This window comes from Lepisma saccharinum, chromosome 1 (assembly GCF_977018435.1).
Source record: "Lepisma saccharinum chromosome 1, izLepSacc3.1, whole genome shotgun sequence".
Lineage (NCBI taxonomy): Eukaryota > Metazoa > Arthropoda > Insecta > Zygentoma > Lepismatidae > Lepisma > Lepisma saccharinum.
In genome coordinates this window covers 58,631,407-59,784,839 of record NC_139229.1, presented here as the reverse complement: position 1 = coordinate 59,784,839, position 1,153,433 = coordinate 58,631,407, and the positions used below count along the sequence as shown (strand labels likewise).

At 38.7% G+C, this 1,153,433-nt stretch overlaps 2 protein-coding genes across 6 annotated transcripts; one reads left to right on the top strand and one right to left on the bottom strand.

The window, feature by feature from the left end:
• Window positions 1-491,541: 491,541 nt before the first annotated feature.
• Window positions 491,542-676,566, bottom strand: LOC145996579 (uncharacterized). 4 transcript variants are annotated; one of them, XM_083133236.1, is made up of 8 exons: window positions 676,483-676,566; window positions 669,901-669,963; window positions 509,994-510,106; window positions 502,261-502,847; window positions 495,116-495,229; window positions 494,251-494,346; window positions 493,267-493,334; window positions 491,542-491,666 (listed from the first exon to the last, which is right to left on the bottom strand). In XM_083133236.1, the coding sequence occupies exons 3-8, from the start codon at window positions 510,067-510,069 to the stop codon at window positions 491,621-491,623; spliced, it is 987 nt and encodes a 328-aa protein (XP_082989362.1). In that variant the 5' UTR covers window positions 510,070-510,106; window positions 669,901-669,963; window positions 676,483-676,566; the 3' UTR covers window positions 491,542-491,620. The 4 variants fall into 4 exon arrangements, with proteins under 4 accessions (XP_082989362.1, XP_082989272.1, XP_082989396.1 ...); XM_083133146.1 differs by lacking the exons at window positions 669,901-669,963; window positions 676,483-676,566 and adding an exon at window positions 542,583-542,714; XM_083133270.1 differs by lacking the exons at window positions 669,901-669,963; window positions 676,483-676,566 and adding an exon at window positions 542,463-542,570.
• A 9,152-nt stretch (window positions 676,567-685,718) lies between these two features.
• On the top strand, window positions 685,719-1,100,039 carry LOC145996322 (lachesin-like). Of its 2 annotated transcripts, none has more exons than XM_083132778.1 (9): window positions 685,719-685,821; window positions 940,390-940,476; window positions 952,065-952,184; window positions 970,758-970,945; window positions 975,312-975,473; window positions 1,025,588-1,025,722; window positions 1,044,495-1,044,708; window positions 1,046,876-1,046,995; window positions 1,099,777-1,100,039. In XM_083132778.1, exons 1-8 carry the CDS (start codon window positions 685,743-685,745, stop codon window positions 1,046,986-1,046,988), a joined length of 1,098 nt encoding a protein of 365 aa, XP_082988904.1. In that variant the 5' UTR covers window positions 685,719-685,742; the 3' UTR covers window positions 1,046,989-1,046,995; window positions 1,099,777-1,100,039. The 2 variants fall into 2 exon arrangements, with proteins under 2 accessions (XP_082988904.1, XP_082988953.1); XM_083132827.1 differs by lacking the exon at window positions 685,719-685,821 and adding an exon at window positions 758,869-759,465.
• Window positions 1,100,040-1,153,433: the final 53,394 nt, after the last annotated feature.

Sequence of the window (1,153,433 nt, the reverse complement as noted above, 5' to 3'; positions counted from 1 at the left end):
ATACTGTTTGCCAGCTTTCCCTAGAACAGTGTTGAATCCAGTCATTTTCCTCCGGAGCGGCATGAAACTTTACTGGGGGATGACATAAGAAGTAGCAAGAAGCTAAAATTCGTTACAACAATAGACGTTTACATTACACCAGCCATTCACGTGTCCATTGTTGAGTTTCAATGAAATGGGATTTTATTATAGTAATATATATAGCACGAATTAGCAATTATCGAAACGTACCATAACTTAAATTCGTTCCCTCTCATGGACGTCCCAGGATTTTTTTCCATGTAGGGGCAAGCAAGGTTTTTTTTCCCAGGGGGACATAGGAGGCATATTTTTGCCTATAATAATGATGTCTCCTCAAAAAACACCGTTTCAGTCTGAAATTATCAAGTTCCTTTAACGCACTTATACTAATAATTAATATAAATTTCTGTGACTGAAATGCAATTATGTGTGAAATATATCATTTTTAGGTGAACATTCATTTTCAAGAAGGGAACGTGGCCCCAACTTCCGGACGTCCATGTTCATTGATAATAAAACTTTTGACAATAAAGAAGACTGAATCAGTGCTTATTACGAAAAAGCCAGAAGAGTGCATGTTGAAAATTCGCCTATTTCCAACAACTTTCTCATCTTTTCATTTTTCGCAGTGTGTACCAATAACTGAGTTACCTATGAGGCCGGACGTTTGATTCTCCACGTATTTCTATGAACTGGAAATGCAAATATCAGCTTCATGTACGTTGATTCAAACATTATTGTGTTTCATATCTGGTATACTTTTAACTTTGCATTGTAGTAATTCGTCTATCAAAATACGTTATCATGCATTACCTAACCTAACTCTAACATAACTACAGATCCCATAGGCATCACATTTAAAATTGTGTACAGTTGCTGAGTAATAGTGTATGACAACTTTTTTAAAGAAAGTTAAACCGTCATTTTTGAGAAAATGACTACCAAAATTTTCTTTATACGACCTTCATTTGTTTCAAGACTTGTCCAACACCATTCGAGTCACTTCTATAGGTGCCCTGGTTGCCGAAATTTTGCAATTTAAAGTTAACAAGATGTTGAAGAAAATCGCACATTTAATAACACCCCTGTATTTTCGGATATGCAAAGACATGGATTTGCAATTTTGAATATTTTCCTGTCTCGGGTGGCCCTTTCAGTATGCCAAATTTGAAATGAATCAAAAATGTAATGTTGAGTATATCTTGTTGATTTAATATGGAATGGGCCTTTTACTTTGAAGCAGAGTACGTTTCAATGCCAATAGATAGCAAACCAACAAAGTTTCTGAGAAAACAAACGTTTTGAGATAAATATTTTTAACAATCTTTCTACTTAATAAAGCAAATTCAGCATGTATATGCATTCGTTATTGTGCTTGTTCTACAACTAAAAGTAAAGTTTATATTTCTTGTAATGGTATATTTGATATTCTCGAAAGCATTATATTTGCATTAAATAAATTCAGGAAAGCCGGAAAGGTGATTCGTTAACAAACTCTATTAATTCTACCTACAAGAACCCTCAGAAAACCTTATACATTTGCTCCTCATTAACTTATTTCGAAAATGAATCTTATAGAAAAATTTAATGCTGCAACATTTTAACAGCATGCATTCAATTACGTCCTCCAGAAAATGCGGAAAATGACATAATGCATGCGCATGATGGCTGTTAGGTATATATAAAAACTGATATATTCCCCAATTTCAAAACTCAGCGCCATCTTGAATTCAACTGTTCCCTTAGATATGACATATCTTTGTAGATAACTGACACATTTTAGATGCTGTGTTGCATTTTGCTTACCTTTTCTACATTTAAGGGTAAATCTAGACAATGTATGAACATGACAATCAATGTTCATGTTCTGTAGTGAACGAGGCACCTCGGACTTTACAGCATGTTTATGTCAATCACAACATTACTTGTGAAAGGAGAGGCGTATTTATCGTTGAGTAGCTTCGTACTCGAATATTTATTGCAAGTTTCAAATGTTATGGGGAGCACTCATGGTCCCGGAATATGTTGTAGTACATATAATAGAAATCCTATATTCCTATCAATAGATAATCCTTACGCTGTTATCACATAATATTTCCCATGTGGCTTTCTCTTCAGTTATGATTATCATATTTTCCTATGCATGGAATGGCATTCTCAGTATACTGTAGAACGTAATTTCGTGTGTGTTTTGTGAGAGTACCACCCAGGGTTGCTAGGTTTTAAAGAAGAAAATTCGGGACGAAAAAACGCAATCACAAGTTGAAAATAAGGGACAAAAATCGCAACCTCAAATTGAAAATAAGGGGCAAATATATTTTCATTTTGTAGAAAAAACTACAAATATATGCTGTAGATAAAGAAGATATTTTGTTATTATTGTGCTCTACTTCTCCAGCATGCTGATATAACTGCGACCGCCATTTTCTATTGAAAATGCTTTCTTTGCAGTGTATGCAACCTGTTATCCTTCAAGCATAGGTGTAACTGTATCTCTAATCATGATTTTTGAAACATACAAACTCGTTTCGTCTTGAAGCAGGGCTCGAGACGGACATTTTCACGAAACTGAACGCATTACTTTATTTAACAGGGTGGTATCTTTATTTTTTCTATTGTCTCTGGCTACTACAGGGACGAGATTAATGACTAGCTAAATTACGCGCAATATTACAATAAATAACAGTTAATGTTACAAATTGTACATAAACATGAAAAAATAAATAAATAATAAAATATAATAAGATATAATTTTCTTGCCTTCTAAAACTATAACGTTAAGATGGACCTAAAGGAAATCGATGGAAAAGATTGAGTTGATCTTGCTAAGTATAGGGACAGATGCTGCAGTCGCTAACCTTCGTGTTTAAGAACGCTAGAGAGTTAGTTAGTTACGTTATGTTCCTTCTCTGTTCGTTCTTATTACACTTCTGAGTTAAAGAGCACAATCAGTGATACCGCCATACTTGGAACAAAAATGTCTGAAGCAACAAAGTTGGCGTTAACAGGCAAAGGATTATATCCCATTGTCCCCCAAGGACCATTAAGTGCGCGAAGCTTTTTTTCCAACGAAGCTCAATTCTATTACAGAATCTTCCTCTCTCCAGTGTTGGTTTTCCTAATCCCCTTGTCGATAACTTTCCAGGGGTTTACGGGTTTGCACTTTTTTCTCCATCCTCGCTAAAGAGAAAACATTTTGGAACAGAACCAGCCAAGAGGCTTGCAATATTGGATAACCGCACACACTGCATCAGACAAAGAGCGAGAGAGTGTGTATGCATACCAGCCGGAAGAAGTATGAAGATTTGGTTAACTGCAAATACACCCCCAAGAGCGGCTAATGGTGGAGTAGAGAGAAACAGAGGTGAAGGACAGAATGCAGAGAGAGAGAGAGAGAGAGAGAGAGAGAGAGAGAGAGAGAGAGAGAGAGAGAGAGAGAGAGAGAGAGAGAGAGAGAGAGGACGTTCCTAATTCGACCATTATCAGTTTTTACGCGGTCTGGCTGGTCTCGTAGATAAGCTAGGAGCTACCAAGAACCAAAACATCCACGAGGAGAAGGCTAGAGATTTCCCTAATAATTTCCTAACTTTGTTTGGCCAGCTCGTGGAAACCACGTACACTGAAATTCATTAATGATGTGAAAACGTTTTGGGAGTCGATGCGCGCTTCTGTTCGTTCCTCTGGTTCATTTAAATAACAATGGGTGAGGAGAGGGTTGGGAAGGAATTCTACGTGCCGCACGCTCTGTGTTTGAGCTCTGAAGAGGCCTCAACCCCTTTTGGTGGGGATTGATTCTGGGTTTGTGCGCCGGTTTTTCCTTGCTCTAACTACAGAGTCAAGTACTTTCGTTAACGTTTTCACAAAACAAATAAGCAGTTCTCATGTAACGGGACATTATCACAAAGCCAATTATTATGCCACAGAAACGCTTTCGCATATCGAACCAAAAAATTACGCTCTTCTATCGTGCAAGGAAACGCGTTCACAAAACAGATGAACTGTTCCAATACACACAAATACCTTCACCGGAGTGGTTAGCACGGGTTCGAATCCCAGGTTGTGCATGGGTGTTCTTTGTGAGTGTTTCTTTATCAATTCCATCATATCAACACTCATCCTAATCTTTGCGATTAGCTAAAAGTGGCAGAAAAGCGAAGTGAAATAAACCTTATCAATCAATCAAACAAATACTTTCACAAAATAAAATATGCCTTTCTCATTCAACATAGCACTCTCACAAAATAAAGTATGTCTTTCTCATTCAACATAGAACTCTCACAAAATAAAATATGCCTTTCTTATTCAACATAGCACTCTCACAAAATAAAATATGCCTTTCTCATTCAACATAGCACTCTCACAAAATAAAATATGCTTTTCTCATTCAACATAGCACTCTGCCTTTCTCATTAAACATAGCACTCTCACACAATAAAATATGCCTTTCTCATTCAAAATAGTACTCTCACAAAATAAAATATGCCTTTCTTATTCAACATAGCACTCTCACAAAATAAAATATGCCTTTCTCATTCAACATAGCACTCTCACAAAACAATGCTTTTATGTACGATCACACGCAATAAAATGCATTCTTCTTCTGTGTAAATTGACACATTTTCCGTTCTGTGGGTATGTATTCTTATCGGCCATGGATGGATAGAAATTGGTTTCTTACCAGTACTTGGTTCAGCTAAAAAGCCTTTCCACGCTGGAAGATATCCTTAATGCATCTCAAAAACTTGAAAAATCCGTTGAAATATTTTTAACTGCACTTGAAACGAACAACGTCCAGACAAAAGCTAGACCCTTCTTTCTAGCACAAAAGAAGGGGGAGTGGGGGTTGAACGCTTTCACTGAAAGACTTGGATAACCCCTTCCCCAGATCAGAGTTTTGTAGTAAAACAAAACACTGCAGAGCTTATTGTTATCGAGTGTAGCACTAAAGGACTAAAGCAAAGGACAGAATATTGTTGTCAAGACTAGAAAAGACTTTTGTGAATTCTAAAATAAATCCATATTAAAGTTAAAGCGAATATTTCTCATGTTGTTGTTAAAACCGACTGTTTTCTTTGAAATCTTGGATTTTTTGTGCCTTGTTGATGTGTTCAATTGTTTTATCGAGCTACTTTGTTGGATATGACCTCTACGTCACCTGGGAATAATTCTTTGATCCTCATTCAGAAACTATTCGCATAAGCAAACCCTGAGCTTTCTTGAATCATAGTAAATACTAAACCTGTTGATATATTGGAAGCTAGAAAGATCGAAACTTTTCCTGAAATGAAGTCATACTAACTGATAATTTAATGCGACAGAGAACCGCCCGTCTGTCTGTTTGGGATCAAACGATTGAAAGACATCAATGATCACATTCCTATGATGAGATATATATTCCCAATGCTATAAATACCAAAGAAAGTCCCCCACAAAGGCTTAGTGTAAAGGCAATCTCCTTGTAATCAATGGGTTCCGGGTTCGATACTTGGTGCGGTTCGGATCCCGCTTTAAACTGTATGCCCAGTCCCGATTAGCCTTCCTGTGAACATAACAACAAACTCAAACTCAATAAATGATAAAAAGATAATATTTGTTATAATAAATGCCAAATAGGAGAGAAAATATCCTCATCAGCAATTCGTTAAAAATCTACAACTAATTAATCGCGGGATGTGACAATTTACAGATTAGTTTCTATGGATTTTTCGCGGTTAGGTAGTGAAAACTCCAGCATGTTTATCTTTGAGTCTCAAGTCCACTTCATTCACAGATAGGCTAATCGGGACTAGATCCACAGCGAGATCCGAACCATTAGTGTCTCCAATGAGTATCGAACTTTGGACCCCTTTATCACAAGGTAATGACGTTACCGTTATGCCATCTGGAAGGCCGTCCACTGTACATAAACACAGTGTACCTTTGCATCGTTTCAGCTAAATATATAATCCACAATAAGCCACCTAATAGCTGCTGGTATATTTCCCACAACACACCTCATCAATATCGATGTCGGCATTACGGACACCATTACACTCCACATAAAAATCCCAGGAACCAATAATTTTCTCCGTTCACAGGCTCCAAAGCGCGTTTCTTGGCCTTGAAGAAGAACATCGTGTTCCTCCGAAAAAAGCATCAAACGATGGGAAAGCAAGTTCTTTATTGGTGCATTTTGCCTACAACTACCTATTCAGAGGATCAATTTATGGCCAATCCGAATGCCGGAGCTTCCTCTTTGTGGTTGGAAATTGAAGAGATCTTTAAGCTGATGCATGGGCCACATCCAGGGCTGGCGTAAGGAATATGGCGTTTGCGGAAGGTTGTAAGGGGGTATATGAGCTGAAAGATGCCTCGGTCCCATTACAACAACGACCGTTACTTGATTCGATTTTATATCCTCGTGTGGTGGAAGACAATGTACTATATTGGACGTACGATAGGGATATCGAAAAGACGTTCGCTGTCTGTTGAACCGTTGCTTTTTTTAACTTCGACGCGCTGTAACGGAACTTGTTCAAGGTTCCTTTTTTTGTTCATTTTCTTCGATTTTTATTTGATTTTTGTTACTTAGCGTCGCTTTACATCCAATTTTGGTTAATCGCGACTATGAGGATGAGTAATGAATGATGATGATGAAGGGACACTAACAAAGAACACCCATGCCTAAGTCGGGATTCGAATCCGGGATATCTGGCGTCGTAGCGTGCTGTGCTGACCACCATGGAGGTAGGCTTTTGTTATTAGAGTGGGTACTTTATTGTTTATCGCATTCTATACTTCTGAAACGATACCGATAATCTGTTACTTCATGTACAGTCACGGGCATTTCTGTATTTTAACGATATCATGGAACTTCAATGGGATTTCTTATAACCTAGAAGTGTCAGTAAATTGTCATTGTACAATCACGAAGTTCAAAGACTGGAGTAGACGATGCCGAATCAATATGAATTTATCACCCCTGAAAACAGTAATAATTAGAGCCCGGAAGTTCAGGCATTTATTTTCGTTAAAATAGGCAGGCAAAAAGGCATTTATAATGTGGAAAATAGGCACTAAAAATGGGAAAAAAGGCAAAATAAACTGAAAAAGGCACATTTGAAAGTCACTTACTTTTATCTATAATTTCTGGCAAAATGTTAACGAAGCATACATAAAACAAGCAAATGTAGCTGGACGCATTTCGATAACAGCATTTTCACCTTTTAGAATATCACAAATTGTTTTCAATTGTTTCAAGTCATCATTTGCACTCACTACCCATTTGCACTTTTCCACAACAGCTGACCCCTTTTCTCCTGACACTTCCATCATCTGCTGCATAGATTCCTTGAAGATTTTCATGGATGCTACAAGAGTCTCACCTCTTTTTTCTAGCTTTGTAATTGTCTCTGGCAATTCACCATAATGTGCAAACATAAACGACAATTCATTCTTCAGTTCTGAATAGCACAGGAGTTTTTTTCACTTCACGAATTGAAGCCGCTTCATTTTCTGGAAGAGCATCGATCACCTCACTGATTTTTTCAAGGTGGTTAGCATAATATATAGCTGCTGATATCCAGGTTCCCCATCTCGTCAAGACTGGTTGCGGAGGTAAACTAAGCTCAGGTGCAACTTCCTGAAATGTTCGGGTTCGAGAGGGAGATTTCAGAAATATCTTCTTTGTGTTCGAAATCAACCTGTCCACTTCTGGATGCAACACTCTAACTTTTTCGGCGATTCTGTGCATTGCGTGGGCTACACATGTGATGTGAAGCATGTTCGGGAAGAGAATTTTCAATGCTATGGCAGCCTTCTTTATATAGGGAGCTGCATCACTGATAAAAAGTAACATGTCATCATGATGTACACCATCTGGCCAGAGCAGAAGTAGGGAATTTGAGAATAACTGAGCTATTGACGAACCATTGGCTCTCTCTAGTTGTTCTGACGTGAGAAGAAATGACGACGCATGTTGGTTCCATAGTTCATATGATGACGTTGGCTATTCAGCGTCCCATAGCGTCAATACTTTCATCTGTTTAAATCCAAACCTTCTTTCCACCAACTTCAGCACCAATTCTTTCAAGAGCTTCTTCGTAGCAGATGCTTAAATATGTTTTCCGTAGCGTAGATTCCGACGGCACCGTTTCTTTAGTGTATTTCTCCAGGAATTTCCTCAGTGACTTGTTTTCCACTTTCCAGAAAGGTATTCCTGCTTCCATGAAAGCTTTGCACAGTTCAAGAGAAAACTGAGATTGCCTGTTGGGTGAAGTGCCCACTGTTGAAATTAGGGATATCTTCTTCTGTCCAACCTTTTTGGCAACTGCAGATTTATGTTTTGCTGTTGACACATGCTGAGATTTAAAGTATTTTTTTCTCTTGGTTGAATGTTTTTCACATATCTTGCAGAGAAGAATAGTAACATCTGTCAAAAATGTGCTTTCACCAAATTCATGCACGTAACCATGTAACTTACCACTTAATAGCACATTAAATTTCGGCATGATGACAACTACATGATCCTTTCCTTCCAAAGTGCAGAACTAAACTAAAGATAGAGAACTTGATTTTGGAATCCATGCAAAGGCCCTTGGGCATTAGTGATGTTTCTTGTCAATAACCTCCCGACACGCACGCTGGACGTGATGACGTAATTGTGCAGGTGTTCTGCAACAGGTTTTTAGCAATCAATCATTCACAAGGACATGTTAACGGAAAGGCAATATCTTAACTAGTAGTACAGTGTCCCGGTTCACAATCCTCTTTTGGGGCTCGAATCATCATTTGGGGCTCGTCCGCCTTAATGGATTTCTCTCGTAAGGCGCAGTGTTGCCAACTCTTACCCGAAAAAATCACCAAAGTTTTTGGTCTAACCTAACCTAAAGCAAGGAGCTGGCAACCTTTTTCTCGCAGTGTTGCCAACACTACACCCGAAAGTAAAGCTCGGTGGGGCTCGCCTTGATGGTTTGCTTTTGTAAGGCATAAGCCCTATTTTCTCGTAGTGTTACCAACATCTTACTCGAAAAAATCACCAAGGTTTTTGGTCTAACCTAGCCTAAAGCAAGGAGCTGGCAATCTTGCTTGAGGCTTGTTTTACAGTGCATAAAACAAGGTTGCCAACCTACTGGTATTTTTGCCATAGCCTTTTACAAAAAAAAAGAGAGAGGGGAGAGAGAGAGGGAAGAGTTAAACAACCGACAGCCTACCTACAGCTTTTTTTGTCTAACCTAACCTAAAGCAAGGAGCTGGCAACTTTGCTTGAGGTTTGTTTTACAGTGCATAAAGCAATTTTTGCCAACCTACATATACTGGGCAAGGAGAGCCGGCACTGCCGTAAAAGAGAGAGAGATGGATGGGTGGTAACACTGCACGGGTTCAACGTCATCAAATAAAAATCGCCTTAATGTTTTTTTTTGTAAGGCATGAGCTCTATTTTCTCGCAGTGTTGCCAACATTTTACTCGAAAAAAATCACCAAGGTTTTTTCTTGGTCTAACCTAGCCTAAAGCAAGGAGCTGGCAATCTTGCTTGAGGCTTGCCTTACAGTGCATAAAACAAGGTTGCCAACCTACTGGTATTTTTGCCATAGCCTTTTACAAAAAAAAAGAGAGGAGAGAGAGGGAAGAGTTAAACAACCAACAGCTGCCAACACCCACCCTAACCTAACCTAACGTAACCTAACCTAACCTACTCTAACCTAACCTAACCTAACCTAACCTAACCTACTCTAACCTAACCTAACCTAACCTACTCTAACCTAACCTAACCTAACCTAACCTACTCTAACCTAACCTAACCTAACCTAACCTACTCAAACCTAACCTAACCTAACCTAACCTAACCTAACCTAAAGCAAGGAGCTGGCAATTTTACTTAAGACTTGCCTTACAGTGCATAAAGCAAGGTTGCCAACCTACTGGTACTTTTGCCATAGCCTTTTACAAAAAAGAGAGAGAAGAGAGAGAGGGAAGAGTTAAACAACCGACAGCCTACCTACAGCTTTTTTGGTCTAACCTAGCCTAAAGCAAGGAGCTGGCAACCTTACTTAAGGCATGCCTTACAGTGCATAAAGCAATTTTTGCCAACCTACATATACTAAACAAAGAGAGCCGGCAACAAATATGTACTGCCGTAAAAGAGAGAGAGAGATATGGGTGGATGGTAATATAGTATGTGCGTGCGTGTGTGCGTATAATATGTAGCATTATTAACTAGAGTGTGTTGGCAATTTACTTACAACTAAAAAAATAGAGATGCCAACGTTGCTGTAAGATGAAAAGAGAAAGAGATTTATGGCTGGCAACAGTATTGAGCGAATGCGCCATATCGTAATTTTCCAACTCCCGGGGGCCAATGTTTGTATATCGTAACCTTTGTAAACCTCTCTCGGGGGAACGATGTGCCACACACACACACACACACGCGTGCGCGTGTATTGTGACGCAAGCAAACAGACAAAATAATAATAATTGTTGTTTTTTAGGATTCCTGGCCCCCCTGGCGTGGTGCCCAACCAAAAACGTAAAGGTTTTCCCGTACGGCCTTCGAACGTAGAATTGATTGACGTGCGGGCGAATCTCTTCCGGAATGTTTTTCAATTCGTACATCTGACCATACATGCTATTCATCATCAATTTAGCCGTGTTCTGTTTGGCGTCCATTTCGAGCAGTTTGCCCGGCGGTAAAGTCTTATTGTTTTTTTTTAATTTTTTGATTTTTTACGCAAGGCCATGATCTTGCGTATGCACGTGGCGTTTAGCGTGTCTCGTGAAAAATACACGTGAAGATCAGCTTCCGTACAACCGGCTGGATTTGTAACGCCGCGATAAACATCAACTTCCGTGCCGGGCAGAACGCCTGTTCCGGCGTGGAATTTGCGCCACTCCCAAGTTCACGTTGAAAAGAGAGAGGCCAGCTGCTATTTTGGCCATGCACATGCCCTCTTAACTTGCCTTGTAGGACACGTTCTGTTCTCTTACGAGAATTAATATAGGTTGTTATAGAACCCTCCAATTCATGACTTAGCAAAAACAATCTGTTTGGGGATTCATCACGTACGCCTATACGTGAGTAAAAGTATGAATAGAACCTATGTTCGGAAATCCAAAATGGCGACCGGAAGTGGGGTTATCTTGGAAACAGTAAAACTTAGGAGAAATCTGTTTGCGGATTCATCACGTACACCTATACGTGAGTAAAAGTATGAATAGAACCTATGTTCGGAAATCCAAAATGGCGACCGGAAGTGGGGTTATCTTGGAAACGGTAAGACTTAGAAAAAATATGTTTGCTGATTCATCACGTACACCTATACGTAAGAAAAAGTATGAATAGAACCTATGTTCGGAAATCGAAAATGGCGACCGGAAGTGGGGTTATCTTGGAAACGGTAAGACTTAGGAAAAATCTGTTTGCGGATTCATCACGTACACCTATACGTGAGAAAAAGTATAAATAGAACCTATGTTCGGAAATCGAAAATAGCGACCGGAAGTGGGGTTATCTTGGAAACGGTAAGACTTAGGAGAAATCTGTTTTCGGATTCATCACGTACGTCTATACGTGAGTAAAATATGAATAGAACCTATGCTCGGAAATCGAAAATGGTGAGTGGAAATAAGGTTATTTTGGAAACGGCAAGACTTAGAAAAAATATGTTTGCTGATTCATCATGTATGTCTATACATGAGTAAAAATATGAATAGAACCTATGTTTGGAAATTTGAACGAAGCGAACAGAGAGATCGAATATGATGTGGACGTAGGCGACGGGTTTGTTCATCCTCACAGAGCGGACCTCTACCTTCAATTCGATGTGGTGAAGAAAGAAAGTGGAGACGCGTTTCCCGCAGCAGCAAACTTGATACTTGTGGACAACTTTGTGCCTCACCTGTTCTCGCAGGTGGAGGTGAGGAAACACAACACCGTCATCGACAGAATAGATTATCCAGGCATCACGTCGACGGCAGTGGGAACTTTGAAATTATCCAAAACGGACGCAGCGTACTACCAGGCCGGGGGATTCGAAGCGGGAACCAAAATATCGACGAGAAGTCACACGGTGCTCTTTCCCATGCGTTTGCTTCCGGGATTTTTCTCGGACTACAAGGAGATTATGTGGAAGAGAGGACTGAGAATCACGTTTCGAAGAGCTGCCAACAACAACGATGCACTGATGCACTGATGCGACGCAGTTCAACAACATACAGTTCGACATGCCAGATTTCATCGTAGTGCTTTTTCAGACTGGGAGGGACAAAAATCAGGAAAAAGATTCCAGCAAGTTCGACGACTGCAAGATCAAGAACGTTTATCCGAAGAACAGTAGAAACGAAGTGTTCCCGCACGAGAATTACAACCTCGACGTGACCAAAAACGATTACCTCAAACTTTACGAAGCGTTCTCGGCTTACAAACGCGTGACCGAGGGAAGCGTGGACATGTACTACACGCCCAGCGAATTCAAAGCATGGAGACCCATGACCGTCATCAACACATCTAAGAGAAAGAAGGTTGTGGTCAACGATCGAACCAACATCAAGATCGTCTGCGAGTTTCACGATGCCTTGCCCGAGGATATCCTATGTAGTGGAACGTGGAGAGAAACCTTGGTGATTTTTTCGAGTAAGATGTTGGCAACACTGCGAGAAAATAAGGCAGTAGTGGTATTGGTGGTGGGGACAGCGCGAGAAAGGAAGAGCATCCCCTCAAGCAGATTTGCTACACTTAAAACTTGCTCAACATGCCCATATGAGTTTTTTGAGCAAGTGTGGAATCTTGTCTAATTCAAGATTTTTGTAAAAATGCCCTCGGGAATTTTTCAGAAAAGAAGAGCTTCCTCAGATTGATTTGCACATACTTACAAAAGTTGCATCAGCCAGATTTTTGTTCATAAATTTGTCAATTTTTGGCCATACCAGAAATTAAGCTTATAGTATGTTTTTCTGTCAAAATCCCAGGAATTTTGAATTGATATCTATTGGGTTCTGAGACCGAGTGGAGTGTGGTGCATGGTTTTTATTGCCTTGTAATCAAAAGGTTCGGGTTTGAGTCCTCATAAAATCTGATGGCAAAATGTTAATATTGTAGTTTTGTAAACAAGGGGCTCTGGGTTCGAGTCCTGATAGATGTGGCATTCTATATGTGAGATTTTGAGAATAAATACTGCTAGTTGATAGCTCCCGGATCTTAAATTTGGTAAAAAATGTTGTACAACAGAGCAAAATTATTCTCTATTAAGAATCACCAGAGTTTTGTTATCTGGGTAAAATATTAGCTCAACAATACGGGCAAAACTGCCTGATCAATACAATAGAATGGAGGTCAAGTAAACATTCCATGTTCTTTCCAATCTTTTGATCAGTCCCATGTTTCTGCCAACAATTAATCATGCTAGCCTGGGAGTTGTATGCCAACAGATAAAATCTTTATTGTGTTCTTTCAGAGAGTTATTCATCATCAAAGAGACATTAGTAAATGCCTGAGTGATTATATCTGTTGATATTACCTACACTGTGCCTTTTCCGAGGGAAATTACATGTCATTTGTCATGGAACTCAAAGAGAAATTCTTATCTACACTATGCACCCTTTCAGGGACCATTCATCATATTGAGGAAATTTCTTCATGGATATTGTCATGCAAAGGTTTCGTCTTGTTGCAAGTTTTTAACTTACAGAATAATCATTGTAATATTTCTGTATTTCAACTTTTGGCAAATGTATTGTATTTTGGGTAGGTATCTGCTACGAGCAGAGGTGGTATAAAATGGGTAGGTAACTGACGGTAAAGTATTGTTTTATATCCAAAGGGCTTCTGTGTTTGAATTGTGCTTCTAGAACTGCTCTGTGACCCGCTCATTTCTTACATCATAAACATATGATTTTTCTCCTATGAGAATAACGCTACAAATGGTGTCATCTGGTAATGCCTCGTGGAATTCACAGATAATTTTAATGTTTGTCCTGTCATTAACCACAACCTGTTTCCTTTTTGAAGTGTTGATTACAAACATGGGTCTCTGTGTTTTGAATTCATCTGGTGTGTAATACATATCAGTATTGCCAGTAGTGACTCTTTTGAAAGCCGAAAAAGCCTCATATAATTTAAGAAAATCATCCTTGGAAATGTCTAAATTATAATTTTCTCTAGGAAATACCTCATTTCTGCCATTTTTAAGATATATATTTTTGATGTTGCAGCTATCAAATTTACTTGAATTTTTTTCCTGATTATTGTGTCTCCCAGTCTGAAACAATACCACCACAAAATCGGGCATGTCAAATTGAATGCTGGAGAATGAGTTTGTGGCATCAAATTCATAATATGTGCCAGATGCGGGCTTCTGTACGCATTGATATGTGTAAAATTGCAGAGGAATCTGTGGATTTTTTATTATATCTGCTTTGTATTTAAGAGCATAACTGGCTTCATATTCAACAACTGGGATTCTTAACTCCATAGTCTGAATAATGCATTTGCCTGCATCTGGTAAGGTATTAGGCAGAGCTTCTCCTGTAGGGTTTAATGTGCTGTACCTCATCAAAGCATTGTTATCATTGGCAGCTCTTCTAAATGTAATTCTTAACCCGCCTTTCCACATAATTTCTTTGTAATCCGAGAAGAATCCTGGCAATAGGCGCATGGGGAACAGCACAGTGTGGCTCTTGGTTAATATTTTATCACCAGCCTCAAATCCACCTATTTTGTAGTACGAAGCCTCTGTTTTGGATAATTTTAATGTAGCCAAAGCTGTGGAGGTAATGCCAGGATAATCCACTCTGTTTATAACAACGCCATGTTTTCTGATCTCAATTTCAGAGAATAGATGCGGCACAAAATTGTCTACCAATCTTATATTAGAATTTGCCGGGTAATCTGTACCATCGAGCTTTACAACATCAAATTTGATGTATAGATCTGCTCTGTGGGGGTGTATAAATCCATCCCCTACATCAAGATCAACCTCAATCTCTGTGTTGGGTTGATTTAAATTTGCAAATGTCCTCCTGTTTGGGGGGAATGATTGTAGCTCATAACTCTCAATATTTTCCATTGTATGTATTTTTATTTAAATGTTAATCTCTATGATAGCAGTTGTTGTGGCTCCAGCAAAATCAACTAATTCTTCTTTTTCATTAGTGACCATCAATTCAATGTAATCTATTCTGTTATGACACACAGGAAAATATAATGTTGGGGATGGATTGTAGATGATTGGCTCCATAAATTCGGAATTAGGTTTGAATGTTGCAATGATGCCGGTTTGTTTGTGAGTGCCTATGCCATTTGATTTGGTGATCATACCCTCGGCCACATTACAGTGAATATTCAGAGTCTCTATGGCTAAGAATTTAGGTATATTCATAGCAGTGTGTTTGATGGCCGGTTCAAGTTTCGTGTTGTTCTCAAAGCCTAACAGCTCTCCTATAGTACCCAGATCCACTGTTTCTGTAGCAGACACAATCTCTACTCTGTGAGTGACAGAATTTTGACTTAACACTATACCTCTGGGTAATTGAGCATTTAGAGTGGACAGATTATATTGCCCTGGAGTGATGACAATTTTTTGATCCCCTACTGCAATTGTGTTGTTGTGGTGTGTAATATTAGGGATCAAGTACATGCCGTAAAATGCTCTGAGAGCTATTGTTTTGGGATACACTATGTCATCATGCAATTTGAGTTTCAATATTGAATTTTGGCTGGTGAGATGGAATACCCCCATGATGTTTCAGATACCACAAGGCTTTTTGAAAATTTTCAATTGATGGTTTATTTATTTGAGACATATATCTGAGAACAGATAAACACAGATGTCCGCAATTAACATCTTTAAAGTTTTGAACACGGGCATTATTGTAATAAAGATTAGCTGATTTTAGATATTTTACTAAAGTTTCAGGTGGATCACCTCCAAATGAATCAAACACAAATGCCTCATTGTTTAAATATTTAAGATAGCAGATCCAGTGAGTGCCCTGATTTTTGTACTCATCCAAATTAACAATGCCACACTCTTTGTTGAGTGGTTGCTCTGGCAAAGAATCAGACATGTACACACCTCTAAAATTTTTGATGCCCAGTGGCTTGATTAAAGCTTCAATGTCTTGGTTTGTAAGCGGCTCTTGTTTTTTTTAAACTTATTCATGGCTCTCTTAACACCTTTGCCTTTTTTCTCCATTGCCAGGTTATGGCGCCTCTGCTCATCTAATTCTGCCCTATTTTTCTTGGCATCTATTACTGTTTTTGCTATGGCAGCTGATCCCCCAGCCAAGCTCCCAACAGCCCCGAGAGCAGCTAAGATGGCCGGGATAGTAAATATGAAACCCCCCACATGTGATTTTTTTCTTGATTGCTGTAATTTTTTTAATTGGGGGGTACTAAGCAACAATTTCATACCATGGCCCTTTGCAAGACAAGAGCTTTTTTTCTTGCGCTGCTTTTTGGTCAAAAGACTATCAATAGTTTTAAGAGATTTGAGACCTGCATAAGGTATTTGATACATAACACCCTTGGCCTTCATTGTAGGTTTATTATATATATATTCACAGCCCCCACCCCAGTTTTTGTTTGGTGCTCATAGCTATGGTGGTCCCCAATGCTGATATTCTCTCACTTAAAGAAGCATCTTTGCTTACAAATCTACCAAATGCAGCCTCTTCCAATTTCTTGTCTGCAACATGTCTCTTGTCAAGATCAGTATGTGTGTTGTATGCTATGTCATGGTCTCTACAAGCAGCATCTAAAGGATTTACACCAGGATCCCCTCTGTTTAATCTATTCTCCAATTTTGTGCCTGGACCACAATACTGATAGCCTGGAATGTGTAGTTCAAATGGCAACTTGTTTATAATGTCATTAACTAGGCCCCGACCCTCAGAAATATTCCAAAATTTAGGGGGTAGAGTATTAATAATTTTTATGAGATATCCAATCCCCTTAGGGTCATTCACTATAAAATTAGACAATTTTGTGCTTATCATGTCCATAATTCCAACTTTTTCATTGTAAAAATTGTGGTTCCCAGCATTTTCCTCCCCAGCTATCACCAGCAACCTATCTACAAGTTTCCTGACATCATCAACCCACACAAATTCTTTAGGCAGGGTGTTGTATTGTTTGATTCCACTGCCAGTCTTGATCTGTGACCATATGGGCTTGATTAAATTATTGTATTTTGCCCCACTGCTAGACTTGACCCTTTTTTGTGTAGGATCATTGTTCTGGTATAGAGCATCTGATTTTATTAATATTTCTTTGTAATGTTCATAATCTTGATCTGTATAGCTGCCAGGCCTTTTCCTAGTCATCAGTTCCCACAATCCAGGTGTGCCGGGATATTTAACAAAACCACCTTTTTCTCCGAGACGAGATTCTGAATATACAATTATATCATCTCCCATAAATGTTACTCTGAAATTGCCAATTCTATGAATGATGCTGCCGTCAAGCTCTGTATCGGCATATAAGCCAAAAACCTCATCTTTGTTGTCTTTAGGTGTGGTTAAATATTTTTGAGCAAGAAGACCCAATTCAATAGGATCCTGAGTAGCTTCAATTCTTCTAGGAGCAACAGGACTAGGTGTATGAATACTGGAAAGTGGGGTGAATGGATAATCTAATATGTTCCTTGCAGCTACAGGTACAAGCTCTGTGATCAAATCTTGATTTTGCTCTGTAACAGTTTTGATATTCTTACCTAAATTATTAATAGCATCAATTACAGGCTGTTCTGTTTGTTTGTGTTTTTCATAGATACCTCGGTTCTGTGATTTCCATCCCTTGAATCTTTTTACAAGATAATCTCTTAACTTAAGATCATCAATGATTGGCCTTTTAATGGTTATTTATATACGTCTCAACGTCTAGAAAATCGTTGATTTTATTTCTGTATTTGCCGCTACTGGGTGTTCTTGTCATATCAATTGTGACAAACCCATAACTGTCCTGGTTCCAGCACCTACTGCAAAACTTGGAAAAATCATTGTAACTCAAGTCCCCACCTACATATTCATCATGTACGTGTTTGAGGTTGGTATGATCTTGATGAAACACACATATAAAATTGCTGTTGTCTCGGATCAGCTGCTTCGGTATTTTAGAAAAAGTCTGTGCCAGGTAGAAGCAATCAATGTTTTTGTGCCGCCCCTGTGTGAAGAAATTTCTAACCTTGTTTTGATTATCCAGTATAACGTCATCAAACACAACAACAGAATTATCGAGACAGTCATCAAGTGGCTTAACATCTGATTCAAAAGTAGCAATATCCAATCCATCATATAGCTTCATCAGCTGCTGATATTTTAATTGTTCCAAGCTCTTAGAGAAGACATACAAGTGCCTGTTTTTCCAGTCTAACCAGTTGGGTGCCAATAAAAAATTATCAACCATTAGTGTAGTTTTACCACAAGCAGATGGCCCAACAATAAGACACCTAATATTATCAGGCAGCAAGTTGCCATTTCTCTTATTCTGCTGTTCAGGTTCTGGCAGCCTTTTTATAACATCCCAGGTGCTCATATTATCACTTTGTCTGCATCGATCCAGCTGTTTTCCGGATGACCCAGCCATTTGACAAATAACTTGTTGCCTTTTCTGCGGATGATTTTTTCTATGAGATATGTGTCAGGCTGTTTAGTTTTGCTGAGTTCTTGTTCATAGAATCTGCCTTTGAGAATTTCTCCTCCATGATCTTTTATTATATATGTGTTAAGGGTCCCGGGTTTAACTTGAACCACTGTAAATAATTCAGTACTCCAGTTTCTTGTAAAGCCTCTTTTGAATAAGTGCTTATATTTGCTGATTCTTACTTGATCACCCACCCTGTATTTGGCCCTTCTTGTTGTTGGCTGGTATCTAGGATAATAAACAGTCCTGATCAATTTTTGCTCATCAGATGAAGTTACTTCAGAGGGTTTCATGTTGATTGTGGAATGGACCGAGTTGTTATATTTATGTAGAAGTTCTGGAAGAATATTAATCCATTTATAATTACCTTGGAGTGTAAATTGTTTATACATAAGATTTTTTAAGGTTCTGTTGAATCTCTCTACAATTGAGGCCTTGAGGTCACTGTAACTCGAGTAATGTTTTATTGACTGGCTTTTAATAAATTGTTGAAACACTGAATTATAAAATTCTTTGCCATTATCTGTTTGCAAATAGCGCGGTGATCTTCCTGAATGATTGATGATTGTCCTGATGGCTTCTGTAACACATGTTCCAGTCTTGGATTTGAGTGGCAGAGCCCAGGCAAATTTTGAAAATGTGTCTATTACAGTAAGTAGATACTTGTAGCCCTTGTTGATTTTGTCTAAGTTTTTCAACTGTCCACTTGACAACTCAATCAAGTCGCTCTGCCATAAATCATCTATGCCCTTTGTAACTACTGGGAGTCTCTTAAAATTATGTCTGGCCTGTCTGTGTAATTCATCAACAACTAGACATAATATGTAAACAAGAATATTGCAACTATGGGGTGTTCAGCAGCTGATACTGCAGGATTTTCTAAATATAATTTGTCCCCTATTTGTATTTTAAATTCCAGAGAGCCATCATCTTCAGCATAAGCTGTTTCTAATGTATTGGGGTCTGTAAAATCCTCTAACTCTACACTGGTGATTTTCACTTTGTTATCAGCATTTGTTATTGATAAGGTAGGGTAGTGGTGTGCCTGTGGCTGATGCCAATATTTGATCTTGATTGGTCTCAATGTGCCCCCAACAAAAAACTGGTAATAAAATTGTGCAGGGGACAGCATATATATTTTGCCACCTGGTGTAAATGGTGAATCATATTCTTTGTTGGGGATGCTGTACAATTCAAGAATTACTGTATGTTTTGGATTCTCGATTATGCCTGTTATTTCTTTTTCTGCTGTGAGCAATCTGCTTGTTACAGATTCAAGGTGCTCATTGATGGTCCTAACAACATCATCGTGGCCTGGCTTGATTTTTATGTCTACAACAAGTTTCTTGTATTGTTGCACAATCTCTTGAAGCTGGGTGGCAAAAACAGACAGAGAATTTGCTTGATTGGATTCCATGGTTCCTAGCTGCTGCTTGATATTAGCTACAATTTGTTGCAAATTTTCAACAACTGCCAATTTTGAATTTTGAGCAGTAAGATCATGGACCTGTCTTCTGATATCCTCAAACAGGGCATGCAGTTCATTAATATGTTGATTGGTTGGTAGAGTGGCCACTGTCTGAGTGAGATGTTTGATCTCTGCTTGGATATTCTTGATATCTTCTGATTTCAATATGCGATTCACTGCCCTCTTAATATTTTTAAGTTCCTGTGATGTGGGAAGATTTGATACTGTATTTTGCAAAAATTCAAGTGCCAATTTTACATTGTTTAATTCAGAAGCATCAGCCACATTTTGCATAGCATTTTGGAGCAGGGCTATATCTGCCTGAGTGGGTGTGGATTGTTGTAAAATTTCAAGTTTTGTTTGGATATCATCTATCAAGTGATGAAAATGAGATAGTTCAGATTCAGTGTTGAGGTTTTCAAGCTTTGTGATTTGTTGCTGGACACTGACAAGAGTATCTACAATCCCAGGCAGGCGGGATTCTTGTACATTTGCCAAATCACTTTGCACTGCTGCTATTGTACCTTCAAGATGGGTTATGGTACTTTGAATTTTTCCAAAATCCTCATATGTTTCAAGTTGCAGCTTAATATTGGCAACACTCCGAGTTATTGCACTCAAAGCATCAGAAGATGGCAAGTTGTTCATAAAATTTTCAAGTGTCTCAATTTTTTCTTTAACCTCGGCTATGGCATTGTGCAGAGGATCCAGATTAGGTATCTGGAGTGACTGAATCTGTTCTTTTAGAGTGGAAATGACTAGATCAAAATCTTCTTGTGATTTTATGCTTTTGACAATTGTTTGGAGCTGTGTCTGGACATTATTTATCTGCTCTTCCAATTGTTGTTTCAATTGCTCGGAGTTGGTGGTATGGGTCTTAATTTTGGCTTGAAGAGCTGCTACAGCTTCTTCTAAACTTTGAAAATTATCTAATGTTGCCAGATCAGTATATTTCTGAAGCAACAATTTGAGTTCAGAATCAATTTTAAGAAGAGGGTCCATGCATTGTGATTGTAAATTTGTAATTTCTAATTGAAGACTGGCATTGAGTGTGGTTTGTAAAGCTTGTAAATCACTTCTTAATTTCTTGACTCTGACATCAAGCATAAGAATCTCATCACTGTGATCTTCATGTCTTGTGTGGCCAAAAATATCATTAGGCATTTTTGTTTTAATGGTTATTTATTATAGAGTATCTGATTCTTAATTCTATAAAAAAGGGTATAAGCTTGTCATATGGTTATACGTCAAAACATCGACGCAAAAACATCGACAACAAAAACATCGCCTACATTTCATCGACAGTACAAAACATCGACAGCACAAAACATCGACAGTGCAAAACATCGACAGTGCAAAACATCGACAGTACAAAACATCGACAGTGCAAAACATCGACGACAAAATCATCGACACCAAAAACATCGACGACAAAAACATCGACGGTAAAAACATCGACGGTAAAAACATCGACGGCAAAAACATCGACGGCAAAAACATCGACGGCAACAACATCGACACCAAAAACATCGACGGCAAAAACATCGACGGCAAAAACATCGACACCAAAAACATCGACACCAAAAATATCGACGGCAAAAACATCGACGGCAAAAACATCGACGCCAAAAACATCGACGGCAAAAACATCGACGGCAAAAACATCGACGCCAAAAACATCGACGCCAAAAACATCGACGGCAAAAACATCGACGGCAAAAACATCGACGCCAAAAACATCGACAGCAAAAACATCGACGACAAAAACATCGACACCAAAAACATCGCTATTTTTTTGTCATTAAAACCGTTAATTTATAATGCAGTCATGTTTTATTATTATTGAAGGATGGCGGAAAGTAGGAGGAGCAGGGTAGAAAGACTGGGGTGAGTAACAGAGTGGAAAGTAGAGGGGCGCTAGAACTCCAACTCGCCCAGATGAAATTTATATCGATTCATTCCATGAATTGAATTTAGTGTTGTGATAATAGCATCATGAAGCTACAGCTCTTCTTTCTTTCGACCAAACTTCCCTACATTGGTCGATTTGTTTTTAGATTTCTTATCAGCCACGGTTGTTGCGCAAGAGCGGTATTTTAATTGATTCGATAATTTCGCGCTGCACGCGCACTTTCTGACATCAAAACAATATTATTATTAGCACCTGATTCTTGCCCCAAAGCTCAAACAATGGAATCGTAAACAATGCGAAGTGTCATGTTTCCTTCTGCTTTCTAGCAAGCTGCTTTTAACTTCATAGACGGGATCGTTGTATGCTCGTTATATTGTGGATGTGGAAGAAATGTTCCTTTATGACTATGGTACGAACCGACTGAGGGCCCCTTTGCTTTACCTCCCCCGCCCACCTTCACGCAGCAGACACCTTGTGACAGCCACTGGACAGAAGCCTTCAAAACATCGTCTCTCACAAACATCAGGGTTTGTTAATCTGCAACTGATATCAATTCTGCCAGTCACACCAGAAGGGTTGCTAGAATTTTTTGTCCCAAATGTAGATTGTGCATGAAGTTAACAAACTATGAATTAGAAATATTAAAATTGAGTTCCAGACCCAGGTAGTCTGGCAATAAGACTGCTGCCTTGTAACCAAGTGATCCCGAGTTCGATCCCTGGTGGGGGTACATTTCATTAAGTGACTCGAATTCCACTATAAAATACTGCAATTTGTGCAAAAGTCAGCACACTTGGGCAAGTTAATGCTCTTCGGAGTCTTAGTATGCCTACATTCCCCAAGCGTGCTGATTTTTGCACCGTATTGCAGTATTTAGTTGGTTGGATGTATATTAACCTTATTTCTGAGGTTAGAAAATAATTTGTGCACTGTCATGGTAGCCCATTTCGATTCCAGCATGTGAAAGCAGAAGAGCTACATGTGAAGAGAATATTAAAATTATGATTTATTAATTTCTAAATTAAAGGAAAGCTTTACTAAGGACAGTAAGTGATGTGTTAATTGGATTTGGCCGTTTCAATTCAGAAAGTTCCGAATTTATGAACTATGGAAAGCTACAATCTTCCGCCGCTCACTACTGTTGTGATATGGAAGGGAATTAGAAATAAGAACCCTTCAGCAACTGCCTGCAATGGTTGAAACGTTCGAAATTGCCTTTAACGAACTTTATAAGCTTTGTGTTATTCATCAACAGTTAAATGCAGTGGAGGCGATTGGGTTCCAAAACTTGGGGGGGGGGGGGGGCAAGAACAATTTACTTTCTACTCGTACATACGGTTTAGCATAATGCGGGGGCAAAAGCGGCAAAAAGTGTGGGGGGCATCTGCACTCCATGCCAACATAATCGCCGCCACTGCACTAATCGATAATCAAAAAGTTTTTCCATCCCATAAAAATAATATCCAGGACTATTTTGTTAAATAACTGTTACATTTGAGTGGATAAATACAGCACTCCACCTCCAGTTATCAATCCCATTACGAAGGTAACCCATGATTTGCTGCAAAGTAGAAAAATGTTCTTTCACATTTAACTAGTGGCGGAGATTATGGGGGCGTGGGGGGGCAGTTCCACCCCCACACATTTTGCCACATTATCTTTCGCACTATGCTAAACCTTATGTACCAAGGGAAAGTAAACTGTCCTTGTCCCCCCCCCCCCACAGTTTTGGAAACCAATCGCCTCCACTTTTAGACATCATTTTGCCACGTATTATCTTTTTTTTTTGTTTCACGAGGAATTTCTCTATCCAAGTTCATGGGCGTAACTTGCAATCTAACTGCAGGGGGTCACAATCGAACTTGCCGCTTAACTTTTTTGGGGAGGATTAAAAAGTTTTCTAGGCCATAAAAATAGCGTCCAAGATTTTTTTTTTTTTTGTGAAACAACTGTCACATTTGTGAAATCATAAAAATTGCTCCTCTGGTCCGAAGAGGTCAATAAAAGTACCATTGACTTGTAAATTTTAATAAACCGGAAACTTTTAGACGGTCAATGCTACCCTTGCTTCCGCCATTCTCATTTGCGAAAGCAGTCCTCTTCTATTGCCTTCACTTCAGTTACTTTTGTATTTGAGACTATTTCCTATGTCAAATATTTACGGAAAGAATTTATGACTGTCATAGCATTCGCACAGCAAGCCCATCTTGTTACAGATAGGATCTTTAAAGGAATTAGTTTCTATCCTGCATCTCTTAAGATGCTTTCGAAGATAATATGTCTTGTTGGACTACTTGGAATTAAGCTATATATGTATTGCATTATTAAAAAGAAGATCACACTGTTTAAATTATATGTGACTTTAAATTAATCTCTCAGGTTCAGATTCAAAACAACTACACATAATTTATTAATTTCCAAGTATGAGCCATTTATTCGCCAGCCACATTAAGCAACACAGATCACAACTCACAGCTAACGAATAAAGTATGAGTGAGTGTTAATAACAAGAAATTTCCTACAAAAAGGAGTGGAATAGTTCAATTATATACAAAGTAATACAAGCAACTCCCTCTCCCGTAGTTGCTTGGACATGTATCGGCTTAAAAATAGGTAACATTCTTTTAGAGTATAATATTATAACTGCAATAAGATTATATTGCATTTCTAAGTAAAGGATTAGTGTGGGACAGTCGGCCACCCTTGCCTCCCTGTGCGCACGTCTATGAAAATGAAGCTTAAAGGTTCGTTAGGTGTTGAACGTCCTCCTACTTATAAAAAAAATATTTTCACACCTTATAGACCTATTCCTAAAAATAGTGATTCAATTTTTGTAGCAAGTTTGGTGAATTATGATTGGCCAAATGGAAGATTTTTAATGGAAAATATTGAGTGAGAAATTTTCTAGTTTTTCCAATTTTTGGTCGAAATGCGTCTAACCTACTATAATAATAGGGTGACCAGACATACTCTTTTTAAGAGTATTATACTCTTTTAGAGGTTCATATACTCTATACTCTTTTCAATTTGCAAAAATCCCCAAATGTACTCTTTTCCATAAAAACAAAGGTAAATATGATATTGAACAACATATAAAATCGAAGTCACACACAGAATGTTCATCGGTTTCTGAGACACGTAAGTTGGATAGTTTCTTCAAGTGTATTGATGGATACAGTAAGTCAATATGGTTTGGAAACTAAGGTTGTTGGATTTGTAGCACATAATGCACAATTAAATTTTGGTAGTATAAACAAGACAACATCAGGAAATAAAAATGTGCACAGTTAGAGTGCAGATTAGAAAAAAAATATTTTGCCTATTGGTTGTGGAGCTCATATTCTACATAATGCAATTTCTGTACCATGTGCGAAAATAATACCCATAGATGTTGAGAACTTAGTTTTCAAAATATACAATCATTTTAGTATTTTTACTGTGAGAACAGAAAATTTGAAAAGATTCTGTGAATTTATTGGGTGCCATTATGAGGGTCTTTTATACCACTCAAAGATAAGATTCCTCAATTTACTTTAATTATACGTCAGTATGAAGCGATAAAGGCCTATTTTTTGAGTGAGGAAAATACCCCAATTGCTATAGTCATTTTTTTTTTCAAGATGATACAAATGAACTATGGCTATATTTTCTGCATGCACAGCTACTCCTGTTTAATGATACTATTTTAAAATTTGAAAGGTGTGATATAACAGTAATTAAAGTTTCTGTTCAATATTTCAACTCCTACAGAATAGAACAGAACTTTTCCCCATTCTCAGCAAAAAATTTACTAATGAAACTTGTAAAAGAAGGGAGTATGAAGGAGGAATATGCATACTCTGTTTCAAATAGGTTTTACCGTATCGTATTGTGAAGTGGTAAAATACTTAGAAACATGGTCACTTCGTTTTTTTTCAAAATGTCAAGAAACTGAGGTATTTACTCCTTGACTCAAGAATTTCCTATGAACAATTTCAAGAGTAATTTTCATATATCCATCAACAAGCAAAACATATTTCAAATTCATTGGAATTTAATGAGAATAATATTTTTGACACTTACTGTGCAGTTTCAAAAGCCGTTGAAAAACATCTTGAAGATTGGGGGGGAGAAAAGAAGCAATGATGGGTAAGTGGAGGTCACGGTACAAAGATTTAGTACAGGCTGGGTCAAATTTAAAAGTGATTGTGCCTCATAAAATTCTTGTTTACTCTACTCTGCCTGGTACGAATGTTGATTGTGAAAACTCTTCAGTGTTATTAAAACTTATTGGCGAGAGGAAAAACGTACACTCCTGGTGTCAACACTCAAACAAGTAATGAAACTGAAATTTAATGTGGACATGACCACAATTGAGGACGATTTATACATACTCAAGAAAGCAAAATCATCCCAGAAGTATGAATGACGGTGCCCATTGGTGAGAAAGTATTTGTAAGTAGCTAATTACATTACACCAATAAGTAATTTGAATCTGTAGAGTGTAGGCCTATTTTATAGGGGCTATAATAGAAGCAATAACAAATAGCCACCCTTATTTTCGTTTTCTTTTTATGTTTTGTGCATGCGCACCTACAAGCTATAGACTATACTCTTTTTGGTCAACAAATATCTGGTCACCCTAATAATAATCTTGGGGAGAAGGGAGCCAGAGATGTTTTGTGGGGCTTCAGTCCCGTAGCCCGCCTGGAACGCCGTTCCTGATAAGGTGGACATAAGGGAATAAGAGCAAATATTCTGAGGGAAAGTGACTCAGTAGATGGACAGTTTGATTCAGATGGTCATTGATACCCATCACTGTAACATTTGTAAGAGTGCAGTGAAAAATTTAAAAATACTTTCAATCACCAGTTACTTTATTTGCAAAAGCAACTAATTTTTCCAATTGTCTCTGCAATAAACACAGTGTTACCTTGTAATCAATGGGTCCCGGGTTCGATACACAGTGAAAGCACATGGTGGTTCAGATCCTATTTTAAACTGTGGGTCCAGTCCCGATTAACTTCTCTGTGCATAAAGAGAACTTAAACGATTATTATTATTATTATTTTATGGGTGCACATGTAACATTGAAATTTTCGGTATTTGGAATAGCCTATTATTTATTTTGTGCTGTATATTTATTTTTTAAAACTGAAACATGCAATTTGTAGTTTTATACAATCTCAATTGTTTGCAAATATATTTATAACAAAAAAACAAATTATATTTAATCGTATTAATTGAGGATTTGGCGTTTTAGACCTTTAATTTAACATATATTAAGAGCCCGGTCTCTGGCACCATGAGCGATCAACAAGGTAATTTTTTCTCGTGTGACCCACGAAGGGTTAATCGGAACTGAACCTATAGTTTAAAGAATCCATACCACTGTGCAACTATCCTCAACCGGGGAACGAACTTCGGACCCCTTGATTCAAATACAACAGCGGTACCGATACACAGTGACGGCGTTTCGTGGTGCGGCACCCAGGGAAAATGTCTGGAGGGGAAGGGGGCAAGACAATATTGCAAGGGGGCAGTTATATTACTTGCACACGTTGTATACCAGTGCATGAACCGAAAGAAAGTCACTACGGAAAAGTCAAGTTGTATTTGGTCCTTTCGGTCTCCTGCGTCTAATAAACAAGAAATAACAATAGTCGGTGGTCTTTTCATCTTTCACACGGAGGAGCCTTCCTTCCCCTTTCGCCCGACCACAAACGCTGCCGGCGAGAAGTGATAAATGGTTACCAGAAACTAAACAATCACGTTCACTGCGCAATCTCATTGTTTGTAATTTTATCAATAATAATAATAATAATAATAACTAGAGCCCGGAAGTTTGGCAAAATGCCTCTTTTTATTTACTGCATATATTGATAAAAAATTTCCGGATATACGTTTTTTATGTTGTTTCGAATGTTTTAGAAGCCTTTTCATTTTGCCTATTTTGCCTATTTGGGACCCCACTGCTTATTTTTAATTATAATGCCTTTTTCTGCCTTTTTCAATGAAATTTGACCATTTTTTTTTAAAAAAATGTTGGCATTTATTTTTCTTCCGTTTATTACGTGAATAATTTTCGCCTTATTTAAGTAATATTGAACTCACGCATGTTTCAACATTGCTGAAGGAGAAAAGTGTGAGAAAAAAGTATTTCATGCTGAGTCAGGATATTGCCTTTCGGTTAACATTTCTTGTGCATGATTGACTGCTGAAGTGGACAGGTTGATTTCGAACACAAAAAAGATATTTCTGAAATCTCCCTCTCGAACCCGAAAATTTCAGGAAGTTACGCCTGAGCTTAGTTTTCCTCCGCAACCAGTCTTGACAAGATGGGGAACCTGGATATCAGCAGCTATATATTATGCTAACAAACTTGAAAAAATCAGTGAGGTGATCGATGCTCATCCAGAAAATGAAGCGGCTTCAATTCGTGAAGTGAAAAACTCCTGTGCTATTCAGAACTGAAGAATGAACTGTCGTTTATTTTTGCACATTATGGTGCATTGCCAGAGACAATTACAAAGCTAGAAAAAAGAGGTAAGACTCTTGTAGCATCCATGAAAATCTTCGAGGAATCTATGCAGCAGATGATGGAAGTGCCAGGAGAAAAGGGGTCAGCTGTTGCGGAAAAGTGCAAACGGGTAGTGAGTGCAAATAAGGACTTGAAACAATTGAAAACAATTTGTGATATTCTAAAAGATGAAAATGCTGTTACCAAAATGAGTCCAGCTACATTAGCTTGTTCTATGTATGCTCCAATAACTTCTGTCGAAGTAGAAAGTTCATTTTCTATTATGAAAAACATTCTCTCTGACAGACGACTATCAATGAATGTTGAGAACTTAAAAAAACACCTTGTAGTTTTGTGCAATCAAGACGGAGAAAATTGAAATGCTCTTCCCAATGTAGATTTTAACATGTTGCCAGAAATTATATATAAAAGTAAGCGACTTCCAAATGTGCCATTTTTTCGGTTTATTTTGCCTTTTTTTCATTTTTAGTGCCTATTTTCCACATTATAAATGCCTTTTTGCCTGCCTATTTTAACGAAAATAAATGCTTGAACTTCCGGGCTCTAATAATAACGTCTTTATTGAGAGGGCGTGTTTCGACCTCGCGGGCCGTTCTTACAACAATGACCATTGTACATTGGTAGCACTGTAAGTTGGCAACTTGAGTTTGCTCATTACGCATTGTTCGTTTCACTTTATAATTTAGGGCAGCCATCTCAAAATATTCGGGATTAGATTTGAATTCCTTAGTGTGGAAAACTTTGTCAAAAAATGATTTTCCCGTCGATGTTTTTGCCGTCGATGTTTTTGGTGTCGATGTTTTTGGCATCGATGTTTTTGCCGTCGATGATTTTGCCGTCGATGTTTTCGGTGTCGATGTTTTTGATGTCCATGTTTTTGCCGTCGATGTTTTTGCCGTCGATGTTTTTACCGTCGATGTTTTTGCCGTCGATGTTTTTGCCGTCGATGTTTTTGGTGTCGATGTTTTTGGTGTCGATGTTTTTGCCGTCGATGTTTTTGGTGTCGATGTTTTTGGTGTTGATGTTTTTGCCGTCGATGTTTTTGCCGTCGATGTTTTTGGTGTCGATGTTTTTGCCGTCGATGTTTTTGCCGTCGATGATTTTGCCGTCGATGTTTTTACCGTCGATGTTTTTGATGTCGATGTTTTTGCCGTCGATGTTTTTGGTGTCGATGTTTTTGCCGTCGATGTTTTTGCCGTCGATGTTTTTGGTGTCGATGTTTTTGGCGTCGATGTTTTTGCCGTCGATGTTTTTGCCGTCGATGTTTTTGGTGTCGATGTTTTTGGTGTCGATGTTTTTGGTGTCGATGTTTTTGGTGTCGATGTTTTTGCCGTCGATGTTTTTGGTGTCGATGTTTTTGCCGTCGATGTTTTTTGCCGTCGATGTTTTTGCCGTCGATGATTTTGCCGTCGATGTTTTCGGTGTCGATGTTTTTACCGTCGATGTTTTTGATGTCGATGTTTTTGATGTCGATGTTTTTGCCGTCGATGTTTTTGGTGTCGATGTTTTTGCCGTCGATGTTTTTGCCGTCGATGTTTTTGGTGTCGATGTTTTTGGCGTCGATGTTTTTGCCGTCGATGTTTTTGCCGTCGATGTTTTTGGTGTCGATGTTTTTGGTGTCGATGTTTTTGCCGTCGATGTTTTTGGTGTCGATGTTTTTGGTGTCGATGTTTTTGCCGTCGATGTTTTTGCCGTCGATGTTTTTGGTGTCGATGTTTTTGCCGTCGATGTTTTTGCCGTCGATGATTTGGCCGTCGATGTTTTTGCCGTCGATGTTTTGTACTGTCGATGTTTTGTACTGTCGATGTTTTGTGCTGTCGATGTTTTGTGCTGTCGATGTTTTGTACCGTCGATGTTTTGTACAGTCGATGTTTTGTTGGCGATGTTTTGTCGGCGATGATTTGACGCTACACCTTGTCATATGACCCAGGGACCTCAATATATAAGCAGTCACCAGCAGAAACAGTATATACAGTGCCAGAAATCATGTTTGAGTGCTTAATTCTATAAATATTTCTCCCTACTGAAATCTTGACATCACCCTCAGGGGTTGTAATAAATTGCAATTGCCCACCTACAGGTAATTGGTAATGATTTAAATTATTGTTAAATATGTACAATGTTTTACCTGTTTCATCATCAACATCTGTAAGTATGCTGTTCAGATGAATAATTAACAAGCCACTCAGTTTAGACAGCATATCAGGAGAGGGTTGTGGTGTCGGCAGCTCCATAATTTTGAACCCAAATAAGTTCATAGGCATGTTTATTTATTTCAAATCATGCTCTGTAATTGGGCATTGTTTCCCATTTTTCAAATCACAATGCCCCCATGGCAAAGTATGTATGCCACATGATAAAATGCATCTCTTATCATCATGTGGGTCCAGGGCCACTTTTCTTACAATATTGCTAGTCAGCAAGTGATCCACACTCTGGATTCTGGATTCTGATGTTTTGATTGAATTCTGGGATTTGAGGCAATTTTCATAATCTTCAAATTGAAGATCTTTTTCAACAGTTACTTTGCCAATACCCTTGGCCTTTTTGGCAACAGTGCCACTACATGTCTCAAAAGTGTACATCTTGGCACTTAACCCAGCAAATTTCACAATAACATCACCACATGTCTTATCTTTTAACTTGCCAGGCACCTTTTTGTTGTGGGGTTGAATCTTTGTATGTTCACTGGTATCAAAGTATTGAAACAATTCAGACTGTGCAATATCTTGATAAACATCTTCTGTTTGAATATCAAGAATAAAACTATCCGTGTCCATGTACATCAGTTTTACACGATCACCATAAAAAGGTTTCAACACATCATAATACAATGTTAACATATGTAATTTGGACAATTCCAATATCGCAGCCCCTACATAAATAGGTTTATCAAACTTGATCTTTGTTTTCTTCATGTTGAAAAGTGCCATGTGCTCATCATAAATTTTTCTGTAATTGAAATTAGGCTTTGCAACCAATTTTTTGCTCCGGCTGGGGTCAGTAATTATTTTAACATCGGTATGTTTTCTGACATTTTCTATAGTTTTGCCATACACTGAATTCACCATCAATTTAAACAAGGCCTTATCAAATTGGCTCTTTGCAGATGTTCGAAGCTCCGTGTTTGTATCAATATATGGCTTCAACCATCTTGAGTGCCTGAACCTTAAGACTTTGCCAACTTTGGTCACTTGAACACCATGATTCATCAGGAACTGGAGGTTTTTGTAATATATGACATAATCCTGTTTTGGCTCCAGGGTCATCATGAGCTTCTTCTGTTTAGAGCCAGGTGAGCACTGAACCTCGGGAATTGGGGGCAGATCAGAAAATATGTTGTGCAAATCATCAGGAATTTTCAGATCAACCTCTAAGAACAGGCCGTAGTTACTGTCATCAAAGTCCTGAAGATCTTCAATATTAAAATCTTCAACCCATTCAAGCCCTGCATATGGTAGTTTTTGCATCATGGCATGACCATAGAGGCTGTTTGCATCTACATACAGTATATAATTTGATGGCCGTGCTGGATCATAATCAGGCATATGCTTGTTATTTGCTCTGGCATATCTCTGGGAACATTGCACCATCCCTCCTCTTATACATTTCTCCATAAACAGATACATATCTTGATCGTGGATCAGATCCAATTGCATTTTGGTATTCAAAAACGTTGCGGCCCATGCTAGGCCCGGGGCACTGAAAAAATACACTGGGTCCAGTCCATAATTTTGCATGGAAGATTTTCTGAATGCTTGCAATATATCAGCTAAGAGAGTGACATCAAGTTTTAAATATGCCATGTGATAATCACCAAATGTCTTGCATTTTAAATTGTTCCACATCAACTGAGCATGGTGATAATCTTCATCAGTGATTCCAGATCCTCTGATTTTGCTGTAAAACTCTTCTTGTGGTGGCAGGGAACACTCATCAAATTTAGAAAAATCTGTAACATAGTCATATGGATATACACCCTTCCGCCTAATTAATTTCAGGTCCTGATTTGGAAACGAAGCACGTGTGATTTTGAATTGATCATCAGATAATTGACTGGCCAATGTAACCAGGCTAGCAGATAAAAATCTGTAAGAATCAAGAAATCTTATGTGAATAGGAACACCATCAACTTTAATTATCTTGCTAATAGATATATATTTCTCATCATTTTCAGCTAAAATATTTAAATTCTGCTTGTCAAACCCCTCGTACCTGATCAGATGATGGAAATCATAATTGGATGCTCCATGGCAAAATATGGGGACAAATCTTGGTCTCTTGATCTTAATATTACAGCTATTACACAGGGCCATTAAGAATTTACCATCTGTATGAGAATGGTGATGTACCTTGATATTTGCATCTGAAAATTCAGAATCACATACCGGGCATTTTTCTGTATTGTTGAAATCCTCAATCTGTTTCTCTGTTAAAGGCAACATAGGCTTTGATTTTAATAAGATGTTAGATGCTATGTCACGGCACACATTTTCTATTCTATGTGCAAATATTTTGATGGCATCTGGTCCCATGTATGAATATTCTTTAATAACAACACCATCCCGTATAACCATAAAACAAAAGCTGGAAGGTTCATGTTGCTGGTATGGTGTAATTGAAGATTCTTCGGGATCTGGATTGCAGAATGCAAGAGATTTGAGGTTTGATTCAGAATCCCAGACAATATATACTGGGTGTTCCAACGAGGCTTCATACTTTTTGAATTTGCAATTTTCACTTGGCATTGGCATCACCATATGAACAGGTTTATGGTTCCCACAGTATTTCAGATGCTCAATTAACTTGTTTTTTGCAATTTCTGCACTCTCTTCCCGAACCCCCTTAACCATTTTCCTGCCATCAAATTCAGTTAAGCATCTTCTGCACAACTTAAATATTTTTTTATATTTGTCTAGTTGTGTTCTCACTAAAGCTTCAAGATTATGTATCAGAGTGTAATGGTATGTATCATCCCCTTCAATTAAGAGCAGATCAATCGGAATTGCAGATTCATCATCAATTGTACTGATTCTGAGAGGTGCTATCGGACAATTGCCAGTGGAACAAATAAATACATTAATAGATAATTGTTTGCCATTGATGTGCCTGGCCCTTTTTTCAAATTTATCAATATTCTGAACTGACATTGGATATTCTAAACCCTCCATTACATCATCAAAATCATGTTCATGCTGTTTGTAATAAGTTATTCTCTGAGGATCCCTTGAAACTGGATACAAAGCAGCTAATATACACCACAAAAAGCATTTCTGGTCATTATTTTTTATATTGACCACGGCTCTTTTGTTTTTGATATTGGCAGGTAATGGCACATATGTAGATCCTTGTAATGGGTTGAATTCAGAAATATTAACATATAACTTGTGTGATGAACCGCATAGGCTCCATCCGGACTCTTTTGCCGCAAATTCAGAGTGTCTCATATTCAATTGATCTATCAACCTGCTTATTATTTTGTCTGAATTTGCATTTGAATATACAGGTACAGTTTCTGTTATGTGGGGCTGTGTAAATTTTGTGCCATTTGGTTTCTTATATTGAGTATACAATTTGAGGGAGAGCTTATAAGAGCCATTTTGTGCATTTAGAATTGCCTGCAGATCAGAATTTACACTGTTCAAGAAATTCTCAATGCCACATCTTGGCTCTGATACAAACTTGTGATCCCTTAATTGGCCGTTAAAACTGCTACGGATGGGTTCATAGCGTGGCTGCTTTGCTGCTCTGGCATTAAGAGGTGCTTCGTGCCTTCTTTTCAGACCAGATGTGGATGGTTGTACAGAGCAAGTATCTTTATGTGTATATGTGAAATATTCCATGTTATATTTTCTATTGCATTTGGGGCAAATTTTTGTGGGAGTTCTGTATTTGTCTGGATTACAAATCTTTTGGTGTCTGGCCCAATTAGAGCTAAATATATTTTTATTGCATTGGTCGCAATATTTTTGATTCGGCATTTTTACTGTTGTTTATTATATACAATTTCCTGGGTTTCAATTCAAAACTTTATACTGAATAAAAAATATCAGTTGGGTTCAGCACTGTGCTTTGTATGTGTGTATGTATATATGTGTGTATACACTTAATATTTTTGGCTTTGGTATTTATATAAAATTTCCTGGGTTTTAAATCAATCTCTATGCTTATTATGACAGGTTGTAAAGCCAATAGCTTACAAATGGAATATTCATTCACACTGCCATTCCGCAAATGCCTGCACGGACATGCATGTATAGAATGGCAATGACCTTGTTATGTATTAATTTTTGTATAACAGGCTGGGACAAATATAAGCTTGACTCTAAATATGAGTGGATTACAACAAATATCAGATTTTATAATGTTCAATTAAACCAAACAGGCCTGTAAGTATGAGAAGCACTGTATCAACACATCTGTTCCCCTCAGTCACTCTCACATAACTGGCTGATGCAATAATCGGGAATTTCTGTAAATACTGGCGCTGAGGAAAAAAATCAATACTACCGTCTCGGGAATTCCACACACTGACACAGAGGGGAAACATGCAAACACGGAGCAATTCTAGAAGAGGGCTCTACATATTACATTGTTTTAATATTAGATAAGCAAATTGAATGGTATCCAATTAAACTTAAACCAGAAGTAAATATATATGTGTATAAGCTTAATTTCTGGTGTGGTCAAAAATTGACAAGTTTATGAACAAAAATCTGGCTGATGCAACTTTTGTAAGTATGTGCAAATCAATCTGAGGAAGCTCTTCTTTTCTGAAAAATTCCCGAGGGCATTTTTACAAAAATCTTGAATTAGACAAGATTCCACACTTGCTCAAAAAACTCATATGGGCATGTTGAGCAAGTTTTAAGTGTAGCAAATCTGCTTGAGGGGATGCTCTTCCTTTCTCGCGCTGTCCCCACCACCAATACCACTACTTAAGGCTTATGCCTTACAAGAGCAAACTATTAAGGCGAGCCTCACCGAGCCTCATTTTCGGTCGCAGAATTCTCCATTTGGGTCTACTAATGTTGCCAACTCACTAGGCCGTATCAATATTGCGCGCTCAAGCATGATTTAATTTTATTATATTTTCAGATTCACCACAAAACAAGGTGTTGACAGGCAGTGTGTATATATATTGTAAGAAGATGTTTTATTATCAACCTCTACTTCTTGCAGTACATCCTGGACACAGCGTTGCAGGTTAACAAAGGATTTTTGGTTAGTATATATTTTTTTTCTTAAAACTGTTCGGTTACTCGCTCGTTCCTGGCATCATACACAAAAGTTTTCTCCGCGATGAGGATGACGCTACACAGAGTGTCGGCAGGCAAGGCATCGTGGAACTCGCACACAATCTTGATGTTGGTGCGATCGTTAACAACCACCTGCTTTCTTTTAGATGTGTTGATGAGGAACATGGGTCTGCGAGCTATGAACTCGTTTGGATTGTAGTACACGTCCACGTTACCGGAAGTCACTCGTTTGTAAGCTGTGTACGCCTCGTACAGTTTCAGGTAGTCCTCTTCTGCGATGTTTAGGTTGTAGTTCTCACGTGGGAAAACTTCGTTCCTGCCATTTTTGAGGTAAATGTTCTTAATCTTGCAGTTGTCGAACTGGCTTGAATTTTTCTCCTGATTGTTACCCCTTCCTGTCTGGAAGAGTACGGCTGCAAACTCGGGCATGTCGTACCGAATGTTGTTGAATTGCGTGGTTACGTCAAATTCGAAATGATTGCCGGAAGCAGGTTTTTGCACACACTGGTAGCCATAAAACTGAATGGACACTTGAGGATTCTTCAGGATGTCGGCTTTGTACTTGAGAGCATAGTTTGATTCGTATTCTACCACTGGCACGCGCAGCTCCATGGACCTTACAATACACTTGGCAGCGTCGGGTAGTGTGTTGGGAAGCAAGGTAGTCCCGTCCGGGCCCAAAGTGCTGTATCGCATCAGTGCGTCGTTGTCGTTGGCAGCTCTGCGAAAAGTAACACGCAAACCACCCTTCCACATGATCTCCTTGTAGTCCGAGAAGAAACCGGGCAGCAGACGCATGGGAAACAGTACTGTGTGACTTTGAGTTTTGATTTTTGTACCTGCTTCGAATCCCCCTGCCTGGTAGTATGCTGCATCGGTCTTGGAGAGTTTCAGTGTTCCCACGGCAGTCGAGGTAATCCCGGGGTAGTCAACCCTATCGATGACGGTGCCATGCTTTCTAACTTCCACCTGCGAGAATAGGTACGGCACAAAATTATCTACGAGTCTTAGGTTTGCGTTGGCAAGAAATGCTTCGCCGTTGTCTCTCTTCACTACATCAAACTTGACGTACAAATCAGCTCTGTGAGGGTGAATGAATCCATCCCCGACGTCCACATCGTATTCTATCTCTCGATTCGCTTCGTTAAGGTTGGCAAACGTGCGACGGTTGGGAGGGAAGGAATGCAACTCGTAACTTTCGATTTGTTCCATGATGGCTATTTATTATATGTTAATCTCCACGACGGCAGTGGTCGCGGCTCCTGCAAAATCAACCACCTCCCTCTTCTTGTTTGTTACTGCTAATTCTATGTTGTCTATGCGATTACGAGATATAGGAAAGTATATCGGTGGGGAGGGTGTGTAGATAATTGGCTCCATGAACTCAGAGTTTGGTTTGAACGTAACGATAATACCTGTCTGCTTGTGACTCCCTGGGATGCCGTCAGAGGATTTGGTGATCATACCTCGATCATTTTTTTTTACAGAGCAGTTCGGGTAGGTTGTTATTTATAGACCCCACCCCAATTTTTTTGTTTTGTGTTCATGGCGATGGTCGTACCTAATGCGGCGACCCGTTCGCCCAGCGAGACGTCTCTGCTGACGAGTCTCCCGAAAGCTGCGTGCTCTAACTTTCTGTCAGCATCATGACGTACATCAAAATCGGTATTGGTATTGTAGGCAATATCGTGATCCTTGCATGCAGCATCCAGGAGATTTACACTCTTGTCGCCTCTTTTTAGTCGCTGTTCGAGTTTAATACCGGGACCGCGGTACTGGTAACCTGGCAAGTGCATCTTGAAGGCTAGCTTGTTGATGATGTCGTTCACGAGACCTCGACCTTCGGCCGCGTTCCAAAATTTCGGAGGTAGGGTGTTGATGATTTTGATGAGGTACCCTATGCCTTTGTCGTCATTCACAATGAAGTTGGCAAGCTTGGAGCTAACCATGTCCACAATTCCTATCTTCTTGTTGCGAAAGTTGCTGTTGCCTGCATTCTCCTCTCCTGCAATAACCAACAACCTGTCTATGAGCTTGCGCACGTCGTCAACCTACACAAACTCTTTGGGCAGGTTGTTGTAGAGTTTGACGCCGCTGCCTGTTTTGACCTGGTTCCATATCGGCTTGATGAGGTTCTTGTATTTTTCGCCGCTGCTAGATTTGACGCGATTCTGCGTAGCGTCGTTGTTTTGGTACAAGGCATCCGTCATGATCAAAATTTCCTTGTAACTTTGGTAATCTTCGTCTGTGTAATCTCTTGGCTGCTTTTGTGGTGATGAGTTCCCACAGTCCAACCGTGCCGGGATACCTGTTCCAGCTGTTTTTCTCACCCAAATTGACTTTCACGTTGTTACCCTCGAACGTAACTTTCGATTTTCCGATTTTCCAAACCACGCCCTCGTTGAGTTCCATGGTTGGGTACAATCCGAAAACCTCGTTTTTTTTTCTCGAACTAAACTCAACGGCCTGTTGATCAATCAATTTTCGGAACGCTGCTCTTCTTGCTGGAACAGTGACGATTTCAAATTCGCGACGATCGACATGACGAGGAAACCCAACGACGGAAAATACAAAAACAAAATTAACGAAACGTTTCTCATAACGTTGCAACGTTTAGAAAGTCGTTAATTTTGTTTTTGTATTTTCCGTCGTTGGGTTTCCTCGTCATGTCGATCGTCGCGAATTTGAAATCGTCACTGTTCCAGCAAGAAGAGCAGCGTTCCGAAAATTGATTGATCAACAGGCCGTTGAGTTTAGTTCGAGAAAAAAAAAACGAGGTTTTCGGATTGTACCCAACCATGGAACTCAACGAGGGCGTGGTTTGGAAAATCGGAAAATCGAAAGTTACGTTCGAGGGTAACAACGTGAAAGTCAATTTGGGTGAGAAAAACAGCTGGAACAGGTATCCCGGCACGGTTGGACTGTGGGAACTCATCACCAAAAAAGCAGCCAAGAGATTACACAGACGAAGATTACCAAAGTTACAAGGAAATTTTGATCATGACGGATGCCTTGTACCAAAACAACGACGCTACGCAGAATCGCGTCAAATCTAGCAGCGGCGAAAAATACAAGAACCTCATCAAGCCGATATGGAACCAGGTCAAAACAGGCAGCGGCGTCAAACTCTACAACAACCTGCCCAAAGAGTTTGTGTAGGTTGACGACGTGCGCAAGCTCATAGACAGGTTGTTGGTTATTGCAGGAGAGGAGAATGCAGGCAACAGCAACTTTCGCAACAAGAAGATAGGAATTGTGGACATGGTTAGCTCCAAGCTTGCCAACTTCATTGTGAATGACGACAAAGGCATAGGGTACCTCATCAAAATCATCAACACCCTACCTCCGAAATTTTGGAACGCGGCCGAAGGTCGAGGTCTCGTGAACGACATCATCAACAAGCTAGCCTTCAAGATGCACTTGCCAGGTTACCAGTACCGCGGTCCCGGTATTAAACTCGAACAGCGACTAAAAAGAGGCGACAAGAGTGTAAATCTCCTGGATGCTGCATGCAAGGATCACGATATTGCCTACAATACCAATACCGATTTTGATGTACGTCATGATGCTGACAGAAAGTTAGAGCACGCAGCTTTCGGGAGACTCGTCAGCAGAGACGTCTCGCTGGGCGAACGGGTCGCCGCATTAGGTACGACCATCGCCATGAACACAAAACAAAAAAATTGGGGTGGGGTCTATAAATAACAACCTACCCGAACTGCTCTGTAAAAAAAATGATCGAGGTATGATCACCAAATCCTCTGACGGCATCCCAGGGAGTCACAAGCAGACAGGTATTATCGTTACGTTCAAACCAAACTCTGAGTTCATGGAGCCAATTATCTACACACCCTCCCCACCGATATACTTTCCTATATCTCGTAATCGCATAGACAACATAGAATTAGCAGTAACAAACAAGAAGAGGGAGGTGGTTGATTTTGCAGGAGCCGCGACCACTGTCGTCGTGGAGATTAACATATAATAAATAGCCATCATGGAACAAATCGAAAGTTACGAGTTGCATTCCTTCCCTCCCAACCGTCGCACGTTTGCCAACCTTAACGAAGCGAATCGAGAGATAGAATACGATGTGGACGTCGGGGATGGATTCATTCACCCTCACAGAGCTGATTTGTACGTCAAGTTTGATGTAGTGAAGAGAGACAACGGCGAAGCATTTCTTGCCAACGCAAACCTAAGACTCGTAGATAATTTTGTGCCGTACCTATTCTCGCAGGTGGAAGTTAGAAAGCATGGCACCGTCATCGATAGGGTTGACTACCCCGGGATTACCTCGACTGCCGTGGGAACACTGAAACTCTCCAAGACCGATGCAGCATACTACCAGGCAGGGGGATTCGAAGCAGGTACAAAAATCAAAACTCAAAGTCACACAGTACTGTTTCCCATGCGTCTGCTGCCCGGTTTCTTCTCGGACTACAAGGAGATCATGTGGAAGGGTGGTTTGCGTGTTACTTTTCGCAGAGCTGCCAACGACAACGACGCACTGATGCGATACAGCACTTTGGGCCCTGACGGGACTACCTTGCTTCCCAACACACTACCCGACGCTGCCAAGTGTATTGTAAGGTCCATGGAGCTGCGCGTGCCAGTGGTAGAATACGAATCAAACTATGCTCTCAAGTACAAAGCCGACATCCTGAAGAATCCTCAAGTGTCCATTCAGTTTTATGGCTACCAGTGTGTGCAAAAACCTGCTTCCGGCAATCATTTCGAATTTGACGTAACCACGCAATTCAACAACATTCGGTACGACATGCCCGAGTTTGCAGCCGTACTCTTCCAGACAGGAAGGGGTAACAATCAGGAGAAAAATTCAAGCCAGTTCGACAACTGCAAGATTAAGAACATTTACCTCAAAAATGGCAGGAACGAAGTTTTCCCACGTGAGAACTACAACCTAAACATCGCAGAAGAGGACTACCTGAAACTGTACGAGGCGTACACAGCTTACAAACGAGTGACTTCCGGTAACGTGGACGTGTACTACAATCCAAACGAGTTCATAGCTCGCAGACCCATGTTCCTCATCAACACATCTAAAAGAAAGCAGGTGGTTGTTAACGATCGCACCAACATCAAGATTGTGTGCGAGTTCCACGATGCCTTGCCTGCCGACACTCTGTGTAGCGTCATCCTCATCGCGGAGAAAACTTTTGTGTATGATGCCAGGAACGAGCGAGTAACCGAACAGTTTTAAGAAAAAAAATATATACTAACCAAAAATCCTTTGTTAACCTGCAACGCTGTGTCCAGGATGTACTGCAAGAAGTAGAGGTTGATAATAAAACATCTTCTTACAATATATATACACACTGCCTGTCAACACCTTGTTTTGTGGTGAATCTGAAAATATAATAAAATTAAATCATGCTTGAGCGCGCAATATTGATACGGCCTAGTGAGTTGGCAACATTAGTAGACCCAAATGGAGAATTCTGCGACCGAAAATGAGGCTCGGTGAGGCTCGCCTTAATAGTTTGCTCTTGTAAGGCATAAGCCTTATTTTCTCGCAGTGTTGCCAACATCTTACTCGAAAAAATCACCAAGGTTTCTCTCCACGTTCCACTACATAGGATATCCTCGGGCAAGGCATCGTGAAACTCGCAGACGATCTTGATGTTGGTTCGATCGTTGACCACAACCTTCTTTCTCTTAGATGTGTTGATGACGGTCATGGGTCTCCATGCTTTGAATTCGCTGGGCGTGTAGTACATGTCCACGCTTCCCTCGGTCACGCGTTTGTAAGCCGAGAACGCTTCGTAAAGTTTGAGGTAATCGTTTTTGGTCACGTCGAGGTTGTAATTCTCGTGCGGGAACACTTCGTTTCTACTGTTCTTCGGATAAACGTTCTTGATCTTGCAGTCGTCGAACTTGCTGGAATCTTTTTCCTGATTTTTGTCCCTCCCAGTCTGAAAAAGCACTACGATGAAATCTGGCATGTCGAACTGTATGTTGTTGAACTGCGTCGCATCAGTGCATCAGTGCATCGTTGTTGTTGGCAGCTCTTCGAAACGTGATTCTCAGTCCTCTCTTCCACATAATCTCCTTGTAGTCCGAGAAAAATCCCGGAAGCAAACGCATGGGAAAGAGCACCGTGTGACTTCTCGTCGATATTTTGGTTCCCGCTTCGAATCCCCCGGCCTGGTAGTACGCTGCGTCCGTTTTGGATAATTTCAAAGTTCCCACTGCCGTCGACGTGATGCCTGGATAATCTATTCTGTCGATGACGGTGTTGTGTTTCCTCACCTCCACCTGCGAGAACAGGTGAGGCACAAAGTTGTCCACAAGTATCAAGTTTGCTGCTGCGGGAAACGCGTCTCCACTTTCTTTCTTCACCACATCGAATTGAAGGTAGAGGTCCGCTCTGTGAGGATGAACAAACCCGTCGCCTACGTCCACATCATATTCGATCTCTCTGTTCGCTTCGTTCAAATTTCCAAACATAGGTTCTATTCATATTTTTACTCATGTATAGACATACATGATGAATCAGCAAACATATTTTTTCTAAGTCTTGCCGTTTCCAAAATAACCTTATTTCCACTCACCATTTTCGATTTCCGAGCATAGGTTCTATTCATATTTTACTCACGTATAGACGTACGTGATGAATCCGAAAACAGATTTCTCCTAAGTCTTACCGTTTCCAAGATAACCCCACTTCCGGTCGCTATTTTCGATTTCCGAACATAGGTTCTATTTATACTTTTTCTCACGTATAGGTGTACGTGATGAATCCGCAAACAGATTTTTCCTAAGTCTTACCGTTTCCAAGATAACCCCACTTCCGGTCGCCATTTTCGATTTCCGAACATAGGTTCTATTCATACTTTTTCTTACGTATAGGTGTACGTGATGAATCAGCAAACATATTTTTTCTAAGTCTTACCGTTTCCAAGATAACCCCACTTCCGGTCGCCATTTTGGATTTCCGAACATAGGTTCTATTCATACTTTTACTCACGTATAGGTGTACGTGATGAATCCGCAAACAGATTTCTCCTAAGTTTTACTGTTTCCAAGATAACCCCACTTCCGGTCGCCATTTTGGATTTCCGAACAAAGGTTCTATTCATACTTTTACTCACGTATAGGCGTACGTGATGAATCCCCAAACAGATTGTTTTTTGCTAAGTCATGAATTGGAGGGTTCTATAACAACCTATATTAATTCTCGTAAGAGAACAGAACGTGTCCTACAAGGCAAGTTAAGAGGGCATGTGCATGGCCAAAATAGCAGCTGGCCTCTCTCTTTTCAACGTGAACTTGGGAGTGGCGCAAATTCCACGCCGGAACAGGCATTCTGCCCGGTACGGAAGTTGATGTTTATCGCGGCGTTACAAATCCAGCCGGTTGTACGGAAGCTGATCTTCACGTGTATTTTTCACGAGACACGCTAAACGCCACGTGCATACGCAAGATCATGGCCTTGCGTAAAAAATCAAAAAATTAAAAAAAAACAATAAGACTTTACCGCCGGGCAAACTGCTCGAAATGGACGCCAAACAGAACACGGCTAAATTGATGATGAATAGCATGTATGGTCAGATGTACGAATTGAAAAACATTCCGGAAGAGATTCGCCCGCACGTCAATCAATTCTACGTTCGAAGGCCGTACGGGAAAACCTTTACGTTTTTGGTTGGGCACCACGCCAGGGGGGCCAGGAATCCTAAAAAACAACAATTATTATTATTTTGTCTGTTTGCTTGCGTCACAATACACGCGCACGCGTGTGTGTGTGTGTGTGTGGCACATCGTTCCCCCGAGAGAGGTTTACAAAGGTTACGATATACAAACATTGGCCCCCGGGAGTTGGAAAATTACGATATGGCGCATTCGCTCATTACTGTTGCCAGCCATAAATCTCTTTCTCTTTTCATCTTACAGCAACGTTGGCATCTCTATTTTTTTAGTTGTAAGTAAATTGCCAACACACTCTAGTTAATAATGCTACATATTATACGCACACACGCACGCACATACTATATTACCATCCACCCATATCTCTCTCTCTCTTTTACGGCAGTACATATTTGTTGCCGGCTCTCTTTGTTTAGTATATGTAGGTTGGCAAAAATTGCTTTATGCACTGTAAGGCATGCCTTAAGTAAGGTTGCCAGCTCCTTGCTTTAGGCTAGGTTAGACCAAAAAGCTGTAGGTAGGCTGTCGGTTGTTTAACTCTTCCCTCTCTCTCTTCTCTCTCTTTTTTGTAAAAGGCTATGGCAAAAGTACCAGTAGGTTGGCAACCTTGCTTTATGCACTGTAAGGCAAGTCTTAAGTAAAATTGCCAGCTCCTTGCTTTAGGTTAGGTTAGGTTAGGTTAGGTTAGGTTAGGTTAGGTTTGAGTAGGTTAGGTTAGGTTAGGTTAGGTTAGAGTAGGTTAGGTTAGGTTAGGTTAGGTTAGGTTAGGTTAGGTTAGAGTAGGTTAGGTTAGGTTAGGTTAGGTTAGGTTAGGTTAGAGTAGGTTAGGTTAGGTTAGGTTAGGTTAGGTTAGGGTGGGTGTTGGCAGCTGTTGGTTGTTTAACTTTTCCCTCTCTCTCCTCTCTTTTTTTTTGTAAAAGGCTATGGCAAAAATACCAGTAGGTTGGCAACCTTGTTTTATGCACTGTAAGGCAAGCCTCAAGCAAGATTGCCAGCTCCTTGCTTTAGGCTAGGTTAGACCAAGAAAAAACCTTGGTGATTTTTTCGAGTAAAATGTTGGCAACACTGCGAGAAAATAGAGCTCATGCCTTACAAAAAAAAAACATTAAGGCGATTTTTATTTGATGACGTTGAACCCGTGCAGTGTTACCACCCATCCATCTCTCTCTCTTTTACGGCAGTGCCGGCTCTCCTTGCCCAGTATATGTAGGTTGGCAAAAATTGCTTTATGCACTGTAAAACAAACCTCAAGCAAAGTTGCCAGCTCCTTGCTTTAGGTTAGGTTAGACAAAAAAAGCTGTAGGTAGGCTGTCGGTTGTTTAACTCTTCCCTCTCTCTCTCCCCTCTCTCTTTTTTTTTGTAAAAGGCTATGGCAAAAATACCAGTAGGTTGGCAACCTTGTTTTATGCACTGTAAAACAAGCCTCAAGCAAGATTGCCAGCTCCTTGCTTTAGGCTAGATTAGACCAAAAACCTTGGTGATTTTTTCGAGTAAGATGTTGGTAACACTACGAGAAAATAGGGCTTATGCCTTACAAAAGCAAACCATCAAGGCGAGCCCCACCGAGCTTTACTTTCGGGTGTAGTGTTGGCAACACTGCGAGAAAAAGGTTGCCAGCTCCTTGCTTTAGGTTAGGTTAGACCAAAAACTTTGGTGATTTTTTCGGGTAAGAGTTGGCAACACTGCGCCTTACGAGAGAAATCCATTAAGGCGGACGAGCCCCAAATGATGATTCGAGCCCCAAAAGAGGATTGTGAACCGGGACACTGTACTACTTTAACTCAGCATGAAATACTATTTTTTTTTAAACACACTTTTCTCCTTCAGCAATGTTGAAACATACGTGCTTAAATAAGGCGAAAATTATTCACATCATAAACGTAAGAAAAATAAATGCCAACAACGTTTTTTGGGAGAAAAATAACTTATTTACACATTTTTTTAAAAAAATGTTCAAATTTCATTGAAAAAGGCAAAAAAGGCATTATAATTAAAAATAGGCAGTGGGGTCCAAAATAGGCAAAATGAAAAGGCTTCTAAAACATTCGAAACAACATAAAAAACGTATATCCGGAAGAAAATTATCAATATATGCAGTAGATAAAAAGAGGCATTTTGCCAAACTTTCGGGCTCTAGTAATAATAATAATAACGTGTGATGTAACAGCCCGCAAGGGCCAGTGTCAACCTACCGCCTGCCGGCCATCCAACCAGTTACGGGATGACGTGTGGTGAGCAAGTCGTTGTTCTAGGTATTCTATGACCTGTTTACGCTATTCATTCCTAGCTCCCCCATTTCCTCACAATGATAGGTGGCCACCGGTCCCATACACAGCCCGAAATCTTGGGAGAAACGTTTTTACGCTTCCCCAGGAGACTCGAACCTGCACACGTCCCGTAGAAAACCCAGAGCTTGCACCTTAGACTGTACGGCCAATGTTCCTTGCAAATACACGCACTTTAAGTATATTGTTGAATCTAACAATGATGAAACAAAATTTAATTCGAAAACTGTAATAATAGCAATTCGAATAAAAATAGAATAAAGCATTTGCATTCGTAGACAGGGCAAAACTAACATTTGTGTTTACTCTGAAAATAGTCCAAAGTGAACATTTGGAAACTTTATTCACCAGTTCTGGTAAACACGACAGTTATACTAAATATTAGTTTTCACCTGGTGTCCTTTTCAGCCTGCTCTACATCTGAAATGACAAAGTGACCCATGTGTAGGCGTTTGACAACATTTAAGCCACGATTGCCAACTTTTGCTGCAGCGGGCATCAATGTAGATACTGCAGAGTGACAAGTAAGTCCTTCATGACTTGTACCTACACATATCGCAGAAACAAAGAGTGCGTAAACAAACGCAGCTCAACGGAGTTGAGGGAACTGCAACAACTGTTTGCAGCTTCAGTGCCGTAGCTTATGCGGGGGCTATTATCTACGCAACGCAACGCACTACATTCGTGAGTGATGGACAACGTTCTAGAAAAAACAACATTCTAACAAAAAATATCCTAGCTACGATAATAACTCAGTGCAAATTAAACATTTCACTTCACGCAGTGCACACGGAAAAGGTGCTAATGAGTTAAGAGACTGGTGCTTGACAAATGTAGAGAGGAAAACATACGTGCTGCCATCTGTTGTGTAATTTTCAACCTGGTGTGTTGGAGTTGGACAGGACAATTGGGAATTTCCAAGTGGGCTCAAAACAAATATTTTCCCATGCATGTACTGTAATGGAGGGCACTATGAGGTGGTTTATATTTACTGCATGTCCAGTTTGTCTCTAGTAGACGGAAAATAGCCAGGATGACAGTCTAGTGATCTCGCTCCCGGTGTTCCGAACAGTGTTCGGAAAGTTACTTTCTACAGTTACAGTTACTCGGTTCAAAATGTAAGCAAGTTACAGTTACTCTTAAAATGTAACTCAATTGCAGCTACTGGTGCTCAAAATGTAACTGCAACTTACTTTTATAGTTACTTTCGCCTGGAATTCTCTTTGCACAAAAAAAGAATAATTAAGGATCAACGCATCAGAGCACTTGGAACTGGGGCCAGATCCTTGAGAAAATAATAAGTTTGTACTTACATGTTTCTGCTTACAGTAGAGGGGAGTCACCAAAACTGACATAGGGCAGGGAAAGAATCTTGTTTTTCAGTGATGTCAAAACTTTTTGTGTATGTGAACAGTATTATATTATTCATACTGGAAGGGTGAATAACGTTTTACAGTTTTATAATGTCTAGCAGATATAATAACGATGAACCTTCGACTAAGCCTTAGAGAAATTTCGGTGATGAAGATGGCCCAACTGCGGAATTTTATTTTTTTGAAGGACTTTATTCTGAAGATACCAGTGGTGAACATGTGTATCATCTGCAAATTTGGGTTCTAAAATTAGTTTTTAAAAAAACAGGATTTTACTGTACAAAAAAGTGTCTACCACAATATCACAACGAATATTAAAATAGTGAAAAAAATCCAAATCAAACAATCGAACAAACAGTTTCCATATGATTGGAAAAGGTCTATTTTCACTGTTAAGCAAATACACGTAATTTTTGGTGCAAAGTTCGCTCGCTGACCACGATGCTAAACATCAACGTGTAAATTATTCTGCAAATCCCTTTAATGCAACTCGCTTCTTTGTCTTCCGCTGGCTGGTCCCATTAATAAGCAATCACTGTTATCAAGATTAATGGCGTGTTGCTGCGTATTAATTTATCCTGGCCGACTGCAACGAACGACCTGTCTTACTGACTGACATAATGAACATGGACGAATGATGATATTCTAGGAAACGAAATTATTGCATCAATATATTCCTCCTCCCCCTCCTACCCAAAGGCTGAGGGGTGATGATTAGGGAAATATTTAACATGGAGAGCAGAGCAGCTTACCTTTTTATTCTAACGCACGTAGCAAGATACACAAACTACACTTTGTGTTCATACGTCAGTATAGTACCCATTCATACGTTGTTCTAGTAAATCAGTCACTGATTAGTCGCCTCGTTGACCGAGGGTGTTGAGTGGTCGACTCTCGAGCCCGCCACCGAAGCTTTGGCCTAGACATCGATTTACCTTGGGCGATTTTATCTAAAGGTGCCGGACCCTGTGGCCGAGTTGTTTGCACATCGCGCTGCGACGCCAAGGGTCCCGGATTCGAATCCCGCTCGGGCTTGGTTGTTTGTGAATGTTCATACATCAATTTCATCATTTCATCCCCATCTTCGCAAATTAGCCAAGAGGCACAAAACGAGAAGTAAAATAAACTAAATCAATCAATCAATCAATTCATCTAAAGGTTTTTTCTACTCTTACGGCGGCCGATCCTGATGCTGGCAAGGGAAGTGGGGATCGGGGAAGCGACCAATCCAGCACGATTAAAAAAAAAGCAGCCAGTAGAACGAGGTTTACGTAGTACGTCTTCCTGCCGCGTCGTAACTCTCGGCATCGCCGTTGTTGTCTGGCTGGTCTGCGGCGTAATCCCCGCTCCCCACTTCCCTTCCCACAACTAGGACTGGCCGCCGTAAGAGTAGAAAGGACCTATAGTCATCATTGTATCCGCGATTTAAAAAGTGAAGTGCTCCCCTGTGTTTTGCACCACACCATGAATGCGTATAGGGAGTGTGGAGTTAGAGCCCCAGACTTTCTTGATCACGGCCGAAGGTGGGGCTGATGTGATCAGCACCACGCCCCTGGTCGACTTTACCCCTCAGAGTTTCCTCTAGGTACGCACTTTATACGACACTGGGTGGGCGCCGGAGCCGATTGAACAGGTAAAAAATCCCGGTTTTCCCCTGCCCGAGGATCGAACTCTGGTCTCTCTCGCATGATATTCAGACGCCCTAGCCAGAGAAATTGCAAAAGTGACAGTAGTATTAATAAACCATAAAAGCCCTTATTACGCGATAACAGAAGTTTCATATTTGAAATTTGAAAACATATTTGTTGTTCCTTGCTGTAACGGTGACCATGTATTGTAAAAGAAACACACATATGTAAAATATTATGTATTTTTGTTGCTTTGTCTGATTGGAAACTTTTCTTTTTTTTAATAAGACGGAAATGCTGGTAATAGAATGTTTTGATGTTGAATAATTCTTACTTCCTGAATGATTTCACTACATATATATAATATACAGGGTTAGCCTAAAAGAAATAGACAGCTTAAACGCTTTATAAATTGAAATCTGTTTGTTACATCAGAAAGCATTTAGTACTGTTGTATAGAGAAATTCTTCATGTTTACGACCTCCGCTTTTCGTTTGTCTTCATGACGTCAGCATCACGTGAGCACCCTTGACGTAAGTCGAGCAGTATGGCCGCTAGCCAGGTGGAGAAGGATTTCTGCGTGCTTGAATTTGCAAAAACAAATTCTGTTACTATCGTGTAGCGTCGTTTTAGCACACGGTACTGTAAACACCCACCCACAAGGCAGTCAATCTACGGTTGGAGCAAGAATTTTAAGGAAACTGGTTGTCTGTGCAATGGGAAAAGTCGTGTTTGAGGAGAACAGGACTATCGCATTGATATTTGTCGTGTTACAAAACTGTCACAGATAGAACACTTGTAACTTACCAATGTAAACTTCAGGACGTACTCTTCAAATCATGTAAGTATTTCAGCCCTATTATTAAAACTCTTCTTTCTGTAAGACTTTCAAAGTGTCTATTTATTTTAGGCTAACCCTGTATGTATGTATGTATGTGTGTGTGTGTGTGTGTGTGTGTATGATTTAATGTTTTTAAAATACATAATTGTCCGTGCCCTCACGTGGAAGTGTTATTCTTGTTTGTCGGTTCCTGTTTGTAGAATTTATGGCAAGTTCACGTTCAGAAGCGTGCGAAATAATACTGAATGTATACAAATATTGAAGTTAACATAATGAAAACATCCTGGCGTCAGGTACTTTGAATTTTCCTTCTACCGACGCTGCGAGTGCATAGATTAACAGCGTCCAATTGACGACGCCACGCTCAGTGCGGAAAAGCATAGAATTAGAGTAAACGCTTTGGACTGGGGGAAAATCAAAGAAATATAACTTTTAGTCCAGGGGCAATGTCAATATTTCTATAGTCTGTGGGTTTTTGAATGAGGGGAATATATGACTACCGGTAATATGTTGCTAGGGTGGTACACAATAACGTACTACCAGGTGGTTTTGCCTGCAATTGTGGCAGAAGGCCTGTGTGACGTCATAAATCCAAGATAGCTACCGCTTCATGCACTAACTAAGAAAATGCATCATAACTCAGTAGGGGTGGTGCACGGGTTCTGCGCCCGAAAATGAGGCTCGCCTTAATGGATTTCTCTCGTAAGGCATGAGCCTCATTTTCTGGCAGTGTTGCCAGCTCCTTACTCGAAAAAATCACCAAGGTTTTTTTTGGGGTTTAACCTAGCCTAAAGCAAGGAGCTGGCAATCTTGCTTGAGGCTCGTCTTAATGGATTGCTCTCGTAAGGCACGAGTCCTATTTTCTGGCAGTGTTGCCAATATTTTACTCGAAAAAATCACCAAGGTTGTTTTTGGGGTTTAACCTAGCCTAAAGCAAGGAGCTGGCAACGTTGCTTGAGACTTGCGTTACAGCGCATAAAGCAAGGTTGCCAACCCACTGGTACTTTTGCCATAGCCTTTTACAAAAAAAAAAAAGAGAAAGGGAAGAGTTAAACAACCGACAGCTTACCCACAGCCTTTTTTGGTCTAACCTAACCTAAAGCAAGGAGCTGGCAACTTTGCTTGTGCAATCAACCCGGTTGACCGCCCTCAAGTAAAAATCAGCGTTGCCAACTCCTCACTCGAAAAAAAATCACCAAGATTTTTTTTGGTCTATCCTAACCTAAAGCAAGGAGCTGGCAATTTTGCTTGTGCAATCAACCCGATTGACCCCCCTCAGGTAAAAATCAGCGTTGCCAACCCCTCACTCGAAAAAAAATCACCAAGATTTTTTTTGGTCTAACCTAACCTAAAGCAAGGAGCTGGCAATCTTGCTTGAGACTTGCCTTACAGTGCATAAAGCAAGAAGCTGGCAACCTTGCTTGAAGCTTGCCTTACAGTGCATAAAGCAAGGTTGCCAACTTACTGGTATTTTTGCCACAACCTTTTACAAAAAAGAGAGAGGAGAGAGAGAAAGAGAGGAGAGAGAGAGAGGGAAGAGTTAAACAACCGACAGCTGCCAACACCCACCCTACCCTAACCTAACCTAACCCACCCTAACCTAACCTAACCTAACCTAACCAGGTCTAACGTAACCTAAGGCAAGAAGCTGGCAACCTTGCTTGAGGTTTGCCTTACAGTGCATAAAGCAAGGTTGCCAACCTACTGGTACTTTTGCCATAGCCTTTTACAAAAAAGAGAGAGAGAGGGAAGAGTTAAACAGCCGACAGCCTACCTACAGCTTTTTTTTGTCTAACCTAACCTAAAGAAAGGGGCTGGCAACCTTACTTAAGGCATGCCTTACAGTGCATAAAGCAATTTTTGCCAACCTGCATATACTAAACAAAGAGAGCCGGCACTGCCGTAAAAGAGGGAGATGGATGGATGGGAACACTGCACGGGTTCAACGTCATCAAATAAAAATCGTCTTAATGGTTTCTTTCTTGTAAGGCATGATCTCTATTTTCTCGCAGTGTTACCAACTCCTACCTACATTTTTTTTTAGTTGGCAAGGGCTAGAGAGAGAGAAAAACTTATAGCTGGGAACGGTAATGAGCGAATGTGCCATATCGTAATTTTCCAACTCCGTATATCGCGATTTTTGTAAACCTCTCTCTCTCGGGGGAACGATGTGCCACACACACACACACACACACACACACACACACACGCACGCGCGCGTGTATTGTGACGCAAGCAAACAGACAAAATAATAATAATTGTTGTTTTTTAGGATTCCTGGCTCTCTGGCGTGGTGCCCAACCAAAAAAGTAAAGGTTTTCTCGTATGGCCTTCGAACGTAGAATTGATTGACGTGCGGGCGAATCTCTTCTGGAATGTTTTTCAATTCGTACATCTGACCATACATGCTATTTATTATTAATTTGGCCGTGTTCTGTTTGGCGTCTATTTCGAGCAGTTTGCCCGGCGGTAAAGTCTTATTGTTTTTTAATTTTTTGATTTTTTACGCAAGGCCATGATCTTGCGTATGCACGTGGCGTTTAGCGTGTCTCGTGAAAAATACACGTGAAGATCAGCTTCCGTACAACCGGCTGGATTTGTAACGCCGCGATAAACATCAACTTTCGTACCGGGCAGAACGCCTGTTCCGGCGGCGTGGAATTCGCGCCACTCCCAAGTTTATGTTGAAAGGGGAGAGGCCAGCTGCTACTTTGGCCATGCACATGCCCCCTTAACTTGCCCTGTAGGACACGTTCTGTTCTCTTACGAGAATTAATATAGGTTGTTATAGAACCCTCCAATTCATGACTTAGCAAAAAATCTGTTTGGTGATTCATCACGTACACCTATATGTGAGAAAAAGTATGAATAGAACCTATGTTCGGAAATTCAAAATGGCGACCAGAAGTGGGGTTATCTTGGAAACAGTAAGACTTAGCAAGAATCTGTTTGCGGATTCGTCATGTACACCTATATGTGAGAAAAAATATAAATAGAACCTATGCTCGAAAATTCAAAATAGCGACCGGAAGTGGGGTTATCTTGGAAACGGTAAGACTTAGGAAAAATCTGTTTGGAGATTCATCATGTACACCTATATGTGAGAAAAAGTATGAATAGAACCTATGTTCGGAAATCCAAAATGGCGACCGGAAGTGGCGTTATCTTGGAAACGGTAAGACTTAGGAGAAATCTGTTTGCGGATTCATCACGTACGCCTATATGTGAGAAAAAGTATGAATAGAACCTATGCTCGGAAATCGAAAATGGCGACCGGAAGTGGCGTTAACTTGGAAACGGCGAGACTTAGGAGAAATCTGTTTGCGGATTCATCACGTACGCCTATATGTGAGAAAAAGTATGAATAGAACCTATGTTCGGAAATTCAAAATGGCGACCGGAAGTGGGGTTATCTTGGAAACGGTAAGACTTAGAAGAAATCTGTTTGCGGATTCATCACGTACACCTATACGTGAGAAAAAGTATGAATAGAACCTATGCTCGGAAATCGAAAATGGCGACCGGAAGTGGGGTTATCTTGGAAACGGTAAGACTTAGAAGAAATCTGTTTGCGGATTCATCACGTACACCTATATGTGAGAAAAAGTATGAATAGAACCTATGCTCGGAAATCGAAAATGGCGACCGAAAATAGGGTTATCTTGGAAACGGTAAGACTTAGGAGAAATCTGTTTGCAGATTCGTCACGTACGCCTATATGTGAGTAAAATATGAATAGAACCTATGTTCGGAAATCGAAAATAGCGACCGGAAGTGGCGTTATCTTGGAAACGGTAAGACTTAGGAGAAATCTGTTTGCGGATTCATCACGTACGCCTATATGTGAGAAAAAGTATGAATAGAACCTATGTTCGGAAATCGAAAATAGCGACCGGAAGTGGCGTTATCTTGGAAACGGTAAGACTTAGGAGAAATCTGTTTGCGGATTCATCACGTACACCTATACGTGAGTAAAATATGAATAGAACCTATGCTCAGAAATCCAAAATGGCGATCGGAAATAGGGTTATCTTGGAAACGGCAAGACTTAGAAAAAATATGTTTGCTGATTCATCATGTACGTCTATACGTGAGTAAAAATATGAATAGAACCTATGTTCGGAAATTTGAACGAAGCGAACAGAGAGATCGAATACGACGTGGACGTAGGGGACGGGTTTGTTCATCCTCACAGAGCAGACCTCTACCTTCAATTCGACGTGGTGAAGAAGAAAAGCGGATACGCGTTTCCCGCAGCAGCAAATTTGATACTCGTGGACAACTTCGTGCCTCACCTGTTCTCGCAGGTGGAGGTGAGGAAACACAACACCGTCATCGACAGAATAGATTATCCAGGCATCACGTCGACGGCGGTGGGAACGTTGAAATTATCCAAAACGGACGCAGCGTACTACCAGGCCGGGGGATTCGAAGCGGGAACCAAAATATCGACGAGAAGTCACACGGTGCTTTTTCCCATGCGTTTGCTTCCGGGATTCTTCTCGGACTACAAGGAGATTATGTAGAAGGGAGGACTGCGCGTTACGTTTCGAAGAGCTGCCAACAACAACGACGCACTGATGCACTGATGCGACGCAGTTCAACAACATACAGTTCGACATGCCAGATTTCATCGTAGTGCTTTTTCAGACCGGGAGGGACAAAAATCAGGAAAAAGATTCCAGCAAGTTTGACGACTGCAAGATCAAGAATGTTTATCTGAAGAACAGTAGAAACGAAGTGTTCCCGCACGAGAATTACAACCTCGACGTGACCAAAAACGATTACCTCAAACTTTACGAAGCGTTCTCGGCTTACAAACGCGTGACCGAGGGAAGCGTGGACATGTACTACACGCCCAGCGAATTCAAAGCACGGAGACCCATGACCGTCATCAACACATCTAAGAGAAAGAAGGTTGTGGTCAACGATCGAACCAACATCAAGATCGTCTGCGAGTTTCACGATGCCTTGCCCGAGGATATCCTATGTAGTGGAACGTGGAGAGAAATCTTGGTGATTTTTTCGAGTAAGATGTTGGCAACACTGCGAGAAAATAAGGCTTATGCCTTACAAGAGCAAACTATTAAGGCGAGCCTCACCGAGCCTCATTTTTGGTCGCAGAATTCTCTATTTGGGTCTACTAATGTTGCCAACTCACTAGGCCGTATCAATATTGCGCGCTCAAGCATGATTTAATTTTATTATATTTTCAGATTCACCACAAAACAAGGTGTTGACAGGCAGTGCGTATATATATTGTAAGAAGATGTTTTATTATCAACCTCTACTTCTTGCAGTACATCCTGGACACAGCGTTGCAGGTTAACAAAGGATTTTTGGTTAGTATATATTTTTTTTCTTAAAACTGTTCGGTTACTCGCTCGTTCCTGGCATCATACACAAAAGTTTTCTCCGCGATGAGGATGACGCTACACAGAGTGTCGGCAGGCAAGGCATCGTGGAACTCGCACACAATCTTGATGTTGGTGCGATCGTTAACAACCACCTGCTTTCTTTTAGATGTGTTGATGAGGAACATGGGTCTGCGAGCTATGAACTCGTTTGGATTGTAGTACACGTCCACGTTACCGGAAGTCACTCGTTTGTAAGCTGTGTACGCCTCGTACAGTTTCAGGTAGTCCTCTTCTGCGATGTTTAGGTTGTAGTTCTCACGTGGGAAAACTTCGTTCCTGCCATTTTTGAGGTAAATGTTCTTAATCTTGCAGTTGTCGAACTGGCTTGAATTTTTCTCCTGATTGTTACCTCTTCCTGTCTGGAAGAGTACGACTGCAAACTCGGGCATGTCGTACCGAATGTTGTTGAATTGCGTGGTTACGTCAAATTCGAAATGATTGCCGGAAGCAGGTTTTTGCACACACTGGTAGCCATAAAACTGAATGGACACTTGAGGATTCTTCAGGATGTCGGCTTTGAACTTGAGAGCATAGTTTGATTCGTATTCTACCACTGGCACGCGCAGCTCCATGGATCTTACAATACACTTGGCAGCGTCGGGTAGTGTGTTGGGAAGCAAGGTAGTCCCGTCCGGGCCCAAAGTGCTGTATCGCATCAGTGCGTCGTTGTCGTTGGCAGCTCTGCGAAAAGTAACACGCAAACCACCCTTCCACATGATCTCCTTGTAGTCCGAGAAGAAACCGGGCAGCAGACGCATGGGAAACAGTACTGTGTGACTTTGAGTTTTGATTTTTGTACCTGCTTCGAATCCCCCTGCCTGGTAGTATGCTGCATCGGTCTTGGAGAGTTTCAGTGTTCCCACGGCAGTCGAGGTAATCCCGGGGTAGTCAACCCTATCGATGACGGTGCCGTGCTTTCTAACTTCCACCTGCGAGAATAGGTATGGCTCAAAATTATCTATGAGTCTTAGGTTTGCGTTGGCAAGAAATGCTTCGCTGTTGTCTCTCTTCACTACATCAAACTTGACGTACAAATCAGCTCTGTGAGGGTGAATGAATCCATCCCCGACGTCCACATCGTATTCTATCTCTCGATTCGCTTCGTTAAGGTTGGCAAACGTGCGACGGTTGGGAGGGAAGGACTGCAACTCGTAACTTTCGATTTGTTCCATGATGGCTATTTATTATATGTTAATCTCCACGACGGTAGTGGCCGCGGCTCCTGCAAAATCAACCACCTCCCTCTTCTTGTCTGTCACTGCTAATTTTATGTTGTCTATGCGATTACGAGATACAGGAAAGTATATCGGTGGGGAGGGTGTGTAGATAATTGGCTCAATGAATTTAGAGTTTGGTTTGAACGTAGCGATAATACCTGTCTGCTTGTGACTCCCTGGGATGCCGTCAGAGGATTTGGTGATCATATCTTGATTATTTTTTACAGAGCAGTTCGGGTAGGTTGTTATTTATAGACCCCACCCCCAATTTTTTTTTGTTTTGTGTTCATGGCGATGGTCGTACCTAATGCGGCGACCCATTCGCCCAGCGAGACGTCTCTGCTGACGAGTCTCCCGAAAGCTGCGTGCTCTAACTTTCTGTCAGCATCATGACGTACATCGAGATCGGTATTGGTATTGTAGGCAATATCGTGATTCTTGCATGCAGCATCCAGGGGATTCACACCCTTGTCGCCTCTTTTTAGTCGCTGTTCGAGTTTGGTACCGGGACTGCGGTACTGGTAACCTGGCAAGTGCATCTTGAAGGGTAGCTTGTTGATGATGTCGTTCACGAGACCTCGACCTTCGGCCACGTTCCAAAATTTCGGAGGTAGGGTGTTGATGATTTTGATGAGGTACCCTATGCCTTTGTCGTCATTCACAATGAAGTTGGCAAGCTTGGAGCTAACCATGTCCACAATTCCTACCTTCTCGTTGCGAAAGTTGCTGTTGCCTGCATTCTCCTCTCCTGCAATAACCAACAACCTGTCTATGAGCTTGCGCACGTCGTTAACCCACACAAACTCTTTGGGCAGGTTGTTGTAGAGTTTGACGCCGCTGCCTGTTTTGACCTGGTTCCATATCGGCTTGATGAGGTTCTTGTATTTTTTCGCCGCTGCTAGATTTGACGCGATTCTGCGTAGCGTTGTTGTTTTGGTACAAGGCATCCGTCATGATCAAAATTTCCTTGTAACTTTGGTAATCTTCGTCTGTGTAATCTCTTGGCTGCTTTTTTGGTGATGAGTTCCCACAGTCCAACCGTACCGGGATACCTGTTCCAGCTGTTTTTCTCACCCAAATTGACTTTCACGTTGTCACCCTCGAACGTGACTTTCGATTTTCCGATTTTCCAAACCACGCCCTCGTTGAGTTCCATGGTTGGGTACAATCCGAAAACCTCGTCTTTCTCGAACTAAACTCAACGACTTGTTGATTAATCAATTTTCGGAACGTTGCTCTTCTTGCTGGAACAGTGACGATTTCGGATTCGCGACGATCGACATGACGAGGATACCCAACGACGGAAAATACAAAAACAAAATTAACGACTTTCTAAACGTTGCAACGTTGTGAGAAACGACAAAGGCATAGGGTACCTCATCAAAATCATCAAGACCCTACCTCCGAAATTTTGGAACGTTGCCGAAGGTCGAGGTCTCGTGAACGACATCATCAACAAGCTACCCTTCAAGATGCACTTGCCAGGTTACCAGTACCGCGGTCCCGGTACCAAACTCGAACAGCGACTAAAAAGAGGCGACAAGAGTGTAAATCTCCTGGATGCTGCATGCAAGGATCACGATATTGCCTACAATACCAATACCGATCTCGATGTACGTCATGATGCTGACAGAAAGTTAGAGCACGCAGCTTTCGGGAGACTCGTCAGCAGAGACATCTCGTTGGGCAAACAAGTCGCCGCATTAGGTACGACCATCGCCATGAACACAAAACAAAAAAAAATAGGGTGGGGTCTATAAATAACAACCTACCCGAACTGCTCTGTAAAAAAATAATCAAGATATGATCACCAAATCCTCTGACGGCATCCCAGGGAGTCACAAGCAGACAGGTATTATCGTTACGTTCAAACCAAACTCTGAGTTCATGGAGCCAATTATCTACACATCCTCCCCACCGATATACTTTCCTGTATATCGTAATTGCATAGACAACATAGAATTAGCAGTGACAAACAAGAAGAGGGGGTGGTTGATTTTGCAGGAGCCGCAACCACTGTCGTCGTGGAGATTAACATATAATAAATAGCCATCATGGAACAAATCGAAAGTTACGAGTTGCAGTCCTTCCCTCCCAACCGTCGCACGTTTGCCAACCTTAACGAAGCGAATCGAGAGATAGAATACGATGTGGACGTCGGGGATGGATTCATTCACCCTCACAGAGCTGATTTGTACGTCAAGTTTGATGTAGTGAAGAGAGACAACGGCGAAGCATTTCTTGCCAACGCAAACCTAAGACTCGTAGATAATTTTGTGCCGTACCTATTCTCGCAGGTGGAAGTTAGAAAACACGGCACCGTCATCGATAGGGTTGACTACCCCGGGATTACCTCGACTGCCGTGGGAACACTGAAACTCTCCAAGACCGATGCAGCATACTACCAGGCAGGGGGATTCGAAGCAGGCACAAAAATCAAAACTCAAAGTCACACAGTACTGTTTCCCATGCGTCTGCTGCCCGGTTTCTTCTCGGACTACAAGGAGATCATGTGGAAGGGTGGTTTGCGTGTTACTTTTCGCAGAGCTGCCAACGACAACGACGCACTGATGCGATACAGCACTTTGGGCCCGGACGGGACTACCTTGCTTCCCAACACACTACCCGACGCTGCCAAGTGTATTGTAAGATCCATGGAGCTGCGCGTGCCAGTGGTAGAATACGAATCAAACTATGCTCTCAAGTACAAAGCCGACATCCTGAAGAATCCTCAAGTGTCCATTCAGTTTTATGGCTACCAGTGTGTGCAAAAACCTGCTTCTGGCAATCATTTCGAATTTGACGTAACCACGCAATTCAACAACATTCGGTACGACATGCCCGAGTTTTCAGTCGTACTCTTCCAGACAGGAAGAGGTAACAATCAGGAGAAAAATTCAAGCCAGTTCGACAACTGCAAGATTAAGAACATTTACCTCAAAAATGGCAGGAACGAAGTTTTCCCACGTGAGAACTACAACCTAAACATCGCAGAAGAGGACTACCTGAAACTGTACGAGGCGTACACAGCTTACAAACGAGTGACTTCCGGTAACGTGGACGTGTACTACAATCCAAACGAGTTCATAGCTCGCAGACCCATGTTCCTCATCAACACATCTAAAAGAAAGCAGGTGGTTGTTAACGATCGCACCAACATCAAGATTGTGTGCGAGTTCCACGATGCCTTGCCTGCCGACACTCTGTGTAGCGTCATCCTCATCGCGGAGAAAACTTTTGTGTATGATGCCAGGAACGAGCGAGTAACCGAACAGTTTTAAGAAAAAAAATATATACTAACCAAAAATCCTTTGTTAACCTGCAACGCTGTGTCCAGGATGTACTGCAAGAAGTAGAGGTTGATAATAAAACATCTTCTTACAATATATATACGCACTGCCTGTCAACACCTTGTTTTGTGGTGAATCTGAAAATATAATAAAATTAAATCATGCTTGAGCGCGCAATATTGATACGGCCTAGTGAGTTGGCAACATTAGTAGACCCAAATAGAGAATTCTGCGACCGAAAATGAGGCTCGGTGAGGCTCGCCTTAATAGTTTGCTCTTGTAAGGCATAAGCCTTATTTTCTCGCAGTGTTGCCAACATCTTACTCGAAAAAATCACCAAGATTTCTCTCCACGTTCCACTACATAGGATATCCTCGGGCAAGGCATCGTGAAACTCGCAGACGATCTTGATGTTGGTTCGATCGTTGACCACAACCTTCTTTCTCTTAGATGTGTTGATGACGGTCATGGGTCTCTGTGCTTTGAACTCGCTGGGCGTGTAGTACATGTCCATGCTCCCCCTCGGTCATGCGTTTGTAAGCCGAGAACGCTTCGTAAAATTTGAGGTAATTGTTTTTGGTCACGTCGAGGTTGTAATTCTCGCGCGGGGAACATTTTCTTCCTACTGTTCTTCAGATAAATATTCTTGATCTTGCAGTCGTCAAACTTGCTGGAATTTTTTTTTCTGATTCTTGTGCCCCCCCCCCCCCCCGGTCTGAAAAAGCACTACGACAAAATCTGGCATGTCAAACTGTATGTTGTTGAACTGCGTCGCATCAGTGCATCAGTGCGTTGTTGTTGTTGGCAGCTCTTCGAAACATAACGCGCAGTCCTCTCTTCCACATGATCTTCTTGTAGTCCGAGAAGAATCCCGGAAGCAAACGCATGGGAAAAAGCACCGTGTGACTTCTCGTCGATATTTTGGTTTCTGCTTCAAATCCTCCTACCTGATAGTATGCTGCGTCTGTTTTGGATAATTTCAAAATTCCTACTGCCGTCGACGTGATGCCTGGATAATCTATTCTGTCGATGACGATGTTGTGTTTTCTTACCCCCACCTGCGAGAACAGGTGAGGCACAAAGTTGTCCACGAGTATTAAGTTTGCTGCTGCAGGAAACGCGTCTCCGCTTTCTTTCTTCACCACGTCGAATTGAAGGTAGAGGTCCGCTCTGTGAGGATGAACAAACCCGTCCCCCTACGTCCACGTCGTATTCGATCTTTCTGTTCGCTTCGTTCAAATTTCCGAACATAGGTTCTATTCATATTTTTACTCACGTATAGGCGTACATGATGAATCAGCAAACATATTTTTTCTAAGTCTTGCCGTTTCCAAGATAACCTTATTTCCGCTCGCCATTTTCGATTTCCGAACATAGGTTCTATTTATATTTTACTCACGTATAGGCGTACGTGACGAATCCGCAAACATATTTTTTCTAAGTCTTGCCGTTTCCAAGATAACGCCACTTCCGGTCGCTATTTTCGATTTCCGAACATAGATTCTATTCATATTTTACTCACGTATAGGTCTACGTGATGAATCAGCAAACATATTTTTTCTAAGTCTTACCGTTTCCAAGATAACCCTATTTTCGGTCGCCATTTTCGATTTCCGAGCATAGGTTCTATTCATACTTTTTCTCACGTATAGGTGTACGTGATGAATCCGCAAACAGATTTCTCCTAAGTCTTACCGTTTCCAAGATAACCCTATTTTCGGTCGCCATTTTCGATTTCCGAGCATAGGTTCTATTCATACTTTTTCTCACATATAGGTGTACGTGATGAATCCGCAAACAGATTTCTTCTAAGTCTTACCGTTTCCAAGATAACCCCACTTCCGGTCGCCATTTTCGATTTCCGAGCATAGGTTCTATTCATACTTTTTCTCACGTATAGGTGTACGTGATGAATCCGCAAACAGATTTCTTCTAAGTCTTACCGTTTCCAAGATAACCCCACTTCCGGTCGCCATTTTGAATTTCCGAACATAGGTTCTATTCATATTTTTTCTCACATATAGGCGTACGTGATGAATCCGCAAACAGATTTCTCCTAAGTCTTACCGTTTCTAAGATAACCCCACTTCCGGTCGCCATTTTGGATTTTTGAACATAGGTTCTATCATATTTTTACTCACATATAGGTCTACGTGATGAATCCGCAAACAAATTTTTCCTAAGTCTTACCGTTTCCAAGATAACCCCACTTCCGGTCGCCATTTTGGATTTCCGAACATAGGTTCTATTCATACTTTTACTCACGTATAGGTGTACGTGATGAATCCGCAAACAAATTTCTCCTAAGTTTTACTGTTTCCAAGATAACCCCACTTCCGGTCGCCATTTTGGATTTCCGAACATAGGTTCTATTCATACTTTTTCTCACGTATAGGTGTACGTGATGAATCCCCAAACAAATTGTTTTTGCTAAGTCATAAATTGGAGGGTTCTATGACAACCTATATTAATTCTCGTAAAAAAAACAGAACGTATCCTACGGGGCAAGTTAAGGGGGCATGTGCATGGCCAAAGTAGCAGCTGGCCTCTCTCTTTTCAACGTGAACTTGGGAGTGGCGCGAATTCCACGCCGCCGGAACGGACGTTCCGCCCGGTACGGAAGTTAATGTTTATCGCAGCGTCACAAATCCCACACCGGCTGTACGGAAGCTGATCTTCACGTGTATTTTTCACGAGACACGCTAAACGCCACGTGCATACGCAAGATCATGGCCTTGCGTAAAAAATCAAAAAATTTAAAAAACAATAAGACTTTACCGCCGGGCAAACTGCTCGAAATAGGCGCCAAACAGAACACGGCTAAATTGATGATGAATAGCATGTATGGTCAGATGTACGAATTGAAAAACATTCCGGAAGAGATTCGCCCGCACGTCAATCAATTCTACGTTCGAAGGCCGTACGGGAAAACCTTTACGTTTTTGGTTGGGCACCACGCCAGGGGCCAGGAATCCTAAAAAAACAACAATTATTATTATTTTGTCTGTTTGCTTGCGTCACAATACTCGCGCGCGCGTGTGTGTGTGCGTGTGTGTCTGTGTGTGTGCGCGGCACGTCGTTCCCCCGAGAGAGAGAGAGGTTTACAAAGGTCGCGATATACAAACGTTGGCCCCCGGGAGTTGGAAAATTACGATGTGGCGCATTCGCTCATTACCGTTCCCAGCTATAAGTTTTTCTCTCTCTCTAGCCCTTGCCAACTAAAAAAAAGTGTAGGTAGGAGTTGGCAGCACTGCGAGAAAATAGAGATCATGCCTTACAAGAAAAAACCATTAAGACGATTTTTATTTGATGACGTTGAACCCGTGTAGTGTTCCCATCCATCCATCTCTCTCTTTTACGACAGTGCCCGCTTTCCTTGTTTCGTATATGCAGGTTGGCAAAAATTGCTTTATGCACTGTAAAGCAAACCTCAAGCCAAGTTGCCAGCCCCTTGCTTTAGGCTAGGTTAGACAAAAAAAAAGCTGTAGGTGGGCTGTCGGTTGTTTAACTCTTCCCTCTCTCTTCTCTCTCTTTTTTTTTTGTAAAAGGCTATGGAAAAATACCAGTAGGTTGGCAACCTTGCTTTATGCACTAAGGCAAGTCTTAAGTAAACTTGCCAGCTCCTTGCTTTAGGCTAGGTTAGACCTGGTTAGGTTAGGTTGGGTTAGGTTAGGTTAGGTTAGGTTAGGTTAGGTTAGGTTAGGTTAGGTTAGAGTGGGTGTTGGCAGCTGTCGGTTGTTTAACTCTTCCCTCTCTCTCTCCTCTCTCTCTCTCTCCTCTCTCTCTCCTCTCTCTTTTTTTTTGTAAAAGGCTATGGCAAAAGTACCAGTAGGTTGGCAACCTTGCTTTATGCGCTGTAACGCAAGCCTCAAGCAAGGTTGCCAGCTCCTTGCTTTATGCACTGTAACGCAAGTCTCAAGCAACGTTGCCAGCTCCTTGCTTTAGGCTAGGTTAGACCCGAAAACAACCTTGGTGATTTTTTCGAGTAAAATATTGGCAACACTGCCAGAAAATAAGGCTCGTGCCTTACGAGAGCAATCCATTAAGGCGAGCCTCAAGCAAGATTGCCAGCTCCTTGCTTTAGGCTAGGTTAAACCCCAAAAAAAACCTTGGTGATTTTTTCGAGTAAGGAGCTGGCAACACTGCCAGAAAATGAGACTCATTGCCTTACGAGACAAATCCATTAAGGCGAGCCTCATTTTCGGGCGCAGAACCCGTGCACCTACCCTACTTAACTCCTTTAATAGTGGTTTTGGAAAAACTATTATACATACATGTTTTGTTCAGAATTGAAAAAGAAAAAAGTGATTCTTACAGTTTTTTTCATATCTCGCACTGTTATGGAGATATATATAGTTAAACTATTTCGTGCACTTTTCTGCAAGGATTCTATGCATGTTTTACAATTTACTTGACATTCTGGCATATAAAGGGGGGAAATTACTGCATGTGATATTTTGTTGATGCCTACTATTATGGCGCATTGCCTGTGTGACATCATACATCCAAGATGGCTCGCTCTGCAGACATTAGCAGACAAAAACAACCCTATCTCCTAAACTCCTTTAGGAGTAATTTTGAGTATGTGTAAGTTCGTTGAGCTATTACATGAAGGGACGACATGTCTATGGAGGATGCTTTCATTTGAAGGCATGCAATCATGCATTACAATATGTCAGAAACCATACATGACGTCCAAATTCCAAGATGGCCGCCTTGGAGATTCTGCACATGATATACTGTCCATATCCTGATATAGAGTTCGAATTTTTCCACAGGCATTTTCTGTTAATAATTAAAAAGTGAAAAATATTATTATAATTTTTATAACTACAGTAGTGTCCAAAAGTTAAGCATAACTAAGATATGAGAAAATGTTTTATTAATAAAGTGACAGAACTGCATAAAACATAGTGAAAATTAATCAAAACGTTATATGGTATACAATACAGTAAAGAACATGAAATTAACAATTGTTTTTTAGTGCAAGACATACATGCAAAATATATGAAATTAGAAGATACTCCCTTGACAAAAAAAGAGGCTTGTATGGGGTGAAGTTACCCCCAACATCTACACAACCTTGCAACGACGTAGCACGCTATTTACAAGGCAGTTCAAGAGTTCTACAAGCAGCTGGTTCCATTTCCTATGAAGAGGAGTGCGGAGCTCTGGAAATGTCTTTGGTGGAGGATCGCGAGCTAACTCGTCTCCTTAAGACACTACAGAATTTATGTCTGGGGACCTTGGTGGCCAATCCGTGCAGTGGATTTATTCACCTTCGAGAAAGTCATCCACCAATTTAGTTTGATGAGCACATGTATTATCATCTTTTCATCCTTGAAATTGAAGTCTGAGCCGACTGCGCCTCTGAAAAGTCGCACATGTTGTTGGTGTACCTCGTTTCTGTACGTCTGGGCAGTAAGAGTACCTCCAGCAGAGACTTGCAGCTCTATACGCCCATTGAGAATGATGTCTTCCCATACCAGTATTCCATCTCGACCAAAGTGATTCCTTTCCACGATATTCCTTGGATTAAGTCGTGATCGAGGTTCTCTCCAGATGAATGTGCGACGGGACTCATTTTGCAAACTGAATCTGAACTCATCTGTGAAAGAGCATATTCCTCCGTTCGTTCAGTGTTCAATTTCGATGATTCTGACTCCACTATAAGCGGGCCCTTCTGTGCACTGGATCAAGCGGAACACATATAGAGACCAGCTGTCCTGAGTCTCCCGTACACAGTTTGGCGAGAGAAACTCTAACCCCTGAGGTGGCTGCAAGATTTGAGAACAGTTGTCTTGCAGGCATCGTCTGGTTTCGTCGTGCAGTTAAAGCCATATATCGGCCCTGTTTTGGCGTTGCTACTTGTTGACAGCCTTATTCTAGCCTACCATGAACATCTACTGTGTCTTGGAACCGTCGCCAAAGCCTGGAAATGACTGTGGCACAGTCAACGCTGCCGTGACTTCAGTCCATGTTTGACCTGCTTCCAGACGTCCGATGATTCTTCGCTGACGTCTTTGTGCCATGTTCTTACTGTACATTGAACACTTTACCAAGAGATTGTCCTCCGATCACAATGAGCGTTCGATACAGAATGAGGCACTCGTTCTTCTGATATGTTGTGTTTTGTTTACCTTTCAATCACGGGCCTATTTGACACCAGTAGTACTGTTGCCTATGCGCGTAAGGTGAGTTACACTTCTTGATGATTAATTATGGTGATCGTGTAGGTCTCCCCATTCCATTTTTCTACTTTTTGGACATTTGATGGTAACGTCGCCTGTTACTTCCTCATTCAACATTCTCTGGAGCTCTATGCAGTGTCAATATGACAGGGATGATCTTCTTGTCATCCTCATTTTCTCTTTTCCCATCAACAGCCTATGGAGATGGGTAGATTTGGATGACCCTTTTCTGCTTTTATTTGACTCCAATACTTGGAAATAACGCCTTCTGATAAAAAGTGTGAGGGGAACTATGTGTGGAGCCTTGAACATTCCTTTTCGCGAACAGATACCATGGTAATGTGCCAAAATATTTGATTTAGTTGTCCTGCAAAAATACTGCCATCTTAAAAATCCTGTCATCATATTCGGGGTGTAAGAGACACCCAAATATCAACCTCACTTCCACGAAGTACACCCTGGACTGCATTTTGCAGACTAACATTGCTCTGACGACTAGGGCCTTCCAGATGGCACAGTGGTATCGTCGTCGTCTTGTAATCAAGGGGTCCTGAGTTCGTTACCCGGTGGAGGCACATATAACGGTTCAGATCCCACTTTAAACTGTAGGTCCAGTCCCAATTAGCCTTACGGTGCATCAAGTGGACTTAAATTAAACACCAACTCATTCAACCAATCAATGCTCTGGCGTCTGGACCCATGGGACTTGAGTTGTGTGCTGCCCAAATGTGTTTCTGATTGTCCTATCATCTATTTCATGTTATCACAATCATTCTCATCTTTGAAATAAGCCAAAAGCAGCATAAACGAGAAGTAAAATAAATCAATTCAATCATTCATTCTGCCATCTTGTTCATCGAATCCAGGGGAACCAAGATTTGCACGAGATTCAAGCACATCATCTTCTGCGCCACCAAATGCGTTCAACAATTACTTTTTTGCCTTCTTTGCAAGTACAAACACAAACTGGGATACCATTAATAGATAGTGTGAACGCTACCGCCAAAGTGACCCTCACACCTTTCACCATGAGGAGTTACTTCGAAGTATTGCTGTGTGTGAAATAAAAGCAGAAAAGAAACATCTAAATCTACCCAGCCCAATAGGCTGTTGAATGGAGAAAGAAGAAAATGAGGATGACAAAAAGATCATTCCTGTCATATTCACACTAGCTATAACTTCAGAGAAGATTACAGTTGACACATGGTTGCGGAAAGAGGAAATGTTCATGCATATGCCGGGATCAGTCCCAGCGAATTACGGAACTGTGCCTTTGTGGTGCAGATGAAGAAAAGTGTGAAAACAATGACTTACAGGATAGAGCGCCTCAGATAAGAGTGACGAGGAATTTGAATAATGTTACTATATTGATAACATGATATTTCCCAAATGATTACAACCACTCTCAATCTTGATGACATGTAAGCTGCTTAAATTTCAAAAGACAACGCGGAATTCACAGGCGACTCCTTTACTGTAATATTTATAATAATAGTAATGATAACAATAATAATAATAACAATTAATATTTTTCACTTAATTATTAACAGAAAAACTGATAAGTGAACTCTAAATCAGGTCATGGACAGTATTTCATGTGCAGAACCTCCAAGGCGGCCATCTTGGATTTGTGAAGGCATGTATGGTCTCTGACACATTATCCAGCAAAATACCTGTAGTAACATGATTACATGCCTCCAAATAAAAGCATCCTCCATACACATGTCTTCCCTTCGTGTAAAAACCCAACGAACTTACAAATGGTCAAAATAACTCCCAAAGGAGTTTAGGATATAGGGTTGTTTTGTGTGTTGATGTCACGCATGCAATGGGCCACAATAGTAGGCATCACCCTTTATATGCCAGAATGTCAAGTAAAGTGTAAAATATGCATAGTATCCTTGCAGAAAAGGGCACGAAATAGTTTCACTAGATATATTTCCATAACAGTGCGAGATATGAAAAAAACCCTGTAAGAATCAATTTCGTTCCATTTTCAATACTAAACAAAACATGTATCTATAATATTTTTTCAAAAACCACTATTAAAGGAGTTATGATGGATTTTCTAAGTTAGTGCATGAAGCGGTAGCCATCTTGGATATATGACGTCACACAAGCCTTCTGCCACAATTGCGAGTGAAACACCTGGTAGTACGTTATTGTGTACCACACTAGCAACATATTACCGGTTGTCATATATTCCCTTCATTCAAAAACCCACGCGATTACAAATGCCTCTGGACTATTTAGGTAAATGAGATAATTTTTCTGGATTATACATCAGTTCCATTTGTTTGTTTGGTTGATTTCCGCGCAACGACTCATCGTCTTAGATAGAATAAAACCTTTAATGCAATAAATATAACTAGCAACTTTTCTATGAGACAGTAGTTGTGGAACATTTGGTTCATATTCTTCCACAATATAGTCTTTTATACATATAGATCGCATCAATTAGTGTACACCAATCATAAAACAGCGCGGGAACGTTCAATCTTTTCTGATTGCCTACTGCAGGCGTTTGCTGTGGTGGGTACGATGCACTCGCCCATAGCCACCAATCATAACACTTCTTCCTGCAATTTGCCGGGAAACAGTTAAGAGACGAGTGACAGACAAAGACTAACTCGTCTGTGATTAGCGGTTGAGAAAGGGACCAAATAATAAGATAATAATTTTAGTCGCTAAACGAGGGACAGAGAAAGCTGGCAAAGTTAGAAACACAAGGCATGCTGCCATATTGCACAAACGCTAATATAAAGAAGTAAGACTTGAACAAAAACACAAGCGAGATTCTAGCTACGAATTTGCGCATATATATTCTATATGCATGCAACAACTAACTGTTGCATATTTCAGTAAAATTAGTTCATTTTTGGGCCAAGTTTGAAAAAAAAATCCAAAAGAAATTAAGTTCGGTGTAAATGCCAAGAAATGTATGAGGAATAAAGTATCAAATGTTCCCGAAAAATCCTCATGAACCTTATACCTCTGAAAAAAATTGCAAAATAAATTACATTTGTTACAAATGTAAAATTAAATGAGGAATTACATTATAACTCACCGAAATCTCATTGAAAACTGTAAAATGATCACCACATGGACGCAGGATCAGAAAATAACTCCAACAGATGGCGCAGAAGGAATACGATATGATTTTCTCTCTAATTATAATGGTATATAAAATAATACTGCAAAAGTTTTTTATCGTAATGTAGTTAATAAATCACGTTTAATACTTCTTTACAAATGTTTACTTACGTTTCTCGACTAAGAATGTTATATTAATTCTCAATGTTCAATTTAATTAAAGAAGTAATAAAATTAAAAACTATGAGCCCCGCTGAAAACGTTTGAGTTACATCCCACAAAGGACACAAGAGTGTCCGCGATTAGTTTAATACGCAGCTAACGATAAATCCCAAACCGGTTGAGATTATTGGGTAATCGAGAATTGTAATCAGTATTAATTAATAATTCATTGCCATTAAATTAATGGACTGACAAATATAGATACGCCTGTGGCAATCTGAATATGTATTAGCTACATAGATAGGTAAAATGCATTTAACAGTCCAAGAACCAGGAATATATTTATATACAGTAAAACCTCGTTAATCCGGACTTTGCTTAATCCGGACAGGCAAAAGGCAACAAAAGAACCAGAATGTAAGGTTTTAAATGTGGCTAGAAGTCAACAAGAGAACTTCCCAAAGAAAAGGCAGTCAACTACTGATGACATTCTGTTTCCCGCAGACTTTGTACTGTGCTGTGTAGTGTATTTTGACCTATGCCCTTTAAATGCACCATAATAAACGTGTTTTGTTGCTATAAACGGAGTTTTAATGCACTTTCTACTGTTCTTTTAGGTTATTTCAGTTAATCCGGAATTTCGTTAAACCGGTCAACTTATCCCCGCCATTAGTCCGGATTAACGAGGTTTTATTGTAGTTCAATTTATATCTGGTCATCGTTAATACTGTTATATATTTCGAGGAAAATATTCATTGAAATGGAGGTAAAATAAAGTTTGTGCCGCATGTAATAACTGAACTGAAATTCAAAGATTTGACCAGTGAATTTACACGATCTTCACTCGGTGTAGCAAGATGACTCGACACCATATTGAAAAATTACATGTTGATGTTTTGCCTCTAGCACTACAAATGTACATTTCTTGACTATCAGTGTGTCGATTTTAACGGATTTTAATTTTAACCGAAGCTTGAAGAGCAAAACTTTCTATGGATTATGTAAAGAAAATTATATATTTAAATGGTGATATCCTCGTACTTCCTTCACACTTCAAATTAAAGTTCATTCAAAACTTCTAGGGCCCCACGTTGGCACATGGTTAGACCTCTTGCTATCGGTGCGAGTGGTCCCGGGTTCGGTTCACGGTGATGCTGACCCAGGATAAATGGGGGAGTGAACAGGGAACTGGCTCCGGCCTTGAAAGCGAAAATATCGGGCGATGGGGCAATGAAAAGCTTAGAGCTGTTTGCACACGCACCGAAAAAATCGGTGTCGTCTACGAAACCGATATCGTCAGCCCCAGAAACCAACGAAGGTTAATGGAACAGCTGCACCCGTGGTCCGGCACGATATATTTTCCTTAACGACCACCGACAGGTCGGTATGCAACCGACAAATTGTCAGTCGGACTGGACTAACGACCGCGAGCTACGAAAAAGACAGATCTCAGTTATAAATTCAGCTGTGTCAAGGAATAAGCTGTATTGTCCCTCTCACTTTGGGACAATGGCAGCGATTGTTTCGAAGGTTACAAGGAAAACAAAAAGGGCAGGAATTGAAATTTTGTTTTCTTGGAACCATTCTTTCACAAAACTGAGAGAAAAGAACAAGTTGGATGGATATGAGAACTGCCGATTATTTCAATGATTTCACATTCTGGGATGCACCCAGTCAGGCCTTTAATTTCTATCGTGGTTGTATTTACGTCGAAGATGCAACCAATACAAAAGATAAAGGCAGGCAGCAGCCATCTCAGCTCTCAGACTTTGTCCACAACTTCTTGCGCCCCCAACGAGCTATCGGCAAGAAGTCCGATTTTATCTGTGCGCGTGAAAAATTCGTGCGTGTGTCGGTGTCGTCGCCGATAACGACTTCGTCAAAATATCGGTACGTGTGCAAGTACTCTTAAGGTCTTTCTCGAAAAATCGGCTCCATTGAAAGTACGTTTCAGTGTTACTAGTGTTCCATTATTGTCTGCAATCTCTCTGTAGCATATGCACACGGTTTTCCTGTTTCAATTTCCCCCGGCAGTGGATTTGAAATGTCATCTTTAATCATGTCCAGATATTATAAGAATAATTCAATCAAGAGGATTTAGATGGGCAGGCCACGTGGCACGAATGGAAGAGGAAATAAAGAGTTTACAGGATTCTTGTTGGGAAACCTGATGGTAAGAGACCTGTAGGAAGGCCAAGACGAAGATCGAGGCGTTGAGATGGACCTAAAGGAAATCGGTAAGGATGGAAAAGATTGGATTGATCTTGCTCAGGATAGGGACACATGGAAGGCTTGTGTTGCTGCAGCCATAAACCTTCGGGCTTAAGAAGGCTAGAGAGTTATTCGATCATAACTGCCTCCCCGATATTGAAAATGCAGAGGGTTGAGTGAGGGTGAGTCAACATTTGTAACACAAAGCTGATCTCTACAGGAAACAGGTGTCTACCACGAGGAATCAATTTACACCCTATTAGTAACAGCAGACACGGTAGCTTCTAAAGCATATATCAATCAATCTTCCAGTTTAACCAATGAACCAGAATCTATTAATCATGAGGCATCTTAGTCACCGGTCTTAACACATGCAATATCTCACTGCATTTAATTATCAAAACACGTGAAGATATCTGCTTGTATTTAGTGATATGTAAACTTCTCCGTGCAACTACGATGTGGCTTCAAGATCAAGAGTGGTATTAGCCACCAGCATTTTTGGTGTTTATAATTCGCGTTGGTTATAAGTTTCTAACTGAGCATGAAGAGGTTGAGGTATATAACACTGATATCCGATATCGTTATACTCTGTCCCAGCTAACTGTGGAGCAAGGCCGCGCATGGCGTCAGAGAAGCGAGGGAAACCAGAGCGAAGCAGTGCACTCTGATGGGAAGGCAGTCGCTTCCCCCCCACTCTACGCAATTCCGTTCCTCTTACGTGTTCATTGCTGGAACCGTCTCGCGTCACTACTTGCGCAGAGACTTGATTTCGTTTGCCCGCTCTACAGTCAGCTGGGACAGGGTATAGAAATGCTACTGTCACCAGATCAAACAAGTGTTACACAACTCTTGAATATTCTGCATTAATGTTGTAACAAATAACAGTAACAATATTGCCTCAGAAAGATCTTAAAGTACAGCTAATATATTTTCGTGTTTTGAAAGTATTTTAGGCAGACAAAATATAAAATCTAACTGGTCAAACGTTTAACACAATATTTTCGCATCTTTCTTTTTTATTTTTTTACATGTCTCATCATTTAATTTTCTTTCACTTTTTCATTCTCTCGTTATGTACCTTTCCTCCACTTCATTCTCTGTAACTTACTTTTTCTGCGTGTCTAGTTCATTTAATTCCTCACTCAATCTACATTTACGTCTCCCCAATCCTTTTTTCTTTTGTTTCTTTATCTCTCTTTCGCACACACACAAATACACCTTTTCCTTCGTTTAGGTTGTTTCTTGTTGTGTTTTCTCTCTTTTGTCTCATATATCTCTCATTCACTTTGTCTTTCTGCATTCACTACCCTCTATCAGTTCAACACCACTTTTGTCTCTCTATTTCTATATCTACATCCCTCTTTTCATCCCATTTTCCTTTCTCTCTCTCATAATTTCTATCTTTTTCTCGCTATTTATTCCACCATTTCTCTCTCACTTTGTCCTTCTTTCTGTTTATATACCCACATCTCTCTCTTTATCCTCTTTCCCATTTCCTCTACATTTCTCCTCCCCTCTGTCTCTCATATTTTCTCTCGCCACATATTCCCTCTCTCTCTCTTCTCTTCTCCTCCTCTCTCTTTCAATGTAGTCTCTCTTTTTATTCTCCTTCACATTTTCTCTATTGCTTTCACTACTTCCTCTCTTTCTCCCATAGCGTCCTCCCTCGTCTCTCTCCACATTTCCTCCTTATCTTTATATGTCCACACCTCTCTAGCTCTCTAGTTATCCCCTTTCTAACTTTCTCTATTTCTTTCCTACTCTTTCATTATCTTCCGTCTTTCTCTCTCTCCCCCCTCTTCTTTTCTCCCTTTCTATATTCTCATATTTTTCCCTATCCTATTTTCTCTATTTTTCTCTCTCTGTCTCTAATTATTGTATATTTTTCTGTCGCTACGTTTCCTTCCTCTCTCTTTATCTCCTTATCTTCTATGTCCACATCTCTCATATCCATTTCTCATTTCTCTATTTCTTTCCCCTCTTTTTTATTTATTATTTTCTCTGTCTTTTCCCCTCCCTTCTTTCGCTTTCTGTATCCACATCGTTCTTTTTATCCCTTTCCAATTATATCTATTTCTCTCCTCTCACTGCCTCTAATTATTTCTTCTCTTTTTTCGTTGTCTTCCACACTCTCTCTATCCTTTTTTCCTCCTCTTACTCTCTCTCCGCTTGCTTTCCAGTCCCAAGAAACACAAAGCACCGGCTTTTCCAAATCTGGCCGAACCACCGAACCTTCATTTGCCTTCAAGGGAGGGAAACCGAAGCGTCCAGCGAAAATACACAGACAACTGATGGTCAAAATCCTTTGAATCAACATCAGAGGAAATGAAACAACAACATAACTCCCTCGGCTAACACGGACTCAAATTATGATTGAAATCCTCGGCGAGTTTCTCTTTGCTCTATGCGAGAATGTGATTTTGCTTGTTACTCACATCTCGAAGTGTTTCGGTATAGTATTGCGATTAGAGTTTGAAGATTTCCAATAATTACTAAACCTTTTTTCAATGTAAGAAGAGCATTGTTGACTTCACCTTAGCATTTAGTCTATATCAGCGCAAGAAAACTGTCATTGTCTTGTATCTCCGCAAGATACTCAATTTTTTGTTTATTGCTTTATTGTCGTTGACTTGAATCATATTTTAAATTATACGTCCCTTTTCTGCATCTTTGAGAGCCCAGGTTGTGCAGTCGTTAGAGCGTCTGGCTGCAACGCGGGAGACGCGGGTTCGATCCCTGGGTGGGTAATCCAGGTGGGAATCTCTCCAGCTATGACTCTACATTGTAGCGGCTCTGGGGTTTATCCACACACAGAAAGTTACGTGCATGAAATATGGCAGTATCCGAAAGGTGGCAAGACAGTAGGGGTGAGTTGAGCATGTTTTTATGTTTAAATTTCTGCAGCTCTTAAAAATTACTATCTACTATTGATGAAATGCTACGAGCAATACCTGTAGTTTCCTTGACCACTGTGAATTTTTATTACACCATGATGCTAAAACTTGTAAAGTTATTGCTTCTTTTTTCGAAGCGTGCCAGTATTGTCAATTTACCCCGTATATGGGGCGAGTTGATTATATGTGCGGGGTGAGTTTACAATATGTGTAATTCTACCCCATACATGCTTTGGAATATTTCATTTAAAAAATATACTGCCTTAGAAATTACGGATTACAAAAATGTTTTCAAATGAACAGTGTAACATGAGACATAAATGTTCCAAACTTTAAAGAAAAGTTTACAAAAGTGTTTACTGAATGTTTTTACCCAGCGATTATTTTTATTGTTATATCACAAATACAAATGCAATATACTGTCCTATAATCCTAATCTAATATATATTATTACAAACAATGTGTCTATATGCTAAGATGTTTCTGATGAAACAATTAATTGAAGAAGAATTTCCTCAATAGGCCTACAATATTGTCAACTATCCCCTTCCTTCCTATTGTCAACTCACCCCGATCGCCATATTGGACTTCCTGGTCATGCCGCTGCTAAACATTGCAGTTTAACAAACTATCCGAATGCAGAATCGGTACAATTTACCATAGTCTTCTGGATAGCCTTAGCATAAACTATGTGCTTACTTACTTTGAAAACGTATAAGAAAGAATATAGAGTTGAGAAAATTTACTTCGCAAGTAAGAATTGATGTTATTTATCATGCACTAGAAACTTTGTGAACAAGACACTTAACTTTTTAGTTGTGAGTTGGTTCTAGAGATGGCACATATTCAAAGAAACCTCCAATTTTTACCAACGCTTGACTGGATAAAATAAATGGACTTTGTCAACTGGCCCCTATGGGCAAATCCCCCCGGTCTCCCCTACTTGAAGCGAACATCCTCCGAGACTGGCCTCGCAGTTCCGTCTCGGACTGGAAGCGGAAATCTTTCGAATTGCACTTCGACTGCAGCGCCAAATACGATCGGTTGATAAAACTAAGAACACATTGTTCTTCCCGTATTTTCAACATATGTTTTTCACCATAGAAGTCACATAGCATTTTCAAAAATTATTATACTTACATTACAACCAACATCTGGCTGACTTTCCACTTCCATGATTCCTTTACTAGACTGCAATCTCGCGTGCTGCAAGCTACGCTACGAGCTCGATTGCTTGTTTAAATAGAGCTTTTGAACTCCACTAGGTGACGTCACTTACGACAAAACTGTACTACAAGCCTGTATTTTGACTGAACCTCATTTGATGCGCCAGAAAAGCATCAAATGATGTACTAAAGTGCATTTTTTCCCTTTGCCAAAAATCAGGTTTACGGTTAGATGAATTTTTGCATATCGTTCGTTAAAGCAACGCCAAGGAACATCATATGATGCAAGTGAATACTTCGAATAGTATTTCAGTGCATTAATTGATGATATTTTTATGTACCTTCCTCCATCTTTCGTGATTGTGCACTTAAATAATTACATTGTAGTATTTGATCTGAGTTAGAGATTTTATGCATTTTTCAACTAATGCATTAGTTTTCCGTGTGCATCCTTAAATGGATATCCGGCGCCAACCTTTGGGGGTATAGGCGGCTGGAGGGTTGTGCTGATCACATCACCTCACCCTATTTCTTCTGCCTCTTTCGTATAATCGCGACGGTGAGGTTGAGTGATGATGATGATTTGCTGATACTATAGCTCTTTTCAGTTTTTACGGCTGGCGCTTTAGAAGCTGTCAAGGGAAGTGGGGAGCGGGGAAGCGCGATAAGAGCCTCGGCAGTCTGTAGAACGAGGTTCACGTAGTACTTATTTCCGCCACGTCGTATATCCGGCGCCACTGTTGTTGTCTGGTTGGTCTGCGGCGGATTCTCCGCTCCCCACTTCCCTTGCCAGCTCCTAGAGCGCCCGCCGTAAGAACTGAAAAGAGCTATAAGGAACGGTCATTCATAAAGATGAGTAGACGAACGAGGATGGAGATAAGTGTCCATACATTTAACTGATGAATTGATTATATCTGGGCCTCACCGGTGGCGTAGCGATAACGTCGCCGCCTTGGTTCCGGGTTCGATCCCCAGTGAAGGCACAGTGGTTCGGATCTCACTTTAAATTGTAGATCGAGTCCCGATTAGCATGTAGGTGCATAAAGTGGACTTAAAATAACAAAAACTGATGATGCTCTATCCAGGCATTCACTTGAGATAACTGAAAAACACACAGAAAACCTAGAGCAGAGACTAACATGCGACCTAGGAACAAGGGAAAGTTCCACTTAAATATATCCACCCATCCCAGACTTCATCCTGCATCCAAGCCATCAAGCTCCCAAACGAGAATGAATTATCGACCGATAGAAAAAACTGGACCAAATAATTTATAAGCTCATTGTAAAAGTAGTTATGCACCCGCGTAGAGTCCGATAAATCAATTGATTGGAAAAGATCGATCAAAGATCAATTGATGACCAAGCAGTGTGGGCAAGCAAGGGTGGGTGTTTTGAGCGATGACGTCATAAATGGGTGGGTTTTATTTTGTTAGGAAGGATTTGATTGGTGTGACATCATTGAATGGGTTGTGATTAATTTGTGAGGAGTGTTTTGATTGGGGGGAGGAGGAAAAGTCGGTTGGGGAATTTGATAAGACTGTTTCCTGTTGTTAATGATGAGGTGACGGTTTTCTGGGAATGTTGATATGGGTTGGGGTTTCCTGTTGTTAATCAGGAGGTGACTACGGTTAGTTTTCTGGGAATGGTGATATGGGTTTCCGGTTGGGGGGCGTAAATGACTGTTGAAGTTGATAAGAGTGGACGGTTGAGAAGATAAAGGAGTTGGAAAGGAAATGTGTTGGGATGTTGAAGTGATATGGAGAGATTGTGGAACACGTGTTGGGACATGTCGGATGTTTCTTGGAATGGGCGTGTAGAAGTTCGTGGGAACGTTGATAAGGTATGACTGTGTGCAGGATACGTTAGTAGGCGGCGGAATGGAGAGCGTGCAAAAGGGACAAGACCGGATTGCGGTTGGGACTGTAAATGCAAAGATAGAGAAAATGTGATACTGTTTTGTTTGCTGGATGGAGAACGGAAGAAAAGAAAAGAAAAAAGTACGTTTCTCCGAAGAGGTGGATGTGTATGCGATACCGGGGGAGGAGGATCGACGAGGTACGTGGGCACTCGACGCTCTGCGCGAGAGGATGCGCAAGGAACTTCAGGGAGAAGTTATCAGCGAGGAAGAGGAGGGGTAGGTAGGTATATAAAAAGTTCCGTTGTGTTTGAATTTCACTATTCACCAGACATCTTCAGCTGTGTACATGATTGGAGATAGTTGTTACCGGAGGAAGCGATAGAACCGCTATTCGAAGGTAAGTATGATGGGTTTGGTGTCCTGGGTGTTGACGTTTTTCGGTGGGGTGATTGGAAAATTATCCCCAGCTGAACCAGTTTCGGATTGTAATAGCGACGTACCTGCTCCTGAAAGTTTACCGGAATCATCGATACGTCTAGGTGGGAGTACGGAAGAGAAATGGTATGAGGGTAGTTGTATTAGCGAAGCAGAATTTCGACGTAGTTGGGAGGAAAAAAATGCCGCCCATCATGTATACGAGAAACTAAAACGCTGCAGAGGAAAACGTATCGATGATGACGGTAAACGTTCAAGGAGGAGGAAACAGAATATTCTGAAGAATGTTGTGTCTAACCCCTTATATGGCTATACGGAGTACTCTCCATGTAAAACAACGTGTCTGGCATACCCTGCTACGATTTCTGGTCTAGGGAAAGTGAAGTCGTCGGTCAAACCAAAATTGTCTGGTGGGAAGAATTGTGAGTTGCTGATTATAGATGCACCTGTAAGATTCCGAGAATCTCTTCTGGTCACATATTACAGCAGCAATGTATCGCGTGAAAGATCTTTGGAATTGGACAATGACGGATTTGCGATCAGTATGTTCTATTCCCGACATCGTACGCACGGATTATGCGAGACACATTTTGTTACAGAAAGAGCTCCCGTGTACAGCCACTTACCGTACTGTGTGTGGTCGGAGAAAGTAGCAGATGATATAGCTGCACACGGGTACCAGGCAGGGCCGTTCATTGTAGTTACGGGGGTTACCTCAACTAACTGTATATGCCAGGAAACAGAGACGGAGTTAAATTCCGAGCATATAAATGTAGATTATCTGCATGTTCCTCCTCAATGTGTTGCCACAAAATATCTGATGCGAGCCGGCGAGAACTTGAGACATTCTGTTTCAAGCATCGAGATGGTTCGCTATGAGAATTTGGAGGAGCTAGTTAGTGAGGAAATCCCACGTGTCTACCGAGTAGGGTGCCACAAGTCCTACATGATAGTTGATTACTGTGACGTTTCAACGTTAATGCAGATGTTTCGAAAAAGTTACCGAGACTCTGTATTAACGTTGAACGAGATTTTCAAATGGTTCCACACCGGTATAATGTTAAACAACTCGATAGGCACGGTAATGGGTGTGAACGGCCATGTTTTGGATCCTGCGGAATTACTGGAGTACGGTAACGATCCGACAATAAGTGGACTAAAAAGAATATTCATTTTTCTTTCCAGCATATACAAAGTGGAGGAACAGTTTTCCGGAAGTAGAACCCCACCGACACGGCGGTACCCAGATATCATAGAAGAGACGGACACCTCAGAAATTGACGAAGAGTGAACGGTGAGAAAGCATATTGTTTTTGTTCTGTATTCCGGAGTAGGGTATAATTTCCGAAACTGAGGGTAAAATAAAAAAAGATCGATATTTAAAAATAGTAATGAACGTGTACATATATATTTAAAATGAGCTATGAATACAAAGTTAGAAGCGATAGAATATAAAAACAGAAAACTCACCGGAGATTCGGTACTTATACCTGTTGAGCTTCTTCTTCTTCTCCGGAAAGTATCTCCACTATCTCCGGTTGGGGGTTATTTCCACCCGAAGATAGTGAAGTAGTAGAGTTACCAGCATTCGGTATCAGGGGGGAGGACAGGCGTGCGAACAATAGAGCAGAACTCGGAGGGGGAATTTGTGGAAGAGCTGCAGGTTCGTGAGGCACGGGTTCTGTAGCAAGAGTGTGAGTAGTAGAGGTAGAAGGTTTGGAACGATCGAAAGGTGACGGAGACGTAGGTATTCGGGACAGAGGGGGTGGGGGGTTTACTGTTGTTGAAGATGAAGAAGTTTGTTTTCGTCTTAAGCTCTTCCCTGATTCTAGATGCTGGTAACGTCTTACATGTCTTTTTCGGAGAGTATCGAACCTGTAAATAGATAGAAATATTTTGTGAGAAAATGCATATAAATATATAGAACAAATTAGTATTGATTAAAATGTTTAAATTTAGAAGAACGTTTGTAAGTATAGGAAAGTATGTTTCTATGTGTGAATCGGGAATTATCAGATACTTTAATCGAAAAATTGTAAATATGCGTGTATAAGAAATTATAATTTGAGAATTCCAGAAAAAATGTATTCCAATATAATAGACGTGTCAAAAATATTGTATTATAAAATATGGTATTTACCCTTTTTGGTGGGTACGGCACTCGTCCAGAATCTCGTTCTGCATATCATGAGTACCGAATCTCCGGTCCAGCTCCTCTTCCATCTGGTCCAACTGTCCCCTCATGACGTCTATTTGTTGCTTGAAGAAATTTCTGTTTTGCTGATTTATCCTGTGATATTTCGCCAATATATTCCTTATTTTTCTGAGAAACGTCTCTTCCGTACCCGTCATCACACCGAATATCTGCATTAATATGAACTGTGTTTGCATCATGTTGCCTATGGTGAAAAACTTTTGCTGAAAACAAAAAAACAGATGTCTTACTTTTTGTTTTTATTTCCAGATGGCATCCCTACCGTTCGAATTTGACCTCCTACACGCGAATGTTAAAAATGAAGCTGAAAGTGGAGGTGAGAGAAGGAATCTATGGAGCAAGACCAATGCGAAGCAGGCTGAGAAGCAGATTGCGTGCTTTGTAGATTTTTGCGAGGAGAATGGTTTAGCTGGAGAGTTGTTGGAAAATCTGGAAGAGGTGTGCAAGGATATGGAGGTTAGGCTCGACAACCTCGTCAAGCTGTTCACGTACATATTCGAGAAGAAACAAACAAGTCCGGTGTTCGAGGGGTTTATTGAAAATATAAAAAAAGCTGCCTATGTACCATCCCACTTCAGCATGAAAGTGTGTTTTGAACTGATGGAAGTTTTCAAAGGTGTGCGGAAGCAGAGAGGTATAGATAAAATGGGGGGTACAGAAGGTGAAATGGAGAAGAGGATGCTAGAGATTTTGAAAAAACGAAAATTGGATAACTAGAAACTAACAATGCTAACACACTAATCATCTTATTCAATTTTCGTTATTTCCATATATGTAATGTACATAACTTGACATGTGTGCAGAGTAACACTGTTTTTCTGATCCATATATGTATTTTGAATAAATGGAAATAATAAACATGTATTGAATATATATACAAAAAATGATTATGTTAATTATTTACTTGGAATACTTACAAAGTTCTCTCTCTCCATATTCTTGATGGCTTCTATAAGATGTCAGAACAAACACTGTCAGTGTATTCGACAAGTTTCATTTTCCATTCGCAATATCAAAAGGAAATGGGTGGATGTTGATATCTCTGTAAGGAAATGGGTGGATGTTGATATCTCTGTACGGAAGTGGGTGGATAGCGATATCATATTCTGCTAACGAGAATGACAAACCATTCGCAGTATGTCACAGAACCAGCTAACACACATAACTCATGGTTAAAGTGTAAAACCGTATACCTTTGTAACCGTAAGTTAATGACCGCTAATAACAGTATATATATATATGTATATATATATCACACACACACATATGTCAGAGTATATATATATATATATTACATATACATATACACCTTGACCTTGACCTTGAGATGACCTTGACCTTGACCTTGACCTTGAGATGACCTTGACCTTGACCTTGACCTTGAGATGACCTTGACCTTGACCTTGAGATGACCTTGACCTTGACCTTGAGATGACCTTGACCTTGACCTTGAGATGACCTTGACCTTGACCTTGACCTTGACCTTGAGATGACCTTGACCTTGACCTTGACCTTGAGATGACCTTGACCTTGACCTTGACCTTGACCTTGAGATGACCTTGACCTTGACCTTGACCTTGACCTTGAGATGACCTTGACCTTGACCTTGACCTTGAGATGACCTTGACCTTGACCTTGACCTTGAGATGACCTTGACCTTGACCTTGACCTTGACCTTGAGATGACCTTGACCTTGACCTTGACCTTGACCTTGAGATGACCTTGACCTTGACCTTGAGATGACCTTGACCTTGACCTTGACCTTGAGATGACCTTGACCTTGACCTTGAGATGACATTGACCTTGACCTTGAGATGACCTTGACCTTGACCTTGACCTTGACCTTGAGATGACCTTGACCTTGACCTTGACCTTGACCTTTGTGCGAAAACTTAAAATCGCTATATCTCGACTCCTAATTGAGCTAGGAGGATGATTGATAGCTTGTTGGACTCGGAGTGAAGTCCTCTTTCCGGTGAACCAGGTTTCATTGTTCTAGGACCGGCCGTTTCCTACTTTGTTTATTTTCAATCGTAGACCCCCTTCCGACCACTCTACTGAAAGGTCTCGACGTGCAGATTACAAATTTGTCATCACTTCCGGTCTAGCTCAATTAGGAGCCGAGCTATTTCCTTATCTACGTCCTTCTTCCTTTGTTGGTAGATAAACATTTCAGACGTTCCTTCGTTAAGCATTTATCTACATCCTGTATCCCGCGTTTTCAGATAAACATGAAAACCGTTACATAGTGATATCAAAGAGGAAAACATGTGGTGAAGCCTGTTAATCATTTCCGGGATAATCACATAGGGTCAGTAGAACCGTTAGGATCGGAGATAACTGTTGCGTCATGCTTGCATATATAAAGAACGGCGTTCTCTCCACAAGACAGTCTTCGTGAAATAATCATTGTACAATCATGGACGTACAGTTATCCGCTGACGATCTGTTAGTGCTATATCGTGACGGATATTACACAACATCTGCACAATTACGGGAAGTATTGGCGATCATTGCGCAGAAAATCATCGCGGGAGAAAGTATCTCTTTGGTCGAGGAGTATGACCACTTACTACGGACAGTGACAACATCCGCACCCGATCTTTCAGGAGGAGGATGGACAGGTATTCCCGAACAGTCCCCAGGCCCCCCGTCGACACCTGATCCTGTATCCCGAGTCACCAATGAGACGCAGGCATCCGACACAGGAACAAACGCTGCATCCAGATCACACCCGGAGCCTTTGCCAGGACCGTCATGGAGACCGGACCCACCAGCAGGAGGAGGATGGACAGGTATTCCCGAAGAGTCCCCAGGCCCCCCATCGACACCTGATCCTGTATCCCGAGTAACCAAGGAGACGCAGGCATTCGACACAGGAGCTAACGCTGCATCCAGATCACACCCGGAGCCTTTGCCAGGACCGTCATGGAGACCGGACCCACCAGCAGAACAGCCATCAAATGGGAAAGGTAAGAAAAGGAAACGTGCTTCAGTGTCTCGTGAACAGATAGGGAATATAACATTACATAACATTCAAGAACGTGAATATCCTAAATTCCGTTCCAAGGGACGACGTGTTGAATTCAGTTTCTCACAGCCACCAGAAAATGTCGATCCTCACACTTGGATTCGCGAAGGTGTTGAAAATCTTCTCATCTACGTTAAAAAAGACACCAAGGATGAAGACAAAATAGGTTTAACTTTGTCTAACATATCTGACCCAACTGTGAAAAATATTTACATCGGGTGGCATAGATGTGATCAGTTGCATAGTGATATGGTGTGGAACATTATGTACAAAATACTACAAAGTGCGAAAACCTTCACTGCTACAGATCGCTTAATTTTACGAGCAGACCATGTCAATATACCCGTTGGAGGTGGTGGGGGTAATCGAACATATTGTTTACCTAATTATATGTTAAGTACACAGAAAAGAAGTATCGTCGGTGTGCCAAATAGAAAAAAACCACTCTGTTTAGCTGAAGCGCTGGTCATAGGGAAAGCCTATGCTGATAACGATCCTTCCTATACTCAATACAGAAAAAACAGAAATCTTCTCAAACCTGTTTTCGAAATTATGCGAAAAGCAGATGTAGATCTGACAGACAATACGTGTGCCGGAAGTGGAATTCCTGAACTGAGAAAATTTCAGCAAGTTCTCCCAGAATATAAGATTATTGTATACAACAATCTTCGTGACGTTAAAGATGTTTTGTTTGAAGGACTGGTTGAAAACGCTTCCAAATTTATATACCTTCTCTACGATAACCTCAGACAGCATTATGATGTGATAGTGAACCGTGTTGGAGCATTTGCGGCAAAACAAGAATGTCGCGGGTGTAACGAACTCATATTTCAGAAAGCTCATAACCATCTGTGTAAACAGTTGTGTTCTATGTGCCGTTCAACTCCACCGTGTGTGCCTGAACAGGGTGTTCGTAGAATATGTCAAACATGTAACAGAATTTTCAAAAATGAGAACTGCTTCACAAATCATGTTTCTACACCGTTCCGAAAAGGTACTGTCTGCAGCGAAATCCAACAGTGTCCCCGATGTTTCAGAATTATTCTCACGAACAATAGATATGAGAAAGTACATAGATGCAACATGAAATATTGTACGGTATGTAATTGTGTGAAACCTGTAAATCATTTCTGTTACATGTCTATACCGAAACCTAAACAGAACTCAAAATTTCTATTTGTGTTTTACGACTTTGAATGCTACACTGACATTCCTTATTTTGAGAAAGAAAAAACTTTTCTTCACGTTCCGAATCTTATTGTGGTGCAGACGGCCTGTCACGCATGTTACAAAAAAGAGGATTTAACAGTTCCGTGTTCTGTTTGTGGAACAAGAGAGTTTATATTCTGGGATGACCCTGTAGACACATTTCTGTCCTATTTGGAATTGCAGCATAAGTTTTCCGACATAATTATCTGTGCACATAATGCACGAGGTTACGATTGTACATTTTTATTACGGAGAATGTTGGAGAGAGAAATGAAACCTCGTGTCATCTTAGATGGTACCAAAATCATCAGCATGACATACCAAAATCTTCATTTTGTGGACAGTCTCAACTACGTTCAGACAAATCTTGCAGGCTTTTCGAAACTTTTCGGTTTGCCTGTTCAGAAAGGATATTATCCGCATTTGTGGAACACCTACAAGAACAGAAATTACATTGGACCGATGCCTCCTCCTTCTGCATACGGTTATGAATACATGAAAACAGTTGAAGATCAACACCGTTTCATGTCTTGGTATGACGTCGAATGCATGCGAAACGTACCTTTCAACAACAGAAACCAACTTCTCCAATACTGCATCAAGGATGTTACCCTGTTGAGACAAGGATGTCTGAAGCTGAGACAGAATTTCCTAGACATATGCAAAATAGACATTTTCAAGGATTGCCTCACAATAGCATCTGCCTGTTCACTAATTTACAGACAGAAATTTATGCCTGCTAACACTATAGGAATAATTCCTAAAGGAGGTTACCATCATGCAGATCAGATGTCGAAGTTTGCATTGAAATGGCTAACCTACGTTGAAGAAAAGAATGATGTAATACTTCTTCACGGCGGACGTACTCGTGAAAAATATGTCATAGGAGGACGTTACAGAGTGGACGGTTATCACGAGGAGACGAAAACAGTGTATGAGGCCCTGGGCTGTTACTGGCATGGTTGTCAACGTTGCATATCCGTTAACAGGGATATGTATCCGAAAGATGACGATGAAACCGATCAGGATAGTAACAGTCAAAAACACAGTGACATGTTGAACACTGCAGCCTTCAGATACGAGACAACATGTCGTAAACTTGCGGCTTTACGTTCTGAAGGATACCATGTCGTCACTATGTGGGAATGCGATTTCAACAAAATATTGAAAGCAGATCCTGAACTGAATAGCTATCTATCGACACATCCTATTGTTTGCTGCATTCCTTTGAATCCACGAGACGCCTTATATGGAGGAAGAGTTGAAACAGTCAGGACTTATTACAAGATCAAGGAAAACGAGAAATTGCAGTACAACGATTTTACAAGTTTGTACCCTTATGTGAACAAATACTGTGCCTATCCCGTCGGACATCCTACAATATTTCTAGGAAATTCCATTCCTCCGGTAAATGAGGTTTTGAACATGGAGGGACTCATCAAATGTACTATTCTGCCACCGAAAACCCTTTTACATCCTGTTTTACCTACAAAAATGCACGGAAAACTGATGTTTGTATTGTGCAAGGAATGTGCTTTTAGATTAAAATGTGAAGGTACATGCAGCCATTCCGATGATCAGCGTATACTTTCAGGAACTTGGGTCATAGCCGAGGTGCGTAAAGCTTGCAGTTTAGGCTACAAAGTGCTGTCAGTGTCGGAAGTGTGGAAGTATGAAACATCGATGTACGACCCTGTCACAAAGACTGGAGGACTTTTTTCTGGTTATGTCAACACCTTCTTGAAAATAAAACAGGAAGCGAGCGGGTGGCCTTCATGGTGTCAGAACGACGAGGATAAGCAGAAATACATACAGGAATATTTCGATAAGGAGGGTATTCTGTTGGAAGAAAACAGTATCGAAGTCAATCCCGGGAAACGTACTCTGGCTAAACTCTGCCTTAATTCTTTATGGGGCAAGTTCTGCCAACGGGACAATCTTTCCCAGACAACCATCATCAAGGAATCGAAGGATTTCCTCGATAAAATGACTGACCCAAATATCATAATCGGAGGAGTCGTATTCATCAATCAGGACACCGTTTTAGTGAACTGGAAATATGTTGAAGAGGCAGTCAGTCAGAACAGGAAAGTAAACGTTCCTATCGCTGCCTTCACAACATGTCATGCTCGTCTGAAACTTTATGAACTTCTAGAAAAATTGGGTGACAGGGTATGTTATTGTGATACAGATTCAGTAATTTACATAGATAGTCCTGAAATGGAATACCATCCCCAGACAGGTGACGCACTAGGAGAACTCACCGATGAATTGGCAGATTTCGGCACCGATGCGGTTTGTGAACAGTTTGTTTCAACGGGACCGAAAAGTTACAGCATGAAAATAACAAAACCGTTCTCCGAAGCACAGTATATCTGTAAAGTGAAAGGGATTACATTGAATACCTCCACATCAGAATTGATTAATTTCGATACCATGTGCGACATGATAAACAATGAGAAACCTGAAGTTATGGTCGAAAATATTTTCCGAATCAGAAGAACAAAACAGTTCCAAGTCATCAGTACAAATGAAAAAAAGCTGTTTCAGCCAGTATTGTTGAAACGACAATTCGACCATGAACATTTATCGTTTCCTTTCGGATACTGTGCAGACTAAAATATGTCTGTAACGGTCCAGAGTTCGTACCCTTCGGGGCTGATATAAAACGTGTTCGCAGACTGACAGACCTTCATTTTTCTTCAGAATCTGTAAGACGTTTCTTCAGCATGATTCCTAAACTTTCTCATCCTTTCACCATGATGGTTTGTGGAGCATCAGGAAGCGGAAAAACTACTTTTGTGACAAACATGGTCGATTCCATCGTTCATCTTGTAGAAGGATCCGTCAAGAAAATCATATGGTGTTACGATCAGGAGAACAGTATTCCACAAAGTCTTCGAGATGTGCAATATCATAAAGGTATCGTCGATTGGCAGTCGTGGAACGGAAAAACTCCTACACTCATAATCCTGGATGATCTTATGATGGTTGCACAAGGGGAAAAAGTCGCCGACCTTTTCACAAAAGGCAGCCATCACAAAAACATTTCGGTGGTGTTCATAACACAGAATCTTTTCCACCAAGGAAAAAATTGCAGGGACATTTCGTTGAACGTGAAGCACTTTGTTATTTTTAAAAATCCTCGAGATATGAACCAATTCACTGTTTTTGCAAGACAACTTCATCCTCACCGCATGAAGGAACTCGAAAAAGTATATATAGATGCTACCACGCAACCTTACAGTTATTTGTATATTGATCTCTCACAGTCAACACCGGATCCTTTACGTTATCAAACAGACGTTTTCAACCAGAATTACTCAACTGTATATCTTCCTCAGGATTGTTTAAAACATCGAGATGAGGAAAACGAGGAAGACACGTACCAACTCACGTTCTAACAGGAATAGACATTCCACTTCTTTCAAGAAACATTCACCTTTCTTGCACGTGTTGAAAAATTCGCCGCCCAAAATCCGTAAATCATTATTGAAAAGTGCTCCGAAAAAAACGATACGTTTCATCAGCGAATGCTGCCTGAACGTTTTAAAAGGAAACGTGAAAATTAAACCGTCCGCAAAACGTCGTCTGACACCTTACAAGTCGGTCATACGCAATCTAGTGAAACCGAAAGTGAACATCGAGAAACGCAGAAAGCTTCTTGTTCAGAAAGGAGGATTTCTACCTTTACTTCTAGGCTCCTTGTTATCGGGTCTTCTCGGTACTCTCATTCCTCATTGAGAAATGACATCTTCTTACAAAAAAATGATCGTCCTTTCACCGGAACAGTTAGCACGTATTCGTGGTTCCGAATTGTCTGTGACTCAAAAATTATCCGTTCTAGATAAGAAGATGAATGATATTCTAAAAATGAAAAATATATCAGACGATCAAAAATGGCGTCTTTACAGAAAGGAACTGGACGAGTATTTATGGTTGAGTCGAAAATCCAAAGAACCATTACAGATTCCTATTGTGCAAGATAACGACGGTTCTTCTACTATTTCACCAGAATCGACGTATTTTCCTCAGAATCTGGCAGAGACATTACCCCGTAATACACGTCATCAGTTACAGAATATCATCGATGAGTACCAATCCACGGCACAACATTTGATAGACGAACGTCAGGAAAAAACACTTCCGGATCCGAAAACATTGAACTTCTCATCGTCGCCAACGGAAAGCCCTGGACCGTCTCATCGACAGAAGAAGAAGAAGAAGAAAGTGACCGTCCGTGTTTCCAGGAAAACTACACCTTTTCTGAGAACACCTGACGCTTACAAACTGGTTCCTCTGAGAAAAAGCCGTAGACAGAGAGATCGGTCATGGGAGTCTCTAAGTTGAAACACGATAAAATTCTCACCAAAATATATTACGATCCCCGACACCATGCTTCATTCTCATCTGTAGATCGTCTGTGGAAAGCGGTACGGGATAAAAATATATCCCGCGATACGGTGAAAAAATGGTTGATGCATCAGGAAACCTACACTCTCCACAAACCTGCGAGAAAAAGGTTTCCTCGAAATCATTACAATGTATGGAACATAGACATGCTTTGGGAAGCCGATCTCAACGACATGACATCGATACAAAAACATAACGACGGATACAAATATCTTCTGACAGTGATCGACGTATTTTCAAAATATGCCTTTGCATTACCGCTAAAAAATAAAACAAGCAATTCGGTAACCGAAGCTTTCAAAACTATTTTCGAAGAAAACAGACGGAAACCTGTTACACTACAGACCGACCAAGGAACGGAATTTACAAATTCTACATTCCAGAAATTTTTAAAAAATGAACATGTACAGTTCTCGACAGCAACAAATTATCCTGTGAAAGCGAGTGTAGTGGAACGTTTCAACAGAACATTAAAAGAACGGATGTGGAAATATTTCACCTCAAAACAGACAAGACGTTATGTAGATATTTTACCGCAACTTCTCGAAGGTTACAATACAGCAATCCACAGTTCCATAGGAATGGCCCCTCGAGATGTCAACGAAACAAACGTTTACATTGTGTGGAAACGTCTTAACAAACCTGACAAACATGTTTCACAACCTTGTTCAGATCTTAATGTAGGTGATATTGTACGAATTTCTGTCGTCAAAGGACACTTTGAGAAAGGATACGAACAAACGTGGTCACGAGAACTTTTCAAAATCCATTCCCTTGTTCAGCGAACACCTGTACCTGTATACATATTAGACGACTTAAATGAAGAACCAGTAAAAGGCACATTTTACAAACATGAACTGCAGAAAGTTTATTCGGATCCTGACGAAGAGTATAAAATTGATAAAATTTTGAACACCCGGGGAAAAGGAAAAAAATTGGAATACCTGGTTCGTTGGCTCGGATATCCGCCTAGTTTCGATTCATGGATCAAGGCATCTTCCGTAAAACAGTTATCGGGAAAATAATTTCCAAAACATATTTATATCAAAATATAAAGGTACTGCGATCCAGTGAGTCCTCTGTGTTCGGCGAGAATGGATGATAATTTCTACGTTTACCTCCTATCATCTGCATCGGAGGAATATTTTCCAGACAACACACTCACCCATTTCACCGTAAAACTTGCTAAACGGATCGATCTGTCTCCAGAATTGTGGGAAGTCGGATTGGCAGAACTACATTATTCAACTCTATACGACAATATTTTGGAAACTGATTCTGGAATGTTAACTCTTCCTGTTCGGACATATGCAAGTGCTGAGGACCTAGTCTCTACCATCATCGAATCTCTCCCCGACGACCTGGAAATAAGGAGATCCGTTCTCGAGAAATTCTGGCATTTTTTGACGGAACCGCAATGGGGAACATTTGGATCTACTACCTGTACGGATAACACACTCTATATTAACGAACAACCATTTTATTTTCCTGCAACAACATATACGATAGAGGATCTGATTTATTTCCTGAAAACAGACCCTGCTAATGTAGCTGTTCCTACTCATCTCAGGTTTTTCTTCAAGCAGGCCGTGTACAAACATCTATCCGTGATAGGGGTTCCGAAGCCTGAACCTGACGATGCTCCAACAAATACCGTTACACCCATAGACGAAACTGATGATTATGCTAAATTTCGATATGACATATTGAAATCTATTTATTCTACGCACGCAATGTCCAATAGTGTTGTGGATAAAAACCCATACATATTTATTTACTCTGATCTGGTGAAACAACAATTGGTCGGGGGAGAAATGGTACGTCTCTTGCGTCTTACCCGAAAACAGTGTTCGGACACAAATACGTCTTGCACAGTACCCGTAGCCCATCAAACATTCGACCCGATTCATTACGTTCCTCTGGATAAAGCCTCTTTCGAAACAATAGAAATTGCGTTGTACGATAGAAAAGGAAATTTCTTACCTTTGAGAACTGGGTCCGTACCCACAATCGCTGTTTTACATTTTCGTAGAAAAGCAAAGTCCTTTTAAAAAACAGTAGACAGCTATTTCTCTCAGTCTTTGTCGAAAAGCGAATCAATCACCATGAATTCGCAGACCGAATATTATAGTAACCAAATCCGTGGAGGAATTGGGCCCATCTACCGTTCAACTAGAAATCAAAAAGGGAGAGGATTGGGGTCACTTTTCGCAGGACTGTTTAGAATGGTGAAACCTCTACTCTGGAGCGGTGCAAAGACGATCGGAAGAGAAGCTTTAAAAACAGGAGCTAACATTATCACCGACATTGCAACAACCCAACAAACTCCGAAAACTATTGTTCGTCAACGGGTACGTGAAGCAGGTCAAAATCTTCAAAGTAAAGCACAACGGAAAATCGACTCTCTGGTAGGTTCTGGTATAAGAACCAAACCTGCAACAAGAATTGCTCAGTTGATGTTAAAACGTTCAGCCACCCGTATTAGAACATCTACGATCCGTAAAAAACGAGCATCCAAAAAACGAAGGAAAACATCCGCAAAATCTAGGAGAACACGTAAAAGAAAAATCAAACAGAAGGTCTCAGGGAAAGATATTTTTGGATAATGATGGAAGATAACATGTGCATGATCTCGCAGTTCGACCTCTTCCGGAAAAAACCTATTCAGCAAAATGTGGAAAAAACGTACACAGCCACCTACAAACCTATCGCTTCCATCGATAATCAGAATATAATTCAGTTTGTCATACCGGCGGCAGGAACTGATTTTCTCGATCTTTCATCTGCCTATCTTCGTCTGCAAACGCAAATGGTTAAACAGGATGGAAGTCCCATGAGTGCTTCCGAAACAGAAAATGCCCTCACAAAAAACTGCGGGGTCGTGAATTATCTTCTCCATTCACTCTTTTCCCAATGTACAGTGACTCTCAACGGCATTGCTGTAACAACCGCCGATAACAATTACGCATATAAAGCAATCTTCGAAGCAGCTATCAATTACGGAAGCGATGCCGCAAACACGCATCTCACGAATGCCCTGTGGTATTTGGACACACCTGAACATCAAGATCAAATCACTGCCGACAACACAGGTTTCACCACAAGAAAAAAATTTTTCCAGTATGTTCCGACGATCGGTAATCCTACGGAAGTGACAGCCGTGGTCGACCTTATGGGAAAACTTCACATAGATTTCTTCCACCAGTCTAAATACCTGATCAACGGTGTTGAAGTACGCATCGATCTAGCTAGATCACGTGACGCTTTTTACATCTGGGGAGACCAGACATCACCTACAGTAAGAATAAAAATTTTAAAGGCTGTTCTCGAAATAAATCACATCATTCCTACTCCTACCACCAGTTTGGCCATAGACAGAGCACTCACTTACGCTCCTGCCCATTATCCGTTTACCAGAAGCGTCATCAAAGCTTATTCTTACGTCGCCGGAACGCAGCAGATTTCGATCGATAATGCTTTTCAAGGTCCTTTTCCGAATGTTGTTCTTTTTGCTATGGTATCCACCGCCAGCTTTCTCGGAGACAGTAAGAAAAATCCGTTCGACTTTAGAAGTTTTAACCTATCTTCTTTCCATCTTGTGAAAAATGGAGAACTCGTACCTTCCGAACCTTTACAAATCACCACAGGAGGAAACAGCGGATTGATAACACGTGCCTATCAAACTCTATTTTCCGGTACAGGCATTCACCACGCCAATTACGGACACCAGATCACACGGAAAATGTTCGAGAACGGATTCTTTTTCCTGATTTACGACATAACACCAGACTCTTCAGGAAACGACACGCACACCAGTCTCCAGGAACAAGGCATCATCGGAGCCGAGATGCAGTTTTCTCCTCAGCTGTCGGAAAATATAACATGCCTTTTGTATGCTGAATTTGAATCTGCAGTAGATATACCTAAAGATAGAAGTGTCATCGTCCATCAGTGAGACCGAATTTTCCATAAATATGTGTGCCTGTGTTTCTGACTCCCAGTGTTACCGAAATAGCTCTTATGTAAACATTATACTGCTTGTGATGGAAAAACCCACCAAAGTGATAACCCGTACTATTAAGCATAGTAGTGTTTCTTCGAAAGTGACAACTTCAAAACCTGTGAACATACAATTGTTTCCCGAACTATTTGACAACAGCCCAGGAAGCATAGAAATGACCAAAGACAGACACATTATTATACATTATTGAAAACATAAGCAGCATGAACACGTCGCAGATCAGACAGATTCTATCTCGAAACTGTTCCACCAGAAACATTTTTTACGGTGTTTACCCGAGAGATCTTTTACCTCGGACGTTTCCTAAGCCGGCCTTGGTCATTGCAAACACTGACAAGTCCGACTCCCGGGGTACACACTGGGTGGCCTTCTATTTCGACAAAAACAATGTGGCCGAGTATTTCGATTCATACGGATTTCATCCTTTCTATCAAGAATTCGTAACTTTCCTGAACAGTCATTCCTCGGTCTGGACTTACAACAGCATTCCCTTACAGGGGATATTGGCCACAACATGCGGTCATTACTGTTGCGTGTATGCTTATTACAAAGCACGTCACGTTACAACCAAGGATTTCATCCACACATTTCCACCAGGTATCAGTAAAGATGGATATATCCTGCACCGTTTTCGTCAGATCTTCAAATGTTTACTACATTCCAAGTGTCCCAGAGGGGAACAGACGTGTTGTTCTATCCACACGATCCAGGCTCGTGTCATGAAGAAATCTATTTAAAATGTGTGCTGCGTATCTTTCTCTCAGTGCCATCGAGACAGTTCTAGTGAACACACCATGGAACCTACTGCGGCTTCTATAATGGAGAAACACGACAAACTTGTGACACGCATGACCCATAAGGATGATGTTTCCAAACGTAAACCTCGAAAACGTGTGCAACCCATTAAATTAGAAACCATTACTATCAAGAACGAGGCGGCTGACGAAGGAATGGATGTGACTACGGACTGTGATTTCATAAAGAGACGTAGGGAAATTGGTTTTTCCACAGACAAAATCGAGTGTCCTAAACTACATGACGTAGATGCATGTTTAGATCTCTATCTTGCAAACACATATTTTCTGAACAAGGAAAAAAACAAGTACGTAGCCATAGGATTCGAAAAGGAATCCCCTTTCAATTTGGTGTGGGAGTTTTCGCAACAGGGGAGATCACCCGTACGCATCCATTCTAAACAGATTAGAGAACTGTGTGCTTCAAAATCTGACTTACTGAATTACGTCGACACTGGTCGACGATTCAATTATTTGGTTACTGGAAATATCACCGTTAGTGGTGTAAATTTTTTCGGGAAACGTTGCATCTCGATGTATCAACATCATTCACCGGATGCTTTCATTTTCACAGCCTCTGAACTACATTTATTTATGTGTAATCTTTTCAGACCTCTGCAAAAATTAATGAACGAACGTTATCATAAATTACAACCCGAAATGGAGGCTTTTGTATATTGTATAAAAAAGAATATGGTTTCAGAAAAAAAAGAAGTACCCGATGTATTGAACTATTTTTATGTACTTTGGTACAACGAACTGATGATTGAAATATATCTTCAGAACAATCTTGGACACACATTGATATTGTAAATAACTTACGTTATGTATCTGATGCTGTAAAGTATCCATTGTAAATCTATTCCATATTGTAAATGAACCATTGTTATTTTTATGTATTGTAATTCAGTCTTTGTTATTTTATGTATTGTAATATAACCCTTCAGGTATTGTAAACCTTCTATATCATCAATTGTAAATAAAACATTTGTGTTATTCTATATCCATACTATCAATTATAAATAAAACATTTGTATATTTTGAACATTTCTTTTATTTATTACAATAAAAAGTGTACATTTTCCAGACATTTTCAACTGCACAGGTTTTTTCACCTTTACCATGTTCTTTACATTTTAAACTTTCTGAACTGTTTTTGACACTGCTTAACTTTGGACATTCAAGTTCTTCGATATTGCATACAGTCATCTTACCCTCACCTTTTTTCCCCACTAATGTTTTCACCCATTCCATTTTCTCCGTACCTTTAACATAAACTTGCTGATTCATAAGCACTAAATACAGAAGATCTTCTAATTTCTCGTACGGTAGCCATCCATCATTCCAATCGAGACCATGTTTGTTGGTACGGAGCCAGTAATTCACTCGGCGATACTTTTCACTCAACAAGTGTAAACCATATGGAGGTTTCACTAAACAGTCAAATGCACTGTCGAAAGGAAATTTTAAAATTCCTACTTCTTTACACACAAATTCTCCTTCGACTCCTCGAAAACCTTGAATGTCCAAAAAACAGGCATCCATTTTGTTCAACAGGTGAACACTGTCAATGTATCATCAATACTGCCCCGACATATCGCACACTTGTCCAATTGAGAGGCACAGAGACCACAGGCTACAAAATGTCGACACGGAAGAATTACCACACTGCAAGAGTTTTCAAAACATATTTTACAGAGGAGCACAGAATCCACACTCTGATTATCGGATGTTTTTTCAGTAGTTTCCACACTGTCGCAATATTTGCAACTTTTCGAATCACTGTGTAACGCTGCAACACTCTGTATGTAACTACAGGCTGGTATTGCCCGGTAATGTTCTAGAATCGGGCAATCTTCGGATGTCCAATCACACACTCCGTACCCACAATGGAAACATATTACCCTATCACTGAATCCTGAATAATAAAAACCTGCAGTGACTAATTCTTCAGCAGTCTGACGTAATCCTATTGGCCACTTTCTGTAAGTCTTGTATCTCGCATTCACCGACATATAATCGGTGGTAAAAGGACCGCCTGCTATCAGACGAGTATGGTAAGTATACACTCTCATATGTCGAACAAAGAAAACTCGTATGATACTGTAGGTATCGGGTATGAAGGTTCAGCCAGAATATTCTCAAAATCACATACTGTAGGTGACGGGGTCCTTGGTATCGGCGATAAAGGTTCAGCCAGATTATCCTCAGGATCGTCGGGGAACAGCCGTCTGCGAAAATCGAAACCTTCGGGAGGAACCACAGGGAAACAAGGATGACCTTCTAAGTTAAGTAACAATGGACGATCACAGCCAGAACACCACACGGAATTTCTGTCTGCCAACAAAGAAAGCCACTCTTTCACTCTCTTCTTCAAAGCTTCGCCCAACTCTTCCTTCCTGCGACGTAGTTCGCAGATACACCCGTGACTCGGAAATCCTGTTCTCTCGTCACCTCTTCTTTTCCTCTCTTCTATCTCCTTCAAAGTCTCGCAGCGACGGTGAATTCTTTTTCCTGATCCGTTGACCACGTGACATCCACACCAGGGGGATTCAGGTATCGCTACATACATAAACGGGAAATAACTCAGCAACCGATCCAGGGCCGTTCGATCGCTGTCCAGATCGCCGCAAGACCGAACAAGTTCCCAGAACTCTTCGTAGCTGATCTCGTAGAAATTCACACCATTATCAGACAAACGTGTACCGCTTACATCCATCCTCACATGATACTAAGATCCTCTTTCCTTTCTATTTATACCTTTTTCCCTCCTACGTCACCATTTCCGTTAAACAGACTTCAAACTACAAGGCTACGCCCAAAACATGTTCGGGCATGTTCACACAGAAAACCGTTACACCACCCAGAAATTGCAAATTCATCCAAACCTACGCCCAAAACATGTTCGGACATGTTCTATTCAGACAGAAAACCGTTACACCCGTTTCCAGGAATCTCAGACTCATCAACGGTCTCAAAACGGGAAACGCCCCCAAAAAAATAGCCACAAAAACCCCGAATACTTTCCCTCCTCCCCCCTAAGAGGAAGAAAATGGCGTTACAGAAATTAAAACAATTCATAATAATAATAATAATAATAATAATAATAATAATAATAATAATAATCCGAGAATTTCAGACTCATCAACGCCATCTGTTTTCAAACACCGGAAACACGTACTCCAATTTATATATGACGTCACACGCCAAAATAGCGTAACAAGAAACAAAATGGCGTCACAGAAATTAAAACAATTCATAATAATATAATAATAATATTTAATAATATAATCTGGTCACGTGACTTCCATTTTGTGACGTCACAGTCACGTGACTCTCAGAAATTGCAAATTCATCCAAACCTACGCCCAAAACATGTTCGGACATGTTCTATTCAGACAGAAAACCGTTACACACATTTCCAGGAATCTCAGACTCATCAACGGTCTCAAACGGGAAACGCCCCCCAAAAATAGACATATATCTCATCAACACCAGAAACCCTTATCAAGTCATCAATAACAACAGGAAACCCGCAATCTTATCAAAGTCCCGAAAACGCCCCCCGGAAACACTTATCACTCTCCTCATTAACAACAGGAAGTCCATATCATTAAGCCCCGCCCACTTTTTCCCAACAACCAATCAAAACGCTCAAAACACCCACCCTTGCTTGCCCACACTGCTTGGTCATCAATTGATCTTTGATCGATCTTTTCCAATCAATTGATTTATCGGACTCTACGCGGGTGCATAACTACTGTAAAGCTTCTGCAGACCCGGATAGCAAGCGATGATTACGCATAAATGACGTATTGATGGCCATAGATGACGTAGTTGCAACATCTGAGGAGATGAATCACCCTGGCAGTATGATTGATGATGATAAAATAGAATGGAAGGATTACGCTATTTTCCCTTATCTGTCCTTTTTTGTCATCAAATCGAGGCGCCAACTTCCGTGACTGAGTTGTTATTCTCTTGGTTTAAGAGGGCATCACCTATTTCTCAGTCATCTGATGATTCTTGTATAATTTTTATTAATCAGTTAATAAAGAATTTTATGGAGGATAAACCGTTCTCCCTGTTCCTGCACCACTTTCAACAACTCTTCCTGGATCCCAGGTTCGATTGAATCCCGGTTGGTGTTCTTTGTGGGTGTCTCTTCATAAATTTAATCACATCATCACTCATCCTCATCGTCGCGATTAACCAAACATGTGAGAAAAGCGACGTAAAATAAGGTAATGAATCAATCGAGACACTTCAGCATTTTCCTGGCGTTTCTTCATTACAATTTGTTAATGTTAATCATTTTAAAAAATTGATGAAAGAAGAAACGAAAGGTATCAACTCTTTGCTGCCAGAGTTAACAACACTGTCATCTTCAATCAATGAATTCGTGAATTTTATCCGCTATTTTCAGGTTCTGTGTTATGCAAGAAAGTCCACATTGGTGTGCAACATTCGTTCCAATGTTTTGTCATATAACGTTGCAAATGTTATGGGCCTAATTTGTAAATGATTAGGCTACATTAATGATGAATTAATTTGCCAAGGTAATTTAAAGCAGAGAAGAACATTGTAACCCGTACGACAATTCAAACTTTATCGTGGACATAGAATCAAAGTTTGTACTCTATTATTCGCAAACAAATGTCTTGTGAAAGGCACTGTAGAATAATAGATTCTGTGCTAAAAGATACATCGTGCGATGATAGTAATCTTTATTAAACAACATTATTGCCCTCTATGGTCCACAATTTAAAACTAAGGATGCAGAAATGACAAAATTTCTTCAATGAAATTATTTTCCTCCTACGAAGCTAGTTCACTGTAGCAAAAATAACACATATGGTGGATCCAAAGTAATATCAGCAGAAGATATGAGACTTTGAAAATGAAAACTCAAAAGCATATTGCATCATACGCAAGTTGCAAGATATTGCCGTTCATTTTTTTTTTCGAATATTTTCACAGCTTGGTACGATTTTTTCTTTACATACAGAACAAACTTTAATATTGTGTAGCGAACGAAGAAGCGAAAGAGATTTCTTCTTTAGCTTTATATTAGTTCAATAAAAAAGTGGACGTTCTATATTAAATTTACATAAATAAACAGTTCCCTTTATGTGTCCTGAAGGAGGCAGTGCTGTAGTTTCTCTGTAGTTCACAAAAATGTAAAAGTGTTTTTTTTGCAGAAATATGAATAAAATGTTTTGCCTCTAAGCAGAGATGATGGTATTCGGGTTGCGAGTTCAAATGTCTCTGCAAACCTCTCTCGCTCACATGTAACTCCCACGGCTTGTAACTAGTTAATTATTTTATCCTGAAGTAAATCATCCAGTGATACGTGATTTGAAACTTTCCAGAATTCGTTTTCTATTATTTTATGCGGAATAAATAATATACTTCTACACTTTTTGAAAAACAATGTTTTTAGTCGACGGGAGTTCAACGAAACGTTTTAAAACTAACATTATCGTATACAGAGAAAAAAAATTGTTTGAAACAACCGAAATAGCTTCCGGTAACCATAGATTTGTTTGGGTGCTCACCAGAGGCAAACCTTTTTTATTAATTTTTTTTTTTTTTGTCTCCAAATAATTTCGATAAAATTCCCTAAATTAGTAAGGGCTACAAATTTTCTGTTTATGCACCCAAAAGGCTAACGAAAATCTCTGGTGAAGTTTGTCAAAGATTTGACTAAATTTCGACATCACAGAAGCAACTGCAAAAATGTAATTTGGCTGAATGTTGTTCGACAAAATGGTAATGAAATGTCTATGAAATGCTAATTTGTTATGACAAATTTTCATGATTCATTGGTTAAACACACAACCAATGAACTGTGGATAATTTGTGTTCTTATTAGTAACCGCAGAGCACATCATTCTACGTAGCTTTCCTACTTCTTGGTTTAATCGCGGTGATGGGGATGATGAATCCATGTTTTTAACGAGGCTTCGTTATGTGGGACCTTCGGCTCTGGGACGCGAAGGTTGAACAATCAGCTACGAAACACATAGTGGTTACAGAGCAAGAGCTCATCTACAACTGGTCCGTTACTAAACCAATGCACATTGTTAAAACTGTTGAGCCAGACAAGGAGCGATCAATTGTTACATGAAATGTGACGTCATAATAGCAAATAAAACTTTCCACAAAGAAAAGCATCCGTGACTTTCTGCAGAGCGAACTCCACCATGTAGGATTTGAACATCGATTGACGTCAACGGTCAAAACGGATGACGTCATTCCCATGTATTTTTCAATAGTTATCCAATGAGAATGATAAAGGCATGGACCAGACAATTTCCGGCTTGTAATGCACCATTGATAATCCGTGGAGTTTATGTGGGCGAGCCCCCCCTCCCCCTCCATTTCTCCCTTCACAGTATCTGCTGCAGGGGAGTAGCCGACAGCGCTGCCCTCTGGAGAGCAAAACCGTTAATTGTCCGTGTTGAGGTCTGAAAATGATTTCACATCTGCGGTTTATTCTCTTTCTCTATTCTGTTTTGTGATATTGGATCGAGGATCGTCATTTTGTCATGTATGCAGGTAAAATTGTGTACGTGGTTAAGACTAGGGGAAGGACACAAATGAACTATGGTCGAGGATGGTTGTCATGTATAAAGGTTAAATTGTGTGTCTGGTTAATCCTAGCGGAAGGACACAAATAAGCTAAGGTCGAGAATGGTCCTTTTGTCAATTAGGTAAAATTGTGTGTGTGTGGTTAAGACTAGGGAAAGGAAGTTAAATGAACTAAGAAGTGATATTTGAGATCTTCAAACATCAGTTTTCTTAAATGTAGCCATATATAAGTAAGATTTCTCAAGAATATCCCTCGAATAAGATTCACCTTTGTAGCATCGAAATGTCTAGAAATTACAGAGGTAGGAACATATTTATGTATCAAATCCCGGTATAAATAGGCGAAAACTAATTTCTGAACATAACCACCACCTTTAAAATACTCTACAGATATAATTGAGTTACAAAACTACTCACATTTCTTGCTGGATATTTAGATGTTGCTCTACTATCCAAGAAACAGTAATCGTTTTCCCAAAAAGCACCAAAGCAAAGATTTGAATTGGTATTCTAGAAAATAGAGATAAAAAGAAAAACATAAAATGTATTCTGTTTGGTTTGGTTTGATTTGGTGTTTTAAGTCCACTTTATGCGCAGTAAGGCTAATCGGGACTGGACCTACAGTTTAAAGTGGGATCCGAACCACTTGTGCCTCCACCGGGTATCGAACCCGGGACCCCTTGATTACAAGGCAATGACGCTACCACTGCGCCATGGGGAGGCCCATAAAATGTATTCATAAAATTTACTGTAAAAAATGTATTTACCTTGATCTCATATTTTGGCCATCGACATCCGCAGGATATTTTCCATGGAGGGGCAAGCAAGGTAATTTATTCCAGGGGGGCCAAAGGAGACATATTTCGTCATAAGAATGATTCTCGCTCAAAAACACTGCTTCAGTCTGAAATTATAACGTTCTCTCAACGTCCTTATAATAATTACCTTAAATTACGGTGACTGAAATTAGTTACTTTTAGGTGGACATTCATTTTTCAGGAGGGGGTGGACCGTGGAACCCCTGCCCCCCTATCCGGACGTCCATGGTCCCACGATATTCTTTCTTTCACAAATTTCATCAATTTTTTTTTCTCGCTATTACCATAAAATTGAAGAAAAACATGGAAATTAATTTAAAAAAATCTATAACGTGTATGTTTCTTACGCAGAATGAATTCAATGTCTGTCCTGATACGTCATTCAATTCATTGATTCCAAGTGAGTATATCGATATAAAATATATAAAATACATAATAACATAATGGATGTCGCTCACGAATCCACTTGACTGGATTCAAATTCCCATTTTATTACTAAATTCTAAATTAGCACAATATCACATCGTTTCCCCATTCGTAATGTGCTTATAGTGGGAGCACTCGCAAAAGAACATCGCAGAACCACGTGTCTTGTGCATCGTACTCGCGCATGGAGGAAAGGGGCAGGCTGGAGCATGCCTCACGATGGGTCGGGTTGAAGGGATGGAGGGGAAGATGCGCGAAGGCTTCTGGCCTACTAAAACTGGATAGTGGTATTGTCGTCACCATAATTCCAAACTAAGATATGGAAGTTTACTTGTGTACGTTTTCTCATTTACGTCATCGGTGTATCATGTAATTCCATTGATTCGCTGTCGACGCTTCAACAAGGTGCGTGAGCGATTAACGAACTTGACTCTGAAGGTTGTCTATGAAAACCCCGTTCGGTGCACGGGAATTTAAGCGCGTATGTGCTCTTTCACGCATCTCATCTAATGGTCAGTCGGTAACTCTGCGTTGTTTCCTTCCTCTATTGGGTCATCGTCGCTTTTCTTCCACGTTTGGCTAATGGCGACGATTTTGTTGTTGATTTCGTTTATGTCGCTTTTCTGCCATATTTAACTAATTGTGACGATCCGAATGAATATTAATAAGATGAAATAAATAAAAGGACAACCATAAATACGTATGGACGACACAATACAACCTTCGTAGAGGATTACACTTGCAGCGAGTCCAGGCGGCAGAGCCTCGATAGCCTTCAACCCAGGATACACTATGTAGATGATGGGTTGACATTCGTGTGCTTTCAGCGAAGGTCATCCCTTACACCTCGCTAATCCCGACAACAAGGTTGAATAATAATCAGTTATCTATTTTGAATTGGAAAAAGACAATAATGTAACAGCAGGTCACCTAAAAGGAACAAAAAAACAATAACAAATGCAAGATGACAAAAATTTCCAAATTATTGATACTTTAATTATGTACAATTATCTGCAAGTTCGCAGCAAAGTAAAGTAGGAACAAAAAATCTCTAACTGGCTGGAAGTATTATTAAACTGATGCGGTAATCTACTGAACATTGAGGCAAAGTCATGATGTTGTTGACTACGTAGAATCTTTCCCTGTTGCGGGCTTTCCGTCCACATACTCTAAGTGAAGTCCAGGAACAAACTTCCCACACAGGACACAAATGTAGAAGAGGCATCTACTGAATGGCATTTTTTGATATTCGTGCCGAAGTGATAGATATCCAGAAGATATCCAAGAATATCAAGTAGACGTCTATTGGTCTCGCAAAGATTGTGAGGAAAATAAGGCCCTGTTTCCTCTACGTTTCTCCGAAGCTGCAGTACCCGTACCTGTGTACCTTAATGAATGGACACTCACAATGAACACCCACGCCTAGGACGGGACTCAAACCCAGAAATTGCATGGCGAGATCGTGGTGGCGACATTAAAAAGAAAACACACACGCCCATAATTCCTTACACTGAAAGTAAGAGCAGCACATGTCTCCGTTATCTCATCCAAGTACCAGAAACATCCCCTAGCTACCCTTGCGTTCCTAACGACATCCCATCAAACACCACACATGACATTTACCACGCAGTACGCCAGTAAATGATTTAAACATTGATAGCAACCAATGTAATCACCGAAAACATAATTATTTAACCTAACAGCCATGTATGTGTCAGGGTGGGTAATATACGCACCAACCTCGCACATTCACAACCTCCTCCACACACCTCTACATCGTACACAAAAGAGATCAGCAGTAAAATTCATTGCTAATAATTCATTTTTTTTACTCGCCCCCCTCTTCCCCCCTTCCGGTACGCCAGTTCCCGCACCATGGTTTATCTATGGCATTAAACCAAACATACGAAACCCTTAGCACGAAATAAACTCGGGTCTGTGAATCATCCCGCTTATGCTTACATACACAGCCACTGCATTTTTTAAAAATTGTTTCGACGTGTGGTATACTGCAGGTGGATATGCATAGTGTGTAAACATGTAAAAAAAAATCCCGAAAAAAAAAAACGACGCAGCATTGTCCTGCATAGATAAGGCAGAAAAATACCACCCGATTTTACTTTTTGAGGGAAGAACAATAAACAAAAAAAGGTCTAAAAGAATAACGAATTGCAGCCTGTTGGTTATCTCCCAGTTTTCGTGCATGAGCCGTTTTGCAATTAACCCTCAGCCATATATCATAGACCGGACCGACCGAAAGATTTGCGTCGTTTTTGCACAGATACACTCTTATCACATTAACCCATTTGCGCACGTCCCTTCCAAGATTTTTCCAGTTTCAATGCTAAGGGAAGGATATTTCCTACTCGGACCATATTAATCTTTTCCTCCCTTGACTTACCCTAAGTGTTTTCTGCACACGCCGCCCCCTCGCCGTGATACGAATAATAACACCACCCTGACCAAACCGTTCTTCCATTTCTCCCTGCTGCACGACCCTTAGAAACTCGTCTAAAGACCACTGGGAAGGTGCATCTTAGTTTTAACATTTAAGTTATATAATTTTCCATTCACTTTTTTGGTATGGTGTTCTCAATAACGTACTCGTACATCCATGTAGAAAATTTCACCCCAAATGATTTTTCTCTACGTTGCCATCACAATTGATGGCAATGTAATGCATACTACAATTAGTGTAACTCAATTTCTAAGTTGAGTTTAACAGGTCTGTAAAAGTTGGTGTCGCTTGAAAGCCCACCGTGTAACAAGCCATCAATGATTTAATACACCACTCATTCCGTTATACCTGTGTATATATAGGATACGGAAAAAATTCCATTGCATCTGTGTATACACAGGACTGGGGAAAAACCATTCATTCCGTTACAGCCGTGTACACACAAGGCTCAAATCTTGCCATTTATTCCGTTACAGCTGTGTACACACAGGGCTCAAAGCTTGTCATTTATTCCGTTACAGCTGTGTACACACAGGACTCAAAGCTTGTCATTCATTCCGTTACAGCTGTGTACACACAGGGCTGGGGACAAACCATTCATTCCGTTACAGCTGTGTACACACAGGGCTGGGGACAAACCATTCATTCCGTTACAGCTGTGTACACACAGGACTAGGGACAAACCAACAAACCATCCATTCCGTTACAGCTATGCACACAAATGATTAGGGACAAACCATTCATTCCGTTACAGCTGTGTACACACAGGGCTGGGGACAAACCATTCATTCCGTTACAGCTGTGTACACACATGACTGGGGACAAACCAACAAACCATCCATTCCGTTAAAGCTATGCACACAAAGGATTGGAGACAAACCATTCATTCCGTTACAGCTGTGTAGACACATGACTGGGGACAAACCATTCATTCCGTTACAGCTGTGTACACACAGGGCTGGGGACAAACCAACAAACCATCCATTCCGTTACAGCTATGCACACAAAGAATTGGGGACAAACAATTCAATCCGTTACAGCTGTGTACACACAGGGCTTAAAGCTTGCCATTTATTCCATTACAGCTGTGTACACACAGGGCTCAAAGCTTGTCATTTATTCCGTTACAGCTGTGTAGACACATGGCTGGGGACAAACCATTCATTCCGTTACAGCTGTGTACACACATGACTGGGGACAAACCATTCATTCCGTTACAGCTGTGTACACACAGGGCTGGGGACAAACCATTCATTCCGTTACAGCTGTGTACACACAGGACTAGGGACAAACCAACAAACCATCCATTCCATTACAGCTATGCACACAAAGGATTGGGGACAAACCATTCATACCGTTACAGCTGTGTACACACAGGACTGGGGACAAACCATTCATTCCGTTACAGCTGGGCTCACACAGGACTAGAAACAAAACTCTAATCCGGTTACATCTGTGTACGGAAACACGTCATGCCATTCATTACGTTACAAATACACACAGGACTCCATACGTTACATCTGTGTACACAGATGACTGAAAACACACCATTCATTTCATTTCAACTGTGTACACACTTGCTGGAAACACACAATTCATTCAGTTACATCTCTGTACACACAGGACTGGAATAACGTCATTCATCCAGTGTCCACTGTGTATACACAGAACTTGAAACAAAACATTTTTTCCGTTACAAATGTGCACACACAGAACTGGAAACACTCCATTTATTCCGTTACAGGTATGTACACACTGGTCTGAAACAACAAAATTTATTTCATCCCAGCTATGGACACAAAAGGATAAAACACACCTTTTATTCCATTACAGGTGGGCCCACAGGACTTGCAAGCATGATCTAATAGATACCCATAATCATGCAGTGAGAATTTACAGAACACAGGAGTAGAAAAGTGCAGTCAAAGACGATGCAGGTGTCCGTAACGATGTGACCAGCAAAATAAAAATAAAGATGTTAAATCACAAACCCACTTACTGCTCTTGCCTCACATTAACCATTACGTTTTCATCAACTGCTTCTTTGTCTGCGATGTTCTTTGCATGTAATAGTAGTATTCTCTTGACTTGTGCCTGAAATGAGGTGCTGAAGTGTGCATACTGACCGCAAAAATGCCAAGGAAATGAGTCGATGACAAGATAGAAGCTAGCCAATCTTTTTTCTTTTGAAATGTTCTGAACATGCCGTACATCATTCTCATTCATATAGGGACAACCTGATTTCTTTTCTTGTTCCCGAGCGAGAGATTCACGTCAGATAGGTAGGAATATCCATATGTTTGCCTGAGGATGATAGAGGTTATCTTTGTCGTGGTTTGGGTGTGAAGCTAATGGGAGAGATTCTATGAAGGTTGATACCAAGAGGATTAGATGTGTTCTGCGAAACGCTCAAGATTTGTTAGAGAACGAAGGAGATTTATTTCCAAGCAAACTGGAGTCTGAATTTGCAACAGCAGTGTTGTCATCTACAGAATATGAAGAGTGATATTTGAAAGGATGGTAAGGGTTGTACAATGCTGCTGATGCTGAGTTGACTTTGGTAGGGTCTTCCTTGGTCCTAGCGCAAATCTCTTCTGAGTTGCTCTTCTCCTCACTCTACAAAAACAAGTGCCCCAGTATGGTAGGTGAGCATTAAACTTCTTAGTTTCACTGGACAGTAAACGAAACCCCTCGATGAAAATAGGAAAAGTGGTATACCCAGTAACCGAAAGAATGGTGCCATACCTTGCCTTTTTAGTATCACGTATTTTCCTTTTTTTAAGTTGGGAGGGTTGCCATAACGCCTACTAACCTTACACCGGCAATCCCACTGCAGTCGGCGAAAACATCGGTGTGGATATTTGCACACGAACCTACTAATTTCTAAAATGAATGTTGAAATAACATGAAAAGAAATGAGTACGAAAATTGAGCAAATTAATTACGTTGCAAAATTTTCTTAAGGGGGCCACAACCCTACCTTCGATGTCCACCACCACGTAAGTAATGCTTTAATTACCTATGAAACACGGATGACGGAAAAGTACACTATAAAAACATTTAAAAATAGTACATATGTCATGCTTTAAAGCACCACAATATGTTCCTGTTAATTTCTGAAAATAGTCATCATCTCGGGATATTCGTATATGAACTTCAATGAAGATTTGAATAGTTACAAATTCTTTCACATATTGTAGCTCAGCATGGAATATATTCAACTAATAAAACCACGACGTTGAGTTTACCTTCAATCACCTTTCTCTCACATACTGAATCAACACGCACACATATGTACATATACATACGAAATGAAATCAATGCCAAAAAAATTAGTTCAGTTCGTTTGAGTATCAGTAACTGATTCTAATTGTTAATATTTATTTAAACGCGAGAATATTCAGAGGCACACTGAAGGGGGAGGGGTATGGGAGTCAAAATCTTTCTCTAGGACTTCATTTTCCTCACGAAATGAGGGCAATATAATTATGATTCACTCCAATTATCTATTATCATTAATTTAAATGACGCCATAATCTACTAGACGCCAATGCGGCGAATACAGTATTACTAAAACAACTTGCTGATAAAAATGTCATGTTCGATCAGCAGATTTATTTTCTTGTTGACAGACTTGTAAATTAATAGCCAATAAAATTTCGAAAAATAATTTTGAACATCACTGAACACGAATTGCCCGGGGTTCTTGATAAGAAATCTAGCTCAACCTCCCTTAACAACTTCGTTCACGTCCAATTTAAAATTGCCATTTCATCTACGTCTTCGCCTTCCTACAGGTCTCTCACCAGCAGGTTACCCAACTAGGATCCTGAAAGCTTCTCTTTCCTTTCCCATGATTCCCACATAGCCTGCCTGTTGCTCAAGTCTTCTTGATTTAATTTATCTTATGGAATCAGTGTTATGTAACCTTTTTCACTCAACTGCTGATTTATCTCGTCTACATCCTATTATCTTTAAGACTTTATTCTCAAAAATATATAATTTATGTTCTTCTACTACATAAGAGACCAGGTTTCACATCCATAAAAACTACAGGCAAAATTACTGTTTTGTACATTTTAATAATTCGATTCTTTGATATTAGACGAAAGGATAAAAAATTGATGAAGACAGGAGGTTAAGTCTGCTATTAATTACCTGTTTATTATAATTTTCATTTAATGTAGTTTTAAATGGAGTATAATTCATCTATAATTAGGTTTTGATTATTAGTATCAATTCAGCTTTCTCCCCTCCCCTTTTCTGCCGATCTCCGTGGTGGAGTGGTTATCACAGCTCGCTACCACGCCAGGGGTCCCGACTTCGAATCCCTGCATGAGCATGATTGTTCTTTGTGAGTGTCTTTTCAACAATTTCATTATATCATCATTCCTCTTCATCGTCGCGATCAGCGAAAAGTGGCAGAAAAGTGGTGCAAAATGCTTAACAAAAGCAACAAATATCTCTTTATCTAATACTCATAGTAAAAGTATTTTAGTATTAGTATTGGTGTTCCTAATTACACTTACATCTTTCCCTAGTGTGGCATCATTTGTCTATGACAACTGAGTTACATCATTCAATTAAATCCTTCTTAAGATTTTTCTACCCGATGTTAATAAACATAAAAGTTATTTTTAGTTTTAGAAGCCTCCTGATTCAAAATGGAGAATATGTTGATGTGCAGGTTGTAAGTCAATAACATCAATTAAAAAACAAACAAGATGCAGAATAATTACTTTATGGTTGGCAACCCTGATATCCACCTCCATGCGGGGAAACCCCTACCAACCTATCTGATTCCAGCATTTAACCTTCACAAAGATACGGCAGGTTTTGTTGCTCGGAGGCAAAGCACCCTTTTTTCCTCCCCAGTGGTAGCCTGCAACTGGGATCGGATTTCATTGGCGTAGGAGTAAGTGAGAACAGTGTCTCCTACATCAAAGCCATTGGGAGCAGCCTTCCACAGACACTGGCTCCCCACATGAAAGGTAACCGCGCTCCTATGTAATTGCCCAACACGAGAGAAGAGCCATGCTCGATATTGTAACGACATCTCCCTATTATTGGACCTCCATCTACAAACATGATTTCATATTAGCTGTTCAGTGGAGCAAATTTACAAACACATACTTGGAACTTGTGTGTAAACAGGTCATCAAGGGCCCCTCCGATACATTTGTGATTAAATCATGAAGTGTTGGGTTCCACTGGCTGTGGTTCATATCCATTACTACTCAATATAAGTACATGGTTTCAAATTACATTTTCTTAAATATGATTTTGTTCGTGTCTATATTCTAATAGGTTCGAAATAGCCCCCTTATTCTCTTATTCAGGCTAGAACTATAAATAAATAAATATGCTCCGGAGTACATGTTAATTTTGAAGGTGTAGCTGAATTAATATTTTCACACACACACACACAAATAAAACGATGTGAGAAGAAAGGTTACATGGAAATACAGCTGCATCATAGTAGCACTGGACATATAAGATTGAAAAATAATCTTACTCTTGTCACAGTTGTCTACACATAAGACTCTAATTTAATCTTTAGTCTGTCACAGTTGTCGACACATAAGACTCTAAATTAATCTTTACTCTGTCACAGTTGTCGACACATAAGACTCTAAATTAATCTTTAATCTGACACAGTTGGCGACACATAAGACTCTAATTTAATCTTTACTCTGTCACAGTTGTCGACACATAAGACTCCCAATTAATCTTTACTTTGTTAAAGTTGTCGACACATAAGATTCTAATTTAATCTTTACTCTGTCACAGTTGTCGACACATAAGATTCTAATTTAATCTTTACTCTGTCACAGTTGTCGACACATAAGACTCTAAATTAATCTTTACTCTGTTAGCAGTGGATTGCTGTGCTTTAGGGAGCTTTCAGACCGAAGTGATAGGCGACAAATGACAAGCTACATGGTGACCAACAGAGCAAAGCGATGTAAGATGGAGGCAAGTTATAGTAGTGGTGCTGATCGTCGTCCTGTGTTTCGAGAGTTTTCAGTGGTTTTTCTCGGCCTGTGTTTAATCATAGTGTACTCGTGGCTTCAGTGTAGCATTTCTTCCGCTGTGTCAAAGGATTCTGATGAACTATTGCGGTGGAGATGTGCTCAGAGGAGATTTTCTTTTCCGGCACTCGCGGCGACACGTGTGCGTGTCTCCGCCATGGCTTCGCCCAGCAGCAGGGAACAACGCTCGGCAGGTAAGGGGACCCCGGTCCGGTACTTTCACCTCCTGTGCATGGCCTTGATCTGCGGGGACATACATGTGAATCCGGGGCCTGTGAAAACGGTGGCAAAATACACAGAGCATTAAGAATAAGCTTGGCGAGTGTGCAATTTTTGCGTATGAAACTCATGGCATATGACTGCCTAATTTTTACTGAAACGTGGTTGACAAAAAACGTTTGTGACAGTGAGCTGCCATTCGCAAGCAATTTCACCATATATCGGAACGATCGTGCGACTCCTGGTGGTGGCGTTATGATCTGCGTTAACTCAAAATGACCAAGCAAAGTACGCCACGACTTAAAACTAAAACGGAACTGTGAAATACTGTGGGTGGAAGTTTCAGTGACCGGTGCCAAGAAGCTTCTCCTTGGCTCTTACTATAGGCCACATAAAAACAGTCCTTTGTTCCTCCTCGAAGAATGTCGAGATTCTATACTTGCGGCAGTTGCCCTGGGAGACGTTGCGCTTTTCGGCGACTTCAACCTCTCGATTGACTGGCAAGACCCTGTGAATGGAACAGCGAAATGTACGAACGACGCATGGTTTATTGAAACTTTCATCTGTGGTTTAAACCTGAAACAACATAATTTGTTCAACACCAGGAAGGACGGCAACCTGGATTATGTTCTGTTCACCCTAAACGATATTGGTATCACGCCACGTAAGAACCTCCTGACCTCCGACCACGACAGTTTGGATGTTTCTATTCTCATCCCCCCACCCCCTAGAAGAGGTCATCGCCCCTCCATCCAGAACAAACGCTACCTGTGGAACCGAGCGCCGTGGGAGGAGATAAGACTTTCCCTCGACTCCTTCCCCTGGGGCATCTTGGAAGACGGGACCGTCGACGAGGCAGCTGACCTATTTACAGGTGTCATTCAAGCAGCAGTGACGGACCACGTGCCTACAGGGAAAATATCTTCTCGTAGATTTCCGTGTTGGTTCGACTCCGAAGTGCGGGATGTACTGGCCAACAAGACACGAGCATGGCAACTTTGGAAGGGCTAAGGGCTTCCCGAGTGAACACACGCACAATACCTTTGCTGCTCTGCGACGACACTCAAAGTATCTGCTTCGAAAAAAATATAAGGAACATATAAACAATATCACTGCAACAATCCCGGAAACCCCAAAAAACTTTTTTAATCTAATAAACTGAAGGAAAAATAACAGTAGGATTCCAGCTGAAATTACGCATGATAGTGAAAGTGCGATAGGGGACCGAAGGGCAGAACTCTTCAACGCTTATTTTCATGGTAACTTCTGGCCCCCGTCTTCCCTTGCAGCGTTGCTAAACGTAAGACCAGTCTGTTCCTCCTCTCTAACAACGCTTGTCACTACACCCGATGAGGTGAAGAATCTATTTCAGTTCACCGTGCCCTAGGACCGGACGATATCAACACCATGTTCCTCAGGAAAACTGTGCAATCCCTGTGCTATCCCCTCTCCATTCTCTTGAACAGATGTTTTTCGGAAGGCATCTTTCCTCACGCTTGGAAACAAGCTAACATCACACCGATTCACAAAAGTGGTAACAAAAATTTTGTTTCATCTTACAGACCAATCTCCTTACTCTCTCCTCTGTCCATCATCTGTGAAAAAGTAATCAAAGACAGACTACAAATTTGTTTCTCCGTAATTAAGCTCTAAGCAACATGGTTTTCTTCCTGGTAACTCCTGTCTTACAAACCTGTCTGTTTTACTCTCACATGCTATGAAATGCATTTCAAATAATTCACAATTAGATGTAATATACTTTGATCTGGCCAAAGCCTTTGATACTGTTAGTCATCGTCTTCTGATTCACAAATTATGCAATAGATTCAACATTCATGGCAAATTTCTCACCCTTCTCACAGATTACCTTAGCGATCGCCAACAACGTGTCGATCTTCCAGGAACTGTTTCTAACCTTCTTCCTGTCCTCTCTGGAGTTCCACAGGGTAGTGTTCTAGGACCTCTCTTGTTCATATTATTCGTCGATGACCTTGCCGACCATCTCACAGCTCCCTCTAGCAATTACCTTCTTTTCACAGATGACTGTAAAATTTTCAGGGAAATCTCCACTTCCGACGTGTCACCACCCTAGTATTTTCGCATATAATTTAGATTTGGGATTATGTCATTAGTCATCTACAATTATATATACTAATGGCTGACAATTTGACTACCTTGATTATTGAACTATTCGCCCAATTCAGAGGCCTTTGTGGGAAGTACAAAAATTAAAAGGTAAATTTAACAATTTATTGATGAAATAACTACTAGAAATTGGTCATATGTAACAGCAGTAACGTCAACAATAGCAATCTTCCAATAACAAATTTAGTATAATATTTACATGTCCGATTTACATTAATTCAAATTACAAATACAACCAACCACATTTCATACAAGGCCAAATAGATGTACCGGAATTAGATTGTGTTCAATATTCGATATTATTGTTCCGTATATAATATATTAGTCAGCAATTTTTGATGGGGAAATTGTCAATCTAATTGGATACAAAATAAAGAAGACTAGTAAGTATCGGCCAAATCTGAAATGACCATCTGCGTAATGGTAGCATTAAACATCGAATAACTAAATAGTGCACAAATGAAACTTATTAACTAAATGAAGTAATATAATTCTTAAATTAAACTTAAATATATTATAATTATACTACCAGTACACAGATGATAACTTCAGCTAACCGATTCAACCAGTCCAAGGTAGAGCTACGACAGGTAACCCCAACCGCTGCCAGAGTAAGAGAGAGAGAGAGAGAGAGAGAGAGCGCTCCGCAAGCCACGCGAGAGCCCTCCCTTTCCATAGTCACATGATTGGTGACGTATTACTTCTTCAAACAAGGGAAACAAATGAATATCGAACCGCACACAATCTGACTTATGTTCCTTTGCGAGCGAGGAATAGCGTTAGACGATACTCATCTTCTTCAGAATGACATAGCAACATTTACTTCCTGTTGCCTGACATGGGACCTTACATTACATCCTGACAAGTGTACTACTCTCACTATCTCTCTTAAGAAGAATCTGTTAAAGTCATCTTACTCCATCTCTGGCAATAACATCAAAGCAGTATCCTCTCACAAAGACCTAGGCATTGTTTTCAACCAAAAGCTCACATTTGAGGAACATATTTTATGCACCACAGAAAAGGCCATGCGTCTCTTAGGTTTACTCTACCGTTTCACTGAAATTAGTGACATCTCAGCCCTCACTTTGTACTTCAAATCATTTATTTATTTATTTATTTATTAAACACTACAGGCAAATGCCCAGTTACAGTGCTTTGAGGTTAACTGAGTTCGGTTTACATACATATTGACAAAACAAGTAATTAAAAATTGGTAAGAGAAAACGACAAAGACAAGTAGAAAATAACTACGTATAAGACGGAACAGAATAATCATTACATAACAACAATATATAATACAAGGGTGGTATGTCATAAAGTATACAACATAATTGGTTACAATGCCATTATATACAGGGTTCACATAATAAGTTTGCTTTTAGGTCTAAATAGATCAATGTCAGGGATATTATTGGAGACTATATTGTACAACGCGCACATCCTCCTCATGGGATCCATTTCAGCCATCCTGGTTCTACCGCGTGAAATTTTAAAGAGGTCATTTCTGGGTCTTAATTTTGAGCATGGAACGTAAAAGTTTATTTTTGCGAGAAGTGCGGAGGAGTCTGTTTTTCCATTGACAAGTTTCGAAAGGAATGTTAACTGGTGCATCTGTCTTCTTTTTTCAAGGGACGGGACACTCAGCATGTTGCGTAAGATGTCACCCGAAGTGAATTTGGGATAAATGCCATCTAATTTATATACTAAATACCTTAAGAATTTATTTTGGAGTTTTTCTATTTTTTCGATTTCCTTTATAAATAACGGGTCCCAAACGACTGAGGCATATTCAAGTTTTGATCTGACAAATGTATAGTAAAGTAGTAAAAAGGTTTCTTTTTTCTTAAACTGGCTACACATTCTCATCACAAATCCTAGGTTCCTGTGCGCTTCACTGAGGATGCGCGCAGTGTGTGTCTGGAAATTTAAAACTTTGTCAAATGTGACTCCAAGATCAGTTACAGTATTCTCTCTTAGGATTTCTACGTCGGAAATGTTATATGAATATTGGATGGGATGTTTGTTACGTGTGAATGACACTACTTTGCATTTCTTGAGATTGAGATTAACCTTGTTGTTCTTGCACCAATCAAGTACTTCGTTAAGTTCGTCTTGTAATTTCGTACAGCCGTGATCACTTTTAATTTGTTTGAAAATTTTGACATCGTCAGCAAAGATTAATTTTTCGGAGTTTTTTAGTGCATCTGGTAAATCGTTAATGAAAATCAAGTACAGCAGGGGGCCTAGGTTCGAACCTTGGGGGACACCGGAGCTGGCTACGTAATAGGAGGACCTTAGTCCTTGGTGCATGACATATTGTCGTCTATTCTGTAAATATGAAGCAAGTAGTTTTATAAGTTGCGGGGAGAGGCAGATGTAAGCTAGTTTCTGAATTAAAGTATCGTGGTGTACAGTGTCGAAGGCCTTTGAAAAGTCCGTGTATATTACATCGACCTGTCCTTTATCGTCAATAGTTGACGCAACGTAATTTGTTAATTCGACGAGATTAGTCACAGTTGAACGGTTTTGTACAAATCCATGCTGGTGTGGAGAAAGGATAGGTTTGACATGAGAGTAAATATGATTATAAATTATTTGCTCAAAGAGTTTAGCTGGAGCTGACAGTTTCGCGATTGGTCTGTAGTTACTTACGTCTGTCTTATCTGCTGCTTTGGGGATTGGACAAATCTCCGTCGTTTTCCAACTTCCGGGGAATTTTTCTGTTTTCAAGATTAAATTAAAGAGGGTGTGGAGAGGGAACTTGAGCGCCTCTGAGCAACCTTTAATAACGTAGGGGGGGATTAGGTCCGGTCCAGCTGCTCTTTTTGGTTTGAGTTTCTTGATGGCTTTTTCGATTTCTTTTAGGGAGATTTCTGTAATGCTTAAGAGACTAAGTTGGGATTTCGGGAGCGCGTTCGTACGTGTGGTTTCGTAAGAGGACGGTTCAGCGGAAAAGACAGATTCGAAATATGTAGCATAAACATTCTGGATGTTATTGTTATCGATAGGTTCACCATTGAGTTTGGTTGGTTGGGCTGGTGGATTCTTCCTTTGATTCTTAACTAAAGACCAAAAGAGATTTGGGTCGCGAGTCAGATTAGCTTCGCAGCTGTTAAGGTAGTTTTGGTAAGCTTTGTTTATTTCCGCTTTTAATTTCGTTCTTAGGGCTTTAAAGTTAGCTTCATGATACCCTACATTCCCTTGTTTTTGTTTCCATTTTTTATGATGGTGCGACTTGATCTTTATACCTTTTATAATATCTAGCGTGAACCAACATGGGTACTGATTAGAATAAGTTGAGCGGGAGAATGGGACGCATTCATCAAATATACACTTAATTATTTCATAAAATTTGTCCACTGCAAGACCGATATCTTTGTATTTATGTAATTGTTCCCAGTTAGCCGATTTAAATTTGTGAAACATACTGACGAAATCAGCTTTCTTAAAATTGTATCGCTTAATCTCCCCAATAATAGAATACTGCTCTCCCGTCTGGTCCATGGCATGTCCCACTCACCTCTCTAGAATCGATTCAGTCTTTCACTTCTTCCTAGCTATAGTCCGTCACAGGGTTCCCTCATTACGCAATTTTTCATCTCTCGCATCTCTTCTCTTTTCTAAACTTACAAACTGCTTATCAGCGACGTTTGCAGAATGATTTCAGTTACTTATACAAAATTGTGAATGGCAAAATCCGCTGCAACACACTCCTTGAGGAATTCCACTTTAGAGTACCTATGCGCACAACTCGCAATACAAGGTTATTTTATACTAAAAAACCTAGACTAGAAATTCAAAAAAGATCTCTCTTTTATAGACTTGCAGCACAATACAATGATCTCCCCTCAAGTATTGATATATTTTCCTCCGAGTTTGCCTTTCGGTCTTCTATCAGAAGAAATACTTGTAATTAATATCACATAGTGCCATCTCTTACTTATTTTTTTGTTCATTTGCTATTCACTTTTATGTTGTTTTATTACTCTTAATTATTTCTTATTTATTTTTTATTTATTAATTTAATTTAATTTAATTTTTTTATTTTTATGCTTATTATAATTATTGCTTTCTCATTGTTGACAATTTCAGTGTAAAATGGCCACCTGTGCTGTATCTGAAATTTTCTCAAATAAATAAATAAATAAATAAATAAAAGGGGCTAGTCCGAGCAACACAAGAATCTTGGCGTGTCATTTTGGTACGAAACGTTGCATTTATTTTTGAAGGTTGGTTTCCAAGCGAAGCGTGTCGCTACTGTCTGTCTTAGAGATTGACAAGCTCTTCCAATGTACTCTTACCTCATTATAACAGTGAACCAAAAACTAGAAATGCACCCTCACTCCATCATAGCAGTTCAACAAAGTGTAACTGTTACAGGAGTGGACCAAGTGACCACTCAAACACATCCTTGATCTGTTGATGTACCTGACCCAAAAGTATAAAATTGTCTCTTACTTCGCTATAGCGTTCAACCAGCTTATTATTTGAATTTGAATTTTTGAATTTGATTTTAAAATTGTGGGAGCGTCAGCACTTAGGCTATTTTGCTCCCGTCACATTATACGGGGACCAGCCCCTTATCATTACAAAGAACAACTCTAACGTTGCATAATTAAAAATCTTAAAATGTTCTGACTTTCGTTAAAAGCTGAGGCTGTAAAGGGGCACTCAGCACACACAAAGACAAAAGAACAAAACAATACAAACAAAATTATACTGGCCATGGGGCCAGTCGCCAGAGCCTCGTTAGTCTTCAGTCCAGGGTGTACTAACGTGGAAGTGAGGTTGACATTTGGGTGTACTACGTGGAAGGTCACCCCTTACACCCCCCAGCTTATTATAATATGACCTTTAGTGTCATTTAATTTTAGAAATATTCCTCTTCAAAGGAAGACACAAGGATTACAATTAATGTCTGTCCAATAACTAACATTTACTCCAAGAAGTAAAAGTCACGTGCTCACGTCATTGCTGAAGTGAACAAGCAAAACTTCGAAGTCATCCTTTCTCCTCTACAGACATAGACATAGTTCAATTGTATCCTTTATAAATTAAAACACTGAAACAAAAAAAAACAAGCTCTGTTAAGTCGTGATCAAATAAGTCTTCGAATGTATTCTTGCTTCGTTAGAACAGTGATCAAATAAGGCTTCAAATGTATTCTTGTTTCGTTAGAATAGTGATCAAATAAGGCTGCGAATGTGTTCTTGCTTCGTTAGAACAGTGATGAAATAAGGCTTCAAAATGATCATTGTTTCGTTAGAACAGTGATCAAATAAGGCTTCGAATGTGTTCTTGCTTCGTTAGAACAGTGATAAAATAAGGCTTCAAAATGATCATTGTTTCGTTAGAACAGTGGTCAAATAAGGCTTCGAATGTGTTCTTGCTTCGTTAGAACAGTGATAAAATAAGGCTTCAAAATGATCATTGTTTCGTTAGAACAGTGATCAAATAAGGCTTCGAATGTGTTCTTGCTTCGTTAGAACAGTGACCAAATAAGGCTTCAAAATGATCATTGCTTCGTTAGAACAGTGATCAAATAAGGCTTCGAATGTATTCTTGCTTCGTTAGAACAGTGATAAAATAAGGCTTCAAAATGATCATTGTTTCGTTAGAACAGTGATCAAATAAGGCTTCGAATGTGTTCTTGCTTCGTTAGAACAGTGATGAAATAAGGCTTTAAAATTATCATTGTTTCGTTAGAACAGTGATCAAATAAGGCTTCAAATGTATGTTTGCTGTGATAAAACTGTGATGAATTGTTGCTCCTTTATAGAAGTGTACTACAGAAAACGTCCACGAACCGTTACAGCAATAGACACGTAAGAATTAAAATGCATCTTTGTTCTGTTTTAGGAAGGAATCTATAGATACAAGTCCTTACGCTGTTACATAAGTGGATACGTAAGTGTAGATTATGTCTTTATTTCATTATAGAAGTGGCCAAAAATGGTTGGAAATTCATTGCTACAATAAGGATGTGCTTTTATGAGAGATGAAAGAAGTAACCAAATCTTGGACAACAACAACAACAAATAGTTCTATAAGCAGAAACCGGCAAGCAGAAAAATCTTAGAAAATTATTTTCAGCGTTCTTGGAATTAAAGGTGGGGGTTATATGCCTTCGTAAAAGAATAGACGTGAGATGGAACAAATAGGTTATAAATGGCGAAGTGCACAAATATCTAGAATACCTTGTACTCAGAACAATTGGCTATTGTTCTCCCCTTTCACGAAACAAAGAAAGGAGCTGCTCTCTCGTTGTCAACACGACTTCTCCCCCCAAGCTGACGAATTCAATTTTATCGCTCGGACTGTCGGACTCAGCCAATTCATCACTTTGTCATTAGGGTCCCGACATCATGGGGACAGAGAAAAACGAGCCTTTTTCTTCCTCTTTTCTGGAGAGAATGTGGGGTTGGGGAGGGGGGATTCTGCGCGGCTTACCACAGGGGGAGAAATGGAGTGACGTGACCGAGGGAGACTTCACTACTTGAGGGAGATTACAATTAATCCCCCCGAAATGCCACAGTTTCCTTAACCTGTGGCTTCTTCCCTTTCTTTTCTTGTCATTTGTTCATCTGCAGACAAAAGTTTTGTAGACATTTGCGAGCATATTAATTTATTTGCTGTCATACCCTGCCTTTGTAAAAGTGAATTCGCAAATGTTACTACAAAAGCTCCTTGTATAATTCTCAAACTGGAATTATTTCGTCATTGGAAAGACAGTCTGGTCCCTTCTAACGCACTATTTGTTAGTATTATTAATTATGTTATTGCGTTGTACTGTGAGGGGGTGTATAGATATTGTTTTGTAATTGAACCAATATTATCACAATGCGAATATAAAACTATAGGCAGACTTATCGTAAGAAAGCAGTGGCGGCGATTTGGTTCCAAAACTGGGAGGAGGGCAAAACAGTTTATTTCCCTATGTAGATATATTTAGCATAGTACGGGGGCAAAAGTGACGAAAAGTGTGGGGGAGAACTGTCCCCCTCTCCCCCTCATCGCCGCCAATGTAAGAAAGGTAAAGGTATCCCCTGAATATTACTACTACATACCATGGAAGTACACGATAGTATGGAAGTAAGGCCTTACACATTCACGACCTCAGCCATTGTGGAGACGATACGATCAGCACGACGCTTTGGCCACCTTTACCCAAGGGTTTCCTCCGCGTATCCGTTAATTAGAGGTTGAATGAATCCCAAAACCGATACATGCAGGCCTTTGGTTGAAAAATTCCCTATCCGGAAATCGAACCCGGGCTGGAATATGCGGTTCCTACAACACACACACACACACACACACACAAGTTACCAGGAATTACCTTATCGATAAACAGCATCTTATTCTAAATAGCATTTCATACATGGTATTTAGGAATACAGTAATCCCCTGACTTAAGTAATACGCGACTTACGTAAATTCGCAGTTACGTAATAACTGTACGTAGCTGTCACAAAACATTTTTTTAAAAGTGTGATTTCAGTTTGTTTTTATATTCTTTTATATATTTATCATACAGGGTGCCGCACGAATAGTTGACACATTTGAAATTTAGATTGCAAATTTATTTTTAAATATTACATGTGCCTATTATGACATATAGAATAGTCTGTCCGTCGAAAGTTTTCTCACTGTATCACATGTTCAGTATAGCAACCGTTTGGCCGAATAACCTCTTCAAGGCGGGTGCGCATATTTCTTACCACTCTACGGCACATGTCTTCGTGAATATCACCATACAACTGAACTATCCGAACTTGCATTTTCATAATGTTTGCTGGCTTCAACGGGAAGAGTTTTTCCTTTTAAACCCCCACAGAAAAGTCACAGGGATTTAAATCTGGGCTTGAATGCGGCCAGAAAACATCTCCATTGTGTCGATCAGCATATCGATTGGATATCACTCTATCACCAAAAAATGTGTTCAAAAGTCCAATACAACATTAGCGGTGTGATGGGTAGGTGGGGTGAGGTGAGGTGTGAGGACTGCGTGTCATGGCAACTTGAACAGCCTCAATGTTTTCAGTGGTCCGAACTGGAGCAACGCGAGGTGATCTTTCTACTTTCACGGTGGCTTCTTCCTCGAGCGTACGGTACAAACGATGAATAGTTTTTCTTGCTGGAGCCCATCGTGTTTTGAAATGAGCTCGAAATTTCCGTTGCGTACTTGTAACGCTCCTCGTTTCTGCATACAACAGGACTGTTTGGGCGCGCTGCACTGACTGGCGGGAAAAGGATGTGTTTACTAGACTATGCCCAGCGCACCCAGCGATAGGCCGCCTACCGGTATTTCCAAGGACTACTGAATGCGCTTGTGTATTGTTCAGCTCCCACCACAGTTTATTTTTTTTAAAAAAAATAGATTTCAAATGTTCGTGCGCTACCCTGTACTTCTATAGTTTATGTCCGAGTAAATAATATATATATCTATATACTTATATATATACACATATAATAATAATAAATATTTCAGTTTCTTACGAAGTTACACTTAAGCAATTTACAAATTCAACTTACGTAACTCGGGTGTTACTGTAGATATAGAATCAATATGTCTGCCCCACCCACACAAGCTATAACTAAGCATAAGCTTCTACTGCATATCTCCACCACTTTTCTGAAGGCGCTACTAATTAACTAACTAACTCTCTAGCCTTCTTAAACCCGAAGGTTCATGGCTGCAGCAACACAGGCCTTCCATCTGTCCCTATCTTGAGCAAGATCTATATACTCTTTTCCATCCCTACCGATTTCCTTTAGGTCCATCTCAACGTTGTCCCTCCATCTTCGTCTTGGCCTTCCTACAGGTCTCTTACCATCTGGTTTTCCAACAAGAATCCTGTAAACTCCCCTTTCCTCTCCCATTCGAGCCACATGGCCTGCCCACCTAAGTCTTCTTGATTTAATTATTCTAATAATATCTGGACATGAGTACAAATTATGTAGTTCTAGATTATGTAACCTTCTCCACTCACCTGTCTCCTCATCCCTTTTAGGTCCAAATATTTTCCTAAGGATCTTATTTTCAAATACTCTCAATTTATGTTCCTCTTTCAATGTAAGGGACCAAGTTTCACATCCATATAATACTACAGGCAAAATTACTGTTTTGTATATTTTAACTTTTAGTTTCTTAGATATTAAACGAGAAGACAAAAGTTTATGAAGAGAGAAGTAACATGCATTTCCTGAATTAAGCCTACTTTTTATTTCCTCTTTAATATAATTTTCATTTGTTAATATTACTCCTAAGTATTTGAATTTGGAAACTGGTTCAAAGGAGTCGTTATCAATAATTAGATTTTGATTATTACCTAACCCTTGGTTTCGGCCTGTAAGCATATATTTAGTTTTCTCTTTGTTAACTTCCAAACCTATCTCTTTAGCAGTTTTGAAAAATATTTTAGCATTATTCTTAATTGTATTCACATCATCCCCCAGTAAGTCTACATCATCTGCATATGCTAACAACTGAGTCACACCATTTAATTTTAGTCCTTCTTTAGTTTCTTTAACCTTCCTAACAGCATATTCTAAGGCAAAATTAAAGACCAATGGAGATAATGCATCTCCTTGTTTTAACCCATCATGAATTGTAAATTTGTCAGACATATTAATACCCACACGAATTTTACTTTCTGTTTCACTGGTGCATATTTTTATCATACTAACAAGCTTCTTAGGTATTCCAAACTCTACTAATATATTATATAATTTATCTCTTTTGACAGAATCATATGCTTTTTTGAAATCAATGAATAGCTGATGGACATTTTGATTATATTCCCACTTTTTTTCAAGTGTCTGTCTGATGTGAAAAATTTGATCTGTAGTTGATCTGTTACGTTTAAATCCACATTGATAATCATCTATAATTTCATTAGCATATAGGGTTAGTCTTGTTAAAAGAATGTTAGACAATATTTTGTATGTTGTTGAGAATAGAGGAATTCCACGGTAATTACTGCAGTTCATTTTATCACCTTTTTTAAACAAAATGTATTATTACCTAATTCCCCCCGAGTTTCGAATGTTTATAGTATAAGAACTATAACACATACAGCAAAAAGTACAAAATCAGTACATAAAGAATCTCCCCAAATTTGCACTCGTAATAGGCCTCATCACGTAATATAATTAAGCCTTGTTTCCATATTAAAAACAATAAGTTGCTGACCAAGGCAGTTTATTAAGATAAAAACACTTAACACGTAACGTTTCAACCCTGTATCAGGGTCTTCCTCAGACGAAGAACTGAGGAAGACCCTGATACAGGGTTGAAACGTTACGTGTTAAGTGTTTTTTTCTTAATAAACTGCCTTGGTCAGCAACTTATTGTTTTTCATCACGTAATTGTAAATATAGCCGCTAGGTGGCAGTATAACGCAGTTAACGTAAATATGGCGTGCACTGGTGTAAACAAAGTGTCCCGCGTTTTAGAATTCGCTAAGTAAAAGTCGGTTGAACGGTACAATGGAGATTTCGTACGAAGCATCGAACAGAAGACCTACAGGCAAGACAATTCGTGCGTGGTACAAGTTCAAGCAGATGTGCGATGAAAATTCTGATATGTTGAACGTGTGTGGCAGGTACTTGATTTCAGGACAAATATTTTCGCGTTACCAGAGGTACAGTGGTGGAAAAAAGTTCTTCCCCATAAGACTTTAATGGCAGTAAATAATGCCGGAAGGGTAGGCAACACACATTGCACCATTAGGTGATCGGGTGATTATGTCTGTCTCAAGAGCAACTCGTCTTTCATGCAAAAGCCAACAGGCACAGGAAATGTAGGAAAGTCACGTGACTTGTCAGGTGGAATGTTGTTCGTCAGAAAATCGTCTTTTCTCAAGCCAGGTCGCAGAACCGACAAGAGCTACACGTTATATCTCCGAAAATGATTCCCCTAAAAACGTTGAACGAAACGCTAAAACAATTCTTGCCTTAATTACTGTATGTGCCGCAGTAGCACAGTCATTAGGGCGTTTTATTACCATGCGAGATATCTGGGTTCGATCCCCGACGGGGGATAATCGGGATTTTGTCCACCTGTTCAAGCTGCTTCGGTGGCAACCCAGCGTCGTATAAAGTGGGTGCCTGGAGGAAACTCTGAGGAAAGGGGAGGGGTAAGGCGGCCAGGGGCGTGGTGTTGATCACATCATTCCCACCTTCGGCCTGATGAAGAAAGCGTGGGGCCCCAACTCCACTAACTCCACACCCCCTATACGCCTTCATGGCTTGGTGCAAAGCACAAGGTAGCACTTTGCTTTTTAATTTACTATACATCCCGTTTTTGTCGGAACAGAACTTCCCAATCCCTACGTGGGCTTTCTTCCAAGTTCCGTAGGGATGTGAATAGGCTCCAATATTTCTTGACACAATTCATACATGTTATATTTCCTTATAAGAACAACAGCCGATATATCTTGTGTGCGTGTGTGTAAGGGGGGGGGGGTATAATCCCAACATGTGACGTGATCCTTTTCCCACTACTCACTCCATTCTCAGAAATAAATCTCAATTCCACACACTGAAATTGAAGCACTTTCTACATCTTAGCATGCAAATATCTACATAGTAGCAAAGTAATGTGTGGAAAGAGAAAAATTAACGATTTGTAACGGCACTCTGGAAATTTTTTACTTTATTTTTTTTCAATTTGAACTGACATTCATAACATTCATTAACAATCCCAATATTGACAAAAGAATAGCTTAGTCGTTCTACTACTTTCAATTCTTCATTATCGTAGTCACCGTAACTCTCTCTCTCTCTCTCTCATCCTTCCCGATGGCGCTGTAGTAGAGGAGTCACCTTGTAATCAAGGAGTCCCCGGTTCGATACCCGGTGGAGACACAGTGGTTAGGATCCCACTTTAAACTGTAGATGCAGTGTTGATTAGCCTTTGTGTTCATAAAGTGGACTTAAAATACCAAATGTAAATAAAAATCAAAATCACCGTAACTCTCTACAAAGCCAGAGGATCCATTTTTGAAACCTGTTGAGGCATAGATGTAGCATTGCATTCGTATCATTACCCATAATTTTCATCGTCGCGATTATCGCAAGAGGTAAAAATGCGACACAAAATAACCAAACAGAAGCTTGGAATCAATCTGAATATTGGTTACGTTGGATACGTGGTAGAATTGTTTTAAATATCACTTCCTGTGATGTAATAGGGTTTTTGATTAGAGACCATTTGTATAATACATATCGTTGTTGCGAACAATAAGTAGTTTCACGTTCACCACACTCTTCGGTTGTTTAGAAATCGTAAGGAAGAAGGATCTCTAAATTTCCGCTTTCACATATCAATGAAACTTTAAAATACGTTCAATGTAGGTCACAAAAGAGATTTACATATTGTTATGATATCTTTTAAACACCACAAAATCTAATTCCAATAGAATACGATACTACTCTTTACGTTCCTGTAAATGTTCACCATTAGTCTGGCGAAAAAAAGTAACGAAGATTTCCGTGTTTCCTTGAGGAAAGATAAGGCGTCTGCTTGTAGGAAGCAAGCTCTAACAGCTTCGATCATTGACCTTCACTGCCAGAGTGACTCACAGCTGGCCTGCGCTCGTTCCAGTGTGCGTATAAAACAGGTATTTTATTTCGTTCGTTCTAATCCACAGTTATATCAAGCTAACATTCTAATATTTTCGTAAAATATGTAGTAAACAAGTTGTATACATTATGGTCTTCCAGAGTGTTGTTGCCTGCTATTTACAAGCGGGAGATGGGGGTGTTGTAAATATTTCTGAACCCAAAGGTCGAGCACGAAGGACAAGTTGTGTAATCATTGGAGGTAATAACAAGGTAATAGAAGTTAAAGGACATGCTGGAATAAATTATATCAGAAATTGAGCAAAAACAATTCTCATCACACATAGGGCTATCAGATCACTCTTCAGCGGAAAGTAGGACAAAATGTCTCAAAATGTTGAACACGATCTTATTTGCAGTAAATATAATAGGTTACTAGGACATCTTAGCATATAACGAGAATATGACACATCTTCATTTGAAAAATTAATGTTGAAGTGAACGGTTGAGTTCAAAATTCCTCAACTGCTAATTAATAGCACGGCTGTATGTGATTTCAACTTGTGTATGTAAGACAGAACGTTTTTCGTCGATGTGGACCAGAAAGAGAAAACAATCCATGAATTCGGGAAGGAAAAAATTCACAATGTCGTAAACAAAGTCTGGAAGTTCTTGTTTATTAATATGTAAAAAACTACTATACACTGGGAAAAAACAGAATTGTGTGCCTTATTTCTCCAATAAGTAGAATAATTACTTGTTACTTCGAACAAATTACCGACACTTAGGCTATATCGATAGAACTTCACAAAGTAAGCATTTTTTATACATATATCCGGACTTTCCGGATCTAGAAAATCGTGAAGTAATTTCTGAGCTTTTCCGAACATCCAGTAGCAACCATGCACACTCTTTGATTTAAGCATACTTCTCCAAGGAATCACGTTATCTTAGACTCCCCTCAGTTTTTCTGTTTCTCCATCTAATTTGAAGTTACGTGATGCCCAAAATACGTATAAGACATTTGAGATTTCTTTAAAATTCCTTCCGGAGGCCAGACACAACTATAAAATGTAAGACACGTCCGGAAATAAGAATGATTCTTATAAGTCTTTTTATTTTCTTATTTAGCGTCGTTTTTCTTTCACCTCTTGCTAATCGCGACGGCGAGGATGAGTGATATGATGAAATTGATGAAGGGGCACTCACAAAGAACACCCATACGCACGACGGGATTCGAATCCAGGGCATCAGACATCGTAGCGCACTGTGCTAACCACTCTGTCACGGACGGAATTCTTATAGCCCTAATCGTTCCTCAAGCATTTTCCTATCTTTAACTACACACGAAACATAATGAACAATCTAAATAAACAGGTGCCAGTTCACACTCTAACCGTAAAAAAACATATGCATGTAAAAATGCAAAATAATATTTATTTTTAGGTAGTTGTGATTTATTATTGTATATTAAAGAAATATATTAGTGATAAAATGACGGAAGTAGAGGAACATCTCCAATGAAACACTCATGCCTTATGGATATTTGTATTTCTTGCCGAACAAGGTTCCGAGTTCGAGTTCCGACCAAAATGGGTTCATTGTGTATGTTCATTCTTGTCTTTAATGTAATCATAAATCGTCGTCATGAATAATTTAACTTCAGAGGAAGAAAACTGAGGTAATTACTAATAAAAATAATAACAAAACAAATTTGATCTTAAAGCCCTGGCTTTGCGCTACATCTTCCATCACGGGGATCATAGGCGTGCGCCCAGGGGGCCAGGGGGAGGGCAAATGCCCCCCTAATCATGGACGTCTGCAGATTTTTTCCACGAAGAGACAAGCAAGGTATTTTTCCATGTGGCATATTACCCCGATAATAGTGTTGCATTATCGCATTCCTGCATCCTCATTATAATAATTAATGTAAATTATTATGACTGAAATCAAATTATACATGTGAAAACGTACTTTTTGGTTGACATTCGTTTTCTAAGGGAAAGATGTGGCAATACTTGCTCCCCTTCCAGACATCTATGCCCCTATATTATTATATTTTCACCTAGAAATTTAGGATAGATGAATCCTATTGCCGTTATTAAACTATATTATACTCTTAAAGAAAATTAGGTATTTTCAAGCCGATGAAAGTTCAAAGCAACTACGGGGGAAGGGGGTTCAGTGGCGAATCCACAGCCCCCCCACAACCTTGAACGGGAATCAATTTTAGGGGGCAAACATGGAAGTAAAGGAAAGCAAGAGTAGCAGAATCTAAGAGTAGCAGGACAAAAGGATACGCAAGATGGATTTTGTTTTCACGTCTTTCTTGCATTATTTCTTCCAGACTGCCAAGAGCACCTGCGGGGGGGGGGGGACAGAGCTGCAATTGCCCCCTTGATTTCAAATTTTATACAAATATAAATACCTTTTGTAAAATGTTCTTGCTCGCTTCGCTCGCAATGTCTGCTTTTCTTGAAGTCTAGTCAAGTTCAGAGGGGTCGACGGGAGTTAACCCTGGACGCCAAACGATCTAAATGAAAAAAATTGTATAAGAGAATAATATGGCGCTCCATGAATTTTTTTCCCCATATTAAATCGACATTGTTTTCATTTTGCAAAAATTTGGATCTGAAAATTTATTGGTCGCTTCGCTCGCAATTTGTTTTCTGTAATGCATTTTATATTACCGAGGAGAGAAGTACTGCTGCTAAAAGGTTTTCTCTTAAGTGCATGAACAATTGTTTGGAGGAAAAGGAACGCGCAGATTTGAGAGACAATTTATATGATTTTTACTGTTGGTATATAAGTATATGTTGTGTGTGTGTGTGTTGTGTATATATATATATATATATATGTATGTATTTATATGTGTGTGGGGGACGGGGGAGGGGTGTATATATAAACACACCCATCAATGCAATAAAATTTAAACAAGTGAGATGAAATTACGTTATTCTTTTCCGGCCTGAACTATCATTAAGGCTATCCCCCCCTAATCAGAGGGTCTGAGCACGCCTATGACGGGGACTGACACTTTACGTAGGTGTAGACACGCTTCGTACAATTTGATGATATCGCGATTACGTAATGGATGTGCGGCCACTTAACTGAAGCCCCCAAAATTCACATTTTATTACTAAATTCTAAATTAGCATAATATCACATAGTTTACCTATTCATAATATGCGCCGCTTTGGTGCACTTTGTGGATTGTGCATTAATCAACATCAGGTTAATCGCGGCAGACAAAGTGGAGGGAAAATGACAATGAAACACAACGAGGGGGCCCTTGGTTCCCAATTAATGAAACTTTGTCTACATGCAACTGAGTCGCTCCGTGAAATCGCTGAAAATGTAATTTATTAATTTCTTAATTTTGCTTATTTTATATTGCTTTTCTGCCACTTGCGACAACAAAGACGATGAGCATGATTAATGAAGTTATGAAATGGATGATAGGACATGATGATCCATGTCTTACACAAAATTCTAAGTTGGGACTAATGATGGATTGATTGATTGATTGATTTAGTTTATTTTACTTCGCGTTTTGTGTCTCTTGGCTAATTTGCGAAGATGGGGATGAGTGATGAAATGATGGAATTGATGAATGGACATTGACAAACAACCAAGCCCGACCGGGATTCGAACCCGGGACCCTTGTTGGGACTAATGAATATCGATTTCTCTTATCATTTGTCAAGTAGTTACTTTTAACTCCAATCTTTTTCAAGGACTTCTGGGTTGACAGCATGTGTGTTGCGCGAGGATGATTCGACGACAACCACCATTTCAGTGAACTTTCTTGACAATGACTCTAATATCAGTAAAGAGAACATTTTCTTACGAATAGCTGTTGTTAAGAAACCAATTCCTGAAACTTTTTCTGGTGGTCTCACGGCAGCCAGCTGTCCTTTGTTATGGCTGGGCCTGGGAGTATGACTCACGCTGCTGTCAATACTCAATCATTCCCGAGAATCCAGGTCCGCCAGGCAAACCCAAGCGACAATTTTGTTATTTGGGTTGCATAGACAACAGGCTTTAAGATGTTACGATATCGTAGGTCTCGTGACCCAAGAACTACTTTCCATGACTGTACACATAATAAGCACTTGTAAGTACGTACGAAACTTGGAGAGCCTTCCCGATTGTGCAGTGGTCGCGTCGTCGCCTTGTAATCAAGGAGTCCCTGGTTCGATACCCGTGGAGGCATAAGTGTTTCGGATCCCACTTTAAACTGTAGGTCCAGTCCCGATTAGCTTTCTGTTGACTTAACAGCTTAACATAGGAATGTTAAACCTAAATTACGAGTATCATAAAGATACCTTTTAATTCCACAAATATACCCACTGAACTGAATTATAGGCTTTACAACTTTTATAATAGCCTACTTATTATCTATAACTATTAATTACTATATATAAACAATAAATCATTAAATGTTTACACCACAATTAAACCTAATATTACAAAGACCAAAGACTGAAAATGATAACAAACCTATATTAATAATTCGACCCAACATCATCAATTATAAATTTATCACTACATTGTATAAGAACATTTTAGGGATATTAATAAACAAATCAAATCAAACTCGGAGAGATTATTTATGCACTAATATGCATCTTTTACCTGTATGTATTATAGTTCTTGTACTTTAAACTACAAACCCCGGGGGGAATTATGAATCACCCTGTATATAAGACTACATTTGAAGTGTTGATTATTATTATTATTATTATTATTATTTATATCGTCCACCGCCAAAAAATGTTTAATGGACAGACACCAATGCCCTTGGAGATGTTCTGTGTATGTGCAAGTACTATTATATTGTACAGTGCCCCTCGTATAATGCTAGCATAGCTCCATAGAATTCCCCACCAATAACAACACAGCATTTGTGTACAGACATTGCAAAAGCGTTGTTCTCTGCGTCTGTATCCCTCGGAGTTAGAGCACGATGGTCGAACACGTGCGGAGGTGGTGGAAGGGTGTTGCTGGAAGCTATCACAACCGATAAACAGGGATCTATTCATGAATATGAATGCCCAGCGTTGATTCGGTACCTAAACATGTACAGGATCGCTAGTCATAATCATTCTGGGAACTCCAATCCTATCAATATTTCTCCAATCGTCACGACTCATCTTCCCTCACCCTTCCTTTCCTTTTGGCGAGGCTGGTTGATTGATTGATTCCATTCGGATTGATGACAACACCAATCTGGTTGATTGAGTGTGGAAGAGCTTCGGAATCTGATTATCTGTTTGGTAAATCTCTGATATGAACAGACCTCGTTGGGGATGAGAAGGCAGGACTGTGAACCAAACAGAAACTCTGATATAGTGCAATGGAGAAGTTCATGATGAGAGAAGTTATGAGAGCACTCACTCTCGATCCATGTCTATATCTGCTTTTCATTTGTACAGTCGGGTCTGGAGAAAAAGTGGGTTTTATGTAAGGGGTTACCGAAACATCACTTCTCAGTTTCCAGGTGCGTCTGTTACTTCTAACTAGTCTAATCGCGACTGGGCCTACAGTTTAAAATGCAATCCGAACCACTGTGTTCTCTAGCGTGGATCGAATCCGGGTCCCCTTAATTACAAGTCGACGACGTTACCAGTATGTCATCGGGGAGGTCCTAATACTTCTGATTCAAACTTGGATAAGTTTAATCATTTTAACGTATTATAATATTTTAAATTCTGGTTAACTAGAATGGTCAGTGCAACGCGCTATCAACTCAAGGGGTCCGAAGTTCTAAACCTGGAAAAGACACGAGCGGATTCGTTGTGTTTTTCTTGTAGGCATCCTCAACACTGTAAGTAATCGAAAAGGTATCAAGAATACGGGAGATCTGCGTTCGATTCCTTCAATGTCGCTTCAGTACATGTTTTCAAGACGCAAGTGAACCACTTCTTACTAGAATTGAATCTGCTAAGTGCTGAAACCCATAACTTAACAAACCATATTATTGTCAGGAATGGGTGTGTGTGTGTGGGTTTCCTTTGTTGTTGTGTGCCCGTGTCTATATACACTGTCTCGGTTATCTCTGGAGCAAGGTCGCGCATAGCGGCCGAGAAGGGGGGCGAATCAAGTGGACGTAGCGTACACTCTGCTGTGAATGATGGTAACTGCAGTTGCATTCACTCCGTTCATGCATTCCCATTGCCTCTCACTTGTTCATTGGCGAAGCCGTCTGTCGTCACTACTTACGCAGAGACTTGTTTTCGTTGTTGTGCCCGACCCTGTGGCCGAGTGGTTAGCACATCGCGCTGCGACGCCAAGGGTCCCGGGTTCGAATCCCGGTCGGGCTTGGTTGTTTGTGAATGTCCATTCATCAATTTCATCATTTCATCACTCATTCCCATCTTCGCAAATTAGCCAAGAGGCACAAAACGCGAAGTAAAATAAACTAAATCAAATAAAAAAAAATAAATAAAAAATTGTTTTCGTTGCTTGCTCCAGAGATACCCGAAACATGGTATAGATTAAACTTCTATTCTTACATGTAATTTTTTCTATGTACAGTAAAACCTCGTTAATCCGGACTAATGGGGGGATAAGTTGACCGGTTTAACGACATTCCGGATTAACTGAAATAACCTAAATGAACAGTAGAAAGTGCATTAAAACTCCGTTTATAGCAACAAAACACGTTTATTATGGTCTATTTAAAGGGCATAGGCCTGAATACATTACACAGTACAGTATAAAGTCTGCGGGAAACGTAATTTCATCAGTGGTTGACTGCTTTTTCTTTGGGAAGTTCTCTTGTTGACTTCTAGCCACATTTAAAACCTTACATTCTGCTTTTGTAAAAATTTTGCCTATCCGGATTAAGCGAAGTCCGGCTTATCGGGGTCCGGATTAACGAAGTTTTACTGTATTTATTCATTCCTATGTAATTTTTATATATTTTTTTAATATTTCAATATAGTCTACTAAATTCCATATGAAAAAATTGTTAAACATGGTCAAGTGAAAGAAAAAACTGCACATCATAAACATCGCCACGTAAAACAAGACGAAATTAAATAAATAAATAAATAAGCGGTTCTGTGGCCCAGCCAGCCTCTCATCAGTGGCTACCTGAGAGGCAGAGAACAACACTACACCGCGCAACGCACAGGCTACAACCACAGATAAAGAAATCTATCTTTCAAGCAAAAATGGAAAGATCTTGCTGGAAGCAAAGGAAAACCTATAGCACATTACGTCCCTCTGCTAGATGTAAATGAACACTGTGCACCAGTATGGACAGCGTGCATCCTATGAAGGGAGAAATAAACCATTACACAACACGTTTCTTCTAGTACATGAATCACACAATAGAAAATTATGTAAATCTCCCAAGAGCGAATTTCAACTATGCAAATTTGGCTTTTAAAACGCATGCTTGTAAATGGCCCTTCTTCCATATGACCTCCTTGCTCGAAACGCTGCAATAGTGTACAGAGAATAATGTACTCCCTCTTCATATCTTACAGACGCAATGTTAATTGAACTGAAGAGGACGAACCGTACTTAATTCATACTGTACATAGCACAGAGTCGGTAAACACATCAGAAATGCTCGTCTGCAAAACCAAAAGTCATCTTGCTCGAGAATCAGAATGCTTTATTCCTGCCCCCTCCCCCCGACACTGAAAAATGACACGGTCCTGTAAGTGCGAAAGTTCTACCCTTGCTAGATTTTTCAAGAGGAAGCGACGGGTACTTGCCACATGTGCAAACGTCTGCTCGCAAGCCTCCTTCAATAATTATGAAGACAAACTTATTAGCAATGTAAATGGACGTATCATTAGTACAATTGGGCAAAACGCCCCCTTCGTCTCGCCCCCAATCCGCAGCTTCCTCTTTGATATGCAAAGTATCCGGACTATATCTCCAGCAATTCTCGGCGACTGGAACTGGAAGATATTGCCTCTCCAGCTGGGCGATTCTGTTTTGCTTGCTCGCCGGCTGAGTAAACCGAGATCCTGCCTCGGTGTCAAGTTGCAGTTTGCTTTCTAGTCGGCAGAGGTCAACCGAACTTCCACCGTGTGCTAATTGAATTCGACAAACAAGTTGCTTCTTAGCTTGGAAGTGTTACAGGAGAGGTTTTCCCCTTAAGCGCAGTTGTACCAGTACATTTATTTCGATATCGTCAGAATGAGCACCGCTACTTTAAAAAAAACTCCGACTATATAAGAGAGTATGAATTTCTGCCCATGTTGCAAGCGAAAGCGATTTTTTCAGTTCATTATTAAGCGAGATACGAACGGTGTCGGGAAAAATGCGCCCGGGAAAATTGCGCTCTCGCAATGAAAGTGGGAAAAATGCGCCCTCCCAAGAGTAACCACAATGAAAAGTTGGAAATATGCGCCCAGCACACACGACCTTCACCAATATGATAATATGTTGATTATAACAACCTTTACCCAGCTTCCCCTCACACTTAACACAGGCTTGGGACTGTTAGGAAAGAGAAAAGAGCTACAAAAAACGAGGATTCTCTGCTCGCCTCCTTCATCTACCTATGCCAGAGATGGGTTGGTAGTGACTACTGATTCATTGGAAAGCTTACCAGGTGTGCGATTGAAGCAAACAAATGAACAGAGTTAGATTGGATTGGATTGATGTTTTAAGTCCACTTTATGCACAGTAAGGCTAATTGGGACTGGACCTACAGTTTAAAATGGGATCCGAACCACTTGTGCCTCCACCGGGTATCGAACCCGGGACCCCTTGATTACAAGGCGACGACGCTACTACTGCGCCATCGGGGAGGCTAAACAGAGTTAGATAACCGGGAATTCCAACCCTTCAATGTGCAACGTGCCACCACTCGTAACTCCAGGGTATGGAGATCCGAATTGGCAACACACCGCTCCTTGCTCCGGCTGGTCATTTGGGAGCACCAGTTCTCACCCAGGGATCGGGATTAAGACGATCCACCCTTCCTCCAGGAAGGAAACCACCGAATTGAGACACGTGATAGTAAATACAATTCAAAATACTTTATAATTAAAATGTCCAAAATCTTTAATCACAAATCGCGCCCGTACATACTGATTCGCACAAGTTAAAAGTTATAATTTGTTGGATCATGCACGCTCGCAGGCAATGATAAGCAATTTATTTAACACGGGAGTCCACGCACCGCCTTCACAGTTAATAGCAAGACCTCAACTGCTACCTCAAGCGCGAGGAGCAGCATAACAGATTGTTCTAACTTACAATACAAACTCATAACATAAAATAACACAAGAAAAACTGATAATTTATATAACACATCAATGTTAATTAGCGATAGTAAGCTAAAGTTCAGGTTGGCAACAATTAAAAATACCAACGTGGAAGTTTTTACATCGCCAAGAACCCGAAGCGTGGTTCCCCCACTCCTAACATAAACAGCCAATAGGAAAACGATATTTTATTGAAAACGAGGGAGAAATATTTTGCTATAGTTAATATTACAATGTTAAACTATATAGAATTAACTAAACTGATTGTATCAAATAAATCATATTTGCCCTTGCACATAAAAAAGTGATTAAATAGAGATTTAGTTTATAACAAAGACAAATTACTTAAATCTTGTACAATCTTGAACAAAAATCGATATTAAGAAGAAATGTATTTAACTTGTGTTTAAATAACAAAATTTGCGTGAAAGATAGAAATAATCCTAGCCATTTTGGATTTGGAAAACAATAAAAACGTTGCATATATTATTTGGGATAATTATTAGTCTATAAATTCTGAATAAATATTGCAAAAATACGCGAATAATATAAGATAAAACGTAAATATATACATGAATTATGAAAACAATTAAGTATAAATAATTTAATCGAAGTTCTTAACTTGAAAGTATACGAATAAGGTAAATGCCAATATACAACTGAAATCTGCCTAACATGGCGGTCGTTAGAAATGGATTAGTTGGTGAAGGTCATGTGTGCTGGGCGCATTTTTCCCACTTTCTAATGTAGTTACTCTTGGCAGGGCGCATTTTTCCCACTTTTATTGCGAGAGCGCATTTTTCCCGGGCGCATTTTTCCCTGATTCATACGAACTGTAAAAAATATGATGAATAAGTGTTTACAGAATCTCATGTATTCCTTATGGAGAATCAACTTCAACTTCAATTTACGACTAAGCAAATACGAGTTTCGACTTTTCCAACTACAAAAACCTTTTTCAACGCGTCCTTTTTCCATTCGTGTACTTTTCTACGCCACTGGATGTTTGATATTCCCGAGAAAACAAATAAACATAATGCTCCCATAAGCGCAATATATTTCTCCGGCGCACAACTCCTCTCAGCAGCAGTGTTGCCAAACCTGATGCGCATAAAAGAGCTAATGTTAACATTAAATGGAGTTAAAAACTTACTTTCAACCATCTAGATTTTATAAGGTTCGATAAAGTGCCTCCTAGGGTAACGTTAGGTGTCAAAGGGGGCAGGTGGCGCTGCTGATACCGTTAACTTTGAAGTATGACAGTTTGTTTTTAGTTTTTACCGTCTAGAACTGTCGGCATCGCCCATTTCATATTCCACCGATGGTCGTTTGAAATCGTAAAATAAAGAATTCACGGATAACAATATTATGTTATCTTCACGTCAGCCACGGCGCTATAAAAAATAGCTGGGGAGGTAAGAGTGGGTGTGGTGACGCAGCCAATATAACAATATCACGTGCGAAATGTGTATTTGTGGCAAAAGTTGGTCTATGGTCAGTGATGACACCATAGTGGGACAGGGGAGCGAGCGTTCCAGTTCACAGCTATACGAGTGCATGAAAGAGCCAGACCTGGCTCCAAAAGAACTAAGTTCGCAACAGTGCTCCCAGCGGCCGCAGAGAAGAGGGCCTAGCGGAAACCCTTCCCTCGTGCCCTTAAGCAGCCTTCACTCCAGAGGTGACACGCTGCATGTGGCGTGTCGGGTGGCATGCCACTCGAGAATGAACATTATTAATGAAATGCCATATTTCGCACCGGAGAGACGCAACGCAAAAATATTGCTGCATTTGTCTCTTACGCCGTGTTCACACGGTGAGAGTTTTACGAACTACACTTTGGCTTGGGCGCAGCGGAAAAATCTTGAAACACTAAAGCTTGACGCCCACTGAGACGCGGCGAAACTTGGAAATATCCGGCAACAGAACTGTTGCCTGCTTTTATTGAAATCAACTAGCGTAACGCCCACTACAGGGAAAAGCGCGGAACGGATGCAGGAATTTCCTTGCCAGAAGTCTGCAGGTTATCTTAAGGGTTATTGCACACTGAAACTGTTCTGTTGCATTCTGTTGCCGCGTTTGCCATGACTCCCAGTCAAGCTTAAGGGCGACGTGAAAGGAAAAAGATTGGGAAGCCGTGCCCTAAGGTAACTTAACATTGTTCGACTGCTTTTAAGTGGGATGTTCTATTACTATCGTGTAATTAGTCTTTACTTCTTGCCGGCCCCCGTGGCGGAGTGGTTAGCACATCGCGCTGCGACACCAGGTGTCCCGGGTTCGAATCACGGTCTGTGAGTGTCCATTCATTAATTTCATCATATCATCACTCACCCCCATCTTCCGAAATTAGCCAAAAGTGGCACAAAAGGCGAAGTAAAATAATTTCGAACGTGTGGTTACAAGCCGCCATTGACTTCATTGTTTGTAAACGTTGTCCTATTGGACATCTCATTGCTTTTATTGAACATTCTACTTACTTTAACAAACGTTAGTATGTTACAATTACTATACACTCGTACCTGTTAAAGGTGGTGTTCAAAGTGTTGTCCTTGCATCTGGATGCAATACTGTACGGTATTCCGCATTGAGTTTCGAATTCTTTCGAACACCACCGGTTCATTTCGGAATTGGTCACAAGCATGTACAATTCTCTGTACTGATTGTATCCATTCTGTTTGATTACAACGCCACCTCTCGGAAATGTTATCTTTTGTAAGCAAAGAGGAAACCTTGGAACGCGCAAGGAGTAAAACACTCGGTGTTTACAAAATACAATCAGTGACGGCTTCTAACCACACATTCGCACAAATTATTATAATATTACCAAACTAGGACGACGTTTACAAACAATGAAGTCAGTGGCGGCTTGCAACAACACATTCGCGATTATCTCGAAAACGGCTCGTTTGCAGACCCATGTTTACTGAGACTTTTTTGTTTCTATTATCGTATACTTTCAACTAAGTCAGTTTGCGCTATTACTTATGAGACACCTATATAGCAAATCAATAACAATAACAATCTTTACTTCTTCTTAATGAAAGTGTCAACTTTTGTAATTAATTTTGCAAAAACGTTAAAATGAGTTTATCAAAATTACTATCATATACTACACGGTATTACTAAATTGGTTGGCTTTACGATTATACCCCTCCAAATAAGTCAAAAGTAATGACGCGCAAGGATCCATGAGACAATATGCTGTGCGGATTTCCACGTCCTTACCTGCTCATTCATCGTATTCTCCAAAGGATATTTTCAAGGCAGGGAGAGCATATATCACTCTCTCAGCATTATTTATTTAAACTACTTCACTTCTTGCGTCCTCGGCAACGGGAAACTCTCCACCCCAAAAGACGTGCTTAGAAACCAGAGAAGTGAGAAAACGAAGAATCATCGGCGGATACCTACTCCATTTCCAGTTCTTGAAAAGCAGAATTTATTTTCGAATCAAAGACTTTAATTTAAGAAAGTGAAAACTTGAATATGGTTATATCTTACTTATGAGACATTTCACGTTCGTATATTTTTATAATTATAAATATTTGTATGTTATTATTGCTGTTTTTCACTTTGTTTACTCTTTAAATTATGTTTATATTAAATTTGTATATTTGTTGGTCTTGTAGTTTTATGTCTCCATTGTTTTTTGTACTATATTACTTTACTTTACTTTACTCCTCCATGACGGAGTGGTTATCAGTGCGCGCTACGACGTCAGGGATCCCAGGTTCAAATCCCGGCATAGCTTTCTTTGTGAGTGTCCTTTCATGAACGTTATTATACCATCACTCATCCACATCGCCGCAATAGCCAAAAGGTAACAGAAAAGCGACTTAAAATAACCTAATTCAAAAACTCATATAGAGCCATCATACAGTAGGGGGCTGTGCACCCTTCTTCCCCTCTCCAACAATTAACAGGGGTGAAGAAGTGACAACTGATCTCAACAACTATTCGTTGGATTTTCGCGCGATTAGCTCTGCTAACTTCTTTCTTAGGTCTTCTCTGTAATATCCCCTGTTCACATTTCGAATTAGAACATTCAAAATACACCCCAGACACAATAAGAGACATAACGCTCCGTTAAATAAACAAATCACAGTCTTTGTAACGAGATGCAACAAACAACAGGTTCAGGACTTTGAAGAATGTTTTCCGAAAGAAATAGTGCAGAAACGTTGACACGTTGGGGTAAATTTTCGCCCTGGACGAAACATCTGGGCCAGTTACGCTGGATGAAGCTCTGAACGCTTAGTTTGTCAAAAGAAATGAAAACAGTTTTTACCTTTTTAGAATCTCTGCTTTAGTTTTCGGAGGCCTGTGAAGTTAACGCCGAATTAAAGACGCGAAGGAACATATACATATGCGCCTTCGGTATGAAAGCCACAGGTTTGTGTTTACAGATTTTACGCTAGAATAAATACACAAATTAGCTTTTTTCGGAACACCAAGGCCTTTTGAGGACAGTTTCAACTTATATGACTGTACCTATCTATATGTCTTCTGCAAAGAGCAATGTTGGGATTTCCAGCACCACATCTCTTTCTTTCTTGACAGAATGAATTAGTAATTCACAGTTGCAATAACCAGATATCGTGTAAATGTGCTAGCTAATTTCATTCAAGCACTTTACTAACACTTAACTAAAGTTTCTGAATGAACAACTCTCGTACTCCCTGGCTCATTGTTTCTTCAACATTAATTTGGTTAGAAAAATGATTATTCATAAGTTGTAAGGTACATTACTACAAAAATGAGAATATAATTCCTATTCTATTTTAGATTTACTGCAACAAACATAATAAGTTCACAAGTATCAAAGTATAAATATCTAGGTGACATCTATTGTCAATTAATGCTACTGTTAGCGCCAAAAATCTACAGTGACATTTTTGTTTCAGTGAATTAATGAACAGAATAACTAAAATTCTCCGTAAGTCGAAAGATGATTTCATTTACAGAATAAAATTTTCATACGTGCAAAAAATATCAGTTTTATGTCTCCAAAAAATAAATAAATTAGTAGAAACTATACGGAAAAAGTGTTAGAATACTATATACTTCTTTCGTACTTGCCCTACGTAATAATTATTAAAATATTAAACAATTTCCTATTATTGTAGAAAATATTATTTAAAATCAATCGAGGATTATAAAAGAAGGGAGATCTAATAAGCAATTGCGTAGAATTGACAAGGTAGGTCCAAATATATACTTTCCTAGTTTTGGGAAGGGTTAAAATCCCCAACAATCCTCCTCATTTCGAGTACTGCACGAAGACCTATCTACAGATTTTCTTTGTTACGATATTTTGAGACACTCATAATCCCTGAGACTGATATTAACACGCAACAACGCTCCTATTGTTTAATCAAATTGTCCACCTTCTATTGGTCGTGGACAGAAAGATAGATCCGGCTTGGGACAAATTCCATATTCTTGGTAGAGGGTGGAAAGCGAGAATAAATTAAGTATCGTCGCCTGTATGGGGCGTCAGCTTGGAAAATTTATGCGCCATAAATCGGTTAATTCTGCCGCTCCACATTTTAATGACTTTCCCGCGAATAGCGGCATCTTTTTTTTCTTTTTTCATCTCATTTAAGTAACGGGTTTTGAAAACAGCGCGAAATGCCACGTTATTTTTAATACTCTCTGGGAAAATCCAATCTGAAGATAAAAGTGAAAACTTATTTTTAGCAGACGAGCTCTCTCCCTTGAGGTCTAGGCAAACGAAAGTGCGAGTGAACGAGATATCCTTGCGCAAAAAATAAAAAGTGGGAAAATGAAGACCGAAGCTGAGAGAATTTAAGGGGAGGATTTAACGATTCCACCACCCTTACAAACAATTCAAATGGTTTTTGTTAAAAATGAAACAAGTCTACATAACACAGAACTTTAGGAAAGTCAAGATTTCGTCTCGAAATGCTACGTACAAAACAAAAATTATTTATTATAATAAATTGAATGCAAACATTTTTAGGATGTTAGACAACAGAAAAAATATTATAATAGTTGTAATCAGACAGCACATTACAGTCAATACTTTACGGAGGAGTTTGACGATACCGAGAGTTTCCCCGAGGACGGGAGGTTTTTGTTGTTTCTAAAAAAATCATTGAAGTTGCTATGTTGTTAGTTAATATTTTTTCTGTAATCTACAACACGTCCTCTTTTACGTAATATTATACATTTTATACAAATAAAAGTTACTGAAATCATATTTTAAATACCTAATACAGAATAATATTAATTAATAAAAGATACCCATAATACATCTTCTTGATAGTCACAAATGTCAAATACGAAGAGTAATGCTCTCAAAAAATTTACACAATATAAATTAATGCTAATTTCAAGAGTATAAACAAAAGAGTCACCTAATTCAACAGTTTTTTTAGTTAATTCAAATGAGTCGTTTCTTTCTGTACACAATGCTATATCGAAACTTTACATAAGTATCGAACTGCTTCATGCAGCGTTATACTACTCACTCCGCAACTGGCGAAACTGTGGGAAACGAAGAAATATATTCGTGATCTTTCTCTCTGGGTTGTTTTACAAATCGTTTTCTACCTCGCTGCTTAATCACAACGACGAACATGAATGATGTTCGTGAAAATGATAATTAGACACACACAACATGCTCCCATCCTTACCCAAAGTTCGAACCTGGGATCTCTGCTTGCGAAGCGTGTTTGTCTACAGTATTGGTCAGTACAGTTAAATAAAGACCAATGATGTTTGTTGATAAAACTGATTCCAATTGGTACACATCAAGCATTCGCCAATAAGCAGTAAAGCAGCTTGTATTTTATTTTACAAGGCGTTTGACGTCACGACATACTATTGGATGGGAAATTAGCATATTACATAAAACTTTTAGCACCGCAAGCTCCAATTTCCGTGCAGTACCACAGCGGAAATATATATCTGGAGATCTGGAAATTTCCATCCTAGAAATCACACCGCGAAATTTCCTGCCTGGTCAATCAGGAACGGAATATAACCACAGAAAAAAAACTTGTTTCTCTAACATTCCCACTCGGGGCCGCCATCTTCATGTATCCGAGTCGAAAACGACCACAGGCGCTGGCCGTAATCTTGGATATGAATCTCGTCTTCTCACACGCCAGACTTAACTACACACTTCCACATTCGGTCGAGGGAGATATGACCGCTTGACAGCGCGTAAAACAGCTCGAAGTCGAAATGTTCGACTTTCTTCGTTGGCTCAGACGCCCTCAGAAGCATTCCTGGGAGAGAAGAAAAAAAAAGAAGACTCGAAATGACGTCATAAAGAGTTTATAAACCCTTCGCTTGCGGTTGTGAGGATCGCCACTCGAGGAAAAATCTCGGTCCCTTTCCTTGCATTTTTGGAGAACCGTAAAGATGAGACTGGTGAAGGAATGGATGTTCTGTAGCTTATTTCGTAATTTCCGGTCCGTTCCTTGTCCACATTAGGAACGAGAAAGCTTCTCCTGATGGAAATATGGAGAGTTATGGTTTGTTACGGGTGCTAACGTGAATTTCAAGAATCATATAATTCTGTCAACAACAAGCTCACTTCCTATTCACAAATATACATTTCTGGTCGATTTCTTGGACTGAGTGTGCATTAACAAGTTAAAGAAAAGTTAGTGTACCGGGTGGCCAGAATTAAAGTTACCCAACTCAGAGCCCTCTGTAGCCTGTTTGAGGCATCGTAGAACTCTGAAATTTGGTGAATCTACTATGCAGACCATGGCGATAAAAAAAAGTTAAATTTTCTGACACCAGGTTGAAATGTGGCGCTGTGATAATGTGCAAATCTCTTCATCATCTTTCTTTACCCATGCGTCGTCATGGGCCCCTTTCGAAGTCCTTTCTCATCACGATAACATCGCAGTGCAGCTGCACTATTACTACCGTCCTGATAAAACAACTTCACCAGCAATGCACGTTCTTTCTTATTTAATGACATGGTGATCACTTTTGAACTTTTGTTCAGCACTCACGTTAAGTGATTTAGCTGAATTATTAATTAGATAGACATTTGTTAGTGGCTGGAAGTTGCGAGAAAATAATCTCTCGTTTATTGCAAGATTGCAAGGTAAAGGCAAATCCATAACCAATTGGAGCAGTTTACGTCATTATTACAACCCATCGTAAAAGTACAGCGCCACATTTCAACCTGGTGGTGGAAAATTTAACTATTTTTTATCGCCATCCTCTTCCCCATTGTCTGCATAGTGGATTCACTAAATTTCAGAGTTCTACGATGCCTCAAACAGGCTACAGAGGGCTATGGGTTAGGTAACTTTAATTCTGGCCACCCGGTATGTACTGTTGAACTCTTGCAAACTATAATTGCTAAATCTATTCTATATTATTTGACAGAAAGTAATATATCTAACTCAAATATAGTGGCTAATAAATAAGACGGGACTGCCACTAACACCGGTAGGAAAATGGAAATCATTTCCATAATTAATAATTCACTTAATAGATCACTCTAGCGAGTATTTATCTCTCATTAACTTATACGGTTAATAAGCTTTCATTACGTACTTTCATTTGTGTAATTTTGCATTGTTTCTAGGCTTGTGCGGATATCACGTTAAGTGCTCGGATCGCAATAATTTTCCATGATCTTGACAATACCTCCTTTTTACCAATTTAAATCTCTGACAATTACCTTTCATAAAAAAGGTAAAGTGCTCCCCTGCGCTTAGCACCACGCCATGAAGGCGTATAGGTGGTGTTGGGGTAACGCCCCACACTTTCTTGATCCGGTCGTGAGTGGGGGTGATGTGATCAGCATCACGCCCCTGACCGCCTTTACCCCCCAGGGTTTCCCTCAGGTACCCATGTCATTCGAAGCATACCTTTCATTAACTACTTAATTGAATTTCCGGTAACTTTAGCCGCTTTAATTTCTAATTTCTTTGAAAAGAAATCCTTCCTTTATATCTCATATTTCAGTTCATACAATTGTGTTAGTACAGTTTCTAAAGCATATTTCACTCTCGCGGTTTGAATAACGCTTTGTGAACAATGTACAGGGTGGCTCAATAAGTCACTTAACACCCCCAGTACAAGGCCACTGCAGCACGCAACATGGAAATGGTGATGACCAATCGTTATCAGGCCAAGGGGGAACCACATTGACGCCAACCACACGGTCGGCGGCCATCTTGATGTCATCCATCTTAAATTCAACTTCAGAATTTTAAATGGGAAGGGGGTCGTGCGACATATCAAAATGGGCTAGAATGTCACGAGAAATGCAATGGTGAAGGTTTTTTCGACGTATCTTTAACCAGTAAAAAGTTATGACTGAATTCTTGTACCAATTTGCTCCTTTTCGAGGTGTTAGAAAAATGCCTTAAAATTTGTTAAGCGCTTTGGTAATGCATCGAGATCAAAGTGACGTCTATGGAGAGACGTTCGCATGCCATTGCACATTATTTTAATCGGATACATCCATGAAGAGCTGTGCATTATGAATGGTTGTCGCGAACAACTTACAGTTCGACGCTTCCATTGAATTAAAAGTCCTTCACAGTGACAAGGCTAATGTTTATGTTCATAAGGAAGTTCATAAACAGAATATTCGATGATTTTTATCTGATAACCCATTTTCGACAGATCAAAGCTGAATGGTTAGTGTTGGTAAGTTAATGGTGTGGCGTGCTGTGTGGAACACGATTGGTTAGTCAATTTTCCATCAACGGAACCTTAAATGCTTAGGGCTACTTGGATTTGTTAAATAAACAGTTTTTTTCATCCTTGCTTATGGAAGAAGGTACTTTTTACAGAGTTTTTTCAATAGGGAAGAACACCTGAACACTTATGGGAACGTTATGAACCCGTTTTTGTCCAAAGTTAGTTATCAGATGGCAAGGGTCACATATTCTGTTTATGAACTTCCTTATGAACATAAACATTAGCCTTGTCACTGTGAAGGACTTTTAATTCAATGGAAGCGTCACACTGTAAATTGTTCGCGACAACCATTCATAATGCACAGCTCTTCATGGATGTATCCGATTAAAATAATGTGCAATGGCATGCGAACGTCTCTCCATAGACGTCACTTTGATCTCGATGCATTACCGAAGCGCTAAACAAATTTTAAGGCATTTTTCTAACACCTCGAAAAGGAGCAAATTGGTACAAGAATTCAGTCATAACTTTTTACTGGTTAAAGATACGTCGAAAAACCCTTCATCATTGCATTTCTCGTGACATTCTAGCCCATTTTGATATGTCGCACGACCCCCTTCCCATTTAAAATTCTGAAGTTGAATTCAAGATGGCGGACATCAATATGGCCGCCGACCGTGTGGTTGGCGACAATGTGGTTCCCCCTTGGCCAGATAACGATTGGTCATCGCCAATTTCAAATTCCATGCCGCAGTGGCCTTGTACTGAGGGTGTTAAGTGACTTATTGAGCCACCCTGTATAACAAGCTCGGTTCCAATTGTCCTAATGGTTTATTCAAAACTGGATATTCCCACTGAACGACTATTGTTAATTTGTAACTTTAGTAATAAAGCACATGATTGTTATTTGTTTGTAAGCTTTGGCCTACTTGTGATGGCGTCACAGAATTTTGAGATACCTAAATCTGTATATCTTGTTGTTCTTAGAATAATTACGATTTTTTTTTGTTATGGTTTGAAGAATAAAGTAAGGAATATACATTAATACTGTGAAAACGTGGTAAGTTGTGTTTCTGAAATGTTACGTTTAGCACAACAAATACTATTTTGTACAATATTACATGAAGAGCTGAATAACATGCTTCAGTGGTGTGAAATTAATAAAGTCAGCCTAAACCTAAAGAAATGTAAACTTGTATCATTCACCTACAACAGACACCCTATTCAACATTCATACACTATTTCTAATGTGTTAGTACAAAGTGAGAATATCGTTACCGACCTAGGGGTTACTTTTGACCAAAAGTTAACATTCCAATCACATATTGCCCGCATTTTCAGCGAAGCTCACAGAAATTTGGCATTTGTAATGAGAATGGGTAATCAATTTAGAAAAAAAGGAAACATTTCTCTTGCTGTATTATACGCTCGTTAGATCTAAACTCGAATATGCTTCTCTTGTTTGGAACCCGCAACTCAAGAAAGATATCGAAAAATTTGAAAAGCTTCAAAATAAATTTCTCACATATCTACTATTTAAACTTGATGGTACATATCCAAAACTCACTCCTAGCAACATATTACGCGAAATCTTTAATATTCCGTCACTCGATGAAAGGAGGCAAACAAGTCAAATAACGTTTCTCTCCAAGCTTATCAATGGTAAAATTGATTCTTTTAATCTGTTGTTAAATTTTTATGTGCCAAACTGTATGTTAAGGCCCAGAATTGATCTCTTTCAAATCCCCCTTGGAAGAACCAAAATGACCGAAGCTGAACCCATGAGGAGAATGTGCAAGTTATTTATTAGTTATTATTAACATTAGATCTATTCGCTGAATTTCTGTATGTTTTGTTCATTGAATTTTGGTTTTCATTCAGCTTGTAAGGTTATATCCAACAGTTTAGCGTCATTTATTATTGTTTTGTCTCTGTGTTCCCTTTGCTTCTATAATCTAATAGTTAATTTCTCACAATTGTTACTAAAAGTAAAATGTATATTGCGTCATTCATATTTCTTGTTAATTTTCTTAGTTATGTTCTTGTTTAGGTAACGGTGTCATCTCATATTGAACAATGTAATTGGGCATGCGCCTCTTGTGTATCAATTAAAATAAATAAAATAAAATAAATAAAATTACAAAGGATCTTTAAAAGAGAAATACATAAATCGAAATTTCTTAAAAGTCGAATAGGTCTTAGTTAGTAATAGCCAAATAAGTGTTTCATACCCTGTGCGCTATCTTGTGATGTTATGGAGTCTCACGTTCATGATGGCATATATAGTTACCGACAACCTTAAAGACTCGAACCTCATTTTCCCCACAATCTTGACTAGGCGTGAAGAATGTGAGGTTCGACTCTCTCTCTCTCTCTCTCTTTTCAAATTTGTCAGAAAGTATTCGAGTAAGTAACTACTTTAATAAGAACTGGGCGTAACAAATCATTGTGTAGAAGAGTGGTCGGTGATATGAGAATTTGTTACAGGTGTTCTTCATTAACCTATTAACTGCAGCGGAGCTATAAACTGACTTTCTAAAATTGGCCCTTTTTGCGAAGCATCTATATACAGACGGTATTTTAAAATTAACGGTTCTTGTATTATGGCAAGTCATTTTTACAGACACCACGTTTTCGTGCCATGTGGGCTATTGGTAATCAAACAATCCATTTTTGATGCTCTCAGTTCCTGAAAAATATTTTCTTACAATATGGGATTAGAGCCGCGGTGATATATTTTGTGTCTGACTGCCATGCGGGAGGCCCGGATTCGATTCCTGGGGTGGGTGTCCTGAGGTCGGAATTCTACCGGCCTACGCCCTGCATAAAGCGGCTCTGAGGCTCACACAGCCTCAAATCAATGTGTACCTGGGGACAACCCTAGAGGGTAAAAGTGGCTAGAGCGTGGTGCTGATCGCATCACCTCCAAAATGGCCGAGATCGAGAATATGTACCCTAAATGTTCCTTCAAGGCATGATGCTGTACGCAGGGGGAACCTTACCTTTGACCTTACCTAATATGGAATGTTTATTTGCGGCAGAGTCTAGCTTCATTTTGCGGGAAGTATTTTCATTTTTTATTTTTGCATTATTTACATTATTTATTATGAACGAATTTACGGTTGCATCTGTATATAGATGATTTCTTATTAATCGCACATCCCTTCAACGTCGCCGCAGGAAACTGTAAATCTTCCAAAAGAACAATTGTATTTTACAGGAAAAGGACATACAGAAGAGGAAATAGGGAACGAGACAATTTGAGAGAAATACAGAAAAAGGGAAGAGAGGGAACAAAGAGGACACAGGGAAGGGGAGATAGAGCAAAAACGAAGACTGACAGAAAGAATGGAGAAAAGAAACAAATGCAGACACATAGGGAGATAAGGAAAGAGGAGCAACAGAGAGAGCAAGAAGAAGAGAAAAGCGAGTGAAAGAAAGAGTTAGAGAGAGAAAAGAAGAAAGGAATGTAGACAGGAAAATGAAGAGAAGTAGAGAGAGGGAGATAGAAATATAGAAACAGAAAGGAAAAGGGAGAGACATATACAGAAGCAGAAAGGGGAAAGGAGAGAGAAATACAGAAGCAGAAAGGGGAAAGGAGAGGCAAATACAGGCGCAGAAAGGGGAAAGGAGAGACAAATATAGAAACAGAAGGGGGAAAGGAGAGAAATGCAGAAGCAGAAAGGAGAAAGGAGAGAGAAATACAGAAGGAGAAAGGGGAAAGGAGTGACAAATATAGAACCAGAAATGGGAAAGGAGAGACAAATATAGAAGCAGAAAGGGGAGAGGAGAGAGATATATAGAAGCAGAAAGGGGAAAGGAGAGACATGGAAAGAAAAATAGAAAGGCAGACAGACACAAAGAGAAACAACGAAATACAGATAAAAGTCTAGAACTGCAAAGGTCTCAATACTAATGATAACAATGGTTTGATACATACGTAGAAAGGAAATATGACAAGCAGTTTAGTATCACTAAAACTAAATATGAAGCCCTTGGAAACGAAACTACAATAGCTGTGTATTACAAGAAAGAACTTTCCGAAAAGTGCGCAGGAATTTAGCTCTGATTCTGCTATTCACTCCCATTTAAATTCAGAGTTAAACAAGCATACAGATTTATCCATGACAATAGAGGGAGGTAGACCATATCGTGGTATAATAGAATATGTGTAAATCTATGTGAAGTCCATATAATGCAAAGGAAAATTAAAAATAGAAGCCTCACTCTGCGAGATAAATAGCTATGGTCTCTGTAGCAGACACCATGAATGCATCACGAATAGTGCTGAAACCATTCATACGACCCTTTCGACAACAAGCGTATTAATTACATATTTGGCTCCAATCCTTTATACAAAGAAGATTTGCCGATGAAATATTTCTACATGGCTGGTTCTAAAGTTATGTTATTAATAATTATAATAACCCGTCGCGCAACAGCTCTTGAGAGCCAGAGGCTACCTACCGACAGTCGTCCTCGCTCCCATATGCCTCAGCAGAGATGAGCGATCAACAAACCAGTTACGGTGACGTGTGGTCAGCAAGACGAACCCGTAGTCGTCGTTGTAGGTTTTCAGGAGCGGGTTACCTACGTAACTCCCCAATTTTCTCACAATGGTGGGTGGCCATCGGTCCCATACACGGGCCGAAATCTCAGGAGAAAAATTGTTACGCTTCACCCAAGGGACTCGAACCCGCGTGTGTTCCGTAGCCGCAGCCCAAAGTGTCCGCCTTAGGCACAGTACGGAACTATCCTAAGTAAAGGAAGTAAAAACTAACTTTTGAACTCGACCTGAAAGAATGAGAACTTCATATCTCGGATGTATAATAGAGAGTGACATGACACACATGAGCCTCAGTCGGCACTGAAAGCGAGGATAATAATGACGAAGGGAGTTTGTGATAGCTCCAAGATATCGTGAGGACAATAGGGAAGCTACTTCAAAGCAACAGTAGCGGACTCTGGTGTGGAAAATAAAAAAAAACAGCGATGATGGGACTGTGCGCTGACAACCCGTCATTCAATGAAAAAGCAGCTTGACAGACAGCCATTAACAGGCCGTTGCACTAAGAAATTTTAGTAAAATAACAAGCATTTGTAAATAAATTAATTTGGGGTACAATGTTAGTGTACCTTTTGTACAATAGATGGCTCTCTATGTGTACATGTCTAGATTAGCCAATGTGTGGAATGAATATATCCTGCACCAAATTGTATCCTACTTCGTTTAACGTCTTTTATTCACTTTTTTACAACTATATCTGTGCTGAAGAAATTAATTTAGAAACAAAGCATGTTAAGTTCATTTTAGCAACGGTAACTCTGATGGATATGTGATTTTAAGAAAATAAAAAGCAAACGGACCAATATTAAAGTAGCTTTCACAGTATACGTAAAGCGTAATACAAAAGCTAACCACAGTCTACTCGCCAGCAATTACAGTTACGTCCAGATTCACTCCCATTTGATGTAAACTTTGTGTACACACTAGTACGAAGCATTTCACCTCGAAACACACGCCATTAACTGACTTTTTGAGCTGTCTGTTGACTGGGCGGCATCTGTCAAAGTCATAGGCCTGACTTAATGAAATTAACTTCCTCCTACTCATTATCAATTAATATAATGCAGAACCATCGGCTCGCAGTGTTTCGCAAGAATTCCAAAGTTAAAAAAAGGTTAATTCCTGGCCGTTAATTCATCAACGAATCAGACATGTTAAGATATCTTTATAACACCCCGGATAGGGTGGCCTGCCCAGGGTAAGTGGTGGGATTTTATCCCTCCATTACGTGTCCAGGAATCACCCCAAAAGAACATACAATGTGTGAGAAAGATGACAAACAAAAGTTAATATACACATTTTATGCTTACGCTAATTGAGACTGGACCTACAGTATAAATAGGGCTCTAAACCCCCGTGCAGTGTGCATCCATGGGATTCGAACCAAGAACCTCCCTTGATTAGTGTTGCCACGATGCCACCACGAAGATACAGGGAGAATATAGTAAAATATAGTACAGTTCGGCTAGACCTTAGGACCTTATCCCCGCGACAATACTCCTATGAAAATGCTGGGTATGCCACTGACCTTATATTAAGTGTAAGACAGATATACTTCCCAGACTTACAAGGATAGTACCAAAATTAGTAAATTTCAATTGAAATGTTTACAATATACTTAAGTTGCATAGACACATTCTCTGTTCCTGAGCGCAACGACCAAAAAAAGAAACGCTAAATGCATAAAATGGTCTGACAGAGAGGCCATAAAATATTTAATGATTTCATGCCATGAATTTAATGACTATGAACGGAATATACACATACAGGCTATGTCGAAATTAACGAAAATATTTTTGGGACGCCCTGTATGTTTTCGTAATTGGAATGTGATTATTCGCTATATATATCGGTACCTAAAGGGAGCTGTACAAAAATCTAGACAGTCAGCTTGGCAAGATGTAGGTCCACTCTATGTAGACAGCTATTAACACCTAAAGATAACGATATAATAAAAACGTGCGCATTGGAGAATTATAGCCTACGTCATTACAGCACATGTATTCGAAAGTAGAAGTAGATAAATATTGCTCTTCTATGTTTATTAGTATCATTAAGACCTTTATGTTTCGGCAATTGTAGATCGTTGCGTAATTTTACGGAATTACACGCAATTATTAACCTTCACACATCACGATACGTACGCATAACAGAGTGCAAACTTCTACTCATGCGCATTCCAGACTTACTCTGCGCATGCGCGATGGAAGTAATCTCTACGAGGTCCGCGCTCTAGTTTATGCCCGGAAACAAAAATTTCCAAGAATTTAATCTAGTGCTTCAGGTCGAAGACGGTGTAGAAAAACTCTTTACAGAAATTTCTTCCTTAGGAGAAAGATAAAGAACGTTGCACTTTTGGAAGTGTGAATGATGGCTAACGCTAGAAGGCAGCAGACTTTTACGATTCGTAGAAAGAACCATTCGGCCACAACGTTGTCAGCTGAGCATGGATGTTTTCTTCATTTACTGATAACATTTATCGCTCTTTTCTCCCCCCACCTAATAGCACGTCTAGGAGAAAAGAAGCCAGGCGGAAAAAAGAGACGATGTGACATGCTACAGGTACAAGAGTCACGAAAACTGACTAATGACCATGTGCTGCGTAGCAAGAGATCAGCGATTGGACTTACCCAGTTCAGTCAGAGGAGTGTTGACCTTGCCTTGAATAACGTGCGTGACGAAACAATGTTAGGGGCATGGCGTTAATTATTGCCTGGCTTCCATGTAATGATCTTACGAGACGCGGTTCCCGTAATCGCAACGCAAACAAATGCGTGTTTGTTGCGGGGGCAAGTGTAATCAAATTTCCCGTAACAACGGGCTATTCGGCTATTGAAAGGACAATAAACGCCGACTTGTAGTTCGTGTAGCCTGCGTCTCTTGCTCGTTCAGATTTGCGGATTTTATCAACCTCGAGATCTATGTCTCGTGGTTTGCACAGCCACGACATGCATCCTTTTCCACAGAATTTATTGTGAAAAGAACAATGAACCTTCGGAAGAGTAATTGCATGTCAAAGGCTTTTCTATTAAACTTCAAATATTCATTTATTTTCTTTACCGTGCCGGGCCTTCTCGATGGCGCAATGGTAATGTCGTCTCCTTGTGATCGAGGGGTCCCGGGTTCGATACACGGTGGAGGCACATTATGGTTCGGATTCAATTTCAAACTGTAGGCCCTGGCCAAATTAGACTCTCTGTGCATAAAGTTGACTTAAAAACAAACATAATAACTAACTCTCTAGCCTTCTTAAACCCGAAGGTTTATGACTGCAGCAACAAAAGCCCTCCATGTGCCCCTATTCTGGGCAAGATCAATCCAATTTTTTCCATCCTTACCAATTTTCTTTAGGACTATCTCAACGTTATACCTCAGTTTTTCGTCTTGGCCTTCCTACAGGTCTCTTACCATCAGGTTTTCCAACAAGAATCTTGTAAACTCTTCTTCTTCTTTCGTGCCGCATGGCCTTTATCCTTCTTGATTTAATTATTCAAATAATATCTGGACATGAATACAAATTATGCAGTTCTAAATTATGTAACCTTCTCCACTCATGTCTCCTCATCCCTTTTAAGCCCAAATATTTATCTAAGGATTTTATTTTCAAATACTCTTAGTTTATATTCCTCTTTTAATGTAAGGAACCAAGTTTCATATCCATATAATACTACAAGCAAATTTACTGTTGTCTTATATTTTAACTTTTAGTTTCTTAGATATTATTCGAGAGGATAAATGTTTATGAAGGAGAAAGTAAAACGCATTTCCTGAATTGCCTGCTTTTCATTTCTTCTTTAATATCACAACTTAAAACAAACTAGAACTCTTTCTTGTTATACAGAAAACTGAGTGACGGGTAAAGGTGAGAATATGTTTAAGCGGATCCCCCAAAATATCATAAATAATATAATTTTGTGATTCAAGATCGTGAAGTTACCAATTTAACGTAGAGAGAAGGGGGAGGTACTGAAATGATTCGGAACCCCTGCTCCCTCTGGATGTTGTCACATTAGTTAAAATTTGTTTTAGTACGTTTCTTTCAGATTGAAAATCCAGCTTGAGCAGAAGTTTTCCTTTTCTAGTGTCCCTTCATCAATTCCATGTAAGCATCGTCGCCTAGTAATTAAGGGGCCCTGAGTTCGATACCCGAAACACATTGTCGTTCGGATCTCACATATCAGGTTATGTAAGCTATTTTTACTTGTTTTGATGTATAATATATTACATATTTTCCGTTTACGTTTTTACATAAATTGCTATATTTGTGACATTTCTGTAGTTTTTCGTACATAATATAGATACCCTTTGGGGGCAAATATTCAAAATATGATTTATCGCAAAAGGTGGTAATTTGTATCTGATTGTGACTTAATCTTGATTGAAGCCACAAAATCAAATTACTGCATTTATATTTATTTTTCTTCATTACTGTCACATTTCGCAAGTAATGACTTCAGCTCAACAGAACAGGGCGTGACCGTGACGAAACTTCCAAGAAATCTACCCAAACCTAATAAATAATAACACTGGAATTAAAAAATTGTCGATCATAGAACAAAAATATTAAAACATGCTTATCGGTTTTTTTTTCATATACTTATCACACATTTTATTTTCCGATCATCAATTTATTGTCCTCAATGTAAAGTTTTTATTTTGTTAAATATATCGGAAGCTAAACTAAGCTATTGCCTTCAATTGTTCTACACTTGACGAGGCTGCTGGGAGAAAGGCATACCCCATTCCATAGCACAAGTGAGGTAATGGTGATATTTGATAGGCAGCGCCATCTCTGATTGTGGGAAATAACTAACGCTGAGTGGTGTATTTCCAGCCGTAAATTAGTGTACAAAATATAGGTAGTAAACGATTCATCATTTTAAGCATGGACGACAAACATGCTCTGTCCCCAACTGAAGTCTTACGCGTTTTGTAATATATGCTTGTTTCGCGTCTCCGCCAGTAGAACTAGTGTAGTGAAACTGAATGAAATAAATAAAAAGAAATGGGCCAAGAAACATGATCAGAAACAGAAAAGAAGGACGACAAACGAAAAGAGGGAAAGAGAAACAGAGAAAGAGACATATGACGTAAAAACGGTAGAAAAAAGAGACAGAGAAAGATGAAATATAGAAAGTAGGAAAGAGAGAAAAGGAAAGAAAAAAGAGAGAGAGGTATAGGAAAAGATAAGACCGCGAGAAGTAAAACAGAGAGAGAGAGAGAGAGAGGGAGAGGGAGAGGATGGTGGAGAGAAAAAGAGAAAAGGATAAAATATGGAGAGGAACAGAGAGAAGGACAGAAAGGAAACAGAAAAGGAAGAGAGAAGGAACAAAAGAAGGCACAAACGCGCAAAAAAGAAAATGTGGAAAGAAGTTGGAAACAATGAGAAAGATAGAGAAGAAGGTGGAAAAGATATAAAAATATCATCTTAGTAGCCATGCTCATGAAAGCAGGGTCCACCTGGAAGTAATTAGTTCCCCCTTACACCAAACAAATTCTCTTGTGACGTCACCACCTGTGGATACAGCGCCATGCTGTAAACCTTCAGCTTTAGAGAGAAGTTTAAATCTACATCAAATGTTGAAAACTCATAAACAAGTATTTCTGTTAAGAAGAACTCTATTTACGTGCAAAATTTAAAAGCAAAATGGGCGACGAGATATTACCCTAGTAATCCATGTATAATTTTTTCTACAGGGACCGTACGATATCTGGACGCTGTCCCTTAGCTAATATGTTTATATGCGAATTTAGCTTTGCTTATTCGCTTCACCGTTGCACGCATCACCCCTTTCCACTCACGATGATTAATGCGGGGGCTTTAACCCCCTTTCTACCCCACAACGCACCAACACGAAAGGACGTTGCTCTCCGCGAACATTCCACACCGAATAGATGACCTGGCCACACTGATCAACACGGACTATAAGAATGAATAATTGTCCTGCCCTCTGGCGGAATCTGGTGTAAACGAACACCTGCACTTTAAAATCCTCTTCTCAGCCGCGTGTCACGTGGTTCTGCTCATCTTTAATGTACACTCCCTTCATCTATTCGTCGTCGGGATTGTTCTGACAAGGTCCCGAATTTCATCGCCTAGTCGGTAGAATAGGTGGCAGCACCGTTGCTTGGACAGAAATAAAACTGGATATCTGGTAATGTGGGAGGATATTTGAAGATGGCGAATGGAAATTCCTTCCATTTCATGAGTAGCGATATAGCTACATTTATTTCAATTCTACAGTAGAAACGGTTATTAGATTTAGGGGAGCATTCTCAAGAGAGAATTTAGTTCATTCAGCTTTGAGCCTGAAGTTCAGTGGCAATGAATACTAGTAAGGTTATTTTTCTCTACTCACTTTCCTTCTCCATCTGTCTTTCTTCTATTCTATATTCTTCCTTCTCCGTCATTCTTTCTATTTTTCTTCCTCCATCATTCTCTCTACTTTTCCTCCTCCATCGTTCACTCTATCTTTCCTTCTCCATCTCTTTTGCTTTTTTTTCTTCGGCATAATTTCTATTTTCTATGATTTCTTCTCCGTCTTTCCTTGTATTTCTATTTTTAGTTTCTGAGTCTTTCTTTCTTTCTTTCTATTTTTACTTCCCCGTATTTCTTTCTATTTCTATTTTTCCTTCTCCGTATTTCTTTCTTTCTACTTTTCCTTCTTCGTACTCGTATTTCATTCTTTCTATTTTTCCTTCTCCGTCTCTCTTTCTTTCTATTTATCCTTTGCCGTCTTTCTTTTGTATGTTTCCTTCTCCGTCTTTTTTCTATTTTTCCTTCTCCGTTTTTCTTTCTTTCGTTCTGTTTTTCCATCTCCATTTTTCTTTCGAATTTTCCATTTTCCTCTCTTTCTGGCTATCTGCTTCTCTCTCTTTTGCCTCCGTTTTTTAAACTCATTCTTCAATTAATATCTTTATTTCTCTGTTTCCCTATTTCTTTCCGAGTTCGAAGTTTTGCATTTTGTTCACTTTATGCACACATAGGTGAATCAGGATTGGAGCAACAGTTTAAAGTTCCTCTTCCGAATAACCCCATTGACTATAAGGCGATGACCGTACCACTATGCCATCGTGGACAACTCATGTTCCTCTACTCCCCTACTCATCTCTCTATGCCTCTTTTTCTTTATCATAGTCTCTCCTCTTTGTTTCTCTCTCTCTCTTTCTGGCACTGTTTCATTTATTTTCTCTATTTCCTTCTGTTTATCATTCTCTCGGTCAAGGCCTTCCCGATACCGGAATGGTAAAGCTGTCGACTTGTAATCAATGAGTCCCGGGTTCAGTCCCCGGTGGAGGCACATTCCGAAATGACTCAGAGCTCAGATTAAACTGTTTGCCCAGTCCCGATTAGCCTATCTGGGCAATATCCGTATCCCCCCTCTCTCTCTGAGTGAGTGTCATTCCTATTCTATTTCGGTTATTCTACGTCGCTGTTCTAGCTCTTCGGATAAGCACAACGATGACGACGCAAGATAAAGGGGTTAAGTGATTCTGTGCTAGAATTTAAAATGAAGATTTCTCACTGTGATAGAACCCTACCAATGAACCCGTGAGATTACCAGTCGTTTGCAGCAGCGTGCACCCACACGCTTTCTTTTCTTCTATGGTGTTATGCGCGGCGTTACTTCACAAACTCCTACGAGAGAGTATAGGTTTTTTAAGTGGATAGGGGCGTGGCTTACGCCCTTCCCCCGATGGGTTCTTGATATAACATTGTTATATTGCTCAATTATATCCAATGGCATTCATTCCATGTCACTAACGCTGAACCAATTATGTGCTAATACTGTGCAATACACTAAACCTAATATTAATTGTCGCTACAGTGAAATAATGTAAACGCATATAAATTCCATGAAACCATTACAAATGCGTTTTCATTGCGGAGTCTGCCACACACAAGTCCTATATTGGCTGAATACCCATCGTTAGAAAAAGCGCGCGGGGGTGGACCGTGTTGGAGCATGGCAGGAGGGGGGAGAGGTTTAAAATGCTGTGTCGGAATCATGCCCGCCACGGAGAACAAACTAAGCCAATTTAAAGCAATTTTCGCCCGGCGAAATGCAAGACTGCATCGTGCGACCGCGCATGTCTGGCTACACAAATTAGCCCCCTCCCCCTTCCACCCTCCGTCAACCCCAGCGTTATTCACACGATCGCTAACCCCCGTCACCTCTCTGATGGATGGTATGTGATGAACTTTCCTTGCCATGAATAGTCGTTACGTACAATCGCAGTGCAAACTGGGAAACAGTTCATGCTGTAATGTACAACGCGATGACATGTTTGCGAAAGGATTAAGAGTGTGATGGAGTGAAAAAAAGTGGAATGTTTGTGGAAGAGTTGGCGCTGAATTGCAAGAGGATATTCATTTGAATCTGCAAGGTGATGTGCAGAATTTATTGCACACGTTTGGGTGTGCAGCGTCGATACCATCGGCTATTTCTCTTCGGTGTACTCTTGAACCATATAAAGGAATTGAAAATACAGTGCCCATGAAATTGCTTTGTAAGTGTTAAGCTCAGGTGCACCGTTACGGATCGGGTGAGAGTGTATCGCTACGAAATAGTCTTAACACATCCTTTTCCTCCATCCAATAGCGCACGTCAAAAATTATTTATACTATAGTGGGACAGCAGACAAAAGAACCTGCGCAGAACCGCGTGCCCTGTGCGTCGTACTCACGCTTCCTAATGACCCGAGTTGAACGGATGTAGGCGAGGATACACGAAGCCTTTTGGCCTAAGGTTCTTTTGTTTGTGTTTGCTCGAAGTTAAAGAGAAAGTATCTCACACACAAACGGAGAAAAACAGAAAGAAAGAAATTATGACGAAGAAGAAAAATAGAAAAAGAGAGGTGGAGAAGGAAAAAAAAGGAATGCTGAGGAGGAAAAATAGAAAGAATGCTGAGGAGGAAAAATAGAAAGAACGATGGAGGAGGAAAATAGATGGAACGATGGAGCAGGAGAAATAGAAAGAATGATGGAGTAGGAAGAATAGAAAGAATAACGGAAAAGGAAAAATAGAAAGAATAATGGAGGAGAAAAAATAGAAAGAATAATGGAGGAGGAAAAATAGAAAGAATAATGGAGGAGGAAAAATAGAAAAAATAATGGAGGAGGAAAAATAGAAAGAATAATGGAAGAGGAAAAATATAAATAAAAATGGAGGAGGAGAAATAGAAAGAATAATTGAGGAGGAAAAATAGAAAGAATAATGGAGGAAGAAAAATAGAAAGAATGATGGAAGAGGAAAAATAGAGAGATGGATGGAGGAAGAAAATAGAGAAAATGATGGAGGAGGGTAAATAGAAAGAAAGCAAGAAAGAGAATAGAAAGAAAGAGGTAAGCAGATGAAGAAAGAAAAAGAAAGAATTATACAAATAGATAAAGGTGGGTGGAAAGAGAGTAAGTTGATAGTGGAAAATAGAAAGAATGAGGGGAAGAAAGAGAAAGGGAGAAAGGAAGATAAAAAGAGAAAGAAACATGGAAAGCTAGAGATAAAAATGAAAGATAAACAACAAAATAGTCTGCCTTTGAGCCTACCCGAAAGAAGTAGAAGAGATAAACAGATGAAAGAAGAGAAAAAGGAAGAACAAAGCTGATGTAGGAATAGAACTAAAGAATTAGACCAATACTTGAAAAGAATCCATCAAAAATAAATTCAACATTTCGCACCTAGGTGACACTTAGTGTGTTTAGGGTGTTGACTGGGCTGGGCAGTTTTCTCAGTGGCGTGCATCGTGTCGCCTCGGTCTGTTTGTCGTACACGGACTGCAAGAAAAAGTGCTTATTTCGATATATGCACAATTTGTGGACGTGTCTTCATTCCTCTTTCTGTTTACTTATTCTCGTTCTTCTTTCTCTCTCTCTTCGATCTTCATTCCTCTTTGTTTACCTCTTCTCGTTCTTCTTTCTTTTTTTCTTCTATCTTAATTTCCCTTTCTCTTTACCTCACCTCGTTCATCCATCGTCTTTCTTTCTCGCTCCTTCATTCTTCATTCCTCTTTCTGTTTATCTTTTCTCGTTCATCTATCTTCGTGCTATCTCTTTTCATTCCTCTTTCTATTTACATCTACAAGTTGTTCCATCTTCTTCCTTTCTATCTCTCACTTCATTCTCCATTACTCTTTCTGTTTTCCTGTTCTCGTTCTTCTATCTTCCCCCTCTCTCCCAATTCCTCTTTCTATTTACCTCTACTCGTTCTTCATCTTAGTCCTTTCTCTCTCCCTTCATTCTTCAATCCTCTTTCTGATTTCCCCTTTCTCGTTCTTTTATCATATATATATCTTCGTTCTTCATTCATCTTTATGCTTCTCTGTTCTCGTTCTTAAATCTTCTCTTTCTTAGTTCTTGTATTTTCTTTTATCTTTTCTTTCTTCGTTTTCTCTTTCTTGTAGTCCACATTTCTTTCTAGCTTTATGCGTGCTTTTATTTCTCTTTTCATCCACATGTTCTCCTTTTTTATTTGTTTTCTTTTCTCCCTCTCTCTCTTTACTAACACTATATCTTTCTTTCCCTCCTCCATTCATCTTTCTCCTTCTCGCCTTTCTCTCCGTCTCGCTTTCTTTCTCTCTTCCCTACCGCGTTCACACCCATCCGCATCTCCTCCCCACACACTAGCTTGAGTAAAGATAGTGAAAGCCTCTTCCCATGTCGCGAACCAGGTCAGAATAAGGGTTAGTAGGGTGAAAGGGATTCCGCAGGCGACAAATTGGATAAGTCCCCCTCCGGAAGCTGAGTATGAATCAAAGACTTAGCGTCGCGGAAGAGGATTTGGAGAGACATTTAGGATTTTTCACGCTCACCTTCCAACTTTCTGCTTGCCCTCTCCAACCCTTGCAAATGCGAAGATAGGCACTTCTTGCATTAAACACTGTTTAAGTCCATGGCTTGGTTGACGTCATCCTGTTTATCATGAGCGACTGAAAATGATGTGTACAGATATTTGGACGTTACAGAAAAAAACGCTTTTATTATGAAAACTAATGGAAACCCTACGTCCTGTCTGTAAAATCCTTCTCCTTTATAGAATATACGAGGTGTTGCTATTAAATAACGGAACTAGTGTGAAGTCTTAAATATGTATCTGCATATTCTTCATCGAACTCTATCACTTTCTCTATGCACTCCCGATGGCATAGTGGTAAAGTCTTCGCCTTGTAATCAATGGGTTCTCGGTTCGCACTTTAAACTTTAGACCCAATCCAGATTATCCTTACTTTACATAAAGTGGACTTAAACTCACCAACATCAACTCTATTTATACATTGTTGCAGACGAATTTTATGTTGCTCAAAACAGTGCTGCACGACATCTGCTGGCATGCTCTTCAATGTGATCATCATTTTTTTTTCATTTTCTTTCATGAAGGGACTGGATAGGAATTCCTTTTAACACAATTTCCAATTTAGGGAGCAGATAAAAGTCACAGGTGACCAAATCCGGTGAATAGGGATGCACTTATTAGCTAAAAATGCTTTACAGCGCAAGCGATGCGAGTTGGTGTATTATCTTGATGCAGAATCCATGATTACTTCCACTTGTCTCTGCCTTTTGTTCCTCACACGTTTTTGGAGATTGATTCGAATATCAAGTAGTACTTTCAGTGTTTGACCCTCAGGTACAAATTTCATCGTCATTATACCTCTGATGTCCAAGAAAACAATCATCATTGCCTTCATTTTAGATTTGTTCATTCGTTGACTTTCACTTTCTTCCAGATTCTTTCAAATGGACAAGAAATCGTAGGCAGGAATCACTAGAATACGAACACACTCATATAATACTCAAACAAAGGCAAACTAAATGATACAGAGACGCTAACCCAATCTCATTTGATTCGAGCAGATAAAATGTCGATTGTCTATCATTCACTCCTCACAGCTCCACGTTTTCCCAATAGATGGCGCGCAATCTCCTTATTTAATAACCATATCTCGTATCTTCTATGTAAGGTATAAACATAACACAAAATGCAAATGAAAGCAATATATGCGAGATATAGTATCAGAAGCTGCTACAAGGGTTGATCGGAAAAAAAATACCCGAAATGACATTTAGAGTGTATTGTTCACAGTCTGAATATGATAATGTGGAACCAAGGAAAAGGTCCATTCTAATTACATGGGAGATTCAAGTACTTATATCATGCAATGGGTGCTAGAAGCAGCAATCGCCACTTCTTCGTGGCTCTCAAATTAGTGTTCGGACATGATTAAATGGATCATAATACTTTTCTTCTGTCTTTCAGAATGTACTCGTCCATTCTCCGAAGTTGAATGATCACTTCTCCCAGGATTTTGGTTTTCCACATTATCTTACGTGCACTGCTACACGCTACCTTGACATCACTCAATCAAACTATGAATTACCGTGGACTTGTGTTTGGACTACAAAATGTTCTACCGACCTCACTTTCATACTTCTCAATCTTTCCAAAAGAGCTACTATTTTGAACATGTACCGTGCAACAATTTGATTTGCGGCCCGGTACTGTAGATAGGGTGTCTTGAGTGGCACGTGGGAGACCCAGGTTCGATTCCCGGAATGGATGATCTCAGATGATAATTTTCAGACAATATGGCTACATAAGGTATCTCTGGGGTTCCCTCAGCCTCCATAAAAATGGGGGCAATAATGGGAAGTAAAGACGGCCGTAGCATGTTGCTGATCACATCACTTTCAACCCCTACTTCCACTCTGAATGAGCATCCATGTCAATGTGCTTTTACTATCCAATAATTACCGCTCAGAGAAAGATAAGCTTATACCTTCGAAGAGAGAGGCAGTGTTACACCCCAAACTTTATCACTAGAAGAAAAGTTGGTACATTTAAACTTTCTGATCAACCCTCGTACAACAATTTCGGCAGAAAGGCTCCACCCCCATCGACTTTACTAAACTTCACAGTGTATTGAAACGTTCTGTAAGCAAATTACTATGCAAGTTATGCTCTGACACTCCTATGAGGTTCGTTTCCAACGGTCCAAAAACAGATCCTCATCGTCACTGAGGTCATATTGAAGAGCATGTACAACACTTACAGATCGATGCTTAAAACTTGGTCAAGTACCATCACAAGGGATTTCTGCAATAGTGTGTTTTCCTAGAAATAAGCATCGGAAGTTCGATACTCTTTCAATTATTCATTAGCGAAATTTCTGATTATGTTGCTGGTCACATGTTATTATTCACAATTAACTGATGGATGAATCGCCGACGGTAATGAAATGGTTTACAGCGTAGTGAAGGACGAAATTTGTGCGTTCGTGGTATAATCCGTATTTTAAATAACGGAGCTCAGTTTACGGCGCAACTGTAGCATGCTAATGAGCACTAATCAAAAATTGACACATCCCTAATTTATTGGTTATAGACTTTCTAACGAACTGATTAATATGGATATACTATATCCTGGAGTAATGGCTTCCTAGTATACTTTCAGAAACATGGTTTCCTTAAATTATAACGCTAAATATTCCAGGAACTAATTTTACTCTTTCCACACTGAATATATCTTGTTCGTCTACTCCGAGGATATACTTCTGTGAAATTCTATCTGCATCTTGATGTCTATGGATCTTTAGAAAAAAGGATAGATAAAGCTTTAAATTATAATATAGCCTATTTTCATTTGTAATTTTCTGCATGAACGTTAAATTAATCTAAAGGAAAAGTTTAACAACTTCGTGGGTTTTTAAATATTCTGAGATGTCCGCTACTAGCGATACCTAATTCGCAACCCTATTTGATACACATCAGAGTTGTGTATCCCAATGAGCCACCTCAATCAGGTTCTTGATATACCTTTATTTTAACAACTTGTAAATTCAATTCCTTCCTCAGATATTTAACAACATTTATAATGAACGAGTGAATGTAGTTATGTAAGAACAAGTTATTTAAGAATATATGTGAACTTAATATGTACGAATGTATGTAAAAAATGCTTATTTGTGTATTTACAATGCATTCTTGGCGTAAACAGCCAAATGTAAAGCTGTATTATGTCCATAAATATTTATTGATGATGATGATATTTAACAACTTAAATAATTCCGCTGTAATCGTAAAATAATGTTCTACATTCCGCAGAATTCAATAAGGGAGCAAACAAAAAAGCTGTCTTCCTTAGCAGAAAGGCAGATTCAGTCCTTATTAGCCCATATGCACATAAAATGAACTTAATAAAAACAAATTTTACAAATAGTGGTTAAGAATCCAATTTAAACTGCAGGTCCAGTTCCGATTAACTTGTATGTGCATAAAGTAGACTTGCAAGCTTTGACAAACTTTTGGCAGCAGTGTTGCCACATCATCATCGGAAAAGGCGCCAAAAGAACGGCAGCAAAGTAGTTGCTGTCAAAAGAATATAAATCTTTCGTCATTTGAAGTTCGTGTTGCGGTTTTTCATGGGACGCAACGGGCTGGCTAAATATGTATATGTTGATTGTATTAAAATTAAAGGCAACATCCGGAGCAAGCTGTCCAATTTCTGTATTGTTTTTTTTTTCTTGCTATCTTTCTCTGTTCCATGTATACGAGGCCTCTCGACCGGTTATGAAAGCAACACTCTCTTTTCCTGTGGTGCCAAAAATAGCAAAATCGCAACTGTTTATTCGCAACTGAAAAAAACAGGCACGTTTGTAATAATGAGGAAAAAAAACGGGCGAGGACAAAAGTTCTGCTGGGTAATTGGGTGCTAGAAACACCCTGATTGTATTTCCTTTGATGCCCTTTGTTATTTCCATTTATCGCGCCCTTTCCAACCTGATTAAAGTGATATATTATCACATACGGGGCGGCGAGTGAAAGCCAGGGAAAGCATTTCCATGAATTGCAATGGAAACGAAAATTAGTTCCAGAACACAATGAGACTCCTCCTGGAAGCCAATGACCCGGAAAATTAAAACCGGGAATTCGATTCTTAAAAAGGCCCCTTAAAGGGTAGAGAAGGTAGGGACTCCCTGAGCAGATGAAGGTTGGCATTGGCAATTTATACGGAGGTAGTTTCAGAGAAAATGTTGTCCAACTATCCGAAAGTGCTATCTTGTGTGCAGAAAATAGACCTTTTTATTGAATCACCTTGGTCGTTGTTGTATTAATGGGATTGTTCCTAAGCAAACACGCTGCCCTAATACATTGGACTTACACTGATGCACATGTGTAAGTTGTTTAGGATTTAGATCGCAATGATGAGCTGTTTATTCGTCGAGCCCTGTTGAGTCACTACTTGGCAGAGACTTGTTTTCTTTCGCTTGCTCCAGAGATTCCCGGAACAGAATGTAGATGGGTATTTTTTTTTTGTAGTGAATGCATCAATAAACATTCGAACTTTATTGTTCTAAAAAATAAGGATTGTGGAATGATAATAATTATTAGAGAACCAAATTGGTGTAGTCAGTGCCGGATCTACAAGCCGCAAAACCCCGCAGTGCGGAGGTGGGGGGGGGGGGGCGGAGACAAGTAAGCCTTTAGGGGCCCTCAGACACTGACATATTAGAGGGTACGAATGTAAAAAAAATAAGCGTATAAAATATTATAACGGTCAAATATTGAATAACAGGTAATTGATCTAATTGCCCGTTATTAAGAATTAATTACAATTGGTCATATTACAATCCGTAGCGAATAAAGGTGTCTAGCGACTGCCTTAGCCAACGCTAGCTTGCTCAACCACCGTTTTTCGCTGGATTTACATGCATTCATATGGAGAATAGCAGGAGAAGAGCAACTTCTAAACCAATGAACCGAATTGGATGAGATTTTAACCAGCGGAAGACCACATCATGAAAGTACAGAACCCAGAATTTCAGCCTAATCAGAACAGAACTACGGGAGTTATAAATTATTAAAGATCCATCGCTGGATACAATGGAAGACGATACCCCGTTGAGATAGCCCTAGCTCAACGTGCCCACCACAATACCAGACGACTTGGACTAATCTCTGCATGAGGGGCTGCTAGCAGAGGTTAAGGACCGGCCAGAGCTTCGACCAAGATAGGAGGACAACGGTCAAAGCACCGAAAACAATAAATAGGCACATAAACACAGAGGCTAGGGCGTCCCACGTTCAAATCTTGCAAAAAAGGGATTTTTGAGGATAGCGAGAACACAGTTTGCCTAGAATCGACACCGGAGTGTGAGCTACACGCGACCTAGCTCGGAGTCGCGATCAGACCCGTGGTCGGGATTTGTCTTTTACTCGAGTTAGTGTTTAGAGCCATGGAGTAGAGCAGAGTTTCCCCCTCGCCGTCAACGCATCCGTGCACATACGTGTGGTTATGTGAGAATAACGCAAGACACGTCCACCTGGGTCAATCGTCCGAAACAACGTCCTAAGTTAAGAGAAGTTAATAACAATTGATAGCAAAGTTAATACCGAAGTGCATAACAGCCAATACTAAAGTTAATAACATTTAATATCCATGTGTGTCCATGTGAAACCGCGAATGGCTCATTGCGTATGTTCGTCACATCGCCTAAGTCACGTATCTACGTACAAGTGACAGCGAAGGACTGACCTATTACTGCGCTAGTTGTCGTATGGAGTCGACAGTGTACGTGTACCGTCATGGACGTGCCAGCGAAGTGAACGAGGGAAGCCAGGATCCGATGATGTCATATGGAACTGCCGAGTGATCCTCTTTCGCCAACCAGGATAACCGCGAAGTACAACACCGGAGTGTGGACGCGTTCCTAAACTGTAGGACCACTTTCACCCGACCCAGGTCAGAAGGATTGCAGCGAAGGTAAGATCCAACTATGTGCGTGTGTGAGAGAGGGGACACCAATCTACCGCGAATCTGCGTAAATCAAATCATTGCATAACTTAAATCAGTGCTATGGCATAACTAGACATCCTTATTCCGGCGGACAAATCAACGTTATAGATCAAAGTATATGTTAACAGCCAAACCATAGTTCATTGAAACATATTTGTACCTCCCGAAAAGTTAAAAGGGTTCACACAAAGAAGGCAATGTAGCCAAGAAATCGCATGAGTATAGTAAAAGTATAAAAGACGAAGATGGAGGGACAACGTTGAGATGGACCTAAAGGAAATCGGTAGGGATGGAAAAGAGTATATAGATCTTGCTCAAGATAGGGAAAGATGGAAGGCCTGTGTTGCTGCAGCCATGAACCTTCGGGTTTAAGAAGGCTAGAGAGTTAGTTAGTTAGTTATAGTAAAAGTATTAATTAATCTAACCTTTGTAATTGTCATATTGTCACAATATGCCATGGAATGTGTGTATGAATGAGAGATCGAGTGAAAGAGGGGAAGATGTACTGTTTATTTATCTGTGTTCTAATATATGTGTATATTCTGAATCACCGTAGTACTATGTAACGTCATTTCAGGTGCTTGAAAACAAATCCTCCTAGGTTTATTCTCGGTAACTCCGACTGTAGGCACTTATCCTGACCGTCTTATAATTCATGTGATATGATCAGCACCACCCTCCGCCAGCCTTTACCTCGACTTGGTATCATTTGATTTGAGGCTGGCCCCAGGAACCGCTTTATGAGGGGATAAAGCCGGAAAAATTCGAACCTTAAATCAAATCAAGCACGAGGAATGCAGAGGTGAAGGTTTCTTCAACCTATCTTTAATCAGGTAAAAGGTATGACTGCATGATTGTAACAAATGTATCATTTTCCAGGTGTGACGAAAACCACGGCCCCTCCAGTTCTCGTTTGTCCTACCCCCCTCCCGTTTATAGGGGGCCCAACATATTACATAACCTTTGCACACAGAAACTTCGCACACAACAGGTGGGAAATTACGCAGGATTCTGCTCTGAAATGGGCAGAATCAATAATGTGCGACCATTACTCAGTTTGAATGTCTTTTCTGTGCTTGTGCGTTTACTATTTCAGTATTTCCTTTTCTAAAACGACAATTAATTAAGGAAAACGCATGGAATATTATGAATGAATATGTGCGAGCATAGAGGAAGAAGCATGACAATACTGTAATCTTCATGCTCTTGAATGAGCCAGGTTCATTTCCCTTCGTAAAAGTCAAGCAGAAGTTGAAAATATTCTGTTTTTTTCTGTTTTTTTTTAATATTCCACTGTTTTATATAATCAGGGTTTATATAAACAACAACAACCCTGATTATATAAAACAATCGAATATTGAAAAACAGAATATTTTCAGGTTAGTAAGTTGTTTATTACATGTACATGTAAACATATGTGTGCTACTTCAGACTGCATTGATGTGGCTGAAAGTTGCAGTGTTACATATGTATTTATACCAATGCTTAATCAACGATCAAAACGCTCGAAGGCGCCAGACCGCGGTGTCCCGATTTAATAGAGTCAAATCCTTATTTCTGATTACATAAATGTAGATATTTGTTTTATAAAGAGTTGCATTTGTGTAGAGAAAAATTAATTGAAGTTACCTCTCAATGACATATACGTATATATATTGCAAAATCATGTAGCAATTTAAACTAAGGGACTACTGTTATTTTGATATCAACCTACAATATACGCGTTCTTGTTCTGAAAAAACAAGGCTCTGTATTTATCGTCGTTAAAACCGTAAATATACAACATGGTCATGTTTTTAAATTGGCCGAAGGTAGAAAGTAGTGGGATGAGGGTAGAAAGTTGAGGCCGGGGAGGGGGGGGGGTGATAGAGTAAACAGTTGGGGTGCCAAAAATCGACCTCGCCTGGATGAAAATTTTATCTTAGGCCTTCCTTTTTTATGTAAATATCACAGTAGAACGGTGACTTTCTTGTCCAGCTAATAAAGTTACCCTGACATATAGTATATGTTTTGTTGTCAAAGATAGTTATTGCAATTTTTCAAAGTAACTCAAGTGTATTAGGTCCCAACTTAAACCCCCCTCTCGCAAACAAAGAATCATTTTTTTATGCTTTACTTGGCTTTGACCCCTCCCCCATCTCTGAAGAAATCGGCGCCTGTGCACATCAGCCCCTTACCATTTAAAAATTTTGAGTTGAACTCAAGAAAAGGGCCACCAATGTAGCGGACGTCCTCTTGGAACACACCAATGTGGTTCCCCTAAGCCTAACCTGTTTCTATCATTACCAATTGTACCCAGCCTAACTCTTTTACTTTTTGTAGGATGTTCGGGGTCTCTTGAATCACCCTCTAGAAGGCCCGTCACTTTGTCAACATGAGATCAAGAATTACACACACACACACACACACACAAACATACGATATATATGTGTAATATATATATATATATAAGGTAGGTAGGTAGGCAGAGGGGGGCCTTTGGTAATATTTTGCGTGGTCCCAAGATTTGTAGATCCGGCACTGAGTGTAGTGTTTACTAAGTATGAAATTAGAACCCCTAGATGGCAGTTCTGATATATTAGGTTAGATTTCTTATATATGGTCATTTGTAAATATAGTCTTTAGAAAAGGTTTAGTGTATTCGCAATTAAAGAAGCAACAAATATTACCCCATTAACTATGCTAGTATATATCCTTCCACAGGAAACTAACTTCATGTACAACTCACAATAACCATTGGAATAACATTAATATTTTTTTGTTTATTACGATGAAGATCAGGAGACCCAGATACACACAAAACTTGAAATACATTCATACCAGGGTGCATCAAGAATGAATCACAAACTTTCAAATTTGTCTTCTTCTGAAATTATAAACTGATACCAAAGTTCAATCCAATATTCAAAGCATTCATTGAATCCTTTCTTTGTTGGTATGTTTAGCACGTCCGAAACAACATTGTTCAAACTGTCTGGTTGAAAAATACTTCCGCGAACCTCTTTCTTCATACGCGGAATCAGGAGGAAGTTGCACGGTGCAAGATTAGGCGAAGGGGGTGGGTGGGTTGTCACTGTGATGTCCAACTCGTTGCTCACTGAGCAGGAGCGTTGTCCTGGTGGAGCATATATCCGTTCTGAGGAAGGTGGCCTCAGCTTGTCTGTAGTAGAAAGGAGTGTGGATCATGTTTGGAGCCGTTTAATATTATTAAAGATTCCAGACACAATGCACATTTCGTATTTTCCATACCTGAGCGGCATGGATGCTATGGAGTCTCCTGTTCGTGGTTTCTTGTGTTTGTAACAATAGTGGTTTTTTTCCTAAAAGAAAAATAACGTCAAATTCAGATTTAATCGATTTTTAAGGATGAAGAAATACAGTATAACATTTTATCCTCTCGAAATTAGTAGTTTCGCTCAATTTCCAAAGTAAAGTAGTGGTGTTGGCATATATTTGACTTGGTGCTGATCTTCATTATAAAGAAATATTTTCACGAAGGTAATGACGTCATTTGTCACGTTTAATGTCTTCGACGTGGTTTCCACCTAACGGGAATCTACGAAGGTGGTAGCATTTGCAACTTCTACAAACTTGATACATTTGTGGCTAGTGAAACTCGGTGGAATTCGTGGAAAACGTGTTTAGTTTGACTAAAAACAAGCCCAAGTATTCTGATTCTAATTGCGATATGCTGGAAATATCAGGAGAAGAATAAGAAACCCAAAAATAGCAATATTTTGAGCACCTCGGCAAGTGCTTACCTGGAATTTAAACCAAAGATTACAAAACAAAAACCGTAGCTGTGAAACTTGTAGAAGGAGAAGAAAGATTGATAACACTGCCCAGGAATTTTCATTAAAGGTCTTCTGTGCAGATGTAATTTGAAATTAGGGTAATGTTGGGAGAAAAATCCCTGTAAGTAATTAAGAGGAGCTCTTTCTAGAGAAATAACTTGTAGTTAATCTTAGTGCTACTAGATGGCAGGAGTTAAGGACACGAGGTGCTGGAGGAAAAGAAGACTGCAAGAAGCTAAAACTTGAAGTTTGGAGGTAGATGTTAAGGTTGGAAAATACGAGCAGGTTCGCGTAATTTTATGAATTGCAATTTGTCTTCTCTGTTGATAATAGAGCGCTATGTTAGGGAGTGTCTCATGTTAACGATTAAACGAAACAGCAAAATAAGTGTTCAAGTTCCTTCACTGTTAACAGTTACATACACGTTCCTTTTTTATATGTACTAATGATTTAAGTTCGAGTTTTTAACACATGGGTTAATCGGTACTGGATACAGTTTAAAGGATCGGAACCATTACGTGCCTCTATCGGGTATCGAGTCTGGGACCCCCTGACTACGAGGCATTGACGTTACTACTACGCCTGATGAAAACTCGAACACAGAAGTCGGTTTGATACAGTCTATATTCTTTAGTACTTAGTTACAACGAAGAAACTAGAGCACGAAGTATGAGGAAATCAAATTTCTCGCCATATTTGAGCCCCTTAAGACGTTTCGTATCCTTATGGTTCGTCACGAGATGGCACTACCTTTCAAAGCAATAATTATAACCCGTGGTGAAAATAACGACTTGAGGGCCAATGCCTATTTACCGACTGCCGGCCTTACTCTCGCCAGAGGTGGGCCATTATCTATCCCGTTACGGGGTGACGTGTGGTAAGCACGACGAACCCCCAGTCGTGAGGGTCCCATACGTGATCGATATTCCACGTTTTATTTGGCCTGCTATTGTAAATTGTTAAGTTTGTATCGGGCCGAAATCAGGAGAAAAGTTGTTACGCTGTCTCCTAGGAGACTGGAACAAGCGCGCATTCCCTAGCCCGAGTCTCAAGCCTGACTCCTCAGACGGCACGGCCACCTTTTCAAAGCAATACATTTCAAATATTCCAATATAGAACAGATAAACATGACAAATTAATATTAATTAACAAATTTCTGTAGCCTACAAAGCAAAAAAATATTAAAATACTTACATTAAAATACAGGTGAATACATTAGGATTCTTCAACTGTTATTATAACGTCAACTTACTTTAAAATTACTGAATATGGACATTCCCAAATAATGTTTTAGCATTATGCATGTATTTGAATGTAACAAGGGAGTAGCATAAGTCTACAACCATCAGATTTCTGCACATCGGAATGACAGTGCTTTCATCTACTCACAATCATCAATCCACTCCCCCTCCCCCTACAACTACCGCAGAAAGAAACCATCAGATATAGCTGAAAGTAGAACATCCATCAGCTTATGGAAGAAGAACCACACTGAACGTCGGATCGACACATACAAATCGGAAAATTTATCGGTTCGCGTCATTCGAGCCGAAAGGGTGGAATGCCTACCCGAGAATTAAAACCGGTCAAAGCGTTCGTCTCGAGCGGCCAGTACCACCTAGACCAGTCTGGTGGGAATGGTTTGTTTTCTGCACATCATCATGAAATTTTGTTTATAGAATCTACGCCGCCGTGGTTGGCCGTGCACGAAAGGGATGGGGTATGGTGGTCAAACTCTGTCGCGGATACTACTATGTTATGTTGCATGGGTACTGTGGCCGAAAATAGACAAAGCAAGTCAAGATGCAGGCGGTGAGTTGTGTACAGCATTGACCAAGCAGTATGCCGGGCCCCGTGGCGGAGTGGTTAGCACATCGCGCTACGACGCTAGGGGTCCCGGGTTCGAATGCCGGACTGGCAGTGGATGTTTGTGAGCGTCCATTCATCAATTTCATCATCTCATCACTATCTTTACAAATTAGCCTAAAGTGACACAAAAAGCGAAGTAATATGAAGCAAATAAAAATCAAAATAAGCAGTATGATTGATTGATTGAATTAGGTTCTTTTATGTCGTTTTTCTGCCACTTTTGGCGAATGCCGGAGATGAGGAGGAATGATGATATTGGACACAGGTAACACCCAGACCGAGATTCGAACCAACAAGTAGTGTGAAGACAATAGGTTAGGTTATAATGCACACGACACGAAAGTCGCAACACGAACGAAGTATGATCGCAGCATAAGCCAGAGTTGGAAAATGTCCAGGGACCCATAAATTCTAATGGATTCTATTGGGTACCGTAACAGGACCGGAATCATTTTTCTCGCACAATTTAAATTCGGTCCAAGTAGGGTATTGTTTCATTTTTTTAAAAAAAAACGTTGCTGGACTTTATTTAAATTGATCCGACGGAAAAAAAGGTTCCTTAACCGAATTGGAACACGTTAACGATAAAAAAGGCTCTTTACTGTCTAGATCCAATTTGCGCTTGCTGATTTTCTCTCCTGCACCGGAATTGAATTTATTTAACCTTGACATAATAGTAACGAAATGTCTTGTATAGAAATAGGCCTTTATTGTACAGTAGCGAACCATACTAAGGAAAGTATATTAGGAACAATTCATCTTACGATTTCCTTTACCAAGTCCATTTAACTGTTTTTTGAAGGTCAAAATCTGAACTTGTTACGGTTTGATTTTATAAATTAACTTAGAACGATATTATGTTCCATTTGATATAAAAATTAGATTTTAATAAGCATTTATGGTCCAATTATAAGCATGCATAAATTAGAGACCAACGCAAGGTTTGCATTAATGGAAACCAACTACAGAATGTTTCAAATGTCGCGAAACCCATATTTTGAAAATTGATATCATGAAAATCGTGATGGATATTTACACCGAGTTGTCTGTATTATAAAGCCTCGTAAATTCAGATATTTTTCAATGCTTAACATTATCAGATTACTTCATACCAAAAATTATATATACATTAATAACTGGCGGAAGGCACCGTTAAAAGTTTTCCAGAATGCTACTTTTCGGTGAGAAAAATACATAAGAAATCATCGAAGGCTCATATTTAGACGTCTGATGACTGATGGTATGCCAATCTGTCATTTGCGACCAATACTGGTCATGCGCAGTATTTGATCGATTTCTGACTGTTTACCTTAGGTGGCAACACTAGCTGGTCAAATTTTTGTCAGCAGACACAAGCAACATGTGCCTAACTACTGGCCATTTTTATACATTTTTCTGAGGAGCTGTTCGCAAACACCTATAAGATTATGAATATACTTAATCAACTAGTACTATCCCCCTGATAAAACCAAATCGCACGCTGCATTAAATATTGGAGCGTCAACGATGACGTAATGTAGCCATAGACTAAGAGAAATATCTCGATGACAGATAAGTCTGCAATGATAGCGCAGTTAGGGATAACTCCCTGCAGGGAATACAGCAGAGAACAAGATAAACGGTGACCACTGGAAGAGATTATAGATAATCATGAAGAGAGAAGAAAAATTATGATTAATGACTTGAGCTAGAAAGTCACAAGACAATTTATTGAACAGGAAGGAACGGAACTTTGGTAGGGTAATGTATAAATTGCGTGACGGATGTTGAGAGTCGTTTAAGAGACAGTTAAATTCAAGACATGCTTATCTGAACCATACGGATTTTTTTTGCAATGTCAACAAATTAAGGAAATCAAATTCTACTTTACTTCAGAATGATGTCAATTCTCTTGAATAATACATAGATTACCCTTCAGCAAATGGGTTTGTATTAATAACGCTGCTATATCACGTACGAAACGAAATATAAATTTGAAAATTTTCCAGCAGGCTGGCGAGATTTCATTAACCTATTTCGAATAATCTTGGGATTATGTACGAGGGCTATAGTTGAAGCTGAGCGTAGGTGCGCGTAGAGATGTTGTCCGCTACAATAGACTCTCCCGCCAAAGTGCGAGGTGCGTAGTGTGATACGATTTCTATAGGCAGAGAGTCGAATGAGCTGTGTGCCGAAGAGCTGCATCAACCAAGATCTAATCCAACGAATCCACTGGGAAGTGTTTGATCAACCTCCCTAGATCGCAGACCTTGCGCCGTGACTTCCCGCCTTTTCCGGGCGATGAAAAAGTGATTGGAAGGACGGTGCTTCTACACCAATGCGGAGCTTCGGCAGACCTGACTCAACAGACAGGCGGCACTTTTCTTTGCAGAGGGTATTGGAAAGCTGGTGAATAGGTACAATATATGTCTGAATCTTCTTGGTGTTTACGTTGAAAAGTAGATTATACGTGTACGTAAATTTTGTCAATAAACACATTTCGCTATTCACTGTGGTTTTGATTTCATGCCCTATCGGAGGTTGAAAAAAATAGCCCTCGTATAAAAACATCCCCTCCATCCAAAAGGATACAATAACCAGGGGAGAATTCCTCCGCACCCCCTCTACAAATACTACCCTCCCTGAGTTTCAGAAAGTAGGCGCGCTGATCTCTGTGTGGGATTGGTTAGCACAGAGCGCTACAACGCTAGGCATCCCGGGTTCGAATTCCGGCCAAGGCACGAGTCTCCTTTGTGAGTATTCCTTCAAAAGTTACATCATATCAACACTCACCTTCGCTATTAGCCAAACGTGGCATAAAAGCGACATAAATCAACCCAATTCAATCAATTAATCAACAAAATACACGCATAAATATAACGCAAAAAGGAAGTTGGGAGTTATAGATTAGTGTTTAGGAGTGAATCTCAAATTTTACATTCTCTTTTACGAAATGGAAACCAAAATGGAGTTATGGATCCTCACAAACACTCGCTCGCTGTGGGCCATCCCCCCTCTCTTTTACTTTCTGTGTGTGTCTTACACACAAACGCACACGTGTGCATTGTCACACAATACTTAAAAAGTAGACGTTTTAAAGAGGCATGATTCAGTGAGGTGTTTACAATTATACTGCGGGATGGTGTAATTTGTTTCATTCAGTTTCTTTTCTAATTCGCGGAATCCATTACTGCAACAGTCTTAACTTAAGAATTCTCATTCAGAAAATTTGGTTTCATGAATGACTGATAGTAAACAAATGGTAATATCATATTCTGTGAATCATAGACATATCCATTTAAGCACAAGCCATTGTCCCACTTAAAATATGCCACTGGCCCGACTGCTTATTGTTTTAAATATGCTGAACATATTTAATACAGAAACGTTCAAGATAATAAATTGCAAATTTGCAGTTCCTATATATTAGGCGAGAGACTGCACATAATTCATTTGGCAACCCTAAACGTGTATCAATTCTTTCCACATCTCAAGAAAAATTTGGTACCAGATGCAATCCAACCATAAACAGGATTTTTCGTGACTGGAAAACAGACTTATTAAAGACCACGTAAGATTGATTGATTTGCTTTATTTTACTTCGCTTTTTGTGCCACTTTTGGCTAATTTTCGAAGATAGGGATGAGTGATGATGTGATGAAATTGATGAAAGGACACTCACAAACAGCCATGCCAAGGCCAGGATTCGAATCCGGGACCCCTGGCGTCGTAGTGTGATGTGCTAACCACTCCGCCACGAGGGCCGGCAGACCACGTAAGAAGATGGCACAATCCGTCGCTTTGTAATCAAAAGGTTCCAGTTCGATTACTGGCGAAGAGTCATGGCACAGTGGTTCGAATCCTACTGTAAACTGTAGGTCTACTACGAATAAAGTGGACTTAAACAACAACGATTTAACACTTATCCTTCTTCATCGTTGCGATTAACCGTAAGTGGCATAAAATCGGCGGTAAATACAAAATCAACTGTGCATACACACAACATTCCAGCGAGAAACAAATGAACACTAGATTGTATGTTATCTAAAATTGTTAACAACAATGGTCGACATTTTTTAAAAATAAATCTGTTGATTCGAAACCAATGGGTGATTCTGGAAGTCTTTTTTAATTCCATGGAAATGGCATTCATTTTTCCTCGTCAGGATTTTCCAAGGTCAATGAAGCCGCTACATGATAACATTGACTTTTTTTAAAAAAAAAAATGTAAATAAACTTATTAACGAAAGTGCACACACTTTTTGTGCCTTCACGTGGAAGGATAATTAAATGTTTACAATTCCATATCCATTTATAATTCAAATTTGGAGAATTTGTAATGTAGAAAATCAATATATTTACCACTATCTAAACAGAGCCATCTATTGTGAAAATATTGAAACTCTACATTTTATTGTGAAATTAAGGCAAGCAATATGTTGCCGTTTTCTGAAAAACCTAGAAGTCACGTATAAAAATTTATTTTATTTTTGGAACCGGCATGTATAAATTATTTAGAGACAACAGTCATCTACGAAAGAATTTTATACTTTACCAGTCTAGTAATCTTTAGTTACTCTCTTCAAATAAGTAACTTGTAAAAGGGTCGCTATAGTATATGCTAAGTCTTATTTCTTACGTTTTTCGATTTCCTTCAGCTGCCCCTTTTTTCGTCTTCGGCTCTTTGAAACTCGTCGGACAACTTTTCCCCTAAGAATCCAACGCATGGGAAGTTCCGTACAAGAAGTCCGAGGGAAAAAGGGCTTTAATCCCGTTCTTCCGAACTACACGCTGGAAGAAGCATCGAACATCCCGCCATGAAAGTTTTATAACCCGAACCACTCACAGGACCTTTCCGTCCTGATTTGCTTATACCGGGGTTCTCCCTCTCACACAAAAAAGAAGAAAAACTACCCCCGACCGTGAATTTCCTCCTTCATTGCGTTCTCCCCTTTATGATCATGCATCTTCCTTACTCCGTAAAGCTTTTTCGCCTTCTTGTACTTTTCCTTTTGGCATATATGGTTATCGTTCGCTTCAGTTCAAACTCTATTCGCGCTGCTGCACTACCCCGAGCCCCCCCCCCCCCCCCGCAAACAAAATCCACCGTGAGACCTGTATTAATCTTCATACAATATTCACTTAAAACATTTTTCAACTATATTTCCGTTTACAATGTAAATCCAGTTATACCTGCAACCAGTAAAATACCTTCTAGTGTTCCTACAGCTCAGAACAATTCCGTACAAGAAGGAATCCAACCAAGTGCAGGGTAGCCAGGATTCGTTGTAAATTTATTTGTACGTTGGAGTACGTGAGAAACGAGGAGTATTTAGAAGAAACTAAGAATCTTCTGAATTAACTAACGATCGGTGCTGACTCAAACGAAACACACGGACGGACAGACGGACCAGTCGTGTAAATTTATCTTGCATAAAGTTGTTCATTTATTAGTCTTTGAGTAGGTTTTAGTTTCAAGACTTTCTGTGATGATACCTCACTCCAACATCAATAGATATCTCAAATAGACCAAATTCATATGACACTGAGATAGTTTGCTTCTAGCTTTCAACTCGAAATGCCATTTCCTCATTGTAATAGTTGTTAAGGTATGAACATTCACACCATATTGGATTTTGCTTCTCACAGACGAACTGACGGATTGTAATTATATTACATCAATTAAATATTTCAAAGGTCCTTGTCTCCGCCGAACTTCGTATTTTAGCTGTTGTAAGCACATTGCACAAGGACTCATTGGTGACGTCATATAGACGAAATATACATGTGACGAAGGTAAGGTCTGCCACTGGCTAGGCTTCTGTGCTGGGTGAGCGAGGAGTTTGGCGTGGCAGAATCTTGCCGACTGGAAGAGACAAAGGACATTCTGGACTCAGGCTGAGTAGAATATATCTCCGTATATTACCCTTTTGGGCCCTGCAAGGCTGGGTGCAATTTGCCTAAAATATATATTTATTTAGACCCTTTAGAAATTCTAAATGAGAAATTCTGAGTTTTAAGGGAAGATTGCTCCGGGTCATGTTGGCTTTGCGGGTTTTGGGTGGTTATGCAGTGGACTCAATATAGCCTTCACGTACTGACTTGTGGACGTGTTGTGAATTGAATTCAACTGACGGTCATAATTGAATGGGGAGAATATATATAGCTATTATTGTTGTGTTTACAAAAAATAGGTTCTTAGGTATTTAAATTGGTTCTTGGTTAACCATGTGTGATATATATACATAAGATGAAAGGAAGGAGGGCCACAAGGGCCAAATAAAAAGTGAAAGAGGAGAGAGGAAACGCTCACCGAACGCAGAAAAACTTCAAATTTTCGTGACGGTATGTCTGCTGTGTTAATTGATTTATTGATTTGGTTTATTTTACTTCGCATTTCTGCCACGTTTGGCTAATCTTGAAGGTACGGATGAGTGAAGATATGTTAAAAACTGACGAAGGGACACTCACAAAGAACACCTATGCCTAAGCTGGTATTCGAACCCGGAGCCCTGGCGTCATAGCAGAATGTGATAACCATTCCGCCACAGAGGCCGGCATTTAGCTGGGATAAGATAAAGGTACACTAACCTCAATTAGTACTCCGGCAGTTCGTTTCTACAGGGTGGTGCAAAATTCCGTTTACAACGCTTGGGAGGTGAATCGCCAAGTAAAAACAAGGAAAAAATGCCATGTGAAAAAATGTCGAAATCGGCACCGTATGTGAGTGACAGGCGTGCGAAAATCGCCTCACACCATGTATAAAGCACAATAATTCAAGAAGGAAGAAAGATAGCAATGTCGGATTAAAAGAATAGAAAGAAAGTCGTGCCTGACGAATACAATGGTGCAGCAATTGAGGCACAGCGTAAATTGCGCAAGGGGACTCTCAAAGAAAGTGGGGAATCCCCTGATGGAAAATATAGGAAATTTACTACTATTTTCTACATAATGTTGAGATCGGAATGTAGGCAGTAAAAAATGACGACGTATGTCCACATCTCCCACTACTGCTGGGACACCGGCCCACACCCGAGAAATAGGAAAATAACTGCAAATCTCCTGTTGTACACGGTTCACATTGCGGTAGGAAGAAGAAAAGAAACCAAGTTGTCGCATGTCCCACTACTGCTGGGACATCATCCCAAATGGAAAAAAACCCGGAAAATCATAAAAAAACGATTGCAATCCCTTAATGTTGACACACTACTTTGCAGTACGAAAAACAAAAGTTAAACAATGGCCACATGACGTCAGGCTGTACATACTACAAGAGAGCTCCCCAAAGAAAGTGGGTAATCCTCGAAGGAATGAAGACGGAGAATGGCGAGAAAACGCACACAATGGCATGTAACATTTCCAGGCACAGCACATCTTGAAGGAATTCCACTGAGAAGCGCACAACCTCCGCAAATGCAGATCGATGGTATGAAGTACAGCGATCTCCAGCTTCTTCACTCGCACCTTTCACTAAAGGACACTATGGGGTGCTGATAGGGGCTCACAAACACCGCTATACTCAGAGACGTTGTTGAAAATGTCCGCCATTGACTTCAAGACAAAGATGGCATTGGCGAAGCACTGATTGTCTAGTACGCGCAAATACCTCTGGCATGTCACCAATTGTCCCAGCAGCGACACTAACACGAGCAACGAGGTCCTGAACACTTTCCACAGGGGTTTCATACACGAGCCTTTTCATTTCTCCCCATACAAAGAAATCCAGTGGTGTGAGGTCGGGGGAACGAGGTGGCCACGGCAAAGGCCCACCCCTGCCAATCCAACGATCGCCGAAAATATCGTTGAGTAAGGGCCTGGTTCCCCGGTCGAAATGTGCGGGGGCGCCGTCGTGTTGAAACCAGATATGTTGTCTACTTGCCAGTTGCACGTTTTCCAAAAGTTCAGGTAATACGTCATGTAGAAACACCCGATAATTCCCACCACACAAAGTAGAGGGCAAAATATACGGGCCTATCAAGTGGTCACCTACTACGCACACCACACATTCACTGCGAACCTATGTTGATGATGGCGCACAATGATTGCATGCGGATTGTCCATATCCCAGACGTGGCTGTTGTGGCTATTGAACATGCCGTCCCTGTTGAACATTGCCTCATCGGTCCACAAAACTATTGTTGTGAAATCTGGAATGGCAAGAGTTTCTTGCACGTACCATTGGCAGAAATCCATGCGTAGGGGAAAGTCCGTGGGCAGTATGTAGTGCACCTTATGCAATTTGTATGGGTGCAATCCCTCCTCCTGAAGAACGCGGAACACATTGCTATGGTGGGTTTGTCGCGTACGAGCAATGACAGGTGTGCTGGTGCCAGGACGGTCTCGTATCGCGCCCAACACGTCCTCTTCAAACTGCACAGTGCGCACAGTGCGGGGTCTTCCACAATCCCACCTACGGGGTAGTAGAGATCCAGTTTCACGCAGTCGAGCATCAAGTCTTTGAAAGAGTGCATGTGCTGGTAACCGCCTTTTGGGAAAACGTTCGTGATACGAACGCCTTGCTTCACGGCTGTTTCGGTTTGCCTCTCCATAAACGAGATGCATATCAGCAAGCTCGTGGCTAGAGTACTCCACCATTGTCCTCTTCGAGAACTGCCCACCAACAGGGGCACTTTCCCTCCGAGTGACAGATCACAACTACCGTGATTAGCACCCACGTAATGTCACACAGGTGTCCACGCAGTTGTTGCAAACCGAGAAAGAACACGGGAATACGTACTCTACGTACAATATTCCTTGGCGCAATTCAACCACACACAAACGCCAGACTAAACTCCACGCTGCGAGACGCAGAACAGACAGGAAGAACAACGGTCGACTACACTCTCTACGTAGTATCCACCAACGCTAATACGTAACAGGTGACCTACACTCCCAGCGCCTCTAGTGTAGCTTTCTGTATAAATTAGCTGAAATCAATCTCAGCGTAATCTGACGGCATAGAGTCATTTTCGGGTGAATTTCTTATTTCGCGAGTGTGGGACGGTGTCCCAGCAGTAGTGGGACATGTGGACATACGTCGTCATTTTTTACTGCCTACATTCCGATCTCAACATTATGTAGAAAATAGTAGTAAATTTCCTATATTTTCCATCAGGCGATTCCCCACTTTCTTTGAGAGTCTCCTTGCGCAATTTACGCTGGGCCTCAATTGCTGCACCATTGTATTCGTCAGGCACGACTTTCTTTCTATTCTTTTAATCCGACATTGATATATTTCTTCCTTCTTGAGTTATTGTGCTTTACACATGGTGTGAGGCGATTTTCGCACGCCTGTCACTCGTAAACGGTGCCGATTTCGACATTTTTTCACATGACATTTTTTCCTTGTTTTTACTTGGCGATTCACCTCCCAAGCGTTGTAAACGGAATTTTGCACCACCCTGTATATACAGTATATATGCAGAAGATACAATTCACTCTACAGGTGTATCAATATACGCTGTATGAAACACAACTTATTACTACGTTGGCCCTATACAGCTATCCACTGCACATTGCAAAATACCGTGAAGTCTTATGTGAGTGTGTTGAAATAGAACGTCATACATTCACTATTGTAGAGGTGACAGGTGACGTAATCAGCACCACATTCCGGCCGCCTCTACCCTCAGGGTTTGCTCCCAGTTACCTATTTATTACATATTGGGTGAACCCCAGAGTCCACATTGCTGAAATCACCCACCCCGGTAGTCGGAAGCTGGTTCTCAAGGGTGACAGGCAGGTTTTAGCTGAAGTAGTTTCAGACAATGATATCTCCTGAAGTAAGTCTTGAAGCTTTCCTGGAGATGAATGACAATCACTTCTACCCTGAAAATCAGAATGACGTTAGCTCTCGAGCGGCAATAGTTCGCACGGGCAACGCAAGATGACATACAGAATTGATAGTTCTTCCGCTCGAGCGAAAAACGACCGAACTCTCGAATCCTATTAGTACACGTAATTCGTCTATGGCAGTGGGCCCTCAAATATGGATCGTGAAGTAAAGGGCGAAGTGAAATTGAAAAGTAAGTGAACATAATCATCATCTCCATGTTATAATGCAGTTTTGTGTATCTTACCGAGATATGTGAAATTGAAATAGATGATTATGGGCTGAAACTACCTAGACTGACATTTTATGTTTCTACAATTATTTTCACATTGAAATCATGTTCGATTGAATGTTATACCTGCATTTTCTTATTTCGCAGAATATGATTATCCATTTCGGTAAGTGAACAATGATGTACACGTAGAAAATACTTGTTGCACTGTGATACGATACTTGTAATTTCTTAGGCAGGTCTGTCAGCATGTGTATCCATTTTACGTTTCGGTCTGTAGATATTGCATAGTTATATTGTATTTGAGCCTAATATAATAATATACGGAATTATTATTGTAATTGCATAGAGTGGATTCCTTCCATGTATAGGTTTTAGATTGGCAATGCTGCTTATTAGGCTATGAAATACTGGACATTTTTGATCATTCCACTACGAGTGCGGCACTTTCTATCTTGCTGTGCAAAGGCGAGAAACAAACACTGTCTCCTGAATTCGTTTCGCCGCAAAAGTTTCCGAACTTCCGCTTCTACAATGCCTATTTAGGGCCCTTATTATTGCCGCTTGTTCCCTCCTCGATGTCCATAGTTTCCCTGTATAGGCTGTTTAGCAGCCGAAAGTTGGAGGTGAGGGAATGTTCAAAATTCTGTGCGGATTTCGTCCTAAGTTCGTAAAAAGGAGCACGAAACGTTAATTGGACCTCTCTCATTACCCGTATTTATCTTCTTCCTTCTCCCTTTCGTACTTTATGCACTTTCAGTTTTGTAGCTGAATAAAGAACAAATGTAGAGGAATACTCAAACCCAGGTTTCAGTTCCTTTCTTCCAACAGCTAAGAGAAAACATGCTCATATTTTACAACTTGAGAGGTTAAATTAACAAAACGTACATGATAAATCAGTTTTGCACATACAACACTGCACAGTAGGGTAGATCGGGGGAATTCGGATCACGGGGGAATTCGAATTTGTGCGCTTGTTACTGGCAGACCAAACGGAGAGAATTCATTCCAGTTACTACCTTATGCGGCTACCCTCGAAGTGGAATGATGACTTCATGCTAAGAGGCCAGGAAGATCGCAAGTTGAGGTTGGCCCACTTTCTTTGTTGGTGCCATTTTCCAACAATTTGTGAAAAACCAGTCAATTTAAGTTTTAAGCGATCGAACGTAACCTTTGTAATATACTTGTTATAGAAATATTTAAAAGTTCAACGAATTTTTATCTTTATATACACATAAGTAAATGGGATTAATGTACATACCCATCTCTCTTGAACGGTATTAGTATGTATTGACTGCAATTGTTGCACAATGTAATTTTGGGTAATTCGGATCTCTCTTAGCGGGATAAATTGGGTCATTCATTTTTTTCCATCAAAATTAATTTCTTCATATCTTTTCGTCTTACATGTATAATATTACTGCATATATCACTTGTTCATGAGAACTGTGGAGTATCCTAGAACTTTTGCAACAAGTTCAACCCCTTGTCGTTGAGGTTATGTATGTATCTTGCCCTACCTGCAATGATGCCAACATGAGAAAATCGTTATGTTGAAAAGTGTGAAATAAATTACTTGTGAATTGCAAAATGTTTAAAAATGTATTTTTCTCAGTAATTTTATTCTACGTTAAAGAATGGAGGAAACAGAACTAGATCGAAGAGCAGAGGGAAGGAGAATAATAATTTTGTAACTTCTGCAAAATATTATACAGTGATAAAGAGAGTTACAATGCAGGTGACTGGATTCCATCTCAGGAACGTAGAATGTAGTATCATTATCGTTGCGTTAATGCCTTTGGATGCAAACAGTTTATGTGTGAAATATGTATGTGCAAACAATAAGCTGTGCGACTCGATTTATCCCAGCACTGATCCGATATACTCCTAAAAGCCATTCCATGTGAAAGTGGACCAAAAGGTTAATTTATTCTTATTGAAAATATCACTTATTATATATGAAATTAAAGGGAAAACTATGTATAATTTGGAATTATTAATACAAACTTTAGTTCCATGGCTTTTAAATAACATTGTTTCAAACCTATTACTTTTTACAGTAGAAATAGGATTTTAAGTGTGATGTTTACACTTAATTTACTTTCATTATGATACTGTATTATACTATAATAAAACTAAATTAATACAAATTTAACTCAAATTGTTTCTATATCTTAAGCTCTGAACAGTGGCGGCGATTGGGTTCCAAAACCGGGGGACAAAGACAGTATATTTACCTTTATAGATAAGGTTTAACATATTGCGGGGGCAAAAGTGGTGAAATGTGGGGGCAACTGACCCTCGCCCCCCTAATCACCGCCTGTGGCTCTGAAGTTTCCTGCATCATTTCTGATACAACTCTTAGTTTGAAGAATCTATTTATGATAATTTTCATAGCCATTACATTTTTCCATAATGTTACATGTGTATGATGTCACAATTACAAAAGGGTATTTTTTGTTTCTGAAAATTGAGATTGGAGTCAATCCATATCAAGTGGTACAACACTGGTTGCTTGACCATTTTTTTAAAAAGTATATATTTTGTGTGTGAGGGTCGTATGTTGACAGTTCACAACCACTGTTATTTTATTTTTAATGTCACTGATTTCAAGATGGCGGACATTTTATTTATCATGGCGCACGTCATTTTCTCCATTCGTAAGCATCAGCGATAACTTTTATTTTATCTCAGCTCTGGTAAGTCCTAGAAAAATGAGACAAAATCTGTTATGTTAAGCACATTATAGGCTACAACTATATGTGTGTATAATATTCTAAATGTTATTCTTTCATAGTAAATTTTAAGGTAAAAATTGTGTATCCTAATCGCTCAAAATGTCATTTTCGGATATTTTTTTCGAGGTAAGGCAGTTTGCTTAACACTTCAATTTTTTTTTCAATTACCTGATATCCAATAGTGTATGTCGAAGTTATATGATTTTCTTTTTTTTCTTTTTTTTTTTTATAAGCTTGAGACTTTAATAATGTTTTTCCTACTGGGTCAAAAACATGTACTTTTATATAAAAAATTCCAAATTCAGGATTAATATCTCTGGTGGGTTGTTTTTTAAAAATCTGAAATTTGTACACAGTGCAGCACTCTATGATAAGTAACTTCAGTAAACATTTTGAGTTTGAAATTCAATTGGTTTAAGAGATACGGTCATGCAAAACTCATGAAAAATTCAATAATTCGCATTAAATAAGGTATGCCTAATTTCATTTCTTATTAACATATTTTGTGTTAAAAGTTTGCAAACTGCAATTTAGAATGTAAATGAACAACATTACAATCTTGAAATGTATCGGCAATAAAGTATATACACAAGGGCATGTTGAAAAGTAACGTTTCCTATTTTTTTGTTACTGTGCAAACGCATTTTGGATTTTGAGCAATCATGCATTGTACTTATCACTTTCCCGCTTCTCCATTGAAGGTTTCAAACTTCTATCGCCAGGGGGTGCTGAACTATAGCGAGGAAAATGTCGGTGGACCGGCTGAAGCACAGTGTGGTGATTGAGTTTCTAACTGCAGAAAATGTGCTCCCAATTTACAATCATCTCATAATAAAGGCGTTTTATGAGAATGAATGTGCAGACATCAGTACTGTGCGATATTGGGCTGTTCATGCTCGTACTTAAAAACCAGCTGGAGGAATATTCTGTAATTAAATATCTTTCATCTAGGAAAATGAAATTACATGAATTGATAGAGTTACATATTTGAAGGTGCTAAGAAAATAATTTAAAGATGTATGTTAATTTGTCTGAATGTCACACCCGCCACAATGTAATTGCCCCAACACAATAAGAATAATTCGACAAAGGAAATTTAGAATGTAGTGGTAAGGTACACAAAACTGCTCCTCTACTTCCGTTCTGCTGCTATCTGGCCTTGAGGTGCAGTGTGCACCTCACGGAGCGCTCGCTAGTACCCACAAGTGCAAACGAGTTGCCCAAGTCCGATCATTTACAAGATCCTTGGTTGGTTCACACCGTGCAGCTCGAACGCTGCGTGCCTTCTCGATGGAAACCAAACCTAAGATGCGCTAATTATAGACGGATTGCCAGAAGCCATACAGCTTCGAGCGGATAGAAAACTCTCTTTTGCAAAATTCTTCTCGCATCACTTCCGTACATTATTGTCGAGAGCGGAATAACACGCCCCGTAGGCGGCTAAGCTGATTTGAAACAAGCAAGTTGTAATCACTAAAGAAGGCCAGAGGTTACCGCCCAATCAACGTAATTTGCTTAGAGAACTCTCCGGGAACAGACCCCTTTTCCCTCTGTCCCCCTATCCCCCCCTTTGGTAGTCTACGTGATCGAGTTTCACACAAAGTTTACCGTTTTCTCGCGCCGAATAGGAACACAACGGAAAGAGATCGATTGGAATCACAACACCAAGTCATTCGGGTTGGTTTGGGTGGGGGGGGGGGGGAGAGAAAGGCAAGGAAAGAATTCGATTCTAGAAGAAGCGGTGGAAGAGCTAATTTCGCGAGGGGGGAGGGCAACGGTTCCATTTAAGACAGGAAGTGGCGAGTTTCGGCTCCTCTTCTCGATCATGCCATGCACGTCCTTATTTCTCTCCTTGAGAGACATCTTGTTCTCTCTCTCTCTTCTCTCACTCTCTCCATCCTTCTTCGACACCTTTTCCCCCCTCTTTTTTTCGTGTTCCGCACACGGCCAATATGGAATGAGGTGAGTGGAAAGTGCTAATAAACTTTCCTCCAGTTCCTTTTCGCAAACTTTCGACCCGAGACGACCCGGAAAGAAGGTACAGGGTGCTCCAAAGCAACCCTTTACCTTTCATTGGTTACTACCGGAAAAATTGCACAACAGAGCGTCAAAATGATGTTCCATTTATCCCCAATACTACTATTTTTGCATTTTGCTAATTGTCTAACACTTTATATATACGTGCTGAGTTCCTCAGTGTAGGTTATACTTAATTTAATGTAAATTAGATAACATGGATTTATATCTGAATAGGCTATGCCCGGTAAAAGTCAGTTAGCTATTGCGCATAGACGATGGTATAGGTTGGAAGTGCTTACAATTTTGTAATTGTACAGGGTGGTGGTCACAAGTGGGTGTACACCCATTTTTTCGATACTACAGTTGTTGTTATAGCGATGTGATCACGTACCTGATAGTTCACTTGTCCAGGACATCGGTATGGAGACCATCATCATCATCGCACAGATGAATTCTGCGCCATGCCCTGGCAGATGTTTTGCGGAGATATTCCGGCTCCACGTCCTATCAGCATGAAGAGTTCATTAATATTACAAGGACGGTGAGGCTTGCACTTTAAAAGCAAGTTGCATGTGTTTCATCATGGTCCAACAATTAAACATACTTTCCGACGAAAAACCAGGGGTACGCCAACTTTGTGGCCACCCTGTAGTATGGTTTAATTACCGTTGTTTATTTATTTATTAAAAGGGTGAAATCCTTAATTGTATTATGTTCTTTTATATTTATTAACTCTACGAGGACGTCGATTCTAACTGGTATTGTATATTGGACTTCAATAGTAATAACTGATGATCTTGAAACGAAGAATTTGCGGGCGATGAATTCCACCCAGGGAAGCCTGCCACATAATCCATGTTCCATTTGATAAGGTTTTGTAAAGTAAGTTAGGACAATTTAAAACTATTAGTATTATTTTATTAGTCCTGTAATTTAATGTCAATAACATTCCCCCAGTGAAGTTTGACGTCTCCCTCGAAAGAAAGTGGCTAAATTCAACACTTATCGCAACGATGAAAATGAATTCTCAGAACATGAATTTTGTAAAGGGACACTCGGTGGCGAGGTCGTGAGTTGACCATTCAACGCGACTAGCTACTGACGTGGTTCCCATTTTGTACTGAATATACTGGTCTGAGTTGTAGTGTCAACGGTAATTCAACATACACCGCCAAACAGTTGTGATGTTTTTCACAATAACTCTTTCGCAGTCAACTTTTCAATATGAGTCACTGTAGCTGAGTTACCTTTTTGGACAAACTGTAAAGCGCTCACTTGTAAAATAAAGTATGCGTCGATTCAAATCAGAGAACCGAAGTAGTATTACAGGAAGGAAGACTCGAACGAGATTCGCAAAACCGAACAGAGCTGTTTTGCTGCTAGACACAAAGGAATTGAATCGTTTGATTGAGGTGGTCAGGAAATGTTCAATACATTCCGAAGGCCAGCTAAGAACTTTGCTACCACTTCGTCTTTCTTCTCTCTATGCTGCCCTATAAGGGGAAGCTGGCCGCATAGACAAAGGACATCGCATTCTTAGGATATTTGGGCCGTGTATCTCTTCCCAACGAGAAGCAAGACAAGAGGGAATGACGAAAGGAACAGACGATGACGTCACAGCAAACAAAAGACAGCGAATTCTATCTTCTGAATATCGACTATGAGTTTAGTTGTGTTGTTATACCCAAGTGGGAATCATGGGATTGTAATCTCTTCGTGTTTTCTACCAAATAACGGGAGAAACTCGAAAAATTGATAATGTTAGCTGAAATCCAATTGCAGATTTCAAATTATCATGTTACTTTAGCTATGATATCCGCAATATGTCTTATAGTTTTGGAGTAGCAAGCGCGTAAAGTTATGCTTGTATAACAAGTGTCAATCCGTGTATGTTTTGTTACACTTGTAACAACATATAAAACATACAATGTGCAATAAAAGTATATATATAGGGGCAAAGCGTGGAATTTTTACGTAGTCATCGCAATGCTTGCCAAAAATCGGGGTCAATCTTTCAACCGTGGAGGAGGAGTGAGCAATATTTCTCCACGGTAAACTACAAGGTCATGTGTTATGTTACGCGATTCATATTTCTAGCATTTGAATAATAATATTTCACGGTGCTGTAAGCGCGTGTCCACATTATCACAAGAAAATTCTGAGTTTGTTTATCATACATTTTCATCCGATGAGAAGTTATAAAAGATTGGAAGGGCAAATCCTATCGAAAATACAAAATTTCAGGTTACTAACATTTTTTTACTATAATATTACGAAGGTAATTTAAAACCCGAATTACTAGGAATTACAGCAAAGAAGATACTGAAGAAAGGCGCCTTTCCTACATTGATAATGATGATAACCATGTTCGTGCATGATGTGTGAAATAGGGATGGCCAAATCCGGATTTTTAATTATTATTTTTTTCGGAGTATATGATCGTAATATGAGGAAGACCAAACTTTGTTAATAAATTCTACCTGAAAAATAGAAAAAAATGTTAAACGTCCCTATCCAAAATTCGGATTGCCTCCGAAATCCGGGCAGTAAAATTTCCGAATCGAGATTTTAAATTTTCCGGAATTCTGATAGTTTTGGCCATCCCTAGTGTGAAGGTAAGATGTGCTAGGAAAAACGTTATGTCTGATTTGAACCGCAAGACCCAAAATATTAAAAGGACAAATACTATGAAGGAAATACAATTGATCAAGAGTTGCTCTTTTTCCAGTTTTTTTCAGCACTAACCGTGGGTAACTTTATGCTTTTGCCTACTTATGATTTTTTCCATGCACCATTACATTTATGCATTCTATCTAAGTTGTCTTTAAAACAAGAGCGCCGAATGCTTTACAGTTCTGTAAATAGCAGACACACTGATAACTCTCATCTTGATGACGCTACAGAAACCCTGCCGGGGTTGTATGCATGGTGGCTGAAAAAAAAGGTCTCCTTCAAGAGCGGGGAAAACTTTCGGTCGACTGACCATGGATTCCCAATATTCTGCGATGAGCTAAGCCGCCTGACACCATTGCACTCAACAGGAAACGTAGCGGGGCGGTTGGGCACGGGAGGTAGGATTGAGCTTTCCTTTGGATGCGCTAAAATTTAGCGAATCTCTTGCGTATTTCTAGCTGTTTAATGATGTCGCTTCACTAATTTCGCTGAAATATTATAATATTCTGACTCATTTTTTACGTCTTCTCTAAAATACTTAAAATGCAATATTTTTATTACTTGTATTTTGCTTTGTCATCGCCGCGTCTCCCCATGGCCTCTGGTGACAGCACTTAAATTGCTGCTCTATTTACATATGGGTGCCTATAACGTACAACTTGCAATTCCGGACTTATTTGAAAATATTAGTGAGTTTGTTTTTGTAACATCTTTGGCTGTTCTGCATTTGCAGCTAGCGAGCTTCATAACTCCCCAAGAATCCAATCAACAAGCGAGCCGCTGACGTCATCTCAACCCAGCACCAATCGCTAACCCTCTTGCTCAAGCTATACACTGTTTCAAGGCTCGCTAACTAGACCCGCGCGGTCCAGCCATCTGGGGCTCATATTTCTTTATGTTTTTCCACATAACAAGGTAATTTATCTATACATTATTTAACGTATGTGAATATGTACTTACATTTTGGAATGGAAGCTCTCAGAAGTTCTTTTCAATGTCTGTATCTGGAATGAATGAGAGATTTGTATGAGGCTGTGCATCGCCATGATGGGCACTTGCTTACTATATCACAAATTATTATATAATTGTAACAGAAAAACGTTTAAGCAAAGTACTTCTTTAGGAACCTAATCCAAAGTTTCATTAGGGTTTACAGTCCACCATACTGAAATGCATTGACCGATTTCTCTCAAATACATCAGAAAAGTTCACTGATATATTTAGGTACTATGAAACTTCCAACAAGAAAAAACCTCTAATCTTAAAGAGGTTAGCGTCAGGGGCGTGGCTTGACAAAGGGAACAAAATTAGTGCCCGTTTTGCATAAAAATAACAGTTCTTACTTAATTCCTATTTATTACGGATGGCTACTTTAGTTTGGAAATTGATCCTGGTTTCGCGTTATCACCGATAGTTTAGGAACTACCGTTCCCTAAAAACAACCATTCAAAATAGCGACCTCTTCTCAGGAACATCGCTACCGGGAGCGAGTGGGGGGGGGGGGGGTTGAAATAGTCGTAGACAGCATCCTCTCCATTCAAATAATCTATACGAGAAAACACAGACAGAGAAAAAGAGAAAGAGATAGAAAGAAGCAGAAAGCCAGAGGACAGAAGAAGGCAGAAAGAAATACAGAAATATAAGAAAAGACAATGGAAAACAGAGGAAGAAATAGAGGAAGATAGGGACAGAGAAATAACGAAAACAAAATAGAAACCGAGGAAGGAAGGAAGAATGAGAGAGGGAGATACGAGATAGAGAGGAAGAATGAGATATAAAGAGAAAATCAGAGAGGAGAGAAAAATTGAGAGAAAGAGAGAAAGCGATAGAAACAGAGGAAAGAAATAATAGTGGTAAAGAGATAGAAAGCAGGAGGAAGAGCAGAAGGAAGGAAGAAATAATGAGACACAGAGGAAGAGAAATAGAAAGCAAGATAAACGGAAGAAGCAAAATAGAAAGATAGATATAGAGGGGACAAGTAGAAAGAAGGAGAAACAGAGGAAGGAAGGCAGAAAGAAAGAAAGAATGAGGAACAGAGGAGCGAGACAAGTATAAAGAAGGAGACCTAGAGGAAGAAACATAGAAGGAGACACAGGCGAAGGAAGAAAGAATGGCGAACAGAGGATAGAGAGAGAGGGAAGACAAGTAGAAAGAAGAAGAAACATGAATGAGAAACAGAGGAGAGTGAGAAAGATAGAGAAAAGTAGGAAGGAAGAAAAGGCACACACATACACAAAGATAAGAGAGAAAGATATAATTTTGTACCTATAACCACCAAACCAGTGCCTAGCTGAAACTAATTCGTCCGCCCTTAAGGCTATCTCAACAACATTCTCTAGCGACTCCTGTGCCAACATGAGAATTCTAGGCTTTAAATAGGAGATGAGAAAATTAAAAAAACGTACATACTTGTACTCTATACTGCACAAAATGTTGGATTAACGCCATATTAATTATTAACCGTTTCCTTCAATGGAGATAACAAATCGGTACAGACCTCGCTGTGTCAGGACCAACGTAGCAGCCTGAAGCGTGCTTTCGCTAACCTCGGATATAAATGTTACAGCTAATTAAGAACGACAAGAACAGGCTTCAATTACAGGTGCTCAGGATCAAACGAAACCTACGTAATTTGCAATTCATCCATCAAATCTGCACGGGATAATACGCAGGCTCCGAAATCACATCAGAGCCAATTCCACGAGTCACGCATTCGTACCGTGAAAATTACGCATCTGCCTTCTCGCAACAATTGGGACACCACAGAGGAACATTGTTGCCACTTCCCTGAAACGGTTTGGTAATATCCCCAGCTTCTGGCGTACTACTTGTAAGCCTGCAATTTGGCAAATTATTATTAGCAGGATAAGAGAAATTAACAAGCATGAATGAAACCAAAGGAATGAATGAACGAGATATGGAACAAGTCAGACATGCGCGCATACGCACAAACAAACGCACAAACACACACAAAGAGAGAGTGAAAAAGAGAGAGAGCAAGAAATAGATATGCAAGAAAAAGGAAATTAAAAGTGAGAGACAGGGAAAGAAAAATAAAGAAACGAGAAAGAGAGATAGCCATCCAAATAACAAGGAAAAAAGACAAGAATATACAGGGTTAGCCTAAATGATTCATCGAGTCGCAAAAGCACTGTGGATTTACAAGTATAATACGTACAAAGACGGGTGATACATGAAAAGGTAGATACACTCACCAAGTTGAAGAGGCCCGCTTCGTGGTTCGCGTGCACGGTAGATGGCAGGCCTGTGACGGCACTCTACAAGATGGCGGCAATGCAGGAGAAGAGTTTTTGTGTGTTAGAATATGCGAAGTGTTCGTCGGTTACGAGCGTTCAGCGTGCATTCGTACGCAAATACGGAAAAGCTGCACCTGGTCACCAGAGAATTTTGCGTTGGTTTCGCCAGGTTCGTGATACTGGTTTGTCTGTGTAAAGGGAAAAGCACGGGGCGACCGCGTGTCTCTGAGAAAATCGTGGAGCGCGTGAGACAGAGCTTTGTGCGCAGACCACAAAAATCAACCGTTCGTGCAAGCCGTGAACTGGGCATTCCGCAGAAAAGAGTGTGGAATGCTTTGCTGCGGCGTTTGCATTTCAAACCCTACCGTGTGCAACTGTTACAACGCCTGACTCCAGATGATTATGGCCGCCAATTGGAGTTTTGTACCCGAATGCAGCAAGCTATGGAAGATGATGATGACTTTGCGGGAACATTGATATTCAGCGACGAGGCGAGGCGACTTTTCCATCTGTCGGGACAAGTGAATCGTCACAATTGGAGAGTGTGGGGTACTGAATTGCCGCATGTCTCTGTGGAGTTGGAAAGGAATTCGCCAAAAGTGAATGTCTTCTGTGCCATATCCACGACAAAGGTATATGGACCTTGTTTCTTCAAGCACACGCTGACAGGTTCCGTGTACCTGGATATTTTGCAGTTGTGGTTGTTGCCACAACTGACTGCTGACTCCTCGACTTTCATCTTTCAACAGCACGGGGCTCCCCCTAACTGGAGCACAATTGTCCGCGCCTTTCTCAACAGAGAACTGCCACATCGCTGGATAGGGCGCGCTGGTTTGGGTGATGTTCCGTTGTCATGGCCCTCCAGGTCGCCAGATCTCACGCCATGTGATTTCTTCCTGTGGGGTTATGTTAAGGACAAAGTTTATGTACCCCCAATGCCAACAACGCTGCAAGAACTGCAGGAACGCATCACTGCTGCTGTGACGGACATTGACGGAAACATTCTAGTGAACGTATGGAGGGAACTGGATTACCGTTTGGATGTGTGCCGGGTGACCCAGGGCGCACACATTGAACATTTGTAGAATATACCAGAAACTTGGTGAGTGTATCTATCTTTTCATGTATCACCCGTCTTTGTACGTCGTATACTTGTAAATACACAGTGCTTTTGCGACCCGATGAATCATTTAGGCTAAACCTTATATTAGGTTAGTCAAAAAGTAAATGCAATGTTTTTCTTTTCTTCCGTAGGTTGGCTGTACAGCTTTCTGCGCTCGTAAACCGATAGATAGTATCGTTGTCTTCGCCTGTGGCAGGGTACAGCGTCATCACTTCAGTTCGCTCTGCAGTGTTGCCAAGCAAACATGGCTGCGCCACTCTTCGTGTGAACCACAGAAGAACAGCGTTCTGTAATCCGTTTTTTGTGGTCTGTAGGTGTACCAGGAGCTGAAATCCATAGAAGACTTTCAGCACAATACGGTGACAATGTTTTACCGCTGCGAAGTGTTTACCAGTGGATTGAAATGTTCAAAAGCGGTCGAACAAGTTCGGAAAAAAAAGTCAAGCATCAACATTCTGCAGGAAAGGTAATGCTCACACTTTTTTGGGACTCAGAAGGGGTAATTATGGAACATTTTGTGAAAAGGGAGACAGCAATAAACAGTGAACGATACAGTGATATGCTTTCGAAGAAGTTGAAGCTTGCAATCCGAAGCAAACGACGAGGTCGATTGTCGGAAGGCATTCTTTTGTTGCATGACAACGCGCGTCCCCATACCGCCGCCAACACCGCTCAAACTCTGCAGAATCTGCGCTTCGAGGTGTTAGAGCATCCTGCATACAGTCCCGATCTCGCCCCGTCGGATTACCATCTGTTCGGTCCACTTAAAGATGCTTTAAGAGGCCGTCGATTCGACACAGATCAACAGGTGAAGGACGCGGTGCATACGTGGCTTGCTGCTCAACCGAAAACCTTCTTTTCTCAGGATATTGGAAAGCTTGTGGAACGTTGGACCAAGTGTATTGAAGTGCAGGGGGACTATGTTGGAAAATGATATCATTGTAAGTTTTCTATTGTTGCTGTGAAAAAAAAATGATTGCATTTACTTTTTGACTGACCTATTAGAAGCTAGACAGAGAAAGATAAAGAAGGTATAAGGAAGAGAAACAGTGAAGCGAGACACATGGAAAGAAAAATAATATGGAAGTGAATTAATTAATTAAAAGTTGTGTGTGCCATCTCTAATATTCTGACTGAAAAAATTGAAATAAGGGGTGTAAAATCCTCTTAGGAAAAATTAAAAGTACAACGTTGTAAAAAGACCTGCACAAAACAAGTACAGAATTTATAAAAAACTTCCTCACAGACGGTGGAAGAGACCGGCTCTTCCAAAACATATAAAAACGTTGGATAAAACACTGTTGTCATCACACAACAGGGACGACAAACAGTTGGGAAGATTAAAAGTCTGTCTGAGGATAGCAAAGTCGGCACATTCAATACAATAAGAATGTGCCGAACACTTAAAACAACGTTACAAGCACGACACATCGGAGGGTCCAGCCCTTGCAGCAAGTGACCATGAATTAGACTACTGACTGTGTCCAATACGTAGTCTCGTAAGAATAACTTCTTCTCGACGACAGAGACGGGACGAGGAACGCCATGCACCTGTGGTGGGCTTAATAGCGTGAAGCTTGTTCTCAGTTTCCGAATCCCACTCGGCCTGCCAAGTGTCAAGAGGGCAACAACGAAACACATTCTGTAGGTTGCTAGCTGGCAGTAGGTGGACGAGAACATCGTCGTCTGCATCAGCAGACTTGGCGGCAGCATCGGCTGCCTCGTTCCCCTTGATGCCCACGTGACTAGGAACCCAGCAGAAGCGGACATAAGGAAGTGAGGCAGAGAAAAAGAAAGGAGAAAAGAAATAACAGTAAAAACGCGAGAGAGAAAAAGAGAATGGAAGCAGGAGAAATTTGCAGTGAGAGACAGGGATATATAATATAATAAAATGGAGAAATTGCTTTCCTTTTTGAAAATTGAAGCTATTAATAATATTGCAAGAAACGAACCAACCACTATCCTAAACACAAGTATTCCAAAGTGTTCCACACTCATAGGCGCGATTAGCCAGATAATAGCAGAGAAGCTACCTAAATCAACAAAATTACAAATACAGAGAAGATAACTGTGAGGGCACATTAAACTAAAAGAGCTAAGAATTAACTTTATTAGAAGCCATTTCTCGCCGACGAAAAGTTGTCTGCAACTGACTGTTTGCTTAATTTCCGTCAACTTCACCTGCAATAGGGAGATGGGGGGAGGGTAGCGAGATGGAAGAGACGAAGAGAAGAGGAGAGAAGAGAGAGAGAGACAAAAGAAAACGTTACAATAGAGAAAGGACAGACGAAGACAAATATGAAAAGACAGAAGGTATGGGAAGGGAGAGATGAAGAGAAAAATATGAAAAGAGAGAGAGAAAGATTAGAAGAGATAGAGATGAAGATAGAGAGATAGAAGAAAAATGAAAAGAGAGAAAGCAGATAGAGGTAAATAGAGAGAGGTGGAGAGAGATTGGGAAAGAGATGGGAGACAGATGGAAAAGGAGAGGACCATGATGAAATGGAAAGAGACAGAAAACAAAATAAAGAGATATGGAATGAAAGAAATAGATATACTGAAAGTGTGTGAAAGAAAAAGAGAGAGAGGAAGAGAGAGAGAGAAAGAGATGGGGAACAGATAGAAAAGAGAGAACCATATCGAAATAAAAGAGAGAGAGAGAAGGAAAATGGAGAAATACTTAATGAAGGAAATGGGGAGAACTTGAAAGTGTGTGTGTGTGTGAGGGAGAGAGAGAGAGAGGAAGGGGCAGACGAGACGAAAGAAAAAAGGGAAAGCGTTAGATGTCCACACGAGCAATAACTTCTCGACCAACGCAGCTGGCCTATTAATTAGCTGAATCAACCTCATTAAACTCCAATTCTTAGACGAAGATTAATGGGAGGAAAGGGCGGGAGGGGGCGGGGAGATTGGGCGGGAGAGGGGGGAGGCCTGAAGAATGAAGAAATGCGCAAGTCCTTAATTACTCGAGCCGCTTTTTTTATGACCTTCATTCGCGCACCCCTCCTTTATTTTCTTCAACCCTCTATTTTCCAAATTTACCCTCCCCTCCTCAAGCCAGAATTAGCTTGGTTTCTCATTTTCTCTCAATCTTTCCGCTCCTCTGAGGACGGTGCGTTTGAAAATACTCCTTTAAGCTTAATTTCATGAAAAAAAGGGCGGGTTTGTAATCACAAAGTCCATGAATAGCTACGGGCTCTATTCTTTAAATGAGCAAGGGCTAGCCGCATCTTATTGGATAAACCAAACCTAACAATATTACGTTGGTACGCCTGATTCAACGCATGACGAGATATTGTAGGCTAAGTCAACTTTGAGGTAACTCAGGATGAATACGCCCCGTTTCACCTAATGGCTTATCAGCACACCTTTTGATACCCGTCCGCCATTTTAGGCGAATCAGAATTTCTATTTCGCTTAAAGTTGAAAGGCATTTGTTTTTAAAAAAATATGGAAAATGAATCATGCAGTCAGTACTGAATGTTTTCTAGGTGTACGGTTTGGGATCATAGGTCTAACTCGTTAAGAACGAAACTTTCAGATGTTTTTGTTTTAATAAATAGGTCCAATAGGTGTTTTTGGGAGTTCTGTGGTCATGGATATATTTATAGATTTAGTTTATTTTACTTCCCTTTTCTGACAGTTTTGGCTAATCGGGAAGATGAAGATGAAGAATGGTGAAAAGACGATATAACGGATTACAACACGAGCCCCACGGAGGATTATACAGGCTAGACGAGCCGAGACGCCAGAGCCTTGCTAGTCTGCAAATGCAGTACAGGGTGTACTATATTCTGTCCCAGCTAACTCTGGAGCAAGGCGTCAGAGAAAGGAGAATCTAGTGGCCAGAGGGAAGCAATACTGATAAACTGCAGTTGCTTTCGCCCTGTCCACGCAAAACCGTTCTATCTCGCGTGTTCATTGGTGGAGCTGTCTAGCGTCACTACTTGCGCAGATACTTGTTTTCGTTCGCCTTCTCCAGAGATAGATGGGACAGAGTATATGTGATAGAGAGATTGACATTTGGGCGTCTTCAGAAAGAGTTACCACTTGCTTACGCCCCTGTTCATGGTTATAATTATCCAATAAAGTGAAAGCGGAAGTTAGTGTGTTTATGTATACAACACACACATACATTTATTGATTTATATGTGCATGTGTGTGTGACTAAATCTATTAACTATAGTACTGGCTAATATGACTAGACCTAACCTATGATAAGACTATTGGCTATTATGTTATGTATCATTTTGTAAATAGATCTTGATCTGTCATTTTATGTCTATATTTGTGTTCCGGATTTATTGTGTTTAAGTTGATCCCCATGTCTAACAGATAACGTCTGATTCGATTTTAGAGTTTTAAGTCCAGTTTATGGATAGAAGGCTAATCGGGACTGGACCTACAGTCCGAACCACGACCAGACAAGATCTGATACAGGTTTCCACAAATTACTCTCGTTTGAAATATTTCTTTCTCGGCTTAAATTAGGTGAACTGAAACTGAGTTGCTTTACTTACTTTTACAGTAAATGCAACTGAGTTACTTTACTTACTTTTACAGTAAATGCAACTGAGTTACTTTCCTAACATTTGAAGTAACTGCAACTAGGTTACTAAGTTTGGAAGTAACTGCAAGTTACTTGACTTGCTTTTAAAGTAACTGTAACTTAATTACTTTTAAAGAAATTGTAACTGAGTTACTCTTAAAGTTAGTTACTTTCTTATTAAATGTAATTGAATTTGTTTTTAAATTTACCAGCCAAATAATAATTTACCCGAAAACTATACGATATTGTTATACCAGTAGAGTCCCACAATAAAATATATACTAGTAAACTCAAAAAATACATATTTAATATTTCTAAAATTAAATCCTTAGAATAAAATTCAGCTAAAAATAGTATTCTATATAGAGCAAGACTGGAAATAGCTTACATATACAATAAATAGCAATTTTATGAATCAGCCCACCTATACAACGAATATCTTGAATATCCCCTACAAAATGAATTACTGCTCCTGCACATAAAACTAATAAAGATTTATATATAGCACTTGTTAGTAAATGAAAAAATGATAAGTAAATATTATTAGTCCAAGCTATCTTAATGTAAAAAGTAAATTTCGAAAGACTGTGTAAAATGTGAAACTAAAAGAAAATACAAAATTGGTTGAAGATAAAGAATTAAGATTATAAACCAATTAGTATTTTACCTCAGATATTCCATTTCGTTTTAATACACCTTTTCCCTTTCGAAATGAAGGATGCGACTCCATATGCTCCTTTACATCATCTGCTGCAGATTTATTGCCTCAATTTGCGGCGGTAATGCAGATGGATTGAGCAGTTTGCGAAGGTGGGGTAAATTATCGTTGCAACTTATCCCACCCCGAGGCTCGCTCGTTGGAGCTGAGCGTCAAAGTGCACTGTCTTGAGCGACGTTAGACAAAAGCCGTAAACTTTACAGCTTCCGTTAACGACTCCATTGGAAGAGTTTAACTGTCGTGTTAGCCGCAGTCAAACAATGAACGGGGACCTTAACCCCTGTCAACCCCTCCAATCACGGCGAACTCGTCTTTTCTGCTCCTGTGCGTTTTATCTCCTTTGGAGGATCTTATAGAACTGTCATCCCCTGTCCGAAATTTACAAGGCGAGGCATCTCTTTTGAGCTCCTCTTTGCAATGGAGCTGGTTCGAACAAATTTATCATCTCTCTTCTGTCCAATTTATGCAGTGGAGCTGGTTAGAAAACTATCAATTCTCTTCTGTCCATATTATGCAATGGAACTGGTTAGAACCCATCTTATCAATTTTTTTTCTATATTTGTTATGCAAAGGAACTGGTTAGAAGAAATCTATCATCTGTCTTCTGTTCCTGTTATGCAAAGAAACGGGTTAGAAGAAATCTATCATCTGTCTTCTGTTCCTCTTACGTAAAGAAACTGGTTAGAAGAAATCTATCATCTGTCTTCTGTTCCTGTTACGCAAAGAAACTGGTTAGAAGAAATCTATCATCTGTTTTCTGTTCCTGTTATGCAAAGGAACTGGTTAGAAGAAATCTATCATCTGTTTTCTGTTCCTGTTATGCAAAGGAACTGGTTAGAAGAAATCTATCATCTGTCTTCTGTTCCTGTTACGCAAAGGAACTGGTTAGAAGAAATCTATCATCTGTCTTCTGTTCCTGTTACGCAAAGGAACTGGTTAGAAGAAATCTATCATCTGTCTTCTGTTCCTGTTACGCAAAGGAACTGGTTAGAAGAAATCTATCATCTGTCTTCTGTTCCTGTTATGAAAAGGAACTGGTTAGAAGAAATCTATCATCTGTCTTCTGTTCCTGTTATGCAAAGGAACTGGTTAGAAGAAATCTATCATCTGTCTTCTGTTCCTGTTATGCAAAGGAACTGGTTAGAAGAAATCTATCATCTGTCTTCTGTTCCTGTTACGCAAAGGAACTGGTTAGAAGAAATCTATCATCTGTCTTCTGTTCCTGTTACGCAAAGGAACTGGTTAGAAGAAATCTATCATCTGTCTTCTGTTCCTGTTACGCAAAGGAACTGGTTAGAAGAAATCTATCATCTGTCTTCTGTTCCTGTTACGCAAAGGAACTGGTTAGAAGAAATCTATCATCTGTCTTCTGTTCCTGTTACGCAAAGGAACTGGTTAGAAGAAATCTATCATCTGTCTTCTGTTCCTGTTACGCAAAGGAACTGGTTAGAAGAAATCTATCATCTGTCTTCTGTTCCTGTTATGCAAAGGAACTGGTTAGAAGAAATCTATCATCTGTCTTCTGTTCCTGTTATGCAAAGGAACTGGTTAGAAGAAATCTATCATCTGTCTTCTGTTCCTGTTATGAAAAGGAACTGGTTAGAAGAAATCTACCATCTGTCTTCTGTTCCTGTTACGCAAAAGAACTGGTTAGAAGAAATCTATCATCTGTCTTCTGTCCCTGTTATACAAAGGAACTGGTTAAAGTTATCTATCATCTGTCTTCTGTTCCTGTTTTGCAAAGGAACTGGTTAGAAGAAATCTATCATCTGTCTTCTGTTCCTGTTATGCAAAGGAACTGGTTAGATGAAATCTATCATCTGTCTTCTGTTCCTGTTACGCAAAGGAACTGGTTAGAAGAAATCTATCATCTGTCTTCTGTTCCTGTTATGCAAAGGAACGGGTTAGAAGAAATCTACCATCTGTCTTCTGTTCCTGTTATGGAAAGGAACTGGTTAGAAGAAATCTATCATCTGTCTTCTGTTCCTGTTATGCAAAGGAACTGGTTAAAGTTATCTATCATCTGTCTTCTGTTTCTGTTTTGCAAAGGAACTGGTTAGAAGAAATCTATCATCTGTCTTCTGTTCCTGTTATGCAAAGGAACTGGTTAGATGAAATCTATCATCTGTTTTCTGTTTATTTATTGTGAATCTTTGCCTGAAGACCCTGTTAGACTGTGGAAACGTTACATTCATTATGTATTTTTCATGCAATAAATTTTGCATTGGTTATCGTTTTAGTGTGTTTATTAAACATGGAAACAAGGCTTAAGAGTGTTACTAACGAAAACACTAAAACACTAAATCACTCATTTTTTCACTATAATACATCTCCGCACGAGAGCAACAAGGGAAATGTAAAACCCAATTTCTAAACCATACAAGATTTTCCACTTTCTTCTCAGATTACAAAGTCACCAGCATCCGAAATTCCAATCAAGCAATTAATTTCGTGGAAGGCATTATTTTAACCTACATATATGTGGCCACAAAACAAATATTTCCACATATGCACATCGTAATTACAATGTATTCTCTTGAACAAAATCTTGGTAAATTATGCCATTGACTGCTAAAATGAAGACACTGTACAGAAACATTATGTAGATAAGATTTATTTTACACTAATGCTCGTGCATGGTGGTTTATCGCATCCACAACTACATGAGTAACAAAAAGTCAAGGCTTAAAAACAACTTGCAGAGAACAATTTTGTACCCCCACATAATCGATTCGTGTAAAGGAATGTGATAAACTAAGACAATACCACCTAGCCAACTGCCTGAAGCAGATTCCATTCTCAGTTTGACGAACGCTGAAATCGGTAAATCTTTGTCAAGACAAAATACTTGACCCTGAGAAGGATTAAATGCGCTCCATTTCCTCATGTCCTTTTCACAAGGAAACAAGCAGATAAGTTGGCGTCTATGCTTTCACTCAGCATTGAAATTTTACCTTAGGTCAGCGGTTCTGAACTTTCCTAAGCCTGCAGCCAGAAAAATTAGTTTCTTGTTTTCTTAGTCGATTTGATTTCACTCTGATTTTAAATCGTTGTAAATACAACCTCAACCCTCCAGACATCCTGGCCAGCGCAATGTCCCTCCACACCCCGACCAGCAGCCAGCACCGTCGCTCTAAACCCACACACAATACCCTACCCTGCATGCCCACGGTGACCAGTCCACACCCGCCCTACCGTCATCGTCCTTAGCATGCTTAGGTCCCCTAACCATCACCCTCCCGCAACGGGTAACTGAGCTCAAACCCCACCACTCCATCCATGCTGGCCAGAGTGAATAATTAATTTGGGGGAAAATTTACGTGAGACAGTTTCTAATTATAATCTAATTTAATATAATGCATTATATGTAATAATAAGATACTCTCTTTATAATTTAAATTCCCACCAGACCCACCCAAAAGACAAACTCGTTAGTGACAACACCTACCCTTATTCCTAGTTTAAGGGTAAGGTTAAATATAAAGACCCACGTGCAGTTTGTACCATGCCATGTATAGGGGACTCCACACATACTTCAAATCTAGGCTGCCTTTATTCTCCCAGGTAGCCATTTATTTGAGGCTTGGTGAGCCCCACCTTAGATCAAACAACCAGAGAATCGAATCCAGGTTCCCCCGGTTCTGAATTTAAGCGTAAGTGTTAGCAATGCTGTTAACTGCATGGCGGTGTTTGCTAACACAATTTTAGTGCTGGTGGTGCAGCAAACACCACCTTACTGTTAATCAATTAGGTTAAGTCTTGGTACGGAGGGTCAGATTATTTGTATATTGCACAAATGAAAATATAGTGGGCCTATAGTATCAATAGCGGAGAGTCCTCCAAACTAGGGACACTAACATATTAGGGCCTAACAATAGCAAATTTATAAAAGGGAAAAAGTTTCAAATATTTTATTTTCTCATTAGGTTCTAATCAGGAAAGAACGTTATTTGTGTAAAAATATAAAATAAAATAAAATTATCATTAAGGGTGGGATTTTTTGTAGAAAATATGCAATGTCCCCATTTTGGCCAACCAGTTCGGTAAAATGGAAATATGGAAAAATGTAAATTCGAGATCTAATGCAAAATTTTGTTACAAAATCTCTTTAGACAGTAAATTACTAGATTTATTATTGTTGCTGGAATAACAAGGAGTGCACAAACTTAACCATGGAAAATACAATAAACTTATAAGATAGGGAGTATTTTTGTCATTTCTGTTTCTTTAAACATCTACACCAACAAATCATCTCGTATACAATTTAAACACTAATAAACAACATAATATCACAGATTTGTCGGAGATACAAAGCATATGCCTAGTAGATAAAACATACTTCAGTAGCGTTGAAAACAGGGTTGACCCAGTTTTAGACCACCTTCAACGTTCCCGTTTTAGCACACAGTGACGTACGCTAGATAACATGGCGTCTCTACACACATATTAAGATTATTTATTCAAATCTAACTTAAAACTGGAAGAATCAATCCTGTACTTACCAAAATTGAATTGCAATATAGCACAGAGGCAAAATGGAATTCACGAAAACTTTAAAACTTCATAGAAAGAAGATGGTCGGGCTGCCGCGACAACTGGCATACAGCCAACCAGGAATGGTAGTACCATGTCGGTACCCAGATTGCAGTGGTGAGAAACAGAAATTCAACATTTGACCCGTTTTGAACGACTTTCCCCTACTAACAAGTAAGTACTACTTTCTGTTCAAAAGTAATGCCTGCGCCATTGATTGATTTTCTTCCAATAAAAATTGAAAGTACGTAAACTCTTTTGGAAATCCCTAATCCAAAAACCGAGTTTGCACAATATGGGAGCAGTATTTCAGTAGACCTCTGAATCCTAGTGTTTCAGTGTCAATGACTGACCGAAGGTGATACAATAGCAAAAAAAATACTTATTCCGGTTGAATTCAACAATATAATAGTAAAAACAACAATATTTTCTGCACTATTTTGTTCCAGTGTTGATTGTTTTGACTTTTTCTTTCGTAACTGTAGGTACAATGTTTGTTTTTACTTCCCAACAATACCTATACTCACGTGACAATTCAATTATTATGACAGTACACTTTTGTTATAGAGCTGGTGTTACCTGTTATGGCTCTAAAGGCGTCGAAATTTTGGCAACTTTACTTCCTAACAATACGATTACCCGACAATTAAATTATTATTAAATATATAACTGTAGATACAATGTTTGATTTTACTTCCTAACAATATACTTAAGTGACAATTCAATTATAATTAAATGTATACATAATTAGATATTTTTCTATTTCTTCTGTGACGCTGCCACCCATTACCGAGCTCTCGCCTACAGGTGATTTTTAAAATTTCGGCCCCTAGGCTAGCCTTTGTTTTGGGCCCTGACGACATTATTATTATCATTACTATTAACTTTTGTTATCATAGTACTTCACTTCCACTAATTGTATGATTAATTGATTGCTTTGCTTTGTTTTACTTCGCTTTTTGTGCCACTTTTGGCTAATTTGCGAAGAGGAGATGAGTGATGACATGATGAAATTGATGAATGGACACTCACAAACATCCATGCCAGGCCGGGATTCGAACCCGGGACCCCTGGCGTCATAGCGCGATATGCTAACCACTCCGACAAGGAGGCCGTCCACTAATTGTATGTTCTGTATTAGTAACACTTCGAAACTTTAAAACATGAGACACATCTGATTAATAATTATTCATTAAACTTCGATAAAACAATACACTTTAGCAACAACACTCACTTAAAACTGTTTCCTTCTGGTTTTCATGTTAGCAAACGGATGAATGACACAGACAAAGTAAGTTTCTTATAGGACATCATAAATGGCTCTGAAGAATGCCAAACTATGTAGAAAGTGTGCTATCCGACGCTGAATTTCTGAGAGCATTTTTAATTATTTTAGAAACTGGACGACCGCTCTCCACTGGCATTTGATGGTAAAATACTCACAAAAATTCTCAGAGGAATGTCAAGGTTTGGGAAAAGCACTGCTAAATGTTTTACACCAAAAAGTTTCAAATACTCACCAGCATAATTCACTTCACACTTGCTCCAGTCAAGTGTAAATCCTTTAAAAATTCTTGAAAAATGCACACATTCTTCAATTAGCTCATCGTATGTACCCAATATGGTCTAAACGTAACTTTTTAATAGAATCTTCCCTGCACCCATGTTATTATTTGGAATTATCTCCAATTTTCAGTAAACATCCAGAAATGTTCCCTCCTTTGAACCTTCCGATTAGTTTTACCTGTCTGACTTTGTACACCATTAGAAACAATCGTAAAGCTTAGGTAGGTCATATTGGGTTCAGCTACCTTATCTATCGTAAAAAGCAAGTAATTATTTATGCCAGATGTGATTCATTAAGTGAAAGGTGCCGTTAAGTGGGGGGTAGTATTGTAACATTTATTTCTTGGGTCTTGACTCTCTTTCATGTCAACTCTCCATACTGCATTTTCTCACTTTCGGACCCTAAATTCGACCGACCAGCTGAAATATCAACACAAAATCCCAAACCATCAAGGAAAAGGCAGCTGAATTGCACACAGTAGAGCCGAGGGAAAACAAAATGGCTACGTAATGCCGGACGCCATTATGTATTAGATAAAACAAAGAAGATAGTGAAGGCTGCCACCTTACGACCTTCCTGAGCTTGTTGAGGGGAAAGGTTACGACAAATTGCTCGGAAAGGAAGAAAATGTCTTTCATTCAGTATTTGAGATCTGGGAGATTTTAATGCCCAGAATCACGGCCATCTTTATTCCGAGGGAAGCCGCAGACTTCAATTTAGAAACCATATAAGCCGTGACATCAGCCAGCACAAGTAAAGCAGTATGTTATAAAGTTCTTAAAAATATACATTGGATTTTCTGAGTCGCACATCAGCATTTCACGGAGCTTTCCGTACTTTTCACATGTGTTGAATCATGAAATTTAATAAACATCTAATATTGATATCATTAAATTTTTTTGATTATAATGTGCAAAATAAATCGGCGTCGTCGAAGAGGCAGACTAATTTAAAACATTTTTACGCAAAAAGCAAATTCCACGTTGACAAAAGTTGTGTGCATGAGGCACCATACGCTAAGCTTTAAAGTTACTCGTATTAAGTACAAGGGCGAAACTACAACACAAACAAAAATTCGCGAAATAATACAAACTCAAACAAAACATAAAACTTAACAGACCTAACTTAACGAAAACAATGGATCCAATGGAACTGATTATAAGAAATCTATGCACCGTCTTCTGTCCATATTATGCAATGGAACTGGTTAGAACAAATCTAAAAAAATCTTCTATCCATGTTATGCAATGGAACTGGTTAGAAGAAATCTATCATCCGTCTTCTGTCCATATTATGTAATGGAAATTGTTAGAAGAAATCTAGAACCTATCTTCAGTAAATGTTTTGAAATCGTTAGAAGAAATCTAGAATTTGCCTTCTGTCCATGTTACGCAATGAAATTGGTTAGTAGAAATCTATCGATTATACTCATCTGCCTATGTAATGTGATGGAAGTAACCAGAAAAATCTATAAATTATCATCTTTCTATGTTATGTAATGGAACTATTTGGAAGAAATCTACCTAGATATTAACAGTCTTCTGTCCATGTTATGCAGTGGAACTAGTTAGAAGAAACCAATCTATTGTCTTCTGTCCATTATATGCAGTGGTAGTTCTAGTTAGAATAAATCTATCTATTGACGTCTGTCCATGTTATTCAAATTAACTGGTTAGACGAAATCTATCTATTGTCTTTTATTAATGTTATTCAATGGAGCTATTTACAACAAATCTATCAATTTTCTTCTTTCCATGTTATGTAATGGAACTGGTTAGAAGAAAACTATCAACTGTGTTCTGTACGCATTATGTAATGGAAATTGTTAGAAGTAATCTAGCATATGTCTTCATGTTATGCAATGGAACTTATTAGAAGAAATCTATCATATGCCTTCCGTATATGGTAAGCAATGGAACTTATTGGAATAAATCTATCTATTGTCTTCTGTTCATGTTATACATTGGAGCTAAGTAGAACAAATCTATCAATTATCTTCTTTCCATGTTATGTAATGGAACTTGTTAGAACAAATATATCAATTGACTTCTGTCAATATCATACAATTGAACTGGTTAGGAGAAATTTATCATCTGTCTTTTGTTCAAGTTATACAGTGGAACTAGTTAGAAGAAATCTATCTATTTTCTTCTGTCCATGTTATGCAGAGCAACTAGTTACAAGAAAGCTATCTATTGTCTTCTGTTCATGTTATACAACGGAACTGGTTAGAAAAAACTATCAACTGCCTTCTATACATATTATGGAATGGAATTTGTTAAAATAAATCTATCATCTGTCTTGTGTTCATGTTATGTAATAAACTTATTAGAAAAATCTATCAATTGTCCTCTCATGGTATGCGATGGAGCTGGTTAAAACAAATCACGTATTAATTATCTTCTTTCCATGTTATGTAATGGACCTAATTAGAAGAAAACTATCACCTGTCTTCTGTCCATGTTATACAGAAGAACTAGTTAGAAGAAATATATCTATTGTCTCCTGTTTATGTTATGCAATGGAGCTAGTTATAACAAATCTATCAACTGACTTCTGTCAATATCATGCAATGGAACTGGTTGGGAGAAATCTATGTTATGGAAAAATAAAGTCGAACACTTCTCTTCTAAACAAATTTTGAAGAAACTTTACAAAATTACAAGCCTAAGAAATGTTGAATGTAATCCTCGCGCAACGCAATACAATTAAGTATCCTGCCAAACCCAATTAACCCAATCTTTGAAAGTAAGAGTTACTTATTCAAGTAATGGTAACTGCAAGTCAACTTCCTTTTCTTTTAAACCCACTTCTGCTAAGATGGTTTAGTGAGGACTGCATCTACATCGTAAGGTAGAATCCCAACCACTGTGTAATGTGCCTCCACGGTGACAGAGCCACGGACATCTTGATTACAAGGCAACGACGTTACCACACCAGGGAGACGTAATGAGCAACTGAACGCACCACGAGGGTGGTTATTCCTTACGACATGTGTGACTGCCTATAATGCACGTTACCCCTATTCAATATTTACTCACACAATGAAACAGAACGAACGTATCCCCTTCCCTCAGCACCTAAAAGGCATTCGTCACCAGTTACATAAATGAAGGGTCATTTCTGCACGTTCTAATGACGCCAACGAACAGGGTAGAGGGAGGAGGACATTGTTCCTGGTAACCGTACGAAGTCGAAGAAGATATAACAGATTGTTCTGCGCCTTCCAGCCCCTGGTGTGTCGTTACCAGATACAATTGCGGCTTAATCAATATGGCGGGTGATGGGGAAGAAAGCGTCACCCCCCTCCTCTCTTCTCCGAAGGTGACTTATGGTCGTGGTGATGTGGTTATTAGACGGCAGGGGTCATTAGCTTGGTGCCCCTGTGACGTCGTAATGGATTAGTCAACATGCAAGTTGCTTCTTGTGCGCATGCTTGCTCGAATGGACACCGGTTCGTTGCTTCCATAGTGTCAACAGGGAATGCCTGGTTTAGTATCCACCGACGTTCGTTTTCACACGTTATGGACGCGTTACAAAAGTCTCACTAGCTGCAGCGTTAAACGAACTGTGGTCTCTGGTCGTTCCTTAAGTCCTCTCGTGAAGATCGTGAAGTTTGTTATAGCGTTCCCTAAGTCGCTTTTCGATCGATGTGCGAAGGAGGCTGGTTTGTTCCTTGAAAACAGTCTCCTACATCCTGACAACTGAGCCGCGGTTGTAGACAAACATATGTAAAATTTTCGCCATGGTAGTTTCAGCCCACAATCATCTATATCATTTTCACATAGCACTGTGAATTGGAAAACAAATGAACTACATGTTAACATGGTGATGATGACAATGTTTACTTAAGTTTCAGTTTCATTGCATCTTTCAAGTCATGATCTATAATTGAGGATCCACTATCACAGACAAATTATGATTATACGTGAACACTTAGTATTCCGGCAGTTTGTTTCCTTATACAGCATATTTGCAGAATATACAATTCAACATAGCTACAAGTGTATCAATATACGTTGTATAAAACACAACTTATTACTAACTTCGTTGACCGTACTACTGGGCTTCGAGTGTATATAGCTCATTTTGCCTGTTTGAGCGTTATTTGCTCGAGAGAAGCAGCTCTCATTCCGTACGCTATCTAGCGTCATCCGTGTGAACTATTTGGTGCTCGAGCGAAATCCTCTCGGCACTCTAAAAGTGACAATACCTGGATATTTATAATCTCCCATCATGTTTTTGGAGCGAAGACTAGAGAAGAACTAAATGGTGAAATGGTTACTATAAACGTACGTAATTCTATGACACCGCTTTCTAGTTCTTTCCAACAACTTTACGTACAGAAATGTACCGTATTATTAGAAGGAATAAACAGAACAATCTAAGAGTGAAATCTTCAATTACCACATACAGTCAGTGCAAGAATTAGACATTCTCCTCTTGGTGAAAAATCATATTTCGTATTTTAGGTGTAAAAGTTCATGGCATTAATACTTTCCATTATATGCTGAGAGCTAAATTATATTGTTTTTTAAAACTGTAAGTACCACAGGGGAGAGGAAAATTTCAGGAGGGAAGCTCTTCTGACTCCACCTTAGTGAGACACTACTGCCTCTAAAGTGGCATTGATATCATAATTAAAGCAAACCACAATTTTGATATTTGTATACTTTAAAGTGTCTGATGGATATTCGTACAGTACAGTAGCCAACCTAACTAGTCTATTTGACTCTCGAGAATGTTTAAAAATAACGATATTTGACTCATTGGTATCTAACACTTACACATGCCTCTAGATAATTTCAAAACAAAGCTTTGCTTGATAAATTGTACTCTTGTTATTCAGAGCCGGTTTTCTGATACTTTTGGCTAATCACGAAAATAAAGATGAGTGATGATTGGATAAAAGTGATGAAGGAACACTCACAAAGAACACTCAGGCCTAGGCCGGGATTCGAACCCGGAAAATTTGATGCCGATAAGCCATGCTCGATTCTGGCACTCTCAAAATGTGATCCCCATTCATCTCCACATCTTCTTTTTATTCCACCTTGATAGAAAACTTTGGGATACTAACGCTAGAACTTCCTGACAATTCCTGCTTCTTTCGTGAAGAGAAGTGAGTGTCTGACACACTCCACAGTCGATATTCCATTTGATGCAGTAAAAGTGCATCAAACCCGGAGACAATTTCCAATAATCCAAGATTACACGTTTAGATGTGTCATTTGATGCACTAAAAATGCATCAAATTCGCTTTGATGCACTTCGAGTTCTCTGTGTATGTAGATCATCTTTGTACCTCATCTTTGCATCGCTCATCTGCCTCTGTTGGTTAATGGCAATGAAGAAGATGAATGATGATTAATTTATACTAACTGATGCCGAGGAAGAGACACTTACACATAAACATCCTTATCCAGATCGTGATTCGAACGTGGAACCTTCAGTTGCGAGTTTGCGAGTCGATTGATCAAAATCCACGGCCAACGAGGCATCGAATCTACAGTTTAAAATAAAATCCTAACAACTGAATGGTTCTTGCACTGGGAATCGAATCCGGGATCTTTTGTTTACAAGACAATTGATTTGGCTATTTAATACATAGCGGTTAAAGATCCCATAGAGATAATATTTGTTAAATAGCTTCCCGGAAGTAGGCAATGAATGAAACATACTAAGAGTACTCACGAATCTGGATTGTGTTACAAACGCCATATTGGAAAATGGCAGCCAAAAATTAGAAAAACGTTCATAAATATATACAATTTGACAGATACTATCCTATAAACCCACGCAACACATTAACATTTCTGTAAATCCTTCTCGAGTTAAGGTGGATAATGTGAAGGTTCGCGTTCACAGAAGAGATTCTAGATTTATAACTGCAGATTAGCGTGAGAGTAAAACATTTGACCCGAAGGATTGCATCAAGTTAAGAAACCACGTCACCCTCAATTTTTGAATACCCCTCGCATAATAAATCATTCGAAGCGGAGATTCCCCTACTTTTTTCTGCACGCTTTTGTGAAAAGGAGTAATCCATATTTTCTCCTCCACCATATTTTTCAACCGGGAACACGTATTTTCCAGTGTTTACTTTGTCGTCATGAAGAAAATGAATGTCCTATGTAGATCAGTCGAAATCCCCCGGATCTTTCCGGTAGAATTTAAAGTACGCCGGAGGGAGACGGCGGGCCACCGGACGAAACAGGCAGAGCCCTGGGGGTTGGATTACAGGAGGTTTAGAGGCCTCCGTGGGGGATACCGCACGCACCACGCTCCGACAGCCGTTAACTACTGCAGAAGCATCGCAGAAGGAGATTGGAGAGAAAATAAGGATGAGACGTGGATGAAATCGATGAACACCGCCAAGGAAAATGAACACAGCTGCTTGAGTGACGCTTTGAATACAAAAAGAGGTGAGGTCTCTCCCTTGTAGAAGGAGACGTTAGGTTTTCCGGGCGCTTCTTCCTTTGTGGATCTTCGTGTGGGGTATCAACATGTCCCTGGGATTCGCCTTCTCGAAAGTTATACACAATATGGGTTCAAGACGATACTATACGCAGATGACATTGCGCTCGTAATCCTTGAATGATATGTAATCCGGAACAAGAACGCGTTGTGCTGCAACAAAGCTAAGTAACGTAGTTATTAGTGCAAAGTGCTGTGAAACCAAGGGACCTAGGTTCACATTCTGGGAATCCAAGCTTAAACTAAAGCAGCCTTGCGTATCCAGCTTTTACTTGTGGACATCAGTGAGATCTCCGTACGGTGTGAGCTTCTCACCTGCACGTCACATATCAAGGCAATGAGAGCAGAATTGAGATACCTTTCTCTTCCCGGAACTACCACCTATTTCGTCTGCTATAAATACAATACAACCCTTCCATTTTACTCATGGATCATATGACGAGACGTTTCTCACTGCACAAACGCAACAGACGAAGCATCCTGCCTCGCTCACTCCCTCCTTTCCGCCATTGTTATCACGCTACAGTACCGCGAGCAGGAGTCCACACGTTCATACGAGAGCTCCATTCCACAACTACGGCAAGACCAGGTCTTAACTAAAGGTAATTTTGATTAGCCTACTTGTATGCAGATGCACAAATATGATTTGGTGTCAGGAACTTTGTAAGTCGAACACAGGCTATTACCTTCTGATTTCGTAAATTTTGTTTACTGAATTTCATTTCAGTTAGATTTTAGAAGTGATTTAGCAATTTTCTACCAACTCGATTTCACATCACTAAACAAAACCGCTGGAATAGACATGTAATTTCAAATTAATGCTCGAAACATGGAGCAATTAAGTTGATTTGTTTGTTACACGTTAACAGTTAAAATAAACTTCATTATACATTATATCTTGCTACAGAATTGTGAATGTCAAAGTACAGATACGGTGACACCATGAGTTGTTCGAGTTTATTGTATTTTTTTTATTATTATAATTATTACTTCTATTAATATTAACATATTAAGTTTTCTTAAGTTGCTTTGAATATAATAGATAGTAGTGAGTGTCCTAGTTTGTACTGACACCTATGGGTGGCACATATCTACCAATGTCAGTGTATAACCTTGCACGGATGAACGCCTCCATTGCTGCGACTGAGTCGTGTCATGGGAACCTACGATCCTTGGAGCTCCATTAGGAAGAGAGGTTCCTGCGCATGCGCAACTAAGTTCGGACAGGGTTACAAAGTTTTGAGTTGTTTTTTTTAAGTCCACTTTCTGCTAATCGGGAGCCACAGATAAAAGTTGGATCCGAACCAGTGTACAGTGTCTCTCAAAAGTTTTAGGACAACGACATTTTAAACTAGGCAACCCAATTTACACAAGGCGTTGGTGGGTTGCGTGTAGAGTTAGGCTCAATTTCAGGGTTGCCACAGGCACAATAGATATTTATAAAATACGCGAAAGGAATAAAAACAAGTAATATTGTATACAATTATTAAAAATATCACTATTATATCGCAAGTGACAAAATTCTTTATGAAAGGAAAAAAAATAGGTTTTCTAGTATTTCATCGCTGATGAGTCTACAGAAAGGAAAAGAGGTAATAGAAAGCAAAAGAGGAGAAAGGAGAGGAGAAAGAGAAAGCGAAAGGAGAGGAGGAAAAGTAGAAGAGAGAAGAAAGATAGGATAGACGACGAGAGGAGATGTAGTGAAGAGAATGGAAAAAGATTCTAGGAGAGATGAGGAAAATGGAGCAAAGAAGAGAGAAGAGGGGAGTGGAGAGTAAAGTAAAGAAGAGAAAAAGAGAAGAACGAAAAGAAGAGGAAAAGAGTGCAGGGGAGTCGGAAATCTAAGACAGGAGAGGAGATACGAGGAGTGGAGATGAGTGGAATGGAGATAAGATGCGAGGAAAGTAGGGAAGGCGATATGAGATAAAAGCAGAGCGAGCAGAAGGAGGGGAGAGGAGAAGGGGGAGAGGAGAAGGAGAAGAGAAGAACAGAAGGGACTGAAGAGAAGAGGTAATTGCAGAAAATATCCTCTCAGCGTCAAGAATTGATGCATTGGTCAAATTATCGACATGAAACATTCAATAACATTTTGAAATGTATTGGAGAATGTATTAGATCGGTTCGAAATGCCTTTTGGCTTAACTCAGAGCAAGGTAAAATCTTATACCACTAAAAACATGAATGTAATTAGAATATTTATAAGAATTATCAATTTTTTGTCCACTTCTCGGTTCGTTGAAATGGAGATTTTGTAATTTAATATTTCCCCTCCCCCCTTCGTTAATTCCAAACTGAATCATTCCGCTTCATACGACGTGGACAATGAACACAATGGGATAGGTCTAAAATTACGAAATTTTTTTGCCACCGGAAGGGTTTGAACCTACGACCATCAGATTGACAGTCCTCAACGGTAAACACTACCCTACAAGCTTTCGCTCCTGAAAGTAAGTAGAAGGAGCTGACCAATGTGAAATGTAGATGCAACTCTCCTCCTACGTATAATGTGCAAAGAATACTGGTTTGTAACAAAGAAAACGAAGGTAGTACGACTCGGTGAAAACATTTAATGGAGAATTGCACATGATGAAAACTTTTCATTCGATATTTGCGGAGGTATCCTTGCATTGAACTTGAGTGGGAAAAGGGGTAAAATTAGTATGTCCTGAATTGCCACAAATATCAATAGTTATTTCATTAATATTTGTTAATGTCTTTGAAGCAGTACACAATTATCGTTAGAGTATCATAATTCACGATCTTATACATTAAAATATCCCTTTGAATGTGTGTCAACTCATTTATTTGTTTATTTTTTTATAAATTCCATATGCAGAAGAATGTAGCCAATATACACTGCTATTACAATAATGTTACCATGCTCTTGTTTATAATAAAAGGAGAATTAAAAAGAGAACACCTTGTATGGAGGATTGAACCTGGGACCGTAATCATTGCTTTCAAGAACTCTAACCAATACACTACGCCCTTTGTTTCCCTTGGAGCAACAGTTCTTAATTATTCTGTCGCGTGAATATTTTAAATGTTATTCTGCAAAAAGAAGTTCAATACTCTGATATACCTCTGTACTTCTAGAATTACTCTATACACATGCATTTGAAATTTAACTCTGAATTTATTTCTTCGTTGTTAGTATATCTAAGCTTGTGAATGTATTTTATTTGTAATTTTAGAACGGTTACATGAACATCTACGAAATAGTTCCTTATAATAACCTCCGGTTGACCAAGTTGCCAATAAACAAATTGAATACAGATTGTCTTCGAGCTTACATTGTTAAAAAGGAGCTTATACACGTATTACTATCCCAATACTTATTCAATAAGATTTCTTGTTTGTCAGAAATTATGACTTAAACTATTGCATGTTGAGCTAGTGCCCACCTAGCCGCCTCTGATGAAATCTATCATTCTTCAAATTCTCTTTTAAATTCGACTCTGGTCACTTGTAACTTGCTGGATGCAGACACTGTGCATCGACGCACAGTGTTTTGCGATAAGAATCGGCCTTGAATAGCGTGAGTGAGTCACTTTGAACGCGAGCAAGCTACGCTACCAAGCTTGTCTGCCTTTGAAAACCAAGTGATTTTTCCCCACCGTTTCCGAACGCGATTGCTATTGTAAAAGTATATATTCTCTCAAAAGAGCACGAAAGGAAATTTGACCAATATTCTCCCGTCGTTTAAAACCAAATATTATCTATTAAACGAAAAGTTCACGATTGTCAATAAACCTGTCTGAGCATAAGGTGGATGTAAATAATAAATTTAATAGAAAAATTCTCGCAAATTTCTCTCCCACTGTCTACGTCAGGCCAGTACCCGGGGGGGCGGGCATGGGCACCATGCCCCCTCGAACCCTGAAAAAATATTTAAATGTGAACCTATCAATAACTACCAAAATAACATCGTCGATTTTAGAAATGTGTAAAAAATTCAATTTTGTTCTTACATAAATGAATCTGTTTCTTGCGCAAAGTCTTCAGGCTGCAATATTGGGTAGTTTTAATTTTATAATCATTGATGCAAGGCTACCAGACGTCTGGTTCAGCGATTTAGTCAGGACAGTGCGATACTTTCAATCCCTGTCCTGACTTTTTCGAACTGCAATCGTGTTGCGAGAATGTCTCTTTATTATTGCCTTTTCTTAATTCACAATTAGACATGTTCTTTATTGTAATAATGATTCCTAGTACGCGACATTTAATTTATAAATATATTATTTTCTAAACATAGAATTATCATGACTTTTCAATGGCGCTCGCACTATTTGAACTATTTTGTAATATCTGCCTCTCTCTCTCTCTCTCCCTCTCTTATATATAATAATAATATCCTTTGCGCAACAGTCCCTCTCTTTTATATTTATATATATATATTTGGGTCTGGGCCCTCTCTCAAAGAAATCCTACGTATGGGCTTGGTCTGCGTCAATGACAGAAATGCAAGCAATATTATTATTTATTTTTAACCCAATTAAAGGAATGTGGAAGAATTTAAAAGAAATAAGAAAGAGCAGAACGACTTTTACTCAACTTTAAAAATTGTTGTTCTTCGAGGAAGAAAAATAAGAAGTATTTACTCCAGCACGTTAACACAGTGTCACGAGTCTCTTTTGACTAATACTGTCAAATGTGGTGATTTTATGAATTAAATTTTCCGCCTGTTTACGTCTAACGTTGCGCAGATTTGGTAGTTTGCAAACGGTGTAATTATTTGTAATAGCAGTGTATAGTGGCTACATAGTTCTGCATATGGAATTTATAAAAAAAATAAACAAATAAATGAATTGACACACATTCAAAGGGATATTTTCATGTATAAGATCGTGAATTATGATACTCTAACGATAATTGTGTACCTAATGCTCAGACAGGTTTATTGACAATCGTGAACTTTTCGTTTAATAGATAATATTTGGTTTTAAACGACGGGAGAATATTGGTCAAATTTCCTTTCGTGCTCTTTTGAGAGAATATATACTTTTACAATAGCAATCGCGTTCGGAAACGGTGGGGAAAAATCACTTGGTTTTCAAAGGCAGACAAGCTTGGTAGCGTAGCTTGCTCGCGTTCAAAGTGACTCACTCACGCTATTCAAGGCCGATTCTTATCGCAAAACACTGTGCGTCGATGCACAGTGTCTGCATCCAGCAAGTTACAAGTGACCAGAGTCGAATTTAAAAGAGAATTTGAAGAATGATAGATTTCATCAGAGGCGGCTAGGTGGGCACTAGCTCAACATGCAATAGTTTAAGTCATAATTTCTGACAAACAAGAAATCTTATTGAATAAGTATTGGGATAGTAATACGTGTATAAGCTCCTTTTTAACAATGTAAGCTCGAAGACAATCTGTATTCAATTTGTTTATTGGCAACTTGGTCAACCGGAGGTTATTATAAGGAACTATTTCGTAGATGTTCATGTAACCGTTCTAAAATTACAAATAAAATACATTCACAAGCTTAGATATACTAACAACGAAGAAATAAATTCAGAGTTAAATTTCAAATGCATGTGTATAGAGTAATTCTAGAAGTACAGAGGTATATCAGAGTATTGAACTTCTTTTTGCAGAATAACATTTAAAATATTCACGCGACAGAATAATTAAGAACTGTTGCTCCAAGGGAAACAAAGGGCGTAGTGTATTGGTTAGAGTTCTTGAAAGCAATGATTACGGTCCCAGGTTCAATCCTCCATACAAGGTGTTCTCTTTTTAATTCTCCTTTTATTATAAACAAGAGCATGGTAACATTATTGTAATAGCAGTGTATATTGGCTACATTCTTCTGCATATGGAATTTATAAAAAAATAAACAAATAAATGAGTTGACACACATTCAAAGGGATATTTTAATGTTTAAGATCGTGAATTATGATACTCTAACGATAATTGTGTACTGCTTCAAAGACATTAACAAATATTAATGAAATAACTATTGATATTTGTGGCAATTCAGGACATACTAATTTTACCCCTTTTCCCACTCAAGTTCAATGCAAGGATACCTCCGCAAATATCGAATGAAAAGTTTTCATCATGTGCAATTCTCCATTAAATGTTTTCACCGAGTCGTACTACCTTCGTTTTCTTTGTTACAAACCAGTATTCTTTGCACATTATACGTAGGAGGAGAGTTGCATCTACATTTCACATTGGTCAGCTCCTTCTACTTACTTTCAGGAGCGAAAGCTTGTAGGGTAGTGTTTACCGTTGAGGACTGTCAATCTGATGGTCGTAGGTTCAAACCCTTCCGGTGGCAAAAAAAATTTCGTAATTTTAGACCTATCCCATTGTGTTCATTGTCCACGTCGTATGAAGCGGAATGATTCAGTTTGGAATTAACGAAGGGGGGAGGGGAAATATTAAATTACAAAATCTCCATTTCAACGAACCGAGAAGTGGACAAAAAATTGATAATTCTTATAAATATTCTAATTATATTCATGTTTTTAGTGGTATAATCGCAGGTAAAATCAAAGGTCTTACATGGAAGATTTTACCTTGCTCTGAGTTAAGCCAAAAGGCATTTCGAACCGATCTAATACATTCTCCAATACATTTCAAAATGTTATTGAATGTTTCATGTCGATAATTTGACCAATACATCAATTCTTGACGCCGAGAGGATATTTTCTGCAACTACCTCTTCTCTTCAGTCCCTTCTGTTCTTCTCTTCTCCTTCTCCTCTCCCTTTCTTCTGCTCGCTCTGCTTTTATCTCATATCGCCTTCCCTACTTTCCTCGCATCTTATCTCCATTCCACTCACCTCCACTCCTCGTATCTCCTCTCCTGTCTTAGATTTCCGACTCCCCTTGCACTCTTCTCTTCTTCTTTTCGTTCTTCTCTTTTATCTTCTTTACTTTACTCTCCACTCCCCTCTTCTCGTCTCCTCTTCTCTCTTCTTTGCTTCATTTTCCTCATCTCTCCTAGAATCTTTTTCCATTCTCCTCACTACATCTCCTCTCGTCGTCTATCCTATCTTTCTTCTCTCATCTACTTTTCCTCTTCTCCTTTCGCTTTCTCTTTCTCCTCTCCTTTCTCCTCTTTTGCTTTCTATCACCTCTTTTCCTTTCTGTAGACTCATCAGCGATGAAATACTAGAAAACCTATTTTTTTCCTTTCATAAAGAATTTTGTCACTTGCGATATAATAGTGATATTTTTAATAATTGTATACAATATTACTTGTTTTTATTCCTTTCGCGTATTTTATAAATATCTATTGTGCATGTGGCAACCCTGAAATTGAGCCTAACTCTACACGCAACCCACCAACGCCTTGTGTAAATTGGGTTGCCTAGTTTAAAATGTCGTTGTCCTAAAACTTTTGAGAGACACTGTACAATGTGACTCCACGGGGTATCGAACCCGAAGCTACCATGCTACCGTGACGCCATCGGAGGGGCTTTAGGGTGATAAAATGACACCGATAGATATAATATACAACAAGTAGCGTCTAATTTAAAGTTATGAAACTGCAGAAAATATATTGATCCCTTAAATTCGGCGTGTATTTCTCTAATTGGAAATGTTAAGTTAATATACATCACCTATTGAATGGGGATGTTAATATTGTATACTTACCGCTTAACAAATGCTGGCGGGGGGTACATGACTGTGATACAGCATACACACACACCCTAAAGAACGTATTTACATTTTAATATATAGATAATTGCAAATGTTCACTGTAACCTTGGTAAAGCGTAGTTCGATTGTTTTGCCCTGCCTTGATTGACAGATTTCTAGTACATCTAATTCAACAATAATACATGTAATGTGTAATTATATACCTAGGTACATAAGCAGCGTGTTACGTTGCCGGGTTGTATCACTGCAAATATCTACCTTCATTCCTTTCGCAGCGACAACACGTTAAAGACCCACTCTAAACCACCTGAAACGTGGGATAATACTAAAGATATTGGATGAAATATCGTAAGCATTCGTGCTACCTGTCAGTCAACACTAAATACAGCTTCCACTGACGTTAGTTTCACATAATTTATGCTAAAATGGAAAATACTCACTCTGGAAATAATATCAATCCCCAAAGGTTTTCTTCAATTACACTATAACTCACATTTGAATCAATTTATGTCCTCGTCTTGATAAACAACATAATCGCCTTTATTGAGCGAGTGCGTTTCGGCCTCACGAGCCGCTCTTACAACAAACCCTTGTCAAATACATATTGCAATTGATATTTTACGTAACACTTTCTGAAAAGAAGTTTTACAGTAGAAAAGTTAAAATATAGAAAAATAATAGATATATACTTAGAAATATGAATTGTTAATGTTCTGATTACACAGCGTAAATTCTAAAACCACAATTAGTATTATATTATTACAGAGTTAAAATTAAAATTAAAGCTAATACCTCATTCCTGTACCTTACAGGAAAGACAAAGCCAGGCACTATTGCTTGGACAGTAGATGTTTCTTTAAGTTTAATTTGTATGTTGCAGGGTTGAGCTCCCTTGAGGTCAGTAATGGGAAGAGATCATTCCATTCATTCATCGAAAGAATGAATTACTATGAAAGAGTTTCCGTAAAGTGCTGTTTTGTGTATGGAATCGTGAATTTAGTTAGATAGAACACGAAGGAAAAATACAGGTTAGTCAATAACCATTAGATAGGATTGAAGAATTGCGTTATAACAGAATTGATGTCATAATATGAGAAAAGTATTGTTTTTAAATTTAACATTTGAAGCGTCATATTATTGAATTAGATTGGGGGCGTTGTTTTTTGGCCTTTCTGTAGGATTTGCATAGCACTAGCTATAAAATAAACTGCTACTCAAAACCATGAACTGGCAACAGCATAGAAGACCAGAAGGTTCTGCCTCCTATGCACGTTTGCTTTTGTGTGTTCTGAAAGTTTAACAGAAAAGACAAAGAAACCACTTATAGAAAGGATTTGTGTGAAAAGTAGCAATGGGAATAAAACAGCGAATGTGAGTTAGTAATCGTTAAAGGAAAAGAATAGAACACACTTTAACTCAAAGATAAAAAACTTTATTTTTCGGAAGAAATAGAATGAATTTTGCAGAAGTAAGAATCATCTCCTTTCCAGTAATCCAAGATACCGTTGTCTTTCCTGAAGCATCCGACTCGACCATATTTTCCGTTCCGCCCAGGAGGTCAAGGAACGGGAAATTCTCCATGATATACGTAGCGTGGTGGCCGGTCATTGTGGAACGGCTCTGATATACATACGAAATGCCTGCATTTTTAACCATTTAGATCAAGGAGAAAAGCCGGGAAGGTTCGACAAGAAAGATAGCACTGAACTCCAAGATGAAAAAGAAAATGTGAAATGCTGTTTGAGCCGACAGCAAATAACCATGCCGCTCAACCGTACGCTTAAGTGTGGAGGAGAACTTTTAGCCATGCATCCACGGACTTTGCGATAAGAAGTTAGATGAGGCAGCTAGGGTGCAAGAGAGAGAAAGTTGGATAGTTTTTTTTGCTTCTCCATGCCTGCAATAAGGAGCCACAATCTTCGTTCCACCCTTGTGCATCTTCAGTGAGATCAGCGTAATAAAACAGTTTGTCAGTTCGAATGCATTTTATAGCTGTCATATTAAATACATTTATTTACTTGTTGCAGAAGTTTATAACCTGCCAACATGATCTGATGCCTTATTTGAGGAGATGTACAGTGGGATCCGTGAGTATTACCGTGCAAATTGTCCATGACTATTTTCATTAACTTTTCTCTTACATCCTATATGTTTTTAAGCGATAGATTTTTATGTCTGCTGGTGCAGAATTTGTCAACAGCTTGTTTTGAGTTTTCTTTTAATTCTTGAAGCTCTTATTGGGTCAACTAAAGTGCACGAACATGGTGATGGACAATTTGCACGGTAATACTCATGAATCCTGCTGTACATATCATACAAGTTTACAGGGAATACAAAAAAAGATAAAACCTTCAATTACAAATAATTAAAAACATAGAAAACGTATCCTAAACTAACAAAAATAATAAAATACTAAGAAGATAAACAATGAATCCTAATATACAACCAATATATTTACTTATAATAATTATTCATTTGAAGAATAATAATTTAAAAGGTCACATTTGCTGAATACAGCGTGTAACAAAAGTCCGGGAACACTTTTAAAAAAATGTAGCCAAACGAGTAGCATTGCAAAGTGACAAAGTACATCATTTCAAAGAATAAAGTTGTAAGTTTTTTCCTCATTCCAGGTGTTACGTGTAGTTCCAGATATCGTCGCTAGGTGGTGTCATAATCAAGATGGCGCTTTCTGGAGCTGAGAAGGCTTTCTGCGTGCTAGAATTTGACAAAACAAAGAGTGCAACGGACGATTTTTTTATGAGGTTATGTAAATGACCATGTATATGTCCTTCCTCTTCCACGTGATGTTGTGGAACTGAAAAGGAGAACTGAACAAGTAACAGCTACAGTCTCGGAAGACATTTTGGGCCGTGTGTGGGAAGAGTTTGATTATCGCATTGACATTTGTCGGGTCACACATGGTTCCCACATAGAGTGTTTGTAAAGTGAGTGTTGTTGAAAAAAACTTACAACTTTACTCTTTGAAATGATGTACTTTGTTACTTCGTAATGCTACTCGTTTGGCTACAATAATTTATTTAAAATGTTCCCGGACTTTTGTTACACGCTGTATTTAGCCTTGTTAGATAAGAATTGTAAATCTTAAGAAATAGTGAAAACATATTGTTTTTTGCTTATTATCCTGTAACAAAAATACACTGTTTTCTCTAAGATTGTGTTGATTCCCTTTCAAACATATTGAGGTTAGTAGGTTAGGTACTTGAAGTCTTTCTTCGAAAATGTTAAATGTTAATAAGATAAATGCTTTAACTCTTCATGAAGTTAAATTTATACGATCTGAGGTGCCGTGCTGTTAGCGAACGTGCTCGTATCGAACATGTGCTCTTAGCGAACACAGTTACGGAAGGATTTGCAGGTGCGTGCTGTTAGCGAACACGCGAACTTGTCCTGTCTTATTTGTCCTTAAATCTGGTCAGCATGTAAGTTTTACCCGTGATAAGCCAACCTCAGTGGCTGGTGCCTCTTGACCTGACCTGACTCACCCCTGATCATTCTTCAATCGGGTCATCCTTGTCGCACAACAGTTTTGCTACCTTGTGTTCTGACATCAGACGAGGAATGCCTACAAGGTCAGGTTAGGTTCCATTAGCATAAATACAATGAAAAATTATTATTTAGTCTAAGATAACTAAACATAGCTAGCCTAACCTATCAACATAGGCATTCGACCATGTTCCAAATGAGGCAGGGAGAACTTTGAGTCTTTAGCGGTAAAAGGAAGAAGATTTACATGAACATCGACACCCGGATGAAAACAGCTTTGGAACAACTGGAAATTTATAATAACATTTTCAAATGTCTTAGAAAGTTGTCCTCTATATAAAAAGTAACCTAGGTTGATAACATTTACATTTCCTATGTAAAATTTGATTTTAAGGAAGATGAAATATCAATATTTTAACAAAAACTTTCATGTAGTTAACCTAAATTGTTGACGATCCTTCATTTAGCTAATTTCTAACACAAAATTATTATAAGATATCACTGGCAACACTTGCATATTGACCACTTTCAAGGACAACTATGACAGGGCAAGTTTGTGTGTTCGCTAACAGCACGCACCTGCAAATCCTTTCCTTCCGCTGTTCGCTACGAGCACGGAATCCGATCCGAGATATTCTCTTAAAAAATACTAAAGTGAAAGTTGTTGAAAACTTCTCTTTGGTTATCATATCAAGAATAATATAGATTATTCTAATAACTTTAAATTGTATCATCTTTTGTAGATTTATTTCGGACTTGGGATTTTACAGTTGGCAATTCTTCCCCAGCGTACATTTTGAAAATAAAGTTCGTAATTTTTAATACCAAGGTTTATAAACTTGGGTTAGGGAACAACCAGAAGCAAATTCGCTAATTGGATTTTTCCTTCCAAGGATAAAGAAAAGCATCGATCTTTCTCTGAATATATTTATAAAATTGGAAACTGGGTTAAAATGACAAACAAATTGAAGCTTCAGGAGCCCGAGAGTTAAGCATACGGAAGCAGCCGTAATACACAAATACCGGACGAAGAATTAGAAGACTGGCCATACAGAACTATCCTTATAGGTAATTAGCTGCTTTACCTATTGTTGAACCAGCAAGGTTTCTTATCTCGTTGCTACACATTGGGTTCCCAGGTAGAGCAGAGTTACTTTTGGAATAACTTGCTCACATCTTATGCGCATGATCGAAGAGAGTCTAATATAATGACGTAGCAAAGGAAGCTTCGTCCTCTCAACGCTTATTGGTTGTTCAGGCGCATGAGCGGAAAGCACACCCATCTTTACTTCCGTAGGCACTACACGATATCAGTGCAGGCTCTCTAAAAATCCAATGAGATACTTTGGACTTGAGTGAACTCTACCGGTTTGGCGTTAACTGCTAACGTAACACGTTACCTTTTTTGTGAAGTAATGGTAACGAATTTACCAAACTCTGGTCAAGTTTAACAGTGCTGCCATATTAGTTGTGTCTGAACGAAACTACAGAACCTTCAAGAATAAACCAAAGAGCGAGCGCCCTGTAGCCTGGTCACGCAACAAATGTGCTTTATAGAGTTTCATTACGATAACTTTGAAAGTGCACCATCTTGAAAAGATTTGACCGATTTCTTTCAAATGCAATAACAGACTAGCTTACGAGATGTCTAGATGCTACGAAGATTTTTTCTCCATTTTGACCACCTTGTCTATCGTAAACCACCAAATTTTAATGTAAATGATGTCCCAAAAGTGCTATAAATTTTGCCACACAAACTTCAGAAATGTTCGAAACTTCTAAACTATGTCCAGGGAATCTCATGAGCAAGTCCTCTGCGCAAGTAGTGTCTCGAGAGGGCTCGACCAATGAACGCGTGGGAGGGAAAATGGGGGAAGCGTGGCTGTAGCTGCCATCCATTTGCAGCAGCGAGCACGGCTTTGCTCCGCCCATTCGCTTACTCCCCTTCACTACCGTTATCCGCGGCCTTGCTCCACAGATTCCCGAGAGACAAATTCAAAATTTAAGAAAAGGGCCCATCCCAGTAAAACAAGAAACAACGAAGGTCATGAACCAAAGTTGGCTGTTGATTTTTCTGCTTGTAAGAGGAAAATGCAACTCGGGCAAAGTGTTACGCTTTCCTCCGTCGATGGTGTGGAGGAGTCTGGCTGGAGAAGAAGAAATTAGGTCAATGGGGGAAAAAGCCCTTTTCGTGAAGGGTGTCCCGACATCTAATGATTGATCCTGGCTGCTCTGTAGTGGCCAAACCTTCAGGGGAAATTCTAAAGTTGAAGAACCGCTACGCATTCTGATGCATTGCAAGTCCATATCCACTGAAGAGTCTCCTAGATGGTATAGTGGTTGATGACGTTAAGGGCACTAGGGTACCTTGAGGCAGCAAATTCCAAGGGCTACAAGAGACTTCATTGACACCTATGATATTGGAAATACAAGTACAAATCTCTGTCAATATCTTTCCAAATTTCTGAATATATAGAGAGTTTGGAAGTAACTAGTAACAAGTAACTAACTCAGTTACAAGTAACAATTAATTTCTTTGAAGAAATGTAACTAACTAGTTACTTTTAAAATCAAGTAACTGTAATATAGTTACTTTTTAATGAAAGTAACGTTTTCAACAGTTACTTTACGACATTTATATTGTTATTGTGTCGTAAATTATTGGCGATTTTGTTACTTTTTTGTCTTTGCCGTTCATTTGCCACACTTTTAGTTGGAAGCTGTATTGGCGAAGACAGTAGTAGAAACAGCTATGTTAAGTGATGTAAAATTACAACCTCGTACTGTTTTCATACAGTTAATAGAATTCCTCTACCCCAAATGGAAATTTCTTAAATACAATACTGATAATATAAATATATGAATACTTATAACAGAAACATAAATAAAACAAATGTGAGTCTTCACATATTATTTTATTGCAATTATTGAATATATGCAATATTGCAATTGATCGATTATTTCAATTGATTGTGTGTAATTTAAATCACTTACAAATATGAGAAAATAAATTAATAAAAAATATAAAATTTCTATATTTCAGTGGTTACAAATGATCCCTCTTGACGCTCCTGAAAGTACTCCTTATACGTATTGCTGACGTGGCTTAAAAAGAGTCAGATAATTGAAGATACATAAACTGCTCCTTACTGCCAAGGATTAGAAGACTCGAAATAGAGTTTATTTAAACAGAACTGAAAACAGCACTTTTGAAGAAACGTTCTCATACGATGCATATGCCTTTTGGGGATCATAAAGAATTTTTTTTCTTCGGTTTCTTCATGAGTTTATAACCTATTTCGTTGACTAAAGAGAATTTATAAATTAGTTTGAAATTTCATCGGCGTACGTGATGCACCGTATTAAATTGTATTCACATGAAATTGACGAAGGGACAATCACAAAGAACATCCATCCCCAGGTCGAGACTCGAGTCTGGGAACGTCAATGCTCTCTGCAACGGAGTAGACAAATTTGTAATTCGTGTTTTTATAATATCTTGTATCTGAATTCTTCTAACGAACTATGCCAGACTATACATTTTCTCAACAATATAATTTAAGTTCAAAATGTTCAGTTATTCATAAGTTATTCAGAGCATGTCGCTCTTTGCGTTTTTGTCCGTTCTCATTTGCTTTAGGGATACTGTTATGCCACGAATGAAAAATGTTTCCTGATATGTAGCACCCGGACAGTTATAATACCTAAAATATGCAATAAAAAAATGCAAAATATGCAAGTAAATATGCACTTTAGAAGAACGAGTTACCTTTTAGAATGTTTTCTTTCAGTTCAAAAAACCCCTACATGTAAACAAATATCTCTACTATTTTCAGCTCATACGATTTATCATATAATTAATGTAAACGTTGCAGTTCTGAATTCTTCCACACACTCGTTTACTTCACACTGATGTTCATAAGCGAAAGAAACATTCCTTTCCTTACCGATCATAAATGCAATTTATTACAACATGATATCTCAAATATTTCAACCTTGAAACTACTCCTGCTTTCAGCAAGAATATTTTAATACTCAGACAAAAACACACTGTACTACGCAAGATAAAACTGGACAATATTTTAAGGCAACAGGATCTGACATGTCATTGTTGTCGTTAAAAAGAAAGGTAGCCGAAGAAAAGAGGAAGCTCTTTTATTAAGAATACAATACGCCCAACACACAAACGTAAAATACAATTTTAGTAGAAGTTTGCAACGTCCGCGCGCCGGAGCACCGCACACTACACCACGGAGCGGTGCAAAAGTGTACACATTACACATTACACATGGTTAATGTGTAATTTGTCTTTGATGATTCCAAGTTTATCCATCTTGGTCTTCGCACAGGTCAGGCAATCTCTAACATGTCTGGCTACGTCTTGTTTTAATTTAGGCCAAAAATATCTGTTCTTCACTCTTTTCAAAGTCTTAGCCATGCCAAAATGTCCTAACTCATCATGGTTCTGAATTCTTCCACACACTCGTTTACTTCACACTGATGTTCATAAGCGAAAGAAACATTCCTTTCCTTACCGATCATAAATGCAATTTATTACAACATGATATCTCAAATATTTCAACCTTGAAACTACTCCTGCTTTCAGCAAGAATATTTTAATACTCAGACAAAAACACACTGTACTACGCAAGATAAAACTGGACAATATTTTAAGGCAACAGGATCTGACATGTCATTGTTGTCGTTAAAAAGAAAGGTAGCCGAAGAAAAGAGGAAGCTCTTTTATTAAGAATACAATACGCCCAACACACAAACGTAAAATACAATTTTAGTAGAAGTTTGCAACGTCCGCGCGCCGGAGCACCGCACACTACACCACGGAGCGGTGCAAAAGTGTACACATTACACATTACACATGGTTAATGTGTAATTTGTCTTTGATGATTCCAAGTTTATCCATCTTGGTCTTCGCACAGGTCAGGCAATCTCTAACATGTCTGGCTACGTCTTGTTTTAATTTAGGCCAAAAATATCTGTTCTTCACTCTTTTCAAAGTCTTAGCCATGCCAAAATGTCCTAACTCATCATGGTTCTGAATTCTTCCACACACTCGTTTACTTCACACTGATGTTCATAAGCGAAAGAAACATTCCTTTCCTTACCGATCATAAATGCAATTTATTACAACATGATATCTCAAATATTTCAACCTTGAAACTACTCCTGCTTTCAGCAAGAATATTTTAATACTCAGACAAAAACACACTGTACTACGCAAGATAAAACTGGACAATATTTTAAGGCAACAGGATCTGACATGTCATTGTTGTCGTTAAAAAGAAAGGTAGCCGAAGAAAAGAGGAAGCTCTTTTATTAAGAATACAATACGCCCAACACACAAACGTAAAATACAATTTTAGTAGAAGTTTGCAACGTCCGCGCGCCGGAGCACCGCACACTACACCACGGAGCGGTGCAAAAGTGTACACATTACACATTACACATGGTTAATGTGTAATTTGTCTTTGATGATTCCAAGTTTATCCATCTTGGTCTTCGCACAGGTCAGGCAATCTCTAACATGTCTGGCTACGTCTTGTTTTAATTTAGGCCAAAAATATCTGTTCTTCACTCTTTTCAAAGTCTTAGCCATGCCAAAATGTCCTAACTCATCATGGTTCTCTCGTAAAACCTTATCTTTTAATTTCTCAGGAACACACAATTTCCAGGAGACTTCGTCGCCAGTAGTTTTTCTAAACAGGAGATTTCCGTACAACTGATACAACCTTCTCACCTTGGACTCAGCAGGGGAGTCTTCATCTTCCTTCTGTCTCAGTACTTCCAAGATGGAAAGGCAGAAAGAATCGCGCTCTTGAGCTTGCATCCAATTCTCGACATTGTCTACTTCTCCTCTTTCCTGCCAAATGTAATTAACATGGAAAAATTTTGGTTCTTCATCTTCATCACTGACTTCTGCAGGATAACGACTGAGTACATCTGGCACTACGTTTTCCTTTCCCTGTATATAGATAATTTCGAATGAGTAGGATTGTAATTTGAGAGACCATCTAGTGAGGCGACAGTTCCAATTTCTAGAATTTTGGAGCCAGACTAATCCCCGGTGATCTGTATATATCTTGAAATGTCTTCCTCGGAGATAAATTTCGAATTTACTTACACCAAAAAGTATGGCTAGGCATTCCAGCTCATGGATGGAGTAATGCACTTCATTATTCTTCAGTTTCCTGCTCGCATACTGGATTACAACCTTTTCTCCATCTAGTTCCTGAAACAGGACACATCCTAATCCTTTGGTAGAAGCATCGCACTGTATGCAAAACTCTTGATTTAAATCTGGCTGAGCTAGAGCAGGAGCGGTTACTAATTCTTGCTTGAGCAGGTCGAAAGCTGATTGTTGAAAAGTACTCCAAGTCCACTTAGCACTTTTGGAAAGCAATTTCAGCAAAGGTTCTGTTTTAGCCGAAAAATCCTTTATAAATTTTCGCCTCCAATTGGCTAGTCCTAAAAACTTCCGAATATCCTTCTTGTTCTTTGGCAAGGGAAAATTCAAGATGGCTTCATTCTTTTTCGGGTCTATTTTTATCTGGTCACCCGAGATCACATGTCCTAAATACACTAGTTCACTCTTTACAAAATTGCACTTTCGAAGTTTTACTTTTAGTCCTACTTCTTCTAGTCTGAGTAATACTGCTTTTATGTGTTGAAGGTGGTTGCTGAAATCCGCATCAAAAATTAGAAGATCATCTATGTAAACTGTCAAATAATTTTCTGTTTCAGGGCCAAAAACTTGATGCATGACAGATACGAAAGTAGATACAGCGTTAGATAAACCATACGGCATCTTCAAGAATTCGTATTGGCGACCTTTGTATGAAAACGCAGTATACCTTCGGCATTCTGGCTTCAAAGGAATTTGCAAATAGCCTGAGGCCAGGTCCAAACTCGTGAAATACCGTGCTTGTTTAAACTTCTGTAAGGATTCATCAATGGGTGGAACCGAACTTTTGGGAACTATCATCAATGCATTCAATTGTCTAAAATCCAGGCATGGTCTCACACTTCCATCAGGTTTGTACACGACTAGCAATGGATTCAGGTAGGGTGATACAGATGGTTGAATAATGTTCCAGGTCTTCCATAAGCTGAGCTCTTCCTCTAGAGCTGCCCTCTTTGAAAGCGGTACTGGATAGGGCGCACGATGAACTGGCTCATTACTCTTCAGAAGGATTTCATACTCTGCACTTTCCATTGTTCCGGGCTTCTCTGAGAATACTTCTAAAAATTGAATCAGCACGTTTAACAACTCCTGCTTCTGGGAATCTTTTAGAATATCTACCGTGTCGACCTTCTCCCTGAGGTCCGCGGGTTTATACATCCATTTCTTGTCTTTCTCTTGGACATTTTGGATATACCTCACAAGTTCAATATCCAGTGGATTCCCTTCCTCATGTTCAAGAGTTTTCCCGAAATTCAGCTTCACAGAGTTTTTCCTGAAATTTATCTCTGCCTCGTGCTGCCTCAAAAATGGCATGCCTAAAAGAAGATCCGTACTAAATCCCTTCAATATAAATACTTCAGTACTGAAAGTCATTCCACCTATTTGTAGCTCTACTCGCCTACTTCCAAAAACTCGCTTTCTGTGGGTACCAGAGAAATCAACTAATCTTATTTCTGGAACCTTTTGTACCTGAATGCCTGGTATTTGATCCTTTAGTTTAGTCCAGACCTTATGACTTAGAATTGAACATTCGCTTCCGGTATCAATTATACAGTTTATCGGTATTTCCATTAATTTGGCAGACACTGCTGGTGATTTGTAACTGGTCTTAGTTGCTCGTGCAGATTTCAGATCACTTTGCAAATTTATTTCCTCTGTTTCGGACAATTGAAAATTTACTTTTAGTTCCTGGATAGATCTTAGTGGTCGCTCCTCCGAGGCCCCTTGCCTAAATGGGAACGAAGCACCTAGACAAGGCTCTAGTTTGTTTGACTAGACTGTGACCTTTGGTTATGCAGGAAGTCCCGGGTTGTCTCTAGGGCTTCCTCCTGCTCAGAGGTCAAGTCTTCTCTGGTTGGTGACTGCCTTCTAGTCTGTTCTGCATCCCGAGGTGAGTATCGTCTAGGGGAACTCCCTTCCTGATAATTCCTCATATCAGGGAAGCTTCGACCTCTTTCTGGATAAGGTCGATTAAAGTTCCTCTGACCATCCTGTTGGCTGCGGTCCGCTCCTCTCCAGTTTTGTCTTCTATAAAACTTTGGATTCCTCGCAGCATTCCTTTCTCTACCGCTGGTTCTGGTCTCGATGTTGCGGACTTTGAAGCTCTTATTATTGATTCCAGGCTCTTTACTCTTGGGGTCTTCCTTATTTCTCCAGGCATCGGGATCGTCATAGATGTCGAAGTCCTTGAGAAAACTGGTCAATTCATCAACTGATCTCGGAGCATGCGCAAGGCAGAGGTTCCGGATACGATACGGCAACTGTCCTATTATTAGATTCAGCACTTCACTTTCGCTGAAATTGTCACTCAAGTTTCGATAGGCAGCGTAGATGCTCCAAGCGAAGCTCTCCATATTCTCGTGGACTGGGCGAAAATATCGTCGATTTCTCACAGCAGTTAACTGTCTCTGTTTGGCTTTCTCAGAGGCAAACTCCTCCTTAAATCTTTGGCAAAAGTCGGCATAGTTGACAAAACTATCTATGTTTCCCGCCAGCCAATGTTCAGCCTTGCCTGCAAATACTCTAGGAAGTAACTCAAGTCTATAGTGCTCAGGTATCTGCATAAGCTCGAAACTGACATTGAGATCTCTAAGGTACTTCTCTGCCGATTGGGCCTCGATATCGCCTTTGAATTTTGGTATGTGGGCGATATCAGCCATCCTAGGCATCTTGAAATCGGCTCTACGTCGAGGAGGAGATCCATCAGAACTGTCTCCCTCTCTAGGTCGCTTACCTCTATCTGTTCGAACTGTTCTTTCGACGCAGTAGGGACTTTGCACTACTCTAGGAGGTTCAAAGGTGACCGCTTCCGGGTTTAAGCTTCCACCCCGTTCAATAGAATCCGGGAGTACATCTGAAGTGGCTTCGGTTTGCAACTGCAGTCTTTGAAACTTATCCTGCAGCTCACCTACTCTTCTAATTATAGTTCCAGTTTGTTCCTGGATCTCTCTTCGAAGGGACACTTCCAGTCTCTTGGTCTCTTCACGGAGAGAGTTCACTTTTTCTCCAGCAGTTGTTACAACTTCTTCCCGGAGATTCCGCGTCAATGCATCGGCAGCCTCCTTCTGCTCTCGTACAGTTTTTTCCATCTGCTCGGTCCTTTCCCCAAGGGTTTTTACCACTGAACTCATTGCTTCGACAGAGGCCTCTATATGTTTAACCCTCTCGGGATCTTCATTAGTAGCTTCCCCTCTAGACTGGACCAGCTCTAAGCAGGTATCTAGATTGCTCTTCATTTGCTCATGCTCTCTTTCTATCTCTCCACGCCACTCAGCTAAGGGCTCTAGTTGTTCTTCTACTACCCTTACTACCTCCTGTTGGCAAGAGATCCGGATTTTCTCCAACTCTTCTCTAACACTTTCTCGTTGGTCAACCTTAAGCTGAGAGATAAGCGTTCGCAACTCCTCTCTACCTTTCTCGGCTTCTAGCTGCCTTCTTTCTTCCTCTTCTTCCTTATCTTTCTTTCTCTTTTCTTCTTGACTTTCCACCAGGACACGGAGAACTTCTAACTCCCTTTCTCTTTTCTCTTCAGCTTCTCTCTTCTCCACCTCTCTTTTCTCTTCAAGAGACTTTATCAGAGTCCTAAACTCTTGTACCTCTTCTTTTCTTTTAGCTTCTTCTTCTGCTTTCTCTCTGGCCCTTTTAGCTTCTTCTTCTGCTTTCTCTCTGGCCCTTTTTGCTTCTTCTACTGCTTTCTCTCTGGCCCTTTTAGCTTCTTCTTTTGCTTTCTCTCTGGCCCTTTTAGCTTCTTCTTCTGCTTTCTCTTCTTTAATACGGGCTATCTCCTCTTCCTTCTCAAGGAGTCTCCTCTCCTCCATGGATTCGACCACCTGTCTCAGCTCTAACAACTCTTTCTTTCGAGTTTTCTCTAATTGAGCAGTTTCCCTTTTTCTTTGTTTTTCATCAGCTTGTCTACGCTCTTCTTCCTCTTTCTTTTCTTTACGTCTCAGTTCTTCCTCATCTTTCTTACGCTCCTCTTTATCTTTCCTTAACCACTCCAGCAGCCAATGGTCTGATTGGGTCTTACTTGGAAGACTTGGTTCAAGCAGGGACGCTACCAAGGGTGCTGCTAAGCATGTTTTACACCTAGCCTCTGCATCAGTCTCTGAGGTCTCTTCTTGCCCCTCACATCTCAAATGGAAATTCTTGAGACACTGGAAACACTGGAAGGACTCCGTCTCGGCTCCAGAATCATCACAGCATGCGAACCCAGTCTCACCTTCCATGGTTTTTCTCCCTCTGCTCCGTAGACTCATTCCGGACGTTTCTTTTTCCATTTTGTCACAATCGTATATGTCACAACACTTTACCTTCGTGAATTCTGTATGGTTTCTCCGAAAACACTTCACTACCTTCGTGAATTCAATGGACGAACACTGTCACTAGCTCTTGCACTACAACCAGTGAGCCACTTCTAGTCCATATACGGCTTCACCACGTAACTAATCTGACCCCACGTTTTACAAGTCGAGCCCTGTGCTTTTGCAAATCGGGCCCCACGTTGGGCGCCAAAATCTTTTGCAACGTCCGCGCGCCGGAGCACCGCACACTACACCACGGAGCGGTGCAAAAGTGTACCCATATATGCTAGCTTGTAGCCAGCCGAAGACATGGACTCAAAGTATCTCAGGGCTTACGGGGTTTAGTATGGAAAGGTCAAAGGTCAACTTGTAAAAGTTTATTTATATTTATACACGCATGTAAATAACAGTTTAGCACATACGCTCTTAAATCCTCCTCAGTGAGGTACCGGGGCAGTATTAGTATTCTTATCTAATTTAGGGGGGAACCCACTAATACAGGTAACCAATAGGAACCTGGGTAGCCGTCACGTGCCACGCCGTCTGGGGACAACATGCGAAAGCGTCAATAGCGAGGAACGGGCCAAGGGGGCCCGCGGTTTCACAAAGGTGTTGGTGTGAAAGGACGCCGCAAAGTCAATCCAGCTACGACAAGGGAACGGTTCGGTCCCTTGGCATGTCCAGTCAGTAGCAAAAGACGGCAAGGTACAAAGGGTAGGTCTGGAAGCACCCAGGAGACTTGGGCTTGGGCCGCCACGACCCAAGGGTAGCACATCAAGCTCTTATGGGGCAGACCAGGTAGGTAGGAAAACTGCTTTTCTTTTCTCCTCCTTCCTTCTCAAGGAAGCTATTGGATCCTGGTAGGGGAAACTTCCAGACTAGATCTGGGAACCAGGTCTTTCGCAGTCGGCATCTGGCAGTCGACTGAGCTCCGGGCCTCGCTGCTTTGTTTATATACTGTTTGGTGGCAGCACTGAGGCGGGTGGAGAAGATCGGAACTAAGCCGGCTGCAGCGTTGCAAACTCCCTTCAATTCACGAGATGCAACTCGTGCGTTATAAAATATCAAGTTTAGCATTGTAAAAACCACTAGCATGTGGCGATATAAACTTAACACTTGTGTGCTAAACTGAACACGTTACATTAAAGAAATTACAAGATAAAGAGATTCAACAATGCAAGTTACAAATTAAACAACAATTACTGCACAAAAGATAACTGAATGCGTAAACCACGCAGGGTATTTAGCATGCTTGCTTTAACCAAAACGTGCGTGTTACAACAATATATGTTTCATGCCTAACAACAATGCACTCAAAATTAGATAAAAGATAAATCAAACGCATAAGCCTCGCAGGGCATTTCTCAAGTTAATAATTATATATTAAAGAATATGGCTATCACGCAGGATAGCTACATGTGATGACCACGCAGGGTCGTTACAAGTTGTTGTTTCCATATGCAATATGCATTTATTAAAAAAATGTTTAAAATATGCATTTCCATACGCAATATGTAAAATCCATAACTGTCCGGGCCATAGTGATACAATTCATTGTAACTGAACAAACGGTTCGAAGCTGAACCGGTTAGTTGTGACATGTGGAAGCTCCCGTTTGGAGCAACAACCTGGATATCGGCCGCTTGAATAGCAAATGGAACTAAAAATGAATGTAAAATATGTCGGTCAGTGAGAATACTGATCCCACTTCTCCAAATTCAGTCAGAAAGTAAATGACTTGACCTTGAGCCCGCCAATATCAAGGAAGCAGACTTTAGTCAAAGTCCTCTAACATACGTCAAGTTGTGAGTCGAATAACCAGACGTGCCTATTCCAGCCGAGGAATCTAAGCGGCAAGATCGTTACGGTACTGTCCCTCCAGAAGAAACAAAAAGAAAATCAATGCCACGTAACGACATCTATCGACACTTATGGCTCCTTGGGTCTCTCTTTTACGTCTTCCGATCAGAAGTCGAACGGTGCGGGCGAATTATTACAATGGAACGAAACCCCCTGCACAGACGGGAAAACGATCTGAAATTAATGGCAGTTTACAGCTCAAGCACCAGGTGGCTCTGACGTTTATTGGTCCTTGTTTAACGACAGTTACGTATAATGCTCTTTTACAGCGAAAGTATTGGAAATATATTTCGTACTATTTTTTGCCTGTCTTTTCCTCACACTGGATGTTTACTTTCCTTTGTGTGTTTGAAACAGGAACTATTTTTAAAATGTTTCTCATGGGTGCATTTGTGTTTTCTTCACAAATAGGAAAGGCTCAAGAATCGTGTAAGTCTCATTTGGTACCTAAAGTCAATGTTCGGTTTCTGACACAAGTCTCAGTAATTCAATGACTGATTTCTGACACAGGTCTCAGTCAATCAATGATCAATATCTGACATAAGATTCAATCAATCAAAGTTCGATTTCTGTCACAAGCTTCACAACAAAATATTTGATTTCTGATATCCGATTCAAGAAGATTGGTGACAATCGATGTTCGATTTCGAACGTAAGTCTCAGTCAGGTGATATTCGATTACTAACACAGGACTCAATTGGTCAATGATCAATTTCTGACTCAAAACTCAGTACATCAGTGATTGACAGGGGAGTCAGTCAATCAATAGTCGACATCTGAAAAGAAAAAAAAACTTTATCAATGAATGTTCGATTGCTGTAATAAGTGCCATTTAGTGAATATTTGATTTCCGACACAAGATTCAGGCAGGGTTCGATTTCTAGCGTAAGACTCAGTTACAGAGCAAGTGGATGTTAGATTTCCAACAAAATCCTCAGTTACAATATCCGATTTCCAACAAAAGATTAATTTGGTCAATATTCAATTTCTGACACAATACCCAATACATCCGTGATTTGGCGTAGGACTCGGTGAATCAATAGCGATATGAGACAAGACTCAATCAATCAATGTTCTATCTCCGACACAAGTCTCACCCAGTGAATATTTTATTTCTGACACAAGATTCAGGCAGTGTTCGATTTCTGATGTAAGACTCAGAGCAAGTGGATGTTCGATTTCCAACATAAGTCTCAGTCAGAAAATATCCGATTTCTAAGAATAGACTCATTTGGTCAAGTTTCAATTCCTGGCACAAGACTCAGTACATCAGTGATTTTACGCGGGACTCAATGAATCAATATCGATATGAGACACAAAACTCAATCAATGAATGTTCTATCGCCGACACAAGTCTCACCCAGTAAAAATTTGATTTCTGACACAAGACCCAGGCAGTGTTCGATTCCTGGCATAAGAGTCAGTGACAAGACAAGTTGATGTTCGATTTCAAACGTAAGTCGCGGTCAGACGATATTCGATTTGACTCATTTAGTCAATGTTCAATTTCTGACATAAGGCTCAGCTAGTCACTGTTCGATTTCTGACACAAGATTCAGTTCTTCAGTGATTGATTTCACACAACACTCGGTTAGTGTTCGATTCATTGATTGATTTGGTTCATCTTATTTCGATTCTCTGCAACTTTTGGCTAATTGCGAAGATGAAGATGAGTGATGAAATTATGAAATTGATGGAGGAACACTCGCAAACAACATCCATGCTCAGGCCGGTAGTCGAACCCAAGTCAGTGTTCTATTTCTGATATGTGGCAAACAACTCAGTGACAGAGTAAGTAGATATTCGATATCCAACGTAAATCTGTCAGGCAATAATCGATTTCTACCACAATACTAATTTGGTTAATGTTCAGCTTCAGACAAGACTCAGTACGTCAGTAATTGCTTTCACACTGAACGTTAGATTTCTGGTACAAAATTAAGTAAATGAAGCGAATGGTTCATTTCTGACACAAGACTAAGTCAATCATTATTCGATATCTGACACAAGACTCAGTCAATGATTGATTTTGACACAAAAGTCAGTAATTCAAGAACGGATTTCTGACACAAAACTCAACAAGTCAAGAATGGATTTCTGACACAAACCTCGGTAAGTCAATAACTGATTTCTGACACAAAACTCAGTATGTCAAGATCTGATTTCCGACACAAAACTCAGTAGCTAAAGAACTGGTTTCCGACTCAAAACTCAGTAACTCTAGAACTGATTTCTGACACAAAACTCAGTAACTCTAGAACTGATTTCTGACACAAAACTCAGTAACTCAAGAACTGATTTCTGACACAAAACTCACTCTGGAATAGTTCCATTTTGGAGACAAGTTAGTTTGTCCACTGTTCGCTTGTGAGAACATCGTCTGGAATGAATTCGACAAAAGGACAGAATCATAAAAAAAGTGGTAAAATTGTCCTAACGTTCGAGTTATCAGGGGAAAAGCGCCTCGGATTTGAAAACGAGAAACGAATATTCAAATAGATTATTCTTTCATAATGCATATTTCCGCTTCCGGGGCAAAATTGGCGGGAAGAAGGAAGTCATTGTAAGGAACAGAGAGAAGTAAACGTTATCAATGAGAAATGAAGTGAAGAAAGCAATGGGAATGAAATGCCAAATAAGCCGGAAGGGGAAAAGGGAGAGAAAAATCAGAATGAGAAGGAGAAAAAAAGAAGAGAGATCGATACCATAAGGGAAGCAGTTGTAGAAATGGCACGCCTGGGGAAGTCCCAGTGGAGAAGAGCTTCTTTCGAATTGGTCTTGAATAATATATCGCGAAGTCGGATTCCTGTCAATAAATATTAATGAGGTAGAACCTTCAAATGTTCTGGGATCAATGTTTTGCCATGTTTTTTCTAAGTTTGAGGTAGATTTCATCTCTGTACTATTATGGTATAGTTGGAAAGGATTGGGGGGGGGGTAAGCCATGGAATGTGTGATGATTAATCTATAGGAGATACGAATATAGAATTGTACCGGGAGAGGAAATATAAATGCTCTTAGGTGTCCCTATTGTGAAAAATTGTAACCTTCTACATTAAATTACATAATACACTCAAAAAGTACTTGTAGTTGTATTTCGCTTCTATACTCTGTCCCGGGAATCTGTGGAGCAAGGTCGTACATAACGGCAGAGAAGGAAACAAAGCGAGTCGGCGGAGCGAAGCAGTACGCGCTGCTGCTAACGTCTGTATCTACAGCCGCTACTGAACTCACTTCCCCTTCTCACGCGTACCATTTTAATGTAAGAACTGTTTCGTCGTTAATACAAAACCGTGTAAATAGCTTGCATAGTATGGTAATATGCACTGCACTCCAACTAAGGAGTCGTTTAGAATTAGTATTTCAATGATATTTTGCACATGAATGGATCTTTTTCAGTGCATGCTTCTTCTCAAATAACATTTTGTTAAAGCTAACTCACGTTTGCCTTCTTAATCAACATAGCTTTAATAGTTTATACTGAAAGAGCGTTCCTGTCACGTGTTTACAAACAATTTATGAACGAAAATACTCGTTGAGTGGGAGCATTAGTTCTAGGTAAACAGAGAAGGAATATTTAAGAAAATCGGAATATGGCACACTTTACGTCTTCCGATCAGAAGTCGAACGGTGCTGGCGAATTATTACAATGGAACGAAACCCCCTGCGCAGACGGGAAAACGATCTGAAATTAATGGCAGTTTACAGCTCTGTTGACATTGAAATGTGAAATAAGTTTTACCCAGCAATGCCATAGCTCATAATAAAAGTATAGCAGGTGTATTGTTGCAGTAATACCATGCCGATAAGTCATTTGCACAAAAAAGGAATATTTTGGTGTCCAGTTTCACGTTCAATAAAATCTGGATAGAGACTCAAGGAAATGGACTATCTCGGGTAATGTGTGACATCTGGTAACCTTGTTGTAGTCACATGACTAAAGTACACACCAAACATACTGATTTCGACTCTATGACAAATAAATCTCCTTAATTTTTGATGATGCTGTACGATCACTCTTAATAATCACTGTACAGTCAACGGTACGGGTAGTAATAGGAAAATTGTACATCACTAAGTCCATTCATTTAGTTTTCCTTAATGACGGGGGATATGAATCTAAATGAAAAGCCAATATACAGGATCGATAAAATCCAATCCCTTAAAACCAGAGGATCCAATTTTTTTTCGTTTCACGGCGCCCTTAGTGTTTCAAGATTTTCCCGTGGCGCCCAAGTCAGGATTATGTTAGCTGCAATTGTACACTCTTCTCAGCAGTGCCGCAACTCGTGTTTCTATACAGCACAATTGTTCCAGATGCAGTTCGACAGCCATTTTCCGGTTGGTTTAAGTAGATTTTCTACTACTTCGTATCATTACTATATAATTATTCTTAGCGTAAGTCAAAACATTTCTTATTAATTTGTCAAAACAGTATAGTGAGTACATCGACACTACTAAATGTGTCTACTTACAGCTTATTGGCATTAACATTGCGTATAATTATTTGAAATTTTCGCACCAAAAGCTATATCGCTAACAGCTCGTAAACATCCACGTATATACTTCATATTTTACAACTGTCAAACACCAAAACCTCCTGAAGAAATTCATTTTTCCATGTTGTCACCACCCTAGTATTTTCACATATAATTTAGATTTGGGATTATGTCATTAGTCCTCTACAATTATATATACTAATGGCTGACAATTTGACTACCTTGCTTATTGAACTATTCACCCGATTCAGAGGCCTTTGTGGGAAGTACAGAAATTAAAAGGTAAATTTAACAATTTATTGATGAAATAACTACTAGAAATTGGTCATATGTAACAGCAGCAACGTCAACAATAGCAATCTTCCAATAACAAATTTAGTATAATGTACACATGTCCGATTTACATTAAATCAAATTACAAATACAACCAACCACATTTCATACAAGGCCAAAAAGATGTACCGGAATTAGATTGTGTTCAATATTCGATATTATTGTTCCGTATATAATATATTAGTCAGCAATTTTGGATGGGGAAATTGTCAATCTAATTGGATACAAAATAAAGAAGACTAGTAAGTATCGGCCAAATCTGAAGTGACCATCTGTAATGGTAGCATTAAACATCGAATAACTAAATAGTGCACAAATGAAACTTATTAACTAAATGAAGTAATATAATTCTTAAATTAAACTTGAATATATTATAATTATACTACCAGTACACAGATGATAACTTCAGCTAACCGATTCTACCAGTCCAAGGTAGAGCTACGACAGGTAACCCCAACCGCTGCCAGAGTAAGAGAGAGAGAGAGAGAGAGAGAGAGAGAGAGAGAGAGAGAGAGAGAGAGAGAGAGAGAGAGAGAGAGAGAGAGAGAGAGAGAGCTCCGCAAGCCATGCGAGAGCCCTCCCTTTCCATAGTCACATGATTGGTGACGTATTACTTCTTCGAACAAGGGAAACAAATGAATATCGAATTGCACACAATCTGACTTATGTTTCTTTTGCGAGCGAGGAATAGCGTTACAATGTTTTCATTTATTATTTCAGTCAGAAAGCAAATACGAGAACAAACTCGTTGTTCGACCGTATAAAATGTTTCAGTCTCGAATAGACAAATCCAAACTCAAAAGTACGTTGTGGAAATTTAGATCAGTATTTCGCTTGTATGAGTTCGTTTATTCAACCGCGGTAGCTCAGTCGTTAGGGCATCTGACTACAATGCGAGAGATCCGGATTCGATCATCGTTGGGGAGAGCCGGGATATTTTCCACCTGTTCAAGCGGCTCCGGCGCCCACCCAGCGTCGTATAAAGTAGGTGGGTACCTGGAGGAAACTCTGGGGGGTAAAGCGGACAGGGGCGTGGTGCTGATCACATCCCCCGATCGAGAAAGTTTGGGTCCCTAACTCCACACCACCTATACGCCTTTGTGGCGTGGTGCAAAGCACAGGGGAGCACTTTACCTTTACCTGACTTGGTTTATTCATGATCGCTGACCTTTCTGTGAAATATCTGGCAAAGTTGTAACAACTCTTACGAAGTGGAAAAAAATACGTTTTTCATGGATTCTGCTTCTCTGTCGGCGTTCGACTTCAGCCATCACCCCTCTTCACACTCGTGCAGTTAGCGCATGCGCACAAGCGTCTGTGGCCGCGACTAACGCATAAACTAATTCACCGTCTGCGTTCCACTTAAAGCCGTCACTCCTATTTTGCCAGTAGACTCGTCCACTTAGCGCATGCGCACTAGCGTCTATGGTCTGGACTAACGGAGTAACGGCTTTCCCGTCTGCGTTCCACTTGCAGCCGTCACCCCTATTTTGCCAGTGGACTCGTCCAGTTAACGCATGCGCACTAGCGTCTATGGCCGCGTCTCACGCACAAATTGCTTCCCCGTCTGCGTTCCACTTCAGCCATCACACCTTTTTTGCCAGTGAACTCGTCCAGTTAGCGCATGCGCACTACCGTCGATGTCGCGCCTGACGCAGACCGACAGTATTGAGCTTAACGGTAAGAAGAAAAAGTTAGGCCTTTATCACATGAACTGTACTGAGTAACAGGAAATTCAGATACGTGCACAACGTCTAAATTCACTAAATAAGTTTAAGCATATCATTGTGGCCATCTGAGCCACATTAAATCCACTTTTTGCCCATAATACGGGCTCAAAACAAGTTATATGGCTACCGTCGTACCTTATTATGGAATAAAGGACACAGCGAATAGCCACAGAAACAGTCGTGAAAGATGGAAATGCAGCACGTTACGACATATACGAATGCGGAGCGGTTAGCATAAACATGCATCATACTTCGACTGCAACTTGGTTTTATGGAAGCCTCATATTTCCGTTGTAAGAGTACTTAAAGAATATCCTGGTCGTGTCCGCTAGAAAGACATCCAATGGTCGCTTTTCATTGTCGGAGAATAAAAGAAAAAAACTCGATTTACCATTCAGGAATTTTACTATTGTTTGTTCTTTGGGGAGACGCAGCCATAACCGAAGTGTAACGGAAACCCCCCTTCCGCGGGCCCCATCCCTTTCGTCCCCTGGAGGTCGGGAGGTTCCAGAAACTTCGAGAACTTCTGCAACAAAGTTCTCCATCGACGCAGTGTGGAAATTTTTTTCTGCTCCGTTGATTTGCCGCCAGTAGGAAAAGTTACATAATGCCCCCCTTTCTGCTGAAGACGAAATGCATAAAGCACTCTTCCCTTATGAATTTCCATTTGGGCAAATTTCAGGGCCTGCAGAAATTTTGTTCTTTTTGGTAATATCCGATGCGATTCTCTTCCCAGAGTCAGACCCCAAGACAGAAAATGTCTATCTCCGAGAAGGTCTGTTGCGAACTGCAATAGGTTATTAACTTCAACTCGTTTTAACTTAAAACGAAATCTTCTTCCACCTTTCTTCCCTTGGTGGAATATTATTCTGACAACCACGGTGCCCTAGAGGTTTAAGTAACAAAGGAATCTAGGTTAAATTCTACGTAGAAACACATTTCTCATTGAAAATGTTCGTTGAACCGTAGAACGCTGGTTCTCAAACTGTGGTACCCCCAAGGGTACATGAACGACTTGAAGAGGGTACCCGATCAACCCGAAAGAGAAATTTCCAGAATACCCACACGACAACATCTCTTGCTACAGGTGTGTGGAGCCAACTTCATAGCTTTAACACTCAACACGAAAATAAGGCTGATTTTGTCACCGAGACTCTTATCTTTGTTTCGTGTGTTTTGAAATAAAGACTCGTTCCAAATCTATAATAGACTAAATTTGGAGCCGATTCTCTGCTTGAAACTTTCATGTGCACAACCAGACATCAAGAAACGGGTCAGGCTATGCAGGCACATCCTTCTCACTAGAAACTCAGATGATTTACAATAAAACTCCAAAATCTAGCTGGACAGTTTGTTTACAAACTTATTTTTGTTCTTTGCTTTTTTTTCCCAACTCCGGAAAAAAAATGATTTATTTTTCTTTTTACTTCTTAGCCTACATGTGTTTCACATTGTTATTCTTTTAGCTAAGCATAACGATTGTAAACGTAGGATCACAAAATAAAATAATAAACGTAGGATTATAATGTTTATATGTTTACCATATTTCCACATACAAAGCGAAAGCGAATGCGATTTTGATATATTGCAGATAGACGCCTCCAACATATCAAAAAACCGCTTCACTTTTCGGAGACATTAGGAGGTACATTAGACGTTTAGTTACGACTAAAGGGTACAGTGAGAAAAAAAGTTTGAGAAGCACTGCCGTAGAACATTATCCACAAGCTGCAGAGGTTCAGCTGGTAACATTGCTTTCATCGGTCTTTGCATTGTTCTAGCATCCACCACGAAGACTGGTTGTAGATAATACAGCTAATGTGCGTTTTTCAAATATATTCTGGCAACTCTGCTACTTTTCATTTATTGGATCGAGTCAGAAGCACCGAACTACATGAATAAATTAAACACATTATAAAACATCAATAACATTAAACAAAACATTGTATGTTACCAAAAGATCTAACAGAAGTTGTCAAATTAATTTAGGCCCAAAACGGGCAACATCATATTGCACAATTGTTCATATCCCCCTATAAATTGTGTATGGAGCCAAAATTAACTTCGAGTTTGTCAATAGCATTTGGGTCTGACCCTTTCCGATGACAATGCCAAACTTCCACGTAGTACACCATGGACTGAATTTTGCAGACTAGCGAGGCTCTGGCGTCTGGACTCATCCTGTGTGAGGGTCGTGTTGTGTTCCGTCTGTGTGTGTTTGTGATTGTGCCTTCATCCATCTCAACTCATCACCATTCATCCTCATCTTCGCGTTTAGCCAAGTAGCAGAAAAGTCAAAGCAAAACAAACGATCAAGTAAGTAAATAATATGTGATGCTACATGAAGATGTAACTTTATCAATATTATGATTTCTAAGACTTCAAAGATCAGAAATATAAAAACTCACCAATAAATAGAATGTGTCAGAGTTACAACAGCTTTGCCACTAACCACCAATCTTTAAATTTTTCACTTCCACTTGATAGATATCGTAACGAACTCTGCAGTTCGTGGGATCGAGCCAAGAACCTTTAACCATTCAGGTGGGTGATGTAACTCGCTAATCATTCATCCTCTTCATTTGAGCACTCGCTCTTCATGGTAAGCCTCATGGTAATGAGCAAAAGGTACAAATATCTACACACTTAAATGGCAAACATAACACTTGAGTATAAACCCCTACAGACTGGATCAGCACGGCTAAGAATAGTTGTATACCTGTCTCTACACTGCAGTCGAAGTTCTGTGAAGTTTGATTCTGATGGCCACTGACTTGCGACTCGCTACTTACTGCGTTCATTCTTGAACCGTGTTTCTCCCCTGCTCCATTACTCACTGCCTGACGCTCCGTACTCAAATCGACTCCTCGACTGCCTGACCGTTTAGAATTGCTCGTTTGGAACTGACCACTGACCTCTCTCCTCCCAGACATTTATTCCAACTCCATTTACTCAATATCGCCGACTCAGTTATCTGACGACTCTTCCTTGATCGCGGTTGTTTGCATCTCTTTGCAACAATCTCGATCCAGGAAGCTCAAGGAAGCTCGGCAATGTCTGACAAGACATTCCTTAAATGTTTCGAGCTACGTATTTCCTGACTGGAAAGGCGACGGCTAAATGTCTGGGGTTTCGAGGTCTTTGTGATTTACATGTCAACAATTCTACAGATTGTTACGATATAAAAGAATAATAGACCAATATTCTGGAGAATACGAAATACTGATAGAATATGGACTCTTAAATATCAATGTTAGTACGTGTATTTCTTGTTAAACGCGTATTTCCAGTGTGCAATAGATATAAAATACTCAATACTTACAAACATCTTGCCTACATGCATGTACTTAATTACATATAATGTGTTTCTTATTTAGTGTCGTCTTTCTGCCCCTTTTGGATAATCGCGTCGATGGGCATGAGTGATGATGTCATGAAGTTGATGAAGGGGCTCTCACCAACACCCGTACCCAGGCCAGGGTTTGAACCCGGGATCCTCGTGATAACCACTCCGCCAAGAAGATCTACTCATGTGTTACACGAGTGATGTATGTATGTACATGGGTTTGTATGTTCGCATATAAGTCGTACTGTGTCAACAAAGATTAGCATCCGCCTTTCTAATTGATGGTTTTAATCATCCTTAGAATTGGAAAATATAATAAATAAATAAGCATCATTCTTACATGTAATGTATGAACAATATGCTTTCTTCGGCATTGCACCCACCCATTCATCATTGACAGATTTGATCCAAATTATGAATTCTGTCTGTTTTTCCTAATTTTCACCAATTTTTTGTCGTGTTCATAGGTGGAATGTAATCTTCATACGTGTCTTCAATTTAGCAGTGCATTAGTTGTATCTCATTTTGATCATTTCACCGTACGTTGGTCATGTCCCTTCCAGTTCACACCTTCTGTGCACAATTTCGTTGCTTCAGAAAGCAGGTGCGTAGCGAGGCGTAGGCTAAGGGGGTAGAAGCCACGGGCGCCATGCATACAGGGTATCAATTAACTAACTAACTAACTAACTCTCTAGCCTTCTTAAACCCGAAGGTTCATGGCTGCAGCAACACAGGCCTTCCATCTGTCCCTATCTTGAGCAAGATCTATATACTCTTTTCCGTCCCTACCGATTTCCCTTAGGTCCATCTCGACGTTGTCCCTCCATCTTCGTCTTGGCCTTCCTACTGGTCTCTTACCATCAGGTTTCCCAACAAGAATCCTGTAAACTCCTCTTTCCTCTCCCATTCGTGCCACATGGCCTGCCCACCTAAGTCTTCTTGATTTAAATATTCTAATAATATCTGGACATGAATACAAATTATGTAGTTCTAAATTATGTAACCTTCTCCACTCACCTGTCTCCTCATCCCTTTTAGGTCCAAAGATTTTCCTAAGGATCCTATTTTCAAATACTCTCAATTTATGTTCCTCTTTCAATGTAAGGGACCAAGTTTCACACCCATATAATACTACAGGCAAAATTACAGTTTTGTATATTTTAACTTTTAGTTTCTTAGATATTAAACGAGAAGACACAAGTTTATGAAGAGAGAAGTAACATGCATTTCCTGAATTAAGCCTACTTTTTATTTCCTCTTTAATATAATTTTCATTTGTTAATATTACTCCTAAGTATTTGAATTTGGAAACTGTTTCAAACGAGTTGTTATCAATAATTAGATTTTGATTATTACCACCTAACACTTGGTTTCGGCCTGTAAGCATATATTTAGTTTTCACTTTGTTAACTTCCAAACCTATCTCTTTAGCAGTTTTGAAAAATATTTTAGCATTATTCTTAATTGTATTCACATCATCCCCTAGTAAGTCTAAATCATCTGCATATGCTAACAACTGAGTCACACCATTTAATTTTAGTCCTTCTTTAGTTTCGTTTACCTTCCTAACAGCATATTCTAAGGCAAAATTAAAGAGCAATGGAGATAATGCATTTCCTTGTTTTAACCCATCATGAATTGTAAATTTGTCAGACATATTAATACCCACACGAATTTTACTTTCTGTTTCACTGGTGCATATTTTTATCATACTAACAAGCTTCTTAGGTATTCCAAACTCTACTAATATATTATATAATTTATCTCTTTTGACCGAATCATATGCTTTTTTTAAATCAATGAATAGCTGATGGACATTTTGATTATATTCCCACTTTATTTCAAGTGTCTGTCTGATGTGAAAAAATTGATCTGTAGTTGATCTATTGCGTTTAAATCCACATTGATAATCACCTATAACTTCATTAGCATTTGGGGTTAGTCTTGTTAAAATAATGTTAGATAATATTTTATATGTTGTTGAGAGTAGAGAAATTCCACGGTAATTATTGCAGTTCATTTTATCACCTTTTTTAAACACAGGAACAATTATGGATTCTTTCCACTGTTGAGGGATTTCTTCTTTATTCCATATTAAACAAATTAATTTATGAATTTGACATATTAATGAATTTCCACCATATTTAATTAACTCAGCTGGTATTAAATCAATGCCAGGTGCTTTGTTATTCTTTAGCCTTTTAATAGCATCTTTAACTTCAGTCAAGTTAGGTGCTGGAACTAAAGGTTCTGCTGTGTGTACTTCATTCACTTCTGATTTATCTCCTACATGGACATTTAAAAGGTCATTAAAGTAGTTCTTCCATCTATTTAGAATATCGCTTGGGTCAGCAAGAAAATCACCGTCTTTATCTTTTATCAAGTTTACTTTAGGTTGCCACCCCTTTCTAAACTCATTTACACCTTTATATAAATCTCTGATATTTTTATTTTTGCTGTTTGTTTCAATTTCGTTAATTTTGCTTTTCAAGTAATCTCTTTTTTTTACTTCTAAACGTGCGGTTAACTTCTCGCTTTATTCTATTATAATTGTTTAGATTTGTATCATCAGAGTTATTTAACCACCTAAGTCTAGCCTGATTTCTTATTTCTATTAGATTATGACATTCATTATCAAACCATGGCTAACTTTTTCTCGATTTATGGTATCCTATACTTTCTTTAGCTGCTGATTCTATTGCATTACGTATGTGCTCCCAATTCTTATTTACGTCTGTTTCATTTATATTTTCATCATTTAAATCCTGCAAAACATCAAATCTATTTGACAGTTTAATTTGGTAATCTTTCTTAATTCTTTCATCAGTAAACTTTCCTGTATCAAATTTTAGAACTTTTAGATTTTGTTGCTTATGATTTATCACTGAGAATATTTCTCTTAATTTAGCAATTACTAAATAATGAATGGTCACTGGCACAGTCAGCACCTCTATGTGTACGAACATCAATTATACTAGTATGCCTTCTCTTATCAATGAGAATATGATCTATCTGATTATGAGTTTTACCATCTGGAGAAGACCAGGTATATTTATGGATATCTTTATGTTTAAAAGTGGTACTTTTCACAATTAAATTCTTTGAGGTTGCAAAAGTAATCAATCTTATACCATTATCATTACTTAATTCATGAAGACTTTCTTTACCAATCGTGGGTTTAAATGTCTCTTCTTTGCCAATCTGTGCATTACAGTCACCTAACAGAATTTTCATATCATACTGAGAAAATTTACCAAAGACCTGTTCTAACTCTGTATAAAAATCATCTTTAGTATTATCATCTTTATCTTCCGTTGGTGCATGTATGTTTATTAAAATAATTTTACACCACCTACCCTGTAAAACTGCATATGATATCCTATCATTAATAAATTCTACTGTTTTAAGAGCCGAGATAATTCTATTATTTATGAAAAAGCCTGTTCCAAAATTATGATTTTCAGTACCACCATAGAAAAAAGTATAATTTTTATTTTTACAATTCCCTTCTCCTGGCCACCTAACTTCCTGGACAGCTACTACATCTAATTTATACTTAACTATCTCATTAACTGTACACTGAAATGCCCCAGGCCGGTAAAGGCTCAGAACATTCCAGGTGCCTAATTTAATATCCTTATTTCTAACGTAGATCTTATCCTTAGTCCAGGGACCTCCCAAAGTAGTCCCCACCCGGAGATCCGAACGGGGTACTATTTTACCTCCGGAATATTTTACCTTGGGAACATCCATGGCCTTATATTGCTGATTCTTGACATGGCTTTTTTACAGTGCAGAGTTGTCAGCTCTACGCCTAACCCCCAATATGAATGGAGGAACTACTACAGAAGACAAGTACAAACACATTAGACAGCACAACTACTACACAAGACACACACAAACACATCACAACTATAACACAATATAAACACATCACAACTACTACACAACACAAGACAAACACAAACAAATTAGACAGCACAACTACTACGCAAGACAAAACAAACAAAGAGCTCTTACATATTTATATATTATACAATAATTTGCAATGTCAAAAGTAATTAATAGTTGACAAAATTAGTTTCTTAAATATATACAGTTGCTGTGCTTTTTTGAGTTTATAAATTTGATAAAAATTTGAGGATTTAAAAAGGGCATAAAGGAGACAGGAAGACTGCCCAGTTTGAAAGGCTTTCCCAAGATACACAAAGAGGAGATAAAATTGAGACCAGTAAAGGATTGCAGGAACAATGTTTTGGAACCCTTAGAGAAAAAGTTAAAGAACATAATTAAAGTGTTAGTGAAAGAACAAGAAAGCAGAGCAGTGAGGAACAGTGAGCAGGTGGTGGAACTTATAAAAGGTCTGAAGGTGAGTGGTGACAAACAACTATGTTTAGCTTGGACGTGAAAAGCATGTTCCCGAGCATCAAGAGCAGACATATAGTGGAAATTGTTACGAAGAAGATGGGACAAGAAATAATACTAGGGACGTTCAATATATAAGTTTCCCTGTGCTATAAAATATTGTATAAAGCAATGCCATTAAAAAGAAGCACATGGTTGACAAGCGCCATCCTTCGTCTACAAGGAACAACAATCGATTTGTTATCAGACGTGAAGGTGCATGCGCTCAGGGGCGAAAAGTAAATGCTTGTTCGGAAAACACGGGCTCGCGTCATAAGGAGTTTAGAAGCATGAATGCTAAGGGTGTTCTGCTGATGTACTTTTCGGAGCGAGGAAGAACAATTAATGCTGACCGTTATTATCAAACATTGGATAAACTGAAAAACGCAATTCGACATAAGCGACCAGGTCTCCTGTCAGCTGGTGTCATTCTTCTTGACGATAACGCTTGCCCCCACTCAGCAGTGCAAACACAACACAAAATTGAAGAATTGGAGTGGGAACGGCTGCCCCACCCTCCATACAGCCCCGATTTAGCGCAGAGTGATTTCCATCTTTTTCCGGTGTTAAAGTCTGAATTGCAAGGTTACCGTTTCGAAACAGATGAAGAAGTGAAGCGTGATGTGACAATAGTGCTCAATAGCCAGAGCCCTGATTTTCTTGGAAAGGGTAAGGACAAATTGGTGCAACGGTGGGACAAATGCCTGAATCTCTATGGGGATTATGTGGAGAAGTGAGGAAGGATCCTCCTACACATGTATGTATAGTTTTCTAATGTATCTTGAAAATAAAAATTTTTACAGCATACAGAAACTTATATATTGAACGAGCCACGTAGGAGAATGGGACGGTTTGGGATAATGGTTACTGCAAAGTGGGAGGATAAAAATAATGAAAATGGGTGAAGGCCTAAATATAGGCTTTAGGTTAAGCCCAGTGTTAGAAGAATTGGTGATGACCGAATGGGAAAAGAAAGTGATCAAAAATGGAGGGGACAAGATAATCCTCATCTGCAGATAAGTGGATGATTGTTTCGGCATATGGAGGGGAACAAGGAGGCAGCTGGACATATTTGTCAAAGAAATAGAAGATGAAGCACAAGGGATATTGCTGAAGCTTGAAATAGAAAAGGAAGACAAGATAAGTTTCCTATATGTATAAAATAATGAAAAGGGAGAGAGTAAAGAAGATTGAGACCACTCGGCATCAGAAAAAGTGTGCAGCAGGGGTCTTCTGTCACAAAAGAAGTTATGTGAGTGAGGGGACAAAAATAAATTTTATAAAGAATATGGAAGACAGAATCAAGAAAATATGCACAAAAGAAGAAAAAGAGAGCAAAATTGAGAGCCTATGGGAGCAGCTAGAAAAGAATGAATACGAAAAGTAAGACAGACTTGACATAAACAGAAGAAGGAAGAAAAAAGAAACAGGAGGGGGGAAGAGAAAGAAAAAGAGAGGTGGTTTAGTATAAGGAGTATGGGGAAAGCCACAGAGATAAGCAAAGTACTTAGAAAAGCGGGCATAAAAATGTACAGAAAGGGAGGCCGCAGAACAAGAAAGAAAACAGAGAGGAGGAAGAGGAAGGGATTATCTATGAGGTTCAGTGTACGGAATATGATAGTGTGTACATAGGGGAAACAAAAAAAAAAAGAGACTGAAAGACAGGTTTAAGCAACATAAAGATGACGTAAGAATAGAGAGCAAGAAAAATGCTATATTCAAGCACACAAAAGAAACGGGACACGACATAGAATGGGAGAAGGCTAGGAGGATAGGGAGGGAGAAGAGAGGAATAGTGAGGAAGTGGAAAGAGGTCAAGTAAATTGAGAAAAAAAGGAGATGAAGAAATAATGAACTGGAATGGGGGGCTGAAAGTTAACAAGGAATGAAAAGGAGTGTTAGAAAGAGTGGAAAGGATGAGAGAAAAGGAGGAAGAAAGAAGAAGGAAGAATAATGAAGAAAGAAGAGAGGAGGGAAAGAGTCCAGGAGACAAGGAATCTGTCTAGGTACATTAGTTAAGGAATTGATAAGGCACAGACTCTCATCAGGTACCTGCCAATCAACTGTCAGGTAGTGTCAATTACCTGTCAGAAGGTTCGGCACTCAGGAATTCCTGACAGGACATATTCTATGATAAGGACTGTCACCTTCTTGTTGTTTCGTGTATGGACCCTGTACTGTGAGTGTATATATAAAATGATGGTAGGATCTTTCATCAATTTTTTTGTGAATCTTCGTCTGAAGAAGACCCTATTAGAGGGTGGAAACACTACGTTTATAGTGTATATTTTTATACAATAAATTTTACCTTGGTCAGCATTTTAATGTTTTATTGATACAAATTTAAATTTGAACAATTTATGTTTTTAAAATAAGGTTGAATATGTTCAAATAAAATAAACATCTAGAAGAATTCTTGAAATTGCTTAGATGTTCGATTACTATTAATATTTCATATTATTTGATACTACATATTTAGGTACATTGTTACATATTTATGTACTTTGATATTGCATAAAAATCCGGGGTATAGTCATGATTGACGAAATTTACAGAAAAGCGTAGTAAAAGTAGAAAAAAAGAGCCAATTAGGGCTCTTTTTTAAGAAAGCGAAGGCAGAATATACGTAGGACGAAGAAATTTACACTTGAAATTTTATGTTGCCCAAAGTCGTAGTAATGGTATGTTTTCAAAGATGTTCTTCAGGCACTGAGACATAACTGAAATACTCATTAATATGCAAAGCTTTTTTTAAAAAATCACAAATATAAAACACATATCTTTAAATAACCTATACTATTTTCAAAGAACTTTTCATTGTTTCCTCACTTCAAAATTTATAGGACAAAAATATCACACACACCAGGAATGAAAAGAAAATATCGAAGGATGCACATAAAACGTTGGTGCTGGGTAGTTTGGGTGCGGGAGGACAATAATCTTGCCTAGCATGTCAAAATATCTAGCTACTGGGCTGTCCAAAAATTTGATTTCTGTAAGGATTGATGCGAGTATCTCACCTATACTCTGTACCGGATATCTGTGGAGCAAAGTCGCAGTGAAGGCTGCTGTGAAGGCTGGTAACTGTAGTCGCTTCTGCCTTCCACGCAATCCCGTTTTCTCTCACGTGTTAATTGGTGGAGCCGTCTCGCGCCAATACTTGCGCAGAGATTTGCTTTCGTTCGATTGCTCCAGAGGTATAGAGAATAGTTAGTTTTCTGAATGGGTTTTAGCTACGGGAAAGTTCTTGTTGTTAATTTTTTTCTAACCTTAAAGAATATGGCAGTCCAGTATAAACGTCTACTTCTTTCCGGAACTAAAACAAAGGACTCACTGTTCCGCATTAAGTTATGTTACCACAGAGCAGCTTATGGCCTACGCATGTTATCACCTTGAAGATCAAACATCCAGTAAGCATGACGCGTCCCAGCTTAAACCAAGATCCGGCTCCGTCCTTAGAGCATGTATAGGCCGGGGGTCGTGCGTGATACGCCGAACAGTCCCTGCATTTAGAGTGTCTCAAGACCCATACATCTTAAACGTCCTGAAAATAAAAGCTGCTTCAACCCAAAACAACTGACGCATGCGCCGTGGCATGTTTTTCCGTTCCTTGAGGATTAAAATAACCTTTCGCCAAGTTTCCTGTAAACAACCTGCCAAAAAGACGCGATTGGCGGGAGAGTGTCATCGTGACGAAAAGTCGAGCAACCGAAAGGGAAGTAATTATAAACGAAAGTAGAGGATGCTCCTTACCCAAGACCCCGTTTAATCAATGTCACGCCTACCTCCTTTCGAGGTGCCCCTCCTCTCCCCCCCTCCTCGTCTCCACCTTTCTTCAAACTCGACCCATAGTTTCGCCTCATCTTCTCGTTCTATTACTGATTTTAATTAAATTTCCTTATCTCGAACAGGGCAAAGCCTGAAGGCAAACACGGGACTTCTACATTGTAATAGACGCTTCGTCACCTGGAGAGAAAGCTGGAGAAAGGGGCGGAGAAAGTCAGGAGAAATTGCGGAAAAAATAAGTTCTGTTTCAAAGAAGATATCTTCGAAAAGCAGATCAACATGGACCTGAATGAAGTATGATTTTATCACAGATTTATAAATAGTGACTTCAGTTATACGAATCCCTATTCCGCGCTTAACCGCGGCAAGTGTATTATTTAATAAGCGTTTGAAGACTTTCGTTTTGAAGCACCTTGATCGACTTCGCATAAATGCAATACTAGAAAAGGAACCAGGAGTATGTATCACTGCCACGGTAATTTCAGCTCAAACTGGTCACAAATTTCTGACTATTTCCTACTTCACCTATCTATAACCATGATCTATATTACGAAGATTTATTACTATTTTGTAGCCTACGCGGTTGTTAGAATTGCTTCGATTTCGTCCCTTATTCCGAGAACATATCTAGCACTTAGTAACACACTGTGATTTTCTGTTGCTTCATTTGTCACATAATATTATATTGAACATGATGTTCCAACATGTTGTTACGTTCCCCGGATTATTCTCAATGGATCTACTTACTTTTATTCCTCAACGGCGAGCTTGAGACTTTTCAGCCTACCATGAAGCCCTCAGGTAGTGGGAAATCAGATAAGGATATGTTAACGTAAACCTTGCTAACTATCGCACACCATAAATATATTTAGATGTCAGTTAATGTTAATATATTACACTTGCACTAGCAATTAAATTCCTTATTACAAACAAAATTGTATTAAGATCATAATAGTTCTTGGCTACACAAATTAACGCATTCACATTTCCAAAATCCTCATTGTACCTGATGGTGTGACGCCGTTTCTACTTACGTTGACATTTGCAGCAATTCGATCTGATGATAGTCTTTCAGAGTGTGTTCGCTGAAGCGGGTGGCAATATCAGTTGTAAAGAAGGCGTTCTAGGAAGAAGATTGGCTACCCTTTAGACAACCCTGGGAATAATCGGGATATACAAAGCACCCAATATATCCTACACAAAATTATCACGTTTAGAAACCGCAATCTCTGAAGTTTTCCCGCGTGTTGACAAATTGATTATTTTAGGAGATACAAACGTAGACTTTCTTTCGCCACACAAACCAGAGACAAAATACTTTCGATCAATTCTTAATTCTGTCGGCCTTACGCAAATTATCAATAAACCAACTAGAATAACAGAAAATAGCGAATCACTCCTGGATGTCGTAATAACAGATGACCCTGCCATTGTACGTTCATCAAATGTAACCGTACCTATCGGAAACTCAGATCACTGCATGGTAAGTGTCACCCTTGCCATTGAAAAACCGAAAAGAGAAAAACATTATGTCACATACCGTAATTTCTCAAATTTCAATAAGGAGAAATTTGATGATGATGCTGCAAAAATTGATTGGGCACAAATTAACAGCTACGACAACATCGAAGATAAGGTACAGTATACATCTACCAATATTATCCACCTTTTTGACAAACATGCACCTCTCCACACTAAACCGGTTAAGCATAAAAGTGTTCCGTGGATATCCGAAAACACGAAATTACTCATGAAACTCCGCGACAGAGCTTTATTAAAATATAAACGCGAAAAGACAAACAACAACTGGGAACATTACAAGGAACTAAGAAACTTTACAACTACGGTGCAACGACAAGAGAAAAAAGCATTCTTTAACTATCACCTACGATCTAATGAAAACAACAAAGACCTGTGGAGCAAACTCAAGGCGTGGGGAGTGTATAGTAAAACTACTAATAATGAAATACCCTCTGATATACGAGACGTAGATAAAATAAACGAACATTTTTCAAACATTTGTCGTGAGGCCGACTGCTCGAAATCAGCCTTAAATAAAACCAGTAATTTTTTTAACTCCAAAATATTTAATGAAAGTGCACAACAATTTCATCTTAAAGAAATCAGTGAATATGACACAATTAAAGCAGTAAATAATATACGATCCAATGCCTCTGGCAATGATGGAATAACAATAAAAATGCTCAGACTATCACTTCCGTTTATCTTAAGTCACCTGACACATATAATAAATTTCTCCTTTCGGACTGGACAATATCCAATCAGCTGGAAAACAGCGCGCGTGATCCCTCTACCTAAGAAAAAAGTAACATCGTCCTTAAACGATCTTCGTCCTATAAGTCTACTACCCACCCTTTCCAAGATCACCGAAAAAATTGTTTACAATCAAGTCAGAAATCATGTGAACAGCCTCAATCTCCTTCCGAAATGCCAATCGGGCTTCCGCCCTGCTCACAGCACGGCGACGGCGTTGCTAAAAGTCACGGATGATATATTTCGCTCAATGGACAAGGGTATGACAGTTGCTCTGGTTTCACTGGATCTGACAAAGGCTTTTGACAAGGTTCATCACGACCTACTCTTAACCAAGTTGAAATATTATAATTTTTCACACCCCGCACTCAAATGGTTCAGATCGTACTTGACAAACAGGCAACAGAACGTGTTCCTAAAAACTGCCACGCCCTCTCTCTCGAACACGCTTCCGCTAGAAACTGGCGTTCCGCAAGGATCAATTCTAGCTCCTCTCCTATATACAATCTTCACAGCAGATTTAGAAACCAAAATAGAGCATAGTACCGTACACTTTTATGCAGATGACACCCAAATTCAAATCCCATTTCCACCAAAATCACCAGATTATGCAATAGCATTACTTAACAAAGATTTGGCAGCCATCAATACCTGGTGTAATGCAAATGGTCTGAAAATAAATCCTCAAAAGTCTGTTTTCACCGTCATGGGTTCCAAGAATAGCCTCGCAATGATAAACCCGAATAATCCACGCGTCAAAATAGAGACATCCGAAATTCCACATTCAAAAAGTATAAAGAATTTAGGAGTTATGTTAGACGAACACTTGAACTGGGATCTTCATGTTCAAGAGCAAACTAAGAAAGCCTACGCAGCACTAAGATCCCTCTATAAATTTAATGAATACTTAAATACAAATATTAAAATGAAACTTGTGCAAACACTGATTTTCCCTCTTCTAGACTACTGTGATATAGTATACGGTGCAAACTTGTCTGTTCGAAATAAAGTCAAAATTCAAAAAGTTCAAAATTCGTGTTTACGCTTCGTATATAACATTAAAAAATTCGATCATATTCTTCCAATCCTGAACGAGAACAAAATGCTAAACATGAACAGACGTCGCAGACTTCATTTCTGTTGCTTTATACAGAATCTTTTGCATAAAAAAATTCCCGAAAATTTATTCGAGAAACTAAAACCCAGAAGGGAAATACACAACTACAAAACAAGAGGAATAGCGAAACTTGAACTCTTCAAACACTCACTGGAAATTTTCAAATCGTCTTTTACACTTTCAGCGGCAAAAACATGGAATGAACTTCCGCCCTCCATTACCTCCCTCCCTAGTCCTAACAAATTTAAGAATAACCTAAAGAATTTTCTGTTAGATGAACAATATCTCTGTTCAAGCTCCCACGAGTAACACTACACAATACAGTTTAGATTACATACGAGCCTCGCCAATCCAATCCAATCCTTGATAAATCTACAACTATATTGTAATATTTAGGTATGCGTTGTTCTATCGTATCTCACAAAACTACCATAATCATGTACATCAATCTCAACATCCGTGCGTGAATGTCCTGCTCACAAATGTTTAGTATGTGTGTTTTAATGTGTGTGTGTGTGCGTGAATGTGTTTTTTTTTTTTCTCTCTCTTTTTTTTACGTGTTGTCTTGATTTTTTTTTTTTTTTAAATCTCATCTTTGCTCTTTCCTTGTAACCATTTTTTATTGTATTTTCTTCTCTTTTTTATGATTTTGTTTATGTACACTAGGTAAATGTCAAACGGGGTTAGGTGGGAGAACAGCCACAGGCTGAACCTCGCCCTTTAATAAAGAAAATTTGAATTGAATTGAATTGAATTCCCAAGCGTAATCCTGTGTTTCGTCTTGCTGTATACAAAAGCCAAGCTCCTTCGACGCGCTCATGAGTGTCCCCTCGTAACATGTCTCTTGAGCAACCCTCGCGTTTGCACCTGCGTGCGGGAATAGGTCTGACAACGTCGGATGCCTTTGATTGCTCGTGTGCTTCCGCGAGCAGCGTTCGACACCTTGAGACACGAAAATAAACGATATCAGCCGATCACAAATGAACAGATCGCTGAGTTGATACTTTGCATCCGCGGGTTCAAACGACCTCCAGTTTAATAGTGTCTGTCAGACCAATTATTATTAAGAGAGAACGGAAACAAGTCTCTGCGCAAGTAGTGACTTGAGAAGGCTCGATTAATTAACGCCTGAGAGGTGAAGTGAGTGCTTGAAGATGAAAATACCAGCTGTTTATCAGCAGCGCCTACTTCTTCATTCCGCCCACTCACTTTCTCCCCTTCTCTACCGTTATGTGCGACCTTGCTCCACAGATTCCCGAGACGGAGTATAGAATGGGCAAGTGTATAGGTACGAAGTAAGCTTCATCCCAAATTCGACATGTAAGGAACAGATAATAAAGTTGTCACACCAAATCCATTTTGAATAATTAAAAACTCAATATGCTGACCAAGGCAGAATTTACTATATTTTAAAACATAAACTAAACGTTACGTTTCAACCTTCTAGCAAGGTCTTCTTCAGACTCTGTAGCAATACAAAACGTTTATGTTTTAAAATAAAACAAATTCTGCTTTGGTCAGCATATTCAGTTTTTGGTAACATGGAACCACGTTTAGTTTAAGATTTAAAATAAAATATATTCTGCCTTGGTCACGATATTGAGTTTTTGGTAACATGGAAACAAGCCTTAATGGTGTTATCTTTGAATAATTTAATTTTATAACGGAGAGGAAAATATATCAAAAACATTAATAAGCTTTCTCTCTCTAAAGCACGTTTTCGTTTAGCATTTTATCTCAGTAACTTTGCACTTCCAGACTTAAAAAGAGGTTGGCTTGGCTAATATGAAATACTGCAAGAGGCAGAGGAATTCATCTTAAGAAATTAGTAAAAAAAGGGACATTATTTCAGATAACTTACCTTTAATGCACGTGTTTTCATGTGACTATCCATCATAATTTCTTTAATTCTACGCTAATATAGAATTTCCAGAGGCGAAGGCTAATTACGTTAACCGAATTATGCTTGGAAATACCTAATTGGCCAAAAGGCATTCCAGGCTGGGTATTTTAAGGTAATATGTGAGTCCTTCCCACATGTGTTTAACGAAAATCTCGAATCTACAAGGGTGATGGAGTTGAATTGACTAACCTGTACAAATTCATCTTGAAGTTGAATATAGCTCCGAAACGTATTACGATATGATTCCATATGTACAGTAATGAACATACAGAAGGATTGTAGACGTATCGTTAAGAATTCAGCAGCGAATAACATAACAGATGACTAAGCATAGGGTTCATTCTCATATTCCCCATTGTCTAGTTACCTCAGGAAACGGGGAAACCAAAATTTACAACAAACCGCAGTATTTGATCATCCCCAAGCCGTACTACCCAAGCAACAAGAAGTGACAGAGAGGGGAACTCACCCCTTACGAATTAAGTTAGATACCGCAAGCAAGGAAATATTGCAGGAGGCGAAATATACATTTTCGAGAGGACGAAACACAGCGTGAATGTTTTAAATTTTCAAAGAGATATCCGGGTAAAGAGACTGTTAATATTCCATATGCGTTTTCTCCGTTCCCCCTTTTTCTGAGCGTCAGTTTCCCGGCATTCATTTTGGTGGCGTACGGTGGCAGAACCCCCTCTTTCCGGGAGAAACCTTAAAGCCAGAAATCCCCACCCCCTCCCTCGCGTATGCGTTCTACTAACGACTTTTATTATCGACCTTTCCACCCTATATCCCTTCCATACAATCCCGCATGATACGGGAACACCGTAAGCATCTGGGAAGAGAACGAATCCCCTAGGGTGGCCCGGGATACGTAGAAATTGAGAAGGGAGGGCGGATCAAGCCGAATAAACCTCCCCTTGAAACCAGAGAAAAAAGGGGGGTTGAAAAAGCCCAAGCGTCTTCTGATTTGTGAGTTGATAGCTTCCCCTCGAAATATAATTTCACTCTTTTTTTAAAAAAAAATAGCGGGTGAAAAATTCAAGTTTCATGTATAGAAAACTCAATCAGCATAAAATTGTTCTGTGTCAGTCTATTTTTATTTTTTTTAAGTGTGCTTTTCGTTTCCTGTACAGTGTGGGCACGCCAGGGGGCCGTGGGGGATGAAGCCCTTCTTCGAGAAACAAAAATAAGGGGGTTTACAACGCTTTAAAATTACTGAATAGTATATTTGTATGTATGTATGTATAAGGGTTGCCCAAATGAAACTAAAACTTCTGTCGTAGCGTCGTAGATTAACTACGCAGAGCTTTGTGTTTGCTCTGGTAGGTGGCGTTTTATGCAAGAAGAAGGCACGTGGTGTTACTGGAGCCTAAATTTATCGTCGTATGAAGAATGTGTATGGGAATGCGAGTCTGTTAGGCAGCACAGTGTTCAGATGGTGTGGTGAATTTCGTGACGGACGTGTGCGCACTGAGGACATGCCTAGATCTGGTGAAGCACACCTAGCCATTACCGAGGAATCAATTGCAGCCGTAGACAAATTTGTAAGGGGAAATTGCCAAATTACCACCTGAGAGATTGCAGACACATTGTCGGTTGGGACACCACAGGTGTGCCGTGATCTGCTGCGGCCTTTCCGCTGGGAAGCCCTCGACCATCCTCCCCACAGCCCCAATCTCTCGCCCGGCGACTACCACATCTTCGGGCCACTAAAAAAAAACATCTGAAGGGCTGCCGGTTCGCCAACGATGCTGAGGTCCGTGACGCCGTTGAATATTGGTTCCGCAATCAACCACGGACGTTCTTCGCTGAGGGTATCCATATACTTCTGACGCGCTGGGACACTTGCTTGAACAGACAAGGTGACTATGTGTGGAGCATATGTCACCCATGGATCATTCTTACTTCCTGTATGTTCATATATTCCAACCAATAAATCATTACAGAAAAAACAAAGAGTCTCACTTTCATTTGGGCAACCCTTATATGTATAACCTAATTGTGCAAAACCAAATACTGTAGATTGTAACATAAGTATACGATATTTACCACAGTTTCAAAAGAGAACTATAAAATAATTGATATCATGTTGAAAAAGAGAAGAAAAATTAGCTTTAAGCTTTTGAGTTGGAAAGACAACAAAAACAGAGTACACTCTCATAATGTTAATAATATTAATCTCACAGATTGATCATTACAAAGAGATGCGATAATTTTTAAGTGAATTCATAATTCATATGAGACTTCAAATCATTAAAACATGAGAATAACAACATAATTGTACGTTCTTCTGAACTCTTATGTGCAGTCACCGGCAATAAGATTGGCACACTTAGATCCTGAAATACTCGCTTCCCTGCAAGGCGTTGTGTGTTGCCTACTCTCTGGCGGTGGTAGAAGTTGCCATTGGAAATTTGCTATTAAAATTCGCTTATCGCGAATTAGGCAACATATTTGGAAGGTCAATAAATAACCGGATTAATGCCGTGAAAAAGCGAAATAAAGTGGCAGAGCGATGAAACTTACGGGATGTGTAGGCCAGGCTGGGGTACGCCACATGTCTGCGAGACGAGTTCCAGACCGCGTCGCTAGGTGACAACCATGGCAGGGAATGGAGGTTGCGTAGGTGCAATTTGCGCCAGTCAATGAGATAATTTGAGCCAGTCAGTGAATGCCATGACTCACCTCACTAAATGACTGACTGGTGCCTTGGAGAAAATTGCACATACATAACCTCCCTTCCCTGGCGAGTATTTCAGGATCTAGGTGTCTCATTTATATTTCCGATGACTGAAAACACTTTTTTTCGAAATTGGCTTACGGCTAGTGCTAATTTTTGGCCAAATTGGGCCAATAATTGGTGTGCAAAATTTCAGCTCGATCGGTGTATGTCTTCAGGTGCCGAAGCGTACCTAAAGTTTGAAAAAAAATGAAAAAAGTATGTTTTGGTGAAAAATTTTAAAAATATTTGTTTTCCCCTAGTGATGGTATTTTGCATGTAGATCAACTCTAAATGATGTAAACAACACCAGAACTAATAATAATGATCATTTCCGGATTTTTTTAGGCGTACTTAAGGCCTAAACTTAAACCAAAATTTGCGAAAAATAGGCTTAATGGACATTTATTTTACGTGATTTGAATTGGATACAAGAGCTTTTTTGTACGGATATATTAGGTTTGTATCATTTTCTATTTGTCAAATAATTTTTCAAGTATATATTTTGTGTTCGAAGTGTGCGAAGCAATATTTTTTTACATTGATCACGCCCGAATTTGAAAATCATGGAGGTGCCTCAAGTTTTACCGCTGCAGTGTTTACAAATGAAACTGAGACGGAGGGAGCTGTGGATTCAGATGAGGAATTCAACCCTTCTAAGTGACAAAAAACTTCAACAGAACCTTTCCAGCAATTGAGACTGAAACTTCCTAACTTCGCCAGTGCGGTTTACAGGACCCAAATTTCTAAAAGGATAGCCACTCTTCTAGCTTCATCTCTTTTGGAAGGCGTAGGCCTTGTTACTGCTGATCATAAGGAGAAAGTGATTGACTCAAATAAGGTTCTTAGAGAGAAAAATAAATCAGGTGAAACCATTGTAGAGGAGGCGGAGTCAAGCGGAGTGAAAGGACTTTATTTTGACAGGATGAAACAATGATGATTCGGAAAAAAATACGATAAAGCTTATCGGACTGTAGAGAGGGAGGAACACGTTGTTCTTATAAAGGAGACAGGATCCAAGTACAACGGTCATCTAACACCAACAACCGAAAGAGGAAACAGCGTTGCCGAAGCCATCAGAATTTTTCTTTGTGAAGAGGACATCGATACTTCGGAACTCGTCGTAATAGGCTGCGATGGAACGCCCATTAATACAGGACGGAAGAACGGGGCAATGGCCCAACTGGAATACTATCTCAAGAAGCCACTTCAAAGGTTTGTTTGTCTTCTGCACACAAATGAACTTCCCTTGCGGCACTTCATTGAAGAAATTGACGGAAACAGTAATGGACCTACTACGTTCGCAGGACCAATAGGAATGGCCATTTGCGTGGTATGACTTTTTCAAAAGTGTTACCGATATTTCTTCATTTCGTTCTTGTTTTGCAATCAGCACAGTGATTTAGCCACAAATACTCCTAGAAAGAACTACCACTCGTGAGGCAGTTACCACGAAAATCCAATGAATAGTGGTAGACCCTTGTCAATTCTTCATCTGTCTCTGTTTCTTTGCAATGAGGTGCGAAGGGGGAGAAAAGATCCACACTTTTCTCGGGTCAGTTTGACGTTTGTGTGGTGAGCACTGAGCAGACGACAGAACTCCGTTCCTTTGTCGAAGGGAAGCGGCCAGCTGTACATACTACTGTTGCCAACTTAGTATTTTGGAGCAAGGTTTGTCCAAATCACGAATCACACCAAGGAACTATATTTTCGTCTATTACCTAACTGGTCTCAGATGTAGTTCAATCCAGCCTTGGCTCTGCAGTCTACCTCTAGTTGCTTCACAGAAATTGTATTCCTATTTTTATGCGGGATTTAGTTCTTTTCTGCCAATCCGATGTGACAAAACTGGCTGATCCGGTAGGTCTGAATAACAACAGGGTCCCTTAACAGGCATATGGATAACCCCATAGCACACTATGCCCCCAAGTCCTTCCCCGCTCTTTCCTTTCATTGGCGCCCTCTTCTCCCTTGTTGCCTCTTCAGGGAAGCGGAACGGCCTCCCTGTTCGCTTCTGTCGGTTGCAGAAAAAATGTCCTATGCATATGAAAAACTAAATATGCTGACCAAGGCAGTAAACTAAACGTAACCTTTCAACCTTCTAGCAAGGTCTTCTTCAGACTCTGCACCAAGTACAAATGTAACAAGGTACAAAAAGAGGACGATATATATATACAAACATTACTCCCCTCCAGACTATTAGAAAGTTGTTCTGGAACATTCTCGCAGGTGGCTTTAACTTGTCAACAGTACTTTCACCTAAAAGGATAAACATATTTACTTCCATCTAGAATGTGGTTGGACTCCTTATCTCACGCTCTTTTTCCTTCATTCTTCTTCCTTCTTCTCTCCTCTTTCTCTCTTGTCCTTTCCACTCTTTCTAACACCTTCTTCCATTCTTTGTTTAAAACTTCAGTCCCCCATTCCAGTTCATTGTGTCGTCTTCACCTTTCTTCAATATTTCCTTGGCATCCTTCCATTTTCTCACTAGTATTCTCTTCTCCCTTCCTATCTGCTTAGCCTCATCCCACTCACTCTATGTCATGTCCTGTTTCTCACGTGTGTTTAAATATCGCATGTCTCTCTCTCTTAAGTCTTACATCATCCCTATGTTGTTTCAACATGTCTTTCAGCCTCTTTTTCGTTTCTCCTCTGTACAGTGTCTCTCAAAAGTTTTAGGACAACGACATTTTGAACTAGGCAACCCAATTTACACAAGGTGTTGGTGGGTTGCGTGTAGAGTTAGGCTCAATTTCAGGGTTGCCACATGCACAATAGATATTTATAAAATACGCGAAAGGAATAAAAACAAGTAATATTGTATAAAATTATTAAAAATATCACTATTATATCGCAAGTGACAAAATTCTTTCTGAAAGAAAAAAAAATAGGTTTTCTAGTATTTCATCGCTGATGAGTCTACAGAAAGGAAAAGAGATGAGAGAAAACGAAAGGTGACAAAGGAGAGGAGAAAGAGAAAGCGAAAGGAGAAGAGGAAAAGTAGAGGACAGAAGAAAGGGAGGATAGACGAGGAGAGGAGATGTAGTGAGGAGAATGGAAAAAGATTCTAGGAGAGATGAGGAAAATGGAGCAAAGAAGAGAGAAGAGGAGACGAGAAGAGGGGAGTGAAGAGCAAAGTAAAGGAGAGAGAAAGAGAAGAACGAAAAGAAGAGGAGAAGAGTGCAGTGGAGTCGGAAATCTAAGACAGGAGAGGAGATACGAGGAGTGGAGATGAGTGGGATGGAGATAAGATGCGAGAAAAGTAGGGAAGGCGATATGAGATAAAAGCAGAGCGAGCAGAAGGAGGGGAGAGGAGAAGGAGAAGAGAAGAACAGAAGGGACTGAAGAGAAGAGGTAGTTGCAGAAAAAATCGTCTCAGCGTCAAGAATTGATGCATTGGTCAAATTATCGACATGAAACATTCCATTACATTTTGAAATGTATTGGAGAATGTATTAGATCGGTTCGAAATGCCTTTTGGCTTAGTTCAGAGCAAGGTAAAATCTTCCATGTAAGATCTTTGATTTTACCTGTGATTATACCACTAAAAACATGAATGTACTTTGAATATTTATAAGATTTATACAATTTTTGTCCACTTCTCGGTTCGTTGAAATGGAGATTTTGTAATTTAATATTTCCTCTCCCCCCATCGTTAATTCCAAACTGAATCATTCCGTTTCACACGGCGTGGACAATGAACACAATGAGATATGTCTAAAACTTATGAAAATTTTCTGCCACCGGAAGGGTTTGAACCTACGACCATCAGATTTACAGTCCCGAACGGTAAACACTACCCTACAAGCTTTCGCTCCTGAAAGTAAGTAGAAGGAGCTGACCAATGTGAAATGTTGATGTAACTCTCCTCCTACATGTAATGTGCAAAGAATACTTGTTTGTAACAAAGAAAACGAAGGTAGTACGACTCGGCGAAAACATTTAATGGGGAATTGCACATGATGAAAACTTTTCATTCGATATTTGCGGAGGTATCCTTGCATTGAACTCGAGTGGGAAAAGGGGTAAAATTAGTATATCCTGAATTGCCACAAATATAAATAGTTATTTCATTAATGTTTGTCAATGTCTTTGAAGCAGTACACAATTATCGGTACAGTATCATAATTCACGATCTTATACATGAAAATATCCCTTTGAATGTGTGTCAATTCATTTTTTTTTTTTTTATAAATTCAATATGCAGAACAATGTAGCTACTATACACTGCTATTACAAATAATGTTACCATGTTCTCCACACCTAGTATGGAGGATCGAACCTGGGACCGCTAGCAGCCCAATCGAGAACTCTAACCACTACACCACGCCCTTACCTTCGATTGAAACAACAATTTTTAAGTATTCTGTCCCTCCAATATTGTAAATGTCGTTGGGTACAAATTGAACTTTTACTTTAATTTTGAATTGCTTTCTTGTAGTATAGCAGATATCTTCGAGAAATAATTTTCGAAGTGGTGAAGAAAAACGAGAATATTGGTAGTTGCAAAAATGCGAGTTATTTCTTCTAACTTATTATGGTGATTAGACATTATTAATGGAAAATATCTAGATTCTTGAACATTGCAGGACGATATTCTTTTCCTGTGATACTGCAACAGACGAAATGCTGACGCAAGTGTCGTGTTCAGAACAGTCTTATGAAATGTATTTGCTGTTGCGTAAGATAAGACGAAATAATTACACCGTTTGCGAACTACCAAATCTGCGCAACGTTAGACGTAAACAGGTGGAAATTTTTTTTCATAAAATCACTTCATATTCGACAGTATTAGTGAAGAGAGACTCGTGGGACACTGTGTTAAGGTGCTGGAGTAAATACTTCTTATTTTTCTTCCTCGAAGAACAACAATTTTTAAAGTAGAGTACCAGTCGTTCTGCTCTTTCTTATTTTTTTTAAATTCTTCTACATTCCTTTAATTGGGTTAAAAATAAATAATAATATTGCTTGTATTTCTGTCATTGACGTAGAACAGGCCCATACGCAGGATTTCTTTGAGGGAGGGGCCAGACCCAAATATATATATATATATATATAAAAGAGAGAGGGGCTGTTGCGCAAAAAAAATTATTATTATATAAGATAGAGAGACACAGAGAGAGAGAGAGAGAGAGAGAGAGGGAGACAGATATTACAAAATAGTTCAAATAGTTGAGCGCCATTGAAAAGTCATGATAATTCTATGTTTAGAAAATAATATATTTATAAATTAAATGTTGCGTACTAGGAATTATTATTACAATAAAGAACATGTCTAATTGTTAGTTATGAAAAAGCAATAATAAAGAGACATTCTCGCATCACGATTGCAGTTCGAAAAAGTCAGGACGGGGATTGAAAGTAACGCACTGTCCTGACTAAATCGCTGAATCAGACGTCTGGTAGCCTTGCATCAATGATTATAAAACTATAACTACCCAATATTGCAGCCTGAAGACTTTTGCGCAAGAAACAGATTCATTTATGTAAGAACAAAATTGAAATTTTTACACAATTCTAAAATCGACGATGTTATTTTCGTAGTTATTGATAGGTTCACATTTAAATATTTTTTCAGGGTTCGAGGGGGGTATGGCCCCACGCCCCTCCTGGGTACTGGCCTGACGTAGACAGTGGGTGAGAAATTTTGGAGAATCTTTCTATGAAATTTATTATTTACATCCACCTTATGCTCAGATAGGTTTATTGACAATCGTGAACTTTTCGTTTAATAGATAATATTTGGTTTTAAACGACGGCAGAATATTGGTCAAATTTCCTTTCGTGCTCTTTAGAGAGAATATATACTTCTACAATAGCAATCGCGTTCGGAAACGGTGAAAAAAATGACTTGGTTTTCAAAGGCAGACAAGCTTGGTAGCGTTGCTTGCTCGCGTTCAAAGTGACTCACCCACGCTATTCAAGGCCGCTTCTTATCGCAAAACACTGTGCGTCGATGCACAGTGTATGCACCCAGCAAGTTACAAGTTACCAGAGTCGAATTTGAAAGAGAATCTGAAGAATGATAGATTTCATCAGAGGCGGCTAGGTGGGCACTAGCTCAACATGCAATATTTTAAGTTATAATTTCTGACAAACAAGAAATCTTATTGAATAAGTATTGGGATAGTAATAAGTGTATCCGCTCCTTTTTAACAATGTAAGCTCGAAGACAATCTGTATTCCAATTGTTTATATTGGCAAATTGGTCAACCGGAGGTTATTATATGGAACTATTTCGTTGTTCATGTAACCGTTATAACATTACAAATAAAGTATATTCACAAGCTTAGATATACTAACAACGAAGAAATAAATTCAGAGTTAAATTTCAAATGCATGTGTATAGAGTAATTCTAGAAGTACAGAGCCATATCAGAATATTGAACTTCTTTTTGCAGGATAACGTTTACAATATTCACGCGACAGAATTATTAAGGACTGTTACTCCAAGGGAAACAAACCATGTGTTTTGGTTAGAGTTCTTGAAAGCATTGATTACGGTCCCAGGTTCGATACTCCATAATAGGTGTTCTTTCTTTAATTCTCCTTTTATTACAAACAAGAGCATTGTAACATTATTTGTAATAGCAGTGTATAGTAGCTACATTGTTCTGTAAATGGAATTTATAAAAAAGTAAACAAATAAATGAATTGACACACATTCAAAGGGATATTTTCATGTATAAGATCGTGAATTATGATACTCTAACGATAATTGTGTACTGCTTCAAAGACATTGACAAACATTAATGAAATAACTATTTATATTTGTGGCAATTCAGGACATACTAATTTTACCCCTTTTCCCACTCGAGTTCAATGCAAGGATACCTCCGCAAATATCGAATGAAAAGTTTTCATCATGTGCAATTCCCCATTAAATGTTTTCGCCGAGTCGTACTACCTTCGTTTTCTTTGTTACAAACAAGTATTCTTTGCACATTACATGTAGGAGGAGAGTTACATCAACATTTCACATTGGTCAGCTCCTTCTACTTACTTTCAGGAGCGAAAGCTTGTAGGGTAGTGTTTACCGTTCGGGACTGTAAATCTGATGGTCGTAGGTTCAAACCCTTCCGGTGGCAGAAAATTTTCATAAGTTTTAGACATATCTCATTGTGTTCATTGTCCACGCCGTGTGAAACGGAATGATTCAGTTTGGAATTAACGATGGGGGGAGAGGAAATATTAAATTACAAAATCTCCATTTCAACGAACCGAGAAGTGGACAAAAATTGTATAAATCTTATAAATATTCAAAGTACATTCATGTTTTTAGTGGTATAATCACAGGTAAAATCAAAGATCTTACATGGAAGATTTTACCTTGCTCTGAACTAAGCCAAAAGGCATTTCGAACCGATCTAATACATTCTCCAATACATTTCAAAATGTAATGGAATGTTTCATGTCGATAATTTGACCAATGCATCAATTCTTGACGCTGAGACGATTTTTTCTGCAACTACCTCTTCTCTTCAGTCCCTTCTGTTCTTCTCTTCTCCTTCTCCTCTCCCCTCCTTCTGCTCGCTCTGCTTTTATCTCATATCGCCTTCCCTACTTTTCTCGCATCTTATCTCCATCCCACTCATCTCCACTCCTCGTATCTCCTCTCCTGTCTTAGATTTCCGACTCCACTGCACTCTTCTCCTCTTCTTTTCGTTCTTCTCTTTCTCTCTCCTTTACTTTGCTCTTCACTCTCCTCTTCTCGTCTCCTCTTCTCTCTTCTTTGCTCCATTTTCCTCATCTCTCCTAGAATCTTTTTCCATTCTCCTCACTACATCTCCTCTCCTCGTCTATCCTCCCTTTCTTCTGTCCTCTACTTTTCCTCTTCTCCTATCGCTTTCTCTTTCTCCTCTCCTTTGTCACCTTTCGTTTTCTCTCATCTCTTTTCCTTTCTGTAGACTCATCAGCGATGAAATACTAGAAAACCTATTTTTTTTCTTTCAGAAAGAATTTTGTCACTTGCGATATAATAGTGATATTTTTAATAATTTTATACAATATTACTTGTTTTTATTCCTTTCGCGTATTTTATAAATATCTATTGTGCATGTGGCAACCCTGAAATTGAGCCTAACTCTACACGCAACCCACCAACACCTTGTGTAAATTGGGTTGCCTAGTTCAAAATGTCGTTGTCCTAAAACTTTTGAGAGACATTGTACACACTCTGACATTCTTTACATTTCACTTCGTAGATAATCCCTTCCTCTCCCTCTTCTCTGTTTTCCTTTTTCTTGTTTGCATTCTTCGCTATTCTTAAGATGCTTCTCCCTCCCTTCCGGTAAGTTTCAATGACCGGTTTCCTAAGCACTTTGCATATCTTTTCTGTGGTCTTCCCCATACTCTTTATTCCAAACTTCCTCTCTTTTTCTTTTTCTTCCTCTTCCAATTCTCCCCTGCCACTTTTCTTCCTTCTTCTGTTTATGTCCAGTATATCCTCCTTCTCATAGCCTTTCTTTTCCAGCTGTTTCCATAGGCTATTAATTTTGCCTTCTTTTTCACATTTTTTCGTGCATATATAAAATTTATTTTTGTCACATCAATTACATCACTTCTTTTGTGGCAGAATACCCCTACTACACACTTCTTCTGATGCCAAGCGGTTTCAATTTCTTGTCCTCTTCCTTTTCATCATTATATCTAGGTAGCTTAACTTGTCTTCTTCTTCTATTTCGAGTTCCAATAATATCCTCTTTCTTTATCTTGTATTTCTTTGGCAAAAATGTCGAGCTGACTCTTCGTTCCCTTCCATATCCCAAAACAATCGTAAACATATCTGCAAAACAGAATTACTTTGTCACCTCCTTTTTCTATCACTTTCTTTTCCCATTCATTCAAAACCAATTCAGCCAATGCTGGGCTTAGGCTAGAACCTATATTCAGTCCTTCACTCATTAACATTATTTTATCCCCCATTATACTGTAACCGTTATTCCAAATGTTTTCCAGCGCCTTCACTAAACTTTCACTCTCCCATTCTCCTATAATTTCTTGTCCCATTCTCTTTTTAACAATGTCCAAAACGTGTCCCCCTCTTGATGCTCGGGAACATACTTTTCACGTCTAAGCTAAACATTGTCGTCTTCATCTCATTTAACTTAAGTCCTTTTATGAGGTCCACTACTTGTTCACTGAAAACAGAGAAGAGGAAGAGGAAGGGATTATCTACGAAGTGAAATGTAAAGAATGTCAAGTGAAATGTAAAGAATGTCAGAGTGTGTACATAGGAGAAACGAAAAAGAAGCTGAAAGACAGGTTGAAACAACATATGGACCATGTACGACTTAAGAGAGAGAGAGAAATGCGATATTTAAACACACGAGAGAAACAGGACATGACATAGAGTGAGTGGGATGAGGCTAAGCAGATAGGAAGGGGGAAGAGAATACTAGTGAGAAAATGAAAGGAGGCCAAGGAAATAGAGAAGAAAGGTGAAGAAGACACAATGAACTGGAATGGGGGACTGAAGTTAAACAAAGAATGGAAGAAGGTGTTAGAAAGTGTGGGAAGGACAAAAGAGAAAGAGAAGAACGAAGAAGAATGAAGGAAAAATTGCGTGCAATAAAGAGTCCAACCACATTCTAGATGGAAGTAAATATGTTTATCCTTTTAGGTGAAACTACTATTGACAAGTTAAAGCCACCTGCTAGAATGTTCCAGAACAACATTCTAATAGTCTGGAGGGGAGTTATGTTTGTATATATATATATCGTCCTGTTTTTGTACCTTGTTACATTCGTACTTGGTGCAGAGTCTGAAGAAGACCTTGCTAGAAGGTTGAAACGTTACGTTTAGTTTATGTTTTAAAATATAATAAAATAAATTATTGCCTTGGTCAGCATATTTAGTTTTTCATATCATGGAAACAAGGCTTAATGGTGTTATAATTGTCCTATGCAATATCTACTCGACGGCAACGGTGTTCATTAAAGTATTTAACAATGTTGTCATTTTATTGAAACAATTTTTTAATTCTTTACATTTTGCTGTTACCTGAAGTAACACCGGCTACATGCACGCCACTCCTCTCGGAATGACACTACAAGACTGCGAGAATATGCCGGTGCAACGCTTTCAGCTTGTACCAGTGCCTTGGACTGACTTAACAGAAGAGAACCTAACCTCCGAGCAAAGATCTCTCCTGTGCATTGTAAAGCGGTTTCGACCGGCGATTGTGACGCTGGATTGGCTGATAACAGTGTTGCCATAATATGAGGGCACATTTTCCCTTTTCAAGGGGCAAACTTCCCCTTTTTGGACCAATTTTTCCCTTCACCTAAGCAAATTATATAATAATAATAATAATAATAATAATAATTAGTAGTAGTAGTACTAGCAGCATTATTAGTGGTGGCTGTTCGAAGCAGTAGTAGTACGTAGTTAAGAATTCCGTTGAATTCGTTATTCGTTTGAATAAATATTTTAAAAAAATTGAAATGTCAGTTTCATCATTTCCAGACCAGATGTCCCAGGCTTGAATCATTGTTAGGAATCCATTTAGTCGTAAAGCTAAATCCTCATCGTTACTATGTATTCAAAGATGCATAAAGCAACGTACAATAAACTTAAAGGAGCAGAAACAAGTAGGAATAGCAAAATAAATAAATAACATAAAAATGTGGATATGAAATTAACATAAACTGTATTAATTTAGTCAGATGACCTTAAAATTTCCCTGCAATTGTGGTATTTTTCATCGAAATTCCCTTTTCCCTTTTGGCTAAAATTTCGGTCCGAATTTCCCTTGATGTGCCAACATCGTGAGAGGCATCCTGGGAAGTTGCATCATGCCAGGTGGCTGACAGCTGCCAATAGAATATTACGTCTCTACATTGCAACGAAGAATCCGTCGGAAACGCTGCAGACATTCGTCCAGTACATTATGAACGTGTATGCCCCTATTTAGTTTTCCATCAAGAAAAAGCCATCCTGCGTTGAAGTAGGCCGACACCTGTGGAGACTTTTATCCGCTTCCCGCTGCATGGACGTCAAGTACAGGAAAATAACTATCCTGTTCTACAGTGAAACGCCTGGTTTGCCCACCCGGAAAACCTTCTGAAAATGATTTCCGACGACAACCCAGACATAAGGGTACTTGGTTGGAGAAGAATGCTAAAAGTGAGAACATCTTCATCTCCGAAAGCCACCCGAGAATTCAAAGTGCCGGAGATTAAGGTCGACGAAGAAACCTACGTCGACATGGCCGTAGGCAGGAAAAAATTTCGGGGGGGGGGGTTCATTTATAATTGTTCCCATGGGCGTCGCCAGAAATTTGAATAATAGAAATAATAACAATAATTGTACAATAATAATTAAAATTTCATAATAAAACAATTTTATTCCATAATAATAATACTAATAATAATTATATTATTGTTATATCCTTGAGGGGGCTTACTCAATCCAGCAGATGAGTGAATATCCAGCACAAGTTTCTTTTTGTTTTTTTTAACGTTTCATACAGTGTGTACTGAAATGCACAATTATTATACTTTGTCATTAAACTTTAGATACCTTCAAGAGAAAAGGTTTAAAAGTTAGATGGAAAGTTTAGTCATAAAGCTTTCGTTGTTTGACTTTAAAATTAAATTTTTGGAATTTTGAAAAGAGTGGAACCAGTTATTCTTTTTAAAAACTTAGCCTGGTGCATGGATTGTAACCTCAATCGCGAACGTAATGCGCTACAAAACTGGAGATCCTAGGTTTGAACTCCTATCAAGGGGGATTTGCGACTTTATCGGACAGGGAATTTAAAAGCTGGAAAGGGAATTTTGGGACAATCATAAGGGAATCTTCAGTCTACATTCCTTGTGACGCAGGAGCAACACTGGAAAGATGACAACAGAAGTGATAATGGTGGGGTCACGGGTGGGCTACGATTCTGAGAATAAATCCTGTTTCAAGTTTCACAATTCCAAATGTATGAAAATTCTAGCTCGATCCTTTCAACATTGTCTCCATGTATTTTTGTGATGCTTTGAAAAAAAATAATTGAAAATTTGTTACAGATTTTGGTTTCTGAACTTCCATTAATTCAACATGTCAGAAGTTTCGGGGGGGGGGTTGAACCCTAGAAACCCCCCCTCTAAATACGGCCATGTACGTCGACATGATTGATTGGTTTAAGTGCATATTGACTGAACCGTTGACACGGCACTTAAGCTTGGAACAACTTCAGGACAACATAACATCAGCTTCTTATCCGGGAGAAGATATCACGTGTTTTCCAGCTCATACTCAAGCAGTCAAAAGACATGTGAAGCTTGTGACGGAGGCGGCAGCGTCAGTGTGTGGCAAAGAAGAGCGCCATAAGTTCATTTTGGCAACGTTGAAGTCTCTGGACCATATTCCGAAGTTTTCCACTAAGGCAGAGTACAGCAACCGCCTGAACTTTGTATAGCGTACTAAACCAATATATGCATGGGTAGGAGAGTGGGCGTAACTAGAACAACAGCCACTTCCTCGTGTTGAGTTCGGTGCTATAATCGAAAAAAGAAAAACTTTTTTTGTTGGAAATAGGCGGAGAGCTGCAGACAACACATTTTAAAACATGTAAGTTGTTGTCAAAAATAAATGCGCCTGGATTTCTTCACAACTAACACAAACGCCGTAAACATACACACACAAACACATTTTGCCTATTTTTCGCAAATTTTGTATTACGTTTAGGCCTTAAGTACGCCTACAGAGATCCGGCAATGCCCATTATTATTATTTGTAGCGTTGTTTACATCATTTAGAGTTGATCTACATGCAAAATACCATCGCTAGGGAAAAAAAATATTTTTAAAATTTTTCAACAAAACTTCCTTTTTTCAATTTCTTTCAAACTTTAGGTACGCTTCGGCACCTGAAGACATGCACCGATCGGAATGAAATTTTGCACACGTATTATTGAGCCAATTTGGCCAAAAAGTAGCACTAGCCGTAAGCCAATTTCGAAAAAAATGTGTTTTCGAAACACCCTACGGACACTTCCGGAGTGTAACAAACCCAATGACTTTCAATGAGACTGCTACAATCCATAAGTGTCCGTGACTGTACATGTCAAAAGTAGCTTGAGTTCACGACAAAATTAGATGTAGATTATATGTTGGATTACAAAGCAAAAGAAGAAAAACAAAATGGTGCTCCCTTCAGAGGAAGAATGCTTACTGTCCTAATCCTGTGCAATCCAGAACATTAGTGAAGTTAACTTATAAAAGGAAAATGGTCACCCGAATTGCAGATATAAGAGATAACAAACCACATAAAGATATAGTAAATAAATACTACTAGCTACTACAGAACTACAACTTTTTTGCAATTGCACGTAATGTAAAGGTTGGTTTGTTAATACGTGGTTCGAGCCTTTTCGAGTGGATTCAAAGCAACGGTAATCATCGTTCTTTCACACCTTCAATTTGGTTCTAAAATATATTAGGTTCCAAAGTACCCACCAATATGACAGATACTGTGGTCCGCACGGAACAGAACACAATGTTGAGTATTGTTGTCCCAGCATCTCGAGATATACCCAAGAACGAAATTATTGTCATCTTCCTGGACCAACGCCCAGAGATCTCCAACAAGGCTAATCTCCCTCCCCTCGCATCCCTTGGGAACACGGAGGATAAAGGGAACTGTCTCCCCCTCTGATGATCCTTGTGTGACATCCCGAAATCACCTTCATCCACCCTTACCCTCATCCCAAAGGGACAACAAAAGACCGAAGTATTTCCCCGCGGAGGACGAACCCTCAAAAACCACCCCCCTATCGTGCGTCCACAATGATTAGGGATGGACTTCGAGGGTCATTTATTCTTCAATTATTCTTCTGGTGTGTTCACCCCCCACCCTCCCCATTGAGCTCGCCGTGCCTTATTTCCTTCAATGTCCCTTAATATCACCTGTAAAAGCACTATTTTACAGTGCAGATATGCGGTGCACGTTTTCCTTTGATGTTGTCTCATCTACTGACTCTGTGATGGGATGGCTAGTAAAGTGCTATGAAGTCACGAATCCTAGATATAATTCTAGGTAAGATAGGAATGTATTAACCTTAAAATGTTCTTCTTCGCAGTACACACAACTTACATATTTCATACTGTCATTTATTGATACCCATTTGTGCCCATACATTTTCTCATTTTCAGTGAGTATATAAATTTTGTGTCACATACATATAGCTCCATGACTCTTTTTGTCATATTTCAAAATAAGATTAAAATACGCGTATCCCAATTGAACAGCTGGATTTCACCTAAATCTTTTGCATTTAACGGAAATTGTACCTTTAATTTACATAGAGCTTTGGATAAAATATACCAGTCCCTTTTACACTTTTGAAATTCCAATATCATTGAACTTTCCTAGCCACTTTAACATCTCTTGATCGTATTCCAATTTTCCATAATGATGTTTAGTTGAAGGGTCTCGTTCATCGCACCCATATTGTAAACACTTCGTGTTCTAACGTCATTGCGGTATGTTAGCATAAGTACAATGTAATATTCGTGGTATTTACCAAATAGTTATTATTTTTGCTAAGAGAACTAAACTAAACCTAACAAGCCTAATATAACCATGAAGTCATCCGCAATGACGTCAGAACACGAAGTGTCTACAATATGGGTTGAGACTCTCTAGTACAGTGGGATGCATAAGTCTTACTAAGCAAATTGTCCATAAAAAGGTAAAAAGGTAAAGTGTTCCCCTGTGCTTAGCACCACGCCATGAAGGCGTATAGGGGGTGTGGGGGTAACGCCTCACACTTTCTTGATCCGGTCGTGAGTGGGGGTGATGTGATCAGCATCACGCCCCTGACCGCCTTTACCCCCCAGGGTTTCCCCCAGGTACCCATGTTATTCGACGCTGGGTGGGCGCCGGGGCCGCTTCCACCGTTAGAAAAGTTTCCGGATTTGAACCGGCCGGGGATCGAACCCGGGACCTTTAGCATGGTAGTCAGACGCGTTACCGACTGAGCCACCGCAGCAAATTGTCCATCATAATGTTTATTTTCTTTGTTTTACGCAATGCGAGATTCACGAATTGAAACAAATTACCAAACAAGGTGTTTGACACACACTGCACCTGCATACGTAATGGGTGCAAGAAAATGAAAATAGTCAATTTACAGAGCAATTCTTGTGCATCATCCTACGCTGCTTTAAGTAATTAAATTCTGCTGATGCGAAGAATATGTTATCCTCTGCTTATTGACGTTCTTATTGCGATACACGATCATCAGATTGTGGAAATTAGACTAAATAAAAATGGTTGTGGACAATACGCCTATTATTCCTTTTGTCGTTGTGTGTACGTAATTCTACTAATACAGGGTGGTCCATAAGTACCCAAACACGGACTGTGAAACAGGAGTAAAACATACCCAAACATGACACAGGGAAGAGGGACACCGGATAAGGTATATGGCCAAAATGGCGGCCCTCTTGATATCCGCCATCTTGGATTCAACTTCAGTATTTTAAATTTGACGATGGGCATGGTATATACGAAAATGTTTGACCATCCTTTATAAATACTTAAATAACATGAACATGAGATCCCTAGCATACACAAGATGTCACTCACGGTAGGTAAAAGTTGCATTACTTATTAAATATAAATCCAGGTTTAGAAGAAACTCATATCATTCCATTGCTTTTTTATCCACGCACTATATTGTTCATTACAATACTCAATTTTTGCGCTAAATATCACCTTTCACAACACTACGTAACATGTTTTCAAAGTTAATAAATAGTATCCCAATTTGTTTCCCTTACATACCAAAAGTTTAGTAATTCCCATGGCAACTGAGAAGTGAGTAAAATTAAATTTAAGAAATAAAGGTAGGTTCGATGTAGCTTGACGTCATCCCAAATAGGCAAAAGTTGAAAAATAAGAATAAGACTAATATTAACGTTTTCCTAATGGGAAAGTGCGTGTCAACATGGAGAGATAGAACAGCGACGTAAAAGTACGTGTGGATAGAAAATATACAAATAGATGTTGCTTCATCGCAGAGGGGGCTGAAGGGGCTACAACCCTGTTTGAGATATGTTATTCATAACCAGAAATTCAGAGATGCTTCAAAACAAGCGGGATACGTCCTATTCCCTGTTCAAATCACACGCTGCATTAAAATGAATAGATACATGTTTGTTCGCTATTTTCAAATGACAAGCTTCGGATTTTCCGTTCCATCATATTCGAAATGAGTCCAAAACGAGGCGTAGAACTTTATAAGTTTCGGAATTTTCATTTTTCAAAATAACCATAAATTCTTAAAAAAAATAATGAAATACAAAGTATTTTTTCAAATGTTTCCTTTAATGGAAAATTCCATTTTGGAAGAGCGCACACGTTTTGCCTGTTTTTAGTTGAAAGTTTACATAAAATACATTTCATTTATTTATTTATTTTAGAATTTATGGTTATAAATTATAAAATGAATATTAACTAAAAACATGTCCTGTACCCCTAGATGCAAAATGTTCAAATTCAGAAGTTCAGACCCCCCTCCGAAAAAAATTCTGCGTGCGCCAGTGATCACATCAAAAGTATTCATATAAAAGGAATTTATATGGAATAGGAAGAATGTTCTTTATGTAATGACCACTTATACCTTCCATTTGAAATCTGACATTATACAGATAATACGTGCATACCTATGTATATATAAAATATATTATGACTCAATGCCCGAGTTCGGTGAGTTATCGACTTGTGGTTTCGCTTAGGAAACGAAGTCCACTAACTTCGGAAACTTTCCAGCACATCTAGGAAGTGGTTCAAATTTATGGATACTCTTCTAAGAAGAAAGAACGAACATGCTTCTAATCAACGAGCTTTTAACGAACATCATTGCTGAAAAATTGTAACTGATATTCTCCCAGAGAAAATTATTTTTCTAGTCACGGAAGTTTCTTGGATACCATCAGCTACTGGAACAGTGCTGGTTATACTCTCAACATTTCTCAGCCGATAATACTAGTATTTGTGCTGTCATGCATTATATACTTTTTTTTTAATTTGATTCATGTTACTTTGCTTCTCTGCAACTTTTGGTTAATCGCGAAGATGAAGGTGAGTTGTGATATGATGAAATTGACATTCACAAAGGCTGGGTTTCGAACCCGGGACCCCTGGCGTCGTAGCGCGCTTTGCTAACCACTCACCCACGAAGGTCGACTCGTTAGATATGACAATTAGGTGCAATCAAGAAAGCAATTAAAACTTAATCCTTCACTTACCGGTTATTCCATCCAAGGACGACTGCTTTCTCAGCAAACTGTACTAGTCATTATGCTACGAAACCACGAGGAGGAACTGCAGCCAGTGATATATCTGGATATTCTCTATAGACAATTGTCACCTAAAATAAAGAAAAAGAGGTGTTAGGGTTCGTGTAGCCTACTTCTAAAATTCGAATCATGAAAACAATTTAAGAGATTTTACACGTGCACCAATGCGACACCTCTATCCTGAAATACTTGCTTCCCTGCATGCCTTTATGTGAGTTGCCTAACTGTACGGCGTTGAGGAAACTTCAATATTTCAATCGCAAGTTCTTCTACCGCTGTGAAGTTAGGCAATACATAACGCCAAGCAGAGAAGAGAGTGTTTCAGGATACAGGCGTCCCATTTTTATTGCAGGTGACTGTACATTGCAGGGTGTTCATATGACGGCAGATCCAGATTCAATTCAAAGTGTATTTCAATTTACAGTTAACACTTAATTCAAAAATTAATATGAATATTACAATAAGGAAAAAATGTGTGAAACGGTTGAAACAGTAAATAGTTCCTCTGACACAATTTACATTAGTAATCAGATTCGCTTATCGTTATTCTAAAAGTAATCGCCGGTGACGTTTCTGATGAACTGTGCTGTAGCCCTGTAAGAAAACTTTCTGGATTTCGATCCCCTATGGAGCCAATCCGTGCATAAGTTACAATTAAATTAAATGAACTATATAGTAAAATAATTATTCGTTCGTTAAATTATAATAATAACTACCAAAAAATAAGACAATACCATTGGAGGATTTTTTTAAAAAATAATCACGTGTTGCAGAATATGGCTATTACGTCTGAAAATAAATTAAAGCATTATAGGAATTTAATATTTGAAAATGAATGGAAAATTCAAATTGCCGTCAAAGTCCAACGATAAACAAGTTGCAGGATTAGAATTTTGTTCGCCTCTTGTATTGTTGTTTGAACTGGGAATTAGCGCAAGTTAGCAGTTCAAAAAATAACAGTAGGACCAGAAACAATTGCGACATTTTCATCCTTTCAAAGAGAGAGGGAGAGATAGAGAGAGGCTTTAGAATAAACAATGCCCTGCGTGGTATTGTTACAACTAAACGATTGTTTCAGCGATTATGCTTCCATTGTTTATACAGCTGTTATAATTTCATAAAATGTTTCCAAGCGTATGAAATGTAGTTATGTGTTAAAACAGTTGTATAATGTCGTGTTCTGTAAATCGATCACATGAAACACGTTCCTTGCGAATGCCTACAATAATGTGTTTACAGGGCAATTCTGTATGATGTATATTTGTACGCCAGTGGCGTATTTAGGGGGTTTATCGAGCTAGAGTCCCCCCTCAAATTTGAAATGTGACTATTAAAGGTGCATTTTAGCGTAACGGATGCAACATCCAAAAAGCACTCATACGCTTTCGTTAGTGGTCAGTAGTAATGACAACAGATAATTACGTGTGATCCCAACTGTTCAAGTGTGTGACAGGTGCTTTGAGCAGGTGTGTGCATGCTGAACATAAGTATATTCCATGTTATTTTGTTGCAAACAATATGAACGAAGAAGGAAAGTAATGAAATAATAATATTGTTTAGTTTTGAGGGTATTTTTTGTTTTAAGTGCACTTAATGCACATGTAGCCTAATCGGGACTGGACCTAAAGTGGAATCGGAACTACTATGTGCTTCCAACGGGTATCGAAATTAGGATGACTTGCTTACAAGGCAACGGCGTTATCACTCCACCATCACGGAGGCACAATATTATTGTGTGTGTATACAACACGGAAGAGGATTTATATTACACACATATATGGTAATGTCAAAGGTGAATGATGTGAATGATGTGAATGGTTCTCAACTATTTGTACGACAATAGAAAATAGTTTTCGCTGCATTTATTTTATAGCGGAAGATAAAGAGATTGAAATAATTTGTTGTATTTGTACATGCACACACACATCAAAAAGTTATTTTTTCATTTCTTTTCTTCTTTGTTTTTATAAATTACAACAAAAGAACATGGCATATTTCTCCGTCGTTCTTCGTTTCAGCATACGAACACATGTTTACATTTTAAAACACTTGTCACTTCCCAACACCTGGGAACACTCAGGGAGAAAAACTGGAACAACCTGTGCCACTTCTACTGTGACCTCCCCTGGCGGAGTGGTTTGCACATCGCGCTACGACGCCAGGTGTCCCGGGATCGAATCCCGGCCTGGCCATGGATGTCTGTGAGTGTCCAATCATCAATATCATCACTCAACCCCATCTTCGCAAATTAGCCAAAAGTGGCACAAAAAGCGAAGTAAAATAAAGCAAATCCATCAATCAATCACTGTGGCCTCCACAGAGTAAATGCAAGATTCAAAACCCAAAATTGACTCAAGTGTAGACCATGACAGGGTGTTCATTTTCCGAAAGATTTGTGGTTAAAACACGAATAGTGCACTACGAACCCAATGTAAAATTTGTTGTAACGGACGTAACTAGAATGGATTAACATGTTTAGTGTATAGGAGAAATTAAATTTTCTATTTAATGTAAGTATTACAGTTTTATGCCCTCAACTTCATATCGTAAAAGTCCATCATTTAAACTTCATTAGACGTCCATGGCAAGGCAAGAAGAATACAGAAACTTTACTTTTCCCAAAAAATATCTGTTTTTCTGAAGCAAATGCCTTGTTCCTTAAGAAAAATGCTACGAACTGTGGAAAAAGTAGGAGATAATGAAACAGTTGGAAACTATGTAAGGAAAAAATCCAAAATCGGTGAGCCTGCTTTCACATTGTAGGATTTGTTGAATATTGTTACTAGTGGAGAAGGAAAGGACGGGGCCAAGGGGGGGGGGTCCCACAGAGGTTGAGGATTTGGAAGTAAATGGAACATCATGAATAATGGAGGGAAATGGGATGAAACATGATACGTGATTTTTCAGCTTATTCATGCAGATGGGATTCGAGGACCTTACGAATGTAATGAGGATATACTGGTATCCCAGGGAAGCAAAGGTATCAAAGTGTATTTTCTCTGTCCCCCATCCCCGTCCTCTTTCTCACTCTTCTCAAACTTCGTTTTCTTATTTCGGGGATGGTGCAGAAGTGGTTGTGCATTTCAGGGGTGGGTGGAACGTTTCGATAGCATTAAGACCAATATTTCCCCGCCCCCATTTGAAATATAAAACAGGGATAGAAGTTCAAAGAACCACCCGGAGTTCAATTCTTCCTAGTCTTCTCTACTTATTTTATATTTGCAGTTTTGCAAAGTTTTGTTCATTCTATTTTCTCTGTCTGACTAATTATTTGGTGGCTGTCGTGAAATTTCGTCTCCTTGACTTCAATTCTTCGCCATCTGAAGAGGCAGTTTTAGGGTTCTTTGATATAGGAACGAGATCCTCAGACCTCATATCATGTCGTATGCAGGTGAAATCGGTGATGGGTTCGTGCACGATAATGCCCGTGCTCACAGAGCTCTGTGTGGCCAGCGTGCTCACCGGACTTAAATCCCATTGAGCACTTACTTTATGCGCTTGGTTGACGCATTGCAGCTACTCCGCCATACCCCGCAACGCTTTCAGATCTGGAGATTGCCCTAAGTGATCTCCAAAGCTCTAAACGATCACATAATGAATCCTATGGCACACACCCTGTCGCAACTAACTCTGGAGCAAAATCGTGCATAGCGTCAGAGAGGTGGGTGAAATCGAGTGAGCAGAGCGAAGCAGTACCCGCTGCTGCAAAGGCTGGTAACTGTAGTCGCTTTCCCCCGCTCCATGCAATCCCGATCCTCTCACGTGTTCATTGGTGGAGCCTTCTCGCGTCACTACTTGCGCAGTCTTGTTTTCGTTCGCCTGCTCCAGAGATAGTTGGGACAGAGTGTAGGGGTCAGTTACTGATGTGACTGTCAGTTTCTGAGCGGTTCTATTGGTAAACACATTGCTCTACAGTGGGTTATATCTTGTGAACATTGAATCAATTGACTCTACGGTCTTTCTCGTACCTGCACTAATGCATACTCTACGAATGTTCTTTCACTTGTAGAAACATAGGCCACATTGTTTCAATTTCTCTCTTGATAACATAATTGTACTGTATTCGTTTACACGGATATAAGTCCACTTTTATGCAGAGATAGGCTAATCGGGACTGGAGCTGGAGTGGAATCCTAACCACTGTGCAATGTGTCTCGACCGGGTATCGAACCCAGCACGCCTTTTCTACCAAAATAACAAATACGAAATTCTCGACTTTTTCATGACTTTTTCTTGACCTTTATTTTACCTTTTTATTAACACTTATTTAATCACCTCCTACTAAGGTAGAGTTGGAAATTAAGAAAATATATATTTTTGTTAAATTTAAAATCTCCACCACAAAGCCGGTTAAGATGAAAACTGAAGGTGTACTTTAAAAATTAATGCTTCCAACGTCATCCTGAATGGTAAATGAGTTTGGTTAATATTTTTACAAAACTTCACGCATGCAAGAATGTAATTCTTAAGAAACAATGTGAACACACCACAACTCAATACAATTTTAGATTTCCAAATATTCAATTTTACCAAATCCCAGTACAGGTATATAACAATGTAAATTCACTATACTTTAAGAAATATCAAAAGTTCTTGAGCACAAACATAATTTCTTGACTTTTTCTTGACTGGTAGACATCCTGCTTTATTACAAGGCGGCGATATTTTTACGCAACTTTGTTAACCGTTTGACTGCAAGCGAAGTACCATGGTTTGATTCTCGTGGAGTTTATATCACGTGGAAACTTTTCCGATAGAACTCTGGGGCTCATCTAGCCACTAATGAATGGGAACTTAAGAGAGAATGGTAGCCGAAGTGCGATCACGGATAAGATGAACAGACCCCGGAACAGTCCCCTTTATGGCTCTCTGTCCCGATTTGTTTAAAGATATAACGGGACGCTAAATGTGCAATATTCCAATTTTCTTAAAATATTTTAGTTTCCTCTATGTTTACCTGCCACTAATGAACTAACGTTTTCGTACATGAATGATTTGTGGACAAGTGTAGGCGTAACTTGGCGGGAGCACGGGGAGCCACTTGATCCCCTACTCCAAATTCAGATTTATGAAAATTTACAAGTTAATAGTAGTTTTGTTACCCTCGTGCAGTAGCGGCTTCTGCCTATTCGCACATTCGCATTTGCACACCCAAATAAATCTGTAGTGGAAATCATTATTATTATACTTATTTATTGAACTCTATCTCCTTCGAAACATCAAGGGATCCCAGGTCGCTCCACCAAGAGAGATGGTCGAGAAGCCTGCGATCAGTGATATCAACCCGCGTAGACCGAGCCGCGCTAAGGGCTTCAACACAATGTTAGTTTCGCTCCCTATGACGCTGTTGCAGCAGTCGCGTAGAAGACGCTGATTGGTGGTTTTGGCTTGAGGGCCGTGTGAGTGGAGGTTGCATCATTTAGGAAAGCCGTGAACGCAGCGATCTGTGCGCTAGCAAATGAAGTGTTGCAGACCCATTTTATTAGAGATCGTGTGACAGAGTCGAGGCAACCCATACATCATTGCAAATTGAGGATTTTGTTTTTTTAGAAAAGGGAAATTTCGATGGTATATTGTCCGTCAGGGGAAATGACAGGGGGAAAACAGGGAAAAGGTGAGGTGGACAATTGAAAGCGAGACGGTGTTTTAAACATGACTGATATTGCCTTTGCTTAGTGCATCTTGGCCAAAATAAACGGTCTCTGTGGCGCAGTAGCCGAATTATCAACGCCGAGGGAGCGTACATCAATCAGCCAGCTCTTTTGTATTGTGTGTGGCTGTTACTGAGTTGCAAAATTGTTTAACGCTGTCAAGACCTCGTACCTTTCGTCAGTGCAAACGGTTTGATTTCATGATGAATAGGGAAACTGTATATAGCGAAAGCAGAGACTTAATATTTAACGTTGTTGAATTTTTGGAGGGAAGTTAGCTACAATGCCTGTAGCAACTGCAGCAATATATAGATACCGCGGAAAGGGAAGGAAAAATTTTGAAGTACGGAGCAGGCTAGTGTGAACTGAGTGAGCACTGTAATTTTCTTTAAGATTTGTTATTCTCTTGATTTCGTTTGATTTGCTTGGTTCGATCAGTTTGTCATTAGAAATAAACAACTGATAGATAGATTACAATTGATTTCCTCCATGTGGTAGTTGGGTCGGCTTCTTTGTTGTACGCCAATGTCATTATTCTCCTTGTTCATTAATATCAGCGGAGCGGAGGAGGAAGTTTTTATGAAATATTTTGCAAATAGACAATAGCATTGGTATTGTAGATCGGTATTTCTATGTTTTGAGTGATTTTGTCAGATTATCGATGCTGAATTACATATTGCACAATAACATCGCTCTTCACGTGAGTGGCTGGATAATTTCCGAAAAAAATGAAATTTGTAAAAAATCTGTGTTAAAAAATCATGAAATATAACTCTGTCATAGCCTCATTTTCAGTGAAAGGTAATCAAAACTTGGATTGCCAATATATTAAGCAACATTATGTACGCAAAAAAAGGGTGCGAGTATTTTATAGGGGTGGTATAACACTTCTGGACGCGAGACTAAAGTGCACACCCATAGAGACAGATCACGAGCCGCCCCTGCCCTCCTAGAACTTGAGAAGCAAGTAACGAGTATTTTTGCAAATGTAATAATTATTTATCAAAATAGTCCTGAATTATATTTCTGTGTGCTTGAAAACCTTTTTGATTCTACCCCCTCCCCCCACAAAGTTTAGCTCCAAGTTCGATCCTGCCCCCCCCCCCCTTCAACGTTAAGTACCAAGTTACAAGTGGACAAGTGTCAAGAATGCTCTTTGAGTACAAGTATTGAAAGCTAATGATTAATATGGTGAACTTTAATCACACGTATGCAAACTTTTATTTAAAAGAAAGATGCACTGAAACAAAATTGGCAAAATATCAATGCATGGCTTCTAATTCTAAAAGACTGCTTGGCTTGAGTGCAGTGCATATCACCATATTATGTACCTTATTTACAGTGTTTATTTATTTCGTTTTCAAACATAAGCATTTATGACGAAACAGTTTCTAAATTAAAATGTCTACATTTTGCAGTCTCGGTTTGCCTTCCTGGAAATATGAAAAATGTCCAGTTTTGTTGTTTTAAAAATCTTGTCACCTTTGTTACGAATCAAAACATTTGGGCCCTGTGTCCGCATCCTTTCCCCGCTCCTAGCTACAATTATGGCAGGGATAGCATTTCTAAATATTTTATCCTTTTGTTTATTTAGAAGGGGCTTCAGCCACATTATCCCCTCCCTTCTGTACGCCGTTGCACAGAGCTATCTAAGTGTGTGAGAAATCGGACAGAGTAGGCAATGTTTTATCAGCGAGCAGAAGTAGTGTTAAGATAAGCTTATTGGACACGCGTAGTAATCTACCACAGTTCCTCTCGATCCTCCCTCCCCTTCACCTTTTCCGTCTCCCCTATCCGCCATTTCTTCTCTTTTTAATATGCCTTTTATTACACCCCCAGAAATAACGCGCAAGAGATGGCAGAACCGCTCCCACAGGTAGTCCGAGTCTGGATCCTGAATAACGACCGCGGGTTGGAGGCTAAATCGGCCGTTATAACGGACCTAACGTCTCATGAAAACGATCTGGTCCGGACTGAAAAATGTCCCCTCAGGGTGATTTTCGGACGCACTCCATTTGCGAAGGTTATGTTCCTGGTCTAATGCAGCTCGTCCCACATTTAAAATGCGCCCCGTCCTGCCATCTAGCGTTGAAATATGTATATTCATCTGGAAATCAACCCCCATCCAATACATTTATCAGAAGTCTCTCGTCTCTGGCGATGATGATGACGCCGTGGATAATATCTATTGGAGTTTCTTGAATCGCGCGTTCATTTTACACGCTACTGCTCATATGAGATAAAAATATACTTACAACAAGTACTGAATTCCGTGCGAACTCGTGTGCAGCATTATCCCTCCGTTGGTATATGTATTTGAGAGTAACGCGGTTGATATACGGGTATGTATGAATCTCATGCTTTTGGCATTATTACGAATATCGTTTTACATTTATCACATTAAAAATAGTATATACATATATATTGCCTAACATATATCACTTACATGTTAAAATTTATCCTATTTATTTCATAATAACAAAATGATATTCTTTTATTGCAGTATTACTGATTACCTAATGTGAGAGACAATTTATCACGGAAAACAACAATTTTTATAATTTTATTTGGAATTTACTTTTGATGTTAACTAATTTGCACAACATTAGTAATACATTCAATACAATAATTTATTGCTTGTTGAGATATGTACAGTCTTGGACACAGCTGGCTTGTAACGACCCTATTGAAGAAGCACTGAAGCAAGCCTTCCATGTCTGACCACCAAGCGCCTTGTGACTAGACAACCCAAACAGCATTGCAATTCTGCGGCTTGTATACCAGTCACGGGTATACATCTCTGTAAATTGAGTAGTGATGCCAAAGAGAAATACGAGATGAAGATTGTCGATCGTAATGTCTCGTGTTCTCGACATGGAATAATACTCGGTCCACGTTACGTTCCATTATTTAATGTTGTTTGGGAATAAACCTGACGGACTAGGTTTATAATTTCAATCCTTGCATTACAGTAAATTCCATATTTTACAATTATATTAATGCTTTGAACGAAAATAATGCCCAGAAAAACATCGAACACACGTTCACACCATTCTTCTCACACACATGCACGTCAAAACAAACACACAAAGCTAAGTTTTAACTTCCAAGTGAATGTCCAAATAACAGTAAATGGAGAAGCACGATGTGCGAAACATGGGATTTTTCACAGAAAGAATGCGTCTATTTGTGACATACGTGGTTTCTATTAATAGACAATGAAACAATTATGAGAGAAATTAACATGCATTTTCGTCTTCAGGTGCTGAGGAAGGAAACAGACTGACTGGAAAAAAGAAAGCATGGTGCTATTGATAGGCTGTTGGTTAGCGTACAGAGCTTTCATCAGTGAGGTCCAGGTTCGATCCCCACCAAGGACATTTTTTTTTATTCTTTTCTATTAGTGAAGAAGTATGTAATATTGTTTTCTAGGCATTTTGACGAAAGGATACGCATCAAATTTGTTCGTTTAATCTGTATTTTCATTCTTCTAATAAGTTCTCTATCGCAATGGGATATAGAGATTCTCTATCTAGGCGATGGATATCTTCTCAATGGTTACGTAGCTGCGATTCTCCAGTCCCTTACACCCACTTGTCTTATTTATTTACTTCATTTCATATCTAACGAAAACACACAGATATAGTTAGAACAAGAAACACACCTCGTGTCGAAGGTTCCAGACTCGAGTTCTGGCTTTGTTTTTGCGAGGGTGATTATTCTTGTGTGTCTATTTATCATCTTTGTCAAAAAAAATATTCCTCATTATTGCCGTGATTAACCTAGGGAGAGACCAAAGCGAGTGAAATAACAAAAGTACAGAAAATGCAAGACATATCTGCCTAGGCATCTTATACCTTGGGAATTAGCAATCTGAAAATTAACTTGCGTTTCAGTCGACTACTTGCGAAATAATTTCGTATTGTCTCGTTTGGAGTGTTGGTTATCGTGTCGGACTAGCATGCGGGCAACCCGAGTTCGAGCCCAGCGGAAGGCAAGGTTTTTTTTTGTTTTTTTTTTGTCTAATTTCATCCAACCTTGGTTATAAAACTGAAGTTTCTGCAAAACCTTTTGAATTGCATGCCACTTCGTATGTTGGTAATCTGAAAGCATGAAAGATGAAGATTTGATGTTTCGAAGCGACGATGTATTTGTGTATGTGTTGAAAGAACGCAGTTATTTATTAGCGAAAAACATGCAGCCACGTGATCATTGAGAACGCTTCCTAGTTGTCAATGCTAATATGGCAGTAACTACAGTCTGTCAACACACACCAAATTTCACGTTTCCCGTAAAATGATTACCTTTCCACGTTTCAAAATCATGAGTGCTGTCTAAAGCAATACTTTGATACTTGCGTTTGCATGTTCGAATCTAAAGTAATACGAAACTTTTTTCCCAACAAATGACATTCAAACCATTAATAACTGTTTGAAATGTGATACTGATATCATATATGGAAAGAATAAAAATGGAGAATTTCGCTTAATACAACTTATAAATAGGGAGCTGAAGTTGATGAAATGTCATCTTTTTTCTGACATCTCGGACACGATGCCCATTAAATATACACAATATTACACTTCATCTAGAACCCAAAAAAGGTAATTTTAAAGTGCATTATTTTGCATTTGTTGCCATTTGTCAAGTTTTAGGTCATTTTCCCGGATTTTCGGCATTTACCCGTCATTTTTTGCAATATTCGGTATATTGTTTCATTATATTTTGTCACTTCTTTAATTTTGGTAATATTCTTGAATCTTTTCACCAAGGTATATATATATATATCTCGTAGGATTGCAATTTACGAGCAAAAGAAATGCTGAACTGGTGACAGTCTTTGTTGTGTCGGGGGAAACCACCAGGTGCCCGTCTGGGGCAAACTCAGATTTAAGATCAGATAAGGCAGGGACGTAGCTAGGTTGATCAGTTTGTGGGGGCCCAAACTATTTATACACCATATAGGCCTATACTGTATACATACATTATATATGTATGTGTGTGTGTGTGTGTGTGTGTGTGTATATATATAGTCTTGGAAAGAAAAGGAGCAAGGGCCTCCTCGGTGTCGCATGGTAGCATCATCGCCTTGTAATCAAGGGGTTCCGGGTTCGATACCCGGTGGATGCTCATAGTGGTTCGGATCCCACTTTACACTGTAGAACCAGTCCCGATTATTAACCTTACAGTGTATAAAGTGGACTTAAAACACCAACTCAATCGATCAATAAATTGATAAGGAACATCAATTTCTTCTGTAGGCCCCAACAGTCTACGGATATACTCTCGCGAAATCCACAGCCATTATTCGGGAAACTAAATGCAGAATGAACTCATTAGCTTAATGGCTGATACACAAAGAACAACGTTATTAGTCTTTACATTTGTAAATTTGCTGGAAGAAAATTGAGAAGCAGATAAAACCCTTTTCCGTGGTTTTAGATATAAAGTCCTGGAACCAGGTTTACAAGTATTGGCAACAGTGCAAATATGAAATGTGTGCGTAATGAGTTCAAGCTAGGCATCTCATGTATACAGTTCATACCGGAATCGAATCCCGTATCTCTTAGTTCAAGGGTGGGCCCGAGTCTTGTATGGCATCTGATTGCATATGGCATCTGGGAAATGATGACGATAAGAAATTATATGCACACGTCTAATTTCTTAAAACTAATCTTATTTGTGTGTGGAAAACTGAATATATGATGGCACTGGATAAAACAAAGTTCCCACATGCTCAAATGATTACGCTCTCGTCTTTGGTTTGGGAGGTTCAAGAAGGGGTCCCGGGTTCGATTCCCGATGGAGGCACATAGTGGTTCGGATCTCACTTTAAACTGTAGGTCCAGTCCCGATTAACCTTACTGTGCATAAAATGGACTTAAAACACCAGTTTAATTAATCAATCAATCTAAAGGTTCAAGGTTCGATCCCTGGTGGTCAGGCCGGTAGCCAGAATTTGATTTCGGAAGGGGCTTATCCCTTATCGGCAGCCGCCATTTAAAGACGAAAAGGTTGGGGGGAGGAGTAAATGCGCTGAAGATGAATTTCTTTGTATATTGCAACTTACCATATACAAGATGTTTAATCCTGTTAATGAAGTAAATTTAATTACTACTACACATTATTAAAATCAGATATTTGTAGGATTTCGGGAAAGGACTGCAGCCCCCGAGCCCCTTCTCTGGGTATGTGCCTACTTGTATTAGTTTCAAAATTTCTGTGCTGTTCCAACATCATGAGTACAATTTGGGAAGTACTTGAAAGCGATATGGAAGCAAATTATGCTCTCGAAACTATATGGGACTAGATGTGATGACCACGCACAACTGAATGAAAGAACTCTTCGCAGGCCTTGTCCCTCAATATTAATTTTACTTACTAATTGTAAGTTTTTCTGGGCCTTTTCGATGACGCAGTGGTAGCGTCACCGCCTTGTAATCAAGGAGTCCTGGGTTCGATACCCGGTGAAGGCACATAGTGGTTCGGATCCCCGATTAGCCTTGCTGTGCATACAGTGGACTTAAAACACAAACTCGATAATTGGAAGTTTTTAGAAGAACTAAACTTGACTTTTTATGCATCGTACAACTTTGCTTCTTTTCACCCTACTTTTACAGTTTTTCTTCCTAAGAATTCCACTGAGTATAACACGCTACAAAACCAGAGGTCCAAGGTTCAGACATTGGACAGGTATGGTTGTATCATGTCTGTCCAATCGCCCTTCCTTCCGCTCATCATTCATCTTCATCGTCTCATTTAACCTAAGAGGTAGAAAAGCGGCGTAATGTAGAAATATATAAATGATTGATTTGGTTTATTTTACTTCGTTTTTCTGACACTTTTTGGCTAATCGTGAAGATGAAGATGACAATGAGTGATGTGAAATTGATGAGAGGACCATCATAAAGAACACACACGCTCATACCTGGATTCGAACCCAGGACCCCTGGCATCGTAATGCACCTTGTTAACCACTGCACAACAAATAGAAACAGAAAATGCTTGATAACCTATTTGCATCTCCATAACTCATGATTATATTATAAGTATTATTCGCTGCATGACTAGGGATTATTTATATTTGTATGTCTAGCCAACCTAGCCACCTAAGCAGCAGCAGCTTCCGCATTTGCAGGTGGAGGCTAAATGAAGAAAAATCACAGAAAGTCAGAAATATATACAAATTTTGTAACATAATACTTATAGAGCATGCAGGCGGCTGTAAAAACAATTGCTACATACCTAGTTTCCTTCCTTAATTGAAACGTGATTTATTCTTCATTATACATGAGATCAACCACCCTGGGAGTCGAACCCAAGATCTTGTGTGGTAGTCAGACTCTATATTAGAATGCCAATATGTTGGATATTTGGTCGATCAGTCGATCCTGATCCATTGTTTCCAGAGAAGACAATCTGGCAGCTTTTCATTCGACATTTTACTCGCGATGTAGGAAAACGAGATCACAAACACTTCGTGATGCTATCTTCTCGCGTTTACAGAAGTTTACACAGCTCGGCGGACCACAAATCCTACTTCAAACTATCTGACAGATATCAACTGTCCACCATATCGACAGATGAACCGACCGCTTCGATGTTTCTCCGAATTTTCAGAAAGTGGCGATTCTCCTCCTTTGCAGGGCAGGTCATTAGCAGGAGGGTTAAGTGCATTGTATACTTTTTGGTGAGAAGAACCGCTATGTCATTCATTCCAGCGCCGAAAAAGGGACAAGCAATAGAATTCTGTTCTTGGAATTTGAAACGCATGGGGATATATTTTCTAAACCATAAAATAATTAACGCAGAAAGTTCTAGCCACCCGCAGCTAAATCTTCCTGTTTGTGTCGTCCTTTCGGCGCCCACGGTGCCAGTGCAGGGCCAGATGAAGAGAAAGTGCGGGTTTTGGGGGGGGGGGATCCTGGATCTGGTGTGCAGCAGGGAGGAAAAGTGCATTTTCAATAGGTTACAGACTTCCCTGACCGGGGCGGACCACAAAACCATTAACTGCATCCCCTCCCAATACATCTGTTTGTGTTCAACAAGCAAGAAACAGGGAAATAGGAAAGAAATACCTTGCTTGGGTTCGTGCTACTGAAAACTGAAGAAGTGTTAGAAACTGCAAGCAAAATTTACTGAAGAATTATTTTGCAATATTTGTCATCCAAATCAAAGTAAAATTTCCAGCAAATACAGAACAGTTTCCCGGGGCCACGTGGACGTTCGCCGGGGCCAGTGCCCCCGCGTGCCCCCCCCCCCTAACGACGTCCCTGAGATAAGGAGAGGCTTGAAATACCATAGCTAGACCCCGTTTGCACTGAAAATCCTCGTTTCATATTTTAATTGAATGTGCATCATTTGGTGCCCTTTTTTTTAAAGCAAGATTGCATTTTGTTTAATTTCATTTTCATTTCAATTTTTAAACTGAAACTAACAATTTTGATGGTCATTTCTTGCATTTTACGTTATTTTTTCCCCATTTTTTAGGATATTCTATAGGTCATATACCTATATTTTTTAGGTCATCAACTTCCGCTCCCTACTTATAAATATATTAAATTATGTGGATACCTGATGTGAAACGTACGATGCACGATCAGAGAGCCTGAATGTTGCATTGAAAACTGCAGAGAACAATGACTGACTTATGAACAGTGAAAGGTTTTTCCATGCTCCAATGGGATTTTATTTTCTAACTATAAATAAACAAGGGAGAAGGTCACAGGTTGGTATGATGAACTAAATTGTAATCTAAAAGTTTTAATTGAAGAAACAAAACACGTTCGCGGTTAAAAATAGGGCATTCAATTTCAGACACATTACACTAACTGAAAGAGTATTTTCAAAATTAATAGTATCCTCGTTCTTCACCTTTTTCTCAGTTATGACACATGTCAATTTCCTCTCTATTATCTGTATTCTCATTGGGACAAACACCCACATCCATGCCCGAACCGAGTATTGGTAATATCGCACGCTAGCCAACAATTTGCAGAGGAAAAGTTTGATACGCGGTTTAGTGGTTCCAAGTGGTTAAAATCCCACTTTAAACTATAGATCCAGTTTTCTTACTGTGCATAAAGTGGACTTAAAAAGAAGGAAAAAATCGAGGAAAAGCGCTTGAAGGTTTCGATGAGTTCCAAGTGCCTTGATGAGGCGAAGCTATTACATGATTTTCAAGTGGTCAAGTGGCCCCGTGCTAGCGGATAAGTTTCGTGTACAGAAGGCTTTGAGTTCGATTCCCGTTCTATTGCCCTATGTTTTTTTTATATAACTCGAGCAACTAATTATTGCATTTTATTTAATAATTTATTTGAGTAAAAGTTAAATACATTTTTACTTTATTTTTGGGTGGAAATCTTTACCTTACCGTTTTAAATTTTATTTGTGAAAATTATTTTTTTCCACATATCTCATCATTTTACAAACATTATGCCTGGCGAAAAGTATACATTTATTTCGAGAAAATGATCCAGAAATACATATAATGCTATTCACAAGAAATTATCGTAATCGTTTGGAAAACAAAATTCAACAATTCGCACAGCAAATAAAATAAGAATGTTCGCAATAAATACATTCAAATATATAGTCGCTCGAGTTAAGAAAAAAAATTGGAGGAATCAAAGGGGAATCGAACCCTATATCTTCTGTGTGTCAAACTTACACGCTACCAACCCACCACCTGGTCTTCTGTCAGTCGGACAATCTAATCGTCTGATGAGTAACACTTTCTAAGTTTCTAATATTTGAAGCGCTTGTAATTGTTGTTGTGTGTCACGGAGTTATGTTTACTGCAACATTTGAGCACACAATCCAAACATACGTAAATTTTATACACAGAAAACATGGGTTTTCTGCACATAATTACGGAGCATGCGCTCTGTCAAGGACTAGAAGGAACCTCGCAAAAGTTACTGAAGCTTGTCTTCGGTGCTGACAGTTGGCCCCGGAGTCACGTGGTCTATCTCGTTATCAGTCGACATGACCTTGAGCCTGCAGAACCAGCACACTGAAGTGAACGAAGGTATTTTACGTGATTTGTAAACTGGAAGAAAACATGCCACGCGTTACAACAGACAGAGGTTTGTCTTCAGCTTTCGGACAGACAAACCACACTAGGCATACAGACAGAGTATAATGTAAGATAAAAGGAAATTATTTCTCCGTCTCCTCACACTGACAATTTTATTGCCTTTTTTTGGAGGTATTTGGCCACAGAAACGGGATTATATTATTGAAGTCGTATCTCGTGTGATGGCTTGGTTCAGTATGCTGATCAGGTTTTCTGACAAAAGCAGGACGAGCTACCCAAGAACAGTAATTGTCTATCTTTTATATCTGCTTCCTTCATCATCCGGTATAAGGCAGACAAGCACATACCACAAATATGTAAGAGAACTATTGCTAATTTGGTAACTTGTCTTGCAATTGAATTTCTGTCATGAACAGCTTCAAAGAAACAAAGGCTTTCCTTTTAAAGGATTACACTGAATAATTGTTATTTGATTAGGATACTAAAATGACTTCAGTATTTACATGCAGTACACAAGAGATTCTAAACACACTCTAAAACATACTACTGTTCGTTTCAACGTATTATTTCAACAATCAAGACACAAAAATAAAGGGCATGCTTAAGAAAAATTATGTTTCTTTGATTATCAAGTGCATTACGTGGTTAACATCAAGTTTGGATTTGCCGGTTATCCAAATATTATTAATTTTGAAAATTGTCTTTCAGTTAGTGTAATGTGCCTGAAATTGAATGCCCTATTTTTAACCGCGAACGTGTTTTGTTTCTTCAATTAAAACTTTTAGATTACAATTTAGTTCATCATACCAACCTGTGACCTTCTCCCTTGTTTATTTATAGTTAGAAAATAAAATCCCATTGGAGCATGGATAAACCTTTCACTGTTCATAAGTCAGTCATTGTTCTCTGCAGTTTTCAATGCAACATTCAGGCTCTCTGATCGTGCATCGTACGTTTCACATCAGGTATCCACATAATTTAATATATTTATAAGTAGGGAGCGGAAGTTGATGACCTAAAAAATATAGGTATATGACCTATAGAATATCCTAAAAAATGGGGAACAAAATGATGTAAAATGCAAGAAATGACCATCAAATTTGTTAGTTTCATTTTAAAAATTGAAATGAAAATGAAATTAAACAAAATGCAATCTTTCTTTTAAAAAAAAGGGCACCAACTGATAGCACATGCACATTCAATTAAAATATGCAACGAGGATTTTCAGTGCAAACGGGGTCTAGCCAGTGGCGTACGCAAGTGGGGGGTTACTGGGTTTAAACCCCCCCCTTTGAGCTTTTGAAATATTATGGAAAATGCTGTAGAAAAAATTAAAAATGGCTAATTTATCACAGTCAAAGGTCTGCGACAGTAATAATAATAATAATAATTTGAATTATTATTCCCATGCAGCATGAAGAAAAACACAACATTCCAAACTCAATCTAAGCGGCCACAAAGTTCAATTTTGCATTTTTTTATTTTTTTTTTATTTTTTTTTGCAAAAAATCGCGCAGTGACTTTCGCGAGAATTGTGAAAATTCCTTGCTTCGTCGCTGTGTGCCGACCATATTGCAACGTTCTTCCCGGTACTTCCCCTCGTGAACTCTCAAGTGATGCTGAGTCTACATCCACATCATTAAATAATGTTGAAGTGCTTTGTGAATCACCTAGAAGTGATAAATGTGTTGGAATGTCTATAAACGTACTTTTCAACGAAAACATAGACTCAGTGGAATTTAGCAACATTTATTCTCGCGCCTCATCATCATCCTGGGTGAGTTCCATAAATGTAAATTCCCCCGTGCATATAGCACCGTGCCATGAAGGCACATGTTGTGGTGAGGTGGGCCCCAAAGATTCTCGATCTCGAACTATTTTGCAGGTGATGTGATCAGCACCATGCTCCGGCAGCCTTCATCTCCCAGGGTTGTTCTCAGGTACCCACTGCTATGAGGCTGGGTGCGGAGACAAGGCTGGATAAATTCCAACCAATTCCAAAAATCGAACCCGGATATCCCACGAAGTTGTCAGACTAGACTAGCGCGGCTCCTTGAATGAGTTTCATATTTCGATTATTTCAAAAAATTTAATATATTTGCTTGTTTTTATGGATTTTCTTCACTCTTAAAATGTCTCATTTATCATATACAAAAAACCGTTGACTAGACAATTATTTTGTAACCAAGAAACAAAAGAAATGTAATTTTGTTCTATTTCTTTCATAAATAGCAGCTGCATTAGTAGTAATTATTAATAGTAATTAAACTAATTAATTATAAGAATTATTAATTAATTATTATTATTAATTAATTAAAGTATAATAAAACAATGGTAATGCGAATTTGTAGTAAGTTTTCGAAATAACACCCCCCTTGATGAAATCCTGTGTAGGCTACTGGGTCTAGCTATGATATTTCAAGCCTCTCCTTATCTGATCTTAAATCTGAGTTTGCCCCAGACGGGCACCTGGTGGTTTCCCCCGACACAACAAAGACTGTCACCAGTTCAGCATTTCTTTTGCTCGTAAATTGCAATCCTACGAGATATATATATATATATATACCTTGGTGAAAAGATTCAAGAATATTACCAAAATTAAAGAAGTGACAAAATATAATGAAACAATATACCGAATATTGCAAAAAATGACGGGTAAATGCCGAAAATCCGGGAAAATGACCTAAAACTTGACAAATGGCAACAAATGCAAAATAATGCACTTTAAAATTACCTTTTTTGGGTTCTAGATGAAGTGTAATATTGTGTATATTTAATGGGCATCGTGTCCGAGATGTCAGAAAAAAGATGACATTTCATCAACTTCAGCTCCCTATTTATAAGTTGTATTAAGCGAAATTCTCCATTTTTATTCTTTCCATATATGATATCAGTATCACATTTCAAACAGTTATTAATGGTTTGAATGTCATTTGTTGGGAAAAAAGTTTCGTATTACTTTAGATTCGAACATGCAAACGCAAGTATCAAAGTATTGCTTTAGACAGCACTCATGATTTTGAAACGTGGAAAGGTAATCATTTTACGGGAAACGTGAAATTTGGTGTGTGTTGACAGACTGTAGTTACTGCCATATTAGCATTGACAACTAGGAAGCGTTCTCAATGATCACGTGGCTGCATGTTTTTCGCTAATAAATAACTGCGTTCTTTCAACACATACACAAATACATCGTCGCTTCGAAACATCAAATCTTCATCTTTCATGCTTTCAGATTACCAACATACGAAGTGGCATGTAATTCAAAAGGTTTTGCAGAAACTTCAGTTTTATAACTAAGGTTGGATGAAATTAGACAAAAAAAAAAAACAAAAAAAAACCTTGCCTTCCGCTGGGCTCGAACTCGGGTTGCCCGCATGCTAGTCCGACACGATAACCAACACTCCAAACGAGACAATACGAAATTATTTCGCAAGTAGTCGACTGAAACGCAAGTTAATTTTCAGATTGCTAATTCCCAAGGTATAAGATGCCTAGGCAGATATGTCTTGCATTTTCTGTACTTTTGTTATTTCACTCGCTTTGGTCTCTCCCTAGGTTAATCACGGCAATAATGAGGAATATTTTTTTTGACAAAGATGATAAATAGACACACAAGAATAATCACCCTCGCAAAAACAAAGCCAGAACTCGAGTCTGGAACCTTCGACACGAGGTGTGTTTCTTGTTCTAACTATATCTGTGTGTTTTCGTTAGATATGAAATGAAGTAAATAAATAAGACAAGTGGGTGTAAGGGACTGGAGAATCGCAACTACGTAACCATTGAGAAGATATCCATCGCCTAGATAGAGAATCTCTATATCCCATTGCGATAGAGAACTTATTAGAAGAATGAAAATACAGATTAAACGAACAAATTTGATGCGTATCCTTTCGTCAAAATGCCTAGAAAACAATATTACATACTTCTTCACTAATAGAAAAGAATAAAAAAAAATGTCCTTGGTGGGGATCGAACCTGGACCTCACTGATGAAAGCTCTGTACGCTAACCAACAGCCTATCAATAGCACCATGCTTTCTTTTTTCCAGTCAGTCTGTTTCCTTCCTCAGCACCTGAAGACGAAAATACATGTTAATTTCTCTCATAATTGTTTCATTGTCTATTAATAGAAACCACGTATGTCACAAATAGACGCATTCTTTCTGTGAAAAATCCCATGTTTCGCACATCGTGCTTCTCCATTTACTGTTATTTGGACATTCACTTGGAAGTTAAAACTTAGCTTTGTGTGTTTGTTTTGACGTGCATGTGTGTGAGAAGAATGGTGTGAACGTGTGTTCGATGTTTTTCTGGGCATTATTTTCGTTCAAAGCATTAATATAATTGTAAAATATGGAATTTACTGTAATGCAAGGATTGAAATTATAAACCTAGTCCGTCAGGTTTATTCCCAAACAACATTAAATAATGGAACGTAACGTGGACCGAGTATTATTCCATGTCGAGAACACGAGACATTACGATCGACAATCTTCATCTCGTATTTCTCTTTGGCATCACTACTCAATTTACAGAGATGTATACCCGTGACTGGTATACAAGCCGCAGAATTGCAATGCTGTTTGGGTTGTCTAGTCACAAGGCGCTTGGTGGTCAGACATGGAAGGCTTGCTTCAGTGCTTCTTCAATAGGGTCGTTACAAGCCAGCTGTGTCCAAGACTGTACATTCCACTTCGTCATCTCATCCAATATATTGAGGGAAAAGAACAAGGAAAAACAGGTTCATCTTCTCAAAGAGTATGATCCGTGTCGATATCATTTTCGCTTTTCAATAACTCCTCAACAACATTATCATCTGTGCCCTGAGAATCAAACACCCTGTCCAGGTGTTCTCTTTTTGTAATCACTTGGTTCCGCAAGCAATGCTCGGAACTGCCGTTGCTCATTCGTAACGAAAATCAGGTTTCAAAGTTAATTTAGCCAGAAATAATGACAGTAATAAGTGAATTAAGTCAAATTAAATAGTTTCCGAAGAATCAAAAGAGAGAACAGTGATACAACACGAATTCAGTGCACGCAGAAATAAAATATGCGTTAAAAAAGGTTACGCGCTTGGTATACATGTGAGCGTAGGGCTCACAAAACACGGACTGCCATGAAAACGACATGTCTGCACAGACAGAGAACAATGTCACAACCTATAACTGGCGTCATCTGGTCATACACATTCCAAATAAACAGCTACACAAGACCAGAAAAGCGATATCATTATCTGGGCCTGAAAAACTTACAATTATATCGCAGGATGAGTGCAGCGCTCACACGTATACCAATGCAGGGTGAAGCTGTTTGCTTGGGGGAGGGGGGGACTCACTGGCGTATTTCCTTCATTTCAGGAGGTACGCTTTTGGGGGTATGCAAATTTATATATGTTACCAGTTAGTAAATTAAGCTATTGCCTTGAAGTTCTAAGTTCCTTAAAACAGTGATACTAACCCAGGACATTACATCTTATGATAAAATTTTGCACGTAATTTAGAAACACTTATAGTTACATTCTAAGAAAACCCTAACTCCTAAACAGAAATAGCTATGGAACTATACCTCTTGTCCAGTCTTACGGCGGGCGGCCTACATGCTGGCAAAGGAAGTAGGGAGCGGGGAAGCGACCAATCCAGCGAGATAAGAAAGGCAACAGCATGTAGAACGAGGTGTGCGTAGTACTTCCTCCCGCCACGTCATAACTCTTGGCGCCAGCGCTGTTGTCAGGTTGGTCTGTGCGTATTCCCCGCCCCCCATTTCCCTTGCCAGCATGTAGGCCGATCGCCGTAAGAGTAGACAAGAGCTATGGTAACACAGAAAACGTGACCAACTTTCCATTGCCCGTTCAACTCGATGACGGCGTGCGGCGAGAAATATGATCTACCTCCATTAAACAAAACTGGCTACATCAACTCTTACTTGCCATGGCGGTAGGTTTTCGTACTTTATTTAACAATGGACAGATCAACGCGCTAGTATGCGAGCTTTCTTGTAAACCCTCTGACGCGAAGTAGAATGCAATTGTTTAAACATTAGCTTTCCCGAATGATTTGTCATGGGTGTTTGTTTCAATTCTGTTTTCTTTTGGGGAATGGATATAAATATCCCTGGCATGGATTATTTTTTTTTCTCTTCTGCCGGGTTAATAGTTTTTGTGGGGGGAATTCCCCGACATCCCCCCGTTAATTCGCACACCGTGCGTTTGCACTTACAAACATATATTTGATGAGCTTTAGTCACACTAAATTTTATCTATGTAGTTCTCGCAGTTTCCTAAATAGCTACAACTACTTGGTTTTCAGTCCACAGAAAAACTATTTTCAATTTAAGAGTTCATTTCCATTCCAGGTTGAATATGATAAATAATAGGTCGAATTTGCTTTAAAGCGCAAGCATGCAACACACATGAGTAATTACTTTTAAAATTTGTACATGATGTACAAACAGAAAACATGTTTGTAAACACAGAAGGACTAATTCTAATTGATTTTTAAAATAAACTGACAATGAGGCGATTAAAGTCATGTACAGTCACAGACAATAAAAATGGGACACTTAGATCCTCAAATACTCGCTTCTCTACTAGGAACTAATCCTTCACAACTAATGCTGTGAGCAAAATACTATGATAACATAAAGTAGTGGTAAACGAAACTCTCGATTTTACCTTAATAGAAGGTTTCTTCCCTGTACAATCACTCACAATGTTTTTAAAAGCTTAAGAGGCCATGATTAAAAGTGCGCGTCGGTATTTTTCTCATTCTCTTAATGAATATTGCAAGACTGTTGATAAGCTGATTATTTTTTAATCTCGTTGACACCTACAGGTTAGTCTATCAGTTTGTCCTTCTGATACTGGTTGTCTGTGACACACTAAACATTTGACAATATAAAAAATGAACAAACTGAAAATTCTGAAGATACCTAACATACAAGTGTATTGTAATGTTCAGGGCATTAAAATATATCAAATGTTCCATTACACTACGATCTGGTACTTGTCACATATCATAACATGACATTTCAAATATAATTGTATTATTATGCATGGTGAACTGGCAGCTATGACCAAGTTTAATAGTCTGTGCATAGAAACTATATGAGCTTTGTTTATGTGTCTTTGTATGTTAGACTGTAAATCCAATTTGATTTTAAGTTGAAATATATATGTTTATGAAGTTCCACTCTTGACATGTATATTTCTGTTTCTGGCATGAAAATTAAGACAACAAAATGGCAACGAAAGATTGTTGCATTATGGGAGTAATTAGAAACTAACGAATGATTCGGTCGTTGACGGACTGGAGAATACTTTGCGGAATGTGTTTTGTGTTAATTTTTTCATGTGTCTATCCGTCTAGCCAAAACTTTTTCAGTTTTGATGATTAGTATCCTAAACATACTAAGCTCAGCTTACAGAAGCAATATCAAAGAAATGCCCCTCTACCCTGTTAATCATATATCCGCATTGCATGTTTAGGTATGGCATTATCACATCATGCAAGTTCTCGGGATTACAGAAACCATATGCTAGTCGTGCACTATCTAATGCACAATACAATGTAATGTATGCACGCTTCAATCACATAGCTTGAATCCCATGGTAATTTGATTTACCAACGCAGTCAGAACACCAGCGCTGGGCAATTGAGCGACAATGCTCGCAGATAGTTCCGTTTTCTGGCAATTTACACATATTTTCTTTAAACAATCAAAATTCATAATAATTTGATTGGTTGCTCCGGATTGTTGACAGACTGGAGAATACTTTGCGGAACGTGTTATTATTTTATGTGTCTATCCGCCTAGCCATGATGGATGAACGCACTGGAGCATAAGGGTACTTTCTTTCAGTCTTGATGCTTAGTACCCTAAACATATTAAGATCAGCTTACAGGATTTTCCGGCCGACAGAGATAGATGTAAGTACTCTGCAGAGTGTTCCAGAATATATTGGTAAGTTATTTGTTTTTCTTCCGTTCTTCATTTTTCTCTGTCTCTACCTATTTTATCTGTTTTTCATCCTCGTGGTTTTATTATCAATCCTTATGCAACGAAGAGGATGACGGAAAGAAGGTCCGATCAAGTTTTTTTTACCGATAACATAATTTTACTAAACTAGAAAAATCACACTTTCTTATACAATTTTACAGTGTCTCGTAATGATTTCAGTTGCCTTTCGGGTGGGCCGCCTTGTATACTGTAGTAAACTGTGAGTGATGTCTGGACGAAAGAACATTCAAAAAGTGCCTGACTCGATGGTCGAATTCACGGTCGATGCTTCACAAACCGTTCTGCTAGTCTGTTCATAATTGGCACGTGGGTGCTATTAGCATGCATTAATTTTCTATTAGTATGGACATTAATCCGAGTATGTTTCATATTATAAAATATGCATGTATCGTTTCTGTGGCCGAGCAACTTTCGATCTTGTTGCCGAAATTCCCACATTCCCTTCATGCATTTCGTCTCATCATCACTGATCCACGTCATCACGATTAGCCAAGATCTGGAGAAAGGCGACAGCAAATAACAAAAATATAAAATACAATAAAATATGCATGTGCGCTTTTCAGGTTATCGTGGCTGTGTATTTTCTATTAAATGCTAAGTTTGTGAACATTTTCTATAGCTGTAACGAGTAACAGATGGAATTTTCAGCCATTCATTGAGAGATAAATAAAACTGAATCGCACGCCCATGCAAATAGGCGGCTGGGGCAGAATTGCGCTGGTGCCACATATAGGAAAAGCAAAGCGAGAGCGGGACAAAAGTCGCTGGTTCCCGCGCACCTTGTGGCAACGTCAACCGGGCTGCGTTGCCTAGTTCGAGCGCTACACCGACCTCTCTCCGGGGCACTTTTGTGTCATCCCTGACCTTTCGAGCAAATACTGCCAGTTTGTCACATGGATTACTAAGACCAACTCTACAACGAGATCTTTCATTCTCTTAAACCTCCGAACACATGGGGTTGTGCTCCGATGTGGCAACAGCGCGAACTTCAGCCACCCGCCTATTTTCATGGGCGTGCGTTTAGATTTAGATAGTTATTATTTAAACATCTGTAGAATTACGTGATTACTCTACATCATCTATTCACATGCCAACCTACACATTTGTCACCCATGATCACTTATTATTGTAAAGTGACATGGTGGTAACGCTGGCGCGTTGTAATCAAGGGGTTCTAGGTTTGTCACACGTTGGAGGTCAGTATTCCAATTCAAACTGTAGGCCCTGTCTCGACTATCCAATCTGTGCGAACTAAAAATCATATTTTCGAGAGAACAACTTTTGAAGTCCGAAACTTGAGCGACATGCTTTGTACAGTGGGATCCCTGAGTATTACCGTGCAAATTGTCCATGACTATTTTCAGTAATTTCTCTCTTGCATTCTATGTGTTTTTAAGCATGGATTTTTAGGTATGCTGGTGCAGAATTTGTCAACAGCTTGTTTTGAGTTTTCTTTTAATTTCTCGAAGCTCTCATTGGAACGAACATGGTGATGGACAAGTTGCACGGTAATACTCAAGCATCCCACTGAAATAGTCAAACGAATAATCTCACCAATATACTCGTATACTGGTTTTAGGCATAATAACGTTTGATCCAGGGGTTTTGTGGTTATATTTAATTGTCCCATTTCCCATGAAGGTTAATGTAAAAAAAATAACTGAAAACAAAGCAAGATTTTATGTAGCACTAGTGCGAAATTTCTTCACACTAATTACAGTTTTAGTGCGTTCGTAGTCAGTACTGCGGTTCTAAATTGCCCAAGGCACTTCTTGATTCGAAGCGGCAAGATTGACGTATCCAGGTCGTCTTTACGTAGCAAGTACAATGCAGGTTACGGAACGATATCAGCTTTGCAACTTCAGTTGTAAAAGTTCTACGTCATTCTTTTACAAGATGGAGAAAGATTACTGAGAACACAACCACCTCATCAGCAGGCTAACTCGTAAACTAACCATGTGATTTAGAACGCCTTCCAGGCACTATATTCTGTTCGAATAGCTCAATTAGACCCCCCCAGGAGGGAGGAGGGGGTGGAAGTTAACAGACATGGCTGACTTTAGAGACGGTGCTAAAACAGAAAACAATACTCGTTACTTGACCAAGTAGCCTTTCAAAGCACCTGTCTGCAGTGCACAACAAAAGAGACACGCCGACGTTTCATTGGCGCGATTAAGATTCGAGAGCTCCCGATTGGCCAATCAGCTGTTTCGGTTTATCTTCCCGCTCTACCTTTGGCAGCCATCAGCATTTTTCCCGCGTTTCTGGCAGACCGTCTGGGAAGAAATGTACGCGCGTTAGTTTGGACTAAAGGGACATAGGTTCTTTTCTTTTTTCCAGCAAAAGCCTTTCTCTTTACTTCTTGAGGAGATGTGAGGGGGTGGCACTGCCAAGACACTTTGGAGGAAGATATAAAAAGCTCGTAAAATGCAGCTCATTCTGGTCGTGATCTGATGCACGAATATCCTGTTATAAACCCAGAAGCGAGAAGCCGCTCTGCAGAAATCTCAGGGAAGTAACGGTCCTCTCATTTGAATAGGAAATGCCCCATGGCCGTGATTTGAAACTGCATCTCTTCGTTAAATACATCCGCAGATGGAGCACGCTCCAAATCGTTGTTATGCATTTTGAGTGTGAAAGTACATCTGTTTGTTAGATTCATACGGAGACAGGTTAGACTCGATACGTTGCTGCAATGGTGTCGTTCTAATTGCTAGAAGTCGTAATTGCGAACACTTGAACAGGAATAACACTATATTACCTCGAAAGTTTTGTCCTACTTGCGAGAACTTGCTGCCTGAACAGGAAGAACACTATATTACTTCGAAGGGTGTTGTTCTAATTGCGAGCACTTGCTACCTGAACAGGAATAACCATATATTACATTGAAGGGATTTGCCCTTATTGCGAGCACTTGCTGCCTGAACAGGAATAACCCTATATTACCTCGAAGGGTTTTACCCTAATTGCCCACACAGCACACAAATGTCCAAAAGATATCCATTGGATTTCTTTTGGATATTTGTGTCCGAAGTTTTGGATATCCAATAGATATCCAGGAATATCCAAAAGACATTCATTTGTCCGATATCGTGATATCCAGAATATAGTACTGGGTGATTTTTTTAACCTGAATCATTTGAATATCTTGAAAAAAAATCATCCTACAAAAAAATGTTCCAAATAAAAAGTTGATAGTTTGGAGGGGGAAGTTTAGTGGTGCAACAAAAGAACACCCTCTCCCCCTCTTGTAGGTGGGGCGGGGGTCAACTTTGAAATTTCAAATAGAAACCCCTATTTTTTATTACAGATTCGGATTTTACGGAAAAAAATACATAAGTTTTGTCTGAAACATTTTTTTCGATTCGTGATAGATTGGCGCTATAATCGACAAATTTTCATTTCTTGAATGTTTACACTTTAAAACCAATGTATTTCATTTCGCAATACATTTAAAGTCAAAAAATAAAATATTCTCGTGCATGAACTTTGTACTAATTCTTAACAAATCTTTTGAGATTTCATTAAGCTGGTAATTCGCCTATTTACAACATTTAAAAGTTAGATTCGATATTTGTTTAATTTTTTTTATTGTTGTGTCAAAGATGCTTAACAAAGCTACAACAGAAAAAAAAATAAAACAATATCAAGAAACAGTTCCTTTTTAGACTTTTCCTGTTAAATCATTATTTGTTTTTCATTGCTTTTTAGATCACAAGAATGGTCCGAGCGATTAATTTGACTAAGCTGTTGATACTTTTTAATATCAATGGATGTATTAACTGTAGAAGAGAAAATTAAAATGGTTCTCGTGTATGGAGAATCTGGCAGGAATCTCTGTCAAACTGTCGTTGTTTATGCTCAGCGTGTTTCAGACAGGGTGCGTTCTTTCGCTTCGTTTCAACTTACAGTCAATCAATTTACTACTGAAGAAAGTGTTAAACCTAAACAAAGGACCCGTGGAAGAACAGTTACTGGAGAAGAAAACGAAATTAATGTGTTAGCTGCTGTGGCCCATGATCCTCATGTCAGCTCATGAGAATTTGTCGATTAGAGCGCCATCTATCACGAATCGAAAAAAATGTTTCAGACAAAACTTATGTATTTTTTTCCATAAAATCCGAATCTGTAATAAAAAATAGGGGTTTCTATTTGAAATTTCAAAGTTGCCCCCCGCCCCACCTACAAGAGGGGGAGGGGGTGTTCTTTTGTTGCACCACTAAACTTCCCCCTCCAAACTATCAAATGTTTATTTGAAACATTTTTTTGTAGGATGATTTTTTTTCAAGATATTCAAATGATTCAGGTTAAAAAAATCACCCAGTATATGTTTTGGACATTTTCTAATCACTTTGGGACATGTTTTGGATATCAAGTGGGACGTAATCTGAAAATTATGCTTTGATTTAGACATTTTTTGTACATACTTTGGATATTGTATGGACACGTTTTGAACTACATTTGGATCTTATCTGGACATTATTTAGATGGGAGAAGAACATGTTTTGGATCAGTTTTAAAAGTTTTTCGGATGTAATTGGGATGTTTTTTGTACATACTCGTACTTTGGATATTGTATGGACATATTTTAGACTACATTTGGATCTTATATGGATGTAACAGGGAAGTTTATTATTATGATTTTATAACTTTATTAGGGCACCATTTAGACATCAAATAGATGTCTCCTGGACTGAATTATCTATAAATCCTTAAGAAGTCGCATGTATACGAGAAAATACTCAGCGTTATTTAAAACACTTTTCTGAAACTAAGGGGATTTCATAGATTTGTACACATATATTTGTATCATGGACTCCCCCCCCCCCTCTCTCTCTCTCTCTCTCTCTCCCTTTCTCTCCCTCTCTCTCTCTCTCTCTCTCAAACACACACACACACACATACACACAAACTGACACACAACACTCACGGACGGAAACAAACTCACACACACACTTAAAAAAAAACACACTCGCACGTCTACACATCCGAAAAATATCTTATATTCACACGCATTTCCATGATAAGCAGAGTATAGAGAGTGCTTGTTCTTCACTGCTACGTATCGCAACTTCTTGAATTCAAACTGGCGTCAACCAGCGAGAGACAATGCACTTGAGCGCCGATCGCTCTGACACAGACAATGGCCAAACGAGTTTTCCTCTGAATATCCACGCGGAAGCTAATAATAGTAGTAAATTACAAGACTGTCACCAACAAGGAAAACCGTCATAAGCTTCTGATTCACTCAGGCCTCAGGAGTAAAATACGCGAACTGAAAATGATGTGCGTAGCTGCTGTCTACGCTAAATATAAGGAACAGGTTTTCCTGCTTAACACTAGCAGAATTGACTCAATTTGAGTCTCGATTGTGTTGTAAAGCTAAATCGAAATTTTCCGATTCTAAGAAAAAAATAATAAATCACTAAATAACAGTTAAATAAGTTTATAAACGCTAATGTTTCACAGGGGCGCCCACAGGGGTGATTCATGACGTGAGTGCGTCATGGAATTTTTTTGTGGGGGAAATTTTTATAGTTTAGCTACCAATTCCATATATCTCCACACAAAAATGGGGGGGGGGGGGTGTTATTGATTTTTAGTTATGGTATTATATGCAGTTGTTCTACCAGCCTCTGGTGATCGCGAGATGGGATTGAAACGAAATACCACCTCTTTATGCCTTTAGAATCTGTTTGGAAAGGGGGGGGGGAGACGTGCTGTTCGCATTAATACAAGGTTAATGAAGCAGACAAACCTTTAAGAGTAAGGTTCAGCAGACTAACAATTTTGAAAGTGGAACAAAATTAGGAAATTATCAATAAATTTGCTGCAACAACTTTGCAACGTCAGACGTTATTATCATTTATGTAAAATGTTACTTCAATCAATGCCAAAACTCAAAATAATATACAATATACATTGCTTAAATATATCTGTATTAAATTGTTCCGCAAATTTTGTCTCACCATAAAATATTTGAGTAAATAATTCGGCAAAAGAGGGGGAGGAATCTTCTGCCTTTAGGGGAGGAGTGGATCATAGGCCTTGTGGGGGATGGGCACCCCTGATGCTTCAATAAAATTATTGTTTCAATTCCACGATAAAGTATGAAAAAGTATACATAACGGAAATATTTTGATCATTTTCTAATATCCAAGACACATCCTATTTACGTCCATTGTTGGGTTCTAGCTATGTTTTGGATATCCAGAATTGGATGTGTATTGGATATCCCATTTTGGACAAGATGTAGATATATTTTGGATATCCAGAATTGGACGTTTTTTGGATACACCGTTTTGGACAAGATATATATATATATATATATATATATACGTTTTGGACATCCAGAATTGGACTTGTTATGGCCGTTTTTGACAAGAGATAGATATGTTTTGGATATCCAAAATTGGACGTGTTTTGGTTATCTAGTTCTGGATATCCAATAGACGTCCAATATATATCCAGAATTGGATATCCAATTGATATCCATAATATCCTTGGATCGGATTTGGACATTGTGGATATCCAATGGATATATTTTTCAGATTTGTTCTGTATGGGTGCGAGCACTTGCTTCCTGAACAGGAATAACCCTATATTACGAGGAATGGTTTTGCCCTAATTGCGGGCACTTGCTGCCTGAATAGGGATGACACTATATTACCTCGAAGGGTTGAAGGGTTTTGTCCTCAGTGCGAACATTTGCTGCCTGAACAGGAACAACTATATTATCTCGAAGGGTCTTGTCCTAATTGCGAAAACATTTCTCTGCTTTGGGACCTCCTTTTCAAGCAGTTCTACATCTCTTTTATCAATATGAGTTTTTCGAGACATTAACACACGAATGAGAGTCTGATGCCAACGACAGATTGATGGGGTGATATGACCTTGGAGTGATTTTACAAGGCAGAAGACCATGATAAGTCAATCAGATTTGCTACTGTTGCTAGTGAAACTAGTTGTTTCTCTGGATCACTGGATTTGTTTTTGAAAAGAGATTTTTCAGTTCTATGTGTTTAAAATTAAAAAATGGATTTATTTCTAACTTTTTTGTTCGCGATTCTCCGTTTCATGTTTGGAACCTACTGATTTCGGATCCTTATGGTTAGAGTAAGTATTTATATTTAATTCTTTGCCGTTGTGAAATACATTCTTTGATTTAATGTACAGTATATTCCAAACACACTACTTCTACTTTACTTTTAAATACGAGCATTCATCTCCCAATATATATATACATATAGGCTAACTATTTGTCAAGAAAGTTAGAACTGGTTGTCTGTATCAAGTTGTCCTTTTTGGTGAATGATTGATTTGTTTTATTTTACTTCGTCTTTCTGCCACTTTGATTAATCGCAAAGATGAGGATGAAAGGTGATAAGATGAACTGGTAAAACGACAAACACAGATGGACAGGACAACAGAAAACCTACAAAGAATTACACTGACTGATTCTAGACACCAGAGCCGCGATAGTCTGCAACAGGGTGTACTACACAGAAGAGGTTGATATTTGAGAGTCTTCATACACCCCTAGCTGCATTTAGGGAATGTGAAAATAATTTATATAGTTCCCGATAGAGTAGTGTGATACGCATTGTTTATTTTGGCCATATGTAATATTTTATTTGTTTTCTGTTAATTTCACAGAAATCTGTTTGATTGTTTTATTTTCTGTAATATTGTGGTTTGTGTTATCAAATTTATAGTTTCTAGACTTATGTGTAATTAAAAGTGGCATCGGAAGCGGAAGTCGTTTCCGGTTTATAAACATTTGTAGAACTGTTCAATCTTTTATTGATTCCGTTGCTAGGACAACAGTGCTAAAAAAGGCGAAAAGTAAGTTGAGTTGCGTGAGATGTTAATTTTGTGAAAACACGGTTATAAAGAAAATTCCGCAGCTTAATTGAAATGTGTTTCTATTTGTGAATATCGTTGTGTTATTATGCAGTGATTGTTTAAAGGTAAATTGTGTTATTAAACTTGTAAAATGGCAAGAAGCTATTTCTTTTCCTAATCGTACGTCCTGAGAATTCTCAGTGTAGCAGAACATAAAAAAGAGTCCCATAACTCCGCCGTACAAGGAGATTGGGTATCTACCGTGACGTAATAATCTAGTGGTAAACAGCCGAAAGGAACGTCACAAGTAGCTAACGCTTACGTCTTGTAATGCACAAGTTCTTCGTTCAATTCTCGATGCGGGTTAGCCAACCTGAGCAGAAAATGAACTTAAACGTGACATGACAAGAAACAATCGTAAGCAATATCGAGGTAATAGTAAATATGTATAGAAGAGACGGGTCAAATTTCAACGTATTGCCGAGTGTATTTCCGTTCCTAGTCCTACCCGAAAACAAAATTTCCTGCGTCCAAACGGGGCGAAAGTCAAATTACCATTCCGGACCACGAGATGCGGAATAAACATTCCTTTTTGGATTGCTGTTGTGGTACCTCGGTCATTGTTGGAAAACAGAATACGTTTCCCTTGTTTGTTTGCCGAGGTTCGCTGAAGTGTAAAAATTAACTAAGAGTATTCAGTCGCCGTAAAATGCAGTTAATGTAGTATGCCTGCAAACAGGAAATTGGCATCAGTATTGAATCTAATATAAAACATTTGATACCCCAATGTGGATTGATATGATGAAAATTACGATCAACTTTGTTAATGTATTGAATGATTAATGTTTGCTAACGTTAAGTGTCTTTTGTTTGATTTCATAACAATCATGGCGCCAGAGAGGGGCAAGTGGGGTAAACGTCCCATGTCAACGAGTCCACCTCCCTAAGCAAACAAGAACATACATATTTATATATGTGTGCGTTTGTGTGTGCATATTCAGCTGGAGCGCTGTTCATATCGCTTCCAGAATGTGAATATGTGGGACTGTACTTTCACATCTACCCATATGGTTTCAAGGCATGCTACAATGTGCAGACAGTCGCTTTACCCTTTTTATGATGATAATCAGTTGTTATTTTACGCGGTTTCTTTGTTACCTCTGGCTAATTTTTACGATACGTTCAATTTATTACTTAGAAATGTGTGAAGACACGTTTGCAAATATCAGCCTGTCATCTTATTTCCATGTTTCGGATAACGACTGAGATAGACGAGGATCAACAACTTTGTAATTAATTAATAAAGAAAAATATCCAAAAGAGAGAGAGATGCTGCTAAAGAGAGACGAAACGACAGAGGGAATACGAGAAGATAAAAGAAAAAAGAGCTAGAGTGAGAGGGAACGAGAACGAGAGGAAGAGCTAGATAGAAAGAGAGAACGAAATAAAGAAAGAAAGAGCAAGATAGATAGAGAGAACGAAATAGAGAAAGAAAGAAAGAGCTAGATGGAAAGAGAGAACAATAGAGAATGAAAGGAACAGCCAGATAGAAAGAGGGAACGAAATAGAGATAGAAAGAAAGAGCTAGATAGAAAGATAGAACAATAGAGAATGAAAGAAATAGCCAGATAGAAGGATAGACCAAAATAGAGAAAGGAAGAAAAATAAAGAGGTAGATAGAATAAGAAAACCTAATAGAGAAAGAGAGAACGAAATAAAGGAAGAGCCAGATAGAAAGAGAAAACAATAGAGAATTAAAGAAAGAGCCAGATAGAAAGAGAGAACGAAATATAGAAAGAAACAAAGAAAGAGGTAGATAGAAAGAGAGAAGAATAGAGAATGAAAGAAAGAGCCAGATAGAAAGAGAGAACGAAATATAGAAAGAAACAAAGAAAGAGCTAGATAGAAAGAGAGAAGAATAGAGAATGAAAGAAATAGCCAGATAGAAAGAGAGAACGAAATAGAGAAAGAAAGAAAGAGCCAGATAGAAAGAGAACAATAGGAAATGAAAGAATAATAAGGGGGGAACCCCCGAATTAAGACCACCTTCTCCCCCATACATTCGAGGGTATGCGCTTATTGTCCTGGTTCCTAAATATATACCAGGACGTCAGTTGCTCCGAATTTGACGGTTCCCCCGATTTTATTTTCTCTATTTATTACAATTTGTATTATTATAATAGGTATAATAATAAATTGCAATGCTATACAAAGGAATATATTCATGACATAATTGGTGTATACAATACTTTATGTGATAACATTTCTGTTCTGGGATCCAGAACTGCATAAACCTTGCGAGTGCCATTACATTACGTGTACACATTTTTTTAAAAGCAATTGTGAATCGTGTGAATATAACATTTTCCATTATTGCACGGTTTCTGATTTCGACTCTTATGTTTACATGGTAGGACAGTATTTTAAATATAACATTTTTAATAACATTCTCAATAACGTTTCCCGGACAGTGAGATGGGCATGCATAATCTCGGAGTCGCAGTGGATTCCGTTCCGGCATTCCAGAGCGGTTTTGATATACAAAATTATTTTCATCATCAAACTCACAGAACCCAACTCACAAGTCCAGAACCCCATTCTGGCATACCAGAGTAGGGAGCCCCAAAGAAGGCCGCATCCTACGCCCACACTGATTGCCATTCATTCAGTAAGTAAGGAGACATAAAATAAAATTTGGAGTGTGATATTTGTATTTGAATATTGGTTTCCTAGAGAATGAAAGAGAGCAAGATAAAAAGAGAGAACGAATTAAAGAAAGAAGGAAAGAGATAGATCGAAAGAGAGAATGAAATAGAGATAGAAAGAAAGAACCAGATAGAAAGAGATAACGAAATAGACAAAGAAAGAGCCAGATAGAAAGAGAGAAAGAAAGAAAGAGTCAGATAGAGAGAACGAAATAGAGAAAAATAAAAATGGAGAAAGAAAGAAAAAGAAAGAGGTAGATAGAAAGAGATAACGAAATAGAGAAAGAAAGAGCCAGATAGAAAGAGCGAACAATAGAGCATGAAAGAAAGAGCCAGATAGAGAGAACGAAATAGAAAAAGAAAGAAAGAGCCAGATAGAGAGAGAGAGAAAGAAGTAGAGAAAAATAAAAATGGAGAAAGAAAGAAAGAGATAGATAGAAGGAGAGAACGAAATAGAGAAAGAAAGAGCTAGATATAAAGAGAGAATAATAGAGAAAGATAGAAAGAGCCAGATAGAAAGAGAGAACGAAATAGAGAAATAAATAAAGGAAGTGCCAGATAAAAAGAGAGAACGAAATAGAGAAAGAAAAAGATGGAAGAAGGGAGACAGAAAAAGCTAGTGAAGAAAAGAGAATGTGCGACCAAGAATAAATGTATGCTAAGACCTAAATAAGAAGACAAGAATCTAGAAAGACAGTCGAACAGAAAGAGAAGAAGGTATATATTTGAAAAGTCCATGGGAAAACACCATAAGTCACATTTCCCTGTTTTTACAAGAGAACAAATTCAAACATTCAAGCCTCCCTACTTTTCCTTTGTATACCATTTCTAAACTTTCACATTTATCAGGACTTACCGAATTGTTCATTTGTACAGTTACAACATACAAAAATACACTGACGGAGTTATTTAATGCCATCGACAAATCGAAACAATTGGACTTATTTTCAGGGTTGTTCAAGGTTCAGGAATTTTAAATAAATTCAATTCCGGTCCAGAAGCGTAAATGGGTTCTGAACCGTAGATAACCGTTTTATATTTAAAGTATTTCATTTTGGTTCAGGAACCTTTTTTAGGATCAATTTTAAAAGGGTCCAGAAACATTTTTACCAGATCAAATTAAATGCGGTCCAAGTTCAGCATTGAAATAAAACAATACTCAACTTGGACCGAATTTACATTGTGCGATAAAAAAGGTTACGGTCCTGTAGCGTAACTCAATAGAACTCATAAAAACGTATGGCTACCTGGACCTTTTTCAACCCTGCTTATCCCCCCCCCCCAAATACTCTTAATTTGTAAGCAATTTTTCTATGTAGTAAGTAGATCCAGCGACTACATTGACCCTTCCTGTGACCACCCATGACTATTATGTAAGTGTAGATACTCATGCGATATAATTTATTGAAACAGAACTTCTTACCGACGATCCACTACAATATTATCAGTTTCCATGTGTAAGGAAACACCCCAAAAGCCGACACAACCCCTAGGACGTTAAGGAAACAAGGGGGAGAAATATTTGACACCCTCTAGCACAAACGAGCAACCCTTATTGCTCATCTTACACAAAGTAGCACACTGTCAACAGTTTTAGCCGAACACACAAGTGTGAACTGCAGCCCTTATCTCATATTACATCCCCTTACTTTGTATACATTCAGGAAGGAAACAGAGATTTTAATAATAAATCTCTTTTACATTCCCCGGTTTTTCTCCCCCTATTTTATTCTCCTGTCGCTTCAGGCTCTTTCTTCTTGGCGTCTTCTTTCATCCCTTCATTTCAAGTGGATTAAGGAAAAGTCAAAATAGCGAGGGGGAGGGGGAGCTGTCGTAATAGAATCTAAGATGCCCCCCTTCCGTTCTTTCTTTCCCTTCGGCAATTTGCAATTCCACGCCCCTCTCTGATCCGGTAGATGTCGCCCCACCAGCCAGTTGTGCACTTTGCCCTCTTGACATGCAACCCCCTGCTGGGTTCTTCAAGGTTTCCAACTTGTGAATAACTTTTTTATTTCGCATCATTAACTTTCACACTGGTTTCTGCTGTTTTTCGTGCGAAGATTTAGAATCGCTTACCGCAGACACAAATCGCACGGTGATTCCATTACACCAGTAAGATAAGAAATGTTTACTGGGCTGAATCTGCGCAGTGAGATCTGCTTCTCTGTCGTGCTAAGCAACCCGGTAAGTGGGGAATGTATGATTTATTTTATTTGGCAGTGTGTTTGTGTGACTCGGCTAAAGCAGGGGGGTTATGACACACAACAGTTCTTTGGTTATGTCTCTCCAAATCACTTACAAGAAATCTCTAAGGGCAATTTCACACCGAAGCAACACGTCACTTGGGTATAAGATCAATTAAGAGAAACCTTTCGCACCGTAGCGGCATGACAGGTCACATAAGTCTGCATTCGATTTACAAAACCCTCAAGTAACACGCGAGAAGTGTCTCTTCGGTGCAAAATCTATCATTACGGGAAGTAATAAGCGACATGCATCACCATGTTAAGGGGCCTTCAAAAATAAATGCATCCATTCGTACCGAAGTGACAGACTTTCCGCTTTCCTGTCACTCAGATCGAGCCCTTTTCGCAACAGTGTCACCTCGGCCTGTTGCGCACGCCTTCATTACTTTGTTTATAGACTGGAGGTGGTCGTGTAGCTTGTCACTTTATACTTTGGTGTAAACACCCCGTGTTGCTTGTCGCTGGTCACTTTAGTATGAAACGAGGGGTTCAGAGCATAAGTGGAGTAACTCCACTTCTCGTGAAAATGGAGCAACATGTATAACTTAGAACTGTAAAGTATCAACATTAAGTATCTCCTAAGTTTCACATTCTTGCTCAAAGAGGTTGTGATCCAACAGTTAAACGTAGTAATACGTTAGTTAAATTTGCATTTTCTCAAAACTGTCTTGAATGGAGTATCACCATTTGTGATCTACACCCCTCAAATATTATCAGTCAGTATATTGTATATTTTTAAGGAGATATGCTTAAATGCATCTAACATGGAAATATGCTAATACTGGCAAATCCCAGCCGCTTAGCAATAAGTTAGAATCAGAAGTGGGATGTGCTGCCCTTCTTATCCTACACCCGTCGGAATACTATTTATGTTCGGAAATTTTTGGATATTTCCTGTATAAATTTACAGAAAACACATTACGGCGTGTGTTTTCTACAAATGTAAATGATTCACTTAAGTTGGTGGATACGTTAGAAATTATAAGGGTTTTCCAATAAGAATTATATGATTTTGAAATGAACTGGCAACTATGCTTCAAATGTTATAACTGTCACTAGTTGTCACTTGTGTTTTGTATACTGTGACGACAATTCATCATGGCTAAATACACGCTTCAAAAACGTTTGGTTATTATCCAAAAAAAAAAAAAAATGAAAATAGACGTTCCATTGAACTTGAAACGGATCATAATTTTGGGCAAAAAATTATCTTCTCAGATGAAGCTCATTTCTGGTTAAGTGGATATGTTAACAAACAAAATTGTCATTTTGGTGTGAAAACAATCGACAAGAGATTCACGAGAAGCCCTTGAATCCGCAAAAGGTCACTGTATGGTGTGGTTTATGGCATGGTGGCATCATCGGACCATTTATGTTCCAAAACGAGGTAGGAGTTGCAGTTACAGTGACTGGTGAGCGGTACCGATTGATGTTAACAGATTTTTGTGGCCAAATTTAGATGAAATGATTTGGAGGACATGTGGTTTCAACAAGACTGTGCCACATGTCACACTGCTAATGCCACTATCGACGTATTGCAAGAACAGTTTGGTGAAAGGATAATTTCAAGAAATGCAACTGTTAGTTGGCGTCCAAGAAGTTGTGATGTAACGCCTTTAGATTGCTTTTTGTGAGGTTATTTGAAATCTATAGTCAGTCTATGCAAACAGATCACGAACCCTTGATACATTAAGATTGACCATCGAACGCTGCATTCGTGACACCGAGTTATTGCACAAAGTCATCGAAAATTGGGTTCATCAAATTCACTCGTGTGCACGACGTCGAGGTGGACACTTCAATGATGTGCTATTAAAACATATTGTAATAAAACTATGCTTCAAAATAGTATAAAAATTTGGTTGTAGTATCTGAAATAGTTTTAATTTTATTTCAGTGTAAAATCATATCGTTCTTATTGGAAAACCCTATATAATACTTCAACACTTTGGAAACGGAGGACTTTTACCTAGAATTTCCGCACTAACAAGAAAATCCATCCACTTGACAGTTTGGCAAGATCTGTATGAAAACGTGATCTTATACCTTTTCCGGGGCTACAGAAGATGAGAACTTCAAACCCGCACTAATATGCACCACGTGACACAAACAGGCTTCTAAGAACACCAAGCCTGAACTGCCTGGCTAACCTAATCACGTGAACATATAATAGCGAGAAAGATTCTTTCATCCAGAAAATAATAATACGAGTAGGTTAGATAGGAATAAGGCCTCTCAAAAGGCACAAAATCACGTTTTTTAGGACATGACCTGCAAAACAATGAGGTCGATAGCCACAACCAGCATAAATGTACAATAAAGATATTTTCAACATTTTTTTATCGATGACACAGTCATCTGAAAGTGCATTAAATGTAAGGGTCAGAACAATTAGTGCTGATCCAGGATAACATGACAGGCTTTTGATTTCAGGATTTTTGCGTCCCTTTTTAGCAAACGTTACAACAAAAACATGCATGCTCTTTGTGGCGTCCAACACACAGTCAGCGGAATTTTGTGTGCGGCCACTCCCCGTTTGCAGTGCGTACCAGTTACCGCAGCCAATCCATCTGGCCTAACTTGGCCCACATAACAGCTCGTCATATGCGGTTACGATCGCCGAATTTTATTGACGCGGTCTCATGGTTTTCCAGAACATGGTTTCCGTTCAGATTTTCACCTCGTTTTGGTGTTTAGGGACTATTGCATTACGAGGTCCACCGATGCAAAGCGGAATGCACGATGGGTTATCCATTTTTGGTTGGTGCAGCAACAAGGGAAAAGCTCCATTAGTAAGGATGTACTGAGGGAATGCAGCCCACTAAAATATATTTCATATAATATTACTAATAACATGGCATTACAAAATAACGCTCTTTCGATATTTCTTATATATATATCACAATTTATAATAAATTAATCGCTTAGCTCTCAATTTCTTGCTCACAGACGTAGAAGAAGTGTTATGTAAACAGCTTACTGTGTTGTAATGAAAACGTTCAAAAATCTTTACAATTTGTACGAGGGTGAGTCAATAATTATCCGTTATGCAGTTATTTTTGTGTTTACACTGGCAGCACTGTCGTCTTTTCGTGTGTGGCTCGGTCTGATGCATTATTGCTGCTCTGATATTGAAAATAAGAGTTTGATTTTTGAATTGTTGTTTTAAGTCCACAGAAAAGCTAATCGGGACTGGACCTACAGTTTAAAGTGGGATTCGAACCACTGTGCAATGTGCCTCAACCGGGTATAGAACCAGGGACCCCTTGATTACAAGGCGATCTCCACGCCATCGGGGATGCGAGGGATTTGTTAACTAAGCACAGATAAGCTAATCGGAACTGGACCTACAGTTCTGGGATCCGGAACAGTATGTACTTCCACCGGGTATCAAGCGCATGACCCACTGATTACGAAGATACGACTTCACCACTGCGCCACCACGACGAATTTCCATTTGCACCAAAGAGTAGCGTTCCGTTATCCATTTTCTGTGGTTCGAAGGTGCATTAGGGACCGAAATCCAGGGTGTCGGACTGCCGCATGGGAGACTCGGGTTCCATTCCCGGGCTGGGTGGTTTCAGGTGAAACTTCTCCAGCAATGTCCTTGCATAGAACAGCTCTGGAGTTCACATAGCCTACAGCAAATAGGTACCTGGGAGGAACCCTTAGGGTCAAGGCGTTCAGAGGTTGGTGCTGACAGTGATGAATTCAGGGAGTGTCCTGGTAGGGGGTGGGAATCCCCCCGGAAATTAAAAAGTCTCCCCTCCCATGAAAATTTCAATAACCTTGCAGAGCATTCGGACAAAATCTAAGAAGTTTTGCAATCATGTTCACTTTGGCTTCCTTTCTTTCACAATAACATAGAACGTACTTGTTTCTGGCTTTTTCATCACAATAAACACTTATTCGGTCCCCTTTACAATGAAAAGTTAAAATAATGAACTAAGTTACATTATCGTCCGTTTTGATGACTGACAGCAGTCGAAGAAGGGCCATTCAGCACCACGAATGAAAATTAAGAAATACTGAAGAATGGGCCAGGATACTCTTCAAGCTTCAATGAATGTGTTATTTTGTCTTTTTTTTTTTAAAAAAAAAAGCTTCAACTGAGAGAGACGAGGAACCCAGAGATAGTTTAATTCATGATATTATCCACAGAGAAGCGAATGTTCGCAGTAAATCTAAGTTATTGCAGGCTATAATATGTACTAATGTTATCGACTCTCAAAATATCGATCTTAAAGTGATAAATTAAATACAATGATTTATAATTAACTAATTTAATTACATTTAAGAGGTAACGGTAATTGAAAGATATTAATATTATAATTTGATGCCTATGACATCCCACCCCGTGAAGTTTGATGTGACCCCCGGAGGAAAGTGGTTATATTCAACACTCGTGCTGAACGCATAACCCCACAAATGCCTGACATTGTGAATGTGTGGGACCTACCTCCACCAACCACCATAAACCTTCCCAGCAAGTTGAAACATGCAAGGGGTAGCTTATGTGTGTGTGTGTTTACTTTTTCTTTCACAGAATTTGTAAAAATTGTGCACGAGAAAGTAATACATACACTATGTATGGATTTCAACCAGTCACACTAGTGCTCACTTTTATCCACATGTAAATTCTGCTTTGTTGTTTTCCTTTTACAGAATTTGTAAAAATTGTGCAAGAGAAAGTAATACATTTACTATGTATGGATTTCAACCAGTAACGCTAGTGCTCACTTTTACCCATTCTGCTTTGTTGATAATATTAAGTTACTGAACTAATCGTGTCCAATCTAGGGATTTTAATCCATGAACTTTCTTCGCCTAATGAAATGGCAACACTGAATATGGAAAACATCTGGAAGGGTGCAAATCTCTTTGAAAGGGGAAAAGGGGGAAACCGATTTGCACTTATTGGAAAGAGGGTGAGAGAGAAGAACGTAGTGCAGAAGGAAATTGCTTAGAAACGGTCTTTACTTATATTTTACTTCCTTGGATTCAGAATTCACCAGTGTTAACTTGCGTGTTCTTCGTTGCAAATATCAAAAATGCTGTAACCTAATTCGGATATACTGTATAACCAGTGTGCGACGAATACATTTTCCTTCTGGGGTGGGGGTGAAAGGAAATTTGATCTAATATTGAAGCAGATAATTGGTTATTATTTATATTACTGTCCGACAGCAAAATACGTGCCTAGCATGACTGGACGAGTTCAAACTCAAGAGGGATGATAGGTTGAAAACATCTGCACAAAAATGTCGTATTTTCCACATGAGTACTTCGTTTGTTGGCGTAGATTTAGGCAACACACATACTGAACTGCAGAGAAGCGATTTCAAGAGCTAGATGCCCAATTTTTATTGCGAGTGACCAAACAAATGTTTTCCGAAACCAGAAATCATTCATTAAATTCATATTTTGTGTTGTTTTTTTTACCAAATAACAACAAATGCATAACATATTCTTAAATATTGATTTACAATAAGTTGGGTACAGTGCACACTATTCGTTTAAAAATAGTTCGAGGTTATGTCAGTCATTGTACATACTTATGAGATGTTTGAAACCACAAAAAGTTGTACATAATTCTTGAAGAAGATTATATTTGTCAGCTATTAATGTTTCAAACGAGACCATCATACCTTGTGTGTGTGTGGGGGGGGGGGGGTAGAATAATATTTTACAGGAATAAAACAATTACCATTTTTGTCAGGGATAAGAAGGCCTAGTGGGAGGGGAAAATTTTCTGGATTAGCGGAAACGTTCCCACTAACTTGCATATTGTCCACTTTATGCACAAGTAGCCTAATCTCGACTTGACTTACTTTTTAAAGATCCAAACTTCTACATGACTCCACCGGGTATCGAACTCGGGACCTCTTCATTACGAGGACACAAAGTCACAACTACGTCACAGAGAAGGCTGCTTCGTAAGCTGTTGCATATCTGTTCAGCAAAAACTACATAATCCCGAAGGTGAGTATGCTTCACATAACGAGTATTGATTACCGTCCGTCATTGATTTGGTTTGATTTGTAACTTTAAGTCAACGTTATGAACAGAAAGGCTAATCGCGACTGGACTTACAGTTTAAAGTGGGATCCGAAACACTATATGCCTCTACGGATTATCGAACGCGTGGCCCCTTGATTACAAGGCGACGACGTAACCAGAACTACATCGGGAGGTCAAGCCGTAATTCACTATGACATAACGCATACAGAAATGAAAACCAACTTAATTGCACAAAGTTCTTTATATAGAGACCTCAAACCCTCCCATTAAATAATTTGTTCCCACGGTATAAGTGTTACATTCAGGGATAAAATTCGAGTAGGTTTACGCTCGGAAGATTTGTAGCAGCTATTTTTTTTAAAGAGAAAAATACTTAATGGACAACTACCAATGGCATGTGTTGAAATCCTCTTTTTGATTCCCGAGGGGCAATATTTCAAATAGGCTTGAATTTGAGCCAATTTGGCTCGAGTTCCTACACAGAGAAAGTAACGCTTTTTAGACCACTTTCAATCCATTCGAGATTAATCGCAAAATTCCACATTATCTTGTTAGTCAATCAGCGTCATATTGGAGGTAATTGATTGCAATGTTTTCGCTCCTAGTTTTACCTAGGAGTGATTGAATCATCGTTAATCTTATTGAGTTGTTCCTGGATTTCAGAAACTAAAAGAAACATTTTAGTTCAGTCCATGGAACTGTGTATATGACGAGATTTAAAATCAGGGCGTCCAAAATATCTTCACACTTCTTATTACTATACCCTAATAAGTTATCTGCGTTAAGTATTCTCAAAATACAGGGTGGCGGATATTGTATTACCAACATCAGTTGGCAACCCTGTTGGAATGTAGGTGCGCATGCGCAGAAGTTTCCCATGCTCAGGCATCAGCGTCTCGCAGTGAGTCTTGCATGCTCAGGCAACTGCGAGTTTTCGCAGTCAGCCTTGCATGCTCAAGCAACTGCAAGTCTCGCAGTCAGTCTTGCTCGCCTGTTTGCTCTGTAGTTCACCCGTGCATATAAACCGCTCTTCCACAATACGATGGGTTGACCAGACTTGATTTTAGTCAAAGTTCTGCGAGGGAGAGCTGAATGAAAACCTTTTTTTTGTTTCTTATTCATCAGATTTCTATACTTTAGGTTTGCTTGTTTTGTTTTGAGTTTATTTTCAAGTACAATTCATGCACAGAAAGGCTAATCGGTACTGGACCTAAGTTCAAAGTGGGATCCGAACCACTGTGAAATTGGCCTCCATCGGGTATCGAAGCCAAGGCGGCTTGATTACTTCACCACTATGCAATCGGGGAGAACGGGATTAGGTTTGCATAAGTTCACTGGACGTTAGCAGAGATCCATTTCCGATCTACATATATCTTCTAGTACTATTTAGTTCCTGTATACCTCGACAAGTAGAATCTTTGGGATGTATGTGCAGTCACTTGTGTGTAGAGATGGACAATATTAGAAATTTGATATCGCGATATATCGTCAAGAAAATTCGTCACAGACCTCGTACCATTGCCAACATCTGCACAAGTCTCGTCGAAACACGAAGCTGGGCTCCCAGAAAGCGTCAACGTACAAACACAGCAACTAACAACGGAAACGAAATCTGTTCTGGCTGCTGTAGCTCACAATCCGCAGGTGAGAGTACGACAGATTGAACGCGGTTAGGGAATAAGCCGCAGTAGTGTGTGGAGAATTTTGCAAAGGCATAAGTTTCATCCGTGTAATATGTCACTGCAACATGAACTGTACAGGAGTGACTTTCAAACCCGCATTGCATTCTGTCGTGTTGCACTTCAGCAGTTGCAAGATAATAATAATCCCTAAGTAATATTTTATTTACGGATGAATCTTCGTGTACAAATCACGTAATGTGAATTTGAGGAACATACACTACTGGTAGGTGCAAAATCCCTACTGGCTTCGTGAGGTTGCTCATCAACGACAGTTGAGTGTCAATATTTGGTGCGGTATCATTGGCAACCGCATTCTAGGTCCCTATTTTTATCAGGGAACATTAAACGGACAGTGATACGCATTATTTCTTCAAGACATTCTACCCCTTCTCATGGAGGACGTGGCATTGGAAACCCAACTATCAATGTGATTGATTGATTTGGTGTTTTATAACCCATAGCTCTACAGCCCGTGAGGGCCTTGGCTTACCTACCGACTGCTGGTCTCCCTCCCACACTGTTCCTCCGTCACCTGTTGTAGCGTGGAGATCTTAGACCAGTATTGGAGTGTCGGGGGATCAGCCCGACGAACCCCCAGCCGTTGCAGGTCTTCTCGATCGGGTTACGCTCACTCACTCGGAGCTCCCCAATTTCCTCACGATGGTGGGTTGCCACCGGCCCTATACGTAGGCCGAATAAATTCCGACCAGAGCCGGATTCGAACCTACGCCGTCCCGCAGCGAACGATCTCAAGACGAGTGAACGCCTTAACCCGCTCGACTACGGAGGAGGACGATTTGGTGTTTTAAGTCCACTTTATGCACAGTAAGGCTAATCGGGACTGGACCTACAGTTTAAAGTGGGATCCGAACCACTAAGTGTCTCCATCGGATATGTGGTTCCATTATGATGGGTGCCCCGCACACTTCGCAGGTATTTACAGAGAAATTGTGGATGCAAAGTTTCCAAATCGGTGGATAGGACGGGGTGGTCCTGTGGGATGGCCAGCTCGGCCCCCCGACTTGTGGCCATTAGACATCTTTCTCTGGGACGCAGTGAATTTATTGAGTCTATCAGGAAGTCCCAACGACACTAGATAATATGAAACAGCGTATTACTGCGGCGTGTGTGGCAATATCTGGAGAAACACTACAATCTGTGCAACGCTGGCTTGCTCACCGTCTCCACAAGTGTATTGATTCAACCGGTGGTCACTTTAAACATCTCCTGAAGTGACACAGTTTCATCAGATAAGACGTTACTGATGATTTGTGAGTGCATTTTCTGTGCTGGATGTACGTTACAAACATGACATTTATTTTAGATATAGGCCACTCGTAATTTTCTTTCGGAAAGTGAAACCAATTCTGTTCTCACAAATTGTACCTCTAGTATTCAGTTCGCTAGAAACACATACCAGCTCAATTAAAAAAATGTAACTTTGAGTTGAAAGTTATATTTTTGTTCGTTTTTTGTATTGTGCATACCCTCCCAATATGTGAGCCCCTGACATGGGTACATTCCTGCGCAACTCGATTTTTCACATTTTGTTTCATTTCGAAAATATTTGAGGTCGCATAGTTATGTGAGACACCCTGTATATCGCCAAATATCGTGATGATGTATCGCTGACACGATATACCTATATATTGCCAAATGTGACGATGTATCGTCGACACGAGACATATCGCCAAATATCGTAGCGATGTATCGCCTACACGATATATATCGCCAAATATCGTGACGATATATCGTCTAGTTGATATCGCCTGGACGATATTTTTTCAACATCGCGATATATCCACTGGCCCAACACTAATTATGAGCCACTGCGAATGCCTTTCCATCCATCTGCCTGCAAGCTGAGGCCATTGTCGAACTTCTTCCATTCGTATATTTGATAGTGTGGTAAGCATGCACAGAGATAATTTCCATTTTTCAGAGAAGGGCTGTAAAGGCTGATCTTGTGCCAAGACACCCAAAGATCAACCTCACTTCCACGTAGTACACCCCGGAAACTGCTTCCTGCAGGTAAACGATGCTCTGGCGCCTGGATGCACGGCCAGGATAATCCTCTGTGAAGTCCTGTGTTTGTGCTTGTGTGTGCTGAGTGCCCCTTTACAGCTTCAGCTTTTAATAGGCAAAGCGATTTTTACCTTGGAAATAGTATAGTTTAGTTCTTGTCAAGTAATGAATGAATGAATTAGTTTTTAAAAATTGAGTGAGGAAAATTTAATGGACATCTTTTATTTTCATGCTCGGGGCCTGTCCTCAATTTTGCTTTAGTATTATGACGGGTAAAAATAGCCTATGTGCTGATGTGTCCAGAATAAAAAGGTCATAAATCAATCATTGGAAACGTTGCGTAAGTTGTAGGCTTCCAGAGGGCACGAAACCATTGCTCTTCGCTGGTTCAAGTGTGTGACGAAGGCGTCATCTTTTATATATCAAAAATGATGTTGTAAAACTCACTTGATCAGCATCGCAGCCTTGAGGTCATTTTGCAAATATCAGCTGTACCTCACGAAAATTTGAACTGTATACAGTCTGTCCTATATTTTTTCTGGGACTTTTTTTCACTTGACTCTCTCTATCTCGTAATTTATGTAGCCGACCCCCGTGGCGAAGTGGTTAGCACATTGCGCTACGACGCCAGGAGCCCCAGGTTCGAATCCCGGTCTTGGCATGGATGTTTGTTAGTGTCCGTTCATCAATTTCAGCCATCCCCAAATTGGTAAATAAGCCAAGAGTGGCACAAAAAGCGAAGAAAAATAAAGTGAATCAATCAATAAATCGTAATTTATGTGAATGTGTTGATAGAAATGTTGAAGCAATAAGACGCATCTTACACGACGGCACTTTAAATTAAGGACAAAGATTGGGAAGATGTTCCCTACAACAATTACAACGGAAAAATTCAGTGACCAAGATCTTTAATCCAGCGACCAAGTAACAAAATGCCGCTACAAACCATTTGTTCTCTTATCGCAAGCCACCTTTTTCCCCATCTCGGCATTTAGCAGCTTTCCCAATTTTCCTTTTCCATACACACACAAGAACAAGCCGAAAAGGGAAGAAGGAGCAAGAGAATTTAAGCATGATATGAATAGCCCTTTGTACGTATCAGATTGTTACCCGTGTTATCCCGGTCTCGTTCCGTTCTCCTTTTTTTGTATATGGAAGTTCAGGGGGATGCCAAGAATTCTATTTCTCTTAGCAGCACTGAACGTCAGATGGCACTGTTAGCGCTTGACTTATGGAGGATCTTTCCAGGGGGTTGTTGCAGATTCCCTCCACACTAATTTTCTCTTCTTCTTTCTTTCCTTGTTTCTTACTTTATCTCGGAGCTCTTTCCTTACAAAGGGAACTGGGAGAAGAGGTGGGAAAATACAACTTGAAAACGGATTTGTGGAATGGGGCGAAAGGGCACAAAAGGTTACAAAAATGTAAGAAAAAAAATATTTCCTCATTTTAGACTTTTCGCACGTTCTGCCAACACTACGCCGTATCTCTTCCAGTTTTCTTTTGCGGGTAGCTCCCTCTAGCGCATTTTCTTATCCTTCATTCCAATCTTTATCACCTATTTTTCCTTCCTCGTTTCGGTTCGGAAAGAGCATTGCGATTCATGAGCTTAAGAAAAGCTGGTTTGGCAGTCACAATAGCCATGCATGATTTTGTTTTTCTTTGTGTGAAAAAAAAATATCTTTGTTTCGCTTTGCTACAACGTTTTTAATTCGAAATTCGCCGTAGGGTGTAAGGAGTGACTTTTTAGAAGGATCTGAAGGATAACGTAATGCCCCAGCAAGTGCAGTCGTGCAGGCCAACGAGATTCTATCGCCGGACCCACAGAAAGTCTAATCCTTTTCTAGACTTGGTTTGCGTGCTGTCCATATGTGCTTGTGATTGCCCTTTCATCATGTTACTATTTATCGTCATCTTCGCTGTTAGCCAAAAGTGGTAGAAAATTAAAGTAAAAGAAAGCAAATGAATGAATCAATCAAAAATCAAGGCTAAAAACTTAACTTTAAGACTCTTCTAGGCCCAAAGCATGTCAACAATTCCCGCCGCATTCTGAAAACAAGCAGATTTACCACATTCTGAAACTACTTATACTACCAGAACAGCCAATAGAAATTTATCATGAATTGCATGCACACCTCACGTCTACACCTTTTTAATAGGAAATATGTCACGAAAGTAAAAACATTCGCACATTCACAGTCGAACAATGAAGTAATGAGACAGTCGTTATTAAGTGAAAAGAAAACAGAACATTTCCTGTTTATTACTCTAAGTGTATTCCCCCCGCCTCAATACAGCAATTAACACGGTTGGCCAACAATCTAAATGACATTTGCAAGTATTTATGTGGTGTGACTTGAAGATTGGACGTCGCAACCTGTTGGATGTTCCTGTGTTCATCAAACTATACGTTCAGCAGTAGCTTCACTTTCGGAACAGGAAATAATCACAGGGGAATAAATCTGGAGAGTAAAGACGATGTTTCAACACACTCCTTTGTTTTTGGACTAGCAATACCTTGACAGCCACTACTCGCTGGCACCCTAAATTATGATGGAGCAGAAACCAACTACCCGGTTCAGGACACTTACCTCGGACACGGTCAGTTCTCTTTCGTAATCATTCAGAGCCCAACGATAGTAACAGCCAATTACAGTTTCACCCTCTGGAAGAAACACATGATGAAGAATACATTTGCTGTCGTAAAGAAACACAACACTGTCTTCACCTTTGATTTTTGCAGCTGCATTTTCTTCTCAATTGGTAAATTTAGAGACTTCCATTCTATGGATTTGTCGTTTCGTATCAGGGCCGTAGCGGAAATGCTGTTTCGTCAGTTCAACAATAATGAAATTCAAGAAATGATTATTCCTGCCAGCAGTTTTCAGAATGTATTCATGAAAGTTGATGTTCACTCGCTGCTGCATGGCGATTACGTGACGACACCCTTACACCATCCTCACGACATGGCGATATAATTCCCAGCATGTCCACACAAGTTCATGAGGTGTTGAGGAGAGGATGTAGCTTATAAACCAGACTATGCCATAAGCACGTTACTTCACGTTGTCACACGTGGAACAACTTAAAATTAGTCTCATTACTTAATTGTCAGACTGTGTATATTTTGTAGTGGTCTTCTATGAAACTTCTTGCATAAATTTATTAGACAATGTTATGGAGCCGGGTGATAATATCCTTTTAAGGGATGAAAATTACCTTTCTAGCAGGAATTCTTGAATCTTTTCTGAATTAAATATCTAGTACCGTCCGCCAATTGGCACCATACCCTTGAACGGAATATTTGACGTAAATCAGCTCTTACATATAAAAGATAGTTTGGCGAAGAGCTGCTAATTGGAGCTTCACTTGGATTTGAGTGACGTATTCCAGGACCACCGTAGATAAGACAGGGAGATTCAGCTGTGATATATCTACCCGCATTGCTCGAGAAAAAGAAGACACCTTGAAACCACTTTGTAATATTCGTACCCTTCATGCTTGTAAACTCTACTTGGCTGTAATACCCTCCGAAGCGCATTACGTTGCAGGCAATGAAATTACTCCAAGCACACGAAAAAAGATAGAGGATGACTGGCTCGTTAATTTTAATAGGACTTTAAAAGCAAGTTTTGATACTAAACGGATCCCGGATAATATTCTGCGGCCATTTATTGTTCAATTTTTATGAGCTATACTTAATATATGGGGCACCGTGCAATTTATTCGCCATTATTTCAGTTTTTGTTTTCGTCCTCCGGTTCTGTTGTCGATAAGCGGTTTTGGAGAACTGTTAATAACTTCTTACACGTAAGAAATGATCGATAACGGGTTTCAGTGACGTAATGGTAGAAGAATGCATGTTGTAAGTTACAGAGTAGAGGCTTGTAAAGCACATCTTCCGCAAGAAATAAATTGAGAGCTATAAAAGGTCATTGTCATATATTTTAATGGCGCTTTAAGCTCTCCGCGCAGAAGAAACGCTTAAAATGCTAAAATTTGCTTATTTTAGTGGCCCCTGGAAGGATTGATAAACAGCATACCCCAGGATCCACAGGGTTGGAAAAGCTGCAAAATTTTAAACCCGTAATTAAGCGTATGCGGAGACGGTAATCAAGGAAATCTATCTGCTGGTCCCTTAAGGAGGAAGGCCGCGATAAAAAGACGAGCTTCGCTAATTAGAAAGAGTGCTTATCTGCACGAGCGGCCGTCCCATAAATCACTTGTCTTTACGGTCGCTTTGAGGGCATTTATTAGTTTCTATCAATATTAGAAGGGGGTGAAAGGAACCGTTGGCTGGTTCTAACGATTATTTTTTATCAGTGAGCTTTTCTCCAGTTCATCTTCATGATCCTTTTTTAATGTTTCTGCGGTTTACGTTTAATGGTCGGAGGTCGACGAATGTGCGATGTGGTTTCGAGAGGTTACTCCAGATAGACCGTGATTCTTTTATTTGTAAGAAATGGTACGTCTAATCTTAGCTCTGCCAGTTTTTTATTTGGAAGGTGTAAATAATGTAGCTCATGTTAAACACATGAGCGACCATTTGGCATCGTACAGATAATATTTCGTAGCAATGTTAACCAGAAGCCTGGATAGATATTTCGTCTATATTATCTTATCTAGAATTTCCGATATATACCACACCTATATTACTTAGGCAAATACTTCACAAATCCTCAATATTTCGATTTTTCTAAAGTCTACTTTTATGCACAGATAGGCTAATCGGAACTGGACCTACAAGTAGGGTCCTAACCACTCTGTGCATATACAGGGCGAATGTTACATTGCCATCGAGGAGGCGCTTTACAAATTCTCTTAGCATTAGTATTATTGTTATTGTAATCCTTGCTTCTCGCGCATGATATAACAACACATTAAATTTCTTACTAATTTCATCTTTTCATGCCAAATAAATAATTTTGACATGATGTAAACTCTCAAAAAAAATATTTTCTGTGTTTTTTCTTTTCTTCACGGCACTCGATCAAAGATCACTTTATAACGTTTATCATTGTTCTAGTGGAACATTCTGTGCTAAAGATAATAATAGATTACTTGGCTATCACTTAGATTATTGCGAGTGAAAAACTGGTTCGTTTCAACGGTAGAATTTTATGTACTTCTAGGTGTTTCTGGAGTAGGGTAGGATGCATAAGTATTACCAATCAAATTGTCCCTCATCATGTTTAATCTCTTTGCTTTACGCCAGTGGTTCCCAAAGTGTGCGCCGCGGCGCCCCGTTCCAATAATTTCATTGAAATGTCAATTATTCCAAATATTTGCTTATTTACTACTTCGTACACATAAAATGTTTCTGAATTTGAAATATGTGTTTATTTTTAACTTAAGGCAAGCAACCTAACCACACTAACTGAGCCTATATTCTGACTTGGTCGCCGCGGAAAAATCTTGAAACACTAAGGGCGCTGTGAAACGAAAAAGTTTTAGAACCCCTACTTTACTAAATCAGAGCTTCAAGAGGGGTTGACCACCCAGTAGATCGCAACTGGCAAGTGTAGACACATTCATGCATGCATACACACAGGCGCGCGCATATACATGGATGTATATGCGCGGAGTACTTAAGGTCACAGTAGACAATATTTAATATTTTAGCGTAGCGAAAAAACTGTCCAATTCCAATGGTTGTGCCCATTGGGACTTTTGATGACAATCACATAGGCAACAGCATTTCAAACTTCTAGCCAGTTACTAGGAGATCACTGGCCCTTTATGTAGTTGCTTTAACGGTAAGTATGACGGTAATTACGCTCCCTGCAGGTCCCTTAACTTAACCGACTTTGCAGTACCACTAGGAACAAAACTATTAGAAGTAAATGCTTGATTGGAGCTTCGGAATACGCCGGACTAGCTGGTTTATAATTTTCCACTCCTTTCGAAAAACTACTATGATAATCCAAAATCTGAAAAATTATATCTGTTTAGAATTCCATCTAGAGTATTGACGTGAAACTTCATGTGATTTGATTTAACTGTTGTTTGTAGATTCTCAATAATTTCGTGGCAACGTAAGTCTATTAAACTATCGATAGTATCTAGACAACACGAGAGCAAACCACACGAAGAGTCACGTGAATGCTCCAGATTGAACTCCAAGCATATGTATTTTTTTCAGATTTTGGAATATCATAGCAGTTTTCCATAAAGAGTGGAAATTTCGAAAACTGTTGCCCTGACGTTGAGCAAAGCGTTAATGCGCCATCATGGCCATCAAAGTTTCAAAAAAAGAAGCATTTGTAGGCAACCTTCATACGCAGCACTCACTCTGAAGGCAACTTCGTAACGGAAATAATCATCCGCCTATTATCACGCTTAGATGGTCGTTATCGTGCGACGATGAAGATAGCCCTTCACGGTACAATAGGTCGAAAATCGTCCGCTATTTACACGGTATTAAATGTGCGTAACTGGCCGTGATGTTTACCGTAACTCAGGAAATAATGATTGGGGTTGCATAATGTATGTTTGTTGGCATTGGCACGTCAAATGATGGAGATTTCTCTCATAATATTCATGTTTGGTTTTCCCTGTCAGAGTATCCTACTTAAAAACCTGTTAAAGGTTGATTGTTTATTCGAAACTCTGTTGATTCTCATGTGAAAAGGTGTTTACTTGTCTCCGCACTAATTTTCATAATTTAGGTGCGGCGAACGAGAAATTCTAAGAAGATTTCTCTTCCAATAACGTACAGCAGTAAAGTTTAATCATTGGAATGTTCTCAGGATAAATTAAGCTGGTAATAACGAATAACAAGACTATATCAAATAATAACGAAAACGTATTGCTAATTCCCTGTCTTTGCCAGTAACTACTTGAGCAATTAGTCACGAACCTTATTGTGTTAAATTTACACCAAAATGATTGAATGATTTGCTTTATTTTACTTCGATTTTTGTGTCACTTTTGGCTAATTTGAGTGATGACATGATGAAATTTATGAATGGACACTCACAAATATCCATGCCCAGGCGAGATTTCGAATCCGGGACTCCTGGCGTAGTAGAGCGATGTGCTAACCACTCCGAAACGGGAGCCGGCTACACTAAAATGTCTGAAAATGAAGTTGTGGTTTTCATAAGTACTAACGCGTACCGCGTACAAAGCCCTGTCGTGCTCTAGTTTAGACAGCTCGGATTAAACAACATGCAAATAAGAAGGAAATCTTATTTTGTACTAAATCTTGATCGCGTGGTTTAAATGTTACAGGCTACTCACATAAGATTAATTGCTAAGGGAGATTTCACACCAAAGCGACAAAGACAACGACACAACCGCAACCTGCGCGGATTGGAAGAAGCGCCTTCCACTCCAACCAGCAAAGATGCATTCACAGCGCGACACTATGTACTCCTTTGAGAAGAAAGGCTCAGTCCAAACGATACGCAAGCGACAGTTTGATACGAAAGGTTCCATTTATCCATTTATTTCTGAAAGTTCGTTTTCAAGCGATTCGTGTAGCTTGTCCGTAGTTGTATGTTTATTATTTAGTATTGCTTTCCTGTCACTTTTGGATAATCGCAACGATATGATACGATGAAATTAATAAAGCAACACTTACAATAAAGTCGACCGCTTAACTCTCTCGGCCACGGACTACATGTCACTTCGGTTTGAAAGAACTTGCATTGGTTTAGTCCGTACGTTTTCATATTGCTGCTTCATTACAGTTTCATCACGTACTCTTGCGCATGGTTTGTACAGTCACGGACACTTCTGGGTGGTAACAATCCCATTTAAAAGCAACAGGGTCGTTACAAACTAGGGGTATTCGTCACTGTACCAATATTCCAACTCAAGAAATATATAGAAACTGAAGAGGGTGAGTTATCGTCATTACTAAATTTTATTTATATAACTTGTAATAACTATGATTATTCTGAGTTGGAGTCCTGGCCTCGGCAAGTTTGTATATTATTTGAGTCTCCATTCCCCACTATTATCTAATAATTATTCATCCTAATCATCACGATTAACCTAAGGAAATGAAGCTGGCGCAAAAGAGTAAAAGTACACAAATCGTATGTATACACACACTCGAATCTCGCCAAATGTCTAAACTTTTCGGCATATTTTACAAACATATATAGTTTCAGATTTTTCAGCAATTTTGGGATACCCGTTGTATAACCATTGATTTTCCTACTAAAATTAAACACGTGTACTAAGACTGAAAAAAAGCATGTCATTAATAATAAAATTAGCGAATATATGTCAGGTAGTAGGTAACAGTTATACATGGAGAATGTATCTATGAATAAAGTAATACAATTATGTTTACAAAGTGTCTATGAATACTCATAATTAATCAAACTAAAGATTTCAAGGAAATCTGTCTCGAATTAGAATGAGTTTGAAAGTTGACATGAAGTACCTGCAGTTTATGCAACCCACATTACTGAACACAAAGGTGGGTTGCGTAGCTCGCAGGAGTAACTAGCAGCAAATAATATTGAAAATCTAATGTTTTTTTTTCCCAAGTTGATATAAACCAGTTATACATTCGCTACTAATCAATTTCGTACTTCGTGGAGAAGTTTCTTATTGCCTTTACTTCAAATAAACAGCTGGCCTCCGTGGCTATCACAGTGCACTACGACGCCAGGGGTCCCGGATTCGAATACCGGTCTGGACATGGATGTTCTATGTGATTAACGCTTCATCAGCTTCGGGATTAGGCAAAAGTGACAGAAATGCGAAGTAAAATAAACCAAATCAATCACTTAATCATTCAATCAAATAAAGAGACTTAATGCAAATACGGATGGCTATATCCAATGTATCATGAAGTTTCATTCATTAATGAATCATTTGCATTTGAAACTTTCATAAACCTTGAATACTATCTCGAAAATTCTTATTTTTTTTAAATTTCATCATTTGACTAAGAGCTAGACTTGGCTACTTAATTCTTCAGAGCTATATTTTCGTGAAATCAATCAATAAGAATGGAACGTTTGTAGTTGGGTATATAACATCTAAGTTTACAAATATTAAGCACATCAATTTGCCTGGAAATAACCAAGCGGTCGAAATATGTCCACCAATAATTCAAAACATTTGATGAAATAGTTTCAAAAGAACAGAAATAATTTTAAAAATATGTTATGTACTATGTATATACGTGTGCGTTTGTGTTTGTGAAATGCAACATTTGTGTAAATATGTTTATTCCATTAGGCAGACGGCATTAAGTGAAAGTAACACACACATGTGTACTGGACCCTGAAGCTTGACCTCTTTAGTTCTTGCCTGATGTTACAAATGTCTCCCTCCTCAGATGTCCAATTAGATAAAGTATTAAATGCTACTCAAGTTACAGAGTGCGATCTCCGGAGAAGGTTCGCAGACCGTCGTAGAAACCGAAGATGCTTCTTTGGCCACTACGTCTCCGGTCACAAAGCTCACGTTTAGCGTCTGTGCTTCAGACGTTATTGCTTACGACGGTTCATGTCTCATCAATTCCCATTAATACACAAATATTAAGTATGCAATATATAAACGACATGAGATCAAGATATAATTTTGTTTTGAGTTAACAATTTTCAAAGAATTCTCATGTGCCTTATGGTATCTTTACATATAAGTTAAGTTGGGAATATGAAAATAATAAATGGATCATACTTCATTTTGTACTGTTCCTATTTGTGTTTTTGTTAATCAGAGTCGCTTTTCTGCCACTTACGGTTAATCGAAACGTTGGAAGCCAACTCCAATTTAACCTGGCTGGAAACCCGAGAACACTTGTTCGTATCACGTCGCCAGGAAAGCTACAATTCGTAATCACATTCAATTTTTGTAAAGAGAAAAGAAATAGAAGAAAGGTGCGTAATATGGGATAGTTTCCTAATAGGACACACCTTATTCTAGTCAAGGTAAGGGTTGTACTCTGTCTGCGACTATGTGAACCACGTCCTTGGTCGTTGTGAAGGCTACAGTGAAAACAGTTCGCAGTTGTCCACCGTGGTAGAGAGTGGTTTTAAAATACGATTTCAAGTTCTATTTGTAACGTTTGAGCTGCGTGGACTCACTGGGCACATGAAGACTGTGGTGTGGAAGAAGATAATTTTGTGGCGCGAGTACTGCAAAGTGAAGCGTAAAAAGTTCAAAAAGACTTTTAAATTTTAAAAAAAATCATTCAGCTATCATACAGTATTAGCCATTATTAGACACGTTTCGGACTGTCTTTTAGGACATCGTTTTCTACTTTCTTAAAAATGATATTTCTTTTCTTCAAAATTACGTCGTAGCGCTTTAGGTTGATCTGAAAATAATTAATCCATTGTAAAGTGCCAACACTGAACAAATACATTTGGTTCCTATTTTATCACCTATTTAACCATTTAAAAAATATATCTCATATTAGGCACCTTTTCTCTACCAATTCATAATCTTGGAATTGTAGTCCGCGACAATAACTTGAATTTTTAAGTGGTCAAAAAGTTATGTCAAGGGTAAATATTCACTGAAAATTCTTCCTTTCTCTATTTTTCGCTGTCTCTTATGCCTTTGGTGGAGAAAAAATTTCCTGACTGGAAGCGATCGATACCTTAGCTATCTTAAACATTTTGGGACCTTTCCAAATCGGTATTATATGATCTGTCTCAAACATGACTTTGCACACTCGGTCATAGCTCGCCGGGAGTTCGTCCCTAAATTCTCTCAAGTGTCCGATGCTTCTCCTGTCCCCTTCCTAGATTTTGCGGAGGTTTCGCGAAGAAAAGGGGGTCCCGAAGGAAAAAAAGAAACTCCTCCTCGACAATGGAGAGGAAAATTGCATTTTGTACAGAAGACAGGTTCTCCGAAACGGTTTTTGTTCGTCTCCTGTGATCATCATGTAAAGGAAACGTTTCATTTTGGCTCCGTAATTGTTCTGCGGAGACTTACGGCCCTTCTTTAGTTCTGAAAAGAGATGGCGGGGGAGCAATCTCATGTGAAGACTTGCAAAGGTTATTCAGATCATCCCAAACAATTGGCCTTTCTATTGTTACCGTCATCTGGTTACATGCACAGAAATCATTTAGAAATGTTAGCGAAAAATACAGACTCGACAGGGACTCGAACCCCGGTCACTGCCATACCATGCCATTCTTCTACAAACTCAATGCGGTGTGGAAAAGATTATTCCACTAATAACAGTCGAAAGGTTTGGAATTGATTCTTTGACTAAAATCGGTCGAAAAATGTAAATTTGTACTTCGACACATACCAGTCGAAAAATATAAATTGATTCTTCGAAAAATACCGGTCGAAAAATATAAATTGATTCTTCTAAAATTACCGGTCGAAAAATATAAATTGATTCTTCGACAAATACCAGTCGAAAATATAAATTGATTCTTCCACAAATACCAGTCGAAAAATATAAATTGATTCTTCGACAAATACCAGTCGAATAATATAAATTGATTGTTCGAAAAATGCCGGTCAAAAAATATAAATTGATTCTTCGACAAATACCAGTCGAAAAATGTAAATTGATTCTTCGACAAATACCAGTCGAACAATATAAATTGATTCTTCGACAAATACCAGTCGAATAATATAAATTGATTCTTTGACAAATACCAGTCGAACAATATAAATTGATTCTTCGACTAATACCAGTCGAATAATATAAGTTTACTCTACGACTAATACGTGTCGAAGGAAATGAAATTCTGTTTTCGACGAATAGAGTCTAAGGAAATGGAATCTATTTCTTGACTAATTCCAGTGTAAATAAATTATTCGACTGAAACTAATTCATAGAAATAAAAGTGATCCTTTTACTAAAACTAGTAGAAAAGTATGAAAAAGTATTTGACTAACATCAGTTGAAACAAATGGAACTGACTCTTCGACTAATATCTATCGAAAAGTATTAAAACTAATCCTTCGATTAATTTGAAATTAGAATACATACCTGGATTGAATTTTTTTTTTTTTTAGTTTACACGAAATTAGGTAAAGGCTTAGATCCTCATTAAACTAGAAGTATATTAATTACCAAGAAAAAGTCTTTTCGCTTACAAGACAAAAAAAACTACGAAAAAATGCACTATACCTATACAAGACGACAAATAATGCTAACGTAACAAAAGCTAACCGACCATTATGTCCCATGCTTCCAGAAAATCTGGGCGCTCTCTTAACATTGAGCAAATATCTCAAGCTTCCCGCCTTAGAAGCGCATCCGCCTTGGTAATACCTTTCCGAGCTGCGTGATAAGTCACACAAATTCTCATTGCACTTCTAAGTACAGTAACCGCGGTCCGGGCATAAATTTCCCGCCACGTCATCAACCCTCCCCCAATTTCAAGGTCATCCGTTATAACCAATCCCGCTTCCCACCTCCCAGAGTCCGAAATCCAGTGCACCTGGATAATGGGCCTTCTTTTCTTCTTCCCGTTCAAGTTCCCTTATTCCAGCAAGTCCAGGAGCTCATAACCATAACTTCCAGTCTTCCTTCCAGCTAGGCTCAAAATCCTATACCGCAGTGCATTCTGGGAAGAAGGAAAAGGAACGAAAGCGCGCGAAAGGAAGGGGAGGAACGGTAAAAGGGAAAGCATATTAGTCTCATACACAGTATGGATCGCCATGGTATAGCTGCGAAGGAAAGATCTTAAGGAAGCATTCGAGATCGTAATGTATCTTTAAGGTCCGTTTCAGCCCATGCGAGATTTTTAGGAAACATTGGCCCCACAGCACTATATTTGCTGTTTATGTTTCATTGGTGAAGTGTTAAGGTGATCTTGCCGTCTGGTTTATGCTTCATTTATGCTCGTTTTGTACTGAGTGCCTGGTGTATTTTATGCTTAATTGAGTATTAAGGGTTTACCTAGAAGGGCCCTGGAGTATATTGGTACATTTGCTGTTTATAACAACGCCAAGAAGGAAGAAATAGTTTAAGCGTGAAAGTACACACTACACTGAGATATCATTAGGTCCAGCTGTCCACACAATAGTGAGAGAGTCCATTCATTGGTCGCTAATTGGCAAAAACATTGAAACATCTAGGTAACCATAAGCCACAGCATGATGGATGAAACGTTTTTCTCGGTTCCATACTTTTGTAGCTTTCTACTCCTGGACCGTCCAGTTTCTGTGTGTAGAGTCATTCGTAAGTTTCAGTTTCTTCAATTGTACTCTCAGTAAATACATTCAATAAGTTTCAAGACGCGCTTTTGTTCTCTTTTGGCGATTAGATGAAAAAGCAGGATTGGAAATATCCAACTCCAATAGTGATACTTCCAAACATAAGTTGTCCAGATTGAAGATGGCTAAATGTTACAAGAAGCGAGGCCTGATTTAAATAAATAGATTTATATTTTGTGACTTCGTTGATATGAAATGTGGTATTATTGTAACAAAAGCCTATTTGGAAGAAAGAAGCTTCAAACGCATCACATATGTATGATCTCTTGAAGTTGTATCATTATTTCAAAATTTTAAATTTTACATTAATATATTGTTTCTAGTCTCACGTTCAGTGTGGTATTTAAGAAATTTCCAGTGAGGGGGAAATTCTAATGACTGTCTAGGAACAGCATGAGATAATGATTTTACGCCATATAACATTTCCCTTCCCCCCATGGATAAAATTTATCAAGCAGAGGGGGACACAAGTACCCAGAGGGAGGGAAATTCCTCCATCTCCCCTACAAATACCACCCTGCTCACGTTAGAGGAGATAAGCTAATCGGGATCGTCCTAAGTTTAAAGTGAGACCCGAATCACCTCGACTGAACTGAACCCGGTACCTTCAATTACAATGTGACAGCGATACCACTATATGCAATCGGCGAGGCCCGATATGTGATGGAGAATGAGACAGAGAGAGAAATAAAGATATCAGAAGGAAAAAGAAACATGGAAGAAAGAAGAAGATATATACAGAGCATCATTCCCTGCCATTCCTTACGAGACTCGACGGCAAGCGGCCCGGCGTCAGCGCTTGTCTTTCCCGGCGAACGGTGTCGCGACAGTAGGTAGAGTCAGCTATTAAAATTACAGTTTTCATATTGTGTACTAACCTTGACTATAGAAGGTGTTGAAAATGATGTCCCTCTGCTGCAACACATTCCTGGCATCTCCGAAGAAAATTGGCATTTACACGTGCAAGTTGGCCTACTGTAATTCTCCCGATTTCTCATACAATACTCTCTTTTAACTCACGGATGGTGTGCGGATTGTCTTTGTAGTCTTTACTTTATTTTTTAGGTTTCCCCATAAATAAAAATCGCAGGCTGACAAATCGGGGGACCTAGATGGTTTTTGAAACACCCGTTTCTTGTGAGAGGCGGCGGATAGATTTCCGAGGAGACTGTTCTAACCTTTGTCCTATCTCGTCGAGTTTTTCCTCAGTAAGTACAAGTGCTTTTTTTCCCACTTTTATTCAATACTTACCCCTGTTACTCTAAACTTTTTTACGAGGTTTAATATAGTGCTCCTATGTGGAACTGGAACACCAGGAAATTTTGTTGCAAAACGTCGTCGCACTTCTCCACAATTCCCCTTTCCGAAGTAACACTCGATAAGATAAATCCCTTGTTGTAATGTAAACTTTTGTGGTGCCATATTAAGCCACAATCTTCAACACACGGACACGACACAACAAAACTTCCGAGGGAGGATTATACTGGCGTCAGTATGCAACGTCAACAGAAAGGGAAAGATAGCGATGACAGGGAGAGCGAAAAAAAACAGACTTTAGCGTGCGACTGTCGCGGACCCCGTTCACCAGGAAAGACAAGCAATGACGCCGGGCCGCTTGCCGCCGAGTCTCGTAGCGAATGTCAGGGAATATTCTGTATATATATATGTGTGTGTGTGTGTGTGTGTGTGTGTGTATGTATGTATATATATATATATATATATATATATATATATATATATATATATATATATATATATATATATAGAGAGAGAGAGAGAGAGAGAAAGTGATAAAACTAATCATTGATTGATTTGCTTAATTTCACTTCGCCTTTTGTGCCACTTTTGGCTAATTTGCGAAGATGAGGATGACATGATGAAATAGATGAATGGACACTCACAAACATCCATGCTCAGCCCGGGATTCGAACCCGGGACCCGTGGCGTCGAGAAAAATAATCATAGAAGCAGAGCCCACCTGAATACATTTCGTCCGCCCCTGAAGCAACCTAAATGAAATTCTGTGGCTAAGTCACTCCGCAACTACGGAATTCTTGGTTACAAGCTGATAATCGCCATAAAACCTTTTTCGTGGTCTTGACGTCAGTTCGACGCACTTCTACAACACGAGGTGTTCACGAGATGTTTAGGGTGATTTTTAATATTGTGGCTCCTTAAATTGCTTCACATATTGCCTAAATTATTTTGGATCTGGTGCCAATGCACATTGGTACTGGCGTCGAAATGATTGCTGACTTGGACTCAATAACCCAGGTGATGACATTCTTTATCTGTTGAACAGACAGTTGCCTTTTCCTGGTGGTGTCCCATCAAACTTGTAACAAAAAAAAAGATAATGCTAAAAGAAAATTAACCATGCTCTTTCGACAGCTGTTTTGCCTGTGGTATGACAATAACATTAATTATGATTAATTGAAAAACCCAGCACATGGAGCCCCCTTCCCTTAACAAAGGATTGAACTCACAGAAGATGTATTTTCGGCTCTGAAAAGCCACTCAAACCATCAATCACCGACAGGCATTTCCCCAAACAATATGAGGAACTTCCAGAAACGGGAACAGAGTTGGGAAAAAGAAGATTCGGGTTACATCCCGAGAGAAAAGGCAATCAATGCCCGGCAAGTGCAATTTGTAAGCTGCCTTCCATGCGTAGTCTCCTACACCACCGAAAAGACCCTTTCGTCCTTTTACTACGCCGGGCAATAATGAAACCTGACGGAAGAACGTCCCAGTAAAAATTTCTCGGTACTTTTTTCCTTATGGCTACATTATCATTCCTCCGTCGCCCATCCTTTCATTCCGACTTCAGAATGGAAGAGATATGTTCATGTTCGAGATACCTAAGATACCTCGGAATGTCACGTGGGTGCTGAGAAATCTCCATACCCCGCCCCCTTCCCCACACGTAGCTTCTACAGGTTTCTCATATCTTTTGCCTCCCAAGATTTTATGCAGGGAAGACTCTCTGAATTTCAAATAAGGACGCGATATTGCCATCTCTTCCGTTTTGGTGTCCGAGTTTCGTCGTTCTACGATGTAGCATAGTTAAAGAGTTAGGTGCAATCAATGTGGTATTTCAAAAATTTACAGATTCTTCCCGATGGCGTAGCAGTAACGTCGTCGCCTTGTAGTCAAGGAGTCCTAGGTTCGGTACCCGATGGAGGCACATAGTGGTTCGCATTGCACTTTAAACCATAGGTCCAGGCCCGTATTTATTTACCTCTTATTTTGTATGACAGAGTTAAGGGCTCATGCCTTGTCTTACACCCACATATTATAAAAAAAGTTCTGGTTTACATATAAACATAGAAAAATGATGAACATGCATGAACAAGAATCGTTTACTTTCCCTTGACACACAAGTTATAGCATAGTGCGGGGGCAAAAGTGGCAAAAAGTGGTGGGGGGCAACTGCTCCCCCCTAATCACCGCCACTGCACGCACCTTTCACATCATACAAACCACATTAAAAATTAGAAGTCCCAATTTACTTTTCTGTGCATAAAGTGGACTTAAAACAATCAAAACTCAAATTCGAAAATTCCCATTGATTACATCCCATATTACAGAAATTATACATAGTCCCCCCCTCCCAAGAGTAAAAAATAGCAACCAGATGGGACCTCACACACTTTAAAATGCAACTTAAAATATCTGGGTGAAAAAAGAGGAACAACTGTTAAGCACCATTCTTAGTCTGCTGTCAGCACTGATGTACGGAGGATTTTCTATCGAAGGGAGCTGTGTGATACTGATTCCACCACTGTATATGCAGTATCCATAATATACCGTGTCTCAAAATGATTATCAAGGTTTCATAGTCATTTAACTTCCCGTATATGTGGGGTACAAGGACAAAGCTTATATGGAAGAAAACAACAACTCAACATGTTTACATAGTGTGCCTTATACGTAAATGTTCAATATGAGCACCTTTCGTGACACGGCACACATCCATTCGGTAGTCCAATCCTTCCCAAACACGGGTCAGCATGTCTACAGTGATAGATTGAGCAGCTGCAACAATCCTGCTTCTCATGTCTGGCAGGTAGCGGTGGTACATACACTTTACTTCCAAATCGCCGTACAAAAGCCCGCTGAACTGAAACCGCAGAACCACACCTTGCAAGCTCAATGACACCAAAGGACTTCCTCACGGGAGTCGCCATCTAGTAATACACCTACGCCGCTGTGACTGATGGGAAACAAATGATAAGCGCTCAGGTTATCAAACTTCCACAGCTGTTCTTATAATACATTACGATTTAAAGATTCACCTTCTTCTGTTACAATGTACCAACTACTTGAAACCCCGATAATCATTTTGGGACACGGTACATACAACAGATTTCGGATACAAAATTGTCAATAGTCCGCCATTGTTTTATTCCATTCCTTGTCTTGGAAACTCTCCGCATCCTCCTCACATTACACTTTTTGTTCCATTTCCGGGGCTCGGGAGACAAGAGAAAGCAGAAAATGGCGAATAATTAGCCTGAACACATGCAAGAAATAACTTTCGAGTTCCAGGCCTCCTGCTCCACTTTAATTACAATTGTTTAAGGCTAAAGCTCTCCTCCCCCCTTTCTCCCTTACGGGGTGAGCTTTAAGCATTAGGTCTATCGCAACAGCGTAGTTCGGTTGCAATCCGTCTGGGGACCACGTACTTTGGTGTGCGAGTTTGCATTCGTTGCGTCGAGATTTATGAGGTACACCTTCCCGCTAGATGTCAGCAGCGTCAAAGAGGAGCTCTGGCTTCCTTTGTTCAACTGAAGTCAATCTATCTAATAAATACTGGGAGATATATTCGCTGTTTCCTTAGCTTTTGCAAGTTTCCTTGAGATTTTGGCCTGTTTGCGTGAATGTAGGAACATTGTTTGCTCGCAAAAGCAGCCCTTGCTTTAGTTTGATATTACTATGAGTGTTATTACAGACAAGGATAGACAACAGATTCATTAAGAATATATGAGCCTTGTGCATGAACCAATTTCTACGAAATATGTGGTTCGTTTTACAAATGCAATACATTATATGTCGGTAACGGTTCTGAATATTTAACGATTTTCGCAAGTTTTATACGAGCATTTGGAAGTGCCTTGGAATACTGGACATGATTGTGGAAGTAAATTCGAAGCTTCAAGAAATCATTAACTACAGTTAAAAGTTCCATTAAGTATTATTTACCGGAGAAATTGTAATTTTAAAAGGGGGCTTCATGCTTGAGAGCAACTATTACATGATCAGATGCTTCAAACATTTAGGAACGTTGTTGTCACGTTATTATTGTAACCTTACCCGATACACCTCAAGTAGTGTAATTTTGCCGATTCAAGCCAATACTTGGTATGAGGCTTATTGTTTTATTAATTTAACCACAATGGTAAACCTAATGTTGATGATGTTTCTGTATACTATTGCAAATCTGTGTTTTTTCACCTCATACTTGGTACGAGGCCTATTGTTTTTATTAATTTAACCACAATGGTAAACCTATTTTGACGATGTTTTTGTTGATTTTATAGTATTGCAAATCTGTGATTTTTCATCTCGTACTTGGTACGAGTGTCATAATTTCTTACGAGTTAAAGTACGTAACATTACATAATATTGTGATGCCCCATATTAAGCTCCCTTTATTGTATTTTTATAAGGGTAAACTATTGCATCATGCTTATGCAACAGGTTATTACATAACATTACGCAACATTACAATGGCACAGAAGGTAACTTGTTGCATCATGTTTATGCAACAGGTTATTACGCAATATTATGATGACTTGTATCTGACGTGGTGTCTTCTGTTTTTCAACATTGTTTTGCGCTTAGGCTAGTTAAGGAGTTTTTGCATTACAGATTAGTCAGTATCGTGAGAGTAGTTGAAGAGTACGGAGGTGTTGTTGCAGTTCTCCTCATTTTTTGATAAAAGCTGTTTTTTAACTTATTTTAAAGCTACATACTATTTATTATTGTCTCCGGAAAAATTCTATATAAATAACATAGCTAAAAAAATTATCGTAATTATTAATTATTTTTTATACTTAGTACAAATATTTATTTTATTTTGAAGGTGATTTAAGTGGTTTTTTCACATTGATTGAATTTTGACTTAATTGTGCGTTTTTTCTATTTTCCCGAGTAAATTTATATATAAATACCTGAGCTGAAAAATTCTGTTATAAATATAACTATTGTTTTTTTAAAGTTACATTCTATCAATTATTGTAATGATCTCATTGAATTTTGAGTCGATTGTGCGTCTTATTGTTATTTACTTAATTTTTTCGATTTGTGTTTTCTCTAGAAAAGTATATTTAAAAAAATGCTATCTACCAAGTTCATCAAATGTGCTATTTGTGCGAAATTAATCTCCAAAACTAATATTAGCAAACATAGGGCAAGATGTAGCGAAACAGGTTCAACAATAAATCGTTCGTTACCTACTAAGCCTTGTCCTCAATGCGTAAAAATAATTAGCATTGCTAATTTAAGCAAACACCTGAAAATTTGCAAGTCATCAACTGGACATGGAACATTGTAAAGAAAAATTGATTATCCTGAAGCTGAAGCTTCTACTTCCAAACAAATTAAGTTGCCTAATCAAAAGCCAATTAGATCTGCTTTCAATGACCAACTCCAGGATTTCTGTTTTACTTCGAACCCACGCTGTGATATTTCTAGTTTCTTGAGTGAAATGAAAAAATCTATCATAAATATTCTGAAAAATAAACTGGAAAACAACTCTATAAAGTATAAGTTGTTCTATTTTCTGAATATGAGAAAGCCAATAGAACAACAATTAATTTTTATCACAGAACGAAAAACCAAGTTTTTTTATTTGGCAGACATTGAGAATTTGAACGACTTTTATTCTAAAATTTCCAAAGAACTGGTTAAGAAACACGACGAGTTCGAGGGTGAGGGTTCGGGATGGTTTTTATGCGGAAGTCATCACATGTTAATTATTCACGTAAGCAAATTCATGCCTTTTTCTGCTTCCAGCTACGTTCCACTTCCAGTAAAAAATCAGCATAAAAGAGCTGTGCTGAATATTCACAACACTGACACTAAGTGTTTTATGTGGTGTGTTTTGGGCAGCGCTTCACCCGATTCAATGTTCAAATCATCCGGAACAAGTTAGTCATTATAAAAAAAAATATGTAGACGAGATTGAATATACTATGTTAGGTATCCAGTATCCTGTTGCTATATCCGACATACCAACATTTGAAAGACAAGCGAATGAATCCTTGGCAATTAATGTGTATGCCTATACAGCAAATAATTTGGTATATCCTCTTAGAATAAGTACTGTTGATAATGATAATACTACCGTCATCAATTTGTTACTTATTAAGGATAATAAAAACTTTCACTATTGCCTCATTCATAAACTTTCTCGTTTCGTAAGCAGTCAAACAACAAAGCATGAACACCAGATCGAAGTCTGTCGAAGATGCTTAACCATATTTGATGCTGCTCAAAAACTTGAAGAACATAAAAAATATTGCGGTGACAACAAGCCTGTACGCATGATTATGCCCAAACTGAATGAAGTAGAACAATTTAAGTCATTCAAAGGATTATTAGAACATCCGGTATGCATATTTGCAGATTTCGAGTTATTTCTGAAACCGATTGCCTATTGTGATCCGAAACCAGATGCATCTTCAACTACACCATACAAACTTCATGAGGCATCAAGTTTCGGAAACATAGTGGTGTGGAAAGACAACGAAAATAGCAAACCGTATGTATACAGGGGACCTAACGTAGTTAAACATTTTCTTGAAAAAATGGTGGAAGAAACTAAGAAAATTGGTCCTGTGTTACAAAAAACTAAACCGATGTTTTTGCCATCTATTGAAGAAATTCGAGAATTTGATAATGCCGTCACTTGTCCAATTTGCAATTTGCAATATACAGAGAGTAATAAAAAAGTTTTCCATCACTGCCACTTCTCGGGGAAAATCATCTCGATAATATGTCAATCGTGCAACCTCCAGATTCAGAAACCTAACTATGTTCCTATTTTCTTTCATTATGGTTCGAATTATGAATTTCATCATCTGATTAGATGTTTGGGTTACGATAAGAGAACGAGGAGAAATATATTTCTATTAGTAAGTACGTAACTATTCCCGAAACAGGTAAACAAATTTGAGATGCGATTTTTAGATTCGTATAAATTTCTCTCAGCTAGCTTAGACAATCTAGCTAGCAAACTATCAGATGAAGAGTTTAGGTTCACTCGTAACATGTTTCCGAATATAGATATAAAATTAATTAGACGGAAAGGAGTGTATCCATATGACTATGTTACGGACTCTTCCAAATTTTCGGATAGAAGCCATCCTCCTAAAGAGATGCTTTACAGTCAACTTATAGAAGAGCATATTACAGATAAAGAATACGAATATGCTAAATTAATGTGGGATAAGCTAGAGTGTAAAACATTTGGTGACTATCACGATTATTATTTAAGACTGGACGTAACTATTCTTGCGGATGTGTTTCAATTTTTTAGAAAAACATCTATGTCTATTTATCGTCTCGATCCAGTTCAATTCTACGGTCTGCCTGGTTTAGCCTGGGCAGCTATGCTGTTGAAAACAAATGAAAAATTAGAACTTATTTCAGATGTAGATAATTACTGTTTATCGACAGGAGTATACGAGGAGGGATGGTTTAGTGTACACAAAGGCATGCTAAAGCAAATTATATTTACACGACTGATGGTTCTAATTCAAATTATATTTTCTATGCTGACGTTAATAATATGTACGGTTATTCCATAATGGGAAAATTACCCTATGGTGGATTTGAGTGGGTTGATCCTACCAAAATAGACATAGTTAATTTTGATGATGAAGAATATGGATTTTTTTGCAGAAGTAGACTTAGAATTCCCGAATAGTTTACATAATTATTTTTCAGATTTGCCACCTGCGCCCGAATTTCAGCGTGCACCTGGTAAACTTATGTTGACTTTAGAGCCCAAAAATAGATACGAACTTTATTATAAAAATTTAAGATTCCTAATAGGCAAGATGGTTTGTGTAAAACATGTTTACAAAATTCTCAAATTCAAACATTCAGAGTGGTTAATATTATATATTGACACCAATACTCAGCATAGAACTAATGCTACTTGCGATTTTGATAAGGACTTTTTTAAATTAATGAATAACTCTGTATACGGGAAAACAATGGAAAATGTAAGAAAACAGATAGACGTACAATTAGTGTCAGATAGTAATAAGTGTCGGAAACTAGTGGCTAAACCCGTATTTAAGTCTAGAAAAATTTACGATGAAAACTTATCATTTTTTATTATGGAAAAGAAAATAATTAAACTTAATAAACCTATTTATGTTGGTGCAGCAATCCTAGATTTATCTAAACTACATATGTTTGAATTACACGATAATGTAATGAAACCATTCTAAAAGAATTGTATTTCTCTTCTCTATATAGATACGGATAGTTTTTTTATAATATTCAGACATCTAATTTTTACAAAGATTTGAAAAATCCGAAACTGTCCAAATATTTAGATACTTCTAACTATCCTCAGCCAAACAAATTTGAAATTCCATCTTACAATAAAAAAGTTCCAGGCATGTTAAAAGATGAAAAAAATGTTACTAAAAAAGCTAAGGGAACAAGTAAAGATACAGTAAAAAAAACTTATTTTTGAAAACTATGTTCAATGTCTGGAATCGCATAAATCAATATCAAAAATTGAAAAAAAAGATTTCAAAGTAAGGACCATGTATTAAATACTAATAAAATTCAAAAAGTAGCCCAATATCCTTGTGATGAAAAAAGGTGTATTTTGTCTTGTGGCGTTCACACACTACCTTGGGGACACTATTGTTTACAAATTAGTAAGATATGCCCACAATGCACTTAGGAAAAAAAATCTCACACCATTGTTTAGAAATTAATGAACATTGTAGGCAAATCACTTAAAAAATTAAAAATTAAATAACTATAACAACATATTCGGATACACCAAGCATGTAGACCACTTGTAGACTATTTATCGAAACATTTAAATATTTACTGGAACATTGTAACATGTAACGTCGAGCTCAATGCCATAAATGTAAAAGTAAGAATTGATACAAATATTATATTTTTTGATTGTATTTTTATTTAATTTATTTATGTGATAATTAATTGTTTATACATTTTATTGAATCTCTTAAAAAAAGGCCTGAAGTAAATAATAAAATAATAAAATTTTATTAAAATTGTTCTATTACTCTCTCATTCTTTACATCATAAACATAAGACTTTTCTACTATTAACATAGCACTGCATATTGTATTTTCTGGTAGAGGCTCATGAAATTCACAGATTAACTTAATAATAGTTCGATAATTTATAACTACCAATTTTGTTTTTGATGCATTGATTAAAAACATTGGTCTGTGAACTATGAACTCATCTGGATTATAATACATATCTATGTTACCTTCAGTTACTCATATTACTTTAAATAATCTTGTTCTGCAATGTTTAAATTGTAATTTTCACGAGGTAATACTTCATTTCTGCCATTCTTCAGATACACATTTTTAACTTTACAATTATCAAACTGGCTGCTATCTTTTTCCTGATTGTCATCTCTCTCTGTCTGAAACAGCACAGCTACAAACTCTGACATATCGTATTGTAGAGATTGGAACTGATTAGAAAGGTCAAATTCAAACAATTTACCCTCCACAGGCTTCTGAATGCATTGATAAGTACCGTGCGTCCATTTCGATCTGCAGCCGAGAGATCGGAAGAACCGTGGCGGGCGGCACTGACGGAGATGCCGACATTTGCGGCCTGAAATGCCCGCTTATTTTTATGGACATATGCAGACATTTATATAAATATTGCAAAACGAGCACTAACCTGTGTTATAAGAGTATGGTTTTAATTTTAGTAGCTTAGTGACTGTATGTGCCGATGATTTTGACACGCCCACCTCTTGTGAAACACGGCGTAGAGGTTTGTTTGGAGAACGTTCTAACGCTGCACCAATATCATCGAGTTTTGCTTCGGTTAGAATCCGTCGTTTTTGCTTAGGTGTTTTAAAATTTAACGATACAGTTTCTCGTAATTTAAGGACAAGATGTCTAACCGTATCTCTGTGTGGAGTTGAAACGCATGGGAATTTCTGTACAAATTACCTACACACGTCTCGACACGAGTTTGTTTTCACGTAGGTACGTGTCATACATAAAAAAAATCTTTGTTCTAACGTGAATCTTGCGGCTGGCATTCCAATCGTCTCACTGACACGTCACACATACACACTACAATAACACAAACAAGTAACTGCAAGTAACCAAGAATAACACTCTTGCGCACAGTACGAAATTAACACGCTCTTGGTTTACATTGCTCGCCACTATATTTACAACTCTGTCTTCATCTAGTCGCGAAGGAACAAAAAACTCGAGCTCGGAGATTTCGGATTGCAAGGAAGGTCACGAACACTATTGACTTTTAACGGTGTCTTCTACAGCGTAATCTTGATACAGTGTTGCACATTCAAAACCTCCAAACGATCCCCATCGGCACAAAACTCTTCCAAGGATATAAACTTAAGCAGGACGTTACTGGTCAAAACTATGATTAAAATGTTTTATAATCTGTGGCTCTTAACATCGTTTCTAAAGCGTATTTATTTGTGCATATAAGAGCAGAACTTGGATGAATTACAGAAGAACTTTTGCGTGTTATAACACAGGTTAGTGATCGTTTTGCAATATTTATATAAATGTCTGCATATGTCTATAAAAATAAGCGGGCATTACAGGCCGCAAATGTCGGCATCTCCGTCCGCGCCGCCCGCCACGCTTCTCCCGATCTCTCGGCAGCAGATCGAAATGAACGCACTGTATAAAATTGTATCGGAATTTGGGGATTTTTCACAATGTTGGCTTTGTATTTGAGAGCATAATTCGATTCATATTCAACTATAGACATTCGCAACTCAATAGATTGGATCACACAATTCGCAGCTTCTGGTAAACTAGCCTCATTAGCTGTTCCATCAGCATTCAAAGTTTTGTATCTCATGATAGCATTATGATCATTGGGTGCTCTGCGAAATATGACACTCAAGCCTCCTTTCCACATAATTTCTTTATAATCAGAGAAAAATCGAAATAGCAATCTCATGGGGAACAGTACTGTGTGACTTTTTGCTTGAATTATTGTTCCAGCTTCGAACACGCCAATTTTACAATATGCACTCTCTGATTTGGACAGTTTCAATGTCCCCACCGTAGTGGATGTAATTCCAGGATTATCAATTCTGTCAATCACTGTACCATGCTTCCTGACTTCAATTTGAGAAAATAAGAATGTAACAAAATTATCTACAATTTTTACATTAGCCCCGGGGAGGGGATATTCATCACCATTGCTTTCTTTTACAATATCAAATTTTATATACAGCTCGGATCTATGTGGATGAATGAATCCGTCCCCCGCCGTGATGTAATACTGGATTTCTTTATTGGGCTGATAAAAATTTGCAAATGTCCTCCTGTTTGGAGGAAAGGACTGTAATTCATAACTCTCAATATTTTCCATTTGGTATTTATTAATATTTTTTAAATATTAATTTCTATTATCGCAGTGCTATTAGCACCGGCAAAATCGATGATTTCATTTTTCTCATTCGTAATTGTTATTTCTATGTAATTAACTTTATCAATAGAAACAGGGAAATAGACTGGTGGGATTGGGGAATAGAAGAAAGATTCCATAAATTTGGGATTCGGTTTAAATGTAGCAATAATACCTGTCTCCTTGTGACTGCCAATCGAATTTTCTTCTGCTTTGATAATCATACCTTTGGCAATGTTACAATGAAAATTCAATGTCTCAATAGCTAAGAATTTTGGTATAAATTTACCTATGTGCCTAATACCTGGTTCTAATTTGCTATTGTTCTCAAATCCTAAAAGTTCTCCCATGGTAGAAAAGTCCACTGTTTCATTGGTAGTTACAATCTCTACTCTGTGTGTTACTGAATTTTGAGAAAGCAAGACAGTGGTTGTAAGTTCAAATTGTAAAGTAGATAAGTTATACTGTTCAGGACGAATAATTATTTTTTTATTACCTACTAATATAGTATTGTTGTAGGTAGTTACATTCGAAATCAGATACATACTGTAGAATGCTCTTAGAGCTATGGATTTTGGATAGATAATATCATTGTGAAGATGTAGTTTCAAAACCGAAGTCTCGCTGGAGAAATGAAAAATTCCCATATTTAATATATAATACAGCTTTTTGAAAATCTTTTAATTTTATGTTTGGTATTTTATTTAAAATTCTGAGCATCGTAATGCAAACATGGCCACATATAATTTGATCGAAATCTTGAATACGATCGTCGTTGTAATAAATTTTAACATGTTTCAAGTAACGAATTAATTCTGTAGGGGGCACCCCTCCGAAAGTATCGAAAATAAAAGCATTGTTATTTTGTTTATAATAGCATATCCAGTGGGTACCAACGTTTTCGGACTTGTCCAAATTCACCACGCCACATTCTCGAGAGTGAGAATTACCTTTAGGGAGAGAATCAGACATGAAAACCCACCTGAAGTGTTTATTTTTAAATATTTTAATTAAAGATTTAATGCCTTGGTTGGTAAGAGCTTCTTTTTTTTTAATTTTCTGAGTGCTCTAGACTTCATACCTTTGCCTATATTTTTCACCATGGCAAGATTATGACGCTTTTGCTCTTCTAGTTCTGCCTTATTTTTTTTCGAATCAATTACAGTTTTGGCAGTAGCAGCACTACCCCCCGCTAAGCTCCCAACTGCCCCCAATGCAGCCAGGATAGCTGGAATGCTGAATATAAATCCTCCACTGTGTGTTTTCTTTCTTGTATTTGCAATCGTTTTAATTGTGGCGTATGAAGTAATAATTTCATTCCATTTCCTTTAGCTATACATTTCCTTTTTTTTCTTGTTGTTTTTTAGTTAAAATCGAATTAAGTTTTAAATTTTTAAGATCATGATATGGTATTTGGTATACAACTCCTTTTGGTTTCATGTTTTATTATTATTATTATTTTCAGGGTATTTATATTACAACCCCACCCTAATTTTTGTTTTCTATTCATAGCAATGGTTGCACCCAATGCTGTTATTTTTTCACCCAATGATGCATCTCTGCTAGTTAATCTCCCAAATGCAGCCTCTTCTAGTTTTTGATCAGCCACATGACGATCTTTCAGATCTTTTTGTGTGTGTTGTAAGCAATATCATGTTCTTTACAAGCTGCATCCAGAGGATTAATACCCTTGTCCCCTCTTTCTATTCGTTTCTCAAGTTTTGTACCAGGACCACAATATTGGTAACCAGGTACGTGTAACTCGAACGGAAGTTTATTAATAATATCATTCACTAAACCTCGACCCTATGATATATTAAAGAATTTAGGAGGTAAAGTATTGATAATTTTAATTAAGTATCCTATACCTTTACGATCGTTTACCAAAAAATTAACTAATTTGTCTCTAATCATGTTTACAATACCCATTTTCTCATTATGGAAATTATTGTTCCCAGCATTTTCCTCCCCTGCTATAACCAGCAACTTATCTATAAGTTTTCTCACATCGTTAACCCATACAAATTCCTTAGGTAAAGTATTGTATTGTTTTATACCACTACCGGTTTTTAGTTGATTCCAGGTAGGTTTAATCAGATTTTCGTATTTATCCTCGCTGCTCGATTTCACACGCTTTTGACTGGCATCGTTATTTTGGTACAGAGCATCAGAGAGTGTCAAAATTACAGAGTAACTTTGATAATCATCTTCTGTAAAATTTTTTGGTTGTTTTTTGGTAATAAGCTCCCATAGCCCTACGGTACCAGGATATCTGCAGCAGCTGTTTCTCGCACCCAAATTAATTTTTATGTTGTCCCCTTCGAATGTAACTTTAGATTTGCCAATTTTCCATACTACACCTTCATTAGCCTCTATAGTTGAATACAAACCAAATACCTCATCTTTTTCGAATTTTCCAGTACTCAAATAATCCCTTGCCAGGAGACCCAACTCGATTTTCTCTGATTCTTCTATAGCTGCTTTAGCAGGTGGTTCCTTAAGTACCAGAGGAGTGTGGATACTGGATAATAGCGTAGGAAGAAAATCTGAATAATTTTAGCAGTAAGAGGAACCAATTCATTGATGAGGTTTTTATTTTGTTCTGTAACACCCTTAATCTCTTTACCAAGACTACTGATTGCATCGATAATAGTTTGGTCTTGACGCTTGTGTTGTTCGTTAAAACCTCGATTCTCTGATTTCCAACCTTTGAAACGTTTGGACAAGTACTCTCGTAATTTCGAATTATCTTGAATTTTGTATTTCGTCATATTTATTCTTTGATTAATGGTTATTTTGAACGTTTAAAAAGTCGATGATTTTATTTCTGAATTTACCATTGTTAGGTTTCCGAGTCATGTCGATGGTGACAAATCCAAAATCGTCGCTGTTCCAACAAGAAGAACAGAATTTTGAAAATTGGTTGTAATTCAAGTCTCCTCCCACATAATCATCCTATACATGTTTCAAATTAGTATGATCTTGACGAAACAAACAGATTAAGTTTGTATTATCTCGTAATAACTGTTTGGGAATTTTGGAATAAGTTTGAGCTAAATAAACGCAGTCTATTTCTTTGTGACGACCCTGTGTAAAAAAATTCTAATTTCATTCTGATTTTCCAGAATAACATCATCAAACACCATAACAGAATTTTTCAAACATTGGTCGAGGGGTTTTATTGTTGATGCAAATGTAGCTATGCCCAGTCCCTCGTACAGCTTCATGAGATGTTGGTATTTGGGTTGTTCTAAACTTTTTGAGAATACATACAAGTGTCTATTTTTCCAATCTAGCCAATTGGGGGCAAGCAAGAAATTATCAACCAGCAAAGTGGTTTTTCCACAACCTGATGGGCTTGCAATGAGGCATCTTATGTTATCAGGTAATAACTCTCAATTTTTTTTATTAGTTTCCACTACATCTGGTAAACGCTGTACCACATTCCATGTTGGTGTCAAAGAATCACCTGATTTGCTTCTATCCAACTTTTGTCTGGCAGACCTAGCCATTTCACATACAATTTACTATTTTTCTTCTTAAATATTTTCTCGATTAGATACGTATCTCGATATTTTGTTTTACTAAGTTCCTCTTCACAGAATCTCCCTTTCAATATTTTGTTATGATTATCTTTTATGATATATGTATTTCTATTCCCTGGTAAAACTTGAACCACTGAGAATAACTCCGTACTCCAATTTTTGGTGAATCACTTCTCGAATAAGTGTTTATATTTAGTAACCCTTACCTGTTCCCCTATTTTAAACTTTGGCTTTTTGGTAGTAAATTTATACTTTTTACAATAAATACTAGAAATCAATCGTTGCTCATCAGATTTGGTTACCTCAACAGGTTTCATGTGAATAGTACTGTATACTGTATTGTTGTAATTATGAACTAGCTCGGGTAAAATTTGCACCCACTTATAATTGCTTTGTAGAGTAAATTGTCTCCACATGTGATTTTTTAATGTTCTGTTGAATTCTTCTACTATACTAGCTTTAAGATCACTGTATGTAGAATAATGTTTGATATTATGTTGTTGCATTAACTTAGCAAATGTAGAATTGTAAAATTCTTTCCCTCTATCTGTCTGTAAATATTTTGGTAACCTTCCCTCACTAAATATCGACTTAAAAGCCTCGGTAACACAAGTACCAGTCTTGGATTTTAGGGAAACAGCCCATGCATATTTGTTAAAGATATCAATAACTGTAAGCATATATTTGTAACCATGATTTATCTTATCCACATTTTTTAAAGTGCCTGTAGCCATCTCAATCAGATCAGCCTGGAAGAATTCATTTATACCTTTTGTTACAACACTTAATCGCTTGTAATTGCGACGGGCTGGTTTGTGTAATTCATGAACTATATCTTATTTTGACATCGAGTTCGAAGTGAGAATATCGCATAAAATGGATTGTCCTCAGGGTATAACCGCCTTATGTCAAATACTAGCTTGTCACCAATTTCAATATCAAAAACTGATAATTGTTCGTCGTTATGCACTTTATATTTATTGGCAGACTCATCCCAGTATGCAATAGGTATTTGCCTTGTGTATACCATCTTTTCGCACTATAGTAAACTGAGGAACTTCAATATGTTTTCCATGTTTTAGAAAACTAAACTTCAGAAATCGTAAACTACCATCAACAAAAAATTCATGTACCTAAGTGTACGGATATAATTTGTAAACATTGCCAGCATTGACCTACGTCCAGTGCCCTCTAGCATTTGGAACACTTTGTAACCTAACAATTTCCATAGAATAAAATTGACGAGTATCTACGTCATCTAGTCTGCTTAATACCGGTTCCAAGTGTTCGTTGATAGTACGAACCAACTCATCGTAGCTAGGTTTGATTTTTACATCAACATACAGTTGTTTATATTCCTCTTTGAGATCGTGAAGTTGAGTAGCAAAACCCGATAAAGCAGATTCTTGACTTGCTTCAAGAGTAGTAATTTGTAACGTAATATTAGAAATAATCTCCTGTAAATTTTCTACAAGTTTCAATTTAGAACCCTGGGTATCAAGATCGTGTACTTGACTTCTGAATTCTGTAAATAATGCATGTAGTTCATTAATTATTTGATGGATGGGGAGACTAGCAACAGTTTCTCTGATTTGAGCAATTTCTGATTGAATGTTTTTGATATCCTCAGATTGTAAAATTCGATGTACTGCTCTCTTCATAGCTCAGATTTCCTGAGAAGTAGGCAAAGCAGCTACAGTATTCTGAAGTGTGGTAAGAGTTAATTTTATAGCATCGAGTTCTGTTGCATCAGCTGCATTTTTCAAAATTTCTTGCAGTTGCGTTATGTCATCCTGCGTAGGTGTAAACTGTTGCAGTGTATCTAATTTACTCTGAATGCCGTCAATAAGATGATGGAAATGCGATAATTCTGATTCAGTATTCAAGCTTTCAAGCTTATTAACTTGCTGTTGAATTATAGCTAGAATATCATTAATGCCAGGCAGTTTCGATTCCAGAGTTTCCTGTACACTAGTTAGCTCATTTCTCATAGTTGCCATAGTATCTTCTATGTGAGCTATGGTACCTTGTATCTTCCCAAAATCTTCATAAGTCTCCAACTGTAATTTGATGCCGGCAACGCTCCGAGCAATAGCATTTAATTCAGAAGATGAAGGTAAATTATTGATAAAATCTTCCAATGTCTGTAGTTTCGATTGAACTTCTGTTATAGCTGTATGCAGTTCATCTGTCTGTAATTCAGATTTGATACTTCGCAATGTAGGAACTTCGAAAGATTGAAACTGTTCTTGCAATTTAGCAATATTTACCTGCTCATATTCTTCTTGAGTTTTGATATTCTGGATTATGGTTTGCAGTTCGGAACGAATACTATTTGCCTGGTCATTTAATTTCTGTTTCAGCTGTTCGGTATTCGTTCTTTGGATTTGTCTAAATTTATCAAGTTCTTTTTTCAAGTTGGCAATATTCTCTTCTAAGTTCTGAAGATTATCTATTGAAGCTAAATTAGTATATTTCTCAAGCAAAGATTTGAGTTCTCCATGAATTTTTACTACAAGATCAATCAGTTGAGTTTGAAGATTTGTAATCTCTGCTTGAATAATTAGATTTAGCGAATTCTGTAATATGAGTAAATCTGATTTAAGTTTCTTTAGACGTGCATCTAAACTAGCAATCTCGCTGGAATTATCTGGAATCTCCTGTCGCCTTCTATTACCAAATATATCCATGACTTTTTAGTTTTTTTTTAGGTATTTTATATATTAATAAGAGGATAGATTATTCTTATTTCGATAAACAGAGGAATCAATTTATCATACTCTCCAATTATCTCAGCATACAAAAATTCACCAGCTTCCACATCATAAGACGTATCAGGAAGTAATGTACTATGTTTAATTCTATACAAATTTCGACCTATGTGCAAAACTGCCGCATTGGGTGGTGAAATGTTTATTTGAATTTTCCCACTAACAGGTAACTTATATGATGATAAGTTATTATTAAATACAAATAAGTGCTTTCCAGTATCCTCGTCAACATGAGACCAAATACTATTCAAGTAAGGGCCTCCCCGATGGCGCAGTGGTAACGTCGCAGCCTTGTAATCAAGGGGTCCCGGGTTCAATACCCGGTGGAGGCACAAGTGGTTCGGATCCCACTTTAAACTGTAGGTCCAGTCCCGATAAGCCTTACTGTGCATAAAGTGGACTTAATATACCAACTCAAACAAACTATTCAAGTAAAAAAAAATATCCCCTGTGCTTAGCACATGAAAAAATGTATAGAGGAGCAATGCAACAACACGTCCGTACTCTTCAACTAATCTTGCAAAACTGACTAATCTGTTACATCACATCTTATCATGACAGGTTAGTATTTTATTGAGTTTCAGTTTTTGTAAGACTATGCCTCAGTATGTTTGATCTTTAGTGTTATTCTTCATGTTGGTATATATTGTAAAATGTCAAGAAAATGTCAGACTCTGCAACTGTCGCAGAGTATTTTGGTGTGGTATTTAGATAGGTTGCATAAATTCAAATAATGTAATGCAAAAAAACTCTTTAAGTAGCCTAAAACATCTGAGACAAAAAGCTAATCAAAAGACACCACGTCAGATACAAGTCATCATAATATTGCGTAATAATCTGTTGCATAAACATGATGCAACAAGTTACCTTCTGTGCCATTGTAATGTTGCGTAATGTTATGTAATAACCTGTTGCATAAGCATGATACAATAGTTTACCCTTATACAAATACAATAAAGGGAGCTTAATATGGGGCATCACAATATTATGTAATGTCACGTAATTTAACTCGAAAGAAATTATGACACTCGTACCAAGTACGAGATGAAAAAAACACAGATTTGTAATAGTATAAAATCGACAAAAACATCACCAAAAATAGGTTTACCATTGTGGTTAAATTAATAAAAAAATAGGCCTCGTACCAAGTATTGGTTTGAATCGGCAAAATTACACTACTACCTAACCTAACAACAAAAGCATTTCAAGATGTTTTATTAGTGCTAAGATCCCTGAACCGATCCCACCTAAGCTAACAACGGAAGCATTTCGGGATACCTTTGCACATGACCACGTGACGTGGATGGCAGCAGGAATCTGTATCTAAGAAGACCGTAAACGAATAGCTGTTGGCAAACAAATTCATACATGTACGGAAGGAAAAATCGTTCTCCAGAAAACACACAGTAAGTAATCACTAAGACTTAAGTACGTGTTAACAGACATAAATAGAAACTGAGCTATCTAAAAATGAGTGTTCGGCCAATATCTCTCGCACGCATCCACCGTCACAAGTGAATTTTCAAAAAGTGTTTATCAAATCAAGAATCTTTGTGGAAATCGAGCACGACCCTCTCTACAAGAACCCTGTACCTAATCATCGGATTACCTGGTTTCAGTTCAAGCGAGGTTTGAATTTTTTATTTCTGAGTCCGCTTTTAACAGATAGGCTACCCTGTACTGAGTTTGATGTTTAAAGTTGGATCTCATCCACTATACTCTGTCCCGGGTATGTTTGGAGGAAGCGAACGAAAACAAGTCTCTGCGCAAGTAGTGACGCGAGACGGCTCTACCAATGAACACGTGACAGGGAACGGGATTGCGTGGAGTGGGAGAAAGCTACGAATTTACCACCCTTCTCAGCAACATGTACTGCCTTGCTATGCCCATTCGATTTTCCCTCCTCCTCTGCAGCTATGCGCGGCCTTGGTCCACAGATTCCGGGGATAGGGTATACAGGGTAATTCAAAATGAATGATGAAAGTTTACAGAGTTAATATGACGTTACTCTTTATGATAGAAATTCAGACAAGGCATTAATGTAAAGGAAAACCTGGAACTTTTACTCACATCACTCACATTATAAAGATTCGACATGGGAATGACGTGTAATGCAGAAAAGGTCCAAACGATAATCAAGTACTTGCTATGCACGAGACAGCAAGTTGTTGCCAATGGTTTCGAAGGGCGAACAACTCGCAGTTGTAACTTTGACAAATCTTTCGGATTACTACCGAAAGCATGCGGAATATGCACCATTGTAATTGAATCAGTTCTCGATAGCTCCAACACACAATACGCCTTCCACTGATCATTAGCCATTTTGCGACACTGGCGATCCTGGTGGAACATCGGCTAAGCAAAATAAGCCCGCTAAGTAGGAATAAAACTTCCAGAGTTTTTCTTTATATTGATGCCTTGTCTGATTTTCTATCATAAATAGTGACGTCATAATAACTGTGTAAAATTGCACCATTAATTTTGAATTACTCTGTGCTTCCATCGGGTATCAATCCCAGATCCCTTGATGACAAGGCAAAGGAGAGGCCCATGTTGAGGTATAAAGAGACCAAGTGTATTGCTATGATGTTATTTAGAGACATGTTGACAGGTATTTGCCTGCAGTTTCTTAATTTACCATTACCGCTAGCGGATATAAGAACAGGCGGTAATTCCACGCAACAAATACATCGTTCACGTAACATGATTGGTGTGGGTGATGGTAGTCAGACTGGCAGTTAGAAAAGCGATATCGTTCATTCATTCCTAGCTCTTCTGATGTCGAAAACAATACCAAACAACCAAGCGGTGAACATTGGATTTTGTCGTTGTTTAATGGGATGCTAAAAAGGAGGTTATATGCAATTCCACGTGGTAAACTTCGCAGTAATCGGTGAGTAAGAGGTGGAGGGATCGGTTACCAATGTGTACCTTTGCTAGCCATTTCCGTGGCTCTTAATTTACAATGTGAGTGACGAGGCAAACCTTTGGATCAATCTGTTTGATATTTTGAAAGAGAAGAGTAAAAAAACATGAGCCTGTGAGCATTTAATTTCACGTGTGATTGTGGAGCGAAAGCGATTGAAGGATAGAGAGGTGAGAACAGGAAGAAAGATAAGCAATAATGCAAATAGACAAAGAAGAACAGTAGCTACCAATGGCTTACATGTGTACTACCAGTGGCGGAAATTAGTAGGCAGTTGATTCCCCCCCCCCTTTTTGGTACCTTGACCCCTCGGTTTTGGAACCCAATCGCCACCACTGTGTACTACATATAACCGGCCTTCCTTAAGGTGTAGGCCTGTTGAAGACTACCCTTGCAGACTACATATATCACGTATTGGAAAACATTTATCTTCGCCAATATAAAAGGTTAAGGTAAGAGAAAATGTAAAGTTCCTCGTGCATGTAGCACTGTGCCATGAAGGTATATTTAGGAGATATTGGGGGTATGGCCCAAACACATTCCCGATTTCGGCCGGCAGCCTTTACGCCCAGTGTTTATCCCAGCTACTCATTGATTTGAGGCTGCGTGTGCCCCAGAGCCGCTTTATGCGGGGATAAGGCCGGAAAAATTTTGATCTTAGATCACCCAGCCCGCGAATCGAACACGGGTCTCCCGCGTGGCAGTCAGACGCCTTACAGACTTTCCTTTTTTTAAAAAAAAGAAAAAAAGGACTGAATAACCCTAAGCGGTAGTATTCCCCGCTATTCGTTTTTTACTCAGTTTTTCACATTTGTCAATTTTTACTAAATTCTTTGTTTGCTCATTTCGGGCAAACACAAGCATCCATGTCTTAACCGGGATTCAAACTAGGGATAGCCAAACGGATCTGGATCCAAAAGTTACGGATCTCAATCCCATTACAATATTACCACACCTTAAAAGGTATTATGATCTTCGATTACAAAGAAATTTTTCATTAGTTAGTCCTACAAGATTTTTTTTGAAGTGTTGTTCCTAAAATACTTTGCTAAGCATCGGCTAACACACTTCTGCACAAAAATTATCTTACTTGTTTAACATAAAATGTCAGAAGTGATATTGTAAATGCCATTGAAACGAATATGTATTCATTCGAATGTATTGGAAATGGAAACACACATAAATATGAGACATTCCATTCCAGGATGAAACCTTTAACACATATAACAAGATAGAAATTTTATACAAAAATTATGCAATTTTTCTACAGTTACAGTTTTACAAATTAAAGTAAAACATTATAATATATGCAGTGTTATATAATTGCAAAGTGTAAGACTAACAAGGGAGGTTATCTAAGTGTCCCCCTCCGATTTCCATGAAATTTGGCAGGTGTTAGAGAGGCCCTATGCAACCTGTTTCTTCCTATGGCATATTTACGTGGTTTCGGGGTCAGATCCCCACTTCAATTTCTCCTCATCTTGACATTTGAGGGGGGGGGGGGTTGCCCCCTTAACCGTTTTTTAGCTGAAACACCAAAAACACGTACTTCTTCCTTTGGGCCCCTCCATACACCTGCCAAATTTCATGGAAATCGGAGTGGCACACAGGGGTCAGATCCCCGCGTCAATTGTCTTCATCTTGACCTTTGAGGGGGGTTTTGCCCCCTAAAACAGTTTTTTTTTTTTTAGCTGAAACACAAAACCACGTATTTCTTCCTTTGGGCGCCTCTATACACCTGCCAAGTTTCATGGAATTCGGAGGGGGAGACTTAGACCTCCCTTGTAAGTGTATTAATTAATTACAAATCGCGCACGCGCGCACACACACTATATATATATATGTATATTAGCATGTAACAATATGTTACAAACACATTCCTACTTTCCAAAGAAGCGCATGTGGGATGGCAAAACGGATCCGGATCCGAAAGTTTTGGATCCGGATTCGAAAGTACTGGATGCGGATCTGAAAATTCCGGATCCGAAAGTTCTGGATCCGGATCCGGATCTGAAAATTCCGGATCCGAATAATTTTAGGATCCGGAGCCAACGGGATCCGGATTTCGGATCAGCTAGGATCCGGATCTGGCCATCCCTAATTCAAACCCGGGACCCCTGGCGACTGTTGGTCCATTCCCGATTAGCCTATTAATGCATAAAGATGACTTAAAACAACAACTCAACCGTAGTTGCCATCTACTCGCCGTCTTGGTGGTCGGTAGCAAGGACAGAACGCCAAAAGATGGCGAGCACTGGCTAAGCCAGCCTGTAGCTATTTCCCTTGCTTCTGCGCTACCGGAATCGGTCGGGTTCATCTGCAAAGTTACAACTCCTCAATTCTAATGAATTTCGTAGATAATTACGAAACCAAGAAGTCGAGTAGATAAATCACAGACAATAAACCTAGATAATTGGCTTACAAACATATGAAGCTGATGTTTATGTAGAACATGAACATTAACTATTAATACTTACTTTATTTAGAATACAAACATAACTGTTTCGAATGAAAGCTTGATAGTTGAGGGCATGAGCAAAGTATACGTACGTGTCCACCAGCCGTTAAATTACCCTGAATGAGTGACCCGTCAAAAGGAGAAAGGGTCGTTGCTACAAATTAGGTGCGACGGAATGTTAACGGTGTCGGTTGTCAAGGAAACGTGGGGTCAGCGGAGGAGAATCTATTGTTGCGAAATGATATTTCATGTCTTCCATCTTCCACCACTTCCAGTCATAAACGTCCCACTAGCTGTTAGAAAGCTGGGATGATCTGAATAACGCCAGACGAAAGAGAGGAAGGAGAACGGCGAGAGAAAAAGTTTTGGATGAAAGAGAGGAAAATGTGACAAGAGAGTTCACACTCTGCCCGTACAGTCAGTGTTGCAATAATATGAGGGCAAAATTTCCCACTGCAAGAGGCATACTTTCCCTTTTTCGCCCATTTTTCCCCTCTTATGAAGAAATCATATGTTAATAGCAATAATAATAATATTTTTTAAGTTGTGGTAGTACTAGCAGTAGTGTATTCGTAGCCAACGTTCGTGCATATGAAAAATATTAAAGAAATTCACTAGGTAGATAGCAACTGGCTAAAATTTCCCATATTCGAACCTTGGTGAGGCATGAATGCTTTTTCATTCATCCTCATCGTCGCTATTAACCGACGTAGAAAAGCGACATAAAATAATATAAATAGAAATATAAACAGACATATAGGTTCATATCAGTCGCGGCGTTTAGGATGGGGCATGTGGAGGCAGTTGCCCTTCACTTGTTCCCACTTCTTGCCCCCGCACTATGGACTTTTAATGTTAAGCATTGTCTACCAAGAGAAAGTAAGTTGACCTTGCCTCCCAGCTTTGGTACCCAAACGCCGCTACTGATTCATATTCAAAGAAGTGGAAATTGGAAATAACAGCAAAATAATTATGGACATGAAAGTGAAACCGAATTTCATCTGTACTATAATTGAACTCCTTCAAATTTCCATGAATGTGACATTTCCCGTCCAATTTCCTCTTTTGTTTAAATTAGGATCGAATTTCCCTACGAAAGCCTAATCTCCTTACAGACTGGAAATTTCGATGCAAAAATGAACATTTTACTGAAAAATGGAAATTTCCCTTCAAGTGGCAACACTGCATACAGTAGAACCATCCACCGCGGCAGCTAAACCAGCGGAGAGACAGTGAATAACATTCGGTTGAGCGAACCTGAAGGATGTGGTATGCGCGTGGCATGCAGTCAGCCATTGCTCACGGCTGAGATAATCGGGATTTGTAATAAACGTTCCAGTAACGGTCGTGTCGGTATGCGGAGATTGTCGCTCGCGTGTGGCGAAGTCAGCGTCACGTATTTTGATACGACGATCCATAAAGAGCGCCACCTATGAAGAGTTTTGCGCTGACGGGAAGTTCAAAACAGGGAAAGGGGGGGAGGGAGGGGTAGGTGGCAAACAGCGTAGCAAAAGTTGGATAATTAATTCCATTGAGATTCTCCTGCGAGGTTTTTCACTGTGGGGAGTAGATGGAGGAATAAATACTTTTGAAATGTTTTTTAGCACTTCCTTTAGCCTCGCAAGTCGAGTACGCTTGGCTTCCAAGAACAATTAAGCAAGAAATATGAAGCCATTTTCTATCTGGCGTATTTAATTAGGAAGTACAAGGTTATATCCCACTTATAATATCATTGATCCAAATTATATACAGGGTAATTCACAAAGAATATCTGGTTTTCATTTAGGAGACAGTGCATTAAACAGGACCTCCTATAGAGCCGAATGATTAGTACAAGATGTAACGCCGATAAAAAGTGACAATTTATGCCGTGCTTATGGAGATTATGTTGCTTCTGTACGTTTTCTGTTGCTTTTAACTCGGAAGATGCGGAGAAAGTTAAGGTAAAGTACCTTAGTTTCCTTAGCCTGAAGCAGAATAGCCCGAAGACTTCGCGCAAGTTAATATAGCACCCAACACGAGAATCCAAAGCAACCGCTTCATAAACACAAAACATCAATGGCAAAGTCAATAGATTTACAATTAATTCCATTGGAACGACTTGTAAATGAAAGTAAATTAAACACGAAAGACCGACAACTTACGAAGGTAAAGTGTAAGAGAAACTATACCATTATGAGTGTTCGATTTATTGATGTGTATAATTTTATGTTGTTGTGTTTGACACTGATAGGTTAAGAATGCTAAGTTTAGTATCATGACTCGACAGACAATATATAAGAACGAGCTCGATCGCGAAAGATGGGTGCGAAGAAAATGGCAGAGGACACGAAACCCTAGATACCGTCTGATATGGAAAGAACTCACCACAAGAATCTGAAACCATCTCCCGAGATCGAGAACACAACACTGGGAGCAGACCGTCAAGAGAAATACCACCTAAGCATCGACACTTCTGGAAGGTTGTGAAAGAATGTGCCAAAAGTGCCAAAACATCAACCACACCAGGAAAAACTGTACTACAAGACGGCAACAACCTAGTCTTTGACCCTCAAGAACAAGCCACCCTCGTGGCAGCACATTAGGAATAACATTTTACGCCCCATCCAAACCCGCTAAAACAGCAATTCACCAGAACCATAGAAGAAGATGCTGAAATACTACTGCACAGTCCACCGGCAACAAAAACCCAAACTCACTCAAGAGAAGTCCATGCAAGCCGAACTAATCCCTTTAATTCAATTTGGGTTCAGGAGAGCCCACAGTAGGACACGCCAACTGGCCAGAGTGGTAGTGCACCTGACCACGAAATTCAACCGCAAGAACTATACACTGGGTGTATTTTTAGATGTCGAAAGAAATCAAAGCCGAAGTGACCAAGGCTCCACGCTCGCCCCGATACTGCATGCGCTATATGTATACAGCAGACTTGCCAAGAACCACGACGTGCTTCCCGGCACCGTTTGCAGACGATGCTTCGCATCAAGACGACAACTGGATGCATCCTACAGAATACTGAATAAACTACAGGAATTCCAAACATGAACAAGAAGATAGCGCATCGAAACCAATGTCAACAAGAGCATATCAATGATATTCGCAAGACGCAGAAGACAAGTACAACAACGCTTGCAGCTATTTGGACACAGCGAAATACCTGGGACTTACCTTAGACACACGACTAACATTCAGCAGCCTCGTTGAAGAACTACAACACAAGGGGAACCCAAGACTGGGGGATGTTTACGCCATTTTCCGAAACCTCCAACTGTCACTAGACACGAGAATCGGGGTCTACAAGACGATGATTCGACCAGCACTGCTATAAGCCATCCCAGCGTGGCATCACGCCGCCAAAGACAAAACTGCAAAAACTCCAGGTAATGCAGAACAAAGTGGCAAGGATAATCAGAGGAAACGGCCGATACACAACCAACACTCAGATTCTGGAGCTCGACACAATTGAAGAAGTCATTCGCAGAGAGAGAGAGCCAAATGCCGGGCCAGTCTCAGACAGCACACCAACGTCGCAGTCAACACCAAAGGTACATCGGCCATACAAAGGCTCTCACACCTAACGCCCTGACCGCAGTGAGCACAGCTGGAAACTTACACTAGACAAAAGAAGATTACCTCCTCGAACGACAGGAGCAAAGGTTGAAGAAAGACAGCACATACATCAACACCAAGGGAAAGGGGTAAATCAAATAGGAGCCAAGAAAACGATACTCCACAACACAGAAAGACAAGATAATCCAGTCAGTCAGACCGGTAGTCGTCGACTCGTAATCATTTTTAAGGGCGACAATCATACCTTAGGAAGCGACTGAACAACTTTCCCCTGTATATCGGATTTTTGCTAACATGATATCACTGTCCCTGCTTTGTCCACTGTCTTTGAGCCGTGCAAAGATCCACATCTATATTTCTTAGCAGTCTGACAGAAGAGGAGATGCTCCTATATTAAATAAGGACCATATTTCATTTTAATGTCACCTCTTACAAGAAGCCGGATACAACATGTCCTCAGTTATTTATTAATTTCAGGAAGAGTGACATCAGCATCCAAATGTGTGCGAGCACTCATCCTAAAGCTAATGTAATCATTGTTAAGGTGTCAGATGTGCTATTCCATTAGCACATTAAAACGTAATTTTGACTATATAAAAGCGTGGGTATTTGTTTCAAAACAATTCTTACAAGTCTGATATTTATTTCATGCTGGAAACAATAACGAGTTGGAAAGAGAGAAGTTTCATAAAATAAAGCTAGATGGCAGCCAAAGAAAAATAATATAAATAAATTGTTCGAGAATAAATATCAATTTATTGAAATTCAAAATACGACAGATAAGCGTAGAAAAATACAAAGCGGTGTACAAAAAGTAGAAAATAAATAGAAAGGAAAAAATTAGTGATTTTCATCATTCAACAAGTTCAAGCTTACAGTCAATTTTTAAGCACGCATAAAGAAGTACTCAACAAAGTTAAAGTTTATGGACATCATAAGCATGACGGATTGTGTACCATATTATAATCATGCAGGGGATCCGACTTGTCAAAATTATTGGGGGGGGGGGGGGCTCTCATCACTGAAATAAATGAATGAATGACTCACTCACTCCCTTTTTTAAAAATAAAAATTACGTCTTCGTATAGCAGTTTTTAAGCAGCTATTATATTCCTCATGCAAATGAAATGTAATGAAAAACGTGTGTCTGCTTATTTGTTTCTTAGATAACAATTAACATTTTTATTGAAAAGTAGGCTATGTATTTACATTAAGAACCCAACATAACAGTTTCATGCCGGCCTCGGTAGTCGAGCGTGTTGGGTGGTCGACTCCACTCGCTTTGATTCGGAAGTCTCGGTTTCGAGTCCCGGCGAGGGCATGGGTGGGTTTTAATATCCGCAATAGACTTTTAAAGAAAGGACATTTGACGGGTGCAAAGAACCTTTGTGTTGACGTACCCATAAAAATAGCGAATATTTACAATATTTAACAGTTTTATTTAATTATTTACATAAATGCTATCACACATCGCAGGCAAGTAATTTTACTTTTTTGTTCTTGCTACAATATTTTACTTTTTAAATTTAATTTCGCAATAATAAATAAATACATAGCACGCCGTGCTTTAGCAATAATGCCTTTGATCATAGCCGTTCCCGCTTTCGCAATACAGACTTTTCATAAGCTTTCCTTGCTTTCCTTTACTTTACTGCAAGCCAGTGTTAAATAAACTAAAATACTTTAGAATTATTTTCCCCTTATTCTTTGGACTAGAGGAAGAGATTTCGAGGATAACTAATAACTATTTTGAAACTCTTTTTAGTAAAAATGTTAAAAATACTCATAATTATACAGGGTGTTTCGTAAGTTCGTTTACCACGCTTGGCATGCGATTGTACGAGTGAAAATAAGGTGGAAAGTTCGTGTAACAAAATTCCGGAAACGGCTTTGTTGCCTAGTTATTGACGTTTGAAAACGTGGGAAAATGATTTTCCGAAGTGAATAATGGCAAAACGGGTGAAGAGAAGTCGTCGGTGTTGGGCGGTCCACTAAGAAATTGGGTACGCTCTTATCAAAAAATCACGCGGCAATGTTGTGCAATGTCGGCGCAAGGGATTCCCCAAAGGACGGGGACGAAGATGTTGACGGGAGTGGAGTGGGTTTGCGTTCTTCGTGAGCTGGTATCGACGAAAATTGGCATGTGTTGAATGGCACCAAAAAAAGAAAATTTCCTGAGCGAAGGGCACCATGACGTAAAAACGAAAAAAATGAACTGTCATAGGTTGCATACCCTGAAGGGCACACAGTATGCTTAATGGAGATATGAAGGGAACATCATCACAGACAGTTTTCAAAGTGTCCACCATGTACTTCCAAGCAGAGGCGACAACGGCGAATCAAGGATTGTCTAGTGCGACCCAACAACCCCGGCGTTTCTGCTATCGATGCTGCAGCTACATTGATACGGGCAACGAGGTCCTCGGCTGGCACGACAGGTGTTTTGTAAACGAGGCGTTTCATCTCTCCCTAGAGGAAGAAATCCAGGGCGTAATATCAGGCGATCGAGGTGGCCATGGCACAGGCCCTCCCCTGCCAATGCACTGGTTGTGGAATACGGTATTGAGGAAATGGCGCACATTCTGATCGAAATGTGGGGGTGCACCGTCATGTTGAAACCACAGTCTTTGTCTCAGTGCCAAGGGCACGTCCTCTAGTAGTTCAGGCAAAACCTCACTGAGAAATGCTTGATAAGTGGTCCAGATAGGCGAACAGGGAGAATGTACGGTCCAATCAAATGGTCATGCAGTATCCCGCACCACACATTCACTGCAAATCTGTGCTGATGATGCGCCACTAGCAGTGCATGTGGATTTTCATGTTCCCACACATGACTGTTTTTACTATTGAACACACCAGTTTTCGTGAAGATAGCCTCATCAGTCCATAGTACCGTATTCTGAAAATTGGGGATAGTTTCAATTTGATGAACAAACCATTGGCAAAAGTCCTCACGTGGGCCAAAGTCCCGAGGTAAAAGATCTTGCACTTTCTTCAATTTGTACGGGTGCATCCCCTCTTCTGCCAGGACTCGCCACACATTCACATGGGAGGTGTTTCGTTCGTGGGCTAGCGCGCGCGTACTGGTGCCTGGATGATCCATCACTGCAGTTAGCACATCTTCCACAAACCGTCGTGTTCGCACACTTCGCGATCGTCCAACTCCTCGACGAGGTGGCAACACTGATCCTGTTTCCCGAAGTCGAGTGTCTACAGTTCGAAATAAGGTGTGCGATGGTAACACCCCATTTGGAAAACGTGCCCCATACAGACGCCTTGCAGCACGGCTATTACCTCCAGCCTCCACATAAATCAGATGCATGTTCGCCAGCTCTTGAGACGTGTATGCAGCCATTCCTTACACCGGGCTACAAGTGTTTATGGCCGTTAACACTATTATTACACTTCACAGAACACGATGGGCTGTGGCTAAGAATTAACACGTAACACTGCTAGGTCAAATGTTTGCCAAACAACACTGTCCAAGAACCTCACGTCTTTCCATTCAACCGTGAATGTTTAACAGCCTGCTGCTGGCACAGCACCTGAAGCACGAATGGCACATACACGTGCGCTCCTTCATGAGGAAACCTACATTGTTGGCGCCCCTAGCGGGAAATGTGGTACTTAACGTCAGATCACACGGATACCCATCTGCCCTTCAGGGTATGCAACCTATGACAGTTCATTTTTTTCGTTTTTACGTCATGGTGCCCTTCGCTCAGGAAATTGTCTTTGTTTTTTGGTGCCATTCAACACATGCCAATTTTCGTCATTACCAGCTCACGCAGAACGCATACCCACTCCACTCCCGTCAACATCTTCGTTCGCGTCCTGTGGGGAATCCCTTGCGCCGACATTGCACAACATTGCCGCGTGATTTTTTGATAAGAGCGTACCAAATTTCTTAGTGGACCGCCCAACACCGACGACTTCTCTCCACCCGTTTTGCCATTATTCACTTCGGAAAATCATTTTCCCACGTTTTCAAACGTCAATAACTAGGCAACAAAGCCGTTTCCGGAATTTTGTTACACGAACTTTCCATCTTATTTTCACTCGTACAATCACCTCCCAAGAGTTGTAAACGAACGTACGAAACACCCTGTATACTTAGTATATAGTAATAAGTAGGGCTCGGATTTTTAGGTAAATAAATATTTTTTCTGCGAGTAGATATGACCTCGTAAGTGAGTTACAAATTCCGATCATAGTAACTGGAGCCTATACGAGGGTGGTTCAGCATGCTCCGCCCCTGACCCATTTCCAGTGATAGTAGAGACCTGTAATTTTATATGTAACATTGTTCATTCTTTAGACTAATATCCAGAATGTTTCAAGAATTTACAACAATTTATCTTTTTGATACAGGTTGATGATCAGTAAGAAGTGTAGTCACATGTGAAGAAATGGAAAAATCTGAGGTCCGATCAGTGATAAAATATTTACTCAAGAAAAATCTAACACCGAAAGACATCCATGCAGATATGGTGGGAACTCTTGGAGACTCTAGCCCCTCATATGACCTAGCGAAGATATGGTGCAGTGAATTTAAATGTGGTCGGCAGACCTTTGAAGATGAGCATGGTGTTGGCATCTGCAACGGTAACCACACCAAAAATGATTACAAAAGTGCATGACATGATTTTGGCAGACCGGCGAGTGACTGTCCGCCATATAGCAGACACATGTGGTATCAACTGGCAGTGTGCATTCAATTATTCATAATAATTTGTTAATGAAAAAGATCTCTGCACGTTGGTTCCCGAGAATGCTGACGGTCGATCAAAAGAGGACACGTTGTGTGACAAGTGAGAACCTGTTACGGACAATAAAGGCTGACAAGCCAAAGTTTCTGAAGCGATTTGTTACAATGGATGAAACGTGGGTTCACCACTTTGATCCCGAAAGTAAACGCCAAAGTATGCAATGGAAACACCCCCATTCTCCACCCCCAAAGAAATTCAAGGTTCAACCATCAAAGGGCAAAATGATAGCATCTGTGTTCTGGGATGCAGAAGGAATTATTCTGATAGATTATCTCCAACAGGGAAAGACAATCACAGGTGTTTTATTTTGCAACCCCAATTGAAGAATAACGTACTGCCATCAAGGTGAAACACCGTAGAATGTTGGCCCGTGGTGTGTTGTTCCATTGTGACAATGCTCCCGCCCACACATCCCAAGTTGCGGTGGCTGCAATTCATGCAGCAGGGTTCGAAATTGTCCCTCATGCCCCTTATTCTCCAGATCTGGCCCCCAGTGACTTCCGCCTGTCCCCGAACATGAAGAAACACCTTCGTGGAAAACATTTTGCCAGTGAGTCCGAGGTTATGGATGTTGTGAATGCTTGGTTGCAGGACCAACCAAAATATTATTTTTCTGTTAGGATTGAAGCACTGGAAGGCCGATTGGAAAAGTGTGTTAATGTTCCAGGGGACTATGTTGAAAAGTGAGAGTGATTTGGTTTTCCTACGAGGGTTCCTTCTATATCAGGGGCGGAGCATGCTGAACCACCCTCGTATATCAAATTTTATTTCACATAAAAAAACATATTTTCCAATTTTTTTTATGTAAATACATATTTCTTAATATTCGGTCATAAATGCATAAAATGAATATTTTGTCCCAAAAATTTCACATAAAATTTCGTATCTACTTAAATTTTCTTATCTTTTTAACATTTCCTAGAAAAAAATCAAAAGGTTTTTTTATATAGTCGCTGTATTTATTTTCTCATCTTAGAGAGGGAAAAATTTCTGCAAGACCTGTCAACAGTATCCAGTCTGGATGTAACGAATTGTCCATACTGAGAGGTAAAACGTAAGCTCAACGTTCAGTAGTGGACAGATTGTTCCACAGTATTTGCTTGGCGTGGTATTGCGTGGGAGAAGCACTAGTGTGTTTCGTTCGAAAGGTGCGAGTTTTCTGTAAGTGTGTGCGTGTTTGAAAATGCCGAAAGTGAAATCTGCACCAAGCTATCGTTTTCAGCAATATGTTGCAGAATTCAAGAACACATTTACCACTGATGGAAAGCTACTCTTTTGTCAGCCCTGTGGAAAAGCCATAACATCAGAACAGCGATCTCAGGTAACCCAACATGTGAATGGCAGTAAACATATTGCTGCAGCTGTGCGTGTGAAAAGCAAACAATCCCTTATTGGTGACCACATCCCAAGTTCGTCCCAAGAACCATCCAAGTTTTCTCGTTATTGTGAGGATTTGTGTATGGCTTTTGTTTCTGCTGACATACCGCTTTATAAGGTGAATGATCCTCAGCTGCGAATTTTTTTAGGCAAATACACAAACATCGACACCCCAGATGAGTCTACTTTAAGGAAATGTTACCTCCCAAAGTGTTACGAAGAAACGATGCAGAAAATTCGTGATATCTCTGAGAATGAAAAAATCTGGGTCAGCATAGATGAAAGTACGGACTCAAGTGCTAGGAAAGTGGGAAATGTAGTTGTTGGGTTATTGAAAAATGATGAAACAATTTCAAGTAAATCTTTTCTTTCAACGTGCCAAGAACTGTGTGCCACAAATTATGTTACAATTGCTAAATTGTTCAATGAAGCCATGCAGATATTGTGGCCAAGTGGGGTGAAGTTCGTCAATGTTTTACTTTTGCTCACAGATGCTGCAGCATATATGAAGAAAGCAGCAGAAGGTCTTGCAGTCAGTTATCCTAAAATGACTCATGTTACGTGCATTGTTCATGGATTGCATAGGGTATGTGAAGAAATCAGAAATGTATATCCTAATGTAGATAAATTGGTTTCGAATGGAAAAAAGGTGTTTGTGAAATCGCCAACAAGAATTGAAATCTTCAAAAAGGAAAATCCCCAACCACCGTTGCCACCCACACCTGTAGTTACGCGGTGGGGAACATGGCTTAATGCTGTTTCATACTATGCAGAAAATTTTGAAGAATTTTCATCTGTTATTAATGGACTGAATAAAGATGATGCTTCTTCAATTGAAATTCTTCAAGGTATGTTGAGTGACTCTACATTAAGAAATGACCTGGCTTATATTTCTGCAAATTTGAGTTTCCTATGTAATACGATCAAGAAGCAACGGACATTCCTTTGTCAGAAGCAGTTAAAGATGTTCGTGAAGTGGAGAGCAAGCTCAACAAACTTAATGGACCAAAGGCACAATTGCTTCGCAGAAAACTCCAAGATGTCATGGCAAAAAATTCCGGCTTTAAAATGATGTGTAACATTTCGAATGTATTGGACGGTGAACAGTAAGACAATATTGGATATTTAAGTGTGAGTGAAATATCATGCCTTAAGTATGCGAGGTTGACTTCATGTGATGTAGAACGAACATTTTCGCAGTATAAGGCACTGTTTCGAGACAATCGTCAGTCCTTTGTAATGGACAATTTGAAGATGACAGTTGTGGTGTATTGTAACTCACCATTTTTCAGCAAAACATGCTAATTTCATCTGGTGAGTAGAGCTGTTTTAAGCAGAAATTTTCAACATTTTTAGCACATAAAAATGCATATTTTCCATGTTTAAGTACATAAAGTGTAAATATTTTCCATATTTTGAGCACATAAAAAATAAATATTTTTCTGATTTTTAGCACCTAAAAATCGTATTTAAAAGCTTCTCCGCTCGAGCGAATAACGCTCGAACAGGTAAAACAACCAACACACTCGAAGCCCAGTTCTACACGTATAACCGTAATTTGTCTGTGGTAGTGGTGGCCCTTCAAATATGGATAGTGAAGTGCAAGACGCAGTGAAATTGAAACTTAAGTAAACATAGTGATCATCTCCTTGTTAAAATGTAGTTTAACCTAAAGAACCAATGCAGTGATATGCGAAAATGAAATAGACGATTGTGGGCTGAAACTACCAGGACGGATAATTTCCATATTTGTGTCTACCATTAATGTCGCATTAAAAATTTATATTCCATTGTACATACGCTCGAACATACCACGCTCGAGGATGGGAGACTCGAACGAGTACTATCGAGCGAAAGTGGTCCCATGCAGTACTCCAGTAGTTATTAAATACCAGAAAATGGGCCCATGATTATTCGGAAACCAGAATAATAATGTACGTATGTTTAAAATGTTATTGTATTAGATATACAATTATTGATTAGGGGATCATGGAGAAAAGTTGGTATGGTAGGGTGAAAAGTAAGGGGGGGAGGGAAACCCACCTCACTCAGGTGAACATTTTATCTTGAGACCCCCCCGAATAAAATTTTACTTAAGTTGAAAAGAGAAGGCCTGAAGTACATATGAAGTGTCGTTCTCCTGAGAAGCTGAGTTGGGGGCAACTTGGTGACGTCATGACCCACATGACACGTTATGGAAGACACTGAAAATGAATCTATAGCTATTAGTCCCACAGGACACATCATCCGGAACACACTGCCACAAATATACCCTCCCCACCTAACCTTAGTAACAAATAATCTCCAATTAGGCCCCACCAATTAACATCCGGCGGTAAGTAAGACAAAACGAAATGGGATAAGAAAGAGATGTTTGCCAGCATCCGTCCTCATGACACCTTGTCTTGTCATCCCATCCCTTCGCATCGAACCGCACCAACACCCCCCCCCCCCAGCACCTTTACGTCACTCTGCAAGGAAACCTCTCTCACAAGTACACCAGCAGGGGACGTGACGTCTGGCCCTTTCCCTTTCCAGGGCACGTTCCACGTCGAGGAAAAGGGCTACACCGACGGGCTGAGTTGGAGAAACCCACGTCGCATTTCATGTCAGTAATTGCATTTTAGTTAGCTGGAGAGGGGCAATATGGATGAAGAAAATGGCGACGAGGAATCTATCCCCCCCCCCAGAAACATACCCTTTACTCCATTGCTCATTCCACTAGGTTTAATTCCCAGACGCACACGAGTGGAGTGACGGACGTAGAAGCTCACGAGAGAGCGAGGATGGATATATATATATATATATATATATATATATATATATATATAAACACAACAATGTTGCGATCTCACATACTTTTACACTAGTATCTCCAATGTGCGAACTAATCTTTGGGGGGAAGATACCATCCCATGCTTGATTCCGATGTAAGCATAAAATGTATAAGGGTGTCTGTAATTGTAGTTCAGAATTTAATAACGTGACGCAATTAAAACATTTTTGACAGGTACTTAATCACCTGTCTTGTCTATTCCAGGTTACAGGAGTTGGGCAATTTGAAAATGAAGAGAACTTTTCCAACAAATTTCATTGCTACAGACGGACCAAATGCACAGCCTCCTAGGTCCCCTGATGTCACTCCCGTGGGCTTTTTTTTTTTGACGTTATGTCAGAGAGCAAGATCGACAAATGCTCTTGCTAATGTTGACGAGGACATGACGCGCGAGATTGCACAAAATTGGAAACCGAAGAGATGTTATGCACGCCACCAAGGAAGCACAAGCCGAAGTGGACAGATCCTAGCAAACATGTACCACAGAATGTGTTTGCATGTTAATTATTTAAAGTCGTCTTCTTGTTCCTCTTTCAGGTCTGGGTAACCAAAGCCCGTTCTGCGACTACAAATATTGATCACGACATGATCTTCCTAAATTCTTTTTCCTTTTGACTTGTAATTTAATAATTTTCGAAGCAACCGGCTCATCCTCAGAACATGGTGATTTCACATTAACTGTTACTTTTGATTTTCTTTCCACGTTTCTTCTATCTGCCATTTATTTCGGGTTTCATTACTTCTAATTTTGTTACTGAATGGTGAATCTTGAAAAAACTTTCATCGCCCCACCCCCTCTTACCTCCCCAGCTACTTTTCTATAGCGCCGTGGCTGAGGTGAAGATGACAATATTTGTATCCGGGAATCCTTTATTTTCGATTTCATATGAGCATCACTCCATTATTGAGATGGGTGATGCCGTCAAATCTAGGCGGTGAAAATTAAGAATAAATTGCCATCACTTTAAAGCTAACGGTAAAAGCAGCGCCCCCAATTCTGTGACACCTAAAATTACCTAGGAGACATTTTATGCAGCTTTCGTTAATCTAGCTCCTTGAAAGTCATATTTAGCTCTATTAATGGTGAAATTTAGCTCTTGTATGTACACCAGGTTTGGCAACACTGCCAGGATGGCCGTAGGAGAAAGGAAAATGCATTATGCTTATGGAACCATTATTTTTTATTCGTTTCCTCGAGAATACCAAACATGCAATGACGTAGAAATGTACATGGACGGAAAGAGGACACGTTGAACTATGTCTTAGTCGTAGGAAAAGTCAGAACTCCCATTTCTGAGCCATTACTGGAAGTTGAAGTAGATTTACCATAAGGAATATATGGGACTTTGTAAATACTTATTAATCATATTATTCAAACATCGTGTCTAGCTTACTAACGAACTTGAAAAACAGTTTCCACTTGCAACATGGAGAGAAATTCATAGTCTCTTGCATACTAAACCCTTTTTAAAATAGCAGTGCCCAATCCGACGATATCGAAATAAATGCACAACTGTTGCGTAATTGTCCCTCTTCGCCCTATTAATAATATTACTAGGATAAAACATTACAATAATATCAAAACAATATAACGAATCATTCGTTCCCTTACTTATAGAAGTGCACTTTCCGAGTATTAACTGTTTTAACATTTTCTCTATTAATTTTGATTTTGAACGTATATTTCAGTGTCATCTAAATAATAATTTTCAATAATTTCTAAACAAAATCAATTAAGTATGAGTAGGAAAATAAATCAAACAATAAATCTTCAATAAAAAACAAATAAATTCTGTACACTAATTGTTTGCAGAATTAATATTAAATATTTCTCGCGTGCCTGAATGCAACATGCATTTTCGAAAGTTTTATTGCGATAGATTAATAAATCTGCCATATTTTTAAGCGTATTAGATTCCCAGAGTAGTAGTTCAGAGTATTTGGCTGCTATGAAAACAGTGAACGACATTAACTATAGTCAAAACAAGTGATGTGGGAACATATGTACAAAAGGTTTGTTTCTAAAAAAAGGGGTAATTTTAAATGGGTGTTTTAATCGGATGTGGAAAGAATCATACAACTTTTTTTTTCACAGTTGTATTCTCTCTTGTAATCGGAAATTCTATATGTGTGTTTGTTATGACCATGCCAGTAGCTACTAGAGTTTCAACTGTATGACGCAATTATAAGAGCGCGTGGTAACCTTTATGTTGAACTCTTAAAAAAATAGACTAAAATCTGGAATGTTCGTTGTTCTAGATATGCATATAAAAGATAAAAAAAAAGGGAAAGTGCTCCCCTGTGCTTAGCACCACGCCATGAAGGCGTATAGGGTGTGTGGGGGTAACGCCCCACACTTTCTTGATCCGGTCATGAGTGGGGGAGATGTGATCAGCATTACGCCCCTGACTGCCTTTATCCCCAGGGTTCCCCCAGGTACCCATATTATTCGACGCTGGGTGGGCGCCGGGGCCGCTTCCAACGTTAGAAAAGTTCCCGGATTTGAGCCGGCCGGGGATCGAACCCGGGACCTTTAGCATGGTAGTCAGACGCGTTACCGACTTTTTTTAATTTTTTTATTTGAAACTATTACATATTATTGTGCATGTTATACATTTGAAGTCATTACAAAGTTAACATTACATTTAGGAAATTTGCATATAACATATCTCTTTTACATCGAGGGATCATTTGGTATTCCTGGTGCAGGTGATTGATAAATTGGGTGTGAAAATCTTGTTGCCTATATATGGATACAAAAAGGGCATATTGGCCTAAGAGCCATTGTACACTGTGGCGTTTTGTTCTTGGATAATATGCAAAGGAAGGATACAAAAGAATATCTACTGAAATGTTACGTTCTGATGTACGACAAATTGTACTCACAAGTTTTTTGATATATAACCATGATTTTTGGATTATTTGACATTCACTAAGCTTATGCACTAAATTATCTTGTACATTACATGTAGCACATATTGGAGTATTTACTAATTTTATATCATAAAGTTTAACTCCAGTAATGAATATTTGGTGTACAATTATATACCACGCTGATCTGACTCTTAACGTAAGGTGGCGGGCCTGTATATTATTCCATACTTCCCGCCAATTGACTCTTGGATTCCGATCTACAATTTTACACTGGTTTTGTGATAGTGAACACAGTCTTCTATATATTTTTGACGTCTCTTGCGTTGGAAGGATAGGAGATTGTATTAAAGCGTAACTGATATCCACTATTGTATTCTTAAAATACCATAATCTGTCTGGAAGTCTTGTAACATCAATGGGGGCCTCCAATTTAATGTTGTCCAAAGCGTGTCTCAGAACTTTACTAGTGAGGCTGTTTGGGTGTTGAATCAGTGTCGTTACATCAGCTTGAATACGTAGAGCCTGACTTTTATATTCCACGTTTACAAGGTTCATTCCCCCTTCTGCATAGGGTAAACAAAGCGTTGCGTGATTTACACGCAAGATTTGACCGTTCCAGACAAACCAGTTTACAGCACTCTTGAGCTTAAAAATATCCAGTTGCCGCAACGGGAGGATTTTTGCTACATACCATACCTTGGAGAGAGCGTACACCTGTACAAACGTCACTCTTGACTGTATACTAAGTATTCGAAATTTATTCATTTGTAGAACTGCTTTAACACCATTTATCACTCTGTCATAGTTTAACTGGATCATTCGTTGAAGGGAGCGCGCGAAAATTATTCCAAGAATGTTTATCGATGGAACAATATGAAATTCTCCGCTCTGAGGGTAAGTTATATCCGGGTTTAAATGCATAAGAGTTTATTTTTTCTGATTTACTGTGAGCCCTGAAAGGGGACCAAATTCCTGTAATACTTTAGACGTTGCAGCAATATCAGACTGCGTATTTATTAATATATTGACATCATCAGCATAGGCCAACACCTTTGTGTTTATAGATTGTATGGTGATGCCTTGTACTTGCTTTTCTAATGCAGAAAGGAGGGGTCTCAATGAGATACAGAAAGCTATCATCGATAATGGGTCACCTTGTCTTACTCCCTTGTGAATAGGAAGTTCTCTTGTCATAAATCCATTTATTTGTATTTTGGATGTTGCGTTACTATAAAGGCTTTTAAATGCTGACAAAAAATGTCCACGTATACCGTACTTTTGAAGCACATTAAATATGTAATCATGGTGTACCGAGTCAAATGCTCGTTCAAAATCTATTGCTAATATAGCATTATCATTGTTATTGCTATTGACTCTATAACAGGTAAGCACTTCACGAAGCGTTTGTAAGACATTTGTAATTTTCTTGTTCATACCAAAAACATATTGTGTATCTCCAACTAGTTTTTCTACATATGGCATAAATCTGCCTAGCACACAGCGAGAGAATATTTTATAATCAGTACATAAAAGGGTAATGGGTCTATAATGACCAACTTCAGTGGGTTTCACACATTTTGGTATTAAAACTATAATCCCAGTATTTGAGGATTTTCCCATTTTATACCTTCGGAACACTGCATTTATCCATTCAGTTAGTGTTTTTCCCATCAACGTCCAAAATGTTTGGTAGAGTTTGTTTGGTATCCCATCCATACCAGGTGCAGAAAACGGCTGCCCTGACTTAACCGCACGAAATACTTCTTCGCTTGTGTAGTCGTTATTTAATTGCTCACGTTCCTCATCGTCAAGGACCTCGGACAAGGATTCCAAGTTATACGTCAAATCTACATAATGTGCTTTTGGTTGGGAAAATTGATTCTCAAAATACTTGTAAAATCTGTTACGTATTTCCGGGGCTGTTTTTATTTTAATTTCAGAATTATCGTTTATTTCGCTAATAAATTGTCTTTTCGCATTGTGTCTTTCTTGCAGCACATGGCTTATAGATGCAACCTCTTCTTTATCAAAGTGGGGGAGTCTGCTGCGAGTTTTTACACCTTGTCTTCTTTCAGCTGTCATCCTCAGCAGTACAGCTTGTACACGTTTTACCTCTGTTTGCACTTGTTTCCCTTCAGTGGCTTCATGAATAAGTTCACGCAGCACACGGTAATAAAAATTATATTTATTATTCCAGTCACTAGAACGTTCCTTACAATAACTAAGACAAAACCGTTTTATGCCCGGTTTAAGAATTTCATCCCACCAGCGAATTATATCACTTTGTCTGGTACGGTGTGCTTCCCATACATTCCATTGGTCCTGAAAGGCTTGTTGGAAATTTGCATCTGTAAGGATAGAAGCATTTAATTTCCAGTAGCCATACCCTCTCGGTACTATTGGTATATCCACATTTATCGCCATGATTACGGCACTATGGTCTGAAAAACAGGTGGGTGTTATACTAAGTGACTTGATTTGTTGGCGTAAATGTGGTGTTACATAAAATCGATCTAAACGGGAAGCACAGTTATTACGAATGTACGTGTACCCTTTCTGTCCAAAATATTTGTCATTCCATACATCTGTAAAATTAAACCCATTTACTAATTTTTGCAAAGAATTGGAGGTATTAAAGCCAGGTCTTTGGTCCTGTGGATGCAGGACACAATTGAAATCGCCCGCGCAAATTATATGTTCTCTTGTACCCTGCATTTCAGTAGCGACGTCCGTCGCAAAAAACGCATCCCTCTGTTTCCTAAATTGTGTCCCTGAAGGTGCATATAAATTATATACCCAAACATTAGCTATTTTTGCTGAGATAATTCTACCATTGGGATGGCACATCACATTTGTAATCGGTACGGTGTTACGTACTAACAGGGCTGTTCCCGTCGCTTGAAAGGTCGCATTATTATAGACTAATATGTTTGGGGGGAGGTTAAATGCCGTTATTCCACATTCTTGAAGAAGTGCTATATCTAAAGATGATTGTAGGAAAAAATCTCCTAGCGCCTCCTGTTTAGTAAAAGATCGCATTTTGTTAATATTGATCGTAGCTAAACGGAGAGTAGTCATCATATATACAATTAACAGAAATTTAAGAACTAGGGTTACCCAACACTGTGAATTATACATTTTGTCCAGAGGACACTAATATTCGTACACTGTTTTTCCACTCACTTCCATGCACACGAAACGTAAACCTTGCATAGGGTAGACCGGGGTTATATCGATCATTTCACATTGAACAGTACATAAAAAATTGAAAAAAACTTTTCCTCCCAAAACTGTTAATTTATTCTCAAACACCATTCTTTTGGCTACAAAAGTGCACAATTTAAAATTATATGTTTATATTTCTGATAGTTGTAAAAATGGAAAAACTGAAACACTACACTTTGCAAGATTTTCCTAAACTACGGGGTAATTCTGATCATTGACGGGGCTATTCTGATCACTTGCAAAATCACATGTCTAGATACATTTTCCACAAATGAATTGTATCTTACCAAAGCCCCGTCACATGTGTATTACATGAAACTAAATGTTCCATCGTTGACCTCGTATTCAGTCATCTTTAACAGCACTTTCCTTGGAGTAGTACAACTGACCGCAAAAATTCAAGGGATATTGTCTTCATCGTTACCGATATTCTTAATTTGCTGTCCTTTTTTCATTTTCTTCTCTACAGGCGTATGCTCGTCAGATAGCATGCTCCCACTTTTCTTCTACATCGTTTTGTCTTTTCTGACTGTTTGGTGAGAGATGGGATTAATTCAGAGAATGGTGAAGTGGTAGAGGATCGTAATGATCGTAAAAGCCCCAAAAGCCGATATTTCTGTCATTGGTTGGCTACATTGTGCTATACAACTTTGGCGCCACGAACGTGTATGACTAACAACTAATATACCTGCCCCATTGTTACATATATAGTTACCCACTTACTAATAAAAATGTGGCTGGTACAGCTTACGTTCTGAAGCTTAATTGTTTAACTATGCGAGAATGCACATTCAGAGTACATACCTTGTTTCCAAAACCAATTTTCTACAGGCACATTAATTTACAAACAACAGCAATGTCGTGCGCATCTCAACCGTGTAGGTTCTCCTTCTCCACTGATGCCATGCAGTTTGCCAACCCGAGCATTAACAATGCGCTAGGATCGAATATTCTTTCGTCGATCGGAATAGCCCCTTGGTCGAAATAGCCCCGGGCTACCCTATGTGCACGGTACCTCGTGCAAACACGTGACCAACCATCATATACCGTTACTCATTTTACACATGCTATTTCTGACTTTCATTTTTACTTGCACCCACACATTCACTACACACACTAGGGGAAACACTGAATTTGGATCCGATCACAGGTTGTAAATCAACACTCGGGGCCAAATTTGTCACACTTTGGGATCTGGTTATACGCACTGGGGAGGGGGCTATTGCCTGCTGCTTCACGTTCTTCTTGTGGTGGGGGTTAGGTGCCACATTTTGTTGTACTTTTTTCTTCTTCAACTGCTTCTGTTCCTGGAGTCTCTTCACATTTGATTTTCTTTTGGCATTGTCCTTAGTTCCTGTTGTGGTTTCACCAAGCTGAACCTTGTTTTGTGATCTTCCAGTGTATGGGATCCTCCTGCTTCGTACATGTCAGTCTCCATTTGAAGATTACTCGTAGTGTCAGACTCGATCATTGCTTGATCAGTTGTTTCCAGATTGTCAGACACCAACATGTTATCCCGTACGTCACTGTGGAGGTTGTCTAAAGATGCCACCTCTTCCGCCCACGATGTGCTGTGGATAGACGCAGGTAGAGGTGTTTCCTTCGTAGGGTCCATTTTGTGTTCTAAAACATCAGCTTTTTTCGGCTCTATTTGCAGATTTTTATCGCGTTCATTGTTCACATTTTTTTCTTGCAACTGCATTGGAATTGGCAACACTGTAAATTGTGTGTCAGCCTTTATCTCCGTCTCGTGCGCTGAACGTTGGATAGGTGGTCCATGTACCCTTGCTGCATATGACTGCTTAGGCTGGATTTCTACAGGAGTAGCACATGCTCCAGTATTATCTTGCATCACTCGCTCACCCACAGCACCACGTCGTTGTGGACAAAACCGTGCTGTGTGTTGAGTGTCTTCACATATTTTACAGGTAGGTTTCTGTCCATAATATGTTACCCAATATTGCATGCCCTGTATTGATACATAGGACGGGATTGGCTTATTCAGAACCATTCTCACCAACTTAATGCCTGTACGAGTTTTATAAATATGCTCATCCGAATATCGCTCGTCCACCGGAGGGGTCTTAATTTCACCATATTGCGCAAGCACTGTACGGATATGGCTATCGGTTATTTCCATTGGTATAACATGTAGTCTCACTAGTGTAGTTGTCCTATCAGCCCAGTCTAATCTAATTTCATGTTCATCATCCTCATCACAATACACTAACTTCCCTTCAAATTTATTCATTAACTGTTCGCCTAATAGACGCGTGACTAGCTTAATATATACGCACTTACGGTATTGGTCCAGTTCAATACTTAATACCTGGTCTTCAGTCAAGGCAAGAGTATCCCGTATCCAACGATGAAGCATCAGCGATGATGGGTACTTCTTCACACTTGAAAACCATAACTTTAGCGTATTTACGCGACGAATTTCCATTTTTCCTTCAATTCAACAACTTTACGTAACTTGAAAATTTACGCGTTTCGCGTCGTCTAGCACGCCAGAGTCCCGATGACTCACCGGTTCACGAGCAGAGGCACGGCGATGTTGCTCGCACGGGCACTTCCGCGGAACATCTGAGCCACCGCGGCCACCTATATGGCATATGGATGAAACAAATTGTGAATTTAATGTTAATCTATTTTGCTGTTTTGAGTGTTATTAACGTTGATTATAAGGTACCTGAACCCAATATGGCCTAGTACCCAATATGGCCTATTTGCTATTTCCAAGTAGTTACGTGGTTCATTCAACAGATGACATTAGTATGTCATTTAGACTGTCCGAATGACGTGATTGAACCTGTTGGCTGCACCTATATTGCAGCGTGGCACGTAGGTCCCTCTCCATTCATATATCTTATGTGTCTAGTGCATGGAGTTTTCTGTGTGCTGTTGCGCATAATATTATGCGATGCCATGTTCATGGGTCAGTAAACCATATCTCAATATTTTACAACAATGGTTTATATCGAAACTCGATGAACTTGGATTCAGAGATGAAGTTTGGTTTCAACAAGATGGGGCTCCGGCTCATTAAGCCTTCTGTGTGTGCGTGAATATCTCAATGACACTTTTCCTAACAAATGGATAGGTCGTGGTTCTGAAATATCCCCGGCGCCTATGAAATGGCTCCCTTTGGGGATGCATAAAGAACATAGTGTCGAAACAACGTTATAATTCCAATGATGAGTTGAGGGCAGCTGTTACAGCGGCAAGTTCTAACCGTAGCTAGGGACGGTGGGAGTTGTTCCTGGACGCCAAACAATCTGAATGAGAAAAATTGTAAAAGAGAATGCCATGGCGTTCCATGAAACTTTTTGCGTCGTCATATTAAATCAATACTGTTTTCAATTTGCAAAAATTTGGATCGAAAAAGTTTCTTGATCGCTTCGCTCGCAATTTGTTTTCTGTAATCGATTGTAAATTACCAGATAGAAGTAAGAACAATTAAGTACTTCAGACAGTTGCTAATATACCAGATTCGTTTGGAGGAAAAGGAGCGCGCACATTTCAGAGACAATTTATATAATTTTTCCTGTTGGTATATATATATGCATACACCCACCAATGCAATAAAACTAAAACAGTGAGATGAAATGAGGTTTTTCTTTCCCAACTGAACTTTCAAGGCTTTGCCCCCCCCCCCCCCCTAATCAGAGGGTCTCGGTCTGCGCACGCCTATGTTGCTGTTATGCATTTTTTGTGAACAAAATGACTTCCTGCAAAGGATATTCACAAGGAAAAGTTTCCTTGGTCTGGAATATGAATGTTGCATCATACTGTCAAGTTTTGTTGAAGCTTGAAGCATCATTTCGTCGTAAACCTTGGCGGAAAACGTTTCGAGAAAAATGAAGATGTTGAACTCTGGCTGGGACAGCAGCAGGGCAGCAACGAGTTTCAACCCACCCAAATATGATGAATATATGATATACATTATTTAGATAACGCAAACTAACGAGGTAGTAAATAATTATAATATAAAGCACACAAAGCGTCCTTAACAATTGACTAACATAACTCAGTTTCACTTCAAAAGTGAAGAACGTTTCTAGATTCTCCATTAGGTTGGTTTCCTTTCATTAACGTGCGAAAAATGATTACGTGCGCCAAAATGACCGAATTGAACTTTTAACACATGTAAAAACAATGAGAAAACCTACAAAAACAGGAAAAAATTATTGAATAAATTTGTTCAAAATGGTTATTCCAGAATTCTTTTTAGTATTCCTGTAACTGTGACTAAATTAATTATTTTTTTATGTTATCAGTTGAATAAATTTTTTACATTATTACGTTTACAAGTTTCGTTGGTCTTGTAACAGCATAGAGAAGATTTTTCTTGAACCAATAAAATATTATTTCGCTTTATTTTTATAATATTAATTTTATTGCAAAATACAGGAAATTTATATCCCGAACTTTTAACACTAATAAAAATTGCATACAAAATATTTGTAAATATTGCATTATAACTATGAATTTGAGCCATGAACAAGAATGCTGCAGTACACTTCAACGTCGCTCCACCTTGAAAAATTCCTAGTACCCACCTTCAGTCAATCCTGAGAAAAATTTCTGGCGACGCCACTGGAGCAGTCCAAAGACTTTTATGCAGCACGTTTTGGGGCACTGATACAGCAATGGAATAAGTGTATCGATTTTGATGGAGATTATAAAAACGGCTTGCAAGTCAGTATCTCACTTAGTACTTTTTTTAATAAACGTTTGTGTCCTACTTACTGACTTACCCTCGTATGAACGAAGGAAGACCAGGCATATGAAAACGCGAAAAATGGCACAATTGACCGCTTCAGACTTTCACGCTCTCCTAGATATAAATCCATCCGCTACCGACAAAGCTCCAGCCCTCCTGCTGGATGCATTGGATCGCATTACACGAACTGCCGTGCGAGGAACATACAGGGACCAGGAGCAATCAATTTGGGAGTGTGTAATGAAGAACCCTTTTGGGGATTGTAGTTCATGCGGCGGCAGTAGATGCAGGGGGAGCTCAATTGGTGATTTCTCCCAATCTCCCTCTTACCCTTCGCCCCCCTCATAGCCCCCACGGCCTCCCCTTTCAGCCCCTCCAATGTCTCCCTCAATGGAGAAAAGGCTTTCGAAGCTCGTTGCTCCACGTGACGTCTGGGTGATGCTCTTTTCGTTTTGCAAGTAACCAGGTCGATTCGGTTTCTGTGTATTAGTGGCGTCTATCATCTAGAAATAGTACTAGAGGAAAGTTTAAAGATCTGTTAAGGCTGACTCACACGAGGCTAGATTTCCAGCTTATATTTAGATTAGTGGTGCACTTTCTCATCTGCTCGTTTTCGCCTCACACGTTACTCGTTACCGTACTTTTTGGTATACCCTGTCCCAGCTAACTGTGCAGCAAGGCCACGCATAGCGTCAGAGAAGCGAAGGAAATCTGGGAAGGCTGGTAACTGCAGTCCTTTCCCCCACTCCACGCAATTCCCTTCCTCTCAAGTGTTCATTGGTGGAGCCGTCTCGTGTCACTACTTGCGCAGAGACTTTTTTTCGTTTGCTGCTCCACAGTTAGCTGGGACGGAGTTTATACTTTATTGTTCCCTCAAGCTATACTCTATTCCGGGAATCTCTGGAGCAAGAAACTAGAACAAGTGTCTGCGCCAGTAGGGACTCGAACCTGGGACCCATGGCTTCGTACTGAGTTACGCTGGAAAACTCTCACCACAGAGTTTCGGCAAAAGGTTCTTCAAATTTTCAGTTCAGTTTCAGCCGAACCTTCAACATAACAGCATCCGAAATGTGCCCCGTACTGGCAATAAAACCCGCGACCACTTGATTACATGGCAATAAACTTAGCCATTAGTGATTCGAACAGCACTTTAATATCACAGATGGTATACGCATGCTTCCACGGACAATTGCGATTACATTGGGCAAGGTGCCATAACAACTGAACTGGAGAATGCAGAGTTAATCACAAACCCCCAGAGCTGAATGTATCCAACAGGAGCGTATATTCGAGGCAAGCTAGGCTATCTGCGAAGCCTGAAGTGTAGAGAATAAAATACAGGAGGAAAATCGATCAGAAAGTGTTAATGAAATTATTCATATCACTGAAATCATGATGGTGATTCTGGAGTTGGCAACCTGATTTCTTGAGAGTTGGTAACCTAATTTCCTATGAGTTGGCAACCTGATTTCCTATGAGTTGGCAACCTGATTTCTTGTGAGTTGGCAACCTGATTTCTTATGAGTTGGCAACCTGATTTCCTATGAGTTGGCAACCTGATTTCCTATGAGTTGGCAACCTGATTTCCTATGAGTTGGCAACCTGATTTCCTATGAGTTGGCAATCTGATTTCTTAGGAGTTGGTAAACTTATTTCTATTCATAGCCTAGTACCACGTGACATAGTGAGATAGCCCACATCTTGGACAGTATACGCCACTGGTATCCAAGTATTAAAGTAATAAGAGGTGAGCTTTGCAAATCATTTTCCTTATTTTGAACTATTGTACAGGCTCTCCTGGTGTAATATGAACCGTGTACAAAAGCAAATATGTACAAAATAAGAAAGATAATCCTGCCTGAAAGATTATTAAAGAATCTATCTTTTGCCAGTGTGATGTCATATTGACGCAAACCTGACATCTATAGTGTCAAGCGAAAACTACAATTGCTTGATTTAATTTATGTTATATAGCGAAGCTATTCTGCCACTTTTGATAATGGTGATGATGAGGATGATCAAGGAACACACATGCCCAGGTCGAACCCGGGACCCCTGGCGTTGTACCAAGATGTGATAACCACTCCGCCACGGAGATCGGCAATGCTACTGTTGTTATGGAATCATTACAATACATTGCGTTTATCTTTGAGCACAGAAGCCCGGTAATGGTATAAAAATGCAATGCGTGTCGCTCTTCAGAACTGCATGTTTCACACTAATAATTGGTGAAAAATGTTAACGTTGGCAACACTGCCAGCAGTACCATTGGAAGTGATATTACGCGATGGGGAGGAAAGGAAAGACTAAAGAGAAATTGACAGAATCTGCGCACCAAATCAGTTTTGCTACCCTTCAGGGGTTGATACGACCCTCGAGCTTCCCCTGAGGGTCAATATACGAGGAAACCAGGCTGGGGGAGGATCGAAAAGGCGTCAAAGCTTTCTCGCTGCAATAAGCTAGTTTCCCCGAACCTGGCACTACTGAAAACCCGAGGGACGCAAGATTGGGTCCATTGGAGAGGGGTGGATTACATGCATTCAACGTTAAAGAATCATTAGAAACATGAACTAACGCACAGGGGTGGGAACAGAACGAACAAAAGAAGGGTGTAGGTTGAACAACAAATACAATTACCTGAGTCTGCGGGTTTCAAATAATCCCGCATTGTTGGTGGATTCCTGGTAAGGAACGTTTCGGCTTTACAACCCTCCCCTGTTTTTTGGTAATTGCGCCAATATCCACCCTTCTCCCTCCGGTTTTCACCCTTGCAAGAAACAATAGTCACTAATGTTAATTTTGATGCGTTATCTTCCCTAATGCGATCTCATTAATGGGGATGCTGTTACCCAAATTGGTTTATTCCTCGACCCCCTCCAGTCGCTATTAGTCACACACAACCTTGATTATTTACATTGTCGGAACCGCAAAAGGATTAGTGGGAAGTATAGTTCTGCCAGTAGTTAATCTTTCGATTCTCATTGCGGGTGAAAGTCGAACCAAATGCTTTCATTTCAACCACTATTTAGTTTTAGGGTAGGGGATCAGTATTAGTCGGAACAGTCCCTTTCTGAGTTTCAGTCCGTTGTTTAACGAAAAAACTAAAACAGGACATCAAAATGTCCCTTTATTGTGACAATGACTTACCGGCTTCCGCAATAATACACACCTTCTCTACTATTACTATGAACTGTGGCATTGTTGGGTAGAAATTATTTCTCATTTCAATCTCAACAATCTAAAAGTAACTCTATAACGCTACAACCCTATAGCGCGGGCCACCAGGAGGTTTGGAGATAAGCAGGCAGACTAGGGGGACGGGTGATCGGGCCGACCAACCACCACCCGTTGTAGGACTTCGCGACCGGATTACGCTTACTCACTCGGAGCTCCCAAATTTCCTCACGATGGTGGGTTGCCACCGGCCCTATACACAGTCCGAAAATTCCTGGAGACTGAACCCAGGATCGAACCCATGCCGTCCCAAGCAAGGTACCTTAGACCGCTCGGCCACGGAGGAGGACAATGTCAACAATCTGCCATATTACAATTTGCTTAAGATATTGTCTCTCCGTTTACCTGGAACTAATAACTACAATATCCCCTCCTCCCCGAGAACATGCCTATATGATACACGCAAGAAAACTGCTGGCTCAATATAATGGGAGTGTGCAACGGGTTGAAACCCCTTCCATTGGTTTAATAAACATTATGCATCAATTGAATAATATTTTAAATCATTTTGAAATTATAACTTATGGTTTAGAGGTTGTCCACAAACATAATGGTCTTCCATTCGTCAGGGACATTAATTTTAATTTAGTCATATGTCGAAAATAACTTTATCTGAACTCAATATGTTAAAAATGAAGTACAAATGGGAACTCGTATATTTTCAAAAAATAATAAAAGCGCACATATACGCATATTTGGATGTAAACTTTGCAAAATTTGAAAACATATATCAAAAGGTGTGAAAAATAATATTGTACACAGCGATATGTGCAGTGAGATATTTAGGAAATAACATTTTGTTAATTCAAAAATGTTTAAGGACGATATTGTAATTATTAATCAGTTTACCATTATCGAATAACCCCCACAATGAGTGGCGGCGAATAGGGGGCCGTGGGGGGCAGTTGCCCCTCACGTTTTGCCACTTTTGCCCTAGCACCAGCTTCATAATGCTTAGCCTTGTCTATCAAGAGACAAGTAAACTCTCCTTCGCCCCCTCCTAAGTTTCCGCACCCAATCACCCCTACTGCCCATAATCAATAGTTATTATTAATATTACAGGTATTTACATTTTACAGTCCTCTGTTTACCATCTTGTTATTTCCCAGTAAATTTGGCGGTGCTGTTCGAGATATAAAGATGTAATGTAGTGTGCTTACCTACTGCAACATGAATAACCTCGATCAGCTGAAGCCGTAGTTTAGGAGTCGAATCCAAACCCAACGTTGGGAAAGCCTAGCTCACAAGAACAGAGGGCGGAACCTGTAAAAGAAGATCATTAGAGGTCAATCAGCCAATCAAAACAGCTCTCTATTTTCCTCTTTAAAGTTTAAATACTGAGCTACTAAATACCGCTCTGATTTAGAAAGTAAATGAATTTATTTCGAAATTTGTGAAAAAGCGAAAACATGCGACGAATTCAAAAGGTGCGAAGAAGCAGTTTGTACAGAGGCGAGAGTTTTTAATTGCAAACTCTCTTCACAAAGAACATGTCGGAAGAAAGATTCACACAAACACACATACTACAAAAGAAGAGAGTGAAAAAAAAATTGCGAACATACAAACACGGGCAATCACGCACCGAAACACACGTCCCGGTGAAATTACGTAGTGTTGCAAATGTAAATGCGCCACATCAAAGTAAAAGCGCAGGCACCGCCTGTTGCGTCACAATGGGACGACGCTAACAATGAACTAACGTGGAAAGGATTGTTTCGGATGGACATGGAATCGGTGCGTCCCTTCCCCATCCTCTCCCACCTTCCAACCACCCATCTTTTTTTTCTACGTTGTTGAAATTCGATGTGAACAAGAGGCATCTGGCGTGCAAAATCAGTACCCGGAAATCAACGATGCCAGGGGCAGTTTTAATTTCAAACATTCTATATTTTCCTCTCTGTCTCTCTCTCCTTTAAAAAAAACCCCTTCGGATCCGTGTAAAGTAAAAATATACAAATTCCCAATCGCTAACATGCCAAAGGATTCAGGAACGATCGAAATCCAAGTTAGTACTGGGCAGTGAAAACTTTGCTGAAGAAATTATGGTCTAAAACCGTCAATTTCTGCTTCCATCCGACAACCGCAAATATAACGGTTTGTGAAGTACTAACGGCCATTACAGAGGTCCTATAAATAATGAAAATGTAATGGATTTGTGTCTTGCAAATGTGGTGTAAGGGGTGATCGTTCCTAAAGACTTAAATGTAAACTTTACTTCCATGTAATACACCCTGGACTGCATTTTGCAGACTAACGAGGCTCTGGCGCCTGAACGCAAAGCCGGTAGAATCCCCTGTGAGGTTTCTGCTGTGAACTGAATGTTGGTCTTGTTTGTTTGATTTTGTGTTTTAAGTTCACTTATAGTGTTGCCCACGAAACGAGACTTTGGCCTGTCTCGTCTCGTGGAGTCTCGTGGAAATGCTGTCTCGTCTCGAAAATATTCATTTGTCTTATGACACATGGTCAATCTCGTCTCGTCTCGAATTTTTAAAAGCCTGTCCCGTCTCGTCCCGTGGGCAACACTATTCACTTTATTCACAGCAAGGCTAATCGGGACTGGACCTACAGTTTAAAGTGGGGTCCGAACCACTTGTGCAATGGTATCGAGTATCGAACCCGGGAAACCTTGATAAGGCGACGACGTTACCAATACCACATCGAGGAGGCCCTTTATTAGTGTTCATTCATCAATGCCATCATATCATCACTCATCCTCAACTTCGCGATTAGCCAAAACGGCAGAAAAGCGAAGTAAAATAAACCAAATCAATCCTTGCACCAATTTCATCTTACCACCGTTCATCCTCATCGTTCCAATTAGCCAAAAGTGGCAGAAACGCGAACTGAAATAGAACTGAGAAAAAAGAGGGGGCACTTTCTGCTGAATCCTCCCATCATTTTGAAGGACAATACTCTGGCGCATGTAGCGCATCCTGTGGGTCATTTCTGAGCTCGACGGGGCTGGCAGATACTCTAGCAGCCCCTGTGACTTTGGTTTGATCCCTAAGATGAAGCTTCCGAACTGTTTCAGAGATTCTTCAGCCAAGAGACCGCTCCATTCAAACCATCAACCGCTGGCAACGGCTGTACACAATGCTGGTGCCTACATGGAAGGGCTGTAAAAGTTTCACAGAGGTATCTCTTTTGTATCATTTGAAAATAAATAGTTGCCACTATTGAATTTCCAACCCACGTATATGTCTACGATTGGCGGAAGGCTATACGGAGGCGACATCCACGGTCGCCCGGTGTGAGCTAGTGTGCATGAGCGTTTGTGTCGGTTGCATCGTGGTAGTGGTTGTCCTTGTGCTTGGCAGAATTCTGTATTTTCCAGTTCTTCTTCACTGCCACAGAAACACGCACACTATGTAGAAAAATAGCTCAAAGTACGTATGTACTTTCAGAGTGAAAAAGTTTTGTTGAACTGACTCCGTTCTTTCTTTTCACGTTACAAACGGGTCCTACTCTCTCAACGTGTCTCGCATTTTAAATAACTCACTGGCACTATTAAGGATTGAAACGTCGGAGGGAGATATCACTACTCACTACTCTTCACGAATCGACATCTGCTTTTCACATTCGAATTTACAGCCGTGTAATGTTTCCTGCATTTGTCTCATATTTCATTAAATACAGTAATCCATAAATAAAGGGTCCAAGTATAAGAATACACATAATAGTTGCTAAAATTTCACACGAAAGAGCTTCTGATTCGCAGATTCCAAATTTCAACTTATTAACAGTTGAACACCCTGTATATATATTTTTTGTTACAAGAGAGGCATGCATATATCTAGAAAGCAGGGAATTAATGAGCCGAAGAACTCGCTAAACTGGGTTTGCAACAATACAAATTTCGGAAAGGAATTGGTCGGTCTTTCGGCTACCAATTGTTAAAGTTCACTGAAGAGTAGGAGAAGAATTCCCTTTCGAGAATTTTACGTCCTTCTGCCGACTTGCTAAGAGACGTTTACGGCCATTCCCCGACCTGATACGAGCAGAGAAGACTGCGAAGGAAGTTTATGGATTTCTTTTAGATTCAGACAAGAGTACAATGAATTATCTCCCTCCAGCTGAGGGGGATAACTGAATAGAATTCAGCCTCCTCCCCTGAAATAAAAAAGAGAGATACATAGAAACGACTCTAAATCTTGTAAAAGTCTTTAAAAGTCTTTTCTTTAATTACGTTTTGGGACAAGTTACGATTAGCGGTCAGGCGGTCGTCTTTAGGAAAGCTCCTGGGAAATCCAATGGTGATCCTGGGAACTTGAGAACGGATTCAGGGTTACCGGTGGTTGAATAGATCCTTGAAGACACCTGATTCACACCAAGGCATTTTCAGATATACACGAAGGTTATTATCAATGTGTAACATAAAGTTTTTATTTAGGGAGCACCCGTAGCTCTATAACCCATGTTTTATTTTAGAACGACATCCTCTCTCTTTGCGGAGAATTTAGATGGCCTTTATTATTATTATTATTATTATTATTATTATTATTATTATTAACTAGCAAAATAAAATAGTAATAAATTGAATAATGAATTGTACATTTCAAACCATTATTATTTAATTTTGTCACGTTTATATAACAATTTGTGCTGTTTTTACAGCACTAACATCCGAGTTCATTGAACATTTGCTCCACCTTTAGACCTAGGGTAGATTGGGGCAAATAGGGCCAATTTCAAGGAAATCACCTAGAATTACTGTACTGAATATTTTAATGTAGGATTTTTTATAGAAATATAATGAACCATATGTCTACTACAGAGTCCACATCAAATTTTGCATTTCAAAAATTGTATAATGTTATATAACATAAAAGAGAAATACATGCATTGGCCCTATTCACCCTAACATGTTCGTCTGAATAGGGCCACTTGTAAGATGAATAGGGCCGCATATATTTTATGCATATAAATTGCACCAACCATACGAAATCATACATAATTTGGAAAATCACACAAAAGAATAATATTTCAGAAAATAAAATTATAAAAATGGCAAGATTTGCATGCTTATAAGTGATAATTTTTGGAGCATTCCTTTTCTTATGTTCCTGGATTATTGACACTACGTCAGCAAATAAACATATCTCTTCTTTCTGCTTTCCTTACGTCATCTTCACTCCATTTCTGCTGTGTTTTACGATTATATTTCCCCATCTGAAATAAAAAAGAACGAGAAAAAAGAACATTACTTTTATTTATCAACGTCAGGCCAATTACATACATTTCACATTTTAATCAGTTAAGTGATTAAGTATTCACCCTGATTGGTAACATATAGAAAAATGAGTTGGCAACCCTGCTTTGGTTCATTTTCGATAAAGAAGGAGTTCATGACAAGTTGTCTCAGTCTTTGTTGAAGCTAAGAAAATTAAAGTTCTAAACTTTCAACAAAACAACAACGCCTAACAAGAATGAATACATGACAGAAATATTAACAATACTCGTAGGCCATATTTAATAACACTTGCCTTCGATTGTTGATGAAAACTGCTGCCCACCACAATCAGCATCCAACGTTTGCAGAATCCAACTGACTATAGAGAGAAAATAAACTGTCGTTGTCCACCGAGTTTTGGCAAACGATCCCCGCTACTGTATGAAGCTGCTACAATTCCTTGCTGTCGGAACTACCTAGGTACAGCATTGGCTTAAACTATTACTCTCTCCACGAAAATAGACCAGTCAATGTCGAAGCTTCCCCTTGCCTCATCCACACCCCTGGCCCTCCATGGTCATTTCTAAATTGCTCAATCGACACTTTGCGCGTTGTACGTATGGGGCTGATTTCGTCGGTTGAAATGGTTACTTATTGGCAATATTCACTATTGACTATTATCATAGCTTTAACTTTAATAGAACAAACGAAAGTATCCCAACGAAGAAGAATGTGGGAAAATACAGTGAAATTCTAAAAAACAGCTTCATCGACGATAATGAAGTGTAATGTTTTTGAGCGATTCCAGCGGTGGCAACGCAGTAACTGAGCGCTCACAACACTTCATCAAACTTGAAACAGCGCTCGAACCCTTGACTGCGCTTAAACCGAACGCGACTCTGTCGCACCGGCATTAACATTAGGTTTGAGTCTTCTCTCTCAGTTACCGTCAAAGCGCGGCACAATTGCAGCCTGCATACGCGTGTATCAACCCGTTGATTGCCGGGTGTATAATGCATCATGATTTCTCTGCTTTAGGTCGCCAGGAGCCATCATCACCCCAGGCCTCTGCATGCTATATGTGGAAACTCGCTCTGCTCTTGGTTGAATATACGTATAAGCTGGGGGGAATAATGGAGCGAAATGTGTCACACTAATAGAAAAATAATATTGCCTGTGAATTATTAGTTGTAGTCACGGTGCTTATGGAATTATTGAAACAAATGCTCGAATTTCTGCAATTTGTGTCTATTTACTAAAACAGAACCACTCGATTTAAACAGTTATGCGGGTTGTTTGCCGATAAAGAGTGTAAAAAGTGGATTTTAACAAGGTACTTTAATGTTTCACCGCCTAGATTTGGCGGCATCACCTATCTCAATAATGCAGTCAGCTTCAAATGATCCATTTTATTTGAAGTCTTACTTTCACCATGTTTTCTGATTAATTCACAGATTAGCTTCGGGTTTTTTCTTAGTTAGGGCCCGAAGCTGATAGTTACTTGTCCGGGGCACATGCAGCTCCTAGCAGTGACTAAAACTAATTGCTAAGAGCTCTAATCCTGACCCTCCTAATCTAACCATATCTGCATTATAAGAACTAAGCGGAATTAGTTTAGGATAAAGCCCGCTTTACACGAAAGCATTTTCCTTATAATTTTTCTTAACATTTATGTCATGACCAAAATGCTACCGTGTAACGTGAGAAGTTTTATGGCATTTCAGATTACCATGGCATGTTTCATGGCATTTCTCAAGGATAGGATCGGTCCTATTTCAACCAATCAGAAGCGATCTCTAGATCACGAGTGCAGTTGTAATGGCGGCCAGGTGACGTATAAACAATGTATCACTTCACATTTTTAAAAGCCGATAACTATTCAACCGAGAGGAATTACGCTTCGTATTAAATGGTCTTAGGTAGAGAAACATGGCGCTGATTAAATATATACATTACGACGTTTCACCATAGATGGTGTCACTCGATGTGTCTTTCGTGCTCTATGTATTATACGAGGGGTGTCCCATAAGTAGCGAGCCCAACCTAGAAGGAAACAGGAGGGGACCACAATAGCAACCTATTTTTCTACGTAGTCTTCCTGCAGGTCCACAAACTTTTGCCAACGCGTCTGCAGTGCTTTTATCGCGGTCTCATAAAAGCTTTCCTCAAGGCTTGGAAAATAGTCATCCACAGCACCGATGACGTCATCATCACACCGATAATGCACACCGACCAAAGCTTTTTTCAGGTTAGGGAAGAGATGAAAGTCTGATGGAGCAAGATCGGGTGAATAAGGGGACGTTCCAATAATTCGAACCCACAATCACGTTGGTTGCCATCGCAACAAGTGATGTGTGAACACGTGAATTATCATGATGCAGAATTACCCTTTTAGAGAGCTTAATCCGTCGCTTAGTCTTCAAAACACCCCGTAATTGCCTCACCAGGGAAGCATAATCTTCTCATGTCATGGTGTTACCCATTCTTGATCGATAAACAAAACACCCTTAGAGTCCCAGAAGACTGTCGTCATCACTTTCCCAGCAGAGAGACCGGACTTTGCGTTCTTTGGGGTGGGGGAGCCGGGGTGTTTCCACTGTTTTGACGCATGTTTTGGCTCCGGTACATAGTGATGAGCCCAGGTTTCGTCAACAGTCACAAGTCGTTCAACAAATCCGTCTGGATCGGCGTCGAACTGCTCAAGATTTCGTTCTGAGATCATGCGTACTGTCAAATTTTGTTCACTTGTCAGAAGTTTTGGATCCCAACGCGAAGAAACCTTTTTCATCCCCAACTGGTCATCCACAATGCGGTCCACTATTGGTTTGGACATCTTCAGTTCCTCTGCAATCTATCGTATAGTCACACGTGTGTCTACAAGAATAATCTTGTGCACTTTCTCTACATTTTTTTGTGTCACCATCTCCACTGGCCTGCCTGGGCAAGGGCCATCTTCCACACTCACTCTCCCCAGCTTAATCGGCTACCAATCTCTTCTCCTAATGTTGTCACCATATCATCATGGATGATTTCCTTGGGACTCAACCTCACTGCTCATATCTCTTCTCTCTTAATTTTTCTAACGTTACGCTCTTAGCACACTTCTAGCTCCTGCAAAGACGAATAGGATGGTTCGAACTTGACACCGCTTTGCATATACACTTACAAAGAATTGCTATTTCAAATCACCAAATTATTTTCAGATTGAACTATGGAAACCCTATCAGGCTCACTACTTATGGAACACCCCTCGTACATTGTAATCGCAAAAGCTAACTGAAATGTTCCACGAAATGCTATCGTGTAAAGTACTATCTGTTATAAGATCTTTGGAAGCATTTATGCTAGAAAACGTGTTAAAGGAAATGCTTTCGTCGAAAGCGGGACTAAGGTGACCAAACGTCCCGTGTTAGCCGGGATAGTACCTTTTTCTGAACTTTTTCGAATGTAAAACGGGACGCCAAAATGTTCCTTTTTTGACAATTACTGCACAAATACACCTTTTACATTATTAGGGGAAGTCGGGGGAATATGAGCAGTTGGGGAATATGAGCAGGTTGAAACATTATCGCGCACACCGCCAAGAGGAGAATCGCGTTTCCGAGACTGACAGTTGGCAGCACTTCATTGAAGCCTCTACTAGTACCCTACTAAATGTCTTGAGCTTAGCGACAGTCTTTGACGTGTCAGCGTCATTTTAATGTACAAGTCTGTGAAAAGTTTTTGTCAAAATGTAGTCTCATAGTTATTTAGGAATATTTGTATAGGCTAAAATAACATGTAAGTTGTTAGTCTGACAAAATGCCATAATAGCGTGTCATTCTAAAGAATGAGGGGATCTGAACCAGTTGTTTATGCAATTAATTGCTGGGGTGATGTAAATAACTCATCATTCATCCTCTTGATGAGACCACTCATGACGAGTTAACGCTTGGCAATGCGAAAGGTACAAAATCACACTAAGGAACTAAACTACAGAAAAGACAATGGTCACTCGTTGGGTTTTGTGAACCGTTGAACCTGAATCATGGCTGGGTGTTAGGATAATTACCTGTCTATCTGAAGTCTTTAGCTGAATCAAATAAGCGAAGTCCTCTGTAAGCTTCTCCAATTCGTCGACCAGAGCGTCGTTCCACTTCTGACCTCCTGCCTAGTCTCAGCACCTCTCCTCTCTCCACTCAATCCCAAAAGTCAGTCCCCTCTCAGCTTGTCGCACCTCTATATTCCTAGGCCATCGAGCTCTTCCTCTATGCCGAATCGTGTTATTTAATTGCTACCATGCAAACCGCTGACTCTATAACCAGAAGTATTACCTGTTTCCTGAATGCTCAGGAGGTTTGCATGGCTCAACACAATGCATTGTAAACATGCCTCAGAGGTTGAGACAACTGAGAAAAACAAGTGAATGCCCTGGTCAACGTGAAGCGTTCAGAGAGACTTTAATAAAAATAAACATACAATCTTAGGGATTGATACGTTCTGCCGCCGCGGAGAAAATTTTCTATGTTGAAAATTTAAAAGTCAAATCGCAAAGCTTGACATGACCCAGGTTCGCCAATTCCATGTATTTTCTTAGAAAAACAAACAAACAAAATATAAAACCAACAAAACATAACTTTCTCTTGTTGTCCTAATCCCTAAAAAAATTTCCATTCCCTAAAACCTTATAATGAATAATAACAAGTTCGTATGTTTATACGATGTAAAAACAATATTACATACCATTATATGACTAGTAATTATAAGAGTTTATGTCATTAAAATGATATAACTCGCAATGTACCACACTTGTGCGTACGTAAAATTTTGTTATGTAGAATTGCTCATCCGCGAGCGCTTGGTCAATAGTCTGTGATGCCTCGCCAGGCAAATGGCTGTAGTGTTATCGTACAAAAAACATAGCTTCCACTGTTTCTAAAAATTGGAGCCCAAAATGGACCCTTCAAATAAGCTACAAAACCTTAAAAGGTTCACAAGTAAGTACAGACGTAAGTTCAATCGTAAATAAGCATGTAGAACACAGGTGTTCACAATATACACATCGCACTGTTTTGCCTGTAGAAAAGCCTGGATACACCAACATGTACTATGTTTTGCTAAATGTGTAGCCACTTCACTCATGACTACTTCAAATATATGAACTTTCACTGGCTATCTTGCGTATTCCGATGTTTGATTAAAAATACTTGATGCACACAATTAATTACACAAAAAACTGTTTGTATTTTATATAGCCTTGTACATACTCGTGTGTAACTGCACACAAAATCTTGCACGTGTCCACCAACTGTCTACTCTGATGATAAATATCCGAAAATGTTCTGCGAACAAATGTGTCGCTTTCGATGTTCCATGTAGGTGAACAAAAAATTACTGCTTGGGATAAACATATGCATAAAACATTGGCACTAAAACATGCTTCCTGAAATGTTCGAAAGTGCTGTAGTTATGCTTGTCTATTTCTTGCATGTTCGTTTGGTTATCCATAATGAAAATTTTCTTCTTAAAAAAAATTAACACACTAATTGCTATCGTTGGATAATTTGACACAACTGGCGCTTGTCGTCTCCTTGTAATGTAATGTAAACTATAATGCATGTAAAAACTGGCAAGCATGCATGGTACGAAACTGAAAATTTGTAGAAGGGCTATGGAAAAGTATTGTTTTCCATAATGCACGGTAAATATTCACATGAATACACATGATATAAGCTTGCATGTGTATGTGTGGGACACTGTAGCACAATTTGAACAATAATTCTGAACTTATTGTTGTGACCGAAACTGCTGCTTGTAGAATATATGTTCTCTCTACTTCTCTTCTTCATATTGCTTTTCGTCTTAACTTAATTTGGGTAATGTAAAAGGTGTGGTAATTTACCCGTAAAACTTGGGAGATGGGAAAATTTTGTCCCAACTGGAAACAGTGTGGAGGGAAACTTTATCTGGTTCCTTCACTAGGTGTCGTTAATAGTCTGTGACACTAAACTGGAAAGTTCCTGGTTGAATATAGGCTTTCCGGGAAAAATGTAGTCGTCTTGTAGAAAAAAATGTCTGCATGCTTCCTTGTAATATGGTGATGAATATTTCTGCATGGTAGCTTCTGTGGAAATCCTTCATACAAAAATGCCCAAGATTGATGTAGGCATTGTTTGTCCACGTTGTTCCGTATAGACAGGTTCAGAATGAAACTGTCTCGTTGCATGTAAGCATTGTGGCACAGGAGATGGTAATTCAAATCATTGCGTCTTGGGAAATATGAGCAGAGGTATTCGGGGTAATATGAGCAGAAATGGGGAAATATGAGGAACTATTTTCGACTGTACAATATTCCAAAATTAGATTAATAGATGAATTATTCTGGTCTTTAGAACATTTAAATTAAAGAAATTAATAATTTAACAATATTATAAACAAATAAGTAAATAAACAAACAACAATGAAATACATTAATGAATGATTTATTCATTCTTTAACTGATGACGATTGTATGTGTCCTGTTTGCGGAGGAAACAATAACTTCAATGGAGAAAAATGGTTAAGCTGTGAGAATCGCAGCGAGTGGTTACATGAGGACGGTGTAAACATTGAGGAAGATGGAGTCAGCCTTTGTATGTGAAAACTGCAATGATTTTTTTGGTGGTGATGATGGAGACATTCCTCTTATGGTGGATTGTGCTTGTGTAGAGTATAAATGGTAATAACTACCAGGTGCAATAAGAAAAAAAATGTAAAAATTTTGATATATCCAGCTTTATTTGCAGTTGCCCATATTACCCCTGGTGTATGCTCATATTATCCCGTCTCTGGGGTAATATGGGCAACTTGACATTATTTTGTATGTAAAATATTGTTTTTACAAGAAACGATCTGTTTCTTCTTTTATCTGTTTTGGGTTAAAGTAGAAAACAAGCTGAGGAATCAAACGGAGAAGCGTTTAAAACTGTAACAAATACGGATTTTTAGTTTTTTAATGAAAAACCCTAACTATGCTCATATTCCCCCGACTTCCCCTACTAGGAACTATTGTAGTGCATATCACCATATTATGAAAGTTATTTACATAGTTTTCAAATATAAGTGTTTACGAAAGTTTTATATTAAAATGTGTCATTTTGCCGTCCCTTCAGAACAGTATGAAAAATGTCCCTTTTTTTGTTTTAAAAATCTGGTTACCTTAGATTAGGAGCGACAGGCTTAGAGCTCTTGGTACTTTGTTTTAGTGACTGTCGGCAGCTGGATGTGCCCCGCACCAGGCTTTTAGTTTATTATATGAACCCCTACGAGTATGACCGTTGCAAATTGGGCCTTAACTATATATGCATCTACATATATCAATATGCTTTACAAATTTACAAGACGTAAAGAAATCATGCTGCTCGTACTACCAAGACGTACATTACTCAAAGAGGGCTCCGTTTTTGTCCATTTACAATGAGGAATCGCCACTCTAAAGTGCTACAAATGCATTTACACTATGATTTGTCTTCCGCTCACGACGCCAGCGCCATCCATCGGCCGCCAGAGAAAGCAAAATAAGCACAGCCACAAAGTGAAACAAGCAGGAAACGATCCACCATTTTGAAATATTACTTCAGCCCAGCGTCACAGCGTTTCGTGCTCCCCCGTTTATTCCCATTCCCAATGCACTCCTTGCGCGACAGCTGCGTTGAGAAGAGAAATTCCATATTTCGTATCTTCGTGAAGAATTAGGCTCGTACCCTCGGGAGTCCTCCATCTTGCCTCCAAGACAATGCGCTATTCCCCGAAATTAAACTGCCGTGCTTGTTAATATAGTAGGTGCCACAACGCGGCCGCTATATCCATTTATGCTTTCCGAGTCCATGCAGAGGGAATAGAAAATGCAGACGTTCGTATTTATATTTCAGCGTTTTTAATTCTCTCTGTTGCTTCCACATCTCTCACTCTCTCTACTGTCTTGTTCTTTCCTGCAGACTTTTTTTTGTCTCGCTTTGTCTGTCCTACGTAAGTAATGATCACGGTACTGGTGTCAGAATAGGGGGCACAAAGAGATGTTCAAGAGGAACTACTTTTTTTTGTCTTCTTTATTATTTTAGGTATTGTAAGACTCTCTTTGGGCTAAGTATGACGATAAGGATGAATAGTAATTAGATTGAACTAATGAAGGTATTCGGGGCTCCCCGGTGGCGCAGTTAGAGCGCCGTCGCCTTGTAATCAAGGGGTCCCGTGTTCGATACCCGGTGGTGTGAATTCCACTTTAAACTGTAGGTTTAGTCCCGATTAGTCTTACTGTGCATAAAGAGCACTTGAAACACCAACTCAATCAATCAATCAATTTTGTATTCACCTAAGGGGTGACCCTCCACGTAGTACACCCAATTGTCAACCTTACATCCACGTTGTACACTCTGGACTGCATTTTACACACTAACGGGGATCTGGGATAAAGCGGACATAAAACGCAAACTCACTCACTCACGACGACATGTAATTTTAGTTTGTTTTATTGTTGGTACATTCCAATTTAAAATAGTTAGGCCTAATGCTAAATTTTGAATCCTCTGTTAAATAAATAACATTTGGCAATGACAATTATGCGCAATCGCTTAGGTAAATTTCTATTTATGTTCTGCTATCTGATCTTCCTTGCATAAACTCACGGTTTGAAGATGAGGACCAAACCTATTCTTCTCTCTCTCTCTCTCTCTCTCTCTCTCTCTCTCTCTCTCTCTCTCTCTCTCTCTCTCTCTTCTCTGCTCCTTTATCAACTAAGACCCAAACAGACTGTCTCACTACAAAGCAGTTCCTCCCAAAATTCAAAGACGCTTATCTCTTCCCGTCTTAACACAAGATCAGAGACCGGTGAACTAGGATAATTAACCGCATAGATCAGAATAGGAGGTTGTCGGAACCTGCAAAATCCCTACAAAGTTCCTCAGAGGAGGATCAAGTTCTAAGCGAATGAGGCAAAAAGTAAATAATGAATGGTGACCTCCATCTTGAGCTGGTTTCTTGTCATATCCGAAGCTGAAAAACATCCTAGCAAATCTCTCCTATTACTTCCAATTTACGTCTCTCCCTTCCCCCCTTTCTTGGCGTTTTGCTTGCTCTCGACTCCCCCCTACGGTACATTTATTCACCCCCTTCCACAATTTCTGTTCATTCATTGTCTGCGTGACCCAATTTCGGAGAACAATAGCTTCCAGCTGGAAGGTCCAGGCCCTGGAATGACTGGATCGTTGCCGTTTCCTTGAATTGCGTCTTATATCTTTCATCGCCCCAAGGTAAACAGGCAAATGGGTTGTGTGTCTCTAGTCAATGTGATCATCAAAAAAGGCAACGAAAAGGGAAGAAAACACAAATGCAGCAGCAAGTTTATTATTCTCTATTTCTCTTCGTCTATTTCGCATCATATCCTCAAAGTTGTGACTGTCATATTTTTATAACATTCACAATTTAGTTATATTAATGATATAAAATCTTTGATAAGAAGGAAGACATTTCATTATCAGTGTTACTGTTCTAATTATGTATTATGGGATATAGTGTAATACACGAACTCGTAAGTTAGTTTATGTATTTCATTTCTTAAAACAAATAATATATTGTGCGCGTGTTGCTAATTTAAAATCTAACAGCAACAATTATGGCGACCTTTAGCCAGGATTCGTGAATATATAGTGTGGAGTTATCTTCTGAATACTTTAAATAAGACATGGATCGGAAGCAACATTCTTACAATGTAAGAACTGGTCGTTGATAGTTTCAGGGAAAATGACACTAATGAAGAAAATGCTGACCCAATGAAGAATATTTGTTGCAGTAATATTGAAGCAGATTCTCGTCTTTTGAAGTCCAATGGCTGCAATAAATGGGAACATTTGGAGTGTAGAGGTTTGACTGTAATGCACTGGGTAATATTTAGTTCTTCTAATGAAAGCTATTTCTGTAAATCTTGTAAACCAGACTTTGATTCATTTTTGTTAAAATCTTATACAAGTACAGTGAATCCCAACTTGGACAAGATTATTGCTGCATTCCAAGTTACCGTCACCCAAGGTTTGCAGAAAAATAATGGGTAAAAATGTCAAAGCCGGGAAACGGATTTCTTCAAATTTACAGGAGAACGTACTTACTGAATTGAGTTTCTGTGGAATTTCGGAAGATCGTAGAAGGGTTTTATCGAATTTTTTAATGGTTTTTGGGGCTATTCGTGGATGGTCATACGATCCCGAATTGTTTTTGGGGCTATGCGTGAATGGTTTTTGGGGCTATGCGGGAATTGTTTTCGGGGCTATGCGGAAAATTTCGGTTAAGAAGGTTGACACACTGCTTTGCCGTTTGAAACACAGCATATCGACAACGCTAGTCAAGATTTGCCCACAATTTTGTGTATTCAGGAAGCGAAAAAAGAACGAACAATAATTACGTCGAGAATATATACTAATTTCGTTAAAAAAAGCGAAATCCCTTGTTAAACAATCTTTCGCAATGCAGAATAGGTAAGTAGATACTAATGTCAACAATTACAGAATAAACGAGTTACAGACGTTTCCCGGCTTTGATAGTTTTACCAATAATGAAAATATTCAAGAAAAGTTACAACGGAACATTCGCTGTGAATTGCAACGAAACAATGACATGTTGCAAAAGGATTTGCAAAAGGAAATGCAAGAAAATAATGAAATGTTGCAAAGGGAGTTGCAAAAGGAGTTGCAAAATCATATGCAACAAAATAATGAAATGTTGCAAAAGGATTTGCAATGTTGCAAAAGGAATTGCAAAGAAATTTGCAACAAAATAAGGAAAATCTGGAAGAGATGTTTGAAGTTATTCGAAACGAATTACAGTAGCATAATGTTAGGTTTAACGGCCGGTTTGATCATATTGAACATTCGTTGCAAGGTGTTGCCCAAACTTGTCAAAATGTTAGCTGTGAGTTGAAATGTAAATTGGATTAAGGTATTAGTACAATGCACGTCGAAGTTTCAGATATTCAAGAAAAAATGAAGAGTCATGACGGAAAGTTGGCAATGTTGGAAGTCTGCAATGAGGAAATTATGGAGAAATTTACTCAACATGAGGTTAGATTTGAAACATTAAATGCGGAATTGGATAGAATTAAGGTAGTTCAGACTAGGGATGGCCAGATCCGGATCCTGAAATTTTTCGGATCCGTTTGGCGATCCCACACGAGCGCTTCTTTGGAAAGTAAGAATGTGTTTATAGCATATTGTTATATATATATATATATATATATATATATATATATATATATATATAATATGCATACATATATAGACACACATATATATATATACACACACACATATATATATATATAATATATATATATATATATATATATATATATATATATATACACACACACACACACAGGGTGACTGGTTATTAAATGTATTCCCTGAAAGGGGTTAAAGTAGAGACAATTTGCAATAAATTTGACCATATGATACGCCGTCCGAAAATTAGTAGTTTTCGAGATAATCGAATTTCTATTGTTTTTTTAAAAAATGACAATTTTCCACATAAAAAGATGAATTGAGAAAAAACTGCTCATTGTATTGAACTTATTTCAGCGTTTTCTGAACACAGGAAGGTGGGAGTCTTCATAAACGTCATCATGTTTTTAAGAGTATTACGTCATGAAGTTAACGTAGAGCAGTTGCTTACACCCTGCTTTCCTTATTTTTCGTCAAGCGTGAAAGGTCGCGGGTTCAAATCCCACCCTCTCCTCATATTTTTTTTTGCTGAACAGAGATCATTGATATTATAATATTTAAAAAATGAATCCGATGCACACTTGAGGGACGTCCCTTCTGCACATATTTCCCCTTAGAAGTTGCAGAATTTCCAGTTATTAAAGTTAAAACTTTTTTTTAGTTCTTGTTCATATGTTGTGTTAACACACACATCATGATTAATTCACAAATCACATATTCATGATGCAAAATGTAATGTTATTTAAGTTATGTATTGTTTGTTCTTTACTGACACCTAAAATATTGATTATTTGATTTCGATATACTAAAACGAACATATACAGTTATGTTAAGTAGTGATGTAGTGGATTACTGTAACGAAGGAGAGCGTTGAATGAGTTAAAATTGCTGAGATTGGTAATTTTATGTGCGTTCCTTCGTAATGACTGTTGTCAATCCCCTCACCACCATCTTACCATGCGTCTGAAAATAATAGTAAATCGCCAATTAACATAAGTAAATGGTTATTGCGTCGGAGGCCGATTCGATAAGAAACTACTAATAAGTATTTATATAGTGAGTGACAAACAACTCCGGGAACTTTTCTAACGATGGAAGCGGCCCCGGCGCCTACCCAGCGTCGAATAACATGGGTACCTGGGGGAAACCCTGGGGGGTAAAGGCGGTCAGGGGCGTGATGCTGATCACACCACTCCCACTCACGACCGGATCAAGAAAGTGTGGGGCGTTACCCCCACACCCCCTATACGCCTTCATGGCGTGGTGCTATACACAGGGGAGCACTTTACCTTTATAGTGAGTGACAAACAAAAAATTGAAAACTTCATAATGATCGTTAATTCGTCACTGCCTTTGTATCTAAAATGTTGGTCTTCTTTGAACAGAAAGTACGAGTATCAGATATAACAAACTTTGCCCACTAACTTTGCAATATTCGGTACCAATATTGCAGACTTAACTCTTAACTTGATTCTGCGCATTCCACGTGGCATGTGACTTCCTCCTATCATCGGAACAACTTTCTCTTACTATTTCCTTTCACCTCGTGAAATACAGAGAGCAATGTTAACTTCTTAGCATGGTGGATAAACTTTACATCCAACGATAAACTCCTGATAAAAATCCTGCCTAGGTGGAGAATCGAACCTACGACCTCCCTCGTGAGAATCAAGCACGCTACCATTCCTCCAGGTAGGTCATGTTACGATTAGCTACCAGTTTGAAGAAGCCAATTCACAATTCATGGCAATTTTCATGAGGAAAGGAATTCAGAAAAAATGGAGAAACTATGAAATGGAAAGATGATGAATATGTATATTGGTGTTTTGTCATATTTTGTAAATTGTGTAAAAATTCAGTGTTTTGAACAAGCAATTGTTTAGTTACGAAGTCTTTTGTTATTTGTTTAAGGTAGGAACAGAGAGCGAGAAGGAGTAATTTGAACCAGAACCCGGTTGCCAAGAAACTTCAGCTTTTTTCCAAAGACTGTATGAAAAGAGAGAGGAAAGGGATATTCAACGTATGAAATATAAAATATGTGTGAAAATAAAACAATCGAAACCATGCAAGATAATACTAACGAACTTCAAACTATGAAAACATATTTTCGCGGTGAAAAACTGCAAGTCATTTTCAAAATATGAACTTGATTTTTTTCTGTATTAGAAAGTGGAGATATGGAACGATACGATCCCTCAGCAAGAAAACTTTAAGTAAACCGATTCCTTCCATCCAGCTTTTTCAATGGTCATAATTAGTAATTAGGGTCCGGAAGTTGAGGAAACATCAACTTTTTCTCTGGCCGTTTAAAACAATGCCAAACCTGATATCATGTCAGTTTCCCTTCAGTTAGAACCTGAAAACACTTTCTGTTTTACATTTCTTTTCCATTTTTCAGCCCTTTTTGGCTTTTAGTTTATTTGTCAGTATTCTTAACAGTTTTTGTTGCATTTTTACTTATTTTAAAGGTTTATTTTTCTCCTCCCCTGTTGTTTCGTGCATTTTAAATGCATTTACTAGTAAAATGACATGGTCCTTTTAGCAAATTCACTATGAATCGAAAATACGGTCAATGGAAAAGCATAATATCATTCTTAACTGAAATGTTTGGCAATGGATTAAAATACTTTGTGTGAAGACTACTTTGAGATTCTTTTTCTGGACACTATTATCGCTTTAATCTGTGGTTTTAAAGTAAAATTTATCTTTTGCGCAACAGACCTTTAAAGTAAGATTAGTCACAATATTAAATGAAATTTTACTGTGGTGTACGCGAAGCAGAACTGTATTTTCGGATCCTGGCCGACTACAGTATCGTAGAAGGCCCACTCTGAAAGGAGATGTATTGGTTGATTTGGTGTTTTAAGTCAACTTTATGCACATTAAAGCTAATCGCGACTGGACCTACAGTTTAAAGTGGTATCCGAACCACTGTGCAATGAGCCTCCACCTGATATTAAAACGAGGACACCTTGATTACAACATGCTGTTTAAGAACATGTATTTGTGATATATTAATTTTTAACGTGTGTTAGCATAGCTTTTGACAGCTAAATGAAAAGAAAGGTCTTGCCAAAAATTCTGCCAATCACTGAAAAATCAAGAAGATGAGTAGAATCATTTCCGAGGTATGCATTGCATAAATATGTCTTATATTACATTATTACAACACTTCGTACTACGTAAATAACAATAAAAAAAATAATCAGGAATGGGTGAGATTTGAACCTACGATGTTTCGTTCTTGACGAAAAAGCAAAACCAGACGACCTCTTAACCAACTGCTCCACGGGATTGCTAACGTAAAAGCCTCTAAAACCAGTTGATTAAGTTGAAATAACATTTTGTTGGAGCTCCGAACCATGTTTCGCCACAGATCAGGGAAAGACGCACTTTGCAGAATCGTCCGGTATTGTGCAATTTATCTTTACTGTAATTTTGCCTAAAATCGAGAGAAATTTGCTTCATTGCATTGTTATGTAATTTCAATTCTCTCCAGGTGGTGGAGAACGAGTTCAGTGTTTCCAACTGCACATAAATTCCCCTATTTTCTATTTCAGAACGAATAGTCTTAGAAAAAAATCAACATTTTATTTCCAATTTACTATTTTTGTTTAATTGCATATTATATTACTGGTTTAGGGTTTCTAACTTCATGGAATGTGAAAGAATTAAAGAAATTCACAAGAGTGTTTTCGTTTAGAAAGAAAAACTGTTGCTAAGTTGGATACTATTTGTGGACTCGGAAGCGCTATGTTGCCAAATTTACGAATTCAGGACTTTGATTTTTTTTTCAGGGCGGTCAATTAAGGTGTTGCGAAGATTACCTACAATTACTAAACGTAATTCAGGTCAGAACAGTACTCGTTTAGGAACTGATTTCACCTAGAGGCTCTCCAATACATCTTATTTGTGGGATCCTCCATCACGTGACGAATCAGCTGCTCATTTCACCACACATCCGTTGACCAATAGGGACTTCACATTTTCGGAGAATACAGGTAGAGTGCATTACAATGAACACTGTTCTACTAACGATTATGGTTATGGAAGTCCTCTGAATGCCGGTTTTCATAATGAAGCTCAATGTTGTACAACAAAAGATTATTCAAATAATCCAATTTCACAAATGTATCTTCAGCATACACCTTCATGTGAGAAACCAATAAATACGAATGCCACAACTTCAATGAGTCCGATGTTTTGTAACCAAAATTACATTCCCAGAAATGACATTTTGAATGATCCAATTAACATTGCTTCTAGGAATTCTGAATCTCCAAATTTTGGATCAAACAAGTTTTGTAAACCTGCGTGTGCAGAATTTAATACAAATATTTCTGCAGGGAAAACCCATTTGCAAAATGCACGTGTAAAGTTATTCCTGTAAATGAGCTAAACCAGTTACCACGTTTTGGAGGTGACGTCTCGAAACAATCAGCTAGGGAGTTTCAGCTGTCAACAATGTTCAATTTGATTGGTGTATCTCCTCAATATCGCCTGCAAGTTATTCACAAATGTTTCTACAATACTGCAGCGTATTGGTTCAATAGTGAAAGGCGGAATTTCTCATCATATGATCATTTTGTATGCAAGTTTCTCGAGCAATTTGCTTCGAATGATTTGTTAGAGAGCCAACTGGCAGTTTGCGTTCTCGTAAATACAATACATCTTCTGTTTTATCATTAGAAGCGTATCCATTGAAAGTATATTCATCTTATTGCAACCTTGCAGTATAGCCTAACCAAGCTGAAATAATAATAGTAATTCTGAAGCAATTGCCAGAAACAGTTTGTATGAATGTGAATTGTCACGAAATTTCCATCCTTAAACTATTAACACCAAAACTCAGGACAATAGAGTTATATTCCAGTGATAAAACCAAATCTTTGCCACTATCTGGTGATTATATAAGCGAGGAATACAACTCGAATAAATTCGGAAAATCTAGTCATTTTGTGAGGCAAGTGTCTGTGGAAAATAAGTCATGCAGTGATTCATCTACCCAAACTATACCTTCAGGCAGATTTATGGGCCAACCAGCTGCAAGGAATTCCAGAAACAACTATAGGCAATCTGGAGCTAACCAAGGCGACATGGTAACGATCGAAATTTGTACTTTCATAAAACCATTAAAGAAGAACCACTCAACGGAACGCTTATAATGGCAATAATACAGATACACCTAGATACAACAGATATATAAGATTTTCAAATCCAACCAATACAGAATTGCGAGGTGACTCCATTAACACTAACTCAGAGATTTCAGCAAGGAACAATGGAAATTTCCGAAATGAAATGAATTGCAATGACATTAATTTAAATCAAGAATGTACTTCAGTAAATAATGTTACTAGTGGGAGCCCTCCGAGAACATTAAACAACTAAGGCGGGGAAATGCGCTCCAATTCGCCCTGCCAAAGGATGACCACATGGAGCTTACTTGTAATTATGATCCTTACCTTTTACATGTTAAGTATTGTCTTGGTGACTTTACTAGGGTTAAATATTTAGGCGTTGATAAAGAAGAAGTGTTACCTGCTGCATTTTTGTTGGAGTGGTTTGATTCAGAGCCTGAGTGGACTGTTACTGATAAAGCAACTCCTACACCTATACTTGAAGCACCAGAAATACAGGGAAGACTTTGTGACTTGTTACTTAATTGTTTAATTGACACTGGTAGTCAATGTAATTTCTTGGATTACAGGGTTTGGATCACTCTAAGTTCTTTATTGCCAAGTAAAAAGCTGGAACCAATAGAAGGAATTTACTTGGCTTGTTTCGCTGGTGAGCAACGTATAAAAGTTGTAGGTATTAAATATGTCATTATGCAGTTAGGAGATGAATTTTTCACGTGGGTTTATATGTAGTTAAACAATTACACGCCGATTTTATCTTGAGAGCACCATTTTTGTGGCAGTACAAGGCTATAATTCATTATCGTATGTTTACTGTTGAAATAATTGAAGTATCGGCTCCTTTTGTTCAGAGTTCCACAAATAATACTTGCTCGTTAAGTTCCGTAACTGGATCTTGTAAACCTTTGACATTTGAATCTTCTCATGTGGATAATTCTGTTTATCTAGCTTCTGAAGAATATATCCATGAGAAAGTTTATGGCAACAAATATTGTGAAGCTGGAGTTCCTGATAATTTATTTAATTTACTACTGAAATATCAAGATGTGTTTTCGGACAAACCAAAGGCAACCACAGTGGAATCTTATGACATAAAGCTAGATACGAATAAACCTATAGTGGCATCTACGTACCCTATTCCACTCACTAGGCGAGATCACATGGAGAAAGAATTAAAGAAATGGAAAACATGGGGAGTAATTCATGAAAGTATTTCTCCATACCGGAACCCTCTCCACAAAGTTCCAAAGGCAGGAAGATTGTGGCGTCCTGTTGCTGATTTTAGGAAGCTGAACGAATATGTAATTTCACCCATGACACAAGTTGAACCTATATCAGAACTTTTGCCTAGGTTGAGGGGCGCAAATTTTTTTTCGACGATTGATCTAACTTGTGGATATTTTCAAATACCACTGACACCTAGATCTTCTAAGTTCACAGCTTTCTCATATCGTGGTATTTTAATGGAATTTCACTTTATGCCTTTTGGCATTAAGAGTGCTGTTACTGTTTTTTTCGACAGAATGCGTAAAGTGTTTGGCAATGATACTTGTTCATTTCATTATAGTGTATGTGGATGATATTCTGATATTTTCATCATCACTGCAAAGTCATCTAAACCATGTGGACTATGTGTTGGAAACTTTGATAGAAGTAAATATGTCCTTAAAATAATCGAAGTGCACATTTTGTAAAATTGAAATGAAGTTTCTTGGCCACATACGAGGGTCACAATTTATATTTTGAGCCTAACAATGAAAAAACAGGAATTTGACATTGAAAACTGCTTTATTGTTTTTTGAAGTATTCTCCTTTATGGTCAATACACTTTTGCATTCGTTCGAACCATTTGTCAAAGCAGTTTTTCCAATCTTCTTGAGACACCTCCATAATATGGTTTTTGAACGCATCAACGGCGTCTTCCGCCGACGAAAATCGTTGTCCACGCAATTTATTCTTGACATTCGGGAACAAGAAGAAGTCATTGGGTGCCAAATCAGGACTGTACGGCGGATGACCCATCAATTCGATTTTTTGACTGTTCATAAAGTCGGTTGTTAGACGAGATGTGTGACAGCTGGCATTGTCTTGATGAAGAATGATCCGACGGCGTTTGTTTGTTTTCCGTATTTGACCGAAGACCTCTGGCACACAAATTGTTGTGTATCATTCAGAGTTGACCGTTCTACGTTCCTCTAAAGGCACAGTTGCCACATGACCAGTTTTCCCGAAAAAACAGGCGACCATTTGTTTCGATGTGCTTCGAGCGCAAACAACTTTTGTTGGATTGGGTTCATCTTGAAACACCCATACAGTCGACTGTTGTTTATGTTCCGGCTCATATGCATATATCCAGGATTCGTCACCTGTTACAATCTTATATACGTCTTTTGAAGCACCACGATTTTATTTATTGAGCATTTGTTTGCACCAATTGACGCGAGCGTCTTTTTGAGTTTCTGTCAAATTGTGTGGGATCCAACGAGAACATACCTTTCTCACAGCTAAATGATCATGTAATATTTTATATATGCTGGTGGAACTAATGCCTATGGTTGCCTCAATCTCACAGTATGTCACATGACGATCTTGCAGTATTAGGTTTTGCACAGCATCAATGTTTTCTTGAACAACAACTGATTTTGGACGACCTTCGCGAATCTCGTCGGTGAGTGAATGGCGGCCACGATTAAATTCGTTATACCAGCGTTTTACAGTGGCAAAGGATGGGGCTTCATCGCCAAATGTGGAAGTAAGTTGATCGATGCACTCTTGTCTTGATAATCCACGTCGAAAATCGTAAAAAATCATCGCACGAAAATGTTCACGAGTTAATTCCATTTTATCGTTGTCGCGCAATCTCCAAGGCAACATAAACAACACAAATCAAGCTATTGACAAAACATTTGAAGTACGTTATGGTCAATAATGCCAGACGATTCCGTGCAAACGTCAAATCACTCCTAACTTCAATCAGTGTTGCCAAGGCTTAAAATATAAATAGTGGTCCTCGTAGTATCAGATGAAACCATCACTGTAGATCCAGAAAGAAATCTAGCAACAACTGAATATCCTATTCCAACAAATAGAAATGAATTAAGAAAATTTTTAGGAATGGTAAGGAGAAAATTTGTGGATAAGTTTGCAATGATTGCTGCTCCTTTATACGATTTACTTAGAACGAATAAGAAATGGGACTAGAATGAAGCACATCTCCAGGCATTTAAACGTCTGAAGGAATTGGCTTTGTCTCCGGAGATGTTAGCTCAACCTAACTTGAAGAACACTATCCATGTAAATACTGATGGCAGTAAAATAGGAACCGATGGAGTCTTATGGCAATATTCTGACGATGATTAAACTTTGATTATCCAATATGCGAGTATTGTTTTGCGAGGTTCATAATTAACATAGTCTGTGCTTCAAATAGAATGTCTTGCCATCCTTTTCTCAGTGGAGAAATTTTATATACATATTATATAGGAGAGATATTTGCAAACCCAAGGCCCATCTTCGTGATTCGTTTGTTTATATTACAATATTACATCAGCAGAATATGTACCTTCTGTTACCTGTGTCTTTCTCTCATCATTTGTATAATTTATTTTCATTGGTAAATTGACTCCGTGGTACAATTTTAGGAAATATGTTTCCTCATATTTTAGTCATTTTTCCCTTCCTTTATAAGGATTAGTTTTTTTAATTAATGTTCCCAATACTTTTTTTAATTATCATCAATCATGTTTCTGGATCTCTGTTTTCACTCGCATTCACCGCAACGTTTATTTCTTGTTGTAACTCACTGTCAGTTAGTTCATTTTCGCTCAATTCCGAATATTGTTATACTCAGTCTTTGCTATTCGTAGAATTCATAATGCTAGTTCATCCGATTTGAGACAGAGTTCAAAATTCGTTTTGAAAAATGTGTTTTTGTTCCTGAACTTCAATAATGTTTTACAAATTTTTCTTCGTGTGGTTGCAGGTAACTTTTAATGGAAACTTCAACTTTCCATCTATCAAAATTTAATCATTTCTCCTTATTTATCAGGGAGAGCTACAAGCGCACGATTGTGTCTTTTCATAAAGGAAACTGATTGCTATATGCACTTCATAAATGCAAATATTGTCGTATGAGAACCAGTGCGTTCAAGTAATTAATTTAAATCCTTCTCGGGAAAATATGAAGGTTACGGATGTTAAATATATGAGAAAGGGAGAAATATTACTCGTGTATGATATATACAGGATAATCCCTAAAAATGTAATCTAAGTACGGACATGTTTTAGTTATTTTAGCAACCCTGTATATCGTGAGGCTGTTAAAGATTCTAACCTACAGTTAAGTGTTTTCTTTCCTTGATTCTAGCTTTGGTTAACTTTCTAATATGAGGTCCTTTTTGACTCGAAACCTAACGTAGAATTCATATGAATACAATGAAATAACATTCACATCTAATATCAGAATTTTAAAATAATACTAATTTTTCTATGTCCTCTTCCCTCTTCGTGTCCACAACTGGCATCCTTTCCTCACTTTAACTAAACTTTTACTATTGTCGCTAATTAATTAACTATTTGTGTTCCATATGATCCAACTTTGGCTGGGGAAGGCACTTGTTGCCACCAACAAAATTCCTACAGAAGAACAGATGCCTTATACACACGCGCGCGCACACACACACAGGCACATACAAAATGATGTTTATGTCAGTCTTGCCCCAAAATTTATTTGAAGATGGCGCTACTAATTTACTTCTAGTGGTCCATTCATTTTACTGAGAGAAAGGGTGAATATTGTAAAGCCTGGGACACACACACGTAATGTTTTGCTTGATATGCCTCGCATCTTCATGCAAGACTGACGTTAAAACATTACATGTATATCAGGCTTTAGGATCTGCTGCTAGGTCAAATCTTTACAGGTGAACTTCTCTTCATACGTTACACTGAAAAATTCACTTGTTCTCTTTTGCTCTGTGTCAACAATCCAGCTTCGAAGCATCGAGTTAACATTGCCAGCGCTGCGAAAACAGACAGCAGAAGCTCAGCTTTCAAATGAACTATTCTGTTCAACCCCCTCTCGTCGTCAAAATAGCAGTCGTCCGGATTCCGAAACTACATTTTCTCGTCTTCTCTCCCTCACTTGACGTCCAATGTCCTCCCCATTCTGAATTGCCACTCGCACTTTCTTCTAACTTTCGCTTTCAACATTCCCACGTCTTCCAGCCGTCTCCCTTTATTAGTTCTTGCCTTTCAAGCGTCTTCTTCTTCCTCTTTTTTTTCATCTTCATGTCTTGTTCTCGTCTTCCCTCCATTCGCTTTCGTCCTGTCCTCTTAACTCGCGGGTCACGATTTTCGGAGCTGTCACTTGTTTAGAGTCCTCCATGGTACCTTGGCTGGACCCCAACGGCATACATATGCATTGCTGTTGACTTCCAGTGGTAAGGTTAATGGAACCAAGACGGAAGGGCTTAGAAGGAGAGGAGAGGGCTTAAAGAAGATGTAGTAGCATCGTCTCCACCTCTCTCTCTCACACACACACACAAACACACATGCACTAACATCTCTTCTAATGAATCCTGTCGATAACTTTTGAAAACAATGGTTTGTTTACTTTTAACTAAAAGTTATGATCAGTCAATCTAAGGGTATATAAGTGCTGAAGACATTCAAAAACATTCCGAAGAACACTCGAATGTCGACCACTCTTCCCTGGACTTCATTCTTGCAGACTAAGAAGGTTCTGTCGTCTGGAGCTGCAGCCAGAATAATCCTTTGTAAGACGTGTGTTGTTGTCGTCCATATGTCTTTGTGATTGTCCCTTCATCCATTTCATCGTACGACTTATCCATCCTAATATTCGCGATTAGCCAAAATCGGCAGAAGAGCGAAGTAAAATGAAACATATCGTATTACGTTAGGAGCCTCCCCGATGGCGTAGTGTTAAAATCGTCGCCCTGTAATCAAGGGGTCCAGGGTTCAATACCTAGTGGAAGCACATAGTGGTTCGGATCCAACTTTAAACTGTAGGCCGTCTCGATTAGCTTATCTGTGGATAAAGTGGACTTTAAACAGAAACTCAAACAAATATTAACACAGAGAATGTAAACAAAAGTTTAAATTTTCGGAGGGTTCCTGCCTAAGTCACTACGTTAATGACAAGAGTAATATTTCCTAAATATTGTTACATTTAGATGAACACAGCAACTTTTTAGGAACGTTGCGTAAGACTTCCTTCAGCCCCCACCTCACTCTCCAGTCGTAATACAATACTAACAGTATTGTAGTTGTAAGGTTCATAGAAATATAATATAATATTATAATATCAACTTTAAAACTGAAATAATAATTGTTAAATCTGTGATATATATAAATTCACAAGCACACGCACAAAATATATATATACAGGGTGTCATTTTAATGGCTCCCACGGACAACGGAAACGTGAGAGGACATCAAAACAAACAACGTTTCTCAGTAACATTTTTCTCGTTGGTTCATCGTTACGGCACTACAGTCGTTCAAAAAAGCCCGTTTTGCCGCCTGAATGCTGGCAACCACACACAACATTTAACTGCAATTGTGACGTCATATCCCGTCATGAAGCGATGCGTTCCAGGGTTGCCAGAAACATACATATTCTGTGAAAAATGACATACCTACAATCAGCCACATTATGTACCGTAAAACAAAACGAGAAAACACGTTCTGTAACCTAACAGGAAGTAAACAAACGATACGAAAAATGGTAGAATGAAAATAGAATTCAAGTGTAAGTAGTCATATCGAATTTTGTCTCAGCTTAGCTACATGTCAAATATTTACAAATCTAGTTACCAAGTTGGCATCTACAATTTAGTCTTATCCACTTCGTCCTTCTGATTCTAGTTGTCTGGACCCATTGAACAGATGACAAAATTGAAATGAAAGAACTCAAAATTCCAAAGGTAAGCAACACATAATATAATGTACATTTAAGGCATTATGAGGCAAGTGGCAAAAATAGTTGAAAATACAGGGATATAAGTAGTAGTAATACAAGCTCTCCGACGACTGTGTTTATCTATGCACCGGATACACATGTAATAGTTTGCAACTCTGAACAGGACAGTGTATCGGCTATTGATTAATCATTAGATTGTTAATGTGGATGTACGTGTTTTAGCCGAAATGTAACAACGTGAACCTCGGATACTTCCCTTATCAGCACAAAAGTGCCACATGGCATCTGGACACAAACCTGTAGATATCAACCTTGCAACGAGATTTGCAAATATTTGACATGTAGCTGGGCGTAAACAGCCACATGTAAGATGTAAGCTGTAAGTCCAATAAAATGTATTGTTGTTGATATTTGATATGTAGGCTGAGACAAAATCCGATATTGACACTTCAGTTTGAATACGTTTTTTTACCATTCTCATGTCGTAGGTTTACTTCTCCCTTCCCTGGAGATGACTGCTGATCTTCTGACTGGTAGGCTATGATGTTCGGTCTTCTGGACGCGTTTCTCGCTTCGTTTTACAGCTAATAATGTGGTTGGTAGTTTGTCATTTTTCACAAAAATTGCGTGTTACTTGCAACCCTGCCGTGTGCTGTTTCGCCGCAGGAAATGACGTCACAGATACGATCAAACGTTGTGTTGGGTTGCCAGCATCCAGGCGGCAAAACGGTCTTTTTTGAACGGCTGTAGCGTCGAATCGACGCACCAACGAGAAAAATGTTACTGAGAAAAGTTGTTTGTTTTGATGTCCTCTATACGAATCTGTGGTCCGTGGGCGCCATTAAAATGACACCCTGTGTTTATATGTGTCTGTGTGTGTATCACGTATACATACAAGGTGTATCATAAGTAATAACGTAAACTGACACAGTTGAAAGTACACGATAATAAATGCAAAAAGGTCTCAGTAAACATGGGTCCGCAAAGAAGCCGTTTTCGAGATAATTGCGAATGTGTGGTTACAAGCCGCCACTGACTTTATTGTTTGTAAACGTCGTCTTAGTAAACACCGACTGCTTTACTCCTTGCGCGTTCCGAGGTTTGCTCTTTTTATCCATCCTGTTTGATTCCAACGCCACCTTTCGCAAATGTTTTGTTTTGTCATTAGCTACAGCATTCCGGCTTTTTTCGCAGATGTTTCCATATTTTTGTCCATCCCCTGTACCTTCATGTGTATGGCGACCTGTACAGTTGGATGCATGAATATTACCAAACAAATTGTCCATCACCAAGTTTACTCTCTTTATTTTACGCAATGAGAGCTTCAAGAAATCGAACAAAACGCCAAATAGGCTGCTGGCAACCTCTGCATCAGCTTGAGTAAAAATCCATTCCTTCGAAACGTGTAAGAGAGAAATTAATTTAAATAAACCAGCAGTACTTGTGCATCTCACTGTACCAGCCCATAGTGCACTTAAGATTTTATCGTATTGCTACAGAAGAATTAATGACAGTGGCAACCGTTAATGTTCACCGCATGGTTGCATAAGTACAGAAAAAAAACATTTAGGGCTCGTTTATATAAGTTATCTTAAAGGATAGATAGGAATTTATCCCATGTCGAAAAAAAATAGTCACCCTTTCTTTACATAAAAGGGAAACCGAGATATGAGGAACAAAATTAGCCATGTAATTTTCCACTGTGCTAATTTAAAAAGTTTAATTAAAAGATTAATTAAGCCTCATGAGGGTCCTGTGTAAACTGTGTCAAAGAAGATGAAGGGGCGGCTGCGTGGTTATATATAATCGAATAACCGACGGGAAGTATTCTGACACATGTAAAGTAATTTCCCCCTCTTTGTGGGTCAGCCCCAGAACCCACAAAGCCAAGGGAAAGGGTTGAAAAAATCAGCTAGACGCATTGTTAAAAAGAGGGGGTAGCATTGTTGTGTGCTGTTTAAACAGGCACACCTCCCGTTTATGGGAGTGGACGATTTTGGGAATCATGCGAGAATCAAAGTAACTAGTCAGGGGAGATTTACCACTAAGCTATGCTATGCTATAGCCTAGGGGCCGCAAGTCCAAGAGGGCCGCACAAAAATGAGATGCTGAAGGGGCAGAAGTAACAAACACCATCGACTATATTGAAATTCCTTAATGTTGTGACAATTGCAAATTGATATACCATGTCAAGTCCTTTTACTTGCTCATTTCATGAAAGAAGGCAGAAATAAGGAATTCTAGCGTCTAAACAAACTTCTCACGTCATCAGAACTCAAATCTTGACATTGCTCTGAGAATTGTTATATTTTGTAATCAAATTCCAGTGGAGATCGGTTGTGCATTATTCTAAAAAGAATTAAAACTGCCGTCAGAAATTCAGCATCGGATAGCAGTTTGGCATCCTTCACAGCGAATGCTGATGTCCTTCAGAACTGATGAAGGAACAAACCCATTGATGATTTTCGGTAATTATTGTCAAACATGTAGCTTTCATTGTTATGCCCATTGTACTTCGAACTGTGCGACTAACTCTTATTGTAATGTACAATTCTTCACCGCACAGGTATTTGTTACCACGTGCTTCTTATAGCAATTTCTACGTTTGAGTTATACAAGGTGTCCCTAAAGGTACTTTGACAACTTTGATGTCATACAGCACAACTTGTAATTGTCATAAAGAAACAACCATGTTACATTTGATTTACCAAAGCATGAAGTTCCATTGTGTATTAACCTACTTCAACATGTGCACCTCTGATGGCGTGTCAAACATCTAATTCTTTTGTCCATACCCTTCCCATCTTCCTGTCAACTGTCGAAATGCCAGCTTTTATTCTAGCCTTCAAATCATTAAGATCAATGACAGGAGTTCCGTACACTTTGACAGATCCCCACAAAAAGAAGTCCAGGGGTGCAATGTCATTGGACCATCTCTGCCAATCCAATGTGCTGAAAATCTCCGGTACAGGACATCTCTTGCATCTAAGGCCCAGTGTGGTGATGCATCATCTTATTCAATACCTGACAAAAAAAAACTTAGGCGTTGGTGAATCACCTAAAACAAAGTATATTCCTTTATGTCAATTACAAGTTGTGATGTAGCTATTTAGTAGAGTATGGGCGAATCCTAGAGCTACTTTATGCGAATAGTGTCGTAAAATTTCCACCTGAGATTACATACTCCGTGAATCGAACCTCGGTCTCCACGTGACAGTCAGACGCCCTCACTAGACCATCGATGTTCATTATTCTACTGGTAGGGACGGTTAGGTTATCATCCTATGTAAGTTCAGGTACTGCTTTTGCCGAGTAATGAAGAACATTGATTCATATCTACGCTCAAGCAACGCTCAGGTCACCGTCCGCTCACGGTCTGGGGGTATTCACACTAGAGCTCAGCTTTCGTTGTGGTCAATGTACGAGCGTCGTCAGTCTGGTGTTGGATGCTTGGCACATATTTTCATACAAAATTTTTTTTGTACACTCCTGTTCAGACAAAGTGGCACATTCATCAACTGTTCAACCCTATAAAGTGTGCCACTTTATGTGAACAGGAGTGTACAAAGCGGCCGCCGATTGTCCTAACTTCAATGTTTAAGAGTTGGCTGTTGTAGCATTGGAGTTAGAAGAAAATGACAAAAAAGGAAATATAATTACGGAAACAGGTTTTGTGTCCATCCAATTAGTACAAGCCGCAAAAGAGAAGGCGTGTATTATACCCTGTACTCTCGTCTAGTGTACAACAACTGAACATTTTTCAAGAATATTCGCCACTTGCAACTTTTGAAAGCATCTGGTCACCTTTGCGTAGAGTGGATTGGTGCTTAGTTCAGCTGACGTCACTACCTTAACGAGAAGCATGGGCGCGATTGGACAACTGGAACCTGGTGACTCGCTCTGGAGTTGCTAATGCCGAACGACTAGTAATTATGGTAATACGTAGTGTTGGGCGATGATCGTCCAGGTGATATTAACTAAACAATATGTCGTCACGATATTTTGGCGATATATATAGTGTCGGCGATATATATCACGATATTTTAGCGATATATCATCACGATATCTTGGCAATATATATCGTGGAGACGATATATCGCCGATATCACTATACGGAAAAAAATCTCGTATCGTATCGTCTGTGACGATATTTTCTCTGATCGCGATATCAAAATTCCGATATCATCCGTCCCTAGTAATAAGCGCCATATAACTCCAAATTCTTCAACTAGGTGGTTAAGATATCGAAACAGCACAAAAAAAGAAATACATATTGAGATGATGGAAATCTCTTTAAGCCAAATCTATATAACCGTGAAGGGGAGAAGCGCCAACATCCTTCTGATTATGTTCATCGGGTACCACACCACAAACGAGACCATAAAAGAGCCTTTTCCCGCTCGATCTGGCTCTAATCTTCCCCCTCTCCAGTTGAAAGCAATAAATCAGGTATTTTGCATCCCGCAGCATCCCATCATGAAAGAGATGTAATGGAGAAATGCTGTCCTCAAAATGGATCTTTGCCATCTCGTAAGATCGAACTTTGGAGATTTTTTTTAAAGGCTTCTATCTACGTTTCAACTAAAGGGTAATTTATCGACGTCACACCCCAGCTAACAGTCTCCTCCAGACCGACGTTAGGGAAGGATTAGCCGCGGCAATGTACTAGGAGCGGTGCATGACGGGACTTGGTTAGTGCCCATTTGAAATCGGAAGGGGGTAGATAAGCGCACCCTAAGGGGGTGGGGAGGGAAACAGATGCTGAGAAAGAGAGCGGTTAAGAAGATTTTTTACGGCATTGGGATAAATTATTTCAGAACGGGGAAAGCGTATTAGAGAGCGCATTAAAAATATTGCTTTCTGCAATGCTGATTTGGTAGGTCCTCGTGCCCACCTGCGTCTTTGGTCCACTCCCTTAAAGCATCAAGATAGAGTTTTAGTAAATATTAATAATAGAGAAGGTACTGAGTGTAGTACTTCATCGGACCACCTTCGCTTGCTCAGACTCGTTCGAATCTCCCACGCTCGAGCGTGCTACGCTCGGTTCTACTGCACTCGTAGTGGAATGATTGGCAACGTCCCTTATTTCAGAGCCCAATAAGCAAAACTGTCAACCTAAAACCCATACATGGAAGGAAACCACTCTATGCAATTACAATTCTAAACAACAATTTCGTATATTATTATGTAAGACTCAAATACAGCACATATGAAAGTATGCTTATATCTACAGACCGAAACGTAAAATGGATACACATGCTGAGAGACCTGCCTAAGCAATTACAAATATCGTACCACAGTGCAAGAAGTACGTGTACATCACTGTTCACTTACCGAAAAGGATAATCATATTCTGTGAAATAATAAAATGCAGGTATAACATTCAATCGAACATCATTTCAATGTGAAAATTATCGTAGAAACGTAAAATGTCATTTCAGCCCATAATAATCTATTACATTTTCACATATCTCGTTAAGATGCACAAAACTGCATTTTAACAAACATGGAGATGATGACTATGTTCAATTTCACTTCGACTTTTGCTTCACGATCCACATTTGAGGGCCCACTACCATAGACAAATGACGGAAAGACTTGTGCTAATAGAGTTCGAGTGCATTTCGCTCGTTCGGTCGTTTTTCGCTCGAGCGGAAGAACAATCAGTTCTGTGTGCCATCTAGTGTTGCCCGTGCGAACTATTTGCCGCTCAATTGAAAAACGCTAATTGCAGTACTCTAGTACTGAGCGTCCGCAGAAAATTTTGGGGGGTAAAAAGAAAACATGTCCATAAGATAGATATACATTGGCATCGTGTTTATATGTCACTATAACATGGGAATGTTTCACGGAAGACAGAAAGAGAGAGTGATGAAAGAAGTGGTAGACAAAGGAAGAGAGAAAGGAAAACACACAGGGTAGGGTTAGGGAGGTAAGTAGTGAATTAGAAGCAGCGGAAACACACAGAGAGGAAACAGCAATAAAGACGCAGCAGGAAGATAGAGAAAGAAGATATAAAGCGATAGAAAGAGAAGGGAAGACAAAGAATCGAGAGAGAGAGAAAGAAAAGTGTAGATGAGAGAGAAAGAAATATAGAAACAAGGGAGAGTGAGAAAGAAATAGACAACTAGGAAGTAAAAAAGGCAGAATAGGAAGAGAAAAGACGAAACAGACAAAAGATGTGAGAGAAAACATGAGAAAGAAATTATCAAGATGAGATGAAGTAAACACAAACGAAAAGGCACTAAAGCCAAGAAAAGGAAATCGAGAGCTAGAAGGAAGATTAAACGAGAGAAATAGACAAAGGAATTACAAAGAAAAGGGAGGAAGCAAGGAGATGTCTATCATTATTCCAAAGGGCGACAAGCCCTCCTGACCCTCCCTGTGGACTCACATGACTTGGGATATTTGCCCCGGGCGAGCGGATTAGAAAATGCAAAACAAAACGCGGCGAATTTACACAAAGTAAGATAAGCTGATTCTTTACAGAGAACGGCTACGGTGTTAAAATCAGTAATTTTCTGTTCTAAGGGTTGGCTGAACCTTTTGGTCGATGCCAGCGAAGCAGTTTTAGAAATGTCCTCGATTTTCGAAAAACTGCTGTGAAATATAGTTCCAGGTATGTGTCAGTACATCTCTACTAACTATTCGTAAGGAACTTGTGCAGTTTTATTGCAAAATATCCTTCAACAATCGTGCAGCATCCTTAAGTACCAAAAACCGAAGACATCAACAGTCTTTCATCTAAAAAGTCACCCCTGCGCAAGACAACCATTGCGGATCAAAGCGGGCAGAACAAAGGAAACTTCCTTTTCCTCATTTAAGAATCGACCGTTTTGTTTCCGGAGAACGATGAAAAATAACCGTCCCTGCAAAACCACGCAGAACGACAAAAAAATCCAAGGCACTCGTTCCTAATTTCACTCTCCGAAAACGAAACAGTTATATTTCTCCCTTTCGGAGAATTCCCGCAGAGAACATAACTTTGTCCATTCCCTCCCCTCCCCTTCGTCTTCTCCTCCCTTTCCCCTTCTAAACCTTTACAATTTCCCCCTTTCTTGCCTGTCGGTTCGAACCGTAAATAATTAATCAAAAGATCTTATTAAGTCTTAATTCCTTGCGGATGAGAATCGCAGAGATGAAGGGAACACTGCGAAGTTCCTGCGAGGAAATGTTAAGAAGATTTCAGAGGTAAGATGAAAGGAGAGGAAAGGACTACATTCGTCTGGAGGCAAAGGATTTATTTCAAGCTGGTCCGGTTCAAAATCTGAGGAAAATTTCGTTTTCTTTTCTGTCCGTGATTGACAATGCTCAGAAGCAAGTTTTTTTTTTGTGATGGTTGAAGAAGTTTGGTTGGTGAGGTATAGTCTTCAGATTTCATGTATTCTTCCCTGCATCACTCAGTTTTAGCCAGGTGCTATCTTAAGTCAGCCGCACACCGGGTCCTACACGACATGTCGAGTCATTCTTGTGGCAAATCATCTCAGGGAAAGTTTTACCATAGTTCCTTATGGGACGCCGCGCACAGGACGAAGCATTTGACTCAAGTCAGGTTGCGACGGTTTGCGACAAAGCAACGAAGGTCCGTGGAATTTGGTCTCGCGTGGAGCATCTTTCGACAAAACGATCTGCGCATGCGCGAATCCATTTTCATAATACACAGACCGGAAACTGGGCAACTTGAAGTCAGCATTTAAATACAGTAATTGAATCGTACATTAAATGGTTAACATCGTATTTTCTAACCAATTATTTGCTAGAAATAATATATTCAATTCACAACATATAAACTGATACATCAATTCTACATGCACATAGATACACTGATTTGGTTGTAAACTGTTATAATGCAAGACAGACCTAGATCTACAGCGTAAATGGAGGATTTTAGACAAGAAATTGACTCGTCCAGTATGTGAAAAATAGGTTGACGGGTATCTTCCGAATCACCCCGAAAAAGTGTAGCATTTTCCATCAAATGTGCATCAAACTGTCTGGGCAGGATGGCTACACTGGGACCATGATAAAATTTAAGTATATAATTCCCGGTTTTCAAGGCGAACTTTCCAAACATTCAAGCATACAAGCAGATGTTATCTTTATAGCAATCTTACATATTACCGCTTCTCACCACCCACACACATACACAGACAAACATATTAACAACATAAAGGGTTTGTGCGATTCCAATGTATCCAAAAATTCTAATTCAAATAAACGGTATGTATATTTAAAATATTTAATTTAAGGTGCGGAGTACACATTTTGCTATTTCGCATACTCAGACTCGAAATGCATCTGCAAACACAAGTCACAAATTTTACGGTATATGCTAATCTACGAAAAAATGTTAATTGTATAAGAATTTCAAACTCAATCAACTTAAATATATCTTGCAATAATCTTCCTTCTGTCAGATTGTTCTGCAAACGACATTAACAAAGCAAACGGATTGAGAGATTTCTGTTCTATTTTCCCTGCAGCTTCCATTTCCATCTTCGACAAAAATAAAAACTAAACTGTGAAAAAGTTTCCTCGGGGCATATATGCATATAGCACCGTGCTACGAAGACACATTCAGGAAATGTGGGGGTAGGACCCCATACATCCTTGATCTTGCCCATTTAGGAGGTGATGTGATCAGTACCATGCTCCAGCCGACTTTAACCACAGGGGTTGCTCCCAAGTACCCACTGATGTGAGGCTGGGTGAGCCCCAGAGCAGCATTTTGCGGTGAGAAGGCCGGGAATATTCCACCCACCCTAGGAATCGAACCCGAGTGTCCCGCGTGGCAGTCAGACGCCTACCGACTATGATCTCCGGGTAATTATAAATATGTATACATTCATTGGGATTTGGATTAATAAAAGTTACATTTTTTTACGTCTATGGAGAAAAATTCACGCATAAGTCCCAGAGCCAATAATTCATAGAATTTCAGGAATTCAAGGTAAGTAACCACCCTGCTGGGCTGTTTGTACAACCGTGACAATTGAGGTATTTTCAGCGTTTCTCACACGTGACTCGACGCTCGCTGAATTGTGTCGAATGTGCCCTTTGAAACCTGCCGCATCATTGAAAGCACCAAAACATCATCAGCGCAAAATGACATAGCGAGCCAGGAAGCAGCACCGGCCATCAACACATGTGGACGCTGTTTCTTCCCTCTTCATTACAATAATCAACCGGGCAAACCACGAGCCTCCCGCAAAACCACAGCACCACGAGGCGGGGTTAAAAGCCGCTGGGCCCCTTGTAGGGCTGCATTCGAACATGAAAGATTCGTGGTTTCGGTCGCATTCAATATTAAACTGCTTGCTCCGTAGGGTAAACGTAACAGGCTCTTGCAAACAGCAGGAAAACACGGCACAATGCGTGTATTATGCTCTGGCTGAGGTGAAATGCACAGGAAATCGCATTACGTAGGGTAGAGTGGAATATTTTTATTCTCGGGCCGCACGGTGCTTTGAATGCACGAGCTTTTGACTTTTTAGCCACGCACAAGTATTTCTGTTCACGTACAAATAATAAACTGCATTTATTTTTTCAACTCACTTTCACGTTCCAATGCAATCACATTCCAGTGTCATATACTTTCGAACTACGGGCAGAAGCATGGAATTAGCCTCCCCCCTCAAACCCAACAAGTTTTGCCTTCTCTTCAACAAAACACACTTCCGTAACAAGAACAGAAAGCCCGTGACGAACTAAAGTGGTCATTTGGTTACGCCTCTCGCATTCGCTAGAGAGCATAAGATTGCCCTTCGTTTGGGCCCAAAAACTTTTGGCTAATCGCGACGATGATGAGTGATATCATGAGATTAATGAAGGAAAACTGACAAGGAACACGCATCCCAGGCCGGGATTCGAACCTGGCGTGTTAATCACTCAGCTTGCCTATATTGTAATTTACTTCTTTGTCAAAAATTTTGCTGTGTATGATTTTCCCTTTTATGATGATGTGTCGAAAGACGTCGCACATTTTGGCAACGCAGGGGCATTATTACAAGACAAACAGCTGATTGCATCCCCTTCGCTCGCTTAGGATTTAAACTTCGACAACAGTGTCAGGGGTTTGTCTCTTTCTTTGTAAAGCAGTATTACAATCTTGACGTGATGACCTGAAGTAACTACGACATTCGTTTGTAAATCCGCTCTTGACATTTACACAACAAATTTGAAACTGTAACACAATTGGGAAAGTTATACTCTGTCCCGCGAATCTGTGGAGGAAAGCGTCGAATAAAGGCAAAGTAGGGGAGAAAGCGAGTGCACGGAGCGAAGCAGTTCATTCATCGAACCTTCTCTAGTCAACACTTTTGTATCTGTATATTTCTTACGCGCTGTATCCTCTTTAGCTAATAACACGGTGAGGATGAACAGAAGAATGTGCTTAGGCCGGGACTCTGGAATCTTGGAAGTTATCGAAAGTTCTATAACCCAATCCAACCGCAAGTGATGCTCTAACACAGCTATGAGTTCGTTCCATTAACTGCAAAATATTGTTTACAGTTTTGAAAAAGTAAAAAGTGGCAAAATATCTCTCTACACCATTCTCCTCTGTACGCACACCGTGAACAGTGTATGTATTTTTTTTGACACTTTGTCTATACGCGACGATGAGGATGAAATTAATAAAGGGACTGGAACCCGTGGACTTTGGTGGTGAGATCGTATATATTTGTATATTTCACCGTAGTTGTCTTCTAAATGCCACCTAACATATGGAATATTCTTGTGCTGGCTGTAACAGAGATGGATATCTTGCACTAGATAGTTTGTATGTGCCAAACTGCCACAATGACTGGCAATCGATAATTGACAGTTCGGTGTGCTGCCTGCCAGACACAATCGACAATTGACAGGTCGGTCTGCTGTCTGGTAACTTGTAACCGGCACTTGAAAGTTCAGTGCACTACCTGCTAGACTGACAATCAGCAATTGACAGGTCGGTCTGCTGCCTGCAAGACTGACAATCGACATTGACAATTCGGCTTGCTGCCTGCAAGACTGACAATCGACATTGACAATTCGGCTTGCTGCCTGCAAGACTGATAATCGACATTGACAATTCGGCTTGCTGTCTGCAAGACTGACAATCGACATTGATAGTTCGGCTTGCTGCCTGCAAGACTGACATTCGACATTGACAGTTTGGCTGTGCTGCCTGCAAGACTAACTACAGAAAACTGGTATGCAGATTTAAAATCGACAAATGACAGTTCAGTCTGCTACCTTTTATAGATACTGCCATCTGGCAATTGTCAATTCAATACTATAACACTTGCCGTACAATCACTAAATGTGTCAGGCAACTAAGCACATTTGAAAGAACTAAAAATTGAGTTTCCTCTACGTATAGGCTGGCAAGCAAACAACGTAAAGTGGTAACGAACACTTCTAATTTTGTTTAAACTTCCTGTGTATTTAAGCACGGTGAATCCTTGATAAATTATAATTGTTAGCAAACTTTGAATAGAGATGGATACGTGCTTAAAGCAAAACTTCTTGTCGTCAGTTGTAATTCAATTTCTAGATCTCAGGCAATTAATTCCTTCCTCGGCTCATAATTATCGATCTACTTTCTTAAAGGAAGGAAGCCATAACGGCTTCGAAATATTTTTAGCAGAGGTGCAGAGAACGAAAAACTCATAGATATGGAGGAGCATGGGAAAGAAGAACTTTACCAATTGCAAATGGAATCAGCTTAAACGACTTTAATGACCAAAAGGACATTGGGAATACGCTGGTAAGAACGTGAAAGCGACACTAAAAATAATATTACTATTTTGTGATTTAACTAACATGGAAAAAGGTGAATGTAATGGACATAAAGGAACTTCTTAAACAGTTACCATTTTTTCAAGACTTAAATAATTTCAATATCTGGAATGTCTTTTGTGTTAAAGGCCAAATCACAAGAATAATGTAACATGAACCATTTCCTAGAACCACTTTTATTTCTCCTAATAATAAAAAGGAGATGTTTTCGTTTGAATTCAGGTGGTCCATTTAATACTAGTGATGCTGTTGGGATAATCGTTATATATTAGAAAGCACACTTACACGAGTGAAATTTTTTAGTAAAACATTTCCGCATTGTCGCGATTATCCCAATCTGTATAAATGCGGACTAAAATAAACAAATTACAAATATAAATAAAACTTTCAGCAATGTTATTCACAAATCTCTCTCAGGTTCGAAACATCTTCATCGTTAATTGGTATTGCATTTTTATATCATTCACAATAAGCCCGAGAAATTTATTTCAAAATGACTTGAAAGTATTCGAATCTTGGGATTGCGGAAACTACCGTATCTCTGAATACGGATCGAGAATGTGTAGGGCCATACCTCCACATTCCCTAAATGTGTCTTCTTGGCAGGGTGCTATATGCACGGGGAACTTTACCTTTTTTTACCTTTTTATCGTATCTCTGAATGTAAGTACGTGTATTGAAGTACATGTTTGGATTTTTCAGAGGAACCTTTTTTTTTCAAAATGATAAAAACGAAGTTAGGAGTGTCTACTTCGTGAAAACATACGAAACTGTTGCAATTACATCGAGACATAAGTAGCAGTTGCCATTTCATCGAGATATAAGTAGCAGTTGTTGACTGATCGAAACATAAGCAGCAGTTGCCGACTGATCGAAACATAAGTAGGAGTTGCCGACTGATCGAAACATAAGTAGCAGTTGCCAACGGATCGAAACATAATTAGCAGTTGTCGACTGATAGAAACATAAGCATTGGGTTCCAACTGGTCACAACACACGTAGAAGTTCCTGGTTCATCAAATCATAAGTAGCCTATGAAATCCTAAGTACTTCTTGCTAATGGGGCATTCCAGCGTTACATGTGTGACATTTTAGGCACAAATTTAAGATTCTAGACATGAGATTGGATTAAAATATTCAAGAACTGATTTCATAGAATTATGAAGTACTTTGTGGTTTCTGCTAACAATGAAAAAACTTTAGTATGATGGTTTAGGCTGAATGAAGGAAAACATTAACCTGTGTGTAAAAATAATAATAATTTCCATATTACATATTAATTCATTTTGTTATTTACATGGAGTAGAAGCACTTTTCATGGAATTCCCCTAATTGGTACAAACATGTGTAGCAGCTCCTGTTTCGTCAAAAGTAAGGTAGCAGTTTCTGATCAAGAGACAGTAGCCATGATAGAAATACTTCAAAACGGCATTGATGGTGAAGAACTATTTTTCTCAAGTTAGTTGAAGATGTTCAATAGTTAGTAAGAACTCACTATCCTTATATTCGTAATCTTTGGAACCTGAAAGTGTGTAATAATAGATGAAATACATTATTTTAATAGTTTACCTAGTCTACGTAGACAATCTACTACCTTAAAATTAGTTGCAAGGCTTTCAAGAAAGCAAAGTGATATTTTCAACTGTATTTGTTCCTAACGAACTGACAAGAATCCTTTTTACAACAGAACTTATTTCCTCTTCTATCAACTGTGAAAAAAGGTATATTATATGCAAAAAAGCAGATGGCAGTGGTGGGGCAGAAGTAGTCATTTCCATAAAACACTAGAATATTTCCTTTCTTCGAATTCTTCCTCGGCGAGAAATTTTTCGGAATTGAAAAGAAGAATATACAAGGTTCTTCCCACACTTCAGCAACAAATGCGCAGCATAAACTTGTTTAACTTCCATCGCCTTTTGCTAAGTCAGCTTACGCCATGTTGTTTATACGTTATCTACATGCATAAAATTATCTACGTGTACATCGTTGTTTTCGCGCAGCCGCACATCACTGGTTATTACACACACAGTCTCATCATACGTACAAATGTGGTAGCCTCGTGTGTATCTGCGTACATTATACACACATCCTCACGAGACGCAGCAAGTTTGCAAGTTATGTTCCCTTCCTCATTCGTTCTCGTTCAGTGAACACGTCATACACACACACTCAAGAAAGGCAAACGGGGGGAAGGAAGAAAGAGAGAAGTAGGCAATGCCTTCAGGATAGGCTTAAAAGTGGCTTTGATTCATATGAAAACTTCCTATGCTCAGCGTGGCGTAACAATTTCAAACATGGGGAAGGACGGAACTTGTTAGCCTCGGAAACGAAGAGGAGGGGGGAATAAGATTTCTCCTTCTCATCCCTCCCCACCCTAGGTTCTGCAACATAAGTAAAAAAAATCTCATGAGAAACCGAACCCTTGGGGCTTAATAATCATCTTATTTTACAAAAAGAAAGGAGAAAAGAATAAATCCGGATGTAAGGTTTTGTTAGAGGTAGTTAGATTTTGGGTTCAATGAATTCAGTGAAAGCTAATTAAAATATGCACTCCCACCCTTCACTCTCCCTTCAACCACCCCTCTCTTGTCTGTGAGAATCGCGGCAGAAGAGAGAGAGAGAGAGAGAGAGAGAGAGAGAGAGAGAGAGAGAGAAAGAGAGAATGTTTCACAAAGGAAAAGCGCGCGAAAACACTAAAAGGGAGTCGTACTGTCGGAAGTAAGATGGCGGAATAAGGTCTGCGGAAATTTATTTAACTCATATTTGTTAAAGGCGAGTTCAGTGCACCCTGGCTCGTCGAAAACGCTTTGAAACAAAGAGTTTTCTCTGCTGAAACGATGTCGTACCGCTCCTTTGCGCCTTGCCAGTAGGGTCCGTGCTTAAACGACAACCGTCCTTCTCCTCGTCAATGCTACAGAGTTGGTTAATTCGATATATACATATAAAAGTAAGATTTAACACTTACCTGCGGAAAGTGCATTGAGGAGATAATATTACGAAAGGATTTGACTCTATTTTTTACATTTAGCGTCGTTTTTCTTCCACTTTTGGCTTATCGCGACGATGGGAATGAGTGATTATATGATGAAATTAATGAATTTGATTGGCTGGTATGCTCGGAGCCGCGAAGGAGGAAACGACCATGCTTTGTCTTGAGGAATCCGTCACGGGGGAAAGAGCGGTGTAGCTCTGACTAACAACGTGAAGTTGTCTGATTAATGATATATATATATAACGCATATAGTTGTCTGATTAATGATATATAAATAAAGGTAAAATATTTACTTGTTGATTGTTACAATTCTATAAAAGTACTCTTGCACTGTTAAAATAAAAAGGGAAAGATCTGGTATTTGAATTGTTAAATAATTTCCTAGAATAATGGACTGTGAAAACAGCCTGCTTTCACTGTCCCTCTGTGTGGTAGATCCTCCTATAAGCAGTTGAGGTTGAGCGTGTCGAATATGAGAAATGGACCTTCTTTTACAGTGAAGTTGCACCGTGCATATACAGCACAGTGTAATAAAGGCACATTTAGGGGATGTGAAGGTAGGGCCTCATATATTCTTGATTAGCACCACGCTCCGGCCGCCTTTACCCCCCAGGCTTGCCCCCAGGTGAGCCCCAGAACCGAACCTGGGTTTCCCGCATGGCAGTCAGACGCCCTACCCAGTAGACCAACGCGGCTGCAGTTTAAAGTGGGATAGAACTACCACGTACCTCCACCAGGCACCACTATTATAGGGTTCTTGAAAAAATATGCCTTTCTGTTTGAAGAGCCTATTAACAAATACATTTTGTAAAAGCGCTAAAGCTCTTTTCCAGGCTTACGGCGAGCGCTCTATATGCTGGCAAGCGATGTGGGGAGCGGGGAACTGGCCAATTCAGCGAGATAAGAAACGCAGCATCCTGTAGAACGAGGTACATGTAGTAGTTCCTCCCCTCGATGTCGTAACTCTCGGCGCCACCGCCGTTGTCTGGTTGGTCTGGTTCGAATTCCCCGCACTCCACTCCCTTTGCTAGCATATAGAGCGCCAGCCGTAACAGTAGAAAAGATCTATAGCTACTTACAACTACATATTCTTTACGCACATTTTGTTTTTACGAAATGACTGTAGCACTAGTCCTTGCAAATAGTAATAAACAGCAACTAACCTAAATGAAAAAATAATAATATTGTGCTGCATAAAAATACGGAACGAATAGAAGGGTGAAAACAAGTTGATGTTCTACGCACTACCAAACTTTATTTTCAACGTGCGTTTACATAATATCTTCTCATGTTGACTTATAAAATAAGACGCCTCATACAGCATATATATAACATTTATTTGTTTATTAACCAGAAAAACTTCGATTGCATAGAGTTCCTATGTTAGGGAATCTCGCATAGGCAATGTGTCCTCTGCTCAAATCGTTCCAACACGTCCCTCTACCACAATTCCGTGGTAATTGCAATAAAATTAGTATTACCCAATGTCAAATATGGTTGTACATATTTATTGGAAATTAGCTTCAGAACAACCTGGAAGTTTGGGAAAAATATGAGGTTTCTCATCAAATTCAAACTAGTCTGGTAGAACTCACTAAAGCTTTCGTTGAAGTACCAGCAAATAACAATTTCCAGACCAAATTGGATATAAAAGCCAATACTTTGTTAGATTTTCTTCGATTTATTTTCAGAATAGTTCGTAATTACATATTAAGGAGATTACACAACTGTAACTTTCCAACATTTCAATACTGTCACTGCTTTTTTCTGTTAATTTCAATTTTACATTTCGGAGAGTCCTATACGTAGGTTATTGATATTGACAATAGTCTCTGTCTACAAAGTTCCAAGTGTTTCCTTTACTTTAAACTGGTCCGCAAGAACTCTTTGTGAAATTTTATCGCTTTGTAACAGATCAAGACAGACAGGTATATAAAATATATATTTGGTAACATCGTAAATCCGGTCTGCTTCTATGGAAACCACATTTTGTTATTGACGCGATCTTTGTCTTGTCACATGTCTGTACGATGTAAACAAGGACGTTTGTGGAATCAAGAAAAGGGCTTGTCATTTTGCAATCAAAACTGCTTGGAAGTTATCGGTATGTGGGCATAAAATTTTGATTATGAAAATAGCAGAATTGTGACAGAGGATACATAGAAGAGCTGGAGAGAGAATGGCAGAGAGAGGTAGAGAGGAGCAAGGAGACAAAAAGGAAAACAGTGGGATAAAGTATGTGAAGAAGAAGGGAGAAAACTCTATTAGAGGTGGATATATATATATATATATATATATATATATATATATATATATATAGGAAAGAATTAGAATGATTTGACACAGAAAGAGGTGAAGAGGTTGAGAGGCAGCAAGATGTAGAGAGAGAGAGGGGGAGGGGGAGAAGACGAAACAGGAAAAGCAAGACAAGGAAAGACAGAAAGAGAGCGATGGTAAAAGAAGTACATATAAAGAGGCTAGAGAGAGAGTAAATGGTAAGAAGAATGAGAGTGAGAGAGAAAAAAAGATGGAGAGACAGAGAACAGAAACAGAAAGAGAGAGATGGAACGGGCCAGAGTTGAGAGAGGGAGTTAGAAGTAGAGATAGAGACAGAGAGACAGAAATAAAAAGTATGTGTGCTGTATATGAGTCAGATAGGGTCAAGTAAAGGAGTAGAGAATAGAAGGAAAGAAAAAAATAATATAAATATGCGTAGAGGAAAAACCGTACAGAGAAAGAAAAAGTTACAAAGGAGTATGAGACACTCTAGGCCATAGTTTCTCAACGTATGGGGAGCAACCCCCTGCTGGGTTGCGAGGGGATGTTTGGTTGGTCGCTAAGTCAGTAGGGTAAGGTCGGGGCAAACGGACACCCTAAGCATAATTTTCAAAATAACTGTGAAACATTTTATGAATAATGAAAATAACTATTGGCATAAAAGGTGTGAACCTTCAGTTAACACATGATAGCACATAGTATGCAAGCAAATGAACATCTCTCTCAAAATAGTCTGATCAATCCCCGGATGCGGCAGTGTCTGTTTACCCCGCACGTTCGGGGCAGACGGACATTTTATCGGGGCAGATAGACACGTGATGATTTATGAACTATCATCACTCTCACAATAACAACACACATAATATGAGTCATTTCCCTTTGCAACACAATTTACATGGAACCAGAGAGAACACTCTAAGCACTGGTTGTACACATCTTTGCATTTACGGCACTCATCACTTGTTGTGCGTTTAAACATCTTTGATTTTTTGCTGCAGCTTTCAGCTTTTTGTACTTGAGGCAAGCGATGAAGAAAGGATCCCTCAATACATGTGATTGCCCAGTTTTGCGTTTCCTGCTTGCAGGTCTCAGAAGTTGATGGCAAAGGGTTTATTTAGCTCTTCAAAACTTCCACTAGATGACACATCCTCTTCTCTTGCTGTAGGCTCTGATGATCGCTCATCTTGAACATGGATAGTTGTTGGAACAAAGACATGCCCAGGCAGTCGTTGTGGATTACCGGGATATATTCCATAAGCATTGAACCCATTTACATCATTGTTCGTTATCGATGTCTCACCATCCTCTAACAAGCGCACATTATATTAGAAACACAAACATTTGAAGGGTACAAAATGCATTCTATACAATTCACACTTGCCATTTCCATTACTGAGTCAAATATACATTAGTATCTCAATCAAAAAGTACCTAACAATAGTTAAATGCAATACAATTCATCTGTGTCCATTTGCCCCAACGGCAACCTGTCCATCTGCCCCACTTGTAGCCTTTGACTTTACATTCCGAAAAAGTCCACCAGATGGCAGCACAATATTGTCAACACACGTGTATATATAAAGGAATCACTGCCTTCACCACACTTCAGATCACAACTTCGGCGGGACCATAGTAACCCATGCAATCCTTGTGTTCGCAACAAACTTTTTTAGTATTCAAGGTTTTGCACGTACACTTTCTGCTTACCTGGTCAGGTTTTTATGCTGGACTCACGTTTCTTCTTTACGGTTTCTTCCGATGCTCAACACAACTGCTCACAAACGTTCAGGTTCGTACACAACTCCAACTGCTGCACTGTTGCTAACTTCAAACCGAAAATATTCGTACTTTTCTTAGGGGATGTCCGTTTGCCCCAGGGTCCGTTTACCCCGTTCTTACCCTATCGAAATTTACTGTCTTAAAAACCTATTGCATTTACATAAATTACTAAGATATATTGCTTTAACAATTTAAATTCAACCCGTGTTGTACGTAGTCTAAACTCTAAATTTATGTTATTCGTACTTTACCATCCCACAGTAGTTACATTATTTCCGTGAGTATCAAAAAAATATTTTCAATTTCAGCATGTGTGTTTAGTTGTATGTTAGACTAAAGTAAATTAGTATTTTGAATTACACATTTACTTTTCTAGAATGAAGTATGTGTAATTTGTTTAAGCAAGCGTAGAAACGGCTTTTTAAAGTATAAACTCAGCGCACACCCCTACAAGTAATTCTGCCTGCGTCCATGCTTTTGGGTCCCATGAATTGTAATGTCCTTCAAGGTGGGTCCCGGACTGAAAAAGGTTCAGAATCACTGCTCTAGGCGGCTCGAGATAAAAAATTACACCTGTGCGAGGTGAATTTTTAGCGCCACCCTGTCATCCATAACTTTTTACGCTGGTCCCCCTACTGTCCACTCCAAATAAAAACCTTAAAATAACAGAAATGTCTTAGCTTAACTTGCTGCATGATTTCGCAATGTGTGTATTTTGTTATGCAGCGGTAAATTCAAAAGTTTTCTCCTTGGATTGATGGTATCAGTGAAGACGATATATATATAGGCAAGCCACGTTGTGTTTCTGGTCTCCATACTATAAACCTTTTTCGAGCAAGCCTCATCTCCAGGAAGCTATCAACTCGGGGCAAACCCCGATACCTGGCCAGGGAGGCGCAGTCTGGCGTTCGGAAAAGTTCGGAACCATTCGTAAACCTCCACGGATGACGTCAGACACAGGACATGTCAAAGACGAGCACAAGCAACGGCATAGGAATTCATATATACTTCTTCCGTGTTTTTGGAAACAAATTTGTCTTAAAAATCGACTGAATGTTCTAGCGTGTGTGTGTAAGTAAATGTATATGTATAGAGCAGACTATATCTAGTAAACTGTGTCGCCGAAGGTTAACTATCAATATAATTAACATGTAATGAAAAGCGGGAAAGCCGGCTCGGGGGTGGAGCAGAGGTCTATTCAGAATTTTCTCTTTTAGGGGTGTAAGTTCGTGTTTATGGGGGTGAAAAGGTATACTTAGAGCCAAAATAACCACAAAGTTGTCCTTTTTTAAAAACTGTGTGGAGTGTTAGGGCGAAGTTAGTGAATAAATCACTGGGGCCGAGACATTACAATATCAAAATACCAAAATGTAAATACAAATGAAAGAAAATATACTACCATGCACAAGTTAAAATTAATTGATAAATGTGACTTACCATGTCCAGGAAAGAAGCATTAACAAAACGCCAGGAAATACACAAAAAGCACACACACTGCACTGCGCACATGTAGCAAACATAAATAATCCAAACACTATTGTTATTTCACTTCACACTCTGTTCACGCTTCATTTAAGAGTCTGGATAGATGGCTTTTTATATCCCGTGAAGCGTCAACACACACAAAATATTGAGTACTTGTTTCTCATTTGTTCTCAAAGTCAAATATACATTAATGTAAATTAGATCACAAGTTCCCGCTCCAAAGTTAGTTATGCCTGACTACAGGTTGGCATTAATTAGATAACAACCATTTTTTACCTTTCTTGAGCAGACTTCGATTGTGTTTAATTTTCGAATTTAAATGCCTGATACGAATGTATGTCCGAGTTTTGACAAATAAATCTATAATTTCCTTCTTTATCATAGCAAACCTGAAAAGTAATAATTTCCTCATTGCTTTCATTACTCCACGTTCCCTGCTTAAATCACCAGGAGGATTGTATAAACAAAATGCATTTTCCATTTGTTCAATGATTTGGAAAAATTCTTCAGTAGGTTTATACAGTCCACCACGCGACACTATGTCAACCCATTTTTTCTCTTTTTGACGAACGGGAGGAAGACTGTCCGTACGAGAACCCAAATCTTTATCTAAATGCCGACACTTTTGCGCAATGAAACCTGCGATATAATATAAACCTTCCTTGGAACAGTCGTGGGCTTCGTTGTCACTGCACTCTGTTGGAAACTGGAGTTCGCTGCCATCGGTGTTATCCTTCGTCTTTGATTCGCCTTCCTCTTTGTCAAGTAAAAGGTCAGACACCATCGTACTAAAAACACTATTGTATTTCCTACTGTGTTTTATTCTCGCACTGATCCCTGGTTGGCATTTTTAGGGGAAGTTGTCCTATATTCACTCCTAACAACAGCAGCCTAAGTCGGTTTTTAAATTCTGTAGGTAGAGGGTGATGATCATAGAAACCTTCCATGCCACGAAGACGCGAGAAAAGATTTTCAATTACATCCTGATTCAACCTTGCAGTCAGTAAAAAATTCATATTGTGTTTCTGTTTCATATCCTGATAGAGCCCAAATAATGCGTTGATAGATTGTATCATTCCTTGCTGAAAAGGCAACAATTTTCCATGTCCTTTCACGCGAACACTTTCGATGACCTGCTTCATTTCATTTAACACCTTGGTTTGATGTCCAAGATGCACTCCAAAAGCACTTTTTAATTTAACATCAAAATTCTCTTTAACATATGAATTCATTATGTCAAACCAGTTGTTAATTAATGCGAAAAATTCTGCACTTTCAACTTCATTTGGGAATAAATAACATATAGCACTGCTTGTCCTTCTAGAAAATAACTGAGCGGCATAGAATACCCTTTGTCTCTCGCGACCTGATACGCAAATGTGTGCATCCGTTATCGATAAAGGCAAATGAAGTTCACTTTCATTTTTATCTAACACTGACTGTATGACTTTTTTTGTTACGACATTCTGCGATGGCAAGACTAAACCTTTATCAATAAAATGGTTTCTTAGCAATTTAAGCATGTGTGGAGTATCTGAAAATACCCAAATGTTCCGTCCCTTATCATTCGGATTCACAAACGAAGGATGACTCGAAGCGACACCTAATTCTCGCCAAACCCTTATATTTCCACCTCCCAAGTCGGAAACACACGCAACAACTTCATAGCCCGCACTTTGCACTGCTGATATTACTAAATGTAAGATCTCCTTAGTCATTTGTGTGTCGAAGTTGTAGTATACAGTTTGTTTCCATGGGGCGTACAACCCGCGAACCAGAATGACCTGTAAAAAAAAAAGAAACTTTCTAAAATCTTGTCATTAAAATGTTGAGTTTCGAGCAATAATTACGGTATTAATACTTGATAATAATCACATTATGAACTACTAATAAATTTAGTTCTTCATCCTGATAACACAGTCTATCGAGATGTGTCTTTCCAAATTTTAATATGTATTTTTCATTCTTAATTATGCTATGTAACACTTTTTTAAGGACTTTAAAGTAGTTTACTTCTATTAGAAAAACTTCAGTCAAAAAATTAACGCTGAGTTTTGGTGAACACACCCTAGCAATTTTATTCATATTTTAACTTATATCTTTTCACATTTCCAACACAGTAAGAATACACACGCGCGCACACGCTAACGCAAGATAGAAAAAGATGAAGGTTGCAGCGGAAAAACTCCGCAGTCAATGATGAATGATTTGGATTGATTTGGTGTTTTAAGTCCACTTTATGCACAGTAAGGCTAATCGGGACTGGACCTACAGTTTAGAGTGGGATCCTAAGCACTATGTGCCTCCACCGGGAATCAAACCAGGGACCACTTGATTGAAAGGTGACGACTCCAGAACTGCGACATCGGAAAGGCTCTCAATGATGAATGAATGAAAATGATTACTTGCTCATTCGTTATGCTAGAATTTGACTTCTGTTACGTTCTAACATTATATAAATAACTTGTTAATTCTACTTGTAAGTAAAGTAATAAATTATTTACCTGTGCATTCTTGAACGGTCCCATGACAGTGTCACTCTCAGCATCGTACGCAACTTTGGAGTATATATTCATTTCGTCGAAGCATAATACGCAGCACTTTTAGTGTGGTTGAAGTGATTCTCCATAACTCTTCATAACATCAATAACACTTTTCAGAAGAGCTGGTCTACACTTGAAACTTTTTGTCCAGTGACGCAAAGTGGAAATGCTTGGAAGAGGGATTTTCATATTTTTCCTCATGTAGGTGTAAGCTTTTCTTGACACATGCCTAAGTGCTAATGCACTTACAATATCACTTCTCGACCACAGTTTCGGTCTGCTTTTGTGGCTAAGAAGACATTCGATTTGGTTGGAGGAAAACACTGGTCGAAGAATTTCCCTTACTTTCTTAGACACATTGAAAGCAGATTGCTTTGATTTGTGAAGTTTTACTAACTGTTGCCTCAAACTTTTATTGCTAATTTGTAAATTCTTCACTTTATGTAATAAACGATTGCATTGTTTCTTTACTTTGTTTACTTTCTTAGCACTTTCATCATGTAGTGTCTGCAGTTTCTTTATTTGTTCTTCAGCACATTTTAATTTCTTTGTCAGCGTTTCGAACTCACTATCTTGTTGCAGATTGGATATATTTCCAGTACTCAAAGTCTCTGAATTATGTGCCATGCAAATTCTTTTGCGAGGAGACAACTCTTCAAGTTTTTCCAATGCTCGCTTTGTAATCTGACGTTTATTGGCACGTCCACTTCGATCAATTATGTCATTTGGCTGTTGCACACTACTACAATTCACCACACAACCAGGCAAATTTAAACTTGGTACAGCGTTTTTATTAAGTTGCGGTCTACAGGCAATGCTCAGCAGTTCTGCTTTTAAGTTCCGTTCGTAATCAGCATCCAGAAAATGCGATGAGCACACTGTCGCTGTTTTGGCGTTAACAGGATCTAACCTCTTACACTTTGAAACCCATATCTTGCACGTAATCGGATCCTTTGGGAACGAAAAGTAGCTTACACCTACAGTATTTCTTGCGTTGTTCGGGCACAAAGCAACAGCACAATTGCACGGCATCTTCCTTAAATGTTATTGTTGTTGCAAAAAAAAATTCTCCACTATCACACAAGCTACAGATAAAGGAAAAACAAGGCACTTTCACACTCTCTCGCACAAATGCAGATCCAATAACAAGCGGAAAGGTCAGTGACAGACTCACCCCTGTCCTGTGAGTGACGTCAGGGTTGGGACCGCCCACGACCCTCTTTTTTCAGCTTCGGGAGGGAAGACTGCGCTACTTTCTCAACTATATATATACTTACTTTGTACCTGGCGACCTGTTGGGTGGGATGAGTCAAGACAAGGATACTATAAACCTTTTCCTGCTCCCCCAAAAATAGGCAATAGTTATGCTGGATAGTTCGATGAACTAACCGATCTCTAACTATGCACAATTGGATATTCAATATACTGTGCTTGTGGTCTCTTCCTTCGTTCAATACTTCGTAATGCGTGCCTAACAACTGACTGTAGGCTTCAACTTACTAAATAATGAAAATCACTTATATTTTCCTTTCCATCTATTAACTACTTTCTAGACATTGCCTTCATCTTTCCTACATATTATTGTCATATTTTTACTTCACTAAATTGATACTTATCCTCCAACAATTTATTTATATTCTTTTACTTTATGCTGCCATCTAGGTTTCTTTTCGGAAACTCCTATCTTTCCATATCCCGTTATTGTTTCCAATATGAAATATCCGGTGTGTAACAACTCTTTTTAAAACAAATAGCCACGTTTATACGATCAAAATTAAGGTTTTGGCATCACCCAAGGAGGGTTTGGAGCCCCGGTCGCCGGCCCTTAAGCCGCTCCTGAGAGAGACAGATAAAGGAAATAATAGAAAGAGAGACAAACATTTAGGGGTAGAAAATGAAACACGTAGTGAGAGATAAAGAGATAACAAGAAAAAAGGGAGAGACAGAAAGAGGAGGAGAGTAAAAGAGCCGCAGCAAGAAGTTGAAACAACGAGGGAGAGAGAGACATAAAATGATTGAGAGAAGGATAGTGTAGACAGAAAAAGAGAAATATAAAGAAACAGAATGTGAGGGGAATATATAGAGAAAGGCAAGAAAGGTGAGAGAGAGAAAGAAACAAGTAGAGAGAGAAATAAAGACAAAATAGGAAAGGAGAGAGATAAAGGTGGCAGAAAGAGGAGAATAAAATAGCGACAGCAAGAAGTTGAAAGATCGAGAAACGAAAGAGAGATAAAAATATTGAGAGGAGGAGAGAGTAGACAGAAAAATAAAAATATAAAGAATCAGAGAGTTTGAGAGGAAGAAGAGAAAGCGAGAAAAGGAAAACAGGTAGTTTGTGCGTGAGAGATAGAGAGAGAGATAGTAACAAAGAAGTAAAAATGAAAAGACCAAAAGATAGAGGATACATGTATAGAGGAAGCCAGCTAGAGAGAAAGAACGGGAAATACCGAGTACAGGAAGGAGTACTGCAAATTCTTTGCGGGAATCTGCAGAGAGCATGAACGCAGAAGGGAATTCTCTGGATGCATTCCGAAACCACAATCTCGGCTCGGCGCTTCACGTTTTTCGAAGCCTCCGCGGAATTTGACTTTGAGAATCAACGCCCTCCCCCCTCTTTTTTTCCTGGAGACGCCACGGCAATCACTTTGTTTTTTGGGGAGAGAACCCGAGGTTCCATCCTCCCGCCTGTAGAGGTCGTTAAAGTCGCTGATACAAGCGGATCGCTGTGCAGAAGCAGAAGGAACCCATAAAGACGAGCAGACCGCTTCCACTGGAAAGAATTCCAATTGCCTCATTACAGGAGTAACTTTGAGGGTTCTCCCTCGTTTTCTCTTGGTCTCATCCATTTCTCCTCTCTCTCTCTTTGTACATTCTTCTTCATTTCGCTCGTGTTCAGTTTTCGTACGCGTTATTCTTGGCTTCTTCCCCTCCTCCCTTTGTTTAATGTAAAGTGGTAATTAAAGTGGACTTCTCATCTAGAACACATACGAGGATTGCTTGAAAAGTTGTTGACCTGACGTAGAGATGACAGCACCATCACGTTAACTTTTCTGATCCCACAATCAGCAATTCTGATTAAAATATCTGCACATATGCCTATAGTTTTTTTGGAAATTAAAATTCCACGTTCTTTTCAATAAAAAAATATTTAAAAAAAATATGTATTGTATAGTTCAATTCACAAACCCTGACACCTTCTGTAAACAAAACCACCTGCATGCAGAAAGCATTGCAAACTCATAGAAGTAAAATAATCCACAAGAAAATCCAGCGTTGTTACAGGATTCATTACGTAAGGTAAAACAATAGCAAATTTGTAGTATGGGATACGCTGCCGCAAATGACGTCTCACTTTAAACCCAATGCTCTTTCTTTTTTTACTTATTGCTTCACCTTTATGGTTAACTCTTTGCACCAGTAATCATTTTCCATAAATTTGGCTTCTTTCTTTGAATATATATTACTTACATTTTTTAGACAAAATGATATAACATGGTAATGTATATTTCTAAGGTTTGATATAGATAGGAGTGTATTTGAAATTTGTTTGTACATTTTATGTAAATTGTATCTTATGTAAATAAAATATATAATGGGCATAAACAGCCATATGCATTGCTGTAAGTCCAATAAATATATCGATGATGATCAAAACAAGACAAAAAGTTCGTAAATTTATTGCGGTTGGAAACTTTGACAAGCATCCTAATAACGATTTTTGTTCCGCCAAATATAGTGCACTTCGTAAAATAACTTGCTGACATGGCAAGGCAAGATAAGTGTGAACATTTTGTAGTAATAAAACTTTCAATGAGCTTAGAGATTTGTGTACATAATGATATTTTATAACATTGGTTATTTTCTAAAAATAATCATGTGAACAGCAAGGAAGTAGTGCAACTTAGTAATATTGCCTGACTTAGCCGTAGAAAAATAACATGCCGAGTTCTATGCGTGAGGGAAAGTCTCCGTTTACTCCGAGCTTGTTTTCAAAACACCAGCAAGGACAGCCTTTGAAAAGGGGTGAGAAACAGATTCTACTCAATATTTATATAACGTTCTGTCAGTAGTATCCTGAGAAACCAGTAAATGAAGTGGTTAAGTTGGTATCCCAGTGCAGTGGTGTGTCAGTGTCTGCAGTTTTAAGGGTTATGAAAGAGAGAATGGCCGGGAGAGTAACAATGTATGCGGCTGCATATTCGTATCATGTTTTGAGAACGGGTTCTCACATTCAGAGGCTCTTATATAAAATGAATAGGTGCGGCGAACTATGAGTGTAACAGCAGATGATTGCAGTCATGGATCAGCTGACGCGGAGTGATACATCGAATCGGTGAGACCGTTTGTTTACAGAAGGTCTCAGGGATGGTGATTTAGACCTTAGTTTAGTTATGTACTGATGCAATAGCCTTACCGCAAATATTAATATGAAGATGCATGCACACCTTAATTTTAGAATAAATTAGAATCTTAGAAAAGTGCACGAAACTACATTGCGGTTTCGAGATGATTTTTTCGTTAGTATGTTTAATAATATAGACTACTGTTGTCTCGGTAGCAGTCCCACCACACGTTCAACATCTTCATCACCAGCGAAACGTTTGCCGCCACCGTGGGCACACTTTTCGGATATTCTTACAATCATGCATTATGCTGTAGGCTAAACCATGAGAACACCCTATTGCAGTTGCTTAGCTGGTCACCCGCCTATCAGTTCGAATCATTTCCTCCACCCCTAACATATCCGCGTGCTGTCCTCGAGTACGGTTGTCATTCGTAAACTGAGCTGCCCATGCGTGCGTCTGCTTATCTAGCGACTGCTAACCTAATATCATCAAGCTGGATTGCGCTGCCACCTAATGACACCTTTATGAACTACTCACTATTATTTGCAGATACTCCCGATCAGTTTGTGGGCTATTTAGTGACTTCCCCTCGTATTAAAGTATTTCTTTCAATACACCCTACTATACCTTCCGCAAAATTAGTTTGGTATTGACGCTTTGGAAGCACGTGGAGAAAGCGGGTCTACTTTACTGCGGCAGGGTGGGTTGCTGGCATGCGAGCCAATCAAAATCGTCGCAGTGCTTCACCCAAGCTCTGGTTAGACCCAGCAACAGAAAACGTTTATCACGGTGTTGCCGCTTATCGGGCGAGTGTTCTTGCGATCAGTTTTCATGTTGTCGGGACAGGACGTGTTGTTTGTTGCGTTGCTGTGATATTTTAACCGGTCCGTTTGTTTAGTGATTACTGAATTTAGAGTAGGCCTATTCTTTGTTGTATATAGCGAGTTGTGTTAGTATGTTTTTTTTGTACATAATTTTCTGCTTGAGTGTGTCGTGTGCTTGTGTGAAGAATGTCAAGCACAGGAGGCAATACTCGAGGAATTCCTCTCAAAAGTATGGAGGCATATGGGGATGTGGAGGTAGGGCTCCACACATTCTCGACCTCGACCATATTATGGAGGTGATGCGGTGATGTGGTTCACCAACCGCCTTTACCCCAGGTTTGCCCAAGGTACTCATTTTGCTGAGTCGACTCCGGAGTCGCTAGGGATATTTGATTGATTGATTCATTCATTCATTTGTTATTTTAAGTTCACTTTATGCACGGGAAGGCTATTCGGGACTGGACCTACAGTTTAAAGTGGGATCCGAACCACTGTGCCATGTGCCTCCATCGGCCTTGATTACAAGGCGACGACGTTACCACTACCCCATCGGGGAGGCCTGCTAAGGATATTTGAAAGAGTTCCCCAAACCACCGCGGGTCTCCCACGTAAAAGTCAGACGCCTCACCAACTGGACTTTGTGCAATTCAGTTGCGGTATAATTGAAAGATGGGCAGACTTTAACGGCGACTTCGGAAAGAAATGATTATTGAAAGTGTATATATTCAATATTTTCAGAATGAATTGAAAAGGTAACCTGTAAACAATGCTCGTTTCGTTAATTCGTTCATGTTGTAAGGGAGATGGAAATGAAGAGAGAAAACAATAGCACATTCATCATTGTTGTCATTATTGTTATTCCTTTTTCCTCGAAAAACAATAACACATTTCATCATTGTTGTTCTTTTCTATAACACGTTTTCCTCGACACAGCGTCAGAAGGCTGCACTGCGTACCGTACCGCATGATATGGCAACACCGTGACGCGTGTTACTTCAGCTCTCAATACCAAACTAATTTTGCGGCAGGTATAGTTTCATTACACCGTACTGGAGAGTAACATTAGCGCTGTATAAGCAGAAGAGAAGAGAAATGATTCGCTGTCAGTAGAAACAATACGTCAAACATCGGAAAGAGCCGACCTCCACAGTGAAACCACGCACAATACACATATATCTCAAGCCAAGAGACGAAGGTGGTGACAGCCAACGCGAAGATAACGCACACACATATATCGACAGAACGCTGACAATCTACTTTGGTATTCAGCAGATATAACAAGTTTGCTCCCGCCTTTCCTTTTTATTGGCTTGTCTTAAACTCCGAAACCGGCTATACAAAACAGAACCCCTCATCTCTCCTCCCCCAAATCTTTCTTCCCTTTGGACACCCTCGACTTACGGGGAATCCTCTCTCCCCACTTAGATCCGAAAAAAAAAACCTCCTTTCCCCATATTTTGCGACATCCAAAATAACAGCTTGTGTGGTGCAGAGATCCGGCGGAGGGAAAAATCTTTGAGGGGGGTTGGGAGGGGGGGCTCTAGCTTGTAGGCGCTTGAGGAATTATTACGAGATTTATGGCCGAGGCGTGATGCAGTGGGCCGATGGGAGTAGCCGATAAGAATACAGATGTAAAGAGAAGGAATGGATCTGCTGAGGATGTAATGGGAAATCTAAAGATCTCGAACGTGTCTTTTTTTTAATGGTGGGGGAGAAAGTTAGTCGGCAGAACAAAACGCTGATAGCAAATATGTGTCAACGGAGATTGTGCTTCAAGATTATACATTAATGCTCCATTTGTTTTACCTCTCAAGCAGGGATAAGTAATGATCATTCCATTTCCTCTGTTTTGAACTCCTTGTTAATAATTCCAAAGAATATCCGTACTAATCCATCCTGACTTCCCGGCAACACCACCATAATTCAGAATTTCTTCAGGAGCATAGAAATATATAAAAGTAAGGTAATATCTACTAATAACTAGGCTTCGGATAGTTATTAACTAAAAAAAACTTTTAATATGCTCTTAAAATGCTCGAAATATGCTCGCTAGATGATCAAAATATGCTCGCTAGATGATCAAAATATGCATTTAAGATTTTAAAAATTTACATCAAACTCAGAAAATTTAGCCACAGCTTGTAACTATTTATTAATTCCATTGTTTACATAAGTAAAAAAATATAGTTTGGCTTACCTTATTGACAATTGACCACATTTTACATATGGTTCTTGTATATGTATCTTTATCATAAGTCCACTAACGGTTTATGACTTCACCGAAGGTGAAATTTCACCAGCTGTCTCTCATTCTACTCAGCACGAAAGGTTAATATTGCACTTAATAACACGTATTGTTTCAGATGCTCGAAAGTAAACGTATGCCTGTTATCCACGAAAATACTTTTATATTTCGAAAACACTCTCTCAACATCACAAGAAACAAAAGGCGCATGTTGTAATTTCAACAAATCGGAAACTTGCAGTTCATTTGGAATACCATCAACATTTTGTTTCCCTTCATGAATAGAGCAAATATCCTTTAGGAGCTTGTAGCCAGAATTCTTCGAGAGCACATACTGAATCAGGTTTCTGAATTGCTCCAAAGGAAAGGAAACTACAAAGTTTCAGACAGAAACAGCAGAATATGCATTTGTAAGAAAAAATCGGTAAAATATGCAATATATCCTGAAGACACTGAAAATATGCATTTGCATAATATGCTATATGCAAAGTGCATAACTATCCGAAGGATACTAATAACGACAAAAGCAAAACAGAATTAATTACGTTTTTAGCTCCTGAAATGTTGGTTATAAAGTTTTCTCAAGACATGTGGAGCTATGGGAGAATTTGAATAATTCCAAAGAATTAATAAAATCTTAGTGGGTCTAAGAAAGCAAGAGCTAGGGTATTCAATAAAAAAAAATTACAGATACAACTTTCTTTTCCTTAAGTTCTTAACTATCAGATTGATTTCCTCAAGTCAATTTTTTCCACTAAAAAATATACAGTTATTTTCATGTTCCTATTTTCCTTATTCTATTCTCTCCTGGTTCTTCTGTTTCCTGTATCTTCTTATATACTGAATGTGATCTCTGGTATACCATGTTCTTGCTATGTTGAATTTTACTTCGCTTCTCTGCCACTTTGACTAATGGCGACGATGAGTGATGAGATGATGAAATTTATGAAGGGATACTCACAAAGGACGCCCTTACCCAGCCCGGGATTCCCCTGACGTTGAAGTGCGCTGTACTAACCACTTCGCCACGAAGGTAGGTACTTTCTATTTTAAAATTCGTTCTCTAGAACTCCGTTTAAAATAAACCGTTTTCCTGTTTTCTATTTTGAAAAAAGGAAACGTTTATCAGTTTGAGGTTTTGAGGAAACGTTGTTGGAATTGTCGTTATTGAAAAAAATCTCTGGGTTGGGGGTTAACAAACTATTCGTCATTTTCGAATTGACAACATTCTCTCGTTTCAGATTTGGTAGAAACATTCTTCTACTTATGTTTTGCAAACCAGTTGTCTATTTATCAGGAATAACGCTGTTTGATGGTTGATTTGTTGGTTGATTTGGTGTTTTAAGTCCACTTTATGCACAGTAAGGCTAATTGGGACTGGACCTACAGTTTAAAGTGGGATCCGAACCACTATGAGCCTCCACCGGGTATCGAACCCGGGACCCCTTGGTTACAAGGCAATGACGCTACCACTGCGCCATCCGGGAGGCCCTAATAACGCTGTTTGAGTAAACGAAAAACCTTAATAACTTCATTCTTTGTTCTGATGTCACCCCCTGCATCCCTGATCGCTCAATGCCAAGGCCACTTGATACGATCACCCACCCTTCACCTTCCAGACTTCCTGATACTGACCTCAGCCTCGACGAGTAAAAAGGCCTAGCCTGATGCAAGATTAGTACTCTAACCCTGAAGAAGGTTACTAAGGTAGTAACGCCACACCCGACGTATAAATTCCCCTAAGCCCCGCGACAGGTTAAGTTTGCAGCAGATTTTATGTATTGAACCACGCGAGAATGGCGCTCAGCATCTCCCATGCAAGCCTTGCCTCAACTGCCGAGCTGTTCATATCACAGACAGTGAGACAAGCGGCAGTATTGCAGCAGGACTATATTCTGTGTGCACGTTTGCGTCTATTATATGCGAAAAGTTGCTGCAAACTTAACCTGTCGCGGGGCTTAGTCACAAGACTAGGTTAGTGGAGGTCGAGTGATGCGAGATCTGAGGTGTAGCTGGAGGCGCTGCCATTGTCCACCCATAGAAGGCTAACTAACCACCCAGCCATGTCCAGACTGATACAAGATGGACCTGCCGGACCCTGTGGCCGAGTGGTTAGCACATCGCGCTGCGACGCCAAGGGTCCCCGGTTTGAATCCCGCCGGGCTTGGTTGTTTGTGAATGTCCATTCATCAATTTCATCATTTCATCACTCATCCCCATCGCAAATTAGCCAAGAGGCACAAAACGCGAAGTAAAATGAACTCAATCAATCAATGAACAAGATGGGCCTCCTCTACAACTCATAATCATAGCTAATCTCTTATTCCTTCTTTCCAAGTTCTTCCCTTGCTCTTTAACTCTTAGGAAGAGAGTTCCTCCATGATATCAACTACGCTCTGTTATACAGGGTACTTCAAAATGAATGGTGCAACTTTACAAAGTTATTATGACGTAACTATTTATGATAGAAAATCAGAAATGGCAACAATATAAAGAAAAACTCTGGAAGTTTTCTTCTCATTAAGTGGGCTCATGCTGCTTTGCCGCTGTTCCACCAGAATCTCCAGTGTCACAAAATTGCTAGTGACCAGTAGAAGGTGTATCGTGTGTTGGAGCTATCAAGAACTGATTCACTCACAATGGTGAAAATACATTTCCACATGCGTGTTGGTAGTAATGCACATGTTTCACCCTTCCGAAAGATTTGCCAAAGTCACAACTGTGAATTGTTAGTGTCTTCGAAACCATGGACAATGACTTGCTGTCTCATGCATAGCATGTACTTGATTATCGTTTGGATGTTTACCTCATTACACGTGGTTCCCACGTTGAATCTTTGTAATGTGAGTCATGTGAGTAAAACTTCCACAGTTTTTCTTCATGATGATGCCTTGTCATAAATAGTAACGTCATAATAACTGTGTAAAGTTGCACTATTCGTTTTGAATTACCCTGTATTTATAAACTAATGTTATTATTTCTTAGGTGTTTAATTGTGTCTATGCCTTACAGATATCACAACTTTAGAATTAACGTTCTAACAAAGTATTAAATATGCTCTATTATAGCAAAACCCCAACCATCTGAGCTACGTTACCCTAATGATTGGCTTGGGGGACTTCAAATCTCAGTTGACCGTTACATCTTACATGCAACGGAGTATATGTAATATATCGGCAGTGAGCAACGTGGCGAGTTCCCTAATACAGAACATCCTTGTTGGGTATGCAATCCGTTATACTCAGATGCACATTGGGTTTCTTACTCGTAAGGGTACAACTTACGCTGTGGACCGTAAATGCAGTTAATGCTTCTCCTGCATAAAATACCAAATACACAAACTTTTGATCTGCAATGCAAGCATTATTCAGCCACCTTCACGTCATTCCATGCACGCTGGAACTTTGGAAAATGCATTCCAGTTTCACACTTGCATACCTCTTGTGGTTCCTGGTACAGAATGGAAAATAGATGCACAACAGTTCCAAGGTTTCTACCTTTGTTTTAGTGTTGCAACAAATGCAGGCTGGGTTTTACGACAAAAGCGAAATCCCTTAATTACACGCGTTGATTTTATCACCGCTCGAAACACGGTTTGGCTTCTAGAGTCTGTTCTCTATCTCTCTTTCTCCATCTCTGTGTCCCGAATGACTGCGAGAGGTGGGCCAGAATGGTAGAGCGACGAAACTAAATAACTGAACGCATCTTAGGCACTTAACGGTGCGTCGGAACGCTTCAAGGAACGAACGACAATCTTGGGAGAAGGAAAATGCTTCAATTTTTCAAACCCTGAACTTTCTCGAGAACTGTGCTCGGCTCTTACGGGCAAGGGTTGTAAAAATAATTAAGGAAATCTATTATGTTTGTTCTCCAAAGGGTTTGTCGTTGTCGCGTAGGTTTCTTGGTAGTCAGAGATGTTTTCTAGGTTTGATAACTGAACGATGTCTTAATCTCATTGTCACACTCGAGGACGCAAAAAAAGGGCAATTTTATTTAACAGAAGCTTGGAAAGAAAATAATACATACGTTCATAGCTATGACTTAACGACGACTGACGGAAGAGAGGATGATTTAAGAAGTAGATGAGTGAGTGCTATCGAACCAGAGATCTCTCGATTGAGAGGTAACAGCGTTGTACGACCTGTCTTGCAGTAGAAATTGCTCTTAAGGAGAGAGTGCTCGGTGGATAGATTACAAAAAGGAGTGATTACTTGGGAAGAGAGACTGATAGATGGAAGAAATTGCACAGCAGGAGAGGTTGCAGGGTAGGAAGAGATTGCCCAGGAGAAAGAGACTGAGAAGAAACAAGACATCGCGCAGGTTGAAGAGACTGCGCTCGATGAGAGTGTGCACAGGAGGAGAGATTGTACAGAAGGAAGAGTTTAAGAGGCAGAAAGGAATTGCGAAGAGCGATAGATTTCTCAGGGAAAAACAGATTACGCTAAAGAAAGAGATTACACAGAGAGGAGAGATTGTACAGGAGACTAGAATGAGAGATGGAGGCTCTGTCCGAAAGGTACGAAGTACGTACTTGAAGCATGGTTTTGGCGGAAGTGACGTCACCTAGTACAGTTCGAAAGCACCAAGAACAGGAATACGCAAGTGCATAGCTCGCAGTGCAGATGGAAGCTGACTCGGTCACGTGATTTCCACACTCGTTGTTCGTTTGTTTAATACGCGGAGATAGAAAGCCAGCAACACAGATTAAATATACGTTATGGGTCAGCACGTTGTTGGTTAAAGTGCTTCTAATGTGTGGAAATGTATGTGTACGAACATTTGAAATTGCAACGTGATTTCTATGGTGAAAAACAAGTGTTTAAATTGTGGGGAAAACAATGAGTACTCAGTTTTATCTACTGATCGTATTTGGCGCTGCAGTTGAAGTGCAATTCGAAAGACTTTCAGTTCCAGTCCACGACATCAAGACCGCACTCCAAGACCATACTCGGAGGATGCTCGCTTCAAGTACGGTCTTGCACCTTTGCGACACGGCCTGTATAGGAGGAAGATATTGTACAGGAGGAGATTGATTGATTGATTGATTGATTGAGTTTATTTTACTTCGCTTTAGTGCCACTTTTGGCTAATTGCAAAGATGGGGATGAGTGATATGATGAAATTGATGAATGGATACTTACAACACCCATTTTCTCGCCGGGATTCGAACCAGGGGCCCCTGGCGTCGTAGCGAGACTTAGAAAGAGCGAGCAAGAGATTGCGAAAGTGGATAATTTACTTAATGGAAGTTATTACGCAACAGGATAGATTATGTAGAAGGAAGATATTGCGCAGGTGAGAGATACAGTAAGTGGAAGCGAATGAGGAGAAAGTGATTGAGCATAGATATTGCTGAACCGTAGAAATTGTATAGTACCCACAGATTACTTGAAAATAATATCTATGGTAATCCAGACACGGCGCCCTCTCCGATACATTCACGGTGGGCACATAACACACGACAAAGAAACATGTAATTTATTGATAATTTCCATTTATAGGCGTCGATCCTTTATCACCATTCGAAAACTTTACCAGCAACACCTAAATAGGCAATTGTATGCACTAAATAACCACACTGAGTTACTCACAAGGCTTTAGACTTAATTACAATTTAAGTAACTTACAATTGGCACACAAAAGTAAATTTTCATAAGGCAGAGTTCGAATAAAAATACACCATATATCCTATTTGCCTGCAATGCACTCTACCAAACCAATCCAATCCTTCAAGAGGTACTCGATCTCACCCTTAATATCTGCATCTTCACACCTGCCCTATTAACTATGTTAATTGTTTTCGATAAGGCTGTTCTTGCCTAATCACACTGATTGGGAATCCGTAATTTGACACCGTTGGCGGCTTGAGTCGGATCAATTCATCACACCCAACAGCGATTTCACATCGTTCCACTGAAATAAGAGAATCCCTAATGAAGTGCGTACGCCATCGTAATGAAGACCGTCGCATCTCTAGCGGAGATCCCAGCATCCCGAACCTACCTATGAGATCAGAAGCGCCGCTGCGGAAGCTGATTGAATTAAATGGCGGAGGAAACCGGAGGAGGATTGGAGGGTGAGGGGGGGAAAGAAGGCAGTGTTGCCGGAAGAGATGAAGATGCTTGTAAGGAGAAAATGAAGATCGCTATTGACGCAGAAGTCACCTCTAGGTGTATAGGAGGCCTTATTTGTTCCTTTTTGGTTAATGTACAGTCACCAGCAATAAAAGTGGGTCACCTAGATCCTGAAATACTTCCCTGCAAGGTGCTGTGTGTGTGTGTATATAAGTTAACTCTACGCGGTGGTAGAAGTTGCCATTGAAAGTTTTCTTTAAAATCCACTTATCGCCGTAGTGTTAGGCAACACACACAACGCATTGCACGGAAGCGAGTATTTCAGGATCTAGGTGTCCCACTTTTATTGCCGGTGAGTGTACGTCGATAATAATCATTAGGTAAGGTAACGTAAATTTCCTCGTGCACATTACACCGTGCCATGAAGGCACATTTAGTGGATATGCGGGTATGGTCCCACACATTCTCTATATTCGCCATTTTGGAGGTGACAGCACCACGCTCCGGCTGACTTTTACCCGCAGGCACCATTATTTAGAGCTGTGTGGACCCAAGAGCTGCATATGCAGAGACAAGACCGGAATCGAACCTAGGTCTCCAGCGTGGCAGTTAGACGCCCTACCGTCTAGATCACCGCGGCTCCCTATAAAAATTTGCTGGAATTGTACAAAGTGTTTAATTTAAAACAGGAGACATGGTGAGAGTAAATATTATTGTAAAATATTTCTTCCCTAATAAGCGTTTCGTAATGGAACAACACATGAATCTGGCTACCACTACAAACTAAATATACACACATTATGTACTCGTCAATGTGCGGACCTGTTTTAAATTGAACGCACTGTACAAATCAGACATGGCAAAGTGGCCGTATTTGCGGAGGATACGTTCTTCTGTGAAGTTGTGAAATGCAGTGTGTGCAGCGGCACTGTAGGTGTTGCACAAGATGGGGGGAGGGGGTGAGTGAGGCAGGAGGCTTCGTCCGTCGCGTTCGTGCAGTGGAAAACCTAACTCGTGAGTAAAAGTGAGATTGCAATCGTGGTGGTTCCGTCAGTTCCGTGAAAAGATGGCACAGCATTTCTTTTACGTAAGAGCTCCCCTGCTACTTACTGGCCTTGAGATGCAGGCGGGAAGCTTAATGGACTCATCAATCGCAAGGGAGATGCCCATCCCTAATACAAATTCTAACATGATTCCATCGCCTCTTTTTATGTAGCAAAATACGTTTCCATTTGGTTTTTAGGTGCATTGAAAGCCCTCTAAATTTTCATCCAATTAACTCTTCTGTAATTAACTCATATTTTATCACTTATTTTATTAATCGTGTTTTCCATACATAGCGATGTAACTACAAACGAAATATATTTAAATCACGACTTACCCTTCTGGACTTATCCTACACAGGGTGTTTCTAAAGGTCGTTTACAACGCTTGGGAGGTGATTCCTCACACGAAAACAAACAAAAACTGTGAGTTCCATTTTTACGACTGAGACTTCGTTTCCGAGATAGGAGTCTCGCAAAAGGTGACAAAGTGAACGTCACACCTAACTGGGACGAATACTATCACAGATAGAGAGGCGGTTCCAAGGGAATCATAAAGGAATCGTATGTGCTCAGTCCGGAAGTCACTATGAAAAGTTCACTGCACGCATGTGCAATGGAGTCCTCAAAGGAATTTGGGGATTTCCAGCAAGACAATGCATGGAAAGGGTGACAATGAGAAATGCGTTAAAGACAACACATCCCGACCTCAAACATCAAAACATGAGCACGGAACACAAAATCCGAAAAGTTGAGCACGGTTGCATACCCCAGTTACACGCGAGGAATGAACGAATCATGTCATGTGGCATACGAGAGACACATTACTCCACCAGGAGGAGGGAAAGAAAAACACAATATCAGATGATTGCGACAACGTGTACGAAAATACGCCCCAGTTGAATCTGGTCATGCTTCCATTTGTAAGCATCAGCGCAACATCTGCGCGTAGCTACATTATCTGTGCCATGCACGAAATTCAAACATTCTTGAATTAATTTGCAATCTTTTTAGATATCAACATTAATTATTTTGTGATCATTTTCGGCATGGGAAAGTATTTTAAGAAGGTATGTCATTCACAACGTTAATGAATTTATGTAAATATTGTCCCCGGCCGGTTCAAATCCGGGAACTTTTCTAACGGTGAAAGCGGCCCCGGCGCCCACCCAGCGTCGAATAACATGGGTACCTGGGGGAAACCCTGGGGGGTAAAGGCGGTCAGGGGCGTGATGCTGATCACATCACCCCCACTCACGACCGGATCAAGAAAGTGTGGGGCGTTACCCCCACACCCCCTATACGCCTTCATGGCGTGGTGCTATGCACAGGGGAACACTTTACCTTTTTTTTACCTTTATGTAAATATTGTAAAAGCTTAAATTGCATGATGTAATTATGTAGATCCATGGATACGTGTACATATCGACCAAGTTTCCTTGGTATTTTGTCAACAACCGTTCGGTATAAGAAGGGACCAGATTTCTGAATTTTTTGGCTTGCTTACCCCGTTGCTGTTAGGCTGGTATCACAGGTCAACCTCGTAGGGAGAACGTACCGCACCCTAAATGGACGAATCGGCTTATGCTTGGGGTAGTTTCTCATAGACCTACTGCTTTCCAGCCAGGTTCTTACGATACTATCAAGCCGTGATTAATCTTGGAAGGGTTGCCCGTCACAGATTTGTACGCAGATCTTCATCTGTGAACTCGATCCAGGATTGCCAGTGGATAAGTGTTGATGTAATTGTGCATAAAGGTCAATAAATAAGACATATGTTGGAAAAAAAATCCAAAAACGTTTCATTTCATAAAGGAAAGTATAAATTCGACACCAGTGACCAGTTACGACCTGGTCATCTGTTTACCCTGTTAGCCTGACTGAGAAGCCCGATTTGGGTAATCCAGCTGTGACCATTCACAGGCCCTAGAGGACCAGTGTAGGTGCGTTCCAAAGCTTCATATAAATATTTCTTTTAAGATTAGTTTAATGGGTGTGCAAAAGCTTTCACTCGTTAGACGAAACATCAAAGAACTTAGGTGTTTTTATGGCAAGTGTGCGTAATGTTCATTTCTATTTGTCCCCATGACGGTGTCTGGCCCTTAACGTGGGTACTATTCGCTACAAACATACGACTTTCCATTAGGAAGCTTGAGGCTACAGATACGTTTTCCCTCACAAATGACGTCACAGGGAAGGAGGCAGAATACTTTTTATCAATAGTATATCTGCTATAATTTCTATTTTAAATGGATATAACAAAAATTGTGAATCTTTCATCCTCTAAAACATAATTAGTGCAGATAATCTCAGCGAGTTTTACAATAATCTATCGCAGTCAATTGAAGAGATGCGTAGAAGGGTATATAAAAAAATAGTATTTGTTACACATGCATTTATAGTGTTGTTATTCGAATTATTTTCGAATCCACAGAAGGGTTTTATTAACTTTGTTCGTCAGCCGCTGTGGCCAAGTTTAATGAATATTTCCGAATGACACGATGGAGACTCGGGTTCGATACCTGAGGTGAGTGATTTCCCGTGGGGACATGTTTCAGCTATATCCCTGGAAGGAGCAGCTGCGGTTTAGTCAGCTTCTAATAAATGCGTACTTGGCGGGAACCCCGGAGGATAATGGCGGCAGGAGCTTGGTGCTGATCACCACCACCACAAATGATCAATATTGTGATTTTGTGGCATGTTGTTATGTGCGGGATACATACATTCACACACATTTCTTAACGTGGCTGCGGTAGTTTATTGTATAACTCACTGCAATTTGGGCCTCCCCGATGGCGCAGTGGTAGCGTCGTCGCCTTGTAATCAAGGGGTCCCGGGTTCCATACCCGGTGGAGGTACATCTCACAGTGGTTCGGATTCCACTTGAAACCGTAAGTCCAGTCCCGATTAGCCTTACTGTGCATAAAGTGGACTTAAAACACCAACTCAAACCAACCAAACTCACTGTAATTCGAATATACCCAACAAGTCAGCCATATTTTGCAAGATAGTTTAAGCTCAATTTGTTACGTCATCAATAATGAAAGGTGTTGGTAGCTTTCACGTTTTGCTTAAACTTCTCCAAGTACTAACCTTACGTCGAGGTTGGTAGGCTTGGTGTCACCTTCAACTAGTATTCCCACTTTACATCATTGTAAACATTTTGAACATCCCACATATTTTAGATTTTCATACTCTCTCAACAGTATTTTTTTCTTTTTTTTAGAAAAAAGACAGTTCTTTACAGTATTGTAACATACATGTAAATAGGAACGGTTTAGGTGGTTTGGATATATGAAGAGAATAAGGACAGACAAACTTACCCCGTGAGAAGAGGTGAGGAACAACCATTGATAAAAATGTCGGTGGAAAGAACAAGCAGCGAAGACTGTAGGTTCGGAACAAAAGTGACAGAAAAACGGAAGATGGCGCTTCCAGAAACAGATAGAAAACAGAGAAGGATGGTAGTTAGAAATATACATTTTCGTTGTTATTAATGTATTTTATTCCATTTATTAACATTATTTTCAAATATTTACCATCCGGTGTTGATGTGCAGCTAGGTATGTTGAAGTACGTTTACAAGTAAATATTCCAATATATGTGATATTAATTTTAAGAGATGTATGATAATTTGTTTATAAGTAGTCAAATTATCCATTATTCATTCTGTATATCACCAAATACGTTCAATAACACTGTTCAATAGTAAAAATATATAGTAGGCCTAATTGAAAGTAGTTAATTCATATCAGTTTGGCGGTGTTCATTGTGAATATGGAAATGAAAATTAGATCTAATGTTCATTTTACGCAGGGTGCTTAAAAATAAGGGGACATTTTGCACCAATATAGGAAATTGATACTTGAGGTTGGCAACTCTGCACGGAATTTCATACAATCATAATCTTTTTCGGTTCGAAACCTTAATTGTGCATTTTTAAATTAACTTAAATGTGGATACAGTGTTTACATCTGTGGGGAAGCGATAAGTTGAGTAGGTATATTTGTCTGAATAGGTTGTGTGTTGTGTTATCAGGGCTACGTGTGTGTGGAAGTGTCATTTTCTTCATAAAAAGAGCACAGAATAAGACTCATTAGAAGAAATCTACTATTCCTAATCAGGGTTCAAGATAAAACCATATGCCAGCAATCAAGGAAATTGAAAAATATATAAACGATAGAACTGAGCTCACCTTCTAAATGTTTTCCAGTTCTCCTTCTTCAGTTTCACTCTCCCACTCATCCGAGTCTGTGAAATGGTATTCAATGCCGTTTGCAGTGCACAAAAGGACACTGGACACAATTGAGATTGCACTTCTCCCCCTTAACTGAGATTACAGCCTCACAATTACAAAAGTGGAATGTATTGGGGGAAAATATCTAAATCATCTGGTGACAATGTAAAAAAATCACTTCCTTCTTCACCCTTGTAGCATGGATAAACGTAGAGGCTTTCAGAATTAGTCCCAAGCTTGAAGAGTGCAGAATGTCCATTCACTCTCTGCTTTTGAAAACAAAGCTCCTCCATGACGGAAACAAGATTCCTTCAATTTGAATTGCACCACGTATATATTTCCCGCGAAGAAATCTTATGAAAATATGTAACATCTCCTTGAAATGAAATATGATGACTTCCAGGGACAGAGTTAGCGTGCATCTGCACTCTTAATAGGCATGAAACTAGGGTATACGAAATATTGTCATTTAATTGTTTGGTATAAAAGTTTTAAGAATGTCTCTTTCACAGTTATTGGAGAAAAATCAACAAATCACAGCGAAATTTTGGGAAAGCTAATTCCATGTTATGAAAAATTTGTCTCCGAAATTCCACTTTCTTCACGTCAATTTTGGATTGTAAAAGTGTTATTTCATTTTATCTTGAATACGATACATGCAAAATATTGTACGTACGTAGATGGAAAAATTATGTGAAAAGACTCAGGTAAAAGAAGAAACTTTTTTTTAATTTTTTAATAAAAAATAACGGGATATTTCAAAATCATTATGGATCTTACCTGTATCAAGGAATTGGTCCTATTTTTTTAATATATATTGTTATGTAATGAAATTCATATTTTGGTATTATGTAAATGTAAAAATCCTAAGTTGAAGGCATTGACAAAATTTCGGTTAAAATTTGTTGAACTCGGAACGGCGGATATGGCAGTGCGCTATAGTAACCACTTCACCACGTAGTTCGGCGCATGGTGGCTCAGATCTTACCTTAAACTGTAGGTCCAGTGACAATTATACTTTCTGTGAATACAGGGGGACATCGTATGGACTGTGGCGAATGCAACAGCAGCAATGCACTGGCAACACTGAATAGAAAGGGATACAACTTGTCCTGGGTTTGCCGGCTAAAAGAAAACCGTGCAATTCCTTGCAGGAACCCCCCCCTCCTTACGATTCAAGCTTAATTCGTAGATACGGTGTATATCTTATGGGGCAAAGTGAGGGGAGGGTAGCACAGGACCCCAAACAGAAATCCACGACTTGCGGCGCGGGGGAGCGGCAGCGGTGATGGATATGCATGTGGTAGGGTTGGTTTAGTGTGATCTTAACGTCAGAGAGTAGGAAGATGGGGGGAGGGGGACTCCCTCTTTCGTCTTCTCTCCGTCGCTTTGAGTAGCACCTGTTTTCCATTCCGAAAACTCCCCCCTGTCAGGTACATTTGCTCAAGAAAACGACACCGGGGCTGGATGAGAGGGTAAGGGTGTGCGTTTTCTGATTGGCAAGCTTCACCCCCTCCCCCTTTCTTCATCTTCCTCTTCTAGTCGGTAAATATTGAATGAAGTCAGGAAAGGAGACGCACTGCCTGTTGTCCCAGAGCTACTTTCACGTCAGTGTCAACATCTCATATCTCGCTTTCCCTCGCGTGTTCTAATGTGAAGAGGTATTATGAGCCTTGACACTTAGCACAACGCTCTCTTTCCCATTTGGTAAACTAAGGTAGGTGGCGCTAACCAAAGCCTCTATCTCTGAAGCAGTACCGTGCATAGCAGCAGAGAATGCGGAAGGTGATAGAGTTGGCAGAGCGAAGCAGTACACGCTGCTGGTAAGGCTGTAATGGCAGTCGCTTCACCCCCTCCACACAATCCCGTTCCTCTCACGTGTTAATTGGTGAAGTCGTCTCGCGTCGATTCAAGATATCGCCACCGAAGTTTCAACCATTACTGCACAAATCCTCAGGCGATATGCACGATGTCCAGACCAGATCAATGGATATCAATTGGACATCCATGAGATAGCCTATCCTTTCCTGGAGATCCTATAGATGTCCCCTGAACGGACATGTGAATGCCTAAGAGATATCCAATGGATGTATACTGGATATTCCTGAATATTCAACTTCGATATGAATATCCAGGAGATATTCATTAAATATTTCCTGAGTATTTGTGTGCTGTATGGGTAGGTTCTAGTCCTGGGCTGAAAATAGGTGGAGTCATTCATTCTTATTGTTGCCAAAGTGTTTGTTTCAAGTGGATTTTACGGCCAGATGGTCTAAACGGGACCACTGGGATTCGAACCACTGTGAAATGTGACTTCGCCAGGGAATCGAATCCCGGACCCCTTGCTTACAAAGCGATTATTACGTCACACTCATTAATACTGTGAGAAGGAATAGTGGTGTAAAATAAAATAAAAATATGAAGTCGGTACCCACTAATGTACGCACAATTTTATTTCGTGCTGAAATTTAAAGGTGCATATTAAAAAGTTGAATTCTAGGGAGTGGGATACAGATAATTTTGACCTTCATTTTTAAATTTGTTCAGAGATATAACCGGTAATCGGGGTCATTTTAAGGGGAGGTGAATTTGCCTTAGTTTTTCCTTTCTTCTTTATTGCTTTCATTTGAAAAATTTGATTTTCTCAAAATTACGGGGGGGGGGCTATAGCTTCAACAGCTCCTCCCCTGCGTACGCCACAACATTTAAATTACACCACGTATTTGTACACTCCTGTTCAGATAAAGTGGCACATTCTTCAACTGTTAGACCCCATAAAGTGAACAGTAGTGTACACGCAACGGCAAAAGTAATAGTAGGCGAATATTCTATCGCCATTTTCATTCAATTTGTTTTCCACAATGTGATTGATGCTAATAAAATAAAACGTCTATAGAATTCAATTCTATAAAAAAGGGAATGAAAAATCTCTAAAAATATAGACAGACAATTTGCCGTAGGCTGTACCAACCAAAAGAAACGATTTACACAAAAATCACTTAGCAGTAATTTGCCAAAAATCCACAAGAGGTCGACACAACCCTTTTGAGTTTCAATGCATCTATTTCTCAATGTAAAGATCGCAGTCCAACTACAAACTGAAAGCAATATGTCATTTCTTTCATCAGGCTATGTAGAGATTTAAAAACAATGGAAATGGACAAATAAAAGTTCAATATGATAATACCAGCATATCAGTTTCAGGAATTAATTATAAATTTTAAAATGTTATAAGTAGAGCCCGGAAGTTTGGCAAAATGACTCTTTTTATCTACTGCATATATTGATAAAATTTTTCCGGATATACGTTTTTTATGTTGTTTCGAATGTTTTAGAAGCCTTTTCATTTTGCCTATTTTGCCTATTTGGGACCCCACTGCCTATTTTTAATTATAATGCCTTTTTTGCCTTTTTCAATGAAATTTGAACATTTTTTAAAAAAAATGTGTAAATAAATTATTTTTCTCCCAAAAAACGTTGTTGGCATTTATTTTTCTTCCGTTTATTATGTGAATAATTTTCGCCTTATTTAAGTAATATTGAACTCACGTATGTTTCAACATTGCTGAAGGAGAAAACTGTTTTTAAAAAAAATAGTATTTCATGCTGAGTTAAGATATTGCCTTTCCGTTAACATGTCCTTGTGAATGATTGACTGCTGAAAATCTGTTGCAGAACGCCTGCACAATTACGTCATCACGTCCAGCGTGCGTGTCAGGAGGTTATTGACAAGAAACATCACTAATACCCAAGGGCCTTTGCATGGATTCCAAAATCAAGTTCTCTATCTTTAGTTTAGTTCTGCACTTTGGAAGGAAAGGATCGTGTAGTTGGCATCATGCCGAAATTTAGTGTGCTATTAAGTGGTAAGTTACATGGTTACGTGCATGAATTTGGTGAAAGCACATTTTTGACAGATGTTACTATTCTTCTCTGCAAGATATGTGAAAAAACATTCAACCATGAGAAAAAATACTTTATATCTCAGCATGTGTCAACAGCAAAACATAAATCTGCAGTTTCCAAAAAGGTTGGACAGAAGAAGATATCCCTAATTTCAACAGTGGGCACTTCACCCAACAGGCAATCTCAGTTTTCTCTTGAACTGTGAAAAGCTTTCATGGAAGCAGGGATACCTTTCTGGAAAGTGGAAAACAAGTCACTGAGGAAATTCCTGGAGAAATATACTAAAGAAACGGTGCCGTCGGAATCTACGCTGCGGAAAACATATTTAAGCATCTGCTACGAAGAAGCTCTGCAAAGAATTCGTGCTGAAGTTGGTGGAAAGAAGGTTTGGATTTAAACAGATGAAAGTACTGACGCTATGGGATGCTGAATAGCCAACGTCATCATATGAACTATGGAACCAACATGCGTCGTCATTTCTTCTCACGTCAGAACAACTAGAGAGAGCCAATGGTTCGTCAATAGCTCAGTTATTCTCAAATTCCCTACTTCTGCTCTGGCCAGATGGTGTACATCATGATGACATGTTACTTTTTATCAGTGATGCAGCTCCCTATATAAAGAAGGCTGCCATAGCATTGACATATCACATGTGTAGCCCACGCAATGCATAGAATCGCCGAAAAAGTTGGAGTGTTGCACCCAGAAGTGGACAGGTTGATTTCGAACACAAAGAAGATATTTCTGAAATCTCCCTCTCGAACCCGAACATTTCAGGAAGTTGCACCTGAGCTTAGTTTACCTCCGCAACCAGTCTTGACGAGATGGGGAACCTGGATATCAGCAGCTATATATTATGCTAACCACCTTGAAAAAATCAGTGAGGTGATCGATGCTCTTCCAGAAAATGAAGCGGCTTCAATTCGTGAAGTGAAAAAAACTCCTGTGCTATTCAGAACTGAAGAATGAACTGTCGTTTATTTTTGCACATTATGGTGCATTGCCAGAGACAATTACAAAGCTAGAAAAAAGAGGTGAGACTTTTGTAGCATCCATGAAGCATCCATGAAAATCTTCGAGGAATCTATGCACCAGATGATGGAGTGTCAGGAGAAAAGGGGTCAGCTGTTGTGGAAAAGTGCAAATGGGTAGTGAGTGCAAATGATGACTTGAAACAACTGAAAACAATTTGTGATATTCTAAAAGGTGAAAATGCTGTTATCGAAATGAGTCCAGCTACATTTGCTTTTTTTATGTATGCTTCATTAACATTTTGCCAGAAATTATAGATAAAAGTAAGTGACTTTCAAATGTGCCTTTTTCAGTTTATTTTGCCTTTTTTCCCATTTTTAGTGCCTATTTTCCACATTATAAATGCCTTTTTGCCTGCCTATTTTAACGAAATTAAATGCCTGAACTTCCGGGCTCTAGTTATAAGTACATATGTACCGTAGATAAAATTTATTCAACAATAGAGATTTCAAATACAAATTAGGCAGGGTCTCTGCTAGTAGGCAGTAAAAATGTGTTAAAAACTTTAATCGAAATTAAAAATAGTTATAACTATTATAGAAATTGGTCTTAATATTGGAATCAAAGAGCTCAATTACAAATATTCTCATCTAAACTTTACTATTTCCATAATACGTGCATTAACGGCTGCAACTTCATTATGCTTGCAGAAGATTGTATAATTATTATATACATAGGCGTCGACTTTGGGGGGCAAGGCACTTTCTACCCCCCCACCCAATTCACGTAGAGGGTCAGATTTTATGTACAGGGTGGTCCAAGAAAAGACAACCGAAACATAAGGTAACGAAAATTATTCGGTTACCTTTTTTTGGGCCACCCTATGTATTTACACACACAAAGTATTGATTATGCCAACCTTCCCCACCCAAAATTTATCTCAAGTTGGCGCTTCTGATTGTATAGCTTGTATAAACAGTCTACAATCATGAATATTTTCTCATACTTATCAAAAAGTCGTCTCAAGTTCACTTTAAAAAAAAAATCTTGCACTATGGCAACCCTGGCATAAAATGAAAAGGAAACAATGTTATTCGTATTTGTATTTTCTTCTTTCGCGTCGCTTTTCTGTCCCTTCGGTTAATGGCGACGATGAGAATGCGTCATGATTAGATTCATTTGCCGATGGGGCATTCACAAAGCAACAGTCGTCCCCAGAATAGGGACTCGAATCCTGAACCTTCGGTATCGAAATTGGGGTTCAAGCGTTCCAAAGCATTCGGTCGCAGGGAAGGCAATAAGCAGTAGTGGACAACCTTTCTTTCGAGAAATTAAAGGATTAACTTTTCCTAGTTGTTACCTACTATGCACATTGAAGATGGCGCTAAGGGCACGATGGCTCTTTACTTTTTGTTTATTGAAGATTTGTTGTGTTATTCGTCAAAGTGAGGTAGTAATTAATAAGCACTAATAAACGTTATAGGAACTAACAGCCCAAATAGGCAAATTAGTCGGTATAGAATTTACATAAGTTAATGATTCTGCCGACTCGGTGGTCGACTTCGGGGAAGTCCCAGGATTAGAGTCCCACCCTGGGCATGGTTGTTTGTAGGAGTTCTAAATCATTTCATCTAATCATTACGCTTCCTCATATTGAGAATTAGGCGAAAGTGGCAGAAAAGCGAAGGGGAAATAACAGAAATACAAACATACATGTAATAATTTTAGTAGCATTTCAGTACTCTTATATGGAAACCCAATGAAACTGATTACGGAAACAAAAATATATTTAGGGAAGATACTGGCTGTTATAGTAAGGCGTGCAACAAAATTGAATTTCACATCAACACGGTATATCAAGTAATTCGTCAGGACATTGTCAGCACCCGACTACCAAGACCTTCATCACTAGGGAAAGGATTTTGAGGTGCAAAATTATGGTCGGGAAAGGGGAAACAAAGTTTTCAAAATGTTTTTCAAAAAGGTATGTATATATTCAGGTGTAAACCAGCTACGTTAACACTCTGTATTCAACATTGTACTAACTAACAGTTTTTTAATAGTTTTTGCAACCCTAAATGATAGTTTCCGTCAATATAGCGGATAGCGGATTCTGCTATGTGACGACGAATCTAATTAACCAACGGCACATTTTTTATTTTAAACTATTTATTTCCAAATTATGAGTCACTATTCTGGAATCTACGGAGACATTCATTCATCCATTCGGTAAGAATTTTACGAGAGTCACAATTCTATTTTTGTGCTCCATTACGAAACCAACGTATTATTTTTCCCATCGCATATTCAGTGCCAACTTTGCGATTCTGTTTGCCAAACTGTATGGGTAAGGGGGGTATATTTATTCTTCAAGCCTTCTCTTGGGCTGGATAACACTATTTCCGAAATATTTTTTTTGCATTCATTTTCAGGAATTGCAACAGCACTATTTCTGTCTCGCTTATTCTTATTTCGTTTTTTCCTTTTCGCTATTTAGTGTTGCTTCTCTTCCATTTTCGGCTACTCGCGACGATGAAGAACACCCAAGCTCAGGCCAAATTCGAACCTGGGGCCCTCGCATTCTAACAAATTGTGATAACTACTTCGTCACGAATATAAAAAACGCGTTTTTTAAAAATAAATCTCAGGAATATTTCACATTTACATTACTTTGATTGTAAACGTGGAAAATCCAGTTAATTAATATTTACGCTGCAATATTTCTGTTAGGCCTTTTCTTTGAGTCTTAGAGACACAAAATTCCCTGCATGTGGTTAAATTTATTGATAGTAAGCAACGCTGCTGCATTTCGAACACTTACTTCGGCTGTACTTCCGGACACGAAGCTGGACTTCAACTCAAACGAGTGTGCAACTTTTTGTGAACAGAAGTGTATCAAATGATAATATATTTTATGGTAAACATGGTATAATTTATGTTATATCATTTTATAGCTCTCGTTCTGCTGTACAAAATGAGACTATAGAATTTTATATAGATGCTCAAGAAGATTGAAAATCATTCATTTTTGTCCAATGTTTGAACAAAACATGAAAGAAAAGGGAAGGAAAAAGGTGGTGCTATATGCAGTGAAATGTGAGAGTATAGTTACGAATATATTATGAACAGGTCTAGGTACCTAGCCTGATTCTAGAAATATATAAATTAACCCTACTCCACATATATAATGTGAATTGCCCAGGTTGCACGACAGTTGTGCGAAAGAGAAAATCGCCATAAACAATGAAAAAACAAAACAGGACATGAAAAACAAGAGAAGGCAAGGTAATAAATGTTGCCTAAACTTCCAAAAATGTAGAACTGAAATAACCGCGGATCGGATAAATACGGCGAATTGATTTAAACAGATGGAAAACTATTCAACAGATGTCGGATCAGTGAAAAATTCATGTTACTGGTTTAGAAGGAACTTCTGGAACTACAAGACGATATAAGTACTTTCCATAACATGTCCGTTTGAAATATACACATGCACACATATATAGATTTTAAGAACTATTAAATTCAGAACATATATAGTACACGAGAACAAATATATATTCGTAACTCTTAAAAATCAACTTCTGCTGCTAAAAGTACTCACCTCTGCTAAACTTGTTAACCGTCCTCACGTTTCCACGCTACACCTGAAGAGGAAAAAAGAACTTTGTTAAAATATATGCGAAACTCCAATGAGCAGTGAAAGCAGAATACTATTACAGAATAACCTCTCTACAACGAACTCCAACGGGGAACATAAAATTATTCGTTATTGAGAAGTGTCATTCGGAAATATACTTACAATGACAAAACGTAGATGTGTGCAACAAAATTCTTCTAAATTTAAAGAACAAAATTTATCATAATATATGTAGCCTACTTGGTTCACGTGAATGAGACATTATCAATACGTTTCTATTTGATTTTGTGCGTAAGGATTGGAGATAATCTGAACTAGAATTGGACCTAATCTGGTCATCATCCTGATATTTTTCACAAATAATTTAGTTTAAGAAAATATCATTCCTGGACTAGATTTAGGCATATCAAGATCATGTTTATAACATGTAGTCCCTTCTCTCGCACAAACACACATACATCTACAGACATTCGCTACGAGACTCGACGGCAAGCGGCCCGGCATTAGAGCTTTTCTTTCTCGGTGAACGGGTCCACCACAATCGCTTATATTGAACCTCGTAAAAAGGTTTAGAGTAACAGGGTCAGTTCAGAATAGAAGTGAAAACAAAAATGGGGAAATAAAGTATACAAAGACAATCCGGACACCATCCGTGAATTAAAAGCGTATTGTACGAAAAATCGGGAGAATTACAGTAGACAAACTTGCACGTGTAAATGCCAATTTCCTTCGGAGATGCCAGGAATGTGTTGCAGCAGAGGGACATAATTTGAAACACCTTCTCTAGTCAAAGTTAGTACACAATATGAAAACTGTAATTTTAATAGCAGACTCTAACGACTGTCGCTGACCCGTTCACAGGTACAGACAAGCGCTGATGCCTGGCAGCTTGCTTCCGAGTCTCGTAGCGAATGTCAGGGAAATGCTCTCTATATACCCTATCCGAAAGATGCTTTATATTCAAACACATATCCATGATAAGCAGAGTATGCACCGGTGCGTGCTAATGAATGAGATGTACACCGCCATTCTTGCATAAAGCGTCTACTTGGTTGAACCCAATTTCCTTGCACCAGCCAGACACTGGTGTGCTCCTACACTACACCTGGTGTAAAAAATGTAGCGAACTGGACGGAGCTTTTGTTCACTACCACGAGTAAGCACCGCAAGTTCCTCATCCTCAGTGCAAACTAGTGTGACGAATGAGGCAGACACAGCAAATAAACTTTCACCTGGCCTTGCACGCATGCGTAGGGTGACCATACGTCCTCTTTTATCAGGACATGTGCTCCTTTTTAAATGTCTATCCGGCGTCCGGGCGGATTCTTTAGAAATCGGTAAATGTCCTCCTTTTTTAGAAAGATTATAGCATCGACCGTAAATATTCTGCATAGAGAATGCTTCCACACATAATGATATTCATATCACTTGGGGCGCGTTAAATATGAGAGAAATGCTCACCTAGCATCAGGGAGCTGAACATGATCACTTTCCTGACAGTCATTAGTAGGGGTGTGCGGGATCCAGAAAAGTCGGTTAAAAAAATCCCCGTCCCAATCCCGACTTTAGGAAATTATTTCCAGACATTTCGAGATCCAGAGTAGTTCGAAACTTTCAAATGGTCGTTTCAAAAAGTGGTTAATTCTTTATGTTTTCTGCATTATAAGTGTCTTGACACTTCTCTGAAATTGTTAGCTTTTATTTCAGAAATCGAAATAAAGGGAAATGACGTCAAATTCGCGATTTCCACAGCATCGGGAATGTTTTATCATTACCCGTTCCTGAAAATTTCTCGGGATGTGGTGGATTTTACCCGTCCCGACCAAAAAATGTTCTGTCCCGCACACCCCTAGTCATTAGTGTGTATTATTGTAACTCGTTGCTTCGCAATCTGAGGCTTGTGAAACACACGTAATTTGAGCAGTTCCTTTTTGATTGGCTGATATGGTTTATTTCAATTCCCATTTCTGCCACTTTTGCTAATCGCGAAGATGAGGATGAGCGATGATATGATGATTTTGATGAAGGGGCATTATGATACGGTCCGCTTGAGCGGGGTTGCCTAAGCCTATCTATTCTGTGAGATTACTTATCACATCCACAGGTTTCTAACTACGACAGGAGTGCGTGCGTGTGTGTTAAGGCATAATTAACAAATACTTATATCCAATCTTTAAAACCTTATTATTAGAATATTAGATATTTGATGTCCCCTTTTCCCTTTTTTTTTATCACTTCCGCCTCCGAGTTTCCGAACACTACTATTTCTAACTGATTAGTCAAAATGTCCCTCATCGAGCGACAATTAGATTAAAAAATATTCACGCGAATTTAATAATAAATATTTGATGGTAGTTAAGTTTCTAATGAATAAACTGAAATTTCTACACAAAGTTTAATAATGTTTAATACTAATTCAACTAGTATTTGTTCCCTTTTTAAATTAACACAAAGAGCGATCTCTAGCGGTTAAATTTGTAACTTTGGCTTCCAGCTCAATTTATCCCCGTAAGCAGCTGCCCTCTCTCGGGAATTTCTCCGAGTTACGTATGCAATCACAGCACGGACAAGCAATCTTTACAGGTTAGGTTAGTTTTCCAACCATCAGAATATTACTGCAGCAGGCTCACGTTTCATCACCAAGGAAATTATGACTACAAACCGTCATAGCATTCACAAAGAACACCATGCCCAGGCTGGAATTCGAACCCGGGACCTCTGGAGTTGTGGCGCGGTGTGCTAACCACTCCGCCACAGAGGTCGGCCAGTTCATTTTTAAGCCATCATACGCGATACAGAAACGCGTAGTGAGAATTTTGATTAAGTCATATTTACTTTTATGAAATAACGAAGCGAAAGTGTAAATTCAACAATTATCTTGCAAGAAAATATCCAGCTCTTAAAGGATGGAAGAAACGAAAATGAGGTAAAGTGTAAGGTGGCTGTCACTTTCCCCTCCTGTTGAAAGAGTGCAAAAATGTTCGTGGCATTAAAATCATATTTCCTGACACAATCTAAACTACCTAAAATTTAAGTTCTGTTTTTGGAAATAAGTTAAAGCGAAGCTTACTTGTCACATTTGCATTCACTTATGGTGATATTGCATTCTAATATCCAAGAATTGTAAAAAGAGTAAAATTCTGTGCTTCAAACTATAGATATTCTTAATTATGATTGTCCTGTGCTAAATAATACGATTAGGAGATTGCTTTCGTTGCTTAAAGGTAATAGGAAATTATTTAAAAAATCATCAGATTGTAAGGATCCGCTCTGGATTGTACTTGGTTCGATGGGTCTATAGAGCCTCAGCTTCACACTCAGTATCGCTTCGGGGCTTGAGGCTCAAGGTTCGGGTTATTCCGGCTTCTTCAATCCTCGATGTAAGGTCCCTCGTAATTCTAGGTCAAAGGTTCTCAATGTACTTATAGATCTTGACCAAGATTCTATAAGCAATCGACAATCCTTTTTCCCACTAGGTTCTGTCGATATTCAGTTAAGTACCCAACTTCCTTTTCTCTTTTCAGCCTCTGACCAGAGAACTGAAAATTAATCCGTGACCACAGAATAAGAAAAGGTGTTCCCTGACCAGGGACACAAACGTTGACTACTAACAGTCTATCGACCGATCCCGAATTCTGGTGTATCCTACGACAATCACAATCCTCTCAATTATATCTCCTGACCAGAAGCATAGAACCGAGAGAACATAAGCCTTCTGACCAGAAGAGCTAAGTAATTGTCCTAACGATAATCCAGAATAAACTAATTCCTAGTAGCGACGTGGAAGTAAGCGCAGAAATACGGGTGTGAAAAGAAAAGACGGTAATACGAGTTCCGTATTTATCTGGAGTTCGAACACAAAAGTCCAAGGGCCACCGAGCTTTGTTGCTTATATAGGATCTCTCGGTGCCGTGAAGGGTTTAACAACTTTTATCTTAACATCAATTTTACATTACAATAAAATACATATTAATAAAATATCAATGAGGAACATAATTAGCTACATGTAGAAATTACTATTTTTAACCTTTTGTGAATATTAAATATGCAATATAATTTTAATTGTTACACTCAGCATTTAATTTGACTAGGGAGTATGGCTTCTTCCAACTCCCCTCTCTCCCTGCAACGGCCACGCGAAAAGACAACAAAGAAAAGAAAGAAAGTTTACAACGTTAAAATGTTAAGCAAACATTTCTTTAAATACAGGTTTTGTCTTGCGCGGGCATAACTTTCGTTTACCTTAACGTAACTAAATTCTGATTGCACCGTCTTGCAGTAAAAGAATCAGAGATTAATATGATATTAGTTAAATTATTGTCCGCCAAGGGACACGACAGATATAGCGTGGGGAAGACAGCCTAATCTTTCGTCTTTTCCCCGGTTTCAACGTTTACATAAAGTTGAGTCTGCCTGGCTTCTTCACAATAGCGATTGTTTTCTCGCATTGTTGTCACCGATAAAGAAATTCCAGCTCAGCTTGCTGGCAGAAAGAAACAAACTCTTTGAACTTTTATTTAACATCTGGATGTATAGTCTATATACGAGGTGGTTCCACTTTTCTTGGTAATTAACCATTAACCCCAAAAATTATAAATACCAAACAAAGGAAAATATTAAGTTTATATACATCCTTGTAACGTGAACACTGCTACACGTTACAATTGCCCCGCTTCCCACGAGAAAATTTGAACAATTTTCTCTTTCACAGAAAAATTGTGAAAATGTTCAAAACTTCACTTAATGTTCATAAACAATTCACTGACAACTCTTGACGTTCCACACTAGTCACAAGAAATCTGGCTTTCTCCGAGTATTTCTCTCCGTCGTTCCTGGGAGCAGGTGAACTTCTTTAGGTTCTGGTAGTTTACCCGATCTACAGGCTCCTTTGTAGACGGCTGCAGGAGAAGTGCGGAGTTGTCCCTCATCTGGGTAGCGATGTATGGACCGACGTACACCTCGAAGAGTTTGGAGATGGTTTGGAGACGACTGGAGCTCAGCTTACGGTTCTTCACTAGGACCAGATCTCCTTCCTTCAAGATCAATGCTTGTCCTTGATTCTTCACTCTTCTCTTCTTCTGTTGGGCTTTTTCTCTCCCTTGAGCTTGATATAATTTAAAGGCCCAAGTCGTCTTCTCATCCTGTGTACAGGCCAATAAAACTTTTCATGAGGTTCCTCCGGGATGGCTCTATTGAAGAAAAGTTCAGAAGGAGCATATCCCGTAACAGAGGAGACGGAATTGTTCAATAACCAAACCACATCATTGATGAAGGTGGCCCAACGAGTATGCTCTCTGTAGCAAAACAGCCGCAAAAGACGGACGACTTCTTGGTTAATTCTCTCTACCACATTACTGCTGGGATGATAGGCTGTAGTGCAGACATGAGTAATGCCCTTCCTTCTCATATACTCGCTCCAGGTTGTCGAAGTGAACTGGGTACCTCGGTCTGAGAGGATGACTTTTACTCGAGGATAGTGAGCAAAATACGTCTTCTCCAATAAGTTTACGATCTCCTGAGATGTAGCTCTCCTCAGAGGATGGGCCGAAACGAATTTCGTGCCAATGTCAACGGCGGTAAAAATGTAGGAGAACCCATGGGAAGTTGCTAGCTGGCCTATAATATCACAGACAGCATCTCATGAGGATCCTTGGGTGAAATGTGAAGCTTCTCTCTCAGGATTCCTATCTTATCCATTTTTGTCTTGGCACACATCTCACAGACCTTCACATACCGAATAACATCTCCGGATAGTTTGGGCCAAAAATATCTATATTTTATTTTTGCTTTGGTTTTTGTAATGCCAAAGTGTCCTAGGTTATCGTGATTTTCTCTAAGTATCTGGGAAACAAATATTGCCGGCACACAAAGCTTCCAAATAATGGATTCACCCTGAACTCTTCTGAACAATAAACCTCCATGTAGACAATAATTCTTCCTAGTTCTACCTTGAGTAATGGTATCAGTCTCTTCTGGAGCTTCCAAGATGCTCAAGATGCTTTGACAAAACAAGTCCTCCCTCTGAGCTTCAATCCACTTCTCCAGTTCCTCAGTCTCTTCCCGTTCTTGCCAAATATAGTTCACCTTAAAAAGTGTCTTCGGAATATCTCCTTCTGGTGAATCGGACACAGGATACCGGGAAAGAGTGTCAGCTATCTCATTATCCTTTCCTCTGACGTAAATAATCTGGAATTGGTAAGCCTGTAGTTTCTAGTTAACCTGCTATTAAGATCCTGAGAGTTTTTTAACCAGACGAGTCCCTTGTGGTCTGAGTATATTTTAAATGATTGGCCTTTTAAATAAACCGAAAATTTCTCCACACCAAAAATGATGCTCAGACACTCCAGTTCATGGATGGAATAGTGTCCCTCATTGTTTCTCAACTTTCGACTTGCATATTGGATAACATTTACAATTTTCTCGCCACCTTCTGGTTCTTGGAACAATATACAGCCTAACCCTTTAGCAGAGGCGTCGCACTGTAGACAAAAGCTTAAATTAAAGTCTGGCTGAGACAAGGCACCAGTAGTAACTAACGTAATCTTAATTTTCTGGAAAGCCTGTTCTTCCTCTTCACCCCAGCTCCACTTAACATCCTTCCTTAGGAGGTGACTTAAGGGCTCTACATCCTGTGCTAATCCAGGGTAAAATTTTCTTCTCCAATTAGCAAGACCTAAGAACTTCCGGAGGTCCTTCCTACAAGTCGGTCGAGGAAATCTCAAAATGGCTTCATTTCCAGCGGGGTCAGGTTTTACTTCCTCTCCTGATACTATATGCCCTAAAAAGCGAATCTTCTTTTTGACAAATTCACATTTCCTTAATTTAATGGTCATTCCACATTCTCTCAATCGTTCTATGACCAATTGAAAATGCTGTAAATGCTCTAGTAGCGTCTTGGAGTGAACAAGTAAATCATCCAGATACACGGTCATATACTCCTCACTCTCTGGACCAAAATATTTGTGCATGACTGAGACAAAAGTGCTGACCGCATTCGAAAGTCCAAAAGGCATCCGAGTAAATTCATATAAGCGACCTCGATAAGAAAAAGCGGTGTATTTTCTGTGGCTAGGGTGTATTTTTACCTGAAGGTAGCCAGACGCGAGATCCAAGCTGGAAAAGTACCTGGATCCTCGGAAACGTTGCAAAGACTCATGGATGGGTTCGACGGAACTTCTTGGAACTATCATTTTGTTGTTGAGCTGGCGAAAATCAATGCACGGGCGTATTTGTCCTTGAGGTTTATCCACTACAATTAAAGGATTCAAATAGGCAGAATTCGAAGGTTGAATGACTCCCCATTCCTTCCATAGATTTAGTTCCTTTTCTAAAGTTTCACGCTTGGCAACAGGGATCGGATAAGGCTTCCTAAACACTGGCTCTAAATCCTTCAACCATATCTCACACTGAACGTCTCTAGCACAGCCAGGTCTTTTTGAAAATACATGGTGATATTTCATAAGCAAATGGAACAAACTATCCTGTTCACTCTTGGACAAGAACTGACTTTCTTCAACCTTTTCCCTAATTTTATCTTCACTGGCACTCCACTTATCCAACACAGCGACGTTTACTCTGGCTTCCTTGCCTCCGTCGTAATCTATATTAACAGTGAGCGGGGTGCAGCTACTTTGCAGTGTCAACTCGTTCTCCAACAAACAGATATTGGCTACATAGGGCTTAAGACACGGCATGCCCAGTAAAACATCAACACCTAACTTCTTTATCACAAATACTTCAGTGTTCAATTCTTGGTCTTTAAATTTAATGCTAATATTCCTTCTCCCACAAATCCTTATCCGATTCGAACCGGTTACTCCAACTATTCGAATTTCTGGATCCTTCTGTAGTTTCATTCCCCTGTACTTCTCAAGTAGTTCCATCCAAATGTCGAAATTTAACAACAAAGCCTCGCTCCCAGTGTCGAGTAAGCAAACGACAGGAATGTCTGCAACTTGAGCTTTAACTTTGGGCGTACTATGGAAAGTAGTTAATTCAACAGACCTCTTAATCCCTTCTTCCACAGCTTTCTCTTCTACTTTGGTTAAGGAGTAGCTGTAATGGATTTCGTAAGCCCTGTTAAAAGTTTCGCCATTGGATACTAATCGTTCCTTACTACTTCCTTGCCCAAGCGGAACGGAACTTAAGCAAGATTCCCATTTAAAACTTGGTTAGTGGGAACCACTGGAGCGCTCCAATAGAACTGACGAGTCTGATCAACAGCTTGTTGTTGCTCAAAGGTCTTCGGTAACTCCGATTCATATGTCTGAGATCCTGAAGTCACGAATTGCCGGTTAGGAGAATTGTAGACTCTTCCTCGAGGAGGAGATGCAGAGTTTCTTCTTCTCTCGACGTAACCTCCTTCTGGTGCTCTCGTCTCGGGATCAGATCTGGGTTCTTGTCTATTAGGTCGACTTCTATACCACGTCCTTCCTCTAAACTCCCTAGTTTGACGGTAACCATTATTACCTGTCCTTGGTTCCTCATGGTTACGGACGTTGTTGTTAATATTTCTTCCCGCAGGTCCGTGGTTTTCTCGGACGACTTGTCTCACTGCTCTATTTCTCTGTATTGGTTTCTGATTTCTAAACGTTCCATTATTACTGTTCCCAGCTTCATTTCTCTTGAACCAATCTGCTCTCCAGCTTTCGGCTTCCTCATTCACTTCATATCTCTTCAGGAATGCCGCTAACTCTTCCATTGTCTTTGGTGGGTTAACGAGGCAAAGTTGTCTGACTTTATAAGACATCTGTTTAATTATCAAATTCAAGACCTCACTTTCTATGAGTACTGGAGAAAGATTCTTAAACCCAGCATAGATTCCCCACGCATACTCTTCCATGGTTTGATTGGAGCCTTTAGTGTACTTTCTATTTCTCAAGACGTCCAATTGTCTTTGTTTTGCTTCCTCTGAAGCAAATGTAGCAGTAAACTTTTTACAAAATCCATTGTAGTCCCTAAACTCTTCGTAATGGGCCTGGAACCAATGCTCGGCTTGTCCGGTAAACAATCTGGATAGTAACTGGAGACGATATTTCTCTGGAACTTGCATAAGCTCAAAGTTAACATTTAGTTCCTTCAAGTACTTTTGTGCACTTTGAGCTTCATTGTTACCACTGAACTTAGGGAGTTGATTTAAGTCAGATATTCGAGGTAATTTGACATATCGTCCTCCGATTTTTTTATCTAATTCCGAATCTGAAGATGGAGTTTAGTTCCTTCCAGGTTTCCGCCTCTTCCGACGAATCCTTCCCGGTGGTCTTTCGTCTCCGAAGATGAATCACAAGAAGGTCTCTTCCGATTTATTTCTGTCTTCGAAGTTTTTCCAAACCTTCCAGCATCAGAGTTTCCAATGGAGGTCACAACTTTACTGTGTTTAATTCTTTCTTCCATACCTCGAACAATTTGATCTTCCACTGTAGGCCTATCATTATTCTTTCTTGAGATCTTTCTCTTTCTCAGAGGTCCACGTGCACTCTCACTCGCAACGTAATCTGACGTCTCTCCAGCTGACTGATGGTTATCAAAGCCATAAGGTGACTTAACAGCGGTTTCCTGTTGAGTTGAATCTACGCGAAGTCCTTGAAGTCTGTCTCTCAAGGAGCTTATGTTTTGTTGCATGTTTAATTTCAGCTGACGTAACTCGGTGGCCACACAAGTGTTATTCTTTGCAATGTTATCCACTTCTTCACGAACGCTGGTTATATTGTGGGTTACTTCTTCACGGAAGCTGGAAATACTAGTATTTATCTCTTCGCAAAAAGAGGAAACCTTACTTTCTCCTTGACGTAGTTCTTCACCAAAATTCTCTAACCTCTCGAAGCATTCAGCAACCTTAGAACTTACTTCCTCATTTTTCCCTAGATAAGCAGTCATCTGTTCCTTAATCTCGGTTACACTCACTCCCAGAGTTTCCATGGAACGAGTAATTCCTTCCATTTCACTCTCTCGCTCAACTGTAAGCGTTGTGTGGAGTACCTCCCACTTCTCATTATTTTGGGACAGTTCCTTGCTTAGAGTTTCGTGTAGCTGTTTCCACCGTTCTTCATTTTCCAATTTATCAGCATGTCGCTTTCTTTCTTCTTCTGCTTTCTCTTCTTGTCGCTTTCTTTCTTCTTTTGCTTTCTCTTCTTGTCGCTTTCTTTCTTCTTCTGCTTTCTCTTCTTGTCGTTTTCCTTCTTCTTCGGCTTTCTCTTCTTGTCGCTTTCTTCTTCGACTTTCTCCTCTTGTCGCTTTCTTTCTTCTGCTGCTTTCTCTTCTCGTCGTTTTATTTCTTCTTCGGCTTTCTCTTCTTGCCGCTTTCTTTCTTCTTCGACCTTCTCCTCTTGTCGCTTTCTTTCTTCTTTTGCTTTCTCTTCTCGTCGTTTTATTTCTTCTTGCCGCTTTCTTTCTTCTTCGGCTTTCTCTTCTCTTAATAAACTCCAGAACTGTTGCCACCTGTTCTCTTCAGCGATTTTTTTTAGCTTTCTCTTCCGCCTTCCGAGCTTCCACCTCTGCAGCCTTTTCTATTTGACGTTTCCTTTCTTCTTCGACTTTCTCTTCACGTCGCTTTCTTTCTTCTTCTGCTTTCTCTTCACGTCGCTTTCTTTCTTCTGCGGCTTTTTCTTTCCTTCTTTTCTTTTCTTCCATTTCGGACCAAACTGTCAACCACGGAGGAAGTTCAATAGCAGGTTCCTTATTCTCATCGTCATCGCCCTGGCAACCTTTACACCGGACGGCATCTAAATCTTGCCCTTCCACGGATTCAGCCTCAAATTCACAAACGAAATGCTTCCACTGGCTGCAGGAAATGCACCGAAATGCCCCCTTATCTTCATCTTGATCGGAGCAACAATCAAAGTGCAAATTTCCGTCTTCCTCTACAATCGTCGGCAATGAATTGCGTTTAGACTTTCTTGTTGCCATCTCGATGTTTCGTAATTTCAGAAGAACCACCGGATATATACTTCGAGCCCCAAACGTTGCAGCGCCACTTGTTACGGTCCGCCCTGGATCGTACTTGGTTCGATGGGTCTATTGAGCCTCGGCTTCACACTCAGTATCGCTTCGGGGCTTGAGTCTCCTCGGCTCAAGGTTCGGGTTATTCCGGCTTCTTCAATCCTCGATGTAAGGTCCCTCGTAATTCTAGGTCAAAGGTTCTCAATGTACTTATAGATCTTGACCAAGATTCTATAAGCAATCGACAATCCTTTTTCCCACTAGGTTCTGTCGATATTCAGTTAAGTACCCAACTTCCTTTTCTCTTTTCAGCCTCTGACCAGAGAACTGAAAATTAATCCGTGACCACAGAATAAGAAAAGGTGTTCCCTGAAAAAACACCCAAAAACACCGAAATTATACTTTTTTCTATGGTGGTACTGAAAATCATAATTTTGGAACAGGCTTTTTCATAAATAATAGAATTATCTCGGCTCTTAAAACAGTAGAATTTATTAATGATAGGATATCATATGCAGTTTTACAGGGTAGGTGGTGTAAAATTATTTTAATAAACATACATGCACCAACGGAAGATAAAGATGATAATACTAAACATGATTTTTATACAGAGTTAGAACAGGTCTTTGATAAATTTTCTCAGTATGATATGAAAATTCTGTTAGGTGACTGTAATGCACAGATTGGCAAAGAAGATACATTTAAACCCACAATTGGTAAAGAAAGTCTTCATGAATTAAGTAATGATAATGGTATAAGATTGATTACTTTTGCAACCTCAAAGAATTTAATTGTGAAAAGTACCACTTTTAAACATAAAGATATCCATAAATATACCTGCTCTTCTCCAGATGGTAAAATTCATAATCAGATAGATCATATTCTCATTGATAAGAGAAGGCATACTAGTATAATTGACGTTCGTACACATAGAGGTGCTGACTGTGCCAGTGACCATTATTTAGTAATTGCTAAATTAAGAGAAAGACTCTCAGTGATAAATCATAAGCAACAAAATCTAAAAGTTATAAAATTTGATACAGGAAAGTTTGCTGATGAAAGAATTAAGAAAGATTACCAAATTAAACTGTCAAATAGATTTGAGGTTTTGAAGGATTTAAATGATGATGAAAATATAAATGAAACGGACGTAAATAAGAATTGGGAGCACATACGTAATGCAATAGAATCAGCAGCTAAAGAAACTATAGGATACCATAAACCAAGAAAAAGTAAGCCATGGTTTGATGATGAATGTCATAATCTAATAGAAATAAGAAATCAGGCTAGACTTAGGTGGTTAAATAACTCTGATGATACAAATCTAAGCGATTATAATAGAATAAAGCGAGAAGTTGACCGCGCGTTTAGAAGTAAAAAAAGAGATTACTTGAAAAGCAAAATTAATGAAATTGAAACAAACAGCAAAAATAAAAATATCAGAGATTTATATAAAGGTGTAAATGAATTTAGAAAGGGGTGGCAACCTAAAGTAAACTTGATAAAAGATAAAGACGGTGATTTTCTAGCTGACCCAAGCGATATTCTAAATAGATGGAAGAACTACTTTAATGACCTTTTAAATGTCCATGTAGGAGATAAATCAGAAGTAAATGAAGTACACACAGCAGAACCTTTAGTTCCAGAACCTAACTTGACTGAAGTTAAAGATGCTATTAAAAGGCTAAAGAATAACAAAGCACCTGGCATTGATTTAATACCAGCTGAGTTAATTAAATATGGTGGAAATTCATTAATATGTCAAATTCATAAATTAATTTGTTTAATATGGAATAAAGAAGAAATCCCTCAACAGTGGAAAGAATCCATAATTGTTCCTGTGTTTAAAAAAGGTGATAAAATGAACTGCAATAATTACCGTGGAATTTCTCTACTCTCAACAACATACAAAATATTGTCTAACATTCTTTTAACAAGACTAACCCCATATGCTAATGAAATTATAGGTGATTATCAATGTGGATTTAAACGTAACAGATCAACTACAGATCAAATTTTTCACATCAGACAGACACTTGAAAAAAAGTGGGAATATAATCAAAATGTCCATCAGCTATTCATTGATTTCAAAAAAGCATATGATTCGGTCAAAAGAGATAAATTATATAATATATTAGTAGAGTTTGGAATACCTAAGAAGCTTGTTAGTATGATAAAAATATGCACCAGTGAAACAGAAAGTAAAATTCGTGTGGGTAATAATATGTCTGACAAATTTGTAATTCATGATGGGTTAAAACAAGGAGATGCATTATCTCCATTGCTCTTTAATTTTGCCTTAGAATATGCTGTAAGGAAGGTAAAAGAAACTAAAGAAGGACTAAAATTAAATGGTGTGACTCAGTTGTTAGCATATGCAGATGATGTAGACTTACTGGGGGATGATATAAATACGATTAAGAATAATGCTAAAATATTTTTCAAAACTGCTAGAGAGATAGGTTTGGAAGTTAACAAAGAGAAAACTAAATATATGCTTACAGGCCGAAACCAAGTGTTAGGTAATAATCAAAATCTAATTATTGATAACAACTCGTTTGAACCAGTTTCCAAATTCAAATACTTAGGAGTAATATTAACAAATGAAAATTATATTAAAGAGGAAATAAAAAGTAGGCTTAATTCAGGAAATGCATGTTACTTCTCTCTTCATAAACTTTTGTCTTCTCGTTTAATATCTAAGAAACTAAAAGTTAAAATATACAAAACAGTAATTTTGCCTGTAGTATTATATGGTGTGAAACTTGGTCCCTTACATTAAAAGAGGAACATAAATTGAGAGTATTTGAAAATAAGATCCTTAGGAAAATCTTTGGACCTAAAAGGGATGAGGAGACAGGTGAGTGGAGAAGGTTACATAATTTAAAACTACATAATTTGTATTCATGTCCAGATATTATTAGAATAATTAAATCAAGAAGACTTAGGTGGGCAGGCCATGTGGCACGAATGGGAGAGGAAAGAGGAGTTTACAGGATTCTTGTTGGGAAACCAGATGGTAAGAGACCTGTAGGAAGGCCAAGACGAAGATGGAGGGACAACGTTGAGATGGACCTAAAGGAAATCTGTAGGGATGGAAAAGAGTATATAGATCTTGCTCAAGATAGGGACAGATGGAAGGCCTGTGTTGCTGCAGCCATGAACCTTCGGGTTTAAGAAGGCTAGAGAGTTAGTTAGTTAGTTCCCTGACCAGGGACACAAACGTTGACTACTAACAGTCTATCGACCGATCCCGAATTCTGGTGTATCCTACGACAATCACAATCCTCTCAATTATATCTCCTGACCAGAAGCATAGAACCGAGAGAACATAAGCCTTCTGACCAGAAGAGCTAAGTAATTGTCCTAACGATAATCCAGAATAAACTAATTCCTAAGCCAAGCGTCAAGTCAACCTTGCAGCAGGTTTTTGCATATGTAGATCCAAACGTGCGCGCAAGAATATAGTTCCACTGAGACGGGTTCTATTCCGACACAATTGCATACTTGCAAGAAAACTGTTATTTAATTTGTAATATACAGACAAAATAATACATCCATTAGCAGGTATGGACTTAATTGGTTGCAATCACTGTGCAGACAAACTTAGAACCGCAGATTCGCCAACTAAACTGTGTATTGCGTTGAAGAGACACTGAAACTTTAGAGCGAGTCGAGCGAGACTGAATGCGATGCAGAGCGCGTGGAATCGGTTATACCAGTGTTGCACATCCCACTATTTTAACCCTATGTTTATTGTAGAGCGGCGAGAATGGCTGAATCTCCTGTTCAGCGCGCGGTTTTACCCGAATGTTATTTTGGGCTTCATCCGAAGGGAAATGCTCTTCAAAGTCTAGCAAGTTGTTTAAAATGCATAATCCTCCTTACGGAAACAAGATCAAAGTACTGTATAACAGGGCGTGAGGTGATTTGCCGTCAATGTGCGCACGAATTGCATCACGACAAAAGAATCTCCGCGGTATTAAAAGATATCGCAGTGAGAAGAAACATGTTTATTATTTGGACGAGACTTCCTTCAACTCTGTGGGTGGGGGAAGGGGGAATAAAACACGGAAGGATACCACCATGCAAAACCACCGCCAGGGCTGAAGAAACCGACGAGGGGAAGGGGGAGGCTTATTGTTTCACCCACTGGCGGCAATGAAAGCTCTGTTGAAGGCGCATATTTACTGTTCCGCGCAAAGAAAGGGAAGGGTGATTATCAGCAAGACATGGACAGACCAAGATTTGAATCCTGGTTTAGTGAAGTGATTCATAAATTGAAACCAGAGTAATAGCAGCAGACAATGCACCTGATTTTCACCAATAACAAATCATGCTTTTTTTGTGGTATAACTTGAAGTGCGTGTGTCTTACAGTAACGGATGTATTGCGAACGAAGCAACCATGTCTTTCATAAATGTATTTCTTCCTAAACCAAAAACAATAATTTGTCATTAAATTCAAGAGGGGCCTATCGTTGTTTACTTTTATCTTTGTTTATTTTCCTTTTTCCGTGCTCGAAATATACACACATGCTCTCATGTTTAGATGTTATTTCGCTCTTATATTAATGACACATTTATTAAATAATCTATGTGCAGAAAGTACTTCTAAAATATTATGTTTCAGGAGACAAAGAGAAGCATTAATACATTCCACTTGACATGCATGCGGGTTTTGATGTGTTGTGCGGTTGGCAATACTGTGGATTTTCTCAGTGTCTGCGATGTAAGCAGCTCGTCGGTTGAGGAAAGACTGGCACGGAAGATTCTGAGCTCAGTTCTCGCGCGGATTGATACATAAAACCTGCTGCAAACTTAGCCTGACGCGCGGCTTAGTAGCGACGTGGAAGTAAGCGCAGAAATACGGGTGTGAAAAGAAAAGACGGTAATACGAGTTCCGTATTTATCTGGAGTTCGAATACAAAAGGCCACAGGCCACCGAGCTTTGTTGCTTATATAGGATCTCTCGGTGCCGTGAAGGGTTTAACAACTTTTATCTTAACATCAATTTTACATTACAATAAAATACATATTAATAAAATATCAATGAGGAACATAATTAGCTACATGTAGAAATTACTATTTTTAACCTTTTGTGAATATTAAATATGCAATATAATTTTAATTGTTACACTCAGCATTTAATTTGACTAGGGAGTATGGCTTCTTCCAACTCCCCTCTCTCCCTGCAACGGCCACGCGAAAAGACAACAAAGAAAAGAAAGAAAGTTTACAACGTTAAAATGTTAAGCAAACATTTCTTTAAATACAGGTTTTGTCTTGCGCGGGCATAACTTTCGTTTACCTTAACGTAACTAAATTCTGATTGCACCGTCTTGCAGTAAAAGAATCAGAGATTAATATGATATTAAGCTGCTCGTCAAGTCAACCTTGCAGCAGGTTTTATGTATCAATCCGCGCGAGAACTGAGCTCAGAATCTTCCGTGCCAGTCTTTCCTCAACCGCCGAGCTGCTTACATCGCAGACACTGAGAAAATCCACAGTATTGCCAACCGCACAACACATCAAAACCCGCATGCATGTCAAGTGGAATGTATTTTTGCTTCTCTTTGTCTCCTGAAACATAAAATTTTAAAAGTACTTTCTGCGCATAGATTATTTAATAAATGTGTCATTACTTAATATAAATGCGAAATATCTTCGAAACATGAGAGCGTGTGTGTATATTTCGAGCACGCAAAAATAAAAATGAACAAAAATAAAAGTAAACAACGATAGGCCCTCTTGAATTTAATGACAATTTTTTTTTTTGGTTTAGAAAGAAATACATTTATGAAAAACGTGGTTGCTTCGTCCGCAATACATCCGTTCCTGTAAGACACACGCAATTCAAGTTATACCACCAAAAAAACATGATTTGTTATTGGTGATATATACAATCAAGTGCATTGTCTGTCGCTATTACTCTGGTTTCAATTTATGAATCACTTCACTAAACCAGGATTCAAATCTTGGTCTGTCCATTTCTTGCGGATAATCACCCTTCCCTTTCTTTGCGCGGAACAGTAAATATGCACCTTCAACAAAGCTTTCATTGCCGCCAGTGGGTGAAACAATAAGCCTCCCCCTTCCCCTCATCGTTGGTTTCTTCAGCCCTGGCGTGGTTTTGCATGCTGGTATCCTTCCATGTTTTATTCCCCCTTCCCCCACCCACCGAGTTGAAGGACGTCTCGTCCAAATAATAAACATGTTTCTTCTCACTGCGATATCTTTTAATACCGCGGAGATTCTTTTGTCGTCAAAAAACAAACAATCGTTTCCTCTTGCTAAACTCAAACAGTAAATCATTCAACACCCGTGATACAATTCGTGCGCACATTGACGGCAAATCACCTCACGCCCTGTTTTACTTTGATCTTGTTGCCGCAAGGAGGATTATGCATTCAAAACAACTTGCTTGTCTTTGAAGAAAATTTCCCTTCGGACGAAGTCCAAAATAACATTCGGGTAAAACCGCGCGCTGAACAGTAGATTCAGCCATTCTCGCCGGTCTACAATAAACATAGGGTTAAAAGAGTGGGATGTGCAACACTGGTATCGCCGATTCCACGCATTCAGTCTCGCTCGACTCGCTCTAAAGTTTCAGTGTCTCTTCAACGCACTACACATTGCAGTTGGCGAATCTACGGTTCTAAGTTCGTCTGCACAGTGATTGCAACCAATTAAGTCCATACCTGCTAATGGATGTACTATTTTGTCTGTATATTACAAATTAAATAACTGTTTTCTTGCAAGTATGCAGTTGTGTCGGAATAGAACCCGTCTCAGTGGAACTATGTTCTTGCGCGCACGTTTGGAACTACATATGCGAAAACCTGCTGCAAGGTTGACTTGACGAGCAGCTTAGTTAAATTATTGTCCGCCAAGGGACACGACAGATATAGCGTGGGGAAGACAGCCTAATCTTTCGTCTTTTCCCCGGTTTCAACGTTTACATAAAGTTGAGTCTGCCTGGCTTCTTCACAATAGCGATTGTTTTCTCGCATTGTTGTCACCGATAAAGAAATTCCAGCTCAGCTTGCTGGCAGAAAGAAACAAACTCTTTGAACTTTTATTTAACATCTGGATGTATAGTCTATATACGAGGTGGTTCCACTTTTCTTGGTAATTAACCATTAACCCCAAAAATTATAAATACCAAACAAAGGAAAATATTAAGTTTATATACATCCTTGTAACGTGAACACTGCTACACGTTACAAGATTTATATTGATTAAATTATGAGTAGGGACGTGAAGTTTTCGTTTTAACGATAACACCGAAAAGTTGAAGAAAGCAAAATAAAGTGTCTAAAATGGATTTGGGTAAATTATGGAGGCAAGTTTTCGGTGTTTCGGAATTGCGAAATAACTCGAATTATGTCGTTTTTCAGAATAACACGGAATTTTGCACTTTAACACGAAAAACGTCGCGAAATATGCAATATAAACTAGGGATAACACTTCTTTTGTTCAAAAAGTACTACCTGAAGTGCTATTTGATCTCTGTCGTTTCTAGTCTAGCTTGTGGAAGTTCGATTAAATCGAAATTTTCACGCTTCATTATTGCAGTTTGGCACAGATATGACTGACAGTAGGCTATTTAACCTCTTCCTGAAATAGAATTTGCTCTCACCGGGTGGGGGGGGGGTCTCCCCAGAAGGGAAATTGATTAGGAACCGGAAAATTTTCAGGGAGAAGCACCTTTAGTGTTTCGGGGGGGGGAGGGGTTGTGTATGCGAGTGTGCGTACACAAAACGCCAAATTTGAGGTCGCAGAGGGATTTTCCCTTCATTGTTGGAGAAAGTTATATGTATGACTATTTTCAAAGATTTGGGTGATATCATTCAATAAACATTTCATATTTACTGGCTGATGAGACGAAATAGTTTTCCAAAAGGAAGAAATTTGGTAATTCCTAACAAAGGTAAGCCTTAAATTTATTATTTTTGTCATTAAAACTAAAATTTGCCTCAATTTTCCAGAACTGAAGCAATGTGAAAATCTTAATCATAGAATGAACAGTAAATTTGCATGTAAAAATAACCGATTTTAAGTTAATAACACCGAATTTTGACCTAAACCGCGAAAAATAATACCGAATTGCAGTAAAAAATAACATCGAAATTCAGTTGAAAATAAAACTAAAACTTCACGTCCCTAATTATGAGTAATGGCAAATGAGTTGCCATATTTTGCGGTCTCCTCTTTTTTATGACTTCGTTGTCACGGGCTGCTAATTTAATAAATAACTAATTAACTCAACTAACTCAACTGAGCTGAGCTTAGCAACGCAACAACGAAGAATCTCTCGCCTCACCTGCTGGGCGAATTAAACATTACATGAAATATAATACGGTCAGGATAAGTGCCTAACAGTCGGAGTTACCGAGAATAAACCTAGGAGGATTTGATTTTAAATACCTGAAATGACGTTACATAATACTACGGTGTTTCTGAATATACACATATATTAAAGCACAGATAAAAACACAGTACATCTTGCCCTCTTTCACTCGATCTCACATTCATACTCTCATTCCATGGCATATGGCGACAATATGACAATTACAAAGGTTAGATTAATTACTACTTTGACCATACTCTTGTTATGTCTGGCTACATTGCCTTTTACAATTTATCGTTTAGGATTTTAAGCATAAAGTGAATAATTGTTCCTTGTGCGAACCCCTTCTATCTTTTCTGAAGGTATAAATATATTTCATGAACTGTCATTTGCGGCTAACATAAACTCTCATCTTTAACATTTGATTACTCCGCCGGAAAACAGATGTCTAGGGATGCCATAGCGCTGATTTAAGTTAAGCAATGATTTGATTTACGCAGATTCGCGGTAGATAGTCGTCATCTTTCTCACACACGCACATGGTTGGATCTTACCTTAGCTGCATTCCCTCTGACCTGGGTTGGGTGAAAGTGGTCCTATAGTTCTGGAAGACATCCCCACACTCCATCGTTGCACCTCGCGGTTATCCTGGTTGGCGAAAGTGGATCAGTCGGCAGCTCCATCTGGCCTCATCGGATCCTGGCTTCACTCGTTCACTGTCGACTCCATACGACAACTTGCGCAATAATAGGTCAGTTCTTCGCGGTCACTCGTAAGTACAGATACGTGACTTGGGCGATGGGACGAACATACGCGATGAGCCATTCGCGGTTTCACATGGATATCAAATGTTATTAACTTTCACTACTTAGGACGTTGTTTCGGACGATTGACACGGGTGGACGTGTCTGGCGTTATTCTCACATAACCACACGTATGTGCACGGATGCGTTGACGGCAAGGGGGTGTAACGACCCCCTGGTTCTATTCTGCTCTACTCCATGGCTCTGAAACACTCACTCGAGGAAAAACAAATCCAGACCTCGAGTCTGCTTGCAACTCGCAGCTCGGTCGCGCGTAGCTCACACTCCGGTGGCGATTGTAGGCAAACTGTGCGAAACTGTTTCAAATCATCCCTTTTATTCCAGATTTGAACGTAGTGACGCGCTACCCTCTATGATCAGGTGCTTGTTTATTGTTTCTGGTGCTTTGACCGTTGTCCTCCTATCCTGGTCAATGCTCACTCCGGTCCTTAACCTTTGGTAGCAGCCCCTCGCGCAGAGATTAGGCTAACTCTTTCTCCATTGTAGTCAGTCACGAAAAGCAAGGACATCTCAGTAGGGTAGCTTCTCCCTTTCAATTCAGCGATGAATCTTTAATAATTCATAACTCCCGTAGTTCTGTTCTGATTAGGCTCAAATCTTGGAATCAGTACTTTCATGATGTGTTCTTCCGCTGGTTAAAATCTCATCCAATTCGGTCCATTGGTTTAGAAGTTGCATTTTTCTTGTTATTCCCATAAGAATGCATGTAAATCCGAATTCGGGCGAAAAACGGTGGTTGAGCAAGCTAGTGCTGGCTAAGGCAGTTCGCTAGACACCTGTATTCGCGACGGATATTAATATTACCAATTGCAATTAATTCCTACTAACGGGCAATTAGATTAATTACTTGTCACTCAATATTTGACCGTTATATCGTCCTCCTTTTTCACCATGCTCTGTCCTCTTTTTTACATGTATGTGTCTGGTCACCCTACGCATGCGTGATTCTATGGGTCAGAAAATGAGCCTGTGTACAACTTTATGTCCTGTGCTGATGTTTGCAACTTCTGATTTAAGACTGCATCACAGTCTCCTCACATGTAGCTGAATGACTACACACTATGAAGGAATCTTTCCACGGATATACAACCATTAATGTTACTTTTTAAACAGCACGTGAACATATATGAGATATGTAGAACTCGAGATCGTCTGGGTATCTATGACTGGATATCCCACAGACATCCATGGAGATCCAGGATTGGGTATCCCATGGATATCGAGGACGGGATATCCCATGGACGTTCAATGGATATTCCATGGGCGTCTAATCCATAATATTCATGGATCTGATTTGGGCATTGTGGATTTCCTACAGATATCCTTTGTAGATTTGTGGTGTACGGGATTACCATAGGATGTTATGAACCGTCTAAACGAACTTGTTCCAGGAACAACTTTGTTCCGAAATAATTTTACGTAATAATTATGTAACGCACTAGAATATGGTTTATACAATGTATTTGTCCTGTACTTAACGTTAGATTAAGTTAAAATACTAAGTTTGTATTATGTAAATACATATGAATTTTGAATTAAACTTGACATTAAGTCAGTTTTAAATAATGTTCGTAACATTCTCAATATTTAAAAAGAAATGCACAGTAATCAAAATGATTATGAAGAAAATATTAATCGACCAGGTGAGTTGTGGAAAAGATTCTAAGCTTTCGAGAGCTAACGTCACTCTTATCTTCAGGCTAGAAGTCCTTAGCTCTTGAAATATGGCAATCCTTTCCACAACTCACCTGGTCTATAACCCGAGAGAATATTTTCTTCATTCGTCGCTAGGAAAGCTTGAAGACTTACTTCAAAAATGATTATGTTTGTATCATCTGCATATCCTTGATATGTGGAAGTTGTAGAAAGAATATCTGTAATTCAGATTGTACTTGTTTTCACAGTGATAACACCAATAAAAAGTTCCATCTTAACTGGAAGAACATTTATTTCAAAAATACCTAATATGCAGAATATTGCGCTGAAATTTAGGGTCTACTGATTACAGAATTCACAGAACTTGCATGAATAAGGAATGGAGATGAACAATAGCTGCAGCTATAAGCAGCTTCCTATAATCAGATTAAACTGTGATCGAAAGTGCAGACGTCTTAGGTTCTCCGAACTCTCGCGGGAAGCAATGTACTCAGAAAGCTTGGGGGGAGGGGAACCATTACTTTGATGCTTCCAACGTACCCCGACTCCCATAACCTATTGATGCAGTCCATCTAAGTAATAAAGATGGGGCTGGTGGCGCGGGAGTCCAAAGAAAGCTAGGTCTGAACATGGAATTATGCTCTTCGGCCATTTTCCATTATATTCCTGGTGACGTCAGTGAAATGGAGGGATGACAAAAGCAAGATGTCGATTTGAACGAACGAGGACTGAGAAATGTTGTAAATGTTCAATGCGAGATGTTCTTCAGGATTGAGATGTCGTTTTCATATTAAATTGAAGTTGTAGAATGGATTTTTTTATGGGGAAAATATTCGGTAAAGGCTAAATCATGTTTGTATTTTTGTAGCAGTGCAGGGCCCTTTAAACTGAAAGTGCACTCATTATAAGCCGGTGGCGTATTCTCCATGTTACCAAATTGTTTAACGTATTTTTATAAATTCAGCTTTAATGTATGAGTAATTACTAATTATAAATTATGCAAAACTATTAAAACAAGCTTCTAAACCAGAATTTAAGTAAATTATTTGAAGAACATAAAGTCTGGTTTATGTACGCCACTGATCTCAAACGCACCCTTTTGATAACCGGGAGGGTTTCCTTTCCAATTGTGCGCATAAAGGGTGGGATCCGAAAATAAAGAGGGCGGGTGGATACTTAAAATCAAACGGACAGTTGCACCGTTGGAAGAAATATGCTTGTTTCTTCCTGCTTTCTGTGCCGCGCTTGGCAGAGGTAGTGTTGCTACATGAAGGCACAGTGGGACACATAAGTATTACCTAGCAAGTTGTCCATCAGCATGTTTCTTCAGTTTGTTATGTGGTATGATATTACATATTGAGGAATTGAAACAAAGTGTTAAGCAAACTGCTGAAATCCTCTGCACCAGGACACATAAATATAGTCGTTACATCCGCGTAGGATGCAAGAGAAAATTGAATGATAATGGTCGTGGACAATTTGTGTAGTACTACTTGTGCATCCCACTGCACTACCTCAGTGTAGTGAAATGTAGGTCAAAGTTTAGGTAAAATGTGAGAGTTCATGAACAAAAAATGGAAAATGCCGGAAAATTTGAAGTTGTAGTACTACTGTTTTTGTATTAATTCAGGGTATCTACCAAAATAATAAATAAAAAATTCATGGCTTTTTTACCTTTCCCGCCTTTTTTCTTAACATGTGTTTAATCGCTCCCTACTTAGGATAGTTGGAAATTAAGAAAAGATATATTTTTATTCAATGAAGAACCCCTACCACAGGGCTGAAACTGAAGCTGTACCTTAAGAGGAGTATTAGACTTGCTTTAATTATTAATACATGTAAAAATTAATGCTTCATACTTCATCCTGGAAGGGGAATGGCCACATTTTTTTTTATACATCTTAACCACAACTACATACAATTTTAGATTTCCAAAAATTCAATTTTATCAAATTCCAGTACAGGTGTAAAATATAGTAAAAAATTTTCCACCACAAGCATAATTTGTTGACTGGTATACACCCTATAATTACATGTCTACATTGGTGTTTCATTTCTGTTACATCTAATCAGTCGAGATGGAGCGAGTAATCAATATCTGGTGATCGGTTTGAGATGTCAGAAAAATAAACCGTTGTGTACAATAGGCTATTGTACGTATCTTTGAGCAGTTTGTTGTAATATATGCAGAAAGGATGTAAGTTTTGAGTGAGTGCAGGTTTACAGACTTCAGCCGCGTGGCGCTAGCGTTCATGGTAGATCAAGATAGTGGTGCAATTTTTTAGTGTTATAGAGCCACATGTCTGAAGTCCGTAAACCTGCACTCACTCAAAACTTACATCCTTTCTGCATACATTACAATAAACTGCTCAGAGATACGTACATTAACCTATTGTATACAACGGTTTACTTTTCTGACATCTCAAACAGATCATCATCCGGTATCTACATTAAATAAGAATTGTTGAGGTGAACCCGGTCTGAATACCCATGTATCGGGTTAATTTGAATTCACTTCGCTTTCTTGGTTCATTGCAAGACGGTGTAACAGATTGTACATGTTATGATTTTGTGATTGTCGACAGTTTGCTGCTGTCTGTTGTTTCCAACGACATCGTGTCCCATTTTACAGTGTGAGGAATTGTTCATACTCGTTTCTTTGTATTCTGATTATTTTACGTTGCTTTTCAAACCATTGAGTTAATTGCTACAATGAGGATGAATGATGAAATGGATAATGGGACAAATAACGACTCATCCATGCCTTCACTGAGACCTCTGGCTTCGTAGGAACTTTACGCTGACCACTACATCACGGAGGTCGGTTTCTCCGAACAACTACTTTAATATTGGAAACATTTCGCCACATTATTCACATGATTACTGTGCTTATTTTTAAATGAATCCACACACTTAATTTAAAGATAGAACCAAAGGTAAGCATGAACCATCTTCGTTTTTAGTAAATATTACCAGAATTTCTCAATGAGCAGCAGAGATAACAGAGATGTTGGGTCAGCTCAGGAGAAAAAGTTCAAGTGGAAGTATTGTAATATTTAGATAGCTTTAAAGTTTAAAAAACATATTTTTACATAAATAAATCAATTGCATTAATACTTACATAGAGCCATTGTTATCATATGCACACGGAGTATTGTTGAATATTAAATCCAATATGGGAAGGTGTGCTGAAACATGTTTTATATTTAAATCCTAAAGAAACAGAAGCAATGTCCACGATACAAAATATTGTTTGATTGATTGATTTGGTGTTTTAAGTCCATTTTATGCACAGTAAGGTTAATCTGGACTGGACTTACAGCTTTAAAGTGGGATCCGAACCACTATGTTCCTCCACCGGGTACGACACAAAAGAATCATAAATCAATCTTATTAACGACATGTCTATATATAAACACTATTTAACAACATAATACAGGATTGTTCAAAATGTGCGTTTTATATTTTAAGTACAACTTATGCACAGATAGGCTAATCGGGACTGATCCTACAAGTTAAAGTGGTATCCGAATAGAAAAATGCATTGCGATGTTTCTTTTTCTACGGGGCTACGTCAAGAACCAAGTTTATGTTCCTCCTCTGCCTGCAAGTATGTCGGAACTGCAAGTGCGCATGCGCATCACAACAGCCATTGAAACCATCACCACTGACCTGCAGCAACGATTTGGACTATCCTGCCTGCAGACTGACGAACGGTACAAATATAGAGCATCTGTAGAGTTAACTAAAAAAAAAAAAAAATTGGCCAAAATTCTCCAGAATTATTGTGAATAACCCTGTCTTCATTAAAACCACACAATATTTCTTTCAACAGCATGTATTTTCAATTTACGTCACAACGAAATTGGTTGATAACATTTTCACATAAGTGACGGAATGAAATTTACCACGTATATTCTCTTCTCAAGGCATAACGTCTCAGTTCTAATCTGGAAGAATATAAATGAAAAAGAACATATGTACTTCGAAAGTTCATATTGTGGTTTACTAGCCTAGGCTACAAGATCATCTACAACTCTTTACCCTAGGACGAAATTTCGTTGACACCGATTTTCGATAGTCATAAAGGTATTTGTGTACCAACACAAATAAAAAATTAAATGAAATTTGATTCTTGTGCCTAGTATTTCGAAAAATGAAAGATTTTATATAATATTTTTACATCATCATACAATGCAAATATTTCAAATTAACTATTACGAAGGGTATAATAGACATATACTACGGCAAACACTATATTACATTGAATATGTGAATTCATAGTTGGTAGATGGTAGCTCAGTATGGAATTAGAGTAATCGTTGAGAATCTGTGAAAGTATATACCGATTTTACTAATTTATTTGGTTTACCTTACTTCACTTTTCTGCCATTTTTGACAATTGCGAAGATAAGGATGAGTGATGATATGAAATTGATGAAGGGACACTTACAAAGATCACTCATGTCCAGGCTGGGATTCAAACCCGGGCTAGAAACTAAAAATATTACAAAGAAAAATATTGGCGTATATATGAAATCATATAGATCTACATTATTGTTGGAAATATACAGAGTGATTCAGAATTCCTAACTCACATTTCTAGGGGTTGTAGAGGGGACTTAGTAGATCAAGTTTTGATAAGGAACCCATGTCCGGAAACGTACCCTTTTTTTTTCAGTACACACCAGGTATTTTTGAGCATGTGCATGCAAACATCCTTCGGAGGTACACTGTTTGAACTTCAGGGTCGCCACAGCGAGCAGCTTTGTAGTGACGCAGGTAAAGCGGGAGACGTGAAATTATGTGATCTTGTCATTTGTGCAGTACCAAAACTGTAAGTACAGGTTAAATTTGCAGCAGATTTTATGTATTGAACCACGCGAGAATGGCGCTCAGCATCTCCCATGCAAGTCTTGCCTCAACTGCCGAGCTGTTCATATCACAGACAGTGAGACAATCGGCAGTATTGCAGCAGGACTACATTCTGTGTGCACGTTTGCGTCTATTATATGCGAAAAGTTGCTACAAAGTTAGCCTGTCGCGGGGCTTAGAAGTGTGCAAAAGGAATTCTGAATCACCCTGTATATTTGCATATGAGAACTGCCTTTTTATATAATAAGTGTTAAAGATAATGGTATTTTCTAAATACAAATTTACCAGTGAGAAAAGTTACATAATAGTTCTAAAAAGTGTTTTCTTTAATTGATGAATAATTTTAATGTTTTAAAGTAAATCGCTTGGATTAGAATCAATTGTGAAAAATCACAGTTTGCTGTCATTGACAACGGATATTCTCTTATGATTTAACCATTCTCTGCTCTAGGGAGTCTGTGAAGCACGTGAACGCAAGTCCTCTGTGTAAGTAGTGATTCGAGCAATGAACACGTGAGAGGGGAAGTGAGAGCATGGAGGGGAAAGCGCGATTGCAGCTACCAGGTATTTTCAGGAGTTCGCACTGCTTTGCTCCACCAACTCGCTTTCTCCACAGACTTCTGCGACGGAGGATACATAGTAAGATATTGCTTAACTGACTAAAAATATACATACATATGTAAATCCTTAAGGAATTCTCCAGGAATTGTTGCATTCACGAAGGAGGAATGTAAGGAGAATAGCTGGAAGGAAGAATGAATGATTGTATGAATAAAACAATCATTTTAAGAAATGTATGAGATAATATACTAATTGTATAAATTTTCACGTAAAGTTATTTGGTAAATTTACGTCTTAAAGAGTAATTAGCTTAAATTATATTAAACCGCACAGCGATTCACTAACTCGTTGGCCAGGCGCTTTAAATGATTGGCCTTCTATTGCACCACAGACGTCTCCGGTTCAATCTCTGCGAGGGCATGGGTGTTCCTTGTGGGTGTACGTTCATCAGTTTAATCATGTCACTCATCTTCATCATAGCGATTAGCCAAAAGTTGCAGAAAAGCGACCCAAAATAACAACTTATTGAGAGTGCTCCACGAAGTTGCAATTTCTATCATATGATTTAACATATATGGATGCTAAAGGTAAAAAATAATTAAAGCAATATATTACTTAAAATTATTAGCTGATGTAGTGTCAAGAGTGGTAATGTCAGTTCATTATAGTGTTCCTCATACAGAAATTTAAACAACTTTCTATAATAAAAAACTTAATAGATACTTACAGCTTCACATTCAAGAGTTTAGAATTAGACCTGAACTTATAGGAATGGGATTTTTAATATTGAGTACCATTTTAGTAAGGAATGTTCAGAATTTTGCAACAAATGCAACCATAAAGGATCTTTAAGGTTTTATTAGTTTTATCCTAATAGGTAAATCAAGAAAATATTGCTGCTGTTCTAATCCAATGAAAAAATAAAAAAATGTGTTATAAGATTGTATGAAACAATTGTTTGGGCGATTTCTTAACGATACACAATAAACGTACGACGGACCGAGAAATTTAATGGAATTAAGAAGGCAACGGATTTTGGTTGCAATGTTATATACATCTTTACGAATCAATTCTAACTATTTAAAATTTACTCCTTACCTCATCACGAAGCCTGCAAGCTTCTAAAAGAACTAGATTCACATGGCATTCTAGTGTCTTGACCTTTTGAAACCTTGCCTCAGTTCTAAAGAATTTCTGGAAAAGAAATATGGTCAAGAAAGTATTAAATCTGTACCCCCACAACATGAAAATTCCGTTCCTACTGCTACGGAAGCTCCAATTTAGTAGTTTTAAACTGAAGTTTATCGTTGCATTTAAATGTTACGTCACTGGTTTAATAGTGAAGGTCAGAATGGATGTTAACGCCAGTAAGAGCATGGAAATAACAATCCTTATCAAAACCTCTATCTTTTTGTGGACTGGCATCAAGGAAGGTTTGAAAGGAGTTTAAAAAAAGGTTGAAAGAAATGGAGACAAAATGTGTAAAGAAATCGAATAAAAATCAGTCAGTTGAAAATCAACACTAATGCCAAGTTGGTAGATAAAAAAGAAGTTAACATAGACTGAAGAGAAAAGCGAAGCAGCACATAGATGGAATGAGACATTTTAAGTCTACATATGCATTAAATACCAGTGAATTCCTTTTGAAAAAGGCTTAAAGCACATATGAACAAATAAACAAATAAAAATAGCATTTTTCTAGCTCATATAGCAAAATTTACAATGAAAATACAAAATAACATTGATTTTTACATCATATGAAGATAAACTGGTTTCATGGTATCCAATGGGAAAGTTTCACCAAATACAAAACAGCCAAACATCTTAAGAAAGTTTCAGAATTAGCCTTAGAAAATTTAAAAAAACAAACGTCCGAACGCGATAAAGAATCAGCATTAACGAGACATGAAGAACGATAATGTACTCGTAGAAAAAGAACTTCGTATGCTGCTAACATAGTTACCTTAATACACATCCTCATCACAGCCAACAGAACATATATGACTGGTGTGACCGTTAGAAAAGCCACTAGTTTCGGCTTCACTTCGTTAGTCCACCACAATCTAGTTGTGGCCATCTGCAATGGAAGACAAGTTACGACTGTTTTTACTACGTGACCACAATATGCTCCATTGGTATAGGGTGACCAGATTTTCTTAAACAAAAAGCAGAACATCCAAGGTGCACAGGGTCAAGTGCACCCCTCCCCACTCTTTTGAAAAGAAAAAGTCATGCTGCTTACATATCTCGTGGAATATTACATAATTCTCTTTAATATGTTTTCTTCTTGATTTTTATTATATTTTTGTTATTTGAAGTCGCCTTTGTCACTTTTGGCTAATTGCAACAATGAGTACAAATGATGATATGATTAAATTCATGAAAGAAAATTGAAAAAAAAATCTTGTCCAGGCCGGGATTCGGCCCCAGGACCCCTGGCGTCCTAGCGTTCAACCACTGCGCCACTGAGGTCTTCCTTCTTATATATTTCCCTTTTCATTTCTCTCTTTTTCGTTCCTCCTTTTGCTTATCCTTTCAATTTTACAGACTAATCTTCCCATCTCTCTCGTCCTTACTGTTCTTTTTTGTGTGTTTCTTTAATTTCTTACCATAAAACATCCGTACATTGTGAAATAATATTAAAACATTAATCAATACTGAGAATATTCTTGTCTCTTGCCGCAGCTGCAGTAATCATCTCATCAAAGCATCAAACATGCAAATCCGCAGAATTGGGCTATTTTTAATTTTCCAAGCGTCCCTGCATATATTTTAGTCATCACTCAGTACCTCGCATATCATGCAATATCTGCTTCTAAGCAATAAACATAAGCTTTGCAGTAAGACTAAGGTCGCGAGAGTGAAAGGTTTTAGATCTACAAGTATTTCCTTGCAAACTAACAATACAATTAATTTAATAGGCTAGTTTCATACAGGTAAACAATTCGTCTGGACGTCTTGCAGGACATTTCGCAGGACGGTGTTGAAAAATAGGACATATTTTTTTTTTTTTTTGTAGTAGCATCGCAGACCGCATGGCCCTCAAAAAAAGTAGGCTACTGTCCTGCGTAAATGAGGACGTCTGGTCGCCCTACATTAGCACAGCCCACTGCTTATTAGTTACGTTTAAAGAACTGTTTAATATCGTAACTAATAGGTAATTGAATCCGAACGCATAATACAAACTCTTACCTTCCTAGAATTTATACTTTCGTACTAACTGTGGCTTAAGGGGTGTCCTATTGATCTGCTTGAGTTTTAAGTCTACTTTATGCATGGATAGGTTAATCGGGGTGGGCCTACAATATAAGAAGGAATTCGAACCACTGTGCAATATGCCTCTACTGGCTATTGAACCCGGGACCATTGGTTACAAGGCGACAAAATTATCACTACGCCATCGGGGAGACCCACGGGGTGTAATTTGAGAAGGCATCGAAGAGTGAACTTTTCTTCCGAGTTATACCATACCATATTGCAGGCTCTGGCGCTTTAACCTAAAACCAGTTGGATGGATTTGTTGGGTTGTTCATGTGTGTTTGTCACTCTCCATTCACTCATCTTGTCAACATTCATACCTATCGTCAAGATTAGCGGAAAGTAGCAGAAAAGTGACGTAAAACATTTATACTTATCCAGGAGTCTGTGGAACAAGCGAACGGAAACAAGTCCTCTGCTCAAGTAGTGACTCGGGAGGGCTCGGTCAATGAACGTACGAAAGGGAGAGATTGCATGGAGGGACAATGCGACTGCAGCTACCCGGCATTTGCAGGAGCGTGAACTGCTTTACTTTGCCTACTCGCTTTGTCCCCTTCTCTGTCGTTATGCGCGGCATTGCTAGTGATTAAATTAAGTCTGGTTTATTGCATCCAACTTTCTGTTTTCCAATATCCCACAGTGGATGAGTTTTGCAGAGGAATACCCTTCAGTAAAAAAGTACCCGGAATTTGGCTGGTAAAAGTCCCAAATTAGAGGTATCAAGAATTCATTCTGCCCGTACGATGGCAGCACTGTACTGAATGACCACTCAGAGGGGTAGAGTAATCTATCCATCAGTTTGTGCACAACAGATGTTTACGTTAGTTGCGTTGACGAGTGTCCTGCGATTTGCAGAATGGAGACAAATATCGTGCAAAGAATTTGTTTGAAATTTTGTGTTGCCAAAGGACTGTCGAGTGCTGAATCTTTGAAAATGCTAAAAAAGGCCTTTGGTGATTCGTGTCTGTCGAAAACACAAGCGTATGCATGGTACGAGGCTTTCAAAAAAGGCAAAAAAGTTGTTGCTGATTTGTCCCCTTCTGGGCGACCTTCCACGTCGACGACTGACGAAAACGTCGGGAAAATCAAAACAATGGTGCTTGAATACCGGCGTGTGAGTGTGAGAGAGGTGGCTCGTGAGCTTGATATATCACACATGTCCGTTCACAACATTTTGACTGATGTGTTAGGAATGAAACGCGTCGCGGCAAGACTTGTTCCGAAGGAGCTGAATTTCCTGCAAAAAGTACATCTCAGGGATGTTTCTGAAGACATGCTTCCGCGACCCTCTAGTGACTCAACCTTTATGAAACGCATCATAACTGGTGATGAGACATGGGTTTATGGTTATGACATGCAAACAGGTCAACAATCTTCGGAATGGCGCTTCTAAAATGAACCAAAACCCAAAAAACCAAACCACAGTCGCTCAAAGATTAAGGTCATGCTCATTTTTTTATTTGATTATCGTAGTGTTGTGTAATCAGAATTCCTTCCAGCGGGACAAACTGTGAATAAAGAGTTTTATGTGACCGTTAGGAGGCGTCTGCGTGAGAATGTTTGCCGCAAAAGACCAGAGTTATGGGGAAACAATTCTTGGATTTTGCACCACGATAATGCGTCGTCGCATTATAATTTAGAAAGGGGTGGCAACCTAAAGTAAACTTGATAAAAGATAAAGACGGTGATTTTCTAGCTGACCCAAGCGATATTCTAAATAGATGGAAGAACTACTTTAATGACCTTTTAAATGTCCATGTAGGAGATAAATCAGAAGTGAATGAAGTACACACAGCAGAACCTTTAGTTCCAGAACCTAACTTGACTGAAGTTAAAGATGCTATTAAAAGGCTAAAGAATAACAAAGCACCTGGCATTGATTTAATACCAGCTGAGTTAATTAAATATGGTGGAAATTCATTAATATGTCAAATTCATAAATTAATTTGTTTAATATGGAATAAAGAAGAAATCCCTCAACAGTGGAAAGAATCCATAATTGTTCCTGTGTTTAAAAAAGGTGATAAAATGAACTGCAATAATTACCGTGGAATTTCTCTACTCTCAACAACATACAAAATATTGTCTAACATTCTTTTAACAAGACTAACCCCATATGCTAATGAAATTATAGGTGATTATCAATGTGGATTTAAACGTAACAGATCAACTACAGATCAAATTTTTCACATCAGACAGACACTTGAAAAAAAGTGGGAATATAATCAAAATGTCCATCAGCTATTCATTGATTTCAAAAAAGCATATGATTCGGTCAAAAGAGATAAATTATATAATATATTAGTAGAGTTTGGAATACCTAAGAAGCTTGTTAGTATGATAAAAATATGCACCAGTGAAACAGAAAGTAAAATTCGTGTGGGTAATAATATGTCTGATAAATTTATAATTCATGATGGGTTAAAACAAGGAGATGCATTATCTCCATTGCTCTTTAATTTTGCCTTAGAATATGCTGTTCGGAAGGTAAAAGAAACTAAAGAAGGACTAAAATTAAATGGTGTGACTCAGTTGTTAGCATATGCAGATGATGTAGACTTACTGGGGGATGATATAAATACGATTAAGAATAATGCTAAAATATTTTTCAAAACTGCTAAAGAGATAGGTTTGGAAGTTAACAAAGAGAAAACTAAATATATGCTTACAGGCCGAAACCAAATGTTAGGTAATAATCAAAATCTAATTATTGATAACAACTCGTTTGAACCAGTTTCCAAATTCAAATACTTAGGAGTAATATTAACAAATGAAAATTATATTAAAGAGGAAATAAAAAGTAGGCTTAATTCAGGAAATGCATGTTACTTCTCTCTTCATAAACTTTTGTCTTCTCGTTTAATATCTAAGAAACTAAAAGTTAAAATATACAAAACAGTAATTTTGCCTGTAGTATTATACGGGTGTGAAACTTGGTCCCTTACATTAAAAGAGGAACATAAATTGAGAGTATTTGAAAATAAGATTCTTAGGAAAATATTTGGACCTAAAAGGGATGAGGAGACAGGCGAGTGGAGAAGGTTACATAATTTAGAAGTACATAATTTGTATTCATGTCCAGATATTATTAGAATAATTAAATCAAGAAGACTTAGGTGGGCAGGCCATGTGGCACGAATGGGAGAGGAAAGAGGAGTTTACAGGATTCTTGTTGGGAAACCAGATGGTAAGAGACCTGTAGGAAGGCCAAGACGAAGATGGAGGGACAACGTTGAGATAGACCTAAAGGAAATCGGTAGGGATGGAAAAGAGTATATAGATCTTGCTCAAGATAGGGACAGATGGAAGGCCTGTGTTGCTGCAGCCATGAACCTTCGGGTTTAAGAAGGCTAGAGAGTTAGTTAGTTATAATGCGTCGTCGCACACGTCGACTCTTGTTCGCGAGTTTTTGGCCAAAACCTTAACACATGTCCTCGCCCAAGCCCCATATTCTCCAGATATGGCTCCGTGTGATTTTTTTCTCTTTCCGCGAATCAAGTTACCACTTCGGGGAAGGCGTTTTGGATTAATTGAATTCATTAAAGGAAATTCGCAGAAGGAACTCAGGGCGATACCATCTGCTTTTGAAAAGTGTTTTGAAGACTGGGTTAAGCGTTGGCATGTGTGTGTTGCATCTGATGGAACCTATTTTGAAGGCGACAAAATAAATTTTGATGTTAACCGCGTATTTTGTGCTTTATTCACAAATGCAGGGTACTTTTTGTACGTAGTAGTATAAGAAGTATATATTGTACCAAGAATAATTAACAAAATACATTTAATACGGTGAAATTTCAGCATAGATTTTTGCAAGTATGAAAATTTTAAGGGCATCTCAAGTCCAGTATCTTATACAACTTCGTGCTGCAGAATCAATTTAAGAACCAAATTCCGCCAAGTGACTTTTCATTGGGTGAAGCGTTGCCAGCGTATTGAGTCCCATCGCCGCTGTCTGGAGAGTCAGCTGTTCCAACTGAAGATCGAACCCAGAATCGGTCATAGCAAAGTCGAGAGCTCGCATGTTCTTTTATATAACATTATATATTGGTAACTCCCCAACTGGAAATGTTTAAATAACACACTGCAGACTATGTGGCTATCGTCAAAATCCAACAATGTTACGTCAAACATTTCAGCAGCAGATACGTGCAAACACGTCGAATCTTCGTAATTACAAATGTTGATCAACACTGGAATCTATGCGAAAAAGAAAAGTCATCATTTTTACGCTATCAGTCAACTGATGTGGCACAAAATCTTTTGTGTATGGAATTTACCAATTTACCAGTTCCAGCTGAAGCATCATGCATGAGTAACAAAATCATCATATATTGCTCTTTGTTTACGGAGCTTAGTTCATTATATTGCGATGATACCAATTGATGTGTAGCCCCGAATTTATTATATTAGCTTTCGAAGCCAATATGAGCAATTTAATGAACGGTTGAAACATGCCGGTCTTTTAAACTATTACGTTTGGTGAATCCGCACAGTTCGGTGAACTTCCAACGATCCCTTTTATTTGTTGCTAGATTGATTTCAAGGATTGGAACTCTCATCGAGTGTGCTGGTATGTATTAAAATCATCAGTGGTATACACACTTATTCATTAATCGCGTAAAATACGTTATATCTATGAAGCTATATGAGCCTAAAAATCCAAGACAAGCAAGAACATGTGGAATAGGAAAAGTAATACTATGTGTAAGTGATTTGTGATTTGATTTGCTTTATTTTACTTCGCTTTTTGTGCCACTTTTGGCTAATTTACGAAGATGAAGATGAGTGATGAGATGATGAAATTGATGAATGGACACTCACAAATAGCCATGTCCAAGCCAGGATTCGAATCCGGGGTCTCACTATGTGTAAGTGTGTGCGAAAGTGTGGGTGTGAGTAAACCTACAGGATGTTCCCAAAAAGTGACATAATCCAATGGTTGTATTATGGATGAGTGCAATTAATAAAGTGTACGTACCATCATCTTGGAAATGTGTCATTTTCGATTGATAGAATTGTTGTTTTAAGTTCATTTTATACACAGATAGTCTAATCGGGGCTGGAACTACAGTTTAAAGTGGGTTCCGAACCACTGTGCGATGTGCCTACACCGGGGATCGAACCCGAGGCCCTTGATTAGAAGACGACAACTTTGCCAGTACGCCATGCATCATTTTCGAGTTGCGACCGTAATAAGGAAATATGTGTAAGTGAAGGAAGATAATCTGCAACAATGATAGATAAAGGGATACACAATGCGCTCGACCACTGAGTCAGCTAACTAAAGCTTATCTTCCACAGTGGTGTTCCGAACCACCGTGCAAAACATTTCATACATCTTTCGGAGAGAGTCCGCCCATAAATCGAATACATCAAGTGGTGCATGACGCGGAAAATTATAGCATTTGCCTTTTCTTTAGATCTGGAAGGAATGCCGAAAATGCACGAAGATAGCCGGAAATATACTAAGATAGCCGGAATGGCTCGAGAGTGCATTCAGATGAGCCGTGCCGCTCCGAACCAACGTGTTATGGTGAATTATAGAATTTGCCTTTTGATTATCTTTACAGGGAATGCTGGAAATACACGAATACATCCAGAATGCCACGAGAGCACATTCGAATGAGTCGTGCCGCTCCGAACCGCCGTGTGTTGGGAAATTATAATACTTGTCTTTTGTTTATATCCACAAAGAATGCCGGAACGACACGAAGTTAGCCGGATTGTCACAAGAGCACATTCGGATGAACCACACCGCTCTTCCTGTTGGCGAATTATGTAGCATTTGCCTTATAGTTGGGCTTATTAGGCCAAAATAGAACATTATTTAGTAAACAATCACCTACGTACCCAAGCCAAAATGGATGAAGGCTGGTCACGCTGTTGGTGTACCTCACTGCTATGATCTGTTGAGTTGCAGGACATCGAAACGGGCTCCTCTTTGGCAATTGGTCCATCGACTCTAACTTCCTCCTCTCCTGAATCCTTTGAATTCTCTTCTTGTTTAGAAACTATTTCCGCAACCTTTACCATCGTCAGATGCACAAGTTCTGCGGTTTCGTGAAGCAAGACGGTCTTGTTGTGTTTTGGCTTCAAATTCGATTCTTGGAATCGCCCCTCGGCCCTGGCAGACTCTGCCGCAGATGTCGCTCGAGATGGTGGTCCTTGAGGGCTTGCGTTCATGCCCCTTGCCTGCACAATCGATGCGTTTCCGGAGACGGTTACCGTTACGCTATCGAGGCGAGTGGCTTCCTCCCACTGGTGCCTGTCTTCTTCATCCGAACGAACGAGCGTCCCTTGAAGGTTCAAATTGTTGATTTGGCAAGAGATTTCGCGCTTCGCTGGTTGGCCCCTGGTTTGTCTGGTTGTGCAGCACTGAGTCCTCAATGGATTGATGACCTCATTGCAAATGTCTTTCAGCAGATCTTTCTTTATCCCTATGAGCAGGAGATGATAACGTATACATGGGAGTTACTCATTATAATGTATGCTCGAAAAGCTACACTTTTACAGTTAAGTTATTCTATATAAGATGAAACTCGTGTAATAGTTCCATGCATAAATTCGAAGTAAATTGATCCTTTTTACACTAATTACCATTCTACATTAATTTTTCACTATAAGGATAAAGTTTAAGGCACGTCAATTCAAGAAAAGCATCCATTCTTAAAAAAAAGAACATGCTACGCCAAATATTTTCTCGCAACAAATGTATACTCATGAAGATTAAGTTGGGAGACAAATTTTTCTTCCAAGTGAAAACAGAAAATAACTCTTAAACTAGCTGCTAACTTCGTTCCTCGTTACTTGAAGTAAGCAACTGTTACTTATGGCAAGTAACTCTTTACTTCCAAACACTTGTTACGATTATACATGCATAATCAACATAACAAGAAATGTTAAATATTAAGGTAATCCATTATGATTTTCAATGGCGTATTTTAAACGAAGTTATTGTCTCTGAAAGGCAAGCTTAAAAGCGCCATAAATTAAAAAAAGAATCCATTAAAATGGCAAGATATTGATTAAAAAACTCAATTTATCCGGCATCTCTTTCTTGTGTACTATTTCTGAAATATGATCATTAAAATGTGTCTTTGTATTTATATGTTATAACAAATTGCATTTCATTTCACATACTTTGTACTAATAGCACTGATGCAGCAAATTCACAAAGAGACACACATGAATAGCATAACGACGTCCACCCACACTCAAACCAGAAACTTTTGGTGATCCATCACTCAACACACTCGGACACCCAAGCCTCCAGAATTGTATTTTATTTATAACACCTCTGTAGTGTACCAATGGCCAATGTTTTGAGTACCACAGCTTTCTACACCGTAATCTGTTACTTCTGTTAAAATAACTCCCGAACCGTCCTCACGCTGGGTCAATACCGAAATTTTGGAGTTCCAACCAAACACGGACCGCTCAAATTAAAGCCGAGAGCTCTAACGAGCCATTCATCAAAGAAGTAACTCAAATTAGGGTATAACTGATTCGAATAAAACAGTCTATTAATATTACGTAATAATTGAATTTTGTAATGCAATCTATACTCAAGTATATTTTTCATTACTTAGCCAACCTACTTAAAATAAGTTTCACTTAAAATCAACTCTATCTGAATAACTCCAATAGAAATGTAGTCATTCCTTCGACTTTACCTAACAAGATTTCATAATTTATTCTCGTTGGCCTGGTTAACGTAAAAATGTGACTGAAAATACATAAATATCCAGTGAAAATCGAGCAAGCTTAATTTTCATAGTTAACGATTTTAAAACCGGAAGTGGTATTTATACGATTATATTTCGAATAAATTTATACACATTCTATCAATTTTCAATTTTCAGTGTTTCCACCTATTGTCAATTTCTCTTATTTTTTTATTTTATTTTGCTGAAAAATATATCATTTGCATAAACTTCGGTGTTGGCTCCAATAACATATACTCGTGCTTCTCATTACGAATACCGAACCTGAATTGCACCAAATCGATACCTTTCTATATAATTGAGCGGGAGTAAAAGTTGACAACACAAACTCCGTCCAAAATTGAATTAACATTAGATGCAGTTGCTGCACAGTTTCGAGTTGCTGTACAATAGTGAATGACGTTCTTTCAGTAGCCGGTGAGAGCCAGAAACACACGGGAACATCTGGGTAACCCATAAAGTACAATTCAATGGACGAACTTTCACCTGCGTTTTTTAATTTGGTGTGAATTGTTATTTTAAGCACATTTTGTGCACAGATAGGCTAATCGGGACTGGACATTCAGTTTAAAGTGGGATTTGAACCACTGTGCAATGTCCTTCCACTGGGCATTGAACTCGGAACACCTTCATTACAAGGTGACGACTTTACCACTACACCATCGAAGAGGCCTCAACTGCGTTATTCTCAGTTTCATACTTTTGTGCGTTATCTAGTTTTACTCCAGAGCCGCTCAATTGTTCCCGTTGAGTTTGCATTTTAAAAAAGAAAAGAGCAAATTTAGGTTCGAATCTGTAACCATAATTAATTTCTGCACCCTCGTAGATGGAATAGATAGGTAAACTAAGAATTTATAATCGTTTTTCCGGTATAATGAAAAACATACGATGTATATGTTCGCAACTGTTTTCACTTTATTAACGATGAAAATTTGGGTTGCACGACTTTTGGATCACCCTATACAATAAGCAAACAACATTTTAAAAAAAAGTAGAACGGTAACTTGAAACTGAGTACGAGACGAAATAGCAAGGGACAATGGGTAGAAAAAATACTGATCTGGACATAACTAAGAAAAAGAATATTTGCATTGAGTATCTAACCCCGGGTGGAGGTAGTTAATAAAACATGTGGGGAGACCATATTACAATTTCTCACAATTTCCCTCCTCCGAATGTATACATGAACCGAAATAAACATCCATATGAATAAATAATAACACCGCTGACCAATACACAATAACAATAAGGGAACCGGGAAAAAACTAATTGAAACCAGACACCATGCTCTTTTTTGTGGCTACTTTCGGATGCCATTTCAGAGTTTAGGATTTCGATACACTCGTCACGGGTAAATTATAGCTCCGTATTTCACCACGTGAATGTTAGATTGCACAATTGTTGTCAGTCTACAATGCGGACGAACGAGGCAGGGTTCCATAAATGAGTAAAATTTATGACTCCTAACTGTATTACAAGAGCTCGACCAATGGGAAACCGTCAGCGGAGCAGAACTTGTAATTGGCTGTTTCTCCACATTTCCAAATATGCGATTAAATACTTAATTTGACTGAAATTACACGAGTCAAAAAGGGGATGATTGGATTATTTATTTCCCTGTAATTGGGTGAGCGATCCCGGGGCAAGAGGAAGTGCTGCTGGTTATGCTGGGATCAATATGAATTCTGTTATCCATCAAGAAGGAGGTCACATCGGAATATTACAAGCAGACATGCAGAATTTGACAAAATTGTAAACACATCATCATAACATTTGCTTGGAGTAGATAAAGTCATGGTATGCACAGTCGTAGAGAGAATGAGTTAAATTTTTTGGGTGGGTCGAAACGTATGGCCATTTTGCACCCTACACAGTATAGGAAGAAAACATCGCATTATCCAAAACCAAGAGCGCCCGCGAGGGGCAGAGGGGCATTTGCCCTACATGAGATTCTGCAGAGTGTTCATGTAATTCGATTGATTGATTTGGAGTTTTGAGACCACTTTATGCACAATAAGGCTAATCGGGACTGGTCCTACGGTTTAAAAGTGGTATCCGAACCACTATGTGCCTCCACCGGGAATCGAACCAGGAACTAAATGATTATAAGGCGACGACACTACCACTGCGCCATCGGGGGAGACCCTTATGTAATTCGAGTGGTGAAATTGTATCAATATTATATTACAAATAATGTTGTTGTCTGCGATATGTAGGCTGTACGTTACAGGATTTAACTTCCAAAAAAATAACCAGCGAAAGTTTCACCAGAATCATGTTGACTACCGTAATCACGGACGTGCATGACGGATTTTTTTTGTCGAAACGGGATTGGGGAGGGAAGGGAATTTTTTATAATCCCGATTTTCGGAACTGAAAAAATCTCCCTTTCCCAAGCAAATCTGTAAATTTTCTGAGATTTTACGACGTGCTGAAAATCTTGAATCGGTTGAATTTGTGATGCACATTATGGCTAATCGGGACTGGACCTACAGTTTAAAGTGGGATCCGAACAACTATGTGCCTCCCCTGGGTATCGAACCCGGGACTGCTTCATTACAAGGCGTACACACAATTTCCGCCTAAACTGATTGTTTCTGCACTTTTGGAATGAAAAGTGTCAATTTGAAGAAATTTCAGACATTTTATGGTGCAGAAAGTATCATGAATTTACATTTTCGACACGGAAAGAAAAGTTGCACTGAAGCAAAAAAAAAAAGTGTTTGCATGTAATGGTCACTTCGCTAAAATAACAAGTGCATGATGTATAATATACAGCGAGCCAATTTATGTGGTGGAGTAGGATTTCCTTTGTTCGAATCCTCGTTGAAGCACGAATGCGTAAAAAAAATCAAAATATAAGTTGAGGGAGATTAAAAGCAGAAACGTGGTTAGAGATGAGGCAGTTATAATCAACGAATAGAGTTTAATGTAACCAAATATTATAGGATGCAAAGGATAAAGTTCTATTTTTGTATTAATATTGAAAATAGCCTAAAGCGCAAAATAGTGGCAAATTTAGTGCATAATATTTGTGCAAAAGTATCAAATGTAAGTCATGCCAAACAAAAATAAGCTAATCAAAAAACAGCATTTTTAACATCATAATCACGAACACTATATCCTTCAATCTGCAAAAAGGTTTGTTTATACCAGCTTACTCAGGATTGGATTTTCGCTTATAGATGTGGGACGAAGGGGAGAACGAGACTTTAGATAAATATTTATTTAAGCGAATTGAGAACTGTGCTATCCAATCAACTTTGTCAACATTGCATATTCCTACAAAACAATATCCAATACCAATGAAATCCCGCATTTGCTGAAAACGTAATTATACTGCCCCCCCCCTCTCCCCTAGTGCAACATTACCTCCCCCCCTCCCTGCTCTTGTTATTCCTAACTCCAATAATCCACTGGTGGAAAATGAAAATGATTGCAATTCTAGTTTTAATTTTGCGTTTGCAGGGGGCGTTTCTATGTCATTCCCATGCTCGATGTCACCGCTCTGCGATGCGTTATGAACACGATGGGGCATCATTTGGGCATTGGTTCTTTTATATTTGCTCTTTGATTGAGCTCACCTTTTTGGAGTATTTTTCTTATTTGACGTAGTTTCTTTCTCAATTTTTCGGCTAATCGCGGCCATGAGGATAAAATGAATCTAGTAAAGAGACATAAAGGACAGGGACGGACCCAGGACCAAGATCCCGTCGAGGAAGACCTAGAAGCACCAGAGGGAGCAACGCGCAGAATATTATTCACTTCATTCGGCAGGAAAGAAGAAGGAACTAGATGACAATGAGACCAGCCAGGCTACCTGATAAAAGCCATCAAGTTAGCACAGCAACGATTCGACCTGGAGCACAGGCTAGTATCACTAACACTAACAGATAACACTCCGTAACACCATGCAACACCCTCCTGACGTATCCGGAATTACTAACCTCCATACTTCTTACTAGACCTTTACTAATTCAGGTGATGAAGTTTTAACAGATAAAAAAAAGTAACAACAAAGAGAGGCTTTTAAACTTCCTACAACTCCCAATTAAATCTTTTATCAACTTTAAATACCTAACCTATTAACTCTCTTATCCCATGTCATACACTTTACACTAGTATTAACCTTCCGATTACTAACCTGTTCTCACTAACTTTAAGATCTTAAAAGTAATAATTGTAGATCTAACACAATAACATTTTAACCCTACCAACACTTTTATATGTAAACTATTGATTATTCTGGTCTCCGAATAATCATTGGTCCTTTTTCTGGTATGATATTAAATCATTTCACCATGTAAAAATGGAAATAACAAATAAAGGATAAAGAACAGAGGTAAACGGCGGAATCCGATAAATATTTCGCGTAACTGACGTTCCTATAATTTAAGGCACCGGGAGAATAGCGCATACTTCCGAATGTAGGCGGGTGAAGGAGGGCATTTTTCGGCGGTTCCCTCCTTTTTATTTTTTCAAGTTTCTAATGAATTTAATTACCACAGTCAGCTGAAGTCATATTTTTATTTGACACATAGCTAGAATTGGCACATTACGTCACACAAAAGAAATGTAAAGATCAAAGATAAAACATCAGGACCTTGACAAGGGCTTACATCCAAAGGTGAAAGTCTAATCCCTCTTTGTCCTTTGAATTGTCTTAAGTCCACTTTATGCACAGATAGGCTAATCGGGACTGGACCTACAGTTTTAAGTGGGATCCGAACCACTGTGCTAACGTGCCTGCAATTGTTATCCAACCCGGGACCATTTGATTACAATGCGACGTTCTTGATCCTTGAAGCGAGACAGGCGCCTGGACTCACTGCAAGTATAAACCTCTGTGGATCTCGTGTTGTGCCGTCTCTGTATATTTGTTAATGTCCATTCATTCATCCCATCACCAATCATCCTCATCTTCGCAATTAGACGAAGGAGTCAGAAAAGGGATGTAAAATAAATTAATCAAATCAAAACTTGTTCTTTGAAAACCTCTGAATTATTTTGTCAACACTAGGATTTATAACAAAAAAGATTATTCAGTAGGGACAGTCGAATAATCCGCTCTTTGCCCATGCGGAATCTTAACCAAGTTTTGAGACGTGGGACGGTGAAAATGCTTCCTACAGCTATGAAAGACTCTCATAGAGAGTGTGGTTAATAGTCGTAGAAGATGATGTTTACTAGGGAAGCAGACACCATCACATTTTTCCATTGCGTCAAGCAGAAAAGCCTCATTCAGAATGTTGTGACACGTTGCCTATATTGTTCAAGACCGAAATGAGAATGAGACAGGCATTTACAATTCAAGACGTGACCGCGACACTGACAAGCCTCGTTTTGTCTTGTTAATATTAATATTGATAGCTTTGCAGAGATCGAAGGAATGTAGCAGCTACACGTTTCCAGAAAGCAGGAAAAAATATTTTTATTTTTAGAACACGGAGAAATAAATTAATAAACCATTCACACTGACGCTACTTCAGTGAGAATGCTTGCATTTGTTTCAGTGTGTTCCCAAAATTAATATCATGTTTCCAGGAAGTACGTAGTCGCTATCTTGCTGTTCAAGCTCTTTTAAACGTTTCGCAAGAGAGTGGAGGGCGGTTCTCCCCCCTTCCTACCGTACTATTACAAGAAGCAACCCCCACCCCACATACCTTTTCTGGTATCTTCCCCAATCGTTCCGTTTCAGGCACGTGGCCTCGTCGTTTTCCACCTCCGAACTGGAAAGTTTTAAAAGTATGTGCCCAATCGATTACCAGAGCAAGAACAGATAAATAGGGAACCTCAAGGAAAGAGTGGGAACATTTATAGCAAGGAAATTAGCCGTGAATGCAGCATGGAAATGCTTACCTATCGATTTTCTCGCCATTAACAGCGACAGAGTCCCGAAAGTCCCGACGAAAATTAGGAAGAGGAGCGCCTTCATCTTTCTCCGCAGTCTCGGTTTTTGGAAGAACGGAAACCTGGAAAGAGGAAAGACATAAAACATGTTGAATTATGGTAACCGTGCTTCTTTTTTTCAGTCAAAACAAAAATCGAGAATTAATTGAATCTTGCAAAAAAATAGTTCAAAGCTGAAAATTGTATGGAAAATACTCAGAAAAGCTAGGCGCTATATTTTGTAGTAAACTTAAGTTTTGTATGATACGTAATTACAGCTCTATTTAACAAAATATAACCCGGAATTTCATAAACAATCATTTTGCAAGCAAACGCTCTTACATCCACACAATTACGAAGGAAACAACAGTTTTAGGTGTTGTTATCGGGAAAAGGCAGGGAGTAAAGTTCTCAAAGTATACTCTGCCCAGGGTTGTCTCTGGAGCACGACCGCCCAATGCGGCAGAGGAGGAAGAAAATCGAGTGGGCAAAGCGAAGTAGTGCACGCTGATACGAAGGTTGGTAACTGTAGTCGCTTCCCCCTCCACGCAATCCCGTTCCCAATCTTATGCCCATCGGTGAAGGCATCTCGAGTCACTATAGCTCTTTTCAGTTCTTACGGCGGGCGCTCTAGAAGTTGGCAGGGGAAGTGGGGAGCGGGAAGCGACCAATCCAGCGCGATAAGAAACGTAGCGGCCAGTTGAACGGGTTTCACGTAGTGCTTTTTCCGGCCGCTTCGAGTCTCTCGGCGCCACTGCTGTTGTCTGGTTGGTCCGTTGCGTAATCCCCGCTCCCCACTTCCCTTGGCAGAACTAGGACCGGCCGCCGTAAGAACTGAAAAGAGCTATACCTGCGGAGAGACTTTTTTTTCGTTCGATTGCTCCAGACTATGCAAGTAGGCAAACCCAAACAAGTGGGTACATGCCGACTGGCCGATCGGTATGCTGATTCAGACTAGTAGCGGTCTGCTTCAAAGGAAATCGTGCAGACGCGGGAAGTGGAGGTGGCGCCGAGCGTGTGTAGACAGGGTGAGGTAGGATTGGTCTTGTTTCTTCGACTTTTAATCATAGTGTGGACGAACTCGGAAGTTATAATATTAATAGAAATGTACCGTGATCGCACTCAGCTTAGGATTGAAGATTGGAAAACCAAAGGGAACTTCAGATATAAAGGTAAGTTTCACGATGTATTTCACGTGTGCTGTGAACTGGGCGTCGAACCAGACTGATTCACGTCTCCACACCGCAGTGCTGTGGGGACGTCCAACGAGTTCGGCAAAGCCAATTGGCCTTGCTGTTCGGTCTTGCCTACCGGTATAGCGGGCTGTTTGCTTACTAGAGTGCATTGTGTCACCTCGGTCTGATGGTAATGTGCTGTGAACTCTTTTTCACAGACTAGAGGTGCCCGTCTTGCTTCACTCTTCGGTGTGAATCCCCCGTGTCGCGTTTCGCTTGTCACTTTGGCCTGAAAGCTCCCTTACATGCTATGCGTCGGCTCGTCCTGATTTTACAGAAGTCTCCAGTTCTTGTCCGTGGCGGAGTGGTTAGCACAGCGTCCTACAACGCCAGGAATCTCGGATTCGAATCCTGGCCTGGGCATAGGTATTTGTAAGTGTCCATTCATCAATTTCATATCATCAGTCATCCTCATCGTCACGATTAGTCAAAACAGGCCTAAAATCGAAGTAAAATAAACCACACATTGTTTATTTTAAACATCTCTGGTAGGGGCGATTCATTAACTTTGTTTGTCTTGGAGGGGGGAGGGCGAACACCCCTTTAACATTTTCCGTTAACCAACCCGTTTGACGAAAGCAGAAATTCACCACACTACATGCCCACGTTATATTTGTTTCATCTCACACTCCCATTTTTGCCAAAGTGATGTTCCACACGTTCTCTTTCTGTCTCTCTCCACACATACGAAACAGGGCGAATTCACACATACAAACCTCGTATGAATTGCAATTCAAGCCGAGTGTGATTGAAATAGCGGGGAGGGGGGAGGCGGGGGAACATATACCATTAACGTTTTTATTTCTATTTCCACGAGCGAGAACATGTAGCTGTTGATGCCCCAGCGTTTCAGAATTTGTCGTCGTCTTGGGACAGATACACTGCTACAAGCTTTGCTCTGGACTGACCTATTAATGAAAACACGATGACGTCCGCGGTCAGAGTTTCCAACTCTCTGTATTTGTCACCAGAAACTTCAGAATTTTGAAAGTGATGGAATTTTTATGTTTCTTTCGCCTATGATGATAACGATATACATTACTACATCTCTGCTCAGCCTCTTGTCAATTTTGTTTTCGTTTAATGATCAGGTACGCTAATCGGGACTGGACCTCTAGCCTAATGTGGGATTTGAACCTCTGCGGAATGTGCCTTAACAGGACATAAAAAACCCACTGGATTTATCAGATAAACGATATATATTCTACTTAAATACACCACTGCTCTTCATATTTTGGTTCAAATAATTTGTAATCAGTGGCAGCTATTGTTGGGGGAGGGTGGTCGAGGTGGAGGTGGGAGTTACTTTCTCCCACTTTTCTTTGCCAGGTTTTGCCCCTGCACTATAGCATCTTAATGCTAAACCTTGTGTACCAAGAAAAAAGTAAAGTATCCTTTCCGTCCAGTTTTGACACCCGATCGTCGGTACTGTTTGAAAGGGATGCATTGATTTGGTGTTTTAAGTCCACTGCACAGTAAGGCTAATCGGGACTGGACATACAGTTTAAAGTGGGATCCAATCCACTATGTGCCTCCACCGGGTAACGAACCCTGGAACCCTTGATTACAAGGCGACGACGCTACCACTGCGCCATCTGGGAGGCATATAGTGTACAAGACTGGTATTGATCGATTGAATTAGGTTACTTTACGTCGCTTTTCCGCGACCTTTGGCTAATTGCGACGATTAGGATGAGTAATGATATGACGAGATTGATGAAGGGACACGCACGAAGAGCACCCACGCCCAGGTAGGGATTCGAACCCAGGTGCGCTAGCGTCGTAGCGCGCTGTGCTAACCACTCCGCCACGGATACCGGCTTAAGACAGGTGTATTGAAAGCGATTTGTATGGATTGTTAGCAGATTAGACCTTCTTCAACAATTTGACTTGGGCCATGTTTAACTTTTCCTTGGCTAAAGATAATGTCTCAAAGAAAATTCTAGGTTTCAAGAGTCGGGTCGTGGCCCGTAGTTTGGACAGCCCTGGTACAAGATATCCTCAAAAGCAATTAAACAATTGACAGGAAACTAGTAGCATTATCATACTATACTGAAAAGCTTGCAAATAACGAACAGTTCTTTTCCTTTTTTATGATTGACTGACCGATATCAAATACCTGTCGTAAACAGAAATTGTGCATATTTAACATTTCCTGACAATAGTAAGCGAATGGCATTTTCAAAAATGGCGCCTCTAATATATTGGCTCCGTCATAAACATGTGTCCAATCTCTGTTCCGACATCACAATTTATAAAAACTGCTTGTAAATACCTTGTCCCAATAACAAACTGTCACGCTTGGATTTTCCTACCAATGAAGAACTAGGCGCATAATGGATGGTATAAGAGGCAGATGGTGAGGCCTCGTTGTTGCTGAGGTTAACTTAACAATAGTGAACCAAACAGAACTCAATTGTTGGCACGTGCGCTAAGGTGCTGCTTTCCCTACTATTTTCATAATCAAGTCACAGGACCTCCAATACCATTAGACCATAATGGACAACAGCACTGGCGTATGCAGTATTTTTTTTTCTGGAGGGGCTGGAGTTGTAAAGGTGGATAATACAAAACTTCGTTTGTGGGGGGATACGTAATAAAATATTTTGCACATTTGGAGCTTTTCACTCATTTATAAGGTGTTTGCATTTACACATTTTGATTTTTTTAAGTTTTAACGGATTTTCATTCAGAAATTTTGGGAGGGGCTGTAGCCTCATCAGCACCCCCCCCCTCTGTGTACGCCACCGGACAACACCATTCAATAAGTAGGACAATAATGTCCTGAAGAAAGTTAAAGATATGAATGAACGTGTCGGGACATACATAATACGTAGTACACCCAACGGCAAAAAAGAAACAGTAGGCGAATTGTCCACCACCATTTTCATTCGTTCCGTATTGCACAATGTGATGGTAATGAATTGAAATAATGACATCAATAAGCTGAGGGCAATGCCTGTTTCGCACCAACATAATTTCATTCCTTAAAACAACACAGGATGTACAATAAAAGGTAATGGAAATAACGATGGACAATTTGCCTACCATTATCTTTCCCGTTGACTTACCTGAACTCAGTAACTTTGGCTAGAAATTGCATAAAAAGGCAGTGTGAGCCTATAAAATAACGACGATGATATATAGCAGAGCAAGATTCAAACTTTTACAAATAAAAATGAGAAATTAATGAAATAATATATAAATATAAAGGCTAGTGAAGGATAGGGAATTGAGGAAGATAGAAAGATTGATACAATTGAATGACTGTTTATTATATTTCGCTTTTCTGCTACTTTTGACAAATCGCGAAGATGAGGGTGAATGGTGATAAGATGAAACTGATGAAAGGACTATTACAAGAACACCTGGAGAGGATACAGCACAAACCCCACACAGGATTATACTGATTGAGCACCCAAAAGCCAGAACCTCGTCAACCTGCAAGAATGCAGTCCATAGTGTACTACAAAGATTGAAGGAGAACACAATGAGGATAAAAATGGAAAAAGCGAAAAACAGAGGAATAAAAAGGAAGAAAGTGAAGGATAGAGGAAGATATGAAGAGCAAAAGCGAGAAAAATAAACACAAAGGGACAACGAATCTTTGCAGCGTTGCCAAACCAAGCTGAAGAGCAAAAAATACAAGTAAGTAATTAAAAACACCAAAACATATAATTTTAAAATAAATTTTAAAATATCGGTATAAATATAATTTATTCATAGAATTCTTCAAATTACGAAAAAAATCCCAATAATGTAAGGAACAGATGAGCATTTGTCGGGCTCCTAGTTTTGGGTTGGGAACACTGTGCGACAGGAGAAGTAAGAGAAGAAAGAAGACTTACACTGAGTGCTTAGTGACCTTGAATTTCATGGCGCTCTGGTTCGTGCAGCAACGTATATCTCAACAAAAGTTTATTGAAACTAAATCATGCAGCGTTCATTTAGGAGGGAGTTTCAGAATCAAAGCAATCCTTGTCACTGGAAGTGATCAAAACAAACCACATTCACGAGCAAAGACGGTGAAACACTGACAGTGTTATATTTGCTATGCTTCGCAGCCCTATACAAACGCTGCACCGATACAATTCATTTGGTTTTGATAAACAAGTCTGCACAATATGTACCTTGCTGTACGAACCAGCGCTCCATGTAAATTGAAAACCAAGGTCACTAAGCAGTCAGCGTAAAGCTTCCTTCTTCCCCTACTCCTCCTGTCGCACAGTGTTTCCAACTTAAAACTAGGTAGCCGAAATTGCTCCACCCTGTATATGCATGAACATGAAATGTAAAATATACATCCTATAATAATAGAGGCAATTTCATTACGTGCAAAAAAATCATATTGTTAAACTACTGCTAATAAAAGCAGATTTAAAGGCAGGTCTCATTTGCTCAAACTGAACAAAGGCAGCATATACAGTTGACCATATGCAGCTTTATACGTAACTCAGTTCTGCGTAATTCTGTTTTATACGTAAATTACTGCAGGCCACGACAAAATATAATTTAAAAACGTGTTAATTAAACCTTATTTGTAGGTAAAGCATTTATACGTATTTCAGAGTTATACGTAGTAATTTTCATAAAATACTGTTGATTTGTACGTAACGAAGCTACAACAATGGCACAGAAGCGACAGTTTTCGGTTGCTACTGCTCAGTCACGTACAACAGACAGAGGAAAGTTGCATGCTTGACCAGAACGTAAAATTTATACAGGAAGTGGATGCTAATCCACAGAAAACTAAAACTGAAATAGCTACAGATTTAGGCATTAGTAAACAAATGCTATTTTAGACGACATTTTAAAATTGGATAGTAAAACTATAGTTTCTATTGCGTGTATTTCAGTATCAACGTGTTCACTAATAAAGTGGCAAATGTAATGTATTTAAGAATCAAACTTTTAGATTCGTTAATTTACTACTTTATGACAAACATAATCTGTATTACGTATATCTTGTTCCTAAAAATAGATACAATTAAAGTATTTTAATAATGATATGACATGGTATCTAAATCTGATTTTTAAATAATTTTGAGTTACATGTATTATTTTTTCTTCACCTTGACATACGTATCACTCAGGTTCAACTGTATTAGTTTGAGACAATTGTGACCTCTATCAAGAAGCCCTCCTGATTTCCCCCCCTAAACATGTCCCTGATATGATGGGATGTAACGTGAGAGAGTAACTGTCTGTGACGTAACTGCAATAGGTAATCAGTATACAGACCAAACCTCTCTTCAATATTATTTTCCTTCATCTACTCTTGTTTTCTTCGTTTTAGAGAAAGAAGATTTTTGGTGCTTCCATCATGCCTGAGGCAATAAAAGAAAGGATGAAAAATGTATATGTACTTCTAATAAAAAGAGAACAAAAAAACATTTTGAAGTCTCACTCGAATAATTCCTAGAGAAGCGGCCAAACAAAGTAGAACGAAACCTAACCTAAGGGGACATAAGACCTACTTTTCCTTCACAGTCCTAGAGATGATCTGTTATATTTTCTTCCCCGATGTCTCGTCTGTCTTTTAAAAACAAGAACGTGGAAGTTTCATCCGATGAAATTGAACCAGATGGAGCACGAAATATTTCCAATGTTCTGGAAGAGATGAAAGCTCCACCGCGTCTCTCGAACAACACAGATCTTTCATACATCTTCGCTATATATTTTCCGAGTAGCAATGTCTGAATGCCTACAAGATAAGCATTTCTTTTTGTTTGCTTGCACTAGAACTCGAATTGCAACAGGACATCATTGCAAGAGACGTTGACAAATATAAAATGAGATGGTCTGTCGTTAGTTAAACATATTGAGTTTATATTTCTCATATATGCCACTCACTCCCACGCATACTCTGAAACATTCACACGCTTCAAACAGTGTATAGTTATACAAGATGTGGTGACAAAGGAAGTAAGAAGAGAAAATTTAGATAATGTAAAAATATATAATTGTACGGAAGACGTTAAACAAATGTTGAAAGGTACATATGAGAAGTGAATAGTAAGAATGGATGTTGAAGAAAATTTTTCCTTGCATACGAATCATCTAAGAAGGAAAAATTTTACCCAGAGGAGGGGAATTTTGTGTCACGTACACAAACTGCGTTGCTTTTCTTTGAAATAAAGGACCATAGATGGCAGCATGCAAGAGGAACAACGGTTATAAAAGATGCTGCATAAATAAGTTGGGAAAGTGAGTAAGAGATGGCACCACCCAGGAGAACTTATACGATTGTAAATAGAGACAACGGGAAGAGCAGATGTGATGAAATAACGATTGTATATATTAATACTAATTATAAGGAAATAAATAAATAAGTTTAAAGTAATAACATGATATAAATAAGGAGAAAAGGGGAATTATCATTCAATAATGACATAAGCGATTAATATACAAAAGTAAAGAAGTCGAATTGCATTTACGATTCTGTGTCTCTTTTCGGTTCCCACGAACTTAGAGTTTCGTATGGCTTTTGGGTTGTTTTTTCCCAGGTGTAGCGCCATCTCACGGCAGCACCCAAGCACTTTTGGAAGCGCATACATTGTAGCTCCAAGTTAAGGTTAGCGCCGGCCAGGCGGCGATCTTCAACTAACCCCTTTCTCTTTGTTTGTCTGGGAGATCGATTTTGTTAATAATTCCGTCAATTTGGATAAGATCGACAAAAAAGCCCAGAGAAGAAAAAATACACAATATGTATTAATTGCAAGAAGAAACGGCAATAGCAATTATAAAAAGAAGAATCATTATTAATTATAAGAAGAAGCAGCATTATTAAGAAGAAGGCAATTTAATTATTAATTGCAAGAAGAAGAAAATTCATTAATCAGAAGAAGAAGACACCATATTAATTATAAGAAGAAGATGCCATACTGATTATAAGAAGAAGAGGCCATAAGAAGAAGATGCCATATTGATTATAAGAAGAAGAAACTCGAATAAGATTGGTTAGAATTAATAAAAAATAAAAGAGAACAAACTTACTGTATGAAAAGACTTCAAAAGATATTTAATATTTGTACATAATTAATCAAGAATATAGTACGAATTGTACCCTCAGTAGTGGGTTAAATCTGTTGTTTCTTTCCATATATCTGTAGCGTTAGTAACCCTGATCTGTACCCATAGGTATCTCATTGTTTCTACCCTGTGCTAAGCTGGCAGATGCTCACGCGAGGAACGTGGCATTGATTAATGGCGACCAACGTGTGGGGCTCGATACAGACCAGAGGTTGAAATAACGCGAAGAATAAGAATTTGGAAAGATAAGTAAAGCAAAAATGGAAGAAGGAAAATATATATGTTGTGGCGAAGAAGGAAATAAGGAAGAAATAATACAGTGTAAGATATGTGAAGAAATGAAACACTGGTTATGTGAAAGAATCCGGAAAGAAAAATATGAGAAGATATGTGAAAGGGGAGAAGGATACGAATGCAAGGAATGCAGGAAAGCAAAGTTAAAGGAAAAAGAAGGAAAGAAAGAAGAACAAAACACGATGGAGATGTTGATAAAAATGATGATTGAAATAAAATAAAGTCAAGATCAAAATAGCAAAGAAGTTAAAGAAAGTTTGGAAGAAAATAATCGAAAAATAGAAGTAAACAGCAAAGAAGTTAAAGAAAGGTTGGAAGGAAATAATCGAAAAATAGAAGAAAATAGGAAAGAAGTTAAAGAAAGTTTGGAAGAAAATAATCGAAAAATAGAAGAAAACAGCAAAGAAGTTAAAGAAAGGTTGGAAGAAAATAATCGAAAAATAGAAGAAAATAGCAAAGAAGTTAAAGAAAGTTTGGAAGAAAATAATCGAAAAATAGAAGAGATGGCAGAAGTATGTGAAGAAAACAGGAAAGCATTTGAGAGAAAGGTAGAAGAAATGATAAGGATGGCAGATGAAAGACATGAAGAAACTAATAGAAAGATCGAAAAGGAAGCTTCAAGAGTGAATGAAGAATGCCAGCAGAGGAGTACAAGTTTAGAAAACAAAATTTTGGCAAATAAGAAGCAGATAGACATTAACATCTCCAAAATAGATGAAGTAGAAAACAGAGTACAAGAAATGAAAATTGTGACAGAAGAAACAATAGTAAAAGAAACTCTGAAATTCAGAGAAATGATGATTAGAGAACGACAAGAAGTTAGGGAAGAATTAGAGGAGAGTAATAAGAAGATGCAAACCATCGAAAGTAAGATCGACAAAGGAAAGAAAGAGAATAAATTACAATGGAAAGGAATCATCCCTGAAATAGAGGATATGAGAATACAAGATAAGCTAATAGGTTTCAATCGAGAAGGAAATGATGGAAAAGAAGAGTATGAAAAGATCAGAATAAAAAAGGAAAGTAGTAGCGACGAATCGAACACAGAGGAGGAAATAAAGCATGAAAGGAATCATCAGAGGAAGAAAAGGAAATGGAAAGGTAGTGAAGAAGGGAGCAACAATGGAAGATGGTTGGACAAAGTAAACGGAAGTAATTTGGAAATGGGAAGATATAAGACAAGAATCCCTAAGCCTAATGAATTACAACACTTGCCCAAGTTTAATGGAAATATATCTGACAAGTCTCCACGGAAATTCCTGAAGGAACTAACAACTAATGTGAAGCTAATGAGGATACCAGGAAATATGATACTGGACCTTATTGAAGGATGTTTTGAAAAGTCTGCGGCAGGCTGGTATCAGTTGAATCAGCACAGGTTTGGAACATTTGAAGAGTTTAGTAAAAGTTTTTTGGAATATTATTGCAGTGAGGAAATTAAGGAAAGGCAACTGGAGACATTGAAAAGAAAATATATAGATTGGTCCAAGGTTGAGAGTTTGGAAGCACACACATGGGAAACATTAAGGAGCTTCAGAAATTTGAATGAAAAGTGGAATGAGGAAGAGTTGGTTAGACAAGTGATACAAACGCTACCAATATGGACACAAAGAGCGGTGGCCGTAGTAAAGATAAGGAAGGTGGACGATTTGATAGACTACCTCAGAACAGATGACATGCTGAAAAAGACTCAAAGGTCATGGGATAAGGAAAAGGAAGGTAGATATTATCCTAAGAGGCATCATCCTGAAGAGGAACAACGTCCAGAGCAGAAATTCCGGAAACAAGAATTCGGGATTAGGAACATAGAAGTCAGATATGCATATAGAGGCAGAGGAAGAGGATTCTTAGAAGATAACGGAAACGGCAGAAGGCGAAATAATGTTCAGGAAGAGCAAAGAAATTATGATAGAAGGAATACAGGACCGTGGAGAGGAAACCGCGGATATAGAGGAAGAAATGATTATTGGCAAAATGTGAATCAAAGAAACTCAGAACGAAGGATGGAGATAGAAGAAAGGCAACCTAGAGGAAACAATTACAACGAGAGGAACGATAGGGGAAATCCTGAGATAAATGAAGAGCGAAGAGAAGCAGTGGAATTAGTTAGAAGCCAGATGCAGAACGAAGTAGGAAATGCTGGATGGCAGCAGATAAATGAGGAGTCGAGGAACGTGGAATCGGTCGAGAGGCTAAACTTGTAGAGCTCTCGCAGCAACTCCCAGGTGTGAGAGCAAAGGAAAATGATGAATATATGAAGGGAGAATATACGATAAATGAAGAAGGATTTCTGAAGTTATTTTTAATTGGAGAGCCGAGTTTTCAAAACTTAAAACCTGGAAGATCATTGTATGTGGAAGCCGAAATAATAGAAATTAAGGTTAAATGCTTGATCGATTGTGGGAGTGTTGTCGAAGTAATGAGCTATAAATGTTGGCAAAGAATTAAAGAAAAATACCCACAAGCAAAATTAGACGCTTTTGAATAGGACAAAGTCAGATTAGTTATGGCTGCGGGAAATGAACAATACAAAATTCAGGGCACGGTACGCATCATGATGAGGATCAGAGGAGCTAATTTTGAAGTAAAATTTCTGGTGATAAAGGGTTTGAGGTGTGATATAATCCTAGGAGTACCTTTCTTAGAAAACTACAATGGGCACATACATATAAAAGAAAAACGGCTAAATCTAGAATCAATGGAGAACATGAAAGTAGATATCCCTATGGAAGATGAAATAAATGGTTCTGAGAGCGAAATAGGCGTTAGGAAGCAAAGTCTTGTATATCAGAAACATGATGCAGTGTATAAGAAGAAAGACTACGATGATATAATTGAAAATGAAAATGTAAAAGGTGAATATGAAATAGAGGTCGAAATAGAGAACCATAAATAAAATGCATCGAAAGAAGAAATACAAGCCAAAGTGGATGAGTGTCATTGGATCTCAGAAAATGAAAAAGAAGATTTAAGATATATTTTGTTGAGACATAGGGGAATATTTAGCCAACGCCCAGGAGTGACGGATGTATACACCTATAGGATTGAGGTAGACACAGCGAGTCCAATAGTGTCAAAGCAATATCCTATACCCTTTGCAAAGAGAGAAGCTGTAGAAAAGGAATTGAAGAAATGGTTAAGTTGGGGGATAATAGAGAACTCCAATAGCGTACACGTAAGCCCAATGCACGTGGTAGACAAACCGGACGGAGGTGTGAGGCCCGTACTGGATTTAAGAGAGCTAAATAAACACGTGCTACTTCCCAGAAATCAAGTAGAAAGAATAAATGAATTACTACACACTTTTTCAGGCAGCATATACTTCACATCATTTGATATGACTTTAGGATACTTTCAGGTAGAAATAGAAGAAGAGTCTAGAAAATATACAGCGTTTCGATATGGATCAAGGTTATTTCAATTTAGAAGGCTTCCATATGGTTTAAATTCATCAGTATCAGCTTTTATGACGGCTCTAAATGGAATATTTAGTATAGAGACAAGAGAATGGCTTGCTATATATGTGGATGATATGTGTATACATACGAAAGATTGGGAGACACACATAGAAAAAATAGATTGGGTATTAAGTAAATTGGCAGAAGCAGGATTAACTGTCAAATTGGAAAAATGCTCTTTTGCAAGGAAGGAAATACGTTTCCTAGGTCATGTAGTATCTGGAGGTGAAATAAAGATGTGCCCAGACAAAAATGACGCTATAAGCAAGTTCCCAAGACCAAACACAAGGAAACAACTTCAAAGATTCCTGGGAGTATGTAATTGGCGATCGAAATTTATACACAATTTCGCAAGTAAAGCCAAGCCATTATATGAACTTCTCAGAAAACATATAAAATGGAAATGGGAAGGAGACGAAGAGGAGGCTTTCCAAAGACTTAAGCAAGACCTTATACAAGCGCCAGCCATAAGCCAACCTGATTTCGGGAAAATGTTCTTTTTAGGCACAGATGCATCAAACATTGGATTAGGAGCATACCCATTTCAGAAAAACGAATCCAATGAAGATAATGTAATACAATATGCTAGCAGAAGCTTGAAGAACTTTGAAAAAGCATATAATATAAGTGAGCTAGAGTGTTTGGCGATAATATTTGGAATAGAAAAGTTCTCTGCATATCTGAAAGGCAGAAGATTCAAGGTGGTATGTGATCACAAGAGTCTAGTTTGGTTAAATTCTGCAAGACAGTGGAATGCAAGGCTTACGAGATGGGCAATATTACTGCAACAGTACAGTTTTGATGTTATAGATATAAAAGGAAAGGAAAACTATGTTGCAGATACTCTAAGTAGAGCACCTTTAAAGAGAAATCAGGAACCAGAGGAAGTGATTAGGCTTGAAATCAACGCTATCGCTGAGGAAGAAGTAAATGGTATTAAAGAAGAGGAATGGCGAGTTGGAACAGAGGAAGATGAGGAACTAAGGGAGATTATCGAGGTGCTGGAAGGAGAGGAAGGAAACAAGAAAACAAGGATGTCTAAGATAAAGAACAGATACAAAGTTATAAATGACATCGTTTTCCAAGTTAGTTACGAGAATCCGAACCAAGTAAGGATTAGAGTACCACGAACTTTGATAAGAAGAGTACTCGAGATCGTGCATGAAGGATCTGGTCACTTCGGAGTTGACAAAACGCTGAGATTAGCTAGAAGATTTTACGTATGGAAAACTATGAAGAGTGACGTTGTTAACCATGTTAGAAATTGTACAATTTGCATACAAACTAAACCTTCAAAGATAAAATTTAAGAAAGAAGAATTACATATTATTGCTAAATGGCCATTAGACATGGTTTCGATAGATCTAATAGGACCACTACCTAGGTCTAAGGGATTTTTGTACATATTGACGTGTGTGGACATATGTAGCAAGTTTATCATGTGCTATCCTTTAAAGAAAGCCACAACCAAAGAGATTGTTAAGAAATTGGATGAAGGATTTATCAAACATTATGGAAGTCCAAAGAAAATGTTGACAGACAACGGGACTCAATTTACTTCAGAGTATTTCAAGGAGTATACAAATTTCAAAGGGATAAAATTGATTAATGTAACAAGATATCATCCAAGTTCAAATCCAATTGAGCGTTACAATGGAGAGATTGTGAGGTTACTCAGAATGTACTGTCATGATCATCATACAAGGTGGTGTGTAGTAATTAACAAGATAGTTATGTTATTAAATAACTCTATATCAGTTGAGGCGAATATGAGCCCGATAGAGATTTTCTTGGGATATGAAGCAGAGCCGATGATTTTCGATGATTTAGAATGGCCAAAGAAGGTTATGGAAAGAGGAACAAGGAAATAATTTTTTAATGACCTGTATAACAAAAGAAAGAAGAGGACATCAAAAGAGGAAGCGAAAGGAAAGAAGATAGAAGTAAAGAGGGGTGATATAGTTTATTGTAAAACACACCCAATAAGTACGGTCATTGACCGCACAATTAAAAAACTGTTCTTCAAGTACGAAGGTCCGTATATGGTATTAGAAACGTTTAGGAACACTATAGTTATACAAGATGTGGTGACAAAGGAAGTAAGAAGAGAAAATTTAGATAATGTAAAAATATATAATTGTACGGAAGACGTTAAACAAATGTTGAAAGGTACATATGAGAAGTGAATAGTAAGAATGGATGTTGAAGAAAATTTTTCCTTGCATACGAATCTTCTAAGAAGGAAAAATTTTACCCAGAGGAGGGGAATTTTGTGTCACGTACACAAACTGCGTTGCTTTTCTTTGAAATAAAGGACCATAGATGGCAGCATGCAAGAGGAACAACGGTTATAAAAGATGCTGCATAAATAAGTTGGGAAAGTGGGTAAGAGATGGCACCACCCAGGAGCACCACCCAGGAGAACTTATACGATTGTAAATAGAGACAACGGGAAGAGCAGATGTGATGAAATAACGATTGTATATATTAATACTAATTATAAGGAAATAAATAAATAAGTTTAAAGTAATAACAGGATATAAATAAGGAGAAAAGGGGAATTATCATTCAATAATGACATAAGCGATTAATATACAAAAGTAAAGAAGTCGAATTGCATTTACGATTCTGTGTCTTTTTTCGGTTCCCACGAACTTAGAGTTTCGTGTGGCTTTTGGGTTGTTTTTTCCCAGGTGTAGCGCCATCTCACGGCAGCACCCAAGCACTTTTGGAAGCGCATACATTGTAGCTCCAAGTTAAGGTTAGCGCCGGCCAGGCGGCGATCTTCAACTAACCCCTTTCTCTTTGTTTGTCTGGGAGATCGATTTTGTTAATATTTCCGTCAATTTGGATAAGATCGACAAAAAAGCCCAGAGAAGAAAAAATACACAATATGTATTAATTGCAAGAAGAAACGGCAATAGCAATTATAAAAAGAAGAATCATTATTAATTATAAGAAGAAGCAGCATTATTAAGAAGAAGGCAATTTAATTATTAATTGCAAGAAGAAGAAAATTCATTAATCAGAAGAAGAAGATGCCATATTAATTATAAGAAGTAGATGCCATATTGATTATAAGAAGAAGAGGCTATAAGAAGAAGACGCCATATTAATTATTAGAAGAAGATGCCATACTGATTATAAGAAGAAGAGGCCATAAGAGGAAGATGCCATATTGATTATAAGAAGAAGAAACTCGAATAAGATTGGTTAGAATTAATAAAAAATAAAAGAGAACAAAATTACTGTATGAAAAGACTTCAAAAGATATTTAATATTTGTACATAATTAATCAAGAATATAGTACGAATTGTACCCTCAGTAGTGGGTTAAATCTGTTGTTTCTTTCCGTATATCTGTAGCGTTAGTAACCCTGATCTGTACCCAGAGGTATCTCATTGTTTCTACCCTGTGCTAAGCTGGCAGATGCTCACGCGAGGAACGTGGCACATTTCACCCTCTCTAGTAATAATGTATTTTCAACAAAAATAAATATTTTTCGGTGGTAACATTTCGTTGACCCTTTCGATACGACAATTTCCCTCTTGTAATATGACACGGGAAGTTGTGACCATAACTTAACACCTTTACACGGATGTAGTAAAATAATTGTTTTAATAAATCAGAACTTAAATGCATTGTCTTCAGCTATAGCACAGTTGTTGTTGCAGATGCAGACTCACGAGGCTCTATAATCCTCATTGGGACTTGAGTTGTGTCCTGACCATGTGAGTTTTTGATTGTCCTTTCATCAAGTTCTTCTCATCATCATTCATCCTGAGGTGTAAGTGGTGGCTCCTTGTGAAGGCATCAAAATATCAACGTTTCTTCTGTGTACAACAATGGTATCCATTTTTCAGACCAACGAGGCTTTGGACTCAAAGGCAGTATAATTCTCTGTGGGACTTGTGTGCAGTGCTTGTGTGTTTGTGATTAATACCGTACTTTCACGTTACCCATCATTAATCCTCTGCTTCACAAAAGTGTCAGAAAAGCGAACTAAAATAAAACAAAGAAATCAATCACTATTCACTCTCATCGTCGCAATTAGCCAAAATTTGGCAGAATAGCAAAGTAAAATAACCACAAAAGTTATGAAGTGAACTTTCTGAAACAGATTAATACCCTTTTAAAAACAAATGTGGAAATAGTCATGGGACTTGTACACCGTTCAAAATAAGCCTGAGTGTTGAAACAAAACATTCCCATCTTTGCATTCGTTATTTCCTGTCAATAGTCGAACGCTGCGTTAACACAATCTTTGTCGTCTGCTTTAATATCTTGCATCGACGATCATGGCGACCGCTCCGGGTTACAAATGGCGGGAAACAAGCTCTTTCTTGCGTCGCCATGGCAACGCCAATGACATATTAGGCCAATGACTGGGGGCCTCGCGGCGAAATGAGAGACACTGGACCGTGCATTAATATACACCCAGAAAAGTAGAATAGCGCCAGTGCCCGTTAAACGTACATACACATCGCCACGCTCAAGCTCACTCCACCGGATGGAAATGCCAAACGAAAATTTTCAACCTGTGTGTGGTGAAATTGCGAAACTGCTTCTCCCGTTTGCATAGAAAACTTATGAAAGAAGCGTTGAATTTTTTTAAAAAAATGACGCAGTCCCTTTGTGTCAGACGTAATATTGAGGTGATCGAACAATTGATTGATGCAACTTAATTTTGCATATTTAAGCTACCTGTTACGAAAATGACTGATGTTCTGAAGTCTGTATCCAGCTTATGGGTTATACACTGGTCAAAAAAATTAGGGGAGCACGCAAGAAATCCCAAAACCAAAGTTGGTAAGTCAAAAGTAGCAATGTATTTTGATTAGGTGAATGTGTCCTCAACCAGTACAATACATGTCTATTGAGTCATTAGCACAACAGAGTTCTAGGGGTGATTACTGCAAGGTACTGCACAAAATCAGGAGAACAGCACGGTGATAAGACAACAGAAATGGACAGATACGCAACAGATCCATACCTCTAATAAGGCGTGTGGTCGCCATGAACTGCTATGACAGCTGCACATCTGTTTTGCATGGAACCAATAAGGTTATCAGCGACAGCCTGCGGGATATTCACCCGTTCCTCCAGAAGGGCCATTTCCAACTGTTGCAGAGTTGTAGGCGGCGCTGGCCGAGCAGCAATGCGTCTTCCGAGTGTGTCCCACACATGTTCAATGGGATTCAAGTCTGGGGAGGACGCTGTCCATACCATTCGTTCGATACCCTCATCCCGTAGCATGGCGTCAAGCAGACGTGCTCGGTGAGGTAGGGCATTATCGTCCACAAAAATGAAACGATCACCGATATCTGCAGCCATTGGGACAACATGAGGCCTGAGGATCTCATCCCGGTACCGTAAGGCTGTCAAAGTACCGTTCCGGATACCGTGGGGGTATGTCGACCAACACTGATCCCTGCCCATACCATTAAGCCACCGCCACCATACTGAGACACTTGGCGCACATGTGCGGGATAATTGCGAGTCCCACGTTCCCTCCAGATGAGAATGCGTCGATTATCTGACTGTAGACTGAAACGCGACTCATCCGAGAAGAGAACTGAACTCCACTCTCCATGTCCCCACTCACGATGTTCCACAGCCCACTGTCTGCGGGCCCTACGGTGTTGGGCATTCAGAGGGACGCACACCATTGGTCTTTTTGCATAAAGACCCCTTTCCCGCAGGCGATTTCGTACAGTTTGGACTCTTCGTCCTGTTGCCAAAACAAGGCCGCGTTGCAAGTCAGTTGCAGTTTGCTGCCTATTCCTGCGAGCCGACAATGCTAAGTACCGGTCTTCCCTAACTGTTGTTGACCGTGGGCGACCTTGCCCAGGCCTCCTTCGTACTGTACCTGTCTGTTGAAATCGTGTCCACAACCTGGAAATGACACTGCGTGACACACCAAGGGCTGCTTCCATCCTCCCAATGGAGATTCCCCTAAATCGCGTTGTTCTGCCATCGTTCCTATTCAACACTACTCAACTGAATCCCACCTGCACTTACGGTCTGCCAGCACCAAACAACCGGTGTTCCCAAGTGACCTCGTGATTGCTCCTCATATCACAAATTCTGCCACGTGCCTTATGGTGTCACTAGAGAGCTCTTCATGCTGATGATTCATCACAGATGAATTGTACTGGTTGAGGACACACTCACTTCATCAACATACATTGCTACTTTTGACTTTCCAACTTTGGTTTTGGGATTTCTTGCTTGCTCCCCTAATTGTTTTGACCAGTGTACATTGGTCATGTTTATTTAGAGAACCAGTGCAACGAATATTCCAAATTTTTATGTCAACACTCAAAGTGGATATTTATCACGATTCATTGTTTTAAATTTTCAGTTATTGCATATCTCGACGGCAAAAAAGACCTATTCTCCTCACTTCTCTGTAAAGGATATCCCAAGGTACGAATAACAAGGGTTGGTTGTAAGAACGGTCCGCGAGGCCTTAACATACCTGCTTAAATAACCTCCTATTCTATTATACCATATTATTTTTTTCACTTGGATTATTGTATACAAAGGCTTTTCACTTCACCATGTACTGTATATTTGTTATGTTTTCACACTCGTGGTATGGCACAATATGAACAATGTTCAGTCCACATAGATTACTGTCATTCTACCATGTTTACGATTTGAATTAAAATGATGCAATTAATTACTTATTTATCTAGATTTATCTATCATACATTGCATTAGGAGTGTCAATACATCCTGATGATCAAGTGTTCATTTACATTCATGGTATAGAAAAGTTTATTGCTTCTCAAAAGTTATCAAAATTATTTATGTGTACTCTTGCCTTTGCGTATTATAATTGTCCATTCAATAAGCATAACTTGGATTATTGACCATCAGCGAGATCTCTTGGTTAGTTTCGTAACCTGTTTGTACCGAACTGTGGATGTTTTCATTCTGCTTGTTTTAATATATATATATATATATATATATATATATATATATATATATATATATATATATATATAAGGTAGGAATAGTAGCGGCGATTGTGTGCAACAAGTGGGGAGAGGGGAGTCAAAGGCAGTTTACTTTCTCTTGGTAAACAAGGCTTAGCATTAAGATGCCATAGTGCGGGCGGCAAAAGTGGCAAAAAGGAGTGAGCAACCGCCCCATGCCCTGCTAATCACCGCCACTGGGCAGGAAGCACGTAGCGTGCTGGTACGGCGAACTGAAACTTCCGTTTCTAGATTTCTGTTAATCTAACGCCCAGTTTAATCGACTATTCTTTTCTTGCAGGTGGGGGGGGGGGGAGCGAAATGTTCTGAACCAAAATATACAGTTTGCTAACAATTAAACCACGAGAGGTCCGATGTTCGAACCTTGCATACCTATCATTGTATTTGGCTCATCACCAATTCATCAGTTCATCCTTATCATCGCAATTAACACAAGAGGTAGAAAAGCGATTTCCTAATAACAAGGGCTAGGATTATTATTACCTAAAATCCCCAAAATATGCATAATAAAATTTGCTCTTATAACCTGAAATTTTACAAAATATGCACTATAAATTGAAAAATATGGCCTTAAAACTGGACTGTTTCAAGCATCAATAAGTAGGTATATAAATGCTGAGATATTTTCACATACATACTATTGTTTAGTTCAGTTTATGGGCCGTAAGTTGCAATGCACAATGAATACTTTCTCTAAATTTTCAAATAAAACTGAAAAAGATTTTGCTACAGTCCAAAGAAAAGAAACTCTCGAGTAAACATGGAAAACGAACGAATCTTAAACGATTCTTTCGATCACTTCGAAAATGACTATACATATTTCTTGAAAATGCAAAAATATGCTGAATATGACCGAAAATCCATCAAAATATGCTATATCACGCAAAAATGCCCTTAAAAAGCACCTTAATTTAATTATTTTTTTCATAATATGAATTTCTATATGTTTGGGGAACACACCACCATTACCAAAGAAAACTATGCTAAGTCATGAAAATCCTAGCCGTACTAATAACAAAATAGAAATACAGAATCGATTATTACGATACGTTAAAACTGGATCATTAAATCAATATGGTGCCAACTCAAACATAAAACCCACAATGTAATTAAAGGAAAATTCTTTGCAAACAGGTTACATACATTTTTATGTACATTCCACGCTGTTTTTGGAATGAAATTTAAAAGTCAATGGCTCTCTTATTTTACGTGAAAAATGATGAAACGCCATACTGTAGTTGAAAACAAAAAGAATACATGGCAATCCATGAACAAGTAAACAAAAAATAAGTGAGAAAACCTGATGGGATAATTCCAGAGTAAACATACTGTAACTTTGCGGCAACACAAATTTGACGTTGACGTGAAAGCAGACTACAAAACGTGCATTATTAGCTTCAACTGGAAATAAAAAAAACACATTGAAACAACTGAAGGGAAGAGAGAAAAAATGCACTCCATTAGTTAGATTGGCGTTCTCGAATGAAACGTTTTCATTTAACTGATTCGCATTGCGGAATAATGGTGCTGTGAATTAATCATGTCCTCCGGCCACCTTCAATTATTGTGAAAACGTGTTGGGGAGCGAAGCAGCAGGTACACACCCACAAACAAATGAAACTATTCACACTGAAAAAGGACACAATACACTCACTTTTAGAAGTGGAAAGTCAAAATCACTTCATTTCGTGTCACTATAAGAGTGAAACGTCTTAAGAGAGGAAAAAAAAGACCTGAACGAAACTATACAGCCTGGGATAAAGGAAGATAAGTACACGAAGCGAGAGACAGACAGATGGAGAGAAGGTAAGGAAGAAAAGAAGTGAGACATAGAGAGGGAGAATAAAAAGTGATGTGAAATGTAGAAACAGAGAGAGGAAGGAAGGAAGGGAGAGGAATATTGAAGCTAGAGAGATGGAAGAGAAATGTTGAAGAAACACAGAGATGAAGAGAAGGAAAGATAAAAAATATAAGATTATTGATTGAAAGACAGACAATGAATGAGAATAGGAGGTAGGAGAGAGAGAAGAGGGAGAGAGAGGGGGAACGAAAAGAAATGTAGAAGGAAAACGTAGAGATGAAGAGAAAATAATATAAGATTGATTGAAAGGCAGAGAAAGAATGAGAGAAGGAGGTAGGAGAGCGAGAAAGGGATAGAGTAACATAAGTTGGAGAAGGAAAGAGAGATGAAATGTTGAAGAAAAACGGAGAGATGGAGAGAAGGATTGATAAATATCATAGGATCGATTGAAAGGCAGAGAAAGAATGAGAGAAGGGAAGAGAGAGAGAGAAGGAGAGAGAGAGAGAGAGAGAGAGAGAGAGAGGTCGAATTAAAGTATGGGAAACAGTGATCGAGATATAGAGAAAGGAGAAATAACATATGATCGATTGAGAGAGGGGGAAGAAGAGAGGAAATTATAAGAATATACAGAAAGAAGTATCAAAAAGAGCGGAAGCGAGCACGAAGGAAAGCTTGAAAGAGGGAACAAGGAAAGGAAAACCTAGAGAGACACAAAAAAGGGGGAGAAGGGAAAATAAACATTCCACTTAACGTGGAAAGTATCATTTAGTCCAAATCAGAGTCAAAACTTTTCAAACGTAAAAGTAGGCTACCACAGATTTAATTTATGTAAAAGTTTATGAGATTTTTGATTTCCCCTAATTAAATCAATAATGTTTCATCTAACAGATATCACCAGAAATAGTTCCTCCAATGGCATGCTAGTCATCTATCAATTACATACCGTTTTGTTTTTCATTTGACCAGCGTACTGTAATGTATGCGTATGCTCCAGCGGTCAAGGAGAACACGCATAGCTGGATTTATCATTTACGACGCTCTCGCATAAAACAATGTGTTTATATTATAACCTTTTCATGAAAGTATATTCGTCATCTCGTGTAGGTTATATAGGGTGTATCATAAGTGATAGCGCAAACTGAAACGGTGAAAAATACACGATAGTAGAAGCAAAAAAATATCGGTTCGCGAGATAATTGCGAATGTATGGTTACGATCCGCCTCTCACTTGATTGTACACGTCGTATGCCTTTAACGTGTGAGGTGCCATAGTTCTACTTAGTAAAAGTAACAGAATTAAAAGGTTCACTTCGCTAGACATAACTGTTGCTCTTATTACCAAGGTGTATTGTGCTGTACAGTATGTTACATGTTCGGCTGTGTTCAGTTTTACGTTATTAGTTCACACAGTGAATAACGGAAAGAGGAAAATGCTGCTGGAAATACGAGGGTCATACAGAAAGAAAAGGAACATTTAGGTATAATACACAAGCGACAAATGATGTGGGCAAAAGAAATTATGGTAAAGAAACAACATACATTACTCTACTCTTCCATATAATTCCCATACCCACCCAAGTACTTCTCAGAGCGTGATACCAGTTTATATATACCATCATTGTACTCGGGTTGACGCCACTGTATTCAACCATGTAGTGACAGTATTTTTGAGTATTTCAACCATGGCAAAGTGCTTTCCGAAAATTTATCGATTTCGACAGGCGATGAGACAAGGGTCGCCTATACAACACCCGACACCAAGCGCCAATCAATGGAGTGGTACCCTACCTTTCAAGTCAAAAAAGGCCAAACAAACTTTCAGCATGCGAAAGGACCTGGAAACTGTCTTTTGGGACGGGAAAGGTGTCTTATAAAGGGTGTTTCATAAAGTGTGCAGGTTTTAAATCGCTTGTCATTTGTTTGTTTTAAGGTTGGCATCATCAAGAAAGCAATAGCCATTCATGAAGAAAATTATAATCTTAATCGCGACACGGGGCTCGAACTGGATCCAGCTTGGTTAGCGTTAGTTAACCAGAAGCGCGTACGCAGCAGACACGCCACCCGATTTGTCCGCCATCTTGTAAAAGCTTGAGTTTTATATATCGGCTGACTGAGTATCAGTAGGATGTAATTTCGAATGTGCAGACTACGCACAGCCATCCAAAACAAACAGAGAGGCATGTTGTATTCAGGCATTGTCTTGCTTCATGACAATGCCCGACCGCATGTTGCTGCGTCAACCCCAAGACTTTCTTCAACGATTCCACTGGGAAGTGTTTGATCACCCTCTACGGACCAGAGCGAGTGACTTGCACCTTTTACCGGCGATGAAGAAGTGGTTGGAATGACGGCGGTTTCACACCAACGTGGAGTCGAGGCACCGTGTAGACCTGGCTCAACAGACAGGCGGTACCATTTTTGCAGAGGGTATTGGAAAGCTGCTGCATCAGTACGATAAATGTCTGAACCTTCTTGGTGATTACGTTGAAAAGTAGATTATACGTGTACGTAACATTTGTCAATAAACCCATTTTCATATTCACTTGGGGTTTTGATTTCATGCCCTCCTATCGAAGGTTGAAAAAACATATCCCCCGTACAAGCAAATTGAAAAGTAAAATGCAGACATAATGTTTTACACCTATTTACTACTGAAATTGAAAACGTAGCATGTGCTTTCTTCTTTTATAGTTTTTATAAACACTGTCTTATCGATAAAATGTCTGAGTAGAACTGAGTTTTAAATCGTCTATTCAGTAAATATTGCAACAAGAAAGTGAAAGTTGCAATATCGCTGCCAAGCGTAGACATACAGCAAGTTGGAGCGGTACTTGTGCGCCTTCCACTTCTCTCCTCAAATTCCACCTATGCCGCGGATTCGAACGATAGGTGGCAGCAGCTGATGATTCGGACACTACACTGAACTACGTCAATTTTATACAGGGTGTCCGCGCTAGAGGTATACAAAAATAACTGCTTATAATGCGAAAAATTACTCCTTATATTGCCTCTTAGCGAAGTTCAGTCGACACAACATCGATCCCAGACTTCACTTGTATGATCAATCGTGCTGTTGAGCCACGCATGCGCAGAAACGGTATGAAACCAGCTCTCAATAAGACGGCCTGATAACCTTGTCAGTCAAGATGTGGACGCCACAGTGTTCGATACAGTGCGTGTTGTGGTTGGGTGGGTTGAAATCATATAAGATGATATGTGTAAGAGGAAAGTTCACGATTTGTGTGATTGGAACGTATCTTTGCATAATATCGGCTCAAATGCTGGTCAACACTTGGCACTAGCTTGCATATCGTTTGGATATCTGTCGAGCTACAAGGGATGCCAACATTGAGGTGTACCAGCGTATACAAAAACTTTCAGAGTTACTTTGTACAATACCGGGACAAGAAAGTTAATAAACTTTACAGATGCTAAAATATGTATTTTTGTACACCTCTAGCATGGACACCCTGTATAATCACAATTCCGTCTCGATTAACCAAAAGTGTCAGAAAAGCAATGGAAAGAATCAACAGAAATACGAATTCATCCATGGCATTTAATCTAAAGAATCTACGTAGCTATTACATAAACTCCAAGTTACATAACGTATTCTGCATGATTTAAACGTGCACATACAACACCCTGTCCTTTGAAACCCCTTACAACACGCTGCTCCAACATTCTAGCAGATTATACAAACACCCCCATTGGCTTTCACTGTTTACACTGAACAAAATGACGAATTTTGCTGCAAGGCAGGCGAATGTAAACCAACTAGAAACCACGCCTTTAATACGCATACATTTAGGGGTCCTTTGTTTGCCGAAATACTCAATCCTTAAAGTTGACAAAACTAACACGAGGAAGTTGCTGACCGCTTTGGATAAATTTGGCTTCACTTAACTTTCAGAAACCCATTTCAGGAGCGCTAGGTCACCGGGTCCTTGCATAAATGACCCAGAGCTTCCAGACGTCCGTGATTTTCCTCCTTTCCTCGGATTGGACGCTTACAGCTACTGGAATTAATTATTTCGCAGCACAAAGTTATAAACGCTTTTCCTCATATGTGTTTTTTGTACGGAGCATTCATATTTGCAAGTTTTCCTGGAAGAGAGTGTTTCCATAAGTGATGTTTTTCTCGGACAAGTCGTCCTTTGATGACCTAAAATTTCTGTTGAAGAGTCCTGTATTTTAGAGGGCATTAATCATAGAAAACTGAGAAAAGTACCGTTATTTAGAAATCGTGTCCGACTGTGTGTCCGTCAGTCCGTGTCAGCCACAGGTATCTAAGATTCTACCAAGGCAACACAGAAATTGATGGGCTAAATACAATAGTATAATGGAATATTTAATATGTCAATCGAACTGTCTCGCCATTGGAGCCAAAAATATACTACAAGTACAGTATCTGTTACAAATAAAAGTGGAAATACAGGGTGTCTACAAAAGACCTGGCATATTCGAACCGTGAATAAAAGAGTGAATAAAAGATAAAGTCGATACAATTTATAGTATGAATACATAGATAAACTCAGTTTCATTCTTTATTTCAAGGTCACGCACATGTTTGTGGATGGTTTGCAGTTCCGCAAGAGAGGGCTCGAACCATGTGTTGATTTATTGAAACGTAAACTCAGAGAAACTTCTGAACAGATTATTAGAAATACTATCTTTCTGGAAACAGTATCACCGCGCGGTGACAGCCCGCAGTTTACAAGGTTTAACGGACATCCTTGTACTGGCAACACGTTCAATACACATCTTTACTACGTTGAATAAAAATTAGTAAAAAATTGGTTTCGCAATGTGAATCTCTCTCTCTCTCTCTCTCTCTCTCTCTTCTTTGTCTCTATTTCTATGACAGAGAAAGAAAGAGGGAGGGAGAGAGAGATGAGAAGAAAAGAAAGAGTTTTGAGTTTTATTGAGTTTTTTATTGAGCAATTTTCACACCGAAAATACCCCTGAGGGGCAAAATATAACATGTTGACATCGCACGTAATATATATCAATACATAAATTTGGCAGAATTTTCTAATAATAATATAACATAATATAATAGTAAAACATACAATGACAAATTATTTCTTGAAGTGAACTAGTATTGTAAAAGTCTACAATCTAAATTTATTTTATAAAGTTATTTAATTCCTGAAATTCTTGAACTGAATATAATGTGTATTCCAATAACAATTTTTTCACTTTAATTTTAAAGATTGTTGTTCTTTCAAAATGTTTTGTAATTTCTGGCAACATATTCTATAACTGGATGCCTGAGTAAAAAGGTCCTGTTTGGTGTTCAGTTAGCCGCACTTTTGGAATCTGGAAGATATATTTTTGTCTGGTATTGTAATTGTGAGTGTCTATGTTCTTTGGATAATTCGATTTTGTTTCGTGTATGAAACTAAGTGTTTCAAGTATGTACAAACTTGAAAGTGTTAACACACGGATTTTTTTAAAAAGAGGTTTACATGTATCAGTTTTGTGTGCATTTGTCAAAATACGCAATGCTCTTTTTTGAATTTTAAAACTCCTCTGCGATTGAGTCGAGTTCCCCCAAAATTGGATACCATACCTCAAAATACTTTCGAAGTTTGAGAAATAGATATTTAGCATACATACTGTATTGAAACTATTTAAAGTTCTTAATTGGTAACATACGGTGTTTAGCATCTTGCATAAATGATCTATGTGAACTTTCCAGTTTAGACACTCGTCTATAAATATTCCAAGAAGTTTTGTATTATTAGTAGCTGTTATAACGGCATGCCCTACTGTGAAATTATCTTGCTTAATAGAAGAGTTTTTGGCTCTAGATACACCAAATTTTATTATATTCATTTTTTCGTTGTTCATAGAAAGTTTGTTTGCTGAAAACCAGCTTTGTTGTTCAGTAACAGCTTCTTCCGTTTTTTGAATTATTAAAGTTACATCGTTAACAGAATCTACTAAAGCCCTAGTATCATCAGCGAAAAGAGTAACTTGTTCAGTTTCAACATTTGCTGGAAGGTCATTTATGAACAATAAAAACAATAGAGGTCCTAGTATCGATCCTTGGGGGATTCCAATAACCACATCTTTCAATTCGGAGTAATATGTTGTTTGCGTCCCATTATTGGATAAGCTATTTATTGCAACGCTCTGTTTTCTATTCGATAAATAGGATTCTATTAATTTGTTTGATAGACCGCGGATTCCGTAGCATTTTAATTTCTCTAGCAGTGTGTGATGATTCACACAGTCAAACGCTTTTGATAAATCACAAGAAATTCCAACAACAGAATACATTTTGTTTATGGTGGAAAGAATATTATCAATTACATCAAAAATGGCATTTTTTATTGTTTTCGATTTCACAAACCCATTTTGTTGCATTATGAGTATCTTTTTATCTTCTGCATACTTAATTATCCTATTATAAATTAATGTTTGAAAAAATTGACAATAAGGAAATTGGTCTGTAGTTTTCAATTTTTGTTTTATTTCCTTTCTTATATACGGGTATTACTTTTGATATTTTTAGACAATCTGGAAAGCTGCAATTTTCCATACACTCGTTAATTAATTTAGCCAAAGACTCGTTAATGTACCTGCAAATCTCTTTGATCACGTTAATCGGCATTGAATCTAGCCCTGTTGACTTTTTGTTTTTCAAATTGCGAATTATGTTGGATTTTTCTTCGTCTGTAGTAGGGGTTATATAAAAAGAATGCGTGAAAGATCTTTCCACGTTATTTAACTTTGTATGTGTCCGTTACGCTGATGTTAGGTTGCAGGTTAAGTGCTGCATGAACAAAATAATTATTAAAAGTATTAGCTATTTTTTGCGGATCTATCTCTATTACATTACCTGTTTCTAATATGATATCTTGATTCGTGTTCGTTTCTTTACCTGTTATATGATTAACTATTTTCCATAGTTCTGCAGTTTTGTTTTCTGAATTATTCAACTTTTTATCTACATACAACCGTTTGCAATGTTTTAGTGTTTTCTTGTAATTTTTGTTGAACTGTTTGTAATGACCTTTAAGGGCTGTTTGCATATTTACTCTGTTTATGCAATGATCGTTTTAATTTGCTAAGATTTTTAATTTCCTTGGTTATCCATAGGCAATTGGTTTTGTTGTGAACTCGTGCTTTTTTAATGGGAAAACATTTATTAAAATGGTATCTTACAGTATCAAGAAATTTTTCGAATTTCTCGTTTACGTGTACAGCCATAATGTTTATAAAATCCAGTGTTTCTGATTTTAGCGCGTTTCTGAAATTTGAAATGTTCTGATCATTGTTTGTGGGTCTAACAAATCTGAATTTTACGCGTGGTGTCTGATTTCGCTTGTCTTCTATTACGTTTACTTTAATAAGCTGAGAATCATGGTCAGAAAAACATATGCAAGTTTCTACTGAATATTTATTAACGTTTATATTGGTGAAAATACTGTCTATTGTACTTTTTGTTTTGTTGGTGATTCTAGTTGGAGTTGTAATTGTATGAAACAGACCAAAAGAGTTCATTACATCCAGAAAACTATTTTTTCTGCTGTGTCTTTAGATACATCAATGTTAAAATCTCCACAAACAACAATATTCTTTTTGGAGCTTTTTGTTACGAGATCTAGTACTAATGTTAACTTGTTTAAGAAGACATCCATATTTCCACTAGGCGTTCTATATATTGATATTACGCATAAGTTGCAAATAGCTATTTCAATCGCTGCGCATTCGAAGTCTTGTTCTACAGACAACTCAACAGCTTACTTTATTTCAACTACGTTACTTCTAAGTTCATTCTGAGTGAAAATTAAAGACCCGCCTCTTATTATATTTGGCCTACTGTAACTAGGTAAAGTGCTCCCCTGTGCCTAGCACCACGCCATGAAGGCGTATAGGGGGTGTTGGGGTAACGCCCCACACTTTCTTGATCCGGTCGTGAGTAGGGGTGATGTGATCAGCATCACCCCCTGACTGCCTTTACCCCCCAGGGTTTCCCCCAGGTACCTCAGCTGCATCCGGGAATCCTCGGAGTTCGATAGCCGGGGGTGACGTGGGTTGGGGGTAGCAGCAGACACTCGTGATTCGCGTTCGACACTAACATTCTCATTCACAGATGTATTTCTAGGAATTTCCTGCGTTGTCATATTTCTTTGCAAGGAACGCGATCTTGCATATTCTTCGCACTGTTGCAAGGAGTGACGCACAACGTTAACAACCTGATGATCGTAACGAAGGAACGCAGTGTTACCGCACTTCCTGGCTTCTTCAAGATGAGGTTTTAGCTCGTTTCTAATCTGACGCACACGATCAGAGTAATGCTCCGAAACCGCTACACCGCACTGTTTGAAACTTTTTATTTTCGTCCTGTCTTTGAACGAGAGGAACTTGGCTACAATCGGACGGCAGCCTCTTCTTGAGCCAAAGCGATGGACCCTCTCGAACGAATCTCCTCCTAGCGCGATGCCTGTTTCTTTTCTATCACTTTGCATAGTATTTCCTCCGTCCTCTCCCATGTTTCCCGTTCTTCTTCCTGGACGTTTTAAGAAACGAGGTTGTTCCTTTTAGATTGGGACTCAAGGTAGGATACTTCATCATTCAACCTGGCGTTCTCTTCTTTTAAGAAGTCAATTTCTTGCTTAATGGCTTCCACAGCACGTTCTTATTTATCTCGTTCACTTGGGACGATAACTGGTCCTGACCTTCCTTCAGCAACTTATACAGATTCTCGATGGTCATCTTCTCAGAGTCTGGACCCTGGTTTTGCTCTATTCCTCCGATGATGAGCAGCATGCAGAGAAATCCGAAACACAAAACACATTGGGCAAGCCATTGCCCGTTACCAGCCCCGTTTCCTGTGATTTTTTTCCATTTAGAAGCGTTGAAAAGTCCTATGCGGGCTCTGTAGGATACCACGCTGATCCCCATGATGAAAGTGGGTCAGCCAGGAGCGTCTTCGAAACCGGTCTGTGCGTGTCTTCCTCTTTCTTATCTCTCTCTCTCTCTCTCTCTCTCTCTCTCTCTCTCTCTCTCTCTTCCCTCTCTAATTGACAATGGTATTGGGTTTCAAAAACAGCTGCAAAGAGCTTCAGAACAAGACCAAGTTTTTATTGTAGAACTATCCAATACTAAGAAAATGTTGTTTCACGAAATGCTTAAGAACCTTTATCTGGCCGATTTTTAAAAAAATATGAAAATTAAGAATTGTATTTATAACCTTCTTACCTGTACTGTATTTAAATTTCCATCATGAGCAGACCACTATTTTTTAATATGTAGAACTTCAGAATGAGAGTCGTTTGAAAAACGCCAAAAATCAGGCACTTTTCTTGTTCTCACGACTGTAAAAAATCAAAGGCGTAATCCAAAATTTTGGTTTCATAGATTAACGCAGAATTGAATATGATAAATTCTGATGTAACTCGTTTTTACGTAGGTCTACTGGTTAATTTTAATTGAGTCGAAACTCGAGTATCGATAATTTTTAATTCGTTAGTAGGCAGTACTGGATAACAGTGGGGAATATGACCTCACAGAAAAGGCAAGTCGCAGATCGAAGTAGCATCTAAGTGTTATAACCGATTTTATCAATCATTGGCATCGAAAAGATACCAACACCCCTCCCCTTCTTCAAAATGGAACAACCTACATGGCAACGTCTAGCTAGAGGCGAAGGAGCTTGCGTATTGTTTGGCTGTTCGTTTGAATTTCTTTCTTACAACAAAATTGAAAACAGCATTCCTCCCGTTCTCATACTACGAAATGTTAGTTCATCCACACCAAAATATCCACATTTTCCATGATGTTTTTCCCCTGCTGTAGCTTGTTGCATTGAATACTATTTGACGTGACATCGAAGAGAATTTAAGAATAATTCGAAGAATTGACTGACCATTTCTCCATACTGGTAGAGTTTGCTTCCTCATTGGATAGTAAGGAGCATGTTCATGAATACAATGGATTATTCACCTGTTACGAAACTTCCCTTGAAAAGGAATTAGGGATATATACTGTACTTTACCTTGCTTTAACTTGTTGAATGTTAAAAAATATATTTATTTTCCATTCCGGATGTTATCTATTTTTTATACACTGTTTTCATCTCGGTACTATTATCGTATGGGCAAAACACTTCCGAATCATATATTTTGGACTTCTTTACATTGCTAACGTGTTGCGGAACATTTCTTAAGGCGAAATAATGCATTTCTAACTAAGATAATGTTTATTTTCTCTATTTACGAGTACTTACTGTTACTTGTTGTTTCGAATCTGTAACACATTATGGCCGTGATAGCATACTGGTTTAGGGGGCGTTCTGAGAGTGTTTTGTCGATTTATGCAGTGGTGCAACCTCGTTCACCGGAAAATATCTACTTTCGTGCCCCTATTTGAAATTATGCTAATACGTCGCATTTACGTGCAGAACTTGTGAAATAACTTTGCGATTTACCACGTTCATTGTCCATAAACAGCAATTCTGAACCATCTTCCTTTCGCAATTCGGAACCATCTTTCTTTCGCAATTCGTTAATGCTCTTCCTTTACGTACAACACTCTTGCAACCTTGAACATTGACGTCAGACGAGGAATGCCTACGTGGTTAGGTTAGGCCTGTTAGGTTAGGTTCCATTAGCATAAATACAAAGAAAAAATAATATTTTCGCTAAGAGACGCGTTACCTTTGTATTGCCTAACATGAAAAAGGTCTCTCCTATGACGTCAGAACACAATGTTGCTAGGGTGTTGTGCGATAAGTGACACCCATTCGGGTCGGAACCACCTATCTTTCGAAATTTGTTAATGCTCTTCCTTTACGCACAACACTCTTGCAACCTTGAATATTGACGTCAGACGAGGAATGCCTACGTGGTTAGGTTAGGCCTGTTAGGTTAGGTTTCATTAGCATAAATACAAAGAAAAAATAATATTTTCGCTAAGAGACGCGTTACCTTTGTATTGCCTAACAGGTCTCTCCTGTGACGTCCGAACACAATGTTGCTAGGATGTTGTGCGATAAGTGACACCCATTCGGGTCGGAACCATGTTTCTTTCTAAATTTGTTAATGCTCTTCCTTTACGCACAACCATCTTGCAACCTTGAATATTGACGTCAGACGAGGAATGCCTACGTGGTTAGGTTAGGCTTGTTAGGTTAGGTTCCATTAGCATAATCACAAAGAAAAATTATAAAAAAACCTCTCTCCTGTGACGTCGGAACACAATGTTGCTACAATGTTGTGCGATAAGTGACACCAATTTTCCAAACTCGACAGGTGGTTCTAGTGAAAACACGGCGAGGCTGAAACACTGGCTACGGGGTTGCATCGTCTTAACACACGGAACATTGCACTCTCATGCAAAAAGCAAATGGCGTGAGGAGAAACAGCGTGTCGGACAGAGATTTTCGCAGAAAACAACACGCATTCACATTAAAATGGATCAAATCTACATTCAGGAACTTCCAAAACGCTGAAGAAAATGATTTCCGTAAGTACTTTCTCCTGTAAATTTGAAGGAAATTTCAAGGAATCCGTTTTGCCCATACGATAATGTTACCTTCATCTCTTATACATCTTTCTATCATACATTTACTTTCACTAAATTGATACTTATCCACCAACAATTTATTTATCTTATTTCAAGTTGTGCTGCCATCTATCCTTCTTTTCTGAAACTTCATTATTTCGATCTCGCTGAAACGGATCAACACGGCTGTTTTATCAAAATTAAAGTTTTGATACCTCGGTTTGGTGTCCCGGGCAGTTACCATGCTCTTAAGCCGCCTCTACACATGATGACAATTCCTGTACCTGTGACTGTTTTCAAATTGTAAAATGTATAATCACTTCCTGCGTAGAAGAAAACGAAAGAAATATTATAGTATACTGTTTTGTTGCTTAGCAACCATTTGTTGAAAACAATTGAAAGAGATAACAAGAACGTTTATGAGTAGTTCGAATCACTTCAAATCGAGCATAAAGTGTAAATAATAATATGTTTGCCAGAGAATGGTGTTGTGATTTTGAACTATTTACATTACTCTTATTTCACAATTTGCTGTGAAGTAGAATAGTGATTTTCTTAGCATAAAGTGAAAATCTAAAGCCTCTACGACACTAGCATACCAACAAAATATGTTCCAACATTACCAGTAAGTTAGTTTTCTTTTATCGAATCTCAAGAAAGACTGATACTTTCTTTCTTAATATTCTTTTTTCAAACTTTCCTCTCACGGTCCATGCCCTACACATGCTTCGAAACACATTACGAGACACAAGCAGCGGAATAACTAAATCTTCACCCTCTTCCAACTTTCCTATCACAAGAGATCTCCTCCAGCCAGCGCAAGCATCTGTTGTTGCCCACATGCATCCTCCACCGTCCCTCCACCCACTCCCCACACCCTTTGCCTAGAAGACAGCTGCTCCCACACTTTGCGCGAGGTTTGTCACAGTTTCTTCAAAGTTGCTCAAGTGTCCTGCAGATTCGTGGGTTCTCCAGAATCCCAAGAGTTCACGGGTGGACCACAGCCAGGCCCAGTTCGTTTCTTGGATTCCGCATCTTTATTTACTCGTCTCTAATTGGTCATTAAAGTTCCCCTCTGGGATACGTACATCCTCCCCAGTAACCTTTGGAAGAACCGAAAGCCCCAAGACAAGGAAGAGGATAGTATTATTTTTAATTGGAAAATAATTGTTGTGCGAATCGGGGGAAGTTAATAACCTAGTTGCTTTGGTGATTCAGGTCGAATGTATTTGCATCGTCGAAATGAGAGCTGCAGGGGAAAGAGAAAGGGAGATGAAGAAACACACACACACACACACACACACACACACACACACACAGAACAAGAGGGAGAAAGACATAGGTATACTGAGAGTCAAATAGAAAAACAGAGACAGAATAAGGGATCTATACAGAGTGACAGAATAAAGATAGATAGATAGATAGATAGATAGAGAGAGAGAGAGAGAGAGAGTCAAAGAGGCAGACATTGAAAGAGTAAGAGAGAAGGAGAGAGACAGAGAGAGAGAGTGACAGACAGAAAAGAGACAGAGAATCAAAGAGACATTGAAAGAGTAAGAGAGAAGGAGAGAGACAGAGATAAAGAGTGACAGTCAGCAATGAGAGAGAAAGAGTATGAGAGAAGGAGACAGAGATAGAGAGTGACAGACAGAAAAGAGAGAAATAGAATCAAAGAGACAGAGAAAGAGTAAGAGAGAAGGAGAGAGGCAGAGAGATAAAGAGTGACAGACAGAAAAGAGAGAGAAAGATAAACAAAGAGACAAAGTAAGAGAGAAGATGACAGAGATAAAGAGTGATAGACAGAAACGAGAGAAAGAGAATCAAAGAGACAGAGAAAGAGTAAGAGAGAAGAAGGCAGATAGACATAAAGAGTGAAAGAGAGAAAGGTGATAAAGAGAATCAAAGAGACACAGAAAGAGTAAGGGAGAAAGAGACAGACAAGGGAGAGAGAAAGAGAATCAAAGAGACAGAAAGAGTAAGAGAGGAGGAGAGAAACGGCGACAGAAATAGATGTTCCACATGTAGACACAATGTGCGAGAGAGAACAAGATGCACGGACAGAGAGCGAGATAGAGATGCAGACAAGGAGAAATAGAGAGGAATGTAGAGAGAGACAGAGATGCAGAGAAAAAGAGGGAGAGGAATGCAGCGAGAGATATAAATTTTATGCACACAATACACGCACGCATCCAAACACACACACATGTATATACACTCTGAGAGAGAGCTAAGAGAATACGTTTTTCAAATGTTAGGATCGTATAATTCAACGTATGCGAATAGAATATTTATAACAAAAAACATTGAAACAAAACTTGCAGCTCTAAGGCAAACACACCATACAGAAAAGCAGTAGGCGTAAAACAAGTTTGTCGACAACATATTAAATTTCATACATAACTTGCCGCGTTGCACTGGTTTTTCGAGTTTTAAAGCAAAATTACAGTTGACGCTAGTCCGGCAAGTACTTCGTGATTATTAAACAAAAGTACTTTATAATTTCGTTGCTAGATTCGTTTCTATAAATGTGTCATTTTTAGGATACTAATTATCAAAATCTGAGAATAGTAACCTCGTGCAACGGTCATATCCGCCTGTAACTATAGACACACAGATGGTCTCCCCGATGGTGTAGTGGTAAGATCGTCGCCATGTAATCAACATAGGTTGAAGCCCATGACACAGTGGTCCGAATCCCATTTTAAACAGTAGGACGAGTCCTGCTTAACCTTTCTGTGCACAAAGTGGACTTAGTAATTCAATCAATCAATTCATTAGACAGACAGACAGACCGATAGCAACTGTACAAAATATGAAATAACTTGTTCGACTCGTCTTAATAGTTCGATCATGCATTTGACGTCCACGTTATTTCAAGGTACGGAGAAATAACTTGTCATTAACAAGCAGAAAGGGCGTAGATGTATAAGTGAATTCATTTTTTGTGATGGAGCTGTCAGTATCACGTGCTGCTAATCCAGAGGTCCCAGGTTCCAACCTGATAAAATCATGGATGAATCATTGCTTATCCCGTCATTCACTTTATAAGTGCACCATCGTGATTAACCCAAAAGATAGAAAAGCAAGGTAAACAGTAAACAGAAATACAGTAAAACCTCGTTAATCTGGACTAATGGGGGGATAAGTTGACCGGTTTAACGAAAGTCCTGATTACCTGAAATAACCTAAAAGAACAGTAGAAAGTGCATTAAAACTCCGTTTATAGCAACAAAACACGTTTATTATGGTGTATTTAAAGGGTATAGGCCTAAGTACACTATACAGTACAGTACAAAGTCTGCAGGAAACAGAATTTCAACAGTGGTTGACTGCCTTTTATTTGAGAAGTTCTCTTGTTGACTTCTAGCCACATTTAAAACCTTGCATTCTGCTTCTTTTTCTTCTTCTTTTTAAGCGAAGTCCGGCTTATCGGGGTCCGGATTAACGAGCTTTTACTGTAATGAGAGGATAATTGAAAAATGGATCTAAGGACATACGACACTGTTCCAGCCATCCAAATGAACACATAATAAACAGTTACTTAGGAGTTCATCTCTGACCCATTAAACTATAACAAGCGTCTTGAATCTTCATGCAAAAGCACTTCAGCTTTAAGCGTTTGCAAATGCTGCACCGTACCTCACAGAAGATAATGGCGAATTAGACATTCCAAGTGCACAACGATAATAAACATCCTCTCCAAGCTTTGATTGTAATTCTTCAGATTCACCTGTGCGCACTCTCACGCTTATCGTAAATCAAGAAGCAAGAACGAACAGTTTGAAGATGTGTTTATAAGACTTGGGAGCCTTCCTTCCTCTCCATAGACCCCCAACCCACCCCCTTTTCTTCGCAGAAGACGTAAAACCAGTTTCACGGAAGCACCGGAGCTGCAAATCATCTTCGCATTATTGATTCTGTAACGAGGAAAGCAGGCCATTTGAATGCACGGTGTGGAATCGACTCATAAGTTATTGCAGGCCCGTTTATTCCAGCAACTTGCCAGAGTAATCCTACCAGGCCATTCTCCACTTGACAGTAATCTATTCCGTGCTATATTGTGCTAATATCGCTGGATTCTCGGTATTTGTAAGAAATATAGGGAGAAGCCCGTACAGAAAAGAAAAAAATATTCACCCACTTACTCTGGAAATGAACTAAGTTGGATTTCTATGACCTGTGATCATTGATGTAGAGTGCGATTATTTTTGTAACATCTCTAGCGTTTATGCATTTGCAGCTTCGGAGCGAGTCACAGGCCCACAAGCTCTCAATCAACAAGCGAACCGCTGACGTCATCTCAGACCAGCACCTTCACTAACCTTCTTGCTTACGCTCTACGCTCTCGGTAGGCTCACTAGCTAGACTTCTGTACTAGCTACTCGGATACCCGGCGCCTACACCATACGCTGAACTCATTTTGCCCTGCGCCATCGAAATCTCTGTGAAATGGATTCGTACAGTACTTACTTAACTATACCATCGAGCAGCCCCAATACCTGTATTAATATCTAATATGTTACACCACTAAGGCCTAGCGCACACTAGCGATTAAAAAGTTGGGTGATTTGTTAATGACGGAGAAAAAAATTGCTCGTATTTTGTCAAGCGCACATTACTGATAAAATAGTTGCGTAATTTGAGTGCATTACGCTATTTTACTAGCAAATGTTTGTGTGCGTTATAGCTTTTCTTATATTTTCAAATCGAAGTCGTTGCGGAGGATATGTTTCCTTTTAATAACAGTGCATTATGACTAAATGCGACGAGAATATCGGGATAAAATCAGAGCTGGAAAAAATCAGACACCATCAGTAAAGTACTTGTACATATCAGTTTTTCAAACAGTTTCAACGTTAGGATCATTTTAATGTCACTGATGAGAGTTTTTTACACACTGTATAAATACAATTACCAAAACATGTCTACTTTCTCTTCTGTATGGGTCACACATTTATGTATTTTCCCACACAATTGCAATTGGTCACGTGACACTTTTCCGTCGCCTTAAAAATGTAGCATGCGGTAACGTTTTCGGTCTCTGGGGCTGCAATAATATAAAACGGGTCTCTGTGGCCTTGGACCATCCAATAACAGACCAACATGTATGCAAGATACCTTTACCCCCAATCAGCAGTGGCTGAAATGTCATGGAGTATTATTAATCGATGGCCTGTTGCAATTGACTGCTCTCACAGTGTAGTCAGTCTTGGCCTCTGGTAAAAAATCCTTTCAGGCAATCATCTAATACACAAATATAAAGATGATGGTTTAAATGCACATCGAGTCCAAATCCCAAGACAGGAAAGTCTTCGACGAGTTGGAATAAATAGACAACTATCGTTAATAGAGGCAAATTCCAGACATTATGGATCAAACCCACTTAAAAACTAAAGAAGAAGAAAATTGTAACCGGTATGTAAGGGGGGGGGGGGGAAACAATCGAGAGTAAATAACCACTTCGAGATTAAGGGTATATTTGACACGGTCGTGCCAGATTCAACCATAGGACATTAATAGTCATAAGAATATATTTATCTAAATACAAATTGAGAATAAACAACATGAGACTGTATATTGGTATACGCGTGATACCTCCCAGGGCACGGGAAAACATTAAGAGTTGCAGTAAATAGACACAAAAACACAGAACTTACGTTTTAACATATGAATTCAGAATCTATTTCTCTTGATTATGCAATTTAAATAAGAACCAAAGTTGTACATCATAACGAAACTCACAAAAAGAAATCACAGTAACAGCACAATCTTTCTCTCATGCACTTCCATTAATCTCGTAACTCCCAGCACAAGATTCATATCTATCAGGCGGGATGGTGTACTTCAACAGTCTGTTCATACGTCCGGGAAGGACATGTCATATTTCAGCTACATAAAGATATATTGTTTTATAAATGTGCAAACCCGGATCATTCGAGTTTTTGTACCTGAAGCAGCTATAAAGATTTTTTTTTACATGAACATCAAGTTTTTGCTGGTCATTTTGTGTTTTCTAAACTTTATAAAAATTTTTCAAAATTCCTTCCTGGCCTAAAATGAGAGGTGGTGTCAAGTCATATTAAAGTGATTCTGTGTGATGTACAAGGACGAAACAAAGAATACATCATATGAACAGAGGATCTTCATGTGACTTCTTTCAAATTGCACCTCCACGTAGTACACCCCGGTACTCTGCATTTAAGCAGGCAAACAAGTCTGTGTCGTTTGGACCTACAGTCAATATAATCCTGTGTAGAGCTGTGTGATGGCCTGTTTTGTTCTTATATATACACACTGAGCGCCCTTTACAGCTTCAGATTTTAACATAAGTGTGGTGATTGATTGATTTGGTTCATTTTACTTCGCTTTTCTGCCACTTTTGGCTAATTGCGAAGTTGAGGATGAGTGATGATATTATGAATGTGATGATGGGACGCTCAAAAACACCCATGCCGGGATTCGAACCCGGGATACATACGTATAGAGATTTAATCCTCAGAAAGGATTATGGAAAGGGGCTTGGCGCTGTATGATGTGACAGGTGCAGATAGCCCAAAGTTTTCATTTCAATCAAAAACGGTACTTAGGGAAGTTATCTTAATTAATGCAACAAGAGCATCCAAGATGGGACTTTAGACATAGTTGTGGCATTCTGTACGGAGAAACACCGAGCATAGCCTCGGCACGTGGCAAACCCTCAGACATCTCTCCTTTCAGCAGCAAGCGATGGGCAATGTCGTCGATCTTTCCTCTCAATTGTCACGATTCGTCGATCCCAACCCCCTCCTCTTTACCTCCTCTTTCTTCGCTCGCAGTTATCACCTCCAGAAAGCTCTTTCAGCCTTCTCACCTAAGAATCCGGCGTTTCTCATTTAGCTTTCTTCATCTTTCTTTCCGTTCCTTTTTTGTTCCAGGTGATTCCAGTACTACAATTCCAAAGGATAAGCACCCAGGTCTTCAGAAGTGATGGGGCAAGAGCTCTGGGGGAGCAGAAGGAATCGCGAGAGAGAGAGAGAAAGAGAGAGATGCTTGTTCTTCCAGATTTCGAAGTTCTTCCAATCAACGTGGTGTAAGGATGTCAAGGTGATGGACAGTTTCATTAGAGTTGATCTGGCCGCCCCGTTCCGGCTACAGCAACTTTTGCAGATTCTTTTTTTCCGGTTCCATTGTTGTTTTTCCTCAGGTGCCAATTCTTTTCATTCGTCAGTGGAAGGAAGAAAAATCAATGTCGAGATGACCTAGCAAGATACAATGTCAGGGAGAAAAGCGCAATTAAATGGTAAGGGTCCATCAAACATTTGTTTTATTTCTCAACAGATGGCATTGTAAGCCTTCGGGTACCTTTCAGCATCCAGCAGAGTAATTAATTTCTTTTGGATTCCTTGAATCCGCGTGTAACTGGCTGATTTCCTGCGGCATCGCGAGAAGCAAAGTAATATCTTTATTATAGCTGATATAGTGGTCTAGTCGGTATAGTATCTGACTACCACGCGGGAGATTCCGGTTCGGTTCCCGGGGTGGGTGATATATATAAGGTCGGAATTTTCCGACCCTGTCCCTGCATAAAGCGGCTCCAGGGCTCACACAGCTTCAAATCAATGGATACTTTCGGGGAAAACCCTAGGGGGTAGGGGTAAAGGCGGCCAAATTGTGGCTCTGGTCACCTTCAAAATGGCCGAGATCCAGAATGTGTGTGCCTTTGTGGCACAGTGCTATATATACGGAGAACTTTACATCTTACCTTACGAAGCAGATTAGATTAATTGATTTATTTTTATTTAACTTCGCTTTTCTTCCACTTTTGCCTAATTGCCAATATAAGGATGAATTGTGATAAGATGAAATGTATGAAGGGGTAATCACAAAAACACATGGGCAGAAAACAACACGAGTTTCACAGAGGATTATACTGGCTGGTAGTCCAGACGCCAGAGCCTCGTTACTCTACAAAATGCAGGCCAAATACCAGTCCCTACCCTCACATTCCTTAATGGCACGGTGCTAAATGCACAAGGAACTTTGCATTATAGCTGACAAGAGATCAAGAGTTAAAATTCCAGTCAGTGGTTCGGATCGCATTTCAAACATTAGTTCGAATCCCAATTATTTCATATGAGGATTAAGTGGAATTAAACATACTTTGAAGATCAAGCTTGACACATTAGAAAGTTTAAGTGTGGATCCATTAGCTGAATCGTCCATAATGGTAATTTTATATTGTTATTGTAATGGTAGCATGTTGATTCTATTGCATGTTTATGGACGTTTCAGCCCATGGTTGCATGCTTTAACTTTGTCAATGTGTTAGCTGTCAAGCACTACAGGAACCCTTCTCCCCTTAGCCATTAACTCCCACACAAAAGGAAAAAAATGAAACCTGATACTCTCTTATTAACAATACATATAAATACAAAGTAGACTCTTTTTTTCAAACGGAGTATTGATGAAATCTACCGGCACTTACCAAAGAAAATATATTATTATATTTCCGCCATATGTTGCCTAGAAGCAAGAGTCTGAAGTACGTACAGTGGGATCCATGAGTATTACCGTACAAATTGTCCATGGCCATTTTCATTAATTTTTCTCTTACATCCTGTGCGTTTTTAAGCGATGGATTTTTATGTATGCTAGTTCAGAAGTTGTCAACAGCTTCTTAGCTTTCTTTTAATTCTCGAGGCTCGTTCTGGGTCAAATAAAGTGCACGAAAATCGTGATAGACAATTTGCACGTTAATACTCATGGATCCCACTGTACATCAATGCTTCTCAACGTCAATCTTTCTCATGTAAAGAAATTCTAAAATCTACAGCCACTCCGGATAACTATGAAAATACAGATTCAAATACAAACACAAATTCAAATAGAAACACAATGTGTAAATTTTGTGTAAATATGGAAAATATTTCTACAAACCTCTCTACCATTAAAAATGAATTCGCTTTCAAAACCAAAGTCATATTTAATGTTAAGTAACGTAATGGATGAATTAAAAAGATATTTTTTTCCATTAAATATTGAAGCTGAATTATGCACTTTGTGCATTAAACTGTTATGCATCTCTTGTAGTCTACTGTCAGTTATTGCGTAGCAGCTGGGCGGTGTTTTACATAATTTTTGAATTATTCATTGCACTATGCATGCAATAAAAGATTCAACTATTCCGGAATATGAAAACAGGCAAAACCGACGTGGTGAATAAAAATAGAAAAATCAAGCGTACAGAGACAGCGCAACATACGTATATACGGCGAGTGGAGGAGCAAGAATAAAAAAAACATGGGTTAGAGATATACAAAAACACACACACACTGAGAGAAGGGGGAGGGGGAGAAATGAATGAATTGATTTATTTTACTTCACGTTTACTAGGTAAATAAATATAATTGGTAGACAAAGGAAATTTGTTAACATGGGGAGCTGTGTTTACGCAAGCCTGATGCTTTGTTAAGTAACACGAATCAAATCACACTCCCATTGTCCATAGCGTCTACAAAATTGGTTGCATGTGTATATCGATATGGTATATGGGAAACCAGGGCAAGAGTGAACATGGCATTTCCGTAGAATTCGGAACGCCGTTAAGCAACTGGATAGCGAAAACTGGAAACGCGTCATGAATGCTTACTGTTAGAAGCAACAGAAACTTTGACCTTTAATATGATGCCTAGGAAAGTATCGTATCTTTGAAAACTGCCAAATGAGCTTTTTTTTTTTTTTTTTTTTGCACGTACGTGTTACATCTGATAGCGTAGTACATACAAGTTGAAGATTGTAAATTTTCGTCCAAAAAATTTCATTCCTAAGCATTACGTTGAAATGGTACTGGAAAAGAACACGTTAGCAACCGAGTACTGGCAGCTACAATTGTCGAGCACGGCAATGCCGGGACAAGACCGCACGGGGCAAGAAGGAACGCAATTTGCCCCCAGAGGTCTCGCGAGCACCGCTCAAAACTTTGATCCTTCACAGCCTCTGTACGTATGCGACTACTCCAAATGATATTTTTGCATTCCATGGCTACTGTTTCATTTTTACGAGTGTTTGTGTTCATACTTTTAAGTACATTATGAGGACTTTCTCATTCAGAGCCACCACAAGTTACATTCCAATTATTTCATTGACATATTGATCACCTATAATTTTTTTCTTTAAAATTTGTTCCAAATATAATACTTGAGCTCATTGTAATATACTTATAATCCTCGGTATTTCATTAAACGTTTAATGTTTGTTCTTACCCCATCTACCGGTGCAAAAGTGAATGTTTGCAGACTTTGGAAAAATTAACTGTGGTACATTTGTAGTTTGTCTAATTTCATAAACGTGTCATTACTATGATACTAGAGACGTGTACTTTTCCACCCTACCATTGTAATCTATGTACTATACGTGTTTAACTTGTAATTGGTCTTCCAAGAAAAAAAAGTGTTCACTCTTGCCCTGATTTCGCATATACAGGGTGTTTCCAGGCTGATGATACAAACTTTCAGGGACGATGGAGAAGGGCACATGTATCAATTTGAGATAAGGAACCCTGGTCCGGAAACGACTTAGTCAAAAGTTATAAGCGAAAATCGGTGGATGAAGATGTAATACTTTTATTACCTGCACAAGTTTCACAGACTGTTTAAAGTGGCGTCCCCCAGTTTCGCTGCAGGCATGACATCGTCGCACGAAGTTCTGGCGTACCCGCTGGAACAACTTAGGGTTCGTTCGAAGAATGTCACAGGCAGCTAGAATTCTTGCCAGGAGATCCTCTTCAGTCTCGACAGGTGTCTCGTAAACAAGACTTTCCACATGGCCGCACAAGAAGAAATCAAGTGGGTCAGATCAGGTGATCGAGCTGGCCACGGAACAGGACCCCCTTTTTCTTGTAAAACTTGTGCAGGTAATAAAAGTATTACATCTCCATACACCGATTTTCGCTTATAACTTTCGACTAAGTCGTTTCCGGACCAGGGTTCCTTATCTCAAATTGATACATGAGCCCTTCTCCATCGTCCCTGAAAGTTTGTATCATCAGCACGGAAACACCCTGTAGAATTGGAATTACGCGACAACACTTGGGTGCACGGATGTTAAAGGTCAGGGAACCTCCTTTCTATCACAATTTAAATTCTGTCCAGGTTGCGTATTGTTTCATTGCAAAAAGATTCCGTATTTAAATTTATCTGGAAAAATGATTCCTTGACCGTATTTCAATTGATCCGGAAAGAAAGGTTCGTGGACCTTATTTAAACTCATCAGGAAAAATGTCCCTGGACCGAATTTAATTTCATCCGGAAAAAAGGTCCCTGGACCGAATTGAAATAATTTACAGATGAAATGGTACCTTACGGTCCAGAATCCATTTACGCTTGCTGATCTTCTCTCCTGGACCGGAATTAAATTTATTTAAAATTCCTGGGCGCTTAACAATCCTGCTTGGGTTCCCTTGTCAGTGCAGGTAAAAACCCTTCTAAAAAACACTCCTTTATTAGGAAGAGAAATGCTATAATGTTTCATAGCTTTGGTGCGAGAGGAAACATTTTTGCCGTAATTTTAATACATAGCCTGCGCCTTCTTTGCAGTCAGCGCACCTCGCCAAAGAAATGAAGGCTATGGATATAGGACGTAGACGGAAAAGCGCGTAGGCCATTCCCTGAACCTCCCACCCTCACTTTCCCCTGAAACACAATTACTCTTTCTCAGCTATCTGATATCACGCAGTGATCCGCTTTACCAAAGAACCAAAGGCAACGTTAAAACCCGACGCTTTGTTCCTCCCCTTTTAAAAAGATCCTATTCTGCACGGTTTCCTTGGCAAAGCCAAAACCTACCAGTTTCCCGTCTAATAGGATTTTACGCATCTCCAGATAAGAGATAAGGCTTCTTACTCGCGCACGACGAAAAACGAGGACGCAAAATTAAGGAAATGCCATGGTAATAAATTTTACTCCACATCAACGTATTTTCGCCAGTCCCGCTATTTACCAATGAAATGAAGCCATTCATTCTACTCTATTCAGTAAGGTTTTCTAAAGCTAAATTTCAACTCACGCTTTCTACTGATATTTACTACAAGACACTCACCAAAGAGGACAGATATTATTACACTAAGAGCCGCCCCCCGAGGTGGCGTGGTTAGCACATCGCGCTACGACGCCAGGGGTTCCGGGTTCTAATACCGGCCTGGGCATGGATGTTTGCGAGTGTCCATTCATCAATTTCATCACATAATTTATCTTTGCAAATTAGCCAAAAGTGGCACAAAAGGCGAAGTAAAATAATGCCAATCAATTACACTAAGCTTCCGTATCATGCATAGCCTATACGGTATCATACACTGAGCATGTAGGCAGAATGTCGCTTTGTGAACGAACACACTTTCGGTTAGTAAAGGAAGTTCAATTTTTACCCCTAGATGGCAGGAGCATGCTGTCCCGTTAGAAAGCATAGCCTCGAACCCAGCTAGCACATCAGTCAAATTTGGGCTTTGGACAATTGTGGATTTAAACAAAGTTCGTCACTTCGTTTACTATTTTGAAGGAAACATGCAATATGTATACAGCTATATTTCAGCGTAACACAGTATTTTTAAAACATAAACTGAGTGTCTTTATTAGAACTAAGCTTCCGTCAACCTAGATCGTATGCAACACACTATTACGGTTAGTAGAGGAAATAAACGACTTCACATAGAAGTACTAGATTGTACAGAATGGTATAGTGAATAATATATTATAAATCCGCCATCCAAATCTTTGGGGAAAATCTGCCATCTTGGAAAATGGCAGCAAAGGTAAATCTTTTCACGTGTACATACACACAGTGCGTGTGTAACCAACACACACGCGCGCATTGGATAAATTGAATATAAAGAAGAACGCAGCAGAAGAAATAAAACTTTCTCTTAATTTACTATAGCAATTCACACAATCTAGCCTCAAAACATCCCAATTCTAATTATTTTCTTGATGGGCATTATTTTCCGTCCATTTCTTCTGCTAAAAAGTGATTATGAAAGTATTTGTGTGGCATGTAGACAGTTTACAAATACTTTATGAAAAGGTTTACATTTTCCGCCATTTTCCAATATGGCCGATTTTCCCCCCAACATTTGAGTGGCGGATTTACGTGGTTGCATTTGATTGGTTTGTTATCGAGTGACATCACCTGGCACGCACGTTACTTCGATTTGTAAGCTAGTGAATACTCCTCGAACGATGTGGCATTTAAATCATACATTATCATCAAGAGAATCACTTCCATCAAGGGAAATTGACTAACATTTGTTACAGTGCCGGCACCAGAAGGGGAAAGTTTACCTGTCCATTTCCTCGCAAACATGGGACAAATAAATACTCTTTAACCAAGTATGCATATTTTGCATTGTATTTACATATTTATAAAGGGTATTCCAACAATTGAATTGATGTTTTAAGTCCATTTGATGCACAGATAGGCTAATCGGGACTAGACCTACAGTTTAAAGTGGGATCCGAACCACTATGCAATGTACCAGGTGTCGAACCCGAGGATTGTCGAAAAAAAAAAAAAAAAGCTCTCACATGATAGTTTTGGGGAACAGACGAGGCTATTGTTTCAAAACAACGAGACGCTGCAAATTCTATATATGTTTACAAATACGTGTTCAGACAAGCTAACCGGGAGTGGACCTTCAGTTTAAAACGGAATCGAATCATTGGGTATGTGTGTTCACCAGGAAATGAACCGCGACCTCTTGGTTACGGTACTTGCATTAACAAGTATCAAAAAAGAAAGATTCTTGAGCGTTACAGTTTTAGGAAAGATTCCATCCATCATTGCAAATTTATGTACAACGTCTTCCACTGTATCGTTCCTTGGTGGCATCCACAATCGTGTACTATTATTCACATTTTCTCAAGACATTCCGTATTCAGTTTCTAAATAGCGGTGGCATACTTGTGTTCATTCCGGGTCAGCCAACTTGTGCTAAACTTTGTTTTATATTTGTCTGTAAAAGTACAGAGTGTTCCGTTCAAATCTCCCTAAATTCAATTAATTACTGTGAACGAAGTACGATGAATTGTGAAATAACTGTAAAACCAAATGAAAGGCTAGATCTTCAAGTTTTGTTTTCATGACTTGAAGTTGTCAGTTTGCTCACTACGCAGCGCCACGGTCGCATAAATAAAAATGGCGACTGTTCAACAACGCGCGCAGGCAGTGGTGTGGTATGGTGAGACAAAATATGTGCTTGCAACGCAACGAAATTTCAGACGAGTGTACGAAGGAGTTGCACCTGATGCTAAATCAATTAGGCTGTGGTTTAGTAAGTTTCTAACAACCGGCAGTGTCCTAAAACAATCTGGTGGAGCTCGTCGTCGTGTGTCGGAGGAAAAGGTGGAAGAAATTCGAGCGGGGTTTCAGAGAAGCCCGAGTAAATCCGTCCGCGAGGCATCTACGCAATTCGTGTGTTTGCGACTCAAGTGAATAACATCCCAGAGTTACAATACGATTGCAACATTAACAGGGAACATGTTGGAAAGAACATGGCAAGAAGTTGAATACAGACTGGATTTTGTTCGTGCTACCAATGGGGCACATGTGGAGGTGTATTAGTGTGTATTGGTGTGTGCAAAATAAAATTTATGAGATTTTCTTCAAATTCTCTGAAATTTCATTGCTTTATCATTCATACTTTATTTTCTATGATTATAGGAGATTTAAACGGAACACCCGGTATATATTACTCAAGGAAGCTATTGAAAGATTCTACATAGCATTCCAGACAGTTTTATTGCTTTGGAAATGATTATATCAAGACTTTTAATAGTAACTAGTAATTCCTACTCGGAGGAGCACAAGCCCCCGTGCCCTCCCGCTAGTCCGCCGGTGATGGTGGTGGTGCACAATCTCCGCCATTTGGGGTGATTATTGCAGAACGTCCCACACGCTCCACGAATCGAAGTCTGATATCCCGCGTGCAGTCCGACGCCCTACCGAATGGGCAATTACTGCTATTGGCATATACTGGGTGTCCCAGTTAAAAGTTGCCCGGCTCGAAGACTTTTGTCTATGAGGCAAATGACGGCTACATTGTACCAGTAAAATAGAATAGTACATTGTGACGTGAACCATAGTAGGAACTCAAGGTCACACACATTTCATTTCTTTTCATGATCCTTAGAATGTAACTGTTGATCGGAGCCGGGCTAATTTTAACTGGGACGCCCTGCACAATATTTTACTAATTATAAAGATCGAAAAGTCCCAGCTGTGCGCTTAGGAACAGACGCTCAGCATCTTTGACACTCGAAGACCCAAAACGCAAGAGCAAGTTGGCAAAACAATGTCTTCCTGCAACACATCTGTTCGAGATATTTCCATCCGCGCATACTCCTTGTGTTTTTCATATTTTTGCAAAGCGGTACATTGAATTGGAATATTCCTGCTTGCGTTACGAAATCAATGCCAATTCAGACTTTTCAAGAAGTGGCGTCAGTATTGTAGTTTTGCTTTTGCATCCAGCCTCCCATTCAGTCACGAATCTGAATTTCAAAACTACATCTCCTTCTCCCTTTGTTTCCAATACTTGTATCGTCTCAATTTTCTTCTCCGAATATTACATTTAGCATCGACTTTCCCCATCAATCTTCTTCTTCTTCTTTTATTCCTTTCGGATACAAGAAAGGAAGGGAAATAAAAACACGAAGAGTACACTCAAGTATTCAATTTTTTTCTTTCTCTTTTTAAGATCCTCAAGTCGTAAAACATTTAAACAGTCCTACTTTCATTTGCAGACGGAAATTCTGTGAAAAGGGGGAAGGAGGGGGGGGGGGGGCTCGCAGAAAAATCCCTGGCGGAAATAGAGTCTATGCTGATGCAGTTTTCCTTTTTTTATTTCTTTGTTTCATTACAACATGACGCGTCTTGTCAATCCGTACAGAAAGGTTGCTAGTTTGAAATCAGGGCCTTCATTTCTTAATTGAGAGGTTATGTACAAGTATTTACAGGTAAAGACTGCAAGGTCGCAGGGAATCAGCAGCAGAGTTTTATATCTCATAAAATATTTGTTTACCAATGTGTGCTCTTCCCACTTGTGTCTACTTTTCTTTCAGCTCTCTCTTTCTCCTCAATCTCTTATTTTGTTTTTTCCTCTATTCACTTTGTTTCAATCTCTTTCTCATCTTCATACTTTTCTTTCACTCCTCCTTCATTACCCTTTCTCTCCTCTTTCTCTCTCTCTCTCTCTATCGCTCTTTCTCTCCTCTGTATCTCTCTCTATTTCTCCATCGTTCTGGTATCTTCTCTGTATCTTGATCTATCTTGTTCTACTCTATCTTTTCATTGCTGTCTCCCTTCCCTGCATCTTGCTTAATCTTTCCATAGATTATTTCCCTGAATCTTGCTCTATTCTCTTACTCTTCGCTATATCTACCTCCCTTCGTTCTATGCCTCATTCATCTAATTCTCTCTCCCTCTACTTCTTATCCCCTTTCTTTCCTCTCAACATATTCATTTCCTTTCAACTCTCCTTCCTGCCTTTTCTATATTTCTTATCGACTTTAGATCTCGCCACAGAAGTTCCAGGGTTCGAGTCCTGGCATGGTTGGAGGCTCTTTGCGAGTGTAGTGTTCCTTTATCAATTGAACCTAATGTAGCTGTAGGTAAATACCTCAAACCTGCATTGTTGGGTTGTTTTAACAATATTAAACAGCATGTGTTTTAAATATATCTGATCACTGATGACTTGTATTGTATAAAAACTCCACGAGACAACGCTGAAGGCAACCATACTAACTAACTAACTCTCTAGCCTTCTTAAACCCGAAGGTTCATGGCTGCAGCAACACAGGCCTTCCACATTTCCCTATCTTGAACAAGATCTATATACTCTTTTCCAGCCCTACCGATTTCCCTTAGGTCCATCTCAACGTTGTCCCTCCATCTTCGTCTTGGCCTTCCTACAGGTCTCTTACCATCAGGTTTCTCAACGAGGATCCTCTAAACTCCTCTTTCCTCTCCCATTCGTGCCACATGGCCTGCCCACCTAAGTCTTCTTGATTTAATTATTCTAATAATATCTGGACATGAATACAAATTATGTAGTTCTAAATTATGGAACTTTCTCCACTCACCTGTCTCCTCATCCCTTTTAGGTCCAAACATTTTCATAAGGATCTTATTTTCAAATCTCTCAATTTATGTTCCTCTTTCAATGTAAGGGACCAAGTTTCACATCCATATAATACTACAGGCAAAATTATTTTATTTTAACTTTTAGTTTCTTGGATATTAAACGAGAAGACAAAAGTTTATGAACAGAGAAGTAACATGCATTTCCTGAATTAAGCCTACTTTTTATTTTCTCTTTAATATCATTTTCATTTGTTAATATTACTCCTAAGTATTTGAATTTGGAAACTGGTTCAAACGAGTTGTTATCAATAATTAGATTTTGATTATTACCTAACACTTGGTTTCGGCCTGTAAGCATATATTTAGTTTTCTCTTTGTTAACTTCCAAACCTATCTCTTTAGCAGTTTTGAAAAATATTTTAGCATTATTCTTAATTGTATTCACATCATCCCCCAGTAAGTCTACATCATCTGCATATGCTAACAACTGAGTCACACCATTTAATTTTAGTCCTTCGTTAGTTTCTTTTATCTTACTAACAGCATATTCTAAGGCAAAATTAAAGAGCAATGGAGATAATGCATCTCCTTGTTTTAACCCATCATGAATTGTAAATTTGTCAGACACATTAATACCCACACGAATTTTACTTTCTGTTTCACTGGTGCATACTTTTATCATACTAACAAGCTTCTTAGGTATTCCAAACTAGACTAATATATTATATAATTTATCTCTTTTGACCGAATCATATGCTTTTTGAAATCGATGAATAGCTGATGGACATTTTGATTATATTCCCACTTTTTTTCATGTGTCTGTCTAATGTGAAAAATTTGATCTGTAGTTGATCTGTTACGTTCAAATCCACATTGATAATCACCTATAATTTCATTAGCATATGGGTTTAGTCTTGTTAAAAGAATGTTAGATAATATTATATATGTTGTTGATAGTAGAGAAATTCCACGGTAATTATTGCAGTTCATTTTATCACCTTTTTTAAATACAGGAACAATTATGGATTCTTTCCATTGTTGAGGTATTTCTTCTTTATTCCATATTAAACAAATTAATTTATGAATTTGACATATTGAAGAATATCCACCATATTTAATTAACTCAGCTGCTATTAAATCAATGCCAGGTGCTTTGTTATTCTTTAGCCTATTAATAGCATCTTTAACTTCAGTCAAGTTAGGTTCTGGAACTAAAGGTTCTGCTGTGTGTACTTCATTTACATCTGATTTTTCTCCTACATGAAAATTTAAAAGTCATTGAAGTAGTTCTTCCATTTATTTAGAATATCGCTTGGGTTAGCTAGAAAATCACCGTCTTTATCTTTCAGCAAGTTTACTTTAGGTTGCCACACCTTTCTAAACTCATTTACACCTTTATATAACTCTGATATTTTTGTTTTTGCTATTTATTTCAATTGCGTTAATTTTGCCCTTCAAGTAATCTCTTTTTTACTTCTTAACTTCTCGCTTTATTCTATTATAATTGTTTAGATTTGTATCATTAGAGTTATTTAACCACCTAAGTCTAGCCTGATTTCTTATTTCTATTAGATTATGACATTCGTTATCAAACCATGGGTTACTTTTTCTTGGTTTATGGTATCCTATACTTTCTTTAGCTGCTGATTCTATTGCATTACGTATGTGCTCCCAATTCTTATTTACGTCTGTTTCATTTATATTTTCATCATCATTTAAATCCTGCAAAATATCAAATCTATTTGACAATTTAATTTGGTAATCTTTCTTAATTCCTTCATCAGCAAATTTTCCTGTATTAAATTTTAGAACTTTTAGATTTTGTTGCTTATGATTTATCACTGCCAGTCTTTCTCTTAATTTAGCAATTACTAAATAATGGTCACTGGCACAGTCAGCACCTCTATGTGTACGAACGTCAATTATACTAGTATACCTTCTCTTATCAATGAGAATATGATCTATCTGATTATGAGTTTTACCATCTGGAGAAGACCAGGTATATTTATGGATATCTTTATGTTTAAAAGTGATACTTTTCACAATTAAATTCTTTGAGGTTGCAAAAGTAATCAATTTTATACCATTATCATTACTTAATTCATGAAGACTTTCTTTACCAATCGTGGGTTTAAATGTATCTTCTTTGCCAATCTGTGCATTACAGTCACCTAACAGGATTTTCATATCATACTGAGAAAATTTATCAAAGACCTGTTCTAACTCTGTATAAAAATCATCTTTAGTATTATCATCTTTATCTTCCGTTGGTGCATGTATGTTTATTAAAATAATTTTACACCACGTACCCTGTAAAACTGCATATGATATCCTATCATTAATAAATTCTACTGTTTTAAGAGCCGAGATAATTCTATTATTTATGAAAAAGCCTGTTCCAAAATTATGATTTTCAGTGCCACCATAGAAAAAAGTATAATTTTTAGTTTTACAATTCCCTTCTCCTGGCCACCTAACTTCCTGGACAGCTACTACAGCTAATTTATACTGAACTATCTCATTAACTGTACACTGAAATGCCCCAGGCCGATAAAGGCTCAGAACATTCCAGGTGCCTAATTTAATATCCTTATTAATCCTAATGTAGATCTTATCCTTAGTCCAGGGACCTTCCAAAGTAGTCCCCACCCGGAGATCCGAACGGGCAATCATACTGATTTAAAAAGTATAAATAATTGTAAACTCGTTACCTCATATTTATCTATCCAAATTATAATTTGGCGGCGTAATTGCTAAAACAGTTTGCTATACCTTTTTTAAAATACCGTAGCTCTATATTTTTTTACATATGCGTTATTTTTAACTTCTCTTTCAACGATCTGTGATTTTCAAGAAATACAGTTTCAAAATACAGGGTGGTTCAGTGAAAGCGTGCAAAAATGAAACAGGAAATAGGTGAAACACCACTGTACAATTTGAGATAGGGAACCTACCGTCGGAGAAGCCAGCGTAACGTGGTGTGGACTGAAATATGTCGAGCTCTAACATGTGACATATAAGTGACATGTATGAACATTGCTGACGTACATTAAGTAGCGAAATTTATTGACACTGATTTACGCGTAAACTTGAGGTTTGGAAACTAGTTTCATAGTTTTGACAAGCTTGCAATTATACATCTCACAATAGTTGTTCAAAATGACAAGGACTAACTAAACTGCAAGGATGATAGGAGGGTACAAGATTCTGCCGCAACCTTTAAAATGTCCATGGGTTGTTACGAATCACATCACACTCAGGGACGATCCTGGCAACTAATTCCATGTTCGTGTCCACTGGGGCTCAAAGCAAGTGATTTGAGATATCGCAAGATGATTTTGATTGATTGATTTGGTGTTCTAAGTCCACTTTATGCACAGTAAGGCTAATCGGAACTGGACGTACAGTTTAAAGTGGGATCCGAACCACTATGCGCCTCCACCGAAGATGAAACCCCTTGGTTACAAGGCGACGACGCTACCACTGTGCGATCGGGGAGGCTATATCCCAAGATGAATAATGGAGTAGATTCAAGTCGAGTGACATGGCAGGCCAGGGAATAGAGCGTTCCAATCCAAATCAGTGCACAGGACAGGTAGCATCCACGCTGTAGTGAGGCGGTGCTCCGCATCCGGGTACGCTGGCTTCTCCGACCCTAAGTTCCATATCTCCAATTGTTCAGTGGTGTATCACCTACTTTCTGTTCCATTTTTGCAAGTTTTCACAGAATCACCCTGTATATGTACTGTCCTTTTTTTTATACGAACTGCGAAATCCTTACGAGATACGCAAAACTCTGCGTTCCAGTTACACAAATGGGTGTGCAAATTCTCTACTGAGGAAGTCTTGCCTGAGCAGTATCCATTCTGCCTTGCAAATGTTCGCAATATGATAGCTGACAACACAGATTAAAACAATTCTCCATGCCATTATGTTAATGTGGACCGCTCGAGAGTAGTTTGGGCAACGTAAGTACCAAGACAGAGGAGGTGGTCTTTATCCGTTGAAAGTGCTTATGGGAGACGTCAGAATTTCATTAGCATGAAAGATCGTTGATTGAAGATACCAAGCCTAGAGGATTAGCTGTTAGATGCACCATCAGGCATAATGGTTATGGTATGTGACATGGATACTGAAGAATATGGATTGGAATACCAGAGAAGGTGAAGAGATATTTTGCAAAATATATACAGGGTGTTTCCGTGATCTTGAATCAAACTGGCAGGGGAAATGGAGATTGGCCCAAGTATGAGATAAAAAACCCTGGTCCGGAAACGCGCCAATAAAATAGTTAGAAGCCAAAACGTTTATAATAAACAATCAATTAATCAATAACAATGAATTGTACACTCATCCACAATAAAAATTAGACACCCATACTAACTAACCGTTGAAGATTTGCTGTTGAAATTCACTTATGGCTGTGGAGTTACAAAGCGACTACTTCACGATACCGTGTACCATTTTTATTGTAGGTGACTGTACAACACCGGGAAATCTAAGCAAGAGTTGCTTAGTTACAAGAAGAGTGTACATTATCGGCGAGGTCATTTCTTTATTTCTTTTCTGTATTCAAGGCTTTTCACCTTTACGGTTAATAAGGCTCAGCCACCAATGTGGCAGATAACCGGGGTTATTCTAGAAAGGTAGAAAAGAGACGCAATATAACCAAAATACAACACACGTGTTATGATTGAGCATTAAATTGTGTATAATCATGTAGCCAAGAGGAAGAAGAACAAATATGTTCAATAGTCTGTTGCTAATTAGGAGATAGTTTAAATTCTTTAGGCGCCATGTTGTACATATGTTGAAAGGTTATTAAACCTAGTTTTTTTTTTTTACGTTCAGAATGTATGTATTTAATTCCGTCTATCCATCTTTAAGTGTACATAAGCTTTCTCATCACTCGAAACGTTTCAACAGGCCTCACCAGTGACGTAGTGGTAACTTCGTCGCTTGTAATCAAAGGGTCCCGGGTTCGCCGAAGGCACTTAGTGGTTTGGATCCCAGTTTAAACTGCAGAACCAACAACCTTTGGGAATACAGTGAACCTAACAAGAAAACTGAAGAGACAGTGTCTTTGCAAAAATATTAAACACTCATACTGTTACGGGCTGCTAATTTAATAACTAATTAACTCAATTAACTCAACTGAACTGAGCTTAGCAACGCAACAACGAAGAATCGCTCGCCTCACCTGCTGGGCGAATTAAACATCACACGAATTATAATACGGTCAGGATAAGTGCCTAACAGTCGGAGTTACCAAGAATAAACCTAGGAGGATTTGATTTTAAATACCTGAAACGACGTTACATAATACTACGGTGTTTCTGAATATACATATATATTAAAGCAAAGATAAATACACATTACATCTTGCCCTCTTTCACTCGATCTCACATTCATTCTCTCATTCTATGGCATATTGCGACAATATGACAAATACAAAGGTTAGATTAATTACTACTTTGACCATACTCTTGCTATGTCTTGGCTACATTGCCTTTTACAATTTATCGTTTAGGATTTTAAGTATAAAGTGAATAATTGTTCCTTGTGCGAACCCCTTCTATCTTTTCTGAAGGTATAAATATATTCAATGAACTATTGTTTGCTGTTAACATAAACTCTCATCTTTAAATTGATTATTCCGCCGGAAAACAGATGTCTAGGGTTGCCATAGCACTGATTTAAGTTATGCAATGATTTGATTCACGCAGATTCGCGGTAGATAGTCGTCATCTCTCTCACACACGCGCATGGTAGGATCTTACCTTCGCTGCATTCCCTCTGACCTGGGTTGGGTAAAAGTGGTCCTACAGTTCTGGAAGACATCCGCACTCCAGGGTTGCACTTCGCGGTTATCCTGGTTGGCGAAAGTGGATCAGTCGGCAGCTCCATCTGGCATCATCGGATCCTGGCTTCACTCGTTCACTTCGCAGGGACGTCCAGGACGGTACCCGTACACTGTCGACTCCATACGACAACTTGCTCAATAATAGGTCAGTTCTTCTCGGTCACTCGTAAGTACAGATACGTGACTTGGGCGACGAGACGAACATACGCGATGAGCCATTCGCGGTTTCACATGGATATCAAATGTTATTAACTTTCACTACTTAGGACGTTGTTTCGGACGATTGACACGGGTGGACGTGTCTGGCGTTATTCTCACATAACCACACGTATGTGCACGGATGCGTTGACGGCGAGGGGAAGAAGGACCCCCTGGTTCTACTTTGCTCTACTCCATGGCTCTGAAACACTCACTCGAGGAAAACAAATCCAGACCTCGCAGCTAGGTCGCGCGTAGCTCACAGTCCGGTGGCGATTGTAGGTAAAACCAAGGTTATTAGAAGTATAGGTTGGGCCAATCCGTTGTTTACTCGTGATGACGAAACGACGGTAAGAAGTGAATTTATCAATGAAATGAATTCCAAATCTATGCTCTAGTGTTGCACTATGCAGATAGGAAAACTATACCAGAAACTGAACACACGAAATCGAGTACACAAATGAGCATTTCCACCCATTTACATTTTGTGGCTTTAGACAAATTGAAAATAAATATCGATAGGTACTTATTGTTATGCGGGACAGAATATTATTAATCGGAACGGGATTTTTTTTTAAATCCCGTCATTCGGGACGGGAAATATTCGCAATTTCTCGACTAGTCGGGAAATTTCCGAAATTTACCGACGCTCTGGAAATTTCAAATTCTACACGTCATTTTCACCTTAAGTGATTGTCTTTGTATTTCTGGAATGAAAACTAACAATTTCCGATAAGTTCCAGGCAATTGCAATGTAGAAAAGAAAAGAATTAATACCGTTTTGAAATGACCATTCGGTATTTCCCGACTGCTCGGGATCGGGACAGAATTGTTCTTTCCGATCCCGGTCCCGACTTTTCTAGATACCGCACGCCACTTGTTATTATTATTTATTACAAGATACGTCTTCCAAGTACGTTGAACATAATGTACTGTGTATACCAGAAAAGAAAAGTTCAAATGAGCATTTATGTACGCTATATTTACACTAGGCTATGCACTTGTATTTTTTTCTTCAGTGCACAACATGTTTCCGCGAATATATCAAAGTCTGCCTAACGTGAAATGTAATATTGTACAACTTTGCATTCACGCAAACTTGGCATAAAGTAATATTTCATTCTCGCAGGCAGTGGCGTGCCCAAGGGGGAGTTGGTGGGGGTTATAACACTTCCCGTTGGCCCAGTATTCCTAAAAAGAAAGAACGTAAAATGTAGGAAAAGATGGCAAAATGAGGGATGACTACCAAAAAATAGTGTATGTAACCCCTCCCTTTCGAAAATCCTGGGCACGCCACTGCAGTCTCAGGTCAACATGCAAGGGCAGATTTTTTCCACCTTTCGATGTGTAGTCTTTAATTTCTGCAGTAGAAACCAAGTGTGGCTTCTTACCGATGTGTAAAATGATTAATACAACTTTCGTGTCGGTATTTTATAAGCACAACATATACACGAAGTTTTGTTCAAAGCTAAGTTGCGTTACTGCGAAGCCGTAATTAGATTTTGATCAGCTGTAGGAGTTTAGCTTAATGGTTTAATTTTTGCTTTGTAACTTGGCCATAAAGCAGAATTGAGTTGCAGAAGTATTGTATTTTTTAATATCGCTTATACGTTCTATGAAATAAATGTTAATGTGTCTGTAATGGTCTTACATAGTAGTATATATTTTTAAGAATACTTCAGTGAATTGAACACGTTGCCACAAATATTTAAAATACTATTACTAATTTGTATAATACATTTTAAACTTTTGCTCTATAGAATCCTTCAAAATGTCACCAGTATTTTTTTTCATACAATCAAAAGAACATCACGTTATGAATCTCCTGCATGTGATTGCAGAGTAATCAAACAAACGCCAAATTATCTATTTTTCCATTGCACGTTAAGGAACAAACACAGACACGACCTTTTTTAAAAGACTACACAGAGCCAAGATACCATTTCCTGTATCATACACTCCCTGTTATCGTCTCCCCACCCCCTCGTACAATGTGGATACTATATAGTTTTGTCCGCCAGATTGGTATTTAATTTTAAAATTTGTGTGTATATGCAAGTTTGTGATCAGTGTTACAGGTCAGTGAAGTGAAGTATAGTATTGCGATATCTATATGACGACAGCTACTACTACGAATTCAATTCTATGGTACTCCTCCACAATTCCCAGTGTTGTACACCTTCTTGACCAAGACTGCCACATACCCGGCGGTGAGGGTCACGAAGGAGAAGAATTACAAACGCTGTCTTGACTTTTTTATATTGTTTAATCAGCACTATATGCCTTAACTTTGTTGAGATGTCAAATGGGAGAGGTCTATGATGCGCTTCTTCAAATAATTGGCGACAATAAAACTGTCCAAATGGTCGCACATGAGGCTCGGTGTATTGCAAACTAGTTGTGTGGCTTTACATTTCTTTGCTCACTAGTTATGTGGTACGTATGACTTCTTATTCCACGTAATGTAATGAGCAAATGCCTTCAAAATATTAATCTACGATGTATTTGATGATTTCTTGCAAGCATATCGGCGATTTGAAAAAGGCAGGAGTGATGAAAATTTCAAAGTTTCTTAGACGCCACTTGGCAGCCTGGTAGGACTTCCCTCCCTCCACTCGTGGAGGCGTCAGGGGGTGGGGGCGACCTTTGAGTCCAGGTTGATGAGAAAGAATTGGCATCGAATTAAGATATAAATGATCCAAAGATAGGCAATACTGTACAGGGCCGAAATCGAAAGGAGAAGCAGTTTCAGTATGATGAAACTGTTGAAGATCCACTAAAGCGGTACAAAGTTGATATTTATTACCAGGCCGTAGACGATTATTTTAGCTCTAAGAGAAAGATTTGAGCAGCTTAAACACCATAGTGAATTTTCCATTTCTTTTATGATATTAGTAAGCTTAAAGACATGCAATCTTATCTTTATTTGAATACTCCCGGAATGTTAACACATGAAAGCTACTGAATTAAAAGATGAACGAAAAGCGTTGTTGGCTATAAGAAAACAATTACACGAAAGGAGACCTTAAACTGAAAAAGAGTCATGATTTTGCACCTAATGTGAGTGTAGAACTTCGGATTTATCGGTAAACGTGGCAAGTGGCGAACAAAGTTCTTCTTGGAAATTAAGGCTAATAAAAATACTATCTACTATATACTAACACTCTTGTTTCTATTTTATGCAAGATAGCTTTATACGAAGAAGCATATTAAATGCAAAGGTAAAGTTCCCTGTGCACATAGCACCATGTCATGAAGGCACGTTTAGGGGATGTGGGAGTAGGCTCACACACATTCTCGATCTCAGCCATTTTAGAGGTGATGTGATCAGCACCACTCTCCGGCCGCCTTTACCTCCCAGGGTTGCCCCCATGGTACACCCATTCATTTGAGGCTGGGTGAACCCCAGAGCCGCTTAATGCGGGGAAAACTCAGGAAAGAATTAAGACCTTAGATCACCCACATTTTAAAAATCCAATCATGCATCAAAGACCTACAACGTTAAACATATGAAGTCAAGCCTTCATTTCTTTCCTAATACTTGTTACATTTAAGATACATTTAAAAGAAAGAGAGAGTTTTCATAAAGTATAATAATAAGTCTAATATAAAATTAGTGTTTAACTGTGGTCGAGCGAGATATCCTTTTTTGGTTAATAGTATAATAAAATTATTTATTTTATAGTTTGATGTTTTACTTAGGAATATATTAATTTTCAATTTACCGTTGCTACGTAATGACGGGAGGAGGGGGGAGGGCTTCGAGAGGGAGCGGCATCTGCCGCTACCTCCCAGGGCGGCAAAATTACTAGCGCTGGCCCTGGTGTACAGTCTTAGAAAAAAATACCTGGGCCACGGGACGTAGAATTTCGTAACGTCTTAAAGCCTGTTGTTTATGCAACCCAAATAACAAAATATTCGCTTAAGTTTGCCTGGTGATTCTGAGTTCTCGGGAAGGATTGAGCTTTGATAGCATGAGTCACATGACTCGTGCCCCAGCCACAACAAATAGCTGGGTGCTACGATGCCTCCAGAAGAAAATTTCAGGAACTGGTTTCTTGACAAGAGCTACTCGTAAGGAAATACTATTCTTTCCAGTGATATTAGAGTCATCGTCAAGAAGGTTCGCTGAAATGATGGTTCTCATCACAGACCACATGCCACACGTTAATTGTTTAAGTCCAGTTCACGCACTGGACCTACAGATTAAAATGGGATCCGAACCAAATGCCTCTCTATTTGGTATTGAATTCGGAAGCCTTTCATTACATGGCGAAGACGTTACCACTACGACATCAGAGAGGCAATGGAACCCCTTGAGAAATAGATAAGCGAAAATTGCTACTTGACAAACCATATTTGCCCGTAAATTTTAAAAATAAGACAATATTTTGTACTGACAGCTTCGAACCGTGGGAGAAGCATATATTTTTTTGTACCATAGTCCATTTCACGAGTTTATAATTCTTCCTCACCGACACAAGTAACGCGAGTGGTAGAAGAAAAGCGAAGTAAAATAACTGAAACAGAAATAAAAGGAAAAAGCGAAATAAATTTTATTCATAATATTCTGCAGTCACTTGAGTTGTATTCACGGGATGCTATCTTTAAAGAAAGCCGTGGTCTCTTCCTTGTTTCGCTTTCTTTGTGCTCTTGCTTCCCCCTGTCACGATTGGTCTAAAACTAATTAATGCGACGTTAATTAAACAATCCAAACAACGAAACAATGCACAATCAACTGCACAAAACAACATTCCAAATGTTTTCGAATCGGAAAACAATTGAGATGCTGTAAAATGACTTAAGATGCAGTAATAAAGTGGGAATTCGGTACCGTATAGAATTAAATCGGTAGAGATGTTCGATTTGATTGGATGTTTGTTATTTAGATTTGCTATTCTTTCACTTTTGGCAAATAGCGACGATGAAGATGAGTGATGCTATGATGAAATTGATGAAGGGACACTTACCAAAGACACCCACGCCCAAGTCGAGATTCTAACCAGGGACCCATGGCATCGTAGCGCGCTGTGCTAACCACTCCTCCATGGAGTGGACATTATAGCATATTTTGTGTGCTCAATTGGGATCAATCAATGGAATGAATAGGCATATTATATGATTAATAAATTCATATCATAATACCACGTCATATTATTCGGCACGAAGTAACATCAGATACATTCAATCTTGCATTTTTGCCTTTCAACTAATTCTTTGAATTCAGGTTAATCACAACAATAAGATAAATTATGAAGCAAATGATAGTGAATGTGGGATATTATTACGAATTACCTGACAGAAACAACATTAAGCAGGCTCGGTGGTCAAGCTCATTAAGTGATTGACATTCGATATCGTCGCCAAAGTTCCCGGGTTTCAGTACCGTCCTTGTCGGGGGTGTTTGACTATTTCGTCATCAATTTCATGTAATGGTCACTCGTCCTTATCGTCGCGATCATCGAACAGGGAATAAAAATTATAAAAATAAATACGATGGAAGAGTACTTATTTCATCTCTCACGAAATCTCCTACAAAACCGGAATATATAAAATACATGTATATTCATTCACATACATTTTCGATTTCTATATTTAACTAATCGAGACCGAGAACGGGAGAGCAATTTTCAATTCGACAAACCGAGAGACGGAGAAACTGTAAAGTCTCATTTCTTCTTGGCACCTCCGTAATCGAGTTGTTCTGTTTGTCATTGGCTTTGTATTGACAATTATTGTCATTATTCTTCCCCTGCAGGTAAACCATAACGATGAATTATGATGAAATGAAGCAGATAAAAGGGCAAGAAGAAGAAAGTCATGCCTGTTCTAGACTCCAACCCAGAACCTTATGTAACGAGATTTGAAATTCTGGAGAAGGCGTCCGTGTTTCGCTTGGTTTTCTCTTTCCTCTACTTCTCTTATATTATCATACATGTATAATAAAAATGGATCTGATACGATATGTTGCGATTCATAATTGTGCTGGTTAGATGCTACAGATGTGAACTCCAACCTGCAATATACAGTGCGTCCATTTCGATCTGCAGCCGAGAGATCGGGAGAAGCGTGGCGGGCGGCGCTGACGGAGATGCCGACATTTGCGGCCTGTAATGACCGCTTATTTTTATGGACATATGCAGACATTTATATAAATATTGCAAAACGAGCACTAACCTGTGTTATAACACACAAAAGTTATTCTGTAATTCATCCAAGTTCTGCTCTTATATACACAAATAAATACGCTATAGAAACGATGTTAAGAGCCACTGATAATAAAGCATTTTAATCATAGTTTTGACCAGTAACGTCCTGCTTAAGTTTATATGCTTGAAAGAGTTTTGTGGCGATGGGAATCGTTTGGAGGTTTCGAATGTGCAACACTGTTTCAAGATTACGCTGCAGACGAAACCGTTAAAAGTGAATGGAGTTCGTGAGCTTCCTTGCAATCCGAAATCTCCGAGCTCGATTTTTTTGTTCCTTCGCGACTAGATGAAGACAGAGTTGTGAATATAGTGGCGAGCAATGTAAACCAAAAGCGTGTTAATTTCGTACTGTGCGCAAGAGTGTTATTCTTGGTTACTTGCAGTTACTTGTTTGTGTTATTGCAGTGTGTATGTGTGTTGTGTCAGTGAGACGATTGGAATGCCAGCCGCAAGGTTCACGTTAGAACAAAGATTTTTTTATGTATGACACGTACGTGAAAACAGACTCGTGTCGAGACGTGTGTAGGCAATTTGTACAGAAATTCCCAGGCGTTTCAACTCCACACAGAAATACGGTTAGACATCTTGTCCTTAAATTACGAGAAACTGGATCGTTAAATTTTAAAACACCTAAGCAAAAACGACGGATTATAACCGAAGCAAAACTCGATTATATTGGTGCAGCGTTAGAACGATCTCCAAACAAACCTCTACGCCGTGTTTCACAAGAGGTGGGCGTGTCAAAATCATCGGCACATACAGCCACTAAGCTACTAAAATTAAAACCGTACTCATATAACACAGGTTAGTGCTCGTTTTGTAATATTTATATAAATGTCTGTATATGTCCATAAAAATAAGCGGGCATTACAGGCCGCAAATGTCGGCATCTCCGTCAGCGCCGCCCGCCACGCTTCTCCCGATCTCTCGGCTGCAGATCGAAATGGACGCACGGTATTATTCCCTTTTGTTTCGCATCTGGTTGAACATGAACTTTTCTTGCACTGTGACAATTTCTTTCTTAGTTTTGGTTTGGTGCACAGATATGCTAATCTGGACTCGACCTTTAGTTTAAAGTGGGATACTAACCACTATGTGCATCCACCGTGTATCAAACCCGGGATCCACTGATTACAAGGCGACGACGTTATCACTACGCCATCGAGGAGGCCCCATGACAAAATGTTATTCACTCGATCTCTACCATAATTTATTTCAGCATTTACATTTTCGTTTTCTTCTTCTTTTTTCCTTTTGTTAACTACTCTTATACAACTCTTTTTGCGTCTTCGAATTTCTTCTTGTTTCAGGAAAAATTGATTGATTGATTGATTGATTTAGTTTATTTTACTTCGCGTTTTGTGCCTCTTGGCTAATTTGCGAAGATGAGGATGAGTGATGAAATGGATGAAAATGGACATTCACAAACAACCATACCCGACCGGGATTCGAACCTGGGACCCTTGGCGTCGCAGCGCGATGTGCTAACCACTCGGCCACAGGGTCGGGCTTTCAGGAAAAAATAATACATGCAGGCTGTATAAAAATCCCCCGTTCAAATAGATAAAACGTTCACTCTCGAGAACTAATTTACATGTTTATCACTAACGTAACCATTAGGAAGGAAACTATTGAAATGTTAACTGATATAACTGCAGATGAAACAATACTTACAGCCACTAACAAAATATCTATTCTTGTGTAGCCTCACAGACAACAAGTATCTGGTGAGTCATTCACTCTTGCTGACTACGGGCGAAGGTCACTGAACTAAAGGGTGGTGGCAAGCAAGCAGGCTTCTGCTCTACCAAAGACGAGGTCACGTGTTCCAGTTATCAATGGCGTACGAAATAAGGAGGAACACAGCTATCTTACGTATGTTTTGGTCCCGTCATTGCACGTAGAACACTTTATCGTCGTGGCCTTGAAGTTCCCTCAGGGCACTCCTACGTAAAGGCTTCTCAGCTAGAAGGATATCTTCCCCATTGAGTGGAGGAAAAGTGCGTGGGTATAGAGGTCCTTCAACTTTCGTATTCTTTTTCATTTCAGAACCCGTGCTGTATCGTCGACTTAATCCAATCTATCCGATGTGGGTTTTAGGTTCTGTTTCTGTTCGGTTATTTCACGTTGTCTTCCTGCTTATGTTATTCGCGACGAAGGTTCTGGATTCGATAATCTGGACAATAACGGGATTGTGTTGGTTGCTTGATTTGGTGTCTTAAGTTCACTTTATGTCCTGTTAGGCTAATCGTGAATGGACCTACAGTTTAAAGGGGGATCCGAACCACTATGTTCCTCCACCGAGTATCGAACCCGGGATCCCTTAATTACAAGGCGCCCACGATCCCACTGCGCCATCGGGGATTGTGTTCGAAACGAATGAATCAAATTTGAGTGATATGATATGCAACCATTGGAAGACTATTGAAAGAAAAGCTATGGGAACCTGCCAGTTTTTCTACTGCAGACAGGAAACCATAAACATGGAAGAGAAGCTTATATTCTATGAAACCTGACGCTATGTGCTCGAATACTGGCTAAATATAATCCATAGAGGCATAGCAACGTTAAACAACCTCTTATATGATACATATGGCGTAGTGGTAAGGCCTTGTAATCAAGGGGTCTGGGGTACGATACCAGGTGATCGCACATAGTGGTTCGGATCCCACTTTAAACTGTATGCACTTCATATTAGTCTATCTGTGCCGGTGACTCAGTCGGTAACGCGTCTGACTACCATGCTATAGGCCCCGGGTTCGATTCCCGGCCGGTTCAAGCCCGGGAACTTTTCTAACGTTGGAAGCGGCCCCAGCGCCCACCCAGCGTCGAATGACATGGGTACCTGGGGGAAATCCTGGGTGTAAAAGCGGTCAGGGGCGTGATGCTGATCACATCACCCCCACTCACGAACGAATCAAGAAAGTGTGGGGCGGCGTGATGCTGATCACATCACCCCCACTCACGAACGAATCAAGAAAGTGTGGGGCGTTACCCCCACACCCCCTATACGCTTTCATGGCGTAGCGCCAAGCACAGGTAAGAACTTTATTATTATTATTATTATTATTATTTTTTTTTTTTTTTTTGCATAAAGTGGACTTACAACAAAATTTAAATTTGCGATAAAGATTATGATAAGGTATTAAAGAATTGGGTCTAACACATTTTTTTATTGTTTACCAATGACATTGTTAACTAATATTCTTAATTTCAGTTTCAAGATGAAATCGGCTACGAAATAAAAGGAGTGGGTTCATATTTCTGTTACGAAATTCCACTTTTGTAGTAGACCTGTGCCACACTAAGATGTGACAATAAACAAATCTGAGACACTTTCAAAGTATTAAATTGGTATCTACGTATTTGGGAAAAATCTTTCAATATAATACTTTTTTTGGACGCGTCAAATCATAGTATTTAATTCCTGTTTTAGCAGCTTCAAGAAACCTGATTTGGGGGGGGGGTTACAAATGCCCTTTCTGCTCCCGTCAAGTTACGCCTATGACAAACAGGAATTCAAAGTAAAAGACTGTCCCGACTAAATCGGGAGACACGTCTGATAGATTTACAATTGGGAAAATCATAATTAAGCGTGTAGTTGAAAACAACCTATTTTCATATATTGCATGCAGCTCTACTTTTTCTGCAATGTGGATCAAGAACTGGGGACGTGGAGAAGCACAACACTCCACGTAACCAATAGTCACGTGACCCTCTTTGCTTTCCTGTCATGTTGACCTTCGCGTGGAACACATTTCTCGGTGTTAAGACAGGCAAAATCACCCGATCATCGAAGGGTGCAATATGTGTTGCCTACCCTCCTGCATTACTTGCTCCTATTAAAGCCTTATGGGGAAGAACTTTTTTCCATGACTGTACACTGTATATAACACACCTTATTACTGACTTCCTTGGCCCTGGATGTACAGGGTCAAGGAAAACAAAGAAATGAGCATAATTTTCTCTACGGAGAAGATATTGAACCTAAACCAAAAAGAACACAAATAATAAACTCGACAATGTAAATTGATGAGATTTAGTAAATCATTTAATGAAGTGACTAATCGCAAAGGACATAATCAGCTCAGATCCTATTACTTCTTCATGGTATGTGACGTAAAGTTCCCGCCCAACCTTTTGACGGCGTTAGTGTCTATCACGTCTCCTTTTCCACAGCCTGTAGTACACATCCTCATCTAGACATTGTTCTTGTTCTGGTGTTTAATATCTGCATACTGCAACACTGTCGTTTTGTCATTTCACGTGACTTTACATTGAAGTGATGTATTCACTTGGCCGGTCACACGTCATCGCAAGCAAAAACTTCAACCGTTACCATGGTTTTGGGCCAGGGCTGGGTAAAACTGTGCAAAACTGTTCCAAATGATCCCTTTTATTCCAGATTTGAACGTAGTGACGCGCTACCCTCTATGATCAGGTGCTTGTTTATTGTTTCTGGTGCTTTGACCGTTGTCCTCCTATCCTGGTCAATGCTCACTCCGGTCCTTAACCCGTGGTAGCAGCCCCTCGCGCAGAGATTAGGCTAACTCTTCCTCTTTTGTATTCGACACGTTCAGAGTAGGGTTCCGTCTTCCTTTCAATTCAGCGATGAATCTTTAATAATTCTTAACTCCCGTATTTCTGTTCTGATTAGGCTCAAATCTTGGAATCAGTACTTTCATGATGTGTTCTTCCGCTGGTTGAAATCTCATCCAATTCGGTCCATTGGTTTAGAAGTTGCATTTTTCTTGCTATTCCCATAAGAATGCATGTAAATCCGAATTCGGGCGAAAACAGTGGTTGAGCAAGCTAGTGCTGGCTAAGACAGTTCGCTAGACACCTGTATTCGCGACGGATATTAATATTACCAATTGCAATTAATTCCTACTAACGGGCAATTAGATTAATTACTTGTCACTCAATATTTGACCGTTATAATACCAGTACAAAAACATGTACCTGATAAATGTCTTACACAATCCTTTACACAAAGTATATAATTTTGGAAATAATACCTTTTCCAAATAATTGTTTTGAGCTCTATTGATGTTACAAACCTTTAAATTTAGCTTTAAAAACGTAGATCAACATTTGTACTACAGCATTCTATCCAGATTATTTCCATAGATTATACATACTCGCACAGATGGTTCAATTCTTGATTAGAACGTGATGCACGTCAAGCCGACTGTGGCGACACCAACAAGTTGAATAAAATAATACAAGCGTTTTTTCTTCCCTTTCTAATGTCTCTGAAAAGAAGGCTGAAATATCACAGACTCTTGACATAAGAGTTCTTGAAACTTTGACCTTTGGCATCGTTATTATGAAGACTGTAGAAACATTAAAATAAGAACTCCCGGGGGAAATGGAGGAAAGAAAGCAATTAAGAAACATTATAAATTCTTCATTCATATCTCGTAGGTGGTGGGGAGATGACTTCGAGGAGTCCTGTGTTCGTCTCTCCTGTAACTTTCAGAAGAAGAGAAACGCAGAGAATAAATTAATAGGAAGAAAGAGAAAGGATGGTTATTTGAGAGGTTTCTGCACAGTGGAAGGAAGTAGCATCAATTAGAAAAGTGCATAAAAACAATGGAATATGACCTTTAATGCTCGAAGGTCGCTGCTGACAAAGGGAAAATGCGAGAATCAGCTTTTTCTTCAACGTTTTTAGTCCTTCAAAATCTTCTTCAGGTCAATTTGCTTCTCTGGGTTGAATGAAGGCAGTTCTCTTCCGTTGTGAAAGAGAAAGTGATGGATTGAAAATGTGGTTCGTTTTTTTGCGGGCAAAGGAATGCAATGATAAATCACTCGGATTTGTATCATCCGAATTTTACGTCGATTTTCTTCTTCACTTAGCTAATCGCGACGATATTGATTAGGGACGAAATGTGTACTGTTACGTGCACACTTTTCCGATGGTGACGCCAACGCTGTCTTAATTGTTAAACCCTGAATTTGATTTAAGTTCAGTTTTTGTAGTTCGAATTTTCCCATATTTCATTTTTCCCTTTCGTCTTATTTGTTTACCACACATTCTCATTTACCGAAGAGCTAATCGCGAGGATAAAGATAAGTGCTGAGTGTGTGCGTGTGTGTCTTAAGTTCAGTTTTATGCACAGATAGGCTAATCGGGACTGGACCTACAGTTTAAAGCGGGATCCGAACCACTATGTGCCTCCACCGGGAATCGAATTGATTACAAGTCGACGACGTTACAACCACGCCATCAGGGACACCAAGGATGAGTGGTGATATGTAAACATTGGCGAAGGGACACTCACAAAGAAATACCCATGCCCTCGTTTCCTACCCGGGACTTCTAACTGCGCAGCGCGCAGTGACAACCACTCCGACACGGAGTCGCCGAAGTGATTGATTGATTTGGTGTTTTAGGTCCACTTTAAGCACAGTAAGGCTAATAGTCACTGGACTTACAGTTTAAAGCGGGAACTGAATCACTATGTGCCTCCATCGAACCCGGGACCCCTTTCACCGAAGGGAGTTGTGCCACTTGCTTATATTATGTTCCTCTTAAGCTTGACGCTCACTTAGGCACGGAGAAATGCGGCAACAGAGCATATGTTGTCTGTGTCTATTGAAATCAAATGATCTAAGGCTCACTGCAGGGAAACGCGTATAACCGAAGCGGGACTTTCCGCACCAGATATCTGCAGGTTATCTCAAGGGTTGTCGTCTGTTGCAGCGTTTCTCCGCGTCTCAGTGGGCGTCAAGCTTTACAGTGTTGCATTGGTCCATCTATTCCAATCGTCCACGTCTGTAGCTTAAGCTATTCACATCTTCAGCGATATGTTTGCATGCTCCATCCTCAGCTTGTAGTGTGTCTACCTTCGTTATGGCCTTCCTAAAGGTCCCTTACCCTTCAGGTTTACCAAAAAAGCGTACAGTAAGCTATTTTTTCCCTTTTTGTATGTCATACACATCTTGTGAACCTAAGGCTTTTTCTTTTACTTCTTCTAATAAGATCACGATATCAAAAGGAAATCATGCAGTTTTAACCCTTTGTTTCCGTATCCCACACTTTTAGCTGATCGCTGGGGGGGGGGAGTGGTTAGCACAGCGCACTACGACACCAGAGATCTCTGGTTCGAATCCCGGCTTTTGTATGGGCGTTCTTTGCTCGAGTGTCCCTTCATCAATTTCATCATATACTCACTCATCTTCGCTATTAGCTAAAAGTGGCAGAGAAGCGAAGTAAAATGAACCAAATCAACTTTTAGGTTAACATATTTTGTAACAATTTTATACTCAACAGCTCTTAGTATACGTTACTCTCTTAAAGTGAAGGATCGTATTTCACAATTGTTAAATACCACAGGAATATTCAATTGAATATAATATTCTAAATTTTAAATACTGAAAAATTTCCATTATTTTCCCTCATTAATCAAAATTTTTGTGCACAAAAGTTATTATCTTTAAAGAACAAATTGAGGAGTATCACACTTGTTCAGTGTTTACACGACTATCCTAGTGACTGAATTACAAGTTGCTACTCAATCCAGTTCCATTCGTTAACAAGCAGAAACACACATCTAACTATGATAAACTGAGTCATTTATGGATTTTCTCCTTCCTTGTGAGGACCAGCGAACCACTGACGACAAAAATCACGTGTTCTAAACTATCTCAAGACAATACAATTTGATGTGCATTGGTCGAATACCTTGACACAGCAGACCATTATTCCGCATAGAAGCAGCGAGGGATTTGCCACTAGGCTATCTTAATCCAGGATGGCTACACAAAAACGTGACGCTGAAGGGGCAGAACTGACGAAGATCCGACTCTATTAAAATCCCTTAACATTTTGATAAAACAAAATAAAACTGTCAGGTCCTCTTACTTGCTTATTTCATGACAGACGGTAGAAGAAAGGAGTTTCTAACGTTTAAATAACATCTTACATCATAACCCTATTTTCAGATGTCGCGTAACAGTGCTCGAATACAAACAATTGTTCCTCAAAGAAACGAATGCGAACAATTTAAAGTCAAGTGGTGGGATATTAACCTTTGAAATCAACATCATTGTTTCTCAATTCGCGGCAATTGTGGCTACCGTAATGTAGCGTCAGTTAATTTTCCTTTGGGGCATGTGCGGTATTACTGTTGTCTGGCGAAATGCATAGTGCAAGTGGAGTCTATAGACGAAAACGAAACATAATGAAGAGTTTTTAGTCAAGGGTGTCTATATTTTACTAGTGTTATTAATACAAATCATGCAATTAGTGGAAGTGAAGTACCATGATAAAAAAACTTTTAATTATAATAATAATAATGTCGATAGGGCCAAAAACAATGGATAGCAAGGCCCAAATATTATATATCCCCCCTGCATATAACTATACATTGAATGGGATGTATCCGCGAAAATGGCCGATTCCAACAGAAGTTGAGAAAATCATTGTAGTATTTTTTATTAAAAACTCACAATTGCAATACATAAAAGGTATCTAGAAGTTACAATTAAACAAAAATAATGTTCTGAGCAATTCCTACATATAGACCTTGCACTATCAATAGAAGGATTGTCGCAGCGTAGATCCTCATATGCCATCTAGCGACAGCATCCTGAACTTGCCTTTTCGCAGCGCTGGTTAAACTTTGAACGTCAGCACCATCTGTTGAAAATTTTTGAAACTGTTTGAAATCATCTGCAGTTGAGAAAATACGTTCCAATTTTCATTTTTTTTATGTTTTGTTTGTTTATCAGTAGCTGCACTGCAATTTAAATGTATTCGAAAGAAAAATGAGTATCTTGAAAGTTCCATTTTAAAGGTTCCGTACCATATGTTTCGTTAAGCAAGTGTTGCAAGATTATTAGTTACGTTTCTGCATCAAAAAGTCATTATAGCAGAGTGTCTATTGGTACCTGGAGCCAGATCGTGGAGGCCCTGGTCCGTATCCCCAGAGCCATAATCCACCCAAATCAAGGCCTGGCCGTGATATAGAATGTTGATGCAACCCAGGCCATACTCAGGATTTTAGGGGGAGGGGGAGGGGGCAGTTCTAAAAATGCGGGGGGGACATGAGATCCAAATGCTGTTGGACCATTCGATGTGACCACCAACGCTATGCACAGAAGACTAATCGGGACTGGACATACAGTTTAAAGTGATCCTCACCACCATGTGTATCGAACCCGGGATCCGTTGATTACAAGGCAACGACGTTACCACTAAGCCAACGGGGAGGCGAGGCCTGCATCTAGACGTACAATTGTTGAGTTGCAGTATTATGGTCCGAAGTAATGGAAAAAATTCAACTCACCGATAGACACCCCTTCCCCTCCACACACACACACAATCAGCAACACAGCCGCTTACGCACAAAGGCTGTCACAAAGTATACAGCTTGTTGTTGTGTTTACATTCAATTCTTAGAAGTATTGTAATAGTACTGTATTCAGCAAATTGACAATATTTTCAAGATTTTCTAATAGCAGCACCGTTGAACAGCCATGATAATTCTATGTTTTGAAAATAATATGTATAAAAAGTTAATGATGTGTATTAGCAATGTTTCTTGTAATGGAGAACATGTTTGAATGTGAGTTAACAAGGCATTTTCACGTCACCAAAATGCACTTCGAAAAAATGTCAAGGATTAAAAACAATGAACTGTACTTACTAAATCGGGACTCTGATAGCCTTTTATCAGTGGTTATAAAACTAAAACGTCCATGTACTGGAGACTGCAGACATCTCTCAACAAATAACCCATTCTTTTATGTAAAGACAAATCCGAAATTCTTGGAAATTTTGAGAAACCGTCAATATTATTTTTGTAGCGTTATGCATGTTCACATTAGTATTTCAAATAATTCTTAGAAAGATTCGAATAGTTCTGTATTCAACAAATTTACATTCTTTTCAAATTTAAAAGTATTTCATAATTCGAGGTAGGGGAAGGCCCCCCTTCAACCCCCTTTTGGGTACGGGCCTGGTGCAACACCCCATCCAAATCACTCACCTACCTTAACGACAAGGTGTGATCAACGAGGATAAGTTAACTGTTAACTTCTTACAAGCTGTGTCTACACAACCGAATTTAAGGGGAGGGGCTAAAGTACCTTCTACCCACCCAGCTAATACTCATGATGGGCGGATATGATAAATATTCACATATATAAAATATGTAAATTTACCCCTCTTCCAAAAATTTATTTTAAGTTGGCGCTACTGTCGTTTATATCTTTGTAATGTACAGGGTGGTACACGAAATGCCGTTGAAATATCTCATTAGAATTATATAACCGGATTCCAGACTTTTCAACTGAATTAGCGAATACTGTACTTCACTGAATTACCATAGATGGCACCTCGAGTCAGAATTGAGCAGAGTTCGAGCCACACCAGTTTGTGAGACTGGTGCAACAGATGGTTATACTGTTGAAATGAACGTCTTTCACTGAAACAAAACATGTGACATGAACCCCCATACCTCACCACAACTGGTACGCAATTTCTCCAAAGAAATGCAATAGTTCTACGAATCTGGAAACACTGAAGATGTGCTACGCTAGTATTTTTTATGCAAAATACCAGCATAGCAGCTAGTGGTTTTGTTAAAAGTATCTGCATATTAACATGAAGGACCTTGTGAAACATACTAATCATTCGATACAATGTTACCGAACATAACGATTGATTCTTAATAAACTTTCCACCAAAATTGTTGCAAGTATGTGAGTTATTCATAAAACAACTGGTATAACATTAAGTGCGCCATCTTGTATGTAACGTTTTCACAATTCCTTGTGATTTATTAATATAAATTATACTGGTAGTGTAACGATGTGTAAGTTAATACTGGTTGAGTTGAGTTTTTGCTCGCAGTTACCGTTGCAAACTTGTAATCAGGGGGTTCCGGCTTCGATACGTCCCAACAAAATATATTTTTCGTATTTTTAATATGGATTTCAAGTGAAGCATTTCTGTGATACATACACGACTACTGCATAATTCACAGAAATAAGTCATTTTGCATTTGCACGTAGTATTTTTTCTTTTCATTATTTTCGTCGCTTTTATACTTTTCTAGGCTAATCGGGACGATAAGAATGAATGGAAATAAAATAGGTGTGCACACAAAAGCAATAATATCAAGAATTCGAACCTGTAAACCTTGATTTATAAGCTGGCTACGATTGCCACTCGGCCACGGAGGCTACATAGAAACAGTAAATAAAAATACTTATATATTTTTAAAGTAATGCGTAAAGCTATCCTGACGGTAAACGAATATTACTTCTTCAGCAAGAAAATACACCAGAATAATATATTCCATGCTGAGTACATGAATACAAATATAAAGTGTAACCCGCGCTTGTTGGGATTAGAGTCTGGTCAGTTCCGTATATTCTTCGGAGCTTTGGAGAACTAACGTCACGGTCATCTTCAAGGATTGAGAGCTAATGTCACGGTCATCTTCAAGGATTGAGAGCTAAAGTCACGGTCATCTTCAAGGATTGAGAGCTAAAGTCACGGTCATCTTCAAGGATTGAGAGCTAAAGTCAAGGTCATCTTCAAGGATTGAGAGCTAACGGGAAGGTCATCTTCAAGGATTGAGAGCTAACGGCAAGGTCATCTTCAAGGATTGAGAGCTAACGGCAAGGTCATCTTCAAGGATTGAGAGCTAACGGCAAGGTCATCTTCAAGGATTGAGAGCTAACGGCAAGGTCATCTTCAAGGATTGAGAGCTAACGTCAAGGTCATATTCAAGGATTGAGAGCTAACGTCAAGGTCATCTTCAAGGATTGAGAGGTAACGTCAAGGTCATCTTCAAGGATTTAGAGCTAAAGTCACGGTCATCTTCAAGGATTGAGAGCTAAAGTCAAGGTCATCTTCAAGGATTGAGAGCTAAAGTCAAGGTCATCATCAAGGATTGAGAGCTAAAGTCAAGGTCATCATCAATGATTAAGAGCTAAAGTCACAGTCATCGTCAAGGATTGAGAGCTAAAGTAAAGGTCATCTTCAAGGATTGAGAGCTAAAGTCAAGGTCATATTCAAGGATTGAGAGCTAAAGTAAAGGTAATATTCAAGGATTGAGAGCTAAAGTCAAGGTCATCTTCAAGGATTGAGATGTAACGTCAAGGTCATCTTCAAGGATTGAGAGGTAAAGTCAAGGTCATCTTCAAGGATTGAGAGCTAACGTCACTCTCATCTTCAAGGATTGAGAGTAACTTAGCTGTCGAAATTCTATCTCAAAATTACCTCTGATAACCCAAGAGAATATCTAAATCACTTATACTTCATTTAATAATTATGAATTATTGCATTGAAATAACTCACAGGAAGTATATAAGCACGTGTATATTATTATATCGGTGGCTCAGTCGGTAACGCGTCTGACTACCATGCTAAAGGTCCCGGGTTCGATCCCCGGCCGGTTCAAATCCGGGAACTTTTCTAACGAAGGAAGCGGCCCCGGCGCCCACCCAGCGTCGAATAACATGGGTACCCGGGGGAAACCCTGGGGGGTAAAGGCGGTCAGGGGCGTGATGCTGATCACATCACCCCCACTCACGACCGGATCAAGAAAGTGTGGGGAGTTACCCCCACTCCCCCTATACGCCTTCATGGCGTGGTGCTATGCACAGGAGAGCACTTTACCTTTACTTTATATTATATTCTGATAAAGAGCCAGTTCAGAAAAATAGCTCCTCAAAGAATTGTGACACAAAAGTAAGTCCTATACGCCATCTATTTATCATATTAGGTCTTGATCAATACTCTATTCACAACATATCCTATTGCTTTCAATATCCCATGGATATTTTGCCCGTTTTAACGGACACTATCAGATTGCTCAAGTGCCAACTCTGATTTCATAGTTCTTATGGACAATTATGGAAGGATTTTTCAGATATTGTCATTTCAAATAAATGCAAAAAGCTTTTTTTCTCAATGGTTGAACATTAATATTTCAGCCAAGTTTCCTGTGTTAGCGTTCATTTCTACCATTAATGTTAAGTCAATGTTAGTGTTCACTTATCAGAGGCCCATTTATCTGCTACTCATGTTATAATATTCATACAGCCTCCCCGAATGTGTAGTTGTAAATCATTCACCTTGTAATCAAGGGGTCCCGGGTTCCATAACCGGTGCAGGCATGCAGTTGTTCCGTCAGGCATTGAAGTACAAAGTGCTTTACAAAAGGTAATAAATAACTAATGGAAGTATAACATTATTAAAATTGTGTTATTATCGGGAGTTGTGCAGTAATATAAGTAATATTTTGTTAGTACATTTAGCTTCCGAAAAAAATAGCAACAAATTCCTGGCAGAAAATTATTTCATTCTGAATATTATTTAATAGGTCAGGTATCTAGGATGTTGAAAATGTGTGATACGTATCTCCGTGTTTGAGTGAACGAAAACTACCAATCCAGAGGTCCTGGTTTCGACTCTTCGGTAAGGCATGACGTATTCGGTGACGCTTTATAGGCCGCCAATTAAAAGAAAGCTGAAACAGTACACTTATTCAACTCTCTTGTCTGTCTGTCAACTATGAATGCGTCAAAAACTACCAGGACTGCAAAGACAGAATTGGATGAACTAGTAGATCTAACAAGTTCGTTTGGTTTGGAAGTCCTCTTTATACAGATAGAGCAATCGGGACGGGACCTGCAGTTTAAGAGTGATCCAACCGCTACTCATTCTACGGTGCATCGAACTCATGATCCCTTGATATATCGGAAGTTAACAAATTCTAATTTAATGCGGCACGAACAATTGGAAATCAACAAATGATTGATTGTTAACAGCAGTGATGTCTCCGAAACCATTCAAGCTGTAAATACATAATTTGGAAAGTTGAAAGAACTCTGAACTATGTGCGATTTCCTTATTCTATTACGGACAAAACGATAAAAAAAATATTGAACTGAAAGAGATACCAGATGGTAGCAAGATGAAATCTTTAATATTTCGATCGATGTGTAATATTTCGATCGATAGTATCCTGAGAGATATTTCATACTGAGGCGACAAACCACAAGTGTCGCTATGAAGCGAGCAGTCTGTAATCAATGCAGCCTTTCGAACCGTAGGGACACAAGTTCTGACTGCACCGTTTCCTCGAGGAGATTTTACACCAAAGCGACACGGGTCCTTCGGTCCAAGGCAACTTTCATACCGAAGCGACACATGTTGCTTGGAAACGAGCTAATCAAGAGCAACATTTCAAATCGTAGCTGCATGACGGGAAGCACAGGCCAGCGTTCGGATGGTGAAATCCTCAAGCGATAAGTGTCGCGTGCCCCTTGTCGCTTTGGTGCGCAATCTCCCTAAAGCAAGACATTCATTGCATCGCGCATGCGCGAACAACAAACCACGGCAACATGTTGCAAGCTACTGAGGAAATGGCCCAGTTTGAGCGACGCACAAGCGACACGTGTGGCTTATCGTGTCGCCTATCTGTTTTCCCACAATTACCAGCGAACGCTTGCTAATAGACTGAAGGCACCATGTCGCTTGTCACTTAGTTGGGAACTCCCCCTGTAGCGCGTCGCTTCGGTCTCAGCACCCTTCCTTTAAGGAGCTTTCCGACCGAAGTAACAAGTAGCACGCGAATACGCCATATGAACGTGTCGTTTGCTGTTTGGACCCTCATGTGCAATGAATGCTTTTTACAGTCTGGAAGTGTGTGTCACTAGTGTGACAGTGTGAACATCCCGTGTCGCTTGTCCCATTGGTTTGAAAGTTTCCTTACACTCATGTCGATGGCACTATGGTAGTTTTGTGGGGTTCCCCTTGTCGTTTCATGCAATCATCATTATCATCATCGCCGCGATTAGTTTAAAGCGGAAGAAAAGAGACGGTAAATATAAAAAATACAAATGCTTCAGTGTGTATATCTTTAAAAGAAATGATGATGATGATGATAATAATAATGAACCTAATTCATACACAAAAATGTAGTTGCCAAGAGCATTCCACGCGTATATTTTCTCCCGTATTATTAACGAAAGTATGACGATAACTTGACGTGGTCGACTGTCCAGAGTGTTCGTTAATATCTTCGTGACCACTGTACCAAATAGCATAGCAATTATCACATTCATAGAAATGCTTCATGTAAAAGAATCAGACGTTACAGCGAAAACTCCATTTACTTCCATTATAAGCAGACGAATGCCTAGTACGTGTACCGACACCAGCGCCTCTAGCGGTATTATTTTCGAGTGGAACCAGCCAGAGATGCCTGAACAGTGCCGTTTTCCACGCTACGTTATTCAAGGCGCTGTACAGTTGGAGAAAGAATTACCTGGGCCACGGGACCTAGAATTTCATAACGTCTTAAAGCCTGTTGTTTATGCAACCCAAATAACAAATTATTCGCTTAAGTTTGTCTGGTGGATCTGAGTTCTCGGAAGGATTGAGCATTGATAGCATGAGTCACATGACTCATGCCCCAGCAACAACATACAACAGCTGGGTGCTACGTGTCCTCAAGAGGAACATTTCAGCAACTGTTTTCTTAACAAGATCTGCCACACGCTAATTGTTTAAGTCCAGTTTATGCACTGTACCTACAGATTAAAGTGGGATCCGAACCAAATGTTCCTCTATCTGGTATTGAATTCGGAAGCCTTTGATTACATGTCGAAGACCTTACCACTACGCCATCGGAGAGGCAATGGAACGCCTTGAGAAAGTGACGAGTGAAACCATATTTGTCGTAAATTTAAAAAATAAGACAATATTTTGTGGTCACAGTTTCGAACCGTGGGAGAGGCATATATATTTTTTGTCCATCGTCCATTTCACGAGTTTATAATTCTTCCTCACCGACACTATTAACGCCAGTGGGAGAAGAAAAGTGAAGTAAAATAACTGAAACAGAAATAAAAGGAAAAAGCGAAACAAATTTTATCCATAATATTCTGTAGTCACTTCAGTCGTGTTCAAGGAATCCTTCCTTTAAAGAGAGCAGTAGACTTGATAACCCTTAAGACCTAACAATAGACCTTTTAATTGACATTAATGGGTTTTTTATTCATTATCGAGGGGTGACGCTATTGTTATTTAATCTAGCGCCACGTGTCGTGGGTGGAGGAGGAGATGAGTCATCGATGACTCATGCACACGTGTGAGTTTGAAATTAATGGTTTTCCATTAGTGCACAAAAGACACTATTATGTATTCCGTTTTCGGCTTAAGCTAACCTTTTGTTGTATATTATTAATGCGTTTCTGCCGGATATGAGTCACAGATGATTTATACTGACGTTGGAGTTTGGAATTAATGGTTTCTCCATTAAGGTACAAAATACACTATTATGGAGTTCGTTTTCGGACTATTCTAACACTATTGTTGTATTTTATTAATGCGTTTCTGCCGGATATGAGTCATGGGTGCTTTAGGCACACGTGGGAACTTGGAATTAATGGTTTTTCCATTAATGTACAAAATACATTTTCGGCCATTTTGGCGTCGGTGGTGAGTCATATTTGGTATAATTGAGGAGCTCGAACGGTCCTGGGTAGAGGCTAGAAAATATTAACCAATGAGAGAAGGTTTTTAATAAATGATTCAACCAATCAGAGAAGAGTAATGAAAATAATATTTATATTGACTGGCCTTTTGTCTAAGAATCTATAAATATCGAGCGGAGACGAAGCGGTCCAAGAGAGTTCTCAAGTGTTTGGATTGAAAGTCGTACTGATTTTTTAGCGTGACTGAGTTGTTGCCGTGCATCTAAAGGCTTTTTAACTTGGTAAGTATCTTTTTTTTGTGTACTATTCTTTATTTCAAGTTGCTTTTTTAACGGCCATGCAAACAAAGTTTAAGCGTTTTGCATTATTTTTGAAAATATTATACAAAGAATACTCGAAAATAACACTAACAATATGTATTGTTATTGTTCCAGGTTCTGTCACTTTCTTTTTTTGAATTCCACATACGAGCGAAGAATGGCTTCCAGCTCCAGGTCCAACAGCAGTGCGGTGAGTACAGCCGAATCCATTTTAACCCATTTTAACCTAGGATTTTTCACTTCTCCAGAAGATATTATTAATGCCTACTACAATTTTTGCGAGAGGGTGGTTATTTACTACGATTATCCATATTCTGATCCGACTTTGTTTTGCGAGACGGCTCACAACATATTGAATCAAATTGGTTCGGGCGAACCTCTTTTTTCAATAGCGGGGGAACGGAACAGATATTTCAGACGGTTTGCCATGCTAGGGAGGGAGGTTTCTTTTGATATCCCAACGCAGGTAGTCGGGGACCCTCATTCTTTTGTTAGATCAATGTTCAAGTTCATGATGAGAAGGATTTTTTATGATGTTGTACCCGAAAGTCAAGTTGGGGTGATTATTTCTGCGGGAGGTAACGACAGGGATATCTATATCCCTTGGCGTCGCCTTTCAGCATTAAATGTGGACATTATTCAGCATTATGTTGCCAAAGTGCTCAATAGCAACGAGTCTTTCTTTGTGGGGAATACTATTAAATGCGCGGCGCATATTGTGGAACCGAGACGTGGCAGGGGTAAATTGTCTCTCTACAGAAAATACGCTCCGTTACTAACAGTGAACAATGCTAATCAAAGGCAACGGGCTATCACTGCAATTAACAACGATGATAATTTGTGTTTACCTCGGGCAATTATACTTGGCAAGGCTAAAATCGATAAAGACACACAAAAGATCCGCTCTTTTACACGATATGACAATACATTTAAAGAAGCCGCTATGCGTTTGTGTTATGAAGCAAGCGTCGACCCTTCCAACGGGTGTACAGTAGAAGATATTATGAAGTTTCAGAATAAGCTAGGACCAGAGTACCAGATTGTTGTTTTTGCAATGAAAGACGGGGAAAGGGACTATGAGGTGATACGGTCAACTCCGTTCGCCTCTAAACAAATCAATTTGGTGTATCATAACGAACACTTTGATATAGTCAATTCAGTTCGGAATCTTTTTGTCAAAAAATACTACTGTCCCAACTGCCAATTAGGTTATAATAACAAATATCAACATACTGAGTGTACATTACACTGTTCCAAATGTGAAGGTAGTCATTTAGAGGAAAATACTAACTCTGTCCCGCGAAAATGTGGAGAATGTAACCGTACGTTTCTGTCTGGAAAATGTTTCCAGAACCATTTACGTACGGAAGGCCGTAAATCCAGTGTGTGTGAATCTATTCAACAGTGCACAAGCTGTTGCAAGATTATTAATACAAGGACCCGTAAAACTCCCCATAAATGTGAAGAATTCTTTTGCAAAAGCTGTAGTGCTTTTGTCGACCCTACCCACAAATGTTATATTCTCCCAGTCAAAGTAGATCCAATCAGTAAATTTCTGTATATTTTTTATGATTTTGAATGTATGTTGGTTGACGGGGATGATGCGCAGAAACACGAAGTGAATCTGGCGGTTGCCAAACAGGCTTGTCACGCGTGCAAAGACACTGAAGCAGATTTCTGCGAAACGTGTGGCCCTCGTATGCATATTTTCCCCAATATTGAGGAATTTATGCATTATATTCAAACACCCAGGGAAGGATTTGAGAAAATTGTGTGCATTGCACATAATGCGGGACGTTACGATTCTCATTTTGTACTGAACTATTTGATCACTAAAGAAAATATTATGCCTTCAGTAATTATGAGAGGGCGTAATATTATTGAAATGAGCGTGGGCAAGAAAATCATTTTCCGTGATTCATTAAATTTCATGTTAATGAAATTAAAAGACTTGCCTACAAGTCTGGGTCTCGGAGATGAACTGCGTAAAGGCGACTTTCCCTATCTTTTCTCTACGCCTGAGAACCAACATTATGTGGGGCCCTACCCTGATATTTCTTTTTATGACGTGGACGCCAAGTCCACTAAAGAACGGGAGGAAATTCGCAAGTGGCATGCGGAAACTGTTCAGGCTGGGAAAATATTTGATTTCCAACAAGAGTTGCGACAATATTGTATTAGTGATGTTGAAATCCTTGCAGCTGCGTGTATTAAATTTTCAAATTTAATTGAACATTTATCGGGAATTCAATGCTTTCTGAGATGTGCCACACTTGCATCTTTAGCCTCATTGATATTCAGGGCTAAATTTCTAAAAGAAAACACACTTATCAAGATACCACCGATGGGATTCCGGGAGCAGGATACTTATTCTCTAATTTCGTTGAAATGGTTGAAATGGATAGAATATTCCAATAATATCTCATTGAGGCATGCTGGCAATCTCGGGGAAGCGAAAGTAGGGCGTTATAAGCTGGACGGGCTCCATGAAGAGTCTAAAACTGTGTACAGTTTTCTGGGATGTTATTTTCATTCATGCCCGTTATGTTCCCCTGAAAATAGGAATCAACCCCTTAATGAAACAGGAGAAACATTAAACCAGAGGTACGAACGCACAGTAGCAAGAAAAGCGTTGCTGGAGCAAATGGGGTACACGGTAATTGAAAAATGGGAATGTGAGTTCCATAACGAAATCAAAACCAACCCGGAACTACGCAAATTTATTGGTGAGAACTGCTACTCGCTTGACTCCCCGCTTATCCCCAAACAAGCCTTCAATGGCGGCCGTACTGAACTTTTCAGGGCTCTATACGATCGCCAAAATGGCGAGAATTCATGCATGAAACTTTTAGATGTTGTTTCCCTGTACCCGGCCATGATGAAACAGCGAAAGATGCCCACGGGCAAACCTGTGATTTACACTTCCGAGTTTCCCCCACTGGAGAACATATTCGGCGTAGTAAAGTGCGATGTTCTCCCACCTAAAAATTTATACTTACCTGTGCTTGGCATGGCATGCAATAGCAAGTTAATGTTTGCTCTCTGCCGTGCATGTGCACAAAGTGAGAATCAGGAAGAGTGCCCACACACCGAAAAACAAAGATACTTACATGGCACCTGGGTATCGGAAGAACTCAAGTTGGCTATAGAGAAAGGATACAAAATACTAAAAATTTATGAAGTATGGGATTTTCCTTCAGCACAAGAATCAGATAATGTGTTCAGAGAATACGTAGATACTTTCCTTAGACTGAAACAACAGTCCTCAGGATATCCTTCCACTTGCAGTACAGAACATGACAAAGACAAGTATATTCGTGATTATTTCGAACATGAGGGTATTCAGCTTGTCAAGGAAGAAATTGGATACAATGCTGGGCTGCGTTACATATCCAAAATACTCCTTAATAGCCTCTATGGTAAATTCTCTGAATCTGTATTAAAAACTAAGTCAGTTTTTGTCAATACAGAGAAGAAATTCCATGATATTCTATTCAATCCGCAATTTGAGATTAAAATTGTAGTCCCTATTTCTGAAAAATGCTTGCTAGTAAACTTTGTTGACCTGGAAACGGCCAATTCGCCGCTAGTGCTTTCCAATGTCCTTGTCTCAGCATTTATCACTGCTTATGGAAGAATGCATTTATATTCATTCATGGATCAAGTAAAAGAATCTATTCATTATGTGGACACTGACTCTGTATTCTATGTTGAAAAGCAGGGTGAAACGCTGTTACCTACAGGTTCCTTTCTCGGTGAACTGACCGATGAGATTAAAGAGCCGTATGAAATCTCATGTTTTCTTGGTGGTGGCCCCAAGAATTATGCATATAAAATGGAAAACAAATATGATGCAACCGATGAGAAACATGTCATTAAAGTGCGCGGAATTACCATGAACTACAGGACGCAATTGCAAATTAATTTTGACTATTTCAAGCAACTTGTTAAAGGAGAAATTGAAAAGAGAGTGGTTGAAAACCCTCGAAAAATTAAACGTAAAGCTAATTTCGAAATAGTCTCGGAAAAGGAACAAAAAACTCACCAGGCAGTTCACACGAAACGCCGAAAATTGGAGTACTATGTCTCTTTACCGTACGGGATGTAAACAAAATATAAATATCATTTTTCAAGAAAATATATTGTAAAAAATACTTACATATATTCTTTTTTTACACACACACACACACACACACACACACACACACACACACACACACACACACACACGCACTTTGATATTGTTCTTTTCTTTACTGACTATTATATTGTCTTTTATATATAGTGATAAATGTTAGGCCCGAGCACGGCTTCCGCGAAGTTAACTCTCTTCTTCTTCCAATATAGGGGGGCTGGTGTAAATATAAATGCTGCAATAGTTCTCTCTTCCCCCTAAACCCCTGAATATCACACCAGGGGCACTCCTGCTTTATTTCTTCCTGAAAACAAAAAATGTACCATGTAACAAATATTATACTATGACAGAAGGTTGGGGGTTATCTGACTTCGAAATTTTCAGCTCATGCATAAAGTGGCTCTAGGACCCACCAAGCCTCAATAAAATGGTAAAACTTTACCTGCTTCTAAATAACAAAGAAACTCTAAAATAATCTGTTCTGTATATCTTTATTCTTTCTCCTACTATTGAAACTGATTTCACGGGGGTCTTATTGTGACGGATATTTTGATTATAGCAAATAAGCCTTCAGTTGAGTGAGTGTCAGCCACAAAGTTGGATCACAATATGAGAGTCGTTATTGATTTTATAGGATTTCGGAATAATCATGGAAAATATATTCCGAAAGAAATAGCTGTTGTGGATCCAGATTCTAATTGTTTGCAATCATGGGTATTTAAACCTCCGTGCGCATGGGATGATCTCGATATCAGAATACAAAAGGAAAATTTATGGGAAACTCAAAATGTGCACGGCCTCTCTTGGCAAGCTGGAGAAGTGAATTTTACCAATATGTCCACTATTTTATCCTGCTGTATTCCTTTGGCGCAGAAAAGTGCCATTTCCTTTCTACCTTACTTCAACGCACTGTGATTAACTTGGAGCAGCTTGGATGCCCTAAATCAGCTCTACTAAGTTTCCCTACCTATACCTGCTGTGAGAAGAACCACCGCCTGAGAAAAATAGCTTGTGCTCTGAGAAACGCGCACCTGTACGGTCAGTTTCTACACCACTACAGTTTCATTCAGCACGTTGTACCTGCATGTGCCTCAACCCAAGACGAGAACAACTCGTCATCAGACTGCAAAGAAGGCAGCATCTCGTCGTCAGACGAGAACTTATATTCATTGAATTCGGCTGCAAAATGGTAACCATAAGCATTGCCATGACAGTACATCATGTCAGTGTTCTATGTGAAAATTTTTGTTGGTCTGGTACAGGCAAAACGTTACCGAAAAATACCAAGTTTCAATAAAGACAGAGATTCGGGGCCTGGAATACATTGGACTGCCCTGTACATTGATTCGAATTGCCACGGAACATACTTTGACAGTTTTGGTGAAAACCCCAGTGCTTCTGTGACAGCGTTTTTTTTAAACTGAACTGTATAAACAGAATAATTATTCCTTGACCAATGTGTAGCAGGAACTGATACACAATATCTTTGCGAAAGATTTGAAAAAGAATGACCGCATAGTTGACTTTATCAACAGTGTGGATGCTGTGAGAGCCTAATCAATGAGCAGTGCCTCGTAGAAGCTGTGGCCCAGTCAATAGTGTTTTACTATCCTCACCCTACTTGTGTGGAATGCGAGCTTGGAGAAAAAGAAGAAAGCAATCATAGATGCCTTAATCTTGAGTGCATAAAGAAAGAAAAAATGAAGCAGTTGATCAACAAATACAAAGGACGCGTGTGGGGCCTATTTCAATCCAGTCACAACAGAATAGTAGTGAGAAATAAACAAGTCTTTGAAACAAAAATAGACAGTCTGGATATTACTCTTGTTATGCAATTATATACCAAAATGCTATCTGATCTTCAGGTCAGCTTTGCATATACATGCAATGATCTGTGGCAAGGAAACAAATCAAGGACTGAGCAAAAAGGAGTAAGCCACATAAATAAATTTGTCACCAATGATAATAAAGTGTATTTTTGTGGTACCCCCATACAGACATTACGAACAAGGGAGTTGTACGGTAATCCCGTACGTCACTGTTTGTTTAGATATAATGAAGTCCCGTCAAAAAAGTTTCACTTTTGTGGCCAGGGACCAATATATGTACCCGACTCCACGTGTGCATTACATACGCACCCTGCTCACATTCATGATCGTTCTTTAGAGGATGAGTTCTGGGAGGCAATTTGCAACAATCAATCCAAAAACTAGCAAAAAAAAAAAAAAAGAGGAGCTCTTTCTCAAACAATAATGTAATATTTACAAATGTATATTTGAGATAAAAAAAGCGTTAGTATAACGCTACTTTGTAGTAGAATGATATGTAACAATTGAAAAAACTTGATGTATTACATACTTTGTAGTAGACTAGTTTGTGAAAATAAAAATTTCGTGTGTAGAAACCATTTGTTTCATTTATAAAAAGTGGAATTGAGTTACTAAAAAGGTACTTGAAAATATAATTACAATACTTACAATACTGATAGGCAAAGATGCCATCTTTGGATACAACGTTCTTCACTCCACACTCCAAAGTAACAATTTGGTATCAGATTACAAGAGGGAGCGTCTATATACCCCCAAGCATCATAAAGTACCTTATAAAAAATCCAGCTTTCATTTTACCCGCTAACTTTGCTATTCAGTCTTGCAGTCGCTTCGTAGCCCTCCCGGATACATAACTTATTTCTTCCTATTTATAGAATGTGAGATATGTGGCGTGTCTCTTTCCAGTAAAACTATCTATATTCGGTAAACAATTATAGATGTTTTTTCACTGAAGTCTCGACTATCCCGGGGCGCGTGCAACTTTCCAAAATAAAATATTGGCCACACGTGCTAACCACTACAAATTTAAGCACCATTCAAAAATCACAATAGAGGCAGGGCGTAATGCCCTATAGATGAGAGGAAAAAAACCTTTTAGCAAAGACCTCGAGAACTAACAATGGAGGCTCACCTCCGTGTGAGCGACTGGTGGGAAAATTTTCCCCCTGGGTTAGGGTCTGGCAGTCTTTCTTTGCTCCCCGCAAAACGTTTGTTCCACACTTGTTCAGGGGATTTTGTGAACCGTGTCTTCTAATGAATAGTAATGTCAACCTTATATTTTCCTTTCATACACATAACACTTGTATGCTATTGATCCCTTGGATATTTCTTAACATAACAAACTTTTCACGTGTAGAGCGCGTGCCCGGATAGCTTAGTTGGTATAGCATTAGACTTTTAACCTATTGGTCCAGGGTTCGAGTCCCTGTCTGGGCTGTTACAATTTTTAAACTTTTGTCATCGGACTTTTGCAAAAGGCTATTTACATAGCAGAATCTGCTTTTGTAATTCTGTCTAGTTAGTGTTGGGGTGCAAGTGCTTCTGGTACATGTAGTTACTTGAATTAGGAAATATTGGCTGTGCAACTGGTAAAGCTTGCTTTTTGTAGTACTTTGCGGCTATTTTGAAATATATATATATATCCAACAAAATCACTAAGCATTGCACTCTACTAGAGATACACATAAAAAACACAAGATGGAACCAGAAAGCCGCTACAACATTGATAACAACATGGATGTCGTTATTCAAGGTACATTCACCGACACTGAATTGATTTTGAAACATGAAAAAAATTACATTGTCCTAAATAGCGATGAGTACCCAGCATACGTGTACAAATCAGATGCGATCTTCGACACTTACAAGAACAGATTCCCCACACGAGAAGAGAGATTCAGATCTATAAACATTATGGGAGAACTTTACTTCACCTTCGAGGGCAGTGGAGAAAACATAAAAGTGGAAATCAGCAACGCCACCGGAGAAGTCACACTAAATTTTGAACAATGGCGAAAATTTCTCTCTTACTATGACACCCTCATGGAGGAATTCCAGCGGCGGCTAAATTGTAATGACTATGTGATTTTCGCTTATTGGTAGTCTACTTTTCGTGTATATAAATCTGATATATTCTTGAATAAAAATAAACTTTTAAAAAATACTGCAATTGTTTCATTTGAATCCTAAATGAATATGTAAACTAAAAAAAAAACAGATACAAGGCAGCATTATTTCTCGATGTGCACACTAATAATGCTCTGCCATGCGTTCCTATGCCTCTGTTACAACCCTCTGTAAAGTTCATATTGCCTTGTGATTAACCAATCAACATGCTATAGAGCCTAAGCTTTAAGCTTCAGTCAGCGGAATTTAGTCCTGACTGTAGTAAAAATAAAACTCACATGATATAACGTCCACAAATAATCCCTGGTATTACTAAACACTCAAAAAGTCAATAGTTCTTGAAAAAAGGCCTATAAGGCTAAATAACAACATAGAAAACAATTAATTTTTCACAAATCTTTTATTATTTGCTCTAAAATACATTACATATTGGTAATTTTAGTTTTGTACCAAGATACAAGTCTTTGTACATTTCTGAATGCACAACCTTGTTCTGATGGAGGCGAAGTATCAGAATGATACTTGCACAATCCTCCTTGAAACATGTACAAATTTCTAAGCGAAGGACAGTTTGCACTTTGCAAATCTACAATATTATAAATATTGAACAAATCTTTGAGAAGTTTGGATTTTTCTTCTCCCTTGCAATAGAAAGTTGAACCTTGACAGTTCAAATTTCTAATTACACTACGAACATAGTACACTTCACATCCCAGAGGAGTATCGTACGATAAAGCATGAATATTTTCTTTCACCCATTGGGATTCATTATTGTCTTTAAAATATTCTGGCACTTTTACAAGAGCATAATACACAGTATCCAAATTTGTAGAACTAACACACATCTCACGCAATATAAATTTATTATTGTACATAAAACCTTGCGCATCAATAATATATTGCGCCATTTTCACTTTAGATATTAACAAATATTGTTTCTTAACCACGAGCAAGCTCCGCTTCTCGTATAGGCGCTATAAGAGTTTTTACTAGTTCAAAATCATTTGAAATTTCACACAACACACTGTAAAAGTCTCTGTATCCTGTCGATTCCTCCTGTGCCTTCAAAGCATCACCTACATCTTCATGATTAGCAAGATAAAAATAAAAAATATGACTTGTATTGTCCGGATCCTGCAGATAACGCTGGATTCTCTCGCACATCCACTCTACACAATTCTGGCATTCATTCTCTCCGCATTCCTCTTGGCAAATGATAAAACAATCGGAGAGTTGAACTTCGTCTTTACCGCGCACATCCTCGCACTCGTAAAAATGTTTAATAACGCAATCCTGGGCTAGTTGGTTGCCTTCATTTGAATAACAGCCCCAGCATGTAATGTACTTGTAAGGGGTATACTTTTTTAAAGCCTCCAGCACACAATCCTTATCGATATAATCGAAGAAACATGGACATATAAGCACCAAATCACTCATCTCCCTGGGGTCCTGCTCAGCAACGTCCGTTTTCACAATTCGTTTCTTCCAATCGGGCTTTCAGGTCTTTGCAGAGTACTTCACATCTGCTTCTCAGAAAGAACCTGCAATAATAACAATACACATTGTTAGTGATATTTTCTAATATTTTTGTATAATATTTTTTTAAAAACATCGCAGTGACAAAAGAATGGGTGGAATTCAGAAAGAGAGAAAGTGACAGAACCTGGAACAATAACAATACATATTGTTAGTGTTATTTTCGAGTATTCTTTGTATAATATTTTCAAAAATAATGCAAAACGCTTAAACTTTGTTTGCATGGCCGTTAAAAAAGCAACTTGAAATAAAGAATAGTACACAAAAAAAAGATACTTACCAAGTTAAAAAGCCTTTAGATGCACTGCAACAACTCAGTCACGCTAAAAAATCAGTACGACTTTCAATCCAAACACTTGAGAACTCTCTTGGACCGCTTCGTCTCCGCTCGATATTTATAGATTCTTAGACAAAAGGCCAGTCAATATAAATATAATTTTCATTACTCTTCTCTGATTGGTTGAATCATTTATTAAAAACCTTCTCTCATTGGTTAATATTTTCTAGCCTCTACCCAGGACCGTTCGAGCTCCTCAATTATACCAAATATGACTCACCACCGACGCCAAAATGGCCGAAAATGTATTTTGTACATTAATGGAAAAACCATTAATTCCAAGTTCCCACGTGTGCCTAAAGCACCCATGACTCATATCCGGCAGAAACGCATTAATAAAATACAACAATAGTGTTAGAATAGTCCGAAAACGAACTCCATAATAGTGTCTTTTGTACCTTAATGGAGAAACCATTAATTCCAAACTCCAACGTCAGTATAAATCATCTGTGACTCATATCCGGCAGAAACGCATTAATAATATACAACAAAAGGTTAGCTTAGGCCGAAAACGGAATACATAATAGTGTCTTTTGTGCACTAATGGAAAACCATTAATTTCAAACTCACACGTGTGCATGAGTCATCGATGACTCATCTCCTCCTCCACCCACGACACGTGGCGCTAGATTAAATAACAATAGCGTCACCCCTCGATAATGAATAAAAAACCCATTAATGTCAATTAAAAGGTCTATTGTTAGGTCTTAAGGGTTATCAAGTCTACTGAGAGCCGTGGTCTCTAACTTGTCTTTTCCCCTTCCTTTGTGCTCTAGATTCCCTCTGTCACGATTGGTCTAAAACTAATTAATGCGACGTTAATTAAACAATCCAAACAACGAAACAATGCACAATCAACTGCTCAACATTCCATTTTTTTTCGAATCGGAAAACAATTGAGATGCAGTAAAATGAAGCAAGAAGCAGTAATAAACTGGGAATTTGGTACGGTATAGAATTAAATCGGTGAAGATGTTCCATTTGATTGGATTTTTGTTATTTAGTGTCGCTATTCTTTCATTTTTAGCAAATAGCGACGATGAAGATGAGCAATGAGTGATTATATGATGACATTGATTAACGGACACTCACCAAGAACACCCATGGCCAAGCCGAGATTCGAACCAGGGGCCCACACTGTCGTAGCGCGCTGTGCTAACCACTCCGCCACGGAGGTTGGTTAGGAGTGGACATTATATCATATTTTGTGTGCGCAATTGGGATCAATCAATGGAATGACTAGGCATATTATATTATTAATATATTCATATCATAATATAACGTCACATTATTCGGCACGAAGTAACATCAGAGACATTCAATCTTGCATTTTTGCCTTTCAACTATTTCTTCGACTTCAGGTTAATAACATCAATAAGATAAATTATGAAACAAATTATAATGAATGTGGGATATTGACAGTTATTTCGAATTACCTGACACAAGCAACATTAGGCAGACTCTGGTGGCCAAGCTCATTAAGTGGTCAACCTTCGATCTCGACACCAAAGTTCCCGGATTTGAGTACCGTCCTTGCCACAGGTGTTTGAGTATTTAGTCATTAATTTCATGTAATGGTCACTCGTCCGCGACTAGGAAGAAAAGTGATGTTACGTAACAAAACTAATAAAAATAAACATGATCGAAGAGTACTTATTTCATCTCTCGCGAAATCTCCTATAAAACCGGGATATATATGAAATATATGCATCTTCACATACTCTTTCGATTTCTATATTTAACTAGCAGAGACCGAGAACGGGAGAGCAATTTTCAATTCGAGAAACCGAGAGACGGAGACACTGTGAAGTCTTGTTTTTTCTTGATATCTCCCTAATTGAGTTGTTGTTCTGTTCGTTATTGGCTTTGAATTGGCAATTATTGTTATTATTCCTCCCCTGTAGATAAACCATAACGACGATTTATGATGAAATACAGTAGTGCAGATAAAAGGGCAAGAACAAGAGAGTCATGCGTGCCCGGGACTTCAACCCAGAACATTACATAAAGAGATTTGAAATTTTGGACAAGGCATCTGTGTTTCGCTTGGCTTTCTCTTTCCTCAACTTCTGTTATTTTATCATGCACGTATAATTAAAATGGATCTGAGAAAATACGTTGCGATCCATAATTGTGTTAGTTAGATGCTATAAATGTGAACTCCAACATAAAAAAAAAGTAAAGAAGTAAAGTGCTCCCCTGTGCATAGCACCACGCCATGAAGGCGTATAGGGGGTGCGGAGTTAGGGTCCCACACTTTCTTGTTACGGCCGAAGGTGGGGATAATGTGATCAGCACCACGCCCCTAGCCGCCTTTACCCCCACCCCAAGTTTCCTAGAGGTACCCACTTTATACGACGCTGGGTGGGCGGCGGAGCCACTTGAACAGGTGGACAAAATTCCAATTCTCCCCAGTCGGAGATCAAACTCAGATCTCTCGCATGGTAATCAAACTCCCTAACGACCGAGCTACCGCGCACATAGTGTATAGTAGCCTTTGTAATTAAGGCAAGAATTATTTTAGCGTTTCGTTCAACGGTTTTAGGGGAATCATTTTCGTACATAGGCTATAACTCTTGTCAGTTCTGCGAGCTGGCTTGAGAAAAGGCGATTTTATGACGAACAACATTCCACCTGATGTCACGTGACTTTCCTACATTTCCCGTGTCTGGTGGCTATTGCATGAAAGACGAGTTGCTTCTTGAGACAGACAGAATCACCCGATCACCTAAAGGTGCAATGTGTGTTGCCTACCTTTCCGGCATTATTTACTGCCATGAAAGTCTTATGGGGAAGAATTTTTTTCCACCACTGTACTTTGGACCTTCAAAACCCTTCTGAACCCAGACAGGCACAGCTCTGGATTCTGAAATGCATCTAGTTCCGCAGGCGTTCAAAAGATGGCAGGAGCAACTCTGCAAAGTTGGTTATAAAGTTTTCCCAGTCCTCGGTAGATGGCACATCAGTTGTATGAAGCATTTTACGTCGTCAAAAGCAAGCGACAATTTCACATTTTGCCACATAAATAAGGATATTGGTTTGTTTATTTAATACCAAATACAAATTAACAATTAAGAGACACATGGTAATTATAAAGAGTCAAAATGTAAGGTTGTCTTTAAATTCCTGAATATTAAGTAGGTGCCATTTACACATATATGCACACGTGTAGTTTTGCGAACTTTGACAGTGGTAGAACAGACTCAATGAAAGACATGTTTAACGTGATTGTAGCTCACCTTTTGATCTATCTCTCCGTATCGGGTTTGATAACAAAGTAAGAAATTTTGTGGTTCGGATGCACTTCGTTTTCTAAGATTAGCTCTATATTTGAAGTTTCGGCATAATTCATGTTACCCATAAGCAATACATTGGTGCCTTTTTTCAAGACTCGCTCACTTTAAAAGTTTAGAACATAACCTCATATGTGTACGGACTCTAATATGGTACAAATATTCAAAATATTATTGTATATTTTCTTATTATACTGGGTAAGTGAAAACCGTTTCAAGATAGTTAGTTAGATATTTCATGTAAGCGAATTCAATAGCGACACTAAATTAAATTGGAAAAGCAATATTTACGTCTTTTGTCACTTTCACATTTTTTAAAACGAAATTGAAAAATTATTGTTTCCCGTCATTCCCCTCATTTTCCTACATTGCTTCAGTAATAAATTCTGACGCTCATATTTTGAAATACGAAAATTCAAGTATAACTTACCGTAGTTTTCGGGGTGAAAATAAACTTTCCTAAGTTCCCTAGCAACGTCCGTTTCCATGGGCAACAACAAACATGGGAAGTTCAAGCTCGTAGAATTGTTTGTTATACCTCTGAACATTTAGTTAAAACAAGTACGATGTAGATAATATTTTCGCATTGAGTATACCGATATCTAATTGTATCTGGACTGAATCTCCTTATGTAGATGTCACTCTTGTTTGGAGCACCTTCTCTAACCAAGGATTGATTCATCTGTGCGTTGTTGTTCTGTGAGAAAATTTGTAGCTTGACAATGAAGAGAGAATCAAACAATGTGGGCAAAGAAAAGCCGTGAAAACGGGTTGCTAAGGATGTGAAAAAAGGACATTTTCACCCTTAAAAAGAGCCAATTGAACGATTTCTTAATTTTCTAGGCCTTTTGGGAAAATTTCATGGGGGATCGTAATCGAGCATTTTTAAACCTACGGGGCTTCCTTCATGGAGAACATTTATGTCAGTGAGTCAGTGGGATTGGGGCTCTATATATATAGGCTATATATACAGGGTGTCATTTTAATGGCGCCCACGGACCACAGATTCGTGTAGAGGACATCAAAACAAACAACTTTTCTCAGTAACATTTTTCACGTTGGTGCGTCAATTCGACGCTACAGCCGTTCAAAAAAGACCGTTTTGCCGCCTGGATGCTGGCAACTCAACACAACATTTGATCGTATCTGTGACGTCATTTCCTGCGGCGAAACAGCTCACGGTAGGGTTGCAAGGAACACATTTTTGTGAAATATGACAAACTATCAACCACATTATTAGCTGTAAAACGAAGCGAAAAACGCGTCCAGTAAACCGAACATCATAGATCCTACCAGCCAGAAGATCAGCAGTCATCTCAGGGGAAGGGGGAAGTGAACCAACGATATGAGAAATGGTAAAAACGTATTCAAAATGAAGAGTCAATATCGGATTTTGTCTCAGCATACATGTCAAATATCAACAACAATAACATTTATTGTACTTACAACTTACATGTGGCTGTTTACGCCCAGCTACATGTCAATTATATTTGCAAATCTCGTTGCAAGGTTGATATCTACAGGTTTGTGTCCAGATGCCTTGTGGTACTTTGTGCTGATAACGGAAGTGTCTGAGGTTCACGTTGTTACATTACGGCTAAAACACGTACAACCACAGTAACAATCTAATGATGAATCAGTAGCGAATATACTGCCCTGTTCAGAGTTGCAAACTATTACATGTGTATCCGGTGCGTAGATACACACAGTCGTCGGAGAGTTTGTTTTACTACTACTTATATCCCTGTACTTTCAACCATTTTTGTCACTTGCCTCATAATGCCCTGAATTTATATTATATTACGTGTTGATAACCTTTGGAATTTTGAGTTCTTTCATTTCTATTTTGTCATCTGTTCAGTGTGTCACAGACAACTAGTATCAGAAGGACGAAGTGGATAGACTAAATTGTAGATGCCAACTTAGTAACTAGATTTGCAAATATTTGACATGCAAGCTGATACAAAATTCGATATGACCACTTCCACTTGAATTCTATTTTCTTTCTACCATTTTTCGTATCGTTTGTTTACTTCCTGTTAGGTTACAGAACATGTTTTCTCGTTTTGTTTTACGGTACATAATGTGGTTGATTGTAGCTATGTCATTTTTCACAGAATATGTCTGTTCCTGGCAACCCTGTAACGCATCGCTTCACGACGGGCTTTGACGTCACAAATGCAATCAAATGTTGTGTATGGTTGCCAGCATTCAGGCGGCAAAACGGGCTTTTTTGAACGACTGTAGCGCCGAAACGACGCTCCAACGAGAAAAATGTTACTGAAAAAAGTTGTTTGTTTTGATGTCCTCTATACGTTTCCGTGGTCCGTGGGCGCCATTAAAATGACACCCTGTATATTGCATAAGCATAATTCATGTTACATAACAATCAATCATAAGCAATGTGGGCCTAACTTGATAAATATGTTAAGAACGCTCGCTTTACGATGCAGATTTATCAAAATGTGACGTTAACAGTTCTCCCTCCCTCTAAATCTTCACGTTTCAAAAATCATACAAAGTTTACTGACGTTTAATGATAAAACACATTAGTAGAGCATAACATTAATTAATAAGGCGGCAGCAGCCGATATTCTATGGGATTTCAACAATTAAAAACTTTAATATTTACAGAGTAATATTTACTTAGAAAAGCTGTTTTCATGCAACTAACATTCCGCAGAAGCTAAATTTACAATATTGTATTTGCCTAGACAAAATTTTCAAGTTATATTGAAAATAGTTCAACAAATGTTAAATAGATGGCAGGAGAAACGCCTGAAAGTTTGTTTCGAGTTCTGCTTCTCCTCGGTAGATGGAACATCAGTTGGTTACAGCATTTTAGCGTTCATCGAGGGCAAAATTGTACATGGTACAGATAATGCAAAGTGAATGAAAAAATTGATTGTTCGGTAGTAGATGAAAGTTAACAATCACTGTACCTATGGTAATTTTTAACGGAAAAAGTTGTGAATCATTCTTAATTCTCGAGAGTGAAGTTCTAGTACTCTTTTACATATTCACGTGTTAGGTCTGTATCAAAATCATTCATCGATAGGATCCATGATTATTACTGTGCAAATTGTCCATGTCTATTTTCATTATTTTTTCTCTCGCATCCTGCGTTTATAAGCGATGGATTTTTATGTCTGCTGGTGCAGAAGTTCTCAACAGCTTGTTTTGAGTTTTCTTTAAATCATGAATCTCTTATTGGGTCAAATAAAGTGCACGAACATGGTGATGGACAATTTGCACGGTAATACTGACGCATCTCACTGTACATTTCACTCTAGCACTGTCATGTAAAATAATGTGTTGGGATAATAAGTTTGTGAGAGCGTACCTTCTATTCTGATATTATGATCCTGTGTGCTCGTTGATACCTCACCACCTTTGTCAGAAGAACATCTTACACAAATTCTTGAATAAGCAACATTTGCAGGAACGTGGTTTTGCAGCCATATTCTTTAGGTTTGAAATGTTCAAGTAATGAGCCTTCTCGACATCATGTTCCCGGTCGCGTCAAATGGGATATCGCACCGAGCTGCACATCTTAAAGGCGGTTCTGTGACGGCTGCGCGGTATCGGGATGAAGTCCTAGACCACATTGTGAGACTACGCCGCAGCAGTTGGTCCTGGTTTCCTCCTTATGGACGATAATGCCAGTCTGCATCTATTCAACATCGTTGACGAGTACCTGGAGAGTGAGGGCATTTCTCGTATGAAGTGGCCGGCGTATTAGCCTCGATCTTTATCCCACTGAAAACCTTTGGGATGCCCTCGAGTGCTGTCTCTGCACGTTTACCTCCTCCAGCCAGTCTGAGAGAGTTGGAAACTGCCCTAATGGAGGAATGGCCATTGCTCGCATCTGCGATGGTTGATCACCTCATTGAAAGTATGGAAAATCGTTGTAAAGTTTGTGGGAAGGTCCGGGGTGGTCACATACCATATTAATGTAAGTTGTGCTTGGTTTGTTTGCCTTTAAACAACATTGTGTTAATGACCCAAATGTGACGTCATCATATAACTTACGAAAATGTTTTTGTTTCATCTTTGTACACATTTCCTGTTTTCTTTAATGCATAAACACATTTGCTACCTTCATGTGCACTTTTGTGTTAAACAAAGCTTTACTTGTCCGTTTTTGTTGATTTTACCATCGCGTGCTTAACTTTTGGAAACGTGATTATTATATTCAGAGCATGTATTGATATTTGCACCTAATTCTATTTCTGTAAGATTACTATTGTATTAACAACCATTCTAAATATGTTACCTGTTGACATTTTGTCACGACTGGGTGGTTATCGAAACGCATAATTTTGATTCCTCGATAAGGTGCTCGGAAAGAATAGTTTATGTGATAAACGCAAACCGCAGAAGCTAAATTTACAATACTGCATTTGCCTACACAAAATTTGCGAGAACTAGGGTGGAAATAGTTTTACAAATGCTCAAAAGATGGCAGGAGGAACGCCTGAAAGTTCGTTTTAAGTTCTTCCCGTTATCGGTAGATGGCACGCCAGTTAGAAACAGCACTTCAGCCTTCATTGACGGCAAGGAAATAGTACAGAGATCACGCAATTAAATAAAAAAAGGGTTGTTGTTTTACCGCTAAACATAGGTTAACAATTTTTGTATCCATGGTAATATTTTATGGAAAAGATTATAAAGAATTCTTAGTTCTTTCGAGTGAAGTTGTGGTACTTTTTTTTATCTATTCATGTGTTAAGCCTGTCGAATTATGAAAATATTTCATATAATTTGCTGAATTTGTAAATTCCGTTTTATTGCTGCCACATAGAATGTGTTGGAAAGTTACGTATTATATTTTCCATATGCAAGAAATACTATTTAAAACTGTAATTAGAACCCGGTTACTGTCCTAAATGCCTATTTGTACACATTCAGTACACAAGAAAGTTTCAGGGTACAGCAAGCGTAAATTCCATAGGCGTACACCCGGAGGAGGAAGGGATTAGATTCGACTTGCCTTTACTTGGGGATAATATGAGTTTCTGCATCAGATGTATGAAGTACATGTAATAATTACAATTACATTAATATACACAGGAAAGGGATTTTTTGGCGTGTCCGAACACTCCCTAGGTGCGCAAATTTTTACGGATCAAGGTAGAGTTTGTAAAAAAATGAAATGGAATGTATCCTTTATGTCTTCGTCTGAACTTTCATCTAGATTTTTGCGCACCTCCCCCCTCCCTTATCACAGGATCTGTGCACGCCTATGATAAATTCAATAGTGCATAAAACTGCTTATTTCGACTATTGGCGTCTAATGTTTTAAAAGAAGGAGAAAATAATGTTCCATTAAGGAATAGAGGCTCGTTTCACTATATGTTCCGCTAAGAAGAGAAGCTCGTTTCTGTAAAAAAATTCATCAAGAAAAATAAGCCAGTTCACTACCAGTCAGGTTTTGGCCAGAGTCCCTCCAAACATCTCAAATTATCTATAAATATTGAACAATGCATTGGGGATGTCTGAGAAGACGTTGTGATACAAATAGGACTGATCACGAAAATAGTGATGTCACTGAAATTTCAGCTTGAAAATAACAAAAAATGGAACAATACACATCATAAAAGACAACCTGTTAGGTGTTATGAACATTTTCATTTTGGTTGGATGTCTGCAGTTTCCTGCAACTCTTCCTATCTGCATCAGCCATCAACAACCCTTAGGTTCTCAGGTGAGGAGCAGTGTCTTCGTGCTTGAGTGAAAGACGTTCAATCCTTGTGGTGGTTACACTGCATCCAAAAATCGTCAGTGTACTGGTGGAATGTGCAGAATGTACTGAAATGGCCGACAAAATGTTATCTTTCGACTGATTGATCGATCGAGTTGGTGTATTTGACTTCGTTTTTCTGCCTCTTTTGGTTAATCGCGAAGATGAGGATGAGTGAAGGTACAGCGCCTAGAATAACGTAGTGTGGAAAACGGCATGCTTCTGCGCTCTCTGGATGGTTCCACTCGAAAATGATCCGCTAGAGTCGCTGGTGTTGTCCCCGGTGCTTGGTGTTCGACTGCTTATAATGGAAGTAAATGGAGTTTTCGCTGCAACGTCTGATTCTTTTACATGAAGCATTTCTATCAATGTGATAATTGCTATGATATTTGGTACAGTGGTCGCGAAGATATTAACGAACATTCTAGACAGTCGACCACGTCCTGTTATCGTCATACTTTCGTTAATAATACGGGAGAAAAAATACGCGTGGAATGCTCTTGGCAACTACATTTTTGTGTATGAATTAGGTTCGTTATTATTATCATCATCATTTCTTTTAAAGATATACACACTGAAGCATTTGTATTTTTTATATTTACTGTCTCTTTTCTTCCGCTTTGAACTAATCGCGGCGATGATGATAATGATGATTGCATGAAACGACAAGGGGAAACCCACAAAACTTTCTTAGTGCCATCGACATGATTGTAAGGCAACTTTCAAACCAATGAGACAAGCGACACGGGATGTTCACACTGTCACACTAGTGACACACACTTCCAGACTGTAAAATAGCATTCATTGCACATGAGGGTCCAAACAGCAAACGACACGTTCATATGGCGTATTCGCGTGCTACTTGTTACTTCGGTCGGAAAGCTCCTTAAAGGAAGGGTGCTCAGACCGAAGCGACGCGCTACAGGGGGAGTTCCCAACTAAGTGACAAGCGACATGGTGCCTTCAGTCTATTAGCAAGCGTTGCTTGCGAACAACAGATAGGCGACACGATAAACCGCACATTTCAATTACAGATCTAGGCGACACGATAAGCAACACGTGTCGCTTTTTTCGCGTCTGCGTCGCTCAAACTGGGTCATTTCCTCAATAGCTTGCAACATGTTGCCGTGGTTTGTTGTTCGCGCATACGCGATGCAATGAGTGTCTTGCTTTAGTGAGATTGCGGACCAAAGCGACAAGCGGCACGCGACACTTATCGCTTAAGGATTTCACCAACCGAACGCTGGTCTGTGCTTCCCGTCATGCCGCTACGATGTGAAATGTTGCTCTTGATTGGCTCGTTTCGAAGCAACATGTGTCGCGTCGGTGTGAAAGTTGCCTTGGACCGAAGGACTCGTGTCGCTCTGGTGTGAAATCCTCGTATCGTTTGTCGCGTGTCGCTCTGGTGTAAAATCTCCTTGAGGAAGCGGTGCAGTCAGAGCTTGTGTCCCTACGGTTCGAAAGTCTGCATTGATTTCCGACTGCTCGCTTTCAAGCGACACTTGTGGTTTGTCGCCTCGGTATGAAATATCTCTCAGGATACTATTTATATTCTAATAACATAGAAAAATAAACTCTAAGACACAGTCCAAGACCTGACGTCCGGAATCACATTGCGATGTTTCATCTTGTGTTACGCATGCTATTTATTTATTAATTTTATTTTACTTTTCTTTCCAAATTAATGCCATTTCGTAACTGCAAATCACTCCACAAATATAACTGTTTCCATCAATTCATTTACCGCCTTTCTAGAGAAACAAATCTACACAATATGTTCCAAAAACTAACTAAGCCGCATTACTTTCATAACAAAATTAGCACCTGTGTCGATCGCACTGCCATCTACTTGTCATCGTCTCGGTGAACCAGTTTCTTGGGTCGTTTTCCACACTACGTTATTCAAGGCGCTGTAGTGAAGGTATGATGAAATTGATGAAGGGACACTCACAGAGAACACCCATGCCCAGGGCGGGATTCGAACCCGGGGCCCCTGGCGTCATAGCGCGCTTTGGTTTTCGCTCGAAATCTTATTGGGAATATTATTGGTTATGGTGAATGGGGTTGGTTCACTAGATTTTGGGAAAAAAATATTTGTATATGTTGTGCGATTTAAATCCAGATTAACTGCATTTATTCGGGAAACTTCGAATGTTAACGCAACAGTGGCGGCGATTGGATTTCAAATCTAAGGGTGGGGTCAAGTGCCAAAACTGGGGGTAAGGACAGTTTACTTTAGAAGGGTCAAAAGTGTCAAAAGATGGCCCCCTCTCGCCCCCTCGTCTAGGAGGTAGCACTACAGTATATATATATATTTTTACAATGAAAAACTGTAGTTTGTTAGTTGTAATTCTCCTATAATTTTGTGCCAAAGTTTATTGGTTCTCGATTGTGATGGTTCTACATTGATGTGTATCATATATTGATTAATGTTCCACTATTGATTAATTGAGTTGGCGTTTTAAGTCCACTTTATGTACAGCAAGGCTAATCAGGACTGGACCTTGCAACGTTCCCCGGTTGTACACCAGTCAGAAAGTTAGTCCGCTACTCCTTTAGTCGGGAATATGAGAATCTTTGCAAATCATCAGGGCTTGCTGGGTAGAAAAGAAACACAACACTATTTTCAAAGTTAAACACAGTTTTATAATCACTTATATTTCCTATCCTATGTGGACTTACAAGCCAGGTACAGATTAGCTTACGTTTCTGCCTGAAGAGGAACAATTCTATAGCATATTAAATCACATTACAATCACTAAACACACTTGCACGTTGGACAAGACAAACGTAAATACACGTAAGTTTATGTACTTAATTATTATTTCCGAGTATAGCCAGAATGAACTGAAAATAATTACCAATTACACTATTCGGGCATTCCATTAACCGTTACCACGTTTTTGTTGATTTCTCACCTTCACCTGTTTTCTAACTGAGACTGTCGTCAGGTGAAAGAAATTCAGGTGAGTTCACTTCCTCTGCTGAGATGAGAAACTGACGTCAACACGAACAGATTATGACGTATTTCTAAACATATACACAAGTTCCAACCACAACTGTATCAATCTAACTATAGTTGTCTGTGACAACTTGCACATTATTTGAAGTAACAAACATTTTAAAAATCTTAACTTCTTACAAATATAAAACCTTAAACTCTCAGGTTCGTTACAACCTACAGTTTAAAGTGGGATCCGAACCACTATGTGCCTCCACGGGGTAGCGACGACGCTACCGCTGCGCCATTGGGGAGGCCCTTATGTTCTACTATTGTCACCAGACAACCCAAGAAGCAAAGCATCAAGAGCGCACGCCAACACACTTCAGGCGAATTGGGCTGAAAGAAACAAAATGATGTGGTTCCCTTCGGTGGTCGATGAAACACGGCAGTGCATACCAGGGTAGCTTGGCGCCAGTGTGAGCGCCTACATTTGTTTACATGATGATGTTTGTTTGTTCTGCCTTGTACTGCAGTGTAACAGTTTGGCTGGAACAGGGCTCAATGTGACCATACCCTTACAGATCACACCAGATCTTTCAAATTAGGCAGCTATTTATTTTTAAATTGAGCATATGGAGAGAAGGTACTTTCCAATAGTTTGGTTACTTTTCAAATTGAACATATAAAGAGAAAATACTTTCCATTTTGAGCATATGCAGAGAAGTTACTTTTAAAATTGACCAACTACAACTAATTGGATTATGTTTCCAATTGAGCACATAGAAAACAATTACTTTTCAAATGAAGTAACTATGGTGAATTTACTCTTAATATTGAGCTTATATAGATAAGTTACTTTCGGTATTGAGCATACACAGAAAAGTTACTTTTGAAACTGAGCAACTATAGTAGGTTACTTTTCAAATTATGCTAGTGAAGATAAGTAACTTTTGAAATTGAGCAAATATAGTTGGTTTACTTTTCAAATTATGCTAGTGAAGAGAAGTTACTTTTGAAACTGAGCAACTATAGTAGGGTTACCTTTCAAAATGAGCTAGTACAGAGAAGATCCTTTTGAATCTTAGCAACTATAGTAGGGTTACCTTCTAAATGATTCTAGTGAAGATAAGTTACTTTTGAAACTGAGCAACTATAGTAGGGCTACTTTTCAAATTATGCTAGTGAAGAGAATTTACTTTTGAAACTGAGCAACTATAGTAGGGTTACCTTTCAAAATGAGCTAGTACAGAGAAGATACTTTTGAATCTGAGCAACTATAGTAGGGTTACTTTTCAAATTATGCTAGTGAAGAGAAGTTACTTTTGAAATTGAGCAACTATAGTAGGGCTACTTTTCAAATTATGCTAGTGAAGATAAGTTACTTTTGAAACTGAGCAACTATAGTAGGGCTACTTTTCAAATTATGCTAGTGAAGAGAATTTACTTTTGAAACTGAGCAACTATAGTAGGGTTACCTTTCAAAATGAGCTAGTACAGAGAAGATCCTTTTGAATCTGAGCAACTATAGTAGGGTTACTTTTCAAATTATGCTAGTGAAGAGAAGTTACTTTTGAAACTGAGCAACTATAGTAGGGCTACTTTTCAAATTATGCTAGTGAAGATAAGTTACTTTTGAAACTGAGCAACTATAGTAGGGCTACTTTTCAAATTATGCTAGTGAAGAGAATTTACTTTTGAAACTGAGCAACTATAGTAGGGTTACCTTTCAAAATGAACTAGTACAGAGAAGATACTTTTGAATCTGAGCAACTATAGTAGGGTTACTTTTCAAATTATGCTAATGAAGAGAATTTACTTTTGAAACTGAGCAACTATAGTAGGGTTACCTTTCAAAATGAGCTAGTACAGAGAAGATACTTTTGAATCTGAGCAACTATAGTAGGGTTACTTTTCAAATTATGCTAGTGAAGAGAAGTTACTTTTGAAACTGAGCAACTATAGTAGGGTTACCTTTCAAAATGAGCTAGTACAGAGAAGATACTTTTGAATCTTAGCAACTATAGTAGGGTTACTTTCTAAATGATTCTAGTGAAGATAAGTTACTTTTGAAACTGAGCAACTATAGTAGGGCTACTTTTCAAATTATGCTAGTAAAGAGAATTTACTTTTCAAACTGAGCAACTATAGTAGGGTTACCTTTCAAAATGAGCTAGTACAGAGAAGATACTTTTGAATCTGAGCAACTATAGTAGGGTTACTTTTCAAATTATGCTAGTGAAGAGAAGTTACTTTTGAAACTGAGCAACTATAGTAGGGCTACTTTTCAAATTATGCTAGTGAAGGTAAGTTACTTTTGAAACTGAGCAACTATAGTAGGGCTACTTTTCAAATTATGCTAGTGAAGAGAATTTACTTTTGAAACTGAGCAACTATAGTAGGGTTACCTTTCAAAATGAGCTAGTACAGAGAAGATCCTTTTGAATCTGAGCAACTATAGTAGGATTACTTTTCAAATTATGCTAGTGAAGAGAAGTTACTTTTGAAACTGAGCAACTATAGTAGGGCTACTTTTCAAATTATGCTAGTGAAGATAAGTTACTTTTGAAACTGAGCAACTATAGTAGGGCTACTTTTCAAATTATGCTAGTGAAGAGAATTTACTTTTGAAACTGAGCAACTATAGTAGGGTTACCTTTCAAAATGAGCTAGTACAGAGAAGATACTTTTGAATCTGAGCAACAGTAGTAGGGTTACTTTTCAAATTATGCTAGTGAAGAGAAGTTACTTTTGAAACTGAGCAACTATAGTAGGGATACTTTTCAAATTATGCTAGTGAAGATAAGTTACTTTTGAAACTGAGCAACTATAGTAGGGCTACTTTTCAAATTATGCTAGTGAAGATAAGTTATTTTTGAAACTGAGCAACTATAGTAGGGTTACCTTTCAAAATGTGCCAGTACAGAGAAGATCCTTTTGAATCTGAGCAACTATAGTAGGTTTACTTTTCAAATTATGCTAGTGAAGAGAAGTTACTTTTGAAACTGAGCAACTATAGTAGGGCTACTTTTCAAATTATGCTAGAGAAGATAAGTTACTTTTGAAATTGAGCAACTATAGTAGGGTTACCTTTCAAAATGTGCCAGTACAGAGAAGATCCTTTTGAATCTGAGCAACTATAGTAGGGTTACTTTTCAAATTATGCTAGTGAAGAGAAGTTACTTTTGAAACTGAGCAACTATAGTAGGTTTATTTTAAAATTATGCTAGTGAAGAGAAGTTACTTTGGAAACTGAGCAACTATAGTAGGGCTACTATTCAAATTATGCTAGTGAAGAGAATTTACTTTTGAAACTGAGCAACTATAGTAGGGTTACCTTTCAAAATGAGCTAGTACAGAGAAGATACTTTTGAATCTGAGCAACTATAGTAGGGTTACCTTTCAAATTATGCTAGTGAAGAGAATTTACTTTTGAAACTGAGCAACTATAGTAGGGCTACTATTCAAATTATGCTAGTGAAGATAAGTTACTTTTGAAACTGAGCAACTATAGTAGGGCTACTTTTCAAATTATGCTAGTGAAGATAAGTTATTTTTGAAACTGAGCAACTATAGTAGGGTTACCTTTCAAAATGTGCCAGTACATAGAAGATTCTTTTGAATCTGAGCAACTATAGTAGGTTTACTTTTCAAATTATGCTAGTGAAGAAAAGTTACTTTTGAAACTGAGCAACTATAGTAGGGCTACTTTTCAAATTATGCTAGTGAAGATAAGTTACTTTTGAAACTGAGCAACTATAGTAGGGCTAATTTTCAAATTATGCTAGTGAAGAGAATTTACTTTTGGAACTGAGCAACTATAGTAGGGTTACGTTTCAAAATGTGCCAGTACAGAGAAGATCCTTTTGAATCTGAGCAACTATAGTAGGTTTACTTTTCAAATTATGCTAGTGAAGAGAAGTTACTTTTGAAACTGAGCAACTATAGTAGGGTTACCTTTCAAAATGAGCTAGTACAGAGAATATACTTTTGAATCTGAGCAACTATAGTAGGGTTACTTTCTAAATGATTCTAGTGAAGATAAGTTACTTTTGAAACTGAGCAACTATAGTAGGGCTACTTTTCAAATTATGCTAGTGAAGATAAGTTATTTTTGAAACTGAGCAACTATAGTAGGGTTACCTTTCAAAATGTGCCAGTACAGAGAAGATCCCTTTGAATCTGAGCAACTATAGTAGGTTTACTTTTCAAATTATGCTAGTGAAGGGAATTTACTTTTGAAACTGAGCAACTATAGTAGGGATACTTATCAAATTATGGTAGTGAAGAGAATTTACTTTAAAAACTGAGCAACTATAGGAGGTTTACTTTTCAAATTATGCTAGTGAAGAGACGATACTTTTGAAATTGACAACTATAGTAGGGTTACCTTTCAAAATGTGCTAGTACAGAGAAGATACTTTTGAATCTGAGAAACTATAGTAGGGCTACTTTTCAAATTATGCTAGTGAAGATAAGTTACTTTTGAAACTGAGCAACTATAGTAGGGCTACTTTTCAAATTATGCTAGTGAAGAGAATTTACTTTTGAAACTGAGCAACTATAGTAGGGTTACCTTTCAAAATGTTCCAGTACAGAGAAGATCCTTTTGAATCTGAGCAACTATAGTAGGTTTACTTTTCAAATTATGCTAGTGAAGAGAATTTACTTTTGAAACTGAGCAACTATAGTAGGGTTACCTTTCAAAATGAGCTAGTACAGAGAAGATACTTTTGAATCTGAGCAACTATAGTACGGTTACTTTTTAAATTATGCTAGTGAAGAGAAGTTACTTTTGAATCTGAGCAACTATAGTAGGGCTACTATTCAAATTATGCTAGTGAAGATAAGTTACCTTTGAAACTGAGCAACTATAGTAGGGTTACCTTTCAAAATGTGCCAGTACAGAGAAGATCCTTTTGAATCTGAGAAACTATAGTAGGGTTACTTTTCAAATTATGCTAGTGAAGAGAATTTACTTTTGAAACTGAGCAACTATAGTAGGGTTACTTTTCAAATTATGCTAGTGAAGAGAAGTTACTTTTGAAACTGAGCAACTATAGTAGGTTTACTTTTCAAATTATGCTAGTGAAGAGAAGTTACTTTTGAAACTGAGCAACTATAGTAGGGCTACTATTCAAATTATGCTAGTGAAGATAAGTTACTTTTGAAACTAAGCAACTATAGTACGGTTACCTTTCAAAATGAGCAAGTACAGAGAAGATCCTTTTGAATCTGAGCAACTATAGTAGGGTTACTTTTCAAATTATGCTAGTGAAGAGAAGTTACTTTTGAAACTGAGCAACTATAGTAGGGCTACTTTTCAAATTATGCTAGTGAAGATAAGTTACTTTTGAAACTGAGCAACTATAGTAGGGCTACTTTTCAAATTATGCTAGTGAAGAAAATTTACTTTTGAAACTGAGCAACTATAGTAGGGTTACCTTTCAAAATGAGCTAGTACAGAGAAGATGCTTTTGAATCTAAACAACTATAGTAGGGTTACTTTTCAAATTATGCTAATGAAGAGAAGTTACCTTTGAAACTGAGCAAATATAGTAGGGATACTTTTCAAATTATGCTAGTGAAGATAAGTTACTTTTGAAACTGAGCAACTATAGTAGGGCAACTTTTCAAATTATGCTAGTGAAGATAAGTTATTTTTGAAACTGAGCAACTATAGTAGGGTTACCTTTCAAAATGTGCCAGTACAGAGAAGATCCTTTTGAATCTGAGCAACTATAGTAGGTTTACTTTTCAAATTATGCTAGTGAAGAGAAGTCACTTTTGAAACTGAGCAACTATAGTAGGGCTACTTTTCAAATTATGCTAGTGAAGATAAGTTACTTTTGAAATTGAGCAAATATAGTAGGGTTACCTTTCAAAATGTGCCAGTACAGAGAAGATCCTTTTGAATCTGAGCAACTATAGTAGGTTTACTTTTCAAATTATGCTAGTGAAGAGAAGTTACTTTTGAAACTGAGCAACTATAGTAGGTTTACTTTTCAAATTATGCTAGTGAAGAGAAGTTACTTTTGAAACTGAGCAACTTTAGTAGGGCTACTTTTCAAATTATGCTAGTGAAGATAAGTTACTTTTGAAACTGAGCAACTATAGTAGGGTTACCTTTCAAAATGTGCCAGTACAGAGAAGATCCTTTTGAATCTGAGAAACTATAGTAGGGTTACTTTTCAAATTATGCTAGTGAAGAGAATTTACTTTTGAAACTGAGCAAATATAGTAGGGTTACCTCTCAAAATGAGCTAGTACAGAGAAGATACTTTTGAATCTGAGCAAGTATAGTAGGGTTACTTTTCAAATTATGCTAGTGAAGAGAATTTACTTTTGAAACTGAGCAACTATAGTAGGGTTACATTTCAAATTATGCTAGTGAAGATAAGTTACTTTTGAAACTGAGCAACTATAGTAGGGCTACTTTTCAAATTATGCTAGTGAAGATAAGTTATTTTTGAAACTGAGCAACTATAGTAGGGTTACCTTTCAAAATGTGCCAGTACAGAGAAGATCCTTTTGAATCTGAGCAACTATAGTAGGTTTACTTTTCAAATTATGCTAGTGAAGAGAAGTTACTTTTGAAACTGAGCAACTATAGTAGGGCTACTATTCAAATTATGCTAGTGAAGAGAAGTTACTTTTGAAACTGAGCAACTATAGTAGGGCTACTTTTCAAATGATGCTAGTGAAGATAAGTTACTTTTGAAATTGAGCAACTATAGTAGGGTTACCTTTCAAAATGTGCCAGTACAGAGAAGATACTTTTGAATCTGAGCAACTATAGTAGGTTTACTTTTCAAATTATGCTAGTGAAGAGAAGTTACTTTTGAAACTGAGCAACTATAGTAGGTTTACTTTTCAAATTATGCTAGTGAAGAGAAGTTACTTTTGAAACTGAGCAACTATAGTAGGGCTACTATTCAAATTATGCTAGTGAAGATAAGTTACTTTTGAAACTGAGCAACTATAGTAGGGTTACCTTTCAAAATGTGCCAGTACAGAGAAGATCCTTTTGAATCTGAGAAACTATAGTAGGGTTACTTTTCAAATTATGCTAGTGAAGAGAATTTACTTTTGAAACTGAGCAACTATAGTAGGGTTACCTTTCAAAATGAGCTAGTACAGAGAAGATACTTTTGAATCTGAGCAACTATAGTAGGGTTACTTTTCAAATTATGCTAGTGAAGAGAATTTACTTTTGAAACTGAGCAACTATAGTAGGGTTACATTTCAAATTATGCTAGTGAAGATAAGTTACTTTTGAAACTGAGCAACTATAGTAGGGCTACTTTTCAAATTATGCTAGTGAAGATAAGTTATTTTTGAAACTGAGCAACTATAGTAGGGTTACCTTTCAAAATGTGCCAGTACAGAGAAGATCCTTTTGAATCTGAGCAACTATAGTAGGTTTACTTTTCAAATTATGCTAGTGAAGAGAAGTTACTTTTGAAACTGAGCAACTATAGTAGGGCTACTTTTCAAATTATGCTAGTGAAGGTAAGTTACTTTTGAAACTGAGCAACTAGAGTAGGGCTACTTTTCAAATTATGCTAGTGAAGAGAATTTACTTTTGAAACTGAGCAACTATAGTAGGGTTACGTTTCAAAATGTGCCAGTACAGAGAAGATCCTTTTGAATCTGAGCAACTATAGTAGGTTTACTTTTCAAATTATGCTAGTGAAGAGAAGTTACTTTTGAAACTGAGCAACTATAGTAGGGTTACCTTTCAAAATGAGCTAGTACAGAGAAGATACTTTTGAATCTGAGCAACTAGAGTAGGGTTACTTTCTAAATGATTCTAGTGAAGATAAGTTACTTTTGAAACTGAGCAACTATAGTAGGGTTACTTTTCAAATTATGCTAGTGAAGATAAGTTATTTTTGAAACTGAGCAACTATAGTAGGGCTACTTTTCAAATTATGCTAGTGAAGAGAATTTACTTTTGAAACTGAGCAACTATAGTAGGGTTACCTTTCAAAATGTTCCAGTACAGAGAAGATCCTTTTGAATCTGAGCAACTATAGTAAGTTTACTTTTCAAATTATGCTAGTGAAGAGAATTTACTTTTGAAACTGAGCAACTATAGTAGGGTTACCTTTCAAAATGAGCTAGTACAGAGAAGATACTTTTGAATCTGAGCAACTATAGTAGGGTTACTTTTCAAATTATGCTAGTGAAGAGAAGTTACTTTTGAAACTGAGCAACTATAGTAGGGCTACTTTTCAAATTATGCTAGTGAAGAGAAGTTACTTTTGAAACTGAGCAACTATAGTAGGGCTACTTTTCAAATTTTGCTAGTGAAGATAAGTTATTTTTGAAACTGAGCAACTATAGTAGGGTTACCTTTCAAAATATGCCAGTACAGAGATGATCCTTTTGAATCTGAGCAACTGTAGTAGGTTTACTTTTCAAATTATGCTAGTGAAGAGAATTTACTTTTGAAACTGAGCAACTATAGTAGGGTTACCTTTCAAAATGAGCTAGTACAGAGAAGATACTTTTGAATCTGAGCAACTATAGTAGGGTTACTTTTCAAATTATGCTAGTGAAGGTAAGTTACTTTTGAAACTGAGGAATTTTAGTTGGGTTACCTTTCAAAATGTGCCAGTACAGAGAAGATCCTTTTGAATCTGAGCAACTATAGTAGGTTTACTTTTCAAATTATGCTAGTGAAGAAAAGTTACTTTTGAAACTGAGCAACTATAGTAGGGTTACCTTTCAAAATGAGCTAGTACAGAGAAGATACTTTTGAATCTTAGCAACTATAGTAGGGTTACTTTATAAATGATTCTAGTGAAGATAAGTTACTTTTGAAACAGAGCAACTATAGTAGGGCTACTTTTCAAATTATGCTAGTAAAGAGAATTTACTTTTGAAACTGAGCAACTATAGTAGGGTTACCTTTCAAAATGAGCTAGTACAGAGAAGATACTTTTGAATCTGAGCAACTATAGTAGGGTTACTTTTCAAATTATGCTAGTGAAGAGAAGTTACTTTTGAAACTGAGCAACTATAGTAGGGCTACTTTTCAAATTATGCTAGTGAAGATAAGTTACTTTTGAAACTGAGCAACTATAGTAGGGCTACTTTTCAAATTATGCTAGTGAAGAGAATTTACTTTTGAAACTGAGCAACTATAGTAGGGTTACCTTTCAAAATGAGCTAGTACAGAGAAGATCCTTTTGAATCTGAGCAACTATAGTAGGTTTACTTTTCAAATTATGCTAGTGAAGAGAAGTTACTTTTGAAACTGAGCAACTATAGTAGGGCTACTTTTCAAATTATGCTAGTGAAGATAAGTTACTTTTGAAACTGAGCAACTATAGTAGGGCTACTTTTCAAATTATGCTAGTGAAGAGAATTTACTTTTGAAACTGAGCAACTATAGTAGGGTTACCTTTCAAAATGAGCTAGTACAGAGAAGATACTTTTGAATCTGAGCAACTATAGTAGGGTTACTTTTCAAATTATGCTAGTGAAGAGAAGTTACTTTTGAAACTGAGCAACTATAGTAGGGATACTTTTCAAATTATGCTAGTGAAGATAAGTTACTTTTGAAACTGAGCAACTATAGTAGGGCTACTTTTCAAATTATGCTAGTGAGATAAGTTATTTTTGAAACTGATAAACTATAGTAGGGTTACCTTTCAAAATGTGCCAGTACAGAGAAGATCCATTTGAATCTGAGCAACTATAGTTGGTTTACTTTTCAAATTATGCTAGTTAAGATAAGTAACTTTTCAAATTGAGCAAATATAGTAGGTTTACTTTTCAAATTATGCTAGTGAAGAGAAGTTACTTTTGAAACTGAGCAACTATAGTAGGGTTACTTTTCAAAATTAGCTAGTACAGAGAAGATACTTTTGAATCTTAGCAACTATAGTAGGGTTACTTTCTAAATGATTCTAGTGAAGATAAGTTACTTTTGAAACTGAGCAACTATAGTAGGGCTACTTTTCAAATTATGCTAGTGAAGAGAATTTACTTTTGAAACTGAGCAACTATAGTAGGGTTACCTTTCAAAATGTGCCAGTACAGAGAAGATCCTTTTGAATCTGAGCAAATATAGTAGGTTTACTTTTCAAATTATGCTAGTGAAGAGAATTTACTTTTGAAACTGAGCAACTATAGTAGGGTTACCTTTCAAAATGAGCAAGTACAGAGAAGATCCTTTTGAATCTGAGCAACTATAGTAGGGTTACTTTTCAAATTATGCTAGTGAAGAGAAGTTACTTTTGAAACTGAGCAACTATAGTAGGGCTACTTTTCAAATTATGCTAGTGAAGATAAGTTACTTTTGAAACTGAGCAACTATAGTAGGGATACTTTTCAAATTATGCTAGTGAAGAAAATTTACTTTTGAAACTGAGCAACTATAGTAGGGTTACCTTTCAAAATGAGCTAGTACAGAGAAGATGCTTTTGAATCTGAGCAACTATAGTAGGGTTACTTTTCAAATTATGCTAATGAAGAGAAGTTACCTTTGAAACTGAGCAAATATAGTAGGGATACTTTTCAAATTATGCTAGTGAAGATAAGTTACTTTTGAAACTGAGCAACTATAGTAGGGCTACTTTTCAAATTATGCTAGTGAAGATAAGTTATTTTTGAAACTGAGCAACTATAGTAGGGTTACCTTTCAATATGTGCCAGTACAGAGAAGATCCTTTTGAATCTGAGCAACTATAGTAGGTTTACTTTTCAAATTATGCTAGTGAAGAGAAGTTACTTTTGAAACTGAGCAACTATAGTAGGGCTACTTTTCAAATTATGCTAGTGAAGATAAGTTACTTTTGAAATTGAGCAACTATAGTAGGGTTACCTTTCAAAATGTGCCAGTACAGAGAAGATCCTTTTGAATCTGAGCAACTATAGTAGGTTTACTTTTCAAATTATGCTAGTGAAGAGAAGTTACTTTTGAAATTGAGCAACTATAGTAGGTTTACTTTTCAAATTATGCTAGTGAAGAGAAGTTACTTTTGAAACTGAGCAACTATAGTAGGGCTACTTTTCAAATTATGCTAGTGAAGATAAGTTACTTTTGAAACTGAGCAACTATAGTAGGGTTACCTTTCAAAATGTGCCAGTACAGAGAAGATCCTTTTGAATCTGAGAAACTATAGTAGGGTTACTTTTCAAATTATGCTAGTGAAGAGAATTTACTTTTGAAACTGAGCAACTATAGTAGGGTTACATTTCAAATTATGCTAGTGAAGATAAGTTACTTTTGAAACTGAGCAACTATAGTAGGGCTACTTTTCAAATTATGCTAGTGAAGATAAGTTATTTTTGAAACTGAGCAACTATAGTAGGGTTACCTTTCAAAATGTGCCAGTACAGAGAAGATCCTTTTGAATCTGAGCAACTATAGTAGGTTTACTTTTCAAATTATGCTAGTGAAGAAAAGTTACTTTTGAAACTGAGCAACTATAGTAGGGCTACTTTTCAAATTATGCTAGTGAAGATAAGTTACTTTTGAAACTGAGCAACTATAGTAGGGCTAATTTTCAAATTATGCTAGTGAAGAGAATTTACTTTTGGAACTTAGCAACTATAGTAGGGTTACGTTTCAAAATGTGCCAGTACAGAGAAGATCCTTTTGAATCTGAGCAACTATAGTAGGTTTACTTTTCAAATTATGCTAGTGAAGAGAAGTTACTTTTGAAACTGAGCAACTATAGTAGGGTTACCTTTCAAAATGAGCTAGTACAGAGAAGATACTTTTGAATCTGAGCAACTATAGTAGGGTTACTTTCTAAATGATTCTAGTGAAGATAAGTTACTTTTGAAACTGAGCAACTATAGTAGGTTTACTTTTCAAATTATGCTAGTGAAGATAAGTTATTTTTGAAACTGAGCAACTATAGTAGGGTTACCTTTCAAAATGTGCGAGTACAGAGAAGATCCCTTTGAATCTGAGCAACTATAGTAGGTTTACTTTTCGAATTATGCTAGTGAAGAGAATTTACTTTTGAAACTGAGCAACTATAGTAGGGATACTTATCAAATTATGGTAGTGAAGAGAATTTACTTTAAAAACTGAGCAACTATAGGAGGTTTACTTTTCAAATTATGCTAGTGAAGAGACGTTACTTTTGAAATTGAGCAACTATAGTAGGGTTACCTTTCATTATGTGCTAGTACAGAGAAGATACTTTTGAATCTGAGCAACTATAGTAGGGCTACTTTTCAAATTATGGTAGTGAAGAGAAGTTACTTTTGAAACTGAGCAACTATAGTAGGGCTACTTTTCAAATTATGCTAGTGAAGAGAATTTACTTTTGAAACTGAGCAACTATAGTAGGTTTACCTTTCAAAATGTTCCAGTACAGAGAAGATCCTTTTGAATCTGAGCAACTATAGTAGGTTTACTTTTCAAATTATGCTAGTGAAGAGAATTTACTTTTGAAACTGAGCAACTATAGTAGGGTTACCTTTCAAAATGAGCTAGTACAGAGAAGATACTTTTGAATCTGAGCAACTATAGTAGGGTTACTTTTCAAATTATGCTAGTGAAGAGAAGTTACTTTTGAAACTGAGCAACTATAGTAGGGCTACTTTTCAAATTATGCTAGTGAAGATAAGCTACTTTTGAATCTGAGCAACTATAGTAGGGCTACTTTTCAAATTTTGCTAGTGAAGATAAGTTATTTTTGAAACTGAGCAACTATAGTAGGGTTACATTTCAAAATGTGCCAGTTCAGAGATGATCCTTTTGAATCTGAGCAACTATAGTAGGTTTACTTTTCAAATTATGCTAGTGAAGAGAATTTACTTTTGAAACTGAGCAACTATAGTAGGGTTACCTTTCAAAATGAGCTAGTACAGAGAAGATACTTTTGAATCTGAGCAACTATAGTAGGGTTACTTTTCAAATTATGCTAGTGAAGGTAAGTTACTTTTGAAACTGAGGAATTTTAGTAGGATTACTTTTCAAATTATTCTAGTGAAGATAAGTTACTTTTGAAACTGAGCAACTATAGTAGGGTTACCTTTCAAAATGTGCCAGTACAGAGAAGATCCTTTTGAATCTGAGCAACTATAGTAGGGTTACTTTTCCAATTATGCTAGTGAAGGTAAGTTACTTTTGAAACTGAGGAATTTTAGTAGGATTACTTTTCAAATTATGCTAGTGAAGATAAATTACTTTTGAAACTGAGCAACTATAGGAGGGTTACCTTTCAAAATGTGCCAGTACAGAGAAGATCCTTTTGAATCTGAGCAACTATAGTAGGGTTACTTTTCCAATTATGCTAGTGAATAGAATTTACCTTTGAAACTGAGCAACTATAGTAGGGTTACCTTTCAAAATGAGCTAGTTCAGAGAAGATACTTTTGAATCTGAGCAACTATAGTAGGGTTACTTTTCAAATTATGCTAGTGAAGAGAATTTACTTTTGAAACTGCGCTGCTATAGTAGGGTTACTTTTCAAATTATGCTAGTGAAGATAAGTTACTTTTGAAACTGAGCAACTATAGTAGGGCTACTTTTCAAATTATGCTAGTGAAGATAAGTTAATTTTGAAACTGAGCAACTATAGTAGGGTTACCTTTCAAAATGTGCCAGTACAAAGAAGATCCTTTTGAATCTGAGCAACTGTAGTAGGTTTATTTTTCAAATTATGCTAGTGAAGAAAAGTTACTTTTGAAACTGAGGAACTATAGGAGGGCTACTTTTCAAATTATGCTAGTGAAGATAAGTTACTTTTGAAACTGAGCAACCATAGTAGGGCTACTTTTCAAATTATTCTAGTGAAGAGAATTTACTTTTGAAACTGAGCAACTATAGTAGGGTTACCTTTCAAAATGTGCCAGTACAGAGAAGATGCTTTTCAATCTGAGCAACTATAGTAGGTTTACTTTTCAAATTATGCTAGTGAAGAGAAGTTACTTTTGAAACTGAGCAACTATAGTAGGGTTACCTTTCAAAATGAGCTAGTACAGAGAAGATACTTTTGAATCTGAGCAACTATAGTAGGGTTACTTTCTAAATGATTCTAGTGAAGATAAGTTACTTTTGAAACTGAGCAACTATAGTAGGTTTACTTTTCAAATTATGCTAGTGAAGATAAGTTATTTTTGAAACTGAGCAACTATAGTAGGGTTACCTTTCAAAATGTGCCAGTACAGAGAAGATCCCTTTGAATCTGAGCAACTATAGTAGGTTTACTTTTCGAATTATGCTAGTGAAGAGAATTTACTTTTGAAACTGAGCAACTATAGTAGGGATACTTATCAAATTATGGTAGTGAAGAGAATTTACTTTAAAAACTGAGCAACTATAGGAGGTTTACTTTTCAAATTATGCTAGTGAAGAGACGTTACTTTTGAAATTGAGCAACTATAGTAGGGTTACCTTTCATTATGTGCTAGTACAGAGAAGATACTTTTGAATCTGAGCAACTATAGTAGGGCTACTTTTCAAATTATGGTAGTGAAGAGAAGTTACTTTTGAAACTGAGCAACTATAGTAGGGCTACTTTTCAAATTATGCTAGTGAAGAGAATTTACTTTTGAAACTGAGCAACTATAGTAGGTTTACCTTTCAAAATGTTCCAGTACAGAGAAGATCCTTTTGAATCTGAGCAACTATAGTAGGTTTACTTTTCAAATTATGCTAGTGAAGAGAATTTACTTTTGAAACTGAGCAACTATAGTAGGGTTACCTTTCAAAATGAGCTAGTACAGAGAAGATACTTTTGAATCTGAGCAACTATAGTAGGGTTACTTTTCAAATTATGCTAGTGAAGAGAAGTTACTTTTGAAACTGAGCAACTATAGTAGGGCTACTTTTCAAATCATGCTAGTGAAGATAAGTTACTTTTGAATCTGAGCAACTATAGTAGGGCTACTTTTCAAATTTTGCTAGTGAAGATAAGTTATTTTTGAAACTGAGCAACTATAGTAGGGTTACATTTCAAAATATGCCAGTTCAGAGATGATCCTTTTGAATCTGAGCAACTATAGTAGGTTTACTTTTCAAATTATGCTAGTGAAGAGAATTTACTTTTGAAACTGAGCAACTATAGTAGGGTTACCTTTCAAAATGAGCTAGTACAGAGAAGATACTTTTGAATCTGAGCAACTATAGTAAGGTTACTTTTCAAATTATGCTAGTGAAGGTAAGTTACTTTTGAAACTGAGGAATTTTAGTAGGATTACTTTTCAAATTATTCTAGTGAAGATAAGTTACTTTTGAAACTGAGCAACTATAGTAGGGTTACCTTTCAAAATGTGCCAGTACAGAGAAGATCCTTTTGAATCTGAGCAACTATAGTAGGGTTACTTTTCCAATTATGCTAGTGAAGGTAAGTTACTTTTGAAACTGAGGAATTTTAGTAGGATTACTTTTCAAATTATGCTAGTGAAGATAAATTACTTTTGAAACTGAGCAACTATAGTAGGGTTACCTTTCAAAATGTGCCAGTACAGAGAAGATCCTTTTGAATCTGAGCAACTATAGTAGGGTTACTTTTCCAATTATGCTAGTGAATAGAATTTACCTTTGAAACTGAGCAACTATAGTAGGGTTACCTTTCAAAATGAGCTAGTTCAGAGAAGATACTTTTGAATCTGAGCAACTATAGTAGGGTTACTTTTCAAATTATGCTAGTGAAGAGAATTTACTTTTGAAACTGCGCTGCTATAGTAGGGTTACTTTTCAAATTATGCTAGTGAAGATAAGTTACTTTTGAAACTGAGCAACTATAGTAGGGCTACTTTTCAAATTATGCTAGTGAAGATAAGTTAATTTTGAAACTGAGCAACTATAGTAGGGTTACCTTTCAAAATGTGCCAGTACAAAGAAGATCCTTTTGAATCTGAGCAACTGTAGTAGGTTTATTTTTCAAATTATGCTAGTGAAGAAAAGTTACTTTTGAAACTGAGGAACTATAGGAGGGCTACTTTTCAAATTATGCTAGTGAAGATAAGTTACTTTTGAAACTGAGCAACCATAGTAGGGCTACTTTTCAAATTATTCTAGTGAAGAGAATTTACTTTTGAAACTGAGCAACTATAGTAGGGTTACCTTTCAAAATGTGCCAGTACAGAGAAGATGCTTTTCAATCTGAGCAACTAGAGTAGGTTTACTTTTCAAATTATGCCAGTGCAGAGAAGTTACTTTTGAAACTGAGCACCTATAGTAGGGTTACCTTTCAAAATGAGCTAGTACAGAGAAGATGCTTTTGAATCTGAGCAACTATAGTAGGGTTACTTTCTAAATGATTCTAGTGAAGATAAGTTACTTTTGAAACTGAGCAACTATAGTAGGGCTACTTTTCAAATTATGCTAGTGAAGAGAATTTACTTTTGAAACTGAGCAACTATAGTAGGGTTACCTTTCAAAATGAGCTAGTACAGAGAAGATACTTTTGAATCTGAGCAACTATAGTAGGGTTACTTTTCAAATTATGCTAGTGAAGAGAATTTACTTTAGAAACTGAGCAACTATAGTAGGGTTACATTTCAAATTATGCTAGTGAAGATAAGTTACTTTTGAAACTGAGCAACTATAGTAGGGCTACTTTTCAAATTATGCTAGTGAAGATAAGTTATTTTTGAAACTGAGCAACTATAGTAGGGTTACCTTTCAAAATGTGCCAGTACAGAGAAGATCCTTTTGAATCTGAGCAACTATAGTAGGTTTACTTTTCAAATTATGCTAGTGAAGAAAAGTTACTTTAGAAACTGAGCAACTATAGTAGGGCTACTTTTCAAATTATGCTAGTGAAGATAAGTTACTTTTGAAACTGAGCAACTATAGTAGGGCTAATTTTCAAAATTATGCTAGTGAAGAGAATTTACTTTTGGAACTGAGCAACTATAGTAGGGTGTCGTTTCAAAATGTGCCAGTACAGAGAAGATCCTTTTGAATCTGAGCAACTATAGTAGGTTTACTTTTCAAATTATGCTAGTGAAGAGAAGTTACTTTTGAAACTGAGCAACTATAGTAGGGTTACCTTTCAAAATGAGCTAGTACAGAGAAGATACTTTTGAATCTGAGCAACTATAGTAGGGTTACATTCTAAATGATTCTAGTGAAGATAAGTTACTTTTGAAACTGAGCAACTATAGTAGGGCTACTTTTCAAATTATGCTAGTGAAGATAAGTTATTTTTGAAACTGAGCAACTATAGTAGGGTTACCTTTCAAAATGTGCCAGTACAGAGAAGATCCCTTTGAATCTGAGCAACTATAGTAGGTTTACTTTTCAAATTATGCTAGTGAAGAGAATTTACTTTTGAAACTGAGCAACTATAGTAGGGATACTTATCAAATTATGGTAGTGAAGAGAATTTACTTTAAAAACTGAGCAACTATAGGAGGTTTACTTTTCAAATTATGCTAGTGAAGAGACGTTACTTTTGAAATTGAGCAACTATAGTAGGGTTACCTTTCAAAATGTGCTAGTACAGAGAAGATACTTTTGAATCTGAGCAACTATAGTAGGGCTAATTTTCAAATTATGCTAGTGAAGAGAAGTTACTTTTGAAACTGAGCAACTATAGTAGGGCTACTTTTCAAATTATGCTAGTGAAGAGAATTTACTTTTGAAACTGAGCAACTATAGTAGGGTTACCTTTCAAAATGTTCCAGTACAGAGAAGATCCTTTTGAATCTGAGCAACTATAGTAGGTTTACTTTTCAAATTATGCTAGTGAAGAGAATTTACTTTTGAAACTGAGCAACTATAGTAGGGTTACCTTTCAAAATGAGCTAGTACAGAGAAGATACTTTTGAATCTGAGCAACTATAGTAGGGTTACTTTTCAAATTATGCTAGTACAGAGAATTTACTTTTGAAACTGAGCAACTATAGTAGGGTTACATTTCAAATTATGCTAGTGAAGATAAGTTACTTTTGAGACTGAGCAACTATAGTAGGGCTACTTTTCAAATTATGCTAGTGAAGATAAGTTATTTTTGAAACTGAGCAACTATAGTAGGGTTACCTTTCAAAATGTGCCAGTACAGAGAAGATCCTTTTGAATCTGAGCAACTATAGTAGGTTTACTTTTCAAATTATGCTAGTGAAGAAAAGTTACTTTTGAAACTGAGCAACTATAGTAGGGCTACTTTTCAAATTATGCTAGTGAAGATAAGTTACTTTTGAAACTGAGCAACTATAGTAGGGCTAATTTTCAAATTATGCTAGTGAAGAGAATTTACTTTTGGAACTGAGCAACTATAGTAGGGTTACGTTTCAAAATGTGCCAGTACAGAGAAGATCCTTTTGAATCTGAGCAACTATAGTAGGTTTACTTTTCAAATTATGCTAGTGAAGAGAAGTTACTTTTGAAACTGAGCAACTATAGTAGGGTTACCTTTCAAAATGAGCTAGTACAGAGAAGATACTTTTGAATCTGAGCAACTATAGTAGGGTTACTTTCTAAATGATTCTAGTGAAGATAAGTTACTTTTGAAACTGAGCAACTATAGTAGGGCTACTTTTCAAATTATGCTAGTGAAGATAAGTTATTTTTGAAACTGAGCAACTATAGTAGGGTTACCTTTCAAAATGTGCCAGTACAGAGAAGATCCCTTTGAATCTGAGCAACTATAGTAGGTTTACTTTTCAAATTATGCTAGTGAAGAGAATTTACTTTTGAAACTGAGCAACTATAGTAGGGATACTTATCAAATTATGGTAGTGAAGAGAATTTACTTTAAAAACTGAGCAACTATAGGAGGTTTACTTTTCAAATTATGCTAGTGTAGAGACGTTACTTTTGAAATTGAGCAACTATAGTAGGGTTACCTTTCAAAATGTGCTAGTACAGAGAAGATACTTTTGAAACTGAGCAACTATAGTAGGGCTACTTTTCAAATTATGCTAGTGAAGAGAATTTACTTTTGAAACTGAGCAACTATAGCAGGGTTACCTTTCAAAATGTTCCAGTACAGAGAATATCCTTTTGAATCTGAGCAACTATAGTAGGTTTACTTTTCAAATTATGCTAGTGAAGAGAATTTACTTTTGAAACTGAGCAACTATAGTAGAGTGACCTTTCAAAATGAGCTAGTACAGAGAACATACTTTTGAATCTGAGCAACTATAGTAGGGTTACTTTTCAAATTATGCTAGTGAAGAGAAGTTACTTTTGAAACTGAGCAACTATAGTAGGGCTACTTTTCAAATTATGCTAGTGAAGATAAGTTACTTTTGAATCTGAGCAACTATAGTAGGGCTACTTTTCAAATTTTGCTAGTGAAGATAAGTTATTTTTGAAACTGAGCAACTATAGTAGGGTTACATTTCAAAATGTGCTAGTGAAGGTAAGTTACTTTTGAAACTGAGGAATTTTAGTAGGATTACTTTTCAAATTATGCTAGTGAAGATAAGTTACTTTTGAAACTGAGCAACTATAGTAGGGTTACCTTTCAAAATGTGCCAGTACAGAGAAGATCCTTTTGAATCTGAGCAACTATAGTAGGGTTACTTTTCCAATTATGCTAGTGAAGGTAAGTTACTTTTGAAACTGAGGAATTTTAGTAGGATTACTTTTCAAATTATGCTAGTGAAGATAAGTTACTTTTGAAACTGAGCAACTATAGTAGGGTTACCTTTCAAAATGTGCCAGTACAGAGAAGATCCTTTTGAATCTGAGCAACTATAGTAGGGTTACCTTTCCAATTATGCTAGTGAATAGAATTTACCTTTGAAACTGAGCAACTATAGTAGGGTTACCTTTCAAAATGAGCTAGTTCAGAGAAGATACTTTTGAATCTGATCAACTATAGTAGGGTTACTTTTCAAATTATGCTAGTGAAGAGAATTTACTTTTGAAACTGCGCTGCTATAGTAGGGTTACTTTTCAAATTATGCTAGTGAAGATAAGTTACTTTTGAAACTGAGCAACTATAGTAGGGCTACTTTTCAAATTATGCTAGTGAAGATAAGTTAATTTTGAAACTGAGCAACTATAGTAGGGTTACCTTTCAAAATGTGCCAGTACAAAGAAGATCCTTTTGAATCTGAGCAACTGTAGTAGGTTTATTTTTCAAATTATGCTAGTGAAGAAAAGTTACTTTTGAAACTGAGGAACTATAGGAGGGCTACTTTTCAAATTATGCTAGTGAAGATAAGTTACTTTTGAAACTGAGCAACTATAGTAGGGCTACTTTTCAAATTATGGTAGTGAAGAGAATTTACTTTTGAAACTGAGCAACCAAAATAGGGTTACCTTTCAAAATGTGCCAGTACAGAGAAGATCCTTTTGAATCTGAGCAACTATAGTAGGTTTACTTTTCAAATCATGCTAGTGAAGAAAAGTTACTTTTGAAACTGAGCAACGATAGTAGGGCTACTTTTCAAATTATGCTAGTGAAGATAAGTTATTTTTGAAACTGAGCAACTATAGTAGGGTTACCTTTCAAAATGTGCCAGTACAGAGAAGATCCTTTTGAATCTGAGCAACTATTGTAGGTTTACTTTTCAAATTATGCTAGTGAAGAGAATTTACTTTTGAAACTGAGCAACTATAGTAGGGCTACTTTTCAAATTATGGTAGTGAAGAGAATTTACTTTAAAAACTGAGCAACTATAGGAGGTTTACTTTTCAAATTATGCTAGTGAAGAGACGTTACGTTTGAAATTGAGCAACTATAGTATGGTTACCTTTCAAAATGTGCCAGTACAGAGATGATCCTTTTGAATCTGAGCAACTATAGTAGGTTTACTTTCCAAATTATGCCAGCGAAGATAATTTACTTTTGAAATGAGCAACTATAGTACGGTTACTTTTCAAATTGAGCTAGTACAGATAAGTTACTTTTGAAATTGAGCAACTATAATTGGGTTTCGTTTCAGTTTGAAAATATGCCGAGAAGTTTATTTTCAAATTGAGGAAGTATACCTAATTGGATACAACTACAATTGGGTTATCTTTCAAAGTGAGCACATGAAGAGAAGTTACTTTTTTAACTGAGCAGCTACAGTGGGATTACTTTTCAAATTGAGGGCATACAGAGAAGTTACTTTTCAAATTGAGTATACAATGGAATAATATATTGAATTGATTAACTCTGAAGGCGTTACTTGCGTGTAACTAAAGACGAATGCTCTAGAGATAAATTCTTTATACTTCACTTTTATTTTTCTTCTCTCATCTATCTACATTGCACATAAGTTAGCCCAGCCACAACAGCATTAAGGGTATACCTAGAATTAACGCACAACGAGAGTAATTTCCCCGTAAAATTCAAGAAAACGTCGATAGCAATGTACCAAATAATGAAATTACGCCACAAACCCAGACACGCTCGGATTGAATAGCGGGAAAAAACGAGATTTTATTTCTTCCTTTGGCAGGAACACAGCATCACAATCATGCACGGCGACTCAATCGAATAATCCGAATGCAATTTCTCGTACTCTAATTATTTCGCGAATTTCTGAACGAAATTTCAATCTGCAATCTTCAAATAAACTGGTGGAATGGGAGGGTTTGGGGGGATTTAATTATAGCCATGTGGGTTTTCCATAACCGTACGAGGTATGGTAATTAGCAAGAAGGGAGGGGGATAGCAGCAAAGAAAAAACGATTAAACATTTATTTGCAACAGTCGGCAACAAGGTGTAGTTAGTTTTATGACGATCTCCATGGTCTAGTGGTTATTGTAGTGCCTACGAAGTGAAAGTTACCTGATTCTAGCCATTGTGGTTTTTCCACTGTATTACTACTGCTACTTTTAGGTACTTGGATGCATTGTTAGGCTAACCGTGACGATGAGAAGGGGCACTACCAAATGGGTACCCTTGCACCACCCCAAGACTCTATCCCTCTCTTTCCATTTAGTCTCTTTTCATCTTCAGCGGCCCCGGGTTCGAATCCCGGTCTGGGCATGAGTGTTCTCTTGTTTGTTCCTTCATCAATTTCATCCTATCATCACACATTCTTATCGTCGCGATTAGCCAAAAGTAGCAAAAAAGCGAAGTAAAATAAACCAAACCAATCAATCCATCAATTTCTCTATCTCTTATCTCCCTTTTGTCTTTCATTCTTTTGTTTTCTGTTTCTATATCTCTTTCCTCTCTTTCTTTGTCTATTCCTCTGTTTCTCTGACTCCCCTTTTCTCTCTTTTCCTATCTTCTCTCCCTCTCTCATTCTTTGCTTCTCTCGCATTCTCTATTCCTCTGTTACCCCTTTTCTCTCTCTTCCTTTCTGATCTCCCTCTCTCTCTCTCTCTCTGTATCTGCTTCTCTCTCCCCATTTTCTCTCTCATTTTCTATTCCTCTGACTCCCATTTTCTATCTCTTCCTTTCATTCCTCCCTCTCTCTCTCTTTCTGTTCTTCTCTGCCTATCTATCTTCTTCTCTATTTCTATGTTTTTCAGTTTTCAATTTTCTATCTCTCTATTTCCTCCCCTCTCCTTCTTTCTCAGTTTCTGTCTCCCTCCTTCTCTATTCCTCTGTTTCTACCTCCCTTTTCTTTCTTTCTTCCTCTGTTCTCATTCTCTATCTTCTTGTGTCTCCCTTTTTCTTCCTCTATGTTGCTATCTTCTTATGTCTGTTCATTTCTTCGCCTGTTTGGCTATATTCTTCTTCCCTAATTTATTCAACTCTTCCTCGTGTTTAGTTCTGTATCATTCTTTCAATCTGTTTCTGTCTGTTTTTATCTGACGTCATTTGGCCGATTTGTGTACAACACCTGTCTCCATCCCTTTAAAACTTCACAACATATCATGAAAAACACTAATTCTCTCCAAGGAAAAAGTCGATAGTGGGCGGATGTCTCCTGTTCTTCAAAAGTAGTTAGCGGCCAAAACATGTCAATTTGAAATACTACCAGTGTCTTGAGAAGTTATAGTATATAGAGAAACGGTAAGAAAGTTACTGTGGTTTAGCTAAGTGGCTAAAACATAAAGTACAAAAACATGTTTCCATCTACAAGTTCTGTTACTTGGAAGTTGACACTTTTTACATCGCAGCATGGCCAACTGCTTCAAACTCGATTGACTTAAGTTCGTTAAATGAAGGGGAAGACTAAATGGGATTATTAGTCACCACCAAGCAGTAGCGTACTGAGGAATATTGTAATGGTGGTTGTCAGTAGTGGTTATTGGCTACCTAAACTTAAGGGAGGGGGGCGGCAGTTCACTTTCTCTTGGTAAACAAGGCTTACCATTAACTGTGGGAGCAAAAGTGGTAAAAGTGGGGACAACTTCCCCCATCGCCCTCCCACCCTAATCGCTGCCACTGGTGATTGTGACCGAGGAATGGTTGTTCTTTTACAGTTGTTCGATGTAATATTTAAGCATTTAGATGGGCGAAATTTGAACTTATAAACTCCATATGATACCTATCCTAGAATTTAGAAAGGGTTGCGAGAGGTGAAGTTCATTCGTAAGGGATATGTTCAGCATTCGTACATCCCATCGAGCACACGAATGTACTAGAGACATCTGATGTATGTCTCTTGGTTATTCTTGCCGAAGTACTGGATGTCCAAGGAATATCCACATGTCCGTCCAGTGGACATCCACACGATAGTTTTTTTGACATTCTGTGGATTATTTTTGTGCATGTTTCGGATATTTGAATTTATTTAGCGTCGCTTTTATGCCACTTCTGACTAATCGTGAGTGAGGATATGATGAAATTAATGACACTCGACGAGAACAACCATGTCCAAGCCGGGATTCGAACCCCGATGCTTTTATTTAATTGTCGATAATGGTGTCTTCGTCTAGAACTACACTATCCACATAATTTTCACATGATTTGAATACGAAAAATATATTCTTGGGCTGTCTCATTCTAGACAAACCTAAAACTTGTGTTCCAACACCACTATCGCCAACGTAAATAAGAATAATGTTAATTTGCTTCTTTTATGTTTCTGTAATATATGATATTTGCGAAAAAAAGCTACGTACATTATTTCTGGAAAGATTAAGGGGAAATACCTTTCTTCATTACGACGGAAGCATTTATAAAGTTTCTGTGTAAGTAGACCAACCCCTTCCCAACAGCATCCCTCTCTCAGCAAAGCCACGGTTTGTTTATTTATTTATTTACATTAATGAACTCAACAGGCTGGCGCCCAGTTAGAGAGTTCAGAGATACAGGTTTTCATACATGCTTCAGTGACCGTTATTTGATATTGTTTTCATTACACTGTTTTTAAATTGTATATATGGCATACAGAGCAAGACCATATTTTTGTTACGCTTTTCTAAGGCATTGTAGAGAACACTCTTTCTCCAGATAGGGGATTTCTTGACAATGTTTGTTCGCGCTCTATTCACAAAAAAGGTTTGATGATTGGGTCGCGTCTTATTGTTAGGAACGCGTAATTTAAATTGTGAGATCCAAAGAGGAGAGAGAAGTTTTCCATTATATAATTTCCAGAGCTGCAGCAGGTGGCGGACTGTCCTTCGATCGTCAAGCCTGTGCATTCCTCTATTACATTACTGTACGAATCAAATCTGGGATAAGTACCTTCAAGTTTATACTTCATATAACGTAATAGTTTTGATTGTACTCGTTCAATTTTTGTAGTCTGTACTACACTGCCAGTGTTTCATACAACAGACCCGAATTCAAGTTCTGAACGTACTAATGAGTAATATAATATCTTAAGTGTTTGGGTGTCTCGAAAGTCTCTGCCCATTCTAATAATGAACCCGGTAAGTTTGTAAGCGTTGCCTATTACTTTGTTAATATGGTGAGTGAAAGTTAGCTTACAGTCAAAATATATTCCTAGTTCCTTTGCCGTTTCAGATTTTTTGATTGGTATTATTAAGTTTATATTGGAAATTTAAGATCGTTCTTTGTTTAGAATATGTAACGGAATAGCATTTTGCTGCATTCAGAGAAAGACCGTTGCACAAGCACCACGCACTCAACCTATTTATGTCTTGTTATAGACAAACACAGTCTTCAATATTTTTTTATTCTTTGAAAAAAATTCAGGTTGTCTGCAAATAACAGTTTCCTAGAATTAATCAAATGTTTTGGTAAGTCGTTGATGAATAGAAGAAAGAGAAGAGGTCCTATGTTGGACCCTTGAGGTACTCCGGAACGTACTAGAAATTTGCTGGATGTGTGGCCTTTATACGAAACATATTGTTTTCTCTTAATTAAATATGACGCCATAAGTTTCCTGAGGGGAAGGAAAAAGTTGCAAGTGCCCAATTTTCTCAGTAGTACATCCTGATTTACAGTGTCAAAGACTTTGAAAAATCCGTGTATATTACATCCACCTACCCCCCCCCCCCATCATCTACCACCGTGCTTATATGATGCAGTTTCTCGCCAAGGTTTTTTTCTATTGAGCAGTTTGGCAGAAGCCATACTGGTATTCAGAAAAAGTTTCTTTGACATGGTTATATATGTGGCAATATAAGATTTACTCAAATATTTTAGCAGGGGCAGATAAAAGACCTATATTTCTGTTCTCCGAGGATTTCGGTACTGGACATACAGCAGTAACTTTCCACCGTTCGGGAAACTGCATATCGCATTGTAGATAATAAAGAGTGGAATTTTAAAAATGTCTACACATCCTTTGAAGATGTAGGGTGGGATTTTGTCTGGTCCCGTCGAGTTTTTTGGCTTTAATTTTTTCACGGCTGCTTCAATTTCAGAAATACTGATCATCTGAATGTTGAGTGAATCTAACGTTTTGCACTCTGTGTGCCCCACCATGATTTCGAGGTTTTACTTTGCCGTATTGTTTGCGTACACAGATTGAAAGTATTTCGCAAATTCATCAACGACGGTATTCAGGTTTAGTATGGGTTAATTGTTTGTAGAAACTGGAAACTGTTTATTTTGACTGTTGCGATTTATGTACGACCAAAAAAGTGACGGGTCACTTTGAATATTGTTTTCGATGTCGAACAAGTAATTATTGTGGGCGGCTGATATTTCTTCTTTGATTGCTTTTCTGAGTTCTTTAAATTTGTTGGCATGGTGAACTGGGTTACCTACGTTTTGTTTCCATTTTTGGTGGTGGTGAGCCTTTGCTTTTTTTTTTTAATTATATTGGCGGTAAACCAGCATGGATATTTAGGAGGGGTTATGCGTCTTAAGGGGATGCACGCGTCAAATGCTTCGTATATTATGTTCTAAAACATATGTGTCATTTCGTTTACACTATTACAGACTTTTAGTGTATCCCAGTTAACGACCGATACTTTGTTGTAAAGTTTGTTAAAGTCAGTTTTTTTAAAATTGTACGAGAGGTTGTTCGGTGGATGGTTACTCTGTGTCCTTTTTGTGTGCTTTATTTCAATTACAAGACAAGGATGATGCTTATCCTCAGGCACGAGTGGCTGAGTTTCTTGTGTCAACTGCATGCCAAAAAGTTACTTAGCACAAGATCATTTGTCAAAAGAATGGTAAAATTTCAAAGGCTTGGAAGCAAGAGAATTCGAGTTCCTAATGTTACAATCATAGAAAGAAAAAGAAGAGTGCTTTTCACAGTATCTAAAATTACTTCATCTTCGTTAAGAACTTTCGGCTAAATTGAATTTCTGTAGTTTTCAACAAGAGAGGTGCATCCGTATATAATTTCCGAAATAGAACGCTTAATTACTCCCTCAGTCACTGCTGCAGCAGCGGCTTCTAATTAAATTTTTAACACTTTGCCTTGGCTTATCTTTCAAGTGTAAGCAAATGCAGAAGCTTATTTGTTGTTTTCCGACTTCAAGACGGTTAGGGAATTCTATTTCCTTCTGATTAAATCCGGAATTACTTTTGGTACAATCCTTTTGTTGTTATCTTCTTTTGTTAGCCGGAAGCTTTCTTTTCTTCCTTGGTTAATGCGATCTTCACATTTTAGAACAAGTGAGCACATTTTCTAGTCTTGAAAAAAATTAGCAGTTTCAGCCCATATTCATTATTTCCTACATACATATTTTAGATGCATTGAAGCAGGACATATCGCAACTTAAATTATGCATAGGGTAGAAAGGTTTATGTAAGAATTGTGTCTTCTTCTTTTTTATTTTCTTTCTTGGCTCACACCGCGTATATTTGAGATTTCTAGCCAAATATGCCAAGATCAGGTGCTATATATATATATTGTAGCGTGACGTCGGGTAAGGTACGGGATCGAGTCACGCCGGGACGTAGCTCAGATAAATACGATAGGTCTTAAGTTTGACTTGGCTAACCACCTCTACCCTTAAGGAGGCTGATGAAGGATTGTTGGGAGCCTGTGTTGTTGAACGCTACTCACCCCTTGCTGTTGGTCTGGCCCTCGGCTTCTGGCGTCGGCGACGGTGACGGTGACAGGTGGCCGCTGGAGAGATCGAAGATGACGATAAGAGACGGCAGGCAATTCGGCGATTTGTTTTATTCTTGCAGATTCTTCGGTTGGCTTAATCCGGACTGCTTATGGACTTCTCGCTTGTTGCCGCCTCGTAGTGTCGCGATCTCTCAGCAGGCCGTCGTCCTCTTCTCGTCGATCAGTTTGGTGGTGATATTGGAGCGAAGTGAGAGATCGATTTACCGTCTCCAGCGGTTTTATACATTGGATTTGAGTCATACTTTGGTGGACTTTGCACCTCCACTGTGCACCTGGGGTATCCCTGGATGCAGATGGAAATTTACAGTGGAGGTGCACTCACCGCTGGCGAGGGCCGTTGCCTTGCTGACTGTGCAGAGCCGAGTGGAAAATTCTTGTTGTTCGGCTCTGCATCCGGTGGAATGTGGGGTGAATGAGCGTTCAACTTGCGAGCTTCAGAGCGATGTTTGAGGCAAATTAATGTTTCGACTTTTATGCTCCCAATTCCTTCATCAATATATATATGTTCCAAACTGTTGATTAATATATATTTCACTTTCTTGGAAACACTATTGACTTATTGAGCGCTGTTGTCCATTCTGTTCTTATGATATAGCCTAGTGACTTTGCGAGATCTTTTAGATTTAAATTGTCTCATAAAATTACCTGTTCCTTTGGCATGTGAAAGGTCAACAACTTTTATTTGAATTCTGCACTATTAGAAGTTAACATTCTACCGTTAAAACTGAAGAGTCTGCCTGTTAATTTGCGACAAAACAAACGTTTTGTTTATTTAAATTTGAACGTTTTATCAGGCACAAAGAGAGATAATGATTATAAATTGAAGTTGCGTGTAATATAATAATTATTTTAAAAAGTAAATCATTCAAATTACATTAGTTAGGCTAACTATGTGATGGCCGCTAATGCTTTAAAGACGGTCGTAGTCACTTCTACGGTAGTTGGATGGTAACGAAAATTACCGGTCTTAGATTTTTATTATTCCAGTCAACGTTTTACAGTGTGGAAATGATGCAAAGTATTATGCCGTTATTGGATGACTATACCAATATAATTGCACTAACCAGTTCAATAGTCACCAGACGACCACGTAAGAAGAGACATTGCTATATGTAAATCATGTTGTCCTTGAACAAATGAAGAAATCACCGACCTCAAAGATTTCGCTTTCCTTTCCACCCTGGATAAAGCAAATATCTAAACACTACAGCAGTGGTTCTAAACTATCGTGAGACCAGAACCGGTAAAAGTCAGTGCCCGGACCCCAAGAATTTATCTCGTAAATACCTTTCAAGTATTTTAAAATTTATACATGAATTAACATGTGCCTTTGAAATTAAATATTGATACATGAATTAACATGTGCCTTTGAAATTAAATATTGATACATTAATTCTGGCATAATCATAAAGAGTAATAGTACGATTGCGTCTGAGCTTGTTGACAAATATAAAAACATAGGTGACGTAGCGGTAGCGTAGTCGCATTATAATCAATTTATCCTGAGTTCGATATCCGATGGAGGCACAGTAGTGAGGATCCCACTTTAAACTCTAGGACAGTCTTGATTAGTCTATTTGTGCATAAAGTGGATTTAAAAAACAAAAACATAACTAAAATATGAAATTGTGGATATGTTATTCGTCAACCACTTTCAGCAGAACCTCTCGCCGTCCAATACAGGATCGCTCCCCGGCAGTTGAGAAACAATGCACAAGAGTATCCTACTATGTTGACTGATTTTCTTTTGACTAACTTACCTCCAAGCGATGACGAAAGCAGTCACGTCCTAAATATCCAAAACACGGCCTCTTTGCCTCAAGGCAAATTACAGCCGATACCTGCACCAACAAACTTGGCAAAGCCAAATCAACATTGTGTTTAAATTTTGAAACATTGTACATATTGATACTATATTACGTATAACAAACAAATTAGAGTTTCAAAAATATTGTAAGGCCTCCGGTTGTGCTCTCTTCTAGAGTTTAAGTAGCCCTATAGCCACTGGTGTACGCAGAGGGTTGCTGAAGGAGCTACAACCCACCACACCCCGATTTTGTTTTAAAAAAGGCAGTAATTAAGTCGAGAAAAAACTTAAAACAACCGCAGTGAATAACTTTAAAACGAAGGTCTAAAAATGGTAATTGCAGCTCATATCTCATGAATAGAGCCTGAAGTTCAGGCATTTATTTTCGTTAAAATAGGCAGGCAAAAAGGTATTTATAATGTGGAAAATAGGCACTAAAAATGAAAAAAAGGCAAAATTAAGCGAAGAAAGGCACATGTGGAAGTCACTTAATTTTATCTATAATCTCTGGCAAAATGTTAAAATCTACATTGGGAAGAGCATTTCAATTTTCTCCGTCTTGATTACACATAACTACAAGCTGTTTTTTTAAGTTCTCAACATTCATTGATAGTCGTGTGTCAGAGAGAATGTTTTTCATAATAGAAAATGATCTTTCTACTTCGACAGAAGTTATTGGAGCATACATAAAACAAGCTAATGTAGCTGGACTCATTTTGGTAACAGCATTTTCACCTTTTAGAATATCACAAATTGTTTTCAATTGTTTCAAGTCCTTATTTGCACTCACTACCCGTTTGCACTTTTCCGCAACAGCTGACCCCTTTTCTCCTGGCACTTCCATCATCTGCTGCATAGATTCCTCGAAGATTTTCATGGATGCTACAAGAGTCTCACCTCTTTTTTCTAGCTTTGTAATTGTCTCTGGCAATGCACAATAATGTGCAAAAATAAACGACAATTCATTCTTCAGTTCTGAATAGCACAGGAGTTTTTCACTTCACGAATTGTAGCCGCTTCATTTTCTGGAAGAGCATTGATCACCTCACTGATTTTTTCAAGGTTGTTAGCATAATATATAGCTGCTGATATCCAGGTTCCCCATCTCGTCAAGACTGGTTGCGGAGGTAAACTAAGCTCAGGCGCAACGTCCTGAAATTTTCGGGTTCGAGAGGAAGATTTCAGAAATATCTTCTTCGTGTTCGAAATCAACCTGTCCACTTCAGCAGTCAATCATGCACAAGGAAATGTTAACCGAAAGGCAATATCCTAACTCAGCATGAAATACTTTTTCTCACACTTTTCTCCTTCAGCAATGTTGAAACATGCGTGAGTTCAATATTACTCAAATAAAGCGAAAATTACTCACATAATAAACGGAAGAAAAATAAATGGCAACATATTTTTTTAAAAAAATGGTCAAATTTCATTGAAAAGGGCAAAAAAAGGAATAATTAAAAATAGGCAGTGGGGTCCCAAATAGGCAAAATAGGCAAAATGAAAAGGCTTCTAAAACATTCGAAACAAAATAAAAAACGTATATCCGGAAATTTTTTATCAATATATGCAGTAGATAAAAAGAGGCATTTTGCCAAACTTCCGGGCTCTACTCATGAACAATGGAGTAGGCTATCACCGCAATTGAATTACGGCGGTCTATTCTATGATCGAACCAAATATTTAATCTCACTCTGATCAGTGAAGGTTATTCATGGTACTGAACCCGCGTTCACATTCATGTGAAGAAAAACCTAACTCTTCAAACCGGCTTATTCGTGTTGTTCACCAAAGATTATAAGAAAAGGAAAAAAGAAGCTTTGGAAAGTATGGTTGGTTTTCCTCTAACTCCTGAACTACCGCCGTCAAGGACGAATTTTGCACCACCCAAATGAAAATTCTTCCTGCGTCACTGAAATCACCTGCGCACCATCCAATTTCACAAGTTCGCCCCCCCCCCCCTTCCTCACGCCCCGAGAAAATCCTGCTTACGCCAGTGCCTATAGCCAGCCCCGTAGCTAGATATTTTGGTGTCCGAACAAGGCTTGTGGTTCGCGCCTCCCTCCCTCCGTCCAAACTACGAAGCACAGACATTTTATATGCGTCCTTTGATATTTATTATTATGCCATGCTAGTGATATTTACATCCTACAAATTTTGAGAAAAATAAACAAATTTATTTAAAAAAGATTAAAAATATTGAAAATATAATTTATGATTTTAAAAAGTTTAAGACGTAACTGGAATATTCTTAAATATGCTAATGTCTGAAGAACATCTTTAAAGATGTAGGCTACTATTACCACTGATTTGGCAAACAGAAAACTCCAGCAGTGTGTCACCATAATGTAAGCCGCCTACAAGCAAAACAAGAAAAATGGTTGAGAACGTGCGTAAGTAAGTATAATGTAAAATATATATCTATATACAGGGTGAGTCTGTAACTACGTATCAACCTCATAAATCGAAAAAAAAATATGATGGAGATCTTTTCGTGACGTGGTCGAACAGAAAACGTCATTTACTCAGTTGAATGGTGACATCTACTTTCAAGCTGTAGGCCTCCAAAGAAGTATCTGGCGGTCGCTTCATCGCTTTAAAATCTTCATTGTTCGAGTAACACCTTGTATATTTTCATACTCCTTTTGCGGCTGACAAGTGCAAATTTCTCTGTCGCATACAAAAAATGCGCCCTCTGTGAATGACGACCTAGGCCTCAGCCCCACCCACTAGCCTACACCTCGCTAAGGGCCTGCTTATAGCTCGTCAGGGTCAAGCATTCACTACGCATACGCGAACAACAAACTTTGGCGACACACTGAATGGTATTGAGAAAACTGCCGTCAGAGTGACACGCAAGCGACAAGCGGCAAGTGCAACTTGTGTCGCTTCGGTTCGAAAGGTTCAATTGAATACTGAGGGTTCGCTTCCAAGCGACACGTGTCGCTTGTCGCTTATCGCCTGACGCTTGGGAGTGAAATCTTCCTTAGGGTTGCAGATTCACAGCTTTCAAATGTTTCGTCAAACACTTTTTTTAACGAAGCTTGTGTTCAGGCGAGTTAATCGGGACTGTATCACAGTTTGAAACAGAATCCAAAGCACTGTGCTTCTTCCACCTGTAATCAAACATGCGACTTAAGTCGTTGTGGCGGGCCGATAATTCTTCAAGTTTCATAATTAGTAACTTATGTTGTGAGGGATTGAAACATTATACCCATCGGTTCAATACAGTTTATTTGAAATGCATTATGCATAGACAAGGTAATCGGGACTGACCTACAGGTTAAAGTAGGCAGTGAACCACTTAAATGTTTCCTAGTCTGGATGATTCCATATGATTTTCAAAAAAAATATCGTCGCTTTCGGCCACTTTTGGCTAATCGTCACGATGGGGATAAGTGATGATATGATGAAATGATTACTCACAAAGCACACCCATGCACAAATCGGGATTCGAACCCGGAACCCATTAGTCGGGAATCAAAATGATATGTATCCAATGAAAAAATCCAAGCTCAAACCAACTTAGTTCCACAGAGTGGCTGTGCGGTCTAACGTATCATGCTTTGGGGTACGCGACGTGCGCAGGTTCGAGTGTCTTGGGGAAAGCGTAACAACTTTTCTCCTGAGATTTCGACTTGTGTATGGAACCGGTGGCCAGAAAATGGTGATCTGCAAATGAGTAGCGTAACCTGGTGACTGAAACCCACAACGACTAGGCGTTCGTCGTGCTGACCACACGTCACCCCGTAACTGGTTGGATGATCTGCCGCCTCGGCAGGTGAGACTGAGGCAGATAATCGGTAGGTATGCCCTGGCCCTCAAGGGCTGTTGCGCCACGTGTTATAGGTTACGCCCCTTTTAGATTGATTGATTGATTTGTTGTTTTAAGTCCACTTAATGCACAGTGAGGTTAATCGGGACTGGGCCCACAGCTTAAAGTCGAATCTGAACCACTATGAGCCGCAACTCGAATATCGAACCCGGGACCCCTTGATTACAAGGCGACGACATGACCAGTAACTCCCTGGAGAGTCCCTCTACACTCTTAAGGTCGCACAACGAGATGCCGCTTTCGCAGAAGTACATGCCACACCACCTCTACGAAGGCACACGTTCAATATCATTCCGTTATTTCCTTCCTTCGTTCTGAGCCCAATTCAACCCTGAGAACACAGCGAATACTGCAAGACTCGCATCGCACTTGCCCCAGATACGACTCTTCCAGACCTGGAGAAGGGACCGCGTTACCAATCGCCTCTTCGGTGCAATCGATAGCCTCGACTACTACTCTGTGGGATTCCCCGGTCAGATAACTCTCCCTAGGGGGCAATTGGTGTGGAATAAGGAGGGAAGAGAGGGCTACAAAGAAGGGGGTAAAGAAATATTTAAAGAAACAGAGAAAAAGAAACGTACATACTTTATCCTCTCCTGTGAGGGCAATTTCTTAACGTTCTGAAATCTATCTACAGTATCTAAACTCTAGAAAAAGCTCGCGATGCAGAGTTTTTCACCCGATTTCAGCTTACTGAAACTGCCATGAAGGCCTATATTTGCATATTTTGAACCAGAAGCGACAGTGTGGAGTGATGTATTCAGTGCCGGATCTACAAAGCTTGCCCCCCCTGCAAAATATTATCAAAGGTCCCCCTCTACCTTCCTACTTTTGCACACACACACATCATATATATAAACGTATATAGATATATAATGTATGCGTGTGTGTGTAATTATTGATCTCATGTTGACAAAGTCACATATGAGGGCCTAGTGAGTGATTTCAAAGTCACCTAACACCCTCGATAATAAGTAAAGGAGTTAGGCTGGGTACAGTTGGTCATGATAGAAACAGGTAGGCTTAGGGGGGACGAGATTGTTGTGTTGCAAGCGGACGTCCGCCATTTTGAATTCAACTCGCAATTTTTAAATGGGAAGGAGGTGATGTCAGAGAACGTGATGTGATATAGTATATATGACACTGCTTTCTTACACCTGGAAAATGATTCATATGTTACAATCGTGCAGTCGTAACATTTTCCTGATTAAAGTAAGATAGGTTGATGAAACCTTCACCACTGCATTTCTCCTGAAATTCTAGCCTCATTTGATTATAGTCTGACTGCCACGCGGGAAACACGGAGTGGGTGATCTTAGGTCGGGATTTATCCGACTTTGTCCCAACATAATGCGGTTCTAGGACCCACCCAGCCTCAAATCAAATTGCACCGGGGCAGAGGGACTAAAGGCAGCCGCAGAGTGGTGCTGATCACATCACCTCCAAGATTGCCGATATCGAAAATATGAGGGGCCCACATACTCTAAATGTGCCTGAGTAACTAAGATTATTTTTACATGCGCATATATGAACCCTGTACTATGCCAATGGCTGAGCCCCCCCTCCCCAAAGGCTTACTTGTCTCCGGGCCCCTCCGCACCGTGGGATTTTGCGGCTTGTAGATCCGGCACTGGATGTATTAGAAATATAGTATTACGGGAAGAGATAGACAAGGTTAATATTTCATGCTAACTAGCAGGAAACGGGATTCATATGCAGTAAAAATGTGTTATGTAAATATATATACAGGGTGTCATTTTAATGGCGCCCACGGAACCCAGATTCGTATAGAGGACATCAAAACAAACAACTTTTCTCAGTAACATTTTTCTCGTTGGTGCGTCGATTCGACGCTACAGCCGTTCAAAAAAGACCATTTTGCCGCCTGGATGCTGGCAACCCAACACAACATTTGATCGTATCTGTGACGTCATTTCCTGCGGCGAAACAGCCCACGGCAGGGTTACAAGGAACACACAAATTTTGTGAAAAATGACAAACTACCAACCACATTATTAGCTGTAAAACGAAGCTAGAAACGCGTCCAGAAGACCGAACATCATAGCCTACCAGCCAGAAGATTAGCAGTCATCTCCGGGGAGGGAGAAGTGAGATATGAGAATGGTAAAAAAACGTATTCAAAATGAAGTGTCAAAATCGGATTTTGTCTCAGCCTACATATCAAATATCAACAACAATAAATTTCATTGAACTTACAGCTTACATGTGGCTATTTACATGTGGCTGTTTACGCCCAGCTTCATGTCAAATATTTGCAAATCTCGTTGCAAGGTTGATATCTACAGGTTTGTGTCCAGATGGCATGTGGTACTTTTGTACTGATAAGGGAAGTATCCGAGGTTCACGTTGTTACATTTCGGCTAAAACACGTACAACCACAGTAACAATCTAATGATGAATCAGTAGCGAATGTACTGTCCTGTTCACAGTTGCAAACTATTACATGTGTATCCGGTGGATAGATAAACATAGTCGTCGGAGTGCTTTTATTACTACTGCTTATATCCATGTATTTTCAACCATTCTTGCCACTTGCCTCAAAATGCCCTGAATATACATTATATTTACCTATGTATTGCTTACCTTTGGAATTTTGAGTTCTATCATTTCTATTTTGTCATCTGTTCAGTGTGTCACAGACAACTAGTATCAGAAGGACGTAGTGTATAAGACTAAATTATAGATGCCAACTTGGTAACTACATTTGCAAATATCTAACATGTAAGCTGAAACAAAATTCGATATGACCACTTCCACTTGAATTCTATTTTCTTTCTACCATTTTTCGTATCGTTTGTTTACTTCCTGTTAGGTTACAGAACGTGTTTTCTCGTTTAATTTTACGGTACATAATGTGGCTGATTGTAGCCATGTCATTTTTCACAGAATGTGTGTGTTCCTGGCAACCCTGGAACGCATCGCTTCACGACGGGATATTACGTCACAAATGCAATCAAATGTTGTGTGTGGTTGCCAGCATTCAGGCGGCAAAACGGGCTTTTTTGAACGGCTGTAGCGCCTAAACGATGCACCAACAAGAAAAATGTTACTGAGAAAAGTTGTTTGTTTTGATGTCCTTTACACGTTTCCGTGGTCCGTGGGCGCCATTAAAATGACACCCTGTATAACATAACCCCTCAGCTCTACAGCCCATGACGGGCCTTGGCTTACCTACCGACTGCTGGTCTCCCTCCCACACTGTTCCGCCGTCACCTGTTATAGCGTGGAGGTCTCAGACCAGTGTTGGGGTGACGGGTGATCAGCCCGACGAACCCCCAGCCGTTATTGTAAATCTTCTTGACCGGATTCGCTCACTCACTCGGAGCTTCCCAATTTCCTCACGATGGTGGGTTGCCACCGGCCCTATACGTAGGCCGAATAAATTCCGACCAGAGCCGGATTCGAACCTACGCCGTCCCGCAGCGAACGATCTCAAGACGAGTGAACGCCTTAACCCGCTCGACTACGGAGGAGGACAAATATATATATACTTAGTTATTTTCACCAAAATATGGATAAGCATGGACCTAAAATTGTAAAAATTGATTTATTTAATAATGTAAGACAGTACACGAACTACATAAGATCCAGTCTCGGCAATGTAACTATTGTCTTGAAAAGAACCCAGAAGAGATTCTCGTACGGCTGCACACAAAATAGTTGTTTGCGAGGGTGGGGTTATAGTCCAGTCAATAAAGGTTTAATGTCGGGAATAATTCCGTAAAAGCTGAATTTTGGTCAGTCGTTTGAACACTGCTAGTAGTGTAAAATACCAAAAGTCCCCGCCCCTCCTCGCGGTGCTTCCCCCCCAGCACCCCCCAAACATTAATTTCGCAGATTCTAAGTTATTGACCTATATCTCCGTAACCAATGGTCGTAGGCAGGTAATATTTTTTAGTATTAATCCTTATTAAATGGGCTACTAAAACTATTCTGTTTAATATTTCTATAATGTTGGTGGTTTTACCGAAATTTAAAAAATAATCTTCAAAAAGTGATTTTTTTCTAGAACTTTCTGACGTTTTTGCCTTGTAACTTTTGAACAAATTAAATGACAAAAAATTGTTTCGAATAAAAGTTGTAGCCTAATTTATAAGCTTAAAAACTATATGAGTTTTAATATATTTTAATGAAAGATGCGCTATAAAATGTGTCTCCAAATGGAGGACAGCACCAAAAGAGTGTGTATTTATCACAGTCCAGCGGTTAAGTCCAGAATCATTGACTTTGCGATAAAAGCATGACACTTGGTAGAATCAATTCTTATACCACTTAAAACATGTTCAGTCGAGTAGCCAATCGCCATCTGCGTGCTGATGGCCGCCATCTTGAAAAGACTACGCCATCTTGGATATTTTTTACTTGATATATCTCGGACACGGTGGCACTTGTCAACTTCAGGATGCTCCAAATAGTGTAAACTTTCATAATATATCAATAAATCTATTTTTGAAAAAGAAAAATAGTGTCTTGTAGAAAAACTCACTATAATACTTTATGTGAATAGCTCCGAGTTAAAAGTCTTAATAATTCTCGAACCATACAATAGTATTGTATATTTGGTAACGCTACGAAATGTTTGTTAGGAGACTTTAGATGAACTGAACCCTTAAAATACTAATGTTTGTATTTATAAATTTACCTCAAATAACATTTTTAAGAGAAATTCAATTTATGTACAACCCAATTTGATCTCTGAAAGTAGAAGTAATTGAAATTCTATTAAATTTGTTTTATTATTTGAAAGAAAAAACATTCATTGTAATTAATAATACGAAAATACTGACATTTGTTTTACAAAATATTTTGTAATGAATTTCTCATTACATCGGTTCCTCTTTTCATCAGGTTTTAAATTCAAATCTTTCATATGTGGATAATATAATACAGGCAATATTTCCCATTCAACACCAAACACCTATACTCTATCCTGGGAATCTCTGGAGGAATCCGGCGCATAACGGAAAAGAAGGGAAGAAAGCGAGTAAATCAGTACACGCTGATGCAAACAGCTGGTAACTGCAGTCCCTTTTGCCCGTCCACGCAATCCAGTTTCCTCGCAAAATTTCATTGTTCGAGCCCGTCTTGGGCAGAAACTACTTTCGTTTGCTTGCTCCATAGATTCCCGGGACATAGTATAGCACTCTGTGGTTGGTTGTAATACTCTTGAGCGGAAAAACCCACTGCAGATTACACAAATTTTTGATGTATTAAAATAAGTTAATTTCGTGAGGCTCTTTCCCAGGTGAACAACGTGAAGTTGTCTCTCAATTTAAGTAGTTACACTGAGAGTTTTGGGCTTTTTTAGTTCCTTGCATGTACTAGTCTTCCAAATTGAGATATCTTGAGTCAGGTTCTGTGTTACAATTGGCAAGGTATACATCCTTATGCAGTTTGTCGAGTACATACGTTGTAGTCTGATGGGCATGTGCTGTTTTCCTCACATGTCAAGTTTTACTAAATGAATCCCTTGTATCAAATAAGAAGGAATTTCGGTTTGCTTCAGAGTTTATATCTAGACTCCTCCAGAAAGAATACCGCCATGCATTTTAAGGCAGTCATTTCAAGGTGGAGCCTCCCAACATGATGACTCTCTTATCGTCTTCATATAGTTGTGGCTAGCCGGGAACCACTGAACCCAGTTCGATATTTTGAATACATATTATGTACGGTACGTATATTCAATATCAATATGCAAAAGTTGGAACTGTAGTGTTTTCAGAAGATTTGCTGTTTTTTGAGTAACGTCATTACGACTTACTTAGTCATTAAGAAACAAAAAAGAAGTGCTCTTGAATCACGTGAATGGGTTGAAGTTTGGGTATCCACTCATTGCTATCAACTCATCTAGTTCATAACATGTCAGCAACAGGTGGTTTCTTTACTTGCAAGTTCTTAATTCATCAGATCTTGAAGGCTGAAAGGTACTCAGCTTAAGTAAAGTAACTCACTTTCTAGCATTTCTAAACCCGAAGGTTCATGGCTGCAGCAACACAAGCCTTCCATCTGTCCCTATCCTGGGCAAGATCAGTCCAATCTTTTCCAACCTGACTGATATCCTTTAGGATCATCTCAACGTTGTCCCTCCATCTTCGTCTTGGTCTTCCTACAGGTCTCTTACCATCAGGTTTCCCAACAAGAATCCTGTAAACTCTTCTTTCCTCTCCAATTCGTGCCACTTGAACTGCCCACCTAAGTCTTCTTGATTTAATTATTCTAATGATAAATATATGGACATGAATACAAATTATACAGTTCTAAATTATGTAACCATCTCCACTCACCTGTATCCTCATCCTTTTTAGGTCCAAATATTTTTGAGGATTTTATATTCAAATACTCTTCATCTATGTTCCTCTTTTAACGCAAATGACCATGTTTCACATCCATACAATACTACAGGCAAAATTACTGTTTTTTTGTTAATTTTAACTTTGTTTCATAGAAATTATGTGAGAGGATAAAGGTTTATGAAGAGAAATTGTGTTTTGAGCTTAAGGCCATCCGGAAATGGAAATGTGTAGTTATTGGAAAATAGCCCAATCGTTTTTACATGGTTAGAATGGGATATTGTGATCCACTTTTGTCAGCATGAGTATGCTACAATAAAAAAAATTCTGTATCATGAAAGAACCCCCGGCACTTATAGCCATAGGGTTGGTATCTTTGTAAGTGCCTTTGTCGTCAACCCAGCTCTGATGATTTCTGATGAAAGAGCGACAGAGGTCCTTGGATACGTCAGTAGCTGACATTACTATGTATTTCCTCGTGATAACTAGATTGATTGATTGATTGATTGATTTAGTTTATTTTACTTCGCGTTTTGTGCCTCTAGGCTAATTTGCGAAGATGGGGATGAGTGATGAAATGATGAAATTGATGAATGGACATTCACAAACAACCAAGCCCGACCGGGATTCGAACCCGGGACCCTTGGCGTCGCAGCGCGATGTGCTAACCACTCGGCCACAGGGTCGGGCCTGTGATAACTAGAGAAATTATAAAATACGCGACAAGTTAACAGTGAACTGGACACGTTCCAAGTGTTGAATGGAAAATCTTGACACCATGTGAAGGATACGATTTTGAGATCTGATCAAAGAAGGGAAACGAACTTATGAAAAATTTATAGCAAAATATTTTCTAAACTTTCACAATTTTCGTATCATCAGTTACAATGAAAATGTGTTTTTCTTTCATTCACATTTTCAGAAATCAAATTGGGTTATACGTATATATAGCCTGTCTTGTAATTCTCTTAAAAATGTTATTTGAGGTAAATTTATAAATCCAAAAAAATAGTATTTTAAGGGTTTAGTTCGTCTAAAGTCTTCTAACAAACATTTCGTAACGTTACCAAATATACAATACTGTTGTATGGTTCGAGAATTATTAATACTCTTAACTCGGAGTTAATCACATAAAGTATTATAGTGAGTTTTTCTACAAAACCACTATTTCTATTTTTCAAAAATAGATTTATTGATATATTATGAAAGTTTGCACTATTTGGAGCATTTCTGAACAATCCTGAAGTTGACAGGTGCCACCGTTTCCGAGATATATCAAATTAAAAATATCCAATATTGCGGAGTCTTTTCAAGATGGCGGCCATCAGCACGCAGATGGCGATTTGCTACTCGACTGCATGTCTTAAGTCGTACATAACAATTGATTCTACCAAGCGTCATGCTTTTATCGCAAAGTCAATGATTCTGGACTTAACCGCTGGACTGTGATAAATACACACTTTTTTGGTGCTGTCCTCTATTTGGAGACACATTTTATAGGCATCTTTCATTAAAATATATTAGAACTGATATAGTTTTAAAGCTTATAAATTAGGCTACAACCTTTATTCAAAACAATTATTTGTCATTTAATTTGTTCAAAAGTTACAAGGCAAATACTTCAGAAAGTACTAGAAAAAATTCGCATTTTGAAGATTATTTTTTAAATTTCGGCAAAACCACGAACATTATCGAAACATTAAACAGAATAGTTTTGTAGCCCATCTAATAAGGATTAATACTAAAAACATATTACCTGCCTACGACCATTGGTTACGGAGATATAGGTCAATAACTGAGAATCTGCGAAATTGATGTTGGGGGGGTGTGCTGGGAGGGAAGCACCTCGAAGAGGGGCGGGGACTTTTGGTATTTTGCATTACTAGTAGTGTTCTAACAACTGACAAAAATTCAGCTTTTACGAAATTATTCCCGACATTGGGCTACTCAACTTGGGACTCGTTTCCAACGTTGCCAAAATATTGTTTGTAACAACCAAGATCTGAAGCTTGTGTCCTCATTCTCTATTGATGACAACAATCAATTGTAAATAAATAGGAATTTCAAGCGTTTTACAATAGCAGAAGCAAACAGTTGGTAGGTGGAAGGAAAACCATTATTGTTCGGATGACAGAAAACTTGTAATTAATGCAATTGGAGGGTATCAAAAAGATCGTAAACTTTCTTTTGTTTCATGTTGCTTCGGGCTTTGTCAGTTATTCGCAAGAAATTCACCCAAAGCTTTCGGTCACATGAGAATTTGCGCGAATATGGAGTATAATTTGATAAATACTAACTAACTAACTAACTCTCGAGCCTTCTTAAACCCGAAGGTTCATGGCTGCAGCAACACAGGCCTTCCATCTTTCCCTATCTTGAGCAAGTTCTATATACTCTTTTCCATCCCTACCGATTTCCCTTAGGTCCATCTCAACGTTGTCCCTCCATCTTCGTCTTGGCCTTCCTACAGGTCTTTTACCATCAGGTTTCCCAACAAGAATCCTGTGAACTCCTCTTTCCTCTCCCATTCATGCCACATGGAATGCCCACCTAAGTCTTCTTGATTTAATTATTCTAATAATATCTGGACATGAATACAAATTATGTAGTTCTAAATTATGTAACCTTCTCCACTCACCTGTCTCCTCATCCCTTTTAGGTCCAAAGATTTTCCTAAGGATTTTATTCTCAAATACTCTCAATTTATGTTCCTCTTTCGATGTAAGGGACCACGTTTCACATCCATATAATACTACAGGCAAAATTACTGTTTTGTATATTTCAACTTTTAGTTTCTTAGATATTAAACGAGAAGACAAAAGTTTATGAAGAGAGAAGTAACATGCATTTCCTGAATTAAGCCTACTTTTTATTTCCTCTTTAATATAATTTTCATTTGTTAATATTACTTCTAAGTATTTGAATTTGGAAACTGGTTCAAACGATTTGTTATTAATAATTAGATTTTGATTATTACCTTATAGTTGGTTTCGGCCTGTAAGCATATATTTAGTTTTCTCTTTGTTAACTTCCAAACCTATCTCTTTAGCAGTTTTGAAAAATATATTAGCATTATTCTTAATTGTATTCACATCATCCCCCAGTAAGTCTACATCACTCTGCATATGCTAACAACTGAGTCACACCATTTAATTTTAGTCCTTCTTTAGTTTCTTTTAAATTCCTAACAGCATATTCTAAGGCAAAATTAAAGAGCAATGGAGATAATGCATCTCCTTGTTTTAATCCATCGTGAATCGTAAATTTGTCAGACATTAATACCCACACGAATTTTACTTTCTGTTTCACTGGTGCATACTTTTATCATACTAACAAGCTTCTTAGGTATTCCAAACTCTACTAATATATAATATAGTTTATCTCTTTTGACAGAATCATATGCTTTTTTGAAATCAATGAATAGCTGATGGACATTTTGATTATATTCCCACTTTTTTTCGAGTGTCTGTCTAATGTAAAAAATTTGATCTGTAGTTGATCTGTTACGTTTAAATCCACATTGATAATCACCTATAATTTCATTAGCATATGGGGTTAGTCTTGTTAGAAGAATGTTAGATAATATTTTATATGTTGTTGAGAGTAGAGAATTTCCATGGTAGTTATTCCAGGTCATTTTATCACCTTTTTTAAAAACAGGAACAATTATGGATTCTTTCCACTGTTGAGGGATTTCTTCTTTATTCCATATTAAACAAATTAATTTATGAATTTGACATATTAACGAATTTCCACCATATTTAATTAACTCAGCTGGTATTAAATCAATGCCAGGTGCTTTGTTATTCTTTAGCCTTTTAATAGCATCTTTAATTTCAGTCAAGGAAGGTTCTGGAACTAAAGGATCTGCTGTGTGGACTTCATTTACTTCTGATTTATCTCCTACATGGACATTTAAAAAGTAATTAAAGTAGTTCTTCCATCTATTTAGAATATCGCTTGGGTCAGCTAGAAAATCACAGTCTTTATCTTTTATCAAGTTTACTTTAGGTTGCCACCCCTTTCTAAATTAATTTACACCTTTATATAAATCTCTGATATTTTTGTTTTTGCTGTTTGTTTCAATCAGTCGGTAACGCGTCTGACTACCATGCTCAAGGTCCCGGGTTCGATCCCCGGCCGGTTCAAATCCGGGAACTTTTCTAACGGTGGAAGCGGCTCCGGCGCCTACCCAGCGTCGAATAACATGGGTACCTGGGGGAAACCCTGGGGGGTAAAGGCGGTCAGGGGCGTGATGCTGATCACATCACCCCCACTCACGACCGGATCAAGAAAGTGTGGAGCGTTACCCCCACACCTCCTATACGCCTTCATGGCGTGGTGCTATGCACAGGGGAACCCTCTACCTTTTATCTTTTTTTTACCTAATTTTGCTTTTCAAGTAATCTCTTTTTTACTTCTAAACGTGCAGTTAACTTCTCGCTTTATTCTATCATAATTGCTTAGATTTGTATCATCCGAGTTATTTAACCACCTAAGTCTAGCCTGATTTCTTATCTCTATTACATTAACACATTCATCATCAAACCATGGCTTACTTTTTCTCGGTTTATGGTATCCTATACTTTCTTTAGCTGCTGATTCTATTGCATTATGTATGTGCTCCCAATTCTTATTTACGTCTATTTCATTTATATTTTCATCATCATTTAAATCCTGCAAAATATCAAATCTATTTGACAGTTTAATTTGGTAATCTTTCTTAATTCTTTCATCACTAAACTTTCCTGTATCAAATTTTACAACTTTTAGATTGTGTTGCTTATGATTTATCACTGAGAGTATTTCTCTTAATTTAGCAATTACTAAATAATGGTTACTGGCACAGGCAGCACCTCTATGTGTACGAACGTCAATTATACTAGTATGCCTTCTCTTATCAATGAGAATATGAACTATCTGATTATGAGTTTTACAATCTGGAGAAGACCAGGTATATTTATGGATATCTTTATGTTTAAAAGTGGTACTTTTCACAATTAAATTCTTTGAGGTTGCAAAAGTAATCAATCTTATACCATTATCATTACTTAATTCATGAAGACTTTCTTTACCAATCGTGGGTTTATCTCTCTCTTCTTTGCCAATCTGTGCATTACAGTCACCTAACAGAATTTTCATATCATACTGAGAAAATTTATCAAAGGCCTGTTCTAACTCTGTATAAAAATCATCTTTAGTATTATCATATTTATCTTCCGTTGGTGCATGTATGTATGTTTATTAAAATAATTTTACACCACCTACCCTGTAAAACTGCATATGATATCCTATCATTAATTATTAATAAATTAATAAATCTTAAGAGCCGAGATAATTATATTACAGTAGAGCGTCGATTATCCGAAGTAATTGGGGGACATGGGTGTTCGTAAAACTGGTTTGTTCGGATAATCGAACTGTACATGTTTATTTGCCAAAAAGAAGTACTGTACAGTAAATTTATTCATAAAAACAGGCATCTCTTTAAGTATGTATTACAAAGTAACGTACAAAGGCAACTTTAGTAGGAATATATAGTATGTGGTACAGTTTATTAAACAAAAATATGTACATATTACATACGCATTTTGCATGAACAATACACACAGTACACAAAATTAACGTTTAAAAAAATCCTTTATTTTGGTCTGTCTAAGCAAGCCTACACGCTTACGAGCAGCTAAGTCACGTACTTTTTTCATTACAGATATCTGAAAGTGAGCGAGTCGGTTAAGCGGTCGTTCGGTTGACCGACGTTCGGATAATCGACGCTCTACTGTATTTATGAAAAAGCCTGTTCCAAAATTATGATTTTCAGTACCACCAGAGAAAAAAGTATAATTTTTAGTTTTACAATTCCCTTCTCCTGGCCACCTAACTTCCTGGACAGCTACTACATCTAATTTATACTTAACTATCTCATTAACTGTACACTGAAATGCCCCAGGCCGGTAAAGGCTCAGAACATTCAAGGTGCCTAATTTAATATCCTTATTCCTAACGTAGATCTTATCCTTAGTCCAGGGACCTCCCAAAGTAGTCCCCACCCGGAGATCCGAACGGGGGACTATTTTACCTCCGGAATATTTTACTTTGCGAACATCCATGGCCTTATATTGCTGTTTCTTGACATTTTTTTTTTTACAGTGCAGAGTTGTCAGCTCTACGCCTAACCCCCAATATGAATGGAGGAACTATAATTTGGACATTTATCATAGTTTGATAAATGTCCTAAAATATGAAAATAATATATAAAAATATGTAAAATATGAGCTAAAACCTAATACGTATATGTACAAATATGGAAAATAAAAACTGAATTTTTGGAGTCTGCATGCCACGATGCTCAAAGAAAATACTAAATATAACTTATTTCAACTTGATACATAAATATGTATTTACATATAAATCCGTTCCCTGCTAATTATTATCAGAGCCGGTCCTAAGGGGAACAACTCAGACAGTCGTACGCGAGATAGAGAAAGTTGTTTGTGTATACTTCATTATTAGTTTACAGGACCCTGGTGCTTTAAAGTAAGTTTCATAACTTCATGGATAGTTCCTACATACTTAAGAATATCCAACATTACTGAAACCACATTCCAAGTAAAGAATTACTTAGATACAGACTGGGTTAAAATATTTCAGTCAAAAACAGTTAATATGCACTATTTGTTTAATTATAGAATGAATGGTGTGAAAACATAATTCACTACAGCGTCAAAGTTCAATGAAGGAAATTATGTTATTGGATATGATTGAAATTATCAATTTGATGGTAAAATAATAGTTTGATAATGAACACACCCAGTTTTGTAATTAAATGTAATGAAGGTCGCAATAGTGACATACTATAGAAAATTAAATAAAACACACATTTAGAAACTTTTACTAGCCTCCCATAATTATTGATTTTAACCTTGAACATGTTCTGCTTATCGCTGTTGGATATAAATTATCTGTATTAATGTCTAAATGTGATAATATAATACACATCTGCTTGAAACTAAGGAACAAAAACTTGAATTTTTCACACCTGCAAAAGTTTTTTGCACCTATTTTCAATCTAAGCAATACGGATTACACGAAAAAGATCTAAGCTACTAATATCTTGTGCAAATAAAACGAATGGAATTAGCAAAGAATGGTACGTGAAATAATCAAGATGACTATAATTCAAACCACCTATTGCGGCTGACACAAAACATGACATTTCACTATTAAGCTCTGATAGCCCCCAACCACCACAATGCTTCCACATCCACCCAGAAATTTTTATTAATGCCTGTCAAAGAATAATGTTCCAACATCCGTCATATGCCATTATTAATCTATTTCCCTGGCATCTCTCCGGATTCAGATAATCATCAGTCTGTCCACGATGCTGTCAATATTTGTCATTTACAATAAACCGAGGAGTTTCCATTCAGCCGCAACAGAACCCTGACATTAGTCCTATCCATGCTTGACATATCCCACGAATACTTAGAACGAATTATATGATTTAACGTTACTAATTTGTTTCGTTAGGTTCCTTGCTACACTATTACAGTAAGAGTTGGGTTACCTTATCGAGAAATATACATTAAAAACAACGAAAGTAGTGTAATTTGAGAAAAGAAACGAGCCTTTTGATCAAGCGTATCCAAGGTTGGTTATTCACGTTGTCCTTATGATACTGGTTGTCTGTGACACTAAACAGTTGACGAAATGAAAAACGAACGAACTCAAAATTCCAATAATAACGCGGTGGCTACAGACGAGCAGAAATGAATTCCCTGACTTTTCCAGGACAAATTTTGCATTTTTTTCCCTGACAATTTTTGAACTAAATTCACATATTTGTATATTGAAAAAAAAACTCATACTGTTTTCAGGTATATATTAGCTTACAAGAAATTGACTTAATTTCTCTATGATTTATATTCGATTAATAAAAATAGTGAATTTCAAAAATGATTACAATTCACAAGCTATGGCTGGACTTTTACAGGACTTTTCTTCTATTTGCAAGCAGGCTTAAATAAAATATTTGATTATTTTTGAAGTTATGACTAAATGAGATTAGAGTATATTAGTTTTTTAATTAATACATTTTGTAATTTCTCATTATATATATTATTTATATTAGATGTTGATATTTCGCCTGCCGCTTGCAAGAACCATGACTGCAAACATATTTTCGAAGAATTAACGCTTGTATCATATGTCTCTTTTCTATATAAAGCAAACAATCAACTTAATCAATGCACACATGATTGAGATATTGGTATGGTGAATTAGCGGCTTGTTTGATATGAACATGGCAACACATGGCGTCCGCTTGGCAAACAAAACCCAAACATAACTTAAACCTGCTTCTCAGGACTAAACGTTCTAAAAGAGAAGCAATGGAATTGTATAAAACAAAGTGTCATATTACCTTACATTATATTAATGTCACTTCTCTTTCAATACAAACATTCACAGTATATCCTAGTACCGTGAAACTGACAACGCACTGGGTGTCCGGCTTAGACCTTTAACATTACAAAACTGTATAACTTTAGTTACATTCAACTTCAAATAAAACTTATTGTTTGTATGGGACGGGCAACTGTGGCCATTTGCGAGAATCACCAGTACTTCGAGTTGACATGACGCGCATGCGCGTGTAACGCATAAATTCCAAGATGGCGGAGTGGACGGTTCAGCAGAAAGTGTTCTGCGTTCTTTCACTGGCAGCAAACAAATCTGTGAAGCTTGTTCAACGTGCTTTTCGGCGTGAATTCAATCTTCAACGTCACGACAATGTTCCTTCCTATTTGAGTATTGCTAAGTGGGATAAAATAACTAAGAGAACTGGAAGTGTTGTGTCGGTGCGCGGGAAGTACACGAAGCAGAAGGTATCAGAGGAAAACATTGAAGTGATTCGCACTGCATTCACAAGAAGTCCAAGAAAATCAATAAGACGTGCAAGTTTAGAGCTCAACTATCCATGACGTTGTGCACAAAAGATTACGTCTACAGGCGTACAAGATCAAGTTAAATCAACGAAATTATCCTGATGATAAACCTAAAAGACATACGTCTTCGGGCAAAATGTTAACCGAAATTGACAACAACAATGCTTTTCTGGACAAGGTGTGCTTTTCTGATGAAGCTGCATTCCACACGTGTGGCAAAGTGAACAAGCAAAATTGCCGTATTTGGAGAAGTGACAATCCTCATGAGTTTCGTGAAATTATGAGAGACTCTCCAAAAGTTAATGTGTGGCTTGGGTTAACGAAAGAGAAGATAATAGGCCCGCTCTTCTTTGCTGAAGAAACAGTGAGAGGAACGAATTATTTAGACATGCTTCAGCATTACGCTGTGCCTCAAATGCCTCCAGAAACCATTTTCCAACAACACGGAGACCCGGCACATTTTGCTATCATTGTACGAGAATTTCTCGATGAGCATTTTCCCAGAAGATGGATAGGAAGAGAATCTAAACCACTTGCTTGGCCTCCGCGCTCGCCGGATTTTTCCCCCCTAGACTTTTTCTTTTGGGGGTTCATCAAGGACCAAGTCTACAGTATGCCCGTCGAGATCTTGGAAGATCTGAGTAACAGAATTCATCAAGCGATTAACAATGTGACCCCTCAAATGCTAGTGAATACCTGGACGGAATTGGAATATCGGTTCGACATCTGCCGTGCCACAGGATGGGGGGCTCATATCGAGGTTGTGTGAAGTGCTGGTGCTGGGACAAAAAATGCATGAGTTTTTCTACCAAAATGTAAATTTTGATAATAAAATTGCGTTTCTATGCAAAATTATGCTATTTTGTAATGTTAAAGGTCTAAGCCGGACACCCTGTATATTTCTGACAAAAAAGTGTTGGTCTGTGTATATACATATATAATACTAAAAACTTAAAGCAAGCAATTTATAGTAGAGAAATCTACTGCACTGCACAGGTATGTTATTTTACTAATCAGACAGGATAAGATAGGAACATGCTGTTAATAACAGCGTCCGTAAGTTTATATATGAGACACGTCCAGAAAGTAAGTTCCGATATAATTTGAACACTGCGCTAGTGGTTGGAGCACGACGCGCACATACAGATAGGAAGAGGTGGTATGTGTCTGTAATGTGGTGCTGTCGCATTGTTGTGAAGGGAGTCGATTTAAGAATAGTGTTATACCAGGGTCAAGTTATCTCCTGGCTGTATTCACAGCGCAGAACGGTTATTTTGGCAAAATCCTGTTTCCCTACTGGCCAATGCAGGGAGGAGTGATTTTAAGGTTGCCAATTATTGGTCAAAGAGGGGGAGGGGGCAGCGGTAGGTCTAATTGGCTGTTTGACCGCAAGTTTCTTCGTAGGTAAAAGTGGCAACAGCGGGGCACTGCCATAAAGAGTCACGCGCCAGGAATTGGCTTGGTTGATTGATTTGCTTTATTTTGCTTCGCTTTTTGTGCCACTTTTGGCTAATTTGAGAAGATGGGGATGAGTGAGGATATAATGAAATTTATGAATGGACACTCATAAACATCCATGCCCAGGCCGGAAAACCTGGTGTTGTAGGGCGATGTGCTCACCACTCCGCCACGGGGCCCGGCTCAACTCTATGGGAAAGATGGCAGTTCTCATATAACGACTGCATGCTGTAATCAGATTTTTGCACGCTCAGAAGCGGATGCCGGCAGAGATCCACCAGAACTTGTGATAGGTGTAAGGACTGGATGCCATAAATCACAGTATGCTCAGGCGATCCATGGAAGGCAGATCCATTATGCACGACCCCACACACCTAACCGCGAGTGGGCACTTTTGCATCATTTTACGTGGGAGCCCCGACCTCACGCGCTAGGACTTTCATCTCTTTCTTCAGCTGAAGCAGTTTCTGGTAGGACATACGTTTTGACAGTAACGCTGCTGTACAGATGATTCCGCTTTTTGGAAGCAGACACATGACATGGGCAAACAAAATTTAGTAGAATACCATAACAAATACCTGAAGATCAGTGCTAAATATGTCAAAAAGTAAGTTATGGGTCACTGTAATTAAGACAATAAAATGTCAATTATTACCGAAGTTTGTGTTTTAATGTATGGTTAATTGGAATGTACTTTCTGGACCGTCCTCGTAATAAAGCTTTAGCCTGTTAAGTTCAATAACAGTAGATGAAAAGTGAAAATTCAGTAGAGCTGGCAAAGGAATTCATTACTGACAAAAATGATGTCTTTAAAATTGAGAGCCTGAAAGCTTGTCCAACGAAATGTCGTACTACACGTACATCATAAGAGTGCCATGCATGCTTTTTTTTGCGTGGTGAGACATTTTGTGGCAATTCGACATTAGTCAGATTTAAGTAAGTCTTGAAGCTTTCCTGGCGACGAATGATGAAATGATTCTCTCAGGCTATCGACCAGGTGAGTTGTGGAAAAGATTCCAAGCTTTCACCTGGTCAATAGCCCGAGAGAATCTTTTCATTAGTCAGATTTATCTGATAAAAATCACATGCATCAATGGAGCCTAAATATTCGGTGGATCAAATGTCGTTCCACGGCATAGGACAAAAGATTCAGGTTGGATCAAGCCCTCATTTGTTTCAACGTTCCTTCATAATGTCCACACAATGCCGTACTACGGTGTTGGACATCCGTCGGGCGGTGCCAGAGTGGGTGCACCCTTCTGGTCGACAGGTCCGACCCCTTTATAGCTCCCATACACAAGAAAAAAATATGTCAATACATTTTAAATGTGACATTTAGAGGTTCATCAAATGTGTCTGCCTCACTGGAAATTTGCGCCAAAGGCTGACAAGGTGATTTCCCGTTTACGTGCAGCGCTTATTGCAACTTCTTCAAAATTAAATGTCCGGCAGGTTCGTTACATCACATCGCATCTGCAGTTCAACAAAGAAACATTTGTCAATGAAGACAATATTCTCCATTGAACTAAAGTAAGAATCACGAACCTTCCGACCTTCTGTAAACAACCGTCTCACTTCGAGTAACGTATCACTCCGCGCCAGCTGTTCATGAATGGTGCGGCCATCATATGCTGCTCACTCGCAACCTTTAATTTTACGTAACATGGAAAAACGTATTCTTATTTTAACTGATAATCTACACATTGAAGTATAATACATTTTCTACAAGTGTTTAAATACGTGTTCTTGTTCAAGAATGAACATATTTTTCTACGCCAAAAGTTCAATTTATCTGACACTGGGTTAACAGACCCCCCTTCCCCCCTCCTCTCTCAGTATGACAGCGCCAAAGTTATACGTACAAGAGAGTGAGAGATGCGTTTCAGTAATTCAAGCCTTTTGGTTTTATTTCCACCAAATTATTGCCCAACATTGTTGACATGTGGAGTATTGTTTTCTCCTTTGTGCAACAAATATACTGCCAGTTTTAGCAGAAGCTAAACAAAGATAAGCCGGGGAATAAAAAGAGATTGTTTATCTTTCTCTCGGTTTCTTGTACACTACAAAACAAGAAGACGATAATAAGCACATTATTTACGCACGTCTCATGCAAGTAATGTATTTTCTTACCTTGATTCAGTACTTCCTCTTTGAACTTGAGGCATTTTCGGCGCTAGACATCATCCTTTCAGAGTACGGTCTGTCAAATTTGCTTGCCGAAAAGGAACTCAACGTGGCACAAGAGGCGATATAACGTCGACTGCTAAAATTGGGGAGATCGTCATCAATCATCACTATCAACATCTTCTCCACAGTGGACAGGACGGCTCTTTGATTGAAAGAATACGAAAGCACCTCGCATTGTATTGCGCTTATCTCAAAACCGATGTACTTGTTTATACGAGCAACAACGTGTTTTTTTCGCGGGACTCACAACTTGACCGGTCGTTTTCCTTTCTTTCACTACACCGAAAACACAAAGACGCAGACACACAATTACACTTGGACACCAACTTCACTGCTTCCTCAGGATAGCACCGACACAACGTCACATGAACGTTAAGAAAAACCTGCTTCTTGCCACTTTTCAAACGGCTGTATTTCCGAAAGACTACTCTGAAAGCACGGGAGACCTTCCTGCACGCATGGAAGTCGCCATGTTCGAAACTCGCGCTATTTTCTTGCTGTTCACGTGATCGATTGTAATTTATACAATAATCACGTATTATTATTATAGACAGAAACCTTTAATGAAAATATATTTTAAAATGTATAATTCAATGTAATTTACACGTTTTTCTTCCATTAGCGAACTTTTATAGGACGGACTACATGATGCGGAAGAAATCCGTTATTAGGCTGTTGCCAACCACAATACTTCTCACTAAGTCAAGTACAGAAATGGTATGTCGATTGTCGGCATATGATAGTGTGATTTCACATTGTCAGTGACGATCCTCCGAGGATGGGGAAGGGGGTGGGACGCAGGAGTCGATCTATGATCCAGAGGTGTTCACCATCAGGATGGTGACATCCTCACACTCCGGAATACTTTTGCGGGTGAAGGAGGGCAGGCCGTAGGGTGAGGGAGGTTGATTTAAAATGAACACCTCACAAGAGAGAAGAAAAATGTGACAATATTTAAAAATTCACCCCCAAATATGCATATAATTTTATATGTAGCGTACAATAAAATGTGATAAAAAACAAAGGTAAAGTGCTCCCCTGTGCTTAGCACCACGCCATGAAGGCGTATAGGGGGTGTGGGAGTAACGCCCCACACTTTCTTGATCCGGTCGTGAGTGGGGATGATGTGATCAGCATCACGACCCTGACCGCCTTTACCCCCCAGGGTTTCCCCCAGGTACCCATGTCATTCGACGCTGGGTGGGCACCGGAGCCGCTTCCAACGTTAGAAAAGTTACCGGATTTGATCCGGCCGGGGATCGAACCCTGAACCCCTGGCGTTGTAGCGCTGTGCTAACCACTCCGCCACGGAGGTCGACACCGACTGAGCCACCGCGGCCACACAATAAAATGTGACTGCCTCAAAATATTTCTGTATTCTACAGTCTTCTTTCGCCACTTTCATGCTTCTCTAAGTTGCCGTTTTAGTTTCCCTTGGTGTCTTTGCTGCATAATTATTAATTTAGTCAATCAAATCATATGTATTAGCTTACTTTCATTATCTATAATAATAAATCATAACACTTTCCAACATCAAATAAATTTAATGAAGAAACCCCGGTTTCAAAACGTAATTTATCTCATGTGTCACATTCTTCTAGAAAGGTTTTTTTTTAGTAAAATATGAGAGAAAATTAATCCTTTGGTACGGAATCGTCTTACCTCAGGGGGATAAGATGTACATTTTGTATTTTTTTATATTTACCGTTGCTTTACTTCCACTTTTGGCTAATCCCGACGATGAGAATGAGTGATCGTCAGATGAAATTGATGAAGGGATACTCACAAATAACACCCATGCCGGGATTCGAGACAGGGAATTTCGGTAACGAGTCTGAAAATCGGCCACAAGGCAAGATGTACATTTTTTAAACTTTTTTTTTAACATACATTCAATAACTTTCAACAACAGGTCATCACTCAGTGAGACACTGCTTATTCCGCATCTGTTGACAAATGGAATGTTTTTACACCTTGTAGGCTATGTGGATTATTTTTTTTCCCATAAGTTTGCAACACTGTTAGGGTACACGTGCTTTTGTTTACAGATGGTCTTAAGTTCTATGATTCTCACTTTATATACAACTGGAACGCTCGCTGAAAAGCTGATCGATCACGAAAACTGAAGCCACTTTTGCGATTAGTTTCTTCAGGGAACGCGAGACGAAAACTTGGCGATCCCATAAGCTAACGTGTATTTACTTTCCTTTTTGCTTTCGAATATCAGAAAAAGACACATATGTTAACAATATTTATGCATTCAGCTTTATAAGTGAATGTCTTATTAAGTGTTTCTTCGCTACATTAATAGTTGATATGCGTTTTTTCGAATAATTTATCCAGTCTTCAGTGGTTTGAACATGGAACGGTCGTATTCGAGTTTGGATGTACAAATCGTTTAGATAATTTCTCGGGTGTCCACTTTTATCAGTAACTATTATTATTACAATATGTGTATACGCCTAAATGTATTTGTTAAATGTTGATGACGGCAATAAATGCTATAGCGAAAATTTTCGAATGTGTTTACACCAATGTTTTTCATACACTTTCGCAAGAGATTAAACTTTGTAATAGCCAATATCATTGTACCTATTGTACTATGTATGATTTAGAGGGTGGCATCAATCAATAATAACTTATAAATATATGAAATTAACTGAGTCATGGAGAGAAGCTAACCAGAAATAACAAAGCGAATTAAAAATTTCATCTCTGTATCGATGGTCGTAAAATATTAGTTCCATCTACATGTCATGCTTACGAGCTCTTTGTGTATTGTTAGCATGTCAAACACTAGTTCCAAAATTTTAATAGTGAACAAAAAAGTGCCTTGATATTATGGCCCAACTTCCATTCACTGGATGTTTTTCGCAAGACGTACAGGAAGAAAAAAAATTGTGTCGAAGCTTCGAAATGAGTGTTAAGTATTGTTTCCGATTTGTCGACCTTTTCTTAATTTAAAGCGAAGTAAAATAAACTAAATCAATCAACAATAATATTGTTGCAAGTTATAACACGATGCGGACAGCAGCTGCGGAGTTCTCAATATTAATACATTTGTACCAAGAAGTTCTTAAAAAATACATTGACAGTGTTATTTTAATCTTAAATCACGTGGTGTGTTTGAAATAGTTGGCGTACTCATTGCAATGTTTTTTCATAAACTATAGCTTTTATTTCGTAAATAATCTGTCGTAAAAATCAATTTGCCGCCATAGAAAATTCGTATCCTGGCGTAAGTAAGCGAGTGAATGGCTTTACTATTGCGCCGTAAAGCAGTCCTTTCATGTTATATATAGTTCAAAGAAATTCCCCGACATTTCCCTGACTTTCTTTTTACCTCTCCAATTCCCTGACTTTTCCAGGTCTGTCGCCACCGTGAACAAGTAACATACAACTATAATGTAATGTTTAGGGAATTACTACCGTAACTGGACTCTGAGATTTCCTAACTTCGTTGAAGTTATTGAAATATATATACTCACAACCAGTGGCGGCGGTTGGGTTCCAAAACTGGGTGAAAAAAGTGCCAAAACTAGGAACGGAAGGACATTTTACATTCCATTGGTAGATAAGGTTTAGCATAGTGCGGGGGCAAAAGTGTCATAAAGTGGGGGGTAACTGTCCCACCCCTAATCGCCGCCACTGCTCACAACACATATCAGGTGCTTAAATAACATCACGTGTTGTATAAATTTGTATAACACATGTCATAAGCCTTTGTTCTCCCTTACTTTTACAATAACGACATGACCACGGGCAGTGTACATAATATAGATCACTGACAAAGCAGGGGCGGTGATTGGATTCCAAATCTGGGGAAGCAAGGGCAGTTTACTTCCCTTTATAGGCAAGTTTTGGGATAGTGCGGGTTTAAAAGTGTCAAAAAGTGGGAGGGGCACTGCATTTCCAGGCCCCTCCTAATCGCCGCCATTGCTGACAAGTATCCAATTAGAGAGCTAACGCATTATTCAATTCCGAGAATGAAACCATTTGCTTTGTTAAACGCTGGGACTTCATTTCTAAAATAATTAACACGAGGCAAATTATTTCGTGGGCTCGATCACCACAGACTCACATAAGTTGGCGCCACTGCTTGCCTAGTAATATATAATCTCTCAAAAAATAAAGTGAGCAGACTCATTCATTCTTCGTAACTTTCTTCCCACATTTCAGTATCATTTCCCATGCCTTCTGTCAATTAGTTCTGTTTTCCCTGATTTATTTACAAACTTCGCTTTGTTGATTTCCCGATGGATGAAAACTTTTCATATGTTCTAACCCATAAACCGATTTACAGTCAACAACTGAACTCTTTAGCATCTACGTCGCGTTTTGAACGACTTGAACGCAATATATAGTAGTTCCCATAAATCTCACCAGATGGCACAACAAATTATTTGAATCGCGAATTGTAATGCAATGTTAAGGACATTGTGCGGCAAGGGACAAAACTGACTGAAAATAAAGAGATATAAGTAATAGAAGGTTCTGCATTTCTTCTAGTACTGCACACACATATAAAGGTTAGCAACCGTGAAAAGTATATTCGCTGCTGATTCATTATTAACTCCAAACATTTTAGTCATAATGTAACAACGTGAACGCACCAAGCATTGTTTAATCTATTTCAATCTAGTCAGGATTTTTATGACCTAAAAATCACCAAAATGTGATAAATAAAATATGGTGTAATGACATGAAATTTTACAAAATATGCCCTTTTAACTGGACTGATTCAAACATAAATATCTAAGTTATGCTGAAATATTTTCATATACATACTATTTTTAGTTCACTTTACGGGCCCTGACGAGTTGAAATGCACAGTGAACACTTTCTGTAAATTTCAAATAAAAATGAAGATTTTGCTGCAGTCAGAAAATAAAAACTCGAGTGAACATGGAAGTTGGAACGAATCCACTTCGAAAATGACTGTATATTTCTTGATAAAGCGAAAATATGCTGAATATGACGGAAAATCCATCAAAATATGCTCTATCACGCATAAATGGCCAAATACGCCAAAATTACCCTTAAAAGAACCTTAATTCAAGTTGTTTCTTTACAATATGAATTTCTATATATTTAGGGAACACATCACCCTGTTACAAACAGTATTTGTTTTTTTTTTTGTTTCTTTTTGTGATTGTGTATCATTTTGTATGCTTGGGTTTCTTCCATGGTTCTGTGTAGTTTAAAAGAGCCAATAAGGTTTGAACTTTCAGCCCTCCCCCATGCGACGCGGGAGGAAGTATAAATATGGCCTCTGTCAGAGGACAAGGGAGAGTGTGTTTAGGAACTGGATAGCAGAAGGGAGAGCGATCTTCGGGCTCCAGTGGCCTCCCCTGAGAAAAAGCATCCCGAGGCAGTTCTGCCGATGCTTAGCTTCCACTTGGCAGTTCTGCTGTGGGGCTCAAGTTAGAGTAATGTAAATAATGTAAATTAGAGAATTATTGGAAGAATCCGAGCCTTGTTTTGTTGGATTGTAAATAAATGTATAAAGCCCATTTCTGCGAGTTTTCAGCAATCACCCTGCAACATTAATTCTGTAAGTTCTTGCCTGTGATTGATTCTTTGGTTCCGAGCGCTCTGGTGAGGAACGGGATGGGAACCCAGGACTAACGAACCTATTTAGTTGTTTATTGGGGTTTTTCCTGCCAGAAGCGACCCGGTAAGGGTGGAATGTAGCGGAACAACCCTTACCAAGAAAAATATGCTAAGTCATGAAAATCTTAGCCCAGTATTTATTAGGGATGCGTATATGAGAAGACAGATCACAATGAAATAATTAGAAAACACAACGAAATGAATTATCATGTGTAATGATACATAATACTTAAAATTGCCGTTGTGTGCACCATGAAATTTTTTAAACTGTAGCATTATAATTGCATTAATCATGATGTTCTTTGCGAGTGTCCATTAATTTCATCAGTTCATCACTTCATCGTCGCGATTAGCAAGAGGTTGCATAAATGCGACGCTAAATAAGAGAGGAAAAATGAAATCAAGCAATTGCATTAATTTCCGCTATGTAGTACCTGTTAATATTTAAGAAAACGGTCACTGATATGTCGGTTACGGTAGATAGATGTCAGCCGTAATTGACGGTCTTGTCTTCTATTTTCGAGTCAACGTTTTTTTGTTGTTTTTTTTACAGTATCTTCCTTCTTTTTCCTGCAAATAATTGAAATTATGTTCCAATGACTTCAGCTTATTAATTTTGTACGGATTTGGAACATTGATTAAGAATAAATATATACATATAAACATCAAATTATATTTCTGATGGACACAAAAATTAACCAGCATGTCAAATGAAAGACAAAATGAATTTGAAATTTTCATCCCTGATCACGTACGTCACATTGTTTACTTAGTACACAACCGGAAGCAAATGAATGTTCCACAAACATATGTTCATTGTTGCAGGAACGACTATCAAACAAAACAAATGTTAACTGGACAAAATAGGAAATTACATCAATATTCGGTAACCAAGGCAATGACATGAAAGGGTGACATTGACTGTATCCTATGCCCTACTCTTTTACTTAAAGAAGAGGGTAAGAATGAACATCGGTCTTACACAGCGTCGCCTACTCTCTCCTACCTTTCCAGTTTTAGAAAGAAAATAATATCGCTATCAAAATATAACGGTAAAATTTATTAAAAATTATCACTTCTATATAAATGTTCCACATTTACTACGGAACCTGTATAAAAAAATTGCACACTGTCATTTCTCAATGTAACCCTTTACAGTTATGAAGAGAATTCTTACGACATGTCCCTACTAGTATTTCGACGGATGACAGGGAAGTTACCAACGTCTAATTACTAAACGAAACAACTCCACGGAGCATTTATCTAAGGGTTTTAGTCAAGTAACCTAATCTGTTTTCTTCTACACAAATGGGAGAAAAATTTCCGTTGTTATTGAATCATTATAACACATGCTAAATTCCTATATTTGAATTTCATTTTAGCAGGCAAGCCACGCAATGGTAGAAATGATCAGATTGTCTTTCAGGATGAGGTGTAAGTTACAGGAATTTCCACGTGTTTTCCAGCAAGTTCGTAACAGCGGAAATATACACCTGACTAGCTATATATTTTAAATTATTTTTAGAATATATCTTTCTGTTCCTCAAGCAACATTTGTTCGACGGATGTTTCGTGTTGCCCTAGGTTTGATTGATTGATTTGCTTTATTTTACTTCGCTTTTTGTGCCACTTTTGGCTAATTTGCGAAGATGGGGATGAGTGATGATATGATGAAATTGATGAATGGACACACACAAACATCCATGCCCAGGCCGGGATTCGAACCCGAGGCCCCTGGCGTGATAACCACTCCGCAGGGTTGTTCAAGGTCCAGGATTTTTAAATAAAATCAATTCCGGTCCAGGAGAGAAAATCAGCAAGCGGATCAGTTTAAATACGGTCCAAGTTAAGTATTTAAATGAAACAATACGCAACTTGGACCGAATTTAAATTGTGCGAGAGAAAAGATTCCGGTCCTGTTACGGAACCCAATAGAACCCATTGGAATTTATTCCTAAGCAAGAGGATTGAAGACAAAGTGAAAGACGGTACTCACCCTCCGTCTGGAGATGGTCCAATCCTTTAGTGACTTCCTTCCCATCTGCACTCATTGTGAGCCCTGTAAAGAGTACAAAATATTATATTATCTTCTCTTTCGATGTCTAGAACACTTGACATTATTCTTAATTGTACGCATGGGTTGTCGGATGACTTACATACCAGTTTTAAATTGAAATTCCACACGATATTCCAGATGGAAATTCCAGCAATCTCCCTGAATGAAGTGGCTCTGGAATTCCCCCAGCCTCTAAAAAATAGTTACCCTTTGAGAGAAATCAAAGCCGCAGAGCAAGGAGAGGTTAAAATGGCACACTACACTGTTACTCACAAATCAGATGGCGAGAAGTTTACCCACTGCACGAACGCGACCGACGAAGCCTCATTTTCTCATCATATAACGCTGCACTACTGCTTCTCACTCTGCAGTCCAGCGCTATTTCACAAATACGGCTGGTTGACCAGGCCTGAAGTAACATGTGAATGCATATATGTTTTGCCCACTCATTTGTGAGGTAGATGCTTACACATTATGTTTGGAAAAGTACTAGTACAAACTGGCATATTGAAGAGGAAGCTTATGGGGCTACAACCCTTCCCGAAATTAAGAAACTAAAAAGTTGCAAATGAAAGCAATAGAGAGCTCGAAAAAAAAATGGTAAATACCCTCCCCCGTTAAAATTGCCCCCGATTGTCGTTTGTCTTTGAAGAACGATGGATTGATTGATTTGTTTGTTTGTTTTATTTTACTTCACATTTCTGCCACTTTTAGCTAATCACGTAGATACGGTGAAATTGATGAAGGGAGACTCAGAAAGAACACTGAACCTCTGAAAGAAACAACTTGATTTATTGACAAATTCAAATTACGAGTGCGTCAGCACTTACGCTATTTTGCACGTTTATCTATCTAAAATCAGCATCTCTCTTTGAAGATTAAAATGTCCTTGCCTACTTAAAAGTTGAGGCTGTAAAAGGGCACTCAGCACATATAAGGATAAACACAGGACAACACACACAGGCTACAGAGGATTGCACCGGCCGTATAGGTTAAGACGCCAGAGCCTCGTTGGTCTGCAAGGAGCAGTAACCGGGGTATACTAAATGGAAGTGAGTGTGACATTTGGGTACCTTCTCAAAAGATCATCCCTTACACCCCAGAGAAACAAATTTCAAAACAAAGTTTAGAAATGTTAATATTTTATTATGTATTCTGTCCCCCCCCCCCTTAGTACGCAGCTATGTAATATCTACATTTGCAATTCCAGCCCCCGCCGAAAACAAATCCTTGTACGCTAGAACTAGTAGCCTACATCTCCTGTGTGCTAAAATGTAATATATCAATATTTTCCGCCAGAAGTGAAAAAATCTACCAATTTTCCTTAGATTTCAACCGCTCTGTAGTAGGGCTGTATATCAGCTAGCAAACAACCCCTACATTAAATCCAATAACTCCCTTATGATTAATGGTAGAGAAATGAACCAGGTACCGTTGTAATGTCCTTAAAACGCTCTTAAATTATGTCAAAATGCTCAATAGTACTTCATAATTATTAAGTAATTAACAAAAAGACGAAGGTTATATCGCTATTCTGTGAGAAATTATACGAGTTTAAAGATTGTACTACAAATTCTGACGGCGGCCATATTGATGACGTCATATCTTCGAAACTCGCAATGGGATTTTTTCAAACTTTTTGTGAGAAATACAACTCCAGCAAATTTCGTTTAATTTTTTGAATGTCCAACGTACAAATATGCCTAATTGGACTGTACTATATACAGTTGGCATGTATATAAGAACCAACAGGTTTAGAAAAGAATAAATCATGAATAAGCAAATAGAAGTTTCCCGGGGAATTGACCATCAAAACATCCTACTCAGATCTGACGACGGACCAAAATCGATTTTCCATCTACGTTTTTCACAACATCGACAGAAAGGAAGAACTCGGAACTGGCGACCCCTTATGTATATTGAAACACCAGCATGCTGCTAACAGGCACATTCGTATCGAATTTTCCAGGCTCCCAATGTAGCATAAATGCATTTATCGAATCGTCCAGAGGAGTCCATTAACATCGTTCAAATCTCGCGTTCTCCAGTGCCGAATAGGAAGAAGGATTGGATGAATTGGAATGAAAGCCATTTTGGAATCTTTTGTTTCCAATCGCTCAGGTCGGGATCTGTGGGGTCCTATTTCTGCCATGCTAAGCTGCTTTTGTATTCTGCTAGCTTCGACGGAAGCTGAAGATGGTCGTGCTGCTAGAGGTTTTGAATTTTTGAAGAGTTCATCGGATTGGATGTCTCTCGTGAAGACAGGACGGAGTGTTTAATTTTGGATTTGACGTTGGTGGAAAATTTTTCAGGCGAATTTACGATTGAGAGAGGAGAAATAGGAGATCAATGTTTACTGGAGACAGAAACTTCAAGATTCAAGGGCACCAAAACTTTCTTATAAGTAGAGCATATAACAGCTTGGGTGATGATATAACGGGACATCCTTGCACTAATTTATTCTTTCTTCGTCATTGTGTGTTCTTAACTCTAGTTAGTTTTCTTCTTTCCTTAATTTTATTTTACTTTTCGTTAGTCTTTTATTTCCCTACATCATGATTTTGTCCTTTCTAATTGTCTTTCGTTTCTTTACTTCCTTCCTTTTTCATTTCTGTATCTTCTTTCAGCTCAAACTAAAATTATTCACCCCTCTACTTCATTCTCTTTCCTTATTCATTTGCTATTGTTTTATTTTTCCTCTTTTTCTATTCTTATTTTTCTTCCATTTTCTTCCTTGTCATTCTCTTTCCTTACATTTAATTCATGTTTTATTTCCCTTAATTCCCTTTCCTTTTCATCAGTCTTCCCGGTTTCTCTCTACCATTCTTCATTCTCTTTTCTTCTACGTCTTGTCTTTCTTCTTATTCCAACTCCTCCTCCTCTCGCTTCTTCATCGTTCTCTGTTATTTCGTTTGCATTTCCTTTCTACTCAGTTTCCTTTTGCCCCAGTAAATCTCCTTATTTCTTGTCCATTTTAGTTTGTCATCTTTTTCAGTCATTGCTTTTCATTGTTATTTTTCTTATAGTTTCCTTCTTATAGTTTCCTTTCTTCTTAATATTACATTTCTTCTTGCTTATTCTCCTTCTTTCGATTCTTCTCTGATCTCTAGTTTCTTCGTCATTTCCTTTATCTTTTCACTTTAAAATTTCTAAACGAACTAATGCGGAGCACGTAGACAAAATGGTGGTCCGGATATTTTGGGGGAATAAAATAAACATTGTTGCAGGTTATAGTGGAAGAGAATTCAGAAAGTGCGGATAACATTCGAAATTGCAGATGAAAGCAGAAACTATAGGAAACTTAAGGTTTTAAGTCCCTGCTTTGCTTTCAACTTCAATTTCGAATTTTGTCCCCATTGTCATAATTCTCGTCCACTATGTCCTGCAACATTTTTTTTTCCAAAATAGACAACCTGAAAAAAACTCACAGGCTTCAGACCTTAATTAATTTCTAGAATTTCCTTTACGAAGTAAACTGGCAATAGAAAGAACTTTAAAATATTTCAGTGGACAAGGTTTCATGATGCAGAAAATCTTGTGCCAATATCCGTTACAGATTCCATTTTATGGGGAGAAGTTAGGGTTGCATGACTTTTAAAACACACTGTATATGAGCAGTTGGAACATGGACGATGCATAATTCGAGCTCAGCTGTAATACAGCATCTTATGAGCAACTCTACCTTGGCTCTTCAGCAGTGAATAAAATTGTCCAATCTTCTTAACACTATGAACGTTTTCTCCAGCAAAGCGGTGTTGGTGTTGCGCAGATAAAACTTTATATTTACATCAGCGTCTAGCTTCCTCTTTCATTTCTTTCTACCGTCCTCCAATCTACCACTTTCCGCGGGAGAAAACTAAATTTGCTTTTAATTTTCTGCTTCATGTTGACATTTCATCTCCACTTGATGAGTAGGTACACTTCGCTACCGTCTGTCGATTTGCCAAAAATAGAAGACGGGAAAATTTCTTTACTTTATTTATAAAAGTTTGCATAAACTTAAATTGGTTCTGTTTTTAACTCCAAAAAACATCAAAACATCTACATGAAGACTAGTAATCATCTTTTCTAAACTACCAGCCTCATTCTTGGAAACATTAATTCTTAATATGTGACTGGAAAACAATTGAATTCTCTTCGACTGACATCTGGCGTATTAAGGCACCGAAAGTTCCTGGCGGGACGAAACGAATGACCGTCGGAAACACACATGGTGAATTGACTTTAAAAAAAAAATCGATGATTTTAATCACTTTAGTTAGGTAAATAAAATTACAGAATAATGCACAAATATATTGTAGATATCAGAATCACTTTTGGTGAAGGTACATTAATCTTGTAGTCATTTAGTGGCGTTTATTAGGCTCTAAGAAAGAGAACAAAATATATGTACTGATGGAGTGAAGCTCATACGAAAGGAAATGTAATGTGAAAATTGAAAACGTACTTAAATTTATCTTGATTTAAAATTCAATGATATTTATAGGTAAAAAATAGCAAAATATGTGTAGAAACATATATATGAAATACTAATCATGTTAAACCATACATAGTGTCATTATCATTAAACTGTAAGTAAAGATGGCAGCTGATATTTTGCAAACTATCTTTTAAAAAATTACGAAAATTCAGCTTCAAAGATTATACAGTCGAGCATCGATTATCCGAATACCGACCAACCGAAACATCGGTTAACCGAAAGCGTTCCAGTCGGCAAATTCAAATGTAGTTCCGCTAGCAACCGCTAGTGCTCTGGCGCCTTCCCCCTCCCTGCCTGACAATTTTGGACTTGTTTTCCTAAACTGTAGACCTACTTTACTGTACTACTTTATGTAAGGTATGTATTTGTAAGACGTGTGATACAAAATATATACAGTTTTGTGTTTAATACCACTGTTTCCTTGCTTTTTGTTACTATGACACTGGTACAACTTTTTTCGTAAATGATCCGTTATCCGAAAAATCAGATATCCGAACACCCCCCGTCTCGAATTGTTTCGGATAATCGATGCTCTACTGTAAAAATATTTTAAGTTACAATGAAAGAGTGCATCCAGAATGTTTTTTCACTGGAAGAAAAGTTACTTAAATTATTATAGTGTCATTAACACACTCATCAAACATTTCCATAGTAGGTTCATGTATACAGTACCAGAAACAGAAAAATGTATATTTACTTATAATTTTCTGTAAGGTTTAATGAAACTATTCAAATATTTTACAGGCTGTTTACTAGAAAAAGTCTTTAATCCTACCAAGGTATAATGAATTAGATACAACACAAGGTATTTTGCTGGATTCGAACCTGAGACATATGAGTTCGTCAACCATTTCGACACTGATTCATGTACCAGTACTCGCTCTGTACTTAATTTCGCAACCTATATTCCCGCATTTCCATTCAAAAACTATCAAGAATTTTTAATTTAATATTGTGCAGATTTTACGATGTGACACTACACATTGCACTTAAGATTTAGTTGAATGATGGTGATTGGTTAAGTCAGTCACGTGGTATCTTGCGTCTTCCTACGTAACGCGCTCCCAAAGTAAATTCTTTCAAGTTTCAAAAAAATTGCATCAGTTTAATTTGATTTGCTATTTAGCGACGCCTTCCTTCCAGTATTCGCTAATTGCGACGATGAGAATGATGTGATATGATAAAATTGATGAAAGGGGACTAACAGGCCGGGATTCGAACCAGGGAGGTAGGTGTAGCGGTGACCCTGCCACGTAGTACACCCAGAGTCAAACTCACTTCCAAGTAGTACACCCTGCACTGATTTTTTCAGACTAACGAGGCTCTGGCGACTGGCAATATGGCCAGTATAATCTTCGTAGGTCTGTGTGTGTGTTGTCCTGAGTTTTGTCCTTACGACCCTCAGCTTTTAACTCAAGTCAGAATATTTGACACGCACCTTCACGGTCTTCTAGGGTCTTGGTTAATTACTATGTTACCCAGGATCGAACTTCTCAGATAGCTGTTAGGGTAACTATCTTACAGACCCTAACCTGGTCACTGGTGTAGGATTTTAACACCTTTCCTTAGTTTTTAGCAATGAAAAGGTAGGGAACTTTCTTCCAACAAAAGTCGAGCTTATTAACATTAAAGCACAATATACATTAATACTTAATCCTTGGCAATCCTGGATTTAGGTTAACTGATGCAGATTTTTATAACAAATCCGAAACGGGTAACTCTTTCAGGATTAGTCACGATTGCTTTTCGGTATCGCAAGCAACTAGAGCCGAAGCAGCAGGTTTGAGAAACTAACCCAAGCAAATTGAAGCCTCCAAAGAGCGGGCAGGTCTCCCTACAAGGTAAACTTGTGACATCGGCAATCGGGTAAGATAGCTGAAATATACAGAAAATCGGCTTCCTTTTATACTACACGGTGATTTACAAAAAAACAAGGAAGATTGGTGGATATTTACAGGTTTCTATAGATTTACATAATTACGACATGTAAAATAGATGTTTACAATATTTACATCAAATAGTTAAAGTTGTAAATAAAATACCTTTCTAATATATTTTTTCAAAGCCAAAACTGTTTATATGATGATTAATTCTGTTGTCTAAAACAAATTTAAATTAGTTCTCGAACATTCTCAATCTTGTGCGAGTCATAGATAACGTATGCACACGCAGATGTTGCACTTTCTATTTTCAAATGGTAACATCAACAAATTCGACTGGGGCGACAAATATTTCAGTCTTCCGACATTAGAGTTGCGTTCTTAGATATCTTTTATATAATGTAAGGGTCTGGACCCCGTACCATGTGACGGGTGCAAATCCAATCAATCAATCGACACCTGGCGTCGCCTACGCAACGGAGATCGGCTAAAAAAATTGTCTCCGTGGTCTATCGGTTACCGAAAAGTAATCATCAGTGTGCTAGCGAAGAGAAACTAACTTCAGAAGAAAATAATTATCTGCTCGTCCGATAATTAATAACGAAACGTAAGGAAAAGATTCTCGGCTGAAAGGCATATTTCGTCGAACTTCGCTGGAGGGCTGGAACATTAATTTCTCCTCTGGAGGCTCCAGCACAGACGGCACGGCCTAACGGGCTAATCTCCAACCCCCAGACCCATTCTTCGCGACGCCAACGTTACGAATGGGATCTGAGATTAGATACACAATGCCGAATGATAAGAGCGGAGAAGGAAGGCCTCCCCTCCCCCTCAGCCTCCCCCCAGGAGAGCACTCATTGGTCCGGATGCAGGAGGTGCGAGGACATTCTACATCTCTCACTGACACGAGGAAACTTTGTCAGTGGGGGAGAGAACCAGAAAGCGTTTTGTAATTATCATCATTCAAGTGACGAACGCTAGACTGATAGATAAATTCTCTGCCTTTTTTTTTTTTTCGAATCCGCTACGAGGAGACGGGCAGAAGGAACTTTTCCATTTTGTTTCAGCTTTATCGCTCATTTTATCGTTATAGCTAAACGTCATTAAGGTGTTTGTTTTGCAACTCCACCTTATGCTCAGACGTGCTCGGGAATCTGTGGGGCAAGGACGCGCAGAGAAGCAGTGCGCGATGCTGAAAACGGCTGGAAGCTGCGCTTACTTCCCCTCTGACGTGCTAATTCGTCGAGCACCCTCCAGTCACTATTTGCGCAGAGGACTTGTTTCCTTACGCTTGCTCCACAGATTACCGGGACAGAGTATAATCGGGACTGGGATTACAGTTTAAAAGAGTTCGAACCAATGTGCATTATTCTACCATGTGTACCGAACCCAGGCCCCCTTCAGTACCTACAAAGGCAACACCGTAGCAACTGTGCATAGGCTCCATGATACTGACATTTCATTCTCTAGAAATTTTCGTTTCATATAAGTTGGTTGTCCTCACAAATGAAGGGAAAATTACAATTGTAACAATATTTGTATTTCAATTAACGCTTCAAAATGACAATTCAATGTACGTTTATGCATACTTTAGTAATTTATGTCATAGCCTTAATCTCTTAATACTATTAGGAAGACTAAAGAAAATGCAAATGCGTATCTAGTAATTTTATAGGTGAAAATGTAAGATTTTTTAGGGCATGGTGTAGATAATTACTGGATATAAAAAATATGTCTCCTGGATATCAATAATTGGATATCCAGAACTGGATATCTGATGGACATCCAACGTATATCCAGAGTTGTATGTCCCAAACTTGATACCCATAATATTTATGGGAATGATGGGGATTGTAGATATCCACTGACTGGAGAGTACAAACTGTTTTATGGAAATATTGTGTGTTAATAGCTATGATTTTGTATCATCTAAGCGAAGGTTTTCTTGTAAGCGTTATTTTGACAAGCACGTGTATCACTTGCAGATATGATGAGAGAACATGCTCCGAGAAACAGGTTATGCCCTTAAAAAGAATCTAAGCCCTAAAGCCAGCGACAAATCCCCACGCCAATTATAGAAATCTTTAATTATGCATACGGGGGGTTCTTTGCGCCACCAACGGCTAAACTTGAAACATGATTAAAACATGCAAGCCTCCATTTGAATGTTTCATCCACGGTTCTCATATTTCAACTTTGGGGATCTTGACCTGTTTTCATATTCATTAGGCCTTGCCATCACGGATCCAATCTAATTTTCAAGGAGGGAAGGAGAAGACGTGTCAAAGAGGATGAAGGAAGAATAAAGGTCGACGTACCAACGGGAATCAACGCAAGATTTCTTTCTACTTGATTTTGGAGAGTTCGCAAACCGTTCTCGAAATCTTGGAGAAGATTGTATAATAATCCGTTATGGTTCTGTTGGATCCAATTAACCTTTGTTGGGAGATTTTACCTCGATTTCCACGCTGAAATCCTCAAAATATCATATACAGGGTGTGTCTGAGAAACACCGATAAACAACTCAGGCTAGTTTTACGCCCAGGGCCTCGTGAAGCGTGTTTAACCCAAACGTCTCTTTACCTTGGGAGCCTCGTGGTACACAGGCAACTCACGCTACCATGCTATAACATACATGATACGTCAAGAGTGGCCCCGTGGACAAAATTTTGCAGATGGTTCGTGAAAATCTTATTTAGTAATGCTGATATTTTTACAATTAATACAATTTTAAAAAACGTGAATCAAATGTACATATGTACATTAACATCTTACATATTTTACCACCTTATACACAGTAAGTCAAGTCGGGACTGGGACTACAGTTTAAAGTGAGATCCGAGCCACTATGTGCCTCCACCGGGTATCGAACCCGGGGCCCCTTGATTACGAGGCGACGACGCTACCACTGTGCCATCGTGGATGCCATAAATTTCACTTAAATCTAACAATTAAACAATAAACACTCTCACACATGAACTATTTTCAAGTTTTTCCGATTGAGCGTTTGGTTTTGAATTATTGTTGGTCTGATCTGATCCTCAAATGATATCGATACAATAGTATACGGCAGAGTGATGTTACAAATAACAAAAGACACGATGCTCAGATAAAAATTGTAACAATGCTCAGAAAAAAAACAATAACAATACTTGATAGAAACAATAAAAATACGCTGTGAGCCAAATGTAACTGAGGTGGCCGTAATAATTGATTATAGCACCGCGTGAGTTTCACATGACTCGCACACATAAAAATAATTAAAAATAACATTTTTTATCTAATCATCAAAAAACATATTGCTTTCAACGTTTTTATTATATTCTCGTAATAAAACATCGTGACCCCAAGCATGAGCGTCCGGAAGGGGGGGCAATGGGAGTCCCCTGAAGAATGAAAGTCAACCAAAAATTATATATTTCACACATATAATTTCATTTCAGCCACAATTATATGTGTTAATTTATGCACGAGGAGGATGAATTTAAATTTAAGGAATGCTTTTTGAGTAAACAACAATATTATTAGAGAAAATGTGGCTTGTTTGCCTCCCCTGGAAAAAATACCTTCATTGCTCCTTCCTGGAAAAAATCCTGCGGATGTCCATGGCCGAAGATAAAAAAAAAAGGTAAAGTGTTCCCCTGTGTATAGCACCACGCCATGAAGGCGTATAGGGGGTGTGGGGGTAACGCCCCACACTTTCTTGATCCGGTCGTGAGTGGGGGTGATGTGATCAGCATCACGCCCCTGACCGCCTTTACCCCCCAGGGTTTCCCCCAGGTACCCATGTTATTCGACGCTGGGTAGGCGCCGGGGCCGCTTCCACCGTTAGAAAAGTTCCCGGATTTGAACCGGCCGGGGATCGAACCCGGGACCTTGAGCATGGTAGTCAGACGCGTTACCGACTGAGCCACCGCGGCCAGTCGAATGGCCGAAGGTAATATTTTTTTCTATTGTGGCAGTCAATGTGTTAACAAGTCGCAGAGGGCATCAAGGGGAAAAACCTTGCAGTTTTGGAGTGTTCGTTTAGACGCTGTGGGTTTTAGAGGAACAGATTTTTTTTAGTATGTAATAAATACAATTGTTTTTAAGGATGCTACTGAGGCGAGAACAAGTTTAGAAGCTTGGAGACTCGTCAAGGCGAGACTCAGAACGAGACAGACCTCTGTAAAAACGAGACTCTGTGCCCGAGAATAGGTTCTCGTTCGAGGCTTTAGTAAATCGGAACATAGGGTATTTCAAGGGGCACCCATTCTACGGACATCCAAATGTCCAACCCTCCTCAACGTCAGTGGCGCAACCACAGGAGGGGCATTGCCCCCCTTTTTCTTTGACGGAAGTCAATTATAGGGGGGTCACAATTGACGGTCAAGGGCACCTACAGGGGGGCACAGAGGAGCAATTGGCCTCTCTATTCCAAATTTTATGCAAATAAAAATATATTTCGTAAAATTTTCTTGCTCGCTTCGTTTGCAATACCTGCTTTTCTTAGTCTTATGAAGTTCAGACCCGTAGCTAGGGGCCAGACCCTGTGGCAGAGTGGTTAGCACATGGTGCTGCGACGCCAAGGGTCCCGGGTTCGAATCCCGATCGGACTGAGTTGGTTGTGAATGTCCATTCATCAATTTCATCACTCATCCCCATCTTCGCAAATTAGCCAAGAGGCACAAAACGCGAAGTAAAATAAACTAAATCAATCAATCAATCAATCAACCGTAGCTAGGGGCCGGCGGGAGTCTGCCATGGAAGCCGACCGATCGAAATGAAAAAAGTTGTAAAAGTGAGAATGCCATGGCGCCCCGTGAAATTATTTGCGCCCTATTAAATCAATATTGTTTTGAGTTCCAAAAAATAGATCTAAAAATTTTCTTGCTCGCTTCGCTCGCATTCTATTTGTTTTCTCTAATGTGTTTCAATAATGTATGTTGTATACATGTATTGGATACTTTGAATACGTACACAACTTAGTGTTAGCATGTTGCATATGTATTTTCTATTTTTGTGTCGCTCCATGTTGCATATGTGTAAAACATATCTTGTACATAAAATATATGCATGTACAGTACAAAAATAATTATCTTTGGGATGCATTTATCATTCATTTTCTGCCATTCGAAAATACAGTTTGTGTCCTTGTTGTCCATTATTAGATAATGTGGAATTGAAGGTGTTGAAAAATCATTTAAAATTGTTTGTTCCAAACACTTTAGCACCGACTTCTACCCCTTTTTGCGTAATTTGTGAGGATAATAATGTCTTTGATACTACTACTACCACTAGTAATAATAATAATAATAATAATAATAATAATGTCATTATTTTGTTGTTATTATTGGCACATTTATCCTGGTACTTGCCTCCCCCAGACAAAAATTCGTGGTTGCGCCTCTGTCCTGGACTACAGTTGCAGACTAGAGAAGCGGCTCTGGTGTCTTGACTCACCCGTGGGGATTGTGTTGAGCGCTATCCTTGTGTGTATGTGATTGTCCTTTCATTAACTTCATCTTGGAAAAATTCACATTCATCTTGCCGATTAGCCGAAAGTGGCAGAAAAGCGAAGTAAAATAAATTAAATCAATCACTTATACGATATTTGAAAACTAAAATTACCTCGCCATGACACTTAATGAGACATGCCGAACAGACATCTACCTGATTATTTATATACATAGGTGATTTTTGATAGTAGGAATTGCAAAGTTAATTTATTTGAAGTGGCAGAAAAGCGAAGTAAAATAAATTTAATCAATCACTTATACGATATTTGAAAACTAAAATTACCTCGCCATGACACTTAATGAGACATGCCGAACAGACATCTACCTGATTATTTATAAACATAGGTGATTTTTGATAATAGGAATTGCAAAGTTAATTTATTTAAAGGAAGCAGTGCTCGAGACTTAACCTCCCGGGTTTGATACCCGGCGGAGGCACGATCTCACTTTAAACTGTAGGTATAGTCCATCAATCAATCAATCAATCTAGACTTAGTTGCGATTTGAGTATTAATGCATTAAACGTAGTCGTCAAAGTTGAAAACATGGTTGTCAAAGCTCCATGAAATTTAAATAAACTCAATTCCGGTCAGGAGGAAAAAATAACAAGTGTAAATGGATTTTGGCCCGTAGAGAACCTTTAGATATGTTTAAAGTATTTCAATTCCGTTCAGGAACCTTTTTTCCGGATCAATTTAATTATTCAAGAACCTTCTTTAAATACGGTCCAGGAACCTTTTTTGCGGTTCTAGGAACTTTCTTTCAATGAAACAAATCGCAACTTGTACCGAATTTAAATTGTGCGAGAAAAAGTGCCGGTTCTGTTGTGGAATCCAATAGAACCCATTCAAATTTATGGGTTCTTAGACTTTTAACAACCCTGGTTGGAAACTTAGTCGCCAAACTGAAAATTTAGTGACTAAAGCAGAATAAGAAATAAATCTACGAATATAAACATTATTGAGATATAATATAGAAGTGCATATCGATATATCCACGTATTATACATACGTGGTGTCTTTTTTCAACAGAAAAAAAATCACTTCGGCAATGAAAATCTTATAATCGTGTATCTTTGAGCCTCTATCGACAAAATTCGGTTTTACACAGCTTTAGGATTAAAGTTATGCGGGAATGAAGAATATAAACGTGTTTTCCTTGAAATCATAGTCCGTTTTCATGTGTCACAATCCCCACTTTTCCATTTTTAAAAAGCTAACCTCTGTGGCGAAGTGGTTAACACAAGGCGCTACGACGAATCTAATCCTGGCCTTGACATGGGTGTTGCTTGGGAGTGAGTGTCCCTTCATCAATTTCATCATATCATCATTCACACTCATCTTTGCGATTAGCCAAGTGGCAGAAAAGCGAAGTAAAAGACACCAAATCAATCGACGAATCAATCGAACGTTTTGAAAGAAACATGAAGTTGAATCCAAGATGGCGGAATTGAAGATGGGCGCCATATTTGTCATATACCCCCCCCTCCTCCTTTAGTGTATCATGTATATGGATATTAAGATTTTGGAAAAGAACACACGCGAGAATATTCATTTTTACCTCAAAAGCATGAAATTGCAATGTTAAAGAGCATTTATGATACTCGCTCATCAACAACAAAGAGCGAATGAATTCAACGAAGCTATCAATACTATCGTTACCATACGCAAATTTTCAATTATAATGACACTTTCCCGGAATTCTACGCTCTTGTCAAGCTATAATATGATTTCAAAGTGTGTACAATATTATTACACCGATTTGACTTCTGTAAACAAACCACCAAACGATGCACAAGGGAATATATTATGTTTAAACACGTGAGTTGTTTGTTCGCATTTTATTAATTAAAGCGAATAACTTATGCAGATCCACAAACCGAAGCTGTGCAATTTCTGATCGATTAGAAGGTATATAAAAGTAATACACATGTACACATAATTGCATAATTCAGAGCCAATGAGAACTAATTTACTTGGATATTATGTTACCTCCGCTATTAGTATTAGTAGTATTATTGTCTATAAAACAAAGTGCATATAAGTGTCAAGGATTGATCTACTACATAGTTTGTAGTCTGTGAAAAGCTGGTATTCTTATCTAAGTTCAACTGTTTTGTTTTCTCGATTTTTTTCAGGACTTGTGCAAGTTCTACTAAAATTCTCGGTATAGAAACTGCGATGTTCTTTATTAGCTCATTTACTGTATGACATCTGCAAAATAAACTTGGTTTGATAGCACAAGAAAGCCATGATTAGAAACTAACAAGAGGATTGGAAAATATTAATGGAATTACATTGTAAGGGATAGAATATTTTGTGGAAATAATTCTACACTGTAGAACTTTTATTGTATAAAAATAATACTTTTCTTTCAAGCAAAATTGTTCTGAGGAATGAAGAGTTGGGGGTTGGGGATTGTCGCATTTAATTTACCAATAAATACAAAAGAATATTTTTTAAAAAAAGCAAGCATATATTCAGATGAGAATTCACAGAAGTCACTAGATGCCACTCAGGGTATTGAAAATTATTCATTATTCAGTGTTAAATGAAATCCTATTCAACATTTTTCAACTTTTGATTTATTAAAGAAAATATTTCACTTCCTGGCAAGCAAAATACTTATAATGTAGTACAAAAAGGAGATGTTATACATATACCTCCTTACAAATCAACTTCTCAACATTTTACAACATAAAATCATAATTCATATCCTTTTTCACTTTTCTCGTCTCGCCAGACGAGCTTGTTTGAATTTTTTTTTTGAATTTGAATTTAAAATTTTGGGAGCGTCAGCACTTAGGCTATTTTGCTCCCGTCACATTATACGGGGGGTCAGCCCCTTATCATTACAAATAACAACTCGAACGTTGCGTAACTAAAAATCCTAAAATGTTCTGACTTCTGTTAAAAGCTGAGGCCGCAAACGGGCACTCAGCACACACAAGGACAAAAAACAGGACAACACACACAAATTATACTGGCCATAGTGCCAGTCGCCAGAGCCTCGTTAGTCTTTAGTCCAGGGTGCACTACGTGGAAGTGAGGTTGACTTTTGGGCGCCTATGTGGAAGGTCACCCCTTACACCCCCAGACGAGCTTGTTCTTCACATCTAACTCTTCTGGTATTGAAGACAGTGTTTAACTATTTGTCTGTTTCATTTTAATTCATTGTGTCACTTTTATTCCCGTGCATGTTAGAGGGCATGATATTCTACGTAGATGCACTTATATAAATGATCACGATAATTTCTCATGCAGATTATTTGTGGCTGCAAAAGATTATTTCACTGTGAGCTAGTGCCCATCCTGTCCCACCTCGTGGCAACGCCTGCGGGTAGGTCCTTGTATTGTAGAGAGTAATATAGGTAATACTAGAATTTGTTTAGCCCGTTCGAACCGGGAAGAATCTTCCAACACAACAAATTTTGAGTTGAAGTTTGTATTTGTAATCTAATTTTCTAATCTGCTTTGTTTTTTCCCAGCGTGGAAAGTTTCGCAAACAGTATCCGCTTTATTAACTAAGTTTGAAGCGTTCCGTACACACAGCTTCATTCCCCCTCCCTACGTTACGATAATCGCATTACGCTTTCGAATGTGCGGAACCAGACAAAGTTGAAAACTGAATTTAGTCTCTCATTGTAACCTTAAACCCCACCCTTCTGTTCAATTCGCGCCAAAACGCTTTCGTAATTATCATCGCGAACTCGAAAAAAAAAACAGGCTCGCTTGGTAAACTTCCGTTGTGTGAAGTTTGACGTTATGTTCCCACCCCGGGATAACAGCCTGTTGGGTTCAGCATTGCAAAGCCGTCATGGAGCGACACCTTGCGGTACGCCATGACATGAATATAATGTAGTACGTCTTTTGTTCGCTGCGTGGCTGTGCAGTCAGGCGTGGTAGAGGAGAAGAGGGTTGAACAATGGCCTGGCCTTTGCAGCTGGAATATTACATAAATAGCATCGCGATACTAAACAGGTTCACGGCAAACAGGAAGGGAGGTTAGTTTGTTTATTCATGTATTTATCATTGAATGTTTACACTGTTTGGTTATCTATTGTTAGGGTGGTGCTATGCGCAGGAAAGTTAGTGCCCAATGAAGATATGCTGCACTGCTCACCGATATGCTCTTTCGGATTTTGCGTCCACATTTAAATTGTGATGAGTCGGAACACGAACCATGAATCTCAACAGTCTCTTGTCACATTTCTTCCGATGAAGGGGTTGTAAATGTAAATGGCTGGTGCAGGAACGTTTTTCATTTGACCGGTCCTAAGTTTAACAAACATATCATAAAAACCAATATTCACAATATATTTATATATAATAATTTCTAATAGTCTGGAGGGGAGTTATGTTTGTGTATATATATCGTCCTGTTTTGTACCTTGTTACATTTGTACTTGGTGCAGAGTCTGAAGAAGACCTTGCTAGAAGGTTGAAACGTTACGTTTAGTTTATGTTTATGTTTTCACCAACTTCATACTGGATGCAGAGTTGCTGTGTTGTACAGTGAGCACCAATAAAGATCGTGAAATACTCGAGTTCATAGGCGTGCGTAGACGCTCCGTAAAAGACTTTATGAAAGTACAGTCAGAGAAAGAAAAACCTCATTCCATCTTACTGTTTTATTTTGTTTTCGGACCCACCAAAAATCGATTGATTGATTGAGTTGGTGTTTTAAGTCCACTTTATGCACAGTAAGGCTAATCAGGACGACCTACAGTTTAAAGTGGGACCCGAACCACCGCGCCATGTGCCTCTACCGGGTATCGAACCTGGGACCCCTTGAGTGCAAGGCGACGACGCTAGCACTGCGCCATCGGAGATAGAAAAACCTCATTCCATCTTAATGTTTCATCGCATTGATAGGTAGTAAACAGGAGCGTATATAGTGTGCGTTCGAACCCACAGAAAATCAGTATTAGAAGAATTTCAGCTTCCGTGGCACAAGAGTTCTGTTCCCCTCCCCTTTCATTTTCCTCCTCTGTGGTTCAGACTAATTTACATACAAACATAATTTCATACAGCAGATACAAAACAACTACACGATGTAAAAAGTATTTATTCTGTGACCACATAGGTGTAACACAACTAGTCTTACAAATAAAATACGTGAGTCTTAATAATAAGTAATTTGCTGGAGAACGAAGTGAGATTGTCCTATTGCATAGGAAATAAACCTGCCGTAGTTTACTTGGAACTTTCGTCGGCTTGAAAATACTTTATTTTTTTAAAGAGAATAATATTTTCTAGAAACGGTAATAAGATTTATCTGGGTAACTGCCGCCTCTTGCACCCCGCCCTCCTCGCTCGTGCGCACGCCTATGCTCGCGTCAGTGCATGACGTTGTGCGAGTGGAATTTTTGAGCGCACTTACATAAGGCATTCAATAGAATCTTCGGTCGTTACCATAGAGTTATGCAACACACATTACACCATGAAGAAAAGCGAGTATTTCAGCATACAATGATGTACAAAATACAAAACTAGGCAAGAGGGAAATGATTTGTAAACAATAAGGAATATGCATTCCTTAATTTAATCTGCTTGTAATCTGCTTCTTAATTTTAGTTATATAGTCATGTAAATATTAAAATTAACTTACTATTGAGAAAACTTCAGACAGACATTATTATCTGAAAATGTGTGCGAGACATAATGCTTAGTTTAAAGATCCCTCCCCTACATGCATTTCGCCGTACCTCAAAAGAACACACATTCTAGAGCATGTTAGTAGCTGAGATGATGTGATTAGCACCACGTTCTGGCCTTCCTTAACCCCCACTAACCCACCCACTAGTGAGACACTGAGATCACTCTCATGTCTCCTCGCGGAACTGGAAGTTGAACAAAAAGATCATTATTTTTAAAAATAAAACAAAACAATATGAGAGAGACTCAATAGTATAACCTACATATAATAGTTGTTTTTCCTCTGGGATCAAAACAAAATTATACAATTTTGTTATCACGTCAGAATCTGTAGAATATTTTAAATGTAATTTACAACGAACTCTAAACTCGCAGATATTTAGCCATCACCTTTCTAGACAGGAAATTGCTAGAATCATCTAAGGAATGTCTTGTTAGACATCGAGGAGCTTCCTTGTTCGCCATTGGTGTAAACAGTCGCAATCAAGGAAAATATTATAGGTCTGACTCTGCATTTGTTTGGTAAAATCAATCTGAATATATGTGTGGGGAGAGAGAGGTCAGTGGTAGTTTTAAACTATTAGTCAGGGGGCGCAGAAGTACGAGTCTAGGAGAAGGGAGTGAAGTCTGGACTACCAGCCTGGCACCATAAACGGACACCTCGATTTAAGAAGTCCGTGGTTCAACACCTCGAGAGAGCACCTCCACAACAGTGAGAGACAGGTATTTCCATACGCCATGCTGATTCAGTCTGTAGGGGTTTAAACTCAAGTGTTGTGTTTTACCATTGATATGTGTGTAGCTTTTACCTCTCGCACCTTACCGTCAAGCTCACCACGAGTAGCGAGTTGCTCAACATAGGGGATGGATGATCAGTGAGCTACATCACCCATTTGGACATCTAAAGGTTCCTAGTTCGATCCCCCGTTACTAGGAGAACGTTACGATCAGGGCGGTTCATTTAAAATACGATATAGATCTCAGGATACTGGTAATCCCTCATTCGTTCCAAAATAAAATCAATCCAAACTTTAAGGAATTTAAAGCATATTTCACTTCTTAACACGTACTATACGTATTCGTACTATACAGAAAGTTTGTAATATATTATCACCTTTCACAATTCAACTTCTCAACTGCTTACATCATTCAATCGTACTTCATACTTTCAACAAAACAAAAACTCATGGCAATCAATGTAGCGACTCGAGTCCCAAGATGCATTGACTCAGGAACACCAATATACTCTGACGTCATAACTAGGCTATACTATATGAAAAAAACTGATCCATTTGTTAAGTTAGGAAGATTTCAAAATAACTACAAGAATTATACATTTGTTAAACTGGCAAGGACCTGTCCAAGTCACGATGCAACACTAATGTATAAATCCTATGAACTTCTAAAACAGTGTAGACATATTGAGTTACTGACGCTGTTGTCATAATAGAGAGAAAAATGACAGTTTTCCTCTTTGGCCTGTTTCAAAAAAGGATGCCTTCTTGAAGATGTTCTCAAAGAAGCCAAAATAATTTTCACACAACAGGCTTATTAGAGTCATAAAGTGTGAAAGTACTCCCCCCGCCCCGACAGCTGTAGCAAGATGGGAGGGGGCTAGGGGATGCAGCCCCCGATAGAAGATACCAAACAGAACTCGCCAGCGCTTGGTTTTAAGTTCGATATTAGGTGGACAAGTTGCTGCGAAAATTGACGATGCACGTGCTGCCACCAACGGGGCCCACAAGATAATTCGAAGCCGGACGCTTACCATATAAATCTCGCATCCCAATATAACACAGGCTGCCTAGGTCTGAAGTGCATCCTGGCGGTAGAGATTAAAAGCTGCCGCATGTCGCTAATCAGGGGCGGAATAAGTGAGCAAGATAATCCACTTACAAGCATAAATCCGGGGTCCTAAAGGCACGCCCTTGTACGGATAGCTTGATGCAATTTCAAGAGATTTCAGTTAATGGAAAGGGTAGCACGCTTCGCATATCTCTTCGGCCGGGTGTATGTTTGATACGTCATTACCGCAAGTGCATCAGCCGGATATGAGATTTGACCGGTACATGATAGCTCATGAAATGTCTTCCTACGACGTCGTACAGTCAGGAAGAAAACTGTGTTGGGTTTCTGTAGTACAAAATAGTGGACTCTCCATTGAAATGAATCAGAGCTTGCTCGATGGCGTAGTGGTAATGCTGCCGGCGGGTTGAAGGAATAGCGTCGTCGCTATGTGACCAAAGGATCCCGGGTTCGATACCGGTGGAGGCACATAGTGGTTTGTATTCCACTTTAAACTGTAGGTCCAGTACCGATTACCCTACCAGTGCATATAGTGGATTAAAAAACAAACTTTGAATGAGCCAATCAATCCTTCGTGGTAGGCAACCCCCAAAACACATAACGAATTCTTACACTTTGTAACACGCAAGGATGTATGCTATCATAAAATATCACATTCCTTTTGGTTTTTCATTTCAATGTTTGTTCCTGTTCAATTTTAAGCCCACTTATAAACAGTTAGTCGTTCGTATTCCAATTTAAACTGTATGTCTAGACCCAATTATACTATGTGCCTCCACCGAATATCAAACCCAATGTTCGTTGTGTAATAGAGGTAATTACATCGTAGAAAAGGGCGTCGGTTAAGGAGGGACACGGGGGCGTACCTCTACTATTATTTACAAAATACATATTTATGTGTGAGTATGATATCGGTATATTGCGAACTATATCTCCAGAATAATTCAAAATTAACAACGCATATGGAGAAAGAGAGTCGGTCGGTTGCAAAGCGCTACGAGTCGAGCATGGATGTTTGTGAGTGTAGCTTCATCAATCAATTTCATTTAATTTTCACTCATCGTGATTTCCTTAAAAAGACAGAAAGCGACAAAGGCAACTGGAAGAAGATGGAAAATCGTTTAATAGAATACGTCAGTGGAACAAATCTGGTAGCATTGGCTTGACTTGGCAGGGACAAGGGAGAACTTGACCCCTAAATTTTAAGATTTATGAGTTTTTTTTTACAAGTTAATGGTATCTCTGTTAACCTCCTGGACCCTAATGAGTAAATTAACGAGTAATTTTTATGTTTGTAAATGTCGCAGTTATTTATCAAAATAGTCCTGGATGATAATGTTGGGTTTCAAAACGAATTCATGCTAGACCCGTAACCCCTCCCAAAGTCAAGCTCAAAGTTCGATTCTGCCGCCACAAAGTTAAGTCCAAAGTTACGCCTCTGCCTGGGACGACATGGAATTCAAGTTGACCTGCGATTTTGGTCGCCAAACTGTGTTTGAAATTTGAGCTCCCATAAGAAAATCTTTATTGGAACAAATTTGAAACTTACCTTCTTCCAGTTTCATAATTGCTATGCAGCCTACTTCTGCACGCGATTGTACATTTGCTGTATAGATGCCTCACTTCAAACCCGTCACTGAATCTGGAGATCTGGTGGTTAGCACAGCGCGCTACGACACCAGGTGTCCCGGGTTCGAATCCCGTCCTGGGCATGAATGTTCTTTGTGAGTGTGCCTTCATCATATCATTATTCATCCTCATCTTCGCGATTTTAAGTCCACTCTATGCACAATAAGGCTAATCGAGACTGGACCCACAGTTTAAAGTGGGATCCGTACCACTATGTGCCTACACCGTGTATCGAACTCAGGACCCCTTGATTGCAAGGCGACGACGCTACCACTGCGCCATCGGGGAGACCCTAGAAATAACTATTCATAATTTATTCATTATTATTTTTCAGGCCTTATAGCACATGTTGTACATCTTTCAATATTCCATCTTTGCGTTTTCTTATTCATACACAATTAAGAGTGTTTCTACAGGTGTTCAGCTTAAAGCATACCGTGACTAACTAACTAACTCTCTAGCCTTCTTAAACCCGAAGGTTCATGGCTGCAGCAACACAGGCCTTCCGTATGTCCCTATCTTGAGCCATCCTTACCGATTTCCTTTAGGTCCATCTCAACAATGTTCCTCCATCTTAGTCTTGGCCTTCCTACAGGTCTCTTACCATCAGGTTTCCCAACAAGAATTCTGTAAACTCTTTTTTCCTCTCCCATTCGTGCCACATGGCCTGCCCACCTAAGTCGTCTTGATTTAATTATGCTAATAATATCTGGAGATGAATACAAATTATGTACTTCTAAATTATGTAACCTTCTCCACTCACCTGTCTCCTCATCCCTTTTAGGTCCAAATATTTTCCTAAGGATCTTATTTTCAAGTAATCTCAATTTATGTTCCTCTTTCAATGTAAGGGACCAAATTTCACACCATATAATAATACAGGCAAAATTACTGTTTTGCGTATTTTAACTTTTAGTTTCTTGGATATTAAACGAGAAGACAAAAGTTTATGAACAGAGAAGTAACATCCTTTTCCTGAATTAAGCCTACTTTTTATTTCCTCTTTAATATCATTTTCATTTGTTAATATTACTCCTAAGTATTTGAATTTGGAAACTGGTTCAAATGAGTTGTTATCAATAATTAGATTTTGATTATTACCTAACCCTTGGTTTCGGCCTGTAAGCATATATTTAGTTTTCTCTTTGTTAACTTCCAAATCTATCTCTTTAGCAGTTTTGAAAAATATTTTAGCATTATTCTTAATTGTTTATATCATCCCCTAATAAATCTACATCATCTGCATATGCTAACAACTGAGTCACACCGTTTAATTTTAGTCCTGCGTTAGTTTCTTTTACCTTCATAACAGCATATTAAAGAGCAATGGAGATAATACATCTCCTTGTTTTAACCCATCATGAATTGTAAATTTGTCAGCCACATTAACGCCCACACGAATTTTACTTTCTGTTTCACTGGTGCATACTTTTATCATATTAACAAGCTTCTTAGGTATTCCAAACTCTACTAATATATTATATAATTTCTCTCTTTTGACCGAATCATATGCTTTTTTGAAATCAATGAATAGCTGATGGATGTTTTGATTATATTCCCATAAAGCATAGCGTGAATATTAACGAATTAGTTGACAGTGTACTTTTAGGCTGAAAATCATGCAATTTAAACAATACCTAAATTAAGATCCTAATGATATTTTCATGACCATTAATTCAAACATAATATAAGTAAAATATGTGCATTTATGACTGACAGTACCTGCCCTTCCATATCATTAACTACATGCAAATGGCAGGAATACAAATACAAATATTATATTTGCTGAGCGTAAATAATATTCAAACACTAACGTTGGGTAAATAGGTCTGATTTAGGGCCGTCTAATTCATTAACTGATATGTATTTACCAGTGACATCTCGTGTTCTACTATAATTTAATCAATGAATGGATCCAATTAGTTAAGACGTAATTACTAACGATATATTTGGTATTTCGTTTAATCATCCGATTTCAAGTGGCCATACAATTTTATTTTCCAACGACACATTGGAGCCTGATTTAACGATACAAGAAGATTTCATGATGTACACGTACAGACTTGTAAGCAGGAATTCTAAGTGACAGGAACACGGTAATAGTCATGTTTCTGCCATGCATGGTCCAGTATGTCACTTATCAGATACGTACGGCAGTGAAAAATCAATTCTGAATGGTCTCTATGGTTGTAAGCAAGAATAGTACACAAGAAGTCAACTTTAACGTAGCTCGATAACAAAAATTAACCTATCGCAATATCGGGAGCCGACTATACTTCTCGCACTTGCAGCTGGCGGCTGCGAAACAACCAATCAGCGATCAGTAGAATTCTCTTCGACTGACATCGGGCATTTTCGTGTCACAATGCACCGAACGTTACTGGCGGGATGAAACAAATGAGCGTTGGATACACAGCAAAAAGTTTCCAAACGTACTGTAAAACGGGAGAGAGAAAGTTTATCAGCACCGTTACTGGATAAAAGTTGTACAATAGTACACAAAGCAAGGAAAATTAGTACACAATACACCCACACACTGTACAAATAAGCTAATAAAAACAATTGACAAATCAGACGTAAGCTTGGCAATGTTGTAACGAGAGAGAGATGTTACCCCCACAGATTTTACTTCGTAACTGAGGTTGTTGACGCTCATTGAGCCACATACCCCGAAGACGATTGGTGGACTGATGGAGCTATGTAGCAAAACGTAGTTCAGCCGCCAATTGGGACCGCGATCAGTAGTATAGATCACTGTGAAAGCGGCGTAAAATTAACTTTTGCGAGTGTTGACATTATTACTTGCAACTTCCGGAATGTCAACACAAAATGTATGCCTGTTTGTAACTGTATTAATAATTTAAAATTGATCTCCAGGAGTCTGTGAAGCAAAGCCGCGCATAACGGTGCAGAAAGTGAGAGAGCAAGTTGGCTGAGCGAAGCACTGTGCGCTGCTGCAAACGAGTTTCCTTCCGTCTCTCACGTTCATTCGTCAAGATGATTTGTTTTTGTTCGCTTTCTTCACAAACTCCTGGGACAGAGTAAGTATATGCTTTGCTATTTGCATAATAGGCTTTAATTTTTGTTATCTATAGGCGCTTTTATACCACTTTAGCACGATGAGTGATTAGATGAAAACGAAGAATGGACACTTCAGAAATAACACACATGCCCAAGCCGGGATTCGAACCTGGTAACGTGTGTGTTGAGTATGAGAATCCACAACTTAACGTATTTGGTGACCGCGTCAGCCACAATAGGCTTTCTCATAATACAATTGAAGTTATTTATAATTCGTACACAATCCTTTGTGATATGTACTGACATAAATTTCAATTGTAAGAGCTGCTTCATATTACTATTTATAATAAATATGTACCCTTTCTGTAATTGATTTGTACATATGTCAACTGAATAAAACGGTTATTCTCAGTGGTATGAAACTGTTAAACAATAATCATGAGGGATCATAAAACATTGATATTAATACTCACGTTATGCATTTCATACCAAGGCAAAAAAGGAGGATTGTAGCTAGCGAGATAAAACATACAATAAGCGCCATCTTGACCCACTTTTTTGAACCGAACAGATCGTTCCACAAAAGAGGCGACTTCTGTGAAAAGAATTAAATGTCAATATTCGTGCAAGTGAAGCACGAAAAATCACAATTCAGACGTTTAAGAGGCAAAAATTTTGCGACGATTTTCTTCACGCTCGTCGAAATCTGTGAAGGAAAGATTTACGCGAATTTGATATTAGTGGTGGTGGGAATGAATTAGAACCATTCTTCCTTTTTTTCCCTCTCGCCGAACCTCATTCCGACAAAACCGCCAGGCAGTGTGCCAAGTTATAGATTGAATCAAAATTCCTCCGAGAATTTTGCCAGGTTGAATATGGCGTCTTGGTCGTTTGGATTTGACAGTGGGAATCTCAGCGTCTTTGATATTTCTAAGTCTTTTGAATTGGATTATCTCTCTCTCTCTCTCTCTTTCTGTCTCTCTCTCTCTCTTTCTCTCTCTCTCGTCCTCGTACGTTCGTATGGAGCATGCAGACAAGGAAAGCACAGATAGGAGAGTGCCTAAGTAAGAAGAAGATTTATTTGAAATTCCAGTGGCAAAAATGTTAAGTAGGGAAGCAAGATAGAATCGCATGTTCCTTGCAATCCTGTTACAAGTACGGAACATGCTCGCATTTAAGATAAGTCCCTACCATCTGCCATGACTTCCACTGGGTATCGAACCAGGGATGATTCATTAGAAGACGCTAGCGTTAAACCGTGCAATGGGGTAGCGAAATTGACAGATTAACTACAGCACCATTTCTATGAATCTTGATCTAATATAGAGGGTGACCATAAAATATTGAACAGAAAGCGTAGATGCGATAAGCTGGATGACGTGTTCCCAGACACTCGATTTGTAGAAAGTAACCTTTGGCACGGTCAGCACGGCCATCTGACCTCAGCCCCATGGACTTGCCACATAGGAAATCTGGTGTGTATTCTGTGAACATCTGGATTTGTATCATTTCCGAGAAAGTATAACCACTGCAACGGTTTCTCTGTATACTCATATGTTCAGGAGAATTCTAGAAAATTCGCTCAAACGTTTGAGAAAATGTGTTGAGACTTGGAACGGACACTTTTCCATTAATGAAATGTGCTGTTCGTCAATTCTCACATTGGTTCCAGATTGGCACCCTGCACTCTGTACAACCTACATACGTAGCAGAAATAACTAGTTACTAGTAACGGAGTTACAGGTAACAGTTACTTTATGAGGAATTTTAATTGTAACTAGTTACTTTAAAATTACGTTACTCTAACTGAAACTGAGTTACGTTTTGAAATAGAAGTAACATTATCAACAGTTACTTCACGACACTTAAATTGTACATATAGGGTCCCGGGTTCGAATCTCGGCCTGTTCGTTAGTATTCATTCATCAATTTCATCATGTCATCACTCTTCCCAATCTTCGTAAATTAGGCAAAAGTGGAACAACAGCGAAATAAAATCAATCAATGCACACTTGAAATTTTGCAACATCGGAGGACCAAAACTTGTGAACTCTGTTTTAAACTATGGGCTTTCTTTGGATGCTAAGGTGAAAAGATTTTCGTGGCAAGGCAGCTAAACTTTCTTGCCTGCTAAATTTAGAAAATTTATGGCCGTTAATTTACACTGCCATCAAACTACCGTAAGAATGACCGTGATTGATTGTAAATTACATAGTTGCCTTAATTAATGTACAGGGTGTTTGAAAAAGAACTTCCTAGTTTTAAGTATAAATTTAATAGGGAAAGTAATGAAAACTTACATCAATGAGTACATATCATGAAAGAGGATTCCTTCAAGTTTTGTTCAATGTTAGTACACCTCAACGTGGGATCCATTTGTTGCCCTGAACACGTCGAGACGATATTCCACTTCTCGCCACGTATTCACCAACATTTCAGGTGTAACTGTCCCAACCTCAGCGACGATTCTTTCCCGTAAATGATTGATGTCTCTGATCCTAGCACTGTACACAACATTTTTTATGTGGCCCCAAAAGAAAAAATCCAGTGGGGTTAAGTCTGAGCTTCGTGGTGGCCAAGGTATTGGGCCAGCCCTGCCTATCCACCTTCCTGGAAAGCGAGTGTTAAGAACCGCACGCAACTGTTTACTGTAATGAGGTGGGGCGCCATCTTGTTGGAAAAACACAAGCCCCTTTTCCGCCTCAATATCGTCCATTTGGGGAAAGACGTACTCTGTCAACATGTCATGGTAAACGTCCCCGTTTATTGTTTTTTCTACAAAAATGAAAGGACCAACAACACGATCTTCCATCAAACTGCACCAGACATTAAGTTTGGGAGAGTGACGTTGATGCTGAATAACTTCATGTGGATGCTCTGCCCCCCAAATTCTACAATTATCACGATTAACTGTTCCACTGACATGATATGTAGCCTCGTCAGAAAAGAGAACGTTTGGTAAAAAATTGTCATCATCATCAATTCTGTGTAGAAAGTCAACAGCAAACTCATACCTTTGGATTCATTATTACATTTCCGATTTTAAGGTATTCACCTCGCGCGTCAGGGTCCAGAGCTGGGAGAATACGGGCATTGTGTGGGGAGTGGCTGGTCAGCTCTCCCTTACTCAATGTCCGATGTTTTCCGGAAGCTACCTTTGGAGACTAGTGTTGGTCAGCACGGTCTCTAAAAGGGATTTGGCGTGCTTGTATATAATTAATTCTTATATAAATATATAACCTAAATAAATAAGAATCAATAACTATTATAAATTTAGCTGGGGTTTGCACTGGTCAGTGTGACTCTAATATTAAATCATGATAAATAAACTAGGCTCATCTAAGTCATACAATCTTCTCGTCTAGTTAATTTTTTTATATACTCTAAATCATTCGGAATTCTCCTGGTCAGGAGGTTCTATTAATAAATTTTATTCTTAGTTGATTTAATCCGAGAGCACGCTTCTGGTCAGAAGGTGTACTTTAATATCTTTGAGAATATAGGATACATATCCTTTCGGAGTCTGAATACTTGCGACATTGGGATAAAGTTAATGGTTTCATTTATTGGTTGGTTGTTGCAGAAATTATTGGAATAGCTAAATTAAGTTATAGGCCGAATATATTTTTTTAAATTCCTTAAGTGATGGTGTATTGTTCTGCTTTTATGATATGAGTAGCCGGCGGCGTTTATAAAGGGTAGACATTTGTTCCCCTATTATGTTAAGAGAATTCCACGTGGACATTTGTAATGTATGTGGCCGAAGTGGCTTTTATAAAGGGTAGAGAATGGTTCCCCTGTTATTGTATTATGAATGTTTTGAGGTAGACCTGATGTTGGTAGTACACCTCTTGAATTCCAAAGAACATAATGTAAGAGTGAAAAGATTATCGAAGCAGGAGTATAGAGTTTATGACTAATAACATATTAATATATTTTGTTCTGGTAAAATTTTGGATACCAGTTGTAACTTCGACCTTTTTGTGAAATTATTACCCAGTTGTTGAAACCAAGTTACTCTTGTATTAAATCTTGTATGGATTACGATATGTAGCAGAAAAGAGAGTGCTCTTGACTTTATGGTTGTTTAGTATCAAGCTTCTTCCAGATAACTGAAGTTGTTAAGTAATTTTGTTTGCATATTAACATGACCAGAAGTTAGTATAATTTTCTTTTTACTCCAACTATGCTGGAGACCTGTAAAATCTTCAATTAATGTAAAAAAAATAAGAATCTTCTTTGTTATTTTCGGTGGTGGTTACCTTTGGAATTGAGATGTAAATAAATTCAGTAATTTATAAAGTGTGGTTTCTATGGAAAGTAAAATAGGATTATATATATATATTTATTTGGTTTACTGGCAAGCTTCTGGTTTGACGGGGTGTCCCGCCGTCACTGGTCAGTGGAGTGGAGGCCCTATTGACCCACAAGTGTGTCAGTCTCAAGGTGCTGCTTCCCTTGTGACTCGCATGCGCGTTCCCACTGGTGGACCGTGTCGGTGCGTCGCGTGCCTTGGCAACGGATTGAAGGCCTACTTTCTTGCACGATATGCATGGTCTTGCACCACACATTCCCGAGACAGAGTGTAGCCTTGTCTGACAATTTCCAGGGTTTCAGTCCTGGCCTGAGTGTGTTTCTTCATCTTCTTCGTCACAAGTAACATGAAGACAGCGATTTGAGGCCACGAGGAACAGTTTGTGTCCTGCAAGATCCTTAAATGCTCCTCCCTCACAGAACTCTCCCTGTGGCGAGCTGGAGAAGGAGACGTTTGTGTACTGGAAGGTTGTAGGAGGGGGAAAACTACATTATGCTTATGGGAGTATTATTTGACTTACTCTCTTTGGAATATAAATGTTCCGATGACGTAGAAAACACATGTATGGAAAGAGGACAGATTGAAGATTAAGCTTATGGGGTATTATTTGACTTGCTCTCTGTGGAATATCTAAGTTCCGATGACGTAAAAAAAACGTGGACATAAGGAGAACAGTTTGAAGATTACGCTTATGGGAGTATTATTTGGCTTGCTCTCTGTGGATTATCAAAGTTCCGATGGCGTAAAGAAACACATGGACGGAGAGAGAACAGATTGAAGATTTTGTTTCTGGTCGAAACTTCCATTTGATTAGCAGTAACTTCAATTATATAAATATATAGTACTTTAACATGGGGAGAAATTCATATTCGCTTGTACAATGGTTTTTTCCCCTCATAGAAGTATTGCTCATTCCGACGATTTGGAAATAAATGCACGCCTGGTGCGAAAATGTCACTCTTCCCCTTAATTGTAACAAGAAATACAAAAATAGCCAATTTCATCAAAGGATTTGCACCAGCGTGAAAACCCTTCGGTACTAGGACCTCCACGCTTGACCAGCGAACATCTCCATGGACATTTGAATGCAGTTTTCGTCCTAATGGGGCATCGATCCCATCTCCCCCCATGCCCTTTCTTCCGGTAAGGGCCCCCGGAAAGGGGAAACAGCTGTAAAATTTGTGGATGGAGCCCGCAGCGTTATGAAAGTTCCTTCCTTCCATTAGCCTAGCTTCACAGTCCATTATCCGCCAAGGTAGGACTCTGACCTTTTCTATTTGATCTTAGGGGAGGCGCCCTGAGTGGCTGCCACAGGGAACTGCGGGTATCTGGAGAAGATCTGTGTCAAAACGGAGATGCAGCCTCCTTTTCCCTTCCATCAAGAACAGCGGAGGTTCGTAAATCTTTGAAAAGGAGAAAAGCCAGAGCGTGGTTGATATTGTGTGCGGTGGCTATCTTTGCTACTTTTCTCAACCTGGCACCATCTACTTTTTTCTTTTTAACTTTGCTTTCTCGATGGGGATGGACATGTCTTGCCTGGATCTGAATCCAGACCCCTTTCTCAAGGACGTATTTAGGAGGGTGTCCAAGACCAGGCACGTATCTAGAAATATATTTCGGGGAGTCTGAACCAAGTGTCCCAAAATATTAATTAAAATAATTACATTATACAGTAACTAAATTAAATATTAATTAAAATGTATGTAAATTTATTAATAATGCATTTTCATTATTACATAAATACTTAAAAAGATGGTATAAGAATATAAATATAACAGCATATATTTATTATATAGTTTGCGCGCACTTAAAGATCGCCAAATTTGTATAAAAGCAAGGAAATTAATGTCAAAAGGTAAATAATTGAACATTTATTGAATAATAGAAAATGGATGTTGGATCCAGTTAACCAAATGTAAAGTTCCTGATTATTATTTTATGCATATTATCATAAGTAGTAGTGTGTATAATCTTCTTTGGTAGTACTGTCTTTCAAAGCAGTATGATCCCAATATAAAATTCCTTGCATTCTAAGTTTCGAGGAAATGAATATCCATCGATTCTAGTACAACAAATGTTAAAAGGTACATTTTCGATATGTTAGTACCTGGTAAGTCTTTCGGGGGGTTTCGACCCCTTGGACCCCCCTTAATACGTCCTTGTCTAGGGGGCTCTGATCCCCGAAAGACTTACCAAGTACATAAATAATGAAAATGTAAATTTCTTGCATTGTATTATTTATTCCTCTGAACTTACTGAAGGCAAGGATTATATTAGGATCATATTGCTTTGAAGGATAATACCAAAGAAGATTTTTTTGCACACTACTACTTATAATAATATGCGTAAAATATTAATCAGGAACTTTACTTTTCGTTTATTGGATATAACATATTTTAATTAATTTACATATTTATTAATATTTTAATATAATTAAATTATTGTAATTTAAACATTCATATTATTATTATATCAGACACTTTGTTCGACCCCGCAAGTATATTTCTAGATACGTGCCTGCCATATCCTTCCATATCAGTGACACACTTCGGACTCTTCAACTGGTTTAGATACCGTAGGATCGGATCCTGAGTAAGGCATGCATAATTCGTTATGATTATTTCCCCATCTACACTCAGTCCAGGGAATCTCTTGAGCAAGCGAACGGAACAAAAGTCCTCTGCGCAAGTAGCGACTCGAGAGTGCTCCACCAATTTATTTTATTTATTTATTTCCTTCAACAGAGAAATTATCTCCTTTTACAGAAGGTTGCCAATAAAAAAACAAAAACAAGAGAAACACATAATATAATACAGTGAAACATAACACAGGTAGAACACATACACATATATAATGTAATATAAATTACTAAACTATACTATAGAATAATATAAAACCCAATTAACAATTTAGAAGCGCTTCATCCAAAACAAGACAAAAAAAACGTCATTTTTATTCATATGCAGTGATATATTCAGTGATGTGCCGTAGACTATAAGTTTACGTCTACATGCGTTGTCTACACGTAATCTACGCGTAGATTACATTGGGTTGTAGTTTACATAAAGTACGTAGACAATCTAAAGTGCATTTTCATGGGTTTCATGAAAGGAAAGTGACATTTTCAACTATATTAGTTCCTAACGAAATGAAAATAATCCTATTTACAACAAAATTTATTTTCTCTTCTATCATCAACTATGGAAGAAGAAAAATGGTATGCAAAAGACAACAACAGATGGCAGTCGTGAGGCAAGAGTGGTCTTCCCCATAAAACACTAGAGTATTTCCTATATTAGGTTTCTTCCTAGACGAGAAATTGTTCGAATTTGGAAGAAAGAGTATGAAAAGTTCTTTTCACACATCAGCAACTGATACGCAGTATAATTTTCTTTTAATTCCACGGCACCCTTTGCTATGTTATCACCTTTCGCCATGTTGTTTACATAGATTACGTAATCTACGTGTATAAAATAGTCTACGTGTAGAATGTAGACTATCGTTGTTTAAGCGTAGACGCACATCACTGGATATATTGCTAAGTATAACACTAAGCACATCACTGGATATATTGCTAAGTAACACTAAATCTGATAATTTATGTTGTAAACACTTGTCTTAATGTTTTTTGTACTCATTGATTGAGATACTAAAATCAAGATTACATTGCAATATAGATATTTTGTTGCACGCAAAGGACATTCTAAATAATGGCGAATTCTTGAATCTTCAGTTATAGGAATATCATAAGACATCAATTGCCGCAGCCTTAAGCCACATTTCTTTGCTTTGAAACATATCTTTTGGAGAACAGTAGGGTTATCTGATGGCAGTCATTGTTTTGTACAGAAATATTTGTTGTGTTATTTCCCTTCTATTAATAAGACTTTCATAATTAAACTCATTAAGTAGGTCATTGCATGATAAGTTATTATAATATTATGGTACATTATACTTTTTGTAATACAAATATTTTAAAAATAGTTTTTGAATTATTTCAATTACCAACTCCTGGGATTTATAATATGTAAACCAAACATTAGAACCATATTCAAGCTTACTTCTAACTAATGCATTATACAAGAGAGAAATACTGTCTACATTAGTATGATTCCTCGTATTTCTTATAAGAATACCTAATGATCTAAATGCTTTGTTTACCATGTAAGATACATGCTTGTTAAACATCATATTACGATCCATAATAATGCCTAGGTCCTTAATAAAATTTATTCTTTCAAGCTCTTCTCCACAAATAAAATAGGAGATTTTAGAGGTATTTATTTTACTTGATAACTCCATAAAATAACATTTCTTAATATTAAATTTAAGGTCATTGTTTATACTCCATTCGTACACCACATCTAAATCTCTTTGAAGTTTCCTAATGTCTCCATCATTATGAATTTGTTTATAAATCTTTATGTCGTATGTATAGGTAATCGATTTTGAAATGCTGCTTGAACATCTTGAACAAAATGAATTAAATTTGTTGTTGTTGACCTTCCAGGAATGAAACCATGTTGATTTTCATTTATGTCACATTTCCTGTGATTCCAGATTCTTGTGTACAATACTTGCTCTAATATTTTGGCGGGCGCACAGAGAATTACTACAGGTCTATAATTTTCTACTTTACAGTTGTCTCCCGACTTAAAAAATTAGGCAAACTTGAGTTGTTTTCCAGATATTCGGAAAAGTTTGATATTTTAGAACTAAATTGTATATAAAACAAAGTGGCTTCTTTAATGTCTCTGAACATACCTTTAGTAAATAGGGTGGAATTTTATCAGGACCACTAGCTCTCTTAGGTTTCAATTTCTATACAGCATCAAAATATTCTTTATCAGTAATTATATGATTTGAGATAGAATATGATTCAATCATTTCAACATCATCATGAATATCATATAAGCTTATACCTTTCGCATATACAGATTTGAAAAAAGACGCAAAACTATTTGCTACACTTTGACTTGTTTCTAATTTTCTATTTTCAAAAACCATAGCCTGTTTGTATAAAGTTCCAGATAGATCTTGTATTATTTTTAGTATTTTCTTCGGTTTCTTTAACGTACCTAGAATAAGCCCTTCGTATCATTGTTTTAACTATTTTTCTTGTTTCTTTATATAATATGTTATTTTCTTTAATGTATTTCTTGGATTTTCCAGTGTATTTCATAGATTTCCTATAATATTCTTTTAATTTTAATGTTTCTATAATCTCTTTTGTACCTGTAAAATTTTCTTTTTGTATAGTTGAATCAAATACAAAGTTTATCCTATCATAAAATAAATTAATAGCTGTTTCAACATCCACTCATTTATATAGAGAACTCCAATGTGCATCGCGCTGCATTTCATACAATTTTGGGAAATTAGCCTTACAAAAATTATAATCGAATAGCACTTCATTTTTTGTATTTTTCCTATTTTTCTTAGTAGATTTAATTTCATAATTAGAGCTGGATGGTGTAGATCTTCTTTAACAAGGGGTAGTTCCTCTTTACTTACTATCATGAACTATCATCATTAGTTAGTACTAAATCTAATGTTCTATTGTTAACATTTCTAACATCATTAATAGAGTGTAAGGAGTACATCAAAAAATTATCTAATGCTCTATAACAAGGCCCTCCTTTTTGAAGTTCGTATGAAGAATCAATTATTAATGTGAGATTGAAATCCCCAGCAATTATTACATTACTACCTTGCAATTCTTCGTTATTTTCAAAGAAATCATAAAATGCTGTGTATTTATCAATACCACTGTTTGGTGAGAAATATACGATAACTATACAATACACTACATTTTTTAGATTTACTTTGACACATAAAGCATCAAAATTATCGTCTAGAATAATTTTATTTTGCTTAATTGCTATAAGTACTCCACCACCTCTATTCCGATCTAACCTATGATGACGATAAATTCTATAATTATTAGTAAATAACTCATTGCTATATACACCTTTATGTAGCAAAGTTTCAGTAATAATAACTATTATATATCATATTAATTTGCAATGTTATTTACATACAATTCTTGTATCTTTGTGTTGATCCCCCTTACATTTTGATAGTAAATTGTTACATTCTCAGAATTCGCAATTACATTAACTTCTACACGTCTTCAATTGTTTTCAGTAATATTATATTTTGATCATCTTGATTTTTCTTTAGTTTGATATTCCCTGCATAATCAACCCATAAATAAGCATAGTTCTTAGAATTTCTAATTTGTCTGGCCTGACTGAATATACGCTTTCTATAGGCAGTTAAAGATTGATTAATATACACCATGTCATTACTTGAGTAACCCAAGTGAGGAGTATTTAAATTTATTTTTACTTTTCTCTTCTGAATAAACATATCTTTGTCAATACGACGAACAAATTTGACAACTATCCCACTTGACTTTTGATGGGGGAATTTTTTTAGCCTGTGATAAACATCTATCATGTCCTTTGTAATATTTAGATCTAAGGCTGTCCCTACGTTTGCTACAGCGTCAAAGGTATTTTCATTTGGTTGCTCAGGAACACCTTGAATTTCTAGGGTATTTCGCCTTCCATATTGGTCCAGTTCATCCAGATCCATCTTGGTTTATTGAAGTTGTTCCCTTAATGTGATATTTTCTTGTGTTAATTGTTCAATTTTAGAAACACACATAGCAAGTTTTTCATCCTGTTTCTTCATTAATTCTAAGTTCTCGTCTAATTTCTGATGAACATTATCTAATGATTTACCAAGTTCGCGTTCGGTATCAATATTTGTTTTCTTTAAGTTCATAACTTCTACTTTCAAATCTCGGACCAGTTTGTAAATATCGTCGAGAGTTGGCAATTCTGTCTGCACAGTTTCTAGGTGTTGACTTCCTCCTCTTCTTTTTTTTTTTGCTACAAGGTTTACAACGCCATGTTTGCCCTGTAGATTTCATGTATTCGACATATAAATCTTTTTAGTGACTGCTGGCAATACTGTTTGTTTCCATCCTGCGTATGTTATAGGAAATGACAAATATTCACTGAATTGCTGACTTAACTCATCATTATAATGAATAAGTTATATTCAGCGTGCATTAGTAACACTTACTGTTCTCCGTGTCTTACTTTTGTTGCCATCACTCACTGTAGATAAATTTACACAAAATGTCGGAGCACCAAAGCCACTTCACTTCACTTTTCCATCGCCACAGACTCGCCATGAACGCGTGGGAGGGAAAGTGAGAGCATGGAGGGATAAATGCGATTGCAGCAGCGCGCAGCTTCGCTCTGACCACTCGTTTTCTCCTCTGCTCTACCGTTATGCGCGGCCTTGCTCCACAGATTACCGAGACAGAATGCATTTCATAAATTCAAAGGCAAGCATTGAAGGACTCGCTTCATGGCAACCATAAGCATGGCCGCCGACAGAATTACTTGTAGAGGTGTGCACCCAGATTATAATCATATTTTTGCTAACATCGAAGCCCTCTTTTACAACAACAAGGGTTGAATTTAAATTGTTAAAATAATATATCTTTGTAATTGAAATGTAATAGGTTTTTTAGATTCAGTAAATACATTTTCGAGCCCGACTTCCTGACCCACAAAACGCTACCTCGGGACCCAGCAGTGGGTCGCGCTCCATAGGTTGAAAAAGGATGCTGTAACGCCAAACTTGAATACTCTGTTGAATATGAAAGAAACCTACAAATGTTTTCTTTCATGAAATGAATGGGAAAATGAACGAAACGAATCCCATACGTGCTTCAAAGTCGGTTAAGATCTTCTGAACACCCTGTATATAGAACCCAGTGGCGTGCTCAGGAATTCGTAAAATAGATTACGCCTATGTTTAGAGCAGGTCCAAAAGAAGATTACGTCCTAAGCCCCCCCCCTCCCACGGACACGCCACTGATATAGCCAGGCCGCTTATATATGTGTACATGTTTCAACACTGCGTGCACCACATCAAAGCGGAAAACTCAACCAAATTTGGCCCCAAAAGTTCCAAAGCTAATACATTACCGTTCCCATTATTTGACACCAAATTAAAAAAGAGAAAGAAGAAAATTGGTAGTAATAAAATTTAACGGGACCGACCAATGTAGGGGAAATGCAAATAAGCATAAAATTACCAGCGGCCATGAAAAAAAAATGACGCACTGCGTTGGGGTTAATATGAATTGCGTTCCCGCACGAACGCAGATAGAAGCGAAACTGCGTTAATTCGCAAAACCGCACCTCCATATTGTCATTCACGCTTTAATCAAACGCAACGGCAGCGACAAGACCGCGATGAATGTTCATCCCGTCTAGAACAAATACGGACACGCACGAACGCACATCAAATGAATAAAATATGCTACCGACCCCGTTGTCGTAATTTCAACAAGCTACTAGTATAATTTCAGCACTTCAACTAGGATAGTCTTATCAACATTTTCCCTCCAGGGTTTCAAATCCCTCTCCACCCCTCCTGAAAATAAATCATCCCCTTCCCCTCTCACTCCTACGGGCTTCATAACCAAAAGAGAAGTGAAATTAATGTTAGGTTTTCCATTATCATTGCTTGCCGTTATCTGTCTATATCTGATGATGCATCGCTGAGCGATAATGGTGACATCTGGTGAATAAATACGTAATAAATCTAAATTTTTTACCAAACTGTGCCACCGGCTCTTGATTGCGAGCATCTGTTGAATGGTGACAATGACGTCAAGTGGAATAATACACATGTCTTTTCCATCTGTTCTGTCTCTTTCATGAAAGATTTCCGATAGAGGTGTCTGATTGTATGCTGTACCAAGTTGCAAAATAAGTATAAAAATATAAAGTAATATTATTCCTCAAGTTGTTAAAGTGTAATTGGATTTTTCTCCGTCAGACTAGGGTGTACGTTTGGAAAAGAGACATACTTCTGCACTTCAGCAAAAGAAACAGATAAGCTCTCATAACTTCAGTATAATGAACAGATAAGCTCTCATAACTTCAGCATGGGGAACAGATAAGCTCTCATAACTTCAGCATGAGTAACAGATAAGCTCTCATAACTTCAGCATAAGGAACAGAAAAGTTCTCATAGCTGCAGCAAAATAAATAGATAAGCTCCCATAACTTCAGCAAAAGAAACAGATAAGCTTTAATAACTCCAGCAAAAGAACCAGACAAGCTTTCATAACTTCAGCAAAATAAACTGATAAGCTCTCATAACTTCAGCAAAAGAAACAGATGAAGCTCGTAACATCAGCAAAAGAAACAGATAAGCTCTTCTAACTTCAGTATAAGGAACAGATAAGCTTTCCTAACTTCAGCAAAGGAAACAGAAAAGCTCTCACAACGTCAGAAAAAGAAACAGATAACCTCTCATAACTTCAGGAAAAGAAACAGATAAGGTCTCATAACTTCAGCATAACGAACCGGTAGGCTCTTAGCAACCCATCACAGCAACCCATCACAAAAACAAGGTCCCAGAGAACTTCAGTAAAGTATAAAAGAAGTATTTAGTATGTTCAAAGAAATTTTCGCAAAACCTGTCCTCATATTCAAAGATTTGTGTTACGGTTCAAAAAATTTAAAAAATCAGTCTTCAAGTTCAAAAAACTTCGGAAAATCCAGTATTCAGATTCCTAACAAAGTTTTGATATATTTATTTTCTGATTCAAAATAACATTTCGAAAATTTCTTTCTAAGTTTTATTAAAAATGAAATAATCGGTAAATTCAAAGAAGAATCGATAAACTGTTTCGACAAAAGTGGGAATGTCGTTTTAAGATTTCTTTAATGCAAAATTTCAACTTCTAATTGTAACTTGTATCGTCTGCGTATGAAGATTATCGATTTTTCTTAAAGTAAAGCAAAGTAAAGGATTTCTCCGCTACGAACATTCATAGGATGCAGATGATTCTCGCTGCTCCTGAGGGGAAAGAACCCCAACAGAACATTCCCATCACGCCGACGTTTCGGTAAAGTACAGAAGCCATCCATTCAGCTCCCCTGCGCACGTCTTACCATGAATCGCTGCTAGGTCATGATCCCTCCATTTTGTTTCTCTCGCAAATTCCACTCATTCACGTCTGTCGAGGTGCTAACCGGACCATCAAAGCGGTAAGGAGCTCATTCGGGGTGTCTGCTCCATCTTGCTGAAAGCACAGTTGCCCAGTGTTTCCAACTTTGTGCCGAAAATATGTCAAGAAAGAATACTCTTACGACTTAATTCTCGATTAAGCAAAGACAAAAGGCAGGATGATTACAAACACAGTTTCAGGCAGCATATTCGTGGTCGCTAGAGAAAAAGAAGTTGCAGGGAAATGAAATTTAGAAAATTAACACGAAGATTAACGTTTTTTTTTAATCCACAAGGGAAAGGACCCGATTATCGTCCACCCTCCCAATACAGTCCCCGATGGTATTGGCGTTGTAACGTGCTGCCAACTACGGAAAACAGGCAGAACTATTTGAACGAGGCCTGTTTAGTATGCAGTGAGGGAACAAAGGTTGCTGTGTGCACGCTAGCGATTGTGTTGTGGAAAAAGTGTTTTGCTGTTTCCAAAAGTTTAGGAGTGCTGTATTCATTACCACCGCACCACAGAAAGATAGGTGTTTCACTTTGCCTTAATCTAGTACATCAAAATAGAGGTTGTATAGTTAAATGTATTTGATTGGTCGTTTCTCGTACCACGTCATGCTCAATCACGACGCCATAGTGCTTATAGGATAGATCCGAATATCTTCCCCCTACGTGTGCTAAATACCGTCCCCGGGACGATATTAGGCTCCCAGTTACATTGCGCTTTCATCGTTTCAGATGCCTCCTGGTCTTACGAAACGATGACTTCGACAGCGATGACGATTATCCAGACGGAGACAAGGATTATGAATACAGTGAAGAAGATGCCGTGTGCTTGTATTGTGATGGTTTATTTTGTGCCGACAGGAATGGTGAAAAATTGGTGCAATGCTCAACTTGTAAAAAGTGGTGCCACGAGGACTGTGCTGGAGGACAGAAGCCACCTATTTACTTCACCTGTTCAGTTTGCTTAAGTGCCTAGATAAACGTTTGCGTTTTTTTTCAGTCCAACGTCCATCAGCTTAAGTTTTTCTCATTATGGTTGCAGGGGACGATGTTAGGCAACCCATTCTTTACATTCGTGCATTTGAGCACTTTTAAGGAACTTTTTTCTCGCAGGTATTTTGTATATTATTTATATACAGTCCACATATATAATAAATATATATAATATTTTACTGAATCGTGTTGTTTACCATTCTTGCACTTAGCTTTTTTAACTGAAATTTTTGTGTTTTAAAAAAAGGGACGATATTCGGGTCCTTTACCATATACAGGAGAAAAATGTTCATATGTACCAAAGTTTGGCTGTTGACTGATTGAAATGAGTGATTGATTTAGGCTATTCTGCTAGTTTTGGTTAAACGCGACGATGTGGATGAATGATGGGATGATAAGATGGAGATGCGACAATCGCAAACACATATCAATGACACAACAGAGAATTATCCTGGCTGCAGCTCCAGTCGTCAGAGCCTCGTTAGTCTGAAAAATGCAGTCCACAGTGTACAATATGGAAAAGAAGCTGGCATTTGGATGCCTTGCGAAAGTTCCACCCCACGAAAATTGGAGTAATTTTAAATAACGCAAAAAAGGTGTCGCTACAAATTAGGGGGCCGTAATAAGTAAAATTTTGGGAGGGGGGAATTACTAAGAATACTGGAACGCAATTAAATAGATGAATACAGCGAAGGCTCTTTATTTTCCTCAGGCTATTCGCGGCGATGAGGATGAATGATGAGTATATGGGATTGGTGAAAGAACACTCACCCAGGGACTCCCATTTCTAGGCCAGGCGAGGCCATTCCACCTGAATTAAGAAATTTGGTGGCAACAGCGCCATACATCGGCACTGTGGAGAGATTTTGTTTCGTTCAGTGTGAAGCGTGCGCTCCTTACTGCCGCTCGTGTCCGTTGTTCCCGTGCTTTGTGTTATATTTTGGATGGGACAGAAGTGAAATCTCTTGATGTATGCGAACTGCGATGAATTATTAACGTTTTTAAAGAACAGGGCCTGCGAACTGAACGTGCGAAATGCACAATAACTCGCAATTTTAACTCATTTCTTTAAAGCTATTAGAATAGATTTATACGAGGTCTGGCTAAAATAAAACGAGGCTGGCAACCTTGTCGGAAGTATACGTGCAGCAGAGAGGAGAGCATGCGCGGGAAGCAATCTTGAAGCTTCGAAAAGCCGTAGTTAGTCTGTGAGCAGTTCTTGAGCAATCGTGTTGCCGTAAAATGGCAAATATGAAACTCGAGCAGCGCATTAAGCACAAATTCCTGGTGAAATTGAAGAATACAGTGAAGGTAAGAGTTTGATTATTATGTGGGCATTTGCCAAGTTATCATCTAACATATCTAATTTCTGTGACGTGAATTGATCTCGAAATAAACTTAGAGACTCTTTTCAAAATGGTATGCTTTTGAAAGTTGTATCGTTTGTAGTCTTTATACAGTAAATCAAGCAAAGAAATACTACCAGACTTTATGTACATGGTCACACCTCGGAATCAAGCATATTAACATTCGGACACTTAAATTCTATAGAGTGAGGGAAAAGTCAGGTTACAGAGGTTATAATGACCATCATGGTCGAAAGACCTAACACCCTTGGATTTCTACTTGTGGGTACAAGTAAATGTCATGGCTAAGGAAATTAAGAACCAGGGAAAAGATCATCTCCCAAATCTTTGAACCACAGTAGCATAAGTTTTACGCAACTGGGAGCGTCGAATTGAAGCATGCGTTCAAGCAGATGGTGCGCATATCGAACATGTAGGTACTGTAACTGTAATCATTACATATCCATCACGTATACGCTTGTACACATGTATTTGTCTCTTTGTGTAACCTCACTTTTGCTTCACCCTGTACAACAAAGGTGTCCGCTTCTTGTTAAAATCTTCTGAAAGTAAGACAAGAGGTGTTATTTTGCTACAGAGCAAGATCTTTGCGTAGTAAATGGTGCACCAAGTTGTGTAATGTGTATACCTAAATGTAAAGGTTTGGTGGCTGTTTCTAAGTTTCAGTTTTATCTTATTTCCCTTATCTGTATCGTACTCTGACGCAGTGGCGTTTTGGGTTCCAAAACTGGTGGGGGAAGAACAGTTTACTTTCTCTTGATATATAAGGTTTAGCATGGTGCGGGAGCAAAAGTGGCAAAAGGTGGTGGGGCAACTACCCCCTTCGCCCCCCTCCCCTAATCGCCGCCACTGCTCTGACGGATGTCAGAAATAACCTGAAATTGTTCAATTGCTATATCATCAAAGGCGGTTGAGTATTAATTCATAAATGTTGCAAAAAAGTAACAAAACCCACAATTGTAACATCGAGCAAGCGCATTTGAACTCTCGCTGCAACCTAGATTCAAGCCTCGGGGTAGGATCAAAACCTTGGAGAGGTCTGGAAGCTGGAGGCAAGATCTGGACAAAGGAATCCCACAATCCGCATTGTTCGATCGAGAGTCTCAGATGTCTGAAAGGCGGGCAATTTGTGAGAGGTTTTAGAAGAAAGTCCCGAGCAGTGGTTGATCTCCGAGCGCTCTTGCTCTTTAAGGTCTGAAGAGCGCAGTCAAACGAAATCTGGGTTGCTTGTTGAGGAATTTCGGTTTTGGTAATCAAAGGAAACTGCCAGAGAGTGACTAGGAAGTGGTTGAGAACTATGCGACTTGTATACTAATAGGCCACTAGCTACATAAAGCTTGGTTGTGCAATGTACATAAACACGCATGTAATGTTAATTGTACATTATCGCTTGTATAGGGATCCTACTCCCTTATATATCATTGTGTTTCGAAGAACATATTTTGGCTTGTCCTCATGTAAAGAATAAGACGATGTTAGAATAGGGTTAAGTAGTCAAACCTACAGACAATGGATAATGTCCACTTAACATTGCATTGGATTAATGTAGCTTTGATTTAAGTCCACATTCATGGTCATATACGAAACACTGTGCAATGTGCCTCCAGCGGGATCGAACCCTGGACCCATTTCTAACAAGGCGACGACGTTACCACTACGGCGAGTCTTGCATTCTAATCAAATGAACACTATCACTAACATTCAGAAAATTAATACATAAACACACTGTTTTGTGTGTAATAGTAATATGCAGAGCTTTCCTTATTGTCATAATATGTTGTTAACTGTGATATATTTCTAAATATACAGAAATTCATGCCATGAGAAACTAAACTAAAATTCTCTATTGGCCATATGAATACACATTTGATCATTTTCTACGTGATTGAGCATGGGTTTACTACTTCCCACCATATTCAGCAGATTTTCGTTTTTTTTTTCAATTTATAAATAAATATTTTACCCATAGCTACCTATTTCCAATGTGGATTAAATTTGATTGTTTCGTAATATTCGACGTAGAAAGAAGTATTTCTAGGAACAAAGCTTCGTTGGGTGATTTGCGATTGGCCAAAATTTACAGAAAAGAGACGCTAAGTGACAAAAGTAGAAACAAAACACATTCTATATTTCGATCATTTTCTTTTTACTTTAGCATGTAACGTTTTACATAAGTCTTAATATTACACTCTTTTTATGTTTGTGCTCAAGAAACTCTATATATTCATCATAACAGATGGGAAAACAAACACACAAGCTTCAGGCTCTCTCTCTCTCTCCACAGTCACACTATTTCCGTCGCACACCTCATAATACGTTCCACTTCTTGGTCACATATACTGGCACCGTCCAATTGAGAATTTTTGGAGAATGAAGTTGTACATATCTCAACATACTAATTAGTAACACTTCTCATTTATCGAAGGCTCTAGTTATATCGATTGCTGATTTTATATCGTTTAACTCGCATGCACTCAGATACAGATTATTTGCATTGATTAAGTTAGTATCAGGCAGATTTTCAGTACATAAAAAGTTGTTTCTATCTCCAGATGTTGGGCCCACCTCCGTAGCGGAGTGGTTATTACAGCGCTCGACGACACCATGGGTCCCGGGTTCGAATCAGGGCGTGAGCGTTCTTCGTGAGTATCCCTTCATCAATGCCAACAATCATCACTCATCCTCACCGTCGCGATTAGCCAAAAGTAGGGACGTAAAATATCATAACCCAACCAAAAAAGAACATTTCCAAAAATACTGTTTTCCATTTCGTTTAATAAACTCCTCTGAAGATCCCTAGTTGGAATCAGATCGACAAATTCCCACTTCTAATCTTTAGCAGTAAGGTAGAGTCACATATCTCGAATTTACTCACTCTTTATAAGTCAAAAATATTCCTAAGAATACATATTCTCCCACCCCCAGTAAATTTGATAAATTGGAGTTACATCCCTCTGGTTCTCACATGACGATATGTTAGTTTCGACTGTTGATTAGAATGAATAAAATTGGAAAGATAGTTGATATTTCGCATGTGTTTTAGTTTATCAATGTTCATATTCCTGCCTTTGACATCGCAACCGTAACTATAATAAACTGTTCCATTTTTAAATCTTTGACTGCCATATTACAGATTAATTTATATCGTACTCAAGTAATGATTTCTAGATTCTTAAATCAATAAACAATATCACTGTGCTTGTACGCTTTTGAGCATTGGCACATCACATGACAATCGTTATTGTCGTTGACGAGCACACACCAATATATATAGTGGATTTGAGATTTGGTTTAAAGTTCATTTCATGTACAGAAAGACTATTCGGGACTAGACCTACAATTTAAACTGAGATCCATACGACTTTGTGCCTCCACCTGGTATCGAATCCGGAACTCCTTGATTACAAGGGAACGACGTTATTACTGTACTACGCAATCTGCTAGGCCTCAAATCATAGACTTGTTACTATTTTCTAGACGTATGAGTGAACCAAATTTTGTCTTTGTATACGGTGATAAACCAACAATTGACACCAGCAGATGTGAGGATATGACCATTGCATAAACATTTTCTTTCCATATTTGCTCATCAGTGTTCTAAACATTTTATATTGATTGATTACTTGAGTTGGTGTTTTAAGTCCACTTTATGCACAGTAAGGCTAATCGGGATTGGACCTACAGTTTAGAGTGGTATCCGAGCCACTATGTGCCTCTACCGGGTATCGAACCCGGGACCCCTTGATTACAAGGCGACGACGCAACCACTGCGCCATCGGGGAGGCCTATAAAAAATACATAAACAATGTTCGTAGTATGTGAACTTAAGCACATATCATACGCCAATCGGGAGAGTATGATTAAAGTGAAATATACTTTCTGAGAATAAAATCCAGAGCTCCAGCTACGAGAATCTTCCGTAGACATGATATTGTGGCGCGCCATAATTCACCATCAGGAAACTAAAAATAATTTACAGTTGATTTCTTAGCCAACAGTTGCTTTAAAAAGTTATTAAATACGAGGGGTGTTTGTCTTGTTACATTATTTATTGAACACTCCTCATATAACTCAGCTTTATAAAGTAAGTTATTTAAAATGAATAAATCGAAATCTGATTGAAGCGGTATCTGGTGACGTAGAAATACGTAAATGGATGCTTTTGCTTTCGTACATCGATCTTTCCTAAACGACCGAGCGGCATTCACACTCAGAGCAACTTCGTTTTGCGCCTCTACTCAACTAGCGTCAACAGACAAGGACTAATTGCCTCTTTGATGTTTCAAATTTAACGGTAAGCGAGCTCCATCAAGTCAAACTTCAAAGGCAAAAAAATTCCTGAACCAGGTTTCGGAGGAAGAAAGCTGCATTTGGCAACCATGACCTGAGAAAAATTCCGTTCCTCCCGTGTGGTCCAGGCTTTCTCGCCTCATCTGTGATTCACCTCGTGCACATACACAGAAACCTCCATCACCAAGTGTCTTACCAGCTTCGTTTGCCTCGTATCCGCGAACACAACGAAGAAGTCAGAGGGTTGAGTTCATTTCTCTTTCCGAAACATTCTTAGACTTTCCTGTTTCTCTTTACTTTTTTCCGTTCCCTTAGTTTTCCCTTTGAGTTCCAGTCTTTGAGTGGCTTTAACGTTGTTTTTTTCACGGATCACGCTTCTCCACGCTGATGACCTTGTTAACTGAATGAACCTTACGTTAAATCGAATTGATGTCTTGTACTGGCACGTCTACTCATAGATGGCGCTTAATTTACAGCTTAGAATAAATGGAATATGAAAAATCCTTTCTCATCTGATTCAAAAACGCCTTTCATTATCTTGCAGATCAATACTTTGTTGGCAATATACCATAGTCATTGTTTCAGTTTTGAAGAAAGCAACTTACAGTCATGTATGAGATCCAAATTCTCACTAGTAGTCATTTATATTGCGTGCTCGTATTTGCTAATATTTCAAAATCTTGCGGAATTGTGTTTTACATCAAAATGTAAACTTTATAATATAGGTTTCGTGTAGATTGTTCATCTTTGCACTTGTAAACTAATTTATTTATTGTATATACTTTCATTTTTTGAACATCTCATTCAAGCCCAGGCACTAGGCATGCAATGGCATATTTGCTGCAAGCCAACTTTTATTATTCACTCATAGCAGGTAAGAAAATTTACGTACTGGGCCAATTCCGTAAGATTGGATAATAACCCTTTTCGAGCAAGGCCTCATCGCCAGGTAAATATCAACTTGGGGCAAGTCCCGGCACCCATTAACCTGTTGGGTGAGATGAGTCAAGGCAAAATGAATAATAAACCTTCCTGCTCCCTCAAAAATAGGCAATAGTTAGGCTCGAGAGTTCGATGAACAAACCGATCTCTAACTACTCCCTCGAACGTTTATTATCCATTTTTTGTGACACAGAAATAAAATTTCAAATGTCTAACTAAACAGAACAGAACAGAACACCTTGATTGTATTCATATATACACAGACAAGGCACAGAAGTTAACACATTCACTGTGATAATGATTGCATTAAAATATGCATTATTACGTGTTAAAATTAGTATTATTGCCTTCTCATTAAGAGTTTCAAAGCTCAAAATTACTAAACGACATTGGCGACCAGTCTCCTAATTATATTATTATCAGCGTTTTAATATTTTATTTCGAGGTACAAAATACTTCTGTCTCTGCATGCTTGGGACTTGCTTCACGTCGGCACACTCAACGATTGCATTGCAGTTGTAACTTATGCTAGATATAATATAGGATAATCGACAAAATGAGAACACACACACACAAACATGCAAACAGGGTGATTGAAGATTCCGGTGCCACAGAACAGGTCCGTTATTAGTGCAGATAGCAACAAATGATGGAGAGATTGATTGTTTCATTTACTTCGATTTTCTCCCAGTTTTTGGCTAATCGCGAAGGTGACGATGAATAGTTATAAGTTGAGTGGATGAAGGGACATTCGCAAACGTATGCGGACGACACAAGCCCCACAGAGGATTATACTGGCTGTCAGTTCAGACGCCAGAGCCTCGCTAGTGTGCAAAATGCAGTCCAGGGCGTACTACTTGAAAGGGCAGTTGATATTTTGGTGTCTTCGGAAAGGGTCAAGAGAGTAACTTATTGGAATATGTGGTTCTCAATCTAATAAGCTTGAGGCTTCCCCAATGGTGCAGTGGTAGCGTCGTAATTTTGTAATCAAGGGGTCCTGGGTTCGATACCCGGAGTTTCGGATCCCACTCTAAACTGTAGATCCAGTCCCGACAAGCCTTTCTGTGCATAAAGTGGACTTAAAACACCAACTCAATCAATCAAATCAACTAATAAGCTTGAATTTTCAACTGGAAATACCTTTGTTGCCCCATAGTTCGTATTTGAAGAGGACCATATATACTCTTATCCATGTACATAAAAACTCACGGTTCCCAAAACGATCCACCTCATTCCACTTCTTGCTGCTACGCTAACGGAGTTATCCCGTTGCGCTTCGACTTTTGAATCACCCCGTATGTATTTGCCAAAATATTACTGGGGCTTGGACTGAACACGATAACCCCTTAAATACGCCACTGATTATCAGTGTTATTAACCGAGAACGTCCAAAAGCGACGTAAAGTAACTACAATTCAAAACGAAAAGCAGCAATTTTATTTTAGAGGTGTGGTTATGAAGAAAACAAGCTGGAACACAACACAATATGTATGAGTACATCGAATACAAGGTAAACAATACACACATATTAGTATTCTAATATCATTTTCAGGTAATCACAGTACAGGCACATGAATGGGTACATCGGGCAGAAGCAGAGATATTGATGTAAGTATGAATTAGTTATCATTCGCAGTTACTGTTCGGGTTGACGTGTTGACACTTCGATCATGCAAGGATAGAGCAACAGATTGGCAGGTGACGCACAATGCTTTATGCATATAACATGTAACAATACGTGATGTGAACTAATACAGGGTGATTCAGAAATCACGAAACAAGATATGCCGGGTTTGATACCTGGTGGAGGCACTTTAACTGTAGGTCCAGTCCCGATTAGCCTATCTGTGCATAAAGTGGACTTAAAGGAACAAATAACTTCAAGAGATACGCTGTGTAGGAATGTCCAGAAATTACATACTGGAACAAGAGAGAGAAAAATAAATTTCTAAACGTCCAAATTGTGAAGAACAGCGATTGAGCTGAGTTTATTTTTTATGTCCATTTGATACACAGTTAGGCTAATCGGGACTGGACCTACGTCTTAAAGTGGGATCGGAATCACTATGTGCTTCCACCGGGTATCGAACCCGGGACCGAAGAGCTGCAGGTTGAGACTTAAAAACACGTGGCTGTATGGACTACTTGATAAGAAATTGAATGGGATAAGTACAGGGAGTCCATAAAGTCCTGCAAAAAACTAAAACTCTATAACTTTTTAGCTGTTGCGTTTAACAATACACATTTTTTGGGTGAGAAGGGTGGAAGTTTAAAGTTTTGTTCTGGCCACACTGCTCAGTGACGCTTGCACTGGTAATCACGTGATCATGTGACTTAAGATGGCGTCCATCCAGGAAAAGGCACAGTGTGTTCTGTGGTTTGCAGAGTTAAAATCTTGTGTTTCAGTGCAGAGAAAGTTACAGACAACATATGGGAAACCACCCCCAGCAAATTCAAGTATCAAGAGATGGTATGAAAAGTTCAAGGCAACGGGAAGTGTGTCAGATTTGCCACGCAGTCGAAGGCCAGGATCGAGTGACGATGTGATTCAGTCAGTGCAGGACAGTGTGCATCGGAGTCCAATGAAATCGCTGAAACGAAGATCACTGGAACTGGGAATACCGAAGTCAACATTACACAAGATCGTACGCAAGAAGGTGAAGGCTCGGCCCTACAAGTTCGGCAGTTTCTTAACGAACAATTTCAAGGTAGATGGATTGGCCAAAGAGGACCCACACATTGGCCTGCAAGATCACCAGGCTTGACACCTTGCGATTATTGGTTGTGGGGACATGTAAAGACCGAAGTGTATTCACAGAAACCAGCTAATCTGGATGACCTAAAAGAAAAAATAAGAGATGTGATTCTGAATATCCCAGGAGAGCACGGTGAGCACGCAATTCTCGGTTTCACAAAAAGACTGCAACAGTGTTTTGGACGTGAATGGTGCACAATTGGAGGTTTGGCGATGAACCTAACAAGCAGGAAATAAACTTTGAACCTTGCTGTAAGTACACACAAAATATTTTGTTAATAAACTTAATAGTTTTCTAGTTATAGAGTTTTAGTTTTTTGCAGGACTATATGGACTTTATTTTATCTTGAGCAGCAGCATAACTTGAAACCTTACTTGGGGGAAGGGGGAAGAAAATAAACCTCAGGTTCCATTCATAAGTTTAAAAAAATACCCCTAACATGTAAATTTGAATAAATGTGGAAATTTTGAGGGGGCAGTGCCTCATTTCCCCCGCTTTTAACAGTTGCAACACTGAATTCGATCACCTTTGCCACCAATATGGCAACGCATGTGCAGTGTACGTGTTCATCATTTAATTTTTTGCTACAAAATTGCTTATGTATGTGTATTTTGTTACAGTTGGTAACACTGCGAAACTTGGATTTAAAGCTAACACCAGCAGTTGTGGACAGTGTTGCCAGATATAATAGATTTTACAGCCATGGAATTTCAGAGCTAAAATCCCACAATTCCTTTTGCTCAACGAAATATACACATTAATGCTTTCCGAGAGGTCGAGGACCAATTTGTGGGTTTTGAAATAATGGTAACTACATTTGTATGAATAATTCAAACGCTTCAGAAGCTCATTGCCCATATACGCCGTACGTCACCGAGCTTAGAAAACAATTACACTCTCCCAGGATCCAAATACCCAGAGATCGCAAGGATTTCTGGGACAGTTAACGCGGGAGCTCATTACAGCAACACAAAGGCAACACTTCGTCCCGGAAATATACAGTCGTTGTTGCGCAACCAAACTCTGGGCTCTGGACTGCAAGGAACTTAAAGCGAATAAGAGCTGCATAAACGAATTACCTTTCTGGCAGACGAGCATCGCATTTGAGACGTCGCCACCGTTAAATTTGCTTGTATTTATGTCAGCCTCGTCGACATAAGGCAGAATTACTTTCGCTCGCCGTGTACGTAGATAAGCTAAATTCAATTTGTAATTGGGCAGGAGAGGCAAGCTCTGGCAAGATTCCAAACCCTCAACTGGGAGATAATGGTTTTCCCTTCATTGCACCTGATCTTCAGCGTATTCTCTCCCCTGTGCGCTTTGGAAAAGGTGGCCATTGCTAATACGAGGAGATGCCGGTAAGTGTTGACTTATTGTCCACTTACGACCATATGCGCCGCGAAAGGGGAGTGGGAATTTCCCCCAGGCAGTGGCGGCGATTGGGTTCCAACTGGGGGCAAGGGCAGTTTATTTTCCCCTTTTACATAAGGTTTAGCATAGCGTGGGTTCAAAAGTGGCAAACAGTAGGGGGGTAACTGCTCCCACGCCCCGTAATCACCACATAATATACATAATCACTGTGCGAATTAAGCTTTTTGCTTTGGTGGGAGGGGGGGTGCCCACTCAGTGGCGTATTTGTCTTTTTCCCCCTTTTTTTCTTTCCAAATTTGTGCATATTGCCAGTCGGTAAACTGAACTGTTTCGTTTTAGATCTAATTACCTTAAAAAATTGTTTCTATCTTATGTCATTAGAGCTTTTGATAACATTTAGAGGTAATTTAGAAACATTTAGTATATTTACATTGTAAGAAAACAGAGCTATCGAACTAGTAACACCAAAAACTTGACCAAATTTCTATTGCTGAATTGAGAGTGAATGTCCCATCTAACTTAGTTTCTTGTGAATGCTTTAATTGTAAAATATCAGCACTATGCCATGAAATCTAAAGTGCAAACAGTCTGCTGTTGTCTCGATTCGGTCGGTCGTTTTCGGAATGGTGTCCTTCTTTAATACCCAAGGCTGGATACATTTTGGTAGGGAAATTTTTGATTGGAGAATTAATGGACACTAATTATTTGGTTTGTTTGTTTGTTACGTAGATATGATACACTATGTGCTATCAATTCCATTTTCTTTGGGAATAGAAACATGCCCTGTACATAATACACAAATAATATGGTTTTTCTCTGGTTCCTCACGACTTTCATTTGAAAATATTGATTTCTCATAATTTCAGAGGGGTCTGTAGCCCCTTAAGCCCTCCTCTGCGTACGCCAGTGGACATTGCTCATACTCAAATATTTACCTCGTCATCTAGTATTCTGCTGAAGCAGGCTCCTTCAGCTTTAGCCTCATTCACCTTTTCAGTAATTTGTTTTTTCATTCTACGCACAGGTGGCGCCAGGGTTGGGGATCTTAATTATGCAGAGCTTACATGTGGAGTCTTAAGTGAATTGCATCGTAGATAAACTACCATTTATATATTAATTTAGCTTTAATCATGCAGAGTCCACGAATGTCTACCGAGCTTTTAACCAGTAGTGGTATTGCAGTAGATGTCTTTGTCTCCACAAAGACTAATTCAAACATTTTCAAGTTGTAACGGTATATTTTGTGCTTTTAAGCTGATTCTCAGCAACATACACAATATACACAACCATACATTTTTGAATCCTTGTCCCGAGGTTCCAAAACTTGCAGTACCTGAAGTTCTGTGGATGCTAGTTTAGGCAATAGACACGCACTTCTTCAAATTATAGCTTAACGCCCTTTTGCTTTTAGATATATATAGGTTTATTCATAATATATTTACAGAAGTTAATTCTTGGCCGTTATTCGCAAAATCTACATTCCGGTGTACCCTGTCCCCCCTTCCCGAAGAGAGTGTGTAGACTCGCGTAGCCACTGGCTCCACGAGTAAAAAAAAATATAACCCTCAGTACCAAAAAAGGTGGCTGAAGGTATGTGTGTTGTGTACCCGGTTTCCCACATGAAATGAACTATTGGAATAATGTGAAAAGAGAAAGTGTGTGTATTAAAAGAAAGAAAGAAGGTTAAAGTATCCGCCTATTCATATTATCAAGAAAGATTCTTAGTTTCGCCCCATAGAGAAACGACACCTCTTTACCTCGCCGAATTGCACCGAAACATCTGAGGCCGACTGCTCCCTTCCCTTCCTTTTATAGGCCCCGCTAATGACCTAAACCGTTACTGGAAACTTACCGCTCCCCAACGGCCAAGAACCCAAAAGTACAGGAATACATAGCCATACACAATTTATAACATAAAAAAGGATCCAGTAATGATCGCATCATTACAAAGTGTTATTTCACATTAAGATGGATTGGTTTGCAGGAATCTGAATGTCAGAGACATTGTATTTGTACTTTAGTTGCTTGAAATGTTTTGGACACCCTATATAAACAAAGTTCACAGGCAGTCCAATTCCATGAAGGAGCGGTTAGTGTAGTGTTCTACGAAGCCAATTGGTCTTAGGTTTTGACCCTGAGCTTTATCAAGTACATTCATCGTCTATTTCATTAGTTCGTCATCAGTAATCGTAACGATTAACTCGAGACGCAGTAAAAGACCCAAACCTGGTCAGTACTTGGATGAGTGACCGTCCCACGCCTGATGATATCATCGAATTTCAGTCTTTGATACCAGAATCTTCAGATCCTCTATAACTTCAAGAACGTCTAGATCGTCCAGTATGGAACTCCACATTTTACCCATAATTACCCAGTTTCTATTTAATCAAATTTTACTCTACCTAATTCAGTCAAAACAACATATCCCCTGACCCACAGTTATGTTAGGACCTTTCTTTCAAAATATACCACCCGCCTCCTTAGCGGGTATTCACAACCGATAAGTCTACTCGCAGGCCATTGTAAATAAATTCAATGCAATTCAATTCCCGTCCGGGAGAGAAAATCAGCAAGTGTAAATGTGTTCTAGACCGTAAAGAACCCTTTTCCGGATAAATTTAAATTCGGTCCAGGAACATTTTTTTCCGAATGAATTGAAATACGGTCAATGAACATTTTTCGGTCCAGGAACCTGTTTTCAAGATGAATTTAAATACGGTCCAGGAACCTCTATTCAATGATATAATACGCCGGAACCGAATTTAAATTTTGCGAGGAAGAAAGTAGTATTTTCTAAGACTGAAACTTCAGAACATAGCAACCGCCATGAACCAGGATTCAGTGAACTCAGCCAGTATTACCCTCTGTTTGACTCGTGTTGTGTTCTGTCCATGCATGTTTGCGATTGTCCCTTCATCGATTTTATCTCATCACCATTCATCCTCATATTCGCGATTAGCCGAAAGTGGAAGAAAAGTTAATTAAACCAAATCAGTCAATCAACCAACAAAAACACAAGAACGATCACAATTAACGATGTACACGTAAAAACGAGACTTTCCAAACGAAATCACTCCAGTTCACTCGCAAAACGCCAAAAAACTCAAAACTGTGTTCTTCAGTCTCCACGTCAGATCGCCATGTTGTTGAAAGCTTCATTCTTTGATATAGAACGTCGTTAAGTAGGTCCATTCACTAGGCCTAACGATTTAGTAGTGTGACGTCATCAGTAGAAGGTTATGAAGCATTTGAAGTTCACATTCAATTAACGAATTTTCCTTCTAAATACAATTGTCTGTCATGTAACTAATATTTTACGAAATAATAAACGTTGAAATCTTTCCAAGCCAGTAGGTGTCGCGTCTAATATAGGCTTAAAGGATATTTTAGAGAATAGTGTTTCATTATATAACGCAATATTAAAAAATAAAAGAAAAAATAAAGTGCATAGACCCTTTGTAAAACTGATGTGGATAAATAATTGCCTTGTTTGAAGCAGAGAAATTCCAACAAAGTTCTCGTTTGTAAATAAAACGCACAAACAACGTTGGAAATAAACAAGGGAGTCGTAATTTTTTGCTTTCGCCTCTGCGCTAACCGGAAGTGTTTGCTGGGAGCGTGATTAACTGTCCTGGGATTGACGTCATCACGATAGCGGCGAAGTGAGATGGTATCCCCTGGACATCTCGCTCAGAGAACATGTTGGTCATCGGAGAAAAGTGAGGCGTCTGCATTTTACATGGTTCCCAACACAACCGCGAAGCTGTTTCGTTCTCCCAAGACAATAGTCTTGTTTTTGTGCATAGATGGTGCCACTGTGCTATCATACGGATTAAGTAAAGTGAACAAATTCAGAGTGAAGAATTGACTACTGCTCCACGCGAAACTTTTGTTGTGTGAAATCTTGTTTTATATGCAAGTTATATTTATGTCAAATATAATCACCCGGATTTCTTGGCATTAAAACTACCTAAACCGGCAGGCCGAAAAATTTAGAAAAAGCAACAAAGCAATGCAGCTCGTATTATCTGAGGTCATCACAACATATAGTTGCACACAAATATCAGAATTAACTCGTCACTGCTAACAGACGCTCACCACAAATTCTGGCAATCACTGCCACGTCACACGAATCCGGCAATACAAAATATGGGAATAGCGAATCTCGTCAAACAAACTTATGAAATGCCACGCCCATGAAAACAATCAATCATTAAGCCATATCCAAAATTGATTGTGTTGCGACAGTTGAAGACAAGAGAGAGACAAATCAAATTTCGCGGTTTTCATACACTCAAAGAACAAGGATACTCAACTTACACAACTTCAAATGTATGCAGTACTATGCAGTTTAACATAGAAAACGTACAGTATAGAAGACAACTGTCAACAATGAAAAGCATAAAGGTCGAAATCTCACTTTCAAAATGCTATTCTTCCATTATATTAACCAAAGGAAATTTTGCAATGTGGTCTGAAGATTGTATAATCCATGCATCAACAGAAACACAATTACATAGGTTTACGTAATTTAAGTTTTCAAAACATACATTTTAAAATTCGCTGTTTTGCACCTTCTGTTATAATCGAGGAACTGAAGTTGTGTTGAGTTGAGTCACCAACATACCACATGAGAATAAATGTTAAGTTCCCCGTGCACATAGCACCGTGCCATGAAGGCACATTTAGGGGCGATCTCTACCGCCTCCCCCCCCCCCCGCAAGGTTGCCCTCAGGTATCAGTTGATTTGAGGCTGGGTGAGTCCCAAAGCCGCTTTATGTGGGGACAAGGCTGGGAAAATTCCGACATTAGATCACCCACCGCGGAATTCGAGCCAGGGCTTCCGACTATTCCACCGCGGGTCTTTACATAATGTATTACATTTTAAAACATAAAAAAATAAATCTTCTGTTCTATAACTTTCTATAGCAGTGGAGTTGTATTGCATGTCAATACTCTGCAGTCATGATTTCCCCTTAAAGTTTTCTTTTCGGAATGATATTTTTATGCTAGAACATTAGATTGCAAAATGACACACATGGATACGAAAAACCCTCCACGTACAGAATATACTGATCAAATAAAGACACTATTGTATTCGAGGCAGTCCACTGGCATTCTCTTACATACATATACTTCATAAAATCATACTCAAGCATCAGGGGTCCCGGGTTCAAATCCTGGCCTGGGCATGGATGTTTGTGTGTGTCCATTCATCAATTTCATCATATCATCACGCATCCCCTTCTTCGCAAATAAGCCAAAAGTGGCACAAAAAGCCAAGTAAAATAAACCAAATCAATCAATCATACTCAAACACATGCTTATATATGCCTTGTTCCATGGTCTTCACTTTTCAATCCAAAAAAGAAGCATTCCGACGAAGGATATGTATTAATCCTCTTCTTCCTCCCCTCATTTTGAGTTTTTTCGGGAGTGATATCCTACGCTCGGTTCTCATTTTACTGGGTTGTACCCTCAAATCCAAGGCTCTCCTAAACTTTTCTAGTTTCTTCATGAGCTTAAGACACCGATGGGGGCTCTCGGAGTTTCCAGAGAGTAAGCCTGAACACGCTAAGTGCATACGAATAGAAGAACTAGTTGAAGGTGGGCGAGTGTGGGCTCTAGCATACAGAAAAATAATCGTATCTCACCATGCTACCCACCCAAATAATACGAATCATACAAAGAGAGAGAGATAATGAAAAAGAGAAGGGAGAAACTAGGTAAATGGTAAGAGATAAATACATAGATAAGTGAGAATTCAGAGTGAAAGCGGTATAAAGAGGGAAACGGGGAAGAGAAAGAGATACAGAGGAAAAATAGATGAGAAAACAGAGTGGAAGAGATAGAGAGACAAGCAGTCAAAGAGATAGAAGCAGAAAAAGAAAGAGATGGGAAAGGAGGAAGACAGCATAGAAACATTGAGAGAGAGAAGAGAGAGAGATATAGAATATTAATAGGATAACAGGGAAATAGAGTAAAAAACTGACATAGATGTGAAAATAAGAGAAAGAAAGAGAGATGGAGAAACAGGGAAACAGAGGAAGTAGAAGATGGGAAATAAAAACACACGAAGACAGAAATGAGAAAACAGAGTAAGAAAGACACAGAGAAACGGCGAAATATAAGAATAAAAGAACAAGGATGGATATACAGATCCAGTATGAAATAAGAGAAACAAAGAAAGAGGAACAACAAAAGAAAGGGAGTGAGAGAAAAATGTAGCCACAACCACAGAAGCAGAGCCCATCTGGAACTATTTTGTCCCCACACTGTCATCAGAACAATGACATCTGCTCCCTTCAAACCAACAACCCTAGCATATATTGCATTGTCTAGCTGAATGCAGAAGGAGCCTATCGGATCCCGCATCTAGGTGGTTGACTTTAGCCAGGTTAGTAGTATTGTAAGCCTTGTTGTGTGTGTGTGTGATTTCTTATCTATACATTTACAAGACATACAAAATACGTAGGTTCAAATTAACAACGTAACTTTAATGCCTGGAAGCCATTCACGTACATCTTACACACGGTTACTATAACAACCAATCAATAACATGCTATAGAATACAAATTCTTCTTCTTCCTCTTATCATGCGTCTATCAAGTATGTTTGGAGAAACACCCCTGGCCTCCATCTACAAAGGTCCTCCACTGAAGAAAAATTATTTGAAAAGTGCTGTATTTTTTTCAATGAAGAAAATGTAACCAATGATCCGATAACTTGGTATCAATTTAAACTAAAATTGTATAAAGGGCAGTGGCGTCGATTAGGGGGTGAGGGGCAGTTGCCCTTCTACTTTTTGCCACGCTATACTAAACCTAACGTACAAGGGAAAGTAAACTGTTCTTGCTCCCCCCCCTTACTTTTTGCACCTTGCACCCTAGTTTTGAAACCAATCCCGCCACTGATAAAGCGGGTTCGCAATGTTTTGACCTGCACAGATCCGAGACTGGGTTTATCGACCACGATAATTCATTGATTGATTTGCATTATTTTACTTCGCTTTTTTTGGTCTCTTTTGGCTAATCGCGAAGATAAGGATCAATGGTGGCAAGATGAAATGGATAAAAGGACAAACACAAATGGACAGCACCCGACACGAGACCCAAGGAGGATTAGGAATTGGGAGTGAGTCGAGACGCCAGTGCCCCGCTAGTCTGGAAAATGCAGTGCAGGGTGTTATCGAGTTTACGAAAATCAAGGTCCCTATTTATTATTAGTTTGTAATAATAATTGTAATTTGATTATTATTATGGCATTCAGTTGCGGTGATGAGGGAAGGGGGGCCGTAACTCACCACTTTCACCCCTCGCACTATGCCCTCTTAATGCTAAGCCTTGTCTACCATGAAAAATTAAACCGTTCTTAACCCCCACCCTACAGTTTTGGCATCCAATCGCCGCCACCGATTCCATTTTATGTCAATAGATTGACGTTCACCTACATTTCGATTTCACCGACAGATAATCATCATGGAAGTCCAGCAAAACAGAGATGCGGCAGGCAGTGGCGTGCCAAGGATTTTCAAAATAGGGGGGGATGGTACGTATACTTTCTTTTTGGTATTCCTTTTGACATTCTTTCATTAGGAATGCTGGGACAAAGAAGGGGGGTTATGACCCCCAAAAACACCCCTTTGGGCACGCCACTAGCAGCAGGCGTGAAAAATAACCCAGTTTCTTTAACCCAAGACCATCGTAGTTCCTCTTTGTGGAACAGTTACTTAAGGCAAAACCTTGCGCGTTCCAGCGTAAACACAAATTCCACTTAGCGCTTACTCCTCTTTCAAAGCGGGGGGGGCTGGAACGAAGCAGACAGTGTTGTTCCAGCGAACAAAGGCTTCGTATTTAGGAGCCGGGCTTTGATGCGGGGCCCCTGCAGCCCCTTCCCTTCCCGGCCCCCTCCATTAAAGGCGCTTCTTTCCAGGGCCTCCGTATCTTAGTCCATTACAGCAGCCGAACACAATGATCCTTTTGAACTAGAAGCTTCCTCTAGGGAGAAGATGTACGCTAGGATGTCACTGGGATAAAAGCATTAACATTCCTTTTCTTCCAGGATTCCGTTGACAGATAATATTTCTGCTTGAATAAGAAATCCTATCTTCTCTTTCGTCCTGGCGGAAACGAAAGCAACAAGTAGATTGGATATCCTTAATAACATGCTTCCGATCTGTAATCAGTTAAATTGCTTCCTAAATTGAAATAATTTATTATTTACAAGGTTCGGAAAGTTACTTTTAAACAGTAACCTAGTTATAGTAACTTCGTTCAAAAAGTAACTCCGTTACAGTTACTGAAACTTGAAAAGTAACTTCGGTTACTTTAACAGTTACTTTCTATTGGACTGCAAATTATAGGTACAGACAATCAATGACAATTATTTTTAGCCTATGAATACATATATTGCATGTGTTTCACTTAAGGTTTTTGATACAGAACATGTTATATTGATTGATTGATTAATTTATATTTTGTAACTTTATTTCGCTTTTCTGCAACATTTATGTAATTGCAAAGATGAGCATGAATGATGATATGATGACATTGGTGAGGGGACACTCACAAAGAACAGCCACTCCCAGACCGGATTCGAACCCGGGATCCCTCGAGTCGTAGCGCGCTGTGATAACAACTCCGACACGGAGGTCGACAAAAGTCTTCATATGTTTATACGTATTATTACAGCAAATAACAAAATAATGGAAGAAGGAATCACCTGTTCTCTTTTGTTGTTCTTTTTGCTTTCTCTTTGTCTTCCAGTCGAAGTTCAACAAGATTGCACTTCCTGGACAGTGGCTTCATTCTAGTTAGACTGTCACGTTCGATGTCACATTTAGCATGCAACGAAGTCTAGCTTACTTTCCTTGGGCGATTACACAAAAATCCTTTAACCTTAGTATCCAGAGAGGACATATTTGGAAACAGAGTTCTCAAATTTAACACTTCTATCACTTTCAAGTTAAAAACAGTAACAACGTATAATGTTACTACTATTGTAAATAAATTATGTTACTTTTAAAAGTAAGTAGGTAGCTACAGTTACAATTGCTGAAGAAAGGTACTGTTACTTGGAACTGCTTTAGAGGTGGGTGTAAACATTGAATTAATTAATTAATTAAAATTTTTGGGTCCCGGGTTCGATTCCCGGTTGAGGGACATAGTGGTTTAGATCCCACTTTAAACTGTAGGTCCAGTCATACTGTGCCTAAAGTGGACTTAAAACACCAATTCAATCAATCAATAATTAAAATTTTTGGGTGCATCGGCACTTCAGGCCATTCTGCACCTTTCAATATATTCGAGGAAATATCGCCTTACCTAAAATTCTGACTTAAGAGATTAAAACAAGGGGTGTAAAAAGCCCCTTGGGAGAACTGAAAGTGCAACACAACACATTAAAAAGTCAGAAAAAACAAAGCCTCCTTACAGACGGTGGAAGAGTCCAGCTCTTCGCAAAACTCTAATAACATTTGATAAAACGCTGTTGTCATCACCCAACAGGGAAGACAAACAGCCGGAAAGGTTAAAAGTCTGCCGGAGGTAAGCAAGATCGACACAGTCAACGGGAATATGCCGAATACTTAAAACAATATTACAAACACGACACAACGGAGGGTCCTGCCCGGTGCTAACATTGAATATTATCTACTGTAATGTCAATTAGAAGTAATAACAACATATTTATCTATGTCGTTTAGAATTTTATCCTCGTATCGATACTATCCGTAAAAGCAACACCAAAAGATTATTCGTATTTCGGTTTCTCTCTTGAAATGAAATTGTGCTACCACGATAAGGATATTCGCAGCTGTCTACAGAAAGACATTCTTCTTACATAACAACATGGCGTATTTTGATAAAAAGTTAATATTTTAACTCGCACGAAGTCCGCAAATAGTTCCACGTGCTCCTGCGTATTTGCATGTGACAAACAGCACTATTCATCACCAACATGACGAAAACATATAAATATAAGTCCCTTCGTCTGTGGACCAAAAATAAGCTTCCGTTTTTGTTTCAGATGATTTACAGCGACCTTTTTTCGGTCTCGTCCCTCTTCCTCGCAAATGGAATCATGTTTCATCTGCCTCCTGTCCCGCCAAGGTTCCGCAATAAAACAGGAAATGTGAAACATCATAAACCGAGGGAGGAACATACTTAAAAACTTTATCAATTCGAGTTACCAGTTTTACGACGCGCGCTCCACCTTGCGGATTCCGTTCGTAATATCGTCGCACCGGAAGCAGAAGGGATATTAAGAACATGAGGAGATATCGTGGCCATATTGTCTGTAATGAAACGGGAGGAGAGGAAAAGTAGTAGAGTGAAATTAATTTACTAACAAAGGGGAATGAATATTATAGCCTTGTTTTGCTAATTATAAACATTTGGGCGATATTTCGCGCATGAGTTATTTTTCCATATAACGGCGAAATCTTTCCAAGTGGATGTGTTGTTCTCGCATGTGTCTGTTCAGAAATTATAGCGGTCTGATGACTCGATCACGTTTTCACGTAACATTTCAAGTACAGAAAAACTTATTTATAGTGCGTCTCAGAAGTATGTGGAGCAAGCGAACTATAACAAGTGCTCTGCGTAAGTAGAGGACTCGCGCAATGAACACGGTGGAGGGAATCCCACTCGATTTCTCCCCTTTTCTGCCATTATGCGAGGCGTTGCTTCACAGACTTTTCGTACTAAGTATAGACGTGTAAGTTATTAGTGAACGGTACGAGTTCGATCACCGCAGCAAGTAAAGCTTGACGGCCATTGAGACGCAGAGAAACGCGGGAACAGAAAGCAACAGAACTTTTGTTGTCTGCTTCTATTGAAATCAAATGGAAACGCCCACTACAGTGAAACGCGCGGAACCGAAGTACGAATTTCCGTGCCAGAAGTCAGCAGCTTATCTTAAAGGTTATCGACCACTGAGACGCCGGAAACCGGTTTATTGCGTTTCTCCGCGTCTGAGTGGGCTTCAAGCTTTATTTTCCTCAGCATGTTGCATTCTTCAGTTCTATCTAGCTCTGCTATAGCAAATCTTTGGTCTCACGGCAGGCGTCCTACATGCTGGCAAGGGAAGTGGGGAGCGGGGAAGCGACCAATCCAGCGCGATAAGAAACACAGCAGCTTGGAGAACGAGGTGCGCGCAGCACCTCCTCCCTCGACCTCGTAACTCTCGGCGCCACCGCCGTTGTCTGGTTGGTATGCGGCATATTCTCCGCTCCCCACTTCCCTTGTCAGCATGAGGGCCGCCCGCCATAAGACCAGACAAGAGCCATAGGAAGATAAGAGCCAAATCTAACACAAAAGAAAGTCGGAGTAGTGCCCTCCCTCCTTTCAAAATAAATACAAATTTTCAATTTATAACAATAGAATTCGCTTGTTGCTGTGATAAAATGTTACAGTGAAAAAAGTAGACCGTGATATGTGCGGATAGCAGTACCAAAACGAGAAAACCGCGGTATGTTTACGAACTGGATTAGACAGTAATTTTTATCCACACGCTAGTTTCAGCAAAATTAGTCAGCGACATACAGCCATTAACAGGTTTTCAATGCAATTTCAACGAGGGCATTTTATCTTTATATTTTAAAAAAATAGTTTTGGTAACAATACTTTATCATTTGACGCAAATATATAAAATGCCAATAGATATCCTGCTGAGAATGGAATTATCCAGGAAACATCCAGAATATAGCAACGAAAATTCTATTGTGGAGACAATTTCTAACACAATTGGTGATGATTACAGAGACGATATGTGATATACGCTAAAAACTGAGTGTTTATGTAGAGACATTTTAAAAAAGATATTTGCATTGAGATTGTGTGTGGTGAATGTTAATACTAACATTTTGTTCCTGAGCCGGTGTTAATAACACTGATAAACAATGAAATACTCCTTTAAATAAAACTAAGTGATCTTTATATATTCAGATGTGCTGATAACGAATATCGCATCCGTTTTCCTGTATCACCTAAAGTTTTTGCAGAACACTCACATTTTATAGTTTTATGGTTTCAGATCTCCGCACCCTGCTCCTACGGCTTAACGTTTGGTTCCTAGCAAATGGATATGAACCTTTTAGCGACCTTGTGTGTTTATGATTGGCACTTAATATTTCGTGGAGGAAACATCTGGCAGAAGAGTAATTTCCTGTATCTCTTTAAAAATTTGTTCTTTTGTGGGTTAGTCCAGTCTTAAGTTCCTTTCCAATAACTTCGCGAGTAGCCATATTTTATGTTTGTGTATGTTCGTGAAATTGTGAATGTAATATTGTGTATAGTGAAGTGAAGTGTAAGTTGTATTTTAACAAAACGATCAGAGCATTCATAATTGTTTTTCTAAAGAAATTCATTATTACTCAATTAATGAGTTCGCCATGTCACGCAAATGTGTGAATAACCCGAACTTGATTTGTTATGTTATGTTTGCGGGGAATTTACTCCGAAGTCGCAGAGAAATACTATCACTCCTATAGCGAGAAAAGCATTTGAGTTGTATTTTGTAAGTAAAGTAGACGAGGGAAAAAGCTGGGCACCAGGTAAAATTTATTGTAATTGTTCGCGAACTTGGCTTAATGGTTGGCTTAATGAAACTCACAAATCAATGCCCTGGAAACCCTGTAATATGGACAGAACAGAAAGATCATACTACGGATTGTTACTTCTGTTTAACAAACATAGTGGGATATAGTTCTAAATCAAAACATTCTATATTTTATCCTGATATTTCTTCAGCCAAGAAACCTATGAGTCATGATTTTATACCTATTCCTAAGCCTCCTAAAGAATGGACAGTGGATGAAACAGAACCAAGCCGTGCTTCTCCAGATGACGAACCTGGACCTACATATTCAAACACCGATCCAAATTTTCCTGATCCAAATATACCTCACTTTATTTCCCAAACCGAACTAAATGATCTAGTCAGAGACCTCAATCTTTCTAAAGTTCAAGCGGAATTATTAGGTTCTCGTCTCCGAGGGTGGAATTTATTACAAGATGGTGTTAAGGTGTCATATCGGAAATGCCAACAATCACTGACACATTTTTTTCTGTTAGTAATGAGTTAACTTACTGCAATGATGTAGAAGGCCTTCTGCAAGAACTTGGAAGGAGTCACAACCCAAACGAGTGGAGACTATTTTTAGATTCATTTAAGAATAGTTTAAAAGTAGTATTGTTGCATAATGGGGATATATACCCATCAGTACCCCTTGCCTATTCTTCCACCATGAAGGAAACACATGAAAATATGGATACAATATTAAAAGTGATAAATTATGAAAAATATTGTTGGCAGATATGCGGAGACCTCAAAATGATTGGTATACTGTTAGGCATGCAGTCTGGGTTTACAAAACTTTGTTGCTTTCTTTGCGAATGGGACAGCCGGGTAAGAGATAAACATTACAACATTGTGGATTGGTCCATACGTAAAAACTTAATTCCTGGAGAGAAGAGTGTTAGGAATCACCCTCTACTTGAGAAAGACAAGATTTTGTTACCACCGTTATAAAGTTAGGGCTGATGAAAAATTTTGTTAAGGCTTTGGATAAACACGGTGAGGGTTTTGGGTACTTGAGAAAAACATTTCCTAAACTCAGTGATAGTAATTTAAAATAATACATATTTATTGGGCCGCAAATCCGTGAGATCATTCATGATGACAACTTTGTGGAATTGCTAACAGAAAAAGAGAAATGCGCATGGTTAGCTTTCAAACAAGTCTGCTGTCATTGTCTTGGAAATGTGAAATCTGATAACTACAAGGAACTTGTTAAGAACTTTTTTGAAGTGTTATCAGCGCATGGGGTGCAACATGTCCTTGAAAATTCACTTTTTACATTCGCATTTGGACTGTTCCCCTAACTTGGGAGCGGTTAGGGACGAATGCGGCGAGAGATTTCACCAGGATATTTCTGTCATGGAGAAACGATATATTTAGGAAAATCGGTACAGAACATGTTAGCAGACTACTGTTGAAACCTCAAGGAAGAGGTTTCTGGTGGGAGTTACAAACGGCAGAGTTCAAGAAAAAAAATTGAAAATGTGAGTAAAAATGTGTTTTTTTCCTTTTTTTGCATGAAATTTCTTCATTGAACAGTCAAAATCGGTCCTATAAATATATTTTTAATTTTTTTATGTATCATAGTTATTCACTTCAATATTTAAATCTTATTTCATGAGCAAACAAACAAAAATAATTTCAAATTTTGATGTATTATTACAAAGGGAATTACATTTTTATTAAAAACAAAAAATGAAAATCAAGCGAAAACGATAGGTGATACAGCATTTCTACTTTCAGATTTGGATTCAGCGGGATCGAATTATAAATAATCACCTACTTTCGTTCAAAGGAGCAAAACAAGGTTTGAATTTGTTCATCAGTGTAATGATAAGGCTTCAATAAACCTTGTATATAAAGTAAGGAGTTACCAGGGGGTGCTCGTTGCTATGTGAAGTACGTATGTATTACGTCATCTGGGAGGATCGGGTTTGACGGTGCTTGTTGCATGTGCAGTAAGTTTGGTGCGGGGTACATTTAGCTACTAACACGTCGCAAAAATCGGAACAAGCAGGTTATTGATTTTGTAGCGTTCGATTTATTTTTATTGTATTTTTGTACTTGTAGACTGCAATCATGTCTAATTGTGCTGTAGCAAGCTATGAAAACTATAACCAGAAAACTAAAGGAACTGACATAAAATATCATAGATTCCCATTCGATAATTGCGTAAGTAAACAGTGGATTCATGCTTGTAGACGAAATGTAAAAAATGCAAGTGTGCAGTGCCAATTATTGTGAAGAAGACTATGTGCGAGATCTAAAAGCAGAATTTCTGTATTTTCCACCAAAGAACGTGCTGAAGCCAACTGCAGTGCCATCGCTAAAATTACACCCAATTTAAGAAATTTACCTACTTTAGTACCAAAAATCGAGGAAGACGTGCCCTAAACAAGCTAAAGAGACTATGCTGTTAGAAAAGAGAAAAATATATAGACGAAGATATATATACACAAACTGCAAGCAATGTTTCATAGTTGGAAAACATATTCGATCGTTTACAAAGGAGAAACACACGTCTGCATTCAGAAGCAAATAAATTAAAGATTACAAACAACCTCTATCAACCTGCTTTAACTAAATAAAGAAGTTCAAAATCTAAAACGTAACCTAACCGACATTACCACAAGAAAAGTCATCAATATCTTGAAAATGTGTTCAACTAGTGCGAAGTACGTAGTGAGCCTAACTGATTTGTTATGTACATTTTATGTAAGTCGGATTTATAATTACTAACAAATTCATTTATTTAACACAAACCGATGTTGATTGTGATTTGTATGTTCACATTTTGAAAAACGTTGTCGAAAATGTGCATTTCGAAGATCGCGTACTAACTTCCACGCTATTGGAAATTAAATTCACTTAGTACATCTTCAATTCGAGTTACATAGAGTTGAATGCACGATGGTAAATATTGCATGAGTGAATATTACACCCATCATTGAAATTTTTGCAACTTTGTTCAATTTTGGTATTTCACAAATACATTGTAAATAATTTTGTACCCTTGTACTCAATATAAACCATTGGATGTTACATTATTTCTTTGTAGTACATTTCTGTCAAAAAGAGAAAGATCTAAGATTAGTGTAATGCAAGTTACTTCGTTAATGTACAAATGTGTGTCGCATATCAGCCTTGGAGTATATGTTCCGGTTATACAACTCAGACACACATGGAAATGGAAATGGAAAATCTGCGGACAAAGTCCTTTAACGAATAATGATTCGTACATTTGCACGGTCAATCATTGTGAGTTCATGTAACTTTTCTCCTTTATTGTTTAATTAAACTAAGAACTAACAAAAAAAATTTGCATGTGGAACTTTGATCCGTAAATTATTGTACAGTAAATAAATATATGAAGAAGGTTGGGGTTCTTTCGAATTCAGAGTAAGTTTCAAATGCAGAGTAAAATTTTATCTAGATTGTATATTGCATCTTTCACTTAATAATTTGAAAAATACAGTTACATTATGGAGAGCGGTAAAGATTGGATTTTAAGTATATCAGTATAATGTTAATACTTCCTGATGTTATGTAAAATTTGAAATGTTCTTGGAAATGATTGCAACGTTCTGAATGAATAAGAAGGAGCGATTCAGTCAGAAAACTAAATAATTATTAGGCTTTTGTACTGCGTTGTGTTAAATGTTGTAAATTGATTATACCGGACTACTATCGGATTAAAAATTAGGGATATTCAAGTTTGGACTCAATTAAAAGTTAACCAGTAGAACCACATAAAAACGAGTTACATGAAAATTCAGCTTATTCAATTCTGTGTCAATCTATAGTTACCAATTTTTTTTTATTGTCTTCTATTTTTATCGTCGTGAGAACAAAATAGGATTTTTTTGCTAGTTTGGCAAACTATCGCTCTCTTTGAAATTCTATAAATAAAGAACGGCTTTTTTATTTATAGATTATATATTATACAATTTATTTATTTATTATCCAAACTCTAATATCCATAATTTATAATCCGATAGTACTCCTGTGACGTTCTGTGAGGCCCGTAGTACCTCGGAGGCCCCTGACGATCTCTGTGGGGGAGTTGTTAGAACAGCGCACTACGACGCCAGGGGTACCGGGTTCGAATCCAATCGGGTAAGACATTGATTTGTCCTTAATGAGAAAATTGAGAATTTAGTAAATGTGATAGTATATGTGTAAACAAAAATTGATTGATTGATTTGCTTTACTTTACTTCCCTTCTTGTGCCACTTCTGGTTAATTTGCGAAGATAGGGTTGAGTGATGAAATTATGCAATTGATGAATGATCACTCACAAACATCCATGCCCAGGCCAGGATTCGAACCCGGACCCCTGGCGTTGAAGCGCGATGTGCTAACCACTATGCCAAGGAAGCCGGCTTGTGGAAACAAAGAAAGAGAACGACGGGAGGGGACTATCTCTTATGGGTTTTCCTTTCATATTTAAAAAAAAGACAGAAAAGCAGAAATAAACCAAATCTGTCAATCAATTCTTTCTTTGTAACTCTTTCACTATGCAATTCTTCTTTATCATGCAACGTTTTTTATTAAAATCATAATACGATTTATGAAATGATGAAATCTGAAATGCTAATGAGAACACGGACAACCTTCTTTGTAATATATCGATCAGGTTTCAGAAACATGAATTTTTACAATACTTTTGCATGCGTAATTTTCCCTCTTTTAAAAGTAGCATGTTTTAAAGGATTACCTCAATACCATCCCGAAGTATGATAATTAATATTTACCCCTCAAAGTAATGAAACACTTTTCCTCTCTGAAAGTCGCAAAGAAATGATAGCGGCAGTTTTCTTCCGCCAAGCCCCGAACGAACATAACCGAAGGGGCACCGAGCATAACCGATCCTCCCACATGACGTCACGCGCTCGTGCATGATCGGCAATTTTCGGATGGCGCTACCTTATATATTAAGTTACCTTGAGGAGTTACGTTTTCATTTTCCCCCCCAACTCAACAAAGTTTTATTGGAATTACAAATTTACACGTGGCTGTTTATGTCCAGCATACTTCACTTTTACCATCACGTCCTGAGAAGGTTCGGTACATAAATTAAGGAGAGAGACATAACCATATAGCGCAAGGAGATTGGGCAGGTTACCGTGACGTAGTAATCTGGACTAAGAAATGAAACTTCGCACACACTAGATATAATAGTAAAGGTTGCATTGGAAGGAACCGGTGCCAGTTTGAATTGGTCTCATGTACAATGGAATATGTGGGGTGGCAAATATTAATAGTTAATTGTAGCGCGCTGTAGTGTATGGTGTAATGGTGAATTAATTAGCTGCATTACGTCAGATATGACAGCATGCTTATCTTGAAAAAATGGCAACCTTACGTGATGGGAAATTATGAATTGCTAATTCGATGCCAGCGTGGCATAGTCAAGGACACGTGTTCATTTTAAATACACAAAATGGCTTCTCTAATGAGACAAGAATATTCATAGTCTTCTGACAAAAAAAATAAATCTCTTCTCCGAATAAATTAGTGAAATAAAAAAAAAGGAATTGGAATACGAGGGTTGATCAGAAAATAGTTTACAAGATCTGTCATTTACAAGAAAATATTTGTAGTGTGAAAATGGTGGAGTGACAGAGGGGGCGAGGAACTTACTGTCTCACAAGTATTTATCAAAACCAATGTAGTTTTCTCTAGATTTGGGAATCGTGTCACAATTCCCAAAGGAAAGTGTAATAAAGGAGAATGTATCTCTCTTTCTTATCGGAAACTTTAGGATTTTGAACGTTTTCCTTTAAATATCAGTGTTTCTTGTTTCCGGCATTGTACGAACGCAGCGCAGCGGTTAGGTATGCCGTTGGCGTGCGATTCCATGCAATATCGCATGCAGAATGCATCCAATCGAAAAATTGCACATAATAAAAGTTTGATACTATTGAGGGGGTAAGTCAATGCCGCAAAAATTTCGTCGCCGCCACCCACCCCTTAGGGGGGGGGAGCAGGGGGTAAATTTGAAATTTCAAATGGAACACCCCCATTTGTTTTACATATTTGGATTCAGTGTTGAAAAAGAAGAATTTTTTGTTTTAAAAATTTTGTAAAAAATTGCAAACTTCGAACATTTATAAACATTTGGTAGTTTCAGATTCATTTTGTTCCCTTTATGTAATAACGGTTTTGTTTTCCGTTGAGAACATTGCATAAACGAATTTTATTCAAAAAAATGTGTGCAAAGAATTCTGCAAAAGAAAATTGTTTGCAATTTACGTTTTTGTGTAACAATAAATAATATTAATTTGTTCCAACTCTTTGGTTTCAAGGAACAATTTCATATGAACAACAAAATTAAGTATGTTACTACAAATTAGTTATCATTTGAGGTACACAAACAAATGTTTAAAGGAGCAAATGTTCAAATCAATAATTCGTTGCCTCATGTTTTCTGGCGTTGTTGGAACTTCGTAGTAGCACTTTTCTTTAAGTAGTCCCCAAAGGCAGAAATCAGGTAACGTGAGATCGGTTGAACGAGCTGGCCAAGAAACGGGTCCTCCACATCCTATCCATCGACCAGGAAACTTTGTGTCCAATATGGCTCGAGCCTGAATGGAGTAGTGAGTAGTGTTGTTCATATGAAATTGTTCCTTGAAACCAAAGAGTTGGAACAAATTAATATTATTTATTGTTACACAAAAACATAAATTGCAAACAATTTTCTTTTGCAGAATTGTTTGCACATATTTTTTGAATAAAATTCGTTTATGCAATGTTGTCAACGGAAACCAAAACCGTTATTACATAAAGGGAACAAAATGAATCTGAAACTACCAAATGTTTATAAATGTTCGAAGTTTGCAATTTTTTTTACAAAATTCAAACAAAAAATTCTTCTTTTTCAATGCTGAATCCAAATATATAAAACAAATGGGGGTGTTCCATTTGAAATTTCAAATTTACCCACCCCTTAGGGGGGGGGGTGGTGGCGACGAAATTTTTGCGGCATTGACTTACCCCCTCAATAGTATCAAACTTTTATTCTGTGCAATTTTTTGATTGGATGCATTCTGCATGCGATATTCCATACTATCATTATAAATGGACCACCCGGTATACTATGTGTGTATTATATATCCTACAATGTGGATACTTGGGAGTGTAACATCGTCGCAGTTCGTGTTGGATGTCTAAACACTGCAGGTAAAAGTGACAACGACGCTTCTCAGAAAAAGAGGTGCTGGCTTGAAACCAGATACGAGTCCCTCTCGAGCTATGTAAAAAATACCGAACTGGCGTTCGAATCAGGACCATAAAGGCGTATATATTTTCAACGGCTTGTTTTGATATTTTTTTATTTGATTTTTTTCTTCATTTTTTATTATTTTTTTTCATTTTCTTATTTTTTTCGCACCATTTTCGACGGATTTACACTTTCCTTCTTTGCCAGTACCTAAAGTTAAGGATCAAGAAAAGCCACTGATCACAATGTAACTTACTTGGTCGTTTACTATGCACAGAAAGCTGTGTTAATCCGTTGGGAGTTACCTTGAAGTGGGGAGGTATCTTCACCCAGGCACGTATCCAGGAATTCCTTTCGGGGGAGGGCTCAACACAATTTTTTTAAGGGGTAGACGGAGGGCGGCGCAAGGAAAGTTTACTTTCTCTTGGTAGAGAAGGCTTAACATTAAGATAATGTTGAGGCAAAAAAATGGGGAGCAACTATCCCTTAAATCGTCGCCACTGCAAGGCTGTCATTTTAATCTGAACGTGAAATCGGAACATTTTTTACCACCCGACTCCTCTGTTTCCATGCACTAACTTTGTGTGTAGGAACCATCTCAGTATGTGTGTTTGACCATTTCTTCTCATCAGGCATAAAAACATCTAGGGTGTCTTCGAGTGTTTTACGAAGCTGTTAGACATGCACAGGATGGACAATCCACTCGACAACGCGAGATTCAAATCGTGAGCTGCCAACTGGACGCAGACAGCTCTCGAATATGTATTTCTGATTTGAGCCTGAACACCACTAACGTGTCTTGTCTCCCCTGTTTGCAGCTCTTATAAAAGCCGAAAACCACCAAATTGTTCAGATTGAGGCCTTAACACTCACAAGTGTTCAAAAATGCCTGTCACAGCATCCAGAGTCTTGTCATATAAAGGCACGAAACAAAGCAAGTCTTCTCGAATACAGGTGGATCACGAAACAATTAATGCACAATGTAAACCCTTCCGTTCCCAACACATCTAATGTTTCGTCTCCCAGTATGATCAAATGCTTATTCATTTATCTCCAGTGACGTGCCCAAGGGAGGGTTGATGAGGTCATAACCCCATTTGACCCAGTATTCCTTTTTTTTTTAAAAAAAAAAAAGAACGTCAAAGACAGGATAAAAATGGCAAAATCAGACTGACCACCAAAAATAGTATTCGTAACCCCTCTCCCTTCCGAAAATTCTGGGCACGCCACTCTTCATCTTGGACACATTTTTTAAAATCAACTCACCTGAAGTTTTTATCATTCCGTATTGGAGATTGAAGTAAGATGCGTTCTTCCTGCAGGTTTGGATATGATCCTTTAGGGTGCTGTCGTCTGCCTGCCTTCACACCTAACCTTAACAAGGCCCTAATTTTCCATCCTTGTGACTTGGATTATCAAAACGTAGGAAGGTTTCAGACCAAAGGGACACGCGATACATGTCGATTGGAATGGGCCAATCAACAGCAACATTTCACACTGTAGCGACACAAAATGCCGCAGAAACTTAAGTTCGACTTGTGAAATCCTCAGGCGACACGGTGTGAAATCTCCCTTATTAGGCCACTGTCATTGTCACTTCGAAGTAGTAGCTCTTGTTGACCACAGAAGAAAAAAATTCTCCTCAACCGGTGGGATTGCTCCTCAGTTTTCTTCTCTCTCCTATATTTTCTGTGCTTGTTCACTATACAGGCAACACCTTACGATTTGATATAAGCAGGACATGTACTATGTAGACATTTTAACGAAAAATCGGTTGAAGTCAAGGATGGCTAGGTGGGTCAGTTGGTAGAGCCCTGATTCGGGTCCTGGTAGAGCATGCAATTTCCGCCTAAAATGTCTACATATGGAACATGTTCTTGCTTTCTCATCTCGACATTCATAAAATTTTCGGCTGTGAATGTATTTTGAACCCAGTAGGCTTAAACAAAAGTATTTTTTTTTTATACCATGAAATTCTCTGACTGCATATCCGAAATTTAGTTCTGGCAAAACTAAATCACCACTCAAAAGTTTGATTTTCAGTTGATCTATGCAGATTATTTCTGTTTTAATAAACCACTCCAATATCCGGTACTGCTGAAATATTCACGAGAGAGAGAGAGAGAGAGAGAGAGAGAGAGAGAGAGAGAGAGAGAGAGAGAGAGAGAGGCCTTGATCTATTCGGCCCTAGACCCGAACTAGCACTACATTCAGGCCCCGGAAGTTCTGTTGTCGTCAATGTCTTCATTTTCGAATCACTATATCTTATAAAGCAACCAGAGGACGCTGACTGATCAGATCACTAATCGACTGTATGAATTGTCACACTTACCTCTGAAATCTCATTAACCGATTCTTTGTAGAGATGAACCGAAAAATTGAATCGACGTATCTATATCCTCATTATATTCTAGAACGTTCCGCAGAAAAAACGATTCGTTAATATTGCCAGTAGTTGACTCCTTCTCTCATTCAAGAACGTACCCTCTCCAGCCTTCCAGAGATTAGAAATTACAATTAATCGCCCTACGTGTGGGCGCCACCTTTATTGTGCAGCTTCCAAATGCTGATAAGTCTCTCCATAGTGCTCATGTGCGCTGCGACAACACCGAAAGCGCAAGAAACGTTTACGTGCAATATTATCAACAACAGGGTTATAGAACATTCTCCGTCTTGCCTCGATAATTGTCTGTCTCCTTAAATCATCGTCATATTATTCAAAAAGCCAAAAACTTAATTTTATCTAGTGAAAAATAAAAAAAAATCCTGGGGGGCGGCCTCGAGCCACCTCATCCCCACCTTGGATACGTGCTATTAACAATAATAGGGGTATAAAACATTTTCAGTCTTGCCTCGATAATTATTTCTCTCCTTAAAGTATTTTCACATTATTGAAGAAGCCAAAAACCTAATTTTATCTAACGTAAACTGAAAAATTTCCTGGGGAAAGGGTCGAGCCCCCTGTGCCCTATCTTGGATACGTGATATTAACAATAACAGGGTTACGGAACATTCTCCGTCTTACCTCGATAATTATTTATATCCTTAAATTATTGTCACATTATTTTATTTCAAACCACAAGAAACCAAAAACCTCATTTTATCTAGTGTAAACCTAAAACTTTCGGTGGGGGCTCGAGCCCCCTAAGCCCCCCCTCTGGATACGTGCCTGCTTCACACCTTCAACATTCCCAAAACCAGTGTCAAATCAGGATGCATGACTGGTTATTAGGGGGCAAAGGGGGAGCAGTCCCCCCGACATTTCGCCAGTTTGTGACCCCTGCACTATAGCAAACTGTGTTAGGGAACTCCCCATTCTTAGCATCCAATCCCGGCTAATGCCCCTCTACCAAAAAGTTATTGCATGGTGGATTAATGCAAGTTCAGAAACGAACTGATTTTCAAATACATATTGAAAGCTTGATACCGAACCCCACGTCGTGGATGCCACTTGATACGTTCTAGTATTTAGTTACGCGTTGTATTATTATACTATTAATATTAACTTAATAATACTCAGCGGTGAGCGATGAGACTCGGTGAAGTACACAGACTCCTCTCAGGTACAGGGATAGTGTTAGGCAAAGACAATATTCACAGCACAGAGAAATAAAACCACATTACTGTAGTATGTATAAACTGAAAGGTTTTATTCTTTATTTATTGCAATTATAATGCAAATAAACTTGAGACGAAGGCGAGGATTTCGCTTTGCCGATGAATTGACTCAACTAAAACGCATAAACTCAATGCGTGGCTATCGGCAAGCCTATGATCACATAGACCTAGCTTGCGCCCCGAACTACCACACCAAGAGATATGCAATGATAACTGAGCCAATATTTGCTCTTTAGCCCTTTTATTTCCAAATTAATCCTTAGGCTAGCTTTATTGTTTAACGTAGAATGGTTGCAGTATTGTGCATATCATCAATGCATGGCTATCGGCATACCTATGATCACATAGGCCTAGCTTGCGCCCCGAACTACCATACCAAGATGTATGCACAACACCGAGGAGTTCTTTTTAATTTTAAAAGCTTCGTCGATCCGTGGCGAAAAAGTGTGATGATTTCTTACGCGATATCCTCGCTTTTATACTATTTTCGAGAACACAGATTAAAGTACAGACGAATCACTCACTATCTACAAAAGGATGTATCAACAAAACTGACATCTATACATCTTTAGAAATACAAATTCGTATAGTGCACTCTTGCAAACATGAATATACATTAAATTACCCATAATGTAGCATAAAATACAATAAACATTAAACAAAAGATATACATTACAAACAAGGTGCAATATTACATAAAATAACAACAAAATAACGCTTTCTTTCACAAAATAAATATATTAGTGACATATTTTCTACTGGTGACGTCACATAAAAATATAAATCATATCAAGCTTTACAAAAATACAGCAGGGTGACAAACTGAGGAAATCCTTGACTGATACAATCAAGGTAAAGTTTTCTAACATTTGGAATTCCTGAAACTTGTGCGAAACCCATTTAATTCTTGGAATGACAGCCCACCCGCGCGACCCCTCTGGTTCTTAACTGACCAACTTCCCGGCCCTCTTCCTGGTTCAGACTCAAAATTATCTTATGGCTACCGAAAAATTCCCTTTCTCACATTTAAATTCCCTGGGCTGTTCGTAAAGTTTTTTGGCAAGTGTTCAAACCTGGGACCTCTGGCTTCACACCGCGTTACGCCCCCTCCCCTCTCAGCAGTGGGCGTAGTTATAAATTTATCTACTATATTCTGTGGCAGAAAATACACGTTTGTTTTATGCATGGTGACTGTACATAATAATGTTAAACATAGGACCAATTATGGATAAACCTCCCCTCCTCCTAAAGTTTTACCTGCCTCTGGGTATACCATGATGCAACCACAAGAAACGATAAAAGTGTTATACCGATTATGCGATCTCTCTCTCTCTCTTTCTCACTCTGTCTCTCCTTTCTTTATCTCTCTCTCTCTCTCTCTCTCACACACACGCACATATATATAAAAAAATGTGTGTGTGTGTGTATGTTGTGTACACACCTATGCCCAGGCCGGGATTCGAACCCGGGACTTCTTGAAACGTAGCGCGCTGTACATACAACTCCGCCACGAAGGTACGCGAGAGCCAGAAAATAATTATTTAACCGCCCCCACCCCCCCCCCCTTTTTCTAATCTTTTATGAAATTTGCGAACATCTGTATGCTTCCATTAGCAAAACATCACAACCATTTTGAAGACATATTTTTTTAAATATGAGATCAGAGCAAATTAAAGTACCAGGCATGTTCTCGGGTTTTTAAACTTTTCCATTTCTTTTGTTTGCCAAGGGCTTGAAAACGTTTTCTCTAGCGTCACATGTTTCGGAAATTAATATTTCTTGAAACATCTTACACAACAATCGCTGTATTTAATATATGCCAGTTTTTTTAATGTGAATAATAACGGGTGGCGCACGAAAAACCGAACCCCGCCACGAGCTTACAAAAAACAAATGAAAAACCGGCCCGTGTACAGGCTAGAGAAAGCCAAACGGATCCGGATCCGAAAAATCCGGATCCGGATCCAAAAGTTACGGATCTCAATCCCATTATAATATTACCACACCTTAAAAGGTATTATGATCTTCGATTACAAAGAAATTTTTCATTAGTTAGTCCTACAGTAATTTTTCTCAAGTGTTGTTCCTAAAATACTTTGCTACGCATCGGCTAACACACTCGTGCATAAAAATAATCTTACTTGTTTAACATAAAATGTCAGAGGTGATTTTGTAAATGCCATTGAAACGAATATGTAGTCATTCGAATGTATTGGAAATGGAAACACACATAAATGTGAGACATTTCATTCCACGATGAAACCTTTAACACATACAATGTTATACAAAAATTATAAAATTTTTCTACAGTTACAGTTTTACAAATTAAAATAAAACATAATATATGCAGTGTTATATAATTACAAAGCGTAAGACTAACAAGGGAGGTTATCTAAGTGTCCCTCTCCGATTTCCATGAAACCTGGCAGGTGTATAGTGGGGCCCAAAGGAAGAAATACGTGTTTTTATGTTTCAGCTAAAAAACGTTTTTAGGGGGCAACCCCCTTCCTCAAATGTCAAGATGAAGACAAATTGAAGTGGGGATCTGACCCCTGTGTTCCCCTCCGATTTCCATGAAATTTGGCAGGTGTATAGAGAGGCCCTATGTCCCCTGTTTCTTCCTATGCCATGTTTACGTGGTTTCGGGGTCAGATCCCTACTTCAATTTCTCCTCATCTTGATATTTGAGGGGGAGGGGGTTGCCCCCTAAAAACGTGTTTTTAGCTGAGACACAAAAGCACGTACTTCTTCCTTTGGGCCCCTCCATACACCTGCCAAATTTCATGGAAATCGGAGTGGCACACAGGGGTCAGATCCCCGCGTCAATTTGTCTTCAACTTGACCTTTGAGGGGGGTTTTGCCCCTAAAACAGTTTTTTTTTTAGCTGAAACACAAAAACACGTATTTCTTCCTTTGGGCCCCTCTATACACCTGCCAAGTTTCATGGAAATCGGAGGGGGAGACTTAGACCGCTCTTGTAAGTGTATTAATTAATTACAAATCGCGCACGCGCGCACACACACACACTATATATATATATATATATATATATATATATATATATTAGCAGGTAACAATATGTTATAAACACATTCTTACTTTCCAAAGAAACGCATGTTGGATGGCAAAACGGATCCGGATCCGAAAAATTTTAGGATCCGGAACCAACCGGATCCGGATTTCGGATCCGCCAGGATCCGAATCTGGCCAGGCTGTTTATTTTTTCCCACCTATTGTTCCGAAGCTGTTGCAACCATGTATACTTTATTGTTGTCAGTACGAAAGCCGTGAAGACTTGGTTCAGACGTGTGATGGTGAGATGTATTCTCTTCAACAAAGAATCGCAATTGTGGAGGCGTACGTGTCTACCGGGTCATTTAAGGAAACGCAGGATATGTTTACAAATAAGTTTCCTGACACTTCCTGGCAGTATACATGATTTGGTGAAAAAGTTGCGTACTACAGGGTTAGTTGCAAACGCAAAAAAGAATCGAGCCCCATCCGTTCGTACACCTGCTGTGATTGCGGATATTCAAGCATGAATGATCCAAAGCCCTAAGTCGACACGCAAATTACCGCAACAGGCGAATGTTTCGCGTAGGTCTTGTCAACGTGTTTTACACGATATAGGGTTGGAGCCCTACAAAGTGACATGTGTTTAAGAACTGAAGGAGGAAGACAAGGAAAAACGTGTGAAGTACCGTACATGGCTACTTGAAACAATTGTGAGTGTATTGTTGGATCCCCTGCTGTATTTCATGAGTGATGAAGCCTGGTTCCATCTGACAGGACACGTAAACTCCCAGAACACGAGATACTGGTCAACAAACAATCCCCATGCGATTCACGAGGAACCTCTTAACGATAGAAAAATCAAAGTGTGATGTGCTGTGTCTGCAAGTCGGATTGTGGGTCCCAAATTTTTTGAAACAACAGTAAACACCGATGTGTATATGGGAATCTTTGAGAAATTTTATGCACATTTGACCCCCATGAACGCGTGTATGCTTTCTTTCAACAGGATGGGGCGACCTGTCACACTTCACGCGAGTCAATCTCACGAATCCATGAAAGATTCACAAAAGAATGGACTGTCAGCAAAGGATTGTGGCCGCCGCGTTCACTTGTGACTTTTATCTGTGGGGCAGTCTGAAGGGAAAAGTGTACACAAATAATCCAACGACATTAGAAGACTTGAAGAACAATATTCGTAATGAAATTTCGAGAATTGAAGCCGCAGAGTTGTCCAGAGTGTATGATAACATGTTAAGGCGTGCACAACAGTGCATTGAAGCAAAAGGCGGTCATTTTCAGCACCTACTGTAAAAGACAAGATCGTTTCAGTAAGTAAATACCTTTGCATTAGCTTATTTCTTTTAAAAAGTGCAGACCTTTGCATTTCTTATTTGTTTTATTTATTTTATTTCTTGTTTGTATCTGCTCGTGGCAGGGTTCGGTTTTTCGTGCACCACCCGGTATTTCCTAATGGAAATTGCATGGTTTGGAGATAATACAGGGTCATCGAGAATGATTGCCGGAATTTTAAACTGTTATTATAAAAGAACTATCTAATGGATGTACACGTGTGGCTTCTTAAAATGTTCAGAAAAGTTTAAAGTTTTGTGTGACCGTGAGGATTAAAACAGTAACTCTGGACACGATTCAGAAGACGTGGCAGGGGATTGAATACCGTCTAGACATCACCAGAGCTAGAAATGACGCCATATCGAAGTGTACTAAGCTAAGTCTAAAACTTTAAACTTTGCTGAACATTTTAAGATGCCACACGCGTATATACATTAAATACTTCTTTCACAATAACAGTTTAAAATCCCGGCAATCATTCTCGATGACCCTGTATTGTTAAGGTGTTTTGTATTACCAACTAGCTGATTGCCCGGCGTTGCCCGGGTATTTATTTATCCCAATCCTCTATTAAAGCTGTCGGTGGGAGAAACATGGCGATCTTAAATCCACTCCGCAGTACTTAATAGACTTCCCCTGTGACTTGATTTGATTTGAATTTAAAATTTTGGGTGCGTCAGCACTAAGGCTATTTTGCACCCGTCATATTATACGGGGTCCAGCCCCTTATCGTTACACATAACAACTCTAACGTTGCATAACTAAAAAAATAAAATATTAAAATCTTCTGACTTTTGTTAAAAGCTGAGGCTGTAAAGGAGCACTCAGCACAAATAAGGACAACACAAACAAAATTATACTGGCTATGGGGCCAGTCGCCAGAGCCTCGTTAGTCTGCAGTCCAGGGTGTACTAAGTGGAAGTGAGGTTGACTATTGGGTGCACTACGTGGAAGGAGCACCCCTTACACCCCCCCTGTGACTTGTTGATCGTGATCGAGAAAGCAAGTGTGTGTGTCTCTCTCTCTCTCTCTCTCTCTCTCTCTCTCTCTCTCTCTCTCTCTCTCTCTCACTCAAACGTCATCGTGAATGTCACCGATTAGCGTATCGACTCCGATATATCGACTCTAATATTGGTCGCTTTCGATTATTTTTACATGTCACCCCCTTCCCACCCTCTCCCTTAAAAGTGCCAGGGTTGGCTTAACCTCACAGTGTTTCTTTCCAGATTGCAAGTGATATGTGTACCACGCTTGGTTGAAATTGCTCCAGCGTTCGAGAGTTATGCCGGAACACATACACACACATACGAAATTTTGTTCTCCCACATAGCCGCACATTGTCCTCTAGGGGTCCCATTGCTCATCGCTGGTGACTTCCCTGACATAACTCATCCTACTAACGACCTCCTCACGTTAGGTTCCCACTGTCGTGAATTGAAGTACTTTATTGATTTTAATGATCTAAAAAACTTAAATACTATACAAAATGCCAACGGTAAAACCCTAGATTTAGTCCTAACAAATATAGATAATGTAACGATACTCCGGCAGGATCCACTGGTGCCGGAAGATACTCACCACCCACCCCTAGGAATAAATATACCACACCGCAAACCTAAGCGTAAAACTTTAAAAACTTCGAAGTCGAGTATTAAGCAATACAATTTTAAGAAAGCTGATTTCGTCAGTATGTTTCACAAATTTAAATCAGCTAACTGGGAACGATTACATAAATACAACGATGTCGATCTTGCAGTGGACAAATTTTATGAAATAATTAAGTGTATATTTGATGAATGCGTCCCATTCTCCCGCTCAACTTATTCTAATCAGTACCCATGTTGGTTCACGCTAGATAGGTATAAAGATCAAGTTACACCATCATAAAAAATGGAATGTAGGGTATCATGAAGCTAACTTTAAAGCCCTAAGAACGAAATTAAAAGCGGAAATAAATAAAGCTTACCAAAACTACCTTAACAGCTGCGAAGCTAATCTGACTCGCGACCCAAATCTCTTTTGGTCCTTAGTTAAGAATCAAAGGAAGAATCCACCAGCCCAACCAACCAAACTCAATGGTGAACCTATTGATAACAATAACATCCAGAATGTTTATGCTACATATTTCGAATCTGTCTTTTCCGCGGAACCGTCCTCTTACGAAACCACACGTACGAACGCGCTACCGAAATCCCAACTTAGTCTCTTAAGCATCCCAGAAATATCCCTAAAAGAAATCGAAAAAGCCATCAAGAAACTCAAACCAAAAAGAGCAGCTGGACCGGACCTAATCCCCCCTCCCCCTACGTTATTAAAGGTTGCTCAGACGCGCTCAAGTTCCCTCTCCACACCCTCTTTAATTTAATCTTGAAAACAGAAAAATTCCCCGCAAGTTGGAAAACGACGGAGATTTGTCCAATCCTCAAAGCAGCAGATAAGACAGACATAAGTAACTACAGACCAATCGTGAAACTGTCAACTCCAGCTAAACTCTTTGAGCAAATAATTTATAATCATATTTACTCGCATGTTAAACCTATCCTTTCTCCACACCAGCATGGATTTGTACAAAACCGTTCAACTGTGACTAATCTCGTCGAATTAACAAATTACGTTGCGTCAACAATTGACGATAAAGGACAAGTCGATGTACTATACACGGACTTTTCAAAGGCCTTCGACACGGTACACCACGATACTTTAATGCAGAAACTAGCTTACATCTGCCTCTCCCCGCAACTTATAAAACTACTTGCTTCATATTTACAGAATAGACGACAATATGTCATGCACCAAGGACTAAGGTCCTCCTATTACATAGCCAGCTCCGGTGTCTCCCAAGGTTCGAACCTAGGCCCCCTGCTGTACTTGATTTTCATTAACGATTTACCAGACGCACTAAAAAACTCCGAAAAAGTAATCTTTGCTGACGATGTCAAAATTTTCAAACAAATTAAAAGTGAACACGACTGCACGAAATTACAAGACGAACTTAACGAAGTACTTGATTGGTGCAACAACAACAAGGTTAATCTCAATCTCAAGAAATGCAAAGTAGTGTCATTCACACGTAACAAACATCCCATTCAATACTCTTATAACATTTCCGACGTAGAAATCCTAAGAGAGAATATTGTAACTGATCTTGGAGTCACATTTGACAAAGTTTTAAATTTCCAGATACACACTGCGCGCATCCTCAGTTACACAGGGAAGCAAATAGGATAGTTGAAATCGGTTATCAAAGCATCTTCAGGCCTTATCGAAAGACAATGGGATGTTACAGACAGTTAAGGTTTTTTTCTCCACCCTCCTGCTAGCACAAGTTTGTTGCTAAACTTCCAAACAATTTAATACGGCTGGGTGAGTCAGAAGCAAAGTTTGGAACTGGGGGATATTTTGCCCCTGATTTACGTTACCAGAGCTATGGAAGTTTGGATGCAAATTGTCGGTTTAAATGAAATTACGTGCCTGTGAGATGAACTCGCCAATACTTGCGTAGGACCAAGTATGCGATGAAGTTCATACTTTTATGCAGGATTACCTATGGGTGTGCTCTACCAGAACCAGCATTAAAGGTATGCGATATACAGTAAAACCTCGTTAATCCGAAACCCGATAAGCCGGTCTTCGGTTAATCCGGACAGGCAAAAGGAAAAAAAAAAAGCAGAATGCAAGTTTTAAATGTGGCTAGAAGTCAACAAGAGAACTTCCCAAAGAAAGGACAGTCAACCACTGATAAAATTCCGTTTCCCGCAGACTTTCTCCTGTACTGTATAGTGTATTTAGGCCTATGCTCTTTAAATACACCATAATAAACGTGTTTTGTTGCTATAAACCGAGTCTTAATGCACTTTCTACTGTTATTTTAGGTTATTTCAGTTAATCCGAATTTTCGTTACACCGGTAAACTGATCCCCCCCCCAATTGGTCCGGATTAACAATGTTTTACTGTATTTAGAGCATGTAGCTACTATTTTCCGTATCTATCTCGGTTCACACAATTTTATACTTCTCTAAAGTATTGTTGCAGCAACAATGTTTTTATTAGGGATCTTCTAACTTTCCATTGTAGCTTTCCTGGCGTCATGATATGAACAAGTGTTCTCGGGCAATCAGCTAGATTATATTGGTTTGATTGATTGATTTAATTGTTGTTTTGAGTCCACTGTATGCACAGAAAGGATAATCGGGACTGGACCTACAGTTTTAAGTGGGAGTCGGGCACTTTGTGCCGTGCCTCCACCGGGTATCGAACCCGCGACCCCTTGATTACTAGGCGACCAAGCTATCACTGCGTCATTAAATTGGTGTTTAATACAGTGTGCCATAAGTGTTAGCGCATACATTGCTCTCATCGTCAGGTCTCTCTACTACTTCTCCTTTTCTTTTTCTTTGAGAGAGAGAGGGGGAGGGGAGAGGGAGGAAGAGAGACAGAAAGAGGAAGATAGAGAGGGGAGACAGCTTGAAACGTTGGGCGCTAACACCGATTTAATCTGGCTGGTTACCCGATAGCATTTGTTCTTTGCCTGTTTTTCTGTCTGTCTTCGTTGCCATTAAGAATAATTACATCTTCTCAGCCGTGGCGGAGTGGTTATCACATCACCCTATGAAGCCAGGGGTGCCGGGTTCGAATCCAGGCCAGGGATGATGAATTCCATGACACTATCACTCCTTGTCAGGGATCCGGGATCGAATCCCGGCCTGGGCATGGCTGTTTGTGAGTGTCAACATCAATTTCATCACATCATCACTCATTCCCATCTTCGCTATTAGCCAAAAGTGGCAGAAAACCGAACTAATACAAAACATTTTGAAACTAAAAAAACATTCAACCTATTAACAGCTTCGTTAGCACATTGCTAAAAGGGTTAACATTTTCCCAGCTGGACTGGATGTGTCATTTTCTTATGAAATTTTCGGTCTGCATTGATTTCTTGTACGCGTTATTATGGAACCTTTCTGTGGCACCAAATTGGGGGTCATTATCGTGAAGGTTTACTCCCAACAAGAGTCGAAAACCAGACAATTTTTGGTTCCTTACACAATTGGCATTCTGAATCTGGATGCATCGGCAGTAGATGAAGACATATTTCGTTAAGATATGGTTTGAATATATACGGCGAATTCTGGCCGGACAAAAGCAGTGCGCTCTGCTGTAAACGGCTGCTACCTGCAGCCACGTTTTCTCTCGCGCGCGCGTTCGTTGGTCGAGCCTTCTCGAGTCACTACTTGCGCAGAGGACGTGTTTTCGTTCACTTGCTCCACAGATTCCCGGACAGTGTGTAGTTGTTCAAGAATGGAAATAACAATAGCTTTAATTCTGCATGATAACACTGTTAAGTTTTCAGTGATAATTAACATCTACATATAAGTTCTCTTGCCATACATAGAAATTCCGTGAGGAATTTTTATTTTAAGCTGAGAGAGGGGCCAATCATATTTTCCAGTAAGGTTCTCAAATGGAAAAAGTGTTTTCAGATTTGAAATCTCGTCACGTCTGCTAGCCATCTACATACAAAATTAAAAGGGTTTGAATAGTCAAATCCACACTGCTTTAAATTTTCAAGTATGGAAAAAAACGAGGAATATGTGACTGGAATTGATCATTCGAGGTCAATTTCATACCCAATTTTTCATATTTTTTTTGTTACAGTTCAACTAAAAAGAAATCCTGTATAAATTTCTGAATCAACGTAACGAGCCATTGTCACATTTGAAATGGAAATCTTTCTAAAAATGAAGTCGTGATGATTATTTATACCGTATTCGGAGGTAGACAATTTTTCAACCTGATAGGCCTGAGGGATGCTAACATCAAAAACTGTTCATCACAATAACGATTAACTATTCCGCAGGACTATTAAACATTTCCGGGCTTTGTCACCGGGTTCGAAAATTGCAGTTTTGAAGTTTTTTGCGAAGTGGAAGTTTGCTTAAGTACACTTTATGCACAGATAGGCTTCAGTTTAAGGTCAGATCGAAACCGCTAGGTGCACTGTGCGAATTAAGCTTTTGGCTTTGCCCCCATCCGGGGGGATGCCCTTCAGTGGCGTATTTGTGATTACATTTCGTAAGGTATTTTTTGGGGGTATGCAAATTTGTAGAGCTACCAGTCAGTAAAATAAACAAATGACTTGCGGTTCTAACAAGGTGGCCCATTCTACGACCATGATAAAATTCAAGTATAATTTTCAAGGCGAACTTTATAAAAATTCAAGGATAAAAGGAGATGTTTTCTCTATTTCAACCTTACGTATTACCGCTTCTCATCACACCCATACACGTACACACACAAATATATTAACAAAATGGTCTGTGCGACTCCACTATATCCAAAAATTTTAATTCAATTCAATGAAACGGTATACAATATTTAACTTAAGGTGCGGAGTTAGCATTGCAATTTCTCAAACTAGACTAGAAGTACATCTACAAACACAAGTACAAATGTTACGGGATATAGTTATCCACGAGAAATTGTTAATTGTGTATGTATTTCAAAATTTTCCTAATCATCTTCAAGATATCTTGCAATAATATTCCGCCTAAGTGTGCAGCAAATGACACTAACAAACCAAACTGATTGAATGAATTCTGTTTTATTTTCCTTCCTCGATAAGAATGAAAGCTAAATTGTGAGAAACGTGCCTCAGGGCATTAATAAATATGTATTAATTCAAAGGGATTTGGAGGAAAATTGAAGCAGAATTCACCATAATTCCCGGAGCCAATAATTCACTCAGAATTCCAGGTGAGTAGCCACCCTGTCTAAGTACCTTAGAACGTTGGTTCTAAACTAGGACATTAAATTTTATGATAACATTTACACGTAATTTTCAAACATTATATTTACATTATAAGAAAGGGCAAAGTCATACTAAAAAAGATATATAGAACTAGCAACACTGAAAACTTGGCCAAATTTAACCTCCCTACAACTTTCTTGTGAACACTTTAATGCTTGTAAAATATCAGCAATATGTCATGAAAACTTACGTGGAAAACAGCCTTGTGTTGTCTTGGCTCGGTGAGGTTAACCAGTACTCCTTTAATCCACAAGGCTGCATACTTTTTCGACATGGAAATCTTTGATGACTGGACACGAATGATTTTTCAATTACGATTGCTTCATAGTTAAGACATGGTATACTATATACTTTCAATTCCATTATCTTTGAGGAGGATAATAATATCCCTGTCAGGGATAAATTTCTTGGCCGGGGATATTTCCCCCGCCCCCTTTTTAATTCGCAAACTGACTATGTGCCTCGACCGGTTATGAAACCTGGAACCCTTTCATTAGAAGGTGACGAACCTTGCCACTACGTCAGAGGGGAGACCGTACAAATAAATTAGGAAGGACTATGTATGTATGTATATGTTTTTTGGTTTGGTTTGAGTTGATGCTTTAAGTCCACTTGTGCACAGTAAGGCTAATCGGGACTTGACCTACAGTTTAAATTGGAATCCGAACCACCATGTGCCTCCACCGGGTATCGACCAGGGACTCCTTGATTACAAGGCGGCGACGCTACCACTGCGCCATCGGGGAGGTCGTGTGTGTATATATATATATCGTTATGTATGTGTATGTATATATATATATGCATATATATACGCATGTATGTATGTGTACATATATAGTGGACAGAGAAAAACATCTTTCAGAGAATAAGAATGCTGGTAAGACTACTATTGATTGATTGATTTGCTTTATTTTACTTTGTTTTTGTGGCACTTTTGGCTAATTTGCGAAGATGAGGATGAGTGATGATATGATGAAATTGATGAATGGACACTCACAAACATTCATGCCTAGGCCAGGATTCGAACCCTTGGCTCCTGCTAACCACTCCGCCACGGGGCCGGCTAGTTAGACTACGAATCGGTCATTGTCTTGCCTGGTCATAATATTGGCATGGCCGAGAAGAGGTTGTGGTTGAGTTGGTTTTAAGGAGTGTATGAAGGAGGTATGTGCATAGAGGTGACGATTAAAAGACATGGAGAAGAGGAATTGGGAAATAAGATTAATGAGGGGCTTACAGGGTTACCGTGGTCAGGCTGTAAGAAAACTGCTTTCGGCTCTTCGGCAGCGAACAAGAGTCCAGAACAAGGTGAAGGTCATAGGCGCCGACTTTTGGGGGGGGGGAGTCACTTTTTGCCCTCTCCCCAATTCACATAGAGGGACAGATTTTATGTGCATTTACGCATATAAGCTATTTATTTTCCCAACCTTCCCTCCCCAAAATTTACCTTGTCACCCAAAATCAATCTTAAGTTGGCGCCACTGATAAAAGTGCATTTCAATTTTATATTTCGCTGTACTTTTTCAGAAGATGTGTATCGATTATTAAGCAATATATACTGCAAAATGGAAAGTATAGCTATGTGTAAAAGTTTGGATATTTGTAAATGCTCTTGCCTAGGTTACCTTTTGCCCAGTAGCCGGGGAAGCCAACGGTTGTTTTCCCTCAACGGCTTCCCTGTTTGAAAGGCCTTGCCCCGGTGGTTGGGGGGCGGGTCGTTTGTCGGAGGTGTATATACAGAGTTCCGACTTGTTACGGTCGCTCATATTCTCATATCCTCAGACACAAGCTCTCAGATCTCAGAAAGTGGCCGTCCGTCAATGGATTAAGACAGTTTTATGGATGCATCGAGACATACAGAGAGTGAGCGCCGTATGTATAGGGAACTCTGCGTGATATACTGCGGGGGGCGGGTTAGCGCTATGCTAAATAGTGTGCTCGTAGAATGAAGTCTTGATAAGTGCATTTCTTTGTATGCTGGGGCAAAAGGCAACTTAGAGCGTGTGTTATTGGATCTGTAATGGAAAGATGTATATACGGAGTACGGGAGGTATGTGTAAATAAACTGTACATAAAGAGAACCCTGTGAGACGTTATTCTTGCCAACAGTACAGAGTGTCCTTACATGATTATAAAATCCGCAAATAAAGTAAATGTTTTGGGTAAAGTTAATTTCAGACAAACTCTATGTAGAGTTAGGCTAATCAAGACTGGGCACGAACTGGTTATCTGTGACAATAGAAGGGAGAAGAGACGAAGAACTAGGATATTTTCACTTATTCCACAAGTTTTGATTTTGTTAATTTTACTTCACATCTCCGCAACTTTCGGGCAAGATGAGGATGAATGCACATGAGAAGGATGAAGGGATAATCACACACCTTTAGAGATGATAAAACATGAGCCTCATTGATGATTGGATTGGCTGTGAGTCCATACGCTAGATCCTCGCTAGTCTGCAGGGTGTACTACGTGGAAGGGAGATTGACGTTTTGGTGTCTTCCGGAAGCGTCACCCAAAAGGGAGATTTCACACCAAAGCGACAAGCGACACGTGTCCGATGAAGATTTCACCAATTAAACGCAGACTTGTGCGGTCTGCCATGCTTCCCTTGATTGGCTTCTTCCCAAGCCGTATGTGTTGCGTGTCGCTTCGGTCTGAAATCCCCCTTAACTTTCCTTACTCCCAAAGGGTCAAAGAAAGCTCCTCCCTTGACGCTCTCTAAATGCACGTATGGTCCTTGTAAGTAAAGAGTCCCGAGTTCAAATCTAGGACGATGAACACATGCAGTAGTTTTTCCCGCTTTAAACCCACTCCCGATCAGCCTAGCTGAGTTTAGAGTGAAAAGAAGAAATCGCTTTTCAAGCCTAAGGAAACGCGTGTAAATTCATGACATATTCTTGAAATTAATGAAACAGACAGGACTCAGAAACCTTCATCCCTAGTAACAGCTTCGTTAGCACATTGCTACAAGGGCTAACGAAACATTGAAACAAATGACCACCGTTTCAGCTTTTTTTTGTATTTTTTACCGAGATGAAACCTCGTGGAGAGCAAAATTAAAAACCGATGTCAAGTCCAACACAGTCCCATTTCTGGGTTTTATTGTCCTTGGTGCAGACAAGCTTTGAAGATAACAGTAGCTGGTGTAAACTAGCAATTATACGTTTGCAAATTTAGTTCAAACGAGTAATAATTGTTGTACATGCATGTTAAGATAATAATTAAAGGAACCGAGAGCGCAATTCCATTCTGTACATGCTCAGTGTTATTACTAGGATAGTTCGATTAGCTGGTTAGAATACATGGTATAGATAAGAATAATGAAATAGATAAGTTAATAATTATTATTGTTATTACAAGTTAACATGGTTAACATGTTATTTTATTATTACATGCACAGCTAAAAGCTTGTATTATTCATTATGAAGCTTATATGTAGTGAAGATCATTAAATTTTGCATAGAAACAGCTATCCGAACAAATAAATTAATGTATTTTTTTTAAATGTGTTATTTTTTAATACGAGAAAGGTTGTTAGATCCGGTTGGTAAAAAGTATAGTCCTTGATCATTGATCATCATTGTTATGCGTATTATTATTATTATTATTAGTAGTGGTACGCTTCAATTTTCACAAGCACTGAATTTAAAGCTAATACTTATATTTTATGTAAGTTTTGCGGAAATGAATCACATTCGTGTTGCCCAACAGTAAATGGTTATTTTCTTTATAATTTTGGACTAGGTAAGTCTTTTGGGGGGAGCGAACCCCCTGGACACCTCTAAATATCACCTGGATACTAATTCAAGTTTGGCGTGGATGTTTATTCGTAATTAACTTTTTGTAAGGGGTGGTATACACCAAAAAGGGTTGTTTTCCTTTACAGAGTATTCAGTATAATCAACAGATGACGTTTCCATTGTAAGTTTGTTTCAAACAATGTCGTGGCATAGTACGAATACTTGTTCATGGCAAAAGTTAGTTTCGTGTGTACAAGACAATCCGAATTAAAAAAAGGGACTCCTCGCTACCAAAAAATGTGGGGAAAGGGATATATGTACGCCATGCATCACCGAGAAAGACACATACATGTAGCCACAACGCTGTAACACGCTCCGACTGTCCCAAGTAAGTTAACCAACTTTCGTGTTTATCGATCTGGCCGCTAGTGTCGCCACGGTCGCTTTCAGCCGTCAGCGTGGGGAGATCTTGCTAGAATTCAGTTTCGTTTCGTTCGGAGTCGGGCCTTCTTCCAAGCGTTGTTTTTCCCCCTCGACTCTTTTTTCTGTTCTTTCTCGTCTCCTTTTCTTCTCGTCTCGAAAAGGAAAACGGATATAGAGACAGAGAAAGAGAGATAAATCGATGTAGCGAAAATATATTGCGTCACTCTCTCTCGCTAGAGAAACGCGGGAAACCGAAAGTAACTTAACTAATCGTGCGTTATGAAAAATCGCGTTTCTCCCTTGTAGTATACGGCGGGGGTAAGAAAAAAAAGATTGCGATCGCGAAACGAAATTCCGAAATCATGTTTTCTTGAAGGAAGGAAGGAAGGAAGGAAGAAGAAGAAGAAAAAACAAGGATATAAACATAGAAGAAAGTTTGGGGAAAAGTGTTGTTTTGTGTCGTCGGAAAACTGTGTTTGTGCGAAGATGTGATTTGCTTTCCGTTAGCGAAAAAGTTTTTAGCGACTTGTTGAGAAGTTCAGAGTTAAAGAAAAAACTGTTATAGTGAAGTGACAAGACTTAGTTGTTGTTTTTTCCCACCCCCTGCTGTAATGCGATTTGCTAAAATGCCTTCATTGGCCTCAAGATTGGTTTCAAGACTATAACACTTGTTTTTCAAAAGGTAAGCTCACATTTTCATCTTCAAAAGTGGTCATAAATATGTTTTCAACGCGCTTTAGAATCAAATGGTCAACGGCTCGAGTCGCGTCAATATTTCGGACTGTTAATTTGATTGAAGTCTTTATTTGGGTGCAACCGTGCACACACAGATAAAACTAAACACATTATTTGACGTAACATAATGCATGAAAGCTCTAACCTCATGCAAATTAATAAATGCATCAGATAATGAATATGCACTAAAATGCATCTGATTTTTACAAATATGATTTACACTATAATAATCGACACTTTAAGAATGTGTCAAATATTTTATGTACGAACTTCTAAACAAATCTAAGCAAGTTTAATAATTATACGTGAACAAGTTACTAACTTTTCCGCGAGAGGAAAATGAGGAAATTTAATTGTTCAAATGCTGATGCTTAAAGTTTATTTTATAGAATGTAGCATAACATACGAAATCTTTAAACGTTGGTAATTTGGAAACTTGCTGTTTTAGAGGAAGTTTTTATCAGATCTTTGTGTTCTTAATTAATCTGCACTTTATGAACAGATAGGCTAATCGGGACTGGAACAAGTAAGAAAGTTGCGCCTCCACTGGGTATCGAACTCGAGATACCCTGATTATAATGTGACGACGTTACCAGTAACGCCATCCGAAAGATTCCTTTTCAGATCTTGAAGAAAAAAACGGGATTTATAAGTATTAATAAGATTAGCAGGAAAATGCATGAAAAGTAAAGCAGTCGTATGAACTGATGCATAACTGTAACAAAATGCATTAAATTTTGATGAAAGTAGGGATAATATTCCCAGTATGTCGTTCCGTTTTCTCTGGATGCATTCAAAATGCATTAGATCATAAAATTCGATCAACGACAAACAAACAAAACAGCAATATCAAGCATGGTTGTATGAACTGATGCATTTTAAGTAAAACTCTATGAATTCTCTGTGTGTATGTGAAAAACCTGCATTCAAATACCTAAATCCAGTTTGACTTACACGGCAATTTGGCTGATCACAATTTTATATTACTTAATATCAGCGGTCGAGAAAATGCTCTCTCATCAGTTTGTTCATCATCATCATCACACTGTGCAACACATTTCGACAGTAACGAGTAGCTCTCTCTCCTATTTTCCAGTAAGCACCGATACCCCCCCCCCAGAAAAGTTCGATCGGTAGCAGTATGCAGGCGCATAAACTAAATGAACCACGATTTTCAGTCTCATGTCATTCCAGACGAATTAAAATTTATAACCGAACCAGGGCCACTTGCTTACAGGGCAACCGTTACTATTAACTTCACAGATTGCTGGAATTGAGTGCTACAGTTGATTTCTCTTCCAGGGAGTCGTAACGTAACGAAATGGAACGGTATTTTCAATTATGGTTTCCGTTACGTTACAACCAGAAACAGAATAACTTTTTTCGTGAACAGAAACGTTACCTCAGGTATATGAACATTACGTTACAGGTGTGCATAACGGTACCGAACCATAACTGATCTCTAAAGGAGTAGGTCTTCACGTGACACTTTAACGTTACATCCATTGCCGGCAACCAGTAACGTTACAGGGTAAGAAAGAGGTTCGTCACGTATTGACTAGTAACTTTAGTGTGTGTGGAAAGTGATAGTAACGTTACAATTAACCAGTAACTTAATTGAGGTCACTACTGAAAAAAACGTTACACTCCTTTTTTCAAAGCAACAACGTTATTTATAGCTGGTATCATACAGACGTTCCGATGTGCAATACCGTGTCCGATGCCGTGTTCCGGAGAGAATAACATAGGTCTCTCGTATAATTGTGCTCGTTACTTTTGTAACGTTACAGTTCTTTTCCTCCACAAAAGTCTGTTTCGAAAAAGTGATACACATATCCGTTACGAATAGCAAATACCGTTATCGAAGGCGTTTTCGAAGAAGTCTCATAATTGTTTGATTTTGATTTGCTGTATTTGACTTCGCTTTTTTTTTGCCACTTTTGGCTAATTCTCGAAGATGGTGATTGGTGATAACAATATGAAATTGATGAATGCACACTCACAAACATCCACGCCCAGGCCGGGATTCGGACCCGGGACCCGTAGCGTTCTCATAATTGTGATCGGCAGCATAGTAACATTACAATATTTTGACACCTTGAAAGTCATTAAGTTATAATACGTATTTTCGTTTTGGATGTCAGTGAAAACATTAAATTGTAAAACAAAACGTTTCATTCGGCGTGACAGAATTCTGGTTATCGGAATTTACTGACTAACTATGTATTTATCACAAATATATTTCTTTTCTGCATACTTAATCACTTTACGTGAATTTGTTCTAATTTGAATATCTATGCAAGATGAATTTTAACATGTGCGTTCACTTTATACAATAGGAAAACAAACGTTTGTTGAAGGAAAACGTTTCTATCTATCTATCTATCTATCTCTCGCTCTCGGTTTACATGTGTTACATCAATTAAAAAAAAATACATTATGTTTTTCGATGAGAATGATTCGTTCTTAGATTAAAATGCTGAAGGACGAAACATAAAGGACCAACCATGGTCGAGCCAAAAAGTCATCCGTGCCACGCGTTCGTCCACATAAGCGAGAGGCAAGCTTTTTCCTATCGGAAGACGAAAAATAATTGCTTGCTGCGCGACCTTGAGAAGGCGAACCGAACTGATAGCAGCAGCACCACGCAAATCGGAAAATCTGAAACTTTGTACACGTGACCTTCGATCACGAAGCATCCGAGTAGACAACGCCCTGAGGCGATATGAAAGGCACTTTTAGCCAGTGGCGGCCGGCGGGTACTGTCAACGTGATCAAGAAATCGAAGAAAAAAAACCTCCGCAATGCCTTGGCCCCCCTCCTTGAGGTTGCCCCACTGGCCAAGATGTATATCCTTGTTTGGTAACGTGGAAAACAGTGTGTTTAAGTAATAACACACTAATACGATTCATCTTCACTCACTAACCTATCTTTAAACACTACAGGACACTTCACTAAAAACACAATTACAAGAGGAAGGGAAAGCAAATCTTCTCACCTTCTCCTCCCCCATGCACACGTATTCCAACTGGACGTTGAAAATATTCTACATTTGATGTAAAAAGAAATTGTCGAAATGCCAAAGGAATTTTTACTTTTATATTTTTAAAAAGTCTGGATGGCCCTCTAGGCGCATCTATCTATTATCAAAATGTTCATTTAACTTCGGAAAAATACTAGGTTCGTTTCTCCAAATGTTGGCAGAAAAGTAGATAGTACCTTTTTCACGAATTACTTCCCCAACGGGTCGTACAAATCCGTCGTATTTAGCGACTTATCTCTGAAGATGGCAACGGTGTCAACACTGAGAAAGTTCCCTCGCTGTGCTAAACGGGCACGGCTGGTGTCTTATGGGCTAACCCCATTGGCTAACACCACCCCCTGCCACCTTCTTCCCGGCTTATGGTGCAAAGGTTACTCGCTGAGACTTCACCAACCCTCTGCACGCGTTTCAACTTGGTTAGGCCAGCTCTTGGGTGGCGCCGACCGCTGCCTCGCCGAGGATACGAAACAGCTGGCGATGCAGTGAGGAGGTTGGGGCGGTTCATATCTAGTCTGTGGTTGGGGCGGTCGTCACGTCAGCTTGACCGATTGAAAGATTCGAATCTCATTGTCTGTAAACTATCAATGTATTAATTTAACAATACTTGGGCTAGGGGCTAGGTATGCATTTCTTCTGAGGGTAGTGCCATGGCACGGCGGCTCTCCCCCTTGAGCCGCCGCTGCTTTTAGCAAGTAGAAAATACGTATAAAGGATGGAATTTGTGTACGAAACAAATGAAACCGCGTTTGCGCAACTGGTCTGTAGCTAGACAGGGCCTTTGGACTCTGAAGTAGGCAACAATTGTATGGAGAGTGATTCTCAAAACTAAACGAATAAAAGGACAGTACACGTATTTTACAAGGGCCCTCATCTGCTTACAATTTTGAAAATTACTTTCAGTAATTCGTGCCTTTTTGGACAGGAGATGAATTAAACTTTGTGGTGTAGAAACAGACAGAGCGCCTACCACGTTTGAAAGAAGAGCATGGGCAGACATTAAAGTAATTTTCAAGAATGTAAGAACGACAGTCGACATGGACATTGAGCAACGTGTGACTGAGAAATACAATCGGAACAAAGGACAAGATTCTTCAAGAAACAGTAATTTTATAAAACTTCCTATCATTAACTAAGTTCATCCTTTTATCCTCTTTTGTTTCTTCTACTTTTGTATTGTTCTTGTATCGCTTTTCTGCCACTTGTAGATAATCGCGACTATGAACATTAATGATGATCATATTAAATCTATGAAGGGATGGTTACCAAAGAAAACGCTCATGCCCAGGTGTCTACTCGAACTTGAAATGTTTGGTAGAGAGTTTATGAGTGGATCACTCAACGACTTCGGCTTCGAGGATACTGTTTCACAGTTGCAACATGCAGTATAATTACGTTTCTACTACTCTCAATTGACCCAAGCATGTGGTATGTGTCCTTCATTTTACTTAAAAAGCCCCCTTGATACATGAGATACTGCAAATAATTTCAGGCATGCCGTCGAATTCACATTGCCTGGCACTTTTTTTAAACTAAGTAATGAAGTGACGTGTATATTCATATTACGACTAGCTCGAACTAAAAACTCTTGTGGAATACTGTGTATATGTTATCCTTGTTGAAGTGAGGAACTTCATATTTTGCTAAGAAAATATGTATGAAAAAATATGTTTGTAGCTACTAGAAGAATTCAAATTATTATGATGGAATTTCAACTTGCGTATACTCTTCATATAACGTGGTATATAGTTATCGCAGACGAGGTCTTGTTTCGCAGTCAATTTATTTTTAGTTGAGGAACTCGAGAGTAAGTTGCAAATATTTAATGACCCACGTTGTGGTGTGCTGTTCGATTAAGCAGAATTGGAGTGAGAGAAATCATTCAACACGTCAATTTGTAACTGTGAATGCAAGTTTTCTTTGATTTAGCGGGAAATCAGTCTGCTATTGTTGTAAGTAATAAATGGAAACATATACATTTTCTGCTCGAGTAGGAATCCACAGGCGTTATCCAATCAATCAGTTTCTGTGTTTGAAACTTCTGTCTAGGAAAGCTACATAAAATTTGCTTTTAATAACAGCAGCTTCAAAATAACCTATCCATTCTTGTCATGCCAAGTAATGTTTGATTTTGATTTGTTATATTTAACTTTGGTTTTCTGCCACTTTTGGCTAATCGCGAAGACGAGGATGGGTGATGAAATTACAAAATTGACGAAAGGACATCACAAAGAAAAATGAAAATGATGCATAGGCTGGGATACGAACTCGGGACCTGTGGCGTCGTATTGCGATGTGCTAACCGCTCCGCCACGGAGGTCTGCAAAGTTGTATTTGACCATTGTACATTGTTAATGAAATAAAAACATTACATATACAGTGGCTCACATTAGTAACCGAAACGTAGCATTTTGTTTCATTTCTTCACAATATTTCACAATTAACAACATGTACATAAATATAATCCATTGTGAAATATTTATACGCATTTATTAAAGCTATATTCCCTGTTACGTTTTTCTTTTTTTGTTTAATTTTGGGTGTTTCAGCACTTAGGCTATTTTGCACCCGCCACGTTATACTGGGTCCAGCCCCTTACCACAACAAATAACATAACTGTAAGGTCGCATAACTGAAATATGAAAATATTCTGACTTAGGTTAAAAGCTGAGGCTGTAAAGGGGCACTCAGCACACATGACAAAAAGCAGGAGAACATACAGAATTATACTGGCCAGTCGCCAGAGACTTGTTAGTCAGCAAAAGGCAGCCCAGGGTGTACTACGTGGAACTGATTTTGACGATTGGGTGTATGTACTGCGTGGAAGGTCACCCCTTACACCCCTGTTACGTTTTCAAATCTGAAATTAGTTATTTATATTTGGGTGTGAAAAAAAAGATCACTTTAATATTCAGACAAATCTTGAAAGCCTTCTGTTACTGTTACATAGTTTTTTACCGGTCAACTACAATGCGGGGAAAGAACAATTCATGCTACTTCCTGACTACATCTGTTATGAGTAACTGCATTGATCCCTGACTGAAGTACGAGAAAAATGGGTAACAAAACAAAAAAACAACATTTGACGAACGACAGCTATTTATATTTGCCGTATCTAACCAAAGGGTGTCGGTACGTGCAAGGAAATTGAAAATGTTAAGTACATGTAAGCGTACCGTGGGTAACGCAATAAAACGTAATGAAAAGCAAAATGAGGTAAATTCCGTATCTCAGAAAATTCAACCAAGATAAATGGGAGAAAGAAATGAAGGAGCTTCGGTATGAAAAATCAAGACCCTTTCCTCACCCCCACCCCCTTCTCAAACCAAGGGCTCTGAAAGCAGCTGTGCAACTTGGAGCAGACATTGGGACTGCTTTACAGACGGGATAAAATGAAATGTACTTCCGTTTTCCTACCAACTCAGAAGCGAGTTGGAAACTCTTCATTGCTCCTGTATAGATAAGAAAGTGGGGGAGGGCAGTAGCAGACAAGGCCACCACGGAAACTTGTTTCCAGCAAGCTTTATGTTGGAGTCTTGGCAGTTTGTGGAAGGATTTTGTGTTCTGCCTTCCCCCCCTCCTCTCTCTCTTTGGATTGAAAAACAGGGTGCGACGATTATGCGATGAAATACGGTAATATATAACGATAAAGCTTTATTTGATTGAAGATGATGATAATAATAATAATAATAATAATAACCCGTGACGCAACGGTCCGTGAGGGCCACGTCCTACCTACCGACTGCCGGCTTCACTTCCACCTGCCGAGGTTGGAATTATGGGGTGACGCGTGGTTAACAAGACAAGTCTTCAGCTAATCTGTGGTCTTCAGTCTTTGCAGGTTTCCATGGCCGCGTCACGCTACTAATTTGTAGCTCCTCAATTTCCTCACGACGGTGGATGGCCACCAACCCCATACACAGGCCGAAATCTCAGAACCAGGGGTTCCGGGTTCGAATCCTGGCCTGGCCATGAATGTTTGATCTTTGCAAATTAGCCAAAAGTGGCACAAAAAGCGAAGTATAATAAAAGAAAATCAATCAATAAATTGTTTATTGTTGGTTGACGTGAATTGTTAATATGCCTAAACTATTAAAATACTCTAATAGCAGGTTTTCTGTTGCAAATTATTATTATTTGAATTTTGAGGGCATCCATGACGAAGTGCTTTGCATACTGCTCTATGAAACCGGAGACCCTATGATCGATTGATTGATTGATTTGCTTTATTTTAATTCGCTTCTTGTGCCACTTTTGGCTAAACGCGACGATGAGGATGGTCGATGAAATGATGAAATTAATGAAGGGACACTCACAATGAACACCGAATGAACACAATGCCAAAGCCGGTGTTTAAGCAAGCTGTGCTAACCACTCTACCACGGAGGCCGGAATCCTTCTTAATGTATAGGAGAAATCGTTCTTTGACATCGAACTAAGAACAGTTAATATGCGTCACCTCGGAGTTATTATATTTTAAATTTCGAACAATCAATTGAGATTTATTCTTCACCATTATTTTGTCCACATCAAAACTTCCACACAATAAGATCAATTACACTAAGGACAACAGCATTAGAGTCTATGCTTTAAGGAATGATTAAGCACACGATGATGACGGAAAATAATTCACATGATTATAGTGATACATTACATCAGCGAAACATTAATTTTCGGTCATGAAGAAAGATTGAAAAACGCAGGGACACAATAATCGATGTGTTTATTTATTTTATTTCGCTTTTCTTCCACTTTTGGGTAATCACAAAGATAAGTATGAAAGGTGTGTTAAGATGAAATTTGTGAAAGGACAACTACAAACGTAAATGGATAGGACACAGTCCAAACCCCACAGACCATTATACTGACCTTATGTCATGACGCCAGATCCTCGTTAGTGTGCAAAATGCACTCCATGGTCACAATGACGTAAGCATTCGTAGAATTGATTTGTATATCATTCTTTCTTTTTTTCAGAAAAACGCGAGCTAAACTATTGCGCGTTCTGTGATATGTTCATTACTTCTCAGGAACACTCGCGGCCTTCAACCAGTTTTATCCTTAAACAAAATTGCGGGTTAGGATGTTAACAGATACTTCAAAGACAATATCCAAAAAATTACTTGTCACATACGCAGAATGTAAAACATTTTTATTTTCTCGTTTCTTCTACATCCTTGGGGAGTAAAGACGGCTGGAGCGTGGTGCTGGTCATATGACCTCCAAAATGTCCGAACTCGAGAATATGCGACACCCTACTGCCACAAACCCTTAAATGTGCCTTCATGGCACGGTTCTATACGCACGACGAACTTTACCTTACCTTTACTACTACTAAGTACTCATGCCCGGAATTTTTGTATTTTTGATCCCTCATTATGTCTCCATTGCTAACCTGTTTCATTTCCAGTCATGACAGCAATTAGTCGATGCAATAAAAATACGTCAAACTTAAAATGAAACAGGTGTCGGCGCGCGCACACACACACACACACACACAAACACAAACTCAAGGAGAGAGAGAAAGGCGGGGTTGGGGTGGGGGAGGAACACAAAATCCTTCCACAAACTGCCAAGACTCCAACAAGACGCTTTGCCGGAAACAAGTTTGCGTGCTGGCCTTGTCTGCTATTGCCCTCCCCCACTTTCTTATCTATACAGGAGCAATGAAGAGTTTCCAACTCGCTTCTGAGTTGGTAGGAAAACGGAAGTACATTTCATTTTATCCCGTCTGTACATCCGAAATGGTAATCTGGCGGTTAAGAAAGCAACGATGAGTATGAGCGACGAAATGGTGAAACTGATGAAGGGACAATCACAAAGAACACTCCTGCACAGGTCGGGATTCGAAACCGGAACCCCTGGCGTCGTAGCGTGCTGTGCCACTCTACCACGTAATATTTTTTATGTACTCATTTTTAGCTACTTCCTTTGTTCCTTATTTTATTAAGTGTATCCGAATATTAATGTTGCTGCTATGTAAAGTCCAACGTTCATAATTTAATATCTGACTAAATTGTATTTTTTCAAAATTGTTCCACTTTGTATCACACATCTACGATACCGAAGATATTTTTTTAAAAAAAATTGAGCTTCGATGTTGTAGGGAGTTGAATATATGGCAAATATTGTTATTCCTTGGTTGGTGAACAAATCCTAATTTTTTTTTATTGTATTAATTCCCATGATATCTGTTTCTTTGTGAGAGATTAGTGTAAATTTTTAGATTTTTTATGATAAATTTGACAGCCATTTTAGAATGTACCTCAAAATGTAACATTTAGAGCACATTACTCAGGAACACCACTCAATAACAGACGTTACTGTTAGCCTCCTAATATGTAACCTAAAATCAATTCTTGTTTTTCAAACACGCTACTTCCTAAGGTTAAGTTTAGTTCTCTTGTTATAAAATTCTCTTAATAAAATATCAAAAAATGGCAACATCATTGTCATTATCTTGTCTAAGTAATTATTGCATGGCATCTGATAAATTATCAAAAGACGCACGCAAATGCAAATTAATGTACATTAATTACCTTGATGGACGCACGTGTCTGCCTGTGTGTGTATCCAAATCAGCATGTTACTTTCTAATGTTCTGGACAATGAGTTTTTGAAGAATGGAAACCGAATAGTCAATCACTCTACTACCAAATCATCCCGTGTAACAGCATGGAATGTAAATGGAGATGACAAATAGCATCCACATATCTTTTGAACTTGACTCATTTTGTTAGAATCAGTCGTTCCACATGTCTTATCGATACCTCAAAAATACTGAACCCACAATTGTAATATTAAAATGGGCTCCAATAACTATCAAAGTTTAATTTTTGCATGGCTGAGTTGGGGTCATGTAAATTCTTGTCCTCGCTAAAGTACAGTATGCGTACGTTGCACAAGACTATATAAAAACAAAGTAAATTTGTTACACACACATAAGTGCGCGCCCGCAATTGCATAGCTGAAAGTCTACTGAACACACACACACATCAACTTTCGAGCACTAACAATTACCATTGCCATAAGCACAATCTCTGGCGTGTGTCCAAACATGCACTTCTATGTTCACTATCTAGTAGTAGCAATTTATGGTAGAAATCAATGGTCACTAAAAGTGCATGTTACAACGTCTGCCCACACCTGGGAGTTAGGAATGGAAGACATCGCCATTATGTTATTAAGTGTCCTGTTCAAAATGTCCTTACTTTTATTTTTAAGAAATTTGCCAGAGAACGAAGCGCGATAGTTTTCAATTACATAGAAAATGATGCACCCCCTCAGAGGAGTAACCACAAATTCTTGTCTGCGGGGGGAGTACTTGGATAAACTATTAATAATAGTAGTAATAATGGCACTATTATTATACGTACACAATTTATATAGCCTATATTAATACATTACATAATGAATTCATTCGCCCCACAACAAACAACAAAAAATATGCCTCTGAAATGTGTGCGCTTCTTCTCCCCCAAACAATTGTTCATACATTTAAGACTCAACTGTTTGTAATAGTCTGACGTACTTACTTCTTGTTACTTCTCCCTCTGGTAATTTACAATGCATTACAGAAAATAAATTGCTAGCGAAGCGATCAAGAAAACTTTTAGATCCAAATTTTTGCAAACTGAAAACAATATTGATTTAATATGGCGCAAAAAAATCATGGAGGCCCATGACATTCTCTTTTACATTTTTTTTTCTATTTACATCGTTCGGCGTCCAGGGCTGACTGCCGCCGTCCCCTATACATCGACCACAAGGAAAAAAACCTTGGGACGAAAAGTCCCCGCGCAGCTTTCCCTTCTTCCCTCCACCTCGGGCCATAAGGAAGCATGGTCCACTCTCCCCCTCCCCTACAAGCGGGAGTATGGTGTACAGGAGTCGTGGGTCTGCGCAGGTTGTTTTGCTCATGGTTCCACTATAGCTAAGGGTTTGAAATTGACAAGACTGTAAGAAAAGCAGATATTGCGAGCGAAACGAGCTAGACAATTTTATATAACTTTATTTACATTTGTATAAAGATATAAATCGAAAGGGGGCAATTGCCCTTCTGTGCCTCCTTGCAGATGCTCTTGACCGTCTGGAAGAAATAATGCACGAAAGACGTGAAAACTAAATCCGTCTTTAGTATCGTTTTGTCCTGCAACTCTTAGATTCTGCAACCTTTCTTTCCATAGTTCAATGTTTGCAACCTTACCCCTTAGAATTGATTTCCGTCCAAGGTTGAGGCCCAATCTCCCCCCCCCCCTGTGGTTGCGCCACTGCACCTTCTTTAGCCGTAGTTGTTTTGTGAACTTTCATTGGCTTAAAAATACTTCATTTTCTTCAAGAGCATAATATAGTTTAATAACCGGCGATAAAATTCCTCTCCCCTAACTTTCTGGATTAAAGTATAATAATATAGGGGCATGGAAATCTGAAAGGGGGGTGCGGATGGCCACCTCTCTCCTTTAGAAAACGAATGTCAGCTAAAAGTATATATTTCACACGTATAATTTGATTCCAGTCATAGTAATTTACATTAATTATTATAATGGGTATGCAGGAATGCGATAATTTCGAATTCAAGTGGTGTTTCTTGAGGGGGCAACACTATTATCGGGGTAATATGCCCCATGGAAAAATACCTCGCTTCTCCCTCCGTCGAAAATATCTGCAGACGTCCATGATTAGGGCGGGGCATTAACCCCCCCTTTGGACTTCGTGCGCACGCCTATGGCTACTCATTTCTACACTACATGGAAGGTTTATTCAATTTCGAGCCAAAAGTGTAATTTTCAAATCAGGGTTTTTAAACGTCCACGAACCCATCAACTAATGGGTTCTATTGGGTTCCGCAACAATACCGGAACCTGTTCTATCACAGTGTAAATTCGGTCCAAGTTGCGTATTGTTTCATTTCAAATATGGAACTTAGACCGTCTTTAAATTGATCCGGAACGAAGGACCCTGTGCCGTATTTCAATTGATCCAGAAAAAAGGTTCCTGGAACTTATTTAAATACCTTAAACATAAAAAGGCTCTTTACGGTCCAGATCCATTTATGCTTGCTAATATTCCCTGCTGAACCTGAATTGAATTGATTTAAAATTCCTGATCCTTTAACAACCCTGGTGGAAATTCATTAATTTACAAACAACCATATTTTTAACGAAACATTAATCCCACACAATATACTGAGTTATTTTTCGCAATGTTCCAATGAATGGCAAGAGATTTGGGCTATTCCTTTTTCTTCCTTGATGTTTAATAGATTATATTTGTCACGCACCTATAACGTTACTAGCAAACATTTGTGAATTGTTCTTTCCTTGTAACGTTAACATCTACCATACTGAATTTATTTACGTTCCTTATGCAGATGGTATGTACCCAACTGCATTTTGTTCCGTTCCGCTACAGTGGTTTACATTTTGTTACATTCCTATGTAACGTTAATTAACCATATTGCCTTTCACTTCGTTCCGTTACGGAGGATTGCATTCATTACGTTCCTATGTACCGTTATTTACTACCATGTTGCATTTCGTTACGTTTTTTTGTAACGCTAGTATATACCACAATGCATTTCGTTACTACGTTCCTTGTATCCTTGTAACGGTAGTATATACCATATTGCATATTACGTTATGTTCCAATGTGCTCATTTCGTTCCGTTCCTTTATAACGTTAATATCTACCATAATACATTTTGTTACGTTCTCTGTAACGTCAGTCTGTAACATATTGCATTTCGTTACGTTACATGGGTACCAGCAGCTGAACCATACTCTTCCTCCTACAAAATGGAACGTAACGTGTAACGCAAATTGGGTACGTTACGACTCCCTGTTCTCTTCCCTAGTTTAAGGAATTGTAAACTCGAATTAAAAGCAAAAATTTATCGACAATCACGTTCTTTTTTAAAAAACACCCTATTGTTACAAGAAAACACAAAAGATGTCACTCAGACCATGGAAAGTTCTTTTTGTATATTACTAAACAAAAATCAATCCGAGTTTTAAGAAATGTAATTATCTGATTTCTTTTTTTAACGCAAGCTATACATTTCTGTAAAATGAGTCATTCTTGTGCTAAACCTAAAATTTCACAACATACCGCATTGTCATAACTTTAATTCATACTACTTACTTTATAGTTCAAATAGTAGTAGCTAATCCAACATCTAGTATGGGATGAACATTCGAAGATGTAGCTATTTAGGTATGTTCATATTCTTTCACGTCATAGTAGTTAAGCCAAATATTATAACAAAGCAACAGTTATATACTTAGTTATAAAGATTGCAAATAACATAAGCAATAGTATGTACGCTTGTGTAACAGGAAGAGAACGTGTCACAGTTTTAAGCATAATTATGTCCACAAAATTATAAACAGCGACACTCAAAGTTTAAACTATCGGACCCTATACCCTTTTCATTACAATGAGCCAGCGTTTGTCACTATGCTCTTGTGTACCTAGGTTAGGTTTGCCCATGTGTACATAAAGGTAATCTTCCTCACATTCTCGATCTCGGCCACAGTGAAGGTATTGTGATCAGCACCACGCTCCGGTCTACTCCTCACGGTACACACTAAATAGAGGATGTTATCCTCAGTGCTATCCAACACGGGAACCGAACCAGGACCATTGTGAGAGAAGAGGGTCTCAAGTGTCAGCACAATGCTCACAAGGGAAACGAAACTATAGCTCTCGCCACGAAAACAGCCCAGTCAAGGTCGGAGCTTCCCCTTGCCTCCTCCACACCCCTGGCCCTCCAGGGTTGCCACACTTCTTCTAAGCTGTTCGGTCGACACTTCACGCGTTTTACGTATGCGATCGATTTCGTCGATTGAAATTGTTACTTATTGGCAACACTGTAGGTAGGTGGCGTGACCTTGGCTGGACTGTTTTCGTGGCGAGAGCTCTAGCTGTTACGGTGGCCCAAGCACGTTCAGCAGCTGACCTTGATCTTGCCACAGAAAGTTCCTGGCTTCCAGTCCCGTCCTCGACATGGGTGTTCGTTGTGAGTCTACTCACTCACTCATCGCCGCGATTAGTCAAAATTGGAAGAAAAGCGACGTAACAAAATCCAAGTGATCTGTTCTTGTGCTCGCTTATATTGATAGCCTACCCTTCTTTTTATTGACTTTCCGCGAGAACTTTCCCACGACCGTAAGTCTATAAATATGCATTTCTGACCTACTAACTTACTTGATCGTTTTCTCAACGCACAGTTAAATTATTTTGCTTGACGAGGTGAGCCACACAAGGTCATGCAATTCCTGATTTCATAGAGAAATTACATTGTAGGTTGATGGACTTCGTTAGTGTGGGGAAAGTGCGCAAACAGGCTATACTGTTCTCTTAAAGATTAACGCTGAGTTGCGAATTTCGTGCTTACAAATTTAACGGTCTCTGACGAAACTCCCTGGTTCGTTACTAAGTGGAGGCACCTATTGCCTCAGATTCCATTTTAAACTGTACATCCAGTCCCAATTAGCTTATCTGTACAAAGTGCACTTCAAACAAAAATTCGTAACTCTGAGTCTCGTCTTAAGTCTACTTTTATACACACATAGGCTATTTGGGATTGGACCTATAGTTTAAAGTGGGATCCGAACCACATTGTAACGGTTTGACTTAATTTTCATACGAACGCACACTAGATATTAATTATTTGAGAATTTGGACGCGAATGTTTGTACGCTGCGTGCAGCATGTCTCACGGATCGTCACGAAATCTTTAGAAACCATTGCGAGGTCAGTAGACAGAATTTCATTTTAGGGGAGGATATGATTTTTTTTACAACTTATTATTCTAAATGTTTAATCCTGCTAAGTAAAATTAATTACTACTATACACTATTTAAATTTGATGTTTGTAGCATTGGGGGGGGGGGGGGTTCAACCCCTGAGCTCCCCCTGGCTACGTGCCTTACTGCGGGCACACAGTGTGAAAAGGAAACTATTATTCGTGTCAAAATTATTGAGCCCTCTGTTTACGTGCTTGTAAAAAATTGTACTCCATGGAAAGCCAGAATTGTCTGCTTTTTGACAAAGTGATGTTAATTTTTTCTGGAATTATGGGGAAAGTTGTTCGTTGAATATCATCCACTGTAGAGAAGCAAAGTTTACCAACGCGTAGTATGAACATTTCTCTCAATACACAGTACATCATTGGAAAGAGTATGCTTTAAAATCGGCGGAGGTACAGTACGGGGTGTACTATGAAATTTGATATAGGTAGGTGGCGCTACGGCACGTTGATCTGTTAAGAGAAAAGTGACATTATTCAAGAATCAGTGAAACACAGCTTAAAGATCTCCTTTGACAGACTAACCACGTAATGGGAAAAAGCAAAAGGCAATTCATGAACGTTTTTTTTCTCTCGAGAGGGTGTTAACTTGCAGGAATTTTTTAATACTTTCTTTTAATGAGAATCTAAAAAGTGCAATTTACTGATGTCTGTACATGTAATTCGGAGTGCCATGATGTGCCCAAAATCTAGTTATTAACCAGGGGATGCTCGTTCGGCGGCGCAGATGCACAGTTGTCCGTGGGTGCATTACGTCATCGTCGAAGAGCTTGGCACTCAAAAGGCTGGTTCCTTATGCAAATATTGAGATATTGACAACGAATATCTTCTAAAATATAGTAGCAGAGGAAAAGTTACAAATTTTACTGTTAAGATTCATCCTTTCTAATCAATTTATCACAAAGTTGATTCAAATGTGTAAAATTATTTTCAAGAAATCGTGTTACGAAGGAACCCCTGTTTTGTTCTCTCCAGGCTTCCAATGTAAGGGAGTTTTAACTTAAGCGCGTTGGATTTCTTCTTGCTGTATGTTTTGAAATCAGATTATTTTGTTCTTGTCAACTGAAATCATGCCTAAATGTTATGGAAAGCTGTGAAAACTATTATCAGAAAACTAACGGAAGAAATCTAAAATATCACAGCTTGATTGATATAAAAAATGCGGGATTGCCAATTTTTGTGAAAAAGACATTGTGCGAGATCTAAAAGTAGAACATTTTAATATTGTATATAAATATAAGGGTGTAATAAACGTGACTGCTTCCCGTAAAATATCACTGCACTTTCCACGTTTCTCTTCTGGCTTTTCTTTGGCGCCGTCAATAGCTTCAACACGTTGTTTTATTTATATATATATATATATATATGTATATATATTTGTCACATATTTGTTTTAATTAGTATTCTGCTCGTTCCACCACCTGAACGCAGCAGCTAGGGTTCAAAGGGCAGTGCACCGGAAGAAGGCTCGAAAATGGCAGGCTTCAGAAGTTAACTCATCCAAATTAAATTAAACAGGTATGAGCTCTCTATAAATTTAAATCATAGTTCACAAATAATTCGTTTAAAAGTTTTAAATATCTGTTTTATTTAATAACGTTCTAATTGGTGCATTCTTCTCCAGTATAGCTATAGGCAGTGACCACACTACAGGGGGAGAAGCAGGAACGCTCCCCTACTCTCGTTCGACAATTTCTCTCTCACTCTTATCTGCCTCCAGTAAAACGACAAAAATAAATAAATGAATGAATGTTCTTTTAGCCAAAATAAGCATTTTTGTGTCGTATGTAACGGAATAATAAACATGATTGCACCGGGAAAATATGATTTATCCCTCCATCTTTTCTATTGCGCCGTCACTAGCTACAACATATTTTGATTTCTATTGTTCCCACATATTTATTTTAATTTTAGTATTGCCAATCATATTCCACTGTGTTATCTCACGTAGCCTCCACCCCCCACATACACGTACGATTTCAGTTGTAAGTTTTAGACTAAGCTTGTCAAATGTCCACTTATATCTTTGTATTCTTGAGCCATTAAAAAAAAAAATTCGCCCCTTCTTCTGGACTATTTCATAGCAATGTTTTCCCACTGGAAGCCCCTTTGCAGATCGAGATCCGGGGCTATAGCCTTCCCAAGCCACCGTCCCCTCCAAATACTGTCCTGGCTTCATGAAAGAAAAATATATGTATTTATATGAAATATTAATTTGACTTGTAGTTTCTTTTTTCGGAACAGGAATAAGTTTTAAATTCTAATAGCTTATAAATTTACACTAGCAATTTTGAATAAAGGTATTGTGTAACCCTAAAAGTACATTTAGAGACTGCAAGGTCAACTCTCGATATTTCAGATATATTATTCATTCTTCTTTAGAATGCCACGTTTTTGTTAAAATTATATTACGATTTGTAAAATGACGAAATTCTAGAGGAGAACACGCAACTTTCTTTGTAGCGCATCGGTCAGAAAGTTTCAGGATTATGGATTTTCAAAATACATTTTTTCACATGTACTTAGCCCCTTTTTCAAAGTAGCGCGTTTCCAATTATGTTACTAATCATTAAAAGGATGCCTCACTACCATCTTGAAGGATGACAATTAATATTTTCCCCCTCCTAAAAGTAATAATATACCTTCGCTCTCTGAATCTCCCATATAAATGCTAGCGGCCGTCTGCTTCAGCCAAGCTCACTGCCTCTCCGGTGGTCAAGCGTTCGTGCAAGATCGGCAATCTTCGGATGGCTTTACCATGTACTTTGGTTATTAACCTCTTCCATTTTCGTAATACTCTTATAGATTATAGTAAACAAAATATTTTTAAGGACCACATAACGTTTACAAAAAATTTAAAGAATTTGTCCGTGCAGAATAAACAGAAATGCAAGAAAATTACAACTGTTATTGACTAACTATGCAGTTTCATTAAATCAAGCAAAGGTGTGCATAAATTTTAAATTTGAAAATATATTATAAACATGCACAACAATGCCACCTATGAACTATTTTCTCTAGATTCATATAATAAAGTCGAATCGTTTGTTTCGATAAAGGACACACAGATTTACTAAGCCCCGCGACGTGTTAAGTTTGCAGCAACCTTTCTCATATAGACCCAAACGTACGCGCAGAATTTAGTTCCCCTGCAATACTGACGATGATTTTCTCACTGTCTATGATATGAACAGTTTGGCGGTTGAGGCAAGACTGGCACAGGAGATGCTGAACGCCGCTCTTGCGTGGATTAATACATCAAACCTGCTGCAAACTTAACCTGTCGTGGGGCTTAAATCGTTGTCAATTTGATCATAATCGATAACACAATCATCTTGACATACCAGAACTGTTAAGTACGAACAATATAGTACCTCCCACCCTGGTGATCAACTCAAAATCTGGTCATCGAAGGTTCGAGATTCGAGACCCTGTCTTGATACATGTGTGTTGGACAGACTAATTTAATTTTAGAGTTACAAATACTAAGTTATTAGCAATATATTGCAAATATAAGACAATATAACGAACTATATGTTTGCTGGTTGAATCAAACATCAAAAACAAAATTGAAAATGCCAAGGATGGGGGCCTCCCCGGTGGTGCATTGGTAGCGTCGTCGCCTTGTAATCAAGGGGTTCGGGGTTCGATACCCGGTGGAGGCACATAGTGGTTCGGATTCCACTTTAAACTGTAGGTCCAGTCCCGATTAGCCTTACTGTGCATAAAGTGGACTTAAAACACCAAATCAACCAACCAATCAACCAAGCCAAGGGTGGAATTCATGCATGCCTATTTTCAAACTTTAAATTATTTTCAATCTTCAAAAACTTAGCCTAACGCAATGTGTTACTTCACGAGGGTCGCCCTGGCAAAAAATGGGGGTAAGATTTTACAGTACCGGACCCATCTGTAATTTCTATCCTACTTCTTCTACTCACGAAATACGTAGTCCCGATATAGTATCTGAGGTTAATATATGGGGGTGACGTGTTGAAATTGTTAATTGACTTGTAGAAGTTGTAAAATAAGCTTTTCAATTACCGCGATCGTTCTCCGTATACAAGCATGGAAACCATGTTTTTTCAACGTAGGGTTCACTTGTTCAGTAATCTGCGTGGTGTGAAGAAGATGGCGACTTTGAAGGTAGGAAATAACGTTATTTCTTTCGTAATTTTTTTTAGTAACTTTTAGTTGGATACATAATAATAATACAGGGCATTCGTTCATATTTAGCACAGTCAATAATTTAGGACACTTGATCACGATTGTGTAGTTAAAATTGGTCGCTCAAGTGCTACGAAACTGACATTTTTGTACGGTGCCCCACAAACCATTCTCGCATAGCCCCACAAACCATTCACGGTAAGATTTCGTTAGGTTAGATTTGGCAAACATAGTTAAAATTTCGCTTTAAAACTTAAAACATTGAAATAACCATTGTTTTCGTGGAGGTTTCTGTTCCGATCGCACACCACTTAATTTAGCTTATTTTGCAATTTCTACACGTGACCCCCAAATTTTAACTTCAAATTCGGGTAGCTGTTCCGATTGTATAATGATTTTTTTTTTCAAATTCTCCTAGCAATCGTAGAATTTTGGCAATCATTGTAAAACAAAATTTGAACATTCCTTTAAGTAATGAGCACTGTTTGGATTTCGAAAAAGAGTTAAATTGAAAAAAAACAACAAAAAAAAACTTAAAAATTATCCTACGCAAGCATGCGCACTTCCCATGGACAATGTATTTTCCGTTAACAAGCGACTGTAAGTATCGTAGACTACTGGGAATTAATGGAGAAGTAAACCGAAACCTTAGTAGAATGCATTTAGGGACTTTATTTTAATGCTAAGAGAACCAAACCTGGCCTGCCTAACCTAAGAAAGCATATATTGAACAAAATCTAAAGTAATCGCTAAAACTCCGCAGTATGTGTTAACAGAAGTAAATCGAAATCGAACGATGTTAAAATTGCATTCGTAGCATGATGAAATTGCAATAAAACAAAAGTAACTTGGGCCCCACTTCAGTGACGTGCGGTGACGTCGACACTTGGGGTAGCAATGAGTGGCGTGCCCAACGGGTCATAATCCCCCCCCCCCTTTTTAGGGCCCAGTATTCCTAAAAGAAGAACGTCAAATACAGGAAAAATTGCAAAGTTAGGAAGGACTACAAAAAATTGTACACATAACTTCCACCCACTTTCGAAAATAAAGAACGATTTGATTTGACTACTGAGCCAGAGATGCCGGGTTTGAATCTCGGCTTGGCAATGGGTGATCTTTGTGTGTCCCTTCATCAATTTTATCGTATCGTCTTCGCGATTAGCCAAATATGGCGGAAAGCGAAGTAAAATAAACCAAATCAAACAATCAATCAATGAATGATTTGATTTGATTCTCTTCTTTGATACATTTAGTTAATCGCGAATATGATATGACAAAATTAATGAAGGGACAAACACAAAGAACACCCATGTCCAGGTAGGGGTTCGAGCCCGGAACTCCTGGTGTCGTAGCGCGTTGTAGTAACCGCTCCCCCACGGTTGGTTGATTTGATGGTTGATTTGACGTTTTAAGTCCATTTTATACACAGAAAGGCTAATCGGGACTAGACCTATAGTTTAATGTGGGATCCGAACCACTATATACCTCCATCGGGTACATATCCGGGACCACTTGCACTCCCCACGGAGGTCGGCCGACAACAAACATGAGAGGAAGGCGCTAACCATTCGGATACGTGGGTATCGGTAAAGCAAACTGCATTTTTCCTGAGTAGTAATTTTCAATTGATTTTTTGAAATATCATCTATATATGTATATGATTAACGTTTTTCCAAAAAATTTACATTGCTTGATTTCCCTAATTTCCCCATCTCACAATATCGTTACTGAAGGATCCGGGCTCGAGCCCTGGCCTTTGCATGAGTGTTTCTTTGCGACCACTCTTCACCCGTTTAATTTAATTAACGTTCATCGTCATGGCAGAAATTAGGTAAAGCGATGGAAGAGAGAAGAAAATACAAATAATTTCCTCCCAGTGCATCTGCAGGGCACTGTGAAATCAGGAACCTAGAACTCTCTATTTATGATTGTCCCTCACGACTTTCCAAGCTCTTAGCTACTTATTGCGATTAAATCTATACAGCTAGAAAAAGCGATGGGTAACAAAACACACCTTTAAACAAACCTTTTTTCTACTTTCTTCAACGATATTCATTTGGCTTTTTGAGTTCTGGGATACATTTTTCATTTCTAATTGTTTCATTATTCACTGCAGGCAGAGTACAACACATAGGAACAAGAATGCACGCTCGTCACGAATTACGGCCTGAATTGTTCTTTTTGAGGTCCGTTGATCCGTTTCATCATATCATCACTCATCCTCATTTTCGCGATAACCAAATGTGGCAGAAAAGCGAAGTAAAATAAACCAAACCAACAACAAGAATTAGAACGCTCGTTCACTTGCCCAAATAAATACATCCGTATTTATGATTGTTTAGCTTATCCATTTTTTTATTGGAGGCCAAGAGATTAGTATATTAAAATAAAACACTACTAAAACGAGAGTGAGAGAGAGCGTGAGCAAATATTTGTTATTTAATCATTATATAGCCTATTCCATATTTTAAAAAAAGCATAATATTTTTGTCTGCACATAAGACGTTCCAGTTGCATAATTAATAAAAGAACATCCCATAATATACATACATATTGTACAATGTGTAAAATGTTGTGTAAATACAGAGAACATAAGTACTGCAGAAAATTTTCGATTGAGTTCTTTAGAGGATTTACAAAGGAATCGAAGGGAAACCAATCCCCTATCTGTCCTATAGAAGATAGACTGGAGGACCTGAAAGCACGGGCTTTCAACCATTGCAGCGGGGGCGAAGGGGCAAGGGAGGTAAAAGCAGAAATCTTCCCTTTCCCTTCGGAAACCCGTTTCTACCTGGAACTGTGAGGCTGAGAAAGAGCGAGCTAGGCCGCTGAACGCACCGAGGGACGAGAAGGCCGTGAAAAAAGTGTTTCATATTAACTGTGGCTTCAACAAAGCAATAAATATTGTGATTTGAATATAATTCGAGATGTGAGATTGATTAATCTATCTCTGCTAGACTAGCTACTCCTCAGTGCACGTCACTGCCCCACTTGCTACTTGAGTAACAGGTGCCGGTCCACATTACGATATCTCTACACTAAAGATAATACCTCTAAAGAAAGCTAGAGGATGTTATAAGTGCAGTAAGGCGGGCCACATAATAAGGCACGGCTCACTCAACGTTACCCGAGAGCCGTAGTTTGGACGCCCCTGCACTATACTCTGTCCGAACTATCTCTGGAGCAGGGCAGCGCATAGCAGCAGAGAAGGGGAGATCGAGCGAAGCAGTACACGCTGCTGGGAAGGCTGGTAACTGCAGTCGCTTTCCCCCTTCCCTCCATACAATCCATTTTCCAATTTCCATCATGTGTTCATTGGTGGAATCGTCTCGCGTCACTTCTTGCGCAGAGACTTGTTTTCGTTCGTCTGCTCCAGAGATAGTTGGGACAGAGTGTAAGTGTTCTTCGTTTAAGTTCACTTTCTCGCCACATAAGTTCGCGGCCACGGTATCATCACTCATTCTCAACGTCGCGATTAGCCGAAAGAGCCAGATAAACTACGTAAAATTACAAATTACTTATCTGTCTTAGAAAGTCAATTTGTGGGGAGGGGAAAGCATTTTACTAACTACCGAGAAAGTAGAAACAATGCAGTGCCTGACTTACCTTATATCCTTGTATGGTACTGAATCCTGTCTTCTGAAAAGAGCTGAAAGACATGGAATTTTGGACCAACAAGGTCCATTTCGGCAATATCTACACGCTACTTCACTACGCTATCAGACATTAACACCAATAGCAAGTGACTTGCTGTAAACTACCGCATACGATCACGAATATCGAAGATGCACGGAAATTCGGCTCCTGCAACAACCACGTCACACATCACGACTTCGTTCAACACGGCTGACTGGGAACTTCTTCGCAGCACATGGTTGAGTCACCTGCCCGAGGAAGTAGCAACTCTGTTTATGCGGGTCACCAGATCAGATATTCTCGAGAGCTTGTACAAACAGTCGAGAAAGTAAGCAAATGGGGAAAGAAGTATCAATACGCCATAATACGTAAGTTACTTAAGCACGGAACGGCACGACACGACACAGCACAGCACAGCACGGCACGGCACGGCACGACCCAGCACAGCACGGCGTGACAAAGCACACACAACACAGCCCTGCGCTGTCAAATTGATCAAACTGGAAGTAACCCATTACGAGCGATTCGTTTGTACGTACACCGAACGGCAAAGGAAATAGCATGCGAATTGTCCATCACCATTTTCTTTCAGTCTGTGTTCCACAATCTGACGATCATGAATTGAAATAAAAACGTCAAAAAGCTGAAGGCAACATCTGCTTCACATCAACAGATTTCACATTCTAAAACACAAGAATTAGAATAAGAGAAGAATGAAATTTGTGATGGAAAATTTGCCTACTATTATCTTTGCTGTTGGCTGTACATCTCGACCCAGCTCGCACATGAACAGAAAGGCTGAAATACCTCCGAGGGAATAAAAACTGATCGTGGGTGTTCATATGATTTATTGATTTAGTTTATTTTACTTCGCATTTCTATCACTTTTGGCTAATCTCGAGGATGAATGATGTAGCCATGAAACTGTTGATTTGACAATCACAAAGAACACCCATGCCCAGGCCGGGATTCAAACCTGGGACCTCTGACGTCGTAGCGCGCTTATCAACTCCGCCAGGAAAGTTGGCTACTGCGGGTGTTGGTGATAACCAAACCGTCTATTGGTAACACGTGGGAGATATTTTCAAAGGTTCATCCCGTTAGGTTTACACACTTGCAAGTGCTGTCAACTATCGTCAATGAAACGTTTGCAAAGGTTAGCTCACTACATGTCCAGCATAAGCGGGCCTCCCCGATGGCGCAGTGATAGCGTCGTTGCCTTGTGATCGAGGTGTCCCGGGTTCGATACCCGCTGGAGGCACACTTGAACCTGTAGGTTCAGTCCCAATTAGCCTTACTGTGCATAAAGTGGACTTAAAACAACAAATCAATCAATCAATCAAATCCAGCATAAGCGGCTGGCAACCCGGTCAATACATGGAGAACGTTCAATACGCTAACGTTATCCTAAGGCCACGGTCAGTCAGTATGGCATCTGACTACCACGCTATTCGATTCCCGGGGTGGGTGACCTTAGGTTGGAATTTTTACGGCCTTTTACCCGCATAAAGCGGCTCTGGGGCACACCCAGACTCACATCATCATCTTCAAAATTACCTTTATCGAGAATGTATGGGGGCTCTAACCCCACATCAACTAAATGTGCCTTCATGACACGGTGCTATATGCACGGGGAACTTTAACTTAACTTTCTTTTACTTTACTACCGCTCTGGGACAGAGGCGACACGGACAGCCATGGTATTTAGAAAGTATTCACTGCGCATGCACAACCAAGAGACCGAGGCGACACGATGCGACACCGGTACAGTCCCGAACGACACGCAAACGAATAGCACATTAGTTGCGTCACTTCTGTAGGAAATGTTGCATTTAACTCTGCAGGTGCATTTCCAAGTCCCTTGTCGCTTCAGACTGAAAACAGTCTAAGTCACACACGCGATTAAACCTTCTCGCTAACCAGCAATAAAACTATCGTTTATTGAAGCCAAAACCATCAAAGCTGTAGATCATATCCGTCCGTTCGGGTTCATACTATAAAGATAAATTTTGATTGGCTGATAGACCTACCAAACAGGCCAACGAAATCAACATATGAATTAACTCCATCTAAAACAGTTTATCAGAAACCAGCAAATGTGAGTATCTAAAGTTTTCTAAAACTAAAGACCTTACAAAGAGAAGTTTAACACGTTACAATTGTTTAATTTCTCCACCCATCTATCTATTAAAAATAATAATTTCCTTAGTTTTGTACTTAAAGTTTTTCGAACCAAGAAATTATCATTAAATATTAAATAATAACAATGGTAACTCACAATATATTCTTCAAATATTCAAACTAGCTCCATCTCTGAGTGAGTTTGATTATGTTTATAATAATGTATCCCCGGGAAGAGTAAATGTTAGCGCTGTTATGTATAATATTATTTCAATTAAAATATTGTCATGTTGATTACCGTAATATGAATATTTCTCCAAGGCGAAGTGGTAACGTCACCGCCTTCAAAGCAAGGGGTCCCGAGTTCGATACCTGATGAGGCACAAAGTGATTCGGATTACACATTAAAATCTAGGTCCAGTCTCGATTAACCTCTCTGCGCATAAAGTGGACTTAAACAAATATTTCCATTAAATTTTGTATTGTAAACTTAATCTCGATACAAGTACTGTCCCGCGCTTCAGACAACACTACTGTGAAACTGACAGCATGTACCAGCTTACTACCTAAAAAGGATAAAGTAATCCCCTATACCGTGGCATGAAGGCAGATAGAGGGCTTGTGTCTGGGGGTGGGGATAGTACTCAACACATTCTCGTTCTCAGTCAGCGGAGATGTGATCAACACACACTCCGGCCACTTTTTTCTTCAAGTGTCCCCCACCCCCTCCGAGGTACCCATTGATTAGAGGAGGCTTGATGAGCTCCAGAACCACGCGGGGATACTGTCGGAAAAATTCGTACCCATTCAGGGAATCTAACTCAAGTAGTACTGTGGAATGAAAATAGTGCAAAGAAAGTCTTGCAGTCCAATGTGCTAAAGTTTGAAGGTTCTTTTGTTGATGAAATCAACTTTATGCACAGATAGGCTAATCGGGACTGGACCTACAGTTTAAAGTAGGATTCGAACCACTGGGTCTCCATCGAGTATCGAACTCGGACCTCTTGATTACAACGCTACCGCTGCCTCATCGGGGAGGCCCCCCAAAGAGCAAAATGTTAAATGCCTAATCGATAAGGACCTTGATTTTTTTCTTTCAAATTGGTGTATTTTTTATTTTTTACTATTCGGTGATATTTTTCCCAAAATTCACATTTTCATTTTAGCGCATTTTCTGGCAAATATCTGAAATTATACTTTCATGGTGTTTTTAAACTAATGTTTCAAATTGTAAGTCACATGGCTTACGCCTCTTCGTGAGAGTTGGATACCTTGAAAGTTCTTTTCCATACCCCCTTTTTTAATTTTAAGGTAAGGGTTTTAGATAATGGAATTTTCCCCGTATATAGCTACTGAAGTGTGCATAGTGACCATAAGTGGCGAAGCACCCAAAAAAATTAAATCAATCAATCTCACGTGACAGATACCTATATATTATGGCACCAAAAATTGGCATTACTTTTCTTTGACTTGTTAGTGTTACTTTTCCCAAAATTCACGTTTTTGTTTTAGAACATTTTTCTGCCAAACATCCGAAACTTAATACTTCATTTTGCTTTTAAACTATTATTTTAAATTGTAGGTCACATGGTCTACGTATTTTCGTGACAGTTTGATATGTTGGAACAGATTTTTGAAGATGTAAAAGTAAAGTGCTCCCCTGTAACTTTGCCATGAAGGTGTATAGAGGTGTCGAGTTAGGGCCCCACACTTTCTTGATCACGGCTGAAGGTGGGGGTGATGTGATCAGCACCACGCTCCTGGCTACCTTTATCCCTCAAAGTTTCCTCCAGGTACCCGCTTGATATGACGCTGGGTGGGCCCCGGAACAGTTTGAATAAATGGAAAAGATCCTGGTTCTCCCCCGCAGAGGATCGACTCCTGGTCTCTGAGTCTAACAACTGAGCTCCATTATTTCTCGCTCGACAAATGCCGATGGTGCGCACTTAGCTTGGTAATTGAAAACACAACTCGCGCGACAAATACTGAAGGTGTGGTTCCCGTGTGATAGATACGCACTCGATCTCCTGTTAGAACCCTGCCACTTTGCTGTGATGCAAATGGTTTTGATAGAAGTTTAAAAAATCGTGTGAAATACATGATTTAATGTGGCTGTCGGAATTATTCCATGTATAACAAGCATTATAGTTTACTCTTGAATAAAATGTTGGAAAACTTGCACGATCTATGTACACAAACATGTCCTAGAAAAGGCAAGGACGTTGGATTTCATGGAATTTTTCGTTGTTTTAGGACATTTTTAAAACAAATCGCTAAAAACACCAACAATTCCCATTTTATGCCAAATTCGCATTATTTCGATGTGTGTCCAGACATTTCTGCACATTCATAAACACAACTTCGCAGCAATTACCATTTTTCACGGTTTTCACGTTTGCGAAAAATCAATGTCCCTACTAGGGATGGCCAAACGGATCCGGATCCGGATCCAAAAGTTACGGATCTGGATCCGGATCCAAAAGTTCCGGATCCGAAAATCCGGATCCGGATCCGAGAGTTTGGTATCTCAATCCCATTATAATATTACCACACCTTAAAAGGTATTATGATCTTCGATTGCAAAGAAATTTCTCATTAGTTAGTCCTTGAAGATATTTTTTCAAGTGTTGTTCCTAAAATACTTTGCTACGCATCGGCTAACACACTCGTGCACAAAAATAATCGTACTTGTTTATTATAAAATGTCAGAAGTGATTTTGTAAATGCCATTGAAACGAATATGTATTCATTCGAATGTATTGGAAATGGAAACACATAAATCTGAAACATTTCATTCCAGGATGAAACCTTTAACACATCTAACACGATAGAAATGATATACAAAAATTATACAATTGAAGGGCCAGGGGGGAAAACGATGAATGTTCATTCGAGACGATTTGCCAGGAAATCAAAATCAAGTATTTCTCTTTCATAAATACGTCAATATATGCCAAAATAATAATGAGTTTTTCAAGCACTTCTCACCGTTTCCCAACCAAGGCCGTTCTCATTCTTATAGTACAGCTTTTGAGCTATCAGATGGCGCTGCGGTCTCAAAATGGGCGAAAAATCGACATTCATCGTTTTTCCCCCTGGATCTTCAATTGTTCTACAGCTACAGTTTTACAAATTAAAATAAAACATTATAATATATGCAGTGTTATATAATTACAAAGTGTAAGACTAACAAGGGAGGTTATCTAAGTGTCCCCCTCCGATTTCCATGAAACTTGGCAGGTGTATAGAGGGGCCCAAACGAATAAATATGTGTTTTTTCGTTTCAGCTAAAATACTGTTTTAGGGGGCACCCCCGTCAAATGTTAAGATGAGGACAAATTGAAGTGGGAATTGACCCCTGTCCCTCTCCGATTTCCATGAAACTTGGCAGGTGTATAGAGGGGCCAAAAGGAATAAATACGTGTTTTTTTGTTTCAGCTAAAAAACTGTTTTATGCGCAAAACCCTCTCAAATGTCAAGGTGAGGAGAAATTGACGTGGGGATCTGACCCTTGTGTCCCCCTCCGATTTCCATGAAATTTGGAAATTTCCTATGCCATATTTACGTGGTTTCGGGGTCAGATCCCCCTCTTCAATTTCTCCTCATCTTGACATTTGAGGGAGGGTGGGTCGCCCCCTAAAACCGTTTTTTAGCTGAAACACAAAAACACGTGCTTCTTCCTTTGGGCCCCTCCATACACCTGCCAAGTTTCATGGAAATCGGAGGGGGACAGGGGTCAATTCAAACTTCAATTTGTCCTCATCTTAACATTTGAAGAGGGGTGCCCCCTAAAACAGTTTTTTAGCTGAAACAAAAAAACACATATTTCTTCCTTTGGGCCCCTCTATACACCTGCCAATTTTTATGGAAATCGGAGGGGCAGACTTAGACCTCCCTTGTAAGTGTATTAATTACAAATCGCGCACGCACACACACTATATATATATAGATTGGATTGATTTAGTGTTTTAAGTCCACTTTATGCACAGTAAGGCTAATTGGGACTGGACCTACAGTTTAAAGTGGGATCCGAACCACTATGTGCCTCCACCGGGTATGGAATATATATATATATTACCAGGTAAAAATATGTAATAAACACATTCCGTATCCGCGAATCCGGATCCGAATAATTTTAGGATCCGGAACCAACCGGATCCGGATCTGGCCATCCCTAGTCCCTACTAATTGGAAATTACTTTCTGGCCACCCCTCGTATATATCAGTAGATCGAAAGTGAAAATTTAGCAGGGCTGGCAGAAAAAAGTGAATTCTTTTAGAAAGTGATTCGCTTTTATGATTGAATGATTCGAGTAAATATGATATTAAAATATTTACGTATTTATTATTAGTATTTTATTTCATAATATTGACATTAACTTCACTCAGTGAGAGATTAATGACCATCTCTCACGAGTTTAAACAGACAGGACAGAGAGTGGCGTTAATTTCATTGCAATACTAGTGTTGCAGTAAATTTGAGGGTGGGCACTTGCCAATTTTTATAACGTTCACGAATGCAGGTTTGTGTTTCACTTTTTCGTGATAGTATTCAAGATATATCCCGTTTTGTTGGATTCTTCTTGATATCTAAGAATTGTGCAATGTCGTTGTAAACGTATGTTAACTTGTGCGAGACCAGTAATACGTCAGATGACCACCCCGAAGCGCAGTTTTAGCATCGTTGCCTTATAATCAAGGGGTCCCGGGTTCAATACGCGGTGGAGGCACAGGGCACAGTGGTTCGGATCCCTCTTTAAACAGTAGGTCCAATCCAATCCCGATTAGCCTTACTGTGCATAAAATGGACTTAAAACATAACTCAAACCAAACCAAGTAATACGTCAGGATGATGAAAGAAAGCCATCGTAAGCACTGCTACATTAAATAAGGTGAAGTGAGCCAGAAGAGTAATAAAATTCCAGCGGCATATTTGCAGTCTAAAGCTCTTCTTGTTTATGCATGCGATTTTTGTTGGATGTTCCAGTCCGAAGACATCCAACAAAAATCAATTCCATACAAGTGCCATGCATGCAATTTCTGTCGCATGTTGTAGTGAGATACTTTGTCGGGTGGCGATATTCGACAAAAGTCGTATGTATCAATGGAGCCTACTTGTTTCCATGTTCCTTCAGTTTGTCCACCAAAATGCCTTACTACGACGTCCGACAACTATCGGACGGCGCCACCCGCTCCCATCCCCTCCATCTGTTGACAGTTCTGTCCCGTTACTACTCCCATACGGACAAGAGAAAATGATAATTCAATGCATTTTCTACGTAATATTTAGAGGCTTAACACATTTTTCTGCCCCTCCGGAAATTTCTCTCTCTCTCTCTTTCTCCTCCTGCCATCACTGATTTCTAGCGCCGTGGTTGTGTTGCGCATAAAAGGGGCCTAAAAGTTGAGACCGAAACTTAGCAACAAGATTTCCTGTTCCCGTGCAGAGTTACATAACAATATCTTAATAATAATAAAAAAATCAATCAAGACAACATTCCCTGACATTTCTCCGACTTTTTTTGACACCTCAAATTCCCTGAATTTTCCCGATTTTCCAAGTCTGTCACCACCCTTGTACATAAAAAAAATAAAGTAATTCCCTATACCGTGACATGAAGTCAGACAGAGGGGGTGTGTGGGGGGGATAACACTCAACACATTCTCATTCTCATTCAGGGAAGATGTGATCAACACCACCCTCCTGCCACTTTTTTTCTTCAAGTGTTCCCTCCTCCCCTCCGAAGTACCCATTAATTAGAGGAGGCTTGATGAGCTCCAGAGCCACGCGTGGATACTGGCCGAAAAAATCATACCCATATAGGGATTCTAACTCAAGTATTGTTGCTGTTCAATGAAAATAGTGCAAAGAAAGTCCTGCAGTCCAATGAGCTAAAGTTTGAAGAATTTTTTTGTTGATGAAATCAACTTTATGCACAGATAGGCTAACCGGAACTGAACCTACAGTTTAAAGTGCTCTTGAATACAACGCTACCGCTGCACCATCGGGGAGGCCCCCCAATGTGCCAAATTTTAATTGCATACACACACACTATGTAATATGTATAAGTATGCTCTAGGAAGTCAAACAACAGTGATAATTACACAACAAGTGAGAAATTATTTAAAAAGTGTTCCTAATTTTAGCTGCTAATTTTGTACTTTCCCTACGTACGTAGGGTGAATGCATACAAATTTCACAAAATTATCTTGGGCTATATTATATATATACACTATATACGTATTTATATTGTTAAATATCAAATTTGTTTTAAGCCCACTTTGTGCAGAGACAGGCTAATGATAGTCGACGCGCTAGCTACGTTAACGACCGGCTGGCTTTGAAGTCCACGGAGCGCGCCCACCAGCTGCAACAATCACATTCAACGCACAGTTATCTTTATAATTAAAAGTAAAAATAATGAAAGAATAACTGCTAAATCAAGAAATATGATAGATCAGGATACGCTTCAAGCTTGTGAATGTGTAAACTGAAGAGGACTAGGAACACACAAAGTTTCACTAATAACGTCATCCACAGATATGCTATAGAGAATCTAGGACAATTGCAATGGCGGACAATTGCGATGAAGCCTAAATCACGGACAATTACGATAATTTTGACGGTGAAGGTCATTTTACAAATTAATGGTAGGACAATTGCGACGATCAGGACCTAACCTAACCTAACCAAAGGCGCCACAGAACTAATAATGCTGTGGAAGGTTGGAACAACAAAGTAAATAGGTGACTTGGAAGACTGCATCAAAAAATTCATGATGTTCTGGCCAGCCAGAGACAAACAGAAGACACCAACATCAAATACATGCGGATTGAACTTAATCCAGAAGGTCAGAAAAGGAATAACTTGTGACAATAAAATCGACAAGAGAGTTGGAAAGTTTATTCGCACATATGAGGAAAGTGGTTACTTCAAATGTGTCTTTTAGCTCTAGTCCATGTTCAAAAACTTGATTGAACCAAATTCCCAGCCGCAAATATCAATATTTCACATAATTCTCTTGTAAGAGGTACTGTACGGGATGTTAAATCACCCTTCAATTTGATAGAAGATTTAAAATGTCATCGCAATTGTCCACCCGCCCTTTTACTTTTAACTGTGTTCATCGCAATTGTCCGTCATTGCAATTGTCCGCCATCGCAATTGTCCGGCTACCGCTGTAGAAAGACTCCTCAGTTATTTTGCTGTAAATGTAAATTATGACACGGTATAATATTATTTTATTGATTCCCATAATATCATTCTTAAAATGATAAGTAATTAAAACCTATTAAACTTAATTCAATTACATATCGGAAGTAAGGGACAATTTAAGACTATTAGTATTGTTATATTACTATTATAATTTGATGTCTATAACTCCACCCCCCCCCCTGAGTTTTGGAGGAGAGTTGCTGCATTCAACACCGACCTAGAGTTTATATAAGTAGAATCCGATGAACCATATGCCTCTTTCCGGTATCGAACCCGGTACCCCTTAATTACAGGGTTAGGACGTTAATATGTCCGGGAAGAGGATTGCTTGATTTGCGTTATTTTACTTCGCTTCTTGTGCCACTTTTGGGCTAATTCGCGAAGATGGAGATGAGTGATGATATGATGAAATTGATGAAAGGACACTCACAAACATCCATGCTCAGGCCGGGATTTGAACCCGGGACCCCTGGCGTCGTAGCGCGATGTGCTAACCACTCCGCCACGGGGACCGGCTCGGGAAGAGGAAAGAAAATGCGAGGGAATGAGAATATTACTGAATATACTTATGTATCCCACTCGAATCTAAGAATGACGTCCTTCACATAACGTCCAAGCAGCACGCGGCAAAGTTATACAAAGCTTTGCCAATCACCTGCTCAAACTTTTAACCCTTCTCTATCATACATTTCGTTACATTCTGCAGCCGACAGACATCAATGTCAACTAAGGCTAACAGAGTGAATTATGTGTACCTTTCGTCACGCCAAAGTACGGAGCGTTGGGTTCGAATCAAAGTCTGTGACGTCAGTTTCTTCTTCAATTCCGTGTTGAGGGTTTTCTTTATTTCGAAATAAGAATACGAAATTGTCTTTTGGATGGATCGATATGATAAAAATGCAATAACAGAGAATGCAATAATGAATTTTAAAAGTGATATCGATTGTTTTATTACTTCAGACTATATCTGTAAATGCAGGTAAACTGACATATTAGTACCAGTATCTCATTCTATGTTTGGTTACTTTCCAAATATTTATTGTAAAATTCTTCCAAATGGAGAAAGATTCAATTGTGACATTTTAAATAGTTTTGTGTCCAAGAGCTCACAGTTACTAGTGCGGATTAGTTTTCTTTGCTTAGGGGAGGAGGGGAAAGGTGCCCACTCAGTGGCGTATTTGTGACAATTTTGGAAAGTAGTTTTTTTTGGGTACGCACATTTTATATATGTTACTAGTCAGTAAACTAATAAATTATTGCCTTATGATTCTAAGTAACTTAGTACATTGCATCTAACTTACATCATTAAATCTTATTATAACATTTGCAGGTGAGTTGGAAATACTTGGTATATTTACATTCTAAGAAAACATAATCTCATACAAAAAATATATATGAAACTAGCAACACTGACAACTTGACCAAATTTATATTGCCAGGTTCAAACTTAATTTCCATTTGACCTACCTACAAGTTTCTTACGAGCACTTTAGTGAGGTAAGTTGGTTAGTTGGAGAATGTTGTCCTTTAATCCACAAGACTGCATAATTTTTGACATGGAAATCTTTGCTGACTGGACCAGTAATGGACACGAATGATTTTTCAGTTGTGTATGTTATATGGTTAAGGAATGGTATGCTTACTGTATGCTTTCAATTCTATTTTCTTTGAGGAGGATAAAAACATACCTGACAATGGACAAAAATAGTTTTCTCTCTTTCCGGGGATAAAATGTTCTGTGGGGAAGAAATCCCCGGCATCCCTCCGGTTAATTCGCACATTCGTTACTACAAAAACATGAAGCAGTACATGACAATCCTACAATGGATGAATAATTGAATAACCTACTGGCGTATGTTGAGTCCAAGACCTGGACTAGCTCACTATGACACTATGTTCCTAGACCGAATTTAAATTCATTCTGGAAAAAAATGTTCCTGGACCGAATTTAAATTCATCCGGAGAAAAGGTTTCTGAACCGTATTTAAATTGATCCGGAAAAAAGCTTCCTTGACCGAATTGAAATACCTTACATATAAAAGGGTATGGAGGAAGGGAGAGGATTAGGCTCATATAAGTGCTAGACACACCCATTTTGCTCGTTCGAGTCATGTTGCCATCCCAACGGCAGCCAGTAAAAATCGAGGTTGCCAACTTCCAAGAATACAGGCTGCCAACTTAAAATAATTCAGGTTGCCAACTCAAAATAATTCCGATTGCGAACTTCAAAGAATTCTGGTTGTCAACTGCAAAGAATTCAGGTTGCCAACTTCAAAGAATTCAGGTTGCCAACTTCAAAGAATTTCTATTGCGAACTTCAAAGAATTCAGGTTGCCAAATTCAAAGAATCCAGGTTGCCAATTTCAAATAATTTAGGTTGTCAACTTCAAAGAATTCAGGTTGTATAATAGTATAGGGTAAGGACGGGGCAAACGGACACCGGGGCAAACGGACAGTCCCTAAGAAAAATACGAATAATTTGGCTTTGAAGTTTGCAACAGTGCATCGGTTGGCGTTGTGATTTGAAGAAGAACGTTGGCGAGAAGGTGTGTTGAACATCGGTTGAAATCTTGAAGAAGAACGCCAATCCAGCCGTAAAACCTGACCAGGTAAGGATATTTGTACTAGCAAAAACCTAAACAGTAAAAATCTGTGTGCGGAACATAAGGATTGCTTGGATTATGATGGTCCCGCCAAAGTTGCGCTTTGTAGTGTCGATATGTCATTGCCTCCTCGACATACACAGCCTGTGTCAACATGCTGCTGCCATCTGGTGGCCTTTTTCGAAAATGTAAAGCCCAAGGCTAAAGGCGGGACGAACGGACAGGCTTGTGTTGGGGCAAACGGACATGCATAAAGTGCATATCATTTAAATACTATAAGGTATTATGTAATTCAGCAACTAATCTACATTTGACTCAAAGTCGAAAGGGCATGTGTGAATTGTATGTAATGCATGTTTTACCCTTCAGATGTATGCCTTTCTAAAATAATGTGTCCTTGTTACAGGATAGCCTAGTGCGACATCGTGAACGATCCACAGACCGCTGTTCCTGGACAGATGACAATATGCAGAGGGCTGTTAATGCAGTACAAGATGGCATGCCTCTAGCTACAGCCGAAAGAACATTGTCTGTTCCGCGAATCACTTTACAGAGACGGGTGAGTAGCAACGTGCAAATTCCGAAATTTGGCCAGCACACTACGCTTTCAAATGCAGTGGAGGTACAACTGGTGGAGCACCTTCTGAAACTTGATTCTATAGGATATGGTCTGACCTATAAGGAACTCCGCAGTTTGGTATATCGGTATGCATTTACAAATGGTGTGCCACATTCCTTTAATGATCTACAAATGGCATGGAAGGACTGGATACAAGGATTTTTAGCTCGTCACAAGTAACTCAGCTTGCGTGTTGCAGAGGCTCTGTCATATGCTCGCGCTAAAGGATTATCTAAGGCAAGTGTTAACATCTTTTACAATAATTTAACAAAGCCTGCCTGAGCAGGCATTTATTCCTGGAACTGTCCATGAAGTGAATGGTCAAGATCAGCGATCACCAGAACCTTTAGCGACAGACGATGCCTTATCCCAAGGAAGATTTCAAGAACTCAACCCCTTGCCATAAACTTCTGGGACCTCGAGCAGGAAACGAAAAACGGGGGAATCGCACTTCTTAACGGATACTTCTTTCATCTCTCGCCTCAAAGAGAAAACACTGACTGCAGCAAATCAAACAACAAGACTGGGAAAGCATGTTAAACGCACCGCAAAAGATGTGTGCCGTGTATGCAACGTTGTGTACAAGCAGGGTCAACACTGGGTGCAGTGCTTAGTGTGTTCTGTCTGGTTCCACGTAAAGTGCGTTGCAAATGGAAATGGGTTCTTCTTCTGAGAGACATGACAGTTCATAAATGAGCTAGTGTCCATTTGCCCCTCTCACATGTCCGTTTGCCCCGCCATGGTGGTGCAAACGGACACTGCTACACACACTGATTCATTTAACAATTTGGAGGTCAACGTTCATTATTTTGAATTATACATTGTACTATTTGTTAGCTCAATGTTCACACTTTCTATATTGTAATTTTTCAATAAACAGTTTGATAGTTATTTTTCAATATATCCTTAGGGTGTCCGTTTGCCCCGTCCTTACCCTATATAATACACAAAGGGTGTTATAATCTTGTTGAACGAACAAAGGAGTCCTGTGTACCAAAATACCAATATCATACTAGTTTGTTAGAATATAAAGAATATTCCTTGATTAAATCTTGATAAATCAATAATCAGTGGATATCAACGTGCCAGGTTCAATTTAACTACGAAGTAGATCGTGGTTACCTATACTTTGTCCGCGCATAACGGTAGAGAAGGGGAGAAAGTGATTTGGTAGAGCAAAGCAGTGCGCGCTGCTGCAAACGGCTGGTAGCTCCTCGCTCTCCCTCTCACGAGTTCATTGGTCGAGCGCTCTCGAGACACCACTTGCAGGGAGACATGTTTTCGTTCGCTAGCTCCAGAGATTCCTGGAGCAGAGTATAGTAAAATCAGATAAAACTCATTTTTATGAATTTGGAAAGCTATATGCTGTTATTTAACGTTTTAGCAATGTCATTGGAAGTAATTTAAGTAGATTGTGTATGGTTCCGATAACATTCGTATACGAGATGTGTTCAGTAAAGTTACAAATATCGTGAAACTTTAAACCACTGTATGTGTGTGTGTGTGTGGTATATATTTGTTTTAAGTCGTCTTATGCTCAGATTAGGTTAGTTGAATTGAACACACAGTATAGAATGGGATACGAACCACTGCGCAAATTACATCCACCAGGGACTGACCCCCCCTTTCTGTATGTGTGTAATGATATGAGCGTGTGTGTACATGATATTTAAAGAGGGAGGAGGACGATCTCTCCCCTCTGGTTGCTAACTTTTACACCTGGGGGGAAGGGTAAAACATGTATGATTTTCATGAGTAGTTACTGTAAATTCTCACTCAATGGAATATTTTGAAATACAACAATATAATACACACATGCAGTAGCAGTTTGGTAGCAAAACTAGGCGTGAAAGGACTGTTTACTTCTTGGTAGACCAAAAGTAGCAAAAAGTGGGTCCAACTATAGTGAAACCACAATTTAAAAAAAACCCGCCGCCACCGAATTGCGCACACTTTAGATCCAGGATTGCGCACAAATCTCACTGACCTGTCTTGAGCACAGATTTTGATCGAACGTTGCCACTTTGATAGCTTTAAACTCTGTGCGCAAAATTGTTTTTTTTTCTTTAGACAAGAAGAGAGAGAGAGAGAAATTTGAAATAAAATAGTAAATCTCTTAAGGATTAAATAAAAAATATAATTTGACCACTAAATGTAGCAAGTCGAGATAGGTCACGTTAGGCAAAACACAGCAACAACACGTGTAAGTCCACACACACACACACACACAAACAAACACAACAGAAGTGAGAACGGCTTGAGAACATTTTACATCTGACAACATCGCCTCATTTTTTTGTGCGCAATCCTGTACATTTGTGACAGCTTGTCAACGGCTTATCAGATACCACTGATAAAACCGGTAAAACCGGAAAAGTGTGCGCAATCCGGCTGTAGCCAAAAAAATCTGCGCAGACCCGTGACTCCTGTGCACAGTACTCCCGCGTGGAGGGGAGGGGCAGAATGGAGCATGCTTTCTTATGGCCCGAGCTGAACGGAGAAAGGAAAAGGTGCACGCGGAGATTTTTCGTCTAAAGTTCTTTTCCTTGTGGTCGCTCTATACCTCCATTGGAAATCAAACCTTGAACCTCTTGTTACAAGGTCACAGGGTTAGTAGTGTTTGTGAAGCTGAAGCAGTTGTACAGTACTTGTATTAACAATGATTTAAAAAGGAAAGATGAAAGTTGAGAATTCTACGGCAAAACTGTCACAAACATCGGAAAGATCTGTGCATACTTGTGTGTGTGTGCGTGCGTCTTTCTACAATAGATATTTCTTCCTTATCCCCATTAATGTCAAATTTAGATAATCTCTATCTCCATACATTATCCTTTGAAGGCGTAGTATTAAAAGCGATCGTGTAGTAATCAAGAAGTTCTAGAATCGATTTCCGGCCACACACATTCCAGTGGAAATGGATGGCAGCGTTGTTAAAGGTCTAGGAATTTTAAATAAATTCAATTCCAGTCCAGGAGAGAAAATCAGCCAGCGTAAATGGGTTCTGGACCGTAAAGAACCATTTTATCTGTAAGGTGTTTCAATTCGGTCCAGGAACCTTTTCTCCGGATCAATTTAAATACGGTTCAGAAACCTTTTCTCCGGGTGAATTTAAATTCGGTCCAGGAACATTTTTTCCAGAATGAATTTAAATTCGGTCAGGAACATTTTTCCGGAAGAATTTAAATTCGGTCCGGTAATATTTTTTCCCTCAACAATTTAAATACAGTCCAGGAACCTTTTTCCAGGATCAATTAGAATACGATCCAGGAACCTTTTTCAATGAAACAATACGCAACTTGGACCGAATTTAAATTGTGCGTGAAAAAAGGTTCCGGTCCTACAGCGGGACCCAATAGAACTCATTAGAATATTTAGGTTGATGGACCTTTAACAACCCTAATGGGAGGAAATCATAAAAGGATCGTGCTGCTCCAGCAATTTTCGTTTTGTAGAGATGTAACGACATAATTACTTTCTATAACATTGCCCTTCTGGAGGAGCACGTGCCCCCGTGCCCCTCCCGCTAAATCCACCAATGGCTGGGTGTGTTCCCCGGTACTGAATCCACGAGGGAATGAGGAGACGCGCAAGTCTAAATGCGGCTTAAGTGTTCACCAACGGCACCGTGTCCCTTACACACGAAACTGCTGCTCCCAAAAGCTTGTTCATACCATCAGGACCTAACAAGTGTAGTACATTGTTCCTGTCACTATTATGTGTCCTTTCTCGCGACATCAATTACAAGAGAATATGTCACTTTGTCCACCGCAAATGTGTCCCCCGTACAGCCACTGGACGCGGCGGGTCTAACCGACCCCTCTAGGCGGCACCATTCAAAAGCGCAGATGTGCATTATCTAATTAGCCGTCAACTTTTGTGGCTTGAAGCTTGTAATGCATTGTTACAGTAATCTAATTTTCTTTCGTGATTAGTTGGTTCAGGTAAGGTAGCAGAAAAAATACGCGGTTGGACGTGCGATCCAATTAATCACATTATCCCGTTCCTCGTCTAGTAAGTTGTGATTAATGATGAAACGAACACGGGCCATCCTATTAGGGACGTTGGACAATAGTTTGTATTGGATTATTGATGGTTGGGATTTCTCTGCGCCGCGTATTTTCTACTCTAGGTTAACCGCAGTCATGAGGCTGAACGGGTCATGTTCATGGTGAGGTGATTGCAAGAACAGTGTTGAATGCGATTTGAAGAATTAACGTTCCTTTACTGTTTCAGTAAAACTTGATGAAGCCTTAGCTACTGGCTATTTATTACGCGCGTGTCTTCCCGTTTCGACTTTCGCCCAGTACCGAAAAACTTGTTTTATTGACCCAAGTCATAACACGGGCCAGAACGGAAGTACCGTTTCGCCCAGAGGGAATTTTTAGAAGATGGTTTGAATGTGAAGGGAAATGTGAAAGTAAAAAGCCAAATAATCAGGTCTGGTTTCCAAAGGGGAGCCTTGTCGCATTGCTTAATGCATTAATAACAGAAATACAGATACGTGTACATGAGAACCGTGGACTGCAGACTAACGAGGCTCTGGCGACTAGCCCCATGGCAAGTATAATTCTGTGTCGTCCTGTGTTTTGTCCTTATATGTGCTGAGCGCCCTTTTTAGTCTCAGCTTTTAACCAAGGTAAGGAAATTTTAGTTTTCGGGCACGTTTTTATTTTTGTTATGATAAGGGGCTGGACCTCAGTGCTGACGCACCCAAAAAAAATTAATTCAAATTCAAATGTACATAAGAATACACAGTACATACAAACACAATATCAACAATAGTATTAGCCAGTGAGGTTAGGTTAGGTAGGTTATAGGTAAGGTGTAAAGAGAAAGGACACGTGGCTCTACACGATTAGGAATCTTTACTTTCACATTTCCCTCTGGGCGAAACGGTAACGGGCGAAACGGTACTTCCGTTCTGGAGCGGGTTATCACTTGGGCCACTAAAACAAGTTCTTCGGTACTGGGGGAATGGGCGAAACCGGCATGAATCCTTACAGGGCAGTTCGAAATCGAATGTTATTTTGGTTATTTTTCGTCACTTTTCTGTCTGTCTAGGTTACTCACGACGATGAGGATCTTAGGGAATTGCTGATGAAGGAACAAACTCAAATAAACCTAGGTTTGCAGCTAGGATCTCTGACTGATTAATTTATTTATTTTCCTAAGCTTTTCTGTCACTTTTGGCTAATCGCGAATATAAGGATGAGTTATATGATAAAATTGATTCGTGATTCGAACCCTGGACCCCTGGCATGGTAGCGCGGTGTGCTAACCACTCTGCCACAGATCCCGGCTAGGATCCTTAACTTCGTAGTACTTAACAACTACTATTTACTACTTCATATTATTTCATTTATACATTGTAGTGTGACATGAAGGAAAAACAAATAGAAAAACGGGGAAACCGTAAAATATGACGCCGTGGCTTATCTTAAAGACATCCAGCACATACCCATGAATGTATGCGAGTAGAGGTTGGACTACTTCAAAGGTTCCCCTCTCTTTTCCCAACTTTACAGCAGCTAAGAATGGGGTGTTGAATTACTTGTTTGAGCTATGATCATACGTACCGTTGTCCGTGGTACAACCAACAATATACAATTCTAACCTCTTGTCTTATAAGCAGACTTCCACTGTTATTATAATCCAAGGACAAGAAGAGAATGAGGGTGGTCTAGAGAATTCCAAATGAAGTAGTAGTAGTACAGGCGTGGATACTTCTCGGTTGCAACAATCTCATTAACTTTCAATGGAATCGTTGCAACCCAGAAGTGTCCGCGACTGTACAATCTCTTCCTATGTTTGGAATTCATAAGCACCTGGGTCCTCTCCCGAAACAATATATAGCTACAGTCCGCTTGAAGAGCGACCACCGACGCAACTGCGTAAGCGCTAACCGGACTAGTCCAAGTGGCAAAATAGGGGTGGCTCACGGTACAACGTGAAAATTGCCTTTAAATATGCTTGAAACATATTCCGTTCTCGAACGGTAGAAATACTGTTCAAGAAATTTCTTAAATACAGGGTGTCGCAAAAGAACTTCAACAACAGTTGGGTGCTGGTAGATGATATAAAAACAAGTAACTTCCTTCATAAACATTAACTTGAAAGTGGTTAGTCTCTGCGCTATAAGAGCTTAAAATGTGACTTGCATACATGCAACCCAATACAGCAAACGATCGCTCTGACGTAACTTCCAGCGACCCGTTACAGTGTTGCCACTAGTGTCCTTTGGAAGCTTTACCTGAGCAAAATACAAAAGAATAATGATACTTGCGATGTTATACGAAGAGTTTACAGTTGACCAAGACAAAGAATTTCCAATAAATGCGGAGTGAAATTTAAAAAATGTCTCCATCGTGTTTCGAGCATATCAATAATCGCAAGAGACACGTGCAACAGATATTGATGAACTAGACGAACTAACAAATGCAATCGTAACGTGTTCCACGCCTCGTTTCGAACACGCAGACTGTAATGTTATTACAATTTATTTGGAAATTGTAGGTTAGCATAATTCCTAATCGAGTCCGTCATATAATACGAGGGCAAGCACTTTACTGAAAAGAAAATTATATTATTAAAGGCAGAGGTTCAAAAATGTGGACACTTGTAAAAATGAAAATGAAATTCTAATTTTTAGTTCTATAATCCCAGGTAAATTTGAAAATCTCATGGGGAAGTTTTTATCTTACTCTGATCTCAACTCAAAAGCCTTTAGTCCAGAGAATATGTTACATCGCCATAAAAAAAATATTCTTGATTGTTGTATGCAGCTTATTCAATCAATGTATCAAATCTTGATACTCGAATAATATTTTCTGTTAGTGTTCTCCTTTGTTTTTCACCTGTCTCTTCCTCTACCTTGTCTAATTCTTCTCTTCTCTTCTCATTTCATTTCCTCTCCTTTCCTAAGTCGGAAGATCTTTATTATACTAGGTCGCTAAAATATGACGTGGACTGTTTTTTTCAAACAACCTGCCATGCGCAACAATTGTGCGTCTTTGGGAGAATAGAGTCACAACCCCCACCCTCGCTCCCGCGCAGGTTAGAACCTGCTGTCTGAGTGTTGCTAGAAGGTGCAACGGAGCGTGGAACAACGCATTGTGATCAAATTTCTCGTTGGAGAAAACGTCCAGCCATCTGAAAATTTGCAGAGACTCAAACAACAGTATGGAGAAGAGTCTCTCTATCGAACCCGTGTGTTTGAGTGGTATAAGTAAAGGGTGTCCCACGAACGGAGCAACTGGGAATTAAGAGTGGCGTTACTTTGTAACCGAAACCTGTACATACATAAGTCATACACCAAATGTTAGCCCTGTCCAAGTAGATATTTTTAAACATAGAAACAACAAACGGGGTGCAGTGTTGCCAAATATAAGTGAAAGTGTAAATTTATTTTTCCACAAAGCATGGAAAATTGCATGTCAAACATTCGTACGCAAATTTGGACGTCAATTTCCACCTTGGGTAGGTGGACTATTTCGCCATCTATAGTTCAGAGAAGAAAACCGATCGTTTTCGCGTATAGGCAATCCTGAAATGCCTCGTAAAGGCGTACCGGTCCAAATGGGTGTTTTAAAAAAAATTATGAGGTACAGTGGCAACACTGTTGATGTTTGAAGGCAACAAAAGGTGTGTTTAGTGATGGTCTATGACATGGAAATACTGAAAACAGGAAAAAAAAGAAAATGAAAATTATGATGAAAAAGTGTTACTTACCTACTCCTGGCAACCATGCAATGCGCGTAACAGGCAGTGTAGCTTTACAAAAGATGTTGAAAATGACAACCATTTTCCCTGAGGCATTCATCAACACGTTTTATCATGTTGGAAGCAACTTTATGCAAGGTTGATTGGTTTATATTGTTAATGGCTGTGCAAATGTTTATTTTTAGATCATTAAGTATTCTTGGGTTATTAATGTAAACTGTTTGTTTCAAATAACCCCACAGAAAAAATCTGGAGACGTCAGATCCGGGGAGCGACTGGGCCATAAGTTTTTGCTTATAATGTGATCGCCAAAAAACTCTGCCAACATGTCTAAAGTTTCATTACACGTGTGACATGTTGCGGAGTCTTGTTGAAACCATCAATCCCGTTCATCACGTTCCAACAGAGAAATAAACTGTGTGATAAGGTCACGATAAACTATTCCGTCAACTGTTGTGTTGAAAAAGAATGGACCGATTATTTTTCTCCGCGAAATCGCGCACCACACACCGATCTTTTGTGGATGAAGTGATTGTTCATGTAACAAATGGGGATTGTTACTTGACCAGTGTCGAGAATTTTGACTGTTGACATATCCATTTAAGTGGAACCATGCTTCATCCGTGAAAAAAACCTTATCCAAAATATTCACACCACTGTCTCTAATAAAATTTCTAAACCACTGGCAGTATCTTACACGTGCACCTTTGTCTGCTTCCTTCAGTTCTTGCACAGCCTGTACCTTATAAGCACGTAGGGGCAATTGTTTTAACGCTCGGTGAGTTGTTGTTTTTGATACACCTGACTGTACACCAGATTTCCTGGGAGATTGTGATATTCTCTGCTCCATATCCTGCAGCACACCTTGTGTCAAAACTGGTGGTTGTCTGTGGTAGGGTTTGTCATTAACTGATCCTGTTTCACGAAATCTGGAAACAAGTCGATATATCATCGAATTTTCTGGAACATTGTTATTCGGATATTTCTCGCGAAACACAGTTTTTACACTAGCGTACGATTTTGAACAAAAATAATGTTCCACAATGAACACCCTCTATTCCAAAGAGTACTTAATTTCACAGAACAATTCTAATCTTCCCCTACGAACAATGCGAAATGCACGGCTCAAACAGTTCTGAGTACACAACTAACTGATTCTTTTGTTCTCGTTCGGTGGGCGCTCTTATCGCATTGCATGGTTGCCAGGAGTAGGTAAGTAACACTTTTTTCACCATAATTTTCATTTTCTTTTTTTCCTGTTTCCAGTATTTCCATGTCATAGACCATCACTAAACACACCTTTTGTTGCCTTCAAACATCAATAGTGTTGCCACTGTACCTCATAATTTTTTTAAAACACCCATTTGGACCGGTACGCCTTTACGAGGCATTTCAGGATTGCCTATACGCGAAAACGATCGGTTTTCTTCTCTGAACTATAGATGGCGAAATAGTCCACCTACCCAAGGTGGAAATTGACGTCCAAATTTCCGTACGAATGTTTGACATGCAATTTTCCATGCTTTATGGAAAAATAAATTTACACTTTCACTTACATTTGGCAACACTGCACCCCGTTTGTTGTTTCTATGTTTAAAAATATCTACTTGGACAGGGCTAACATTTGGTGTATGACTTATGTATGTACAGGTTTCGGTTACAAAGTAACGCCACTCTTAATTCCCAGTTGCGCCGTTCGTGGGACACCCTGTACTTCAGAGAGGGAAGAGAGCGCGTGGAGAATGAACCGCATGATCGTCGGCCGCGAACAGGTCGGTCTCTCAGACCCAAGAAAGCGCAGATGACCCGTTCGGTAGGAAAAGTGACGGCAACGTTTTTTTTTGGACTGGTAGGGGGTTATCAGTGTAGACTTTCTTACAGATGCCAGAGCAGTCACTGCAGCTTATTACTCAAAACTCCTGACAACAGAAGTGAAGGAAAAGCGGAAGAGAGGTGGAAAGCGCGTAGCCTTCCTTCAAGACAATGCACGGCCTCATACAGCCAAAACAACTATGGCAACCCTCAGCAAATTGAAATGGGACCTTCTGCCACACCCGCCATACAGTCCAGATTTGGCCCCAAGTGATTTATTTCTACCTGTTTAGAATGCTTAAATCAGACTTGGAAGGCACGCGGTTTGCGGATAACGGCAGTCATCGGCAGTGTTCGGGAGTGAATACGCAGCCAACCGAAAAACTTTTATGAAAAGGGCATTAAGATGCTTCCAGAACGTTTGAAAAAATGTATGGACTCTGGAGGGGAGTACTTCGAAAGGTGACAGTGCAAATAAGTATGTGACAATAAAGGATTCGGTAAAAAAAAAAATCAGTCCCGGTCATATTTGAATGACCTAGAATTTATCCTATTTGCTGTCCCATTTGCGTGTTCCTCTTAAGAGCACGATGAACAGTTCCATTGTCCAGTCAGACGCGAGGACTATAAACTGCCCCTCCCCCTCCCCCAGACTTTCCCTGCGGCGAGCTGAATGATCATAGGAGGAGAAGAAACTTAACATTACGCTTATGGGAGCATTATTTTACTTTTTTATCTTGGGAAAACGAAACTTCCGATGGCGTAGGCAAACAAATGAAATGAAAAAGGACACGTTGAAGATTTGATTTGTCCTGGCAAAAGTCCAAAGCTCGCATTTGATAAGCCGTAACTTGAGTTTCTTTTCTCCATAACGAATGCACGGTTATCATATTTTTCAAACATTGTGTTCAGCTTTATAATAATCAACTTGAAAAATCGCTTCCACTTGCAACATGTGGAAAACATACCCTGTTGTCCATTCCGACGATATTGGATAAGAGTACATCTGGTACAAAACTGCCACTCTTAGCCTTAACAAATAGAGCATTCCACTGAATCATAATAGCTTATGGTAAGAAATAACGTGTCTTCAAAAGAAAGTTTAATTGAATAAATTAACTGACCTTAAACTTACTTCAATAATAAATAAATTCAATTTATAATATAATAATACAGCAGACTCCCTCCAGAATCGTTGATGGACTACACCCGACCGCTTTAAGAATAAGAAGAACAAGACTTTCAGATATTGCTCAAAACCTTGAGCACTTAATCGTATGGTAACTTACGTCATTTCCTCAAAAGCAAAACACCCGCAATCTGATTTAAATTTTTGCAAGCCAGCGAAGTTAACCTCAAAGTAGAAACAGGATTGAGTGTGGACGAAATAATCTCAGATGAGCTTTGGTTGTCATGGCTACTAAAATTCTATTTTTATCTTTCTCTTTCTTCAATTCTTTGAAGATCTATTTTTCTTTGTTGATTTGATTATTTCCTTTTTCCTTCTATCTCTCTCATTTCCTATATTTTCCCCCTTTTTTTCCTCCGTTTCTATTTAATGTAATCCATTGCCAAATATTCCAGTTAATATTAATATTGTGCTCTTGCACTGACCATATTTTCGATTAATGGTGAACATACTAAAAATACAATATTAGAACATTTAAATATGTAAGTTATGCTAGCAAGTGAATGTAAAAATCATGAAACAGCAAGAAATGATCAAAATGAAATCTCAAAAATGAAGAAAAATCCAACATAAATGGCAAGACAATACTGAAATGTGACGTAAAAAGGTAGGAAAATGCAAAATACAAAACTGACTACTCTCAGATTTAGCATTGTCTCCAAGGCCCAGAAAATATACAGTGTGTTCCCTTTCAAAGCTCCCACATTTCAATTCATCATTGCTAAAAGGTTATGAAACATAATGGAATGCGAGTGGTACTAGACGAAAGAGAAACTCAAAGAATTTTATTGCATGACCTCGAAGTTCACCGTTCTCTCACTATGCAGCGTGCCACAATCACTTAAAGCACAATGGCGACTCCGCAGCAACGCGCACAATCTGTATTCTGGTACGCAGAGACCAAATCAATCATTACAGTGCAAAGAAATTACCGGAGAGAATATGGAGGTAAACACCTGATGGGAAAACCATTAAGGCATGGTGTGCGAAGTTTTTGGCGACTGGGAAGTGTTAATAAACAATCCGGAGGTTCGCAGATTGGATATTATTCGTGCTACAAACGGTGCACACATAGAGGTGTATTAGAGTTCAGTGCTTCATGCAATAAAATTCTTTGAGTTTCTCTTTCGTCTAGTACAACTCGCATCTCATTATGTTTCATAACCTTTTAGCAATGATGAATTGAAATGTGGGAGGTTTGAACAGAACACCCTGTATAATAATTCATCAACTTCCAAGTCTTAATTATGACTATTAGGGACCAAAGTATGGTCCCCCCTCCCCCGACTATTCTACCCTACCCCCATCAAACAACAAAAAGTAGTTCTAATAATGCAAATCATTAATTAATTAAAGGAAGACACAAACTAACGAGATTTAAAACACAGAACGTCTGAAAGAAAACATTAGGAGGAATTTCTTCAGCACCTCCTCTTTAGTTCCACCACTGACTCCTACGTACTTCCTCTCTATCTCTAATGCGCTTTCAATTTTTTTTAACGTCCCACGTTGCTACAAGAATATCGACTAAATGGCACGACAATAAGAAACCATCCCATCTTGTTGGATGTTCTTGGCGCCGCGGAGGGAATTTTCATCTCATCCATCACGTATTCTCTCACCGGTACTAATGATGCTGCGTTCCTCTTCATCCATTTTCATCCTTTCCTTTTCTATTGATAACGTGCCTCTTTAGTTTAGTATTGATATATTATCATCAATGATATTCCCTAGACTATAAGTCTGCAGACCCTGTCTATATATAATTTAGGTGTAGATTAAATAGGCTCACGCATGGTTGCTATATTGTTCTGGAACCAATGGAGCAACTGATTAACCGTACATTTCTTAAATTCAAAACGTGTTCCAAAAGCCTCAGTACGTTTACTCAAAACTTGCAACACATTCCTTTTAATTCGCTTCAAAATGTGAGGTAATCCAGAACCAGAATTTTCACAACATACACCTGAGATTTCAAAATTACCCACATGACAAAGTCTATACGGGTTGAAGTCAGGTGAGCGTAGTGCTCATTCGGCATGGCCTCTTCTCCCCATCCATCGTCCGGGAAACATGTCAGGCCAGTCAAATAAGCTATTGCAATGGATGATATTCAATGTGACGTCAGCGCCGCAGAACATCATGGGAAATGTGGCCAAAACCCGCATGGTCCGGCACTCAGTCCGGCAAGCCACAGCAAGCGTGAAGTGAAGCAAATCCTACGTGCATGAAACTGACCCGATGTTTAACATTATTAATTGTATACTTTCAAACGAAGTTTCCTTTTCGTAAATTAATGCTGGTGTATGTGTGTGTGTTGTGTGTCATTGTTTATGTACTAATTGTGAGAGAACAAACCTTCATACAGTTTCTTCAGTGGTTACGATGGCGTGATTTTTCCAAGGCGGGGTGTAATACGAATCGTATTTGAAAGGCAAGTACTGTGTTTATGGAGCGTTATATGACTTTTGTGATACTCTTCACATCCTCATGCTTTGCATCCGCATGCACCACTCGTGTGGTTGCTGTACGATCTCTAATAATGTTCACAGAAAATTTGAAATACTGCTTATCATTCAGCGGATGCGTTCGCAGTATGCGCATATATTTGTATACACTTTTCGACATATCTTCTATGCCTATCTCAATACACAAAGGAAAAGTGACAATGATACGTTACGGTCTTAAAAAATATAGCTCACAATTTTGTACTTCGGAAAATTTCTATAAATTATCATTTTCACAAGACAAAGTTTGTTTTTAATTCACTTTAAAAAATATTTAATTTTTTTTTAAATTACCTCCACTGGGAATCGAATTTTGGATCCTTCGATTACAAGGGGATAGCATTAGCAACTACACTATCGGATAGGCCCGATTAATTCTATGAGAAACAGGCTCCAGTGTCCTGTATTTTTCTCGTATGTTACGTAGCTTTATACAACATTGTTTTGTGGAAAATGGCATCTTTTTAAATACTCTGGTCATTGTTACGAGTCTTAGCAAAATGTGAAAGACTACATTTGGCATGTAATCGTTATAGTTGTACCTTGAATCACTGCCACAAAAGCTGTGAGCCCAATGCTTATTAAACCTGTTTTCAAGACGCTCCGATACGTTTGCCGGAATCATGAGGGCGGGCGTGTTTTCACGCAATGAATTGTGGGGGAAGTTGTTCGCTGAATATCATCAACTGGTTTCAGCTTTTATGGTCACTCTGTAGTTGACATAAGTCTTACCCATCACCTTTATATACCTAACGGTTTCTGTGAAAAATCAACATGAAATTGCGACATTTAGGCTAATATTGTCCATATAGACAATTCAAACTCCTCTTAGAGGCACTCCCAAATAAATTAGTCTGGCAACGCCTATGACTGCACTGTTACTCGCGAAACAGGTTATGTAAAGTTTCTCACGACATGAACACGACCGACGAAACTTGCTGCCTCGCTCTGCAGTCCACGTGTGCATACGAGAGCGCTCTTGCACAAATCCCAGCCCTGGGTAATGCATGGCGCTTAAAACTCAACGTTACATAGAGCTAAGTTCTCTAATTTCCTTGTTCTACGAACAGCCGTGCCTCGGCGCACTGTAGCGATTTTTCTATCGAACAGATTAGCAACACTGGTGCTCGCGTTCTGCTGCGCCGATCGCGGCAGAGATTCGTGGGTCAGACTCTACGATGGGTTGCCCAGATCTGACAAGATTAATAAATTTGCGCCACCTCAGTGGCTGAGCTCGTTTAGTGTTCGACTCACGATATCGCCACCTAGGAAATATTGTGTTTGTGTCAATGCATTAAATCGCTAAAATACAAATACATATTAATAATGGAAGTTTTGGTTATAAACTCCAATGCTCCACAACGTTGCGTGGAACGTTGCTTGTGAGAGTTTAGGATTTCGCTTTCCTCAGAAATGAGGACGTAAACCGATGAATAGGTTGCATGGGATGATCTCTATTGAATTCCTGTTCCGTCTGTCACAAGGGAAATTGCTGGTGCTTAAAGTAGATGACGCACTGCGGTGCAGACCGGTTTCGTGGGCGGTGGAGATGTGGTTAAGCAAGTCTTGATGTTTGAAATGGTTGGTTGTAAAGCGGCCACCCATCAACAAAGCTTTATCCAGTAATTTACCCTCCAGGAATGTAAAAGTTCGTTCCTAGAAGGTGTGTAACCACTAGAGTATGCAGGGGGAGCTGATAGGGCTACAGCCCCTCCCGAAATTTTGAGAAAATAAAAAAAAAGTCAAATGAAAATAAGGTAAGAACTAAAAAAAGGGAAATATGTATACTCAAACCTCCCTTGAAGTGACCACAGATTACCAGTTTCGCCTTCGAATACAATTTTAATAGAATGAAAAGGTCCAAAAATATACATAATATTTTGTTGTTCATTCTGCCCCCCCCCCCCAGAACGAAGCTATGTACTAGCCACCTCTAGAATTGCAGCCCCTCCCGAAAAAAGACCAAACATTTGGACTCTATGAAACATTGAAAGGTACGGACTATGGATTGTAAGAACGTTTCTCCTGTAGTAAATCGTTTGCTTACTTGAAATGAGCCAGGGCGTCGCCAGCGGAGGGACAATGGAGGCTGTAGCACCCTCTCTGCAAATCCAAACCATTTTTTCAGAAACGTTCAAAGTAGAGCACTGAATGGAGAAAGAGAAGAGAGAGAGAGAGAGAGAGAGAGAGAGAGAGAGAGAGAGAGAGATTACAAAGAATGAGAGATACATTTATTTTTCCTGCAGCAAACTTAAAATCCTTTGAGTGAATCACTGGCGTACGCAAGGGAGATGCGGTGAGGCTACAGCCCCTACAGCAATTTTCAGAAAATAAAATTTTTCAAATGAAAAGTCGTTAAGAACTCGAAGGAAAAGAAAGGTGTAAATGCAAACCGCACTTAAAATGACTCCCCGATTACCGTTTTTGTTTCTCGAGTAGAATTATAATAGAATAAAAACCTCCAATTATACGAAACTTTATACTGAGTATCCCGCAAATTAGGACGAAGTACTATCATATTCAACTTTATAATTCCAGCCTCTCCCGAAACAAAATAATTCGTGCGTACGCCAGTGGGGTGAAGCCTAGTTTGTGGTTCCCTTGTTGGCCACAATTACGGCTTTGATTTTGGTTTTAAAGTAAAATCAGTCACAAAATAGAAATATAAACTGATGTACGCGAAACACAACCGTATTTCTATATGCTGACTCGTATACTGCATCGTGCAAGGCGCACTCTGACCGGAGGTGAATGACTTATGCAGACAATTCTTGCTGTGTATTTTATGTAACCTTGAGGTAAACATAAAAGAAAAGTACATTAGTACTTAATTGCGTTGTTCCCTTTGTTTTCGTATTTTAAACCAAAAGACGGATTTTAGAGAGTTATTTAACAACTGGTTAATACATGAAAAAAGTAAAGCTTTCATTTCAAGAACGAAAATTATTTTGATGTCATTTTTTAAAAATCTTTAGGCCATTTTAAAATAATTATGAGGTCATTCAATAGCAGTACATCAACTTCCGAGCCATAGTCATCATTCTCAATATTACACGCACCACAAACAGTGTTGCTAGATAAAGGGATATTTCCCTTTTTAGAGGGAAATTCTGAACAAATTTATGAAAAATAAAGGGAAAATTGAACATTTCAGAATCGAAATCAGTACAGATTACATAAGGTTCCAGTTTCATATCCATAATTTTCAATAGGTCTATATCTATTTATATATTGTTAATTTTTACATAGCTCCTCTACATCTTCAGCTAATAACGACAATGAGGATGAATGATGAACTTAGGAAATGAACGACGGAACAAACGCAATTTTACATTCAACCTGAGTGTAGTTTTAATCTGGGACTTCTGTCCCGATAGCGATTGGGTTGCTATAAGATTCATGTGATAAATTTATCGTTTTTCATGTATACGAACTTGGGCCAAGGAAAATATTACCATTTATTAATATTGTTGGGCGAAAAAGGGAAATTTTGACCAAAGATTGTGGCAACATTACGCACCAGAGGACTGTCCCAAGGGGGATTATTGGCTCGGAGATTCTGCCTCTAATAAGCGGACATTTAGTTTTCCATGTGAAGAATTCTACGACGGTCACAGTGAAAGCAGAGCTTCAACAAGATATAAGTTAATAATTAAACAAAACATCACGATAAATTAACACACAATTTAGTATTCATTTCTAGTTTAATAGAAAAGCAAAAGCTTTTGGAATATAACAAAGCGCAAGAAGTAGATTTATGAAATCTGGTTCACGAGTGCAAATTTAGTTGGCAAAGCAGTGCGTACGAACGAAATTCACTCTGGGGGAAATTGCATGAATATGTATGGAATTTACATGGAACATCCATGGCAAACAAAAAAAAGGGAAATATTATGTTCCCGTCTCTATTGGCTTATGTATGATAGCATAAATTTGATTGTAGTCTGCGTAAATGAATTCAGAGACCCCTGTCTCGGGTTAAGTAATGCATATATTCGTATTTCACGATTATGTTCCTCCAAGCGGATTTACAGCATTGAAACTTTACTGGTCATTTAACATGCGCTTAATTTAATTACTAACCTGTCTGTGATTCCTCGTAAGATTTTGCAGAAATTACTATGGCGTTATACAGTAATAAAATAATATTTTTCCTCCTTATATGTGTAAACTGTTTTTGAGGAACATGTTTCCTTAACATTTGACCTAGAAATGGCTATAAATATTTTATCCTTCACATGACATGTAATACTATTTGTAGCTAATTTGGGTCGACCTTAACAATATTTGCAGACTAATATATTAATCTACAAATCTACAAATCTGTTGATTTAAGTGAACACGACGTCCGTAACGTTTTTATTGTTTAAAATTTGAAACAGAGATGGCACAAACGCATTTATAAATTAAAAGTTGTAATTGTAAATGCAATAAAACCTTTCCTGTGTAAATTTTTCATTCTCTTAAACTCTCTAAAATAATGTATACATTTTTTTTCTAGAAAAAAAAATCTCAGATGTTGAACGTCAAATGTTCGAAGCATTAAATCATGTTCCCCGAAAGATTATTATGATGCAAGTGCTAAATAACAAATCTTTCACATAACAGGTTATAACAATATATTCTTAATTCGTTCTAAACATATGTGTTGTACATGAAAATTACTCGTTTGCAGAAAAATTACAGAGTATATTCAGAATTCTATAACCGAAAGTATCTAACACTAGGCATTATTTAGTAGTCATGTATTTTGTAAGTTATTTTATTACATTTTCGTGGTTTTGGCGTGTTAAGAGGATGGCTCATTGTCCCATCCGGCGTTGCTACATACAGCTGAAACTGGTGTCCGAAACCCTCAAATTTGCACCCATCAGAAATAGAAAAAAAAAAACGAGTTCGCCTCTGTACACAAGTGTATGTGTGACATTTATATCACGAATTTAGGTCAAAACGTGGACATCCGTTCAAACTTTTCGGACCCTACATATATTGAAACAACAGTGACTAATATTTGAATTTTTTTAAAATATAAAACACTATAAATAAGGCTTACCGTCCATATATTCCTTTCCGAAACAATTTCCCGCCATTTTTGGGAGCTTTTGGGTAATGATATGATTGGAGACGGGGCTTTAATTTGCTTCAACTGTAACCAAACGCTTTTCAGCCACCCTTTACTCGTTTAAATAAGCAAGTATTCTTTAGGTAATTAATGTTTTAAAATTACAAGGTTTAGTGTTAGGAATATTACCTCAGTGTCAGTCATATTTGCTTTGATTTCTGCTTTGAGTGAGAACTGACAAATACATGTTACGCCTTGTTTTATTTCTATAACGTTTTATTTATTTGTTGTTGTTATTACTGTCAATTATTGAGTTCATCGTTATGGGAGCATTGATTAGCCTATTGAAGATCATTGATTAGCCTATATGGAACGGAAAGTAGAAATGCTGCAAGTTTTATCCAAATCGGGCTATTGGTTCGTGCGATACAGCAATTTACAGTTCTTCAATTTCAATAGGGATTTTAAATCAATGTATTTTATAAATCAGTTTATTAACTATATTTCTGAAATTAACAAAACCAGATAAAAAATCACAGCTCAACGATAACTGCGGCTTGAACAATAATCCTCAAAGAATGAACGACCTATCTTAGTGGAAAGCCTTTGTAATGCCGATCAATGCTGTTATCTAGATATCCAGTTCATATGCGCAGAAAATCAAGTCTACATCCAGAATCTCGAAGCTGATCGATCAATGCAGTAGATTTGATAGATTCCACCAGAAATATCCAGATGCTATTGTAGTTTCAGTATTCAAGAGCAACAGGTGCCACTCTCTGAATTGGAATACGCAGAGATAGGGCGAGACACACAAGATCATTATACTGATATTATTGTAGAACTGTGTAGTAAGTAAGTTACAATAAAATTTGTCTTAAAGATACTTCATCTACGTTGTTATTTGCATCACGGTCTGAGAAGGATCGGTGCAACCATGTTGTTATAAATAGACATCGGATTTTTAGGTTCCAAAAAGAGGCTCTAAAAATCCTAAAATAGGTCCTACCTAACTCTCTAGCCTTCTTAAACCCGAAGGTTCATGGCTGCAGCAACACAGACCTTCCATCTGTCCCTATCTTGAGCAAGATCTATATACTCTTTTCCATCCGTACCGATTTCCTTTAGGTCCATCTCAACGTTGTCCCTCCATCTTCGTCTTGGCCTTCCTACAGGTCTCTTACCATCAGGTTTCCCAACAAGAATCCTGTGAACTCCTCTTTCCTCACCCATTCGTGCCATATGGCCTGCCCACCTAAGTCTTCTTGATTTAATTATTCTAATAATATCTGGACATGAATACAAATTATGTAGTTCTAAATTATGTAACCTTCTCCACTCACCTGTCTCCTCATCCCTTTTAGGTCCAAAGATTTTCCTCAGGATCTTATTTTCAAATACTCTCAATTTATGATCCTCTTTCAACGTAAGGGACCAAGTTTCACACCCATATAATACTACAGGCAAAATTACTGTTTTGTATATTTTAACTTTTAGTTTCTTAGATATTAAACGAGAAGATAAAAGTTTATGAAGAGAGAAGTAACATGCATTTCCTGAATTGAGCCTACTTTTTATTTCCTCTTTAATATCATTTTCATTTGTTAATATTACTCCTAAGTATTTGAATTTGGAAACTGGTTCAAACGAGTTGTTATCAATAATTAGATTTTGATTATTACCTAACACTTGGTTTCGGCCTGTAAGCATATATTTAGTTTTCTCTTTGTTAACTTCCAAACCTATCTCTTTATTAGTTTTGAAAAATATTTTAGCATTATTCTTAATTGTATTTATATCATCCCCTAATAAGTCTACATCATCTGCATATGCTAACAACTGAGTCATACCATTTAACTTTAGTCCTTCTTTAGGTTCTAAAAAATCTTAAGTTAGGTTCGAAAAATCTAGAAGGAGGTTCAACGAAACTTAAAATAATTCAAAATTCCTGAAAAATGCTGATTAGATATAGTCACCGGCAATGAACATGGGATACCTATATCATGAATACGCACTATTTTGCATAACGCTATGTGTGTTGCCTAACCCTACGGCAATGGCAGAACTTACCATTGGAAATTTGCTATTAAAATCCACTCTTCGCCGTATAGTTAGGCAAAAATCTTCTTTCATGGTATCCACATTGAAACTCTGCAATTTTGTCTGTGAGGATCAACTTAGGTATATGCTGAAAATAATATTCCAACAAAAACATAGTTGGTGGTGCAAACTTTAATGCTGAAATTTTAGTTTGCAAAGCGTGAATGCCACAAAGCACCGACGTGACGCGAAAGTGAGCAAGACCACACAGATCCGACCACTTCGGATTGTACAGGGAACAGTGGCGCCAGACATTTTGCTTTGTTTAGAGCATTGAAAAATCACCATGGACTTGGAGGAAGAGAAATCGAGAGAGAGTGCGTTTCAAACACGTTCGTCATTGATTTTCTTAGATGACCAAACAAAGCAAATGCCTCTGTGTGACATAAAAATCCCGTAAAACCTCTAAAAATATATACAAACCTAAAAGAAAAGACTTGATTTAGATGCATAAACCTAAAATAGGTTCTAATAAGCAAAATAGATTTTTTTCAGTTGTTGAGTTTTTTAACGAAACGCTGACATAACTTACTATTTCTTACATACCTGTAAAGGAAAAGGATAGGTTAAAAACCTTAAATCCTAGGTCTACTTATAACTCAACCGAATTGGTGTGGTGCGACGTACTCTCCAAAGAGTGCTAAAGATTTGGTGTACCTTGCAAACAACCTTGCATCGGTTTCCTGACAATGGACGTTAAAAGATGCTCCCCGACAAAGACCACCGACATGTTGTAGGGAAGTGGGGAGCGGGGAAGTGACCAATCCAGCGCAATACGAAACGCAGCAGCCTACAAAACGAGATGGGGGCAGCACCTCCTCCCCTCGACGTCGTAACTCTCGGGGTCACTGAAGTTGTCTGGTTGGTCAGCGACGTAATTCCCGCTCCCCACTTCCCTTGCGAGCAGAGGGCCGCCCGCCGTAAGAGTAGAAAAGACCTATAGTAGCTGCAGATCGGTTTGAAACTCGACAGGAATTACTCCAGACACACACAACTCAAAGTGCATCAATTGCCTGCAGTCAATGGGAGAGAAACTGCATAATTTGGTAATCTGGGGAGGATTACCACGGAAGGGGGCCCTGCTAACAGCCGTTCACAAAACATCACTTTTGACAGGGGTTTGACGGCACCAATTCTTCACACTGGAGGAGTGAAAACGTGTAATATAGTTTGATGAATCTCGTTTGTATTATACGAGACGGCTAGTGCACTTCAGGTCCAACGAAAGCCTTTCATCCAGATTGTGTTACAGGTATTGCTCAGCCCACAGGAAATTGTGATGTTCAGGTGGTTTTTTTTCATACCATTAACTGAAATCTCTCGCACAAGTGACTCGGATCTTGAACCAATACGGATACCTAGACATTCTGAAAGACTGAGTGTCGTTCTTTAGTTAACTTAGTTATCTCCGTGGTTCGCACCACATGGACGCTCTTGTCTTCCAGACCTTCCCGATGGTATGGTGATAACGTCGTCGCTTTGTAATCAAGAGGTTCCGGATTCGATACCGCGTGGAGACACAAGTAGTTCGGATCCCACTTTAAACTTCAGATTCAGTGCATCACGACTAGCCTATCTATGCATAAAGTGGACTCAAGAAATTAACTTCAACAACATCTCTTGTCTTCCTGGACGAGAATTGCTGCGTGCACCTGACTCGCAATGTGTCCTAGAGGCATGACAAGCATTACTTTGGCCTGTTAATTCCCCAGATTTAAATCGCGTAGAGAGTGTATGGAACAACGGATGCGCAAGTGTGATGTTGGGTATACCTAGAACCTGTTGGGAGTCCCTACCGCAAAAGATTCATGCAGTTATTGAGGCCAGATGCAGCGTCAACCTATTATTGAGTTCTACTAGGGGTGACTAATTTGTTATCGGATGGGAAAATAACCAGCAACAAAACAAAACACCTTATCTAGAATATACTTAAAATAACCAACAGCATAAAATCTAACACTGCTCACCTAATAAGAAGTCCCTTTAAGGAAAAAATCGCAGAACGAGTGACGAGGTTCGAGAACGACTCCCGGTTGTTCAAAGCTATAAAATGCAACATTCACGAGATGCCTTAACCCAGGACATAGCGAACACTCACCTAAAGAAATGAATCTGAGTGACCGTTGCGTCCTGAAAGAAACGCGCTGGTATTAGCTGTTATCATTAGCCATGCCCACTGTACAGAGTTCCTAATGAGTTTTGTAAATACGTCCTGGTGCTTGTATTTCCTTCATTTGGCATGCAGTAATCAAAGTAGCTAATGGTTTGTCGCATCATGTAAGAAACGCTCTACTATTCGCTGTTATCAAAAGCCATTTCCATAGTTGCGATTTCCATGTGGGTTTAGTAAATACGTCTTGGGCCTTTTCCATGATGCATGTAGCAGCCAACGTAGCTGGTGGACTGTTACGTCATGAGAGAAACGCCTTGATTTTGGCTGTTATCATTAGCCACGCCAACAAATGAGATTTCAATATGGGTTTGTAAATACGTCATGGGCTTTGTCTTTCCTTCATGGTGCATGTAGGAGCCAACGTAGCCGTTGCGTCACTTAAAACATGTGGTAGCATTAGCCACGCCCACTGTGTCTATTTCCATGTGGGTTTTGCAAATACGGCATGAAACTTGCATTTCCCTCATGGTGTATGTAGCGGCCAACATAGCTGTTGCGTCGTGCAAGGAACCATACTATTGGATGTTCCCTTAGCATACCCACAGTTGTGATATCCATATGGGTTTTGTAAATATGTCCTTGGCTTTGTATTTTCTACCTGCTGCTATAGCAGGCGTAGCTGATGGACTGTTGCGTCATGAGAAAAACGCGCTGGTATTAGCTGTTATGATTAGGCACACCAACAGATGCGATTTTAATATGGATTTTGTAAATCCGTTCTGGGTATTGTATTTCTTACATGATGAATGTAGCAGATAACTTAGCTGATGGACTGTTACATCAGGAGAGAAACGGCCTGATATTGGCTGTTATCATTAGCCACGCCCACAGCAGCGATTTCTACGTAGGGTTGGTGCATATCCATTGTATGACGTACGTAATAGAGCAACAGAAGATCGAATCTATACTAAACAAAAACATCTTATGGTTTTGAATCTCAATGTCTGCTGAAAAAAATGGTTTGAGCATCAGCAAACCTACACTCATGATTCATTTTCTGCGTGAGATCCTGACAACATTATTAGGGAATATTTCTCCCTCTCTGCACCCATATTCACTGTCACGATTGGAATGTGGAACGCGGACCAACAAGTATGTTGCATTGTTGTAATTTCAAAAGGCCAACAAAGGATTGAATGAACCAAAACCTGTGCATTGCATGACAAGCAAACATCCATGCGTATCATAATATCCCTTGGTAAGTTAATAAAGTCAAACGAGCTTGGATATAATTAAATTTCCATTACAATAGAGCTACCATTTGTTCATATATTCAACCAAAAAGGCTTTTGTGTTCGAATGCCGTAACTAATGACCCCGAATGCATTCATATTGCATCTGGGAATGTTAGATTCGAGCTTCATCAAAGCTTTGATAAATATTATTTTAAAGATCGAATGTGAACTCGTAATGTTTAGAAAAGGTTTTATGTGAGCTTGCATAGCCACGCATGAAGCGAGCTTAACATTAATGTACAGGTTAATGAATTAATTATAAACATTTAGTGGATTTGGCATCAATATTGACATGAAAATATTTCTAATTGCAGTAATACCAGTCTAATTCAGTATTTTCTCTAGTCGGTATACCAACAGATTGGATATCCTGCATTATTTACTACTGCAGATTACGAATAAAAAACTGCGCATGAATTCCGATTTGAATCATGCGTAAAGCATAGACTTTGTGTTTCGTCCAATCATCCTATTTCATCAGTTCATAATTCAACCTCAACGTTGCGATTAACCTACATTAACCAAACGTGAAACATGATAGTGAATCCATGTAAATACGCCATACAAGTAGCCGGCCCGCGTGGTGGAGTGGTTAGCACATCGCGCTACGACACCAGGGGTCCCGGATTCGAATCCCAGCCTGGTCGTGGATGTTTATGAGTGTCCATTCATCAGTTTCATCATGTCATCACTCATCTCCATCTTCGCAAATTAGACAAAAGTGGCACAAAAAAGCGAAGTAAAATAAATCAAGTGAAGAAGTCGTCAAAATCACCCAAGTAACGTGCAAAAGTGCACTCCCAGAATGAATGGATTCGATACTCGTGAAATATTATAAATAGCGTGATGGATAACTCTGTGGCCTTGTTATCAAGAAGTTCAGACTTAGATTCCATGTAGATATTCAGCGAAAAATGCAGGCTCGACCAGGACTCGAACCCGGGTCTCTGGCAATCCGTGCCGTTGCTCTACCACTGAGCTACCGAGCCGGCCTGGCTTCCCCTGCATTTTCGCTGGCGCTGTTTTACCTGTGAAATCGTCTCTGCAAGAGCTACTGCAACGAGATCTGTTGCCTTTGAAACACTATAGACGTCGACGTTGCCTGGTTCCTCCCAGCGTAGAGATGTAGTACATCTACGTAGTACATCTCCTGTGTGTGCCTAATTTAATTAGATTCCATGTGTAGTTACAATGGTTAAGATCCTACTCGGTGGCGACGATTAGGGGGGGGGTGAAGTGGGGCAGTTGCCCCCACTACTTGCCACTTTTGCCCCTGCACTATGCTAAACCTTATATACGATGAGAAAGTAAACTGACCTTGCCCTCCCCCTTAGTTTTGGAACCCAATCACCGCCATGTTTTAAAATGTAAGTGCTGTTTTCATTAAACAGCCTATGCATATTTAGAATTTGCAAGGGACTAGCTCCTAATCACCGACCACATTTATTTCAGACAACTATCGCAAATTCAAACCAGTTTTGAACTTTAAACAAAAGTAATCCGTCTAAGAACACAAGTGTGACCTATGTAAGACCCCAGAATTTGTTTATTAACTCCTTACCTTTCCAAATGGAAATCAAAACAGAATTTTGAACAATTATAGAGTGGTATAGAGCGCGTAACATAGGAGAATTTTGCTCTTGTCTGCCATCTTGAAACAGATTGGCCAATGTTTTTCAAGTGCAAGAAACCTACCAGTCCCTGAAAGTATTTGGCTGCAGTTTGAATTTCATTTGAAAGGATTTAAACGTGCTTTTGTTATCATGGTCACAAAATTGATCACTTACTCTCACGCTCCTACTAAGCGTGGGTTAAGACGCACTACGTTGCAACACTTTCGCTTGAAACACTCCTGTCACTTTACGTATAGTAAAGGAATCTGCCTAAGAACAACTAAGTCATTTGGCGAATTGGCATTTTGAACATTTCCAAAACAACCTCTTCGCTTTCAAGTGCACGTATATTTTTCATTTACAATGTCACAGTGGTGAGTGATGACTTAATATGAAGGGAAAGTCTTAAAATGTCATAGCATACCTTGTGGGTGCTTGTGTGACTTATCTTTCCTACTACAAGCAACATGGGAGACAATAGTCCGGTTCGCACCACACACGGTCCACCGTTGTCAGTTGTACGGGAACAACAATGCGATCATTGAGTTGGTCCATAGTTGTGAACAATTCTGACACATCATTAACGTAGCCCATAAGACAAAAGTAATGAATGAATGTCGGGTGATCCGGGAGGCCAACGGAATCAATAGAAAGCCTTTTTTGCTTTGCTATTTTCCTTAACACATTGCGTGCTCAAATAAGTGAATTGTCAGTGGTGACATCTAGCGGATATATCCCTTATCACTTTGAGGTATAAACAGCACTGTAGTCACAGGGTATACGCTTATTTTCGTGAAACGTTAAGTGGAGACCATGTTTCTATTACATATATAGAAACTTGGTCAATGGTAGCATACTGATGGTGATGATATTACAATAACTGTCATAAAAGAGGCATGTTTTAATGAAGAAGACTTCTTTTAAAATATAAAAGAAATATGAAACGCGTATTTTAATGTTTACATGGCTGCATTTCCACATGTTTTTGCATTTTATTTTCGTGTTGATGCCTTGGTGAATTGTGAGTTTGTATGCTGTTAATAAATGCTAACAACACTAAATGCAGAAAGTAAACGCTAATAAGTAAGGTTAACCAGAGGGTATACGGTGTACACCTAGACTACAGCCCTGGTTGTAAATTAAAGTATGCAGCCATTTGAAATCGGAATAATCTTTTTGAATTGCCCTGTATATTAGTGTTCTAGTGTTAGAGATCGGTGCATGAAACAGGGTCCAGGGCCCAGATTCCACCATGACGGTTTCCTTTGGAGGAGAAAAAACACTAAAAGGAATACTGCGTTGCAATCTGACTCGAACGAAATCAAGTCATATATCCGTTCATTAAACTCGCGCGGAAACACGTCTCCCTTTTCGCACACATAAATCACGACATCCGAAGTGTTGTTGCAAGCCAACGTTGACAAGCATAAATTTCAATCACCGTGCATACTGTCATGGTTCCGAAGAGAGTGCTTGTTCGCTTAAAGAGCTTCCAACGCTCGAACCAAAAGCGCTCCGGGCTGTTTCACGAACTCTACAGACAACTGGAAACTTCAACAAGTCTCTTTCTTCAAAGTAGCGTGGTGCGATTTGACGTTAATTTAATGCATCGTCGGTGTCTGATAACTTGAACGGAACGTGACAAAATTATGTAAGCGGTAACACATCATTATATAAACTTTCTCAGGTTTCCGTTCGGTTAAGTTTTGTAAAACATTTTCCCAAAACTATCGAGTGCAAACGTCACACTGATCTTCAGAGTTTCAAGAGAAGCAGCAGACTTGCCTGACGGATTTACGAACGTACTCGGGCTAGATTCCCTGTAGGAGCTCCAATAATGTCGGTGTTGACCCAGCACCATGAGTACAGCTACTTGAAAGCAATGGTACCGACAACCAGAAAACAGCGCGATCGGACACGATGCGATGATCGTGCATCAACAAAAACCAACAACAAAACTCTTGGTTGGCCTTGCCCCCCTCAATGTGCTGTTTGCGATACGTGTTCTGTTTTTGAGACAGATTCACGGTATAGGATGTCTGTTCGTTGGTGGCATACCGTCTAAAACGTTGAATCTTACTACGTTAAACAATACACAACATTAAACAAGTTGGGGCTGCATTTAGTGAATAACAGATGTCCACTCTTAAAAAAACATTGGTTGGCATATCTTCAATTCATTGATTATATTTTTAACAACTAAATAATGAATAGAATTATATAACAAAAACATCATTGCATTTAAATTGAATACAAAATATCATATCTATACCGACCGAGAAAAGTAAAGCACCATCAAATTTTCAACCTAACGGATTTTCACTCCACAAAACATTATATACAGACGTTCCTCGCGTCATGTTACCAACATCTCAACCTCATTGGTAATAACTAGTATTTCAAAGAAATTTAACTCTTCGATTGACTGATTTGCTTCATTTTACTTCGCTTTTTGTGCCACTTTTGTGCCGGAATGTTCTTTCCGAACTAGTCACATGGTGTAAGCAGTGGAATCTAGAACTTAACGCGCAGAAATGTTCCTCCATCACAGTCTCTTTAAAAAGAACAAAATACATTCTCACTATACTCTTGAAAAGAATTATATTACCACAGTTGCGACCCAAAAAGATCTAGGTGTTATCATAGATGAAAAACTGAACTTTAAGCAACACATCGCAGTTACAATTAAAAGTGCAATGCGCCTCTTAGGCCTCCTTTACAGATTCACTGAAATTGATACTCCAACTTCTCTTACCCTATTTTTCAAGTCATTCATTTCTCCGATTCTCGAATACTGCTCTCCAGTCTGGGCCATGGCTTCCAATACAAATCTTTCTAGCATGGATTTCGTCCTCAGCTTCTTTACCGCCATTCTTCGTCATAGAATTCCTTTTCTGCGGCATTTTCAGAAACCTGACATCCTAACTACTTCGAACATTCAGTTACTGCAGACCCGACGCGATATGGCCAATATGAAATTTTTCTATACAATCATCAATGGAAAATTAAGATCTGAATTTCTGCTTACAGAATTCAACTTCAGAGTTCCCTCTCGATCGACCCGAAACACTCAATTGTTCCACACCTCTACCTCTAGGCTTTCCCTTATACAGCGCTCTCTGTTCCACAGGTTGCCCCAGTTCTATAATAAACTACCCACAAAAATCGACATTTTTGCCCCTGAAAGTATTTTCCGATCTTCTCTAAGAACGAATATGTAATTATTTTGTTTGTTTTCTTCTTATGTCTTATCATGTTTATATGTATCCTTTTTTTTTTACCTAAAACCATCTTGAATTGTTCTTGTTGTTTTATTACAGTTTTCAGTGTAAAATGGCCTTTCAAGCGCTGTATCTGAAACTTGGAATAAATAAATAAATAAATAAATAAATAATTTGCGAAAATATTGTCATGAGTATTGACTAGACCTAGGATTTTCATGTTCTATAACGCGTTATATAAGGTTCCTAAAATCGACTCTAAAAATCCTAAAATAGGTCCTAAAAATCTTAATTTAGGCTCGAAAAATGTTGAAGTAAGTTCAAAAATACTTAAAATAGTTCAAAATTCCTAAAAAGTGCTGATTAGCTATAGTCACCGGCAATGAAAATGGGACACCTATATCCTGAAATACGCACTATCTTGCATAACGTTATGTGTGTTGCCTAACCCTACGGCGATGGAAGAACTTATCATTTGAAATTTGCTATTAAAATCCACTCCTCTCCGTATAGTTAGGCAAACATCCTTTTTCAATGTTATCCACAGTCAAACTCTGCAATTTTGTCCGCGAGGATTATCTTATATGCTGAATATGTATATTTGTAACAAAAACATAGTCAGTGGTGCAAACTTTAACGCTGAAATGTTAGTTTGCAAGGCGTGAATACCACAAGGCACCGAAGTGACACGAAAGTGAGCAAGACCACACTTTGGATTGTACAGGTAACAGTGGCACCGGACATTTTGCTTTGTTTAGAGCTTTAAAAAATCACCAGGGACTTTGAGGAATGGAAATCGACAGAGTACAAACACGTTCGTCATTGATTTTTTTTCCATGACGAAACAAAACAAATACTTGTGTGTGACATAAAAGTCTTGTAAAATCTTTAGACAAACCTAAAAAAAAGCTTGATTTAAGTTTGTAAACCTAAAATAGGTTCTAACAAAACGTCATTAGTTGTTGCGTTTTTTAACGAAACGCTGCCATAACTTATTATATCTTACATACCTATAAATGAAGCCTAGTGATGACATATGAAATTGATGATTGTACACTCGCAAACATCCATGCTCAGGCCGGGATTCGAACCCGGTATGAACTCTTCGAAACCGAAAGAAAAGCTGTTGTTTTTTACCTGTGGTACCTGTTCAATTCTCACTACCATGCACGTCGTCGAAACAAACTGAGGCCACGTATAAAATTTCCATGCGAGATGTCCAGAGAACTTTTACAGTTCACGGCACCTCAGAATGCCCCGTCGTGTCATCCCGGCTGACTTCGTGCATTTCCGGCATTCTTGTAAAGGTAAACAAAAGAGCAGTGTAGCTACACTCTGTCCCGGGTATCTGTGGAGCAGGACCGCGCATATTGGTAGAGAAGAGGAAACTGCAAGTTGGCGGAGCGAAACAGTGAGTGCTTCTGCAAATGGCTGATTGCGCACACACTTCCGCTCTCATGAGTTCACTGGCTGAGACCTCTCGAGTAACTACTTGGCAGAGACTTGTTTTCGTTCGCTCGCTTGCTATAGAGATACCAGGGATAGAGTGTAATCCGAATGCTCACCCTTGTCATTTCGACTGTCTTCGTGTAATTCCGACATTCCTTTTAGAGGTCAAGAAAGAGTAATTGCTATAATTCACCAACAAACAAACGGCTGTTCGGAACATGGCTCTGTATGCCTTCTTCGAAAGACGAATGGAATATTCCACACGGCGGTCCGGAACACGACATTGGGCTATAGCTAAGCTTTAGAGGTCGAGCACGGAACGACACAGAAGCAGTTAACAGTTGTTTAAAGAACAGTGTGTTAAAAATTGTACCGCCTTTTTAAAAAATTACCATTTCAAGCAAAATAGTTAACGTGCTCTTTTCAAGTGTGGAGATACCACATTCGATGTTGATCAGGTCTACTCTACAAAATACTTTGCAGAACTTAACAAATGCACGGATCCCTCATTATATGCTTATAAAAAAGCACTTCCTGTTCTTGAATATAATCTGTACTCTCTCCAACATCCACGTAATTACCTCGAGATTCGAAGCTGGATTTGGGATCATCGCGTGGTTCTGTAATCAAAGGTAATTCGTGTAATCTCATGCACTGAAGCTAATGGAATTTTGCTCCTCTTCCCTCGGTCAGAATCCTCACTCTGTACTGTAATCAGAGTTAATTGGAAACTCAGAGCTTTATTAGATTCATTACCCAAAGAAGGATAGCTCTGAATTGATCGTGCGAAGATGAGCTGGATTGTACGTTTGTATCAAGCAATGGATTAACTTAAGGTGGTGCGTTACTAACAAGAAATGTTGTTACCTTACCCCGGCTTTATGGGTACAAATTTACCTTTACTCCCTTTGCGGGGAACAAGACGTTAAAAACAACCTACTCTGATATACATCTATCTACTTTGCACTTTAAATGAAAATAACTATATTAATATATACGTATATCGAATAACCTTTCTTCAATTGAACTTGTCAAATCATTCATTCCTTTATTTTGGACCTAACATCTTTTTAGCCGTTTCTTGTCCATTAAAAATAATATAAAATATACACAATTGATTTACATTAAAAATATCCGTCATCCCCCCCCCCCCCTATTTCACAGACATTAGATTTGAACAGAAAAACTTTCTCCTTTGCAATTGTATATTACACTTTCCTAAAAATTAACAAACTACTTACGAGGGGAGGCTGATAAGTATTGAGCCCTGCCCAGAAAACATTGAGCTAGGAGGCTGAATTTTACAGATTGTACTGGTCAATTCTTTTATATGTAATGGTGCAAAAATCTACTTTCTATGATTTTAACTTCCCTTTGCTTTTCAGATCGAAAGTGAAAATGGCAGTACCTCCATAAAAGTTGGGGAATGCTCTCCAAAGGTGTCATCCTGTTGCACGACAATGCCTCGCCGCATACTGCAGGTGAAACAATGGCGACATTGACCTCCTTAGGCTTTCAAGTGTTGCCCCATCCACCCTATTCGCCTGACTATCATCTGTATTCCCATCTGAAAGAAACAACCGAAACGGACAAGGATTTTTAGTGTTCAGGAGGCAACTAATGCTGCAAATGAGTGGTTACTTTTGGACCAGATAAACAAAGGGAAGTTAAAATCGTAGAAAGTAGATTTTTGCACCATTACATATAGAAGAATTGACCCGTACACCCTGCAAATTTCAGACTCTTAGCTCAATTTTTTTCTGGGTAAGTTTCAATAAGGGTCCCCTCGTGCCCCGCACCAGACCCCTGGTATTAGTGGGGCTTTCCTTGTAGGTTGTAGCAAGTCTCACATTACGCTGTACAACGGGCACAGGCAGCTTGCAACAAACGCAAAGTCTAAATGCTAACAGCTCTAATCTGGCCCTTCTAACCTAACAATTCCTGACTTACAAGTCCGCTTAGATGTAATAATGCACTAGTTAGGTTAGGAGGCCCAGATTTAAAGCTCTTAGAATTTAGCTTTGGCGTTTGTTGCCCTGCACCAGACCCCTGGACAACTAGAGCTAAGATACCAGGGATGGAAAAGTATCTTTGTTTGCGGGTTTTGTGTGTGGGATCACTGACACCCCATTCCTTCTCGTTAATTCCTACCAGCATGCACCATGCTGGTGCTGGTGTTGTTGCTACCTAATTAATTGTGGCCTCCCCGATGGCGCAGTGGTAGCGTCCTTGCCTTGTAATCAAGGGGACCCGAGTTCGATACCCGGTGGAGGCACATGGTGGTTCGGGTCGCACTTTAAACTGTAGGTCCAGTCCCGATTAGCCTTACAGTGCATAAAGTGGACTTAAAACACCAATTCAATCAAAAGCTACATAATTAATTAAGCACAGAACAATATTATAACGCTAATTTTACAATAGTTAATTACTACATTAACTCGAACTTATGTTTTTTGGCAGATTCAAACAACATGTAAAAACGAAAGAATAGGTGTGAGGTTCACCTGCGTTAAAAACTGTTTCATTCTGGCTTCGAGCAGCCATGTTCTTGTAAGCATACGGAATATAAAGCGGGCGGGCGTGAAGATACTAACACAAATATTCGTGATTGAAAACAAACGTGAAGTTTGTGCAGGTGTAACGAACGCTAAGTGGTGGATATTTCTTTGCAAACTACAAATAAAATTGGCTGTGCACATCCTGACGTTACATGAAATCCAACTATGTGGTGAGATCATTCTTCAGATTGCAATATGCAGGTTGGTAGATAACCAGCCAATGCTAGAAATACGTCATATTAGAAAATCTTAATGCTCACTCGCAGTGTCGTTTAGCTCTGGAATTAAATAGTTCTGTTTAATCTTTCACTTCCAAATAATTTTACACTTGTAGTGTAATGGAGTCTAATACTAATAGTAAGATTACTACTGTTTTACATTTTTATGTTTCTTCACACAAAACACAATCTTGAACAGTTCAGAAGATACAGAAGAGAAAAATAACATTAAGCAATTCATAAGAATCCACCGGGAAAAAAATTGAGTTTGAAATTGAAAACGTACCCTCAAAGAAAAATATTATTTCAAGCCAGGTGCGATTTGTCCCAGAGAATTTCAGCGAGTTAAATATTTAGATCTGTACGGATGGAAAGTCTCCTTCATCATTATTAACAAGCGTACCGCATTTCAATTTGCAGAACTTGGAATAAAACTTCGTTACAAAAACACAAAACTAGAAGCAGAACTCGTTCAATTTAAAAAGGCTTTGTGAACAGAAGTTGTGGGAGATCGTAATTGGGTGTACATAAAAGAATATAAGGAAAAAATAACAGAAATTCATGCATGAATGTTAACAGTGCATTTTTCATATTAACAAATAACCATTGCTATTATTAAGAAGTACTATATTGTTGCGACGTTGATTCAACTGTGAGACTTCGTTAGGGGGTGAAAAAATGAGGAGTTTTCTCTTTTGATTAACATTTTCTTTACTTTCACAATTTTTTCGTCTTAAATGCAAGGGTATACATTTAGCTAGTACCATGATTGTTTATATTTGTTCAAGTAAAGCATAATGGTAGTACTTGTAAAATAAAGGAAAAGTGTTTTGTCACATGACCCGGTGTGGGGCTAGTTGTGTCATGCCGGGGGCAAGTTGTGACAGTATCTAGCACTTCTGAAAAACACAATAGAGGCAAATTGTGTATCATCACTTTGCAGTAAAAATTATTTCAATGTTTAGATGCATCATTAATTACACCGTTAGGATGAAAAATTTGTCTCGCCATCTGATTTTCTAGTTATTAATCAAGTGTATCTCTAACACCATGTCAGGAAAATGATAGTGTAGGTCTAGTCTAATATAAAAATGTAATAATCGTTAACAACATAATCATACAATGAAATAATGAATCGTGAAATTTAAAATGCTTTATGTATCATCATCAGAGTGACAATTTTCACGGATATAAACGGTTTTCCCTCAAACATCACGTACACACTGTTAACACTCAAGGCACTGAACCCACTTTTCTTGAGATTTATAATTGAAAAATGGTTCCGTACGTACACACAAGTCAAAAACAATCATCATTATCTGAACTTTGCTTATTTTCAGTACTTTTCCCATTTTCACATAAATATATGTAATTTGACAGCTGTGACAACCTACCCCTTACTTTGGTCACAACTGGCCTCACAACTCTTTCACTTCTAACACTGCAATCTAAACTTCAAGTTTAAATTTACTTGAATCAATACCTCTCACCTACTGACTATAAATAATAGAATGTTCAGGATATATTACTGCTTTTTGTAGCTACATATTGAAAACTGTATAGAAGAAATCATATTTACCCAGAAATTAGGTAAAAACCCGACAAGAAGACAACGTCCACTTAACTCTTCTCTGGGGAAAAGCACACAATTGGCAAAAAATGGATAAGAAATGCGCGTGCCAATGTGTCACCACTAACAACAAACGAATATCATTTAATAGTTTCCACGGGATAGTGCTTCTCACAACCAATCCCAGTCTCCTCCACTCTCAGGGCCATACTGCGTGGGTAAATTTCAATCATATGTGGGCTCAGTTGTTAGTCAGCAATGCTCATTGTTCTCTTTTTATCAAATTTGCAATACAATAAAAATTGTCAAACTTAATAAAATTAGGTAAATTAATATATTTTATTGTTATTATTAATGTGATTTAAAACAATTATAATGTGGACTTAAGACGACAGCGCGCGTCCCTTGGTGTTAATAAAAGATGTAGTACTCCTTATGATCTTATACATTCTTATGCAATTACCAGGAGAAAATACAACCAGGCTAATTCTCCTTGGAACAATATGGAATTTGCAATTCTGAGTGAAAAGACAGAACGACTCGCTGTGATTCATGTGACGTGAGGAATAACTGAGTTGCCCTGAACTGTTTCTCATTTCTCTGAAAAAGGGGTTAACACATGGGTCACTTACTTTCCGCTGACAGCACGGAACAAAAAAAACCTTACGTCAACTGGGTTGACGCGGATGTCGCTCAAAATTCGCTTATTAAATCCGAGGCCTCGACTGGGCCGCGACTTAATGGGATGTAAATTTTCAGTTTCCTTCCCCCCCAAAAAAAACTGACAGTAAATCTATTTGTCATGGAAACTTTCCTGGTAACAAAATCCAAAACTTCGCAACACAGAATCAGTTTCAACGATATATTACCATATTTCTGAGGTTTGTAATGGGGAAAAATTTAGAAGTGGTGAAACAAGCATTCGCTGTACAGAAAAAAGGATGAAACTTGGTTCAGACTTCACACAGGCTAGCCTTGTCTAGTTTTCGGACGCGTCTTGGTCCATTCCGGTTTCGAAGTTAAAATCTCAATCTCGCTTGGATATGATAGACATAAAAGTAATTTGTTAAAAAAGCATACCAATAAAATCAAGCTTACAACACAAAAGTTTGCATATTTTCTGTAAGGATGGTCAAACATTTTCGGATCCTGAACCTGGAATCGGGTAACTGGATCCGAAACCGAGAATCAGATACCCGGATATGGAATCGAGTATCCGAACTTGAACAGATAATCTGATACCTGAATCCGGAACCGAGGTTAAGGTAACCTGACACGGAATCAAAAATCGGATACTCGGATTCGGGAACAAAAAATCAGGTAACCAGATCCAGAACCTAAAATGGTGTATCAGGAACCGAAAGTCGAGTACCCAGATTCAGAACCAAAACTGTAAGACCCCTATCCGGAACCGAAAAACGAATACCCCGATTCAGAACCGAGTATCGGGTACGTCTACTCGGAACCAAGCATCGGGTATACTGATCCAGAACTTAAAATCGGGTGCCTAGATCCGGTACAGTAATCGGCTATCCGCATGTGAAACCGAGGATCCGGTACCACCAACTTAAAATTGGGTACGCCTTTCCAGAACAGACAATCGGCCATCCGGATCAGGATTCCGAACCGAGGAGCGCGTAATCAGAACAGATAATCGGGTATACGCAAACGATGTGCCAAACTATCAGTAAACATTAAACGAAAGAGCCGTGGTTATTTTATAAACGGGACACGTGAAACAGAAATTGGAATTTTTAATTGCGAAAGCAGAATCCCCTCAGGCGTTGCAATGAAACATAAACACGCGTTTTCTATTTTAATGGGGTTACAATTTCGCGCTGCCATTCGGATGCAGAAAATTGAATTTTCGGCAAGACAAAAATGAAATCATAATGGAGCTATACGTGATTTCGGTGCCGCCGCGTTAGTTCAACGGGGGTCAAAGCGTCGCTTCAGATAACGTTCACACTATTTGTTACTCGTCCCCATTACTGTACGCAGGACCAGCAGAATTCATCAAAGTCCTTGCTAGAATACTCACAGTGGTTATCATCACCCTAAAAGAGCTTTCGCAAGAATTGACACGCTGTAGGTGGCGTGACAAACCACTTGAAACCGATATTTATTTAAATATTATTGAGAAAATTTGAGATACAGCACATATCCATTTTATAGCACAATTAAATATTATTTAGCAACATATTTCCTGATGCTAGACCGAAAGGTGCGCTCTGTGGAAAATACATCAGCCCTTGATGGGAAGTCTGTGAAAGAGCGATCCTTTTTTCAATTTCCAGTCTAGGCTTTTCTGTGTAAAATAGATTTGCATTACGTGTTGTGCGCATAGGCTCTCGAAAGTAGAATTCCTGCATGAGCGTGTTGCAACGGATTTTACCATTGACAATGTTGTATAAATAATTGAAGTCATTCAGTAAACGGCGCTGACAGGAGATGCGTAGTTGTAAAATTGCATAATGAGTGAACTCTGTAACGGACTATAGCTTGGAGAAAGTGAAAGACTGAATCGATTCTAAGCCAAGCGTCAGGTTAACCTTGCAGCAGGTTTTCGCATATGTAGATCTAAACGTGCGCGCAAGAATATAGTTCCACTGAGACGGGTTCTATTCCGACACAACTGCATACTTGCAAGAAAACAGTTATTTAATTTGTAAAATACAGACAAAATAATACATCCATTAGCAGGTGTGGACTTGATCGGTTGCAATCACTGTGCAGACGAACTTGGATCCGCAGATTCGCCAACTGGAGTTTGTATTGAGCTGAGGAATCCCTGAAGTCCAAGTGCGAGTCGAGCAAGACTGAATACGTTGCAGAGTGCGTGGAATCCGTGATACCAGTGTTGCACATCCCACTATTTTAACCCTATGTTTATTGTGATTAATAATCGTGCTATACAGCGGCGAGAATGGCTGAATCAAGCAAGGTCTCCTGTTCAGCGAGTGTTATTGTGGGCTTCATCCGAAGGGAAAAGCTCTTCAAATCAAGCAAGTTGTTTAAAATGCATAATCCTCCTTACGGAAACAAGATCAAAGTAAAACAGGGCGTGAGGTGATTTGCCGTCAATGGGCGCACGAACTGTATCCCGGGTGTTGAATGATTTGCGGTTTGAGTTTAGGAAGAGGAAACGATTGTTTGTTGTTTGACTACAAAAGAATGTCCCCGGTATTAAAAGATATCCCCGTGAGAAGAAACATGTTTATTATTTGGAGCAGACGTGCTTTAACTCTGGGAGGGGCGTGGGCGTTATATTGATTTTTTTATATATATATATATCACCATGCAAAACCACCGCCAGGGCTGAAGAAACCGACGAGAAAGGGAGAGGGGAAGGGGGAGGCTTATTGTTTCACCCACTGACGGCAATGACGTCTTTGTTGAAGGCGCATATATTTACTGTTCCGTGCAAGGAAAGGGATGGATGATTAGCAAGAAATGGACAGACCAAGATTTGAATCCTGGTTTAGTGAAGTGATTCATAAATTGTAACCAGAATAATAGCAGCAGACAATGCACCTGATTGTATATATCCACAATAACAAATCATACTTTTTTTTTTTGCTGGTATAACTTGAAGTGCGTGTGTCTTACAGTAACAAAGGTTTTCATAAACGTATTTTTTTATAAACCAAAAACAATAATTTGTCATTAAATCCAAAGGGCCTGTCGTTGTTTACTTATATCTTTGTTTATTTTTATTTTTGCGTGCTCGAAATATACACACATGCTCATGGGCGTCCGGAAGGGATGCAAGGGGGCCGTTCCCTCCCTGGAAAATGAAAGTCAACCAAAAATTATGTATTTCACACATATAATTTCATTTTAGCCACAATAATATGTGTTAATTATTGCATTAACACAATAAATTCAAATTTAAGCAATGTTATTAGGGAACTACACTCTTTTGGGAGAAATGTGACTTGTTTGCCCCCTGGGAAAAATACTCTCATGTTTCGAAGATATTTCGCATTTATATTAAGTAATGACACATTTTTGTAAATAATTTATGCGCCGAAAGTACTTCTAAAATGTTATGTTTCAGGAGACAAAAAGAAAAACAAATATATTCCGCTTGACATGCATGCGGGTCTTGATGTGTTGTGCGGTTTGCAATACTGTGGATTTTCTCAGTGTCTGCGATGTAAGCAGCTCGGCGGTTGAGGCAAGACTGGCACGGAAGTTTCTGTGCTCAGTTCCCGCGCGGATTGATACATAAAACCTGCTGCAAACTCAGCCTGACGCGCGGCTTAAGGAGCTGAGTGGGACACGCGGTGGACCAGACTGGAGAGCAGTATTCAATTATTGGGGAAATGAATGACTTGAAGTATAAGGTGAGGGCTGATACGTCACTAATTTAGGTGAAACGATACAGTAAACCGAAGAGACGCATTGCCATTTTGCGGTGCCCGTAACATGTTCTTCAAATGTGCGTTTTTTTTTTCTGGAAAACAATGCATAGGTCTTTGTAAGATGTCGTTGCCAGAGATAGAATAAGATGACTTTAACAGCTTATTTTTGAGAGAGATGATGAGGGTACTAGATTTTTCAGGATTTAATGTAAATTTCCATGTATGATATAGTTTAAATCTTATTTAGATATTTACTTTTAACTTTTACCTCCAGTTGTAATGCCCTAAGCCAATAGTTTCCAAAGTGTGCACCGAAATGTTGCAATATTTTCACTGAAATGACACTTTCTTGTTAGTCTACACATGGTTTTATTCGAAATGTTTCTGAATTTGAAACATGTGTTTATTTTTTAACTTAAGGAAAGCAACCAAACCACACTAACTGAGCGTTGCAAGTGTTAGATAGGCGTACATTCTGACTTGGGCACCGCGCGAAAATCTTGAAACACTAAGAGCGCCGTGAAAGGGAAACGTTTGGGAACCACTTCCCTGAACATTACCTCACAGTTGTATGTTACTTATTTAGAGTTAGTTCATTTTTTTATTTGTCACAGAAAACCAGTATCAGAAGGACAAGTGGATAGACTCTGTGTGCGAATTAACTTCGGGGATGCCGGGACACCCCAAATATTTTTATCCCCCTCAAAGAAAACGGAATTGAAACCATACGGTCAGTGCCGGATCTACAAGCCGCAAAACCCCGCAGTGCGGGGGGTGGGTGGGGGCAGAGACAAGTAAGCCTTTAGGGTGCCCTCAGCCATTGTCATAGTGGAGGGTTCGTATATGCGTATCTAAAAACAAACTTAGTTGCTCAGGTTTACAGAAACGAATACAATATATACATGCAAAAGAATAGTTATATTCCTTGTGCATATAGCACCGTGTCATGAAGGCACATTAGCCTGGTGCAAATTCTCAGAAATGTGGCTGAAAAAAGTGTAGGAAGCATTTTTGAGGAAAAGCGGGCAAACAACATTTTCTGAATGTATTTGATGTGCTGATTCTGAATATTTTGTTTGCCACTCTCCATTTTAATGTTATGTGCTTCAAATCGCTAAAAAGCAAAATGGCGGCCATACGAAATGAGTTCCTTTTAACTTTAGAAGGAGCAGAAAGAAAATAGTGATCTTGGTGTCAAATATTATGTTTTTGGGCATGCTGAATCCAAATATTATGTTTTCTAATCTGAAATTTTAAGCTATGTGCTCCAAATCGCTAAAAAACAAAATGGCGGCCATACGAAATGAGCTCCAAATAACGTTTGAAGGAGCAGAAAGAAAATAGTGATCTTTGTGTCAAACATTATGTTTTTTGGTATGCTGAATCCACATATTATGTTCTCTAATCTGAAATTTTAAGCTATGTGCTCCAAATCGCTAAAAATTAAAATGGCGGCCATACGAAATGAGTTCCAAATAACTTTTGAAGGAGCAGAAAGAAAATAGTGATCTTGGTGTCAAACATTATGTTTTTGGGTAAGCTGAATCTAAATATTATGTTTTCTAATCTGACATTTTTGAAAAGTGTTGTAGTTTTTTAGCTCTTTTTTAACAAAAGAACCACAAAATGACTAAACTTTTTTTATATTATTAAAAAAAAACTTTATTTCATAATGATAGAAACATAGAACCATGGATCCACTTATAAATTTGAAAAGACCTGCACCTGTGAGCCATCATCGTAAGATGTTTCTTATCACTTCCTCCAAACATTGCCACAAACAAAGGATTTAGCTACTTCATATATTCATGATAGTAAGTGGCAAGGAAACCATTTTGAAAACTGGCAGGAATATTCTCCAGCGCCTCGCAACTGCCTATGAGGAGGGTCGTAATGTGGATCTAAATCGCATTTTGTGTCATGAACTAATGCCAATTCCAATCTCCCAATCTTCCAACACAAACGGAAGTCTGAGAACAGGAAACAAAGCCATTCTAGCTGATGTGATGACCAAGGATGTAATTTGTCCATCTGATATATCAATTCCGTCTGCGTCATGCCTTAAAATAGATGGTCAAGCATTAGTTGTTGCACTTGGAAAGCCTGCAGTAGTCTTTAAACTTTGGTCAACTGGCAGATGAATTTCTTAACCTTGTTGTTTCTATGGGAAGAAGCTTTAAGAGGATTGATGTCACCTTTGATCGGTATAACGAAACTTCAATCAAGGCTGGAACAAGGGATAGGTTCTTGAAACATGCTCATTTAGTAAGGAGAGTAATTGAAAATGGATCCGTGCCAATCCCCAACAAATTCAGTGACTTTCTTGCTAACTCGGAGAATAAAAGAGATTTGGCCTGTTTTCTCTCTAATCATTTGATCAACAATGCTCCTGAAGACAAACTATTTGTGGTTTCCGGTGTATTTCACAAGGAGGATGACGTACGGACAAACAACCGTGATTTGTCTATTGAAGGATTGCAAGTAAACCACGAAGAGGCGGACACGCGCATTGTCCTTCACTGTCTTCATTCTGGTGCTGATAACATTGTTGTCTCAGCACGTGATGCAGATGTATTAGTGGAATTGGTAGCGTTATTTCACAAGATTAGATGTACGAAATTGTGGTTGCGAGCAGGAACATAAAAAAAAAATACATTCCAGTACCTGAAGTCAGGCAGAAGCTTTCATTTACGGATCCTGTCTTCGAAACTCTCATCCCATTCCACGCCATAACAGGATGCGACACAGTATCCTACATTGCTGGGATCAGTAAGAAGACGGCATGGAAAATATTTAACACTAATAATAATGATCTACTAAATCTTGGTGTTGACGAATTGAAACAAGAAACAGCACACAAGGCAGAGAAGTTCGTATGCAAGTTGTATGTTGTACCGGAGGCAAGCAGCTGTGATGAAGCCAGAGTAAAGATGTTCAGCAAAGGAAAAACACAAGCACTGCCCCCCCTACCGATTCTCTACGGGTACAACGAGCCCACTATCAAGCCATGGTGTGGAGGCAGTCGGTCATACCAAAACCTGTGTTACCACCACCTACTATCTTGGGATGGAAAATGGTTGATGGACAGCTCGTTCCAAAACTTCAATCGCTGCCACCAATTCCACAACCCTGCTACGACATTGTCACCTGTTGATGTTTGGGTGGTTGTATATCCGCTACATGTTCCTGCAGAAAAGGCCAGCTTGTATGTACTGCAGCTTGCAAATGTGCAGATACTGGCACTAAGAAATGCATGAATATCCGTGACTAAAAAAAATGTTATACTATTCTTGTAGGCAAAATAAGGTTGAATAAGGATATCGTGCGGATTTATCATACACTGATACTGTTAATATTTCAATATGGTCTTATGCTTTGAATAATATTATTATTTTGCATCTTTACTTTAGCAATGTTCTATACTTCTTTTCTGTATTAAAAACCTAGTGTTACACTTTTTATTACTAGTTCAAAAGTATGGATACGAAACATAGCATGGATGCACGTAGCCGTCATTTTGTTTATTAGCGATTTGGAACAAACAGCTTAAAATTTCAGATTAGAAAACATAATATTTGGATTCAGCATACCCAAAAACATAATGTATGACACCAAGATCACTATTTTGTTTCTGCTCCTTCAAAAGTTAATAGGAACTCATTTCGTATGGCCGCCATTTTGTTTTTTTAGCGATTTGGAGCACATAGCTCAAAATTTCAGATTAGAAAACATAATATTTGGATTCAGCATACCCAAAAACATAATGTATGACACCAATATCACTATTTTGTTTCTGCTCCTTCAAAAGTTAATAGGAACTTATTTCGTATGGCCGCCATTTTGTTTTTTAGCGATTTGATGCATATAACACCAAAATCGAGAGTGGCAAACAAAATATTCGTAATCAGCACATCAAATACATTCAGAAAATGTTGTTTGCCCGCTTTTCCTCAAAAATGCTTCCTACAGTCAGAATTTTCGAAAATTGGCCCAGTGTACATTTAGGGAATGTGGGGGTAGGGCCCCACATATTTTCGATTTCGGCCATCTTGGAGGTGATGTGATCAGCATCAAGCTGCGGCCGCCTTTAGCCTCCCTCACCCGAATAGCATTTGAGTTCAGGTTGGGTGGGCCCTAGAGCCACTTTATACGGAGACAAAGCCGGAAAAATTCCGACCTTAGATCAGCCACCCCAGTGGCAGTCAGACCAGAATCAAATGAGGCCAGAATTTCACAAGAAATGCAGGGGTGAAGGTTTCTTCAACCTATCTTTAATGAGGAAAAATTTATGACTGCATGATTGTAACAAATGCATCATTTTCCAGGGGTGAGGAAACCGTGTACTATATATATCGCATAACCCCTACCCATTTAAACATTTTAAGTTGGGTGTGTATGTGTGGGTGGGTGTAGGTAGAGGGAGCATTTGGGAATATTTTGCGGGGGTGCCCAAGACTTATAGATCCGGCACTGCATACGGTATTCCATTTCTTGACTATGTAACGAACACAACTGAAAAATCATTCGTGTCCATTAAATGGGCCAGTCATCAAAGATTTCTCTGCCGAAAAGTATGCATCCTTGTGGACTAAAGGAGGACACCATTCTGAAACTGAACATCTCCCAGAAGACAAAGCAGGCGTTTTCCACTTACCTTTACATGGCTGTTATTTTACGTGTAGTGTTCACAAGAAACTTGTAGGCACGTTAAATTAGTTTTCTTAGTGTGTGTGTGTGTGTGTGTGTGTGTGTGTGAATGTGTACAGTCGCCGGCCCCCGTGGCGGAGTGGTTAGCACATCGCGCTACGACGCCAAGGGTCCCGGGATCGAATCCTGGCCTGGGCATTAATGTTCGTGAGTGTCCATTCATCATATGGACGGGTTAGAGTTACAGTGGTGTAAGTCACTTTTGTAAAAAAAAAACGCGAAGAGTCTGACTCACAGCACTTTGCTGATCAACACAACAGCGGTTTCCTTTATCACTAGAACTTCAAATGTCATCTGTAGCCAGTTCCATGCATCTCTGGCGTACTCGCGTTTTCTGTTCACAGATTGACTTATCGCGACCTGGTTTCTGTGTCTAAGTATTTTTTTTTTTACAACTAACTAACTAACTAACTCTCTAGCCTTCTTAAACCCGAAGGTTCATGGCTGCAGCAACACAGGCCTTCCATGTTTCCCTATTTTGAGCAAGTTCTATATACTCTTTTCCATCCCTACCGATTTCCCTTAGGTCCATCTCAACGTTGTCCCTCCATCTTCGTCTTGGCCTTCCTACAGGTCTCTTACCATCAGGTTTCCCAACAAGAATCCTGTAAACTCCTCGTTCCTCTCCCATTCGTGCCACATGGCCTGCCCACCTAAGTCTTCTTGATTTAATTATTCTAATAATATTTGGACATGAATACAAATGATGTAGTTCTAAATTATGTAACCTTCTCCACTCACCTGTCTCCTCATCCCTTTTAGGTCCAAATATTTTCCTAAGGATCTTATTTTCAAATACTCTCAATTTATGTTCCTCTTTCAATGTAAGGGACCAAGTTTCACATGCATATAATACTACAGGCAAAATTACTGTTTTGTATATTTTAACTTTCAGTTTCTTAGATATTAAACGAGAAGACAAAAGTTTATGAAGAGAGAAGTAACATGCATTTCCTGAATTAAGCCTACTTTTTATTTCCTCTTTAATATAATTTTCATTTGTTAATATTACTCCTAAGTATTTGAATTTGGAAACTGGTTCAAACGAGTTGTTATCAATAATTAGATTTTGATTATTACCTAACACTTGGTTTCGGCCTGTAAGCATATATTTAGTTTTCTCTTTGTTAACTTCCAAACCTATCTCTTTAGCAGTTTTGAAAAATATTTTAGCATTATTCTTAATTGTATTCACATCATCCCCCAGTAAGTCTACATCATCTGCATATGCTAACAACTGAGTCACACCATTTAATTTTAGTCCTTCTTTAGTTTCTTTTACCTTCCTAACAGCATATTCTAAGGCAAAATTAAAGAGCAATGGAGATAATGCATCTCCTTGTTTTAACCCATCATGAATTGTAAATTTGTCAGACATATTAATACCCACACGAATTTTACTTTCTGTTTCACTGGTGCATACTTTTATCATACTAACAAGCTTCTTAGGTATTCCAAACTCAACTAATATATTATATAGTTTATCTCTTTTGACTGAATCATATGCTTTTTTGAAATCAATGAATAGCTGATGGACATTTTGATTATATTCCCACTTTTTTTCAAGTGTCTGTCTGATGTGAAAAATTTGATCTGTAGTTGATCTGTTACGTTTAAATCCACATTGATAATCACCTATAATTTCATTAGCATATGGGGTTAGTCTCGTTAAAAGAATGTTAGATAATATTTTATATGTTGTTGAGAGTAGAGAAATTCCACGGTAATTATTGCAGTTCATTTTATCACCTTTTTTAAACACAGGAACAATTATGGATTCTTTCCACTGTTGAGGGATTTCTTCTTTATTCCATATTAAACAGATTAATTTATGAATTTGATACATTAATGAATTTCCACCATATTTAATTAACTCAGCTGGTATTAAATCAATGCCAGGTGCTTTGTTATTCTTTAGCCTTTTAATAGCATCTTTAACTTCAGTCAAGTTGGGTTCTGGAACTAAAGGTTCTGCTGTGTGTACTTCATTCACTTCTGATTTATCTCCTACATGGACATTTAAAAGGTCATTAAAGTAGTTCTTCCATCTATTTAGAATATCACTTGGGTCAGCTAGAAAATCACCGTCTTTATCTTTTATCAAGTTTACTTTAGGTTGCCACCCCTTTCTAAATTCATTTACACCTTTATATAAATCTCTGATATTTTTATTTTTGCTGTTTGTTTCAATTTCGTTAATTTTGGTTTTCAAGTAATCTCTTTTTTTACTTCTAAACGTGCGGTTAACTTCTCGCTTTATTCTATTATAATTGTTTAGATTTGTATCATCAGAGTTATTTAACCACCTAAGTCTAGCCTGATTTCTTATTTCTATTAGATTATGACATTCATTATCAAACCATGGCTTACTTTTTCTCGGTTTATGGTATCCTATACTTTCTTTAGCTGCTGATTCTATTGCATTACGTATGTGCTCCCAATTCTTATTTACGTCTGTTTCATTTATATTTTCATCATCATTTAAATCCTGCAAAACATCAAATCTATTTGACAGTTTAATTTGGTAATCTTTCTTAATTCTTTCATCAGTAAACTTTCCTGTATCAAATTTTAGAACTTTTAGATTTTGTTGCTTATGATTTATCACTGAGAGTCTTTCTCTTAATTTAGCAATTACTAAATAATGGTCACTAGCACAGTCAGCACCTCTATGTGTACGAACGTCAATTATACTAGTATGCCTTCTCTTATCAATGAGAATATGATCTATCTGATTGTGAGTTTTACCATCTGGAGAAGACCAGGTATATTTATGGATATCTTTATGTTTAAAAGTGGTACTTTTCACAATTAAATTCTTTGAGGTTGCAAAAGTAATCAATCTTATACCATTATCATTACTTAATTCATGAAGACTTTCTTTACCAATCGTGGGTTTAAATGTCTCTTCTTTGCCAATTTGTGCATTACAGTCACCTAACAGAATTTTCATATCATACTGAGAAAATTTATCAAAGACCTGTTCTAACTCTGCATAAAAATCATCTTTAGTATTATCATCTTTATCTTCCGTTGGTGCATGTATGTTTATTAAAATAATTTTACACCACCTACCCTGTAAAACTGCATATGATATCCTATCATTAATAAATTCTACTGTTTTAAGAGCCGATATAATTCTATTATTTATGAAAAAGCCTGTTCCAAAATTATGATTTTCAGTACCACCATAGAAAAAAGTATAATTTTTAGTTTTACAATTCCCTTCTCCTGGCCACCTAACTTCCTGGACAGCTACTACATCTAATTTATACTTAACTATCTCATTAACTGTACACTGAAATGCCCCAGGCCGGTAAAGGCTCAGAACATTCCAGGTGCCTAATTTAATATCCTTCTTCCTAACGTAGATCTTATCCTTAGTCCAGAGACCTCCCAAAGTAGTCCCCACCCGGAGATCCGAACGGGGGACTATTTTACCTCCGGAATATTTTACCTTGGGAACATCCATGGCCTTATATTGTTGTTTCTTGACATGTGTTTTTACAGTGCAGAGTTGTCAGCTCTACGCCTAACCCCCAATATGAATGGAGGAACTACTACACAAGACGAACACAAACACATTAGACAGCACAACTACTACACAAGACACACACAAACACATCACAACTACAACAAAATATAAACACAAACACACCACAACTACTACACAAGACAAACACAAACAAATTATACAGCACAACTACTACGCAAGACAAAACCAACATACTAGACAGCACAACTACTACACATACATACTAGACAGCACAACTACAACACAAGACACTGTCATGGACACATGGGCAATATTTCCTTTGCATATTGGTGCATCAGGTATCACATAGCCATGCACACCTTTTTTTTTTACAAAGTGATGGGAAATTTCTTGGAGCAGTGGCATTGTGCGATCGGTGTTTGGAATGCATCGGCTAGGAAGACGCCAGTGACAAAAGTGCAATCAAGAACTTTTCTCAATCTAAGCGGCTTGTTCTTCCTGGGATTGGTGACCGTAATGACATTGATTACTTCGGGTGTGGAACAGAATCCAGGTCCGTACACCACTGATGACGTTATCCAAAAGTTGAAATCGATTGACGGAAATCTTGACAATGTGGCTCGAACGACATCAAACGTCCAAGATGACGTAACATCGTTAACAATGTAACTACGAGAATTGAAGGTTGAAAACGCCATGTTAGAGGAAAAACTGCAGTTTTGTGAGTACAAATTAGACGATCTCGAAAACCGATCGAGAAGAGATAATTTGATATTTCGAGGGTTCAACGAAATGCAAGGTGAAACGTGGGAATGCTCGGAACGTCTAGTGCGGGATGCTTTGTGGGACCTATTGGAAATAGACACCAGCGATTTCTACATAGCAAGAGCACACTGGCTAGGGACTGGGTCTAAGAGACCAATAATACGAGGGTTAAGTTGGGGCCTCCCCCATGGCGCAGTGGTAGCGTCATTGCCTTGTAATCAAGGGGTCCCGGGTTCGATACCCGGTGGAGGCACAAGTGGTTCGGATCCCACTTTAAACTGTAGGTCCAGTCCCGATTAGCCTTACTGTGCATAAAGTGGACTTAAAAAAACACCAACACCAACGAGGGTTAAGTCATATGTCATGGCAACTATTTTCTTTCTCGCGAACAGAGGACAACTCGAAAAGTCTAAGATATACGTTTGAAAGTGTATGGAATGTACCTTCGAATGAAGCCACCAGATGAAGTCTGGATGCAGGAGCCTGTCGTAGGGAAGAGGCAGAACACGGGATATTGGACAACAGTGTTTTATTATGAGGCAGATCGGCAGTTGACACTCTGCCCCGTTCGAAGGCCTCCACCCACCTCGCAACTGTTCGATAGGGCATGGCATGCACACCCAGAGCTTCCCATAGCTCTGTATGGCATTCCCGTACATTTCTGCCGCGGAGAACTGCTATTTTAACGTACGAACGTTGCTCCTGCTTCATGACATCCATTTTAACGTTTTCACTCACGGACTGAACGTGGGTGCGTGCTTACTACCCCACCGTTGTTCACATACACCATCTGGTGGCTTCTTCCAAAAGTACATTCCATACACTTTGAAACGTATTTCTTAGATTTTTCGTATTGTTCCCTGTTCGCGAGAAAAAAATAGTTGCCATGACTTATGATTTAACTCACGTATATATTCAGAATGCTGATCCATCTCCATCCGAATAACATGCAGACAGCGCCACATGGCAAACTGCATTGCACAGAGCACTCAAACCACCAAACTGCACGCAGACGATGAGCAGTGTGTAAGATGTTGTCTAGCAGAGTAAAGCTGTTGTAGCGGCAGAATGCCGCCGTAAAAAAATCGCTATTGGGAAGGGTGCGTTATGGCGCTTTTCCATGCCAAATTTAGCATTTCCCGCATAGTAGAACAGTGTCGGAACAATGGAATGGATTGGTGTTAAAACGAAATCACATCCAAAGAGGGTGCCTGTCAAACTAACGAGACAGGTGTTACTTTGTGCGTCAATGCAAAGGAAGTTTCTCCAAAGATTTCATGATTGTGACTGGATTTTGCTACAGAGGGAAGCTGACGATTCGTCTGGTCAAAAAAAAGTCAAAATCAATACTGCGTATTACTAAGAACATGTTCTATCACCAGTGTACACAAAAGAAATGCCGGTCTTGTATGGGGCACACACCAATCGCGTGGAACTGCACCAGGATAAAGCTTCAAGTCACACGGCAAAACATCGCTGGCCTTCTACAAAGCATGGCAGCTGAAACTGGTATCCATGCTAACCGTTCGAGCACATTCCAGTGAAGAGTCCAGATGCTAGTGCGATGGATTTTTGTGCTTTTGGATTTCTCAAACGGTGCCTTTCAATACGTCGGTGTCGCACCGTGCATGGCCTATGGAAAGCCTGCAAGTAGGAGTGGAACAATTTACCCCTGGTACAGCTGCAACGAAGTCTGCTGCAGCGAAAACTGCGATGCCGTGGAATAGTACACACAGGTGGCCATCACATCGAGCATGTTCGATGGTGGCAGGCTGGAATCTCTTAAGTAAGTAACACTTTCATTTTGTTCAGATGGACACGGATCAGCCTCTGTATATACATATATATAAATTTATGTGCGTATTGTACTATGTGTACAAATTTGCGTACCCAAAAAAACTACCTCCCGAAATGAAATCACAAACACGCTACTGAGTGGGCATCCCCCAAAGCAAAAGGCTTAATTCGTTCGGTGGATGGACTAACCTGTATATGTCAACCTGGCAACGAGATTTAAAAACATATCAACAGCGAGGCACTATCCATGGCAACGAGTTAGGATAATGGGAGAAAAAGTCGAGAAAATACTCACGTGGACTCTTATCATGGTCTTTTAAGCTCGTAAAAACGTTGTAAGTGAATGTACGAATAAACCTTTTCATAAAAGTTAAATCGAGTTTCGTTTACCACCACTTGAGATTAAGAGTCTTTCTCTAAAGTCTACGGTAAATTCCTAGTACAGAGTTGGAGAGACGTAAACACAGTTCAACCAAGATGAGAACCACCCCGGTAAACTCGCGAACTACAATGTACAGTTATTTGTTTTCCAATTTTTCCTCGACTCTGCCCGAGTGCATCAGTGTTGCCGTTGTGCTGTAAACGTCATTACTTTGTCCCAATTTAGATTTATTAAGTAGAATTCCAGGAATTAGCCAATGTGAGGCAGGCAGTCGGTAAGTAGGCCTGCAACACGCTGTTGCGACATTGGTTATGAAAATATACACTATACAGGGTGTATCATAAGTAATAGCTCAAACTGATACAGTTGAAAGTACACGATAATAGAAGCAAAAACGTCTCAGTAAACATGGGTCTGCAAACGATCCGTTTTTGAGATAATTGCGAATGTGTGGTTACAAGCCGCCAATGACTTCATTGTTTGTAAACGTCGTCCTAGTTGGTAAAATGCTAATAATGTGCGCAAATGTTTGGTAGAAGCAGTCACTGATTTCATTTTGTAAACACCGAGTGCTTCCGAGGTTTGCTCTTTGTTTACAAAACAGAACATTTCCGAGAAGTGGCGTTCTAATCAAACAGGATGAATACAAACAGTACACAGTCTAATCGTACTGTGGGAGTCACGTCAGTTGTGCTGTACTGCGGAGTGAAAATTGAACCTTACAGCAACGAAGAATACATTTTACCAACTAGGACGAAGTTTACAAACAATGAAGTTAGTGGTGGCTTGTAACCACACATTCGCAATTATCTCTAAAACGGTTCGTTTGCAGACCAATGTTTACTGAGACTTTTTTGCTTCTATTATCGTGTACTTTCAACTGTGTCAGTTTGCGTTATTACTTATGATAGCTAAAATTCACCGGGCACCCAGTGCTGTTCATTCCAAAGACACCAGCAAGGTAACGAATTAGATGTCGGGCCTCTCTTCGCTATTATTACAACATGTACTCTTCGGGGCAGGCTTTCCACTAAGTTCTGTATATTGCGGGTGGTTTTTTTTATATTCGTCCTGTAGCCTCGTGAATAGTTCATGGGTGGTATTCGGTCGAGTGGGTCTGGCATGCAACCGACGCTCCAGTTCATCCCAAAGATGGTGTTCAAGTCGGGGCTTTGAGCGGACCAGTGAAGCACATCCGCCTGATTGTTTTCAAACCACGATGCAATGAACCCTGCTTTATGGGCAGTGCATTATCGTGCTGATAGAGAAAATTGCCCATTCCAAACTGTTGCCACAGTGTGGGCAGCATGCTATTGTCTAAAATGTCCACTGTTCTTGTTACAATTGAACGAAACTAATATCCCGAGCCCAAAACAGGAAAAGCCGCTCCAGACCATGGCACTGCCAACTTTACTTGGGTGTCCGGTGACTTTTGGCTATGTAGTGTATAGTGCATGTGGGCGGTTATATATGCATGACATATAATGCAATGTAAGCAGGTAGAAGCAATGCAGTTGCGGATAGGTAAGATAGTTGCGGGTAGTTGCAAATAGAAGCTATGTAATTGCTTGTCCTCCGCATTTCCTATTATGCGCTTGTGACACAGGGGCATCGAGAGTGTGGTCGATGTTTTGGGGGACCTCACATCGTTTACTTAGAGCTGAATGAAGTGATGAGGTTAAACCAGGCGAAATCCAAGGTAGACGCAAACAGGCCGGGACATTTCTCTGTGTCGGGACTAAAGAGAGTAAACAGTCCTTTGGCTATGCGAGTTGATTCAACCTGGTCGGCCTGCAGACGACATGATGGATCCACTAGCCTGAAAGGGGGGGGGGGGTGGACTGACAAACTACGCACAGACAAGAGAATGCATGGCATTTATTTATTCACTTCAAATGCACCAACTGAGGTAATTATGCCTTTAATTGTTTTCTTGGTTAGTTGTTGTTTAAACTACTGATCCAAATGCATTTGAATGCATCAAGAAAAAAATAAATGTTAAAATGCATCGAGCAAAATAGTGGCAAAATTCTGTACACCTGAATCAAATTTTAATGCATTTTATTGCATCATTAGTTCATACGACTAGTTATTTTTCCCCTCTTAGTTTGTTGTTCAAGTTGTGAAAAAGTTATTTCAAAAAACAATATAACCTACGTGTACAGACAGACACACACACACACTTGTAAAATATTTTACACATCTTAACAAGTAGACTAATATAATTTCTATAATATTTATTAAAATTAGATGCATTTTAAATATCTTGAATATTCATCCCTTATGAATATTCAATATCTTGAATATCTCGAACTTGCCATAACCTCATCTCGTCTCGTGATGAGGAAGCGAATTAATTATATTCTCGTCTAGCATTGAACTTGTCTGTCAAGTTCTTGGTCTTGTTTCAAATTGCAAATGCTTTCCCCGTACCTTTATTTCAACGTTAGATATTTTACGTCTGTCTACTACCTGTTGGGTTAGTCGTGGCGATGAGGATGAATGATGAATAAATGATACGGCAAATTTAAAGATACATCCATTCCTTACCCATTGTTCGAACTTGGCACTTCTACTTTCGCAGTGAGTTACGCTTACCATTTATCTACAGAGGCGAGCTGCTTAAAATTTTACCAAGAAAGGTAAAGTTATCCCTTATGCACTGCGCTGTAACTCAGAAAGTACATAGGAAGTGCGGTGCCTTCACTGCAGAATGAGCGCGCTACAGAACCCCTATATTTTCGTTTGCAATCACCCACCCCCAGGATACTAACCCGGGTCTCCCACATGGCAGTCAGACGCAATACGGACTACACCGTAACTGCACATCAATACATTGCATACAAACGATTTATTGGATTGACCACTTTATGCACAGAAAGGTTAATCGGGACTGGGGATACAAATTAAGGTGGGATGAGAACCACCACGTGCCTCCACCAGTCATGGAATGCGGGACCATTTAATTACAAGGCGAAGACGTTACCACTAGGCCATCGGAGACACCCTAAGAGGTAATGGGCCGACTTCCATGGTGGAGTGGATATCACAGCACGCTACGTCGCCGGGGGTCCCGGGTTCGATTCTCGGCTTGGGTGTTCTTTGTGAGTGTTCCTTCAGTTTCATCATCCTCATCGATGGTCTTAGCCAGAAGTAGCGGAAAAGCAATGCAAAAAGATAATAAATATGAAACCAAATTATTGAATAATGCCGTGAAGGGACGTGAAGCTTTTGTTTTTTCCCACTAAGGGCATCCCCGATGTCGTAGCGGTAACATCGCCAACTTGTAATCAAGGGATCCAGGGTTCTATACCCGGTGTACACACATAGCACAGTGGTACGGATCCTACTTTAAACTGTAGGTCCAGTCCAGACTAGCCTTTCTGTGCATAAAGTGGACTCAAAACAACAATTCAATATTTTCCCCTAAATTTCGATGTTATTTTATTTGCAGCAATTTGGTGTTATTTTTCGCGGTTTTAGGGAAAAATTCGGTTTTTTTTTTAAGTTTAAATCGGTTTTATTTTTACATGCATTTTTACTGTTCATTTTATGCTTAATGTTTTCACATTGTTTTAGTTCTGGAAAATTTAGGCAAGTTTTAGTTTTAGTGACAAAAAAATATGACTTAGCTTTGTGGGAAATGAGCAGATTTCTTCCACTTGGAAAACTATTTCATCTCATCAGCCTCTAAATGTGAAATGTCCATTGAATGATGATACCCAAATATTTGAACACAATCACACACATCACGTCACATTTTGCTAACAATATCAAAAAATCCCTTGCGACGTTAAACTATTGTTTTATGTACACAGACATATACACGCACCCTTTCCCCAGAAACCCAACTGGTGCTTCTCCCTGAAAATTTTCCCGTTCCTACGAAGCTTCTTTTCTGGGAAGATCCCCCGAACGAATTCTATTTCAGGACGAGGTTAATCACTGTCAGTCATGTGTGCACCAAACTACAATAAATGAAGCGTGACAATCTCTTTTGAATTGAACTACCACAGCTAGACTAGAAATGGCAGATTTAATAATATTTCAGGTAGATCTTTTTGAACACAAAATGTGTTATCCCCAGAATATACAGAGTATTACATATCGCGGCGTTTTCCACATTAAAGCGCAGAATTCGGTGTTATTGTGAAAAATGGCGTTATTTCGCGATTCTGAAACACCGAAAACTTGCCTCCTTTATCTATCCAAATACATTTTAAACACTTTATTTTCCTTTCCTCAAATTTTCGGTGTTATCGTTAAAACGAAGACTTCACGTCCCTACTTATAATGTACAAGCTGGTATTTATTTGTTCATAAAACTACCCGCTAGATGGCATTCGCCGCTGTTACTAACCGCCACACAATTCCTCCTATTTCAGATGTTTTGGATAAAAGGATTTGCTTACAAAGCTATTCGCTTGGAATGGCATTTCCTAAAGCTTCCAGTCTATAAACAAGAACATCCCTTACTACTTCGTGTTTGAGTTACTAACTATGTACTCCCTCAGAAACTCCTCGTAGAACAAGTTCCAGTCAGCCAACGATTTTCAGCTCGAAAACTCCATGAATTAAATACATTGAGGGAGCACTCAGGCAGCGCCTACGGTTACAGAACAGCAGACTGGAATTAACTTGCGCGTCTGAAATCCTGCCGACACAACGTCTATGTGTGTGTGTATATATATATATATACATAATTTAAAATGTCGCAGAAGAACTACAAAACTTTCTCCGAGCGAGGAGCACATCACAGTAAACAACTCTTCTGTTAATAACGTTTTGCTCTTTGTTGAGGTCGAGTTTCCACGCTCCATGAACATCCGTTTCTATCCTGTATACAGTAGCGGCGATTGAGTGACAAAACTGGGGAAGAGGGGCAAAGACAGTGTGCTTTTATTTGGTAGACGAGGCTTGGCCATGGTGCGAAGGCACAAAGTGGCAAAAAGTGTGTGTTGGGGGGGGGGGCGCAACTGTAACTGCCCACGCCCCCCTCTAATCTCGCCGTCACTGCTTCTGGGTTCGAATATCTTCCTTGGTGTTCACCCCCTTTGGACCCCACAGGTCCTATCGGACTTCATTATAAAGGCTGAAGGTAACAGACGTTATACAGGTCGCAACGTATCTGTTCTTTCTGGAATAGATTCAGCCAATTGTCAATCTCTTTGCTTACAATAATTTTTGGTTTCATCTTCGCTTCTGGGATTAAATTGGTCGTTTGACGTCACTAGCTACGTAATACCGATCTTTAATAGGAAAGCACCTTCTGGTGTATAGCATGAACATTTCGTCTGATCATTCATCCTAATCATCACCATTGATCTAAATATGTAGAACAACGACGTACAAAAAGGAAAATACAAAAAATAATGCAAACACAGTTATTTGTTAGGTCCTAAGTCTAAGTGGACTTTAATCGCATAACCCTGGCAGTTATGCAACAAGAAGCACGCTGATCTAAAATGCTTCATAACGAGACAGGGTGAGGAATAATGGCTGCTGCAGGTAAAATCGACAGAGGGAATTTTCGAATTCGACTTAAAGATTCATTGATTGCTGGTTTACATCTTATGTACACTCGCCTCAATTAGTACTCCGGAAGTTTTTTTTCTTTATACAGCATATTTGCAGAAGAAACAATTCAAAATACAAGCGTATCTATATACGCTGTATAAAACACAACTTATTATTAACTTCGTTGACCCTGTGTAGAAAGGATAACCGGGGTTTCATCTACAGTTTAAAGTGGAATCCGAACCACCATGTGCCTTCAACCGGTTTCCAACTCGAACCTCTTCATTACAAGGCGACTACGTTACCACTACGCCATAGGTGAGTCATACTTTCAAGTTCACAAACACATGAACATTAACCTTACAGAAGAGAATGGCTCTCGTAATTATTTTTTTTTAAAAAAAAGTGCTGCCCTATGCTTTGCACCACGCCATGAAGGTGTATAGGGGGTGTGGGGTTAGGGCCCTACTCTTTATTGATCTCGGCCGAGCTGGGGATGATGTGATCAGCACCACGCCCCTGGCTACCTTTATCCCCCAGAGTTTCCTCCAGGTACCCACTTTATACAACGCTGGGTGGGCACCAGTGCCGCTTGAACAGGTTGAAAAAGTATCGGTTCTCCGCCGCAGGGGATCGAACTCGGGTCTCTCGCATGGTAGTGAGACGCCATAAAGACTCTGGTGGATGGTAAATTGCCCTGTTTCATCATTGTTTATGGCTTAGTCAAGACATCTGTAAATCCAAAATAACCATTTGCTTGCTTGATGTGATTGTTGTATTTAGCGTCGCTTTTCTACCATTTTCAGGCCGGGATTCGAACCGGGACATCTGGCATCGTAGCGCGCTCTGCATACACCAAGGGAATCGGAACCATTTTCTTTCATCTACAAACATAAGCGAACATTTTTGTGGAAAATTTCACAAATCACTCTATACATTTATAAACACTATGAAACCGTGTAAAAATGTCCATATTCACTGACTTGTATGTTTAAATTCATCAATTGATGAGAAACACATTGGCGAAAACATATGCATGAATATCAAAAGAATATGCACGTATATGGAAAAACTTCAATTTCCGGAAATAACACTCACACTTCCAACTTTAAAATATATTAATGGGAACCTTAAATATTCAAAGCACTATATCAGTCTGTTGTATTAGCGCTTCCCTTTAAGTCTTGACTAAAATTCCTCATGGCATATTTTTTTCCTCTGACACTTGGGAGAATCTGGTCCCTACCCAGGTGGCGAACAAAAACAGACAATCAAGTCCTGGCTCCACTGCACGCCTCGCCCATTCAACCATTCATCGGCCTATTACAGCATCCCAAAACAAACAACCAAACCTCATAACTTACAACAATAAAAGGCACACACGGTGAGAACATAGTCGCTAATGGGCGCTTTTAATTGGGTCAGGAAACACGTAATAAATAAGGAAGAGGAGATATATTGTTCGCCTTCACCAAGCGTGGCAGCGGCGTTAGTTAAAAGAAATGACGCTAGGGTGCACGCGAGTCTTTCATGCAATCGAAGGTAATAGGTTACTTAACATGGCATCACATCAGCTGCCTTCCAGCGAAAGAAATAGGACAAATAGATTAAGCTGGAAGCTTAACGAAATTTAACCCTCATAATGGCCATGGCAAACTGCCAGGCCACGTAGAAAAGAAAGGGGGGAAGGTGGAAGTAATTTTTTTCTTCAACTGGTTCTTGTTACGGCCCCTAGGTGGTCCTCTATTAATCTTCCTGATTGGTTCGACAAGCGTTAAGACCTGGCTGCCAGAAAGTATTTCGGGGAGATACTTTAGGGATTTAAACCCTGAAAGATCTGGTATCCACTGTGACAACTGTGGTGAGAAGAGAGATAGTTCGGGGAAGACCCGCAGAATTTTTATTTCATCCTTTTCTTGCTGTTTCTCCGCCAAGTAAACAACAGAAGGTGTTATCAAGTAAATTCTTGCCACGATTTTATAAGACTGTATTGATGAAAAGTATAAAAGAAGATATGTACTGGTGAAATATAATTGCAAACAGCAACGATTAGCCAGCTACACATGCAAATAGCCCTCAAGTCGAAAACACTGAAACTCCAGGACACCTCACGGCTTTCTGGCGTACGACTATAATATCACAAAGTGAAGCCTTTAAGACAATCGCATTTTGTTTTTCGTAGAGCACTGCACGCTATTAATATGTTTAGTACACAAGCACTGGTACCTATTAGCTCACTGTACTCTGGTCAACACTCCTTCAGACATGGCACACTGGTCCCTTGAAGACATCACTACTCTTCACGTCCTGTTCTCTACGAAAGAAGGATCAAGACCTCATCGCAGTGAGCAGTGAGGGAGAATGCGTGTAGTGTTATTTTAGAACATAAGTTTTTAAAGAGTTATAACAGGCCAATCGCCGGAGGTCTATTCTTTTCTTCAATTTTTTAAGTCAGGACTTTTCATGTCCAGCATATAATTTATTGAACTGGTATAGGTATTACTTTACGTAAGAAAATGATAAAATGTATACAGGAAAATTGATAAATACATGTGTATACACAGAAAAACTGGTTTGTTTGGAATTACCAAAAAAGTTTGGTTGACCTGTTAGGTTATGCTTTTTGTTTCCAATAACCAAATGTTGCTTGTAATTACTAAATCATTTTGTTTAAGAATACCAAAAAATTTGGTCAAACGAAATATGGTACTCTTAAACAAAATGATACATAGGTAAGTAAAAAGAAACAAAACGTTTGGTTAAATTTACTATACAGGGTGGCTCAATAAGTCACTTAACACCCCCAGTACAAGGCCACTGCGGCATGGGACGTGAAAATGGCGATGACCAATCGTTATCAGGCCAAGGGGGAACCACATTGACGTCACCCGCATGGTCGGCAGCCATCTTGATGTCCGCCAACTTGAATTCAACTTCAAAAATTTAAATGGGAAGGGGGTCGTGCGACATATCAAAATGGGCTAGAATTTCACCAGGAAAACAACTGTGACATTTGTTTTCACCTAACTTTAATTGTTGCAGAGTTAACAATACCACAAAGTTATAACACATGCTCAATATGACGTCCCTCTTGCGCAACACACACGTGTAATCGTCTCTCCCATGACCTTACCACATTCTGAAGAACCTCAGGAGTTATTGCAGTACAGGCATCCATAATGCGTGTGCGCAAGTGGGCCAGATCCCTGATTTTCGTAGCATACACCATGGCTTTCAGGTGTCCCCAGAGGTAAAAGTCCAATGGTGTCAGGTCAGGTGAGCGTGCAGGCCATTCCACAGTACCTCGGCGACCAATCCAGTGGTGAGGGAATTGTTGATCCAGGTACTGACGGACTCTCATCCCATAGTGCGGTGGAGCACCATTTTGCTGGAACCATTCAGGATAGCTCCCATCCTCGGACAGTAAGGATGGTAAGATCTGCTCCCGTAGCAGAAGCAAGTAGCCCTCTGCATTTAAGTTGCCCTCAATGAAAAATGGACCAACAAGTCGGGAACCCCAAGTACCACACCACAGCATTAGCTTCCCGCCTCCCGTCACCTTGCTGGGATCTGTCCGATGTGGATTTTCGAGTGACCAGTACCGCAGATTTTGCTTATTCACCTCTCCCGACACATAAAAAGTAGCCTCATCAATGAACAGAATCTTGCTACCGACGGCAGGGTCACGTTGCAGTTGTGCTAAAGCCCACTCACAAAACTGCAAACGCCTGTCTGGATCGTCCTCACTAAGGTGCTGCTGCAGCTGTATCTTATACGGATGCCAGTGGTGGTCACGTACAATCCTTTGAATTGAACCCCTGCTGACACCGCTTTCCAGCGCCAGTCTCCTTGTGCTACGGGTTGGGGACTTTGCAAATGATGCCAACACCGCTACAGCAGTACCCTCATCCGTGGCTGTTTTCGGACGTCCATGTCGCGGCTTGTCATCCACAGATCCAGTATCTTGGAACTTTGCCAGCAACTGGCTGACGGCCACATGTGACACCGGTTGACTTGCAGGATTGCGGTTATTGAAGTCTGCGGCAATGTCACGCGTACTTCTCTCCCCTGACATCAATATGATGGCAATCCGTTCCTCACGTGTTAGTGGCATTTTTGTTAAGATCAGTGAAAAAGCAAATATGCTACTCTTGACACGATCAATTCACATCATCACTCTTTTAAACTTTTATGTAAAGACAAAACACAATCGTAATTCCCATGCCAACCAATACTACAAGATATGTACATACCGGTAAGTCAATATCCGGACATTTTCAGTGATTGGTCTAACAATAAATACCACATAATCACATACTAACGATTATTTGAACAAGAAACATTTAAGCAAAAAGGAAAGGACGTGTCACTCTCCCATGCGGAAATCGCCCTTAAATTAAAAGTTAGGTGAAAACAAATGTCACAGTTGTTTTCCTGGTGAAATTCTAGCCCATTTTGATATGACCCCCTTCCCATTTAAATTTCTGAAGTTGAATTCAAGATGGCGGGCATCAAGATGGCTGCCGACCATGCGGATGACGTCAATGTGGTTCCCCCTTGGCCTGATAACGATTGGTCATCGCCATTTTCACGTCCCATGCCGCAGTGGCCTTGTACTGGGGGTGTTAAGTGACTTATTGAGCCATAACTTTGTGGTATTGTTAACACTGCAACAATTAAAGTTAGGTGAAAACAAATGTCACAGTTGTTTTCCTGGTGAAATTCTAGCCCATTTTGATATGTCGCACGACCCCCTTCCCATTTAAATTTCTGAAGTTGAATTCAAGATAGCGGACATCAAGATGGCTGCCGACCATGCGGGTGACGTCAATGGGGTTCCTCCTTGGCCTGATAACGATTGGTCATCGCCATTTTTACGTCACATGCCGCAGTGGCCTTGTACCCTTGTACTGGGGGTGTTAAGTGACTTATTGAGCCACCCTGTATGTGCATGAGCGTGCTTTCGAATTTGAAATAACGATTGTGCAGTTTCGTCGAGTGTAGTATGAAAGTCCCTTGTCGAAAATTGAAACTCATGTAGATAAATAATTACTTGAAGAGAGTCTTCATGTTGTTGTGTAGCCTAATATGCAGAAATAAAAGCTCAGGATATATGTACATACTTTATACTGATTTTCCTACACCGGCCGTTAGATGGTTCTGCTAAAATGTGTAAAAGAAGCATAAGTTTTTGCACAACAAATAATGGTACGTTCATAGTGAGAAATCGTGCTTTAACACTCTTTGAAAGATGTGTGAACACTAAAGCTGAAAATGAAAGAAGAAAATGTACTGCAGTGAATCTCCCATGACCAACCTTCTTGATTCCAGACTATATAACTACGAGCTAAGTGTGGCGAAGAAACAAACTCTCCAAAAAGAAACAAAAAAAAACGGTTAGTTCATGTGAACTTTCTATTCTGAATGTGTATTTTGAGATCAGTTAGTTTGTACAAACTATCCACCCTAGCTAAAATTAGCCAGATTATAAGTAATTTTGAATAAATTATTTAACAAATCGTTTGATAAACTTAAATATAAACGTTTGGTAAAAATAAGAAGGCAAATTTTGTAATTTTGACTTAAATTATTTGGTTTTCCTAAACAAATGGGCTACATTTTGTTAGGTTTACCAAAATAATATTTGGTATTGTTAACCAAAAAAATGTTTACGGCAAATAAATAGAACTTGACCAAATCTTTGGTACTGGTGAACAATTGTTTGGTTGATGCCTATTTAAACAAACTAATTGTTCACCACTACCATTTTTTTTGGTTAATCCAAACAAACATTTTTCTCTGTGTAGACTGTGTCCTGCTACTGTCGCAGATTACATTTCATGAGTGTTTGCCCAACAATACAACAAATTACATACAAAATATACAAAGATTAACATCATAATATACATGAAATTTGATTATAAAAGCACAAGTGCACATATAATAAAACTGGTGGAACCATTATGAATAAATTACTTAGGTATCCCTAGTTATCTGAGTGTGAGTCACTTTTTCATAATCTGCGTAAAGGTATCTTTCTCCGCCTGGGACGGAGCTATCCTATCGTGTTAATCAGGGGATTAGTGTGTGCTTGAGTTTTGGCCAAAATACGTTGCTTAGTGTTCCGGAGCGTCTCCTCAATCATGGGGTATTACAGGTCATCATGCATCTGTGAGATGCGGGTGTCCAAGGAATATGAACCTATCATACGAAGCGCTCGGTTCTGCACTGTCTGTGTCTTTTCATGATGGGTCTTGGCCATTTGAGTCCATATTGGGCTAGCATATAGAAGGATGGGGCGAACCATCGATGTAAAGAAGTGTTAGGCGCGTGGCAAAGGGAAGGGTTTGCGCACGCAACATTGGAGATAAGTAGCCGAGACGCTGGCAGGGGGCGCTTACAGGCTGCATCTGTATGAGGTCCAAACTTCAATTGGCGGTCCAGAAGGACGCCCAGATAATTCACCTGATCCCGATGCGGCACTCGGTGTTGGAATAGGATAACTATAGCTCGTTCAGGTGCATGTCCCAAGCCGAATACTGTTAGAAAACTCTTCTCTGGATTTTCTGACCTTCCATTTTTGAGACCATTTCTCAAAACGAGTGGTGTATTTCTTCAATTTATCCTCGCAGTTGTGGAGGCGCTTGTCCCAAACAAAGACGGCCGTGTCGTCTGCATAAGTGGCCAACATGCCTGTTTCAGGTGAAGGAATGTCTGCGGCGTAAAGAGCAAAGTGAAGTGAAGAGGGAACTGCACCTTGAGGGACACCGGCCAGAATTGGACGTGATGACGACTGGTGGCTGTTGATAATTATCACAAAACTTCTGCCAAAGAGGAAACTGGCCAAAATCTTACAATATGTGATCGGGAACTGCATCCGATGTTGCTTGTACAACAGGAGCCCTTGTAGCCAAACACTGTCAAAGGCCTTTTGTGCGTCCAAGAACAGTCCTAGTACTTTCCTGGAGAGGGCAGAATCTCTGGCAGTAAACTCCCTGCGCTATGGAAGTGAACACAGACAGATGATCGGAAAGGAGATCCGATTCCACGCAGGGAGTTGTGCTGAATCCAACTCTATTTGTGAAGACAACATCCAATATATCTGTTTGGCCTCGCCCTCTAGGATAGAAGGTGGAGTCAAGTGGTGCACTGATAGAAAACTCCGTCTGTGGATGGAGATCACATAGTCTGTTCCCAGCAGGGTTGGATACTCTAGAGTTCCAAGATGAATGTTTTGCATTGATATCGCCCCGGATCACTACGTGCAGAGCAAGGGTCTCAAGGCGCAGAATGTCATATTCGTTGAAGGGGGCCCGCGGTGTGCTGCTACGAGTATGATATTGGAAGTTTTGGTCTTGATCTCGATAATCAGGACTTCAAGATACGTCATGGCAGGGGTGGCAATCTGCAATACTAGAATGCCTTTTCGCAAAAGTATCACAAGTCCACCTTTCTACTGTCCTTGACGATCGAGGCGGAAGATTCTGTAGTGTGGGAGTCTCCAAGTCAGGTGAGGCTTCAGATGCGTTTCGTTGATCAATACTGCAGTAATGTTCTTTGAGCGGAGAAGATTTCTCAATTCCTGTGTCTGTTTTGTTAACCCGTTGGCATTAAAGATGAGCAGGTTGGTTTGTTTGAAGTATGGCTCTCTGTTAAAAGCATTCATGTTCTTGCATTTCAATTAATGTTTGAATAACTGGCGTGATCATCAATAACTTAGGCAGCTTCCCTAAGTTTTTGGAGACCCCTCTTAAGATGGGTCCATATTTTTGAGAAGTTCCATGATGACATCTGGTCGAGAAAAGAAGTGAAAAAGTAGACTTGCATTCGCTCTTATATAGTTTACAAGCGCGACAGCAGCGTAAGCGAGTGGCGATCTGCGGAACTAACTGATGTTTCGCTGCCATGTTGGCCTCTATTACTTGCCGATAATACTGTGTGGGGACCGACAGGAACTTGTACCTCGTGCTCGCAACGAAGCGTATTGCTCATAACGTTCATCCTAATTTTCTTTACTACTGTTAGCGCAATTGACTGACTACTTTGGACAGACGCGCAGGCCAGTGGAAATATATTTATATCGCATTAAAGTTTAGTTATTGTTTCAATCCTCTGACTTTACGTCTAAGTTGATCAGATATCTAAAGGTCGCTTGATGTAGATTGTTTATCCTCAAGGGCAGACAGACAGACTGATGGTGATAAACTATGTCGCGTTCAGCTATTATAGGATGGGTATAAAATCTAGAATCAATGGATAAAGCTTTCGCGCCTGGCTGAATGAGTTGCGTTTCTGACACTGGACTGGGAAAGAAGTTAATGTGGAAATGGGTACCACGGTCACCTGATCTCAACCCCACAATTTGAAATATGAGGTGCATGCTGTAAAAATCTATAATGTGGACCCAGGATAGGATAACCATTGTAACGGCTAAACTGGGTCCTCACATTTAGAAAGAAATTCAAGGGTGTATGTTGAAACGTTTGAGGAAAAGTGTTGAGTCTTGTGGCGGAAGTTTTTCATTAAGAAAACTTGGTTTCTGAGACACCAATTGTCATACAGGGAACGATCCAACTATCACATGAGGGTAATTTTACCAGTTTGGCCGAAGTCTAAACCTACACACTATTATGGCGTTGATGGCATGCTAGTATTATATACATTGTTATATATTAAAAATTTGCAAAAGCTTACTCTATGTTTGTTATTTGTTTGACATATGATTTGCCTACCTCTACAGGATGATAAAAATCACTTGATGTATTGCCTCTGGCTCGCAATGAAACAAAAACCAGCAAGTTAAGTGAATGGTAGCTTGTTGCTTTTTGAATTTTGTAGGAGAGCTGCGGTGCCTTTTTTGCCAGCTACCGTGGAGTGAAGAGAAATCAATGTGGAAGGTTTTGAACTCTGGACAACCTGACGCTCCGTTTCTAATACTCCAGTCAGAGAAGATGAAAAGCAGAACTGAAACCAGACGGCTTTGCTTGCGAACGGAGTATCCACAAAGCGATTTGAGAGGAAGGTAGGAAGAGTGGAGGAAGCCTTGCGTAATCAATACGGTTTGTAGGTCACCACCACCGTTCCCTATATTTTTTCAAGTCTCCCCCTCTCTCTCTATTCTCATCTACTTCTCTCTCTCCCCCCTTCTTATCTCTTTCATTCTAATCTACTTATCTGTCATCTCTCCTAACTCTCAATGACCTGACTCCCAGATGGCGTCCCTTGTAATTAAGAGCCTCAGGTCCGATACCCGGTGGAGGCATATAGTTTGATTTTATTTGATTTAGCTGATTTTCCTTCGCTTTTCTGTCAGTTTGGTCTAATTGCTGAGGATGAGTGATGATACAGTGCGTTCGTTTTGGCTCTGGGCCGAGATAGCGCGTGAACAACTATGAACAACTGTTATAACACAGGTTAGTAGCTACTCGTTATGAAATATAAATATAATTGTTTACATGCTAAAGATATGGGCGTAAATAAGCGAGACGTTACGGGACGAAAATGCCGGCATCTACGCCATGTCACGCTCTATTTCGGCCCAGAGCCAAAACGAACGCACTGTATAATGAAATTGAAGGAGTGACACTCATGCCCAGGCCGGGATTCGTACACGGGACCCCTGGCATTATAGCACGCTGTGCTACCAATCCGGAAAGCACATAGTGTTTCTGATCCTACTTTAAACTATATAGGTGTAGTCCCGATTAGCGTATCTGTGCATGAAGTGGAACAAAACGCAAAACCGATTTTCTGTGATCATCATCTTCTTTCTACACTATTCCTTCCTGTCTTCTAATCTCTTTGCTCCTTACATCTGCCTATTTCCTGTCTCTCTTTATCTGTGCAATTCTAGAAATATGTCTGCGCGCTATTCTATGTGTGCGTTCTTCTCTCCCCATCTCCTCTTCATCTTTCTCTCTCTATTCGTCTCTCCCTATCCCTGTTCTGCGCGCCAACCACATAGAGTGTATTTTTCAGAAGTTTTGTTACGATGGCTTGAAATTCCTTCATGTTGAAACACATTGAACGATTTTTAGGGCCTCCCATTTGGCGCAGTGGTAGCGTTGTCGCCTTGTAATGAAGGGGCCCCGGGTTCGATACCCAGGGGAGGCACATGGCGCAGTGGTTCGGATCCCACTTTAAACCGTAGGTTTAATCGGGGAAGGCCTTCAAATAAATTCTAAAGTAACTTATAGCACATGTAATACAACAAAAATAGGCTTTTCGTACGCCATCTTGAAGCATGTTGACTGATTTCTGTCTGATTCAAGACCAGTACGTAGAGGCAGTGACAATTTATCCTGAAAAATTCTAAATCGCAAGTAGAGGGGTCACAATACCGGGCTACTATAAATGATTCATTCGATTTCAAGATTTTCCAGAGTATTGCACATACAGATATGAATGATACATGACAATAACTGTAAACTCACAAAGTTTGCATCGTGATGCACCAGTTGGCAACACTAGTGCAGTGCCTAGAAAAAAGTTCTTATGTGTTGGAATATGCGAGATTATCATCTGTTATTGCAATGCAGCGTGCATTCAGAAGACAGTACAGAAAAACATGTAAACAGAGCATTTTGCGGTGGTATCGGCAGTTTAAGGACACTGGTTGCCTGTGTAAACAGAAAAGTACGGGTCGGCCAAGCGTGTCAGCTGAAACAGTGAAGAGTGTGTCATATGTAGAATGTGACGGAAACTTGGCAAGTTTACAGTTATTTTCATTTAGCTCATTCAATGTGAGGAAAACTTAGTGAGTTTACAGTTATTTTCATATATCATTCATATCTGTATGTGCAACACTATGGAAATACAGTGTTTTGAAATCGAACGAATCATTTATACAATAGTATTGGTGCCTTGCCTCAGTTTGATCACCTCAGCTCGTACACCACGCAGTTCAAATCTTCAATTGAGAGAGCACACAAAATTGAAAAGTATCTTAATCGTTGGATGAATAAATCGTGAATTAGCATAGCTATTAATCTCAGATCTTACACTACCCGAATTTGCAGCAAGTTTCCGATGTGGATGTTGAAAACAGTCATGTAAAAATACAGGAAATGTCGGCATATAGAGTGAATGTATGTCTGTATAAAGGAGGAAGGGGAAATAGCTCCACCACTAGAGTTGTTTGGCAAATTTAGAACATGACAGGACTAATGGTGGTGATATTTTATTTATAAGCTACAAGAGTTACGAGAAAGTTTAACTGCATGTGTGACGAGATGAAACCCTGTAGCATGTGGCCAGAGCCGGTCCGCGTGTGCATATACACAGTCTGAAAGTAGCAGAGGGTTCTCTTTCTCTAATGTTGTCCAATAATACTGACTTTAAATATTGATATGCCAAAGGGAAATGTGGGGAATTTGTTCAGTTTAATCTCTTGTCATCTTAGTTAATTTATATACAATGTTCTTTAAATTGAAGAGACTCTAATAAATGTCCCTCAAGGGTAGGGCACGGGTTTTAAGTGCCAAAAGTGAGAGAAATACATTTTATGGGGCTAAAGTATTAAAAATTATGTGCTGACAGGTTGTAGATTTGATTACGCTTGTCATATACCTTTTCATTTACACATAACGAATGCACAGTGCTTTCGTTTTATCTCTGGGCCGAGATAGCGCTTGAAGAACTTTGAACAACTCTCTTAACACAGGTTAGCGCTCGTTATGCAATATAGATATAATTGTCTACATGCTAAAGATATGGGCGTCAATAAGCGAGACGTTACGGGAAGAAAATGCCGGCATCTGCGCAATGTCACGCGCTATCTCGGCCCAGAGCCAAATCAAGCACACTGTATTTGTCTGGTGGTGGCGATTGGATTCCAAAATCGAGGGGGCAAGGTGCCAAAATGGGGGGGGGGGCAAAGACAGTATATTTCCCTTTGTAGATAAGGTTTAGCATAGTGCTGTGGCAAAGTGGCGAAAAGTGGGGTGGGGAGCAACAGTCCCCTCGCCCCCCTAATCGCCGCCACTTTGTCTGGTACTTTTCATAATCTTGTGAGAAAACCTAGAGAAAGTGTGAGAAAAGAGGGGAGATGGTGTCGAAAGTGCGCGAGATGGTGTGAGAAAGGGAGGAAGGTAAGGTGTGAAAGGGTGAGATGTAAGAGTTGAAGGCGACGAGAGTTGGGATAAGAAAAACCAAGAGATGGAATGGGTAACAAGGGAGAGATGAAATGAGAGAGGACACAATATGGTATGGGAAAGGATGAGATGTGATATGAGGAAGAGAGGTGGAGTGGGAAAGGGAAAGAAGTGTGATGTGGTGGGGCCGCAGATGGAATGATAAAGGGGCAGAGATTGAATAAGAAAGGACGAGTAATGGAATGAGAAAGTGTAGTGAGAAAAGGAGGGATAGGGTGTGATAAAAGTTGAGATGTATTGAGAAAGGACGTGATTTGGTGTGAGAAAGGGCTAGAGGTGAGATGTGAATGTGTTGAGATATGTAATAGGATGAGATATGGGATAAGAAAAGGCGAGCAATGGAATGAGAAAGGGCGACTAATGGGATGAGAAAGAGTGCGAGATGGAGTATGAAAGGGCAAGAGGTGGGATGAGAAAGGAGCGAAACAGAATTCAAGTGAGAAAGGGTACAAGTTGGAGTGGGAAAGCGCGATAAATAAAGCAGGAAAGGGAAAGTGAAGAAAAGAGTCACCCGATTTTACCTTTACACTTTGCATTTTGTTACGAAAGGTGGCAGCAAGCAGACAATCGCAACATGATCCACTCATTTCGTTCCCAGCTCGCTAACCACAACCATAAGGTGGTTCAATATTCAAATACAAATATACAATGTAAATGATGCGAATCATAGCAAAAGTATAGACTTTTAAACAAATAATTTGTTTTTATAAATGCTAGCGATCTCAACACAACATATATTAAAAAAAATCAAGTAAAGAGTAGCAAATACGTTTTACGATCACTCAAACTCAGGAGTTTACACGTGAACTGTGAAGTCGTTCGATACGGGAAATAGTTCTAACAAGGTGGCCACTTTGGACATTGATAAAATTCAAGTATAATTCCCGGTTTTCAAGGCAAACTTTCCAAAAATTCAAGGCTACGAGCAGAGACAGCATCTCTATTTCAGCCTTACATATTACCGTCTCTCACCATCCCCACACATACACATACAAATGTATTAAACAATATAAAGGGTCTGTGCGATTATAATTTGTTCAAAAACGTTAATTCAATTAAACGGCATATATAATATACGAGTATACAGGGTAATTCAAAATGAATGGTGCAACTTTGCACATTTATTATGGCGTTACTATTTATGATAGAAAATCAGTCAAGGCCTCAACATAAAGAAAAACTCTTGAAGTTTTATTCCCACTTAGCGGGCTTATTCTGCTTAGCCGATGCTCCACCAGGATCGCCAGTGTGGCAAAATGGCTAATGACCAGTAGAAGGCGGGTATTGTATTGTGTGTTGGAGCTAACGAGAACTGATTCAATCGCAATGGTGCACAGACATATCCGCATGCTTTTCGGTAGTAATACATCTGTTTCACCCTTCCGAAAGATTTGCCAAAGGTACAACTGTGAATCGTTAGTGCCTTCGAAACCGTTGACAACGACTTGCTGTCTCATGCATAGCATGTACTTGATTATCGTTTGCACCTTTTCTGCGTTACACGTGGTTCTCATGTTAAATATTTATAATGTGAGTAAAACTCCAGAGTTTTTCTTTATATTGATGCCTTGTCTGATTTTATATCATACGCAGCAACGTCATTATAACTGTGTAAAGTTGCGCAATTCATTTTGATTACCCTGTATATGCAAGTGCCATTTAACATACTCAGACTCGAAATACATCTGAAAACACGTCAGAAATGTTACGGGATATGTTAACCTGGGAACAATTGTTGATTGTATAAGAATTTCAAACTCAAATTTACCTAATAAATTCAAGATATCTTGCAATAATCTTCCGTCCATCAGATAGATTGTTCTGCAAAGGACACCAACAAGGCAAACGCATTTAGAGAATTCTGTTTTATTTTGTACGCAGCTTTGTTTTCTTTTTGTTCCTCGATAAAATAAAAGCTGAACTGTGAAAAACGTGTCTCAGAGCATTAATAGAATATTCAATAGGATTTGGATTTTTAAAAGTTGCAATTTTTCACGTCTAGGGAGAAAAAATCACGTAGAATTCCCGTAATTCCCGGTGAGTAGCCACCCTGTCTAAGTAACTTGTTTACACCCTTTCCGGGGAATGTCTGGAGCAAGCGAACGAAAACAAGTCCTCTGAGCAAGTAGTGACTCGACCAATAAACGCGTGAGGAAGGATGTAGTGGAGAGAGATAGTTAGTGCACCGAGGACAAAAATCGGCTGCAGCTACCAGCCGTTTGCAGCTGCGCGCACGGCTTTGTCCCGCCCGCTCGCTTTCTCCCCTTCTTTATCGTTATGCGCGGTCTTAGTCCACTGATTTCTGAGAGAGTATAAACGTTTCCAAGGTTGCACTGCTTTCACACATGTTGCCGATCATTGCACTATGTTGTAGCCCTGCGTACAGTGGCTGAATTCTTTGCCATGCATCTCTTCAATCGTACACTTTAGCTACCGACGAGTCCTGTTTACCAGAATTTTTCGGTGTTGCTGTTTTATCTGTGTGCAATTGTCTCCCTTAGTAACAACAACACGATCTGTTGCCTTTGAAACACTAATGACGACGACAGCACCTAGTATCTCCCAGCGTAGAAACGTACATGTCCTAGTGATTCTCGTGCGCCACATCTCTGCAGAGGGATCGTTCAGTTACACATTCTTAAGTGCGTATTTGTAACAACAAACTTGGTGTTATTTTACAGTATGACTGAGATTTTGAAGGAAATATGAAGTATCAGTAAAACCTTTGATCACACACACACAGAAAGACACACACACACTTAAGGACGAAGAATTCTTAAGCACTTAAGGTACTTTTTAGGCGAGGATGAAGAACAGGTAGTACAATCTTCTTTCCGTTACAACAAAGGTAGAGAGAGAGAGAGAGAGAGAGAGAGAGAGAGAGAGAGACAGAGAGAGAGACAGACAGACAGACAGAGAGAGAGAGAGAGAGAACGTTATCATAGAATAGAGAAAAGAATGATTGGAGAAGCACACACACACACACACACACAGAGAGAGTGAGAGAGAGAGAGAGAGAGAGAGAGAGAGATGGAAGAGGTTATTGAGGTAACGTCTTCAGGGAAAATGAGATTAGCTTTCTCCTGTGAAGCAACTGTTCCATTAAATAAATGTTAAGGACAAAATTTCCTGAAATTAAAGAAAACAAAGCCGTCCTTCCTTGCTGCAGAAAAGGGGTATCAAGTAAAATATCCTCAAGGGGAGGGGCGGCAAGGAACATTGTATATGCATATGGCTTCAGGAGGTAGCTATTTTAAGAGTCTCTACGCTTATATACACAGAAACCTAAATTATATTACTGATGGAAAGAAGAGACAGAATCGGTAGCTCGTAATAAGGGAACGAATTTATATGCAGTAAAAATGTGCTAAATATGTAGATACGTCTTTAGTTATTTTCACAAAAATATAGAGTTAAATATTGACTTAATATTGTAAAAATTTACCCTTTTTAATAACACTGAGGAACAATGAAATTTGCCGCGACAGGAAAACAATCTATTTCCATGTTTTTTAGGCTTGCTGAACACGAAAATGATGTTCGTTTTTCTCCACCACGTCTAGTTTTTGAAAAAAACACGAAATTGAAGTAAATGTGACAAAGCTTTTTTTTCGCCATAAGATATACAAGGATTCTTCAAGAGATCACGTGTGGCTGTTTTTCCTGCGTAATATGAAGAAAGCATTGTAACGACAACAAAAGGGCAAACTTTGTTTTTTATTTTGTTACCCGATATTATGAGAGAAAAGTCTTTGTTAAAGAGGCAAGGTGACTTATTCTACTGATTTTTTTTTTTGAATTGCGTTCTGTTCGCTGGAAGTGTAGGTTGTGTGTTAGGTTGTGCTTCATCGCGATTGTTTTGTGTACTATTTGAAAATAGTGCAGTGATACCTCGTAACTGTGTAAATTCACCCAATCTGTTTTACTATGTGTGCAGTGAATTCACGACAAAATCCCAACGAAACTCAATTACACCAATATTGAAGAAAGCTTACGAGCTGTATTTCGGATGCAAGATAAAGGGTGGGCGCCTCATGTCTGTTGCAGTAGATGCTCGCGATATTTACGAGGGTGGTTACATGGTACCCATCTATCTATGCCCTTTGCTGTTCCCATGGTATGGCGCGAACCTCAAGATCACGTTACTGATTGTTACTTTTGTTTAACTAATGTAACGGGATTCTCAAGAAAATCCAAAAAATCCTACAGTATCCAAATTTACCTTGTGCGATAAGACCAGTGCAACATGATAAGACATTACCTGTTCCAAAGCCACCATTGGAATGGTCTTTGGAAGAGGAAACAGAAACTTCCTCACATGAACCGATATCTTCTCTCGGACATGATCCTGACTTTCAAGAGTCACGGAAGACACCGCATCTTATCAACCAGCCAGAATTAAATGATTTAATACGTGACTTGAACCTTACATAGAAAGAAGCGGAACTGCTGGGTTCAAGACTGCAAGGGTGGAACCTGCTGGAACCAGGGACAAGTATTACATTCAGAAAACGTCAACTAAAATTTTGTTCCTTTTTTTCTATGAATGGGTCGCTGGTATACTGCAACAATGTCACTGGATTAATGCAGGAGTTAGGAGAAAACTATAAATCAGGCGAATGGAGGTTGTTCATCGATGCGTCAAAAACTAGCTTGAAGGCGGTCCTTCTGCATAATGGAAATGAGAAACCTTCAGTGCCAGTTGCTCATGCGAGTGAATTGAAGGAAACATATGAAAACATTGCTTTGATTCTCACAAGTGTTAGCTACGACAAACACCAGCGGAAAATCTGTGCTGATCTGAAGGTACTGGGAATTATTTTGGGGATGCAATCAGGTTTCACGAAATTCTGTTGTTTCCTCCGCCTATGAGACGGCAGAGGAAAGGACGTGCATTACAAAACTAAACACTGGCCTCCCAGAAAGTGTTGCACACCTGGAGAAAAAAGTGTCTCTCACAAACCTCTTATCGACGCCAACAATGTGTTACTCCCCCCCATTGCACATAAACTTGGGGTTAATGAAGACCTTTGTGAAGGCCATGAACAAAGAAGGAAAAAGGTTTGATTACTTACGAAGCAAATTTCCTGGTGTAAGCGATGCTAAAATAAAGATGGCATATTTGTTGGCCCCAAATCCGGGAGGTAACGAACGATCCCAATTTTGAAGAACTGTGAAGTGAATGTGAGAAAGCAGCATGGGGTGCGTTCAAGGGTGTGTGTCGCAATTTGATAGCAACCACAGGGCTCACAATTATTCTGAACTTGTAGAACGTATGCTGGCAAGATACAAAAAAGGAGGTGAAATATGTCTCCGAAGATACACTTTCTGTGTTCCCATTTACACTTTTCCCCCTCTAATCTGGGTGCAGTGAGTGACGAGCAGGTCGAACTCTTTCACCAACAAATCACAGAAATGGAAAAAACGTTATAAAGGCAGATGGTCTCCCAGTCAGTCTCAGATGTTCAACACGCCTGCTACAAGCGGAAATCATACAGAAATACGTTTTGAAGGTGCGTTACTTTTACTGTTTTCTTTAATGATTACTATTTTACTGCAACTGCAAATTTTAGTGCATGTCATAACTACATCATTTACAATCCTATTTGGTATTCTATGAACCCAATGTATTACTAAAATTCACACTATCACATTAAGGTTTGGAGCAATATGCTATATTTTACCCTTCTTTTAATGTGCGATGAAAAATTTTCAAAATGGTTTCCGCCAGAAATGGTACGTGATACAGCATTTTTGTTATGATTTTTTAAATCAGCGCACACGATTTATTAAAGATCACCTATTTTCATGAAGTGGCAAAACAAAAAGTTTTAATTTGTTCCTCAGTGTAATATAAGACACTACACAGGCTAAATATACGTGGGTTGTAAATAAATTTGTGGCATCACTGTCAATAAAAGGAGATAAAAGCATGCATATGCTATCAGGCAGTGAGTAATGTCAGTTGGGGCCCACGTCGATGTGTGGAGTACCAAAAGTGATCGGTGCAGAGGATGCTGTTGCGTACAATGCCGATACTACGTGGGGTGTAAATAAAGTAGTGGCAACACTGTCAAGAAAAGGTGTTAACACCATTCAAATGCTATCAGGCAGTGAGTAATGTCAGTTGTGGGGCATGTCGATGTGTGGAGTACCAAAAGTGATCGGTGCAGCGGATGTTGTTGCGTACGTACGAGGCTGAAACGAGCACAATTTTCATCACCGCCTTCAAACATGTTTGCCAAAGAAAGACATCGATTTTGGATCAAAATCCAGGTGGCCCGTGGCAAAAACACTAGTGTGTGGTCAGTACTTGCATGAAGCCTGTAGCAACAATACCTAGCCGCAGCTGATTGTTGCACATTATTAACAATATCGATAACCCGGCATTATGCAATTTTCCTCATTTTGAGGTTCATCTCACTGAAGCATCGCAACCTCTTCAAGAAATGCACATACGAAATTCGGCCTGATGCTGCAACGCAAATTGGCCCTGATACACTACTATTAACATATATATATATATATATATATATATATATATATATATATATATATATATATATATATATATATTTCTATTTTAATGTTTTTCTTGTTTTTTATGTTTTTTTTATTATTGTTTTTTTTATTATGATAATGTACCATGAAATGATCTGTACCATCTGGGCCTACTTCAGAAATGGGCCTAATTCTGCAGCATCAATGGCACCCACCTTAATCCGTCACTGCACTTACCCATTGTGCAACAATCAGCTGCGGCTAGGCATTGTTTCTACAGGATTCATGCAAGTACTGATCACACACCAGTGCATTTTTGCCACGGGCCACCTGGATTTTGATCCAAAATAGCTCTTACTTTGGCAAACATGTTTGAGGGCGGTGATGAAAATTGTCCTCGTTTCAGCCTCGTACGTACGCAACAACATCCGCTGCACCGATCACTTTTGGTACTCCACACATCGACATGCCCCACAACTGACATTACTCACTGCCTGATAGCATTTGAATGGTGTTAACACCTTTTCTTGACAGTGTTGCCACTACTTTATTTACACCCCACGTAGTATCGGCATTGTACGCAACAGCATCCTCTGCACCGATCACTTTTGGCACTCCGCACATCGACATGCCCCCCAACTGACATTACTCACTGCCTGATAGCAACGGTTTCTTTCATTTTACAAAGGGGCGTCATCAACTGAGGGGTAAGGGTGGGTACCAGCTCGCTGTGAAATATCTTACCCCCCCCCCCCTTGCTCGCACAAGGCCTTCATTATCATAGAACGTTGGTGTCCAATATTAAAGCTATTTGCTGTTAAATACAATCTTGATATCCTGATATCACCCTTCCGACAATGAAATTCCCCAGAATTAAATTCGTGTTGTTAAATTCTGGTTTCGAACGTTCGCACGACTTTGTTGCAGGTGCATTATGTGTGCACAATGTGTCCTGAACAATGACTGTAAGTTTGCCATTGTTTTCCTTGTTAACATGTGGCAACGGGTCGATTGTTAGGAGAAACAAATGTTGCTCTTTGTCATTGTTGTCCTTCTCGTCCCAGTGACTTGCTATTCACGACTGCTATGGTACTTAACATAATATCTGTTTGCAGCCTCGCACTTTTCCATGTCATATTAAATGCATGCATTGATTTTACATTACGCATGCTAGCAGAATTAGATGTAGCATTCAGTGTAGATGTTTCAGCAGGTTTGTAGGGAAATTATAGGAATAAAATAAAAAAATTATAAACTTTTTCGAAACACATTCAGATGATACTAATTTCATTCAGACGTAGAATATTTACTCTTTCTGAGTTACAGCTAATAAAGGTAACTGCGTCACATTTTTCCAACCGAAAACGTTTAGTGCATCACTGTTATCAAGCCGATAAAATTTACTTTATCTCATTTAAGCAAGCCAAAAAAATAAATTACACTAAAATTATCCAAACAATAAAGTTAACTGCATCAGAGTTACTTAACCGAAAAACGTAACAGCATTACAGTTACGTTACTCAACATAAAACGTAACTACGTCACATTCAATGAGCCAGAGTTACCCAATTAAGAAAAAAACTGCGTGCAATTGCTCAACCGAGAAAAGTAGCAGAGCAGTATCACCGTTTCTAACCTAAATAGGTAACATAGCTACTCAAATAGTAACTGCAACATAGTATTCAACTGAAATGGTAACTGCGACATAGTTAACCAACTCAAATGGTAACTGCGACATAGTTAACCAACTCAAATGGTAACTGCGACACAGTTAACCAACTCAAATGGTAACTGCGACACAGTTAACCAACTCAAATGGTAACTACGACACAGTTAACCAACTCAAATGGTAACTCCGACACAGTTACTCAATTCAAATGGCAACTGCGACACAGTTACTAAATTCAAATAGTAACTGCGACTCAGTTAAAGTTCGAGTCCTGATTCGAACGTCAGTTCGCTATCTTTGACATAGCTCGAGAGGAATCAGACCGGACGCGTATCTGGTTTCGAGCCAGCACCTGTTTTTGTGAGAAGCGCCATTGTCACTTTTACCTGCAGTGTTTAGACATCCAACACGAACTGCGCAGACGTTACACTCCCAAGTATCCACATTGAATAATAGCACAACACAATAACACAACCTAGCAAAGATAACTGCAATCTGACGTTATGAAATCTCTAAAGAAACTGAATTGGCAACATCTCATTTACTCCATGTGGACTTGACAAAAGGTGTCAGTTTCCAAGAGGGATGCTATTGGTGGGAAATGTTTGAGGGAAGGACTTACTGGGCTTCACGTAGACTTGACACATGATCGTCAGAGGGAAACTGATCTTTCGGAAGTGGTGTTCAAATCAAACTATACCCAATTCAAAGTGTAACTGCGACACAGTTAACCAACTCAAGGAGTAACTGCGACATAGTTAGCTAACTCAAGGAGTAACTGTGACTCAGTTACCCGACTCAAGGAGTAACTGCAATACAGTTACCCAACTCAAAGAGTAACTGCGAGGGTTAGCCAATTCAAAACGTCTCTCTAGTTATGCAAAGCAAATTGTAACTGTGTTACATTTGCTTGAGTGAGAAACACTAGCGAACGCATATTTTTCGGAGGGGCTTGAAGTGTAAAGGTGAATTTACAAAGTTGCGTTATGGGGGAAAGGGGAGGCTTAATGTAAAAAAATGTAATTACCATTATTAACCTTCGTTCTAAAAGTTGTACAAATACAAAAATGGTAATGAAGGATCATTTTAAGGTAGATTACATTTACTTACTACTTTGATTTTTTCCCAGTTCTTTACTACTTTCATCTAAAAACTTCGGAGGGAGCTGAAACCCCATCAGCCCCCCACCCCTTCCTGAATACGCTAGTGTTCAGAAATAACCACATCACAGTTACCCAACTCGAAACCAAACTAAGTTACTCAACTAAAAAAATGTATGTCACAGTTACCAAACTTAAAAATTAACTGAATTACAATTATTCGAAAAGCAACTGTAACATCACATAACTTTGTAAGTACTGCGTTACTTACACATATGGCTATATTAAAGGTCGCCTTAATTTCGTTCCAACATCAACCCTAGGATGTGGAGGTTTTAGGTACATCATATCCCACTACCACCCACATGTGTGGAAATCGATACATTCATTTGCTACATTCTTTCGTGCATTTCCATTGCCCCCCACCCCCCCACCCGACCCTCCCTTTCCGAGTGGATGAAATGTGCTTCGAGATGAATGTTTGGCCGTCACTTGGCTAACGACCTAATCAACGGTGACAAATCACCCACCAGGCGACGGGATCCTGATAATCGAAAAAGACCCTAAAAAAGTGTTATTGATCTGGCCGCGTCTACTCGATTTATGTAGCACGCACCCTTCTCTTTAAGCCATCATGTAACTTACAAAGTATTGTTTGATTACTTTCGATGATAATCGATTCTCAAACAACTCGTTACTGCTTTCCTCTAACTGAAGATGATTTGACAAATACCTACCAAATACCTACAAATTTTAAATAAGTAATCTAATTTAACGTCCTACTTAGGCAAAGGTTCGTAGTAGTCTGATAGATGGCGTAGTGGCAACACTGTAAAATTTTTAAACAAAAGGTTCGACGTTCGATTCTATATGGGGGCACGTAGTGGTTCATATCTCGTTTAATTTCAGGTCCAGTCTTACTTAGCCTATCTGTGCATAAAGTGTACATAAACTTTGAGAGAGAAACTATAGAGTTTTAGTAACAATTAATGTGTTATTATTGTGATACTTAATTATTATCGTTTTAGATAACTTCGTCCATTTTATACTAATATACTATATACTATAATCGGAACTGGTCTTACCGGGGACCACTACGAAATCGGGGAGAACTGTCATTTTGGTCCTCGATTTATTTATCGTCGCGTTTCTATCACTTTGGTCAATAGCGACGATGAGGATGAGTGATGAAATTAATAAAGGGATACTCTCAGAGAATAGAACCAGTAACATTTAGTGTCTAGATCGTGAGTGGAACACCTATACTCTGTCCCAGCTAACTGTGGAGCAGGCAAACGAAAACAAGTCTCTGCACAAGTAGTGACGCGGGACGGCTCCACCAATGAACACGTAAGAGGAACGGAATTGCGTGGAGTGGGGGAAAGCGACTGAAGTTACCAGCCTTCCCAGCAGCGTGTATTACTTCACTCTTGCCACTCAATTTCCTTCGCGTCTGTGACGCTATGCGCAGCCTTGCTCCACAGTTACCTGGGACAAGGTATAGTTACAATTGGCCACCGAGTCGGCTAAAACAGACTATGTAAAGTTCACACCGAGATTTTCAGTGACCCTCCCTCCCTCTCAACAGCTAGGTATGTTGTTGCCGTGAAAGTATAGAAATGGAAGTGGTTTCGCATTTTAGACTCCGCTACCGATCTGCCTGTCAGTGCATAAAGTGGACTTCATTTTAAGAATGAATATCTAGCTGCGTTCCTCGTCCCAGTAGCCGGCCACGCTACGAGAGCTGCTAATTTCTAAAACAAAAAGTACAAACATTTAGTCACTAAACATTGGTCAAGTCATTACTCACTTGTTTTTCTAACGATTGATTTGATTTCCACATGGGCATCATAGATGGTGTAGTGATAACGCCTTGTAACGAAGAGTTCTATCCTCGGCAAAGTACCCTTGGACAGTGGTTTAGATCCCACTTTAGACTGCAGATCTAGTCCTTCACTAACAAACCTTTACTTTACGCTTAAAATAGGAGATAATTTGCTTGGGCATGCAAATGCCTCCTTTCACTCGCGAACATTGATTCAGTAAAATGATTTTTTTTTAGAGGTGTGAGTTTGTTCAGTAACCTTATTTCTAATATCACATACGTACTGAACTTTATTCACTTTTAGGGTACTACTTACAAAGCAGTAAAAAGTACCTTCATACGCTGGCCACATCCGTTCGTGTTTACTATCAGTAAGTCTGAAATTACATTTCACAAGAAATGTACAAAGTACTCTATATTTATCCAAATAACTTACTGTACCTTAACGTTCATGAACTCCCTAGTAGACTTATGTTACATAAACAGTATTCTTTACGTTGCTCTAGTTTCGATAGTGATATTGATTCATTAGAGTTTTCATAAATCTGACTTCACCACTGAATTCCTGGTGAAATTCTAGCCCAAAAACATACCCCACATGCCCTCCTCTCCATTTAAAGAAATTAAGTTGGATCCAAGATGGCGGTCATGAAGATGGCGGACGTTGTCATGACATGCACCAAAGAGTTTCCCCCAGGCCTAACATATTACTACGATGACCAATTGCTGCAATCTACACTACCTTTCATTTTATAAGGGGTGGTCAGGGACTTTCGACTCACCCTGTACATTAACAACTTAAAATAAATATATATTAACCTAGTTGGTTATTAACTTAATTGGCACGTTAGAAACGTAGATAGGACAATTAATATTTTGTGTTCGGTAATCATTACGCGAGCGCCCGTTTAAATTTGTACAAGAGGGCATTTTTTTTATATTTGTATTTTTGTTACATCGCTTTTAATGTTACTTTTGAAATTGATGAAGGGACATTAAAAAATTATACCCATAGAGGTAAAGGTGGTATTATGAGCCATTCATGTATTATGAGCCCCCCCAATATCTGTTCATGGAGTGGCCTCAGCCTGGTGGCGATGATTTCAACTGCTAATTTAGTGACGCCTTTTGCCGCCAGAGAGTTCTCGTTCAGTTGCAGCTGATAGTTCTTTTTGTTTTCTCGATCTGAAAAACTTTGAAAGGTAAGTGTCTTGCTTTTAATTGCAGTACTTATTCATTTAAATTCATCCTAGTGCATTATTGCATTGGATAAAGCATGTTTAAAAGATTGTTTTTGTGTAGATACTATGTAATTTTGCAAGTAACAAAGATTCGTTATGCATGTTCCAATTCCAATATGGCAAGGGTTGTAAAATGAGCCCCATCGTGCTTGGTATATGAGCCCCCAAACTTTAAGGGGCTCATATTATATACACTACAGGAGTGGTTTCAACTTTGTCTTTTCAGATGTCACGAAAAGTGCTAGGTCCAAAAAACAAGACCAAAAGAAAGAAACTGGAATACTGAAGATATGGTTAAGGCAATCAAGACTGTAAGAAACAAAGATATGGGATTGAAAAAGGCATCAAAAATGTTTATTGTTCCAAGACCTACTCTTCAAACTCAAACAAAAAAAATGCATGCAGTGAAACCGAAGCTTCATAAAGATTCAGACGAGGAATCCTGTGAATCAGATATCGATTCTGGGGAAAATGTCTTAGAAACACCAATCGGAGTAGAAAGTCCCAGTGATGAAGAAGCAGTTTGTCTGTTCTGCGAGGGTCTATTTTCGGCAGATGACCGAATAGAAATGTAGGTGCAATGTCTCATCTGTGAAATGTGGGCACACGACGACTGCGCTGGATGCAAGAAGGATATTTACATTTGCGACTTTTTATAAATATACATTACAAAGGAACAAAATAAAACTTTTCAAATGGTTTCTTAATGACCCTTTCAATTCATTTTTAATTAGCCTTACAATTGGTTTTGTAATGATTTTTTGATCTTGTTATGAACTCTTTTTATGGTATTTCACATCATAATATCTTTTTAAAGGTTTTATAATGAATAAAATGTTGTTTGTATGATTTAATTTGTCATACACTTTTCTAAACCAGTTATTACATTATTTTTTCCTAGGGGCTCATATTACCAGCACAAAACTTTTTTTCCACAAATTGACTTGTTTTGTATTTTTTTTCATATCCTTAAAGTTGCTCAAATTGGTTAATATTTTAACAATAGTTTTATGAAATGTTGTAGTTAAAGTTATCATAAGAATCTGAACAAAAATGTTAAAAATCAAATTTAAAAAAATACAAAACAAAATGGGGGCTCATAATACCACCTTTACCTCTACCCAGGCTACTTAGGTGGCGAAATACAAAGTCTACCATTTAACATGCTCGGGCACAGAACCGACTTGGGTTTTCTTCTTCGTTTTCTTCTAGTAACATTTCGCAAGTATTCCTCTGGGTGCAAGGGTAATCTATTGAGAGGGCACTCAAAAATCAACCTCACTTCTACATAGAATAACTCGGTAATTGTATTTGTGCAGGTAAACATGGATATGGCGTCTGGGCCTACGGCCAGTATAATGCTCCGTAGGGCTGTGTTTTGCCCTTGTGTGTGCTGAGAGCCACTTTGCGTCCAAACTCAATCCTATTCGCGATTAAAATTATCCGATATGCCATCTGGTGCGATTTCCAGGAACCACTCTACGTAGGACACCTCGCTGCAGTTCGCCGTGTTGAAGCCGTTCAAAGCATGGGGAACATGAGAAAAAGTAGCGTATACTGTTCAGTTTTTTGCTCTAAATCGTTTTGTGGTTCAGGACAAGTGAAAAGCTTAGATGTGTTTTCTACCCCGTGGAATTATCAAAATGAAATGTTTAAATAAATCAGAGAAATCAACTGACTGACAAGATTGGCATAACTGAAATGCGGCAAGGAAATTACGAAGAATGTACGAATCTGTTCACTTTATTTTCCGAAATAATCTTTCGGAAAGATGATTTTATTGCCATGAAAGTAAGTTTTAAATTGTTCTTTATGAATATAACATTTTTTCGAAAACAATGTATTTATGTATGTAATTTGGAACAGGTGCAAGTCGATTAAGTGCAAAGATGAAAATAGTTTGAGAATTAATTAATGTCCGTAATCATAAAGGTAAGTCAGAAAAACATAATTGACATGCTAATGTTGCTGTTTCATTCAGTATGTTAATTTTCAGTGAAGACTGAAAATAGTCTCAATGAAATTGTTGTTATTATTATTATCATAATCCGGTGTTGTTATTAAACCAGCCTGCCTCTTTTGGGGAAAAAACTGCAACAGCATGTTTTCATTTGTTTCCTGCCAAGCGTTGCAATACAGGTGAATTGCTTTTTTTTTTTTCAAATCATTTCTGAGATCCCCAGTAGGCAGTTACATCCGAGGTGCAGAGCAGATGAAACAGCACGTCTTTGAAAAACCAGTGCGTATACATTAGTTTCGTGTGGGTTTTATTATCAGCACAGCTTCACCTTCGTTATAGTTCCTGGAATTCACATCGCATTCGCAATATTTAATTATAACGCGTAATTTAAACTTTTCTTCCACATCAACAATGACAACACGCTGCTATTACGTACTACTACTGAATGCAAACAAAGATCTATCCTACGTAGAGCGGCCATATTGGAAGCGACACTAGCGCTCAGGTGGTAATTGTTAATCCAACAGTAGTCCTCCGTGCCAGTGTGGTCTAAGGTGCTGAGCTTTGGACTCCGACTGCAGGATGGCTCGGGTTCAGTTTTTGTATTCTCGGCCTGTGTATAGGACCGGTGGCAACCCACCATCGCACACTGGGCCAGAATTCTTTAAATGGGGACAAAAATCGAAATTCCTACTTTAAAGCAGAGCCTTTAAACCATTAGTTTCCTGTAGAGCAACGATGGGCTGCCTCAAAACGCAAAAAGTTCCATCCAGGTTTTAATATAAAAGGGGATTTAAGGTGGGCAAACCCCATACATTTTTTAAATGCCATTTCAAAGCTGTCTCGCACACAGTTTCACCTATTGAGACTGCTGTCGAATTATCAGAACCTTATCTGTGTAGGCTTCTATGGCACATATCCTACATATCGCGAAGGTATGTACTTTCTGTGGGTGGAGTATGAATTGATTTACTGAATTGTGGACATTGTTATACAAGCATGTTCATACGCTGCCGTTTTCAGCTGAGTTACAATGACGTATGTTTCTTCCCTTTGACTTTTAAAATTTGTGGGATGAGGTAGGATAAAGATGTTTATGCCGAATGATTCAATGGATCTTATAAATTCAACCAGGAGAAAACTGGCTGCCAACTCGTGCCTATTCGCAGTTACGAAGTGGAAAAAGAATATCAGTTGCACGCGGATTCACACTTACAAATATGCCTGCATTGAAATATAATTGCATTAAAACGGAGTAATTAACGTAAACATAGCAGCATCGGAATACATTGGAGGCCAGATACAGGATCTCAGATCTACATACCTCTCAGCTGGCAATAGGGAAAATCTGACAGTTTCTCTTTCATTAGTTTGCAACAAAGCGAGCGGTACATCATCTACTCAAGTGAGTTACATTTGTGGCGCTTGGTCTACATAAATGAAAACAAATTTGACAATATTACTCAAAGAGCGGCAAATGCTCAGTACTGACTGTCAATCCTACGTGCATGGATTTGATTCTGGACTTCTTCCTTGACATGTTGTATCGAATCGAATTCAGAGGGGGCAGGCTCGTGGAGAAGACAGAGCAAAAACGAAAGCCTGAAAACCGAACGTCCAGGAGAAATTCGAACGCTTCATGGGTATTTTCGTTGACAAGCCTAAACAAGATGGTAGAGGCACCTCTAATGATGGCAAGACATAACACTAATTCTTTCAGGATCCTAAAAGAAGTCGGTGAAAATCTCAGGTATCAACGAGGTGTTAATCAAACGATGAAACTATTTTGTAAACACAATCGTCAAGTACCGTACGAACGTTCACAGTATTCGTGAATATGCGTTGGAAAGTGTGAAACTTCTTGTAACAGAATGTTTCTGGTATTATATGCCGGATAGCGTACACAAGATCCTAGTGCACGGTCCAGATGCCATTTCAAGAGCTGTTCTTCCGGCCGGCAGTTCTCTGAGGAGATTCAAGTAGCAAGAATCAAGAACATCAGAGAACGACTTTCCCGCGAGAGCCTCCCAAATTTCAACCAACGAAGACCTTATGGAGCATCTGCTTATCCTGTCTGATCCACAAACGATGAAACCTTCGGTCTCTGCCTGCTAAGAAATAATGTAAGCTATCAGAAGACGTCACTCGCTTGCTCGACATCACAGTGTGTCAAATGAACCCAACAATCTGCCTGACCAATTGAAAATCTATCCACTACAAACAATGGAAGTGAATGTTAAGGTTTATCTCAGTCAGTATATGAACACAATATACTTTAGTAAAATTTATTTTGTAGTGTAAGGCAGGTGGAAATCATCGTGCCCACTGCACCGTGCCATGAAGGAATATGGGGGAATGTGAAGGCTCCACACATTCACGATCTCGGTCAATTGTAGAGGTAATGTGAACAGCACCATGCTGACCCCCCCCCCCCCGTTTGCCTCTGGGTACACAAATATTACATGCTATGTAAACCCGAGCTGCTTTTATGCAGGAACTAGGCAGGAAAAACTCCGACCGTAGATCGCCCACTCCGAGAATTGCATCCGAATCTCCACTTGACAGTCAGACGCTCTACCGACTGGACCATAAAATCTTCATTTGGTAGTGTGTTCATGTCAACAAGCACAGGATTTAACTGATTTTATGTGATATAACAAACTGTAGTTTTTCTCAGTACATGAACATAGGAAACTATTTGTACACAACATGTTACTTTATCAAGTTGCACTGCTATCATGTGAATGACTACAGAATTTGAATCAGTTCATGTATTTTATGTATTATATTATTTTATTAGAAATACTGACTACGTAAAGTATCTCTATTCACCAATTCAGAATTTTGTCCCCATTTTCAGAATTCTGGCCGGCCCACTGTGCATCGTGAAGAAATTGGGAAGCTACGAGTGAGTAGCGTAACCCGGTCACGGAAATCTCCTATAACGGCTGCGGGTTCGACGTGTTGACCACAAGTCACCATATTACCGGTTGAAGATCTCACACCTCTAGGTAGGAGTGTGGGAGAGAGACTGGCAGTCGGGATATCGGCCTAGGCCCTTTACCCTTAAAGAGCTGTCGAGCCACGGGTTAACATAGCGCTTACACGTTAAACGTGATTTCATCTGGTTTGCTTATTATTTTGAGTCGTTTACACTATTGATTTCAGAGTAAAATGGTCACAATGTTATATCGGACATTTCGTAAATCAACACGCTTCCAAAAGTTAAGTACGCGATGGTAAAATCAACAAAAATGGAATAGTAAAGCTTTGATTAACACAAAAGGTAGCAAATGTGTTTATGCATTAAAGAAAACAAGAATTGCGTACAAAGATGATAAAAATATATTTAATTTTCGTAAGTTATATGATGATGTCACATTTGGGTCATTAACATAATGATGTTTAAAGGCAAACAAACCAATCAAAACTTACAGTAATATGGTATGTGACCAAAACAAAACTTACATTACTATGTGACCACCCCGGACCTTCACATAAAGTTTACAACGATTTTCCATGCTTTCAATGAGGTGATCAACCATAGCAGATGCGAGCAATGGCCATTCCTCCATTAGGGCTGTTTCCAACTCTCTGAGACTGGCTGCAGGAGGTAAACGTGCAAGGACGGCCGGATCGAGGGCATCCCAAAGGTTCTCAATGGGATTAAGGTCAGGGAAATACGCCGGCCACTCCATACGAGAAATGCCCTCACTTTCCAGGTACTCGTCAACGATGTTGGCTCGATGGGGACGGACATTATCGTCCATAAGGAGGAAATCAGGACCAATTGCTGCAGCGAAGAGTCTCACAATGGGGTCTAGGACTTCATCCCGATACCGCGCAGCCGCCACAGAACAAATCGCCTTTAAAGATGTGCAGCTCTGTGTGATATCCCATTGAAATTCCAGCCCACACCATGACGCTGCCACCTCTGAATGCGTGATGTTCTTGGCCTGATTGCGCGTGCTTCGTTCCATCTAGACACTTACATGCTTATCGTCCGATTCCAGGGCAAATCTGGACTCGTCCGTGAACAGGACGTTGCACCAATCTGAGACAGTTCAATTGACATGTTGACGACACCACTTTAATTTTGTCCCTCTGGCTTGAACGGTTAGTGCAACACAAACACGTGGTACTCGGGCATACAATCCCTTCACGTGGAGCCTTCGGCGCACAGAACTGACAGATATTGTCTTACCAAGTGCCGCTGCAACCATGGATGTAACAGTTGTGGAGGTTGCACGTCGAATCCGCTTGGCTACTATAGCAATATATCGATCATCAGAGGCGGCGGTAATCCTTGGACGACCGGGCACAGGTCTCTGGACAACTGTTTGACTTTTTTGGAATTGTTTCCATAATCGAGAATTTACCGAATGATCAACGCCAAAGAAAATAGCGCCATTTTAGATTGACTGTCCTGCTTCAATGCGTCCGACAGCACGCCAGCGCTCACTATCTGTTATTCGTCTTCTTTCAGCCATACGAACACGAATATTATCAAAACTAATCCTATAAAAATTATAAACACTTCGTATCAGCTTTTAAATGCACCTCAAACCCTGGCGTCTTCAACGAAAGTGTGATGCAAGGTTATTAGAAGTAAGGTTGGGCCAATCCGTTGTTTACTCGAAATGACGAAACGACGGTAAGAAGTGAATTTATCCATGAAATGAATTCCAAATCTATGCGCTAGTGTTGCACTATGCAGATAGGAAAACCATACCAAAAAACTGAAAACACGAAATCGAGTACACAAATGAGCATTTCCACCCATTTACATTTTGTGGCTTCATACAAATTGAAAATAAATATCGATAGGTACTTATTGTTATGCGGGACAGAATATTATTGATCGGAACGGGAATTTTTTTAAATCCTGACATTCGGGACGGGAAATATTCGCAATTTTTCGACTAGTCGGGAAATTTTCGGGACGGGAAATTTCCGAAATTTTCCGAGGCACTGAAAATTTCAAATTTTACACGTCATTTTCACCTTAATTGATTGTCTTTGCATTTCTGGAATGAAAACTAACAATTTCCGATAAGTTCCAGGCACTTGCAATGTAGAAAAGAAAAGAATTAATACCGTTTTAAAATGACCATTCGGTATTTCCCGACTGCTCGGTATCCAGAAAAGTAGGGAAGTCATTTGCTGGAGTCGGGATAGGGACGGAATTTTTCTTTCCGATCCCGGTCCCGACTTTTCTAGATAGCGCACACCACTTGTTATTATTATTTATTACAAGATACATCTTCCAAGTACGTTGAACATAATGTACTGTGCATACCAGAAAAGAAAAGTTCAAATGAGCATTTATGTACGCTATATTTACACTAGGCTATGCACTTGTATTTTTTTCTTCAGTGCACAACATGTTTCCGCGAATATATCAAAGTCTGCCTAACATGAAATGTAATATTGTACAACTTTGCTTTCACGCAAACTTGGCATAAAGTAATATTTCATTCTCACAGGCAGTGGCGTGCCCAAGGGGGAGTTGGTGGGGGTTGTAACCCTTCCCGTTGGCCCAGTATTCCTAAAAAGAAAGAACGTCAAATGTAGGAAAAGATGGTAAAATGAGGGATGACTACCAAAAATAGTGTACGTAACCCCTCCCTTTCGAAAATCCTGGGCACGCCACTGCAGTCTCAGGTCAACATGCAAGGGCAGATTTTTTCCACCTTTCGATGTGTAGTCTTTAATTTCTGCAGTAGAAACCAAGTGTGGCTTCTTACCGATGTGTAAAATGATTAATACGACAACTTTCGTGTCGGTATTTTATAAGCACAAAATATATACGAAGTTTTGTTCAAAGCTAAGTTGGTTACTGCGAAGCCGTAATTAGATTTTGATAAGCTGTAGGAGTTTAGCTTAATGCTTTAATTTTTGCTTTGTAACTTGGTCATAAAGTACAATTCAATTGCAGAAGTATTGTATTTTTTAATATAGCTTATACGTTCTATGAAATAAATGTTAATGTGTCTGTAATGGTCTTACATAGTAGTATACATTTTTAAGAATAATTCAGTGAATTGAATACGTTGCCACAAATATTAAAAATACTATTACTAATTTGTATAATACATTTTAAACTTATGCTCTATAGAATCCTTAAAAATATCACCAGTATTTTTTTCATATAATCAAAAGAACATCACGTTATGAATCTCCTGTATGTGATTGAAGAGTAATCAAACAAACGCCAAATTATCTATTGTTCCATTGGCCGTTAAGGAACGAACACAGACACGCCCTATTTAACAGACCGCACAGAGCCAAGATACCATTTCCTGTATCATACACTCCCTCTTATCGTCTCCCTCCCCTCGTACAATGGGGATATTATATAGTTTTGCCAGTCAGAGTAGTATTTAATTTTAAAATTTGTGTGTATATGCAAGTTTGTGATCAGTGTTACAGTTCAGTGAAGTGAAGTATAGTATTGCGATAACTATATGACCACAACTACTACTACGTATTCAATTCTATGGTACTCCTCCACAATTCCCAGTGTTGTACACCTTCTTGACCAAGACTGGCACACACCCGGCGGTGAGGGTCACGAAGAAGAAGAAGAAGAATTACAAACGCTGTCTTGACTTTTTTATATTGTTTAATCAGCACTATAGTAACATCTGGAAACTATTGTCATTTGTGATCTGATTTTGTACCGTGTTCTCAGTCCTCAGTATAAAATGAAAAATGCCTTCGTGCGCAATAGTAGGATGCAGAAATTACAGTGCCAAAACAAAAGGCATTATATACCACGTTTTTCCAAAGGATTCTTCCGTCACCGAGCTTTGGATTCGTGTTTGTGGAAACTCTAACGTGAATCATGCGAATGCTAGAATCTGCAGTGCGCATTTCTGCCCACAAGATTATGTACGTGATCTGAAAAGCGAACTTTTAGGTTTACATCGGAGAAAGATTCTTAAGCAAGATGCAGTACCAACGATGAATTTGGTACCACCTGATGAAATTATTTCATTTACTAAAGTTGACAATTCCAACTTTGTGCCCATACATGGAGGAATCATGAGTGAGAAAAAAAAGCAAACAAGAGATAAAGAAATACAGGTAAATGAACATAGCTCGTTGATACAAAAAGCATTAGAAACTAGAATCAGAAATCTAGAAATAAAAAACAGGCGGTTGAAAAATCAAGTTGATCAACTTACAAGACAAACAAGGCGATTGAGGCAAACTCTAAGAAAGAAAAGTAATGAAATCAAGCAAAGTAAAATAAACGTCAAAGAAACTGCAACTAAAACATTGACAAGTATATTTACGGAAGCACAGGTTGACTATCTTGTTAATGGAAAGAAGAATGTTTGCTGGAAAAAGGACGACATAAGCCGAGCCCTAACGTTGAGATGCATTTCCAAAAGATGCTATAGTTATTTGAGGTCCAAAATGCACATGCCATTACCAGCATTATCGACTCTTAAGAGGTGGGTCTCGCGTTCTTTCCATTGTAATACTGGGTTTTTACACGATGTATTAACATTAATGAAGAATCAAGCATTTCAACTAGGGAAAAATGAAATATTAAGTGTTTTGTGCTTTGATGAGATGAACATTGACTCTCGAAGGTCGTATGATCAAGAGGAAGATAAGGTATATGGCCCTTACAGTCAAGTGCAAGTAATTATGGCACGTGGTTTGATAAGTAATTGGAAACAACCAATATATTATAACTTTGATGTGCAGATGACAGGATCATTGCTAAAGAGTGCAATTACAGAGATGCACGATGTTGGATTTAAAGTGGTAGCTGTAGTTTGTGACTTGGGAGGCAAAAACTCTAAAGTGTGGAACGATTTGGCAGTAACATACATGAATCCTTGCTTTACGAATCCCACAGAACCAAACTCACGAGTGTGGGTTTTTTCGGATATACCACACATGATGAAGCTGCTCCGAAACCACTTTGTAGATAATGGTTTAACTCTATCTGGAGGGAAGCATATCGGTAGGGAAATCATTGAACGGCTTTTAACTATCGATTGTGGAGAAATAAAGCTGTGCCCTAAATTGACACAGTATCACCTATCTGTGTCAGGAAGAGAACGACAGCGTGTATCCCTTGCTTGCCAGTTATTTTCGAAACATACTGCAGAAGCAATTAGCTACACAATTCCCGAAGAACAAGAGACTGCAAATTTCTTTCACCTGGTCAACGATGCATTCGACATAATGAATAGCAGAATCCCCCAGAAAGCTGACGCTTCTGTAGGAAGTGCTTTCGGACTTGAATATCAGGCTCAGGATGAAGTGCTAAAAAAATTCTACAACACGTGTCAGCATATGAGAGTAGGTAAATCCTTGTCACTTCTACCCTTCCAGAAAGGATTCATGACATCCATTCGCTCCCTCTTGGGTCTATACAATGATATGAAAAGTTGTAGTATAGATTATTTATTAACATCACGGTTAAATCAGGATTGTCTGGAAAATTTGTTTTCACAAGTCAGGGCAATCGGAAGGACACACGACAACCCTCTCCCTGTCGACTTCAAAAACCGCCTTCGACTTCTTATTATGAGCAGGAATGTAGGGAGTATAATCCTGGAAAATACTTCGCCTGTTACGATGGAGTGCAACAATAACTCAGACTACTTTACTTCCCAACTTTTCACAGGCCTGGTTCCTGAAATGGCACAGGTCCTCTCTGTGATTGAGAGTGATGAAACAGAAATTCGCGATGTTACTGTGAACAATTTAACCCTAGAGTGCGTACCTTTCCCAGTCGTTGAAAGTGAGTGTTGTGAGGAAGGCTTGCGATATTTGGCAGGCTACGTAGCTTTCCGATGCCGAACAGTAGATAAAACTCTTGGGCATCCTACTGGCGAGGTTCTACAGATCTCACCACGTAATTTTTCTACCAGTGGTTGGATCGAGAAAATATCACGAGGCGATTTGATCGTTCCATCAGAAAAATGGCTGGAGAAAGTGAAGGAATTCGAAGTTATCTTTGGTACTATGCACGGTAGAACAGTAGCTAAAGGACGGGGAATAATCAAAACACTGGCCAAAGCGTTAGCAGACAAGAGCCCCGAACTTGATCCTTGTGTTATAAAGGTGTACGCACGGACAAGAACCTTTATCCGTATTAGGCATTTAAACGTCGCAGATAAAGCTAAGAGATGCAAAGCGTACCACCGGAAGAAAGCAAGGAAATGGATAGCTTCTACGCGTTCCACTGACCTTGACGTGCTCTCTCTTGGACCTCAATGCAAGAAGCCGCACTTGGTTTCTGCTCCAGAAATTAAAGACTCCACATTAAAAGGTGGAAAGAGTGTGACATTGCACGGTAACCTGAGAGAATGAACTATTTTTTTGAGCCAGATGTGACTGATATTATTGTTGAACAATAAATGAGAAGAGAGAAGTTGTTATGTTTGGTTCCGAAAGTTCAAAGTTCTCATCTTTGCCCTACCTACCAGAAGTGACCCGGGTAAGGTCGGCGTGTTTACATAACACCTATAAATACTGCAGATCTTCGATACGTTATATTTTTTAGATTTAATTTCCAATCAAAGTTGTATTTTTGCTGTTTAAGTTGTGTTATGTTAATTTACGTTGTGATATTTCTTTAGTTTAGAGTGAGTGAGTGATTCTAACATTTTGTGTGCATCACATAAGGACAAAACACAGGACAGCACAAACACAGTCCTACGAGGATTATACGGGCTTTAGGTCCAGACACCAGAGCCTCGTTAGTCTGCAAAATGCAGTCCAAGATGTACTCCGTGGACGTTGGGTTGTTGAATTGGGTGTACTAACCTATAGTCTAGTTATATCTATTAATTAGTAAAAACAATAATACTTTAAGAAAGTTAAGAAGTAATTTAGTGTATTTTGTAATGGAAAATGTGACACAAATAATCTTCTATAAAACAAATGTTACATTAACAAGCTCTTTACTGTGGTTCTAAATTTATACGCATTTTTATTCATGAAGAGATAGATAATAGTAGGCAAATTGTCCATCGCTATTTTCATCTTTTTTGTTCTACATCCTGTGTTGTTTTAAAAAATGGAAAGCGGGTGTTTACCTCTGCTTATTTCAATTTGTAATCACCAGATTGGGGAAAACAGACTGGAGGAAAATGGTGATGGGGAAATTCGCCTACCATTTCTTTGCCATTGGTGTACAATTCTCTCTCGCTTTTCCCTACATATTCACATAAAGCAATAAAAATACAAACTGTTAACTTTTCATTCCATTTTGGTTATTTATTAAACGGTACGTGTTTGTATTTATATTTGATAAATTTACTTTGCTCTTCCGGCCATTTAAGTCAATTGAGATGATGAAGAAGTGATAAAATAGATGAATGGAAAAATCACAGTTCCCCTTACTTATAAGAGCGACCACAAGAAAAAGAACCTTCCTCCTCTTTCGTTCAACTCGGGCTACAAGAGAGCATGCTCCACTCTCCCCCTTCCCTCCACACTGGAGTACGGTGCACAGGAGTCGCGAGTCTGCGCAGGTTTCTCTGCTTGTGGTTCCACTATAATAGTAATATAAAATTGTACACTGACCTCACTTACTTCTCCGGCAGTTTGTTTCTTTATACATCATATTTGGAGAAGATACAATCATATACAATTCAATCTATAGTTGTACGTACACTGTATATAACACACCTGGATGTACAGGGTCAAGAAAAACAAAGAAATGAGCATAATTTTCTCTTCGGAGAAGATGTTGAACCTAAACCAAAAAAAAAGAAACTCAAATAATGAATTCGACAATGTAAATTGATGAGATTTAGTAAATCATTTGATGAAGTGAACTAATTCTGAGTGGACTAATCGCAAATGACATAATCAGCTCAGATCCTATTACTTCTTCATGGTATGTGACGTAAAGTTCCCGCCCAACCGTTTGACGGCGTTAGTGGCTATCGCATCTCCTTTTCCACAGCCTGTAGTACACATCCTCATCTAGACATTGTTCTTGTTCTGGTGTTTAATATCTGCATACTGCAACACTGTCGTTTTGTCATTTCACGTGACTTCACATTGAAGTGATGCATTCACTTGGCCGGTCGCACGTCATCGAAAGCAAAAACTTCAACCGTTACCATGGTTTTGGGCCAGGGCTGGTGTGATGATTCTTGCACGAAATCCTCGCTGTTATGCTATTTCAAGAGCACAGATTAAGCACCTAGGTACAGATGATTCACTTCCTACTTACAAAAAGGAAGCTACACATAAAAACTGACATCTACATCCGAAGCGATTTTCAGCCACTCAAATTCAAATACGCTTTCGAAAATTTGCATTGCGTGCTTAACTTTTGGAAGGCAGTGTAAATGAAGTATATGCAGGAACACAGGCGCGGGCTAGGAAGTCGCATATGAGCAGTACGTTAAAATAAAATTGTGCTGGCGGTCAAAATCGTCAATACTGAGGTAACCATTGCTCGCAGTCCGCCTGGACAAAGGAACCACACTAGCTCATTACAGAAATACCAGATAACCAGAGCCTTCTGCACAGAGCGGCAAGATCGATGCAACTGTTGAAAACACCATGTAACTTGTGCTCCCAGATAACGTTGGCTTCATATCTGATGTGGTTCTAATGATCGTCTGTTTGCATTCTAACACGGGCCAGAGGTATCATCATCAAACGTCTCTTTTTCTGTATTAAACAAGACTGGAGATAACTACAATGTCACAGTTAGCACACTTTAAGAAGTAAGTGCGTTGTAACGAGTGCACTCACGGTCCCCAAAATAACGTGTCAATCATACCCCGGCACGGGGCCAAACGTCGTTATGTGTACGGGAAACCGGTCGTGACTCACGGTCCAGTTATCAAGTTCGGTACTGAGACGGTCGTTTATTGTCATACTATTGCGAGGCGGAGATTAATACCTTGAAAAGTTACACTGTTTTGTTTACCTATGATATGTAGATTCGAACAATCATAAAACACTAATAGCATAATATCTGGTACCTGAAAAAACGTCAAATAACAACACTGACGAACGGTAAAAAAAGTGAATATATATTGTAACAACAAAAAAATATTGCAATCAACAACTGTTTACAAAGCCTCCTCACTCTCACAACATTCACGCTATCTCTCTTTCACACACATGAGGTATTTTTACATGTGAAGTATGGATACAAGTCATGGATCTCATTAACATATCATTCCATTTAATTTCTAAACCTTTATGTGAATTTAGGGCATTTGTCTGCCAGCTCCTGTGCTCTTTTAAATTAACTTAAGTGCCAGCCCTCGGAAAGCGGTTAACTAAGACAATGGGTCGGCGTGGTTAAATCTTTCGTTCGAATGAACGTGTGCATCGAGTCGTAAGCACGACATTATACAAGTTTCTCGGACGGGGGTATTACACACAAGCCTCTCTCGTCCAATGAGAACAACTACTCAATTACATAGTTATGCAAAAACTTAATTGGCTCCAGCTGCCGGAATACACTAATCAATCGTCGGCGCGAGCAAAAATTACCTTAAAAACCACTATGCAACAAATAAAACAATAAAATTTACGCCTTCCACAATTAAAAAGGATTCATCAGTCAAGTATTGACAAGGTAAATGGCGCGACGGGGCGGTCGGTTACACAAGAAATGGAGCACACTTTGACAATTTACACTAAATATTAAAGAAATGAAATGGAGCTTCTAACGCTGAATGCTGACAATTAAATTAGAACATCTGAACATGAAATAACCCTTTTTTACTACAATACCAAAAATTGTCAGAGACGGAAGTTAGGTTCGGGGTTTCCTGAGTAACTTTGCGAATAAGTGAGACTTCGGCGTTAACTGTACGGTGTTGATACTAACGACGCACGTTTACATGTACATGAGACCCTCTGAAGTATACTGTACCAGACTCTGCTACATGGCGTGGTCATTCATCTCTCCTGGACGCGGGACTTGCACACGGTTCCTTTGTGGCGAGATTGTTCTCCGAGGTCGATCGCGACGAAGAATAATTGCGACGATCTGGTGTACTTGCACCTCCTTTGTACTTCGGGCGTTCCTCTTGTCACTAGCGTCGGATTTACGTGGCCACGCGCCGGTCAGGAATCTCTCCAGTGTCGGGCATCAATTGGATGTCGATCTGCAATCATCTCTCTCTGGAAACGTCCTTCGGGCTTTGGTTGGGACGTCGATCTGAAAGCGTCCTTCGGGCTTTGGGCAGTGTTTGGTTTTGGCGTCGTCTGACTGGCTTCGGCGTCGTTGCAGGCGTCAGGGGAGTCGACGGACTCCCTTCTCTATCTTCTTTAGCCCTCCATCCTTATGTAGTCCACGCTTGGCAAAAACAAATCACCGCGTAATCTTCACCAAAATAAGGCGCGCACTGGTAACTCTCTATCTCCGATTCGTTCACGGAACGTAAGGAAACAAAGTTCACGGACACAAAACAATAATCACGCGAGAGTGTAGCGCGGAGATGCTCTCTCTATGAAATCCGGGTAAAAATTGTGTCTGGGGTGGTAGCACCGCATATATATAAGAGATTCAAATTCGTCCGTTGAAACCCACGCTATGGTGACTTCGCTTCGCTTTCTCAGGGGATGGAAATGACCTCTGTCCATTGTCTTGAAAGGCGCGGTCGGCGACGCGTCCTGGATCCTTGCAGGCTTGGGCTCCAGCTGATTTCTCTGGTCATCCGTGAACATGGGTTAGCCCGCCCGCTGCGACTCAAGCCTGGTAGCGACGAAAATAATCTTTCCTTATCTTCGCGTTGGTGCAAATATGTCATGTTCTAAGCGGCGGCTGTCACTCAGGAAAGACCCGGCCCCAACTCCCGACGTCTGGCTCGGATACAAGTTTATCCACAAAATAAAATACCCCACACTTTTATATTTGAACATAAAATGAATCAATAAACAAAAAATAATTTATATCGAACTGCGTTTCACATGTCACTAGATACCGTGACAGCGTTACAGTTTTCAATCTGTAAACACACACTTGCGATAAATGAATAAGGATCGAATATTTACCCATAGATGGCAGGAGCGTCTGCTGCTCTGAATATTTCCACAGATTTGAAAGCAAAACTTCGAATGCCTCATCGAAGTTCCTCGATTTAAGAAGAACTAATTCCATTACATTACCCACACTGAAAGAGTAAACGTGATACATTTACTAAATTAAAAATATAATCGGATTACGTAAAAGTGCCTGGCTGAAGTGAATGAATGAAAAAATGAAAAGGAGGTTTCAAATGAGTAATGAGTTTTGTTCTATGCTCTTACATCTATGTCGTTACTCGATTTCTAGTAAGGTAGCGTTATTACATTTTAAATTTCAATTTTCTTTCAGGATTAAACGATTTGCAAGGGAAAAAGATTTCTGGAGGCGAAAATCATGTGAGATGACACAAAATAAGGCAACAAAGATAAATAAACACATCTTCCTTCATACCGTAACGTAATGTTTCCAAACATATTGTTAATAGTTTCCCGCTAAAATATAAAAGATGAGACAATGTGGTTAATGCAGGGTGTCCTACATAAAACCGATACGTCTGTAACTAGCGATACATTTGTTGCGTACTGGATCTATATGTGGAATAAATACCCTGTATAATAAACATTTTTTTTAACTATAAGTCTAAGATTCAGAAATACAATTTTTTTCTATCATTTCTTTGTGTAAACGAATGCGTTCTTACCGTTACACTTATTTCGTACCGCCTTTGCAGTAAAAAACCAGACATTTCCAGCAAATAGTAAATGCAATTTCTGTGTCACATACATTACAAACTCCCAACACGAGAGTAAACACCACCATAAAATTTGGGAGTTGTGTTGGCAACAATGGGGAATTTGTAGGGATGAACAATATCGGAAATTTGAATCACGATATATTGTCAAGAAAATATCGTCACAGACAATACAACACGATATTTTATCCCTAGCGTGATATCGGTGATATATCGTCTCCACGATATATATCGCCAAATATCGTGACGATATATCGCCGACACGATATTATATCGCTAAAATATCAAGACAATATATCACTAACACGATAGGCTATATATCGCCAAAATATCGTGACGATATATCGCCGATACATTATGTATCTCTAAAATATTGTGACGATATATCGTCTAGTCGATATCGCCTGGACGATATTTTTTCAATATTACGATGTATAGTCTGGACAGGGCCTCCCCGATGTCGCAGTGGTAGCGTCGTCGCCTTGTAATCAAGGGGTCCCGGGTTCGATACCCGGTGGAGGCACATAGTGGTTCGGATTCCACTTTAAACTGTAGGTCCAGTCCCTCCCGATTAGCCTTACTCTGCATAAAGTAGACTTAAAACACCAATTCAATCAATCAATCAATTTAGTCTGGATGATATATCGTTCAACACTAGTGATTTTCTTATTTGTGCTCTTGTATTCTACATGTGAATGTTTATACTTAGACAACAAACGTTGACTTATATTTTACTAAATTATATTACTTTTACTTGTCTGTTAATTGCTCTGGATGAAAATATTTTGGTTATGCTCTTCTGGAGACCTGGGGGACAGTATTAAATCGGAACTATCACAATAACTAACTAATCTTGAAGATTAAATTACATATTTTCCTTCATTTCTTTTGCAGAAAACTACCTTTCTGTGGCTTTATTGATCTTATTGTGTACTTGTAATAGCTGGATGCATTTGTGTGTACTAAGGCCTATAAGGTTTCATTTAGTGTGGTTAAAGTATGTGGCTTTAGAAGGAAAAAAGTACTTTCGATATTATTTTTTCCGATTGGATTTCGCCGCGGCACCTGCCGGCATCCATAAATGGTAATTTGTTGGCCATTCTCCAGTTGTACTTTTTCCATTCCGTTACTTGCAAGTGGAAACTGACATTACGCCACAAGAGTAAACAGTTAGTTAGCAGTCATTTTAAAATTTAAACACGCAAGTGTTGATGTTCATACGAAATAATAATATATATTTGTTACATGACGGGAGGCATATTGTCGCAACATACAGAGAACAAAGCGAATACCTTATCTTAGTAAGGTTTTTCCTTCTTGGCGCCTCGATCGAACACTACGAAGCAAGGAGAAATGACATTTTTTATCCTGTAAGTATGCAACAACCACATGGCACAAATTCATGGTTGCCACTGGCATTAATTTTTCTGTTGGAGGAAGTATCATTAATGTAACCCACTTCCTATGAGCGTTTAACAAATCACGATAACAGAGTCCTCTGGAGTGAAAATTCAACAAGTTAAAAGTCCAGAAGACTTCTGTACTTAATGTAGGAGCACGAAAGACAAAAAGTGACATATGCATAGAGATGAATCGACAAGCATGAATCGAGAGGAGTGGTAAGGCTAGTGAATTCAACATAGCAGTGTGGCCGAGGCATAATTTTGCTTTTCATAACCGTTACCTTTATTATGTTTCCCTACCGAAAAAATATCTGCCACTGTCAACCATGAACCTGCGCTGCGTGATTGCATTCCTACGTAATTTTATGGCAATTCCATTGTTTTTAATATTATGCGATTGGTTACTTTTGCGTTATTGTTTTCTTGCCTCCCTGATGACGTAGTGACAACGTCATCGCCTTGTAATCAAGGCGCCCCGGTATCGATACACGGTTTCACAGAGAGATTGAACCTGACTGCCTAACCGGATCAGGGAGCAACTACGTCACTACAAAGAGAGGCATTGAATTTGTATTTTGCTGTATTGTATTTTTTGTTATTTAGCGTCGCCATGCTGTCACTCTCAGCTTGACTAATAGCGACGATGAGGATAAATGATGAAATTAAATTGATGAAGGGACACTCAAGTCACAAGATCGAGACTCGAACCCGAGAATTTCGATGGAGAGATCCAAAAGTCGACCATTTAACATGCTTGGTCAACAAACTGACAGATATTGAACATAGCTGCTGCCTAATCTATTAAAAAGCAATAAGAAATATACAAAAACAGTTGTTTCTTTAAACTGTTGTCTTAAGTTCATTTAATGTACAGATAGGCTAATCGGGACTGGACACAATGGCGTAATCAAGGGGTGAGTCCAAGGGGTCTGAACCCCCACCAAATTCCTTTTTTTTTTTATTAATAATACAATGGTAGATTCAGCATACTTTCCGATGAGACACTTGATGTGACAGGTTTAGAAAATTCTCTCTGTGCACGGTTTGTGGATTCTGAAATATCATGAACTAAAAGTGTTTATTTTTTAAATAGATTCACACTGCGTAGTGATATATCAGCTGAAAATCTGACTTCAGTGAGAAATTATTTTGGTACAGTACGTGAAGTTTGTGTTTTTTAGAAATAATACATGCAAAGGTGAAATACTGCATAAAAACAAATTAATTGCATTATGTACCAGACAGTAAAAACAAAGTATTATCAGCATGTGAAACTCGATTTCTAGAAAAACATGAATCACTTCATTTTTTTTTTTTTTACAATCTTGTCAGGTGGAGCTGTCAGCCAGAGCCATCCAAAGCAAATGATCTTCTAGCCGCAGTTGAAAAGGGGACTTTCTTAACTGTACTCTTTATCTGTGAAAAGGTTTTCAGTTTTACTGTAAAGTTGTCAAAGTAGTTAGAGCCCTCATCACAATTTAGCCTCTCCTCTTTCTTACCCATGAGACGTCACAGAACTGCTTCAGAGACTTCAGATGAAGACTTCAGCCAAATATTTCAAACTGCTTCTGAAAAGTGTCAATTCTGAAATTAAGATTGCAAGAATACCCCCCCCCCCCCCCGCCGCGCCGTCCACACACACACAAAAAACGTGATAACTATCCTCGTACAATTATATAGGGAGACGTGCCATTGGCTTTGGGGGATGGGCACCCCTGGCTGGATACCCCCAAAATTTTCTTTTTGGATACGCCCCTGACTCGACATACAGTTTATTGTGTGATCCGAACCACTGTACGATGTGCATCCATCGGTTATCGAACCCGGAACCCCTTGATTACAAGGCGACGACGATACTACGTATCTCACAACATAACATCTCCTTGCACTTGGGCGATTGTGAGAGCTCTCAGGATCATCACTACCAAATAGGCATGAGTATAAGAAAAGACATAACAGTACTGAGAAAAATTAGAAAACAGTGATTGATTGATTGAATTATGTTATTTTACGTCGCTTTTCTTCCACTTTTGGCTAATCGCGACGATGAGGATGAGTGATGATATGCTGAAATTGATGAATGGCCACTAACAAAGAACACCCAGGACGGTATTCGAACCCTGGACCACTGGTGTCGTAGTGCGAAGTGCTAACCATTGCACCACAGAAGTCGGCATACATTAAAAAACCAGTGATATGGGAAACAGCATTTCCAGCCTCTTCATTAGATACAGCTCGCATCTCGTAAAACGGCAATTGATCAGAAATTCTTATCAAAATCTCCAATGGATGCATTTTCATGCTTGTGCATGTGCAAATTTGGTAAAGAAAGCAAGTTTGTTTTTTTTCCTCTGGTTATTTCCAACAGACTTAAAACAGTACTGACACGGACTCGAAACTGCCAGCAGTGAATTCCTTAACATTGGTCTCCACAGAGATCCATTCGAAAGTCCTATGTGGCACTTCACCATCACCCCCCCCCCCTCTCACCACCCGCCCCATTTACAGGCTGTACATCATATGACGTTCGATGAAAAGAAAACGTGGCTACACAAGGACATGGCAGGTTTTAGTAGACGCTCGAGAATATTTCACAAGACAGCTTACTCGTTAAGTTTCAAAGCGAGATTTCACGGGCGTTGAATTTTTCATGTCCACGATCAAAAAATGTACGTGAAAGTTTACATATGCAGGGATTTTTCCACCCCTTGATTTTTTCCAAGCTTTCTGCGCTGTTCGTTTGAGTTGTCATTGGTTGACAGAGCTTTAAATTAGGTAATGCAGGAATTGCGACTACTGTTTCTGCCTTTGCATAGCCATTTCGCCATAGAAGAGGCAACGTTATGTTTTTTTATGGAACTTAAATGCAGGCAGCGTCATATTACCAATTGGATCAAGATGCTGTAATGGGGGCTTAGTGGTGGTCATAACCGTCTCCTTTCGCCCAGTATTCCTAAAAAAAAGAGCATCAAAGACATGAAATCAATGGCAGACTACTAAAAATTCATACATAACACCACCCCCCTTTTCGAAAATCCTGGGCATACCACTTCCTGTAGCTAGTGTTTGAATTGAACATAACGAAAATGGGAAGTTGAGGCTTTGCTTAAGAAATGTATCCCCCCCTCCCCCCCACATTTAGATGCAGTAGCTATGGTTTAAGAATTGCTTTATATTAAATAGAGGTTTGTTGTCCAAAGTTATGTCATTGCAATAACTAAAACGTACATTGAACCGTGGAGTTCATATGGCGTCTGGCTACTTCGCGGTAAAGTCCACGCGTAAAAAGTCTATGGGGTTCACCAAGCAATGGGTGCCTGGGAATATCCCTGGGAGTATAGGTACCCTGAGCGTGGTACTGATTACATCACCTTCAATGTGGCCCAGGTCTAGAATATTTGAGACCGTATCACCAGATACAGTATGTGCATATTTGATATACTTATTAAAAGAAACATCATTTTATATTTAAAATACAATTTTGTACAAGTATAACTTTCACTCATAAGCAACCCATTGTCACCACAGACAAAGGAAGAGGTTAGGTTAGGTTTCATACGAAAATTATCATATTCTAATATTGAATTGATCTTTCCTCAGTGGGAGAAACTATAAGCCTGGGAAATAAATTGCAGGGGAAGGATATCCAACGATTCTTCCTGCAATTCAAACACCTGTTTAGCCTAGTTTTCAGCCTGCGGTACCCCTTTCCTTCCATGGTGTCCATTGAGAGGCTGGGTTAGCCCTAGATCCATTTGTCCACTTTATGCTCGTAGCTTTATCTCGAAGCTATCTATGCTTTAAAGTGGAATCCAAACCACTGTACATAGTGTCTCCATCGGAGATCGACTCTGGGATGTCTTGCGTACAAGGCGACGGCGTACCTCTACGCCATTGGGGAGGACCAGACCAGGTTATATAGAGAGTTCGAGATGGTATAGAGACGGAAACGAACCCTGGTCTCTTCCATGATAGTCAAAAGAAAATGGGGAAGCATTTTTAAGGGTACCTTGTGCCAGTATCATATACACTCAACGGCACTTCTATGTTGATTTTGATTGGTTGATTTGGTGTTTAAAGTCCACTTTATGCACAGTAAGGCTGATCGGGACTGGACCTACAGTTTAAAGTGGGATCCGAACCACTATGTGCTCCACCGGGCATCGAACCCGGGACCCATTGATTACAAGGGAACGACGCTACCACTGCGCCATCGGGGAGGCCCGCACTTCTATGCTGTAACTACCACACTGGCTTTCAATGCGAGCATTGCAACGCAGAAGCGTCCGTGACTGTACATGAGTTACAAAGATGACATCTGGTTGACTGTCGGACCTATTAAGTAATAGTTGAATGTTCTATAAAGTAATTCCATTGGCTCGTTCGACCAATCCAACGATTGGTCAGTTAATTCGACAATCTGTTAAGTAAAAAAATGATCGATTTTCCAGCGCAGCCGTGAGTCAAACGCCAACACGTTACTCCTTTCTTTTTAAGTTCAGAGAGTTTAAGTTGCGAATTCACACTAGAGTGATTGCATAATGTTCGTTCATGGAACGTGTATTTCACTGCGCATCCGTTATACGCTTCGGTCAACTTAAGTTGACAAACACATATGTTTGCTGCAAGCCTTCTCAATTGGTTAGCCCTGTCACAAACATGCGGGTAGCTAGTGAGTTGTGTCGCGAACTGTCAACCAAGAGACAACCGATCAAACCGCACTCATCCATCTTCTCTGTCGCTGACGTCACAGTCAAAACCAAGTCAGTTAACGAAGGCCTTGAACATCTCGACCTATTGGAGCTGCGTTTACTGCCTAACCGCAATATGCTATATTAGTGACCAATCAGGACAATTGTGTTCACCCCTCAGCTATCTGCTAATGAACTGAAAATTTTCGATCCACTTTATGTTTGTAGTAATTTCAGATGGGACAGTGGTAACGTCGGTGGCTTGTAATCAAAGGGTCTCGGGTTCGAAACACTGCGAGGGCGCATAATGTTTCGGATCCCACTTTAAACTGTACGCCCAGTTCTGATTAACCTATCCGGTACATAAAGTGAACTTAAATATCAAACTCAAAACTGAATTAACATGTATCGAATATATGGGCTAATTAAATACATATTCTAAAATGAATCTATCTTAATTTATGTCTTTCCATACACCAAATTATATGAGGGAATCTTACTTCTATTACCTACGAGAATCCCCAAATTTTGATGTTGATCTTGCAGCGTTTGGTCAATTTGCGGTACTTGAACTAAATATATGCGGACAACGGTCTAGAAAGTCAAATAACATCGTCGATGGTACCCTATTCACTGACCAGGCGTCACTCAATTAAAAACAAAATTGAAATGGCTTTGTCCTTTAGAGAGATTTCACATCAAAGCGACAAGCGTCGCTTGAGGATATCACCAATCACCAACCGCTTCGGTGCGAACTCTCGCTGTTGCTTGTCGCCTGGGTGTGAAATATATCCTAAAGAGCCCCGAAGTCCAGACTAGATTCTTTAGTAATTGCAAGCAAATAATAAGAATCTCTGAATCAAAGTGATGGTGGTGAATTATTGTGTGTCGCCTACATAAACAAATTTTTGTTCACAGGTACCGATTTATTTGTATAGTCTGTCCCGGGAATCTCTGGAGCAAGCGAACGGAAACAAGTCTCTGCGCAAGTAGCGACTCGAGAGGGCTCGACCAATAAGGCGTGAGAAGAGAAGTGGGTGCCGCTAAAATCTGTTAGGAGCATCGCGTACTGCCTTGATCCACCAACTAGTGTTCTCGCCACGAAAACAGTCCAGTCAAGGTCACGCCACCAACATACAGTGTTGCCAATAAGCAACAATTTGTACAACGCGCCAAGTGTCGACTAAGCAGCTTAGAAGATGCGTGGCAACCTTGGAAGGCCAGGGGTGTGGAGGAGGCAAGGGGAAGCTCCGATCTTGACTGGTCTGTTTTCGTGGCGAGAGCTATAGCTTTCTCGCATAGGCGTGCACAGGCCCTTTGATTAAGGGGAGCAAAACCCTTGATGAAAGTTCAGTCGGAGAAAGAAAATCTCCCTTCCATCTAACTATTAAACAGGGATCCGGATCCTAAAATTTTTCGGATCCGGAATTTTCAGATTCGGATCCAGAACTTTCGGATCCGGATTAGAACTTTCGGATCCGGATCCAGAATTTTCGGATCCGGATCCAGAATTTTCGGATCCGGATCCAAAACTTTCGGAACCGGATCCGGTACTTTTGGATCCGGATCCGTTTTGCCATCCCACATGCGCTTCTTTGGAAAGTAAGAATGTGCTTATAACATATTGTTACCTGCTAATATACATACAGGGTGACTGGTAATTCGATGTATTCCCTGAAAGGGGTTAAAGTGGAGACAATTTGCAATAAATTTGACCATATGATACCCCGTCCGAAAATTAGTAGTTTTCGAGATAATCGAATTTCAATTGTTTTTTAAAAAAATGACAATTTTCCACATAAAAAGATCAATTGAGAAAAAACTGCTCATTGTATGGAACTTATTTCAGCGTTTTCTGATAGCTAACAAATAAGTGGTTCCTTTAAAAAAAAGTTTTTCCCAAATAACAATCACATGTAAGTAACGGGTGGGTCTAAACTTACAAGTGATGATAAAAAAATGCACTCTTAGTTTACTTGGCAACGTATTAATAAAAAAAATGGTATGACACGAAGCGTACAAATTACTTAAATTACTTCATTGAGTCATCAGCTATCCAACAAGGTACAAATGTTGCTAACATTCACATTTGTGTACAAGAAATAATACTTCATTCATCTTCATGTGAATGGAAACAATGAACAATACAATTAAAGAACATTACACGTCTTGCTCAAAGTGGGCACCTCCGTTACGAATGCAGGCACGGAGGGTTTTACGGACATTTGGTCTCGTAACTCGTGATGTGATGGTGTCCTTGATGTGTTGACTAGCTGTTGAGATCCCCTCCCTGAGCTCTTCTTGCAAGTTTACCGTTGTCTTGTCATGTGGCTCCAAATGTAAAAGTCGCAAGGCGTGAAATCGGGGGATCGAGCCGGCCAGCGAATCGGACAGCCTCGGTCAATCCATTTCTTTGGGTAATTTTCATCCAGCCATTGTCGCACGCCCAGGCAGAAGTATGGATGGGCGTCATCAACAATCATTTGATCCAGCCATTTTTCCTGTCCCAAATCTTAAATGGCATCACTTATGAACATATTTTGAGGAACGGGATGGCAATGTTGTTGGAGGATGTGCCTCTAGCTACAAGATGTGACATGATTTATCAGCATGATGACTGCCCAGCTCGATCCCCCGATCGATTTGACGCCTAGCGACTTTTACATTTGGAGCCACATGACAAGACAACGGTAAACTTGCAAGAAGAGCTCAGGGAGGGGATCTCAACAGCTGGTCAACACATCAAGGACACCATCACATCACGAGTTACGAGACCAAATGTCCGTAAAACCCTCCGTGCCTGCATTCGTAACGGAGGTGCCCACTTTGAGCAAGACGTGTAATGTTCTTTAATTGTATTGTTCATTGTTTCCATTCACATGAAGATGAATGAAGTATTATTTCTTGTACACAAATGTGAATGTTAGCAACATTTGTACCTTGTTGGATAGCTGATGACTCAATGAAGTAATTTAAGTAATTTGTACGCTTCGTGTCATACCATTTTTTTTATTAATACGTTGCCAAGTAAACTAAGAGTGCATTTTTTTATCATCACTTGTAAGTTTAGACCCACCCGTTACTTACATGTGATTGTTATTTGGGAAAAACTTTTTTTTTAAAGGAACCACTTATTTGTTAGCTATCAGAAAACGCTGAAATAAGTTCCATACAATGAGCAGTTTTTTCTCAATTGATCTTTTTATGTGGAAAATTGTCATTTTTTTAAAAAACAATTGAAATTCGATTATCTCGAAAACTACTAATTTTCGGACGGGGTATCATATGGTCAAATTTATTGCAAATTGTCTCTACTTTAACCCCTTTCAGGGAATACATCTAATTACCAGTCACCCTGTATATATATAATATACATACACATATATATATATAGTGTGTGTGCGCGCGCGTGTGCGATTTGTAATTAATTAATACACTTACAAGGGAGGTCTAAGTCTCCCCCTCCGATTTCCATGAAACTTGGCAGGTGTATAGAGCCCCCCCCCCTCAAATGTCAAGATGAGGAGAGTTGAAGTGAGGATCTGACTCCGAAACCACGTAAATATGGCATAGGAAGAAACAGGGGGCATAGGCCTCTCTATACAACTGTCAAAAATCATGGGAATCGGAGGGGGACACAGGGGTCAGATGATCCCCACGTCAATTTGTCCTCATCTTGACATTTGAGGTGGGTTTTGTCCCCTAAAACAGTTTTTTAGCTGAAAAAAAAAACAACAAATAAAAAACACGCATTTCTTCCTTTGGGCCCCTCTATGCACCTGCGAAGTTTCATGAAAATCGGAGGGGGAAACAGGGGTCAGATCCTTACTTCAATTTGTCCTCATCTTGACATTTGAGGGGATTTTGCCCCCTAAAACAGTTTTTAGCTGAAACAAAAAAACACGTATTTCTTCCTTTAGGCCCCTCTATACACCTGCCACGTTTCATGGAAATCGGAGGGGACACAGGGGTCAGATCCCCACTTCAATTTGTCCTCATCTTGACAATTGAGTGGGTTTTGCCCTGTAAAACAGTTTTTAGCCGAAACAAAAAAAACACGTATTTTTTCATTTGGGCCCGTTTATACACACACCTGACAAGTATCATGGAAATCGGAGGGGGACATAGGGGTCAGAACCTCACTTAAATTTATCCTCATCTTGACATTTGATGGGGTTTTGTCCCCTAAAACAGTTTTTAGCCGAAACAAAAAAACACGTATTTCTTCATTTGGGCCTGTTTATACACACACCTGACAAGTATCATGGAAATCGGAGGGGGACATAGGGGTCAGAACCTCACTTAAATTTGTCCTCATCTTGACATTTGAGGGGGTTTTGTCCCCTAAAACAGTTTTTAGCCGGAAAAAAAAACACGTATTTCTTCATTTGGGCCCGTTTATACACACACCTGACAAGTATCATGGAAATCGGAGGGGGACATAGGGGTCAGAACCTCACTTAAATTTGTCCTCATCTTGACATTTGAGGGTGTTTTGTCCCCTAAAACAGTTTTTAGCCGAAACAAAAAAAAACACGTATTTCTTCATTTGGGCCCGTTTATACACAGACCTCCCAAGTATCATGGAAATCGGAGGGGGACACAGGGGTCAGCCTCACTTCAATTTGTCCTCATCTTGACATTTGAGGGTGTTTTGTCCCCTAAAACAGTTTTTAGCCGAAACAAAAAAAACACGTATTTCTTCATTTGGGCCCGTTTATACACACACCTGCCAAGTTTCATGGAAATCGGAGGGGGACACTTAGATAACCTCCCTTGTTAGTCTTACACTTTGTAATTATATAACACTGCATATATTATAATGTTTTATTTTAATTTGTAAAACTGTAACTGTAGAACAATTGTATAATTTTTGTATAACATTTCTATCTTGTTAAATGTGTTAAAGGTTTCATCCTGGAATGGAATGTCTCACATTTATGTGTGTTTTCATTTCCAATACATTCGAATGAATACATATTCGTTTCAATGGCATTTACAAAATCACCTCCGACATTTTATGTTAAACAAGTAAGATTATTTTTGTGCACGAGTGTGTTAGCCGATGGGTAGCAAAGTATTTTAGGAACAACACTTGAAAAAATCTTGTAGGACTAACGAAAAATTTCTTTGTAATCGAAGATTATAATACCTTTTTAAGGTGTGGTAATATTATAATGTGATTGAGATACGAAACTTTCGGATCCGGAACTCTCGGATCTGGAACTTTCGGATCCGGATCCAGATCCGAAACTTTCAGACCCGGATCCGGATCCGGAATTTTCGGATCCGGATCCAGATCCGTAACTTTTGGATCCGGATCCGGATCCGTTTGGCCATCCCTAGTCCAGACCCACCGGAAATCACTCTTTTAGAAGAATCGCAGCTTCCGTGGCACAAAAGTTCTCTGCTCCCCTCCCCCTTCATTTTCCTTCTCTGAGGTTCAGATTAATTAAACGGCTCGGGTGTAAAACATGGTGCCATTTTGGTCATTTCGGAGTTTCAATGTGCATCGTGTATCCATCGTAAATGGAGTCGAATCGTACTCGAAGTGTTTCGTTTCGTCAACAGATGACAGAGCTAGACGTGTTGAAAGTTATGGTATGTACCAGGTTTCATGTAAAGTATGGTAAGTAGCAAAGATGGCGGCGAGACGGCTGTTACTGAATTGCAACGTGTCTCAGAAAGTTCGCGAGTATTGAGGCAACAGCAAAGATGAGAACGAGTTAGAAAGTGTATATGATTCCCATAATGACCCTGAATATGTACCACCGACTAAGAATGAGGAGAATGAAGAGGTTGCCAATCACAAATGCGACTAAATCTGTGCATGGCCACGTACATTCTATTTCATGTAAAACGTGGTATCTACTGTAGATACCATTGTTTACATGCAGCAATGCTCATAATGGAAGTTCCGAATTAAATTTTACTCTCGTACCTGGATGTGATCTGCGATCTAATAGAGAAGCACATACTTTTCTTCTGCAAGATATAAAGAACTGTAGTCACATAGAAATTCGTTTGATTTTTAATTGTGTATGCGCATTTAAGGCTGCTTTAAGATACCATTCCTTACAAGCAACGTCAAAAATGTATTACACTTATGGAATATGTAATTTGATCAGAATGATATCAATTATTTGGACCAGTTTAGTTGCTTTTATAAAATATTTCTTTCATAAATCTGTAATGCGCATTTTAAAAGTTAAAATATTTTTATGGTGAACCTAATACGTATTTGTAATTTAATGAATTTTTGTATTTATGATATGTGTGACTTTAATGAAAGCAAATTATTTTATTGTTGATATTGCAAATATGTCTTCTTCTTGGTTGGAAATCGTTAATATTTTAATTCATAAGAGCTAAATATCACTGAAAACTATTAAAAACTTAAGCCCTGTGTACATTTGAAATCATTCTTTACAAACATGTCTACTTAAAGAAAAATACAACAGAAAGTTACAATGTCATAATTGTATGTCTTCATTGATTTGCTTTATTTTACTTCGCGCCTTCTGTAACTTTTGGCGTATGACACCTGGCGTCAGAGCACAATTTCCTAACCACTCCGCCACGGGGGCCGGTAATTGTTATCTTGAAGTTAGACATTTAAACTAGGGATGACCTTTCCAAAAAAATTGTTTTTCGATTTTCGAAAATGAAATTTTTCGATTTATCCGTTTTTCGATCTTTCGTTTTTTTAAAAAAGAAAATCGTTTTTCGTTTATGGAAAAAATATTTTTTCGCTTTCTTGGTTTTCGAAAAAAAATCGTCTCGAAAAAATATAGTTTTTCGTTTGGAAAAAATCGTTATTTAAAAAAATAGTTTTTCGAAATAAAAATAGTTTTTCGAAATAAAAATAGTTTTTCATTTTTCGAAAAATAAGATCATTTTTAGTTTTTCGAAAAAAATCGTTTTTGGTTTCTTGCTTTTTTGTCTTTCGAAAGAATTTTCGTATTTCCACTTTTCATTTTCGAAAAAATGATTTTTAGATTTTCAATTTTTCGAGAAAAAGAGGCCATCCCTATTTTATGTATAAATTGCTTATTGAATCACAAAAATCTAATATTGCCATTGTATGCAATTTGGATAGTCTTTGTATGAAGAGAGGCTTGTGAATCGCATTCTGCTTGGCATGCTGAGGTAATAAACAGAGCCTCTGTGTGTGTGAAGTAGATAGATGAAGATGAAAAACCGCTCATACGTATATAAACATTTTCTTACAAATGTTGATCTCCATATAGATATAAGGAAGTTATTTTTGATCACAATCATTCAGAAATTATTTTTTTAAATACTAACGTAATAAAACGATGAAATGTACTTTTCTAATGGTGTTCATTTCAGTCATAGACATAGGAAAGCAAAAACTTGTTACAAGAAGTAGCTCAGGTTATTGTTTATTGAATAAAATTATTATTATTAAAGGCTTTCATTTTTGTGTTACAAATTGTTATAGTTGCTATAAAAAGTCTAATGTCAAAATATTATTATTGAACTGACATCACAAGTTAGCTTGAAAAAATCAGTATCTGATCACTCATTTTGATAATATCGTTGCATGTATAGCATGGTAACTACAACAATTCCTTGAACAACCCTAAAACAAATCGCATGTAGCCCCACCGAAAATTAATAATTCGGATGAAATATCATGTTTGTGTGATCGTAAACATACAAGTGTAACATATTTGCCGTAAATAATTTAGAAATTTATTTTAATTTGTAAATCAGATTTTTTTGAAACATCAACTTTCAATATCTCGAATCCTGCATTTTGTTACTTACCATGTTTTACACCCGAGCACTTCAATTTACATTTAAACATGATTTCGTGTAGCAGATTCAAACCAACAATACATAATTTATTCATTTCCAATGTGTGACCAAATTACCTTGCGAACATATAGGTGTAGCACGACTAGGCTAACAAATAAAATGTTTGAGCCTTAATGACATGTAATATGCTGGAGAACGAAGTGGGATAGTCCAATTACATAGGAAATAAACCCACTGTAATTGCGTGGAACTTTCAATGGCTTTAAAATACTTTATTTTTTAAGTAGAATAACATTGTTTAATAACGGTAATATGATTTTCTAATAAATTTCTAAGTGAGAGTATTAAGAGGGGCAACTGCACCCCTGACCCTCCGTGCGCACGCCTATGCTTTCTCCCCTCTCTACAGTCTTGCTCCACAGATTCCCGGGACAGAGTAAAATTCCACTTTCTGTGCAGAATTACTCAAAGCAGTGGCGGCGATTAGGTGGGTGGGGGCTGTTGTCCACTTCTTGCCCCCGATCTATGGCCTCTTAATGCTAACCCTTGTCTACCAATAGAAAGTAAACTGCCCTTGCCCCAACCCCCAGTTTTTGGCACCCAATCGCCACTACCGACTCAAAGCGTAACAATTGCTTGTTACTTTGCAAGACTTCTCTATCAGCTACTGATAAGTTGGGAGAAGCAACTGACAATTGCAATTTTTCATCTCAAAATTAACTCGCGTCTCTACAGCAAATACATATCCGTCATCTTCTTGTTAACCCGTTACCTACGGCCTCCCTAAAATCTCACATTACCACGCTAGCTTGGCGCGTAGCATGTGCATCCCGAAAGACAGAAACAGGCACGAAATCAAGACGGAACTAGATGAAGACTTCTCTTCTGTTCCTTTGTTTTCGCCGTACCCCCTTCCTCTTTTCGCCTAGCCTTTCATTCTCCACGCTTTGTTTTCTGGTCTTAGCTCTCCCCCTACTCATTCTGGGAATATCTTCGTTGCTGAGAAACGGGCAATCTGCCCATCTCTCCGTCACGGCATCACATCCAAAACATGCTCTCCGTTACAAAGACTTCCAAGACTATCTGTCGCTTTTCAGAATGGAAACAGGGAAGGGACAATAGGGCTAAATAAAGATTTGGATCAGGGGAAATTTTGTCTTTTTCAGCAGAAGGATAGCAACTGTAGTTTAGAAGCGGCACTTACATGTGAATGGAGATGTTTCACTGTTTGCTCTGGATTGGCATTTAACATCTTTCTTTGCCGATTTGATAAAACAGCTATTGTTCATAGAGTTATTATATGCAATCGCAGTGTGCGAATTAACGGGGGGGATGCCGAGGAATTCCCCACACAAGAATTTTTATCCTCGGATTAAGAAAAATGTGTAATCCCCACGAATGAAAATTGAACTCAAAGTACAGTAAACTCCCCCCTCGACTTACGTAAGCCCGACCCTGTGGCCGAGTGGTTAGCACATCGCGCTGCGACGCCAAGGGTCCCGGGTTCGAATCCCGGTCGGGCTTGGTTGTTTGTGAATGTCCATTCATCAATTTCATCACTTCATCACTCATCCCCATCTTCGCAAATTAGCCTAGAGGCACAAAACGCGAAGTAAAATAAAACTAAATCAATCAATCAATCAATCGACTTACGTAAATTTGCTATTATGTAATAATTCTCGAAAATTACAACTAATAGCGTGTTTGAACATGTTTGCGGCCTTGGCGTCCTTGACATCCATTGCTGTATGCAACGACATACTACAATTGATGTCAGTTTGTTTTTATATTCGTTTATATATTTTTCATACTTCTATAGTGTTTATCCGAGTAAATACTGCTGGATAATGTTTCATTTATAAAATAATACTGTGTAAATAATATACATATACATACATCCATATAATAATAATAATAATAATAATAATAAACGTTGCAGTTTCTTACGAACTTACACTTAAGCAATTTCCAAATTCAAGTTACGTAAAGGTTTACGGAACGCAATACTTATGTAACTCGTGGAGTTACTGTATATTACACATTTCGTAACTATGGAACGAACACCACAGTTAATTAATCTTTAAAAGAATTGCAATTAAAGTTCTATTTTTAAATAGCTCATTGTTTACTGCCTTCGGGTGTAGAGGTTTTACAAAAAGTTCCCCTAGTAACACCGTTGTTCTGTCCGCTGTCAAACGAAAGCCTACCGCCATGACAAGAGCTGATTTCATAAGCTTTATTCGTTGGAGGTACGCAGATCATATTTCTCGCCGCAAGCCGTCAATGAGTTGAACGCGCAATAGATATTTGGTCATGTTTCCTCGGTGTTACTAGTTCAATAGCTCATTTTGTGTATGGGTTTGGGATTTCTTAGAATGTGAAAATACTGTTTATAAATTATGTGTAAACATTGTCATAATATTTAATGTCCTAGGTACTTATAACTGCAGGCAATAGTAGAGTTTGCTGACTGGTAACATATACAGCTTTGCACACACAACAAAAAAACCTACCACCCCCGAAATGAAATCACCAATTACGACACTGAGTGAGCATTCCCCCAAAGCAAAAACCTTAATTTGCACACTGTGCAATCGCTCAACAGCGCAGCTTCCACCGCTACGCGTCTCTAAGGTCCAGTGTCCAGCTTAAATCACAGTTTCTACAATTCCATAACAACAAAATTACTTGATAACATAAAGAAAATACTGCCATGCCATCAACACAATGAAAATAGTTAGTGAGAGCCCAACAAGGGCTGACACTGAAATACAAACACAGCCCGCCAAGATATTGACTTGACTTGTTGAGTTTGTAACGACAGTGCCAGGAGTCACAGAGATTTGAACTAAATGACCAATTTGTAACAGCGCGTGGTTAACGACTAACCTAAATACTGAGCTCTTTAAAGAAAAAAGGAAAATGAAGAGAAACTATAGACTTTGTATAAAAGCATTATCAAAAATTAATGTGAGTTTTTCAAATAAATTTGCTTTCATTATGGTAGTACAAAGCAGATATTCGCATTGGATATATTATACTTGTTTTTTTTAAGACAAGCTAATATGAAATTGTAAATTTGTCTTTTATAATGAATGAGTGAAAGTAATTATGTAAATAGAAGTTAATGTGTAGAAATTTACATAAAAAATTCTATGTATTCAAAATATATGCTGGGCTTAAAAAGCCAAAAGTAAAGCTGTAAGTCCAATAACATTTATTGATGATGATATGATGAATCGATGATGTTCGCGGGTTTCATTTTGGCTTGGAGTTTCATTTTGGCGGGTTGAGTTGGTGTGTTAAGTCCACTTTATGCGCAGTAAGGCTAATCGGGACTGGACCTACAGTTTAAAGTGGGAATCGACCCACTATGTGCCTCCACCGGGTATCGAACTAGGGAACCTTTGATTAAAAGGCGACGACTCTACCACTGCGCCATCGGGGAGGTCAGGCTTGGAGTTGGATTTCACAAAATATAAGTTGATGTTAATTCTGCTTGTTGTGTTTAAAGTTATTAGGGTTGACTGTATTGATTATTGTGTACAAGTGCGATTTAAAAAAACGATGATTAAGATATGAATCGTTTTAGAAGTATATTATCTGGGAACCGCATTGACCATATGATAACTCAATATAACCGTTAAGATATCAACGAAATCAATTAGGGCGAGTGAAATTAGGAGTCAATGGTTATTCTAATTCAAAATTAATCAGTCAAAAGCGGGTGCCATTTATGCACTTCCTTTATCTCTAACAGAAAAACAGTAGGAACGTGATTATTTTTAGATTATTCCAAACTCTCAATGTGGCATGAGAATCAGAGCAGAGTGCTTCTTGCTAGCACTAATTCAATGGTCGGACGCCAGCGCGATTCACTTCCGGCGAAACCAGAGCCATCTATCTGTCGTCCGCGAGAACCAAGTTGTGATACATACCAAAGAAGCCTTCACGGACAAGAAAAGCCGAAGGAACGTCGTTAAAACGGAACAGAAAGGAGTGGAAGAATCCAAGACTGTCGCCTGGTGCAATCCGCGAGCTTTCCCCAGAATTCCTCACCGACATATTCTTCATTCTTCGTTCTTGGAATGAGCGGAAAGTGTGACTTTGCTTCAGAAGATTCCTGCTCTGAAAAAAAATCCACCCCTTTGAGTTGCTCTGAGATAAGAATGAACCCGCTATGGGACTTGGCACCTTATTCAAATACAAAGAGCAATTTGGATTATGTGGCAGTGTTTGAAAGCCATAATATTTGAGCTCTGTGTTCTTGAAGCATTCCTAGCATTTAAACCATCAAAAAAAATAATTAAATAACTTTTATATTGGCAAATGTATTTTCACAGCCTCCCCCTATTATTTCCGAAACAAAAAATATTGTTCCCATTAATTATATTGTTTTATCGTTTTCTTCTGAAATTACGAGAAAATATTGTATTTCACCGCATAGCTCGTCGCAGATTTTATGCCAATTTTTTGCAAAAAAATGTGTGTGACCATTATGCGAATCTTTTTCTATTTTAAATTGTGCAAGTAATTACGAGTACTTATATATCGTTTATTACTAAACTGTCATTGATGTAAGATTTGGATGCATGGAATATTTGTGAATGTGCGTTAAAATTAAAGTCCAAATTGACACATATTATTTCTTCTTGAGAGTTAAACTAACAGTCTGAAAAAAAAGCACATTAATTGTTTTTGATTTGTGCATTATACTTGTAGTCGAAAATTTAATAGTGTTGCGAAGTACACAATTATAACATTTTTTCTTCTGTATCCGAAGGTTCTACGCCATTACCGTTGGTTTCGTTATGTGATGCAACGATTACGGAATGAAAGATTATAAACCATTTTTTGGACTGGAAAACTTCTATGATTATGCGGTTAAATACGGAACCTCTGCAGTGGGATCCATGAATATTACCGTGCAAATTGTCCATCAGCATGTTCGTGCACTTTATTTGACCCAATAAGAGCTTCAAGAATTAAAAGAACAAAACATGCTGTTGACAACTTCTGCACCAGCAGATGTAAAAGAAAAATCAAGGAAAATAGTCATGGATAATTTGCCGAACAATTCTAATGGATCACACTGTACAAGAGAAAATATGCTAAACCTTTTTATTAAGTAGGATATATTGTTCATTCATTCATTCATTGTTTTCTGCCTAATTGGCAGGTTTTTCACTGCAATCTCCAGCTTCCCCTGTTCTCTGCCTTACGCTTCGTAATAGCATACGACCCAGTTAATTTAATATCATCCATAAGCTGATATCTCTTTCTTCCACGGACTTTTCTTCCTTCAACCATTCCCTCCAAGGCATCTCTTAGCAGGCAGTTTCTTCTTAGACAGTGTCCTAACCAGTTTCTTTTCCTCTTCTTGATGGTCTCCAGTATAGATCTTTTTTCACCAACTCTTTTCAGTACGGCTTCGTTTCTTACCTTGTCTGTCCATTTTACACGCTCCATTTTTCGCCATGTCCACATTTCAAAAGCTTCGAGTCGTTTCTCTTCATTTCTTCTCAACGTCCAGGTTTCTGCACCATATAGTGCTACACTCCACACAAAACATTTCACTAATCTCTTCCTTAGACCTATGTCCATGGGTCCACAAAAAACATTTTTTCTTCTATTGAAAGCTTCTTTTGCTATTGCGATTCTCATTTTCACTTCTTGGTTGCAGCTCATGTCACTGCTTATAGTGCATCCGAGGTACTTGAAGCTATCCACTTGCTGGATTCTTTCACTGTTTGCTCTCACATTAATATTCCTTGGTTTCCGTCCTATAACCATTGCCTTTGTCTTCTTTACATTAATCTTCATTCCATACTGCTCACAGCTGCTGTTTAACTCTTCTAACATACTATTTATGGTTATTTCATCCTCAGCGAATAATGCCATGTCATCAGCAAATCTTATGCAGTTTATTCTTCTTCCTCCCAATTTGACACCTCCTGTGCCCTGGAAACAAGTTTTCACTATATCTTCTAAATAGATATTAAACAAAGTAGGCGATAGGCAGCATCCTTGTCGTACTCCTCTTCCAATTTCACAGCCTTCTGTCATTTCGTCTCCTGTTCTCACTTTAACTCGTTGATTCATGTATAAGTTGCTTAGAAGTCTTCTCTCTTTCCAATCTACACCAATTTTCTTCAGAATTTCTAAAAGTTTAACCCAATTCACTCTATCAAAGGCTTTCTCCAGGTCTACAAATACTACAAACACATCCTTTCCTTTCTCTAAATATCTTTCCCCAATGGTCCTCAGTAAACCAATTGCATCCCTTGTACCTCTTCCTTTCCTGAAACCAAACTGTTCTTCCTCTAACTCGCCACTGACCTTCGAGTATAGGCGTCTGTTCAGAATTCTTAGAAGAATTTTTGCCGAGTGAGATATCAAGCTGATTGTCCTGTACTCAGAACATTTTCTGGCATTGCTTTTCTTCTGCAGAGGTACCAAAACAGTCTCCGTGAAATCTTGTGGCCAATCCCCTTTCTCATAGATTTCATTGCATAAATGCAGTATTTCTCTTTTTCCATCTCCCAGGCATTTGATAAGTTCAACAGGAATTTCATCAGTGCCCGTTGCTTTCCCATTCCTCATTTCTTTGAGTGCTTGCTCAAATTCTTCATTCAGGATATAGTATCCTTTCTCATCATCAGGCACGTCGTCTTCATTTTCTACATTCAGACTGTCTGAGCGATTCTCTTTCTGGTAGAGCTCTTCAACGTACTTTCCCCACACATTCGATATTCCTTTTTTGTCTGTGATTTCACATCCTTCCTCGTCTTCTATCATCCACATTGTTTTCCATTTCTTCTTTTGGAAGCCCAAGCAGTTTACTTCACGATACATCAAGTCATACCTTCCTCTTTTTTCCAGTTCTTCAATTTCTTCACATTTTTGTTTCATCCATTGTTCTTTTGCCCTGTCAGTTTCTCTTCTTAGCTGGTTATTCAGTATCTTGTAATTATGTCTTGCCTCTTCTGTATTTACATTCTTCCATTTTCTCCGTTCCTCCATTTTTTCCAGCATACTTTCAGTAATCCATGGTTTCTTTGCACTTTTCCTTTCCCTGTAGCCTATTGTTTCATCCACTGCCTTCTGTAACCAGCTTTTTATTCCATCCCACATCTCATCCTTATTGTTACAACTAGCTTCAAACTTATTATAGTTGCCTTGGAAATGTTCTGCAAATTTTTGTCTTTCGTCTTCTTCCCTTAGCTTCTCTAAGTGGGGTTTCTTGCTCACCTGGTTTTGGGTTATCTTCTTCAATGTAAGATTGATTTCTCCTATTAGCAAGATGTGGTCTGAATTAATGTCAGCTCCTGGCAATGAAAAACTCTATGTTGATATAACGACTATGTCAGTATAATTCAAACTCAGTATCAGCACAATAGGTAGCTATGGTGCTATATTGAAAAGGAAATTTAAATTTACATATACTGATAACTTTATAATTATTATATTGATAAAAATAAAAAATAAAAACTAGAAACAACAAAAATTACAACAGCATCAAATTATGAATATGTTTACAAGAACATTTATAAGAAATCAATGCTATACATAAAAAAAATATATCTTTGTTATCTCCTTCCAGGATAAAGCAAGTCTTTGTATCTACAATTCTGAGCTTCAGTTTTCGAAATTCATCATCTGATCAAATCACCTCCAAACGTAGAACATATAAGTGTCACTCTATGCGACCTTCCTCAAAGCACTCATTTGAGGAACTGTAACATTTACAAGCCTGCCCGTTAAGGAAGATGAAAACAGATACCTATTCACTGCTTCCAATTCAACATGGCATCTATTATACATATCAGTGTCATTCCACAACTTTCGAATCTTTATAAGATTATATCATATTCAAAGTTCATTCGAGTCATAAAAGGCTTCTATATAACTTAAACATCCAAGTTATTATAACATTGCCCAGTTTAATGCTTTAAAAGCAACAATTATTGTACAAATATATCACCATTCCATATTGCTAAATCTGTCCTTATCTTTTTTCCATCCTGAGATCCTTTTAAAGTCACAGACAACTAGTATTAGAGCAACTAGTTCAAGCCAGATTTTTTAGTATGTTTTATCTTCAATTGTTTTTGTTTTATATTTTTGTCCATAAGTGCTTAACAGCTTGAATGTTTGTGTAGTAAATGTACATATTTGCTCTGTTACAGCTATTTTGCTATGTATATCACAATATACTTATCTAATGATAATAATTACCATTTTTTGAATGTTGATACAAAATACCAAGTATGACATCATAATATACATTGAACAATTTTAAAGAGTTGACCTTTGTATATAAACCTTGATGCCAATGCAAATGTACACAATTTCAATAAATGTAATTATAAATTTGAATGTATCATATCTTTCTTGTCTGAAACAACACATATGATTGAAGATATTTGTTTTTCATTTTGTCAGTCAAAAATAACTGTTATGAATATGAATTCAACATATTGCACAATTTGATAATTTTGTCATTATATACAAATTGTCTTTTTTTAAACATCATATTTAATAAAATTAGTTTAAATAATAATTTCAGACATTTAATTGCATTATATGAATAAATTTTGAGTAATAATATGACTAAATTATTATAAATATTGCACAAATGTGGAACTTTGGACTTAGCCTAACTATTTTCATATGTTGTTATGACAATGTATTATTTTTATTGTCATATTGACTACTATTCATTTCATGATGATTGACGCTTGATTACACGTTTCGCTGCCTCATGTAAACGCGAAGGTGTAATCGTTGAAATATATATTTAAGGTTGTGTATAAGTTCTAAATAAAATGTAGTATTTGTCCTGACAATAATAAAATTTACAAATAAATGTGGTTTTAGAGCACATATCCTGATAAACCCATATCCACATGAAGTAAAACTATCGTTTTCATCCACGTTGTAGAAAGACCCTTCCATGCAAACAGTAGAAAGCTGTCTGTGCTAGAACGAGAACTTTCCCCGGAATCACAAGAAAAGGCAAATGCTGCGAATCACATAATTGAACAGTTTGTACAGTGGAATGCGTAAGTATTATAAAACAAAATGTCCATCACCATGTTTACTCTCTCTGTTTTTCGCAATGAGGGTTTGAAGAACTGAAACAAAACACAAAATAAGCTGATAATAACCCTTGCACCACTACATATATTCTTTAAAAACATGTAGAATGCAAGATAGAAATCAATGAAAATGGCCATAGACAATTTGGCGAGCAATACTTGTAGATCCCACTGTAGACATCCATAGTAATTATTAACGCCGTGTGCAGAAGTAAGTTTGGCAAAAGCGCATTTTGATTTTCCAATAGCCACAATTGGCATAATGAAACAGCTGATTTAGTGGCGTTTCCGACAGACTATGGTGTAAAGACACCAAATATGGTGCTGATCAACCCTAATTCCGCATAAACACCAAAAAGAATGTTTTCCTATACGCTTGGTGTTGTTTTGTAGCAGACTATCGAGATTTACTGAACAGAAATGTTTCAATGAATTAGCAAAAATCTGTAAAAACAAACTCCGATTAAATTACATGGACTATAGGCATTAATTGTGGACGATTCTCTGCGAAGGTGTTTTCAACTGGTTCCGGGTTCGATTCAAGTGGAAGCACTTAGGGGTTCGGATCAAACTAAACCGTAGGAGTTGGCTTGGTAGCCAACCGCTCTAAAGGGTGAGGCAAAAGTTTAGAACGGCCACCACGGCCGCCTGACCTAACACCCCTGTTTTTTCACTTGGGAGGACACATAAAGGCCTTCGTGTCAGCTAAGAAAATTACGAGCCTGGACCAGCTCATAGGATGGATCACAGGCGCAATCTCCAAAATCACCCCCACCACATCACGAGATGTCTTACGCAACTAGGAGAGTCGAATTGAAGCATGCATTCACGATAATGGTGCATCATGTACTGTAACTCTAACCCTTAATATCAGTGGTGGCGATAAGGGGGGGCGAGTGGGGGCAGTTGCCCCCCTCACTTTTTGCCACCTTTGCCCCCGCACTATGCTAAACTTTATGTACTAAGGAAAGTAAACTGTCCTTGTCCCCCCAGTTTTGGCACCTTGCTCCCCTAGTTTTGGAGCCCAATCACCGCCACTGCTTAATATAGTGTCTGATTTCGCATATTTGTTTTCCAATGTACCCTGATTTTTGCCTCATTCTGTGTTTTCGATCTCGCCGCCGAAGTACGTGGTTCGAGTTCTGGCCTTGGGTGTTCTTTGTGAGTGTCCATTCAACAATTCCAACAAATCGTCACATATTCTTATCGTCGCGATTAGGCAAAAGTGGCGGAAAATTGTTACTAAATAACAAAAATACAACATAAAGTGTACTTAAAACAAACAATAATAATAAATAATAAAACAGACAATAATTCTGGGGACTCAACAGCCTTGTTTCAATTGAAGTTTCCTTTCTAAAATGTCAATGAATAGGACCTCTTACACTCAGGACCGGCCCTAGGTGGGTTCGGGGCCTGGGGCATACACGCGGCTTATAACGAAAAAAAGTCTGTCAGAATCAGTTTTCTTCGTTACTCTGAAGTGCAGGTATCCTATATGACCACAATTTAAGTTTATTAGTTTGTTTTTTTGAGTTGGTGTTTTAAGTCCACTTTATGCACAGTAAGGCTAATCGGGACTGGACCTACAGTTTAAAGTGGGATCCGAACCACTTGTGCCTCCACCGGGTATCGAATCCGGGACCCCTCGATTACAAGGCAATGACGCTACCACTGCGCCATGGGGGAGGCCCTTTTAAGTTTATTAAAATTAATAAACAATTAAATTATATATTTCCTATTATCGTGTCAATCTCCTCTAAATAGAGAATTGTATCAAGCAGAATTCATAAACTCGATCACCAACCGTTGTGCTCTCAGGTATTCAAGGAATGCCATGTCAGTAGTTAACAAACCTTCCTCGATTATTGGCAATTAAGGTGCTGATCAACGAGTATTGCAGGGCAATGACCAGGGAGACAGGGGAAGGAATAAGATAGAGAGCAACGGGTGGTGAGGGGTCTTTTGCCTTTGGTCTTAGAACGGAAGCAACAGGAGAGATGGAGCGATCCAGTACACGTTTACTCTGAGAGCTTTCTGCAAGGATTTTCATCATCGGTGATAGACAGGTATTACCCTATTTCAACCATGTTTGATCCAGACTTGAAAGTATAGAATCCAAGTGGTTGTGTTTTGCCATTTCTAAGTGTGTATAATTAACCTCTCGCGCATTACCATCAAGCTATGTGCAAGGGGCGAGTGCTCATATTATAGAGGATGAATGATACCTTGAGTTACATCACCCACCAGGACGGTTGAGGTTCCTGGTTCGATCCCACGTTCCTGGCAGAACGTTACGTTATTATCGAAGAGCATTAAGCACATCATACTGAAGGTTAAAACCCAAGAATTACAGGATGCAAATAACAGTTGCTAAATTTGTGGGGTTCCTTTTCATTTTCGACATGCCACTTCTGTGACGATCATTATATCTAATTACAGAACTGAGTGTGTTCAATGTATATCAAAGCGGTAACGTGTAATCATAGGCAATAATACTCTGTGTATTAATTCCTTTTTGTTTACTTTTCATTGAATTTTAGCACTGTAACGAATTTACATTGTTTCATATAAAATGAAATTTTCACTTCATTATCTCATTCTATAACGAATAGTGCATATTAACTAATTCTTTATTGAAAATAATCTAACACATTTCTTATGTAGTAGCCTAATGTTTTAAAAAATATATGATTTCAGTAGTAATACTGATATTGGATATACCTAAATGGGACCAAACTATCCATGATGTCAATAAAAATCAAATTATTTGCTTAATTGGAAACAACAGCGTCCTATATACTAGTAATAAATCGCACACAAATCATTATTTTAATGTTGTGCGGGCCCCCCCTGAAGCGAGGTGCCTCGGGTGTGTCCCCCTCATGCCCCTCCCTAGGGCCGGCTCTGCTTGCACTAGTATCTCGCGCTGCTATAACTACGCCAAACCGTGAAGGAAAATGGGATTGCCTCCCACAACATTATCGAGAACCGAACACAAGATCACATAAAACAAGACAGCATCGCGACCGCCCTACCATCAGGGCCGTAACCATGTGATGGTAATATATTCCCAAGCGTTTCCACACAGTTATATCCCTTTCCGAAACACTGAAGTTCGAAAAGGAAAAAAAAGAACCTTATCCCTGTATCGAACGCGCACCAGTTTGCATTTCAAAGACGCGATGCAGACCAGTGACGTCATAAACTACACAGCCAACCTCAATATCCCTCTCCAGCTTTTTTGGTCGATGATTTCGGAAGGATGGGAAACCGCGCATGTTGGAGCATATATGCTTCAGGTCACTTGGGAGATAAGGGTGTTGTCACCCGTCCCCCTAACAGTAATGGCCAGTTTCCTCTTTTGGGAATACAGCGGAGATATTTTTTTTTTTTTTAGCGTGTCGGCAAAGACCGCGGTCAGGGAATAACCTTAACATATGGGTTCGCATGTTTCCGCGTACCAGAGGCAATTTTTTCTTACTGTCATGGCTGACGCTTCAAATAGAGAGGAAAAATGTTCCGGCTCTAAACTGAGCTGAAGAATATATTAGCAGAGGCATGCAAGGAATAAAAGCGCGGGAAAGAAAACAAAGAAAACTGCAAAGATGAGCTCGGCAATAGAGAACGATGGAAGAAAGCAAGGTAAAAATAAATACAGATGAATCGGAGAATCAACAAAATACAACAGGCACGATAAAAAGTTGCAAGAAACAAATAATGCAATATAAACATTCAAAAATAGAACTCTCTTGGGAAAATCGACTAGAACAGAAAGGAAGAAAGACAAAGAATGGTGAAATTATGATGGCAATAAGTCTGAGAAAATTAAGAGAAAAATTGACGAACCAATGGGTAATGCACCATAGGCTTTAAAAGGAAAATAACAAGTAGGAGACATTCAGCAAGGAGAATGATAAATAAAGAGGACTGCTTTCCTTTTTAGAAAAATAAGGAAAACACATGAGCGTTAAAATTAATAGCTCAATAACATGTAACTGCAAGACAAACTAGGAACGAAATAGAAGTGATACTATAAAATCGAGCAGGAGATAGATCAAATAACATGAATGCTCAAGCAAGAACACAAGATAATTAACAAAACAGAATGCTCTAGGAAAATCTCCAGTCCTTAAAACAAATGGCAAACAACGCAAAATGATAAGAAGAGAATATAGAATGAGCTAGGAAATACAATGCAAAATGATAAGAAGAGAATATAGAATGAGCTAGGAAATATATCTCCGTGAAAGAAACTAAGCTCAGGAAATAAAAAAAATCATAGCATTAAGTTGAACTTTTAAGGATAGGCTAAACTAAAACATAATAAAGCAATCAGAAGATAAATAGAGATTACAGAAAAATATATCCTAATTACAATTAAAGTACGAGAGTTTCAAAAGAAGAACAATCTCTGGATCTAGTCTGTAAAAAGTAAAATTATCTCGCACATCAAATAAAAGATAAATCAAAACAAAAAAATATATCCTTTTAAAAATGAATGAAAACATTACTGAATAGTAACAATTAAACAAATATTGTTAAGAAACGAAACATTTATCCTTCATTAAAAACACAGCATCATTGATACACATTTTCGCTGTGTGTCTATCCTCTTATATCTATACGTATGCACAATAGCGTTTGCATTGTTTTTGATGGATTATATATTTGCAATAACTGTACATTGCTAACTAGATTAGTTGCAAAACATTCGATAAAATTCTTTTTTCAAATTCATCTGCACAGTTAAAAGTTCACCGTAAACTTTGCAGCATTCTACCGTTAAAATTTAACAGTATCTGTTAATTTTAATAAACGGGACTCGATCGATTCTTTATTTAAATTTCAATATTTTATCATGCATAAAGATAATAATTATAAAATGTAGTTCAGCATACCTTAAACATATTCGTAAAAACTAAATCATTTGAATGATATAAATTGGGTTTCCTATATTATGACGATTTGTACTTTAAAACGGTCATTCACCGGAAATTGACAGTCTTAGATTAATTTCTTCAGTCAGCTTTTTTTACAGTGTATCACACAATCACAAGCACATATGGATGACGCAACACAAGTCTTGCAGAGGATTATCCTAGCTGCAGGCCCAGATTCCAGACATTTGGTGAACATACCATGAAGGCATATGCGGGAGGGGGGTCACCACATATTCACAAATTCAGCCATTTGTGGAGGTGATGTGAGAAGCATCATGCTCCGGCCATTCTTACACCTCAGGGTCGTCCCCCAGATATGCGTTTACTAGTGTGAAAGTCTCACCTCAAATCGCCACCCCAGGAATCGGCACACAGTCTCCCGAATGGCAGTCAAGACGTCCCATCGACTGGACCACCCTGCAAATATTTGGGCCTTAACTAATTTTCAACCTGGAACCTCTGTCAAAGAGTTCTTTGATTTACCTGTATGCTGATGAGCTGAACTTACAGTTTAAAGTGCAATTCGAAACAATATGACTCCACAGGGAATCGAACCCGCGACCCCTTGATTAGGAAACGACACCGATAGCTACTACGCTACCTTAGAGACAACCAGTGCATCTATCGTCACAGCCAGTTACGCTCAACATTTTAAAAAAGGAGACAGTCTTTTGTTTATCCTTCCGCCAGAACTAGGCCAGATGCGTATGCAAATTTTCAACCGAGTTCATAACGACATTCTCCCTCTGTTCTATTGTAACCACTGGCGACCTTTTCACCAAAATTGTCACGAAGATGTTTACGCGGTCCGTATATTCTGAAGAAGAAGCCCTTGCGATGACGCTTAACAATACGACAGCACGTGTAGCGGCAACAACGAAGGACGTCCCCATAATTTCCAGAAGACCCAAGGAAAAAGACTAACAGCAAACAGGACAATGAGCTGCGACACAGAACCCAACCTCTTCTTCATCCACTCATTCTACTTCAGAAGCCAAAAAACCGTAGCGACGAATGCAACAAGACCGGAATTTTTTCCCCTCCAATTTTCCCGAGTTCGGGTTCCTGGCCAGAACCCAATTGGAAAGGCTCTCCTCGATTTGGAGTCCACACTGGCTTCCTGCCACGTACCGGCTCCTGCCTTTCCATTGAGAACGGTTTCCTTCCCCTATGGTAATCTTTTCAACTGCTAATGGAGGTTTATCAATCATTTTGCGGCCTTGTAATGTTCCGAGCTTTGTTCAACCTATGAAAACCTCTGTCCACAGCACGGTCGTACGATGTTTCGGATCGCCTCTCTCTCGATTTGTGTTGGAAGCCGTTGGCTTGGCAAGAAAATTGATTTTCAGCTTCCCCGTATAAGACCGACTATTGCCATCAATTGCAGGAACTTGGCTTGTCATGCGGTTGCACTAGCGCTGTCACTAACGGTGCTGGATCTGAGACTAGCTTAGGAAAAGATTGATTACTTGGAGACACATACACTTGGCTAGGAAGCACTCTGGAATTAGCAAACATTTTTTTAAAACACTAGTAACAGGGTGGATGAAAATCAATTTTATTTTTTTAAAAAATATATCTTTTATGATTTTTTTATTTTTAACACCATTAAGCCTTGTTTCCATGATATGAAAAACTAAATATGCTGACCAAGGCAGTAATTTATTTTATTAAAAACATAAACTAAACGTAACGTTTCAACCTTCTAGCAAGGTCTTCTTCAGACTGTATCAAGTACAAATGTAACAAGATACAAAAACAGGTAATTATATATACACAAACATTACTCCCTCCAGACTATTAGAAAGTTGTTCTGGAACTTTCTAGCAGGTGGATTTCCCTTGTCAACTGTACTTTCACCTAAAAGGCTAAGGTCCTGTTTTTGTATCTTGTTACATTTGTACTTGATACAGAGTCTGAAGAAGACCTTGCTAGAATGTTGAAACGTTACGTTTAGTTTATGTTTTTAATAAAATAAATTACTGCCTTGGTCAGCATATTTAGTTTTTATTTTTGTTTATGAAACTGTATTTGGAAAAGTTTGTTGTGTGTGTTAATGTAACAAATAATTTTAGTAACCAGTCTCCCAGAAAAAATAAAACATTCTGGATGCACTCTATAATTGTAACTTAAAATCTTTTGATAGACTTTTTAGCTGAATTTTGATTATAGTTTGCAAAATGTCAGCTGGCATATTTATTTACAGCTTAATGATAATAACACTATTTACGGTTTTACATGATTAGTATATTACACAAAATGTTTGCTATTTTTTCCTATAAAAATTATTGAAATCAAGAGACATGTACGTACGTGTGTTTACATATTACATTTTCTTTCGTATGAGCTTCATCCCAGTAGTACATATATTTGTTCCCTTGCTTTTCCTTTCAAAATGTTAGAGTATCTAAACGCCTTTGAACGATTACGAGATTATTGGATTACATTTTAATTAGTGCCACATTATAGCCTGGGCCTAGGGGTGTAAAATAGCAAGGGGCATCCGCTCACCTGCCTTACCCGTAGTGCAGTTAATGTATCATTATTTGTAGACATAATTTTTCATGTATACATGTAAGGGCGCGTATGGCTCCGTCGAGAGAACCAAAGTTATCCTCACAAAGATCATAGCCACCAGAGAGCTCCGTGGCGGAGTGGTTAGCACATCGCGCTACAACGCCAGGGGTCACGCGTTCGAATCCCGATCTGGGCATGGATGCTTATGAGTATCCATTCATACATTTCATCATATCATCACTCATCCCCATGTTCGCAAATTAGACAAAACTGGCACAAAACGATCAACCACCAGCAAGCTATGCCAGCTAAAGCATTCCTAACTTGCGAGGCTGCGGTTGTTGGTTCCGGGAATTCCGGAAGGAGAGCGGAAGAAGAGGAGTCATCCAGGGGTCGTGGCAGAAGGAGGTGCGGATTGAGAATCCTGAAGGCAGTCAGTCTTTTCCCACACATCGAGGTGGACAGGAGTGGAGCATTAAACGGGGTGAGTTTGACTCTTGTCAATGTTACCCCTTGCATAGCCTAGCATCGCCCAACTTCGGAAGGTTCGTTCCGGTGGTACCAATACGAATAAATGGTGTGTGGGACAAGGGAAATGTTTTCAGTCATTTGGATCCCCTTACATCTCCAAGCAGAGGCGGCGATTGGGTTCCAAAACTGGGGGGCGTCAACGACAGTTTACTTTCCTTTGATACATACGGTTTAGCCTAGTGTGAGGGCAAAAGTGGCAAAAAAAATGGGGGGAGGGGCAACTGCCCCCTAATCGCCGCCTCTGTCCCCCAAGATGGTGGAGATGCTGGGTAACGACCCCAGTACCTCTCCCAAGACTTGCCGCTGAAGTTCGCTCATCGCTACATGAAACCTAGTATTTCAAGGTCATTCTTTTTACCTGTGACCAAAAGTCCAGGAATATTAAATAAATGCAATTCCGGTTCAGATGAGAAAATCCGCAAGCGTAAATGAGTTCTGGACCGTAAATAACATTTTTCTCTGTAAAGTGTTTCAATTCGGTCCAGGAACCTTTCTCCCGGATCAATGTAAATTCGGTCCAGGAAGCTTTTTTCGGATCAATTTAAATAGGGTCCAAGTTTCGTATTGAAATGAAACAATACGCAACTTGGACCGAATTTAAATTGTGCGAGAAAAAAAGGTTCCGGTCCTACAGCGGAACCGAATAGAACCCATTAGAATTTATGGGTTCCTGGAGCTTTAACAACCCTTCTAGTGGCTGCATTAACCGTCCCGTATTAGCGTACTGACGAAGCTCCGTGTAATAAGAGGCCCAAGTAAATGCAGATCAGCCGGTCATGCCTTAGCTGTAATCAAAGAGAACACACACACATGATTTTACAACAGCACGCTACAAAAGTCTGCATGTACTGGCTTCCGTGTAATGTTCGCGTGACGAGCTAACGAGTACATCAGAAATTACAAGGCAGAGAAAACTGAAACCTTATAAAAATATGACCCGATCTATCAAGAAATGAGCACAGCGAACACCTACTGACCTTTAAACAAATATATTTGCTTATTCTTTTCTGGACCTTGGGTTATATTCGTATTTGCCTGAAGCAGCCCATCAATGGCCCGTGCATAGCGCATGGGTGATTCTGACCGGCATTTCATTCTTGAAAATGTCATGGCCTCGTTGAAATTGATATTGCAGATATGCAACGTTAGGTTGACAACAATATGCTCGGACATTCTTCAGTAATTAAACTTGAATTTTGTTGGTATCCAAACTATTTACTACGTAAGATCAGCAAATCAAACTTGTTACATTTCCCGGTTATGACATCACGCTACGACGCCAGGGGTCCCGGGTTCGAATCCCGGCCTTGGCGTGGATGTTTGTAAGTGTCAATTCATCATATCATCACTCATCCCCTTCTTCGCAAATTAGCCAAAAGTGGCACAAAAAGCGAGGAAAAATAAACCAAATCGATCAATCAACGTTTCGTATTCCGGCTCTTAGTCAAGGTGAAAATGATCCCTCGCTTCCATAGCGCCAAACAATTCACCTTAAACGCACTGTGCGTGCGAATTAAGTGGGGGTGTCGCGGATATTTCCCCCACAAAAATGTTATCCCCGGCACCAGAAAAGTAAAATTATTTTTATCCCTGCCAGGGATGTTTTAACCCCATCCAAGAAAATAGAATTGAAAGCATATTAGTATACCATTTCTTACGTAACAAACACCATTTGTTGCGGCTTCAGACTGTCGTGCATCCTTCACCGCTGATATTATGATACGAAAACACACGCATAATGATTATACGTGGCTTTACAACGGATAAACACAAGCGAACTCTAATTTACATTTGAAAACACACAGCGTTGTGAACGGCTATCTTTCTCAGCATGTCTCTGTTTCTGCTCGATCGCTCGTCGCTACTCAATTGTTTTTGATTGTACTAAACAACAAGAGATGGATTGAAGAAGAACTCAATTCTTCAACTGATCAACCTCACCGAGCCGATCCAACACGGAGTTCATATGATTCCAGCAGTCTGTTTTCCATGACTTAGCACTGATATTTTACATGATTAAAGTGTTCACAAGTAATCTTGTAGAGAGTAGATAGGTTAGGTGTACATTAGGTATGACTTTCGTAATAACAATTTGGTCAAGCTTTCGGTGTGACTAGTTTGATAGCTCTATGTGTATGAGCTTGGGCTTTCTTAGAATGTAAATATAGGACTAAGTGTTTATAAATTAGGTTTAAATGTTATCGTAAGATTTAATGGCCTAGGTTAGAACCGCAAAGCAATAGTTTAGTTAACTGACTGGTAACATGTACAAATTTGAATACCCCCTCAAAAACTACAACCAGCAATGAAATTACAAGTACGCCACTGAGCGGTCATCCCCAAGGGCAGCGATTGGGTTCCAAAACTGGGGGTGAGCTTTCTGTACTGCCCCCACGCCTCCCCTAGTCGCCACCTCAGGTCTTCCCCGTCAACGCAAAACGCTTACTTCGCGGAGTGCTTCAACGGCCCACTATGAGAACATCCTAGTTGTTGGAAAAGCTTTAGAATCTATATGATCGACTACCATGTACCATATCCTGACTACACTACAACGTTTCTCTCATTCAGCACTGCTGACACAAATATTCGTCCTATACACTTCACACTTTGATGGAACAATATTAAAGTTTACAATCTTTCTTCAGTTACAATTGTCGAACAAACAAAATAATAGCACATGTATGGGATCAGCACCCGTACTCATAAAATCATCCAAACAAACAATGCTTAGAAAATTTACAGGTTAGTCAGAAACCGCTTAGTTTTGCGGGGCCTCCCAGATGGCTTAGTGGATAACCCAATCGCCTTGTAATCAGTGGCTCTCTGGTTCGATTTTCGGTGGAGGCACGTGGCACGGTGGTTCGGATATAACTTTAAACTGCAGGTCTAGTTACGATTAGTCAATCTGAGCCAACGGTGGACTCAAAATAAACATAAACAACCATGTACTAGAATTGACGCCATGATGCTTGAAGAATATTCTGTTATAATGTCATTGTAAATGTCCAACTAAGAAATTGATTGCCGAAATAGAGACTCGCCCTTAATTATTAGGGTATAAGTGGTGACCTTTTGTCAGGCCGTTCAAATGTCAACCTCTCAACGAGTGACATCGTGGAGACTGAATTCCTGATGGTTTTTGATGCTCCGTTGTTGACAAACACCTTGTCCCAGTATTTGTGACGAAAGCGAATAAACATGATGTTTCCACAAACATGACTAGGGCACGGACGCTTATGGACTTAAAATACCTAAAATATGCATGCAAATGCACTAAAATGTGCACAATATGCATACATATATGTGTGCTAAAAAGGTTCAAAAACATTTGTAAATAAATATACAGAAATATAGGCAGTAATTAACAAGTTGTGAATGTGCAGGAGTTATATTGTATTGTGTGTTACGAACATTAAAAACAAGAACAGAATTTAGGCAATTAAGTTTCCAAAATATTTAGTAACTTTAAGGAAAGCAGCAGTGACAATGAGTGCAGTGATAGTTACGGTAGTCAAACTAAAAAAAACATGAACAACTAAAAATATGTTGTACCAATTTTCATTACGTCAAACTGTAGTAAGTCCCAACTTTTCAACTTTAGAAGTTGGCATCTGTGCATAGAATACTGGGTTTTCAGCGAACAAGTTTGGCCCCTTTTGTGTTGCTAATTATGTCCTACATGAAACATTTGACTATATAACAACCTTAAACCTTAGTATTTGTCCATTACAGTTTCGTGTAAATAATCTTGAATATGTATTTGCGACATTAAGGTTACACAAAGAAATACGTTCGAAAATTGCTAGTGTGGGAACTCTTTCGAAATGTACTTTTCAGTGCTACGCCTACAGAACTCGAGACTAAAAAAAACTGGAGGAAAATTCACCCACAGCCGTTTGCTGCGTAATCCTGCTTCCAGGAAAGCAAATAAATCGGATTAAAACTTAAATGCCTCAGCAGAGGGTGGGATGCTGGGGTAGAGTAAACAATTGCTTTTTTAAAAAAATTGGATCAACAATCGTGAGCGGAAGCATGTAGGTTGACACTACCATGTTTTCAGGGCAAATTACTCGCCAAAATAAATTGATTGAAGTTATAGATCTATTCCGGCATGTAAAGGTTAACGGACTGGTTTCCTCACTGGAAAATTAAAATTGTGTATGTGATTTGCACTAAAAATTACAGGCCTCGTTATATGTGCATCAGAATGAAGTCACAAAAACTTAAGGTTAATTTCACAAAGAAAAGGAATTGTTAAGTATGGTAAATACTCATTTAGCTGATTTGTTATGTCATTCTGTGGTGCTGCTAACATGTTGCAAAGTCTGTTTTATGCACTTCATACAACCACATAGGACTGGACTTACAGTTAAAGTTTAGTCCGAATAAATGCTGAAAATAGGCAATGAAAACTTCTAAGATAGGGAATGAAAATCCACTATAAAACATGAAAGGAACCAAAAATTAAAATATGCTCCAAACATGGACATAATAAATTTTCCTAGAAATTTTCAGCGGAAAATGCAGGCTTGACCAGGACTCGAACCCGGGTCTCTGGCATACCGTGCCATTGTTCTAACCACTGAGCTACCGAGCCGGCCTGGTCTCGCCTGAACTATACCAAAATTTAAAAAAAATGAAATTTTGTACTTACCTTATCAAATTCCTTGACGAAATTCACTCCTATGCTCGATTCTTCAGTAAGATGACAGTCTACAGTTTTTGATCCTAACACGTGCACTTCTCCACGTAGACGACGCTACACAATCGATTCTCCACTAGACAGGAAAAACAATAAAAACACAATTTCAGTAACAAACACCAATACTCAGATAAGGGTCGTTCACGCCAGTGAATGTACCGCTTAGACGGCTGTACACAATACATCCTCCACTAGACAAGAAACACAAAATAAAACATTATTTCAGTAACGTCCACGAACAATCAGAATCGGGTCGTATCGAGTCTCCCTTGACACACCTGCACCAACCTTACAAGCGCAGACAACAGCCACGCGAATAGCACACGTCATGCTGAAGCTTGCTATGCGCAAAACATCCAACCCCAGCTGTTCTGCATAAGTAAGGTAGCCGGTCAACACAATTTCTAGCCACCCACAAGGTCGTGGCTAGTCTGAGACTCGGGCCAATTTATTTACTTCATTGAAACAGGGTATCCAACTACAGCTCATCAAATATAATCGAGGGTTTATTCTCTTGTACAGTCACGGACACTGCCGGCTTGTAATGAATACATTGACTTTCAATGGAATCGTTACAAGCCGGCAGTGTCCGTGACTGTACACTGCCCATAAAGAAATTGCAAATAAGTGGAAATGAATTAAAATACCATGGATTTTGCGATGAAGATTAATCTGTGCATAAATTGAAGCGTAATTGAGCGAAATAGTGCCAAGCCACTTTCACCACATTTCAATTGAAATGACATGAAAGTCGGTTACAGACTGGCAAGGTAAGTTTTTAAAGGGTTGGACTGCTAAGTACGAGTAGAAAAAGACATTTCCAGTGTAAATCCAGATTTGTGAATTTGTTTGAACTTGAAGATCTGTATATATTTAAGTGAACACAACCGGTTAAAGTCGACCGCCGTGGTGGAATGTTAGTTGCGACGCCAGATGTCCCGGGCTGACGACTCGAACCCTGTCTCTGGCATACAGTGCCATTGCTCTACCAACTAAGCCACCAAGCCAGCTCCTGGATTTCACTCCCGCTGTTTTACCCGTGTGGTGTTGCAGTTGCCTCTGCTAGTGCTACCACAATGAAATATGTTATCTTTCATGCACTGATGACGACAACGGTGCCTTCACTCTCCCAGCATGGAGGTGTATACCCAACGGCAAAATAAATTGTATGCAAATTGTCCATCATAATTTTCAGTTAGTCTATTTTTCAAAGTGTGATGTTAATTAATGAAATAATGACGTCAATAAACAGAGCATAGCATCTGCTTCACATGAAAAGAATTCCATATTTCATAATAACACAGAAAGTAGAAAAAAGAAGAATGAAAATAGTGATGGACAATTTGCATACTATTATATTTGCCATTACCTGCACATTATCTTATTATTTGTCACATCCAAAAAGGTACAGTCACGGACACTTCTGGCTTGTAACAAGGCCAGTAATTTTTAATGAGATCGTTACAACCCAGACGTGTCTGTGACTGTACACCTTGGAATTCGCAATTGCAAAATGTAACGAAGCTCTTTCGTCTCGTGTGCTCCCGTTTCGCATTATTGCGTTTTCACCTCCACCAATAGAATTTCAAATTATTTATGTGACACGAACTTTCTAAGGTGAAACGGGACATCCCATTTCGCCTTACACACAAAAAATTTCCCACCTCGGAAAATTATCGACTTGAAGGGTAATTCATAATGGGAGCGCAGAGCTTGTGATGTTGCATACCTTGGCTCCTACTGTCCTGTCGGTTAGCTTAAGTTAGGTAAGGTTAGGTTAGGTTAGGTTAATAATACATTAATAATATAACCCTTCATGTCCATAATATTCCCTGGTGGGAAAGGTTTTGTTTGTAAGGCGAAATGGCATGTCCCGTTTCGCCTTAGAAAGTTAGTGTTACACAAATCACGCGAAATTGTATTGGGGGAGGTGAAAACGCAATAACGCGAAACGGGATAAGGCGAAACGGTCCGTAATCTTACGTCTATTGGTTTTGACCTTGTGCGTTCATAAGTCCCATTTCATTACAATCCACCCTCATCGCCGCAATTAGCCAAAAGTTGTAAAAAAGCGACGCTAAATTTAAAAAAATACAAATTTACTCTTTTCTAGCCACTGCGTTGGAAGTGGCAAAAGATACAACTGACACGATCTTCAATATTGATCTTTCTTGCTTTCGTGCATGGCATACTAATTAAACTTACATTTTCTTTTCTTAGCAAGAACTAATTTTGGCGCCATTACTCTTCTTCTTTCAGTATCGACATTTCACGATAACGAAGCCAAATTTGGAGAAGGCAAAGTAAAGATTTAGATCAAACTGCCGGCGTTTTCAGCAGGAAACATTTTCCATCGAGTGAACTGGAAACTTTAAGAGTTTCCTAGAAGTAAAGTTTTCCTTTTATCTCGTAAAAGTTTCCGCTTCAGGTTTTGGCGTGCTTGCGGGGACTTTCTCAAAAGTATCGGAGTCTGTTGGACTTTCCAAAAGTTACACACAAGACATACTTGGCGATCTTATTTATAGATCGGAATCTTTTAAGTACAAACTTCAAACTCTTTAAGTTAGGTCTTTGTGAGCAAAGGAAATGTTGCGCCACGTTTAAAAAAAATAAACTGGGAAACTGTTGGAACTATAAATGGATTGATATCGTAGTCCCAAAATAGGCAAGAAACTGCAATATTTTGGGGAATGTTGTTTATTGAAGTCAAATAAGAACTAACGTGGACACAAAATAGGAACAGAACAAAAATATTATTCGAAATAATGTTTCATAAAGTCAAAGAAGAACCATCACAGTTACAAAATAGGCAACAAACAGCAATACTATTCGAAATAATGTTTCTTAAAGTCAAAGAAGTACCATCATACTTACAAAGTAGGCAACAAACAGCAATATTATTGGAAATAATGTTTCATAAAGTCAAGGAAGAACCATTATAGTTACAAAATAGGCAACAAACAGCAATATTATTCGAAATAATGTTTCATAAAGTCAAATAAGAAACATCATAGTTACAAAATATGCAACAAACAACAATACTGTTGGAAATATTGCTTCTCAAAGCTCACCAAGAACTATTGTCACATAATAGGCAAAAAACCTAATATTATTCGAAATATTGTTTCTTAAATGTCCAAGAAGGATTATCGTGCTTACAAAAAGGACAAGAAATATCAATATTGTTTGAAATGTTGTTTTTCAGTGTCTCAGAATAATTATATTCACATTGTTGTTACATTTCGTCCTTTACTGGATTCGGATTTAAAGAGAAAACACGTTCAAAAACAAACAAGAGAGATAAATTTGCATAGCAAATTCAATGGCAACTTCTACCACCACCCTAGAATTAGGCAACACACATAACGCCTTGCAGGGAAGAGATCATTTCGTAATCTAGGCATCCCATTTTTATTTCCGGCGACTCTACATACGTTTTCCATTTTGATTCAATAATTTATTGATTTGTTAAGTCCACTTTATGCACAGAAAGGCTATTCGGGACTGGACCTATAGTTTAAAGTGGGATCCGAACCAATATGTGCCTCCAGTTTTCCATTTTAAAACGATTTAAGATTTATACAGGGTCCGGCAACTTAACCTGGCTGGTTTTAATTACAAATAAAAACAAGACGCTTTCCTGCAACGAAGTCAATTTATTACATGTTGTACAGTCAACGGCAAAGATAATGGTAGGCAAATTGCCCACCGCTATTCTCATTACTTTTTTATTCTACATCCTGTGTTGCTTTAAGGAATGAAACTACGTTACTTCGAAGCGGGCATTGCCCTCGACTTATTTGTGTCATTCTTTCAATTCATTATCAGCACAATGTGTAATATAGACCGAATGAAAATGGTGGTGGACAATTCGCCTACTGTTTCTTTCGCCGTTAGGTGTCCAACATCTCAAATCATTTTAGAATAATAGCATGAGTGGCAGTTTCATGCAATTTCTTGACAAGGGCATTGCAATTTTTGAATAACACAACTGAATCTGACAGTTTTTAGAACAACACTGAACGGGAGTTCCTCCAGGTAACGACATTCACCAAAATCTGCATGTTCCCAGTAGGAATACCATTTTACTGAGGGTAAGGATCTTCAAGGAGACTGAAAATAACATCTGGTGGGCATCGTAAGGTTCGAAATCCCGAGAACATCGAACTTGGTCTGGGGACTGTTTTGAGATGTCAATTCAAAAAATGAACTTTCCTTGTCAAGAAACTGCAAATGCTTTGAGATGTATTGCAACATGCATTAAATTGACTTCGTTGCACGAAAGACTTTTGTTTTTATTTGTAATTAAAACCCGTCAGGTGCAATTGCCGGACACTGCATTTTAACTTAAATTGGTTGAAGCTTCTGCAGAAATGTGTGTGTGTGTATAAAACTACCTACAGTACAATAGTACACACACACACCTAAAAAAGCATTTATTTGCTTTCGAATCCAAATTCTTGTGAGTGGAATGCATCACAGCCTATCGTTTCGAATTACTTGTCTGTCTTCACATTCCTTTCTTTTTTAGTTTCGTAAGGATTTTCAAACTCGCAACAGCAGTAGCCACGACCGAAATATTTGTACGGAAACGGTCATTAACAAAACGTAAAACGAGCGTGACAAAGTTTGGACAGAGAAGACCAATCCGGAATCCGAAAATAGCAGATTTCGGTCATGTTTATTTGGCAACACCTAATGAACGGTAGCCGTACTTGCTTCGGAACAATTAGACCTGAAAATGGAGTTTGTCATGAATGACGGTTTTTTGTAGGTGCATCTGATTCGCGGTTGCGAAGATGTTGGAGGTTTCCGAGGTAATGAACGGTGGCAGGGTTAAATTTACCCATTTCTTCTCAGCATCTTACCCTCACGGACTCTTGCTTCCAATTCCTACGTCGTGTCTCGGAATTTACAAAGAATGGATTCGCGTTGGCAACTGCACTTAAACGAAAAGGTTCCTTCTCTCAGGTCCCTTGGGTAAGTGTGCGAGGGTAAGGAGTGCATCGATTCTTAATCCCAGAACAAGCGTTACGGAGCTATTCAGCAGAATGTAGCGTTCTGGCAGATACAGTATAATCATGTGGGGCGTTACCCCCACACCCCCTATACGCCTTCATGGCGTGGTGCTATGCACAGGGGAACACTTTACCTTTTTTACAGTATAATCACACTAGGTTTTCTGCATTATTAAGCCACATCAACTGCGATATTTTAAAAATACTTTTGATTGCCAGTGTATGATACTGGAAATTCTACTGTTTGAAATACCGTTAATTGCTAGTGTATTACATATAGGAAATTCTACTTTTTTGAGTTGGGTTTTTGAGTTAGTGTTTAAAGTACACTTTCTGCACAGTAAGGCTAATCGGGACGGGACCTACAGTTTAAAGTGGTATCCGAACCACTACTCGTATGTGCCTCCACCGTGTATCGAACCAGGGACCTCTTGATTACAAGGCGATGACGCTACCACTACGACATCGGGGAGGCAGGGAATTCTACTGATTAAAATACTGTTGAGTGCTAGTTTATTAAATACAGGATATTGTATTGTTTTAAATACTTTTGATTGTCAGTGTATTGCATGCAGGGAATTCTACTGTTTGAAATACTGTTGATTGCTAGTGTATTATATACAGGAAACTGTAGTGCTTTAAATACTTTTGATTTCCAGTACATACAGTACATACATTTCCACATACAGGAAATTCTATTGTTTTAAATATTTTTTATTGTCAGTGTATTCCATAAAGTTCCATTTTAAATACTTTTGATTACCAGTGTAATAGTTAAATTCTATTGTTTTAAATGCTTTTGATTACCGGTGTATTAAATACAGCAATTATATTGTATCAAATATTTTTATTGCCAGTATATTCTACACCGGGAATTATACAAAATACTTTTGATTACAAGTGTATTACATATAGAAAATTGTATTATTTTAAGTGCTGTTGATTGCCAGTGTATTCGATACAAGAAATTCCATTGTTTTAAATACTTTTGATTGCCAGTGTATTCCAAGAAAGGGAAATCTATTTTAAATATTTTTTTTTATTCCCAGTACATTACACAGTAAATTCTATTGTTTTAAACACTGTATTACTACATACAGGACAATGCACATCAACTGAACCCATTTCACAACTAAGCGACTGGCAAGGAGCTAATTATTAACATACCCCTGAATTCATCTCAGCACAAACTTTCCTTTTGTGTGTCCCCAATGCGTAGTGGTCACATTGTAATGAAGTAGTCCCAGGTTCGGTGAAGGCGCATAGTTGTTTGGATTCTACCTTAAAGTGTTCGCACAAATTCGATTAACCTATCTCCAGTATCAAGTTGACCATACGAGTGTGCAGACCCTCTGACTAAGGGTGCAAAAGCCTTGATGAAAGTTCAGTCGGAATGAAAATGTCATTCCATCTCACTGTTTTATTGTATTGATGAGCACTAAACAGGGGCGTAAAAACTGTGTGTCCGGAGCCGAAACCACCGAAAATCACTCTATTCCAAGAATTCCAGCTTCCGTAACACAAAATTTCTCTGTTCCCCTTCCTCTTTATTTTCCTTCTCTGTGGTTCAGACTAATTTATATGTAAACATGATTTCGCGCAGCAGATTCAAAACAACTACACGCTACTGTGTAATTTATTTATTTAAAATGTGTGACCAATTAATTTTGCGAGCTGTGACTGTCATCTTTTTATAACATTCACAATTAAGTTGTATTAATGATAAAACTCTTTGATAAGAAGAAAGACATTTCATTATCACTGTTACTGTTCTAGTTATGTATTGTGGGATATAGTGTAATATATACCAATTCGTAAGTAGATTTCTGTATTTTCTTTCATAAACAAATAATATACAACCTTAGTGACAATGAAGTTCGACCAGTCACAAATATAGGAGTGCGTTGTGAAAGAAGGAGAACACATGCATATGCTGAACATATTTTATTCAGCAGGCTACACGGAACAAAGGGAAACATAAATTTCCGCTGCAACGCAGCAATGTATGGTGTCCACACAAAATAAAACATTTTCGTCCATCTACACGTGACATTGAAGTTCGACCACTGTTAGAGGGGATCATGTTTACCATGGTGTGACGCCACCCCGTCGGCGAATAACTGTGGCAATGCGTCGGGGCATGCTGCGGACGAGTCGTTCAAGGTATTGCACATCGATGCGGTGCCATTTCTCCTGCAGGGAGGCGATAAGAGCAGCCACTGTCGTGGGTCCCCTCTGTTGCACACGTCACTTAAGAACACGCCACACATTCTCAATGGGCGAGAGGTCGGGACTCGATGGTGGCCATGGCAGAGTTCGCACGTGATGGCGAGTCAACCATTCTCTTGTCAGCCGCGCTGTATGAGGCCTGGCATTGTCGTGTTGAAAGATGAGACGCCGCCTGTGGAACAGGTGCCTTCGCACTGTGGGAAGATGCCGCTCCAGTATGCGTGTATAGGCGTGTGCATTCACAATGCCCTCACAGACGTGTAGTGGGCCAACCCCAGATGCCGTCATGCATCCCCATACCATCACTGACGCAGGTTTCTGTACCCGACGTGCATAACATTTTGCTTCATTCTGTTCCTCCTTCCGACAAATGACTGTTTTCCGTATTTTCCAGTACACAACATTGAAAATGGATTCGTCCGTGCACAAAACCCTGTTCCACTGCCGAAATGTCCATCCCCGGTACATTCGTGCCCACCGTAGTCGATTGCCTTTGTTCAACATGGAAAGGAAGGGTTTACGTTTCGCCTTGTACACTCGGTAACCGCATCGCTCTAGGTAACGGCAAATGGTTCTGGTTGACACTTCAATGTGAAAGCGTTCCCGAGTCCACAGTCGTAATTCGGCCACAGAAACATGATTGTTGGTCTGGATATAGCGCCTAAATATCCGTAGGTCACGCACGCTCAGCAGGCGTTTTCGACCGGGGGCCTTACCTGGCTCCGTAGTACCCGTATTTTGGTGGTGTTTGATGATGCAGTGGACGGTTGACTTGAGTAAGTTCAGTTGGCGCCCTATTTCCCGTTCACTGAGTCCATCCCGTTGCAACTCAACCACTTTTCTCCTCACGGTGTTGTCAATAGGTTTGCCCCTGGCCATGGTGATGATGCACTGCGGTTCCTCGGTGCACAGCACGCGCTTATATACGGCGGACTCCCTTATCGTGTCCGTGACGTCATGCTTCCGTCGAATGCGACACTATCTGGAATTTACCGTATGGGTCTGGTGCCTGGTCGAAGTTCAATGTCACGCGTATAATTCCCCGTTTTCGTTCTTTACGTAACCTTGGGTGCAACATGCTGGGATCACGATTCTTGCCTGCTCACTTTCCTCCTCTTACACACATGCATCACTTCTGCGGGTCAGGGCCTCCCCCATGGCGCAGTGGTAGCGTTGTTGCCTTGTAATCAAGGGGTCCCGGATTCGATACCCGGTGGAGGCACAAGTGGTTCGGATCCCACTTTAAACTGTAGGTCCAGTCCCGATTAGCCATACTGTGCATAAAGTGGACTTAAAACACCAACTCAACAACAACAACAACTTCTGCGGGTCACCCATTCCACCGCCTATGCCTCTGTGCATTTAATCACGTATTCCTTTCTGGTCGAACTTCATTGTCACCAAGGTTGTATTTGTACTAGTTGCTAGTACAAAACTAACAGCAACAATTATGGCGACCTTCAGCCAGGATTCGTGAATATATAGTACGGAATCTTCTGATTACTTTAAATAATTGATCGGAAGCAACATTCTTACAACTTAAGAACGGGAGTTTTCTTAAGATCCAATGTCTTCGATAGTTTCAGGGAAAATGAAACTAATGAAGAAAATGCTGACCCAATGAAGAATATTATTTGTTGCAGTAATATTGAAGCAGATTCTCGTATTGTGAAGTGCAATGGCTGCAATAAATGGGAACATTTGGAGTGTAGAGGTTTGACTGTAATGCACTGGGTAATATTTAGCTCTTCTAATGAAAGCTATTTTTGTAAATCTTGTAAACCAAATTTTGATCCTTTTTTGTTAAAATCTTATACAAGTACAGTGAATCCAAACTTGGTCAAGATTATTGCTGCATTTCAAGTTACGGTTACTCAAAGTTTGCAGCAAAATAATGAAAATCTTCAAGAAAAGTTGCAACAGAACATTCGCTGTGAATTGCAACAAAATAATGAAATGTTGCAAAAGGAGTTACAAAAGGATATGCACCAAAATAATGAAATGTTGCAAAAGGAGTTACAAAAGGATATGCAACAAAATAATGAAATGTTGCAAAAGGAGTTGCAAAAGGATATGCAACAAAATAATGAAATGTTGCAAAAGGATATGCAACAAAATAATGAAATGTTACAAAGGGAGTTGCAAAAGGATTTGCAACAAAATAATGAAAATCTGGAAGAGAAGTTTCAAGCCATTGGAAATGAATTACAGCAGCATAATGTTAGGTTTAACGGACGGCTTGATCATATTGAACATTCGTTACAAGATGTTGCCCAAACTTGTCAAAATGTTAGCAGTGAGTTGAGGTATAAATTGGATGAAGGTATTAGTACAATGCATGTCAAAGTTTCAGATATTCAAGAACAAATGAAGAGTCATGACGGAAAGTTAGCAAGGTTGGAAGTCTACAATGAGGAAATTATGGAGAAATTTACTCAACATGAGGTTAGGTTTGAAACATTAAATGCGGAATTAGGTAGAATGAAGGTAGTTCAGACTGCTACATGTAGCTCTGAAACCTTGGTAAATTACCTTAGAGATAGGGTTATTTCTTTGGAGCAAGGCAATGCCATCAGCAACAGTGTTGCTAACAAAACTTTAAATGGAAGACGAGAACTGAGCGAAGAGGATGGAAATAGTAAACAAACTGAGCATGTGGCTTGTCAAACAAATAATGCAAATTCAAATCGAAGATCACGAAATGTTAAATTTCGGGCTAGTGCTCGAAGTGACAAACGTGGTGTTGGTTCTTCCGGTTATGATTCATCTGATATTGGTGTACCTGTAATTACTAAACGTAAATCAGGTCAGAACGCTACTTCTTTAGGAACTCATTTTACGTATAGGCTCTCCAATACATCTTAATTGTGGGATCCTCCATTACGTGACGATTCACCTGCTCATTTCACTACACATCCGTCGGCCAATAGAGACTTCGCACTTTCGGAGAAAACATATAGAGTGCATTATAATGAACCTTGTTCTACTAACCATTATGGTTATGGAAGTCCTCTGAATGCCAGTTTTCATAATGAAACTCAGTGTTGTACAACGAAAGCTTACTCAAATAATCCAATTTCACAAATGTATTTTCAGCATACATCTTCATGTGAGAAGCCAATATATACTGTGGCTGGTAATACAAATGCTGCAACTTCAATGAGTCCGATGTTTTGTAATCAAAATTACATTCGCAGAAATGACGTTTTCAATGATCCAATTAACATTGCTTCTAAGAATTCTGAGTCTCCAAATTTTGAATCAAACCAGTTTTGTAAACCTGCGCGTGCAGAATGTAATACAAATATTTCTGCAAGAACCCCATTTGGAGAATGCCCGGGTAAATTTATTCGTGTAAATGAGCTATGCCAGTTACCACGTTTTGGAGGTGACGTCTAGAAACAATTCAGCTAGGGAGTTTATAGACCAGCTGACAACAATGTTAAATTTGATTGGTGTATCTTCTCATTATCGCCTGCAAGTTATTCACAAATGTTTCTACAATCCTGCAGCGTATTGGTTCAGTAGTGAAAGACGGAATTTCTCATCATATGATGATTTTGTGTGCAAGTTTCTTGAACAATTTGCTTCGAAAAATTTAAAAATATGTTATTCATTGTTATACGCGAATGATTTTTCCTGAGAGCACAAAGACTATGTTCTAATAATGAGGATGTGAAAAATGAAGAAGAAAGGCTTTTTAATATAGCAAACGAAAATGGCTTTCACACTAACAGAATAAACCAAATCAAAAAACAAGTCGAATTAACTTAGGTTATTTCCATCATTATCCTATGTGTACAGTTATGTTAACGGATAATGGATCACAATTTAAATCCAGCGAATGGGAAAAATTTTTGAAGTCAATTGGTGTAAAGCATATTCTCACTTCACCATATTCGCCTCATACGATTCCAATTGAGATATATAATAAAGAGATCATTCGTTTGCTTAGACTCTTTTGTAAAACCAACAACAGATCTTGGTCCAAAGTTTTAACAAATGTTATAAAATTACTACATTTCTCATATAACGAGGTTGTTGGTTTCACTCCGGCTGAAATTTTTCTACACGAGGAAGTTCGGGAGAAAATAACTTCTGTTATTGACTGGCCAGAAGAGATGAACGAATTGTCTTGGACAGCTAAATATATTCAGTTAATTGAAACAACTAAACGTTCAAAATCTAGGAAGAAGACTTCATTCAAACGCAGAAACCCCTACAATTGTTCAAGGTGATTTGATTATGGTTAGGAATCATGCAAGAAGTTCTGCCTTGAAAAAAACTATCCATAAATTTTATGACTTATATGTGGGGCCATTTTTGGTAGAGGAAGTGAAGAATAATTTCGTGAACTTAGTGTCTTTGGATGGACAACAGATAAAGTGTAGACACAATTTACAAAATATCAAACCCTTCCACTGTTCATTGAAGAAGAAACAAAAGTTGTTGTTGAATGTTAACAAATAGGTGCGCAAGGGTAACAACGTAGTTTCGAATTGATTGTCATTCTTTGAAAAATTTGTTACAGTATTAAATGTTGTTTTGAATGTTGAATATTTTAAAGTTATGTAACTGTTCGATGTGTATATTTAAGATATTGTATCTTTTTAAGCCACCAAAGTATGATGTCTATATTTTCTTTACCCCAGGAGGGGAGGTTATTGTGACTGTCATCTTTTTATAACATTCACAATTAAGTTGTATTAATGATAAAACTCTTTGATAAGAAGAAATACATTTCATTATCACTGTTACTGTTCTAATTATGTATTATGGGATATAGTGTAATATATACCAATTCGTAAGTATATTTCTGTATTTTCTTTCATAAACAAATAATAATGTATATTTGTACTAATTGCTAATACAAAACTAACAGCAACAGAGCACATAGATGTAACACCACTAGGCTAACAAATAAATTGCGGGAGTCTTAATAACAAGTATTTGCTGGAGAACGAATAGAGATAGTCCAATTACATAGGAAATAAATCCGCAATAGTTGCTTGGAACTTTCGTTCGTTTGAAAACACTATTTTCTAAAGATTGATTGATTGATTGAGTTTATTTTACTTCGTGTTTTGTGTGACTTTACTAATTTGCGAAGATGGGGATGAGTGATGAAATTGATGAATGGACATTCACAAACAACCAAGCCCGAGCGGGATTTGAACCCGGGACCCTGCGGGATTTGAACCCGGGACCCTTCGCGTCGCAGCGCGATGTGCTTACCACTTTTTTTATATATAAAAGGAAATACCCCCTACACGAAGGTATCCCCCACCATTCACACTTTTTCTCACTTTTTACATTTTCCAATTCTTACAGTTTCTCAGTTTCTTATCATCTGGACAAACACAAATACCCATGCCTTACCCGAGACTCGAACCCGGAATCCCTGGCGTTGAAGCGCGCTCTGCTAACCACTCCGTCATGGAGGTCGACCACTCGGACACAAGTTCCGGCTATTTTTTAAAGAGAATAATATTGTTCAATACATGGCAATAAGATTCCTGTACACTAAATTTCAAGGCTCTCCCCGAAGGCGGGAGCGTCGTTGCCTTGTAATCAAGGGGTTCCGGGTTCGATACCCGGTGGAGGCACATAGTGGTTCGAATCCCACTTTAAACTGTAGGTCAGTGCCGATTAGCCTTACTGTGCATAAAGTGGACTTAACGACCCCCCCTCCCCGTGCGCACGCCTATGAAGTTGACTTACGATAAACTCTTAGCTTTTGTCTTCAACGACTTTCTTTAGTGACATTACACTAAATAGAATAAACTTTTGGTATTTTTAATCATTTCGCAAACTCTCTAAGTTAATACAACGAATTGAATCAAACATAGGATCTCTAGCTTCAAAGCGCGCTACGCTAACACCGGTTAACAAGACCAAAACGAAGATAGCATACGCAGAATATCCCAGTTTCATTCCAACGGTGCATATTTCCTGGCTTTAGTAATTCAACTTTAAAAGTATCAGCAATCTCAAGGATATTCGGAAATGAAGTGAACTCCCGTTTTGAAAAACTAATTTTTCATTCAAAACAAACACCTTCTAATATCGTTTTCTAAATTTTCTCTTTTCCTCTTTCCAGAGAGAATGAGAGGCAATTGCTGGCTGTTGATGTTGCTGCATTCTTTCTCCCTAATCATGGTGCTAGGAGGGGAACACTCTCAACTAGGTGAGTATCAACATTCACAATGATGTCGCTAATTCTTTGAGACTCTAGTGCAACCGACCACGGGTATATACTAAAATAGAAGTTTATACGAGTATCTATCATTGGCCATAAATTCATCCAGTTTGCAACACTATCACTTGAAGCGCGTTATTAATACTCAACGATATTGGCACCCGCAATGAGGGTAAAGAAGGGTTACTTGACCATCTTCAAATAATAAATAACGAGAAATTCCTACTTTTCCTTTCTCTCTCTCTCTCGTTTTATTTTGTAATTATTTTGTCTATATTTCTTTCCTTATATCTTCTTTCTAACGTTTGATCTTCTTTTATCAGTTTTAATACCTTTTCGTTCGAGTTTATACTTCTATCCTTCTTCATAATTTCTTTTTCTGTATTGTCCCTTCCATTTTCTGTCCATTTCTTCTTTATTCTTCCTCTCTCTTTCTCTATGTCAGCCTCTTTTCACTCTCTCATTCTCTCTCTTCATTTCAGTCTTTTCTTTCTCTTTCTCTCCCTCTCTTCATGTCTTTCTCTATCACTTCTTTCTCTCTTGCCCTTCCTCTCTTTCCGGCTTCTTTCTCGGCCTCTCTGTAGTCTTTATTTATTTTCCTTCTCTTCGTATGTTTGTCTCGGTTCTGTATTCTCTTCGTTTCCCCCTCCATCTCTGCCTCTCTCTTTTTCTTTCCTTCTTTCTTTATGTGCGCGTGTGTCTTGTTTCCTATTTCTTATCCCTTCTCATTCTCTATTGTGTGTTACCTTTTCAACCTGCCTCCCTGTCGGAGTGATTAGCATAGCACACTATGACGTCAGGAGTTCCTGGTTCGAATCGAGGCCTGGGTATGGGTGTTCTTTGTCAGAGTCCCTTTAGCGATTTCATCACTCATCTTCATCTTGGCGATTGGTCAGGCTGAAAAACGACGTCTTTTGTCAGTAGCCTCTTCTTCTGTCCCTCTTAAAACACCTCTCGCTCATGATGACATGCAAACATAATGCCAATACAGGGTGTACATAAAAGAATATGGTAGTTTCAACATTCTTTTTATTTCTCGTAGCAACGGGGTATGAGAACATATGTTACACTGGATGAAAGAAAAACTATCAAAGATTACTTTTAAAACATACTCGCAAACTTGTACTTTCCCTCACTGACGCGGGCGACACCACTGTCGAGAAATGGCGACTCCCTCACCATAAATCATTCTGCTTATCTACCGTGGCCGCCACGTTCTCCCGACCCCACACCATGTGATTTCTTCCTTTTGGGGATTTGTGAAAGATCCTGAATTGAGAAATCGGATTGTTCCAACCATGCTGATACGAGTGTGCAGGAAATGGACTTCCGACTGATGTATGCCGTGTCACCAAGGGATCGCACAGTGAACACTTGTAACACAGTGTTGTAATGTACGTAAGTTGCACAAACTTGGAAAGTTGTTCTTTCTTTCGATGTAACATTTGTTCTCATACCCCGTCGCTACGAGTAATAAAAAAATGTTGAAACTGCTATATTATTTTATGTACACCCTGTATATCTAACTTAAGGATACAACTTTTCGGATTTGAACCCCCTTAGAAAGTTTTCTGCTGGCGACCATCCTCAGCGAGATAATGACCACTAGAAGGAAGGCGTTTGAGTTCACACACACGTAAATATGTGAATCCTTTCACAAAATATTGCAAATGTGCAGGGTGTCCACATGAAACATCCCTGATTTCAAATTACAATTATGAGGAAACTATTCGACCTAGAGCCTTGCGGTTTCATGTAAAGCAACTCCTTTTTTATGTGCTGAGTAATTAGCAACGATGACGACAGCACGAGAGAGCACAGTGCGAGGTGTGGTATGTGGAAACGAAATCATCAATTGCAGACCAAAGACATTTCAGACGTGTGTTTGAACGGGAGCCACCAGACGTAAAGGCAATTGTGTCTTGGTATGACAAGTTCCTAGCCACTGCGAGTGTTAATCGAAACTGAGGTGAACAGTGGCTCGAGATCGAGTATCAGCTACACATTTTAAGGGTTACGAGCCCACGTAGAAATGCACTAAATTAAAAAAACATTGAGTTGCTTTACATGTTACCCCCCAAACCGCAAGGTTCTATATCGAATAGTTTCCTCACAATTGTAATTTGAAATCAAGAAGGTTTCATGTGGGCACTCTGTACTATGACGATGCAGAAAGTGCGAAATATCGCGATCGCGATGATAGGAAAAAAACTGCAAAAACGTGTTGGAATCACTGATAGGTAGACAAACTCTAAGACATCGATAAGTCCACGTGTACTTTTCTTCGCCAATATAAATTACTCGCAAGTCGTCCGGAAGAATGCATCACATGTCAAACCGAAAGTGTCACGGAACATTACGACAGGATTTTTCATTATGCAGATGCCCTCTCTTGTAGTGATGTAGTGATCATCCCCGAGACCATCCAATGCTGGCTACATAATAAAAAGATTTATTTTTAGACTTTTGGCGACCATGTTTCTAATGTTATGTGATAAAGTTGATCTTTTTAATTTCTTATTTTCATAATAAAGTTTTAAACTCCAACTTACATGAAAATAAGATCGCACACAAATATATGTGGCCTCCTCGATGTCGCAGTGCTAGCGTCGTCGCCTTGTAATCAAGGGGTCCTGGGTTCGATACCCGGTGGAGGCACCTAGTGGTTCGGATCCAACTTTTAACTGTAGGTCCAATCCCGATTAGCCTTACTGCGCATAAAGTGGACGTAAACACCAACTCAATCAATCACCAAATAAATGTAATAAAATAACAGGGTTCAGGTATAGAATTCTCTTCATGGCCGTCATTTTGATGACGTCATTACAGGCGGCTTAAAAACTTGGGAGTTTCCGGCGTTTCACATTCAGAAAACAATTTAGTTGTAGGATTTTATGAATTAAAACTTCGCATGCAGTATCTTTTTGCACACTGTATAATGCATACTGTTGCGACATTATAGCCTTGTCATTGGAACCATAGTAATGTGATAACTTTAAGTACCTAGGATTGATAATAAACAAAACAAACAATGTATCTGAGGAAATTAAGGCAAGAATAGTTGCAGGCAATAGATGTTCACTGGGACTCAAGAAAGTCTTCTCCTCCAAAGACATAAGCAGAAAAAACAAGATTAATATATACAAAACAATTGTACGCCCAGTAGTGACATATGGGTCAGAAACTTGGACGTTAGTGGAAAAGGACAAAGAGTTACTAAGAGGATGGGAGCGGAAGATTTTGAGAAGAATTTTTGGGCCGGTGAGAGAGGAGGAGTTTTGGAGGATGAGAACAAACGTGGAAATACAAGAACTATATAATAATTCAGATATTGTAACAGGGATTAAGTGTGGACGAATTAGATGGCTGGGACATGTATGGCGAATGGAAGATTGTAGAGTGCCAAAGAAGGTGTTAACAGGAGGACCAGGTGGAAGAAGAAGAAAAGGAAGACCTAGAAAAAGATGGCTCGATGATGTAGAGGGAGACCTGAGAAGACTGGGAGTCCGGAGATGGAGGAGGAAGGCGGTGGATCGAGACGACTGGAGGCTCGTCATGAAGGAGGCCAAGGCCCTACAAGGGCTGTAGCGCCAAGGAGTAAGTAAGTAAGTATTGGAACCGTAGTGGAACCGTAAAAAACGCAGCTGCAGGCGAGAGAGGGAGAGAGAGAGAGAGAGAGAGAGAAAATAGACGAATAGGTGTGGCAACATTACAAGCGCTGTTAGTCGCCTCATTTCCTGTTTCCAACAATAGGTGCTGTCGGTTTGCAATACAGCTACAGAGGGAAATGAGTTCGTAATGCTTTTACTAGATTGTAAACAGAGTACATTTGAAGGAAGTTCAACATCATGACCTCAATTGTCGAGCAAGAATAAAACAATTTTAACGTTAAATATACCAGTGAATTAATGTAATAAACTATTAATTGAAATCAGGGGTCATTACTGTCGAAACCAATTTGTAGACGAGGTGCAGAGACGGGGAGGGAGAAATGAAAAAAGTTCTTTATATACATATACCGTGGCACTGGGTGAATAATTCATTTTACTCCTGTCGAAATCCACACAACAAAACATTCCACTTCAAATGAGAAACGAATTACATTACTCAAATATACATTTACACAGCTTTCAAGAGCATGAAGTTCAATTAATTGATTGAATCAAAACCAGGTGAAAAAACATAGTTAATGCGCAGCGTTGTAAAAGAGTTGCTAATTTCCTGGAGAGCACAGATTTTACATTAACACTACCACTCCCTTCCCGCTCCTACCCTCAATTTTCATTAATATATTCTCTGAAGATTTCATCCATTAAAAACAATGGTTTTTATGGTAACTGTGTTTATATATCCAAACGTACAGTGATAATGGAGAAAATAGGGTTTTCAGTGCAGGTTTTTAAGCACAAAAGTTTTTTTCATCCCATTAACGAAATAATAAATCTCAATATGTACTATTCAACGTTGCTAACTCAGCGAAATGGCCGGAAATTGATTCTTTCAGTTTTTGTTACCGCGCGCTCCTCTAAGTTTTTCTCTTTTCTTCTTTCCAGTTTGCTTAAATCAGCAGAAATACAATCATTAATTATAAGATTCAAAAAGCATACTGAATGTTTTTCATGCGAAAATATGCTATTACGATGAAAAATGTCAACGAATTATGTCGTCGATCTGCAAGGATTATGGGAGAATAAAGCTTTGACGTATTTCGGAATTTTGAGCTGCTTTTGCGGATATGAGAGACAGGTGAACAAAAAGAAAGCAGATCGTTCGTTGCTTGCAAATGAGAGGGATTTTACATTGTTGCCAACTTTCAATGTTCTTTTTCATATCAATCGACCTGTATTCTCCGTCGGATTTACTCTCCTTCAAGCCGACCTTCCTGGCTGAGTGGTTAGCACAAGGCGCTATGATGCCAAAGGTCTCGGATTCGAATTCCGGCCTGGGCATGGGTGTTCTTTGTGACTGTCTTTTCATTAATCTAATCATATCATCAATCATCCTCATCGTCGCGAATAGCCAAAAGTGGCACAAAAGAGATACTAATTATCAAAAATCAAATAAGCTCCTTCAATTTTCGAGTAAGACAAAGCAACCAAGTTGTCCGTGGTTCGATCCCCAGTAGATGTACATAGTTCGGAGCACATCTTAAGACTGTAAGTCCTAGCATACTTCTATGGTTTGTAAGGGATAATAATATCGCCAGTATTTTGTGTAATTACCAATTTTAATAATGTATATTATCGTTTTTGCCAAGGCACCAAAGTGTGTAGCACCAATATAACCTGACACCAAAATTACCGAACACCAAAATGTCCTAGATCCAACTAGAACATCTAATCGTCCATCATGGTACAGTGGGATTCAAGATTTTCACCGTGCAAATTGTCCATGACTATTTTCAGTAATTCTTCTCTTACATCCTATGTGTTTTTAAGCTATGAATTTATATGTATATGCTGGTGCAGAAGTTGTCAACAGCTTGTTTTGAGTTTTATTTTAATTCTTGAAGCTCTTATTGAGTCAAATTAAGTGCACGAACATGATGATGGACATTTTACACGGTAATACTCATGGGTCCCACTGTACAGTAGTTTATTTATGCCAAGAAATGGCATAAATAATCCATTATTAGAAACATACTCTTAATGTATCGACTACATATCTTGACAGATTGAAAAGCGGAAATTAAGAAATTAAAATACAGACAAGAATAAGACGAAACCAGTAGTTCCATACTCTTTGCTTTCCACTCCACGAAGCCGAGCTTAACTTCATTCCATAACTTGGACATCTTGGTGACTTTGTTGTCCAATTTCGTCTCCTCCGTATTGTCCACCCTCTTTTTCGGCAGAAAGTTATTTCAACCTCGACGTGACGTCAGCCGAGAAGGTTATCTTTATTGAATTCTCTTCACGTGACGAAAGCTAAGATATTTCCTTTCATGGCAATTTTTTTCTTACTTTTGGCCATCGAAAAATGTGAAAATGGTAGCCCCGATTCTCTTTCTGTATTCTACTTTTTAAACCAACGTCACGGCATATTTCAGTACACAACGATAATTTCTTTCGTTTGTGATTTGATTTGATTTATTTTACTTCGCTTTTTGTGCCACTTTTGGCTAATTTGCGAAGATGGGGATGAGTGATGATATAATTAAATTGATGAATGGACACTCACAAATATCCATGCCCAGGCCAGGATTCGAACTCGAGATCCCTGGCATCGTAGCGCGATGTGCTAACCACTCTGCCAGAGGGGCCGGCTGCAACTACATACGCTTATGTATATCCAGTAAGTTTTTGTCAATATCTCCGCTGTCAGCCTTATAATCAAAAGGCCTGAGTTCGTTTCCCGGTGGAGAAACATTGCACAGTGGTTCAGATTTGATTTTGAACTGTAGGTCCAATCCAGGTTAGCCTAACTGATCATAGAGTGGACTTGTAACTTTAATGTACGTTTTGGAAGTACAAAAACTTTATTAGCTCATTTATTCAAAACTTGCGTTTACTTTACTGTTGTTACCTCATCCTACACGAAGAAAACTGCTTCCATTTTACCCTACACAAGTAACCGACACCAGCATTGAAGTGAATTTTGCAAAGACATGTTTCATTACAGCATTCCAGTAATTATTTTAAATAGAAATACTTGCCACCCCAGCTTGCTTCTTTTGAAAAGGTTTGTGAAGAAAATTCTGTCAGATTACCACATGAGATTCTGTTAGAGAATGCAGATATTTGATTTCTCAGGAAAAGAAGTACCTCAAAAATATTTTTCCTATTTACTTTTCTTCTGCTTGTATTTCATGAACCTTATGGATGAACGACTATACAACGGATGCATATTCATGCTTGCTTCTGACTATGCTGTTAAAAAGAAGAAAATACAATTTAAGTTATTTAGATGTGCTGTATCGTATTAGGAATCCCAGTGTTCTATACGTACTTACACTTGATATATGAAACGACAAATTACATTAATTCAATTTACTTGTTTGAATTTTCTGCCATTAACATGGTACATATATTCTTTAGAATATTTCTTGTTTTTAAACAAGAAACTAAGTTAATTTTATATGCTCCATCTGTACAAACTATTTAAGCCTGTTTGAGGATTTCAAGTTCTGTTCAACACAATTGATTTTCCTATATAGTTTGACATAGTCACCTTTCGTAAGACATTTTGAAAACGACATTTGAGTGGCCGCGGTGGCTCAGTCGGTAACGCGTCTGACTACCATGCTAAAGGTCCCGGGTTCGATCCCCGGACGGTTCAAATCGGGGAACTTTTCTAACGATGGAAGCGGCCCCGGCGTCGAATAACATGGGTACCTGGGGGAAACCCTGGGGATTAAAGGGGTCAGGGGCGTGATGCTGATCACATCACCCCCACTCACGACCGGATCAAGAAAGTATGGGGCGTTACCCCCACACCCCCTATACGCCTTTATGGCGTTGTGCTAAGCACAGGGGAGCACTTTACTTTACCTTAACATACGATGGAAAATGATTTATAAAAGTTTAAAGACAGGATTCCAAAATTGAAACCTTAAGATAGGCCTGACCTCACACTTTGTTCAATTAATATTTCATTTTCTAAATGTGGTATTTGGATTTCTATTATTCAAGTATCGTTCAATACGATTTACAAAATTGAGTGACAGTTGAAATGGTGAGAGTTTATTTGATAAATTGGTGTGCTTGATCTAATCAAATGCTTTAGCAAAGTCAATGTAAATTGTATGTAACGTCTTATGATTAGGTAAGGTTTTATGTGTATGTTGCACAAAGTTAATCAGAGTTCGATTTAAGTCCACTATATGCTCAAATAGACTGATCGGAACTGGACCTACAGTTAAAAGTGGGATCCGAAACTCTATGTGCCTGCGCACAAAATTAATTACATTAGTTATTGTTGATCTATGTTAATTGGCGCTATATTCACAAAAAATATTGTCAAACTGTAGCTGAAATATTGTGGTAACTCTTCTGCAAGTTTGTTCAAAATGATCTAAAAATTGTAATGTAATATTGAAGATATGCGAGAGCATTTTGAACGTTCTGTTCTAGAAATTGAAATCAATACGTAAAAGATGGTCCGAGGCTCACATATTCAAGCGGGTATTCGCAACTACGTGTAATAGTTGCATTACACTCCATCGTAAAGTTTATGCAAAAGGGTAACTTTCGTGACGTCAACTGCTGAAACTGCAGATGAGCCAACTCAACACTTCTCTCGAGATGCGCAATCATGTTAGAAGGGCCGGCATAGTTGGTATAATATTCCTTCTGACGACCTAACAGCGCTAATTGGGGGAACAGCAAACCGTCTCCTCCATCGTGTTTACCAAAGTGCATAGTACATAGCACAGAGGTCTAGCCCGATTGGAGGAATGGTGGCAGGTGTGTATACATTCCTCATTTTACTCTAGCCCGTCTACTACGAAGGTAGAATGTCTGCTAAATAGGCCTCATGGCCACTGGACTAGGTACCAAACTGGTACCTGACCGCTATACTCTATCCCGGGTAGGCCCTCCCCGATGGCATAGTGATTATGCGTCACCTAGTAATCAAGGGGTCCCGGGTTCGATACCCGAAGTGGAGGCAGATTGCAAAGTGGTTCGGATTCCACTTTAAACTGTAGGTACAGTCCCGATTAGTCTATCTGTGCATAAAGTGGACTTAAATCAACAATTGAGGCATTCCACCGAATAACGCTGTATGACACATTTCAGTGGATGCGAGAAAAACGGGAACAACCTGTAGTATGTTACTGGACTTCAAGGGAAAAAATAAAACATTATGCAAGCACAGTATCAATGTTTGAGCAATATTCGACCTTATGAGTGGCCAGTTTGTAGCCTGTAGCCGCATGATAGGCCACTAAAAATATCTCCAGTGGAATAACGCTGTATGTACATAAGTTCTATGGGGAAAATAAACACCAACAGTACCGAAATCTAATTGTATTAAAACAAAAACTGGATGTGTTACACGAAAGCATGCACTGAACTTATCGTAACATGGCAAGTTACTCTGATGTAAGTGCTTTAACTAAAATAAAAATAAAAAAATGGATCGGTTACACCAAAACACACACTGCACTCTGGCAAGTTACTCTGATGCCAGTGGTTCAAGCAAGAGAAAAGACAAATGTTTCGGTTACACCAAAACACACACTTCACTCATCTGCAGATGGCAGGTCGATGTAAAACTGTCTGTATTCCTCGTCCATGTACTGCAGCATATTATAACCATCAGGCCTTCTTCTTCTTCTTGAGTGTTAGTGGGCCACGGTGCAAGACAGGTAGGTTCTCTGGATCAGTGTGTACATCTTCATGTACAAGGTATAATCTAGGATGGTGTGCGACGCCAAGGGTCCCGGGTTCGAATCCCACTCGGGCTTGGTTGTTTGTGAATGTCCATTCAACAATTTAATCATTTCATCACTCATTCCCATCTTCGCAAATTAGCCGAGAGGCACAAAACGCGAAGTAAAATAAACTAAATCAATCAATTAATCAATCTAGTATGGTGTATTTTGTCTGTAAAGAATGGCTACATGATGACGTTAAATAACATTATTTTTGGCTTTGCATACTACAAACCGGTATCATACTACATAGGCTATAAGACATTCATATTACCCAGTATTGTATAATACATGACAACAATCCAAATACTGTACAGGCTGTGCTGCCAAAAGGCACAGGTTTCATGCACCTTACCGTTTACTGCAACCGTTTTATAGTTCCATTTGGACATACAGCGTTGTTCCATCTACCTTCGTTGGCTGCCTCTTTGCCATCACATCCTTGCCTTTCTACTTATGTATGCTTCCCCTGCATCCATTAACTTCTTCCTTTTAACGTCCTTCCATTCAGAAATGTTTATTTTGCATGTGTACCGTAAGTACCTATAGAAAGAAAATATCGTCTCCTACCCAGCACTCGCTTCTACACTAAGAACAAAGTACGGAAATTAATGAATGCGAGATCTGAATATTCCATAACCAAACACTTTTCAGAGGAGTCTGAGGTTACGATTTTCTAGAATGTTGAGTAACAAGGAAAGATGGAACTTTCCACCCGAGCATGAAAAATCTCGGGCGGAGACACACTTCTTTCTCCCCTGGGACACACGTGTCGCTTTCTATAATCTGACCCATTTCCGATTACTTCCTGCCTTTTCGTCCTCTCCCCATACTTTCAATATTCCAAGCAGGTTCACCCCAACAGTGACCGGACTTTTCCCTCAGGAATCTCCTTCCTATCACTTTCGTGCCGTGAGATTCGTATCTGCACAGAAAGATATTCCACGATATCACCGTTAGGGCTTTACAAAAACAAGTCTTCTATCGTGGTAACACTTCTCTGATATTTCAAATGCAACAGCCGACCTCTGTGGCTGAGTGTTTAGCACAGAGCACTATGGTTCGAATCCCGGCCTAGATATTGATGTTCTTTGCGAGTGCCCCTTCATCAATGTCATCATCCCCATCGTCGCTATAAATAAAGTGTACGTATAGAGACGCTAAATAACAAAAATTGAATCAAATTCAAATGCAACATGCCAATTCATCCACTTGAGATAAAATGAGTTCTGTATATGCATACACTGATACTATTTCTCAATTGCCCCAATCCATAAATACAACGGAAAAATAATGATAGAAATTGATGGAAAAAATAATCATGCTAAAATAGATCCACCTATAACAGATAAAATTAATAAACCTAATATACCATTAAATATATCCCAACCTCCTATACCTGAAAAAGATTGAAACGTCAGACCACTATAAAATTTAACCAGCCAAATAATAATTTAACCGAAAACTATATGATATTGTTCAGTACGAACACACAATAAAAAAAATACTACTAAATATTAAAAATATATATTTAATGCTTCTAAAATTAAAACCTTAGAATCAAAATCCAGCTAAAAAAAAATTGTAAAAATTTTCCTATTCGTTGCAGTCTTATTTTCCACTTAAGTTACTATCAGATAAATTTGTCAAGTGATATATGCTGTTTATGCAGTGACCAATTACATTGTGTGTACGCTACATCTTGACTGAAGTAGGTTTTGACTGAATATTCCCAGCGTCGAAAGTTTTAGTTGCCAAACCAAGGTTCCCAGCGAGACAAGAATTTATAGACCAGTGGTCAGAAAGATCTTGCTCGGTGGGATACCAAGAATTTATCTTCAAAATCTGGTTCTTAGTATTTGATACAAAAACGAAGGTTCGTATGTCTATTATGTCAGAGGTTACATAAAGGTTGCATTGTACATTTTGAAGGTAGCCATATTGATGACGTCATTTAATCAGAGAACCGCAACGAGGCTCTTTGGGATTTTTTGTGACAATTCCAACACAAGTAGTTATTCGAGCAAGTTCCGTTTCAATTATGCATGTCTAGGTTGATCCCCAAATATGTCTAATTTGACTGCACTACTGGTGATTTCGTAGTTGTTAGCTTTTCTGTTACTCAATGACATATAGAAGTTTTTATAAGTTAACTTGAGTTTAGCATCTCGCTATTTTATTGGTTTCTTCTTTTTTACAGATGATCTTTTGAGCAAGCACGTGCCTAAGGACATCGTAACCAATCAAAAGAACTCCTTGTTTCGCTCGAAAAACAGTTCTTCCCGAAATTCACTGCGTGTCAGCCATTCGTTCTACAGAGGTAAGTAGAACTATGATACTGTTACTTTTCAAGACTGTAAAGAGTAACAGCAAAGTAACACCATTTAATTCATTCATTGATGTTTCCTCGACCCTTCCTTAAAGAAGGAAGCATCTTTTGCGATGCATTTGAAAATATTTCTTCATTCTGTTTTCATCGTCTATATTTTACTTTCTCCGTGTACTATTTCCTTCTGTTATACACTTTCCTTCATTTCTTAAAAACGTTTAATTTTTAATCTCCTTCTTTCTCTTTCTCAGTTTTTTTATAAAGTCTAGCCATTCTTTAAGTATTACTTCTTTCTTACTTTCCTCTTCATATTCCCTTTTCAGGGTTACCACTCTAGGACCATGATAAAATTCAAGTATAATTCCCACCTTTAAAAAAATGCAAGGGTACAAGCACATGTTTCCTCTATTTCAACCTTACAGACCCACAAACATACACACAAATATATTAACAATATAAAGGGTCTGTACGTTTCCAATGTATCCAAAAATTATAATTCAATAAAATTGAACTCTATATATATATATATATATATATATATATATATATATATATATATATATATATATATATATATATATACAGGGTGTCATTTTAATGGCGCCCACGGACCACGGAAACGTATAGAGGAGATCAAAACAAACAACTTTTCTCAGTAACATTTTTCTGGTTGGTGCATCATTTCGGCGCTACAGTCGTTCAAAAAAGCCCGTTTTGCCGCCTGAATGCTGGCAACCACACACAACATTTGATTGCATTTGTGACGTCATATCCCGTCGTGAAGCGATGCGTTCCAGGGTTGCCAGGAACACACATATTCTGTGAAAAATGACATAGCTACAATCAGCCACATTATGTACCGTAAAACAAAAGGAAACGAAAAATGGTACAAAGAAAATATAATTCAAGTGGAAGTGGTCATATCGAATTTTGTCTCAGCTTACATTTCAAATATTCGGAAATCTAGTTGCCAAGTTGGCATCTACAATTTAGTCTATTCAATTCGTCCTTCTGATACTAGTTGTCTGTGACCACTGAACGGATGACAAAATAGAAATGAAAGAACTCAAAATTCCAAAGGTAAGCAACACATAATATAATGTATATTCAGGGCATTATGAGGCATGTGACAAAAATGGTTGAAAATACAGGGATATAAATAGTAGTAAAACAAACTCTCCGACGACTGTGTTTATCTACGCACCGGATACACATGTAATAGTTTGCAACTGTGAACAGGGCAGTATATTCGCTACTGATTCATCATTAGATTGTTACTGTGGATGTACGTGTTTTAGCCGTAATGTAACAACGCGAACCTCGGATACTTCCGTACCCAGCACAAAAGTACCACAAGGCATCTGGACACAAACCTGTAGATATCAACCTTGCAACGAGATTTGCAAATATTTGACATGTAGCTGGGCGTAAACAGCCACATGTAAGCTGTAAGTCCAATAAAATTTATTGTTGTTGATAGGGTCGTTCAATATACAGGGTGTCATTTTAATGGCGCCCACGGACCACAGATTCGTGTAGAGGACATCAAAACAAACAACTTTACTCCGTAACATTTTTCACGTTGGTGCGTCAATTCGACGCTACAGCCGTTCAAAAAAGACCGTTTTGCCGCCTGGATGCTGGCAACCCAACACAACATTTGATCGTATCTGTGACGTCATTTCCTGCGGCGAAACAGCGCACGGTAGGGTTGCAAGGACCACACAAATTTTGTGAAAAATGACAAACTACCAACCACATTATTAGCTGTAAAACGAAGCGAGAAACGCGTCAGTAAACCGAACATCATAGCCTACCAGCCAGAAGATCAGCAGTCATCTCAGGGGAAGGGGGAAGTGAACCAACGATATGAGAAATGGTAAAAACGATTTCAAAATGAAGAGTCAATATCGGATTTTGTCTCAGCTTACATGTCAAATATCAACAACAATAACTTTTATTGTACTTACAACTTACATGTGGCTGTTTACGCCCAGCTACATGTGAATTATATTTGCCTCTCGTCGAAAGGTTGATATCTACAGGTTTGTGTCCAGATGCCTTGTGGTACTTTGCGCTGATAACGGGAGTATCTAAGGTTCACGTTGTTAAATTACGGCTAAAACACGTACATCCACAGTAACAATCTAATGATGAATCAGTAGCGAATATACTGCCCTGTTCACAGTTGCAAACTATTACATGTGTATCCGGTGCGTAGATAAACACAGTCGTCGGAGAGTTTGTTTTACTACTATTTATATCCCTGTATTTTCAACCATTTTTGTCACATGCCTCATAATGCCCTAAATATACATTATATTATGTGTTGCTTACCTTTGGAATTTTGAGTTCTTTCATTTCTATTTTGTCATCTGTTCAGTGTGTCACAGACAACTAGTATCAGAACGACGAATTGAATAGACTAAATTGTAGATGCCAACTTGGTAACTAGATTTGCAAATATTTGGCATGAAAGCTGATAAAAAATTAGATATCACCACTTCCACTTGAATTCTATTTTCTTTCTACCATCTTTCGTATCGTTTGTTTACTTCCTGTTAGGTTACAGAACGTGTTTTCTCGTTTTGTTTTTGTTTTGTTTGTTATGTGTCTGGTACATAATGTGGCTGATTGTAGCTATGTCATTTTTCACAGAATATGTGTGTTCCTGGCAACCTGTAACGTATCGCTTCACGACGAAATATGACGTCACAAATGCAATCAAATGTTGTGTGTGGTTGCCAGCATTCAGGCGGCAAACCTGGCTTTTTTGAACGACTGTAGCGCCGAAACGACGCTCCAACGAGCAAAATGTTACTGAAAAAAGTTGTTTGTTTTGATATCCTCTATACGTTTCCGTGGTCCGTGGGCGCCATTAATTTGACACCCTGTATAAGTTTCCGTATGCTGTAAAAAAATTTTATTTTTAAGATACATTAGAAAACTATACATACATGTGTAGGAGGATCCTTCCTCACTTCTCCACATATTCCCCATAGAGATTCAGGCATTTGTCCCACCGTTGCACCAATTTGTCCATACCCTTTGCAAGAAAATCAGGGCTCTGGATATTGAGCACTATTCTCACATTACGCTTCACTTCTTCATCTGTTTCGAAACGGTAACCTTGCAATTCAGACTTTAACACCGGAAAAAGATGGAAATCACTCGGCGCTAAATCGGGGCTGTATGGAAGGTGGGGCAGCCGTTCCCACCCCAATTCTTCAATTTTGTGTTGTGCTTGCACTGCTGAGTGGGGTCGAGCGTTATCGTCAAGAAGAATGACACCAGCTGACAGGAGACCTGGTCGCTTATGTCGAATTGCGTTTTTCAGTTTTATCCAATGTTTGACAATAACGGTCAGCATTAATTGTTCTTCCTCGTTCCAAAAGGTCCATAAGCAGAACGCCCTTAGCATCCATGCTTCTGAACTCCTTATGGCGCGAGCCCGCGTTTTCCGAACAAGCATTTACTTTTCGCCCTTGAGCGCATGCGCCTTCACGTCTGGTAACGAATCGATTATTGTTCCTTGTAGACGAAGGATGGCACTTGTCAACCATGTGCTTCTTTTAAATGGCATTGCTTTATACAATATTTTATAGCACAGGGAAACTTATATATTGAACGTCCCTAGTATTTGACATGTAAGCTGCAACAAAATCCGATATTGACACTTCATTTTAAATACTTTTTTACAATTTCTCATATCGTTGGTTCACTTCCTCCTTCCACTGAGATGACTGCTGATCTTCTTGCTGGTAGGCTATGGTGTTCGGTCTACTGGAGGCGTTACTCGATTCGTTTCACAGCTAATAACGTGGTTGGTAGTTTGTCATTTTTCAGAAAATTTGTGTGTTCCTTGCAACCCTGCCGTGCGCTGTTTCGCCGCAGGAAATGACGTCACAGATACGATCAAATGTTGTGTTGGATTGCCAGCATCCAGGCGGAAAAATGGTCTTTTTTGAACGGCTATAGCGTCGAATCGACGCACCAACGAGAAAAATGTTACTGAAAAAGGTTGTTTGTTTTTGTTTTGATGTTCTCCATACGAATCTGTGGTCCGTGGGCGCCATTAAAATGACACCCTGTATATATATAATTTAAGGTGCAGAGTTTACATGTCCCATTTCGCATACTCAGACTAGAAATGCATCTACAAACACAATACACAAATGTTACGGTATATAGTAATCTACGAAAAATTCTTAATTACCTAATCAACTTCAAGATATCTTGGAATAATCTTCCGTCTGTCTCATATATTGTTCTGCAAAGGACACTAACAAAGGAAACGTATTGAGAGAATTTTTCTTTTCCTTCCTCGATACAAATAAAAGCTAAAATGTAAACAACTTGCCTCAGTGCATTTAAAAATCATATAAATTGAATGTGATTTGGATTAATAAAAGTTACAATTTTTCACGTCTATGGAGACAAATTCTAGCATAATTCCCGGAATTATAGGAATTCTCGGTCAGTAGCCACCCTGTTTTTCTACCCAATTATCTTTTTTTTTTCGGTGTACCTCTAGATCCTTCATTTTCCAGCCGGCCTCGAAGGCGGAGTGGTTAGCACATCGCGCTACGACACCAGGGGTCCAGGGTTCGAATTCCGGCCTGGGCATTTATGTATGTGAGTGTCCTTTCTTCAATTTCTTCATATTATGACTCATGACTCTTCGAAAATTTAGCCAAAAGTGGCACAAAAAACGAATTCAAATAAAGCAAATCAATGAATCCTTCAATTTCTCTCTCCTACGAGGTACTCTTAACTGATCTTCCCGCAAACAACCAAATGTCAACCTCACTTTAACATAGTACACCCTGGAATGCTTTCTTACAGACTAACGAGCCTTGGGTGTTTGGATTGAGTCAGTTAAATACTCTGAGAGATTTGTGTTGTGCGCTGCACATACAGTATGTACGATACGTGTTCGTACAGGCTGTATACATTGTATGAAACCCCTTTGTACGTGGTCAGTTTGCGAGATATCATAACGAAACGTGTCCAGTATTCAGGGAGGACCTTCGAAAAGGTAATTTGTACAAAAAAAATGTGAGATACAGTAATTGTACTGGATGGAGACTATTGTAAATCGTTTGAGGTTGTTTCATGTTGTACCTTCCTTATTCGTACACATGAGTTATGTAGTGACCATGCCACACCATCGTGTACAGCACACTGCGTTTTTGTACGTACAGCTTCAGGTGCAGGTCTGTGTAGCACTCTGTCATTGCTAGCAGTGCACGTTCAACCACCCGGTCAGTGCGGGAAGCGAAAGGAGCCCGGGTCTGAACTTAAAGGTGTGATAGTGATTCTTGCTCTTCAAGTACGTACATTTTGTGAGGGACATAAGGCCATTAGTGAACAAATCTCATTCTACTGTTCAGTATATAGTAAATAAATTCAAATATGAGGGTCTAACATAGAATCAGGCAAGAAGAAGTAAGAAGAAGAGGGTAACCGGATGAAGGGAGCGTTACGTGGTGAGAAAAGTTACGGCTAATCTAAAAGTTAAATGTTCCGAAATTGAAGTCGCGGTGGAAAATGCAACAGGGAAGACAGTGAGCAATTTAACCGTTCATCGTACATTGTACAGAGAAGGATATCATGGGAGAATGGGATAAAACCTATGCATAAAGACGAGGAGTTCTGGGACAATTTCGTCTGTTCCGATAAGGAAGACCAAAATATACCTTTTCGGATCAGAAATTGACCACAGGATGTGGAGGAAGGAAAGTGAAGATAACAATGTACCATCACTCAAATCACCCACATAGCTCACTCACAGTGTTTTGTGCAATGTTTTGGTCCTCAAGATCACGGGACATTACTCCGTGTGACTTCTTTTTATGGGGTTTCATCAAAGACCGTACGTTCGAGCGAAGACTCGAACGAGTACTAGCAAGCGAAAGTAGTCCCATGCAGTAATCTACTCTGAGCCAGATCGTGGTTACAAATAATTAAAATGATGCATCCCTAATTTAAACCCATAAATAGTGATGGTTCGTAAACATGACGTATCATAGACTTCATTACCAGTAGCGTACGCAGGATTTCATCAACGGGGTGTTATTTCGGAAACTTTCTACAAATTCACATTACCATTGTTTTATTATACTTTAATTAATAATAATAATAAATTAATTAATAATTATTATAATTAATTAATTAATTAATTAGTTTAATTACTACTAATAATTACTACTAATACAGCTGCTGTTTATGAAAGAAATAGAACAAATTTACATTTCTTTTGTTTCTTTGTTACAAAATAATTGTCTAGTCGACGGTTGTATATGATAAGTGAGACATTTTAAGTGTGAAGAAATCCATAAAAATCCGGGTTCGATTCCCGGAATTGGTTGGAATTTATCCAGCCTTGTCTCCGCACCCAGCCTCATAGCAATGGGTACCTGAGAGCAACCCTGGGGGATGAAGGCTGCCGGAGCATGGTGCTGATCACATCACCTGCACAATAGTTCGAGATCGAGAATCTTTGGGGCCCTCCACACCACTGCATGTGCCTTCATGGCACGGTGCTATATCCACGGGGGAATTTACATTACCTTTACCTATGGAACTCGCCCAGGATGATGATGAAGCGCGAGAACACATGTTGCTAAATTCCACTGAGTCTATGTTTTCGTTGAAAAGTAAGTTTATAGACATTCCAACACATTTATCACTTCTAGGTGATTCACAAAGCACTTCTTCAACATTATTTAATGATGTGGATGTAGACTCAGCATCACTTGGGAGTTCACAAGGGGATGTGAAATCAGTACCGGGAAGAACGTTTGCAATAAGGTCGGCACACTGCAACGAAGCAAGGAATTTTCACAATTCTCGCGAGATTCACTGCGCGACTTTATGCAAAAAAAATTGCAAAATTGAACTTTGCGGCCGCTTAGATTGTGTTTGGGATGTTGTGCTTTTCTTCATGCTGCATGGGAATAATAATTCAAATTATTATTATTATTATTATTATTATTATTATTGTTGTTGTTATTGTTATTGTTATTATTATTACTGTCGCAGATCTTTGACTGTGATAAATTAGCCATTTTTATTTTTTCCTACAGCATTTTGCATAATATTTCAAAAGCTCAAAGGAAGGGGGTTTAAACCCGGTAACTCCCCCTTGCGTACGCCACTGTTCATTACATATCATTTCAACAGGCAATCTCCTCTTTCGGCACCTTCTGCTGGGTTCACTCACAATCCCCTTTGATTATAGCTATACAGTTTCTTTCAAGTCTTTCTAGAGATGTTCCATCTTCAATTCATCTCTCATACTCCAATTGACATCTCACTGTATTGTTTCGCCTCTTCCCTTCCCATCTCTAATTTCTCTCTCTTGATTTCCTATCATGCGCTGGATTCTACATAGACCTTCAGGATAATGTACAGTTCCCTGCCAGTATCAGAGTCGTAAAAAACAGCAAGAAAGTGTAGTGGCGTATTCGAGGTCAGTTGCAGAGGTATTGTTGTGATGGATTATCCTCTTGTGTGGTCGATTTAATGGGCTTTTCTGTTTCGGATCCCAGACCAGAGAGAGATTTTCTCATGCGTAATTTTTCACCTCACTTGCATCACCTGAGTGATAATTCACCACGGCTTTAGCACAGGCTGGTGTTTAGGGGGAGATTTTAAACACATTAAAGCCTACAATAAGGGAGGAAAACACAGAGGGGATAAACATACACAAAGATAAAGAGAAACTGATAGAGGATGAGAGGGAAATAATGAAGGGTAAGGAGGGAGAGAGGGAAAGAGAGATATGCTCAAAGCAAATAAAGATAATAGAGCAGCTGAAGAACACACACAGAGACAGAGAGAGAGAGAGAGAGAGAGAGAGAGAGAGAGAGAGAGAGAGGGAGAAAAAGAGTGAGAGAGGGGAGGAAGAGAGGATAATAGAAAAACAGGGAGAGAGATCCTGCTATGTGTATAAATATCTTTCTGGCTCTGCATTACTTCATTTTAGTTTAATTCTCTATCTGAGGAAAACCCTGATGCAGGGTAGGTAGGGTAGAAACTGCCTTGGTCAGCAACTGCAGTGCTTTTTAACATGGAAAACTTAATAGTGTTGCCAAAGAAAGGGGATGTGAAAAACAGAGAAGGAGGATAGAGCGATAGACACACACAGCGAGGAAGAGAGTATAGAGAGAAGGAGGGATGCAGAAAGAGAGAGAGAGAGATATGTGAGAAACAGAGAAAGATGCTAGAGCGATAGACACACACAGCGAGGAAGAGAGTATAGAAAGAGGAAGGAAGGGAGAGAGAGAGAGAGAGAGAGAGAGAGAGAGAGAGAGAGAGAGGGAGAGATGTGAAAAACAGAGAAAGAGGATAGAGCGATAGACACACACAGCGAGGAAGAGAGTATAGAAAGAGAGTGGGAGGGAGAGAGAGAGAGAGAGAGAGAGGGGGGGAGAGGGAGATATGTGAAAAACAGAGAAAGAGGATAGAGCGATAGACACACACAGCGAGGAAGAGAGTATAGAGAGAAGGAGGGATGGAGAAAAAGAGAGAGAGAGAGAGAGAGAGATGTGAGAAACAGAGAAAGATGCTAGAGCGATAGACACACACAGCGAGGAAGAGAGTATAGAAAGAGGAAGGAAGGGAGAGAGAGAGAGAGAGAGAGAGATGTGAGAAACAGAGAAAGATGCTAGAGCGATAGACACACACAGCGAGGAAGAGAGTATAGAAAGAGGAAGGAAGGGAGAGAGAGAGAGGGAGAGATGTGAAAAACAGAGATAGAGGATAGAGCGATAGACACACACAGCGAGGAAGAGAGTATAGAAAGAGAGTGGGAGGGAGAGAGAGAGAGAGAGAGAGAGGGGGGAGAGGGAGATATGTGAAAAACAGAGAAAGAGGATAGAGCGATAGACACACACAGCGAGGAAGAGAGTATAGAGAGAAGGAGGGATGGAGAAAAAGAGAGAGAGAGAGAGAGAGAGAGATGTGAGAAACAGAGAAAGATGCTAGAGCGATAGACACACACAGCGAGGAAGAGAGTATAGAAAGAGGAAGGAAGGGAGAGAGAGAGAGGGAGAGATGTGAAAAACAGAGAAAGAGGATAGAGCGATAGACACACACAGCGAGGAAGAGAGTATAGAAAGAGAGTGGGAGGGAGAAAGAGAGAGAGAGAGAGAGGGGGGGGAGAGGGAGATATGTGAAAAACAGAGAAAGAGGATAGAGCGATAGACACACACAGCGAGGAAGAGAGTATAGAGAGAAGGAGGGATGGAGAAAAAGAGAGAGAGAGAGAGAGAGAGATGTGAGAAACAGAGAAAGATGCTAGAGCGATAGACACACACAGCGAGGAAGAGAGTATAGAAAGAGGAAGGAAGGGAGAGAGAGAGAGAGAGAGAGAGAGAGATGTGAGAAACAGAGAAAGATGCTAGAGCGATAGACACACACAGCGAGGAAGAGAGTATAGAAAGAGGAAGGAAGGGAGAGAGAGAGAGAGGGAGAGATGTGAAAAACAGAGAAAGAGGATAGAGCGATAGACACACACAGCGAGGAAGAGAGTATAGAAAGAGGAAGGAAGGGAGAGAGAGAGAGAGAGAGAGAGCGAGAGAGAGATAGAGGATGAGAGTGACACAGAGAGAGGGAGAGAATGCAAGATCACGTACAAAGAAATGTGGGTATAGAGACAGGTAGAGAGGGATATAATGAAAGAGAAAACGAGTATAAAGAAACAGAGAGGAACCCGTATAGAGTCAGACACGTATAAGCGCGCAAGCACACACAGAGAAAGAGAGAGAGAGAGAGAGAGAGATGTGAAAGCAGAGGAGGAGAGAGGTGGATATACGAACAAACACACTCGACACAGACAGGCAAACAGAGAGAATAATTATGTTTAAAGGCATGGAGTTGAATGTGAACATACGTATACTAATACATTAATGTCATCAAATGCAGGAACACGATTTTCTTCTATTTTCTCTTTAAGGCCACGACAAAAGAATATTCGCATTACTATTTACTCATGCATTTTGAGTATATAATTTAAGGGCTCGGGTGTAAAACATGGTAAGTGACATTTTGGTGATCACTGAGATCATTAAGAAAAAAGGTTATTAGAAGCTATACTGCAGATAAATTGTTTTCGTGTAGTGTTTACCAATTTCAGAAGCTTCACTGAATCCAATGCAAATTGTATGACATGGCAATTTCACTCGAAAATTGAACTGCGACGTGGGGTTGAATGTAAGTTTAACCTCTGTGGACTCGAGGAACTGAATGGTGATGTTGGGTGTGTGGGGGGACGTATTGTCATGGTGTAATGGTCCAAGAGAATCCCTTGCATGCCTGTCGTTGGTCTTGAAGCTTCTCGAAAACGTTTGATACGCAAACTGTTGCGTACCACTGAGCAGTAACAGTCCTTTGATCCTCCAAGGGAATAGATGTGACATTTTGGAGAAAAAAGTTGCCACCATTTTCTTTCTGACACTTCGGGACAACTTCACTTTTGTTGGTGGAATGTCGTCGGGAACAATCCACACTGTCAACTGACGCTTATTCTCTGGATTAAACTGGTAAATCCAGGATTCATCACCATTAACGATGACAGAGTTGCCTCCGTCGAATCTGGCCAGCATTTCCTCTCTATTCCAGAAGTACACGCTTTGTTCATCCGACACCAATCGGGATGCAACTTTCCTGACTCGTAAGTAATCGTGCGTGATCTTGGACACTGCTGGCGATCCAATCTGTAGTGCCACTTCAATGTCCTTAAATGTTACTCGATTGTTTTCACGAACCATTTTCCCCACAGAGGCAATTGTTTCCATAGTCACTGCGATCGCCGGACGCCCACTTCTCTCCAAGTCTTCCAACGAATTTCGAGGTCTTTTAAATTCTCCAAACCATCGAAAAATTGTTACACGGGAAGGAGCAATGACCCCGAAAGCCTGTTTGCAATATCTCAAAGCTCTGGGACTCATTTAACTCAATTTTAAAATCATAGAAAATGATAGAACGAAAGTGCTCTCTTACCAGCAGACGACTGACGAAGTGCGGACGGAAACAAACGAAACCCTCCGAGCAACACTGATAAGCCGAGCAGGTTGAAACTTGCACAGGTGAATCAGCAAAGATGTTGATCCTGACCGTATTTCTTAGGAGCGAAAAACAATTAACCTTAACACAGCCTCTCGCAAAACTTTCGTGGTGTCCCTCATACACCCAACGCCGAAAGAAACAGTACGCGAATTGTCCACTACCATTTTCATTCGGTCTGTATTATACAATGAGATGACAATGAATTGAAATAAGACGTCAATAAGCAGACAACAATGCCTGCTTCGAATCAACATAGTTTCAATCCTTAATACAACACAGGATGTAGAACAAAAAAGTAATGAAAATACCGGTGGACAATTTGCCTACCATTATCTTTGCCGTTGACTGTACAAACTGGGATTCGAAGGCTTTTATCTTGCTGGACAAGAGGCTTCAAAACTTAAAATGCAAGAGTTATTGAACGTGATGTGCTTTGCACGATGCCAAGATTCTACGCCTTGTACAGTTGTTACTAGGTCCTTTGCTTTTAAAAATCTGGAACCCATTGGGAGAAGGTCTGACTTCCCATAATCCCCTTCGGAGCACGCTACTCTTCACAGCAACCCCGACAGACAGCTTGCCACTACGCCGTGTGGAAGACGCGATTATGAACACATTTGCTGGAATGACTGGCGTAATTAACAGATGCAGAAATTATTATTTGCATAATCATATTAAATATTCTTGCAGCGTGATGACGTAATACAAAGCTATTGTGGAAGCAAATGTAGACCAATGAAATTTCAAGGCAGATATTAAATTGAAAAATAAACTTAAAACCACCTCTGATACACAGGAACAGAACATTTGATGAAACATTCCGTTCCATTAAGTACATGATTACATTTTAAACTTGACGATTACTTGGTACGAATTCCCACCCTACCCTAAAGGCATATCGAAAAGAATTCAAGATCGCCTGCGCCCTCAATTACGTCACTTTATCGCCCCATTCGAAAGCAGTATCTGCTGAAAGTGACACTTTCATTGATTTGTTTTCGGGGCTTGCACGGCCAGTAAACGGTTTGAATGAGGTAATGTGAAAAAAAACGTGGCCATTGGATGGGTCCAACACACTCTAACTTACTTTGTTATAAAGTAAATGAAACAAGCGCCCTGACATTTACGCACCAATTTTCCACCATGTCCACCGCACAAAATGGCGCTTCAGAACGAGTGTATATGATGCGTTTTTCCGTTTCTTCTTCGCAGAACGCACCGTAATTTACGCACTGCGTGGAGCTTACTGATGGAATTAAACGTAGCTGGAGGTGAAGGTGCTTTTAGCATATATATATATTTCACATACCTCTAACTGAGTTCTTTAAAATATATTTTGCCAGGAGCTTGGGCAATTCTAGAGTGGGTACGGGGCATCAAGACACAAAGTGCGTTTTAGCTCTATTTTATGCTCATGTAGGCTAACTGGGCCTACACCGGGAATCGAGCCCGTGACCTTTTGATTTCAAAGCGACAACGTTACCACTACGCCATCATGGAAGTCTGTTAGCCCAAGAGGCTAAGGTATAAGTTTTCACTTCACTAGTTTTTCAAATTTGTCATTTAAACTTCAGATCCACAAAATTCCCAGATAGGAACATACAAATACCATATTCATCAAACTACAGGGTGTGCTTAAAGTCTTCAACAATTTTAATAAATTATCAAGTTTCAACGATAGAAGAGAAAGAACAGTGTTGTCTTTTGCAAAGTGTACTGCCAGTTTGAACATTTGGACTTGGGAATTATATACTGACTGACTTCTTTATTTGACTGTTGTTTGGTGAAGTATCGCCTTTAACAGGTCTGGCTTCTATTTCTTCCTGTGTCGAGTTAACTATTGACGTGGGTTTGTTGTACTTGTTCTTCTGTTCCTCCTGCAACTGTCGCTTGGTGGATACATCTGCTTTGTGGTTTGTTTGGTTCCGTTAGAACCGTTATATTGTGGTCCTTAAAACAGCATGTAGTTACTAGTTGTTTTTGGTCCTTTATAAGATCAGGAGTCTCCATAATATATGCCCCGTAACGCACTTTTTCACCGTACATGAGCTTAAAATCTAACTTCAATTACAATGTTGCTCTTACATAGACTTCTGTAACGTGAGGGTATAATAAAAAATAATATTCCGTCTCTCTTCAATGCAAGAAAACCATGCCCTTTTTTTAAAAAATAACAACATGAAGTAATAATACTAAGTAGCTCCCGTAGCTCCATCTATATTTAACTTCTAAACGTGTGCCTGTTGGTTGTTCCAAGCCCAGTCAAATTTCAGAGAATTTTTGTTGTTAGCAACAGCAGGAAAGAAAAGTCTATATGTCAACTTTGATGGCAGAAATGCACCATGTTTGAGATATGAGAATGGCAAAGTGACACTATAAAGAAATAAATGTGGCTGTAGTGAAGAAAATAAGATAATAATAGACGCAAAAAGTGATAACAGGGTGTTGGTGACAACGAAAACGAAATTTTATTATTTTTGGAAATTAGTCTCAGTTCAGAAGTTAAATATTTGTTCCTATCTTTATTTCCAACTTATTGTTTTATCAAGTAGCTTTGGTATGATGAATTCACGATCTCCCCACCGAAAGTTCAGAGCTCGAGTCCTGGATTCTACGCTACGAACCCTCGAAAAGCAGCCTTAAGTCATTCTGTATGTTTAAGTATGTATGTAGCCGAGCAGTACAAAGTCAGGGTTGTATTTTCTGCGGATAAATTGTGCAAACACTAAAGCAAAGGCTATCTATCCTCTGCAGTGTAGATATCTCTTAACGAAACCTACAAAGACCTCATTTAATGGGAAAAAAAACACACAGCAGGATATGCAACTTGCGTACGATGGTGAATCATGCATTACCTATCCTACAAATTTACACTGCCTATGTGCCTGCTGCGTGTCATCCCGTTTCGCCTTATCCCATTTCGCCTTATTACGTTTTCTCCTCACCCAATAGAATTTCAAATGATTTATGTGACACGAACTTTCTAAGGCTAAACGGGACATCCCATTTCGCCTTATCCTGTTTCGCCTTACACACAAAAAATTTCCCACCTGGGAAAATTATCGACTTGAAGGGTAATTCATAATGGGAGCGCAGAGCTTGTGATGTTGTCTACCTTGACTCCCATTGTCCTGTCGGTTAGGTTAGGTTAGGTTAATAATACATTAATAATGATGACCCTTCATGTCGATAATATTCCCTGGTGGGACTTTTTTTGTGTAAGGTGAAGCAGGATAAGGCGAAATGGGATGTCCCGTTTCGCCTCAGAAAGTTAGTGTCACATAAATCATGCGAAATTGTATTGGGGAGGTGAAAACGCAATAAGGCGAAACGGGATAAGGCGAAACGGGCCGTAATCGCCTGCTGATTAGAGTACTGCATGTAACCACTATCTCTAGACTCGTTTGAGTCTCTCACCTCGAGCGTATACAATATAACTCGCGCACTTTCGACGTGGCCTTCGGCCACGTCTCGTGCGCTCACCGACGTGGTTCACTTATTTGAAAACGTTTGAGTGTAACGTTATGTGTGTACGGACTCTAATATGGTACAAATATTCAAAAAATTTTAATTATCTATTTTCTTATAATAAACTGGGTAAGTAAAAACAGCTTCAAGATAGTTAGTTAGCGACACTAAATTGGAAAGCAATATTTACGTGTTTTGTCATTTTCATAATTTTAAACGTAATTGAAAAACAATTGTTTTCCGCCGTTCCCCTCAAATTCCTACCTCTCCCCTGTAATAAATTCTGACACTCATATTTTGAAATACGAAAAGTCTAGCATAATTCGCTTACAGTAGTTTTCGGGGTGAAAATAAACTTTAAGTTCCCTAGCAACGTTCGACAAAAACGGTGGCAAACTCCAAATAATTGTTTGTTATTATACCTCTAAACATTTAATTAAAACAACCACGATGTAGATATTTTAGCATTGAGTATACCAACATCTAATTGTATCTGTACTGAATCTCATGTAGATGTCACTCTTGTTGAATCACTTTTTCTAACCAGCAGTTGATTCATGTCTGTTGGTTGTTGATCTGTGAGAAACATTATCGCTAGGCAATCAGGAATTAATCAAACAATGTAAGCAAACGATGCGCCATGGAAACGGGTTGTTAAGGACGTGAAAAAGGACATTTTCACCCTTAAAAAAAAGGACTAATTGAGTGATTTTTTAATTTTCTCGGTCTTTTCGGACGATTTCATGGGGGGGAGGGGTTCGTAATCGGGTATTTTTGGCCTCCGGGGATTCCTTCATGGAGAACATTTATGTCAGTGAATGGTAGGATTGGCACTATATATATACAGTATATACTCGTGCACTTGTCGCCGGCGTGACCTTTGGTCACTTTTCGTGTTCTTCAATGATCTAAATGCCTTTGAAAATATCTGAGTGTATCATTGGAGGAAGGGAAATGAGTAAGTGCCTTTGCTTATTTGAAAAGTTTATCACCTAACGTTGTGTGTGTACGGGCTCTAATATTGTACAAATATACTCATTATTATTGTATATTTTCTTAATAATATATTGGGTAAGTAATATCCGTTTCAAAATAGTTAATTAGATGTTTTAAACATACGAATTCAATAGCGACACTAAATTGGATGAGCAACATTTACTTCTATTGACATTTTTAAACGTAATCGAAAAATAATTGTTTTCTTCATTCCCCTCGAATTCCTACCTCTCCTCTGTAATACATTCTGAGGCTCACATTTAAAAATTCGAAAAGTCTAGCATAATTCACTTACAATAGTTTTCGTGGTGAAAATGAACTTTCTTTTAAGTTCCCTAGCAATGTCCCTTTCCATGGTCAACAACAAACACCGCAAACTCTCTAAAACAAGCAGGATGTAGATATTTTCGCATTGAATATAACAATGTATACGTAATTGTATCTCGACTGAATCTTCTTCTTATGTAGATGTCACCCATGTTTGAGGCACCTTTTCAAAACCAGGAGTTCATTCATCTGTGTGTTGTATTTAGATCTGAGAGAACTACAATGTATCTCGACAATTAAGAATTGAAGCAAACAATGTAGGCAAAAAATGCGCCATGGAAACGGGTTGTTAAGGACGTGAAAAAGGGCATTTTCACCCTTAAAAAAGGACTAATTGAGTAATTTTTTAATTTTCCCGGTCTTTTGGAACGATTTCATGGGGGCTCGTAATCGGGTATTTTTGGCCTCCGGGGCTTCCTTCATGGAGAACATTTATGTCAGTTAGTCAGTCAGTGGTGGGATTGGGGCTATACGTATATATATATATTGGACTCGCGTACTTTCGACGTGGCCCTTGGCCACGTCTTGTACGCTCGCATGCGTGACCTTCGGCCACGTTGGGGCGCAATCATGTTATAGATGGGATTCTTAAAGATCTTAATGACTTTGAAAATGTATGCATGTTGTATTGGATGATGGGGAACATATGTATAAGTTTGAAAAGTTTATAAAGTAACTTTATGTGTGTATGGGCTCTACTAAGGTACAAATATTCAACTATTATTGTCTATTTTCTTAATAATGAACTGAGTATGTAATAACCGTTTCAAGATAAGTAGTTGGATGTTTTGCTTAAACGAATTGAATAGCGACTAAATTGAAAATGCAATATTTACGTATTTTGTTATTTTCACATTTTTGAACGTAATTAGATAATAACTGTTTTCCGTCATTCCCCTCAAATTCCTACCTTGCCTCTGTAATAAATTCTGATGCTCGTATTTTGAAATTCGAAATGTCTAGCATAATTCCCTTACACTAGTTTTCGGGGTGAAAATAAACTTTCTTTAAGTTCCCTAGCAACGTCCGTTTCCATGGACAACAACAGGCACGGCAAGCTCTAAGGATTTGCATGTTATTATACCCCCTAAACATTTAGATAAAACAAGCACAATGTAGATATTTACGCATTGAGTATAACAATATATACGTAATTGTATCTGGGATGAAACTCCTTATTATGCAGATGTCACCCTTGTTTCAGGCACCATTTCAAAACCATGAGTTCATTCATCTGTGTGCTATTGATCTGTGAGAAATATATTGTATCTCGACAATCAAGAAATGAAGGAAACAATGTGTGCTGCAAAAAATGCCCGTGGCAACGGTTGCTAAGGACGTGAAGAAAGGGCATTTTCACCCTTCAGGAAGGGCCGATTGAGCGATTTTTTAATTTTCTCGGCCTTTTGGGACAATTTCATGGGGGGTCGTAATGGGCATTTTTCGCCTCCGGGGCTTCCTTCATGGAGAACATTTATATCAGTGAGTCAGTGGTGGAATTGGGGCTCTCTATATATATTGGATTGGATTGGATGGATATCATTTAAATGTGACAATAATCGTAGATGTAAAATATCCGTTTTGGTAGTTTCAGCCCACAATCGTCTGATTTTCATATACAGTATTACTAGTATATTGGTAAGATAGAATTAACAAAATGTTAACATGGAGATAATTGACTATGTTTACTAAAGTTTCAACTTCACTGCATCTTTCACCTCACGATCCATATTTGAGGACTCACTACCACAGACAAATTACGGTTATACGTGTAGAACTGGGCTTCGAGTGTATATCGTCGATTTACCTGTTCGAGCATTATTCGCTAGAATGAAGCAGCTCTGGATTACGTACGAGTAGCGTCATCCGTGTGAACTATTTGGCCCTCGGACGAAATGCTCTTCCTTTAGGACTCTACAGCTGATATGATAATGTGGCAACATAAAAAGTAAATGACAATGGCAACCGTGAATCGATGCTTGAATTTTTTAGGTACACATTAGGCACTAATATGGTAATCAAGACTGGACCTACAGTTTAAAATGGGATATGAAGCCCTTTGCGCTTCCAGCGCGAATCGAAAACGGGATTTCTTGATTACAAGGCGACGACGTTCCACTAGAACCTAGTGACTAATTCATCGGCGAGGTTCATACAAATACCCCCCACCGAAACACACACACAAAATTTGTGTTATGATTTGACACACACAAGAAATGTACTAATTATAAATTTTAGCGAACAATGAAGGTTCGAGTACTAGCCGAGCCCGCATCTTTCGCTAAAAATTTCTACATAAACATTTGTGTAACTAACCTCACAGAGATTACCTCCTAAAAAAATACTTTGGCTTATCAAAGGGAAGTTTACTAATGTGTGTGTGACACGCCGTATTTCTCCATATTCATTCAAGCAAAATGCTTCAACTGAGAGTGCTCCTCTTTAAGGCCTATCCTATTGATTTTGTTTGTATTTTCAGAACAATGCCCATACTGACATAAGTTTATACTTATCCCACGTCGCACAACATTCTGCTAACATTTGTCCACATCTTTGTGGAACACTCTGTAGAATATTCTGCATATTTTAATTTAAATATTGCTGATGCTAACATCCATTTGTCAATATGGTGATTAATATATATAAATCATGTCCTTCGGTAAATGTGCATTACGAGTATCCCCATTTGATCTTTTTCAGATTCACGCGAGACTGCGACGGCGACCGAACGTTACCCTTGGCAGAACCCGTGGTACGCAACGCAGTACGGGAAATTTCGGAAGAACAACGAACCAGTGTTCGATAACAACATGGTGACCAATGTGACGGCTCAATTGGGGGAAACAGCCTTCCTACATTGCAGGGTGAAGAACCTTGGGGAACGACCGGTGAGTAGCATGCAAGTAGCACACGTCGCTACAAGCGCACATAAGAAACGCATAATGCATTCCATTCAGTATATTACTCTCAAACCATTTCAATACTATGAGTGGCAACCAGTGATGTGCGTCTACGCGTAAACAACGGTAGTCTACGTTCTACACGTATGACGTAATCTATGTAAACAACATGGCGAAAGGTGAAACTTTGCAAAGAGCGCCGTGGATGTAAAAGAAAATTATACTGCGTATCAGTTGCTGATGTGTGAGGAGAACTTTTGTACTCTTTCTTCTAAATTCGAACAATTTCTCACCTAGGAAAAAACTTAATATAGGAAATATTCTAGAGTTTTATGGGGAAAATACCACTTTGTCTCACGACTGCCATCTGTTGTTGTTTTTTGCATACTATTTATCTTCTTCCATAGTTGATAATAGAAGAGAAGAGAAATTTGTTATAAATAGGATTCTTTTTATTTCGTTAGGAACCAATATAGTTGAAAATGTCACTTTCCTTTCATGAAACCCTTCAAAATTAATTTTAATGCACTTTAGATTGTCTACGTAGTCTATGTAAACTACAATCCAATGTAATCTACGCGTAGATTACGTGTAGACAACGCATGTAGACGTAAACTTAAAGTCTACGGCACATCACTGGTGGTAACCCAAGAATATACATTTTATGTAATATTAAATTATGATTCAAGGGGTCAAACGTTTTTCTAAGTCTGTAAATATAATGCATATTTGCGAATTCTTAAATAGAGTTAATATATCAAGTAATATCTCTGTTCAAGCTCCCACGTATAGCACTACACAATACAGCTTAAACTGCATACAAGCCTCGCCAATCCCTGACAAACCTTCAAATACTATATTGTAATATTTACAACATTTACATTGTTCTATCTTACCTCACAAAACTAGCATAATTATGTACTATATCAATCTCAATATCCAAACGTGAGGCTCATGCTCAGAAATGTTAAGTATGTGCGTATGTGTTTTTTTCTTTTTATGTGTTTTCTGTTTTTTAAAAGTGTCTTTTTCTCTTTTCTTCCTCTTTTATTATTATTATCTTGTTTATGTACACCAGGCAAACATATAAAGGGGTTAGGTAGGAGAACAGCCAAGGGCTGAACCTCGCCCTTCAATAAAGACAATTTGAATTCAATTTAAACTGACATTCTTTTCTCTTTTTACTCTCATTCCTCTTTTTCTTTCTCTCTTCCTTCCTCTGTTTCGCTATTACTTTATTTCTCACCTTTCTCCATCCTCCTCTATCTTTTTCTCTATCTCTTTATTTCTAACTTTCTATACCTCTAAATGTATTTCCCTATCCTCCATCTTCGAACTGTTTATCACCATTTCTTTCCTTCTCTTTCCTATTTTTCTCTTTCTTCGTTCCTCTTTCACTATCCCTTTTTTGTGGCCCTTCTATCTTTCCCTCTGTTCCTCTATCTCTATATTTCTGTCTTTCTTCTTCAGTGTCTCGAACTCTTCATTTATTTATTTGATTCCCAACAAGCTCTATTCCTCTGCTTATCCCTTCATTCCTCTCCTTACTTACATCTCACTCTATTCATCTGTTCTATATCTCTTTTCTTCTATCATATTACTTCCCGTGTTTCTCAAGAACTTTCTTTCTCTTTTCCCCCTCCTCTTTTTCATACTCAGTTTCTCTATCTCCACCACTTTCTTTCAAGTTTGTACATCTTATCCCTCCTGTATTAGGCTCTCTTGAACCACTTTTTCCTCTTTATATTTTCCCCCTTTATCCTCAATCTTTATTCTTCTCTGTGTGAGCGATTCTTACTCTACTATAAAAGTGATTCTCAAACTGTTGCTATTTAGGCTGTTTGAGTGGACTGGAGGATGAGCAAATTCTATTTCACGGAGACTATAGCCTATCCTAGTACCTTGGTGGAGACACCCTTGTCTGAATAAGGTTCTCACTAATTTACAATGAGTGAGTTTGAATGATTATGTATATTATGTGCACTTTAAGCACAATAAAGCTAATCGGAACTGGACCTACAGTTTTAAAGTGGGATTTGAACTACTTGTGCCTCCACCGGGTATGGAACCCGGGGCCCCTTAATTACAAGGCGACGTAGTTACCACTACACCATCTGGGAAGCCCTACTAATTTACAATAAAAGGGAAAGTGAAGAAGTTCAATACACAAGTGAAACAGTAATAGAAATTAAGGAAATCTCGTGAAAATACTTTGGTAGCGTCGTCGCCTTGTAATCAAGGGGTCTCTGGTTCGATACCAGGTGGATGCACAGAGTTGTTCGGATCCCACCTTAAACTGTAGGTCCAGTCACGATTAGCCTTACTGTGCATAAAGTGGACTTAAAACACCAACTCAACAACTCGACTCGTGAAGATACTTTATATCATCATCCATACGTATGCTAACCAAGGCTAACTAGTAAAAAAAACTCCTAACAACGTGACGTTTCAACTATCAGGATTTTCCTAACACTTGAACCCAAACTAAAAAAAAAATAAACTACAAAACTTTAAAAAAATATTATTTTGTCTCGTTTCAAGTCTGATGATGACCTTGATAAAGGGCTGAAACGTCACATGTTGTTTCTTACTGAAATATAGACTGCCTTGGTTAGCACACATGTAGTGTTTTTTTCTGTCATGGAAACAAGGCTTAAGGGAAAAGTTACATTTATTTCAATATCGTTCGAATGGGCAATGCTACTAATAAAAATTGGGCGCATGCAGAGAATGAATTTCTTCCTATGCTGCAAAAAGAAGAGTTATTTTTATGTTGATCGTAAAGCTGGACACGATGTTTGAAAAATATGATGAACAAGGATTTTCGGAATCCCATGTATTCCTTATGGGGAATGTAACGGACAAGTTTGCATGATTCTGTCAGTGCGATTTTCTACAGAAAGCACTTGATCAGATGACTTCACTGTCTCTGTGTCCTCTGAATCCCTTATTTGGAGTAAGGTCGAACCAATTAAGGAAGTGTCGAAGTTACTTCTTAGCCATGACCATAAGAGGTATCCCCATACATGGGACGTCCTGCGTTTGACACGAATCTACAAGAATAGCCCTGTCGAAGGCCACCGCCCCTGGTATAAAAACTCCAGAAAATGGGTAAAAGGGTGGCAGTTCAGTGTTACGGCCGGAAGCGCTGTCCCCTCTGATCGAAGATGACCATCCACCCAGCAGGGTCCAGGCTGTCTTCAGGCACTTAGAAGATGGACAAGAATCTGCCGCTACAACTCCTTAAGTATCGTTAATCATCCTTTCTTTCCAAGCAGCTCCCTTACCTTAACACTTAGGCTGAGATCTCTTCATATATCAAACTACTATTCTTTATAATAAATCTTGTTATTGTTAACCATACTTTATGCGCTTAATTGTGTAGTCTACAGGTTCTCCTACTTAGTTCAACAATAAAAAAGAAACTTGGAAATTTTCATGAAAACAGTGTTACTTACATGCACCTGGCAACCATGCGATGCACAGGAATGGAACACGACTGGCCTTTCCTCTGTTTCTTTCCAAGCGGGGAAAATGTAATCTCATCGCATGGTTGGCAGGTGTATATAAGTAACACTATTTTTATGAAAATTTCCAAGTTTCTTTTTTATTGTTTTTAGTAATTGAATGATGTATACAGTTTCGAAACACTTTGGGGCACTGAAACACCAGCAGAGTTGCCAATGCACAGTCTTAATATCTAATAACAACGATTTTCCTAGTTCCCTCTTAAAGACGCCTCATCCGATTGGCTATCGGTAGAAATGAAAATTTCTTTTTTTCACTGACATAGATGCCGCGCTAGTCCGCCTAACCAAACTGCAAATTACCGACGGCATGTGTGTTATGTGACATTTTTCATGCTTTGTAAAAAATTTCATTTACACTTTCCGTTACATCTGGCAACACTGTGTGGGCAATAATGAAATTCAATTATTGTGACCCGGTTTAAAAATATATGCATGAAAAAGGCTTCAATTTGGTATAAGGATTAAATGTGTACCACGTCCGGTTCAAAAGTTGTACTATTCCCAACTCCGGGATGCGTTGTAAATGGAACACCCTGTAATATTTGTCGCAAATAGACAAAAGTAGCATACACACAACGTAAAAGTAAGAAGCATATAAATACTAGCTAATGTACTGTAGTTTTACCCTAAATAAATTAGAGGACCCCTACAAAAATCAAGAATACAATTAACGTAAAGTACAACCGATATCAAATACGTTATGGACATCTAATGGTCTAGCGAAACCTGGTTGCTATGGCAAATATGTATATAAATGTCCTAATTAATTAACGAACTACAAGAAAGGACAGGCTTTAATTACAAAACATGTTTCTTGTTCGTAGGTGTCCTGGGTGAGAAGAAGAGACTGGCACATTCTCACGTCTGGAAAGTTTACGTACACGAACGACGAGCGATTCCAAGTCATTCACGAAGAAGGAAGTGATAGTTGGACATTACAAATTAAATACGTTCAGAAAAGAGATAACGGAACATACGAATGTCAGGTAAGTTTAGTGTTTCATATACAACCTTTCATACAATTTAGTGTACTTATGTCACCCAGTATTTATTCGTGAGAGATTTGCAAGCAAGCAAAGCTCTGGGGTTCACCTAGCCTCTCGTTAATGTGTACCTGGAGACAATCCTGGGAGGTAAAGGTGACCGGAGTGTGGTGCTGATCATATCACCTCCATAAATGGCCGGAGTTGTGAATGTCTGGGACGCCTCAACCCCCCCCCCATCCCCTTCTCCTCGCCTTCACGGTATGTTGCAATGTGCAGGAAGTAGCTTTACATTTTCCTTGGTTATTTAGTAAGGTCTAATACATCTTTGATGTATTACAATCCGAGTAAACAAACACAACATACAACCCGACTGCATCTTCAAAGTTGATATATGTTGTGCAGTCAAAGGTCCCCAACTTACTTGCACATAATGGAAAACGAGAGGCGGCGGCAACCAACTCAAGCTCAGCAGGACAGTGGTCACCCTGTATGAAGCAACTGGGATCTATAGCCGATAGAAGGTGCGCCTGTAGGTTCCATTCGATTATATCATCTAGCTGGTTCAATGTGGAGTTATCTGTTCAAAGAATGGTTTCAGCAGTAAGTGTCACATATCATACTATCTGCAGACTCTCCTGTTCTGATGGCCGATACTCCCACTCAAGGAACTTGGAGGTTCTGACTTTGGGTAGAGAAACATTTTGTGTCCATAGTGTGTATTCCCCCATACTTATCTCACAAAACTTCAGCATCTAAATGAGGTGGTGGAATAAGGGCGAAAGATATTAAGCGCGAAAGTGAAATTTTCGCTGTTAATCTGTTTCGCGGTTGTTCTGGCGATTCCTCTAAAAGCACGGCCACGTAAATATGCGTATGGGCATAAATGCGCTGGTGCCACCTATGGGAAAAGCAAAGCGAGAGCGGGACAAAAGTCGCTGGTTCCCGCGCACTGTGTGGAAGGCTGCGTTGCCTAGTTCGAGCGTCAGACCAACCTCTCTCCAGGACATTTTTTTTATCATTCCTGATCTTTCGAGCAAATACTGTCAGTTTGTATCACATGGATTACAAACACCAACTCCACAACCTCCGAACACACGCGGTTGTGCTCCGACGTGGCAACATCGCGAACTTCTACCACCCACCTAATTTTATGGCCTTGCGTTTAGATAAAAATATTATGGACCGATGAAAACCAATTACAGCGAAGAAGTAAGAGTGTTGGTTGAGATAAAACAGGACTCGAGACATCATTGTTATTATTCTGGAATAGCTTAGCCTACACAAGAATCCAGAACGTAATTAAAGGTTAGGAGTGTGACTGGAATGTATCCTTTCAATTCTCACATCATCCAGGATTCCTATTTTATTGCCGCTGAGGAAGAAATATACAAAAACGAGGCAAAACGAGGCTCCTCCGGCTCCTGGTGATCCTGAACTCGTTCATTTTCTTCTGGTATGTACATCTGTTCTTGCCTCAGTTACTTCTGTCGTAGCTGCTGGAACATCTCCCGCTCCTTTATCATTCTCCTCTGTCGTTTGGTACACTCAAATCTCTACCCATAAAGATATCGCTTCAATGTTACTTGAACCTATAGCTACAAAACAGATCGAAGGACTATTTCTCAAGTGCCAGTGGTACAGTCAAGGGCACTTCTGGGTTGTAGCGATTCCACTGAAAGTAAATGAGGTCATCACAACCCAGAAGTGTCCGTGACTGTACAACTGAAGTTCTTCAGAAAATTTTGTCGGTTCAATAATTCTGTGTATCCTGTAGATATAGAACTAAATAACTCTATAGCCATCTTAAACCCGAAGGGTTATGGCTGCAGCAACACAAGCCTCCAATCTGTCAATATCCTGGGAATGATCAATCCAATCTTTTCCATCCTTACCGATTTCCTTTAGGTCCATCTCAACGTTATCCTTCCATCTTCGTCTTGGCCTTCCCACCAGGCGTACCAACAAGATTCCTGTAAACTCTTATTTCCTCTCCCATTCGTGCCACACGTAGATTAGTCTTTCAGATTTTCAGAAACAGTATTCCTCCTAGTAACTTTACTTGTGTTTATGGATTTTACTAGTTTTCTATATTATAAGTCATTTTTTGTTATTTCCCATAGTATTCCATATTTGAAGCACTTTTCTTAAGATAAATTTGATCTTTTTTAATGATTTCGATTGTTCTTTGTTCCAGTGACAAATAATTTTCTTCAGTATTAAATTCGCTATTGTTAGCTGAAATTGTGAAAATAAGGAATGGTATTCCATATTTAGGTAATTTCCTCTTATTAAAAGTAACACACACTGTAACCGAGTAACTTTCTCAAATGTGAAACTGGAACTGTAATTCAGTTACTTTTGAGGAGAATTAACTGTAACTTACAGAGCCTTCGAAATTAGCTTTCCAAAACATTGATTAGAAGAGTGACTACTCTAGGACCTTGATAATATTTAAGTATAATTCACGGTTTTCAAGGCGAACTTCCCAAGAATTCAAGAGTACGAGAAGATGTTTTCTCTATTTCAACCTTACGATTCAACTCAATTATGGCCAATCACAAGTCACAAAACTTGCTTCGAAGTTGACATGATGTTCTGCTGCCTACATGATAGGATAAACGGTGTGTATATATATATATAATTATTTAAGGTGCGGAATTTACATTTGCCATTTCACATACTCAGACTCGAAATACATCTACAAACACAAGTTACAAATATTATGGGGTACACTAATATACAAAAAATGTTAATTTGTATAAGAAGTTCACACACACTAATTTACCTAATCAACTTCAAGATATCTTGCAATAATTTTTCAACTGTCATAGATTGTTCTGCGAAGGACACTAACATAGCAAAAGGATTGAGAGAATTCTGTTTTATTTTCCAGCCAGCTCTCTTTTCTTTTCCATCCTCTATAAAAATAAAAACAAAAGTGTGAAAAACTTGCCGCAGGGCATTAATAAACATGCATAAATTCAATGGGATTGGGATTAGTAAAAGTAGCCATTTTTCACGTCCACGCAGAATTCAAGCATAATTCCCGGAACCAATAATTCACGCATAATTCCCGTAATTCAAGAAATTCCCGGTGAGTAACCACCCTGAGCAATCTACCTAGGTAACGTCGACCACTGTAAGTTTCAAGGTTTCGGAACATGAGCGGGTACCATTAGGAGACTATCTAAAACTATCTCAAATCTCTTCGAAGATCGAACCAAACCCACCAGCACAGTTGCTAGTTACTAAGCGCACAGACCGCATGAATACCCAATCAGGGTTGCCAAATTTGTGCTCTTCTAAAACAGACAAATAAAACAGTTATTTTTCTTTTAAACATGTTTTAAATGGTGTCTTAATCAAGAAAAAAAGTAGTTTTAAACCAATAAAAAGTTGAAACATAATGCCAAAATGTTTTAAACGGTTGTAAAAAAACAGACAGGTATTTTAAACGTGGTCCACGGGTACTCATTACGATATGTCTCTTTGTTAACTGAATATAATTTTCAGCCACTGAACAGGTTTCTGTGCACAGTAAACAAAGTGACAAGGATTGAATGAAAAGATAAAGTTACAAGACACACATGTAACCACGGAATATCAAATATCAAGTATCTACATGTGATTTAACAAGTTTAAAAAACATGTTTAAAACACTGTGTTTCAAACGTTTAAAACATTTGTAAAAAATATAGTGTGTGTTTGAAACACACTTTGGTTTTAAAAATGTCAACCGTATAGTAGAAGCGCCAGCTTTGTTAACGACCGGCTGGCTTTGGAGTCCACGGAGCGTGCTCACAAGCTGAAACAATCACATTCAAAACACAGTGTTACCACACATCTACTCTAAGCCACCTTGTCCCTCCGCGCACAAGCACCTTCCCACGGTCTCCACTTTGAAGTTGCAAACTACGACAACAGCGTATTCGCAGTCATGTGACTGAGACTCCACGTGGAGTAGACGAGCAGAACGACAGCTGCGCCCATTGGCTGAAGGTTGAGTGTGACTGGACGAAAACAACTCGCCCGCTGTTTAACCCCACCCACGTTCGTGGCGGCGGCTTCCTTCAGTTCTTGGACGTTAACTAAGTAAACGCGTGGACTATACATCCAACTCACCACTGATCCAACCCTTGCCACGTAAACACACCATTTGCAGTACACAAGCACATCCATCCAAAATTCCTATATTTTCCACCAATATCTTGCGAAAGTTGCATTCAAACCATTTCACCGAACGCGTGCGACCATTTCACACTATTTGAACAGTCGTTACGGCCCATCGGCTCGACAAAGCGATAAATCAACCAGCTACGCGTCCACATTATCCCCTAAAATCTGTAGGTATACAACGCAGGATCATAAACAAAGACCGGCTCACAACTAGGTTAAACAGTTCAATGAGGGGAATTATGCATAACCTCATTACACAGTCCCAAACTACGAACGGCGAACAAAGAATTTATTAATGATCCTGGTTTCCTCTGTAGCAGGGATTTTGTAGAATCAAGTACAGGATAACAGAGGATGCAAACGTTTCAAAATGCAACAGTTGGCGCGAAAAAATTAAGCTTATGGTCGGGATTTCCCGCCATTTGTGGTTAGGTGCGAGAGATCGTTATGATCACACAGGGTGTTAATATGGACGTTCCTTACCAAGCGAATAAAACATTACTATACAGTAGCAAGCGTTCTCAGTTTTATTACCTGAAAAGAGATATGTTTTTCTGCCACTTTTGGCTAATCGCGAATAGGAGAATGAATGATGATAAAATGGAGGAAGAGACAATCACAAACATGTAGGGACGGCACAAATATTTACAAATATTTACATATTTCATTGCAAACTACCTCTTCCTTAATCTCAGCAATGACCATCAGAACATTACAAGTAAATTTTCATTAAATTATAAATAACCTAATATACTTTTTGTATAAACATTTAGGAACCACTTAAGCGCAAGGAAAGCAACTCCTCATTATTCTTTGTCTTTCTTTTATTTGCATGCAGTGCCATCCAGTAGCAGCAGTGTCAACCCTTACTTGAATATCAACTATGCACTTTTACGTAAATTACTTGACATTTAGTATCAATATGCACGCTACACGATACGAATTAATGTTTTATAGCAGTTCTTTAACATAATTTAAATAATTTGTAGTCGTGTACGGTATTTATAATTAGAAACTGGATTCAGTGTATTTTTAGGGGCAGCTTTCACACCGAAGCGACAAATGACATATGCAGCGTGGAGCCGAGCCAATCAATATCAACATTCTGTACCGTAACAGCATGACAAGCCTACGTTCAATTCGTGAAATCCTCAAGCGACACGTGTCGTTTCAGTCTAAAATCTCCCTTATTTACGGTGAATGTACTGTAGAAATATATTTAGGGTACCATCACGATAAAATTACGGCAATATTTTAACATTGTACACTAAGAAATTGGCGGTCTAAGATCGTTAATTTTACAACCATCCGTAAAAAAATACCATGACAGTATTTAAAGTATTAAAAGTTATTACCTAGTTAACCTGATTATCGTAATTTTAAAGATTTCATATAATTTTTTTAAGGTGAACGTAACTGCAATAATCAATATCTTTCTTCGTACAGGATAAAAAATATAAGAAATAGTTGCTGTTAAGTATAAATGGAAGAATATTAATAGCGTATAAGTATTAAGGCGAACTGGTCCGTCGAACCCCCCCTCCCTATAAAGCTTGTCATTTTTATTGTTAATAACAGAAATAAGGTTCATTTAAGTATCATTCATGCAGAATAACCAAAGTAAAAACTGTGATACATCGAAAAATCTAATGAAAAAATATAGGAACCAAGTTATATTTCCATATTTCATTTAATCCAAAAAATAAATAGCTCCACAGTTTTCAAAATTCCAAAAAGTATAGTTTTAGGCAAAAGGTCATACAATATAAACCTTATGAGTAAAATTTCCCCTCAACTATTACAGCCGTTTCTTGAATGAGGTATGCAAAAGTTAATAACGAAATACAACGACTGAGAATTTCAGTAGAGTAACTGTATAAAATGTAAAACAAAATAATGAAAAATCGTTTTGAGGAGACAGGTGAGTGGAGAAGCTTACATAATTTAGAACTGCATCATTTGTACTCCTGTCCAGATATTATTAGAATAATAAAATCAAGAAGACTTAAATGGGCAGGCCATGTGGCAGGAATGAGAGAGGAAAGAAGAGTTTACAGGATTCTTGTTGGGAAACCTGATGGTAAGAGACCTGTTCGAAGGCCAACACGAAGGTGGAGGGATAACGTTGAGATGGAAATAAAAGAAATCAGTCAGGATGGAAAAGATTGGATTGATTTTGCCCAGGATAGGGACAGATGGAAGGCTTGTGTTGCTGCAGGCATGAACCTTCGGGTTTATAAATGCTAGACAGTGAGTGAGTTACTTAAGCTGAGTACCTTTCAGCCTTCAAGATCTGATGAATTAAGAACTTGCAAGTAAAGAAACCACCTGTTGCTGACATGTTATGAACTAGGTGCGTTGATAGCAATGAGTGGATACCCAAACTTCAACCCATTCACGTGATGTAACAACACTGCTGTTTACATAATAACAGCCTTCCCGTTTACATAATAATAATAGCCTATTATTATTAATAATAATAAAAAAATGGAATAGAATTGTTTTATTTTGATTGTATAATAACAATTATATATATTTTATTTGTTATCTATTTTTATTATTGTTATTATTTCTACTCTTCAAGTTTTGTCATTGGCCCGGACCCGCCTGCAAAAATTTCGTGCGATGCCCATGGACAAATATGAACACAGCCCGAACACGTACGGTGCCGAAAATGGCTGGGAGAGAGAGGACGAGGAAGCCTTCGAATGGATAATTGCGCTCGGCGCTTTCGCAGAACGAATTTACATTTTGTAATTGCAGTCTGTCGGTACAATGCTTGACAACCGATCCGCGGGGCCTCGTCATTAATTTTACTGGATTTGGGGAAGAAAACATCGCTCGTCATATCCCGGTCATGGGTTTTCCACCAACAATGATGCGGGCTGTAAAAGCTGCTCATTTATCATAGGGCCGTGGAAAGGGCTGCGAGTTCTGAAGCAAACAAACGCTCACAATAGGCTGAAAGAGCGCCAACGAGAGGACATGAAATGATTTCAATTGGAGAGCGAGCGTTGTGGGAGACGGGGGAAAGTAATTTCTCTTGTTGTTGACTTGGGATTAATACTTAACATTCTACGACCTAGAGAGAACGAGAAGTATTTCTGTTTTGTAAGTGGGAGCTAAGTTGATTCCTAGAATTACAGCTATACTGGGTGTTTCATAAATAACACAGGCCTGCATGGGTGTGGATGACTCAAAGATGACTGTTGCCCCTGAATAATTTCAGCATGCTGATTCCAAAAATGAAATCCATTTTTACCCATCGCGTGTAGTTTTTCAGAAAATAACAATATATTAACTGCCTCAATTTGACAATAAAATCTGTAGTTGCATGATTTCCTCAATAGATGGCTCTGTTTAGACGATGGTAAAATATTGGCTTTCTGCAATACAAATCCGCCAATTTTGAAATATAAATGCACATGGAGTAAGCATTCATTTAATCTACCTTCCATCTTCAGAAGACACATTGATATGAAAATTACAAACTTTGATTACGTAAATTCCATGTTCGAAATCCCTCATACAAATTTCCTTCACAAAATGTCTAAAACTCAATGTTATAATGTAGTTTGTTGATTGAACTTAATGACATAGAGAAAAATCATGGTCTAGAGTGCGCGTCAAATCTCCTGCAAATGGCCTTGAACGGCTGAACAGCACCAGCGAATCACAGACGTGCGGCGTTGCCTAGTTCAGAACCTGTTTCACCTCGCTACTAAATCGTGTACCTGGCGCTCGGATATAAATAGATTATTTCAAGAGTCAGTAGTTCAAAAGATGGAAAGATAATGAATTTGCGAGTATGTACGAAAAACAAGCGTGATTCTAGCTTACACCGTTCCCTCTGTAGAAGCAATGTTATTATAAACGTATTTGCATTGTATCCTTTTTGCTCTCCCTTCGTTCCTGTTTTTAAAATAATGTTCGGGTAAAGAATAGAGAAGTAAAATTGAGTTTAAGAAGTGCCAGACTCTAACAGTTCAAGCGTGTGGTGTGAATCAAGCTACGTTTCTCGATATGTTCGGGGTCAAAACAGTGTGGATCGGGGCCTGCTACAATGTTTCAATCACCTAGAAAGCACATTAACGTACCGAAAAGAACGACAAACGTAGATGATCTTTGAAAAAGACGAAGTTCGTAGAACCGTCTTTGAAGTTTACGATTGTGGCGAATTTCCTACTGCCATAAAGATAATGTACTCTTTACGGGACAAAATGGGCCTCCCCGATGGCGCAGTGGTAGCGTCATTGCCTTGTAATCAAGGGGTTCCGGGTTCGATACCCGGTGGAGGCACAAGTGGTTCGGATCCCACTTTAAAAAACTGTAGGTCCAGTCCCGATTAGTCTTACTGTGCATAAAGTGGACTTAAAACACCAACTCAAACCAAACCAAACGGGACAAAATATCTTAGAAAGCCTCTAGAACTTCCACCTTGAGAATATTGGAACAATTAGGCTTCAAGTACAGGAAAACCAACGACGGTCGTAAATTTCTGATGCAGAGAAGTGACATTGTTACGTCAAGGGTAAAATTCCTTCGTAGAATGCACGAAATTTGAGTGCCTGGAGATTCGAAACGAATCTTTTTACCTTGACGAGACATGGGTAAAACAGAACCACACATTAAAATGTGTTGTTAACTTGATAACGAAGAACTTGACAATGTAACACAAGAACAATGAGCCGCTTGTGTTAAACATGCACAACAATTACAGGAAAATGATTATGTTAAGGGAAGATCGGGACGAAGTTTTTGACCCAATTATAATAAATTTGAAGGACGACACAGAGGGCGAAAGTACTGTGGTCAGTGACGATGAGGACAACGACGGAAGTTGTTGGAGTGAACGAGGAGCCCCTCGATGTCCCTCTGGCATAATCAAGTATGATATTTTCTCCCATTAAGTTTAACATAATATGTTATGTTATCTAATGTTCCGTGCTCTCCGTGACAAGGCGTTGCGCTCAACCACTCTGTCTCTTTTCCGTGTGAGATTTCGACATGGCACAGTGCAGTGCAGTGCAGTGTGCTGCTATTGGCTATCGCCATATGCAGGAGTTTTGATGCGCACTTTTTTTTTCTAGGGAAAAATCCTGACGTGATGGGAAGAAATATAAGTCACGTGCATGATCAGCATTCAAAATACCTATTGATTTGTAGACATCCGAAATTTCCTATGTTTAAATTTATTTCATTGCATTCTGTAATGGACGTAATGGAATTGCGAATATGATAATTTTGGTTGTGAAATTGTGAAAAATCCTGACGTGATGGGGAAAAAAATGGATGTCATTTCCGTGAACGGTATTCAAAATACTTCCAGAATCACCTAGCTATTAATTTCAAATCATCCTATTTTTTAAAAAAAATGCAGGGTGGTGTAATTTTGATGGGTTACAAACATTTATTGCAAGTAAAGTATTGAACTACGTTAATGAAACCAGTCCAGAACAAACGAGGAACTCAGTTTATTTTTTCACCTACAAATGTTCAATGCGTGCAGCACGGGTGACAAGGAACACATCGACAAAACGTCTATACCCTGTCCCAGATAACTGTGGAGCAGGACCACGCATAGCGGCAGAGGAGGAAATCGAGTGGTGAAAGCCCAGCGTTGCCAACCGCACAGTCCCGACTGTACAGGTACGGAAATTTCATGGCATGTATGGATGTTCGGTCCAGACCTTAGTCCGTACGCTAAATGTACGGCTTTCAAAATTTGTACTTGGTGTCTTATCCCTAATATTTTCCTAAGAAATTCTAAAACCAAGCGTACGGACCTGGAGACAAAAATACGGTCAGGTTGCCATGTGTGTACGGCATTGTCGCTTTCAAAAGTTTGCAACGCTTACAGAGCGAAAAATGGAAATCGGGTAACTCCAGTAGTCCATTACGCAATCCCGTTTCTTTCACTGTTCATTGGTGGAGCCGTCTCGCGTCACTACTTGAGCAGAGAATTGTTCTCGTTCGCCTGATCTACAGTTAGCTGGTACAGTCACGGAAACTTCTGGGTTGTAACAACCTTACTGAAGAAGCACTGAAGCAAGCCATCCATGTCTGACCACAAAGCGCCTTGTGACTAGACAACCCAACCAGCATTGCAATTCTGCGGCTTGTATACCAGTCACGGGTATACATCTCTGTAAATTGAGTAGTGATGCCAAAGAGAAATACGAGATGAAGATTGTCGATCGTAATGTCTCGTGTTCTCGACATGGAATAATACTCAGTCCACGTTACGTTCCATTATTTAATGTTGTTTGGGAACGAACCTGACGGGCTGGGTTTATATTTTCATTCCTTGCATTACAGTAAATTCCATATTTTACAATTATATTAATGCTTTGAACGAAAATAATGCCCATAAAAACATCGAACACACGTTCACACCATTCTTCTCACACACATGCACGTGAAAACAAACACACAAAGCTAAGTTTTAACTTCCAATTGAATGTCCAAATAACAGTAAATGGGGAAGCACGATGTGCGAAACATGGGATTTTTCACAGAAAGAATGCGTCTATTTGTGACATACGTGGTTTCTATTAATAGACAATGAAACAATTATGAGAGAAATTAACATGCATTTTCGTCTTCAGGTGCTGAGGAAGGAAACAGACTGACTGGAAAAAAGAAAACATGGTGCTATTGATAGAGTGTTGGTTAGCGTACAGAGCTTACATCAGTGAGGTCTAGGTTCGATCCCCACCAAGGACAATTTTTTTATTCTTTTCTATTAGTGAAGAAGTATGTAATATTGTTTTCTAGGCATTTTGACGAAAGGATACGCAACAAATTTGTTCGTTTAATCTGTATTTCCATTCTTCTAATAAGTTCTCTATCGCAATGGGATATAGAGATTCTCTATCTAGGCGATGGATATCTTCTCAATGGTTACGTAGCTACGATTCTTCAGTCCCTTCCACCCATCGGCCTTATTTATTTACTTCATTTCATATCTAACGAAAACACACAGATATAGTTAGAACAAGAAACACACCTCGCGTCGAAGGTTCCAGACTCTAGTTCTGGCTTTTTTTTTGCAAGGGTGATTATTCTTGTGTGTCTGTTTATCATCTTTGTCAAAAAATATTCCTCGTTATTGCCGTGATTAACCTAGGGAGAGACCAAAGCGACTGAAATAACAAAAGTACAGAAAATGCAAGACACATCTGCCTAGGCATGTTATACCTTGGGAATTAGCAATCTGAAAATTAACTTGCGTTTCAGTCGACTACTTGCGAAATAGTTTCGTGTTGCCTCGTTTGGAGTGTTGGTTATCGTGTCGGACTAGCATGCGGTCAACCCGAGTTCGAGCCCAGCGGTAGGAAAGGTTTTTTTTGTCTAATTTCATCCAACCTTATTTATAAAACTGAGGTTTCTGCAAAACCTTTTGAATTACATGCCACTTCGTATGTTGGTAATCTGAAAGCAGCAAAGATGAAAATTTGATGTTCCGAAGTGACGATGTATTTGTGTATGTATTGAAAAAACGCAGTTATTTATTAGCGAAAAACATGCAGCCACGTGATCATTGAGAACGCTTCCTAGTTGTCAGTGCTAATATGGCAGTAGCTACAGTCTGTCAACACTCACCAACTTTCACGTTTCACGTAAAATGATTACCTTTCCACGTTTCAGAATCATGAGTGCTGTCTAAAGCAATACTTTGATACTTGCGTTTGCATGTTCGAATCTAAAGTAATACGATACTTTTATTTTCCAACAAATGACATTGAAACCATTAATAACTGTTTGCAATGTGATATTGATATCATATATAGAAAGAATAAAAATGGAGAATTTCGCTTAATACAACTTATAAATAGGGAGCGGAAGTTGATGAAATGTCATCTTTTTTCTGACATCTCGGACCCACGATGCCCATTAAATATACACAATATTGCACTTCATCTAGAACCCGAAAAGGTAATTTTGAAGTGCATTTTTTTTTTTTGCATTTGTTGCCATTTTTCAGGTTTTAGGTCATTTTCCGGGATTTTCGGCATTTACCCATCATTTTTTGCAATATTCGGTATATTGTTTCATCATATTTTGTCACTTCTTTAATTTTGGTAATATTCTTGAATATTCTCACCAAGGTATATATATCTCGCAGGATTGCAATTTACGAGCAAAAGAAATGCTGAACTGGTGACAGTCTTTGTTGTGTCGGGGGAAACCACCAGGTGCCCGTCTGGGTCAAACTCAGATTTAAGATCAGGTAAGGAGAGGCTTGAAATACCATAGCTAGACCCCGTTTGCACTGAAAATCCTCGTTGCATATTTTAATTGAATGTGCATGTGCTATCATTTGGTGTTCTTGTTTTAAAAAGCAAGATTGCATTTTGTTTAATTTCATTTTCATTTCAATTTTTAAACTGAAACTAACAAATTTAATGGTCATTTTTTGCATTTTACGTCATTCTTTTCCCCATTTTTTAGGATATTCTATAGGTCATATACCTATATTTTTTAGGTCATCAACTTCCGCTCCCTACTTATAAATATATTAAATTATGTGGATACCTGATGTGAAACGTACGATGCACGATCAGAGAGCCTGAATGTTGAATTGAAAACTGCAGAGAACAATGACTGACTTATGAACAGTGAAAAGTTTTTCCATGCTCCAATGGGATTTTATTTATAACTATAAATAAACAAGGGAGAAGGACACAGGTTGGTATGATGAACTAAATTGTAATATAAAAGTTTGAATTGAAGAAACAAAACACGTTCGCGGTCAAAAATAGGGCATTCAATTTCAGGCACATTACACTAACTGAAAGAGTATTTTCAAAATTAATAGTATCCTCGTTTTTCACCTTTTTCTCAGTTGTGACACATGTCAATTTTCTCTATATTCTCTGTATTCTCATTGGGACAAACACCCACATCCATGCCCGAACCGAGTATTGGTAATATCGCACGCTAGCCAACAATTTCAGAGGAAAAGTTTGATACGCGGATTAGTGGTTCCAAGTGGTTGGAATCCCACTTTAAACTATAGATACAGTTTTCTTACTGTGCATAAAGTGGACCTAAAAAGAAGGAAAAAATCGAGGAAAAGCGCTTGAAGGTTTCGATGAGTTCCAAGTGCCTTGATGAGGCGAAGCTATTACATGATTTTCAAGTGGTCAAGTGGGGCCGTGGTAGCGGATAAGTTTCACGTACAGAAGGCTTTGAGTTCGATTCCTGTTCTATTGCCCTATGTTTTTTTTAAATAACTCGAGCAACTAATTATTGCATTTTATTTAATAATTTATTGGAGTAAAAGTTAAATACATTTTTACTATATTTTTGGGTGGAAATCTTTACTTTACCGTTTTAAATTTTATTTGTGAAAATTATTTTTTTACGATAGTTTTTTTCACATTTCTCATCATTTTACAAACATACTCAATAAAATGTTATGCCTGGCGAAGTATACATTTCTTTCCAGAAAACGATCGAGAAATACATATAATACTATTGACTAGAAATTACCGTAATCGTTTGGAAAACAAAATTCAACAATTTGCAAAGCAAATAAAATAAGAATGTTCGCAATAAATAAATTGAAATATATAGTCACTCGAGTGAAGAAAAAGAATTGGAGGCAATCAAACGGGAATCGAACCCAGTATCTCCTGCGTGTCAAACTAACACGCTACCAATCCACCACCTGGTCTTCTGTCAGTCGGACACGCTAATCGTCTTATGAGTAACGCTTGCTAAGTTTCTAATCTTTGAAGCACTTGTTGTGTGTCACGGAGTTATGTTTACTGCAACATTTGAGCACACAATCCAAATATACGTAAATTTTATACACAGAAAACATGGGTTTTCTGCACATAATTACGGAGAATGCGCTCTGTCAAGGACTAGAAGGAACCTCGCTAAAGTTACTGAAGCTTGTCTTCGGTGCTGACAGTTGGCCCCGGAGTCACGTGGTATCTCGTTATCAGTCGACATGACCTTGAGCCTGCAGAACCAACACACTGAAGTGAACGAAGGTATTTTACGTGATTTGTAAGCTGGAAGAAAACATGCCACGCGTTACAACAGACAGAGGTTTGTCTTCAGCTTTGGGACAGACAAACCACACTAGGGATGCAGACAGAGTATAATGTAAGATAAAAGGAAATTATTTCTCCGTCTCCTCACACTGACAATTTTATTGCCTTTTTTTGGAGTTATTTGGCCACAGAAACGGAATTGAAGTCGTATCTCGTGTGATGGCTTGGTTCAGTATGCTGATCAGGTTTTCTGACAAAAGCAGGACGAGCTACCAAAGAACAGTAATTGTCTATCTTTTATATCTGCTTCCTTCATCATCCGGTATAACGCAGACAAGCACATACCACAAATATGTAAGAGAACTATTGCTAATTTGGTAACTTGTCTTGCAATTGAATTTCTGTCATGAACAGCTGCAAAGAAACAAAGGCTTTCCTTTTAAAGGATTACACTGAATAATTGTTATTTGATTAGAAAACTAAAATGACTTCAGTATTTACATGCAGTACACAAGAGATTCTAAACACACTCTAAACCATATTACTGTTCGTTTCAATGTATTATTTCAACAATCAAGACACAATATAAAGGGCATGCTCAAGAAAAATTATGTTTCTTTGATTATCAAGTGCATTACGTGGTTAATATCAAGTTTGGATTTGCCGGTTATCCAAATATTATTAATTTTCTTAATAGTCTTTCAGTTAGTGTAATGTGCCTGAAATTGAATGCCCTATTTTTGACCGCGACCGTGTTTTGTTTCTTCAATTCAAACTTTTAGATTACAATTTAGTTCATCATACCAACCTGTGTCCTTCTCCCTTGTTTATTTATAGTTATAAATAAAATCCCATTGGAGCATGGAAAAACTTTTCACTGTTCATAAGTCAGTCATTGTTCTCTGCAGTTTTCAATTCAACATTCAGGCTCTCTGATCGTGCATCGTACGTTTCACATCAGGTATCCACATAATTTAATATATTTATAAGTAGGGAGCGGAAGTTGATGACCTAAAAAATATAGGTATATGACCTATAGAATATCCTAAAAAATGGGGAAAAGAATGACGTAAAATGCAAAAAATGACCATTAAATTTGTTAGTTTCAGTTTAAAAATTGAAATGAAAATGAAATTAAACAAAATGCAATCTTGCTTTTTAAAACAAGAGCACCAAATGATAGCACATGCACATTCAATTAAAATATGCAACGAGGATTTTCAGTGCAAACGGGGTCTAGCTATGGTATTTCAAGCCTCTCCTTACCTGATCTTAAATCTGAGTTTGACCCAGACGGGCACCTGGTGGTTTCCCCCGACACAACAAAGACTGTCACCAGTTCAGCATTTCTTTTGCTCGTAAATTGCAATCCTGCGAGATATATATACCTTGGTGAGAATATTCAAGAATATTACCAAAATTAAAGAAGTGACAAAATATGATGAAACAATATACCGAATATTGCAAAAAATGATGGGTAAATGCCGAAAATCCCGGAAAATGACCTAAAACCTGAAAAATGGCAACAAATGCAAAAAAAAAATGCACTTCAAAATTACCTTTTCGGGTTCTAGATGAAGTGCAATATTGTGTATATTTAATGGGCATCGTGTCCGAGATGTCAGAAAAAAGATGACATTTCATCAACTTCCACTCCCTATTTATAAGTTGTATTAAGCGAAATTCTCCATTTTTATTCTTTCCATATATGATATCAATATCACATTGCAAACAGTTATTAATGGTTTCAATGTCATTTGTTGGAAAATAAAAGTATCGTATTACTTTAGATTCGAACATGCAAACGCAAGTATCAAAGTATTGCTTTAGACAGCACTCATGATTCTGAAACGTGGAAAGGTAATCATTTTACGTGAAACGTGAAAGTTGGTGAGTGTTGACAGACTGTAGCTACTGCCATATTAGCACTGACAACTAGGAAGCGTTCTCAATGATCACGTGGCTGCATGTTTTTCGCTAATAAATAACTGCGTTTTTCAATACATACACAAATACATCGTCACTTCGGAACATCAAATTTTCATCTTTGCTGCTTTCAGATTACCAACATACGAAGTGGCATGTAATTCAAAAGGTTTTGCAGAAACCTCAGTTTTATAAATAAGGTTGGATGAAATTAGACAAAAAAAACCTTTCCTACCGCTGGGCTCGAACTCGGGTTGACCGCATGCTAGTCCGACACGATAACCAACACTCCAAACGAGGCAACACGAAACTATTTCGCAAGTAGTCGACTGAAACGCAAGTTAATTTTCAGATTGCTAATTCCCAAGGTATAACATGCCTAGGCAGATGTGTCTTGCATTTTCTGTACTTTTGTTATTTCAGTCGCTTTGGTCTCTCCCTAGGTTAATCACGGCAATAACGAGGAATATTTTTTGACAAAGATGATAAACAGACACACAAGAATAATCACCCTTGCAAAAAAAAAGCCAGAACTAGAGTCTGGAACCTTCGACGCGAGGTGTGTTTCTTGTTCTAACTATATCTGTGTGTTTTCGTTAGATATGAAATGAAGTAAATAAATAAGGCCGATGGGTGGAAGGGACTGAAGAATCGTAGCTACGTAACCATTGAGAAGATATCCATCGCCTAGATAGAGAATCTCTATATCCCATTGCGATAGAGAACTTATTAGAAGAATGGAAATACAGATTAAACGAACAAATTTGTTGCGTATCCTTTCGTCAAAATGCCTAGAAAACAATATTACATACTTCTTCACTAATAGAAAAGAATAAAAAAATTGTCCTTGGTGGGGATCGAACCTAGACCTCACTGATGTAAGCTCTGTACGCTAACCAACACTCTATCAATAGCACCATGTTTTCTTTTTTCCAGTCAGTCTGTTTCCTTCCTCAGCACCTGAAGACGAAAATGCATGTTAATTTCTCTCATAATTGTTTCATTGTCTATTAATAGAAACCACGTATGTCACAAATAGACGCATTCTTTCTGTGAAAAATCCCATGTTTCGCACATCGTGCTTCCCCATTTACTGTTATTTGGACATTCAATTGGAAGTTAAAACTTAGCTTTGTGTGTTTGTTTTCACGTGCATGTGTGTGAGAAGAATGGTGTGAACGTGTGTTCGATGTTTTTATGGGCATTATTTTCGTTCAAAGCATTAATATAATTGTAAAATATGGAATTTACTGTAATGCAAGGAATGAATATATAAACCCAGTCCGTCAGGTTCGTTCCCAAACAACATTAAATAATGGAACGTAACGTGGACTGAATAGTATTCCATGTCGAGAACACGAGACATTACGATCGACAATCTTCATCTCGTATTTCTCTTTGGCATCACTACTCAATTTACAGAGATGTATACCCGTGACTGGTATACAAGCCGCAGAATTGCAATGCTGGTTGGGTTGTCTAGTCACAAGGCGCTTTGTGGTCAGACATGGATGGCTTGCTTCAGTGCTTCTTCAGTAAGGTTGTTACAACCCAGAAGTGTCCGTGACTGTACAAGGTTTAGTTCTTGCCTCACTCGCGTCAACATGGGCCTGTAGATAGTGTCTATCGCTGCGATGATACGATCCCTTGGGGCTGCGATATCGCGCGACATCGGTGAGACGAGTCTTTTTTGAACTGCAAGGTCCGGTGATTTTGGAGACCAAAACATTGCACAAAACACTGTAGCTGATGTGGGTGATTTGAGTGTCGCCTAGCGGCATGGATGTGAACTCTCAGCTTAACAAAATATACACGCACAAACTGTTTGCCTTTCTCGTTTGCTCTGGACTAATTTCAATTGTTCAATAGTTTACTTACAATACATTTTTGTAAACCCTCAATTATTTATGAAATACCCGGTTCTTTAGTGATCACCAGTCCGCGCTCCACTAGCGTTCACGCTGTTATAGAAATACATAGTATATCATTAAAAATCATTAATTTAGTACATTGGTAGTAGATATTAGAGATTATCACTCATATATATATTCATAAATCATTATTTTAATACAATATCCATTGATATGAGAAACTAACATTGTTAAGAATAACAGGCCTTGTCACTGGACCGTTTATGTAGATCTACGCATAGCACAACCATGTCGAGATGTAAAATACCACACAACACCATCTACAAGCTCACCGCTCAGGAGATGATCCCCAACGGAAGCACAGTGACGTAGCGACAGGCGATTCCACTATTAGGGTTAGGGGAGTGCACCCTGAGTGAGAAACCAATGTGGGCTCGCTGTAACCGATATAGCTATACAAGTGGTTTAGGATTACCAGACGTCCTGTTTTACCCAAGGTACTTAGAGATTAGGTAAAGCCATCCAAAGATTGCCGATCTTACACGAACGCGTGACGTCACCAGAGAGGGAATGAGCTCGGCTGAAGCAGACGGCCCCTAGAATTTATATGGGAGATTCAGAGAGCGAAAGTATATTTATTACTTTTAGGAGGGGGAAAATATTGTCATCCTCCAAGATGGTATTGAGGCATCCTTTTAATGATTAGTAACATAATTGAAAACGCTCTACTTTTAAAAGGGGGCAAAGTACATGTGAAACAAATGTATTTTGAAAATCCATATTCCTGAAACTTTCTGACCGATGGGCTACAAACAAAGTTGCGTGTTCTCCTCTAGAATTTCGTCATGTTACAAATCGTAATATAATTTTAACAAAAACGTGGCATGCTAAAGAAGAATTAAAGAGTTTTAAAAAATAATTGATTAATAGACTTATTTTATTTTTCTTCGCTTATCTGTCTCATATGGCTAATCGCAAAGATGAGGATGCGTGATGATATGATGAAATTGATGAAAGGAAAGTAGACCCATGCCCTGGCGGGGATTCGAAACTGGGGGCCCTTGGCATCGTAAAGCGTTGTGCTAACCACTTCGCCACGGAGGTCAGCATTACAAGGAAATAAACAGAAAACGACAATCATATGGGCTCTATGTTTTAATATGCGAGAAACATTTGGGAGGAGGTTATTGAAGTAACAAATAATTATTACTAGACGTTGTGATGAAAATTATTAATATATCTGAAATATCGAGAGTTGACCTTGCAGTCTCTAAATGTACTTTTAGGGTTACGCAAAACCTTTACTCAAAATTGCTAGTGTAAATTTATAAGCTATTAAAATTTAAAACTTATTCCTGTTCAAAAAAAGAAACTGCCAAGTCAAATTAATATTTCGTATAAATACATATATTTTTCTTTCATGAAGCCAGGACAGTATTTAGAGGGGACGGTGGCTTGGGAAGGTAATATAGCCCTGGATCTCGATCTGCAAAGGGGCTTCCAGTGGGAAAACATTTCTATGAAATAGTCCAGAAGAAGGGGCGATTTTTTTTTTTTAATGGCTTAAGAATACAAAGATATAAGTGGACATTTGACAAGCTTAGTCTAAAACTTACAACTGAAATCGTACGTGTATGTGAGGGGGGGGGGGGCTACGTGAGGTAACACAGTGCAATATGATTGGCAATACTAAAATTAAAATAAATATGTGAGAACAATAGAAATCAAAATATGTTGTAGCTAGTGACGGCGCAATAGAAAAGATGGAGGGGTAAATCATATTTTCCCGGGGCAATCATGTTTATTATTCCGTTACATACGACACAAAAATGCATATTTTGGCTAAAAGAACATTCATTCATTGATTAATTTTTGTCGTTTTACTGGAGGCAGATAAGAGAGAGAGAGAAATTGTCCTCCCCCCCCCCCCGTAGTGTGGTCACTGCCTTTAGCAATGCTGTAGAAGAATGCACCAATTAATACGTTATTAAATAAAACAGATATTTTTAAAACTTTTAATCAAATTATTTGTGAACTATGATTTAAATTTAAAGAGAGCACACACCTGTTTAATTTAATTTGGATGAGTTAACTTCTGAAGCCTGCCATTTCCGAGCCTTCTTCCGGTGTAACTGCATTGCCCTTTGAGCCCTAGCTGCCGCGTTCAGATGGCGGAACGAGCAGAATACTAATTAAAACAAATATGTGACAAATTATATAAAAAAAAAACAACGTGTTGAAGCTATTGACGGCGCCAAAGAAAAGACAGAAGAGAAACGTGGAGAGTGCAGTGATATTTACGGGAAGCAGTCACGTTAATTACACCCTTACATTTACATACAATATTAAAATGTTCTACTTTTAGATCTCGCACAATGCCTTTTTCACAAAAATGGGCAATCCCGCATTTTTTATAACAATCTTGTCTTTTCGTTTACTTACGCAATTACCGACTAGAAAGGCTTTGATATTTTAGATTTCTCCATTTAGTTTTCTAATAATAGTTTTCACAGCTCTCCATAGCATTTAGGCATGAATTCAGTTGACAACAACAAAATAGTCTTATTTTAAAACATACACCAAAAAGAAATCCAACGCGCTTAAGTTAAAACTTCCTTACATTGGAAGCCTGGAGAGAACAAAACAGGGGTTCCTTCGTAACACGATTCCTTGAAAACCATTTTACACATTTGAATCAACTTTGTGATAAATTGATTAGAAAGGATGGGTCTCAACAGTACAAGTTGTAACTTTTTCCCTGCCACTATATTTTAGAAGATATCTCAATATTTGCATAAGGAACCAGCCTTTTCCGTGCTGAGCTTCTCGACGAAGACGTAATGCATCCACAGACAACTGCGCATACGATCTGCGCCGCCGAACGAGCACCTTCTGTGTTTTACCTGGGATAATCCTCTTTTTCGAGTCCTAAAAATGGTCCGGACAGATTTTTAGGAAAATTTGCAAATGTTCTCTTTTCTGTTATTGAATAAAAATTGTTAATATTATATCCGTCTTCAATTTCAAAGTAAAGAAATACGACACACTCAGTTGCAAGAAAGCAAAGAAATTTTTCTTCCAACAAAGAAAAATTGTTGAACTTTTCGTCTCTTCTGTTGTCGCCGTTCGTCGCATAAGGTTTTGATTTCAAAGCATTTGTGATATCTACCGCGGCTCATGGTGATCAGCAAGTTTCTAACAATATGTAAGAATATGCGATACGCGGCGGCTTTCTTTGATTTGAGTTTCAAGACATCAGAATTCAGAAATAAACAATAGTTTTTAACTGCTGTTCTCTTAGTTGTTAGGTACGTGTTAGTGGATAAGTGAAGTTCTGTGAATCAGCGATCTGAATCATGCCGAAACGCAAATGTGATTTTAGTAACGACTTATGTACCTTACAAAAATGGTTTCCTGACTTTAGGCCTGGAAGAAACAACTCAAAGATAGAATGTCTTGCAGAATGTAAATTTATGTTATTATTTTAAAGTAAGAGACAGAGTTTCACAACCGTATAATATTACGGGCATAGTGAATAAATATTAGAATATTCAGACATATGCTATTATTAGTTATATGGAAACGGTGTGAAATTGTTTTACAGGGGTGTGTGATCTATAAGCTCACCAAATGTCGTATATTCTTTTTAAAATTCTTTGAAATGCAGTCTAAATAATGCACAGGATAAGCAATACAAAAGTGTTCTGGCCAATGAAAGAAAAGAAGAAACTGTTGCTGGGGACACGCTCTGCGTGATTGACGCAAATCAACTCCAACGCACTTCGAAAAGGATACTAGACAGCAGCGGAAGGCTTTCTGCTACCCCTAAAATCTGCAAATGGACCGGTCTTTCCCTTCACCCCCGCTCCCCGTCTCCCCTCGTTTGGGGATCTTCTCGTGAGTGGGGAGCTGTATTTGGGACTCTTGTTTGTAAGCATTTTCATCTTTCTAGGTCTATTTCTCCATTTAGAGGCTGAATTTCGCAAAATATCTTTTTATTGGGTATTTACGTCATAAGAGTTTCTAGGTCCATAGGTTTAGTCTGTACGTTGAGGAGTGAGTGAGGGCAGAATCATTTATATACAGTACACTCTTTTCAATTCGAATTCCAAGGGAATTCCAACGAAAAAGTTGGAATTATCCAACATTCGAATTAGCCAACTTCGAATTAAAACAAGTCTACTGCATATAAATGATTTTGCTCACACTCACTTCTCAACGTATGACGTTGGATGTTGCAACTTTCCCTTTAGATAGCTGTTGCAATCAATTAAGGAGGACAAATATTTTTTTGTAACTACGGCTTACATATTTCAACTACTTTTATGGATGCGTACATTTTTCCGTTTATAGTTCTACAGCGGGTCCATATTTAATACCTTATTATATTGAAAGTGTGGTTTATATGTTCACATCAATATTTGACTTTAGTGTTAATTTAAACATAATGTTCATACATGTTGTAAAGTGTATTTTTGGGAAATTTATTTTTATCCATTTTCGGAATGAGCTTAGATCATGAAATATGCATTGAAAGTAATGCAAATTGATGCTACTTATTAAATTGCACTAATTTGCACAGTAATGTTACCATAACATGATTTTGTAAGAGAGAAGCACAAAAATGCACATCAGAAAATATGCCATTAATATTCTCAACGGTTGAGCTTCTGCAGCCCCACAAGAGAACTATATTTATATATAACATATTTTTTACATTATTCGGATTTATTTTGTTGGATATATGGAGCACATCATTAAAAACACTTTAACAATATGTTACTTTTCTTTGAAGTAGTAGCAGATTTTCTGAGATTCGTTAAGTCACAGATAGATGGATTAACATCCATATTGACTTGCAGTGTCCAAATTACAGTGATAAATATTTTATCGGGTCGTTTTTGTTAAAAACTATCAAAATTAGAATTGCACGATTGGGCGTAAATTTACACGATCCTTATTTGTACAGTCAACATCATAAAAGGATGTAAATTTTCTCTCGCATTTGACCTTTTCTACTGATCCAAAGCCGCACTTGAAATCCCGGCACAGAAGCAGTTGCGTCATTGTTGTTAGGTTAAGTTACGGAAGTGATAAGGCCATTGCTTTAACATGAACAGTGGGGATAGTTCGCACATTTTCCGAGGTTTCAGACAGCTTGGAGCTATAGTAGAACCACAAGCAAGAAAACCTGCGCAGACCAGCGACTCCTGTGCACCTTACTCCTGCGTGTAGGGGGGGGGGGGAGAGTTGACCGAGCTGAACGGATAAGGGAAAGCTGCGCGGGAACTTTTCGTCCAAGTTTTTTTTCCTTGTGGTCGCTCTATAGTATATCATAGTTTGCAAGGTCATTCTTGCATTGTATGCAACTAGGTCTACTGCAACGTGGATTGGGTGTACTGCCTGTAAGGATACTTAATCTCAACACATTTTTTATGATGACTGTACATTGCGTCTTTAAAGCATGCACCACGTCTGATAAACGTTGAGAACATTTTCATCTCAAGTGGAAAAAGATGAGACTTAAATCAGCTTGAAAGTCTCCGCACTAAATCAGTCGACACGGCCAAAATCTTCTCTTGACTTGGAAAAGAATTTCTCCATATTCTTCTGGGAGATTTCACAGCATCATTGGACCTTTAATCTTAACGAAGCTATTTATGGCTGTCCCAGGAGGCCAAATGTCTCTGGCGCCCCCAGTCGTCATCTTGAGGAAGATGCTCAACAAGTGACGCAACACCCGTTAACTTCCAGCCAGGGACCATGAATATTTCATACGTGCAGGAAACTTTAGCAGTTTTGGCGTGCGTCCCTCCTCCCCAATCCAACTCCCAGATCTGCGGAGGATATTATCATGACGGGAAGACGGATCAAAAGTTAACATCTACTGATGAGCTTGATTTGAAGTTTCCCCAGGTAAAATGAGATGCAGCACGAAGCAACATGGAACTTATCGTGATTGGGTAAAATTTGAACTGGAAGTTAATGGGAGAGTTGCTTCGAGAACCACAACTTTTTTTTTTTACTTTTTTGTGCAGGTGGATCGTGAATCTCATCTTGTACTGACCATGCAGTGCTTCCTGTAGATTTTGGACTTCAGTGTCCGTACTTCTGCAACTGTAATTACTAGGGAACTGATTTTAAGGTGCAGAACATTTCCAAAAATTTAGCTGTTTTCATTCCGATCCTTTGAGATATGTATTTTAGGACATGAAATCAAGTAAAATTAACACACTTCGTTGCACCTTTTTGTGAGATTAGCACATTTATCCCCTTTTGACCTCCTCTTTGATGCTTCAGCACGTTCTTTCTTCCTTTTCCTTCATGTTTTGTTATAAAATTGGACAGAAAAATAAATTATTTTCACTCTTCTTGAGCAGCTACGTAAAATCCTATAGTCTCATTTTGTAGAGCAGAAAATAAGGTATAGTATAACTTATAGCATGTTTACCATAAATTATATTATTTGCTAAAGTGTTGAATAAAAAGAATGGTAATGTAACTGATTTATACCTGAATAAAGTATTTTTATCACCACCTTTCTTGCACCTTTTTGAAAACATTTTCAGAACCTTCCTTTTCCTTTCCTAATTATAATTTTGCACCTTAAAATCCGTTCCCTATGCGAAGTTGGAACGTTTAGCACAGAAGTTAAATATCGCGCTTATTAATCTATTTTAACTCTACCGTAACAGTGGCGGCGATTCGGTTCCAAAACTGGGGGAAAAAGTTCCAAAACTTGGGGTGGGGGGGCAATGACGGTTTACTTTCCCCTGGTAGATAAGGTTTAGCATAGTGCAGGGAGAAAGGTGACAAAGAGTGGGGCCAACTTCCCCTCTCGTTCCCTAATCACCGCCACTGACGATCACTATATGAATTGCGTTGATTGATTTATTTGACATAGCATTTCTGACACTTTTAGCTAATTGCGAAAATGATTGATTGAATTGTTGTTTTAAGTCCACTTTGTCGACAAATAGGTTAATCGGGACTGGACTTCCAGTTTAAAGTGAGATCCAAACCACTGTGCAATATGCCTCTACCTGGGTATCGAACCCAGGACCCCTTACAAGGCGAAGACGTTACCACTACGCCATCAGGGGATCTCCAAGATGAGGAGCATGAATGATGATATGATGAAATTTATGAAGGAACACTCACAAAGAATAGCCAATATTACAGACTGAAGAATTCTGGAACCTACCTCCCATCACAACAAACCCATTCATTTGTGCAACGACAAAATCGATTTATTTTACATTTGAAAAACGGTCGGTGTTATTTTCATATCTTTTTTATAGGTTCACATTTAAATATTTCATAGTTAGAGGTGGAGGGGTGATTGCCCCTCCCCTGTGCACGGGTCTGATACTGGATATGTGCTTGGCAATGTTTTAAGTGTACTTTATGCTCGGATAGGCTAATGGGAACTGGCTTACACTTTGAAGTGGGACTCAAATCAGTGCGGGGACTGAACAGTTGATTAGAAGGTGACTGCGTTGTCTCCACCAAGTATAAAATGTAATCACCATCTTCAATGACAAACAAAAAACCATGCCAATACATTCTTTACAAGTGCATTAAATGATATGCTGGGGTGTAAGGGGTGCTCCTTCCACGTAGTACACCCAATAGTCAAACTCACTTCCACGTAGTACACCCTGGACTGCAGACTAACGAGGCTCTGGCGACTGGCCCCATGGCCAGTATAATTTTGTTTGTGTTGTCCTGTGTTTTGTCCTTATTTGTGCTGAGTGCTCCTTTACAGCCTCAGCTTTTAACGAAAGTCAGAATATTTTATGATTTTAGTTATGCAACGTTAGAGTTGTTATGTGTAACGATAAGGGGCTGGACCCCGTATAATATGACGGGTGCATAATAGCCTTAGCGCTCACGTACCCAAAATTTTAAATTCAAATTCAAATTCGAAATGATATGCTACATTTTTCCCATACACTGCAAATAAATTATTGAGAATGAGGCAAGTCGTACTTGATCATATGTACTAAGTTTTAATGCATCTTTGTAGAAGTGTGTTATAGCTAAATAAAATAACTGGGGAGTACACATTTCCACCGAAGAATCGAAAAGAGTCTGTTTCAAATGGAGGTTGCCCTTGAGCCCCATCTTCCTCTTGGCAGTTTCTAAATCTAATAGACTTCTGATGGTAAACGTTGTCCTTGGCTTATCGGTGATCTTGCTTTTGTCACCAGTGAAGATCGTCCACCAATCCCGTCTCCAGGATATGTCGACGGAGAACAGATCAACCGATCGAAAAACAAGATTAAAACAGCTTTTAAACCAACACCGTTTCAGTGATCACAAAACGAGTAATCACAAAATATGTGTCAGACGCACTATGACTACATAGTCATATTATGTATTTTATTTTGTGTTTTTGCCAAATGCTTCATATCTTCTATATTCTTTAGAACCCCCTCCCCCCCCACACTAGGGATTTTCAATTCTAATTATTACTCTGTCATCCATCTCATCACCTCATCATCATCGTCACAGCAGCATTACAATAATTAAAATAACACAGTTTCAGTCACCAGTAAAGATGAATGACAGAACATGTTGTGACACATTTTTAATGTGTTACGTGACTATTTTATAATTCCTTATTCTCAGGGTCTTTTCCAAATATTTCCATCAGTGGGTGTAGGTTCGTATCTAAGGGGTGTAAGTGCAAATTTAGAGCCAAAACAAACATAAATTATTGGATCCATGTGAAATGAAATTAGGGGAATGAATAAATTCAGGTGGTAGATTGAGTGATTGATTGACTTGCTTTATTTTACTTCGCTTCTTGTGCCACTTTTGGCTAATTAGCGAAGATCGGGATGAGTGATGATATGATGAATGGACACTCACAAACATCCATGCCCAGGCCGGGATTCGAACTCGAGACCCCTGGCTGCGTAGCGCGATGGACTAACCACTGCGCAACGGGGGTCGGCAAATGCAGGCGGTGTTAGGCTACTGTGTGAATAAGTCATTGCTTTTTACAACAATACTTTCATTAAATCCAACTTACAAGCGACACTTGGAGCTTTCATACCGAGGTGACAAGCAGCATGCCACATGTAGCTGGTCGTGTTCCTTCAGTACGAAAGGTTGCATTTAGTTCTCAACGTTTGCTCCCAAGTGGCACATGTCGCTTGTCACTTCGGTCTGAAAGGTCCCTTTAAGATAAAAGAAACCAGCTTGATCAAGTTAAGTGATAAACTCTCGATCTTACCACCAAAGTCTCGGGATTCAAAACTCTGCGTGGAGATGGGTATTATTTGTAGGTGTCCCCTTCATCAATTAATCATATCACCACCCATCAACATCGTCGCAATTAGACGAAAGTGACAGAAAGGCGACGTAAAATGAGAGAAACACAAATGAGGTATTCCAGCGTTACGTGTGTCACATTTTACACACAAAATTTAAGGATCTAGGCATGAGACTGGATTATAATATTTATAAAGATTATATAGAATTATGAAGTACTTTGTGGTGACTTATAACAAATGAAGAAAACTTGAGTATGACGGCATAGGCTGAATGCCTGCAAAGCAACAAAAATGTGTAAGTTTTTATTTATAAAATTTTTATTTATTTTTTATAAAAGTCAGCATTATATCGCAAATGACAAAATTCATTCGGAAAGAAAGAAAGTCGATTTTTTCGTATTTCATAGCTGATGAGTTTACAAAAAGGAGAAGAGGTAAGAGGAAGCGAAAGCGGAGAAAGGAGAGGAGAAAAAGAAAGAGAACGGAGAAGAGGAAAAGTAGAGTAGGGAAGAAAAGAGGGGATATTTATGTTAATTACGATATTAATAACAATTTAACTTTGAAAAGGCAACTTGAATCACTTCCAAAGCTGTCAATTAAAATTATGAAAGCCACCAGTACTGCGTTTAATCTGCGCAATATCTGAATACGTGTTTCAATATTTCAATAAACATTATATTATACAACCCTCATGGCAGGAACTGGTCATTAATGGAGATAAATTGATGCGATATAATACATCATGCGCCTCTGGAGTTAATCACCCTGGGCATTGGTAAATAATGCATTCGCGATTAGGTCACTGGGAAATGGACGATGTCGCCATCATAGCTAACCCTTTATTAAGCGGAAATATTCACATCACAATAGTCCAGAAAGAAAGAGAACACAATATTGCGGGAAATAATGCATTCTTTATCTGTAATTCACGTGTATATTTATCTATTAACAATAAACTGAGACGAAAAATTATTGGCATAAATTCATATAGATGTATTTATTTGAATACAATTGAAAATATTTCTGCTCATCGGTGGACATTAAGGTGTGAGAACATCGAGGCTCAGGCAACAAATATGGCAATATTGAAGTTACAGGAGCTTTTTCACAACACTAACATTCAGTAATGAAATAAATAGTTCATGTGCAATTAAGGAATGAGGTGAAAGAGAGGTTAATCGTGACTGGTCCTGCAGTTTAAAGTGACGATTCGAGCCACTGTGAGGTGTTCTTCCTCCGGAAATCGAACCAAAGACCTCTTGATTACAAGGCGCCAGCTTTACCACTACACCTGCAAAGGATGGCTCTTTGGGGTTTATCCAGATCTTCCAACTGGGCATAAGCTTGTACTATTTAAGGAGTGAGAAGTTAAATTTAGAATCAAAGTGACCATAAATTCAAACAGTGTGAAAAATTTTAGGCGGATCTTGTGCACGTATGATAAGGGACGTGTTTGGTGTGGGATAAATCGCAGGGTCCATGTGTGTGGCAATACATGTGTGAAACAAACACGTACAAGGCAAAACTTTACAAGCGTCCTGATACGTGCTGTACGAAAACTGAAAACTTTATTTTGTTCTTGTTATTTCGGCCCCCGTGGCGGAGTGGTTAGCACATCGCGCTACGACGCCAAGGGTCTCGGGTTCGAATCCCGGCCTGGGCATGGATGTTTGTGAGTGTCTATTCATCATATAAAAACTAAATGCTCGAAAAGGCAGAACTCAGAGTGCTTTTTCTCTGAATGATATCCTGCGTTAAGAAAAGATATGAACAAATTTGGATTTAATGTTTCCTTTTAGATACATTTACGTTATCAGGAAACAAATTACTTCTCCCGGAAAACATCCCCGAGTCAAAGACGGAGCTCTTTTGAAAGCAAATAAAGCATCGCCTTATTAGTAGGTAAAATAAGATATGGAAAAAAACAGAAGAAAAGATACTTTCCCTTTTACGCTCTTGAAGCATTAAAGAAGAAACGAAAGGAAAGTAACTGCAATATCTTCAAATGACGTAAAAAAAAAATCCTTGCCACGGTCTTAAATCCGGCCAAAAATTATTTCCCAGCGGGTCGGGTTGGAAAATATCTCCCTCTTACCTCCCGGGGAGACGGGAAGGGGACTCAAAATATGAGTAATTCTCTCCCGCAGAAACCTTCGCTCTTTTATTACTTCTGTGGAACCCATAAAGAAACGGATCGGCGATTGCCAATTGGATGGGATTCCATTTTTCCATTTTAATTTTGTAGCATCTCTCCCCTCTCACGACAATAGCCAAACTTCTGAAACTAAATTGATATGAAAAAATGAAGCCAATCCTTCTATACACAAACAAGGTTTACCCTTTACCACGTTCTCTTTCCCGCGGTGATTTGTTTGCAACCACCTGTTTCGCAAGCTGCGATTCTTTCATTCTTGTTTTCAGAAGCCTTTCTAGCGGAAGTTGCAGTAGGGGGCGGATGGAGGGAATGCAATGAATCTTCTACCAAATGAGAAAATCTTGCAGCAATCGTCATTGTTTTCCTAATATTGTGGTCACGCTTGCTGCCTAACTGCGAAACACTCCAAGCACAAGCTGTCTAATTTACGGTAGCTGTTTAGAACGGATCCTAATGGATCCAGATAATGAAGAAGCGGATGTCGGATCCAGTATCCGAAACTAGGATCGCGGTTTCGGATGCCGTTACTACGATTTTAGTATCGGATGCCGAATCCATGATCTAAGTTTCGGATTACAGAACTGTCTCTAATCTAGAAATGTCTTCAGATATTTTTAATAAAGTTAGTTCACACTAGTAAAAAATCGCATACATTGTTCATTAGTACCATAAAAAGCTCAAATATAATAATTCGGAATTGGTAATTTGATTCCCTCAGCAAAGAATGCATTTGTGTTATGAAGAAGAAAGTAGTGAAAATGTGTCACTTAAAACCCTGCTGCATAGAATTGAGCGCAGCACAGATCTACACAGTAAAAATGAATTTGTCTCAAACTAAACACATTTAGATAAGCATTTTAGAAGCGGAAATAGAATACTAGTTACTAGTTATACTTTACTAATGTAATTTTGACCAAATTTCTGGCAGCTCTGAACAAATGTGCATGATTAAAAAAAAAAAATGTTTTCTGGAGAACAATAATTTCTATATACTCTATTTAAACAAATATTTTGATACAAGAGCAGACCTCAGTAGCAGAGAAGTTAGCACAGCGCACTGATAGCATACTTCTTTGCATTTCTAAGCTGGCGGGTTAGTTGGATCATGGAAAATGAAAGTTTCATCTATGTCCACGATGCAGGAAGGAAATATTCTTGTAGCTGGACGATTAAAGTCCTTCAAGGAACAGAAAGACTAAAGTGATAGTGCTCTCTAAAGTATCTGAAGGAAATATTCTGGCAGCAACTCTCTCTACCGACATCTGTTGTTCACCTTCTAATCATTAATGTGCCCACTTATCATGCAGAAACAGTAACTGCAATGTTTAATAGCCCTGACATATGATGAAACGCAGTTTTCTTAAACTCGACAGAATAGCCGTCGTATGAAAACCAGAGCAAAGTAACTCCAAAAATGCAGTTCGCAGTTTTGTTTCAATAATCTTCACTGAAGAGCTCCATTTGGAGTAAGATCAACATATCTTCACTTCTAATCCTTAGCAGTAAGGTGATGTCAGACATATTCCTAAGAAAACGTTATTTCCTCTCTCCTGCAAATTTAATAAATTGGATTTGCGTCCCTCTGGTTCTCACACAACGTGACTTTCAAAACTATGTGCTACTGTTAGAAACATTTGGTTCCGAAAATTATCATGCTCAAATATGTTCAGGGAAATTTTTCATTCATGTTATGATCTGTGAATTGACTCATTTTTTTTCTTGATTTCAAACCTTCTTAAATGAAACATGTAGTTTGCATTTCGGCGTATTCTATTCTCAATAAATAAATGGAAGGAATTCAGTTTTGGATCATACCTTAAATCTTAACAACTAGTTATGCTAAGAAAACCACAGAACAGTGTGATTAAAAAATCACAATTGTGAATAAACTTTGATTACAAGAGATTAACACAGAGATTAACAAGTAACCACAGGATTCACAGTTGGATGGAATTGAATCTCCAGCGTGTCTGTTGTATTGTATCACTGTGTGTCAAGGAAAATATATGAATGGAGTATTGAAAGGACTTAATTGTAATTTTTCGTTAAGAAGTCAAATTCATAATAGTTCTGCGTAAGATAGGTTGGCTGTAAATATGTTCGAAACAAACCTTTTTCTTTTCCTTTTTCAGCAGTCCGTTAGTCAACTTACTGAAACACATCTGTTTCGTGGCATACCTTGTTTGCTCTGGGTAAACGCGCTTCAAATTTGAAAAATCTAAGTTCCTGATATCACGTTCTTTTGCGAAATTGTATTTTCGGTCTGCCATACACATAAAGCAGTACAGAAAATAGTGTTATGATATAAGTTATATAAGGCGAAAATCTATTTCCCTCTACTTTGTTTCATGAAATAATCAAATACGTATTACCACATCATTAATTATTATATTAATAACTTTATTAACAATAGTTTGATATTCTTTTACTTATCACAATGTTAATGAATTTTCAAAGTCGATGATCTTTGTCACTTCTGCCCCTTCAGCGTCACATTTCTGTGCGACCACCCCCTGGACTTGCTGCCGCTAGGCTATAGACTACGATGCCCTAGTGGCAGAACCACCTGGTTACAGAAGTCACATACAATCACAGTTTAAAATAACTGTGATTCGTAAGTAACAATCACAGTTTAACCTGTGATCGAGAAATCACAATATTTCCCATAATTTCGACGCATTGTCGGGGTATGAAGAACCGCAATAATTTCGTAGGCTGCAGTCTCTTCTCGGATAGGCAATGAAAAATCCTGTGAATTCTAATCTCGGTCTCGAATGTAAAATCACCTTCTCGCCTCTAAATAATATATTCACAAACTTTATATAAAAAAGCCTTATTTCAACGATTAAAAACCTAAATTCAGTACATATTTATATGAGTACATTCTGTGTGAACAACATATGAAATCATCCTCTGAAACGTTTAACCAAGTGCCATCTGTAGAGTTATTTCCGATTACACTAGACTTTCGTAAATCTTACTTAAATTTACTAGCCTGAAACAAGGCAATAATAAGCATGTTGAAGTTGTTGGTAACGACGCTTTCAGAAATATATGTTTTTTTTTTTAATCCGGTCAAGCCACGACTTCACGAATATAGAACCAATGAAAGTAGTTTACTATTCTCTCGTACGATAAAAACTAGAATATGCGTTAGTAATCTGGAATCCCACACAAATAGACTAAATTAATAGACTAGATCATATTCAGTCAAAGTGTCTTAGATACCTGAAATTCAAAACCTGTGGAGAATATCCAACATTCGATTCGGTGAGTCAAAAGTCCCTGACCACCCCTTATAAAATGAAAGGGAGTGTAGATTGAAGCAATTGGTTGTAATATGTTAAGCCTAGGGGGGAAACTTTTTGGTGCATATCATGACAACAATGGTGACCGCCATCTTGAATCCAACTGCATTTCTTTAAATGGGAAGGGGGGCAGGTGCGGTATTGTTTTGGGCTAGAATTTTACCAGGAATTCAGTGGTGAAGTCAGATTTATGAAAACTTTAATGATAAGGAAGTTATGGGCATATGAAAGTGATAATTACGTATCATTTGCAGGTACTGAACCATGCCATTGACCAAGGTCGAACGAATCCAGATCATCAAGCTGTTGGGGGGCATAAGTGCTAGTTCTGTAGCTTGTGATTTCAACGAACGGAACCCTCAACGGAACCCATTGTCGCACGTTACAGTGTCTCAATTGCTGACCAGGTTCGAAGAAAGCGGTTCAGTCCAGGACAGGCCACGATCTGGAAGGCCCAGAAATGCCACTGACGAAGGAACAGCCACGGCAGTGCTAGCATCGTTTGCCAAGTCTCCGCAGCGCAGCACACGTAGAATGTCTGTGCAATGTTAAAGATGCAGGATGTTAAAGATGGTTTATCGTCACCCGTACAAGCTGCAGCTCTGAGGACGACCCGGATAGGAGAATGCAGTTTTGTGAATGGGCTGTGGTGCAAATTCGACAGGACCCACACTTTGCACTGCATATTCTGCATTCTTATGAAGCAAATTTTTATGTGAATCTGGAAGTGAATAAGGAGAAGATGCGGTATTGGTCCTCCGAGAACCCGTTGTGGAGAGATCCGAGCAATATGGTTGGTACTGGGAAGGTTATGGTGTGGGCCGGGATCTAGGAAACACGTATCATTGGCCTATTCTTCATTCATGACAATTTAAATGCAGAGAGCTACTTGCAGTTTTTACAATAACACATTTTTCAGTCAGTTTTGACGGAGGATGGCAGCTTCTCCTCATATTTTCAGCAGGATGGAGCATAACCTCATTTTGGGCGACAGGTTAGTCACTATCTGGACATCTAGTTTCCTGGTCGATGGATTGGGCCAGTGGAATGGCCTCCCCGATCACCAGATTTCACCCACTCGATTTTTACCTGTGGCGTCATGTGAAGTCAATCGTGTATGCCGAAAAGATTCGGGATGTGGGTCACTTGGAGCAACGGATACTGGATGCCTGTGCACAAATCACATCTGAGATATCGCTACGTGTCCACAGAGCATGGTAGAACCGTCTCAACATGTGCATAGCACAAGAAGGACAGCATATTAAACACATTGTGCAACTTTCATATGCCCATAACTTCCTTATCATTAAACTTTTAATAAATCTGACTTCACCACTGAATTCCTGGTGAAATTCTAGCCCAAAACAATACCGCACATGGCCCCCTTCCCATTTAAAGAAATGAAGTTGGATCCAAGATGGCGATCACCAAGATTGCGGACGTTGTCATGACATGAACGAAAACGGGTTCGATAACCCGTGGAGGCACACAGTGGTTCGGATCCCACTTTAAACTGTAGGTCCAGTCTCGATTAGCCTTACTGTACATAAAGTGGACTTTAAAACAACAAATCAACAACTTGCACCAAAAAGTTTTCCCCTAGGCCTAGCATATTACTACCTTGACCAATTGCTGCAATCTACACTCCCTTTCATTTTATAAGGGGACTTTTAACTCACCCAGTGGCGTGCCCAGGATTTTCGAAAGGGAGGGGTTATGTGTACATTTTTTAAGTAGTCAGTCCTCATTTTGCCATATTTTTCCTGCCTTTGACGTTTTTTTAGAAATACTGGACAAAAAGGGGGGGTTATAACCCCCACCAACCCCCCCCTTGGGCACGCCACTGGACTCACCCTGTACTTTCAGAGAACAACTGCAGCAAACTAGTACTCTGGCGACAAGTAAATGACCTGCTCTTCTTGTAAAATGTAATAAACGGTATAATAGACGATTCCAACTTGTTATCATCCGTATAATTCAATGTTCCCGTTTCCAAAACGCGTCCCAAGCACGAAATCTTTCATTGCCAGAGAGCGAAAACGTAAATTCTTTCTACCTCTCCGGTGTGGAGAGCGTGCAACTCTTTCAACGCAATTTCAAGCTTCAATAACACAATCGCTAATTTTTGCTATGAGTTTATACAATTTTAAAAAGACTATTTCTGGACCACTGAAGTGAATCTATGTAATTAGAGCACTATAATTGGGCTCAGCCTGTTGGACTCTATCAATAAACAAATAAATAAATCAATCCATAATAAGCTCATGTGTTGTTTCAAATATTTAAAGATTGCTTTATTCTCAATCTGGTCTGGAAAACTCTCGAATGGTCCGGTGTCGTTATCCTTTCGAACTTCGAAGAGCGAGACTTTTCTCGTCTATGCATCACCCTTAACGAGAGTTAACTTTGTATCGCAATACTACGGCTGCGTTGGGATCGAACCATGAACCTTTAGATTGTATTGGGTGGTGTAGCTATTCCTTATTCATCTGTCAGATGGTTTATCACTCGCTTGGCCTAAATGTGATAAATGCAAGAGTTTACATTTAAAGGAATGGCGATAGAAATTAACTTAAGTTAGATTTGGGTTTTTGTACTCTCCATGACTGAACCGATATGGATTGGTTTAGAAAAGGATATTACTTGCCTTACAAATAGACGAAGATTATTCCCACACTTGTCCTCTCAAATGTCACTTGTCTGACCTCCATGTCAGACATCAATCTCATCACACACCATTGTCCAATAATCGTTCTCCACTTCGCTTCTCTCTCACAATCCGCAGTCCTTACTCTCTCTCGTATTCTCGCCAATTGAACTCACTCCCTGTCAATTCCAACGCTCCAAGCCTCCTCGTCTCCCAAGTCAATAACCTCACGTTTCCCTCATTCCTTATTCCGCATTCCTATCTCCGTTTCCTACTATGTTAAGAATGACAAGACTTGTCATGTCTATCCAATACCTTGGGTACGATACGAACTATTATTTTGACTACGTAATGATGATTTACACATCGAAGGAGTATTTAAAAATATGAGAAAGTTTCCGGTGAGGTTTAAACTATGAAGAACTTAGAGTGGATTTATTGTAAATATATTGGATGAAGTCGACAAAGAATCCATTTAATACCCATTGAAAATTGCATGACATACTGTCACGCTATGCACTAAACGCACGACCATGAAAATAGGCGGACGGACAGAACTATGCTTGTGCCACATTTGGGAAAAGCAAAGTGAGAGCGGGACAAATGTGTCAACGTCAACCGGGCTGCGTTGCCTAGTTCGAGCGTCAGACCGACCTCTCTCCGGGGCACTTTTGTGTCATCCATGACCGTTCGAGCAAATACTGTCAGTTTGTATCACATGGATTACGAAGACCAACTCTACCACGAGATAATTCATTCTCTTAAACCTGAGAACACACGGGGTTGTGCTCCGATGTGGCAACAGCGCGAACTTCTGTCATCCGCCTAATTTCATGATTGTGCGTTTACCTTCCTCTTACCCTTTTTGTCTTATTTCGTTCTCTCGCCTTTCTATCATCATTCAGCTCACTTCTCCTATCCTCTCACTCTTTCTTATTACCTTTCTTCATTTCTCTCTCTATCTCTTTCTACCTATCAGAATTTTCCCATATTTCTTTCATATTTCAGTTCTGTTTCCACTCCTATAATTATTTTCAACGCTATACTCTGTCCGAGGAATCTTTGGAGCGAGCGAACGAAAGCAAGTATCTGAGCAAGTGGTGGCTCAAGAGACCTCGACCAATGGATACGTGTAAGGGAACAGGATTGCATGGGGGGTGACCGCAGTAGCGTGTACTGGGACTAAAAATATATGAAAGAAACAATGAAATACGTCTCTAAAATTATTTTATCAACATACTACGCGCGAGTGGGTTAATGACATGTACCTTCGTAAGGCATTAACATTTGACATCTCTCGTCCCGGAAACAAATTGTGACTCAATAGTAATGTGAAGCACCAACTGTTATGCCTTGTGATTTTCCGGCTATTACATTTTGTTTGTTTACTGTTGTGTGTTTTATTATTGAGATCATCCTTATTGAAGTTACTTTGAAGAATATTTATTATACGCAACAGAAGAAACGAATTTTTATCTTTCAAATGCCACAAGTTCAATCAAAATCGGACTATTAGTTCGTGAAATACATCAATTTATTCTTTCAAGTAAAATTCGATGGGATAGAATCCCGGCCTGAGCATATGTGTTCCTTGTCTCTTCATCAATTTCATCATATCATCACTCATATTCATCGTGGCAGAAAGCGGCGTAAAATAACACAAAAAAATGATTCAATCATACTTTTGCGATAGAACAAAATAGGTGCAACAATGATACTCAACAAAAACTGAGGCTAGATAATCTGAATCTGAACCAAGAGATGCATCTTAGTGAAAAGACTTGAATGGAGTGTCAAGTGCATTTCCACCTGAAATGGACTTGCTTCCGGTTTCCACATGATTCTCAAAGAAGAGGTATGCTTCTAGAAACATTTATAATTTAGCCACGAGACAGTGTATTATTGACAGTATTGACAGGTGGCTTTTTGACAGAATAAGGTACACAACACGAGAAGATGCATGGAGAGACAGTTTAAAAATATAGCTGTAGATAGATTATGATAGTGCTATGCATGATAATTGCGGTATTGTATTGATATGTGTGCTAATAATGAGAATAAGATGTCAATAAACCTTGGGTTAAAGGTAATTGATTACTTTTCATTTTGACATCACGTCCAGAGAAGGATAATAATTGCAGTCATAATTTAAGGAGAGTCGCATAACTTTACCATGTAAGGAGATTGGACAAGTTACCGTGACGTTGCAATATTTACCCAAAAGGAACGTCACACAGTGTTGCAGATAGTGCGACAATCGTGTTAGCATATAAAGTAAATCATCTTCAAATAAATCTACCTTACATGACTAAACATCTGAACAGAAAAAACTGCAGAATTGGTACGACCACCATCAACTTCCATCATACAATTTTTACACCAGTTCGGACACGCTAGGTGGCACTGCTGAATGCACTTCAATCTTAGTTCAGGGTTGTTCTAAACTGCCGTGTGTATCATTGCCTGCCTTGTGCCATTGCATCATAATCAAAACTATTAACTTACTTTCTGACATTCATAAAATCAAATGTTATTTCCTCTGTCCGCATCCTTGAAAACATGAACCCACCTCGACATTTCTTTCTAATTTATCTTGGCCTTTGGCCTTTCGTCGAGTTTCCCAACATTAATACCTCTGCAAACTTTCTACTCGATAGATGGCAGTATTTATTATATTTTGTTATTTTCACTAAACATATTGCTAATTCTAAACTAAACGGGTTGAGTTAATCAACATTTATAAAACTAATTCGTGTATATGCACAAATTAAGTGTATATCATCTATTTCAACAAGGGTATTTTGCCACTGTTTGCTCATTACAACAGCCCGGGTTTGCATGTACCAAAAACTGCTAGAATAGGAGCGATATTATGCAATATGATTGTACCGAAATAACTAACGCAAATTAAGCCTTAATTATTTTAATTAATTCAAAACCTAAGGAAAATATCACACCGAAGTAAAAAGCGACACGTTGCTTGAGGGTTTCACCTATCGAACGCAGGATTGTGGGACCTGTCATTTCGGTACGGTGTGAAACGTTGCTGTCGCATGTCGCTTCGGTAACATTCAATATCTCACAACCAACATATAATTATTCCATAACGTCAACAAGCCTTATTGCCTAATATAATCTTTGTGTAACAGAAACAAACATTATTATAGATTTATTCATTAGTTACCACTTTATCAGTTTTCAAAGCAGAAAAAGTTTCAATTCTCAAGGCACCACTGCAATAAGACACCATCCTCTCAACTTGGAAAGAAGGTATCATCTCGATATAGCAATATTTATAGATCTGTAAATATAGTTCACTTGCGATTAAAAATGTAAACTGTTACCAGAGTTGAAATCATCTTGAATGTCCTTTTTTTCATATCCGTGAGAAAACCTGAATAGGAGGGCACCAAAACACACTTTTCACCTTTTGTTAACGCATTTTTATGCACAAAAATAGGCAGTAACAGCCAAAACAGGCAATTTTACAATAGCATTTCTATATCGTGGCACCAAACCAGGAATGGTCTAAATCTTAGTTTGAGATAAAAGCATTTTAATATTCAATGTCCTCAGAAAAAGAAGATTTTGCATTTGAATAAATGTGATCGGTAAAATATGTACTTACTTATAACTGCTTATTAGGTCGTGTGAACCCGCAAAGGAATCAACCAACAAAAAGTAGCCAGAAACTGCACTAGGTGAAAAAAGTCACAATTTGCAGATTCATGATTTTGGCATTCGTGCGACGGTATAGTGATTATTGTACCCTGAATCGAACTTCTGTAATGAAAGTCTACAAATCTTCATAGAAAGAAAACTAACTTTTCTGGTAAAATCCTAACTGGTACATTTCTTTCTATGACAATTTCAGTTCTACATAGAAATGTATTTATTAATAATGTTTTAAGAATTGACAATAGAATGTAGAGCCAGCCCCCGTGGTGGAGTGGCTATTAGATCGCGCTACGACGTCAGGGGTCCCGGGTTCGAAACCTGGCCTTGACATGGATGTTTGTGAGTGTCGATTCATCATTTCATCATCATCCCCATCTTCGCAAATTAGCCAAAATTGGCACCAAAAGCGAAGTAAAATAAAGCAAATCAATCGATAGAATGTAGAGAAATTGTAAGAAACAATGAAAGCATAGAAACAAGTATTACTCGAAAATATTTTCACCAAGTATTTGATTGATCAATTGTTTTAGTTATTTTACTTCGCTTTTCCGCCAATCTTTGCTAATTGCGAAGATGAGGTTGAATGCTGATAAGATGAAAGAAATGAGCAACGCATAACAAAGTGCCTTAGAGGATAATACTGGCTAGGCCCAGACGCCAGAGCCTCGTTAGTCTGCAAATTGCTGTCCAGTGAAGTGATGTGGAAATGAGGTTGTCATTTGGTGTCTTGAGAAATGGTCACCCCTTATACAAGTGTAAATGTATAGATATATATAGTTTGTTTTTTCCTTGTAAGATTATTATGATCTTTGAACTTCACGAGCATGCTGTAAATTTGACATGGAAGGGTGGTTTGCTTAAGATGTTGAATTCGTTGCTACAAGTGGAACTGAAGTCTTCCCCCGAAGCACCAAAACGATTCAGTTCTCAAACGTTCATACTTATCTTCGAAAAACACACACAGCTGGAATAAGTTTTCTTCTCTACTTCCCCGAGGGAGAAAAACTCAGAAGAAAATAAATATTCGTCTGTCTGCTCTTCAACGTTTATCTGTAATTCCAATCTTTCCCAACAACGTTTACATTTAGCAGTTTTTTTTTTTTAAGGTTTCTGAATTTTTTTCTTTCTCCCTTCTCCCTCTTCTGAAAAACTTTACTAACAATCTTGTTTTGTGGAATCTTTCTTTATTGTCAATTTCACTCGAATGACAAGACACATTCAACGAGAGAGACAGAGACTGCTCGAAAGAAAGCAAGAAATATCTTTCCAATTCCTAGACTTATTTCAATTTTGGAGAAATATGTGCATGCGTGATTGCATTCAGATTTTGGGATTTAACAAAACAGATACAAACTTCTGATAGAAGCTTTGAATGTGCCGAATGTAAAAGGAAGAGTGTAAAGCTAAGAAAGTTACTTATGTTACGTAAGTACCTAAAAAGTGTTAGTTATGTAAAATTCAAATACAAAACATGCTTTGTTCTTTATTATCAAAACAGTGAACTTCCAAACTTTAAACACGAGTCTCCCCCTGTTGACGATAATGATAGATTTATATTGACTGAAACTACGTTCAACATTTCATGAAGTAGTGGGAATATAGGGTGTCCCAAAATTAACGCAGGATATAATTTAAGGAAAAAACATTTAATATATTTATTTGTTGGCAGAGTTATTACATTATATGAAAGGGTGAACATTGCCATTAAATGTGGAAGAGAATATCTGACAAAATGTCATCCACGACGCATTTGACACTCGAATTCTTTTGACAAAATTCTGAATCACTTTCTCGCATAACTGTGCTCAATGCCGTCAATAGCTCATCGAATTTCTGCTTTCAATTCACGAATCGTTGTTATCTTCGCAGCATAAACTTTGGACTTAATGAATCCCCAGAGGAGAAAAATCGCACGGTGTGAGGTCGCATAGTTGTTTCACTTGGGGCGATTCTCCTATCGAAAATGTCAGTTAATTTGCCCACAGTTTCCGTACTTGTAACAAATTTTAACGATCGCCACTCGCTCCTTCGTTATGTAGCGCTCCGTATTGACTAACCGCAATGTTCTTCCTACAACATGTGACCTCTCAGAACGCTGCCAACCCTGCGGGGAAAGAATGGCGCACAATTAAAATCCTGCGTTACTTTTGGGGCACCCTTATTTATGATACACAATGAATTTCACCGCGAAAGCCTGAGTTTATATTCTCTATTGTTGATATAACGTTAAGATAACACGCATTGTTCATTGTCAATATATATATAATAAACACAGAGTACAAAACAAACAAAATACAGATCAACGGGAAACCTTTGGTATTTAATGCAAGCGAACATGTAGTGATAGCATAAATATGGAATATATGTCGGAAAATATTTGAATATATCGGAAATAACATACAAAAATAAATTACAAATATATAACATATGCTAAAAAATAAAAATACCATATTTCGAGCATATACGCTACAATTTTGCGAAATATAACATTAATTTTAATATAATATGGAGAGACGTGTTTACATACAATGCCGTTCCCTGCATATTATCTATCATACCTTGTTTTCTGATGTTTAAACTGTATGATCAATATAATGATTCATTCACCCAACAATGTACACACACTTTACTAATTGTTATCGAAGGACTTCTTTTCCGAATCAAACTACAGTAGCAATGCGTAGTATGAAGTTCTCTCTAAATATTTCGTTTAATCACATGAATGCTAAAGTGGCCATGGGATTCACACAACCGTCAAACAAAATGACAATCTATCCAGGAGCACAAAACATTTTAAAGATGTAGTTTACATTTGAGAATGTATGTTCGAAGTCGGGGTATGAGTTTGAAAAAGAAGGATCTTGTATATCGTAACAAACCAGCAACCCTGGCATCTTATTAGGAAGAAATCGAAATATTTCTTCTTGCTGAGCGAATCCCAAAGACGCTTTATGTAGGTCCGAGGCCGTAAAAAGCCCGACTTTATTTTGATAACCAAACCCGGGTCTCCCGTGTGGCAGTCTACGCCTACCGACTATACCACATATGTTATTGTATGATTATGAAAATTGATGATTTAGAAAATGCTTGGGGTGGCATAGAATCGTGTCTTTTCTCCATGTTTTAGTGCCCGTACTCTTGCCATATCTCCAAGGTTTGGTGTCTATAATCCTATCCTTTCATAGTAAGATAATCAGTGTAAATAAACTGTAAGCTTAAGTGTAATCCTACTTCAAATAATAATAATAATAAATGTTTAGTGCCGATAATCGTGTCTTTTCTCCAAGTTTGGTGTCTATAATCGTGCGTTTCCTCCATAATTAATGTATATAATCTTGTATTTTCTTCAAGTTTTAGTGCTAAAGTGCGCGTCAAATCTCCTGCATATGGCCTTGAACGGCTGAACAGCACCAGCGAATCACAGACGTGCGGCGTTGCCTACTTCCGTGACAAGATGTTTCGCTCAACCACGCTGTCTCTTTTCCGTGCGAGATTTCTACATGGCACAGCTCCAGGGCGCTGCTATTGGCTATCGCCATATGCAGGAGATTTGACGCGCACTCTAGGTGTCTTATCTTCAAATTTTAGTGCTTATACTCTGGGCTTTTCTCCAAGATTTAGTGCCTATAATCGTCTCTCTTCATGCTTTAGTGGCAATAATCATGCCCTTTCTCCAAATTTTAGGGTGTATAATCATGCCATTCTCGCATGTTTTAGTACCTACAATTTTAGTTTGTATCAGAGCGCCATCTAGGAGGCATTAATACTCTGTAGAGAAACATAATGTAAAGGTATTGTAAGAACGTTCAGTATTGAGAGATAAAGGGACACTCATATGATAAGATCTTTATAACACAGTCTCATATCCACATTTTTCAACGATGCGAAACCAAAGCCTTTCTAAAAGAGAAAATATTAATTTCACGTGATCTTGGATGCGACTCTCTACTGATGGAAACATTGCGTGACCCTTCTTCAGGGATCACATGAAATCAGGCGGAAAAGAAACGGAATACAGTGGGCGTGGCTAAAATTCTAGAGAAAAAGGCAAACAAATTATCGATTACACTGAAGAATAAAGTTCTCTCTTCTCCATTTTTATCTCAAGCGCCGCTGTTCATTGGCTTCCCGCAACCAATCAATTATTTCGTTTTGTATTTGAGCTTTCATACTCTTTTCGTAAAGAACTCTTTCCAGTTCAAAATACCAATTTCGAACCGCAAAATATACGAACTAAAATTAATTTTATTTTTATAGTTTATTATTTTTTATATTTTCCAGACCCATTGATTTCTATCGCAAACTTGATAATATCGAAACATATCATTCTTGCAATGATAGGTTCATGCTTTTTCCTTTCCATGCTAATTACCTATGACATAATTTTTTCAAAACTTACAAAGTAAAACTATCAAAAATACTTAAAATATACACCTTTAAAGATTATTTAACTAATGGCAATAGTTCTTGAAATTATCGAAAAATCAGAACTTTATTTGAAGCTCAACTAAGGTGGATCAAAACTTTTTTGAAAAACTTTATCTTCTTGTGACCTGAGATAGGTCAGGAACTCTGACTTGAGATGAGGGGCGTCAACATTTGGCATTTGGCATTCCTAGTAATGGTCTAACAACTGACTAGCATCCAATTTTAACCAAATTACTCCCGACATGAAACTTTATTGATCAATCTGTTTTAAAAAAGTAACCGTTTCTAACTTAACAATTTTTGTTACAGTTTAGATAATGAGATACGAATTACTGAACGTAACAAGAGGATTTTGCTAGCACACAGGTAGTATTGCAATCAAATTTTATTAGTAAATATTTTTTTTTCATAATTGCAATTTCCTCAGATAATATGCAACTCGAAAATCGCAACCAGAATTACTTTTATCGAGTCTAGAATAGTGTTGCCATCTTGCGGCACGACTACATAGTAATAGAAAAATTGTTTTTCGTTTTATGGTTCCCTGAAGTTGTATAAGTTTGTAGGGTTGGCCAAATAAGGCGAAAACATAAAAAATGTATTTAACGATTTAATGTAGTTAATTTTGTTCGGATGCAAAATAAATTACTTTGGCGTGGGATTCTGCAAAGTTATAAGACCGGTTCGTTGGCCGAGCACGTTACGTGTTCGATTCTCGATCCCACCACAAGAGTTCCCGAGTTTTGAGTCACGGCTTGGGAATGTGTGTTAAATTTGAGTGTCCCTTCATCAATTTAATCTAATCCTCATCGTCGCGATTATCAAACAGTGGAAGAAAACTGACGCTAAATAACAAAATTACGAGAAATGACGAATTACGGGAAAAGCTATAGGGTTCCACATATTCTCTATTTCGGCTGAAGCGTCCCCATGTATCCATTGCTGTAGTCCCTGATTTCTTACAGAATATACGCTACTTTTCGTAAAACTTCCATTCAGATAATGTTTCCATTAAATATATTTCTGAAATCATTTATCTTCTAGAAAACATATAATTGATGGTATAATAAATATTTAGAAAATTTATTCTTAAAATAAACCATTATGAAAAAAGTACAAATTTTTATGATTGCATTTCAAGATAAAAACTACAGTAGTCGAACGAAGAAAGTATACGTACTGAAAGGGGAGGTAAATGCTATTAAGGCCAACCACAGGGTATACGGCGTATAAGCTCCACTACAGCCCCACATGGACTTACTGATTAGATGTTAGGTGAACCCCAGAGAAGCTTTACGCACGGGCATTGTCGGAAAAAATTCCCACTTGAGATCATCCATCCCAGGAACCGAACCCGCGTCTCTCGATTGATGGATTAAGTTTGCTGTTTTAAGTACACTTTATTCACACTAAGGATAATCGAGACTGGACCTACAGTTTAAACTGGTATCCGAACAACTATGTGCCTCCACCGGGAATCGAACGCTCTATACCGACTGGACAATCACGGGAGTGCAGACATTTATATAGCCTCAGATATCACATTGGTTACATCTGAACATGGCCCCACCAATAAAGAATATACAACCCAGAAGATATTGCATCTTCAGAGACTTTTAGAGAACTGCAAGAGAACAGATGTTCATTCTCACTGGCTGGTTTGGAAGAAACTATTAAAAAGCATCTCCCGGAGCGATCTCATTTCCCATGCAAAATTTCACTCACTTATTAATGCTTTTGAGACCCAAAATTCCCGTGCTCTGTGTTTTAAAAAGCATTAGCATGCCGCAGAAAGCTCACAGGATGTCTTGGAACATTAAACCAAGCACCGTATTAAACCCAACGCAGTGCATTCAGATAAGACCTGCCTCTCCTTTTGGGGCACACGCGCGTTCTCTATTCGCAGACACGGCTACCGCGACGCCATATTGAATTACGTCAGCTAGCTTTTGGGGGGAAAGACAAGCATTCTTCCCCTCTTTTGGTACAGAGAAGCACTGTTGCCAAGTATGTTCATTTGGAGCCAAATCTTGCTGTTCGAAACGCTGCTAAAAACCGTAATAGGTTCCAAGCAGTGGCGCTGGGACAATGGTACATTAAAACTTCATCAATACTTTAGAAACAGGTGAAAAATGTCTTTAAAGGGGTCTGGTGCAGGGAATACCGAGTTTTCAACAAACGCTAAAACTAAATACTAAGCTCTAAACTTGGCCCTTATAATCTATCCACGTATGCATTATTAGACATGTGTGCGCGTAATTATGGGTTCAGTTTTAGCGTACGCCGCATCAGACATGTCGCAGAATTGCCCAATAGGTCCTATCGTTGACAGTAGGTTTAGTAACACCTATTATCACCAAAGGTGCACAATTCATATAAGGAAACGTTATTCAAATTTTTAAAATTCTGGTACAGTTTCAATATGAAGTTCTTTCATGTGAAAAACTTCACAAAAATTACATTTTCAAATTGCGTGAAGCTAGAGAAGACGTTCTGTGTTCATTTGTAAGATAAAAAAAAACAGAAAAGTCTAATAAACTGACGTTGTTCCATCTAGCGTCAATTCGTTCTGAGGTTACACAAGTACTACGGAAAATATAAATCTTCAAATTGTACATGGTGTTTCGCTACTAGACACATATTTTCGTAAATTTCATAAAAATCCGAAGATTGTGTCCTAATCGTGTGTTAATTATCCATCTTCCCCTCTCGTTTTCATATTTACACAGATACACCCAACATGAGATTATATTATGTGAACTATGTACTCCTCAAAATTGTTTTCAATTTAAAATTAGTATAATTTTAATTAGTATAATTTTGTTAACATTGCTCCTAAGTATTGGAATTTATTAATTCCAAAGAAGTTATTTTCTTTAAGATAATAATATCTCGTATAGTAGTAATGAATCTAAATATTGAAATGTTCAAAAATAATAAGTTTGTTTGTAACCAGGCTCGAAGGGATTTTCTTTTTTTTTTTTGAAAAGACCCAAAAATATAATGAACAAGCAGTGACGGCGATTAAGGAGGCGAGGAGTGGGCAGTTGCCCCCTCACTTTTTGCCACTTTTGCTCCCGCACTATGCTAAACCTTATCTACCACCTTGCTCCCCTAGTTTTGGAATCCAATCGCCGCCACTGTAAATAAGACAAGGTGATATGAACAAAAACAGAAGAAGCAACCATTTAACCAAAGGTAAAAAGAACAATTGTAACTACAGTCTGTACCGGGGATCTGTAGAGAAAGCGAACGAAAACAGTCCTCTGCGCAAGTAGCGACTCCAGAGGGTTCGATCAATGAACGTGCAAGAGGGGAAGCGATTGCATGGAAGGAAAAAAAGCGGCTGCAGCTACCAGCCGTTTGCAGCAGCGCGCACTGCGTTTCTCCTGCTCCCATTTTCCCCCCTCCTTTCCTCTCATAACGCTGTATGGTACGCTGCTCCACACATTCCCAAGATAGAGTGTAAGGATGTAGTACACCCCCCAATGGGGTGAGGAAGAGCATGTTCGCAATGACTCTTCAATCCACTGCCCAAACATCAGAGTTTTTGAAAATACTCACAAAAGTGCCCAACAGATGGTGTAGTGTGTATTATCGGGGTGGCCATTCTAAAACAATGACAAAAATTAAAGTATAATTCCCGATTTCCAAGGAAAATTTTTCAAAAATTCAAGGCTACAAGCAGATGCTTTCTTTCTATTTAAACCTTACGTATTATCGCTTCTTACCACCCACACATATACAAAGGCATATTAACAATATAAAGGTTTTGAATGATCCCATTGAATACAATTCAATTCAATTAAACGGTTTAGTATATACCATATTTCATTTAACGTGCAGAGTTTACATTTGCTATTTTACATACTCAGGCTCGAAATGCATTTATAAACACAAGTCCCAAATGTTACGCGGATACACTACGAAAAATTGTTAATTGTAAAAGAATTTCAAACTCAAATTTGCTTAATGAACTTCAATATATCTTAGCTTCCAATATCTTCCGTTTGTCAGATAGATAAAGGACACTAACAAAGTAAACGGGTTCTGTTTTATTTTCAACGCAGCTTCAGGGAATTTGTATGTATAAATTGAATGGGTTTTGGATTAATAAAAGTTGCAATTTTCCACGTCTAGGGAGATAAATTCACGCAGAATTCACGTATAATTTCCGAAGCCAATAATTCACGCAGAATTCTCGGAATTCAAGGAATTCCCGGTGAGTAGTCACCCTGATTATTCATCTCAATGTGGTTCTGTTTTAAGGCGATCTAATTAAACTCAGTAGTGAAATGTGTAAAATGTGAAGACAAAATGACAACAGTACAACACAAGCAAAGTAGCGGGGAGTCATTCGTGTATAGCTACATATATATATATATATATATATATATATATATATATATATATATATATATATGAAGGGAATTTCCCGATGTTACTGGCTGTAGTGCTCCAAATATAGAAATACTGGTCCATTTTAACCTCACTTCGCGCCGTCTAATGTGTCTGATATGAAGTTAATAATGTAGAACAAAGGAGAAACTGAAGTTAAATGGTAGCATATGCAGATGATATTGACATAGTAGAAGATGACGTCAATGTATTTGAAAGGGAGTCCAAATGCTAAGTCATGTTTATAAGTAAAAACGACGTTTCAAGTAATAATAAAAATCAAACGACTTATTTAAATTCAACTACTTAGGATTAATACGTATTAAAAAATTTTATGTAAAAATACCAATTTTTGTTTACCTCATTTTTATCATGCCATTTGACAACACTGCCGAGAAGGAAAGGCTGTGCTTTGGCAGTGCTGAAACCTCGCGGTTGTAGGAGCATTTTCTTTCGCTTTGAACATCCGACCCATTATCAATTTTCTTGACGAACAGCTTAACGACTAACGCCTTTACTTCATGAAAAGCACGCTGTTAATACATCAAAACACCTTTGTTCTGCAGCTTTGCTCCGTTTACGCAGTTCGTATATCATTTAAGTACGAGACAGCATAGCGTTTGCCGGATAATATTATTCAGCAAGCACTTTTACAAAAACAATTTAACGTAATAATTTCCATCGAGAGTAATTTTACTTCAGGAAAAGTTATGCAAGACAAAGTTAAGTTACTATGAAAAAATAATTTATGTATTCCTCGTGTAATTTACGCATAAATTCTAGCGTGATTTAATGAAACAACGTTTATAAATTTTATTTTAGTCTGGTCTCATTTATACGTAAGTTTAGGGTGACATCTGGTAACTGCAGATGTTATGAAAATAAAATGAGTATCCAATCTGTGTAGCTATATTTGTACATGTATTCACTTTTCCACACGATCCCGTTGTTGTAACACGCATGTAAGAAACAACGTGAAATATCGAATTAATCTGAAAAATAAATCATTATTTGTGACATGCAAAAGTAGGGTAATATAAATGCATTTTACAACATTTGATAGCGATAAATATTACAATATGCATGAAGCAATTTAGTTATAAACTTTGTAACAGCTACCCATAATGCAAGTCTCCGCTTTGTAATCCCTCTATCGGCAGTATGGCAACGAATTCTGTTAGAAATCTGAAAGGAACAATCACATCTACGTCAGTATGTAATAGGTATAAATATTACACATTTCACGCTAATTTCCAGAAAAGGGTTCAAACATTTTGATAATATAGGCTATTCCTGTTGCTATTAGTATATATTTAATACAAAAAAACATGTTAAATATCAAGATTATGCATACAACGAACTTTGAAATTAATATCCCAAGCTGCCTTGGACTACATTGAAAGTTTACATTTTTCCTGAACATATTGCAATGAAAGATATAATTTGCTATTGGGCATGTTGCTTATATATTTACAATTTTTATTTCATTCTTCCACTAAAAATATTGGGAATATAAATAATACTGCTTCTATTTTCCATCTTTAACTCAACTTAAATGAAGATGAAAATAAATATTATATTTTGAACCAAACAATTTATGACAAATTAGTCTACAAGCAGGGTGATATACGCGATTTCTTTTCCCAGTCAACTTGTGAATGCGATTTCATTTCTTGATCTCTGATTGGCTGTTGGAAAGTTACGGTGCTGTGATTGTGAGAATGTCTTATTTCCTATTTTTTAGCCCAAATTTCTGCTTTCTAATCTAATTAACCTAACCTAACCGAAAGTACAGCGCAAACAAGATATTCTTACAAACACAGCACCGTAACTTTCCAACAGCCAATCAGAGAGCAAGAAATGAAATCGCATTCACAAGTTGACTGGTCTGGTACCACAGGACAACAACTCCGTTATTAGTTCAGATAACGAAAAATGGAAAGTGAGTAAAGTTATTGGAAATATGTGGTTTCCAATCTGATGCGCTTGAATTTTCAGCCTCGAACGCAACGTTAAGTTCAATGAGAACGGAAAATACACTGTTGCCGAATGCTTCGTATTTCGATACCGTACTTTACATCGGATAACGTGAAAAGTGTTCTCTCGCCCTAGCATTAGCATAAGTGAGCCTTAACTCAAATGTTATCATCAAAGACAATTTTAATTTGACAACAATTAGCAAGTTCAGAAATGTATTTATATAAAACAATTAGTTTCTTCTAATCTTTTCTAGGTATCAACAGGGGGCGGTACGATGTCCCACTACTTCAACCTGCACATTGTCGTTCCAACGGCCTTTATATTAGGTAGCGGAGAATATCACATAGAACAAGGAAGTACAATTAGCTTGGTGTGCATTATAGAAAATGTAAGTAATAATATTTCATTCACAAGTTCGTATTTAAACATAATTTCGCATTGGTATTGTATTGAATCTGTGTGGTTTAGATTGTTGTTTGACAAAACTTGCTTATTAATGAATACAGTGATGCCTTGCAACTTCTTCGCTCGTGAATTACTGTGTTCATCATTTGTAATGTTTTCCATTTTTAGCACACGCATATTCAACTTGTATTCAGATAGAGGAAGAGTGGAAAGAAGGATAGAGGATTGAGACAGAAACGAAGAGGGAAAGTGATAGTAGGAGATTATAAAGCAGTGGAAGATAGAAAAAGGAGAAGGATATTCAGACAGGGAAGAAGGATAAACCTTGGGAAAGACAGGAGACAGAAAAAGATAAAAAGCAATAGAGAAGTTGAGGTATAAAAAGGGACATAAAATGGATAGAGCAGGGAAGAATCATGAGAATTCATATTAAGAGAGAGGGAAGGGAGAGAATGAAAATAAGAAGGTGGAAAGAGAAGAGAGACACAGAAGGGTGGAGATGTAGAGGGATGATGGAAAATCCAAAGAGAGATACTCTTACGTAGCTTTCACACAGAAAGAGCCAATCAATAGCAACATTTCACACCGGAGCGGCATCACAGGCTGCACAAGCCTGGGTTCGATTGGTGAAATCCTCAATCGACACGCAACAGGCGACAAGCTACTAGTGTCGCTTAGAAGCGAATCCTCAGTAATTATTGCCAACTCTCGAACCGGAGAGACACGACATGCTCCACGTGTCGCTTGAGTATTACTAAGACTGGACCATTTTCTCACTGCAGGGTGAATGTTTTGCTTTGGACTGAAGGGGCTCTTGTCGCTTCTCTGTGAATTCTCCGTGCCGTTTGTCACCTTTTGCTTCGATCTGAAAGCTCTCTTAGTCCAGTATGACCTCCGTCTAACATAACAATCCGTCTAAAGACGATTTAATATTATATTTTCTTGTCTGCAAGTTGCATAATTTTGTGGCAATTCTTATTTAAATGTCCAATATATTGCTTATTGGGAGTACAATAATATGGTTTCAGTAACTTGGAGAGTAGTACTAATACCGATGCGACGCCAGGGGTCCATTGCTTTGGCAACATAAAATAAACACATTTGGGCGTCTGTAGAAAGGTTCACTGCTTACATCTCTGTTCAACGTGGTTCAATATGAGTGGTGTATGTACGAGTACAGTCTTCTGAATCAAGGAGGACGAAACGACTGCATATTTCGCAAGTTGTAGGAACACTGGTGTACCCAGATTCTTTTTTCTGGAAGGGCTGCAGATCTAAAGGCTGAATGCCTAAATACCTTCGTCTATACACAATAACGTATTTTGTATGTTTGGAGCTTTCCACTCTATCAAAATTTTGCTCGAAGACAAAAATATTAATCTGGAGTCATTTTAAGGGATATTTGAGTTTACATCTTTCCTTTTTTTGAGCTGTTACCTTATTTTAATTTGAAATTTATTTTCTCAAAATTTCGGAGTGGGCTGTAGCCCTATCAGGTCCCGTCTGCGTTCGCCAGTGTGTAGGAAGAAAATTTCCATCTCTCTTTGATGGTTAGTAATGTTAAGTATAAAGCAGGTTGGAAACACTGCAACAAAGAATTTTCCATAACACATGGTAGTCGCAGTAATGCAATGCTCGAGGAATGACGCACACAGATGACAAATAAACCTATCTTTTTATATCTACACCGCTTATTAGTAGCTTTTGAATGAGGAGGAACTGCTTCGAAGGTGATAAGGTGAGCAAAAATGTTTATAAAATCTACATACTGTGTTTTTGCAATTTTATATCTTATTTTAAACTCGTGATTGCGAATTTGTCCCGTATTTTCATCCTGACAACTTGCCAACCTTACTTTAAACAGCCCCGCATAATTGGCAACGCAGGGACAAGCTAACAATGCAAGCAGCTTATTGCATCGCTCACTCTCCGGCCGGTCGCATCGATTTGAACAGCTTGGTGACAAAACTAGATTATAAGAGCACTTAAAGTATTGTTAACTATATCTTGATCATAAGCTGGGTATACACTGGCAGTTTCAAAATACGAGTAGTTCGATGTAATGTTAGTCATTGCGAAGTTTGAAAACACTATACTGTAACGACCCTGCGTGGTCGCCATATTATATTTTGTTAAGAAGAATGCATGCTAAATGTCCCTGTGAGTCGTACGCGTTTAGTTTAAATATGTTAACGGATCCACCTCTACGTATTATTTGACCCTGCGTGGTCGCTGTATTTCGTAAACGCTAACGGATCCAAATCTACGTTTATTAGCTTTGCTTATTAATAGACCCTGCGTGGTTGCTGTATTCAGTAAATGTTATCAATTATTGTCATTTACACTGTTCAACTCGTTGTTTAGAATTGCAGAGTCCTGCGAGGCTCAATATTAATTGTATTGTCTGAATGCACACAGTTTTAGTTTATTATGACACGTGCATCTAGTGACTGTCCCACTAGGGATTTCTCAATGTCCAACCATGATAATTTTCAGTACGGGGTTTGCTATATGTAAAAAAAAATGAGTTAGCAACGTGTACTTGTAGTTACAATTTTCACCACCCATGCGTCACCGCGAGCATAAAGCCAGCGCAGCGAAGCCCGGAGCTCAGTTGGCTCCCTGATGTCAACAGGCAAACATCCAGGGTTAACTGGCCTCCCAGCCTGAAGACTAGAAGCCATCCCAGAAGGAAGGACGAAGAAAGAAGAAGAAGAGCCTAGCAGCAACCTACCTACCTGGTCCGCTCGCTTCGGCTGATAGGTGCCCAGGTTCTACCTGCCCGGCTTGTCTGGGATCACCCGGACCTTCCTTTCTAACCTGCCGTCCCTTCATAGGAGACACCGGTTGGCTTGCCAATTCCCAGCCAACGCCGGGGGTGTCGCGGCATCCTTAATCCTTATGCCCTGCGCCCGTTATTCGGGAGTACCGATTGGTTTCGGCCAATTCCCGGCTGTGGTTGGGGGTACTACGCACAACCTACTCTCTTTTACAGGAGAACACTTGACGTCAGCGGCGACCAAGACCCTAACTAAAATTAGGTACCCATACTCCCCCTGGCGCCTCACTGCGAGGAATAAATTGGATGTTCCCTGCCCCCTTATCTCTTCGAGACCAAAGGTGGTACAGATGAGTGCTCGTGCGTCGTACAGGTAAAAGCACGTGTGTGGTACAAGTAAATGCACGTAGGTGTTACAGGTAAAGACACGTGTGCTAACAGACATTATTTTATTAAAATTATAATAAACATATATAAATATATATAAAGCTGCTATAACCTTTCTTTACACACAGCAAGCCCTGAGATAATTCTGAGTCCGTGTTCTACGGCTGACAAGAAGTTAGCACATCTGGGTAGACTTTTGCCGTCCACTTAATTGTAGGGTTTAGTGTGTTAAACGCAACCAGTGCCTGTACTCCTGCGCTGTGTTGTTGTAGTTACGTTAGTTCTGTAGTGACCACGGGTGGACGTGTCAATACTGTCATTAATGCATAAACAAGTTTACATTTGTGGGATTGTTTGTGTTTCCAATGTAACTACAACATTGTTATTGGGCGTGATATCTCAATTCATACATGTATAAAGTGGCGGCGGTTGACAATGACAGTTTGCTTTCCCTTGGTAGATAAGGTGTAGTATAGGGCAGGAGCAAAAGTGGCAAAAAGTTTTGGGCAAATGCCCCCCTCATCGTCGCCACTGCATGTGTACACGTATAGAAGCACGTACCGAAGATATTTATTGATTACTTACTACATATGTCCTTTCGTGCAGAACAATTTGTCCATATTGTACCCGTATTCCCATACGTGCACACTAGTATCAATATATACATATATCATCTTCCACATTTATTATTATTATCGAACTTTCAGCACGACTCCAAATCTCCGTCAGTTTCAGAGAAGCCAAGCAAAGGTCATTTGCCTTGCCCACAAAAGGCGACGGCTATATTTACGCTTTCTCTCCCAGAAGCCCCTTTGTCTCCCCAACGTGAAATATTTCCATTCTTCCCTGCAACCAACCCCCTCCTCCACGCCAGCCAATAGAAAGTGGACATGGACAAAAAACCCTAACCCAACGGTGAATTTGGCGGTTCAGTGTGCGTCTATAAGCTAGACAGAGGACATCGGTGTTGAGAATGCAAGTGAAGAATCGGTGTTGAGAATTCAGGTGACAAGTGTGTGTCTAGGACTTGTGCCGAAGAGTCTGTTGTCGAGAAGCTGCGATAGAAGTGTTGAGGATTTGCCTCGACAAGTCTTTGTCGAGAGATTGCGCTGAGAGTCCGTGTAAAAAATGGTTATACTGAACATCCTGTGTCTAGAAGCCGGTGTCCGTCAATGCTGAGAGCATAGCATTTAAAGCTTGATTTACGATGAACGGGATAGTTTTCGTCACAAGATAAACTATATCTTTTTACATATAATATATGTAACTGGTCAGTGTACAGAAGGCAGATGTGAACTGTGACGTGTGCTTCCGCGGCCTGATATATATGTAGGAATCGTCACCGGAGGGCAGTGTGATTGACACCACGGACATTTGGGACAACCAGGTTCCCTAACGACAGACAATGGAGACATCAATACACAGCGCCAGGACATCGGTGTAAGTGTGACCGGAATTGAAATTAAGGTGTGGACTTCCAATTATCATATCATGTAGAGATTCTTAACACAATACACATTCACATATCACAGTCCATCAATCAAATTGCTATAATTTCATATGCAACCCATCCTTTTCCCCAATCTCAATAGTATTTTTTTTCTATTGTTTATGTGCACCGTGCAGGTACAGCCGGGCATCGAACCCTGGACGGCTTGGCCCCCAACCGCCTATTGTTCGGCTTCAACCAAGCGGCCCAGGGGGAAAAGAGCTAGCCTGTACGGCCACAATATGTTAGAAATTATGAATCCTGCAAGAGGTTAATTGTTGCGGATGTATTCAGCGGTCGTTCATTTTGGAAACGACATCGTCTCTGTGCGATGTACACCCACCGGCACTAAAAATTTGACACCTAGATCCTGGTTTACTCACTTTCCTGCAATACTCACTTCTACTATGTTGCCATTGAAACTTTTCTATCAATATTCACTTATCGCCGTAGACTTAGGCAACACACATAACGTGTTGCAGGGATGTATTTCAGGACCTAGATGTCCCATTTTCTTTTGCCGGTGAGTGTACACGCTCTCCAATCTAGCACTTCTCTTCTAGCTTTCTTCTAAAAACTTCGATCTTAACCTCTCTACACCAACACCCTTACCATATCTTCCCCTCGCTCTACTCGGCATTTCAACTTGTGCTGAAGTTTAAATTTCCCTGTCCCTCATTCTTTCGTAACGCACCACAATATAGGAAATCCTCGTTAATCCGGACTCCGATACGTCGGACTTCGCTTAATCCGGACAGGCAAAAGGAGGGAAAAAAGGCAGAAAGCAAGGTTTTCAAATGTGTCTAGAAGTCCACAAGAGAACTTCACAAAAAAAGGCAGTCAACCACTGATGAAATTCTGTTTCCTGCAGACTTTGTACTGTTCTGTATAGTGTATTTAGGCCTATGACCTTTAAATACACCATAATAAACGTGTTTTGTTGCTTTACACGGAGTTTTAATGCAGTTTCTACTGTTCTTTTAGGGTATTTCAGTTAATCCGTACTTTCGTTAAACCGGTTAACTTATTCCCCCCATTAGTCCGGATTAACGAGGTTTTACTGTACTTCCATGTGATTGCCATTTGCTTTCTGACTTTTGGGTGGTATACTGTCACATATGAAATGTTTCATGTTAGAACTTTTCGCTTGGAATGTGTGATTACTGATGATCATTTTCATTTTCTCTTCAACATTCCTTATTTTATCCCCCTCATATGTGGTTGCGAGAGTAGGGTATATTTGTTGATCTTAAAATAATAAGTACATTTATATGTAGTAACTGACTTAATGTTACTTAGTTTCGAGTCGATTAGGTTTAAGATTAATTATCTAAGCTTTTCACATGTACACCCCTTGTGCAAATTAATTGAAACAAAGAATGAATTTTGTAGTTTATTGTACAAAACTCACATATACATGTACAAAACTCACCTACACGTACATTAGTAACAGATATGACCTCCTCTATTTTTAATCAGCATTTGAACACGGTTTGGCATGGAGTCTACTAGTTTCGAACAGCCACTGTTGATTTTCGGATCCCTGTACCACACTTGAATGAGGGCCTGAATGAGCTTCTCCATAGTCGTACAGTCCACAGCACGGAGGCGACTTTTGCATATAGCCCACTAATTCTCAATGGGATTTACGTCCGGAGAATTCCCTGACCAATCAAGTACCTGTATTTGCTGCTGTCATGAATTTCTTCACCACTTTCGATGTGTGACAGGGGGCTATGTCCTGCTGCAATATCCCAGTACTGTCAGGATACTTCGTTTTCAGCTCTGGAATAGCACACTTTCGTAGAACCTCAATATATTGTTGCGAGCGCATCATTCCTTCTATTGGATGCAGGCTTCCGACACCATAGTAACTGAAACATCACCAAAAACATCTTCTTTTGTGGGTGCTCGACATTGCTCGATGTGGCAATCACGAAGCTTCTCTCCCTGTGACCTTCGAACATGCTGACTTCGTTGACCCTGTACAAAGAAATAGCTTTCGTCGGTGAATAGGACTTTTCGCCACTGGTCTTTCGGCCATTACTTATACTTTTTTGTCATTTATACCGATTTCGTTTCATTGTTGTCGTTAAAAGCTGTTTCTTGACAGGTCTTCTGGCTTTTCGTCAGACCGCAATACGGCGCCTGCGAACTGTAGAGAAACTAATTTTGATTCCTTTTTCCTGCAAATCCGTTTACAGTGCGTCACTCGTTTTGCGGGGATCCTTTTTGCTTTGTCGAAGCAAGTAAGCATCATCTCTATTTGTTGTTTTCTTCTTACGTACACACTTTCCTTTACGTTTAGGCGAAACCGATCCGGTTTCCTCCTGCAACTCGATGACACGACTGACAGTTGCCAAACTCACACCAACCACTGACGCGATCTCTCTATACGTTTTAGCTGTATGTCCGTGAAAAGTTACGATCTTCGCCCGTTTCCTAGGTGTCACATCCATCTCGACCTGTGGTCGAATCACATCTGGTGAGGTTTCTAAAATCTGATGCAATACTGCAGCTGCTTACGTCATGATTGCATCAGTCAATGAACACCACGGCGATCGGCCAGGATTCTGAAATCTGATGCAATACAGTAACCTGACGTAGTGATTGCATCAGCCAACAAAACAAATGATCTAACTGACTTTTCGTGTTTGTTTTGAGTACAGGATTACGAGTAATGTAGAAAACATGCTTTGTTTCAATTAATTTGCACAAGGGGTATACGTAACGTTCATGTGGAAAACTTAGGAGTGTGATCAGAAGCGCAACCTATTTCTCACATCCTAAAAAAATGCAAATAAACTACAAAATTAGTTCACTCATTTCCAGTATTCTAAACGTCTTACGTGTCCTCCTGTACGAATTGTAATAATCATTACACAATGGAACAATCGAATCTCGGACCCTGGTCAGCAAAAATATTCTTGGAATTTTGTCGCAAATTCTACCTAGATGATATAAATTTTCGAATTTCCAAAATCATATTTTTGTTACTCAAACTTCCATTCCAACAAGATAGTAAGAATGCTTTCAACCAGAGGACACTACTTGGTAAATATTATTTCTCAAAACCATAATCAATATTAATAAATGTCGATGTACTGTTACTTTTAGAGATAATAGTGTTTCATTCCAATTCGAAATGTCACCAAATCGCTTCGAAAATAGTCATGCTCTACTGCTGTAGTTCTTAAACTTTCATTTTCTACACATCTTTTTAAAATATCTTTTGTAGTTATGGACAGCCACAACTCAAACAAATTGAAGTCATACAGTATAGTTTTAATGCTGCATCGCGGTCGTTTTGCTCGATCGTCTAATAGTTCGCACGGACGCTAGATGGCTTACAGAATTGACCCTTTCTTTGCTCGAGCGAATAACGCTCGAACAGGCAAACGATCGGTACAGTGGGATCCACGAGTATTACCGTGCAAATTGTCCATGACTATTTTCATTAATTTTTCTCTTACATCCTATGTGTTTTTAAGCGATGGATTTTTATGTATGCTGGTGCAGGAGTTGTCAACAGCTTGTTTTGAGTTTTGCCTCCAATCGCCCGTATGATTTCCGCCTTCAGTTCCAAAAGGGTTCGTGGTTTGTTGGCGTACACCTGTGATTTCACAAACCCCCATAAGAAGAAATCACAGGGTGTAAGATCACACCCCACCTGCCAAAAACCACACCACACAGTCGTTCTCAGCGGATGGGTGGATTTCACGCTCCTGGATTATTCGAGGATTTTCGGAAGGAAACCACAACAAACGAGTCAAAACAATTGTCGGCATGACAACAGATGTCAACATTGGTAAGAACAGGTCTGCTAACCTCGAAACAAAACAATAGAACTCGATTCAAATTCGGCGTCCTATACGGAACACCCTATATTTATGAGGAACCATTACTAGAACAAGTTTTCATAGCCCCTATTTTGCTCTTCAACTTAACATAAGCACTACATAACAGACCAACCAACCTGAATGTCTTTCATTAGATTATATGCACGATGAATTATTATTCAGTATGCATTACTATGATTATTTAAAGCACTCTCAACGAGAAATTTCCTATCAATGAACTGTACTAGAGTACTGCATTGGACCACTTTTGCTCGAAAATACTCGATCGAATCTCCCACATTCGAGCGTGATGCGCTCGAATATATAGAATATCAAATATAATTTCAATGTAACTATAATCGTACAGTGGAATCCATGAGTATTACTGTGCAAATTTTCCATGACTAATTCATTAATTCTCTTACATCCTATGTGTTTTCAAGCATTGGAATTTTATGTATGTATGCTGGTGCAGAAGTTGCTAACAGCTTGTTTTTAGTTTTCTTGAAGCTCTTTATTGGGTCAAATAAGATAAAGATTTTCCTAAATTTGTCCTCAATATCCAGCCTTGAAGATGAACGAACCTGAACTTTAAACAATGCGAAGTTTTTTATCACGCCAACAATCATATGTGGTGCGGCAGCACTCAAATGGTGTCCGTACATACCTGGCGACCGTCTCTCGCGGGGCCACTAAAATCGGCCATTCGTCTCGTACTAAAATTTAATAACGGCCATAAACAAGTCATCCCGGGACGAGAGCAAGCTACAGGCCTCGTACAACTTCTATCTCCGGCTTATAGTTTAAACCGAGGAAGAAGCACTGACAAATGTTGCTGTGTGCAATCGTAATAGAATAGTCGCGTTTATTTTCGTCAGGAATAGTTTCATAACGAAAACGGTATTCTGTTTACGTCAGTACATAATGTCCTCTAATTTCAAGTACTGTCGCAGTTACAGCAAGGAATTAAAGCAGGGTTGTAAAAGGTCCAGGAATTTTAAATAAATCCAATTCCGGTCCAGGAGAGAAAATAAGAAATGGGTTCTGGACCGTAAAGAACCTTTTTATCTGTAAAGTATTTCAATTCGGTCCAGGAACCTTTTTACCAGATCAATTTAAATACGGTCCAGGAACCTTTTTTCCACATCAATTTCAATTCGGTCCAGCAACACTTTTTCAATGAAACACTACGCAACTTGGACCGAATATAAAATGTGCGAGTAAAAAATGTTTTGGTCCTGCAGCGGAACGCAATAGAACCTATGGGTTCCTGAACATTTAACAACCCTGAATTAAAGTTTATTTTAAGTCAACTTTTAGCACAGATGGGCTAATCTGGACTGGACCTACAGTTTAAAGTAAGATCTGAATCATTAGCCCTATATATCCCAACAGGGAATTAACCTGAGACCCTTTCATTACAAGGCGTCAAAGTTAGCCACTATGCGATTGAGGAGGAAAACCAATAGCGGCGATTGGGTGCTAGAACTGGGGGGGGGGGGGGGGCAAGACTTATAATTAAGAGGCCACACTGGGAGGGCAAAAAGTAGCCCTTATCGCTGCCACCTAGGAAATCCGTTAGGAATCGATAGGTTCTGGAGGAAATTTGATTTCATTTGACTGAATTTGTGTTATTTGGCGTGGCTTTTCTTCCACTTTTGGGCAATCGTGACGATGAGTGATGATATCATGAAGGGACACTCACAAAGAACACCCATGTCCAGTCCGGGATTTGAACCCGTGAACCATGATGGCTGAAGAAACGTTGCCACGAGTGTTTTTATAAATTTATTTCTTATTTTTGATATTTCAAAGGGCACATGGTCCTCCTCCGTAGTCGAGCGGGTTAAGGCGTTCACTCGTCTTGAGATCGTTCGCTGCGGGACGGCGTAGGTTCGAATCCGGCTCTGGTCGGAATTTATTCGGCCTACGTATAGGGCAGGCGGCAACCCTCCATCCGTGAGGAAATTGGGAAGCTCCGAGTGAGTGAGCGTAATCCGGTCGAGACGACCTACTATAACGGCTGGGGATACGTCGGGCTGACCCCCCGACTATTCCAATACTGGTTGAAGATCTCCACGCTTAGAGGTGACGAGAGAAAGTGTGGGAGGGAGACCGGCAGTCGGTAGGTATGCCCAGGCCCTTCATGGGCTGTTGCGCAAAAGGATTATTGATTACATGGTGCTAATTGTAATTATGTCGCCTTGTAGTCAAGGAGCCCTGGTTCAATCTCCAGTGCAGATTCGGATAAAATTTTGAACTGTACGTCCAGACGTGATTAGCCTATCTCCGCATTAAGTGGACTTCAAACAAACTTTGATCTTTAAAAAGAAACACGAACAAGCGTTTATTGATATGATCTAATAGCATTATACAGGGTGATTAAAAATATCTGGACTCTTTCACAGCTCCATGGCTCTTTAACAAATGTAATACAGTAATGTACGTTAAAGAATAGAAAGAGAAGAATTCGATGCTTTATTTCTTGGTCAGAGACGATGGACGGATTGGTGTAACTTTCTTGGAAAGTGTCTTAAACTCTATTAACACCCCATGACGGGGTCTGTCTTGCAGAACTCACACCATAAACGCATTTTCTACTTGACTTTTCGCGCCATATAACTATATGAAATGATACTTTCGGAGGTTTCCCTTTCTATTCATGTATAGGACGTTACTATATTCGAATTCATTAAAGAGCTATCGCGTTCTGAAAGTGTCAGGTTTTCTTGAATCACCCTGTATGACAATATAAGTCATTTCAAATGTAATCCAAAAGTGCATGCAGCAAAATCTATGAACTATTGTCAGACGATGTAAATGACTTCAACAAACGCTAATGACTAGCGCCCGGGACTTTATGTCCTATAAAACTGTAAAATATGTATGTAATTGTCATATAAATTGGAAAATATGTCATGAAAAATTACAAATATGTCAGAAAAATGCAGAAATATTCCCAGTAAAGCCAAAAATATGCACAACAGTACTCTCGAATTTCTCACATACCCGATAGAGTAGAGTAGGGGCTGTAATGTACCGAATGTTATTTTTACTTTTGACTGATTTTTGTGAAAAGGCAAACAAATGAGAACGAAAATTCTTTACTTCCCGTGCAACAATGGGAGAGAACATTTTCCCTCAATAATGTTTGCATGGCTATCAATTGTCGGCGGGATAAAAAAAGTGGGGTATTATTGTTCTGTACTAAGAAAAGACGGCACCTTTCTTCCTCCGTAATTTCCATATCTTACCATCGACAATATGAACTATCCGTTGTGCTAAAGCTACGAAGAAAAAAAATATGAAATAACCGATTATTTGTGAGAGAATTACGAAATTATACAGAAATATGTCTTAACACAAAAAAATTGAAGAAATATGTTGTAAAAACGCGAAATTGGTGAAATATGTCAAAATATCCTTTGTCAAGTTTGTCTATTTCGGCTGATTTTCATCAGATATGTAAAGATCTCACCCCAATAATAGATCCGAAGCCAAATGAAAAATATGTTATAACATAAAGTCCCGGGCCCTGTCTTAGTCACGTGGTAAGGAAAGATTGATTTACTAAAGGCATAAAAAAGTGGCATGCTATATGCTACGTGACGAACCACACATCCTACAGCGACCGACATCCCGCAAGGTTTAACGTAACGCGAATTTAACTTCGGTTCGTTGTTTCTGCATTGGAATTTAATAATCGCCAAAGCACCTTCCTCTCTCGAATTTTACAACATAGACCACGCTCGAGACCATTAAAAAACAGCAAGCAAAATGTTACGGATTAGGAACTTAAGCATTGTGTTACGGGGATCGCAGTTGGGAATTGATGTTGCAAGAGAATTTCAGCTAAAAGGATTAACTGAGGCAACCATCTATAACCTCCATCCATTTTACCCAGTTTTCCCTTTTGTTAGGCGAATCTCACGCAATTATACCCGTTGACTTATTTCAAAGTTTCCTTATTCAAATACACACAAGAGAACGATGCTATAAATACAAGAATTTAAAGTTTATTGCCTGGTACTAACGTGACGTCACATAATAGATCTTGAATGTCTATCGGAGTCAACCAATCAAACGTCAGCAACCGATATATGATTAACCTTTGATATCTCACTTTTAAATAAAGTTACAACTCAACTCAACAAGGTTTTATTGGATTTACAGCTTAATAAAGCTACAAACGTGAAATTTGGTGTACCGAAAGATAAATTAAAGGTCAATTCAGTGCTAGAAAAATTTCCCGATTGGTCCGTTAATTTATCCGTTCAAGTTAACAATCCAAACATTTCTTATCTATTGATTACTCGGAAAGTACTGCATAAAATTTCATGATCTGAAATGATATTAGGTGCTGCTGTGGTAGGATATTTATTACTTCGATCTGTCTGCCCGTCTCTTAATTGGAGTGGAAAATTCATATCCACCAGCGCACTCATGCAAATTGCATGGTAAATGTAGAGAAACGAGCCAAATTCATTGCCTCAGCAATAACATAGTATATTCAATAGACAAACAAAGAAAGCCCTAAGTGCTTCGTGTGATATATCAGGTATATACTTTTCTGGTGCTCAGTGCAAGAAAGTGGATGTGCAGCCTTATAGCTCCTGCTTGGGGATACGAAGGACATCGAATTCGATTCCCGGCTGGGGCAACTATTTCACATATTTTTACAAAAAATGAATGATACTGTATTGTAACTTAATGCCTCGTATAGAGTTACGATAAATCTGCTTGCACGTATGCAAGGGCTACCTGATTGGTTTGGTTTGAGTTGCTGTTTTAAGTCCACTTTATGCACAGTAAGGCTAATCGGGACTGGACCTACAGTTTATAGTGGGATCCGAACCACTTGTGCCTCCACCGGGTATCGAACCCGGGACCCCTCGATTACAAGGCAATGACGCTACCACTGCGCCATGGGGGAGGCCCGCAAGGGCTACCTGAGTCTGCTGATCAGAACTAACTTCTTTTTTGTCATTATCGATGTATTAAAAATTTAGGAACTTTCCTTACAATAACATTTGAAGTAAACTTTCCGCAAAAGTATAACTTCACGCCTTGTTATTGAATTGAGATCGTTGTGTGTAGGCTAAAACAAAGTGTAATCTCAATTTCAAATCAATGTGAATGTAGAGTTTGAAGGTCACCATTATTTAACATTTGTTTAGTGGCATAGACACTCATAGGCACATTTCAATAATAACATGAAGTAATATTTCAAGGGTGGACCATATTATATCGAAATCGAATTGCTAAATTAAATTTTCAGCAGAGAAAGTCTTCATTTTACTTCCAAAATGTAACTATGAAGACACCAAGAATATATGGTAAAAAAATATGTAAAAATCATCCTCGTGTTCATGCAATTGTGAAATGAATTTTTATCATGTACATTTTGAACAACCCTCATACATTAATATTCACTACAACCCCCCCTCCCTAAAAATCAAGGATGCAAATAAACACACACCTTTCTTTACAAAAGCAGAGCTACACCGGATTTAGAAGTGTGTGTCTTGGAGTCACAGCGTCTGAGATTTTAATCAGCCTACCCGTGATGTTTTCTTTATCGGGCCTATTATGATTTCAGCCGGGCTGATCCCGGATTCCCTGTTTGCTCTGTCAGTCTCCGGAACATCGTTTTGCTTTTAGCCAGAGGGGGGGAGGTGACCTTTCGCGATCAAACGCCAGGCGTTTCTACGGGCAACAGAGCGCGGCGTCAACAGCCAACAGACATCGTCAACACTTAATCTTTTTACAGTGGAAGCTTTGCGTATCATCTGCGTACTACACTGTTAGTTTTCGAGCCCAGTGAATCTGTCGATGCTGTTTCTTTCACTGAAGCGTTGTATATATCCGCTTACCAGCTCTGATCTTTGTTATATTTCAGCTTAATTGCCCTAGGAAAACTAGTCCGGTTCCGAGAATAGCAACTGTACTAATGGCATATTTATTCCATTGTAATTGCACCCTAAGCGGTCTTAAATACGCTCGAAAAATTTCATACAACTGGGACTTCCCAGTCACTCTCATTGTTGAAGCCATTATCAGCTCTAAATCTCCTTTCATACTTACTAATTGCTCTTTGGCTGTTGAATTTTCATTATTTTGCAAAGCGAACATGTGAAATGGGGGGGGGGGAGAGAAATCACAAAAACGTGAATCTCTTTACCGTTTTTAACACTGTGGAACAAGGTAAATACGGGAACGTGGCTCACAACTTCGAGTTTTTATTTCACGTCCATTAGATACGGCCTTTCCCGTTAGTGTTGTTTTGTAATCGTTTGGCCTATTTCTCATGATGTCAGAATAGTGACTTGCCTGTGTATTTACATCTTGGGAACTCGGTTGCTTTAAATATTACCATATCGTTGTTTTTTCTTTTGTTTTTGTTGGAGTTGAAAAAAGTGTGAATTATGATATAATGTAAAACCTTATGAAGTAGAATTGTGAAAAGTGATATTTAGCACAGACAGTCGGTCTCATGTTTTTTTAAAAATATGTACAGATATATGCGAAAAGCTACATACTTAAAGCTCATAAGATTGTTTTGTGCATATCCGTCATTTTAGAACTATAATTTTGAAACTATTGTTTCAACCATTCAGTTTTGAATATCGCTTTAACGTTAGCAATGATTTGCAGAGAAGCCTTAAATGAATCACCAAAGAGTTTTTTGATTATCATTTGGTAGCGACATACAAAATACTAAATTCGTTAATTCTGACTACATAGGCTTGGTAATTCTAAACATTCACTATTTGGCAAGGATTTGTTTTAAAAATGGTCTCTATTAACTATTGTTCCAAACGAATATCGTTTCCTAAGTGCAAACCTACATTAGTTTGGTTTGATTTGGTGTTTTAAGTCCACTTTATGCACAGTAAGGCTAATCGGGACTGGGCCTACAGTTTAACGACGCTACCACTGTGCCATTGGGTAGGCCCCCACAGGCTACATTAGTATGCCACTGTCTATTAGAATAAGCCTTGTTGAAGATAAAGAACCTTTTTCAGGGAAGCACAAAAGTTGGTCCGGAAAGATACGTACGTATTCAAATCCATCGCAACACACACTGGCGCTGGTGTTATTTCCGGGATTAGGGCCAGATGTATGCAGGGAAATAGCAAAAGGGCTCGGCGGATGTAATTTGCAGAAGTTTACTTCCCGAAAAGTGAGTTCCGGACCCATTTCTTTTCCACACTTGCCTGGCCACATATTACGATCCGATTTCCAAACTATCTACCCGGGGAACCCCATTGCGCAAACTCAGAGAGTTTCGCTTCGTACCAGTATCGTAAATTTGTCGCGCACAAAAAAGTATATTTGGTTCTCTTCTTCTGCGTTTCGTGTCGTTTTTTTTTCTTCCTAAACTCTTCTTCCGTGTCTGGCGAAGAAGAAACTGAAGATGCGAGGCAATTTTTCACTTTGTATTCCACTTTTTTTTGGTTTGTTACTTCTCGTTGCGGAAAAACACGCGAGAGCAATTCAAAGCTTTTGCATCGAGAGGGGGGATTTCCGAGTCAGCTGCGAATGCTTTACGATCCGATACATCAGAATTTATGTTCTCCTTTCTGCTTCATTGTCACACGTCCTATATTCCCCAAATCCGTATCGGGTACTCTGTCAGATTAGGCCAGAAACTGGTGACCTCTTGCGGAGATAGGAGCAAGTAAAGTAGAGAGATAGGAGGAGCCTTCGTGTAAAACACCTATCGATACGAAGGTACCAATACCACCACGATTGTGTGCGTGCGTTGGCAGATTAATCGTTTCGAGGAACTGTGTTACAATACACACCTTTACACCGGAGAATCAAATCGGTTGGGAATCATTTCTTGGATCTCTGGGAAAACTCCATTCACAATTCCACAGGAAATTATGAAATTGTACAATTGCATAATTTTGAGTTAACTCTGGAAGCTTCCCCGGATAGTGGAAAATTTCCATAGTGTGTAAATTAGTTCCAATAAAACATTCCAGGTGGCAGCACAAATGTCAAGTGTGTATATGCCAGAAGTGTGTAAGCGCAGCTCTGTATGAAATTCCAACGTATGTACTGGGACACATAGATAGCCAGAAAACTAGATAGATCGCAATATAAAAGGCCCATATTTTGATGGTTCTCCTACCACAATAATAGGTACGTTATCCACAAAGAAACCGTAACTATTGGAGGTAGACAGTCCCTCTGCACAGACCCGTTCTAACGCGCCGGCTGTAACTAAACGTCTCTTTTGCTATGGCCTTCAACTAGATGTATTTTCTTTGATTTCTTTGGTTGATGGAAAAGGTTCACCGCGTAGTACCATCTTGAGTGTAGAACACAGCAAGAAATCTGAAGGTGCAAGAACAGGCGAGTATGGCGACTGCGGAAGTAGTGGGATGTGTTTCTCCGTCAAGAACTTGATCTTGCATCTTGAATTTACAATATCACATGACATACATGGACAGGATATCACTCGGCAGACTCTCACACACACACAACCGAGATACATCGAAGTCACCCCACTTGTCTCGTTCCGTGACATATCTTCGGATAAAATTTTAATCCAAATATTGAATCTAGATGACGCTGTAACGCACAGTTCTTCCACATCGTACATATGAGTAAATATTAGTTTAATAAGTTCGAGCAAATATTAATTTGAAGAATCGACCCTGTGGTAAATATATTGTAAAAAAAATTGTAAGTTTTGTAGACATTAAATTTAGAATCTACAAGTAGTAACTAAAAATAAACGTAACTCCATGATCCAAAGTCCTCTAGGACCAAGGCCTGCAAGAGAAGGTTTTTCCATTGGGTAACGCGTGGTTAGCGCATCGAGTCCGATCGCTGTTTTCTGGCTTCGGAGACCAAAGCCCCGATGGCCTAGTGGTAACGTCGTCGCCTTGTAATATAGGGGTCCCGAGTTCGATGCCCAGTGGAGGCACATTGCACTGTGGTTCGGATCCCACTTCAAATTGTAGATTCAGTTCCGCGCCCGCAGAGAGGGCCCAGAGAGACACTTGCCCTTCCCCCACCCCCGCTAGATATGTGGAAACACTTCGTACAATTCAAATTTTTAAATTGTAGCGTGAAAACACAGAGGAGAGGTGCCGTGAAAGACAGAAGATTACGGGCCTATGAAAATTAACCTAGTGCTGGAGAATCTTTATGAGAATCCTCATAACTGGGGGAAAAGCATCACTCCACGTTTGCCCCAATTTTAGGGCCATTTTACACCGAGGGTTGCTTGCAGGTACCCATTTATTAGAGGTTGGACAAACCTCTAATAAATTGGGGGGGGGGGGTTATTGCTTTAAAAGTACCACCTGAAATTACCCACTCCGGGAATCAAACCTGTTTTTCCCGGGTGGCAAGCAGGCACCCAAAGTATACTTACATTGGAATGAGTAATATCCAAGGGAAGGAGAACTTGACAAAATTGTCGATAGATGGAACTGCTATAAACATCTTATTATTCTTTGTTGTTACCGAGATCCAGAATGGATTCATTACTGTGTGTGCTTTCTTTTCTTTCTTCGATTATTTAAATGCATTTCCCACTTATGAATCTTTACTGTAGTGGCTATTGTATCTTGAGCACTGTACATATACATTGGTGTACTTTATGAAAGTTTTTGCCTCTTTTTTGGTAAAATAAATTAGAGGGTAGATATTGTTTGTAAGTGGTTTGTAAGTACGAATAGTGATTTCATTTAGTTTACGTGCTAGGGTACTGCATGGTACCATTTTCGCTCGCTCGTTCTCGTTGAGTCTCCCACCCTTGAGCTTGTACAATTGAATATGATTTTAATGTGACAATAATCGTAGACACGTATGTGTAAAATGTCCACTTTGGTAGTTTCAGCCCACCATCATCTATTTCATTTTCATATATAACCGTGTGTTGGTAATATTGACTAAACTTGAACATTTTAACAAGTATTTGATTACTATGTGCACTTTAGTTTCAATTTCACTGCGCCTTTCACTTCACGATCCATATTTGAGGTCCCACTATCACAGACAAATGACTGTTATACGTCTACAACTGGGCTTCGAGTGCATACCACTCGTGTTGCCTGTTCGACTGTTACGCTATCTAGCGATGTCTTTGCGAACTATTTGGCGCTCGACCGAAATCCTCTTCCAACAGCACTCTAATGTACACCGTTTTTTAAATGATTTCTAATACAACATGCGCTTTCAGTTATAACGTCAGAATCTAGCTTTGTGCATTATACGAATAAATTTCCTATCTTTTCAGAGCCCAACACCGCCTCAATATGTGTTCTGGTACCACAACGACCGAATGATAAATTACGACACTGGACGCAGTGGCGTGTCGGTGAAAACGGAGCCGGGTCCCAAGACCCATAGCAGACTCATTATAACAGACGCAAAGTATATCGACTCTGGTAACTACAGCTGCAGGGCATCGAACACGGAATCTGACACCATACATGTCTTCGTATCGGAAGGTAAGATAAACATTTAATTGTATTTTGAAAATTAACAACTTACATAAATTGAAATGAAACATATACGCTTATCTTTAGCAGTTATTTTTCGACAGAGCCGGTTTGTCACATAAATCATTGTTAGCAATATTTAATAACTATGGACTTGAAAAATTAAAGTTATACTTTCTATAGTTTATTTCGTAATTTTAAGTTTAAACATATATGCTAAAGTGAAATAAATGGTTCTGATTCCTTGTGCACATCTTTTAGAACGCATGGATAATTTGCCGCAAAATCTTTATTTTACTTTAAAATGATGTTTGTTTCCTAATAAATCGTATTCATTTTTTTCTTATTTTACGTAGCTTTTCTGTATCATTAGATTATTCGCAACAATGTAGGTGGATGATTAAAATTTTATCAAATAAAATTAATTTCCGTATTTCACCTAAGAATAAAAACAGTTAACTAAATCTTATTAATGATTATTCAAAATCAGACCTAAAGCTAGAAAAGAAAAAGATAATAGTATATATTAACACGTTAATATTAATTAATGTGTAAAAAAATGCTTTTAAAAATTTGAAAGGTATTGACGAATAAAATTGTTGTAATGAAGTATCGACTTTTTAAAAAACGAATTTATCGAGTCGCGGGTTAAAGGCGGCGGTTGAGAACCACTGACTCAGAGCGAACAAATGAACTAAAGATGCAATGGGAGGGAGATCGAAAGATAGACAAAAAAGAGAGAGGGGGTAGAATACAATAAAAGATAGGGTAGAGGGCAGAAGAAGTAAGGGGAAAGAGAGAGGTAGGAAATAAAATGAGAAGAGAGAGAGTTAGACTGTCATAAAAGAAAGGGCAGAGGGAGGGAGAGAGAGAGAGAGAGAATCGAAGATAATAAGCAACAGGTGAAGTCAAGAGGAGAAAGTGAGAGAAGAAAGGACAAATGAGGCAAGAGAAATAGTGGTAACGAATAATGGAAGAAGTGAGGAAGAAGATATAGATCAGATCAGATATAGATTCTAATACCGAGAAAGGAAGACGAATACTTGAGAAAGGAATCCAGAAAACAGGAACAAATAGGTAGGAGGAAGATAAGAAGTGCCACACAAGCGGGTAAACTCTTCTTATCCCTTTTTTTACTCGAATATAGACCTGCGTCGTGTTCCACATTTCTGTTGTTTTATGGATCTTTGCAAACATTCTACAGGGTAATACAAAATGAATGGTACAACTTTACACAGTTAATATGACGTTACTATTTATGATAGAAAATCAGACAAGGCATCAATATAAAGAAGAACTCTGGAAGTTTTATTCCCACTTAGCGGGCTTATTCTGCTTAGCCAATCCTCCACCAGGATCGCCAGTGTCGCTAAATGGCTGATGACCAGTAGAAGGCGTATTGTGTGTTGGAGATATCGAGAACTGATTCACTCACAATGGTGCAAAGACATTTCCGCATGCTTTTTGGTAGTAATGAATATGTTTCAACCTTCCGAAATATTTCCCAAAGTTACAACTGCAAATTGATAGTGCCTTCGAAACCGTTGACAACGACTTTCTGTTTCGTGCATAGCAAGTACTTGATTATCGTTTGGATGTTTACCGCATTACACGTGGTTCCCATGTTGAATCTCTATAATGTGATTTTCTATCATAAATAATAACGTCATAATAACTGTGTAAAGTTGTACCATTCATTTTGAATTACCCTGTATATTAATTTTGCTCAAAGGGAAAACCTTCACATTGTAAAATCTTTTCTCACGCTAGGAAAAGACGTTTTAAAACACTTTCCCCGAAATTGGTTTAAAAGCGTATTTGTGTTTACTAAAACGAGCAAGACACAATTAATCACGGATCTTTCAGCATTAAATCCGACAAGCGACTGATGTCCTTCATGCATATTTTCTTGGTGCTATTCCACAAACGCAATTGAAGAGATGTTTGTGAGTTTTTTTTGAAACTGAACATTTTTGTTAAAAAAAAATATGAAAAATGGATTTTCGTGAAAGGAATTATTTTTTCTCTCTATCACAGAGACCTATTGTTGGCATATTCGAACAATGGCAGGAGTATTAATTTCTAGCATGCAGTTTATGTAAACATTTTCGTCATTTGTAAAAACAGAGAATTTCAAATTGATTTCATCTGACCTATTACCTCTTTTTCTTTTTAGGAGACAAGACAGCTCCAATCCAACAACAGAAGACTGACGTGTCGTCAGCGATGTCTTTAAATCGTTTCTTGTTCTATTGGAGTTTTTTGTTGTTCTTGTTGATGGCAAGGTGAAACAAAGGTGAGGATATTGGGGGTGTTCATTGGACAACCGTTTTAGATTTTTGATGTTTAACTTTCAGTTATTACACAGCTCTGTATAACTTTAACCCTCCGTAACACGGGCGTCTGCACTAAATGCCGCCTTTTCTGAAATTTTGAATTATTTTCCTTACCAGTGCAACAATGGTCTGGAAAGCACTAGGTAACTTATCTACACTATTCCCACGAAAACATATAGACATTCGCATTTTCTTCTGGCGTTCTTTCAGTTGTTTACATGCCTCAGAAGTGACCGGTCCCACATAGGCGGCACTCAGTAACGCGCGCGGGAACGTCTCCTATCTTAAATCATAGCACTCCAGCCATGAATGTGGCGGATATAAGAAGAATAAACCGACGGTATGTTGTTCGAAATGCAAATTTATTGTATGCAGAAACCATTGCAGTACCCATAAGAAATGTCAGAGTTGTCAAAATAACGATATTGAAAAGTGACAACTTTCCGTCCATTTAATTTGAGTTTGTATAGCTATCTCTTTTCACGTATAACTCGTAAAGGTAGAAGAAACATATTGAGATTTGAAAATTTTAATATTTTGTAAGTATATTCGAGTTCTGTTTTACTCATCTCATTGCTTTTTTCTGCGAGTCAGCAAGATTTTGACTGAGAATTTTGGAACAAATATATAGTTCCTTACTAAGCCCATATAAGTTGTATGATTTCAATTCGTTTTGAAAAATACGTTGAAAAGTTTGTGAATGGTGAGTTCATTTTTTAGTTACTTTATTATATGGCAAAATTTTAATTACTTTTGGAAAAATATTTTGGTGCATTTGTTTCAAGAGTCTAAGCATGTACTTCCGTCCGATATTTTCTCTAATGTTTTTAGTTTATATAGTTTTAGTTTTAGTTTTGCTAATAAAAATGTCCGAAATGGACTGCTTGCGTTCATAAATATATCGTATGATTTCCAGTAAGCGCTAGGGTAAGTCAAAATCAATTTGCATCCATAATTCATCTAAATAAAGTTGGTTTTGACAGGGCGACACTGAGTGCCGCGCGCGGGACATTTGTGCTACTATGAAGGCGCGGATGACGGAGGGTTAAGTTATTACACAACTATGTTTAACTTTCAGCACTCATACAGTCAGTGTGGTATTTAAAAAATTTCCAGTGGGCGGGGGGGGGGATTCTACTGACTGTCTAGGGACAGCATGAGATAATGACTTTATGCCATATAACATTCCCCCATAGATAAAATTTATCAAGCAGAGGGGGAACAAGTATCCAGAGGGGGGAAATTCCCCATCCCCCCTACAAATACCACCCTGCATACAGTTATGTTTACCCTTCAGTTATTATACAACGGTACATGACATTAAATAAACATATCGCTTCAATTTGGATAAGGGTGGTGTCAAAATCCTAGTATAAGAGTTGCAAGATAACTTAACCAAAGCCAATAAATTCAATTCTTCCTTTTAAAGTTGCACATTTGAAAAATATGAGAAATTAAAAGGATTGCGAGATTTGGCCAACTATAACTTACTAATTTCACAGAATAAATGTGGACATATTATCTGATTGATACTCTCAACCATATTATGCTGTTGATATTGATAAATTTCGTTCTAGAAACCACACATTTATCACATGGAACTTCGTTTTATGAATACGTCATGAAACTTGACTAAACTGCACAACATAGCTGAATAAGTAGACTCTGTCCTAGCTATCTGTGGAACAGACGAACGAGAACAAGTCTCTGCGCAAGTAATGACGCGAGACGGCTCCACCAATGAACAGTGAGAGGAACGGGATTGCGTAATCGGAGGATGGAAGCAACTAGAGTTACCCGCTTTCCCTACTTCGCTCTGGCTTTGCTCACTGGATTTCCCCTCCTTCTCTACCTCTATGCGCGGCCCTGCTAAACAGTTAGCTAAACAGTTAGCTGGGTATATCTACACACACCTCTTATCATATGGTACATTTTGAATGATATAACATATCAAGTTTGAAATGCTTTACTCATATTTGCCAAATTACTAGGATGCACTGCAGATTCTGTGAATTTAGCATTAAATGAATACGTTAATTTATTAAGTATTAGCTATGTGAAAAATATGGTTCGAATTTCTTATTTGTACGTATCAATTTAGTTACGCTGTTTCCATATACCTTGCATTAAACACGAAGATGAAGATGGATTGTAAAGTGATGAAATTGTTGATTGATTAATTTGTTCTTTTTCCTTCGCTTTTCTGCCACTCTTGGCAGAATTGGGAAGATGGAGGGATGCTCACAAGTTGGATACATTGAAAAGAGTGAACAGTTCGGCGCGTCCCTTTTTTAACTTCGTCTAATTAACCACTCTTTCTCATCGTCTCGGTTAACCAAGGCGCAGAAGCGGGTTATCGAAAATTGGAAAGTAACTTTATTTTTACTCCGTGAGATGACCTGGTATTCTTGGTGGCCAAGATAATCATTTTATCCCGATATGACCAGACTGAATTGCTAGCAGGAATATTGAATTAATGGAACTGTAACTTAGACAATTACTGTAATCGTGATGTATATTAAGCAGAAGGGCAGCCTTGTTAATTTTGTGCGCCACATTCTAGAGCACATAAGTAAATCTTTTAGATAAGCACATCAAAGCTTATTTACCCACAATAATCATTAATTATGCATATTATAATCATTTCAACAGCATAAACATACTTTAAGAAATTTCAAAATGCGAATTTTGTATGCCATTTTTCAAATACCACACCGTGTAGAATTATTTCAATTGCATCAATATGTGCATAAAAGCTGATGTCTAGTAGAATAAGTTTATCCACCAAAATTGTTTCTATACTATTCTATAAAGGTTTATAATTTAATACTTTCGCCCTACCTCGTAACTTGCTGTCTAGTGTCTTTGTACGCTACTTATTGACGTGGATACTTACTTTAATACTTTATGAAATTCACGCTAGTTGAAGAGAATGTTCTTCTCGCAATTATTTGAGCATAAAACAGTTCATTAATTCAGCAACTTGGACTTCATACTAAAGAAAACACTCCCATGCAAACGTGCAAGCCATCACTTCTGCACGACTGACATACTTCCACTACCAGTCGCTCGCGGGGAATGTCCTAACTTGCACCCGGCGACAAGATGAATACAAACATGTGGGGTCGAGCACCGACATTGAGAGAGCATTGGATGACGAGAAATGACGTCAAATTGAGGTGTCTATTACAGAATCACATATTGATTGTAGTAGTTGTATTTACGGTGGGATAAACCCACGAAAGGAAGAGCCCCCCTCAAGCAGATTTGCTACACTTAAAACTTGCTCAACATGGTCATATGAGCTTTTTGCTCAAGTGTGGAACTCTGCATAATTCAAGATTTTTGTAAAAATGCCCTCGGGAATTTTTCAGAAAAGAAGAGCTCTTCTCAGATTGATTTGTGTATACTTACAAAAGTTGCATCAGCCAGATTTTTGTCCATAAACTTGTCAATTTTTGGCCACGCCAGAAATTAAGCAAAAACGCTATATATACACACACACATGCACCCATATACACACATATTTACTTCTAGTTTAAGTTTAATTGGACCCTAGCCTCAACTTGCATATCCAATATTAAAACAATGTAATATGCAGAGACCCTCTGTTTCAAGTAATTCCCCTCTGTGTCAGTGTGTACAATTCCCGAGACGGTAGTATTGATTTTTGCTTTGCATGTTTCTCCTCAGCGCCAGTACTTACAGAAATTCCCGAGTATTGCATCAGCCAGTATTGTGAGAGTGACTGAGGAGAACAGATGTGTTGATACAGTGCTTCTCATACTTACAGGCCTGTTTGGTTTAAATATTTGTTGTAATCCACTCATATTTAGAGTCAAGCTGTCCCATGTCCTGCATGTCTGTGCAGGTATTTGCGGAAGGTCAGTGTGAATGAATATTTATTCTCTTTTTCCACTTGTAAGCTATTGGCTTTACAACCTGTCATAATAAGCATAGAGATTAGATTTAAAACCCAGGAAATTTTATATAAATACCAAAGCCAAAAATATTAACACACATACACACATACATACCTACACACATATACACACACACACAAAGCACACAGCTGAACCCAACTGATATTTTTTATTCAGTATAAAGTTTTGAATTGAAACCCAGGAAATTGTATATAATAAACAACAGCAAAAATGCCGAATCAAAAATATTGTAATCAGTGCAATAAGAATATATCCAGCTCTAATTGGGCCAGACACCAAAAGATTTGTAACCCAGACAAATACAGAACTCCCACAATAATTTGCCCCAAATGCAATAGAGAATATAGTATGCAATACTTCACATATACACATAAAAATACTTGCTCTGCACAATCATCAACACAACCATCCACATCTGGTCTGAAAAGAAGGCACGAAGCACCTCTTAATGCCAGAGCAGCAAAGCAGCCACGCTATGAACCCATCCGTAGCAGTTTTAACGGCCAATTAAGGGATCACCGGTTTGTATCAGAGCCAAGATGTGGCATTGAGAATTTCTTGAACAGTATAAATTCTGATCTCCAGGCAATTCTAAATGCACAAAATGGCTCTTATAAGCTATCCCTCAAATTGTTTGCACAATATAAGAAGCCAAATGACACAAAATTTACGCAGCCCCACATAACAGAAACTGTACCTGTATATTCAAATGCAAATTCGGACAAAATAATAAGCAGATTGATAAATCAACTGAACATTAAACACTCTGAATTTGCAGCAAAAGAGTCAGGATGGAGCCTATGTGGCTCTCCGCACAAGTTATATGTTAATATTTCTGAATTCAACCCATTACAAGGTTCTACATATCTGCCATTACCTGCCAATATCAAAAACAAAAGAGCCGTGGTCAATATTGAAAATACCGACCAGAAATGCTTTTTGTGGTGTATTTTAGCTGCTTTGTATCCAGTTTCAAGGCATCCTGAGAGAATAACTTATTACAAACAACATGAACATCTTTTTGACGATGCAATGGAGGGTTTGGAATATCCAATGTCTGTTCAGAATATTGATAAATTTGAAAAAAAGGCCAGGCACATCAATGGCAAACAATTATCTATTAATGTATTTATTTGTTCCACTGGCAATTGCTTGATAGCACCTCTCAGAATCAGTACACTTGATGATGAATCTGCTATTCCGATTGATCTGCTCTTAATTGAAGGGAATGATACATACCATTATACTCTGATACATAATCTTGAAGCTTTAGTGAGAACACAACTAGACAAATATAAAAAAATATTTAAGTTGTGCAGAAGATGCTTAACTGAATTTGATGGTCAAAAAATGGTGAATGGGGTTCGGGAAGAGAGTGCAGAAATTGCCAAAAACAAGTTAATTGAGCATCTGAAATACTGTGGGAATCATAAACCTGTTCATATGGTGATGCCCAATCCAAGTGAAAATTGCAAATTCAAAAAGTATGAAGCCTCGTTGGAACACCCAGCATATATTGTCTGTGATTTCGAATCGAACGTCAAACCTATTGCATTCTGCAATCCAGATCCTGAAGAATCTTCAAGTACATCATACCAGCTACATGAACCTTCCAGCTTTTGTTATGTGGTTGTACAGGATGGTGTTGTTACTAAAAAAGATTTATACATGGGACCAGATGCCATCAAAATATTTGCACATAGAATAGAAAATGAGTGCCGTGACATAGCATCTAACATCTTATTAAAATCAAAGCCTATGTTGCCTTTAACAGAGGAACAGATTGAAGATTTCAACAATGCAGAAAAATGCCCGGTATGTGATTCTGAATTTTCAGATACAAATATCAAGGTGAAACACCATTCTCATACAGATGGTAAATTCTTAATGGCCCTGTGTAATAGCTGCAATATTAAGATCAAGAGACCAAGATTTATCCCCATATTTTGCCATGGAGCATCCAATTATCATTTTCATCATCTGATCAGGTACGAGGGGTTTGAGAAGCAGAATTTAAATATTTTAGCTGAAAATGATGAGAAATATATATCTATTAGCAAGATAATTAAAGTTAGTGGTGTTCCTATTCACATAAGATTTCTTGATTCTTACAGATTTTTATCTGCTAGCCTGGCTACACTGGCCTCTCAATTACCTGATGATCACTTGAAAATCACACGTGCATTGTTTCCAAATCAGGACCTGAAATTAATTAGGCGGAAGGGTGTATATCCATATGACTATGTTACAGATTTTTCTAAATTTGATGAGTGTTCCCTGCCACCACAAGAAGAGTTTTACAGCAAAATCAGAGGATCTGGAATCACTGATGATGATTATCACCATGCTCAGTTGATGTGGAACAATTTAAAATGCAAGACATTTGGTGATTATCACATGGCATATTTGAAACTTGATGTCACCCTCTTAGCTGATATATTGCAGGCATTCAGAAAATCTTCCATGCAAAATTATGGACTGGACCCAGTGTATTTTTACAGTGCTCCGGGCCTAGCATGGGCCGCAACGTTTTTGAATACCAAAAAGCAATTGGATCTGATCCACGATCAAGATATGTATCTGTTTATGGAGAAATGTATAAGAGGGGGGATGGTGCAATGTTCCCAGAGATATGCCAGAGCAAATAACAAGCATATTATGCTGCCTGATTATGATCCAGCACGGCCATCAAATTATATACTGTATGTGGATGCAAACAGCCTCTATGGTCACGCTATGATGGATAAATTGCCATATGCAGGGCTTGAGTGGGTTGAAAATTACAATATTGAAGATCTTCAGGACTTTGATGACAGTGACTATGGCCTCATCTTAGAGGTTGATCTGATAATTCCAGATCATTTGCACAACAAATTTTCTGATCTGCCCCCAATTCCCGAGGTTCAGTGCTCACCTGGCTCTAAACAGAAGAAGCTCATGATGACACTGGAGCCAAAACAACGCTATGTCATATATTACAAAAACCTCCAGTTCCTGATGAAACATGGTGTTCAAGTGACCAAAGTTGGAAAAGTTTTGAGGTTCAGGCACTCAGAATGGTTGAAACCATACATTGATACAAACACGGAGCTTCGAACATCTGCAAAGAGCCAATTTGATAAGGGCTTGTTTAAATTGATGGTGAATTCAGTGTATGGCAAAACTATTGAAAATGTCAGAAAACATACCGATGTTAAAATAATTACTGACCCCAGCCTGAGCAAAAAATTGGTTGCAAAGCCCAACTTCAATTACAGAAGAATTTATGATGAGCACATGGCACTTTTCAACATGAAGAAAACAAAGATCAAATTTGATAAACCTATTTATGTAGGGGCTGTGATATTGGAATTGGCCAAATTACATATGTTAACATTGTATTATGATGTGCTGAAACCTTTTTATGGTGATCGTGTAAAATTATTGTACATGGACACGGATAGTTTTATTCTTGATATTCAAACAGAAGATGTTTATCAAGATATGTCACAGCCTGAATTGCTTCAATATTTTGATACCAGTGAACATACAAGAATTCAACCCCACAACAAAAAGGTGCCTGGCAAGTTAAAAGATGAGACACTTGGTGATGTTATTGTGGAATTTGCTGGGTTAAGTGCCAAGGTGTATACTTTTAAAACATGTAGTGCTGTTGTCAAAAAGGCTAAGGGCGTTGGCAAAGTAACTGTTGACAAAGATCTTGAATTTGAAGATTATGAAAATTGCATCAAATCATGTAGCGCAATCAAAACATCAGAAAATAGAATTCAGAGTGAGGATCACTTATTGACTTCAAATATTGTAAGAAAAGTGGCCCTGGACCCACATGATGATAAGAGATGCATTTTATCATGTGGCATACATACTTTACCTTGGGGGCATTGTGATTTGAGAAGTGGCAAACAATGCCCAATTACAGAGCATGATTTGAAATAAATAAACATGCCTATGAACTTATTTGGGTTCAAAATTATGGAGCTTCCAACACCACAAGCCTCTCCTGATATGCTGTCTAAACTGAGTGGCTTGTTAATTATTCATCTGAACAGCATACTTACAGATGTTGATGATGAAACAGGCAAAACATTGTACATATTTAACAATAATTTAAATCATTACCAATTACCTGTAGGTGGGCAATTGCAATTTATTACAACCCCTGAGGGTGATGTCAAGATTTCAGTAGGGAGAAATATTTATAGAATTAAGCACTCAAACATGATTTCTGGCACTGTATATACTGTTTCTGCTGGTGACTGCTTATATATTGAGGTCCCTGGATCATATGACAAGCTTATACCCTTTTTTATAGAATTAAGAATCAGATACTCTATAATAAATAACCATTAAAACAAAAATGCCTAATGATATATTTGGCCATACAAGACATGAAGATCACAGTGATGAGATTCTGATGCTTGATGTCAGAGTCAAGAAATTAAGAAGTGATTTACAAGCTTTACAAACCACACTCAATGCCAGTCTTCAATTAGAAATTACAAATTTACAATCACAATGCATGGACCCTCTTCTTAAAATTGATTCTGAACTCAAAGTGCTGCTTCAGAAATATACTGATCTGGCAACATTAGATAATTTTCAAAGTTTAGAAGAAGCTGTAGCAGCTCTTCAAGCCAAATTTAAGACCCAGACCACCAATTCCGAGCAATTGAAACAACAATTGGAAGAGCAGATAAATAATGTCCAGACACAGCTCCAAACAATTGTCAAAAGCATAAAATCACAAGAAGATTTTGATCTAGTCATTTCCACTCTAAAAGAACAGATTCAATCACTCCAAATACCTAATCTGGATCCTCTGCACAATGCCATAGCCGAGGTTAAAGAAAAAATTGAGACGCTTGAAAATTTTATGAACAATTTGCCATCTTCTGATGCTTTGAATGCAATAACTCGGAGTGTAGCAAATATTAAGCTGCAACTTGAAACATATGAAGATTTTGGAAAAATTCAAAGTACCATAACCCATCTTGAGGGTACAATAGCAGCAGTGCAAAGTGATTTGGCAAATGTACAAGAATCCCGCCTGCCTGGGATTGTAGATACCCTTGTTAGTGTCCAGCAACAGATCACAAAACTTGAAAACCTCAACACTGAATCTGAACTGTCTCATTTTCATCACTTGATCGATGATATCCAAACAAAACTTGAAATTTTACAACAATCCACACCCTCTCAGGCAGATATAGCCCTGCTCCAATATGCTATGCAAAATGTGGCTGATGCTTCTGAATTAAACAATGTGAAATTGGCACTTGAATCTTTGCAAAATACAGTATCAAATCTTCCTACATCACAGGAACTTAAAAATATTAAGAGGGCAGTGAATAGGATATTGAAATCAGAAGATATCAAGAATATCCAAGCAGAGATCAAACATCTCACTCAGACAGTGGCCACTCTACCAACCAATCAACATATTAATGAACTGCATGCCCTGTTTGAGGATATCAGAAGACAGGTCCATGATCTTACTGCTCAAAATTCAAAATTGTCAATTGTTGAAAATTTGCAACAAATTGTAGCTAATATCAAGCAACAGCTAGGGACCATGGAATCCAATCAAGCAAATGCTCTGTCTGTTTTTGCCACCCAGCTACAAGAGATTGTGCAACAATACAAGAAACTTGTTGTGGACATAAAAATCAAGCCAGGCCATGATGATGTTGTTAGGACCATCAATGAGCATCTTGAATCTGTAACAAGCAGATTGCTTACAGCAGAAAAGGAAATAACTGGCATAATCGAGAATCCAAAACATTCAGTAATTCTTGAATTGTACAGCATCCCCAACAAAGAATATGATTCACCATTTACACCAGGTGGCAAAATATATATGCTATCCCCTGCACAATTTTATTATCAATTTTTTGTTGGGGGCACATTGAGACCAATCAAGATCAAATATTGGCATCAGCCACAGGCACACCACTACCCCACCTTATCAATAACAAATGCTGAGAACAAAGTGAAAATCACCAGTGTAGAGTTAGAGGATTTTACAGACCCCAATACATTAGAAACAGCCTATGTTGAAGATGATGGATCTCTGGAATTTAAAATACAAATAGGGGACAAATTATATTTAGAATATCCTGTAGTATCAGCTGCTGAACACCCCATAGTTGCAATATTCTTGTTTTCATATCATGTCTAGTTGTTGATGAATTACACAGACAAGCCCGACATAATTTTAAGAGACTCCCAGTAGTCACAAAGGGCATAGATGATTTATGGCAGAGCGACTTGATTGAGTTGTCAAGTGGACAGTTGAAAAACTTAGACAAAATCAACAAGGGCTACAAGTATCTACTCACTGTAATAGACACATTTTCAAAATTTGCCTGGGCTCTGCCACTCAAATCCAAGACTGGAACATGTGTTACAGAAGCCATCAGGACAATCATCAATCATTCAGGAAGATCACCGCGTTATTTGCAAACAGATAATGGCAAAGAATTTTATAATTCAGTGTTTCAACAATTTATTAAAAGCCGGGCAATAAAACATTACTCGAGTTACAGTGATCTCAAAGCCTCAATTGTAGAGAGATTCAACAGAACCTTGAAAAATCTTATGTATAAACAATTTACACTTCAAGGTAATTATAAATGGATTAATATTCTTCCAGAACTTCTACATAAATATAACAACTCGGTCCATTCCACAATCAACATGAAACCCTCTGAAGTAACTTCATCTGATGAGCAAAAATTGATCAGCACTGTTTATTATCCTAGATACCAGCCAACAACAAGAAAGGCCAAATACAGGGTGGGTGATCAAGTAAGAATCAGCAAATATAAGCACTTATTCAAGAGAGGCTTTACAAGAAACTGGAGCACAGAATTATTTACAGTGGTTCAAGTTAAACCCGGGACCCTTAACACATATATAATAAAAGATCATCGAGGAGAAATTCTCAAAGGCAGATTCTATGAACAAGAGCTCAGCAAAACTAAACAGCCTGACACATATCTCATAGAAAAAATCATCCGCAGAAAAGGCAACAAGTTATTTGTCAAATGGCTGGGTCATCCGGAAAACAGCTGGATCGATGCAGACAAAGTGATAATATGAGCACCTGGGATGTTATAAAAAGGCTGCCAGAACCTGAACAACAGAATAAGAGAAATGGAAAATTGCTGCCTGAAAATATTAGATGTCTTATTGTTGGGCCATCTGCTTGTGGTAAAACTACACTAATGGTTGATAATTTTTTATTGGCACCCAACTGGTTAGACTGGAAAAACAGGCACTTGTATGTTTTCTCTAAGAGCTTGGAACAATTAAAATATCAGCAGCTGATGAAGCTATATGATGGATTGGATATTGCCACTTTTGAACCAGATGTTAAGCCCTTCACGAATGTCTCGATAATTCTGTTGTTGTGTTTGATGACATTATACTGGATAATCAAAACAAGGTTAGAAATTTCTTTACACAGGGGCGGCACAAAAACATTGATTGCTTCTACCTGGCACAGACTTTTTCTAAAATTCCAAAGCAGCTGATCCGAGACAACAGCAATTTTATATGTGTGTTTCATCAAGATCATACCAACCTCAAACACATACATGATGAATATGTAGGTGGGGACTTGAGCTACAATGATTTTTCCAAGTTTTGCAGCAGGTGCTGGAATCAGGACAGTTATGGGTTTGTCACTATTGATATGACAAGAACACCCAATAGTGGCAAATATAGAAGTAAAATCAACGATTTTCTAGACGTAGAGACGTATATAAACAACCATGAAACGACCAATCATTGACGATCTTAAATTAAGAGATTATCTTGTAAAAAGATTCAAGGGATGGAAATCAGAGAACCGGGGAATTTATGAAAAACACAAACAAACAGAACAGCCTGTAATTGATGCTATTAATAATTTAGGTAAGAATATCAAAACTGTTACAGAGCAAAATCAAGATTTGATCACAGAGCTTGTGCCTGTAGCTGCAAGGAACATATTAGATTATCCATTCACCCCACTTTCCAGTATTCATACACCTAGTCCTGTTGCTCCTAGAAGAATTGAGGCTAGTCAGGATCCTATTGAATTGGGTCTTCTTGCTCAAAAATATTTAACCACACCTAAAGACAACAATGATGAGGTGTTTGGTTTATATGCTGACACAGAGCTTGATGGTAGCATTATTCATAGAATTGGCAATTTCAGAGTAACATTTATGGGAGATGATATAATTGTATATTCAGAATCTCGACTTGGAGAAAAAGGTGCTTTTGTTAAGTACACCGGAACACCTGGGTTGTGGGAACTGATGACTAGGAAAAGGCCTGGCAGCTATACAGAACAAGATTATGAGGATTACAAAGAAATATTAATAAAATCAGATGCTCTATACCAGAACAATGATCCCACACAAAAAAGGGTTAAGTCGAGCAGTGGGGCAAAATACAATAATTTAATCAAGCCCATATGGTCACAGATCAAGACTGGCAGTGGAATCAAACAATACAACACCCTGCCTAAAGAATTTGTATGGGTTGATGATGTCAGGAAACTTGTAGATAGGTTATTGGTGATAGCTGGGGAGGAAAATGCTGGCAACCACAATTTTTACAATGAAAAGGTTGGAATTATGGACATGATAAGCACCAAATTGTCTAATTTTATAGTGAATGACCCTAAAGGGATTGGATATCTCATAAAAATTATTAATACTCTACCACCTAAATTTTGGAATATTTCTGAGGGTCGGGGGCTTGTTAATGACATTATAAACAAGCTGCCATTTGAACTACACATTCCAGGCTATCAGTATTGTGGTCCAGGCACAAAACTGGACCATAGATTAAACAGAGGGGATCCTGGTGTAAATCCCCTAGATGCTGCTTGTAGAGACCATGACATAGCATACAACACACATTCTGATCTTGACAAGAGACATGTTGCAGACAAGAAATTAGAAGAGGCTGCATTTGGTAGATTTGTAAGCAAAGATGCTTCTTTAAGTGAGAGAATATCAGCATTGGGAACCACCATAGCTATGAGCACCAAACAAAAACTGGGGTGGGGGCTGTGAATATATATATAATAAACCTACAATGAAGGCCAAGGGTGTTATGTATCAAATACCTTATGCAGGTCTCAAATCTCTTAAAACTATTGACAGTCTTTTAACCAAAAAGCAGCGCAAGAAAAAAAAAATCTTGTCTTGCAAAGGGACATGGTATGAAATTGTTGCTTAGTACCCCCCAATTAAAAAAATTACAGCAATCAAGAAAAAAATTGCATACAGGGGGATTTATATTTACCATCCCTGCCATCTTAGCTGCTCTCGGGGCTGTGGGGAGCTTGGCTGGGGGATCAGCTGCCATAGCAAAAACAGTAATAGATGCCAAGAAAAATAGGGCAGAATTAGATGAGCAGAGGCGCCATAACCTGGCCATGGAGAAAAAAGGCAAAGGTGTTAAGAGAGCCATGAGTAAGTTTAAAAAAAACAAGAGCCGCTTACAAACCAAGATATTGAAGCTTTAATCAAGCCACTGGGCATCAAACATTTTAGGGGTGTGTACATGTCTGATTCTTTGCCAGAGCAACCACTCAACAAAGAGTGTGGCATTGTTAATTTGGATGAGTACAAAAATCAGGGCACTCACTGGATCTGTTATCTTAAATATTTAAACAATGAGGCATTTGTGTTTGATTCATTTGGAGGTGTTCCACCTGAAAATTTAATAAAATATCTAAATTCAGCTAATCTTTATTACAATAATGCCCGTGTTCAAAACTTCAAAGATGTTAATTGCGGACATTTGTGTTTATCTGTTCTTAGATATCTGTCTCAAATAAATAAACCATCAATTGAAGATTTTCAAAAGGCCCTGTGGTATCTGAAACATCATGGGGGTATTCCATCTCACCAGCCAAAATTCAATATTGAAACTCAAATTGCATGATGACATAGTGTATCCCAAAACAATAGCTCTCAGAGCATTTTACGGCATGTACTTGATCCCTAATATTACACACCACAACAACAAAATTGCAGTTGGGGATCAAAAAATTGTCATCACTCCAGGGCAATATAATCTGTCCACTCTAAATGCTCAATTACCCAGAGGTGTAGTGTTAAGTCAAAATTCTGTCACTCACAGAGTAGAGATTGTATCTGCTACAGAAACAGTGGATCTGGGTACTATAGGAGAGCTGTTAGGCTTTGAGAACAACACAAAACTCGAACCGGCCATCAAACACACTGCTATGAATATACCTAAATTCTTAGCCATAGAGACTCTGAATATTCACTGTAATGTGGCCGAGGGTATGATCACCAAATCAAATGGCATAGGCACTCACAAACAAACTGGCATCATTGCAACATTCAAACCTAATTCTGAATTTATGGAGCCAATCATCTACAATCCATCCCCAACATTATATTTTCCTGTGTGCCATAACAGAATAGATTATATTGAATTGATGGTCACTAATGAAAAAGAAGAATTAGTTGATTTTGCTGGAGCCACAACAACTGCTATCATAGAGATTAACATTTAAATAAAAATACATACAATGGAAAATATTGAGAGTTATGAGCTACAATCATTCCCCCCAAACAGGAGGACATTTGCAAATTTAAATCAACCCAACACAGAGATTGAGGTGTTGTTATAAACAGAGTGGATTATCCCGGCATTACCTCCACAGCTTTGGCCACACTAAAATTATCCAAAACCGAGGCTTCTTACTACAGAATCGGTGGATTTGAGGCTGGTGATAAAATATTAACCAAGAGCCACACAGTGCTGTTCCCCATGCGCCTGTTGCCAGGATTCTTCTCGGATTACAAAGATATTATGTGGAAGGGCGGGTTAAGAATTACATTTAGAAGAGCTGCAAATGATAATAATGCTTTGATGAGGTACAGCACATTAAACCCTACAGGAGAAGCTCTGCCCAATACCCTACCTGATGAAGGCAAATGCATTATTCAGACTATGGAGCTAAGAATCCCAGTTGTTGAATATGAGGCCAGTTATGCTCTTAAATACAAAGCTGATATAATAAAAAATCCACAAATTCCTCTGCAATTTTATACATATCAATCTGTACAGAAGCCCGCATCTGGCACATATTATGAATTTGATGCTACAAACTCATTCTCCAGCATACAATATGACATGCCTGATTTTGTGGTGGTATTGTTTCAGACTGGGAGACACAATAATCAGGAAAAAAATTCAAGTAAATTTGATAGCTGCAACATCAAGAACATATATCTTAAAAATGGCAGAAATGAGGTTTTTCCTAGAGAAAATTATAATTTAGACATGTCCAAGGATGATTTCCTCAAATTATATGAGGCTTTTTCGGCTTTCAAGAGGGTCACTACTGGCAGTACTGATATGTATTACTCACCAGATGAATTCAAAACACAGAGACCCATGTTTGTAATCAACACTTCAAAAAGAAAACAGGTTGTGGTAAATGACAGGACAAACATTAAAATTATCTGTGAATTCCACGAGGCATTACCCGACGACACCATATGTAGTGTCATTCTCATAGGAGAAAAATCATATGTTTATGATGTAAGAAATGAGCGGGTCACAGAGCAATTCTAGAGGTCCGATTCAAACACAGAAACCCCTTGATTACAAAGCAATAATACCAACACTTTGCTGTCAGAGAGGTCCCAGACACTCTACCAGCTTTGAAACCTCAACTGTATTATCAGCTAGCAGTGAATATCTTATGTGTGGGCAGTTGTATATATTTCAATCTTTTATCAGGACTCAAACCCAAAGCCCCTGATTACAATGCAACAATATTAACACTTCTCAATATGGAATATGCCCACATTTTACTGGGTTCTGAGACCCTTATACAGACAAAATTGGATTTTGAACTGCCATAATATTTTCTAAGTCTTTGCCTAGGCTCATATTATCAGAATAGAATTGCTTTCAGCATGAAGGGGGTGCAGTTCATTGCCACTGTGTGAAAATATGTATTTTTATCTCAATAATCTTTGTTACACTTTTACATGTTGCAGACATGTTACACTTTTTCCCCTGTCGCACAGAAAGATTAATGGCCCCTTCAGTGAATCGTACAGAAAAATCATTAATGCTCCCTTCTAGCGTGTAGATTTTATCTCTTGCGTGCCGGCAAGACATGCAAACTCTTCTCATATTGTATTGAGCAAGTGGTTATAAAACATGAGAAAATAAGAAAACTGAGAAATTCAGTTTTTGTACAATATATTGTTGTAAAAACACTTTTTACCAGGTTTTCAGATCTGGGAGTTGTATATCAACTAGGAATAATTATTCTCAAAATCTCACGTGTGGAGATATTATTTTGCAACATGTATTTCAATCTATCAGGACTCGAACCCAGAGCCTCTTGTTTATCAATTAAACTTAAACTAGAAGTAAATATGTGTGTATATGGGTGTATGTGTGTGTGTATATATAGCGTTTTTGCTTAATTTCTGGCGTGGCCAAAAATTGACAAGTTTATGGACAAAAATCTGGCTGATGCAACTTTTGTAAGTATACACAAATCAATCTGAGAAGAGCTCTTCTTTTCTGAAAAATTCCCGAGGGCATTTTTACAAAAATCTTGAATTATGCAGAGTTCCACACTTGAGCAAAAAGCTCATATGACCATGTTGAGCAAGTTTTAAGTGTAGCAAATCTGCTTGAGGGGGGGCTCTTCCTTTCGTGGGTTTATCCCACCGTAAATACAACTACTGATTGTATTGTACCTATAATTCAACAATAGCGGTTTTCGTTAATGAAAAGAGTAAGCCTTTAAAAAGGAAAGCGTTGCAATCGTTTCAATTATTTTTCTCACTCAACTAAAATTCAATTGTCTGTACAGACTGAGGCAAAATTCTCTTGCACATTTTTCTTAGAATTTGAATATTGATGTTACTTTTTGTTTTCTAGCAGACACGTTTATGCTCATCGACTTTTATTTTCTAATTATATACTTTTGAAAGTAAATTCTCATTAATTGCTTGTAACGCTCCATTGTTTAAATTTTTCAGTAGCTACTCATTCTTGAGTGGACGCAGTTCCTTCTTACTTATACGCAATTTTCCAGCGACACAAATTTTCACTAATATGTTACATACGTATTCATTTAGAATATCCGGCACAATAATGATCATACAATACGCGGAATTCTAAAAAAAAGTTCTGTTTGTAGACACCCTGCCTAAATGTTTGTTCTTACAGAATTTTCAGGTATCTTACAAGGTACAAGATGAGAATTCAATCGAATTTGCAGCCTTCGGCGAAGGCTACGAAGCAATTAATTGTCATGGAACTGAATGCCACATTCTCACAGCAAATAGCGAGATACTATTGAGAAGTTAATTAGTTCTTGGTTCGTAGCAAATGGCTTACATTGATCGAAGTGACTGTTTAGTATTAATTAATGCTCAGAACATTGGCCATGATTTGCGGTAAGGTATTGTCCACCTTTTGAATACAAACAAGATTGGTTTTGTTCTGCACGTTTTCCATCAAAATGATATGGCTTTAGTGTATATTGTATTGTTCAATGCAGATCGAAACAATCGTTAAGTCAGTGGCGGATCGTGGTTTGTGGTTGCAGCGAATATATATTGTATATTCCTTCATCAACATATAACATATTTATAAAACTTTAATTTGTATATATTTATAATGTAATTATATGTATTTATAATGTTATATGTGAGTGATACTTGACACTTTCGAGGAGTACAATTAATAATAATCATACAAAATTTGAAGTTTCCATTTATTCGGCAGCATTATGCAGAAGTTTGTTTTTTGGGATTACGTAAGAAGTACTTTAATGTTCTGATTCAATTGTTAACGGAAAACTCTGATGAATCGATGCTTATAATTGGACTGGAATACTCATCCAACAATATTAATCAGTATACTGAACAGTTTTTAATTGTTACAAATGGAGGCAAATGGCACAGTGGTTCGGATCACACTTTAAACTGTAGGTCCAGTCCCGATTAGGCTCTCCATGCATAAAGTGGAATTAAATTAAAAAAGCAACAAATCAAATCAAATTGTTACAAGTTTCAAGCATTGGTATAGGTATCACACATAATTTAAATTAGGTTAAGATTCTCCCCAAAAGAAAATATTAATCTTTGCCTAACGTGGACATTTTGTCTGTTGCTCTACGACACAGGACAGTGAGAATTGAATCCCAGCGTTTGTTGCTGGTCCGTCCTCTTCTTCCCTCACCCGCCGAGGGATCCGAAACTGGTCGCCTGACCTTGGTGTGTTGTAAATCCATTGCAACGACCAAGCCGACTGAAGTAGGGGATAGGAAGAACAGCGTTGAACTTCGCTCCAATACTCCTCACTGTGGAGATCAGGGCGTTGCTCCGGCTTTGCAACGCCTACCTGTGCGTCTACTCATACACTGCGAAATCTCGAAGGTTGCCTCCTATTTTTTAACGGATCGTAATGGAATTTGCTTTATGAAGCAATGAAGGGCAAAATTGTTGGTGTATGTTCAATATATTTAATATGAAAACCAATGAAAAAATATACTAACAAAAAGTAGGAAATTTCATTGTAAAATATCCGGTCGTTGTGCAACACTGCAACAATATCAGTAACCGCCCCTGTGTTAAGTGTGCAAGGGCAAAAGTGAATATGTGGCCTGCGAACTCTGAGGTGTACAAAGCAACACAAATAACGTCGCTAGATATCTCCTGAATGTACATTTGATAATAATTTCATTTGTATTCTTATAACTATGAACACAGTATCTTATAAAAAATTACTGTGATGATCTTCGCAAAGAAACAGCTTTGCAACGAAACAATTGTGCAAGGGCAAGCTCAAATCCTGAGCACGATGAGATTGTAGGAAGTAAAATAAAATAATTACGTTCCGAAATATCTCCGGAACGCAAAATTTAATTTGTATTAAGGGGGACAGTTGCCTCCTCACTTTTCGCCACCTTTTCCCCCGCAATATGTTAAACCTTATATATCCCCCCCCCCCGGTTTTGGAACCCAATAGCCGCCACTGCTTCCTACATGCATTCAATTATTATAGTTCGAGAGTATAAATTGCACCTCATTCAATTATCATGAATCGTTGTGCCTCTTTCAAGAAACTTACGATGATAAGATGGAATGGATAAAGCAACAATCACAACGATACAACACAAACCCCACAGAGGATTACATTGGGTGTGAGTTCACACGCCAGAGCCTCGCTGGCCTACAATATTGCAGTTATTGGTGAGCTGCGCTACGTGGAAGTGAGGTTAACGTTTGGGTGCCTTTGAACTGTAGGTCTAGTCCCGAGTAGGCTACCTGAGCACAGAGTGAACTACTTTTTTCACAACGCCAAATCATAATTCCATCAGGCTTCAAAATGAAAATGTATTACTTAGTACTTAGCACGGGCGTAAAGGCAGAGTCAAGTTCGTTTTAAAGTCTAACTTATGTACTATTTTAAATGGAGTAAGCGGTGGTGAAGAAATAGTCTTCACTAGCTCTAACTCAGGAATCCTAAATTACGTCCTTTAGTGTTAACTTTCAGGGAGAAGGTCTAATTGCAAAGGGCTGGATGCATGTGCGTCACAACCTGCTCTTTTTCCGTACCCCACACTCAGAACGCGATTGCCCCGCCACAAGAAAAGTAGCGGTACGTTCCAGAATCATTCTGGTTAAGCGAGACGGTAAGGTAAATGAATGAGACCGTTCCAAGCAGAGGCTCTCGAATCTATTTTCTGGTCACATTCCCTGTGAAGGCTGACAAAACACAACGGAGGGTGAGTGCAGGTTTTATCCCCCCCCTCCCCTTTGCCAACCAGAAGCAAGCCTGATGCAGCAAACTAGTGCGGTGATTGCGTTGCCACTTGGCAAAAACTCAAAATGCGCTCTGCAGGCTAAAGAGCGCACACAGAACGCGAAGTGAGAGCTTCCTTTCTGATGTTAATGTAGCTTGCATGCAAAAGCACGCGTCTTTGAATGTTTCCATTACTTCTTTTTGAACATTATGAACTTTTTTTAGTGGCGTGTACGGTGGGAATCATAAGTATTACCCAGCAAATTGTCCATCACCAGAAAATGACCGTCCCCTCTACGTGTGTGTGAGAGAAACATGTACTCGTCGTTTTACTTAGGCATCTGTGGTACAAAATGCATATCCGCTACTATGTCAAACATATACAGGATGTCGCCCTACAACATGGACGAACTATTTCTCCCCAGTTCGTAATCATACCTTTGTATAACATCGACTATTTTATTTATTTAATTCCAATTTTAAAAGCCATCCCCGTGGCGGAGTGGTACGATGCCAGGGGTCACGGGTTCGAATCCCGGCCTGGGCATGGATGTTTGTGATTGTCCATTCATCAATTTCATCATATCATCACTCATCTCCATCTTCGCAAATTAGCCAAAAGTGGCACAAAAAGCGAAGTAAAATATAGCAAAATAACCTAATTTTAAAATCTGAATTTTTTCTTTGCAGATTTCTTAAATAGTTAACCTTTCATTCCTTGCGTCCTGTACTGAGTACGCGTGCGACAATTTTCCTCATAAAAATATATTTTGTACATGTATTTTTCCATTCATGCATTATATTTCACTTTAGCATGAAGTGTTTAGCAATGTTTTCGCATGCTCGAGCAAGTTATCACTTGTTATTTTTTGTTTCGCGCAAACAGTAAGAAAATATTGTCCTTTAGTGACAATGCTTTCTTTAGCATGCAATGTTAACTGGACATTATCCATTTTCTAACACTATGTTTCGAGCGAGCACGTTTTCGTCCTTTTATAAAATGGCTAAAATAGTTTTTACTTATTTTCGAATGCAATAATTTCGATGTAAACATGGTTTCGTGGAAGAAAAGGCTACAAGGTCTTAACATGACGGAATAAAAAAAAAATCTACGATGGTAGAGTTCGAACCTACTACAGAATTTGACAACAGATCCGATGCACAATCTAACCAATCCACGATGGGACACCCTGTATGTATACAATTTCCTAGCTTATTGGAGACCGTGATGCAACATACACGTCCCCTTTAAGGTGAAATACTTTACCTTGAACATGTCTCTTGCAGAAGACATCTCGGAAAACCACTTTGAGGTAGGCCGATATTTGCGAGGAAACTTCTTTTATCCCGGGAACGAGACCCCTACGATGTGCCCATTCTTTCAGAAGTCCTTTGTTTGCCCACATAATCGCTGGAGAGCAGGGCTCAGAACAAAGGAAGGCCGAAAGTTTGATCTTCCTGTGTAGCACAGTTCGTTAAATCTCGGCCTGTCAGTTCAGTGAATGGCTATTGATTTGATTAGCCTCGGAAACTTCTGCTAAACTTTCTCCTTAAGCCGGTAAAATTTTTCTTTGGTACTCTAGGAAAACCTAACTTTTAGGTTTTGTCAAATTCCTCGTCGTTCTCTAGTTCAAGAAGCTATCAAATATACATTAGGTTCAAACCTTTACGGTAGATGTCGCTACAAGTCATTACAAGACAATAACGTTCTGATAATGTCTTAGATTCTTAAATAATTACAATACAGGCAATTTCATATCGAAGATTTATTCAGCTTTATGAAATGGATTTGTATATACTTAAGCATTCAAGTGGTACCTACATATACCTTCTTGTTTTTCTTGCCTCGCTTATTTTAGTTTGTAACAAGGCTTCATGAAAATATCAATGCGAGCAAAATGTAATTAATCACATATAAATAGATGAAGATCCGTTGTATTAATTTATTTTGTATGTGATTAATCTGTTTACTTTCCTTCTATCGTCAATATTCCCGCCTTCAAGCTTCTATATCAAAATCGGTGCTATCCAATTCCCTTTTCTAATGTTATCAGAATTCCTTATTTCTCTCTCAAAGCGTGCCCTATCCAGTTTGTTTTTCTTCTGATACCAGAATTCCTTTTTTCTCTTTCAAAATTTGTCCTAACGAGTTCGTTTTCTTTCGATCGACGGAATTCTCTCTCAAAACATTTTTTATTCAGTTTCTTATGTCATCATCAGGGCCCGGATTTTGAAGACCTAAAAATATCTGGAAAAATTATCTGTAAAATGCGCTAAACATATCAATATAATGTCCTAAAAAAATGACAAAATTTTTGTCCTTATTGCAGGGCATGACCGTTACTACGGCACAGTTCTTAGTTCTGTATAACGTTAGAACTGAAATTGCAAGGTGTTTGTGAATTTTAGGCATAAAAATCTTATTCAGAATTATTGCAGTAGGTCACAGGCGGATCCAGGATTCAGTTTTGTGGGGTTGCACCAATTTCCAAAAGTGTACACATAAATACTAATGAAGATTACAGTAGCACTTTAAATTAAAGTTTACCATGGTGAAACAAGTCTTTTATATTTTAATATTTCTTTAAGTACGAATTCCAGTCATCTTCACATGCGGCCAAGTTATTAAGAACAAATATATTTAAAAATTACATTGAAAAAAAACAATATATTAAAAATAGCGTATTCGTCGCGAACACAGAAACGCACAAGTTACAGAAGTATTTTCATATTATAAACAGTCTGTTTTACTTCATTTCTTAATTATTTTTTGCTTTATAATTAGTTTAATGTAGCACCTGAGTCTTTTTCAGTAGCATGCATGATACATGATAGTAGATTTTTCCAATAACCAGAATTCTCTCCATAGCTTAATTTGATTGACTGATTTGGTGTTTTAAGTCCACTTTATGCACAGTAAGGCTAATCGGAACTGGACCTACAGTTTAAAGTGGGATCCGAACCACTATGTAGGCTACCTCCACCGGGTATCGAAGCCGGGACCCCTTGATTACAAGGCTCTCCATCACTTGAGTTACCCTTCTAATGCTAAAATAGACTGCATATCATCTTCATAAAATTTAGCTGCCTCAATTATATCTCTAGCTGGGTCTTCTTCAACAATGAATTTTGGAATTACTTTCTGTAGAGTGCTTAAGACATCAATCTGGTTTCTTTGAAATCTATAATCAAATTCAGATATTAAATAATCCAGAAAAGGGATGAACACAACACATCTGAAATAATCGATGACATTCTTTGAGGGAATCAAAGAACTATGTCTTTGATTCTGTGCAATTTTTGGGATTTTTACATCAACATTCAGCTCTTGAGCAAGTGCTTTATTTTCCTGAAAGACTTTATCAAACTCTTGAGCACTGCTCTTTCTTATATCCAATAGAGATGAGTAAACAAGATGAACCAAGTTTGATGACAGCGTTTAATCCATTTGCTTTCTCTGTAGTTGGATTGACAAAGGAAGAGTAATGGACAGGAATTTTGCTAATACTTTCAAACTCATCAGAGGCACCAACTCTCAACGATGCGCATGGGATCCGCCACTGCAGTAGGTAAGAATCAGCATGCAAAGGTTTCCGAAAGTGAGCGAACGCCTGTTGTCGGACAATACTCCTTCACGGCAACACTTTGTTGCAGTAAAAGTTCCTTGGATTTCTTCTTAATTACGTTACGAGTTGCACTGCCGTACATACATATCGCGACCCACATTTGTTTGGGCCGATACATTCGTCTTGCACATCTTAACAAAATAATACTTTACCGTCCGTAGAAAAAAAAAACATCTCCGAATTAAGATACAATCTGTATTAAATGACACGTTATAGATGGCTGTACTTTACGCACGGCTGAACGAAACTAACTAAACAGAAAAGCTAACTTTCATCTCTGAAGATTTTACAACTAAAAGTGCGGTAGTGAAGCGTGATGCGACATAAGTAGCCAAGACACCGATTTTCAACATGAGAAAGATTTCTACAATCACGTGGCGATAAAATTATTGATTCCATTATTACCGACTTCAAAGCGATAAATGTCAATTCCTGGTGAAAAATGAGTGAGTGAATCAGTGTAACGTAATGTAATTTAAAGAAAAAACTAGAAAAGGACTTAAAAAGCAAAAATCAACAAAAAAATGACATAAAACTTGAAAACATGACCTAAAACGACGAAACAATGCACAATTTACTTGACATACCAGGTGGTTATAATTAAAGTGACGGTGTTCAGAGTGGTACAGCACGGGTTGTAATGAGAGTAGCAGTCTGAAACTTCGTAGATATGCTAATGAAGCAATGCGCTCGCGAATTATGCCAAAAAAAAATAGTTCCAATTCTCGCCACCAGGGTAAAAAACGGCGCTGTAAGCAGTCAAAACGTGGAATTTTCCATAACTCTGACGTCAAAGTCGGTGAAATTGCCTAACCATTGTGTGAGCTCCCTGGTTGTTGTTGGTGACGCTTGTTGCTTTTTCCTTTAGTAATGTTCATGTAATTCGAATAGTGAAATTGTAGCGATATTTTATTACAAAGAGTATTGTTTTCTGCGATTTATAGTGTTTTTCCTGTAACTATACCAAGTTTTGACTGCTTACAGCGCCATTTTTTACCCTGGTGGCGAGAATTGGAACTATTTTTTTTTTTTCATAATTCGCGAGCGCATTGCTTCATTAGCATATCTACGAAGTTTCAGACTGCTACTCTCATTACAGTCCGTGCTGTACCACTCTGAACACCGTCACTTTAATTATAACCACCTGATATTTTATAACCAGAGGTTGGTATTCAGGATTTTAATACTTAAGAGCAATTCATACTACGTAAGGTAAAAAAGATGACATGTCATCGAAATCCGGACCCTTGTCATCATTTTTCCTTTTTTTCTCTCCCAAAATTCGTCCTATTCAGTTCCTTCCCCATTATTATTATTATTATTATTATCTCTTCCCTTTCAAATATGTCCTATTCTTGTATCTCAAATATGACCCATTCCGTTCCTTTACCTCTAATACCTCTTTTCATTACCTACTTTCATTTTCCTTCTGCTATTTATCTTACATTTTTTGGTCCAATAGAGAGCTCAGGACACCCGCAACGTAGATATGATTCACTGGAAAATGCGAGATAGAACTTCAATTTTAGTTTAAGTGTGTTCATCCATCGAACATTTCTTTAATATGAGTTTTTAAAGAGATGTTTCAATGAGAGAAACATTACAAAGACACTACTTGTAACCTTACACATTGCCATTTGCAAAACAAATTTTTAACAATGTCTTGGGCAAGTGACAGAACACCTTCATGACGTTCAAACTGAACCAACTTAAGAAAGATATCAACCATGGCACGTTCGAACATTTCAAAAAGAATGGTGCTGACTTCCGTATGGGTGTTGTTTTTGGAGTTCCCCAGTGTTCTGTGACCAAACTTTCAAACACCTAGTTTTTCAGATGTTTCTCACAGGAAGTAATAACAAACAATTAAATCAGGTGACTTAACAGGGACAGCAAAGTCACTGGTAATTCATGAAGCTTTCCTGGCAGCGAATATTGAAGAGGTTTTCTCTAGCAATCAGCCAAGTGATTTCCGGATAGGCTTCCGAGCTTGATACGTTCTAAGCACAATTATTTAGACGCGTCGTATTATTTTACTATTAATATTAACTTAATAATATTCAGCGGTGAACGATGAGACTCGGTGAATTACACAGACTCCTCTCAGGTACAGGGATAGTGTTAGGCAAAGACAATATTCACAGCACAGAGAAATAAAACCACATTACTGCCGTATGTATAAACTGAAAAGTTTTATTCTTTATTTATTGCAATTATAATGCAACTATACTTGAGACGAAGGCGAGGATTTCGCTTTGTCGATGAATTGACTCAATTAAAACGCATAAAACTCAATGCGTGGCTATCGGCAAGCCTATGATCACATAGACCTAGCTTGCGCCCCGAACTACCACACCAAGAGATATGCAATGATAACTGAGACAGTATTTGCTCTTTAGCCTTTTATTTCCAAATTAATCCTTAGGCTAACTTTATTACTTGACGTAGAATGGTTGCAGTATTGTGCATATCATCAATGCATGGCTATCGGCGTACCTATGAGTAAATGGACCAGGCATATTCTTCCATGCTCATACCGGACTGCTTTAAGTATCGGCGAGATCTCACTGCTGTCAGCTGCCTCTCTTTGGCCTCTTCTGAAGCATATTGTTTGCGAAAACGACGGCAAAAATCAGAATAGGACTTGAACTCTAACTGGTTTGCTCGAAACCAATGCTCAGCCTGGCCCTTGAAGAGCCGAGGAATAATTTCCAATCGGTATTCGTATGGAATCTGCATTAAATCAAAATTGATATTAAGTTCTTTTAAGTATTGCTCAGCATTCTGGGCTTCCAGGTCTCCCTTGAACTTCGACAAGGAATTAAGGTCTGCCATCCTTGGAGTTCCAGTCATTGCTGATCGCTGAGTTCTTGGCGGTGACTCATCTGGCCCGCTCCTTGAATTTCCATGCCTTCGTGTTCGCTTCCTGATTTTTGCTTGATACTGAGAGTCAGAGCTGGTGGTGGAAGAGGAGGAACTGCGATCTTTCTTCCTTTCTAGACGTTTCCTCTTTGTCCTTTCTTCATAGAGACTGTGCCGGGCCCTGCCAGATTCACGCTCTCTGTAACCTCTGTCATCGCCCGAAAGACTAAAGGTAGGTGGAACAGCAGACGCCACTTCATTAGCTCTTGAATCAGCAGTAACTCGTTGGCGACAGACTTGTTTGTCTTCTCTAGTTCTCTCTCCACCGGCTCTGTCCATCGCTTCATTTAGTTCAATGTTCATGGTTGGCAACGCTGCACTCTCAGCAACTGCAGACGGATGACCAGCTGTTCGAGATCCAGTTTCTGTTTCCGTTTGGCGGGTAACGTGCATGGTCTCTAACTGATTCGTAAGTTGTTCTACTTGAGTTTTTATTTCCTCAACGTCCTTGCTTGTTTGAGACATAACTACTGAAATCTGACTAATATTTTCTTGGACCTCAGCCCGGAACTGTATTTTGTCAGTCTCGGCCTCGGCCAATATCTGTTCCATCGTCAGCTGTTTTTCAATAATCTTATTGCACTCCTCAGTGAATCTCGAATTAATATCCTCTACATCGATGCGAACACTTTCCGTGGCTTTATTAACATCGGCTGCCAAGCTACGACGGAAGTCATCAAAGTCTATCTCTCTAGCCTGCCGGATTTCTTCAGAGTCGCGCCCTAGATTCCTCGTTCTCAGACTTCAGTTGTTGAATCTCACAGGCCATCTCGCCTATTTCAGCTCTTAATACTTTTATAGATTCATCGTGCTGCTTACCGATATCATCCTTTAGCAACGCACATTGTCTGAGGATATCTTCCTTTAATATGTCAGATTGTCTACAGATATCAGCCTGCAATGTTACAGACTGTTTGCAGATATCAGCTTTCAGTGCTTCAGACTGTTTACACATATCAGCCTGCAATGTTTCAGACTGTTTGCAGATATCAGCTTTAGTAGTATAAAAGTATATAGGATAAACCCAAGAAAGGAAGAGCCCCTCTCATGCAGATTTGGCTATACTTAAAACTTGCTCAACATGCCCATAAGAGTTTTTTGCTCTAGTGTGGAACTCTGCCTAACCCAAGGATTTTGGAAAAATTCCCGAAGGGGATTTTTCAGAAAAGAAGAGCTCTTCTCATGCAGATTTGCTACACTTAAAACTTGCTCAACATGTTCATATGAGTTTTTTGCTCTAGTGTAGCACCCTGCCTAACCCAAGGATTTTGTAAAAATGCCCTCGGGAATTTTTCAGAAAAGAAGAGCTCCCCTCAGATTGATTTGCCTATACTTAAAACAGTGCCAAGTTCCCATATGATTTTATTGTTTATAGTGTGTTTTTTCTGTCAAAATCTTGAATTGATATACAGCTCATAGGTATTGGGTTTTAGAACTTAGTGGAGTGTTGTGCATATCAGCTCAGCTATTAACTGCTGTTATGCAGGCAAAAATTGCCTGATCAATACAATGGGAGAGAGGCGGACAAACATAATTTATTGCTTCCATGTTTTTATAATCTTTTGATCAGTCCCATGTTTCGGCCAGCAATAAATTATTGCATGCCCGGGAGTTGTATGCCAGCAGATATAATCTATATTGTGTCTTTTCAGAGAGAAATAACATATTATTCATCATCATTAGTAAATGCCTGGGAGATTATATCTGTTGACATTACCTACACTGTGCCTTTTCCGAGGGAAATTACATGTCATTTGTCATGGAACTCAAAGAGAAATTCTTATCTACACTATGCTCTTTTCAGGAAAATTACTTACCATCTATCATATTGAGGAAATTCCTAGTATTGCCTTCTCGGATATTGTCATGCAAACTGGTTTGGTCTTGTCGCAACAGAATAATTGCAATATTTCTTTATTTAGGCTTTTTGGCAGATGTGCTGTGTTATTTGGGGGTAGGTAATATATATAAAAGCTTTTCTGCCACGAGCAGAGGTGCTATAAAATGGGTAGGTAATATATTTTCTGACGGTAAAGTGTTGTTTTATATCCAAAGGGCCTCTGTGTTTGAATCGGATCTCTAGAATTGCTCTGTGACCCTCTCATTTCTTACATCATAAACATATGATTTTTCACCTATGAGAATAACACTACATATGGTGTCATCAGGTAATGCCTCATGGAATTCACAGATAATTTTAATATTTGTCCTGTGACTCACCACAACTTGTTTTCTTTTTGAGGTGTTGATTACAAACATGGGTCTCTGTGTTTTGAATTCATCTGGTGTGTAATACATGTCAGTATTGCCAGTAGTGACCCTTTTGAATGCCGTAAATGCCTCATATAATTTGAGGAAATCATCCTTGGACATGTCTAAATTGTAATTTTCTCTAGGAAAGACCTCATTTCTGCCATTTTTAAGATATATGTTCTTGATGTTGCAGTTATCAAATTTACTTGAATTTTTTTCCTGTTTGTTGTGTCTTCCAGTCTGAAACAGTACCACCACAAAATCAGGCATGTCATATTGAATACTGGAGAATGAATTTGTAGCATCAAACTCATAATAAGAACCAGTTGCGGGCTTCTGTACACATTGATATGTATAAAATTGTAGAGGAATCTGTGGATTTTTTATTATATCAGCTTTGTATTTAAGAGCATAACTGGCCTCATATTCAACAACAGGGATTCTTAGCTCCATAGTCTGAATAATGCATTTGCCCTCATCAGGTAAGGTATTAGGCAGAGCTTCCCCTGTAGAGTTTAATGTGCTGTACCTCATCAAAGCATTATTATCATTGGCAGCTCTTCTAAATGTGATTCTTAAAACACCCTTCCACATAATATCTTTGTAATCTGAGAAGAATCCTGGCAACAGGCGCATAGGGAACAGCACTGTGTGGCTCTTAGATATAATTTTATCACCAGCCTCAAATCCACCTATTTTGTAGTAAGAAGCCTCGGTTTTGGATAATTTTAGAGTGGCCAAAGCTGTGGAGGTAATGCCGGGATAATCTATTCTGTTTATAACAACACCATGCTTTCTGATCTCAATTTCAGAGAACAGATGCGGCACAAAATTGTCCACCAATCTTATATTTGAATTTGCCGGATAATCTGTTCCATCGAGCTTTACAACATCAAATTTGATGTATAGATCTGCTCTGTGGGGGTGTATAAAGCCATCTCCTACATCAAGATCAACCTCAATCTCTGTGTTGGGTTGATTTAAATTTGCAAATGTCCTCCTGTTTGGGGGGAATGATTGTAGCTCATAACCCTCAATATTTTCCATTTTCTTCTTGTATGTATTTTTATTTAAATATTAATCTCTATGATTGCAGTTGTTGTGGCTCCAGCAAAATCAACTAATTCTTCTTTTTCATTAGTGACCATCAATTCAATATTATCTATTCTATTATGACACACAGAAAAATATAATGTTGGGGATGGATTGTAGATGATTGGCTCCATGAATTCGGAATTAGGTTTGAATGTTGCAATGATGCCAGTTTGTTTGAGAGTGCCTATGCCATTTGATTTGGTGATCATACCCTCAGCCACATTACAGTGAATATTCAGAGTCTCTATGGCTAAGAATTTAGGTATATTCATAGCAGTGTGTTTGATGGCCGCTTCAAGTTTTGTGTTGTTCTCAAATCCTAACAGCTCTCCTATAGTACCCAGATCCACTGTTTCTGTAGCAGATACAATCTCTACTCTGTGAGTGACAGAATTTTGACTTAACACTACACCTCTGGGTAATTGAGCATTTAGAGTGGATAGATTATATTGCCCTGGAGTGATGACAATTTTTTGATCCCCTACTGCAATTTTGTTGTTGTGGTGTGTAATATTAGGGATCAAGTACATGCCATAAAATGCTCTGAGAGCTATTGTTTTGGGATACACTATATCATCATGTAATTTGATTTTCAATATTGAATTTTGGCTGGTGAGATGGAATACCCCCATGATGTTTCAGATACAACAGGGCTTTTTGAAAATTTTCAATTGATGGTTTATTTATTTGAGACATATATCTAAGAACAGATAAACACAAATGTCCACAATTAACATCTTTGAAATTTTGAACACGGGCATTATTGTAATAAAGATTAGGTGATTTTAGATATTTTATTAAATTTTCAGGTGGAACACCTCCAAATGAATCAAACACAAATGCCTCATTTTTTAAATATTTAAGATAACAGATCCAGTGAGTGCCCTGATTTTTGTACTTATCCAAATTAACAATGCCACACTCTTTGTTGAGTGGTTGTTCTGGTAAAGAATCAGACATGTACACACCTCTAAAATTTTTGATGCCCAGTGGCTTGATTAAAGCTTCAATATCTTGGTTTGTAAGCGGCTCTTGTTTTTTTTAAACTTATTCATGGCTCTCTTAACACCTTTGCCTTTTTTCTCCATGGCCAGGTTATGGCGCCTCTGCTCATCTAATTCTGCCTTATTCTTCTTGGCATCTATTACTGTTTTTGCTATGGCAGCTGATCCCCCAGCCAAGCTCCCAACAGCCCCAAGTGCTGCTAAGATGGCCGGGATGGTAAATATAAATCCCCCTACATGTGATTTTTTTCTTGATTGCTGTAATTTTTTTAATTGGGGGGTACTAAGTAACAATTTCATACCATGTCCCTTGGCAAGACAAGAATTTTTTTTCTTGCGCTGCTTTTTGGTCAAAAGACTATCAATAGTTTTAAGAGATTTGAGACCTGCATAAGGTATTTGATACATAATACCCTTGGCCTTCATTGTAGGTTTATTATATACATATTCACAACCCCCACCCCAATTTTTGTTTGGTGTTCATAGCTATGGTGGTCCCCAATGCTGATATTCTCTCACTCAAAGATGCATCTTTGCTTACAAATCTGCCAAATGCAGCCTCTTCTAATTTCTTGTCTGCAACATGTCTCTTGTCAAGATCAGAATGTGTGTTGTATGCTATGTCATGGTCTCTACAAGCAGCATCTAGGAGATTAACACCAGGATCACCTCTGTTTAATCTATGATCCAATTTTGTGCCTGCACCACAATACTGATAGCCTGGAATGTGCAGTTCAAATGGCAACTTGTTTATAATGTCATTAACCAGGCCCCGACCCTCAGAAATATTCCAAAATTTGGGGGGTAGAGTATTAATAATTTTTATAAGATATCCAATCCCCTTAGTGTCATTCACTATAAAATTAGATAATTTTGTGCTTATCATGTCCATAATTCCAACCTTTTCATTGTAAAAATTGTGGTTCCCAGCATTTTCCTCCCCAGCTATCACCAATAACCTATCTACAAGTTTCCTGACATCATCAACCCAGACAAATTATTTGGGCAGGGTGTTGTATTGTTTGATTCCACTGCCAGTCTTGATCTGTGACCATATGGGCTTGATTAAATTATTGTATTTTGCCCCACTGCTAGACTTGACTCTTTTTTGTGTGGGATCATTGTTCTGGTATAGAGCATCTGATTTTATTAATATTGCTTTGTAATATTCATAATCTTGATCTGTATAGCTGCCAGGCCTTTTCCGAGTCATCAATTCCCACAATCCAGGTGTGCCGGGGTACTTAACAAAAGCACCTTTTTCTCCGAGACGAGATTCTGAATAAACAATCAGATCATCCCCCATAAATGTTACTCTGAAATTGCCAATTCTATGTATGATGCTACCATCAAGCTCTGTATCAGCATATAAGCCAAACACCTCATCTTTATTGTCTTTAGGTGTGGTTAAATATTTTTGAGCAAGAAGACCCAATTCAATAGGATCCTGTGTAGCTTCAATTCTTCTAGGAGCAACAGGACTAGGTGTATGAATACTGGAAAGTGGGGTGAATGGATAATCTAATATGTTCCTTGCAGCTACAGGTACAAGCTCTGTGATCAAATTTTGATTTTGCTCTGTAACAGTTTTGATATTTTTACCTAATTCACTAATAGCATCAATTATGGGCTGTTCTGTTTGTTTGTGTTTTTCATAAATTCGTAACGAACCTTAAAGTTCGTGGGATCTTAAGAGCACCTAGAATGTTAACCAGTTAATTGATGGGGTGATGTAAACTACTCATCATTCATCCTCTTGATGAGACCACTCGTCATTGACATGACGAGTTATTGCTTGGCATGCGAAAGGTACAAATTACACAAAGGAATTAAACTACTGAAAAGACAATGGCAACTCGTTGGATTTTGTGAACCGTTGAACCTGTATCATGGCTGGGTGTAGGATAATTACCTGTCTAACTGAAGTCTCTTAGCTGAATGAAAATAGCGAAGTCCTCTGTGAGCTTCTCTCCTATTTGTTGACCAGAGCGTTGTACTACTCTTCACCTCCTGCCTTGCTGACCTCCTCTCTCTACCAACTCAATTCCCAAGTCCAGCCACTTCCCAGCTTGTCTCACCTCTATATTCCCTGGCCATCGAGCTCTTCCTCGATGCCGAATCGCCGAATCGTGTTTATTATAATTGCTACCATGCAAACCGCTGACACCAAACCCAGAAATGTTACCTGTTTCCTGAATGCTCAGGAGGTTTGCATGGCACAACACAATGCATTGTAAACATGCCTAAGAGGCTTGAGACAGCTGAGAAAAACAAGTGAATGCCCTGGTCAACATGAAGCGTTCAGAGAGACTTAATAAAATAAACATACAATCCTATGGATTGATACGTTCGCGCCTCCTAAGAAAAATTTTCTCCTTTGAAAATTTAAAAGTCAAATCGCAAAGCTTGACATGACTCAGGTTCGCCAATTCCATATATTTTCATAAAAAACCAAATATACAAAAAAAATCCACCAAAACATAACTTTCCCTTGTTTGCCGTAGCCTGAATGAAAAAAAAAAAAAAAATTATTCCCTAAACTCTAAAATGAATAATACCCTTAATACTAACAAATTCGTATGTTTATACGATGTAAAAAACAATAATATATACTATTATAGGACTAGAAATCACAAACGTTCGTGTCGTTAAGTGATAAAACTCTTAATGTATCACATGTGCGTGTACGTAATGTGTATTATGTATAATTGCTCATCAACCTGCTCCTAGTCAAGAGTCTGTGATGCCTCGCCACGCGGTAACGACTCTGTGTGTTCCGCGAGGCAAGCGGTTGGAGCGTCGTGCAAGATGGAACGGAATTCACAATGTTTATGTATAGTTCCACTTGATATAGACTCTTCAAACAAATAAAAAAACCTTAAAAAGGTGCACAAGTAAGTACACGTAAGTAAGCATGTAAAACATTGTCACATCTCACTGTTTTGTCCGTGTGAAAACCTGATCATATCAAAGTGCGTATGTTTTACGAACTACGTAGTCACTGCACTCCTACCATCGTTGAATATATGAACTTGCATGGCTGTGTTGCACATTCCAATGTATTATTATACAATATTCAATGTATATAATTGGTTACACTGATAACTGTCGCTGGTAAAAACTTAATTATAGCGTTCCATTTTCTCTTCTACATTAAACTGTACACTGTATACATATATATATGGCTTGGTGAATACCTTTGTATGACTGCACACAAAATTAATAATCTTCCAAGTGACAAAACTATGTGCTTGAGTTTAAATATCAAATAAATGTTCTGCGAACAAATGTGTCGCTTTCAATATTCCATGTTGGTGAGAAGGAGAAAAAAAAAATATATCACACTAATATCTGCATGCAATAAACATATGCATAAAATATTGTCACTAAAGCATGCTTTCTAAAATGTTCGAAAGTGCTGTAATTATGTTTTTTATTGCTTGCATGTCCGTTTATTATTCAAAGTGCAAAATTTCATCGTAAAAAAAAAATTAGGCACTAATTGATGCACTGGTCAATTGACACCACTGATGCTTGTCGCTTCCTTGCAGTATAATGTAAACTTAAATGCATATAAAACTAGTTCTTATGCATGACACAAAACTGAAAATGTATATAAGGACTATGGAAAAGTACTGTTTCCCATAATGCATGTTAAATGACCAAATAGATACACATGATAGGAGCTCACATGTGTATGTGTAGAAACACTGTAGCACAATTCTGTAATTATTGTTTGTGACCAGAACTGCTGGTTGTAGAATGTATGTTTTCTCTGCTTCCTCTTCTTTCTGGATTGCTTGTCGTCTTGACTGCATTGGGGCAATGTAAAAATGTAGTAAATTACCCGTAGAACTTGGGAGATGGGGAAAAGTTGTTGTTTTAACTGCAAACAGTGTGGAGGGGAATTTTATTTAGCTCCATCACTAGGTGTTGTTGATAATGTGTAGTCCGCTATACTGGGAAATGTATGGTTGTACATCCTTCCTGTAAAAGGTAGTCTCCGTGCAGTAATAAGTAAAAATGTCTGCATGTCTCCCTCAAATTGGTGGTGACGAGTCTCTCCTTGAAATAGTACTTAAAAATGTCTGCATGTCTCCCTCGTAGAATGATACTCAGTCTTTCTGCCTGGTAATAGTAGACTGCCTGCGGATGTCCGTAATGAAAAATGCCCATGGATGGTGTAGGCATTGCTTGTCCATGGCGTTCCGTATAGACAGGTTAGGTTGAATAAAGGGAAAATTATGACAAAGAAAGGAAATTGCAATAGGATGGGTATATATAATTCAAGTATGCATGTACACAAAACCAAATAATTTCCACTGCCTTTTCTTTTAAAATTAAATTAAATTGTCTCATCAAAAATAAAATATGATTAAAATAAATTGATAAAATAATTGCCATAACTCTTTGAAAATAAATAAGGAAAAATTTAAATAAAATATCGAACTGTAATTAAAATATTAATGTCCATGATTAATGTGTTGCCTTAACCTATTAATTATTACTGCGCTGCTCTAAATGAATCTGTTTAGAAAGCTGATAATGTTTATACAAATAATATCCTAGGGTTGCGGTTAATAAAACATTCCAAATAACAAAAACTAATATCGACATGGGCAAAGGGTTTAGGACTAATTCTTGAAATGAAATGTTCTTACTAATTGATTGATTAAGTTGTTTTAAAGCAAGTTCAAGTGGAGTCCATTGGGGAATAGTGAAATCAGATAAATTCTTGGGAATATTAGGTAGTAACTCAATTTCCTTCATTTTGACTTGTTCGAAAGCTAACATTCTTGTGTGTAAAATTTGTTGATCCACAATAATTTGCGAAAAATCCTGATAATTAAAAAATAAAGATTGGCCTTCATTAAGCTGAACTGATCTGTGCGTGTTCAAATTATTATTCAAATTCTGAATGACAATAAAGTGACCTGAACCTGATATTAAAATACCATTGCGAGTTCTGATAAACTGAAATAATTTATTGTCAGTAATAGACTTCACTTCAAAATTACAAAATGTAAAATTAATAAACAAAAGTAAGTGTTGCAAGCATGTTCTAAATTCTGTTTAAATATAAAAAAAAATATTATGTCGTGAACCCTTAAAATAAATATATAAAATTTGTGTTGCGCAAAGCAAGCTGTTAGTATCTAAAAGGTTGCTTTGGCAAGCCTCTAATGGCCTCCTAATAAATGATAGGCCGGTGCAATTTGCCGTGGTTCAATAAATATGCAATGTAAGACAAAATTTCAGTAAATGCTACTTCTGAGTTTCGTTGAAACTCCAGGTGGTAACAAAATATAGCATCAGGGAATTAAAAAGTGAAATTCAAATTTGAAACACAATAAAAATAATAAAAACTTTCTCAATTTCAAATTTCCTTTAAACAAAAGAAATTTAACCACTCAAAACTTCTTGAGTCCGCCGTATACCTCAAATCACTTGGTCGTGTAAGCAGACCCGCCGCGGAAAGGTATACTTGACCCATATAAGAATGGTGTGTCAATCCCTTAGGTATGTTCAAACAAAATAAATAGAGAATAGTTATGCAATATATTAAAATATAAATACAAATTACTAATATTACCTACTGTACTAAAATTAACATGAAGTTAATCAGTAAGAAGTAATGAATTTATTGCTGCATTATCGAATAAGATGCAAATTGGATAAGTGAGCTGAATTTCCTAATAAAAAATTCTCAAATTCAACATTTGTGGTAAACCACACTGTTTAAATTTGGAAAGGCTAACGATGCCGTGGCGACTTTTGCTGCACATGCCTGTGCTAATCACCGAGGCTTAGCCTGGCATGTTGCTGACAAATTTTGATTACTCTAAGTGCATAAAGTGCTAAAATTGCCCTTTTGTAGAAATTTCCCTGATTTTATCAAAATTTCGTTTGACTTTATCCTGATTCTAATGAAAAAAATGCGTCAATGTCCAAAAAATTTTACTTACTATAAATATCTCTATGAAAAACGGGAAAATTTTGCGAGAAAAACGCAAAAAAATTCGTCTTGTTGTTCCTTTGTAAAATTATTGGTCGTGATTAACCTGAAGTGCATAAATGCGACGTTTTACGGAAAATTTATCTATGTAAAACAAAATATCCCTAACGTTGTTGACATAACGTTCTATCGTGAAGATCAGCTTCTGATGGCTATATGCTTAGCTAAACTGATCCCATAAAATTTTAATGGACGACCGCCCCTGGCTGATGTAATCTCAATGCTAAGTGTTTTCTAAGCTTCCAGCGTGTTCAAAGTACTCGGAAGAGCGCTTGAGTGCAGAAAAGGAATTCGCTGATACCAGACATTCTAAATTGTGCAAAGTTGCATTTGTGGTCGCTGGACGTAACTGAAAATTTCTCTATGGCGACAACGAGAGCTCTTGCAAGTTTGCTGCCGTGATCGGCGACTTCGGGTAAGTTCGGATGCCGTCGGAGAGTTGGAGGGGAAAAAATCGCTGCTTCGGGCAGCGGGCAAAGGAACGGAGAGAGAAAATGCAAGGCGATGGTTCGCTGATACATTGAATGACGCGTAACTGTATACAAAACTTTAAATTACTACGAACAAAGTCTAGTAAGCGCTGCGGGAGTTCGAAATAAAGTCAAGGACTTTGAAATGACGTAATAAATTGGATGAAAAGAAAAAAAAACTTCGTTGCGCTTCCGACAGCGTGTTACTTGAACACTTCCGTGCTTGTAATAACAACAGTTGGGAAGCTGTTAGCAAACTAAATGACTAATAAACCTTGCATAAGGTACAATCAAACGTAAAAAATGAATTATACTTAAAATTTGAAACGTAATTAATATAAAATTCTAGGTGAACATGAAGTCGTAAAAAATATGGTCTGTAAACGATACAACAGGTTCGGGAACCTGAAAATTTGGCTTACTTTCTGCTTTTAAAGTAACACTTGAAACTTTCTCGACTTTTACTGGTGACTGATTCGCAAATAACTCTTTAACTTTTACAACTGGCTGAACACAGTGTGAAATAGGCAATTCACTTTCCATTTTGCGACTGTTTTGAACGAAATTGGGATCCTTGCTTACGGCAAATTTCTGAACTCTATCTTTAACGGATAAAATATTCTTCGGCAAATCTATACTGTCGTCTTTAGTGACTAAACTATTTCTGGATGCATCCTGAACTTCTTCTTGTACCCTAGGTTGAATAATAATGGACTGAGGCAGTGGAGGCGGCAGTGGCGGATTTATTGTTTTCAAAGGTACCACTTCAACAATCGGTGCAATATCGTCGTAAATCTGCTCAATGGGCGGTGAATCATTAAGTTTGCTTAACGGTAATTCGTTGGTACACTCATGGTCATAAGTAATAGATTTCTTGCGGTGACATTGAAAATAACAGATTATGAAAATTATAAAAATACTAATAATAAATGTTGTTAATAATAAAATTGTAATTATATTATAAGGATAGTCAAAGGACTTGTTCAACAGATAAATAAAATTAGAAGCTTTTACGTGTGGAAGTAATCCGTTTAAAATAACTAAAATCGCAATGATTTTCAAGTTGCTTAGGCAATCGAAACAAACAGTTCTTCAAAGCTAACACGTACTTTAAGCCTGCCTAGTCTAATTAGTAGATATTTTAACTCAACTTTTAATTATTTCTGACTCTAGGCTCAATTTATCTGCGTAATTTATTTATTTAATATATATTTCTTTATTCTCTAAATTTATTAGCACTGGTTAACTTATCTCATTTTAAATTTTACTGCAAACTTATCTTATTTTATTTTCAGGTGCTAACTTTATGTTTAAAAACTTTGAAATCAATCGAACCGTACTGAGGTACAAGGTAAGGAAAAAAAATTGAGACTGATTTACTCCTGACTACCTGAAATAAAATAATAACTATTATTTATGCGATCTTTAAATGCATTAAAATACTAACATCACTAAAACTTGAAGAATCTTTAATTCTCTCTACTCATTCTAAAATATGCTTAGCATATTATTGTGGCAAAGCTTTAAACTAAAACCGTTGTGGTTTACTCATAATCATTCTGCGATGGCAGAATGGATTTCCAGGATTATCGGTCTAGATCCAATATCCGAAGGAAAATACTTGTTATTGGGGCGCAAAAAATATCGTGACGTCGACGTCTACATATTCATATAATATAAATATTCTCATAACTGGCGCTTAAAATTAAACTTTGCTAATATAATCATATACCTTCTTCTGAAGAGTAACTAAAAAATTCTAGTGATGTATTCGCTGAGCTAGTATTATTACATACTGCAAAAACTTTTGTGCGTAAAGCACATTATTAAATAATAAGTCTGCTTTTAATCTTTCATATTATTAGTGCTATTTTATTATCAATTATTATTATGTCACGCGAGTGGATTTAAAATATTAGACTTGTTTCACTTTAATAAATGCCGTAACTTAGAGCAAAAATTGCAATATTTATATTTTAAAATTTTAAAACAATCTGCATTTTAAAGTTTTTAACATTCGAAGCTACAACGTGCTAAGGATAAATATTCAACTGTCAAACGAAACAATGTTTCGGACAGGAAAAAAAAATATAAATATAAACTAACAATAAAATCTCTCGTTAATATGTAAGAAACGTCCACGCCGTGTGATGCTCTCCTAATTCTCTTCTAGTTATTCAAAATAAGTTGGCTGTGCCTAACTTTGCTTAAAGCATATGAGTATATGTATATCTGTGTACGGATACATTCTCGTCACTACTGCTTACCTGTGAACGGACATCTCTCGTCACTGCAGCCTAATTATACATCTATTACTTCTCAACTAGAACTTTTAATTAATCGGGCGGTTTATATCCTAAATCACGGTACGAACATTGTACATGCGTGTTAAGGAATATAATTAGCGTTTCGTTTCTTTACATATTAACATGGATTAAAATTTTCAGGCAATGTATGCGTAAGTTAAGGTAACGTAAGGCAAGTGACTATCTCGTATAAACTTGACTATCTCCTTAATCTAAGCTCCCTTCATGTGGTGCTAGGAGACTTCAGTCATTAAGAATATAAATGAGTGGTCCTCGGGGCCTTATTCGTTCCCAAAACTATATATGTATAAAATGTAATATCCTCGTTGCAAAAGTCTTAGCAGTCATAGTTCAAGCATTCTAAATCCTTTACAAGTTACGGTCAGTTTTAAACAAATTTTAAATTAAACTTTTAAGAAATCTCAATTAATAATAATAATAATAACAATATATTGACTCAAACAAGCATCCTCTGTGCCATGACTCGTTAAAATGCACCATAGTGCCGATTGACTCTGACTCGGTGGCACTAATTTATTTTCCTCATTCATAAATAACTTTAAAATCCACTTTTAATCCACGTTATTAATTAATTAAAATGTTAAAGATAAAATCGTTTACTGTAGCTTACTGCATCCTCATAACCAACGTTGTAATAATTTTCGTATTCAAGATTATGTAAAAAAAATTCTAAAATCACTGTCACTGCAAGAAATCTTCAAATCTAAATGCCTATTCCTTATTCCTTATTTAAAATTCTGGATGGTAAAATTTTCCCAGGTGGGAATTTGTCGTAGCCATGGTACCGGGTTCGTGAGTGAACCACAGAGCTACCAGGAGCAGATTGATAGGGAATCGTCCACGGACGTCCCTGGGCCGGCCGCATTTTTGGCAAAATGGGCCTCCCTAAAATCCGACATCGAACCTTCCGCCACGCGGAATGCTGGACGCTCCTGATACCAAAGCGCCAGCCCGACGTGGGTAACCGCGACGGAGCTAGTGCGCAGGTTCCTCCGCATTTTACATTTCGCTGATTATCGACCCAGCTTGAAGTCGATAAATTTAATCGAATTCATCCTCATGTTAGACTAAACATCTATCATGGCATATACAAATTCTTCTCCCCCCATTAATGCAAAAAGCTTGAAGCACTATGTATTTTCAAAATAAAATATGGCAAGGACATACTAACAAAACTAAATAAATGAGCAAAATTTTGGGGTGGGTAATGAATTTAAAACTGATTAACAAACTCTTTTCATTCCTGTAAGAAATGAAAAGGCCCACGTATCTTCATCACGTAACGAGCTTTGGGGTGGGGTTAATATAAACTGGCTAACAATTTCTTTTCATTTCTGAAAAAATGAAAAGACCCGCTAATCTCCACCACGTAACGAACCTTAAAGTTCGTGGGATCTTAAGAGCACCTAGAATGTTAACCAGTTAATTGATGGGGTGATGTAAACTACTCATCATTCATCCTCTTGATGAGACCACTCGTCATTGACATGACGAGTTATTGCTTGGCATGCGAAAGGTACAAATTACACAAAGGAATTAAACTACTGAAAAGACAATGGCAACTCGTTGGATTTTGTGAACCGTTGAACCTGTATCATGGCTGGGTGTAGGATAATTACCTGTCTAACTGAAGTCTCTTAGCTGAATGAAAATAGCGAAGTCCTCTGTGAGCTTCTCTCCTATTTGTTGACCAGAGCGTTGTACTACTCTTCACCTCCTGCCTTGCTGACCTCCTCTCTCTACCAACTCAATTCCCAAGTCCAGCCACTTCCCAGCTTGTCTCACCTCTATATTCCCTGGCCATCGAGCTCTTCCTCGATGCCGAATCGCCGAATCGTGTTTATTATAATTGCTACCATGCAAACCGCTGACACCAAACCCAGAAATGTTACCTGTTTCCTGAATGCTCAGGAGGTTTGCATGGCACAACACAATGCATTGTAAATATGCCTAAGAGGCTTGAGACAGCTGAGAAAAACAAGTGAATGCCCTGGTCAACATGAAGCGTTCAGAGAGACTTAATAAAATAAACATACAATCCTATGGATTGATACGAATTCCCCGGTTCTCTGATTTCCATCCCTTAAATCTTTTTACAAGATAATCTCTTAACTTAAGATCATCAATAATTGGCCTTTTCATGTTTATTTATTTATATTTCAATGTCTAGAAAATTGTTGATTTTATTTCTGTATTTGCCGCTATTGGGTGTTCTTGTCATATCAATTGTGACAAACCCATAACTGTCCTGGTTCCAGCACCTACTGCAAAACTTGGAAAAATCATTGTAGCTCAAGTCCCCACCTACATATTCATCATGTATGTGTTTGAGGTTGGTATGATCCTGATGAAACACACATATAAAATTGCTGTTGTCTCGGATCAGCTGCTTCGGTATTTTAGAAAAAGTCTGTGCGAGGTAGAACCAATCAATGTTTTTGTGTCGGCCCTGTGTAAAGAAATTTCAAACCTTGTTTTGATTATCCAATATAATGTCATCAAACACAACAACAGAATTATCGAGACATTCATGGAGTGGCTTAACATCTGGTTCAAAAGTGGCTATATCCAATCCATCATATAGCTTCATCAGCTGCTGATATTTTAATTGTTCCAAGCTCTTAGAGAAGATATACAAGTGCCTGTTTTTCCAGTCTAACCAGTTGGGTGCCAATATAAAATTATCAACCATTAGTGTAGTTTTACCACAAGCTGATGGCCCAACAATAAGACACCTAATATTTTCAGGCAGCAACTTGCCATTTCTCTTAATCTGCTGTTCAGGTTCTGGCAGCCTTTTTATAACATCCCAGGTGCTCATATTATCACTTTGTCTGCATCGATCCAGCTGTGTTCTGGAAGTCCTAGCCATTTGACAAGTAACTTGTTGCCTTTTCTGCTGATGATTTTTTCTATGAGATATGTGTCAGGCTGTTTAGTTTTGCTGAGTTCTTCTTCATAGAATCTGCCTTTGAGAATTTCTCCTCGGTGATCCTTTATTATATATGTGTTAAGGGTCCCAGGTTTAACTTGAACCACTGTAAATAATTCAGTGCTCCCGTTTCTTGTAAAGCCTCTTTTGAATAAGTGCTTATATTTGCTGATTCTTACTTGATCACCCACCCTGTATTTGGCCTTTCTTGTTGTTGGCTGGTATCTAGGATAATAAACAGTACTGATCAATTTTTGCTCATCAGATGAAGTTACTTCAGAGGGTTTCATGTTGATTGTGGAATGGACCGAGTTGTTATATTTATGTAGAAGTTCTGGAAGAATATTAATCCATTTATAATTACCTTGGAGGGTAAATTGTTTATACATAAGATTTTTTAAGGTTCTGTTGAATCTCTCTACAATTGAGGCCTTGAGATCACTGTAACTCGAGTAATGTTTTATTGCCTGGCTTTTAATAAATTGTTGAAACACTGAATTATAAAATTCTTTGCCATTATCTGTTTGCAAATAGCGCGGTGATCTTCCACTCTGATTGATGATTGTCCTGATGGCTTCTGTAACACATTTTCCAGTCTTGGATTTGAGTGGCAGAGCCCAGGCAAATTTTGAAAATGTATCTATGACAGTGAGTAGATACTTGTAGCCCTTGTTGATTTTGTCTAAGTTTTTCAACTGTCCACTTGACAACTCAATCAAGTCGCTTTGCCATAAATCATCTATGCCCTTTGTGACTACTGGCAGTCTCTTAAAATTATGCCTGGCTTGTCTGTGTAATTCATCAACAATAATTTCTCTAGACATAATATGAAAACAAGAATATTGCAACTATGGGGTGTTCAGCAGCTGATACTGCAGGATTTTCTAAATATAATTTGTCCCCTATTTGTATTTTAAATTCCAGAGAGCCATCATCTTCAGCATAGGCTGTTTCTAATGTATTGGGATCTGTAAAATCCTCTAATTCTACACTGGTGATTTTTACTTTGTTATCAGAATTTGTTATTGATAAGGTGGGGTAGTGGTGTGCCTGTGGTTGAAGCTAATATTTGATCTTGATTGGTCTCAGTGTGCCCCCAACAAAAAACTGGTAATAAAATTGTGCAGGGGACAGCATATATATTTTGCCACCTGGTGTAAATGGTGAATCATATTCTTTGTTGGGGATGCTGTACAATTCAAGAATTACTGTATGTTTTGGATTCTCGATTATGCCTGTTATTTCCTTTTCTGCTGTAAGCAATCTGCTTGTTACAGATTCAAGGTGCTCATTGATGGTCCTAACAACATCATCATGGCCTGGCTTGATTTTTATGTCCACAATGAGTTTCTTGTATTGTTGCACAATTTCTTGAAGCTGGGTGGCAAAAACAGACAGAGCATTTGCTTGATTGGATTCCATGGTCCCTAGCTGTTGCTTGATATTAGCTACAATTTGTTGCAAATTTTCAACAACTGCCAATTTTGAATTTTGAGCAGTAAGATCATGGACCTGTCTTCTGATATCCTCAAACAGGGCATGCAGTTCATTAATATGTTGATTGGTTGGTAGAGTGGCCACTGTCTGAGTGAGATGTTTGATCTCTGCTTGGATATTCTTGATATCTTCTGATTTCAATATCCTATTCACTGCCCTCTTTATATTTTTAAGTTCCTGTGATGTAGGGAGATTTGATACTGTATTTTGCAAAGATTCAAGTGCCAATTTTACATTGTTTAATTCAGAAGCATCAGCCACATTTTGCATAGCATTTTGGAGCAGGGCTATATCTGCCTGAGAGGGTGTTGATTGTTGTAAAATTTCAAGTTTTGTTTGGATATCATCGATCAAGTGATGAAAATGAGATAGTTCAGATTCAGTGTTGAGGTTTTCAAGCTTTGTGATTTGTTGCTGGACACTAACAAGGGTATCTACAATACCGGGCAGGCGAGATTCTTGTACATTTGCCAAATCACTTTGCACTGCTGCTATTGTACCTTCAAGATGGGTTATGGTACTTTGAATTTTTCCAAAATCTTCATATGTTTCAAGTTGCAGCTTAATATTTGCTACACTCCGAGTTATTGCATTCAAAGCATCAGAAGATGGCAAATTGTTCATAAAATTTTCAAGTGTCTCAATTTCTTCTTTAACCTCGGCTATGGCATTGTGCAGAGGATCCAGATTAGGTATTTGGAGTGATTGAATCTGTTCTTTTAGAGTGGAAATCACTAGATCAAAATCTTCTTGTGATTTTATGCTTTTGACAATTGTTTGGAGCTGTGTCTGGACATTATTTATCTGCTCTTCCAATTGTTGTTTCAATTGCTCAGAATTGGTGGCCTGGGTCTTAAATTTGGCTTGAAGAGCTGCTACAGCTTCTTCCAAACTTTGAAAATTATCCAATGTGGCCAAATCAGTATATCTCTGAAGCAGCAATTTGAGTTCTGAGTCAATTTTAAGAAGAGGGTCCATGCATTGTGATTGTAAATTTGTAATTTCTAATTGAAGACTGGCATTGAGTGTGGTTTGTAAAGCTTGTAAATCACTTCTTAATTTCTTGACTCTGACATCAAGCATAAGAATCTCATCACTGTGATCTTCATGTCTTGTATGGCCAAATATATTATTAGGCATTTTTGTTTTAGTGGTTATTTATTATAGAGTATCTGATTCTTAATTCTATAAAAAAGGGTATAAGCTTGTCATAAGATCCAGGGACCTCAATATATAAGCAGTCACCAGCAGAAACAGTATATACAGTGCCAGAAACCATGTTTGAGTGCTTAATTCTATAAATATTTCTCCCTACTGAAATCTTGACATCACCCTCGGGGGTTGTAATAAATTGCAATTGCCCACCTACAGGTAATTGGTAATGATTTAAATTATTGTTAAATATGTACAATGTTTTACCTGTTTCATCATCAATATCTGTAAGTATGCTGTTCAGATGAATAATTAACAAGCCACTCAGTTTAGACAGCATATCAGAAGAGGGTTGTGGTGTTGGCAGCTCCATAATAGCCTGTTTTTTGAACCCAAATAAGTTCATAGGCATGTTTATTTATTTCAAATCATGCTCTGTAATTGGGCATTGATTGCCATTTTTCAAATCACAATGCCCCCATGGTAGAGTATGTATGCCACATGATAAAATGCATCTCTTATCATCATGTGGGTCCAGGGCCACTTTTCTTACAATATTTGAAGTCAATAAGTGATCCACACTCTGAATTCTGGATTCTGATGTTTTGATTAAATTCTGGGATTTGAGGCAATTTTTATAATCCTCAAATTCAAGCTCTTTTTCAACAGTTACTTTGCCAATACCCTTGGCCTTTTTGGCAGCAACACCACTACATGTTTTAAAACTATACATCTTGGCACTTAACCCAGCAAATTCCACAATAACATCACCAAGTGTCTCATCTTTTAACTTGCCAGGCACCTTTTTGTTGTGGGGTTGAATCTTTGTATGTTCACTGGTATCAAAATATTTAAACAATTCAGGCTGTGACATATCTTGATAAACATCTTCTGTTTGAATATCAAGAATAAAACTATCCGTGTCCATGTACATCAATTTTATATTATCACCATAAAAAGGTTTCAACACATCATAATACAATGTTAACATATGTAATTTGGCCAATTCCAATATCACAGCCCCTACATAAATAGGTTTATCAAACTTAATCTTTGTTTTTTTCATGTTGAAAAGTGCCATATTTTCATCATAAATTCTTCTGTAATTGAAATTAGGCTTTGCAACCAATTTTTTGCTCAGGCTGGGGTCAGTAATTATTTTAACATCGGTATGTTTTCTGACATTTTCAATTGTTTTGCCATATACAGAATTGACCATCAATTTAAACAAGCCCTTATCAAATTGGCTTTTTGCAGATGTTCGAAGCTCTGTATTTGTATCAATGTATGGTTTCAACCATTCTGAGTGCCTGAACCTCAAAACTTTTCCAACTTTGGTCACTTGGACACCATGTTTCATCAGGAACTGGAGGTTTTTGTAATATATGACATAGCCTTGTTTCGGCTCTAGAGTCATCATGAGCTTCTTCTGTTTAGAGCCAGGTGAGCACTGAACCTCGGGAATTGGGGGCATATCAGAAAATTTATTGTGCAAATCATCAGGAATTGTCAGATCAACCTCTAAGAAGAGGCCATAGTCACTGTCATCAAAATCCTTAAGATCCTCAATATTGAAATCTTCAACCCATTCAAGCCCTGCATATGGCAGTTTTTGCATCATGGCATGACCATAGAGGCTGTTTGCATCTACATACACTATATAATTTGATGGCCGTGCTGGATCATAATTGGGAATATGCTTGTTATTTGCTCTGGCATATCTCTGGGAACATTGCACCATCCCTCCTCTTATACATTTCTCCATAAACAGATACGTATCTTGATCTTGGATCAGATCCAATGGCTTTTTGGTGTTGAAAAACATTGCGGCCCATGCTAGGCCCGGGGCACTGAAAAAATATATTGGATCTAGTTTATAATTTTGCATAGAAGATTTTCTGAATGCCTGCAATATATCAGCTAAGAGGGTGACATCAAGTTTTAAATATGCCATGTGATAATCACCAAATGTCTGGCAATTTAAATTGTTCCACATCAATTGGGCATGGTGATAATCTTCATCAGTGATTCCAGATCCTCTGATTTTGCTGTAAAACTCTTCTTGTGGTGGCAGGGAACACTCATCAAATTTAGAAAAATCTGTAACATAGTCATATGGATATACACCCTTCCGCCTAATTAATTTCAGGCCCTGATTTGGAAACAAAGCACATGTGATTTTGAATTGATCATCAGATAATTGAGTGGCCAGTGTAGCCAGGCTAGCAGATAAAATTCTGTAAGAATCAAGAAATCTTATGTGAATAGGAACACCATTAACTTTAATTATCTTGCTAATAGATATATATTTCTCATCATTTTCAGCTAAAATATTTAAATTCTGCTTGTCAAACCCCTCGTATCTGATCAAATGATGGAAATCATAATTGGATGCACCATGGCAAAATATGGGGACAAATCTTGGTCTCTTGATCTTAATATTACAGCTATTACACAGGGCCATTTTGTATTTACCATCTGTATGAGAATGGTGTTTCACCTTGATATTTGTATCTGAAAATTCAGAATCACATACCGGGCATTTTTCTGCATTGTTGAAATCTTCAATCTGTTTCTCTGTTAAAGGCAACATGGGTTTTGATTTTAATAAAATATTAGATGCTATGTCACGGCACTCATTTTCTATTCCATGTGCAAATTTTTTGATGGCATCTGCTCCCATGTATAAGTGTGGCTCACTAGCTACACCATCCCGTATAACTATATAACAAAAACTGGAAGGTTCATGTAGCTGGTATGGTGTAATTGAAGATTCTTCAGGATCTGGATTGCAGAATGCAAGAGGTTTGAGGTTTGATTCAAAATCACAGACAATATATGCTGGGTGTTCCAACAAGGCTTCAAACTTTTTGAATTTGCAATTTTCACTTGGATTGGGCATCACCATATGAACAGGTTTATGGTTGCCACAGTATTTCAGATGCTCAATTAACTTGTTTTTAGCAATTTCTGCATTCACTTTACAAACCCCTTTTATTATTTTTTTACCATCAAATACACTTAAACATCTTCTGCACAACTTAAATATTGTATTGGATTTGTCTAGTTGTGTTCTCACCAAAGCTTCAAGACTGTGTATCAGAGTGTAATGATATGTGCCATCCCCTTCAATTAAGAGCAGATCAATCGGAACAGCAGAATCATCATCAATTATACTAATTCTGAGAGGTTCTATCAAGCAATTGCCAGTGGAACAAATAAATACATTAATAGATAATTGTTTGCCATTGATATGCTTGGCCCTTTTTTCAAATTTATCAATATTCTGAACAGACATTGGATATTCTAAACCCTCCATTGCCTCATCAAAATTGTGTTCATGTTGTTTGTAATAAGTTATTCTCTCAGGATGCCTTGAAACTGGATACAAAGCAGCTAATATACACCACAAAAAGCATTTCTGGTCGGTATTTTCAATATTGACCACGGCTCTTTTGTTTTTAATATTGGCAGGTAATGGCAAATATGTAGATCCTTGTAATGAGCTGAATTCAGAAATATTAACATATAACTTGTGTGGAGAACCGCATAGGCTCCATCCTGACTCTTTTGCTGCAAATTCAGAGTGTTTAATATTCAATTGATCTATCAAATTGCCCATTATTTTGTCTGAATTTGTATTTGAATATACCGGTACAGTTTCTGTTATGTGGGGCTGTGTAAATTTTGTGCCATTTGGCTTTTTATATTGTGTAAACAATTTGAGGGACAGCTTATAAGAGCCATTTTGTGCATTTAGAATTGCCTGCACATCAGGATTTACACTGTTCAAAAAATTCTCAATGCCACATCTTGGCTCTGATACAAACCGATAATCTCTTAATTGGGCATTAAAACTGCTATGGATAGGTGGTGCATAGCGTGGCTGCTTTGCAGGTCCAGCATTAACAGGTGCTTCATGCTTCCTTTTCAGACCAGATGTAGATGGTTGTGTTGATGACTGTGCAGAGCAAGTATCTTTATGTGTATATGTGAAGTATTGCATGTTATATTTTCTATGGCATTTGGGGCATATTTTTGTGGGAGTTCTGCATTTGTCTGGGTTACAAATCTTTTGGTGTCTGGCCCAATTAGAGCTAAATATATTTTTATTGCATTGGTCACAATATTTTTGTTTTGGCATTTTTCTTGTTGTTTATTATATAAGATTTTCTGGGCTTCAATTCAAAACTTTATACTTAATAAAAATATCAGTTAGGTTCAGCTGTGTGATTTGTATATTTAGTGTATATACTTAATATTAATAATATTAATATTATTATTAATTTTTATCCTCGGTTTTATTATATAATTTTTGGGGTTTTAAATCAAAACTCTATGCCTATCTTATGACAGGTTGTAAGGCCAATAGCCCACAAGTAGAAATATTGATCTAAACTGACCCTCCGCAAATACCTGCACGGACATGCATGTCTAGAATGGCCTTGTTATGTATTGATTTTTTGTATAACAGGCTGGGAGAGATATAAGCCTGACCCTAAATATGAGTGGATTACAATAAACAAGCTGGATGTCAGGCAAAATATTGTTCAATATACCAGAAATATAAATTAAAACAAACAGGCCTGTAAGTATGAGAAGGACTGTAACAACACATCTGCTCCCCTCAGCCACTCTCACAATACTGGCTGATGCAATGCAAAATCTCTTTATATACCCTAAGCACAAATTAAAACTTCTGAAACAAATAAACCAATCAAAATATAACACATCATCATATTATATCATAATTAAGCAATTAAAAAACAATACATGGCTAATAATTTGTTGCATTGGATAATAATTTGTTGCACAGCATGATGCAATAGCTCTTGCATCATAATTTGTTGCTGAATAATAATTTGTTGCACAGCATGATGCAAGAGCTCTTGCATTACATGTGTGTGTGTATGGGTGTATATGTGTGTGTATGTGTGTGTGTGTGAGGGGGGGGTATGTGTGGGTGTATATGTGTGTGTGTGGGTGTTTTGCTTAATTTCAGGTGTAGCCAAAAAAATATCAATTTTTGACAAGTTTATGGACAAAAATCTGGCTGATGCAACTTTTGTAAGTGTGGGCAAATCAATCTGAGGGGAGCTCTTCTTTTCTGAAAAATTCCCGAGGGCATTTTTACAAAATCCTTGGGTTAGGCAGGGTGCTACACTAGAGCAAAAAACTCATATGAACATGTTGAGCAAGTTTTAAGTGTAGCAAATCTGCATGAGAAGAGCTCTTCTTTTCTGAAAAATCCCCTTCGGGAATTTTTCCAAAATCCTTGGGTTAGGCAGAGTTCCACACTAGAGCAAAAAACTCATATGGGCATGTTGAGCAAGTTTTAAGTATAGCAAAAATCTGCATGAGAGGGGCTCTTCCTTTCTTGGGTTTATCCTATATACTTTTATACTACTAGCTTTCAGTGCTTCAGACTGTTTGCTAATATCATTGCTAATATCGGCCTTCAAGTTATTAATGGAATCAGCTTGCTGTTTAATATCAGTCTGTAATTTTTCCATACTTTCGACTTGTTGCTTGCTAATTCCTTCAATCATGGCTTTTAATGCTTTGAACATATTTAATGGATCAGATGAACTATCCGTAGACAATGATTCACAATCTTTACAAACCAAATCGGTAGCATCGTGGCTTTCAGTTCGAATATCTAAGCCACAACATTCATAATGTAGAAGCCTTGTACATTTCTTGCATACAAATGTGGTTCTTTCTTTATCAATGGCCCGACAACAATCGGGAACATTAAGCTCTGAACTTGAAGCAAGATTTTTATTTGCGCTACGCAAATGCTTCTTTTCCATTTCGAAACGAAATAGCTCTGTGCTTTTCAACAACTATGAAAGTTCAGTGCTCTTGCACAATTAATCTCAACTTTAAACAATTGTCTTGCCCTTGTACACTACAATATCGAGCCAACACGTTGAGCTGCCACTTGATACGTTCTAAGCACAATTACTTCACGCGTCGTATTATTTTACTATTAATATTAACTTAATAATACTCAGCGGTGAACGATGAGACTCGGTGAAGTACACAGACTCCTCTCAGGTACAGGGATAGTGTTAGGCAAAGACAATATTCACAGCACAGAGAAATAAAACCACATTACTGCCGTATGTATAAACTGAAAAGTTTTATTCTTTATTTATTGCAATTATAATGCAACTATACTTGAGACGAAGGCGAGGATTTCGCTTTGTCGATGAATTGACTCAATTAAAACGCATAAAACTCAATGCGTGGCTATCGGCAAGCCTATGATCACATTGACCTAGCTTGCGCCCCGAACTACCACACCAAGAGATATGCAATGATAACTGAGACAATATTTGCTCTTTAGCCTTTTATTTCCAAATTTATCCTTAGGCTAACTTTATTATTTGACGTAGAATGGTTGCAGTATTGTGCATATCATCAATGCATGGCTATCGGCGTACCTATGATCACATAGGCCTAGCTTGCGCCCCGAACTACCATACCAAGATATATGCACAACACCGAGGAGTTCTTTTTAATTTTAAAAGCTTCGTCGATCCGTGGCGAAAAAGTGTGATATTTCTTACGCGATATCCTCGCTTTTATACTATTTTCGAGAACACAGATTAAAGTACAGATGAATCATTCACTATCTACAAAAGGATACTATCAACAAAACTGACATCTATACATCTTTAGAAATACAAATTCGTATAGTGCACTCTTGCAATCATGAAGATACATTAAACTACTCATAACAGAGCATAAAATACAATAAACATTAAACAAAATATATATATTACAAACAGGGTGCCATATTACATATAAAACAAAGAAATTACGCTTTCTTTTACAAAAATAAATACATTAGTGACATATCTTCTACTGGTGACGTCACATAAAAATATGGATCATATCAAGCTTTCGACAGCTAACTTCACTCTCATCTTCAGGGATTGAAGATGAGAGTGACGTTAGCTCTGGAAAGCTGAGAAGCCTGTCCGGAAATCACCTGGCTGATTGCCCGAGAAAACCTCTTCAGAAGTCACTGTTGTTGTAAAAAGCCGTAACAGCAACTGAATGTTACAATCCATTCCATCAATCCGAGTTTTCATTTGACAAATGGCGAAGTTTCGTTAAACAAACAACAGTCATTAATTGTTGCCACACCATGAGGGAAAATCTCCCGCAGCAAACAAAATCGACCGTTTTATTGAAACACCTTGTATCATCCAAGGGGAAGTGTATGTAGCCCCTATGACGCCATCTGAGTTGAAAGTATTAATAAAGTTATTGATTGCTGCTACAACTATTTCTAGCATTCCCATTAGCTGGTAGCTTTTTTGGGGTAGTAAATAAGCTGTGGTGGTTAGGTGAGGTTTGTTAGGTTTGGTTCTCTTACAAGAAGACGACGAAAAATGGTTGTAGCAGCAATACCAACCATCAATAAATTTAATTCACTAATTGAAACAATTTGCTACCTTATTATGCAACAGTACGAGAAGTGACTGTTTTTCTTCCCGCCAAAACTTGGCCACTAAAAAGTGCGCCAGTTTAAGAGCCAATGAGATGTCTGCTCAGCAATAAGTAACTGAAATTGATTGGTTGTATGACTAACGTAGGCGCCAAATCACTTTTTTGACGGGAAGAGTTATATTTCCGCAATAAAATTATATTTTACATATCTTTTTAGGAACATTGACATTCAACTACGACTGCAACTTTGAACCAGTGAACGATGCTCTCGTAGACATTGGAACGAATCGGAAAAAAGAACTGGATGATGTAAACTGGTGCTACAGCCTGGGACAATTACCTGTGTTAGAGCTCTGCTTCCGATTGTTTTAAGAAGTGTTACACATATATACTTGTAAACTATGAACATTATATCTACTTGCTTAGATAGAAAGAACAATGTATATAAGAAAAGACCGGATGTATCTATTTTCATCCTTTTGCGACATTTTATATCCGTCCTTTCATTGTAAAAAATGTTTTGTTAATACCAATAAATATAATGTTTTTTGAATTAAGATTTCTTTGCATTATTTTCTTATTAAAAAGTAACCTACTTTGAAATGTTTAATGATAGGAGTTGGTACAAATATGTCTAATAGCATTTGACAAATGCAAATTAATGGTAAGTTTGGACGCTAGATATGAAAGACTACAATATATTTTTAATATTTACCAAGTGTATAATAAAACATCTTCTTCATTCTCCTGCTGTGAAACAAGCAACAATCCATGATTTAATGTAAATTATGTAAAATGTTCTCTTACCAATAACTTACGGTGAAGAATACTCGATTAAGTATACGAAATGAAATGTATAATTTAAAGATATGTGTAAGTTTAATATCAGCATATTATTGCTTTTTGCTTAGGTATTTCACTTCACTATGATAACTAGATGAAGTTAATGATTGGCTATCAACCAATCGTTAACAAAGAAAATTAAAACGTTAATAAGCGTAGCTAGCCACAATATTGTTGCTAGATTTGACTCTAGTTTAAGTGCGAATATTGTCATCGTTAAAATCGATATTCAAACACTGTCGATAGAGACTGATAAGTCGGAATCAGAAATCTCACCGTTCGCCTCATATCAGACTCTAACTCGTGTCTACAGTCAGGTACCTAGAATTCTTTCAGGGGAACGGCATATTCGAAAATGAGATAAAAAGAGAAGCTAGACAGAGTTGAGGAATGATGGCCTAAAGCAATGGTAAAAAATTCAACTCACCTGCACAACAAACCACCACACCCAATAATTAACAAAAACCGACACTCACAGACAAAAGCTGTCAGTCACACCTCACGACTTACAGCTTGGTGCTTGTTGTTTACATTCAATTTCCAGGAGTATACGAAAAATGCTGTATTCCGCAAATTAACAATGTTTTATTTAAATGTCCATTAATTTTCTCATAACAGCATTACTGAACTACCATGAACAGTGTATGTTTACAAAATATGTATAAAACATGTCTGAATGTGTGTTAGCAAAACAAATACGATATTGGATATTTTTGCTTCAAGACTGTAGTTTGAAAACAGTAGGGACAGGGATTAAAAGAAAAATAGACTCTCACGACTAAATCAGGTAGCCTTCCATCAATGGTTATAAAACTTTAAATTACCAAATATTGCAGACTTATGGAGCCTGCCTGTCTCCAAAATAAACCCATTCATTTGTGCAAAGTCGAAATCGACATTATTTTAAAATTTAAAAAATCGTCAATGTTTTTTTCATAGGTTTATTTATATAAGTTCATATTAAAATATTTAATTATTCTATGGGAGCATGACTCCCTTACCCCTCCTTAGTATGGGCCTGCATATGTTCATTCATTTGAACGTGATATCGTGATTTGATTTTGATGTGTAGGGTCGAGTTGATTTAGCATGCTTCGTTCGTGTATTTATCTGCTTAGAAAGTGACTTTGAAAGGTTGCAATGAAGCATAAAACATGTGTATAATTTCATTTTTCTCTGAAAATTAGAAAAATAAGATGTCATATTTTCATTACTTCACAAAATATTGTAACCGTGGGGTTAAACGTAGTGAGGAAAATCCGATATTATAAAGTATAAGACGATACATGGTATTGTGAAAATTTGTTTTTCTACTTTCACGTAGCTTCTCTGTCCCTTTAGGCTCATTACGATGGTGATGTTAATAGGATGATTGATTTAGTTGATTTTACTTCGCCTTTCTGCCACTTTTGATTAATCGCGAAGATGAGAATGAGTGATGATATGATGAAATTGGAAAAGGGTCACTCACAAAGAATATCCATGCCCAGGTCGGGATTCGAAACCGGGACCGCTGGCGTCGTGGCGCATCTGCGCTGCGGAAGTACGAAGGTTGCTTGATGCTTGTCTCAAACTGAAGAAGGGATATTTCCTGGAAACAGTGAGGTCCAGGCCAGAACTCGAACTGGTCGTGAGTCATTACACCTACGCACTCGACACTAGACAAGAACGGACACAGTGGGTATAACCTAGAAACTACGATTTGGGAGTCGTAACCGATACACCACGGAGGCTCTGTTAGTATACTACAGCAAGTATATTGATTGATTTCGTTTAGTTTACTTCGCATTTCTGCCACTTTTGGCTAATCGCGAAGAAAAGGATGAGTAAAGATATGACGAAATGGATGGACAGTCACAAAGAACGCCCACAATCAGGCCGGGATTCGAACCAGGGATCCCTGATGACATAGCGCGCTGTGCTAACCACTCTGCCAGAGAGCAAGAAGAAACTTCCTCCTTATTGACTCCGTAAGCAACACTTACCTAACACAGTTTACGAAGAAGGTGGGTGCCGACGAAAATTCTGAAACGATTATGGAGATTTTTAGGGAAAAATAATGTAGTCAGGTGTGAAGATCTAACCTGAGGGAAAGAAACCAAAAATTCCACTGAAAGAAAACAGCCCCACGATGCTTCCTGGGTGAAGAATAGGGAACATGCTATGCATTAGACCTTGTGCTCTAGATTATGGAAATAAAATGCTCCTCAAAACTCATCAAAGTTTCCCAACTGTTTTGAATTGCAAATTGCAGTGGGGGGACCCTCCTTCTCCTTCACGCCAGGGGGCACTTTGCCCCCACTTGTCTCCGAAACTTTCTATGAAGTTCTTCTCAATACATTCCGTCACTTGCATTCTTATCACATAAGAGTCGTTGAAATGAGATGACGCCAGACAAAAGAGCTCGGTTGGGGGCGCCTGTTTTTAGAGATGGTGTACAAACACGGAGCTCGGCTTGTGAATGGACTAGTAAGTTTCGTGTCGAATTGGAAATACTTGCCTCGTTATCGGCAATGTCTGTTCTGCTCGAAATAATGGGAATAGGTACAAAAACACATTTAACAAAAAAAGAAAGAAAAAACCTCTATTAATGCTAACTACAACGAAATTGTTCACACTAAACCAAACGCTGAGCCTCACCTTGTACACCAATCTGGAAGGTCAGGATTTTGAGAGTGCACGACTTAACAAGTGTATAGATCTCATAATCAGAAACAAAGAACATGCGTCGGACCTGCCCGACCCTGTGGCCGAGTGGTTAGCACATCGCGCTGCGACGCCAAGGGTCCCGGGTTCGAATCCCGGTCGGGCTTGGTTGTTTGTGAATGTCCATTCATCAATTTCATCATTTCATCACTCATCCCCATCTTCGCAAATTAGCCAAGAGGCACAAAACGCGAAGTAAAATAAACTAAATCAAATCAAATCAAATGTGTCGGACCCTGTGGCCGTGTTGTTAGCACATCGCGCTGCGACGCCAAGGGTCCCGGTTTCGAATCCCACTCGGGCTTGGTTGTTTGTGAATGTCCATTCATCAATTTCATCACTCATCCCCATCTTCGCAAATTAGGCAAGATGCACAAAACGCGAAGTAAAATAAACTAAATCAATCAGTCAATCAATAAATAACATGTGTCCTGCATATGTAAGCTACCCGTTATGTTTAGTGTGCTGAAGAACAAATAAACGTATTTTCTGTGGCTGAAGCTTCCATGGGAACGAAATAGAAGAAGGGTGTCACTGTCACAGTGCATTGTATTCGAAAGAATACAGAACAGGGTAAACATCTGTGTGTATATATACCATTTATTTTAGCATTTAAAATGTGATCAGATTTAATTATGCCACAGTATTTCTTTCGCAGTATTAAAATACATAGAGAAATGAAATACGGACTTTCAATAAAATGTAATAATTTTTTTCATGTTTTATGCATGCAAAAATTTATAGCGTCAATTGATTATCGCAGGTGAAAGTACGATGTGCCACTGGGTATAGTGCTTCCACCTAAGAAAGTGGCTGATAACCAAGTGCTACCACCATAGGCGCTGACTTTGGGTGGGGGGGGGGGGGGCACAGAACTTTCTGCCCCCTCCAAAATTCAAGTAGAAGGACACATTTTATGTATATTTACATATTTAAAGTATTGTTTATGCCGATCTTGTTCCCCAAAAATATTACCTTGAACCCCCCAAACGTTATCTTAAGTTGGTGCACAATTTCAAAACTAAAAGCTCCGTTCAACCTTATTTTGTAAATATGTACTCTATTTTCTAAAACACTCAAAATGCTGACTAAGGCAAATTTATTATCAAGTAAATACACAATAAACGTGACGTTTCAACCTTATAGCAAGGTATTCCGCAGACTCTGAACCAAATTCATTTTTTAAATTTATTTCATTCTTTTGTTTCTTTTTTGTTTTTGTTTTTCCGCAGGTGGTGGAAATTGGGCTAGTCCCACCAGGCCAACGCTGGCTTGCAGAAGTCCTCTGTGACACTTACATCATTTCGTTCACGTGCGACTTGAATTTTGATGGATACAATTTATTTTTGTGGAAACATTGTTTTCGAGCACCCTACAACGTAAAGCTACAGTCCACGTGTCAACTTGTGGAACTAAGACATGTCATGTGACTAGTGGCTAGTGACAGCTTTGGGAAGTGGGGAAATGTCATCAGTGAAGTTATGCCGTCACATATTTATTGTCTACTAATAAAGCAATGGTAACAGCACTAAACCTAACCTACCTAACCTATTCACATGTTTATTTCTGCTATTTGATGCATACGTTAAAGATGATGCAGGCCAGGTTTGGTGCAATTAGCATGTATCTCCAAGTTGTTATCTCAGTGCGTCATGATGCCAGGGGTTCCGGGTTCGAATCGAGGCCTAGGCATGGGTGTTCTTTGTGACTTTCTTTTCTTCAATTCCATCACATCATCATTCATTCTCACCTTTGCGATTAGCCAAAAGTGTCCAGAAAAGAGAAATAAAATAGACAAAATCAATCAATCAAATTTAAGTTGTAGCTGTCGCTAGTCGCTCGTTGTGATGTGTAGAGGCGGAAATCAAAATATTGCATTGTCTGATTCCACGATTCATTGTTGCTCCCAATGGTAAACAATAGACACAATGTTGAGTAATCACGTTATAAAAAAATGATCCTTGAAGTTTGTAATATTAACATGTTTACATTACGAATGATACATTTATCGCATTGAAACTCATGACACGGGCACAGTTCTTGTTTTCGTTACTACATGGAATTTTAAAGACCTGACAGGCCATGCATAATAATCAGAGTTGAAAGATTCAGTATTTTGATATGCTCTTTATATATTTCTAATTTAATTTAGTGCCCCCTATTCGATCTTTATAACAAACTCCATCCACCGAAATCAAAATAATATACACAAGCTCAATAAAAGGCATACGTTCTTACGCACAATTACTTCACGCGTCGTATTATTATACTATTAATATCAATTTAATAATACTCAGCGGTGAACGATGAGACTCGGTGAAGTACACAGACTCCTCTCAGGTACAGGGGTAGTGTTAGGCAAAGACAATATTCACAGCACAGAGAAATAAAACCACATTACTGCAGTATGTATAAACTGAAAGGTTTTATTCTTTATTTATTGTAATTATAGTGCAAATATACTTGAGACGAAGGCGAGGATTTCGCTTTGTCGATGAATTGACTCAACTAAAACGCATAAACTCAATGCGTGGCTATCGGCAAGCCTATGATCACATAGACCTAGCTTGCGCCCCGAACTACCACACCAAGAGATATGCAATGATAACTGAGCCAATATTTGCTCTTTAGCCTTTTATTTCCAAATTACTCCTTAGGCTAGCTTTATTATTTAACGTAGAATGGTTGCAGTATTGTGCATATCATCAATGCATGGCTATCGGCGTACCTATGTTCACATAGGCCTAGCTTGCGCCCCGAACTACCATACCAGGATGTATGCACAACACCGAGGAGTTCCTTTTAAGTTTAAAAGCTTCGACGATCCGTGGCGAAAGTGTGATGATTCTTACGCGATATCCTCGCTTTTATACTATTTTTGAGAACACAGATTAAAGTACAGATGAATCACTCACTATCTACAGAAGGATACTACAACAAAACTGACATCTATACATGTTTAGAAATACAAATTCGTATAGTGAACTCTCGCAAACATGAAGATACATTAAATTACCCATAATGTAGCATAAAATACAATAAACATTAAACAAAAGATATACATTACTAATAAGGCGCAATATTACATAGAATAACAAGGAGGTTACGCTTTCTTTCACAAAATAAATATATTAGTGACACATTTTCTACTGATGACGTCACACAAAAATATGGATCATATCATATGCCCCTTCCTTTCGAAAACTAAGTTTCAGGAAGGAAGTTATCTACCTGGAGGAAACTTAGTTTTAAAGTACAAACTCTTTCTTTTTATCCTCCGAAAAACGCACCAGTTTTAGGTTATCCAAGTTAACCTTATCATATAATTCTTTAGTCCTTGGAATTAGCAATGTCACAACATTATTTTCCACTTTGTCCACTAGATAAGGTCCTATCCACAACATAAATAACTTTTGAATGGTCCTATCTAGTGAGGAGCTTAAGGAATGGTTTTTAACCATCACGAAGTCTCCAACTGTCACTGTCTTGGCGTTTCCCTTCTGTTTTAAATCCTTCGACAGCTTCTTCTTCTCCCTGACTTGGGCTAAGAATAATTTGGACTTCCAATCCGGTTGGGCTTCTTCCCGTTCGGGCCAATTGAAATGAGTTAGGATCTCTCTGGGTATAGGATGATTGAAGAATAGTTCAGCAGGTGAATATCCAGTTGTTTCAGAAATAGAATAATTAATTAACCAAACAACTTTTGATATGTATCGCGACCAAGTCTGATGTTCTCGATAACAAAATAAACTAAGTAATCTGACTATCTCTTGATTTGCTCGTTCTACCATGTTCCCCTTTGGATTGTAAGCTGTTGTGCAAACATGATGGATACCACGGCTTTTGGTAAATTCCTTCCACTGCTTAGAGGTAAACTGAGCTCCTCTGTCGCTTAGGGTAAACGTAACGTTTGGATAGTGAGCAAAATATCCTCTCTGAAGCGTGTTTATAATTTCTGTGGTGCTGGCAGTCCGTAAAGCATATGCGGAGACAAAACGTGTACCCACATTAATAAGGCTCAAGATGTACTGGTATCCATTAGACCGAGGAAGCTTCCCAATCAAGTCCAGAGAAAGCATCTCATGAGGTTGCTTGGGACTGATATGAAGGGTCTCCTTGAGTATCCCTAATTTGTCTGGTTTACTCCGGGCACAAATTTCACAATCTCGGATGTACTGTATCACGTCATCCTTCATGCCTTTCCAGAAGTATCGTACTGCAAGTCGCTTCACTGTCTTGGATACTCCAAAATATCCAGCTTCATCATGAATTACTTTCAAGAGAGGTTGCTTCATTACCACCGGAACACACAGTTTCCAAAGGGACTGATTGTCTGATCCTCTCTAAAATAAAATTCCTTCTTGAATGCGATAGGAACGATGCAATCTGAGGTTAGGTTCCTGAGAATTTAGAGATTGGAGTAAATTTTTGGAGATTTCATCTTCAGATTGTGCCTCTCTCCACTTGTCGACGTCATCTATTTCTCCTCTTTCGGCCCACAGGTAGTTTATTCTGAATGTCTGCTGGCTATTTTCAGGTTGCATCTGGGGTATATCATCAGCAGGATACCGAGATAAAATATCTGCCAGATCGTTTTGGCGACCAGAGACGTATACTATTTTATACTGGTACTTTTGGAGTTTTAGAGACCAGCGAGTCAAACGACTGTTCCAGTTACGGGCGTCTTGTAACCATACCAACCCTTTATGATCACTGTAGATAGTGAAAGGCCTACCTTTCAAATAAACAGCATACTTCTCAACTCCAAAGATTATGGCCAAACATTCTAACTCATGGATGGAGTAATGGCGTTCGTTCTCCTTCAGTTTTCGGCTTGCATACTGAATGACCTTCCTCTCTTCACCATCCATTTGGAAAAGAATACTACTCAATCCTTTCCCAGAAGCATCGCATTGGATACAGAATTCCTGTTCAAAATCAGGCTGTGCTAATTCAGCATCTCTTACAAGTTCATTCATCAGTAGCTGGAAACTTTGTTCTTCCTCGTCTCGCCAAATCCAACGTTGATTTTTACCTAACAGCTTGGTGAGCGGTTCAGATTTAGCTGCAAAATTTTCAATGAACTTCCGCCTCCAGTTGGCGAGGCCAAGAAATTTCCGAACATCCTTTCTAGCTTTAGGTTTAGGAAATAACTTAATGGCGGAATTTTTGTCTGGTTGGATTTTGATAGCATCTCCAGAAACAATGTGACCCAAGTAGGTAATTTCCTTTTTGACAAATTCACATTTTCGCAGCTTTACAGTCATCCCCACTTCTTGGAGTCGCTGCAACACTTCGTCCAGATGTTCGAGATGCTTGGAGAGTTCTTTGTCGAAAATCAGCAAGTCATCCATATATTGAGTTAGATACTCTTCGGTTTCAGGACCAAATACAGCATGCATGGCAGCTATGAAAATTGACACAGCACTAGAGATACCAAAAGGCATTCGAGCAAACATCCACTGACGTCCTTTATAGGAGAAGGCAGTACATGGTTGGCAGTCAGTTTTTACAGGGATCTGTAAATATCCCGAAGCCAGATCCAGATTTGTAAAATAACGAGCACCTTTAAATTTTTGTAAGGCATCCGAAATGGGCTCAAGTGAATTCCGTGGAACACGTACAATTTTATTCAAATTTCTGAAGTCAATGCATGGGCGTACTGTACCATCAGGCTTGTCGACTACAATTAAAGGGTTCAAGTAAGGGGAATTACAAGGCATTATAACACCCCATTGTCTCCACTTTTCTAATTCTTCCTCCAGGAGTTTTCTTTTTGCTATAGGTATGGGATATGGAGATCGATACACAGGTTCTGTGGTGGTGAGTTCAATCTCACACTGGAAGTTTTTAATAGTACCTGGTCTCTCGGAAAATACATCTCTATGCTTCAATAAGACTTCTTTCAATTGGCTTCTACCCCTTTCGCATAAAATCTCATTCCATTGACCTTCTGCAGAATGTCGTCAGGACTAGCCGTCCACTAATCGACATGGGAATCTTCACGGACTTTTCTTACATACGTCCCTGTCGAAGATCCATTATTCACGAGGTCCTGCTCTACCGGAACTCAGTCTACGGTGAGGGATAACTTCTCGCGCTGTAGGTCAATTCCTGCTTCATATTTCCTGAGGAATGGGTAGCCCAAAATAAAGTCAGCTTCGAGACCAGTAGTGGTATTTACAATAGGATGAGTGCCGGAAAGGAAGAGCTCCCCTCCAGCAGCTTTGGCCACACTTAAAACTTGCTCAACATGCCCATATGAGTTTTTGCTTAAGTGTAGCACCCTCCTAACCCAAGAATTTTTGTAAAAATGCCCTCGGGAATTTTTCAGAAAGGAAGAGCTCTCTCAGATTGATTTGTGCATACTTACAAAAGTTGCATCAGCCAGATTTTTGTCCATAAATTTGTCAATTTTTGGCCACACCAGAAATTAAGCAAAAACCCATACATACACACATACATACACACTACCACCCATATACACACATATTTACTTCCAGTTTAAGTTTAATTGATAAACAAGGGGCTCTGGGTTCGAGTCCTGATAGATTGAAATACATGTTGCAAAATAATATCTCCACACGTGAGATTTTGAGAATAATTATTCCTAGTTGATATACAACTCCCAGATCTGAAAACCTGGTAATTAGTGTTTTACAACAATATATTGTATAAAAACTGAATTTCTCAGTTTTCTTATTTTCTCATGTTTTATTACCACCCGCTCAGCCATACAATAGGGGAAAAGCGGGCAAACATAATTAATTGTTTGCATGCCTTGCCGGCACGCAAGAGATAAAATCTACACGCTAGAAGGGAGCATTAATGATTTTTCTGTACGATTCACTGAAGTGGCCATTAATTTTTCTGTGCGACAGGGGAAAAAGTGTAACATGTCTGCAACATGTAAAAGTGTAACAAAGATTATTGAGATAAAAATACATATTTTCACACAGTGGCAATGAACTGCACCCCCTTCATGCTGAAAGCAATTCTATTCTGATAATATGAGCCTAGGCAAAGACTTAGAAAATATTATGGCAGTTCAAAATCCAATTTTGTCTGTATAAGGGTCTCAGAACCCAGTAAAATGTGGGCATATTCCATATTGAAAAGTATTAATATTGTTGCATTGTAATCAGGGGCTTTGGGTTCGAGTCCTGATAAAAGATTGAAATATATACAACTGCCCACACATAAGATATTCACTGCTAGCTGATAATACAGTTGAGGTTTCAAAGCTGGTAGAGTGTCTGGGGCCTCTCTGACAGCAAAGTGTTGGTATTATTGCTTTGTAATCAAGGGGCTTCTGTGTTTGAATCGGATCTCTAGAATTGCTCCGTGACTCTCTCATTTCTTACATCATAAACATATGATTTTTCACCTATGAGAATAACACTACAAATGGTGTCATCTGGTAAAGCCTCGTGGAATTCACAGATAATTTTAATGTTTGTCCTGTCATTTACCACAACTTGTTTCCTTTTTGAAGTGTTGATTACAAACATGGGTCTCTGTGTTTTGAATTCATCTGGTGTGTAATACATGTCAGTATTGCCTGTAGTGACACGCTTGAAAGCCGAAAAAGCCTCATATAATTTAAGAAAATCATCCTTGGACATGTCTAAATTATAATTTTCTCTAGGAAATACCTCATTTCTGCCATTTTTAAGATATATATTCTTGATGTTGCAGCTATCAAATTTACTTGAATTTTTTTCCTGATTATTGTGTCTCCCAGTCTGAAACAATACCACCACAAAATCAGGCATGTCATATTGTATGCTGGAGAATGAGTTTGTAGCATCAAATTCATAATATGTGCCAGATGCGGGCTTCTGTACAGATTGATATGTATAAAATTGCAGAGGAATTTGTGGATTTTTTAGGATATCAGCTTTGTATTTAAGAGCATAACTGGCCTCATATTCAACAACCGGGATTCTTAGCTCCATAGTCTGAATAATGCATTTGCCTGCATCTGGTAAGGTATTAGGCAGAGCTTCTCCTGTAGAGTTTAATGTACTGTACCTCATCAAAGCATTATTATCATTGGCAGCTCTTCTAAATGTAATTCTTAACCCGCCCTTCCACATAATATCTTTGTAATCCGAGAAGAATCCTGGCAACAGGCGCATGGGGAACAGCACTGTGTGATTTTTAGATAATATCTTATCACCAGCCTCAAATCCACCGATTCTGTAGTAAGAAGCCTCGGTTTTGGATAATTTTAATGTGGCCAAAGCTGTGGAGGTAATGCCGGGATAATCCACTCTGTTTATAACAACACCATGCTTTCTGATCTCAATTTCAGAGAACAGATGCGGCACAAAATTATCTACCAATCTTATATTTGAATTTGCCGGATAATCTGTTCCATCGAGCTTTACAACATCAAATTTGATGTATAGATCTGCTCTGTGGGGGTGTATAAAGCCATCCCCTACATCAAGATCAACCTCAATCTCTGTGTTGGGTTGATTTAAATTTGCAAATGTCCTCCTGTTTGGGGGGAATGATTGTAGCTCATAACTCTCAATATTTTCCATTTTTTTTGTATGTATTTTTATTTAAATATTAATCTCTATGATTGCAGTTGTTGTGGCTCCAGCAAAATCAACTAATTCTTCTTTTTCATTAGTGACCATCAATTCAATATTATCTATTCTATTATGGCACACAGGAAAATATAATGTTGGGGATGGAGTGTAGATGATTGGCTCCATGAATTCAGAATTATGTTTAAATGTTGCAATGATGCCAGTTTGTTTGTGAGTGCCTATGCCATTTGATTTGGTGATCATACCCTCGGCCACATTACAGTGAATATTCAGAGTCTCTATGGCTAAGAATTTAGGTATATTAATAGCAGTGTGTTTGATGGCTGGTTCAAGTTTTGTGTTGTTCTCAAATCCTAACAGCTCTCCTATAGTACCCAGATCCACTGTCTCTGTAGCAGATACAATCTCTACTCTGTGAGTGACAGAATTTTTAGTTAATACTATACCTCTGGGTAATTGAGCATTTAGAGTGGACATATTATACTGCCCTGGAGTGATGACAATGTTTTGATCCCCTACTGCAATTTTGTTGTTGTGGTGTGTAATATTAGGGATCAAGTACATGCCATAAAATGCTCTGAGAGCTATTGTTTTGGGATACACTATATCATTATGTAATTTGAGTTTCAATATTGAATTTTGGCTGGTGAGATGGAATACCCCCATGATGTTTCAGATACCACAAGGCTTTTTGAAAATCTTCAATTGATGGTTTATTTATTTGAGACATATATCTAAGAACAGATAAACACAAATGTCCACAATTAACATCTTTGAAGTTTTGAACACGGGCATTATTGTAATAAAGATTAGTTGATTTTAGATATTTTATTAAATTTTCAGGTGGAACACCTCCAAATGAATCAAACACAAATGCCTCATCTTTTAAATATTTAAGATAACAAATCCAGTGAGTACCCTGATTTTTGTACTTATCCAAATTAACAATGCCACACTCTTTGTTGAGTGGTTGTTCTGGTAAAGAATCAGACATGTACACACCTCTAAAATGTTTGATGCCCAGTGGCTTGATTAAAGCTTCAATATCTTGGTTTGTAAGCGGCTCTTGTTTTTTTTAAACTTACTCATGGCTCTCTTAACACCTTTGCCTTTTTTCTCCATGGCCAGGTTATGGCGCCTCTGCTCATCTAATTCTGCCCTATTTTTCTTGGCATCTATTACTGTTTTTGCTATGGCAGCTGATCCCCCAGCCAAGCTCCCAACAGCCCCAAGTGCTGCTAAGATGGCCGGGATAGTAAATATGAAACCACCCACATGTGATTTTTTTCTTGATTGCTGTAATTTTTTTAATTGGGGGGTACTAAGCAACAATTTCATACCATGACCCTTTGCAAGACAAGAGCTTTTTTTCTTGCGCTGCTTTTTGGTTAAAAGACTATCAATAGTTTTAAGAGATTTGAGACCTGCATAAGGTATTTGATACATAACACCCTTGGCCTTCATTGTAGGTTTATTATATACATATTCACAACCCCCACCCCAGTTTTTGTTTGGTGCTCATAGCTATGGTGGTCCCCAATGCTGCTATTTTTTCACTCAAAGAAGCATCTTTGCTTACAAATCTAACAAATGCAGCCTCTTCTAATTTCTTGTCTGCAACATGTCTCTTGTCAAGATCAGAATGTGTGTTGTATGCTATGTCATGGTCTCTACAAGCAGCATCTAAAGGATTTACACCAGGATCCCCTCTGTTTAATCTATGATCCAATTTTGTACCGGGACCACAATACTGATAGCCTGGAATGTGTAGTTCAAATGGCAACTTGTTTATAATGTCATTAACCAAGCCCCGACCCTCAGAAATATTCCAAAATTTGGGGGGTAGAGTATTAATAATTTTTATGAGATATCCAATCCCCTTAGGGTCATTCACTATAAAATTAGACAATTTTGTGCTTATCATGTCCATAATTCCAACCTTTTCATTGTAAAAATTGTGGTTCCCAGCATTTTCCTCCCCAGCTATCACCAATAACCTATCTACAAGTTTCCTGACATCATCAACCCATACAAATTCTTTAGGCAGGGTGTTGTATTGTTTGATTCCACTGCCAGTCTTGATCTGTGACCATATGGGCTTGATTAAATTATTGTATTTTGCCCCACTGCTCGACTTGACTCTTTTTTGTGTGGGATCATTGTTCTGGTATAGAGCATCTGATTTTATTAATATTTCTTTGTAATCCTCATAATCTTGATCTGTATAGCTGCCAGGCCTTTTCCTAGTCATCAATTCCCACAATCCAGGTGTGCCGGTGTACTTAACAAAAGCACCTTTTTCTCCAAGTCGAGATTCTGAATATACAATTATATCATCCCCCATAAATGTTACTCTGAAATTGCCAATTCTATGAATGATGCTCCCATCAAGCTCTGTGTCAGCATATAAGCCAAAAACCTCATCTTTGTTGTCTTTAGGTGTGCTTAAATATTTTTGAGCAAGAAGACCCAATTCAATAGGATCCTGACTAGCCTCAATTCTTCTAGGAGCAACAGGACTAGGTGTATGAATACTGGAAAGTGGGGTGAATGGATAATCTAATATGTTCCTTGCAGCTACAGGTACAAGTTCCGTGATCAAATCTTGATTTTGCTCTGTAACAGTTTTGATATTCTTACCTAAATTATTAATAGCATCAATTACAGGCTGTTCTGTTTGTTTGTGTTTTTCATAAATTCCTCGGTTCTGTGATTTCCATCCCTTAAATCTTTTTACAAGATAATCTCTTAACTTAAGATCATCAATGATTGGCCTTTTCATGGTTATTTATATACGTCTCAACGTCTGGAAAATCGTTGATTTTATTTCTGTATTTGCCACTATTGGGTGTTCTTGTCATATCAATTGTGACAAACCCATAACTGTCCTGGTTCCAGCACCTACTGCAAAACTTGGAAAAATCATTGTAGCTCAAGTCCCCACCTACATATTCATCATGTATTTGTTTGAGGTTGGTATGATCTTGATGAAACACACATATAAAATTGCTGTTGTCTCGGATCAGCTGCTTTGGAATTTTAGAAAAAGTCTGTGCCAGGCAGAAGCAATCAATGTTTTTGTGCCGCCCCTGTGTAAAGAAATTTCTAACCTTGTTTTGATTATCCAGTATAATGTCATCAAACACAACAACAGAATTATCGAGACATTCGTGAAGTGGCTTAACATCTGGTTCAAAAGTGGCAATATCCAATCCATCATATAGCTTCATCAGCTGCTGATATTTTAATTGTTCCAAGCTCTTAGAGAAAACATACAAGTGCCTGTTTTTCCAGTCTAACCAGTTGGGTGCCAATAAAAAATTATCAACCATTAGTGTAGTTTTACCACAAGCAGATGGCCCAACAATAAGACACCTAATATTTTCAGGCAGCAAGTTGCCATTTCTCTTATTCTGTTGTTCAGGTTCTGGCAGCCTTTTTATAACATCCCAGGTGCTCATATTATCACTTTGTCTGCATCGATCCAGCTGTTTTCCGGATGACCCAGCCATTTGACAAATAACTTGTTGCCTTTTCTGCGGATGATTTTTTCTATGAGATATGTGTCAGGCTGTTTAGTTTTGCTGAGCTCTTGTTCATAGAATCTGCCTTTGAGAATTTCTCCTCGATGATCTTTTATTATATATGTGTTAAGGGTCCCGGGTTTAACTTGAACCACTGTAAATAATTCTGTGCTCCAGTTTCTTGTAAAGCCTCTCTTGAATAAGTGCTTATATTTGCTGATTCTTACTTGATCACCCACCCTGTATTTGGCCCTTCTTGTTGTTGGCTGGTATTTAGGATAATAAACAGTGCTGATCAATTTTTGCTCATCAGATGAAGTTACTTCAGAGGGTTTCATGTTGATTGTGGAATGGACCGAGTTGTTATATTTATGTAGAAGTTCTGGAAGAATATTAATCCATTTATAATTACCTTGAAGTGTAAATTGTTTATACATAAGATTTTTTAGAGTTCTGTTGAATCTCTCTACAATTGAGGCTTTGAGATCACTGTAACTCGAGTAATGTTTTATTGACTGGCTTTTAATAAATTGTTGAAACACTGAATTATAAAATTCTTTGCCATTATCTGTTTGCAAATAGCGCGGGGATCTTCCACTCTGATTGATGATTGTCCTGATGGCTTCTGTAACACATGCCCCAGTCTTGGATTTGAGTGGCACAGCCCAGGCAAATTTTGAAAATGTGTCTATTACAGTGAGTAGATACTTGTAGCCCTTGTTGATTTTGTCTAAGTTTTTCAACTGTCCACTTGACAACTCAATCAAGTCGCTCTGCCATAAATCATCTATGCCCTTTGTGACTACTGGGAGTCTCTTAAAATTATGCCTGGCTTGTCTGTGTAATTCATCAACAATAATTTGTCTAGACATGGTATGAAAACAAGAATATTGCAACTATGGGGTGTTCAGCAGCTGATACTGCAGGATTTTCTAAATATAATTTGTCCCCTATTTGTATTTTAAATTCCAGAGATCCATCATCTTCAACATAGGCTGTTTCTAATGTATTGGGGTCTGTAAAATCCTCTAACTCTACACTGGTGATTTTTGGTTTGTTGTCAGCATTTGTTATTGATAAGGTAGGGTAGTGGTGTGCCTGTGGCTGATGCCAATATTTGATCTTGATTGGTCTCAGTGTGCCCCCAACAAAAAACTGGTAATAAAATTGAGCAGGGGACAGCATATATATTTTGCCGCCTGGTGTAAATGGTGAATCATATTCTTTGTTGGGGATGCTGTACAATTCAAGAATTACTGTATGTTTTGGATTCTCGATTATGCCAGTTATTTCCTTTTCTGCTGTAAGCAATCTGCTTGTTACAGATTCAAGATGCTCATTGATGGTCCTAACAACATCATCATGGCCTGGCTTGATTTTTATGTCCACAATAAGTTTCTTGTATTGTTGCACAATCTCTTGAAGCTGGGTGGCAAAAACAGACAGAGCATTTGCTTGATTGGATTCCATGGTCCCTAGCTGTTGCTTGATATTAGCTACAATTTGTTGTAAATTTTCAACAACTGCCAATTTTGAATTTTGAGCAGTAAGATCATGGACCTGTCTTCTGATATCCTCAAACAGGGCATGCAGTTCATTAATATGTTGATTGGTTGGTAGAGTGGCCACTGTCTGAGTGAGTTGTTTGATCTCTGTCTGGATATTCTTGATATCTTCTGATTTCAATATCCTATTCACTGCCCTCTTAATATTTTTAAGTTCCTGTGATGTGGGCAAATTTGATACTGTATTTTGCAAAAATTCAAGTGCCAATTTTACATTGTTTAATTCAGAAGCATCAGCCACATTTTGCATAGCAATTTGGAGCAGGGCTATATCTGCCTGAGTGGGTGTGGATTGTTGTAAAATTTCAAGTTTTGTTTGGATATCATCGATCAAGTGATGAAAATGAGATAGTTCAGATTCAGTGTTGAGGTTTTCAAGCTTTGTGATCTGTTGCTGGACACTGACAAGAGTGTCTACAATACCGGGCAGGCGGGATTCTTGTACATTTGCCAAATCATTTTGCACTGCTGCTATTGTACCTTCAAGATGGGTTATGGTACTTTGAATTTTTCCAAAATCTTCATATGTTTCAAGTTGCAGCTTAATATTTGCTACACTCCGAGTTATTGCATTCAAAGCATCAGAAGATGGCAAATTGTTCATAAAATTTTCAAGTGTCTCAATTTTTTCTTTAACCTCGGCTATGGCATTGTGCAGAGGGTCCAGATTAGGTATTTGGAGTGACTGAATCTGTTCTTTTAGAGTGGAAATCACTAGATCAAAATCTTCTTGTGATTTTATGCTTTTGACAATTGTTTGGAGCTGTGCCTGGACATTATTTATTTGCTCTTCCAATTGTTGTTTCAATTGCACAGAGTTGTTAGCCTGGGTCTTAAATTTGGCTTGAAGAGCTGCTACAGCTTCTTCTAAACTTTGAAAATTATCTAATGTTGCCAGGTCAGTATATTTTTGAAGCAACACTTTGAGTTCTGAGTCAATTTTAAGAAGAGGGTCCATGCATTGTGATTGTAAATTTGTAATTTCTAGTTGAAGACTGGCATTGAGTGTGGTTTGTAAAGCTTGTAAATCACTTCTTAATTTCTTGACTCTGACATCAAGCATCAGAATCTCATCACTGTGATCTTCATGTCTTGTATGGCCAAATATATCATTAGGCATTTTTGTTTTAATGGTTATTTATTATAGAGTATCTGATTCTTAATTCTATAAAAAAGGGTATAAGCTTGTCATACGATCCAGGGACCTCAATATATAAGCAGTCACCAGCAGAAACAGTATATACAGTGCCAGAAATCATGTTTGAGTGCTTAATTCTATAAATATTTCTCCCTACTGAAATCTTGACATCACCCTCAGGGGTTGTAATAAATTGCAATTGCCCACCTACAGGTAATTGGTAATGATTTAAATTATTGTTAAATATGTACAATGTTTTACCTGTTTCTTCATCAACATCTGTAAGTATGCTGTTCAGATGAATAATTAACAAGCCACTCAGTTTAGACAGCATATCAGGAGAGGCTTGTGGTGTTGGAAGCTCCATAATAGCCTGTTTTTTGAACCCAAATAAGTTCATAGGCATGTTTATTTATTTCAAATCATGCTCTGTAATTGGGCATTGTTTGCCACTTCTCAAATCACAATGCCCCCAAGGTAAAGTATGTATGCCACATGATAAAATGCATCTCTTATCATCATGTGGGTCCAGGGCCACTTTTCTTACAATATTTGAAGTCAATAAGTGATCCTCACTCTGAATTCTATTTTCTGATGTTTTGATTGCGCTACATGATTTGATGCAATTTTCATAATCTTCAAATTCAAGATCTTTTTCAACAGTTACTCTGCCAATGCCCTTGGCCTTTTTGACAACAGCACTACATGTTTTAAAACTGTACATCTTGGCACTTAACCCAGCAAATTTCACAATAACATCACCAAGTGTCTCATCTTTTAACTTGCCAGGCACCTTTTTGTTGTGGGGTTGAATTTTTGTATGTTCACTGGTATCAAAATATTGAAACAATTCAGGCTGTGACATATCTTGATAAACATCTTCTGTTTGAATATCAAGAATAAAACTATCCGTGTCCATGTACAATAATTTTACACGATCACCATAAAAAGGTTTCAGCACATCATAATACAATATTAACATATGTAATTTGGCCAATTCCAATATCACAGCCCCTACATAAATAGGTTTATCAAATTTGATCTTTGTTTTCTTCATGTTGAAAAGTGCCATGTGCTCATCATAAATTCTTCTGTAATTGAAGTTGGGCTTTGCAACCAATTTTTTGCTCAGGCTGGGGTCAGTAATTATTTTAACATCGGTATGTTTTCTGACATTTTCAATAGTTTTGCCATACACTGAATTCACCATCAATTTAAACAAGCCCTTATCAAATTGGCTCTTTGCAGATGTTCGAAGCTCCGTGTTTGTATCAATGTATGGTTTCAACCATTCTGAGTGCCTGAACCTTAAGACTTTGCCAACTTTGGTCACTTGGACACCATGTTTCATCAGGAACTGGAGGTTTTTGTAATATGTAACATAACCCTGTTTTGGCTCCAGTGTCATCATGAGCTTCTTCTGTTTAGAGCCAGGTGAGCACTGAACCTCGGGAATTGGGGGCAGATCAGAAAATTTATTGTGTAAATCATCAGGAATTATCAGATCAACCTCTAAGATGAGGCCATAGTCACGGTCATCAAAATTCTGAAGATCTTCAATATTGTAATTTTCAACCCATTCAAGCCCTGCATATGGCAGTTTTTGCATCATGGCATGACCATAGAGGCTGTTTGCATCCACATACAGTATATAATTTGATGGCCGTGCTGGATCATAATCGGGAATATGCTTGTTATTTGCTCTGGCATATCTCTGGGAACATTGCACCATCCCTCCTCTTATACATTTCTCCATAAACAGATACATATCTTGATCTTGGATCAGATCCAATTGCATGTTAGTGTTTAAGAACATTGCGGCCCATGCTAGGCCCGGGGCACTGTAAAAATACGCTGGGTCCAGTCCATAATTTTGCATGGAAGATTTTCTGAATGCTTGCAATATATCAGCTAAGAGAGTGACATCAAGTTTTAAATATGCCATGTGATAATCACCAAATGTCTTGCATTTTAAATTGTTCCACATCAACTGAGCATGGTGATAATCATCATCAGTGATTCCAGATCCTCTGATTTTGCTGTAAAACTCTTCTTGTGGTGGCAGGGAACACTCATCAAATTTAGAAAAATCTGTAACATAGTCATATGGATATACACCCTTCCGCCTAATTAATTTCAGGTCCTGATTTGGAAACAATGCACGTGTGATTTTCAAGTGATCATCAGGTAATTGAGTGGCCAGTGTAGCCAGGCTAGCAGATAAAAATCTGTAAGAATCAAGAAATCTTATGTGAATAGGAACACCATCAACTTTAATTATCTTGCTAATAGATATATATTTCTCATCATTTTCAGCTAAAATATTTAAATTCTGCTTCTCAAACCCCTCGTACCTGATCAGATGATGGAAATCATAATTGGATGCTCCATGGCAAAATATGGGGATAAATCTTGGTCTCTTGATCTTAATATTGCAGCTATTACACAGGGCCTGTTTATATCGACCATCTGTATGAGAATGGTGTTTCACCTTGATATTTGTATCTGAAAATTCAGAATCACATACCGGGCATTTTTCTGCATTGTTGAAATCTTCAATCTGTTCCTCTGTTAAAGGCAACATAGGCTTTGATTTTAATAAGATGTTAGATGCTATGTCACGGCACTCATTTTCTATTCTAAGTGCAAATTCTTTGATGGCATCTGGTCCCATGTATAAGCACGGCTCACTAGCTACACCATCCCGTACAACCACATAACAAAAGCTGGAAGGTTCATGTAGCTGGTATGATGTACTTGAAGATTCTTCAGGATCTGGATTGCAGAATGCAATAGGTTTGACGTTCGATTCGAAATCACAGACAATATATGCTGGGTGTTCCAACGAGGCTTCATACTTTTTGAATTTGCAATTTTCACTTGGATTGGGCATCACCATATGAACAGGTTTATGATTCCCACAGTATTTCAGATGCTCAATTAACTTGTTTTTAGCAATTTCTGCATTCACTTCCCGAACCCCATTCACCATTTTTTGACCATCAAATTCAGTTAAACATCTTCTGCACAACTTGAATATTGTATTGGATTTGCCTTGTTGTTTTCTGACTAAAGCTTCAAGACTGTGTATCAGAGTATAATGGTATGTATTATTCCCTTCAATTAAGAGCAGATCAATCGGAATAGCAGATTCATCATCAAGTGTACTGATTCTGAGAGGTGCTATCAAGCAATTGCCAGTGGAACAAATAAATACATTAATAGATAATTGTTTGCCATTAATATCCCGGGCCTTTTTTTCAAATTTATCAATATTCTGAACAGACATTGGATATTCTAAACCCTCCATTGCATCGTCAAAATCGTGCTCATGTTGCTTGTAATAAGTTATTCTCTCAGGATTTCTTGAAACTGGATACAAAGCAGCTAATATACACCACAAAAAGCATTTCGCGTCATTATTTTTTATATTGACCACGGCTCTTTTGTTTTTGATATTGGCAGGTAATGGCACATAAGTGGAACCTTGTAATGGGCTGAATTCAGAAATATTAATATATAACTTGTATGATGAACCGCATAGGCTCCATCCGGACTCTTTTGCCGCAAATTCAGAGTGTTTAATATTCAGTTGATCGATCAACCTGCTTATTATTGTATCTGAATTTGCATTTGAATAAACCGGTACAGTTTCTGTTATGTGGGGCTATGTAAATTTTGTGCCATTTGGCTTCTTATATTGTACAAACAATTTAAGGGACAACTTATAAGAGCCATTTTGTGCATTTAGAATTGCCTGCACATCAGGATTTACACTGTTCAAGAAATTCTCAATACCACATCTTGGCTCTGATACAAAACGGTGATCCCTTAATTGGCCTTTAAAACTGCTACGGATGGGTTCATGGCGTGGCTGTTTTGCTGCTCTGGCATTAAGAGGTGCTTCGTGCCTTCTTTTCAGACCAGATGTTGATGACTGTACAGAGCAAGTATCTTTATGTGTATATGTGAAGTATTGCATGCTGTATTTTCTATTGCATTTGGGGCAAATTATTGTGGGAGTTCTGTATTTATCTGGGTTACAAATTTTTTGGTGTCTGGCCCAATTAGAGCTAGATATATTTTTATTGCATTGATTGCAATATTTTTGATTCGGCATTTTTGCTGTTGTTTATTATATACAATTTCCTGGGTTTCAATTCAAAACTTTATACTGAATAAAAAATATCAGTTGGGTTCAGCTGTGTGATTTGTATGTGTGTGTATGTGTGTATGTGTGTATACACTTAATATTTTTGGCTTTGGTATTTATATAAAATTTCCTGGGTTTTAAATCTAATCTCTATGGATTAATATTATTAATATTAATCTTATGACAGGTTGTAAAGCCAATAGCCCACAAGTGGAAAAAGAGAATAAATATTCATTCACACTGACCCAGCGCAAATACCTGCACAAACATGCAAAACATGGGACAGCTTGACTCTAAATATGAGTGATTTACAACAAATATCAGATTTTATATTGTTCAATATGAATTTAAACCAGTAAGTATGAGAAGCACTGTATCAACACATCTGTTCTCCTCAGTCAGTCTCACAATACTGGCTGATGCAATACTCGGGAATTTCTGTAAATACTGGCGCTGAGGAGAACATGCAAACCAAAAATCAATACTACCGTCTCGGGAATTCCACACACTGACACAGAGGGGAAACATGCAAACACGGAGCAATTCTAGAGGGGCTCTGCATATTGCATTGTTTTAATATTAGATAAGCAAATTGAATGGTATCCAATTGAACTTAAACCTGAAGTAAATATGTATAGGTAGGTATGGATACAAGTTTATAGACAAAAATCTGCTTGAGGGGGGTTAATACTTTCCGAATTACAAAACTCTTGGGTTAGGCAGGTGTTACACTTGAACAAATAGACATGTTGAGCAAGTTTTAAGTATAGACAAATCAATCTGAGGGAGCTCTTCCTTTCTGAAGAGCATTTTTACAAAAATCTTAGGTTAAGCAGGTGCTACACTAGAGCAAAAAGCTCATATGAACATGTTGAGCAAGTTTTAAGTATAGCAAATCTGCATAAGAGCAGCTCTTCCTTTCCGAAAAATTCCCGAGGGGGATTTTTCCAAAATCCTTGGATTAGACAGAGTGCTACACTAGAGCAAAAAGCTCATATGAACATGTTGAGCAAGTTTTAAGTATAGTAAATCTGCATAAGAGCAGCTCTTCCTTTCCGGCACTCATCCTATTGTAAATACCACTACTGAGACCTCTCAAGACAAACATGTCCTCCAATAAATTTCTTCCAGCAATCTCCAGATATACTTGTCTACATCCCACAACTCTAGTTTTGTTTCTCCCAGTGAAATCAGTCAGCCTAACATCTGGACATGTTTGTAACTGCAATGACGGCAGCATCTCTTTAATCTTCTTCCAAATGGCGTAGCTCATGAGATTACATTCGCTGCCAGTGTCCAGAACACAAATAAACTCGACGCCTGTTACAGTTGCCTTAATTAATGGAGCCCTGGGTAAATTTTCCTTTCTAACTGCCTGTTATAGTGCTCTATCAAAACTTTGTTCTCCTTCATTGAGAGTCAGCACAACAAAAAGATGATTGTCTTCACTATTTATAACGCTGTCATCTGTTCCCAGAGAAGTCCAAGATTTTAGCCCAACCGTGATCGGGAACGAAGAATTCACATTGGGCGACTGGCTAAATCCGACTGCATACAACTCGGATTAGCACTAGTCGATGGTGCCCAACAAAAGTCTCTTGTCATGCCGACGCTTTGACGTTGCTCGTTCGTCAAACGTGAAGCAGAAGGTTCAAACGGAGGCGCCGTCGCTCTGAAGTTAGTGGGTTCAGAGGCGTTACGTGAAGAGTCACGGGAATGTTCTTCTGGATCAGATCTGGAACGACGCGGCTCACGTGCGTAGTTGTTCCTGCCATCCCTTCTCGGAGGATTACGCCGCCTGTTGTAATTGGAATATCCATTCCTCTGGTTCTGCATAACTTGTCTGACTCTGGGTTGTTGGTTTCCAATTCTATTTTGTCTGGGAGCATTTCCCTGGCCTGCACCTTCCCTATTCCACACAGGCTTCCAACTGTCCTGTTCCTCAAGCACCTCGAACCTTTTCAGAAAGTCGGCTAGCTGCCGTACAGTTTGAGGAGAATTAGCTAGACTCAGACTGCGAGCTCTATATGGAAGCTGGGAGATGATTAAATTCACAATCTCAGGTTCTATGTAACGGGCAGACAGATTGCGGTAGGCTGAGTAAATAGACCAGGCATATTCCTCCATGCTCATACCGGACTGCTTTAAGTATCGGCGAGATCTCACTGCTGTCAGCTGCCTCTCTTTGGCCTCTTCTGAAGCATATTGTTTGCGAAAACGACGGCAGAAATCAGAATAGGACTTGAACTCTAACTGGTTTGCTCGAAACCAATGCTCAGCCTGGCCCTTGAAAAGCCGAGGAATAATTTCCAATCGGTATTCGTATGGAATCTGCATTAAATTAAAATTGATATTAAGTTCTTTTAAGTATTGCTCAGCATTCTGGGCTTCCAGGTCTCCCTTGAACTTCGACAAGGAATTAAGGTCTGCCATCCTTGGAGTTCCAGTCATTGCTGATCGCTGAGTTCTTGGCGGCGACTCATCTGGCCCGCTCCTTGAATTTCCATGCCTTCGTGTTCGCTTCCTGATTTTTGCTTGATACTGAGAGTCAGAGGTGGTGCTGGAAGAGGAGGAACTGCGATCTTTCTTCCTTTCTAGACGTTTCCTCTTTGTCCTTTCTTCATAAAGACTGTGCCGGCCCCTGCGAGATTCACGCTCTCTGTAACCTCTGTCATCGCCCGAAAGACTAAAGGTAGGTGGAACAGCAGACGCCACTTCATTAGCTCTTGAATCAGCAGTAACTCGTGGGCGACAGACTTGTTTGTCTTCTCTAGTTCTCTCACCACCGGCTCTGTCCATCGCTTCATTTAGTTCAATGTTCATGGTTGGCAACGCTGCACTCTCAGCAACTGCAGACGGATGACCAGCTGTTCGAGATCCAGTTTCTGTTTCCGTTTGGCGGGTAACGTGCATGGTCTCTAACTGATTCGTAAGTTGTTCTACTTGAGTTTTTATTTCCTCAACGTCCTTGCTTCTTTGAGACACAACTACTGAAATCTGACTAATATTTTCTTGGACCTCAGCCCGGAACTGTATTTTGTCAGTCTCGGCCTCGGCCAACATCTGTTCTATTGTCAGCTGTTTTTCGATAATCCTATTGCACTCTCCAGTGAATCTCGAGTTAGTATCCTCCACATCTGTGCGAACATTTTCCGTGGCTTTATTTACATCGGCTGCCAAGCTGCGCCGGAAGTCATCAAAGTCTATCTCTCTAGCCTGCCGGATTTCTTCAGAGAATCGAGCCCTAGTTTCCTCGTTCTCAGACTTCAGTTGTTGAATCTCACAGGCCATCTCGCCTATTTCAGCTCTTAATACTTTTATAGATTCATCGTGCTGCTTACCGATATCATCCTTTAGCAACGCACATTGTCTGAGGATATCTTCCTTTAATATGTCAGATTGTCTACAGATATCAGCCTTCAGTGCTTCAGACTGTTTACACATATCAGCCTGCAATGTTTCAGACTGTTTGCAGATATCGGCTTTCAAGCTGGTAATGGAATCAGCTTGCTGTTTAATATCAGCCTGCAATGTTTCAGACTGTTTGCAGATATCAGCTTTCAGTGCTTCAGAATGTTTACTAATATCATTGCTAATATCAGCCTGTAATTTTCCCATACTTTCGACTTGTTGTTTGCTAATTCCTTCAATCATTGCTTTTAATGCTTTGAACATATTTAATGGATCAGATGAACTATCCGTAGACAATAATTCACAATCTTTACAAACCAAATCGGTAGACTCGTGGCTTTCAGTTCGAATATCTAGGCCACAACATTCAAAATGTAGAAGCTTTGTACATTTCTTGCACACAAATGTGGTTTTATCTTTATTAATGTCCCGACAACAATCGGGAACATTAAGTCCTGAACTCGAAGTGAGATTTTTATTTGCGCTACGCAAATGCTTCTTGTCCATATCGAAACAAAATAACTCTGTGCTTTTCAATAAATATGAAAGTTCAGTGCTCTTGAACAATTAATCTCAACTTTAAACAATTGTCTTGCCCTTGTACACTACAAAATCGAGCCAACACGTTGAGCTGCCACTTGATACGTTCTTACGCACAATTACTTCACGCGTCGTATTATTATACTATTAATATGAATTTAATAACACTCAGCGGTGAACGATGAGACTCGGTGAAGTACACAGACTCCTCTCAGGTACAGGGGTAGTGTTAGGCAAAGACAATATTCACAGCACAGAGAAATAAAACCACATTACTGCAGTATGTATAAACTGAAAGGTTTTATTCTTTATTTATTGTAATTATAGTGCAAATATACTTGAGACGAAGGCAAGGATTTCGCTTTGTCGATGAATTGACTCAACTAAAACGCATAAACTCAATGCGTGGCTATCGGCAAGCCTATGATCACATAGACCTAGCTTACGCCCCGAACTACCACACCAAGAGATATGCAATGATAACTGAGCCAATATTTGCTCTTTAGCCTTTTATTTCCAAATTACTCCTTAGGCTAGCTTTATTATTTAACGTAGAATGGTTGCAGTATTGTGCATATCATCAATGCATGGCTATCGGCGTACCTATGTTCACATAGGCCTAGCTTGCGCCCCGAACTACCATACCAGGATGTATGCACAACACCGAGGAGTTCCTTTTAAGTTTAAAAGCTTCGACGATCCGTGGCGAAAGTGTGATGATTCTTACGCGATATCCTCGCTTTTATACTATTTTTGAGAACACAGATTAAAGTACAGATGAATCACTCACTATCTACAGAAGGATACTACAACAAAACTGACATCTATACATGTTTAGAAATACAAATTCGTATAGTGAACTCTCGCAAACATGAAGATACATTAAATTACCCATAATGTAGCATAAAATACAATAAACATTAAACAAAAGATATACATTACTAATAAGGCGCAATATTACATAGAATAACAAGGAGGTTACGCTTTCTTTCACAAAATAAATATATTAGTGACACATTTTCTACTGATGACGTCACACAAAAATATGGATCATATCAAAAGAGACAGAAACCATATATTTCAGTGATGGATATTTTTGTCTGAAAAAAAAACAATGCTTTTTCTATCATTTATCAGCGCTTCAGGCATTAATTACATAGAAACACCTGATGTTCGCTATCCTGCTTATAAAATGTGGGGAAACGACAGACATGAACAATTATCAGAATTTATTGCGTGTGCTTAATTTTGTATAGTTCAACAGGTTGTAGAAAAAATCCTTACGAAGTAGACTGTATTCTATTCATTTAAGTACAATTGATGAAGTAATTTTTGAAATTATATGATACCGTATGTGCTAATTGAACTAATGTATTCGATTGAAATCTCGCTTTGCACAAACAAAGTTTTATCACGTTAATAACTATTCTCTGTCAATCGTCAAAATGATGGTGTACAGTGGGATCCATAAGTATTACCGTGCAAATTGTCCATCACCATGTTCGTGCACTTTATTTGACCCAATAAGAGCTTCAAGAATTAAAAGAAAACTCAAAACAAGCTGTTGACAACTTCTGCACCAGCATACATAAAAAGCCATCGCTTAAAAACACACAGGATGCGAGAGAAAAATTAATGAAAATAGTCATGGACAATTTGCACGGTAGTACTCTTGGATCCCACTGTACCACATGGCTTGTAATACTTCAGTTCGTTGCACAGATAGCGTCAGGATATGGCATGTTGAACTTTCATCTGTGTACCATTAAAATGTATCACCATTTGTATGATTCTTAGCCTTGTGGAAAGTGGCTTATAACTTTCATCATTTAATTAAATTATGTACTGTTTACAGTAGGCTTACACCTAACGTTATTTGCTTGTTCAGGGTGGCTACTCTAGGACTATGATAAAATTCAAGTACAATTCTCGGTTTTCAAGGCGAATATAATAATTTTTGTTTGCATAAAATGTGAATAGGATTTGTAATTTAAAAAAGTTGTAATTTTTCACGTCTGCGGAGAAAAATTCAAGTAGAATTCACGCATAATTCCCGGAGCCAATAATTCAGGCATAATTCCCGGAATTCAGGGAATTTCCGGTGAGTAGCCACCCTGTTGTTTTAAATGTTATGAAAAATCTGACTGTCAAAAAATGTACAATTATTTTGAACGTATTCATTGCTTTTTTAATAAGATTTGAAACATTGATACATATTTCAGTTATTCAAAAAGTTGAACATCTATTTCTATTATAAATGGCTGACACTAATGTTATCTTGCTGATTTTACTAAAGTGAGTTACTCCAATGTGCAAAATAAATTTATATTTACCCCTGCCAGGGATGTTTTTATCTCCCTCAAAAAAAACGGAATTGAATGAGTATAACATTCATTAACTATGTATAACAAACACAACTGAAAAATCATTCGTGTCTATTAATGGTCTAGTCATCAAGATTTCCATGTCCAAAATTATGCAGCCTTGTGTATTAAAGAAGGACACCAGTCTGCAAGTAATCAACCTCACCCCCAGCCAACAAGGTAATATTGCCACGTGTGGCAACGATAGGGCTAACCCCTAACATACGTAACGTTGCTAGAATGTTCATTGTATGTTGATACAACGTTGTGAAAACGTTGTGTCAACGTTGAAGAGTCATTTATTTCAACGTTGCTGCAACGTAGGTTAACAACGTTGTGGCAACATACACTGAACATTATGTAGCAACGTTAGGTATGTAAGGGGCTAACGTTGCCACAACGTTTTTGCAAAATTACCTTGCTGCCTGTGTAAATTACGAATATAACAACAATGAATATTTAAAATATGGTTATTTCACCTGTCTTATCTACCAAAGAGGTCAACATCAAAGAACTTCAATTTTAACCTCTTTGGCAGCTAAGCCACGTAGGATAATAATAACAACAATGTCCCTTGGGGGTTAGTTATAATATAACAACGAGAATAAAACATAAAACACACACAGTCACACAATCAAACTTTGTATTAAAAAATTACACACATTGATAAACACAAAAAGTGGCAAACAACATTGGGGTTGTTGTGAGAGGTCAATAGTTCCACAATTGGCATAATGTTTATAAATTTGGAACTTTTGAGCTCACCTCAACACTTGACTTCGATTGCTGCTTCGAACAGTGCAGTGCACACACAAATTCAGATTAAACAAAACACTCCGATCTGACGATTGTGGAGCTTATGTTGGCGAACCTCCAAACTAAAGCGCATTAAGTTGAATGTTTTTTGTAACGTTGGTTCAACGTTATCACAACGTTGTTCCCCTGCGTACAACATTCATCATAAATGCAACACGCATACAACGTTGTGGCAACGTTAGTGTGTTGACTGGACTGCATTAAAGTGTTCACAAGAAACTTGTACATAGGTTAAATGGACATTAAGTTTGAATCTGGCAATGGGAATTTAAATAAGTTTTCGGTGTTACTAGTTCGAAAGCTGTTTCTAAATTACGTGTAAATGTATTTAATAAGATTTAATGATCTAGGTTAGACCCAATGTTCTAAAGTATTTAGTACCGCAAGGCAGTAGTTTAGTTTATAGACTAGCAACATGTTGTGATTAACATATACAAATTTGCATACCCAAAAAACATACTTCCCAAAATAAAATCACAAATACGCCACTGAGTGGGCATCCCCACCCCCAAAGCAGAAAGTTTAATTTGCGCAGTGAGCTACCCGAGGTTACGATGTATTAATTAATATTTTATTAGTGCAATTTGTGAACTTGACTAAAATGTAACTTGGGACACGTAAAAAGATTGGTCTCAAATCACTGAAGAAGAAAAAGACATGTTTAGTTTCTAACTTGTAAAGTTGACTGCCCCTGCATACTGACAAACAAAAATGTACATTACGTACGGAACGAAACTATTTCATCCATATACTAATTATTTATAGAGGTTTTAAAACACTTGTAAAATAAAGGCCTTGTGTACAGCGGCGTCTCGTGGCCTCAAATTTGGCCGGGGCTTATTTTTTAAAGAATTTAAAATATAATGACAATTCACATAAATTACAAAAAATAGGTATTTTTTCTTCTAGACTACAAAACTGGACTTACTTTTTGGAAATTATATAAAATGTAATGACAAATTACATGAATTACAAAAAAACGGGTATTTATCTTCTTCTAAACTACAAAACTGGACTTATTTTTTTTAAATAATTTAAAATATAATGACAATCCACATGATTACAAAAGAAACAGGTATTGTTGTGAAACATACCTTTCTACGAACGTTGACTCCTGTTCTTTTGATCAGCAAATTTTGTTATTACTTTTTCGTTGAAGCCCTCTATGTTTGAAACGTATTCTTTCTCTATTGTAAGCAAGTGCCAAGGCATTTGGTCTGTCTTGTCCCATTGCATTTCTTAAGCAGGTTTTAATACGCTTCAATGTGCTGAAACATCGTTCAGATTCAGCTGTGGCCACTGGAGTTATTAAAACTATGTTTGTCATTTTTACTGTTTCTGAAAAGGTATCCTCTAAATCATTTTCAATGAAAAACGAATGCAATGTACTGATAGAGTTTATGTTTTTCAACTCTTCACTACAATAAAAAACACGAAGTTCCCTCTTTAGTTTTCCCTCTTCTATGAAGGGATAATAAATCTGGGAAGATACCTCTGTTTAAAGATTGTTGTCTTTCATTATGTCCTCGTAGAGCAAGTTCATGTCGACACAGAATTTTAAGCAATCGATAATTCTATTTAATATATGCCTATTTTTCCGGACAAATTCATTGTGTCTTGTAATTGACAGCCTATTTCCTTCATCAATTTGTGTTCGAACATCAACCCTGCCAAACTCACTCAAACATAGCGAATGAAAGCCACCAAAACACTACAGAACAACACGCGAGCTCGAACGCGAGGCAACGGGGCTAGCCCTGAATCAGAACACAAAGCCATTGCACTAGCCCCTTCCCTCTCTGCTAGCATGTGACCTTCACTGTAGCTTAGGTGGGTGTAGGCCACGCCTTCCTTTACGACGTAGCCCGCAGACCGAAATTGACATCAATGCCGCTAGGAGCGCTGTCGTATCCATCGCAGCAGACGATGAATTTACGTGGGTAAAAATCGCCTTTTAAAAGACTGTGTGATAGTTATGCGTTATGGTGATTGAGAATTACATCAATACGTCCGTTTTTCTTTAGGGGCTAAGCCCCGGAACCCCCAAGGGACGAGACGCCACTGCTTGTGTATTAAATGATCAAAAAATGAGGTTTCAAACAGTTTCGTTTTAAACGTGCCAACCCTGGGCAGCTCCACTTACCCTACATACTATTTGTATCCAACTTTACAGCTTTGAAATTGTGATAATTATGGCCGATAAACCAGGAAAGGATATTAAACGACTTAATGTTAGGAAGGAAGTTGATAAATATAGAGCTGATCATTTGTACAACAGTGATTCAACTTCTGAAGTGCAAGTTCCAGAAGATAAGACAGCAGAGTGTATCTTGTAATGAGCCTAACACTAACAGTGACGTATGATCAGTACTTTGTGTACATATTTTGTCTTGGTATCATGAAAATTGCTTAACATTAACCGTAACACACTGGAGCAGTTATACCACTACTATGTTAAAGATGTTATTGTAACACAGTAACACAGAATATGATCCTTTCAACTAACATTTGATTCGGCAGCAATAATTCCAAAGTTGTCTAGTCGGCTTGTGAAGAAACATAATAGAATATGTTGAGCTCTGTAATTCTAATACGTGTAGTAATTTAGCCCGCCACGTGTTCCATTATTACCTGGACACAAATAAATGTATTAATCTTTCTATGGAGGCTAAATTAGATAAGTTGAATAAAAAAAATCAGGAATCTATGAACAGCTACATAGGAAATCTCAGGATTATAATGAACGACTAATGTGCAACTTCAGGAGACAAGAGTTGAAAGAATTCAATGATCAGATGAATCAAAAACTTCAAGAATCTAACGGACAACTAAATCAAAACTTCAGGTATGCAGTCAACAGATGAACGAGTAAAATGAACTGTAACAATTGAATTGTTAAATGAATACCAAACTAGAGAAAATCAGAAGCAGCTAGATACAAAGATTTTTACAGTAAATGAAGAGATCAACATTGTCAGCAGTAGGTTAAACTTTTACCATGAACTGACAATCAAAATTGATTCTGTTGCCACAGCAAGTGTTAGATCAAACGAACATTTGAATAACAAATTGAACAGAATTGCATACGTATTAAACACGACTTAATTGTATTAGAAGAAAATATGAAAATACAAGAACAAAGTTTATATACTTTCAAAGAAATTTAAGTCATAATTCCTTGTAGCTTAGCTATTAGGTTGTATCAAAAAGTAAGGTGAATTTGTCTGTAAAAATCCAGAGTTTTTTGTGTAGCTAATTAAATTTTTTGTATGTGTCAGATACCAAGGTGATGCAAGTCTGACGGCAATTACAGTCTTCTACGTCAACCCGTTTGGTACCTATGCGCAATGTTATTAGTTTTTTATGGGGCAAGGGAAAGAAACCATCTGAAATTCATCGAGAATTGTTGGAGATCTATGGAGAGAGTGTTATGGCGCAGAAACAAGTGTATGTGTGGTGTAACTCATTTGCAAGTGGTAGGAGTAGTGTGACAGATGATGACAGAAGTTGCAGACCAGCAATGTCCATCACCGACAGCAATGTGTGAGACGTGGATGAGATGATTCGTGAAGACAGAAGAGTCAGGTTGCATGACATTACTGATGCATTGAACATCTCGTATGGTTCAGTGAGGAGTACCGTTTAGGAGTGCTCGCTGGGTGCCCAAAAATCTGAGTGAGAACCAAAAACACCACCGAATGGGCATTTCCCTGACCCACCTCACACGATATGCCCACGAAGGCAGTGGTTCCTATGTCGAATGCTAGTGTGATACCATGTGTCAAACGTACTACAGTTTCATTTTTTTTTCTATGCACGTTTTTCAATAAATCGAAAATTCACCTCACTTTTTGATACACGGTTTTCGAAAGCAATAATGTGTGCGTGTCACCCAATGCATTGATGTAACGTATTGTGGACGTACGATACATATATTTTAGTCTTCGCGTGTATTAAACGGATCAGATATCATATCGCTGTGTCAAGGGTCCCGGGTTCGAATCCCGCTCAGGATTGTGAGTGTCCATTCATCTGTTTCATCATTTCATCACTCATCCCCATCTTCGCAAATTAGCCAGGAGGCACAAAACGCGAAGTAAAATAAACTAAATCAACCAATCAATCATATCGTTGTGAATGGATACGTTTGCGCCATTCTCTCTATATATCCATACCCACAGTTCCTATGCGTAGCCTGTTTCAAAATTATGAGCGCAATGCATAGCTTATCCTACAAATATAACGTTTCCTTGAGAACGGTAGGAATATTCTGTATATCCGAGACGCATCATCCCTTTACATTACAAGCATCATCCCTTTAACTATATTTGCTTCAACGCTACGTTCTGGTACTAATGTTGGCCGGTGGGAGTAGGGCAACGCGAGCACAAGTTCTCTCGAGTAATTTAGCAGAACACAATCGCATGGTGTTCGAATTCGGTTGCGTTGATTGGAAACATGACCCTTAAACGTTTCAGGTCAGATAAGCATAAAACCGAGTTCTTGAAAATCGTGATGTGATAGGTTTACGACTGAGAGCATACCTTGCATTTGCAACACCTTGTGTACAGGGTGCCAAAGGTTCTACTATCGGTCTGAGTAGGGACGATTTCGTACTAGTTGTGTATTTATTTCAATATCGTCGGAATGGGGACTGCTAAAAAAGAGACCTGTTAGACAAGAGAGTATGAATTTATCTCCATGTTGCAAGTGTAAGCGGTTTTTTAAGTTGATTTTTAAGCTAGACACGATGTTTGAAAACTATGATGAAAAGGTATTTACATAATCCCATGTATTCCTTATGGGGAATCATCTTCAAGTTACGGCTAATCAAAGCGGAGAAATTGTTCAACGTATCCTTTTTCCGCCCATGTACTTTTCTATGCCATTGGTTATTTGATATTCCCGAGAGAACAAATAAAATAATGCTCCCATAAGCATAATTCATTTATCCTTGCCTCTTACGGCCATTCTGGCAGTGCGCATAAGAGAGCTAAATTTCATCTCTAATTGAGCTAAAGTTGACTTTAAAGGAGCAAAATTACAAAGGCTGGATCAAGTGCCTTCTAGGGTAATTTTAGGTGTCGAAAGGGCGCTGCTATTACCGGTAACTTTAAAGTGATGACAATCTATTCTAAGTTTTCACCGTCTAGATCTGGCGGCATCACTCATCTCAATAATCCACCGATGGCCGTATGAAATCGAAAATAATGGCTTCCCGGATAACAATATTGTCATCTTCACCTCAGCCACGGCGCTATAGAAAAGTAGCTGGGGAGGTAAGAGGGGGTGGGGCGAAGCAGGCAATGTAACAGTATTATGTGACGTGCAAAATGTATACTCATGGCAATAGTTGGTCTATAAATAACAGACAGTGATGGCATGATAGTGGGGCAGGAGCCCCAGTTCACAACCAAACGAGTACACGAAAGAGCCACATCTGGCTCCAAAATAGCTAAATTGGTAACAGTGCTGAGCAGCTAGCAAGAGGAAGAAACCTCGCGGAAACGGAAGCGTTCCCCTTGAGTAGACAAAAAATGACTGAAGTTGCTGTCGCATAACATAATAAGTATAGGCTATTGCAAAACCATGTAGCAATTTAAGCTAAGGGACTACTGTTATTATGTAAGGATTAAATGCATCCGCGTGGAGATTCCTGGCCAAACACAGCACTTGTCCTTTGTCAGGGTCCCTACTCTCCCGACATGGCTCCATGTGGTTTCTGGCTATTTCCCAAAGCTGAAAATGCCGCTGAAAGGAACCAGATTTCAGTCCAGAGAAGACATCATGCAAAATGCAACGGACCAGCTGCGCGCAATCCCAAAAGAGGCGTTCCGGAGCTGCTTCCAACAGTGGGAGAACCATTGGGAGAAGTGTGTGACAGCCCAAGGGGACTGCTTTGAAAGAGATTAATGTAAGATTGTAGGATCTGAATACACAGAATTTTTATTATAAAAAGTCGTATACTTTTTGAACAAACCTCGTAAAATTAATAATTATGAATAATATACAAGTTATAAAGACTATAAATTATGTGACTCTACACAAGTGTATCATCCTCTGCATTGATACTGGTGTGAATGGTGTAATCATGCAGTTCAAGATGGGAACAATGCTTATCAAATGCAGAGTCAATGGATTAAATTATCATTTCAACACGACAACCTAAACTGCAAGTGAAATACTAAGAAATGTTATTTTATTAGCATTTTTGAGAAAGTTTCCAAGCCCTGTTGATAATTATCATGAAATATGATTTTTTTTAAAATCAGTAATTCATGCCACTTCAAGTTACTGTGGGATGTACCGTCCCAATATAACTGAAATGCATAATTATCTGTAATTGTAAATTATTTACATAAGTGGCAATAATTTATTCATTGTTAGACGGTGTCAATTATGCCGGAAAAGCCCGTCAGGGACCTTTAATGTACAGGGTGATCGGGAAGTCACAGACTGTTGCTTTCATTCAAGTCACACCAACTCAATCAAAGAAAATATTTTAAGTATAATTTTATTTTGGGCTTGCATAAAGATTCCAAACAGTGATGATCCAATATATATGTCATTTCTGTTATGGTTTTTATTTAAAGAATAAACATATATAACTTCCTGTTGTAAAATTGCATTTTTTGACCTAAGTGCCTCTTTCCAGAACAGCCTGTATATTTTTCTGCCTGCTATAATAAAGTGTATGATGTCAGCTGATCTTTTGAATAAATGTATGACTTTACTTGGACATTTATGCTAAAATTTAATGTAGTTTGTAGTGTCTGCCAAATGCCTTATTCTTATTCCAGGTGTAACAATGATATTTATATTACAGGTATATAATGAAAATAACTTGCAGAGAAATGATATAATTAATCTATTAATATTTAATTTCAAGGGTGCATATTAATGAATAAAGTTTAAATAAAACTAGATAGAGGTAATAATTTTGGAAACGACAATGTTTTCTACAAAAAAAAGTTTACTGTGATGGTCTCACAAAGATTGAGAACGAAGTGACTGCATTCCCAATACAAGGTGCACAAAAAACATCAAGACTTGCTCCGTGACCAGGATTAGTGGTCATGAAGTCAATTTATATACACTTGATAGACAGAATGCAAATATTTTATGTTAAATATCTACAAATGTCAAAGCATTTCAGCCTAGATTTTTCATTTTAGATACAGTTTGAGCAAACATTGTATCATTGAGGGTACATTTGATGAGTATGTTAAAAGATGTAGAAATATTTTTTTTGCTTCATGTAGATGTTCACATGTAAAGTTCAAATACTGAAAAGTATATAAAAATATTAATACTATTAGATTCTATGTACAAAATATGCACAAAATTACTCTAGTTATGTGAATATGTAATACGCTTACTGAAATATTAAGATAAAACTAACAAATAAATTCCCTTCAAAAAAACATTTTTGTTTTTTCATCTACTGCTTATGTCTAGCTGTGAATTCCTTGCTTGGAGTTATATTTTAAACTTAGATATTAGTATATTTTTACAAATGCAGCCATGAAACACTTTGGTTTAAAGCTGAAAAAGCCCCAAAAGTAGTTATATTTCAACCTCTTCCAAGTCTAGCTCTAAGCCAACGTTGCGATGGAACATGAGATTATGTCACATTGATTCTATGTCACAAGCACAAATTCTCTTACAGGATTTTTGTTGGGAGACCTGATGGTAAGAGACTTGGAATGCCAAGACGAAGATGGAAGGACAATATTGAGATGGACCTAAAGGAAATTGCTAGGGATGGTTAAGAATATATAGATTTTTTCTCAAGATAGGGATAGATGTAAGACCTGTGTTGCTGCAGCTACGAACCTTCGGGTTTAAGAAGGCTAGAAAGTTAGTTAGTTAGTTATGAAAGCACATGCCAGGGATTCTATGCCAGAGATTGTATTTTTTTAAAATGGCATGTGCTTTCATAACTAACTAACTCTCTAGCCTTCTTAAACCCGAAGGTTCGTAACTGCAGCAACACAGGCCTTCCATCTATCCCTATCTTGAGAAAAATCTATATATTCTTAACCATCCCTAGCAATTTCCTTTAGGTCCATCTCAATATTGTCCTTCCATCTTCGTCTTGGGATTCCAACAAGTCTCTTACCATCATGTCTCCCAAGAAAAATCCTGTAAACTCCTCTTTCCTCTCCCATTCGTGCCACATAGCCTGTCCACCTAAGTCTTCTTTATTTAATTGTTCTAATAATATCTGGACATGAATATAAATTATGTAGTTCTAAATTATGTAACTTTCTCCACTCATCCCTTTTAGGTCCAAATATTTTCCTAACAATCTTATTTTCAGATACTCTCAATTTATGTTCCTCTTTCAATATAATAGACCAAGTTTCACATCCATATAATACTACAGGTAAAATTACTGTTTTGTATATTTTAACTTTTAGTTTCTTAGAGAGAAGTAACATACATTTCCTGAATTAAGCCTACTTTTTATTTTATTTCCTCTTTAATATAATTTTCATTTGTTAATATTACTCCTAAATATTTGAATTTAGAAACTAGTTCAAATAAGTTGTTATTATGTGCTTGCATTAGATATTAAATTTAGAATTTTTCAATTAAACAAAAAAATAGGTTTGTTAAAAAAATAATCGTTAGTTCATAAGATATTATTTCTTGTGATGCATGTTTGTTGTCCATGCTGATGTTTGTTTTGTTTGTTTTAACAGGATTCGAATTCTTGAAGAGAGGGAAGAGGGGGTTAGGTTTTTAGAGAATATCACGCATTCCATGTTTATAAGTAATTACATTTTTAATAGAAAGCGTATCTTTTATCAATGTTTCATGAGATTTGGTTGCCTGCAAAAGTTAATCTGTTTATCTCCTTGTTCTATCACCATAAGGAACTAAAAATATAAAATTTTCCTTATCCTCTGCTTACACATTTTCCCTTTTCACACAATCTCTATCTCAATCAATTATAACCCTACCTCTTAGAAACATGTTCCCTACCTTCTTTAAATATACAACAGTCGCAGCAAGGGACAAAAAAGTTTAATCAATTAAACACTACAAGAATAAATTTACGCTGTGTGTGTCACCTTCTTTGGAAAAAATGATTGCAATTAAGAAATTATTATCCCCGTCTAGTTCGCTACACTTTTAGACATATAGTGGAGTGCAGGTGCATCCCAGCACCAGGCAGGTATAGCAAAATTGTGTTCAACCAAATAGACGAATAGCTGTATTCAAGTTCAAAAAATTCAACAATTGCCTCTGCTTTAAACATGCATTTGTTTAGTTACCTCGCACCATGTAACCATACACCACACACTACACCGCTCCAGAACGTAGTACTACACATGGAGACACCAAATACACTACTTAACACCAAATCAACAAAATAAACAAGTTAATGTTGCACTGTGTAACCGTTTATCTGTGGTGTAAAAAACTAGACGCACATAAGTAGTAAAAATACATTATATTTATAACCTCAATTTACTAATCGGAAAAATTCCCCTTCACGTGACAGGAAGAAAGTTCGCGCCTCAACCAATGCGATAAGTTGTGTAATGATGCTGTCTGTTTCCGCGTTTGCTCATACCAATCATCCGTATATCGTCTCCTTCCTTGCCTCGCCTCATGAAGCTCGTCCATCCTATCGGCCAACTTTTTGCCTGCAGCCCGAAAAAGAGAATCGGGATTCTGCAAGTTTTTCATACCACTTATTTTGCGAAGATTGTCCATAAAAATCATCTCGCACGGTGGACCAAATTCAGGCGCTATTTTGCTTAACTCAACGATCCTCGCAACATCCTCACCTCCATCGAATGTGTACACAAATATCTTGTGCAGCAGTTCGAGTGGTAAGTCGGTTATACATGTTGTCATTTTTACGAGGTGTTATTTAAATAGATGTTTCTCGGTATTTATATGTAAATTTTCTCAGGGAAAAATACAAAAAACGCACAATCAAGTCAAAATTCAATAAGATTCTATTTACTAGAAAAATACACTTTTAAAATTACGATAACTGATAGAATGTAACTTAAAAGACAATAGTTATAATTATAATAATTTTTTTCCAGCTCTGGTATTTATATATAAATTTTCTCGGGAAAAATACAAAATTCAATACAAATACAAATTCATACAAATTCAATCTGTGTGAAAAACAACTTGAACCACCTTCAAAATAAAATAATTTTAGCTATTACGATAACATTTTCAGCTATGTTATTTATACAGAATTTCCGGAGACAATAAGTAACATCTGATCACATGAAAACTCAATCTGATCGAAATAATTATGAAAAAAAATCACTTGATACACTTTTTTTAAACTTAAAAATAATAAATAGTATGTAGCTTTAAAATAAATTAAATACTTAACTTTTAACACTGCAACAACACATCCGTACTCTTCAAAACACTCTCACGATACTGACTGATCTGTAATGCGAAAACCCTTCAAGTAACCTAAGCGCAGATGAAAACATCTGAAACAGTAAGTCAATCAGAAGACACCCATTACGTCATAACCAACAACACGCTAGATACGGGTCTGCGTAATAACTTGTTGAGTAAACATTGCGTAATAACTTGTTGCATAACGTGGGTGTGTGTGGGTGTGCGTGGGTGGGTATAGGTTTACGTGGGTGTAGGTGTAGGTGTGGGTGTGCGTGGGTGTAGGTGTGGGTGTGCGTAGGTGTGTGTGGGTGTACGTGGGTGTTACGTACTTTAACTCGAAAGAGATTTTGACACTCGTACCAAGTGTGAGGTGAAAAAAACACTGATTTGCAATAGTATAAAATCAACAAAAACATCATCAAAATAGGTTTTCCACTGTGCTAAAATTAATAAAAGTAATAGGCCTCGTACGAAGTATGAGATGAAAAATCACAGATTTGCAATAGTATAAATTCGACAAAAACATCATCAAAATAGGTTTTCCACTGTGCTAAAATAAATAAAAATAATAGGCCTCGTACGAAGTATGAGATGAAAAATCACAGATTTGCAATAGTATAAAATCGACAAAAACATCATCAAAATATGTTTTTCACTTTGCTAAAATTAATAAAAATAATAGGCCTCGTACCAAGTATTATTTTGAACTAACCTGATTACACTACTTGAGACACTTTCTTCGTAAATGTGAAATGATGTTTACATACATGTACAGAACAAGAGGGTACATTATTTTAAATGGACTTACCTTTACACAACTTGACGCTTCATTTCCTCGTAAACACTGGAATAGATTCAAATGAAACCACTGCAGATGTTAGCCATGTAGTCTATTACTCCTCATATCGTTTCGTAACATAATACACACGTAGGTACGGATGAGACAAACCTTTCATTGTACATGCTTTGAAATAGTATAAAAAGTTCAAAAGAAATGCCAACATTATCGTCCTTTCCTGTCACGACTGTTAAAGCAAACTCAAAAGAGAATACTAACATACACCGTCACTAAAATGGGTAAGAATTGACAATATAGAGAAAGTCTCCAATTTTGTTAATTTTCGGTATACTAACTAATTTTAGCCTCCTAATCACGAATCTGTTGTAAAAAACCGGGGGTCACATCTGGAAATTGTACATTTTGATGAAACATTGTTCGTTAGCCCCAAAAGCCATCCACGGGTAGCCCCACAAACCAACCATTGACGTTAGCCCCAAAAACCATCCACGGGTAGCTCGACGAACCATTCACACGAGGGTAGGTTAGGCCTGTTAGGTTAGGTTCCATTAGCACTCATTTCACCCCTAAATTCATCGAAAATATAGGGTTCGTACTAGAATTGAACATCATAAATCATTTTCTTGTAAAACAACTGAGTGGTTGGAAACAATGACAGGAGATTAAATTTTCGTTCGTAAAACTACGCATATACACCTATATATAAAAGAAATTCAGCCGGCTTTTTTTTTCAAATTTCCAGACGCCCTGTTTTTTACAACAGATTCGTGATTAGGAGGCCAAAATTAGTTAGTATACCGAAAATTAACAAAATTGGAGACTTTCTCTATATTGTCAATTCACTCCCCAAAATACTTCCACATCGCCAGTCGCACGTAACTGTCACGTTTTGCGTACTTCTAACATCTCGAACAAAATTCACGCACAAAATAACAAGACACGAAATCACAAGATGACCAAGTGACCTGGTTCCTTAATCTCTCTACAGCACCTTCATTATCTCTATTCTCATTGGATACTATATGTCCAATGGTATGTTTTATCGTCGTATTAGAACCAACAAAAATACTTATTTCTGAGTAGCGACATATGCATGATAAGGATGTCTTACTTCTATAGTTTAACAGTGCCACCAAGTGAGAAAAATGAAAGAAATATAAATGAGGATTTGCAGTAGATTACGATGCGGAACAAATTAGTTGCTATTTGTCACTTTTGTAATAATCTGTGATTCTAAAACTATAACACAGTGCAAAAACTGTTTTTAGGCTACAAACCAAGAGAAGGGAAGGTGAGGAAGTCAATCTTCATCAGAAAATGTTCGTAAATTCCAATGACGTTCGTACGAATTTTCATCTCGCCACTTTTCGTCGCGATACGAGACATGTAACGTATCAACGTGAATGATACAATTATATGTTTTACTTTTCTATTGACAATTTAAACACTAAACTTAAAAGGGAGGGAGATGAAACTTGCATTGGATATTAACTTTTTCCGTGTGGATATTTTTTAAACATTAGACAAGAAAAGCATGCTCTATATGAATGTTCAATATGCGGGAAAACTTACTAAGATGTAAAACAGTTTATATAGGCTACTGTACGTAGTAAACCGATGATCTGTGTTTCTGTTTATCGAATTGTTAAAATAACGATAAACTTTTACGCACTTTATGCATTACAGGTAATTTTATGGTGTTAATTTTCCATATTAATTAACAAATGTGTTAATTCGAAATTACGAGGTGTACTGGTAACATTGGTCGTGTCAGAGGGCGGTACGAGGTATGCCCGATAACTGGCTATGTTATTCAATCAATGCACAGATGAAAGAAAATATTTTAAATTTACCACAGAAATTAGTTAGTGCTTAGTTCAAAATCTCGGTTGCTTGATTTTTTGGACAAACTGTATAAACGGGATTGACTTTGGTTTCCATTATGAGGTTTGTTGACGTATATAAGTCAGTTTTCTATACTTATATGTTAATCGTGAAGTGGAAGAATCCAAGGACAAATGAAATAAGGAAGTATGAAATTTAAAGTAAAAAGAGATAAAAATCTAATTATTACTTCCAGAATTATCGAATTTGATGATTTCTTCGTGCAATTAATGCAGGGGCGGCTCAAGCCCCAGGCGACCTTGCGAACAGGCTGGGTGGCCGCTTTCGGGGGCACCAAACCGGGGTGTCCCCCCTTGCATAGGACCAAAACCTTATATCTGATTATATAAGCGTGGTTATTTGTTTTTATAATAGCTGGATTTATTGTTGTCAAGAATTAATGAAAGTTACTGCTCACAACATAATAAGTATATTGCATAATCATACAGCAATCCAAATTGAGAGTTTTCTATTGGATAAAGGTAGAAAGTAGTTGGACCCAGGGTAGAAATATGGATAGTAAGGGCGCCAAAAATCTACTTCACGCCCGGGTAAACATTTTATCTTGAGCCCTACCTAGGCGTGAACTGATTTCAGTTTTTCAGTCTCTATTGGCCTATCTTAGCCTAAAACTAAAATTAACGAGAAAATTGATTTATCGATTCAGTCTATCTTACTTCTCTTCACTTTTTGGATAATCGCGACGATGAGAATGAGCTTATTTCATACATAGTCTTAATGTCATGCTTGTAGTATACGATTTTGCAGTAATTATTTACTTATGCCTATGCAAGACATTAAATTGAGACTATGTACGAAATCAGCGTCAGCGGTGTGGGCACCGGATACCACGTAGTGAACCATATCGGTCCAATGGTTGGTTTTGTTGGTTTGAGGTAGAGTATAAGATCAATGTTTTACCGTTATAAGGACATTCTACTTTCCTATTTGTAGGGTCTCTCACAGCGTAGATAAGTTTGAATCATCTTATTATTATTAGGACTGTATTGTCTTTCTGAATGCCTAATTCTCATTGAACCATTTCAAGAGTAAAACCCTCACGTACTGCTGAGAAAAGATACGAAACTACATTTATTTATGGCTTTTTATCATGTTGTGCAGGGTGGCATTAAGGTTCGTCACTACATCAAACTTCAAACATAGTAATTGAAAAATTTTGAACTCTCTCTCTCTCCCTCAGGTTAAGACAACAAACGATTCTTCTGCATTATTCATAATGCAGTAAAGTATATAAAACGGCAAGTGTTTGTTATGCAAATGAATGGCATTTGTTCATTGGGAATAAAGGGTATCTTTGTTCTTCAATGGAGTGTCATGGTCTAATTTTCTCTATGATCCATGAGCGTTTAGTTCTCTCCAAGTTTCCGCACATAAGGGATTTACAGGAAAGTAATTGGGGTATTACAAAAGCTGTTACACCTTTCTTTTCCATTATGCTATTGCTTCCAATGTAAGTACGCTTCAATACTTCGACATGTGGGAAATTTACGTGAAAGGGAATTCCACTTCTTCAGAAAGAAGGGAAAGGAGGTGGAAGAGAAAGTTAAGACAGACAGAAGAGAAGAAGATGAAAGAGAGGGAAATCAAGGGATTGAAAGAAGAATATAGAGAAGAAGAAAAGAGGAAATTAAAGAAATGTGAGGAGGGCAAATAGGGGGAAAGAGTGATAGAGAGAAGGAAGGAGCAAGCAAAGGAAGCGGAAGAGAAGAAAAAACGAGAGAGAATAACATGAAGAATCGAAGGAGAAAGAAAAGGGAGGAATGTAAATAAGAGAGGGAGAAGGAGAGATCATGAAAAGTTTTAAAAAGAGAATGAAAGAACAGAGGAATGGAATGAGATATTAGAGAAAAGAAAGAAATGAGAGAATAATAAATGTCAGGAGGGAAATAGAGAGAGTAGAGAGGATGAAAGAGAAAAGATAGAAGGAAGGAAAGAAACGAGAAGAGAAGAAAAGAAAAGAGAGAAAAAGAAGTAAAACAAAAAACAGAGAGATAGAGAGAGAGAGAGAGAGAGAGAGAGAGGATGAAAAGGTGCAAAGAGAGAATGAATAATGGAACAGTGGGAAAGAATGAGACAATAAATGGATAGAAGAATAGAACAAGAGAAGCACGCCAGAATTCCTTTCACTGCACATACTGTATACGGTTTTCTTTGTTCCTTCCATTCTGACAAACTCATACGGCCAAAACAAAACACTGGCCATGCAGATGCATTGAGTCTATGCTGATGTGTAGACCTCGTATTTTAGGTTTTTAACCTATTTTTTGCCTTTGCAGATAAAAAAGAAATAACAAGTGATATCAGCGATTCATTAAAAAACGCACCAACTGACGAAGTTTTACAGTGCCTAAAATAACCTATTTTGCTTGTCAGAACCTATTTTAGGTGTATGTGCCTAAATTAAACATTTTTTTAGGTTGTACATGATTTTTATATCTCACAGAGGTATGTACTAGGTTTGGTGGAGAAATAAGTCAATGACTGGCGTGTTTGAAACATGTTTTCTGTTGATATCCTTCCCTCCAAGTACATGATGTTAATCAAAACTTTAAACAAAACAGACTGCCGTAGGCTATAGACTTTTAATGCTAAGACTTTCCTACTAAGATAAAGTAAACAGTCCTTGCCACCCCAACTCCTCTCCATTGTCAGTTTTGGGACCTACATCGTCTCTACTGCCTCCACAGTTCCAAGTGCAAACTTCTGATCTGTGCGGCCTCGCTCACTCTCGTGGCAGTTTGGTCCTTTTTTGGCATTCACGCCTTGCAAAGTAATGTTTCAGCATTGAAATTTGCTTCAATTGATTGATTGATTTTGTGTTTTAAGTCCACTTTATGCACAGTAAGGCTAATCGGGACTGGGCCTACAGTTTAAAGTGGGATCCGAACCACTATGTACCTCCACCGGGAATCGAACCCGGAACCCATTGATTACAATTGCAGTACTATGTTGAAAGACCATTTTCAGCACAGAAAATGATCCTCACAGACAAAAGGTGGAGTTTGAGTGTGGATAACGCAAAAGGATTCGTGGTGGTCACTAGAACCATGATAAAATTCAAGTGTAATTACTTGTTTTCAAGGAGAACTTTCCAAAAATTCAAGGATACAAGCAGATGTTTTCTCTATTCCAACCTTACCGTCCCTTCCACACACAAAAATATTAACAATGTAAAGGGTTTGTATGATTCCAATGTACCACAAAATTTACCTAATCAACTTCAAGATATATTACTTTGTAATAATCTTCCGCCTGTCAGATAGATTGTTCTGCAAAATACACTAACAAAGTAAACGGCTTGAGAATTTTTTTTATTTTCCATGCAGCTCTTTCCTTCTCCGTAAAAAAAAGATGAAAGCTAAACTGAGAGAAACTTGCCTCAGGGCATTTATAAACATGATTAAACTTAATGGGATTTGGATTAATAAATGTTGCAATTTTTTACGTCGACGGAGAAAAAATTGGAGTAGAGAAAACATCCAGTTGTATCTTCTTCATGTTTAGCCAAACTTCATGAATAATTTCCAGAGCCAATAAATTCACGCATAATTTCCGGAGCCAATAACTCACGTGTAATTCCCGGAATTCAAGGAATTCCAAGTGAGTAACCACCCTGATATTCTGCAGCAAATTACGTAATTCATTTTTCATATCAAGAAGTAACTTTTTCTAACAGCACAAGTGCAGTATTATAATAATTTGTAGATAATTTTGGAAATGATATAAAGAAATGAAAATTTGATTAGAAAATTGATATTTGGTTACTATGGTTCTTGTGAAATATTGTTTTTAACGATTGTATCTAATCAGTATTTTTCAGTAATTTTGTACCAAAATTAAGTCTTTTTGCAACCTATTTCAGGATTTTTCGAACCTAATTTAAGGTTTTCAGAACCTGTGTTAGGTTTTTTGGAACCTATTTTAGGATTTTTAGAGCCTATTTTAGGAACCTAAAGCACATTTTTTAGACCCTAAAAATCCGAGGTTTACGTGAAAGTCTACCTTGTGGAATGAACAGTAGCGGTATTCAAAGTAGAGGTATGGAAGTGAATAGGTGAAGATGGGCGTGACCATGAAAAATTTGGCAGAAGGTTTGATCGGATTCTAATTTTCATAAAGGGTGTTATTGAGAGAGAGGGTGGGATAGAGAGAGAAAGAGAGGGGGGCAATGTCCACAGCCGATTTCTTCTTTGTTTTACGCAATAGCTTGTTCATCATATTGTACTAATATACGAAGTATTTAAAAGTGTGATAACATTTTCTGCATCATTCTCAAGACAAACCCAAAGTTTTACATTACTCTACAAGGAAGATCGTAAATTTTTAAGTTATATTCTCATTTCCCAACAGGTTTCAAATTTATAAACAGTTTAAGTGGCAAGATAATTGAGATAGAAATTTACATAGAACTCCCACCCCATCGGTCTTCAATAAATAGAGGGATTTGCAGTTTACATATTCTGATGTGAAAAAAAATGAACAAAGATTGTTAATTTTTCAATGTTTTAGTAACCACCCACATTTACTACACTCATAGGCGTAGTTTCGTTCGTCCACTTGGGGGGCGGGGGCTAAATGGGGCTAACATTATTCATGCTTTTATCCATTACGAAAATCGTAGTGGTCATTCTCCTTGGGAGACAGGTGATCATCTGATCCAAAGGAAATGGAATTAGGCCCGACCCTGTGGCCGAGCGGTTAGCACATCGCGCTGCGACGCCAAGGGTCCCGGGTTCGAATCCTGGTCGGGCTTGGTTGTTTGTGAATGTCCATTCATCAATTTCATCCTTTCATCACTCATTCTCATCTTCGCAAATTAGCCAAGAGGCACAAAACGCGAAGTAAAATAAACTAAATCAATCAATCAATCAAATGGAATTAGGATAACGATATTTTTAGACGTTTTTATTTGGTAATCCAGTGTTCAGGGTAATATACAATTTATAATGCTGCAATGTAAAGCACTGAGAAGCACTTGCAATTACTTCCGTGGAAAAACTGAGATATTACACAAATTACATTATTGTTTTATCTAAATGCTCATTTTTTTGCTCTTCTCTATAAATTCTTTAAGGATTCTTTGCGATCTGCTACAATTTCCCTTCGTGTGTTCAATAGTGTCTTGCCTCATGGTTGATCTTAGCCTATTTTTAGATGTTGCAGAAAAGACAGTTCAGCATTTTGTACAACTGACAATGAACGATCACCACACTGCACAGAAAGTCCATATGTTGAACAACAGATTTATTTCACAAAAGAAATAAAAATATAGTACACGAATACTACTACTTTACCACCAGTCAGCCAACTTCCAAACACGGATTGCACACAAAACATCGCGCACCGCTCACAGTCAGCTCCACCGGTCAGCTGTTGCCACTTGGCAGTGCTGCCCTCACACAATGGCGGCATTTACATGTACTACACGCCTTATCTTAACATGGTCATAGAACATCTACCCAGGGTGCAATTTGTACCCTCACCCCTCTGCGTTCAACAAATTATACCTATTGCTTTTGGATCTTAAGAAAAATATATATACTGAAGCAGTCGCGTACGCAGGATTATATCAAGGGGGGTTATTTCTAAAACTTTCTCCAAATTTACATTAACATTGTTTTTTATACTTTAATTAAATAATAATAATAATAATACTCATAATTAATTAATAATACTTATAATTAATGAATTAGCTAAATTACTACTAATAATCCTACTAATACCACTACTACTATTAAGTAGTAGAGATCTACATATAGTATTTATGAAAGCAATAGAACTAAATTACTTTCTAGTCATTCGATTTTTATCAAATTCTGGGAAAATATTTTTGTATCTTTGTTGCGAAATAATTGTGTGGTCAACGAGGTGATACATTTTAAGTGTGAAGAAAATTCATAAAAACAAGAAAATATATTAAAATAAATTGAAATAATCAAGGTATGGAACTCATCCAAGGAGCTGTGATGGTCTGGTCGGCAGAGCATCTGACAACCACGCGGTAGATCCGGGTTCGATTCGAATAAGTTGGAATTTTTCCGGGTTCTTCTCTGCATAAATGTTCCAGATAATTCACATCTGGATTGTCTCGCTGTTCTTACCAACATAACATTTTGCAATAGTTAAGCTTATTGTGGTTTGAATAATTGTCTAGTCAACAAGGTGAGAGAGACATTCAAACGTGCTGCGGTAAACAACGGGAAGGCGGACTGGTGACTGTATTCTTGTCCGCCTAGCCTTTGTCTATACATTAGCAGCTTACAATGAACCAAGAACTTTCTTTAGTTAATTCGCATTGTTCACACACAAAAAAATACATGTCCATTGAACACTGGCGTACGTAGAGGGGTGGTTGATGGGGTTACAACCCGTACCGAAATTTTGAGAAAATCAAAATTTCTAAATATAAATCCGTTTAGAACTTTAAAAAATCAAAATGGGGGTACATGCGAAACCTCATTTAAAGTGAGTACCGATTACCATTTTTTGTCTTTGAATACAATTTTAATAGACTGAAAAGCTCAAAAAATACGAAATATTTTATTATGCGTCCTGCCCTCCGAAACAAAACCATGTGCTTTCTATATTTACTATTCCAGCCCGAAAAATAAAATCCTGTGCACGCCAGTGTATTGAACATTGTTACAACTGAGATACGAAACAACTTTTCTGATAGTTGCCCTCATATTTTACTTTCAAGAATTCGTGTTTATTTTCAAGCCATTCACTCTGAAAGACGTGTGTGTTGAGAATGCTGTGCTTTTCTCCGTGCTGCATGGAAATAATAATTCAAATTATTATTATTAGTACTAGTATTAGTAGTAATTGTATTGTCCCAGATCTTTCTCTGTGATAAATTGGCCATTTAATATTTTTCCCACAGCATTTTTAATAATATTTCACAAACTCAAGGGGGGTTAAACCCCGTAACCACCCTTACGTACGCCACTGTACTGAAGAAACAAAGAAATCCAGACTATTACAAAATTCAGAGCTTCGTATTTTTTTTCATTGTACGTAACAGGTGGGTTATTCTTCGTCTCTATGCAGGCTTAAGGATAAATTCGACCTTTTATTATAAGCATTATCACACGTATCTGAAGAGACTTACACAAACTATAAAAAAAGAATATATGTATACTAAAAATGCACTAATAATAATTAATGGCATGAAGGATATAGATTAAGTGATTGATTTGTTTTGTTTTACTTCGGTCTTCTGCCACTTTCGTGAAGATTTTTTGAAATGAGAATTCTCAACCAAACAACTTTTATATAACACTGACCAGGTGACTTCAAAAGGACACAAAGTATGACAATCAAAGCTGGTATTATAAGATCATTTCTCATATGAATCCTCTAATTTTCTTTCTCAAATTCAATAGCATAAGTTTGTTCGCTCGACGCCTGAATTAAATTTATATTTTTTTAAGTCCACTTTATACAGATATAAGCTACGCCAACACTTTGAAATGGAATCCGAACTACTGTGCAATGTGCCTCCACCAGGTTTCGAACCAGAGTTGAAAGACCACGGTGCTATTCTAGGACCATGATAAAATTAAAAGTATAATTCCCGGTTTTCAAGTTAAATTTTCAAAAAATTCAAGGCCACAAGCAGATGTTTTCTCTATTTCATTCATGCGTATTGCCGCCTCTCAACACCCACACACACACAGGCACCAGAGGCGCAACCACGAACTTTTGTCTGGGGGCAAGTACCAGGATAAACGTATCAATAATAATAATAATAATGACATTATTATGACTATTATCATTATTATTATTATTAGTAGTAGTAGTCAAAGACGTTATCAATTTCGTAAATTACACAAAAAGGGAGTAGAAGTCGGTATTAAAGCATTTGTGTTGGAACAAACGATTTAAACATTTTTTTTAAAAGAACCGTTCAATTCCACTTTCATTAATAATGGAAAACAAGTACACAAACTGTATTTTTGAATGGAAGAAAATGCATGATAAATGCATCCCGAATATTATTCTTTTGTACAGATAACATGTATAACTTTCATGTACAGTGTCTCTCAAAAGTTTTAGGACAAATAAATTTTAAACTAGGCAACCCAATTTACGCAAGACGTTGGTGGGTTGTGTGTAGAGTTAGGTTCAATTTCAGGGTTGCCACATGCACAATAGATATTTATAGAATACGCGAAATAAATAAAAAAAATATTATTTTATAAAATTATAAAAAATGTCACTATTACATCGCAAATGACAAAATTCTTTCTGAAACAAAAAAAAATGTTTTTTATTATTTCATCGCTGATGAGTCTACAGAAAGGAAAAGAGGTTAGAGGAAACGAAAGGTGATAAAAGGGAGGAGAAGGGAGAAAGGGGAAGAGGAAAAGTAAATGAGGGAAGCAACTAGAAGGCAGAAGTGGATGGGAGAGGTAATGAGGAGAAAGGAAAAAGCTTCGAGGAGAGATGGAAAATGGAGCAAGAGGAGATACGAGGAGGAAAACGAGATGAGAGAAAAGGAGGAGAGGAGAGAGGATACGAGAAGAGGGGAGTGGAGAGTAGAGCAAAAGAGAGAAAGAGAGAAGAACGAAAAGAGGAGTACAGTGGAGTCGAAAATCTAAGACAGGAGAGGATATAAGAGGAGTGAAAAAGAGTGGAATAGAGAAAAAAATGCGAGAACAGTAGGGAAGGTGATATGAGATAAAAGCAGAGGAAAAGGAGGGGAGAGAAGAACAGAAGGAACTGGAGACGAGAGGAGGGAAGAGGTAATTGTAGAAAATATCGTCTCGGCGTCAAAAATTGATGCATTGATGAAATTATCGACATGAAACATTCAATAACATTTTGAAATGTATTGGAGAATGTATTAGATCGGTGCGAAATGCCTTTTGGCTGAGTTCAGAGAAAAGTAAAATCTTCCAGGTAAGAGCTTTGATTTTACCTGAGATTATATCACTAAAAACATGAATGTAATTTTAATATTTATAAGAATTATCGAATATTTCTCCACCTCTCGGTTCATTGAAATGGAGATTCTGTAATTTAATAATCAACCTCCGCTCATCGTTAATTCCAAACTGAATCATTCCGTTTCACACGGCGTGGACAATGAATACTCTGTGTATTTTATGAAATGTATTCTGTACCTCTACACCTTCGTAACGCCGATATTTCTTTCTTCTCCATTGATAATGCGGCATATGTCGCGAAATATCAAACTATATCTTTTTGTGCGGTAAGTGTTTACTATCTCCTTCATCATTTGTGTGTATATATATTTATTATTTATATTCATTACATAATCAATTCATCCACCTCATAACAAACCAACAGCAAAAATTATATACATTGTCTCTCAAATGTTCAAGCTCCTTTTCCTCCCAACAATTGAGAACTAAAAGTGGTAAACGTTGTAAGTGCCAAAACCGAAAGTGTTGGGAAATCGCATCGTTCCTCACATCAGACCGTAACAACGTGCACACTAGTGACCTCTTTACACGACCTTTGAACTACTTAGAGGGCTACCAGAAACATTTCACGTTTACCACATTATAAAACACGGCGCATTTCACAGTTTAACTTGGAAAACGGTGTTTGAATTATTGTGGCACTTACAGCGTTTACCAATTTTAGTCTTCAATTGTTTATGCATTTAAGACAAAATGCATTAAGATATGTCTTTCTTCTCCCTCTGGTAATTTACAATGTATTACAGAAAACAATCATATTGCAAGTGAATGAAAACAATATTGATTGAATAGGGTGCAAATAATTTCGCGAGGCGCCATGGCTTTCTCTCTTTTACAACTCTTATCCTTTAGATTGTTCGGCGGCCAGCGCCGACTCCCGCCGCTCCCTAGCTACGGCTCTGAACTTGACGATCAAGGGGGGAAATTGCCCGTCTGTGCCCTCTGCAGGTGCCCTTGGCCATCAATGTTTGCCCCCCTTGAATTGATTTCCATTCAAGGTTGCGGGGGGTGATGCAATGCCCCCTTGCCCCAATGCGGTTGCGCCACTGATATGCACACACAAATATAGTAACAATATGAAGTGTCTGTGTGATTCCAATGTATCCAAATTTTCTAATTTAATTTAATTAAACGGTATATTTAAAACATTTAATTTGAGGTCCTTAGTTTGCATTTGCCATTGCACATACTCAGACTCGAAATACATCTACAAACACAAGTCGCACAAATGTTATGGTATATATTCTAACCTCCAAAAAATTGTTAATTGTGTAAGAATTTCAAACCCAATTCTACCTAATCATCTTCAAGATATCTCATCTTGCAAGAATCTTCCGTCTGTCAGATTGTCTACAAAGGACAGTAACAAAGTGAACAGATCGAGAGAATTTTTATTTTATTTTTCACATAACAGTATTTTCCTTCCTGGATAAAAATAAAACTAAACTGTGATAATCTCGCCTCAGGGCAGTTATCAATACTTATAAATTCAATAGAATTTGGATTAGTAGAAATTGCAATTTTTCACGTCTACGGAGAAAAATTCAAGCAGAATTCACGCATAATTCCCAGAGCCAATAATTCACGCAAAATTCCTGTAATTCAAGGAATTCCCTGTGAGTAGCCACGCTGAAGACTCCATTTGTGTTAACACTGTATACCAAACCGCTGTTGTTTGAAATCAACAACATTATTGTTTACCATGCGATCCAAGGTGGAATATCAATAGAAATAAGGGTGATTTATTTTATTTTAAATCTTGTCCTTAAAATACATATGGACTTCAACGATAATAGAAAATAAATCGCGCCCTGCATCTACGTTCTGTTGTATTCTGCCTGCATCAACATATAATTTGACTGAAAGTTTCATGATACATTTTCTAATTCGTTGTTCATTTTCTCTTTCCTTAATTATTTTGTGCATATGCCGCATAGGTTTGGGAAGGGGGGGGGGGGTTAATGTCGGGCTCTGGGGAGGGTTAGCCTCCCTAGTTCCTACCTAACTACGCCCATGACTACACTACCATAGAATGTAATGTTTGGAAATAACATTTCGTCAGTACAAGGCAGAGATTCAGAGGCAACAATTTTACACCACTGGCAACATTACATGGAGAGTGAATAAAGGAAAGACAGCATAGGATGACACAAAAGTTTACCTGGTCAAACACACTACTTGATGGTCCCGCATCAGTCTGCAGT

Coding starts and splice junctions, on each gene's coding strand:
- LOC145996322 (XM_083132778.1), top strand. CDS start 685,743: ATGGCCTGGCCTTTGCAGCTGGAATATTACATAAATAGCATCGCGATA. Junction 685,822..940,389: donor CACGGCAAACAGGAAGGGAG/GTTAGTTTGTTT, acceptor TCCTCTTTCCAG/AGAGAATGAGAGGCAATTGC. Junction 940,477..952,064: donor AGGGGAACACTCTCAACTAG/GTGAGTATCAAC, acceptor TCTTTTTTACAG/ATGATCTTTTGAGCAAGCAC.
- LOC145996579 (XM_083133146.1), bottom strand. CDS start 542,611: ATGGTAACTGCCCGGGACACCAAACCGAG. Junction 502,848..509,993: donor AATGGCGAGAAAATCGATAG/GTAAGCATTTCC, acceptor TCCTGCTCATAG/GGATAAAGAAAGATCTGCTG. Junction 491,667..493,266: donor TTCCTTAAGGATTTACATAT/GTATGTATATTT, acceptor ATATTCTTCCAG/ATTAGAACTGAGACGTTATG.